General features: G+C 39.4%; 5 protein-coding genes, 4 long non-coding RNA genes and 14 pseudogenes across 68 annotated transcripts, besides 36 other annotated features; 8 read left to right on the top strand and 15 right to left on the bottom strand.

Moving 5' to 3' along the window:
* Positions 66,720 to 67,517: an enhancer, noted in NCBI's record as "NANOG hESC enhancer chr8:68796257-68797054 (GRCh37/hg19 assembly coordinates)". NCBI's record gives its function as "activates a minimal SCP1, AML or CMV promoter by ChIP-STARR-seq in naive H9 embryonic stem cells {active_cell/tissue: H9 hESC(naive)}" and the evidence as "EXISTENCE:reporter gene assay evidence [ECO:0000049][PMID:30033119]".
* Positions 96,306 to 97,078: an enhancer, noted in NCBI's record as "OCT4-NANOG hESC enhancer chr8:68766696-68767468 (GRCh37/hg19 assembly coordinates)". NCBI's record gives its function as "activates a minimal SCP1, AML or CMV promoter by ChIP-STARR-seq in primed H9 embryonic stem cells {active_cell/tissue: H9 hESC(primed)}" and the evidence as "EXISTENCE:reporter gene assay evidence [ECO:0000049][PMID:30033119]".
* Positions 102,201 to 102,495, bottom strand: NDUFS5P6 (NADH:ubiquinone oxidoreductase subunit S5 pseudogene 6; annotated as a pseudogene).
* Positions 204,853 to 205,353: an enhancer, noted in NCBI's record as "H3K4me1 hESC enhancer chr8:68658421-68658921 (GRCh37/hg19 assembly coordinates)". NCBI's record gives its function as "activates a minimal SCP1, AML or CMV promoter by ChIP-STARR-seq in naive H9 embryonic stem cells {active_cell/tissue: H9 hESC(naive)}" and the evidence as "EXISTENCE:reporter gene assay evidence [ECO:0000049][PMID:30033119]".
* CPA6 (carboxypeptidase A6) lies at positions 205,179 to 529,501 on the top strand. 3 transcript variants are annotated; one of them, NM_020361.5, is made up of 11 exons: positions 205,179 to 205,525; positions 327,288 to 327,363; positions 433,492 to 433,616; positions 439,884 to 439,998; positions 441,921 to 442,022; positions 444,651 to 444,752; positions 466,750 to 466,860; positions 467,681 to 467,771; positions 517,299 to 517,501; positions 523,408 to 523,492; positions 528,848 to 529,501. In NM_020361.5, exons 1-11 carry the CDS (start codon positions 205,410 to 205,412, stop codon positions 529,033 to 529,035), a joined length of 1,314 nt encoding a protein of 437 aa, NP_065094.3. In that variant the 5' UTR covers positions 205,179 to 205,409; the 3' UTR covers positions 529,036 to 529,501. The 3 variants fall into 3 exon arrangements, with proteins under 3 accessions (NP_065094.3, XP_016869135.1, NP_001427544.1); XM_017013646.2 differs by lacking the exon at positions 433,492 to 433,616 and adding an exon at positions 282,177 to 282,263; NM_001440615.1 differs by lacking the exons at positions 466,750 to 466,860; positions 467,681 to 467,771; positions 517,299 to 517,501; positions 523,408 to 523,492; positions 528,848 to 529,501 and adding an exon at positions 445,739 to 445,865.
* Positions 219,092 to 219,592: an enhancer, noted in NCBI's record as "H3K4me1 hESC enhancer chr8:68644182-68644682 (GRCh37/hg19 assembly coordinates)". NCBI's record gives its function as "activates a minimal SCP1, AML or CMV promoter by ChIP-STARR-seq in primed H9 embryonic stem cells {active_cell/tissue: H9 hESC(primed)}" and the evidence as "EXISTENCE:reporter gene assay evidence [ECO:0000049][PMID:30033119]".
* Positions 223,931 to 224,225: a silencer, noted in NCBI's record as "tiled region #913; K562 Repressive non-DNase unmatched - State 24:Quies". NCBI's record gives its function as "represses a minimal TATA promoter and a strong SV40 promoter by Sharpr-MPRA in K562 cells {active_cell/tissue: K562}" and the evidence as "EXISTENCE:reporter gene assay evidence [ECO:0000049][PMID:27701403]".
* Positions 230,127 to 230,631: an enhancer, noted in NCBI's record as "OCT4-NANOG-H3K27ac hESC enhancer chr8:68633143-68633647 (GRCh37/hg19 assembly coordinates)". NCBI's record gives its function as "activates a minimal SCP1, AML or CMV promoter by ChIP-STARR-seq in naive and primed H9 embryonic stem cells {active_cell/tissue: H9 hESC(naive and primed)}" and the evidence as "EXISTENCE:reporter gene assay evidence [ECO:0000049][PMID:30033119]".
* Positions 230,632 to 231,137: an enhancer, noted in NCBI's record as "OCT4-NANOG-H3K27ac hESC enhancer chr8:68632637-68633142 (GRCh37/hg19 assembly coordinates)". NCBI's record gives its function as "activates a minimal SCP1, AML or CMV promoter by ChIP-STARR-seq in naive and primed H9 embryonic stem cells {active_cell/tissue: H9 hESC(naive and primed)}" and the evidence as "EXISTENCE:reporter gene assay evidence [ECO:0000049][PMID:30033119]".
* Positions 231,138 to 231,641: an enhancer, noted in NCBI's record as "OCT4-NANOG-H3K27ac-H3K4me1 hESC enhancer chr8:68632133-68632636 (GRCh37/hg19 assembly coordinates)". NCBI's record gives its function as "activates a minimal SCP1, AML or CMV promoter by ChIP-STARR-seq in naive and primed H9 embryonic stem cells {active_cell/tissue: H9 hESC(naive and primed)}" and the evidence as "EXISTENCE:reporter gene assay evidence [ECO:0000049][PMID:30033119]".
* Positions 231,642 to 232,147: an enhancer, noted in NCBI's record as "NANOG-H3K27ac-H3K4me1 hESC enhancer chr8:68631627-68632132 (GRCh37/hg19 assembly coordinates)". NCBI's record gives its function as "activates a minimal SCP1, AML or CMV promoter by ChIP-STARR-seq in primed H9 embryonic stem cells {active_cell/tissue: H9 hESC(primed)}" and the evidence as "EXISTENCE:reporter gene assay evidence [ECO:0000049][PMID:30033119]".
* Positions 232,751 to 233,045: a silencer, noted in NCBI's record as "tiled region #5318; HepG2 Repressive non-DNase unmatched - State 24:Quies". NCBI's record gives its function as "represses a minimal TATA promoter and a strong SV40 promoter by Sharpr-MPRA in HepG2 cells {active_cell/tissue: HepG2}" and the evidence as "EXISTENCE:reporter gene assay evidence [ECO:0000049][PMID:27701403]".
* Positions 310,873 to 311,686: an enhancer, noted in NCBI's record as "H3K27ac-H3K4me1 hESC enhancer chr8:68552088-68552901 (GRCh37/hg19 assembly coordinates)". NCBI's record gives its function as "activates a minimal SCP1, AML or CMV promoter by ChIP-STARR-seq in naive H9 embryonic stem cells {active_cell/tissue: H9 hESC(naive)}" and the evidence as "EXISTENCE:reporter gene assay evidence [ECO:0000049][PMID:30033119]".
* LOC105375886 (uncharacterized) lies at positions 337,022 to 395,496 on the bottom strand. The gene is made up of 4 exons (XR_007060953.1): positions 395,417 to 395,496; positions 395,082 to 395,176; positions 344,714 to 344,765; positions 337,022 to 337,100 (listed from the first exon to the last, which is right to left on the bottom strand). It is a non-coding gene; the product is annotated as an uncharacterized LOC105375886 (long non-coding RNA).
* MTATP6P12 (MT-ATP6 pseudogene 12) lies at positions 363,137 to 363,803 on the bottom strand (annotated as a pseudogene).
* Positions 363,807 to 364,451, bottom strand: MTCO3P3 (MT-CO3 pseudogene 3; annotated as a pseudogene).
* Positions 364,440 to 364,582, bottom strand: MTND4LP27 (MT-ND4L pseudogene 27; annotated as a pseudogene).
* On the top strand, positions 364,580 to 365,938 carry MTND4P39 (MT-ND4 pseudogene 39; annotated as a pseudogene).
* On the top strand, positions 366,191 to 368,243 carry MTND5P44 (MT-ND5 pseudogene 44; annotated as a pseudogene).
* On the bottom strand, positions 368,248 to 368,763 carry MTND6P30 (MT-ND6 pseudogene 30; annotated as a pseudogene).
* MTCYBP30 (MT-CYB pseudogene 30) lies at positions 368,835 to 369,952 on the bottom strand (annotated as a pseudogene).
* On the bottom strand, positions 381,344 to 382,162 carry NACAP10 (NACA pseudogene 10; annotated as a pseudogene).
* Positions 438,627 to 439,229: an enhancer, noted in NCBI's record as "OCT4-NANOG hESC enhancer chr8:68424545-68425147 (GRCh37/hg19 assembly coordinates)". NCBI's record gives its function as "activates a minimal SCP1, AML or CMV promoter by ChIP-STARR-seq in primed H9 embryonic stem cells {active_cell/tissue: H9 hESC(primed)}" and the evidence as "EXISTENCE:reporter gene assay evidence [ECO:0000049][PMID:30033119]".
* Positions 459,671 to 607,705, bottom strand: ARFGEF1-DT (ARFGEF1 divergent transcript). 2 transcript variants are annotated; one of them, NR_136224.1, is made up of 5 exons: positions 607,237 to 607,705; positions 509,243 to 509,329; positions 484,072 to 484,147; positions 476,290 to 476,350; positions 459,671 to 460,574 (listed from the first exon to the last, which is right to left on the bottom strand). It is a non-coding gene; the product is annotated as an ARFGEF1 divergent transcript (long non-coding RNA). The 2 variants fall into 2 exon arrangements; NR_136223.1 differs by lacking the exons at positions 459,671 to 460,574; positions 476,290 to 476,350; positions 484,072 to 484,147; positions 509,243 to 509,329 and adding exons at positions 576,308 to 577,824; positions 606,358 to 606,412.
* Positions 518,557 to 518,606: an enhancer, noted in NCBI's record as "active region_27499". NCBI's record gives its function as "activates an Ori minimal core promoter by ATAC-STARR-seq in GM12878 lymphoblastoid cells {active_cell/tissue: GM12878}" and the evidence as "EXISTENCE:reporter gene assay evidence [ECO:0000049][PMID:35858748]".
* RPL17P31 (ribosomal protein L17 pseudogene 31) lies at positions 544,432 to 545,044 on the bottom strand (annotated as a pseudogene).
* Positions 558,143 to 558,222: an enhancer, noted in NCBI's record as "active region_27498". NCBI's record gives its function as "activates an Ori minimal core promoter by ATAC-STARR-seq in GM12878 lymphoblastoid cells {active_cell/tissue: GM12878}" and the evidence as "EXISTENCE:reporter gene assay evidence [ECO:0000049][PMID:35858748]".
* Positions 558,233 to 558,292: an enhancer, noted in NCBI's record as "active region_27497". NCBI's record gives its function as "activates an Ori minimal core promoter by ATAC-STARR-seq in GM12878 lymphoblastoid cells {active_cell/tissue: GM12878}" and the evidence as "EXISTENCE:reporter gene assay evidence [ECO:0000049][PMID:35858748]".
* Positions 558,473 to 558,752: an enhancer, noted in NCBI's record as "active region_27496". NCBI's record gives its function as "activates an Ori minimal core promoter by ATAC-STARR-seq in GM12878 lymphoblastoid cells {active_cell/tissue: GM12878}" and the evidence as "EXISTENCE:reporter gene assay evidence [ECO:0000049][PMID:35858748]".
* Positions 570,018 to 570,629: an enhancer, noted in NCBI's record as "OCT4-NANOG-H3K27ac hESC enhancer chr8:68293145-68293756 (GRCh37/hg19 assembly coordinates)". NCBI's record gives its function as "activates a minimal SCP1, AML or CMV promoter by ChIP-STARR-seq in primed H9 embryonic stem cells {active_cell/tissue: H9 hESC(primed)}" and the evidence as "EXISTENCE:reporter gene assay evidence [ECO:0000049][PMID:30033119]".
* Positions 581,438 to 582,143: an enhancer, noted in NCBI's record as "OCT4-NANOG-H3K27ac-H3K4me1 hESC enhancer chr8:68281631-68282336 (GRCh37/hg19 assembly coordinates)". NCBI's record gives its function as "activates a minimal SCP1, AML or CMV promoter by ChIP-STARR-seq in naive and primed H9 embryonic stem cells {active_cell/tissue: H9 hESC(naive and primed)}" and the evidence as "EXISTENCE:reporter gene assay evidence [ECO:0000049][PMID:30033119]".
* Positions 582,144 to 582,849: an enhancer, noted in NCBI's record as "OCT4-NANOG-H3K27ac-H3K4me1 hESC enhancer chr8:68280925-68281630 (GRCh37/hg19 assembly coordinates)". NCBI's record gives its function as "activates a minimal SCP1, AML or CMV promoter by ChIP-STARR-seq in primed H9 embryonic stem cells {active_cell/tissue: H9 hESC(primed)}" and the evidence as "EXISTENCE:reporter gene assay evidence [ECO:0000049][PMID:30033119]".
* Positions 582,351 to 582,645: a silencer, noted in NCBI's record as "tiled region #8634; K562 Repressive non-DNase unmatched - State 7:EnhWF". NCBI's record gives its function as "represses a minimal TATA promoter and a strong SV40 promoter by Sharpr-MPRA in K562 cells {active_cell/tissue: K562}" and the evidence as "EXISTENCE:reporter gene assay evidence [ECO:0000049][PMID:27701403]".
* Positions 584,979 to 585,388: a transcriptional cis regulatory region, noted in NCBI's record as "candidate enhancer chr8.1934 targeted for multiplex CRISPR interference". NCBI's record gives its function as "positively regulates ARFGEF1 gene expression with high confidence in K562 cells {active_cell/tissue: K562}" and the evidence as "EXISTENCE:mutant phenotype evidence [ECO:0000015][PMID:30612741]".
* Positions 585,711 to 586,005: a silencer, noted in NCBI's record as "tiled region #12286; HepG2 Repressive non-DNase unmatched - State 23:Low, and K562 Repressive DNase matched - State 5:Enh". NCBI's record gives its function as "represses a minimal TATA promoter and a strong SV40 promoter by Sharpr-MPRA in HepG2 and K562 cells {active_cell/tissue: HepG2 | K562}" and the evidence as "EXISTENCE:reporter gene assay evidence [ECO:0000049][PMID:27701403]".
* Positions 601,958 to 602,458: an enhancer, noted in NCBI's record as "H3K27ac hESC enhancer chr8:68261316-68261816 (GRCh37/hg19 assembly coordinates)". NCBI's record gives its function as "activates a minimal SCP1, AML or CMV promoter by ChIP-STARR-seq in naive H9 embryonic stem cells {active_cell/tissue: H9 hESC(naive)}" and the evidence as "EXISTENCE:reporter gene assay evidence [ECO:0000049][PMID:30033119]".
* Positions 607,468 to 607,727: a silencer, noted in NCBI's record as "silent region_19262". NCBI's record gives its function as "represses an Ori minimal core promoter by ATAC-STARR-seq in GM12878 lymphoblastoid cells {active_cell/tissue: GM12878}" and the evidence as "EXISTENCE:reporter gene assay evidence [ECO:0000049][PMID:35858748]".
* Positions 607,758 to 778,028, top strand: ARFGEF1 (ARF guanine nucleotide exchange factor 1). Of its 17 annotated transcripts, none has more exons than NM_001413185.1 (40): positions 607,758 to 608,029; positions 608,203 to 608,375; positions 649,073 to 649,103; positions 650,159 to 650,315; positions 652,184 to 652,330; positions 654,929 to 655,108; positions 659,416 to 659,692; positions 663,474 to 663,584; positions 674,082 to 674,257; positions 675,430 to 675,563; positions 679,603 to 679,837; positions 684,097 to 684,196; positions 684,309 to 684,448; positions 684,555 to 684,663; positions 685,332 to 685,533; positions 691,613 to 691,724; positions 693,249 to 693,454; positions 693,723 to 693,807; positions 697,917 to 698,088; positions 700,089 to 700,240; positions 711,249 to 711,377; positions 712,646 to 712,804; positions 713,046 to 713,196; positions 718,594 to 718,684; positions 723,275 to 723,315; positions 723,407 to 723,576; positions 723,941 to 724,092; positions 724,230 to 724,402; positions 725,356 to 725,516; positions 726,506 to 726,636; positions 731,979 to 732,108; positions 733,401 to 733,536; positions 733,619 to 733,757; positions 734,877 to 734,931; positions 739,924 to 740,056; positions 746,720 to 746,859; positions 748,288 to 748,456; positions 749,934 to 750,072; positions 751,026 to 751,143; positions 752,441 to 753,881. In NM_001413185.1, the coding sequence occupies exons 2-40, from the start codon at positions 608,252 to 608,254 to the stop codon at positions 752,603 to 752,605; spliced, it is 5,532 nt and encodes a 1,843-aa protein (NP_001400114.1). In that variant the 5' UTR covers positions 607,758 to 608,029; positions 608,203 to 608,251; the 3' UTR covers positions 752,606 to 753,881. The 17 variants fall into 17 exon arrangements, 16 of the variants coding, with proteins under 16 accessions (NP_001400114.1, NP_001400113.1, XP_047277222.1 ...); NM_001413184.1 differs by having other exon boundaries at positions 734,877 to 734,949; XM_047421266.1 differs by adding an exon at positions 631,027 to 631,062 and having other exon boundaries at positions 607,758 to 608,375; positions 734,877 to 734,949.
* Positions 607,908 to 608,137: a silencer, noted in NCBI's record as "silent region_19261". NCBI's record gives its function as "represses an Ori minimal core promoter by ATAC-STARR-seq in GM12878 lymphoblastoid cells {active_cell/tissue: GM12878}" and the evidence as "EXISTENCE:reporter gene assay evidence [ECO:0000049][PMID:35858748]".
* Positions 607,908 to 608,744: a biological region, named in NCBI's record as "H3K27ac hESC enhancer GRCh37_chr8:68255030-68255710".
* Positions 608,064 to 608,744: an enhancer, noted in NCBI's record as "H3K27ac hESC enhancer chr8:68255030-68255710 (GRCh37/hg19 assembly coordinates)". NCBI's record gives its function as "activates a minimal SCP1, AML or CMV promoter by ChIP-STARR-seq in naive and primed H9 embryonic stem cells {active_cell/tissue: H9 hESC(naive and primed)}" and the evidence as "EXISTENCE:reporter gene assay evidence [ECO:0000049][PMID:30033119]".
* Positions 640,549 to 641,203: an enhancer, noted in NCBI's record as "H3K27ac-H3K4me1 hESC enhancer chr8:68222571-68223225 (GRCh37/hg19 assembly coordinates)". NCBI's record gives its function as "activates a minimal SCP1, AML or CMV promoter by ChIP-STARR-seq in primed H9 embryonic stem cells {active_cell/tissue: H9 hESC(primed)}" and the evidence as "EXISTENCE:reporter gene assay evidence [ECO:0000049][PMID:30033119]".
* Positions 641,204 to 641,859: an enhancer, noted in NCBI's record as "H3K27ac-H3K4me1 hESC enhancer chr8:68221915-68222570 (GRCh37/hg19 assembly coordinates)". NCBI's record gives its function as "activates a minimal SCP1, AML or CMV promoter by ChIP-STARR-seq in primed H9 embryonic stem cells {active_cell/tissue: H9 hESC(primed)}" and the evidence as "EXISTENCE:reporter gene assay evidence [ECO:0000049][PMID:30033119]".
* Positions 709,122 to 709,919: an enhancer, noted in NCBI's record as "H3K27ac hESC enhancer chr8:68153855-68154652 (GRCh37/hg19 assembly coordinates)". NCBI's record gives its function as "activates a minimal SCP1, AML or CMV promoter by ChIP-STARR-seq in naive H9 embryonic stem cells {active_cell/tissue: H9 hESC(naive)}" and the evidence as "EXISTENCE:reporter gene assay evidence [ECO:0000049][PMID:30033119]".
* On the bottom strand, positions 754,925 to 887,171 carry CSPP1 (centrosome and spindle pole associated protein 1). Of its 36 annotated transcripts, none has more exons than XM_011517598.3 (32): positions 887,043 to 887,171; positions 877,188 to 877,296; positions 874,958 to 875,057; positions 865,429 to 865,532; positions 864,693 to 864,716; positions 859,656 to 859,736; positions 857,898 to 857,996; positions 855,807 to 856,246; positions 848,404 to 848,502; positions 845,564 to 845,634; positions 839,474 to 839,567; positions 837,677 to 837,734; positions 837,169 to 837,210; positions 835,417 to 835,625; positions 833,170 to 833,291; positions 832,718 to 832,796; positions 819,459 to 819,588; positions 813,936 to 814,083; positions 801,604 to 801,756; positions 797,403 to 797,515; positions 792,943 to 793,092; positions 792,402 to 792,548; positions 789,624 to 789,728; positions 787,741 to 787,807; positions 787,031 to 787,148; positions 778,984 to 779,123; positions 776,103 to 776,243; positions 773,813 to 773,859; positions 771,613 to 771,676; positions 760,780 to 760,889; positions 757,937 to 758,075; positions 754,925 to 756,157 (listed from the first exon to the last, which is right to left on the bottom strand). In XM_011517598.3, exons 1-32 carry the CDS (start codon positions 887,138 to 887,140, stop codon positions 755,946 to 755,948), a joined length of 3,813 nt encoding a protein of 1,270 aa, XP_011515900.2. In that variant the 5' UTR covers positions 887,141 to 887,171; the 3' UTR covers positions 754,925 to 755,945. The 36 variants fall into 36 exon arrangements, with proteins under 36 accessions (XP_011515900.2, XP_047278209.1, XP_047278201.1 ...); XM_047422250.1 differs by lacking the exon at positions 754,925 to 756,157 and adding an exon at positions 758,736 to 758,850 and having other exon boundaries at positions 757,932 to 758,075; XM_047422253.1 differs by lacking the exon at positions 757,937 to 758,075.
* NPM1P44 (nucleophosmin 1 pseudogene 44) lies at positions 765,138 to 766,295 on the bottom strand (annotated as a pseudogene).
* On the top strand, positions 783,974 to 786,810 carry LOC124901956 (uncharacterized). The gene is made up of 2 exons (XR_007060954.1): positions 783,974 to 784,007; positions 785,865 to 786,810. It is a non-coding gene; the product is annotated as an uncharacterized LOC124901956 (long non-coding RNA).
* Positions 850,829 to 851,039: a silencer, noted in NCBI's record as "fragment chr8:68012735-68012945 (GRCh37/hg19 assembly coordinates)". NCBI's record gives its function as "represses an EF-1alpha promoter that drives an FKBP-Casp9 reporter gene in an ReSE screen in K562 erythroleukemia cells {active_cell/tissue: K562}" and the evidence as "EXISTENCE:reporter gene assay evidence [ECO:0000049][PMID:32094911]".
* RNA5SP268 (RNA, 5S ribosomal pseudogene 268) lies at positions 852,114 to 852,237 on the bottom strand (annotated as a pseudogene).
* Positions 887,004 to 887,191: a silencer, noted in NCBI's record as "fragment chr8:67976583-67976770 (GRCh37/hg19 assembly coordinates)". NCBI's record gives its function as "represses an EF-1alpha promoter that drives an FKBP-Casp9 reporter gene in an ReSE screen in HepG2 liver carcinoma cells {active_cell/tissue: HepG2}" and the evidence as "EXISTENCE:reporter gene assay evidence [ECO:0000049][PMID:32094911]".
* Positions 887,004 to 887,269: a biological region, named in NCBI's record as "ReSE screen-validated silencer GRCh37_chr8:67976583-67976770".
* Positions 887,130 to 887,269: a silencer, noted in NCBI's record as "silent region_19260". NCBI's record gives its function as "represses an Ori minimal core promoter by ATAC-STARR-seq in GM12878 lymphoblastoid cells {active_cell/tissue: GM12878}" and the evidence as "EXISTENCE:reporter gene assay evidence [ECO:0000049][PMID:35858748]".
* Positions 889,200 to 889,469: an enhancer, noted in NCBI's record as "active region_27495". NCBI's record gives its function as "activates an Ori minimal core promoter by ATAC-STARR-seq in GM12878 lymphoblastoid cells {active_cell/tissue: GM12878}" and the evidence as "EXISTENCE:reporter gene assay evidence [ECO:0000049][PMID:35858748]".
* On the top strand, positions 889,406 to 908,460 carry COPS5 (COP9 signalosome subunit 5). The gene is made up of 8 exons (NM_006837.3): positions 889,406 to 889,685; positions 892,094 to 892,328; positions 893,328 to 893,456; positions 894,094 to 894,159; positions 894,935 to 895,020; positions 900,198 to 900,309; positions 905,579 to 905,727; positions 908,222 to 908,460. The coding sequence occupies exons 1-8, from the start codon at positions 889,543 to 889,545 to the stop codon at positions 908,304 to 908,306; spliced, it is 1,005 nt and encodes a 334-aa protein (NP_006828.2). The 5' UTR covers positions 889,406 to 889,542; the 3' UTR covers positions 908,307 to 908,460.
* Positions 889,650 to 889,739: an enhancer, noted in NCBI's record as "active region_27494". NCBI's record gives its function as "activates an Ori minimal core promoter by ATAC-STARR-seq in GM12878 lymphoblastoid cells {active_cell/tissue: GM12878}" and the evidence as "EXISTENCE:reporter gene assay evidence [ECO:0000049][PMID:35858748]".
* Positions 908,461 to 913,926: 5,466 nt separating the features above from the next.
* On the bottom strand, positions 913,927 to 922,961 carry LOC105375885 (uncharacterized). 2 transcript variants are annotated; one of them, XR_929017.2, is made up of 4 exons: positions 922,894 to 922,961; positions 919,399 to 919,451; positions 915,775 to 915,828; positions 913,927 to 914,062 (listed from the first exon to the last, which is right to left on the bottom strand). It is a non-coding gene; the product is annotated as an uncharacterized LOC105375885 (long non-coding RNA). The 2 variants fall into 2 exon arrangements; XR_929016.2 differs by lacking the exon at positions 922,894 to 922,961 and adding an exon at positions 922,439 to 922,878.
* Positions 922,962 to 922,984: 23 nt separating this feature from the next.
* On the top strand, positions 922,985 to 987,436 carry PPP1R42 (protein phosphatase 1 regulatory subunit 42). Of its 5 annotated transcripts, NM_001364910.1 has the most exons (8): positions 922,985 to 923,048; positions 933,708 to 933,920; positions 936,947 to 937,113; positions 938,443 to 938,581; positions 940,708 to 940,824; positions 963,022 to 963,139; positions 969,359 to 969,490; positions 987,205 to 987,436. In NM_001364910.1, the coding sequence occupies exons 2-8, from the start codon at positions 933,792 to 933,794 to the stop codon at positions 987,216 to 987,218; spliced, it is 816 nt and encodes a 271-aa protein (NP_001351839.1). In that variant the 5' UTR covers positions 922,985 to 923,048; positions 933,708 to 933,791; the 3' UTR covers positions 987,219 to 987,436. The 5 variants fall into 5 exon arrangements, with proteins under 5 accessions (NP_001351839.1, NP_001351840.1, NP_001351841.1 ...); NM_001364911.2 differs by lacking the exons at positions 933,708 to 933,920; positions 936,947 to 937,113 and adding an exon at positions 980,399 to 980,558; NM_001364912.2 differs by lacking the exon at positions 969,359 to 969,490.
* Positions 939,594 to 939,767, bottom strand: LOC124902097 (uncharacterized; annotated as a pseudogene).
* LOC100288001 (pre-mRNA processing factor 3 pseudogene) lies at positions 965,084 to 967,617 on the top strand (annotated as a pseudogene).
* Positions 987,437 to 988,033: the final 597 nt, after the last annotated feature.

Raw genomic sequence — 988,033 nt, 5'->3', positions numbered from 1 at the left:
ATGACAGCCTCTGCCCATGCAATAAACCCCAGATAAAATAAGCATCACCCTTGTACTGTGCTGTTTTCCATGTCTACAACTTTTTTCAACATCAAGATAGTATGTAAATCCATTGAGAGGCGAGGGTATTTGTGCCAGTTTTGTTTCTAAGAGCTGCTGTGATTTAAGACGGTGTCACTAATTGAAAAGATAAAGCTGTTGTTGAATGCTCATCAGAAGATAGAAAGCTAGATAGATAACGGAAATAATCTTAGATTTTTGAAGATAGACACACAGAACATTCTTGATTTTAAAGTTAAAGTTTATTGCCTTTTCTCACTTGGAAACTAAGCCTTAAATATTTCCAATACATTTAACAAACAAAACAATTTATATATTTTTTTGAATTGGTATTATACACATATATTTTCCACAGATCAACTTCAGTCTAAAACTAATGGCATTTAAATAAACTGAAGAGTGAATAGAGTTGTTGCAAGAAAGTGGTATGTTAATTTGTTGCAGTCACTGAAAGCATTAGCAAAACTCTAAAACATAAAGATGCTTTTCACTATATTTACATTAAAATAATTACCTATTGGTTTTCCAGATGATGTCTTTCCAGAGCATAGTGTGACCATTCCCCTCTGTAACCACACAAAGAAGGATTGTACTTTCTTTGTATATTAAAGATAAAATTTTCGAATGATGTACACAAAGCTGATGGGCAAGATGTGATTTTCCTCTTTCTTTTACAAATGACTATTTAGAGGTAGCCAAGAGCAAAGGGCAAACAACATAGATGGCTTCACACCCTGTGGCAGAAGAACAAAGGGCAAAGCATATTAAAGAGCAGACCTCACAGCACCTAGTAAACAATAAACAAAAGAAGCGGAAGACATAGGAAGCACACATCCAGAAATGAATGGGAAATGCAAGCATGACTGAACCTTCTCCCCATGTACTACAGGCAGCATTTCTTCCTCCCCAGGTCTGCACCTTTCCCTAGGGAAAAAAGCAAATAAATAAAGCAACTTTCTATCAGTTGTTCTCCTACATAAAATAGAATCTCTTGTACTAATTGTCCCCAGTAAAGAACTGCTTATGCAACTTCCTTCTATCAAAAAATTAGTCTATGGACAATCCGTTAGGGCTGCAAGCTCATCTCTGAAAGCAGGACACTTGAGTTTGAATCATTAATGGGGTTTTACCCATCCAAATCATTTACCTCAATTCCACAAACATGCACTGAGGATCTCTACGAGCAGTGCATACTGCGAAGGCCCAAGAGCCACAGAGACCCTGATCTGCAGACACATATTTCTCAAGGTGGCTCACAGACCATTGAATTACAATCACCCGAGGTCTTGTTAAAATGAACATTGCTGGACCCCACCACAAATTTGTTGAATGAGAATCCCACAGATATCTGCCCTAAATTCTCTTACCAAGGTCCTCAGATTGTTCTTAAACTCACTAACGTTTGAGAACCACCATCTAAAGACTTACAGTTGAGTCAGGAAGAGGGTCAAAGTGACATGTAACTGTTTAAAAGGTAAGATGCAATGAATGCTTTGCAAAAAAAAAAATTGGTGTGATGGAAGCTAGCAGAAAAATATTCATTTTTAACTGTGTAAATTCAAATTTCTCTCAGAAATGCTTGTGTAGAAATTCTTAAGATATTTAAAGTTTCTGAACACACTTCTACCCCTTGGTCTACTCCTCAATATCATTTATAATTAATGAACAACTTCAGGACACCATGTAGTGCTTTCTGCCAGCCAGCTCTCAATGTCTTCTATTGTGCTGGCTAGAGTTCTTAATTCCTCATCAAAGACATAAGAGCATAAGAAAACAGGGCTGGAGTATCTGGAAACCTTCACTTTGATGGTAAATAAGGTCTTTCATAAACTCTGAATGTGCTGTATCCCTCCCCACTTCCTCTATTGAAACTTTAGGCCCTGTCTGCCAGGAAAAGGAAAGCAACAACCAAAATGATGGACAGGATCCAGTTTTTTTCCTCAAATACTAATGAGGTTGAAGCATCCAGTGAAAAGGAGATGGGAGAAAAGAAAATAGAGGGGAGACTAAGTAGGAAACTAGCTCAGCCATTGAATGTATTCCATATGCATGAACTTGGTGTGGTTAGAATCCATTATCATATGGGAGGTTAAGGCTGGAGAATCACTTGTGCCCAGGACATCAAGGCCACAGTGAGCTATGATCACACCACTGCACTCTAGCCTGGGTGACAGAGCAAGACCTTGTCTCCAAAGAGAAAATAATAATAATTTGTTATCATAAGGTTCAAAGAGTCAAAGCACAGGGCACAGTAAGCTTCCTTTGGTCAGGCCCAGAGAAGGGCTATTCCTACACTAAAAGCCTAAAAAATACAAAGCTGCCTTTTTGGAAAAAGAGAACTCCTTGGTCATATTTCAGATAGAGGTCATTTTAGCCTTTCTGCCATTTCACTAGATCAAATTTGATGCTAAACTTCAGTAGAAGATACAGCACAGAAAATAGAAGGTTGCTTTATTGCATGCCTGTCTTGTTAAATAGGGAACTCTGAGTCAGACTGCTCTTTATCGGTAAATTACACAGTAAAGCTCTTTATACAGTAAAATTGATTCTGTCATTTTGTTTACTATTCTGGCCTATAATAGACAACTCTAGATCATATATATATACACACACATATGTAAATTTATATTTTCCATACATATTTTATATGTGATATATGATACATGTTTATATATGTATGTATACATATATGTGTGTATATATAATGTATATATATTATATACATATAATTATATAGAGAAGACTATCATAGACACATTGGAACTATATTAATACACATTTAAGGCTCTTAGACAATAAGTAATTCTAAAAATATTTATTAATTTATTTTACAGTTCATGCTTAAATCCCTGGTAACTTCCACTTAATTTTTTTGGCAATTTACTCATAACAAGCACAGGATGTTCTAGAACATGTAATTAATTCTACGATACCAGTATAACAAGTTTAGAATATGTATTGTTTAAAAGATGAAATGCAGTTTTCATAAACCATATTTTATTCTCCAATACAATGTTTTATGGCAAACTAAATCAATGTTTGGATAGTATTACTTTAGCACGAATCTATAGTTCTTAAAGATGCAATCATTTTCAGATCAGACTAGCTTTAGACCAAATCATCATCATAGCCATCATCTAACATGTAATGGATAATCACTTTCTCATTAGGACAACTTAATCTACAATCATCCCAGTAAAATAAACAGCCAATTTTTGTCTGTGAGTTGTCTCCGAAGAATATCATCCTTGCAGTGTCCATCTGACTTCTAAGCCTTCCCTCCCCATCACTTCCTAAAAAAAAGTGCAACTGCACATGCCTTCAAGCTATGCTACATTACTCTTCTTCCTGGAAAAATTTCTAAAGAGTTCTGCTCATTGCCTGTGGTAGGCAGAATAATGGCAGCCCAAAGATATTTGCATCTTCAGCCCCAGAAATATAAATGTCACTTTACATGGCAAAAGGCAATTACCTGCTGATATAACTAAGTTAGGGAACTTGAGAAGGAAAGATTTTTCTGAATCATGTGGGAGTTGGGGGTGGGCAGTATAAGCACATGAATCCTTAAAAGCAGAGAAGCTTTTCAGGTATGATTATAGAGGGAGATGTGACTGAAGGAATGGTCAGAGAGATGCAACATTGCTGACTTTGAAGATGGAGGAAGGGGCCACAAGCCAAGGATCATGGGTAGCCTCTAGAACCTGGAAAGTGTCCTCCAGAGCCCCCAGAAGGAACACAGCCCTACTAACACTTTGATTTTAGTCCAGTAAGAACCTACAAGACAATAAGATAAGTGTGTGTTGTTTTATACTATTGTTTGTTATAATTTGTTACTACAGCAATAAAAAACTAATACATTGTCCTAACTTCTTTACCTCCAAATCTTTTCTCAATCCCTATAATGTGGCTACTCTCCCACTGCTGCAATGACACTCATCTGATACAGATCACTAATGTCTTCATGTTTTTAATTCCAATGCATGCTTTTCATTTCTTGTCTTATTTGACCTTCCTGCAGCATTTGACAGTGTTGGTTCTCTCTCATCCTAGGAAAACTTTCTTCCTCTGCCTTCTAAGATGTCAATGTTCTCTCGTTCTTCGGATCCCTATACCCTTTCCTTGCGGAGTTCTCTTCCTGGACCCATCTCTAAATCTTTAAATTCTTAAATTGTTTTCTACAAGTTGATGTTCTTTGGAGCTTGGTCCTCAGCCTTCTTTTTCTTAGTCTCTCTGGGTCATTTATTCATCATTTCCTATTCCTATTCCCAATTAGTCAAGGATTGCCCCGTGGGGCATTAATTGACTCCTGTACTTCTTTGTTGCCCATGCATGAGTGCCAAGAGGCTTACACAGATAAGATTTGAGTCAGGAAGCAAGAAGGGTGAAACACTCTTTTCTTGTTGCTGTATGCAGTTGTGAAAGCACCTGTGGAACTGGTCTCATGGTCATCAGGAATAAGAAAAGAGGTCAAGAGAGTTTTTCCTGGAATACAAGAGGGTTCTGACCCTGCTCCAAATCCTTCAGAATACAGGCAAATGTCATGTATCACATGAGGACTCTCTGGCCTCATTCCATGCCACTTTCCACTTTGCAATGTGCACCCCTGCCACCGTAGAGTACTTTGACAATTCTTACAATGCCAAGCTCCATAGTGTAGTCTTTTTCTCTTAACAAAGCACTGAGTACACTTTATCATAATTGCAGATCAATTGACAAGATTCTCTACAGACAGACAACGGTGTCTTGAAGGAAAGGACCCAGAGCCTTCCCAGAACCTGGCATGCAATTGTAATTCAATAAACACTTGCTAATTGGATATATGAATGAATTGATGGAAGAATAGAACACAATAGAACTCTGTTGGCCTTCTAGAGCTTAATCACTCTATCTCTAAACAAGATAGGTCTGACTTGGTTTTTTGTTTCTCCTTTATCCATTCTTTAATAAGAGAAGCCAACATAAATATTTGTGTAGTTTCCTCAGAGAAAAATGTTCTCACAGTAAACAATCTTTGCTGTGGATTGTGAGCCTGTGTAGAGGAAAAGAGGAAACTACAAATATCACATTTATTTTATCATATTCTCAAGGAAGTATCACTCATCTTACCTGAAATGTGCTAATCACATAATCAAATCCATCTATCCTGCACCCAGACGAACCATAAAAAACAGAGTGAAAGGGCCAGGCGCGGTGGCTCATGCCTGTAATCCCAGCACTTTGGGAGGCCGAGGCAGGCGGCTCACGAGGTCAGGAGATCGAGACCATCCTGGCTAACACAGTGAAACCCCATCTCTACCAAAAATACAAAAAATAGCCGGGCGGGTGGTGTGTGCCTGTAGTCCCAGCTACTCGGAGGCTGAGGCAGGAGAACGGCGTGAACCCGGGAGGCGGAGCTTGCAGTGAGCCGAGATCGCGCCGCTGCACTCCAGCCTGGGCGACGGAGCAAGACTCCTCAAAAAAAAAAAAAAAAAAAAAGAGTGTGAAAGAAGTGTATGATAATAAGTTCAGGAGAGAAATCACGATTACCAAAGTACAAAAACAAGTTTACTGAAAACAGATATTTAATGTATTAGGCCTCTTTTAGTAATGGAGAAGAATCTCTCTCTTCTGGAATACTTCAAGAGTCATGTAAATATAAAATAGAACCACGTAAAATAGCTTTCTTCTACCATTTTTAAAAAATAGACTTTATTTTTTGAACAGTTTTAGGTTTACAGAACAATGGAGTGGAAAATACAGAGGTTCCATATGGACCCTCATACGTCTCCCCCTAGTTTCCCCTATTAATATATTGCATTAATGTGATAAATTTGTTGCAGTTGATGAGCCAACATTTATATAGTATTATTAACTAAAGTCTGTAGTTTACGTTAGGATTCACTCTTTATGTTGTACATTCTATGGGTTTTGACAAATGTATAATGGCATGTTTCCACCATCATAGTATCTTACAGAATGGTTACACTGTCCTAAAAATCTCCTATGTTCCACCTACTCAATGTTACCTCCCCCACTGCAAGCCCCTGGCAACCACCGACCTTTTTATTGTCTCCTTAATCTTGTCCTTTTCAGAATGTCATGTAGTTGGAATCATACAGTATGCAGCCTTTTGTGAAAGATATAATGTATGTGTCTAGATTCTCCTTTTTATGTATGGGGATATCTAGTTTTCTAGCGCCACTGGTTGAAAAAATTATCCTCTCTCTATTGAATTGTCTTTGCTACTTTTCCCAAGATCTATTGACCATATTTGTATGTGTCAATTTCTGGCTCTCTATTCTATTCCATTGATCTAATTTATTCTTTTGCCAGTACCACACTGTCTTGACTACTGTACATCTCTATAGAAAGCTTTCTAGTAAGTCTTAAGGCCAGGTAGTGTCAGTGCTCTGACTTTGCTTTTCTCCTTCAATATCGTGTTGGCTATAATAAGCCTTTTGCCTCTCCATATGAACTTTGGAATCAGTTTGCTGACATCCACAAAATAACTTGCTGGGATTCGGATTGGGATTGCATTGAATCTATAGATCAAATTGGGAGGAACTGACATCTTGACAATAGTGAGTCTTCCTATGTATGTACATGGAATATCTCTCCATTTATTTAGATCTTTTTTATTTCATCAAAGTTTTGTATTTTTCCTCTTATATAACTTATACATATTTTCTTGGTTCTCTACCTAAAGTATTTTTTTCTTTCTTTTTTGGTGCTAATGCAAACAGTCTCATGTTTTTAATTCTAAATTCCAATTGTTCATTGCTGGTATGGAAGAAAGCAATTGATTTTCTTATATTAACTTTGTATCCCACAACCTTGCTGTAATTACTCATTAGTTCCAGGAGTCTTTTTTGTTAATTTAGGGGATTTTCTACATGGACCATCATGTCATTGGCAAACAAAGACAGTTTTATTTATGTCTTCTTTTCCAATCTTTTATTTTCATTTTATTTCTTTTCTTGTCTTATTTGGTTAGTTAGCACTTGCTGTATGATGCTGAGAAGGAGTTGTGAAAGCTGACATTATTACCTTATTCCTGGTCTTAGTGAGAAAGCATCTAGTTTCTCTCAATTAAGTATGATGTTAGCTGTAGGGTTTTTGCAAATGTTCCTTAGCAAGTTGAGGAAGTTTGTGTCCACTTTTAGTTATAATTTTAATTCTGATATTGATAACCTTGTGCCAATGTATAATACACTTAAGCTACTATTTCTTGTTTTTGAAAGTTTGGGCAATGTCTCTGGCCTGCACACCACACCCAATGAGACGATTAGCAATTCTGCCCGTCTCTCTGCCTCTCGCCACCTTCTACTTCTACCTTCTGAGCTGTATCTTTAGTAAAAGGTTTGGTAATATTTAACTTGTAACCACATGTAAGTCACCCATATTTCTTTCTAAAAGCTTAAAATTAATAAACAGGGTATATATTATACAATTATTTTAATAATGCTAACTGCAGAAACAAATCATATAAGATTGCATCTCATTCTCTCTGTGACCAAAGTCATAACCTTCATGACACTCAAGGATCACTTCTAGGTTAAATGGTTTCTGTGTCATAACACACCATCATTGCTGAAAGGCATGCATGACATCTTTTAGTTTCCTTCATATTTGAACCATGACTTTGTTACACAGCCTGTTTGTTCATTTTCTGTTTTTGTTTTCTATTTTTGGTGGGGATCCTAAGTGGAAAGAAGAAATATATATTCTTTCTTGACATACTCATTAATATTATCTAGCTCCTTAGGCTAGATTTTGTTTTGGTTCTTCTGTTCTTCATTTTCCTCAGAGCCCTCTGATTCTATTCCCAGTCTGGAATGATTGCTTCAGAACCTGACAGATAACTGTCACCCGGGGATTGTTTTCCCAAGGCTTCTAGGTGAAATCTATTATTTTTTCCATCAGAAATCTTCTCTCTGAGGCCGGGCACGGTGGCTCATGACTGTAATCCCAACACTTTGGGAGGCCAAGGTGGGAAGATCACCTGAGGTCAGGAGTTCGAGACCAGCCTGGCCAACATGGTGAAACCCCGTCTCTACTAAAAATACAAAAATTAGCCGGGCTTGGTGGTGAGCGCCTGTGATCCCAGCTACTCAGGATACCGAGGCAGGAGAATTGCTGGATCCCTGGGGGTGGAGGTTGCTGTGAGCCAAGATTGCACCACTGCACTCCAGCCTGGGTGACTCCTTCTCAAAAATACAAAAGAAAGAAAAGAAAAAAAAGAGAAATCTCTCTGGATGTATTAATTTCCTGGGGCTGCTGTAACAAAATATCAATATCTTACAGTTCTGGAAGCTAGAGATTCAAGATCAAGCTGTCCACAGCATGGGGGAGAATTCATTCATGCCTCTTTCCTACTTTCTAATAGCCTCATACACTCCTTATCTCATAGACAGTGTTCTCCCTGGGTCTTCACATCATCTTTCCTCTATGCTGTCTGTCTGTGTGTTCAAATTTTCCCTTTTTATGAAGATACCATCATATTAAACTAGGGCTTACCCGAATGACTTCATTTTAACTTGATAACCCACAAAGACCTTATTTTCAAATAAGGTGACATGCACAGGCACTGGGGGTTAGGACTTCAACATCTTTTGGGAAGACAATTGACCAACATCACTTGATATCTGCATTCATTTTGTTGAGTTATATCTCAAGTAACTTCCTTAAAAAGGGTACAAGAGATATAAATTGTCTGAGCCCTGGTGTGTCCAAAATATAATCATTTTGCCATCATGCTTTGTTGATATTCTGTGTAAGAATGCTAGGTTCAGAATTATTGCCTGTTAGAATTTTGAATTTTGAATGCATTGCTCATTTTTCTACCATTCAGTGTTGGTGATGAGAGTTAATGCTAGCCTGACTCTCTATCCTTTGTAGAGGATCTGTTTTATCTATCTGGAAGTGTTCAGGAGTCTTTTCTTTATCTTTCGTGTAAAAAAAAAAATTCAGGACTATGTTTACATGAGTGTTCTTTCAATTATTTAAATCTTTCCAACAGAAAAGTGATCTCTTTTGACCTTTGGGCAAATTTTTGTATTATTTCTTGAAAATTTCTTCCCTTCTGTTATTGTATGTCTAGTTCCCTGAATTCCTATTAGTTGAGTTGCACTTCCTAGAAATATTCTCTGCATCTCTTATCTAACTCAAGCGTTCAACCTTTTTATTTTATTTTGTTGTTGTCTCTGTTTTCTCCAATCTCTTTTCTGTTTTCTCTCTATGTCTTGAGAGACTTACTTTATATTCAAACTCTTATTTGAAATTTTAATTTGGGATATGACTATATGTATAACAAATGTTCTAATTTGATCCCCAATTGTTTCTTTCTCACAGCACTGCTTTTGTACTTTGGAGACACTACCTTCTTAAATTTTTCTCCAAAATGTCTTTGTTTCTTCTAGAGACAGTTTTGTTTCTTAATCTTATCCTTTCTTTAATGGGTTGAAGGTCTTCAGACATCCATTCTATTTAAGAAAGAGGAATGGAATAATTTCTCTCTGTAGCAGAGATGTTTCCTCTATTGTTTTATGTGGGACTGTTTTCATGCTTAGTCTCTCTCATTGACAGGAAGGCTAAACGGGGACTTTATGTATGTGTCCAGGGCTTGTCTAGATGAAGTGAAGCCTTCAGGAGGAACAGGCAGCAAGCAGATCATTAGCTGTGGAAGTTCCAACTGCCAAAATGGGAGAACTTTACTCTGAGGTATGGCATGAAGTTCTAATGCTGCCTATGTAGATATTCACATTTCAGTAGAGGAGAAGCCTTAGGTATTTTTGGAGATTGATGCTTCGTTCCTATGCTAAAGATCAGAGAACACAGAGAAGAGAAGCAAAGAAATGGACATGTCAGGAAGAGAGCAGTAAGTTGCTCTGCAGATAAGTTTCTCAATTGATCCACCCACCAACAATCCCCGCTGCAGCCCCCTCCTGTCACTCTGTTCTATCACTTCCTTGCTCTCTTTTCTTTGTCAGAAAGGCTCCATTGTCTTTTTATCTTGCAGATATTTGTAGACATTTCTTTGCTGCACAAGTTTCTCTTTCTTTCTCTTTATGGCAATGGGTTTTCTCCTTTTATCTATTGGTGGTGGAGGGATGGTTTGAAGAGATTGAGGAAAAACACATAACCTCAGCCAAGTATCTTGAACCATCCTTAACTAGAAATTTCAAATGTCATATAATACAGCTGCCAGTGAAACATATAAATACCAGGATTTATGATTGCCAGAAAACAGGACCAGTCGTGTCTTCATATCTTAATGACAGGTGCACGTACTCTTAAATGCAGGTACACGTGGAGAAACGTGATAGAACAGAACACCAGTTCTGAAGGGAAAGTAATGAAAACTGGAATACACTCTAGACCGGGGTATCCAATCTTTTGGCTTCCCTGGGCCACAATGGCAGAAGAAGAATTGTCTTGGGCCACAAATAAAATAGACTAACACTAATAGCTAATGAATTAAAAAAAATCACAAACAAATCTCGTAACATTTTAAGAAAGTTTATGAATTTGTGTTGGGTCACATTCAAAGCCATCCTGGGCTGCATGTGGCCCATGGCCATGGGTTTGGACAAGCTTGCTCTAGATGAAGGAATCTACGTGATAATTTTTAAAAGGTAATAGTGGATAATATGTTGTGCAATGTATGTTAATTTCACTGCAGAACTTACCTCGATCAAACATTGTAGATAGCAGGTAATGTCCAGTAATAAATTATGGCACCTTGTGTCCTCACCCCTTTGTAATTTGACAATCCTGCTGTTTCCATTAAGAGACAAGGTCTATTTTTCCATTCTCTTACATCTTAGCTGGCCTTGGGAATTGCCTTTACTAACAGAATATAATAGAAGTGATGACATAAAAGTTCCAGAGATTAAACCTTAAAACAAGTTGTAACTTTCACTTTTCCTCTCTAGAAAACCTGAGACCACCAAGCTATGCAAAAAGCCTAGTGAAGACTACTAAAGGATAAGAAGCCACATAGAGGAAGACCAAGATACTCTAACCAGCAGTCACCATCAATTGCCAGACATGGGAATGAGGCCACTGGGACCCTCCAGTTCCAACTGAGCTGTCAGATGACTGCAACTACGTGAATGACCTCAGGCTAGACCAGAAGAACCACTCACATGGCCAACTCAAAAAACTGAGAGAAATAATAAATCATGGATGTTTTAAGACACTAAGTTTTGAGGACTTTGTTCTTGAGCAATGGTTTACTGAAACAACATCTAACAGAAGTTCTGAATTTTTGTTTCTATTTAGACAATTTTAATGGTATGTGCTGATCCATTGAGCAATCACTGTGGCTAAATTCCATGCCCTTATTGGCAAAGGCCTGAGTTTTTCTGTATCCTTGAACAAATTGTTGTAGCAAAAGATTGCCATGAGGGGCTTAGGTCAAATCGGGTCCGATTCCTAGAGCTGAAAGTGAATTTAATCCCACCCAAAATTAGGAGGGAGTGAAATGGATACTAGAGAGGCACAGGTTGGGGAGGGTAGCGACTGACCATGGAAAAGTCCCTTTCCCTGAGCATTATTCATCCCTGCTTCTACTGTGGCCAACGCTGTCACCATGGAAGCAGCTTCTACCTTTGTCTCACCTGCCACCATGAGAATTCCCACCTCTGACTCTGCTATAGTTGTGGCCAATGTTTCAAGCTCCTTGCTGCCACATTACAAAGCTATTCCACATTTGAGTGACCATAACTTTTAACATGAGCTGCAGCTACTGCCAAAGTGCTGGACTGCTTTCAGTCTAAACTGAGCTGGGAACAGTGTGTCAAGAGGGTCTAACCAAAAAATAAATAAATAAATAAAGTTGGAAAGACAGAAGATATGACGCAGAAATAAGGGACAAAATGAGGAAGAGGAAGGAAGTACTCAATCCTAGCTTGGTTGCGAAGGTGGAGGTCTCATGAATGGTCTGGGAAAGGCTACATGTTCCTTCCATTAAAACCAACGGCAGTTTTGGAGGTGGCAAGAAGAGCTTTGACTGCAAAATCAGCTATAAATAAGAGAAATGTTGATGCACGGGGAAGACCCAGGGTTTTGGAAGTTTCAAACTTCCAAAGTTCCAGGACAACCACCACAGCTGCCACACAGAATAATGTGTGGGCTTGTGTTACAGGTCACACATCTGGGTCTCTAAAGAGTGTCTCTTTAGACATAAGGATGTCCTTATCCCCTGGCATTCATGCATACCTTGACGGAGTGCAGAGAAGTACTGCTCATTTTAACAACTGCTAAGCCCTAAGAGACTCTGTATATTCCAGTTGCTTAGATTTGGCTGCAACAAAAGTACAGCACTGATCTGTAACTGCAGTCCAGCTCAGGTTAACATGTGGACAGTGAGAAGAGTATCAGGGATGAGGGAAAGGGAGGGCATGCTCTCGGCAAGAAAATGGAAAAATATGCATATCATGGACGGGATTCTCTCAGCGCTCACATCCTTTCCTCACACATTTCTATGTGTTCAAGCCATACAATACCAACTTAATGGATTCCACTTGATATTTCGCTTTTTAGGATATTGCATCTATATTCATAAGAGCAGTGGCTAAGTAGTTCTCTGGGCTCCCTTTAACAAATTCTGCCTGTAAGGTTAAACTGAATTGTTAACGTCAACAAAGAGATGTCTAGAAAAATCTATGGTCTGGATCAGGTTAAATAACATTGAAATTACCTCTTTTGAAATGCTAGCTAGGAGTCAGTGATTAAGCCATCCCAACCACACAAAGTAGCCTGGCACCTTTAAATAGTAGAGATTTAACGTAATTTACAACCCCTTTTGATATTTTGTCCTTTTTCCTGTAAAGATTTTGGTAACTATACTACAAGGCTACAGTAACCAAAACAGCATGGTACTGGTACCAAAACGGAGATATAGACCAATGGAACAGAACAGACCCCTCAGAAATAATGCCACATATCTACAACTATCTGATCTTTGACAAACCTGACAAAAACAAGAAATGGGGAAAGGATTCCCTATTTAATAAATGGTGCTGGGAAAACTGGCTAGCCATAAGTAGAAAGCTGAAACTGGATCCCTTCCTTACACCTTATACAAAAATTAATTCAAGATGGATTAAAGACTTAAATGTTAGACCTAAAATCATAAAAACCCTAGAAGAAAACCTAGGCAATACCATTCAGGACATAGGCATGGGCAAGGACTTTATGTCTAAAACACCAAAAGCAATGGCAACAAAAGCCAAAATTGACAAATGGGATCTAATTCAACTAAAGAGCTTCTGCACAGCAAAAGAAACTACCATCAGAGTGAACAGACAACCTACAGAATGGGAGAAAATTTTGCAATCTACTCATCTGACAAAGGGCTAATATCCAGAATCTACAATGAACTCAGACAAATCTACAAGAAAAAAACAAACAAGCCCATCAAAAGTGGACAAAAGATATGAACAGACACTTCTCAAAAGAAGACATTTATGCAGCCAAAAGACACATAAAAAAATGCTCATCATCACTGGCCATCAGAGAACTGCAAATCAAAACCACAATGAGATACCATCTCACACCAGTTAGAATGGTGATCATTAAAAAATCAGGAAACAACAGGTGCTCATTCATCTTATTCATCTCTTTAATATTTATTTCTAATTTAAAAAATTATAATCAATAATATATACTTTGAAAAATATGTTAAGTATTTATTTGTGGGTGCCTCTATGATCACTTTTTATAAATGTGCATGATCATTTAGTGGGAAAATAGTATATTCTCAATTTTAAAAATGTAATATTATACATGAATAAAATTGAGGTTTTGTTGAATTGTGTAATTCCATCATATTCTTAATTAATTTTTGTCTTCCAAACTTATCCAGTTCTGAAAGAGCTATATTAAAATATTCACTATAATTAGTTATATTTTTACCATGATCTTGTTAAATTTATAATTCTTTGTATTTTATGTATTTAACTGCTACATTTTAGGTACGTGAAAGTTTACTGCTGTTTTATATTCTTCATAAATTATGTCCTTAATTATAACATTATAATTGTAATCCTATATTTTATAAGTATTTATGACATTTAATATTTTTCATTTTAAATTCTACCAATCTGATATCAGCATTATCACTCCCATGGTCTTTTATTTCTGTTTTTCTGATCTCTCTTTGCCCATCTGTTTATCTTCATTATTTTTTATTACTAGTTTTAAGAGTTCTTGAAATAAACAAGCTCTGGGTTTGCTATCTAATACAATCTAACAGAATCTGACTTTTAATAACAGAATTCAATCCTGTCATACACAGTATATCAAAGTAATCAAGTAGAATTTACTTTATGAATGGAAGCGTGGTTCAAAACCAAAATATTCCAATTAACATAACTCACTAGTTAACAAATTAAAGAAGAAAAACTTTTTGATTATTTCAATAGATCCTGAAATGGCACTTGATAAAATGTAGGAACGATTTATAATAAAAACTCTCAGAAGGCATTGAAAGAAGTGGCTTAAATATGATAAAGGATGTGGGCTCCAACCCACCCACAAATATTATTCCAAATGGTAAAACATTAAAGCCATTTTCATCAAGACAGGAACAAGAAATGAATGCTCTCTGTTATCATAATTAAGCAATATTGATTTAGCGGTTCTCGGGAATATATAATATTAAGATAAGGTAACTGCTGTGGTCTATTTGTAGTCCCCCCAAATTCACATGTTGAAACCTAAGCCCCAAGGTCATGGTAATAAGGGTTGGGGCCTTTGGGAGGTGACTAGGTTGTGAGGGAGCTCATGAATGGGATTAGTGCCCTTATGAAAGAGGCATGAGGGAGCTTGTTTGCCTCCCAGCCCCACTCTGTGAGGACACAGGGAGAAGGCACCATCTGTGAGGAACAGGACCTCACCAGACACCAAATCTGCTGGCACATTGATCTTGAAATTCCCAGCCTCCAGAACAGTGAGCAATAAATTTATGCTGTTTATAAATTACCCACTCAAAGGTATTTTGTTAATAGCAGCCCAAAGGGACTAAGACAGAAATAAAATATCAGTAGCCATTAGGAAGGGATGAAGAGATTAAATTATCTTTCTGCTGATATGATTGTATGCTATAATAAGGAGATTACTTTTTAAAAGACAAATATGCAAAAATATAGCTTTATTGTATACTAGGAGTAAAGAGCAAGAAACAGAAATAGAAAATACACTTTATAATATGGTTAAAAATACATAATATGCAAAATTTATTTCTAGCAAAATACTTATTTGAATATAATCATAAGTAGGCCAGAAGCGATGGCTCACACCTGTAATCCCAGCACTTTGGGAGGCCAAGGTGGGTGGATCACTTGAGGTTGGGAGTTCAAGACCAGCCTGGCCAACATGGTGAACCTCCATCTCTACTAAAAATACAAAAATTAGCCAGGCGTGGTGGCACACACCTGCAATCCCAGGTACTTGTGAGGCTGAGGCAGGAGAATTGCTTGAACCCAGAAGGCAGAGTCCGCAGTGAGCCAAGATCATACCACTGCACTCCAGCCTGGGTGACAGAGCAAGACTCTGTCTCAAAAAGAAAAAAAAAAGAATATAATCATAAGCTATTATTAATGATCACATAACAAAATCTTAAAAGAGAGTCTTTATATCATAAAATACGTGATGGAAAGGGCAAAAGAGATTTGCCTTGCAAACACTACAACTTAATACAAAGCCACCCTAATCAAAAGAATATGACATTAGCAATAGGCAACCATATCAGAGTAATAGAATAAACAGCCAATAAAAATGTCTATGTAGAAATTTAATACCTAGCAATTGCAGTATTCAAAGACAGTGCGGAAATGAGACTTCCACTTCAGGCTATGATGGAATAATATGGACTGGATTTAGTGTCTCATCTTAAACAACCAGATAAGCAGACCTGGTATATGAAATAACAGTTCTTAGACATGTGATTCCCATGAAGGGAGAAATAAACAATATAAGACCTATGAGTTGAGGAAGCTTGGCACTCAAGTGCAACAATTCAGAAAAACTTAGGTTTAGATGGCTCCTACCACCAAACCACACCTGTAATCCCAGCACTTTGGGAGGCCAAGGCAGGCGGGTCACCTGAGATCAGGAGTTCAAGACCAGCCTGACCAACACGGAGGAACCTTGTCTCTACTAAAAATACAAAATTAGCCAGGTGTGGTGGCGCATGGCTGTAATCCCAGCTATTCAGGAGGCTGAGGCAGGAGAATCGCTTGAACCCGGGAGACGGAGGTTGCGGTGAGCCGAGATTGCGCCATTGTACTCCAGCCTAGGCAACAAGAGTGAAACTCTGTCTCAAAACAAACAAACAAAAACAGTCTGAGGGAGCTAAGCACAGAGTACTGTGAATACAGTACTGGTCATCTCACTCCGACTTGGAAGCAGTTAAAGAAAGCTTCATAGAAGACATTTCTAAAAGTGTCCTGGATCATAAGAAAGGTTTCAATAAGGAAGGAAAAGGAAATGAAAGGGAAGAATGGCCCACTCAGGAACAACATCATGAGAAAAGGCCTGCAGACAAGAAAGTGTGCTGTGTACTGAGACAAAAAGTAGTTTGCCGTATGTGGAGAATGGGAGCTAGAGGGAAGGAAGATAAAGAGACTGAAGGTAAAGAGAGAAAGAAAAACTGATAGAAAAGGTTTCCTGAGAAGAAATGAGATATAGAATCCAAAACACAGAGGGAGGAATTAGCAGATGATGAACACCTTTTCTGTTGTACCAGAAGAAAACAGTAGGCACAAACGTGGTGCAGGTGAGTCTGGGCATGTTTGGGCAAAAGGGAGTTTCTTCTGATGCCTGCTCTATGAGGTAAAATGCGAATTCATCTGTTGGGTTGTAGCATCAGAGCTGACGAAGGAGAGAATTGAGGATCCAGACAAGACTAGAAATCATAGCTTCATGGAGGCGCCAGCCTGGCTTGTGTGTGATTTGCTCCAGCAATATTCCTGTGTTAGTCTGTTCTCGTATTGCTATAAAGAGATGCCTGAGACTGGGTAATTTATAGAGAAGAGAGGTTTAATTGGCTCATGGTTCTGCAGGCTAGACAGGAAGCATGGTGCCGGCATCTGCTCGGCCTCTGATGACACCTCAGGAAGCTTACAATCATGGCAGAATATGAAGGGGGAGCAGGTGTCTCACACAGCAGAGCGAGAGCAAGTGAAAGAGGAGGAGTTGCTATACATTCTTAAACAATCAGATCCCACAAGAACTTACTAGCATGAGGACAGCAGCAAGCCATGAGGGATCTGCTCCCAGAACCCAAACACCTCACACCATGCCCCACCTTCAACATCGGGGACCACATTTCAACATGAGATTTAGCGGGGACAACATCTAAACCATATTAACTCCTGATACTCAGAGCAAATGAACCACAGAAGTGACACCTGAACAGAGTAGAAACCCCGTTCCCCACATTTCCGAATGCCACTTTCCCCCTCTTCAAGTGTCAAGCAACATCCGCTGAGTTTCCAAGCGCTCTGAGTGCTGTAATAAAGGAGGCAGAGAGACAGGTCAGTAACTCCGAAGGTTTGTACATGAAAGAGAACCTCAGATTCATTTACTGCGGTAGGCAGTGCTGGCTCAGAATGCTTCACCTCTCCCACATTGCTTTAACTTGCCTAACCCTCCTTCATGGAGAGAGATGATTTAATCTGGTGGATTCACTTTGAAAGTCATGTTCATTTGTTGCTATTGAATACATTACATAGTACCCTTCTCTCTTCTGTGTATTTTCAAACCAATTTTATACCTATTTTTATAGTTTTTAGAATGTTCCTAAGTGTTAAAGTTAATAATGTGTCTGTATTTTCCAGAACCAAACTCTCATAGTTTGACTCATTAAAAGATTTGTGTAACTTACTGTGCAGAATATTGAAGGCAAGGATTATGTTGACTTCACTAAAACTTGTATTCTACAGGAGCATAAGGCAGCCAGCAGGTTGTTAGGGAAACTCTGAAAGAGAGAAAGAACCTAAGCTGGATCTGGGCTTTTTCTAAGCATCTCACAGCATAAATGAAATAGACCAGCCGGGAGCGGTGGCTCACGCCTGTAATCCCAACACTTTGGGAGGCCGAGTCGGGGGGATCACGAGGTCAGGAGATTGAGACACCCTGGCTAACATGGAGAAACCCCATCTCTACTAAAAATACAAAAAATTAGCCGGGCTTGGTGGCGGGCGCCTGTAGTCCCAGCTACACTCAAGAGGCTGAGGCAGGAGAATGGCCTGAACCCGGGAGGCGGAGCTTGTAGTGAGCCGATATCGTGCCACTGCACTCCAGCCTGGGCGACAGAGTGAGACTCCGTCTCAAAAAAAAAAAAAAAAGAAAAAAAGAAAAGAAAAAGAAATAGACCATCCAGAAGGGTTAGACAGTATTTCACGTCTTCTATTCACACTTCACTTTTACACTGAAAAAAGAGGCGGAGAGGGATTGAGAAAACTGAAATAATAGACAAGAGGAAAACTGGAAAGGAAGTCTCCTCTTATTTTCCTGACATAAATATTTTTGTTCACCATTTGAACAACACTTTGGAGTCAAAATTACAGCAGCTTCTCAATTGTCTAACTTATTTTAAATTTTCTAAGAAGCAGAATCAGAAACTGTTCAGGCCAATGGATAAAAAGGTTATTTTTTTTTTGTATGTGCTAAAATCAAAACTGATGAGACAAACATGGGGACAAGCAACAAGAATATGTGAAATCTGGATAGTTCTGAAAAATCTGGATGGCTTGCACTCCAAATCAGTTAGGAACTACTATCTGTCGAGAATCTGTGGACATTCTCTGGAATTTTTAAGAGTTCAACTTTTTTTAAGAGTGATCAGCAAATTTGAGAACTCTCATTAGACCTATCTTACGATTTTCCTAATTGAAAAGAATAATTTATTTTCACTTTTAACTAAAGAATGATTAAATTCCATGTCCAGAGTTGTTTTCCAAGTTAAAAAAGATCCTCAAGAGAAAGAAAATACCACATCATATTTGCATACTGAAGGATGAGACAAGTAATCAGTTATTCGCAAGTCAATAATTTAAAAGTCACTGGGCTGGGAATGGTAGCTCACACCTGACTTGTAATCCCAGAACTTTGGGGGCTGAGGTGAGCAGATCCCTTGAGCCTAGAAGGTCAAGACCAGCCTGGGTAACATGGCAAAACCCTCTGCTACAAAAATTACAAAAATTAGCCAGGCATGGTGGTGCACACCTGTAGTCCCAGCTACTCGGGAGGCTGACGCAGGAGGATCACCTAAGCTGGGGGTGTTCAAGGCTGCAGTGACCTGTAATCAGCCAGTGCTCTTCAGCCTGAGCACTGAGCAAGACCATGTCTCCAAAAAAAAAAAAAAGTTACTCATTAATAGTCACTATTGTTCCTTAAAAGATTATTATTCATAAACAATATTCTTTCAAGATAGTCTTTACAGGACAATACATGTTTATTCAAAGTTTAGAGTTAATACCTCTATAGTGTTGTTAAAACAGTGCCTAGTTCATGTTTTAGCCCTATATAATGGTTGGCAAATAAAATAAAATAAATATTTCTTAATTTTATTATAGCTAAGTATCCTTTTGGCTTATTTCCATGTCTCCTCAACCACAGACTCTAAAGATTTTAAAAAATGCTGTTTTATTAAGTAAAATGTTCTTACTGTGCTTTAAAATCAAAATATACCTCAACTGTAGTCACAAAAAAGATGTTTATGTTGACTTAAATCCCTAATCTTTATGAATAGAGGAAAGCATTTTTCACTTTAAATTTCTTTTCTGTAATTCAAAAAGGAGAGACCCATTTTTAATATGACTGACATGGTCTTTGAAATTTTAGTTTAAGGCATTAGAGAATATATCTGAGAGCTTCTTTTAAGGAATCTTTAAGAAATACCTAATACTTAGTGCAAGCTTTCCTTTCTTGTAAAAAGTTTGGAGAAGCTATAGTCAGATTAGATGCCATGGAAAATTCATCCTTGATTTTGACCAGAAATTTCCAGTATACCAATTTTCACAAGGAATACTATTTTCATTAGACTCTAAGAAAAATTTGGGATGGATCAAGCGTGGGTGTTTCTAGTGTATGCTTGTTTGTTTTCAACCAAATATGAAGATGACTTATGAAGTTGCTTTAGGCATTTTTTCCTGGGCTTCTCACTAAAGCAGGGATGAAAGCGTATTTGGGAAGTCCAGATGATTCTTATTTCTCAAAAATTGAGTCAATGGGCACGCAAGTCTCCTAGCCAAGAAAAAAAAAAAGTGTTCATGACACTAAAACTTGCCATTTTATTTCTATCTCTCACTCCCTTTCTGTATCATCCTTATCACAACCGTAATCTCTATCATCCTGCAACTGCCCGAAACCCCTCATTCTTTGGTACATGCAGCTGACTTTTCCTCAGTTTTATGTAACGATTTACATAACATGCTGTATGATCACATTCTCAAGGCAGGTCCCCAAGTTTTCTCGTCCCATCTGATTCACCCTCTGTAGATTCTCCTTCACACAAATGTAAGGCCACCACTGTGGTGGTGAGTGCCTGTAGTTCCACCTACTTGGGAGGCTGAGGCAGAAGAATGTCGTAAACCCAGGAGGCGGAGCTTGCAGTGATCATATAGAACTTACCATATAGAACTTATCTATATGGTAAGTTCTATTATACACACACACACACACACACACACACACACACACACACGCACGCACAACTTAGGAATGTAAGCCGAGACAAATAATCTTACCTTCTAATTGGAATAAATCATAAAACATTTATGGCATTTTTTGACATAAACTTTGCAGTGTCATTCTTCTGTCTTAAACAATGACAATCATTTCACCCCCTCGTGTGAGCTTTTGCATGATTAAATCTTCATTTTAAGATGAGCCCAGTTTATTCAAACCTCAAGTGAATTGAATTATTTAGAAAAGTTGAACTTAGAAGTAAAGACTTCTTTCCTCCGGACTTGTGAATGTATACCCAGAATTAACATTAATGGGAATTCTCAGACTTTTCTTTGTTTTTTTTTATTATACTTTAAGTTTTAGGGTACATGTGCACAATGTGCAGGTTTGTTACATATGTATACATGTGCCATGTTGGTGTGCTGCACCCATTAACTCATCTTTTAACATTAGGTATTTCTCCTAATGCTATCCCTCCCTACTCCCCCCACCTCACAACAGGCCCCAGAGTGTGATGTTCCCCTTCCTGTGTCCATGTGTTCTAATTGTTCAATTCCCACCTATGAGTGAGAACATGCGGTGTTTGGTTTTTTGTCCTTGCGATAGTTTGCTGAGAATGATGGTTTCCAGCTTCATCCATGTCCCTACAAAGGACATGAACTCATCATTTGTTATGGCTGCATAGTATTCCATGGTGTATATGTGCCACATTTTCTTAATCCAGTCTATCATTGTTGGACATTTGGGTTGGTTCCAAGTCTTTGCTATTGTGAATAGTGCCGCAATAAACATACATGTGCATGTGTCTTTATAGCAGCATGATTTATAATCCTTTGGGTATATACCCAGTAATGGGATGGCTGGGTCAAATGGTATTTCTACTTCTAGATCCCTGAAGAATCGCCACACTGACTTCCACAATGGTTGAACTAGTTTACAGTCCCAGCAACAGTGTAAAAGCGTTCCTATTTCTCCACATCCTCTCCAGCACCTGTTGTTTCCTGACTTTTTAATGATCGCCATTCTAACTGGTGTGAGATGGTATCTCATTGTGGTTTTGATTTGCATTTCTCTGATGGCCAGTGATGATGAGCATTTTTTCATGTGTCTTTTGGCTGCATAAATGTCTTCTTTTGAGAAGTGTCTGTTCATATCCTTTGCCCACTTGTTGATGGGGTTGTTTGTTTTTTTCTTGTAAATTTGTTTGAGTTCACTGTAGATTCTGGATATTAGCCCTTTGTCAGATGAGTAGATTGCAAAAATTTTCTCCCATTTTGTAGGTTGCCTGTTCACTCTGATGGTAGTTTCTTTTGCTGTGCAGAAGCTCTTTAGTTGAATTAGATCCCATTTGTCAATTTTGGCTTTTGTTGCCATTGCTTTTGGTGTTTTAGACATAAAGTCCTTGCCCATGCCTATGTCCTGAATGGCATTGCCTAGGTTTTCTTCTAGGGTTTTTATGGTTTTAGGTCTAAATTTAAGTCTTTAATTCATCTTGAATTAATTTTTGTATAAGGTGTAAGGAAGGAATCCAGTTTCAGCTTTCTACATATGGTTAGCCAGTTTTCCCAGCACCATTTATTAAATAGGGAATCCTTTCCCCATTTCTTGTTTTTGTCAGGTTTGTCAAATATCAGATAGTTGTAGATATGTGGCATTATTTCCGAGGGCTCTGTTCTGTTCCATTGGTCAAGTGGAGAACAGCCCCCTGCAAAGATGGCAGGAGAATAAACTAAGAAAATCTCAGTCATAGCCACTTTATATTGTTTTCTCCAATCAAAGGCTAAAATTGCATTTCTAAAATGATGGGTGTTGGGAATAAAAACATTTACATAGAATAGCTTAAAGCAAGTAGTCTAATTTGCAGAATGTAATAAATAGAACTAAGAATAAAATCATTGTGGGTACATGCACTATAAGGGAAATAAACACATTAAAATTAAAATATCATTTTATGGAAATGAGTTTTTCTAAACTGGTAAGTTTACTGTTCAAAGAAAAATGTTTCAAAGGCATACTTCCCTACTTGATTAAGATTCTTTCCAATTAAAAACCTCTGTCTTAAAATATTCTTCAAAGACATTGCTAGTCAGGAAATCCCCCTGGACTCCTTGGTGACACTTCTTATTTTTTTCAGTCATAAGAAATTACAATAACAAAATACAACAGAGCCCACACATGTGTTAGCCACTTTTGCCGTAGGTCCTCAATTGATGCAAGATGTGCCCGTTGGAAAAAGGGGGAGGGCCAAAGGAATGCAACCTGCAGACTCAAGCACTAACTCCAGAGACAGAACGGTAAGTGGGAGCAAGAAAAGTGAAACAACTAATGTTTATTCATTTTAAAGTATATCTGTATAAGTGAGTATGTTTGTGTTATGGGTATATTTTGTCTGGGCACAAAGGTAGTCAATAAATGTTGGTTGAATGATCACTTTTTGTTTTACAAAACAAGGATCCCTCAAGAGACAGAATTGAAATAGTCACTTCTCAAAGAGTGGCTTTCCTATTAATGTAATCAGGATCAAAATAAAAGGCCCGTTTACTTAATTTTCTCAATATATGTGAAGATATAAATTAATGTATTGAGAGAAGCATAACACTTTCAATGATACCTTCATCATCAAACATTCCAAGTAGTACCAACAACTTCAAAGTATTAGATACATAATCTGTTCCAGACATTGTGGCAAGCACTGCATGGAATTCTAGCGGCAACCCCATGTATCACTCCATTTTACAGATTAAAAAATTAAAGTTGTACCCAAGTTCCCAGAGTGAATTGGTAGCAGAGATGGGTTTTATTCATGTGTGTCTGACCTGAGGGGATGTTTGCTCACCTACACAAAAAGTTTTTAGAGCAGTCCCCTGACCTGAGGCAATAGCATTATCTGGGAACTTGTGAGAAATGCAAATTCCTAGGCCCTGTCCCAGATCCACTAAACCAGAAATCTGAGGGTAGGGCCCAGCAATTGATTTCTTAACAAGATCTGTGGGTAATTTTAATGCCTGCTCAAATTTGAGAATAACTGCATATTCTATGCTACATCTAACATATACTATCATGTTATGATTGACTGAATATATACGAATGTATTAGGCATGACTCAAACTCTTTAGAAATTGCACAGCTTAGTCATGGTTTGCAAAACATTACAAATATCCTTATAAGTGGCAATACAATAATTTTAAGAGTACCAAATCTAGAAGTGATTCCAATCATTTTTATTAGCATTTTAAAAAGTGAAGAGATTGACTCAATATATTAGTCAGAATTGAACTGGAATATCCGGGATCTTTCTCTTTTTTTCTTTTTCTTTTCTTTTTTTTTTTTTTTGAGATAGAGTCTCTCTCTGTCACCCAGGTTGGAGTGCAGTGGCACAATCTCAGCACAATGCAACCTCTGTCTTCTGGGTTCAAGCGGTTTTCATGCCTCAGCCTCCCAAGTAAGTTGGAATTACATGCATGCGCCACTGCGCCCAGCTAATTTTTTGTGTTTTTAGTAGAGCTGGGGTTTCGCCATGTTGGTGAGGCTGGTCTCGAACTCCTGACCTCAGGTGATCTGCCCGCCTCGGTCTCCCAGTGCTGAGATTACAGGAGTGAGCCACCATGCCCAGCCCAGGATCTTTCTTTTTTAATGTATTATGAGATGAAAATGAAAGTTAAAAGATAATAAACATAATTCTGAAATTAAAATTTTTTGTTGACCACTGTTAATCGTTTGAACTGTTGATTGACATATAGATATCAGCTTATGTATAGATGATTAAGTTTCCTTAGATTGATTGTAATTGGCCACAGTCATTACATATAGTTAACCACTCTAAAATTTCTTAAACATATTTATCTATTTAATTTAAAATAAGCTATTTTTATATATTGTACAAAGAAATACCTATTTCTAGATTGGTAAAGAATAAACAGAAATGTATATTTACTACGAGAAAAACAAATGGTGCATTTTTAAGAAATCATGTCATCTAGGCCAATGCCAGCATTTTATAAATAAGAAACACTAGGTCCAATGAGATAACATGAACTTACTACAAATAGCCTAATTATTACCTTGTACATGATTGATACTTGTTACAGCTAGTTTCCAAGGGCACCATGCAACTAATTTCTTCTCTCCCTGAATGCACATGCCATTTCTCAAATGAAGAAGTGAGATGGATTTACTCTCCCTTTGTCTGAGGATGCCTTTATTGCTCCCGCACTTTTCAAGGATATTTCCACTAGATATAGAATTGCCCTCAAGCACATTAAAGATGCTATTCCACTGTTTTCTTTCTTGCATGGTTTTATTATTGTTTTATTATTTTATATAATAAAACTTTGTATAAGTTTTATTATTGTTACTTGGTAAATGAGTCTTCTCTGATTGCTCCCAACATTTTCTCTTTGTGATTTTCAGCAGTTTAAATATGAGGGCCTTGGCTTATTTTTGTTTGTTTGTTTGAGAGGTTTATTTACAAAGTCATTCGTCATAGATTTCTCTGAGCCTCTTAGATCTATGGTTTGATATCTGTAATTTTGAAAGTATTCCAGACACGATTTCTTTAAATATTTCTTATGCCCCATTCTCTCTTCCTTCTTCTTTTGGGATTCCAAGCATGCATATGTTATACCATTTAATATTATTACATGGCTATAAGATGCTCTGTTTGGGTCTTCACTTTTCTTTCTCTTTATGTTCCAGTTTGAATAATTTCTACTGACCATCTTCAAGTTCACTTATTCTCTTCTGGGCTATGTAAAGTCTACTAAAAAGTCCATCAAAGTCACTTTTCATCTCTTTGACTATTTTTTTGTTTTTTTTACTTCCAGAATTTCCATTTGATTCTTTCTTATAGTCTCTATCTCTCTGCTGAAATTGCGTATCTGACTTGGTATGTTTCTGTTTCATTAGAGCCTTTAATAAATTAACTTGTAGTTATTCTAAATTCTCTCTCTGGTAGCTCCAATGTTTGTCTTATATCTGAGTCTGGTTGTGAGGACTGTTAATTTTTTTTCTTTTCAGACAGGTTTTTTCCTTGCCATTTTGCATACCCCATAAGTTTCTTGTTGAAATCTGTCATGTTGTATAAGATACCAGATACCGAAGTAAATAATTTTTGAAGTTTGCAGCTAAGCATGCCTTTCCTTCTGCTAGACTTTAAGAGTGGGAGTTTGTGTAATCTAGTCAGAAGCTGGGCTACATTTGAAGTTTATTACTGTTATGGTTACCCTCAGGGAAGTAGAGCTTCAAATACCTCTAGTGGTGTCTTCTGTTTATGGCATGGGTTAATTGGCCAGTGGGTTTTCTCAACACCTGCCCCCTACTTGGTCTTGAGTCTTCTCTTTGTACTGTTTTTTCACTGTGCATTGCACTGTTATTTCTACTCAACACTTGTTAGTGTGATGATCAGGGCGGGGGTGGGGGTGGGGGGCGGGGGCGGGAGTTGTTTCTTTCTGATGCAGTGATTAAGCCTCAGTCTTAGGCAGGTGGTGTGAACCTGGGTCTCAGAAGTATGCCCTTTGAAAGTATCCCTGCATCTTCTTCAGATGTAATGCTGGGCCTAGCACATATTCTTGCCCTTCTCCATTGGTATTTTTTTCTTGTTTCCCTCTCTAACTACAGTGAGTTTTCATGTTACAGTGAGTACCCCCATGTTACAATTTTTATCACCCTTTCCCCTATAGATTAAGGACTTTGTGCCATAAAGGGTCTAGGGGAGATCTATCTGGGAAGAGCTGTGGCAGTAGTTGATACTCCCTGCATCAGCAAGCACCTGAAGGAGGTTTTTTCAGGATTCCACCTAGTCTTCCCTATGAGCGCCTGGTAGAAATCTTGGAGGGAAAGCCTGCAAGAGGATGCAATCCCTCCATGTCTGTAATCTCCAGGGTCTTCATACTTCCATTCTAGCTAATACTTGGCCTCTAGCAACTTATCAAAAGTGGCTAGCTGAATCTTCTTACCAGCTAATATGGTATTTAGTAGTGTGTGTCCCAGGTAAACAAATGCTCAAGTTTTAGTTCTCCCTGAAGGTACTCATCTCTCTCCAGATTTTAAGTAGTTGTTTTCCCAGTGACCTCAGATCTCTAAAGGGTCCACAAAAATGTCATTAGTTTGCAATTTGTCCTGCTTTTGTCTTATTATAAGAGTGGAAGTGATGTCTTATTAAGCTCTCTAACCTCTGAAAGAAAACACTCTTCTCCTTCCTTCAAAATCTTTTTTAAATGTTTTTATCCGTGATTGGCTGTGACCAATAGAATACAGTGGAAGTAATATCTTGAAGCTTTGAGACCAGACCTAAAAAAGAGTGGCAGCTTCCATTAACTGCGTCTCAAAGCCCTGAGCCACAATGTAAGAAATCTAGCCTGCCCAATGGAAAGAGAAGCCATATGTAGGAACCCTGTGGTGCCAAACATGTGAATGAAGAAGCCATCTTCAATAATTCAGCCCTACCTGCCACGTGCCTGTAACCTCATGGGTGACTCCAAGCAAGACTAGTAGAACAACTGTCCAGTGGAGCCCCAGCCAACCCACAGAATCCTGAAAAACAATAAGATTACAGTTATTTTAAGCCACTAAGTTTTGGGGTGGCTTGTTATTCAGCAATAGATAGCTGAAGCAGTGCAGAGTAAATATTTATGGAATAAAGAAATGAAAATGTTAGACATATTACCACAATCATAATTCTCTAAATACCATAGCTTTCTCCAAACAGCTTCAGGCAGCCAAGCATGTTAGGCAAAGGGCTATTGAGAGAAAAAAATCAATACTAAGGGATCTTAAAAATGAATACCATGTGGTTATTTTTTTTCCTCTAGATCTGAATGGAGATCAAGAATCACTTTAAAGGCTGGGCACGGTGGCTCTTGGCTATAATCGCAGCCCTTTGGGAGGCCAAGGTGGGTGGATCACCTGAGGTCAGGAGTTTGAGACCTAGCTGGCTAACAAGGCAAAACCCTGTCTCTACTAAAAATACAAAAATTAGCCAGGTGTGGTGGCAGGCGCCTATAGTCCCAGCTACTAGGGAGGCTAAGCAGAAGAATCACTTGAATCTGGGAGGCAGAGGTTGCAGTGAGCCGAAATCATGCCACTGCACTCCAGCCTGGGTGACAGACAGAGCGAGACTCTGTCTCAAAAAAAAAAAAAAAAAAAATCACTTTTTTTATTTTTTATTTTTTGCAGTTGCAAGATTTAATAGAGTGAAAACAGAGCCCCCATACAAAGGGAGGGGACCCAAAGAGGGTAGCCGTTGCCGGCTCGAATGCCTGGGTTTATATCCTGATCATTGTCCCTCCCACTGTGCTCTCAGGCAATAGATGATTGGCTATTTCTTTACCTCCTGTTTTTGCCTAATTAGCATTTTAGCGAGCTCTCTTTACTACCTGGTTGGTCAGGTGTGAGCTAAGTTGCAAGCCCCGTGTTTAAAGGTGGATGCGGTCACCTTCCCAGCTAGGCTTAGGGATTCTTAGTCGGCCTAGGAAATCCAGCTAGTCCTGTCTCTCAGTACCCCCTCTCAACAGGAAAACCCAAGTGCTGTTGTGGAGGTTGGCCGATGACCGCTGTAACTGCTTCCTGCTGAACTGGGGCATAGTAAGGGTTGCGCAGTTGAGATTTCCTCAGGAGGGGTGACTTCAATGTCATTAACATTGGATCATGGGCTAGCAGGCCGGTCCAGGGGTCCGTGGTAGATCTTAGTCATGGACTGCATCTGGGGTTCCATTTGAAGAACAATTTGTAGTTTTACAGCTTCGATTCTGGAAGAGACAAACTTAACAAGGAGATTAAAGATACAAGGATTGAAATGTATGGCCTATAATGTAGGGGATTATTTCTTTGGCACACTTCACAGTCCCTGACTATCTGCTTGATAGTTTTGAAAAGGCCTGGTCCAGTAAATAATAATTTGGCCATCTGATGGGTGCTATCAATGCCTAAGTGAAAGGTTTGGTGAAGGGTTTTAAGTAATTTCTATTGGTTAGCTGCAGGCAAAAGTATTTTTCCTTCTTCTGTGGCTAGCCATCCTGAGAGGAAGAAACTATGTCCTCGTGAGGTTCCGCATTCTATTTCTTCTGCTGTGTACTGGGGCTTGGTTTCCTGGAGGGGATTACCCCGTATTAGGGGTCCTTCTATAAGCATTTCTAATGGAGGGTCCTGCCTTATGGCTCTTTTTGCTTCAATATCAGCTTAGCAGTTCCCTTCTATTTCCCTTTCCTTTCTGATGACCCTGGCAGTGTAAGATTCTTTAGGTTTCTGTACCACCAATAATAATCTCCTAATGGCTTCCTGATGTTTGACAGGTGTTCCCTCAGAAGTTAGGAATTCCCTTTCTCTCCATATTGCTGCACGGGCATGGAGGACTATGTAAGCAAACTTAGAGTCTATATATATATATATATATTTACCCTTTTTCCTTCTCCTAATTCTAGTGCCCGAGTGAGGGCTATTAGTTCTGCCAGCTGAGCGCTAGTTTCTGGAGTGAGGGGATTACTTTCAAGTATTCCATTATCATTGACCATGCATAACCTGCTTTTCGAAGTCCTTTTTCTACAAAGGAACTTCCATCAGTACACAAGTTGAGGTCAGGATCAGTCAAGGGAACCTCTAGAACGTCCCCTCGAGTGACGTAGGTTTGAGCAATTACTTGTTGACAGTTATGTTCTATCTTTTCTTCATTGTCTGAAAGAAATGTGGCTGGGTTAAGAGTTGCACAAGTGCACAGTCGCAGCACTGGCCCTTCAAGGAATAGAGCCTGATATTTAAGTAAACGGTTGTGTGACAGCCACAAGTCTCCTTTAGCAGTGAGTATGCCGTTCACATCATGAGATGTCCACACAGTAAAATCTCTTAACGATGAGAGAATCTATGTGTTATCTTGACCAAAGCCTGCACTCAACAAAATGTTGTCACATTAAACTCAAAGTTAGTTTGCCTGGAACTGAGAAGCCATTCTATTTGACTAGAACAGGAAAAACCCAAAACTGTGTTACAATACAAGCTCTTTAAAAACCAATCTTTATAGATCATGATTAAAATAAGATCTAAATAAATCATAATCATACAAAGGAAATAACACCAACAGTATGTATGACATTCTGAAGATATTTCCACTTATTCCAATTGTAAATTACCCTATTTACTTAAAAAACAATTTGTTTAAAGTTTCAACCACTTTGAAGAGCGTCAAAAAAATAACTAAAAATGAAGAAAACAGAGATAATTTTACCAACTCAGAAAACAAATGATGCCACACTACAATTAGTGGTGTTCTCTAACCATAGACTCTCTTAAAACTTAATTAAAGTTTAACAAAGAAGGACTAATGAGATAAATGAGTCAAAAGCTGATCAGCACAAAGCATAAATAAATTCCAGGAATTTAGATAAATAGGACAAATTTACAATTGGGATAAATTCAGAAATCTCTCTGAAGTATTATATTAGTTCCCTTATCAAGATTCCTTTAAAACACTTCCTCTTACAAATCTTTTACTCCTGATAAGAAGAAAAATTATAATCATAATGCTATTAATTTTATAAGATGATATTCCTATCTGCCCCAGGCCTAGGTAGATAAAAGTCAATGAAGCATGCCTTCCAAGAAGGACTGATTTCTAGGGCTACACATGAGGAACTACATGCATACTTTATGACACTTGGAATAAAAAAAAATCGCTTTAAATTTAACTTTCTAAATTTAATCTTTGACTTTCCAGGTTCCCTAGCTTAATTCAACCTGGCTATCTAGGGCAAGTATTGCAATTATCAGGATTGGCATGCAGCAATAGTGCTTTGCTTTAAGGAGATAAAAATACTGTAAAACATGTCTCTGTTTGTACCACAGTTAAAACAATGGTCAAAGAAGTAACAACAAGTGAATAGAAGCGACTGTGAGAATTTGTGCTTGGAATTTCCCGTGGAAGTTGTAGATTTTTTTTTTCCTTTTTCTCTTTTTTGATGGTAGTCAATGATTAAGACTTTGTTTATGTACTATAATGCTTCCTGTACAGGTGTAGTTTGAAGTTTAGGGAGGAACTTGAAGAGAATACGAACCTACCATTTGTTTTATTGTTACAGATGTTGTAGTTGAAATTTTAAATTTTAAATTCTTTCTCAAAGAGAACAATGTAAGTGTAAATTGGATCATAGGACTCATTTTAGAGCTACAGGGGATTTTAAAAGAGGAGAAAAGATAACGTATTATTTGTTAAAATTTTACTATTTGCCAGACACCGTATATGGTTTAGCTCTTTCAATTCCATTATTCTCAAAAATAATGTTGCTCCCTTTTAAAAATGCCAAGACTGAGACTCAGAAATAAGGAATTTATTTAAGTTCCTAAAACAAAATTGGTAGCCCAATTACAATAAGAAACCAATTGCTCCGAGGATGATGTTTTATTCCAGGACACACTGTGGCAATTAGGTGGCTTACCTCATTCATTCATTCATTCATAAGATAACTATGGCATGCCCACTATATTGTAGGCACTTTGTAAAGCTTTGTGTAGGCAATAAAGAATGATCGAAATGTAGTCTTTTCCTCAGAGAGCTTATGCTCTAATTTCTGTTAGTTTGGCCCAATGAATTGTTTCTCCTTGATCAGACCATCAACATTCATTCATTCATTCAGTAAAAATGTATTGAGAACCTGATCTGAGCCAGGCCCTATTTTAAATACTTTATAAGTAGTAAATAAATTGAATTTTTAAAAAATTCCAAAACCTGCCCTCATGAACTTCACAAGAGGCAATTAACACGATAAATAAGTAAAAAATGTAGAATATTATTTCATAATAATTACTAAGGAGAAATAAATAAATGAGGGGAGGGGGAAGGCATGCAAGGGTTGCAGTAGCAAAAAGTGTAGCGGGAGTAGTCCACAATGAGGGGATGACAGTCTCATGAAGACCTTAAGAAAGTGAAGAAAGAAAGCATGAAGATATCTGGGCTAAGAAGAGCCTCGTAAGGAGATGTGGAGTGAGTGTTTGGGCCTAGAGGCAGGAGTTTGTGTGTGGGAAACCGTACAAGGAAGAGAAGGAGAGCAGGAGATGAGGCCAGGGCAAAAAACAGGGCCTGTTGTGCAGGCCTCTGTGGATCAGACTGAGGGCTTAAGTAAGGTGGGGTGCCACCGGGAGGGTTTGAGAGGTAGGATGCATGACTTGGCATTTGTTTAACCATTGATTCAATAACATATACTCATCCTGCAGCCCAAACAAAAGGCAATCTATTCCTTTACACTTGAAACATAACAAACGTAGTATGATATAGATTTTTAAGAATGATTTAGATTTGACACAGATGGTGCTGCCTGAAGAAAAGATACATTAACTTCTCTTGAATAAAGTATTTCCTGTATTATGCTCAACCTGCCCATAGCAAGTTGGAGGCTCTAGGCCAAGGGCTACAACATCAAGTACCATTTTTAACAACTGCGTTAGCGGGTGTGCCTAGAGCTGTGGAACTAAGTGTTTTTCAAACTTTGTGAAAATGTGTGCTTTCGTCTCTTCCCCTACTTGCCCCAGGCAACCTATTTTTAAAGAGTGAATCACTCAAAAAAAATAATAGCCACACACAGTAGACATTTCCCTACAGGCATAGGCCAGCCTGAAAATAGTTGATTTTCTTACCGAAGGACTCTTCACATCTCCCAAGAGCCTCACCACTGTGGTTACTGTGGAGGCTGCAGACCCCAGGTTTGGCTGGTGATAACAGCAGTTTAAGTGGCTTTCCTAAAGTTAGGCACTTAAGCATTGGCAGAGGTAGAACCATACCTAATTAATAACATCTATTGTGACCGCACATCTTCACCATATCAGGCACTTTGCCAGGAGCTCTGATATCCGGGGGCAGGAGAAGATGGATGTTCCAGCTCCAGAAGAGACCAAGAATTCATCTTTCCTCTGCCTTTTTATTCCATTTAGTGGATTGCAGGAGCCCTCCCACACTGGCGAGAGTGGATCATCTTTTCTCAGTCTACTGACTCAAATACCAATCTCTTTAGGAAACACCTCACAGACACACCCAGAAATAATGTCTCACCAGCTATGTGGGCATCCTCAGCCGATTCAATTGACATAGAAACTTCACCATTACTCCATCTCTGAAATAGAGTTTAAGAAGCTGTTTCATAAGATGGGACTCTGACTCAACTCATCCCTAAGCATTTGCCAAGTATAAACCTGGAAACTGTTATAGACCTTTCACACTTCTCTGTTTACTCTTTTAGTTACCCATGGGTGGGCTATTTGGGATAGAATATTTTTGGTAGAAATCCTTCAATGATTTAAGGGAATTTCATAGATCTTGATTATCTGTCAAGATTTTTTTTCTGGAATAAATTATTTTACTTACATAAAAAGACTATAGGCTTGGCAATGGGAGAGCATGCTTTCAAAATCCAGATAAATACGTAAGTTCAGTTTCCCAGGAAAAGTCCAAAAGACTTTGCATATTAACCATCAACATATATACATTAACTTGCATTAAGAAAAATACATAAAGGTTTCATTTAACAATACCCTAGTTGGAGACACCATCCTACCCACACCCTCATTGTCCTCCAGAGTATGCTAAGTAACCAGATGCTGGTATGCCATTTCAAATAACGCTTTGAAATAAAATCCCACATGCAGAAGACTGTGCTTTAGCAGTATTGAGAGAAAGGGAAGACATACCGAAGGAAAAAAAAAAAAAAGACTTCTGCCCTTAAGGAATTTTTTTCAATCTGAAATCAAACCAGACAAACATCATATGCATACATGAAATAATGTTGCTCATTCTAAATATCAATTAGAAGGTAATGAAAAGCAAATAGGTAACTTAATTATCCGATAAACATTTGACACTTAACTGACCTATTTTGCTCCAGGCATTTGCTCAGCTGAGATAAAAAGGGATTTTGTGAACTATATCTTACTGCCTGCTCTTAAAGTACTTGTAGTCTTGAGCGAGGATGCAGAATGACAGAGAAATGTGCGGACCTTTATGTGGCAAGGACTAGCCTATAAAGGTAACACAGGGTTTGCATGGACACACAAAGAACTGTTGGACCTAGTTTGGGGATTTAAAGAACACTCAAAGGAGGTTGTATCTCATACTGAAGGACAAGCAGGAGTTGGCCAGTGGTGACAATGTGGTGGGAAGGGTGAGAGCTATTCCGAAAGTGGGAAGAGAGAGCATGCATTAGAACTGCAAGTACTGAGATGACAGCAGTTGTTCTCAAGCTTGAGCCATACCAGAACCCCACAAAGGGCATGTTAAAACACTGATTTTTGGGCTTTATCCCAGAGTTCCTGATTCAGGTCTAGGGTAAGCCCTAAGAAATCCACATTGCTAACAAGTTCCCAGGTGTCACTGACGCTGCTAGCCAGGGGACCCCACCCTGAAGTCTCTGGATTAGAACATGGTGTGTGAAGTGAGTCATGGTAAAGGTTGTGTCTGGAGCCATAAATTGGGCTTCTGTCCTTTCCCAAAGGAGCTCCGGGCAAAGAGATGGAAAGTAGAGAATGATGGGTTGAAATTTGAGTTTTAAGAAGACCTTTCTGGATGATTGGAAGTAATGGAGAGGAGAATGGCAAGACTGAAGATTAATTTGGGCTTTTACAGTAATTCAGGAGGAAAATGCGGTCATCAGAGCAGGAGGACAGGGAATCTTCTGTTTGACATTTTCAGAGAAACTAGTCAGAGCAATATGTAAAGCTGAGTCCAGAGGGTCAGGGAGGGGACTCGAAATACACCACCAAATTATGGTTCCAAGAATAAAAAACCAGGGAGAGAAGCAAAGGGCAGATGGCACAAGTGATCCTGGAAACAACCTGAACAGCCATTTTTGTCTGCTTTATTTTGGCATCCTTAGTAGGGGCAGCCATGTTAAAAAAAAAAAAAAAAGAGGATGAGGGAGCAAAAGTTGGGGGAGAGTTTTTCTAGTATTTGGGCCCTTGGGAGTCTGACAGTTATGGGTTTATATACTAGGCTTCTTTGAGTTCCAAATAAACTATAAAACAATTCCAGATTAGTCAATGAAACTGAAATTAAGCAAAATGACAAACCGAGTAGACTCGTACTTTATTTTTTATCTCATCTCCATGGGGATACTGGTATGATCAAAACTACCATTTCCTAATTCTTTCATAGTAAAGTACAAGAAATATTTGTGTTACATCTAACTGTAGTTAGAGCATTTAGCCATAAATTGGGAGCAAAGTGAGATCTTAAACTAACAGGATATAGTGATTAAGAATGTCAAGGAACTGCTGCTCTCATTAATCATACTAAAATAATTTAAACCTCTAAAAATGAAACAATGGCCAAAGGTACTTTCCATTTAAAGAATTACTATTAGCTAGAGGAAATATGTCTTGTTACTCTGTATTGATTTCCAAACAAGGACAATTACAAATTATACTAAAATAACCCCATGAGTCTACAACAGATGCAGGGAAACACACATACACACACACACACACAAACATGGACACTTATATACACATTCAAAGAGTTTGTTGCAAATGTGTATTTTTTCTTATTGAAGGACAGATTAAGCATTCCACTAAAGAATTTACATTCTTAATACACTTTTTATCACTTACTTCCATATGTGCTCTAAGTAACTTGCACAAAGATAAAACCTGCAAATACTTGGAAGCTATGGCGGAATAGGCATTAAAAGCACATTTTTCAATCCACTTAATGCTTAAGACTGGAGATGTTTTGGGAGAGAGAGAAAAATACATCCATTTTCCAAAAGAAAAAAGCAGTTGGCAAATTGAGAGAAAAACAATGTGGAATTGTCATTAATGCTAATGAGAGCTGCCTTCTCATCAAGAGAAAAATACAAATTCCATCAGATGCTATGAGCTAAACTATCCAATCACCCTGATCATAGAAACAAACAGAACAATTTAAAAAGTCATCAAAAATGAAAAACAACATGCCTCAAATAACATAACAACAGAGGTGCCCAAAAATAGCAAATCTCCATTTTCCTTTTTCTCCCCTTTTCTGTTTGCTTGCTTTTCTCTTGGCCTGCAGTTGCAAACAAAGCCTGCTAAGTGCTAAGGAGGCTCTTTTTCCACCAGCAGCAAGCATTTGCTGGTGTTGGGCCGCCTCCCGTCATTGCATTACCAGGCCCAGTCACTGATGCTTGCTCTAATCAGAGCTTTGTTCTCTCGCTGGGCTTCAGGACAATTCTACATCCAGTCTGTGAACAGCAACGAGCAATGTGGAAATTAGAACAAATTCTTCACAAGTTCACTTCCCCTGCAAGGGCTGGAACAGTGCCCAATTCAGAGAAACCTCTCACTCAGCTTGCAAAGACTCAGACTCAGTAGATTTGGGCTGGGTTTGGTGCAAAGAAAAATCAGTTCTTTGCAATAAATTCTTAGAATTATAGTGTTAACAGATAAACTTAGGCACATTAAAATTTTAACAAATTTATCTGAACATTCAGCTATTTGTGAATGGGCAGCCCCAGACCAGGAGTAGTTCCATAATCCAGGCATGTAGCAGAGGAAACTTTAATAAGGTGTTTGTGAAGCAAGACAAGGAAAATGTAATTAACAGATTAAAGTGAAGAGATCTACTTAGAGATTAGTTTGGCATTTTTGGATTGGTTAAGTTCCATTTTACTGTTTACATTGAGTTGGGCTTTGGTTTGCTTACATGGGAACCCAAGATGCTAGAGCCATTTCAGTCTAGTGGCCTCTGAAATAATTTTAATGATAGATTTGGAAGCTACCTTAGAGATCTTCTGGCCCATATTACTAATTTGATATATTCCATGGCATTGTTAAATCATACTGTCTTGGAAGTTACCCCATGCCCATTTTCCCATGCCAATATGTAATCTCCATGAATCTTGTTCATATTCAGGTTGGCTCTAAGAAGTAAACTATGTCTGTGTCAATATCAGCTGTACTAAAACTAAAATTCACTGTATTCACTATATTCACAAGCTGACTACAATGTTTCATAGCACCCTGTACCACCATCACCTTCCAAGCCCAGAGGAAAATGTGTGCTTCAGTGGAAAGCTATGTACTGTGTAGACCTTTAGCACAGTCTTCGGGGTTATCTGCCTGATTCCATGGGGACTGTGTGGTCTTCATTACCTTTGAGCTATTTTTTTACAACTGTGAGTTGTAGAACAGTGATAGCAATGCAATAATTCTTGTCTATAGATATATAAATAAATTCAGTCCAGTGGAGGGAACTCCCTCCCCCACACCCCATTCTCAAAGGGCAGGGAAAAAAGAAGGGGAGGAAGGCTGGGTTGCATTCATTTGCACATTTACTCCAATATTTCTTATCTATAAATGGCTCTGCCTTTTGACATCTTTGGACCAGTTATAATGTCTACTCAGTCTTGCATTTGATTAATGAGATAAATAAAAATTTTTGATATGTTTATTTTATATTTGCGTAAGAATCATGCCTATACTTTAGAAAAATACATATTCTCTAACAACACTATGATTTTTAAGTAATTTCAGATCACAGTAATGGAAACTAATCAAATCCATTTTTCAACTCATTATTTTCTTTGTACTACAATAGTCTAGTTAAAAATAATAAACTAATTGGCCAAAAAGTGTTTAATTTCAGTTATGTTCTCATATTGTCTATGTGCTGAAAAAGTTTTTAAAGTGCTACCAAATAGGCTGATGAGAAACTAAACTCTGTGTGTGTGTGTGTGTGTGTGTGTGTGTGTGCGTGCACGCGCGCATGTCTATTGGGATAAAAGGAAAAAATCCATTACACACTTGACATTAAAAACACTAACACAGGAGCAGAGTGTGTATTTGCCATATTGCAATGATCAAAATTCTGAAATACTCCATCTAAAGTATTAGAAAAGCTAAATTAGAAGACTGTATTCATCACGAGAGAGAGTATAAGACTCTGTTATCTTAAAAGAAGTTACTCCAATGCTATTAAAGATGATTTCCAACTTTATAAAGATTTAGCACTATAAATATATTTCAGCTTTCTTTCAATTTGTATAACAAATAGGTTTCATGTTTAATTACTTTGACTATCAGGAATAAAAAAGTAAAAAGAGTGTTAGGCTTCTGCCCCACTTAGTAATATTCTTAGATAAATTCATTCATTTGACAAACATGGGAAATTTATTATGTATAAGGCATCATGCTGAATATTATTAGAGTTGATCTAAGATTCATTTCTATCTGCGTAGCTTTAGCCCAGTTGATACCCTGCAGGGTACTGAGAGAGCCTGCTCCAACACTCAGCTGAGGTTGAAGAAGGCCCCCAGCAATTCTCATGCTCTATCTACCTCCTTATCCAAAATAGGGGTACATCTTGTCAAGTGGATGGTTACACCAAAGATAAAACTAGATAATATATATAAAAAGAGTTGCAAAATCCTGTCCACATTTTAATTACTATTATATATAATTAGAAATGCATCCATTTTAGAAACACATCAGTACCAAGAAGAAGCTTTTGAACCTGACCTGGAATTGAATTATTATTGTTACTTTAATGGCTACCAGATATTTTCCTTATATTATTCCATTTAATGATCATAGTAATCCTATGATAAAAGCATAACCAAAACAAATTTATGGGTGATAAAGTGAGAATCAGGAAAATTCAATCACCGCCCACTATTTATTATTAATTAGCCACAATGAACAAGCAGCTGAATTAGTATTTGAATACGGGCTTGCCTAGTTTCAAAGCACATGCCTTTCTACTGTTCTACAATGTTGGTTTTTATACTAGGTGATTTTAAACTGGTTAACTGAAGAAGTCATTATTCCTCTAAGAAATCTTCTCCTATCTAGGATCAATTAAGTTGATTTCTTATGTATCCTAGTCAACTGGGACTTTCAGCCTGCTTGAGTCAGCAGCAAACAGCATTCCTTCATAACCATAAACCAGGACTCCTTCACTCTGTGGGCATTTCTCAACACTCAAACACACACAGGGATCTAAGAAATGTTATTCCTAGTTAGGAAAACGTTTCCTGAAGTAATAGAGTAGTCATGCTGTCTGAAGTTACCATCTGCTAGTCCATTCAACTACCAAGTACTAAATTGCACTAAAAGGTTTGGAGAATTTTCTAGAGTAAATATTTTAACTAGTTCTTCCAACAGAGAGCTAATCTTGAATAAATAATGCTTGGAAAGGTAAAATGGTTATCAAGTATCCTGGCAATAAAAATAAGTCATATTATCAAAAGACTAGAAATTTGTCCCCTCCTTATAAGGAAATAAGCAATGATCTGGTATAAGAAATAGCCTTTTGAAGCTAAAATAAGAACTTTATAAATAAACCAAAGATACTTCAAGTGCTAACACACTGAGTCCTGTGCAAGACTGAATTATGAATCTTTCAAAATCCCTCAAAGAGCTCATGGTCTGTTAAAGGAGCCCCCTTTTGGATTATTTGCCCATGTGAGAATGTAATGGCAAGACATTGGTCCCCTTCTGTGAATATTTCCCTGTAAAGAGGTTTCCCTGAAATAGGAGTCACCAAAACCTTCATTATATTCACTGGCATTTAAATTAATCTTTTGGGAAAAGGTGGTCAATAAAACCTCTGCAAATGTGAGTACATGAGGGAGTGTGAAATAAGGACAGGAGAGGGGACCAAGCCAGGAGCAACTGCCACCTAGAGCTTCAGTTGAAATGCAGGAGAAACATTCAGAAAAGAAGGCTGGGCAGGAGTGCCCAGAGAAGTCAGTGTGAACCCAGAGGAGTGGGGGTATTGAAGCCACAGGAGTCAGGCTCTACAGAAGGAAAGGATGGCCTACTGTGAGCAACCAGGTGAAATGAAAGCCCAGGAGTGTGCATTTATTTCAGCGAAGGTCGCTGGTGATCTTAGAGCCATTTTGGAGGAATCATGGGAATGGAATACAGATTGTGGGTGTAGAGGAAGAAACAGGATGTGACAAAACAGAAGCAGGGAACACAGAGAATGTTTTGTTAAGTTTGGCTGTGAAAAGTCAGACAAACATGGAAAGGTTGCAGGAAGGGAGTGTGAAGCTGAGGTGTTTTGGTTCTTTTTTAATAGGAAAGATTAGAGCATATTTAAATGCTGATGGGATGGGTCAAAATTGAAAACATAAGAGAAGGAGGAAAGGATGCATAGAGTAAATTGTTTTAGAAGCTGAGAGAGGATGGCATCCCAACCACACATGGAGATGCCGGCCCTGATGAGAAAAGGAGCAGGAGGACAGGAGAGGCTGCAGGCAGAGGCTGATGCGTCTGTTGCTGGTAGAGCGAAAGGAGCGAGTTTCTTCAGGTAGCTTCTGCTTTTTAATCAGGAAAGTGGAGAGTATATCTGTCAAGCATACAGGAGCTGGAAGAGAATTAATTGTTTATTTTATTTATTCTTTATCACTGATTATCCCGACTATGTGCAGATTCCAACAATTAACTATGCTATTTAACATTTTGTGGTGATGCTTTAGTGGAATTTTTGTATTCTTTTCTCTCTCTCTCTCTCTCTTTTTTTTTTTTTTTTTGCAAATGGATAAATCTTAAAATAGGGAGATTAGAAACTATGTTTGAAATAGCTCATTCTGCCTTATGAATAGATTTACTAACAGAGTTTAACTTCCAAGTCAAAAATTCAGACAGGGATCTTCAAAATAAATGGTGGGTTAGTTTAGAAAAGAGAATGTCAATTAGCATAGACATGGCCTGATAAATGCAGTGAGAAGAATCAGATCATTAAAAGAACATTCCCTAACACAGAAGATATAGAAAAGTAAAATTATGCCTTCTGGTATTTTTTTTTAGATCAGCAAATGTCAACAGACATGAGTTCTATTACGGAGACCGATTTGATCAGAAGCAGAGGGAAGCAATGTTAACTGTGGAAAATCTTTGAACTAACACAGAGGAACCTTTTAAATTAATCTATGACAGTCAATAGAAAAAAAAAAGTCCAGTAAAAAAAATGACAGTAAAGAATAAGAAGCAGGAAAAGGAAATGGCCCATCAGTTAAGGTATAATTTTGCTTCTCTGTTATGAGGGCTAGCTGCCGAGAGATGAAATTTCTAGCTATGAAGAAGAGAAACTAGATAATAAACAGGTAGAGAACAAAACATATGTATGCAAACATATACAAATAATTATATATATGAAAAGAAAAAATATAAAACTATATATAGTATGGAGTAGACAGAGGAACAAATCTAACACATATGTGTTATATAATACCAGGGTTTTTAAGTGATACTAAACATCATCACAAGTAAGGAAACAATACACATTGTGTATAATAGAATCAGATTTTTCAAAAGCCTTATTTAGTAAGGAACTGGCTTCATTTTTCAAAACATGGGAAACTCACAAAAAAAAATACCATTCATTAGATGTAATTAATTTCACACAAAGTTTCCTGAAAGTAACTAAAGGAAAACCAAGCTGTGGCTTATACTGAACATGCTTTAGGTTAAAATAATGAGAAAAAATAGCCACTAAAGAAAAAGAAAAGGCATACTCAAATATTTGTCGTGTTAGAGATGTGTTGCTAGAGGTATAATCTACACATCAGTTGTGTTCTCCTGCACTCTTGAAACCTCAACAGGTCCAGACTTGAACTCTCAGTTTGCACAGTATGGAAATCCAAAGCCTTCTCATCCTTGAAGAACAACCTTCATGAGGTCCAATTTGTTTCTGGGTTTATACCTCTGGGCCTGATGTCTCTATCTAACATCGAGCTAATTAAGATGTAAAAATCACATCTGCCTTCAAGTCCACTTGCACACGTATTTGTGAGTGTGGTATACTCTGGCATTTGGTACTGGATGGGCCATCTCATTGTAGCAATGCAGACAGTTTCCACTGAGTGTTCAACAGCCCTCCTTGCAAACTTTCAGCCACCCCATATTTTCCACTGGCTGCTCTGCCTCCTGTCATCCAGCATGTCAGAATTTCCATTTTCTAACCCCTTCTCTCCTCTTTCCCCTCTTGGCTTCCCTCTCTACTCTACCTCTCCTTCTCAGAAACAAAAGAAATTCCTTTATAATTCTCATAGGGAGCAATTTGAGCATTCTCTTTTGTGGCTTTGGCTTTGTCAAACACCACACCCCACAGGGACCCACCTTCTACCTAGTGGCTAATCAAGACATTTCCTCAAACAAAAATAGTTTCCTCCCCAAAAGCCATTCTGGTGCCAATTGTCGAAAAAATACTTTCATAACCTAAATTACACAAGTGCTTTAAAGAGTAGATTTAGCACAAAAGAAAACAATATATTGATTGAAAAATCCATTTCGTGTAATAGTAATGTACAATGTTACCTGCAATTATTGAGACTAAAATCTTTCTTAGAATAGGTAGTGCCTATAAGAATTTTTCTGTTTTAGGAAATTCTCAGTGAGATTGGCAGTCATGTACAAGAAAGCTTTCAAAAAATTAAATAAATGAAACTTGAGGGAAGACTGCATGTTGTGAGTGGGGCTAACTTCCATTGAGCATACACTTCCGTCAGCTAGGAGTCCTCCTCCATCGGCCTTAGTAGAGCTTCAGAAACAAACAGCAACTTCCCCAACACACATGGGCTAAGGCAGGACCATAGCAAATTGCCCACCTTCCTGTTGTGGTGAGTTCTTCATGCCTTTTAATCCTGTTTGTCTCAAATTTCCCAGCAGTCAAGGCACCTGACTCACTCCACATCCTGGCTTTGCTTGCTAGGTAATCAGGGCTTTCTCTTCTTCCCCTGGGAATTCTCGTCAGCTCTCCTCTGTAAGAGATGTGTTCTTCTCTAGATCCCAAGGCTTTCTAATGCTGTTTATAGTTTCCATGAATGCCATTCTGAGTCTAGCTTTTGTATATGACCTGATTTTTCTCTCTAGAATCATCTGGGATGATGATGATGATGATGATGATGATTTTTTGGGGAGGTGGGGGGGACCTTATTTGCCTTTCTTTTCATTTGTCTGGCTGAACATCCAATGGGTAATTTTAATCTGCAAACTCATGTCTTTCAATTCTAGGAATTTTTAAATGTTATTTCCTTCATATATTCTCTCTCTTTTCTTCTGGGACTACTATTATTTAGAAAATGGATATCCTACCCTGATCTTCAAAAATTGTTTTACCTTTCTTCTCCTATTTTCTGTTTCTTTTCCTTCCATTTTCAGGATTTTCTTGACTTTACCTTCCAATGTTTCTATTGATACTTTTAGTTCCCCTCCAGTTTGACTCTCCAAGAACCCACTCTTGTGCTTTGATAATTCACTTTTTATCACATTCTATTCTTGTTTTGTGGATGTGATATCTCCTAACTCTTTGAGAATATTATTAAAAGATTTTTGGAGTTTCTTTATTGCTCTTGTAGTTTCTATTTTCTCTGAGTTTTTATGTGATTTTATTTCTGTATTTTATGTGAAAAGCTCTATTTGCATGAAGAGGATTTGTCAATAGCAGATATCACTTGATGGTAAGCTAGCTTTTTCATTGAGGGATAAGCAAATATCCCAATCTTTTTGTCTTTTCCACAGACCAGTCAGTTTTCCCTGAAAGGCATCTTCTGTTCTTCAACCTGGGTAGCATGAATGAGGCTGGAAGTATTCTCATTATTATTTGGTAGAGAAATTTAACCTTTCGAGAGAATAAAATTCCAGGCTTCTGTTGGCATGAAGATGGGCTACCCATTGGCTGAAGATTGGAGGACAAGATGCAAAGACCTGTTCATAGACACATTTTCAACTGATAATCCAACGGTCCCTGACACCATCAGTTCTCAAGTCCTTCCAGGGTTCTGAGACATAAATCATCTTTCTTTTTGTCTACTTGCCCTTAACACTACAGTCTTCCCTTTTACCTTTTTCTAGACTGCTAATCAGTTACCCCTGGTACCTTCATTTTCCATCTTTCAAAAGCTTGTTGAAATCTCTCATCTACTGTTATCTTCCATTCAGTTCTTGTGAGATCCTGCATTCATCCCTTAAAAAAAACCTTCCATTACTGTCTTTTTTTTTTTTTTTTTTTGAGATGGAGTCTCGTTCTGTCGTCCAGGCTGGAGTGCAGTGGCATGATCTTGGCTCACTGCAAGCTCCGCCTCCCGGGTTCATGCCATTCTCCTGCCTCAGCCTCCCGAGTAGCTGGGACTACAGGTGCCTGTCACCACACCCGGCTAATTTTTTGTATTTTTAGTAGAGACGGGTTTTCACCGTGTTAGCCAGGATGGTCTCGATCTTCTGACCTTATGATCCGCCTGCCTTGGCCTCCCAAAGTGCTGGGATTACAGGCGTGAGCCACCACGCCCAGCCCATTACTGTCTTTTTAATGGTATTATGAAAGGAATCTGAAGTGACCACTTGTACTCAATATACGTTGTTAATCAGAAGTACAATTCTCTCTTCAATTTTTGTAATCTGGCTTCTATTCTTACTACTTCAGTGAAATTACTCCTGCCAAGGTCACAACCAAATTCCTTATTGCTAAATACATTGGAAATTGCCTTGATCCCATCCTTCTTGATGTTTTAGCATTTAATCAACTGATGACTCCTTAAAACTCTTTTTGGGGGTTGACTGATGCTTTCCTCTGACATCATCCTTTGATCCTCAGTCTTCTTTGCTAGATCATCCTCTTTTGTCTTCCCTTCGCTTTCAGTACCATTTATTAAGCTGATGATTCCCAAATGTGTAGGTCCAGCTCAGGCCTGCCTCATGGGCTCCAACTCATGTAAAACAATAGCCACCACAACTAATGACTATTATATACTTGCTATATATCAAGCACTGTTCTGATTTTGTATGAGTTATTTTAGTTGATTCTATCAATGACTTGAGTTTGAAGCCTTATTAATATCCACATTTTAGCAGATGGGGAAACGAGACATGAGGAGGTTCAATAAATGCCCAGGGTGTTTGAGTCAATGTTCAACTCCAGGATGTCTGACCCTGAAATTACCTCATTGTAACTGTACTCTGCTGCCTAACAGTCCTCTCCAACTGCCTGGTTAACAGGCATCCAAAGTGTATCTACTAAAAGTTAACTTCCTCATGCCGCCCTCTCTAAATAACTCTCTACTGCTGTTCTCTACCTTGTAGTAGCGGCTCATGCTGAAAGCCTAAGAGCCTTTTCTAATTTCTCCCTTCTTTGTCTTCATTTTCGCTGAATCCATCATACAAGTCCTACTGATTATATTCTTCAAAATGCCTCATATTGGCCCTCTCCTCTGTTTCCATAGTCATAACGCACATCCATCTACCCTGCTGCCATAGCCTTCTGACAAGTTTCTTCTCCTGCATTCTTAAATTTATTCTCTATACAACCTACAGAATTATCTTTACAACCCCAAATTAAATCACATTTTAGCTTTTCAGCGCCTTCCCAGTGCTTACAATAAAATCCCAAGCCATTACCATGACCTACAGCACTCTACACAGTCTGATTTCCACCTATATTAGAATCCTAACTGATGCAATTGTTCTTCCTTCTGGTTCATCATAGTGCAGTCACATAGCCCTTCTTCAAATAAGCTCACTCCTTTACATGCCTTCTTTCCCTTACCAGCTAATCTAAAGTTGCCCCCATCACCCACTCTGCCCCACTTCACTTTTCTAGTGTTTTATTAACACTAATTACAAATAGTAATTATCTCATTCATTTGCTTGATTACTTGACTGTCTTCCCCCACAAGAATGTAAGGACTATGAGGAAAGAGACTTTGTGTCACTCAGTCAATTCTAGAAATTGCGCTAGACTGTGTCTAGAAATATCCTAGACCATGACAAAACAAGACTTATTAGATTTTGTAGAAGTCCTCTTATCTAATATAAACTACACCAGTACATGCAGAACTAACAGATGTTTTATACAGATACAAAAATATTTGTTATAAGCAATGTGCTTACATAATTGTGAAGGCTGAGATATCCCAAGATCTGCAGTTGGCAAGCTGCAGACCCAGGAGAACTGATGATGTAGTTCCAGTCCAAAAATCAGCAGAGCTCTATTGTTTCACCTAGAGTCCAAAGGCAGGAAAAGACCAATGTCCCAGCTCAAACAGTCAGGCAAGAGGAGTCTCTTCTTACTCACAGAAGAGTCAGCCTTTATGTTCTATTCAAGCCTTGAATAAGGCCACACACATTAGGGAAGGCAATTTACTCAGTTTGATTCAGATATTCATCTCATCTAAAAACACCCTCACCAAAACACCCAGAATAATGTTTGACCAAGTATCTGGGCACCCCAAAACTCAGTCAACTTGACATGTAAAATCAACCATCACAGTTGGTTAATCAAAAAATGTCCATCATATTAGACAATCATGAAAGAGACACATAGAGACCTTTAACGTTTTATTTTACTTCAAACATTTAAATGCATATTCATTTCCCAATCATTTATAGCAGGCCCAAAGCCTTTTCTTTGAGCATGAATCTAGTAATTGGGGTTCCAGATCATCTTGCCCACAAAACTATACTCATAATTCATCTTCGACATTTCCAGTGTCTGTTTCCTTACATGAAAAAAGAACTTAGAGACAATTATAATACAATCTAAGAGCACAAGTTGTTCTAGGCTTTTAAAGTTATTTTTTCCAATTTCTTAATAGTTATTTGATTTGATTTCATTTTTAAAATGCAATTTGCTTTCTAAAGTATTTAATTTGGTTTTCACAGTAACAGCATTTTAAAAAACTTGACATAGTATGTAGTTGTTAAATTATTATAAGGACAAGGTTTGGGGTCAAACATGACTGAGTCTAGGGAATCATACAACTCAGCTTGCGGGAGCACACTGCATGGGCAGAATAGGGAGTTAGTGTACAATGGTGAAGTTTCAGTTTTCCGTGAGGAAAAACAGTTATGATTCACAGAGAGATGGGGTAGAGTCAATTAATCAGGACAGTCAGCTCAGTGGAGTCTGCTCAAAGAGCTGCTCCCAATAATAGCCAGGCTAAAAGGATGTTAAATATTAACATCTGTTTGCCTCAGATTTATTCAGGAGTCCCCAAAGGACACAGATTATCATGAAAACCAAAATAAACAAGAAGAGGAAGAGAAGCCACTTCCAGAATCTTCTAGAAGTTTTCTCTGTTCTATTTGGTTATATTTGCCACTTCCTATTTTCATGATTGCCTTCAAACATGTAATTTGAAAACTTTAACTCTTATTCTAGCCTCTCTGAGCTATACCCTTTGGCATCCCAAGAATAAACTCATATGCTATTTTATTAAAGTGTCCATGTTTATTCTAACAGTCTTTTTAAAAAAAATTAAAATTATCCTTTAATCTATTAGATGATAAAATAATCTGTGCTGAACAGTGAAAATAATTTATAAATGATCCCTTTGGTTAATAACATCATGCCAAAGCAAGTCCCATTTTTCACTTTTCTGTAATGATAAAATGTAATTTAACAATCTCATGTAATGAGATGATACTATAAAGAAATATTATTACTTTTGTTAATTACCTCCATGACATATTTGTAAATGTAAGTGACAAAAGCTTGTAAAAATTAAACTTCAAGAGATGGAAAAACATTATTTAGTAACTTTATTTCTGAATAGCTAAAACGATAATAATGTTCTGCCATTATTATCTAACTCAAGCCATCAGGGACTACACTAAACGCTCTAATGACCAAGCAGTAACATTTGTGCTGGGTAATTTGTCGCATTTTTCTTTGGAAGTTGTAGTCCATTGGAGGCAAAATAATGTGCTGTCTATGAAAGGGCTCTAGGGCCAAATTACCTGGGTTCGAATTTCAACTCTGTTTCTTTATATTTCAATGTGTGGAAATTATTTATTTAAGTTCCATAAGTATGTCTTGTCAAATGCTGGATCCTTGAAAATATCACTAGAATAATTTATAAGGTAAATCTGAGTTTATTGTTTACCTCAGTAAGGCAGAATGCTACTTTGACAATGAATTAGTGGCATCTTGGAAAGGAGACAGGAAACTTGTGATATTTATGAGGTTTTGGGGTTTAAGACAGGTCTTTCGGTGCAAGGGGTATATGCTTGATGGGAATTAAGTAAAAACCATGATAGAACGCTTTAGGATTGGTGGGTGCCACAAAATGAGGGCTTGGAGGTGAGGGTATGGAAGAGTCTTAGAGAGTGCAGAGTAGTTTGATCCTATTGTTGAAAAGTCAGCCAGGTGCGGTGGCTCATGCCTATAATCCCAGCACTTTGGGAGCTGATGTGGGACGATCACTTGAACCCAGGAGTTCAAGACCAGCCTGGGTAACATGGAGAGATCCAATCTCTACAAAAAATACAAAAATTAGCCAGACATAGTGGTGTGTCCCTGTAGTCCCAGCTACTGGGGGGGTTAAGGTGGGTGGATTGCCTGAGCTCAGGAGGTGGAGGCTGCAGTGAGCTGTGATTGAGCCACTGCATTCCAGCCTGGGTGACAGAGTGAAACCCTTTCTCAAAGAAGAAAAAAAAGAAAAGTCAACCAGTCCTGTGTTTATTAAAAATGATTTTTTTTCAGATGTTCCTGAAAGGAACATTAATGTTATTTTTAGTTTTTATCTCCCTGGACAAATACTTCCTGGAATAGGAAAGTCATAGCAGTGAAGATAGTGGTGGAATACAATCACGACAATGTGGACAGTGAGCTCTGCTTGTTGGGGGAGAGGGAGGGGGAGATGATATGATTCTCTGTTTCTCATTTGCAAATGGGAATCATACTAGTGCATTTATGGGTGATGGTACTAATGGAGAAGTACTAGCAAACCTTCCAGAAGGAAAGTACATACAGTGGAAGGAGCAAGGGTTTGGAGTCAGTCAAATCTAAATGTAAATCAGAGCTACAACTCGGCCACAAAAAAGAATGAAATTGTGTCTTTTTCAGCAATATGGATAGAACTGGAGGTGATTATCCTAAGTGAAATGATAGACACAGAAAGTGAAATACTGCATGTTCTCACTTATAAGTGGTAACCAAAGAATATGTGCATACAGACATAGAGAGTAGAATAATAGACACTGGAGACTCAGAAAGATGGGGTTGGGAAGTGGGTGAGATGAGAAATTCGTTTTGGGTCCAATGTACATTATTCAGATGATGGTTACACTGAAAGCCCAGACTTCACCATTATGCAATATATCCATGTAATAAAATTGCACTTGTACCCCCTTAAATCTATACAAATTAAAAATAAAAAAATAAATCTGAGCTACAATTTTTTAGTAAGTATGGTCCTGTTTTGTGACCTCTAGAATGATAGCTCTTTCACAGGGGTGTTGTGAAAATTAATAAATAAAATAATGAATGAGAAAATAATCTATGGGAGATATGTGTTTCAGCAAGAAACCTACAGTTCATTCCAACGGGGGACTTGAAGAGGGTTTGATGAAGGGACTAATTGCATAGGTTAAGGAACCAACAGAGAGGATGCTGGGTCAAAGCGGGAAGACCTCTTACCATTCCTAGGCCAGAAGGAGCAAGGGAAGGAACTGTCCTGGAGCCTGGTAAGAGCTGTAACACTGGATGAGAAGCACACCTGACAACCCGACAAGACCTGAGGCCGCAGGTAAAGGAATGTGCACACTGCCAAACCAGGAAGGGAGCAGCAGGAATAAATACTCTGGCCTCTTCCTCCTCCTGTTGTCCAATCGCTTGCACTGCATTTATCAAACCCAACTAAAAGCTGAGGGCAGATGAGCCTGGGTAACACACTCCTTCCGGATCAGCCTCCTGGGGCAGGCAGAATCACAAAGAATACATCAGGAGACACACACACTGAGAATGACCCCATCTTGTAAGTACTTTTAAAGTCTCAGTTCCCTACTGTGATTAATTCAAGAATGAGGATACAGTTGAAATAGAGTATGCCAGTCTAGTGCTAAGGACACCTCTATAAATCTTTTTGGAGGTGGAGGGCAGGGGGCTTTTAAGCACTAACCACGTACAGTCTGTGGTGTAATAAGAGTGGCTAATGCAAGAATGTTTACTGACTGGGCTTGTTCACTCTAAAAGAGCACCAACATTATATCTGCTTCTTGGCATATCAGGATGTAAGAATATACAATGTTCATTAGGTTCAGAAACACAAAGTCCATTCATAATGTCCATTCAGTTCTAGAAACTCCCCTTAACAAAATATGCAGATGTTTCTTTTAACTTGGAACAAAAATGAATTGGTTGACTAGAAGGTAACTCACATTGTGGAATAAATTATATATTTATATATAATTTTATTAGCTATAATATATATTTTTATTATATATAAATTATATATATTATATATAAATATATATATATATAAAATGCAAGTAATCTATGAGTACTTCTATACATGGCAGTGATGTTAACCACCAATCTGCCATCACAGGGCAAGCTGAAAGGTTTAGCCAGAAGCAGAGTAGAGGGCCTTTCTGGAGCCTCTTCTTTATGTCTGGGTTCTGCATTAGCCTCAATCTCACTTATTTTGAACCTTAACCTGGTCCCTATTGAGTGGCCATTTACTGATGCCAATGCTTATGATTGATTGCAGGCCCTTGTCAAAGACATGGAGTGGATAAGCCTTACTTCTCTTACCATCTAAACTTCTTTTGAACGTCCTAGAATGCTCACAAATGTCTTCCCCAAATGCTTGTTTTTGCTGCATAGCAAAGTATTAGACTACTTCTCACTCCCACCACCCTGACAGCTTTAAGCAGGAAGAGGAATATTTTCCAGAATGAATCCTATCTGATGGCCTTTCCCCTATTATTAAAATTCGCTTCCTTTTGTGGTTGGCTGTTTCTCATTGCAGACATATCCCACACTCTGGGATCAGAGCTTGACCTAACTCTCTGAACTGGGATGTTACTAATCAAGTGCTCCCCTTGTATCAGCTATTCTTATCCTTGTGATTGTCTCACGTAGAAAATGTTGAATGGAGGATGTTCCCTATTAAGTAGATGATGGAAAGGGTTCCTTATGGATGATCACCGCTTTTCAGAAACCAGTCACATACTTTTAGGGCATTTTACATCCCAGTGCTTCTCAGTGATACCTTTCCCATTACTTTATCCTAAAAACTCATTTTTTAATTAAACAACTTTTGAAAAATGACAATGAGTACTTTCCAGGGGACCCCTTTAAAAAGACAATACCAATTTGGGTGTATAATTTCAGATATGCTTATTTTAAAAAATAAATCCTATTTCTTTACAGTAAACCTGAGTTTCATATCCTGCACGCTCTTATGCACAAATCTTTTCATCTTCTCTAAAGGATTGCAAACTCCTTCAAGGCTGGGGCTATACCTCACTTATTCCTTTTATTCTACCAATATATTCCTTTCCTTAATAACTTTAATTCATTTGTGAAATGCTGCCACTAAGTGAAGAGCCATTACATGGGAAAAAATTTCCATTAAATTTAATGGGAAAAATTATGATGCTTGTCATCAGAGCCCAAGATATCCAGACAATTTTCTTTTTTTTTCTTTTATTATTATTATTATTATTATTATACTTTAAGTTTTAGGGTACATGTGCACAACGTGCAGGTTAGTTACATATGTATACATGTGCCATGTTGGTGTGCTGCACCCATTAACTCGTCATTTAACATTAGGTATATCTCCTAATGCTATCCCTCTCTCCTCCCCCGACCCCACAACAGGCCCCGGTGTGTGATGTTCCCCTCCCTGTGTCCATGTGTTCTCATTGTTCAATTCCCACCTATGAGTGAGAACATGCGGTGTTTGTTTTTTTATCCTTGCAATAGTTTACTGAGAATGATGGTTTCCAGCTTCATCCATGTCCCTACAAAGGACAATGAACTCATCATTTTTTATGGCTGCATAGTATTCCATGGTGTATATGTGCCACATTTTCTTAATCCAGTCTATCGTTGTTGGACATTTGGCTTGGTTCCAAGTCTTTGCTATTGTGAATAGTGCCGCAATAAACATACGTGTGCATGTGTCTTTATAGCAGCATGATTTATAATCCTTTCGGTATATACCCAGTAATGGGATGGCTGGGTCAAATGGTATTTCTAGTTCTAGATCCCTGAAGAATCACCACACCGACTTCCACAATGGTTGAACTAGTTTACAGTCCCACCAACAGTGTAAAAGTGTTCCTATTTCTCCACATCCTCTCCAGCATCTGTTGTTTCCTGACTTTTTAATGATCACCATTCCAACTGGTGTGAGATGGTATCTCATTGTGGTTTTGATTTGCATTTCTCTGATGGCCACTGATGATGAGCATTTTTTCATGTGTTTTTTGGCTGCATAAATGTCTTCTTTTGAGAAATGTCTGTTCATATCCTTTGCCCACTTGTTGATGGGGTTGTTTGTTTTTTTCTTGTAAATTTGTTTGAGTTCGTTGTAGCTTCTGGATATTAGCCCTTTGTCAGATGAGTAGATTGCAAAAATTTTCTCCCATTCTGTAGGTTGCCTGTTCACTCTGTTAGTGGTTTCTTTTGCTGTGCAGAAGCTCTTTAGTTTAATTAGATCCCATTTGTCAATTTTCGCTTTTGTTGCCATTGCTTTTGGTGTTTTAGACATGAAGTCCTTGCCCATGCCTATGTCCTGAATGGTATTGCCTAGGTTTTCTTCTAGGGTTTTTATGCTTTTAGGTTTAACATTTAAGTCTTTAATTCATCTTGAATTAATTTTTGTATAAGGTGTAAGGAAGGGATCCACTTTCAGCTTTATACATATGGTTAGCCAGTTTTCTCAGCACCATTTATTAAATAGGGAATCCTTTCCCCACTGCTTGTTTTTCTCAGGTTTGTCAAAGATCAGATAGTTGTAGATATGTGGCGTTATTTCTGAGGGCTCTGTTCTGTTCCATTGATCTATATCTCTGTTTTGGTACCAGTACCATGCTGTTTTGTTACTGTAGCCTTGTAGTATAGTTTGAAGTCAGATAGAGTGATGCCTCCAGCATTGTTCTTTTGGTTTAGGATTGACTTGGCAATGCGGGCTCTTTTTTGGTTCCATATGAACTTGAAAGTAGTTTTTTCCAATTCTGTGAAGAAAGTCACTGGTAGCTTGATGGGGATGGCATTGAATCTATAAATTACCTTGGGCAGTATGGCCATTTTCACGATATTGATTCTTCCTACCCATGAGCATGGAATGTTCTTCCATTTGTTTGTATCCTCTTTTACTTCATTGAGCAATGGTTTGTAGTTCTCCTTGAAGAGGTCCTTCACATGTTTCATAAGTTGGATTCCTAGGTATTTTATTCTCTTTGAAGCAATTGTGAATGGGAGTTCACTCATGATTTGGCTCTCTGTTTGTCTGTTGTTGGTGTATAAGAATGCTCGTGATTTTTGTACATTGATTTTGTATCCTGAGACTTGCCGAAGTTGCTTATCAGCTTAAGGAGATTTTGGGCTGAGACGATGGGGTTTTCTAGATATACAATCATGTCATCTGCAAACAGGGACAATTTGACTTCCTCTTGTCCTAATTGAATGCCCTTTATTTCCTTTTCCTGACTGATTGTCCTGGCCAGAACTTCCAACACTGTGTTGAATAGGAGTGGTGAGAGAGGGCATCCCTGTCTTGTGCCAGTTTTCAAAGGGAATGCTTCCAGTTTTTGTCCATTCAGTGTGATATTGGCTGTGGGTTTGTCATAGATAGCTCTTGTTATTTTGAGATACGTCCCGTCAATACCTAATTTATTGAGAGTTTTTAGCATGAAGGGTTGTTGAATTTTGTCAAAGGCCTTTTCTGCATCTATTGAGATAATCATGTGGTTTTTGTCTTTGGTTCTGTTTATATGCTGAATTACATTTATTGATTTGCGTATGTTGAACAAGCCTTGCATCCCAGGGATGAAGCCCACTTGATCATGGTGGATAAGCTTTTTGATGTGTTGCTGGATTTGGCTTGCCAGTATTTTATTGAGGATTTTTGCATCAATGTTCATCAAGGATATTGGTCTAAAATTCTCTTTTTTTGTTGTGTCTCTGCCAGGCTTTGGTATCAGGATGATGCTGGCCTCATAAAATGAGTTAGGGAGGATTCCCTCTTTTTCTGTTGATTGGAATGGTTTCAGAAGGAATGGTACCAGCTCCTCCTTGTACCTCTGGTAGAATTCGGCTGTGAATCCATCTGGTCCTGGATGTTTTTTGATTGGTAAGCTATTAATTATTGCCTCAATTTCAGAGCCTGTTATTGGTCTATTCAGAGATTCAACTTCTTCCTGGTTTAGTCTTGGGAGAGTGCATGTGTCGAGGAATTTATACATTTCTTCTAGATTCTCTAGCTTATTGGCGTAGAGGTGTTTATAGTATTCTCTGATGGTAGTTTGTATTTCTGTGGGATCGGTGGTGATATCCCCTTTGTAATTTTTTATTGTGTCTATTTGATTCTTCTCTCTTTTCTTCTTTATTAGTCTTGCTAGCAGTCTACCAATTTTGTTGATCTTTTCAAAAAACCATCTCCTGGATTCATTGATTTTTTGAAGGGTTTTTTGTGTCTCTATCTCCTTCAGTTCTGCTCTGATCTTAGTTATTTCTTGCCTTCTGCTAGCTTTTGAATGTGTTTACTCTTGCTTCTCTAGTTCTTTTAATTTTGATGTTAGGGTGCTAATTTTAGATCTTTCCTGCTTTCTCTTGTGGGCATTTAGTGCTATAAATTTCCCTCTACACACTGCTTTGAATGTGTCCCAGAGATTCTGGTATGTTGTGTATTTGTTCTTACTGGCTTCAAAGAACATCTTTATTTCTGCCTTCATTTTGTTATGTACCCAGTAGTCATTCAGGAGCAGGTTGTTCAGTTTCCATGTAGTTGAGCAGTTTTGAGTGAGTTTCTTAATCCTGAGTTCTAGTTTGATTGCACTGTGGTCTAAGAGACAGTTTCTTATAATTTCTGTTCTTTTACATTTGCTGAGGAGTGCTTTACTTCCAACTATGTGGTCAATTTTGGAATAGGTGCGGTGTGGTGCTGAAAAGAATGTATATTCTGTTGATTTGGGATGGAGAGTTCTGTAGATGTCTATTAGGTCCGCTTGGTGCAGAGCTGAGTTCAATTCCTGGATATCCTTGTTAACTTTCTGTCTTGTTGATCTGTCTAATGTTGACAGTGGGGTGTTAAAGTCTCCCATTATTATTGTGTGGGAGTCTAAGTCTCTTTGTAGGTCTCTAAGGACTTGCTTTATGAATCTGGGTGCTCCTGTATTGGGGCATATATATTTAGGATAGTTAGCTCTTCTTGTTGAATTGATCCCTTTACCATTATGTAATGGCCTTCTTTGTCTCTTTTGATCTTTGTTGGTTTAAAGTCTGTTTTATCAGAGACTGGGATTGCAACCCCTGGCCTTTTTTGTTTTCCATTTGCTTGGCAGATCTTCCTCCATCCCTTTATTTTGAGCCTATGTGTGTCTTTGCACGTGAGATGGGTTTCCTGAATACAGCACACTGATGGGTCTTGACTCTTTATCCAATTTGTCAGTCTGTGCCTTTTAATTGGAGCATTTAGCCCATTTACATTTTTTTTTTTTTTTTTTTGAGACAGAGTCTCGCTCTGTCGCCCAGGCCGGACTGCGGACTGCAGTGGCGCAACCTCGGCTCACTGCAAGCTCCGCTTCCCGGGTTCACGCCATTCTCCTGCCTCAGCCTCCCGAGTAGCTGGGACTACAGGCGCCCGCCACCGCGCCCGGCTAATTTTTTGTATTTTTTTTTTAGTACAGACGGGGTTTCACCTTGTTAGCCAGGATGGTCTCGATCTCCTGACCTCATGATCCACCCGCCTCGGCCTCCCAAAGTGCTGGGATTACAGGCGTGAGCCACCGCACCCGGCCCCATTTACATTTAAGGTTAGTATTGTTATGTGTGAATTTGATCCTGTCATTATGATGTTAGCTGGTTGTTTTGCCCATTAGTTGATGCAGTTTCTTCCTAGCCTCAATGGTCTTTACAATTTGGTATGTTTTTGCAGTGGCTGGTACTGGTTGTTCCTTTCCATGTTTAGTGCTTCCTTCAGGAGCTCTTTTAGGGCAGGCCTGGTGGTGACAAAATCTCTCAGCATTTGCTTGTCTGTAAAGGATTTCATTTCTCCTTCACTTATGAAGCTTAGTTTGGCTGGATATGAAATTCTGGGTTGAAAATTCCTTTCTTTAAGAATGTTGAATATTGGCCCCCACTCTCTTCTGGCTTGTAGAGTTTCTGCCGAGAGATCAGCTGTTAGTCTGATGGGCTTCCCTTTGTGGGTAACCCGACCTTTCTCTCTGGCTGCCGTTAACATTTTTTCCTTCATTTCAACTTTGGTGAATCTGACAATTATGTGTCTTGGAGTTGCTCTTCTCGAGGCGTATGTTTGTGGCATTCTCTGTATTTCCTGAATTTGAATGTTGGCCTGCCTTGGTAGATTGGGGAAGTTCTCCTGCATAATATCCTGCAGAGTGTTTTCCAACTTGGTTCCATTCTCCCTGTCACTTTCAGGTACACCAATCAGACATAGATTTGGTCTTTTCACATAGTCCCATATTTCTTGGAGGCTTTGTTTGTTTCTTTTTATTCTTTTTTCTCTAAACTTCTCTTCCCGCTTCATTTCATTCATTTCGTCTTCCATCGCTGATACCCTTTCTTCCAGTTGATCACTTCAGTTACTGAGGTTTGTCCATTCATCACGTAGCTCTCGTGCCATGGTTTTCAGCTCCATCAGGTCCTTTAAAGACTTCTCTGCATTGGTTATTCTAGTTATCCATTCATCTAATTTTTTTTCAATGTTTTTAACTTCTTTGCCATTGGTTCAAACTTCCTCCTTTAGCTCAGAGTAGTTTGATCTTCTGAAGCCTTCCTCTCTCAACTCATCAAAGTCATTCTCCGTCCAGCTTTGTTCCATTGCTGGTGAGGAGCTGCATTCCTTTGGAGGAGGAGAGGCGCTCTGATTTTTAGAGATTCCGGTTTTTCTGCTCTGGTTTCTCCCCATCTTTGTGGTTTTATCTACCTTTGGTCTTTTATGATGGTGACGTACAGATGGGTTTTTGGTGTGGATGTCCTTTCTGTTTGTTAGTTTTCCTTCTAACAGTCAGGACCCTCAGCTGCAGGTCTGTTGGAGTTTACTGGAGGTCCATTCCAGGCCCTGTTTGCCTGGGCATCAGCAGCAGTGGCTGTAGAACAGCGGATATTGGTGAACCGCAGATGCTGCTTCCAGGTCGTTCCTCTGGAAGTTTTGTCTCAGAGGAGTACCCAGCCATGCGAGGTGTCACTCCATCCCTACTGGGGGGTGCCTCCCAGTTAGGCTACTCGGGAGTCAGGAACCCACTTGAGGAGGCAGTCTGCCCATTCTCAGATCTCAAGCTGCATGCTGGGAGAACCACTACTCTCTTCAAAGCTGTCAGAGAGGGACAGTTAAATCTGCAGAGGTTATTGCTGTCTTTTGTTTGTCTGTGCCCTGCCGCCAGAGGTGGAGCCTACAGAGGCAGGCAGGCCTCCTTGAGCTGTGGTGGGCTCCACCCAGTTCGAGCTTCCCGGCCACTTTGTTTACCTACTCAAGCCTGAGCAATGTCTGGCGCCCCTCCCCTAGCCTCACTGCCACCTTGCAGTTTGATCTCAGACTGCTGTGCTAGCAATGAGCGAGGCTCCGTGGGCGTAGGACCCTCCAAGCCAGGTGCAGGATATAATCTCCTGGTGTGCCGTTTGTTAAGCCCATTGGAAGAGCGCAGTATTAGGGTGGGAGTGACCCAGTTTTCCAGGCACCGTCTGTCACCCCTTTCTTTGACTAGGAAAGGGAATTTCCTGACCCCTTGCACTTCCTGGGTGAGGTGATGCCTCACCCTGCTTCGGCTCATGCACGGTGCGCTGCACCCACTGTCCTGCACCCACTGTCCGGCACTCCCCAGTGAGATGAACCCAGTACCTCAGTTGGAAATGCAGAAATCACCCATCTTCTGCATCGCTCATGCTGGGAGCTGTAGACTGGTGCTATTCCTATTCGGCCATCTTGGCTCCACCCCCTCCAGACAATTTTCTTAGAAAAATATATGAACTGGACAATAAAAACAAAGGCTTGCAATTAATAAATATTTTAAAGTAAATAAATACACATTGTATTTAAAATGTGGTGAAGGTTATTTGCTGATATGGTTTGGCTGTGTCCCCACCCAAATCTTATCTTGAATTGTAATAATCCCCACTTGTCAAGGGCGGGGGCAGGTGGAGATAATTGAATCATGGGGGCAATTTCCCTCATACTGTTCCTGTGGTAGTGAATAAGTCTCACAAGATCTGATGGTTTTGTAAATGAGGAGTTCCCCTGCCCAAGCTCTCTTCCCTGCCACCATGTAAGACGTGACTTTGCTCCTCCTTTGCCTTCTGCCATGCTTGTGAGGCCTCCCCAGCCATGTGGAACTGTGAGTCAATTAAACCTCTCTCCTTTATAAATTACCCAATCTTGGGTCTGTCTTTATTAGCAGTGTGAAAATAGACTATACGTTTGCCAAAGAAGATAAAAGACTTACAGTGGGTGGTATGGTGATGAAGGAGGGGTGTCAGAAAGATATTCTTTGGAGGATGTATTCTTACTTACGTATCATTCCCTTCACCAATTTTTCAGCATTTTCCAGGCTCATGGTTGCCTTGCATTCAAATCTACACCTACAATTAGTTACAGCACAGAAACATATCTTTAGTGCAAACTAAAGTCTAACTAACCATGAGAATGCTTTAAAATACTTCAAAGTAGCCCACACAAACAACATGCTGTAGAAGCTGCCTTCCCATCCTGTTTGCTTGTCTCATGTACACAAAGGAAAACATTTTGGGTGCATCCATCATGGTGTGCAATGTAAATTTGTTTCATATGCTATTCACTGACTAAACTGTTGTTCTGAGTGAATTTTAAATGTGTCATTGCCTGAAATTATAATGTTGAAATACCACTTATAGCATATATATTCATTTTGCTTCAGGGTGAAAATCTCTTTATCCTGGAAAAAATAAAGTCATCGTCTGAAAAGTAGTATAACTTTTCAAGATACTTTTTGTTGAAAAGTCACTAAGCACTCATTAGGTAAAGTAAGTTGTAGCATATTATAAGCCATGTACTCAAATCAATGAATGGATGAATCAAGAATAAAACACCATTCTTTTAGATTTGTTTTTTTCTAAGACATCTTGTTAGAGCATAAAACACTATTCTTCTAATAATCTTATTAGAAGATCATTTAAATCAATAGTTTAGCCAGTCAGTTGCCTGTAATGAGGAAGTTGTTTTGGTTGCAACAGTCAAAATGTCTTCAAAATTTTTGACTTGCTCTGTAGGCTATTTATCCCCATGTATTGAGGTGTTTTAGATTTCTTAGACTAGAGTGGAGACCTCACATTGGTTTTCAGCAATTTTGAAGCAGAAACTAGAGCAACATAACATGAATACCTATAGATTTTGGAGGGTGAGGAGGGTCATTATCTTATGAAGTCAGAGCAAAGAAACAGCCTTGAAGAGCAAAAGACCCTCATAACCCAGCACACCACCATGCTCTGGCCACTTGAGATCATGTGAGAAGGGCACCTGCGCCCACTCCCACCCATTCCATGTCAATCTTCAAGGAGCCCCTACTTTTTTGTACTCATTTGTCTTTCTTTACCTGTCCTTCTTTTATGCTCACCTGTTTTGCCGAACTCCTATTAATCCCAATGGAGAAGGCACCAGGTTCAAGAGACAGAAGAAGAGACTCAGAGCCAGCAAACAAAACGTGGGGTTTCACTGGGAACTTATGTACAGAGGAGAGATTCCAGTGGCAGTGAGCTGGACAAGATACCCTCATGCCCAGTGGTAGCAAGCTGGGCAGGAAAACCACACCTGCATACAGTATACATGGCATTTTCACTTACCATCCTCCTCTGAATGACCTCCACCTGGCAACTTTCATTTGACCCAAAACACATTTGACCCATCTGCTATACAGCCTGAGTTCCATGGGACAAGCTGGGGGCTAAGATGCTCATCATAGACAAGAAACAAATCTCTAGGCTGGTCACTCCCAGATTCCCTAGCTCAGAACACACATTCAGGTGCATCTGCCATACAGCGTTATTCTCAGGGCATGCTTAAATTATTGCTATCAGGTGTGTTTACTCCATCACCCTAGCTGTTTTCCTCCTAACACTAATCAAAGTCACCTTCCTTTGTATATGCTCACCCAATTTCTCACATCATCAGTACTTTATCCTACCTGGCAGGTCTCTCTTCCTTTCTTTCCTTCAGACCCTCGTCATGCCCCTTTCCAAGACCATGGCAGGAGGACAGGCCTGTGAGACTACCCAGCATTGTGATGTGCCTATATGTGTTTCTGTGCATACACTTTTATCTCTAATGTACCACTTTATATTTATGAGGCCTTTATGTGATCACTCAGACCTGAACTTATAATTTCTTTTTTCCAGCAAGAATGTTATTGCAAATGGCAAATAAGGATTTGTTAGCACCAAGAAGCACAGTCCCAGAGATTTTTGAATGTCTGATCAATTGCCATATAGGCTGAGAAAAACCTTAGCTATTGGCTATTTCTTACTACTTCTCCCACTTCCATTACCTTCCTTATCCTCCCCCAAGGTTATGATTACAAGACAAATTGAAACAAATCCAAGGATTTCAAATTTCCCTGAGGAAAGGTATTATAGATTTATGAAGTTTTAGTCCTAATCTGAATGGTCATCCAAACACAAAGTAGTTATTTGAAAGTAGAAGTAGATCCTGTCACCGATTTTATACAGAAAGAAAAGGAAGAAAAATTGATCTAAGATTTTTGCCTCCATGAGGGCTATTATATTTTATGAATATTGACTTGTTAACAAAGACAATAAGATTTAGAATCTAATAAAAGCGTATATAAACATTTGTAAAGGGATTTAAAACTTTTCCTATAGAATAACTTACATGAAGTTAATAGAAACCTTCCATCATCCCAAGTACCCTCTGGTGTGCGTATCAACCAGATATGGTGTCCATATCAACAGGGCTCAAGTGAACCTTCTATGCCTAGTTCAAAGAAGTCTCTTCTAAGAACAGAAACCTACTAAACAAAGAATAAAATACTTCTTTCCTCTCCTGGTTCTTATAAAGTGCTGATGTTTCCATTTTGCCTATTACGATCACTCTTACTAAGTGTAGTGGCTCATGCCTGTAATCCCAGTACTTTGGGAGGCCGATGTGGGCAGATCACTTGAGGTCAGGAGTTCAAGACCAGCCTAGGCAACATGGCAAAACACCATCTCTACAAAAAATACAAAAATTTGCTGGGCATGGTGGTGCGTGCCTGTAGTCCTAGCTACTTCAGTGGCTGAGATGGGAGGATGGCTTGAGCCTGGGAGGCGGAGGTTGCAATAAGCTGAGATTGCACCACTGCACTCCAGCCTGGGCGACAGAATGAGACCCTGTCTCATAAAAAAAAAATCACTCTCAAATTATTTTTCTGGGAATGAATACTCATTTCTGCTAGGCTTAAACTAAAACTCAAACCCACTTTTCAAATCCTGCTAGTCTACTTGGTATAGGTGAATGAAGTCACCTATTTATCTAGTACTTACTGCCATTTTGCCCATTTTCAAGTGTACAATTCACTGGTGTTAATTACATCCATGATGTTGTGCAACCATCACCACTATCTACTGTATTTCCAAAACATTTTCTTTACTCCAAACAGAGATTCTGTAACCATTAAGTAATAACTCCCAATTTTTCACTCATACCAGCTCATGATAACCTCTAATGTACTTTCTGCCTCAAAGAACTTGCCTATTCTAGATATTTCATGTAAGTGGAACCATGCAATAGTTGTCCTTTTGTATCTGCCTTATTTCACTTTGCATAATATTTTTAAGGTTCATCTGTGTTGTAGCATATATCAGAACTTCATTCCTTTTTATGGCTGAATAATATTCCATTTTACATATGTACAAAATTTGGTTTATTTATCTGCTTATAGTCATTTGGGTTGTTTCTCACCTCTTGACTATTGTGAATCATGTTGCAATAAACATTGGGCATATAAGTATCTGAGTTCTTGTCTTTAATTCTTTTGGGTACATACCTAGGAGTGAAATGTGTGGGTCTTAATGTCAATTCTATGTTTAGCTTTTTGAGAAATCATCTTTTCCACAAAAGCTATGCCATTTTACATTCTCATTAGCAACATAGGGTTCAATTGTTTCACATGCTTGTCAACACTTATAATTTTCCATTTCTTTAAAGTTATAGCCATCCTAGTAGGTGTGAATTGGCATCTCATGGTGGTTTTGATTTTACGTTTTTCTAATAATTAGTGATGTTGAGGGTCTTTTTCTGCACTTATTGCCCATTTGTATATATTCTTTCAAGAAATACCTATTCAAGTCCTTTACCCATTTTTAACTGGGTTGTCATCCCATCGTTGAGTTTTGGGAGTTTTTTAAATATTCTAGATATTAAACCCTTATAAGATAAATAATTTGAAAACATTTTCTCCCATTCTGTAGGTTATAGTTTCACTTTTTTTATAATGATTTTTGATGCACAAAAGTTTTTAATTTATCTATTTTTTGTTTTGTTGCTTATGCTGTTAATGTCAGATCTAAAAATCCATAGTCAAAATCTAAGGTCATGAAGATTTATTTACTCCTATGTTTTCTTCTAAGAGTTTCTGGTTTTAGCTGTTATATTTCCATTGTTGGTCCATTGTTTGTTAACTTCATGTAAGTTGATAATAATGAGTTATTATTTTTTAATAGACAGGGTTTCACTCTCATCCAGGCTGGAGTGCAGTGGCACAATCACAACTCACTGCAACCTCAAAGTGATCCTGCTGCCTCAGTGTTCTGAGTAGCTAGGACTACAGGCAAACAACACCATAGCTGACTAATTTTTAGAAGAAAAATTTTTTTAGAGATGGAGTCTTGCTATATTGTCCAGGCTGGTCTCAAACTCCAGGCCTCAAGTGATCCTTCCACCTCAGCTTCCCAAAGGGCTGAGATTATAGGAATGAGCCATCAGGCACATTCAGCCGTTTTGAGTTAATTTTTGTATATGTTATGAATTACCTATTTATTTTTGAAGATCATGTCTTGATGTAGGTGGCATGCTGACATGTGGAATATTGCAAGAATCCCCAAACACATACAAATTTATCTCCATTCAATGGAGTATGGATGTTTTCTCTGAATTGGAATAATAAAAAAGAAATAGAGAACAAAATTAATATTTCTTTTCATGTTTTAATGCAGAATACTAGATTCCTATGTAAAAGGAGAAAAAACATGGAAGTTTCAATCAGGTAAAACTTGTATTTCCTGTCATCTACAACACACTGCTTCTCCATACTTCATAAAATGCTTCCAGCTGAATAAAGGAAGGGAATTAGAGAGGAGAGTTTAGATAAGACAGACTCTAGAGAAAAATCTATGCTTACCTCCCAGACGGATTCACAGCAAGAGGAAGAGATAGAATCCCATATTTAGGCGATCTGAAAGCAGATGGGCGACTGTTATGCTTTTTACCTGGCTACACATGGAGGCTGTAAACCTCACTGACCATTCTCTGCATCCTCATGATGAAAAATGCTGGTGGAGATGGCCCCATAAGGCACCATATCTATAGGCATACAGAGACAAATGAGCCAGAGAGGAACCTCAGAAATATTTGCTGAGTGTTTTTACTCCCAGTGCTTGAGGAGCTGCCAAATTTCTCATATGAAACATTGTAAATTGCCCTAAGACTAGAGAGTTTCTCTTGCCATGACTTTAAAATTAAGGTCAAAACATAGTCAATTATATCTAGTACAATTATATATATCCAACGAAGAGGTAATATATTTTGCAGGAATAAAGAAGACACAGTGAGGCCTATGTTCAGCCTTGCCTCACCTTATGGCCAAAAGTTTCTCACCAAAATTCACCACTCTACCAGAATTTGGAGGGTTTGCCAATTTAAATAATTCTATAGAAACTAGCAACTAAATACAGTTGAATTTGTTTATAGGAAGTTGTATCAAGATGTTTTAAAAGAACACCAATATTTTATATGCTGCTTTTAGGAAGCTTTAAAATGATCATTTGAGACACTGTTGCATGCAGATAAATTCTCTAGTCTGCTTGTGTATCTCCAGTGCAATTTAAAACACAGATGCAGGCAAGAGAGAAGGGCTGGAGGCTAACAGAATTTGGCAGCAGCTGTAAGTCTTTCTTTTCCCGTAATAGCTTTGTAGATGTCAGCATGAAAGGACAAGACCTGGTCTCTGCTCTCACTTCAAAGGAGTCTAGGCATTAAATCTCCAACAGTCTCATGCCTTTAGCAGAAGGCTTGTGAAGACAGGGGCAACTGATGTGAATCCCAGGGGAGGAAAAGGTAATTTTCTAACACAGAAACACAAATCATCCCAATGGATCCTAGTAAGTTGAGTATGAGGGGAAAGATGCTAAGATAATGTAGAAAATGCTGCAACATATTGAGAAGGAGGATGGAATGTGGAGTTCAGTATTCCCTTTGGATGGAACTCAAGGGAAAACTCATAGGTGTTATCTGTTTCTGTGCTCAGAGCCTGCAGTTATACTTCTAAGTTCAAAGACTCAGTTGACTAATCTTAAATCATTATTGTTTGTCTTTTAAAAAAGTACTTGTACAGAAAATTACATAGTATTATAATATTTGTTGGCAGTCAAGAAAAGGCAAAAGAGCTAAAGCAATCACCACTGGTGGACTCTCACTTGAGCTCCCCATTGAATAATCAGCAATGGAGAAAGCAGTTGACATTCAGCTCAATGAACACACATTGAGTATGTAACATGATCTAGGCACTAATTGGTTTCTTTGAAAGGGAAGGGACCTACATATCCATAAAACACAGACCTTCCCCCAAGTGACAAATCAAGAAGTCTAGAAGCATCTTAGACGTATGTGTGCTTGCCAGGAAAGTTCCACAAGGCTACTGGGGAGTCTTCGACCAAAGTCACCCATCAGAGGAGTCCCACATGTCCCAGGAATTTGGGATTTTTTTGTCATACTCATTCACTGATGGAGAGCAGCACATGGGAAGTGTGGCTGTGGTGCAAATGTGGTGATGGATTTCAGAGCCAGGTAGAAGATCTCTTGGTCAATTATGCTCCCTGCTCTGACAGGCAAGTTCCCACAATGGCCACACCAGTGAGTCGGCTCCCTGGAAATGTCAGTATAACACAGGTATGTTGTTGCATATTTTAGTATTGTAAATTTGTCTGTTTAAATAAGAAAATTAGTTCATATATTTACTCGATAGAGAAATGAGTGTTTTCGACCTCAAAAAGATAAAGTAATTTATTACTCAGAGAATCTTTGCTCCTACTGGGCTCCTTTAACAGCCACTGGATGGTTTTTAGTTCACAGAAAGTTGCCACTCCCTTCTCAGAAAATGGTAAAGGGGGAGAGAAAGATTTGCTGTTGTACTAATATAGAGAAGAAGCAGCTCTGTTCATTTCTTTTAATTTTCTCTGAAGTGAGCTTTTCTTCTTCATGGCAAATGATTGTTCTGCCTGAAGCTATTTGTCACTGGGATGGGAACAGAAGGGTGGAGTAGCCATGTATGCAATATTCTTAGCATATCTTTATTAGAGTCTAATTCTTTACATCTGTCTCCTACAGAGAAACCTCTCCTTAAAATGGTAGCATCCACTTTACGAGTTAAGAAGAGTAAGAAGTGAGCAACACATGGCATTCTATTACGGCATTGCAAGTTGCGGCAATGATTTCTTTGTTGTCTTGATATCAAAATTTAACTCTATCATGGTATAAATTGATCTTGTCATTGTGACCCATGAACATTTACTGAATATTTATGATATGTTTACCAATGAGAATGCAAAGAGGTCTCAGACTCTTTATCTCAAGAGGCTTATCTATTTAGGGGGAAAATGCATGTATATTAAAGAATTCCAGATAGTATAGTCTACCAAGTCTAGAGTTTATTTATTTCACTTATAAGCTATAGAATGAACCTGTAATGCTTTCCCAGAAGTGTAGCAGAAGATACAAGATCCTGGGTCAGAAATGAAGGATTTTGTGATTTACAGCACAGCAAGCAGCAGTGGAGTTTGGGGAGCCCACTGCTTTTCCAACAAGCAGAAAGTTAGCCTGATCTTTGTTGAAGGCGGATACATTACCTCATCTTGCAGGTAACCAGCTGCATAAACAAGTGTGAGAAATGGCCTGAGTATCAGGGCCTTGCAGTCTTGGCTCACCCAGCAAGACATGTAGGAACTCAAGAAGCCCAAGGAAGGCTGCCTCCTCCAACACAGGCAGAAAGTCAAATGGTCAATACCAGTGACAGCACCACTGAAGTTTGGAAATCAGAAATAACAGGACATTCATGACATAGGGGAAATGGATTTTTTTTTCATGAATATAAACCAAAAATAAAATTCTAAGCCCCTCAACCATCTGAATGGACCGCTCCTTTTGGCCAGGGCACTCCAAAGTTAATCTGAAAAACTAATTCAAGCCATGATAGGAAGTAGGGGTCAGACATGCCTCATTAAACTCTCCTCCCTTTTGGAATTCAGGAAAAACTGGACTAGCATTAACAACACAGACCTTAAGTCTGATAAACATTTACAATCTGTTCTCTCTGAAGCCTACTACCTGGAGGCTTCATCTGCATAATAAAACCTTGATCTCCACAACCCCTTATCATAACTCAGACATTCCTTTCTATTGATAATAATTCCTTCAACCAATTACCAATCAGAAAATTTTAAAATCTATCCAGGACCTGGAACACCCACCCCTACCTCCTCATGCTTTGAGTTGTCCTACCTTTCCAGGTCAAACCAATGTACATCTTACATGTATTGATTAATGACTTGTGTCTCCCTAAAATGTATAAAAGCAAGCTGTACCCCTACCGCCTTGGGCACATGTCATCAGGACCTCCTGAGGCTGTGTCACAGGTGCATCTTTAACCTTGGCAAAATAAACTTTCTAAATTGATTGAGTCCTGCCTCAGATACTTTTGGGTTCACATTACAAAAACGAAGAAAAGATTACTGCCTATAGTAAAATATTTATTATTAGCTTACCTCAACAGGCAGCAGTGGTTTGCTTATAAAAACAAAACACTGGGGTAGAAAGAGAGGGAACAGGTCTTTGGGAGTTTTAATACTTATTAACAATGATGAGACTGGATGAACTGCATTGCGAAACATAATGTAAAACTATCATTCATTGTCAGTGATTTAAGGAAGGAATGTTAGATGCAGGAATCTGATTATAATCAAGTGAATTGAAATGTTATCTCCACCCAGAAATTTCTACATGTTTTCTATTGAATGTCCCTCCTAGGCCACAATAGAAACAGTAGGAACAATGCCCAGCATTTTAAGCTTCAATTAGCTGCATAGTGGTTGATGGGAGTATGGGGATTTAAAATCCTTTATGCTTCCATTAGATAAAAATCTGTGACATGTAAGTCATGATTATTCATCAGCATGGGGCCAAGTCCTGCTCCACACCCTTGTCTGCTTGGCCTATTTTCCTCCATGAGCTCCAGAGCCACACAAGAGGTTGTAGCCAATAGTGACCTTTTGTACCAGAAGCTTCACTGATTCTAGAAGGAAACCGAGTTTCCTCCACTTGGTTCCAGAGGACACTGTACATGACCTTGAAGTATTTTGTGATCCTATTGTGTGGCCAACAGCAATGAAGCAGCAACATTTCCCAGAACAAAAGCAGATGACCTCAGGCAGACACAAGACTAACGGGCAGTTGTGAAGCAGGCCCGGGCTCCCTGCTTTAGAGAAGAGAAATGGAGCCATCATTACAGACACTGACTCTCTAAATTTATCAATTCCTGGAAAAAGAGCATTAAAAAGTAGAAGTTATTGGCTAGCCCTGAAGTATTATTTAGCGTGGAAAAGTGGCCCAAGTAAAACATATAAAAGTCAAGGTTTTTTTCAAAAGTAGTGTCGATCAACTTTCTTATTCATAGTTTACATACAGTGTCTTTGATTATGAAAAAGGTTCTGTGCGTGTGTGTATGTGTGTGTGTGTGTGTAATTCTAGAATCCATTTGTAACTTTTTAAATTAAAATCCCATTTTAGGAGGAGAAAAAATAAACTTTCATCTCCATATAAAAGAAAAGAGCTTTGGGAGATCTCTGTTACTTAATTTGAGCAGTTTTTTTCCATTCTCTGAAATTGCCTCTTCCTTCCTCATATTTTCCCAAATTATCTCGGTTCCTAGTTTACAACCTGCCCCAGCTTACCTAAACACCTTCTTCTTCAGGGATTTTCAAGTATCTAATGATAAAATATTGTGACACCTCTCAGCCATATTTGTACTTTAAAAGAGAAATTTTGTTTTCAAAATACAAAGGGGTCTATTACTAACAGTAGATTTTTTAGGAATGAATGGATGGCATTTGCAGCAACCTGGATGAGATTGGAGAATATTATTCTAAGTTAAGTAACTCAAGAATAGAAAACCAAACATTGTATGTTCTCACTCACAAGTGGGAGCTAAGCTATGAGGATGCAAAGGCATAAGAATAATACAACGGACTTTGGGGACTCACGAGAAAAAGGTGGGAAGGGGGTGATGGATAAAAGATTACAATTTGGGTTCAATGTACATGCTCAGGTATTGGGTGCACCAAAATCTCACAAATCACCACTGAAGAACTTACTCATGGAACCAAACACCAGCTTTTCCTCAATAACCTATGGAAATAAAAAATTTAAAATAAAATAAAAGCTGTCCTTCCCAGGTTAAAACACACACAAACACACACACACACACCAAAAAAACCCAAACAAACAAAAACCAGTGGATTTTTTTAAGGGCTGTCTTTTGGGACAAGAAGAATCTTCTCCCATTTCTGGAGCTATAAAACATTTAACAAAATATCTAGTTTGCTTCTGTGTAAGTCTATCTCTGGTTCCCTTCACCAAACAGAGTATTTCTATGTCCAAACTCAGACTGTATCCTTGACTTTAGGCCTATTTGTGGACAAAGCTAAATGCCCAGTGGTCAGTTTCCAGTCTCAGCAATAAACCAGATGTTTTGTCTGATATCAAACCAGAATTTATGTGAGAACACATAGATGTTTGATTGAATTTTTCATTTGTCATCCAAATATTTGGCACTAAATACAAACAGTCTTTAGAAATCACAGAAGGAATTCATTCTCCAGGCATTTCATATAATCTGCCCTACAATGTTGCCTTTCTGTTCTAAAAGAGTTTCAGTGTCCATTGAAAGTGGCAGCAGCATGGAGATCTGTCATAGTAGAGGCATTAGATATTTGGAAGGTTCCTTTGCTCTTTTGGAAAGTCAGCGCCAGTCAGGAGCTGGAGTTGCTCACTGTGCCATTCAGGATAGGCTAGGTTGGCAGTGGTCACCAAAAATGTCCCAAATCTTAGTGGCTGAAGCAGTAAGGGTTTATTCTTCACTTATGTTCATGTCTGATGTGGGTGTGGGGTAGTAGTAGCTAGGGTGGAGGGATGGAGGGTGAGTCTCTGCTCAGTAGTTACTCTGGGACCCAGACTGAAGAAGCTTTGCTCTCAGCATGAAGGGATTTCTGCATTTGCCCAGCAGGGGAAGAGCAGAGCTGGTGGGTGTCCTTCAGGCATTTGGTAAAACCTTGAGTTGGAAAGTTTTCTCACCAGAGCTAGTCACATGGACACATCTAACTTCAAGCAGTCAAGACATCACCGTCCCCCAGAGTGTGCCCCAGCAGGGGAACGGGGACCAAAAAGGAGTGCACAGCAGTAACGTCTATCACACACCCATGCATGTCTGAAGAGGAAAAAGTCACCAAAACAGAATTTCCTCAAAGCTAGGCTTCTTCTTAGGGCAAATCAAACATTCCTTGGTTTCCTCAGCCTAAATACAGGGTCAAAATTTATCAATATTTTATTATATGTAATTATCTATGTTTTTACTTTACATACATTTTATTATTACATTGATAGAATCACTGGAAGTATGCGGTTTTTTTGGAATTTAAAAGTTTATTATCTCCTTCCCTTTGGGAAAAGCAAATACTTAAAGTTAAGGTGTCCCAGAAACTTCTGCAAAACAGACATACAGATAAATAAGTAACATGTATAGTTGATACATATACTCCATGAGAGAAGAAACAATATTTACTTTATTCACCTCACGCTGAGGCTTATAATGCCCACCCGTCAGAGGTCTGCACAATGCCGGTAACCTACATGCAATAAATATTTGTTATATATGAAACAATATATATTAAATCAAATAAAATGGAGATCTGTAATGAACAAGACAATGATTTAGCTCCCAGGACACTAGACAGAGGGTCTACCCAACATATCAACCTTACAATTTGAGGGGTGACAATTTCATGTCTTCCAAAACATTTCCCCACATATAACTAATGATAAAGTATTAATCTTTCACTAGACCTAAAATTTTCAACTGTTAGAATGATTCCCATGAATTTGATAACAAAGGTGGGGAAATCATCTGCATTCTATTTTGGCTTGAAATATTTATTAGTTTAAAAAATAACTAGAAAACACTGGCTGCATATGTGTTCTAACAGTAACAAATACTTCTGTGGTGCTGATTTTGTGCAATGCACTGTTCTGAATACTTCACCTACGTTAAATTCTTTGAGACATCAGAACTCTTTGAGGTAAGTACTATTATTATTATTTTCATTTTAAAGCTAAGGAAGCCGAGACAAGTGAATGCAATTAACTTGTCCAAGGTCACACAGCTAAGATGTGATGCGGTTATTCAGCTCTGATTAGAACCCAGACACTCCAACTTCAAACTAAACTGTTGCCCTTGATTCTGTGTGGTGGCAGTAAAGATGAAAAGGATCCTACCCTTATCTCTGGAATAAACTCACATTAGAGCCATGGTGTGCAGGAACAAAACAAAGCTGCCTGCTTTTGTCACTTCCATTAAGCATAGTGTTGGAAATTCTAGGGAGGGTAGTAAGCACTAGACTCTCCCCCACATTGATCCCACACTATTACCCATCTTGTCCCCTAAATTTTTCCCCAACCTGTCCTCCACATATGACTCACACATATGGTCCCCTACACTGTCTCCCACACTCTCCCCTACAATGTGACTCCACACTGTCCCGTATACTGTCACCTATATTGTGTAACCAATCTTCAGAACTCCTTTTATCTTGCCAGTCTGAAACTCTTTGTCTATTTGGTTCTTTTTATCCTTTCCATTTCTCTACTGACTTTGTTCATTTATTCTGAAGGCATTTTTCTTGACCCTCATGAACATATTTATAACAGCTGCTTTCAAAGCCTTGTAAGCTAATTACAACATCTTGGGACATTTTGAGATTAGTTTCTACTGCCTACTTACTGTCTTGTGTATGGATTACATTTTCCTGTAGCTTCATACATCTCCTGATTTTTTTTAAGTGTGTGCTAGACCCTATGAATGACAGCTACAGAGACTGGATTCTGTTGTATTTTTTTGAATAGGGTTGATCTTTTTCTAACAATGAATTAACTTGGCTGGACTCAAACCCCAATCTCTATCTTTCCTACAGTGAGCACAACTGAAATTTTCATTCGGTTCATTCAGAGTCCAATGATTGTTTTTACGTTTGGCCCCTGGGTTCTGCCTTGCATATATGTAGCTCAAAGATTCACCAATCATTTGCAGGCAACTTAACATACGTATTTTGGGATTCACCCCTTTGTGGTTCCCTCCCCTCCAAAATATCTCCCCTAAACCCCCAGCATGACCCAAAAATCCTCTGACACAACAAGTAAGACTCTGGTTTTCTGCCTGCCTGGACCACATATAGATTGTGAAGTATTTTGAAGCAAAAATTCAAATTTGTAAATATTTTCTGTTATAATTCTCATCACTCAAGTTTAGACTCCTTCACAATTTTATCTGTTTTTTGGAGATCAAAAAGCAATTATATATTATATATAAAAATTATATTTAACATATAATAACAGAATCATAATATATAATTATATATAACTATATATGTAATATATAATTATATAAAATTATATATGTAATATATCATTTCATATATATGTAAGATAGAATTTCATATATATAATATATACAGATACAGCTCTCTGCATAGATACATAGATATGACTATAGATACAGACATATTATTTGTCCACATTTTATCACCATTATCTGTAGGAGTGTTAGTTCATCAAGCTACGCCACCATTGTTGTGTCCAACAGGACACCAGAACCTGTTTCATCTGATTTCTGGATTTTACATAATTGGAATTATATAGTAAGTATACTTTTGCACCTGGCTTTATTTACACACTATGTTTGTGATAGTCATCAATGACACTAATGTAGATATTGTTTGATCATTTTAATTGCTGCACAGTATTCTATTATATAAACATACTACACCTTATTTATTCATTCTACTCTTGATAATCATCATTTGGATGCTTTAAATTAATAGGCTACTTTTAGAGCAGTTTTAGATGTATAGAAAAAATGAGTGGAAAGTACAAATGGTTCCCATATGCTTCTTCTCCTCATTCCTCCTATGGGTTCACTGTCATTAACATCTTGCAAAGTACGGTAGATTTGTTACAGCTCATTAACAAATGTCAATGCATTATTATTAACCAAAACCCATACTTTACATTAGAGTTCACTCCTTGCGTTGTACATTCTACGAACTTTGAAAAATGTGCAATGACGTGTATCCACCATTGCAGTATCATACAAAATAGTTCCACTGCCTTAAATGTCCTCTGTGCTCCACTATTCGTCTTTCTTTTCCCCACTCTGAACTTCTGGCAACCACTGATATTTTTACCATCTCCATAGTTTTGTCTTTTACAAAATATCAAATAGTTAAAATTATATACTATGTAGCTTGTCCAGGTTTGGGTAAATACTGAGGAGTACAGCTGCTGGATCATAGGATGAGAATATAGTTGCTTTTGTAAGAAACTGCCAAACTGTCCTCCAAGTGGGTATACTATTTTTGTATTCCCATCAGCAATACATGAGAGTTCCTGTTGTTCCACATACTTGCCAATATTTATTGTTGTCAGTGCTTTGGATTTTACCCATTTTTATAAGCATGTGGTGATATCTCATTGTTGTTTTAATTTGCAATTCCCTAGTGATATACGACCTTGAGCATTTTCATATATTAATTTGTCATCCACATGTCTTTGGTGAGGTATTAGTTCTGAACTTTTTTTCATTTTATAATTGGGTTTTCAACTTTCTTCTTCTTTTTTTTTTTTTGGAGATGGAATCTCACTCTACTACCCAGGCTGGAGTGTAGTGGCATGATCTCGGCTCACTGCAACCTCTGCCTCCCAGGTTCAAGCGATTCTCCTGCCTCAGCCTCCCAAGTAGCTGAGATTACAGGCATGTGCCACCACACCTGGCTAATTTTTGTATTTTTAGTAGAGACGGGGTTTCACCATGTTGACCAGGCTGGTCTCAAACTCCTGACTTCAGGTGATCTGCCCACCTCAGTCTCCCAAAGTGTTGGGATTACAGGTGTGAGGCACCGGCCCCTGCCCAATTTTCTTATTGTTTCATTTTAACAGTTCTTTGTACATTTTGGATCCTGGTCTGTCTTGTCAGTTTGGACTGCTATAATAAGCATACTACGTCAACAAGCATTTATTTCTAACAGTTCTGGATACTGGGAAGTCCAAGATCAAGGAGTCAGCAGAGCTAGTGCCTAGTGAGAGCCTGCTTCCTGGTTTGCAGTTAACTGTCTTCTTTTGGCAGATAGCAGAGAGAGAGAAAAAAAATGCATACTCTTGTGTCTCTTCTTGTAATGGCACTAATCTCTATCCATGACGGCTCCATCCTCATGACCTAAGAACCCCCGCCAAAGGCTCCTCACCTCCTAAAACCATCACAGTGGGGTTCAGACTTCAACATACGAACTTTTGAAGGACACAAACATTCAGTCTGTAACATTCCACCTCTAGCCCCCCAAAATTCATGACTTTCTCACTTTTAAAATATTCTTTTTTTAATACATTCTTTCCATCCCAACAACCCCAGAAGTCTTAATTCATTTCAACATCAACTCTAAATTGCAAAGTCGATTGTAAATATCATCTAAATCAGAGATTTGTGATACTCGAGCTACATTCATCCTGTTGCAAAATTCCTCTCCAGCTGTGGACCTGTGAAACCAACCATGTGCCTCCCAAATACAGTGATGAGACAGGCATAGAACAAACATTCCATTCTCATTCTCATTTCAAAAGGGAAAAATATGAAAGAAGGAAGTAGTGACAGGTCCCAAACAAATCCAAAACCTACCAAGGCAAATCCCATAAGATCTTAGAACTCAAGAACAATTCTCTTTGGCTCAATACTCTATCCTCCAAGCCTACTAGGACAATGATCCTGCCCCCAGAGACCCACTGGGACCGCAGTCACACCCCATGGCTCTGTCAGGTGCCCTCATGACTCTCTTAGGTCGTGGTCCCACTCTTGGAAACCAAGGTGGATACAGCCTTTTTCCATAGATCCATGCATTCTGGACTTGTGGTGGGAGTGGCAGCCCTATTGACCCCTGAATCACCTTGGGGGTTCTTTTTTTAAAAAAACTATAGATTCAAGGAGTACATATGCAAGTTTGTTACATAGGTATATTGCAGAATGCTGGGATTTGGACTTCTAATGAACGCATTACCCAAATAGTGAAAATAATACCCAATAGGTAGTTTTTCAACACTTGCCATTCTCCCATCCTTCCCCCTTTTTGGAGGCTCCAGTGTCCATTATTTCTGTCTTTATTACCATATGTAATCATTGTTTAGCTCCCACTTATAAGTAAGAACATGCAGTATTTGATTTTCAGTTTCTGAGTCATTTCATTTAGAATAATGGCCTCCAGCTTCATTTGTGTTGCTGTGAATGATATTATCTCTTCCTTTCTTTATATAACTTTTTTCAACTTTTATTTTAGAATTTTATTACCTATGTAATAAACATAGGTATGTTGAGGTTTGGAGTATGAATGTATCCATCACCTATGTTGTGAGCATAGTACCTGATAGTTTCTTTCAACCTATGTCCTCCTCCATCCTTCCTCCTTCTTGTATTCCCCAGTGTCTGTTGTTCCTGTTTTTATGACCATGTATACCTAATGTTTAGCTCCCACTTATAAGTGAGAACATGCAGTGTTCGGTTTTCTGTTTCTGTGTTAGTTTGCTTAGCATAATGGCTTCCAGCTGCATTCATGTTGCTGCAGAGGACATGATTTCATACTTTTTTGTTGCTGCATAGTATTCCATGGTGTAATGAAAAGAAAATAAAGTCTCAGGACCCCAATTTACTATGCCTACAGAAAAAAATTAAGCTGAAAGCTGAATCATGCAAGAGACTGCCTTTCCTTTTGTTCCTAAGCAGATAATTGCAGATAAAAGGCCAGATGCATTTTATTAAAGGCCAGATACCTGCTTATACCTAGGCAGATACCTACAGGTAAAAGGCCAGATACAGATATGTTCACTTTACCTTATGTAAAGTGCCAATCTACTGAGCAGGAGATGAATACATAATTGACTACCCCCCTACCTTCTTTTCTCTCACAACATGTAGATTCAGTAATGTGAATCTACCCTCCTCTTTCCTCTCTACCCTGATTTTCCTCTTGAAATACTAAAGCTCTCAAATCATCTTTGGAAAAAGGCATGGACCACAGACTTGTCTTTTCGTTTTGTGCTCCTTTTTTGGGGGGGTGGGGTATGTCCTTAACTTTGGCTAAATAAACCTCTAACTTGATCGAGACCTGTCTCAGATACTTTTTAGTTTACAGTGTATACCTAACTCATTTTCTTTATCCAGTCCACCATGGATGGGCACCTGGATTGATTCCATGACTTCGCTATTGTGAATAGTGCTGCAATAAACACATGAGTGCCAATGTCTTTTGATAAAATTATTTCTTTTCCTTTGGGTAGATACCCAGTAGTGGGATTGCTGGATTGAATGGCAGTTCTATTTTTAGTTCTTTGAAAAATCCCCAAACAGTTTTCCACAGTGGTTGAACTAATTTACATTCCCACCAACAGTATATAAGTGTTCCTTTTTCTGTGCAGCCTTGCTACCATCTGTTGTTTTTGACTTTTTAATAAAAGCCATTCTGACTAGTGTGAGATGGTATCTCAACGTGGTTTTAATTTGCATTTCTCTGATGATTAGTGATTTTGAGCATTTTTTTAATATTTGTTGGCTGCTTGTATGTCTTGTTTTAATAAGTGTCTGTTCATGTCCTTTGCCCATTTTTTAATGGGGTTATTTGGTTTTATTTCCTGTTGATTTATTTAAGTTTCTTATAGATTCTGGGTATTAGTCATTTGTCAGATGCATAGTTTGCATATATTCTCTCCTATTCTGTAGGTTGTCTGTTTACCCTTCTTGGTTGTTCTTTTTGCTATGCAGAAACACTTTAGTTTAATTAAGTCTCATTTGTCTATTTTTTGTTTTGTTACTATTGCTTTTGAGGTGTTAATCACAAATTTTTTATCTAGGCCAATGTCTGGAGATTTCTCCCAGGTTTTCTTCTAGGATTTTTATAATTTCTGGTCTTACAGTTAAGCCTTCAATCCATATTGAGTTAATTTTTTATATGGTGAAAGTAAGGGGTACAGTTTCATTCTTCTGTGTATAGCTAGCCAGTTTTCCCAGCACCATTCATTGAATATGGTGTCCTTTCCCCCACTGTTTATTTCTTTTCATTTTGTTGAAGATCAGTTGGTTGTAGGGCTGTGGTTTTATTTCTGAGTTCTCTACTCTGTTCCATTGATCTATGTGTCTGTTTTTGTACCATGCTATTTGGGTTACTATAGCCTTGAAGTGTAGTTTGAAGTTGGGTAATGTGATGCCTTTGGCTTCGTTTTTTGTGCTTAGGATTGCTCTGTCCGTTCTGACTCTTAGTTTGTAGTTGGGTAATGTGACACCTCTGGCTTTGTTGTTTGTGCTTAGGATTGCTCTGTCTGTCCTGGCTCTCTTTTTGTTCCATGTAAATTTTAGAATGGTTTTTCTAATTCTGTGGAAAATGATGTTGGTAATTTGATAGAATTTTCTTTGAAGTTGTAGATTGCTTTGGGAAGTATAGTCATTTTAATTATATTAATTCTTCCTATCCATGAGCATGGTATGTTTTTCCATTCATTTGTGTCGTCTACATCAATATTTTGTAGTTCTCCTTGTAGAGCTATTTCACCTTCTTAGTTAAATGTATTTAACTAGGGTTTTTTATTTGTGTGTGTGACGATTGTAAATGGGGTTGAGTTCTTGATTTCATTGTTAGCTTGAGGGTTGTTGGTATATAAAAATGCAACTGATTTTTGTGCATTAATTTTGAATCCTGAAACTTTACTCAAGTTGTCAGGGTTCTTCTTATCTGTCCTTTAAGGGTAGTTCACATTCACATCCTTCCTTCATTCCATCCCATTTTTCTCTTTCCTTTAGTCCCAGCTGACAGTCTTTGTGCTGGCATACTTCCATCTCTATTTCTGACTTCTGTTGAAATGGCTGATTAAGTTCATGGTTCACGGATATGCTAATTGTATCAAATGATTGATCATCTTGGTGTTCCCTTCCAAACACACTTTCTTTTATTTTTTTATTTTTATTTTTTCGAGATGGAGTTTCACTCTTGTTGCCCAGGCTGGAGTGCAATGGCACAATCTCAGCTCACTACAACCTCCACCTCCTGGGTTCAAGCAATTCTCTAGCCTCTGCCTCCCAAGTAGCTGGGATTACAGGCATCTGCCACCACACCCAGCTAATTTTTGTATTTTTAGTAGAGACAGGGTTTCACCATGTTGGCCAAGCTGGCCTTGAACTCCTGACTTCAGGTGATCTGCCTCCCTTGGCCTCCCAAAATGCTGGGAATACAGGCATGAGCCACAGCACCTGGCCCCAAACACATTTTCTAATTTTTTTTTTTTTTTTTTGCAATATGAACATGGTGAAAATGTGTGTAATTTTTAAGTTCTGCTTCCTTTGCTTTAGCAATTTTGTCTTCAATTCATTTATCTTTTCTCACATTTTACTATAAGTAGTCAGGAGAAACCAAGCCACTCTTGCAACACCTTCTTATAAATTTCCTTAGCTAAATATCTGATTTCATCACTAAAAAATTCTACTTTCCTCAAAACACTAGAACATGAAGACAATTTAACGAAATGTTTGTCACTTTATAACAAGAGTCATCTTTTCTCCATTATCCAATAATATGTTCTTCATTGATTAATGAGTTCCATGTGAGACCTCATTAGAATCACCCTTAACATGCATATTTCTGCCAACATTCTGTACATGACTATTTACGTATTCTCTAAGTACCTATTTTCCCACCATTAAGTGTGATGTTAGCTGAAGACTTTTTGTAGATGTTCTTTATTAAATTGAGGAAATTTTCCTTTTATTTCTAGTTTGATGAAAGCTTTTTTTTTTATCATAAATCAGAGTTGGATTTCGTCAAATGCTTTTTTTGCATCTATTGATGTGATTGTGTGATTTTCTTCAGCCTGTTGATGTTATGGATTACATTAATTGATTTTTGAATAATGATCCAGCCTTGTAGGCCTGAGATAAATCCCAACTGGTCATAGGGTATAAGTCTTTTTATACATTGTTGGATTTACTTTGCTGTAATAATATTTTGTTGACGATTTTTGTATCTATGTTCATGAAAGGCATTGGTCTGTAATTTTTTATGGTATCATCTCTGCCTAATTTTGGTACTGGTGTAATGCTCCCCTCATTGAATGAGTTAGAAAGTGTTTACTCTTAGCTTTTGTTTTCTGGCAGAGATTGTTGAGAATTCAGATAATTTCTTCCTGAAATGTCCAGTAAAATTCACCAATGAACCCAAGTGGGGCTTGTGTTTTTTATTTGGGAAGGGTATTAATTTGATTTCTTTCATAGATACGGGTCTATTCAGGTTATCTATTTCTTCTTATGTGAGTTTTGGTAGGTTATGTTGTTCTAATAATTGATCGATTTCAGATAGGTATCCATTTTTTTTATCCTTTTAACATCCATAGGATTAGCAGTAATAGTTTCTCTTTCATTTCTGACCTCGGTATTTGTGTCTTTTCTCTTTTTTTAATTATCCTGATTAGAAGTTTATCAATTTTATTAATATTTTCAAAGAGTCAACTTTTCTTTCCTTGATTTTTAATTTCCTATTTTCAATTTTACTGATGACTGCTCTAATTTTTATTATTTCTTTTCTTCTGTTTATTTTGATTTTAACTTGCTCTTCTTTCTCTAGTTTCTTGAGGTAGAAGGCTAGATTATTGATTTTAGATTTTTTCTTTTCTAATATATGCTTTCAGTGCTATGTACTTTCATTTTCATCTAGTTAAAGATAATTTTTAATTCCTCTTGATACTTCTTTGATCCATGTGTTATTTATGACTGTGATGTTTAATATCAAGTATCTGAAGATTTTCCAGCTCTCTTTCTGTTTTTTTTTTATCTACTTCAATTTCATTGAGATCTGAGAGCATATTTTGTATGCTTACTATTTGTTTAAATTTGTTGGCCAGACGCAGTGCCTCTTGCCTATAATCCCAGCACTTTGGGAAGCCAAGGCAGGCGAATTACTTGAGATCAGGAGTTCATGACCAGCCCAGCCAACAAGGTAAAACTCAAAAATACAGAAATTAGCAGGAGAATTGCTTGAACCTGGGAGACAGTAGGAGAAACAGCCTCTTATTTGGACACATAAAAATGAGCCAAATGGTGGTGCCAGTACAGATACAGCATGAGCTACATCTCCTTCCCTCATGGGACCTAAAACCTAATTCAGGATTAACTGAAAAAGAATTCAGTGGGACAAGAGAGTGCCTAATCAAGTAGGCCCAAAAGATGTACAAAGAAGGGGAAATCACAGAAGTAAAAAATTGAGAACCTAGTGGGTGAGTAAGATTTAGTAGAGCAGAGGATATAATGGCACCCCAACCATGGCAGGGCAACGGGCAGAGTCAATCAGAGACACTAGTGAGTTCATTCTAGACTTCACTCATATTCATAATTTTGAACTATCACTCTGATGTTGGCAGAAATTGAGCTAAGATAGGGCACATTACTTATTTTAAAAATCAATATGCTATAGTAACTCTATAAAAGTGTTTGATAGCACAACAGGGTGACTATAGTAACTTAATTATACACTTTTAAATAATTTAAAGAGTATAATTGGATTGTTTGTAACTTAAAGGATAAATGCTTGAGGGGATAGATACCCCATTCTCCATGATGTGCTTATTTTATATCTCATGCCTGTATCAAAACATCTCATCTACCCCGTAAATACATACACCTACTATGTACCCACAATTTTTTTAATTTTAAAAATAAAAAATTAATATTGCCCTAGGTAATGTACCCTAAAGTGTAAAAAATTACCTTCTATCAACTTATTTATGGGTTGTTAACAGCCATACATTTTATATACAGACAACGTTCATCAGAGTATTGGATTTGGAAATTCAGATTAGGCCAAATAAAGAGATCAGGCTGTCATGTAATGGAAACACAGCACTCTATTACCACAGAACTTTCCCACAACATAGAACGGGACCATTTTGGAAAGGTATGTTCTGACCTTGGAGTCTGGAGAGCAGCACTAGAGACTTTCCCTCACTTTGACTTCTTAGCTAGGGCTCTCTCTCTCTGCCTAAGGCCAAGAGTGGTGAATTTTACCATGGCTGCCCTTCACAGTAAAATTTGGCTGGTAAAGATTTATTAGGTCATGCCCTTGGAGGATTAGTGGGAGAAAAAAAAGAATTCTTTACCACAGAACTGAACTCATTTGCAATAAGTAAACTTCCCCATTATTGACAGGTTCACAGCAGACGGTTCTAGACCCTAAGACTACAATAGCAAAAGACACCAGGGCAATGATTCAGAAGTTGTTCTTACTACAAAAGGATTCCGTAATATTGTGAAAGCCAGCCAGGTGGAGTGGCTCACACCAGTGCTTTGGGAGGCTGAGGCAGGAGGATTGCTTGAGACCAGGTGTTTGAGATGAGCCTGGACAACATAGCAAGACCGCATCTCTAAAAAAAAAAATTTTTTTTTAATTAGCCAGGCTTGGTGGTGCATGCCTATAGTCCTAGCTACCCAGGAGGCTGAGGCAGATGGATCACTTGAGCCCAGGAGATCAGGCAGCAATGAACTACGATCGGGTCACTGCACTCCAGCCTAGGTGACAAAGTGACACCCTGTCTTTTAAAAGAAAAAGGTAGACTTAGTATATGCCATAGGTATGACTAAGAAATGGAGGCAGAGAATGCAAACTGTCATATGGGAACTCTTGGGAACAGAGCTCAGTTAAAACTTGGGTCTCCTGATTTCAAGCTGTTAATCTTTCTTGGCATGGTATTGCCAATGAAGAGGCTGATTCAAGGCCCCTGATTATTTTTGAAAAAGAGAGGGATGCTTCTTCCTTTATATCACCCATTTTTCCTGTCCAGCTTCATTCTGCAGCACTTTCACATCACCACATATACCTCTCCCCAACTGAACTACTTTTTTAGTTTGTCAAATAATCCATGCTTTATCTCACTGGAAACATCCCACATGTTACTTCAGCGTGACTTCCTTGCTCCTGACCTCTGTCCTTCACCACCACTCCCCACACACCAGAAGTACACACTTCAAATATATCATTCATGCTCCAAACTCATGGGGCAGCAGAACTGCTCTGCAAGACCACACTATTATTTCCTAAACAGTCCTCAAATAGCTGTGCCCACACTGGACTGGATGGCTGAGAGGGAGGGAGACTGAGCAGTTTCTGCTGTTATGGACTGAAAGTCTGTGTCTCCCCAAAATTCATACGTTGAAACCCCAACCCCCAGGGTTGATGTATTTAAAGATGGAGCTTCAAAGGGAGTAATTAAAGTTAAATGAGGTCATAAGGTTAGTGCTCAATCCCACAGGATTGGTATCTTTATTAGAAGAGATATCAGGGACCTCTTGCTTGCGCCCCGTCCCCCTCCCATTCACTGAGCAAAGGCCACATGAAGACATAGTGAGAAGGCAGCCATCAGCTCACCAGGAACCTACTCTGCGGTACATTGATCTGGAACTTTCAGCCTCCAGAACTGTGAGAAATACATTTCTATTCTTTAAGCCACCCAGCCTCTGGTATTTTGTTATGGCAGCCCAAGGAGACTAATATACCTGCTAAAATTAAAATATTTTTCTCTTCCCAATTTATTCTCCCACAGTTTCCAGGGAAAGAGGAACTTATGAACGCTAACCTGTACTGGACTCTAGTATAAATGGGTATGTAATTTAACTGCAACAAAAACAAAAGCTAATCATTTAGTTATTTTAAGACCTATTAAGATCAGTATTTTCAGGTGACCCAAAAAGACTAGCATGAATTTTAATAATTATTTTATTGCCTGAGAACATATTCCTTCTACTCACTGATCTCTGAAGAGGGTAAATTTCCCACTGGGGGGAAATTCAAAGCTCTAGCATCAGTTATGCATGTTGTACCCTGAAAACCCTAAGAGCCGCTCTTAACGTGATCTGCAACGTGACCTTCTCTGTGTGTTTCTTCTTTTCATTAACCAACTTCACTACATTGATTTCTCATTAGATAATAAAATAAATGTGAAATAATAACTATGGCACCATTAACACAGTGGCTATTAAATGAAAGACAGTCAATAGTTTCTTTTCCTTGTTTTGAACTCAACTGACTATTAAACAGGCACAGTTTGGGAGAGTTTGTTAATTGAGATTATCACTCCAACATGAGGAATCAGAGCTATGGAGCAGCTAATGCCACCTGCATTTGGCCTGAACTCATTCGCCATTATCATGATTATGTTTTTGTAAATCTGTTTAGTATTTCATGTGTGTAATGTCCTTAATACCGGGTTTCACTACAACCGTGGTTAGCCACATTAATTAGCTTAATTCAGAGAAGAGCACTTGGAGTGAGTTGTTTGAGGTTTATATGTAAATTAGTGCAAAGTGTATGTAAGTAGGTTTCTAATTCCAAATGCTGCCTCTTGAAAAAAGTCCACAACACAACTATGTGATGCCCACATTCACTGCTCTGACCATTTAATGACATTTGCACGTGGAGACACCATTAATCATTACAGATCAAAGCACTGCTGCTATGAGGGCACACGCGTGGGGTCTCCCATGTGGCCAATATGCTCAGTTACATGTTTCTAAAGGGAATGGAAGCTCTGGCAACAATGGCAGGGTAGGGAGAAAAAACAGGAGTCTGGCTGTTTCCTCAGCAGCCCAACACCCATCCAACCTCTAGCCCCTGGTGCCAGTCAGAGAGGGAGAAACCCAACCTGTCCTAGATAAGGACCTACAGCCATGTTGAGCCCTGGGAAAAGCTGCCATTTGGGTGAGGCTTCATCTGGAGACCATTATCACAACTGCCGTGTGCAAGATGCTAACGATTTAAATTGGGTTGCAGGAAATGAAAAGTGGCTCTTTCAAAAAATTGGAGGAGGGAGGTGCACCAGCTTCAGAATATGTATGATCATTCTGTCAGGAATAAATAAAATGTCTTTTCAGTTACTGGCACAGTAAGTTGGGCTTACTTTGGGACTAAGCCCTGAATCTAGTGAGCTACACATCAGAAGAAATGGGAGGCAGAGTAAGCTCTCCACTGAGAGTCACATGAAAATAATACTGTACTTGATAATCTCAGATCATTCCCCTTTGTTTGTTCATTTATATTAAGATGAGTTAGGAGGTCGGAAATTATGTCAAAAAATATCAATGTATAACTTGTCCTAATACATTGCCAAGTAGCCTTTAAAAATCTTATCCTTGGCCGGGCGTGATGGCTCACACCTGTAATCCCAGCACTTTGGGAGGCCGAGGCGGGTGGATCATGAGGTCAGGAGATCGAGACCATCCTGGCTAACATGGTGAAACCCCGTCTTTACTAAAAAATACAAAAAATTAGCTGGGCGTGGTGGCGGGCGCCTGTAGTCCCAGCTACTCGGGAGGCTGAGGCAGGAGAATGGCGTGAACCCGGGAGGCGGAGCCTGCAGTGAGCCGAGATCGCGCCACTGCACTCCAGCCTGGGCGACAGAGCGAGAGTCCTTCTAAAAAAAAAAAAAAAAAATCGTATCCTTATGAATACTCCTATTGGTATATGAGAAGTATTAAGAAGACACTTCTCTCATTTCCTCACTGACACTGGGTATTGTGAGTTTTTAAAAAATCTTTGTTAATTTCATGCTTAAACATGTATGCTTTTATGGCCATTTCTTTCTTTGTTGTGTTAAAACAGAAACGAAAGCATGTGAAAATGTTAAAGTTTATTAGAGCAAACAACAATTCATGAATCAGGCAACACAACACTGCAAGTGGTTCAGGGTTCCAATGAAAGGGTGGGGGCCGGAGAGGCTTTTTTGGGGTGAATGCAGAAGCAAGGTAAAGAAAATATTTGATTGATTGAAGAGGAGCAGTGGCCTTATTTAGTAAAGTCCCTAGTTAGGGGTTAGTTGGTAATTTCTGATTGGCCTAGGATATGACCATTTACTGAGTTGGGTTCAGTTTGCTTACATAGGAACCCGGGGTGCTGGAGGTCCCCTCAGCCTGATGGCATCCCAATTAATTTTTTTAAATATTAGTGATATTTAGAATCTTTAATAATAAAAGATTAATAAAATCTTTAATCTAATAAAAATATATTAGACATTTGTACTTCTTTTTGTAAACTGCCTATTCTTGACGTTTTACTACTAGGATGTTGCTTGTTTTCTTACTAACTTGTCCATCACATGTATTGCAAATATTGGTTGATTTGTGTTTTATCCTTGCTTACAGTGTTTAATAATTAAAGAAAAGTAACCATTTAAAAAATTGTATCTCAAAGCACAAATCATGGCACCTTTCTAAACAAGTGGACAATTTTTTCGTGGCTATCTTGAAAATGGACGCAAAATAGTTCTCCCTGATACTTACTTTTCAGGAAGCTCTTGCCTGAGTTGTAGCAGTGCTGCACCCTATAATAAGCTATAAGAGGAGCTCCTGCCCTTCAGCAACTGTGGTATCCTTTGTAGTCTTAAAGCTTGGAGCCTGGCACAGCCAAAACCAGCCCTGCACACAGTAGGCAGGCCAAGCAGTTGGAACTATTCTAGTCCCTGCCAGCAGCTGGATGGCAGAGAAGGTGCAGTACTCAGCAAACCCGCTAGGTGTACTTAGCATCAGGGAGCAAAAAATTAAAAACATATTACTCTGGAAATTTCCTTAGCTTTGATATTCAACCTGGAAACAGATTTGCTTCAAGTGCTCCGGCATCTAGCATAACAGCAATTTCTCTTCCGCTCGACTGAGGAAAGGAAAACATTTAAAAAGCATCCACCAGGCCTGCCATCTTACAAGGAGATGAGATATCCAAAAGGAACTGCTATGCTACGTATCAACGGGGAAATCAGGCAACATTTCTTCCCCTCAATTATTCCTAAAAAGAGTAGTGATCAGCAGGTAAGGGAAGAGAAAGGTGGAATAGAGTATATGCTAGTTAGTAAAGAGGAAAAAAAATCCCAGAAGTAAAGTGTCAACCAATTTCAAAGCAGGCATAATGTATGCATTATCCCTGCTCTTTTCTGAATAATTTTACAGCCCTGTACAATAGGAGCTGCTGTCATTGCAGAAGGAGAGTCAGCTGTGGAAAGTCCTTGGTGCAGCCAGCTTCCTCCCAGCTCTTCCCTAAGGCCCAGCAGTAATTAACCCTTCTTCCACTGGGTCATTGTACTCTGCCTTCTCAGTTGACTGGCAGAAAACCCTGGTAAGATTCCAGGTGGTAGCTGCTTTCCATCCTAGATGTTCATATCTTAATAGGAACTCATTATGAATAGTCTCCAAGACTTAAAAGCATAAGTCTCTAAGTGTATAAATTTGGGTATAAGGAAAGCAGTAACAGGTGTTTTCAGCATCTCTCAAATCATAATGTGAAAATAGCCTCATCTTCATAAGGCCAGCCCTTGGCATCTCTATCATGCAAAGTAGGGTAAGTCCAAGATGACATGAAAGACAGTTTGTATGCAACACTATCTTCAGTCCAACTGCCTCACTTTAAATGACCCAGTGAGTCTTTGAAATAAGTATAGAACATAGAAAAAGAAAAAAATTATCAGACACAGAATTTTGCAGATCAGAGGAAAATCTTCTAGAATGTTCACATTTTATACATCCTATTCTATTTATATGACTATATCATCAGCACTTCTATAATAAAGTTAATTTCCAGCTTGAAAACCTTCAGCTACTTACATAAACAAGCAAACTCTAGAAACAGAATTTATTTTTAGCTGATAAAAGTAATAACACATCAGTGGCTTCCAAGGGAAAAGCTTTCAAACAAGCCATTTTGGATTGAGATTATAGAAGATGGTAGGTATCACTCTGAAATAGTAGAACTAATCCAGAACACTCCAGACTTTGATTAATAATATAGGAGTTTAATCAGATGCCCAGGAATCAAACTCCCATTATCATCCCTGGAAGCATTTCTGAAACTTTCCCTTTAGACACAAAATGCCAGGCAAAAAATAAAAAATAAACAGCAGAGAAAGATTAATCCTGCTTGGGCAGACACTTAAAGCAAATTAGTACCCATAACTCACATCTCTCAGAGCCGTACTATGAAGTTTTCACCAGAACCCTCCTTGTCCCACTCAACAGGAGCCTTCTCCTTACTCCCCACCTGATTAAAACAAAAATGAAACAGCCCAAAGAGAGAGACAGAATCAATGTGAAAACTTTAGTTCCTCATTTAAAGCACGTAACGGATTTAACTGGAAATGCAAACAAATACACTTACCTCCTGGCAAAAACACTACTCTTAACAGAACATGCTGTATGCTTTCTAATCTCATCACCAGCAAGAACCACTGTTTAATGTGGTATATAATCACTTTTCCTACACCTAGGTAAGCATTATTTGTTTTATAAAATAGAAATTATATTCTCTACTTTTATATCTTATTTTTTAAATTATGTTATTGTAATTAACAATTCTTTGAAATAATTTTGATGGCTACAAAATATTAAATGAAAATTAATATGATTTATTTCACCATTTTCCTTTTGGATATTTTGGTTGTTCCCATGTAAGTTTACATTTCTACAATTATTTGATGAATGTTTGTTTACCTCACCAGGTTGCAAACCTTTGTGCGTGTGGTCACCATTATATTCTCATTCCATAGGAGTACCTGAAGTACAGTCGGTAGGCTATAGCGTCAGCATCTGTAGAACGGATGCATTCTTGGCTCAAATCAGCCTCATCCACAAAACATCTGTAACCTCAGCCGTACATAGTACTTTTTCTGTCTTCTAAAATTTCACTCTAATTCTTTTATTTACAACTCTTTTACTGGAACAGAGGAAAAAAACTATTTATTGAGCACTCTTATGTGCCAGGCACTGTGCTAAACATATTCGAGAAGAAAGTCCACGCCAAAAAGGTGTACTTCAACTTTAAAGGACATAAGAAATTTCATGCCATGAAATTTTCAATCAAGGAACCTTTCAGAACTCTTCAGCGACCTCACTAAGCAGTCTGACCCTGGAAAGAGCTTCAGATTCCCGTCCCCCCAAAAAATATCTCAGCCCCTATGTCTGGGGACTGTCTGAGAGGACAGAAGCCCCGAACATACTGCAGCTTGGAGGACCTGACATACAGGCTGATCCCGGCACAGGGAGGTGTGACCCAGCAGCTCAGGAGTGAGTGCTCTAAAGTGAGTTGTGAACAGCTCTGATTATCAAAGAGGGTGTCACCAGGACTTTGTGACATTATCTGCAAAGAGATGGGAAAAAATGTAAAGGAGAAAGTCTAAAGGATAAGCCATTAACTCATTCTGGAACTAATGAAGAAGGGAAAAGGAAGTAATATTGTAAGATGTTCCTGCCTTGTTAACCTACTGCACTTATTTTCCGAGATTCATATCTAAAATAAAGGCATAATTCCCCTAAACTCTCAAATTGCAAGCCAGAAATAAAAGTGTAAATAATCATTCACTCAAGTAAACAGAAGTCTCCATTTTCTTCTCTTCTGAATGATACTTTAAAAACGAATGAATGTCTCAGAATGTTTTTCTACCTCCCATATGGGAGACACAAAAACTGCAATCCTTCAACCTTAAGAGTTAATAAAAAATAATGTAAGACATTTACCCTCCTTCACACCATAAATTTTGAATAGCTTTGTTTTTGGAGTATCATAACACACATGTTTAAGCAGCTGAGCAGGTGTTTAATTAATCTTTACTAATGACTCCAGGTAAATGCAACCTCACTTTCTAAGGATAAGTGAACGTGTGTGAGGGATTTAGAGAGTGAGGGAGGAAAGCACGATAGCTGAGGTTCCAACATCCAATCAGATTTGATTTTAGAGACAACATAGCCTTTCAAAAGTTAAGCAGTTTATGGGCTGGGCACGGTGGCTCACGCCTGTAATCCCAGCACTTTGGGAGGCCAAGGTGGGTGGATAAGTTCAAGACCACCCTGGCCAACACGGTGAAACCCCGTCTCTACTAAAAACAATAAAAAATACAAAAATTAGCCAGGCGTGGTGGCATGCACCTGTAATCCCAGCTACTTGGGAGGCTGAGGCAGGAGAATCACTTGAACCCAGGAGGCAGAGGTTGCAGTGAGCCGAGATCACGCCATTGCACTCCAGCCTGGGTGACAAGAGCAAAACTCTGTCTCTAAAAAAAAAAAAAAAAAAAAAAAAAAAAGCTAAGCAATTTATATGATATGTTACTATATGGATGAAAACATGATATAAGCTAAACAAGGCAGGTACATAGCCAAATGGAGGTGAAGCAGACACAACAAATCTTAGTACATTTTGCTGTCTATTCATTTCCCTATCTGAATACTCTCACCCCATCATCCCTGCTCTGGCCTAACCTCCTCTCCTACAAGGCACAGAGGCCATGGTCAATGCTGCTTGGAGAGAAAAATAAATATAAGAACTACTGTCTTCAACACATTCCACATGCCAACCCCCATCTCTCTTCTCGACAGTTTTTTTCCCTCTTCGTGCATCCGAGTACATCCTGGTAGATGTACCTTAAAGGTAACTTTTACAGACAACACAAGAACACGCTAAAACTGAATTCACTATCCTACATGATCTGTGAAGACTCTTCTACATATAGGATTTTAAATGTCTATGAGCATCATAAAAACTACAAATCAAATAGCTTTTAACACTTGGGAGATATAGACTGACATCAGGATAACAACTGGGGCAATTGCCACTTTGTACAGTGACTCAAGGGCAGAAGCTGTATAAAATCAGGAGAAATCTATTACTTTCTTTCCTTTTGATGTCCATGAGTAAGTCAGTTCCTCCCTGAATGACCAGCACTGATAATCCTGGCATTTGTAATATAAATGAGAGACGACACTTACGTAGCTTTCACTTTAAAACTTTAGCTGCCTTCTTTTAACTCTAAAAGCCAAAATTCTTAGTAGGCACAATTCTCTCAAGTGTCAAGGGACCAAAATAGATCAAATTCTTTTCCAACCAACCTCTTCTATCTCAATCAAGAATTCCTGCTTTCTCCTAATCAATAGCCCAGCAATAAAAAATAGCTGTTACCTTTAATATCCATGTGAGTCATTGTACTGCCTTAAGAGGTTAAAAGAATACAAAGAAATCAGAGAAGAAAAGGGCACATGCTTTTTTAGCTACAGCATGAAGCTGATACTTTGGAGAGCTGGAGGGCTTACAATTCCCAGCACAGAACAGATGAGCAGTGGCTTCAGTTAAAGGTTAACTAGAAAACTTCGTTCACTCTCCATTTTTGCATCTCCCCATCAACACATCTGCAACTGCCTCTTTCCAGCCTGCCTCTGGCTTGCGTTGATCTCTGGGAAGAATCAGCATATCTTCAGGGAGAGGTGGACCTATTAGACCAACCAGATAGCATCCATGCTACATAAGTGCTGACATGGCATTTCTGAGCACTAGTTTCTCAAGATACCCAGGTGAAAACCTGCTCAAACCTTCCAGAAAACTGTGGACTTCGTGCCTTCTTAAGATTAACAATGGACATATGTATTTTCTGTATTAATTTGACCTTGGGATCTATTTATCAAGCTGCACTAATTAATATCCCAAGCATCTTGAGTTCTACAGAGCATGTTCTGGCAAACATTGCTTTCTGCCTCTGTTGGCTGCCAACAGCCCAGAACATATTTCTTCTGCCCTACTTTCCAGATGAAAGGAATGCTGTTTTTGTCACATACACAGCTCTTTGTTAATTGCTGAAATGTACTCCTGAAAGGTATATTCTACTGTCTTTCTCAGTGCCAGGTCTCTAAAGTTCTGCCTCACTCTTATCCTTTGTTGGCAAGCCAACTTCCACTCATCCATTAAGACCATTCAATCATCACTTTCTTTAGGAAGTCTCACCTTCTGTCTACTTTCCATCAACCTAACCTCCCTCCTCTCCAGGCTGGATTAAGTGCCCCTCCTATATACATATCACCACTATTCATCAAATTAAAGAAATACATCTTTGTCATTGGCTTGGTGCTAGGCACTTAAAGGTGCTCAAAAAATACTTGTGAATAAATCTCCAACTAGTATATTTGCTCCTTGAAGACAAGTATTATAGTTTACCCATCTTTCTGGCTCTAGCACCCTGCAAGCAGATAGTGGCTGCCAGTAAATATATTTGTTTGACAAACATTTATTATTCATATTATATACTCATACAGCTCCTAACATCTCAAGAGTCAAAATACTGACTATTTGAGTAAATTAGTTTGTTCATTAATAGAAAAGGATTGGAATAAGGAAAGGAAATCTTCCAGGTTAGTGGGTAGGGATGAACAAGAGATCCTCATTCTAAAGACATTGCTCTACATTTGCTATTTAGCTCTTAAGAATTTTTGACACGAGGTAGGAGAGGAGTGAGGAGGCCCCTTTGCTAGCCACCATCCTCTGGTTTGTATTTAAATTGGGCTCCTTCTAAAGCTGTAATACCAGAGGGGTCAAGGTGTGTGCCAAAGACCTGGAGACACCAAAGCCCAGGCTATATAGTATTAATATACAAGGTTCCATTCACCAGTAGCATTTTCAGCACTCTGGACAGCATCATTTTTCTTTCATGTTTTTGAGATAGAATTTGTACTTCAGAACTATGACCTGATTATGCAGAGGAGGACTTAGGAGACAGCACACAAATTAATTCACAAGGACCAAGGAAAAGTGCTATACAAAGCAGTTGGTTGTGTCCTCTCTCTCATGACTTTGAATTATCCATTTAAGAGTCACAGTAAACCAACCTCAAAAGGATGCCCAAACAAAACAAAACAAAAACAGGACTCTAGGGGCCCATAGACCTGAACCAAGGGAGGTCTGATAGCACTGAGGTTGAGAGCACAAGCTCACAACATAAGCTCTGCCATTCACCAGTTCAGTGATTTTCAACAAGCTCCTTAACCTCCCTCACTATTCATTTTCAAATCTGTTAAGTGGCTTTGTGTGGCTAAAAATAAGAAGAATGATATAGAAAGACTTTGGCCAGTAGTAGCTGCTAATGTTATTTATTGGTGTTAATGTCATTGTTATAAAACCAGCTGAAGGAAGTGACAAGCTTATGTTCCCTATGACAAACATAAATAAGAGCCATTGAAATCAATAATTACCTCCCAGAATCCATCGTTAAAAACAACTCAGAAAATAAGATATTAAATACTTCCCCATTAAAATTTTTATTGTGTTTATTTCTATAGAACCACCTCCCTCCCCAACAAACACAGAATAAAAGACAGAGAGGATCAGGGTGTGGGAGAAATGCCTCAGGAAATAGTCTATTCTCTTTAAGTTTCACCCAGGCTGGAGTGGAGGGGTCAGCCTGCACCTTCTAGCAAGCCTCTCCTCTTGTCTCCCAGGTGGATCCTGGCACTCTTTGAAACTTAAACCCACAGTTATTTTGGACACAATGCTTTTGAATGCCATGGGGATGACAAATACTTTGAACCCATGGAGGGAATGCCACAGCAGTTTGCACACCGTCATCCTCCACTCCCGGGATCCTCTTGGCCGGGCATGCCACGCACACACAGTTGATGGACTTCCCACACAGCTCTTTTCCACAGCTGTCTCCATCCAGCATTGGCCCTTCTAGACTTTGTGGAACAGTCTCAGAGCAGAGATGCATTCCACTGACTTGTGTTGATGATCTGCACAGCCCCACTTTTGAAGTGCCAGGCCATCTTCACCTTGATAAAGATATTCTTGCTATCTTGAGGAGCTGGTCATGGCCAATATGGGTCTCCTCCTGAGCCGAGATGGCCAAGAGGCCCTGCAGCATGGTGAACTTACTGCTAACAATACTAACAACTAACAAAAGAAGAAAATGAAAACAAAGAACAAAGAAAAAAGTGAGAAAACAAAAGAAAAGAAAAATGTGAAAAAGAAAAAATGAGAAAAAAAGAATAAAGAAAGAAAATGAGTAGGCGTTTGTATTCAATGACATGAACAGGGTGGTCTAATTTCAGGGAATGGTGCTAGTACTTCAGGGAGGGAACAGAGAAGCCTTTCAGTTATTCTTCCTCTAACACTCATTCTTTATGTAAATCCAAATTTCTGGCCTGTATCACATTCCTCCCTCTCTGAAGAACTTTTTTTAACCTTTTTTATTTGTGAGACAGATTGATGGGTGACAAATTTCCCTAATATTTCTTTGTCTAGGAAAGTTTTTATATCTCCTTCATTTTGAAGCATAATTTTGCTGGATACAGAATTCTAGGTTGGTGGATTTTTTTTTCTTGCTTGTCTGCATTGTTTCAGAAAAAAGTCTGATTTAATTCTTATCTTTGTCCCTGTATAGGTGAAGCATTTTTTCCTCCCTCTTGTTTCTTTCAAGATTTTCTCTTTTTCTTTGATTTTCTGTACTTCGACTATGACTAGGTGTAGAGGATTTTAGTATTGCCCTGTTTAACGTTCTTTTGGATTCCTGGGCCTGTGATTTTTTGTCTGTCATTAATTCTAGAACATTGTCAGCCATTGTTACTTCAAATAATTCTTCTGTTTCTTTCTCTCTTCTGTTTTTAATATTGTCATTATGAATATGTTATACCTTTTAAAATTGTCCCACATTTCCTGGATATTCTATTCTGTCTCTTTCATTCTTTTTTCTCTTTGCTTTTCAATTTGGGAAGTTCCTGTTGACATATCTTTGAGCTCACTAATTCTTTCCTCAGCCGTGTTTTGTCTAGTCATGAACTCATTAAAGGCATTCTTCATTTCTGTTACACTGTTTCTGATTTCTATCATTTCCTTTTGGTGCTTTCTAAGAGTTTCCATCTCTCTGTTTACATTACTTATCTGCTTTTGCATGTTGTGCACTTTTTCCTTTCAAGTCCTTAGTATATTAATCACAGCTATTTCAAATTCTTAGCATGATAAATCCAAAATTGCAGCTATGTCTGAGTCTGATTCTGATTTCTCTGTCTCGTCTAGCTGTGTTTTTGCCTTTGATATTTTTGTTGAAAACTGTCCACGACATACTGAGGTTTTGTGCTTCTTCGGCTAGGAGTTAAACTGTGTTGATTCTTTGTCATAGCCGTGGATGCTAAAGACCAACATTTTCTTTGGTGTCCTTATTTTTTCCTCCTCTGTTGTCTTTGGGTTCTTTCTTGAGACTTCTTAAATAAGGACTGACGCTTGCAGTTCTTTTAGTTTAATCTGCTATTATACAGAAGCCCTATTGATGTGGTAGAAGAGTGTGAGGGGAGGGAAAGCATGTCGTCCTATGATTAGGTTTCAGTCTTTTATGGAGCCTGTGCCCCTGTGACCTGCACAAGTGCTTTACAATCATGCTCTACTCTTACAACAAGGCTTAGGTGAGACAGGAAGGCTAGAAGGGACTGGAGTTGGATGTTTTCTCTTCCTTTCTCTTTCTGTTAGGTTCTGGTAAAACCCAAGGTGGTTAGGCTCTGCTAAAGTAGTTTTCCTTGAGGGTACATTTTTATTAAATCCAACACTGGATGTATTTCAGAATGGTTACTTTTCTTTATTCCTTGCAGGAAGCAAGAGGGAGTTTTCCTTTGATCTTCACCCTGAGCATTTGATGGGACTCTTGGTGATAAAACTCATGAAAGTATGGGGTCCCCAAAGACTAGGCATACCCACCTCCCTGAATTTCCAACTCTCAAGCATGGGCACACTGAGCTCTAGCAATTTATTGATTACAAGTTAAGCTTTTATACCCTAGTACCAGCTCCAGTAGTGGCTTTTGCTCCTGGGCTTGTATTCCCAGAAAACTATGATTCTCCGTACTCACCCATCTCTCTGATTTTGGGGGCAGTGGTTTGCCTTGTGACCTCAATTCTCTGACAGATCCAAGAAAAGATGTTGGCTTTCAGTTTGTCCATCATTTTTCTTGTCGTAAGGATGGGAATGATGATTTCCAAGCTGGAAACCAGAAGTCTCATATAGATTTCTTCACGGTTTTTTTTCTATGAAAAATAACAATGCTTCACACATTCTTGTATGTCTTTTGCTGTACATATATATGCATTTCAGTTACACCAAGAGTTAAATATCTGGGTCCTAGCATATGCTAATTTTTAGATCTAATGTACAATACCAAGCACAATACACTCCCTTCTACAGCAAATGACAGGTCTCATTGCTCTTTACCTTCACCAACACTTGGTTTGTCAGACTTTTAAGTTTTAGCTATTCTGTTCCATGTATGGTGGTATCTTATTGTGATTTTAATTTGCATCGGCATGATTATTAATGAAGTTGAAAACCATTTGGAGATCTTCTTTTGTAAATTACCTGTTCAGATCTTCTCCTATTTTCTGTAGATATCTTTTTCTTATTGATTTATAGAAGTTCTTTACATATTCTGAATGTGAGCCCTTTATTTTTATAACCAAATTATATATTCTTATGCCCAAAATTGCAAGAAGAAAAGTCAGAGAAAGGGACATGTAAATTTCTTGATGTATCCACATCAAGAGCCACAGATTCACCAGAAACCTATAAGCTCCCATTCACCTAGTTTACGTGAAATAACTACTGGAAAAGGGCTTTAAGTTGCTCATTGATTTATTTTACATATCAGTACACTGTAGAATCAGTTATCAGACTTTGATGATAATTGACATTATTATTTTTAAATATAAGGACAGATTGCCACAATGAGAGTAAATATGCCTTTAGAAAATCTATTTCAGTCTTACAAATTAATAGTATGACAAAGGTTTTCATTTCATTTCATAATAAATGTGTGATTCTGAGGCTGAATTCAATAACCAAAGCATGCCTGAAGTTGTTCAGACACTTCACTATACCTGTTTTAACAGTGAGATAAATCTAATATAGCTGACTCCATCTTGCTTCTAACCTTACAAGCTGTCTTTGCTCATTCCTGCACATAGGCCAAGGGAGGAATTCAGTTTACAGTTTAACTTTAAAACAAGGATGATAATAGTTGCTTCCCAAAACTAACCCCCAGGAGATAAGGAAGTATGCACACAAACAACTATGCTGTCTTAAAGATTTATAGGAACAAAGCGGATCTGACAAACAGTTAACCATAGACAAAGTTCTGCCACCTCCTCAGATCCTTGCTGATGCCCAGATGGGTGTGGTCACCAGTCACCTATGGACCTTAACCCCTCTCTGTTTTTCCTTCCCCTAACTTAAAAGAAGCCTAAAAATCTATCCACTTAAGATGGTTCTTTAGGACATCAGTTTGCCATCTTCTTGGTTTGCTGGCTCCCTGAAATAAAGATGCCCTCCTTTCCTTAACACCTTATCTGTCGACTTATGAGAGCCCTCATGCAGTGAGCAATACGAGCTTTGGACTCAACAACACTGTGAGTCAATCAATGTCTAAGGTTGAACTATCCATCAGACAATGGAACATAAGGGTGGCTTCTAGGTGAATCTGACTGTTGGTTCATTTTCCAGGAGAAAAGGTCAGAAGTGGCTTCCTCCTGGTGAAACTGCCCAATATCACAGGGCACCCACATTCACTGTTGGAGATTATAATACCATCTAAATTGGGAACAGTTAGGGTGTGTGTGTGTGTGTGTGTGTGTGTGTGTGTGTGTGTGTGTTGACTAATTCTGTGGAAAAAATGGTTGTAGGGCCAAGGATGGGGGGATAATTTGGTTGAGGCAGCAGAATATACACATTTTGTCAGAATACAGAAGCAGAGTTGGATGATAGCTCAAAGGATATTCCATCTCCCATTGTATTTATTAACTAATTTATTTTAATATATTTTATTATTTTTTAAAATTTTTGTGGGTACATAGTAGGTTTACATATTTATGGGGTACATGAGATGTTTTGATACAGACATGCAATGTGAAATAAGTACATCATGTGGAATGGGGCACCCATTCCCTGAAACATGTGTACTTTGAGTTATAAACAACCCAATTACATTGTTTAAGTTATTTAACAATATACAATTAAGTTATTATTGACTATTGTCACCCTATTGTGCTATCAAATAGTAGGTCTTATTCATTCTTTCTGTTCTTTTGGTATCCATTAACCATCCTTACCTCCCCCTGAACCCTCCACTACCCTTCCCAGCCTCTGGTAACCATCCTTCTACTGCATCTCCCATTTTAAATAAGGTGATATTACATGAATAGAAACTATTCAGGTGGGGGCCGAGGTTTGACTTTTGGGCGTAGTATCCTTTTGGTTTCAAGATTAACATGGTCTTTATCTGTTGTCCCTGATGCTCACTTGATGCCCTGGGTAATGGAGTCTCCCCACAGGAATCTAAGCCATCACCAGTTTTAAGGGATGAGCAGTAGATGTGGAGAGATATTTGCCATGCTTTCCAGAGATCTCCTGCTGAGGCTCCACTGCTTGAAGCACACCCTCCCTGGTGCCAAGTAACAACAGGATGGAGTGTCCATTCACGGGCCTGTATTTTGGGTGTTTTAATAGGTTACAAAAAAACTGTTTTGTGAGCAGAAATGAATCCGCTGCAAGAAAAACTAGTCAAAGCCGGAAGAAGGGCAGGTCCTTTCATGCTAACCTGGGGCTGAATAATTGGGAAGGATGCAGGCTGAGGCAATAATGAGTCTTTTGTGATGGAAACTGGTAACTACTCAGGACTATAGGGCCTGAGGTTTCATCGTACACCATGGGGTTTATGAAAGCTTGAAATCAACCTAATAATCAAGATGTGGACTGCTAGTTATTTGCTGGTTTTTAAAATCTTTTTAGTCTGGGGAAATGACAGTGTGGGGAGGAGGAAAAGGAAGAAATCCCAAAGGGCAACAAGGCCATTAATTATTTTAAAAAATCCTTATGGCATTATTCTGACTCACAGCTTGCATGAAGTTGGAGTTAAATTGCCTTTTTGTTTGTTTGTTTGTTTGAGACAGGGTCTCACTCTATCACCCAGGCTGGAGTGCAGGGGCACAGTCACAGCTCACTGAAGCCTTGACCTCCTGAGCTCAAGCGATGCTCCTACCTCAGCCTCCTGAGTAGCTGGGACTACAGGCACACAGCACCACATGCGGCTATTTTATATTTTTTATTTTTTTGTAGAGATGGAATCTCCCTATGTTGCCTAGGCTGTTCTCAAACTCCTGGCCTCAACTGATCCCCCCCACCTTGGCCTCCTCAAACACTGGGATTTACAGGAATGAGCCACCACATCCAACCAAATTGCCATTTGTAATGTTCAAATTACTTATTTGGTTGCAAAAAGTATTTCATTTATACTTCATTTAGAAAACTTTGAGGCAGGATTCTAGGACTTAGTTTTAACCCCTGAGTCTACCCCTTGCCCTACTCTTCATCATCCTAAAAACATGGGAAACCCAAGACAATAGAGTACATACTATTTATGTGCCATGAAAGCAGAGACTACATCTCCCTTGTTCACTGCTATATTTCCAGGGCTTAGTGCAGTGTCTCGCACATAGTTGGTTCTTGATAAATATCAATTGAATAAATTTCTATTTTCCATATTCCCTTATGTCAAACTTCTAAAACAAAGTAATACTAATAGCTTCTAAGTAACTGTAGATTCTGGTAAGCTTCATGCCAGTTTCTCTTGCAATGTTACATATTTGTTTATAAAACAGCAACTCATCTGTTTAGATTAAGGAAAACAAATGAAAATTATCTGCTGTGGGCCTACTTATTCATGTTCCAATGATATCAGACATCCTTATTTTTTAATCATAAATAATTTGGGTAAAAGACACAAGGGCAGTATAGTCAGAGGCATTTGAACCAGAGCGATTCTATCTTGAATAGGGGGCTAAAATAAGTCTGAGACCTGTTGGGTCACATTCCCAGGAGGTTAGACGTTTTTAGTTACAGGATGAGATGGGAGGTTGGCAGGACTGGTATCACAAGCTACAGGTCATAAAGACCCTGCTGATATAACAGGATGCTGTAAAGAAGCTAGCCAAAACCCACCAAAACCAAGATGGCCACAAAAGTGACACCTGATCATCTTCACTGCTCATTATATGTTAATTATAATGCATTAGCATGCTAAAAGACACTCCCACCAGCACCATGACAGCTTATAAATACCATAGTAACATGGGGAAGTTACCCTATATGGTCTAAAAAGGAGAGGAACCCTCAGTTCCTGAGTAGAAATGAGTGTACTCAGTCCAGCAGCCCATGCTGCTACTCTGCCTATGGAGTAGTAATTCCTTTGTTTCTTTACTTTCTTTATAAACTTGCTTTCACTTTTAGATTCACCCCGAATTCTTTCTTGCATAAGATCTGAGAACCCTCTCTTGGGTCTGGATGTATTTATTAATGCAGCCTTTAAAGATTTAACCAAAACATTTGTAGTGGGTCAAAAGGAACAAACCAGAGACCAGGTTTCTCAATATTGGGGTGATGATGTGCTTCAGAGACCTAGATCAGAGTGGGCTTTAAAAGGAAAACTCCTTGGAATGGTCCACCTAACTTTTCAGACTTCACTTTCTGCTTCTTGAATCAGGGAGGAGTGCCCAGTGGTGTGACTTGAGTGCATTCCACCCACACAGGCCTTCTAAGAAGGTGGACCATGTCTTCTCACCATCCTGGCCCAAGGAGCAGGTGCTTGCTTCAAGGACAGCTAATTTGTAAGGGGGTCACCATCTTAGCAGGTGGACTAGTGTCAGATCTCTGCCTGGCAGGAAGGAGATTAACTGGAAACTTCAGAGCCTATCTTTGTAAAGGTTTGAAATCAAGACCTAGAGAAACCATCAGCAGTCTGGGCAGAGAATAAGCAGGCAGACAGAATAATGGCAGAAGTAATGAGTCAAGACAAGCCATGAACAAGCAGAGGCTGGAGTAACCCATTTTCCATAACAGCAGCCTCAGTTCCAGAAGTAGTCAATGTCTACCCATAAGGAGACAGCTAGGAGTTGTTCAATCACAGAGCTGCTGTCAGAATGCTGGACCCAGGGCTGTCCTTGAATGACCTTCTTTTAAGGCCCTAGAAGGCCTGATAAGGGGTATTCCTGTTCTTTTCCCCTCCTATCTCTTTAGTTAACCTTGAAGAGCCTAATTAACACTTGTATAAGTTGGGATCTCCTCTGGCTTTAATATTCTAGAATTACACTGAGTACAGTAAAAAACTCATTAATTCAGATGGCACAGTATGAATTCCTAATTAGTCTATTTGGACCAAGCTGAAGTTTATTTTTTGCTCAGCAAAATTTTATTTAGTTCAAACTACAAAGAAAAAGGGGTAGAGAAGTTGTTTAGAATGATTAATTTAGTATGTTAGTTTAAAATTATTTTATGTTTTTATTAAAAATGTATGACCCAAGGAACTTTAATTGGGTAGAACAAATAAATATTCTTAACCTTCATGCTTTGTTTCAAATATTTACTGAACCTCTCTGTGGGCCAGACACTGTGCGAAGTTACCAAAACATAGAAATATAGAATCAGTTATATATGGCATGCTACTGTATGTTAATTTTAAAAATAAAGTAAAAGGGCGATAGAAGAAATATCTTGGAATGTTGATATTTGCCACTCACCAAATTGTGTATGTGTGTGTAATGGGCTTTGTCCTCAAGCAGCTTAGAGACTAGTGGAAATGCAGAAAAATCAATACATTAGTGTGATAAATGCTGAAATAGGGGTACATGCATGGTGTGTTAACAAGCATAGATGATGACTATCTCAGTCACCCTCATGGTGGGGGCACAGAGAAATTGCCTGGGGATGACTGGGGCTGAGACTTGAAAGATGAAGAGGAGAAAGCATCTCAGGAAAAGCATTTTCAGGCAACTACAAATAGGTCCTTGGAGCTAAAACCTGTACTTCAGGAAACACAGTCAATTCTCATTATTCATGGTAGTTACGTCTTATAAACTTGTCATGAGCACTAGGTTATGAAATACTGAACTATTGCTCCTAGAGGCCATGCAGCATTAGATTCCTATAAGCCTCTGGTTACATCTTCATTAATTGAAATGCCATGTGTGTTTTATAGGCTACTTTGCCAGAGTCCTTGAAAAAAAGCCAGTCTCATCAATGTTGCAAACCTATTCCACATAACACTTAGTAGTATTTTTTAAAGTCTTCTGCAGCCTCCTGATTACTTTGGCCACACTTATCTCTGATGTTTATAACATGGAAATGGTATTCTGTTTAACACAGTGCTGGAAGTCCTAGCCAGAGCAACTAAGCAAGAAAAAGAAATAAAAGGATCCAAATTGGAAAGGAAGAAGTAAAATTATGTGTGCCCAGATAACATGACCTTATATATGTATAGAAAATGCTAAAGGTCTCACAAAAAACTATTAGAAATAAAAAACAAATTCAGCCATGTTACAAGTTACAAAATTAACATGAAAACATTATTTGCATTTTTATATACTAACAACGAATAATCCAAAAAGGAAATTAAGAAATTATTCTACTTAAAATAGCATCATAAAAATAAAATACTTAGGAATAAAGTTAATTAAGGAGGTAAAAGACTTCTGCATTGAAAACTACAAAATGTTGTTGGAAAAAAATAGAGAGGACATAATTCCTAATTTCAAAATGTATTACAAATCTACAGTAATCAAAATAGTGTCATACTGGCATAAAGATAGACATATAGACCAATGGAATAGAATAGAGAACCTGGAAATAAGCCTCACATATATGGTCAAATGATTTTTGACAGGGGAGCCAAGACTATTCAATGCGAAAACATTCTGCAACATGGATGACCCTTAAAGACATTATGCTCATTAAGCCAGTCACAAAATGACAAATATTGTATGTTTCTACTTATAGGGGGTACCTAGAATAGCCAAATTCGTAGAGATGGAAAGTGGAATAGTGGTTACCAGGGGCTAGGGGGAAAGGGGATGGTTATTGCTTAATGAGTACAACATTTCAGTTTTGGATGACGAAAAAGTACTGGAGATGGGTGGATAGTGGTGATGGTTACACAATATGAATGTACTTACTTCCACTGAACCTCTTAAAAGTGGTTAAAATGGTAAATGTTATGTTACACATATTTTGCCACAATAAACAAACAAATAAAAGACAATTGTCCATGTACATGATAGCAGCTCTCAAAGAATATTATTAATCAGAATTTATGCATATACGGGTCCTTTCTTTAATACCGTGTGTGATGGTTAGTTCTAGGTGTCAATTTGGCTGCATACCTAAGTAGCTGGTAAAGCATTATTTCTTTGTGTATCTGTGAGAGTGTTTCCAGAGGAGATGGTTAGTTCTAGGTGTCAACTCGGCTAGATATCTAAATAGCTGGTAGAGCATTATTTATTTGTGTATCTGTGAGAGTGTTTGCAGAGAAGATTGGCATGTGAATTGTTGGACTGAGTGGGGATGATCCTTCCTTAATGTGGGCGGGCATCATCTAATCAGCTGTGAGCCTGGATAAAATAAAAAGGTGGATGAAGGATGTGTTTTAGCTCTCTCTCTCTTCTGAAACTGGATGCCCTTCTTTTCCTAGCCTTGGACACCAGAACTCTAGGTTCTTGGGCATCTGGACAACGGACGCTCGCCAGCAGTCTCCTGAGCTATCTGGCCTTCAGTCTCAAACTGAAAGTTACATCATTGGCTTCTCTGGTTCTGAGGCCTTGGAACTTGGACTGAGCAATACTGAGGGCTTTCCTGGTTTTCCAACTTGCAGGAAGACTATCATGGGACTTCTTAGCCTCCATAATCATGTGAGCCAATTCCCCTAATGAATCTCCTCTCATCTATCTATATCTATGTATATCTGTCTGTCTATCCATCTATCTATCTATCTATCTATCTATCTATCTATCTATCTATCTATCTATCTGTCTATCTATCTATCTATCCATCCATCTATCTATCTATCCTATTGGTCTGCCTCTCTGGAGAACCCTTACTAATACACCATGTAATGCTTTTTGCTACAGAAAAAGAGTCATGAAATCCAAAGTTATATTTCATTTATGTATTTATTGTTTTATTTATTTTAGAATGAAGCAAACCTTTACTTTTACACACTTTGACAAATAAGTTTTCATTAAACAGTCTTTCCAGTGGAGAATAGAGAACATGAAATTTAGCCTCCAGACATCAGCAGTGGCTCTGCTCAGGGCCTAGGATCCCCCTTACCCAAGCAGTGAGGTGGAAGGGTGTACTTCCCTTCCATTATTAGCTTATCCCGCAACTTCTTGATGGCTCTCACAAGTCCCATTGTTTTCTGCTGAAGCATGCACTCTATGAAATCATCAGATTCTGTCTTGCACTCTTTCTCTTCCCAGATACTACCTATTCCATGTTCACATTCTATCAATTTTTTTCCCAAAAACGTGGCACTGAGCAGGAATCTTGCAGGGTTTTGGATTTTCACCCATGGATCTATGTTAAGGCCTGGCCTTTTTTGCACATCAAAGAAAGGGATGGTGTTCCACCGCAGTGCCCTTAATTCTTCTCTGGTTGCCACTTCAGGATGACTCCAAAGTTACATTTTAGAATCTTCTGTTTCTTTGTTTAAAAAAAATGAGTATTTTATACTTTAGTTTTTTTCCCCAGAAATTCCAAACTTTTAACATAGTAAACCTTTATAAAATATAAAATTCCCACAAAAATAGATTTTAAAAACTAAAATATATAGTATGTATATAAATATATTTAAAAGGTAAATATTTATCTCCCTTCCCATCATCAAAGTCTTTATCTACCCTATTTGCAGATGTCTAAACAGTCTTCACATTCATTGGAAAAGTGAAAATCAATGCCAATATTTTTCCTCCTGCTGGATCCAGAATTGAAATTCATTTTCTTTTTTCTGTAATATGATAGAAAACTCTCACTAGCACACAAAGCTACAATGGAAGTTCACTGAAATGATAATCCCCTCTTAAGACATCAGAATAAGAAACCAACTCAAAATCAAAATATCCTGCTGTGCCAAACCCATACTATACCTAGAGGGATGTTCAAAAGCTTAGATGATTTTCTATAGTCTTATTTTTATGTTCTTTGGTTATTGCTATTTTTGCCCTCTGAGAGATATTTTTCTCTACTCCCACACAGTTCAATTTTCAGTGACATTTCTAATCAAACCAAACTCAAGACAGGAAAGCTTATATTAAAGTGTTCATTCTTGGGACTTCACACTACAAACCAAAATGGAAAACTAAATAAATAACAGAAAGTTAGTTCTAACTCATGCAAACCAACTGGGCTTTAAAACATTTGGATTTCCTTGAATATTTGCACTGAGCATGAGTTAGATACTGAAATAATTAATTAGAAGGAAAGGGCAACAATACAGAGTTAACCATTTCTCCTTTATATAGAAAAATACAAGTCAGAGGAGCTGCCACACAACTTTCTTAATATCTTAACAGCATAATAATAGATGCAATCATCTCTGTAAACTGTCATCCTTAGGTAACCCAAATAAGTTATTTCCCAGAATTTTTTTTTCTTCAGTTCTTTCTGGAGCTCATCAAATGTGCAAAAAAAATTAAGAGTGCACATCATAGGCTGGGTGCAGTGGCTCATGTCTATAATCCCACCACTTTGGGAAGCCAAGGTGGGTGGACTGCTTGAGGCCAGGAGATCAAGACCAGCCTTGCCAACATGGCGAAATCCCGTCTCTACTAAAAATACAAAAATTAGCCAGGCACAGTGGTGCACACCTGTAATCCCAGCTACTCAGGAGTTTGAGGCATGAGGACTGTTTGAACCTGGTAGGCTGACTTTGCAGTAAGCCAAGATCATGCCACTGCACCCAGCCTGGGAGACAGAGCAAGACTTTGTCAAAAAAAAAAAAAAAAGCATACATCAAAATGATTACTCATTTAAGACAATTTAAGAAAAAAGTATAGGTTCTTCTTCATACTGTACAAGATTAATTTATCATAAGTGAAAGAGTTAAAGCCAAAATGAAATTATAGGGCTGGGCGTGGTGGCTCACCCCTGTAATCTCAGCACTTTGGGAGGCCGAGGCAGGCAGATCACGAGGTCAGGAGATCGAGACCATCCTGGCTAACACGGATGGTTTCTTTTAGTAGAAACCCCGTCTCTTCTAAAAATACAAAAAATTAGCCAGGCGTGATGGCGGGCACCTGTAGTCCCAGCTACTTGGGAGGCTGAAGCAGGAGAATGGTGTGAACCCAGGAGGCGGAGCTTGCAGTGAGCCGAGATAGCGCCACTGCACTCCAGCCCGGGTGACAGAGCAAGACTCCATCTCAAAAAAAAAAAAAAAATGAAATTATAAAGGCACTATAGGACAACAAATACTCATGCATTGAGAAATGACTAAGTATTGAAAGCAGAAATTAAAAAGAGCCACAACAACAGCAAAATCATAGATTTTTCCTAGGAAGCACTAAAGTTGAAAAAAATAAATAACAAGAAAAAATATAAACAGTGACCTTTGTGGGGTAAGCACAGAAGAGCAAAAGGGTGCTAAGAATGTGGCTTGTAACCAAAATTTCTAGAGTCAGTTCCTGCAGTACTCACATTAAAATGTTTTAAATACTGTTCCTCAGAAATTTTACCTTCTGCTCAGAAAAACATTCATTTAAGAAAAATTTATTACATGCTGATTATGTGCCAGACACCTGTGATAGACACAGAGCTGGATTGCCAAGATGCCCCTACAGGAGAGGACTTGTTGCCTCCAGCTGTCAGCCCCTGCAGGGGTGGCCTCAGCTGTAGAGCCACCCTGCCCAGGTCAGGCATCCTCAATGTCTTATGTAGGTGGGTGGGAAAGTTCTGATCACTCATGCAGGATGATGCTGCCGTGTTATTTTATGTCAAGAGCTAAGGCACTGGGGCCAGCACTGCAGCTCCACTCCTGACTTGGCTTGATCTTGCTTCTGCCTCTTCCCTTCCACTGGTGTTGAACCAAAGGGCGTGATCTACTGAGCAACCCACACAGAAACTCCCTCCAGCATCTGCTCCCTGACAACCCTGTTAGCAATAGTTCCATTCTAGATGTTGGGGATGCTATAGTGAACAAGACAAAGACCTTTGTTCTTAAGCACTTACACCTGGTGTAGAGGAAACATAAAATAAAAAAGTAAACAAATGAACAAGAAAAATGAACAGAATCATTGCAGAGAGTAATTGTGTAGAGAAGAAAATAAAACAGCATAATTTGAGAGAGTAACTGGTGTTGTATGGGGACTATTTTTTTTTTTATTGAGAGGCCAGATAAGGAAGTAACATTTGAACAGAAAGCTGATGGGAAAGAAAGAGTCAGCCAGGAAGAGATACAGTTGCAAATGTTAGAGGAAGTTGTAAGGACAAAGACACTGCCATCTAAAAAACTAAAAATGTAAAGCAATTGGGAGAAAATGTCAAAGAATGTCTGCATGACCTTGATATTGGAAAGGATCTTTTTAAACAAGTAATAAAAATTTTAAACCACACACAAAAAATAAACTGCATTAAATTTCAAAACATCTTGTGAACCCCGAATATCTGAGACAGGTCTCAGTTAATTTAGAAAGTTTATTCTGCCAAAGTTGAGGACACGCACCCTTCACACACCCTTCAGGAGGTCCTGATGACATGTGCCCAAGGTGGTCAGAGCACAATTTGGTTTTATACATTTTAAGGAGACATGAGACATCAATCAATATATGTAATATGTACATTGGTTCCTGGAAAGGCAGGACAACTCAAGCAGGGAGAGGGCTTCCAGGTGACAGGTAAGTGAGAGACAAACAGTTGCATCTTTTGAGTTTTTGATTAGCATTTCCAAAAAAGGAAATCAGATACTCAGCTCAGTGAGCAAAGGGATGACTTTGAGTAGAATGGGCGGCAGGTTTGCCCTAAGCAGTTCCCAGCTTGACTTTTCTCTTTAGCTTAGTGATTTTGGGGCCCCTAGATTTTCCTTTCACATTTCCCCCCTTTTCTTCTTAAAAATTTTTTTGGAGAAAGCATTTTAGAAGAAAATGAGTCTCTGGTCTCAGGTTTCATCTGATCCCTTATGGCTAAGATGATTTATTCCTAGATGGGTAGGTCCTGAGTTACTAGGAAAGCTAATTTTTAGCAAGTTGAGAAGTCTTGTGTCCTATGAAAAGAAAACAGGGGAAGAAAGGGAGAAAAACAACAACAAACAAAAGAATAATCCTGGAAAATCAATATAGGCCACATTACTCTGAAAGCCATACAACAGTAGGCAGGTTCGAAAGTGGCTCATGTATGTAAATAGGTTGCTGTCATTTTCTTCTGAAGTTTAAGTTGTCTAGATTCAGTTTGCAGGGGAAAAAAAGGAAAAGGAACAAGAAAAAAAGTGAAAACACTATTTTGACGACCTGTAGCCAGGAAAAATTAGAATTCAGTGCAAACCATAGAAAATAATAAAAACTGAAAAACATTAGGCAAAACTAGAATCTAACAATAGGTGTACTGTAGGTTTTGAAACATAACTCCAGTTTCCCATTTTTACTAATGACACATCATGATAGACTAATTTGCTTTATTATACTTGGCCAGATTATTTGTATAAAGTGCAGCAAGAATAATTATTTTTCACATAGGCTTTATAAATTGGCTTTGTTGGAACTTTGTTCCATAGAAGGAAGCTCAGATAAGACTCCTTTTTAAAGCCAAGCCCAGCCATGGATTTGTTACCATCAAATACCAAGGAGTTTGGTGAATTCTTCTCCTCAAGATTACTTGGGGTTCCTGCGCCTGTCAGGAAGTGATATTCTTTGCTTATTACAGGTCAGGAACCCTGTACAGAGACTGTGTAGACAAGGTATAAGGCCAGTTTTCCTACAGAGGCTTTTATTGGCTCTGTAAGTCAGGTTTGATTCCTTAAAGGAAAGCACACTATTCCAGTCAAAGCCTTGGTAAAATAACAAGTTTCTCCAACTGTGTCTTGTTACAAATGAAAACAGATTCTTATTGCACTTATGCAAATAACTATATTGCCATAAATTAACAATATTCACAAATAATTTCCAAATTCTGGAGAAATCAGGTAGAGAGAAACAAATATGCTCCAAATTTTGTTCACAGGAGCATACTTAATTGTTAAAAAGCTGTCAATAGCTCAAAAGAAAAGTTTCCTTGACTCTGAAAAACAAAATAAAGGATCAGCAACATTTTAAGCAAAAAGTCAAAGAGATCACTTCAGTCTTCTATTAGTTCAGTCCATGCAGCTAATTCCTGTTCTCATATTCATGAACATTTCAGCTCTCCATGAATCCTGAAACTTTTTTCCTCTATTCTGACATCACAATCTCCAGAGTTATCAGAAACCTGCATTCAAGAGCACCTGTTAGGGTTTTATAGCCATATAGAAGATCATCTTCTAAAGAGGACCAAAACAAGACAACAATTCTCTGTGGATGACAAAAAGTTTTAGGGCAGCCATAGTCAAAGACACAATTGACAAGGAAATTGGTTACCTCTGTGGCACACAATAATTTAACACAACAATTATAATTATTACTGATAATGTACACTAAGTCATATCAGAATTATAGTTTACCATAATTTTAGAAAACATACCAAATAACATGTGTATCTAAATACAGCCCAAAGGAAACCAAACACCATTTCATGTTTGACAGTGATTCCTGTATAACTTTTATACCAAATAAGACAAATATGTCATCTTTGGACTGTAGGGAACCTGTTAATAATATCTGAAAGGATTAATTAGGTCAGGAAAAGACATAATTTATAACTTGATTTTGGAACATTTGTCAAATATCAAAGGTTTATAATACTTGATATCACAAAATAGGATCACCGGTCATTGTAAAATAAGCCATTCGCTTAACCAAATTGATAACTCAAGGATTTCAAAAAAAGATGAAAACCCTCATTCTTTGAGCAGACAGACTTAATTTTCCAAACAATAAGCCCTAATAAAAACAGTATAAAGCCAATTAAATTTTTTTCCAGAATTGTATAAACAATTTATAAAATTTTAATCTTGATCATAAGATATAACTTTCATAACCTTTATTAAGGAGTCAGTAAATGCTTCGAGACACCTTGTTAATCTAACACAGGGGCCCATACGCTTGTCTTGCATCAGTATGCCTTTGACATTAATGGTTAATTTATAAAGAAACTGAACTTATTTTATCTTTAAAAATCTGCCCTTACAATCTCACATGCACAATAGTCCCTAGGCCTGAGGAGTTGAATAGCTTTAATTTCTGGCCCTGTGTCTCAGGAATGCAGTTTATTTTGATTGGCATCTTCTACCAGGCCTGAAGATGAGGCTTTAATTACTGTCAGTGTTTAAGATGTAGCAGGACTTGGTGTCCTTTTTAGATATAGGAGTCAAAGCCCTGTAACTCAATGTCACAAGGACTTTACAGGAAGATACATGGATGTAAAAACCTTAGTTTAAAAAAAAATTTGTTTTTGTTGTTGTTGTTGCTTTGTGTTTTTTTGAGATGGAGCTTCACTCTTTCTGTCCAGGCTGGAGTGCAATGGTGGGATCTCGGCTCATTGCAACCTCCGCTTCCCGGGTTCAAGTGATTCTCCTACCTCAGCCTCCCAAGTAGCTGGGATTACAGGCAAAATAAAATCTCTTTTAATCTCTGTTTTTTCTAAGCAATCCAAGCTTAATAACAATGGCATAGGAATTATTTTTGATAAAATGTAAAACCTTTTAGGCCAGTTACCAAAATGCAAAAGAAAAGACCTTCTGCAGTGCACAGATTATGTCAGAAGAAAATATTTCCTTTAGACCTTTAAGAAAACATTGTTAGCATCAGGCCACAACAAACAGAACCTGAGAAAAAAAACTTACATGAGCTGAAAATTAGTTGAAGGTGAGCATTACTATTGCATGCCTTTTAAAATGGAAGAGAAAACCGATGCCTCTAATCCCAACACTTTGGGAGACTGAGGAAGGTAGACTACTCGAGCTCAGGAGTTCAAGATCAGCCTGGGCAACATGGCGAAACCCCGTCTCTATCAAAAGAGAAAAGTCAGGCAAGGCAGCGTGTGCCTGTATTCCCAGCTACTTGGGAGGCTGAGGCAGGAGGATCACTTAAGCCCAGGTGGTCAAGGCTGCAGTGAGTCATTATTGCGCCACTACACTCCAGCCTGGGTGACAGAGAGAGAGAGACACTCTCTAAAAATAAATCAATAAATAAATAAACTCCCTGAAATAACTCTTTATTTACAAAGTTCTGCATGATATCATTTCAAAAGAATAAATATACCACTAGGAGAATATTAAGATATATTTTGACAATATTATAAGAATTTTGAGTATAAAAATTATATCTTATTTTTTAATGTTATTCATTTAAATGTTAACCTGTTTCTTCTCTGTTTGAATAGCATTAAAAATAAAATTTACCTTCTACATTCTCTGCTGAGCAGATCTTTTAGAGCCATTTTTTCACCTTCTCCATTCAAACATGATTCAATCCATTTCTTGAAATTGAAAATGGCTTCCAAATACCACTATCATTTTCCTAGTCTAATTTTCATAGGCACTTCACAGAATGCTAATTAAGTCCCACTTACAATTTTTGTATTTATTTCATTCATTAATGGAGCCATACAATTTGTATTTGACCAAGTATCTGACAGACATGAAGAGATGATTTCTTTAATATATTATACCACAAATGTTTTTGTGAATTTTACTTTTTCATAATGATGGAAAGTTATTTCTGTGACATTCTGAAGTTTGGTAAGTCATATTTGAAAATAAGTAAATGAATTATCTATGTGATGGGTGGGGGTGTTTTAATGACCAAGTTTTATACCCACTGCTAAATCCTAACTGAATACAGTACACATTATCATGTTGGGTTGTCTAACATCAACTCCTCTATTCTTCTGGTGAAGCAGAGTTGATGAGTCTGTCAAGACAAGATACTTTGCCCTTCTCAGCCTGTTATATTCTAAATATTTGTGTCCCTGCCCCCAAATTTATATGTTGAAACTTAATCACCAATGTGATAGTATTAAGAGGTGGGGGGCCTTTAGAAGCTGATCAAGTCATGAGGGTACAGGCCTCATATATAGAATTAGTGACTTCATAAAAGAGCTGTGCCCCTCCTGCCATGCAGGAGTGCAGTAAGAAGCACCATGTATGAAGCAGAGAGCACCCCTCACCAGACACTAAATGTGCTGGTGCCTTGATCTTGGACTTCCCAGCCTCTAGAACTGTGAGCAAGAAGTTTCTATTATTTATGAACTACCCAGTCTAAGGTATTTTGTTATAGCCACAGGAACAGACTAAGACACTGGCCAAGGCTTTTTATTTCCTAGGACTTCACATTTTTAGTAGAGAGACAAAAGGATTTGAAAAACTGTGGAGGTGACTTACTGAAATAATAGATGAGTCGCTGCTACTGGATACCCAGAGCATCCCTGCTTCCTGCCCTTTCCGGCCTGGCTCTTCAGCAAAGCTTTTGTTTAGTAAGTCATGCCAGATCCTTCCAAAGGTTAACTTTTCTTTATCAAAGTCAGTTTTTCCTGCTTTCCACCAAGAGCCCTAACTGGCACATAGGTTTTAACATGAGTGAGCTATCTAGGGTTACAGAAAATGTCACCACTCCCTAAATAGCTACATAGTCTCTGAGGGTGGGGATGGTGTTTCTTATTCATGTATACTTAGTGCCTGAAACAAACTCCTGGAACATCTATAACTTATTTTTTCCAGATTTCCATGCCAACCTTCTGGCTTCTCTCAATTAAATGTGATACCTATCTCCCACCTGCACCCTACCTTCATGCTTCGACTTCCCTGAATTCAGCAATTTTTAAACTGAGAAGTTTAAGAACCCAGACTGTTTCTCAGCAAATATTTGTTAATCAAAATTATTCTGTGGGGGCCATATTAAACTTATGGCCTTGTATTAATAAAATATGTACCAACTAATTGAAAGAAAGTTGTCCCAGAAGAAAAACATGTGTCAAAGTTCTCTTCACCTAGGATGGAAATCTATATAGAATGGTAAATATTGACCTAGACAAAGAAAATTTAGTCTTTCTTAAATCTAAGTTAGCTTAAAATAAAGTAAGAGGATTATTCTAAACTCATCCTGGGTATTGTCCACTACCAAAACAGCTTGAACAAGATTTAGGAATAAATTGTTTCTTTAAGAGAATAAATTATTTACCTGCAAACTAAAAGTAAATATTCAGATGCAACATAAAGAAAAAAACAAAATTTCTCAACACCCAAAATAAGGAAAATAATTCATCAGTACCATCCTGGAGAACTGAAAACAATTTTGCAACATTTATTGGGGGGTGGGGATGGGATTTTTTTTTGTGGCCATTATATTCATCATAGAAAAAAATGAAAAATATAGTAAAATACTAAGGACATAATCATCCATGATTTGTAAATGGTTAAGACTCTCTTTCTACTGTAGGCAGCCGTAAAACCCAATTCAAATTGCTTTAGCATAAAGGGAATCTCTTGGCTCCTAAAACTGAAAAGAGCAGGGTTTGAACTAATTTCAGGTGCCACTTGATCTGAGGTCAAATGGTGTCACCAGCTCCAGATTTCTATCTTGCCTCCTCTGACTCTGCTGTCCATGAGGCTCATTCCATTCCCAGTCAGACTGTCTCTTCAGGGTGGCTGGGCTCAGGACACATTAACCCAAAATATGGCACATTGGCATTTGAGAAAACAGCAGAAGCAGAAAGGTTTCTCTCATCTTCCCCTTGTTCTTCTCCTGTGAAGCAGATCATAAGACCCCCATTCTAGGGGTGCCCTCCCTATACCTGGAGGAAAGACACATCCTCATCTCTGAAGACATAAGGACACAGAGAAGAATCTGAGTAAGCAGGCCTTGCTAAGTCCCCTCAGTTTATTACCATTAGATCACATTTCCTTGGTCCACTCATACTTTTCACCACTGTGCACCTCTTCATTCAACCTAAGCATAAAAATACACAGGTTTTCCTAACTCTTTGAGTCTTAATTTCTAAAGGCTCTCATAAAGCTTTTATTAAATAAATTTCTATGCTTTTCTCTTGTTAATCTTTTATATAGGTGCCTCATCCATGAACCTACTAATGGGTGAGGAAAGAAATCTTTTCTCCCCGACAGAGACTGCAGTGTGACTGTACTGCAAAAATGCCAGTACTGTCTTACCTCCAACTCCACATCCCATGGGAAAGGCTCTGCAGCCTTGATGGCTGAAACCAAAGCTTTGGCAATGAGATGTGTTGGTTCAGGGCCTGGCCCTGAGTCCTCCCCTAGCTCAGTGTGCCAACAGACTGGGGGAACCAGGGGTGGAACCCACTTCCCAGACCACAAGGGCTACAAGTAGTGGAGACCTTGATACCATTAGTGAGACTGGGGGCTAAAGCCTGAAGGAGAAAGAATGGGGATGGGAGCCAAACCACAAATGTCTGCTACCATACCACCATCACTGGAGGATAACAACCATTGACATGTTGTTATATGTATGTGTGTAAGAAATTAGAGCAGTTATGTGCCCACCAAAAATGTACAACAATGGCATATCAATTTAAGAATGTTAGAAAGAAATTAGAGCATTTAAAAATGGATGTATAGTCTTCTCCTTTTACTTTATAATGTACAAAAGGCATCATTATGTGAGAAGAAAGTACCTTTAATTTGACAATTAGCACATAGTCCAAATATCATAGATTCAGTAGAGCTAAGTTAAAATTTAAAATCAAGGTCAGGAACATGTGAAAGACCTAGGGAAAAAAAAGTTGGAAAAAGAATTCAAGTTCATGAATTTTGCATCTGAGAGTCAGAGCTACTAATCTATCAAATACTTTGCTTATAGCATCGGAGCAAACTGTTCACGAGTAATTTTAACAAGTTTTTCTTAATTCATTCAAGGGGTAAGTATAATGAAAACTAAAGTAGGGTTACAGACAGGCCAGAATCGAATGACAGAATAAGCATGATGAGTTATCTGTATTCATTTTACATGACTGATACATTGAAAATTTTCCTCAGTCAAAAACAACTTCCATATGATATCATGCTGGTCAGGGATGGTAGCAACTGATACTAAGTATTGCAGGAAAAGAGTTGGTTAGAAAAGTCAGTTTCACATTAAAATGGCAATGTAGCAAACATACATGCATCTGGTTAAGATTTATTAAGAATAAAACATCTAGCAGAAGAGGAAGTTTCCACCAATGCTATTAACCATGCATATTTGATTTCATCTTCAATGCCATGACTGTCACACTGCATTTATTACTTAGACGATCTCATTACTTTTCCTATACTTCCTTCCTTTCATTGAATTTTGTGATCTTATAACCCATGACATGTAGCACTCACACCATACTACAGTGATATGTGCTAGATGTATACGTATGACAAAGTTCTGTGATCAAAGAACAACAAGATCTGTCATCCTCCAGATACTGCAGTCAGGGTCAGTTCTCAATTATTTCTCCTTGGGAACAGGGTTATGTTTACTATTGCTATTACTAAATATTTATGTGACAAATGAGATGCTCAAAAGTCTCCAAACAACTTTTATGTGTCATCTTCTCAAAGGCTTGCCTTGATGGAATGACATTCCTACGCACATTTTGCAAAAGGACAGCTAAGTCAACATCAATGGGCACATCAAAACCAGGAGGCAGCCATGACTTCAGGACAAGGATCATGATTCCTTCCAAGAAATAGAAAACCACTGGGGACTTTGAGCAGGAGAGGGAGTTCTTAGCAGAAAAGATGTTTGTTTTTGTTTCTGTTTTCTTTTAGAGAGATAACTTTGACAGAGTATCATAGGCGAATAGGTGTGTGAAGAGAGTGGAAAAAACAAGGCAGACAAAACAGTTGGAGTGAACTGCAATAGATCAGGCTTGAGGGGACAAGGGCCAGATAAAGGATTTAGCATTTGCAAGTGCAGATGTAAAGCAAAATGGTGAAGAGATACATGGTCTGGAAGCACCAGTGTAGACAAAGGTTTGAGCCTCTTCTTCCTACCAAGTGAATCAGGGCAAGAGTCGCAACTGAGTGGCACAAAACAATGGCATCACCATGGGGAAGCCTGGATTCAGGTATGGGGATGGGGAACGAGGTCGAGAGCTTGAACACCTTTCAATAGATTGGACAGAACAGAAAAGTCAAGGTCTGGAGCTAGAAATACCTACTTGGTGGCCAGACCCACTTTCCAAAATGGTAATAAGTTTATTTAGGTAGATGGATTCCAGACAAGGTAATGACAATCAACAGATGGAAAGCTAGGCCAGGAGCTGACATCAGGCTGGCCTAAAGAAGTAAAAGAATATTATCAAAATTAGACGACCCAAAGGGTGAATGTGAGCCAACAATCTGTAGAGATCCAGGCAACAGACAGCATTATGCACATCTGACGTTTCACCTTCCAAGGAGTGAGAATTGACAAGGATGAGGCGTGACCTGTTCCAGGTGACCAGCACATTAGACAGGTATTTGATGCAGGGGCTCCAGCAAGAGGAATGGGTCATGAGGCTGCTGGAATGAGAGGACAAACAGAGAGCTGGGTGTTAACCCCCAACTATGAAAATTGAGACACAAAGTCAGAGTGAGGTTGACGTAGAGCAGAAGCACTTGAATATTGAAGACTAAGGACAAAATTGGCCACAGGCTCCAGAGCCAGTGGTCTCTTCCATGGAGAGAGAAAGGAGTACAAAGCTAAAGAGATACGAGGGTGTTTTTTGAAGTATTTGAAAGAGTAGTTAAGATAAAGGATAGTTTGTTCAAGACAGATTGGGGCTCCTAGGCACACTGAAAAGAATCAGATGTGACAACTGTCTAGAGAGTAATTTGTGAAGAAAATATCATTTTCCCAATGGATACCTAAAAAGAAACTTCTCTTTTTCCCTTGGTCTATAACATAGCAAGCAAAAATAAAACAGGAAGGAAGGAAGGGAGGGAGGAAGGAAGGCAAAAGGGGAGGAAGGGAGGAGAGGAGGAAGGGAGGAAGGAAGGAATGGAGGTAGGGAGGAAAGAAGGGAGGGAAGGAAAAGAAGAGAAGAGAGGGGAGGAGAGGAGAGGAGGGGAGAAGAGAGAAAAAAGGAGGGGAGGGGAGGGGAGGAAAGGATTCTCCAAGTAAGAGGCTCGAGAAACTTCATCCTTGACATTATTATGTTATTACAATTATTGGTAGTAATATATGGTGTCATTGGTATCATATTATTTCTCCTTATCACCAGGATTGCCCAGTTTTTTAATTGTACAATTGTTGTCATGTATAATTAGTTGTCTTCTTGAAGACATTCATTAAAACTTTCCATTTTAATTTGGACCAGTGATTTCCAGGCTTGCTGCACAGTAGCTGTCATCCTAGGTTTCTTTTTGTTGTACTTCTGGGTTACATCCAGTAACTCAGATCCCTTCTCTTTTTTTATACATACATTTTTCATTTTTCTGGTAAATATCTTCTGGCACTTTTCTAAGAGTACGTGTGTCAGCACTAAATTCTGAATTATTACAAATACAAAACTGTTTCATTTTGCCCTCACCTTTGACTGGTGATTTGGTTAGAAACAAAAGTATTAAAATAATTTCCTCTTGGCATTTGCATGGCACTACTACATGTTTTTAGTGTCACTGGTTCTTTCCAGCAGGTCTCACTTTGAAGATATCGCTCCATTTTCTATAGAATCTAGTGGTAATGATGACAAGTTTGATGCTGATATGATTCTTAGTCCTTTATAAATCACCCGCCTTTTGCTCCAAAACCTTTCATATGTTCATTTTACGTTTCATGTGCTGGAATTTCACAAGGGTGGAGTTGAACGTGGCTCTTTCAAAATAATAATAATTACTTATATTATTCATTCTTCTTGATGTTCAATGGGTCCTTTCCACCTGCATGTGGGTCTTCATCTCTGGGAATGCATGCTTTTTTTTTTTTTTTTTTTTTTTGAGACGGAGTTTCACTCTGTCACCCAGGCTGGAGTGCAGTGGTGCGATCTCGGCTCACTGCAAGCTCTGTCTCCCGGGTTCACGCCATTCTCCTGCCTCAGCCTCCCAAGTAGCTGGGACTACAGGCGCCCACCACCACGCCTGGCTAATTTTTTGTATTTTTAGTAGAGACGGGGTTTCACCATGTTAGCCAGGATGGTCTCGATCTCCTGACCTCATGATCCGCCCGCCTTGGTCTCTCAAAGTGCTGGGATTACAGGCATGAGCCACTGCGCCCGGCTGAATGCATGCTTCTATAATTCCTTTGACTATTCTCTTCTTTTTCTGGAACTAATTAAATGGATTATTTAGACTCAACCTCTTTCTCATCTTTTCTCTTTCATTTTCTATCGCTTGGCCATCTAGACTTTTTCTGATGGTTCTTTGTGGTAATTTGTGTCTTTCTTATCTTTCTTTTAAGAAATAATTTCAAACTTAACTGAAAAGTTTGTGAGAACAGTATAAAAAACACCTGCATATCCTTTACCCAGCTTCACCAATTGTTAACATTTTGTCCCATTTGCTTTATCATTTGCATGTCTGGGCACACGGTCTCTGTGTGCAGGTATACATGTATGTATAAGTCAAGGAGAAAAGCCTGGGATACGGATCCTTCCCCAACAGCCCTCCAAAGGAACCAAGCTTGCCCACACTTTGATCTTGGACTTCCTGCCTCCAGAACTGTGAGACAGTACATTTCTGTTGCTTACGTCACCCAGTTTGTGGTACTTTGTTACAGCAGCCCCAGCAAACTGACAAAGCACTCAGTGCTCATTTGCCCTTCAATGGTAGTTACTTTTGATCAAAAGTAATCAAAAGTGGAGACATATGGGTACTTCACTGTATAATCACTGTTTCTCTCTGGCAACTAATAAGCCACATGTGGGGAGATAAATTTAATGTCACATAAGCATCCTGTTCTTTGTTACAGCTGCATAGTACTCCATTGTGCTTATTCAAACAATCTCCTACATTTAGAATGCAAGGAATTCTCAATATTTACTGGAATTTTTTTGGTTATCCACTGACATGCAATTTGACAACCATAATATTCTCTGTCACCTTGAAATGCTGAAAGTATGAGTCTTGTGTGATTTTATTTACTTTCATTGTTGATTTTATGTCATCTAGGAAAGGTATGGGAAAATTCAAAATCGGGTGGGCACACTTAACCTCTAGATTGCTAGTTGCGTTTTTAAATTTCAAAATTTATTTTTTAAATTCTTTTTTATAGCAACCTATTCTTATTTTATGGATCAATATCTCTCCAAGTCTCTCAGAAGATATTACTAACATATGTTTTAATTTCCCTTCTGATTCTTTAATTAATCCTGTTTTCTCCAGGGTCAATTATCTTTTCCTTTTGTACCTGTTTTGCCCTTGAAAAAGGAGGGTTGTTGATTGTCCATTCTCGTTCATGGATAAAGGACTGAGTTGCTGATACGGGTATATGGCATGGATGTCCTATGAATACATAGAATCTCAATTCCCTGCTAAGTCCCTCATCTGAATGGAAAGGCTGGCTGTAGTTTCTGTGCACATGGTGCCACCCATCAACCGGCAAGGCCTGCTTTAGGGTACACAATGGGTACCCCAACTCCTATCCCTACCAACTCTAACAAAGAGAGTTTTCTTTAGCGGGGTGCCATACCCACACTCTGAACCCTAGGATTCCTCATGTATATTAGCTGATCTATTTTAGAGGCCATTGCTCCAGTTTTATCCTAGAAATAATCACCATAATTCATTGAGGAGATGATGGTGAGGGGTGGGGGTGAGAGCCCAAGCTCAAAACCAGTCTAGAAACACTTTCTAGATAACTCCTGAGTTAATCGCCTACCAATTCTTATTCTCTATTCTCATCACTCTTAGTCTGTAGTCTTCCTATGATCATGTCGCCAGCTTCTGCTTCCACTGTAGACACTTTGATGATGATTCTTTTGGAATTTGGCTCCTGCTTTAATTTATCTTTCAGTATTGTCCATTTGGTTTTCCATCTTCAGGAAACTGGTTGCAATCTCTGATCTCCACTGTTCTCTCCTCTCATCTCAGGGGTATCATGAATTAATTCTGCTTTAAATTTCCTTATAATCATTTCAATGGAATATGTGAAGGGAGGAGAGGTCAATGTGGATATTCAATTAGACAAGCTTGGTTAATGCTCTTATTAGAGCATGGACAGCACCATGAACTCCACATACATGGTATAGGGTGAGACTGAATTGCTTATGGCAAGGGTTAAAAAGCATGAAGGTTTGCACCCTGGGTAGGAACTGTGGTCATTTGCCCTAGTCAGTCCAGAGGGTGCCAGTGAAATGTTTTGCATTCCAGCAAATTTACCCTATGCATGTTACAACCATTCAAAACCACCATCCTAGAACAATAAAGGCTTAATATAATGATAGATCCATAAGTAGATAAAAGGAAATCAATCTGCTAATCTTCTCATTTTCTGATCCTTCAGCAGACAGAGAACATCTGAAAATCTGCTTATCTCACTACACTAATAATATCCATCCTCCATCCTTGACCATTTCAGATACAGTCACCTGGACTGAATCAGCCTCAGGATTTACATACCAGGAAACACTACGCTGCCTCTCCTATTTCTATACTACTTCTGCACATTTATTTTATAACCGTAGCAATAATAGTCCACTTTTAACATCTTTATTAGGTGAAAGAGAAGGCTATTTCTCAAAGATCATTCATGGTAATGGCATTCTACTTTTTGAAGTAAACTTTAAGGATTTCACCTGGAATCACTTCCACATTTCAGCACTAGCTGTGAAAACAGAAAGATCCTAGAAGATGAATGCTATTTTTCTTAACACACCCAGAAAGGGAAGGAATTTTAACATTTGATAATGACCAACATTCATTTCATTACTGAACTGTCTTGCATTCATTCTAAAAAAAGAACTGGAGAGACTGATCCCTCCTCCTCAGGTGCTCCTGTGGGACTTTTGACTCTCCCTGTTGCATTGTGCCTATTATAGTGATTGATCACTAATATTGTTCATTCTCTAGTTCATGTTTTCATTTTTTATATCCCTATATGAAGTCTCTAACTATTCAGTTCTTTATTTTCTCCTTTCTTCCTGAAGCTGGCCTTCTCTTGTTTTATAGATTTCTCATTAATGATCACATGTAAAAAGTTTGCTGCAGGGTATCTAAGCTCAGATTAAGGATGATTTTCTTTCTCTCGAATCTGGTTCACATTCTCCTTAGTTGATGTCTTCTTTTTGATCGGCAATGTTTCATGCATTAACTTGGATTCACATTCACAGAGAAAAGACTTCTCACTGTCATCATCATGCTTTCAAAAATATGCAAAAGGAAGGAAATCAAGCATGGGTTTCTAATGCCATCTAAAATTCTGTCTGATTTGTCAGCTCTCTTGTCTTGCAGACCTGTTCACCTGTCAGAGAGCATACTTTAAAGGTAAGTTTTCAAAAAGGCTTAAAGAACAGATTTAGAGATAAAGTTGATGGGAGCTTACCAAACTCCAGCAAAGACTTTGATATAAATAGAGTTTTCAAAATAATAATAAAGAGTATTTAGAATTTCAACAGCAAAGTCTTATCACCATATCCCTAGAAATAAAATCAAAGATTAAAAAAGTAGTAGCTCATGATGATGAAGACTTTAAGAAGATTACTTTATTGAGTCTAGAGCCACCCACTCATTCTATTTGTACTCAATTTTATACTAGAGTGGTTAAGAATGTGGGTTTTATATTCAGAGAAACTTGATTTCAAATATACCTCTAACACATTAATTATATGATTTGTAGTATGTTAATATTTCTGAGCTTCATTTTTCTAAGATATAAAAGGGGGATGATAATAATAATATCTACTTCATGGAATGGATACAATGATTGAATTAGATAACTACGCAAAGTGCTTGGCAGAGAGTCTGACCTATAGGAAATAGAGAAAAATATTAGCAGATGCAAAGAAATACTATTTGAATAATATTTCTATCATATTACAAAATATAACTTGGAAATTGCTACCCTTATTTATTTGCTATTGCAACATCTTTATTTTATGAATGGAATGTATACCCTCCCCTAATGTAACTCTTTTTTTTTTTTTTTTTTTGAGACAGAGTCTCGCTCTGTCGCCCAAGCTGGCGTGCAGTGGCGCGATCTCGGCTCACTGCAAGCTCTGCCTCCCAGGTTCACGCCATTCTCCTGCCCCCGCCTCCCGAGCAGCTGGGACTACAGGCACCTGCCACCACGCCCAGCTAAATTTTCGTATTTTTAGTAGAGATGGGGTTTCACTGTGTTAGCCAGGATGCTCTCGATCTCCTGACCTCGTGATCCGCCTGCCTCGGCCTCCCAAAGTGCTGGGATTACAGGCGTGAGCCACTGCGCCCGGCCCCCTAATGTAACTTCTAAAAATTATATATATATGTATATATACATATATATAATAATTATATATGTACATATATATAATAATTATATATATGTACATATATAATTATTATATATGTACATATATAATTATTATATATGTACATATATAATTATTATATATGTATATACATATATGTGTATATATACATACATATACACACACACACACACACACACACACACACACACACACACACACCCCCTTTTGAAAGATTGACTATGCCTGTGAGAAAGTGTTGGGGGAAAACCCAGAGAAGAGGAGCAAAGCGGAAGCATGTGAGGAGGGGAGCAAGTGAACCCTAAATCTGCGGGATGCTCTGGCATCGCCCCCACCTTGAAGCCTGGAGTGTCAGTGCACAGGGAGTCCAGGGACAAAGCCTTGGGCCTTTGTAGAGAAGGGAGCTGGATCAAAGTTCATCCCACTTAATGTCAGGATCTTGGAGAAACATTCTCTCAGAAACAGGGCAAACTAGGAAAATAATAACCTTTCCACAAAAGCAGTTGGCAAGAAAGTTTTCTGTCTTGGCCTTGCTTCGAGGTAGAGGTTAAAAGAAAAATCTTTCCTGAGTGTTCTTGATTACCAGCCAGATCTCCTGTGGGTGTAGAACCTGATTTACAGTATTTTCATGGCACTAAAAACTACAAACCAAAAATTATAGCTTAAAGTGTTTGCAAGTTTATAATGCCCCCAGGTACTGGTAGGAGTAAAAATAAACACTCCCTGACCGTTCCTACATGTTCGTGCCCAGATTTAAAGAATTCTCAGAAACATTTCCAACAAATATAAGTTCACAATAAAAATAATAATAAAATACACAAGAAAATAAATCGCTAGACGTGAGGGACAGAAAAAACAACCAGGAACAGAATCAGACACTCAGAAATATAAGACACTATAATTTCCAGGTGCAGAATATAAAACACAAAATAATTATGATATATATCATATATATCTATAAAACAGGAGCAAGACATTATAAAAAATGAACTGGCAGAATTTTTTAAAGAACCAAAGAGTTGTTTTAGAAATAAATAACATAACAATTTAAATTTTAGAACGATTTGGAACGGTTAAACAGCATACCTAAGATAAGAATGAGTACATTTGAAGATGTTGGACAAAACTACACAGAATGCAGAAAACACAGAGAGTAAAGAAATGGAAAATATTAAAGGTATTAGGTTGGTGCAAAAGTAATTGCGGTTTTGGCTATTACTTTTAATGGCCAAAATTGCAATTACTTTTGTTTTTTGTTTTTCGTTTTTTGTTTTTTGTTTTTGAGATGGAGTCTCGCTGTCACCCAGGCTGGAGTGCAGTGGCATGATCTCGGCTCACTGCAAGCTCCACCTCCTGGGTTCACGCCATTCTCCTGCCTCAGCCTCCCGAGTAGCTGGGACTACAGGTGCCCACCACCATGCCTGGCTAATTTTTTTGTATTTTTAGTAGACACGGAGTTTCACCGTGTTCGCCAGGATGTTCTCGATCTCCTGACCTCAAGACTGCAATTACTTTTGCACAAACCTGATAGGTTCCTAGGAATTGGAAACCTAGCAAGCAGATATAATATTTATATCATTTGCACTACTCTTCCCGTTGCCTTCCAACCCTGATACATAAGCAACTTCTTGCTGGTGCTCAGTGCTGCATTGCCATCCTCCCTACAGCTTAGCATTACCATCACTTCTGTAACCAATTCCCTATATTAAATTTCTTCTACTAAAAGATTAAAAGTGATTTCTTTTTTCCTTGTTGGACCCAGAATGATAAAAGTGATTAAAATGGCATTTTAATTTTAATTTTCAATTTTTAACTTTCTATATTAAGTATGCCTATTATAGAAGTTTAAGAGCAAGTGGAAGGAAGGAAATAGCTCCCAATCAATTGAAAAACGGGCAGGCAATAAAGGGAAAAAAGAAACAGAAATACCAAAATAAAATAAAAATCACAAAATAAAATGGTAGAGATAAATACATATATATTAGTATTTTCAATAAATTGAAGTAGGTTAATGGAAATACTTGAAATCTTCAGTTAAATGGCACAAATATTCATAAGGGGGTCAGAATTCAGCTACATGCAAAGAGGAAGAGATACATAAGTTTCCCCAAAAAGGGTTTAAAAAATAAAAAGATGGAAGTAACTATAAAAGTCAAATGCCAGCCAAAACAAAATTTGAGTATACCAAACTAACATCATACAAAATAGAAATTAAGGCAAAAAATGCTTTTACTCTTTATGACAAAAGTCTCAGCTCACTGGAAGGATGAAACAATTCTAAATTTATTTATTTGCACTTAGTAGCACAACCTCAAAACTATAAGCAGAAAATGACAGGAGAAAACAGGCAAATTCACCATCACAGAAGGAAACGTATTGACAAATCTTTCCTAATGGATAGAACCAGATTTTTCAAAAGGTAAAAATCACCATTGAACATCATGATTAACAAGCATAACCCAATAGATGTACACAGAACCTTAATCCAATAATTGTAGAATATTCTTTTCTTTGAAATATACATCGAACGTTCCCAAAACTCCTACTAATAGAGAACTCCTTCTTGAGTTGTTATGGTGCAGCAGAAACACAGCTCTGGCCAGGATTCTATGGTTTCTATCAGCTTGCCTAGCTACTCTTGTACTCTGCAGACTGAAATGGCAGTGCCACCCTGGAGCAGTCTAACTCATTGAGCATTTTTCAAACTGTTATTCATATCTAATTTCCCTGGGTCCCTGGTGTTCTCACAGGTGCCAAACAAAGCCTGCATCTGCCCCTGCATCCTCAAAGCTCCACTTCAGAAAAGACTAAAATTGCCCATTGTAAGAGATACCCAGGTGTCCTGGCCAGTGATCTTCCCTTAATCATGGCAGACATTTCTAGAACGTGTCTACTTGTCCTTAAAATCACTTAAATTCCCTACCTTAAATGGTCAGTGGGAAAATAAGTTAAAGTCTGGTTTTCTGGTTAGTAATTTACTTTTCATACCGTCTCTAAAAATGTTTGTAAGCAGCAAATGAGGTTTTCTTTTTAAAAATTTAAATACATAAAGGCATGCAGCGCATTTAAAATTGTTTTAAAGACTACGAAAATGTCCATATAGTACCTGATGTTACAGGACATAAAAAGCCCTCCCAGGGATACTATGATCTGCTTGTGTGAATGAGGTTTTCATGGTCAAGGAAGTGATAAAGCCAAGAGCTTATTATAAAATCACAGGCAGTGTTGAACTTCACCTGATCCCTCTCTTTATGGAAAATAATTGAGACAGTTGAGAAACCCTCCACCCTTTGTGATCCTTTTATGTTATTAGAAACAGTAAAATGACTAAGCAGCTAATCAGCCAACTCCAAAGAGCCACCATGTCCTCATATATTTCCAGATTAGACTTAACCTCCACTCCACTCTTCCTCAATGATTCCATTTCGTAAAACCCCAAGTTTTCTTTCTCTTCTTTGAAACAGTCATCATTAATAAATGTTTTCCCTGTTGCAATAGCCTGAATAAAATCATTCTTTAAATTGTCTAGTGCATTTTCTCTTTCACAGTTTGGTGCCATGACTGAGATAGGGCTGGTCCTCACCTTCAGATCTCTGTCTGCTCCTACCAAGAAATAAGGTTTTTCAGAGCCCTGTGTGCTCTGTTCCTGAGTGGTGATCCAGGGACCCCAAAGTGAGTTAAGCTCTTGGTCCTGTCTTCTGGACTCTTGTCCATCTGTAGCATTACAATAATTCAATTTAACTCCTCTTGAGTATTCATTTTAAATCTGGTGCCAGCTTCTTTTGGTTTCATCGTTGTGATCATTTGGTGATTTCTATAAATGTATTAATCATTTATAGGGATCCTGTTTCTCTTGGTTGAAAGGCAACAGGGAATCTGGTATGTTAACTTTTTCTGTTTATCTTTTTGTCTGTTAGAGCTCAAATAAATTAAGAATTTGTACCCAGTGGGAAAAAACAGCTCAACAGATATGGACAAGTAAGATGTGTACTTTTGTGTTTATACTTGACAGATGGCTAAAATTTTAAAAATAAAGCTACAAACTTTCTATTTGTGTCTGTCTGCATGTTTATATGTCTGTCATTCAGTAAGGCTGTTGCATCTCATCATACAAGTATGTAATATTTTCTTCCTCTGATGGTAATAAATTAGATTATAAAATCTCTTAAAAGAGCCCTATTCTAATTGACTTAAAGATTAAAAAAAAACACTTATTAATGGGACATTCCTAAAATTACCATAAATTAAGAAAATTCACCCTCAAATATTTTCAATATAAATAAAAAAGAACCGGGTATGGTGGCACTCATCTGAAATTCCAGCTACTCAGGAGGCTGAGATGGGGGATTGCTTGAGCCCAGGAGTTCAAGACCAGCCTGGGCAACAGAGTGAGACCCCATCTCTCTATAAAAAATAAAAGAAGTATCTTATAAAAATGAACTCAGGAACTTTTTAAGAATTCAAGTTCATATAATTTACATAAATCTTTGGCAAACAAGACTACCTTAATTGTTTTGATTTAATTAAAAACAGGTATATATTATCCAATAGGCCAGGTTGAAGGATAATATACATGTAGACCTTCGTCTACATAGGTATGTTTTTCCTAAACATACAGTTTACTGATTGAATAATGTAGCATTATTTCTACTGAATGTTTAGGATTAAAAAATGTAAACAGAATCACTGTTTTGACAGATTGTATTTCAACAGTGTTGTGGACACACTGCAAAGAGAGAACGGACACCCACCCAAAATGTGGTTCAGATTGCAGACTGATGATGTCACACGAACACTAAGAAGGTATCAGAAGTTTTATTACTCATATAAGGAGGCTTTCTGGAGACAACAAAGAGGGAAGCCCTTCCAAATAGGCCTAAACTGACTTGGCAGAAGGCAAGGAAAGGAGACTGGTTTGAGGTTTTGATGGTGGTTAGGGGGTGGGCATGGAGCGATGTTTCCCACCTGCAAGCAGGGACTTGCTGGGCTTGAACTTCCCATCAGCACCAAGGAAGGAAGAACACAAGCTTTCTCTTCAGTTTGCTCACATGTGGGACAGAAAAAGATGGAGAGGTGAGGCTTGAAAGCTGTCAGCTGGCCAGGTGCAGTGGCTCATCCCTGTAATCCCAGCAGCACTTTGGGCAGCCAAGGTGGGTGGATCACTTGAGGTCAGGAGTTCAAGACCAGCCTGGCCAACATGGTGAAACGCCATCTCTACTACAAATTCAAAAATTAGCCGGGTGTGGTGGCGGGTGCCTGTAATCCCAGCTACTCAGGAGACTGAGGCAGGAGAATTGCTGGAACCCAGGAGGCAGAGGTTACAGTGAGCCGAGGTCATGCCACTGCACTCCAGCCTGGGGGCAGAAAAAAAAAATAAATAAAATAAAAGCTGTCAGCAGTCAAATAGTAATGTAGGCAGTCTCTTTATTACAAATAGCACTTATATTTTGTAGTATGTCAACTTGAAGATGATTTCCAAGATGTTTAGGTAACTAAATTTTGCACTGATACTACATTGAGTTAATCAATATTCACTGGATGCCTAGGTCATTTTTAAGTAAGAAAAAATGCTGAAATGTTAGTTATCAAGCACAGTTTAAATTTATGTATTTTTGTCTCTTATTTTTGTGATACATAAAGGGTATGTATTTGGATCTGTTAAAGAGAAGGTTCATTTTTGCTACTTTGAGAAGTTGTAGTGTAAGAGATGTATTTGTGTTAAGGAAATGAGCGTAGTTCTGTCCTCAAGTAATGTTGTGGTAAGTCAGGGACCCCGAACAGAGGGACCAGCTGAAGCCATGGCAGAGGAACATAAATTGTGAAGATTTCATGGACATTTATTAGTTCCCCAAATTAATACTTTTATAATTTCTTATGCCTGTCTTTACTGCAATCTCTGAACATAAACTGTGAAGATTTCATGGACATTTATCACTTCCCCAATCAATACTCTTGTAGCAGGACGAGCTGCAGACAAAACCTCTCAGACCCCGAGTTGTAGAAGGAAGGGCTTTATTCAGCTGGGAGCATCGGCAAGCTACTGCCTTAAAATCCGAGCTCCCGACTACACAATTTCTGTCCCTTTTAAGGGCTCACAACACTAAAGATTTCACATGAAAGGGTTGTGATTGATTGAGCAAGCAAGGGGTACGTGACAGGGGCTGCATGCACCGGTGGTCAGAGAGAAACAGAACACGGCAGGGAGTTTCACAATGCTCTTCTATACAATGTCTGGAATCTATGAATAACATCGGTTTCTAAGTCATGAGTTGATTTTTAACTACTATGTTTAGGCCAGGCAGGCCCAGGTCTGGTTTTGGGCCTGGCACCGGGCTGCCTGTCTTTGATTTCACTTCCTTGTTGTTTCTTCTTAAAACAGGTACTGAGTATAAAACAATATGAGAGGGTCTCTCTCTCCTCACTCTTGTGATTTCCTATGCCTGTCCTTACTTTAATCTCTTAATCCCGTCATCTTCCTAAGCTGAGGATGTATGTTGCCTCAGGACCCCGTGATGATTGCGTTAACTGCACAAATTTTTTGTAGAGCATGTGTGTTTGAACAATATCAAATCTGGGCACCTTAAGGACAGGATAACAGCAATTTTCAGGGAACAAGGGAGATAACCTTAAAGTCTGGCTGCCTGTGGGCTGGGCAGGACAGAGCCATATTTCTCTTATTATGGAAAATGGGTAAGAGAAATATCACTGAATTCTTTCCCCAGTAAGGAATATTAATAATTAACAGCCCTAGGAAAAGAATGCATTCCAACGGTGGGGCCTCTAAAATGGCTGCCCTGGGATTGTCTGCCTTTATGCAGATGTAGATAGGGATGAAACACGCCCTAGTCTCCTGCAGCGCCCCAAAGCTTGCTAGGATTAGGAAATTCCAGCCTGGCGAATTCTAGTCAGACCAGTTATCTGCTCTTGAACCCTGACAATGCGTGCACATGGAAGTTCATTAGTGATTCTAGTTTCACCCTGACCTTCTGCCTTGTGATCTTTTGTTGCCCATGAAGCATGTGATCTCTGTGACCCACACCTTATTCATGCACTCCCTCCCCTTTGAAAATTGCTAATAAAAACTTGCTGGTTTTATGGCTCAGGGGGCATCATGGAACCTGCTGACATGTGATGTCTGTCCTGGACACCCAGCTTTAAAATTTCTCTCTTTTGTACTCTTTCCCTTTATTTCTCAGACCAGCCGACTCTTAGGGAAAATAGAAAAGAACCCACAAAGAATTATCGGGGATGGGCTCCCCCGATAAAGTAAAATGACTGGTTGTTCCAGAATGAGGGGGACAAAATGTAGGGTAAAACCTGAGTGAATATAAAAAGTTGTGAAAGATTTGTGGGAAGGGATTTTTTTTTGTCATGATTAAAGCTGACTGAAGTTTGATGGGTTCATTAGTTTCCAATTGCTCCTGAAGCAAATTACCAAAAATTTAGTAGCTGAAAATAACCCAAATTTACTATCTTATGATTCTGGAGGTCACAAGTCCAAAGTGAACCTCACTTGGCTAAAATCAAGGTATCATCAGTCTGCATTCCTGGAGGCTTTAGAAGAGAATTCATTTCCTAACGTTTTCAGGATTGCAGAGATTGCCTGAATTTCTTGGTTTATGGACTCCTTCCATCTTCAAAGCCAGCAATGATCAGTCAAGTCTTTCTCATGTTGCATCACTCTGACACTGATTCTTCTGTTCCCCCCCACCCCAACATTCCACATTTAGATGACCATTGTGATTACACTGGGTCCACTAAATAATACAGGACAATTTTGTTACTTTAAGATCAGATGGTTGACAACCTTAATTCCATGAGCAATCTTAATTCTTCCACGCTGTGTAACATAACATGTTTATAGGTTCCAGGGATTAAAATACGGATGTCATTGGGGGTAGGGGGAGGGGCATCACCCTGCCTATCACAATAAATTTACTTATAAGGTTTTCTCAAGGATATTTTAAATCAAATATTATACTGGTACAAAAATAGAATTTGGTCTTGTCTCTGTAAAAATGGCAAAATTTTCTTGGCTTATTGGCCCACTCTAGGAAGAGGGGATAAAAGGTATTCTTGTTGTCTATGTAGTCGGCCTAAATAACTGCCCAGATCCCTGTTGGGACTCAATTGCCTGGCAGCTGGCCGTTTTCCCCAGAATCTGAAGAAGACCCACCAGCTGAAGCCTGAAGACTTGATATAAACCTCAAAGGAGTTACTACTGCAGCTGACCATGCATGGGCTGGATTTCTCCCTGGACACCAAGGGAGAGTCTGTATGAGCCACTAAAGTGTGGTAAAGTACTTGGGTGATGCACCTGCTTCCAAGAGAGACACCATGACCACAAACAACATCGCCAAGAGCACTGACCTCCTACTCCAGAGCTTCAAGAAACTCCAGGAGCAGTCCTGCATATCCAAAAGATTTTCCTCCAACAATTTTTTGGAATCTACTGGCTTAGTTACTCTCAGAGTTTAACTCCTGGCTCTTTATTTTAATCAATTTTTGCATTAATATTTTTCTTTCTCACTTCAAGCATCTCTGTTTAAAGATGCCTGATCTCTAGCACTCTGAAGACTGACTGCACCACTGCCAAACAGAGTTCATCCGATTTTACAGAAACGACACCGATAAGAGTCCTCAGGAGACTATTTCCTAGATCTTGCTTTGTCCCAGTCAGGAGGTTTGTGATTGCTACTGAGTTGTTGAGGGAGGAATGACATTCATTGTTTTGAACAAAAGTGGGCACTGACAGTGTTTAACTTTATGTGAACCCTGTACTTCTGGAAAGTAGCAACAGGTTCGAGAAATTCTTCCACCCTTTTGTGACTTTTTTATGTTCTAAGAAATGGCCAACTAATAGCAGAGGACCATCCTGTGTTTGCAGGGTTAGAGATAGGACCTACTTCCTCCTTTCCTCAATGACTCCCTTGTTTTATAAAATTCAAAGTTCTTTCTCTCTTCTGTGAGGTGTTCATTACTGAACATTCTCCCTGGTGCAGTAGCCTGAATAAAGCATTTCCTTAATTGTCTAGTACATTTTATCTTTCAGAAAAACAAAGTCATCCTTAAATTATTTGTTTTCTCAACTAACATTTGCTTCACTTGAAACCACTGCTCTTCAAGAGCTTGGTTAGTATTCTGGAGCATGAGGTCTGGAGTGAGTCTCAAACTCTGGCTCTACTCTTCATACTGTGTAACCATGGGCAAGGGACATGACCTTTTTGTCTTAATCCACTCACCTATAAATGGGAATGATGGGGGTGGTGGTGGTGGTGGTGGAGACTACAACACAGTGTTGTTATGAAGTTCATAACAAGTGCCCCATTGTTATTATTTGAAAAACACCTTAGGCTCATCAAGTCCTGATATTCTGAAGAGAGTTTATTTCTTATTCCATATCTCTAAACTGAAATTTCACACTCACTTTTTAACCCCAGAGCTTGCACAATGCATACATCATTGACCAATAATAAATATTGAACAAATTAATGGATAAATGCATGAATAGATGGATGGATGGATGGATGGATGGATGGATGGATGGATGGATGGATAGATGAAGGAAGAAACTTTGAGGGAGGAGGCAACCATTATCATAAGAAAAAAAAAGATTGTTTTTAATCAAAGGTAGAATTTCTTTCCATAGTTAAATAAACAAGTTGAATTCCAAGTTGTATCTCACAGATGTTCATTAATAGTCAGACATCAAATCAAATACATTTTATTAGGTACGTGTGATAGGGCTACACCGGCAGCTGATGTGATCCAGAACATTGCATTCAATGCTCTGCGGTTAAGGAATGTGAGGCCGTGTGATCTAACTTCAATTAACGACAGCTATCTCCGGAAACTTGGTTTCTTTCCTTAGGGAAATAGAGTATAAATTAAAGTCTAGCCAGACTGAAGTGCATCACTGTTCAACCAAGTGCAGAAACTTGAATTCACACTTTTTGATTTGTCAGTAAGACAGAAACACTTTCAACATATAATCAGCTCCATCATGCCTCACAGCAAATGGAAACACATAGACTTATCCAGACACTAAATGTGGGAAGTCTTTTTAAACTTTAAAACAGACAGTAGAACTGTATGTCACTTTTAAAAATTAAGCTGTCATGTGATATTCAGCTTATGATCTGAAACAAATCAATATTTCAGGCAACCAGCCATAATTCTTACGATATACTGCCCTCCAGTGGACTCCTGTCAGACATAACCTCTGAAAATTATTTTAAATAACCTTTACCTAAGCTATCTTTTAGGTGTGATATTTAATCTTTGACAAAAACTTTAAAAATCCTCTTGCAAATACCAAACAATAATCTTCAAACCTTTTTCTCGAGAACAGTTTTGCATTTAAATGACTGGATGTTGAGTGGAATAATAGACATTGGAGACTCCAAAAAGTGGGAGGGAGGTGAGATATGAAAAATTGCCTACTGGGTGCAATGTTCACTGTTCAGGTGATGGGTGCACTAAAAGCCCAGACTTCACCACGATGCAACATATGCATGTAAGAAATCAGCACTTGTACCCTCTAAATCTATCAAAATAAAAAATAAAATAAAATAAATTCCCTCATGTCAAGGTAAAGTACCTTGTTAATTTCCCCCAGAGCTTGACTCCCTCACTAGCTTGCCATAGTGTGTTTCTGTTTGTTTGTTTGCTTGCTTGTTTTTGCACCCCTCTCATTAGTGGATCCAGAGCCTACTACTATTTTTTCTTTTTTTTTTTAGACGTGGTCTCACTCTGTCACCCAGGCTATAGTGCAGTGGCAGTCTCTGCTCACTGCAACCTCTGCCTCCCAGGTTCAAGCGATCCCACCTCAGCCCCCCAAGTAGCTGGGATTACAGGTGCATGCCACCATACCTGCCAAAATTTTTTTTTTTTTTTTTGAGATGGAGTCTTGCTGCATCCCCCAGGCTGGAGTACAGTGAGGAGATCTCAGCTCACTGCAACCTCCACCTCCTGGGTTCAAGCAATTCTCTTGCCTCAGCCTCCCCAGTAGCTGGGATTACAGGCAGCGTGCCACCATGCCTGGCTAATTTTTGTATTTTTGGTAGAGATGAGGTTTCGCCATGTCTCCCAGGCTGGTCTCAAACTCCTGACCTCAAGTGATCTTCCCACCTTGGCTGCCCAAAGCGCTAGGATTACAGGCCTGAGCCACTGCACCCAGCCTGGAGCTTACTACTACTTCTAACTAAATTCACTGTGTAAGAGAGAAATAATTTTGTACCTCTACTGCCTTTCTTATTAGAAGAAGCTCAAATAGCTTCTTTAAGTGCTGCCTTGACACTCCTAGGTAAGCAAACAACAACTATTTCTTCTCATTTGATAAATGACAATCACAGATCAATGGTAAAGTTTAGAGCAAAACTTAGATGTTCCTATTTCTGGTAAGCCGTGGATGTGTAAGTTTCTGTGAACAGCAAGATGACGTCTGACACACCATGATTCTGACCTGCTCTACTCAGAATTTGGTTTGTTGAATTTTTTCCTGTCTTTTGTTGTCTACCTGGTTTCTTAACACTTACATTTTAGTATTTGAACACCACAACATTTTCTGTTGTTTTAAAGTAATACCTCTTGGCTGAACACAGTGGCTCACCTCTGGTAATCCCATCAGTTTGGGAGGCCGACATGAAAGGATCACTTGACTCCAGGAGTTCTAGACCAGCCTGGGCAACACAGCAAAACTCCATCTCTACAAAAAATACAAAAATTAGCCGAGCATAGTGGCACGTGACTGTAGTTCCAGCTACTTGGGAGGCTGAGGTGGTAGGACCACCTGAGCCCAGGAGACTGAGGCTGTGGTGAACTGTGATCGTGCCACTGCACTCCAGCCTGGGTGAGACCTTGTCTCAAAAAAAATAAAGTAAAATAGTACCTCAGTCTAGGGCTGGTCCTCCTCAAATATCTTTTCCATTTTTCTCTGATGGACATTGTACAAAAAACATTACATAAGGAATTGGAAATTTAGTGCATGTGATTTTTTTCAGGGCAAGTATTTATGATAAATACTAACCAAACAACAGAACTCTTCTAGGTAACTAATTAGGTAAAAAAAAAAAATGACCAGAAAGACGTTTCCGGAAGAAAGTTTTTTTTTTTTTCCTTTAAAATAAGCATGACTGAAGTTAAGTTCAATTTAGTCCTCTTAAATGTACACATAAAGTATTAAATCATTCAGTGGAAACTAGCCTTTTCCCAGGTAGTAGAAGACATTTTTAGAAGTGGGATTTTAAAATATTGTCCTAGCAGTAATTCAGCATCAGATTATTAGAAAATGAAAATGTGCTAACTGGCTAATGAAATTTTGAAGTCCTATAGTACTTCGAGTCACACTGTTTATTTTGAATGCACTTCTAAAATATTCCCTCCACGCTCGCAAAAATGAACATGTGGAATTGTTCATATTTGTTCCTTCACACTCACAAAAATGAACATGGGAAATTATCTGTTTAATTTATAATAAAATTATAATTATAAAAATACACAATTTTATTATAATATATAATTTTACATAATTGAAATTATAAAATTTCAATTACATTTTAAATATATCACAACCAAACTTTTAGATAAATCTCCTTTACAGACTGCTTTAACAAAAAAGACTAAGTTAATCAAGAGGAGCTCTAGAAAGTGATGAATTAAATTTGACTTTAGTGTAATTTTTATGTATTCAACATGTTTTCACTTATTCATTCTCTTGCTCTAAAAATATTCCTTGAGCATACCAGAAAGTATATAATATGTGATGAATTCGGACATGAACATAATAAAGTCCTGCTAAGTGGGAGTCCCACATTTAGTGGGAAAGTCAGATGAGTATATAGATCATTACAGTGTAGGTAAGTGTTGCAGGAAAGGCACACAGAGGTCACTGTGAGAACATAGAAGGAGCATGTAACTGAAAGTGGGGAAGCTTCAGAGAAGCAACATTACTTGTGTCTTAACAGATGAATGAAAAACATTCCATTGTGTATATAGTCCACATTTTCTTTATCCATTCATGTGTTGTTGGACACTTTTGAATGTTCTCAACACAAACAAATAATAAATGTATGAGGCGGTGGGTAAGCTAACTACCCTGAATTGATCATTATACAGCATAGACTACATCGAGACATCACATCGTACCCCATAAATATGTACAATTATAATGTGTCAATTAAAATTTTTTTAATTTTTAAAGATGGAGAAAAAAAAGATAAGTGAGTCTGCTGAGTACACAAGCTACAATGAGGCTTTCTCGAATGCAGGTGCAACTAGGCACTAAAAAGTCTGGCTTGTGAGGAAAACTGCAAATTCTTTCATTTGGCCTGAGCCTGGGTAGCCTATAGAGGGAGGGGGAGCTTCCAGGGTGGGCAGGGGCCAGACGTGAAGGGTCTTAGGTGTTTTCACAGCCACTTTGGAAAGCAATAGAAACAGTTGAAGAATCTTAAGCAGGATAATGGCATGGTCAGATTTAAATTATAGAAAGCATACCCTGATAGTAATGTGGAAAAAAAAAAAAAAAAAAACTGCCAGGGACATTTATTTCATTACTGGCAAAGAAGCCAGTTAAGAGGCTATTGGGAATAATCCAAGTAAGAGATGATGAGAAATGCAAGGTCAAGAAGACAATATATCCAGTGAAATGTCTTCAGATACATACATTAAATCCCTTTCCACATATATAAATTCTCTAAAGTGTTTGTATGAATCACATCAAATTGTTTTGCAGATGAACAATTTTGCAAAAGTGAATTTCTAATCCGAAATACAACCACACATCATTAATAGAAGCAGTTGCTACTCGTATTTGCTTAATTTTTCTTTCACTTTAGAGTATCATCCTGCATACCTATTTGTTTCTGCTCATGTCTCTAACTCTTCCAATTTATTATACAATCAAATCTGAATCTTGCCTTCTCAAGTATATCCCATCCCCTCCCAGGTTATTTTAGAAACTTAAAAGCATTATTCATGGGCCAAAGGAAATCTCTAGAATAAAAATTAGTGAGAGAAAGAGTTGATAGAAAAAGTGACAAGTGACAATGATAGACACTTAGGATAATACGCTGGTACTTCCACAATGACTGAAGATATTCTAGAATACAATGCACTAGTTCTATATTAGACGGAGCTACTCAGAAAATCATTTATTAAAAACACCCCAATCTTGGGCCAAAAATAAAGTGAAAATGAGCCCAATTTCAACGCTTAGATGAAGTTGTATTGAAAAAGAAAAGCCGAGCTCTTTGTGATCTCCACCACAGTTGAACTCCATTTTAGTGGGGGTAAAACTCAACAAGAGTGCTCAATTTATAGGAAAAAAGAGGCTATGCCTGGTTATGTTATCATGACCTAGGTGCACTGAGGGCCTGTTTTACAGACTGGATGAGGAAGGCTCTCCATCCAGACACCCCTGGATGCAGAGTGCTGCTCAGCCACTTTATGGCTTTGGGAACTTGGACACTACATAGCTTATCTAAGGCTAAATTTCTTCATCTGTAGCAGAGTTTCTCAACCTCGGCACTGTTGACATTTTGGGTTGGATAATTCTTATTATGGGGCATAATCTGGAAGATAATCCCAGGTGAAGTCTATGCAGGAGATTCTCAGCATATTTCCTCTAGCATGACATAAAGCTCCTGCCTGCATTCAGCCTCACCTCCACGGGATGACTGCTACACACACAGTTCCATGAAAACAAGCCAAATTTTGCAGGTAGACACCCTGCATCCAGACTACATGTGTGCAATAAAGAACAATATTTCCCAAAAAAGTAAAGTCTGCAAGAATGGCAGTCTGGCCAAAACAAAAGGAATTCATATTACAAAGAGAACTTCTAGGTTTTTACTCTAAAACATCGGCATTCAAGCCACTTTACAATTTTCCCTAAGAATAGTAGGGTGGATTATTTATATTTGTGTAACCAAAGAGTCTATTTATTTTTGTCCACACAAAAAAGCACAGTCCAAATTCAAGTTTTTCTCTTTTACTAGACAGAAACTGCTTGTCAGCAGGTTTGAAATCAGAGTTTGCCAGAGCTTCTAGTCATCAACTTTTCTCTGTGTTCATTTGGTTCATTGGTTGATTTTTAGGAACTGATTTCTCATCCAGGCATCTGGCTACAAATGTGAATTTTATCTTTTTTGGCTTATTTATAAATTATGTATTCATTTATTCACTTATTTATTTTAATTAACAAAAATTGTGTCTATTTATCATGTACAATATGATGTTTTAAAATACGTATACACTATGGTAAGCTAAATCAAGCTAATTAACACATGCATTACTTCACACACTTATTTTTTGTGGTGAAAGCACAAAATCTATTCACTTAGCAATTTTCAAGAATGCAATCCGTTAACTACAGTCACTATATTGTACAACAGAACTCTGGAACTTAATCCTCCCTAATTGCAATTTTGTGTTCTTTGTCCAATATCTCCCCAATCCCCACCCCGCTCCACTCCCTGCACCAGCTCCTGGTAATCACCACTCTACTCTCTACTTCTGAGTTCAACATTTTTAGATTTCACATATAAGTAAGATCATGCAGTATTTGTCTTTCTGTGACTGGCTTGTTTTACTTAACATAATCCTCTATGTTCATCCATGTTATCGCAAATGACAGTATTCCCTTCTTTATTAAGGCTGAATAGTACTCCATTGTGTATACATACCACATTTTCTTTATCCATTCATCCCTTGATGGATACTTAGATTGACTTTATATCTTTGTTTTTTTGTTTTTTGTTTTTTGTTTTTTTTTTTTTTGAGACGGAGTCTCGCTCTGTCGCCCAGGCTGGAGTGCAGTGGCACGATCTCGGCTCACTGCAAGCTCCGCCTCCCGGGTTCACGCCATTCTCCTGCCTCAGCCTCCCGAGCAGCTGGGACTACAGGCGCCCGCCACCACGCCCGGCTAATTTTTTGCATTTTTAGTAGAGACGGGGTTTCACCGTGTTAGCCAGGATGGTCTCGATCTCCTGACCTCGTGATCCGCCCGCCTCAGCCTCCCAAAGTGCTGGGATTACAGGCACGAGCCACCGCGCCCGGCCGACTTTATATCTTAACTATCGTGATTAATGCTGCAGTGAACAGGGGAATGCAGATGTATCTTTGACATACTGATTTCATTTCCTTTGGATACATACCTACTAGTGGGATTGCTGGATCATAAGATGGTTCTATTTTTAATTTTCTGAGGAGCCCCTCTACTCCTTTCCATAATGGCTGTACTAATTTACATTCCCACCAAAATGTGCCAGTCTTCCCTTTTCTCCACATCTTTGTCAACACTTGTTAGGTTTCATCTTTTTGACAGTAGCCATCTAGCAGGTGTGAGGTGATATCTTGTTTTAATTTACATTTCCCTGATGATTAGTGATATTTAGCTTTTTTATATATACCTGTTGGCCATGTTTACTTCTGTTGAGATGTGTCTATTCGGGTCCTTTACCCATTTTTAATCAAGTTATTTGTTATCTCACTATTATTTGTATTCCTTATGTATTTTGAATATTAACACCTTGCCCGACATATGGTTTGCAAATATTTTCTCCCATTTCTTATAGTTTCCTCTACTGTGCAGAGCTTTTCATTTGACGTAATCACATTTGTCTTTTTTTTTTTTGGCTTTTGTTGCCTATGCTTTTGAGGTCACATACAAAAAAATCATTGCCCAGACCAATGTAATGGATTTTTCTTTCTATGTTTTCTTCTGGTAGTTTTATAGTTTCAGCTCTTACATTTAAGTCTTTTATTCACTTTGAATTGACTTTTGTGTATCTTGAGAGACAGGGGATCTAATTTCATTCTTCTGCATGTTGATATCCAGCTTTCCCAACACCGTTTATTAAAGAAAATGTCTTTCTCCATTATGTGTTCTTGGCACTTCTGTTAAAAATCAATTGACCGTAAGTTTGTGAATTCATTTCAGGGTTCTCTATTCTATTCTATTGGTCTTTGTGTCTGTTTTTATGCCAGTACCATGTTATTTTGATTACCATGATTTTGTAGTATACTGTGAAGTCAGGTAATATGATGCCTCCAGCTTAGTTCTTTTTGCACAAGATTGTTTTGGCTATTTGGGGTCTTTTGTGATTTCATATAAATTTTAGGATAGTTTTTTTCTATTTCTATGAAAAAAATGTCATTGGAATTTTGATAGGGATTGAATCTGTAGGTCACTTTGGGTAGCATGGACATTTTAATAATATTACTTCTTGCAATCCATAATTATGGGGTTTCTTACCATTTATTTGTGTTCTTCAGTTTCTTTCATCCATGTTTTATAATTTTCAGTGTACAGGTCTTTCACTTTCAGAGGGAAACTTATTCCTAAGTATCTTACTTTTTTGTAGCTGTTGTAAATGGGATTGTTTTCTTGATTTCCTTCTTGGATAGAAACACCATGGGGTTTTCTATGTTTTTTTAAATAACAAAATGTCTAGTTGTTTAATAAAATGTTTTTAGAAACTTAACAATATAATTTTCAAAACCAAAGAATAAAAATATTAAATATATCACCTTATGGCACAGGACAACATAAATTTATTTCTGCAACACAGCAGGCAGACTTTTGTGCTAGAAACAGAGTGGAGAAAAACCTAAATTAAAGCAAAAAGTCAGGAAATGGGTGTTCATAAATTTCTGGTTAACTCAGGCTCATGGTTTATTGTAAGAAACAAGGGCCTTTGGACATCAGATTTTGTTTATAAAAATAAAAACTTCCTCAAATATCAGATATTTTCACCTTAGCAAATATTTTTTCCTTTGATAATTCATAATCCTGCTGTTCATTTGTCACATTTATGAATATCTGGTATGTTTATTTTATATCCTGCAAATTTAATAAATTTGTTTATTAGTTTTAACAGTTTTTTGGTGGATGTTTTAGGGGTTTCCCTATATAAGATTATGTCATCTGCAAATAAGGACAATTTAACTTCTTTGTTTTCAATTTGGATGCTTTTTATTTCTTCCTCTTGCCTAATTGCTCTCAATATGACTTCCAGTACTGTGTTGAATTAAAGTGGCAAGTGTGGGCATCCTTGTTTGTTCATTTTAAAATGTGAACTACTAATTTTAGCTTCTTTTTCAGTGTTGCAAGTTACAAAGCCAAATTTGATGGCCAGTTGAATGTAAGAAAGCTTCAAGCTCCACTGTTAGGTGATTTTTCCCTTACAGCCACATTTTTCCAACTTTTGCACAATTTGAAAATGTCTTGAGCTTTTATTTTCTTTTTTTTTCCAAGATGTGTTCTCACTAGGCTGTAGTACAGTGGTGCAATCACAGCTCACTGCAGCCTTGACCTCTCAATCTCAAGCAATCCTCCCACTTCAGCCTCCCAAGCAGCTGGGACTACAGGCATGTGTCACCACACCCAGCTAATTTTATTGTGTTGTTATTAGAGAAGAGTTTCACCATATTGCCTAGGCTGGTCTTGAATTCCTGGAGTCAAGCAATCCACCCACCTTGGCCTCTCAAAGTGTTAGAATTATAGGCATGAGCCATGGCGCCTGGCTGAGCTTTTATTTTACTAACACATCTTCTCTATCACTACCTTCCCTGGGAGAAAAGTTGAACTGCTGGAGCCACAAGATAACAAGACATATCTATATATAATTTTTTATCAAGAAAATATTTTATGATTTTTAGTACTTAGCAACACTCTCAATTTCCAGTGTAAATTAGTTTAACCATTGGGAAAGACAGTGTGGTGATTCCTCAAAGACCTAAAGACAGAAATACCATTCAATTCAGCAATCTCATTACCTGCTGTATACCCAAAGGAATAGCTCTTTCTGTCATAAAAATACATGTGTGCATATGTTCATTGCAGCACTATTCACAATAGCAAAGACATGGAATCAACCTAAATGCCCATCAATTATAGAGTGGATACAGAAAATATGACACATATATACCATGGAATACTATGCAGCCACAAAAAAGAATGAATCATGTCCTTTGCAGGAACATGGATGAAGCTAGAGGCCATTTTCCTTAGCAAACTTAGCAAATGCAGGAACAGAAAACCAAATACCACGTGTTCTCACTTATAACTGGAAGCTAAATGATGAGAACACATAGACTACAGGGGAACAACACACATGGGGGCCTATCAGATGGTGAAAAGTGGGAAGAGGGAGAGGATCAGGAAAAATAATGGCTACTAAGCTTAAAAGCTGGGTGACAAAATAATCTGTACAACAAACCCGCATGACACAAGTTTGCCTACATAACAAACCTGCTCGTGTACCCTGAACTTAAAATAAAAGTTTAGTTAAAAGATAAATAAAATGCATTTTTAAATAGAATACATAAAATTTAAAGAAAAAAATAAAAATGACTTGTATGGTCAAAGATGCAGCTGAGGGATTCCAAAATTCCCCAAAAATGTTATCTGCTGTCAACTCTCAGTTTTTCAGATATCGCTTCAAGTGTTGGAACAAAAGAAGTCAGCCCAAGCCCACTTTAAAAAAGCTAAGCCACGTGGGAAGGAGGGAAGGTATTTAAACATCTCCTTTTGTGACATGCACCATTTCTCTAGGCAGAGCGACCTCAAACAGTTCCAATGTGGTGTAATCAATTATGTAAATAAAAATTCTCAGAGAAGTATGGCTATTCTTCTATCTGTACTCATCAAGAATAACAGTATTAATAATTATAACTCAAAGCCCACTCCAAACTTCACAAAACATTCTAATAGTCTCAGTAATTTTAATAGTCTCAAGGCCAAGTAACCCTTGCCTCCTTCCTTATTCTCATAACCATGTGCTGATTTTGCCAAAAATGGAAATGCTTCTTTTCCAACGAATCTAGCCAATGCCCACCTTTGTGTATGAGGAATCAGCTGCCAACATGGTAGGAATTTATGGGTACAAAGAAAAGTATCTTCTTCCAAATCTTTCTGGTACCCCCGTCCCAGGAATTTAGGTTCTATTTCTTTGGCATAAGGGGTTTCTTCATAAACAAAGTGATAATAATAATAGGTACTCACTCTCTGCCAACAAGACAGAGTTGAGATGCATTCAAAGGAGCAGAAACTTAATGGTGCTGGCCACTGGCAAGAGAAGGAAGAATAAAACCTAAAAAGAATGTGGAAAAATGTTAAAGAACAGCTTGCTCACTACACAATTTTTCCAAGGGCCAACTCATTTCAAACCCTATAATTTACCTCTTCTTACCTATTAAAGTGAACATTATGAGATTTTAAAAGGTCTTCTTAGATAAGTAAACAGGCCACTCACCATATTAACCATGTTCTACCCATCAGGTAAATTGCTAACTGTGCAATTCATTGCTTGTAAAGAATAATTAGAAAAATGTTATAGCCGCCAGCAGCATTAAGGGCTCGAATGTTCTGCAAAAGTAAACATACCACTTGAAATGCCATAGAGCTTGGAGTGTGTGCGATACCCTGATAAGGTTTCTAAATGTCATTATTTATTACTGTTTTTCTACAAGGCAATATAGGAACAAAAATCCTTTTATAAATACAAAGGTACTTTCTCTAGGGATTTGGTTCAGGATCTATTTCACATCGAAGCTTGATTCAGAGACAGATATTACTTCCTAAAATTTTCAAGTAACACGATCCCCAAATATTTTACTTTTCAATCAAAATCCAAAATAATATTGTGTGTAGGAGATAATAGACCCTAAGCCAATAAGATGGAGGATGTCAGTAGTAATGCGTATCAGCATTGTTCATCGACCAAGTGCTTTGTCATCGTATCTGTGGCAGAGACTTTAGTTATTTCTAATATTCATGATATCCTTCTTATATAGTATTAACAAAATAATAAGTATTTTTAACAGAGGTCATAACTGCCCAGCAGAAGGTTATGTTTTTAAGACTGCACTTGCAACAAAAGTATGGGAACCTGGCTAACTTCTAGACATGGCAGCATGAATGGAAACGAGGTGTACAACTCTAGGTCTGGTCCTTAAAGGAAAAGCCACACCACTCACTTCCCCTCATCCAGTTCCCACTGACTTGGATTTGGAAATACTCATCGTAGGTCCCATGTGGAAGCTGAATGTTTAAAACTGTCATGCAATAAGATAGGAGCCTGGACTCTGAGGAAGGTACACCCACCATACCAAGCCTGAACTTCTCATTAGGACTTTTGCATTACAAAGAAATCAACTTTAATCTTGCTTCAGTGGCAATTATTTTGGATCTGCCATTAGCATCAACCCAAATCTCTCAATCCATCTTCACAGCAATCCTAAAAGGAAAATGCTATTTTCCGTCTTACAAATCAGGAAAAATTTTAAAGCCTGTTCTCCTGCCAGAACCATTAGCTGACAACCCTAAGTTGAAAACTCAAAACCAACTTTCCGCTATACCATTGAAACCCTTACCAGGCTGAGACAGTGTAACTCTAGGCCTAGGTTTTTATGACCTGGGAACATCTGTGTTTCTCTCGTTTCAGCCTCAATTTTGTTACCTGTAAAGTCTTGTGCCACGCTAGGAATTTAAAGTAAAATAGGATTAATACAGAAATTTTATCATTCTTACATATTATCATTCTTACAAAAGTCTGAAAGCTCTGAAATTGCTGCCACTGGATTTTGGGTTTTAAGGCCACATCAACCTTAGATGTCGTCAGGAAATCCCTGCTTCTACTGTGAACCCCGCCGCCACCAAAACTTCACATCCATGGAGAGGATTTGAAGCCAGCGTCCACCTAGAACTGCAGCCGCAAAAGAAGCTGGGATGTGTCATTTTTACTCTTTCAACTCCTTCATACATGGGGAGATATACAGGGAAATGAGGATGAATGCACAGAGAGGATTGGAAAAGACAATCTCTAAGAATCCTGGCCCCACTTCTTACTTGCTGTGTGTCCTTGAGTAAATAACTTAACCTATCTGTGCCTCAATTTCCTCATCTAAAAATAAGGATAGTGGTGGTGTGCTCCTATAGTCCCAGCTTCTTGGGAGGCTGAGGTGGGAAGATCACTTGAGCCTGGGAGGTCAAGACTGCAGTGAGCTGTGATCGTGCCACTGCACTCCAGCCTGGGTGACAGAGTGAGAACTTGTCTCAAAAATAAATAAATAAGGATAATAATAGTACCTACTGCACAGGGTTGTGGTGAAGATTAAAGGAGCATGAAAATATGTGAAGTGTTTAGACAGTGAATGGCACATAGTATTACAAGTGTTATCTATTATAATTATTATCATTAACATTATTAAGCCTCTTCTAATTCCAAAATTCTCTTTGTTTTCTAGTGAGTCCAAAGGGTGAAGTACATAGGCGATGCACTTCAAACAACGTGAGCTAAAAGAATAAATGGCTAGTGCCACATTTACCTTCAACTGAAGAAATTGTAAGAACAATCACCCGGCATCTCCTGGGGTGTCATCTGCATGGGGAATTCTTGACTGTCGCAGGAAGTCTGTGACTTATCTCTCTTTATTTATTACCTTCTCGATGCTGAGATTTCTAAGATCCTCTCAGATAAAATTCACTCTCATTTTTCTGGTTATTTTTTAAATAAAATTGTGGCAGAGACTGATAATTTTCAAGCACTAGATATTCTCTCTCTCTTTCTCTTGGTGATAAATTCCCCTGGTATTGTGGCTGGATACATGGTTGTTTAGAATAAACACTGCATTTCAGCCTCCCCTGCAGCTAAGGTGAACATGGGACTAAGTTTTGGCCAGTGGGGCTGAAGAAAAGTGAAATGTCATTTTGTCCTTCAACAAAAGGTTGTATCTTTTCCTTCCCTTTCTCTGTTGATATACTGCAGCCCACTAATACTGTCTTACAAGGGACAAATGGTAAATATTCAGAAATTTAGTAAGCCAGTTGTTAAACTGTTGGTAGTTTCACATCAGCCATGGCAGGAGTATTTAAAACATAAGAATCTGCAAACACTACAAATCTGGGCTTTTAAAAAATGTTCCTGATTGTGTTGGTTTTTTTTTTTTTTTTTTTTAACAGAGTCTGTTTACCAGTACACCATTGTCTGTGCCCTCCTAGAACTGAGACTCTTAAGTGAGATGTAGGCATCCAGGTGATGAGGGCAGCTTGTACAATTTGCAAAGCGAGGAGGAACCTGGGCTCCCAGTGCACAGCAGAGCGACCATGCCAGCCTGGACTCTCCATGTGTGAGATGTAAGTTTCTATCTAACCCAGTGGTCTTCAATGGGGACAATTTTGCCCTCTAGGGAGACTTTGAAAATGTCAGGAGACATTTTTGGTTGTCAAAACCAGAGAGTGTGGTTGTTACTTGTATCTGTTATCACCTCTGGAGGGTATCATTGCTTCTGGAGGGTATAGCAGCTACATTCATTGCTTCAGGAGGGTATAGCAGCTACATACTTACATATATATGTATATATATACACACACACATATATACATATATATGGCTGTATTTAATAATAATGTATTAATACATTATTTAATAATGTGTGGCTGTATGTAATAATATATGGCTGTATTTAAAATAAAATTGGAAATAACTCACTTATATGATGGTGTTTCTTAGCATTTTCCTACCTTTAAAGCATTTATTCCTTGAAATCTCTGAGGCACTCTTCGGGGCAGTGCTAGAGTTTATTTACCAAGTGACTCGAGGGGTCCAAAGAGTTACTGCTCCTTCAGAAAATGAGTAACTCACTCCTGCCTACCACCTAATATTGGGAGCAAGAGGTGAGGGTGTTAATATTTCCCCTCCAAGAAAGTGATGGACTTCAATTGCTCCCTGTAATTTCCTTCTGAAATTATGCTGAGGATGCTATTGAACTTGACCAACAGAGTTTCTCTGGTAACAAAGAAATGAAAATAAATTTTGCAGAAATGTCCACTGGGGAAATACAAATGTTGACAAAGGAAGCAGAAATTTTAGCTATCCACGGATATTCTGTTGAAAAAAAATGAAAATGCATATTCTATGAGACCAGAGTAAGCCCGAGAAAGAGAAAGCAATAGTACTCTCTAGTTTTTATGTAGGGGAAATGGACAGAGTTCTGATCTCTCCAAGGTAAATGAATTATTTTAGCATTAAGGATAAACGAAAGTTTATCTCTCAGTTATTTTTATAATGTATAGTATAAATAATAAACTTATAATATAAATTATATATATGTATGTATATGTTTGTTCATACCTACTGATGAATTCTAAAATTTTAAATGTAATTACAATAAAAAATCAATTTAACCTGATTTGTGTCTCTGATATTTTACCTAATCAAAGGATCATACTTTTGCACATAACAATAACTTTTCTTTCCAGCATTCCAGATTCACCCTATAATTCTTATCTCTTAAGTCTGTCTGATTTTTTCTTTCTTCACCCCTTTCTTTCTTTCCCTCTAAAATTCATTCAGGTTTATGACTTTGTCTACCCCTTACCTCTTGAACAAAATGACTCCTGAGGGTTCTCCTTTGGATTCATTCTGACATTTTATAAACACATTATTTGTGTTCTACCAGATACTCAAAATTATCAAGAATGCTCCCCCTCAAAAAATGTTTAGTATTTATCATCATGATCATTTTTAACCAGAAAACTTTTTTCCCAGCCCCTCAATTCAAATAATTTACCAATTCATCAGGTTTTAATACTATCATTAATCTAATCACCACCAAACATTTATTTATTGAATACATTCTATATGCAAATGCTCTGGAGGAAACAAAAATGAATCAGACAGACCCTCCTCTAAAGAGACTTACTCTCTGGTAAGGGAATATAGACATTTTAAAGAAATAATATATTATTTATATTATGTTTCAAGAGGAAGTTGTTATGGTTTAATAAATCAGCATAATATTAAAGCAACACATGTGAGTCCATTATCCCTATCATATATTCATATATCCTCCTTTTACAGCTGAGTTCTTTTGTTGAAAGAGTTATTCATTCCTCATCTCTGTAAGTGGCTTCATCTATGGAGACAAACCAAGCACTACTACCGGGAAATCCCGAATTAGGGCTGCTGTTCTGCCATCCTGAAGCCCAATGGGTGTGATTGGAATGCCTTGGCCACTCAGAATCTTGCATTAAAATATAACTGGAGAGACTGATGGTGGGAGAAAAGTGTCCATGGATACAGCCTAGAGCCTCATAAAGAAGCACCCCTCCAACACTCTGATGCATCCCCCAAGGGTGCTGACTGTTTAAGGCACATCCTCGGCTCCCTCACCGCTATTTGCATTGCCAAACCCACCTCCAGAATACCAGCTTATATTTGTGTCAGTTCCTTCTAGGCCTTCTGCAGGCTGTGTGGCTCAGTCTCCACCCCCAAATGAAAGCCTCTGTCGCTTCCTGGTTATACATACTGGAGAACATGGAATCAGATTTGTAAATTTAAAATGACATTATAGGCTGGGCACAGTGGCTCATGCCTGTAATCTCAGCACTTTGGGAGGCCAAGGCAGGCAGATCACCTGAGGTCAGGAGTTCAAGACCAGCCTGGCCAACATGGTGAAACCCTGTCTCTACTAAAAATACAAAAATTAGCCGGGCATGGTGGCATACACCTGTAATCCCAGCTACTTGGGAGGTTCAGGCAGGAGATTCACTTGAACCTGGTAGGCAGAGGTTGCAGTGAGCCAAGATCATGCCACTACACTCCAGCCTGGGCAACAGAGCAAGACTCTGTCTCGAAAAATAAATTAAAATAACATTATAAAGTTTTATCAAGTGAGCATTATATTAATAACTTGACATGTAGTGTAATTGTTCTGTAGTATGCAGTTACATCTGAGATCAATAACATCTATATTTTACAAATATTCACAAAATTTGCTCAGATGGCTAACTTCTTTTAAGACCTTGTTTTCTTCACTTCTTGTCTTTAGATTCTCCTCCATAATCAAGAGTATGACTGACCATGTGAACCTAAAGCCTACTCTGACAGTCTTGTATTTCTGAACTAAGAAATGTACACCTCAGTCACAATAGCTTTCCTCAAACTGTGAAGAGTGAAATATGCCTTACTTCCCTAGAATGGAAAAAATCACTACCCTCCAGGTCCCCACAAAATGTTCAGACTATCTTACTTTTATGGCACCACTTTACCTTTCCAGCGTTTTACATGAGAAAAAAGTTTTCTATTGCTGTAAGAAAAAAACTCTTGGTGTTTTCCTTTTCATTTTTGCATTAATTTGGAATCCTAATTGGAATTTAAAAGAAGAATATAGTTTCAATATTGAAAATTGGATTCCAAATATGGCCACTGAAAAGGTCTGGGAATTCAAGAGTAGCCCCACGTGTCAAGCCTGGATGTGGGTCAGAATCATCTAGGGGGCTGGTTAAACTGAGCCTCGTCCTCATAGGTTCTGACTCAGTAGATTCAGGGACTGATCCAGCATCTGTCTGATAAAGGATGGTGTCCCAGTACATACTCAGATGGCACAGTGAGAGAAGAATCAGAAGAATCATATATATTACATATATATATATAAATGAACAAAGATGACAAAGATTTATGTTCTTGGGAAGTTAACCAGTGGTTCAAGCCACTCACATTCAAATAGTACCCACGGTGAAAGATCACCAGCCAGTAGGATGAGTCATCTGAATAGTGTGCACTGTAAACACGTCTTTATCTGCTCCTGGAATCACTGCAATTCCATTTCCCAATTTAAATAAGGAATGAGGTCTTCATGCAGAGGTAAGAATACCCTCTTGCTATAGACCAAATGGGTTCTCCCTAAATTTGTATGTTGAAACCCTAATCCCCAATGTGATAGTATTCGGAGGTGGGATTTTAGGGGGTTTAGCTGAGGTCATGAAGGTAGAGTCTTCAGGATGGGATTAGTACCCTTATAAAAAGAGAACAGAGAGCTAGCTCACTCTCTCCACCACGGGAGAACATGGTAAGAAGGTAGACACCTCTAACCAGGAAGAGGGTTCTTACCAGAACCTGACCATGTGGGCACGCTGATCTCTGACTTCCAGGCTTTAGAACTGGGAGAAATAAATGTTTCTTGTTTAAGCCACCCAGTCTATGGTATCTTGTGATAATATCCCAAAATAACTAAGGCACCCCTGATTGTGTCAGGGGTCTGCGTGAACCAAATGGCCAAACTCAAACTGGGCAGTTGAGTTTAATAAAGGAATTATTTACAAAGGAATGGTCAAGATCTAGGGTGGTTACAAGGGATGGTGGTGAACAAAGGAACAAAATAACAAAGGAGAGCATGGAACTAGATCTGTAGGGACAGGGCAGAGAGAGGTATTAAAAAGGCCACCTAGTAAGAACCATGGCTTTCAGTAGAGAAATGCTACTCTCTGCTAAAGGAGGGAGCCAAGGGGATCAAATCTATCTCATTCTTTGCAGAGATTCTAATCCAAAAAGACTGAGATTCAATCATTAGCAAATATTTATATAGCACCAACTAGAGGCCAGGCACTGTTCTAGGTGTGTGGAATACATTAATGAACAAAGATGACAAAGATTTATGTTCTTGGGAAGCTAAATTCTTGTGAGTACAATTCATGTAAAAGTAAATGAATTCTATTATATGGTAGAGGGCAATAAATGCTATAGAAAAAAGTGGACGGGCCAGGCACGGTGGGTCATGCCTGTAATCCCAGCACTTTGGGAGACCAAGGCGGGTGGATCACCTGGAGTCAGGAGTTCAAGACCAGCCTGACCAACATGGTAAAACCCTATTTCTACAAAAAAATACTAAAAAATACCACTGGGGGAAGCTGAGGCCTCTTTCTGATCTCCACTGGCACCTTCCAGAAGCCGAACCCAGCAGGAAGCCAGAGGATGAGGGAGCTCATTGATGCAGTCCACACTCATCTCATGTCCTTATCTTCAGGCAACTCCTTCATTTAATTACCAGATTTCACTCTCTCTGGTCTATCCAAGGAAATTATTTCAATAACTCTCCCATAATTTTTTTTACTCCCTCCTAGATCATCTCATGAGAAAACAAACATATAATTTTTCCAAGCATAAAAAATAATTTTTCTCTTGACTTACCTTCTCCCATCAGCTGCACACTACAGTTCTGTCCCTGTTTGCAGCAAAACTTTGTTGAAGAATTATCAATACCTGTTGCTTCCAATGCCTGTTCCCTTTGAATCCATTTCAATCAGGCTTTTGCCTCCCAAGTTTCCATTAAAGTTTCTTTTTCCAGCCGGGGGCTGTGGCTCATGCCTATAATCCCAGCACTTGAGGAGGCCAAGGCAGATGGATCATTTAAGGTCAGAAGTTCGAGACCAGCCTGGCCAACACAGTGAAACCCCATAAAAGTACAAAAATTAGCTGGGCGTGGTGATGCATGCTACTTGGGAGGCTGAGGCAGGAGAATCGCTTCAACCTGGGAGATGGAGGCTGTAGTGAGCTGAGATTGCACCACTATACGCCAGTCTAGAAGACAGAGTGAGACTCCATCTCAGAAGAATAAAAAATAACAACAAAACTTCTTTTTCCATTGGCCACTGCTTTTCATCTCATGTAACCTATTAGCAGCATTTCACACAGTTGATTACTCTCATTTTTGAAACACCTTTTTTCACTTGTCTTCCAGGACATTACATTCTCTTCCTTTCTTTTCAACATCATTGGTTGCTTCTCATCAGTCTCCTTTGCTGTTTCCTAGTCTTTTCCTTTGACTTTTAATGTTGCAATCACCCAGGACTCAATCTTTAGTCTTCTTTTCTTCTCTGCATTTGTTCCCTTGGAGATTCTATCCAGCTTATGGTGTTCAATGCCATCTGTATGCTGACAGTTCCCACATTTAAATTTCTCACCAGACTCCTCTTCCTAACTCCAGACTCGTATATATGACTGTGTTATAGGCATCTCCACTTGGCTACTAGGCATCTCAATCTCAATATACCCCATATTGAACTTCTGATCTTCATTCTCTCAAACCTGGCACAGCATTCCATGTCTCCCTTGATAAGAATTCCATTCTTCTCATTGATCTGGACAATATTCTTGAAGTATCCTTGACTCTTTCCTTCTTTCACTCAGTTGGATCTGTTAAGAATTCATATTGGTTCTATCTGCAAAAATAGATCAATCACTTTTCTACCTTCTCACTACCTCTTCTGCTACCACTCTGATGAGAAACACCATAATCTCTTGCTGGATAATCCCAGTAACCTCCTGACTGGTCTCTCCCTATCCCTTATTTTATGTTATTTTATGTTATTTTTTGTTTTTGGAGACAGCATCTCACTCTGTTGCTCAGGCTGGAGTGCAGTGGTACAATCAAAGCTCACTGCAGCCTTGACTTCCCAGGCTCAAGCGATCCTCCCACCTCAGCCCCCCGAGCAGCTGGGACTGCAGGCATGCACCACCAAACCCGGCTAAGTTTTTAATTTCTTTGTAGAGAGGGGATCTGGTTTTATTGTTCAGGCTGGTCTCAAATTCCTGGCCTCAAGAGATTCTCCCACCTCGGCCTTTCAAATTGCTGGGATTACAGGCGGGAGCCACAGCACCCAGCCTTCCTGCTTCTATTCTCCTACTCTATAATCTATCTTCAACATACTATCTAGAATGTATCTCACATCTCTGTAATATGTGTACATTTCAAAAAACTCTTCACAGTGCCCTACAAAACCCCAAAGAGCTACTACCCCTTTCCTAACATCTCTCTTATCTCTTCCTACCAACTCCCCGCCATTTGCTGGTCTCTTTGCTATTTCTCAAACAAGCCAGGCACAAACCCCGTGAAAACCCTGAAGATATTAGCATCAGCTGTTCCTTCCACCTAGCATGTTCTTCCTCAGGTGTGAGCTTGGTGCCTATTTCAAGACGTTAATCAAACCTTACTTCTTCAATGAGGCCTACCCTAAATACCCATTTAATACCACAAACTGCCTCCTGCTGGCATTCCTGAACTGCTTTATCTCCCTCTACTTTTTTTGTTGTTTGGTTTTTGTTTTGTTTTTTTGTTTTTTTTTTTTTTTTTGAGATGGAGTTTCACTCTTGTCACCCAGGCTCCAGTGCGGTGGCGTGATCTCGGCTCACTGCAACCTCTGCCTCCCGGGTTCCAGTGATTCTCCTGCCTCAGCCTCCCAAGTAGCTGGGATTACAGGAGCTCACCACCACACCCGGTGGTATTTTTTAGTATTTTTTTGTAGAGACAGGGTTTCACCATGTTGGTCAGGCTGGTCTTGAACTCCTGGCTCCAGGTCATCCACCCACCTCAGCCTCCCAAAGTGCTGGGATTACAGATGTGACCCACTGGGTCCGGCCCATTTACTTTTTCCTATAGCATTTATTGTCCTCTATCATATAGTTGAATTCATTTACTTTTACATGAATTGTACTCACACAAATTTAACTTCCCAAGAACATAAATCTTTGTCATCTTTGTTAACTAGTATATTCCACACACCTAGAACAGTGCCTGGCATCTAGTTCATGCTGAATAAATATTTGCTAATGATTGAATCCCAGTCTTTTTGGACTAGAATCTCTGTAGTTAATTTAGCTATTTGATACCTGGTTAGGAAAACCTGTCCCCACCTTACCAAAAATTACCAATTATCACCAAAATACAGCACCATCCTTTTTCTATTGGTTAATATAAGGCCTCTGAATTTCTTTTCTCATAAACTCGGCTTTTCAAGTTTGTAGAAGTTGGCAGCATCACATAGTATTCTAGGCCACAGGTACAACTCTTTTGGGCTTTGGGGTTCTCCCTGCATTCTCCCATGTCTCCCCAGCCTTAACTTTAAAATCCAATACAGCAATGCGTCTTCAGGTGCTTTGGGACTGTCCCAACCTAGAGTGAGGACATCACCTTGTACTTGTGAGGTTTTCACATTAACATTCCTATCCAAGAATAAGTGGGGAGCAGGTGGCCTAGCAAGAAAGACATCGTCCACACCACTTGAGCCTGCCTTATCTGAGCAAAACAGTCAGGAAGTTTTGCAGATGCCAAGTTCACCTGGGAAACTATAGTGGGTTTAGGGCCCAAAGCCTCAATGAAGAATCAGATGTTCCCCTGTGCATATCCTCCCTCAAGGACCCAGAAGAGGTGGCAGCAACCACTCTTGTCTCTTGATCCTGGCCACTGCCCAAAGGTATCCTCTCTGCCTTTCTCCCCTTTTTGTTTGTTTGCCTGTTTGTTTGTTTGTTTGTTTTTGAGACAGATTCTCCCTCTGTCACCTAGGCTGGGGTGAAGTGGCACAATCTTAGCTCACTGCAGCCTCCGCCTCCAGGGTTTAAGCATTCAAGCGATTCTCCTGCCTCAGTCTCCTGAGTAGCTGGGATTACAGGCGCGCACCACCACACCCAGCTAATTTTTGTATTTTTAGTAAAGACGGGGTTTCACCATGTTGGCCAGGCTGGTCTCAAACTCCTGAACTCAAGTGATCCACCCTCCTTGGCCTCAGAACCTTTCTGCCTTTTGAACCTGCTAGTGCATTGAGAGGCCTGGGCAGAACCAGGGCATTCAGGATTTCGGATCTCTCACTCTCTTCACTTGGGTTCCCTGTGGGCTTGTGCCTAACACGTATTACTGCACAGTTTTCGAGAGCTGAATTGGAATGGAGGTAAGAACAGGAAACTATTAGCTAATTTGGAATGTGAGATTATCTTCAGATTTCAGTTACATGTGCTTTTTCTCTCCTGTTTTTGCATTGGCCTTTACTATGATTGATTACAATTGTGTAAAATTGTGTGTTAGATTGGTAAGGGGAGAAAAAAATATTAACCATTAACATATCTATATTTTTCTGCTGAGGCAACACCAAAATCTTATTTCAGCTTTGAAAAAACAAGGTCTCTAGTCCTAACCTGACATCGATCTTTCTGTTGGGAATGCAGGTTCGCATAACAACTTACTCTGGGTCAGACATTAATAATGTTCGTACTCATCTCCATCGACCTTTCACTTATTGTCCCCAGCAAGTTGGGACGTGGAAGCCACTAATTTCCATCTCCACCCAGTCAATAAGAACCCCACTGCCCAAAAACAAAGATTTAAAACCAGGTGCTATGTCCTGTATCAAAGATGTAACCAGGGCACTCAACTTAAAAGGTTTCATGAAATATCCATGCATAAAAATGCATAGCCAAGGCTTAAAGGAATAAGGGGGAGGGGGGGCTTCTGGTATTAAAAAAAACTTGTCCCCCTGATATTAAAAACACTAAAGGACTCCCATACAGCCAAGTTCAAGAAAGCATTTTTCAATGTGTGCTTAGTATAGAGACATTTAAAGCATGTGTCTCATACTATAATGCTCAACAGCTGCAGCAGTAACCTTCCATGTGTTCCATATGGAACTGGGGTTATAATCAACTCCTTCTGGAAAGGCTCCCTCGGACTTCTTCTTTAATTAGGATTGAAATGTGCCGAAGGCCCACAGGAGATGCGAGAGACACCTTTTATTTCAGTCATTATCATTTCTCTCAGGCAAGATCACCTTTCAGAAAAAGATGTGTAGACTCTCTCTAATCTTCACAAAAAGAGGTCCAGCCTGTTAAACTAATTTCCCTCTCTTTTTTTTTTATCATCTGAAAATAACTTTAAGGCAGCAAACTTCAGCAGAATGGCAACTGCTCACTGCTCCACTAAAGATAATGCTGGGATCAGTAGTGAGTGGTTTGGGGCATTTATGAAAAAAAATCAAAGCGTACTTCATTAGGAAGGGCAGACACAGGAACCTGAGAAGGAAAAGTAACAGGTCATTTTAATGAGATGATGTTCCCCCTAATGGACATAAGGCAATTATGTAAATTAATATTCATTAAAGGCTTGAAAGATATCAGTAAAAAAGCTCCCAGAAATCAAGTATGCATGCAAAAGCAGAATTCATAAAAGGAACACATAGATTGACTACTGTATATATAAAACTTCTATATGACAGAACACTATAAGCAAATTTATAAGGCAAACAACAAACTTGGTGGAGAGACTGCAATATACACGTCAAACTGAGGGTTAATATTCTCAGTATAGAAAAAGTTCTTAGAACTCAATAAGGAAAAAAATATATAAAACACCTCAAGGCTGGGTGCAGTGGCTCACACCTGTAATCCCAGCACTTTGGGAGGCTGACGTGGGCGGATCATTTGAGGTCAGGAGTTCATGACCAGCCTGGCCATCAAGGTGAAACCTTGTCTCTACTAAAAATACAAACATTAACTGGGTGTGATGGTGGGCATCTGTAATTCTAGCTGAGGCAGGAGAATCGCTTGAATCTGGGAGGTGGATGTTGCAGTGAACTAAGATCACACCACTGCACTCCAGCCTGGGTGATAGAGTGAGACTTCATCTCAAAAAAATAAAGAAATAAAAGACCTCAAAAGAAAACTTAGCAAAGCCAAAGAACAAAAACTTTACAAAAGAAGAAACACCAATTGTATTACTCAGGGTTCCCTAGAGGAACAGAACTAATAGAATTTATACATATATATATATGTATATGGGAGTATATATATATATGGGAGTATGTGTGTGTATATATATGGGAGTATATACATGGGAGTGTGTGTGTGTGTATATATGTGTGTGTATATATATATACATATATATACACATAGGAGTTTATTAACTTACACGATCACAATGTCCCACAATAGGCTGTCTGCAAGTTTGAGGAGCAAGGAGAGCCAGTCCGAGTATCAAAACTAAAGAATTTGGAGTCTGATGTTTGAGGGCAGGAAGCATCCAACATGGGAGAAAGATGTAGGCTGAGAGGCTGGGCCCATCTCACCTTTTCACATTTTTCTGCCGGTTTCTATTCACTGGCAGCTGATTAGATGTTGCCCACTAGATTAAGGGTGGGTCGGCCTTCCCCAGCCCACTGACTCAAATGTTAATCTCCTTTGGCAACACCCTCCGAGACATACCCAGGATCAATACTTTGCATCCTTCAATCCAATCAAGTTGACACTCAGTATTAACCATCACACCAATACATATAACAAAAAAGATAGACTTCATAATTAAAGAAACTCAAATTAAAGCAACAAGGAGAGATCAGTTTCTGCTATTAAATGCATGCAGAATTCAACAAATTTTTAAAATAAAGATACTTTGAGAAATTTTTTTTAAGAAGAGTTACTTCCAATATGGCAAGAGTATCAGGAAGAAAAAGTAGAGGTAAAATAAATTGTTACAAAAATTTAGAAGAACAATCTGGCAATAAATATTTATACCCAATAAATATTGCCAGATATCTCAAAAGTTTCACTGTTAGGAGCAATTCCCCCAGAAGTGTATTCATTCATTTATTCACCTTGTAGAGGTGAGACAGAGCTATTTTTATATGTGATGAATCAGAATTTTTTTTTTTTTTTTTTTTTTTGGGATGGAGTCTCCTTCTGTCACCCAGACTGGAGTGCAGTGCCCCATCACAGCTCACTGCAACCTCCACCTCCTGGGCTCAAGCAATCCTCCCACCTCAGTCTCCTGAGTAGCTGGGACTACAGGCGTGTGCCATCACTGCTGGCTAATTTTTGTACTTTTTTATAGAGCTAAGGTTTCACCATATTGCCCAGGCTGGTCTCAAACTCCTGGACTCAAGCAATCCACCCGCCCTGGCCTCCCAAAGTGCTGGAATTACAGGTGTGGGTCAGAATTTTAATATTACATTAGCAGCAATGGAATTTTAGACACCCACATTTAAGGCATCAATAGGCAGTAAAGTAGAAAAACATGAATAATGTTTATTTATAAATATTTTATGAAAAGATTACCCTTCATTAAGTGTTTAGGATGAGGCAGGACCTATAGTAAAAATGCAGAGAAGAAAGCACACACTCTTACAACAAGCACCCTCAGAATCCAGGGTCAGCCTTTCACAGCCCGTTGTGATGAAGGCCACAGAACATCTCTAGGTCCGTAGAAAGAGTGTAATATTCTGCAAAGTCAGGAAGCTAGAAAACATCACATTTTTCTCCAAGGCAAGAAGTCAGAATCAGGAAGCTCTGGATTAAAAATTCTGAGTCAGAAATCTGGGTTAGGGCCCAACAATCTGTGTTTTTACTAGTCTTCCAGGTGATTCTGATGCCCTAAAGTTTGAGAACTACTTATCTACCCCATTATAATTTTTTTCTCCATCTTCAGCTGAGTCTGAGATATGTTCACAAGCACATCATCTCACCTGCAACTTACAAAGAACTCCCTACTCATTTTTCTCTATTACATCTGTCTATGAGAGGCTCTATTTCACCTAAATAATATAATACGTTAAGTTACAGTAACATTTATTCTGCCACAGCTGTGTGTGTGTGTGTGTGTGTGTGTGTGTCTGTCTACCCAGACATAGGGGAGTCAGCTGGAAAACTGAAGCCTGAGACCCCTGAGATTTTAAAAGTGGCTTCTAACAACAACAAAAGTGCATTCTAATATACTGAGCATCTGATCAAGGAGTTATCACATTGCATCAACACAATCTCTATAATTCTTCCCTACAGCTTATTCTTGTAGTCAGACTTCATTCTAATCTTATAATCCTTAGTAATAATTCAGTCAGCATCCATTCCTTTATATCTTTTTTTAATAGTACATTGAATGCATTCTCAAGCATTTGGTGCCAAGTTCTAGCTGCTCTATCTGGCCAGTGCTAGTCAAGCTTAGGTGTAATTTCCCAATGGTAAAACACCCCAAGTGTGCTTATTTTTTGAGAGCCTAGTAACTAAAAGTCAGAAAGGCAAATGGCCTTTGGGTCTTCATCCCACCATTGTGGCTGACTAGCAATTTCTAATGGGTTGTGCTGTAACATTTGCATATGATACAGTCTTAGATGTCCTGGCCACCATTCAAGCCACTTTCTTTTCTCAGGGAGAAGAGCCCACATTTAATAGGAGTTGAAATAGTTGAAATAGTTTTCCAAAGGAGCTAACACCAAGACTGATACAACTTTGAGCTGCTGAAGTCTGCTTTTATCAAATGAATGCTATACTGTTTTTGCAATTAGATTCACAAGAAAATGAATTTATCCATGAGGTTTTTCGCTTCCTTTCTAATGGCATTCTATCCAGAAAGCAATTTCCAATTGAGCTCCACAGCAAGTTGCCAGGGATGACATAACTCACGCCAGGGACTGTGGTGGCGCTCTGTCCTCAGCGAAGCACACACTGCTTCTTCAGCACAGGAATGCTTTCTGTTTCAACCTAGGAGCAAAGCCTGTGTCTCTGTGTGCTTTCCTCCCCAGGTCATAGAACCCGGCGCCATGGGGCTGCTTTCCAGACTCTCTCATGGCAAGAACTAAAATATTAGGCTGAAAAATATCTAAAAAATTAGAATAGAATAGAATAGAATTGAATTGAATTGAATTGAATTGAATAAAGACATGCTTTGCAATAATGGACGAAATAATCCATTATTCAACAGATCGGTGGCTGAATAACACAGTTCAATCTGGCAATGTCTAAAGTGCAGCCACCAGGACTGCCAACAAGATGGTGTTTCAATGACTTCCATGGCTACTTGGCATCATTTGGTGTTTAAACTGCTGCACCCACCCAGCGTATTGAAATCTAGACCATTTTGTTAGTGTCCCCAGAATCCGCTATTCCTCCTCACCCCATTTCTCCAATGGTCCAGCCACATCTCGCTGAGATTCCACAGGTTGAAATTCAATGGAATGCTGCTTTCACTTCCCCAAGCCTCAGTAGCAGAATTCCACAGATCAGAGATTCCATGGGAGGAAGTTCAGAGGCTGGGCTTTTTCTCCGCACCATTCAGAGCCAGCCTGGCAATTTTCAGTGTACCCTAATGTTCAGCCTTCACCCTCTAACCTTCCCACTGACCACACAGTCACATAACAAGAACATGTATCTGACCCTAGGCCTTCAAATTCACAATAAAACATTGTAAGAATATATGTACCTGAGTGTGCTCCAAGTCTAGCATTTTCTTGCATACGGACTAAGTGGGCTTTGGCATTCACAGTTGTATGTGGTGTCATTACATTCCTGCTCTCAACCTATACTAAGTCATCCCCCATGGCACTATTTTCTCACCTTTTTCACACCATGACACCTTGCCAGATGGAGGAGGGCAGCCCAAGCCCACCTCCTCAAGGTCATTCAAGGGTCAAGCCATCTGTCCCGGCATCTTGCCTTCCACTTCCAGTTGCTTTATTTGAACACATACAATCCCAGACACCAGCTGTCCTCATCTTCTGTGATTTTCTAACCAACCATACCAGGAGACAAAACTTGGCAAAGAAAAAAGAAAGACTTCAGGCAGAACAGGACCATATCGAGATAAAGTTGTGAGGTTGACAGGGTCTCACTTGGCTGCCTTTGCATTTCAGAATTCTCCTTCCATCCGGGCTGCCCACACAGCCTCATGCTATTCTCTGGCAGCTGCAGGTTACCACTGTGGGGTCCTGCCTGCACTTGGCCTTCCAGAATAGCACCTCATTCTCTGAATAATCCTCTTCTCTTCTCATAAACACAATCAAATGTTATACGTTCTATTTCATTCTTATCCCTGAGAATCTTGGTATCTTCTAGCTTCTCTGAGAAAAAAATCTATAATGCAATTAATAGGTATTAATGAATTAATGTTATGTCTCCCTGGAGAAGAGTTCATTTTCTTGTCCCATTTTTCTTAGTTAACTAACATCTACTGAGTATTTAACTATGAAGGAAACCCCATTTTACAAAAATGAGTAACATAAGATCTCTGCATTTAAAGAGTTTACGTTATGGCTAAAAGGAAGGGTGCTAACCAAAACACTATTAAATAAACTGTAACACAAAGTCATTAAGTGCTGTAATAAAAGTGTGCAAAAACTGATATGCAGACTGAACAGGAAAAAGAATGAGGAGAAGAGACAAGAGCATTTGGAAGTGAAGCTAAAAATATATATATCTAAAGACTCGTTGTACAAATCTTTGTGTCATTCTAATAAGTTAGACTTTTCTCTCTTCCTGCAAGTGTAAAATGTAAACAATAATTTTCTGAGGATAACTTGGCCTATGAGGTGACTGTAAGAGAAAGGTTTTAGGCTTCTTGCTGGTAGAGAATATGCTTTGGGTCAGGGAGTTCTGGCAGAGACCCCTATAGTACTGGTCTGGTTCTTCTGCTATCCTGACACTGTTTGGGAAGTAGTTTATTGTTTGGTTGGTTGTTTTTTAGAAATGGGGTCTCACTCCGACACCCAGGCTGCAGTACAGTGGCACAATCAACTCACTGCAGCCTTGAGCTCCTGGGCTCAAGTAATCCTCCCAGCTCAGTCTCCCAGTAGCTGGGACTAGAGGTGTGCACCATGGCTCCTGGCTAAATTTTTATTTTGTATTTTGTAGAGACAGAGTCTGGCTATGTTGGTCTCAAATTCCTGGCCTCAAGTGGTCCTTCCACCTTGGTCTCCCAAAGTGCTGGATGACAGAGGGAAGTCATTTTTTTAAATATCATTTTAAAATATCTTTCACTCTGTGTAGCCCTTTCCTCTCAGATGATTTTAAGAAAAAGACCAAATCAACATCAAAAAGAATGAGGGGCAATGTTATCTAAATGAAGTTTGGGAGCACAATATTCTAACTTGTTTGGAAACAGCAATATTAAAATCCAAATAACAATACTAAAAAAAAATAAATCTCAAATTAAATTGACAGATTATTAGCAGAGATCACATGAAAAATAATGAAAAATGTATGGAATAAAAGGTATGCAATAAAAACTATAATTTAGAAATTAGTAATAGGGCTGTTTTCTTAATATAATGCTTGGAAACCCAGCATGTAAATGCGATAAAACATAGCATTTAACATTGTACATTTCCTTGTGAATTTTTTAAAACCACTACCCACAATTTTGACAACCACAGCTATGCACTATGGGAAAATCTGAGCCAAAACATATGGGAATGTGAGCCAATAAGAGAGGGAGAGACACAGACAGAGAGATTGGTGCATGTTAAAGTCGTGAAGGAAAAAAAAAATTGAGGATTTTCCAAAAGTACAGAACTAAATTCAGTCCTACAGCCACATAAGGAAACTCTTAACTGTAATTGATATACCATCCGGTATTTTGAAACTCTAAGTGGCCTCTCAGCATTATTTTGCATTTAGTCTCCTTTAACTATTAATCTGGAAATACCAGCCTCTACCAATGTGCCTTCCCTGTGCCCTCATTAGTTTCTTTAGTATACAAGAATTTCAAATTTTTGCTGAATGACTTCAAGTGCATTCTAAATAGGATTATATGCGTTTGTACACAAGAATGCTAGTAAGCAGCCATGGGCAGTTCCCAATCTAAAACACGATTGCCTCCCAAAGATGTATTTGAAAGTTGGCTAACCGGGACTCAGAAGGTATTTTCTTGTGGAAATACCATTTGAGAGATCAAATTGTCATTGACAGGATTAGAGACACATTTCCAGTTAGTTCCAGTTATATTAGCAGCAGCGATTCCTCTAATTGCTTCTTCTGGCTTTTGAGAGATCAAATTGTCATTAAGAAAAAAAAATCAATACATTATTTGGTGCTAATGGTAAACAGTTTCCTGGACTGCCCACCAGAGTAAAGCCAGGCCACAACACACCTAAGCCATAGTTCCAAGAACACAGTGGAAATTGTGGCTCCAGGGAACAGGGCCTTTTTGGTGGAGTGGGAGGAAAGGTCTATTGAGACAGGAAGACATTGGGAGGTCTGCTCCTCACTCCTAGTCTCTTAAGCCTCTTACGGTATTTTGCAAAACAAAATACCATACACTGAGTGGTTTATACACAACAGAAATGTCTGTTGCACAGTTCTGGGACATCCAAAACCAAGTCACCAGCAGATTCAGTGTCTGATGAGGGCTCTCTTCCTCACACACAGTCACCTTCTGACTCCAACCTCACATGGTTGAAGGAACTAGGGATCTCTCTCAGGTCTCTTTTATTTATTTATTTTTACACTTATTTTTATTGTATATCTTTGAGGTGTACAACATGTCTTAATAAACAAATACATGCTGAAATGACTATTACAGTCAAATAAATTACATGTCCATCCCCTTCCACAGTTAACGTGTGTGTGTGTGTGTGTGTGTGTGTGTGTGTGTGTATAGCAGGAACACCTAAAATCTACTCTCTTAGCAAATGTTCAGTATACAACATCATTAACTGTAAACCTCATGCTGTCCATTAGATCACTAGACTTATTCATCCTACAGATCTGCAAATTTATACCCTTTGATCTACTTTTCCCCATTTTCTCCCCTTGGTAACAACCATGATTCCATTCTGTTTATATTTATTCCACTTTTCAAGATTCCACATGTAAGGGAAATTATACAGTATTTTTCTTTCTGTGCCTGACATTTCACTTAGCATAATGTCCCCTAGATTCGTTCATGTTGTCACAAATGGCAGGATCTCCTTTTCTAAGGCTGAATCTATTATATATCTAAACATTTGTTGGCTGGGCGTGGTGGCTTATGCCTGCAATCCCAACACTTTGGGAGGCCAAGGTGGGCAGATCATTTGAAGTCAGGAGTTCAAAATCAGCCTGGCCAACATGGTGAAACCCCATCTCTACTAAAAATACAAAAATTAGCCAGGTCTGGCGGTGCATGCCTGTAATCCCAGCTACTCAGGAGGCTGAGGCAGGAGAATTGCTTGAACTGGGAGGCAGAAGTTGCAGTGAGCCGAGATTGCACCACTCTACTTAACCTGGGTGACAGAGCAAAATTCCGTCAAAAAAAAAAATTGTTAACCCGCTGATCTGTTGATGGACACTTAGGTTGTTTCCATAACTTGGCTATTGTAAAGTGCTGCAATGAATATGTGGGTGCAGCTATCTTTTCCATATGCTAATTTCATTTTCTTTGGTTATGTACCCAGCAGAAGAATTGCTGGGTTATATAATAGTTTCTATTTTTAATCTTCGAAGGAACCTCTATACTGTTTTCCATAATGGATGCTCCAATTTACAGTCCCACTAAAAAGTCTACAAGGGTTCCCTTTTCTCCACATCGTTGTGGCAACTTGTGATCTCTTGACTTTTTGACAATAGACATCTAACAGGTATGAAATAATATCCCATTATGGTTTTGATTTGCATTTCCATGATGACTGGTGACGTTGAGCACATTGATATACACGTGTTGGACATTTTTACATCTTCTGGGAAAATGTCTATTCAGGTCTTTTGCTCATTTTATTAATTGGGTTACCCATTCATGACCTTATCACCTTCCAAAGGCCTCACCTCTTATTATAATCACCTTGGGGCTGAAGACTTCAACATATGAATTTTGGAGGGACATAAACATTCAGACCATAGTATCTAGGATTCTTATATTACATATGAAATAGATTGAGTGTTTTGGCCATTCTCTTGCCTCTCGTTTAGTATTCCCGCTCCTTGCTAGGGATCCTCTGGGCCACCATGGGTCATCAGCTAGCTTCTATGGCACACTCCCAGACCCTCCTCCCTCCCAGAAAAGTGCTCCAAGTTTCAAAAGTACCTTCGTTGCCTTCACCCCAACCCAACCCTCTGTCTGAATGCCGACACCTCAGCAGGATGGGGGACAGCATTAGAGACACGTTTACAGTTAGTTCCAATTATATTAGGAGCAGCTATTCCTCTAATTGCTTCTTCTTGAGACATCAAATTGTCATTAAGAAAAAAAATCAATAAATTATCAAGTCTCTCATTCTTGGCAGTAAAATGGTCCTGGCAGGTGCCTAGATAGCAAAGTACCTGTAGCCATTATTTCTTGTTCCTGTGCCACATTTAACATTTTTAAAAAGCTGTCTGTGGCTTATCTCTCCTTTTGTCTTTCCTTGAATGTTCTTCAGCATATTCTATCTAAATACACAGTGCTTTTTAAAAGTGAGATCTGCTGCTTTTGAAGGAGGTGTCATTTGTCACTGTCCTATTCTAATCATGATGCTCATTGCATGAGTCCATGCTGCATGCTGTCCTTGAAACAGGGTCTCACTCTGTCACCCAGGCTGGAGTGCAGTGGTATGATCACAGTTCACTGCAGCCTCCACCTCCTGGGCTCAGGTGATCCTCCCACCTCAGACTCCTGAGCAGCTGGGACTACAAGCATGCACCACCCACATCCAGCTAATTTTTCAAAAAAATTTTGTAGAGATGGGGGTTTCACTTTGTTGTCAGGCTGGTCTCAAACTCCTGGGTTCAAGTGGTCCTCCCACCTGATTGCATGCCGTATGAACTTAGGTCGAGAGAAGCAGGTGGAGAACATGGATAGCAGGGAAGGCTCAGCTCAGTCCAAAGCCTGACTGATTGGACTGGTGGCGCAGGCTGGAGGATTGGCCAGCAAGTGGGACCTCACACATTCATGCGCACTCCCAATGTGCAGTCAGATGGACCTGGGTTCAAATCTGAATTTTTCCACTTACTAGCTGTGACTTTGGGCAAGTTACTTTAACTTTAGTTTCTTTGCTTGAAAACAGAGACAAAATCTTCATGAAAAAATCCTTGTGAAATAAAAAAAGAGAATCTATGACCATAGACATGAAGAAAAAAATACTTGTGATAAAGCCAACTTTTGTAAGGATATTAAAATGCCTACTAATTCTCATACCCTTCTTATACATGGTCTGCCTTTGTCTGTTCATCAACTGAGTTCATAAGGATTGGTCCCAGCCCTTTTTTGTTGTTTTTATCTCTCAAATGTGTGATTTTTTTTGTTATTTAAATTTTAACAAATGTATTTTTATCTCTACAATGATTATTTGGAGCAGACCATATGTCTTTCTTTCACATAATCCCTTACTTCTAACATGGCATTCATTGTAAAATGTCTTGAATTAAGTTTATAACATAGTTTTTTGATGGGGATGGGAATGTATACATTCAGAAGATATAATATACACTTTATCTGTACATTAAAAATTCCTAATTTTCAGAAAGGCTAAAAGTGAGATTTCTAAAACTTGAGTAAATCAATTTGTTTCTGCTCTATTTTGTTACCTATCAAGAAACAAGTTATATAAAGCAATGCAATGCTAGCCGAGTCCCTTTGCTCTTCAAATGTTTAATTGCAACTGCACAAATTTAAGAATTTGCACAAATTCTGGATTCCCCTAAATTTTTGCAAATTCCCAACCGCTTACTTTTTTTAGGCTTCCATCTGCAGCCTGGGCATCCCTACAGGGCTGGGCTGTGTGCTTTGCCCCCTTTAACTCTGATATAAACAGGACAGGGTTTGACAGCCCTAAGAATTCTATACAGTTTGGATCTGTGTTGGATTGTAATCTCCAATGTTGAATGGAGGTGGGGCCTGGTGGAAGGTGATTGGATCATGGGGGCAGTTTCTCATGAATGGTTTAGTACCATTCCTTGGTACTGCCCTCACAATAGGGAGTGAGTTCTGAGATCTGGTCGTTTGAAAGTGTGCAGCACCTCCCATCCTCACTCTTGCTCCAGCCCTCACCCTGTGACGTACAAGCTCCCACTTCACCTTCCGCCATGATTGTAAGCTTCCTGAGGCCTCCCCAAAAGCAGATGTCGCCATGCTTCCTGTACAGCCTGCAAAACTGTGAGTCAATTAAATCTCTTTCTTATAAATTACCCAGTCTCAGATATTTCTTTATACTCATGTAAGAATGGTCTGACACAAATTCCACTCCCCAAAGCAAGCATGAGCAGCCCCCACTCACCAAAGTTTCCCAAGCACAGACAAAAATCATGTCACTATGCACCATAGGCATCCTTGTTCTCAAAATATCTGTCAGGCAGCCACCACTCTGGAGCTTCACTTGTCCCAGACTTATCAGGGCCGCAGGCTTCCTCCTGTTCTTCCTTTCTCCTCCTCCCTTCCACCAGTGAGGCTGTAGAATTCCTGCTGAGACTCAGGAGAGCATGTCCACTCTCCTATTCAGGCTTGGTCCTACCATTACTGGGACTGTCCTCTGTCCCCAGCTCTTATTGAGACCTTCCAAGAAAGAATGATGTTCTCCCTAAGAAGTAATGCTCCTCTTCCCAGAAGCCTCCTAACCAGAAGGCCCATCATGCTGAGAGGTGGCCCCTGTCTTTGAAACATGATCATGAAAATTGTTCAGAGACAGTGGGTTCTCAGGTCCCAGATATCTAACAAACTTCACATATTTTGCTTCTTTAAAATTGTACTAAAAATTATTCTGTCGTTTTATATATTCTAGACATTAGGTGACTCTACTTACTATGGCTATTTCAGATACAATTACATGTGAAGTTGTAGAAATGATGTGGATTTGGTCAAATTGTGTTGGGTCCCAGTTCTGCCGTTTAGCAAGTGACTCTAGTCTGTTTTTTAACTTTTTTTTTTTTTGGCTCATTTTAAAATCATTATTCTGAGCCTCAGTTTCCTTATCTCTTAAGTGGGAATAATAAATGTGGCCTCAGGTGGGTTTTTCCCTGGTTGTTTTCACTTTTTATTTGTTTTGTTTGTGGGCAGAATGTTAGCCTTATTCCCTTGCTTCTCTCTTGTCAGGTATTCTTCCCCATGTACTAAATGTAACAATATTGAAATTGTCTGTTCCTAAAGCCTAAATGGAAGCTATCAGTCCTTTTTATTTTCTAAAACAATTAATAAAATCAACATTAAATGATAGAAAGATGATAAGCCTAGGAGCCAGACAGATGGCCACAGGTTCTTTTTTTTTCTTTAGATCTTTCTTCTTTTTGGCAAATAAAAATTGTATACATTTGTGGTACACAGTGTGATATTTTGATACATGTATACATTGTGGAATGGTTAAATCAAGCTAACAAACATATCCATCACCTCACACACTTAACATTTTTTGAGGTGAGAACATTTACAATCTACTCTCTTAACAATTTTCAAAGATACAATCTTTTTAAAGATACAATCTATTATCATCACCTCTAGTCACCATGCTTGGCCAGATGTGGGTTCAGAAGGTAACCTTGGATAGAGTCTTCTCTCTGTCAGTTTCTCCTCTATAAGTGGGGTTGATAACAGCCCTTGCCAAGCAGGTGTGAGGAGTGGAGATGCTGACATGGAACTCCAGCACACACTGAGTGACTGAGAGCCCGGAGATGGAGTGTGCCAGTCCCCAGCTCACTTCCTGTCACATTCAGATGGAATGCTAACCCCCCTCCCCCGCCATTCATGCAGAGACCATGACAGGGATGCCAGTGGGTAGCTCACGCACTTCTAAGGGACTCTCTGACTGTGCTTGTTAAAGGGAGGCACTGTGTCACCACTGTGATCGTCAATAAGGAGTAGCCACAGAAACAGCTGGCTCCAGAGCTTGCATTTCTAGGTAGGCCCTCCATCTGCAACCAAACATGTTTCTGTCCTCAGTCCTAACCCACGTGTCCCATGAGGCAGGATCATGTGTTTTAAAGGATCTCTACGGATGAGAATCAGTGACCTAGTCTGTAGTGCATCTGGTGTTATTTCCATCCGAACACTCAGGAAGCCAGAGCTCCAGCCAGGCCTGAGCACTGTGGTGTGTGGAATGAGCTCCTTCACCTTTGAGTTCAGTCACTTAGCGCCAACCACAGCATCTAGCACAGAGTACACACTCAATGAGGTGTCTATAAATTAATGGTACAAGCACCACCGACTCCTGATTATGTTCCCTAGGAATGCCAAAATGTTCAGAAAGTGAAAGCAGTGAAGCAGCCAGTAATTAGAATTCCAAAAACTTTTAATGCCACACTTAATCAAATCGAGCAATTCTGCCTTATTTAGTCCTATTATAACCATCAACCACTTTGGTTGTTTTTATCTCTGGCTTAAACTCCCAGGCTGGTTATCCCACCAACTATCAGCTAAATTTAAAGATTCAACTGAGTATAATATTTAGGGGTCATTTTTTAGAATTAGTAAATTTCCTTCAATTCTGATATTTTACTTAAGATTAAAGATATTAAAATTATCCATTTTCTGGTTGTTACAAGTTTTCTATAGTATATACCTTATAATTTTAAATATATAGGCCACGTATAGCCAAGTGAAAGCTAGAAGCAATACTCTGACTTTTAATTAAGTAACAATTTTAAAGTCATACATAAGACTCCAAATAAAATGCTTTCTCCAAATAAAAATGGTATATATTGCACTAAAGTTTAAACTTTAGAGCATTAATGATAGCCAGACTTTCTCATCTTTCTTGTCTCCAAATTCTCTAATATAATTATTTGCTAATACTAAAGCATACAGAATTTATTCAATATAAAGGCATGAATGCATTATTTTTGTCACTAGAGGGCAGGAAATTAAAGTACATTATTTCCAAAACCTCATAGAGATAAAAATACTATATTTAGGGAATCATGATGATTTTCTAAAAGAAGGAAAGAATTCAGTAAATAAATATCCTAATGAATAATTCATGAGCACTAATAAATGTAGCAAATGGTCAACTCAATTGGTTTTCCCTTAATAATTTTTATAGGAAAGGGATATGAATTTGTATTGGAGGATAATCTTAAGAATAAATATTTTCCTAACACACAATGCATCTCTTGTTTAATAGTTTCAATTTGCTGTAAAAGAAAAACTCTCTTCTTGCTTTCTTCTGTGGCTATTCATGTGCTGTGGGGTTTCTCAAAAATGTATCTAATCTGTTAACTCTTTAGCTAATTGTTTAAATTTTAAATAATGGAACTCCTTCTGTTGACTTCCAGTTACCTTCTAAACAGCTTTCCAAGTGCTTTTCCATAACTGGCACCCTATAAATGCCTCCTTGCCCTAGATCTCCAGCTAAACCTCCTAAGAGGTTTTTCACACCTAACATTTCTGGAAGCACCCACTAAATGAACCAGACAGGGCTCAGTGGCTTTCTATACTCCGTGAATCCAAAACACATAGCTAAAATTAGACATTTAAATAACAAAATAATACAAAGAAAAATGACCAAAGGTTAATGCTGTGGACAGAGAATTCAAAGCAAGTAATCTTGGGCGTTAATGATCCCTTTGTCTCAATGCTAGTGGGGTAGGCAGAATAATGTACCCCTAGAACCTGTGAATATGTTACTTACATGGCAAAGGGACGTGCAGAAATGACTAAGGTGAAAAACCTGGAGATGGGGAGCATTTCTTCTGGATTGTCCAGGTGGACCTAATGAAATCACACAGCTCGTAAAATCAGATGAAGGAAGCGGAAGAGGAGATAGACGAGATGGAAGAAGAAGAGATTGGAAGCATGAGAGGGAATTGACCCACACTTCCTGGCTTTATAGATGTGGGAGTGTGGTTACCCTCAAGGAATGTGGGTGGCCTCTAGAACCTGTAAGGAGCCCGCAGCTGATGACAGCAAGCAAATGAGGACCAGGGTTCCATGGCTGTGAGGAACAGAATACTTCCAATGACCTGAATGAGCAAGGAAACAGATTCTTCCTTAGGGCCCCAAAGAGGAGAACAGCCTGTCCACACCTTGATTTTAGCCCTGTGAGACCCGTGTTGGACTTCTGACCTGCAGAACTGCAGGACAATATATTTGTGTTATTTAAGCTGCTAAATTTTGTGTTATGATACTCTAGGAAATGAATGTGCCTGACCATTAATGATGGGATGGCAGTCTCCCTTTCCAGGTCTCACCCACAGCCTTGGCTTTGCATGCTGTTCTCAGCGTCTGGAACATACCCCTAAGTTTTTCTGTTTACCCACAACTCCACTAAGCCCTCCTATAAACAATAGTGCATGAACTGAGTCCTGTAGGAGTAGTTAGCCAGAAGAAATGGGAGCTGTTCTGATCCTGCCCTACTAGGCTTTGAGGGCAGGGGGCCTCTTATCTAGAGAAATGCCCTCAAAGAGCAACCAGTAGGCGTGACATAGAGTTGGCCAGTGTTGGCGTCTACAGCCATTACCGAGAAAGGTATCCACTGCCATTGCCTGCCCAAGGGCCTTCTAAAGTTGCGGAGAGTGTCAGGAGGGAGGCCACCCAGGCTGTTTTCCAGGAGAGACCACGGGAGAAAGGGAGCCTATTCAGGGGCATTTAAAGAAACCTTTTGTGCCCAGGGGCTTTTCATTAGAGCAGGGGAGAATATTTCAATGATTTCTTAAACATTCACTGGGGCAGACTTGAGCATGAGGGAGGTTTTAAGCCAGGCAGAAAGTTAGTTTTAAATACTGGTTAATAAATCTATTTTTTATTTTCTTTTCTTGCACAGAAGCTGGTAATCTAGGACTTACATGTGAACAACTTTATATGAATATTTTTTCTACTTGGTTTACTTGAGTTGGTATGATACATTATATGTAAGTTCCTTGAACACTGTGGATCACCCCTAATGTGTATGAATATCTGAGGTTTTGTAAATTAAGGGATGTTTGTGTGAATAAAGTTATTTGATAGGGTCAAAAGAGCAAAAAAAAAAAAAGAGAAAAAAAGAAATAGCTGTCTCAGGCAGAAGGGTCAGTGTGAATAAAGGCACAGAGACAAGAAATTGTATGATGTGTGTGAAGGAACTGAAGGCTGCTTGCATGTTGAACAATAAAGTAAGACAGGGAGCAAAAAGAGTGAAGCTGAATGAAGCAAACCAAAAACAAATGGCATGTTGAATGTCACCTCAACCTGTAAGCAATAGGGAGTGATATGGTTTGGCTGTGTCCCCACCCAAATCTCATCTTGAATTGTAGTTCCCATAATCCCCACCTGTCATGGGAGGGACCAGGTGGGGATAATTGAATCACGGGCATGGTTTTTCCCATCCTGTTCTCGTGATAGTGAGTTAGTTCTCATGAGATCTGATGATTTTATAAGGGGCTTCCACCTTCGCTGGACACTCATTCTTCTCCTTGCTGCAGCCATGTGAAAAAGGATGTGTTTGCTTCCCCTTCTGCATAACTGTAAATTGCCTGAGGCCTCCCAGTCCTGCAGAACTATGATTCAATTAAACATCTTTCCTTCATAATTTACCCAGTCTCTGATATGTCTTATTAGCACATGAGAACGGACTAATACAGGGAGCTGTTCATGGACTTGTAGGCAGAGTTGAACAGGGTTTAAGCATGATGATCATAGGCAATCATTCTTGTAGCTATAAGGAAGACAGAGGCATTGGAATGTTTCTGTAAAAGGCCAGGTAAGATAAGACAATGGTAGTAAGGATAAGAACAGCTGTGTGAGGATGAATCCAACTAGTATCTAGTTCATGAAATCAGCAGAATGGTTAGTTACTATTGTAGTCTCCATTTATTTTTCCAAATGAAGAAACCAAAGCCAGACAAATTATGTAACTTTCCCAAGGTTGCCCGCAAATATTCATGTAACAGTTCAAATTCAGGAGATCTGGCTCCAGATTGTATGCATTTCACTGTGACATACAACAACAAGGAAAGGTGTAATAGAATAGGGGTCAGGAGAGAGAAACCATGAAGCACTTTGGGCATTCAGAGTAGAGAGAAAATAACTTTTGCCGATGGAATCAAAAAAGGGTTCTTGAGGAGGTGACATTAGGTTAAGCCATAGTGGACACGAGATGCCTGGAGCACTGAAAGAGAGGGGACAATGCTGAAGGAGGGAGGTGACTGAAGGTCCAGAGGTGAGCTTGTACATGGGAGGCATAAGGAAGAGCTGTGTCTGGTTTGGTGTAAAAGGAACAATAGCATGTGATAGGGCTGAAAGGGAGGTGTGGTGAGAATTTGGAAGAAGCTAATTAGGCCTTTTTAAAGTAATCAAGAAAAAAATCTACAGAGGATTTTGAACAGGGTTAAGATTATGATCAATGGTGTATTTTTAGGGGGAATTCATTCAGCAGCAGTGTTCAGGGAGAGTTAAAATACCATCTCTAGGCTAGGCACAGTGGCTCACACCCATAATCCCAACATTTTGGGAGGCCAAGGTGGAAGGATTACTTAAGGCCAGGAGTCTGAGACCAGCCTGGGCAACATAGCAAAATCCCATCTCTACCAAAAATTAAAAATGTAGCCAGGCATGGTGGCACTCACCCGTAGTCTTAGCTACTTGGGAGGCTGAGGCAAGAAGAGTGCTTGAGCCCAGGAATTTGAGGTTACAGTGAGCTGTAATGGTGCCATCTCATTCCAACCTGGGTGACAGAGTGAGACCCTGTCCCAAAATAATAATCGTCTCCCTTTAATGCTACCTGCCTCCCAACATTGCCCTGTCAGAAGTTATCAAAGAATTCTATATTGGTTTCCTATGATGTTATAACTAATTACTGCAGACTTGGTAGCTTAGACAACACACATTTACTCTGTTAGAGTTCTTGAGGCTGGTAAGCCCAAAATCAAAGTACCACCACATTCGGTGTCTGGTGAAGACCTGATTTCTGGTTTATATATGGCACCTTCTTGCTGTATCCTCATATGATAGAAGGGGCAAAGAAGCTCTCTAGGGCCTGTTTTATCAGGGCACTAATCCCATTCATCCCTTTAATCCCTATCACCTCCTAATAGCATCACACTGGGGATTAGCAACATATAAATTTGGGGGGACACAAACATTCAGTCCATAGAAGCTACCATATTGATAAATCTCAGAAATGGAAAGGAAATTATCCACCTTGGAAACCCAACTATCTGTCTATGAAGAGGTCTACAACTAGATGCCTTGAAGTCCTGAAATAAAATAGATGGCATCATCAGGTAGGGTTTTTAACGAGATCGTTTTGGCGAAGGAATTGTTTGCATTGGTGTAGATAGGGTTAAGGGAACCAACAGGGGTGTTGAAGCACACTCAAGGGCTATCTACGGCTGGAAACCATTACCACTGGTAGGCCTGAGGGAAGAAGGGGAGAAAGATGGGCCAGATATGGTAGCTCACGCCTATAATCCCAGCAATTTCGGAGGCTGAGGTGGTCAGATCACTTGAGCTCAGGAGTTAGAGACCAGGCTGGGCAACATGGTGAGACTCCACCTCTACAAAAAAGTTAAAAATTAGCTGAGTGTGTTGGCATGTGCCTGTAGTCCCAGCTACTCAGAAAGCTGAAGTGGGAGGATCACCTGAGCTTAGGGAGAGCGAGGCTGCAGTGAGCCGTGATCGTACCACTGCACTCCAGCCTGGGTGATAGAGTGAGAACTTGTCTCAAAAAAAAAAAAAATGTTGAAGAGGGAGGCTTTTCTGGAATCAGGCATGACCAAGCCCTTGGGAGAACAGAGAGTAATAATCATGCTCACCAATAACGTACATTTTCATAAGGCTTGGAGATGTCAAGAACTAAAACTAAGCCACATCACCCCTTTTCCCACCAGTCATAATATATAACATCCTGCTTTGATCTCTAAAAGTTGGTTACAACCCCAAACACAGATGTTTTCTGGAGATCACTTTTGAAAGATTGTGTGCAGTAACACCCTCAATTTCATCCAAACGAATTAATTAAGGTATCTATTAGCAGCCTTATGTTCATCAGAGCTCTGAGTTGGTTTGACACAAACTGGATAAGGTTAGAGGAACCTGAAGCACGGACAGTTCCATCCTGTCACCAACCCTATATGAAATGCTGATCCTCACTTAGGCCCTGAGCAACAGTCTCACTCTATCTAGTGAGGATGAGAATTGTACCTTATCTCTACTTTCCAGGCCACAATGTCATGAGATTTTGTACAGTGTGCTGACAAAGGTGAGTCTTGAATGCAAAGACTGGGAGGAGGCTGGTCACTCCTCAGTGCAGCAAACAATTCCTGCAGGATTCGAACCCAAAGAGACTTCCCTGAAAGGTAATAGAAAAGCTGTAAACAGGAAACCAACACTTCTACAACAGGATTCCGCATATTCTAAAAGCCTAAAATATTATTTTTATTGTCATTATTATTACCTTCACTGAAACTCTTACAAGAAAACCATCACACATGGACTTCACAGTTGAACTGGTTTTTTTTTCCTGTTTTTCAGTTCCTCTATAGGCCCAAAATAGGTAATTACAGAGGCAAATGAAACCCTTTATACAATCCAAAGGTTTTGAGGGAGCCATCACCACCTACACACCAGGCAGCAGGTCCCATGGGAAACATTAAGTGTGAACCACATCTGAATGAAAGTGGAAACCGACAGCTTTAGTTCTGGCTTTGGAACATATGGTGCAATATATTATCAGCATGCAGACTATAATTAAGGACACAGTTTCTCAATAATAATGCCTAAATGTGCATGTCCTCGGCTGTATATTGCCTTCTGGAATGGAATCAGATGTGGTCAAGTTTTGGTCTTGGGGCAACACTGAAGTTTGTTGACTGCAATGATCAGGCTCCAAGTGACACGTGCCTCCCTCACCCACCGCCACCAGCCTTCAAGCAGCCAGCGGTATTTTCTTGCCCACAAGTTTCATATTTTGTGTAATATGACCCCATTATCTTGATCCCAAGTAAATGGGATCAGGGCCTGGAGTCTGAGTCAGTGACTTTTTTGTGGTCAGCAGCCTATAAGGTGGTTTAGCCTGAGAATCTCTCAGAGGCACTCTGCACTGAGAGTGTCAACCCCATGCAATTAAATATTCTCTCTAGAGAAACCTCAATGGAGGCAGAAGCTGGGTGGCAGAAGCACCCAGGAGTAGGCACAAGCCGTGATGTAAAGAATAGTCGTGAAGAAGGCAGTGGGAAGTGGCGGAGAAGCTGTAGCTTGGCATGAAGCACTGCCATAGAATCTGAAGCTCCAAATAATTCTGTAAGCAGAAAAGAGAGCAGGGAGCTGTGGATGCCCCATTCTGATGCAGCTACTGCAGCACCCTGAACAGCCATGAACAACATTTCACCTCCTTAGTTGCCTCTCTGTGAAATTGTGTTTCCCTATGTATCCTGATAAAAACTCCTCTCACTGAGGTAGCATGTGCACATCTCCATGCCTTGCAACTGAGAAAAAATAAAATGAACACAGAAGACTTTGTGTTGAAAGCACATTTGTACACATGAAAGTCATTCCCATCAGGAACATTCTTTTGGCACACATAGGACAGTGGGTAAGTACAGGGCTTGGAGAAATAAAGCAGCAAGCACCGTGCTACAGTTTTGCCAAACCAGCCAAGTGCCTCCCATGTGCCAGAAACTCTACCAGGACAAAATTGGTCACAATTTGGGGAAATTGTTGCAAGTAATTTGAAAGAAACATTAACTATTACAGATTTTAATTCCTACTGAGCATAACACTACAATATTTGTAGCAACACAACTACATTGTGGGCTCCCTTAGTGCCAGAAATGCGTCCTATTGTTTATGCCTGACCTTGCATACCTATTGGATGGTGTGATGCTGGTCACTGCTTCTTATGTCTAGGTTGTCAAGGCACCTGGTCCAACATTTAGGTAGATGTAGCCATGAAACAGTGGTGCCTTGGGTTTATGGCTGTGTAGAACCCCCCACCTGGAAACCAATGAAAGGACAAAGAGTAATCTCCATTATAAATGTTAACATATATCTTATTATTAAGAGCAGCAAAAGATAACTTCCACCAATTTCTTCATAGGAATAGCACTGTGGCTTGCAGTGGAGGCAGTTCTTTCTCAGAAGGCTGGCTAGTTGACTGGCCACTTCCAAAATGGCAGTAAATTCTGATTAATTCCACAACAGCACAAGGATCAGCACAACGAGGATCTCATCCTCGGTTTTGCAGACTCGCATAGATGGATGTATAGAAACTAGGATGTCAGCTTATTAATTCACATTAGCAATGTAACCACCAGGTGGTGGACATTTACATCTGCCTGAGCACGGTCTCCAAATGATAGGTACATAGAAAGCCATATTCCAGACAGTTCCTTAGTTTGAACAGATTGAAGGAACCATGGTACATTATACTTTTATGTTTTATGACATCTGTCGTCTCATCGCAGCCATATCCACAATGGGCAGGTCTTTACCAGGCATACACTGGGCTCACACTGGCACCATGGGGCACCCTTTCTTCTAAGCAGGGCTTGGATGAGCATGGGCACCAAGTTTTGGCCTTTTGGGTCTCTTTTTATGTTATAGAGCCCGGAATTATTACCTTTGTTGGCCACCTACCTCTTTGGCAGTCTGACAAAGCCCATAAATCCCTGCTTAGAATAATACTTTTAAATGCGTAAAATAATACATAAGGTTGCAAATGAAACCAATTATAATGAAATGGTTCTATCCACTCAGTTTAAGATGCCCTGAAAACTGATGCATTCCCACAGTCTTTCTCCGAATCAGGTATAATAAAATCGATTGCATTTTTCTTACTAAATTAAACTCACATTTTTGCCTGGCCTCTTGGAGATTATTTCTAGATTGCCTTGGTTAGAGTTTGGGAAATTTCCAACTCTTCTGTTCTGCCGCATAATCACAAACTGTTTCCTGCTCATGCCAACACATGGCTCACACCAACACATGGCTGACAAAAACCATCATTTCTCCTATCTTCAATTCCTAGGTTCCTCACTATCATTCCCAAGTACTGATACACAGCAGAAAAAAATTAAGAAGCAATGCTGTACAGTGATAACAGTCTAGATGGAATGCCCTCATCTTAGCTTGCCTAATATTTACTAAATACCAACTGTATATTGAACATGACAGAGATCCACCCCTTGTTCCCTGGAATGTCCGAAGTCCAGAGAGCTCTTCTTCAATTCAATCTCATCCCCCAAGAGACTCTAGGCAAATCACTTCACTCTCTGGGCTTCAATTTTCTGCTGTGTAAAAGATGTAAATAACAGCAATATCTCTACAGATGATTGTGAATTAGATAAATGGAAGAATGTATGTGAAAATTGTGTGTATTACCAAATAGGGCATTGAAAAAGACAAACACCTAGATACTTTGAGAACATTTATCACACCTAACTTCAACTCCTGCCAATTACCACTAAGCAGACCCCACCTCCCCAACATTCTTCAAGGTAAGAGGCATCAGGTCTTATCCTCTTTCAATGTATCATATCATTTTTTTCTGTTATATGTATTAAAGTATAATTTGCCATTAAAATAGCAGCATCTTAAAATATCCTTGGTCCTCCTAAGATATTTTAGACCAGAAAACCACTGTGGGTGGTTAAGCTCCACGACTTTAACTACCTGCTATTGACTTCTCAGAAACTGAGCTCCCCATTCTTAGAGGTGATCAGACAGGAGCTTATAACATTTCCTGGGAGGGTCTGATTTGTGTGACCTGCATGCCAGGAAGCCAACAACCTACACTCTCTTTGTTTTATGGGTCTCCTAATCAGGACTTCTAAAACAGTCTGCCCACTCTCTCACCACAGAGCTGGTGTTAGACATTTTCCTCTTAGGCATCCTTTCAGATTGCCTCTTTACTCAATCTGTTGGTGTCACATATAGGTTACAAGCTGCACTCACATATACAAGGACCTGCAAAATAGCCCAAGAGCATTTCTTCCTATAAAACTGCTGAACATATACCAACTGTGTAAAAAAATCATCACTGAAATCTAAGTCTTGATAAGCTCAGAAAGGACTGTGAGTCTCTTTTCCTATGCTCTCCATTTCAGACTATTTTTCTTTTACACCAGAAAAAGCTGGTTTTTCTCCCTCTCTCTAAAACATAAGAGAAAACTTATGTTTACCCCTCATAGACATGGCAATCATCACACAGTCCTCACCATTGTCTTACTCATGGTGAGGAATTTTTCCCCTATTTGAAATAAATTCATAAGAAATAAATTCTGCTAGCTACAACATCAGATTCCCAGAAATGTCACATTTTCTAGAAATGTTTAAAAGTTAAAAAAAAACATTTTTTTTTTCATGAGACCTTGAATACAACAGAGTAGCACTTATGCCATATTTCTTCACATTGTTATTGCTGAGCTCTGACCTTTTGGTTACCCCTCTGGCAGGTGTGTGCTGTGCTGACCAAGTAACCACGAGGAAGACGTGATCCCTGCCCTTGGGTAACTTACTATCTGTCTGTGGCTTTCAACACTGGCATCATTGCACACCCGCTAAGAGGTAATTTGTTACCATCAATAGTACCATTACTAATCTACTGAAGTTAGTGCATGATTTTACTTTCCTCTTTGTAAATTGGATCACATTTTAAATTATCCCTAAAATGCATGCAATCATTCTGATTTGCTTTCTTGAGTGGGATACAATGGGGGGAGTTACAGTGGCACCCAGATTTTGCTCGAAGGATATGTGAACATCACCTTTCATGAGTGTCACAGAAGAGGAAGAGGGGTTGAGAACAGCTTGCCTGGCACGTCCAATGATGTGTTGGCCTTGACAATTGTAAGAAGATTAAGATGTAGCTCCTACCCTTAAGGAGCTTATAATATAACCAGCAAGACAATTTAAACACAAATCTATCAGACACCCAATGGATAAGATATAATTCAGAGCTAAATTATGGGATTTGGGTGATGGAAGTGAAAGAAAGCAGAATTCAGTGAGGAATGACTTCATATAGGTCTTGGCACATTTTGTGAAGGTGGAGAGACTTCAAGGATGGGAAGACTTTGACTGGGCCATAGGCTTAACAGGTGAGCGTCACAGAGAAAGGAATATTGAAGAGGCGTGGGCTCCCTCCAAAGTGAGACTGACCAAGCCTACTCTTGCTGCTTTCAATAGTCTTTCCACATCTCCCACTAATCTACTCAGAGCTACCACTCTCATTAGGTCAAATCTCAAATCTATCCATTTCTCCTCAACCCCATAGCCTTCACCTTAACTCAAGACCTCATTAGGGCTCAGCTCTTTTCCTGTAACAACTTCCTAATGGCTCTTCCTGACTCCATTCTTGGCTGGCTCATCCTCTACAGAATGACCCTCCTAATATCAAATTGACCATGAAACTAACTCCTCTGCTTAAAACTGCTCCATGACTCTCCTCTTGCCTCTGGAGAAAGCTCAACATGAGGCTTATGATAGTGTAGTTTTCACTCACCTCTTCAGCTTCATCTCTTGCCCTTCTCCACTCTGCATTCTCCTCCCCAGCCACGGACTTATTTGACATTCTCTGAGTGCAGCATGTTTCCCACAAAACGCTACGCCTTTATATAAACTACCTAGGTGTTTGTATTTCTCAGTGTATAAGCTGTTACTCCTACCTGGCATGCTCTTCTCTGAATCATTCCTCAACCTCCCATCTGCCACCTCACCCACCTGTTGTCTTTGTTTGGCCAATTCCTTTCTATGTCTTGAGTTCAGGTTGGGCTAGGTGTTCCTCCTATGGCTTCCCATGGAGCCTTGTGTTCTCAGCATTATGCTGTAGCTGTCTGACAAAAGGATTATAATTTCCCTCAGGGCAGGAACAATGTCTTATCTATCATCATGTCCCTGTTGCTTAGCACAAAGCTTGTCACATGTTTGTTGCATGAATGAATGAAAGGAAAGGAAAGGCCATGATGTAGGAAAAAACGAAGCAGAAAATTGAGGCTCAATTAAATAAGTAGCATGAAGTCCTTATAAATTCTTCAGCAGAAAAATATGATTCAAGTGGTTTTAGAAGGATGATTAGAAGGTTCATTCAAGAAAAATAGGTGATGGGTAAGGAGAGTAGCTAGGAGAACATCATAATAATTGCATACTGAGGTAATGACGTTGGACGTAATAATAGTAACAATCATGTCTAACATTTATTCAGCACTCAATAAATGCCAGATACTGCTGTGTCTTACATGTATTAACTTATGTTCACAACAACCCCTGCCTAGAAGATAAGGAGAGATTTCCAAGAAAGAAAAAAAAACATATTTTTTATCTCATTCTACATATGAGGAAGACTAGGTATGGAGGGGTTAAGTAACTCACCCAAGATAGCAAAGCTACAAAGTGGCAGAGATTAGAAGCAAGCTGTACAAAATATTTCAAAGGGCGAAGAAACACAACTTGAGAGCCAGGCTATTAGAAGACAATGGCATAGGAGAATCAAAAATAACTTTCAGGTTTCTAACCTAGAAAAACATGGAAGAAGTTGGGAAGATAAGTCACCTTGTTGGGAGATACTGTGATCATTTGGGATAGACTGGACTTAATGTCATGGCTAGACATCCCAGTCAAAATGACCCGTAAACAGTGATAATTACTCACGGCAGCCCCACACAAACTTCCTGCAAGCCTATTGCCATACACTTGCATGGGTTTGAGGAGTTGCAAACACGAATGTGAAATGACATTTTTTAAAGTATTGACTTAATGATGTTCAGAAGGTGAAGAGGAGTCAGTGAAGGGTTTTAAATAGCAGGGTGACATGGTTTTAGTTCACTTGGGTGACCAAGCAAAAGGTGGCTTTGAGGAGGATGTTCTGAAGTCAGGAGCACAGGTTAAGAGTTGAAAAGCTGTGTACACTTAAAAATGGCTGAAATGGTAAATTCAAAGTATATGCATTTAACCATGATTAAAAAAAAAAGACTTGAGAGGTTGTTTCAGGGGTCTAGATAAGAAATAAAGGCAGGAACTGGGACAAGGTCAAGGGAAACTTAAAGATTTATTTTGTCATCAATCCTCCCAGTTATTCTAGCTAGAAATATAGGAGTGATGTATTATTTAATACTTATTGACCTAGTGCAACATGCCTGGCACTGTGCTAGGACACAAAGATGGATAACAGTCTGTGCTTAGATTGCATAATGCAGTTAATTGTCTAGGGAAGTAAACGTATATATATATATACAATATTCAGAATACACCATGTCAGGGCAGTATTAGAGATAAGTAAAAGCCATTATGGAAGCACGGTGGAGGGCACCCAACCCCTATAAGTTGGGAAAATAGTTGTGGAAGTGTTCTGAGACATAGTGGTCCCTGACTTGGATCTTAAACAGCGAAGAAGACCTTACCAAGTAAAGGAGAATTGGAGGGATAAAAGGCATTCCAAGTTTTTTTTTTTTTTTTTTTTAATGAGAGAGAGAGAAAAGAAGAAAAGAGCACATGAGGTATTGTTAAGGCATTTTCTGGTAGGCATGGGGGTAAAGGAAGAGACTGGGAGGTCTGGCCCCTGAAGGTTCCAGCGTAATTGCTGCTCTCATGACACAGCCATTCCCTTTTCCGGCTGTATTAGTTCGTTCTTACGCTGCTAATAAAGACATAACTGAGACTGGGTAATTTATCAAGGAAAGAGATTTAATTGACTCACAGTTCCACATGGCTGGGGAGGCCTCACAATCATGGCAGAAGGCGAAGGGGAAGCAAGACACGTCTATATGGCAGCAGGCAAGAAAACCTTGTATAGGGGAACTCCCCTTTATAAAACCAACAGATCTCAGGAGACTTATTCACTGTCACAAGAATAGCATGGGAAAGACTGCCCCCATGATTCAATTATCTCCCAGCAGGTCCCTCCCATGACACATGAGAATTATGGGAGCTACAATTCAAAATGAGATTTGGGTGGGGACACAGCCAAATCATATCACCTGCATAGGTGGTGATGGAGCCCAGAACCCTCATGACTCTGGTGGAGAGGGCAGCATAATCAGGCAGGGTAGACAGCTTGTACCTTTGGGAGATATTAGGAGACAGCCCCCATGACATGCTTTCATCCTCCCTCCAGAACAGAGAGCAGGGAGGAGCCTTCTTCAGAAGATTCTGAGGATGGAGCAGGCCTTGGCAACAGTCATCACTGAGATAAGATTGAGTAAGAGTGGAGAAATGGAAGTTTCCCAGAGCTAACTGTAGAGTTATGAATGAGTACCCATGGGGCACATCTTAGAGACTCCCAGGACAAACACAGGAGTCACCACCTGCAGGAGAAATGAAATTCTAGGGATGTCTTCGATGGTGCAAAAGTCAGAAAAATGTATTACATAACACTTAAGAGCAGTATCTGAAGTCAGACACTTATTTTAAAATTCAGACTTTATCAGTTGATAACTGTCGAGCTGGGCAATGCTGTTAACCTCTCGGATCCTATGCTTCTTTTTCTACAAAATGGCTATAAAAATAACACCTGCTTTACGGTGCTGCCAGGAAGACTGAATGTGATGACACCCTGTGCTTTGTTCAGTCCCTGACACAGGAGAAGATGCCCAGGATTTGTTACTACAACCATTACTACTCAAGATACCCCCATTTTACCCTTCCCAGTCAGAAGGACAAGACACTCAGAAATGTAGACCCCGGTGGTATCATTTTCAAATTGATCATGTCAATCAGTGTTTTTTAAGAGTTAGTTTTCTAGAAATTTTTCTTCCACAGAGTGAAGGACACTTACCTAGTTACTCTAACATAGCTGAGTATCTCTACATAAAGCAAAAATAGAAAAAAAAATGCTTACCATTTACTGGTAATATAAAATAAAATATGCCAAATATGGCTTCTTAACACTAATTTTGGAGTGAACTAATTAATGAGAAATTCTCTCTTTCTGTCCTATAGTTTCCTTGTTTAGTAAAAAATTAAGTAGTCTTGTTATAAAATTAGTTCAATAGACAGAGTTGATGTCCTTGGAGAGGACTTCAGGGGAAGGTCTGGTATTTCACACACAAGATGAAAGAGCACATAGCAGCTATTTCTGGAGCTGAGAAAAGGGGCCATTAACACATTTCAGTGAGTTTTTCCCTCGCGAAATTGTGCCAGGTACACATTTTACATTTTCACTTACTAAGAAAATGAATATCTTAAAATACAAGAACTAATTTAACTCCAGTGTAACATACTAACAATCCCAAGTCACCCTTATCATAGGAATGATTCAAAAGTTAAGTGAAATGAAGATTTCTACACTGTGTTTTTTAAATAAAGTCAAGGCAGAAAAATGTTACTTGCTATCAGAAATGTATGAACTCTAATGAATAAAAATATAATTTACAGGGAAAACAAAATTTGTCTAAGTGAAATTCAATCTGTTAATCATATTGCCAAACAATACTTCCAATTTGGTATAGAAACTGACGCCTTAAAACAATTGAGAGTACAAAACTATCTGGCAATGTTAACTTTTGAAATGATCTTCAAACTGTGTAGAAAGGACTAACATTGTTAAGCAGGAACTGAATCCCAAGATACAGAGGAAAATAAAGTACTTGGTCACAGTAGATGGTATCAAACTTTCAGACCAAGACATATTATATCTCAGGATACAAAGGGAATGTGCAGGTGCAATCAGGGACCCAAATAGATTCCCCAGGAGAAATCAGAGAAATGAAAATATATTAAGACTTGGGGTAAAATGCCTCTCTCTTCAAAAGATAAGCCATAGAAAATACCACAGAATAAACTTCATATCTATATCTAGAAAAATTCTAAAATGGTTTATAGGTTGCCAATATTTAGGAAAGAAAGAGGTGGTCAAGAGGTTCCATAGGTTCCAAGTGGGTTCACTAAGGAAAGGAATTGCCCAAGTAACCATCAGTTTAAGGAATTGTCATAGATACCATATAGGATTTTAGCAAAGCAGTTTAAAAGCTTTTCTACATGATCCAAGGATAAATATACTATATGAATCAAGGCCATATTTGCAGGCTCATTTTAACTGGATTTGTAGATGGTTGAATAATGTTAAATATGGATAAGAATCCACCTGGAAGGGGGTCTCTAGGGTTTTGTATTTGGTCTTGTTATTTCTTATAATGTTGTCAATGACCTAAATGAATACCTAAAAAGGTACATAAATATCCATTGAATATTAGAATAAAGATTTTAGTAGATTTTGCCTTTTCTTTCCCCAGACTGAAGAAAAAATTGGGGCCAAAATAAATAAGAGGAAATTTATGAAATTTAAATAGAAACTTTTATGTATTGATTCAAAACACAAATATACAAGGCATTTTATTTCATAATGACCCTGTGATGTGGGTATTACACTTGCATGTTGTAGATGATAAAACTGAGGTTTGCCAAGTTAGTAACTTTCCCAAGTCACTTTACAATCTCTTGCTTCCGTGGTCACATCTCTTTCTACACAATCTGATCCTCCTGCATCCCTCTTACAAGGAACCCTATGATTACTTCAGGCCCACTATTATAAACTAAATGTTTGTATCCCCCCAGAATCCATATGTTGAAGCTTAAATCCCTTGATGTTATGGTATTTAAAGGTGGAACCTTTGAAGACAATTAGGTCATTAGGGTAGAGACCTCTTGAATGGGATTAGTGCCCTTATAAAAAGAAACAAGAGAGGTAATCTTTACTTTTCTGCCATGTGAGGACAGAACAAGAAAACAGCTGTCTACACACCAGGAATAGTGTCTTCATCAAACACCAAATCTGCTGGTACCTTGATCTTGGACTCCCCAGCCATCAGAACTGTAAAATATTAATTTCTGTTTTTTAAGCCACCCAGTCTACAGGATTGGATTATAGCAGCCAAAACTTAGTAAGATGCCCATGCAAATAATTCAGGGTGACCTCCCTATTCAAAATATTTAACTTAATCCCATCTGATATGGGTTGGATCTGTGTCCCTGCCCAAATCTCATGTCAAATTGTAATCCCCAATGTTGGAGATGGGGCCTGATGGAAGGTGATTGGATCATGAGGACAGTTTCTTATGGTTTAACACCATCCCCCATGGTGCTGTCATCACAATAGTGAGTTCTCCTGAGATCTGGTTGTTTAAAAGTGTGTGGCATCTCCTCCTTCTCGCTCTTGCTCCTATTCCAGCCATGTAAGATGTACCTGCTTCCCTTTCACCTTCTGCCATGATTATAAGTTGCCTGAAGCCTCCCCAGAAGTCAAGCAGATGTCAGCATCATGCTTCCTGTATAGCCTTTGTAACTCTAGCCAATTAAACCTCTTTTCTTTATAAATTACCCAATCTTAGTTATTTCTTTACAGCAGTAAATGGGAATGGACTAATATATAATCGGCAAAGTTCCTTTTGTTATGTAAGGTCACATTCACAGGTCCCAGGGATTTGGACATGAACATCATTGGGAGACATTATTCAGCCAATCATACTGGTACAGAGTGATCAGGGTGTAAGTGTTACAGATGAGGTCAGAGAAGTGACGAGGAACTAAATCACATGGGCCCTGAAGGTCACTGTAAGAATCTTGGGTTTTATCATGAGTTAAGTGGAAAGACATGCAGAGAAATGACACAATTGAACTTGCATCTTTAAAGGACCACTCTAGCCAATGCATTGAGAGGGGTCTACAGAGAGCCATGATATATGTAGGAAAAACAGTAAGAAGGCACCTGCCATGATCTAGGTGAGAAACCAAGGCAACTCGCACCAGGGTGGAATCAGTGGAAGTGGTCAGAAATCATTGGGTTTGGAGATACCTTGAAGAGTAGAGCCAAAAGCATATTTTGACAGATTCAGTGTGCTCAGAGAAAGAGTGATCAAGAATGATTTCTTTTTGATCTGAGCAATTAGAATCATGGAATTGCCACCAACTCAAATGGAAACTTCTGTAGAAAGAGTAGGTTTGGAGGCAGATGTTAGGATAGAGCTGTGCATTCTGTTTGGGATATGTTAATGTTATCATTACTATCCAACATCAAAGTAGAGCTATCAAATAGGAAGTTGGATTTAGGAATCTGGCGTTTAGGAAAAAATCATGAGCTAGAAATATAAATATGGGAACATGGGAATTGTCAGCGTATCAGTGGTATTTTCAGCTATGAGACTGGATGAGATCATCAAGGGGATACATGTAAAAATAAATAAGAGATGATTAAGAACTGAGTTCTGGAGCATGTCCATGTTCAGAGGACAGGGAGAAGATGGGGAGCTATAAATAGGGACTAAAAGAAAGTGACTGTGCAAGAGCAGTTTCTTGGAAGACAAGTGAAAAAGTATACTAAGGATGATGAGTTATCCTCTCCAACACATGGGGTGAGCACTGAGAACTGGATTGACCAATCTCTGTGACCTGGAATAGTCTGATAACTCTGAGCAGTAAAAGCCAAGACAGCTTTGCCACTGCTTCAGCTGGGGTCAAACCAGCTACAAGCAACACAATCTACATGCTATACAGGGCTTTACATAATCCATAAGCTGGGTTCCATTACTTTCAGTCTACTGAAACCAATGGGCTATTTGCAGGGTTTATCTTATTTGGATTCTCAGTGAGGAAAAATGTAGTCGACCACTCCCACCTGAAATGCTCTCTCCCTTGCTGCTACCATTCTCTTTGTTAGAGAACCATGGTTTGGGCCGGGCGCGGTGGCTCACGCCTATAATCCCAGCACTTTGGGAGGCTGAGGCGAGTAGATCACAAGGTCAGGAGACTGAGACCATCCTGGCCAACATGGTGAAACCCCGTCTCTCCCAAAAGTGCAAAAATTAGCTGAGTGTGGTGGTGCATGCCTGTAGTCCCAGCTACTCGGGAGGCTGAGGCAGGAGAATTGCTTGAACCTGGGAAGAGGAGGTTGCAGTGAACCCAGATCATGCCACTGCACTCCAGCCTGGTGACACAGCAAGACTCTGTCTGAAAAAACAAACAACAACAACAAAAAAAACATGGTTTGGGAAAATTACTGGAGCATTTTAGGCAAAGAAATGACATGACTATATTTGCACTTTGGAAAAAAATCACTCTGAAGGTATGTTGAGCCATGCAGAGAAGTAGTATAGGAGGATCTCAGGGAAGAGACTGAAAGAAAGGAAGCCATGTGAGAGCTAGCTGCATGGAGATGGTTCAAGGATGAGAAGAAAAACAGTAGGTAAATGTATAGGAAGTAGAGTTGATTAGACCAGAAAACCCAGTTTGATGTGAGGACAGTGGAGGATGTGGGTTCAAAGATGACTACTAAATATATGGATAAATAGTGGATGATTGCATCCGTGGGAAACATTTTTAAGAAATAATATTTCTGTGACTCTGTGTGAAAATGCGATCATTTTCAGAGACTCTGATTCAGTAGATCTGAGGTGGAGCCTAGGATTCTGCATTTGTAGTGAATATCCCAAGTTAACCTGGTCCAGACATCCGTGCAACATACTTTGAGAAACACTAATACAGGCAATGCTTGAATCCATGATAGAATGTGCAATGCTCATTCTCTTAAGACATATTTACTAGGCTGGGCATGGTGGCTCACACCTGTAATCCCAGCACTTTGGGAGGCTGAGGTGGGTGGATCACCTGAGGTCAGGAGTTTGAGACCAGCTTGGCCAACATGGTGAAACCCCATCTCTACTAAAAATATGAAAATTAGCTGGGCATGGTGGCACGTGCCTATGGTCCCAGCTACTTAGGAGGCTGAGGCAGGAGAATCGCTTGAACCCAGGAGGTGGAGGTTGCAGTGAGCCAAGATCGAGCCATTGCCCTCCAGCCTGGGCAACAAGAACAAAACTCCATCTCCAAAAAAAAAAAAAAGAAAAGAAAAGAAAAGACATATTTACTAAGCTCCTACAAGGTGGCATATATGGTGCTAATTGATGGAGATGCAAAAATAAAAACAAAAACGGACAAGGCACCTGTGCTACAGACTGGTGGAGCTGTTGGAGGGGACAGACATGCAAATTTATCATTACAGACTCTGAGAAATGCTTTAAGAAAAAGTAACAAGCCTTGTGGGAATACAGGAAAGGAGAACTAGATCTAGTTTCGGGAAATTAGGAAAAGTCTCTCAGAGGAGGCAGCATTTGGGCTGAGATCAAACGAATGCCTAGGAGTTAACTTGGAAGTTAAGTGGGCAAGGAGGTAAGATTATAAAGAGTGAGAAGGAAAGAGGGCTGAGGCAGAACTTCTGGAGAGCCATTATCAGAAGTCAGGCAGCAGAAAAGGATAATGAGAAGGAACAACCAGAGAGATAGAAGAAAACAGGGAGAGAATGATGTCATGGGTCCTGCAGCAGAACATATAGAAAAGGAAAGGAGTGGCCAATAGTGTCCAGTTCCAAGGAGAGTCCCGTGAAGTCAGGACTGAAGAGTGACCTTATGCCAGGACACTGTGGGACTGCAGAAGAGAGGCAGGGAGGTGTGGAGGCTAGGAGGGTGGATTCTGAGGTCACCTGCCTACAAATCCCAGCCCTAGCACTTACTATCAGTGAGATCTTTAGGAAGTCTCCTAATATTTCTAGTGTCAGTGATCCCATCCGTAAAATCTAATATGATGGGAGGCTCATTAGTACAGAGCTATTTATCTGGCTTATTCATTGGAGTATCTCCAATACCTAGCACATGCCCAATATATTGAAGATAATAAATATTTATCAACTGAGTAAGTATAGTAATAGTAATACCTCACAGTGTAGCTAGCATTCAGTGAGTTAGTATGGATAAATCACTTAGAACAATGGTTTCCAAACTTTGCTGTATTTGGGGATCATCTGAGAATCTTTACAACATAATGATACTTAGCTCCATCCCTAGGTACTGATTAAGAGTTCAAAAAACTCTTCAAGTGAATTCAATGTGCAGCAAACTTCGGGATCCATTAATTTAGGGCAATGCCCAGCATATAGAAAGCATTTTCCAAATAAACTCAGTTGAGGAAGCTTGCAGGAAGAGACAGAATTCAGGGGGAGGGTGGAAACCAGTGTGCAACTGACAAATTACATGTACAACATAATTGTGAACTGAGTGCTCATTATCCAAGAGTTACCCCCGCTAGTGTAATTGCAGACTTTGACCCACTTGGTGCATTGAATTCTTTCCTCTTTCTACCAAAATTAAGTAGGTATTATTTGTGCTCAGCATCTGTTGGAAAGAAGCAAAGAAAGTGTCTGTAAGAGTGAGACTTGTCTCTCCAAAAGGTGGGCAAGGCCAAAATGCACACTGTATAAAAGAAAAAAGAAAAAGCCAGTGAAGTCACCTGCAGTCCCTGTGGTAATACGTACCGATGCTTCCAAGCAGTTTTGAAAATGATTCCTACCATCACTTCAGATCAGCTGAAGAATTCAGCTCACAGATAGGTTTTATTTCATCTGTAGCTTATGTAACCCTATCCAGACTATATTTTCTCCCTCCGAGAAATCTTGCAGCTGTGAGATTAATGCCAAGTTGTGTGTTTCAAATACAATTCAATAAAGAAGGCTTCCCTCAGATAACAAGAGGCTCTCTGAGATTATTTATACAACAGCTGTTAACTTTTGTGTTGAATTCTGGTTGGATATTTGATGCTTTCCTTTAATTCAGAAAAGCACTTAAAGCACTTAGAAAGGCACTGGATTGATCTTCAGTTTTGGAATCCCAAGTTGGCAGAGCAAAATAGACACAGTTCAGTAAAATTTTGGGAGCAAATTTTCTGCTCTAGCAAGCAGGTAAAAAATGGAGTTAGAAAAGCAGTCTGGACAAACAAGAGTTTGCTTATGACAGAATAAGGAGTTCACACTGAAGGAAATGTGGACACAACTGAGAGGGAAGTCAGATGAAAGTAGGGGTAGAGGATTTCAAGGTTAGTGGAGAAGGTCAAAGATTAGGAATTAGGGTGGCATTTGCAAAGGAAAAGGCCTGGAAAAAGGAGGAGAGAGGATGAGGAGCGTTCCAGATCAGGGAGAAGGGGTAGATAAAATACTTAAAAATTATTCGTTGGGAACATGAGAGAGAAGAAATGAAAGAAACAGGCAAAGAAGAGGCTTCCCAAACAAGGGAGAAAATGAATAAGTAGGCCACTTAACACGAAAAAGTCTGGGGCAGGGTCCAGGAGTGGTGGTGTTAGGATTACATGCTTGTAATCCCAACACTTTGGGAGGCCAAGGTAGGCGGATCACATGAGCCCAGGAGTTGGAGACCAGACTGGGCAACACGGTGAAATCCTGTTTCTTAAAAAAAAAAAAATACCAAAATACAAAAATTAGCCTAGTGTAGTGGTGCACACTTGTAGTCCCAGCTATTTGGGAGGCTGAGGCGGGAGGATCACTTGAGCCTGGGAGGTGGAGATTGCAGTAAGCTGAGATGGTGCCACTGTACCCCAGCCTGGGCAACAGAGCAAGACCCCGTCAGAAAAGAGAAGAGAAGAGGCGAAGTTATTAGCATAGAATGCTTTTATCATTGCTACCTTTGAAGAAATCTGTAAGTAAGCATTTTCAAAAGTTCTTAGTTTCAATTTCCAATAGAGTCAATATCAGTAGTTGTAACCCACATAAAAGAAAAGAAAAGAAAAAAGAAGGACAGAGGGAGGGAGAGACAGAGACAGAGAAAGGAAGGAAGAAAGAAAGAAATGTTGATGTGTGAACAAGATGATAAGGGCAGTTAAGTCAGGAGCCTAGGAGAGCCTGGGTCGTGTTCTGATTTGAAGGAGGAAGGAGAAGGTGGAAAGAGAATCGAACTCACTGTTCTCAGCCATCATTGATGACTTCTCCATTTATCCTGTCTGCAGCAAAAAGCAAAGTAAAATGAAAACTATCTGTGGATGATAGAGATTTAAATAGTTGTGGTTAATTTATTACTGATAATTTTCAAATGTTAAAGTTCTGATAAGCGCTCATACAAGAATAATGCAACTGACAAGCAAATTTGGTGGCATGAAAAACAAGGTAATAAAACCATTCCAATAAACTTAAATGCCTTAAAGGACCATGATTAAACCTATTTTCAAAGAAGTCAGCAAAATTAATCTTAATTTATAAAATTAGATGAACATACCTTTTTTGTACTTTTTTTGTATTTTTTTATTACACTTTAAGTTCTGGGGTACATGTACAGAACGTGCAGTTACATAGGTATACACGTGCCACGGTGGTTTGCTGAACCCATCAACTCATCACCTACATTAGGTATTTCTCCTAATGCTATCCCTCCCCTAGACCCCAGCCCCTGACAGGCCCCGGTGTGTAATGTTCCCCTCCCTGTGTCCATGTGTTCTCATTGTTCAGCTCCCACTTATGAGTGAGGACATGTGGTGTCTGGTTTTCTGTTCTTTTGTTACTTTGCTGAGAATGATGGTTTCCAGCTTCATCCATGTCCCTACAAAGGACATGAACTCATCCTCTTTTATGGCTTCATAGTATTCCATGGTGTATATGTGCCACATTTTCTTTATCAAGTCTATCATTGATGGACATTTGGGTTGGTTCGAAGTCTTTGCTATTGTGAATAGTGCCTCAATAAACATACATGTGCATGTATTTTTATAGTAGAATGATTTATAATCCTTTGGGTATATACCCAGTAATGGGATTGCTGGGTCAAATGGTATTTCTAGTTCTAGATCCTTGAGGAATTGCCACACTGTCTTCCACAATGATTGAACTAATTTACACTCCCACCAACAGTGTAAAAGCATTCCTTCTTCTCCACAACCTCTCCAGCATCTGTTGTTTCCTGATGTTTTAATGACCGCCATTCTAACTGGCATGAGATGGTATCTCATTGTGGTTTTGATTCGCATTTCTCTGACGACCAGTGATGATGAGCATATTTTCATACATTTGTTGGCTGCATTAATGTCTTCTTTTGAGAAGTGTCTGTTCATGTCCTTTGCCCAATTTTTGATGGGGTTGTTTGTTTTTTTCTTGTAAATTTGTTTAAGTTCTTTGTAGATTATGGATATTAACCCTTTGTGAGATGGATGGATTGCAAAAATTTTCTCCCATTCTGTAGGTTGCCTATTCACTCTGATGAGGTCCACTCCAGACCCTGTTTGCCTGAGTATTACCAGTGGAGGCTACAGCATAGCAAAGATTGCTGCCTATTCTTTCTTCTGGAAGCTTCATCCCAGAAGGACACCTGCCAGATGCCAGCCAGAGCTCTCTTGTATGAGGTGTCTGTCAGTCAGGATGTCTCCCAGTCAGGATACACGGGGGTCAGGAACCCACTTGAGGAGGCAGTCTGACCCTTAGCAAAGCTCAGATGCTGTGCTGGGAGGTTCGCTGCTCTCTTCAGAGCCATCAGGCAGGGACGTTGAAGTCTGCTGAAGCTGCACCCACAGCTGCCTCTTCCTCCAGGTCCTCTGTCCCAGGGAGACGGAGGTTTTATCTGTAAGTCCCCGACTGGGGCTGCTGCCTTTTTATTCAGAGATGCCCTACCCAGAGAGGAGAAATCTGGCAGTCTGGCCACAGTGGCCTTGCTGAGATGCCATGGGCTCCGTCCAGTTCTACCTTCCTGGAGGCTTTGTTTACACTGTGAGGTAAAACCGCCTACTCAAGCCTCAGCAATGGGGGATGCCCCTCCCCCCACCAAGCTAGAGTGTCCCAGGTCAATCTCAGACTGCTGCTTTGCTGGCAGTGAGAACTTCAAGCCAGTAGATCTTAGTTTGCTGGGCTCCATGGGGGTGGGACCCGCCGAGCCAGACCACTTGGCTCCCTGGCTTTAGCCCCCTTTCCAGGGAAGTGAATGGTACTGTCTCGCTGGCATTCCAGACGCCACTGGGGTATGGAAAAAAAAACTCCTGCAGCTAGTTTAGTGTCTGCCCAAATGGCCACCCAGTTATGTGCTTGAAACCCAGGGTCCTGGTGGGATAGGCACTGGAGGGGATCTCCTGGTCTGCAGGTTGCGAAGACCATGGGAAAAGTGCAGTATCTGGGCCGGAGTGCACAGTTCCTCAGGCTCAATCACTCAGGGCTGAAAAACACAGCACGAGAACTTCGTGAAGCACACACAGGTATCAATAGCCGAATCGATCAAGTGGAAGAAAGGATATCAGAGATTGCAGATCAACTTAATGAAATAAAGCAAGAAGACAGGATTAGAGAAAAAAGAATAAAAAGAAATGAACAAAGCCTCCAAGAAATATGGGACTATGTGAAAAGACCAAATCTGTGTCTGATTGGTTTACCTGAAAGTGACAGGGAGAATGGAACCAAGTTGGAAAACACTCTTCAGGATATTATCCAGCAGAACTTCCCCAACATAGCAAGACAAGCCAACATTCAAATTCAGGAATTACAGAGAACACCACAAAGATACTCCTCGAGAAGAACAACCCCAAGACACATAATTGTCAGATTCACCAAGGTTGAATTGAAGGAAAAAATGTTAAGGGCAGCCAGAGAGAAAGGTCGGGTTACACACAAACGGAAGCCCATCAGACTAACAGCAGATCTCTCTGCAGAAACCCTACAAGCCAGAAGAGAGTAGGGGCCAGTATTCAACATTCTTAAAGAAAAGAATTTTCAACCCAGAATTTCATATCCAGATGAACATACTTTTTACAGAGGAAATAATTCTGATATATAAAATAATAATTCTGAGACATAATTCATAAAAGATATCAACAATTTACAAAGCATAGGCTAAGAGCATCCCAAGGTTGTCAAGTAAAGAGATTCAGTAAGTTTGGATTACAGTTTAGACATCTATATTTTTATAAAACTTTATGCATGCATCTGAGGTGCATCCCCATCTGAGAACCACTGAACTAAAAAATAGTAGATTTAAATTAAGAATAAGCTTGTAGCCAATAAGCATTTAAACAATAACTAAAATTCATGACTGATAACACTTTACTACTGATGCCCAATATCATCAGGCAAAACAGCACCAAGGCTCTGATAAATAGAAACATATCATGGACATCAAGAGCTTTGAAAAATCCCTGGAACTTCCCATACAGAATTTCCACAATTTCTGAAATATTTATATTGACAACATTTTACTTATGAGAATTCCACCTGGGAAGGAGAAGCATCTCCTTTGATTTGACAGCTCTTCTCATGCAGTACATCAATAGCAATGTAGATTTAAAAAAACAAAAAAAACTAATTATTTCTAGTACTTTTCAAGGTGAAGAAACAAATCCTTGTGATTTTGCAGGGGTCCTCTGGGAAATCACAAATATTGTTTTAAGTACAATTCTGAAAGTTTTACTTTACATTTTTTTCTATAATTGAGGGTCTAATTTTAGGGAGACAAAGATAAAAAATATTATGAGAGGAAATTAGGCACTTGATTAAGGTTAGATCATAAATGCCTGAAAAATATTATTACCTATTTAATTGAAAGAACAAAAAATTCAAAAACAAGAATAGATGGTAACATAATTACCCAAATGTTAGTTATTACAGAAGTGAGGATTCTTTGTTTCTCTCTTTTTTGTTGTTTTCTTAAGTAATGTAGGTTGTAATAAAGTCAAGTTAAAGCACAGAAAGCCGTTCTGATAAGACACAGAATCTTTGCTTTGTAGGCAGATGACACAAGAAGATTAACCCTTCATATTGTAAGCAAAAGCAAGAAGCAGTAAATCAAGGAAGCAAGCCCATCCACGCTGAACAAACTTTGCTAACCTACTAACACATTCCATAACTTTTCAGACACAGGGATTATAAACCAAGGCAAAGAAAATTTACATTCCAAGCTTTGCCTTTCATTGTGCTCTTTAATATTCCGGAACAAACTGGGGCTTTAAGACGGATCTCGCAAGACCACAAGAACTAATTTCATAAGATGCTGTTAGCATAGAATGCTTTTATCATTGCTACCTTTGAACAAATCCCAAAGTAAGCATTTTCAAAAGTTCTTGGTTTCAATCTCCAAGAGTCAGTATCAGTAGTTGTAACCCACATGAACAAAACTCCTTGGGGTCGTCAATAAGTTTTAAGAGTATAAATGGGTCTGAAGAACAGGAAAAAGAAAAAGAGAAAAGAAAAAATAACAGAGAAGTACTATTTTAGGAGAAAACTATTCTTTTTCTTAAAAAACAGAAGCACATACAGAGTCATATTTTCTCTGTCACTATTGCTCCCAGTATATTCTCAACCACCACTATTAATTACAACTTAAGCAAAGTAAATAATATTTATTTCACAGATAACACTTGGGAGTAGATAATAAAGAACAGTCTGTAACAAGCATTTATTTTAGCAACAAGCAGAAATCATAAACACACATAACACAATTCTCTATGGCCACATACCTGCTGTAGCCTTCCATGCCTTCTGAAATTGGCAAAAATTAACCAAGGAGATAGCCTATCTGTAGCACATAAAAAGCAAAAGCCTGTAAACATAAAATTATGTTCATTAATCAATGTTTCAGTGTTCTATATTACTTAGATATAATTTAGGTATCCAGTGATTATTCATTAATCAGTTTAAGGCTCTAAATTCCCTAAAGATCTTTTTTGAATTGAGATATAATTCACCTACCATAAAAGTCACCATTTTAATGTGTACAATTCATTGGTTTTTAGTATATTCGTAAACTTAGGCAACCACCACCATTATCCAATTCCAGAATATTTACATCACCCCAAAGTGCAACCCCATATTTATTGGCAGTCACTCCCTATCCCTCCTTTCCCCTTGGCAACTGCTAATATATTGTGTTTCTATATATGTGTTTTTATCTATTCTGGACATTTTATGTCAAATCATATAATATGTGACCTTATGTCTGGCTCTTTTCACTTAGCGTTTTTTCAAGGTTCATTCATGTTGCTGCAAGTGTCAATACTTCATTCCTTTTTCTAGCCAAATAATATTCCACTGCATGGATGTAACATTTTTATCTATTCATCAATTGATGGACACTTTGGTTTACTTCCACTCTTAGGCCATTATGAATAATGCTGCTATGAACATTTGTGTGCAAGGTGTGATATAAACATATGTTTTGAATTTTCTTGGTGGAAGCTAGACATGAAATTTCTAGATCATATGGCAACTCTACATTTAATTTTTGAAGAATTATAAAACTGTTTTTCACAGAAGCTACATCGGTTTATTTTCATATCAACAATGTCTGAGAGTTCTGATTTCTCCACATTCTTGCTAACACTTGCTATGGTCTGTCTTTCTTTCTTTTTTTTTTAATTATACTTTAAGTTTTAGGGTACATGTGCACAACATGCAGGTTACATATGTATACATGTGCCATGTTGGTGTGCTGCACCCATTAACTCGTCATTTAACATTAGGTACGTCTCCTAATGCTGTCCCTCCCTCCTTCCCCCACCCCACAACAGGCCCCGGTGTGTGATGTTCCCGTCCCTGTGTCCATGTGTTCTCATTGTTCAATTCCCATCTATGAGTGAGAACATGCGGTGTTTGGTTTTTTGTCCTTGCCATAGTTTGCTGAGAATGATAGTTTCCAGCTTCATCCATGTCCCTACAAAGGACATGAACTCATCATTTTTTATGGCTGCATAGTATTCCATGGTGTATATGTGCCACATTTTCTTAATCCAGTCTATCATTGTTGGACATTTGGCTTGGTTCCAAGTCTTTGCTATTGTGAATAGTGCCGCAATAAACATACGTGTGTGTGTGTCTTTATAGCAGCATGATTTATAATCCTTTGGGTATATACCCAGCAATGGCATGGCTGGGTCAAATGGTATTTCTAGTTCAAGATCCCTGAGGAATCGCCACACTGACTTCCACAATGGTTGAACTAGTTTACAGTCCCACCAACAGTGTAGAAGTGTTCCTGTTTCTCCACATCCTCTCCAGCACCTGTTGTTTCCTGACTTTTTAATGATCGCCATTCTAACTGGTGTGAGATGGTATCTCATTGTGGTTTTGATTTGCGTTTCTCTGATGGCCAGTGATGATGAGCATTTTTTCATGTGTCTTTTGGCTGCATATATGTCTTCTTTTGAGAAGTGTCTGTTCATATCCTTCACCCACTTTTTCATGGGGCTGTTTTTTTTTTTTCTTGTAGACTTGTTTGAGTTCTTTGTAGATTCTGGATATTAGCCCTTTGTTAGATGAGTAGGTTGCGAAAACTTTCTCCCATTCTGTAGGTTGCCTGTTCACTCTGATGGTAGTTTCTTTTGCTGTGCAGAAGCTCTTGAGTTTAATTAGATCCCATTTGTCAATTTTGGCTTTTGTTGCCATTGCTTTTGGTGTTTTAGACATGAAGTCCTTGCCCATGCCTATGTCCTGAATGGTATGGGGTTTTTATGGTTTTAGGTCTACCATGTAAGTCTTTAATCCATCTTGAATTAATTTTTGTATAAGGTGTAAGGAAGGGATCCAGTTTCAGCTTTATACATATGGCTAGTCAGTTTTCCCAGCATCATTTATTAAACAGGGAATCCTTTCCCCATTGCTTGTTTTTGTCAGGTTTGTCAAAGATCAGATGGTTGTAGATACGCAGCATTATTTCTGAAGGCTCTGTTCTGTTCCATTGGCCTCTATCTCTGCTTTGGTACCAGTACCATGCTGTTTTGGTTACTGTAGTCTTGTAGTATAGTTTGAAGTCAGGTAGCCTGATGCCTCCAGCTTTGTTCTTTTGGCTTAGGATTGACTTGGCAATACGGGCTCTTTTTTGGTTCCATATGAACGTTAAAGTAGTTTTTTCCAATTCTGTGAAGAAAGTCATTGGTAGCTTGAGGGGGATGGCACTGAATCTATAAATTACCTTGGGCAGTATGGCCATTTTCACGATATTGATTCTTCCTACCCATGAGCATGGAATGGTCTTCCATTTGTTTGTATCCTCTTTTATTTCATTGAGCAGTAGTTTGTAGTTCTCCTTGAAGAGGTCCTTCACGTCCCTTGTAAGTTGGATTCCTAGGTATTTTATTCTCTTTGAAGCAACTGTGAATGGGACTTCACTCATAATTTGGCTCTCTGTTTGTCTGTTATTGGTGTATAAGAATGCTTGTGATTTTTGCACATTGATTTGGCGAGTTGAGAGAGGAAGGCTTCAGACGATCAAACTACTCTGAGCTAAAGGAGGGAGTTCAAACCCATGGCAAAGAAGTTAAAAACACTGAAAAAAAATTAGATGAATGGCTAACTAGAATAACCAATGCAGAGAAGTTCTTAAAGGACCTGATGGAGCTGAAAACCAAGGCACGAGAACTACATGACGAATGCATAAGCCTCAGTAGCCAATTTGATCAACTGGAAGAAAGGTTATCAGTGATGGAAGATGAAATGAATGAAATGAAGCAAGAAGAGAAGTTTAGAGAAAAAGGAATGAAAAGAAATGAACAAAACCTCCAAGAAATATGGGACTATGTGAAAAGACCAAATCTGTGTCTGATTGGTGTACCTGAAAGTGACAGGGAGAATGGAACCAAGCTGGAAAACACTCTGCAGGATATTATCCAGGAGAACTTCCCCAGTCTAGCAAGGCAGGCCAACATTCAAATTCGGGAAATACAGAGAATGCCACAAAGATACTCCTCGAGAAGAGCAACTCCAAGACACATAATTGTCAGATTCACCAAAGTTGAAATGAAGGAAAAAATGTTAAGAGCAGCCAGAGAGAAAGGTCAGGTTACCCATAAAGGGAAGCCCATCAGACTAACAGCTGATCTCTTGGCAGAAATTCTACAAGCCAGAAGAGAGTGGGGGCCAATATTCAACATTCTTAAAGAAAAGAGTTTTCAACCCAGAATTTCATATCCAGCCAAACTAAGCTTCATAAGTGAAGGAGAAATAAAATACTTTACAGACAAGCAAATGCTGACAGATTTTGTCACCACCAGGCCTGCCCTACAAGAGCTCCTGAAGGAAGCACTAAACATGGAAAGGAACAACCGGTACCAGCCACTGCAAAAACATGCCAAATTGTAAAGACCATCGACACTAGGAATAAACTGCATCAACTAACGGGCAAAATAACCAGCTAACATCATAATGACAGGATCAAATTCACACATAACAATATTAACCTTAAATGTATATGGGCTAAATGCTCCAATTAAAAGACACAGACTGACAAACTGGATAAAGAGTCAAGACCCATCAGTGTGCTGTATTCAGGAAACCCATCTCATGTGCAGAGACACACATAGGCTCAAAATAAAAGGATGGAGGAAGATCTACCAAGCAAATGGAAAACAAAAAAAGGCAGGGGTTGCAATCCTAGTCTCTGATAAGACAGACTTTAAACCAACAAAGATCAAAAGAGACAAAGAAGGCCATTACATAATGGTAAAGGGATCAATTCAACAAGAAGAGCTAACTATCCTAAATATATATGCACCCAATACAGGAGCACCCAGATTCATAAAGCAAGTCCTTAGAGACCTACAAAGAGATTTAGACTCCCACACAATAATAATGGGAGACTTTAACACCCCACTGTCAACATGAGACAGATCAACGAGACAGAAAGTTAACAAGGATATCCAGGAATTGAACTCAGCTCTGCACCAAGCAGACCTAATAGACATCTACAGAACTCTCCATCCCAAATCAACAGAATATACATTCTGTATATTTAATGTACATTTATTTATTTCTATAGGCCAATTGGAACAGAGCTCCTTCAGTAAGAGTCTCTTACATCTCATTTATTAGAACTCCTTGGGGAGAGAAAAACATTGCACAGTCAATGAGAGTTAAAATCCTTTCCAGATTACAAACATATATCATACAGACCCATAGATACCTTAAAGCTTCAATTCTGCCATTTTAGTCATAGATCAAGAGTAAGTACAGAAATACAGAAACTCACTAACACAGATATCAAAGAGCTGTTCTCCTTTGTAGATGTGATATTCTGAAATAATCTGAATTCAAAATAGGCAAATAGACAAATACAAGAGAAACAATCAAGATTTCCATCATCTCTCACTCAAGAGAGAATAGATCTCTATAAACCACAAATCCATTTAGAGAGCTTACCAAATGATTAGATCATAAACCAAATTCACAATCACTGCTTCCATCAATGGGGAATAATTTATTGGCTATATACAAAGAGATAACAAAAACAAAAGACAAATTAGTGGAGAGGAAAATTGAAATTAGAAAACAGAGAATAAGCAAAGATCTATTACCACTTCAGATTCACCTCTATAAACCAAGAAAAGACCTCCCTGGGGAAAGGGAGCCTCTGACTTGCCCCGTTTCTGGTGATGACGTTCATCCAACTCTGTCAGAGTAGGGCATCTCAGTGGAACCTCCAAAATGACTAAAGAATCTTTTTTTTAAGCCTCTCATACAAACAGAAAATGAACAGGCATCAAAGATTTTATCTAACTATTAATTAAATGAGATAACTGGGAAAGATGTTACTGCTAGTTCAAAAGAGAAATCAAAGAACCGCAAATTTATGTGGAGTAAAGAAATGGTGGAATTACTTTACAAATGGAAGCAAAACTGACTTTTTTCATAGGGCAGGGGGAAGGTCATCCCTTTGCCAGTCAGAAGTTATTTAGATGTCTATAAAAAGCAAGAATCATTTAAAATGGGCAAGAATTATTTACATTCTAACCGGTTTCTTAAATCTATAGGACTGTAAAATAGTCTAGTCGTGACAAAGTTGCAGACAACCTCCATAGACTCCAGCATTCCATTGAAAAAAAGGTTTGGTAATTTTTTTTTTTTTTTTTTTGCTTATTTCAAAGTCTTAAATCTCTCCTTACAAGATCAAATACCAATACAAGTTCTTAAAAGAATCTGGTAAATTCTTCTTCTACAGTCTTTAGAAGCATTTGACCTTTGACAGCAAATAAAAATCTTTGCATTACATTAAATAATTGTGCTGACTCCGTCATGTGTTTTCTCATTTGGCCCTTTAGGAAACTTATTTAATCACCTCCTCCTATGAGTGTTTTTCAATGTTAATTTGTATCTAAGATTTCTACGAGCTATGCCATTCTTCCAACTGGTACTTTTGAATAAAAAAAAATCCTCTGTTTATTTTGTCTGTTTATATTCAATATAATTATGATCCGCAGTTCCTAAAATTCTCTTTTGAATGTAAATACATTCCTTTAGCTATTGACTTTGTCATTTTATTATGTCTCTAAAAGTCAGCAAATTCTTCAGAAAATTTTAGTTTTGTATTTCTCCATTTTCAATAAATTAATTCCTCCTTGTGATACCTTACAGCCAATCTCAATGTCTTCTACTGTGTATTCTTCAATTCACTTTCTGAGAGACTGAAACAAATTCTCATATGATTTTTATTTTTCTATGTACTTTTGGGGACGTAGAAATGGATGTCCCTCAGCACCAAGAGAACTTTCTCCTCCCTACACTTTTATGATTGTCCAATATGTGCCAAGGTGAAACATTTCTGCTTGTTTGACTTCCTTCATTCTTCGTAACAGCTTTTGTCCTTAAGGCAAATTTTCTCACCTAGTCTTTTGATTCTTGTTATATCTGAAATTTCCCCTCTAGTTAGTCTTTTTTGCTTACAATTGAATGTTTTCTATGATTAAACTGTTTCCGTTCTTATTTGGTATTTTTCTCCATCATCTCTCACTGCCCTAGGTAAATAAATAAGAAAGTAGTTTTTCATTCATTTGCTTGACTATTGTTTTTGACTTTAATCAAACTTTTAAAATCTCTGTCTTCTGCTCCATCCCTCTCAAATTTCCCTTATTTTCATTAAAATACTTAATATCACAAGTGGTAAAACACATACATCTTTTCCCTGTCACTAGCAGTAGTAATTTTTAAAAGCAATTTTTAAATTTTTAAAATATTTTTATCCATTATGTTTTCTCTATTTATTCCTCTGTAAGAGTCTTGGGACCAGGTATCAGGAAAGATGGGAAAGTAGGAGGTAGAATGTGAGACAAAAGAGAAGGGAAAGAAGAAAAAACAAGTGATATAGACAGGAGACAGGGAAATACTAGAAGAGGGTGGTTCCCCAGCAAAGGCCCTATCCTCAAGCCTGGAGACCCATGGCCCTAAATGGGGATAGGCCTTCCTATTTTCATGCCCAAAAGTTGCCTTTTGGCCCATCATGCCCCTATCCTGTACCCATATAAACCCTGAACCCCAGGCTCTAGAAGCAGATGAGCAGATGAGGACATGAGACAAGCAGACAAATAGTGGAATGTTTCGGCAGAGAGAGAAGAGGAGGAGGAACATCTGAACACCATTCAGTGTCTTGTTCCAGTGTCTTCAGGGGAAGATTATCTTCGCACTCCATCCCCCCTTCCGGCTCCCCATCCATCCCACTGAAAGCCACAATAAAACTCCACATTCATCCTTCAAGCCCATGTGTAACCCAATTCTTATGGGATGCTGGGTAAGAGTTCAGGATACAGAAAGCTGCCACACTGGCCCTCTGCCCTTGCAAAAAGCCAGAGGGTCCATTGAGCTGGTTAACACTTAAACCATCTGCGGATGGCAAGGCTAAGAGGGCACTGTAACACTGGGGCCAAAGGCACCCACCCCTAGACACTACCGTGGGGCCAGAGCCCAAAGCACTTGCCCTGGATCCTGCACCTGCCCATCCGCGTGCTCCCCCTGCCATCAGGGTTTTGAGCAGCAGCAATAGAACAGGCAAGCCACACCCCTGTCACATGTCCTGTGAGAGGGATCAAGTAACTCTCGCATTTCACAAGGACAGAGAGAAGATGGAAGCCTCCTGCTGCTTTGAGTCATCAGGTAGATCTCTTTATTCCCACCTTCCTACACTAAAGTACTTTAGTTTTGCTCTATAAATTCTATAAAACATCATCGTAACCTAATTATAAGGACCTAAACATATAATAATTGGCTTGCCCATTAATAAGACTTACTCTTCCAGTTGCTTTCACATCAGAGTGAGCCGAACTCTTCTTGTGAGACACCTGGCCGAAGACAAAGATGCAGACTGGGGCTCTGGATGAGAGCTCCCAGAAAGGGAAGAGGTCCTAGCAGCTCTGGGCTGAAAGGCGTGCCAAGGCTTTGTTAGCAGATGTCTGCTGTGTACCCAGCACTGCCCTAGGCACTGTGGAGTACAAAGACAGACATAATCGAGTGCTTGGCATGGAGGAGTTTTTCATAAATGGTAATACAGAGTTGTGTCAACACAGTCAAACATAAGGGTGTATATGAATAAGTGCTGTCCACTCAAAGAAGGTGACCACTGCAGATAGAAATGGATTGGAACAGCTTCATGGGAGATACTGACTTGAGCTGGGTCTGGCAGGGATGGAAGGATTTGGCCAGATAGAGACAGAAAGGCTGAATGGAGATGGCCACTGGTATCAAGGAAGCACCATAAACAAACACAGAGGAAGGACACAGCTGGAGAGGATACAGAGTCTTCAGAGAATACTGAGGAAGATAAAAATGAAAATGTTTTCGAGGGCCTTGAATGCCAAGCTGAGGAGCCCGAATGCCACTCTTCATCCTGTCGAGATTCACTGGCAGACAGCTCCTGCTGCTCCCTGTGCCTGCAACGGTCTCATCCCATCCCTTATTCCCTGCACACCACCATCCTCCTCTGGGCATGACTGGCTCCTTCTCATCCTTGGTTTAGACGTCCACTTCCTCCCAACACCCTACACATGCGATCCGTACCTGCCCTCTTAACTTTGCATCACAGCATCTCTGATTTGTTCCTATAGGATTAATGGAACCACCAAATGTAACAAGGAGTTTGTGTAACTACCTAGCCCCTCCACCAGCACTGAGTGTCACAAAGCCAGAAACCATATCTGCAGCAATGGATCAAGAAGAGAAGAAGGCAGGCAGAGGCCTCATAAAATGTCTACTATTTAAGCAGGCAGAAATTAGAGAGGAACCCCAGGAAGGACAGGAACAGAAGAAGACAATATCTCAGAGCCCAAGGGAGAAGAGAGTTTCAAACAGCAACTGGCAAGCAGCCTCAGAAGCCATGCAGATGTGGAGTAGGGTGAGAACAAAACATTTTTCCACTTAGAAATCACCGCTGATATTTGAGAGAAAGTTTCAGCGGGGTGGTAGGGAGGCAAAGCCATGGTCAAGGTTCAAGAGTGCACTTCTGGCCAGGCGCTGTGGCTCACGCCTGTAATCCCAGCACTTTGGGAGGCCAAGGCGGGCAGATCACGAGGCCAGCAGATCGAGACCATCCTGGCTAACACGGTGAAACCCCGTCTCTATCAAAAAATACAAAAAATTATCCGGGCGTGGTGGTGGGCGCCTGTAGTCCCAGCTACTCAGGAGGCTGAGGCAGGAGAATGGCGTGAACCCAGAAGGCGGAGCTTGCAGTGAGCCGAGATTGCACCACTGCACTCCAGCCTGGGCGACAGAGCAAGACTCCGTCTCAAAAAAAAAAAAAAAAAAAAAAAAGAAGAAGCCTGGGAAACGAAAAAGAAAAAAGAAGCCAAGCGGCTTGTGTTTAAGGATGAAAGAACTGTGGTTAGCTGATGAGAGAAAGACTAAAGACACGGGAACAAGACAGGATAGCTGATGGTGCTGAAGACAGCTGGGAGGGAATCGTCAGTGAGGTGTTGTTAAGGGAAGCTTCAGAACATTCCTCACAGACTTGCCAAGACCGCATGGGGCAGTAGCCTACCTTCACATTTGCTGTTTCCTTACCTGTTGGAATAGTGGCAGAACGCTATAAAAAAGAAGTGACAGGCGATAAGGTCTATGCAAATAGCATGTTGAGGAATGATCACAAACTGCAACGGGAGGGATGTCTGTACAACTTTTGTCTGAAGAAAGTGCTACCACACTGTTTATCTTCTCCAGATAGCTTTAACAACGTAAATCTATGTAGCTCTCACTCATATACCTGAGGAAAGAAATTGCAAAATCTTCCTCCATGGTATCATAGAATTTCAGTTCTGGAAGAGACATTAAAAATGATCTCATCATCAACAATGGACTCGAATCAAGGATGATATTTTCTTTTCCCAAGTAGTTTCATTTCTTTCTGTGCATGGTAATATTTCTTTTAATAAAGTTCACTCTTCCACTAAACTATGATAAAGGCATAGCCAATAAATAGAACTTCTCATCTTCCCATCTCCAAATCCCTAGCTGGTTTAATAATTCACTCCCTCTCAGTGCCTTAAAAATGGAACTTTTATCTTTGAATTCATCTATAAAACTGTTCCCTCCTCCTCCCATTTGCTAAATGGACTCCATTTATCTCTCATTTTATGGGAGCTTATCTACTCCAAGAGAAGTTTGATCAGATAACCTGGTCCTTAGTAAAACAGAGAATGATTGCTAGGTATGGCTTCTATTGTTTGAGAACCTCTCTTTGATCTGAAATTTTTAGGAAGGTTACAGGATGTCACCGGAGTTTCTGGCATTTTTGATGGTCCAGGAAATGATTCCTTTGGTCTCAGAGTCTGGAGAGCCTCTGCCGAACATGCTTGCGGGATCCAATCCTTCAGAATGATTTGAGGATGAGTTTAATTCTCAGTCAGAGACTGAACATTCCTAGTTTAATGTTGTGATATAATATGACAGATTTATACATTGTTCTGACATAGCGAAATGCAAAGAGATGAAGTGTTTTATTTACACAGTAACCTCTTATTTCCACAGATCATTGGCTTTCCTGGGCTCATCTAAAAGGCCTGTGAGTACTGCTGTGAGTCTTGCAGAGCAGCCTGACCAGTTTAGGAAGACAAAAGTACAAGGCCAGGAAGTCAGGAAAGAAGGCAACATAAAAAAGAAACGAAACCAGACATGATCACCCGGGGAACTTCCACTCTCCAAAAGCACCCATAGTGTTCTCTGCTCCCAAGGTGCTCTCTCCTCTATCTGGACACAGAAGCATCTATGTTAATGTTTGTTAAATGAATTTCTTCCCTGGTTCATCGTTCATCCAACAGACATCGTTGATCACTCCTTCAGGAAACATTGTATTCCCTCGAGGAGGTATAAGGAAGTGCACAGGAAGACCAAAAGGATACAGTTCTGTATTCAAGGAGAAAGCAGCCTCATGAGGAAACCAGACAAGAAATTTGATGTGGTAATTCCTACAGTAGAGGACATGCCAGGATTTGTGAGGGACACAGAGGAGGCATTAACCAAACTGATGCTGAGAAAGTTGCAGAAAAATTCAGAGCATCATTTCAAATGAAAACCATTTCAGCTGTTTCATGAACCTGACATTGAATCTGTCAAAGGAGTTTTGGTTCAACTCCCCAGGTAGAGAAGATGGGAAAGATTGGGTGCTCTCTCTTCTAACAGGGACTCTGGCTATAGTATTAGAGGGTACAGGAGTTCTTGGCTATGACTCTCCAGGAAGCCTGAAAAGTTTTGTGAGTGTGATGAGGAAATAGTGGCTCACTCTCTGTTTTAGAGCACAACCAGGACTGGGCATGAAAGGTAACAGGAGGCACCCTAGGTGCCTATGCTTATTTAATAGGGCGAGGCACATCCCCTGTAATGGGTTTTGTGGCGTATTGGAATAGGAGCAAGTGGATGCAAATAATAATTTTAAAAAGCTTTCATCATCAACATGGGAAAAAAGAGAAGGAAATGGTTTTCTCCAAGGTTTGCTTGGAAGAAAAAGCAGACCTCATTCTAAAGTGAAGTCTTGCTACTCCAAGTGTGGCTGAAGAGCCAGTGGCACCAGCATCACCTGGAAGCTTCTTTAGAAATGCAGACTCGGCCAGGCGTGGTGGCTCACACCTGTAATCCCAGCACTTCGCAAGGCCGAGACAAGCAGATTGCCTGAGGTCACGAGTTCAAGACCAGCCTGACCGACATGGGGAAACCTCGTCTCTACTAAAAATACAAAAATTAGCTGGGCGTGGTGGTAGGCACCTGTAATCCGAGCTACTCAGGAGGCTGAGGCAGGAGAATCGCTTGAACCTGGGAGGCGGAGGTTGCAGTGAGCCGAGATGGGGACTTGGCACTCCATCCAGCCTGGGCAACAAGAGCGAAACTCTGTCTCAAAAAAGAAAAATAAAAACTCTTAGGCCCCTGTTCCAACCTACGTCAGAGCTGCAGTTTAATGAGATCCCCAGGTGACTTCTATGCATGTGGAGCTCTGAGAAGCCCTGCTCCAGACCAGCATGGTGGTTGAATATTGGAATCACCTAAGGAGCTTTTTAAACCACTGATCCCACCACCACGGTTTCTATTTTCAAGGTCTGGCTCCCTAAATGATTCCAAATGTACAGCCAAGGTGGCAAAGCACTCGAAGGCCTCCTATTCCCCACGAGAACCTCTGAAACAGCAGCAGGTCTGGGTGCTGCTGATGCAGAATGAGTACCAAGATCTCCCTGAAGCCCAATAAAGCCACTGACCACTCCTGTAAGTCAGGAGCAGTGAACTGAAGCCAGCTGTTCGGATCTGGGTGCTATAGGTACCCCCGTGCACGTTCTCATCATGATTGTTCATTGTGCATTTCATTAGGTGGAATCCGTTTAGGAATCTGTCATGGGAGATCAAAAAAACATTAAGCTTGGAATAATCCATGTCTGCTTGTTTAGCCCATCAGACAAATCATTTGCAATTAGGTAGGATCCTCATGCTGAAGAAGATAGAGAAAGAAAGCTTGCACAGAAAAGTTAGAGGCCTCAAGTTGGGAAAGCAAACAAACCAAAAGCAGAGAGGAGTCACCCAAAGGAAGCAGCACCCAGTGAACCCCTGCCGTGAGTCAGCACGAGGGAGGCCCAGCCCTTTCTAGGGGAGCCTGATTAAAGATCAGGCTCAGCTGCTGCTGCTGCTGCTGCTGCTTGTCCCAAGACCAAGTCGTAATAGCAACTTCCCTTCCTCAGCTGCCTGAACTTTTTTTTTCCCTTGTAGCTGGAGAGAAGTGTCACATTTTGCTCACTCTCAACCTTCCTCGCCCACCCCCTTCCCGGAGAACCTGTGCGGTGTGTAGAGGGTGCTGTGAGCCACCTCCAGCCTCGGGTGGCTGCTTAAGTAACTTTCAACTCCTCTCTTCTTAACACTATGAAGTGTCTCGGGAAGCGCAGGGGCCAGGCAGCTGCTTTCCTGCCTCTTTGCTGGCTCTTTTTGAAGATTCTGCAACCGGGGCACAGCCACCTTTATAACAACCGCTATGCTGGGTAAGTGGAGCGACATTCATGCCCTACACAGCTTTGATTTGGATCTGGGGGCTGGTTTGCTCCAGAGTGTGCCTCACTTTTTCTGATTTGGGGGTCTCTGAGTGAATCTGCACACTTTCACGGTCCTCTATATAAAATGTACTCACAGCTCTCTGCTCTTGGCTTTAGCTCACTGAGAGAATGTGGTGGGCTCCAACCTGGCTTTTTATACTTTTTATCATGTGCCAACCTTAGCTGTGGACCCAGGGTTGAATGGGATTCTGTCTTTGGAGTAGCCATGGTCAGTATTTACAGTGTTTGCCTTGGTTGATGCTTGGGGATGCTGTTGTCCTACATGATTTATGACCTGAAAACTAAGCCTTTCTTTACAATTGTATGTAGGAGCGGTGGGTTGAAATTCATCAGTGATTAAGAACTGAGTGTGATTTTTTTTTTGTCTGTGCTTATTAGTCTGTAGAGTGGTTATTAGATTTTTAAATATGAGCAATGCAAATGATTCAACTCAAAATAAGCAGAATAAAAGTAGTCAACTGTAAAATTATGGATAGTTTTTCTGAAGGAAAAACATAGGAGTAAAACAATCAGTTTTGTCCCCCCTCCGTAGGTAAGCATGCTTTCTATATGCCTTTCTTCAGGAGGCAGAGGGCTGGAAGCCGTGTGTTACTATGCACATTCTTATTATCCTGAAGGCTTGCTGTGGTATAGACAGCATGTGATTTGCTCACATATGCAGGGGGTCGTTCTTAGAATCTGGAAATTATGGCTTGCCTGCACTTTAGATCTGGAAAAACCTTAAATACTTCCTCTAGTTCAATTCCTTTTTACAGAGGAGTAAACTCAGTGTCTTACATATTTTTAAATAGGCTACTATCATTCAATAATCACCACCTGAGAAAAGTTTTCATGTAGATCTGGATCATGACAAGGTAGTGTACAGTGTCTTAAAACCAAGTTGTTCTTTTTAGAAATAGTGTAAAAGAGAATTTGTAAGTGTGACCCTGGAAAAGAGAATTGTATTTCTCTTTCTCTCCCAAAGAATCTTGGCACTGCCTTTAGGGTTCCTCTGAATACAGTGCTTACAGAGGAAATTTTGGAAACATGTCCTCAGTTTTAGGGGAGGCAGGATGAGATGGAGGTGTTGGCTGAGGTAGGGGCTATAGATGGCAATATGATCACGGATTTTTCCACCCCAGTATTTCTGGGAGGAACGGAAAGGAGTTAACATCCCAGGGCTGCCTTTTGGCCTGGACATACAAGATCTCAACTTTACCTCCGATAATTTGTGACCCCTTTAGAGATCTGGAAAAAAGAAGCTCATGTTTAAAGACTGATGGTGCAGGCTTGGGTTGTGGGGGACTTAATTCTGACTCTCCTGGCTGATGCCGGGTCAGATGATAAACATAGATCACAGATTTAGACACACGTGTATGACCTAAGACCTCACTCCTCCACTCAGCTGTGGCTCTGTGCATAATTATTTCAGCGTGTGGCACTCCTCCGTGAAAAGTTACCAGGCCTGCTTCAGCTGAGCAGGTGTGCACCCTTCCCTAAGCACCACTTTGAAGAGGAAATGAGGCCAGTGGTGGCACCCTTTTCGTATAGAATTTGTAGCGACTGGAACCCTTCAGGAAAAAGTTTCATTACCTTCTCTGTTTTCAGCAATGGACATAATAATTGCTATTTTCTCTTCAGTTGCTACATAAGTTAATCCCAAGTGTATAAATTACCAGATGTCTAAGAGTAGGAGGGAAGAAAAAGATGAGAGAATGAAAAGAAGTGAGTCTCACTCAACCATTGCAATACAAGCCTAGAGCTTCTTTAAAAGCAAAAATATTTCTGAGCATATTCACTGTTAAAAATGGGGAATTCTACCTTCATTAGACATGTCATTTTCTCATCGCAAAAGACAGAAATGCTGCTCAGCTTTGAGAATGTTTTGCTTTGTTTACTCCAAAACTACTTTCTGCAAGTTTAGCCTTCCGGTGAACAAGAATCTGATGGGAAGACATGGTAGAAGAGTATTTAGCAGTTTTTTTGGCTGGTTTCATCCATCCAAAGTTATTCTGAGCCACCTCATTTTTATTCCTTAATAATTTTTCTCATTTGTTTTTTGCTACTAATGAAGGGGCAGCCCTAGTTCTTGCATTCATGTAAAAATATTTTTGTAGGTCTTTGTAGAATCTAATAATATGTGATTATCATTTACAGGACCCTGAGCATGAATAAAAAATGGAACACACAGGGCAGACCAGCATGCCTCCTGAGAGTAGCTAATGAGGGCAGTCCTCTTTAGACATAAACTAGTAACAATTGGATAGTGCCAAGTGTGTAATAGATGCTTAGTAAATGGTAAATTTAAGTGTCTCAGAAAAAAAAAATTGCCTTGGGATGGGTAGTGGGAGATTTGGGGAGAAATAGGGATGATTAATGGTCATTTAAAAACGTTAGAAAGAGTAAGACCTGTTTGCTTGCACAACAGGGTAACCATAGTCAATAATCTAATTGTACATTTTGAAATGACTAACAGTGTGACTGAATTGTTGTAACACAGAGAATAAACGCTTAAGGGGATAGATACCCCATTCTCTACGATGTGCTTATTTTACATTGCATGCCTGTGTCAAAACATCTCATGTACCCCATAAATATATATTGGGTATATAGTAGTATGTATATACTTCTATATACCCACAAAAATTAAAAACTTAAAAAAATGTGTGGAAAGACTACAAGAAAAATCTGATGACAAAAGCTAGTGCCTTTTTTGTTAACTACATTAAACACTTACAAGGCAGATCTTTAAATGCATAGGAAAGGAATGAAGCAAAGTGGAAAATAACGACTTCGATTATATTTATTGGTACTTTATGTCAAGGGCTTCAGGGGTTACAAATGCCAAGCCAAACATTTCAGGGATCAATAAATGTCCGTCAGTAAGTGAGACAAGCAAACATCATTCTGTGTTTCTCTTTTTCTCCCTCATCTCCCTGTTTTCCCAAAAGCAGACCTGATTATTTATTATGCTGTGATATTGAAACCAAAAAAAAAAATCTTCTGCGTCACAGAAAATTAGGGTAGATTTTTAAAATAGTGGTAAAAGAGAGATCTCAGACAGTAACAATAAATTCTGGCAAAATTGTAGAACTAACATGGCCATGATTTTTGAAAACTACTTATTGAGTGCCTTCTTCATGTGTCAGCGTAGCATAAGTCTGAAGTTTAACTGCCTGGGTCTCAGTTTTTGCTCTCCCACATTTAGTAGCTCTGTTATCTTAGACAAGTTATTTAACTTCTTAAACTGAGGTTTCCTTATCTTGGACAATGGAGGTAATATTAGACCTTCCTCACCAAGTTGCTGGGAGGATTCAAGAATAGCATGGTTCTTGGCACTTAGTAAGAACTTAACAGGATAGTAAAATACTTACCAAGACTTAATATAAACATTTATAAAAACATTAATTCTAAGAACAACCTTATGCATTTGTTATCCTCATTTTACAAATAGGCTAAATGAAGTACAGTCCAGATAGCCCAAGTTCAGGGCTAACTAGCTCAAGGACACACTTGAGATTCTCACCCAGCTCTGCCTGACTCCACCACTGTACTTCTCACTCTGCCACTTATTCAGGCACAGAGAAGAATTGCTTTTAAGAAAAACTGGAAGATTTACTCTTGTTTGGGGAACTGATAGTTTCAGAACAATAAAGGAAAAGAGATTATATAGGTAAAATTGGAGGTTTAATTTTGGTCACCTTCTCTAGGGTGATGATGAGTCACCGATAATGAATCATTATTAGAAAAGCATGCAGGGCCCATAAGGGATAGAAAACAGAAGAAGAAAGAACTTTCTGTTGTCACACACACACGCGCACACACACACACACAAAAGTAGAACAGAAAGTAGCTGTGATTGTGTGCCTTTGTTCATGCAAGTATTATTTGGATGCCCATTGTGTGCTGAGAACTTGACCAACAGAGTGAATGCCCTCTGATAGCTTGCTGTACAGTAGAGAAAATTGCCTACACATCAAATTACTATACAATGTGTAAGTGCTGTGTGGTAGTGGTCCCCAACCTTTTTGGCAACAGGGACTGGTTTTGTGGAAGACAATTTTTCTACGGTTGTGGCGGGGGTGGTTTCAGAATGATTCAAGTGCATTACATTTATTGTGCACTTTATTTCTATTGTTATTACGTTATAATATGTAATGAAATAATTATAGGACTCACCATAACAAAGAATCAGTGGAAGCCCTGAGCTTGTTTTCCTGCAACTAGGCAGTCCCATCTGGGGATGACGGGAAACAGTGACGTATCATCAGAAATTAGATTTTTATAAGGAACATGCAACCTAGATCCCTCGCATGGGTAGTTCACAATAGGGTTCTCGCTCCTATTGAGAATCTAATGCTACTGATGATCGACAGGAGGCAGAGCTCAGGCAGAAATGCAAGCAATGGGTAGCAGCTGCAAATACAGATGAAGCTTTGCTGGCTAGCCTGCCACTCACCTCCTGCTGTGCGGCCCGGTTTCTAACAGGCCATCAACTGGAACCGGTCTGTGGCCAGGAGTTTTGGGACCCCTGCTGTGTGGGATGAACAGATTCCTGAGGGCTGACAGAAGAGCTCAATGAACCAAGAAGGAGAGGTGAACATCCTTGCTATGTCCTTGCCAATTCTGATCATCTAGCCCTGCTGCACATAGGCTGAGTATGCAGAGAGGACTGGCTTCCCACCATCATGGCTGCTTCTTGGGACTGGAACCAAGTAATATGCTCGTATTAATCTACTTGTACTGGGTCTGCTTGCAAAGTTCCATGGACTCCTTTTTTCTCATGACAGCCCTGCATTTATTGAAGATGCCTCTCACGTCTTGGGACAGTTTCTTCCCCCTTCTTCTTTGTGTCTCAGGGAAGCCACTTTGATGAATGGCATATCCTTTTTTCCCATGACCATAGGTATGAGCAGGGCTGGGTATCACTCACTATGCACGCAGCTGGTATGTGCTGGTTAGCCACACCCATGCTGTGCTTATGGCCCCACTTATGGTTATTTGTCCACAAGCCAATAGTCATCCATGGAAACAGGATATGACTATTCACAGAAGTAGACTTGAAGTAAGATTTTTTTTGAAAAGTAGTTTGGGGCCAGGCACGGTGGCTCACGTCTGTAATCCCAGCACTTTGGGAGGCCGAGGCAGGTGGATCACCTGAGGTCAGGAGTTCGAGACCATCCTGGCTAACATGGCAAAACCCTGTTTCTACTAAAAATACAAAAATTAGCCAGGCGTGGTAGCATGCACCTGTAGTCCCCGCTACTCAGGAGGCTGAGGCAGGAGAATCACTTGAACCTGGGAGGCAGCAGTTGCAGTGAGCCAAGATCATGCCATTGCACTCCAGTCTGGGCATCAGAGCAAGACTCAGTCTCAAGAAAATAAATAAAAGTAGTTTGGTCCTTGAAATCCTATTAGCAAAGAGACTACACATTGGATGTGGCATACTGAAGACAAAAGGATTGTGAGAAATAGTGACTCAGTAGAGCAGTTTCAACCCCAGAGACATAATACTAGTTTTCTACCTTACCTCTCTGGCTATTCCCCCACCTTTGTCTCAGGAGCAGTTTTTGTGTTCTTTTATGTCCTGATGGTGGCTTCCTTTGAATGTTCTCTGAGCTTTTGGAAACCTAGGTCTAGAGCACAAGAAATCAGAGCCAGTCATGTGAATCTGAGTTGCCTTCTGCACTGGTAGTTAAGGCTCTTTTCAGATATGATGGGCAAAAGTCCCCCTTTTCCCAGGACTGGCCTGGGGTTGCCAGGGACTGTCCCAGTTTGCACCTGCTGTTCTGGTGTAGTCATCAGCAGTGCCTCCTTCCCAACTGAGAAGGGTCCTGATTTGATGGTAAATTGTTGGTTTGACCTTTTATATTCTTCACAATGTTTGCATCCTTAATGAGTTTTATTCCATGTCTTCAAATATGCCTCTTGTGTCACTCTTAAGGAAGAAATGCATCTCTGGTTCCCTCTGTTCCTGTAAAAAGTATCCCATTTGTACTCTCCTCTCCCTTGTAATGACCACCAGCCACATATAAGACTTTTTGTTTTAATCTCAGTCTGGGTTAATGTAGTTCTCTCCTAACTGATCTGCCATTCTCTAGTCCTTTCTCATATTGATGAGCTTATTAAAATAAGGCTTTTTATCATATCACTCCCTTGCTCAAAGACCTACTTTGGCTCCCTGTTGTCGACTACATCAAAGGCAGAATCCTCTGCATGGCTTTCAAGGCCTCTATCATCAAAATCTTGTTTTCCTGCCTCTTTTTCACTTATCCTACACCCTGAAACCAGATCTAGTCAGATCAGAGAAGTAGAGAGCTTCATTCAGCATTGCACACCCTGAATAAACAAAGCAAGCAGGCGCCATTCATAGTAAGAGCCTAAAGCAGGAAAGGGCCATGTCAGCTCATCAGTGACAGGTTGAAATATGTGCTCTACATTTGGGGGCGTTAGGAACTACAAAGGACATGTCCTTGGTTCTAAGGTTGGTTAAGAACGTTTCCCCACAAGTTAGTGTGTAGTTAATGGAATAGTTCTCCAGTGCCTTCTGGAACTTCCTTCTAGCTCTTGCCCCTTGTTAATGGTAGAATATTTTTAGTTTTCCTTATGCACTAGCTCAAAGTACAGCCCCTAAGTGCTGATTGTTTATCAGCTCGTTATACCCAAAGCTTTCTTCCCTGCAGTATGTTCTGTGTGTTGGGGCCTCCTGCTTTGCTGGTTAAAGACATGCAATGCTGCAGTCCTCTACCCCTCTGAACCAAACTCACAGGCAGACTGTATGGGGGTCAGCACTTCCTCTGCCCACTGAGCTAGTAGAAGGAGGATTGTTTCAAATACTTCTGGGCTCCACTCTCCTTGAAGCCCAATCTGATAATGGACCCTTTATTTTATAGCACCAAGGTACTTTCTGGGTAATACCATTAAGCATAATCACTTTCAACCTCTGAAAAGCAGCAAAGGATGTTAATGTTTTATAACTTCACAGCCTATATTGTGCAAGCTACAAAAGTATTATTTTTTTTGTCTTTGTAAATGGAATGACTGAACAGAAAATAGAAATGTTTTTGGTGACTTGTTTTAGAGTTTTCATTATGATCAATCAGTAGATAACTGGTTTATTGGATTAGAATTTGCTTTGCTAAATTAATGGCTTCTCGATCAGCCTCTAGGCATTAGCTTCTTTATGGTACAGTGCTTTAATGCGTAATACAAAGCTTTAGGATCTTGTTCCAGGTAGTGTCATAAATTTCCTAAAAGATTATTTTATGAAAGGTTGAAGCAAACTTCTAAGTGTTTCTCTTCAACATAATTATAGCCTTTGTTCTTTTTTTTTCCAGTGTACTTCGAAAATAGTAAAACATTTTAGTATCAGTGTTAGTAAGGATACTATTGGGTTGTTTTGTTTTGTTCTGTATTTTTTTGTTTGTTTCTTAGTTTTGCTATGACGAAGAATCCTAAACCTCCATAGCTTAAACAAATCCATTTCTCTCTCATGTAAAACTCCAGAACAGCTATGGCTGGTTAGTGGTAACAGAGAACCAGGCTGCTTCTGTCTTGCAGCTCTGCCATGCTCAACATTCAACTTCCAAAGGAGGAGTCTTCCATTTCTCACAGTCCAGCCAGCAGGAAAGTGGAAAGAAAAGTCACTCTCCTGTAATACCACAGACCAGAAGTTCAAACATCAGTTCCTGCAGGCCAGAATCAGCTAGACAGTCCTAGCTGCAAGGGAGGCTGTGAAATATAGCCTTTAGCCAGGGGGCCAGATCTGGGAGAACATGTTAGAGATAACTACAGCAGTCTCTCTCTGAGTGGTTACTCTGATATCCAATGACTACCAGCCCATTCTCCCTTTCACTTGTTTTTTTTTGAAATAACAATATCTCCAAATGGATGTTTAGAATTTTGGACTTCCAGCTAATTAAAAGTGTGCATTTTTTCTTCTATAAATGACATTTTTTAAAGTCATAGAATGTCGGGACCGGAAGGGACAAAAAATATATCATAGCCCAATCCCTTTTTACAATATATGAGGAAGCAGAACTCCATAAAGGTAAAAGGATTGGCAGAGCTAGCACTAGAGTTAAGACTAAAACCCAGGCCACCTGAGTTCACAGCATTCTTTATAGTTGACAACACCACTTTTGGTGACTCCAGAAATCTTCTTACCCTTTCCTATTCTCTAGAGTCATTGGGGATGAAGTAAAGTGATTTGGCAAGGCTGAGAATTGTTTAACAAGGGAGGATTTCATTTCATGTCTATAAATATTTGCAGGGTGTCTGGCCCGCTGCTAGTCTAGGACTACAGAGATGAAAGAGCAGCCCATGTGCACAGCATAATGAGTAACTCAGGCAGGTAAACAAACAGTTCCAACCCTGGGATCCTTGTGCCTCCAGAGAAAACTCTTGATATCAGATATCAAGTGAGTGCAGGAGAGGGTCACCTAACCCAGACTGAAGAATGGACAGAAGGCCAGAGAAGTCATCTTAGATGTGACGATTGCAAAGGGGGGAAAAAAAACACATTTGAGTGGTTTATTAAATATGCAAGATATTTTGACTTTTTCTTTTAAATGGCTGGTATTGAAAGGACATTGTCCTGATCTCAGTCATCAAGAACAACTAGAAATTAGGTTAAGGCTTTCCAGACACAGGGAATATATTGGTGCAAAGAACTACAGGTGAGAGAGCTTGGTCAAGTCTAGAAAATCAGGGCAATTGAGTATGGCTATAACAGAAGGCATCTTTCTCTGAGGGAGTCAGGAGGCGGGAGGGAAGGCTGCAGAGGTAGGTGAGGTCCCATAACATATGGTTCTGATTTCTCCCAAAGGCAACAGCATGCTCATGAACAACTTTAAGCAGGGAATTTAGTTGATTCAATTTTTAAAAGAAAGTTCTCTCTGCCATCATTGAAAAGGGAAGATTGGAGGGCTGAAGACTGGTGTCAAGATGACTGGGATGTTATGGTGACCTTAGTAATACGAGGTAGGGCCTGGTTAATGGCAGTGACATCAGAAGAAAAAAGAGGGAACCAACTAAATATTTAGGAGGTAGAATTTTCACAATTTTTCCACTATTTCACAGAGGGAATAGCGTAAATTGAATCTCAGAATCAGGTAAGTAGACTGCCCTTTGCAGAGAAGATAAGCACTTTTTTGGATATGTATTGTTTGAGCTGCCTATAAAGTGCCCAGTTGGATAGACGGATCTGAAGCTCAAGAGAGACCTCTAGGCTATGAAATAGATTCCAGAAACTGATGTGTCAATAGAATTTCTTGAAACCTTTGGTATAGGATGGAGTACCCTGGAAGAACTCATTACATGAAAAGAGGGCCAAAGACTCAATAGAGCAGAAGGGGAAAGGCAGAGAAGAAAGTAGCAGAAAGGTCTAGAAACAGAGTAAGAAACACAGGAGATGTCAGTTAAAGGAAAATAAGGGATCCAAGAAGGGAGAGGTTAATCATATCAAGTGCTGCAAAGTCGTATCCACTGGGTAGGCCATTCAGGACATCATTCATGATATCATCAAAGGTGCTTTTGGTGGAGTGGTGAATGGAAACTAGAGCAGGTAGGTTGAGAAGGGAATTGGGATGTCAGAAAATTAGCAGTGAAAGGAAACCATAATTTCAAGAAGCTTGTCCATGAAGTGGGGGTGAGGGCAATGTGGGGAGCTGATAGAGTTAAAGGAGTGTTTTGCCCTTTTGCTTTTACTCCTTAAGATAGGAAAGATATGCTCATATTTTACACCAGGTGGTAGAAATAAGGAAAGGGAGAGACCAGTGATAAAGGAAAGACCACAGGAAAGTGAGATGGAGTCAGGTCTCCACAGAGACTGAAAGCTGGTTTGCCTCTCCTTTCTCTGTAAAGTAGGAGGTGGGTCCTGGTCCTATGAAGAGAGACAGGAGATGACTTGGGACCTTCAGAGGGATCACCAGCATCACTGAGGGGCCAGCTGATGGTATGGATGATGAGTCCATAAAGGAACCATAAACCCAGCTCCACAGGTTTTCTCCAGAATCATTTCTGAAGAATGTTACCTGCAATGTGCCCCTGGAGGGAGAGGGGAGGGAAGGCTGCAGAGGTTGGTGAGGTCCCGTAACATACGCTTCTGATTTCTCCCAAAGGTAACAGCATGCTCATGAACAACTTTAAGCCAAGAACTTAGTTGATTCTATTTTTAAGAGAAAGTTCCCTCTGCCATCACTGAGAAAGGAAGAGCAACTAGTGGAGCTCTAAAAGGAAAGAGGGCAGAAATGTAATAGCAATGGAAGAAAGAAAAAAAAAAAAAGACTGCCACTAATTTGTATTTCTCTAACATTTAATAAGATGATCAGTACTTTGTAAATCAGAATATAATACAAGGTATTATATTAGGTAAGTTATGCTATTCGTGGGAAAGTCTCTCATGTAGACACATCCTGTCACAAAATTGACAATTTTTTTCATTACCTTCTATCTTCCTAAGGAATTAAGTAAAAGACTGAAAGCATCTTAGTGTCTTCTTAGCCAAATCTATTCTCTTCCTCATTAAGTTATCGGAAAACTGGAGGTGCCATCTCCTCATCCATCTTCCCAGTTCTCTCATCCTTCCTCATTCCACAAACACTTACTGACCCAATACCAGGAGAGTAGCAATTATCACATCCTGACTGTCATTTCTTATCCCCAAGGATGGTTAAGAATCTTCAAAGTAGCTGTGCCAGGCAGTGTCTTGCAGAGGAAACGACAGTCTGTGTCTCCTGAGGGCTTATGTTTTAATCCACAGTCTAAACTGAAAAAGAGGGAGAGATTAAAAAAAATGAACAAGTATTTAAAACCAAATGAAAATGCAAGTATATTAGGTCAACACACTCTTCCTGCTTTCTTCTACCTTTGTTTTCTTAACACACACGTCATGTATTTTTATAACATTTCAATCTTAGCAACTGATAAAAGATGAAAGTTCTAGGGTACCACACTCTATCACTAGATGAGGACCCTGGTCTATGTTTGCACTTACAGAAGCTGGAACCATTTGCACATGTGACCTCATTGGTCATATTTTCATTTCCCCTATCTCCCTTTAAGAATGTCTTTATCTTACCAGACTAATTCATGAATCACCAACATGTCAACTAGGTTCCTTTTTCTGATTTTGTGACTGTAATGAGAACACAAGATTTATAATGAGATGATTGGGGTCTTATTATAATCTCTCCATCATGTTTGGGATGATGGGATGATGTGATGGGATGTCTGATGATGTGATAGCAATATATTTGGCATCAAAACTGCTAAACATAATGAAGGTTGGAGGCATTTGGGATGAGCCTGTATAGCAAAGTATTTGCAGCAGTTAGAAATTTGCTGCAGAAAAAAAATATTCTAAGCCCTCGACTTACAGGGCAGAAAAAAGGATACATATGGGGGAGTCCAGTTCTCCCTAAGTTTTCAGAACTCTTTGTGGAAGCAGAGGAAAATGTAAGTCATTTTAATGTAATATCTGACAGAAATCTTAATGTAATATCTTACATCTTAATGTCATATCTGACAGAAAAATTACTTCAATGTTTTGGAGAGAAATTTAGTCTGCTTTGTTTTTCTCTGCCTAAAATAAGGGTTTTCTTTTTTTTTTTTTTTTCCATGGGGCCCTGGTTTGCTGAGGTCATGCACCTTCCACACTACTATTCTAAAAACTCTCCAATTACTTCAAGCACCCACACACACACCTGTACCCTCTGTTTGCTCCCCCCAATGCCTGACACCACACCTTTTATATAAGAGCAAATAAATGTATCTTTCTTGATAAGAGGGAGGCTGGTGGCTCACACTTGTAATCCCAGTACTTTGAGAGGCCAAGGTGGGAGAATCACTTGAGCCCAGGAGTTGGAGACCCAGCCTGGCCAACATGAGAAAAACCTGAATTTACAAAAAAAAAAAATTAAGTTTGCTAGGTGTGGTGGCGCATGCCTGCACTTCCACTACTAGGGACGCCAAGGCAGGAGGATCACTTGAGCCCAGGAGAATGAAGCTGCAGTGAGCCATGATTGCACCACTGCGCTCCAGCCTGTGTGACAGAGGGCGCCACTGCACTCCAGCCTGGGCAACAGCCTGTCTCAAAAAAAAAAAAAAAAAAAAAAGACGATGCAGCATTTGACCCGAGTTATCTCAGCTTCTATCCTTCCTACCACAAACTCTACAGGTTCCTGATCCCGCCCCCACCGCCCCCCACTCCTTTCCAAGGCAATACCTTGTGTATTCAGTCAGCACTATTCATTGAGTGCCTACTATGTGCCCATTTTAAGGCCCAGGGATATAGCACTGTAGGTTCTAGGAATACAGCACTTCTTTAAGTCCTAGTGAATAAAACAAAGTATCTTGTGAAGTTTACATTCTAATGAAATGACAGAAAATTAATATGCCATAGTAGTGAGTTCTGATAAGGACTCTGAGCGGAGATAAAATGTAGAAAGGTGATAGAGTGTCAGGAGAGGAGATGAGAAGAATAAAGTGAGACTCCTGATTATGTGAAGCTCTGAGGGTAGAAACTTCCACGCGTGGGAAAGAGGAGGTGAGGTGGAAGCCCGTGTAGCATGTCCCTGGACAGTGGGTCTCAGACCAGCAACATCAGCACCACCTGGGCACTTGAGAGAAGCTAAAAATTATCAGGCCACCTCCCCCTCCCAAATCAGGAGTTCTGGGGGTGGGGCCCAGCAGTCGGGCTTAACAAGCCCTCCAGGTGATAGACGCTAAATTTTTTTATTTTTTTTTTTTTTTTTTTTTTTTTTTTGAGATGGAGTCTCGCTCTGTAGCCCAGGCTGGAGTGCAGTGGTGCGAATCTCGGCTCACTGCAAGCTCCACCTCCCGGGTTCAAGCCATTCTCCTGCCTCAGCCTCCCGAGTAGCTGGGACTACAGGTGCCCGCCACCACACCTGGCTAATTTTTTGTATTTTTAGTAGAGACGGGGTTTCACCGTGTTAGCCGGGATCGTCTCGATCTCCTGACCTCATGATCCGCCCGCCTCAGCCTCCCAAAGAGATGGGATTACAGGCGTGAGCCACCACGCCCGGCAAGAAGCTAAACTTTGAGAACCACTGTTGAGGACAAGCAGCAGGGTGACATGGCTGGAGCCTGGGGGTCGATGGAACAGTCACTCGCCCTTGGTTCCTGCTGCTCTGGTCCAGACTGTGTTCAATTTCCGTTTGCTTATCACTGTGAAACCTCTCAAAATCACCTACAGCTTTCGTTCTCTGTCCTTTGTCTATTCTGTGCATGTTCCTCCACATCTGCCCACCTTTCTCAAACCAGTTCAAACTCTTACCTCCTCCAGCGCGAGTTCCCAGGTCCCACCAATCAGCCGTGACCGCGCCCTCCTCTGAGAGCCCATGCCACTCTGTCGTTTATAACACTAACCACGTGCGGCTCGGTATTACAGTTGTATGTGGATGTCCTATCTTTCAGGAAATAAGCAAGTTGAGAGTAAGATGCTGTATCTTCTTATCTATATTCTTACAGTCCCCAAATAGCGTTTCGCATGTTCAGTGAAGATTTTCAAAGGAAAAAGGAGGGAAGAAGAGGAGGAAGGGATGAGAGAGAGCGAGGAAGGAAGGGGGACAGGAAACTAACAAACTAGGAATCGAATTGCTGACACCTGCAGGCAGTTTTATCACACTAAATTTCATCAATGACAAGTAGTGAAAAACAGGAACCATTTGCCCTTACGGCTTTCGGAGGAATGTGGGGATCCCACAGCTGCCACCTGTATGTGCTTAAGGGCGATATTCCCACTCTCCTGCTGATTTCTCCCTGTTCAATGTGTTTTGGGTATCACTTGCACTATTATCCAAAGTTGGCCTCAGATATTTTATTTATATAGGCTCTTAAAAGTGACTGGACCGGCATTCTGCTTGGGGGAGGAGATCTCTGAGGCAAAACTGCCATTTCCTGGCTGGCCTAGAATGGGCACCAGCTGGTCAACACTTTTATTAGCCATTACCTTTTACCAAATTTAGAGAAGCGACCCTTGCCTTTTTGTCATTGCTGCTTTATCCTCTAAGGAATAGACAGGAAGTCATCTGAAATTGTAGGTCACTCCTCAATCATTCATTTTGAGCCTAACATCCTCTCTAGTTTTTGACTAATTTTTACAAACCAAAGAACTTCCAGTGTATCTTTCAGAACTTTATTGGTCGTATTCTTCCTTTAACTTTTTTTCTATCTCTTTAGGTGCCGTGATTCAATAAGAAGAAAGTTTGCTTGCAATTTCTGTACTTGGTTCCCCTACTCAGATGCCCATACAAATTCCAAGTACCACAGAAACAGAATAGTCCTGGAGAGTACAGTCAGGCTTCCTTTAAAATAAGGCAACAGTAAAAATTCAAACACAGAGTTGATCAAATAAAGTTGATCAAATGTGGTTTGAAGAGTCCTCAGAATGGGGGCATTTTCTGAGCCGAGCTCAGCTTGCTGCCCAGAGAGCAGTCCAGCCTGAGGGAAAGCTGGAAATATTCAGACAGAGGTGGTGTGAAATCAGTTGGTCCCTGTGAGAAAGGCTTAAAGCCTTAGCCTTGAGTTAAGGAATTGTGGAAGAAGTGAGAGGATGGGCACCAGCTGAGAAATAGCAAAAAGTAAGGGACTCTCCAAGGGTGAAACCACACTGCATAGTTTCTCAAGAAAAAGTATAGCATACCAAAGGACTTGCCACTATCTTGGCCTCTTTTTTTGTGTGTGAAAAAGAATTTGTTTTTTTCCTTCAAATGCAACTTGTATAGACAGCATTTAATTACAGGGTGGATAACTCACCATGGACCCAGCTATTGGTAGCTTGGTTCTTTCTAGGAAAGGAATCTTAATAAGAAAAAAGTTAGATGAAATGGTAAAGTAGAATTATCGCCAATTCAAAGATTCAACCAACTATCCCCAAATTAGGTATTCTAAACCAACTAGTGGAAAGATGCAAAATCAGCATGGTCACCCAGTCTCATTTCTGTAATAGCAGGATTGCAAATAATGATTTCTTAAGAATGGATAATTTTTATGGTGACTACTTACCAAGAATTTTGTGCCCTTGAACATACAGTATAACTTATAGTTATTATACATGGCTTCTGGTAAACACATTGTATTTTTAAGTATTGATCACTCCAAAGATTCTTCTGTTCATTGTATGGGACAATGGAAAGTCAGTTACTCATTTCACTCAATCTAAAGATATCCACTATGATATTCTTATAGTAGAAACATATATATTTGGTCTTCATCCCATTTTCTGGCAAACAGCTCCTAAAATCCTTGACTCTCCAAAGTGATGTGTCTTTTTGTATGCTAATGAGATGACAGGTGATGGGGGCTTCTGGATAGCCTTCGGATGGGAGCTGGTTGCCAGGGAAACCAACCATGTGATTAGAGGTTTGGGACTTTCAGCCCCATCCCCCAACCTCCAGGGAAGTAAAAGGGACTGCAGTTTGAGCTAATCACCAGTGGTCAATGATTTAATCAATTGTGCCCTCATAACCCTCCATAAAAACCCAAAAAGGACAGGATTCAGAGAGCTTCCAGGTTGCTGAACATATGGAAGTACTGCGAGGTTGGTATCCCCACAGAGGGTCTGGAAGTTCTGGGACCCCTCCTACATACCTTGCCCTATGCCTCTCTTCCATCTGGCTCTGTATCTGTATCTTTTATAATAAATGGGTAAACATAAGTGTTTTCCTAAGTTCTGTGAGCCATCCTAGCAAATAACCAAACCCAAGGGAGGAGATTATGGGAACCCCTAATTTATAGCTGGTTGGTCAAAATTTCCAGACACCTGAACTTGAGATTGGCATGTGAAGTAGGAGGTAGTTGTGTGGGACTGGGCCACTAACCTATGAGATCTGGGGCAGTTCTGGTTAATGTCAGAATTGAATTATAGGACATCCAGCTGGTGTGAGAGAATTGCTTGTTGGGGGAATCCTCCCCCGCCCTACATCTGCTAGCAGAAATGTTCTGTGTTGAATGCTGAGTGTAGCAGGAGAAAACAGTTCTTTTCCAACATCACATCCACTGGTTTCAAAAAACAGAAATGGCCAAATTGGGGCCCGTAAGAATAGCACACCCTAAGTCCTAAGCCCTGTAACTTTCTTTACCTGCTGTCGCCATTAAGAACAACACAGCTGTTTTGCTTGGGCAGTTCAAGTGGTGATTTACATCTCCTATATTTTATATACCTATAAACTATTTGTTTCATCAGGCTCTGAGCGGCTTACAGGGATATTTATTTAATAATTTGACTAAGCCTTGCATACCCGTCTTTGTTGCCATTAATAGAAACTAGTAACCGTTTTCTTCCAGAAAACAGTTTTCCAGAACATCACTTAACTTCCTCCTGAGCACTCAGAATGCTCTGCAGTAGCACTAACTATTTTGTACTTTAATTGTTTAATTGTTTATTCTTCCTGACCAAGCTGTACTCTCTTTGGGGGAAGGAACTTCATCTTATTCTTCAAGTCCGATCTCTACAGAGATTAACAGGCACATGGAAGTTTTGTTGTTACTCCTGCAGCCACTGAAGTTGAATCACAATAAGTTGCCAGTATATGACAGTTTTTAAATCTTAAAATAACAGCAATATCAAATGGCTCAATTTAATATAAACTTTAACTCTGAAAAATTAGGGCTTTTTTTCATGCTATAAAAATACGAGCAGCTTATGTGCAGATTTTCCATTAACATATCATCAAAGCTCTATCAGGTTTACAGAGAATATTGCCAGAGCTAATGAATTTTAATGTGCAAATAAAACACTAGGGGATCTTATTGACAATGCAGATTCAGCTGCAGTCCCAGGTAGAGCCTGGGACTCTGCATTTCTAATGGGCTTCCAGGTGATGCTGACACTATGGTTCAGGCACCATGCTTTCAGGAGCAAGTTACTGAATTGCAGGATAAGGAGTCAGGTGACAAGTTCGAGATCTGCTACTAGCTATCTGTGCTACTTTAATGAAGTCACTTCATCTTTCTGGGCCTTGCTTTCTATAATGTCCAAGAATTAAATTGGGTGGTCTCTTTCTTCCAAGTCCCAGGTTTATGATCTGCTGGGGTCACCTCTACACATGTGGTTAGAGAATCCATGCAAAATAAAGGTTCGGACCACCAGCTCCATCCTCAGCCTGCCTGGGTTCATGTCCTAGTTCTTCCACTTACTAGTGATGTGATAATTGGAAGGAATTACTTAATATCCCTGTGCCTCAATTTTCTCATATCTAAAATAGAACTAATATTGAATAAGTTCATATATGTAAAATGCTTAGGCAGAGACTAGGACAAATAAACTCAATAAATGTAAGCTATTTGCAGTATTAATACTCTCTACAGTTTCATTTCTAAAAAGCTTTCCTAAGGGGATTATCTGAAATGTAGGCAAAGATTTAGAGTGCATGGAAAGACGTTTGTTATCAATTTATTTAGTCTATCAAAACTTGGGATGCTACCTATGTGTTCAACAATGAGAAAGGCTCATTATAGTGCAAATTATAGACCCTTTTGTGCCGGCTATAAATGTCTATAAATAATTTTTAATGCTCAAGATTCTATAGAGGTAAAGGAAAATTCTCACTCCCCCTCTGAAGGTTGGCAAATGCTGAAAAAAAAGGTATACAAGTGTATTAATGTGCATAAACACAGGGGAATCACAGGAGAAAGATTACCCAATTCCCCAATGAGGTTTAGAAGTTCATATACTCTTCTTCATAGAGGAGAGGTAAGTGGGGAGTGTAGGAAATGTCAAGGGGTAGTAAATGACTTTTAGGGGAATTAAATGGGCCCAAAGGACAGATAATAGTTTGTTTTGTTTTGTTTTGTTTTGTTTTGTTTGTTTTTTGTTGTTGTTTTGTTGGTTTTTGTGGGTTTTTTTTGTTTTTTTTTTTTTTGAGACAGAGTCTCACTCCGTCGCCCAGGCTAGAGTGCTGTAGTGCTATCTCGGCTCACTGCAAGCTCTGCCTCCTGGGTTCACACCATTCTTCTGCCTCAGCCTCCCGAGTAGCTGGGACTACAGGCACTTGCCACCACACCAGGCTAATTTTTTGTGTTTTCAGTAGAGACGAGGTTTCACTGTGTTAGCCAGGATGGTCTCGATCTCCTGACCTCGTGATCCACCTGCCTCAGCCTCCCAAAGTGCTGGGATTACAGGCATGAGCCACTGCGTCTGTCCAGATAATAGTTTTTAAATGATTCTAATGGGATGAAGAACAGAGAATAGTTTGTGGACAAGTCCTAGGAAGGTGAGGGGCATAACTGCCCTGTGAACAAAAGTTGTCTTATTATGCAGATAAAGTCTCCCAGGTAATCTCTCAGAACAGACCTCAAAAGAATAAATGAAAAGTCTGTCTGGGCATGATGAGAAAGACTTTTAGTCTTTCCTTTTCTCTGGTGATTAATCCTTCCTGGTTAGTTGAGATGCCCGAGGGAGAGGGTTTCAAGACAATTGCACTTCTTTTGGAAGAAGTTTTCTGAGTCAGATAAGGGAAGTTCCAGAGGCAGCCTCTCCCTGTGGGGGTTAAGGGGGGCAGTGGGGAACTGCAGACAAGAGAAGGTTAGAAAGTTCTTGATTCTGAGGCAGCATCTAAGGTCTTCCAATTTCCTTTAATTCAAAAGTGCTCAACATGCCAAAGCACCATACTTTGGGGTATTCTGTGAGCCCCAACAATACAATAAAAAATGAGAAAATAGGATACAAAGGTATCAGTAGTTTTGGTTTTGCTATATGATATAGTTAACTATATCTGGGGGGAAAGCTCCAAAATAACAAGTGGTTGTTATGTCCAAGTGACACTGTAACATAGGGTTTTTTTTTCTTTCTCCCTATACTTTTTTCTGTATTTACTAATTCTTCTGCATGAAGCATGAACAGCTTTTATAATCAGATTAAAAGTAATTTTAAGCATGTGTAAATTCTCAAAAAGATTTTTAAAAAATCAACCCTATAGCAAGAATTGCAGCTTCTGTGGTGCCTTGTGCCAAAACCATTCTAAAATCATTGCAAATAAGAATCAGAAGTTAGTAAATTTAACAATACAACACTCAGTGCCAAACTAATGACTGAAAAGAAAAACAAGCATGTTCCTCCTTTATTTCTAACTGAAAATGAGATTATTGAATATTCCAATGAAGCATTAAATGGCCAAAGTGGCTGTCTTGCTGCGTGTCACATAGATACTGGAGAGATGTGAAACAGAGGAGCAGTGCTCGAGGCCTTTCGGCTTAGAATAATGCCAGAACCTCCCTGCATCATGCTGATATATGCATTTAAGTAAATGGATTTTCAAATAGAAATTCTTCAGTGGTCTCAATATCACAGTATGATTAAATCTGTATTTAGATTTTTATTTAAAAGTTAGGAAAAAAGCATTTGAAATGACTGGAGGGAGAATTCATTACACTTTCATATGTATTCCCCTATAACATGTATTTTTCCAAGCCTGAACAAGCCCATTTTAAGAAGACTTTCCAGAAAAAATATTTGCCAGCAGTTTCTTGCACCATCAATTACTTTTTAAAACTACAATAATAGCCATCGTTAGAACCTCGTCCAGGTTAAACGTCGTCATTTGCCAAAGAAGGCTAGGGGCTATTTTTTCTTGCCTCTGTGAAGCATGGATTGAAAGGAAAGTTTGTCTGCATAAATTTTCTACTGCTACTCCACTGCTTGATAAAATTCCTCTTCCCTAATCTTTTCTGACTTTCCATCACTTTGAACTTCTCACTGTTTGAGTAGACATCACCAGTGATCTATATATACTTCATTATCTCCCTAACCAGTAACCTCAACCTGAAAACTATAAGAAAAAGAGCTTCTGAATAAAAATTATTTTTCAATCACTTACAAATCATTTTTCTTGGCCTCTGTCTTGCTCTCATGAGTTCTAAAACCTTGATTAAAGAGGCTTTTGTCTTAAAACTCAGGCTTCTGGTTAAGGAATGTTGAAAAATCTTAAATTTGCAGCTATCTTAAGTGACAGATCATAGCGCAAATCTGGGGTACCCATTGTCATCCAGAAAAAAAATTATCTTCAAAGTAGGATGGTCCAAAGTAGCATACATATCTAAAATTTATTTTATCTCATTCTTAAGTACATTTTAATTTTTTGTGTTTTATAATGTAAATAGCCAAGCATGGTGGCTTACGCATGTTATCCCAGCACTTTGGGAGGCTGAGGCAGGAGGATTGCTGAACCAGGAGGATTGCTTGAGGCCAAGATTGCTTGAGACCAGCCTGAGTGACACAGCAATACCTTGTCTCTACAAAAACAATTTTAAAATAAAACCCAGGCACAGTGGCACAAGTCTGTGGTCCTAGCTACTCTAGAGGCAGAGGTGAGAGGATCTCTTGAACCCACGAGTTCAAGGTTGCAGTGAGCTATGGTTGTGCCACTGCACTCCAGCCTGGGTGACAGAGTGACTCCATCTCTAAAAAAACGAAATGTAAAATACTGGTACATTAAGTAACAATGTAGATGTAAAATGACTTAAAGTCTATGGAGATTGAAGTTGCTTACAATTTTCAGTCATGAAGTTTTGAAAATGGAGGTGATGATGATCTCAAAGTTCCTTGTTCACCAACAACAGCATATACTGAGGCCTATATTCATTTATTTGTTAAATTTGTATTGAGCACCTATATGTCCCAAATTGTTTTAGATATTAGGAATATAAAGGGCTAGCACTAAGGCAGAAAAAAAGCACCTGTTTTGTGAAGCCCATAATTTCACGAGGGAAACAAACAATGAACAAGTAAACAGTTATAAACTCTTACAACAGCTATGATATAAATAAACAAGATACTGTGGTTTTTCTTTACTCATTCAACAAAGGTTTTGATCATCTAATACATACCTGGAACCATGCTAAGCACTCTACACAAAATGGACATGATCCTTGTTTTCACTGAATTTCCACTCTAGCCCAGGTAGCCGACTATTCTAGCCCAGGTAACTCAGATTAATTACAACTGTGGTTAAAGTTATAAGGGACTTCTCCTTTATAACTTGTTAACACAGAATGCTAACAACTCAGAAGGAACTGATAACCAAAAATTGGGGGATGAGTCTAAGATGGAAGAGGACTTCCTGAAGATGTTATCCTTAAGGCAGGGCCTTGAATGATGAGGAATTTGTTGGGCATGGCTGTGAGAGCAGATCAGAGCTGTTGAGAGTCTCCAGCTTGGGAAAGGAAGTAAGGGGTACATGATTGCTCCCGTTGCTTACTGATTATTTTTAATTGTGTGGTTTTAAGGGAAACTGGGCCCAATGGCTTACTGTCAGTTGTATGTAGGACATTAGACTTTGCAAAGCACTTTGTCTTGGGTTGTCTCAGTTGTTCCTCATCTATGTGTGTGGTATGCAAGTAGTTGCTTTCAATTCTCATAGATATAAGTGCTACACAGGTGTCTTCTCAAAACTCAGTTTCTAAACTCTGCAAGTAAATGTGTCCTTCCGTTGTAGGGCACACCTGAAATTGGTGAAGTGGTGCTCAGTGGGGCTTTTTGTTTTGTGTACAGAGCTTTCTGAATATAAGCTTTTGGCTTCAAGAAGCATTGAGCTGCTGTAAGTTCGCTGCAGAGTTGAAAGGGGAGACGTGGGGGCACACGTCAAAAGGACAGCTCAGCTGTGATTAGGAGGTATGTGAGGTTTACCAAAGGCAACACACCACATGAGAAAATCAGACCCTGGTGCCAAGAGGCCCTACAGCTAGAGAAAAGAGGTGAGTGTGAGAAGGCCATGTAGGAGGAGAGACATCTACTCATTGATGTATCTGATGTAAACAAGCACAGGTTCTACATTTTAAACACAGGGGACTTCAGAAGTAGTGTGTCAGAGAGGGAAAAAAGTCAGTGAATTTGTATGCTTTGCTCATTTTTGGGTTTTTTTAAATTTTTAATTTTGCATTTTCTTATCAGCTTCTGAGAGAACCATGTATTAGAGATATTAATCCTTTGTGTATCATATCTGTAACACATGCTTCTTTACCAATCTGTCATTTGTCTTTTGACTTTTTCTGTAAGGAAAAGAGCAATAGAAACCATCTTAATGGTTATAATTCAAATCCACCATTAGTTTTTCTTTCTTTGTGGTATTTAGTTTTAGCTTGTTTAAAAATGTCAAATATTGCTCCCACTCTAAATATTCTAGGATTGTTTTCCTGCTGATTTTGCATAATTTTTCTTTTTTACATTTAGATCTTTATATGGAATTATTTTTTTGTACACAGTATAAGGAAGAATATAACTTAATTTTATCCTAGAGGGCCATTTACAGAAGAGAATATGCAAAGAAAAACTAACTTACATAAAAAGGCACATTTCACTCACAAGGAAATGCAAATTAAAACAATTAAGTGTTTTAATTTTTCCCATAGATAGAAAATGCTTAGTGCTGGTGAGGATGAGGAAGCAACTGGAACTGTCATATAGTGCCAGAGAAGGTCAAATTGTTATAACCTCTTCGGAAAGTAATCAGCTGAATCTAATAAAAGTTAAGATCCTCCGCCACGCACGGTGGCTCACGCCTGTAATCCTAACACTTTGGGAGGCCAAAGAGGGTTGATTCCTTGAGCCTAGGAGGTTGAGACAAGTCTAGGCAACATGGTGAGACCCTCGTCTCTATTTAAATAAAAATTTCTATATGTCAAAAAAAGTTTTAAGAGTTAAGATCCTCACACCCTTTTGATAAATCCTATTAGAAAATACCTGTCTGAAATAAAATAATTAGCATGTGTGTTAAAATTGTAGCACTGTATGTGTTGATTTTTCTAAAAGCTGAAAACAAAGTCCATCAGTACGGGAACAATAGAAAAATCATGATATATCTATAATATGGAATGTTATGAGGCTATTACAAAGAATGAGTTATGGCATATATTGAACTAGAGGGGTGTGTGTGATATATTTTAAAATGAAAATAGAGTTTGAGAGTAATATGTATGATTCTATTTTGGAAATGTGCTGATTTTTAGAGTGTAGGGGATGTTTTAGTGTATGTTTAGGTTTTTCTTTTGGTGGGGAGGAAATGGTGGTAGTGGTAATTTGTGAGCGTAAATCAACTTCTCCCTTTAACATTAAAATGGTCTGGTATACCAACATGAGAGATTTAATTTTATTACATAGTGATGTATTTCATAAGAACTGAACTAAGTAAGAAGAAACCTGGGTTCCATTTTGATTTGCATGTCTTGGACTTGTCATTGTGTTCCTGGCATCTCTTCTTCCCAACACATGATGAGGAAATAAAAAATATCAAGTGCTCCAAATGTCCCTGAAATAAGGGTATCATAGGGCAAAAGGATAATCTTTCCCCTACAGTTTGTAAGCTCTGGTTAAAGGCCAAGGTTTCCAAGTTTATAAATTAGTATCTCAGTTTCAGCCGATCAGGGAAGGACCATCATTCTTTTCATTTGAGAGAAGTTCGGTACTGTGATGCTCATACTTAGCATATAGGATATGTAAGCTCAGACCAGGTCACAGCCTAGTTTACTTCACCGCACACATCTAGAAGGAAATGAGCGGCTCTCAAAGCTGATTTTTTTTTATTAGAATTACCTGCAGATTTAAAAAATGTAACTACAAACACCCTGGGCTTGCCCCAGATGTACTGAATTGGAGTATCCAGAAATTGGACCCAGGAATTTATTTTTTCAGTGATTACCAGGTGGTTCTGATGCATCTCATCCATAGACTGTTGTTTGGGGACTATTGTTGAAATCTAGTAAATGAAGTCAAGCTGCCTGCCGAAGGTCAAATATAGGCAGTGATAGCAATGTTAAAAGAAAAACCTTAGACAAATTTAACAGAGTTTAAATGGGCAAAGAATGATTCCAAAATCAGGCAGTTCCCGAAACAATAGATTCAGAGAGGCTCCAGTGCTACCTTGTAGTCCAAGATTTATGAGCAGAGAAAGGAATATGACATACAAAAAATGTAAGTGAGGTACAGAAACATTCAGATTGGTTACAGCTTGGCATTTGCCTTATTTGAACCCAGTTTGAACAATTGGCTTCCATTGACTGGCCGAAACTCGGTGACTGGCACAAGAGTAGGTTACAGTCCATTTACATCTCTAGTTAAGTTAAGGTTCCCTATGTACGGAGAAACCTTTAAGACACGTAAAGAGGCAGCTTTAGGCTAAACATAATGGCAACAAGCATTTTGAAAGCCCCTACCATAAAAAAGTAACTTTTAGTGCTAAGCCTGCCTGTACAGCAGGCAAAATTTGTAAAATTCAAACATGCAAAATTTCTGGGGTTTTTTTCCCACTTTTGAGAAGCCATTGATCCGTGATAGGGGTTTTTTGTTAAAGTAACGTACCAGCCTTGCCATAGAAAGTATAACCCTGCACCTCTATCGTTCATCTGCACCTGACCTTCCCTGTCAGTGTCCTGATACTAGTTATATTGTGGTGTCCAGCTACAATGCATATACTTTGTTTCAAAAACTCAGTCATCTGGGTGACAAGGTACATCAAAATCTTTGCAAAAGTAAAACTAGTATACAAATCCTAGTTGTATATTCCTCTGCTTCTTCTCTGAGTAGTGGATATGTGACTTATTTAAAAGTCAAAAGAAAATCTGTTAACAACAGACCTTCAATATCTGAAACCCTTAAAGACTATTACCACTAACAGAGAAAGACCAAGTTGAAAGGGAACCTTTTAGAAAGACTGAGACAAAGCAAATGGCACGCATGGTATTTCTTTTTAGCCTCTAAGGCAGTAAAGTACCAGATGTCATACAACAAAGTCCGAGAGGACCTTGTAACCTAATGGGCGTAGCCAGAGTGCTCAGCTTTAAAAAGCTCTTGGGCTTATAAAAGGAAGCAAGTTGGCACCATTAACTCCATATGTTAGACTTAGGAAATTTTTTTGCCAGCCTGCTTTGATTTATTCAAACATTTGTAATGTTGAACCTTTGTATTAAAATGGAGAGTATAAGTAAATGTTTGTTCAATCCCTAATAGGGAGTTTTTCACATAGTGGGTTGCTTAGTAAATATTTGGTAACAGTATTATGTGGTGCCTCCTAATTGTGCAGTTGGAAGAGGAGAGATCAACTCAGGTTGATCTTTCTTAGGCTGAATAAACTATGCAAAGTATGCATTGACTGCATCTCTAGTGGAGGCAGCCAGGAAGTGATCAACAAGGTGAAGAGGCTCTGGAGCAGAACTGTGTCTGAACGCACAGCTCTTCATTCAAAGAAGTTAAAAGTGAGCCATGTTTCAAGGTTCAGGGTACACAATGCGGCGATATAAAATTACCCAAGGGCCTATCCGTTTTGACAGCTCTTTACTTTTGTTAAATTCTATTTCCTTGAAGCATGTGGACTAATGTAAATAAATGTGGCCCTCGCAGTTTTCTGACCACTTCTCCTTTTACTCCGTCACTGGATCCCATCCCCTCCCGCCCGTTTCTGATGCTTAGGTGACAGTTCGGAGCTCAGTGTCTGTGAGCGCTGAGTTCTCTGTCTCAGAGACATTGGTCATTTTCATGGCTTAGCTATGGCCTGTGTTCTGATGACTCTCAAACCTGCATTTCCTGCCCTGGCTTCTGTCAGGCCTCTGAGCCCAAGCCAAGCCATCGCATCCCCTGTGACTTGCACATATCCGCCCAGATGGCCTGAAGTAACTGAAGAATCACAAAAGAAGTGAATATGCCCTGCCCCACCTTAACTGATGACATTCCACCACAAAAGAAGTGTAAATGGCCGGTCCTTGCCTTAACTGATGACATTACCTTGTGAAAGTCCTTTTCCTGGCTCATCCTGGCTCAAAAAGCACCCCCACTGAGCACCTTGCGACCCCCACTCCTGCCCGCCAGAGAACAAACCCCCTTTGACTGTAATTTTCCTTTACCTACCCAAATCCTGTAAAACCGCCCCACCCTTATCTCCCTTCGCTGACTCTCTTTTCGGACTCAGCCCACCTGCCCCCAGGTGATTAAAAGCTTTATTGCTCACACAAAGCCTGTTTGGTGGTCTCTTCACACGGACGCGCATGAAAGCTTCTTACCCACAACTCAGTCCCATATGTCCAGTTGGTTGCTGGACACGGATGTGGATGCATGGACGCCAACTTCTCTAAAATAGTTCATCATTTTATTCCACATACAATCTTCCCTGCCCCCTTTCCTTATTCTCATTCAATTTAGAGAAACCCAGCCACGCAGAATCAAAACCTCATTTTTCTTTCTCCCCTACTTCAGTCGCTTACTAAGTCTTGTCGCTCCTGTCACAATTTCTTCCCAGGGCTTCATTTCTCTCATGCTGCCGTCATTATTTTATGCCTGCATGACTGTAACAGCCCCTACCTTGCCTCTCTGCTTCCAGTTTCACCCCCTCCAATTGACTGTGCACATCAGTATCAAATTAATCTTCCGAAAGTGCCTTTTTGTTATGTTGCTCTGCTGATCCGAAACACTTCAGTGGACCAGGGCAACTCAAGAATCAAGTCCAAACTCATTTGTTTGACATCCAAGGCCCTCCATAACTTGGCCCACTGCAGCCCTTGCCTTTCCCCTTTAATTTTTTTTTCCCCGAAATAAATTCTGTTCTGATCAGAGTGGTCCTGCCCATTTCCCCAATCCTGACCACAGCATGCCCACACCCCATTCCCTCCATCTGTATCCACTCGGGATGCTACCCCTCATTCTTTCCTCCTGAGTTGTCCCTGACCTTCAGCCGCTCATTTTAAGTTTCATTTCTACCATTGACCAAACAATCCCACAGGGACATCTCTCCCCTGGCATGCTCTTTGTTCCCCCAGTTCTAAGCACCTTAAGTATAAAGTCCATGTCTTCAACTACTTTATATGCCTTTCATAGGGCTTCATAAATAGTAAATGCTCCAAAAAGATGTATTGCTTTGACTAGATTTGGAGCCTAGCTTGTTGTCTTGATCATGATTTTCAATTCAACTTGCCCAAAAGAATAAGAGAAAAAAAAATATTGGCAGCCAGACTCAGCTTTTCCCCCTACCTAAGGTTCAAACAGGAAGATAGTTCCATGAATTAAATTTAACACTTGGCCAGGTGCGGTGGCTCATGCCTGTAATCCCAGCACTTCAGGAGGCCGAGGTGGGCAGATCACAAGGTCAGGAGATTGAGACCATCCTAGCCAACATGGTGAAACCCCGTCTCTACTAAAAATACAAAAATTAGCTGGGTGTGGTGACACGTACCTGTAATCCCAGCTACTCAGGAGGCTGAGGGAGGAGAATCACTTGAACCTGGGAGTTGGAGTTTGCAGTGAGCTGAGATCACGCCACTGCACTCCAGCCTGGTGACAGAGCAACACTACATCTCAAAAAAAAAAAAAAAACTTCAGCTGTCTATGTGCAGATAACCCATATCTCCTACAATTGGGAAATCTGTACTTAGGGAAAGGTATCAGTCCAGATTAAGATGTGGAGAAGAGACTCTTGGCAGAGAAACACTTTCTGAGTCACCAAATGAAAAAAATGCCTGTGTGGGGATTATCTGACCTGCACATGTACCTTTCATCACAGCCATACATAACCCATGGTCCTAGCCTAGGTGAATGAGGCAACAGGCATAGACCTGAAAGATTTTCATAATATTTTGCAAATTCTGTCCTCCTGACCCTTATCCAGAAGAGTAAGTTCTTATTTTCTCTGGCTATAATTTTCTTAACCCAAATTGGCTTTTAAAACATTAAAAAAAAATACCTCACAATTCTTAAAACCCTTGCATGAGTTTCTGGATAGTTACCTTGTTTTCTTAATTGTGACAACCAGGAGTCATTAGGACTTAAAATATTTTGTTGTGTGAGTTGGGGAGTCTTTAAGAATCAGTTAGGTATTCTAGAAAATGGTAGACCCAGAGAATGAACCAAGGTAGGCTGGCTTAGGAGAGGACAATTATAGTTCTTCTAGGAGGCAAAACATAATGAATGTCACACACAGACACACACACGTCTGTGTCTTTTAGTGTTATAGACTCAGCCCCAAAGGTGTTTATCTCCCGAAAGCCTGCTTCCACTAACAGTATACCCACTAGACTAGAATCAAGGTGTCAACAGGGCCATATTCCAATTGAACTCTCTCAGGGACAATCAGGCCCTTGCCTCTTCCACCTTCTGGTAACAGCCAGTTTATGGCCAACTCCCTCCTAGCTCTTCCTCCATGGTCCTATTGCCCTCCCTTCTCTTCTGTATCAAATCTCACTAGCAATTGCACCGAAGGCCCACTAGGACACTCCAGGGTCATCTCCCATTTCAAAATCCTTAACTTTATCACATCTGCAAGTGTTCTCTCTTTTGCCACATAAGGTAATATTCACAGGTCCCAGGGATATCTTTTGGGAGGCCATTCTCTAGCCTACCACAATGATGAACTATTATTATTTTGTATAGATCAAATACCACATAGTTAAGCTCTTAAATCATAAAGCAGCAAGATGTCAAAGAATATACACCATATGGGTAAGAGTGGTTATCTCTTGGGAGTGCTTAGTGGGGGATTTTCATTTTCAATGTATGTTTTTGAAGAATTTTATAGAGAGTGTGTGATTGATATGTCTGTATTTGGGGATAAAACAATAAGGATTAAAGCAGAGAAAAGATACTTCTGGCAATTCTAAAGGAAGCCAACAATGTCCCAGTTGGGTACCTCCACTCTTGATGTCATAGCACTTATTTCCAGCTCTCTCTTCCTTCCCTCCCCTGTGCAGCTGTGCTCCTTTCTCTCATCTGTGCAATTTGGATTGAAAACACACTTCAGGCAATTACATCCAAACTCGGTGTGCTTGGCTTCAAAGTCCCGGCTATTCCCTCTGTTGCAGGCTATTTTTCCTAATTTCCTCCTTCAAAGACCAAAGAAAGAAGTTTCCAGAAGGAAGGGGATGAGGAGAATAATTAGAAGAAATAAGAAATTCCTTTTTGTACCCATGCTGTGAGATCTCTTAATTCTGTTATTGTTTTTATTTTTTTCTTCCCTCAACAAGGGCTGCAGTATCCTACTACATAGAAACAAACATACTCCTCCCTCATTTCTAAAACCCTACCATGTGTGGAATGGTATGCTGCTAACTATATATCATTATTCATTTTCTCAACCTGCATTTGTGGAGCAGTTGGCTATTTTTCAGCTACTATGAACAGCTGGCTGAAAATACAGTGATGAATAAGATAAAGGCTGCAAAAGGAAAATAAATCTGGGGGCCAAAAAATCACTAAGCCAAAAGGAAAAGTCAAGCTGGGAATGGCATCAGGCAAACCTGCCTCCCATTTTATTCCTAAATAAGATAGCTACAAAGATTTAAAAATAAAAGAAGCTGCACACCTCCCTTTCAATTTGCCTACAAGGAAATTCCTCATGGGCAAAGGACAGACAGAAATCAAAGCCATTCTTCTGTTCATCTTTGACAAATTCATATCTGATTGCTTCCTCTGCCCTATTGTTTCACTAAGACAGACTGAGGCATAAGAGATTATTCCTCTACCTTCCTCTCGCATGTAAATTGTGTATTCAGTGAAAAGCTGATCAGAGACTCAAAAGAATGTAACCATTTGTCTCTTATCTACCTTTGACCTGGAAGTCCCCTTCCCTGCCTTTCCAGACCAAACCAATGTACACCTTACATGTGTTGATTGATGTCTCATCTCTCCCTAAAATGTGTAGGACCTGTATCTTATGCGACCTATCTCATTCTGTGACTTAGAATGTCTAACCTCCTGGGAATGCAACCTATTAGGTCTCAGACTCATTTTACCCAGCACTTATTCAAGATGGAGTTGCTTTGACTCAAACGCCTCTGACACTTCTCTCTCTCCTTTTTTTTTTTTTTTTTTTTTTTTTTGAGACAAGCTCACTCTCTCGCCCAGGCTGGAGTACAATGGCGTGATCTCGGCTCACTGCAACCTCCACCTCCTGGGTTCAAGTGATTCTCCTGCCTCAGCCTTTTGAGTAGCTGGGATTGCAGGTGCCTGCCACCACACCCAGCTAATTTTTGTATTTTTAGTAGAGATGGGGTTTCACCACGTTGGTCCGGCTGATCTCGAACTCCTGACCTTAGGTGATCCACCCGTCTCGGCCTCCCAAAGTGTTGGGATTACAGGCCTGAGCCACCGCGCCCTGCCCACTGCTATTTCTTTAACATCCAATTTCTTTACAAGTGCCTTAGAAAGTCTGAAGGATCCATATGTCTGATAACCCAAGTACATATTTTGAATTAGAAATGTTGTTTCCTTCTAAAGGAGATTTTGTTACGTTAATGGCCAAATTTGTAAACCCCATAATTAGTCTATAAATTTATTAAAGAACTATAGTCACTATTATGTTACGACCATTTGGCCATATCAAAAAGGCATTTGTACTTATGAGCAACAGAGGACATTTTCCGCTGTTTTGGAAATAACCGAGTGTTTTTCCTTGTATATGTAATCAGACTTTTAATTAAACCAACTTGGTTTATCACTAGGTGCAATCACAGAGGTAAACACAGCTGGTGTGGGCATGTGGCTGGAATACATTGGAAAATGGAAGTGGAAGATCTGTTAAAAAACTGCCAATCTTCCTTTTATTCACTTCAAACATTGCAGAGAAGGGCTAGTTTTCACTAAATGAAGGCAGCAGTAAAGTGACTTCGTGAGTGGCATGAGCCATCTAGCAAATTATGGAACCTAAGAAGGGGGTCATGGGAACCCCCAGTTTATAGCCAGTTGGTCAGAAATATAGGAGGCCCAGAATTTAGAATTGGCATTGGAAGTAGAGGCAGGCTTGTGAGGCTGGCTGAGCCCTTAACCTGTGGCAGGGTCTGAGCTAACTCTGGGTAGTCAGCATCAGACTGGAATTTAATCATAGGACACCCAGTTGGTAGCAGTTGCATTAGAGAATTGGTTTGTATCGGGAAAAAAAAACAAAAACCACATTTGCTGTCAGAAATATTGTGGGTAAAAATGGCTAAGCTGCCAAAGAGTAGTTCTCTTATCGGTGACTTAAGGAGGATCTCATTCCAAGGGAGGTGCCTTTTCTAATACTGGAAGCCTATGATAGCTCCTTGTTTCTTTTAGTTGCTTGGTTTAGTCTGGGCTTTAAAAATGTATATATTTTTAAATTCTCAAATGACACTATAAGCTCAATGAGAGTAGAAAGGGATCCCAACAGTATTGGATGCACATTAAGTTTTTATCATACTTGTCTCTAATTGAGTGTTATGACTCCTGTTTCTACAAAGTCTATTTCCAGTAAGCCCAGTCTGTGAGCTGCCACTTTGCCAATAAAACAACTGAGAGAGCTAAGGAAGGCACTTAATCCTGAGCTTTATTTATCTATTTACTCACTTTACTTACTCTGTCGCCCAGGCTGGAGTGCAGTGGTGCTATCATGGCTGACTGCAGCCCCCGACCTCAACCTTCCAAGTAGCTGGGACTACAGGTGCACACCACCACACCTGGCTGATTTTTTTTAACTTTTCTAGAGACAGGGTCTCCCTATGATTGGGCTCAAGCAAACCTCCTGAGCCTGAGGAGTGCTCGGGCTCCCGAAGTGCTAGGATTGCAATTTAAGCTTTAAACGTTATGCCTGAAGGCAGACTTTAGCTCAGAATTAGGATACTAGGAGATACCCTAAGATCTTTGGGGAATCATCACCACCTGAACACAGTTTTCTCTGCAATCACCACCCTTCTCATTTCTCCTCAGTTGGGGCAAATTCTCCTTTTTAGTCGCTTTCCACTCTGATTTTGAGTATCCCTCATACCCCAGTTTTCATCACTGGAATAATCCTCTATATCTTGAGAGTGGAGACGCGGTGAAGAAGTAATGTATAACTTATGTACCCCATAATATATTTGTTTGGGTATAATAAACAGATACATTTATGATCAGAATTCAAACTTATAGATACTTGGAACATTTAAATGCAACCTTCTAAAGAACCTCGTTTCCAGGCAAAAATTTTAACCTTGATATTTAAAAAAAAAATTTTAACATGGCAATTATTTTAATTTGGAGTTTACGTAAAACCAGAAGGATTAAAATTCATATATATCTGGCTTTTAACAGTCACCAGAGCACCTGAATTTCAGCTTAGTCCCTGTGCTAAGAAAGAAAAGCAGAAAGTAAATAGCAATTGAATGCAGCTGTAAATCAGAAATGTATGCAACAGTTAATTTAAGGTATAAAACTAAAGCAGCACTTCCACTGGCCAGTATATTGTAAAATCTGTCTTCTCTTAGAATTAAAGAAAAACTAAATGAGGCCATTTGGAGGCTGGAAACACTTTAGAAATGCTCACTGTGTCAAATGCTATGATGGAAACTGCAATTATAATCTGAGTGACTCAGAAACAATGGATGAAATATTCCCAGGCCGCCTATAAACTACCCAGGGCATTTACTGTCTACTACTTGTTACACAAAATGTGTGTATTCCAAGTTCTACTAAGCCTAATTGCTAGAGCAGGGAGAGGTTTCTCCTCACTCTTTTTCACTAAAGCAGAGCCATGAACTGATTACATGGAATAAATCGCTTGTTAGGGCCAATGGTAAAACCCGAAACAAAGAAATGACACAGCTAAGTATCCATGCAGACACACTACTTAATCAGGTTCTCTCTATTTAGGCTTCATCCTCTACCAAAACCAAACTCCAGGTATGGTAGTCACCCCCACTTATCCACAGTTTCACTTGTTTGTTACCTGAGATCAACTGGTTTCAGTTTGTTACCTGAGATCGACTGTGGTCTGAAAATATTAAATCCTGATCATTATAATAGACAAAAGGTACAGTAGTCCTCCCTTGTTCACGGGGGATATGTTCCAGAATCCCCAGTGGATGCCTGAAACTGAGGCTAGTACTGAACCCTGTTAATATATATATATATATATATATATATATATATATATATATACACACACACACACACATACACACACAGATACACACATGCTTATAAAGTTTAATGTGTACATTAGAAAGTAAGAGATTAATAACTAATAATAAATAGAATAATTTATTATTTTAATCATGACTCTTTGCACTTTGGGGCTATTATTGAGTGAAATAAGGGTTCCTGGAACCCAAGGACTGTAATACAGTGGACCTAATAACCAAGAGGGCGGCTAAGTGACTCACAGGCGGGTCCGTGTACAGTGTGGGGATGCTGGACGAAGGGATGATTCACATCACATGTGCAACAGAGCAGGATGGCATGAAATTTCTTCACACTACTCAGAACAGCATGACATTTAAAACTTAGGGATGGTTTATTTCTGGAGTTTTCCATTCATGGCTATTGAAAAATTCGGTGTTCCCAGAGAAGGAGCTAGTTTTTTAAACAAATTTACTTTTATGTGAGAAGGCTTTCTGAGTATCCCAAATCTCTGTCCCCACATGTGGGCCCCATCTCTGACATTCTGGAAGGAATTCTCATATCCCTTATGAGGATTCATGCTCCCAGCTTAAACTTTCCCAAAACAGGTTCAGGGATTGCTCTTTGGTGGATCTTTATCTTGCTGCTTGTGTGCAAATACTGTCCTACCCTGTGGCAGATCCACAGGCACTTGAAAGAGGTTCCATGTGCCTCTGTACCTTGTAGCAGCCTGGGAAGCTGTGCTGATTCATGTGATTTGCTGATTTTAGTCCCTGATAAAATTCTCTGTTACCACCCCAGTACGGCTAGCAGTTCCCTGAGGGTGCAAACATATATCCACAAATTGATCTGGTGGTTCTCCTGACAGTGCCAGACCCTCCAAGGCATAAGGTTGTAGCTCCAGTGGTCCCGATACACTATTTCTCTCTACCCAATCTGCACCAAGGCCTCCATGGGCTAGAGCTCTGTCCATGCTGTGTCCCGCTTTGGCCATGGAAGATTGCTGTTCCCTGGGGCTGAGCCATCCCTCCTGCACAGGTCGAGCTCGGTGGCACAAGCGCACATATCAGTGTGGGTCACTGCAGACTTAGGCCAAATGGACTCTTGAGGGAGATAGCGGGAGGGGGCAGATAGGAGGGGTAATTCTTCTTATGTGGATCTGGGATCCGTCCCAGTGCAGATCGGCTTGGACCTCAAAGTATTACATGGCTCTGTGGATTTGACCACAGCTCTGTTTCTCCTTGGGGCAACAGTGCCACCAGGGTATTGATTGGTGTAGAACCAGACTGTCTTCTTTCAACTACTGCCTTCCACTTGATGTTTAAAACTTACAATGCTGAATGGCTCGTGATTAGACTCCCTCTTTATCCTGAATCCTCTCATATGGGGTGTAAGGTGCCCCTCCATCTTTCAGATGTGTGTGTGTGTGTGTGTGTGTGTGTGTGTGTGTGTACACAGGCATACATATACCACATGCATACATATACCACACACATACCACACGCATACATATACACACTGCCCTTGGGGACAGGGTTCAGATCACGCCTGTCTCCCATCCCACCCCAACCAAGAGCCTCCTCAGGCTGTCAATGAGCTCATGCAGATAGACAAGAGGAGGGCTAGTGCCCACTCCACAAACTGGATCTATCTTAATTTCATCACCAGCCCAAATAGGGCCCTGGAAATCAGTACCATGAGTTAAAAACAAGCTTGTTTCAAATGCTGTGTGGAAACCCTGATAAATCTGATATTTTCTGTACTATTTACCAAAGATAGTCTGAGTTTTCTAGCAAATTAACATTTGAATTGTGCATTTGTTAAGGGTTTATTGTTTGCATGTAACAAAAACCAGTTCCAGCTACTTTAGACCAAAATAGGTAATTTGTTGTAAGGTTTCAAGCCAGGCTCTGAGGATTTCAAAGTAGGATTGTGGATCTTTCCTCGAGAACCTTGTGCTTAACTGAACTCTCTGCAGTTTCTTTGTGTTACAGTTCAAGTCCTAAACTCTGAGCAGAAAGAATTGGGTGTCTGCTTACTCATGCTCCAGTCAGCTAAGACTAAGAATGCAGTTCCAGGTAACTCAAACCAGGCACTTTGGACCTAGCCCTCTGAGCAAGATGCAAAGATGGGAATCTCTGTGGTCTGGGCTACGAAAAGTATATACTATGGAGAGCATTACTTTGTATTTTTTTTATTACTAAGACAATGGTCATTACCAAATGACTACAACTCTATCTTATGATTTATATGTGACTATTTTACATTTTTTGAAAAGGAAAGTAATCTTGAAACTAAATCCATTTCTTCTGAACTTGAGAGACCTAAGCCCCTAAAGGTGTACACAAGGGGTTTCTTAACCAAAAATAAAATTCTAAGCCCCCCCCAACAGACTAAACAGACCCCCTTTGGGCCAATGGGACCCTAGAGAAAACTGAAAAGTTAAATTCCCCTCCAAGACAGGAAGGGAGGTTGAACATTCTTCATTATACCCCCTCCCTTTTGAAGTTTAGACACAGCTAATCAGCATTAATATTAAAACAGAGATCATAAGACTGACAAAACAGACTCTTTTTGGCAATAAGATGCAAATTCCAACCTGACTCTGGTATAACATCACATGCCAGATAGCAGACAGAAAAAAATAAAAATATTTTACCCCAAAATATATTTCTCTGACATATTTTGAAATGGCCCTGCAAAGCCATCTTTCGGGGTGGGGGGTTGGGGGGGGGTGGGGGCGGGAAATTTGCACCTGCAGAGAATCTACATTAATGCAGCTGGGGCTTTCCCAGATCTAAGAGAGATTAACTAACAGCCTGACACCTTTTATACTCTGGTAAGAAACATTTACCAATTATTCTCTCCAAAGGTGGTTACCTAGAGGCTTCATCTACATAGCAAGAACTTTGGTTTCCACAACCCCCTTTATCTTAACTTAAGCATTTCTTTCTACTGATTTCAAGTTTTTAGACAAAGCTTAATTCTTTTAACAAATTTCCAATCAGAAAATCTTTTTTTTTTTTGAAACCAAGTCTCGCTCTGTTGCCCAGGCTAGAGTGCAGTGGCGCGATCTCAGCTCACTGCAACCTCTGCCTCCTGGGTTCAAGCGATTCTTCTTCCTCAGCCTCCTGAGTAGCTGGGATTACAGGCACGCACCACCATGCCCAGCTAATGTTTGTATTTTTTTAGTAGAGACGGGGTTTCACCATGTTGGCCAGGCTGGTCTCAAACTCCTGACCTCAGGTAATCCACCTGCCTCAGCCTCCCAAAGTGCTAGGATTACAGGCGTGAGCCACCACACCGAGCCAGAAAATCTTTTAATCCACCTATGACCTGTATGAGCTCCCCACCCATACTTCAAGATGTCCTGCCCTTTTGGGCTGAACCAATGTATATCTTCCACATATGGATTTATGATTTTTACTTGCAATTCCTGTTTCCCTGGAATGTCTAAAACCAAATTATGACCTGACCACTTCAGGTTCACTTTCTCAAGACATATTCAGACTGTTTCCTGGGCCATGGTCACTCACAATGGCTCAGAATCAAACTCTAAAAATTTTACAGAGTTTGATTTTATTCATCAACAGGTTTTAAAAATTCAACTGCTCACTAATTCAGAAAGGCCCTCCTTTATTTATCATTGTTAGTAGTGACAAAACCATATGAGTATGCAGCAACTTGATTCTTGCCTCCTCAGAGGAAATAATTCATCCAAGGGACATAAGGCAGAGTGAGAGACTGAGGCAGGTTTTGGAGCAGGAGTAAAAGTTTATTAAAAAGTTTTAGAGCATGAACGAAATGAGGTAAAGTACATTTGAGAGATCCAAGTGTGCTGTTCAGCCCTTGACTTGGAGTTTTGTACATTGACATGATTCCAGGATCTGTGTTTCTTCTCCCCTGATTCTTCCCTTGGGGTGGCCTGCCCACATGCACAGTGGCCTGCTAGCATGTGACAGGGGCCGCATACGCAGTGTGCTTACTGAGGTTGTGCTCATTTGAGGTGTTTTTCCCTTATCAGTTGAGTGTTCCTAGAGGAAGGTTATATACCAGTTAAATGCTACCATTTTGCCTCTTAGCGTGCATGCTTGAGCACACTTTCCCAACTCCCGAGAGCTTATCAGGAAGCTGCTGATCACTAGATTCAGGTGTTTTCTAACTTCTGGGAGACTGCCTTTCCCTGGAACCAGCCACAACCAGTGATTATTTTAGAGAGACATTATAAAAACCACCTGACCATCTCCTGATGTTTCTGGTGTGGGGTTGGGGGCCCTCTCCTGCTCTGCTCATCTTCCTAGCTCCCTACTCTAATATTTCCTCCCTCAGGAGTCCAAGACCCAATTCTTTGGGAATCTGGATGAAGATTAGTCTTCTGTAACTGTTTCTTGCTGGCAGAGGGGCATTGGTGATTTTTCTGTGGGTTCTGGCCTCTTATTAGCTCTCAGGGCAGGGTGGCTCCATGGGTTGGTGAAAGTAGTATCCAGCCAGGTCTAAGGGAGACACAGGCAAGATTTCACCTCTGTTGCATTCCTCTGATGGGCAGTCTATGGGTCTTCTGTAGAAAGGTGACTCTTGAATATTGAGAGGATGGTATCCCTTACTGGGGATCATCTGGAGTTTGATGGCCCATCCCTCTTGTTTCTCCTGAGCTGCAGCCAGAGATCACTAGTTAGTTCAAAGGAATAAGTAGGGTCATTATAAATTGCAGACAAAAACTCGAAAACAACTTTAATAGATTTATTAGAATCTAATAAAAGGTATACAATTGTTCTTGAAACATAATTTTTTTCTCTCCTGCTCTTTTTTATTAAAAGCAAAATCATGATAGGACTCATTTGTTTGCAGAATAAACTTTAGCCTTATGAACCTTCGCCTGATTATTTGCATAAAGCACAGCAAGAGTAATTATTTGCCTTATAGGCTTCTTTTTAAATTGGCTTTGATGAAACTTTGTTCTGTAAGGAATCTCACATAAGACTTTTTAAAGCCATAAGCTTAGCCATGGGTTTGTGCCATCAAAAACCTGTATGAGTTGGGTAAATTCCTCTCCTCATGAGGTCCCAAGATTAGTTGGGGCTCCTGGGCCTGTCAGAAAGTAACATTCTTTACTTGTCACAGGTCAGAAACCTTGTACAGGGACTGTGTAGACAAGGTATAAGGTCAGTTTTCCCAAGGATCTTTTATTGGCTCTATAAGTCAAATTTGATTTTTTTTTTTTTTTTGAGATGGAGTCTTGCCCTGTAGCCCAGGCTGGAGTACAGTGGTGTGATCTCAGCTCACTGCCACTGCTTCCTCCCAGGTCCCAGTTCAAGCAATTCTCCGGCTTCAGCCACCTGAGTAGCTAGGACTACAGGAACATGCCACAATGCCCAGCTAATTTTTGTATTTTTAAGTAGAGATGGGGTTTCACCATGTTGGCCAGGCTGGTCTTGAACTCCTGACCTCATGATCCACCTGCCTCAGCCTCCCAAATTGCTGGGATTACAGGCTTGAGCCACCACACCCAGCCTTAAGTTTGATTTTTTAAAGGAAAGCACATCATTCTAGTCAAAGCCTTGGTAAAATAACCAGTTTCTCTAATTGTGTCCTACTGCAAAGAAAACATTTTTATTGCACTTATGCAAATAACTATATTGCCATAAGTTAAGAATACTCACATATAGTTTCTAAATTTTAGAGAAATCAGGTAGAGAGGAATATGCTCAAAATTTTGTTTATAGGAGTATACTTAATTGTTAAAAGCTGTAAATAGCTTAAAAGAAAAGTTTTCTTGGCTTTGAAAAAGAATCAGCAAGGTTTTAAGCAAAAAGTCGTGAAAGGATTATGTCAGTCTTCTCTTAGTTCAGTCCATGCGGTTAACTCCTGTTCTTCTTGGTATTCATGAATGTTTCAGCTCTCCATGAGGGTCCTGAAAGTTTTTTCACCTATTCTAATGTCACAATCACTAAAGTTATCAGAAATCTGCATTTAAGAGCACCTGTTAGAGTCCTATATCTGATTATAAAGCCATCTTTTGAAGAGGATCAAAATAAGACAATAATTGTCTGTGGATGACAAAAAGTCTTAAGCAAGCCACAGTCAAAGAACAATTGACAAGGAAATGTGTTACCTCTGAGGCACAAAATAATTTAACATAACAATGATAATTATTACTGATAACATATACTAAATTATATCAGAATTATAAGAATTTTGCATAAATTTGGAACACATACCAATAACACATTTATACAGATACAGTGCAAAGAAAACCAAACTTTACATTTGCATTAGTGTACTATTGATGTCAGACCCAATTCTTAATAAATCCTTATAGACAAATCTATGTAATCTTAATCAGTTTGACTGTAAGGTAAGATTTTCATAAACCTTTTATAACCCTTTACAATTTTTCATTAAAGAGTAGAACGTTCATATAAGAAAACTATGTTGTGCTTCTATTCCAATGTTCAATTTACAGATAAACTGTAAATACTAGGTATACTTAGTAATAATCCTTTAATTTTAGCTAATATATTCACACAGAATTTGTTTTACAAATTAATTTTTCACAAACCTTCCACAACTTGCTCAAATCTTTAGCTTTACCCTAACTTAAAATGATCCTTTAACCCTCTAGACCAAAAAAAAAATCCACATTCCCATTTCTTGTAATCTTTTACCAGAAACGTGTTCTACTTTCTTCACATGCCTTTCATGTGAAACTGTTCTTTCAGTGGTCTTATGTACAAATTACACTGTTAACTCTTAGCAACTTTTACTTTTGGTGAAAAACCTGGTAGCAGATTCTGATTATGTCCTAGATTTAGAGCCTAGGACATCAGACAGAAGTTCAGATAAGGTTTTACTTTTACCAGCACGGCTTGGGGACATGGCAAACTGTGTATGTCCACAGTCCTTACCTAGAATTTAATGGCTTTAAAGCAGGCAAGTTGTACAATTAAAAGTCATAGTAGTTGTTTATGAAGCATTTAGTAGGCCTAATAACCTTTAAAATTGTATAACGTTTTTTCATAAATTCCTTTCATGAATCTTTTTATGACTCAGACCATTACAACATGTTTGGACTTTTTTGGTCCTAAGCATTCCTCTTTGTAAACAACCAGTTATTTTACTTTAGGACAAAAATTTACCATAAAAGATCCTTTTTCATACAAAATCTCCTCTTTATAACTTTTCTTACCAAAAATACCTCTTTACCTTTATAACTTTTGAATTAGACAAAATTCATTTTCCTTCTATTAGGAAGTTTTGGTTTGTACTGCATGTTGCCGTGTGAGCCCTGTGAAAGGGGAGCATATAAGGAGGTTATCCACATACTGTAGAAGTTATGCCCACCTCAAGAGATTGCTCAGTTAGATTTTTGCTAGAGCTTGTCTGAATAAATGTGGGCAATTTCTAAACCCCTGAGTTAGGACTGACCAGGATGAAGTTAATAGATAAAGATTTAGGTAGCTTTCCCAGGAGAAACAGGGCTATTAAAGGGAAAGATGAATTCAGAGATCATGTGAATATTAAGCAGACACCCATCTTGGAAAGTATATTTTTGCACCAAAGAGGTGTGGGATATTTAGACATTCATTACCCAGGGACTGATGGGAGAATGGTAATTGGTCCCTTAAATAATATAAAGGAGTGTGAATCTTTTCTTTTGGAGGGAAGTGGTGCCATTTGCCCCCATTACCTGGCAGGATTCGGAGGAGAGTTGTTTAGAAAAGATTAGCACAGAGTAGGCAGCTCTTAAACCCAAAGGGAAATTTATAATTTTACTTGCCACCTCCAGAGTTGCCCTTGGCTTTGTTCTGTTGATGGTGAGGTCTGATTTGGAAACTGGCCAGAGCGTAGAGCTCCTTCAGCTCAAGGCCATCGGGGGTGGGGATTCTGTCCTAGGCACCCTTCAGCCCTCAAGGCAGCCCCGTTTCCAGTACCCAAGCTTGTGGCAGAGGTGGCAAGCTGTGCGGAACTTTTTCCCACTTATCCCATTGAGGCACATTGCCTTCCAATGGCCTGGCTTCCCACACCAATGGCAGTTACCTGGGAGGGTATTCTGGGGCAACCTGGAGGGGCTGGAGGGCTTGTAAAACAGCCAATAGTTGAGCCTGTTTCTTATTTCTGTGTTTCTCCTTCTCTTTAGCCCTGTCCTCCTTATTCTACTCTCACCTATAAAATACTGAAGAGGCTAACTTGAGGATTTCCATCATAGGGGCACTGGTTTCTAAGGCCGACTTTTATAATTTTCTCCCACTTCTTGAGGATGCATCCAAGGAGCATGTTATGTGGTAGGGAGACACGATTACCCATCTGCAAAGAGAGAATAGAGGAGAAAACAAAGGAAAAAAGATGTTGCCTGTTATCTCCCTATTATCCTTTCCTGAACAGGGTGACCCTCATTCATCCTTAGGGTTCTAGAATGAACCAGTCTTACCGTGTACCTTAACTTTGGTCCCATCTCATCACAATTACTCGAGAACAGAGGAGATACTGGAATGAACAGAAGCCCCCTATTCATCCTTGGGGTTCCACAATGAACCAGTCTTACCAGGTACCCCTAACCTTGCCTTCATCTCTGTTCTAATGGTAATCTGTCCTTGGACCAGCCTTCATCTCTGTCCTATGGGAACTTTTTATTCTCTTGCACCTGCAGCCTTCAGCTGGCCTATATTCTTGTCCTCATGAACTTACAGTGACTCTCATTCAGAGCATTTTAGCACAAAATGATTCTCTCTTTTCTTATAATTCCATTTCCCATGCTTTTTAAGCAGACAAGAAGCCTGTTTTTCAGCTAACTGCTACAAGGGGCTGGACTTCCCTCCCTTCAAATATGACCTTGAAGGTCTTGACGCGTATTGAGAAGGGCACAGAAGTGATTAGAGAAATGGAGGAAAATTTGTATTTGGGGTTCCTTGTCCTCACCAGGGTAACATACAGAACAAATGCTTGAAAAGACAGGTTAATCCCTCTGCTACAGGAGGAAGTGGGAAGAAGCAAGAGGAATACTCATGGAAAGCCTTCATTTGTTTGCAAAAACAGTAGTCCTTGGATTTGAGAGGGCAATGTTTATTTGCCCACCTGACATAAAGGAGGAACCTCTGGAGGAGGATAAGGGGCCTGGGATAAGGGCTAGCAAATGGCAAGGAAAGAATTTCCCTTCCTCCCAAAGTGGGTGCTAACTCAAAACAAAACAAAAACAACAACAACAACAAAAAAAAAGCAGCATGTAAGTGGGGTCCTTAAAGGGCCACAGAGTTAGGCCCTATGCAGGCAGACAAACTGCTTCAAAAGCAAAAAATCTTGGCCCTGGAGCATAACTGGGATGAAAATAAAAGTGTATGGAAAGTCATAAGGAGCTGGCAGAGCTGGGGTTCTGATTAGTGTTTATCCTAGCAATGAGCCAAGAGACAGGGAAAGACTTGGAGGTCATCTGAGCTGGTAGAGTAAAAACAAGTATAAATCTCAGGGGATATCTCCAAGGAGTCCATGTCTTCGCTGCCAGACAAATGCAGCAAGAGCCATGGGTGCACAAATAGCAGGGAGTGTATTTAAGGCAGAGAAGGAGGTCATGCAGCATGCAAAGTAAAAGCAAAGAAGAAGCAGACTTGCCCCCAAGGCAGACGATCTGGCAGGTGCACAAGGCCATTTCAGAATACCCACAGAGAAAACCAGAGAATAAGTGGTGTGGATTTTGGGGAAAGATCCAATTTTAGTTGAAAAAGCAGAGGAAACCCCAAATATTTCATGGTCTTAGGCTTTAGCCTCACCACTCTTGCTGGCCTCCTGTCCAGGAGGGCCACTAGGGCCTCAGATCTATGCAGTGTGGACTCCAAAGTCCTTTCCACCCCAACAAGCCACCCATCAGGGTGAGCTGAGAGATCAGCTTTGGGGGAGCAGAGCCACTGAGACCAAGACAAGTTGTCCTGGGGACTGGTTAATAAGCAGGAAAGTGAAAGTCAAGAAAGAAACTGAGTACAGGGATTGAACACCTCCAGCCAAAGGAGGAGAGGCATAGAGGTATCTCACCACTGGGGAACATATCCAAGTCACATGGCACCAAAATATGTTAGCAATAGAAAATCTGCACAGATCCTCAGCAACTTGATTCTTGCCTCCTCAGAGGAAAGAATTCATCCAAGGGGCATAAGGCAGAGTGAGAGACTGAGGCAGGTTTTGGAGTAGGAGTGAAAGTTTATTAAGAAGTTTTAGAGCAGGAATGAAAGGAAGTAAAGTACACTTGGAAGAGGGCCAAGCAGGCAACTTGGGAGATTCAAGTGCACTGTTCAGCCCTTGACTTGGGGTTTTATACATTGGCATGATTCTGGGATTTGTGTCTCTTCTCCCCTGATTCTTCCTTTGAGGTGGGCTGTCCACATGCACAGTGGCCTGCTAGCACTTGAGAGGGGCCGTATGCGCAGTGTGGTTACTGAAGTTGTATTCTACTCACTTGAGGCGTTTTTCCCTTACCATTCAAGTATTCTTGGAGGAAGGCCATATACCAGTTAAACACCACCATTTTGCCTTAGTGTGCATGCTTGAGCCCACTCGTCCAACTTCTAAGATCTTATTGGGAAGCTACTGATCACCAGCTTCAAGTGTTTTCTATCTTTTGGGAGACTGCCCTTTTCTGGTGCTGGTAGCAACCAATTATTATTTTACAGAGACTTTTTAACCACCACCTGACCATCTCCTGATGATCACCTGACATTCCTGGTGGGGGTGGGAGCCCTCTCCTGCACTGCTCATGTCTGCCTAGCTACCTACTCTAACATGATAAAGCTACATGGGATCATGAGGACCTTAAGTTTCTTTGCTTTTGACTACAAGGGTATTATCTCCATATAGTAATGCTGATTTTGTCCTCAATGAGGAATATTCATTCTATATAATTTTCTTGAATAAATACTTGAGAAATTATTTAAATTTAGCATGGTACAGATAACAAACATGCATGCAGTGTTTTCTATGTCAGTGTGCATGTTTGAGCCCACTCACCCAAGTCCTAAGATCTTATTGGGAAGCTGCTTATCACCAAATTCAGGTGTTTTCTGTCTATTGGGAGACTGTCTTTCCCTGGAGCCAGCTGCAATCAATTATTCTTTTAGAGAGGCAGTTTAACAAACACTTGAGAGTAGGAGAGCCCCTACTCTCCTGAACACTGCACGCACAATCTTCCCAAACCTAGGGTTCGTGGGGATGAATACAAAAGGGGTCCTTGGGTGGAAATGAGGATTGGGAGCCACTGAATTGTAAGCGACTGCAGTTAGAGTTCAGCCTCTGTAGTAATCCTAATGCAGAAATAAAAACATTCTGCTCTTTATAGGAAGTTACAGTTCTTCCCAGGAAAAACTTCATAAATGAGGCTTCTCTTGTTTGCCACCCTGAGGTTGGTTCCAGCCAGTTTCACACATTCCTAAGTTGCAGTTTTGGTCTGTGCATAAAGTAATTCTTCAGTGATTTGCGTTTCTCTTGTAGGACATCTGAATAACCACACAGACCTTTCACTATAGTTCTCTGTTGTGTTGATGAAAGGGATGGCTGTCAGGTTAGATGCAGTTTAGCAAAATAAAATAATCACCAGCCTATAGAACACTTTCATTAAATCATCATGTGGGACGGTTGTGTACTTTTGTTCTCTAAAGATTTTGAAATGTGTTCTTTTATCTGTCACTCGGTTCCACAGTCACGGTGTATCTGTCCCTTCAAAACTAAGAAATAACTGTCTAGTAATAATTCAGATTTAAATATTACCTGTTTATTAGAGTGGAACCAGTCACTTTTTCATATATACTCTTCGTGACACCCTGAGAGATGAGTGATATCACCTTCTTTTACAAATAAGGCAACTGAGGCTTAACAAGATTAACTTGATTCATGAGTGCTCAGTAGCACCCTAAAATTGAAGCTGCAAAGTTCCAGGCAGCAAGGATTGTATCTATCAGTTTCTTCTTGTATTCTCAGTACCTAGCCCAAAACAGGCCTATAATAAATATATAAGTAAAGATTAAGAGAATGAATCTGTCTTCAAACTCCATGCTCTTTCCACTATACCATGTTTTCTCTGAGATAGTACTGGGATGTACTTTGCCCCTAAGTGAGGAAACGATTGTATCTATCTGTAGTAATTATATATTATGTATATGATTATGTCTATAATATTCTAAAGTCATAGAATATATTTATATTCCCAGCCATTGTCATATCTTTATGTGTTTCTGGCATAAAGAAGGTTAGTTGGAGAATATGGAAATAAATCATTAAAAATCAATGATTGAGGATTATTATTTTATGTTTGAATGCTAGCATGTTATTATTGGACTTACCAAAATAGAACTGTGAATGCTGGGATATTTTTCTTCCCTCCTAACAATATATAAAATGCAACTCCCCTGAAGCAAAATTATTTTACATTTTCTTTTGTCAATATGTTTAGTCATTGATGTTTTAGAGCAGTAAAAATATACTTACTGCAAACCTCAACCAAAGTTGCTGGAAGGAAAGATGAAGACAGATCACCCATGCTACAAAAATTATCCTTAAGGGAAAATTGCTCCAACTTTATACATTTGTTGATTATACTACATTGTTTTAAACCTGGATTCTAGCTCAAATGATTGACTTGTCTCCCCAAAATACCAAAAGAATTACAACATCTATTGACTTACAAGTCCTTTGCAAATCCCCAAATTGCAAAAGACTTTCTTTGTCTGAGGAAATGCCACCAGTAATTACTGGAGAAAATGGCTGTATTGATTTAGAACAATGATTTACATTAGCTTAGCAAATACAGTTTGGGGTCAGTTACCAGATAGTAGTTTTTCTTTCAGAGTTTATAACTCCTTAGTATGTATAAAACTGAAAGAATGTGTGCTATTCAACTTGTAACCATGATTATTGTGTAAGCCACTTTAAGTAAACACATAAACATAAACCATAGACCAGAAGACATCAGAGCTGCAGGCCTGTACATAGTACCTCCCTATTAAAGCTGTCTATTCAAGTGTTTAAAACAGACTAAAACGATGTTGCTTAGAGAAGTATGTTTAAAAAAACTCAGTTTTATAAACCTCACGATTATATGAGGCAAAATAATAGAGTTTGATAAAATCCTTTTGAGTCGTGGATCTCTTTGTGATTCTAATGAATATTAGGTAACTGTTTCCCCCAAGTGGAAATGCATACAGAATTTTACATACAATTGTAGAGGATTCTCTAATTTCTGAAACTCTTCCATCTCAGTTAAGAATATAAACCATGGCCGGGCGTGGTGGCTCACGCCTGTAATCCTAACGCTCTGGGAGGCTGAGGCAGGTGGATCACCTGAGGTCAGGAGTTTGAGACCAGCCTGGCCAACATGGTAAAACCTCATCTCTACTAAAAATACAAAAAATTAGCTGGGCATGGTGGTGCACACCTGTAATCCCAGCTACTCGGGAGGCTGAGGCAGGAGAATTGCTTGAACCTGGAAGGTGGAGATTGCAATGAACCCAGATAGTGCCATTGTACTCCAGCCTGGGCAACAAGAGTGAAACTCTGTCTCAAGAAAAAAAAAAAAGAAGAAAAAACATAAATCACTTCAATTTTTAGGTCACAAGTTTACTTGGACTTAAAATTGCATGTAAATGTTTGTTTGTTTGTTTATTTATTTATTTATTTATTTGCCTGTTTTTCTAGGTAACATCCCCCCCTCCTGTTTTGTTTTGTTTTGTTTTGAGACAGAGTCTGGCTCTGTCACCCAGACTAGAGTGCAGTGGGGTGATCTGGGCTCACTGCAACCTCCAGCTCAGTGCAACCTCCACCTCCCGGGTTCAGGCCATCCTCCCACCTCAGCCTTCCAAGTAGCTGGGACTATAGGTACATGCCACCACACCCGGATAATTTTTTTATTTTTGATAGACATGACTTCGCCACATTGCCCAGGCTGGTCTCAAACTCCTGAGGTCAAGTAATCCACCCATCTCGGCCTCCCAAGGTGCTGGGATTATAGGCGTGAGCCACTAAACCTGGCCTGTAACCCGTTTTTCATTATATTTGTTTGGCTCCAAGTGCCCAGAAGTCATAATAATGTAGCATTTGGGAAAGTTATTCTAGCAATGTGGCATTAGAGACCATGCCATTCTTCCAGGCCTTTTTCCTTCCAACTATGTAGTGGATTGCACTGCTTACCTTGTGCAGAGTGGCCTGCCAAGTGCTTCTGGACTTTCCAGTGTATAGTTTCCTCTGGAACCTTATTTGAAGCCACATTCAGGAAACAAGATGGAACTAGACTCAGAATAGTAATAGAACTTCTGGGCACCATTCTTGCCTTTCTCAGTTAATTTCATTGTGATATCAGTTAGTTAAAATAGTATAGAGGTGTCATTGCCTTTCCCAGGCACTAACAGTGATCAGGTAGGCCCTATGTGACAAAAAGGGTTTAAAAAATACATAACTGTCTCAAGGATCTTATAAATCCAGTTGGGGAGAGGAGACCTCATGAAACAGTCAATAAAATAAGAAAATGCTGTATTATTCAGTATAGACACAGAATCGGAAGACATATCGACTTATATTGATTGATGCTGACAGCAAACAGAAAACTAGAAGATAATTACAGACTGAGTATTTCTTAGAATGTGTTCCCAAACTTTCTTGGTCACAAAGCCTGTTTTATAGCACACAATAATATCCCAAAGAGCACATTGGAGGATCCCAATTGGAATAATCATAGGAAATTCTCCTGGAAAAAAGAGGGCCTTGAGAAGTAGGATATAAGTTTAGTAAGGTCTAGAATCACCTTCACCAGAATCACCAGGAGTTGTTTAAAAGAAAAAACACCAATTACTGAGCCCTACCCTTGCCCTATGAAATCATCATTTCTGGTGTGAGAGCCCTCGAAATCAGCATTTTTATATCAGGTTATTTTTATGCAGTCAGGTATAAGAACCCCCATCTGGACAGACATAAGAGGGAAGGCTCTTCATTACTATCTAGTCAAAGGCTCTTCATTATTACCTAGCCAAATAATTATATAATATAATGCTTTGGGCTCTTTGAGTTTAATCTCAAACCTTGATAAAATTTTTAAAAAGTTGTAAGATTTCGCATTGAGTGACAGCTACCAGGTTCTCATTTCCTGGACCTAACAGAATAAACACCTGATACTTCTGATATAGTCATTTAGGATTCCGTTTTATAGTTTTTAGCATTTACTTGCTGCCATACAACCATGATTCAAATAATGCAAGATTTTTGTGTGCATAAAAGTTACACACACAGACATATATACTTTTAAATATTTTTATTGACACGTACAAATGTTCACAGTTTAATACACATATCAGTCTTCATAGAAATAAAGTAAGGGAAGGAAATAATTATAAAATTAGTTTTTTTTTTCCTGCGACTGCAACATCCTGAGTAGAATTTGAGGGCCAGGTAACTCTAATGCTTGCGAGAGTACCTGATGAAAGATTTCTATTTATTTTTCCTCAGTAAAAAACATTTTTTACAAGGCAATCTCATTCTCTCTGGTTATTAAACAGTGGATGAGACTGAGTGCCTTTTCCCTCAAGAGGTAAAGCGGAAGAGAATTTACTTTTACTAAGTATTTCCTAAGGCACAGGTCCTTTATAGCATATATTTCATTTAATACACAAAACAACTCAGTAAGAAAGGTGGTTCATCTTTGAGTCACTTTCAGAGTTTAAGAAACCCAAGCTTAAAGAAGTCAGATGGCCTCCTTAAGGTCTTATGACTATTGAGTGGGAAAGCCAGAAGTTCAACCTCTATCTGCCTTCTTTTTCACATGAGAGCACATTGCCTCTGAGAACAGCAGAAGTCTCTAGACAGCATTTGTAACCCAGGACTCACTCCAGTCTTCCTAGCAACAAACTACTTCCGTGGAGAGCAGCAGCCCCCAGTGGCTTTAGCTCAGTGGAGTTTGCCATCCCTGGGAGCTGCCACTGCCCTCGTGGTGTTCCCAGGGTCCCCCATACCCCCACAAGTACAACAGAGCAGTGATTACCAACATGGACTTGGGTTTGACAGTGGCTGTCTGCTTAACCTTAAGTATATTGCCCAATCTCTCTGAGACTATTTCCTCAGGGCAAAATGGGTGTAATGTCCACCTTATAGAATGGTGTGGGAGTCTTTAACAGCTTTAATGAAATATAATTTACATATAATAAAATCACTCAAGTATGCAGTTCAATGAGCTAGACGAATGTATTTAGTTGGGCAGCTGCTTCCAAAGTCTAGTTTTAGGACATTTCCATGACCCCATAAAGTATCACAGGGCCCTTTTCCAGTCAATCCCCTGGTCTATCCTTCTTGATCCCAGCAGTCATTTAATCTTTCTAACAACAGGTTTACCTTTTCCAGGATATGGTATAAATGGAAACATGTAGTCTTTTCTGTCTACTATCTTTCACTTAGTTTGATGGTTTGTAGTTCATATATTTGTAGCTTGTTCAATCCCTTTATTGCTGAGTGGTATTCCATTGTATGGATATACCACATTTTGTTCATCTCTTAACATATGATGGACATTTGTGTTGTTTCCATTTTTGGCTATTATGAATAATGCTGCTTGAATATTATGCACACTTCTGTGGACATAGGCTTTCATTTCTCTTGGGTAGATACCTCGAAGTAGAATTGCTGGACCATATAGTAAATGTATGTTAAACATAAGATGCCATCAAACTGTCCAAAGAAGCTATACCATTTTGAATTCCCACAATGCTCCATGACCTTGCAACACTTGATATTGTCAATCTTTTTAATATTTGCTATTCTAGTGCATGTACTATGGCTTCTCAGTGTGGCTGTAATTTGCATTTCCCTAATGCTTAATGATTTTGAACTCCATTGTACATGCATTTATATATTCTTTATGGAGTCCCTGTTCAAATTATCTACATTATGAGTGTTTATTCAAATCATACATCTTTTTTGTGGTTTGTTTTATAGCCCAGCATATGGTTATCCTGGTGATATCCCATGTGACTTCAAAAGAATGTCTATTCTTGCCTCTATTGTGGAACAGTAGTCCAATTTCCCCTTGGTGGTCAGGATCCATCACTTCAGCCTAGACTGTAACTCCCGTTTTGGCCTGTTGATTCAGAGGCACCAGGAGCCCAAAGTGGCCAGGTGGCAGTCTTAACTTCCAGTTCAACAGAATTATTGTTATCTTCTGGTGGGAGCCCTCCTCCCTCTGGAACTATCACCTCTAAGCCAGAAGAGCATAAAGCAAGGGGAAGAGGAAGCAAATATTTTGCTAGTGGGTCACTAGGGGTAATAGTGAATGCTGCCCCTCCCATCTGTACCCCTTGATTCCTGGACCTGTAAATTCTGGCTATGAGAGAAACAGCACCATATATTGGACACTGATTTAAAACATGTAGAGCCTTCTGGAGAAACTTGCTAGGTATTAACACATAGCTGGCACTGTAACTGAATCTTCAAAATGCCATTTCACCATTTATCAAGCCAGCTGCTTCAAGATAGTGGGGAACATGGTAAGACCAATGAATTCCATGAGCGTGAGCCAGTTGCCACACTTATTTTGCTGTGAATTCCTTGATCAGAAGTAATGCTGTGTAGAATATCATGGCAGTGGATAAAGCATTCTGTAAGTCCAAGGATGGTAGTTTTGGCAGAAGCATTGTATTCACAGAAGGCGAATTTATATCCAAAGTAAATGTCTGTTTGGGTAATAACAAAATGCTATCCCTTCCATGATGTAAGAGGTCCAGTATAATCAACTTGCCACCAGGGAGCTGGCTGGTCATCCTAGGGAATGATGCCATATTGGGGACTCAGTGTTGGTCTCTGCTGCTGGCAGATTGGGCACTCAGTGATGGCTATAGTCAGGCCAGGCCTGGTGAGTGGAAGTCCATGTTACTGAGCCCAGGCCTAGCCTGCATCCCTGCCACTACGGCCCATTTTGTTCATGAGCTTATTGGATGATAATAGGAGTGGCTAGGGAAAGAGACTGAGTGGCATCTAATGAATGGATGATGGCATCTAATGAATAATCAAGTGGATTCTATCCACTTGATTATTAAAATCCTCCCCTGATGAGGTCACTGTTTGGTAAGCATTCACAAGGGATACCAATATCTTCACATTTTTTTTGCCCATTCAGAGAGGTCTATCCCCATATCTCTTCTCCAAATTTTTTGTTCACCAATTTTCCAATCATGTTCCTTCCAAGCTCCTAACCATCCAGCCAAGCCACTGGGTACAGCTCATCAATCAGTATATAATCACACGTCTGGACATCTGGACATTTCTCTCCAAGCAAAGCGAATAACCAGATGCACTGCTCAAAGTTCTGCCCAGTGGGAAGATTTTCCTTCACTACTGTCTTTCAAGGATGCCCTAGACAGGGGCTGTAGCGCTGCAGCTGTCCACTTTCAGATAGTGCCTGCGTATTGTACAGAATCATCTGAAACCAGGCCCTAGTCTTCTCTTCCTCTGTAAACTGATTTTAGAGAACTCCCCATGAGGCCATAGGTGCGGGCTGGCAGAGAGAAGGCAGTGTAACAGGAGTGGAGACCATGGGCATTTAAGCCACTTCTTCATGTAACTTAATTGTGCCTTCAGGGCCTGCTCAGGCCCAATGTTGTATATACCACTTCCATTTGATGATGGAGGGTTGGCTGCGCACACTAAACTTTACGGCTTGGTGGGTCAGATAACACTTAGTTCATGATGGGAAGCTCAGGCCACATGGTAACTTGGTGGCACATGGGCAACGTTCAGTGTCTGCTAAGCCCCAGCAGCAGGCCAAGAGCTGTCTCTCAGAAGGAAAGTAGTTATCTGCAGAAAATGGCAAGGCCTTTCTCTAAAATCCTAAAAGCCTATGCTGTGATTTACCTATACAGGCCTGCCAAAGGCTCCAAACAGCATCCCTATCTGCCACTGACACTTCAAGCACCATTGGATCTGCTGCATCACACAGTCCAAGTGGCAGAGCAGTTTGCACAGCTGCCTGGCCTGTTACAGAGCCTTCTCTTGTTCTGGGCCCCACTCAAAACTAGCAGCTTTTTAGATCACTCAGTAAATGGGTCAGAGTAATACACCCAAATGAAGAATATGTTGCTACCAAAATCCAGAGGTCTATTAGGCATTTTGCCTCTTTCTTTGTTGTAGGAGGGGCCAAATGCAATAACTTATCCTTCACTTTAGAAGAGATACCTTGACCTGCTCCACACCACTGGATCCCTAGAAATTTCACTGAGGCAGAAGGCCCCTGAATTTTAGTTGAGTTTATTTCCCACCCTCTGACACACAAATGTCTTACCCGTAAGTCTAGAGTAGTTGCTACTTCTTGGTTCCATCTGAGTCCGTTCAGGCTGCTATAACAAACTATCTTTAAACAACAGAACTCTAACTCTCACAGTTCTGGAGGCTGGAAAGTATGAGAAGAAAGGGCCAGCAGATTTGGGGTCTGGTGAGGACCCACCTCCTTGTTCATAGGTGGCAGTCTTTTACTCTGTCCTCACATGGCAGAAGTGAGGGAGCTCTCCAGGGCCTCTTTCATTAGGGCACTAATCCCATTCGTGGGGCCTCTGCCTTTACAACCTAATCACTTCCCCAAAAGCCCCATTTCCTAATACCATCACATGGGAGTTAGGATTTTAGCATATGAAATTTACAGGGACAAAAACATTCAGTTTATGGCACCATCCATTCCACAAATAATTTTTGATGCTTGCAATGTACCAGCCTCTTCTCCCACATTTCACTAAGTAAATTCTGACTCCAACGTGGTCAACCCGAGTATGTTCCACATCCTGTGAGTGCCCTGTTCTTCCTGGTAGTTTATACACTTAGGGGATTGAAAACAGCCCAATTAAGCTCGTTTGCCTTTCCAAAGACATTTACATGAGGAGAACCCTAGTAATAGCTCTGAGAAGGCTAGCATTTGTTTCCCAAGATAGTGCTATAGAATAAAGAAACAATGGTCCTAGGTCACACAGTCTACTAATGCTGAATGGAAAACAGAAGGAATTTCATTTCGTAGCTATTTTATTTGGAATGAGTCTTTTCACATTTGCCAGTGCTTTGATACTGTGCAGTCATCAGCCTTAATAACTAGTGATGTACAATAGCTACAGATGGCAGTGTTCTGAGTCATCGTTGGAATTTTTGTTCAGGTTTCTCTTCCTGCTTGCATGAATAAGTCCCCTGCCAGTGTCCTTTGTGCCTTAGGTCTATGGGTCTATGCTAATGGGTATGACTCGTAGTGAATATATGTCTACATGTATAACTCTGTATATCATCAGCTTAAAATGTTTACACATGAGCTACCTTGGGTATTAATTTGCACTCATTATCTGTGCCCCAATTTGAAGCGAAGAGGTCAACACTTTCACAGAGACCTATGATTTAATGGTGAAGAAATAATACTAACTTCCCACTAATGGGGCCATTTTTGCTGTTGCCACTTCATAAACCCAGCAGTTAAAGGGCAGCACTTCTGTGTGATTCTAGTTGTAATGAAAAATAGTTTATCCTGCACACTTTTGAAATAATATAGCTTAGGAAGACATGATTTACACATAATAGATTATAGCAAGAAAGATAAACTTCACTGTTAAAAATCTTAATTGGGAAAAAAGCTTACTATTGATCATTAAAACATTTTACAGAGAATCTTCAATAAAATAGCAGAGTGGTGAAATGTATTATGTTAGACTCATGGAAAAAAATTATATGTTCAAGCAGCTGCCAGCACATAGTTCACACTTTAGCAAGTGAGATATGCCTTCCTCATACTCAAGTTTTACCAATCTCTTGTTCTTTTTTTTTTTTTTTTTTTTTTTGAGACAGGATTTCACTCTTGTTGCCCAGGCTGTAGTACAATCTCGGCTCACCGCAACCTCTGCTTCCTGGATTCAAGCGATTCTCCTGCCTCAGCCACCCGAGTAGCTGGGATTAGAGGCATGCGCCACCATGCCCGGCTAATTTTGTATTTTTAGTAGAGATGAGGTTTCTCCACGTTGGTCAGGCTGGTCTCAAACTCCCAACCTCAGGTGATCCGCTGGCCTCGGCCTCCCAAAGTGCTGGGATTACAGGCTTGAACCACCATACCCAGCCCAATCTCTTGTTCTTTAAAATTGTTTTTCATCTCTGCATGGGCAACTGCCAGGACAAAAAGATAACATATTAATTAAACAACTCCAGCATGGCTCATAAGGAAGTTATTCTCTATCAACCAGAAAAGGATCTGGGTTGGAATTAAATGTTTGGAGTTTAGTCTTAATTTATTGATTCATGTTTTGGTCTCAAACAAATAACACTTCCAAGCACTATCCCCCTTCTAAAATGAGCCTGTACTAATATACTACTTCATTATTTTTACTAAAAGCCAATTCCCTGAAATCTACTCAGCATTTCAAAGTGCTGTGTAGATAAAACATAAGATATATTTTTAACATGTCTGTGAAGAAACTTGGTAAGGTATTTTACAGAGATATTTACATCTTGAATTTAAATATCACAAATCAACATAGTCACAGAAATATATGAGGAGCATTAAAAGCATGTTTTTTGCTCCTGACAGTGTGATGGGGGCTGGGCGTGCTCTGCTCCCACAAACACTCAGGGATCCAGGCTATTTTGTCTTCCCACCACCTTCTCAGGCCTCAGTCTTGTAGTGTATCCTCTGCATCCTTCAGCAAATGAGGAAAGAGAAAGGCAAAAATGATTTCAAGGGCAGTTTTGGGGGACAGGCCTGAAAGATACATAAATCACTTTCCAGCCACGTGCCAGTGACAAGACTGGTCACTGATGGCCACCTAAATTAAGGGAGCCAAAAAATACAGTCCACAGTGTACCAAGGAAGGAGAAGAACACAAAGATATTGATAGTCACCACCAACCTCGATCACAGGTGTAGAGCTGTGCGCTTACATAAATCCATAGCATGTACTCTACTTGAACAGATGTATGAAGTCAATATGAGTTATTTCTAGAAGGCTAAGAGACAAATATTTGGTTCTTGTGTGAATTTCCTCGTTTTCTTTGTTTTTTAAATGTTTCCTTTTGTATTACTAAGTGAATGGGAAAAAGAAAAGTAACAAATGCTTGTAGTTACCAGAATGTAATTTTCAAGTTAATGTACAGAAAGTTTTCCGTCAGGGAATGCCTTTTATTTAGGTGTTAGTCACTCATTGTTTATTATTGTGTTTATACAAAAACTGATTTGTACATTAAACTTAGTGTAGATGAATTTGTACCATGCTAACTTGGTAGAAAAGTTATATTTGTTATCTTAAGTTTGTATTCATTGGCATTTCATTGTTGCTTGAAATATATCCCACACTTGAATATGAAGTATGACATATTTCCTGCAATCTAGCCAAAAATTAAATATGTATTGAAGTTGAAAATTTAAAATCTGTTGATTCACTCTTCCTGACTTGTATTTTTTTTAGCTGATAAGACTTTCCTTCTAATGCTTCCTCTTCTAATATTCTTTTCTAATATTTCCTCTTCTAATGTGTCTTACATCAGCTTCTCTGGTTGATGTAGCTGTTTATATTGCTTTTCAGAGTTTAATAGGGGTCCAAATTTCAGGAGTTCTGACTCTGAACACTAATATTGCTTCACACAGCATTTATGGTTTAAATAACATACCTTAGAACAAGCACTGATGTGCTGATTTGAATGTGTGACTGAAAATATCACACATCTCAAGTAGATTGCTAGAACCAAATTTCTCAACAAATTTACTTGATGTGCTGAGAAATAGTCATACAGATCTTTAAACTTCTAATTTGTAATAGTAATTAATATTCATTAACTCTAAATTATTTATTTCTGTTGCCATCGACATCTTAAAAATATTAACCTCTGATATATCAAAAATTGATTCTAAAAAATGAGAATTCTATGCAGACCAGTCCACTTAGCTGCCAGATCAAATGTTATAGAATTTGATTAACATTAATTGAACCACCTATAAGATACAGAACTGAGTAACACACAGTTCCTCTACATGAGAAGCTTATATCTTCAGAAAAACAAATAACCCTATTAAAAAGTAGGCAAAAGACATACACAGACATTTCTCTAAAGAAGACATAAAAGCAGCCAACAAACATATAAAAAAATTCATTATCATTCATTATCAGAGAAATGCAAATCAAAACCACAATGAGGATACCATCTCACATCAGTCAGAATGGCCATTATGAAAAAGTGAAAAACCAACAGATGTTGGCAAGGCTGTAGAGAAAAGGGAATGCTTATTCACTGTTGGTGGGAATATAAATTAGTTCAGCCAATGTGGAAAGCAGTTTGGAGATTTCTTGAAGAACTTAAAACAGAACTACCATTCAACCCAGTAATCCCATTACTGGGTATATACCCAAAGGAAAAGAAATCATTCTACCAAAAAGACACATGCACTTGTATGTTCATCGCAGCACTATTATCAATAGCAAAGACATGTACTCAAGCTTGGTGCCCAGTAACAGTGGATTGGATAAAGAAAATGTGGTACATATATACCATGGAATACTATGCAGCTATATAAAAGAATGAAATCATATCCTCTCCAGCAACATGGATGCAGCTGGAGGTGATTATCCTAAACAAATTAATGCAAGAACAGAAAACCAAATATCACATATTCTCACTTACAAGTGGGAGCTAAACAATGGGTACTCATGGCCATAAAGATGGGAACAATAGACACTGGGAACCACTGGAGTGTGGAGGTAGAGGTGGGCTGAAAAGCTACCTGTTGGGCACTGTGCTCATTACCTGGGTGATAGAATCATCTGTACCCCAAACCTCAGTATCACACAATATACCCATGTAACACACCTGCATGTGTACCCACTGAATCTAAAATAAAAGTGGAATTTTTTTGAAGAAGAAGTTTATATCTGAAGTTCTACGTGGGTGTGTATGCTAATATGTACATGTCTATAACTAGAGAACCAGGCGTAACGGTAACTTCCAAAACAAAAAGTTACGGGAGTACATTGAGTCATTTGTGGGTTTTAGTAGACTGAATTACGAAATGCTACACAGAGGAGCTGAGGCTGAGGCAGGAGAATTGCTCGAACCCAGGAGGTGGAGGTTAGAGTGAGCCGAGGTTGCTCCACTGCATTCCAGCCTGGGTGACAGAGTGAGACTCCATCTAAAAAATAATAATAATAATAATAACAATAATAGGATTACAACAACAAATGGGATGGTATATTCGAATCTGAGAAAACTATACTAGTCTATGGGAGCCTTTTAAATACTAGATCTTATCTCTCTAAATTTTATAAAAATAGAATGAGTAATTTGTTTTTGTCAATGTGCAGCATACTCCCAGGATCATAAGAGCTGCTTCTAGGGATAAGGGAATGGGTGGACAGAAAAAGAAATAAAGAAATGTTAAAATCATTTGTTCTTTTATTCAAATTATTCATTCAAACAAAACACAAACCGAAACTAGGAGAGAAGTGTACAATGTCATGAAAAATGGGGCAGAAAAGAACTTTAAGATTGGGGCATTCTCTGAAGTTGATGTCACAAAAGTGTTGTTTTTGACACAAACCTCAGCATTAATGATATAGCCTGCAATACGATTCCCTTGATAAACATATGCATAGAAAGTCCACAGTAAGGCAGCTAGGATTTTGTGAGGTTGTTTATGTTTCTAAGCTTTCGATTTTGGGTAAATGAGTCCTGTGAGTTGATTACTGAAGTAATAAGGAGCGTTCCCTTTGTATTTACCCTAAAACTTGTCCTGTTCAAGAATCAAGGGGTGTTCCCTTTCCTTGACCTTCTCAAATATTCATTATTTCCTAAACTTGAATCATCTGGTCATCCTGCATCTCATCTGTCCCCTTGGTCATTTGGGTTAAACTTCTCTAGACTCTATTTAAATCTGTTTTGTCTTTCTTGAAGTGAAACAACCAAAACCACACACAGTATCCTAAATGATGATTTTTTGTTTTTTGGTTTTTGGTTTTTGAGACAGGTTCTCACACTGATGCCCAGGCTGGAGTTCAGTGAAGTTCAGTGATGTGATCTCAGCTCACTGCAGCCTCATATTCTGGTGATCCTCCCACCTCAGGCTCTCAAGTAGCTGGGACTATAGGCATGTATCACCATGCTGGGCTTTTATATTTTTTGTAGGGACGGGGTTTTTCCATGTTACCCAGGCTCAAGTGATCATTTTTAATAAATGTAACTGCCATTATCTATTTCATACTAGGAGTTCCAGTTCCTTACTTAGGGCTGACTGTAGTATTAAATCTTACAAAACCTTGCATTTGAATCGTGCTTTAGTTTACATTGTTCCTTAAAACTGCATCGTCTCATTGACTATAATCCTTATCCTATAGAGACGGCTGCTATCCTTATCTTCACTTTATAGACAAGGAAACTGAGGCTTAGAGAAGTGAACTGACTTGCCTAGCGTCACAACAATAAGTAATGAAAGAGCCAGAAACTGAATCGCTGACCCCGAAACCCACCGTGATGATAATGAGCATCTATTGCAGCTCATTAGATACATGCTTCCTAAATATGAGGCACAGCACTAAGTATATTCCATGTTTCTATATTTAATTCATACAACCAACAACCCCATTAGCAGAGGCTCAGAACAGTTAAATGATTTGCAAAAGGTCCCAGGACTGATAAACAGCAAAAATTGCATATGAGTCCATGTCTGCCTGACCCCAAAGCTCTTGCTTTTTAATAGCCCTTCCCCAATCCTGCCCAGATCCTCTCACCACAAGTCCACTGCTTTGCTCTTGGTACATCAGATAATGACTCCACACAATTCAGAAAACAGTCCTGGGTCATATCTTATAACTTAAGTCTTATCATCCTGCAACAAGGTATCTCAAGGGAGACCAACCATCCTGGTTGGCTCAAGGCTCAGGACTGAGGCCCTTCCCTGCTCATGGGACTTTCAGTGCTAAAACTGGAAAGTCCTGAGTAAGTATCTGGGTTTTCTTCTGTGAGAGAAAAATGCTGTGAGATTCCTATTATTTATCCCAATTAATTTGCTATTTTATTTCCTGGAAATGCTAACATCACTGGAGTTAAGATGTTGCTTCTAAGAAGCCATCAGAAAGGAACTTGAACCCTGACAGGTGCAGGTGGCTTTGAGAAGGCCGGGAGATTCTCTTGGCCTCTGAAGACCTTGAGTAAATACTGCATGTGGGTATCCATTACCTGGCAGAATTTAGTTTAATTGAATTTCATTCTTGAGAATTCTGTTTCTGAACTCTCCCACGCTGAACATATAAAAGTCAGTTCTATGTATTTTTCCCATCCCCTAACCTCTAAAATTTTATGATTTCTTTTATCTCTTTCAGAAGCCACTCCCAACCTCTCCCCTCTTGTATTTAACTTGTGTTCATAAATCTGTTCCTTAGCTGACATGTACCCTAAGAACAACCTCAGCTTGTTAACTGTTCTTTCATACAGTTTGAAATAGCAAAATCCCAGCTTGGAGCACGACCATTAAACATGTAAACACAAAAATTGAATAATGTTCTGTTTTGTTTTACTTGAGGAACCCACATACTAAGGCAAGTAGTTTTCTTTTGCAGTATACAATGGGTTTGCGGTCATCTGGGGCAGAAGCCCTAGGCCCAGAAGTTATAATTTCTGCTATCACCACTGGCCTCCTCCCCAGTTATATGTGGGCAATTCTTACTTCCTTTTTGGCTATGCGTATATATGTACATGTAATAAAAGAGGTTTTTGTCAATGTTTATGCGGAACCAGGTTTTATATGAAAGTTGAGTAATTTACTGACAGATGGGCAACAGCAGCCCACCAAGGGGAATATATGATGAAAAAATTAAGACCCTAATGGCTTGGTTTTCTGTCATGGTGATGTCTCTCAAACAGATAGTTGAGCTGGGCCAAGGCACTGCTTGATGACAGAGGTCAGCAATTAGGAGGGGGTTATGTAATCCTCTGCTGGCACCAAAGAGATTGTGTGTTACTCAGAACATGAGAGAATTTTGCCTAAACATAAATGACCAAGGAAAATGGGGTTCTGGTCATTCATTTATTTAATCAGTATTTTTTGAGACCTACTATATGCTATGCATTATTCTAGGCACATAGGCCCTATCTATGATGGCAGAAAAGAAGCAAATTATCAAGCGGCAGTGAGTGCTGTGAAGAAACCTAACAGGGTAAGGAGATAGAAATTGAAAGGTAGGATGGATTGCTGTCTTAGAGAGTGTGGTTGGGGAAGCCCTCTCCAGTCAAATAGTGACAGATTAGAGATATGAATGAAATAAGAGAGCAAACCATGTCTATAACTGGAAGAACATTCCAGGCAGAAACAGTGGTCAAGTTAAAGACCAAGACCTTTGGTGACCTCGTAATAACGTAATAATTCAGGGAGATGATGTGGTATATGCCACAAATGAAGACACATAGCTAAGAGTTGATTATGAGAATGACAACTGTGAATTTTTTACAGGCACGATGAGCTGTTATAACACCACAGTGGTTAGCAATTCTAGTTTTTTTATTTTTTATTTTTATTTTTTGAGATGGAGTCTCACTCTGTCACCCAGGCTGGAACGCAGTGGCGCCATCTCGGCTCACTGCAAGCTCCGCCTCCCGGGCTCACGCCATTCTCCTGCCCCAGCCTCCCTAGTAGCTGGAACTACAGGCGCCCGCCACCATGCCCGGCTAATTTTTTTTGTATTTTTAGTAGAGACGGGGTTTCACCATGTTAGCCAGGATGGTCTTGATCTCCTGACCTCGTGATCCACCTGCCTCGGCCTCCCAAAGTGCTGGGATTACAGACATGAGCCACTGCGCCCGGCCAGCAATTCTAGCCTTTAAATGTGTGACACACATACAAAAAGTTAAGATCCACTGGGCTAGCGACATCAGGAGGATGGCTGAGAATCTCAGAAGATAGAGAAAATAATTCTCTTAGAGTTTTAGAAGCTGTTTGATATATCTGGATACCCAGCCAAAAAGCACCCAGCTTCTTGGGTGTCAACAGCTCCTAAGAATGTTAAAGAAAAAATTATTCGATGATACTTGTTGTAGGATGGTAAGAAAGACTATTTAGGGCCATTGATATAGAGTATAGGTATAGGGACTACTGCAATGAAGCCTTGCAATGGGGAGAGAGATTGGGCTCAACTCTGAACACAGCATGGGCAAGTTGGGAATGTATAGCCAAGGAGCAGGGCAGGGTAAGTGGGTGGAAAATTACTAAGAGGAAACATCAGAGGGAAGGGAGGATTCTGGCTAAATGGACCTAATGGGATTCTTGCTGAAGACAGGCCCGGGTGGTCAGACCTCACCTAGGGGATGATAGAGAATAAGAAGACTGATCGGATGTGGAAGGTGATCAGATACTAAGGATGGCAGGTTCTTTGCTAACGCTGGATTTTACAAGGAAATGGACAGATGGGCCTAGGAGAAGGTTCAGGGGCCTGACTAAACTTTGGCCAAGCAGAGAATCTTTGTCAGAAGAGGGTGAGCAAGCCCCGCTTCTCTAGAGTTAAAGCTCATCGGGGCCTGTACGGAAGCCCAGATTTCCAGGCATCCGGCCAATCTTGAGCTGGAGAGAGGCCGGGTACGCATGCTCTGTTTCATTGTCATTCCTCAGCCTGTGGTGAAACCATTCCACATGTGAGGCTCCTGGGGATTGTTTCTGATGGGGAGATGGCAAGGGAGGTGAGAACTTAAGGGAAGAGGTTCTACACCCCATCACCTCGAAGCTGTGTGGAGCTGGCAGGTTGTCAGGAATAGGAAACTTGTATTTGCATTTTTAGTAAGAGAACATGGACAGGATAGATAATGACTATGAAATATTTATTAAGCTCCTACAAGACACATGACAGACAATAATCTGTGGCTGATGATGTGTAAGACAAGCTCCTAACATCAAGAGAAATATCATCTGGTGAGGAAAATAAGACTTGCCTAGGAAAAATTAAATTTTAAGAATAAAAAGAGGCCAGGCACAGTGGCTCCTGCCTTTAATCCCAGTACTTTGCAGGGACTGAGGCAGGAGTTTCACTTGAGGCCAGGAGTTTGAGACCAGCCTGGGCAACATAGCAAAACCCCATCTCTACAAAAAAAAAAAATAAATAAATAAATAAAATAAAAATTATATATATATATATATATATATATATATACATTTTAAAATCAGCCAGACATAACAGCATGTGCCTCTAGTCCCAGCTTCTCAAGCAGCTGAGGTGGGAGGATGGCTTAAGCCCAGAAGTCTTAGGTTACAGTGAGCCATGATGGCACCACAGCACTCCAGCCTGGGCAACAGAGCAAGACCTTCTCCCCTCCCCCCAATATGAAGAATAGAAAGAAGGAAATTGGTAGATAAAACAGTAATTTGGGTAATAAGAGCAAAAACATATAGAAGTGTCATAAACTACAGTGTTATAGGATCTGTAGAGAAAGTAGGACTTAAACTTACTGAAAATGGGGAGAATTTGAATAGGCATAAAGAAGAGGGTTTCTCTTGGGCCAAATAAATATAAGGCAAAGAGACTGCAATAGACAAATAACATTGATGAGTCCTGTTTAGTTCAGCTTATCTGAACTAATAAAGTAAGTTTGTATCGATAAATGGTGGTCAGATTGTAGAGGATCTTGTATGTCAGAGTAGGAGTTTGAATTGCATCCTGTGGCCAAAGGGGAGCCTTCACTGGTTTTGAAGAAAGCCAAGCTGTGTAAAAATTACTGTGGCTAAATTAGAGAAGATGAATTGCAAATAGCAGAGCCTGAGGATAGGGAGAATAGATAGAAAAAATTCCAGTAGTTCAAATGTCAAGTGATATGATGAGGCAAATTAAGTAAGTGGTGCAAAGATTGACATAAAAGGCTTAAACAGTTATGGCAACTTCTGCTTCTGACCAAGATGGAGTAGCAGGGATTGGAGACACCCTCCTGCCTAAAACAACTAAGAAAACACATGAAACAATGGTTTCAAATATGGAACATCAGGTACAATAGGACAGTGATCCCACAGGGGGAATAAGCAAACAGCGCTATGATTGCTCCAGCTACTGCTAGAGGGACTGTCCAGGAAGCAGCAGACCGGGGGGAAGCCCGGGTGGACCCAGACATCACCCTGAGTTGAGGAAATGAAGTTGAAAGTCCAAGAACTTACAAGGCAGAGTACAAGAAGACAAAGAATATTCTGCAGATCTGCAGGGGATCACCCAGGTCTTCCGGCTAAGTATCCATCAACAAATACATGTGAAGAAAGAACCCAAACCTGCAGCAAGAATCACCAAAAAGGCTAGAAGGAATACTCTAGGGAATATCCCATGTAGGGAAGGAGTAGTTTATGTTCTCAAAGGCCAGAGTAGAAAATCCTCATAATTCACAGGTTCTCAGGGAGAGCACTCAGAAGGATCTACCTTCTATGGAACAAAAGCAGCCGTAGAAAACAGGCTGCTCTAATAAATCCTGGAAAGCTTTTAAGCAAGCCTTAAAGAAGTCAAATTGTTTCCAAGTAACTTTGGTTCTGCAAAAAAACTCAGAAATATAAGAATACAAAACAAATGTCCAAGACCCAACAAAGTCAAATTCCCATCAAATATTAGCAGGAATGCAAAAGCGCAGGAAAATATGAGCTACAATAAGAAAGATCAATAGAAACAGTCTCACAGATGCCACCAATGATAGAATAAGTAGACAAGAACATTAACCCAGTCATTATAGCAGTACACCAATGTTCAAGAAGATAGAAGAGTAAACATGTAAGTAGAGACACAGAAAATACGAAAAAGACACAAACTGAAATTAAAGAGATAATTACAGTTGTAAAAATGGAAAACTTAGTGAATGGGGTGAATAGCAGATTAGACAAGACAGAATAAAAGACTAGTGAACTTGAAGAAGCCATGGCAATAGAAACTATCTTACCCGAAATACACAGAGAAAAAGAAAGGCCAAATAATTAGGTAATGGCCAGAAACTCTACAAATTAAATCAAAACTTAAAGCCACAGATCTAACAAGTTCAATAAACCTGGAGTACAAGAAGCTTGAAAAAAAACACTAAGGTCCAACATTAGCAAATTACTTAAAACCACAAATAAAGAGAAAATCCTAAAAGAAGCTGGAGGGAAAAAAGTCACGTTATGTACAGAGAAACAAAGTAACAGGTTTTTTCCCCCTGAATTATTGATCTATAGATTCAGTGCAATTCCAGTTAAAATACCAGAAACCATTTTTTCTTTTTTTTTAAGAAATTGACATGCTAATTTTAAAATTCATATGGAAATGAAAGAGCCTGGAAAAGCCAAACAACTCTGAAAAAAAACAAAGTTGAAGGATTTGTTGATACCTGATTTTGAGACTGTTTATAAAGTTGTAGTAATGAAGATGGTGTGTTATTGGCAAAAGATAATGAATACAATAATGATATAGATAATTCAGGAATGGAAACACACGTGTATGGCCAATTGATTCTTCTCTAAGGTGCAAGGACAATGAAGTAAAAAAAGGATAGTTTTTCAACAAATGGTGCTGAATATCTGTATTCCAGGAGAAAGTCCCAAAAGCTTACATGCATACCTTGCACAATTTTGAAAAAAAAATAAAATGGATTGTAAGCAAAACTTAAAACTATAGGTCTTCTAGACAACATTAAAGAAAATCTTTGGCCGGGCGCGGTGGCTCACGCCTGTAATCCCAGCACTTTGGGAGGCCGAGGCGAGTGGATCATGAGGTCAGGAGATCGAGACCATCCTGGCTAACAAGGTGAAACCCCGTCTCTACTAAAAATACAAAAAATTAGCCGGGCACGGTGGCGGGCGCCTGTAGTCCCAGCTACTCGGGAGGCTGAGGCAGGAGAATGGCGTGAACCCGGGAAGCGGAGCTTGCAGTGAGCCGAGATTGCGCCACTGCAGTCCGCAGTCCGGCCTGGGCGACAGAGCGAGACTCCGTCTCAAAAAAAAAAAAAAAAAAAAGAAAATCTTTGTGACCTTGGGTTGAGCAAAGATTTCTTACATATGACACCAAAAGCATGATCTATAAAGGAAAAAGGGAAGATAAATTGACTTCAGAAAATTAAAAACGTCTGCTCTTGGACAGACATTGTTAAGTGAATAAAAGGACAAGCCACAAATGAAGAGAATATATTTATGATGCATATATTTGATAAAAGACTTGTATCCAGGATATATAAAGAACTCTTGAAACTCAAGAAAACATTCAATCCAGCCAAAAAGAAAAGAAAATGAGCAAAGTATTTCAACAGACACTTCACCAAATTAGCATACAAAAGGTATTCAATATAATTAGTCATTAGAGTAATGCAAATTATAACAACAATGAGAATAAAAGGTAATTTCAAGCTTTGGACTTTGGGTAACTGGTGGATTGAGGTCATCTATGATTGCTAAAACCAGAAAGCCAGTCAGGGCTGGAGGTAAAGAACTGAGTATTAGACATGTTCCTTTTGAGGTAATAGACATTCAGAGTGGAAATATCTAGCAGACAGATGAAGATTTAAGGCTAACACTAGGAAGGCAGAGCATGTCTGAATACCTGATTGTTAAAAAGAATCTATACCCAAATGATCTATCTCCTTGATGACAGTTGTTTCTGTGTATGTATGTCTGTGTGTTTTGTGTATGTTCACATGTGTAATCATGAGAAAAGCTTTTTTTTTTTTTTTTAAATACAGAGGGTCTCACTCCATTGCCCAGGCAGCTGGAGTGCAGTGGCACTTTCATGGCTTGTGTCAGCCTTGACCTCCCACCTCAGCCTCCTAAATAGCTAGGACTACATACACACACCACCACACCTGGCTAATTTCTTCATTTTTTTGTAGAAATGGGGTCTCCCAATGTTTCCCCGGCTGTTCTTGAACTCCTGGGCTCAAGCAATCCACGCACTTCAGCCTCCCAAAGTGCTGGAATTACAGACATGACCCACTAAGCCAAGCTGAAAAGCTTATACAGTTACTTCATTGCCTTGGAAGTAGTAAGCACTCAATAAATGTTTATAAATTATTACCTTTAGTTTGAATAGGAAACCAATGGCGTTCTCACCTCTAATCTACTCCTCTGTTCAGAGTGACATAAAGATAGGAATCCTGGGGGAAATGCATTTTAAGACTAATCTTCAGAAAGGACAATAAATAACTTTAAGTCCAAGCTACATGCAAGTCAGTTTTTCATGTGTGCCTCATCCTCCATGGCTACCATGAAAAACGATACACAGCTCCTAATACACCATATCTCCAAGTCTATGTCATGATCACCATTAACAATTGTAGCCAGGTAACAACATGCTGCACCACTAACAGAGGAAGTGAGACAATCAAGTCCTAACATCCTTGAATCTAAACCTTAATGTTAGGTTGAACTATGGAAATGCCCTCTAAATAGCAGACAGGCATTTCCACCAGAACAAACTAAAAGAACTCAATAGCATGCTGTTTAACTTGGTGAGGGTGTTGTGGCCAAGCAGTTCCCCTTGGTTATGGCTTCCTATGCACCTAAAGCATGACAGCTATGGATACCCCTGGGGATGATTATACAGCTTGACTACTTTATGTAGTCAAATAGATTCCCACTCTGGCATCCCAAATATCAAACTGACTAGCATAAGCATTTTGATGATATTTGAGTAGTAACAAGCATAGTAATATTTGAGTCAATTATATGAAATTGAAAACTTGTAGCTTACTACATTATCAATAAAAAGACTTTCAGAGGCATTAAAATCCATTCAAAGCAGATGACTAGAAGCATTTTGCCTCAATAGTGTTTTCCAAATGTCAAGTAAGGTTTTTTAACACAAAAGCATATGTTTTATCTGAGCAAAAATATCCTTCTTTCAAAAACCCGGGTAACACCAAGGACTGTTTAATCCATAAACTGTGATAGATAGAACATATATAAAATGCTTTTTGTTTTCAGAATGTTCGGGGCTTTTGTTTTGTAATGTCAACTTTTTATGGGTATAACATACAAAAGTGCACAAATCATATGTGTTCTGTTAAATGACTCCTCAGAACGTATACATAACCATGTAATTGATAACCAAACCACAGAACATTACCAGTACCAAGAGGTTTCTTTGAGTCCCCTCCCAGTCATTGCCCCTTCCCCCAAGGTTAACCACATCCTGACTTTTAACACCATACCTTAATTTTACCTCTGTCGGAATTGTTATATCAATGGAAACAAACTCTTTCTGTCTGAGTTTTTTCACTCAACATTATATTCAGGAGATGTGTCCACATATGCCTATGACTTGTAGTTCATTCATTCTCATATCGCGATATACCTATTCTAATCTTGGTAGACATTGGGTTATATCCAGTTTGAAGCTATGGCACATATTACTGCTATAAACATTCCTGTACATGTCTACTGGTAATTATATGAATGTATTTCTGTTGGGTATATGGTATGAATTGCTGAGTCATCGGGTAGCTCTACGAGGTGTTACCACCAACAGCTTTCTAAAATGATTGTACCAATTTACAGTTCCACCAGCAAGCACTCTAGTTGTTGAACAACTTAACTAATTCATGGTATTATCTGCCTTTCATTTGAGCCTTTCCTCTGAATACATGATGGTGTTGCATTGAGTATTAATTTGCATATCTCTGATAGCTAATGACATTGTGCCATTTTGTTATGTTTAGTGGCCATTTTGTTATCTCTTTTCATGAAATGCCCATTCAAGTTCTTCACTCATATTTTTATTGGGTTATTGTTTCTTGTTGGGCTATAGAAGTCCTTTATATATTTTGGATATCAGGCCTCGTTGGATATATGTTATATAATTGTAATTATAATTTGTAACAAATTGTGAATATTCTCTCACTCTATAGCATCTTTTGATGATCAGAATTTCTGAATTTTAATGCAGTTTATTTCATCAGGGTTTGTGTGTGTGTGTGTGTGTGTGTGTGTGTGTGTGTGAGACAGAGTTTTACAATTATCTCCCAGGCTGTAATGCAATGGCGTGATCTCTGCTTACTGCAACCTCTGCCTCCCAGGCTCAAGTGATTCTCCTCCCTCAGCCTCCCAAGTACCTGGGACTACAGGCACACACCACCACACTCAGCTAATTTTTGTATTTTTAGTAGAGACAGGGTTTTGGCCAGGCCGGTCCTGAACCCCTAACCTCAGGTGATCTGCCTGCCTCACTCCCAAAGTGCTGGGATTACAAGCATGAGCTCATCAGGGTTTTTTATGGTTAGCTTTTTTGTTGTTTTTTTTAAGAAATCTTTGCCTACCCTGGGGAGTTGAAGATATTCTTTTTTTTTTTTAAGCTTTATTGTTTGACTTTTCCCATTTAGACCTACAAGCTACCTGGAATTTATTTTTGTAGACTGTGTAAAAGAGAGAGTCAATATTTATTTTTCTCTGATAGCCATCCACTCTTGCCTAGATTTTTTACCACCCTAGGTATTTGAAAGATTTGATTATTTCTTTCTAGTGGAGCAAGAATAATAACTCCCAGAAAATAACATCTATATCTTTACACTTGTATCTATGTCTCTTTGGATCTATATCAATATCTCATTTATATATGGCACATATCTCACATACACACATATACAGAGAGAGAGAGATGTGCAGCCTGTGCTCTAAACATTCATTTGTGAGTTGGCTTTTTAATCTGTATACATCCAGTTTTGTTATTGATGGCTGATCCCAGGACAGCTTATAAGGGCTCCTTGATAACTACTGTTGTAAGTATACTATACCGTATAGGGAAAAATGAAGTCAACTTCCAATTCTGGATCCCAGAACAATATCTTCCCCTTTTCCAGCAGCAGGATAAAAAAAAAAAAAAAAAAAGAAGGTGTTTTGAAAATGAATAAAGAGATGAATTTTCAGCAGAAATGACTAGGCAGTGGAGTAGCTGCTGTGGAACAGATAGAAATCACTCATTGATAATTTATGGAAGTCTTCATCTCTTTCCAAATATTCTGAATTGAGAAACAGTATATAAATACCTGCTGTGACACGGCAAGAATTATATTGGCAGATTCCAGGACCTCTGGGTAAACTGCGAAGGTTGTACCCTGTGCAACTCCTGACGGAGGAGTCAGCACTAACAGATGACCTAAATGTGAATGATGTCCCTGGCGTTGTGCAGCACAGTTCGGGGCAGTAGTCCTGCTAGCATGCATACACACACAGACACACATGGCATATATGCAAACACAGAGTATGTGTATATACATATACGTACATACACATATGCACACGTTTTTTCCCAAGTTTTGAGGAAGAATTGTTGCTAGAATTGGAATGTCAAAATTGCGGATATTATATCCATATTAAATAGTTATAAGTAAAGACTTCAGCATTTAAAGGCTTTTATACTGGATACATTTTAAACAGCAGTGCACTTTTATAAATGAATGGGGGTTATAATATACTATAACTTTTCAATTAACATAAACTTCTTCCTTTTACTATTTCTGGTGGTAAAGTTCAGTCCTCTGAAGGAATGTCCACTAGGCATGTAAAAGCCTGTCTAGAGAAAGAAAAGAAAATGAACCTATTACAGTTGGTGCCAGTTATTTCTGTGCAATTAATCTATAAAAGTTTTATAGTGCAGCTGAGTGTCCAAGTTGAAAGCTAAATGGCAATGCAGTAACCCTCTTCCCAAAACAGAGTGGTCTGACACAAGCTACGCCTTTTGAAGTTACTGCAGAGTTACTATCATCAGCTTAAAACATAAAATAATATCTGACATGTCCAAACAGTCACAGGGAGTAATTAAAACTAAGGGGATTTAAAGAAGATGAAGACTTGCCTGAGCTTGGTACTTTAGTAAATGAGATCTGATTTCTTTTAAGCCCTATTTGAACGTGGGTTAAACCTTACAAATGCAGGCTCTGTTGGATGCCACTTGGTGGGAAGTGAATGCGAAGCTGCCTCTCCATATTTATAAATTGTCCCAAAGATCCTTATCTGTGCAGATAAAATAATAAATCTTCTTCCATCTCCCTGCCAATACTTCCTTAACCCCGCTAAAAAGCAAAAGACCAAGAAAATACTGATCTAGTGATACCATTGATATAGGTATAGTGTGTCACATCCTAACTAAAGTACTGTAATTTAGGAATGTGACTGTTAGCAGAAAAATAAGATTTTGCTGATTTAAAAACGTACAGGTTGGTCATGGTAGCGTACATCTGTAATCCCAGCTACATGGGAGGCTGAGACTAGAGGATGGCTTTAGTCCAAGGTTTGGGGCTGTAGTGCACTATGATCACACCTGTGAATAGTCACAGCACTCCAGCCTGTGCTGGGCAATGTAGTGAGACTCCATCTCTTAAAAAATGTGCAGAAAGACCATGAGCTCCTCATTATCCTCCAAAGGAGTAAATGTGTTTTGGATCAACAGTGCCCTGCAGCATGAGGCCTTTGAGTAGATAATGCACAGGCAGTGCGATTTGAGGGCTTGCAAAAAGCCCCCTCCACAGTCCACAAATGACTCTCACATCAAATCAGACTGGCCTTTCGTTGTGATAATGTCATTCCAGTGGGTTGAGGCAGTACCCTGTTTTAAAAGGCAAATGCCTAGGAGAAGGGTCCCATGGAAATGCTGAGTGCCTCGGGCAATAGGGGCCTCTCTACTCAAAATTAGTGGGTCACTGAGTCAGTTTTGATGGGCAAGGGGAGGGGTGGAAGGACAAGGTACCAGAGTGGTAAGAAATGAATTAGAAAAATTCAGCTAGGACATAAATTGTGGGGGATTGTGGGATGAGTAAAAAGGGCGTAAAACCACCTCAAGCAGGTGCAGATCCACCAGCACATCTTCCAGAGTTACAGGCAGGCAGCCCCTCGATTGTGAAGACAGGAGGAGAGTCACAGCAGCAATGCCAAGAGCAACCAGCCCAGCGTTGGGAGAGGTCTATGTCTGGTGGGGAAAGGTGCCGAGAGCCAGTACTGCTATGGTTGTATCTTTGTTTAGGAGATTTTTTTAGAATTTCAACTCTTTATTTAAGATACAGGGAGTACCTGTGCAGGTTTGTTACATGAGATGAGTATATTGCATGATGCTGAAGTTTGAAGTTTGGGGTATGGATCCTATCACCCAGGTAGTGAGCATGGTACCTAATAGATACAGGTAATTTTTCAACCCATGCCCCTGCTCCCTCCCTCTAGTAATCTGCAGTGTCTGTTCTTCCCATGTTTATATTCATGTGTACCCAGTGTTTAGCTCCTACTTATAAGTGAGAACACGTGGTATTTGGTTTTCTGTTCTGGTGTAAATTCACTTAGAATTATGGCCTCCAGCTCCATCCATGTTGCTGCAAAAGACATGCTTTTGGTTTTTTTCATGGCTGTGTAGTATTCCGTGGTGTATATGTACCACATTTTCTTTATCTAATCCATCATTGATGGACACCTAGCTTGATTCCATGTCTTTGCCATTGTAAATTGCATTGCGACAAACATATGAGTGCATGTGTCTTTTTGGCATAATGATCTATTTTCCTTTAGGTATATGCCCAGTAATGAAATTTCTGGGTCGAAGGATAGCTCTGTTTTGAGTTCTTCCAGAAATCTCCAAGCTGCTTTCCACAGTGACTTTACTAACTTACATTCCCACCAACAGTGTATAAATGTTCCCTTTTCTCTACAGCCTCGCCAGCATCTGTTGTTTGGGAAATTTAATTTTTCAGTAAATCCACAAAAAGAATCAGTCATACAGTTTCTATTCCTATTCAGAAGACTTTAGGTAGTCATATTCCTGCTATGGATATGAAGCTGGACAAGAGTAGTTTTTCAGTTGTGGTCCTTTGACAAATAACCAGCTTGCCTTGTTACAGCTAAGGGGCTTTAGCATTAAAGCAATCTTGGAGTCGTAACATAACTTTGCACCCAAGGCAGGCATTTTATCTACATCATTCCTCACAAATGCTCAGGTAGTCTCTGCAGTACAGCCTGACTCCTAAGCCTGAGCCCTGAAATCAGACTTCAGTTCAAATCCTGGCTCTGCCACTCACTAGCTATATGACGTTAGGCTTACCCTCTCTGTCATGTCATGACAACTGTAGAATGGAGAGAATAATTCCAGCTATTTCACAACTGTAGAATGGAGAGAATAGTTCCAGCATCATAGGATTGTTCTATGATGGTAACACGGTACATATAAAATGACACAGAATATGGCATATAGTAAATGTTCAATAAATGGTAGCTATGATTGTCATCAACTCAAACAGCCTCCCTTCATTCACCTTTACCTCATAAAGCAACTCTTTCTAGAATGTTCTATATATAACAATTGTATTAAAGGCTTCTTGAAGGAGAAGCCATTTGTTTGTGTCTTTGTTCAACACCAGGCTCCTGATGCTTTCAGTAGTGTCTGGCGCACAGCAGGCATTTAAAAAATATTTGTTAAATGAATTTTATAGAATTAAGTCTATCACACTCTTTTGAGTACTAAAATGCTATTATAGTCTGTGGATAAAAATAATAAAACAAGGCCAGGCGCAGTGGCTCACACCTGTAATCCCAGCACTTTGGGAGGCCGAGGTGGGTGGATCATGAGGTCAGGAGATTGAGACCATCCTGGCTAACACGGTGAAACCCCGTCTCTACTAAAAATACAAAAAAAAAAAAAAATTAGCCGTGAGTGGTGGCGGGCACCTGTAGTCCCAGCTACTCAGGAGGCTGAGGCAGGAGAACGGCATGAACCCGGGAGGCGGAGCTTGCAATGAGCCCAGATCGCGCCACTGCACTCCAGCCTGGGTGACAGAGCGAGATTCAGTCTCAAAAAAAAAAAAATAAATAAATAATAATAATAATAATAATAATAATAAATTGAAAGAGATTATAAAATAAAAATCATGCAACACTGAACATTGAAATCCAAATCCAAATTTAAAATCATTGTATATCATAGTATCCAATGTGAATATCCCTATTTTGCCCCTTCAGGATGTAGTTTGAATGAATGCCGCCAAATACAGTCAGAGAAGAGAGGTGAATGTAAGAAAAACAAGATCCAAAGAATTTAGACCTAGCGTGGGATCTCTGTCTCTTTCATTGAGCAAGGAGGTTTTGTCTCCTTTGTTCTTTTCCACAGTTCATCTTTGTATATTTCTCTCTGGGCTACATTTGATTAGCTGCCCAGTGTACCAGTCCTTTCAAATCATACGTAGTTGCATTGTTTCTTACAGTAGAATTTGCTATTGCCCCCAAGTTTCTATCATCCGTAAGTTTTGAAACTCACTTGGCTACATAAAAAACTGATTTAAAAAAAAAGTTAGTGAAATAATACCTTCCTCTGTAATGCCTGCATCATCCTAGAAGCTTAAAGCTAATGAGGCAGTTAGGGCTTATTTGTTCAAGGAAGACTCTGATTTGGCATTTCATCCATTTTAAAAGCAAAACATCATTTTGTGGGACTTAGAATAAAACATCTTGATTGTGTTCCAAGCAGGACTTTAGACCGGTTTGATGCCTAGGTTAATGGCATTTCAATTATACTGTTTTCAAAATGAAATATAAATTGTTCCGGGTTTTTGTCCCTGTGTGTTCATATTGGGCCCGAGCTCTATGAGAAACCTCCTCCCAAGTATTCTGGAAGACCCTAGGGTGCTGGAGAGACATGGTTGGATTTGACTTGACATGGGAGGGTGGAGTAAAAGGACTCGATGATGGATTGGCTGAGTGATGAGGAGAAGGACAGGAGGACTTGTAGGTTACTGGCTTGAGGAGTGGGATAGATAGTGGTGCCTTTTAGTGAAACAAGGGGAAAAAATGGGAAGAGGAACTGACTTGGGTTGCACAGGAATATAATGGCAATCTATCTAAAAGTTTGTACGCATTGGAAGAAAATTTTACACACGGAGTGGAATGAAAATGAGTTCAAAGACAAAACTATGATATAAAATGTTCCAGTTATATTTAGACTCCTTTGGATACATTGAAAATTGTGATGTATTTTTAAATGTTAATATTTACAATATACTGAAATACTTTGTTCATGCCATTAAACTGATAATGAAAAATATTAGAGCCAACTTAAAAATGCATGAGAAGGCCGGGTGCGGTGGCTCACACCTGTAATCCCAGCACTTTGGGAGGCTGAGACAGGTGGATCACATGAGGTCAGGAGTTCAAGACCAGCCTGGCCAATATGGTGAAACCCTGTCTCTACTAAAAATACAAAAATTAGCTGGCTGTGGTGGTGCGCACCTGTAATTCCAGCTACTCAGGAGGCTGAGGCAGGAGAATTGTTGAACCTGGGAGACAGAGGTTGCAGTGAGCCAAGATTGCACCACTGCACTCCAGCCTGCACAATAGAGTGAAATCCCTTCTAAAAAACATAAAATACAATAAAATTTAATTTAAAAAATAAAATAATGCTGGTTCTCCAAAGTTATTTTGGGAGTACATAAGCAAAAGTGTTTGCAGATCACTGCAAAAGAAAACTTAGGAAACATCCTAGCCTGCACAAAGGAGTTCTAATGTCAAATGTTTTCTTAGCAATAGGGAAATAAAAGCATTTTTCAGAAGCCTTCTGCTTCTGAAGCAAACTATGCATTAGTGTGTTTCAGATTCGAGGAAAGCAAGCCCTTTAGTCAAGTAGCAGAGCTGGGCACACAGGTATAGACAGTATAAGGCCAGAATCATATAGAAGCAGTATTTTATCTTGTTTCATGTATTTTTATAGCTTAGGTATCTCAGCCTGATTCTTAACTATTTCCATTAGCATCACCAATGAACCCTACTGAACACTACAGCAAGGTGATCCTGCTGAACAGGAGCTTGGTGAAGAGCCACTCCTGCTGAGTGGGCTGCAGTGGGGATGGGGGAGGAGTACAATGATAGGAAATAAAAGGATGGCAAAGCCTAGGATAGGGGAGGTGGTACCACAGCTGCAGACAACTGAAAGACAAATGTGGCAGCAGATTTTAATTTCAGCAAATATTTAATGAGCCCCTAATCTGAGATAGACACCATTGTGGGGTATCAGCAAGATTGAGGTGATTGTTCTCAAGGCTGACGACGTGACAGAGCATTTTTTAAAACAGCCCTGGGCTCCCTGTCAACTGCAGTCAACCAGCCAGAATAAGAATTCACATCAGTGGATAGAAAAATACTATTTTCCATCACCAAATGAAACTGAAGATACCTCCAGATCTATCATCTTGAATTGTCCAGAGGACAAAGATGGTAGAACATATGTGAGTTTATGTGTTTGTGTCTACAGATGAATTATTAACACTCAGAATCATGACAATGATGCAGAGGAAATGTATATACTAAAATTGGTATTTGATGTTTCATTTCTGGTATCCCCTAGTGGATTTTCTTGCAACTTCCCCTTCCTTTATTTCTGTGTCCTCTGGATTACCTTCCAGCCCGCAAAGCATTTCACATAACTGGAAGAAAATGCTGGGTAAAGACATGTACTTGATGTTGATTTGCGTCTTTGTACACACCACTGCTAGTAGGCCCGACTGTTAATAGATACTATAATTTTTACTGGTTTTCTTAGTAATTGTGACAAACTGTTTTTTCTTTATTCCCTCGGACTATCCCTATTGAGCTCCCAGGTCCTAGAAAACACTGGATATGAGGACAGTAAGGTTTGCCTACACCATTAATAAATGGCTTATCAGTGATATAATCTGTAAATAACCTTCACTTTAAGAGTATTACCTAACCATGCTGCTATGGTTTGGATCTGTGTCCCCGTCCAAATCTCATGGCAAATTGTAAGCCCCCCAGAGTTAGAGGTGATTGGATCACTGAGGCGGATTTTTCCCTCAGTGCTGCTCTCGTGATAGTAAGTGCTCACGAGATCTGGTTGTTTAAAAGTGGGTGGCACCTTCCCCCTGCCGCCTCCTGCTCTGGCCAGGTAAGACCTGCCTGCTTCCCCCTCACCTTCCTCCATGATGGAAAGTATCCTGAGGCCTCCCCAGAAGCCATTATGTTTCCTGTACAGCCTGCGGAACCATGAGCCAATTAAACCTCTTTTCTTTATAAATTACACAGTCTCACGTATTTCTTTATAGCAGTGTGACAATGGACAAATACGTGTGCTAATAGGCATGTATTCTACATCTTAGATGGGTAATTGGAGAGATTCTTTACACCTCTCAAAGGAGTGCTATTCTATATAGACTAGTTTTCCAGAAAGTGAAAACAATATAAATACTTTAATTTTAACTTATTGTAGTAGGAAATCACCCTAAATGTAATTACATTCTAACTGAACACAAGGCTGATATTTAACCTTTTGTGACCTAGAGTGATTATAATCATCATCAGTTGTTATTTACAGATACTGAAGTGCTGGGTCCTCTTGATTTTTCCATGTCCCGTGGCTCCCAGATGCTCTGTTTTTTGGGGTTGTTTTTTTTTTTGTCTTTAGATAATTTTTCATATTTCCTTTTGCTCTTAGTTACATGACACATAAGAAGCATCAAACGTCTGTGGTGAACTCTTTACTCCCTTCTGAAGATCTGCCCTTCTAAGTTACTGTAACACAGTGATAGGAAAGTATAGACCTTCATCAGGAAGGGAAGGGGAAAGGTGAGGAAGTTGTTACCTAAGAAACTAGATTACAATACTAATTAATAGAATGATTTCTGAATTAAACATAAATAAATTCCCAAAGAATTCTGTTACTTCAGCTTAAATTCTGTAGCATTGCTCTTGGCAACCTGGAAATGCTTTTGTTTACCTCTTGCTGGTGGGATGGGTTATAGAAAGACTCCCCGTCTGTGGGTGAGCATGTATAATTTGATCAAATCAACCATCAAACCACTTTTAAAACTCACCTCTTACTCTCTTCAGTCCACAGGGAAAGAAACTTTTGAAATAATAATCAGTTGCCTGGTATACTGCTCAATGATATTGCCACACGTAAGAACAAGCATACAGGTAAGGGACTAGTTACAGTCTCTGGTAATAAAAGCACTCACTTAAGACTGTTGCCATGAGTAGTCAGTTTGAGATTAGCACTGGAGCAAATCAAATGGTAACTCACAGTTATCTTTCCTATGTAATTTTGACAATAGATCTTTGTCTGCCATGAAAGAAACACTAATTGATAATGGTACTGGATTTCTAGGATCTGTCCCAGTCCATCCTTTCATTGACCCGCGAGTGATTCTTCCTACATGCAAGCTGACTATGGATCCTGCCTTACTCAACATTCTCCCATGACTTCCCTCACCTGCAGCTGCCCCTTTCTTTAGCTACCTGCAGGCGAGCATCCACCTCTCATTCAAGCCTTAGCTCAAACTCTGCCTCTTTTAAGAAACTTCCTCCCAGGAAGATTTGGGTGTTCTTCTCTCCTTTGCTGTCATGGTACTCCATGTACATTTGTAATATAGTTGTGAATTTGAACGTCAGTTTCCTCTCTTCATTATGTGCTTCTTGATAGAGGCTTTCATTTTTGCATACCTAATACATAGTATAATGCTGGGGGCCCAGAAGGCATTTAAAAATGCTTTTTAATGGCTGAATATCCAGATTTTTTTATCATTAAAACTCCAGATGAAACTCTGAAACAAATCAATCCATCACCAACCAACAGGTATCCTTTGTTCCTACCGGAGCACATTTTTTGTGGGGTATGTGCTATATATCATTGAGATATATTAATTTTGAAATAAGTAACTGGAGAGCAGCTATTAAACTATGAAGAAAGAGCTGGCTCTGCCTTTATAAATAATTCTAACTATCATAACTTGGAAAAGTTGCTTAACTCATTCTAACTGAAGTAACTATTTCACACTAGCAAAGCAGTAGAGAACTGCCTGTGTGTGTAACTAACGGACAACAGATGAGCAACAGTGATGTAGAAGCTTTTATTGAGTGCGAATATATTTTTATTCTGACTATATGAACTGTTGAAGTGGGTATAGAAAATATAGATTTTTAATTCATTGGAAGCTATCAAAGTTACTTTGATAAAGTATATTTTACCAGTTTATTGCAACAAAAACAATTTTCTAGCCATAAAAGGAATAATTTTAAATTTCATAATTTGGAGGCAAAGCATGTTGAGCAAAGCCTTTTTAACCAGATTGATGATGTCTTCTTGTGCATATGCACATAAAGTCTTCTGTTCAAACAGGACACTTTTAGTAATAAGTGAATATGGCTCTTTTTTAAAACCCATGTGTGTGACCAGCACCAGCCCAAGTCAAATATTGACGAGCCTCCTGTACACAGAATAGATGTGTGGCCGTGGCTACTGCTGGCTAGACATGTTGGCATTTGAGAAGCTCGCTTTTGCCCAGCAGCCTGGAAGGCTAGAAGCATCCTTGTTCATCTTTCTGTCCCTGGTGCCCTGCACCCCTTGAGCTCTTCCTAAGGGTGAGCAGCCCAGTCTTGGCAGCCACTGGGGCGGGGCACACAGTAATCTCCTATTCTATACTGTGCCACATCCATTAAAGCTAAGACATATCTTGTATTCAGTTGAGATTAAACTGATTTCAGATTCTCATACTGAAAGAAATCAGGTGGAAAGTCAGTGGGTTAGAAATTGAATTTCAGTTTCACTCCTAACTCTGAGGTCCCCCCTCAGATGTCACCTAACCTTGCCGATCCTCCCTTTAAATCTGCAAAATCAGAGGAAATGAGAAGATTGGACCCAAAGTCCTCTAAGCTTTAAAATTAACAGCTTTAATTTTTTTTTTCTCTAACTTTTAGCGGGGAAGTTGAAAAAAGATTTGGATGATGTTGGCATGGGGGTCTTTCCTGTAGGCTGAGAGTTAGGACATCCAGGCCCTGGTTTTGGCTCTGATATTAGTTCTGTGGCACTGGCCTGCTCAGCCTGCTCTTGGGGAAACCTGGGGGCTAAAGGGCTAAACTGGTGATCTCTGAGGTCCTTTTCAGATCTAAGAGGCAAAGACCCAGTCAGCAAGCGGCCTGTGGCATCGTTAAACATAAAGCCTTCACCCCAATCCGAAATGACATCGGGCTCCATCAACCTTTTCTTGACATGCTGAACCAATGATTTCTTTCTCAAAGGTCATCAAAGCAGCAATGGGAGTCCACCAGCAAGTTTCAATGTTTTAAAATACCTGAGTCTGTGTAGATGCCAGATGATAGGTTTTTTGGTTCCAGGTAATTAAAGAAACATTTATTGAACATCTGTGGGCCAGGTTCTACCCAACACTGCAGACAGTAATAACCACATGCCTATATGATTTAAGGAGTCCTAAAGGAAAAGGAATGCAGATATGTAAACCTTGTGCATAGCAGGTTTTTCCCCAGGCTTGCGATTCTGGACATAGCAATAACTAATATTTCTCAGGCCTAAGGCCCACCCGGTGAAATGCTTAGGGGGCACTCAAGAATGATCGAGAGTGTCAACCATTCTTGTCAACCCATAGATTCCCCCATCCTGTCACCCGGTTTTGGCCCTTCCCTTTCCCCCAATGCCCCAGAGAAGAGAGCTGCATTCTTCAGTGAGGGACATCGTGTCATGAGCCTATATCACAGTCACACCCCCAAGCAGCCCCTGTTCCCATCAGTGCTGCACGGAGACCCTGATCGCCAGGCACCTTGCCTGGAGCTTTCCTGAGAATCCTTCCAAGACCTCCCTGTCACTGGGCTGCTATTCCACATGCTTCCTCCTTCCTGTTCCCATTAGCAAAGAGGAGCCAAGGGGAACTTTCTGTTTGGGTTCCAGGGCTGTAAGTTCCCAGACCATGTCTCCCTCCTGCCCAGCTTTACTGGCTGCTACCAGGGCCCTCCGCTGGTGAGAGTGCCCCCCTCCCCACCCCTCTCTCAGTGAATCCTTGATCCTGAGATCTCCTTGCACCTGTTTTCCCAAAAGGAATGGGTAGCACTGTACACTGGAGAGCTTGCTGCAAGTCTTCTGCCCACTTCTGTGATTCTATTTACCAGGCAAGGCCTCAGGTTACCATCAATTTTGCATCCTTTACATAAGTTCCCACAGCGGGGAAGAATAGTAAAATAGGTGTGGAAGTAGCACCAAGGAAGAAGGGAAAGGGGTCATCACCTGTGTCTCAGCAAGGAGGAGAACTCTTGAAGAGGTCATGTCTCTGCTCAGTTCTTTACAGGTGAGTGAAGTCTGCCATCCTACCAGAAGGAACAGTGGATCATGTTCATAAAACTCTTAAGTAGTTCCATAGTTCTGAAATGCAAATGATAAAACTGGAATAGCAAGAGATGAGCCTATAGAGATGGAAGAGAGGCGTGGACTCTAAGAGGACATGTATATTTTGTTAACTACCTATTGAAGGTTTAACATTTGTCAGGAACTGCACTAAACCTTTACCCTTAATTCATCTAATCTGCACCACAACCCAGTGTGATAGGCCCATTTTACAGATGAGGAAACTACCGACTAGAGAGGTTAAGTAGCTTGTCAGTGGAAGAACTAGAACTTATTATACCCCGAGCTTTTGGATTCCAAAGCTCATGCTCAAACTTTATTGCCTGCATGTTTGAGAATCATTGCCATAGCAAACAAATCATTGCTGTCCCATGGGAAGGTCTAGGACAAAGGAAATGGTACAATTAAAGCAAAGCCATAAAAAGAAAAATGCCATACATGTGGGAGTCTAGAAAGAAGCAAGAAGATGAGAAAAATTGACATAAAGTTGGACTGTATTCTTTAGCCATGATCAACTTGAAGAGGTTTTCTACTTATTTTTAAAGAATTTTCAGAATAGTTATGCCCCAACAGAGTGTTTCATCTTTTGTTTTCAGTTCTTGTACTTGGAGTTACTTACACTGACAGTTTCCTGAGAGATGTGCTACTGTGCCATTTTCCCATTCTGTTGGAGTCATACTACTCAATTTCAGCACTGAAAATTGAGGTCAGCAAATGGGAAATTACCACTTCATGAAGAAACTCGGTCACGCAAGGTCCTAAAGATCATTATTGCATATAGATGTACCTACTAAGGAACTCAGAAGACAAACGTAATGGAACAAAAGTTTAGCAGACTTTTAACCTGAATGTTTTTTGGATGTTGTTGGTGTTTTGTTTTGTTTTGTTTTTCCCGTGAAGAAATAGAAATCTTGTAGAGCAAAGCTACAAAACAGGCATTGATAGTCTACCTGGCCTTTAAAAGTGAAAACTTTGCCGATTTTTTTTTCCAGAAGCGTAAGCAGTTTTAACTTCAGAAGTAAGAAGAAAAGTTGCTTGGGATTTTCTGGGTTACTGTAACCATTGCTTTCTGCCTCGCCCTTTCCTAGGTAGTACCTAGGTAATTTTGATCTCTTTTGGTTTAGTGTATAAGTAAACTCTCTGAGTATAAGCTTCCTTTTCTATTGCTTAATACATTAAACTTGCCTTGTAATAACATGATACACGATTGCCCAAGTACAACCAGAGTAATAGTTTTTCCTAGTATCACAGCTTAATTCCTGGGTGAGACAGACCTATGCCCTTTGTGTCATGCTCTGCCCTTCTCCACTTGAACCCCATCCTACTCAAAGTGTACCTTTTCCATTGACTGGGAAATTTGAGGCCCTGAAATCCACACCCAAACAACCTCAAACTCACTTCTAGAGCCCACATGAGCCTTGCAGTCTTAGGCCCAAATGGTTAAAAGAAAAAGAAAAAAAAGGCAGGGGGCAGGAGATTTGAGGGGCTGTTTCTGGAGCTTGGATATACAAAGTGGGTTATTCATGAGCCAGGTGTGGGAGAAGGCAGCAGGTGCACAGTGGGCTAGAGGCCAGCCCTCTCTCTGTATTGCTACATTTGGGCACAGTACCCCATGGAATCCAAAAATTCTAAATTTGAACCTGGACTTCCAGGCTGTTAGGAAAGTATGCCTGTCAAAAGAATAGAACATTTTACCATCTTATTGCCTTTATTTGTAACTTTTATAATATTTACACATTTGGCATGAAAGTCTCCAATTACACTCTTGATCCAGCTCCTACAAATGTTAGGGGTAGATCTGGGTGACCCCTGACCCTGAACCATCGAATCAAAGTCTCTCACCTCGCAAGGTGGAATTTAAGAATGGCAGTCTTAGTTTCTGCTGGTCGCTTGAAGAGAAAATGTCTAAACTTAGGAGCTGAGTCCCATCATTTGTGAGACCACCACAATGAATGAATGTCTATAAACTTTAAGATGAGAACTTTAAAACTTTAAAATGAGAACCTTCATTTCTGTTCTGTCCAAGACTTAGTTGCTCAACTTTTCCTCAAATTCTCTAAGATGCCCCTGTATCCTTCCAATAAAGGCCCCCTCCTGCTTCACTATCTTGGAAGGGGTTTCCATTACTTACATCATGTAACCTATGTTTCCACCTAGATAGCAAGAATTAAGGAATTCATTGTTTAGTAGCACAAAACATTATGTTGGAGGCTTTCAATGTTGTCCATAAAATTTGTGCTTGCCTATTCACAATAGCAAAGATGTGGAATCAACCCAAATGCCCATCAATGATAGACTGGACAAAGAAAATGTGGTACATATACACCATGGAATCCTATGCAGCCGTAAAAAAGGAATGAGATCATGTCCTTTGCAAGAATATTGATGGAGCTGGAAGCCATTATCCCCAGCCAACTAACGCGGGAAGAGAAAACCAAACACCTCATGTTCTCATTTATAAGTGGGAGCTGACCAATGAGAACACATGGACACAGGGAAGGGAACAACATACAATGGGGCCTGTTGGGGAGTGGGGTGGGGGAGTGAGAGCATTAGGAAAAATAGCTAATGCATGTTGGGCTTAATACCTAGGTGATGAGTTGATAGGTGCAGCAAACCATCGTGGCACATGTTTAACTATGTAACAAACCTGCACATCCTGCACATGTACCCCAGAACTTAAAAATTAAAATAAAAAAAAGTTTGTGCTTGCTACCTCAAGCAGATCAAAGAGTCTAGTTGGGTGATTCTGATAACTGGCTAACAGGCTAAAAGAACTAACCAGGCTTAACCGAATCCATAGTACCTACACATTATAAATTTTAAAAGCTCTTTACTGGTTTTCAGTTGTTATTTCATCTCTGTTTTATATTTGCCTTGAGGTTTAGAGCTGTTTTTCTCTGAGTTAGTTAATGCAGTGCATACATTTAGTTTTTATTTTTCAAGTCCTGAATAGAGAACTCTTCATAGAAAGGGCAGGTAGTAGGTAGGGAATTGCCATGACGTCTTCTGGAGGGTTGTCAGGAAATGGGCTCTGTCACCAACAGTGGCCCGCAGCCTCACTTGCCTGTTTCTTAGAGAACAGACTTTGACTTTGGTGCACTTCTTCTTTTTCCTCTCATCTGTCTTCTCCTGCTTCCCCTCACCTCAGTGTGATTCAGCTCTAATTGAGGTTGTTAAGAAACCGCTTTGTTCAGAGGGTTAGTAGGGGAGAGGAGAGATCTGCCTCTGTATTCCTGACATCAAATAACTTTCCAAGGTGCTCCTGCAGCACATTGTATCCCTTTGATACACACATTAAAACAACACAATAATAAAGCGCTTTATCATAAAGACCAAATAAGCGATAAATCATTAATCGCAGGAGTAGTATTCCCTACTTTAGAATATATATGTGTATATATTCTATATATACATATACATGTGTGTATGTATTCTATATATACATATACGTGTGTATGTATTCTATATATACATATACATGTGTATGTATTCTATATATACATATACGTGTGTATGTATTCTATATATACATATACGTGTGTATGTATTATATACATATACATGTGTATGTATTCTATATATACATATACGTGTGTATGTATTCTATATATACATATACGTGTGTATGTATTCTATATATACATATACGTGTGTGTATATATGTAGTCTCATTTCTCATTTTCTAGAATAACATCACTCTTTATGACCTTGTTCCACAAAACTGGAAGAACAGGGCTGGTACTCAAGATGGAGACAGAATTGGGATGGACTGTCCTGGGAGACTGTAGGTTTCTTGTCACCTGATGCATTCTTTGTAAATTAACTTCTCCCTCCAAGAAGAAATAGAAGCCATCAGGAGATAACACTCTTACATGCTACTCTCTCTAACTCTAACCTTATATCCAATGCCATCCATCCTGAATGCCTTCCTTCTTTCCCCTGTTTTCAACTACCTGCCTCCCCCAGAACCTGCACCAAAATCATGGTCTTAGGAGGGGGTGGTGGTGAATGGATGAAGGAACATTCAAGATGGTGTTGCTGGGCTGAAGGAGTAGATTTTCAAAGAGCTTAGGTGTATCCATGCAATGGAATATGACTCAGCCTTAAAAAGGAAGGAAATTCTTACACATGCTACAACATGGATGAACCTTAAAGACATTATGCTACGTGAAGTAAACTAGACGCAGAAAGACAAAGATTATATGATTCCACTTACATGAGGTACCCAGAGTAGTCAAGTTCATAGAGACAGACAGTAGAATAGTGGTTGCCAGGGCCTGGGAAGAAGGGGAATGAGGAGTTATTGTTTATTCTCTCTATCCCTGCTTGCTCTGTTTAAGATTTCTCATTTCTCAAAAAGTTCTAGAACATATGCTGTGGAACTGACTTGACTCTTCTAGCTTTTACCCCCAATTCTCTTGCACTGTAATAAAGCAGTCTCTGAGTTGAGATGGCTTTACAGTGACCCACAGTTTGCATGGGATCCAAAGGACTCATTGGATACTTGAGCTTTGAGGGAACCTGCTGTGGGGCCAGCCCTGAAGGCAGGCTGCAGAAACTACAGGAGCAAGATGCTTCCTGCTGCCTGAGAAGGCTAGCCTTCCTGAAGTTCCTTTGTTCCACTCAGATCACACAGCGGCTTCCTCGGTCCCTTGGATTAAAGCCACAGTCCTTGCAACAGGCTTCCAGGCCTGCCTCCCTCCCGCCTCTGTACCACTCTACCACCCTACTCTACTCCAGCCACAATGGCCACTTCCTCAATCACCAGCTGCGTTCCCACGTCTTGGCCTCTGCATTTGCTCTTCTCCCTGCCTGAAACATTCCTCCCCCAGAGGTCCATGTGGCTTTCCTCTGATACCTTCTCAATTACACCTTCCTTGACCGCCATATCTAAAATTAGAAGACCTTCACCTGGCACTCTGTGTTCTCCTCCCCTGCTTTGTTCTTCATCATCTTTCACTCTGTATATTTTACTTATTGTGTGTGAGCATTTCCTTAGAACATTCAGTAAATACTTGAATAAATGACTAAAGGGATGAACTAGTACTTTGCTTTCCAGAAAGGCCATAAATCATATAGTTACACAAAAAGCTCTGTCCCTTTAGAATGACATTGTAAATGGAAGCCATATAGGTCAACAGTAATCCCAGAATTCTGTGACAACCAAGGGATGTTAATCCAGATTACTGGCAATAGTCCTAAGGCCAAAGTCACTAAACTTTCAAGTGAACTATAACAAAATAAACCTGTCCTTTCCAGAAAATTCACATCCTTTGGAAAACCGATGGAATCAATCACCACATCAACTGTAATTACTCAGTGATATGAATACCAAAGGCTGCTTGGCATTTTCCTTAGCAAACAGGATTAGGGGAAGGTGGAAAGCACCCTTACAATTCGTTAAAACTGTAATACAGGCCGGGCATAGAGGTTCGTTCCTGTAATCCTTCCTAGCCTTGTGGGAGCCTAAGGCAGGCACATCACTTGAGCCCAGGAGTTCAAGACCAGCCTGGGCAACACGGTGAAACCTCATCTCTACAAAAAAAAAAAAAAAAAAAAAAATGAGCCGGGCATGATGCCGTGTGCCTGCAGTCTCAGCTATTCAGGAGCCTGAGGTGGGAAGATCACTTGAGCCTGGGAGGTCAAGGCTGCAGTGAGCCAAGATTGAGACACTCTGCTCCAGCTTGGGTGACAGAGTGAGACTCTGTCTCAAAAAAAAAAAAAAAAAAAAAAAAACCTGCAATAATTAACTTTTACCATGTGCCAAATACTACATTGGTGGATAAGGTCATTTAATTCTCACCACCCTACTAGTAGATATAATAATCTCCAGAGAAACCTGGGGCACAAAAAATCTGCCCAAATTTATGCTGCCATAGTGAATCAGACTTAGGTTTTCTGAATCCAAAATCTAAAGCCTTTCCATTATGCTACACTGCCTCCCTTACATAATAAAATCAGACCACTTGGGATTTGCTTTTGCTGATTCTGAACTAGATTTGAAATTACATGCCTCTGTAACTGCTTTCTACCTAGATTATTAAAACACTGACTACAGCAATGAAACTTTTCCACGGTAGAGGGAAATAATATTTTAAAGGTTGCTATCTTATCCAATTCATTTTTTGAAAATCATTTTGCCTTATCACTGGGTAAAATCTCTAAGCAATAAAAGAAATGCAATGAAGGGAATAGGCAACGTTTTATAAAATGTGCTTTGCATCTTGATAACAACATGTGATTTATTTATTACTTATGATAAATGTGAAAATATATTGCATTGGTGGAATTTGTGAATAGGACACTTTGGGGAATGTAAAGTTTTGCTTCAAGCATTCAGCTGATTGACTACCTTGTTGAAATGTAGAGTAGGACCTCAGGGCAGTTTTGCAAATGTGATTAGTTTTGTGGTTATTAAAGCATAGATTTGCCTTTCTCCAACATATAATATATTTTCAATAATAATCCAAGCGCCAGGAGACTCTGAAAGAGATTGGAAGAAAGCAATAATATTTTATTGGTGTGCATCAGAGGAGAAAGACTTATCTATCTTAAAGCAGCCAATGTTATAATTAGTCTCATTTTTTTCCAAGATAAATTATATCCAAAATTACTCTAGCTAATTTTAACTCAAATAAATAGGTTGGTAAATTCCTTTCCCACTTTACGTGTAGTGCTGAGTTACGCATATATAGCATTGCCTTGTCTCTTAATTAGCAATTTCTGTAGTATGCATGATGACTGGAAGCCATGGTTTAATCAAGTGAATCTCAGCATCCACTGATGACTGGTGTAATCTGAATTTGAACTCTATTATGTATCTGCTTCCATTTGGAAGGGAGACTCCAGGCCCTTTATAGAGCGAAAAGAGGCCTGCCTATCTGGAGCATAAAGAGAGCAGTGGGAGGGGAACAAGAAACGCATGGAGAGGAAGGCAGGGCCAGCCAGCATAGGGCTTGCAGCCCATGCTAAGAATTTGAAAAGAGTTTTATATTTCATGAATGGAAACATACTGAAGAAATTTAATCAAAAGAGATAGGGTGCCATTTGTAATTTTTAAAAATACAATTTTCCTGCTTTGTGGAGAGTAGATTGAAAGGGGCAAGATGATATCAGAGAGACCAGGTAGGAAGCTGCTGTGTAGTCCAGACAAAAGAGAATGAGAGAGGAGCAGCAGAGGGGAGAGGAGGAAGAAAGACTCAAGTTCTGTGTGACAAGCAGAATGTCCTAGATTTGGTGATGGATGAGATGTTGGGTTGAAAAAGAAGGAACTTTCAAAGACAGGACCTCACTTTCTGGCTTAGGGGTCTGGATTTTTAGTAACAAAATGGAAAAGTGGGTTTGAGGGGAAGATTAACTTCATTGTTGGCCATTCTGTTTGAGATGTCTGGGAGACATCAGGAAGAGATGAGCAGTTAGACGTACAGTTGAATATGTGAGCAGGAACTAGGAAGAGAGGTTTGATGTGGAGATAAATGATGGGGTGTTATCAACATAAAGAGTGTTGAAGTAATGAGATTAGATTGAAACTCCCTAGGGAGAGAGTTGTGGCATAAAAAGAGAATGAGGCCCTGAGAAATGATGTTTAGAGGTGGGTACGGGGGAGGATCCACAGGGAAGCTGATTTTGTAAATTACATCTGTGCAGCTATTCGTTTAACAAATGTATATGACATACCTTATTATGTACCATTGAAGGTTCTGGGCACACCAAGGTGCACAAGAACTAACCCCTGACCTAAGAAAGTTTGTGCTGCAGCCAGGGAGACAGTCATAAAAAGAAAGCATTACAATCAGCACAATACATGTTGCAGCACTTATGATACACAAAGCAGTGGCAAACCTCAGATGGAGTTAGATAGGAAGAAAGATCAAGAAGCCTTTAAAAAAATTCTGTTAGGTGGGTGTTATAAGATGAATAGGAATTCTTCAGACCAGTAAGGTAGGGAAGAGTATTCGCTGTAGGAGGAACAAAAAAGACAAGAAAGGTCTGAGTCAGCACACCACTCCAAGGAAACGAAAAGGACGCCAGTGTGGCTGAAAAACCAGCATGTGGGATGGGTGAGGAAGGCAGGAGAGGAGGTTGGTAACAGGATCTTCAGAACCTAGAGTCATGGCTGGCAGGAGGCGGGAACTCAGGAAATATTTATTTAGTGAATACATGATCAAAGGTGCATCTCACAAAGCCTCTCCTGGTGGCTGCAGGGAGAGTGCACTGGCATGAGGAGAAAGTAGAGTAAGGAGTCTACTTGGCAGGTCCTGCAGAACCAGTGGAGTCATTAGAGCTTGCGTGGAGGGAGGACAGAAAGACAGGAGAAAGAGAAGACAAGGTATTGGAAAAGCATTTAGCTATCCTGAGTATCTGTATTCTACCTACAAAAAGTAGTTTAGAACCTTCTAGGTTTAAAGAAACTTTGATTCAACAGACATTTGCTGAAGGCCTATCAGGAAGCAAGAGCTGGGCTGGTTGCTGGAGATACCAGTGAACACACCACATCAGGTGTGGAGAGAGCCTACCCTTAGCAAGGAAGATGGGTTGAACAATTTATCATTGCTATTGACTTATAAAACCTCTTCTTCTGATACTTCTCATCTTTTAGAGAAAGTAAAGGATATTTTTTAAACTGCTAGGTTTATAACACAGATATTTGTTGGTTTGTGTGTTTACTTCTTTGTCCTAGTTAAGAATTATATAGTTACATTTTCTTTATTCTCCAGCAACATCAGATTATTTTTCAGAGATATGCAATAGTTTATTCCTATTCACAATCACAAGTCTGCTGTAATCACGAAGGACTTCCTATCAAGCATTTTTTAAGTTACCTTTTTAATATTTTTTATCACTATTTCTTTCTGGATGAAAATGGAAGAAGAGGAAAGAATTTATAATCAAATATTTCCCAGTTTGTATCTTCCTCACCCTAGTTGAGATTTGCAACCATACTCTTCTGAGCCATTGCTCCTGTTCCTGCCAGTCCTGAATCCGGAGACACCATGTGTTTAAGCAAAATAAATTGAGAGATTAAGGGTAGGGAGATGGGAGGTAGAAATAGAACATAGGATCATATTCTTCATTTTTTGATTTTACAGTTTGGAGAAAATGGCATCGTACTGCCTCAGCTCCCCCAAGTGAGTCAGGCTTTGATGCCAAATTATTTGGAAATACTTTGCCTAGATCCAAAGGCCTAGCCCCAGTGACACATCCATTTGGCTCCAGCACTCTGTTCTTCTGGACCATTAAGAAACTCCACCAAACTCACAAAGGCCATCCTTAAAATCCCATGGGTTGTAGGCCCATACAGATCCTCATTTTCATATAGCATATGACTTCTTTACAAGGAGCCTTCATTTCTATTCTCATTGAATCCCTCCAAGGCTCTCTTACAGAGGTGAGTTTACACCCTTTTATAGATAACCAGACATTGGGGAGGTTAAAGACTGAGCCAAGCCTTGAACCCTACATTGATGACATGAACTTGAGAACTCTTTCCACCTCAACATGGTCATAAGGTCAGGCTCACAACCCAGCATCACATGGGGATATCACATCACCAAGAGTCCTCTGAGTTCTTTGTCATGATCTGTGCTCCATGAGCCTTAAATTAGAAGTGACCAAGGTCTGGAGCTGACCAGTCATTGCTGTGCTCATCCATGTTTCCTGCCCTGTAACATTTGTGGGAATAGTTGAAGAGAGTAGAATGGGATACTGGAAAAAGAGATGTCTCAAATAGAAACTACTTTAAATCAACAGTGTTTACAGTTATGGGTTTCATGGGAAAGTAGAATGGTTTCTGAACTCAGGGATGTGAGAAAATCAGTTGCGACTTTGGTTGATGAGATTAAATGACCCAGGCCAGGAGAGGACAACCAGCCAGCCCTTTCTTCTCCAGAATTCTTTTCTCACACAACTCTGTTTAGAGTCTGGGCAAAGGAGGCAAAAACAAAAACAAAGCAAAAGAAAAACCCCAACTTCTCCAATTGCCTGCCCTTGTTTGCTTCCCTGCTTCCACAGAGACTAGAAGAAGATTACAACACACACCAAAACTCATAAAGCCCATAAGCCTCCTGGTGATAGCAACACCAAGTATTTTACGTCCAGGTAAGGAGATAGGTAAGATGTAACCTTGGAAAAAACAGAGCCAGAGATCAATGAAGGGGAAAATTCTATACAAAGACATTTTCTTTTTAAAATCCTTTTTCAGATACTGTCTTCTGTCTTTTGCCTCCTCAGTGTTATGTCTCTCTGCCTTTCAATTCACACAGTGGTGGTAGTTTTAAAATCAGGGATTGCAGAGATTGAACATTCCTTTTTAATGATGCCCTTAGAGTCACACAGGGGCCTCTTTGCTATTTCCAGCTAAGCTCACCCCTCCTCTTTTCCTGGAACTTCTGAAAGGGCCCCAGAATCAGCCTATGTGATCTGCTGCAGCATTAGATTGAGAGGAGGGTTTGCTTTTTCCACAGATACTGATTAATGCAGGACCAAAGAATTCCACCAGAATAAAATGTTATTTTTTAGCAGTTTTGAGTAAAGACTTTAAATGGTTTTCATGACAAACCATATCAGGGGTTTAGGATTAATCTCAAGAAGGACATAGTTCCTCATCCCTTTCCATCAAAATCCTTTTCTCCTAATTCCTAAGTTTTGTACGTCACAGTAGGTATTCTCTCTCCCCAGCTCATTAGAGTATATGAAATCACAGACACTGTGCTAATGGTAGCTGGATCTCTGTTGTGAGATTTTACTGCTATTCTATTTATAAAATGACAGCCAAAAGACTTGCATATGCTTTTTTCCCAGTATATAAATTTGTAAAGTAGAAGCATGTTGGTACTGTCTTTTTATTAGAATGATCAAAGTGTATCAATAAGAATTGTATCAAGGATTCAGTAAGAATCCCTGTTATAACAAAGAAACCCCAGATGCATTCAAGGACTGCCTGGTTGAAACACTCCAGACCATTTTACATGTCTGAGAGATTAAATAATTCTCTTTTATTGTGTAACCTTGTAACATTCAAAGAATGCCTGTATGCTAACTAATTTTATTCTACTGATTGTACTGTAATGAAGGGGCAGCATTATCTGTGTCTTACATAAAGAGTACAAAAATTAAATCATTTGCCTCAAGTTTCAGAGCGAGCAATAGAAAGCTATACTAAATCCAAAGTGCAGAAACAGAAAATTAGACAAATCTGGCCACCTATCATCGTAAGCCCTTGAGGCCTGGGGCAGTGTAGAAAAAGAGGAGACCAATTTACGTATGTTAGAATGATTTCATGATGCCTCAGAACCACATTTTCAGCCTCACTTGGAGAAGGACATTGTCAGAGATTTTACAGATTGGCAACATCCTGTACAAAACTCTCTTCATCGGTTGCCCTAAATTCTGCCCCAACCCATGTTATGTTATAAAAGGAAATGGCAGAGAGAAGAATCAAACAGACACAATAAAAAATGATAAAGGGGATATCACCACCGATCCCACAGAAATACAAACTACCATCAGAGAATACTACAAACACCTCTACGCAAATAAACTAGAAAATCTAGAAGAAATGGGTAAATTCCTCAACACATACACCCTCCCAAGACTAAACCAGGAAGAAGTTGAATCTCTGAATAGACCAATAACAGGCTCTGAAATTGTGGCAATAATCAATAGCTTACCAACAAAAAGAGTCCAGGACCAGACGGATTCACAGCCGAATTCTACTAGAGGTACAAGGAGGAGCTGGTACCATTCCTTCTGAAACCATTCCAATCAATAGAAAAAGAGGGAATCCTCCCTAACTCATTTTATGAGGCCAGCATCATCTTGTGATACCAAAGCCTGGCAGAGACACAACCAAAAAAGAGAATTTTAGACCAATATCCTTGATGAACATTGATGCAAAAATCCTCAATAAAATACTGGCAAATGGAATCCAGCAGCACATCAAAAAGCTTATCCACCATGATCAAGTGGGCTTCATCCCTGGGATGCAAGGCTGGTTCAATATATGCAAATCAGTAAATGTAATCCAGCATATAAACAGAACCAAAGACAAAAACCACATGATTATCTCAATAGATGCAGAAAAGGCCTTTGACAAAATTCAACAACGCTTCATGCTAAAAACTCTCAATAAATTAGGTATTGATGGGACGTATCTCAAAATAATAAGAGCTATCTATGACAAACCCACAGCCAATATCATACTGAATGGGCAAAAACTGGAAGCATTCCCTCTAAAAACTGGCACAAGAAAGGATGCCCTCTCTCACCACTCCTATTCAACATAGTGTTGGAAGTTCTGGCCAGGGCAATTAGGCAGGAGAAGGAAATAAAGGGTATTCAATTAGGAAAAGAGGAAGTCAAATTGTCCATGTTTGCAGATGACATGATTATATATCTAGAAAACCCCATTGTCTCAGCCCAAAATCTCCTTAAGCTGATAAGCAACTTCAGCAAAGTCTCAGGATACAAAATCAATGTACAAAAATCACAAACATTCTTATACACCAATAACAGACAAACAGAGAGCCAAATCATGAGTGAACTCCCATTCACAATTGCTTCAAAGAGAATAAAATACCTAGGAATCCAACTTACAAGGGATGTGAAGGACCTCTTCAAGGAGAACTACAAACCACTGCTCAATGAAATAAAAGAGGATACAAACAAATGGAAGAACATTCCATGCTCGTGGGTAGGAAGAATCAATATCGTGAAAATGGCCATACTGCCCAAGGTAATTTATAGATTCATTGCCCTCCCCATCAAGCTACCAATGACTTTCTTCACAGAATTGGAAAAAAACTACTTTAAAGTTCATATGGAACCAAAAAAGAGCCCACATCGCCAAGTCAATCCTAAGCCAAAAGAACAAAGCTGGAGGCATCACACTACCTGACTTCAAACTATACTACAAGGCTACAGTAACCAAAACAGCATGGTACTGGTACCAAAACAGAGATATAGATCAATGGAACACAACAGAGCCCTCAGAAATAATGCCGCATATCTACAACCATCTGATCTTTGACAAACCTGAGAAAAAACAAGCAATGGGGAAAGGATTCCTTATTTAATAAATGGTGCTGGGAAAACTGGCTAGCCATATGTAGAAAGCTGAAACTGGATCCCTTCCTTACACCTTATACAAAAATTAATTCAAGATGGATTAAAGACTTAAATGTTAGACCTAAAACCATAAAAACCCTAGAAGAAAACCTAGGCAATACCATTCAGGACATAGGCATGGGCAAGGACTTCATGTCTAAAATACCAAAAGCAATGGCAACAAAAGCCAAAATTGACAAATGGGATCTAATTAAACTAAAGAGCTTCTGCACAGGAAAAGAAACTACCATCAGAGTGAACAGGCAACCTACAAAATGGGAGAAAATTTTCGCAACCTACTCATCTGACAAAGGGCTAATATCCAGAATCTACAATGAACTCAAACAAATTTACAAGAAAAAAACAACCCCATCAAAAAGTGGGCAAAGGATATGAACAGACACTTCTCAAAAGAAGACATTTATGCAGCCAAAAGACACATGAAAAAATGCTCATCATCACTGGCCATCAGAGAAATGCAAATCAAAACCACAATGAGATACCATCTCACACCAGTTAGAATGGCAATCATTAAAAAGTCAGGAAACAACAGGTGCTGGAGAAGATGTGGAGAAATAGGAACAATTTTACACTGTTGGTGGGACTGTAAACTAGTTCAACCATTGTGGAAGTCAGTGTGGCGATTCCTCAGGGATCTAGAACTAGAAATATGATTTGACCCAGCCATTCCATTACTGGGTATATACCCAAAGGACTATAAATCATGCTGCTATAAAGACACATGCACACGTATGTTTATTGCGGCACTATTCACAATAGCAAGACTTGGAACCAACCTAAATGTCCAACAATGATAGACTGAATTAAGAAAATGTGGCACATGTTCACCATGGAATACTATGCAGCCATAAAAAATGATGAGTTCATGTCCTTTGCAGGGACATGGATGAAACTGGAAACCATCATTCCCAGCAAACTATCACCAAGGACAAAAAAACAAACACCGCATGTTCTCACTCATAGGTGGGAATTGAACAATGAGAACACATGGACACAGGTAGGGGAACATCACACTCCAGGGACTGTTGCGGGGTGGGGGCAGGGGGGAGGGATAGCTTTAGGAGATATACCTAATGCTAAATGACGAGTTAATGGGTGCAGCACACCAACATGGCGCATGTATACATATGTAACTAACCTGCACAATGTGCACATGTACCCTAAAACTTAAAGTATAATAATAATCAAATTTTAAAAAAAAATAGAATAGCTCTCGCGCTATTCTCTACTAAATTATGGCTGCTTCTCTCAACATGTCGTTTTACAGGAAAATGTTCCTTGAATAGGAAATGTAAGGAAAACCGAAACCAAAATTATACAGCAAAGAGAATACAATGAGTGTGTTTCTTGTGAATACATGATTCATGAGGCTAATACTTTGGGAATCAGTTCAAGGAAAACAAAAAATCATGAAGCCCTATCATATCTATATAGAAAACAACAATACAAATAAAATATTGAGCATTAAAAAATAAATAAATAAATAAAAGGAAATGGCGTGTGGTGTGAGGCAGAAGAGAAGCCAGTATAGAGGCCGAGGTTTCTGATGTTTGCCATTAGGCAATTCCATGCTGCATAATACAAATAAAGCCATTTCTACTCAAAAATCTCTCACTATTCTAGACTTCCAGAATCTCAGAACATTTAAATCAGTGTTTCAGGATTTGGTACTTACACATTAAAAAGTCCTACAACACATAAATTTTATTCACCAAATGAGAAAAATTACCTAGTAAGAAAGCACTAAAAAAATGCAGCCTGAAGGAAAGCAAAGACCTTCATGTAATCACAAAGCCATTAAGTTTCATGTAAATTCCTTATGGGGAGACAAGGAAAAGAAACAAATTAGTTTTTACCTTTGAACATAGCTTACAACAATTCTTTGATTCTTTGGCTTCTCAGTGGCTAATTTTAGACTGCTACTATTAACATCCCCTCACTGATTATTCTTAAACTTACTCCTGAGCTGCTGTTAAATGCCAAAAATCTGCAGCCTCAGAATATCCTTCCAGAAGGCTTTGGCTTGTAGGAGCCTGACAAGATTATTCCCTACTCCCACTCCTGCAGCCTCTGTACATTAAAACCTACCAAGTGGTCCCCTGCTGGCAACCCATCAATCCTCTGTGCAATTTGTGAAAGACAATCCGACAAGAGTATAGGCAAGTGCGTGTGGGATCAGGTCTTGATTTTTATATATGAACATCGTAGACAGTCTCCCATCCCTCTTTCCTCATGATGAAGCCGCCATGAATTTTTAAGGTGTATCCCTCCACTACCACCACCTCCCCAGCTACAATGCAGAAGTGAGCCTCAATAGACATGAACCAGCCAGCACATGGCATTTCTCTGGCACCATGATTTATTCATGGATGTCCATGGCACCTTATTTGGTCCAAGTAGAGTGAAGTTCAAGGCTTTTGCTTTTAGTAGTTGGAGCAGTACCTCCTCCTCCTTGACAGTGGGGTGTATGGATGTGAGGCCTAGAACTGCTGCTGCCCTTTTGTGACAGTAAGGGAAGCCTGCTTAAATGAACAGATGAACATAGAGCTAAGAGAACTGCAGAGAATGAGCTAGAGTCCTGATCGAACCCCGCTGACCTACTGCTGGCCCTTTCGTTTATATACAAATAATTTTCTATTGTAATTTTGTCTAATTTGAGGTGGTTTTCTGTTAATTTGGAACCAAAAGCATGCTGGTTGATATGATTGCACAATCATATTTCTTAACCATTGAAGAAATTGTTCCAGAACTGGTTACATTTATACAGCCAGCAGTCTCACCACCAAAAAAGAAAAGTAAGTTCAATCTTTCCTCCAGGAAAGGGTCTTAAAGCCCTAAACCACATACAGCCCCCATATAAATTTAATACAGGAAATAATAAAGGAAAAAGGAAAGGGCAGATCCAGGTTTTAGAGATTTTCCATGTGAAAATGACAATCTGACTTCCTGAGTCTCAGCCTCACTCTTTAGACTTTACTAATTCTTTGTCCTCGTTTCCCTTCAACTGGTGTCGTTACTTCTCCATGGGCTGCTTGCAATGTTGTCACTTTGCCGCTTTCCCTTTCCTTTTCCTTAAGTCTTCATTCACAGCATCCACCACCATTCAAGAAGCATTTTTTTTGGTCAGACTGAGCTTAAATTTCAAGATTGTTTTTGCTTCCTAGAAATTTCCAGATTCAAAAGAACAAGTCACAGGCGGTCATAGCTATACAGTTCTCATGCCAACCATGGCTTATAATGAACAATTTGGTACGAACTACTGACCATCCTTCTAAAACACTGAGTGACCCTTAAAAAAATTCAACCTTAGTTCCCAATGCTCTTGTGTATATACAAATAATCATTGCCTTCGTTTACTATTTCCTCAAATCCTTAAAAATAGAAAGAATCAAATATACTGCCAAAAAATTTAGCCAATTGTTAAAAAATCATAAGAGGACCAAATGAGATAGTACATGGAAAGTCTTTAGAAAAAGCTCAAAAATAGTAAGAATGAAAAAAACTATTGGGCATCATTGTAATTTATTATTGTTGGATATCCTGTTGTTAGGATTAAAGTAAAAACATCAAACATTACAAAGAGACAAGTTCCCTGCAGACTCTTTAGTTCAGTCAGTTGTCACTGATAATTTGGATATGCCTAATTATTCTTTACAAAAAACAGATAATTCCAGATTCACATTGCATGCAGATGTTTCCAATATCATTTGAAATAAATTCTAGACATTTTTGTCAACATGCCAAGGATTTTTAAGCAGAGAAAATGTAGGAATTTAGAAATATTAAGGTTTTGTGCAGTTATTTTCGTCTTTCCATGAAAAAAAAAATCCAATGCCTTGCACTGCTCTTTTGCCTTCTGTGTGAACTGTGCATCCATCAAGAGGTAAAAAACAATCACCTCCAAAGATGTAAAGATCATTCACATATTGCAATATGTGTGTGTTTACCATTAAAAAAAAAATTCCCTCCCCAAACCAAACTAAAATCATCAAAAAAGAAAATCCCCAAACCGAGGAACACATTTGGCAAGAACATAAACAGAGCCTGGTTTGTTTTCCCAGTTTCATTGATGATATTCCCCAGTTCTATTCTAACAGTCATTTCAACCAACTCTTATTTTTGGTTAACAAATAAAAGGCTAGTTTACAAATCTGGCTCACAGCTTCCAATGGAACTTTTCCACAGCTTTCTGTAGCTGCTTTATCCCTTTAACACACCAAAAGAAAAACAAAATTCTGCATGAAAAGTTTCAAATAAAAATTCTTAAAATCTCTGGTAGAGTTAAAACCTCACAGAAATTAGTACTCCCATTTTTCTCACCGATGTGGCAGACCCTGTATTGGCTTACTCAGAAACTATTCCAACCTCTTCCTTCTGGGCCTTTCTTGCCAGCAGAGGCTACCAAAACCCAAGCTGCTTTGCAATGAGGGTTCCAGACGTGACTTATGCTCCATTTGCTCAAGACTTGAATTTGGAGCTGAGTAAGTCTGGAGCTGGCAGTATGATGCAGCACAGCCTTCTGTGTTGGGCCTAAAGGCTTAGCAATGCCGTTCTTTACCCCTTCTCTCTCATTCCTCAAAGGATTTTGACTGAAAATGTAAATACTAATTTTATACACGGAATGAAGGAATAACTAAGAAAAGAGAAGGTCTAGCAAAAAAAAAAAAAAAAAAAACCTAATCTAGGAAATTTGAATACTATTTCTGATCTTTCATCTATTCTCTAAACAGTCTCTGCGGTACATAGGCAGAGTATAAAACTGAAATGATGAATTATATGTTGATGACTCCTCAATTTATATCTCCAGCCCTAACTTCCTCCTAAGCCCCCTATAGGGGCCAAAGGAACTTCCCCTTTGTCCTCTGAAAGTTCTCTGAAAAAAAATCAACTGACAAAGGCAGATTAATAGGACAAAAAGCATACAAATTCATTAGCATTCACAGGGGAAGATCATAGAGTGATACCCAATATCCCAGTGGGATACAGATGCTTCTATACCCTACTTCTTAGGGAAAATGGAGATAGATGTAGATGATTTTAGGGGGGTAGTAAATGATTTTTAGGGGGATTCAGTGGGCTTGAAGAACATATAATGGCCTGGAACATACTCTGTTGGGCCTATAGAGCAGACAGTGGTTTGTGACAAAAGTCTCTCCAGGTACATTGACAGACTTCAGCCTTTCTTCCTGTAATGTAAGATCCGTTATTGAAAACTCAGAGAAAGAACCACAGGTAATTGTTTTCTTCTTTATTGCGTCCAGACTTTAGGCAGATAAGGGAACTTCAGAGAACAATTTCATTACATTCTTTGGGAGACAATTGAGAGACAGGAGTCAGGGAAGGTCTAAGAGACCTTGAGGCTGCTTCTTCAGTTCAGCATATCAAAGCATCGTATTTTGTGGCATTGGTTTCTGAGCTGCAACACCTCAAATTAACATATCCAAGATTATCCTGTCAAATCCAGGCATGGTGTTATGCACCTGTAATCCCTGCTACTTGGGAGGCTCAGGCAAGAGAATTGCTTGAATCCAGAAGTTCAAGGCCAGCCTGGGCAACATAGTGAGGCCCTGTCTCTCAATAATTTAAAAAAAAAAAAAAGATTATCCTATCATTGTCTAATAGCATCTCAAACTTAACATACCCAAAAAGGAAAAGGAGCTTGATATTTGCTGTCAAACCTGGCTCCAATGTTCTCAAACTCATTGAAACATACATCCTCTGTAACTCCTCTTTTCCTCCCTCTCCTGTGGTCATGTAAATTCAGCAGTGGACCCTGTTGGTTCTCCCTCTGATAGATCCTAGATCTTGCCTTCTCTTTTACTTCTTTAGATAAGCCATTTTCCTCCTAGGCTGTGTCAATTGTCTCCTAACTGATCATCCCTACTCTCCCCTTTCTCTTCCCTTTCCCTGTAATCCATTTTCCACATAGCAGCCAGAGTGAGCTTAAAACTATAAATTAGATATCATTCTGATTTAAACTCTCTAAGAGCTTTCATTGTGCTAAGAATAAAAGCCAAACTTCCTATAGGGCCTGCCTCCCTCCCTAACACTGCCTCTTTCCAGTCTCAGCTGCAGAAACATGGACTGTCTTCCTGTCCTCAAACAGGGCAAGCCTATTCCATCTCAGGGCCTTTGCGCTTGTGTTTCCTTTGCCTGGAGCCCTCTTCCCTCAAATCTTCCCCTGCAGGCTCCTTACCATCCATGTTTTATTTCAAAAATTGATTCATGGGATCCTTCCATGGCCACCCAATTTGAATTAGCACATCTGCCCCACTCCACTTATGATCAAATTACCTCTTATCTTATTCATGACCCTCATCACTACCTAAAATGATGTTATAATTGTTATTCATTATCTCACCTGTTAACAGTGATGTCTTTTTTCTCTCCCAAGATCTTCTCCTTGACAACTCCACAGCACCTCCAGAGAGGTTTGCTCGGTTGGAGTGTTACCAACAAAGTCGTTCCCCCACCAAAAATGGGGTATTTCCCTGTTCGATCCCATGAAGCCAATAGGCAAAACCAAAAGTGAATGTCTAGCAGTGCAGGCTTTATTTGATGGCCATAGGATTGAGAAGCAGAAGCTTGGTTCAAAAATCAAATTCTCAGCCCATGAAAGCCAGGAAGCTGGAAATACAGGGCATCTTTAATGAAGGGGTTGAGCATTAAAAGAAAGGGGAGGAATCTTCATGTCTTTTCTGAGAGTTGGTAGAGAACTCCTAGAAACTGGAGTGCTGCCTGCCTTTTTGTCTTTTTATGGTTGCTTCCAGTCATTCTCATGGTGTTTGTCACCTGTCATGGTGCTGGTTGCAGTGTTACATAGCAGAGAGATCAGACTATAATGAAGTTAGAGGTTCTTCAGAGATCAAGTGGGCTGTCATCTTGGATCCCACCAGTCTTAGCCATTTTGGTCAGGAGAGAGAACTTTTTATCTCAGGCATTTTCTTTCCTAAAGATAAGCAGAGTTAAGGCAGGGTAGAAATGCACCTAGGTCAGGTAGGCATCACACTGGGTAACAAGAGGAATTACCATCTTCTCAAAGAAAGAACTAGAAACCAGTACAGACAGCTAAGAAAGTGGTTTCCCAACTTCTCTACTCATGTCCCTCAAGAAGAAATCTGGAAAATAATGTATCCCTTATCTACTTTTGTTTAACTTGATAAGATCAGAAGACCTGGGAAAATTAAAATATTGACATCATTATATTTGTTCCAACACAATAATATTTGACAAAAAGGTATTACGTGCTTTAAAAAATAATTTTTCTCTAAACCTTGAAGCTGCAAATATAGCTTATTTAGGAAACCATGTGTTATATCGTTTAATTGGCAAAGACAAACTTCATTATTATACTAGTCAGCCCAATCACTTACTTTCTGTCAGGAAAATCAGCCTTCATCTTTCAATTTATACTTTTCTGTTTAATACACAGCCCCTTCACAACCCTTTTCCTTCTTAAATTGAATTCTAGGATATGCCAGTAGATAAGATACAAAGCTCTGTCCTGCATTTGTTGCCTAAATGAAATTCATGCCGTGATCTTCAACATTTTTTTACCGATTCTCTCATTCACTCTTAAGGCACTCACCTTCAGGAGCAATGCATTTTGTTGTTAATAGGTGACAGAAAAAGTGAGGTTGTTAGATATAAATTATCAAGTCCCATTCCTCTCAACATGATATATTTGAATATAGACTTTCCCGTCCTATTTTTAATACCATACTTAACCTTACGATCTGATGTGATATATGATACAATGTGATATGATGGCAGAGAAAGACATGAAGTCCTACCTCAGGCTTGCGGTGCCTCATTTAATTATTGCTTTTTTTGATACCCCTGAGAATTTTTCACCCTCAGAGCAAGGCACTACAGTAATATATAGGATAGAGGAAAGTTTTGCCTTTATTCTGAAAAGTATTAGGGGTGTGATTGTGAAGGATGAGGGTAGGATCGTAGAAGTAGAGTAACAAAACCTCACCTATAGGTGCATTCTGAGACACGTGTGTTTTAGGCAAGAGTATGTATGAATGCTAAAGAACTGGAAATTCACTGCCTTGAAAAGATCAGTTTCCTTATTCCCCTCGGAAAGTCTCCACATACCCCAAGGGGTGTGAGTACCACAGCTTAATGACAGCTGGGCCAAGAAGCCTGGTTCCCTTTGGCCCTTGCTGCTGTTAGGGCCATGTGGTATTGCTCCTGACATGTGCAAGCCAACAAGAGTCTGTCCCCTTCTTCACTGCTCATCAATCTGGGAAAATACTACTCCCAAATCCTAAAAGTCCCCACAGTCTGCAATCCCTCTTCAAGTTCCGGTGCACAGAACTGAATGTATATCTAACAGCAAGAACATGCTTGTAAGAGCTCTGCCTGTGCAAAAAGTCTGGAATTTGCCTCTATTCACACAGAACCCAGGACTTCACATGTTAGAGTTACTGTGCTTTTGGGGTTATGCAAGCTCACACACACCCTGCTATTTTACCCAGGGCATCCCTGCAAGCCAAGACAGCCATAATGGCCGGGCATGGTGGCTCACGCCTGTAATCCCAGCACTTTGGGAGGCCGAGGCGGGCGGATCACGAGGTCAGGAGATCGAGACCATCCTGGCTAACATGGTGAAACGCCGTCTCTACTAAAAATACAAAACATTAGCCAGGCGTGGTGGCGGGCGCCTGTAGTCCCAGCTGCTCGGGAGGCTGAGGCAGGAGAATGGCGTGAACCCGGGAGGCGGAGCTTGCAGTGAGCCGAAATGGCGCCACTGCACTCCAGCCTGGGCGACAGAGCGAGACTCTGTCTCAAAAAAAAAAAAAATAAGACAGCAATAATGAAATGAGTTTAGAATGGCAACCATGCGGTCTTTAAGGTACTGCCAACCCCCCTCAATCTGCATTGTGATATGAAGAGTGGAAGATGTCTCTTTTTCTCCATTGCTCAACCAAGTCTTATTTTCTTTCTCAGGATAAGTGTTAATTCTTTCAGTGTAGTAAACCCACGTTGTTATAACAAGCCAGTGTCTATTTTTTTCTATGTGATCTATAGACATCGCTACCTCAGAATCACCTGGGATGCTTATCAGACCTACTGAATTCAAATTTATGGGATGGGGCCTGAGAATCTACATTTTCTACCGGTACTAGGTCATTCTTTCTCTTTGATGAAATTTCATATGTAAATAAGTACATATGAATATATATGCAAGTTTTAACAAATAATTATACAACAAACACCTATATGTCCACCACTCAGCTAAAAATGTGAAACACTGCCAAGGTATTTGAATCCTCCCATGTGTACTTCCTTCTTAATCACATCTCTCTTTCCCTCTCCCCTTCCTTCTGAGGTTACCGGTAGCCTTGTTTTTATTGCTCAGTTGATTTAAAAAAAAAACTACCATATATACTTGTATCCCTAAAATCTTATAGTCACTTCTGAAATCTATAAAAATGTAATTATACATTATGTATTCTTCTGTGACTTGTTTTAATCATCAGTAGGATGGTTGCAAGATTCATCCTTGTTGATATATGATATCTGTGGTTCATCTATTTTCACTGCTATATAGTATTCCATTTTTTGGAGAGGTACAGTTTAGTTTTCTACTGTTGAGAAAAGTTTGGGTTGTTTCTAGTTTAGTTTTGTGATTATGACATAAAGCTGCGATTCCTGTATGACTCTCCTACCTCTTGGTGCTGTGGAAATTCCATTGAGAAACTGGTAGTTGTGAAATGATGTCTCCTGTGGTTTTAATTTGCATCTTCCTGCTTATTAAGGATGATATGCATCTATTCATATTTTTGTTCATTTGCTTCGTGTTAATTTCATGTTGATATATTTTGTACATTTTTTAGGTAATGCATCTTTTTCATATTGATACTAATCTTCTGCTTATATGTTTTAAATATCTCCTCTCTAGGGCTTGCCTTTTGACTTTATGGAATATTTTCATGAAAAGTTCCTCATTTTAATATAATTGAATTAATCTTTATGATTTTTCCATCTTGTTTTATAAATACTACCCTATCCCAGGGTCATAAAGATAATTTATGTTTTCTTCTTAATCTTTTAAGGTTTTGCCTTTCAGTTGAATTCTTAATCCATTTTGACTTGGAGTGTGTGTGTGTGTGTGTGTGTGTGTGTGTGAGATAAAGGCCCAAGTTAATTATTTTCCCACATGGATAAGTAGTTGTTCCAGTTCTATTTATGAAAGAGTTCATCCTTTCCCTGCTGATCTGCCATACTACCCCTGTCATGGATCATGTTTCTCTATACATAAGGATCTGCTTCTGATATATTGGACTACCCTCATGCCAGTTCCACAGTCCTAATTACTATAACTTCATACTAAGTCTTTATATTTGGTAGGACAAGAATTGCTCACCTTCTTCTTCACAAGTGCGTTGCCTGTTTCTTATTCTTTGTTCTTCTATTATGGTTTCGATTCAGTTTGTCCAATTCCACCAAAAAAAGTTGAAATTTTGTTTGGAATTGCATAGAATCTATAGATAAATTTGAGGGTAACTGACATCCTTACAGTATTGTTTTCTAATATGTGAATATGGTGTGTCTCTGTTTACATCCCCTTTAATGTCTTTTAATCAATATTTTTTTTTTTTTTTGAGATGGAGTCATGCTCTGTCGCCCAGGTTGGAGTGCAATGGCATGATCTCAGCTCACTGCAACCTCTGCCTCCCAGGTTCAAGTGATTCTCCTGCCTCAGCCTCCCAAATAGCTGGGATTACAGGCGCCCGCCACCATACCCAGCTAATTCTTGTATTTTTAGTACAGTTGGTGTTTCACCATGTTGGACTGGTCTCAAGCTCCTGACCTCAGGTGATCTGCCCGCCTCGGCCTCCCAAAGTGCTGGGATTACAGGTGTGAGCCACCATGCCCGACCTAATGTCCTTTAATCAAATTTTATAATTTCCTCCCTAAATAACTTGTGTATCTTTTGTTATATGAATTGCTAGGTACCTTACATTTTAGAGAACTGTATATTTGTATGTAATCTCTGTATGTTGCTAATGTATAGAAATTCAAATGATGTAAATTTTAATTATATATTACTTTACCATGCTAATTCTCTCACTAGTTTTATAACTGTTACTTTTTTTTTTAAGTTTGCTATGTGGTTAATTGTATCATCTATGAAAACTGGCAGTTTTGTTCCTTCTTTCCAGTTCCACTAGTTTTTATGTTTTGTTCTTATTTACACTAATTCTATTGAATACAAACGATGGTCATAGCATCCTTTTCTTATTCTTGACTTTGAAGAAAAGTGTTGAGTACTTTGCTGCTGAACATGATGTTTGCAGATTAGAAACAGAATAGACTCTCTCCAGCTTACATGACACTTTGCTCTTTTTTAGCTTATACCTTTGTTACACTCCATACTGCACTTTCAATAATTTTTAAAGCTATACTTTCTGGTTCACTAATCCTTGTCTGGGTACATCTAATCTGCTATTTAACCTGTCCATCAAGTTTCTAGTTTTATTTGTTACTTAATTTAATTCTAGAAATTTAGTCTGGTCATTTTATAGTTCCTTGATTATTAGTAATATTTTGGATCCCCTCCTTCATTTCCTAAGAATATTACATGATATATTTATACTCCACCTCAGGGTGTTTGTTAGCTATGGCCCACAGGCCAAGGCCAGCCCAACCAAATCCAATCCAACCTGTTTTTCAAACAATGTTTTACTGAAACCCAGCCAAAGCTGTCTGTTTAATTTTATCTTGGTAGGTTCACTCTGTAATGGCAGAATTTAGTAGTAGTGATGGCAGCGGCAGGCTATCTGGAGCATCCGCTGCCATCATGCCGGCTGCAGCAGAAAGACATGAGTGGTGGCAGCAGGAGCAGCTGCACAAGCAGCAGTGGCAGCGGTGGGTCCCCTGTACCCCATGTCCCTGAGGCAGCCAACTGCATGACCCGCACCCTTGCATGGCTGGGCAGGACGTGCTCCCAGGCCCAGAGCCTCTGTCGCTGCCTCAACCTCACTCCCTGCCGCATCCCAGGAGTCCATGAGCACCCTGCTGAAGGCACAGCCAGAATTCACAGGGCTGGCCCCAGGAGTGTCGGGTTCACTCGTTTGAGGTTGGCCAGGGGCTGCCACTGCTGCTGCTGGGGAAAATGCAGACAGGAGGTAGGGCTGGGACTGCACACTCCACAGAGTGGGCAGGAGCTGGGGACAAGTGGGAGCCCAGGACAAGCTGAAGGGCCGCCTCTTTCAAGTTGGTGGGGCAGGAGCTCCCCAGGCGCAACTATAGCTTCCCAAGCTGAGGCTGAGACCCAGGCACCCCTGCGCTCCTGGGAGCCAGGAACAGGCAGGACCCCTACCCTCCCAGGCACAGCAACAGTCGCCCAACCCACAGGTGCAGACCCAGGCATCTCTACACTCCTGGGGGCCTGCTCCTGCTGTCTGACTTCTCGCCACTGTTAGTTCTTGCTCCAATCATGGAGCAAAGTTGAGGCTGAGCCCAGGCAATTTTGAAACCCAGACAGATGTGTGCACACTCAGGGCAGCGCTAACACGCCAGCTCCCTGCCACCTCGACCCCCTCTGGATTTGGGGCACCAACAAGCACTGGAGGGAGGCCAAAGGGGTACTGAAGGCAGCTCGATGCTGGCCTGCAGGCACCCCTTGGCACAAATAGCCTAGGTGCCATGAATGGCAGCAGGAGGCAGACAGGCTCCTGGGCAGAAGGGGGCAGGTCCCTGGTGAAGCCCCACCTCCAAGCTGGGGGGAGCCGAAGCCTGGGGGCCAGGCTCCCAGTCCCACAGACCAGAGTGGGAATTTGTGGTGCCTTTTCCACGCCCACCCATGGCTGCCCATGGACCAACTGGCACATACTTCCTCCCCTCTGAGGCCCATGAAATTCCCAGACTCAAGGAGATGATGGGACGACCAGCTACAGAGAGAAGCTACCCACCCCAGGGTCTCCTCTCTGCTGAGAGCTGAAGAGACAGGATGACCAGCTACAGAGAGTAGCTACCCTCTCTGCTGAGAGCTGAACACTTGTCAGGACACCCTGGCTATAGAGAGGAACTACCCACTATAGGTCTCCTCTGAGCTATTCTATCACTCAATAAAGCTCCTCTTCATCTTACTCACCCTACACTTGTCTGCGTACCTCATTCTTCCTGGACACAGGACAAGAACTCAGGACCTGCCAAATGGTGGGGCTAAAATTGCTGTAACACAAATAGGGCTGAAACACACCCCTTGCTCACCACGTTGTGGGTGACAAGAAAGGAGAGAAGAGCTGCAGCCCTTCAGGGAGCCCAGACCTAGAAGCTCCCCAAGCCAGGGCTGTGATACCCTCTTTAGGGCTCTGCAGTTCCTGGCATCCCAAGCTTCCGGGCACCACACCATGTTCCCTGGTGTCAGCTGTGGAAGCTGCTTATGGTACACCTTGTCCAGCCACAGCCTTGTAGGGAGCTGGTGCCCATACCAGCATCTGCAGCTGCCTGGCCCAGCACAGTCTGTGTGCCTAGCTGTGTGCAGTAGCTGGACCCCACATTCATTCACATACCCCTTGTAGCTGCATGTCTGGCTCACCCTTGGCAGGCATGGGATCCAGGCCAGTAGCGGGAGCCGAGCACAGCCTGCCAGACTGAGAGAACAGAAGGAGCCCAGCAGGCCAAAGCAAAACTCAGGCAAAGGCACCACTGGCCACAGAGGTTTCCAGCTGGTGAAGCAACACCCCAAGAATCCCATAACAGTAGCAATAGAGACTGTATGGCCAGCAAACCTAAAATATTTACCACGGGGCTCTTTACAGAAAAACTTTCCAACCCCTGCACTATCTGACAATTTCAACAGCGGTAGGCTCTACAGGCCTAATTCTGCTCTTTGTTGTTTCTACTGGCTTTTGCTCTTGTTGGCTTATTTTCTGATGTGCTGTATAATTTTTGATAGTAAGCTCCTATTTGTTAGAACTTTATGGGAGTACTTTGAGACCTGGTTTTAAGATAGATTCCTCCAGAAATGATCTGCATTTGTTTTGGGACCCTAGGGGCAGGGCACATCACAGGCTAAGGTCCCCCAGGAAAGACTCTGAAAAAGAGGCTTGCATGGAGTCACTTTATTAGGGAGTACTCTCACAAACAACATCTGCAAGGAAATGAAAGAAACTGAGGACAGAGGGAGATTTGAACTGAAATGTCATCTCAACAGTTTTCATGGGAAACTCTAAAGGACCATGGATTGGTCCTTCAGTAATGCCTCAAATTGAGGAAAGGGGACGAGGCCTTTGCACCTCAGCATACGCTGCCCCTGGGGGAGTGGTCTTCCTCTTAGATGAAGCACTTCCCTTCAGCCAAAAGCAATTGCTCCAGAAGAACTCAGCTGTGAGCCCTCAGCAGGCAACACTTTGCAGCCAGGACAATGCAGACCTCTGTTCTGCAGGGGTGACTTGAGCAGCACATCACAGTGAGGACTGCAGGGAACTTCTAACCGGATGACTACTTGAACACAAATCCTTAGTTTGGAGGTTTTGGACCATATCAATTTAAATTTTACTAGGTTTATTAGGTTGATTTTTTAGGGTGAATTTCATTCCTAATCCTGCTGGAGGGCTAGCCATGGTTTTAAATTCTCACTATTGACTATATTTTTCCTACCTAGAGCCAAGTTCAAGACAAACAAGTTTTCCTCCTTTCTCCTGTCACAAGGCATTTTGTTCTAGTCATCTTTTCACTAAGGTTTTATCTTTAAGGCTTTACATGGGAGTCTGTGGTCTGAATTCCCACCTTGCTCAAACTCTAGGGCATCCAAGGGCTACCAAGGTGCTCCTCAGTCAGGATAACCACTGGCCCCAGTGTTAGCTTCACTCATTGTGTTGGGCATCTTAGAATTTCTCTTACTGTATTGCCACTCTTGTATATTAAGTGATATACCACATACACAAACACACATGCATGCATGCACACACACACACACACACACACACAAAATTTCTAGCATTACTAAGGGCTTTCTTCTGGAAGGATATTTCAGGGTATTGAGCCCAACAAATTATGCTGGCAGATAAATTCCTAGGTGAATCTTACATATGCTCTAATTTCAAAACCACTAAACTAATGTATTGCTGATGGCCATCAATCTACTGAGCCCCCAAATCTTCTTAGTTTTAAGTATCAAATCTTTTCATGTGTTTTTCTCTGATCACTGCAGCTAAACCTTTTTACTACATATTTTCTATGTAGTTTATGAAACAGTTGCCACGTTACCTTATAATAATAAGGTATTGTTTGTCTTATGTACCTAACTAGATTATACATCTTTGAAAAATTTTCCCCTATGCTTTGTAACTCCTTTCCCTTTTCCTCACACCAGAAACTTGCATGGAATAATTTGCTACGTGGATAAATATTGAATAAATAGTTTGTTCTCCACTGTGGAAACATTTTTCTCAGACTGAGTCCCATCCTTAAATACAACAAGAAAGAACTAAATCGAAGTGTGATACAATGATTTCACACAATATATAGCAAGTCCTTGAGACATAGTGAAGATATCTTATTATAAGAAATTAATTTCATGACATTATTACATGTTATTGCTTTTTCTCCTCTCTGATTTATGCTAATGGGAGAAGAAATTCTCAAAGCATATAATGGAAGCCCATTTCAGGCATTTAAAAGATGATGTGGTTTACAAAAAGCCAATTTCAATTCAACTCAGCAAATATTTATTGATCAACCATTACATGTGAGCTACCGTGAGAAAATTTCTGTTATAAAGTGAAGTCCAGCTGTCAGGTTTCTGAAGACTATGTGTTTTTCTTTTCTCTGCTGTTAAATTAACTGCAACAACCACCACCAAAAATAAAGTCATTACTTCTGCCTAACTTTAATCCAAGAGTGAAGTCTAAATCTTCATGTCCTAAGCAAACTGCCACAGGGAGATTCTTCATGTTCCAAGCACTTTATATTGCAACTATAAACCATAACCAAAGAAGGGAGAATCCATTTAGCTCTCTAGAGCATGTTCTGCCAAGTTGTCTCTTATTTATTGCTTTTTAATGAAATTTTTCATGTGCATCAAAACATAATCTTTCAACAAAGGAAGTGCAGCTCTGAGACCCAAGCACTTTATAATAGAGAATCTGCATGTGAACATTAATTTTTCTAGGTGGAATTACCTAATGGATTTCTTTGTGCTCGGGGATGACATTTTTTTTAAGTAAGTGAACATCCTATTATTAACTTTTCCACAGGATACAAGCTTTCATAAATTTCAGCAAATATTTTAAACTGTCCTGTTTTCCTTGAGAATATGAGATGAGCCTTAGTTATGGAGTACCCTAAATCTTTCCTTCTGAAAACACACAGTTTTTTAAGCTGCCATCAAAATTAAAGGGAGGTTTTAGCGAGAGGGACTTGGGGAGTAAATAAGGAGTGCCAATATGTATATTCTCACCTGTGAAGACTGATTTAACAGTGAATTTAATTATTCCATTGGTTTCTCTTATTCCTCTAAAAATATCCAAAGTAAACTTACTGTTTTACAGGGTGCTTTTGGTTACAAGCAAGAAAAAACCTGACTCAAACTGCCCTACATAATTTTAAAATGTATTATACAACAGGAAGTCCAGCAGCAGAACAAGCTTAAAAGTTGGTTGATTCAACAAGATCATTGCAGACACAGATTCATTTTGTCTCTCTACTCAAGAGTCCACAGTGAGCTTGGGGTGAATCTGCCTCATAATTATAGGCTGCCCATGGCATGCAGAATTGCATATCTGCTTGTTTACATTCAACAAGAGAGAGAATCCTTCCACCCCCTTTAAATAATCCTTCCCTTAAATCTGATTGGGCTAATTTATACCACACATCTACCCCCAAACCAACAAAAGTTGCTAAGGGATATCCAAGTTCTGAGTGGCTAATCGAGACTCAGTTCTGATATGGGGATAGGGTGAATATCTGAGCAGAATCAAAGTCCTTTTAGGGTTTCAGACAGGAAAATAGATTTGGAGGAGCAGCAAAAAACATCACTGCAGTCATCTACTCTGGTCCCTTGTGAAGGGCAACATTAGAAATCCTTTACTACATCTAGGTAAGTTTGGTCTTTGGAAGTATTGACAAATTGAACATGTGTGGCTTATACCAATAGAGAAAACATCTCTACAGGACTTTCTCTGACATTATTTTTTTCTTTTTCTTTTGAGTTTCACTCTTTGTTGCCCAGGCTGGAGTGCAGTGGCATGATCTTGGCTCACTGCAACCTCCACCTCCCAGGTTCAAGTGATTCTTCTGCCTCAGCCTCCCAAGTAGCTGGGATTACAGGCATGCACCACCATGCCCAGCTAATTTTGTATTTTTAGTAGAGACGGGGTTTCACCATGTTGGTCAGGCTGGTCTCAAACTCCTGACCTCAGGTGATCCCCCCTCCTTGGCTTCCCAAAGTGCTGGGATTACAGGCATGAGCCACCATGCCCAGCCCCTTTTTCTTTTATATAAAGTGTTCCATATCCCCAGTTACCATTGTAGAAAATGAGACCATCCAATATGTGCATTTCTCAGATGCCAAAGAGCTGCCTGAGCAGAGAGAAAACAGTAAATCCCAAATTAAGGCACTGATCAGAGATTAGGTTCAAATATCCATGCAAAGGGCAAGAAAAAATGCCAGCAGCAACAACAAAAAGGTTGAATGTATTCGGAATCAAATTGTGTCATGTTTTTTGTGGTGTTCACAGTGGAGCAAACTTGGAAAAGCATGTTATCAGTGCTTTAAGTTCTAGGCTGGGTGCAATGGCTCATGCCTGTAAACCCAACACTTTAAGAGGCCGAGGTGGAAGGATCAGTTGAGTGCAGGAGTTAGAGAACAGCCTGGGCAACATAACAAGACCCTGTCTACAAAATTTTTTTTAAAAAATAGCAGGGCATAGTGGTTCACACCTGTTGTTCTAGCTACCTGGGAGGCTGAGACAGGAGGATGCTTGAGCCTGAGAGGTTGAGGCTGCAGTGAGTCATGATGGTACCACTGTACTCCAGCCTGGGCAACAGAGTGAGACCATTTCTAAAAAAAGAACTAGAAGAATATTTTCCTGTAAAAGTAATGACACTAGCTACTAAGTATTGAGAGACTATAAATTAGGTATTTCCCAGACGATATCTCACAGGGATTGTGACTATAAACTCATCACCAGCAGGAACTGCTGTCTCCCTGGCATCTACCACTGTGCCTGGAACATAATGTAACCTTCATAAATGTGCTGGATGAAATAATTTTCACAAAAAAAATATGCAGTGGTTCATTGGTCCTTCCCCTCAATTTAAGGGTTAGAACTCATTGGTTCTAAGTGTTTAAGCATTTTGGCCAAGGGCACACATCAAGTGGTGGAGCCCAGATTGTAATCTAACCTTACTCTTTCTCCCCGCAAAGTGAAGAAGGAAGTGGATCCTACAAAATAAATCCAGTGTGGCTCACGCCTGTAATCCCAGCACTTTGGGAGGATGAGGCGGGCTGATCACAAGGTCAGGAGATGGAGACCATCCTGGCTAACACGGTGAAACCCCGTCTCCACTAAAAATACAAAAAATTAGCCGGGCGTGGTAGCGGGCGCCTGTAGTCCCAGCTACTCGGGAGGCTGAGGCAGGAGAATGCGAGAATGCGGGAGGCGGAGCTTGTAGTGAGCCGAGATAGTGCCACTGCACTCCAGCCTGGGCGACAGAGCGAGACTCCGTCTCAAAAAAAAAACAAATAAATAATAATAATAATAATAATAATAATAATAATAATAATAATTAAATCCAGTGACTTGGAGAAAGGAATGAAAAAAATGAAATATCTGAAGTTTAAGTGTTTTTAACACTAGTGGATTAGGAAAAACACCCTAATGATGTCATTTTAATTCAATTCCGTCTTTGAAGACCCTATCTTCAAATGCAGTCACATTCTTGGATTGAGGGAGTTAGGACTTCAACATACGAACTTCAAGGGGAAACAATTCACATATCCGCACTTAGACACAATATGCAATAAAAATTCCAGATGATTTTAACGAAACATGGAGAAAGAAGGAGGAAAACATTTGGGGGGAGAAGGATAGAGAAAAAAAGATTCTTAAGGTCTTATCTTGTTCAAGGGGACAAATTACAGAGACATTCTAGACATGAAGAAAACGGTGTCTCAAAGTATGTTTGTAAAATACAAAAAAATCACTAATACACAGAAGGTGCATAACTTGCAAACCACTAGATAAGAAAAATCTGACGAAGAAAATTGATTTTTTTTTTTTTTTTTTGAGACGGAGTCTCGCTCTGTCGCCCAGGCTGGAGTGCAGTGGCGCGATCTCTGCTCACTGCAAGCTCCGCCTCCCTGGTTCACGCCATTCTCCTGCCTCAGCCTCCCGAGTAGCTGGGACTACAGGCGCCCGCCACCACGCCCGGCTAATTTTTTGTATTTTTAATAGAGACGAGGTTTCACCATGTTAGCCATGATGGTCTCGATCTCCTGACCTCGTGATCCACCCGCCTTGGCCTCCCAAAGTGCTGGGATTACAGGCGTGAGCCAACGCGCCCGGCCCAGAAAATTGATTAATCCAAGAAAGAGGAAGAAAAGGGCAATAAGAACCTACAACAAACAAAAAATAAAAATTATAAGAATAAATTCACATATATTATGTATTACAATTAATGTGAATAAGTGAAATTTCCAGTTAAAAATGCCAGGCAAACAAAAAGAAAGCAGGAGTGGCAATCCTATGGGGAAAAAATGGAATTTAGGATAAAGAGCATAAAATAAAACAAAGAAGAGTTTTTCTAAGGAAGCTTTATAGGAGTAAAAGTTTTATTCTGTCCAGAAGATGTAGTAGTCTTGAGCTTATATACAGTTACACACATCAAAATATATGAATCAAAAGTTTTTATATTCAAAAGTAAATTGAAAAATCCAAAATTATAGTAGGTATATTGAGTAAAATTGGCTCAAATTGTCAAATTCATCAGAAAAATAAGGACACAGTAAATGAAAATCATATAATCAATATGCTTAATAGGTATATATAGACCTTTTTATATACGAAAGATATTCTTTTCAAATATTTGTGCACTATTTCTAGAACTTGAATACATATTAGGTCATAAATACCAATGCAACGAAGTCTACAGAGTAGATATCATATGGGCCACCTTCTCTTACTTCAAGATAATAAAACAGTAACAAAAATAATTCTTCCCACCCAAAATACATCTCACTGCTTCATATATTTTTTAACATTCTTCAAAATAGCTCTCTAGTAAAGAACGACTAAAAACTCAATTGTCAACTATTAGATCTGAACATCAATGAGAACATCACATATTAAAACATGAGGCTTGGTGCAGTGGCTCATACCTGTAAGCCCAGCACTTTGGGAAGCCAAGGTAGGAGGATTACTTGAGTCCAGGAATTCGAGAGTAGCCTGGGCAACATACTGAGAAAAAAATCTCTAAAAAAAATTTTTTTTTAATTAGCTGGGCGTGGTGGCACACACCTGTAGTCCCAGCTACTCAGGAGGCTGAGGTGGGAGGATCAATTGAGTCCAGGAGTTTGAGAGTAGCCTGGGCAACATAGTAAGACCCCATTTCTTTAAAAAAAAGTTTTTAATTAGCTGGGCAGGGTAGTGCTCACCTGCAGTCCCAGCTACTTGGAAGGCTGAGGTAGGAGGATCACTTGAGCTCACAAGTTCGAGGTTACAGTGAGCTGTGATCATGCCCCTGCACTCCAGCCTGCATGACAGAGCGAGACTGTCTCTGAGAAAACACACACACACACACACACACACACACACACACAGCATCATTTTTTAAAGGTTTACAAAAAGTTTAAAAAAAATGCTTCCTTATGAATACAGTTATAAAACTCTGAAATAAAATATTAATGTGTCCAGAATTGGTGGGTTCTTGGTCTCACTGACTTCAAGAATGAAGCCACGGACCCTCGCGGTGAGTGTTACAGTTCTTAAAGGTGGTGTGTCTGGAGTTGTTCCTTCTGATGTTCGGACATGTTCAGAGGTTTTTCCTTCTGGTGGGTTCGTGGTCTCGCTGGCTTCAGGAGTGAAGCTGCAGACCTTTGCGGTGAGTGTTACAGCTCTTAAGGTGGCACGTCTGGAGTTGTTCATTCCTCCCGGTGGGTTCATGATCTCGCTGGCCACAGGAGTGAAGCTGCAGATCTTCGCAGTGAGTGTTACAGCTCATAAAGGCAGTGCAGACCCAAAGAGTGAGCACCAGCAAGTGTTATTGCAAACAATAAAAGAACAAAGTTTACACAGGGTGGAAGAGAACCCTAGTGGGTTGCCGCTGCTGGCTCACAGCCTGCTTTTATTCCCTTATCTGGCCCCACCCACATCCTGCTGATTGGTCCATTTTACAGAGAGCTGATTGGTCCATTTTACAGAGAGCTGATTGGTCCGTTTTGACGGTGCTGATTGGTGCATTTATGAACCTTGAGCTAGACACGAAAGTTCTCCAAGTCCCCACTAGATTAGCTAGACACAGAGCACTGATTGGTGTGTTTACAAACCTTGAGCTAGACACAGTGCTGATTGGTGCATTTACAATCTTTTAGCTAGACACAGAGTGCTGAATGGTGCATTTACAATCCTCTAGCTAGACATAAAAGTCCTCCAAGTCCCCACCAGATTAGCTAGATACAGAGTGCTGATTGGTGCATCCAAAAACCCAGAGGTAGACACAGAGTGCTGATTGGCGCATATGCCATCTTCCAGCTAGACATAAAAGTTCTCCAAGTCCCCACCCAACTCAGGAGCCCAGCTGGCTTTGCCTAGTAGATCCCACACCGGGGCCACGGGTGGAGCTGCCTGCCAGTTCTGCACCATGCAGCCGCACTCCTCAGCCCTTGGGTGGTCGATGGGACCAGGTGCTGTGGAGTAGGGGGCCGCGCATGTTGGGGAGGCTTGGGCCACGCAGGAGTAGGGGAGCGGGGCTCAGTCATGGCGGGCTGCAGGTCCCAAGCCCTGCCCCTCGGGGAGGCAGCTGAGGCCTGGCAAGAATTCAAGCATGGCACCAGTGGGCCGGCACTGCTGGAGGACCCAGTGCAGCCTCCGCAGCTGCTGGCCCAGGTGGTAAGCCTCTCACTGCCCTGGGCTGGCAGCGCCAGCTGGCTGATCAAAGTGCGGGGCCGCGGAGCCTGCGGCCACCCGGAACTCACACTGGCCCACTAGCACCGTGCGCAGCCCTGGTTCCTGCCCGTGCCTCTCCCTCCACACATCCCCTCAAGCAGAGGGAGCCAGCTCCGGCCTCGGCCAGCCCAAAGAGTGGCTCCCACAGAGCAGCAGCGGGCTCAAGGGTTCCCCAAGCATGGCCAGAGTGGGCATTGAGGCCGAGGAGGCACTGAGAGGGAGCGAGGGCTGCCAGCACACTGTCACCTCTCATTAGCATATAAAATCCAGCCATTTCTTTAAAAGGTGGTACAGCAGGTCCTAGAATAACATTGTTTTTCATTCAACATCATTTTGCTATAACTTTGACAAGAAAAAAAAAATCAATTCCCACCAGGGCCACTGTCTGTGAGGAGTTGGCATGTTCTCCCCATGTCTGTGTGGGTTTTCTTTAGGTACTCAGTTTCCCCCCACATCCCAAAGCTGCACCTGTTAGGTTCATCAGCATGTCTACATGGTCCCAGGCTGAGTGAGCATGGGTGTGTGAGTGTACCCTGTAATGGATGGCGTCCTATCCAGAGTCAGTTTCCACTTTGTGTCCTGAGCTGCAGGGACAAGCTCCAGCCACTCTTGACCCTGAACTAGAATAAGTGGGTTGGAAAATGAATTAAGGAATGAATACAAATTATTATTATTATTATTATTATTATTATTTTAATTGAGACAGATTCTCACTCTGTCGCCCGGACTGGAGTGCGGTGGTGCAATCTCGGCTCACTACAAGTTCCGCCTCCCAGGTTCACGCCATTCTCCTGCCTCAGCCTCCCGAGTAGCTGGTGCTATAGATGTCTGCCACTACGCCCAGCTAATTTTTGTATTTTTAGTAGAGACAGAGTTTCACTGTGTTAGCCAAGATGGTCTCGATCTCCTGACCTCGTGATCCACCCGCCTCGGCCTCCCAAAGTACTGGGATTACAGGTGTGAGCCACCACGCCCAGCCAGGAATGAATAAAAAGTATTGTAAAATAAAAACTCATAGGCAAAATCATACAAAGCCATGACAATAAATGATGCAGTACAAAAGCCCTCAGCAAACCCACTATATTTGTTATTGTTTGTTTGAACTGCATGTTGGGAACAGAGGTTCATATTTTAGCTTTGCAAACATCTATTCCTTGATTTAACCCACCACTGCAACAACCGCTATCCATCACAGATTCACCAAAAATTGAGTACATAATCTTACTTGTCTTTATTAATTTTTCTTAAATGTATATATAGTTCACTTTTATTTCAATGTTTAATATTAGAAGTACTTTGGGTCTTATTTTTTTTTTTTTTTTTTGAGACAGGGTCTCATTATGTCACCCAGGCTGGACAAAATGCCTTGATCATAGCTCACTGCAGCCTCCAGCTCCTTAGCCTGAGTGATCCTCCTGCCTCAGCCTCCCAGGTAGCTGGGACTATATGTATGTGCCATGATGCCCAGCTATTTATTTATTTATTTATTTATTTATTTTTGCGGAGACAGGGTCTCACTATGTTGTCCAGGTTGGTCTCAAACTTCTGGCCTCAAGCTATTCTCCTACCTCAGCCTCCCAAGTTCTGGAATTGCAGGTATGAGTCACCACACCCAGCTATGGGTCTTTATTTAGAAATTTGGTGATTTTTTTTGTTTGTTTTTTTGGGGGTTTTTTTGTTAGTTTGTTTCGAGATGGAGTCTCACTCTGTCATCAGGCTGGAGTGCAGTGGCATGATCTCAGCTCACTGCAACTTCTGCCTGCCAGGTTCAAGCGATTCTCCTGCCTTAGCCTCCAGAGTAGCTGGGACCACAGGCATGTGCCACCACACCCAGATAATTTTTGTATTTTTAGTAGAGATGGGGTTTTGCCATGTTGGCCAGGATTGTCTCAATCTCTTGATCTTGTGATCCACCTGCCTCGGCCTCCCAAAGTGCTGGTATTACAGGCATGAGCCACTGCACACGGCCTGGTGATTTTTTCATGACCAGAAATATGCCCATAGGAACTTAACTTGCTTCTATCAGTTAGTTTATGGTAAAATCGGTTCTGTTAGACACTGTTTCATGTAAAGTCACAATTTCCAAGAACTTATCATTGATGTTAATCAAGAACTTATTATATTTTAAAACCAACATATGAAGTAAAAGATAAAAGCAAATTAGTGTTACAAAATGCTGTAAAACAAACACTGCGTGTACGTGTATTAATGCAGAAAAGAGTTCAGAGTGATACACAAGAAACTGTTAACAGTGGCTACAAAGGGAAGATGGAAGGCTTGGAGTTGGAAGAGAACTTTATCATTTCATATGCTCTGTAATATTTTAATTTTTACAAGTGTAGGTTCGTAAATTCTGTAACGTACAAAGAAGTTTAGGATTTCATAATGGAATCAGTTGCGAAAGGTCATGCCAGGAGCCACAAGGAAACATCTGAAGCTTCACATCTCTGTCTTTCAACAGGACTTTCAGGTTGCCTAGAGGACAGAGATACTCTTCCTTAGCTGCTGCACAGTCAAGGCACAGAAGAATGGCAATCAATATGGGAGGTGTCAAACCCAGGCAACACAGTCTTAGAACTTTTTTTTTTTTTAAGATGGAGTCTCGCTCTGTCACCCAGGCTGGAGTGCAGTGGCTCAATCTCGGCTCACTGCAATCTCCGCCTCCCAGGTTCAAGCCATTCTCCTGCCTCAGCCTCCTAAGTAGCTGGGACTACAGGCACACACCACCACCCCCAGCTAATTTTTGTATTTTTAGTAGAGATGGGTTTTCACCATGTTGGAAGGCAGCTGGGAGATCATCCCTCACTCCTCCAGTGAAGAAACTGAGACCCAGACATAATATAGAGTTGGAGATCGTGTTCCCTTTCTGAATTTTCTGTAGGTGCATACATGCTCAGAAGGCATTCGGTAATAGTTTTTGAACTGATTACATTTATTTACTATTGTCTTATTCATGTGGTTGCTACTGTACAGCAGGATTATTAGTCAAACTCACAACCAAACTCAACGTGGGCTTTATAGCTACATAACCTCATTTGTCTTGTAGGGCAAAGGAACAAAATGTAAGCATATCATGGATTAATAAGTGTTAGTAATTCCTGGGAGACTAATCTGGGATGTCCTGCTTCCTCTATAAGACATCCTTAAACTAAAATTAAAAATGCTTATGCTGTCTTTCTTTGGACACCTTTATATAGGCTAAGTTAGAAATATATGTGCATAAGAGCAGCTGTTTGCCCAGTAGTCTTTCTAACCTCAACCCATATTCAATTCTTTGATTCCCTCATCTTAACCCCAAAGGGTAGCCAAAGGGTCTTAAGTTGATGTTACCACCTAACAGTTAAAAACAAACAAACAAACAAACAAAAAACCTGATAAGTTATAAGGAAAAGCCTCTAAGCTCACCTCCTCTGATAGTTTTGCATGGTTAGTTTTTCTAAGTTCCAGTAGACTACCTGAAACTTCCCTGTTTCTAGCACCAAATTACTCACCACTTCAAAAAACACTAGCTATCAGATTTAGGGAGAGTAAGCTTTTTGTTTGGTGAAACAAACAGGGCATTTGGGGGTCATGTGGTTTTCACATGCTGAATAAAGAGCTCTTGTTGGGCTTTGGTTACCCGTCATTCCATCAATATAATTTACTGGTTCACAAAAGAGTATGACATTTCATGGGTCTTTCTACATTGCCTTCCTTATTCTCTGTCCTTTGATAAGTTATCAAACAGCAATAAATTCATTTCTAAAGTCACACCTGAGAATTTCTAAAGGCTGGGATGAAATGAACTTTTTGTAACAAAAATGAGAAAACTGGATTTGAGCAATCACTTTCAGGGTTAAATAATCCCAAGGGTAGTTTCTTTGTATCCTGTACTTATTTGCAGAAGAGGAACTGATTGCCAGGTTGAATTATCCATCTTTAAAAAAAAAAAAAAAAGTTATTCTCATGGCTGTAAAACAGCTACAGATTGCTTTTCTTGCACTCTTGAGGAGCTGACAAGGCCCCAGATGGAGGTGTTTTTCAGCAAGCTGTCAAGTGATCCATCCATCAAAAACAGCCATATCACCCAGCCGAGCTTGCTTTCTCTGCCAAGAATTGTATTGGGTCAGATGAGAAAGGCCAGGGTATGATGAATCCAGAAAAAACACAGGTCAGAGAAATGTATATCAGAAAAGAGAAGAGATGTGGTTACATTTAAATTCCAAAGGTTATATTTAGATTTGTTTTACAGTGACTTGACAATTTTTTCCCGGTACTTTCTTTTATTCTTTCCAGAAATATGAACTTCATGACATTGATACTGAGAGGTGGTTTGTGTGATTTTGAGGAAATCAAAGCTGTAAAGTTCTGTTAGAGTAGCAGTCCATAAAACAGTAATTTATTATCAGCAAGCCAAGGGCCTTTTTATTCATAGGCCTAAAGGAGCTATTACAGGATCATTTGAAATAATAAAACTATCATGATTGGAAATAAACACAAAAGCCCTAAAAAATCATTGCCCAGCAAGTCCAGAAGTATCTCTAGGGATCTGATGCCCTCCATATTAGCCTTACTTCATCTTGGAAACTGCTATCCATCTGTATTATCCCACTCTCACACCACTATAAAGAAATACCTGAGACTGGGTAATTTATGAAGAAAATAGATTTAATCAACTCACAGTTCCACAGGCTTAACAGAATGCATGCCTGGGAGGCCTCAGGAAACTTACAATCATAGCAGAAGGGGAAGCAGGGACCTCCACATGGTGGCAGGAGAAAGAGGGAGCAAAGAAGGAGGTGACATACACTTTTAAACCATCAGATCTTGTGAGAAATCACTCACTATCACGAGAACAACAAGGGGAAAATATGCCCCCATGAACCAATCACCTTCCACCAAGCCCCTCCTCCAATTTGACATGAGATTTGGGTGGGGACACAATCCAAATCATATCATCATCTAAGAAGTAAAATGACAGAAAATCATGCAAATTCCATTCTTATTCCTGGTGCACCTTTGGGGTTGGAGAGACAAGTTGTAGGTGAAATAGTAGAGTTTTTGTTTTCTGCTTTATATTCTATTAATAATATTCTACCTTATCTTTAATCATTGTAAAATGCCATAGAGAGTTATGAAAAATATTAATTCCTACTGTGCTTTATTTACTTAGTTTTTCCTTTATATTTCATCTGGAAGCCAATTACTCTCAGCAATCTCCTTTATGCCAATCCATTAATATTTAATAAGCATCTACTCTATGCAAAAGACATTGAATAGTTGTGATTATTATGTGCTAGAGCTGTGCTTCCCAACCTGTCCTCATCATGACACACCTAAAAATTGATAGCCTACTTTTCTGGCACACCTGGGAGACAAGGCCCCCAAAGAGAAACTTTCTGACAGACACAGCAACACCTTAAGTCATCTTAGGTAATTCAGGACCTTTACAGAAAGAACCTTATATTGTGTTCAAATATAATTTCAACTGTGGTAAAACCTTTGTGGTTGTGAAACTGACCCAGTAGTCCTATAGAGATTTTTTTTGATAAACACAGGTGGATTCTTCTGGTCTTAAAGATTGAAACTTATATTTGTTTTATCTGAGTTCCTTCCTCAGAAAGTGACCTTCAGGCCTATCAAAAAGTATCAAAGAACTGAAAGAAACTCACCAGATCACATCCTGACAGTGAGATGCAAGACCCCTCATTCATTATGATTGCTTTCTTGCTCCTCCCTAGTTTCTGCTTGGTACACATTGTTACATTTCTTCCCTGCTATACACACCTGTAGTTTTTGTCCATCAGGGAGATGGATTTGAGACTGAGCTCCCATCTCCCTGGCTGCAGCACCTGATTAAAGCCTTCTTTCTTGGTAATAATCATCTTCTCAGTGATTGCTTTATGTGCAGAAAGCAGCAGGACCTAGACCAAACCCCTGGTGTTTTGGTAACAGTTGTAAACATTGATTTTTAATTTGTATCACTAAAAAATTTACAGCCATCAGTGTCTAACGCCGACGGCCCTCTTGTTTGGCCCCACAAGCCAGGTGGGAAGCTCTGTACCAGAGAAATGAGATGCCCCATAGAGATGGGCTTCTCCTTACTGTTCTCCATGTGGGAAGAATTCAAACCAGAAGCTTTCCCTAGTGTGTGGATTTCACATCCTCTCACTGAAAGTCACATTCCTTTTCAGCATTATGTTTAAAAAAAGAATGACTTTTCTTTCTTCTGTCATCAGAAATTTTCCTTCTTGGTATCTGCTCTGAGCAGCTCATGAAAGTTCCTGTCCCTCGTTGCCACTCTTTTTGTGTTTTTGGCCTTTTTCTGCATTTATAACATTAAATGTGAGTTTGTAATCTTCAAAAGCTGATGAAACACCAAATAGCTTTAAGACAAGAAGAAAAGAACAATGCAATCAGAGAATAAATTGGATAAAATACTTACTGGGCCAGTGAAAAGTTTCACTGTTTTTCTTCTTAAATGCAGAGGCAGTTTTTTAAGAGGTAAGAAAGAGATGACTAATATCTTTATTTTCGAAAAGTAATTATCATCTTTCTTTTCTTATCTTGTAGTGATAAAGTGATAAGATTTATTCCCAAAACAGAAGAGGAAGCATATGCACTGAAGAAAATATCCTATCAACTTAAGGTAATAGAACATCTACACACTTATGGTAGAATTGTGCTTGTGGAGTGTTTACAGGGATTTGCTGACTGGAGTTGAATAATTGGAATTTATTAGCCAAGAAAGTAAAGGCTAAGGAGATAACTTGAAAGAGCTTTTATTTTATTTTATTTTATTTTGTTTTATTTTATTTTATTTTATTTGAGACAAAGTCTCACTCTGTTGTCCAAGCTGAGGTGCAGTGGTGCGATCTCGGCTCACTGCAGCCTCCACCTCCCGGGTTCAAGCAATTCTCCGGCCTCTTAGTAGAGACGGGGTTTCACTATGCTGGCCAGGCTGGTCTTGAACTCCTGACCTCGTGATCCACCCACCTCAGCCTCTCAAAGTGCTGGCATTACAGGCATGAGCCACCGTGCCCAGCCAAAAGAGCTTTTAAAGGATATTTAAGGCTACTCAAAAATTTTCTGGCTGTGTGCAGTGGCTCATGCCTGTAGTCTCAGCACTTTGGGAGACTGAGGCAGGCAGATCACTTGAGCCCAGGAGTTCAAGGCCAGCCTGGGCAACATGGTAAAACCCCATCTCTGCAAAAAAATGTAAAAATTTAACCAGGTGTGGTGTCACATGCCTGTAGTCCCAGCTACTAGAGAGGCTGAGATGGGAGGGTCAGTTGAACCTGGGAGGTTGCAGTGAGGTCTAGTATCTCTTTTTTTGAGACAGGGTCTTGCTCTGTCGCCACTGCTCTCTAGCCTGGGCAAAAGAGAGAAACCCTGTCTCAAGAAAAAAAAAAAGAAAATTTTCTATCTGACACATTATCTATTTACTACCCATCTCCAAGGTAGAATGTAAATTTCATGAGAGAGTTTATCTATTTTTTGTTCATTGCTGTATTTCTAGTTAGTGTCTGGAATGTCCTAGAAGTTCAATACATGGTTTTGTTATTTTTCCTTAATGAATGAATGAATTCAGTTTCCTGTTTTCTAGAGCTTCTCTTTTCCTTCTTGAATCTTCCTACTGATCATCTAGGCACTTTCCTCTTAATTAAAACTTTAAGCAGAAGTGAGTTGAGGAAAAATTAAAGCCAGAAATTCAAGTTAATTAGTTTTGCTATGTTTCAGTGGGTCTGATAAGAGAATTTTCTTGGCAAAGGTTGAAGGCTCTGATTATTCAATCTTTGATAAACTTTATGGATTTTAGAGTTAGAGCATTTCTGTAACTCCATCAGTGCATACAATTGAGTGTTAGTTTTTACCTAAAAGTTACGATGAGAAGTGTGGTGTGATTGGTTCTTTTCCATGCCTACCAAAACACAAGCAAGCCCAAAAACTATGTGGTGGTTTAGGCTTCATTTTAATGGACAGCAAAGCAGATTACCAAACAGGCCTCATTAATCTTTAATATGAAATAGAAAAATGTTTTTTCCTACATGACTGAAGTACAGTCCTACCTGAAGGAGTGTTAGGGAATGAGGGAGGAAGGAGACATTGTGGCTTCTGGAGATATTTGTAATTAACAAACTTTTTTTCTTTTATTTATGGTTTGATTTTTCTCTTTGGCATGTTCCCCTTCAAATATTGAATTTATTTGCAAATGATGTCTTGAACATTGAGTTTATTGATTCCCTGTCTTCTCCTCATTCCCAGCCCCTATACAAATAGTATTGAGTTCAAGCATGGTGTCTCATTACAAGGGCCCAGGGTGAGGATGCAAGAACCCATCCCCAAATTGTGGTTGTTTTATGCAATACCAGAGAGACCATGGTCACTGGGCATTTCCTAAACCTCCTTTTCTTCTAGCAGGAATCTGCTTCTAGGAGGCTATCGTTAACCTCTTCACCCAACGACATCCTTTTCAGCAATTGTAGCTGAACACTTTCTGAATAGTCCACCAGGAACTTATTAATTGCAAAGAAGCAAAGCAAGTTTTGAGTGGAAGTTTCCGTCTCCACTGAAATTGTGTTTTCATATACCACCAGAAAAATAGCCACTTTTCATTTTGAAGTCCAGTGTTTTAGGGAACAGATATTCTGAACAAAATATTGGAGCAAAATATTTCTCAAAGGATGTTTCTACCATTTGTGAATCTATTTACGTGTTAGGCCTTACAAAGTAATGAACTTGCACTGTTATATTTGTGATAATCACTTACCATTATCAAAAGCAATAAAATTACATCTGTGAGGACTGTAGGGGTTACTTATAAACTCTCAGAAATCATCATAGATGGAATCAAAGCTCTAGACTGTAAATAGGGCTGCTGGCACTGATGACCACACATTTACATTGGGCCCTTTTTGGTAAGCATTTAAAGAAAATCATTCCTGCAGATTGTTTTCATTTAGTCCTCAAAGAAAGGCGGCCACCTGGGGGAGGAAATGGGGTTTGGATGTAAAGGAGCTTAGGGGACAACTCAGAGAATGGAGGGAAAGGGATCTGGTGAGAAAGAAGGGAGCAGAGTGAAGGGAAGAAAGAAGCTTAATATTAGGATATCAGCTGTGCTCTACACTCCACACAGTCACATCCAGCTCCTCTCAGCCACAATGCTACATGCTTCTACAAATTGCCTCATTTTAACAATCTTATGAAGTAAGTCTATTGTTATTGCTGTTTTACAGAAGAAGAGAGACAGAGTTAAGTAACTTGCCCAAGCCACAGTATGGGATTGGAACATGGATCTAGTCGGTGTCAAGCCCTCTAGGACCCAAATGAGGCCTGCCTCTTGCCTCTAGTCAGTTTATTCTGATTTTCCTCACAATGGAGAGGATTGAAGCCAAGTTTGCAGGGCAGTGGAGCCTAGACTCAGAATGTGATCATTATCATTATCATTTACTTTAACTCTAGAGTCAGGGGTCACCAAGACCATGCCCCCATTCAATGGGTTGCATAAGGACTCACCAAACTCAGCATATAGTCCTACTCACAGCTATGATCGGTCACAGCAAAAGGATACAAAGCAAAATCAGCAAAGGGTAAAGGAGTATTGGGTGAAGTCCAGGGGAAATGAGGCACAAGCTTCCAAGAGGCCTCTCCCAATAGAGTCACACAGGATGTGCTCAATTCCATCAGTAACAACTTGTGACAACAAACATGCAGTGTTGTCTACCAGGGAAATTCATTAAAGACTCAATGCCTGGGGTTTTTATTGGGGTAAAGTTATGTAGATACCCTCTGCCTAGCACATACCCAAATTCCAGACTCCCAGAAGAAAAGTAAGTGTTCAGCATGAACTACATTATTTGCACAATCTAAGCACATTGAATCACTCTTATTAGTTAGAGTGGTGGTAGCCCTCCTGATATCCAACTTTCCAAATGCCAGCCAAGGCCAATTTTACAAGCAGGCCTTTCTAAAGATAGTATTTTTCAGACCTGCTCTGTTAAATTTTTTTGTACATTTCTTCATTTCCTTTCACTAAAGAGGTAGTTTTATTGGATTGAAGTTGGAGATATTGAGTTTCGATAAATTTCTATCTAAAAGCATTGCGTTACCTTGATGTCATTTTAAATTTGAATGATTTCAACCAAGCAAACCATTTGTACTATGGAAAGCAGCAATTCTGGCCAGGCAGAGAAAGCAGCCTGCAGAGAAAAAAGAATATGACCGTGTGTCATCTTCCAGCCTGTGGAGCTAATGGGACAGAATTATGGGCATTGCTAACAGCTTCTTTGCATTCCCTGTGCATTGCCTCTAGAAGGGAAGAAGGAGGGTTTGCCAGAAGACCTTTAGTTGCCTTCCTTCCCTAAATCACACTGTGATAGACAGAATTCTAAGATAGCCCCAAGATTTCTATCCCCTCTGGTGTACATGCCCTGAATAATCACTCCCCTGAGGATGAGGAGGGGCCTGTGAATATGATGGGACAGCCATTCCTTTGATGATGCTACATTATATGGCAGAAGGGAAATGACATAGGGCAGACCTGACCTAAATCAGATGAGCACTTTAAAAGCAAAAAGTTTCCTCTAGCTGTTCACAGAAGAGGTCGGAGAAGTGCTTCTGCTGGTCTCAAGATAGCAGTTCACAAACTGCTAAGTTGTGAACTATCCATGAGAGTCACGAGCTAAGGAATTCCAATGGCCCCTAGGAAGTGAGAATGGATTTCAGCTGATAGGCAGCAAGGAAATTGAGACATCAGTCCTCCAAACACAAGCAAGTGGATTCTGCCACATAAGCCTGGAGGAGGCAGCCCAGCGGACACTGTTATAGGACCACTAGGTTTGATTGCCCATTGTGCAGTAACAGACCAATATACTGAAACAACAAGAGTTGCAGCAGATAAATGGTTTGATAATTGTAGGGCAGCCAAACAAGGAGATGGGAGGAAACCTCAAATCTGCCTCCCCAAGGAGGTTGGGTTAGGGTCTGAACAGGTGATGGGCTGAACAGGAATTGGGATCACAGATTGATTGAGAAGTGAGGAGTGAAGTCATGGGACAGGAAGTTGAAAAAACTGCATTTCCTACACTTCTTTGCTGAGTTGGTTTATTGGTGGAGGTCTTCAGACTGGTTGGTGTCAGCTATTCTGCTGGAATTCAAGATCTGAAAAACACTTTAAGCAACTCTTGGGCAGAAAGGTCCAGTGCCAGAGATTCCATCTATAGGAACAATGTGGGGAGCAGGTGGTCCGTGCTCCCCACAATGTGGATCTCAGTTAGTTAGCAGCTGCAGGAACTTGGGTAGAAGTACATCAGCACACCCCGGTCAATGCCCAACTATAATTCTGCCTAAAGCCTGACTTGTAATTCTCATAAGGGCTGTTTTAACAGCTTGATTTTAGCCCATTGATACCTGAAGAGAGAATCTAGCCAGCCATGTCGGGACTTCTGACCTGCAGAACTGTGAGATGATAAATAGGTATTGTTTTAAGCTGCTAAGTTTGTGGTAATCTATTCTGCAGGAGGAGAAAACCCACACACACAGTGAACTAACAACCTACATCTTGGCCTTTGGCTCTCAGATTCATATATGAATCATTGTTAATTTTCCTGATTTCACTAGTTGTAACCAAGCATCTTAGGGAAAGTGGAAAGTAATTGGACTACATGCATAGGCTATAAATTCACAATGTCTTCTCTGAAACATGAACAAATGCAAAATGCATGTGCATGTTGAACGGAATCTGAGAAGAGACTGTCAAAGCATAGTTAATTAGACATAGAACTGCTGTTACAAAGCTGGTTACTTTCCTAATTAAATTGTATGGTTTTGCGGAAGAATTAAAACAAGAAAGTTAAACAGAAAACCATGCCCCTAGAGAACTGGATTGAGAAAGCACCAACCAATTAAATTGTTAATTAAGAGCATAACCATGATTTAAATAAAGTTATGATGGAATGGGAACAGTCTGCAGGTAAGTAAATTAAAGTCCCTACACCACATTCTGCCTACGTCTCTTTGCAAATTCTTTGTACTCTGAAGTAATAGAAATGGTTTTATGTAGGATCACAAAGTTTCCATTATACAATTGACACACTCTCGTAGAAAGAACAATTAATGGTATTTCTGTTTCCAATTTCCTCATCAGAGAGCTGTAGGATAGGAAACTGTCCTATTTGTCCAAAAGTTTGTCATTTTTTTCAAACTGAAACACAACCTCATAAATATTGGTTTGTCAGGTGTCATTAAATGACATGTCAAAAGTCATAAAATCACATGGGGAAAACTATACTTGCTAGGAGGAAGGCTTCATCTCTCTTCCCTTGCTTTGTACATGAAATGTGCTGCTGCTGTCCCTGGTGTGGCCTCCCTCCCTCACACCCCAGTACTGTGCTGTAGTTGACTGCTGTCTTCTCTAATCCTCCTTGGTGCACTACCAAGTCATACACCAGGACCTACAAGAGCTCTAGAACACCTGTGATTGTGGGAGTTTGTAAACTCAAACATCCAACTGGACAGTTTAATCAATTGGAAAACTTATGAGGAGGAAATGGGTGGTAGAATTCATGCTGTGGAAGATATTTGTTCCCAACTTAATTAGAATCTGATCGTGTGATTGTAGGATCCCTTAATCGTGGCCATGGTAGGCAGAATTCTAGGATGGCCCCCAAGACTCTTGGCCCTGGTGCACACACATCTTCTCTCCTGAAATGCTAATCTGGGCACCATTGTAAAAGGATTGCAGATGTAATTAGGGTCCCAATCAGTTAACCTCAAAATAGGGAGATTGCCAAGGTGGGTCTGATCTAATCAAGTGAGCCCTTTAAAATCGATGTTTCCTCCAGCTAGTTGCAGAAGAGGCACTCAGACTACTCACTCCTGCTAGCCTGCAAAAACAAACAGCCATGCCGTGAACTGCCCCATGGCAAGAAATTGTGGGTGGCCTCTAGCTGCTGAGAACTATCTAAAGCCTACTAAAAGGAAAATGGGGGCCTCAGTCCTACAGCCACAGGGAAATAAATTTTACCAGCAGTGAGAAGATAAGCCCAAATGAAACTACAGCCCAACTGACACCTTAATTTCAGCCCAGTGACACCCTGAGCAGAGAATCCACACCATGCCCAGACTTCTGACCTACAGAAACAACAAAATAATAAAATTGAGCTGCTAACCTTGTGGTAATTTAGCAATAAAAATCTAATACTTTAAATACCCAGTGGCTTGGTATGCTGGCTGAAGATACACAGGAGCATTATGAATGATACTTCATAAAAGGTAAAAGTGAGGAAGAGACCAAGAATTTGGCCTGTCAGTATGTTTGGGGTAGGAAGTTACATTTCTACTTTTTTGTTAAAGGCTTTGTAAAGTAATGAAAGAACACTGACTTTTGCCTTCTGTAGCATGAATTTTGAAAGAGAGAAAAAGCTGCTTATTATCCAGGCAGATGTCCAACTGCAGTCATGGGTTAAATTTCAGTAATATAATTTTCAAGCATGGCTTGCATTTATCTCCATGTGTATATTGATAATTAATAAACTCAATAACAAATACATATTAAGAGAAACAATACAGTATGTTTAAGAAAGAAATACATTAGAAACATTCTTTCAAAAGGAAAAAACCCTCTACCATGTTATGATGATGACGATCTACCCCAGTGATCCTTTATTTAATTTACTCAACTGAATTGACATGACCTTCGGCTTATGCAGTAGTATTTTAAGCTGATCGTGTTTCTTTTCTATTATAAGAATTTCTAAGTTTTGACATTTAAACAATCTGTTTTGAGACTAATTGTTAAACATTAAAAGGAATTGCTCTTGCCGGATGTAGTATTGGCCATTCCTGAGGACAGCTGAAGGTTGGGTCTAGCACAGTCTTTTATAGAAAGTAATCTCCACTGGGCTCTTTCATGTACCTGCCATCACCTGTCATTGCCTCCTTTGCATGTCTAGTGGTTGGCAGGCTCTAGGCTGGGATGACAGACAACTGGACCATGGGTCTCTCGTTGTCTAGGATAGGCTTATTTACTTGGGAGTCACAGGGTTCTAAGAGTGAGAGAGAACAAACTTACAAAATTCCTTGAACCCAAGCTTAGAGTACTCGGTAAATGTCACTTCTGCCACATTATCCTAGCCAAAGAAAGTCACAGCTCAGATTCAAGAAGTGGAAAAACAGACTCTCATGCTTAGTGAGAGAATGGTAAGGTATGTACAAGAGAGTCTGTGGTCATTTTTGTAATCCACCACATCTTCTATTCCCCACAACCCCCACAACACACACACACACACACACACACACACACACACACACACACACACACACATTCAATTTGCCACCAAATCCCAGATGGAGGATGACAGTTACCTAACTTCTCCTCTGCAGTCTTAAGGCCACTTCTATAGTTCTGGCCCTGATCATCTTTAGCCTGAACTGCACCAGCCTCCCCAGTGTCTTTTCTGCAGCCCTCACACATGGTTCCTATTTGTTCTCCATACTGTAGTCAGAGTGATCTTTCTGAAATGAAAAACTAACCAAGTCACATCTCTACTTAAAACCTTTTAAGTGTTCACCATAGTCAACAGCAGTAATTCCCAACCCAGGGTACACATAGGAAGCTTTTTATAAAAGACTGACATCTAACCCCACTGCTAGAGATTCTGACTCAGTTGCTCAGGTGAGGCTTGGTGGTTAAAATTTCTTTAAGCTCCCTAGGGGATTATGGATGTAGCCAAGGGAGTAAGCCACTGGCCTAGGGTATAGACTTCAAACTCTTTGGTGTGACCCATAGGGCCAGTCAAAATTGCACCTCCCTGCCTAACACTTCTCAGCATCTGTCACACTCCTTGGCTTAGTGCCCATCACACGAACCATACTGAACCAGTTGTAATTTCTCACCTAAGCGCCTTAGCTCAAGCTGTTCTTGTCTGGAATGCTCTCCTCTTCTTTGACCACCTAGTGAACAGCACTTATCTTTGAAACCTAGGCTAAAATACTGGATTCTCCTTGAGTTATTTGACCCTCACTGAATTCTATAGACTGTTAGACCCTAACATCTATATCCCTTTGTGCTTCCTCCATTCACCCATCCCCAGTAGGCTTTCTTACAGATTTGAAATGTCATTAATTCTCTGAATTGCATATGGTGGATATGGAGGCACTGATGGAAGAGCAAGGACTAGTGACTCTTCAGCTGGTACTGAAAGGCTTATGTGCACAGGCCACTACCTTCAGGAACACAGCCCAGCAAAAGCTTAAAAAAGACCTTTACTTTTTTGACCCACCCCTCTGGTTTTTATTTCCTTTTTTTTATGTAGGTCACCTTTTTTATTCATCCTTGCAATTTCACCTGAAAATTACAAATATTGGAGGGAATGATTTGTGCTTTGTTAAATGTGAATCTAACCATTTCCACTTTTAAAGGACATTAACATGTGATCCAAGATACAGGAATAGACAAAGTTCCTTTTTCAAGGGGCAAGGATGGCACTTCTTGGTGACTGAGAGGTTTTCTATCAAGTGTATAAACCATACTTTGGTGCCATTTCTTAGACCCACAGCTCCAAAGACAAAAGTTTAGTTGAAGATTCTTTTAATTAAAGTTGCCTATTTTCAACCATTTCATTTTTCTAGCTGTATAAATCTGCAGAGATTTCCCCTGCCTTGCTTGGTTTTAGAGGTCAATGTTGCTGAGAAGTGTGGAACCTGGACCCCACAACCCTTTTTAGAGAAGTGCACCATTGTCCTGATCACTGGTATCAGGGCACAACCTTATAAACGAGTATCGATAACCTAAAAGAATTCACTAACATCATTCGAATTTAATTATTAAATATTCAACCATGTGAGGTCTTGCACAGGGCGAATAGGGAAAGCAGTTAGCATGGTGCTTAAAAGTAAGACCCCTGGAGACATAATGTCACTGGTCAATTGTGTTCTTTGCCTACTTCACATTGGCTGCAAAGAAAGAACATCCAATTGGGAAGTCAACCAGGTTTTTATTCAGTGGCCAAAGAATGGAGAAGGGGAGCTCATGTTCCAAAGGCACCATCTTCCTGGAGGCATGGGAGTTTTAGAGAGTTGGGCACAAGCCTGGGGAAGTATGTGGGCATGTACTGGATGGAGTTGCAAACACAGGCATAGTACATGAACATGTTTCTACACACACTGCATGTAGACAAAATGGGGGCAATTTTCTCTTAGGGGAAAGATTTCTAGTATTATAATGATACGTTAATGACTTAAAGGTAACTGGAGGTCGCCTGCTCTGGTCTGCACCAGTTTCATGTGGGTCTGAACTTCCTCAGTTATTCAGCAGCGGGTCTCAAGGGGGCTACTTGTGGCATCCAGACCATCTGGTTTCTTTAAACAGCTGTGCCTATAAACAGACTTAAAAAAACAGTTAAAGTTTTCCCACTGTCAGTAGGGGCCATCCTGGTGACAATACTTCTTGGGTTCATATCCAGACTCTTCCATGTACTGATGAAAGGGAGAGTTCCCTGATCCCCCTTGCAGACCATGTGACAGTGGTGTGTCTCACCTGTTCAGTCACCCCACTGCTCAAACCCCATGTGGGATGGGGAGCATGCAGACAGGCAAGTGCAGAGGCTGGGGTGAGTGCTTTGGGCTCCAGCCCATGGTAGTGTCTAGGAGTTACAAAGCTCTTTCAGCTTTGCCATCTGCAGCTCAATGGTCCCTCTGCCTTTTCACAAGGGCAGAGGGCCAGTGACAGCTTTCTGTATCTCGAGCTCTTGCCCAGCATCCCAGAAAAATTGGGTCACACACGGGCTTGAAGGATGAATGCAAGGTTTTATTGAGTGGTGGAGGTGGCTATCCCTATCCTGGGATGGATAGGGAGCTGGAATAGGCCCGACTCCTCTCCGACGACCCACCAGCCGAACTCCTCTCAGAGTTCAGATGTTCCTCCTCGTCTCTCTCTCTCTCTGCCGCATCATTCTGCCATCTGTCTGCTGGTCTATTTCTGAAGCCTGGTGTTCAGGGTTTATATGGGTGCAGGATAGGGGGCATAGCAGGCCAAAAGGCAACTTTTTGGGCACAAAAACAGGAATGCCTGGTCTCATTTAGGGCCATGGGTATACAGGCTTGAGGGTGGGGCCTTTGCCCAGGAACTGCCCTCTTCTACCCAGGATTTCCCGGTCTCCTGTCCATATCACTAGTTGTGTGAGTGTCAGCAAGTTACCTGATTTCTCAGTGCTTCTATTTCCTGATCTGTAAAGTAGGGAACCACAGAAAGAGTCAATCATTTCCACATTTGTACTAACCTGCAGCTGGCATGTACATATATATCTCTACATACACTGTAGCAATTTGTCCACATACTGTGTCTCCCTTACCAGATTGAGAACTCCCTGAGAGAAGGATGACTTACCATTCATCTTTGGATAGGACTGATGTCTGACTCATCTTTGTTTCCCTAGTGCCTGGCAATAGTAGACAGTCAACAAATATTGCTTGAGTGAATGAGCATATGTAGTTCATTCATCCATCTATTTGCCTATAATTATAATACAAACAACACTAACTTGGATTCTCATCAGGAACATATGCATAATTTATTTTCAATCATGATAAAAAATGGTAGGTGTAAATAAAAACTGTTGTAAAATGATGGAGCAAACAGGTATCATGAAATAGGCAAGGGTATGAGGTAGGGGAAATTATCCATTTCCTCAATTACTAACGAAGTTTTATGGAGGAAGTGGGATTTCTGTAATAGCTTGATGATAAACTTCTTAGAGAACTATCTTTGAGATCTGCAGTCTTCCATTAGAGCCTCACCTAACCTTAAGATTTTTGCCTTTGGGTGTTGACTAACTCAATGAATACAGCAATGCTGATTATCAGAAACATGTGAATTTGAAAGTCAGAGCTCAGGTGCTCTGCCTTGGAGTCAATTTGTGGTTTTTGTATAATCAAAAATGTCTGTATCTCTTTAAGCCTCTGGCTTACTTGATTAGCAAACCCATTCCTTTCTAATAACCTAAAAACAGCTATTAGGGATGCATATGTGGCAATACTTTGTGCCCTAAAAAAATTCAGAGAAGCTTTTGCATATTCATCAGCCATAACCACAAAGACTTTGCTTGATTAAAGAAGTTTCCTGTTTTCTACCATTTTGTTTTCCGAGTTGTATAAATGTGGAATGATTAAAATTCCCATGGTCCCACAAATACATCTCTTAGATGTTTTGCTGATAATTGGATTTGCTTTGAGGCTATCTGATCATCAGTGTTTCTTCTGCTCTCTCAAATTCCAGTTACATTTTGAATATGGACTATGATCTGGGCTAAGAATCAGCATCATATTGAGAAAGAAGAAAGGAGAAGGTACAGAGAGCATGAAGCATAAGGGAAAAGACATTGACCCAGTACAGAGATTGTGATCTTTGGGAGTTGCATCACAAGGCTTGTTGACTCCCTTAGAGAGGTGATATTGGGAGCACAGTCAGAAGATGCCTCTGTGTTATGGGGCCACGCTGAGGCTTTTGATAATATAGATACATAGCCTTTTGAGAATATATGGAAGAAGCAACCTTTGGGCTTTCAGACAAGGAGAGAACAGGTGGGAAGATAAACAATGGAATGGCAGGATATACTTTTCTTTCCTCCTTCCCTTCTTCCATATCCCTCTCTGCCCTAAAACTTCAGCCACCATATCCAGGGCCATACTTAGACAGTCCATTCATTTTGTCCATGAATTTGTATTGTGCAACCAAGATCAGTCAAGGTCCAGTCAGGAAACAGACACACCAATAATTTGAACAGAAAATTTTTGATATAAAGTAATATTAGCTAGTAAATGACAACTAATTACTAAAAGACATAAGATAGAAAATATAAATGCAGAGAACTACTACTCTTTGGCATTAGGAAGATTGTCCAAGGAAGGGAATAAGAACTTGATGGAGCATCTTCCCCTCTATCAGAAGGGTGAGATTTAGGCCTTCTTGGAATCCATGCACCGCAAAGTGAGAAATTTGCTGTGCCGCCAGCAGGCTAGGGCTGGCCTCTTGCTTTGGTATGAGCAAAACTTGCCAGAGAGTAAGTGTCACTGGGCCTTCCACATGGCACCAGTTTCCATGTCATAGGAAAGAAAAAAGCATATGAGAACTAGGAAAAGAATTTCCTTCCTTCCCAGTGTCTTGAAAAGTCCTCTCTTGACAAAGCCTAACATTGACCAGCTATCAAAGGAGAAATATTTATGGAGTCTAGCTTGAGTTTCACAAGGCAAGACAAAAAGAGGGTAGATCTGGAATTGAGAGGCAATCTATTGGTACCTGGAATAACACCTTTGCTGGTCCAGAGATGTGGTGATTAACAAGATAAAGTAATGTTCTGCGTAATTAACAAGATAAAATAAGGTTCTCGTTGTCCCTAACCCTACCATCTAAAGTGGAATATAGAGAAGTGAAAAGGCGAGGATGGGCGTGGTGTAATCCCTCACACCTGTAATCCCAGCACTTTGGGAGGCTGAGGCAGGCAGATCACCTGAGGTCAAGTGTTTGAGACCAGCCTGGCCAACATGGCAAAACCCTGTCTCTACTAAAAATACAAAAAATTAGCAGGGCATGGTGGTGTGTGCTTGTAATCCCAGCTACTAGGGAAGCTGAGGCAGGAGAATCACTTGAACCTGGGAGGTGGAGGTTGCAGTGAGCCGGCATTGCACCACTGCACTCTAACCCAGGCGACAGAGCAATACTCCATCTCAAAAAAAAAAAAGAAGGAGTGAAAAGGCCATGGCCATGGTAGATGTTATGGGATAATATAAAATCCTTCTACCTACCAAAAAAAAAGAAGGTACTTATAATAACAATTATATACTACCATGTGCTAAATACTCTGCTAAATGGCAAATACATGTTATTTAATGTAATCCTCATAGTTTAAAGACAGGTTGGCATTATCCCAATTTATAGATTGAAAAAAATTAAACAACTCTGTTTTTCCACTCTGCAGAAGACTTTTCCAATTTGAGTTCCTTTCTAACATGACTTAGCAAGAAGTCTCACCTGAAATCTTTATCAAGCTCAAAAAAAAAGGTTTTTGTTGAGATTATTTGGTGGCCAGCTGATAGTGAGAAAGGACACTGGACATGTACATGTGCTGAGGAAGGGAGCCTGGATGGGGAAGCTGGAACTTCGCCATAGACAAACATGGTTCCCTTCACAGTGTTATCTGAAAATGGCATGGCCCTGGGAAGTCAGTCATCTCTCCTGTCACCTCCAGCAACCTGCTTAGCTTTCTTATTTCTGCCTTGACTAATAATGTGTTTAAGTAATCTAAGCATGTTTCATCTTAGTATATTTAGATAATTGACAGCAAATATTAAAAAGTCATAGAATAATGTGAATAACTGAGGAGGTGCTGAGAGACTTGGGGGGAAATGGTAACAATGAGTATGGTATTTTTTTTCTCTCTTTTTTTTTTCTCAAAGAGAAAAAGAGTCTCGGCCTGTCACCCAAGCTGGAGTCTGGAATGCAGTGGTGCAATCACAGTTCATTGCAGCCTCTGACTCCTGGGCTCAAGCAATCCTTCTGAATAGCTGGAACTACAGGGGCATACCACTATGCCCAGATAAATTTCTAAAAAGTTTTTTGTAGAGTCAGAGTCTTTCCATGTTGCCCAGGTTGGTCTCGAACTTCTGGGCTCAAGCAATCCTCCTGCCTCAGCCTCCTGAAGCACTGGGATTACAGGTGTGAGCCACTGTGACTGGCCTAACTATGGTTTTTTGGTTTTTGGGGGGTTTTTGTTTTGTTTTGTTTTGTTTTGTTTTGTTTTGTTTTGTTGAGACGGAGTCTCGCTCTGTCACCCAGGCTGGAATGCAGTGGCACAATGTTGGCTCACTGCAACCTCCACCTCCCAGGTTCAAGCGATTCTCCTGTCACAGCCTCCCAAGTAGCTGGGATTACAGGCACAAGCCACCATGCCCAGCTAAGTTTTGTATTTTTAGTAAAGAAGGGGTTTCACCATATTGACCATGTTGGTCTCGAACTCCTGACCTCAAGTGATCCACCTGCCTTGGCCTCCCAAAGTGCTGGGATTACAGGCATGAGCCACCGTGCCCGACCAGTATTTCTATTTTAACAAATCTAAGACTGACTCTACATATCACAGATCTAATTGTTTATCATATGTATTTGAAAATACTGGGGAGAACAATTGATAGATTATAAATAAAACACAACATTGTTTCTGGAATAGCAAAATCTCTCGGGGTTACCTAATTTCTTTCAGGAACATAAGAGCCCTTATGAATCAGGAGACCACTTGGACAAGGTTGGTCAAGAAAAATGATATATATTCAACGTTGACTTTCACAGGACATAGGATATTGCTTAGCATAATTTATTATTTAATAACTTGTACAAATAAGATCTATATCACACAACCATAAGTGAATTCAGTTTCAGGTCAGGAATATAAGAAACATGAGCCATAAAAGTTAATTCTCCTACCAGTAATATTTAGCCTCTTTTTCATCATCAAATCCTTGAATAATGTTCTCTACAGGAGATCCATGAAGTGGGAAGGTGGCATCAATGGATATTAAGAGAGTAGTTATTTGAGGGTGTTGTAATCAGGATTCCAGGTAACTTTAATAAAACAGTAGAAGGTTCAGAAACACAGAAAATAAGGTTCTCTCAAGGACAGATGCAAAGTGATGCTTGCAAACATTTAGACTACAAGCCTCACAGAAGGGAAGAATCAAAGGACGTTGTGCAATGTGAGTCTAGGATGAACAGATACCATAGAGTGACACATGTACAAGCTGGCATACCCATTGGGATGGGAGGACTCTGGGCTTTCAGAGCTTCTTCAAATGGTCTTTGTATGGCAGACTATAAGTAACTCAACAAAATTCTGTCTTCTCCTCCACATGGGTGCTGTATTTCACAACCTTCCCTACAATTAGTTAAGTGTGGCCATACAACTGATCATGACCAGTGGAACTGAGATGGGAGAATTGCCTTGGCCCCTTCATGGGACTCCTCACAAAGGGGGTGGCTCATTTACTCAGCCACCATGCACTCAAACCCCTTACAGGAAGGAGAGAATGCAGGTGAGCTGGGGTGAGCGCTGTTGGGCTCCGGCCCCATGGCAGCATCTAGGGGTATTACAGTGTTCCTTTAGCTTTGCCATCCATGGATGGCTAAGTGTTAACCAACTCAGTGGAGAGTCAGGGTGACAGCTTTTTATACCCCGCCCTCTTGGTACCTGGGTCCTTGCCCAGCATCCAGGAAGAATCAGGTCACACAGACTTGAAGGATGGTGAATGCAGGAATTGAATTGAGTGATGGAGGTGGCTCTCAGCAAGATGGATGGGGAGCTGGAAAGTGAACGGAGCGGGAAGATGATCTTCCCCTGGAGTTTGGCCATCCTGTGGCCAATCTCCTCTATGACCATTCCCCAGTCGAACTCCTCTCGATGTTCAGATGTTCCTCTTCTTTTCTTCTCTGCCATGTGGCTCTGCTGCTCTTCTGCTCATGGAGCCTGGGGTTTGGGCTTTATATGGACACAGGATAGGGGGACATGGTGGGCCAAAAGGCAATATTTCGGCATGAAAACAGGAATGCCTGTTCTCATTTAGGGCCGTGGGTCCAGGCTTGAGGGTAGAGCCCTTGCCAGGGACCCTACTCTCCTGCCTCCTGTCTGTATCAGAATGTACACAAAAGTGATGTGGGCTTTTTCTCAGCTGAAACTTTAAAGAATGAAAGTTCTTCCTCCATTCCTTCCTTCCTCTTCTGCAGCCTGGATAACAGTAAAAACAGGACCCAAGAAGATGAAAGAGCCAGACATGGAAAATTTCTGGATCCTCAAATCACTCCATAGAGGAAAGCTGCCCACTCACAAGAAATAACCACCTTTGTCTGTTATGTGACCAAGAAATAAATGTCTCTTATATTTCAGTCATTATATTGTTTTTGAGCATCACCACAACTAGTAGAGAAAATGGTACATTGAAATAGAGTGCTATCTTAACAAATGAAAATAGTGTATAGCCTGAGCTTAGCAATTGGGCAGTAGACAAAGGAACATAGATATCACAATGTGGAAAGAAAGATACCAGTGTGATGTAGTGACGAAACATTTGATAAAACTATCAGTTGAACTTGGAAGATAAGGCAAGTGTCTATTGACCCTATAGCTCTAAGGAAAGTAGTTGGAAATACCTGGGATGTTAGTGTATCTTGGTCCTTCTCACTTGTAGAAAGGTATTACAATAAATAGCTGAAGTCAAGAAGAAATAGACAGGTTTACAAGCAGAAATAAAAAGGAATCTGGGGTCTGAAAGGACAGGAAAATCAGGCTGATTCTAGATCCCAAACACACACAAAAAAAGACTAAAGATGGTTTCAAGCAAAGAAGACCCGTTAAGATTTCTCAGGTTTGCAAAGTAGCTTAGATTAAGGGAGTTACTTTTCTACCTTTCCACCCCGCCTACTCTTTCAGATGCCCTCAAAGTAGCTTCCATTAAGTTGAAGAGAGGTGGAAAGGCATGGGGGCCAGGAAGCAAAATAATAACAAGAAGAAGAAAGAAGAAAGGAGGAGGAGGAGAAGAAGAAGAAGAAGAAGAAGAAGAAGAAGAAGAAGAAGAAGAAGAAGAAGAAGAAGAAGAAGAAGAAGAAGAAGAAGAAGAGGAAGAAGAAGAAGAGGAGGGGGGGGAGGAGGGGGAGGAGGAGGAGGAGGAGGAGGAGGAGGAAAGAAGAAGAAGAAGAAGAGGAAGAAGAAGAAGACAGATTTGAGAGTTACATCTAGGAAAGAACTTAGAGTGTGGTTACTTAATGAAACTTCCTAGGAGAAAATAAACCAGAAGCCCATATAGTTTCTGCGACATGACCCACAATATCACAGACCTGACCAAAATATAAAATAAAATAAAATTTTGCAAGATAGAGCATTATACAACTATCAGGACCTCAAACCTGAACAAACCAGAAGTTGACTGCAAAAGTTGCTTGCCTCCAAGGAGTGCATACTCACCAATATCCACTTTAGATGTGGCCAGGAAGAATAATGGGCAAAGGAGAACCTCCTAGAGAAAACCAGAGAACGGGACAGTTAGTTCCAGAGATATCAGAGAGCAGATGCTGGGTCCAACCAAGGACCTTTCTCCACCACCAAAGCAGGGAGTCTTTGTCATGCCCGCAGAGACAGGTGTCATCATGACCTGAGTCTGTGATCGCACACCTCTGCATTCCTCCTGTTCCAAAAGGGAGATGTTATTGTGGATATCCTGTCTCTGCTGGGCACCATAAATGGTAAAAGGGAGGCTGCAGGGGGCAGGTAATCTGCTTTTTAGTTTGTATGTCTTAGAGCATAAAGAGCCATACCTGGACCTATTGGAGAAAACTGCTTCTGAAGAGACTTTGGGTGGTCCTCTCAAGCAGATATATAGTGAGTAAAAGAGCATAGTGACTAGTCATCAAAAATGGAATTCTTTTTTTTAATTTAATTTTTTTATTATTATTATACTTTTTAGGGTATATGTTTTAGGGCACATGTGCACAATGTGCAGGTTTGTTACATATGTATACATGTGCCATGCTGATGTGCTGCACCCATTAACTCATCACTTAGCATTAGGTATATCTCCTAATGCTATCCCTCCCCCCTCCCCCACCCCAAAACAGTCCCCAGAGTGTGATGTTCCCCTTCCTGTGTCCATGTGTTTTCATTGTTCAATTCCCACCTATGAGTGAGAACATGCGGTGTTTGTTTTTTTGTCCTTGAAATTGGAAATCATCATTCTCAGTAAACTATCGCAAAGACAAAAATTGAATTCTTCTGGGCCCATATTCCATAGCCTTTTTACAGGTAGGAGTGACCCTGTGTATAACAGACAGCCAGTGGAGAGGAAGCAGAAGTGATGAGTTCCCCCTATGGTCCAAGGCTTTGTAACCCTCCTTCCTATCCATTGGCTGTGCATGACTATGACAAAGCCTTAGGGTATAGTGGATCTGTAAACTGAACAAGGCCTGGTCTTCAAATCACCACATGGTGCAAAATCATTCACCAGCAAGGAATATTTGCCTCAGAAACGAGGGAAAACTATTGAGTTTGAGCCGATGTACATTCTGGTCTATCTGTTGCCACAGCTGGTGTTACTTTAATAGAACCAGTATCTCTAAAACTGACCCTTTCTCTGGGACTTCTAGCCATAAGCCTTGTGGATCCACTGACTATCACAGATCACTAGGTCCCCACATCCATGGGATCCATATTCACATATTCAAACAACCATGGATGGAAAACATGCAAAAAAAAAAAAAAAAAAGCAATACAATAATACAAAAATACAAATTTTTAAAATATAACAGCTATATAACATTTACATTGTATTAGGCATTATAAGTAATCTAGAGTTGTTTTAAGGTATACAGGAGAATGTGTGTAGGTTATATGCAAATACCAGGGCATTTTATATCAGGAACTTGAGCATCTGCAAATTTTGGTATCCATGGGGGCCCTAGAACCAATTAATCCCCATTCAATACCAAGGGATGAATGTAGTTTATATTTTAGAAAATCTAACACAGACTGAGAACTTAACAAGCATACTCATTCCACAAACAGATCTAAATGGAATACTCTATGTTGGGCATTGGATGAATCACACATGGTATTGTGAGGACACAACCATGAGTAGAAACTGGACTTCAGACAAGGAGCTCAGAGAGAGTTATTAGGTCATCCAGAGCAAAAAAAGAAAAAGAAAAAAAAAAAAACGTGGCTGGGCACAGTGGCTCATGGCTGTAATCCCAACAGTTTTGGAGGCCAAGGCATGTGGATCACCTGAGGTCAGGAGATCAAGAGCAGCCTGGCCAACATGGTGAAACCCCATCTCTACTAAAAATACAAAAAAAAATTAGGCATGGTGACAGGTGCCTGTAGTCCCAGCTACTTGGGAGGCTGAGGCGGGAAAATCGCTTGAACCCGGGAGGTGGAGGTTGCAGTGAGCTGAGACCGCACCATTGCACTCCAGCCCGGGTAAAAAGAATGAAACTCAATCTCAAAAAACAAACAAACAAAACGCAAAGTTGATAGAACCTCCACAGATTTTTCTCTAATCTCCACGTGTCCTATGTTTCCCAGTCTCTGAGCGTTGTATGTACAAATGTAGAAACAAATTCCACAAATGTTTATTAAGGGACTCTGTGCCAGGCACTGTTCTGGATGCTGAGGGATACAGCAGGAAACACAACCAACAATCCCTGTCCTCAAGAAACTTCATATTGTGGTGGAGAGAGATTAACAAAAAACAAATAAGTAAAAAATATGGTATATCAGATGGTCATGGTTGTAGGGAAACGTAAAGCAGGGAAAAAGGTAAGGGACGCAATGTAATTTTAAATGGAATGACCGGTCAGGGAAGAAGACATCATTAAAAATGTGGCATTTGAGCAAAGGTCTGAAGGAGGCGAGGGTGAGCTGTTATTGCCACATCTTTGGGAATAACCACCGCTTCCTTCTTTACCAGGCAGAAGGGCCAGTCTCGGACACTAGCTCATCAGAAAGCTTTTGCTAACTGCCACAACCAGATGTGTTCCTTCTATTTTTTCGAGTCCTTGAAGATCTTTGTTATTCTCTTACACAATCTGTTCTCAGATTCTGGTTTCCTTACTGAAACACATGTTCTCATTCACTCCAGTGTTTTGAGGAACAACAAACCAATCTGATTAGGATAACCCAAGGTTAATAAGTTGTAGCTCTATTTTACCTTAACCCCACACAACCTCCATCACCAGCTGACATATTTTGAAATTGACAATTGACATTTTCTCAACATCATTTCACCCTTTCCAATCAAATTACTGTTCACACACCCTTTCCACATACAAATTCTGCCTTTCATGCCTCATATACAGAGGAAACCTTTTTTGAAAAAGATGTAAGCTTTTTAATCAGAAGGACAAAAAGTGTTAATGACACCATAGAGACCTATGAAAGAGAGTGGAGGCAAAAGCAAAGCAAAACCAAACTATTGCAGAACTGCAGTTTTAGTTTGATCTGGGGTTAGCAAAGAGAAGTTTTAGAAATAACCTAGCACTGAGTGATTCAGTGTTTTGGCTCAAAAGGAAGGTAGATGGGAAAAATCTAATTTGCCTGGGTACTTTTTTCAGACTATCTTACGAAATATGGACTACCACAACCCCAGGTGATTGTAAAGGAAAACTTAGTAAACACTGATTATAGATCTGAGGGTTCCCAATACTATTCAAAGAATCCACAGTTAACTGTCTTCAACTTTTTTCAACAAAAATCTATGGACATGCTTTAGGGACTATGAGTTCCACTTAGCCATTTTAAACATATAGATCCTGTCTTCCTTTTAATGACATTCTTCATTCCACTTAGAAAATCATAACCCTGAAAGAAATATAATAAAGTACAGATCTCTTTATATAATAAATGTGTTTGTAATTTAATGAGAAGTTAAATACATTCCTAAATGTTTCACTTCAAAGAATTTTGTAAAAAAAAAAAATTGTTAAAATTAAAACAGTTTGGGACAAACCCTGCATCCTTCTCCACTTGGGAGGTAAAGAATACATGTATGTTACTGAAAGCTGAAAGTAACCTCCTGTACTTAATTTGGAAACATTTCAAGAATATAATTCTTGTACTATATAGAAGGATTATTCCTAAAAACAAAATGACCTTTGGAACCAAAAGCATTTTCTTAAAGTAATAGGCCAGATTGAACCTCAAAAATAGGAACTTATTTCTTTTCAGTATGGCCACACAAAAATCATTTTTGTCACACTTAGCTTCTTGCTTATAATGAGACCATTGGCTTTTGGGTTCGTTTTTTGTTTTTTGTTTTTCTTTTTAAGGAAGATAGAGAAAGCACAGAATTATAAAACTCTTCTTATGTAACACTTTTCTATCAAGGGGTTCCAAATTATTTATAAAATGTTAGCTCATTTAATTCTCACAGCTCCCAAGCAGGTTCAGAAATGACATGCGGTATTTATGATGGACTTTGTCTCAGTTTCTGCTGGGGAACATGAGTCACTGCTACTCTTGCAGCAGAAATGAAGCTATAATTTCCTGACATCCGGTCGAGGCGCTAACCTGACCTCATTCCAACTCTCCAAGTTCAGCAGTTGTGTTCCAATTTTGGTTTTATTTATATTTCTCTAAGATCTGGCAGTGAACTGTCATAAATCATGCCTTCATGCAGGACTTGATGAGATATGAGGGACAGGAAGGAAGCCTTTTAGTAGACATCAGCTTTTGTTTCTATTTTAAGGGAAGTAAACATTTAGGGTGCTTCATTCTCAGCACATCAGTTACTCTGCCAATGAGTAACTCCTTTGTGTCCTGACATATGTAGGGCTCAAATGGACTTATAAAAAGTTGGACGTATTTATTTTTGAATAGGTAACAATGCATTGATGTTGAAAATTCAAGATGTTCAAAGGATATACAATTTTTAAGACCCCCTCCTATTCCTCTTCTCCAGTCACCCAATTCCTTTTGCAGAGGCAAGCAGTGTTACTAGCTTCTTACAGAGGTATTCTACACAAATCCAAGAAGATAACAGATAGACACAAATATGTACCTCTGCATAAATTTGTAGGTATATACATAATACATTAATATGTTAATTATACTTATATATCCCTATATATTAATGTGTATCTATAGATATATTTGTCTTCTCCCTTTTTTCATAAATTATAACAAACTATACACACAGTTTTACTACTTGCCTTCTTCACTTAAGATGTCTATGATAATCCATAACAAAATCTAAAAAGCTTCTTCCTTTTTACAACTGCATGTTCTTCTATTGCCATAGATATACCAGATTTCCTTAACCAGTCTTCTACTGATATTAGATTTCAAATCTTATGCTGTTATAAACATTGTTGCAAGGAAGAACATGATAGAAAGTTGTTTCACATATGTACAAGTAGAATAAGTTCTCAGAAATAGAATTTTTTGGCCAAAGAGGATATGTACTTTCTTTTATAGATGTGTTTCAAATTGCCCTCCATAGAGGTTTTGTCAGTTCACACTCCCACCAGAAATGTATGAAAATTCCTATTTCGCTACTCCCTTGCCAACATATGGTACAATCAAGCTATTTAACTCAGAGACAAAATAGACCGAATAATGAGTTTTCCAATTCTTGAAAAAGATATGTGATGTATCAAATGATTTATATTTTCACAGATCCTCAAGTTTAAAATAATTTGTACATTATCTTCAAAAAACCCACAATTTTTAGAATGTTACTAACCTTGATTTAAAAGTGCTTAAAAGTATGGATCATTTCCCATTAGCCATGACCATTGCTTTGCCAAAACAATTCTGTGTGGCATATTTCTAAACCTCAGCCAGCTGATAGGTTGTTTCAATAAATACTTGATACTGAATGTTTCCAGTGCTGTCAAAGAACCTGAACAATACTGGAGCTTCTTAGACTGAGATTTGGTCACTATCAAGAAAGTTTGAAAATAAGTATTTTCTATGTTGTTTTTAAAAGTGTGTATCTATAGCAGGGTTAAGCATTTCAAAAGGATGTGTGGGTTGCTGTTTGTGATATTACCGTTGAGCTAGAGAGTTCTGCCAAGTGAGAAATTAGCTTTTAAGAGATGTTTAAATGTACATTGCATGTGCCAGCACAGCTATTCTACTACACATTATTTATGTGGCATTTATAAAGGCATAATCAAGACATCTGATATTACAAATGAGGATTTGTACTCAACTGTAAATTATGTCACAGATGTCTTGTAATAGTTCTTTCCATTTTCAGCAATTACAGGAAATGCTCAAGATTTTATTATATACATGCATGTACACATATGCCCAGAGCTTTGCTGTTCTCCATAAAGAGTAGTGTTTTGACAAAGTTCTGAAGTATTAGACCTTATTCAGTTATATAAAAATATTTGATTAATATTGCGATCTTAGCTTCTGCATTTATGAAAAAGTATTCATAACCTTCTCTTGTGAACCTTTGTTCTTACAAAATGAGGTTCTTTGAGAAAACATTTTTTGTTATATTCAACTAGAACTATTAAAAACGTATCTAAATTGGTATCAGCAGACATTCATGTGGTATAAACACTGCCTCTCACTTGTACCCTTTTAACACAAGACACCATTTGATACTATTTGACTTGGCTACTAAGAGAAAATGGCTCTTTTTAAAAATTATTTTTAATTGACAAAAAATTATACAGAGATCATATACAACAAGATGTTTTGAGAAATGGCTCATTTAAGCTAATTAACATATGTGTTACCTTGCATGCTTATCATTTTTTGTAGTGAGAACACTTAACATCTCCTCTCTAAGCAATTTTCAGGAATACAATACATTGTTATTAACTGTAGTCATCACATTGTACAATAGATCTTTTGAACTATTTCTCCTAACTAAATTTTGTATCTTTTGACCAACATCTCTCCATCCACCCACCCCAACCCACCCCCAGCTCCTAGTAACTACCATTCTACTCTGTGCTTTATGAATTCAACTTTTTTAGATTCCACATATAAGTGAGAGCATGCAGTATTTGTCTTTTTGTGCCTGGCTTATTTCACTTAATATAACGTCCTCCAGGAAAATGATTCCTGATGCTCTTAAGAAAAGCGTCCTTTTCATGTGTCTTTTGGCTGCATAAATGTCTTCTTTTGAGAAGTGTCTGCTAAAACTTAAAGTATAATAATAATAAAATTTTAAAAAAAGGAAACATACACCTTGAAAATTAAAAAAAAAAAGAAATGTGTCCTTAAAAGTATTGCCTTGTGCCATTCCTAATTCATTTCAGTTAGCCAGGGTTTGATAACTGTTGTTATCAAAATGTGGTTTCAGAAGAAATCTAGTTTCTACCATCTTTCTGAAGTCAGTTCCTTTGTTAAACCTAAGATTAAGAAATATTTTATACTCGACATACTACTGTATTTAGTAATGACTATGAATTATTATTTTCCTCTGGCAGATTTTTGCAGAGGCACTTCCCTCTAGCTGAGCATTTCTCCACTATGAGAACCTCCAAAGTATCATCATGGCATTCTTCAGATTGCAGTTTGTTCCTCATGGTGATGGCATCTATTGCTAAATGCTATAAAATAAAATAACATAAACCTTTAAACACTCTTTACTTCAAATGGGACAGTTTCAGAGCTTTCAAATTCTTACCAAATCAGCATTGGCTCATACTTGTTTTGATAGGTTTTATTATTTTTCAGGTAAAGTGAGGCCAACAGATCAGGAGACAGCTGCCATTGAAACAATAGTTGATTATAATTACAGACCTCAAGAGAGGGAGTATCTATTAGGCCATAAGGGGAAGCACACGGGGAATCACCAAGACTCTGGCTAGGCGGGTTTGTATTTGGAAGGCAACCCCAGGGAGGAGGATTCTTCCAGAGGGGAGTTGGGCAACCAGGGAGGCATGAAGCAAAGCTAAGATGATTCAGGCTTTTTACATGGTTGTCCAGAACACAGAACATGTCCAGCATGTGCATGCAAGGTGGAAGTTGAAGCATCAAGTTTACAGAAGCATGGTAAAAGCATCAAGTTTACAGAAAGATATAAATGGACTAACGTAGTCAGTTTTAGGCGAGCACTACTAGCTCTTTGCTTTGGCTGTTTGATGATTGCGGCATTTATCAGCTACTCTTAGTGTTTTTACATACAATTATTTGTGTATGTGTAATTGAAAAAATTACATTTTGACATCATGTCATTCATTCCATAATGAATCCTTAAACCAGGTAGCTTAAAGTACAATGATGTTAAAATACCATGCTAATATTAAGTATTATAATAATTCAGCAAATTCTTTTGAAGAAATTTTTTTACCAGATTTATAAATTGCTCAAATCTGGTTTTTAAATACTATATAATATTTTAAGATGGGCCTAGTATTAAAAAAAAACACTTAAAGGAATTACTATGAAAATATCTTCTTTTTCTTTATTGGTAATATAGTTATATACATGATAAATGTATAGAAGGGCTTATAAATAGGAGTCTGAAACCTCACTTAGCTCATTATCTAGAGAAAAATGTATTTGTTTAGACATAAAAGTTATTTTTAAGAAAGTAAATGTGTTGCTTTTTTAAGTGCAAAATTCAAGAATCCCAAACATCAAAACATGAAAGAAGTCTTTGTCTATTTTTGATGCCATAACAGGAAGACTAATTTTCATCTACATTTTAATATGCATTTGGCCCCCAATCAAGCTCAATACAATGTTATTTTAAAATATATGTCAGCAAATTTTGTTGCCCTTAAATTAAGTAGCGATTGTTACTTGCTAAATAGGAAAAGTGAAAATTTTGTTTTTCCATATTACCAAAGGCTGAATTTAAAATTAATTTTACAATATATAAACTTTAATATTATGATCTAGAATAAACTATTTAACATAGAAAATACTACTTAAGTAATGCAGACTAGGTGATTTGAACCAAAACTCCCATTCAAGACAACTAAATCTGCAATAAAAATAAATATTTTCTTTAAAACATCAAAAAGCAAGCAAGGTAATAAGAATTACTGGGTGAAAGTCCAAAAGATGAAAATCCAGAGAGATAAATCCAAAGTTTATAGCTACTTTTGCTCTGGAGGTGTTTGCTGACCTAAAAATGACAGCTAAAATGTGAAGTAGCCATTTTGTCAGCCTCACAGGGATTGCCAGGGTGGAGGATCAGGCCAGACAGCCTAGGCTTTGGGTTGGGATGCTAAAAGATTGCATTCTAGGAGTGAGGGTGGACCAAAAATAAGTATCCCTGCTTTGAAACATCTCAATGGTCCAGAAAAATCTCACATCCTAAAATTAGTTTAAGGTGATTTCAGATAGCTAGTGGCCCCAGAAAACAAGTCTTCTCTGAAAGATACCACCATTGTAGGTCTCAAATTATTTCTACAAATAACTTTTAAAATGTGATGTCCACACATAATTAAAGAGAGCCAAATATATAAGGCAATAAGATAACATGAACAAAAGAACAACAATCCACCTGGTTCCAAAGAGTAGAGTTAGAGACATTGTACAGCATTTAAGCCTACTAAGCTACTGGAGATAAAAAGAATGGCAGCAAGAATAGTTTTCATAACCAAAAACTATACAAAGTGATATTGCGGAATTAAAAACAAAAGTAGAAAACATAGAACTGAAAAACACAATAACTGAAATTAGAAACTCAGTGGATAGGTTTAACAGCACATTAGACACAGCTAAAGACAGAAATGGTGAAATGAAGGGCAGAAGAAAATACCCAGAGAGAAGCATAAATAAACTGAAAAATAAAAATTAAAAATGCAAGATAAAAGACACAGAGGGGCCAGGCGCAGTGGCTCCTGCCTGTAATCCCAGCGCTTTAGGAGGCCGAGGCAGGCAGATCATGAGGTCAAGAGATCGAGACTCTCCTGGTCAACATGGTGAAACCCCATCTCTAAAAATACAAAAATTAGCTGGGTGTGGTTGTGTGCTCTTGTAGTCCCAGCTACTCGGGAGGCTGAGGCAGGAGAATTGCTTGAACCTGGGAGGCGGAGTTTGCAGGGAGCTGAGATCACGCCACTGCACTCCAGCCTGGGCAACAGAGCGAGACTCTGTCTCAAAAAAAAAAAAAAAAAAGAGACACAGAGGATACAATGGAAAGACATAATTGGAGTTTCAGAAAGGAAGGAAAAAAGAGAAAAAGAAGTATCTGAAGAAGTAATGCGTAGTCACAAACTATGCTACCACAATACATTTATTGATTACAAAGGCAAAAATAATAAATTTTAGTGGAGAAATCAGACACCACATAAACCAAGTGATCAAAGTTAACATCACCAATAATAGGATAAGTCAGTACCATGTGCCTCCTGAAATGATGCACTGAGAAGGACATATCACTTTGTAATATTCCTGCCAAAAATGCTTAATCAGCATCTAATCATGAGGAAAATATCAGATAAACCCAAATTGTTTTAAATATTTGGCCTGTATTCTTCCACAATGTCAAGGTCATGAAACACAAAGACTAAGGCACTGTTTAAATTAAAGGAGACCAAAGAGAGATGTCCACTGAATAAAACTATGATTCTGAGTTGAATCCTGGACAAGAAAAAGAACATTAGTGGTATAACTTGCAAAATTTGAATATGATCTATAGATTAGCGTGTACTATTGAATAGTTTTTATTCTGATTTTTGTGATTGTACTATCCTTGATTTTGTGAAATACAACTTAAATTATGAGATAATTGGATTTCATATCTGCAACCTAAAATTTCAAAGTAGAGTAAAAAAAAAAAAAAGAAATAAATTCATACCCAAATACAGTGAAACTACAAAGAGGCAATGACAGAAAATGTTTAAAGCAGGAAGGGGACAATAGGAATGAAATGGGAAATGTAATCTATTTTCATTCACTAAAACAAGCAGCTTAACAGCTAATTTCTCAGCAGAAGCAATGGAAGCCAGAAGTCTGTGGAATGGTAGTTTTAATTGCAAAATAATAAGAACAGGTACAACAATAAATGCCAACTTTTAAGCATATATGCCCAGTAAAAATATCTTTCAAGAAGAGAGTGAAATAAAGATATGTTTAGACAAAACTGGGAGAGTTCATCAATAACAGATACTCACTAAAGGAAATGTTAAAGGGTGTTCCTCGGGAGAAGGTATAACTTCCAAATCAATGGAGGCAAAAAATAGAACATAAAAGATCAATTCCCAAAAATTAAAGATTGTTGAGAAAAAGCATCAAAGGGTAGATGATAACGTTTAAAAACACTTAACAATCAACACTGGGGGGAGGAGCCAAGATGGCCGAATAGGAACAGCTCCAGTCTACAGCTCCCAGCGTGAGCGACGCAGAAGACGGGTGATTTCTGCATTTCCATCTGAGGTACTGGGTTCATCTCACTGGGGAGTGCCAGACAGTGGGCGCAGGACAGTGGGTGCAGCACACTGTGCGCCAGCCGAAGCAGGGCGAGGCATTGCCTCACTCGGGAAGTGCAAGGGGTCAGGGAGTTCCCTTTCCTGGTCAAGGAAAGGGGTGACAGACGGCACCTGGAAAATCAGGCCACTCCCACCCGAATACTGCACTTTTCCAATGGGCTTAGGAAACGGTGCACCAGGAGATTATATCCCGCACCTGGCTCGGAAGGTCCTACACCCACGGAGTCTCGCTGATTGCTAGCACAGCAGTCTGAGATCAAACTGCAAGGTGGCAGCAAGGCTGGGGGAGGGGCGCCCGCCATTGCCCAGGCTCGCTTAGGTAAACAAAGCAGCCGGGAAGCTCGAACTGGGTGGAGCCCACCACAGCTCAAGGAGGCCTGCCTGCCTCTGTAGTCTCCACCTCTGGGGGCAGGGCACAGACAAACAAAAAGACAGCAGTAACCTCTGCAGACTAAAATGTCCCTGTCTGACAGCTTTGAGGAGAGCAGCAGTTCTCCCAGCATGCAGCTGGAGATCTGAGAACGGGCAGACTGCCTCCTCAAGTGGGTCCCTGACCCCTGACCCCCGAGCAGCCTAATGGGGAGGCACCCCCGAGCAGGGGCAGACTGACACCTCACACGGCCAGGTACTCCTCTGAGACAAAACTTCCAGAGGAACGATCAGACAGCAGCATTCATGGATCACGAAAATCCGCAGTTCTGCAGACACCACTGCTGATACCCAGGCAAACAGGGTCTGGAGTGGACCTCTAGCAAACTCCAACAGACCTGCAGCTGAGGGTCCTGTCTGTTAGAAGGAAAACTAACAAACAGAAAGGACATCCACACCAAAAACCCATCTGTACATCACCATCATCAAAGACCAAAAGTAGATAAAACCACAAAGATGGGGAAAAAACAGAGCAGAAAAACTGGAAACTCTAAAAAGCAGAGCGCCCCTCCTCCTCCAAAGGAACACAGTTCCTCACCAGCAATGGAGCAAAGCTGGACGGAGAATGACTTTGACGAGTTGAGAGAAGAAGGCTTCAGACGATCAAACTACTCTGAGCTACAGGAGGAAATTCAAACCAAAGGCAAAGAAGTTGAAAACTTTGAAAAAAATTTAGACAAATGTATAACTAGAATAACCAATATAGAGAAGTGCTTAAAGGAGCTGATGGAGCTGAAAGCCAAGGCTCGAGAACTACATGAAGAATGCAGAAGCCTCAGGAGCCAATGCGATCAACTGGAAGAAAGGGTATCAGTGATGGAAGATGAAATAAATGAAGCAAGAAGGGAAGTTTAGAGAAAAAAGAATAAAAAGAAACAAACAAAGCCTCCAAGAAATATGGGACTACGTGAAAAGACCAAATCTGCGTCCTGATTGTTGTACCTGAAAGTGACGGGGAGAATGGAACCAAGATGGAAAACACTCTGCAGGATATTATCCAGGAGAACTTCCCCAATCTAGCAAGGCAGGCCAACATTCAGATTCAGGAAATACAGAGAACGCCGCAAAGATACTCCTCGAGAAGAGCAACTCCAAGACACATAATTGTCAGATTCACCAAAGTTGAAATGAAGGAAAAAATGTTAAGGGCAGCCAGAGAGAAAGGTCGGGTTACCCACAAAGGGAAGCCCATCAGACTAACAGCGGATCTCTCGGCAGAAACTCTACAAGCCAGAAGAGAGTGGGGGCCAATCTTCAACATTCTTAAAGAAAAGAATTTTCAACCCAGAATTTCATATCCAGCCAAACTAAGCTTCATAAGTGAAGGAGAAATGAAATCCTTTACAGACAAGCAAATGCTGAGAGATTTTGTCACCACCAGGCCTGCCCTACAAGAGCTCCTGAAGGAAGCACTAAACATGGAAAGGCACAACCAGTACCAGCCGCTGCAAAATCATGCCAAAATGTAAAGACCATAGAGACTAGGAAGAAACTGCATTAACTAACGAGCAAAATAACCAGCTAGCATCATAATGACAGGATCAAATTCACACATAACAATATTAACTTTAAATGTAAATGGACTAAATGCTCCAATTAAAAGACACAGACTGGCAAGTTGGATAAAGAGTCAAGACCCATCAGTGTGCTGTATTCAGGAAACCCATCTCACGTGCAGACACACATAGGCTCAAAATAAAAGGATGGAGGAAGATCTACCAAGCAAATGGAAAACAAAAAAAGGCAGGGGTTGCAAGCCTAGTCTCTGATAAAACAGACTTTAAACCAACAAAGATCAAAAGAGACAAAGAAGGCCATTACATAATGGTAAAGGGATCAATTCCACAAGAAGAGCTAAATATCCTAAATATATATGCACCCAATACAGGAGCACCCAGATTCATAAAGTAAGTCCTCAGTGACCTACAAAGAGACTTAGACTCCCACACAATAATAATGGGAGACTTTAACACCCCACTGTCAACATTAGACAGATCAACAAGACAGAAAGTTAACAAGGATACCCAGGAATTGAACTCAGGTCTGCACCAAGCGGACCTAATAGACATCTACAGAACTCTCCACCCCAAATCAACAGAATATACATTTTTTTCAGCACCACACCACACCTATTCCAAAATTGACCACATAGTTGGAAGTAAAGCTCTCCTCAGCAAATGTAAAAGAACAGAAATTATAACAAACTGTCTCTCAGACCACAGTGCAATCAAACTAGAACTCAGGATTAAGAAACTCACTCAAAACCGCTCAACTACATGGAAACTGAACAACCTGCTCCTGAATGACTACTGGGTACATAATGAAATGAAGGCAGAAATAAAGATGTTCTTTGAAACCAACGAGAACAAAGACACAACATACCAGAATCTCTGGGACACATTCAAAGCAGTGTGTAGAGGGAAATTTATAGCACTAAATGCCCACAAGAGAAAGCAGGAAAGATCCAAAATTGACACCCTAAAATCACAATTAAAAGAGCTAGAAAAGCAAGAGCAAACACATTCAAAAGCTAGCAGAAGGCAAGAAATAACTAAAATCAGAGCAGAAATGAAGGAAATAGAGACACAAAAAACCCTTCAAAAAATTAATGAATCCAGGAGCTGGTTTTTTGAAAGGATCGACAAAATTGATAGACCACTAGCAAGACTAATAAAGAAAAAAGAGAAGAATCAAATAGACGCAATAAAAAATGATAAAGGGGATATCATCACCAATCCCACTGAAATACAAACTACCATCAGAGAATACTACAAACACCTCTACGCAAATAAACTAGAAAATCTAGAAGAAATGGATAAATTCCTCGACACATACACTCTCCCAAGACTAAACCAGGAAGAAGTTGAATCTCTGAATAGACCAATAACAGGATCTGAAATTGTGGCAATAATCAATAGCTTACCAACCAAAAAGAGTCCAGGACCAGATGGATTCACAGCCGAATTCTACCAGAGGTACAAGGAGGAACTGGTACCATTCCTTCTGAAACTATTCCAATCAATAGAAAAAGAGGGAATCCTCCCTAACTCATTTTATGAGGCCAGCATCATCCTGATACCAAAGTGTGGCAGAGACACAACCAAAAAAGAGAATTTTAGACCAATATCCTTGACAAACATTGATGCAAAAATCCTCAATAAAATACTGGCAAACGGAATCCAGCAACACATCAAAAAGCTTATCCACCATGATCAAGTGGGCTTCATCCCTGGGATGCAAGGCTGGTTCAATATATGCAAATCAGTAAATGTAATCCAGCATATAAACAGAACCAAAGACAAAAACCACGTGATTATCTCAATAGATGCAGAAAAGGCCTTTGACAAAATTCAACAACCCTTCAAGCTAAAAACTCTCAATAAATTGGGTATTGATGGGATGTATCTCAAAATAATAAGAGCTATCTATGACAAACCCACAGCCAATATCATACTGAATGGGCAAAAACTGGAAGCATTCCCCTTGAAAACTGGCACAAGACAGGGATGCCCTCTCTCATCACTCCTATTCAACATAGTGTTGGAAGTTCTGGCCAGGGCAATTAGGCAGGAGAAGGAAATAAAGGGTATTCAATTAGAAAAAGAGGAAGTCAAATTGTCCCTGTTTGCAGATGACATGATAGTATAACTAGAAAACCCCATTGTCTCAGCCCAAAGTCTCCTTAAGCTGATAAGCAACTTCAGCAAAGTCTCAGGATACAAAATCAATGTACAAAAATCACAAGCCTTCTTATACACCAATAACAGACAAACAGAGAGCCAAATCATGAGTGAATTCCCATTCACAATTGCTTCAAAGAGAATAAAATACCTAGGAATCCAACTTACAAGGGACATGAAGGACCTCTTCAAGGAGAACTACAAACCACTGCTCAATGAAATAAAAGAGGATACAAACAAAGGGAAGAACATTCCATGCTCGTGGGTAGGAAGAATCAATATCATGAAAATGGCCATACTGCCCAAGGTAATTTATAGATTCATTGCCCTCCCCATCAAGCTACCAATGACTGTCTTCACAGAATTAGAAAAAACTACTTTAAAGTTCATATGGAACCAAAAAAGAGCCCACATCGCCAAGTCAATCCTAAGCCAAAAGAACAAAGCTGGAGGCATCACACTACCTGACTTCAAACTATACTACAAGGCTACAGTAACCAAAACAGCATGGTACTGGTACCAAAACAGAGATATAGATCAATGGAACACACCAGAGCCCTCAGAAATAATGCCGCATATCTACAACCATCTGATCTTTGACAAACCTGAGAAAAACAAGCAATGGGGAAAGGATTCCTTATTTAATAAATGGTGCTGGGAAAACTGGCTAGCCATATGTAGAAAGCTGAAACTGGATCCCTTCCTTACACCTTATACAAAAATTAATTCAAGATGGATTAAAGACTTAAATGTTAGACCTAAAACCATAAAAACCCTAGAAGAAAACCTAGGCATTACCATTCAGAACATAGGCATGGGCAAGGACTTCATGTGTAAAACACCAAAAGCAATGGCAACAAAAGCCAAAATTGACAAATGGGATCTAATTAAACTAAAGAGCTTCTGCACAGGAAAAGAAACTACCATCAGAGTGAACAGGCAACCTACAAAATGGGAGAAAATTTTCGCAACCTACTCATCTGACAAAGGGCTAATATCCAGAATCTACAATGAACTCAAACAAATTTACAAGAAAAAAACAACCCCATCAAAAAGTGGGCAAAGGATATGAACAGACACTTCTCAAAAGAAGACATTTATGCAGCCAAAAGACACATGAAAAAATGCTCATCATCACTGGCCATTAGAGAAATGCAAATCAAACCACAATGAGATACCATCTCACACCAGTTAGAATGGCAATCATTAAAAAGTCAGGAAACAACAGGTGCTGGAGAGGATGTGGAGAAATAGGAACACTTTTACACTGTTGGTGGGACCGTAAACTAGTTCAACCATTGTGGAAGTCAGTGTGGCGATTCCTCAGGGATCTAGAACTAGAAATACCGTTTGACCCAGCCATCCCATTACTGGGTATATACCCAAAGGACTATAAATCATGCTGCTATAAAGACACATGCACACGTATGTTTATTGCGGCACTATTCACAATAGCAAAGACTTGGAACCAAGCCAAATGTCCAACAATGATAGACTGGATTAAGAAAATGTGGCACATATACACCATGGAATACTATGCAGCCATAAAAAATGATGAGTTCATGTCCTTTGTAGGGACATGGATGAAATTGGAAATAATCATTCTCAGTAAACTATGGCAAGGACAAAGAACCAAACACCACATGTTCTCACTCATAGATGGGAATTGAACAATGAGAACACATGGACACAGGAAGGGGAACATCACACTCTGGGGACTGTTGTGGGGTGGGGGGAGTGGGGAGGGATAGCATTAGGAGATATACCTAATGCTAAATGATGAGTTAATGGGTGCAGCACACCAGCATGGCACATGTATACATATGTAACTAACCTGCACATTGTGCACATGTACCCTAAAACTTAAAGTGTAATATAATAATAATAATAATAATAATAAAAACAACACTACACAGAGTACACACACAAAAAAGCAATTGCTATAATAATCAGGAGAATCATCTTCTTTAGGGATGACAAAGGAGAGTGTGCCTAGGGGGAAGGGCATAGGGAAGCTTTCTAGTGATGTTTTGCTTCTTGACCTAGGTGTGGTTACATGGTTTTTCACTTTATAATAATACTTTCAGATGTAAACTTGATTTGATGTGATTATTTATAGCAAGGATGTTTATAAAACTTGACAATTCTTTATCAGTATCTCCTTACCATACACCACATAAAAATGATGATAAGACCCCTATAACTTCTGAAGGAGCTCACAAAATTAGATACATTTGAAGTTTAGAAGTGGTCTTACCTGTCCCCCAGTAAAGAGCAACCCTGATCATCTAGTCAGCTTCTTTCAGAGGTTCATAAGATCTGATTTCCTGTAAACAAACATTTTGCTCTGATATTAAATGTCTGTCTATATTTCCTTCTCCATCGCATAGGCAATAAGCCTTGGAAGATTCTTCCACAAGGTATATTTTCATTTGCCAGTGTATTATTTCATTTGCACAAAGTCCTTTTGAAGAGGGATGCTATGCTGCCTAAAACTATCAAGGTAGTTTTGGTCAAATCCTTTTTAAGAAATAAATTGATTTACAGAAAATTTGAAATAGCCCAATATTATAAAACTACCACATTCTTAGCTACCACCTGAAGGTTTTCTTTCCAAGTCTCAATAATTATGGCATCTCAACATCAATCTTTTTTTTTTTTTTAAGAGTCTTGCTCTGTCACCCATGCCGGAGTGCAGTGGTGCAATCTTGGCTCACTGCAACCTCTGCCTCCGGGGCTCAGGTGATCCTCCTACCTCAGCCTCTTGAGTTTTCTGGTATTACAGGCATGAACGACCATGCCCAGCTAATTTTTGTATTTTTAATAGAAACAGGGTTTCACCATATTGGCCTGGCTGGTCTCAAACCCCTGGACTCAAGTGAGTGCTGGGATTACACGCATGAGCCACCACCCCTGGCCCCAACATCAATCTTTAATGTAAACCTGGCTTCTAGTCTCCATCACTCGTGATCTTGATAAGCAAATCACAGTTTGGGGCTGGGCCCAAATGAAAACAAAATGTAAGAAACACCACATTCTGACTCAGCAAAGTGCTCTCATTTTGTTTGAGAACAGTTTTCTATTACAAGGCATTTGGAGTTGCCCTTTCATTGAGCATTTCTCTTTTTAAAAAAGATATAGCTATTTTTAAAGTATAGTTTATATAAGCCATGGAAGGGCTATAGAATTTCTGCCATGCTTTCAGTGTAGTAATTAGGGATTACATTTATTTTAGCCCTCAGGTGAATTTTCCCTCTCTGTACAAATTGCCCTCTCCTATTCTGTTTGCCTCCTTCCTTCTCTATTGCAAGAGACCCAAAATAACCCAAAAATAATCAAAATGCAAAAACATAAAACCCCTTGAGAATTAAAAGAATGAAAATCTATTCACCTCTTTTATTACCCCAATAATTCTAGGCCTACCCGCAGTAGTATTAATCATTTTATTTCCCACCATACTATTTCCAACCTCCAGTCATCTAATCAGTAACCGACTGACTTCCATTCAACAGTGACTAATTCACCTTGTACTAAAACAAATAAAAATAATCCATAATGTTAAACGGCGAACCTGATCCCTTATACTGATCTCCCTATTTCTCTTCATTGCTTCAACCAATCTCCTCAGGCTTCCACACCATTCATTTACACCAACTACCCAGTTATCAATAAATCTAGGAATAGCAATCCCCCTATGAGGTGGCGCAGTAGTTACAGGCTTCTGCTTTAAGATGAAAGCTTCCTTAGCTCACTTTTTACCTCAAGCACACCTGTACCACTTATCCCTGTGCTAGTGATCATTGAAACTGTTAGCCTATTCATTCAACCAATGGCACTAGCTATGCGATTAACAGCCAGCATTACAGCTGGACACCTACTAATGCGTTTAATTTGAGGAGCCACACTAGTATTATCAACTCAGTCTTCCCACAGCTTCAATCGCTCTCATCATCCTAATCTTACAAACCATCCTCGAATTCACCATAGCCCTTATTACTATGTCTTTACACAATTAGTAAGCCTTTACCTACACAACAACACATAATGACCCACCAAACACATGCCAACCACATAGTTAAACCCAGCCCCGACCACTAACAGGAGCTCTCTCAGCTCTCCTCATAAATCTGGCCTGGCCATGTGATTTCACTTTATTACCCTCTTAACCCTGGGCCTGCTGACCAACACACTAACCATATACCAATGATGACGTGACATTACCTGAGAAAGTACATTTCAAGGCCCCCTCACATCAATCGTCCAAAAAAAAGGCCACCTTACATCAATTGTCAATCATTCCTCTGATATGGAATAATTCTATTTATTATCTCAGAGATATTCTATTTTGCTGGTTTCTTCTGGGCATTCTACTACTCCAGTCTAGCCCCAACTCCAGAATTAGGAGGATACTGATCCCCAACAGGCATTTTTCCCCTCAACCCCTTAGAAGTCCCCCTCCTGAGTATATCTGTATTACTCACATCAGGAGTGTCAATTACTTGGGCTCACCACAGCCTAATAGAAGGTAGTCGAAAGGAGATACTTCAAGCACTATCCATCACAATTACCTTAGGTATTTACCCTTCTACAAGCCTCAGAATATTTCAAGGCCCCCTTTACTATCTCTGATGGAATCTACGGATCCACATTCTTTATAGCCACAGGCTTTCAAGGACTTCACATTTCGCTCTAGCGAACATAATACCCATTATCCTCCTAGTATTTGCTGCCTGCGAAGCTGCAGTGGCCTTTGCCATACTAGTTTCAATCTCCAGTACATATGGCCTAGATTACACACAAAATCTAAATTTACTTCAATGCTAAAAATTATTCCAACAATCATACTATTACCAATAACATGGTTCTCTAAAAATTCTATAATCTGAATCAACATGGTTACCCACAGCCTACTCATCAGCCTCATCAGCCTACTATTTTTTAACCAACTCAATGATAACTCATCCAACTTCTCATTAATTGTCTCTCCTGACCCACTGACATCACCCCTTCTAATCTTAACAACCTGACTGCTACCTCTTATAATTCTAGCAACAACATCACCTAATGAGTCACTTCCATGAAAAAAGCTCTATATTTCTATGCTGATCTCCCTACAGACTTATTTAATCATAACATTTACAGCCACAGAACGAATTATATTCTATATCCTCTTTGAAGCCATGCTAGTTCCTACCCTAATTATCATTACCCGCTGAGGTAATCAAACAGAACACCTTAACACAGACTCATACTTCTTATTTTATACACTAGTAGGATCCCTACCTCTACTCGTAGCTCTTGTTTATACTTAAAATACTTCAGGTTCACTAAACATAGTAGTAATAATACTTACTACCCAAGAGCTGTTAACCTTCTGATCCAACAATCTTCTATGACTGGCATGTATCATGGCTTTTGTAGTAAAAATACCTCTATATGGACTTCACCTGTGAGTCCCCAAAGCCCACGTAGAAGCCCCTATTGGCGGCTCAGTAGTACTTGCAGCAGAACTCCTAAAGCTAGGCAGTTACAGAATAATATGACTTACTCTCATCCTCAACCCCCTAACAGAACATATAGCCTACCCTTTCCTCATGCTATCCCTATGAGGAATAATCATGACAAGCTCTATTTGTCTACAACAAACCAATTTAAAATCACTTATTGCCTACTCCTCCATAAGCCACATAGCACTTGTTATTATGGCTATTCTCATCCAGATCCCTTGGAGCTTTACAGGTGCGGTCACCCCTATAATTGCTTATGGACTCACTTCATCCCTACTATTCTGCCTAGCAAACTCAAACTATGAGTGAGCCCATAGATGAACCATATTACTTACTGAGGCCTTCAAACACTACTCCCACTAATAGCCTCAGGATGACTTCTAGCAAATCAGACTAACCTTGCCTTACCCCCTACCATTAATCTAGTAGAAGAACTCTTTGTGACTATGGCCTCACTCTCCTCGTCAAATATCACTATTATGCTTATAGGACTTAGTATACTAATTACAGCCCTTTACTCCCTGTGTATGCTAATCACAACGAAGGACACTTACGTATCATATCAACATATCAAACCTTCCTTTACACGAGAAAAACACATTAATACTTATATATCTAGCACCTATCTTCCTACTATCCTTAGACCCTAAAATTATTTTGGGGTTTGCATGCTGTAGCTGTAGTTTAAGCAAAACATTAGATTGTGGATCTAACAATAGAAGCCTTCAATTTCTTATCTACCGAGAATGTATGCAGGAACTGCTAACTCATGCCCCCATGTCTAACAACATGGCTTTCTCAACTTTTAAAGGATGAGAGTCATCCGTTGGTCTTAAGAACCAAAAACACTGGTGCAACTCCAAATAAAAGTAACAAGCATGTATTCTTCCACTGATGCAACAGCCCTAGTCCCCTTGCCTACCAATTACTGCTACCTTAACCAACACCTGCAAAAAAGTTCATACCCAAATTATGTAAAAATATCTATCACATGTGCCTTCATCATTAGCCTCATCCCTGCAACAATGTTTATATGCACAGACCAAGAAGTCATTATCTCAAACTGACATTGAATGATGATCCAGACCCTCAAACTCTAAGCTTCAAACGAGACTACTTCTCTACAATATTTATCCCAGTAGCACTATTCGTTACCTGATCTATTATAGAATTCTCAATATGATACATAAACTCAGACCCTAACATGAATGAGTTTTCCAAATGTTTACTTATTTTCCTTATCACATTATTCTGGTTACTGCCAACAACCTCTTTCAGCTCTTTATCGAATGAGAAGGCATAGGAATCATCCTTCTTGCTAATCGGCTAATGGTATGTCCAAGCAGATGCTAAAACAGCAGCCCTCCAAACAGTCCTGTACAACCACATCGGAGATGTTGGCTTTATCTTAGCTATGGCATGGTTCCTCCCATCCTCTAACACATGAGAATTTCAACAAATGTTTATTCTAGATCCTACCCCCAACTCCCTTCCATTGATTAGCCTTCTCTTGGCAGCAGCAGGAAAGTCAGCTCAATTCAGCCTTCATCCCTGACTTGCATCACCATAGAAGATCCAACCCCATTCTCAGCCCTACTCCACTCCAGCACTATAGTCGGAGCAGGAGTTTTCCTGCTCATCTGCTTCTACCCTTTAATAGAAAATAATTTATCAATCCAAACCCTTACATTATGTCTGGGGGCTGTTACTACCTTATTTCTAGCAATCTGTGCTCTAACACAAAACAATATCAAAAAAAATCATAACATTCTCCGTCAAGTCAGCTAGGCCTTATAATAGTCACAATAGGCATTAATCAGCCACTCCTAGCATTCCTTCACATCTGCACCCAAGCCTTTTGTAAAGCTATATTATTTATATGTTTAGGGTCCATCATCCACAGCCTCAGTGATGAACAAGACATCCAAAGAATAGGAGGGCTATTCAAGACTTTGCCCCTCACTTCCTCCTCCCTTATTATCGGCACACTTGCACTTACAAGTATACCTTTCCTTACAGGCTCCTACTCTAAAGACTTCATCATTGAAACTGCAAACACATCATACACCAACCCCTGAGCACTTTTTTTGTTTGTTTTTTTCTTTTTGTTTTGAGACGGAGTCTGGCACTGTCTCCTGGGCTAGAATGCTGTGGTGCGATCTCAGCTCACTACAACGTCTGATTCTCTGGTTCAAGCGATTCTCCTGCCTCAGTCTCCCAAGTAGCTGGGATTACAGGCACATGCCACCATGCCCAGAAAGTTTTTTTGTATTTTTAGTAGAGACGGGGATTCACCATGTTGGCCAGGATGGTCTCGATCTCCTGACCTCATGATCCTCCTGCCTCAGCCTCCCAAAATGCTGGGATTACAGGCATAAGCCACTGTGCCTGGCCATGAGCCCTTTTTATTACCCTATTGCCACCTCCTTGACAGCTGTCTATAGTACCCGTATTATTTTCTTTGTGCACTAATAGGACAACTTTGCTTCACAACTCTAATTACTATGAACAAAAATAACCTCTTCCTAACTAACTCAAGCGCCTAACAATCGCTAGCATCTTCGCCGGATTCCTCATCACCAGCAGTACCATTCCTGTTTCATCCCCACAAACAACCATGCCACTCCACCTGAATTCACAGCCCTTGGTGTGACCATCTTAGGTTTCTCACTAGCAATGGAACTTAATTTTGTAACTAATAATCTTAAACTAAAACACCCCCTACAGACTTTCAACTTCTCCAACATACTAGGATTTTATTCAGCCACAATTCACCATACAATCCCCCACTTAGGCCTATCACAAGCTGAAATCCAGCCACACTTCTACTAGACCCAATTTGACTAGAAAAATCTATACCGAAGACCATTACACAAACCCAAATTTCACCCTCCATTATGGTATCTACTCAGGCCTAATTAAACTCTACTTTGTCTCCTTTTTTATTCCATTCCTTCTAGCCCTACTCCTAATTATCTGTTACTCTAAGTAATTTCAATCACAACATAAATACTAACAAATAATGATCAACCAGCAACTACCACTAACCAACACCCATAGTTGCACAAGGCAGCTGCACCCACAGAATCTTCACGCAACTACCCAGCCCCCTCACCCTCAAAATCATCCAACTCTTTACACTATTGAAATCAATCGTGATCCCCACTTCATCGTGCTAAACTATTCACCAAACCAGCATCAACTCCATTAAAAATCCTAATAATAAAGCCACCCAGATATCAATACTTGATCCTCATGTTTCAGGGTACTTCTCAGTAGCCAAAACTGTAGTATAACCAAAAACAACCGTCATGCCACCCAAATAAATAAAGACTATCAACCCCACAAAACCCCACCAAAATTCAACACAATACCACAACCTACAGCACCACTGATAATTAGCCCTAGACCTCCATAAATAAGAGAAGGTTTTGAAGAGAAACCTGCAAACCCTATAACCAAAAGGACACTTAATAAAAATGCAGTATATGCCATTATTCCCACATGAACTACAACCATGACTGACATGAAAAATCTTCATTGTATTTCAACTATAATAATGCTAATGACCAATCCCTGCAAAACACACCTGCTAACAAAAATTATTAGTCATTCATTCATCGATCTTCCCACACCATCTAAAATTTCTACATGATGAAACTTCAGCTCACTTCTTGGTGCCTGCCTAACCCTCCAGGCATTCATAACAGGGCTATTCATAGCCATGCATTACACATCAGACACCTCAACTGCCTTCTCTTCAGTCACTCACACTATGGCTGAATAGTCTGCTATTTTCATGCTAACGGCACTTCAATATTTTTCATCTGCCTCTTCTTACACGTTGGCCAGGACTTATACTATGGATTATTTGCATTTCTAGAAACCTGAAACATCGGCATTATCCTCCTACTCACAACTATGGTGACAGCATTCATAGGCTACGTGCTCCCATGAGGCCACATATCATTCTGAGGTGCAACAATAATTACAAATCTATCAGCCATCCCATATATATTGGAACTGACCTTGTGCGATGAATCTGAGGTGGGCTCTCAGTAGACAAAGCCACCCTTACGTGATTTTATGCCTTCCATTTCATCTTACCCTTCATCATTACAGCTCTAGCAGCTGTTCACCTTTTATTTCTACATGAAACAGGATCTAATAACCCTTCAGGGGTTTCATCAGACCCTGACAAAATAACTTTCCACCCCACTACACAACCAAAGATGTTTTAGGTTTAATTTTTCTCCTGCTCCTTCTAATAACTCTAGTACTATTTTTGCTTGACCTCCTGAACAACCCAGATAACTACACTTTAGCCAACCCCCTCAACACCCCACCCCACATTAAACCAGACTGGTACTTTTTGTTTGCTTATGCAATCTTACGATCCTTCCCTAATAAACTAGGAGACATACTGGCCCTTATGTTCTCCATTCTCATTCTGGCAGTTATTCCTGTACTTCACATGTCCAAACAACAAAGCATAATATTTTGACCATTGAGTAAAGTCCTATTCTGAATCTTAGTGGCTGACCTATTTACACTCACATGAGTTGGGGGACAGCCAGTCCAATACCCTTTTATCACCATCGAACAGACAGCATCTCTTGTGTATTTCTCTATCATCCTTACCCTTATGCCACTCTCTGGCCTAATTGAAAATAAACTGCTTAAATGAAGATGCTCTTGTAGTATAATTCAATACTCTGGTCTTGTAAACCAGAAATGGAGGATCCTTCCCCAGGACAACTCAGGGAAAAAATATCCTGCTTCACCGTTAACACCCAAAGCTGAAATTCTAATTAAACAATTCCCTGAATTCTTTCTCAGCATATACTTTGACTACCATGTCAGTATTAATCAACTAGCACTATTGTAATAGTGCCTTTATGTACTTTGTACATTACGGCTAGTCCCCATGAATGAGTAATATATAGTATATAAATGCTTAACAGTACATAGTACATTCATGTTTAACAATACATTAAAAATCCAGTCCACATGCATATAAGCATGTACTAATAATCCCTTAATCAACTGTCGCACATCCACTGTCATTAACCGTACATTACCCCACATGGATATTGACCAGTACTGTAAATCTTACATTACTTAATATTACTTAATATTACATAGTACATATACTCGTTCATTGGACATAGCACATTTCAGTCAAGACATCCCTCGTCAACATGGATATCCCCTACCAATTTTTGGTCTCTTAATCTACCAACCTCCAAGAAATCATCATCCCACTCGGGAGTGCTACTCCCCTCGCTCTGGGCCCATAACACTTGGGGGTGACTATACTGAAACTGTACCTGGCATCTGGTTCTTACTTCAGGGCCATAAAACTAAGACCGCCAACACATTCCCCTTAAATAAGACATCTCGATGAACTAATGACTACCACCCTATTAATCAATCATGGGAGCACTGTCATGCATTTGGTATTTTTTAACTTTGGGGGTGCTGTGACTCAGCATGGTCAGAGCCTGATTCCTGCTAAATCCATTGCAGCTGAACTTACCTTGAATATTCCAGGCTGGCATGGTAACCACAAGGTGCTAATTAATTCATGCTTGAAGGACATAACAGTCAATAGACGCTCACACATGCATGTACGTACACTCACTCAATTTCAAGAACTATTTCCAATTAAATCTGCAAGCCCCCATCTCTGACTTTATTATCAACTTAGGTAAACATACTCTTGCCAAACCCCAAAAACAAGAGACTAAAATGCAACCCAGTTTTGATTATTTTTTTCTTACTTTAAAGACATTGAGGCTTCTAAACTAGGAAAACTGGACCCTGAATAATAGTCTGGAAGCATCTCAACAATTCTTTTCATGAGGTTACTGAAAGGCAAAGCTAATGGCAATCAAAGGGTCAGAACTTTCTTCTCACCTAAATGATGCTATCTCAACTTGTGTTGGTAGAAGGATTAGGGAAACCACCCTCTCGTACCACTTCCTCCTAAGCATGCTATGAGAAGCACCCCCACAGCTTAACAGCTGCCAGTAGGCTCTAAACTGCTCAGAATCAGTATCACTTGCATTAGAGAAGGGGGAGGGTAGGTGGCCATATGGTGGGAGGGGATCTCTGTTTTTACACCAAAAGAGAGTTTTTCTTCCCTTTGTATTCCCTTCTTTCCTGTCCTCAACCTCTGCTGTTAGTGCTCTGGGTAAGTGGAGGAAGGTGGACAATAAACAACCTTCTGAAAGACACTCTCTGCCTTTGGTCCCAAATTCCTTTCAGGCAAAAGTTTCTGTTGCAATGTTCGTTTATTTAGGTTTCTTCTAAATAAAAAAAAGAGGGTTAACAAACTTTCTGTAAAGATACAGAGAGTAAATATTTTCGGTTTGAGGGCCATATGGTCTCTGTGTTAACCACTCAACTCTGATGTTGTAGCCCCAAAGCAGCCATAGCCAATGTGGAAGCGAATGAGCATAACTATGTTCCTATAAACCTTTATGGGTGTTGAAATCATCTTCTTTTACTTTTCTTTCTTAACTATTTAAAACTGCAGAAACCATTCTTAGCTTGAGGCCATAGAAAAACAGGCAGCAGGCCAGATATGGCAGGTCAGTTTGCTGACCCCAACTTAAAAGTCTTTCTACCCTAGAATGTTTAAAAGTTAGTGAAGGTAGTTTGACCCATATTATTTGTATTTGCGGGATTAAGTTTAAGTGTAGGTTTTATAATCACTGGAACAATCTATGTGTTTGGTATTTATTATGCTTATAATATTTAAGAGAATTTGACATGATAATCTGATGGATTAGTCGGGGGATTTCACTTTAAAATATGTGATTATAAACTTAGGTTTTTTCTTTTTTGTGGTGGGGACAGAGTCCCACTCTGTCACCCAGGCTGGAGTGCAGTGGCACAATCTCGGCTCACTGCAACCTCCAACTCCTGGATTCAAGTGATTCTCTTGCCTCAGCCTCCCAAGCAGCTGGGATTACAGGCACCCACCACCACACCTGGCTAATTTTTTTGTATTTTTAGTAGAGATGGGGTTTGGCCATGTTGGCCAGGCTGGTGTTGAACTCCTGACCTCAGGTGATCCGCCTACTTCGACCTCCTAAAGTGCTGGGATTACAGGCGTGAGCCACCACGCCCAGCCTAAACATATGATTTTTAAGTTGAAAGTTGGAATGCTTAAAAGAACTATTGGGTTTCTATATTTATACATTTAATTTACGTTGTTTAAATATATTAAAGGTTTTATTGTTTGGGTGGTAGGCTTGTCTGGTCAGGCATTTGAAGTAAAATTCTTTGAATAAATTTACAAATGTAGTATAAAATGCTTAAGGGAATTTGATAAACTACAGGCTGATTATTTAAGGATGTTTATCCTGTGTTACTTAAATTAATCAAACAGTAATCAAAGAGCAAGGAAAGGTGAAATTCTTATTTTAGATATAGATTTATAGATGGAATTAATAAGATTTATATGCTGAACTTAAGTTAATGAAAATGATGTTTTTAATTATGTAACATGTTTTTTTATTATGTAAATGATGTTTTTACTTATTCCTAAATTGATGTTTCTTGAAAATGCAAGTAACTGGAACCAATCCTTTCTGTGCAAAAGCTTCTTGAACTTCAAAACTCATTATAGTAACAGGGACCCATAAGGAGCACAGTGGCAGGAAGAGGACACCAGATGCAGACAGGGTGGCTAGTCCATCTTGGTAATCAAGATGCTGCCCACTTGGCTGCCAGGGATCTCGTGCCAAATTGGGTTGTGCCCATGGTGCTGCACTGGTACCGTGTCTCTATAAGATACACTATTAATTCAAACCAATAGCCAAGACAAGCCAAATCACCAACAGCCAATCAAAAGTCATGGGTTGGGAAGGTGATTGTGTTACATTTGAGCACTTTGAGGGAGGAGATCCGCATCATTCATTTTAGATCTTCAGCATGGTGCCTACCAAACAGCTGATATACAGCTGATATACTGCATTATTTGTAATTTGAGAAATATCTTCTGCATAGAAATGCAGAACAGAAAAGTGGTGTCCTTCTAAACCCGCCATCAGCTTAATCCCAGATCTTTTCTCTGCATATTTTAGAACAAAGGTCAGTAAACAACAGTCCGGGGCAAAATCTGACATGCCACCTGTTTTTGTACAGCCTTCAAACTAAAAAATTTTTTATATTTTTTAATAGTTAAAAACATCAAAATAAAAATATTTTGTGACACATGAAAATGTTATGCAATTCAAATTTTAGCCTCCATAAATATTTGAAATATTTACTATGTTTGGTTCTTTATAGACAATGTTTGCTAAATCCTGCTCTAAGGGAACAATTTTATCATCTCAGGTGAGTTGATGTACTGGGTAGACAATTCGTAGACTGCAACATATTTCTTATCCCACATGACTCGAAATTACTTATCAGCAAGAGGCCTGAGGTCAGGATACAGCCCCTGGGCTGCAAACATTCAGGGTGGTTCTGCCTGACACACAGGTACTCTTCATTCATATTATTTAAATGACATTTATTTCTCCTGGGAGTGAGTTACTCTCTTACGGAATTATTTTTACTGCTTAATTTAGGCAGCAGGTTAAAGTTAACTCATGCTTTCCTTTTGCTTTCAAGAAATGTTAATATCACATCTGATACAAAAGACAATTATTACCTTTTTGGATCCTGAATATTTCTTACACCTGTCACTACTAAAAATACAAAAAATTAGCCATCTTTCTTACGCTTCGAAGAGCGTAAGAAAGATGCCTATTCTTCAATCAGTATATGGGAGTAGTGAATCTTCCCTATTAGGAACCTCCAGATTACATGCTAGGCAAGCTTTTCAAGCCCAGATGGGGAGATGAATTTACTACAAAGCTAATGAAGCTTAAGCTTTAGGACCCCTCCCTGGACAGGCCCTTCCCATGTGTTCACATGCTCACATATAAAAGTAAAATGTTTTATCTGTTTAGACTGATGTCTCATTCCACTTAGAGTTACCATCTGTCACTCATACCCTCATGTCTTTGAAATGGTCATGGTACTGAGGGGATTCAGCTAAAGTGGAATTTGGGATATAATTAGTTTGGGTTAAATGGGATTCCGTTTAAATGACTCAGGCTGGGCTAGGTGACTCAGGCCTATAATCCTAGCACTTTGGGAGGCCGAGGCAGGAGGATCACTTGAGGCCAGGAGTTCGAGGTCAGCCTGGCCAACATGGTGAAACCCAGTCTCTACTAAAATTAGCCAGGTGTGGTAGCAGGCGCCTGTAATTCCAGCTACTGGGGAGGCTAAGATAGGAGAATCGCTTGAACCCCGGAGGCGGAAGGTTGCAGTGAGCTGAGATCGTGCCACCGCATTCCAGCCTGGGTAACAGAGCAAGACTGTCTCAAAAAAAAAAAAAAAAGTTTCTAAGACTTGAAGTCCCTTGGTCTATAGTCATACTACCTGTTCCTTCCACCCACCGTGCCAACACACAACTCAGCGGCTTTATGTTGGGGGAAACATTGTAAAGTGATAAGAATGCATCCTATAGCACTCAGTACCATAAGCAGAGTTAAAGAAGCAATGTTTGAAATTTATGAAGTCAGAAGCCACTCTGTAGAATGTTCTTCATATCATCAGATATGTATAATTGTAAGAAAAAGATTTGTTTCTCATCACCATCTTGTCAAAATGAACATTCCCTGCTGTCAGAAATATGCTTGATAGTGGAGCACGTATGATTCCAAATGCACCATATATTTTATAGAAATTATGTCAAATTAAATTTCTACATTTTTAGAGCATACACCTATAGCACTTCTACAAGCAGTGGGATTTATGTCTATGTGAGTGGTCATATGTTTTACACATCCCAATGTATCAAATCAAATCTTAGTGTGCAGCTAGCACATCTTGACCTGATTAAGTCTGGTGGTTCCAGATAAAATGTTTTTTTTAATTATATACATATAGACGAATTATAGTTGTATATATTTATGCAGTATAAAGTTATGCTAGGATTTTTTTAATACAATGGAATGGTTAAGTGAAGCTAATAAACTTATCCATCACCTCAAATATTTGAAATGTTTGTGATGAGAACATTTGACATTTATTGTCTTAAGTGATGTTAAAATGTACAGTACTCAATTACTAGCTGTATTTACCATGCTGTGCAGTAGATCTCAAAAAAATCCAACTTATTCCTACTATGCAACTGAGGCTTTGATTATCATCTCCCCATTCCTCCAAACTTCAGCCTCTGGTAACCACCATTCTACTCTCAGTTCCCATGAATTCAATTGTTTTCAATACCAAAATCAAGTGAGAACATGTATTATTTGTCTTGTGTTATTTGTTTTTCTGTGTTTGGTTTATTTCACTTCACATGATTTTTTCCAATTCCATCCATGTTGACAAAATTTCTTCCTTTTTTTTTTTTTTTTGGAGACAGAGTCTCACTCTGTTGCCCAGGCTGGAGTAGCTCACTGCAACCTCCACCTCTGGGATTCAAGCAATTCTCCTGCCTCAGCCTCCCAGGTAGCTGGGATTACAGGCACCTGCCAGCATGCCTGGCTAATTTTTTGTATTTTTAGTAGTGACAGGGTTTCACCATGTTGGCCAGGCTGGTCTCGAACTCCTGGCCTCAGGTGATCCTCTCGCCTTGGCCTCCCAAACTGCTGGGATTACAGGCATGAGCCACTGCACCCAGCCCAGAATTTCTTCCTTTTTTAAAGCTGAGTAGGTTAGTATTCCATTGTGTATATATACATTTTCTTTATACATTCATCAGTGATGGACACTTAGGTTGATTCTGTATCTTGACTATTGTGAATAGGGCTGCAATGAATAGGAGTGTAGACATGTCTTTGACATACTGACTTTAAATATTTCAGAGAAACACCCATTTGTGGCATTGCTGGATCATATGGTAAATCTGTTTTCAGATTTTAAAGGAAGCACCATACAGTTTTCCATAATGGCTGTACTAATTTACATTCCCACCAACAGTGTACAAGAATTCCCTTTTCTCCACACCCTAGCCAACACTTGTTATCTTTCCTCTTTTTGGTAATAGCCATCCTATCAGGTATGAGGTGATATCTCATTGTGGATTTAATTTGCATTTCCCTAATGATTAATAATGTCAAGCATTTTTTTCATGTATTTGTTAGCCATTCATATGTCTTCTTTTCAGAAGTGTCTATTCAGATTCTTTGCCCATTTTTAAATTGGATTATTTGTTTTCTTTCTATATAGTTGAGGTCCTTACATATTTTAAATATTAATCCCTTATCAGATGTATGGCTTGCAAATATTTTCTCCCAATCTGTAGTCTGTGTCCTCCCTCTCTTAATTGTTTTCTTTGTTGTACAGAAGTTTTTATTTTTATGTAATTCCAGTTGTCTATTTTTGCTTTCATTGCCCATGCCTTTGGAACCAAACCCAAAAAAAAAAATCGTAGGCTGGAGAAATATCATGTAGTTTTTTCCCCTATGTTTTTTTCCAGTGGTTTTCAGGTTTTATGTTTAAATCTATAATCCATTTTTAGTTAAATTTTTGTATATGGGGTGAGATAAGGGTCCAAATTTATTCTTTTGCATATGGATATCCAGTTTTCCTATCACCACTTATTGAACAGACTGTCCTTTTCCCATTGTATATTCTTGGCACCTTTGTCAAGTTCATTGACCATAGAGGAACAGATTCATTTCTATGATTTCTGTTCTGTTCCATTGGTCAATGTGTCTATTTTATGCTAGTACCATGCTCTTTTAATTACTATCACTTTGTAGTATAGTTTGAAATCAACTACAGTTGGTGTGATACCTCTAGCTTTGTTCTTTTTGTTCATCATTGCCTTGGTTATTTGGGTTTTTTGTGGTTCAATTTGCTTTTTTTTTTTTTTTTTGAGACAGAGTCTCCACTCTGTTGCCCAGGCTGGAGTGCAGTGGCATGATCTCAGCTCACTGCAACCTCCACCTCCTGGGTTCAAGCAATTCTCCTGCCTCAGCCTCTAGAGTAGCTGGGATTACTCTCGTGCCACCATGCCCAGCTAATTTTTGTATTTTTAGTGGAGATGGGGTTTTACCATATTGCCCAGGCTGATTTTGAACTCCTGACATCAAGTGATCTGCCTGCCTTGGCCTCCCAAAATGCTGAGATCACAGTCATGAACCACCACACCCTGCCAAATTTGCTTTTTCTACAGCTACGAAAAGTGACATTGAGATTTTCACATGAATTGCATTAAATCTGTAGATCACTTTGGGTAGTATAGATCTTTTAACAGTATTAATTCTTCCAGAACATGAACACACAGAATATGTTTTAATTTATTTGTGTCTTCTTCAGTTTCTTTCCTTGATTTTTTTTTTTTTTTTTTTTTTTTTTTTTGAGACGGAGTCTTGCTCTGTCGCCCAGGCTGGAGTGCAGTGGCGTGATCTCGGCTCACTGCAAGCTCTGCCTCCCGGGTTCATGCCATTCTCCTGCCTCAGCCTCCCGAGTAGCTGGGACTACAGGTGCCCACCACCATGCCTGGCTAATTTTTTGTATTTTTAGTAGAGACAGGGTTTCACCGTGTTAGCCAGGATGGTCTCAATCTCCTGACCTCGTGATCCGCCCTCCTCGGCCTCCCAAAGTGCTGGGATTACAGGTGTGAACCACCGTGCCCGGCCTCTTTCCTTCATATTTTATAGTTTTTTGTGTACAGTTCTTTCACTTTCTTTGTTAAATTTATTTCTAAGTGTTTCATTTTTGTAACTATTGTAAATGGGATTGTTCTCTTGATTTCTTTTTCAGAAAGTTTGTTGTGAATGTAGAGAAATGCCACTGATTTTTGTGTGTTAATTTTATATTCTGCAACTTTACTGAATTTGTATATCAGTTCTAACAGATTTTTGGTGGAATCTATAGGATTTTCTATGTATAAGATCATGTTGTCAGCCAACAGTGACAATTTAACTTCTTCTTTCCTGTTTGGACGCTTTTTATTTCTTTCTCTTGACCAAGTGCTCTGGCAAGGACTTTCAATACTAAATTAAATAGAGGTGGCATGAATGAACATCCTTGCCTTGTTCAGGATCTTAGAGGAAAGGTTTCTAATTTTTCACCATTGTGTATAATGTTAGCTGTGGGCTTGTTATATATGGCTTTTATTGTGTTTATATACATTTTATCTATACCTAATTTGTTGAGTGGTTTTATCATGAAAAGATGTTGAATTTTGTCAAATGCATTTTTTGCATTTAAAGAAATAATCATGCTTTTTCCTTGATTATGTTAATATGGTGTCTCTCATTTATTGATCTGTGAATGTTGAACCATCCTTGCATCCCAGGAATAAATCCCACTTGATGGTGATTGATCCTTCTAATGCACTGTTGAGTTTGCTAGCATTTTGTTGAGGATTTCTGCGTCTATATTCGTCAAAGATATTGGTCTGTAGTTTTCTTATTTTGTGATATTTTTGTCCGGCCTTGGTGTCAGGTTATTGCTGCCCTTGCAAAAAGAATTTGGAAGTATTCTCTTCTCTTCAGTTTTTTTGGAAGTCTGTAGAGAATTAGTATTAGTTTTTATTTAAACGTTTGGTAGAATTCAGTCATGAAGACTTCAGGTTCTTGATTTTTCTTTAATGGGTGTCTTAGTCCATTTTGTGTCGCTATAAAAGAATACCTGAGACTGGGTAATTTATATACAAAAGAGGCTATTTAGCTCACAGTTCTGCAGGCTGAGAAGTTTAAGGTCATGCATGGCCCTGACCTCTAGAGAGGGCTTTCATGCTGCATCACAACATGGCAGAGAAGATCAAAGGAAAAGCAGACATGGGCACAGAGCCAGGAACTTGAGGGGCATTCTGGCTTTATAATAGGCTCCTCTCATAGGAACTAATCCATTCTTGTGGGAATTAGCCCAGTCTTTCAAAAGCAAGAACTTACTACTAGGAGAACGGCACCAAGCCATTCATGAGGAATCTGCCTCCATAACCCCAGCACCTGCCATTGAGCCCACCTCCCAACACCACCACATTAGGGATCAAATTGCAGCATGAGTTTTGGTGAGAATAAACAAACCATATTCAAACTATAACAATGGGAGACTTTTTATTGCTGATTCAGTCTCCTCACTCCATTATCAGTCTGTTCAGATTTTCTATTTCTTGTGATTCAGTCTTAGCAGGTTGTATATGTTTAGGAATTTATCTGTTTCCTCTAAGTTTCTCCATTGCTTGTCCTATAATTTTTCATGATAGTCTCTTATTTTTCTTTGTATTTCTGCGGTGTCAGTTGTAATGTTTCCACTTTCGTTTCTGATTTTATCTTAGTCTTTTTTCTTTTTTCTTGGTTAGTCTAGCTAAAGGTTTGTCAATTTTGTTTATCTTTTTAAAAAACCAACTCTTAGTTTAATCAATCTTCCATATTGTTTTTCTAGTCTCTATTTATTTGTCCTGATCTTTACTCTTTACTTCTGCTAGCATTGGGCTTAGTTTGTTCTTCTTTTTTGTATTTCCTTTAGATGTGATATTAGATTGTTTATTTGCAAACATTCTTCTCTTTTGATGTAGGCGTTTTTGCTACAAACTTTCCTCTTACAACTGCTTTTGCTGCATTACACAAGTTTTGGTATGCTATGTTTCCATTTTCATTGGTCTCAAGATATTTTTTAATTTCCTAATTTCTATATTGACCTTCATTGCTAAGTAGTATGTTTTTTGACATTTATTTGTGAATTTTCTGAAATTTCTCCTGTTGTTAGTTTTTAGTTTCATACCGTTATGGTTGAAAAAATATTTGATATGATTTCAATCTTCTTAAATTTGCCAAGATTTGTCCTGTGGCCTAACAAATGATCTACCCTAGAGAATGTACTCTGTGTTCTTAAAGTGAATGTGTATTCTGTTGCTGTTGGCTGGAATGTTCTGCATATGTCTGTTAGTTCCATATGATCTAAAGAGTTCTTCAAGTCCAATGGTTCCTCAATAACTTTCTGTCTACATGATCTGTTCTATATTGAAAGCACTGTATTGAAGTCCCCTGCTGCTATTGAATGGCAATCTCTCTCTCCCTTCAGATCCGTTAATATTTGCTTTATATATTTAGGTGCTCCACTGTGGAGTGCACATGTGTTTATAATTTTTATGTCCTCTTGATGAAGTGACCTCTTTTTCATTATAGAATGTCATTCTTTCTCTGTTTGTATAATTTTCTACTTAAAATCTATTTTGTCTGATACAAGCAAGTATCGCTACCTCTGCTCTCTTTTGGTTTCCTTTTTTGTGAAATATCTTTTTTCATCCCTTCTCTTTCAGTCTATGTGTGTCCTTAAAAATGAAGTGAATCTCTTGTAGATAGCATATAGTTGTCTCTTGTTTCTTTATCCATTCATTCACTCTATGTCTTTGAATTGGGGAATTTAATACATGTACATTCAAGGTAATTAATGCTAGGTAAGAACCTACAAATACCATTTTGTTCATTGTTTTCTGGTTGTTTTATAGATACTTTGTTTCTTTCTTCCTCTCTTGATGTCTTCCTTTGTGATTTGATGGTTTTCTGTAGTGGTATGTTCTGAATCTTTTTAAATTTTGTTTTTTCTATCTCTTATTTACTTTTGCTTTTTGGTTATCATGAAGTTTACACAGAATATCTTATAACAGTCTATTTCAAGCTGGTAACAGCTTAACTTTTATTGCGTACAACTCTAAACTTTTACTCCCCTCCCACATTTTATGTTTTTGTTGTCTGAATTTACATCATTTTGTGATATGTATCCCTTGGTAATTTATTTTAGCTCTAGTTGTTATTAACAATTTTGCCCTTTAACCCTCATACTCGGAATATAATTATATATCACTATTACAGTACTAGAGTGTTCTGATTATTGCTCTGTATTACCTACACCATTAGGTTTTGTGCTTTCATATGTTTAGCGTTATTATTTAGCAACCTTTTGTTTCAGTTTAAAGAACTCCCTTTAGCAATTCCTGTAAAGGTAAGTCTAGTGGTGATAAACTTCCTTAGCTTTTATTTGTCTGGGGAAGTTTTATTTCTTCCTCACTTCTGAAAGACAGCTTTTCTGGATAAAATATTCCTTTTTATCTAACAGGAAACCATAACTTTATTAATGATAGAAAGAGTACAAATTTCAATTCAAGCTGCAGTTACTCTTTTGAAACACCGAAAAAAAAAAGTTCTTGTTTTCAGACGGTTAAATTGCTAATTCCATACTCACGTTAACAATATCATTACTGTTGTTCTTCAGGCCTTGAACTGCCTTTGTTCTTGATACATTTGCTTGCAACATGACCAATTCTGTGTCCTTAATTTTCACACGTTTCATCAAGTTCCTCACCTGTTTCATCAACTTCCTCTTTACTCTCCTCTTGTACAGTTGGAAGAGGCTACATGTTTCCTTGAATGTTTGAGAGAGCTTCACCTTGAAATTTGAATTTCTCAGTAGCCGCTAGCTGTGCTTGCTGAGATAAACCTCAATCTCAGCTTCCCTTAAAAACCATGTCGGTATTTGAAGCTGGGATCTTACAGACATCTGGTTTTGTGATGACAGAGTATTCTTAGATTTCCAAATAATGTCTCTAGTAACCCCTGTAACCTGCTTAAAACACAGTTTGGATATAACCTTCTGTGCCTTCTTTTCACTCCAATTCTGTTTTGCATTATTGACTGGTTCTTCATCAATTTCAGCTGCTGCTGACAACTGGGCTTGTTGTGTGGTCGTTGCCTGTGTGGAATTTTGTTCCTCAAGCTCTGGTACTGATTCATCACTGTTAGATTCTGTTACAGACCCTGTCTTAGCCTGTGGCTCTGGCTACTTATGCTCCGTAGCAGAGACAGTTTCTGTGTCTTTACTGGGCATTTTGTAGGGGGAACATGGAACCGAGATGGTGGCAGAAAGTAATGAATAAAGTATTCCTCATTGGCAGTCTTCTTTTTCTTCAACACTTTGAATATGTTATCCTACTGTCTCCTGGCCTGCAAGACTTCTGCTGAGAATTCCATCTACAGTCATATTAAGACTTCATTGTATATGATATATTTCTTATCTCTTTCTGCTCTCAGAACTCTGTCTTTAATTTTTGACAGTTTGATTATTATATATCTTGGTGAACTCCTCTTTGAGTTGAATTTAATTGGGACTTTTGTACTCCCTGTACCTGGATGTTACCTTCTTTCCTCAGATTAGGAAAGTTTTCATTCATTATTTTTTAAAAACACTCTTCCTGCCAGGCACAGTGGCTCACACCTGTAATCCCAGCACTTTGGGAGGCCAAGGTGGGTGGATCACCTGAGGTCAGGAGCTTGAGACCAGCCTGGCCAACATGGTGAAACCCCTTCTGTACTAAAAATACAAAAATTAGCTGGGCATGGTGGTGGGTGCCTGTAATCCCAGCCACTAGGGAGGCCGAGGCAGTAGAATCACCTGAACCCGGGAGGCGGAGGTTGCAGTGAGCCGAGATCGTGCCACTGCACTCCAAACTGGGCAACAAGAGCAAAACTCTGCCTCTAAATAAATAAGTAATAAAAAAAAACTTCCTGGCCCGTTTTCTCTTTCTTCTGTTTCTTGAATGCCTATTATGCATAGGTTAGGTCTCTTGATGGTGTCACGTAATTCCCATGGGCTTTCTTCATCTTTTTCATTCTTGTTTCTTTTTGCTTCCCTGATTAAGTAGTTTAAAATGTTCTGCCTCTGAGTTCACTGATTCTTCAGCTTGATTGAGCCAGCTGTTGAAGCTTCCTATTACATTTTTCAGTTCAGTCATTGTAATCTTCATCTCTAGAATTTCTATTTGTTTCTTTGTGTATTGTCTCTATTTATTTGTCAAATTTCTGGTGTTGTTTGTGTATTTTCTGAATTTCATTTAATTTTTTATCTGTATATTCTTGAAGTTTACTGAACTTTTAAAAGTAGATTATTCTCCATTTTTTCTGTCATTTCATAGATTTACCTTTCTCTAGGGTCCATTGCTGGAGCTTTCTCATTGTTTTTTTCTTTGTTTGTTTTGGAGGTATCATGATTTCCTAAATCTTTGTAATCCTTATGTCTTTGCATTGGTGTTTATGGCTTTATAGAGAAAGCCAACTTTCCTGGCTTTTACAGGAGTTCTTTGGCAGGGATAGACCTTCACTAGTTAGTCTAGCCTATGAGTGTGGATGGGCCAGCTCGTACTGACCCCGGGCAGACAGAGTTTGCTTTCAGGTTATCTAGAAGCCTGAGCTGCTCCCTTTGCCCTGAATTCAGGTGAGACAGCTGGCTAGGCTCTTCTATCCAGCAGGATAGGTACATTCACAAAAATCTGTGTGCTGATCTCTGTGGGCCTCACCTCCTTGCTTTGTTTCTGCCTGACCCCAGGTGGTCTAACTGCACTCTTTCCCCTATGTTCCTCAGTCCCCGTGAGGTAAGGACAGAGTGGGCTTCCTGGGAAGCATCTCAGAATGCTAGGGAAGCTGGCTGTCCACTTCCCTGGTTCTGTTTACTCACTGTAGAAACTATGAGCCCTGGGGAGTACCCTGTGTGGCACTGTGCCAACTTACGGAAGGCAGAGGGGTGACATAGTCAAAGTGAGACTGATTATCCTGCCCTTTCAATGTAGATTTTTATTCAATTCCATGGAACACACAAGTGGTTCAGATTTATTCCCATGTTTTGGGGTTTTCACCAAGGTGTTTGTTTTTGTCTATGAATAGTTCTAGTTGATTTTCCTGTGGAGGGGAATGAAACCCAAGACTTCCTTTTCCACCACCTTGCTGACCTCCAGACAAAAAGCATTACAAAACTGCCACTGACCCAGTTAAATGTCCTGAAGAAAGCAATGTTTTGATGGCAAAACTCCTATGTTTATTCATTGGTAAGTCAATGATTGCCATATAAGAGTAATTTGATTACACCATTATGTAGCTCAATACAAAGTAGGAGCAATTTTTAAATGCATTTGATTGCTTTTGTGCCTGTGTTAAATTTCTATTCTTTTTTAAGAGGACATCTCAAAACTGCATGAACTTCAGGTCTCACAAGACCTAAATCTGCCCTGGCCAGGCCCATGTATCTGATATCCCATAAGAGAGAGGAGTTGCACAGGTTTGTCTATTCTCTTGACCCTATTGTCTGAATAATCATACACATTTAAGAAGAAAGAGGTGAGTAAGGTAGAGGCTCTCCTCTACCATTACTGTAAGTCTACTACTCTCTACATGCCTGCTCCTCTTTCAGTCTGTCCAAGTGCCAACTGATAAATTTTTTCCATTCTTATAGTCCAGATTGCTAGTGCAGGGTGTTCAACTTGCCTTTTCATGCCAGGTCACAGTTTATGTTACATACTGTGGCCTAAAGAGTGGCCACCTTTCACTCCAAACAATGGCTATTCTTATATAAAGAACAGCCTTCTACTTTCCCACCATTCCTGGGCATATCATTTGATTATCTGCAGTACATGAATATTAAGCATCCTGAAGAGGTTAGAGTTCATGCACTGGAACCAATCTACACATTCCCTGTGCTTCTCCAGCAGCTCCTGCTCTCTGGGCATAGGGATGGAGAGGGTGAACTGGCATACTGATCTAGGGTTAGGGTTTGGTGGTGAGGGTGCAGCATGCAGCTAGACCATGAGATAGTTGTACATGTTATCAACCAAAATGTCCACTTTGGGTAGAGAAAGAATGAAGACTAATAGGGAATGGAAGTCAGGAGACAGCAGAAGTATCTAGGGACTAGATATCTAAATGATATTAAAAATCCAAAAGGTGAAAACATAGCCAGGAACTTGTGGTCCAAGAGTGAGAAATTTGAATTTAAGGTTTTAGAGGTGACACAAGATATTGTCCTTAAAGTGGATTGATAAAGTAGACTGGAGATTCACTCCATTGGCATTGAGAAAGTGGAGGCTCAGCTGTCAGATATGGACATTGACAACTTCCTGGACATTTCCTGCTGGTGGGACACTGTACACTATGAGGAGATGCCCATCCCAGTGCAAGAGAGAAGGTGACTGCAAGGTCAGAACAGGGCAGCAATGAGTCAGGACCAATAGTGTTATATCCAAACAGCATTATCTTTGGAGGAAGATGTTCTTCTGCAGGAAAACTAATGACTAATACTATTGAAACGACAATGGGAAGAGAGGAGAATGCCAAACAAAAGAACACTGGAGAATTGGCTATTATCTCCTCTGAGACTTGAGCTATTTATCCAGAGGTGAGGATTTGCTTTTGCCTTGGAAGCCCCTTCAGAAACCATTTGAGTGTCTGGCAAAGAAATGAAAATCATGAATCAGCTGTAACCATTTAGGAGTGAAATTCTCTCTGAAAATTTAATTTGGTCTTGGCAACAGAAAGGATGTTTCCCTTGTCATGGTGACCCTTGTTATCCAAGTATTTGCAGGAGGCATTCTCCAAAGTGGCATACGAGGAGTCTGATATTTTTTTGAAAGCTTTTTCAAAGTGAAGATGACATCTCAGAGAGATCTCATCTTCCTGAGAGTCAAGGTGCTGAGACAAACTGACATTACAAATAAAACCACATTTCAGAGTAGAAATTGATCCATACCAACTAATGACCTGCTCATTCTATTTTCTCTTGGGAAAAAAACTAAACAGTTTGGCAAGGAACTATCCTTGACTATGCAGTCCTAAAGGTCTTTTTCAAGGTAGTTTATCCTGTAAGAAGTGAAAGAAGTGGTATTTTGTGATGGTGATTTGGCTGCACGTCCATTGCCTGCTCTGTTGTTCTGTGTCTGTAGTGACTTGTGCTAGTCATGCACCTCAGACAGTGCAAGGTGCTTCCTTTGATCTATCATGTCAGCAGTGGGAGAGGTCCTTAGCCTAACAGAGGTCTGACTAAAAGAACAGCCTTCAAAGTGAGTGTCATTTTCAGAAATAACCATGCTCTGCCAGATCTGTATGGGGTTTTTTAATCGCATGCTGCTGACAGAACGTTTCTTGTCATTTTTGTTTTTCTGCGTCCCATTATCCTCTTTTTCTTTCTCCTTTGAAGTATTTACAGACAGTCTCAATCTCTACAACTGGGTTTTGAGGAGGATTCTGCAGCAGTTTACAACATACCTAACAACAGAGCAAGATCCTAAAAAACAACAACAAAAAAAAAAAAGAAAGAAAAAGAAAAACGCTGTGGCATAGTCCCAATTCTTGCTCTCTCATTGCCTCCCACCTGCTCTCCATTATCCAATATATTTGTTTTCGGGTCATGCTGATTTAGATAGCCATCTCTAGCTTTAATTCAGATGGCGTAACTGATCCGACCACATGTTACATACTAAATGATCTAGAAGACCACGCTGCGGTTCTCAGTTCATCTTTCAGTAAGCATGTTTTGACATTGAGTCAAATAATCCTATGAAAATCCTTTCATAAGGATTATTTGTCATAACGATAGTGTTATCTTTTGTTGTTTGCAGCTGAATGTTTTGATCATTGTTTAATTGGGATAGACATATTGTCACATTACAGATCATTTTACATAAAAAGAAACCACAGAAATCTATCAGCAATATTAATCCCTAATTAAAATGCATTGACATCATACTTAATGTATGAAAAGAGCTGAATTAAGCCTTTTTAAATTAGAAAATTCACTTTAGGCAGAAATAGTGGCTGGAAACATAGACATTTTTCTCTTCTAGTGGACAACGATGAGTATAATTTTACTGGTATGACAGCTACAAGAACATTCTGTGCCTTTGATTCAGCTCTGTACTGCTCTTCCTATGACCTTGAGAACTCACTTGTATAAGAATTCAGTTTTGTAAAAGGATATATTCTTGAGTCACAAGTAGGAGGCCTGAATTAAATAAGCTAACACCTTAGATGTAGTTCTCTATATCCAAAACATAAAAAAAAAAAAAAGAACACTTTTAATCGTCGCTGCTCAGCTTGCATCCCAGAGAAAGAAATAGAAGCACAGGCTGCCAAAAAGAAACCCCAAACAAACAAACAAAAAAAGCTTTAGGAGCATCACAGGCAGAGACTAGAGAGAAAAATCTGGGTTTTACCACTATAGACCTCTCCAGGAAATGGCAAACTTTAATCCTAGAACCAGAGACCAGTTGCCTAGTGCTTTCTGTTTCCTATTCATGGATTTTGTCTTGCCAACAAGATGATAAACTCTTCTGGGGCAGTGATGTCATTTTTGCAATGCTAAGCACCTATCATGTGGCAGGTGCCCTTCCACATCCTGGATATACAGCTGTGAACAATTTATGCAAAGTCCCTTCCCCAGGACCTCCTAACATCCATTCAGTGGAAGTATATTAGGACCAGTATATAGCACTGTGAAATGTTCTTCCATATTGAAACCTTTGAAGAGGCAACTTATCAATGAGCTACACGTACCCCAAAATATGGAATAGACTTGCAGCCTAAGATGACTGCTTCAGTCATGGGAGTGAGGGAAGGTGGATAAATAATTCTAACTGTGACTCATAGAATGTGGTAGAAATCAGTAAAATTAGTATCAAGGACAGCCTTGAAGGACATGGACTAAACATGCAGATTTGCAGATTTAAAGAGAAAGCATGAGAAAAGAAGTTGGAGGGAAGTGGCCTTCCTAGGGGAAAGGAGTGAGATTTTAAGGCTATACAATCTCAGATCTTTTTGTATCAATCAATCGTCCCTGAGCCCCACAGCCTACTTTTGTGTAAAGGTAGTCAGAAGGAGCTGGATATGAGATTCCTTCTCCCTACCCAAACTCCAGATGGGTTGTTCCAACAGCAGGTTTCCCAGCTGAGGCCTCTTAAAGAATGACCTCCCTGAAAGAATTTCAGAGCTGTGCTTTCCCATGTTCTGTCCAAGATTTTTAGAAAAAAAGGTGATATTTAGCTAACCTTCCTAAGTTGTTACAATTTGCCAGTCACTCATGTTCTTTACATATATGATCTCACTTAATACAAAAACCTCAGGCAGTGAATGACGCTGATAATCCCAGGAAGGTAGAGCTCATAAGAAGCAGAACCATCAGTCAAATGCAACCCAGGCAGCTGTCTCCAGATCTGTGTTCTTGATTAGCATGTTTAATTTACTCAGGAACAGTTACTCTCTGTTTTAGTTAACACCAAAACATACATTTTTATGGTTCCTATTTTAATTAAATAAGTAAAGCATGTTGTCACATCCTATTTGGCCCTGGTTGTGTTTTTTTTTTTCTCTTCATTCTAATTTTTGACTCAGTTTAGTTCTACAAACATTCATTGAGCAACTACTCCATGCTCATCACAGTGATCATTGCTATGGAGACCCATCATCTGCCCTGGAAGAGCTTACGATCCTTTGGGGGAGACAAAACGTATACAGAGAAAACAGAGGGCCATACCATTGCAATATAGTATATCAGGAAATACCAGAAGGTGTGATATCAACTGTCTTAGTCCATTGGGGCTGCTCTAACAAAAATACCAAAGAGTAGGTGGCTTAAATAATAAACATTAATTTCTCACAATTCTGGATTCAGGGTAATCCAAGATCAAGGTGCCAACAGATTCAACATCTATTGAGTGAGGGCTTTTTCCAGATTGAGAGACAGCATCTTTCCACTGTGTCCTTACATGGAAGAAGTTATATGAGAGCTCATTGGGGCCTCTTTTACAAGAGCACTAATCCAATTCATGAGGACTCTACGGTCTTGACCTAATCACCTCCCAAAAGCGTCACCTCCTAAAAGCCTCACCTCCTAATACCATCACCTTGGGGGTTAGGATTCAACATATGAAGTTGGGAAGACACAGTCAGACATAGTACCAACTGTACGTAGAACCACAAAACGAATGCAGAGTAAGGAGCTGCATTGGTAATAGCATCTGCCTTACAACAGCCACCAGGAGGGCTTAGCGCTTTCAACCACCAAATACTGGCTGTGTGCTTGTGTCAGACATTCTGTCAGGGCCAGGAAGGGCGCAAATCTTAACCAAAACTGGAAAAAAATATAGAGCTGTGAGTGCCCAAGTACACTGTGAAGGGAGAAAGTGACAGAGACCTAGAGAGTTGATAAAGGTACAGCAAGAGAAAAGAAGACAAAATAAGCCAAAAAGTACATGTTTATGTATTTGAGGTTGGAAAGGCCTAGATGGGGAAAATTGGACTTAAAGCTCATCTAAAGAACTAGCAGCTTCTGGTTCCCCTCATCGTATTGACACTGCTCTTCTCTCTGCAGAAGACCACATCTCAGAACAGTCTGTAACTTTCCAGAGATCACCTGAGCTCTAATTTTCTGTTTTAAACCTGTAGAATTCACCATTATAAATTCTCATGGGCTCACGTCCTTCCATTCCAACAGCCATTGCTCTACTATCATCTAGGCAATTGCTAATAGTGTCCTAGCTGCTCAGCCTTCTTTCATTATATAGAAGCAGAATAGTAAATGGAAAGCATACCTTTTAATAGCTTCTTATTTTGAAATAAACTTACAGAAAATTTGGAAGTGTAGTATAAAGAAATTTTGTTCTGGACCACTGAAAAGTAAGATGCCCCATCATGCTGAATTCTTTAGAGTACATTTCCTTTAAACAAGGACATTCTCCTAATAATCACAATAGGACCCTCAAAATCAGAAATTAACACCGATATATTACTTAATCCTCAGACCCTACTCAACCTTCACCAATTCTCCCAATAATGGCCTTTATAGTAAAAGCATCTAGTACAGAATCACACAATAGGATTAAGTTGTCATATCTCTTTAGTTTCCCTCAGTCTTTCCTTGACTTTCATGACCTTGATACTTTTGAAGATTTCATGCCAGCTCTTTCAAAGTTATGTTTCTTGGTTTGGCTTTGTCTGACGTTTCCTCGTGACTAGAATCTTGTTATGCTGCTTTGGCAGGAACACAAGAAAATCATGCTATGTTTTCATCGTATCCAATCAAGTAGCATGAGTTTCTATGTGTGCCACGACTGATGATACTCACTGTGATGACTTGATTGAAAAGGTGTCTGCCAAGCCAGGGTTCTTTGCTGTTTTTCCTTTAAGTGCTTTATAGGGAGGTACTTTGAAACCATATTTTGTCCCGTTCCTCATTTGTATTCTCAGCAATGCCTAGTGGAGTTCCTGGAACCAGTTTTTTTAACTAAAGTAATGGAGAGCTTCAAATCACCAAGATTAAAATTTTGAAGTTCTATAAGCAATTTGTAGTAATTATAAATTTGGGGGGTATGGTAGAGACACTGACAGCGGTTGTAACAGAATGATTAATTGGACTGCTCCATGTAAGATGAATTAGAATAGGAATTTTAAAAGGAGATTTTGTTGTCTTTGTGTAGTTAACTAGATAGAATCATCAACATTTTTGTTTATAATATGATTTCAAATAATCAGGGTTGGGTAGGCCAAGCTCCATTTACTCTCCAAATGATAATTATTTGTTTTAAATGTGGGCAGGGAAAATGGCTTTGGTTATAATGTCCACATAAACAGAAATAGGGATGGGGCTAAGCAGGGGAGAGCATAAAGATGATGAGTCACAGAACAGGTGGGAAAAGGACTACGAAAGGAAATGGGAGGTGGCCTAGCAACCCATTTCCATTTTGCTCAAGGCCCTAGTGTCAGCTGGTATCCCACATAGGATGCAAATACCCAAGTTTAAAAGGCAGGAACAGTTGAAAAGGCAGCAAATCTCAGCTTCCTCCAATTCAACCCTTTCCCCCCTTTTCCAGCCACTTCTAGAAGGAAGAGAAAAGAATGAGAATGAGCAGTGATTCTACAGCCCCTCACCCTTGTGCCTCTGCTCCCTACCTCCCTTATTTACACAGTTTATTGCATTATACAAAGGTTTTCCCTATCACGGGAACCAGTGCTCTGTGCCTCTGTGAAGATCAAAGGACTTGCAGAAGACTGTTAACTTATTTCCTACCTTTGAAAGCTTTGTATTTCTTCCTTGCTCCTATGTGTACTAAAGGATAGGAAGTTTGAGAAGGTGTAGCTTTGTCCCACTGAGGAAGAGTGTATATCAGGTTAACAATGCCCTGTGTCATAAATGATGATAATGTCTAGCGAGCCCTTTGGGAGATGCAGTATTTCCTTTTGTAATTAGAGTATTCCTCCATTTCCTTGCGCTGTGGTTTGCAACCATAGCCCTGCCAAAAGTACATCTGGAATATATATATATATATATCCGGAAATACAAGAAGATGTGATACCAACTGTCTTAGTCCACTGGGGCTGCTCTAACAAAAATACCAAAGAGTAGGTGATGTAAACAATAAACATTTATTTCTCACAGTTCTGGACTCAGGGTAATCCAAGATCAAGGTGCCAACAGATTTGACGTCTGTTGAGTAAGGGCTTTTTCCAGATTGAGAGATGGCATCTTCCCACTGTGTCCTTACATGGTAGAAGTTACATGAGAGCTCCTTGGGGCCTCTCTTATAAAAACACTATATATATGTGTGTGTGTGTGTGTGTATACATATATATATATATTTTGTCCAACTTATTAGCAGTAGAAAGCCCCATTGTATAGAATCCTGTTTATGAGGCTACAGACAAATTTCCCATCTTGTTGCCTTCTCTGAATGGCTCAGAGAATGATGCCTACAGTTGTGTGCTGTGATATGGAAAGGTTTTATACTAAGGTTCATCAAAGCCTTAAAAGGACAAACAGAATAGAATAAATAAGAAAGAAAGTTTGCCTGTTTCTTCACACATGCAAAACTTGAGTGGGCTTGGAATATTGGCAATGGACAGTCAGGCCTCCTTTTCCTATAAAATTTTAATGAGAGAACATGGGTAAAAATCTGAAGATTGTATATTGCTAAATCTAAATCCTCTACCCTAGAAAGGAGAGATGGTAGGACATCATGGCCATGGGATAGTGCAGGGGTGTGTGGCAGGCTAGTGTCATTGTCCTGAGGCCGAATTCACAAATAAGACTTGTCTGGGACTTTTCTTCCACCTAGTCTCCTATGTGTGTGTGTGTTTGTTGGGGAGGAGTAATTAATGCTTTCATTGGTAGAAGTATAAGACCTGGTTAATCTATCCCTGGAAAATCATTCCCTGAACAGTCTAGATAAAATTTGATACTGATCTTATGAGGTCACATATATAAAAATATTAAATGGTTTAGAAACAAATATTGATGGTATAGTTAAGGTAGAACAAGAGTGGGACAAAGAGAAATTTCAATGGACTCTTATGAAATACAACATCCCAAAAGTTGGAACGTTTTAAACAAGACCCCAAACACTAGTGCCCTGACACTGTAATAGTCAACCCTCTGATTCACATGGGCCCCAAGACGTATTTTGAAAAGCAACATGAGTCAACATTAGACAGGGTGGTAAAATTTGGGAGCCAATATAATTTGACAGGGCTTTGTTAAAAGAAGATTTCACCAATTTCACTGACTCATGCACATTGCCTTAAATTTTTGCTTATTTGACAAGATTGTACCTTTTTTCTTTTGAGCTAGTACTCAGGGCTTATTTATGGGTACCCTCAGTTTCATGATGGAATGTGACCAGATGGGACGAAGAGCCATAATCCTGCAAGATTTGTGATGTGCATTTGCCTGGTTCAAACACATCAGTGAATGGTTTGCAGCAGCCTTTCTTCAGTCTGACAGACTCTTGTATTGACAGTGTCTTCCAGCAAAACTATGCTTAGCCCTCTTGCTGCCAAACCCTTTTCCCCAGATGACTTACTGTAATGCATGAATGGTTCATCCAATGAAAACTGTTGCCCACTTGTTCTGAGTAGGCTTAGAACAATAGAAGTTATATATTTAGGTACTCTACGTTTCTGGGTTCATTTGTAGGATAAAAGTAATAAATTTACATTGACTTTCACATTTTAGATAGCACTGAAAACTAAATGTATTGTTTGTTCAATAAATACTTAAAGAGGTAGAGTAGAAAATAAGATAGATGCCCTCATGGAGTTTATATTATTCTCCTCACAGAGAAGAAAATCAGCAAATAAAAAAGTAAACAAGATAGCTACAGATGGTGATAAAGGCTACGAAAGAAATAAACGGATTATATAGAAGAAATGCATTTCTTTGGGTGTTCAGAAAAGACCTCTCTAGAAAGGTGATAATGAGCTTATTAGTTGAAGAATAAGAAAGTTAGCTATGCAAAGGTCTCAAGAGAGAACATTCCAGGCAAAAATCATAGCAAGTGTGAAGGCGAATTTGCCAAACTGAGCTTAGCTGTTTGATGGAAATAAACAAAGCTTGTCTGGCTGGAGTGAAGTGAATGGAAGGGGGAAAAGTAAGATATGCAGTCTGAGAGCTACAGCTGGGGCCCGCTCATACAGTGGCTTAGAGAACAGGAGAAAAATGTAGGGCTTTGTTCTAAGGGCAATGGGAAGCCATCAGAACTCTTGTTTTTAAGCAGAGATGTGGTGTGATCTAAACACTCTTGCCTCTAGGGACGGGGAGGGTCTCAGCCATGACACAAAATCAGTATTGAAAATGCTGTACCCCAAGGCTCAGTAACTTTGACTAGAAGGCTAGTTTCTCCTGAAAATTTAGTACAACTAGTGTTTAGTGTCTATTCCTTACTTAATGCTGAACTTATGACCAAAGGCAATAGGCTAGGATTATTACAATTTAGAAGTTTGCAGGAAGACTCCTATGGAGCCAGAATTCAGACCTCTGAGGGGGGCACTGGCTGATACTGGTGCCCCAGGAGCTCTGAGCAGACACCCTGCAGAACTGAGATCAGACCTCTGAAAATAGGGGGTTGGGGAGGTTTGCTGGCCAGATGGTGCTAATCTCTCTGAAGCTGTACAGTGTTGCTGGTTCAGATTGGGTAAGAAAAACTGCAGATTGAATCCAACTGCTGCTACTAGAGCCAACTGATGCAATCACAGGTATGTAAGAGGCAGCAGCAAAGCAAACTTCATTTTCAAGGAGTGAAATGGAAGCTGCATGAATCACTTTCATTCATATCCTGTTGTTCTTACAGGCATAAACACACCTAACTCTCGGTAAACATGCAACTCAATGGGTGGGAGCAGAGATGCACAGATGTTCAATAGAGAATAACCTGCAGGCTTCACCTTCCACTAGTCAGTTTCCTTTATATTGAGAACATGCAGAGTGTCCATTAGTCTGGCAAATTGATTACATGTGGTACAATTAAATCTGTTCAGGACACTCTCTAACCTCTGGTGGCACTCAAGCCTCATCACTCGGCTCTATTTCCAAAAACAAAGAATCCTATTATATAAACCAAAGATAAAATGTGGCCCACAAAGAGGTACAAAGTTAGAGGGGGTGTTCAGAACCATAAATGCAATTTACTAGGGATAAAAGCTCCTTTTTATTATCGTCTCCCCCAACCATGGCAAGGTCTGGCAGGACCAGGGCAAGAAGACATGGAAAGAGGTGGCTCAGTGAAGCTCGGCCTCAGGCCTTAGGAGGAAAGAGTCCTATTCTCCTCACGGTCCAGGTGCTAATCTCAAGGGCCAAGGTCAGGTAAATTCCTAGATAAAAAGCCTATGCAGCAAACTCTCGGCGCTGCCGCTCTTGTCTGTGTTTTGGGCTAAAGGAAGCAAGAGGATCTTGACATTCACAAATAGTCCCTCTAAGTTCACCAAAGTCTGAGTCCAGATAGGGGTTTGGGAGCCGAGCTCTAACTGATAATAGAATAGCATTTTTTCCTGGAGTGTGCTCATAGCTGGGGTGCTTTCGTATGTGTCAGTGTAACTAAGCTGAAAGTAGACTTCCCAGAATTCCCATCCACTTCTGAGTGAGGGTTGGCCCCAGGAGAAATTGCTGGACATTTGGAAGGCAGAGATAAAGAGGCAGCAAGTCCTCTCTAAGTTCTGAGCTGGGGGCCAAGTACCTGCAGGTCACACACATGATTACTGACCTCCCAGCTGAGTCTCCCCTCGTTCACCTTCAAGTTCTGTGCAGGAGTGTGTGTGGAAGCGCAGGATGTCAGCTTCTTCTGCAGGTAGCCACATGCTGGAGGTGGAGGCAGTGAGACAAGCAGTTCTACTCTGTCCTTCCTCTCCCCTCCTCAAGCCCAGAGGATCTGTAGGGACTCCAGCCCCAAGACCAGTGGCAACACTCTTTCCTAAACTTGTTCCTGAGCTCCTACGAACGCAGAAACCCCATCTCCCATAATAAATCCCTTATTCCATATCACCTGAACCTTAACTAATATAATCCAGGTCATGTTATGAAACCAAGTTATGCCTAGACCTTGACAACAAGGTTTGTTTCTTGCTCATGATCCATCCACATCTCTGTTCTGCATGGTGTTCACTCTGGGGCCCAGGCTGAAGGAACAGCCTCTGTTTAGAACATTGCCAGTTACCATGGCAGATGGAAGCAAGATGGAACTACACACTGCTTCAGGCTCTGCCTCACAGGGACTCATAGTTCCTTACACACTTCTTGGCGAAAGCAATTCCAACAGAAATACTTGGATTTCACAGAAAAATGGGTGAATGTAATATAATATGCGTATGGTTTTTCCTGACACCAAATATGTGTGATTTTTCCATGCCAGTTCTGTAATTCTCTAACACCAGCTGCTTGTCCAACAATCCAATTCAATCCTGACACTAACACCCAGAGTTAGCAGAGACCTCACAAGTTAAGGGCTCAGTCCTGCAATTCTGCCCCACTTCAGACACCAGCTACAAATGGGATGCCCAGGCTGCCCATACTTCTGCCTGGCTGACTACAAATTCAGAGGTTTCCCTGAGCCCCTCCTTAGGTTCAATAATTTGCTAGAATGACTCCTAGAACTCAGGAAAGTGCTTTACCTACAATTACCAGTTTAATTTAAAGACTACAACTCAGGAACAGCCAGATGGAGAGATGCATAGGGCAAGGTACGGGGATGAGGGGGCTTCCCCGTCCTCTTTGGGTGCAACCTTCCCAGCTCCTCCATATGTTCATCAACTCTAAGCTCCCCACACACCATCATTTAGGGGTCTTTGTAAAGGTTTCATTATGTAGACGTGATTGATTAAATCATTGGCCATCGATGACTGAACTCAATCTCTGGCCCCTCTCCCTTTCTTGGAAGTTAGGGGACAAAGCTAAAAGTTCCAACCTCCAGTTACACGGTTGGTTTTTCTGGTGACCAGCCACCATATTGAAGCTATCTAGGGTCCTCCCCAACTCTAAGAGTTAGCATATATAAGATAATAAATTCCAAGGGTTTAAGGAGCTCTGTGCCAGGAACTGGGGACAAAAACCAAATATTTATTGTGGGTTGATTTGGGGTTGTCAACTTGACCAAATTAAGGGATACTACCTGGTATAGCATTGTTTATTCTCAGTGCTTCAGTAGGCACTGAGCCCAGCCCTCTTCTGCTGATAGCAAAAAACTAAGTGTTTTTGCTTGTGATTCAGACGATTGGACTGCCCCAGGTGTGACTGTGGGGGTGTTTCTGGAGATTGGCATGTGAGTCAGTGGACTGAGTGGAGAAGATCTACCCTCCATGCAGGCAAGGGCCATCTAGCAGGCTGGGGCCAAATGGAACAAAATGGCAGAGGAAGGATGAATTTGGGCACTCTCTCCCAGAGCCAGGTCACCCCTCTTCTACCTTGGGATGGAATAACTCCAGATTCTTCAGGCTTTGACCTTTGTGACTCACACCAACAGCCCCCAGGCTCTCAGGCCTTGAGCTCAGACTGAGAATTACACCATTGGCTTCCTTGGTTCAGAGGTCTTTGGACTTGGACTGAGTCATGCTAAGGGCTTTCCTGGTTCTCCAGCTTGCAGACAGACTATCGTGGGACTTCTCAGCCTCCCTGATATAGTTTAAATATGTGTCCCTGCCAAATCTTATGTTGAATTTTAATCCCCAGTATTGAAGGTGAAACCTAGTAGGAGGTGACTGGACCATGGTGGCGGATTTCTCATGAATGGTTTAGCTGTTTCCTCTTGGTGCTGCCCTCATGACAGTGAGTGACTTCTCATGAAACCTGGTTGTTTAAAATTGTGTAGCACCTCTCTTATTCTCTCTTGCTCCCATTCTTGCCATGTAAGACACCAGCTCCCCCTTCACCTTCCACCAGAGTAAAAGCTCCCTGAGGCCTCCCTAGAAGCCCAGCAGATGCTGGTCCATGCTTCCTGTTACAGCCTGCAGAATCGTGAGCCAATTAAATCTCTTTTCTTTATAAATTACCCAGTCTCAGGTATCTTTATAGCAGTGCAAGAATGACCTATTACACTCCCTAATCAAGAGTGTAATAGACACGTCCTTTTTCATGTGTCTCTCTATATGCTGTATCAGTTGTGTCTCTCTGGAGAACCTTTACTAAAATATTTATTTTTCATTATACCACAATATGTCACAGTGGTAAATAGATAAGTAGACAGACATGTAAGCACATATACATATACCCTTCAGGAATAGCACATGGTTTACAGCAAGCCAAAAATTCAGGTTTGAAAATCACCACTGTCTTTCTCTCTCCATCACAAATAACTAACTATATTGTTCCTTCAGCAATATTTTGGGGACCCAAATTAGGCATAAACATGGTATTTGGTGTTGTTTTAAGACCAAGTCATTCATGTTGTTTATTTTTATTATTTTTTAGTAGTTCTCATTTGATACTAAAATGCCACATTTTATTTCAGCTACAAGATGAGAAAATATTTATTGGAGAAATGCTTGAGTTAAGTATTAGGTTACTTCTGAATCTTGAGACTCAAGAGGAAAATGATTATTTTTTCCACTCTAATATCTCAAAAGTAGACAAATATTGAAGTGGCTGTGAGGAATTGATATCATAAGCCCTTGAGAAATGAAGGACTGTATGCTCATAAAACTACTTCTAGTTTATAGCTATGGTATAATCCATACCCCTTATGTAATAATATTACCAGTAGGTTTCTCTGTGTATTTCAAACAAATGGAAAGTTAGCTTGAGAACTTATAATATCATTACTCTTTACCATAAAATTGTTTATCTGTTTTTCTCCTACTAGGCTACAAGCTTGCTGAATTGATGGGATGCATTGTGTTCATTTCTGTATCCCCAGCAGTTATCATGGTGCTTGGTATAGAATAGATGCTCAACAAATGTTTTACCAATTTTAAGATGCACACATTTTTTATATTTTAACACTTCTCTCAAATTAGGATGCATCTTACAATTGATAGTGGCTTAAGTCACTGTCAGCCAGGTGTGAAAATCTTTAATTTATAACTCCTGATAAAAATCAAGAAAGCATCAACTTCACAGCATAGTCAATTTGATAACATATGGGTGATTAATAAATGATTAAAAGGTTAACTTCCTAGAGTTGTTTATTATAATATTGATTCAAACATATTTTAAAAGGGGATGTCATGAGTGTGACATTAGCATTTTGTAATTTCACAGCTTCATAAATTATACAGTTTAAATCAAAATCTACTTATTGTCATCCTTTTAACTAATTCAAACAAAAATGCAACTGTACAAATGGAACTTATTTTAACCAAATTGATTTCCTTTATTCTTTTTGTTACAATGTAATTAAGAAAGAGGCCCTTCTCTTGTTCTTTTCTTTTCTTTTTTTTTTTTTTTTTTTTTTTTTTTGAGACAGTCTTGCTCTGTCACCCAGGCTGGAGTGCAGTGGCACCATCTTGGTTCACTGCATGCAAGCTCTGCCTCCCGGGTTCATGCCATTCTGCTGCCTCAGCCTCCCGAGTAGCTGGGACTACAGGCACGTGCCACCACGTCCAGCTAATTTTTTGTATTTTTAGTAGAGGCGGGGTTTCACTGTGTTAGCCAGGATGGTCTTGATCTCCTGATCTTGTGATCCGCCCGCCTTGGCCTCCCAAAGTGCTGGGATTACAGGCATGAGCCACCGTGCCCGGCCATCATTTTTTATAATATGTTCAAAAGTACTAAGATGTGTTTCACATTAATTTGTGTTTTGTATTAACCCCATTGATATATATTGAGCACCTATACTCAGCACATAGTCTGCTAAAAGCCATGAAGGTAAAAGTTATTTTTCTATCCCCATGATTTCTGAGACCCTTAAGCCACAGGCAAAACTTCCACTAGGCAAATAGCATTTTGTGTCCCAAGCTTTGGTAAGTAACCTGCCACTACTCCTATTCCGTTTATGAATTTCAATCTACTTAGATGTGTATGCTGCCATTTCTCTGTTTCTTCACTTTTAAGCTTGGTTGTTTTAATAGGTGGGAGGCAAGGGACAGATTTTATTATAAACTCCATGACGATGTTTGTTTACTTTGGAAGGATTTGGAAGAAAGAGAACTAAGAGAATTTTTTAACAGCGTGTTTACATATTGTGCATAAAGTATTGAGATAAAAAGGAGAAAAAGTCTGATTTTAAAGCAACAATCCTCTTATTACATCAGATGATCAGAAATGCCAGCTTGAATTCTTCACTGCCCATTTCATCAGCTGCCATCATTATAGGCTTTAATATAATTCCAGTAGTCTGTAAATTTACACCAAGGCAACTCCTCATATCATACATAAAAAGAATATTCAAATGTGCCCACTCTTTTCCAATATTCTAGTAAAAATCAAGAATGCAATCCCATTTCCAATAGCCACACCAAAAAAATAAAATACCTAGAAATACATCTAACCAAGGAGGTGAAAGTTCTGTGCAAGAGGAACTACAAAACACTGCGAAAAGAAATCATAGATGATATAAACAAATGGAAAAACATTCCATGCTCAAGAATCGGAAGAATCAATATCATTAAAACAGCCACACTGCCAAAAGCAGTGTACAGGTTCCATATGATTCCTATCAAACAGCCAACGTCATTTTTCACAGAACTAGGAAAAACTATTCTAAAATTTATATAGAACCATAAAAGAGCCTGAATAACCTAAGCAATCTGAAGCAAAAAGAACAAAGCCGGAAGCTTCACATTACCTGATTTCAAACTATACTATAAGGCTACTGTGGCCAAAACAGCATGGTACTAGTACAAAAGAGACACATAGACCAATGGAATACAATAGAGAGCCAAGAAATAAAGCAGCACACATACAGCCATCTCATTTTCAATAAAAAATAAGCAATGGAGAAAGGACTCCCTATTCAATAAATGGTGCTGGGATAGCTGGCTAGCCATATGCAGAAGAATGAAACTGGACCCCTACCTTTCACCATATTAAAAATTAGCTCAAGATGGATTAAAGATTTCAATGTAAGACCTCAAACTATAAGAATTCTAGAAGAAAACCTAGGAAACACCATTCTAGACATTAGCCTTAGGAAAGAAGTTGTGACTAAGCCCTCAAAAGCAATTGCAACAAAAATAAAAATTGACAAGTGGAACCTAAATAAAGAGCTCCTGCACAGCAAAAGAAACTATCAACAGAGTAAACAGACAACTTACAGAATGGAAGAAAATATTCACAAAATATGCTTTTGACAAAGGTCTAAATATCCAGGCTCTATAAGAAACTTAATTCAACAAGCAGAAAACAAATAACCCCATTAAAAGTGGGCAAAAGACATGAACAGACATTTCTCAAAAGAAGATATACAAGTGGCCAACAAACACGTGAAAAAATGCTCCACATCACTAGTCATCAGAGAAATGCAAATCAAAACCACCAGAGATATCATCTCACACCAATCAGGATGGCTACTATTAAAAAGTCAAAAAATAACAAGATGCTGCCAAGGCTGAGGAGAAAAAGGAATGCTTATACCCAGCTGGTCGGAATATAAATTAGTGCAGCCACTGTGGAAAGCAGTTCTGAGATTTCTCAGAGAACTTAGGACTACCATTTCACCCAGCAATCCCATTACTGGGTATATATTCAAAAGAAAACAAATTGTTTTACCAAAAAGACACATGCACTCACATATTCATTGTAGCACTATTCACAATAGCAAAGTCATGGAATCAACATAGATGCCCGTCAATGGTGGATTGAATAAAGAAAATGTGGTACATATATACCATGGAATACTATGCAACCATAAAAAAGAATGAAATAATGTCCTCTGCAGCAACATAGATGCAGCTGGAGGCCATTATCCTAAGCAAACTAACACAGGAACAGAAAACCAAACCACATGTTCTCACTTATAAGTGGGAGCTAAACATCAAGTACTCACGGACATAAAGATGACAACAATGGACACTGGGGACTAACAAAAAGGGGAGAAAGGGAGGGGGAAAGGGTTGAAAGACTAACTGTTGGATACTATGCCCAGTACCTGGGTGATGGGATCATTCATACCCTAAACCTCGACATCACACCATATACCCAGGTAACAAATCTGCACATGTAGCTCCAAATCTAAAAAGTTGAAAAAGAAAAAACAATAGAACTATCAAATGATCCAGCAATTTCACTTCTGAGTATTTACCCAATAGAATTGAAATCAGGATCTCAAAGAGATACTTGCACTCCTGTATTCATGGCAGCATTATTTACAATAGCCACAACATGGAAGCAACTTAAATGTCCATTGATGGAATAATGGACATAGAAAATGTGGTTTATATACGAACAAGGGAATATTATTCAGCCTTCACAAGGAAGGAAATCCTGCCGTTTATGACACCATGGATGAACACTGAGGACATTATGCTAAGTGAAATAAACCAGACACAGAGGAAAAAATACTGTATGATACCACTTATGTGAGGAATCTAAAATAGTCAAATTTACCGAAGCAGAGAGTAGAATGGTGGTTTCCAGGGGCTGGAGAGATGGGGGGAAATGGAGATCATTAGTCAAAAGGTACAGATCTTCAACTGTACATGATAAATAAGTCCTAGGGATCTACCATATAGCATAGGGCCTATAGTTAGTGATACTGCGTTGTGTACTTAAAATTTTTCTGAGAGGGTAAATTTTATGTTAAGTGTTTTTGTCACAAAAAGAAGAGTGTGGGAGGAAACTTCAGAAGGTTATGAATATGTTTATGGCATAGATTGTGGTGATGGTTTCACAGATGTATACTGTACAGCTTTTATATGTCAATCATACCTCAACGTGGTTTAAAAGGAAAATAAATGATTCTACAAGTAAGATTGCCTAGGCTTCATAATCTTTCAAACACTCTTGTTACTTTAGTCTTGCTCCCTCCTCTTCTCCTTATTTTCTTCCTTTTACCTCTCAAAAAATTATCTAAATCCTTAGATAAGCAAAATCAGTATATTTCTGATTATTTCTGTAGGCATAAATATGATTGCTCTCATTTTTAAAAGCCTTCTCTTCCTAAGTTAATTTTCTTATTCATAACATTTTCTTAACATTATGCTCCACTCCATCATTTTCTTTTGCTTTTTCAAAATTAGTCTCAATATCATTATGTAGATCCTAAACACCATGCAATTTTTTAAATTAAATTTCAGACAGCTGTAAATTCTATTCTGTCTCACAAGGCACTGTGTCCTTTGGACCCCACAGGGATGCACAGTCCCTAGTCCCCTGACACGAGGGTCACAGGACCCAAACCTACAGGTGACCCTGACTCGACTAATCTCTGGAACTGCAGTATCTGGGACCTCACCTGAGCTGGTGTTTCTGCACAGAGATGCTAACTACAGAGTGGAGGCAGAGGCAGTGGGAAATCCCTCAAACATTGCCTACCACCCCTGTTCCTGAGCTGAATTTACCTCCCCTCCCTGAAGGTAGACATGTGCAATAGCAGCATGGAATTTAATATTTTGTTTGCCCTATAGAACATTTTTCTTACATTAAAAACTCATATTCTGGATATAATTTTAATCACATATCATCTCATAGTTGTTCTTCCTTTGTTTTTTGGTCGTTATCTTTCTTATAAGAAAAAATAATATTCTACTGGGCACAGTGGCTCATGCCTATAATCCCAGCACTTTGGGAGGCCGAGATGAGCAGATCACCTGAGGAAAAAGACCAGCCTGGCCAACATGGTGAAACCCTGTCTCTACTAAAAATACAAAAAAAATATTAGCCAGGCATGGTGGCACGTGTCTGTAGTCCCAGCTGCTCAGGAGGCTGAGGCAGGAGAGGTGTTTGAACCCAGGAGTTGAAGGCTGCAGTGAGCAGAGATCATGCCGCTGTGCTCCAGGCTGGGCAATAGAGTCAGACTCTGTCTCAAGAAAAAAAAAAAAGAAAAGAAAAGAGAGGAGAGGGGAGGGGAGGAGAGAAGAGGGGAAGGGAGGGGAGGGGGAAGGAAGGAAAGGGAAGGAAAGGAAGGAAGGAAAGGAAGGATGAGAGGGAGAGAGAGAGAGAGGAAGGGAGGGAGGGAGGGAGGGAAGGAAGGAAAGAGAAAGAGAGAAAGAAAAGAAAAGAAAAAAAAGAAAAGAAAAGTGAAGTTCCCTGGTCTAAAACAAGAATCTGGTAACTCTATTGCTAAAGATTTTCCTGAGCATCACATAGAATATATAATACAAGGAATAGAATGAAACTTTAAAATCCTATTCCTTCCTTCCTTTTAAAACGTGGTCTAAGAGTAGAAGGACTATGTATTATTAATTTGCAAAGTAACATATGATCACCAGTAAATATTGTAAATTAACTATGAATGGAGAATTCTACTTTTAAAGACCATGTATAAGACTATAATTCGTGGGGCCAAGCATGTTGACTCACACTAGTGATCCCAACACTTTGGGAGGCTGAGGGGGAGGATTGCATGAGCCCAGGAGTTCAAGACCACCCTAGGCAACATGAGGAGACTTTATCTCCACAAAAAATTACAAAATTAGCTGAGCATGGTGGCATTCACCTGTGGGCCCAGCTACTCCAGAGGCTGAGGTGGGAGGTTTGCTTGACCCTGGGAGGTCACTGCAGTGAGCCATTATCGCACCACTGCACTCCAGCCTGGGGGACAGAGTGAGAACCTGTCTAAAAAAAAAAAAAAAAGACTATAATTCATTACTTGTTAATAGTGTAGAAAGTTAAAATTTTATACTATGTTTATCTTAGTCTTTTTTCACTTTTATATATTTAAGCATCTACCATGTACCAGGAATATGCTTAGAGTGAATCAGGTATAGTTCATTTAAAACTTGGCCTTCGGCCGGGCACAGTGGCTCATGCCTATAATCCCAGCACTTTGGGAGGCCGAGGCGGGCGGATCACCAGGTCAGGAGATCGAGACCATCCTGGCTAACACAGTGAAACCCTGTATCTACTAAAAATACAAAAATTTAGCCGGGCGTGGTGGCGGGCGCCTGTAGTCTCAGCTACTCGGGAGGCTGAGGCAGGAGAATGGCATGAACCCAGGAGGCAGAGCTTGCAGTGAGCCGTGATGGCGCCACTGCACTCCAGCCTGGGTGACAGAGCGAGACTCCATCTCACAAAAAAAATAAATAAAATAAAAAATAAACTTGGCCTTCAGCATCACCTGGGATTTTGTTAAAAACGTAAATTCAGCTGGGTGCAGTGGCTCACACCTGTAGTTCCAGTGACTTGGAAGGCTGAGGCAGAAGAATTGCTTGTGCCCAGGAGTTGGAGGCCACCGTGAGCTGTAATGTGCTACTGCACTCTAGCCTGGGCAACAGAGCAAGACTCTGTCTCAGAAAAAAGATAAAGTAAATCCTCAAGCTAAGCATGGTGGCACACACCTGTAGTCTCTGCTACTTGGAAGGCTGAGGTGAGAGGATTTCTTGAGCCCAAGTTTGAGGCCAGCCTGGGCAACACAGAGAGACACCCATCTCTAAAAATAAATAAATAAGTGTAAATTCCTAGACTCCACCCCTGGTTTACTGAATCAAGAACTCTGGACATGGGGCCCAGCAATCAGTGGTTTAACAAGCTCTTCAAGCTAATCCTGATGTACCTTAAGGTTTAGAAACAGTGGTATACAAGAAACAAAAGCAGTTACATGCGATGTTGAAAGTGCCATAATAAAGATGTCTACAAAGACTATGGGAAAAGGAAGAAACAGCAAATAACTGTCTGGAAAAATTAAGGAAGGCTATACAGAAGAGGTAACATTTGAACCAACCTTGAGGGACAGTAGAGTTTTATTCTTTAACAACAAATCTTTAATGAGCACATGCTATCCTAGTCACTCGGCCAGACTGAGAAAGCTTAATAAACAATCATTTCATAAAACTCACTGAGCAATAATTCAGGGGCAGATTTACCAGGAAGCTCACCAAGCTGAAGCTTCAGGTTCCTACAATTGCCTGGGGCCCTTCCAATCCCGTTTATATTTTTGTAATCATAATTGTGTACTCTTTTTCTTACATTAGACCCCACATTGTATAAGCCTCAGGTTCCCACAAAACCTGAAACCACCTCGCTCTTGACATGTTTTGGGGTGGGAGGGATATAGTAAGGAAGCAAGCAAGACCTTCCAGCAAAGAAACCCATCCTGCCAGGGGATGGAGGCAGAGGGGGATGAGTCTGTCTGTGTGACTGGGAGAGGAGATGATGAAAAGGTGCATGACCAGAGAGCTCAGATGTGCTGTCCAGGAGTTTGGACTTTATCTTCTACTCGATGGATGACAGAGATTTTTCAGTAGGTGGCTGCATTTTAGAAAGATAACAGTAGGCCAGGCGAGGTAGTTCACGCCTGTAATCCCAGCACTTTGGGAGGCCGAGGTGGGCGGATCACCTAATGTCAGGAATTCAAGACCAGACTAACCAACATGGAGAAACCCTGTCTCTACTAAAAATACAAAAATTAGCTGGGCGTGGTGGCACATGCCTGTTCTCCCAGCTACTTGGGAAGCTGAGGCAGAATTGCTTGAACCCAGGGGGTGGAGTGCAGTGAGCCGAGATCACGCCATTGTACTCCAGCCTGTGTAACAAGAGCAAAACTCCATCTCAAAAAAAAAAAAAAAAAAAAAGTAACAGTAGCAACTGTGGAAAGAAACAGATTAATGAAAGACTAAAGCCAGGGACATGAGTCAGCAGCATAATGTAAGAGACCAGGAAGAAAACATTCAAGGTGTAGGTTCAGGCAATGGGGCTGAAGGTGAGGGACATTTCAGAGACAGAATCTACCTGAGAACCAATTGGAAGGTAGACCAGGAAGTAGCATTAAAAGTGGCCGTTAGATTTATAGTTTGGGTGCATTATAATGTGGATAACAAATCTCTTGACTCAAAGAAAAATATGGGAGGAGCATTGGGGTTTATGGAGAAATTAATGAGCTGTATTCTGGATAAGGTGAATTTTTCTACATTATTCTTCTGTCATTCTGAAAACATATATATGAAATTCTAATTTAACTACTTTTTGAAAAGAGCTGCTACACATTTGAAAGAAAAATCACTTCTACATAACCTGGTGCTTTATAATTATAAAATATCATTATTCCAAAAATCCTTATACTCTATAGTCATTAATTAAATTAAAATTTCTTTCTAAAAATATAAAATGGAATTTAAGTATACAGGCAAAAGTCTTTCTTGTTGATAAATTATGAATCAAACAGGCTTTAAAATAATTTGGCCTACTCTTTGATGGCCCCCCAAAAAAATGGATCTAAAATATCTGCAAATAGCTTCTAGGATGAAAAAGGGCAGAAGACTCCCCATGTATATCATTAAGTGAAAGGCAGCTGCGTGGGTAAGAAGGGGGAGTCGCAGTAAGCTCTGCTTGCATCCTGGTGGAAGTTGGGGATTAAGGGAAGAAAGTTTAAGTTGTACGAAAGATATATATATGGCAGAAGCAGCGAATTACATCTGCAATCCACATCAAAGAACAAGAAACAGATTTGGTGCCTTGATAAAATTATATGAATTAGACATTTAGCAAAGCGTAAAGCAGCATGATGTCTCAAGAAAAAGGTCATCTAAATGTCCCTGAAGGACTGTTCACTGAGATTATTCAGAAAGACTCAACTCCTCGAGGATATGGGACATCTGTTTTTGGTGCATGAGCTTTTACAGCGCCCATTAGACTTCATGACTTATTCATTGCCATTTAACAGGAAAACGATTGCCAGGGTGCCCCACTCCTAATTCAGTGCTCTGTTTGCTGGGTCATGACACTGCTGCACACAACAGAAAAAAGCAATGGGTGCTCCAGAGATGCCATGAAAGTCATCAGGTCAGCTTAGCATCCACGGAAGCGTTCCTTCCTGTAACAATGAATTGGTACACCTGGGATTCTGACAGTACACCCTGACCACATTTCTGCTCTTAGGATTAGGTAGGTGTAACCCCCTTTTCCTGGATTTATCTCAAACCTGATTAAAGTTAATTCTCCTGGTTCTCTGAGTTTTTTAATAATCCTGCAAGCTAAAGGTTATTTTAGATATTCATACAGTCATCACCTGCTCAATCAAATGGTCAGGAATTTTAAAAAATAATAGTGGAGGCTGGATGCCGTGGCTTATATCTATAATCCCAACACTTTGGGGGTCCTAGGCAGGAGGATCACTTGAGACCAGGAGTTCGAGACTAGCCTGGGCAACAGAGAAAGACTCTATCTCTACAAGAAAACATTTTTTTAATCAGCCAGGCATGGTGGTGTGCACCTGTAGTCTCAGCTACTCAAGAGGCTGAGTCAGGAGGATCACTTGAGTTTAGGAGTTGGAGGCTGCAGAGAGCTATGATCACACTACTGCACTCCAGCCTGGGCAACACAGCAAGACCCTGTCTCTTAAAAATAATAATAATAATAATAATAGTGGAGGGGGAAAAGGGAATTGTTGTTTGATGAGTATAAATGAAAAAGGTCTGGAGATGTGTTTCACAACAATGTGAACATATACATGTATAGTACTGAATTGTATACTGAAAATGGTCCATGGTAAAAATAACATTAGGGCAAAAGTTCTCATTATTTATCATGAATTTTGCCACAAGAAACCCCCAGGCCCTTAACGGATGCCTCAGAACCACAAGCTCTCCCAAGGAAATCTGTCTTCCCATTGCTATTTTTGTGTAGTTTCTGGTCTGATTGTTGAATCTTTAACTGTGTATTTGTCAAACAGAAATTGAGCAGTATGTTCAACCGACAGCATATAATCTGAAGCTATATTAAAAAGAATTATGTGTCTGCTGCTGTAAGAAGTTGTGTAATTCATAAACCAAGCCCCTTGATATCGTGCTGCAAAGCAAGGGTTAGTGATTCCAAAATCAAAGCCAAAAACTGTCTATTCTTCAGCATTCCTCATCACAGAGGAAAACAAAAACATAAGTGACTTGAAATAGCATGAAGATAGACAATCATTTCTATTTTGCTTGAGAATATAAGTGGCTTTGCTGTAATGCAGTATATGCATCCCAGAAAATCTTGTCTTCTATAACATTACACACTAAAAATAGCAGGGCTTTTGAGAAAAACTGGATTAGCCATAGACTACTCAAACCTGTGACAGAATACTAACAACAACAACAAGAAGAAATCCTAATAAAATACTAGCACAGTTTAAAAGGTGTGTCAAGTTCTTAACGAATACTACAAATACTAAATAATTAATATAGATATGGTTAATATAGGTTCTTATTCTAGTAAATAGCAGCAGTTTGATGGAAAGGGGTGATGGAGGGCTGAGGTCACTGAGCTTTGTAGAAACAAGGACAATATTCAGAAAGATCAGGGAAGACCAAGCAAAGGGGACTTCCAAGGCACAGCAGTGGCCAAGCTGAGCCTAGAGTGAGAATATGGGTTGAATAGGGATCAAGAACTGCCTGTCTTCCTCTGTGCCTTGCTTGGCTTTACTGCATCAGTACATCTTATGTTCAGCTGCTATTATCTGGCAGTGTAAAAGATTAATGTGCTGGGTGGATCATGTATGAACCAATGCAAATTTGATATCCTTTTGATATTACCCTAAATTACCAATCATGGCAAAGCTCCTTTGAATTACAGAAATACATATTCTACCAGAACAGATTGTACCTGCATTTGAACATTTTCTGAAAAAGCATGTGTACAGATTTGACTCACGACAAATTAGGAATCGACTCGGTTCCAATCCCTGCATGAGTACCTGTCCACAAATCCTTCTCTGCAGCCAAATAAGTGAATTTTCATCTAAAACTGGTGGAAGACTTAACCTTTCTCAAAGAGCCACTGAAACTGAGTAGCTGGTTTAGCGCTACTAAGAGCATCTGATATACAAAGTAAACAGAAAATTTCAGTGTCTTCAAAACTGTTGTAAAATTTGATGTTAATTTGTCAGTAATGACTACTGGAACAGAGCAGTCATTAAATGCAGAGGACTTTCATAAAGTGTGGTCCTCAGGCCAATGACTGCAGAGCTGCCTAGTGGACTTGTTAAAAAGGTAGATTCCTGTGGGCCCAACCCAGGGCCCTTGACATCAGGTTAGCTGGCAATAAGTAGGTAATAGGTGCCGAAATCTTAACTTTGTTGAGATACCCAAATGAGTCTGGTGCTCTCTAAAGTTTGAGAAGAAATATTATACTGGTTTCTTGCCAGATAATACAAATGGACATAGTGGATAATCGTTGTCTCATAAGATATTTTTCAGATCAACCCGGGCAAGATGCCCAAATAGGAACAGCTCTCGTCCGCAGCTCCCAGTGAGACCAATGCAGAAGGCAGGTGATTTCTGCATTTCCAACTGAGGTACCTGGTTCCTCTCATTGGGACTGGTTAGACAGAGGATGCAGCCCACAGAGGGCGAGCCAAAGCAGGGTGGGCTGTCGCCTCACCCAGGATGCACAAGGGATTCAGGAACTCCCTCCCCTAGCCAAGGGAAGCCCTGAGGGATCGTGCCATTGTAGCAGGACAAGCCGCAGACAAAACCCCTCAGACACCGAGTTAAAGAAGGGCTTTATTCAGCCGGGAGCTTCGGCAAGACTCACATCTCCAACAACCGAGCTCCCTGAGTGAGCAATTCCTGTCCCTTCTAAGGGCTCACAACTCTAAGGGGGTCCACAAGAGAGGATCGTGATCGATTGAGCAAGCAGGGGGTATGTGACTGGGGGCTGCATGCACCAGTAATCAGAACGGAACAGAACAGGACAGGGATCTTCACAGTGCTTTTTTTATGCAAACAACCGATTAGATCAGGGGTCGATCTTTAACTACCAGGCCCAGGTTGTAGTGCTGGGCTGTCTGCTTGTGGATTTCATTTCTGCCTTTTAGTTTTTACTTCTTTCTTTGGAGGCAGAAATTAGGCATAAGACAATATGAGGGGTAGTCTCCTCCCTTACCATGAGGGACTGTGCCGTGAGGGATGGTGCACTCCAGCCCAGATACTGTGCTTTCCCCATGGTCTTCGCAACCCACAGACCAGGAGATTCCCTCAGGTGCCTACATCACCAGGGCCGTGGGTTTCAAGCACAAAACTGGGTGGCCATTTGGGCAGACACCAAGCTAGCTGCAGGAGTTTTTTTTTTTCGTACCCAGTGGCACCTGGAATGCCAGTGAGACAGAAATGTTCCCAGTGGTGCCTGGAACACCAGTGAGACAGAAACATTCGCTCCCCAGAAAGAGGGCTGAAGCCAGGGAGCCAAGTGGTCTAGCTCAGTGGATCCCACCCCCATGGAGCCCAGCAAGCTAAGATCCACTGGCTTGAAATTCTCACTGCCAGCACAGCAGTCTGAAGTCAACCTGGGACACTGGAGCTTGGTCGGGGGAGGGGCGTCCACCATCACTGAGGCTTGAGTAGGTGGTTTTCCCTTCACAGTGTAAACAAAGCTGCCAGGAAGTTCGAACTGGGTGGAGCCCACCACAGCTCTGCAAAGCTGCTGTAGCCAGACTGCCTCTCTAGATTCCTCCTCTCTGGGCAGGGCATCTCTGAAAGAAAGGCTGCAGCCCCAGTAAGGGGCTTATAGATAAAACTCCCATCTCTCTGGGACAGAGCACCTGGAGGAAGGGGCGGCTGGCACAGCTTGAGGAGACTTAAACGTTCCTGCCTGCCAGCTCTGAAGAGAGAAGCAGATCTCCCAGCACAGCGCTTGAGCTCTGCTAAGGGACAGACTGCTTCCTCAGGTGGGTCCCTGACCCCCATGCCACCTGACTGGAAGACACCTCCCAGCAGGGTTTGACAGACACCTCATACAGGAGAGCTCTGGCTGGCATCTGGCAGGTGCTCCTCTAGAATGAAGCTTCCAGAGGAAGGAGTAGGTAGCAATCTTTGCTGTTCTGCAGCCTCCACTGGTGATACCCAGAGAAACAGGGTCTGGAGTGGATCTCCAGCAAACTCCAGCAGACCTGCAGAAGAGGGACCTGACTGTTGGGGAAAAAACTAACAAACAAAAAGCAATAGCATCAACATCAAGAAAAAGGACACCCACGAAAAAAAAAACCATCCAAAGGTCACCAACATCAAAGACCAAAGGTAGATAAATCCACGAGAATGAGGAAAAACCAGCACAAAAAAAGCTGAAAATTCCAAAAACCAGAATGCCTCTTCTCCTCCAAAGAATCACAACTCCTCACCAGCAAGGGAACAAAACTGGATGGAGAATGAGTCTGATGAATTGGCAGAAGTAGGCTTCAGAAGGTGGGTAATAACAAACTCCTCCAAGCTAAAGGAGTGTGTTCTAACCCAATGCAAGGAAGCTAAGAACCTTGATAAAAAGTTACAGGAACTGCTAACTAGAATAACCAGTTTAGAGAAGAACGTAAATGACCTGATGGAGTTGAAAAACACAGCACAAGAACTTTGTGAAGCATGCAAAACTATCAATAGCTGAATTGATCAAGCAAAAGAAAGGATACCAGAGATTGAAGATCAACTTAATGAAATAAAGCACGAAGACAACATTACAGAAAAAAAGAATGAAAAAGAACGAACAAAGCCTCCAAGAAATATGGAACTATGTGAAAAGACCAAACCTACATTTGATTGGCATACCTGAAAGTGACGGGGAGAATTGAACCAAGTTGGAAAACACTCTTCAGGATATTATCCAGGAGAACTTCCCCAACCTAGCAAGATAGGCCAACATTGAAATTCAGGAAATGCAGAGAACACCACAAAGATACTCCTTGAGAAGAGCTACCCCAAGACACATAATTGTCAGATTCACCAAGGTTGAAATCAAGGAAAAATGTTAAGGGCAGCCAGACAGAAAGATCGAGTTACCCACAAAGGGAAGCCCATCAGACTAAGAGCGGATGTCTTTGCAGAAACCCTACAAGCCAAAAGAGACTGGAGGCCAATATTCAACGTTCTTAAAGAAAAGAATTTTCAACCCAGGATTTCATATCCAGCCAAACTAAGCTTCATAAGTGAAGGAGAAATAAAATCCTTTACAGACAAGTAAACTCTGGGCACTTTGTCACCACCAGGCCTACCTTACAAGAGCTCCTGAAGGAAGAACTAAATATGGAAAGGAAAAACCAGTACCAGCCACTGCAAAAGCATACCAAAATGTAAAGACCATCAACATTATGAAGAAACTGCATCAACTAATGGGCAAAATAACCAGCTAGCATCATAATGACAGGATCAAATTCACACATAACATCATTAATCATAAATGTAAATGGGTTAAATGCCCCATTAAAAGACACAGACTGGGCCGGGCGTGGTGGCTCATGCCTGTAATCCCAGCACTTGGGGAGTCCAAGGCAGGCAGATCATGAGGTCAGGAGATCAAGACCATCCTGGCTAACACGGTGAAACCATATCTCTACTAAAAATACAAAAAATTAGCCGGGCATAGTGGCAGGCACCTGTAGTCCCAGCTACTCGGGAGGCTGAGGCAGGAGAATGGCATGAACCTGAGAGGCGGTGCTTGCAGTGAGCCGAGATCACACCACTGCACTCCAGCCTCGGCAACAGAGCAAGACTCCGTCAAGAAAAAAAAGACACAGACTGACAAATTGGATAAAGACTCAAGACCCATTGGTGTGCTGTATTCAGGCGACCCATCTCATGTGCAAAGATACACACAGGCTCCAAATAAAGGGATGCAGGAATGTTTACCAACCAAATGGAAAGCAAAAAAAAAAAAAAAAAAAAACAGGGGTTGCAATCCTAGTCTCTGATAAAACAGACTTCACACCAATAAAGATCAAAAGAGACAAAGATGGGCATCACGTAATGATAAAGGGATCAATACAACAAGAAGAGCTAAATATCCTAAATATATATGCACCCAATACAGGAGCACCCAGATTCATAAAGCAAGTTCTTAGAGACCTACAAAGAAACTTAGACGCCCACACATTAATAGTGGGAGACTTTAACACCCCACTGTCAATATTAGACAGATCAACAAGACAGAAAATTAATAAGGATATTCAGGATTTGAACTCAACTCTGGACAAAGCAGACCTAATAGACATCTACAGAACTCTCCACCATGAATTGACAGAATATACATTCTTCTCAGCACCACGTCACATTTATTCTAAAATTGACCACATAATTGGAAGTAAAACATTCCTCAGCAAATGCAAAAGAACAGAAATCATAACAAACAGTCTCTCAGACCACAGTGCAATCAAATTAGAACTCAGGATTAAGAAACTCACTCAAAACTACACAACTCCATGGGAACTAAACAGCCTGCTTCTGAATGACTACGGGTAAATAACGAAATTAAGGCAGAAATAAATAAGTTCTTTGAAACCAATGAGAACAAAGACACAACGTACTAGAATCTTTGGGACACCGCTAAAGCAGTGTTTAGAGGGAAATTTATAACACTAATGTCCATAAGAGAAAGTGGGAAAGATCTAAATTCAACACCCTAACATCACAATTAAAAGAACTAGAGAAGCAAGAGCAAACATGTTCAAAAGCTAGCAGAAGACAAGGAATAACTAAGATCAGAGCAGAATTGAAGGAGATAGAGATATGAAAAATCCTTCAAAAAATCAATGAATCCAGGAGCTGGTTTTTTGAAAAGATTAACAAAATAGACCACTAGACAGGCTAATAAGAAAAAAGAGAAGAATCAAATAGATGCAATAAAAAAATGACAAAGGGGATATCACCACTGATCCCACACAAATACAAACTACCATCAGAGAATACTATAAACACCTCTACGCAAATAAGCTAGAAAATCTACAAGAAATGGATAAATTCTGGACACATACACCCTCCCAAGACTAAACCAGGAAGAAGTCAAATGCCTAAATAGACCAATAACAAGTTCTGAAATTGAGGCAGTAATTAATAGGCTACTAACCAAAGAAACCCCAGGACCAAACAGATTCACCCCAAATTCTACCAGAGATACAAACAGGAGCTGGTACCATTCCTTCTGAAACTATTCCAAACAATAGAAAAAGAGAGACTCCTCTCTAACTCATTTTATGAGGCCAGCATCATCCTAATACCAAAACCTGGCAGAGTCACAACAAAAAAAGAAAATTTCAGGTCAATATCCCTGATGAACATCGATGTGAAAATCCTCAATAAAATACAGGCAAACAGAATCCAGCAGCACATCAAAAAGCTTGTCCACCATGATCAAGTCGGCTTCATCCCTGGGATGCAAGTCTGGTTTAACATACACAAATCAACAAATGTAATTCATCACATAAACAGAAACAATGACAAAAACCACACGATTATCTCAATAAATGCAGAAAACTCCTTCAATAAAATTCAATGCCCCTTCATGCTAAAAACACTCAATAAACTAGGTATTGATGGAGCGTATCTCAAAATAATAAGAGCTATTTATGACAAACCCACAGCCAATATGATACTGAATGGGCAAAAACTGGAAGCATTCCCTTTGAAAACCGGCATGAGACAAGGATGCCCTCTCATCAATCCTATTCAACATAGTATTGGAAGTTCTAGCCAGGGCAACCAGGCAAGAGAAAGAAATAAATGGTATTCAAATAGGAAGAGAGGAAGTCAAATTGTCTCTGTTTGCAGATGACATGATTGCATATTTAGAAAATCCCATCGTCTCAGCCCAAAAACTCCTTAAGCTGATAAGCAACTTCGGCAAAGTCTCAGGATACAAAATCAATGTGCAAAAATCACAAGCATTCCTATACACCAATAATAGACCAACAGAGAGCCAAATCATGAGTGAACTCCCATTCACAATTGCTACAAAGAGAATAAAATACCTAGGAATCCAACTTACAAGGGATGTGAAGGACCTCTTCAAGGAGAACTGCAAACCAATGCTCAAGGAAATAAGAAAGGACACAAACAAATGGAAAAAGATTCCATGCTCATGGATAGGAAGAATCAATATCGTGAAAATAGCCATACTTCCAGAAGTAATGTATAGATTCAATGCTATTCCCATCAAGCTACCGTTGACTTTCTTCACAGAATTAGATAAAACTACTTTAAATTTCATATGGAACCAAAAAAGAGCCCACACAACCAAGACAATCCTAAGCAAAAACAACAAAGCTGGAGGCATCACGCTACCTGACTTCAAACCATACTACAAGGCTACAGTAGTATGGTACTGGTACCAAAACAGATATATAGACCAATGGAACAGTACAGAGGCCTCAGAAATAACACCACACATCTACAACCAACTGATCTTTGGCAAACTGACAAAAACAAGCAATGGGGAAAGGATTCCCTATTTAATAAATGGTGTTGGGAAAACTGCCTAGCCATATGCAGAAAACTGAAACTGGACCCTTTCCTTACACTTTATACAAAAATTAACTCAGGATGGATTAAAGATTTAAATGTAAGACCTAAAACCATAAAAACCCTAGAAGAAAACCTAGGCAATACCATTCAGGACATAGGCGTGGGCAAATACTTCATGACTAAAACACCAAAATTAATTGCAACAAAAGCCAAAATTGACAAATGGGATCTAATTAAACTGAAGAGCTTCTGCACAGCAAAAGAAACTATCATCAGAATGAACAGGCAACCTACAGAATGGGAGAAAATTTTTGCAATCTATCCATCTGACAGAGAGCTAATATCCAGAATCTACAAAGAACTTAAAAAAATTTACAAGAAAAACAACCCCATCCAAAAGTGGGCAAAGGATATGAACAGATACTTCTCAATAGAAGACATTTATGCAGCCAACAAACATATGAAAAAAGCTCATCTCATCATCACTGGTCATCAGAGAAATGCAAATCAAAACCACAATGAGATACCATCTCACACCAGTTAGAATGGTGATCATTGAAAAGTCAAGAAACAACAGATGCTGGAGAGGATGTGGAGAAATGGGAACGCTTTTACACTATTGGTGGAAGTGTAAATTAGTTCAATCATTGTGAAAGACAGTGTGGTGATTCCTCAAGGATCTAGAACCAGGAATACCATTTGACCCAGCAATTCCATTACTGGGTATATACCCAAAGGATTATAAATCATTCTACTATAAAGACACATGCACACGTATGTTTATTGCAGCACTATTCCCAATAGCAACCCAACCAACCCAAATGCCCATCAGTGATAGACTGGATAAAGAAAATGTGGCACATATACACCATGGAATACTATGCAGCCATGAAAAAGAATGATTTCATGTCCTTTGCAGGGAGATGGATTAAGCTGGAAACCATCATTCTCAGCAGTCTAACGCAGGAACAGAAAACCAAACACCACATGTTCATAAGTGGGAGTTGAATAATGAAAGCATATGGGCACAAGGCGGGGAACATCACACACCAGGGCCTGTCGGGGGGTGGGGGGCAAGGGGAGGGACAGCATTTAGAGAAATACCTAATATAGATGACGGGTTGATGGGTGCAGGAAACCACCATGGCACGTGTATACCTATGTAACAAACCTGCACGTTCTGCACACGTTATCTTAGAACTTAAAGTATAATTTTTTAAAAAAAAAAGATATTTTTCAAAGCATGTGCTACTAATATCTGATACAACCTCATAACAGGCACTGGATAAGGGGAAGGCAGTGCAAGAACAGACTTAGACAAGCACTGCCTGATACTGCCAAAGGATATTACACATGAGATATTAACCTTCAATGTGCATCTATTCTATGAGTGGACATACAGGAAAGTACAGGTTATTCACATCTTGGATATAGATAGGTTGATAACCAATTTACAACAGTTGGGAGGTATCAGGAAAAGAACTGTATATGTACTTTAAACCTACATGTACCTGTATAGCTAGAACAGTTTCATAAATATTGAACCACTTGCCTACTGGATGGTGATTAGCCACTGGCCCTGCCACCTTGATCCCTTCTCTGAGCTCTCCCACCAAGAGCTAAAAGCCCAGAACACAAGGGGCTTCCACAACCCTATCCCAGGCCATGGCCAGCATGTGCTGTGATTGGACAGTATCCATGACATATTCATTATTTTTTAAAATATCCTCCTTACTCATGAGATCCCTGAAGAATACCTATGTGCAAGGTCCTTGAGCCTGGCAGGACCTTCACTCTGTGCACATGATGTCATTGGCAGCTTTCCATTCCAAGGGGAACATTGGGGAATCTACAAGCTTCAGCCTCCAGCAGAGAGCATGCTCTGTTCTCTTCTGGTCCCTGTAGCCATCTCTGCCCAGAGAAACCTGAATTCCTTACCATTCAAGAACTGTTTTGTCTTTACCTATTGGCACCTTTTCGTCAACCACATCATTTTCCTACTGTGGCTTGCCCTACATAGGATGAGACCTACTTGATGGGGAAAAGACTGATAAACTTCTTTAAGACAGAGTAAAACCCTTCAGGCTTTGGTACCCTGGGCCAGTGCTTCAGAGTAAGAAGGGAAACATTCTACTTAGGAAGGGAGTGAGGAGTTGAGGTTCCCTGGGAAAAATCCCAGAAAGATCAAGGAGCAGAAGAGGGATTTGGAAGAACACTATTGAAAGAGGTTTGTTTGCCATGAAGAATGCAACATAAATGCCTTCTTTTCTCTTTATAAATCTTTTACTGAATAGTAAAGTCTATATTGCTCACTAATGCTTGTGCAATAAACTTAGTTCTGCAATCAGAGCAGGTACCAGTGAAAAGCAGAGGCTATCTGTGTGGATACTATAGCAACTGGGAGATGATAGGACAGCTGATATCCGAACTATAGTGCCCGAATTCATTTAGAAATTCACTCATTCATTAGTTATTTGTTTATAACTTTCTCATACTATCAGGAGATAAAGTCATGCCAATCAGTCTATAGCATCAAGAATGAATGTTCTTTGTTATATAAAAATCTTAATCAGCTGAACATGTGGGAATTTTTAATCTCTTAACAGTTAACAATTATCAATCTAAAATAACTGTACTTGCCTCTGAGTGTGTGCAATCATCCTCATTCTACCCTTCTTACGGCCACAGCAATTCAGCCATTTCCTTGTCCCAGGCAGATGATGATCTGACTCCAGGATATAGATATGGAGGTGAGATTGTGAGGGCAAAATGTCCCTCTGCTGTCCCATTCCAGATGTGCTAAATTCCATGATTGAGTGGTTTTTCTTCCAGTTAAACTAGAAACAAGAGTAACAAAGGACGATTTTATTACTTCCTGAAGAAAATCTTACCTATACAATGCCTGATTCCTAGTGAGCCTGGAATAAGTCCTTGTTTGGCTAGAAAGAGTATTCAAGAGGGCTGGCACTTATATTTACAAGTATACATCTAAAACACCCACGACGTTTATTGTACTTAGCCTCAAAAACTTTCAAATGTCCCTTGCCTTGTTCTAATCAATGCCCATCTTTCTTCACTCATGAAATTTATAAATAAAAAGAGCAATAAAAGGTGAATTTTGTGATACCCATTTGGCAACCACCAGATATTGGAAGGGGTGTAGTAAATTATTAATATAATGACAGCCAACTTTGTAGGTTATATTTTGGTAAATTATGTTTTCCTAGGAAATTATTCCTTTCATTTACATTTTTTGTTGTTGTTTGTTTGTTTGTTGACACAGGGTCTTGGTCTGTTGCCCAGGCTGGAGTGCTCACTGCAGCCTTGAACTCCCAGAGACAAGCGATCCTCCCACCTCTCAGCCTCCCAAGTAGCTGGGTCTACAGATACTCGCCACCACGCCTGGCTAATTTTCGTATTTTTTGTTTTGTAGAGATAGGGTTTTGCCATGTTTCTCAGGCTGGTCTCAAACTCCTGGGCTCAAGTAATTGCCTGCCTCAGCCTCCCAAATTGTTGGGACTACAGATGTGAGCCATTGCACCTGGTCATTTAAGTTTTCAATTACACCGGCTTAAGGTCATTTATGGTATTCTCTATTTTTTTTATTTGATGAATCTACATTTATGTCACTTTCTTATTGCTAACATCGGTCATTTCAATCTTCATTCTTTTGTCCTTAAGCAGATTTGCTAACAATTTTTCTATTTTAAATATACTTCAGAAACCAATTTTTTTGTTTGGTTGGTCCATACTAACACTTTTATTTTCTATTTCATCAATTTATCCTCTCATCTTTATTATGACTTGCCTTCTACTTCTTTATTTTTTTTACTTTTTTGTAGTTGTTCTTTTTCTAATTTCTTGGTTTAGACATACAATTCATCAAGTTTTCGTATTTACCCTTTTGCAGCATTTAAGGTCAGGAATGTCTCTCTTTGAAATGTTACATTTAATTGTGATTTGGGTCTAATTTCTCTACACTGACTTCTTTAATCTGCAAGTTATTTAAAAGTCTGTTTTTAATTTCTAAATATAGATAGTTTTGTCATTGATTTCTAAATTTAATTACATTGTAATCAGAGATCATTTGACATCAATTCTCTGACATTTGTTGAAGCTTGTTTTGTAACCTCGTATTGGGTCAATTTTTGTAAGCATTCTATGTATGCTTGGGAAGAAAGTCTGTTTAGACTTTCAGTTGCTGAGATGTAATTGAATATTTATCATTTACAATCCTTATGATATTGTCCATTTTGCCATATATATTTTGATGCTGTTGTATCAATGTTGGATGCATTCAGATTATTAGTATTTACATCTTCCTGGTAAATTGAGTGGTTTGTCAGTGTATATAAATGTACATAGGAGCATACATATGTATATACGTATACATTTATATTCATATATGTTCACTGTATATAGCGATATATACTGCTATATTATTCTTAAAAATGGTTTTGCCCTAACGTTTTGCTGCTATTAATATAGCTGCACCAGCTTTTTTCTTTAGTATTTGAATGATTTATATTTTTTCATTATTTAATTTTCAACCATTCTAGTTTTATGTGTCTCTGGTAACCAGCATGTAAGAGGATATTTTTATTCAACATACATGTTATTTTACCTAGATAATGTAATCCCTGTTTATTTACTGTGCTTACTGATATATCTCCTCATTTCTTTTTGATGCTTTTTTCTTTTCTGCTTTCTAGATACCTTACATCCCTTTAAGTCCCTTTACCCTTCCCCTGTTGATAATATAATTGTCTTCAATATTTTATCTACATACATTGAGAACTACATCAAAATATCTTCAACTATTCCAAGATTTCCTCATTTCCTTTTTGTTTTGGAAACTTCCTCTAGCCATTTTTTAAGATACCATAAAACTAGTATCTGAAAATCTCAGGTTTATAATCCTGCTATGTGTTGAATCTGTTAGCTTTCACGTATAGTGGCTTGAATGCTCATGTGTTTTGTAATTTTTTATCACAAACTCTTCTTTTGCAAGGTTAGATATAAGAACTATGAGCACCCTGGCTTGAGGGTGTATCTTTCTCTATCTGGAGAGGTTTTGCATTTATTACTACAAAGTTCTTCCTTATCAAATTTTCCTGGTGTGTAGACTTTTTTCCCATCCCCACTCTTTAGCTGAGGCTATTGCCCTTTGAAGGTTCTAGTTTTATGCTAGAATGGCAGTTCCAACTACCAACTTTGGGCCCCAAATCTTGATCCTGTTCCTTGTGTAGTTATAACAGACATCTACAACTTTTAACCAGGACTGCCAGCGTATCACCTCACATGCTTACAGCTCTAGTTGGCGTTTTCTTCATTTCAGACTCCTGGGGGGTTTCCTTGTATTTCTGGGCACTCCACTCTACTGTCAAAGGGGTGTTTGCTGTATTTTATTCAGCATTTTCTAGCTATATTGGAGTGGGGAGTGTTCCAGTTATCTAGTTCTCTGTATTACTAGAAACGTAAGTCCCAGGACTAGTTTGTCGTTACTCCTCTGAAATCTTATGATGATGTAATTTGGTCTGGGTCTATTTTCATTCACTGTGAACTCAACAGCCCCTTTCAATTTGGAAATTCATGTTTTTCAGTTCTGAAAATTTTTCTTGTATTAATTTTCTGATTATGTCCTCCCTTCTACTTTTTCTGTTCTATCTGTATGATTTTTTTAATTTATCAGATGTGGGACTGCATGCCTTATTTTTTTTTTTTTCCTGTCTTTTTACCATTTTGTTCTACTCTCTGGGAAATGTCCTCAACTTTGTTTTCCAATTATTGTATGGATTTTAAATTTCTGCTCTTTTAAATTTTCTAATTGTTCCTTTATTAAAGCATTCTGCTCTTGTTTCTTGAACATATCCTCTCTTACCTGAGAAACATCAATTGCACTTATTAATTATAGTTTCTTTAAAAATCATCTTCTGCTCTCTGGCATGAATTATGTCTATTTCCACAAAACTCTTTTCTGTTTTCTGGTGCCTCTGTCTCTGGTTGGAAGATTTTAGGGAATATCTGGTGAGTCTTGACTGCCCATTCATAGTAAGAGTTGGGCATTAAAAAGCTGATAGGAAGACTGGCATACATGGCTAGAACTTGTCAAAGAGTGGACTTCTTGGGGTATGATTGGATCATTGGGCCACCCCCGTGACACTATTGAGTTATTTTTCTTCTTTGAGGGGAGGTATTTTCTCCAATTTCCTACCTGGAGTGTATATCCCTGGCTTTCATGTCCTTGCTTTGGGTGAGAAAAGTAGCCAATCAGTGTGTTCGTTTTCACTTGACCTACTTATTTTCTATCCAATATATCCCAGCCTCTTCTGTGTCCTGTGTCACTACTTAAAAATCCCTCTGTTTTAATTTCTCCAGAAAACATATTTGTCTGGGGATATTGGAGGGCCCATTATCTAAGAGTGGGGTTGGAACATAGAGAATTTAGAGTCCTCACTCAGATTTTCATATTGTCTCTATATTTTCTTATTACCTTCCATACTCCTCAGTGGTACTGATTCCTGAGCCTGTGTAGGGCTTCTGTGAAGCTAATCAACTTGCTTTTCTTTGATATCCCACCTCTCATCTCTCCCTGGTTAGGTTTAAATTCTCTGTGATCAGCCAAGTCATTTCTAATTTCCTATTTGCTTTTTATCTTTACATTTTATTGCTCAGGTCTACAGCTTGTTTAATCAAAGATAAAGTGAGCATTTCTGTTTTGAGGTCTCCTTGTTATTTTGGAAGCAAGATGGCATTCTCCTTATTCCAACATTTTTTTTTAAATAGGAAGTTCTGTCTGTAGATAAGAACATCAAGTTGGGATCCATTAAGTAGAAGTTGGTTAAAAGAACTTCTGTACTTACAACTCTCCAAATCATGAGCATGCTCTTGTAGGGTCAAATAAAAAACAAATCTGGACTTATGTAAGGTGAGACTATTGAAAAGGATTATTGCAAGAGAGGGGAATAGTCTTTCTCCACTCTTGCAATAATCCTTTTCAATAGTCTCTCCTTAGACTTTTCAATAGTCTCTCCTGTCCTTGGCAGAACATACCAACATTAAGATCTACATATCTTAAAGATCAGGCAGAAAAGTGACTTTATTAGGAAAGAATAATAAAGCTAGAAAGTGCCAGATGTCGTGAAGTGGGATGAACAAGTGGCGGTGGTTTTATTGGACAGTGGATCAAAAATATTTTACCCTGAGGTCAGCTGACACTCAGGATGGGGCATTACAGAGAGGCTGAAATGCCAGCTCAGACTGAGGATGGGTAAAAATTGAGGGATGTGGAGGAAGGAGAGAAGCTTAACTCAAGTTTGGTCAAGTCGTGGTAGTATTATCCAGACTGGTTTATGAGGCAAAGAATGGGAATCTGGAGGGTCTATGTCTAGACTGGTCATAGGAAAACAAGGCAGGAATCAGCAGTCTTATCTGAGTCCTAGGGGAAATGATGGCCCCCCGCAGAAAGCCATTTCTGGGACACAGTGGAGTAGTGGAATTTATATAACTGCCTTTGTCTTTTAGGATCACAGGGCTCAGGTAAACGCCAACATTCCCAGTCCATTCTCTCTCTCTGCTCTTCTATCCCTGACCCAACCAGCCTCTGCATGGAAGCCTCTGAATGGAGCCTCTCACTCCCACTCCCTTCACATTTGCCTGGCCAACTCCTGCTCATCATTTGGTAATATGCATAGGCAACCCCTCTCCTGGGAAGGTGTCCCAAACTACCTCTCAAAATATGTCTGAACAGTAGTGTGTCCTCTCTGTAGGTTAATCACACTGCACGTCATATCTGCTTAGTCCTTGAGGACAGAGCTCTGTCTTGCTCATTGTTGTACCCTCAGCACTTAGCTCAATGGCTGAAATTCTGCAGGCTTTCGGTAAACAGTGAATAAAAGCATGTTGGGGGAGGTGGGGGAGTTACCAAAGCTGTGACTTTTGGAAATCAGCCTGTTCTCACAGACAGCTGAGAGACAGAACCATCTCCGGATCCTCCGCACATTCACAGAGTGATGATTCAGCGGCTTGATCAACCAGCCCTCTACCCTGGGGATTCTTCACTGGCTTTTCACATCAGCTGACAATTAATGTGAAGGAAAATGGAAGAAAAAACAATGTACTGATTTCCATTTCATCTTCTTAGCTGTTATGAAAAAGTTCTTTCAGCACATGGGTTGAAATTAACTTTTTAAAAATGGAATAGTTATCTGGTTTAATATAACTGATCACTGAATGATGATACTTGGGCTATATTATTGAGAGCCTTTTTTCTGATCTTCAAAGTAGGGAGAAAAATATGGGTGAACTTGAGAAATATTTTCCAAGGGAAATGTAAACTTTTACACTCAAAAAAGCACATTAAGTCTAGCATGATTATAGAGTTTAAGGAGTACATGGGAATCAGGTAGTTCAGTTCAACCCCTTTATTTGTAATTAAGAAAATTAAGGCTCTGAGATGTGACATATCAACATTTATATAGAACCAGGAAGAAACTATGTCTTTCATTTCCCAAGTTGGGAATCTTTTTTCACTAAACCAAAGATGAGCTTTATGTGATTTTTTTGGTTAATACACAGAAGAATTCTTAAGCCGACATCTGAAAGAGGAAATGCATAACAAAATCTAAAGTAATTCAGGTTTTCATTTCATCAAATATTAGACCCCAGAAAAGGGTCAGAATTTTTAAATGTAAATGCAATATCATACTGTTGTTGAGAACACCAAATGGAATACTTCTGAATGTAGTGATCAAATATCATGGAGAGGTCATCAGTGTTAAAATTATAAGTCATCAAAAGACAGTAGAGGAAAATCTCTATTACTTGGTGAGATACAGCCCAGGGGCTCTTGTCTTCCAATGTACTTCTTAATGGGTCATGCCAGGTGATCTCTGATTATTTCCATCCATTCTACCTCGGAGCCAGGCTGAAAATGCTAACTCGAATTTCAGGTAGAGGATTATTTTAAGCTAGCAAAACGTAGTGAAATATTTTTTCCCTTATCTAATAGGTTTCTTGGGGGGCTGCTAAGTTCTCAAAACCTCTAACGTAGGAGTCAGAAACCTTTCGTTAGTACTTATAAGTCATCTAATGTTCACTCAGAGGGCAGGAACTAAGGTGGTATTGGCTCTTTTATATGAAAAGGGTAGTGGTGTGTTGATGCTACAGAAAAATGCAGGGTGCCAAAGTCAGGAGTCACTGGGTTCATAATTTCTCCTGGGTGGACCAGCACAGGCCTGCATCTTCCTCTCATAGCCTCTAAATCACCTCCCAACCACCTGGCCTGATAGTGCTGGGAGTTCCCACCCATCCTCTGTGATACCATTAACTGTCACACAACCTCAGGAGAATGGTGGTTACCCTGAAAAAAGGAAGAGCCAGCCTGGCATTAACATCTGAACTTTGGTACTCCTAGGAGGTAGCCCAGCTCCCACAGCAAGACTATAATGTTCCTCTGTTGAACATAAACCATTTCACAGAACACCAAGATTAGACAGGTCCACCCTATGTTCACCATGAAATAAGATAAGAACAAGACCATTGTGATCATGTCTAAACACAGACCATGAAAGAAAAAAAACATGTCTATTTCAGAAAAATCACCAAGCTTATCCCTTTTCTGGCTAATGTCAGTGACCACTGCTTCTTTACCAATTACAGTTTTAGACCCATTTTGTTTCTCCCACCTTCTAGATAAAATTATTAAAATATCAAATGACAGAATTACTCTCCTTCCTCACAGCATTCAGTCCACAGAAAAACCTCAGTTCCTTAAACCCTCCACAAATGTCCTAAAGCAAATCCAAATTCCATAATAAGTCGTTTCTAAGTCTCTCTCACTGAGATTGCCTGTCGTTTCCCATGTTGTGTTGCTCCCACTTGTTGCAACAAGCTAATGAGCGAGGCGAGGGGGAAGGGGGTTGCATAAATTTAAGGTGTACAATTACAGTTTTGTTACATGGATATATTGCATTGTGGTGATATCTGGGCTTTCAGTGTTACCATCACCCAAATAATATGCATTGTACCCATTAAGTAATTTCTCATGCCTCACCCCACCACCCCTCTGCTTTTGCGGGTCTCCAATGCCTATTATTTCACACTCATGTTCTGTGTACACGTTATTTAGCTCCCAATTATAAGTGAGAACATGCAATATTTAACTTTCTGTTTGAGATGTTTCATTTAAGATAATGACCTGTCTTGACAGTCTTTGATTGATGGGCCTCAACAATCATTTCAGGTTGGTGATGTATCAATTGGTAGTTCAGGGAAATATTAAGAATCTTTTTCTTTTCCAACACATGCGCTTTGTTTTGATAAATGAGAGATGCTATCCCATTATGGCAATCAGCATTCAGCCTTGAAGAGAATTAAGGGGAAAACTTGGACACCAAAATAGAGTTTTACCAGAACTTCTTCCTTTACTAATGCTGTAGTAATAATGCTTGACTTATAACTAGTACTCAGGCTGGTGGCATTAATTTCTATTATATTGAAATTTATATTCTTAAGCAATGCTTTCATTTGGACTGGTCTAATTTTATTTCACTGTTGGGCCCCCACCAATTTTTATTATTATTTCAACGCCTAATTAGTTGTTAGTTGATATATTTTCATTTTTCTTTAATGACAAAACAACTAGAGCTTTAGTTTGCCTAAATTTCCAGGGTCTTTTGTTGGAATTATTGGGACTATGCTTTAGGAAAGTGATAAATTGCAAATTACTTCTGTGGTTGGAAAGAAAGGATGGGCCTATGTAAAATTAGTCCCAGAATTTCAACAACCTAACCTGAACCTTTGGTTCACAGAAGACCATAATCTTTGGCCAAGTTTCCCTGTCAGCAGCCCACCAATATTTGAAATGTTGGCAAGTCATAAGTAGAGCAAGGAAAAATAATACAGTGAAAAGTAAGCATTTCTTTAACTGTGTGACTACGGTGGCTGTTACAGTCATCAGAAAACAATATAGTACTGTAACCTATGAAGCAGTATAGTCTAGGATTATACCTAAATGTAATAAAACTTCAAAATTAAGGACATGTAAGTTGAGAAATGGGATGAGTGGACAAAATTCAAGTGGACTACCTTGTCAATTCCATGGTAAGGGGAAATAGGATTCAGAATCTAGAAATGCTCTAGAGAAATCTTGGAGAGAGGATATATTTAAAGAAAATATATCAGTCCCTACTGTCACAGAGAATGGGGGAAACAAATATTAACATTACAATTGTAGTAGGTTGAATGGTGTCCTCAAAAAAGGTATGTCCGAGTCCTAACCACATTCAAGACCTGTGAATGTGACCTGATTTGCAAAAAAACAAAAAAAGTTTTTTCAAATGTACTTAAGAATCTGGAGATGAGGTCATCCTGGACAAGTGACAGAAGAGGAGAAGACACAGAAGAGAAGACCATGGGAAGATGGAGGCATAAACTGGAGTGATGTGGCCACATGCCAAGGAATGCCTAGAGCCACCAGAAGCTAGAAACAGCTAGTAAGAAATCTCCCTTAGAGCCTCTGGGAAAGCACAGCCTAGCCAACACCTTGATTTTGGACTTCTGGACTCTAAATCTGTGAGAGAATAGATTTCTATTGTTTTAAACCATCCCAGCTTTTGCAATTTGTTATGACGGCCCTAGGAAACTCATAACAATTACTGATGCAAATGAGACATAATTAAAAGTTATGGACTGTGAAAAAAAATTCTATGAAAGCAGACAACAAACATACCTTGACCTAAACTTGGAGGGTAGAGAAGCTCTCCAAGAATCCATAGCAAAAGATCCTAAACGAAGATCCAAGAAAGCTAAATGGGTGCAGCCCAAAAAGAATTTTAAGAGTAAATAAGGTACTTTGCAGGATATTAAGATTTTGTGTAAACTAATATTGAATTGATATGATTGTCTAAATTAAACACTAGTCGAAGACAAACTTGATATCAAGTTTTCTTACTCAGAATCCTATGACATGGCACATAAGTGCCCTGCCTAACCCTTTTCCAAACCAACAAAAACTGAGAATAAATATAGAGCAGGAAAGTGCTTCTGTGCTATTTTGGGCAGCTAGGAAGCCAGCCATCTGTTACCAAGTTGACAGAGCACCTTACACATCTTCCCACATCTGTGTATAGGACTCACACTGAAGCTTCTGGAGGACACTGAGAGCCCCATCCCATGGTACCTGAACCAGGTGTGTAATTAGCCCTGGGCTAAAAGATAGGCAAGTGCTTCTCAGAAGTAGGCCAGGCCAATAAGTAAGCACAGCACAAGAACCAAGAGCCATGACATTGGTGCTCAGCGGAATTATGACTTCTTTTCATTGCAAAGAATTTTTTTTGAATTTTGAATTATTTATCATTTAATGAATGCTCCAAGTCACCAGGACTTTTGTTATTGTTTTTGTTTTTGTTTTTTGAGATGGAATCTCACTCTTTCCCCCAGGCTGGAGTGCAGCGGCACCATCTCAGCTCACTGCAAGCTCTGCCTCCCAGGTTCACACTATTCTCCTGCCTCAGCCTCCCAAGTAGCTGGGACTACAGGTGACCACCACCACGCCTGGCTAATTTTTTTATATTTTTAGTAGAGACAGACTTTCACTGTTTTAGCCAGGATGGTCTCAATCTCCTGACCTCATGATCCGCCCACCTCTACCTCCCAAAGTGCTGGGATTATGGGTGTGAGCCACCACGGCCAGCCCACCAGCATTATTTTAGGTACTTTGTGTGTATGTATTCATTTAAGCCTAACAAATATATTTAAAATATGCTATTTATAGTCCCATTTAATAAATGAGGAAACTGAAGTGCAGAGAGCTAAGTAGATTGCCTGCAGTAAAACAGCCTACAAGTGGCAGAGCTGGGATTCAAACCCAGGCTGCCTGGCTATAGAATTCACACCCTAATCACTGCATTTTCTATAATCACTGTAATCTCCATGATAATGGTAACAAAAATAACTACTACTATTATAGGATTCCTTCGGTACCACTTTGTCAGCCAGAAATCTCTGCAGCCACTGTGACCTCTGCCCAAGGTCTCACTCAGGCCGCCAGGCCCACTCCACCCACTCAGCCCAGTAGGTTGTGCTCAGCTTGTGCCCCAGCCTGGATCCCACGCCTGCCCACTGCATCCACCACAGCCTGTGGCTGGACCAGGCATGCTGCAACTGGCTTCCACCTTGGGCGCCAGCATCTGGATGAGAGGAATGCAATGGCACCCAAAAACTGGGAGATGCCAGCAACAGTGAAGCCCCAGGGATGTTAGAGCTCTCGCCCAGGGAGTCCCAAGGTCTGAGCCCCCAAGAAGTGTTACAGCTTTCTCTTTTTCTTGCCATTGGTAGCTTGGTGAATGGGAGTGTGTCACAGCTCACTCATTCCCACCGCCTCGCAGCTCAGAGAATGGCAGCATGTCATAGCTTGTTCAGTCCTGCGCCTGCAACTCGGTGAACGGGGGCATTTAACACCCAGCAGTTTTTTCTCACTCCTGTAGCTCAGTGAGCAGGAGCATGTGTTACAGTTCTTTGGTGGGTTCCAGCTTCTTGTCCCATGACTAAGAGGAATGAGGTACACTGACACTGGAGAGTGAGCAAGGCAGAGAAAAATTTTATTGAGCCACAGGAAACTCTAAACACCAGAGGGGACCTGAAGTGGGTAGCCCACTGTGTGAGAGGGGGCCTGAAAGTGGGTAGCCATCTGTGACGCTGAGTCCAGTGTTTTTATGGGCTCAGAATGGGGGACCAATTATGCTGATTGGTCCATGGGCGGGCCTGAAAAAAGCACCATTTAATTTAATTAGCTAAAAGGCATCAAGGAAGTTCTCACTCAGCTCTTGGACTCCACCCAGAACTGACAGCTTGGTTTTCAGGCTTCAGGCTGTGTTTGGCATGAAGATCGGGTTTCACCGGGTACCTGTCCCTGTCTGCCTAGGAATTTGTCTGTCTCCTGCCGCTATCACTACTAACATTATTAAATATTGACCAATAAGGAAGATATAATTATCATCTTCAATTTACCAAAGAAGAAAGCAAGGCCCAGAAAGTTAAGGAAACTTCCCAAAATCACACAGAGACTAAATGGGAACCTAGATCAGATCGTAGGGAGTCAGACTCCAGGGCCCATGGAATTCATCACCACTATAGTGGCTTCTAATTCAGCCATTTGACTTTGTGCTAGGAAACTTTCCTGCAACTGTTTATATTTTTCGTTTATTTATTGCTTCCTGCCCCCATACCCTTAAAGCCATCTCTAGGTTTTAATCTCTCTGAATGGGGACACAATCTCACCATGTTCTTCATCTTAACCATACGAAGTTGAACTCTGTCCTTATTTTCATATGCTTTTCAAATAGCCTCAGCTTTTCAAAAGAACCTCAGCCCTTCTTTTCATATGCTTTTCAAATAGCAATAATAAGAAACAGTGATTATCCTTTGAGCTCCTACTATGTGACCCTCTGCTATTTTGCTTCTATGATTCCAATTAATCCTCCAAGAAAGCCTGCTGGGTATGTTTTTAAGATTATCTTCACAGTACACATGAGGATACTGAGGCTCAGAAATGTTAAAATGTTAACCTCCCCAAAGTCAAATAGCCAATGCTGCCAGAGCTAGGATTCCAGCCCATGGCTGTCAGATTGAGCAAGACACTGAAATACCTTGGCCTCTTAAATATGTCTGTATATATGTGACTAGTAATCATGTGAGGAAAAGAACACACGGGAATAGTCACCAGGTTCCTAGGCCAGAAGGCTCTACAAAGAGGTATCCTTTCCTGTGGAGTATCAGATGGCTGCTTGCAGCAAATACCTGGAATGGTTGGCAAACAGCCTTGGACCATCCTGATAAGGTTCTTGATACTTTTGTTATGTTGTAGCCCAGAATCACAGAGCTTTGCAGTTCAGAACTACTAATTATCTCATCCAGATGTGATCAGGCCCTAAGGAAACTATTGATAGGAACTTACACACAGGGGGCTGATTAGAACCTTGAAATACCTGCATATGAATTTATGGGACAAATAACCCCACAGGAAAGACCAGAATGTGAGACCTACTGACCAGACCTCCCCAAATACTAGGTCAGGAAGTTGGAAGATGCTTATTTTTCTGGCATATTCTCGGAAGATCCTGAAGACATGAACTGGGTCAGTAAATTACGGACACTGCTGTTAAGCATGTCTTGTATCGGCCATTTTGTACCTGTGCAACCTTGGGAAAGTGACTTAGCCTCTATGAACCTGAATCTTCTCCTTCATTAAATGTATCTACAATTAATTCCTCCTCAAAGTGTTATTGAAAAGATTAAAGATATCTATAAAGTAGATGAAACATTATAAATCTCAGATGGTAATTACTGTCCCGTAAGTCTTCTATAGGCACCTGCCTGCCACCACCCTGACTGAAATATCCATGCTGCTTATTCAAATACCCTTTCCTTAAAATATTACTGGAGAAAAACTAATAATTCATTTTCATTTACTTTCCTAATATCACAACAAAATAGAATTCCTGATTTTGCAAATTCTTTTTTATCAGTTGTCCTTTAGGCCAACAGCTTTCCGAGCACATTTCTGAGCACACTTTGTGAGAAAGTTTCCCAGGAAGCTTTCTCCAAGCCTTGCTGTAGGGTCCATTTCATGGAACTTTCCTGTGGAGAAGCTGCTCTCTTCTGTGGGATGAAGATTCTTACTTCAGCATGTACCCCAGAAAATAGCACTTATAGACTCATCTCCAGAGTGGTAATTCATATTATTTTAGCTACCTGTGCCTCTCTATCTGAATACAGCACAATTTCCTCATATCCACTGGCATTAAGGGGTGGCAGCAAACTGTTATCCTTAATATAAAAAAATCTGCCTCTGTAATGGGTTTAGAGGCAAGTCCCAAAGATTTGATCTTCTAAAGGATTCGAAAATCTAATATATAAAGAAAAGTGAAAGATACCAACATGCTTTTTCTTATAAAGGCAAGAAACCAGCTATTCCTCACTGAAGAATAGAACGCCAAAAAAATAAAAATAAATAAAAAAATAGAAAAAGAAACTATGCTGCAATAGAAGGGATTAAGAAAAATGCCTGACAATCTTGTTAAATGTGAATGAGTTCATTTAGGATATTGTTGACTCTCCTCTATTTGGAGACCTAAAAGATGTGGTTTAGACACACCTATTGGGGAGAGTTTGGTGCAGTCCTAGATATGTCCTTGCCCAAGGGCTGACAGATGGATTGAATGACCTCTCAGCATCCCTTCCAGCCTCACACTTCCGTTGTGCGCTGATTGTTGGACTGGCATGTTAGCTGAGTCAGATTTGCCCTTGCAAGCGAGTGGAGGAGTCAGCTGCATGAAAGAAAACAGGTAGACTCTTTGTCCCCAAAATAAAAGCCTCTCTACCCTGTTCCAGGCTAAATTGTATCATTAGAAGTTTATTTTCCTGAGTCACAAAGTATTTTTGGTCTTCTAGAGTTCCTAACAGAATGCAGGCACTGATACTTAAGTGAAGATAAAGTTACTAAACCTTATCAGATAAGGGCTTAGCAGAGATCAAGGCCCTGCAGCATCCTCCAAGACTGGAGATGCAGGAAGAGGGAGGCCCAGAGCAGTCAGAGGTAGACAGAGGCAGGACTGTGAAGACAAACTGTGCCTAATTAGAAATGATGCTCCAAACTCCTGCAGAGATAGGGCTCTCGTCCCTTCCATCTGCGTTCCATTGTGCCTTTGATGAAGGCCAAGCTCCTACCAGGTGCAGAGCACTGGCTAAGGCACTGGGGACACTATAGTAAGGAAACAGATGTGGCTTCTGCTTTCCTGCAAAATACTGAACATGTAGTGAATTACTACAAAGGGGGAGGTCTACACTCTTGCAACAAACACTGAGTGGCTAATTTACACAAGGCACTGTTCCAGGATGGGTGGTAACCAAATGGGCAAACGCTTTGCCCTCCCGGAGCTTACATTCTGGCAAGAGGAAGCTACATCAAGAAAGAAGCACCAGGTGCTCTAAAAACTATGACAAGGAGACCTACCCTAGCAGCCAAGTCTTCCTTGAAAAGGGATGTTTATATTGACAAGTGAAGGCTGAGTAGGAATTGGAGAAAGGCATGTGTTGGAGGAAGAGCAGGCACCTAGAGAATGGTCCATCTAGGTGGGGCACCGTGGCTCACGTATGTAATCCCAGCACTTCAGGAGGCCAAGAAGGGTGGATCACTTGAGGTCAGGAGTTCAAGACCAGCCTGGCCAATATGGTGAAACCCTGTCTCTACTAAAAAAAAATACAAAAATTAGCTGGACCAGGTGGCATGCACCTGTAATCCCAGCTACTCAGGAAGCTGAGGCAGGAGAATTGCTTAAACCCAGGAGGCAGAGATTGCAGGGAACTGAGATCACGCCACTGCCCTCCAACCTGTGTGACAGAGAAAGACTCTGTCTCAAAAAAAAAAAAAAAGAAAAGAAAAGAAAAAGAAAAAAAAGACCAAGAATGAGAGAATGTTCCATTTGAAATTACCAAATACTCCCCAGCTACCACAGTGTTCTTATGTGGTAGGATGAAGGGTGATTTATATCTTTTTTTCTTACAATTATTCAAGTATTTGCATAGCAAATAATTTTAAAACCATATCAAAATTATACCTAAAACTATTTTATCTCATTTTTACCTTGTAGCTTTAATATATTGGTCTTCAAACTATTATTTGCAAATTATGATCAAATTCTATATGGATATGATATAATTTGGAAACTCAAATTCAAGATCAAATAGTTTTACCCTGATGATGCAAGCATTAAGTCTAATTCCAAAATATGTTTGGTGTTACTATATGCAAACAAAAGAATGTGTTTGACATTGTGACACAGATTTTCCCCCCCTACGTTGGATATGAATTATAGGTTGGTTCCTGCACTACAGGTGGACCTGTGGCAGCCCAGCAGTATCTCCTATGTATCAGAGGGAACAGTTACTGATGTCCATATCCCCCAAAATGGTTCCCGAGCCCTGTTAGCCTTCTTACAGGAAGCCAACATCCAGTACAAGTAAGCATTCCTTTTCACTTGCTATAAAATTTATTGGTACTAAACTGAACCAAATGGTAGTTGTATTTAGGTTATTTATCAAGTACTTACAACAGTGTTTTGGGTACAATTTTTCATATGGGGAAAACTGACATGAATATATTCACCTTGAAGAGCTTATTAGTCCAATGGGGGATGGGAGCAACGATGTGGACCTTTCATTTCACTATTCACTGTTACCACTAAGTGATCAGTGAAAAGATAGACCTTTTTCTGTGAAGAAAGGAGAGCAGCCTAGCAAGGCCTAGAGGGTGGATGAGAAGGCAGGAGTGGAAAAGGCTTTCTGCAGGAGCTATGCCAGCCAGGCAGAGGCAGAGGAGACCACACAAGCAAAGGAAGAAGCAGCATGCAAGTGCAGAGTGGTTAGTGTATGAAGTGCAAGTCAGAGGGCAGAAAGAAATGATGCTGGAGAAACAGGGAGTTCAGATTGTGGGAAATCTTATGTGCAGGGGCAGGAGCTCAGACCTAGTCTTGTGGATGGTGCTGCCCCATTGCAAAGGAGGCACATGTTAGTGGGGCGGGGTGAAGGGGATAGGAAACACTAGTCCAGGGAAGAGGGAGTGAGGCTCTGAGTAGGACCAGAATAGTAGGATCACGAGAGCATTAAAAAAATATTTCAGAGCAGACTCTCCTCATGTTGGACAGTAAGTAGTAAAGGAAGAAGTGAAAGGATGACTCCAAGTTTTCTAGCTTGGGTAACTGAGTAGACAAACTAGAACAGATTTAGATATTTTGAGGGTTGGTTTTAAAAAAAAAAATGGTTAGAGCAGTAAGAAAAGAGCAGGTGGGGCCGGGTGCGGTGGCTCACGCCTGGAATCCCAGACTTTGGGAGGCTGAGGTGGTCAGATCACCTGAGGTCAGGAGTTCAAGACCAGGATGTTCCACATGGTGAAACCCTGTCTCTACTAAAAATACAAAAATTAGCTGGGTGTAGTGGTACGTGCCTGTAATCCTAGCTACTCGGGGGGCTGAGGCAGAAGAATCACTTGAACCCCGGAGGCAGAGGTTACAGTGAGCTGAGATCGCGCCACTGCACTCCAGCCTGGGTAACAGAGTGCAGGCTGTCTGCACTGTCTCAAAAAAAAGAAAAGAGCAAGTGGAAGACAGTCAGAGGAGCTGAAAAAGAAAAGAAAGACTTTAAAGAAAGAGATGGGTCCAGGGTACCAAGTGCTGCAGTGATATCCAGCAATAAAAGGAACAATGAGTTTCCTTTGGATCTGGCAATAGAAAGAACATTGGTGACTCTAAAGGTGGATTAGAATGTTTGCATTAGAAGACACAGATGTGAACAGGAGGTGAGAACACACAGCAGCAGAGTCCATTCCTGTTCTTAGCAGTTAGAATTAGCGAAGCAGAGAATGAGAAGTGACTGGGAGGAGATGCATCACTGATCCCTAACTGGTAGATTTGGGATTTGTTTGTGTAGGGGGAAATCTTGGTGTATTTGTAGGCTGAGGGAAGAGCCTGTAGGGAGGGAGACATCGATGATGCCAGAGAGAATGTGCAGAAAGAAGAGTGTCTGAACAGTAGGAAGGATACCTCATTCTCTAAAACTGAAGAGATAAATGTGGTGGATCTACTTAAGACTGTAGAGAGGAAAGTGGACATGTCAAAAAAGATTACAGCCAATGGCTAAATTTTCTGGATGAATGAAGAAGCAAAGTTATCTACTGAAAGTAAGGAAGGAGGGGTTAAAGGGTATTACCAAGAGAAAAACTGGGGTATGAACAAAGAGAGGTGGTTGTTGCAGAGAAGAGAGAGTGTGACACTGATACAGAGCTGAGTTTCTGTTGGATAGAACCATGGAAAGGTCAGGGTGGCGAGAAAGTTGAGGTCCTCAGTGAAATAATAGTTCAAGTATTCATCCCTGGGTCTAATATGGATTGGAAGGCAGGAGCATCTAGGACGGATGAGGGGGCCAAGTGGAAGAATCAGGGAAGATATTAAGGTCTTTGTATTGAAAACAATGTAGAGTTACTGAGGAAAACAAATGAGAAGGAAAGAAGTTCTGACAAAATGTGAGTAGTTGGATGCTCAGAGTCCGGGGGTAGAATGTTTATGGCTCGTGACAAGATCCACAGGGTAGCCACAGAGATTATTGAAGGGGAGTGTTGTGTGGATATCTTTGAGGCTGGTGCAGTCAAGAACAGGTAGCCTAAATCACCAGAGAATCATCCTGAATCTCCTTGGCTGATGGCAAGATTAGAGGAGGTGGGAGAAAATGTACTTCTGGGGCAGGAACATCAAGGCAGGCCAAGAGTTCGAGGAAAGCAGCAAGAAGTGGCATGACGCTGCAGAGAGGATGAGCTTTCCCTGGAAGCGAGAAGATTCACGGCGTATAAGAGAATACGCTGACCTTCCTCCCTTATGCCCCACGGTAGGCAGGTGGAGAGGGAGATGGGAATAGAAAGCCACAAAAGAATGTGTATCCTTTAAAGAGTCAAATGTCTGATGCGGCAAGAATATGAGAAAAGAGAGTTCCCTGAAGAGGCTAGAGAATGTAGGAAGTTCATTTACAAAGGAAGGGAGACTCCAGTGGGCACAAGGAAAAGCAGGTGGAGGCGAGAAGGGACATCAGTGGAAAATCTAGGAGAAGTGCAGTGTGGTGACTTAATGAGATGAGATAGAGAAGGAGGGAGTGACTTACCCTTTGCTGCGAATCCTAAGATTTGGGGGTTGAAAGGCATGCGTGTAAGTGACCACTCCAACTACCCAAACTTTTTAGCAGGTTGTTGTACTGTCAAAACTGGCACAGAGTTTTGGGGTTTGGGAGGGCCTAGGGCCTGGGGTGGGCTGATGGTCTGTGAGTTAATAGTGAGGGCCCAGTCTCTCTAGAGGGCTGAGCCAAGGGTTGCCAAATGGCAGTGACATCCCTGGTCCACACAGAGACTGCCCTGCCAGAAGGATATCTACAGCTTTATTAACGTACTGATATGCTTTTTACAGAAAGGTATTTTATCTATGCTTCTAGAACAGAATCGCAGCTGTGCATAAAACTATTGTTCCTACTGGACACATTTTAGTCATTGTTGTAGCTTTGAAGACCTGATCTGATTCTCTGAATGCCTGACAGGAAACAGCTTGGCAATTATATCTATAGGTGCTCAGTAACCACTCACATGCTTCATTAATTACTATTCAGTAGAAAAGAATATACCGGTTAGTTTAACAAGTCTCTATTTCCTGTCATTAAATATAGGTCATGTGGAACTGATATAGAATAAAATATCACACTTTATGTCACAGAGAATAAAGTCTAAAAAATGAGTGTTTTAAATCAGTTGCCTCTTCACTGGAGAACAGTCATTTAGAATTATTCATTTCATTGGTCCCAAGATAATAACATATGAGACAATTAAATTCCACGGGCCCAGTAGGTAGAGATCATTTTAATTGACTTTTAGTACTGTAGCCTGGAGTATTTTCAAAAGATTGTCATTTACTCTGTACAAGAATACATAATGTATAGCTATAGTGATTTTTAAAGTGGAGATAATGTGACCTCATGTGTCTGGCCCCTAGGTGATCAATTCCCCTCTATGAAATGATTCATTCTACCATAAAACATTTTGGTTATTCTATAAAGTAAATACCTGTAAACGTTGGTGATGAAATTTCTATTTTTTGATCAGGCGTGGTGGCTCACACCTGTAATCCCAGCACTTTGGGAGGCTAAGGCGGGTGGATTAGCTAAGGTCAGAAGTTTAAGATCAGCTTGGCCAACATGGTGAAACCCGGTCTCTACTAAAAATACAAAAATTAGCCAGGCATGTTGGTGCGTGGCTGTAATCCCAGCTACTCGGGAGGCTGAGACATGAGAATCGCTTGAACTTGGAAGATGGAGTTGCAGTGAGCCGAGTTCACGCCACTGCACTCCAGCCTGGGTGACAGAGCAAGACTCCTCAAAAAAAAAAAAAATTTTCTATGTTTTGAGGGTCCCTCCCCAACCTGGAAACTTTGGGGAGGTGGTTTTGTACTGAGTAATGGCATCACTCAGAAAGTTTAGAATAGTTCTAGTCACCATTACAGGAATATACACAACTGGGGTAGGAATCATCACAGGCTGTGAAGAAGTAAGAAACTACAACAGTTTACAAAGACCGTTCTGAGACTCCATTTCACAGCCTTGTCATCGATACGCCAGTTTCTAGTCAATCACTTAACAAGGAAGATGGGACTTGACCTCCAGTGTCACAATTATTTTTTAATTTAAGGTTGATCTCCTAGGGCCTGCGTTTGGGTGCAATGTAAGTTACTGAACAGAGACCTGGGTTAGTTTGCTGGGGCCGCCATAACAAAGTACCACAGACTTTAACAACTGGAAATTCAGAAGGAGATTCTGGTATAGATTTCCGCCTTTGGCAAATCTGTCTACATTTTTTTTTCCTTAGTTTCTGGGGATCGAAAAAAGTAGCCAGGAGAAATAATAGATGATTTTGGTGACGGTAATATAACTGAAGGTTCCCTGCAGTATTGGAATACGTTGACAATTTATAATTACCCCAGCCCTAGTCAAACTCGTATCCCTCTTGACCATCCCAGATTCTCTCCTAACACAAGGAAGTTAGAAAATTGACATGGAGGTTCATTTGGCTCAAGACTTACTTTAGCAATATTGTAAAATTCTTTAGCCCATACAAGCCTAATCATCTGTAACTTCCTACTTTGAGGGTAAAAAAGAAAGCACTAATACAGATGGTGTTCAGACTAACAACAACCTCCCACTCACATTTTGAGCCACTGCAAGCAGCCATCAGGGACTTAACCAAGCTTTGAGCCACCTCACCTTACCTCGATTTCTAAAATGTTTTCAGTTTTAAAATCAAAAATTGAAACAAAAAAAGCAGTAAGTCAATGATCAATTCCTGATTAAGTGTTTTGTCCATAGTAGGTGCTCAATAAATAACAAATGAGTAAATGAAAAAGAATGTCCTATACCCAGTATGACCCTAAGTTAATTTACTTTCTTCATAGAATGGAAAATATTTCTTTAGGTGATTCAATATAATTTTTTAAAATAATTTTTAAACATTAATATTAAAGGCTTTAAATAACTTTCAGCCTTGAAATTATTTAAAGATGCCATTATATGTTCTTTTAATAGCACTTAAACCATTAAACAACAGGTTCTTTTGGAAAATAAAATATGAAAGCAAAGCTTTTTAGCTACCTGCCAGGCCCAGGAAAATCACTGGGGGGCTTTCTAACATCTTTAAGTAATGCAAATGACTGAAGTGCTTTGCTACTGTGTGAAACTCTAGTTAGTGGAGGCTGGTGAGCATTGAGAAGACAGGCCTGTATTTATCTAACTCACATGTCACATCAAGAACACTAATGACTCTGCCTGGAGCTGGTTCCACAAAGCCTGGAATCCCCGCCCTGGCCTCAGCCTTTAATTTCCAAATGCATTCACTATAATTGGCTGAGCTTCTCTTCTCTTGGCATTCTTGATGCTGGCAGGCAGTGAAATCGCTTTTTCCAACTCTGGGTATTTCTTCAGTTTCCTCTTGAGGACTGTAGCTTCTTTTCCCCTTTCCCTTTTCTCTCTGTCTTGGGTCAGGGGTGCTGGGTAGTGACATGAGCATAGTCTCTTGGTGATGGAAGGGATGTGTGCAGGAAGAAGCAGCAGGAAAAAGAAAGTGGTAAGGGCATGGAAGAGAAGCCTAGGCTCAGTTTTCATGAAGTGACCCTGGACTTAGAATCTCAAGATTGGAATTTGGGTTCACCTTCCAAGTTCAAATTCTGGCTTGGCACTGACCAGTAGAGGGATATTGGTGAGTTCTTAACCCTTTTGAGACTCAGTTTCCCCATTTTATAAATACCAATAACAAGAGAATCTACCACATAGACTATAGGGCTATTAGCTAAGATTATGTACATAAAAGACACAGCACAGTGCCTGGCTGCTGGTAGGTAAGTAGTACTCAGTAAATCTAAGTGCTCGTAGTCATCATTCGGTTGTTGCAGCTGCAAATCAGCAGTAGCTATTGTTACTACTACTATCACTTGAGGATATCTGCCTATAATTTTACATGTTAAATTCATTATACCACTTATTTAACAGTTTTCATTTCCTGAAAAATAACATTTTCCCAACATTTGGTATTTTTAGGAATATTGATCACCACAGTCTTTCTTTACATAGATGCATATGATTTTTTCTGGGTGTTGCCTGATTTTTGCAATATCTCAATTTACTTTTCATCATGTCTGTCATTCCAAATTCAGGGTCCTCATAGAAGATCTTCAGAAAACACTGGAGAAGGGAAGCAGCTTGCACACCCAGAGAAACCGAAGATCCCTCTCTGGATATAATTATGAAGTTTATCACTCCTTAGAAGAAGTATGTAATCAAAAGAGCTTTTTCTGGTTTTTCACAGAGTCATCTTTATCATTTAGGTCTAAGGGAGAAAATTATGTGTTTTATGCTTCTAGGGGAGAAGCATAAAGACAGAGAAGGTACTATGTGAAGAATATATGTAGCTTTTACATGGCCCAGGCACCTTATCTCTTCTATTAAGTCTTTGATGGTATATAAGAAGTATCAAAATAATTTTAATTTCATTTGCTTTACCCATACCACTTTTACATAGGACATAGGAAGCACAATGGAAGAGTGAGGAAATGTTGCTATAATTATCGCTATAATGGCCTTCACTAACAAGCCAAGAAACATAAAGCTAACCAGAGTTTGAGGAAATGATGAATAAAGTGGACCTTACTTGTACCCTCTGCAAAGTTGAGACCTCTCAAAGGCAAAGCTTCATTTGGGGCATCTCTGCACCTTTGAGCATGCTTTTTTATCCTACCTGGAGAACTGACAGCCACCTCATCCACACTGTCACATCCTTTACTATTCACCTGGACAGGTTGTTGTTCTGCAAATCTCAGCTTAAGCAAAAAGGTAGCTGTTCCTATTCTCCCAGATTGGATTAAACCCCTCCTCCACCAACACCTAGTGAATTACATGCCCCCATAGCACAAGGATGTGATACCTATCACAGTTTTTAATTATGTAATTATGTGAGTATTTGATTAATGCCTTTCACCTCTAATAAGCTACAAGTTCCATGAGCGCAGGCCACTTCTTTCTTATTCACCGCTGTAACTCCAGTGGCAGGCAAACAGTGACCTCCAAATACATAGTTGTTGACAGAGGAATAAATGAATGAATCATACATTTTCCATGCTTCCTCTGAATTGAACAAAGGAATGCCAGACATAAAATAAATGAGATGCTGCTCTATTCTTAAGACGGTTTTTGGTTCTCTTGATAACAACTCTCCTTTCAAAATTATCTCCACATATTTCATGTCTAAACATGTTTTGGAAGCTTAAAATTAGAAGCAATAGAAAGGTTTTAGATAACTTTGCACACAGAAGTACTGTTAACATGCACTAGAAAACAGTCAAATTTTACAAATATAATATAGATATGCATAATGTATGTGTATACACACACACACACACACACACATATATCCTGCTCATTAGATTAAATAAGAATAGAAAGAAAAGAATATATGGGTACTTTCCTGAATATATTTAGCTATTTTTTCAGCACTGATCCTTTTATACCATAAAATGGTAGGACACTTTTGTGTTGTTTTTTTACACCTTATAAGGCTTTTAAGTCAGGAATGAAGTACCTTATTCATTCAAATGTATCTTTTCCTGATGACAGATAAGTGTATATGAATGGATCAATGCAAATGTATCACTATCACTGGAGAAATTATTCAGAGTTTGCCCTCTGATATGTAGCTCAGTAAAAGAACCTTTAAATGGAAAAAGATAATGCCTTTTTCTTAGCATTTTCTTTCAGTGGCAAATTGTAATATATGGGACTTTAAGAAACACTTTCAAGTAGTTTGGACAGTTTTCCTAAAGTTGATTTATTTCTTTACCTCTTAAATACTTGTGGAAAATAGAAATAAATTCTGATTTTCAAAAAAACTAGAACACATCAATTTTTTATAAAAATCTGTTACCCGTATATTAATGATATATGGTAGTAGAAGGTATGCTTTAATGGAAGAACTATATAAAGACATAAGCTACTATCTGTAAAGGCAGAAAATTAAATGTAATTTTAAGTATCCCAAAGAAAATTAAAAATAAGAAGTAGGTTTTTTGTTCAATTTTATATTCCATGTGCACTCCTTGAATTCGGAGAACTACTGTTGTCTTTTTGTTTCCTTTTGTTCTCTAAAAGCTCCATTATTTTGAGAGAGTCTAACATAGTTTTTATTTATTTGCTCTTAGATTCAAAATTGGATGCATCATCTGAATAAAACTCACTCAGGCCTCATTCACATGTTCTCTATTGGAAGATCATATGAGGGAAGATCTCTTTTTATTTTAAAGGTAAAAATAAGCAATTGCTGTGTAAATACATAATGTTTACCAAATATCCATCTTTTTCAACTTTAACCTATGGGAAAAGAAATGAAATGATCTTTTATAGAGTCTCATATTTAACATCATCTGATAATCTCAGAAATACTTTCCCTTAGGTTTCTGAACCATATTTCATTTTTGCCATTGGATATTTCAGAGAATACTTTTGCCAACATTTTCAGTTATTGATGCGAAGTATTTGTGAGTTGGTGCTGCCTGAGGTGAACCAATGCAAAACTATTTAAATGTATAAGAAGCTGCTATGGTTTGGGTCTGTGTCCCCACCCAAATCTCACTTCAAATTGTAATTTCCAAAGTTGTGGGAGGAACCTGGTGGGAGGTGATTGAATCATGAAGGCAGATTTCCCCCTTGCTGTTCTTGTGATAGTGAGTTCTCATGAGATCTGGTTGTTTAAAAGTGTGTAGCACTTCCCCCTTCGCTCTCTTCCTCCTGCTCCACCATGTAAGCTGTGCCTCCTTCCTCTCCTCCTTCTGCCATGACTCTAAGTTTCCTGAGGCCTCCCCAGCCATGCTTCCTGTACAGCCTACGGAACTGTGAGCCAATTAAACCTCTTTTATTTATAACTACCCAGTTTCAGGTAGTTCTTTATAGCGACATGAGAACTAACTAATGCAGAAGCTATGTATTATTCTCATTCATCCCTTGACCCTGCATTCTCTTCTGTCTACTGACCTATAGCTCTCTATTCTTTCTCAGCCAAACTTCTAAAAAGACTTACCTCTAATCATCATCTCTACTTCCTCTCCTATCATTCAGACTTTGACTCACCAGCCTTTGCCCCTACAACTCTTCTAAAACTTCTTTCCAAGGCCAGCAACCACTCCTAATTGATTCTCCTCCTGTCTCTCTGACCATCTGGGTCTCACTCACTGCCTCCTTTCCCCTTATCCTTTCCTTAGGTTCAGGTAATCCCTGAGAATCTATCCTCAGCCTTACTTTCATACCACAGACACTCTCTAGACAGGCACATCTAGCCCATAATTTCAATAGTCATCCCAGACCTCTGTATCCATTGCAGTCCACCCTCTGGAACCTTAAATTCACCCACCATTGCCTGCTTGACACTCTTCCCTGGATATTCAGAAAAGCACCTCAGATTCAGAATGGCATCCCTCTCCTCCCAATTCAGAAACATGGACATCATCCTAAATTCCTCTCCTTTAACCATTCACTTTAAATTACCACCAAAAGCTGACCATTTTTTCTTCTGAATATTTTATATCTGCCCCAGTTGCTTCTCTTGTCCTCATAGCTATTACCCTAACTTCTCTCTGTGCCTGTTCTCCCTGGACTATTGCAGTAGTGGCCTCAGTACTGAGCTTCCTTCGAGCCCCCATTCTTGACCCTCTCATGCTCTAATCCATCCTCCACACTGCTGCCAATATGAGCCCTCAAACATGAGCAAGCAAACAGACACACACACACACACACACACACACACACACACACACACACACACACAAAGCACCCCATAGAATACAGGAGGAAGCCTCATCTCTTTTATTTAGTATCCAGGGAATCCACTTTGAGCTTTATCTGCTGTTCCTTCCTCAAACTGCAGGCACAGTTCCTCCAATATGGTGCGCTCAGATTCTCTTCCAGGATTGAGAGGCCTTCCTCCAACTTGTCTGCCAAACAAGCTTTATGTCTTGCTGAAGTACTCAAGTGCTCCTCTTCTGAGAAGCCACATTTTATTACTTAGGAAAATTCAACATAACACTCTTATGTTCCCATGGTAACTTATTGATATTCGCATCATAATGGTTGATTGATTGCTTACATGTTTGCCCTCTCCACTAGTGTATAAATTCCTTGTATTTTCATGTTTGAATCTCCAGTACTGAGCACGATGTCTGACATTAAAAAGGATTTCCTGAAATATTTGTGAAGTGAATTAATGAATGAATGAAAATTAGATCCCCTGTAATTATAATGTCAGGATCTCCTATTGATTTCTCGGTTAGCAACCAGGTTAAAAGTAATATTGATATGGTAGGATTGTAAAGAAAAATCTACCACTTGATTCTAGAAATCAAGTTGTTTTATGTTTTCATTTCGTGGTATAATAAAATTTGACTTTATCCACCTATAAAATATAGCTATTATTTAAGAAATATTCCTTGGGATGGAAAGAGAAAGGGGATGAGGGAGGACTTAGCTTTTTACTTAACAGTCACATACTATATTACAATGAAGAAGCAGGCTGAGCCAGCAGGATTGCAAGAGACCAGGAGTTCAAGACCAGCCTTGGCAACATAGCAAGAACTCAGCTCTTAAAAATTAATTAATTAATTAAAATTAAAAAATTTTAAAAATAAAGAAGCAACCTATTTAGGGATTTTCCTTTTCCTTTTGTACTTTCTAGTTCTTTTATTATAATTAGGACAATAAATATATTGTTTCTGCATAAAGAAGCCTGGACTTTCGAGATAGATAGGAACTCCCTTTGTCCTTTTTATGCATTACCTAATGAACCACACTACAGTGAAGAATTATGCTGAAACCTTATTAAATTATGCTGGTCAGTGAATCTAAAAGCCTGAGTTGGTTACTGTGAATGCTCTTGTTTTCAGCTGGGCAGACGATCACGACTCAAAAGAGCTGTTTGGATAGACTGTGGTATTCATGCAAGAGAATGGATTGGTCCTGCCTTTTGTCAGTGGTTTGTAAAAGAAGTAAGTTAAACCCTTTACACAATGTCCATTTCAGCTAGTCAGTGCTTCCCTGTGTTTTTATTCTGCTTAACAAAGTGGGAATTTGAAACCAATGATACCTGATTGAATAACAGTAACACCTTGATTCCATGGGCTGCTTTCATGTTTATGAAGTTCTCTTGTAACCCTGGCTCAGCTTATCCTCACCTGTGCCCTTGGAAGTGGGAATTGGCAGCTCTCATTACAGAGAAAGAACCTGAAGTTCAGAACCTTTTTAAATTTGTGACAAATTAGGAACTAACCTAGCAATGCATATATGGCACAGCTAAAAACCCAATCTGTGGTGTTCCAAAATAATTTCTTACAAGATATCCAGCTCAGAAAGTTCTACATCACTTGACTTCCTCCTCAAAATCATTTCACATATGCTCTAACAATAAAGAGATGAACAAGGGATTGCTTGTGCCCTCCTGCTATAGGTCTGTAATTTAGATACCAGAAGACCTTTAGCATCTGTGGATTTAACATTCTTAGTTTCAGTTATTTTTCAGTAACCCTAATCGTTGATGACTCATGGTGATTTCTCATTTTCTTAATGCTTCATTTGAGTCACAAGCCCTCTGAGCTAGTGTGTTGAGTGGGTCCCTATCCCAAGAGTGGGCCAGCCTTTTGTGCCAACACTTTCGTATGTTCTGATACTTTTCTATTCATTGTCAAGAATGTAATATCTTTCATGGTTTTTTTTTTTTAACCTTGACTTTTAGTTTTGGCAGTTGAGGGGTGGGAAACATCAAAGAAAACCAACCACTAATACTGATAATGAAAGTGAAAGTCGAAGGATATGAAGGGTCTTAGCCACAAAATAACTCTACAAATTTGTTAGCCCTGTACTTATAGAAAACCATTAAAGACACAAAGGATATTTAAGTATATCGGTTATATTTTACTGTGTTTTATGGGGAAATTATGTGCTGCAGTGGAATTTGTAACTTTGAAAACTCTCCTAGGTCCTAGAAAACACAGCTCACAAATGTCAAGAATGTACTAAATTTACAAAATATCTCTGCCACTACCAAAACCACAAAAGTATGCTTAATCTTGTAAGTATTGAGTAATAAAATTTTCTAAACATTCCTACTCAGTTTATTGAGTAATTTGCATTCTCTTGAAACACTATTTCATCCTGCTAGGACAAATGCAAAAGCTAATAAGAAATTAACTCTATTATGTTGCATCAAATACCCAATGTATACATATCAACACATTGTCTGCTATTTCAGGTTAAAAAAAAAGAAATAGTTAAGTACAGAACATCTGTTGTTGATAGGATATAGTCATGTATATTATTGAAGAACATGAGAATGTATCTCCCCAGCATTCCAGCTAAAGTTTTCCCTCACCCCCAACATACGCAATCTTTTCTTTACAACATCTAAATTTACTTTGTCTATTATATTGTTATCATCTTATTCCTGTATCAACTCCAACAAGAGAAACTCTATCCATCTTGTTCACTGTTAAATCCCAACATGTAGAACAACACTTGGCACTTAATAGGTGTTCAAATATTTGTTAATGCACTGAAATGATGAGAATTCAGTGGTAATGATGTGGAAAGATTTCTGGATGATGACTTGTCAAATCATCTCATAGGATATGAATGGTTCCATCTGGATTTTTATAGTACACAATCTGTAGAGCCATATACAGCAGCACTGTAACCTGGGCTAAATTTCCAAGGAAGAGAAGGACAGTGTACCCACAGGTACTCAGGAAAAGGAAGAGGCATATGCAATGACTGTCAACTGAGGGCAGTTGATTTTGGAACAAGAGCAAGAAGCAACAATTGAGATTAGGCTCCATTTCCACCGATACATCATTGGGAGGAGAGGCTTTCCTCTCCATCCTCCTCCCTCCTGCACAGGGCCATCATGTGTGCAGATGAGTGAGGCCATTCCTGTGCCTCTGCTACCCTCCCCACACCTCTTTCACTCCTCTGGATTATGGCTGCCATTTCCTCCTCCACTTTACCACTCCATTTTCTGTCTGAGCCATGGAAGCAACCAGAAATGGAACAAAGGAGGCCTAGAGGTCATTCACCCCAGTGTCACAGTCAAGGTGTCAGCTGGAGCCCTGGGCATGAGGATGTGTGGCTTCACTGGGGGATGATGTGCTTCCAAGCTCACTCACATGGCTGTTGGTAAGCCATAAGTCCTCACTGGCTGTGGGCCAGAGATATCAACTCCTTGCCACATAAGCTTCTTCCTAGGCCAGCTGAAAACGTGGCACCTGGCTTCACTCAAAGCAGGTGAGAGAGAAAGCAAGAGAAAACAGGCCCCAGATGGAAACCACGGTTCTTTTGTAACTTAGGCTTGGAAGTGACCTCATATCACTTTTGCCATATTTTCTTCATTAGAAGTGAGTCACTTGGTCCAGCCCATACTCAAGAGGAAGGAATTATGCAGGGCACAAATACTAAGAGCAGGAATTGTTGGATCACATTAAAGTCTGCCTACCATTCCTTGATGAGATTTCCCCATAACCACTTACATCCTTATGCAAATGTGAACTGGAAGAAAACTTATCAGCCTTTCTAGGATCCTGATAGAGCCTCAGATTGCATAGGTGTTATGTGCACACAGTTGGAAGTCAGGCAACCCCACACTGATGTCAGGGTAATGTCAGCTCTGCCACTTACTGTCTGTGTTATCTTAATGTCAAGTCACTTAACCTTTCTAAGCCTCAGCAAAATGAGGATAATGATAGTATGTAACACATTGGCTTATTGGGAGGATTAAATAATACAACGCATGTGTTCTCTCATAAGTGGGAGTTGAACAATGAGAACACATGGACACAGGGAGGGGAACATCACACACTGGGGCCTGTCAGGGGATGGGGGAAAATGGGAGCGAGAGCATTAAAAGAAATACCTAATGCATGCGCAGCTTAAAACCTAGATGATCTGTTGATAGGCACAGCAAACCACCGTGGCACATGTAAACCTATGTAACAAACCTGCACATTCAGGACATGTATCCCAGAACTTAAAAAAATAATAATAATAATATAATGCATGCAAAAGACTTAACAGAATGTTTGGCATATAATAAACAATAAAATCAATTATTATTACTATTATATCAGCAATTTGGTATTTTTAAATAACTAATGGAAAGGAACAATTAAAAAGAAAATCAAGCTGGGCATGGTGGCTCACACCTGTAATCCCAGCACTTCGGGAGGCCGAGGCAGGAGGATCACTTGAGCCCAGGAATTCGAGATCAGCCTGGGCAACATAGTGAGACCCTGTCTCTACAAAAAAAAAAAAAAAAAAAATTTAATTAGCTGGGCATAGTGGTGCATGCCTGTAGTCCCAGCTACTCCAGAGGCTGAGGAGGGAGGACCTGTTGAACTCAGGAGGTCAAAGCTGCAGTGAGCTGTGATGATGCTACTGCACTCCAGCCTGGGCAGAACAAGACCCTGTCTCAATAAATAAATAAGACTCTGGGAGGCCTAGGCAGGTGGGCCACTTGAGATCAGGAGTTCAAGACCAGCCTGGCCAACATGGTAAAACCCTGTCTCTACTAAAATTACAAAAATTAGCTGGATGTGGTGGCACATAACTGTAGTCCCAGCTACTCAGGAGGCTGAAGCAGGAGAATTCCTTGAACCAAGGGGGCAGAGGTTGCAGTGAGCCAGGATCATGCCACTACACTCCAGCCTGGGCAACAGAGCGAGACTCCATCTCAAAAATAAACAAATAAATAAATAAATAGAAATTAAAAAATCAAGGATATAAAGGAACTCAACAGCACTATCAACCAACAGGATCTAATAGACTGTACCCAACAAGAGCAGAATACACTTTCTTTTCAAGTGCCTATAGAACATATTCTAAAATATACCATATCCTCTTCCAAAACATAGACCTCAACAAGTATAAAATAATTGAAATCATAAGGTGTGTTCTGTAACCACAATGAAATCAAACTAGTAATTGATAGCAGAAGAATAACAGGAAAATCTCCAAACACTTGGAAATTAAACACATTTCTAAATGATCCATGGGTCAAAGATAAAATCTCAAGGGAAGTTTTGATAATGCCTTGAACTGGTTAAAAGTGAAAATACAACATATCAAAATGTGTGGGGCATAGCTAAAGCAGTGCTGAGAGGGAAATGTATAGCACTAAAGGTATATGTTAGAAAAGACGAAAAGTCTCAAAACAATAAGCTCTTCCTTCAATGACCTAGAAAAATAGAAAATAAACCCAAAGCATGCAGAAGGAAGGAAATAATAGAAATAAGAGCAAAAATAAATGAAATTGAAAACAAAGTTATTAGAGAAAATCAATAAAACAATAAGCTGACTGGAGTGCAGTAGCATGATTATGGCTCACTGCAGCCTTGATTTCCCAGGCCCATGCAAATCTTTCACGTCAGCCTCCAGAGTAGTTGGGACCACAGGTGTGTGCCACCAATTCAGGCTAATTTTTTTAAATTATTTTTTGTAGAGGCAGCGTCTCCCTGTGTTGCCCAAGCTTATCTCAAACTCCTAGGCTCAACTACCACCTCAGCCTCCCAAAGTGCTGGGATTATAGGCATGAGCCATGCACCTGGCCTGGTTATTTTAAAAGATAGATAAAATTGACAAAGCTCTAGCATGAGAGACAAAGAAAATAAGAAGATGCAAATTACCAATATCAGAAATGAAATGGAATATCACTACAAACTCTGAAGATATAAAAAAGGTTAATAAGGGAATACTGGGAATAATTCTACCCATGTAAATTTGACAACGTAGACAAAATGAACCAATTAGTTGAACAACACCAACTACTACAACTTACCTATTAGAAAGTAGAGAATTTGAATATCCCTATAACTATTACAAATATTAACTTATGATTTTTAAATTCCCCAAAAAGGAAATTTCAAGGCCCAGAAGCTTTCACTGGAGAATTCTACCAAATGTTTAAAGAAGAATTAACACCAATTCAACACAGTCTTTTCAGAAAATAGACGAGGTTGGAACACTTCCAATTCTTTTTATGAAGCCTGATACCAAAACTAGAGGCAGCACATGAAAAAGAAACTCAGACCAATATCCTTCTTGAAAATAGATACAGAAATCCTGAATAAAGTATTAATGGATAGAATTTAGCAATCAAGAAAAATAATTATATACCATAGCTAAGTGAGATTTATTTCAGGGATGCAATCCCAGTTTAATACTCAAAAGTTAATCATTGTAATCCACTGTATTAAAAGCTAAAGAAGAAAAATTATATAATTTTATCAATTGATGCAGAGAAAGCCTTTGACAAAATTTAACATACATCCATGATAAAACTCTTAAAGAAAGAGAGGGGAAATTTTTCAACAGGATACAAGATAAACATACAAAATCAATTTTATTTCCATATACATAATAGCAATGAACACGTGGACACTGGAATTTTTAAAATACAAGATTATATACAATTACTCAAAAAAGTGAAATACTTTTAGGTGTAAATCCAGCAAAACATGTACAGGACTTACATGCTGAAAACTACAAAATGCTGGTGAAATAAAGAAAATTGAAGTGGAGAGACATACCACATTCATGGATTGGGAGATTTCAAAATAGTAAAGATGGCAATTCTACTCAAATTGATATAGAGATTTAACACAATTCCTATCAAAATTTCAGCAAGACTTTTTTGTAGCCATAGATAAGATTATTCTTAAAAGTATATGGAATGGCAAAGGAAGTAGGAGAGCTAAAACTATTTTGAAAAAGAAGAATGAAAAGGGAGGGAGGATTCATTCTATCTAATTTCAAGACATACTATATACCTACAATAATTAAGAGTGTGTGGTATTGGTGAAAGAATAGACATAGATAAATGGACCAGAATAGAAACCCAAAAATAGATCCACACAAATATTCCCAACTGACTTTTGACAAAAATGCAAAACCAATTCAAAGGAGGAAAGACAGCCTTTTCAACAAATGGTGCTGGAGCAATTGGATATTCATTGCAAAAAAAAAAAAATGAATCTTTTTTTGTATATGGTATGAGTCTAAGTCTCATACCATATACAAAAAAATTAACTCAAAATTGATCATGAATTTAAATGTAAAATGTAAAACGATAAAACTTTTAGGGGAAAAAAGCATAGAAGAAAATCTTCAGGATCTAAAACCAAGACAAAGCGTTCTTTGATTTGACACCAAAAACATGCTCCATAAAAGGAAAAATAGATACATTGTACATTATCAAACAATCAAAATTTTAAACTTTTGCCTATGAAAAACTGTTAAGAGGATGAAAATGATAAGCTGCAGACTGAGAAAACATATGCAAATCACAGATCTAATAAAAGACTCATTTGGAATATATAAACTCAAAACTTGACAGTAAAAAGCAAGCAATCCAATGAGAAAATGGGCAAAAGACATGAAGAGACATTGAACCAAAGTGTATATATACAGATGGCAAATAAGCACACGCAAAAAAGATGTCGTTGGGAAAATTAAAGCCACAGTGAGCTATCACTGCACACCTATCTGAGTGGCTAAAAATAATCAGATAGATAGATTTATATCTATAGATGTATAGGTAGATCTATACATCTACAGATATATATCACAAATATCAACAAATGCCAGGGAGGATGCAGGAAACTAGAACACTCATATGTTGCAGGTGCAAATGTAAAACGGTAGAGCTATTCTTGAAAACAGTTGGCAGTCTCTTTTCAAACTAGGCATGGAACTACTGTATGACCCAGTAATTGCACTCCTGGCATTTATCCCAGAGAAATTAAGACTTATGTTTGCTCAAAAACCCGTGCACAAATGTTTATAGCATCTTTATTTTTAGTAGCCCAAAACTGGAAACAACCCAGGTATCCATCAACAGGCAAATGGTTAAACAAACTGTAGTACATCCATACCATGGAAAACTATTCAACAATTAAAAGGAACAGATTATTGATAAATGCAGCAACCTGGATGAATCTCCAGAGAATTATGCTGAATGAAAAAGCCAATCTTAAACAAATGCCTATTGTATTATTTCATTTATATATTGTTCTCTAAATGACAAAATTATGGAAATGGAGAACAGATTAGTGACTGCTCAGGGTTAGGGAAGGGGTGGAGTTGGAAGGAAAGTGGATGTGGCTGTAAAAGGGCAACATGAGGAATGTGTGTGAGGATGGAAATGTTCTGTATCTTGCCCATATCGATGCCAATACCCTAATGGTAATATTATACTACAGTTTGGCAAGATATTACCAATGGGGAAAAATAGGTAAGTGGTATATGGTATCTGTCTGTATTCCTATAATTACATGTGGACCCTAATTTATCTCCAAATCAGAAGTTTATTATAAAAATAATAGCCAGGCTGCATATCCCTGGTTTCCATTCTTTGGAACCAGGTGCTTCTCTTGCCTAGAGAAACAGTCAATTTCATCTCTGCTCTCTCTTCCCTACTGTGTAATCCTCATCAGCTGGCCCTGACTCTCTCTGCCACAGAAACCAGAAGTATCAAGGGGGGCTCTGGCTCTGTAAGTTCATCTCTTCTTTGGCCAGCATTACCGTCCCATGCCATGCCCGGAGAGCCACTTCCACTTCTGCCTCCATTCCAATTTAGTAGAGTGATCTGTGGATGTCTATTTTGAAAACACAAAGCTCAGAAAACAGTGATACAGAAGCAAACTACCAGAATTAAATGACTGGTAAATTGGGCTTCATTATTTTATTATTTTGAAAATTGCAAAAATGAATTCATTATCTCAACAAATAATTGATAGTTCCTAGTTGACATTTTTTAAATGCCAGATATACCACAAAACTTATGGGTTTTAGTCTTTTAAGTTGATAGTCATTTAATTCTCTTGGAAAACGTAGAGCCATCACCTTTCTGTTTGCAGTACATGCTACCTCTCTTTCTTTCCTAATATTCACATAGCACAAATTTTTTTAATCATGTAAGTAGAATTAAGAAGACAAATGGTTGGTACGCTTAGATTGCAAAATCTTTCTCTTGTTGAATGCTTGCTTATACCAGGTTAGCAAAACCATTACCAATATCATATGATATTTATGGTGCCATGGGACTTTGAGGGGAGAGGAAAAAGATGAACACAGACATGCTGGACTTACTGTTGAAATGTATACTACAGATGCTCCCTTCATCACAAAATTAAAAAGGAGTTTTAAGAAATATTCCCTTTTGGCGTTAATTTTTTTTTTTTTTTTTTTTTTTTTTTTGAGATGGAGTCTCGCTCTGTCACCCAGGTTGGAGTGTAGTGGTGTGATCTTGGCTCACTGCAACCTCTGCCTTCCAGGTTCAAGCAATACTCCTGCCTCAGCCTCCTGAGTAGCTGGGATTACAGGTGCGCACCACCACACACTGCTAATTTTTCTATTTTCAGTAGAGATAGGGTTTCACCATGTTGGCCAGGCTGGTCCCAAACTCCTGCCCTCAAGTGATCCACCCGCCTCAGCCTCTCAAAGTGCTGGGATTACAGATGTGAGCCACCATGTCCAACCTAAAGTTTCTTAAATTTGTCATGGGCCAAGAGGGATGACACAGACACTAAATTCATCAAAGAAAGAAAACTAGAATAAATACATAAGGAGAAATAAGCAGAGATACACATACAGAACTTGGAAGTTATCTTTCTGCAAACGTGAACAGATATCTACAGAAGAGCAAAGAGACTTAAACCTGAGAATGGGCAAAGGCCAGGGAACAAAGAGAATAGACAGCAAGGAGATACTTGTAAAGAGGGACACTTACAAAACTTAAAAGTAATGGACTTGAAAATTAAATTTAAAAATAGAGGATGGCTCACACCTGAGGCGGAATGAATCACTTGAGGCCAGGAGTTCAAGACCAGCCTGGACAACATGGCAAAACCCCTTCTCTACTAAAAATACAAAAATTAGCTGGCCATGGTGGTGCATGCCTGTAATCCCAGCTATTCGGGAGGCTGAGGCAGGAGCATTGCTTGAACCCAGGAGGCAGAGGTTGCAGTGAGCCGAGATCACACCACTGCACTCCAGCGTGGGCAACAGAGCAAGACCCCATTTCAAAAAAAAAAAAAGTAGAGGAAACTACCAAGTTAAAATAGGGTTGAAAACAGTATGGCAGTTCTTCCAAAAGTTAAACATAGAGTTACTATGTGACCCCAAAATTCCACTCCTATGTGTGTACCCAAGAGAACTGAAAGCATATCCACACAGAAACTTGTGCATGAATGCTCATAGCAGCATTATTCATCATAGCCAAAAAGTGGCCATCAACTGATGAATAGTTTTTTTATTGGTATAACCATACAACAGGGCATTATTCAGCCATAAAAGGAAGGAAGGTATTAAGATACAGCAGTGATGGACCTTGAAGACATTATGCTAAATGAAATGAGGCAGACACAAAGACTCATATATTGTATCACTCCGTTTATATGAAATGTTCAGAGAATAGGCAAATCCATAAAAACAGGAAGCACATTAGTAGTTGCAAGGGGATGGAGTAAGCGGGAATTGGAACTAACAACTACCAGGTTCTTTTTGGAGTGGTGGAAATGTCCTAGAATTCAATAATGATGATGATTGTACAGCACTGCAAATATACTAAAAACCACTGAATTGTACACTGTAAAATGGTGAATTTTATATTCTGTGAATCGTATCTCAATAAGAAGTCAATGAAGTGCTGATACATGCTACAACATACATGAATCTTGAAAACATGCTAAATGAAAGAAGTTGATCACAAAATATTACGTATTACCTGATTCCATACATATGCAATGCCCCAAATCAGCGAATTTCTGGAAAAAGAAAGTAGATTAGTGGTTGCCTATAGTGAGGGAAGAGGATAGGATTAGGGGGTGGATACCTAAAGAGTAAGGGCTTCTTTTTTGGATAATGAAAGTATAAGGCCAGGCACCGTGGCTCACGCCTGTAATCCCAGCACTTTGGGAGGCCAAGGTGGGCAGATCATGAGGTCAGGAGTTCAAGACCAACCTGGCCAACATGGTGAAACCCCATTTCTACTAAAAATACAAAAATTAGCCGGGTGTGGTGGCACATGCCTGTAATCCCAGCTACTGTGGAGGCTGAGGCAGGAGAATCGCTTGAACCGGGGAGGCGGAGGTTGCAATCTGCCAAGATTGTGCCACTGCACTCTAGCCTGGGCAACAGAGAGACACTCCATCTCAAAAAAAAAAAATAAAATAAATATATATATATATATATATATATATATATATATATATAAACTATATAGTGGTGATGGTTGCACAACTCTGTAAATATACTAAAACACAGTAAATTGCACACTATAAAAGGATGAATTGTAAGGTGTGTGAATTATATCCCAAAAAAGCTGTTATTTTTTAAATTAGGGTTAAATAGCATTCCCTCAGAAGATATTTATATTAATCAGTTCAACAAATTATGTTGATCACCACATTTTTAGCATTCTGCTTATATTATGGGCATCAACAGAAGTGTAAATCATGGTAACTGCACTAAGGGGTCTGCATTCTATTTGAGGAGGAATATTTATGTGCGGGAAACAACATAAAATAGTGTGTCTTTGGAGGCCTAAGTGTACTGATTATAGTACCTGAAGGAATTAAGGAATTAGAAAAATCCATTAAGACTTTAAAAAGACAAGGTTTGGGGAAGCTTTGTGGAGAAAATGATTCTCCAGCCTTGACTGAGAAGTTGGAATTTGATCAGGGAAATGAAAGTATTCCAAGAAAGAGAAAAGATTAATGTTGAGAATGAGCATGATATGTGGGCGTTGTAGATTTAGTGAGGCAGCAACGTACAGTCTATGTGAGTAAACTCTAATGCCATATAATGCTGCTTGAAAAATTATAGTAAGCCTTGGAAGCCAGGCAGAGTTTGGTCCAATGAAGTAAAATGAGAAGACACTTGCCAGGTGCAGTGGCTGACACCTATAATTCCAGCATTTTGGGAGGCCAAGGTGGAAGGATCGCTTGAGCCCAGGAGGTCAAGGCTGCAATGAGCTGTGATCACACCTCTGCACTCCAGCCTGGGTGACAGAGTGAGATCTTGTCTCAAAAAAAGAGAAAAAGAAAAAGAAAACACTGATAAGGAGCAAAAAACACATCCCATTGTCAGAGAGCTTAAAGATGAAAGGCAATGATATATGGATGAAAGGAAGGAGAAAGAACCCAGAGTGAGGGCTACTAACTAGAAATTTATAGGGCAGGAATCTACACATAGACAGGAAGAGTGGATGTAGGAATGGAAAGTGAAAAAAACATATAAAAAAATTTCAAAGCAGATATTCATTCATACTATCAAATGCTTATTGAGCACTTCTTTTTATATGAAGGCAGCATGCTAAGTCCTGTAATGGCACAAGTACTGTCCTACAGTGCACAAAACATTAACCCTTTCCTCAATGCATTTGCAGTTCTACTTGGGAGAAGAGACAGACACAAAAGAAGGCAGTGATAAAGAAAGTCTTTAGGAATGGATGATTGGCTTGATATGGGAATGGAAGAGGAGGATGGATCAAAGATAAGATGCCCAAGAGATTTGTGGTGTCATTGAAGTTGGGGGAGCATCATTTGAAGCATTGGCAGGACCATTAGTCTGAAGGAAAGTACCCAACACTACACTACACTAAGCTGGTGAAATGATTAATTTATTCAGCAAGTAATTATCAAGTGTTTACTACTATGCACTAGGCCAGGCCCTGTTAAGACACCGTGGATACTGGATAATGGGGAGGGAAAATCAAAAACTCTGCTGTTATCCAACTCATGGATTCTCATGGACCAAAAGAATGAATGCTGTTTGATAAGAGGTGAAAGATCAAGCAAGCTGCCAAAATGAATGAATACCTGATTCACAGGCCTAATTTGGGCAGCAGACAACCAAGAATAAATTCCAGTGATTTTGTCTGCTGTAACAAAGTTGTGTGTAAGTACTTTTCTTGTCTGTATTACATAAGCTGATAAGAAGAGACAAGCAAAGGGATGGAAGATCGTAGAAGTACACCATTGAGGTCCTGGTACAAATTTAGGGCAAGTAATAGCTATATTTAGGATCGCCTAGTAATTTTCAGTGGCAGCTCATTTTTACATCTTTTTGTTTTTTTAATTGTGGAAAGGCCACTTTAATTCTTTGTTGCCAATGCAGATGGAATAGCATTTGCTTCATTTTTCAGAATAACCTCCAACTGAATGAGGCAATTTGGGCTTTGTTCGCTTTTGCTAGTTTGAGATTGTTGACCTCCCAGATTGAGTATCTCAAGCCATGGCTGGTGCTTGCTGGCCCAGAGTTACGCATAGCACTCCAGTTTTTTTCCTCAAATAATTCTACATCGCTGGGATGAATTTGACCAGAGTCATTATTTGTATAATATTAAGAAAGTAACTCAGGGAAATATTTGTTTGATTTCCAAGTAAAGAAGACATTTCCAAGCATAAAAGCAAAGAAAGAGGCGTAAAGGAATGACTGATAGCCCTGACTACATAAAAATATTTTAGTATAGTATTTAATGATGAAGAAAACCCTTCATGACATGTTGCTATGTTTAAAAAAAAAACCAGCATGGACAATATAATTCAATTTTGCAAAATCTGTGTCTGAGAGTTATATAGATATATACCTGAAAAAATGCCAAATGTTAAGAGGATAGGATCATGGGTAATTTTTATTTTCTTCTTTATGCTTTTCTGAATTTCCCAAAATTTTCTACATAAAACATGTCAAAAATGACTATGTTTTTAAAACTAAACTCAGTTACACTTGAGTCATATATTTCTACAGGTTTTTAGAATCAGCAGTTGAATTCTATTTAATTCAGTGGCAGACCAAAGATAAAGCAAGGGCTTGTGAAAAAAATGTTTGGGACTAAAATGGCCTGAAATGGAAAGTTCTCCTAGACATTGAAGATGTATAATATACAGGTGGATCTAATCTGATCCTGTTACAGAAAGGCAGCAGTACAAAAAAAAAGAAAGAAAGAAAGAAAAGAAAAGCAATAAAACATCCTTAGTTCTCCAAGTGAGCCACAATATTCGTCTGCTGTCTATGTAATGTGAAACCTCACCCTTCCAGGCCCAGTTTGATTATTGGAAAACCATCTCTATTGCACATTCCCACCCATCTACACTCAGCACTGCAGTGATGGCTAGTCCTAGTGCCAACATCTGGCATGTGATTCAGATGTACTATGTAGATGATTCAAATAAAAATAAGAATAGGAGACTTTCAGGGAAGCAGGTTATTTTCCAGGCAGAGCAAGTAGTAATATGTGAGGGCTATGGTGGGTTTTCTGTTTAGGACAGAGCTCTAAGAATGACTTAGAGCTGTGGTTGTAGGAGAAGTCCTCCAACTGGGAAGTCTTTCCAGAAGGGGAAGGCTCTTCTCCCAGGATCCAAAAGCTCTCCAGGGAATAGTCCTTTTAGATAATCATTTCTTTCAGTCTCATTATGTCTTGCTGCTCATTAAAGGTAAAATATAAGCCCTCAGATATTGGCATGAAACACCAAGGTCTTGGTTAAGAAATAGATCACTAAAAATAAACATTTTTAAGAAGAGAACTTAAATTGCATGTATGTGCCAAAAAACAGGGAATAAATAATTGAGACAGCTACTAAGCCCAGATCAAGTATCTAATGAGTTCAGCTGAGTAAGCAAACACGTCTTTGTTCTTAATTACCTAATGGAAAACAGCTCATCATATGAAAATGATCTTCATTTTTTAAATTGTCTGACTTTGGTTCACTGCCATTCTGAGTAATTATGATATTTTGGTTTGCTTTTTCCTGGCCTTCAGTACCGTTAGTTCCCTATGTTCTCCCATGCTCACTCTCCCCAATCTCCTTCATTCTTCACATCTTCCAGCCTATCTCTTTCTCCCTTCTATCCAATTTATAATGCCTTGAACATAGCAGAGTTTTGATTCAATATTTGTTTAGTTTCAGTTTGACTAAACTGAAATCCATTGCATTAGTTGTACTCCGCTACCTAATAATAGTGAGTGTTCTGGCCATTGTGTAGACAGACAATGCTTGCTTTCCACCAGTAGCACCAGACTATAAAAGTGGCGACGCAAGCTGAAGCAGGACAGAGCAATCTTCATAATCAATGAGAGAAATTGTTTGTTCCGTGATCCTAAGAGCTTTTGTCATAATATTAAAAACTCTCTTACTTTGTTATACATGTATTGGGAAATGATTTTAAGTAGTAAAACTAATATTTAGTATGCTACATTTTAAATCATGAGAAATACTGTGAATTAAAATGTCTTATTTCTTTGTAAAAAAAAAACCTTATAAAGGGTAGTTTGGATTGTGCTCATTATCTTCTCTCTGTATAGCTTACAATATGAAATAAGCATCTTTCATAAAAAATTTGCCTTGGCAGATTGCCATACTTGTCTCTTCACTGAATCAGCTTCCAATATTTTTTTTTCCTTTGTACTTTCAATGTCACTAAATATCTTACTTTAATGTGAAGTGTTGCCAGGTCACTTCTTCTGGAATATCATCATCCTTTTCATCCCAACCACTTGCCTCATCTGTATTGGTAAGTTGGTCCTCACTGTATTCCTGTGGCTGCATATTTAGAGCTGAATGCTGCAGTGTCAACATTCCTAGTCAGCTATTTGTTCTAAGCTCCATTTATATTTGGGTTCAGATCTCACCTCCAGCATTAGCACTTTTCATTTCTTTGCCACACTTTCACCTTAGTTGGACAATTTCCTCTTTCCACCATCCATTATTGTAAATTACCTTGTAGATTTATCACCGGGAAACAAGGACACAACACAACTACACACTTTGCTGTCTGTGTGTAAACTGATTATGAGATGCACAGTAGTAACCAACCAACCACTGACAGACTTTTAAAGAAATAGTAGAATCGATCACAGGTCTTGATGCTCATTTTTATTTATATAGTGATTTGTAGCAGTGGTAACCAAAATTCACACTTCTGTGGGAGGACTGGTGTTATTTAACTAAAGTGCAGTAACAAATTTGTGTATATAAGAGCCATGCAAAGTGAAGACATCTGTACTTTCTTTTTTGGTAGGTAAAATATCCTTACAGATTAGATCTTCACAATACCAAAGTTGTCCTGGCTTCTTCTCATGAGCAAATACAACCAATGAATCACTGTTGTTAGGCTATCTCTGTGTGAAATGTGAAATGGCATTACTTAGGAAAAAGAATAGACATGTATCTAGTAGTATATTCTTCCTGGTGACACAAAACATTTCAAATATTTATGTTTCTTATTAGAAAATGTAGATTAATTGGCAACATTTTCTAGTCTTCACCTGCCCTGTTAGATTAGTCACTCTGGGTGGTTCTAAGTATAACTAAGTATAAAAATAACTAGAATATACAAGATGAGGAGATCATTTTCAGTTTTTCACCCTTCATTTATGAAGCCTTTTCTTCTCGTTACTTTCAAACTGTTATTTGATTGACCATTTTGTATTTAATGAGCATCTTGTAGTGTGATGTCAGCTATCTTTATAGATTAAGCTCCCCTTTGAAAAAAAAAAAAAAAAAAACTTCCCTGTAAACTCTCCCCGACTCCAATTGATTCTTCTGGTATTGAATTTAAAATACCTCCTTTGTGTTGAGATGCACCCATTTTGGTGCCGCAGTGTTTACCAGTCCTAAGTGATATTCCTGTCCCGTCCAGTTGAGGCTGGTCTTCAGCTTGATGGTGACTGTGCCCCTTTCTTTGGCCTTAGCTGTAACAGGCTTCGTTCTGCCAGTGTGTCCTGCATTGGATGTGTGGTTATTTTTAGGTCCTCTGCAGTGATTCTAAAGTAAAAATAGAAGAAAGTTTTAAAGCTACCTTTTTAAAAGCCATTAACACCAATCCTCAAAAAAGTGATCTCCATATTCCATGCTGTCATGAACTCTAAGAAAGCAACATCCAACCACGTAAATCCGAAAGCATTGAAAAGGAGGGAAACCCTTTACCTCACTTTGTCATGCCACACAAAGGCATTAGTCATGGCAAAATTTGTCTTTGATTTTAACCAAAGTTTATTTGGTGAATTCTGATCTATAACATGTACATAAGTATGTAGAGGCCAAAATAGTCTTGGCAGATGGTGAATACCAAATAGATTCATTCTATGTCTTTCTTAATTAACTTCAGAAATGCCCCAATCAGTTCCAAACTTATCATTTGCCTGGGAGAAGATAATACTAAAAACTTTCCTTAGTATCTTTTAATTGAAAAAATTGCTTTGGTGAAGCCTCTTTAAAATAAATTTAAGTGAGGTGATGCAGTACCTAGGGACCGCCACACTGAGGCGTGTGGTGCATTGTTTTGCAACTGGCTTTCAGATCCCGACTACTTAAGTCTTCCTCATAAGCAACAATAGTAATAAAGAAATTAAACTTTGTAGGTCCAGATGCAACTTGATTATTGGGCATCTCCTTTTCAGTGTGTATGGAGGGTATGTATCGATTGCTAAAAATAGTTCTACACATTAGAAGAAAAGCACACCCCTGTGTTCTTCATGTTTATCATATGTTAGAATAACAGGAAATAGAAAGACACATGGTTACGTTTCTTTTAGAAACCCCTACCTAAACCATAAAAGACAAATGATCTGTGTCCTATTATTTAAGGCACTCAAGCAAGGAATTCTCCTAAATGTCCTGTTCAGTATTTAACAGTCATCACGTCGTGATGATTCTTGCTTTGTGTGACCAGATGGAGAATAGCTGAAATTCTTAGAAAGTTACAAAAATCACAAATACAGCATATGCAATACAATGACACCCTGCTTGTTTGTCAGAGGAAGAACACGTTCTGACAAGTCTTGGAAATTAAACTGTTTCCAGAATAGAATACTAGAGAACAGCTTCTTTGATTAATATATTATTTAGAAATGAAAAAATTTTAAATGATGTTAATGGCCTCAAAATATATAAAACAAAAATTGACAGCATGTAAGAGAAACCAATAAGGCCAAAATAACAATATGAGGTTTTAACACAATTCTCAGTGGTTAAAATAGCAGACAAATTTTTAGTAAGAATATAGGTAATACAAACAATAATAACATAATCCAATGAACACATATAGTATCTTTACCCAATAATTAGAGAATGTATATTTTTTAAGCACAATTGGAACATTCACAACAATTGATTATATTCTAGTCCACAAAGCAAGTATCAACAAATACCAAATAATCTGTTAAAAATATCACATTCTCTAACTGTAATACAGTGTCAGAAATCATTTATTTTAAAAAAAAATGATTAACACATATTTAGAAAAAAACATTTATACGTAAAATTTAAATCAAGGAAATTCAGTATTTAGAACTGAATGATAACAAAACTACTATGTATCGTAGGTGATTTCATCTTGATAGACATATAGAATGCAACTAAGGTAGTATTAAAGGGAAATTTATAATTTTAAATCAATATATGAGAAACGAATAAAGTCTCCAAGTTAGTGAGCCAATCTTTCCACTCACAAGAAATTAGAAAAGGAACAGAAATGTAAATGACAGGTCAGATCTGGTAGCTCATGCCTGTAATCCCAGCATTTTAGGAAGCTAAGAAGGAGGATTGCTTGAGCCCTGGAGTCTGAGACCAGCCTGGGCAACATAGGGAGACCCTGTCTCTACAAAAAAAAGAAAAAAAGAAAAAAAACACTCCTATTCAACATAGTGTTGGAAGTTCTGGCCAGGGCAATCATGCAAGAGAAAGAAATAAATGGTATTCAATTAGGAAATGAGGAAGTCGAATTGTCCCTATTTGCAGATGACATGATTGTATATTTAGAAAACCCCATCGTCTCAGCCCAAAATCTCCTTAAGCTGATAAGCAATTTCTGTGAAGTCTCAGGATACAAAATCAATGTGAAAAAATCACAAGCATTCTTACACCAATAACAGACAAACAGAGAGCCAAATCATGAGTGAACTCCCATTCACAATTGCTACAAAGAGAATAAAATACCTAGGAATACAACTCACAAGGGATGTGAAGGACCTCTTCAAGGAGAACTACAAACCACCGCTCAACGAAATAAAAGAGGACACAAACAAATGGAAGAACATTCCATGCTCATGGATAGGAAGAATCAATATCATGAAAATGGCCATACTGCCCAAAGTAATTTATAGATTCAATGCCATCCCCATCAAGCTACCAATGACTTTCTTCACAGAATTGGAAAAAACTACTTTGAAGTTCATATGGAACCAAAAAAGAGCCCACGTTGCCAAGACAATCCTAAGCCAAAAGAACAAAGCTGGAGGCATCAGGCTACCTGACTTCAAACTGTACTACAAGGCTACAGTAACCACAACAGCATGGGACTGGTACCAAAACAGAGATAGAGACCAATGGAACAGAACAGGGGCCTCAGAAATAACACCACACATCTACAACCATCTGATCTTTGACAAACCTGACAAAAACAAGCAATGGGGAAAGGATTCCCTGTTTAATAAATGGTGCTGGGAAAACTGGCTAGCCATATGTAGAAAGCTGAAACTGGATCCCCTCCTTACACCTTATGCAAAAATTAATTCAAGATGGATTAAAGACTTAAATGTTAGACCTAAAACCATAAAAACCCTAGAAGAAAACCTAGGCAATACCATTCAGGACATAGGCATGGGCAAGGACTTCATGACTAAAACACCAAAAGCAAAGGCAACAGAAGCCAAAATAGACAAATGGGATCTAATTAAACTAAAGGGCTTCTGCACAGCAAAAGAAACTACCATCAGAGTGAACAGGCAACCTACAAAATGGGAGAAAAATTTTGCAATCTACCCATCTGACAAAGGGCTAATTGCCAATCTACAAAGAACTTAAACAGATTTACAAGAAAAAAACAATCCCATCAAAAAGTGGGCAAAGGATATGAACAGACACTTCTCAAAAGAAGACATTTATGCATCCAAAAGACACATGAAAAAATGCTCATCATCACTGGTCATCAGAGAAACGCAAATCAAAACCACAGTGAGATATCATCTCACACCAGTTAGAATGGTGATCATTAAAAAGTCAGGAAACAACAGATGCTGGAGAGGATGTGGAGAAATAGGAACACTTTTATTTACACTGTTGGTGGGACTGTAAACTAGTTCAACGATTGTGGAAGACAATGTGGCGATTCCTCAAGGATCTAGAACTAGAAATACCATTTGACCCAGTGGTCCCATTACTGGGTATATAACCAAAGGATTATAAATCATGCTACTATAAAGACACATGCACACGTTATGTTTATTGCGGCACTATTCACAATAGCAAAGACTTGGAACCAACCCAAATGTCCATCAATGATATACTGGATTAAGAAAACATGGCACATATGCACCATGGAATACTATGCAGCCATAAAAAAGGATGAGTTCATGTCCTTTGCAGGGACATGGATGAAGCTGGAAACCATCATTCTGAGCAAACTATCACAAGGACAGAAAGCCAAACACCACATGTTCTCACTCAGGTGGGAATTGAATAATGAGAGCACTTGGACACAGGGTGGGGAACATCACACACTGGGACCTTTCTTGAGGTGGGGGTCAGGGGAAGGGATAACATTAGGAGAAACACCTAATGTAAATGACGAGTTAATGGGTGCAGCAAACCAACATGGCACATGTATACCTATGTAACAAACCTGCACGTTGTGCCCATGTACCCTAGAATTTAAAGTATAATTAAAAATATACATATATATTCAGAAAAAAAAATTTAATATTTAGCCAAGTGGCTCCTGCCTGAAGTCCCAGCTACTTGGGAGGCTGAGGCAGGAGGATCACTTGAGCCCAGGAGTTTGAGGCTGCAGAGAGCTATGATTGCACCACTGCACTCCAGCCTGGGTGACAAAGCAAGACGTCTCCAAAAAAAAAAAAAATTGTTAAGTCAACAACAACAAAATGTTAAAGAGCAGAAGTCAATAAAATAGAAAACAAGGATATATCTTTCTTAGTGTATCTTTGTTTTATATTTCATTAACTTCTGCTCTAGGCCTAAATGATCTCAGAGCTGAGTTCTACCATTCAGGGAACTAATAATTCAAATATATTAAAAAATATTCTACAAATATAATTTTTAGATACCCCCAAATCACAATAGGGTAATATAACCCTTGTAGCAAAACCAGACAAGGACAAAATACGAAAGAAAATCATACACTTAGCTCATGTGGAAATGTGGATATTAATACAGTCATGCATTGCTTGAAAACGAGGATATGTTCTGGGAAATGTGTCATTAAGCGATTTCATCATTGTGTGAACATCATAGAGTGTATTTAGGCAGACCTAGATGGTATTTTATTTATGTATATTTTTTCATGTGGAAAACTAAATGCCCCAGCATCACTGCTGAATTTCAGCCATTTTCCCTATTGATCTGCAATGCAAATATCAAGTGTCACATAGCAGATTTCTCTACATGTTCCATTATAATCTTGTGGAACCACAGTGGCATATGCAATCCATTGTTGACCAAAACATAGTTATATAGTGTATGACTGCGTTAGCAACCTGAATCCAACCAACATATTAAAAATACACATCATAACCAAATGGGCTTATCCCAGGAATACAAGGATGGTTTAACAACAGAAAATTATTTGACACATCATAACCACCAAATGATTATGACAATACAGGAAGAAAAATCATTTGCTAAAATTCAACAAACATTAGTGACAAAAACAACCTAAGTATAAAACAGAACCTCCTTAATGTGTTCAACCTTGATTTCAAAATTTATGTGAACAGGGAAGGGTCAAAAATAGTCACGATAATTTTAAACTCAAAAAACATGGGGAGACACATCCTACCAGACTCATCAGATTCTATATAAACCATGGTGTGAGTTTGGTGAATTGTTATAGACCAGAGTGCATTAATGCAATTCCATCCACAAATGGAAACTTGTTCTTTGGCATAGGTAACCTGTGCACTCACTGCAGATAGGAGTGTTTACTGATTTAATAAAATATGGCAACATTTAGCATAATTAAAAACATGTAAATCCATGACCCAACAAATCCATTCCTGGCTATATGTTATAAACAAATTCTCATATGTCTAGGAGAAATGTGCAAGCATATTTATTGCAATATTGTAACAGTGAAATACCAAACTCGATCTAACTGTCCATCAACAAAATAACTTGTGTATTTACCTATAATGGAATACCATTTAGCAGTCAAGATGAATAAATCCTCAACTTAATAAACATCAAAAATATATTGGGAGGAAAGCAGATCACAAATTAACATATCTCACTTACATATAATGTTAACGCATACACACAATATCATACATTGTTCTCATGCTACATATATATGTAGCAATACATACAATCATGCATGGAAAAGATAATGTCAAACTTAGGATAGGGATTACCTTGGTGGAGGGAAAGAAAATGGGATCAGGAAGTAATAAAAAGGGAGTTTTTGTTCATAATATCATAATATCATAAACTTTTTACAGAAAAGTAAGGAGAAAAGAATAGAGTCTCAATGCAGTAGGTTCCAAGGTTTGAGGCTGCTACTAATTAGACAATTAAGTGACATGCAGCTGGTCTGTGCTATGATCTATTGTGTAAAGCTATCAAATAGATTTAGGCAGTTATTTTGTCCACAATTGAATGGAATCTAAAAACAGGTGGTTATACAAATCCTATCTATGTTGCTGCTTTCTTAATCAGCCTAAAACTGTAGCCAGATCTTAATTACGATTAAGAGGCTGCCCAACTGATCTCTTTTAACAGCTCTGCTAAAAGATTATTGATAATAAAGAGTTTAATTCAGACAGAAGTCTTAACAGAATTTACAATGTCGAAGACTAAACTTCATGTTAGTTTATGACTTTTTAAACCACCGTATTTGGTAGTTCTCATGGATAGAAAGGATATCTCACACTCTTTTTTCCTCTTTTGGGGACCAATTTAAAAGAAAAATCTCACCTTTGTCTTTTAGGCTCTTCTAACATATAAGAGTGACCCAGCCATGAGAAAAATGTTGAATCATCTATATTTCTATATCATGCCTGTGTTTAACGTCGATGGATACCATTTTAGTTGGACCAATGTAAGTCACTTTGCCTACCCAGTTGAAAAGAGGACTAAATAAATCATAGAAAACAGAGTCACAAACTTCCAGGACAGGAAAGAAGCTGGACAGGCAATCAGCTGAGTGATTCCAGAGATGCAAAAGAGGCCTTCACTCTTTCCCCAATCAGAGCACCAACAATTAGATTTCATTTTCACATCTAGATTTTGTAGAGATTTCACATAAATAAAGATTCCTTCTTCCAAATAAATTGTGAAAAATCACTAGTCTAGTCCAGCCCATTCAATTTTGCCTATAAAGAAATGGGGCCAAGAGAAGGCAAAAAGGCCGGGCGCGGTGGCTCAAGCCTGTAATCCCAGCACTTTGGGAAGCCGAGACAGGCAGATTACAAGGTCAGGAGATCGAGACCATCCTGGCTAACACCGTGAAACCCCGTCTCTACTAAAAATACAAAAAAAAATTAGCCGGGCGCGGTGGCGGGCGCCTGTAGTCCCAGCTACTCGGGAGGTTGAGGCAGGAGAATGGTGTGAACCCGGGAGGCGGAACTTGCAGTGAGCCGAGATCGTGCCACTGCACTCCAGCCAGGGCGATAGAGCGAGACTCTGTCTCAAAAAAAAAAAAAGAGAAGGCAAAATACAGGAAGTTTGTAGCAGAAATTGGAGCATGAACCTGGGTCTCCACTACTAATCCAGTGCTCTTTTTCACTCCCTGGGCTTGTCTATTCACAGGAGAACTCTCCCCTCAGTGGTATGACTCTTTCATTGATTGAGCTATTAAAATGCATGCGAATAACCTTTTAAGTATTTTTCTCAGCACCTGTTTTCTTAATTATGTCTAGGATCGATTTTGGAGAAAAACAAGGTCAAGGAACTCAAGGTTTCGCTGCCGTGGAGTGGATGCCAATAGAAACTGGAAAGTGAAGTGGTGTGGTAAGTTTGGGACCAACTGGGATCCAGATCCAAAGGTTTCTGCAGGTTTTACTCTGCAAAATATGAGTCCAGAGGACTCTCATGGGAGACTCATGTTTTTCTGTATGTGAAAACCTGGTAGAGAAAGGTACAGATACGTACATGATAGCTGTAATTGGCAAAAGAAAATGAAAGGATTCTTTTTTAATATATAAAAATCAAGGATTTTAAATATGTCAATTCGGTCCTGAAAACTGAAAATTTAAATACATATGTAAAAGCAGCAAACTGAGGAATATTTGTCATTCCCCAAATTAAAACATGAACCGTGGTGTAGTATAATTCTGGTTAAATCTTTTTATCCTTTTCATACAAGCACCACTGATGCTGCATTCGGCTGTCTGTCGTGGTCAGAGCTGTCATGACCTTGTCTATATTCTACCACTCTGCTGGTCATACGTGGATTGACCATGCACATTGGGAATGTATTTCTGCTGCATTCCATGTTTCATTAATAATCACCTTTAAAATAAAAGGAAGATGTCATTTTAAGGAAGGAAACCCTTCTACTGAAGAAAGAAGGAGGGAAGTGTCAGGGAGAAATGAGAAAATTAGTCATGGCTAGTTTACTTGCAGCAGAAAAAGGAAAGGATGGAAAATTATTATCAAAATGCAGTCGTTAGGAGCTGCCTTTGTATTGAGTCTTTCTGTAGGTCCCTCAAAATATAGACCCTTGTGTAATGGAAATCCTTCCTTTAGTCCCTTAGAAATGAGGCCTAGTCCACATTCACTCATTCTACAATGAGGGTTAGGTTCTATGTGAGATGCCAATCCTCCCATCCCACTAGCATCAGCTAGAATAACTGGGCGTGGGCTTTGATTCCTTCCACACATCCCTCCAAGCAAGAGGCTTCAGTCAATTAGAATTGGCAAATAAGAACATGACATAGCTAAAAGAATATGGCTCTAAAATAAGACAAATGTAGTCTGATTCTACCATTACTAGCTCAGTAATTTGGGCAATTTTATTCAATCTATGAAAGTATAATGCCAACCACCTCATGAGGTTCTTATAGGGACTAAAGGAATTTATATATGTGAAATGTCTAATTTAGTTCCTAGCTCCAAACTGGGATCTAAGTATCAGTAACCTATCCCTTGTTCCCTGACCCCCAGAACAGTCAGTTCACCTCTAAGCCTCAGATCAGTTGGTGAAACAGCCTCTTTTCTTCACGGGAATGTTGTGATGATGAGCAATAATGTATACTTAAAAGCACTTGCATTTATGAAGGGAAAAACACCATTGTATAAATACTATGATGTGGTATTATAGATGACTATTTCTATTTAGAAATTGTTTTCTCCAACCTATACTGAAACAACAAGCACATTAACTCCTGAAATCCACTAACTTAAAAAAAACTTTTCACTTTCCCTTCTCTCTGATGGGGCCATTTTCCATACTCATAAACACAGGGATGTTTCGCTTGTTAGTGGAGACTCGCATCCACATATATGTCATATACATGCCTACAGGCATCTGCATGAGTGCTCTGGATGGGTAATTGAGCTGAGTAACTCTAGCAGCAGCCAGCTCTGCCTATGTAAACTTAGACTCCTGTTTATATCAGGTGCAAGTAAGGTCTTGCTTCCCTTTGTTGTTCTTCCTTTACCCAGCTTGCTTCCTTCATACACATGCCTTCTTTGGTTTTTCAGTTTCAGCTGCAGACCCAACTAGAATTCCTTTGACTCTTCCCAGTTTTGAATCGTTCTGATTTTTTCTGTGAGCCAACACTCAAGATATACAAGGGATTATGTCAAATGCAGTTGCAAAATGATCTTGATAGACTGTTGGAAGTGATGGGGAAGTGCAGGCAGCCTGGCTGGTACTGTGTCAGCTGCAAGGTCTCCAGAGTGGATTCAGCTGATCCGATAGGCAGGCAGCCAAGTGTGACCTGCCTCCCTCCCAGGGTCAGGTCCATCCCCCCGCAGTTATGTGCTGCATGAAGGGGACAGGGAACTACAATGTGGGAATCACTCTGAGGTCAGGGGTATTGAGGTAAGTATGAAATTCCCTAAAGTGAACCTCCAAATAAACATCCATAGCATAAATGACGTAGAAATGCCCAGACCATTGAAAACACTGTAGGGTCAGCATGGAAGTGACAAAAACAGCTGTTTCTTTCTCTTAAGTCAGTGATTCTTGAAATTAAAGAGCAGAACATGAAACTGCTTTTTACCATGAAGAATCTGTGGATCCCCGTGTGGTAGTGGTTATGCTTTAGTGCGTGCATGTGGAATAGTCCAGCATGCAAGTACAGACAGGCATACTTTTTGAATACTTCATAGCTCCCCTGAGGGTGTTTCACCCATAAGATGAATATCACTGGTCTGAAAGTCCCCCAGAAGGACTCGACAAGTCAGAGTAGTGGTAGGAACTAGGAATAAATGCATAAATTTCTTTCATTCATTTGCCAAAGTTAATCAAGCACATTCTCTCTGTGAAGCACTGTGCTTTTTTCTTTCCTCTGTGCACTCTTTTTAAAATATGCTGTAAGCACTGATTTTCCAAATTGGAACAAATCGAGGAGAAAGGTAAAGGGTTTGGATAATATCCATACTTAATCTTTAACTTCTGAATAATTCAAGTGTTGCCTAAATACAAATTACTATTTAGAAAAACCTATGGAACATAAAACAATTTTGCAAATCATATATCTACTAAGAGACTTCTATTCAAAACATAGAATTCTCTCAACAATAAAAACACAAGTAACCCAATTTAAAAGTGCACAAATGATTTCAACAGATACTCTCCAAAAAAGATATATAAAAGAGAATAAGCACATGAAAATACGCTCAACGTCATTAGCCAACAGAGAAATGTACATCAAAACCACAATAGGAATAGGTACCACTTCACATCTACTAAGACGGCTATAATAAAAAGACAATAACATGTGTTGGTGAGGGTGTAAAAAAACTGGGACATTCATACTTGCTGGTGAGAATGTAAAATGCTGCAGCCACTTTGGAAAACAGTTTGGCATTTCCCTAAAAAGTTAAAAACATATGACCCAGCAACTCCACTCTTAGATATATATATATATACCCAAGAGAAATGAAAACATTTATTCCCATAATGACTTGTACATGAATGTTCATAGTAGTATTATTCATAATAGCCAAAAAGTGGAAACAACCCAAATGTCTATCAACTGATGAATAGATAAACAGAATGTGGTATATTTATAGAATGGAATATTATTTGGGCATAACAAGAATGAAGTACTGATACATTCTGCAGCATAGATACTTAAAAATATTATGCTAAGTGAAAAAAGTCAGTCACAAAAGAGCAAATGAAATGTCCAGAATAGGCAAATCTATAGAGATAGAGAGTAGATTCGTGGTTGCCAGGGGCTGAGGAGAGGGGAAAATTAGGGAGTAACTTTTGAGGGGTAAGGGGTTTCTTTTGGGGGTGATGAAAACATTCTAGAATGAGATGTGACAATTGTGAATATACTGAAAGCCATTGAATTGTACATTTTAAAAGGGTGAATTTCATAATATGTGAATTATAGCTGATTATAAAGCAATACAGCTATTATAAAAATATTTTTGTTTCTATTTAGGAGCAAGTTAGGCACTTATTGAAACATAATAACTCTTTAGAACACTCAGTTACCTAATATTATAAATTAGATATAACACGGAGAAAACTATACGATTTTTTTAGCAGCCCAACCACATGTGCCCCTCTCTATATATGCCCTTTTCCGACCACCACCCTCCCACTCTATCCAAAAAAAAAAAAGTGGAGCCGGGGGCTGTTCTGCTTGACCAATCATTTGGGTAGATCATCTGGAGTGAAGAGAGAAACCATTACAAATTGGGGGTTTTCAGCCAATCCCTATGAAATAACAATAGATGGCCACTGGCCTGCTTTCTAAAACGATGAGTTCCTCCAGCTGAGTGGCTTTTGTTTGGAGAGAGCTATACTAGCTGAGGACCTAAACTGAATTGTTCTGAAAATATAGAGAATTTCAGAGCCTAAATTTGGGGCAAAGAGAGCAATAAAAAGAGGTAATGTTGCTAGACTGTATGGAAAGAGACTTTAGTACTCAAAAATGCCTATAGCGGATTGCAATTAAACTTTGCTGTGAAGTATGCAAATTCTCCAGCATTTCACAACCACCACCACAGGTAATATTCAGTACAATCTACTTCACTAAGTGTAGGCCCAAGGGAAAACTCTCCCTTTGCCCTCTGAAGTTTTGCTGAAAATCAACTGACAAAAGGCAGATTCATAGGATGAAAGGCATACAAATTTTAACATGCATAGCATGAGGGAATCACAGAAGGATGATTACCCAATAATACAATGGGGTACAGAGGTTTATAAACCCTTCTTTATAGGGGTAGGGAGAAATGTGGCAATTTGAGGCAAGGTGAAAGATTTTTAGGGGAATTCAATGGACTTGAAGAATATACAGCAGACAATAGTTGATGACAAATGCCTGTCCAGGTGTGTTGACAAACCTCAGTCTCTACCTGCAATATGAGTTAAATTAATGAAAATTCAGAGAAAGGACTACAGGTAACTGTTTTCTTCTTTGGTGGGTCTGGACTTGAGCTAGATAAGGAAATATCAGCATAAAGCTTCTTCCAGGATCTGCTGTTCTTCAAAGGCCATTAATTGAAAATAATTAGCATGCTAGGGTGCTATATTGGGGGTGTCGATTTCTTTCTTTCTTTTCTTTTCTTTTAGACAGAGTCTTGCTCTGTCGCCCAGGCTAGAGTGCAGTGACGTGATCTCAATTTACTGCAAACTCTGCCTCCCGGGTTCAAGCGATTGTCCTGCCTCAGCCTCCCAAACTGGGATTACAGGCACCCACCACCACGCCGGGCTAATTTTTGTATTTTTAGTAGAGATGTTGGCCAGGCTGGTCTCGAACTCCTAAGCTCAAGTGATCCACCTGCCTCGGCCTCCCAAAGTGCTGGGATTACAGGCATAAGCCACCATGCCCAGCCAGGGGTGTCAATTTCTAAGCCCCAACATAAGGATTTGTGGAATTGGATCTGCCCTCTGGGTAAGGAATGATCAGAAAAACCCAAAGTGTTTTTACTTTTCTTAGTACAACACTTCTGACACCAGATGTTTGAGGTTTTCTTGCTAAACCCCAAGCAACTCTGCAGTGGACACCAGCTGGGTGTCTTATAATTCAATTCAATTCTGACTCTATCTACCTAAAGTGAGTGTCTGATTCCTCAGGTTAAAGGCTCAGTCCCACAAGATTGCCCCCAACCTCAAATGTCAGTTACAAATGCCAGCTTGTGACCTGTACTTCTGACTGACTGGCTATAAATCAGGGTTCCCAAGACCCCCTCTTTCAATTCGATCTGCTACAATGATTCACAGAAACACTTTATATATGTTTATCAGTTTATTATAAAGGATACAGATAAACAGCCAGATGAAAGAGATGCATATAGCAAGGTATGTGGGAAGGGCATGAAAGCTCCGTGCCCTTTCCATGGGCACCACCCTCCATGAACCTCCATGTGTCCAGCTATCCGGAGCTCTCGGAATCCAGTTCTTTTGGGTTTTTACAGAGGCTTGATCATGTGGGCATGCTTGATTAAATCACTGGCCATTGGTGATTGGCTTAACCTTAAGCCTTCCCAAGAGGTTGGGGAGGTGGCACTGAAAGTCCCAACCCTCTCATCATGCCTTGGTCTTTCAGTGACCTGTCCCCATTCTGAAGCTCCCTAGGGACCCCCAGCCACCAGTCATCCTATTAGCATACAAAGACACTTATCACTCCAGAGAGTCTAAAGATTTTAGGAGCTGTATGTATTCCAGGAAACAGGATGAAGACCAAATACATATTTCACAATATCACCCTGGGGATGTGATGAAGTGCTGAGTCTGGCTTCAAGGTAAGCTCAGGGAAAGAACTAATCCACATTAAATTTCAGAGGCATGGAACTCACAGCAAGAATGCACTGCCTTAGAAGAGTGAATTTCTGTCACTGGAGATTAATAGACAAGCTCTGATCCAGGTAACTTCTGGCTGAGAATGACGTGTTGATGCGTACTAAACATCAACTAACTGGTCAAACTAGGCCCTTAAGACTCCTGCCAGCTCTGTTAGTGATGACTCTAACATACATTAATCCACTTTTATATCCAAATGAGTGTATTGAGCCCCTTCTATATTGCAAAGAGCTAGAAATTATATAAGAAAGTCTTGAAAGATTTAATGAGTTCACATCCCACTCCTAAGAAATTATCTGGGATCCTGGAGAAATACAAAGTGAAAAGATCTGTTGGCTTATAGTATTCTTTGCTTAACAACCAATTTAATATGAAAAGATATAAATTACCTAATATCTAACAAAGTTGGTAGAAAATTTTAAAACTAGAAGATGAATGAGCTAAACTGTAATGCTTAGTTATGCTTTTTTTTTTTTCCTTTTTTTTTTTTTTTTTTTTGAGATGGAGTCTCCCTCTGTCACCCAGGCTGGAGTGCAGTGGTGCAATCTCAGCTCACTGCAAGCTCCGCCTCCCAGGTTCAGCCATTCTCCTGCCTCAGCCTCCCAAGTAGCTGGGACTACAGGTGCCCGCCACCACTCCCAACTAATTTTTTTGTATTTTTAGTAGAGATGGGGTTTCACCGTGTTAGCCAGGATGGTCTCTATCTCCTGACCTCATGATCCACCTGCCTCGGCCTCTCAAAGTGCTGGGATTACAGACGTGAGCCACCGCAACTGGCCTTAGTTATGCTTTTTATAAAGGAAGTTAAGGACCTAGAATCCTGGATATGTAGAAATTTAGATCATAAGGATTTGCTCACCATTGTTGATACATGGCTGGCACTTCTTAAGGATTCATTATGTGCCAAGTAAGTGCTAAATGCTCAACACGAACTTCTCATTGGTAGATGCTACTATTATCCCTGTTTGGCTGATGAAGAAACTAAGAGAGAAGTGAGGGAACTTGCTCAAGATTACGAATTGAGCTCAAATGAAAAGTCAAATCTGACTGACTTCAGTGTCTGTTTCTAACCATAATCTGACTCCTTAGGGATCAAGTTGCCATGAATGATTACTTTTACTCATTTGGTTGAAGAGTTAAACAATGTGTAACTGCAGAAGAGCAGTTTAGGTATCAGAATAACCATATGAATTGAACTGTTTTATCCAAAATGAAATAGACAAAAAAAAAAAAAGAGAGAGAGAGAGAGATTGGGAATGTATGGTAAGAAGGAAGTAGCGGAAGATCCCCCAGGTACTATTTCTATTTCTGATCTTGGACCACCACATACCATGCTAATAGTTTGAATTTACAAACCCATGAGATGTCAGGCATATGGTTATGAATTCTCCAGGAAGACCTTTTTCTTTCCCAGCCAGAGTTTGGCATCTTCCCGTGAAGGCAGATTTTTGTAGCCCACATTTTCATGGAAAGTGTCCTACTTTGGGGCGGGCATGTTGGCTCACACCTGTAATCCCAGCACTTTGGGAGGCTGAGGTGGGCAGATCACTTGAGGCCAGGAGTTTGAGACCAGCCTGGCCAACATGGTGAAACCCCACCTCTACTAAAAATATGAAAATTAGCCAGGTGTGATGACACATGTCTATAATCCCAGCTACTTGGGAGGCTGAGGCACAGGAATGGCTTGAACGGTTGCCGTGAGCCAAGATCGCACCACTGCACTCCAACCTCAGCAACAGAGCAAGACTCTGTATCAAAGAAAGGAAGAAAGGAAGGAAAGAAGGAAGGAAGGAAGGAAGGGGAGAGAAAGAAAGAGAGAGAGAGAAAGAGAAAGAAAGACAGAGAAAGAAAGAGAAAGAAAGAAAGAAAGAAAGAAAGAAAGAAAGAAAGAAAGAAAGAAAGAAAGGAGAAAGAAAGAAAGAAAGAAAGAAAGAAAGAAAGAAAGAAAGAAAGAAAGAAAGAAAAGAAAGGAAAGAAAGAAAGAAAGAAAGAAAGAAAGAAAGAAAGAAAGAAAGAAAGAGAAAGAAAGAAAAAAAGAAAGAAGGAAAGAAAGAAAAAAAGAGAAGGGAAGGAAGGGAAGGAAAGGAAAGAAAAGAAAGAGTCCTGCTCTGAGACTGCCAGGTGTGTGTCTGGGTCTTGCTCCCTTTTCCTGCAAACTGAGAACCCAAATACTGATCCCCTGCCTCCACCACATGTGGCCATTGAAACAAGCCTCCAGGTCAGAGACCAGCAAACATCCCAAGCAAGCCTGCAGCTTTTGCTTCAGCTTCAGCCATTATTCCAGCTCCCTCTTCACTCTTGTACCCTCAGGAACATTTTTGAGAACTGTGCCGTGTATTTACATTGTTTTCTTGATCATTTTAGATGTGTTTGTAGCAGGAGCTTTTATCACAGTATGTGCCACAATTCCATCATATTGCTAGAAAACCCAGCTATCATTTTAGACATTAACACACTTAGAATTAGTGCTGGCCTGACTTCTTGATGATGGTTTTAGGGCCTTTTATCCTCATCATAGTGTATCTAAAACAATCTTATCTGCACTTGATTCTCCGGAACTTACCAATGCCAGACAACTTACTTTCTTCTTTGCTGCCTCCTACAAGTAACAATGTCACAACAATAGTATCACAGTTTCCAAATAAAAGTGTAACTTGAAGGTATTTCTCACTCTTATTTTAAATGTTGTCTTTCAAATCCTTTATAACAGTCCTTTTGATACTTAGGGAGAGCTAACAATGAATGCTGAGACTTAGGAAGAACTGGTTTTTTGGGTTTTTTTGTTTTTGTTTTTAAGATAGGATCTAGCTCTGTTGCCCAGGTTGGAGTGCAGTGGTGTAATCATGGCTCACTGCAGTCTCTACTAAAAGCCTCAACATCTTCGGTTCAATCAATCCTTCCACCTCAGCCTTCTGAGTGTAGCTGGGATTACCAGTGTGAGCCATCATACCTGACTAATTTATTTTTTATTTTTCATAGAGATAGAGTCTCACTATATTGCCCAGGCTGGTCTCAAGTTCCTGGGCTTAAACGATCCTTCCAACTCAGCCTCCCAAAGTGCTGGGATTACAGATGTGAGCCACCATGTCCGACCAGAAGAACTGGTTCTTAATTATGTTTCTGATTTTGTTGTTTTAGGTGTTCTCCTTTCAGTTTCTCTAAGAATGAAGTCAGTAGTGTGCATTATGGGCATAGGCACTCTCCATCCATTCCAAACTCTTTCTAAGTGCCTTCCTGTACTGCTGAGGCCAAAAAGATAAAAGCTGCGGCCGGCGGCTGTGGCTCACGTCTGTAATCCCAGAACTTTGGGAAGCCGAGGTGGGTGGATCACGAGGTCAGGAATTTGAGACCAGCCTGGCCAATATGGTGAAACCCCATCTCTACTAAAAATACAAAAAATTAGCCGGGCTTGGTGGCCCATTCCTGTAGTCGCAGCTATTCAGGAGGCTAAGGCAGGAGAATCGCTTGAATCCGGGAGGTGGAGGTGGCAGTGAGCCAAGATCGCACCACTGCACTCAAGTCTGGGCGACAGAGCAAGACTCCGTCTCAAAAAAAATAAAAAATAAAAATAAATAAAAGCTGCATTTCTAGAACTCCTTAAGCTAGGGATCTGGGTGTGACTTAGGTTCTACCTCTTTGGTGCGCTCACCTCGGCTTTTAAAGCATGGAAGAAAGATGGAAGTTGCTTTTCTATGGCTTCCATGGTCCTACTGCCTGCTACCATTATGGAAGTGTGTGGTTCATTCAAAGCAGCTCACCTTCTTGGCTGTCCTCTGAATGTGCTCCTTCCTCGTCTTGGAAGAGACAGTAGCCTTCCTGGTCAAGTCTTCCAAGAAGGCTCTGAAAAATGTTTTATACTTTTTTTTTTTAATCTCCTCTGCTACCAGTCATGGTGGCTCAAGCCCGTAATCCCAGCACTTTGGGAGGCCTAGGCAGGCAGATCACCTGAGCCCGGGATTTCGAGACCAGCCTGGGCAACAATGGTGAAACCCCATCTCTACAAAAAAATACAAAAATTAGCCAGGCGTGGTGGCACGTGCCTGTAATCCCAGTTATTCAGGAGGATGAGGCAGAAGGATTGCCTGAGCCTGGGAGGCGGAGGTTGCAGTCAGCCAAGATCAAACTACTATACTCCAGCCTGGGTGACAGAGTGAGACCTTGTCTCAAAAAATAAAAATAAAAATAAAATCCCCTTAAAACTAGCCATAGGGGATTCTGTGCCTTTTCATGAAACTCTGACCAGTACAGAGTCTTTTATAAACATTTCATTTCCTACTTTGTATCTATTACTTTGACCAAGAATTCTTTCATAAGCTTTGTCTAACATTCAGCTCAATTTTTCTTTTTCCTTGTATTCATTACTGCTACTATCTTACCTTTTCATATTTCATTGCCATCTACCATGCTAATTTGTCCTTTTAAAATAATGTATCTACTAGAAATATTAGTCAGCTATTATCTCCCTCCTTAGCACTACTCAACTGGGGAATATATTAATCCCTTTCAGCACTCCTCTGTCTCATCAACCTTAAACATATTTTTGCAAACTTCATTCTTTCTAGGGTAGAAGATCACAGGCTAACTGGAAATCTTTTGTTTCTAAGATTTAAAGAAAATACAAAAAGCTTTCCTTTTCTTCTCTTCCTATTCAGAGCTATTTTCTAGCTAATACACTGCTAAAAAGAGCTATTCTATCTTTTGTTAAGTTGCTCTTAAGTTGTTCTTTTCCTAATCTAGACACTGATTATATGCAAAAATCATTTCCTCTCCCTGTTTTATATTTCATGATCCTTAGGCAGAACATGCCCAGAAGCTTTTTAAAATGACTTTTTTGTAACAACAGATTATAAATAATGCTTGAGACTCATTTTGTGTGTATACACAAAACACTATATTGTTGTTTTATTTCTCTGATTATTCTTGTGAGTAAATGTGTAAGAATTTGCATTTGAAGGACAATATCTAGTTTATTTATAACATCTATTGCAACATCATGAATAAATATATTTGCTGAAGTTTTTGATAATGACATTACAAACAAAGTTTAAAAACCTTTTACAAGCCAGGCGCAATGGTTCATGCCTGTACTCCCAGCATTTGGGGAGGCCAAGGCAAGTGGATCACTTGAGCTCAGGAGTTTGAGACCAGCCTGGGCAACATGACAAAACCCTGTCTGTACCAAAAAAATACAAAAATTAGTTGGGCATGGTGACGTATGCCTGTAGTCCCAGCTACTCGGAAGGCTGAGGTGGTTAGGATTGCTTGAGCCCAGGAGGCGGAGGTTGCACTGAGCCCAGGCTGTGCCACTGCACTCCGGCCTGGGTGACAGAGCCAGACCCTGTCTCAATAAAATAAAATAAAATAAAATAAAATAAGATAAGATAAAATAAAATAAAATAAAATAAAATAAAAAAATAAATCTTTTACAAATAACTTAGTTTTCAAAGTCAATGAGTAAGCAGCACATAAAAATGCTATTTTTGAAGTGAGACATGGGGGAGGTGGCAGAATTACTCCCTTGGCTCTTGGGACACTAAGCTACTGATTTTTTATTTGGTACTGATTTTGAAGCCCAATAATTTTATTGTCCCTGTTTCAGCAGGTAACACTCCCATGCTGCTCAGTCTTTAGGAGGCCTCCAGTCTTTCTGTCAGCATATGAGTAAGGTTTTTAAAAAGCTCTTACCTACTAATACCTTTTCCACTATACTGGCCACTTTTCAGTGTTTTTTGCATTTCTGATTTCACTGATAACAAAATACATCTCTCTGATAATTTTCCTCCAGCTGTATCATTTGCATTTGAGAAGTCATGCTATTTTTTATTTTCGTAAATTTCATGCCTATATAAGTGCTTTGATTTTTTGGGTCCTTGTTACCATTTTTATCATCTCATAAGCATTATTGCATTATATTCCTCCTGGGTCACTAATGTTATTAAATATTTTCCTTATTTTCAGATTCCCAATTCTCTTTCAATTTATATTCTTGTTTTTAATCCAAACTCCTTATGAAGTAACTTTTCTGTTATTAAAACCATCTCTTTTGAATGCTATTCTCAAACACAGATGTAGGTAAATGATGATATTCTTTTTATCTACCACCTTTTATATTTGTTTGAAACGCTGAGGTATGCTGAATAATGACAAGAGACAGATGGGCAGTCACCTTGCCTTTATTCTGTCTTGCAGAACAGCATTTCCCAAACTCCACAAAACCCTAGTGAACTATAGAACACAGAAGGTGCCAAAAAACAAAACAAACAAACAAAAAAAAACAACACTAATGTTAGGAGTATTTTTAATATGTAAGAGAAAGGGATTTTTTTTTTACAATTAAAAAAATACCAAATGCATTTTATATAGTTGTCACCTCAGAGGTTATCAGATGCATCCTTGAATTTAGTCATTCATGTATTCAACTAGCTGATTATTGGGGAAAACAGCAATGAAGAAAACAAAGAAAGTCAGGTTGTTACACATGCTAGACAGTGCAGCAGTGAGGGTTGGTGAGCTATTTTAGGTGGCCTGGGGAAGCCCACCCTGATGACGCTTGGGAGGGGAGGAAGTCTAGGGAAAGACAGTGCACACAGAAGGAACAGTCATGTAAAGGCCCGCATTGGGAGAATCTTTGGTGGGTTTCAGGAAGAGCCAGGAGAGTGTCTGGCTAGAGCTGAGGGAGGAAGAGAGAGAGGAGTAGAAGAAGAGGCAGAAGTGGTCAGAGGCAAGATAATGGAGGTTCTGTGTCGAAGGAAGGACTTTGGATTTTATTCTGCATAGGTTGGGAAAGCGCTGGAGAGTTTTGAACCAAGGAACAACATGACCTTGCTTTTTAAGAGACTCCTTCTGGCTACTGCATACTAAATGGATCATCAAGGGCAGATATTTAGATTCTAATTATACCTTCCCATTTGAATGCATTGCTTTCAAAATATAATAAAAGCCTAATCTAAGAATATTATTATCTGCATCTTTAGAGAACCATGGCATATACCACATTGAATTGTATATATAAATATACCTTTATTATGTGAAGAATTGTTATTTTAAAAGGTACCAAAATGGAGATAAGCAACCATGTGAAAAAAAAGTATTTGCAGCAAATACAGCAGAGAATGGTTTATTATCGTTTTTATATAAACACTTCAGAATCAAACATTACATAAAAATAATGTTAATAGTCCACACAAAATGTGAAGAAAATCTCCAAGACTCTGGTAGGTTAAAGAAATTTAAAAAGCATAGAGTCTCAATTCATGAAAATAAACAAACATGAGAGAATGAGCAGCCTCCTCATAATCAAAAATAATATTAAAATAAAACAGTGTAACATTTATCTATTAGGTTATTGCCCAAAATGTTTAATGTGATCATCTAAGCTGGGCGCTGTAACTGGGATGGCATATATCTCTCGGGGCGTAAGAAAGCAATTTGGTGAGGCACATCAGAAACATGATCCAAGGCCGGGCGTGGTGGCTCACACTTGTAATCCCAGCACTTCGGGAGGCTGAGGTGGGTGGATCACATGAGGTCAGGAGTTTGAAACCAGCCTGACCAATATGGGGAAACCCCGTCTCTACTAAAAGTACAAAAATTAGCTGGGCATGGTGGTGCATGCCCGTAATCCCAGCTACTTGGGAGGCTGAGGTGGGAGAATTGCTTGAACCTGTTGGGAGTGGACGTTGCAGTGAGCCAAGATCATGCTCCAGCCTGGGTGATAGAGTGAGACTCTGCCTCAGAAAAAAAAAAGAAAAAAAAAAAAGGAAACATGATCCATTCCTCCATTTATTCAAAAATATGAAATGAATGCCTTCTATCTGCCACATTGTGAGCTAGGTACTTGGGAAGCAGAGACAGATGCCACAGATTCCCTGTCTTCATGGAGTTTCAAATCACTGAGATTAGAATGAGTGAAGGGAAGGGGAAAAAAAGAGAGAGAAAGAGGGAGTGGAGAAGGGAAAAGAGATAAACAGAACCAATTGGATGTATAGAGAGAGACAGCGTGTTTAAGGCATTGGTTCACACAATTACAGAGGTTGGCAAGTCCAAAATCTACAGGGTAGGCCAGCAGGCTGGAAACCCAGGGATGTGCCCACGTTGCAGTTCAAGTCTGAAGGCAGAATTCACTCTTGCTAAAGAGAAGAGCAGGAGGGGTGGGGCTGGTCATTTCTTTCTTTTCTTTTTTTTGAGACAGTCTCACTCTGTCACCCAGGCTGGAGTGCAGTGGTGCAATCTCACCTCATTGCAACCTCTGCCTCCTGGGTTCAAGTGCTTCTCCTGCCTCAGCATCCCAAGTAGCTAGAATTACAGGCATGCACCACCACGTCCAGCTAATTTTCGTATTTTTAGTAGAGACAGGGTTTCACCATGTTGACCAGGCTGGTCTCAAACTCCTGACCTCAGGTGATCTCCCTGCTTCAGCTTCCCACAGTGCTGGGATTACAGGTGTGAGCAACCATGCCCAGCCTCTTTTTGTTCTATTCAGGGCTTTAACTGATTGGATGAGGCCCACCCACTTTATGGAGGGTAATCTGCCTTACCCAAAGCCCACTGATTTAAATGTTAATCTCATCCAGAAATACCCTCACAAAACATTAAGAGTAATGTTTGACCAAATATTATATAGGTGCTGTGGCCTAGCCAAATTGACACATAAAATTAACCATCACAGAAACTATAATAGAAATAGATAGATATAAATACGCACACATGTATTCACACTTGGTAAAGTCAGAAAAGTCTTCATAGAGGAGAGAAGGGCAGATTTGAAAATTAAGAATGTATTTGACACCAGGGTAGACTAAACTGTAGGGCAGAAGGTGAATAAAGCAAAGGATGCAGGGTCAAGAGGGCATTCTAGGTAAGGGACACAGGTGGAGACCTGAAGAAAATATGTGGCATGTCAACAGGATGGAATGTGGTGAGGACAGCAAGAGGCCCTGTATGGCTCTGATGAAGGATGACAGGAAGCAGTAGTGAGAAGTGAGGACCCAGAGATACAGTACATGCTGAGGTTCCATGCCACGCTGAGCTGTGCAGATTTTATTCTAGAAGCCATGTTATTCAAACTGGTGTGTTTGCAAGTGGGGTTATGTCACAGAGAAAGTCATAAAAGGTTATTGCCCACTTACAGGGCACATGAATTTCTTTTTCTTATTATTATTATTTTATTTTATTTTATTTTATTTTATTTTATTTTATTTTATTTTTGAGACAGAGTCTCGCTCTTGTCGCCCAGGTGCAATGACGCGATCTCGGATCACTGCAACTTTCACCTCCCAGGTTCAAGCGATTCTCCTGCCTCAGCCTCCCGAGTAGCTGGGATTACAGGCCCCTGCCACCACACCCACTGGTATTTTTTAGTATTTTTAGTAGAGACAGGGTTTCTCCATGTTGGCCAGGCTGGTCTCGAACTCCTGACCTCAGGTGATCTGCCCACTTCAGCCTCCCAAAGTGCTGGGATTACAGGTGTGCCCAGCCAGGGCACATCAATTTCACTGAAAGATTTTGGAAGCTGAATTATTTTATGTGAGGATAAACCCAAACATATAATCAAATAAACCTTAGAGTTCATGTGAATTTTTAAGATAAAACAAGGATTTCAAAGGTGTTCTTAACTAACAGTCTATGTTGGCATTGCCTGTTAGGGGTATTTTAGTGGAAATGTTTGACAAACACAAGATAATTGGGAGCCCTTACAGATTGTTTTTTGGGGTTATTTGTTTGTTTGTTTGAGATGGTGTCCCGTTCTGTCGCCCAGGCTGGAGTGCAGTGGCATGATCTTGGCTCACTGCAACCTCCACCTCCCGGGTTCAAGCGATTCTCCTGCCTCAGCCTCCCAAGTAGCTGGGATTACAGGAGCCTGCCACCACACCTGGCTAATTTTTTTTTTTTTTTTTTTTTTAGACGGGGTTTCGCTCTTGTCGCCCAGGCTTAATTTTTGTATTTTTAATAGAGATGGGTTTTCACCCTGTTGGCCAGGCTGGTCTCGAATTCTTGACCTCAAGTGATTTGCCCCCCTCGGCCTCCAGAAGTCCTGGTATTACAGGCATAAGCCGCCGTGCCCGGTCGCCCTTACAGGTTTTAAAGCTGGAAGAAAACAACTGATCCTTGAGTATCAACAGTGTCAACCAAAGGACTGGTTAGGAAACTACAGCAGGACCATAAGCCATGATGCAATAAAGCAGATGAAGAGAAACCGCAAGGAATGTGGAAGCAGCACTTATTAAGACACCAGCAAGACAGAGAAGCAGAGGGAAAGGGAGGTATCCAGGATGACTCTGTTTCTGGTTAGAGTACCTGGTGGATACAAGCACTACTTACCAAGATTTGGCAGCTAGTAGGAGGTCAGAATCCGGTGAAAAACATGAGTCCAGTTGTGAGCAGTGGATTTGAGGTGCTTGTGGGAATGGAGGGGAAGATAGACAATGGTAAATATATATAGATCTGGAGTATTATAAAAGGTCTAGCCTAAACATATAGACTTGTGGGTCCTCAGCACAAAGGGAGTGATTGAAGCTTTGCAGGAAGATTGGATTGCCCAGGTACACGTCAACAGTGAACAGAGAAGAGACTCGAGGCAGAACCTTGAGCCTGTTTGTACCCTTCGTTCTAAACATTCTGTTTTGAAAATACATTATAAAGAAACAGAAAAAGATGCTGACCATAATGTCATTTATAGTGAGAAGAGTGACCCAAATGTTGAACAAGGCAATGTTTAAATAAATTAATATATATTCAGCTGGTAAAGTTTTAGGAAGCCACAAAACTTGATAAAAAGTTTGTTTTAAAATAATAAAAGAATGTATATTATTGAGCCTAATGCTGGCAATGTAATTATTTTTTCACTGGTTTTAATTCTGTAAAATACGTAATGATGAATCTATATTTATACGTGACAGATATGTGTGTATGATACATACACATTACTATAAACATAGGGAGTGAAAAGACTGAGGAAACATATACTAAAATGCCAGAATTCGAGGACTAGTGTTGTTTTTCCTTCTTTCAAATGTTTTCTCAACCACACAGTCACATGGAAATTAACCAACTTGTTCTTGAATGATTTTTGGGTAAACAACAAAATTAACACAGAAATCACAAAATTCTTAAAAATAAATGAAAACAGGAATAGAACATACAAAATCTCTGGGATGCAGCAAAGGCAGTGTTAAGAGGAAAGTTTATAGTGCTAAATGCCTACCTTAAAAAGTTAGAAAGCCCAAATTAATGATCTAACATAACACCTACAGCAACTAGAAAAACAAGACAAAACTAACTTCAAAGCTATCAGACGAAATTAAAAATCTAAAATTAGAGCAGAACTCAATGAAATTGAGACCCAAAAATTCATACAAACAACAAGCAAAACAAAAAATTGATTCCTTGATAGGATAAACCATATTGATAGACTGCTAGCTAGATTAACAAACAAACAAACAAAAGATGATCCAAATAAGTACAATCAGAAACAACAGAAGTGACATTACAAGTGATCTCACAGAAATACAAAAGATCCTCAGAGACTATAATGAGCACCTCTATGCACACAAACTAGAAAATCTAGAGGAAGTGGATAAAGTCCTAGAAATACACACTCTCCCAAGATTGAATCAGTAAGAAACTGAAACCCTGAACAGACCAATACGGAATTCCAAACTTGAAGCAGTAATTAAAAACCTACCAAAAAAAAAAAAAAAAAAACAAGCCTCAGACCAGATGAATCCACAGCTACATTCTGCCAGAAGAAGAGCTGGTACCAATTCTACTGAAACTATTCCAAAAAATTAAGGAGGTAGGATTCCTCCCTAACTTACTCTATGAAGCCAGCATCACCCTGATACCAAATTCTGGCAGAGACACAATGAAAAAAGAAAACTACAGGCCAATATCCCTGATGAACATAGATGCAAAAATCCTTAACAAAATACTAGCAAACAAAACCCAGCAGCACATTAAAAAGTTAATTCATCATCATCAAGTAGGCTTCATTCGTGGGATGCAAGTTTGGTTTAACATATACAAATCAATAAATGTGATTCACCACATAAACAGAATTAAAACCATCTGTGTATCTCAATAGACATGGGAAAAGCTTTTAATAAAATCCAGCATCCCCTCATGATAAAAATCCTCCAGAAACTAGCCATCTATGACAAACCCAGGGCCAACATCATACTGAACGGGAAAAACTAGAAGCATTCCCCTTGTGAACTGGAACAAAACAGGAATGCCCATCTCACCACTCCTATTCAACATAGTACTGGAAGTGCTAGCCAGAGCAAGCAGGCAAGAGAAAGAAATAAAAGGCATCCAAATAGAAAAAGAAGTTAAACTAGCTCTCTTTACAAATAATGTGATTCTATACCTAGAAAACTCTAAAGACTCTACCAAAAGCATCCTGGAACTGATAAACGACTTCAGTTAAGTTTCAAGATAGAAAATTGATGCACAAAAATCAGTAGCATTTCTATACACCAATAACATTCAAGCTGAGAGCCAAATCAAGCAATTCCATTTACAATAGACAAAATAAAATAAAACTACCAGAATACATCAAGAAAGTGAAAGATCTCTGCAAGGAGAACTACAAAACACTGCTAAAAGAAATCTTACATGACACAAACAAATGGAAAAATATTCCATGCTCATGGATTAGAAAAATTAATAATATTAAAATGGCCATACTGCCCAAAGCTGTCTACAGATTCCATGCTATTCCTATCAAAATACCAACATCATTTTTCACAGATTTAGAAAAAACTATTCTAAAATTCATATGGAACCCAAAAGGAGCCTGATTAGCCACAGCAATCCTAAGCAAAAAGAACAAAGCTGGAGCCTTCACATTACCTGACTTCAAACTATACTATGAGGCTACAGTAACCAAAACAGCATGGTACTGGTACAAAAACAGATGTATCAACCAATGGAACAAAATAGAGAACCCAGAATAAAGCCACACACCTACAGCCATCTGATCTTCAACAAAGTCGACAGAAATAAGCAATGGGGATAGGACTCCGTATTCAATAAATGATGCTGAGATAGCTGGCTAGCCATATGCAGAAGAATGAAACTGGACCTCTACCTGTCACCATATACAAAAATTAAGTTGGATTAAGTATTTAAATGTAAGGCCTCAAACTATAAAAATTCTAGAAGAAAACCTAGGAAACACCATTCTGGACATGGGCTGTGGGATAGAATTTGTGACTAAGTCCTCAAAAGCAATTGCAACAAAAACAAAAATTGACAATTGGGACCTGATTAAAGAGCTTTTGCACAGCAAAAGAAACTATCAATACAGTAAACAGACAATCTACAAAGTGAGAGAAAATATTCATAAACTATGTATCTGACAAAGGTCTAATATCTAGAATCTATAAGGAACTTAACTCGACAAGCAAAAACCAAATAACCTCATTTAAAAATGGGCAAAAGATATGAACAGACATTTCTACATTTCTCAAAAGAAAATATATAAGCAGCCAACAAACATATGAAAAAATGCTCCATATCACTAATCATCAGAGTAATGTAAATCAAAACTACAATGAGATACGATCTCACACCAATCAAAATGGCTATTAAAAAATAATAATAAAAATAACAGATGCTGGCAAGGCTGCAGTGTAAAAGGAATGCTAATACACTGGTGGTGGGAATGTAAATTAGTTCAGCCACTGTGGAAAGCAGTTCTGAGATTTCTCAAAGAACTTAGAACTAGCATTTGACCCAGCAATCCCATTATTGGATATAGAGCCAAAAGAAAACAAATGGTTTTACCCAAAAGACACATGCGCTCGCGTGTTCATTGAAGCACTATTCACAATACCAAGGAGTCAACCTAGATGCCCATCAACAGTGAACTGGATTTTAAAAATGTGATACATATATACCATGGAATATTATGCAGTCATAAAAAAGAATGAAATCATGTCCTTTGCAGCAACATGGATTAGGTTGGAGGCCATTATCCTAAGCAAATTAATGCAGGAACAGAAACCCAAATACCACATGTTCTCACTTATAAGTGGGAGCTAAATATTGCCTACTCAGAGACATAAAGATTGCAACAATAGAAATTGAAACAACTAGAGGTGGGAGGGAAGGAGAGGGACAAGAGTTGAAAAACTAACTGTTGGGTCCTTTGCTCAGTATGTGGGGGACGGTATCATTCATACCCCAAACCTCAGAATGATGCAACATACTCAGGTAGCAAACATGCACATATATCTCCAAATTTAAAATAAATGTTGGGGAAGGAAAATTTTCTAAACTTAGTTTTAGAATTCTTCTTTTATTTATCTATTTATTTATTTATTTATTTATTTTTGAGAGAGAGAGTGAGTTTCAGTCTGTCACACAGACTGGAGTGCAGTGGCGCAATCTCAGCTCACTGCAACCTCTGCCTTCTGGGTTCAAGAAATCCTCCTGCCTTAGCCTCCCAAGAAGCTAGGATTACAAGTGTGCACCACCACACCTGGCTAATGTTTTTATTTTTAGTGGAGACAGAGTTTCACCATGTTGGCCAGGCTGGTCTCGAACTCCTGACCTCAAGTGATCCGCCCGCCTCGACCTCCCAAAGTGCTGGGATTACAGGCATGAGCCATGGTGCCTGGCCAGAATTCTTCTTTAAAGAACAAATTTGCTTTTAATAGTATGTTTTCTGCATTTATTTTTCCCATACAACCTACAAGTGGTTAGCCAAATAACCAATTAAGCTGAATAATTCTTAAAAGATGCATATATTAAAATGAATCCCAGAGATAAATATAATTTAAATGTAAAATCTTGTTACCACTATGAGGCTTTAAGTTAGGTCATTTGACTATACCTCTCCAAGAATTTATCAAAAGTCAATAGAGCCACAGGAGTCATTCTACAAATATTTACTGAGCACCATCTATATGCAGGCACTCTGCTTGAATGCTACTTTGGAATGTTTCTTCAGGCAGTATTGAGATCAAGGAAACAGATTCTAATTTTCTTCACTGTATTTTTCTCTACCTATCTATATGCAAATGATACTTAAAAACACCTTTTCTTACAAGCTAACTTGGACGTATTGATACTCTTATAATTTTCTGATACAGCACAGCTCTACGTGTTAAAAGAGAAAGAGAGAGACAAGAGAATTGGAAAGATGTGGAAAACAGGCAATATTACACATTGCTTTTGAGTGTGAATGGGTCTTTGGCAATGTCCATCCAAAAAGAAATACATGTGCCTTTTGACTAATTAAGTGATTCTTTTAGGAATATATCCTACTACTATACTCACATATGTGGGAAATAATATAGGTACAAGGATATTCATTGCAATCCTCTGCATAATAGCAAGAGATTAGAAGCATTCCAAATGCTCAACAGAGGACTAGTTAAGTAAATTAGGCTCCAATTATATAGTAAAATACTATATTTAGCCAGAATGAGGCTGCTATTTTATGCACTGACATGGAAAATCTCCAGGATCACATACACACACACAGTTGAACAAAGCAAGGTAAGATCAATAGATGTAAAAAAATACTGCTATTTGTGTAGAAAAGATTTTTTTTCACAGATGGATATAATAAAACTGGCTTTTTGCTTAAAAACACAGAATATCCCTGGATTTACACCCAAAAAAGCAGTGAACATGGTTGCTTCTGGGGAAAAAAAAATAGATGGCTAGACAGACGAAGGAGAAAGCAATCTGTGTGGCATCCCATGTATGTCCATTGGCCATTCAAAAAAATATTTTAAACAGTAAAAATAAGTCAGTGTTCTTTAAAAAAAAAAAACCTAAAAATTTTAACTAAAGCCTCTAGAATGCACAACCACTATTCAAAACCCTTCTCCTTGCTTATTAGCTTTTGTTATTCAGCTTAATTTGTTTGTGTTAGTAAAACAGGGAAGAAGCAAAAAGAGGCCTCATGGGCCCATAAAGAAAGGCGCCCCATCCGGGAGGGAGGTGGGGGGGTCAGCCCCCCGCCCGGCCAGCCGCCCCGTCCGGGAGGTGAGGGGCGCCTCTGCCCGGCCGCCCCTACTAGGAAGTGAGGCGCCCCTCTGCCCGGCCAGCCGCTCCATCCGGGAGGGAAGTGGGGGGGTCAGCCCCCTGCCCGGCCAGCCGCCCCGTCCGGGAGGTGAGGGGCACCTCTGCCCGGCCGCCCCTACTGGGAAGTGAGGAGACCCTCTGCCTGGCCACCACCCCGTCTGGGAGGTGTACCCAACAGCTCATTGAGAACGGGCCGGGATGACAATGGCGGTTTTGTGGAATAGAAAGCGGGGAAAGGTGGGGAAAAGATTGAGAAATCGGATGGTTGCCGTGTCTGTGTAGAAAGTAGTAGACATGGGAGACTTTTCATTTTGTTCTGTACTAAGATAAATTCTTCTGCCTTGGGATCCTGTTGATCGGTGACCTTACCCCCAACCCTGTGCTCTCTGAAACGTGTGCTGTATCCACTCAGGGTTAAATGGATTAAGGGCGGTGCAAGATGTGCTTTGTTAAACAGATGCTTGAAGGCAGCATGCTCGTTAAGAATCATCACCACTCCCTAATCTCAAGTACCCAGGGACACAAACACTGCGGAAGGCCGCAGGGTCCTCTGCCTAGGAAAACCAGAGACCTTTGTTCACTTGTTTATCTGCCGACCTTCCCTCCACTATTGTCCTACGACCCTGCCAAATCCCCCTCTGCGAGAAACACCCAAGAATGATCAATAAAAAAAATTAAAATTAAAAAAAAAAAAAAAGAAATCGAATTATGCTCCTTCCACCACCATTCCTCACGCCTCCGCTCACTAGCCCCACCAAATGGAAAAGGGGTGGGGAAGAGCAAAGCAGAGTTCCACTGAGTTATATTTAATCTAGTCTAATCAACACCAAGTCACTGCTTCCTGTGGCTGTGGCCTCTCCCATCTTCTCTCCTGGTACTTCGCTAGAGATGCTGACTGTGAAACAGATTGAGGGAAAGTGAACAGTTTTACACTGATTCAAAACATTTCACAAAAATATATTCTTTTATTATATAGATAAATAGAACAAGTATATCAGCAAAAACAATTTCTTTAATGTGATATATTTTATTATAATGCAATAAATTTGTTTTATTTTACTGGAATCTATTTAAAATGAGGTTTTGGCATCTCATTCTAGCCTGCATAATTCTGAGAGAAAGATTCCACTATGGCCTTCCAGCAAATTCCACAATTAAGAAATAAGCTAGCGCTAATTCATCTCATTCACTACTCATAGATTGGGAATGTAGACTGGTAACAACAAAAGACAAAGTAATAATATGATTCAAAACTATTGATTTCCTTTCCTTATTATTCATTCATATTTGCTGGTATCTCTACCTTTATTTGCACATATTTTCAGGTTATGCCATAATGGTAGAAAACAGCATCATTGTTCAGGCTCTTATGCAATCTCTTAACTCTTATTATAACCTTATATTATAATAACTGACCTTAAAATGTAAAACACAAATGGAATTTTTATGTGATAGACTAAGAGGGACCTTGCTGTGGGGCAGATTGATTCATTCAATAAACATCTATTGATCCTCTGCTATGAGCAAAGCACAATGCTGGGCCAGTACGAATAATACTTGGTTCTTGTTCTTAGGAACTAATAGTCTAGTGAGGTTGACAAGCCAGCTACATTTCAAGGCTGAGTATTAATAAAAGCCAAGAAATAGAGGCACCCAGGTCACGCTCCCAGAGGAAGGAGAAATTCTGACTGGGTGAGAGTGGGAAAGCTGTAGACAAGTGCCTTTTTTTCCCCCCAAGACTTTACTTCTTTAGAGCAGTTTTTGGTTCACAGCAAAATTAAGAGGAAGTTATGGAGATTTTCCATGTACCTACTGCCCCTACACATGCATAGCCTCCCGCATTGTCAACAGCCCCCAGCAGGATGGTACATGTATTACAATGGATAAAAACCTATACTAACACATCATTACCCAAAGTTCATAGTTTACATTGGAATTCATGCATGCAATGAATACTTTGGAATTGGACTGCATTACACTGAAATGTTGGAACATATGTAAACATAGTTTACACTGGAATTCATTCTATGGGTTTGGTAAAATGTGTAATGACATGTATCCCTCAATATAGTATCTTACAGAGTATCTTCATTGCCCTAAAAACCTTCTGTGCTCTGCCTACTCATCCCTCTCTCCACCCAACCCCATGACAACCATGAATCCTTTTACTTCCCTCACGGTTTTGCCTTTTCCAGAATGTCATCTAGTTGGAACCACAGCAGGTAACCTTTTTGGATTGGCTTCTTTCACTTAGTAACACACGTTTACATTTCCTCCATGTCTCTTTATTGCTCGATAGCTCATTCCTTTTTAGTGCTGAATAATACTCCATTCCCTGCATGTACCACAGTTCATTCATCTGTTCATCTACTAAAGGACATCTTGGTTGCTTCCAAATTTTGTCAATTATAAAGAAAGCTGTTGGCTGGGCATGGTGGCACACACCTATAATCCCAGCACTTTGGGAGGCCAAAGCAGGCAAATAGCTGGAGCCAGGAGTTTCAGACCAGCCTGAACAATGTGGCAAAACCCCATCTCTACTAAAAATACAAAAATTACCCAGTCTTATAACTGGGTCTCAAAGTAAATAAATAAATAGATAAAAATTTTTAAATAATTTTTTTAAAAAAGGAAAGCTGTTGTAAACATCCATGTGTCCATGTGCATGCTTGTGTGGGTATGTTTTCAACTCCTTTAAATAAATTGCAAGGAGCATAATTGCTGGATCATATGGCAAGAGTATATTTAGTTTTGTATACAATTGCCAAACTCTCTTTCAAAGTGGCTGCACAATTTTGTATTACTACAATCAATGAATGAAAGTTCCTGTTGCTCCACGTCTTCACCATCATTTGCTGTTGTCAGTGTTCTAGATTTTGACCACTCAAATTGGTGTGTAGTGGCATCTTGTTTTAATTGGAATTTCCCTGATGACATATGATGTGGGGCATCTTTTCATTTGCTTATTTGCATCTGTGTGCTTTCTTTGGTGATCTGTCTGTTAAGGTCTTTAACCCATTTTTAAATTGTTTTCTTATTACTGAGTTTTAAGAGCTCTTTATATATTTTTGATACTAACGCTTTAAAAGATGTGTCTTTTGCAAATGTTCTCTCCCATTCTGTGGCCTGTCTTCTCATTCTCTTGACATTGTCTTTCGCAGAACAGAAGTTTTTAATTTTAAAGTCCCACTTATCAATTATTTCTTTCATGGATTGTGCCTTTGGTGTTGTATTTTAAAAGTGATTGCTGGCCAGGCACGATGGCTCACTCCTGTAATCCCAGCACTTTGGGAGGCCAAGGCCGGTGGATCACCTGAGCTGAGGAGTTCAAGACCAGCCTGGCCAACATGGTGAAACCCCATCTCTACTAAAAATACAAAAAATAGCCGGGGGTGGTGGTGAGCGCCTGTAATTCCAGCTACTCAGGGAGGGTGAGGCACGAGAATCACTTGAACCTGGGAGGTGGAGGTTGCAGTGAGCCGAGATTGCACCACTGCACTCCAACCTGGGCAACAGAGTGAGCCTCCATCTCAAAAAAAATAAATAAAGTGATCGCCATAGCTAACACTGTCTAGATTTTCTGCTATGTTATTTTCTATGAGTTTTAGAGTTTTTCTTTTTACATTTAGGTCTATGATCCATTTTGAGTTATTTTTGCGAAGGGTGTAGGCTCTGTGTCTAGATTCACTTTTTTGTATGTGGATGTTCAGTTGTTCCAGCACCATTTGTAAAAAAGACTACCTTTGCTCCATTGTATTGCCTGACAAGTAGCTTTTGAGCTGACCCGTCCCAGCATGGAAAGATTTCAATAGGTTTCAAGAGAGGAAATGAACAGCCTGAGCTGAAGGAAGAACGGGAACAAAGGCAAAGAGATGGGGAGGGAATGACAGAGCAGGAATTGGCAAGTGAGGGATGGGGCTGTGGCTGTTTGTGGGGTCTACAGAAGAGAACATGAGCCTAGAAATGTTCGATCAGTAGGGGCTTGGACACCATGCTGAGGAACTGACACTGATGTTGCCCACAAGGAGCCAATGAGCATTTTTTTTTTCTGGGGTTGGGGGAATAACATGATCTATTTTGGTTATAGAAAAGTGCTCTGACAGCAAGATGAAGGATGGATTACAGTGTGAGGGGAACCAGTTTAGAGGCCACGGTGCTATCCAGGTGAGAGGTGATGAAACCAGGATAGAGGCAGAGAGGATGGAAAGAAGAAGGCACTGGAAAGGTAGAATGATGGAACCCAGTGACTGACTGGAGGAAAGAGGAAGGGATCAGATTGCTGTGGAGCTGAAGACTCCAAGATCTTCAGCCAAAAAAATAAGTCCCCCATATATCCAGTTAAAGGGCTTTGACCAAAAACCAAAGAATCTTAATAGACAGGAAAAAAATGAGAATTTTGGAGGGCATCCTCTAGTCTGAATCACATTAATAAATTCATTCATTTACTTAATAAATTTTTAAGAGCAGTATGCTAGGCACAGGAGATACAAACATGAAAAGCACATAATTCCTGCCCTCAAGATTGACAGCTTAGTAAAAATGTTACGCTGTGCTAAATGCTGTGTAGGGGTAAATAAACGGTGCTTGTGAAAGCTTATTTGTGCCCCATTGCTGCTGTAACAAATTACAAACTTGGTGACCTAAAACATGTCAAATGTGTTCTTTTACAGTTCTGGAGGCCAGAGTCCAAAGTGGGTTTTGCCAGGCTGAAGGCGTGGCAAGGCCACACTCCCTCAGGCAGCTCTTGGGAGAATCTGTTTCCTTCCCTTTTCCAGCTCCTAGAGGCCGCTATATTCCTTGCCCTGAGAGCTCTTCCTCCACAGTCAAAGCCTATGGCGTACCATCTTGTCTCTCTGAATCTGTCCACTCTTCTGCTGTCTCATAGCCTTCTCTTCTGCCGGTATTCAAATCTCCCTCTTATAAGGGCACCTGTAATTACATATAGGACCTATTCAGATAATCCGGAATAATCTCCTCATCTCAAGAACCTTAATGTATCACATCTACAGAGGCCCTTTTCCATTTAACAGTCACAGTTTCCATGGATTAGGACCTGGTGATTTTGGGGGGCCATTATTTCACCTACCACAAGGGATATAGAGCAAAGACCCTTCATCTAGCCCCTTTATCTTGAAGGCTGTGGTGAGCCATTATAAAGTTTAAGCAAAGGAATTACATGGTAAGATTTGCATTTTAGCAAAATTAACTTGGGACTTCTGAAGATATAGACTGAAGAAGAGCCTGGGGTCACGGGACCCCTACAATAATTCAGAAAAGGTTTGACTGCTTATAGGAGTTAGGTTGAGTGTATTGAAAGGAAATTGAGACAATGTACCAACTGCTCTTTGCAAATTGTTGGACTCAGTAGATGATTTCTGGTTTGGGCAATCAGGTGCCATACACGACAATTTGTAACAAAAGAGAAGCCAATTTGAGAGGGATTTGGGAGACCTTGAGCAGGGAAGAAAGTTTTATCCAAGGAAAACTGCATTCTGAGAATTAAACGTTTGCTAACTACATTTTAGAATGCAATCCGTCTTCAGAGACTGCCTCTAACAACAAAACCAGAAATCAATTAAGTTACACAACGGTTATTACTAAATTTTGTCCTCAGATCTTTAGGACAGAATCTAAGCATACTGAGGAAAATAAATATGTAATTACATTAAAATTTTTGTTTCACCTGCACTGGAACCATAAACTATCAATGCTGTAAAGAATCTTAGGGCTGAGCACAGTCATAATGGCTCATGCTTGTAATCCTAGCACTTTGGGAAGCTGAGGCAAGAGGATCACCTGAGGCCAGGAGGTCAAGATCAACTCAGATAATATGGCAAGACCCCATCTTTACAAAAAATTCCAAAATTAGCTGAGCATTCTAGTGCATGCCTATAGTCCCAGCTACTCAAGAGACTGAGGTGGGAGGATCACCTAAGCCCAGGAGTTGGTGTCTGCAGATTACACCACTGCACTCCAGCCTGGGTAACAAAATGAGACCTTATCTTTTAAAAAACAAAAAACAAACAAAAAAAACAGTCTTGGCAATCATTTTCTTTTTTTTTTTTTTTTTTTTTTTTTTTTTTGCTTTTGTAGAGAAGGGGCTTCACTATGTTTTCCAGGCTGGTCTCAAACTCCTGGCCTCCTTAGCACTCATTTTCTAATCCAACAATTTTCAACCTTTTTTTTTCTATGCTACACACCCTATTGATGATGAAAGCATAGTCCTGTGGTCAATTCCAAGCACACCCATACTAATTTCACCTTTTTTATCTTCTTCTTTACAAAAGTATATTAGAGTAAAGTAAGAGTTATTTATCAGGATAACCAAACCCATTTTTTTTAGTTAAGTAATTTTATAACATGTAACAAACTACTGTGAGACATCCCCCACTACTGATAGCAACACGTTTTCCCAACACCACAATGAGAACCACGGATTTGGTTCTCAAGTCCACCCAGGACAAATGCAACCAGAGCAGTGGAATGCCTGTCACTGCGCTGCTTCGTGATGCAGTTGTAACTGGAGCACAGCCTCATGATTTTTAGCCCATTGCGGCTTCTGGTACCCCTCCATTCTTCATTTCTCCTGTAAAGCCTAGTTTACATCTTATTATATCATCCAGAAAAGCTAGGGTTCACAGAATCAACAAAACCTTTTCTTTGTTGTCCTTTATTTTTTAATTAAAATCGTATTTTTTTGAGCTCCCTCCATCTTGAGCTCCATTGAGTCTCTTCTTTGCCATTGTAGTTACCCCAGGGCTCCTAATCTTCCCTGCTCTCTCCCCTCCTCTGTGCTCCATGCTCTTAGAGTCTGCACTGCACACTTTACGATTATATCCGGCATTGTCTTGTTCTCTAATTTTCTCATGTGTGCATGTCTTGTCTCCTTTCTAGATTTATGAGGTCCTTGTAGAGTTTTACATCTCAATACTTAAAAACTAAAAAGGTGATGTATGGTATGGAAGTTAAATCGCTGAAGTGTTCAGAACAGAGATGTATGCTGTTTCATTAGACAAGACTAAATTTCCTCTCCACTCTGCACTGCAGAGATCTGTTATATATTCCGCAGTTGTTCTGCATGTGAAGATGAGAAAGAGAATTTTGTCTCTTTCAGAAACAATATATTGGTTCCCATAAACTAAGGGAAAACTAATAACTTTTACATTCTTATACTCCTAAAACATTAAGAATGATGAGTTTGATGCTGCTTGCTCCTTTCTCCTAGAAGAAGTCTATTTTATCACATTTTTTGTTGTTGTTTTTTGCTTGTTCCCTTGAAATGCTATGTCCTAATGCTGTAGCCTTCTGCTCTCTTGATCTTTCATAGTACTGCAGACATTTTCTCATCAGAATCTACATAACTAAGGCCAGATCTGGACAGGACTCTTAAAATAATGTATCCATCCAACACAGCTACATAAAATCCAGAAGGGATTTGGTATTCAACAGTATTTGTGAGCTGTTTCTTTGCATTTTAGTAAAACCTAGATAGTGCCCCAAAAAGGCTATAAATAAAGATAGATGGTTTTAGTGATCTTCTTTCCACCCAAATTAATTTATTTCCATGTTAGAGACACAGCCATTCAGGATTCTGATTTTATTTTGTAAAGACAGGGTTGGTATAGAAGATGAGTAAGGCAACATTTCAGAAATAAACACTGGCAAAAAGAACTCTGGATGTGATAGCCCATTCTGCTGCTGAATCAATACTTAATCTGCAGTAAATAACACTGGCAGGATGCCAATCCATAAAATCAACCATAAAATGCTGTAGAATATTCCAGTGTCTAATGTGCTTCTCAGGCAAACAGCATCGACTCAAGGCACAGTACTTCTGAGTATTACAAGTTTAGCTCATGTATGATAATAATGAAATAAAATGCTTTCTCATTTTATTATGTCTCTAATATTAGTCAAATGCTAGACCCAATCAAGTAGAGAAATGGGTATATACACAATTTTAATGCAGGATACTAAGTTTTTGACAAATGCAGTTAAAGGGCATTATAAGCACATATCGGAGAAGCACCTAACCCAGCCTCAGGGTGTTAGAGAAGACGCCAAATCTATTTTGTTGGTCCTCTTTTTTCCCTACACTCTTAATGTTGGACTGCCCAGGGTTCAGCCTTTGTCTTTTTCTCTTCTCTATCTACATTCATTCCCTTAGACATGTCATCATTCTCTACTGTGTGCCTATGACCCCCAAATCTCCAGATGTTAAACTCTCTCCCAAGCTCCATATATCATATCTATTAGCATCTTCACTGGGGGTATCTAATAGACATCTCAACTCAAAATATCCAGAAATGAACTCCTGACCTTCACTCTGCCAAATCGGCTCTTCCTATAGCCATTCTCAGCTCAGTTGATGGCAACTCCATCCTTCCAGTTACTCAGGCCTTAAACCCATGGATCAATCTTTAACATTGCTCTTTCTCTTACACCATACATCCAACCATTTATGAAATCCCTTTGATTTTACCTTAAGAATCGCTCCAGATTCCAACCCTTTCTGACCACTTCTGTTACTACCATCCCAGTCTAAGTTACCATCATCTCTCATGTGGGTTACTGCAGGAGCCTTCTAACTACTCTCACAGCTGCTACCCTTGCCCCCCTGCCACCCACACAGACATACAAACACACACTCTCCATCCTCAGCCACCATGAACCTTTTAAAATATAAGTCAGATGATGTTAACTGCTGAAAATGCTGCAGTGGCTCCCCATTTTACTTGCCTAAGGGACTTAATATAGCCTATAAACTTCACATAATCTGGTCCCCCATCGATTGATCTCATCTATTTCTATCCTCATTCCCCACTTGGCTCCAGCCACATTGGCTTAGGGTCTTTGCACTGGCTGTTTCCTCTGCTTAAAACTCTTCCCTGGATGCCATAGCCAACTCCTTGAGTTCTACAAGTCTGCTCAAAAGCCAGCATCTGGGAACAACGTCGTCACCATCTCTATCATTGCAACCCAACTCCCCAGTACTCCTAATCTTTCTCACACTGTCCTTTTTCTTGTTTCCATGGCACTTTTCTCCTACACAGTAGAATTCTCGCTTTCACTGTGTCTAGTGTCTATTGTCTCGCCACCACCACTGGAATGGAAGCTCTCTACAAGGCAAAAACCTTTGGTTCATGATGTATCCCAGTGCGTGAGGCATGGTGTGTGCATAGTAAAGACGTGTTGAATACATGAAAGTATCTACATGTAAGTAATAGTTGAGGCTGCCATGTTCAATGAAGAGAGTGACCACTGAAGAACATGGCTAAGAGCAGAACAATTGGATTCGCCTTCATTTAAGGGACTAATAGAAGAAGAAAACCCCATAAAGGGGGTTGAGAAGGAAAGAACAGAGAGACTGGAAGAAAAGTTTGAGGGAACAGTGTGTTAAAAGCCAAGGGAGGAGAATATTTCAACTAGGAGGTCAAGTCCTATGAAAAGCCAGGTAAAATAGGTCCTCTGGCCCTCTTGAAGTCATTGCCCTATTTCCCTGCTCCATATCCCAGCCTGTCCTTTTTGTGGCCCTGCCCATCTTTCACACACTTCTACTCCCTCTGCATGTTCCTTAAAACCTTCCTGTTGTAAATGAACCTCTCCAATTGCACATCTCCCTCCATTGATTCTTTGGAGGAAAGCTCATCAGCACACAATTACAGTTTTTTATACAGTCTGGGAGGAAATTTAATGGTCCTATTTTTCTCTATGAAAATGCTTAGTCATGAAGTTATCACTCCGTATTTTCTTGATAATAAGCATTGATTTGTACCTATGTACACAAACAACTTGGGACTTATTGCCCATATACAAAGATTGTTTAAGTATCTCATTTTCTTTTGGAAACATTTTTTAAAGTACCTACAACTTAGGAAAAACTCAGCGTTTCAGATTTTAAGTTATTCAAGAAATATTTAGGTGATGATAATATTCTCATGGACCAACAGGCTTATCTGAAAATATTTTGTGGTGGTGGTGGTGGTGATATCCATGGTGTGTCCTCAGCCTTCCATAAAGATGAACTGGAGTTTAGTTGTCTAATCAAAGCCTAAATGTTAATTAAACAGTCTAAGGCAACAGTCCCCAACCTTTGTGGCACCAGGGACCAGTTTCATGGAAGACAATTTTTCCACAGACTGGAGAGTGGGGAGGGGATGGTTTCAGGATGATTCAAGCACATTACATTTATTGTGCACTTTATTTATATTATTACTACATTGTGATATATAATGAAAGAATTATAAAACTCACCATAATGTAGAGTCAGTGGGATCCCTGAGCTTGTTTCCTGAAACTAGACAGTCCCATCTAGGGGTGATGGGAGACAGTGACAGATCATCAGGCATTAGATTCTCATAAGGAGCACACAACCTAGATCCCCTGCATGCGCAGTTCACAATAAGGTTCGCACTCCTATGAGAATCTAATGTTGCCACTGATCTGACAGGAGGCAGAGCTCACCTAGTAATGTGGGCAACGGGAAGCAGCTATAAATACAGATGAAGCTTTGCTTGCTCACATGCCACTCACCTTCTGCTGTGTGGCCCAGTTCCTAGTAAGCCATGGACTGGTACCGGTTCATGGCCCAGGGGTTAGGGACCCCTGGTCTAAGGTACAAGCACCTTCCCTGAGCAGGGTCAGCTCCACTTATTCATTTAACTAACATTTAAAGGGTAGTGAGGGTGTCTGTTTTGCTAAGTCACGGGAAACTGTAGTCCAGGACCTCTGTCCTCAAGGAGCTCACCCTCTAAAGGAGAGGAGAGTCTATATAAATAAATAGCTTCAGTGCAACATAAGTGCTATCACTTTTACAGCCTTCTGCCGCCAAACACAGCTACTTCTAAGATTAGTCTATATTCTCTACTCTGCCACTCTTCGCACATCATGTTGGGTCTGTACCGCACCACCTGAGCTAGTATGGGATGTTATAAAGACCCCAAGCTTACCTAAAGAAAGTTGGTGTTGGTTGGATCTAGCGAGGATTCTATGGATAAAGCAAGTAGCCTCAGGTCAAGAGGAGTGCTCCACTGTGGCTATACAGCCAATAGATACAAGGCAAGATTGTCACCACTCACGTCTTCACCCGTAGCCTGATTGCCTTCCACTCCAGAAAGGAACAATAGCACTGGTCCTGTTTTCAGTACAAAATAGTTACCCTTTTTCTTACTCAATCTTGAAGGAGAAAATCAATGTTTGGTTTTTCTCTCCTTAAAAAGGATAAAAGATAGCAATTCCTACCCTTCGTTCATTGACATAAGTCTCTAGACTTCAGGAGTGGCTTAGAAATAGTTAAAAATCTACAGAGAGGATGGAAATTAGATTACTCCATCTTTGTCTTCTTCCTTGAACTTTGAACAAAGCAAGTAATTTATCTTTAGTAACTTAGAATGTTTAGTTATCTATAAGAGGGTCTGATTTTCTAAGGAAACGTCAATAGAGAGCCATTACTTGTTATTCCAAATATGAAGTAAGCATATTACCTATAAGTAAAGTTATCAGGAATTTTTGTAACTCTCAAAACACTATGTTTATGTAGTACATTGACCATAAAAATTTATTGAATGGGTTATATTTTTATTTTGATATCACATAAGCCTCCAAAATGAAATTTAAAGAGATGGCTTGGGTGGCCAGGCGCGGTGGCTCATGCCTGTAATCCCAGCACTTTGGGAGGCTGAGGTGGTTGGATCACCTGAGGTCAGGAGTTCGAGACCAGCCTGGCCAATGTGGCAAAACCCCGTCTCTACTAAAAATACAAAAATTATCCGGGCGTGGTGGTGTGCACCTGTAATCCCAACTACTAGGGAGACTGAGGCATGAGAATCGCTTGAACCCGGGAGGTGGAGGTTGCAGTGAGCTCAGATGGCGCCACTGCACTCCATCCAGCCTGGGGGATAGAGCAAGACTCTGTCTCCAAAAAAAAAAAAAAAAAAGAGATGGCTTGGGTGACTGATTCCCCAGATTGCATTTGATGGAGGTGGAGGTGGAGGACAGGAAGGGAGAACATGAGAGGAACATTGATGGCATCGTGAAGTAGCTTCTACCTCACCGTTCTGAGAAGACCATCTGAAAAACGGCTGTCTATCCACAATAATGACAACAGCAACAGCAATCAAGAATCTGAACAAATGGAACGGCATAAAACTGTCCTTGGATAGGACGACTCAATATAATAAAATCCTCCCCAAATCAGTACAAATTGAATGCAATTCCAGTTAGAATCTCAATGAAGGTTTTTTTGATTTTGTATTCTGCTTTTAGGAATTGGATAAAATGATCATAAAGTTTATATGGAAAAATAAGTAGACAAAAAAGCTGATAAAACTGTAAAAAGAGTAGCAAGGGAACTGTCTCTTGCCTGTATCAGAGCATACTTTAATGCTGCTGTAGATTGTTAGGGTAACAACGTGAGAATAGACACATAGAACAGCAGAACAGAACAGAGAGTCCAATAATTGATCCACACATGCATTACACTTTTGTTTTGCTTTTTTGAGACAGTCTCGCTGTGTCACCCAGGCTGGAGTGCAGTGGCATGATCTTGGCTCATTGCAACCTCTGCCTCCCTGTTTCAAGCAATTCTCATGCCTCAGCCTCTTGAGTAGCTGGTATTACAAGCATGCACCGCCACACCTGGCTAATTTTTGTATTTGTGGTAGAGATGGAGTTTTACCTTGTTGGCCAGGCTGGTCTCGAATTCCTGGCCTCAAGTGATCCTCCCTCTTCAGCCTCCCAAAGTGCTGGGATTACAGGCATAAGCCACCATCCCTGGCTGCATTACACTTTAATATATAACCAAAGTAATGTTTTAATTTGGTAGGAAAATTACAGGATATTTAATAAATTATGCTGACAGAGTTGGCTATTCCTCTAGAAAAACTGAAGGGATGATTGATAACATTATATATGTACAAAAATAAATCCAGAAGGATTAAAGACTTCCATGGAAAAAAATAAAGTGATAAAATTCTTAGAAGAAAATCTAGAAAGTACCTATAATCTTTAAGGATAGGGAAAACTTTCTTTTTTTCTTTTTCTTTCTTTCTTTTTTTTCTTTTTCTTTCTTTTTTTTTCTTTTTCGTTCTTTCCTTTTTTTTTTTTTTTCCTTTTTTGAGATAGGGTCTCACTCTGTCACCCAGGCTGGAATGCAGTGGCACAATCATAGCTCACAGCAACCTCGACTTTCTGGGGTGAGGTGATACTTCCACCCCAGCCTACCAAGTAGCTGGGACCACAGGCGCACACCACCACAACCAGCTAATTTTTTGTATTTTTAGCAGAGACTTGGTTTTACCATGTTGCCCAGGCTGGTCTCAAACTCCTAAATGGAAGTGATCTGCCCACCTCAGCCTCCCAAGGGAAAACTTTCTTAACCAAGACCAAAAAAACAAAAGCCATTTTTTACAAAGACATAGTGATTATATGAAATTTAAAATGTCTAAAATGATAAAGTTGCCATAAATGATTGAATAAACAAATTATAGATTTGAGGATAAAATGCAATGCAAATGACAGTCTTTACAAAGCACTTTCTACTTGGGTAAGGAAAAGATTAATAGCTCAACAGAAAACAAAATGAGCTAAGAACATGATTAAGCAATTCAAAGAGTCCGGTCTAAAGTATGAACACAAGCACACTTCCAGTAAGGAAGGCCAATTGGCCAGGCACAGTGGCTCACACCTGTAATCCCAGCACTTTGGGAGGCTGAGGCGGGTGGATCACCTGAGCTTGGGAGTTCGAGACCAGCCTGGCCAACAGGGTGAAACCCTGTCTCTACTAAAAATACCAAAATTAGCCTGGCGTGGTGGCACACGTCTATAATCCCAGCTACTCAGGAGGCTGAAGCAGGAGAATTGCTTGAACCTGGGAGGTAGTGGTTGCAGTGAGCTGAGATGGTGCCACTGCACTCCAGCCTGGGTGACAGAGCAAGACTCTGTCTCAAAAGAAAAAAGAAAAAAAAGGAAGTAAAATTAAATGTTTGCCATCAAACTGGCAAAAATCAAAAGGTGATACACTTGTAGAGTATTGCTAGTAGGGATGAAGGAGAGATGGTACTCTTACACACTACTTGTGGAAATATAAATAGTAACAATCTTAGCAAGCAATCTGGCAAAAAATCTATGAAAATTAAAAATATCCTTTTATAACTTTAAATTTTTGAATCATGTGAATTTATCACCTATTTAAAATGTGTATGTGTGTGTGTGTGTGTGTGTGTGTGTGTGTGTGTGTGTGTATACACACATATCTCCTTCAGCCCAGGGCCCTATTCCTATAAGTCTGTCCCATAGAAATAAAAGCACTCAGATGTAAGGATACATATACTTTGATGCTTATTGCATTATTGTTTCTTTCAGGTCAGTAGTCATGTCCCCACTTTCTTTATTGTAGTATTGTTTCATCATGGTAAAGAGAGAGAAATAAGCATAATTCCCAACAATAGGCAGGCAGGAGACTAAATTATGTTACAATAGAATGAATTTAAAAGAATGAATTCAAATCTGAATGGAAGGAGTTCCACAAAATATCATTGAAGAAAAAAGCAAGAGGCAAAAAAAATTGTACGATTATGATCTTGTTTTGTGAGTAAAAATAGCTCTTTTGTGTATATATATATGTGTGTGTGTGTATATATATGTGTATATATATGTGTGTATATATATGTGTATATATGTGTGTATATATATGTGTGTGTATATATATATGTGTGTATATATATGTGTGTGTGTATATATATATATGAATGTGTAATTTATACCTATATAGCTATATCAAGATACATATATGCATGGTGTGTGAGTACATATGTGTACTTGTAAACTATGTGTATTTGTTTACACACACACTGCACACCAGTATGTGTATTTGTAAACTATGTTAACTACGCTCAGTTTTTAACATGGGTCATTCCAGGATAATTTGACAGTGGGAGATGCAAGTAAAAAAGAAATCTTTTAAAAGATGACAATTTTTAAATTAGCATTGTGATTCCATTTATGAGAAATTTAAAAGCTATAAATGAAAAACATTGAAAGTGATAATATAACAATGAAAACACGTCACAATAACCATGATCTCCCAATACTGCTTACTAGAGGATTCAACTGCAACTGTCAAGTCAATTTCCACAGGGACCAGTTGCTGTCAAACATAAAATAAAACCAAATATTTCTGCTGCTTTTCTGTTTTTACTTATTTTCCTTTAAAATCTTTTAAATTTTTAAAAAATATATTTCAGATCTCGATTGTTCTTTTCTAATTTTTTTTACTTAAAATTGAGATAATATGACAGAAATAAAACATTGAAAAAAATAATTAGGCTAGGCATGATGACTCATACCTGTAACCCCAGTTCTTTGGAAGGCCGAGGACCAGCCTGGACGAGATATCGAGACTCTATCTCTATTTAAAAAAAAGAAAAAGAAATAAATAATACCATATTGCCAGCCTAGCAAATGACTACTTTTTTTTTTTTTTTTAGATGGAGTCTCGCTCTGTCTCCCAGGCTGGAGTGCAGTGGCGCATCTCCACTCACTGCAAGCTCTGCCTCCCGGGTTCAAGCCATTCTCCTGCCTCAGCCTCCAGAGTAGCTGGGACTACAGGAGCCTGCCACCACGCCCGGCTAATTTTTTGTATTTTTTTAGTAGAGACAGGGTTTCACGGTGTTAGCCAGGATGGTCTCGATCTCCTGACCTCGTGATCCGCCCGCCCCGGCCTCCCAAAGTGCTGGGATTACAGGCGTGAGCCACCGCCCCCGGCCGTAAATGACTATTAATCTTTACTTCATTTTATCTTTTTCCTTTGTTTTTAACCATCTCATTTATACAATTGCATGTTCTTTTTTCCATTAAATATTTAAGTATAATCATTTTTCCATGTATTTTTTGAATTCACTCTCCAGTGTTTATTTTTAGAGAAATAAAAAGGTGTTTTGAATGTCCAGAGAGACAACAGATTGCAATACACATACTTTTCCATACAAATGCCAGTTAGGAGATCAACCAAGAACTTTATGTTCTCACATTCTTTTATATCATCATTTATATCATAAATTCATTGAAGAAAAACAACATGTAGACACTAAGTTATTTAAGTTAGATTTCATCTATCTTTCTCATCCTTATTTTAAGAGAATTAATGCCTTTCTACACAATTAATTTAAAAACTAAAAATATTTTAATTATAGTTTAATTCATCTCTAAACATTTTAAATATTATTTTGGTATGTTTTATATAATATTAGCCTACAAACAAGAGACACATATATAAACTAAAAATATATATCAGGGATATGCAAAAAGTTTCTTACTGATGGGATGAGGAATCAAAGACATTTGAAGAAAACAGGAAATCAGAAGTCCCATCTACTATTCAAGGCCTGTCACTCCACCTGGTTGCTGATTCCACCCATTCACATCTTTTCTAGAACTTTCTCGTATCAAATCCCTCTTTTTCTTTTTTCATCTATACTTTTCCCCTATTCTTTCTTTAGATATGCTTGTCCTCCCAAAAAAAAATCTTAAATCTGCCTCTTATCCCCAAGGTTACCTCTAGCCATCATTTTATATATTTTCTTCACTTGTAGACCAAGCTTCCCAAAACAGATAGTCTATACTTACTATCTCCTTCTCCTTTCTTCCCATTCATTCCTCTAAGCACATATAACATCTGGCTTTTGACCCTACCACTCCACTAACTTTTCTAAAGCAAAAGTCCCCAGTTACTTTGTTACTATAAAATTAAATGAAATTCTTTTCTGCATTTTACAGGCTAACCACACTCTCCTTGAAACATCAAGTCCCTGGATTCTCTGACATCAGTATCTTGTGGTCCTCCTACTTTCCTGACAATTCCTTCCTAGTGTGAATGACAGAGTCCTGTTATACTCCTTGCCTCTTTTAAATACTGATATTCCCCACAGTTTGAAGCTTTTTATTCATTTTGAGTGATTTTACTTTTTTTTTTTTTTTTGAGACAGAGTCTCGCTCTGTTGCCCAGAGTGGGGTGCAGTGGCTCACTGCAACCTCCGTCTCCCGGGTTCAAGTGATTCTTCTGCCTCAGCCTCCCGAGTAGCTGGGATTGCAGGACCCGCCACAACACCCAGCTAATTTTTGTATTTTTACTAGAGACAGGGTTTTACCATGTTGTTCAGACTGATCTCGAACTCCCGATCTCAAGTGATCCGCCCACCTTGGCCTCCCACAGTGCTGGGATTACAGGCATGAGCCACTGCACTCAGCCGATTTTACTTTCACAAAATGATAATGACCCCCACATCTTTTTCTCTAGCCTAGTATTTCCTTGGAGCTTCATATTTATCTTTAGTACCCCATTAGAAATCTCTATTGGCAGCCAAACTTAACATGTCCAAAATGAAATAGACATCTTCCTTTTCTCCCTATATGTCCACATCCCTTCTCATCTATTCAATGTTTCATTCAAAACAACTACTGTCGTCCCGGCGCGGTGGCTCACGCCTGTAATCCCAGCACTTTGGGAGGCCGAGGCGGGCAGATCACGAGGTCGGGAGATCGAGACCAAGCTGGCTAACACGGTGAAACCCTGTCTCTACTAAAAAATACAAAAAGCCAGGTGTGGTGGCGGGTGCCTGTAATCCCAGCTACTCCGGAGGCTGAGGCAGGAGAATGGCGTGAACCCGGGAGGCGGAGCTTGCAGTGAGCCGAGATTGCACCACTGCACTCCAGCCTGGGCGACAGAGCGAGACTCCGTCTCAGAAAAAAAAAAAAAAAACTACGGATGTCTAAGTTGGCCAAGCCAGAGAGGTAAGATGTTATCAAACCCCACCTCATTGCCTTACATATTCAACCAGTCACCAAGTCCAATTAGTTAATCTTCCAAATATTTCTTTGATGCACCCCGTTGGTACCGTTCGTAATACCACTGTCCTACCTCCAGCTGTCAATATCTCTGGCCCAGATTGTTGTAATTGTGTCTTGATTTGGTCTCCCTGATTATAGACTTGCCTCTTACAAATCTATCCTATAAACTTTTACAAGATCAGTCTAACATAAAAATTTGACCATGCGTTAAAATCCTTCATGGTTAAGAGACTGAGGGGAAGAGAAATGTGAATTGACTGCTAAAAAGTATGGGGTTTCTTTCTGGAAATGAATGTTATAAAATTAGATAATGGTGATGGTTGCACAGCTCGATAAATATACTAAAAACTACTGAATTATCCACTTTAAAGTCGTATGTAAATTATATCTCAATAAAGTGGTGATTAAAAAAAAACTTCACAGTTATGGTAGCTCAAGATCTCCAGGAAGCAGGCATCAACTTAGGATTAGATGACAAGAGATGTATTCGAAGGAAACACCTTTGAAGAATAAAGAAGAGGAAGCAAGAATAGGCAGGACAGGGCCCGGGAGCAGTGGCTCATGCCTGTAATCCCAGAACTTTGGGAGGCTGAGGCGGGTGGATCACTTGATGTCAGGAGTTGGAGACCAGCCTGGCCAGCATGGTGAAACCCCGTCTCTACTAAAAATACAAAATTAGCCAGGCATGGTGGTGCGCACCTAATCTCAGCTACTTGGGAGGCTGAGGCAGGAGAATCACTTGAACACAGGAGGTGGAGGTTGCAGTGAGCCAAGATCATGCCACCACACTCCAGCCTGGGTGACAGAGCAAGACTCTGTCTCAAAAAAAAAAAAAGAATAGGCTAGGACAGCTTTTTTGCCATGATGCAGGTCAGAAACCTATGAAAAGAGAGGGAAAAGAAGGATGGGGCTGGAAGAGTCTCAGACTAATATGCAGCTCTAAGAAAGGCTTTGGCAGGTCTGTGGGGATGCATCAAGCCAAAGTTGCCTTGTAAAGGATACCTGCATCTGGCAAGAATGGGCCTGCACTAGTGCCTCTACTATGATCAGTCATTGGCGAGGCGCAGCTGTGGGGAAATGTGGGCTTGATGAGAATGCAGTGATGGATCCAGAGGGTAGCAAGTGGAGCTGTCAGTCAACTATGCTCACTGTACCAAGAGGTCTCAGTAGTGTATTTTATGGGCACCACAGAGGTTCTTCACTGCCTAGAGAACACTACAAGCTCCTTTGCGTCATAAATAAGATGTTCCATGAACTAGTTCCTAATTACCACTCTAGGCGCATCCACCAAAATTCTCTGACTCACGTTTTATGTTGAACCTTACTACCAAATGTCTCTTGCCTTTATACTTTTGTTGATATTGTTCTTACTATCTGAAATTATCTTCTAACTCATATCTATCCCTCTAGATTTGTCTCTTCCAGGGGACATTATCTCCTCTAAGAAGATTTTCCTGAACACTCACACAGGATGATTGCCTCTTTGCCCTGTCTTCTAAATATATCATATTACATTATATTACATTACACTATATTACATATTACATTATATTATATTATATTACATCATATTACAATATCACATTATATTGATTTTTTCTGTTACCTTTATGTCTTCCAGCATAATCTTTATGTTCCTCAACTCAGGGTCTGTGGCTTCTTCATATTTGATCCCCAATGCATAACATAGCATCTAGAACAGAAGTATTCAAAAATTTTTGTTAAGTTGAATTCAACATCAACTTGTAATTTTAAAATATAAGCCCTTTATATTATTACATTATTACACATAGTCTGACTTATGTTGTCATATATATTTGTGTTTCTTTATATTTCCTTGCTCTTTTTGGTGAAATTGTGATTATAATACTAAAAACTTCTTAATTCATTCTACATTCATTATATATGACCAAACATACATAAAGTCCTTTTCCCCCACTGTTCACCCTGCATGTATTCTTGTGAAAAAATTTAGTTATTAAAGAGCACCTCTTTTATATACCCATCCCCATGCTCTGTAAGTCCATCTAGAAGGATGATGTGAAGGAAAAGGGTCAGAGAAAGCCCCTAAAAACAACCAAACCTTTATATTTTTTTCTTCCTTACCATGTCTTGTTTTTGTTATTTAAATCATTAAACCATTTAGAATTCACTTTTGTATATTTATGTACTAAGGATCCAACTCTGGTTTCTCCATATTATGTACTAGTTTCTCAACATCATTTACTAAACAATAATTTTCTTGGTGATTCTGTTCCATTGGTCTACTAGTTTATTTCTGACTTTATATCATATTGTTTCTATGATTATACCTATGTATGTTTTAATACCTGGTAGGATAAGCCCTTCTCTGCTCTTCTTTTCCAAGATTTTCTTAGCTATTTATGCTTTCGCAGAACTTTCAGAGTTCTTTAGTTGAGTTTTCTCCCAAAATCCTGGGGCTGGTATTTTTGTCAAAATTGAATTGAACAAAATAACTAAATAAATAGGGAAGAATGAATATCTTTACACTACCAAGTCATCATATTCATGCACATGGTATAGTTCTCTAATTCAATTCTGAAATTATAGATCTTTTAGTAGAGTTTTAACATTTTCTTTCTAATAGTCAGGCATTCTTTAATAGCTTAATTCTTAGATATTGTGAATAATATCTTATTTTCTACTGCACATCCTTATAAGTAATATTGCCAAGAGTAGAATTACACTATTGAATTTTTTAAGCTGATCTTTTATCCAGGTGTCTTGGAGACTCCTCTACTTCTTGCAAGATAAACAGTGTCTCAGAGAAAGTATCCTATACAGGATCTAGTTTTTCCACAATAGGATAATTCCTCAAAACTGTGGTGGGATTTTGTTCCCCCCAAATTCATATCCACTGAAACCTTGGAATATGACCTTATTTGGAAAAAGGTTATTTGTGGAAGTAATTAGTTAAATTCAGTGAGTTGTCCTTACAATAAGAAGAGAGGACACACAGAGAAACACACAGGGAAGAAAGCCATGTGAACATACAAGAAGAGAATGGAGTACAGTCATGCACCACATGACAATGTTTTTGTCAACAGTGATTGTATGTATGTCAGAGGTCCCATAAGATTATAATACTGTATTTTTACTCTACCTTTTCCATGTTTAGATACACAAATATTTATCATCTTGTTATAATTGCCTATAGTATCTAGTAGAATGATATACTGTATAGGTTTATAGCCTAGAGCAATGGGCTACACCATCTACATTTGCATAAGTACATTCTATGATGTTTGCTCACTGACGAAATTGTCTAATGATGTATTTCTCAGAACATGTTATTTTTTATTATTTTTTTTGAGATAGGGTCTTTCTCTGCCACCCAGGCTGGAGTACAGTGGCACGATCTTGGCTCACTTCAAACTCCACCCCCTGGGTTCAAGCGATTCTCACACCTCAGCCTCCTGAGTAGCTGGGATTACAGGTGTGTGTCACCACGCCCTGCCAATTTTTGTATTTTTAGTAGAGACAGAGTTTTACCACGTTGGCCAGGCTGGTCTCAAACTCCTGACCTCAAGTGATCCGCCCGCTTCAGCCTCCCAAAGTGTTGGGATTACAGGTGTGAGTCACCATACCTGGCCTCAGAACATATGTCTTTCTTTAAGTGATACATGGCTGGAATGCATCCACAAACCAAGAAATGCCAAGGATTGCAAAGAACCACCCAAAGCTAGGAAGAGGCAAGGAAGGATTCTTCCCTAGAGAATTCAGAAGGTGGATGGCCCTGCTGACACCTTGATTCCAGACTTTTAGCCTCAAGAACTGTACGAGAATAAATTTCTGTTATTTTAAGTGGCTTAGTTTGTAGTAATGTGTTACGGCAGCCTTAGGAAACTAATACAAATACCAAGGCTGCCACAATACTAAAAGTAGACATCTGGAATATCTACTTACACCACACTTTTTTCTATGGATCTTCTTTATTTTTCTATATGAAAACATCAGGCCAGGCACTATGGCTTATGCCCGTAATCTCAATATTTTGGGAATCTAAGGTGGAAGGATTGCTTGAGCTCAGGAATTCAACACCAGCCTGGGCAACATAGCAAGACCTCATCTCTATTAAAAATAATTTTTTAATCATTTCCTGCAGGATTCAAGATAAAAAATAAATAAATAAAATAAAATCAGTCATTTGATCAATTAGTTTCACCTATTAGCATTCTTCATGATCACTGTTACTTTAAGACTTATTTCTGCCGTCTTAATTCCTGTATTCCTGTTCTCTGTTTTCCAGTGTTTCTTTTCTTTCTTTTTCTTTTTCTTTCTTTTTTTTTTTTGAGACCGAGTCTTGCTCTTGTCACCCAGGCTGGAGTGCAATGGCGTGATCTCAGCTCACTTCAACCTCTGCCTCCTGGGTTCAAGTGATTCTCCTGCCTCAGCCTCCCAAGTAGCTGGGATTAAACGCATGCACCACCATACCTGGCTAATTTTTTTGTATTTTTAGTAGAAACAGGGTTTCACCATGTTGGCCAGGCAGGTCTCAAACTCCTTACCTCAAGTGATCCACCTGCCTTGGCTCCCAAAGTGCTGGGATTACAGGCATGAGCCACCATGCCCAGCCTCTTTTCTTTTAAGAAAGAGGGTATTGCTCTGTCACCCAGACTAGAGTGCAATGGCACCATCACAACTCACTGTAACCTCAAACTCCCAGGCTCAGGCAATCCTGCCTCTGCCTTTCAAGTAGCTAGGACTACAGGTGTGTGCCACCATACCTGGCTAATTTTTTTAAATTTTTGTAGAGATGGGATCTCACTATGTTGGCCAGGCTGGTCTCAAACTCCTGGCCTCAAGCAATCCTCCATGCTCAGCCTCCCAAAGTGCTGGGATTATAGGTGTAAGCCATTGCAGCTGGCCCTGTTTCTTCTTTTTTCTTTTTTCCTTCTTTACTACTTTCTATTAAATGGTTCAAAATTACTTCCATTAGTTGTGAATTTTGTGTTCTATTTTTCTTATTCTGGTGGTTATTCCTAACTTAAGACTCATACTTAAGTTTTTTTTTCCATCAATTTCTAAATTTAATCAATATCTATATCTCCTTTTCAAAATAGACCAACAATTTAGCATGCTTTTGCCTTCCCTGCCCACCTCCCTCTTTATTTTCCATCAATTTGTTGTCTCCTAGGATTTGATACCTGGATCATTATACTTCGCCCCCCCACTTTGGATATTGCTTATTTAGATAGCAGATGTTACTAAGTTGCTTACTAACCTGCGATTCTCATATCGCTGTAGATATGAGATATGTAGAGTAGGCTCTCTGGAGTTACTCATTATTTTGTGGGAATACTTTCTTCAGGGGTGTTTGCAAAGTATGTCAGTGTATGGTATATTCTTTTGAAGCCTTTTAGATGCTAGAGAACATTGTTATTTCACTCACATTGCAATGGGAATTCAGCTAGATATAGAAGCCTAGATTCAAAATTCCTTTTTAATAAAAACATTGGATATAGTACTCATGTTGCTGTTGAAAAGTCAAATGTGAATGGAATTCTTGTTCCTTTCTAAATGACCTGCTTTTTCTCTCTAGAATTGTTTTCTTTTCTTAAATTTCACTATAATTTGTCAAAGTGTTGATATTTTCCTCTTTATCTCTTTTGTTTGGTGCACAATAAGTCTATTCAATCTTTCCTTAATTGTGGAGACATTTTTAGCCGGGCATGGTGGCCCATGCCTGTAATCCCAGCACTTTCGGAGGCCAAGGCGGGCAGATCACTTGAGGTCAGGAGTTCAAGACAAGCCTGGCAAACATGGTGAAACCCCGTCTCTACTAAAAATACAAAAACTAGCCAGGTGTGGTGGCAGGGTGCCTGTAATCTCAGGTACTCGGGAGGCTGAGGCAGGAGAATCACTTGAACTCAAGGAGGCAGAGGTTGCAGTGAGCTGAGATTGCACCACTGCACTCCAGCCTGAGCGACTGAGCAAGACTCCATCACCCCCCACCCCCCAGAAAAAAAGAATTGTGGAGAAATTTTAATTAGCAGTTCTTCAAATATTTAACTTTAGCTTTTTCTTTCCTTCTAGGGCTCCCATTTATCACATATTGATATTTATTTTATTTTTCATGCCCTTTCATTTTTCTGTCATTTTTCCTATTCTTTACTCTTCCCCATGCCTTCTAGGAATGTTTCAAACCACTCTCCATCTTATTAATTCATTCATCAACTGTATTCATTCAACCCTGAATTAAATTGTTTGTTTCTACTATATCTGGTTGGTCCTTTTTTATAACTCCTTGTCCCTATTTGTTTCCAGTGCCCTCCTACATGCCCTTGAGAATATTTGTTAGGATTATTGTAAATTCTTGTTTTCTCTGGCTCATCAGTTCTGCTCCCTCCAGAATTAGTTGTTTAGTTTGTGATCCTGCCTTTTCAGTGCTTTAGGTCTGTATTCCACAGATCTCTCTTTATTTTTTCCATTCCCTCCAGAGTATCAGCTATAGTTTTTTTTGTTTTGTTTTATTTTGTTTTGTTTTGAGACAGAGTCTCGCTCTGTCGCCCAGGCTGGAGTGCGGTGGCGCAAGCTCCGCTCGCTACAAGCTCCGCCTCCCGGGTTCGTGCCATTCTCCTGCCTCAGCTTACCGAGTAGCTGGGACTACAGGCCCCCGCCACCACACCCGGCTAATTTTTTGTATTTTTAGCAGACACGGGGTTTCACTGTGTTAGCCAGGATGGTCTCGATCTCCTGACCTCGTGATCCGCCCGCCTCGTCCTCCCAAAGTGCTGGGATTACAAGCATAAGCCACCACGCCTGGCCCAGCTATAGTTTTTATATTACATTCTGAGTTCCATCTATAGCCCACTTGCTTCTGAGGCATCTCCAGGATGAGATTCAAAGAAGGGAAACCCCAATTGCTGTAAGTTCCCCACTCGACTCTTGACTTCCCTACAGCATGAACTACACTTACGGTCCTCAAGATTTAGCCCAATTTGACTGGGCTGTCTTTTCATGTTCAGTAGAATTAGGCTACATCACAGAACCACCAAATATTTTCTACTAGTTTATGGAGAGAATTATCATTTTCTAGAGTTAGGGAAGAGACATTAGTGGCCTCATATGGCAAATAACTATGGAAAATCTAATTATTTCCACATTTTCTTAGAACCATAATACTTTGTGATTGTTACAGTGATTCTTATTTTCCTTCCTTCCTTCCTTAGACCTCTTAAATATACCATATATAGTTTGATTTTTAATTCAAAAGTTATTAAAATTTTGTTTTGAAGATTTCATAACTAAACTCTAACCAATCCCCAAGATAACTAGAAAAGCCTCCTGGTTTTACACAACTAGTTTGGATAGCGCTGTTCTAAAAGCATAATAGAAATTGGTGAAATTATTTCTGGCCTGCCTTTATGTTCTTGCTATATCAATATTTGTATCTTATCAGATACCTTTACATATGTCTAGCCTTTTCTTTCTTTTTTTTTGGTCGTTGCCAAAAATATACACATCTTCTTTTCTTTATTAAAAAAAAAAAAAATACCCAACAACAAAAACCCAAACAGAAACACACAGAAAAATCCACACATGCAAAGAGACTGACAAGGCCGGAGCCTGGGGAAGCTGGAAACCCCTACCCTGGGCTCCAACCCCAGTGCAACTGAAACAGGGACATCGGCTTCGCCTTGCCTCTCGCCTCTCTCCTGACTGTCCACTCAGCCTCTGTGCCAAAGGCCTGGGCAGGTGGGGACTCTTTGAAGGTGAGAATTGCCCACTCTACACTGGGGAAATAGCTGGTGGGTGAGGGGACAGTTGTTAGTCAGCTTAGTGGCTCCCCTGGTTGGTGGGGGTGGGGTGCAGGAGGCAAGCTGGCTAATTCTGGGAGGGAGGCTTTTGCTAAAAGCTGTGGCATTTCCCCCCACCTTACGCCCTCCCCCAAGCCCTGGGGCTCCCCTTGTGCCAGAGAAGGAGGAAGCTATCAGTGGGGTAGGGGGCCCTAAGGGGGCCCTGAGACCATGTGGGGTCAGGGGAGGGAAGGCAGGATACTACCCTGATTCAAAGCCCTGTGCCCCCAGTGACTCTCCAATATTGGAGTACTGCTCTGGTGTTTGTTAACCATTCATGCCCCCAGAGAGGGACCAAAGTTGGTGAGGTGGGGAGGGTGCAAATAAGAGCTGGGAGGTCCCCTCTCTGGCACTGCTTCATCTGACCACTGCACCTATCCCTGCCCTTGGCTGCCCTGGGTCCAGGAGGAGAGAGACAGGCAGACAGACACATACACACACACACACACACACATGCACGCACACACACTCACACACTGAGTCAGGCAGCTCCATCTCCCCACCCTCGGCACTCCTAAGTCCAATAGTGCAAACAAAGGGCGGGGCACCAAGGAAGGCCGGAGCCTCCCCGCACCTGCCGTCTCCTCCCCATCACAGGGCCCCAAGAGGTTGAGGAGGCTGGGGCTGAGTGTGATGCTCTCCTGCCCCTTCTCCAGCCCCCAACATCTGTGGGCTTTTACAAGCTCAGCTTGTGCCCCTGCGCTGGGGGGAGGGATGGCGAGAAAAAGTCCAAGGGGTCCCTTCTGCCATCTGCCTGAGCTGGGAAGAAACTGCAGGTAAAGTGGGTCCAGCCCTTCTTCCATAAAAGATTTCCCCGCAGGGACAGGCCCAGGGCCTCTCCCTCCACTTCTCCCCATTCAAGTGCTGATCCATTTCATGTGACAGGTCCAACCAACCCCCTACTTCTTCCATGGCCCACTGTGCTCTCTGGGGGGACCTCCAAAACATTTGCTGGGGATGGACCTCCTAGGTGGGCTTGCAGACTGTCCTTCCTCTGAGCCTCACAAAGCGGACAGTACAGAAAGGGAAGGGGGCCAGATGGAGGGGGCTCCCCTCTCAGTCTCAGTCCTTGACACCAGGAGCTCTCCACACTCCCTGGACCTCAGCACAGGCTCTGGGTCAAGGCTCTCCAGGGTCTGGGCGCAGGCGCCTGCTCCAGGCTAGGACCCCTCAGGCCAGGATCTGTTCCCTCCACTTGGGGGGTCAGGAGGGGTAAGGGTGGATTTAGCCTTTTTCCTGGTTGGCTGAGGCTCCTTTGTCAGCGGTCCCTCCTTTGGGGCCACCGCCACTGCCGTCTGCTCCCGACAGGCTGAGGAAGGGGTTGGTCTGGGCAGTGAGGACTGGAGGTCCGCCTGCTGCTGCCACTGCTGCAGCTGCAGCTGCTGCGGCCATGAGACTTGTGTTGTTGCCAAGCGAGGGAGCCACTAGGGCTCCAGCGGGCAGCAGGGGTGGAGCAGACGCTGTAGGCAGCATAGCCTTTTCTTTCTATCTGACATTAACTTATTCAACAAATACCTGTTGAACACTTGCTGTACTATTGTTCTAGCTGCTAGGTGCAGCTAGAAGTGACAGCTGATAGAGCAATTTCTTTAGAGTGGTTTGTGCATGTTCAGTTGAAAAATCACTACCTGGTTTCTATTCAGGCCCTCCTGTTGTGCATGGGAACTTCAATCACCTTAGAACTTTTGTACTGATTTCCATAAATGAGAAGTTAGATGAATTGCTTAATAATACCATATGTTTGGAGAAATAAAAGAAAAATCACAGCTTAACAGTGCTGATTTGTGTTTCTTGTTTCTTCCCTGCCCACTTCCTTACCCCATTTTCTTTTCTGACTTGCAGATGAAGGAGCTTCTATGCACCCTTGTGATGACACATACTGTGGCCCTTTTCCAGAATCTGAGCCGGAAGTGAAGGCTGTAGCTAACTTCCTTCGAAAACACAGAAAGCACATTAGGGCTTATCTCTCCTTTCATGCATATGCTCAGATGTTACTGTATCCCTATTCTTACAAATATGCAACAATTCCCAATTTTAGATGTGTGGTAAGTATTTGACCCTGTGCATGTACATCAGGCTTCATGCTGCTTTTCTGAAGCTAAGATGGTTCTAAGTACTAATGATAATGGCAAACACATGTTTGTGTTTATCCTAATAAATATTTTACATGTATTAATTCATTTATTCTTCATTAACAATCATATGAGGCAGCTTTTATTATCCCCACTTTACAGGTAAAGAAGCTAGAAGCTGAGAGATTAAGTAATTAGATAGAGAACACACAACTACTAAGTCTCATAGCCAGGATTCAGCCCCAAGTCTAGTTCCCTAGCTGTTGCTTTTAACCGTAGTGCTGCTTCTCAAATACAATCATTTCAAACCTATTTACATTCTTACCACAGGTTACACAGAAAAAGTCAGGGTGGATTTGATTAGTATCATAGTTTTGGTCATGTATGCAAGGCTGTAATTAATTTTATTGAGTAAATGATTATTCATAAATTATAGATTGATTCTCATTAATTAAAAGCAGGTTTTAATTTATAAGTGCTATTTGCTTAATGCTACTAAGTCTTTGGGTATGTATCTGACAAGTTAGTACTAAGAATGAACAGACGTTCAGGCATAAGATTACTTAAAAATGAAAAAGCAGAGTTTCTTTCTCTCCTTATATCAGAAACCCAACAAGCTATTCACTATAGGGCATCAGTCATCATGAAGTGAGTCGTTTCAGAGCCTATAGCATCTAAAAGCCTATAAAGTTCAAAAACCAAGAAAAACTAATATACAGTGCTAGAAGTCAGGTGGTACTTACCTCTGGGGAAAAGGAGGGGGTGCAGTGATTGGGAGGAAATTGGGTTGCTGCTGAAGTTCTATTCCTTGACCTGGATGGTGGTTACATGAATGTATTCAATTTGTGATCGTTTGTTGAGCAATCAACTCAAAAACAGTGTACTCTTCTACGTGTATATTTTAGGGCTTTTTTGGCCTCTTGACACCAAATGTGTGATGTCTTTTTCCAGTACCACCTCTCCAACACCACTTGGGTGTCCAACAATTCAATTCCATTTGGTCACTGACTACCCAGAGTTAGCATCAGACTCCACAGGTTTAAGGACTCAGTCCCACATGACTGCCCTCACTTCAGACACCAGTAGCAAGTAGGGGGTTCCCAAGTTAACCACATTCCTGTCTGACTTGGCTGCAGAGTCGCAGGTTCCTACCAGCCCACCTCTGGTTTGATAATTCACTAGAATGACTCACAGAGCTCAGGAAAGAGCTTTGCATACTATCACCTGTTCATTTAAGATACACAATTGGCTGGATACAGTGGCTCGCTCCTATAATCCAAGTACTTTGGGAGGCCCAGACAGGTGGATCATTTGAGTCCAGACATTTGAGACCAGCCTGCACAACATGGTGAGATGCCCATCTCTACAAAAAAATTAAAAATTAGCCAGGTGTGGTGGTGGCACACACCTGTGATCCCAGCTACTCAGGAGGCTGGAACAGGAGGATCACTTGAGCTCATGAGGTCAGGGCTGCAGTGAGACATGTTCATGCCACTGCCCTGCAGCCAGGGAGACAGAGTGAGACCCTGTCTTAACAATCAATCAATCAATCACACAACTCAGGAATCGCCAAATGGAAGAGAAGCATACGGCAATGTATGGGGGAAGGGGCTCAGGGCTTCCGTGCGTTCTCTGGGTGCATCAACCTCCCAGCACATCCAGTGCTCATTAATCCAAACGCTCTCCAAACCCTGCTGTTTAGGGGTATTCATGACGATTTCATTACATAGGTCTAATTGATTAAATCATTAGCCATTGGAGTTTGGACTCAATCTCTGGCCTCTCTCTCCTCCTCAGAGGGTGAAGGATGGAGCTAAAAGTTCCAACTCTCTAATCACAAAGTTTGGTCTTTCTGGCAGCACCCTGCATCCTGAAGCTACTTAGCGGCCTCCAGCCCCAAGTCATCTCATTACCATCCAAAAGACACCCTTAGCACTCTGGAGATGCCAGGAGTTTTTAGAAACTGTGTGCCAAGAACCAGGACAAGGACCAAGTATTTATTTTTTATTATACCACAATGTTATACCTGAATTTAAAATTTTATTAAAGAGAATCATTCCCTTTCTCCCTACACCTTAAACTCCAAATCCTGCACCAATTGCTTGGGGCTTTAGGAATTTCTGATCTAGATGTCTAAGACTTGTGGAGGGCCTGGGGAAGACTTTTATTCTGTCCAAAAAAGAGAATTTTGTTCTTGGCATTCCAAGAATTCTGAGCAAATTCCACCTCTTTAGAACTATTGTAAAAGTGATAATTATATTCTATACTGCTATTCTTTAGCTGCTCTGCAGGTCAAATATACTTTGTTTTTGTTGCTGCTGCTGCTATAGCTGTTGTTTTTGTTGACCCGGCACCCTAACAATTTGTATCACAGTATTCCTTTAGGCAAATGTTCAGACTTTTTTTTACGTGGGCACTGTGTCTGTTTATATTCATACAACAGATGATGTGGACTATATAATATATAAAAATTATTGTATGAGGGCTGGGCACAGTGGCTGATGCCTGTAATCCCAGCACTTTGGGAGGCCAAGCTGACAGGAGTTCGAGAGCAGCCTGGGCAACATGGTTTAACCCCATCTCTAAAATAAAAAATACAAAAATTAGCCGGGCCTGGTGGCAGACACCTGTAGTCCCAGCTACTTGGGAGGCTGAGGCAGGAGAATCACTTGAACCTGGGAGGTGGAGGTTTGCAGTGAGCCAAGATGGCATCACTGCATTCCAGCCTGGGCAACAGAGTGAGACTCCATCTGAAAAAAAAAAATTATCATATGAGAATGTTCTTCGTATTTTATCTTCCCACCTTAAGTTAAGCCTATTTTCCTTTGTCTTGGATTGGAACATGTGGCATAAAATGGATCATTAGTGCCTATAATCCCAGCACTTTGGGAGGCCCAGGCTGGAGGATTGCTTGGGCCCAGGAGTTCAAGACCAGCCTAGGTAATATAGTGGGACCTCATCTCTACAAAATATTTTTAAAAATTAGCCAGGCATAGTGGTGCATACCTGTAGTCCCAGCAACTCAGGAGGCAGAGGTGAGAGGATTGCTTGAGTCCAGGAGGCAGAGGTTACAGTAAGCTAAGGTTATGCTACTGCACTCTGACCTGGGTGACAGAGTGAGACCCTGTCTCAAAGAAAGGAAAGAAAAAAAAAAGATGAATTTGCTTCCCCATGGACATCTGGCAATGTCTAGAGACATTTTTGATTGGCACAACAGGGTGGGGGGATGCTACTGGCATCTAGCAGGTATAGGCCAAGGATGGTGCTAAACACCCTGCAGTGCACAGGACAGAACCCACAGCAAAGAATTATTCCGTCTAAGATGTCAACAATGCCATTGTTGAGAAATCCTGGAGAGTGTTAATCATAAGCTTGGTCACTAAAATCATGGTTATAATTCTCAGGAACTAGACAATCCCTGAATGTTAAGCAGAAACCATTAAATTTGATGAAAATTGTTTAAAAACATTCCATCAATATGTAAGATTCGGTATTTCTGGCAATGTTTTTTAGTCATTAAGTTGCTTTAAATATGGAAATATTTAAATAAAAATATATACTATTTTGGGAGGCCAAGGCAGGCAGATCAGATCACCTGAGGTCAGGAGTTTGAGACCAGCCTGACCAACATGGTGAAACCCCATCTCTACTAAAAATACAAAAATTAGCCAGGCGTGGTCGCGGGTGCCTGTAATCCCAGCTACTTGGGAGGCTAAGGCAGGAGAATGACTTGAACCTGGTAGGCAGAGGTTGCAGTAAGCCGAGATCACGCCATTGCACTCCAGCCTGGGCGACAAGAGCAAAACTCTGTCTAAAAAAAAAAAAAAACAAAATATATACACACACACACACACACACACACACACACACACACACACATATATATATACCATTTACTTAGCTGAACACCAATAACTGATGCCTAGGTACTTTTTGACAATTGGAAACAGGATACAGTAGAAAAAAGAGGGATCACTGAAATCAGTCCTTTCAAATAGGTGTCTAGCTGTGGCCCCCTGGAAAATAATTCTTGGAAAAAATGATGAAGTTTTTATTTTTGTGGAGAGATCACATCTAAACCCTAGTCAACACGCACCAGTACCCAAGTGGCAGAGGTGCAGTGAGCTCAAAAGGCTAAAACTGTGCATCTCCTTTGTGTAAATAGGCAAAGTGATTATCTTTTTTTTTCTTAGATTTTTTTTGCCCTTGGGTTTAGTCAGCCTAAATAATGAGAAGCAAAGTTCCCTTACTAGCAGAATGAAATAATCTTCTGAATGTAGAAATATCTGCCCTTGCCATGGAATATTGCTGAGACCGTTGGAGAAGATGTTAAAATCTTAGAACAATCTCCATAAAGGTATTTAATTGTGGTGTTTATATTCCTTTTCTGTTGGCTCCCATGAGAAGAATGTCATCGTCAGTGAGATCAATAGTAAACAGTCTGCCAGTTTCTGGAGCCTGGTCCCTGAATATCCACAAATGGTGGCATTTGCTGCAAATACTGCCTCATGCATTTCTGAGCTGAATGAGGACAGCAACCTGAAACTCAGTCCAGCACACACCACCACGTTGTCCGGAGTGCTCCAATTTAAGTATTAAATTATTCATAAGCAAGCTGAAATCGGAGAGTTGTATTCTGGTTTCAACATACTTCTTTTCCTCTCATTTGTCATGTAATACTTCTCTAACTCCTTGTTGAAACCAGTGTTTTTATACCATATTTAAAGGATAGTGAGTATCATTCTAGTTCATGTTAGAATATCCATCTTTTAGTATTTCGATTGTGTTGAATATTTTTCCTAATTTTTGCCATTCTTAGGAAAAGTTCCACCTTAGACTTTCTACCTCTTCGCAGTACCTGTGTAAGATCTGTGGGAGGCATATGTAACCTGAGAAGTCATGAGCATTCTGAAGTTGTTTCCATTCCTAGTGAGGATAAGCACATAGCATTAAGAGAAGTCATTCCTACTGAATTAAGGGGTTTCTTAATTGATTCAGATGTGTTCTAAATACCTTGTACATACCCAGTGAAATATATACTTAAGAATCAATGTAATTATCTTAATACTCTTTCAGATTTATGCTTATTCAACATTCATGTAAGAAATATTGATCAAGCATCTGTTGTATACAGGCACATTGCTAAGTACTGGTTGTGAGCTATGACTGAGACCGACATGGTCCCTGCCCGGCCAAGTATTTTGTAACTTATAGAAATAGGTATCCCTGGCCGGGTGCGGTGACTCATGTCTGTAGTACCAGCACTTTGGGAGGCCGAGGTGGGCCGATCACAAGGCCAGGAGATCGAGACCATCCTGGCTAACACGGTGAAACCCCATGTATACTAAGAATACAAAAAAATAGCAAGGCGTGGTGGCACGCGCTTGTAGTCCCAGCTACTCAGGAGGCTGAGGCAGGGGAATCGCTTGAACCCAGGAGGTGGAGGTTGCAGTGAGCAGAGATCGCGCCATTGCACTCCAGCCTGGGCGACAGAGCGAGACTCCTTCCAAAAAAAAAAGAAAGAAATTGTTGCCTTGAACTAAAGTCAAGGAACGGAACACTAAGTCAGCCTCAGAAAATATGAGTACTTAGCTCAACCATTCTGCGTACCCATTTAACCTTGCTGAGCCTTCCTTCTCTCATCTATAAAATGAAAATATTATTGATCACTGGTTTGTTGTGAGATCAATGAAATGATGTGTTCTAAAACATGTTGCAAAATGTAGCGTGTGACATAAGAGTAATATAATATTATTAATGAATATAGATCTTAACCAATGAAGCCATCTGGTGATGATCGATGAGGCTCAAACAACATAGCAGTGTATCTAAAAGTTTCAATGCAACAATATATAAAATTTCCCCATTTTCCCTCATAGGAATCTGCAGCTTATAAAGCTGTGAATGCACTTCAGTCAGTATACGGGGTACGATACAGATATGGACCAGCCTCCACAACGTTGTGTAAGTTTCCTGCGTACATTGTGTTAGAATCCTCTCTCTTGAACCAATATCCTGTATCATGACTTCCTTTTAGAAGGGAGAAAGTGTGTTCTCCCTAAAGTGAAAATTTTGACTATCAAATTAGCTGAGGAAAATAGAAGGAGTTTATATCTGATTCGTTTTACACAGCTTGACAGAAATCACTGTACCCATTTAAATAAATTCAAAGCAGAGAATATGCTAAGTGTGCAGTAACGACTACAAGCTCATTTGAGAGCTTATGAGAGTAGAACATACCAAAATGGGCTCCTTAAGCAATTCTAACTACTACAAGGGTGGAAACGGGCCTTGGGAAGATAATGAGGTAAATGTTTCAGCCCTACAACTGCTTCCCTTTTACTCCTTTCTGCCACCGTTCTTGTTATGAAATGCTGTTTCTTATGTAGCACCGTCCATTGAATTATCCCTTAAAAGATGATGTAAAAGTATTTCTTTTTTTTACATGGAGAAAAATGTATAGCAGAGCCAGAGATCACTTCCAACCCCCCCTCATCTCCCATCTTTCACTCCACGTAGGTTCTTCAGCTGGATCTGGAAACCAAATTGACACCAGGCAGGTTAAACAAGAGAAAAGTATACAAATTTTATTAATTCTATGTGTACAGGATCTTCATAACAGAGTGAAGTCCAAAGAAGTGGCCAAAGCAAGATGATTTTATACTTTTTGGACAAGGAACGATAAATTTGAGAATAAATAACAGGACAAAAAAATCTGGCTAAGGGCAGCAAATTTTCTAGGGGAGTCACTAGGAAATAAATAGGGGGTATGTAAAACCAATGGAAGATAAGGGTTGCTTTGTTGTTAGGTCCACTGCAGCCTTGAATTCAAGTCTGTGGTGATAAAGGGCTATTTTCTCACCCTTCTTATAGTGAGAATAACCCTCCTCGAGGAATCTTTACTGTTTGCTGCATGCAGGAAGAAACAAGTCAGCTCACCCTTTCTGAAACTACAATCTCCAATGTTTTCAACAATTAACATATCAATCTGGCTTATTTTGGGATGGCATGTCCTTCCAAGTGGGTATATGGCAAGAACTTCGACAAAGAATCATAGTATGGGCATTGTAGTCCTAATTCTGCCAGGTCTGTCAACCAGGCCAAAATATTTATTAATCCTGGGCCTCAGTTTCCACAACTGTAACAAGAATTGGATTCAGGGCCTTTTAAACTCTAAAATTTATTCACTATATGACTTGGAAAATCTAGTGAGAAATCATGTATGTGTGAATGTCGGTGTGTGCAAATGAAGGTAAACACACACATGTTGTATGTATATGTGTAGGTAGTGACATCTGATTATGCTTCTGATTAAGGTAGCAAAGTTCTCCTTGACTTCTTTAATCTACCTATCATTGTATTCCTAATGTTTTACCACTCACTTTCTTCAGCCTTCAGAACAAACACTTGGTTTGTCAATTAACATTGACAAATAAGTTTATTCTAATAATGAGAATGTCAGGAGTATCAATAGTTTTGTTTATTTTTTCAAAGTCCATGATCATTGGTCTCATGTTGACCTTTTTAGAACTGTTTTTCAGTGGCCACCTTGAAAGGGAAAAAAAAAAACTGTATTTAAACAATCATATTACCAATTAATGCCAACATAATATATATAAACATTTTTAAACATTAACGTTTTTTAATCTTACTAACCATTTACCTTTTCAACTTCATATAGAGTCACAGTCAGAGTATTATATTTACTGAGAACAGTCTATTACCATAGAAATGAGGCTGTTGGCCGGATGCGGCGGCTCACGCCTGCAATCCTAGCACTTTGCAAGGCCAAAGCGGGTGGATCATCTGAGGTCAGGAGTTCTAGACCAGCCGGGCCAACATGGCAAAACCCCTTATCTACTAAAAAGACAAAAATTAGCTGGGCATAGTGGCATGCACCTGTAATCCCAGCTACCCAGTTGGCTGAGGCAGGAGAATCGCTTGAATCAGGGAGGCAGAGGTAGCGGGTGCCTGTAATCACAGCTAATCAGGAGGCTGAGGCAGGAGAATCTCTTGAACCCCAGGAGCAGAGATTGCAGTGAGCCAAGATGGTGCCATTGCACTCCAGCCTGGGTGACAGAGCGAGATTCTGTTTCAAAAAAAAAAAAAAAGAAAAGAAAAAGAAAAAGAAATGAGGCTGTCACATCACCGTGATGTAACTGTTGGCACATATTGTCTCTGACTTGGCTACTATGACTACTATTTGTAGTTCCAATGTACCCTAACCAGAGGGACACTGAAGCCACAGCCTATTTTCTGTCCTTAACTGAAGCAAAGGGAATCTGAGAAGCAGAAGAGTCATTTTAATTGTCATCTTTACATAATTATTCCATCTCTGGCCTGGCACAGTGGCTCACGCCTATAATCCCAGCACTTTGGAAGGCCGAGGTGGGTGGATCACCTGAGCAGGAGTTTGAGACCAGCCTGGCTAACATGGTGAAACCCCATCTCTACTAAAAATACAAAAAATTAGCTGGGCATGGCGGTGTGCGCCTGTAATCCCAGCTACTCAGTTGACTGAGGCAGGAGAATCTCTTGAACCAGGGGGACAGAGGTTGCAGTGAGTCAAGATTGCACCACTGCACTCCAGCCTGGGTGCCAGAGGGAGACTCCATCTCAAGAAAAAATAACAATAATAATAATAATTCCATCCTAACTTGTCCTAGGAAAAATAGCATAAAAGCGTTATTTTTTGAGTAAATGACCATGCTTTGAAAATTTAATAATAATAATAATAATAGGATTATCTCAAGCTGGATTATATAAATTTCAGGAAAAATGTATACAAAGATTTTTCCATGAAACATTTATTCATTTAATGAATGATTATTAAAAGCCTGTTAGACTAAAAACTACATATGCACTTGAGGATATAAAGAGGCAAAATAATAAGTTAATATATCTTGAGTACTTTCCAGTGATTTATTACTTTATTTAATTTTCCCAACAACCCTATGTTATGCAGGTACTGTATTATCAGTCTCTTTTTCAAAAAGGGAGACTGAGGCACAGAGAAGTTACCCACTATGTGGTAGGATCAGATACAGCCCAGGCTGCAGGCTACCTCTAGTTCCCAGCTTTCAACTCTGCTGAAAAGCTAGAGAGTGTGAGGTCACAGGAGCCAGAAGGAGAGAGTAGCCAGAGGGCTTGTCAGCTGTGTTAAAGGCTGTGGAGACCTTGAAAGCGGGATCTGAGGGGAAAACAAAAAACAGAAAAAGAGGCTAGGCCTGAGGTCATTGGTAATCTTCAAAAAGAAGGTTTAATACACGGGTAGAGGCAATAGCCAGATTGAAAGTGGTTGAGGATGTAGACACAGTATATATAGGTTCTCCCTCGGGTTCTAAAGCAAAAGAAAGAGGAAAAAGAAGAGGGTAACCAAGGGCATATGGTAGGATAATGTGAAGGAAGTGCTATAGGAAAGGGGTCCTTGAGTACTTTGGCCAATGCAGATGCATAATTAATAACACAAAGTCATGGAGAAGGGCCTTTCACTACCAGAGACGACAATAACCAACAGTATCAAGAGGTGACGCATGTAAAAGACAGGGAGCATTTCTTCCTCTGAGCTCAACGGGGGAAAGTCAGAGGGCTCTAATGTCAGTAGAGGAGGCAATGGGGCAATCATCTACAGCAGCAGTCCCCAACCTTTTTGGCACCAGGGACCGGTTTCATGGAAGACAGTTATTCCACGGACAGGGGTGGGGTGGGGGAGGAATGGTTTTAGGATGATTCAAATGCATTACATTCATTGCGCACTTTATTTCCATTATTATTACACTGTAATATATAATGAAATAATTATGTAATTCACCATAATGTAGAATCACTGGGAGCCCTGAGTTTGTTTTCCTGCAATTAGACAGTCCCATCTAGGGGTGATGGGAGACAGTGACAGATCATCAGGCATAAGATTCTTAGAAGGAATGCACAACCTAGATCCCTCGCATGTGCTGTCCATGATAGGGTTCATGTTCCTATGAGAATCTAATGCTGCCACTGATCTGACAGGAGGCAGAGCTCAGGCAGTAATGCAAGCGATAGCGAGTGACTGTAAATACAGGTGAAGCTTCACTGGCTCACCCACCACTCACTTCCCACTGTGCAGCCCAAGTCCTAACAGGCCTCGGACCAGTACCAGTGCATGGAACTTGTAAATCATACCAGTACCAGTCTGTGGCCTGGGGGTTGGGGACCCCTGATCTAGAGTAGTGGGGACAGTGTAACATGAAGATGAGAAGAGAATGGGAAAGTTTCAGTAAGTAGAGAACTAGAAAAGGAACCTACAGCAACATGGGGGCAGAAAAAGACTTCAGTAATGAGGTAGTGTGACTTTATAGTATCTCTACTCAGCAAAGACTTTCTCTAGCTCCCTCACCTAGTGGAAGCAGAGAAACTGGGCCAGGGGTTGAGGATGAGCCAAACAAAAGCAGGAAAAGGACAGGAATGAGGCATGTTGAGGGTCTGGAGAAAAATTCAGTGAAATAATTGGCCATGGCCAACTAGAGAATCAAATGAAACTACCAGAAAACGGAGGAATCTGGAAAATACCAATCTAAGTAAAGGCACAGAATAGGTTAAGCCGGAGTGGAAACACAGGGAGGTGGAAGAAATAAGGAGGTTTTCTGGGGCCAGGCACAGTGGCTCACGCCTGTAATCCCAGCACTTTGGGAGGCCAAGGCGGGAGGATCAGTTGAGCCCAGGAGTTCAAGGCCAACGTGGTCAACATGGTAAAACCCTGTCTCTACTACAAATACAAAAATTAGCTGGGCATGGTGGCGCGGGCCTGTAATCCCAGTTACTCAGGAGGCTGAGGCAGGAGAATCACTTGAACCCAGGAGGCGGAGGTTGCAGTGAGCCAAGATTGTGACACTGCACTCCAGCCTGGGTGACAGAGTGAGACTCCGTCTCAAAAAAAAAAAGACATTTCTGGGAACACAATTTCAATATTCTAGACACTGAAGTGGAGAAGAACTGAGTGATAACTAAAAACAAAAAGAGTTCTCAGTATAGGTTGTTTATAGGTGAATGAAGTGGGGATGAACATAAACGTTTTTGGAATTGAGGTTGAGAAATTTTAGTCTTCGTGCTGGTAAGGCATTCACACGTAGACTGGATCCTTAAAGATGGTTGAAGGGATGATTTATAAGTTCCATGCACCAGATGCCAAGGAACTCCTGTTAAATCATTCTTATTGAAACAGCATTTAATTGGAAGGATTTAGTAAAGCTTAATAAGCGGATACTTTATAGTATATACATTTAGAAAATTATACTGACTCTTTAGTGAGGCTGATCTTTTTTTTTTTGTTTTAACTTTTAGATGTGAGCTCTGGTAGCTCAATGGATTGGGCCTACAAAAATGGAATACCTTATGCATTTGCTTTCGAACTACGTGACACTGGATATTTTGGATTTTTACTCCCAGAGATGCTCATCAAACCCACCTGTACAGAAACTATGCTGGCTGTGAAAAATATCACAATGCACCTGCTAAAGAAATGTCCCTGAGACAGCCCAAGGCTCAGGTCAACTGCCATAGGATTCTGAGCAAGGCCTACTTGGCCCTGGATAGAAATTGTTTTCAAAGAGAAGGGCAGCTGCTTAGAGTGAACATGTCTATGGACTTTAAAAAGACCCCACGCAATTTGACTTTGTGGCAATAGAAAACAGTAAAAAACAGGGCATAGCCTAGTTTGTTATAAGAAAAAGCATCCATTTTCTATCCTTTTAGAGTCTTATTTGATTATGGTGGGAGGGAATGTTTTCAAATTTCCCATTTCTCAAGAAATGTTCATATTAATTGAGGATTTCCCTTCAATAAATCTCATGTCCTCAATTAGGATCTAGGCTAGTAATGATGTTTAATTACTTGGTTCTCATTGGAAATGGAAAATTATGAAATGGAAAAAAACAACTATGCTTCTTAATGTAATAAACATAGGCCGGGCGCGGTGGCTCACACCTGTAATTCCAGCAATTTGGGCTGAGGCGGGCAGATGATGAGGTCAAGAGTTCAAGACCATCCTGGCCAACATGGTGAAACCCTGTCTCTACTAAAAATACAAAAATTAGCTGGGCGTGGTGGCGCACACCTGTAGTCCCAGCTACTCAGGAAACTGAGGCAGGAGAATCGCTTGAACCCAGGAGGCAGAGGTTGCAGTGAGCTGAGATCGCATGACAGAGCAATACTCCGTCTCATATATATATAATATAAAATTTATTAGAACATTAGATTATTCACATCTTCACTTCCTGGTATTAGGTGTGCCATGTATGAATAAAAATACAGCAAGATAGAGCAACATATGTTTAGACTCTGAGAATGCCATTTTTTAAAAAAATAAGTAAACATTAATTGAAGTACAGGCACAGAATTAAGAGCTTTACACTAATCATCTCACTTATTCCCCACAATACTACAATACTATGAGGTATAAACTATCCTCATTTTTCAAATGAGGAAGTTGAGGCTTAGAAATATATTTAAAATCATAGACTTCCATTTCTAAGGCAATGACAAGATAGGTATCTGGACTGCTGGAAATAACTAAAACTTCTAGATAAAATATCATATCTTAGGCCAGGCACAGTGATCCCAATCACAATTATACCTGTGATCCCAATATTTTGGGAGGCCAAGGTGGGAAGATCACTTGAGCCCAGGAGTTCAAGATCAGCCTGGGCAACATGGTGAAACCCCATCACTACACGATATAGAAGAAAAAAAAAATTAGTCAGGTATGCACATTCCTGCAGTCCCAGCTACCTGGGAGGCTGAGGTGGGAGGATCACTTGAGCCTGGAGAGTTTGAGGCTCCAGTGAGCCATGACTGCACCACTGCACTCCAGCCTGGGCAACAGAGTGAGACCCTGTCTCAAAAAAAAAAAAAAAAAAAAAAAAAAAAAACAGGAAGAAAAAATATATATAATTTTTAGAAAATCATCTTAAAGTTATCAGACAAAAAAAGGAAATCCAGGCCAGCCAGGTATTGATTGAAGAAATCTAGAAAGGCAAATGGACCACTGTTATACTGACAGTGTTTGTCTAACCAGCTGAGTGTGGGCATTTTGAGGAATGGGGCCAGAGAGCCAAGCCCAGGGCTACTGCAAGTTGGGAAGTCTAATAGATTCTACTTCTACCAGAATTCTGGGATTCCAAAGAATGATACCTTCAGTGTAAGGGTAAATTAGAAATAAGCCTCCATAGTACTCATAATGGGCCACAAGAAAAACTGACCATTTCAAATTTTGGCAAGAGTGGAGAAGAGAGAAATTGCCACTGAGAATTTGGAACCATGAGGCAGCCTCACACAAGTTTGTGGTCCAAAATCAGACTATCTAAATGGTCTGATAACCCTCTAGCCAAGAGTTTAATTCAGTTTAATCCCAGACTGGCTATACCCCCTAAGCATTTGGTACAAGCAAATACAAATCCTCTTAGAGGATTTGCCTGACCAGAGCATATCATGAACACCAGGATAAAGAGATGAGCCTAAAAACTTCTGGGGTGTTGGAGGGTGGGGGACACTGACAACAGAATGAGGACTAGAGTAGCCTGTAGCTGCTCAACAACACCATTACAGCCAAAAGGCAATGGAGAAATGCCGTCAGAGTTTTTGAGGAAAAATTATACAAAAAAAAAAAATCTAAACCTAGAAAAATTGTCATTGAAATGTAAGGGTAGAATCTCAACATTTTCATAGAAGTGAGGCCCTAAATTACTTACCTTTCTCAGGAAAACCCTGGAGAATGTGCTCTACCAAAATAAGGGAGTATAGCAAGAGAAAGACAAAGGATTTAGGAACACAGGGAAACCAATAAAAACATCTGAAGATCGTGGTGAACGGAAAAGTCCCAGGTAGTAGCTATATGTCAAACTTACAGAACAACTAACTTGGGGTAGGAGGAGGAGAACTGAAGACTTCAGATGAAATTCCCCAAGATAAATATGCAACAGATAGAACACTTACACATGTTCAAAAGCTATTTTTACTTACATTAGAGAACCATGGTATGAATTAGTAATAAAAGCACACAAAACCAAGCAAATAAAAAAATGGATTTATTAACTAGTGGAAACAGTTATACAAGAGAAGAAATAGAATCATGATATACTCTGTGACTTAGCTATAAATAATACTTATATAATCAAAATCATATTAGCCCTAGATACTGATTTAACCAAAAATTATGATATAAATATATCAGAAGGATAGGAGGAAGGGAAATGTATGCAAGAATGCAAGAAGAGGAGGTATAGGAAAGTAAATCCTCATCTTCCATAGAAGGAAGTCAATGGACAAAAAAAAAAAAAAAAAAAGAAGGAAGTCAATGGACAAAAAGACTAAAAAATCAGGAAGTATCTATATATGTATGTTATTTAGAAATAAGAAAGAAAATACTAGAGGAAATAACTAAAAAGATTAAAAATTACCAGACAATGAGAGGGAATAAGTAAGGAGTAAATAATTGTAATTAGTAAGATGAGGTGAAACAAAATACTTGTTTTTAGTATTAGCCTTACCATATTATTTAACTGGTTTTATTTTTTAATATTGAAATATACATACCAAAGAGTATATTCCTTTTAAAGGAAAATAATTTTTAAAAACCAGCTCCCAACTACTCACCACTCAATCTTTCTGATGTTTATAAAATATATCAAAATTAAATTTAAAAGAAATATTAAGTGATATTATATGTGGGGTGCTTAGCACAGAAACTAGAATATTATAGTCAGTATATCTTAGTTTGTCTATGTTTTATCAATCTTAGTCATCTTTTTATTTTGTAGTCCCAGTTATATACCTGCAGGAATGGATCTCAGGCAGTTTTAAGGCTTGGTCCTGCTAAGGAGTACCACACCTGGGAATTTAAACTTCCATTCATTCCATCTGTGGAATTCATCCATCCATCTCAAATGATCTGGGGTGGGGGGTTGTATTATACTAGTTATTTCTACGAGTGTAATAGGCAAAAACCAAAATGTCCAGAAAATCCCAAGGGCTGGAGGCTTGTGAAGACCTTGAAGAATGGAAAGGTGCTGCTTCTCAATGGAACTGACAAGATGCACAGCAATCAGCTAGTGCCCGGTGGCTTTCCAGGACACTTGATGCCAGGAGACTTTCCCCTCTGGTTGGGAGCGTGCTGCCATAGTCTCTGCTCTGAGAGCTGCCTGCATCCAGATCCTTTGCAGGTATCCACTAATGTCTTTCCATCAAATGTCATCACTCTTGTGACAACAAAACAGTAGTCAACTTGGATATTCAGGGGAAACAAAAATCAAAGAATTTACAAATGACCCCCCCAAATTCATTTTTCTTGTTTTTGTTTTTTTGTTTGTTTGTTTGTTTTGTTTTGTTTTGTTTTGTTTTTGAGACAGTCTTGCTCTGTTGCCCAGGCTGGAATGCAGTGGCACGATCTTGGCTCACTGCGACCTCCACCTCCCGGGTTCAAGCTATTCTCCTGCCTCAGCCTCCCAAGTAGCTGTGACTACAGGCATGCGTCACCATGCCTGGCTAATTTTTGTATTTTTTTTTTTAGTAGAGACAGGGTTTTGCAGCCAGGCTGGTCTCAAACTCCTGGCCTCAAGTGATCCACCTGCCTCAGCCTCCCAAAGTGCTGGGATTACAGGCATGAGCCACTGGGCCCAGCCCCAAATTTCTTTTTCATTATATTTTTAATTTTCATCCTTACCAAATCTGTGTAGTAAGGTCTGTTAGCAAGTTAATGCCAAGAACTAAAATGTATATTCTTTTATTTGGCCCTGCACATCACATAGTATTTGTCCTAAGAGTATTTTTTTCAAAGCCAAAATAAGGCAACAGAAAATATAGAATCTGAATAATCCAAAAACTGCAGGGTATATAGTTTCTTTATTATTCATATATACATTCAAGATGAAATTTTGCCTTGATGAACCTCATGCAAATTCTTTTCAATGATTACTCTCGTGTTTCAGTAGTTCTGTATATCTTTTATGGCTTATATTCTATAAGAGTATTTTAATATTTATGGGCTATTTTCATTTTTAATCTTTTTAAATGAAGCCACAAAATATACTGTGGAATGATTTATGTTTAAGGCACTCTGCTAGCTGCTGTGTCTGAGGAACAAAAGTGTTATATTTATGTCAATACTTAAGAATAAAAAAGTTTACTTCAACTAAAAACAGCACATGCACTTTTAAAAATAGTTCAGCAAGATACTTTTTTCCTCACTAGTATAAAAAAGTAATTTCATAAATTCTGGTTACATTGAGTTTCAATTCTCAACTTCTTCAGTTTTAGCAAGTATTTTAGTTTCTTAGGGCCACTGTAACCAAGGACCACAAATTGGATTGCTTAAAACAACACAAATTTGGCTAAGCGTGGTGGCTCACACCTATAATTCCAGCACTTTGAGGGGCTGAGGCATGAGGATTGCTTGAGGCCAGGAGTGTGAGACTAGCCTGGGCAACATAGTGAGACCCTGTGTCTACAAAAAATAAAAATAAAAAAATTAGCCAGGTGTGGTGGCATGCACCTGTAGTCCTAGCTACTCAGGAGGCTGAAGCAGAAGGATTGCTTGACACGAGGAATTCGAGGCTGCAGTGAGCTATTATTATGACACTATACTCCAGCCTGGGTGACAGAGTGAGACCCTGTCTCTAAAACCAAACCAAACCAAACAAATACACATTTTGTCTCTCACAGTTCTGGAGTCTGGAAGTCCAAAATCAAGATGTCAGTGGGGCCATGTTTGCTGTGAAACCTGTAGGAGAACTCCTCCCTTGCCTCTTCCTAGCTTCTGGTTGGTTACCAGAAGTCCTTAGCGTTCCTTGGCTTGCAGCTACAAAATACTAATCTCTGCCTTGGACTTACATGTCCTTCTCTTTGTGTGTTTCTGCCTTAACATTCATCTTAGAAAGACAACAGTCATATTGTTGTCCCACCTTATGGGATCATGGTCCCACCTTATTCCAGTATGACCTCATTCCTAACTACATCTGCAATGACCCTACATTCAGAGGTAGTGGAAGTTAAAACTTCAACGTATCTCTTTGTGGGGAAGGGGGAGATAAAATTTAACCTACAACATTGAGAAACATCATGAGATATTGATGTTAATAAGACTATTTACACAGCCAGAAAGCAGTGACTTTTGCTTGAGTTTAATCTTTAAAAAATAAAACAAATTTTTTAAGTTCTAACACTCCCAATGAGATTTTTTTTAATAGGCTATTAGTGGAAACGGAATGATCTACTCTTTATAGTTTACTTTTGTAAATAATAAAATTATAGTTCAAATTATGATGTGCTCTTTTCAACATAGGAAATGTGTTAGTTTTAGAGTTGTATATTACCCTAGGTCTCAATAATTATTTTGGGCTGCTGCATCATAAAAAGTATTTACAGCTAAGTTGCGCTAGATCAAATCTAATTGATTAAATCAGAATTCTGTGCAGTGTTAATTAAAGTATGCTGTAGATTAAGCACAGTAATTACATGAGCGATTGTATTTAATGCAATATTTTCATGAATCAGAATCAGAATATTGCATAATAAACCTGGAAACAGCTGCACTGAATGCCTAATATATTTCACAAGACACATTGCACCAGGAACTTCTCAGACGTCTGAATAATGCACATGAAAATAAGGCAGCTTGAAGATCTTCTAAGGCAGACCCTAATTAAGTCCTCATTTTCCGCCCCCTGACTCTGTTTCTGCAGTTATGACTTCTAGGACTATTTCCTCTTTCCCCAGTGGATGCCCAATGGGAGTCTCTGCCCAGGGCATCCATCCTTGTTTTACCAGCCCAGGCTAGGCAAGGCAAGCACATCCAATTACAACTTAGGATGTTATAGCGTATACACTGAGTATTATTAACCTTATAATTTAGTTATGAGTTAAACTAAGAGGCTAGCTTCATGATCTATCCATATGACACTGAAACAGTAAGTTCTAAGTTTCAAACTGACTCAATAGTAAATGCTTCCCCATTTGGGAAGAATTGAAAGATAGCAGCAATACCTAGCCCTTCCATGAATGTGAGCCAGCAGTCCAGTGGAAGAAATAATTTGCAATAACCAAATTACTGGTGTTAGGTTCAGTTCTTGCATTTCTATGATAGCTATCCTTTTGGCAGAGACAAAATCCCTGCTGTCCTAGATGGAATTCTTCAGTAATTTGGAGCTGTATTCAGTATTCTAAGGGAAACAATCTGATATCTGCTAAGCAGAAATGGTGTTGCTGGATGTGTTTAGATCCAGCTGTCTATCTCAAGCAATGCTGATCAGAAATATTGTATAAAGTTTTCATTTGGTGGAACAGTAAACGTGAGTAGACAGTTTAATAGCTTTGTGTCAGGGTCAACAAAATTTCATAAAAGAATGAATATTTGAAGTGTCATTGCGCTTGTCACAAACTATCAAGGAAGACACATGAGAATATCCTAAAGAATATCCTAAAGCACTGAGCTCACTAGGAGCATCCGAGAATCACCTAACTATCTGTGACAATAATTTATAGTAACTCTTAGTAGAATTTACTGCTAAAGAATTAATCCTATACTGGGAACCTGAAATCAAATTAATGTTCTTTTTAGACTCATAAATGTGAACACTAGTCTTTATCTTTCCTTTAAAATACCTGTGAGTCTGCTCCTTTTTATTTATTATCTTTAGTCAAGCTGCTTTCCTATAGAAGACACTTGGAACTACAATCAACATTTCAACCCCAGATCTGACAGCATTCTGCATCTTTTAAGACCAGTCAATTATTCCAAGTAGTGCTTAAGTATCACTAATAAAAGTGTCCATCCTGTGACTAGTTACAAGCTTTTAGTGTACCAGTGTCTCTCCCTTTCCCATCCCTTCCCTTAAAGAGAATTCTAGTTTTGCTGGCCTTAATCTGTTTCCTCTGCCTCCCTCCAAGGCAGCTTCTGTCTTACTAGACCAGTTCTTGAGCTTTTGCAATGGGAAATTGAAAGGAGGGCTGAGGAAAGCAGGAGGGAAGGAAGAGGGTCTTTAGACAAGGAATGGGAGCTTTCCCAGGGGCTTTGAGGGGAGGAGGCACAGGCAGCTGCAGTTTGTAGGATTTTGCATAGGAGTGTAAAGAAAAGGGAATTTTTAGGAATCATTGCTGAAGATTATATTTTGCTTTTACAGTGTTCAAACCAATAATTTGAAATTTTGAAATTACTAGGCATTGTTATTTTGGGATGAACCATTTGGATTCTAGTCTTGTCAACATTAAAACTATAGTGGACATTTGCAGTAATTTCTGTGTGGCTAGCACCTTTGAATGCTTTTGTCATGTATAAGAATGTGAAGCTTTAAGAATCCTGCCTTGCTAAGATAGAACCCAAAAAATGTAGTTCTGCAATCTCTTTTACAAAATACAGGCATATGACTTAGGCTCTCCCAGTAAGAATCTGTTCTAGAGTGATGGTTGCTACTCAATGGGTCAAATTTTCAATTATGCAAGACGAATAAGTTCTAGAGCTCCACTGTACAATATCGTGCCTATAGTTAATCATACTGGATTGTGCACTTAAAAATACTTAAGAGAGTAGATCTCATGTTAAATGTTCTTACCACAATAAAAAGAAATCAATATAGGATTTAAAAAAAATTAGTATAGGAAATTTCAGGGAAACAAAGTGGAGCAACTTGAGGAAGGAAATGACATACAGAATCTCTGTGATGGCAAAAATGGCGGCCAAGTTGCTGCTGCGGAAATGGCAGTGTTGGGTGGGGACACCAGCAGTGTCCCTCAGTGCTTGTAGGACAGTTGTGGGGGCCATGGTTGAACACATCAGGCCAGTTCTGCAGCCTGTAGTTGGATGTTATTCCTAAACTCTAAGGCTTGAGCTGGTTCTCTCCTAAATATCCACATAATAAACTCCTTTTCTGCCTAATCGGCTAGCACCAACTTTTGGTACAGGTTGAGCATCCCTCATCTGAAAATTCAAAATCCAAAATGCCCCAAAATTTGAAACTTTGTGAGCACTGACATGACACCACAAGTGGAAAATTCCACATCTGACCTCATGTGACAAGTTGCAGTCAAAACACAGTCAAAACTTTGTTTCATGCATAAAAGTATTTAAAATATTGTATAGGATTACCTTCAGGATCGATACATAAGGTATATAAGAAATACATGTAAATTTTCCATTTAGACTTTGGTCTCATCCTCCAAGATATCTTATTATATATATACAAACATCTCAAAATCCAAGAAAATCCAAAATCTGGAACACTTCTGCATCCCCAGCATTTTGGATAAGGGATACTCAACCTGTATCATTTTATATATATAAATATACACACACACACACACACACACACACACACACACACATATATATATATATTTTTTTTAGATGGAGTCTCACTCTGTCACCCAGGCTAGAGTGTAGTGGTGCCATCTCGGCTCACTGCAATCTCCACCTCCAGGTTCGAGCAATTCTCCTGCCTTAGCCACCTGAGTAGCTGGGATTACAGGCATGCACCACTACACCCAGCTAATTTTTAATTTTTGTATTTTTAGTAGAGATGGGTTTTCACCATGTTGGCCAGGTTGGTCTCAAAGTCCTGACCTCAAGCCATCCATCCGCCTCAGTCTTTCAAAGTGCTGAAATTACAGTCATGAGCCACCTTGTCCGGCCCCTGTATGTGTATGTGTGTGTGTGTATATGCGTGTGTGTGTGTATATATATATATATATATATATTTTTTTTTTTTTTTTTTTTTTTGAGACAGAGTTTTGCTCTTGTTGCCCAGGCTGCAGTGCAATGGCATGATCTCGGCTCCCTGCAACCTCCGCCTCCCAGGTTCCAGTGATTCTCCTGCCTCAGCCTCCCGAGTAGCTGGGATTACAGGCACCTGCCACCATGCCCAGCTAATTTTTGTATTTTTAGTAGAGACGGGGTTTCACCATGTTGGCCAGGCTGGCATCGAACTCCTGACTTTGTGATCTGCCCACCTCAGCCTCCCAAAGTGCTGGGATTACAGGTGTGAGCCACCACACCAGGCCCATTCAATATATTTTACTAAAACAGTTAGCGGTTGAATATGAACATAATGGCTCAGTTTTCCATACTATCTAATTTTAGCCCAGTCATTCTTTGCAGGATCACATAGATTTTCATCGGCCCCTTTAGTTCTAGAACACTAAGTGGAAAAAAAAGTAAGATTTTGTTTCCAAAAGATCAATGAAAATGGCTAGAGTAAACCATGGAATAGACGTTTTCAAAATTCCAAATGTAACTCCTCGTGTAAAAGTAGAGCAGAATAAGACAAGTGTATGTTTGGCTTTTCATGTAGAAAAAAGAAAAGGTTCTGATTATCAGGCCTGGGTCTCTAACTTGCACTCCAGAGGAGGCCTCCTTTGGTTTTGATCGGCAAAATGGGGATAACAAAACCTATATCACAGATGTATTATAAGGATTAAAGGAGGTAACATGGAAAACAGCAGCAAAGAACCTGAGCTCACATTGTCCATACTATGCAAGGTTTTCTAAATTTTACAAATACGTAAGAATATAAGGTAGAGAATGCAAGTAAGCCCTGTCACTGGAGGAAAAAATATTAGTCTAGTAAAAGTATGCAGATCAGATGAGACCCCACTGAGTTAGAAAATGTTTTTCTAATATGCAGAGATCTTCAGTGATTACGATCTTTATTGACGATGGGGAAATCATTAGGTTTCCAACTTGATCTACTTTTCTAACACTCAAACTACCAGACACACAAGCTACTTGGCTAATTAGGAAGTTCATTTTTTTTCTATAGCCCACTGTTGACAAATTTGTCAACTTGGAGAAAAACTGTTTCAATAAATATCTCCTCTAAAAGGAGGAGAAAGTCATCTAAATACAGGCTTTCATGGGAAGAAATATCCCTATTTGGCACTCTGGAATAATAAAAGTTTTATTCTTATAAGTCTAAAATATCAAAACTAGGGCTCGGTGTGGTGGCTTATGCCTGTAATCTCAGCACTTTGGGAGGCTGAGGCAAGAGGATCACTTGAGCCCGGGAGGTAGAGGCTGCAGTTAGCTATGATCACACCACTGCACTGGGCAACAGAGCAAGACCCTGTCTCAAATATAAATAAAGTAACAAAACTAAAATAGTTTATGGATATACTTACCAGTCTGAGTATGTAACAATCTGCCAGAGAAAAATTCATGTCCCAAGGGAATTTGTGTATTTATTCAATAAATGTTTATTGAGTAACTACAGTGTGATTGATACTGCCTCCTGTCAAGGTAATCTACAGGCAAAATTGTAAAGAAGGTAAGTTTTGCATCAATATTTAGCAACTTCTCTCTTAGCAACTTCTCTGTCACCTCTGGATAACCAGCACCCTCTCTTGCCTCCCACTGCTCAGAAAACTCCCCCACCTCCATCACCATCCCCAGCTGAAGCCCTCCCATCCTGCCTGCCATTCCAGGTAGGTCTCAAACTCTGGATTTGTTTCCACTCTTCCTTCTAAAACTAACCCTTCTAGCATGCTGTCATCTGTGGAAAGGGACAGGTAGCTCAGACATGCCACATCATAAAAGAATTTTAAGGCCAGGCGCAGTGGCTCACACCTGTAATCCCCGCACTTTGGGAGGCCGAGGCAGGCAGATCACGAGGTCAGGAGATCGAGACCATCCTGGCTAACACGGTGAAACCTCGTCTCTACTAAAAATACAAAAAATTAGCCGGGTGTGGTGGCGGGCGCCTGTAGTCCCAGCTACTTGGGAGCTGAGGCAGGAGAATAGTGTGAACCCGGGAGGCAGAACTTACAGTGAGCAGAGATCAGAGATCGCGCCACTGCACTCCAGCCTGGGCGACAGAGCGAGACTCCGTCTCAAAAAAAAAAAAAAAAAAGTAGAATTTTAACCCTCTGCACCGAAGGCACCTTCGAGCAGGGGATAATTGCTTAACAACCACAGGAAACAATTTCTAACTATTCAGGAGGATTAGTACACCCTACATTTATCATTTCATACCTGTGTCTACCCCTTCTCTACTGATGTGCAAGGTACATCTCATCCTTGTTTGCAGTCGTTTTGCTTTTCCTGCTTCTTCAGCACCAGTCAGAGACATGCAGTCTACCTGTCCACTGAAGGCCAGGCATGTGATCATGCACTTATTTTCCAGGCCCTCAGGCAGCAGGTCATTTCCAGACCTAAACCATACCCATAGCTTCAAGCCTATAAATAGGAAAGGGGATGTCATGTTTCCTATTCTGGCAGTGTGCCACACAGCCATGCCTGGACTGTAGTCCAAAATTTTTAAATCATTTATGCTTGTGCGCACATAGAGCAACAGACATGCAAGCTTGCATATTTTTACCCTTTAAGTTTTTCCTTTGATATTTACCTGTCTTTGGGGGAACTGACCACAAAAAAAGTCCAAATTAAATAATATAATGTTATTTACACAGTAATATAACCATGTAGTAGATACAGATGGTGTTTAGAAATCTTAAAGGTTGCTTTGCTTTTTCCTCGGAAGCATAAAAGGAGCCAAGATGTGTAACATACTATTTTTTTTTCTGTCCTATTCTCAACGTAGGAGTCTGAGCAGCTGCTATCTCAACAAATACCTAACCTAAATAACTACTTTTAAACATGAAAAAAAAGAAGCTTTCAGGAACCTTCATTTACTGATGATCTGTGCTCCAAGCATTTGTACTCAAAGAATTTCAACAATGGATCTCGTGATAATAATACATAAATTTAATTTATTAATAAGTTTAAATTTTTTTAAGTACATTAACTTTTCAGTTATCTAACAACATGCCTGGGAATTTAGGTAGTAATATCAGAATGCTCCCTACACAGTAAGCCAAGCTCAATAACTGTGCTGATTGAATAATTGCTATACAGTCATTTATAAAAATTGACGCACAGTATATCTATGTGATTCGAGTATGGTTTCTTGTCCCATTAGTGACAGCGGTAAGAATACATGCCGAGCCTTATACTTTTTTTAACTTACTGAAATTTTCAAACATATACAAAAGTAGTATATCATAATAAACCCCACCACCCAGTTTCAACAATTATTAACATTTTGTTTTGCCAAACTTATTTCATCTTTCCTCTTTCAACTTTTTGCTTGTTTCAATATTTTACTTTTTATTTTATTTTTCTCTTTTCTTTTTTTTTTTTTTCCCCAACCTCCCTACTAGCTGGGACCAGAGGCCTGTGGTACCACACCTGGCTAATTTTTTATTTTTTGTAGGAACAGGGTTTTGCCATGTTGCCCAGGCTGGCTTGTTCATTTTTTGGTATAGGGTCTTGCTCTGTTACTCAGGCTAGTCTTCAGTGACATGATCATAGCTCACTGTAACCTCCAACTCCTGGGCTCAAGGGATTCTCCCGCCTCAGCCTCCTGAGTAGCCAGGATTACAGGCACGCACTACCATGTCCAGCTAATTAAAAAAAAAAAAAAATTTTAGAGACAGAGTCTCGCTGTGTTGCCCCAGCTAGTCTCAAATTCCTGGGCTTAAAGTAATCCTCCCACCTGGCCTCCCAAAGCCCTGGGATTACAGGCATGAGCCACTGTGCCCAGCTGCATGTTGCAGTATTTTAAAGCAAATCACAGATGTCTCATTTCATCCATAAATTATTCAGTATACATATATCTCTTAAAGTAGTCCTGTGTGTATTTGTGGCCAATGATCTCCAAACAGTGGCCAAAGGACTCAGACACTCAGCAAAATTTCTAGTACTTTATTTTATTCTTTTCCAATATATGTCTCTCCTGTGTATCCTTCTCCCTCAAAAGAGAAAATCCAAATCAGTAGGCCAAGAAATAGAAAAGTTAAAACAAAGAAAAAATGTCCAGGCGCGGTAGCTCACGCCTGTAATCCCAGCACTTTGGGAGGCTGAGGCAGGCGGATCACGAGGTCAGGAGATCGAGACCATACTGGCTAACACAGTGAAACCCGTCTCTACTAAAAATACAAAAAATTAGCTGGGCGTGGTGGCGGGCGCCTGTAGTCCCAGCTACTCGGGAGGCTGAGGCAGGAGAATTGCTTGAACCCAGGAGGCGGAGGTTGCAGTGAGCCGAGATCACGCCACTGTACTCCAGCCTGGTGACAGAGTGAGATCCCGTCTCCAAAAACAAGAAAAAATAAGTGCAAAAGTTTTGATGGTGGAAATAGGAAATGTCAGCTTCAAAGTTATTTAGAACATTTCAGTATTTTTCAGTTCTATGGATAGCACAAACAAATGCCTCTTATATCTTTCTCCTAGAAGACTAGGTCCCTGGAGAAGTCATGGTGTAGAAACTCCATCCTGGGTACTCCAAAAATCCTGAGGTTGTATAATCTCTCTGTGTATAAATAATATGTTGTGGAAATTGTGGTGTTTAATAAAATATAAATAAAATTCCTGAGTGTCACACCTTGTTAAATATTTATTTGGTATATAAGTTAACGAAGGTTCTCTGATATTACTATTTTATGGATTTATTGAAGTTTGGGTTCTATTCTAATTTTAACATGGAATTTTAATTTCACACTCATTAAAAGGAAATCCATTCACTACAGAGGCAAATAGCTTCCCTACAGAGTGGCCATAAAGTCTGGAAACATAGGCAACTATGCATAATAAATGGTTTATTGATATTACATTACAATATATTATATGTTTGATGTGTTGTCCCTCATTAGCGATGCATAGTTTAATGTGCTAGGCCGAATCACAATGAACAGGATACATTAACATGGCATTTCTAGCAATCCCTGCACATGCATCTGTAATGCATCACCTTAGATCAGTAGTTCTCAGATATGACTCCTGGAATCAGCAGGATCAGCAATGCCTGGGAATGTTAAGAAATGCAAATTTTCAGGGCCTCACCCCAGACCTACTGAATCAGAAACTCTGACTAATAATGTGGGTTTTAACAAGCTCTGCATGTGATTCTGATGCAAGCTAAAGTTTGAAACCCACTGAGTCAGATTTTGTCTCTGATTTTCATGGTGGGTGGTGAGGAGGAACCTGTCTTTTTAGTGTACCTCATGCTTATCAGACTTCGCACATAAAAATACAGGGGGACACTCAATTACACTTATTTATTTTTTTATTTATTTCTTTTTTTTTTTTTTTTTTTTGAAATAGAGTTTCGCTCTTGTTGCCCAGGCTGGAGTGCGGTGGTGTGATCTGAGCTCACTGCAGCCTCCACCTCCCAGATCCAAGAAAAGCTCCTGCCTCAGTCTCCCAAGTAGCTGGGATTACAAGCACCCGCCACCATGCCCAGCCCAGCTAATTTTTGATATTTTTAGTAGAGACAGGGTTTTGCCATGTTGGCCAGGCTGGTCTCAAACTCTAGCCTCGGGTGATCCACCCGCCTCAGCCTCCCAAAGTGCTGGGATTACATGCATGAGCCACTGTACCCAGTCTCAATTAAATTTAAATTTCAGATAAAAACCAGATATATTTTTAGTATAATTATGTCCCTTGCAAGTATGTCCATGCATATACATCCTATATATGCAAGGGATATATAAGTATCCCTTGCATACTTATACAAAAAAATTATTTGTTGCTTATCCAGTATTCAAATACAACTTTTCATTCCATGTCCTAATTTTTTCTGGCTTACCCCATACCCAAGGGTATTCTGGCCATCACGCAGCATACTCCACAGGGCTATGTCATCCAATCCAATTTTAGGAATGATCATCCTACCAGTTCCTCACCACCCTGGGGTCATGTGGTGGTGCTCTCCAGGTTACCTTGCCTCCTGTGTTAAGTGCAGACAGTAATTGGTGGTCACTTAACATAGTGAGACAGGGCAAAGAGCCACCTGTATTTCTAAACTTAGTGGCCACTCTGTAGGTAGAAACATTGGGGGTCAGCTACTGACAAAAGCTACAGAAATGTGTACTGAATCTCATTTAGCTAACTTTTTTTTTTTTAACTTTGTCTTTATTTGTGCTGAATTTATTCCCGTGCCGTTAAGTTTTTGCCTCTTCAGTTTATACTGGGATATCTTTTTTTTTCTGTGCAACATCCTCTTCTGGTTTAGGAACAGTGTGTTCCTTTTCAGCAAGGATCATCTCAATGTGGCAGGGAGAGCTCATGTATGGGTTGATCTGACCGTGAGCTCTGTAAGTCCGATGGCACATCTTAGGTGCTTTGTTCACCTGGCTATGCTTAATGAGCAGAGAATCTACATCGGATAAAACCTTAAGTTCAGCATTACTCTCTGCATTTTTAAGCATGTGCAGCAAAAATTCAAGACTCTTTTTGGGCCACCAACTGTGTGTCCAGCCGCACTGTTTGGCCTGAGAGTACCTACCAACTCCACAATTGTAAAATCAGAATGGTACACAGTTTCTGTAAAGTGACATCTGTCACATACTTGGTGGCTTTCCGTATAGGCATACCCTTCATGGCCCTGGCAGTTTCACAAGTGTTCTTAAAGTGAACATGAAGATTTGAACCTCTTGATTTTCATGATTTCGCGGGGTTTTCTGGGTCAAGTGAATAGCAAACCATTTTCACAGATCACCTTAGGCCACTTAGGGGAAGAGGAAGAGCGGTGACTTCTAGCTAACTTCTAAACTTATGAAATATGCAAACATTTTTACTCTATTTAAAGAGCTTTACTTCATGCAAAGTTCTGTATTTCCAATAAGAAATAATTGCCTATGGATAAAAGTGTTGTTATATCCCTCAGCAGAGCTACATGCTGATGGTGGGTCCTTTCCTATAAATGGCCCTAATAAAGTCAGAAAATTAAAACCAAACCATTTTGAAATGTAAATGTTTGCTGAATTATTCTCACATGGACTTTTCTCTTTCGTTTTTGAACTATTTGTCATCCTGCTTTATCTGTTTAAATGTACATAAAATAAATGCATAGTTTAAATATATAGTTCAATAAATTTTGACAAACATATACCCCCACTCCCATCAAGAACATTTCCTTCATTCTAGAAAAGATGCTCATGCCTCTTTCCAGTCAATACTCCCTCCAGAGGCAACCACTATTCTGACAGTTATCATCACAGAGAAATTTTGTTCGGTCTAGAACTTCATGTAAATGGAATCGCTTTCATTTTTTACATATTCAAACCATATATTGCTATATGGCAGGAAATTTAAACCACATATTGTTTTCCTCTGAAATCACCTATAAAGTGCTAAAGAGAGTGATCGTCCTTTCAATCTCAAGGAGAAAGGAGGGTATTTGACTATAATCTGGCCTGAGGGGAGGCATCAAAACCTGAGGAAGTGACTAGAGGAAGGGGAAAAGAGAGTTTTGGGTCAGGGATCACTGGACTGCCTTCAAAGAGGAGTCCCCAAGTCAGGGTGCACTTGAGCCAGGGGACCCAGGAAAGTATGTCTGTGAGGAGCTGCACCAGATGGGGATACTTCCAGCACCTCAGCAGGGTCTGCAGAGCAACTGCTCAGTTGCCTGGGTAGCAACACCCATCACTAAGCCTCTGGTTTTCAGAAACTGGAATCACACCATCCACCATGTCCTCCAAGATATCTGTAGTAAGGACAGGTATCTATAGCATCTCAGGACCATTAGCAGGGGGAAGGAGCTTCTGTATCTGTATTTTGTGGGCAGACTGGATCATAGTAGTACACCTTATAGTAAGGACAGAGGAATATAGTTACCCTCATTCCAGCTAAGTTAAACATTCATCAGGTTATTTAATATTTTAATGCTTTATAAAGTACCCACTGGAGTAGCATCTAATTATATTTTTTAAAGTCTACTGCCCAGAGAGAACATAAAATTTTAAATGCCCGCAGTATGGAATCTGATATTATCCTCAATGGAAAAAGTATTTCTGTGATGTTCCCTTTTGCTCACATTCCTGGGAGATCCCATGGATAAAAGAGCACATAAATCCAAACAGCCATATTACTAATATAATTTATATAACCATATACAAATGTTATCACTTGAGACAAATTTAGAAAAATACATACAAAAAATAAAACCTTTTTTTTTTTTTTTCCGAGATGGAGTCTCACTCTGTCACCCAGCCTGGAGTGCAATGGTGCGATCTCGGCTCACTGCAACATTTGTCTCCCAGATTCAAGCAATTATCCTGCCTCAGCCTCCCAAGTAGCTGAGATTATAGGAGCGTGCCACCACACCCAGCTAATTTAATAAAAAGCATTTTAAATATACCCCCAAAATGTTTATCCTCTTCAAAAATCCTCACTCCCCCCGAGTTCTCTGAATTCCAAAATCTCTCAACTTACATATTGCAAACTTATGTGTAAATCCTTCAGTGAGGACTCCAAAGTTGCTCTTGCTCCCCAAAAGTATAGTCCATCCCTCTCAGGCCACAAGAGCCCTCACCTTCTTTGTGTTTTAGGAGATACTTGGTAATATTATCACCCATGATACAAAGCCTTCTTGTTTCATTGCTATGGGACGTAGGGTTCTCTGGGAGTAGGTTCCAACAGTTTGAGGCAAGATGTTTATCAAGAATCAATACCTGCAAAGGGGAGGAGGCCAAAGCAGGACTGGACTGAGGAAGTAATTGAACTGTGTTGCAGACCCAGCAAACTCAGCCGGGAGCTCTGGGTTGACTATTGCCCATCAGAATGTCCCCCACAAGGAGAGTATTCACAAACTATGCATCCAACAAAGGACTAATAACCAGAATCTACAAGGAACTCAAAGAAATCAGCAAGAAACAAACAATCCCATCAAAAAGTGGGCAAAGGACATGAATAGGCAATTCTCAAAACAAGATATACAAATGGCCAACAAACATGAAAAAATGCTCAACATCACTAATTATCAGGGAAATACAAATCAAAACCACAATGCAATACCACCTTACTCCTGCAAGAATGGTCACAATTGAAAAATCAAAAAATAATAGATGTTGGCATGGATGTGGTGAAAAGGAAACACTTTTACACTGCTGGTGGGAATGTAAACAAATACAACCACAATGGAAAACAGTATGGAGATTCCTTAAAGAACTAAAAGTAGATTTACCATTTGATCCAGCAATCTCACTACTAGGTAACTACCCAGAGGAAAAGAAGTCATTATATGAGAAGAACACTTGCACACACATGTTTATTGCAGCACATTCGCAATTGCAAAATATAGAACCAGCCTAAATGACCATCAACCAATGAGTGGATAAAGAAAATGTGGTATATATATATATTACATGTAATATATATAATATATATTATATGTAATATATATAATATATATTACATGTAATATATATAATATATATATTACATGTAATATATAATATATATTATATGTAATATATATAATATATATTATATGTAATATATATAATATATATTATATGTAATATATATAATATATATTATATGTAATATATATAATATATATTATATGTAATATATATAATATATATTATATAATATAATATATTATATATTGAGTAATATTCCATGGTGTATATAATATATATTATATATAATATATGTACAAATATATATTATATATAATATATGTACAAATATATAATATGTAATATATGTACATATATAATATATAATATATGTACATATATAATATATAATATATGTACATATATAATATATTATATATGTACATAATATATATAATATATGTGTACATAATATTATATATGTAAATATATATTATATATGTACATAATATATATTATATATGTACATAATATATATTATATATGTACATAATATGTAATATATATTATATATGTACATAATATATATTATATATGTACATAATATGTAATATATATTATATATACATAATATATAATATATTATATACGTACATAATATATAATATATACGTACATAATATATATTATATATAATTTATATGTACATAATATATATACACCATGGAATATTACTCAACCATAAAAAGGAACAAAATAATGGCATTCACAACAACCTGGATGGAATTGGAGACCATTACTCTAAGTGAAGTAACTCAGGAATGGAAAACCAAATATCATAGATCCTCACTTAAAAGTGGGAGCTAAGCTATGAGGTTGCAAAGGCATAAGAATGATATAATGGACTTTTGGGACTCGGGGAAAGGGCTGGGAATGGGGTGAGGGATAAAAGACTATATATTGGGTACAGTGTACACTGCTCAAGTGACAGGTGCACAAAATCTCAGAAATTACCACTAAAGGCCAGACGCAGTGGCTCACACCTATAATCCCAGCACTTTGGGAGGTTGAGACAGGCAGATCACCTGAGGTCAGGAGTTCGAGACCAGCCTGACCAACATGGTGAAACCCCCGTCTCTACTAAAAATACAAAAATTAGCCAGTGACGCACACCTGTAATCCTAGCTACTGGTGAGGCTGAGACAGGAGAATCGCTTGAACCCAGGAGGCAGAGGTTGCAGTGAGCCGAGATCGTGCCATTGCACTCCAGCCTGGGAGACAAGAGCAAAACTTCGTCTCAAAAAAAAAAAAAAAAAGAAAGAAAAAAAGAAATTACCACTAAAGAACTTATCCATGTAACCAAAAACCACCTGTTGCCCAAAAACTACTGAAAGAAAAAAATGGAAATACAGTATGTTAACCAATTTTTCTTCTTAAATTTTAGTATACTATTAAATATATTAACGCTTAAAATTCTTTAAAAAGAGCCGGGCGCAGTGGCTCACGCCTGTAATCCCAGCACTTTGGGAGGCCGAGGCAGGCGGATCACAAGGTCAGGAGATCGAGACCATCCTGGCTAACACGGTGAAACCCCGTCTCTACTAAAAATACAAAAAATTAGCCGGGCGTGGTGGCGGGCGCCTGTAGTCCCAGCTACTCGGGAGGCTGAGGCAGGAGAATGGCGTGAACCTGGGAGGCGGAGCTTGCAATGAGCCGAGATCACGCCACTGCACTCCAGCCTGGGCGACAGAGCGAGACTCCGTCTCAAAAAAAAAAAAAATTTTTTTTAAAAAGAATGTCCCCCACAAGGCCAGACAGCTGGGCCTCTATATCCCAATCTTGCTCTGTCACCAGATGCAGGCTGCTCCAGAAAGGGTGTGACCTTGGTCAAGGCATCTCTCAGGAGCTGAGGCTGACCTGAAAGAGCTGACAGCTGTAGACTGTCTGCTGACCATGTGCTCCACAGCTGGACATCAAGTCTTTCCTTGAAGGTAAAGTACCTACCTCAGCTATTTTCCTCCAACTCTTTCTGCAAGAGCCATATGGTTTTCTCACGATCCCCCAAAGCACCACATTCACCCTTATCTTGGAGTGGGTTTGTATGCCTGGAAAATTTTCTCCACCCTCTTCTCCAGGATAACTACTTCCCATTCTTCAGGTCTCATTCTTAAGAAGGCCTTCTCTCACCCACTTCTTTGTAACACTCATCTCTCTTGTAATTTGCTTAATGCCTTTATTACCTGCTTCAACGCCCTCCATGAGAACGGGAAGGATGCCTAACTTGTTTGTGCTGAATCTTCAGCATTGAACAATGTGCCAACAACAGAGTAAATATTCAGTGTATATTTGATGAATGGATTAATTAGCTAGATATGCTTAGTGTTTTAGTTTGGGTTCCCCCAGAAGCAGATTCCAAAGCAAGGATTCTAGTACAAGCACTTTCTTTGAGAGGTGATCCCAGAAACACCAGCGGAAAAGCAGGGAAGTGAGGCAGGAAAGGAAGGGCAGCCAATTCATTGCCCAGTGCCACTGTGGGCAACTGGAGCTTAATCATGCTGGGGAAATCAGAGAATCAGCTTGAACTTGTGTCTTGATGACATCCATCTAAGAAATGAGGAACCACATGTTGTATGATTCCATTTTTTGTGTTAGTCCGTTTGCAGTACTATGAAGGAACACCTGAGACTGGGTAGTTTATAAAGAAAAGAGGTTTGATTGGATCACTGTTCTGCAGGGTGTACAGGAAACGTGGTGCTGGCATCTGCTTCTGGTGAGGGCCTCAGAAGTTTTCAATTGCGGAAACTGAAGTGTTCAGTGGTGAAAAGTGAAGGGGGAGCAGGTGCATCACATGGCAACAGCAGGAGCAAGAAAGATAGGTGGGGTGGGGAGTCGGGAAACAGACTGGTTTTGTTTTGTTTTGTTTTGTTATTTTTTGGAGACAGGGTCTCACTCTGTCACCCAGGCTGGAGTGCAGTCATGCGATCTCGACTCACTGCAACCTCCACCTCCCAGATTCAAGAGGTTCTCATGCCTCAGCCTCCGGAGTAGCTGGGATTACAGGTGCCCACCTGTAAGCTGGACCACACCTGGCTAATTTTTGTATTTTTAGTAGAGGTGGGGTTTCACCGTGTTGGCCAGGCTGAACTCCTGACCTCCAGTGATCTGCCCACCTCAGCCTCCCAAAGTGCTGGGATTACAGGCGTGAGCCACCATGCCTGGCTGGGAACCAGACTTTTAAACAACTGGATTTCACATGAACTAAGCAAGAACTCACTTATCATTAAGGGGATGGTGCTAAGCCATTCATGAGGCCTCTGGCCATGCTCTATTCACCTCCTACCAGGTGCCACCTCCAACACTGGGAATCGTATTTCAACATGAGGTCTGGAGGGGACAAGCATCAAAACTATATCACATTTCTATGAAGCGTCCAGGATAGGCCAATTCGTAGAGACAGAAAGTAAGGACAAAGGATGGTACTAACTGGTGCGGGCTTCTTTGGAGGGATAGAAACATTCTGGAAGTAGGTAGTAGTGAAGGTTGTACAACATTGTGAATATATTAAAAACCACTGAACAGTATCCTTTAATATGATGTGTTTTTGTGTTTGTTTTTTTTTTTTGAGACGGAGTCTCACTCTGTTACCCAGGCTGGAGTGCAGAGGCACAATCTCAGCTCACTGCAACCTCTGCCTCCTGGGTTCAAGTGATTCTCCTGCCTTAGCCTCCCAAGTAGCTGGGACTACAGGCACCCGCCATCATGCCCGGATAATTTTTTTTTGTATTTTCAGTAGGGACAGGGTTTCACTTTTGTTGGCCAGGCTGGTCTTGAACTCCTGACCTCATGATCTGCCTACCTCGGCCTCCCAAAGTGCTGGGATTACAGGCGTGAGCCACCACGCCCAGCCTAACATGATGAGTTTTATGTTATGTGAATTATATCTCAATAAAACAAGTGGCAAAAACGAAATGAGGGGGGCTGGGATATTTATACACTATTTCATTCATGATTGAAGGCTACTGGGGGATATGGGTATTAATTCCGATAGAATTTCCAGTCTTTTCTAAGCTCAGATGGAACAGGCTCCAGAGACTAGGGTAAACCTTGAGCAAAAAGATGCAGATACCAGCCGTTTGCAGTGTGAAGGCGTGATGCACTAAAGTGAGAAGGCTGAGGCGTCCAGGTAGGGCAGAGACAGGGGTTGCAAGTGAGAGATGGAGATAGTGAACCTGCCTGGCGTATTCAAGGATGAGTCATTCTGTGGGGAAGAAGGATTCCCTCAGAAGCCTACAGCTCCAAGAACTTATTATTCTAAACTTATTCTAAAACAGATCAATACATGGATGACATGTCTAGGGAGCCCAATTATCTCAGCTGTAACCCCAAATCAAGTAACGCTGTAGAAAGAAAAAAAAGCACTAATTTAAGTAGTAGGAGGAATTGTGGTAGGCTGGATAATGAAGCCCCACTGCATATGTCTTTCTTCTAATCCTCAGAACCTGTGAATGTTCCCCCTCTAAGCAAAAGAGAATTTGCAGGTGTGATTAGTTAAGGGTCTTGAAGTTGGGAGATTGTTCAGGATTATCTAGGTGGGCCTGTTGTAATAATAGGATCTTTAGAAGAGGAGTGAAGAAAGAGCCAGAGTCAGAGAAAGAGATGCAATGAAGGAAAGAGGCTGGAATGACGCTCTTTGAAGATTGAGAAAGAGCTGGGTGCGGTGGCTCACACCTGTAATCTCAACACTTTGGGAGGCCAAAGCAGATGATCACTTGAAATCAGGAGTTCGAGAACAGCCTGGCCAACACAGGGAAACCGCCTCCCTCTAAAATTACAAAAATTAGCTGGGAGTGGTGGCAGTGCCTGTAATCCCTGCTACTCAGGAGGCTGAGGCAGGAGAATCACTTGAACCCAGGAGGCAGAGGTTGCAGTGAGCTGAGATTGCACCACTGCACTCCTGCCTGGGTGACAGAGCAAGACTCCATCTCAAAAAAAAAAAAGAAAAAAAGATTGAGAAAGAGGCCACAGGCTAAGGAATACAGGCAGCCACTAGCAGCTAAAAAAGGCAAGGACACAGATCCTTCCCCTCAGGGCTTCCAAAAGGAAACAGTCCTGCCAACATTTTGAATTTTGCCCAGTGAAAATGATTGCAGACTTCTGCCCTCCAAAATGTAAAAGAAATGTGTGTTGTTTTCTGCCAGGCACAGTGGCTCACGCCTGTAATCTCAGCACTTTTGGAGGCTGAGGCGGGCAGATCACATGAGGTCAGGAGTTCAAGACCAGCCTGGCCAACATGGTGAAACTATATCTCTACTAAAACACAAAAATTAGCTGGGCATGGTGGCACACACCTGTAATCCCAGCTACTCAGGAGGATGAGGCAGGAGAATTGCTTGAACCTGGGAGGCAGAGATTGCAGTGAGCCGAGATGGCGCTACTGCACTCCAGCCTGGGCTACAAGCATGAAACTCTGCCTCAAAAAAAAAAAAAAAAAAAAAGGCCAGGCGTGGTGGCTCACGCCTGTAATCCCAGCACTTTGGGAGGCTGAGGCAGGTGGATCACGAGGTCAAGAGATGGAGACCATCCTGGCCAACATGGTAAAACCCCGTCTCTACTAAAAATACAAAAATTAGCTGGGCATGGGGGCACGCGCCTGTAATCCCAGCTACTCGGGAGGCTGAGGCAGGAGAATTGCTTGAACCAGGGAGGCAGAGGTTGCAGTCAACCAAGATCGCACCACTGCACTGCAGCCCGGTGACAGAGCAAGACTCAGTCTCAAAAAAAAAAAAAAAAAAAAGATTGTATTGTTTTAAACCACTAAATGGGCTTTAAAAATCATCGCTTCTGTCCCCGATACATTGCAAAATTTGGAAGGGTCTTGAAATCATAAAGAAAATAAATATTTTGTATTTTGACTTTGTTATGTTCAATGTAGTCAATTTCTATCTTTTAATCTCTTAAAATATCATACTCATACTTGTCTTCATACAATTCCTTTTTAGAATAAACAAATACTATTTGGAATAGAGTGTGTGTGTGTTTATTTTAATAAATTGAATGTTAAAATTTACCTCTTAGACTTGAATTTATAAATTATATTATGCCAAGTAAAAATTCTTACTAGAATATTGGCATAAGGAAAAAAAAAAGTAGATAAATTCTCAGAAAATAACATGTTTACAACTCTAAAAATACTGAGAAATTCAGTAAATTAAATAGAAATATTCCTACTCTATATCAGTTCATATCAGCATATTCAATGTGGGTTGAAGGGAGAGGGCTGCCAGACATGAAGGTGAGTGTGTGAGGTCCTTGAAGGTGAAAATGAGACACAGGGTAGGATAAGGTAGTGAAGTCTTAGAAAAATAGAAAAAAAATGCAAAGGGTTTAAAAAACACTTAAAAAGCAAGGTGTTCCAAGGACACTCGGTGAAAGGCCCATAGAGCTTATCTCTGATTAGCTATTATCCAGTCTCTTCTCTACACTATATCACCAGATAATAGCAAATAAAATTCAGGCCGGGCACGGTGGCTCACACCTATAATCCAAGCACTTTGGGAGGCCGAAGCAGGCAGATCATTTGAGGCCAGGAGTTCAAGAGCAGCCTGGCCAACACGATGAAACCCCCCTCTCTCCTAAAAATACAAAAATTAGCTAGGCTTGGTGGTGGGCACCTGTAATCCAGCTACTCGTGAGGCTGAGGCAGGAGAATCCCTTGAACCCAGGAGGCAGAGGTTGCAGTGAGCTGAGATCACACCACTGGCCCTCCAGCCTGGGCAACAAGAACAAAACTCCGTCTCAAAAAGATAAATAAAAATGATAAAAATAAAATAAAATTCAATCATGTCATTCCTCTGCTTAAAATGTTCTGAAATTTGTTGGGTCAAAATAAAACAAAAAGCCATACACCATAATCTCAATGGCATGCAAAGCCCTTGATGAATGGTTGCCAGCCTCCTTCTTTAACCTTATGATTATCATCCCAATCATGCCAGACAGTCCATTGTTCCCTGAGACAGCTCAGTGTCCTTCATGCCTCAGGGCCTTTGCAAATCCTATTTCCTCTGACTGGAATGAGTCCTCCTTGCTCTCATCAAGTATCTATTCATCCCATCCTATGTGTCTTCTCAGTGTTGTGTTTGCTGGAAGAAGCAATCCCTTGTGAGCTTTGAGCATCCATCCCTGCAGGTTCTTGCCAGGTATGCCAAGAAAACAAGGCCCTGACTGCTCTTTACCAGGGCTGTTTTTCAGCTCCATGGGACTAGGGGGATGGGGGTGGGGAATGGGGACCTGGCACCAGTGTCATGCTCATGCTGCTCACGGTGCTATCAGTCATAAAGTCATTTGTCCCTGACCTAGCGTTCTTATGTCTTCTGCCAGCATCCATTAAACATTACCAGGTGTATTAGTCTGTTCTCACACTGCTATAAAGAAATACCCAAGTCGGGCCCAGTGGCTCATGCCTGTAATGCACTTTGGGAGGCTGAAGCAGGTGGATCCCCTGAGGTCAGGAGTTCGAGGCCAGCCTGGCCAACATGGCAAAACCTCATCTCTACCAAAACTACAAAAATTAGCCAGGTGTGGTGGCACACGCCTGTAGTCCCACCTACTGGGGAGGTGAGGCAGGAGAATCACTTGAACCCGGGAAGCGGAGGTTGCAGTGAGCCGAGACCACACCACTGCACTCCAGCCTGGGTGACAGAGTGAGACTCCGTCTCAAAAAATAAAAGAAAATACCCAAGACCAGCTAATTTATAAAGGAAAGAAGTTTAATTGATTCACAGTTCTGCATGGCTGGGGTGACCTCAGGAAACTTACAATCATGGCGGAAGGGGAAGAGACACATCTTATATGGATGCAGGCCAGAGAGAGTGGCACACAAAGGGGGAAGAGCCCCTTATAAAACCATCAGATCTTGTGAGAATTCACTCATCATCATGAGGACAGCAAGGGTGAAACCACCCCAATGATCCAATCACCTCCCACCAGGTCTCTCCCTAGACATGTGGGGATTATGGGGATTACAATTTAAGATGAGATTTGGGTAGGGACACAAAGCCTGACCATATCACCAGGCTAGCTGGTTAGCTTGCAAGTAGGGTAAAATCCCAGATTCTTCACAGTCCTTGACAGTTCTCTATCTCTCCATACAGGGTTTGTGGCCTTTTCTATCTGTGATCCCACAATATTTGCTCAAATAAAGTAAGTTATGTTATTATAATAGGGCATAAGATATGGCCCACAAGAGATGTATGGAAAAATGTTTGTCAAAGAAATAAAGAAAATATTTCCAGTTCAATAAAGGTCTCTGCTCTGTTAGCTGCGTCATTTGTCCCTAATTAAAACTCAACCCATTTAAATGGAACAGACAAGATGAGAATACCCTTTTATTGTCAGAAGAGATCCAAAAATGACTAATGCTCTGAAGACCTTGGAGAATCTAAAAGTGACAGTATTAGGCTCTTACAGTCTCTCTTCATGTCAATTAAATTTGGCTGGCCTGATCCTCTTAACAATTCCTAGACTTGTGAAAAAAACCCATTTTTAAAGCATTCTTTCTGTAGTCCAGAGAACGCTATGTTTCCTGTCCTTAAGAGTTGAAGGTTATATCTACATTCTGAGATTTTTTAATGAGATTTTTTTTCTGAATGTTGTAAACTGAGGGAGAAAAACTCTTATTAATTATTGAATTCTTTTCCCAGTGATTTTATCATATTTTTGCAGCCAGGAGGCATGGCAGTATATTAATAAGCTGAAAAAAAAGAATAAATAGAATCTCACTTGGTTATGAGATTGTGAAGAGAAATTGGGAAAATGCAAAATAACAAACAGAAGCAGCTGTTAGAAAACCCCAGAAATGAGGATATTATAAAATAACAAACATCTCTCTAGCCAAGGGCAACAGTTTGGCTTAAAAGATGGAAGCCAGAGTTACCCCACTAATGAGCTATACAAAAAACTCATACTTCCTCTTGCCCAAGTGGTAGGGAAAGAAGGAATAACATTTTACTCAATTCAAAATTAGTAAAACAGCTGTATTTAAATTAAGAACTGAACTCCAAGCCTCTGATAATTGAAATCAGATTTATATTGATGAAATGTGTATTTTGTTTTTCAGATATCTTATGGGAGGGACTGAGTTACTGCTGAAAATGGACCCTGGCTAAATGGAGGAGGCTGATCCAGCCTCTCCATCCCTGCTGGCACAGTTACCTGCAAGGACACACCAAGGTTATGGTAACTGAGGCTTATGCTCCAAGCAGTGCCATAGACTGCACATCCTGGCTCCAGGGTTTGATCTGTGCAGAAAGTTAAAAAGCCAGTTAGCTGTTTTGCCAAAACCTTCCAATATTTGGAATGGCTTGAGAGAACACTGCACATTTCATTCAATCTTAATCTACTTTCCTTAATTTTATCCTACATTTGAAGGTGCAAAACTGACCCTATGGAAACATCATTAATCAAAGCAACATGGGTAGAGGAGAGATGAGTCTCCTAACATTCAGAGAAAAGGATTCTACATAGCCTCATAGTTTTGTCAGCTGTGCCGAACTGCCCTTATTGTGGCTCAAGTCAGAATGCTTAGGCTGTATCTTGGGGCTCTAAGAGGAGGTTAGATAATTCCCACTAGCTTTACCCAGGCATTCAATACTTCTATGAATACAACTGACACAGAAGAGGGGGAAAAGCAGAAATGATCAAGACCCAGTCCTTACTTCAGCCATTGCCAATGCACACCAATGGCCCTCACCCGCCTTTTCACTGCAAAGCCAGAAAACCACAGTGCCTTCTACTTTAAAGTTCCATGTGCCAGCTATTTCTCTCTTCAGCAACACCTTCATTATCGATCAGGGGCTGGGAAAAGTGAAATTGTGTTTCACCATTATTCTTTGATAATTAAATAGTTCATTTGGAGAACTCTGGGTTCAGTAGTGGATGAAGTAGGGGGAAACGCTGTGGAAAACAAAACAGCTTGGGAAAAGGAAAGAAAATTTGCTAGTCTCAACACCCCTTCTCCCCCATTTGCCTTCCCTCTCCTGCGAGGGAGAGTCCTTTATCTCAGACTCCAAACTCCTCTCACCCTGTAGATTCCCACTGGCAGCTCCTGCAGGGAATGCAACTAAGGTTCCAGACTACCAAGGATGTGGATTTTTGTTGTTGCTTTTGTTTTTAGAGACAGGGTCTCACTCTGTCACTCAGACTGCAGTGCAGTGGTGCAATCATAGTTCACTGAAGCGTTGACTTCCTGGGCTCAGGTGATCCTCCCACCTCAGCCTTCCTACTAGCTAGGACGACAGGCTAATGCTACCATGCCCAGCTATTTTTTTTTTCTTTTTATTATCTGTTTTTTTAGAGGCAAGATCTTGCTATGTTTCCCAGGCTAGTCTCAAACTCCTGACCTCAAGCAACCCTCCCGCCTCAGGCTTCCAAAACGCTGGAATTACAGGCATGAGCCACCGCACCTGGCTGAAGGACGTGTGTTTCTATATGTTCTGTGTTGCAAACTGATCTAGTAATATGAATGCCAATGAAACCATCTCCTGTACCATTTTGGGTACCTGGGTAATAAGATGAGCACCACTGACAAAGACATCATCAGGGGCACCCCAAGGAAATCTGGAGCTCCTGGTTCTGGTTTACAAATCATGAGAAAAGCCTTTTTGACCCAATCACTCAAATTTGTGCTTGGGTGCACTAAATTGTGGGTTTGGGTTACTCTGGTGGTTTTGTTTCCGTTTTTTCAAACTGGGGAAGTAACTAACAAGTAAAAGTTGTTTTTCACTTCCTCATTTGTAGTAAGAGAAATAATAGAGCTCAAAATTAGAGTCGCCTAGTTACAACTCTACTTAAACGTTGCCTACAACCTGCTAGAGGCTAGTACTTTTCTGCGTTTTGTACTGCAGGGATCTGCACATGCCCCAACCCCAGGGTGGAAAGGTGGGGCCCGCAGAAACAGCCTACAGACATGTTTCTCCAGAGAAATGAGCTTACTGGAATCCCTGGACTGGCAAGTAGTTTAGAGCCAGTAACCTATCAGCAACATCTCAGTTCCCAGAAGTGTAGCCCCCAGAATACTCCTTCTTCTTAAGGCCTATATCTGTTGGGAATGTTCTTATATTAATGGATTCCACAAAAATGGTAAGTAAATCAGTTTTTCAAAAAAAAAAATTGCATTTAAAGGCAATTATAGGCTGGGTGTGGCTCACACCTGTAATTCCAGCACTTTGGGAGGCTGAGGAGGGTGGATCACCTGAGGTCAGGAGTTCAAGAACAACCTGATCAACATGGTAAAACCCCATCTCTACTAAAAATAGAAAAAATTAGCCAGGCGTGGTGGCACGTGCCTGTAATCCCAGCTACTTGGGAGGTTGAAGCATGAGGATCACTTGAACCTGGGAGGTGGAGGTTACAGTGAGCCAAGATCGTGCCACTGTACTCCAACCTGGGCAAGACGAGTGAAACTCCGTCTCAAAAAAATAAATTAATTAAATAAAGGCAATTATATATGGAACACTATAAACAAAAAGTCAAAATACACCCAACTGCTATATTGGGCAATATCCTCTTTCCCCAGCATTTTATTAGAACCGTAAGAATATTCTAAAAGATGTCATTAATCTTGGCTAATTTATAGCTACCATTTAAAACTCAATTACCCTGAGCCACATTTCTCATATAATCCCAAATAGCTGTTATTCCTGATTATCCTGTTTCTTGTAATGGCACCAGTATTCTTCCATTCAACCAGGCATAAAATGTCAGATCCATCTTTCACTCCTTTTCATGACACCCCTTCCCCATATGATCAATTGCCAAATCCCATATTTCCTTAACAAAGTGGCCCCTAATCTCCCTTTCTACTGAAACCCTAGTTCTGGTCCTCATTCTGGCTTTAAATGGCCACATCAGCTCCCAGCATCTCCATTCTTCAACCCATTTTGCACATGGCATTTTGATTAATCTGCTCATATCATCGCTTTGGTTTTAGGATCCACCCATTAAAACATCTTTCAGGACTCTTGCTTACAGCAATGGTTTTCATCTGGTAAGACATAGCACTTTGTGTCTTACCTTGTGTCATACCTTGCATACTTTGCAAACATCCTACCACCTTTTGATCAATAGGTAGAATGCATTCAAAGTTTTTTTTTTTTTTTTTTGAGATGGAGTTTTGCTCTTGTTGCCCAGGCTGGATCACAATGGCACAGTCTCGGCTCACTGCAACCTCCACCTCCAGGGTTCAAGCGATTCCCCTGCCTCAGCCTCCCGAATAGCTGGGATTACAGGTACCTATCACCATGTCCAACTAGTATTTTTACTAGAGATAGGGTTTTGCCATGTTGGCCAGGCTGGTCTTGAACTCCTGACCTCAGTTGATCCACCTGCCTCCAAAGTACAGGGATTACAGGCGTGAGCCACCGCACCCGGCCATCATTCAAACTTTTAAGAGCAATTTCTGTCAAACAACGATGATCTGAGAAACTTGTGGAGTATTAAACAGAGTACAACTTGCTATAAGTAAGAGGAAAGAGGCTTAGAGTAACATCAAGTTTATGCCAAGGGAATGATCTGGTGCTTACTGGAACTTGTGAGAACATCGCCTCCAAGTATTCAAAAGTGCACACTGTCTGGGAATAAACAGCTCTGCTCCAAAAGAAACATAGTGCTGAAGGTCAACCAAGTGAATAGTACAGTAACTATGGATGCTTTTATAGACACTGTGAGACCATAGCTACACTATACTATGGTTTGTGCTGTAATTACTGCTGGCTTGTTTAGTGTATCCAGAATTTTTTTTTTTTTTAAGAGAGGGTTTTGCTCTGTCACCCAGGCTGGGGTGCAGTGGCACAATCATAAGTCACTGCAGCCTTGAACTCCTGGGCTCAAGCAATCCTCCTGCCTCAGCCTCCCTGGTAGCTGGGACTACACGCACATGCCACCAAGCCTGGCTAAAGTTTCTGGACTTTTAATCCTTTCCACTATCCTGCCAAAAATTCTAGCATTTAAAATATTGAAAATCACAAGCTGAAAAGACTTAAGTCCAACACAACATTCCTTAGCACAATGCATGAGGCCCTTCTCATTTTGACCCCGACCTCTCTTTACAGCCTTAATTCCCAATACTTTCCCCCTTGAGTCACATTGGATCACAGATTGTTCTTTGATTAAGCCAGCTCTTCCATGTCTCTGGGACTTTGTATGCAGAAGAAACATTATGTCCTTTTTTTTCTGCACTTATTTATCAAGACCCAATTGCAATAGCATTTCCTCTGATGTCTTTTCTAACTCTTCCAGCGAGAGGTAATTGCTCCCACAGTCCTTTGTACATATCTTCATTATAGCACGTACCCTCAGATTTTGTAATCATTGTTCTACACTTATCTCTAAGACATCAGGAAGAGTATATCTGAGTTGCCAAGGGCAAAGGCTTCATTTTATTCATCTGTGAATTCTCAACTCCTGGGCTATTATAAGCCCTCAATAAATGTTGGTAGAATTGTTTGGGTTTTTTTTCTAGGGTTCGGGCCACCTATAACCTACTGCTAATTAATCCTTCAAAAATGATCTCCCACAACTCTGCTTTATGTTCCTTGTACTCAAACCAAGTTAGAATATTTGCTGTTGCTATGCTCATATGATTCAAAGGATTCTTTTATTTGGAACATTTACCCTGTCTCCATGATAGCCACCCGCAATAAACCTACCCATTCCTGATGACCCAGTTCAAATTCATGTTCTCCTAAAAAGTCATCCCTCATACTGAGGCTAAGCATTTTCTCTAAACTCTTTCATATTTTAGTTATATAGCTCTCAGGACACTGAGTCACTTTAGCATATTTTACTTCCCTTACATGGTTATGATATCCTTGAGGCAGGAATGATGCTTTAATAATCTGTTTCCTCATTGGTACCTACACAATATGGTGTGCATGAAAATTTCCAAATGCATGAACGAATAAAATGATACATATGTCTAGTATATCATTTATTCACAGTAGTCTGTTTACACACGCTATCATACAATTAAATTAAAGACTGGCTTAATTAATAGGGTAGTTTCAGCACTTCCTTGGTACATTATGCAACTGTTATTCCATGTTGCAAATTCTTGTATCACACTGTCAATGCTATTGCAGGCCTATTTGCTTAATGAGATAAATTTTTTAAAGTGTGTATATGTGTATATATACATATATAAATTTTTAGACAGAGTCTCGCTCTGTCACCCAGGCTGGAGTGCAGTGGTGTGATCTCTGCTCATTGCAACCTCTGTCTCCCGGGTTCAAGCGATTCTCCTGCCTCAGCCTCCTGAGTAGCTGGGACTACAGGCGCCCGCCACCACACCCAGCTAATTTTTTGTATTTTTAGTAGAGACGGGGTTTCACCATGTTAGCCAGGATGGTCTCCATCTCCTGACCTCCTGATCTGCCCGCCTTGGCCTCCCAAAGTGCTGGGATTACAGGCGTGAGCCAAGGCACCCAGCCAAGATAAATTTTTAAAACCTTATATAGATGTCTCCCTCTTACGTTGGAATGTGAAAATTCTAATTTATAAAATAGAGTAATAATAACTCCTAATATAAGTGAATTCCTTTTATTCTCTTCTGGGCAAAGTTAGTTTCTCCTCTTTGCTTCAGTTCACATATCCATTATGGCAATTATTTCTATTGCTTTGTAATTATATGTTTTCACTTTTATCTCCCCTCCTAGATTTTGAACTTCTGAAGGCTAAGAATCATGTCTTATATATCTATCTATATATATCTCCCTACTGATTGATCTATAGTAATTAGTTTACATATGTAAATATATGTATAGATATTATATTGAATTTATACTTATACATAAACATGTATTTAATATGTTATTTAATATATTAGTTCTATTCTCCCATTGCTATAAAGAAATACCTGAGACTGGGTAATTTATAAAGAAAAGAGGTTTAATTGGCTTATGGTTCCACAAGCTTCACAGGAAGCATGGCAGCATCTGCTTCTAGGGAGGCTTCAGGGAGCTTTTTACTCATGGCAAAAGGCAGCAAGAGCAGGTGTCTTACATGGCAGGAGCAGGAGGAGGAGGGAGGAGGGGAGGTACCACACACTTTTTTTTTTCTTGAGATGGAGTCTCACTCTGTCGCCCACGCTGGAGTCCAGCGGTGTGATCTCACCTCACTGCAACCTCTGCCTCCTGGGTTCAAGCGATTCTCCTGCCTCGGCCTGCCGAGTAGCTGGGGTTACAGGCGTCTGACACCTCGCCTGGCTAATTTTTATATTTTTATTAGAGACGAGGTTTCACCATGTTGGCCAGGCTGGTCTTGAACACTGACCTCAAGTGATCTGGCCTCCCAAAGTGCTGGGATTGCAGGTTTGAGCCACCGTATCTGGCCACTTAACACTTTTAAAAGGAGTGATAAGAGTGCAGCATTCTAGATGTGAACCTGTGTTTCTTCCACTGTGTATTGCTTCTCTCTCTTCTGTCCTCTTCCACTTCTTAACTCACCCTTTCTACTTTCTTTACCCCCTGGTTTATCTATTCTTCTCTCTTCCACCTTTCTGATTTCTTCTCTTTTTGTCTTCTCTCTTTGAACTGGACATTAGATAAAATTGAAGTATACTTCCAAATTATTTTAGACATGCTCTTTACTTTTGATTGATTCTGTAAGGAGTACTATCCATGAATAGGAAAAAAAAAAAAAAAGAATGCTTTCCTATCCCTGGTGGCATGATGAGATACAAAGCATCTAACATCAAGGGTGAGTGGCTTACGTTCTGATCCCAGTTTCCCAATTTCCACAAGTGCCAATCTGGGAAGACTGAGTTGTTTTAATTATATACGAAACAAAACCAAATCCCTTACTTCCATTTAGTGGAAATGGCTGAAATCTCTACTTATTTGTTACAGAACAAAATATTTCCACTTAAGACAGGCCTGCTGTCTTCAAACCAATAATGGTTTCTGCACTTCTACAGGTCATTTAGGCTCAGTGGCAGACAAAAAAGCTCCCTTAGACAGAGATCTGCAAATTCCCAGAAACATTGTTCCTTTCTCCATCTCTCCACAGACTACAAAGAAATGGGGGTGAGGCCGGAGTGTCTGGGCATCCTCCAAGCCCTACTCCTCTGAAAGGAGAAATGCTTTCTGGTAGAATTGACTGGAGAGCAGTCTACTAAAAAAGCAAAGTGTGACTGCAGTGAAATGGGGTTGATTATCCTGTGAGGCAAAATAGGATCTAGACGTCATTTCTAAAATATTTTGCACATCAGCCCCATCAGTGGAATGAAAACACAACTTCCTAAGCAGATATCTTTGAAAGACAATGCTGGTAATTTCTTTTTTCTTTTTTTTTAGAGACAGAGTCTCACTCTGTCGCCCAGGCTGGAGTGCAGTGGCACGATCTCGGCTCACTGCAAGCTCTGCCTCCAGGGTTTACGCCATTCTCCTGCCTCAGCCTCCCGAGTAGCTGGGACTACAGGCACCCGCCACCACACCTGGCTAATTTTTGTATTTTTAGTAGAGACGGGGTTTCACCGCGTTAGCCAGGATGGTCTCAATCTGCTGACCTCGTGATCCACCCGCCTCGGCCTCCCAAAGTGCTGGGATTACAGGCGTGAAGCCACCGCTGGTAATTTCTTTTTTAAAAAGATTCTTCTTGATAGGACTTAGATCAAATGCCACTTCTTTTTAAAGCTTTCCTTGATCTTTCTTATCAAAATTCATTGTTCTCTCCTTTTTACTTCCATAACTATACTTCTATTAAAGAATAAGCCTCTGGAAATTGGCAGTTAACTTTAATCATATTTGTATACCTGAACTTCTGTGCTGGTGCCTACAAATATCAGGTGTTCCATGCCTGCTTGTTGATTGGACTAAAAATCTGCTAAGTTGTTTATTTTGGCCATTAACAATTACAGTACAAGGGTTGTGAGTCTATGTCACATGGTCATTAAAACTAGCTGTGTTTGCTGAAAAGTTAAGCTTTCAAAACATGATACATAACCACTTGCTTTTTATTTTTACACATCTACCACCTAAGATTTTAGGACATCTTTGGAAACAATAGAATGTTACATAAATGCTAGTGTTACTGTCAGGGTCAGAGATGAACAGAAGATATAGTGTTTCTGTGGCTATGCAGTCTAGAAATGTATTTTTGTTAAATGTGGTTATTTAAAATAAAATGTAGTGTAATAAAACTTTATTGCTATGTTTAATACATCCTCTACTAAAATCAGAATTCATCGTTAGGATTAACTGTTTGGTAGGCTGAGGCGGACAGATCACTTGCGCCCAGGAGTTCAAGACTAGCCTGGGCAACACAGTGAAACCCTGCCTCTACAAAAAAAAAAAGAAAAAAAGAAAAAAAAACCTAGCAGGGCATGGTGGCATGTGTCTGTGATCCTAATTACTCGGGAGGCTGAGGTGGGAGGTTTGCTTGAGCCTGGGAGGCAGAGGTTACAGTGAGCCAAGATTGTGCCACTGCATTCCAGCCTGGGTGCTAGAACAAGATCCTGTCTCAAAAAAAAAGAAAAAGAAAAAAATTATATGAACTGAAGTGTATGCTTGCTCTACCAATAGAAAATTGTTTTGCTAAAAAGAAATAAAGAAATAAAGAAAAAAAGGAAGAAGAACAAGAAAGCAAGCTGTCTTGAAAGAATTTTATAGGTTTCAAATACAAATAATAACATAGCAATGACTGTGTTGTAAAAAACTGTTTTCCCAAAGTAGGTGTCAATGATTTTTTTTTTTTTTTTTTTTTTTGAGACAGAGTCTCGCTCTGTCACCTAGGCTGGAGTGCATTGGTGTGATCTCGGCTCACTGCAACCTCCACCTCCCGGGTTCAAGCAATTCTCCTGCCTCAGCCTCCAGAGTAGCTGGGACCACGCCCGGCCAGTGATTTCTTGCCAACACCTTGGCCCAATAAAGGGGTATCTCTATGGCTACTGTATCTGAAAGTATTAAAGCTGCCCAGTTGTAAAAATACCCCTTTTTTTTTTTTTTTGAGATGGAGTCTCGCTCTGTGGCCCAGGCTGGAGTGCAGTGGTGCGATCTCAGCTCATTACAACCTCCGCCTCCCTGGTTTAAGCAATTCTCCTGCCTCAGCCTCCTGAGTAGCTGGAATTATAGGCACCTGCCACCATGCCTGGCTAATTTTTTTGTATTTTTAGTAGAGACAGAGTTTCACCATGTTGGTAAGGCTAGTCTCAAACTCCTGACTTCAAGTGGTCTGCCCACCTTGGCCTCCCAAAGTGCTAGGATTACAGGTGTAAGCCACTGCACCCGGCCTAAAAATAGCTTTTTTTTTTTTTTTTGAGACAGAGTCTTGCCCTGTCACCCAGGCTGGAGTGCAGTGGTGCGATCTCGGCTTACTGCAAGCTCTGCCTCCCGGGTTCATGCCATTCTCCTAGCTCAGCCTCCCGAGTAGCTGGGACTACAGGCACCCACAACCATGTCCAGCTAATTTTTTGTATTTTTAGTGGAGATGGGGTTTCACCGTGTTAGCCAGGATGGTCTTGATCTCCTGACCTTATCATCCGCCCACCTCGGCCTCCCAAAGTGCTGGCTTTTTATTCACACTTTTCCTTTAGCATAATTAGTAAGGTATATATTTTCTACACAGTTTATTTAAAATTATTTTGAACATGGATCATCAGAGGACCTAGGAAATCTAAGCTATTTTATACAATAGTGACAGAAAATCATTTCGAAAAAAAGACAGTAATAAGGGAAAAAAATCTTCAGTTTTTGCAAGCATACAAGTAAAAAGACTGATTACATTTACAGCAATCTACTGTCGTAAAACATGACATGAAATTTAAAATTCAAAGGATTCCTTTAAATTAAAAAAGGAGGCCGGGCGCGGTGGCTCACGCCTGTAATCCCAGCACTTTGGGAGGCCGAGGCGGGCGGATCACGAGGTCAGGAGATCGAGACCATCCTGGCTAACACGGTGAAACCCCGTCTCTACTAAAAATACAAAAAATTAGCCGGGCGTGGTAGCGGGCGCCTGTAGTCCCAGCTACTCGGGAGGCTGAGGCAGGAGAATGGCGTGAACCCGGGAGGCGGAGCTTGCAGTGAGCCGAGATCGCGCCACTGCACTCCAGCCTGGGCGACAGAGCGAGACTCCGTCTCAAAAAAAAAATAATAATAAAAAATAAAAATAAAAAAAATAAAAAAGGAAGTTCAGAAAGATCAAGATTTCGGGGAACTTAAAACCCGCACTGCTACAGTCAGAAAATCACAAATACTGGTCCATCGGCATTTGATCATATATGCTATTGTTATTGAAAAGCTAATATTTGAGGGACTTAACGCTTCACCCAATGGTGAAAGCCTTGAACTAACTGTAAGTCTAGAATTGTGCAATGCTTTCAGAGTACAAATAGAGGAACAATGACCATAAAAAGATATCTGGAGCTCACATATATTCCACTGAATCTTAGTTCCCATTCTTCAAGTTGTTTTCATTGGAACTTTTAAGTGAAATGATCAGAAAATGAATTTTCCAATCCTAATTCAATAAAGTGAGGCAAGGTAACACAGTCAGAAGTACTCCCCAAGTGGGCACTCAAGAGGGAGAGAATCTCACACTGAGTCTGAGAAAATGTTTGATTAAAGATATTGATACATTCAGGGAAAAGAGAAATACTGTGAACTTTGTTTTAAGGAATACTATTTAAGTGATCACACTTTTGGTTTTTCATTACAAATTTTGTGGAATAACATTTGAAATGTGCTGCAAAGTATTCATGTTTTGAAGTAAGCAATAGGTATAACTCTTGGTAAATGAAATGCCACATTTCTGTATTTAAATGTTTTCTCAGTCAGCCCATATTCCAATCTTATGTCTGGTGAACTTATTTTTACATGCCTTTTTTATTATTCAACTAGAAAAACTAAAAAAAAGTCAGTAAGCAAAAAAGGAGGAAAAAAGTCTATATTGCTACCACCCAGAGATAGACAATATAAACATTTTAGTTTATATACTTTAAGCCTTTTTTGAAAAGAACAACACAGACATTATGTTGTAACTTGACTCTCACTCCTCTCCCTCAAATTACTTGTTGACCTAAAAGGAAAAAGCTGAGGCAAAATTAATATAGGTAGAAAGATTATGGCTGGGCACAGTGGCTCACACCTGTAATCCCAACACTTTGGGAGGCTGAGGTGGGAGGATCACCTGAGGTCAGGGGTTTGAGACCAGCCGGGCCAACATGGTGAAACCCTATTTCTACTAAAAATACAAAAAATTAGCCAGGCGTAGCGGTGAGCGCCTGCAATCCCAGCTACTCAGGAGGCTGAGGCAGAAGAATCACTCGAACTCAGGAGACAGAGGTTGCAGTGAGCTGAGATCGTGCCACTGCACTCCAGCCTGGGCAAGAAGAGCTAAATTCCATCAAAAAAAAAAAAGCGATTATTTGGGGTGAACTTGAGGATTGCAACCCAATATCATAAATTCAAGTAGCTCTGAATATACATTCCAATTAGCAGCAGTTACAAGTGAATTTATTTATTTCATTTATTTTTTCTTTTTTAGATAGCATCTCCCTCTGTCACCCAGGCTGGAGTGCACTGGAGCAATACAAGTGGATTTTTTTTTTTTTTTTTTTTGAGACAGAATCTTACTCTGTCGCCCAGGCTGGAGTGCAGTGGTGCAATCTCGGCTCACTGCAAGCTCCGCCTCCCGGGTTCACGCCATTCTCCTGCCTCAGCCTCCCGAGCAGCTGGGACTACAGGCACCCACCACCACACCCAGCTAACTTCTGTATTTTTAGTAGAGACAGGGTTTCACCATGTTGGCTAGGCTGGTCTTGAACTCCTGACCTCAGCCTCCTAAAGTGCTGGGATTACAGGCGTGAGCCACCGCGCCCAGCCTACAAGTGGATTTTTAAAGGCAAAAAAGGGGGGCAGCAAGTCGAGTGACAAAGTTGATTGTCAGGAATTCTCATTGGTTTACAGAAATAGCATTGATTAGTTATTGGCTATATATTGATAACCTATAGGGTGTGGTTATAGTGCCCAGTGTGGCATAATTAGGTAAACTTATTATAGCTTGTGGCAATAGCAAGCAGTTTCATGGGATGAATACATAGCTCAAAGTGGGGAGAAGGATGTGATTGATGTCTCATTTTAATGTCTCTTTGGGCCTGATAATTAAAAGGGCTTGCATTCCTCAGATAAAAGTTTTTTTTTTCCTCTTACTATAATGTGGACATCTGACCATGCCAACATATATTCATCTCACCATTTTTTTTTTTTTTTTTGAGACAGTCTTGCTCTGTCACCCAGACTGGAGTGCAGTGGCACGATCTCGTCTCACTACAAGCTCTGCCTCCCAGGTTCACACCATTCTCCTGCCTCAGCCTCCCCAGTAGCTGGGACTACAGATGCCCGCCACTACGCCCAGCTAATTTTTGTATTTTTAGTAGAGGTGGGGTTTCACCGTTTTAGCCAGGATAGTCTCCATCTTCTGACCTCGTGATCCACTCGCCTTGGCCTCCCAAAGTGCTGAGATTACATCTCACCATTTTTAATGGCTTCGTGGTAATTTCATTGCATGAAAATATAGCATAATTTACTTAACCAATTCTGCATCTGTAGATGTTTAAGTTGTTTATTATACAACACTGGAATGTGTAAGCAATCTATTCTCTATTCTGCACCTACAATAATCTTTTAAAACATAAATCAAGTAAGTCACTTCCCTATTGGTGCCCTAACTCCTCACCATGGCCTATAAGACTCTACCTAAAAAGGGTCCTGGCTCCACACCAAGAACCTCTCACCCCTCTTTCTTTCACTTACTTGCTGAAACCCCACTTGCCTCTTTCTGTGGTCAGACAAACCAGCAACATTTTTTCTGTCTCAGGGCTTTTGAACATACCTTTCCATTGGAAAGGAATGTTCCTCTTTAGCAAGCTCCTCACCATCCCTTCCTCCACTCAGGAGCCCCTTCTTTGGCAAGACCTTCCCTGACCACCCACCCTGCCACCCTCCACACCCTTCCAGATAGTATTCAGAAATTTTCCTTTGTAGCATGTACCACACTTGTAAATAAATTATTTGCCTCTGAGCACAGTGGCTCACGCCTGTAATCCCAGCATTTTGGGAGGCCGAGGTGGGAGGATCACTTAAGGCCAGGAGTTTGGAACCAGCATGGCCAACGTGGCAAAACCCTGACTCTACCAAATATACAAAAATTAGCCAGGTGTGGTGGTGCACCCCTGTGGTCCCAGCTACTCAGGGGCTGAGGCATGAGAATAGCTTGAACCTGGGAGGGGGAGGTTGCAGTAAGCCGACATCACACCACTGCACTCCAGCCTGGGCCACAAAGCAAGACTCTGTCTCTAAACAAACAAACAAACAAATAAATAAATAATTTGCATCATTATTTGTTTAAACATTTCTCCTCCAAGAGACAGAAACTCCATGAGGGCCAAGATTGCATCTAATTCCCCACTGTGTTCTCAGCTCCAGCAATAATGTCTGACATAAAATAAACACACCAAAAAATATTTGTCAAATAAAAGAAATACTAGTTTTCTCTGGGCAGAAAACACTGGAGTTTAAAAATAAATTTTACAGGGTTGAAATTCTTATTATGTTAACAGCTGGCACAAGAACTCTTCTTAGGAAGGGAACAGTGCCTGGGGTAATACCTTGATAAGCCATCTGAGGAAAGGCGTGCCCTGCCCCAAGACTGTGGCAAAGAAAGAAAAGGCAGGTCAGTTCTGCATGACAAAACAAGAGGAACGTGTTTGGCCTTGCACAGGAAGGAGGGGCACCAGGTAAGGTAGAGAGAGACTGAGTGAAAATTCCTTTGGTGAAGTTGCCACTTTCACGTGTTAGCAATGGCAAATCCATATGGGTCTACAGCAACCTCATTCCTTGCCTCCTCAGAAGAAAAATTCCACTAAGGGGCATAAGGCAGAGTGAGAGACCCATGCAAGTTTTAGAACAGGAGTGAAAGTTTATTAAAAAGTATTAGAGCAGGAATGAAAGGAAGTAAAGTACACTTGGAAGAGGGCCAAACAGGTGACTTGAGAGATTCAAGTGCATGGTTTGACCTTTGACTTGAGGTCTTCTATGTTGGCATGCTTCCGGGGTTGCATTACTTCTCCCCCCATTCTTCCCTTGGGGTGGGCTGACCCCACATGCAGTGGCCTGTCGGTATGGGGGAGGGGTTGCATGCACAGTGTGTTTACTGGAGTTGTACACATGCTCACTTGAGGCGTTCTTCCCTTACCAGTGGAGTGTTCCTAGAAGGTCATATACCAGTTAAACTCCACCATTTTGCCTCTTAATGTGCATACTGGAGCCCACTCACCTAACTCCTAAGATCTTACCGGGAAGCTGCTGATCACCAGTTTCATGTGTTTTCTATTTATTGGGAGACTGCCTTTCCCTGGCACTGGCTATGACCAATTATTATTTTAGAGAGACAGTTAACAACCACCTGACTAACACCTGATGGTCGCCTGACGTTTCTGGTGAGTAGGGGGCCCTCTCCTGCCCTACTCATGTCTGCCTGACTACCTACTGTAACACATGTCTGTCTCTCAAATCGTCGGTAAAGTCCACTTACCACACAAAAGGCCTCCTGGGAGGTGTGTGTGTGTGTGTGTGTGTGTGTGTGCATGCACACAGACTGGGAAAGAGCCTGACTATGATATCTGAGTCAATGAATTACTGAGCAGAAGAAGCAGGCTGGACACGGCGGAATCCCAGCACTTTGGGAGGCCGAGGCAAACAGATCACTTTTGTGAGCTCAGGAGTTCGAGACCAGCCACAGCAACATGGCGAAACCCCGTCTCTACAAAATACACAAAAATCAGCCAGGCATTGGTGGCTCCCACCTGTAATCCCAGCTGCTGGGGAAGCTGAGGCGGGAGGATCATTTGAGCCAGGTTGCAGGGAACCGAGATCACGCCACCGCCCTCCAGCCTGGGAGACAGAACAAGACTCTGTCTTAAAAAAAAAAAAAAAAAAAAAGAAGAGGAAGAACAAGGAGAAGGAAGAAGGAGAAGAAGGAAGAAGAAGAAGGAGAAGGAGAAGAAAGAGAAAGAGGGGGATGGGGAGGGGAAGGAGGAAGGGGAGGAGAAGAAGAAAGAAGAAAGAAGATGAAAAGACACTGAAATAATCCATAAACTGAGGAAACAAAAGTTTGGAGCCAGAGTTGAGTTTGAGAATGTAAACTACTTAGGAATTTCTAGAAATCAGCCACAAGCCTTGAAGCGGGGGGCAATGGGGTATTGATTTCACTTTATCTAGACCTCAAGGGACAGGGAGACCTCAGATCAAACCTGGATTAAAACATCAATGAGTTTTTGCCTCTGAAAGAATCTATATTTGGGAGCAAATGACACATTTAACTCCTCGCCCCATCTGGCCTTAACTGCTGCCCATCCTTTCGCCAGTTTAAAATGTTGGGTCTAAAGAGATGAGAAAAACGGAGAAGGAAAATGGGGGAAAGTTGGACCGAGAGACTCTTCTCCCTTATCACCAGACAAGATAAACTTTACCAAAATGTCTCTTCCTACCTATCTTTTTATTTTATTTACTTATTTATTTATTTTTGAGATGGAGTCTCGCTGTGTCGCCCAGGCTGGAGTGCAGTGGCACGATCTCGGCTCACTGCAAGCTCTGCCTCCTGGGTTCACGCCATTCTCCTGCCTCAGCCTCCCAAGTAGCTGGGACTACAGGCACCTGCCACCATGCCTGGCCAGTTTTTTGTATTTTTATTAGAGATGGGGTTTCACCGTGTTAGCCAGGATGGTCTCGATCTCCTGACCTCGTGATCCGCCCACCTTGGCCTCCCAAAGTTCTGGGATTACAGGCATGAGCCACCGCGCCCAGCCTCTTCCCACCTATCTTTTAAGATAACATAGTAATTTAGTGAATTGGAGTCTTTTAGGCCAGGCATGGCCTGGCTGTGGGAGGCCAAGACAGGCAAATCACTTGAGCCAAGGAGTTCGAGGCCAGCCTGGGCAACATGGCAAAAACCCATCTCTACAAAAAATAACAAATTAGCCAGGTGCGGTGGCATGTGCCTTTGGTCCCAGGTACTCAGGAGGCTGAGGCAGGAGGATCCCCTGAGCCCAGGAGGTCAAATCTTCAATGAGCCATAATCATGCCACTGGACTCCAGCCAGAGAGAGACCTTGTCTCAAACAAAAAAAATTATTTTGGGGAAAGGTACTCTATAAATAAATAGCGTATCCCTTCGCAATTATAATTGCAAATGGTTTTCTTGATTTTTATTTGACCTACTCGAACAGATTTTACCATTTTGAAATATCTTCTGAGCATGAATTGCTTTACTATTTGCAACTCCCTACCTAGAGAATAGCCTGTGAGAACAATTCTATAAAAAAAATTTGATGATGACTCATGAGTGTCCTGCTAGGAGAAAAAAATATCTGATATCAAATGTCCTATTTGTCACATGCGTCCGTGTGAAGAGAGTCCACCAACAGGCTTTGTGTGAGCAACGAGGCTGTTTACTTCACCTGGATGCAGGCAGGCTGAGTCCAAAAAGAGAGTCAGCAAAGGGTGGTGGGATTATCATTAGTTCTTACAGGTTTTGGGATAGGCAGTGGAGTTAAGAGCAATGGTTTGCGGGTGGGGGTGGATCTCACAAAGTACATTCTCAAGGGTGGGGAGAATTACAAAGAACCTTCTTAAGGGTGGGGGAGATTACAAAGTACATTGATTAGTTAGAGTGGGGCAGAAACAAATCACAATGGTGGAATGTCATCAGTTAAGGCTATTTGCACTTCTTTTGTGGATCTTCAGTTGCTTCAGGCCATCTGGATGTATACGTGCAGGTCACAGGTTATATGATGGCTTAGTTTGGGCTCAGAGGCCTGACACTATTCTTTAGGTTTGTGTAATCTTAGAACACTGAAGAAGGAACGAAGGAGTTGCCAGGTCAGACACAAATTATTAGACTATATGTATAAAACAAGTTCTCTTTTTCACAGAACACAGTAGGCTGAAGCATGATTAATACAAGTGTGAACACCTCCAGGCTCCATTACTACCAGTGGCTCCTGTTTTCATTGGAACACCCTCTGATTCTTCCCATAAACAAAGCTTTCACTTTCTGGCCAAATTTGGTCAACTCATGAATCAACACACACTAATACATTTACTCCACTTCCACAGGCAATTTGAATGGGAAAAAGAGGAACCTTCACTGGCTTTTAAGTAGACATTATTATATTCAAAGTAACCTTGTTGATTATTAGCTGATCTAAAAGTAGAGCATGTCTTACAGGTCTATAGTTATACAGAAAACTCCATTCCCTACATGCATATTATCCCACTTTAAAGTGGAGGAACAGCCTATTACATGTACAGCCACGTGCCAAATAACAACATTCTGGTCAACGGCACATAAGTAATCCCATCAGATTATAATGGAGCTGAAAAATTCCTATCACCTAGTGACATCATAGCCATCATAGCCATCACAGCCAGTGATGTAGCATAAGGCATTACTCACCTGCTTGTGGTGATGGTGTAAACAAACCTACTGCACTGCCAATTGTATAAAAGTATAACACATACTATTATGCACAGTACTTCATACTTGCTAGTGATAATAAATGACTGTTACTGGTTTACATATTTCAGATCCTTTAGGTGGTATGCTGAAAGAAGGCATTGTTGTCATAGGAGAGGACAGCTCCATGCGTGTTATTGCCCCTGAAAACCTTCCAGTAGGACAAGATGTGGAGGTGGAAGACAGTGACATTGATGATCCTGACCCAGTGTAGTCCTAGGCTAATGTGTGTGCTTGTGTTTTAGTTTTTAACAAAAAAGCCTAAAAAGTAAAAATTAAAATAAAAAATTTTAAAAATAGGTAAAGGTGTATTATAGATTAAAGATGTAAAGAAAGAAAATATTTTGTATAGCTGTACAATGTGTGTTTTAAGCTAAGTTTTATTACAAATGAGTCAAAAAGTTTTTCAAAATTTAAAAGTTTATAAGGCAAAAAAGTTATAGTAGGTAAAAAGTTGCCTAACAGTACACTTCTCAGAATGTATCCCAATAGTTTATTATTGAAGAAAGACAAATATATTTTTAATAAATTGAGTGTAGCCTAGGTGTACAGTGTTGATGAAGTCTACAGTAGTGTGCAGTAATGTCCTAGGCCTTCACATTCACTCACCACTCACTCACTGACTAACCCAGAGCAACTTCCAGTCCTGCAGGCTCCATTCATGGTATGTGCCCTATGTAAGAGAATCATTTGAAAAAACTTTTATATCATATTTTTACTGTACCTTTTCTATGTTTAGATATATTTAGATACATAAATTCTAACCATTGTGCTACAATTGCCTACAGTTTTCAGTACAGTAACATGTTGTGCAGGTGTGTAGCTATACTAACTAGCCTAGGTGTGTAAGGCTATACCATCTAGGTTTATGTAAGTACACTCTATGATGTTCACACAGTGACAAAACTGCCTAATGGTGCATTTTTCAGAATGTAACCCTATGGTTAAGAGACACATGACTGCATTACATATTTGCATATATGTGAACCTTAAAAAGAACGGAAAGTCACATAATAAAGTGTTTGTGGTTACTATTTCTGAATACAGGAATTATTAGTGCCAACGACGCCCCAAAGATGTTTGTGTCCTAATCCCTAGAATCTGTGAATTTGTTACTTCACATGGCAAAGAAGAATTAAGATTACACATGCTAATCAGCAAACTGATAATCCTAGATTATCCTGGATCATTCATGTTGGCCCAATGTAATCGCAAGTGTCCTTAAAAGTGAAAGAGGGAGGCAGAAGAAAGTCAGAGGAAGATGTGACTAATGATCAAAGAGACACAAAGTTGCTGGCTTTGAAGATGAATGAAGGGGCCGCAAGCTAAAGAATGTGGGTAGGCTGGGCACGGTGGCTCACGCCTGTAATCCCAACACTTTGGGAGGGCAAGGTGGGCAGATTGCTTGAGCCTAGGAGTTAGAGTCCAGTCTGGGCAACATGGCAAAACCCCGTCTCTACCAAAAAAAAAAAAAAATTAGCCAGGAGTGGTGACAGACACCTGTGGTTCCAGCTACCCAGGAGGCTGAGGCAGAAGGATCACCTGAGCCCAGGAAGTTGAGGCTGTAATGACGTAATCGCACTCCAGCCTGGGCAACAGAACAAGACCCTGTCTCAAAAAAAAAAAAAAAAAAAAAAAAAGAGCGGAGGCAGCTCCCATGAGCTGGAAAAGGCAAAGAAACACATGCTCCAGTAGAGTCTCCAGAATGAACACAGCCCCACTGATGCCTTGATTTTAGCCCAGTAAGACCTAGGTCAGACTTCTGACCTCCAGAACTGTAAGATGAATTTATGTTTGTTTTAAGCCATTAAATCTGTGATAATTTGCGGCAGCAGCAGTAGGAAATGACTGCAATAGCTGATTCTGGTTGTTGTTTTTCTGGGGAACTTAAAAGCAAGATAGTTGGATATGTTCCAAATTTTACATAATGTATATGCGTTATCTTTATAACTGGGGAAATCTCATGCTTATTTTTGAACATAATACTAAAATGGTAGTGAGGGCCGCGGTAGAAAGTATTGAGCTTTTAGGCTCACATTTGACAATACCACAGTTGCTCCTTGATGTCTAACTCCATTTATTGAGAAATTGGACTTATTATAATCAATAACTCACAAACAATTAAGACCCAATTTAACAGAAAGTTATTGAGGACCTGCAGAGTACCAGGCACCATCTGGATCTGTCCACTGACGTGAATCTTTTCCATGGAATTCCTTAGTTGGCAGAGGATGGAATTCCCTAGTGGGACAGTGTGCAGCCATTTCCTAGCATACCTTCCCTGTGCAAGCTTGCTCTGCCATGCTGGGTGGCTGTGGTGTCGTTCTGGCAGTAGGGGCTGCTGCTGGTCCAGATTGAAGAGGCGGAGCAGAAGGGTTGAGGGGGGTGATGTCGGACAGAGTGGAAGTGGAGTTAATACTGTGGGGATTGGTGGAAGAGGTGGTGGTGCTGATAGGAGAGGGGTCTGGGTGAGCAGAGGTGATGAACTGTTTCACAATTAGTCACAATTAGGACACTGCAGTGCTACAAAGATGTCCTTGTTGTTGCAACACGTTGATTTCCTTATCCTCCTTTGGTTATCTCTGACCAGTTCAGGTGGACCAGAGAGAAGGTGGTGGTGATGTGTCTGAATGCGGAGATTGAATAACCACCTTTTTCTTTTCTTCATTTCCTCCCAGCTCCGCAGCCTGTTACACAAAGCTCTTGGTGCTTTGTCTAGCATAGCTTTCAGACTCCTGTTTTCTCTCTCCAGGCACTGTTTGCTAGCACCCCATCAACTCTTCATTCCCCACCTTACTCCCGAGACTCAAACTGTCAACTCTGTCTCTACCTTGTTTCCTCAGCCTGGAACACCCTTCTCCTCACTTAAAATTCTTTTATCCTTCAGAGCTCAAATCAAATGCTAACTCCTTCTTACAACAATAAGTGAAGCCATCTGCCAGGACTTTCGTATATATTATATTATCTAATCCATTCCATTTTGAGTCTTAAGCTTTCTCATCTTCCTGTTGTGTGTGCGTTTGAACCTGGAATCTGTATGGTACTTGGTGCTGCTATATAAAACCTCCCATCAGTCAGAACCCACCACACGTCACTCTTGCCTCTTTGTTATCACTTATTTCATCCTGCTTCACAATTAGTTACTGTTTTTTGTGTTTGCTTCTTCCTTCTGCCTCTGCTGTCAGCTTTTTGAGGACTGGTACCTTGTCTTAGCCTCTGTGAGATGCATCTCTGTGGCATGTAGGATGTCGTGCTTTATAACATGCAGGTAGGCAGGCCAATATGTACACATAAAATATACACATATATTAAGTTACAGATCAAGGATTTCTTCTCCAGCTTCTTCTCCCACACAGGAATTTTTATAGAGTCCCAAAGTTTCGAAAAGGTTAGAATTTTCCACCCTACCACTTCCTCTTAATGTGGAAAGTTCATGGGCGTGTCACAGACTGGAGTTAGGAAGTGTTGCTAAAACTGTCACTTGCTACTGCTATTTTTTTTTTTTAAGACTTTAGCTGGCAGGACCTGTTGCTTAATGAAGTGGAGTAATGAACCTTGTAGAAATGGCTCTAGGATTTCAAGATGGGGTGGATAATGTCACTGGAAAGGAAGTATGAGACAATAATTAACTCCAACACACAAGAGACCACCCCTTCCCTTCCCAGCTGAAGTCACCTTTGACTTATAAACATGTTTTTGGGTAGAGGTGGGAGGTGGGGAGACAGGCTATGGAAGACTGGTTTGACATGTTGGTTCTAATGTTCTGACCAATTAGGCAAGGGTAGTTGAAGCCAGATTTGAGACTCTTTGCAGGAGGTTATTGAAGAGTTTCTAACCCATTAAAAGAAGCATGGATATAAATAAAAACTACATAAATTTCACAGAAATGTTTGGAAGAGCAAGTGGGTTTGAATAAATCTTTTTTTTTTTTTTTTTGAGACGGAGTCTCGCTCTGTCACCCAGGCTGGAATGCAGTGGCACACTCTTGGCTCACTGCAGCCTCTGCCTCCCGGGTTCAAGCGATTCTCCTGCCTCAGCCTCCTGAGTAGCTGGGATTACAGGCGTGTGCCACCACACCTGGCTAATTTTTGTACTTTTAGTAGAAACGGGGTTTCTCTATGTTGGTCAGGCTGGTCTCGAACTCCTGACCTCGTGATCTGCCCACCTCGTCCACCTAAAGTGCTGGGATTACAGGCGTGAGCCACTGCTCCTGATCTTTTTTTTTTTTTTTTTTTTTTTTTCTTACAGATGGAGTCTTGCTCTGTCGCCCAGGCTGGAGTGCAGTGGCACGATCTCAGCTCACTGCACTCTGCCTCCCTCGTTCAAGCAATTCTCCTGCCTCAGCTTCAGCTTCAAGCACTTCTCCTGCCTCAGCTTGTAGCTGGGACTACAGGCGTGCGCCACCACACCCAGCTAATTTTTGTATTTTTTAGTAAAGACGGGATTTCACTATACGTTGGCCAAGCTTGTCTTGAACTCCTGACCTCAGGTGATCCACCTGCCTGGGCCTCCTAAAGTGCTGTGATTACAAGCGTGAGCCACCGCACACGGCCCTGTATAATTCTTAAAGGAAATAAATGTTTGATGCCCTTCAGCAATGGCATCTCTTCAAAATACACTGTTAGTTTGCCCCTAAGTGAGACAAGACTAGTGTGTGCTTACAAAATAATCCTAATGTGAGAAATACAAAGATATACCTCTCTTGCCAAAATCTACATATTTCCAAACTTCAGGATTATTTTTATGTCTCTATGCTTTGAAAGAATACTGTGTGTATGCATATGTGTAAATATTCTTTCGTTTATTTCACTATATCATGTGTTTTACAAAATGACATAAACATTTAATAAAGAAAAACAAGAGAGTATATTTCCCCAAAATAAAGCTTTCCTCATACCTTTTTTGTTTTTTTTCTAAAACAAGTGTTTCCAGAAACAAAGACTTCTTTTTGTGGAATGTGTTTTTCCGTTTACAAATGAGATGAAGGGATGAATTAAAAGAGCCATAACTCTTTGGCACTGCCTAGAGTAGAAAGCAGTAGAACACTTCAGTTGTTTTTCCTCCCCTCTCTCCTAATGACCTTCTCTTCTCCATCCAGGGAGTGAATGATAGTCCACTTCCCCAACACACCTCCTCCTATTCTCTGGGAATAAGAAGAGGCTGGGCCAGGCGCAGTGGCTCATGCCTGTAATGCCAGCACTTTGGGAGGCTGAGGTGGGCGGATCACTTGAGGTCAGGAGTTTGAGACCAGCCTGGCCAACATGGTGAAACCCCTTCTCTACTAAAAATACAAAAATTAGCTGGGTGTGGTGGCACATGCCACCAGCTACTCGGGAGGCTGAGGCAGGAGAATCGCTTGAACCCTGGAGGTTGCAGTGAGTTGAGATCGTGCCACTGCCCTCAGCCTGGGCAACAAAGTGAGGCTCTGTCAAAAACAAAAAAAAAGGAAGAGACTGACAAAAGTCTGGGTTACATATTCTGGAACGAAATACAATCTTCAACTATCAAAGTAGAAAGGAAAAGCAATAATTTATAAATTCCATCATTTTTCTTACCCAGACATTCTCTCTGAAACATACATCTGGTTACAAAAAATGTTAGCCAAAGGGCATATTTTAGGATATTTAAGAATTTCTAAAGGGGGAAGAGTCTTGGATTCTACTCACCCTTTCCAATGGCCAATGTTGTCACTGAAGTTTAGCAATAGTGTTACCGTTTCAAAGATAAATGGTGATTTCCAAGACTATTAGTGACCCAGGATCTTTCTAGTTCTCTTTTCAGAGAAAATACAGTGGGGGAAAAAAAAGCAGGGAAAGGGAGTGGAACAGGAGTAGGAAATTTTGCAGACATATTCTTCAGGTTAATGTTTATTGACATAACCAGGCTTCAAGTCACAGTTAACAACTATCAAAGTCCTAATTATATTACACAGAACAAATCTAACCTCCTCTAGCAGTGGTTCTCAGTTTAGTGCATCCAAATTACCATAAAGGCTTGCTGAAACAGATTGCTGGCCCCACCCACAAAACGTCAGATTCAGTAGACAAATTGGGGTGTGGGGGAAAGTATTTGCTTTTTTTTTTTTTTTTTTTTTGAGACGGTGTCTGGCTCTGTCACCCAGGCTGGAGTGCAGTGGCATGATCTGGGCTCACTGCAACCTTCACCTCCCAGATTCAAGCCATTCTCCTGCCTCAGCCTCCCGACTAGTTGGGATTACAGGCACATGCCACCATGCCCAACTAATTTTTGTATTTTTAGTAGAGATGGGATTTCACCATGTTGGCCAGGCTGGTCTTGAACTCCTGGCTTCAGGTAATCCGCCCGCCTCAGCCTCCCAAAATGGTGGGATTACAGGCGTGAGCTACAGCACCAGGCCAAGTATTTGCATTTCTAAGAAGTTCCCAGGTGATAACGATGCTGTTAGCCTATAATCCCCACTTTGAGGGCTGCTGTCCTACAGCAGTTATTCTCAATTCTGATTCTGCATCAGAAGACTCTTCTTGTGAGGTTTTTAATAAAATCTTAATACCTCGGCACCACCCCAGACCCACCAAGACAGAATCTCTGGGGTTGGTCTTGCCAAAGATAAAAAAAAAAAGCTGGTCACTAGTTAAATTGGATAGTTAGCAGAGAGTTAAAAGGTGGGTAAAGTCTATGCATTGTAACTACTGCAGTAGGAAAGAGGGGGCAGTGTGAAGCTTCACTGGGACACAAGGCAGATTTTTTTTTTTTTTTTGAGACGGAGTCGCTCTGTCACCCAGGCTGGAGTGCAATGGTACGATCTCAGTTCACGGCAACCTCCGCCTCCCAGGTTCAAGCAATTGTCCTGCCTCAGCCTCCCCAGTAGCTGGGACTATAGGCGTGCACCACCATGCCTGGCTAATTTTTTGTATTTTTAGTAGAGACGGGGTTTCGTCATTTTAACCAGGATGGTCTCGATCTCCTGACCTCGTGATCCACCCACCTCGGCCTCCCAGGGGTGCTGGGATTACAGGTGTGAGGCACTGCGTCCGGCCAGGCAGGAGACTTTTTAAAGGCTGGTGGTGCCGAAGGCAAAGTGCTGAAGGGTGCGAAGGGGGCACTGGTGCATGTGACCAAGCCATCTGGTGGTTTGTTAATTGGCACTACCTGGAGGAGAAACAAATCTCTGGTAGCTTCATGATAGAAGAGGCAGTGGCGTAAGTTAGAATACAGCATCTACCAAGGTTAGGCCCTTCCCCACCACAGGGAGAAGATCAAGAGTGAGGCTGGGCACAGTGGCTCACACCTGTAATCCCAAAACTCTGGGAGGCCGAGGTGGGCGGACCATCCTCGCCAACATGGTGAAACTCCATCTCTGCTAAAAATACAAAAATTAGCTAGGCGTGGTGGCGCGTGCCTGTAGTCCCAGCTACTCGGGAGGCTAAGGCAGGAGAATCACTTGAACCCAGGAGGCAGAGGTTGCAGTGAGCCGAGATCGCACCACTGCACTCCAGCCTGGCGACAGAGTGAGACTCCATCTCAAAAAAATAAAAAATAAATAAATAAAAATAAGAGTAAGAATTATCTCCTTAAAGGTTTGCATTTCAAAGAGATGGCTCTCAGGCCCTTGAGAAGACAGTTCTGGGTGGTAGATTTACATTTCAAAGGGTCAGAGAAAGGATTTATAATTGCAGGCTTTCTAAAGTAACTGCTCTAAGAGGGGGGACCTATATGCTTGTCACCATGTTTTGGCTGGAACAGTTAGTAATTCTCCTTGCAGCATGGAGCTTTCTCTTAGGCAGGAACTTAAGGGGGCTGGAGTTGTCATGCTAAGGATGTGGACTTGAGCTGTTAGAAACTATGCTACTGTCTGTTCCAGTCTCTTAGTATATGTGTGGTGGGGGTGGGGGGTGAATAGGGAGTGGACAAAATCATTCGTACACAGAGTCAGCAGTTTCTACAGGCCAAGCTTGTGGTTCAGTTAAGAAGAGGGTTCAGAGGAACCTGGCAAGAGTTTAGGTAAGGAGAGAGTTTTTGTCCATCTGGTTACCTGTGTGTTGAAACAAGTCTATGGATGATTCTAGTAGTAACTGCCCAATGGGTTCACCTTGCCCATTGCCTAGAGAGAGCTGATTTATCAAGACAAGGAAATTGCAATAGAGAAAGTAATTCATGTAGAGCTGGCTGTGCGGGAGACCAGAGGTTTATTGTTACTCAAATCAGTCTCCCCAGGCATTTGGGGAGCAGAGTTTTCAAAAACAACTTAGTGGGTCGGGGGAAGCCAGTGAGCCAGGAGTGCTGATAGGTCAGGGATGAAATCATAGGAAGTCAAAGCTGTCTTCTTGTGCTGAGTGGGGGCCGCAAGATCAGATGAGCCACTTAAGCGATCCAGGTGGTGCCAGCTAATCCATCAAGTGCAGGGTCTGCAAATATCTCAAGCACTGATTTTAGAAGCAGTTTAGGGAGGGTCAGAATCTTATAGCCTCCAGCTTCATGACTCCTAAACCATAATTTCTAATCTTGTGGCTAATTTCTTTTTTTTTTTTTTTTTTTTTTTTGAGATGGAGTCTCGCTCTGTTGCCAGGCTGAAGTGCAGTGGCACGATCTTGGCTCACTTCAAGCGATTCTCCTGCCTCAGGCTCCCAAGTAGCTGAGACTACAGGCGCGTGCCAACACACCAGCTAATTTTTGTATTTTTAGTAGAGACGGGGTTTCACCACATTGGCCAGGATGGTCTCGATCTCTTGACCTCGTGATCCGCCTGCCTCAGCCTCCCAAAGTGCTGGGATTACAGGCATGAGCCACGGCGCCCGGCTTACTTGTAGCTAATTTCTTAGCCCTACAAAGGCAGCCTAGTCCCCAGGCAAGGAGGTTTGTTTTGGGAAAGGGCTGTTATTGTCTTTGTTTTTGTTTGTTTGTTTGTTTTTGAGATAGAGTCTCACCCTGTCGCCCAGGCTGGAGTGCAGTGGTGAGATCTCGGCTCACTGCAACCTCCACCTCCTGGGTTCGAGTGATTCTCGTGCCTCAGCCTCCTGAGTAGCTGGGATTACAGGGAGGCACCATCATGCCCAGCTAATTTTTGTATTTTTAGTAAACACAGGGTTTTGCCATGTTGGCCAGGCTGGTCTCAAACTCCTGACCTCAAGTGAGGTACCTGCCTCAGCCTCCCAAAGTGCTGGGATTGTAGGTGTGAGCCACTGTGCCCAGCCATCTTTGTTTTAAACTATAAACTATAAACTAAGTTATTCCCAAAGTTAGTTCAGCCATTACGTCCAGTAATGAACAAGGACAGGTTGGAGGTTAGAAGCAAAATAGAGTTGGTTAGGATAGATCTCTTTCACTGTCTCAGTCATAATTTTGCAAAGGCGGTTTCATAGTGATCAGGGTTGAAAACTAATTCCTATACAGTACTAGTACAGGGGTAAAGTTTGCTAAAATGCATTTATTTTATAAGTTGTTCCTGATACTTACACAACTGTAGATGCAATTAGCAAACAGGAAGGTTTTCTACACTACAATGTAGTGTGGACATGTATGGAGAGTTTCAAAGCAGCTACAGTTACCTTGTATTTTATAAAGTGGCATTTCAATCAAGTTCCAAGTCAAGGAAGATAAGGGACTGAGCAGTAATTGCAACAAACACCCTGAATTTGGTTTTTTCCCCTCAATATTTAAAAATGTATATTCAGGAACATCTAACTATTGACAATGAGAGACCTACTGCAAGCCTCCAGACCACCCCCCACCAAAAAAAAAAAAATCCACAGATATCCCCAGGGCAAATAATATCAAATGATAAACCCCTGGTTTAAGCAATTTTTGTTCAGGGGAAATTATATTAAAATAAACACCAAATAGAGCCTTGAAAGAGATAAAAACTAAAAAAGAAAATGCCTGAGGGGAGAATTTCTTTAACGATGATAGGGCTGAGCTGGTTATGAGATCTGCTATGACCTGAACTGTGTCCCCTGCAATCCCAAATTCGTATGTTGAAACCCTACCCTGCAATGTGATGGTATTTGGAGACAGAGCTTTTAGGAGATAATTAAGATTGAATGTGATCATGTTACTGGAAAGGGGTCCCAATCCAGACCCCAACAGAGGGCTCCTGGATCTCCTGCAAGAAAGAATTCAAAGCAAGTCCATAGAGTAAAGTGAAAGCAAGTTTATTAAGAAAGTAAAGGAATAACGAATGGCTAATCCATAGGCAGAGCAGCAGCATGGGCCGCTGGTTGCCCATTTTTATGGTTATTTCTTGATTGCATGCTAAACAAGCGGGTGGATTATTCATCAGTTTTCTGGGAAAGGGGTGGGCAACTCCTGGAACTGAGAGTTTCTCCCCCTTTTAGACCATATAGGGTAACTTCCTGACGTTGCCATGGCATTTGTAAACTGTCATGGCACTGGCGGGAGTGTCTCTTAGCACGCTAATGTATTATAATTAGTGTATAATGAGCAGTGAGGATGACCGGAGGTCACTTTTGTCACCATCTTGGTTTTGGTGGGTTTTGGCCAGCTTCTTTTTTTTATTTTTTTAGATGGTGTCTTGCTCTGTCACCCAGGCTGGACTGCAGTGGAGCAATCTTGGCTCACTGCAACCTCTGCCTCCCAGGTTCAAGCGATTCTCCTGCCTCAGCCTTCCGAGTAGCTGGGACTACAGGTCTGTGCCACCACACCCGGCTTTTTTTTTTTTTTTACATTTTTCGTAGAGACAGGGTTTCATCATGTTGGCCAGGCTGGTCTCAAACTCCTGACCTCAAGTGATCTGCCCACCTCGGCCACACAAAGTGCTGGATTACAGGGGTGAGCCACTGCACCCGTTGGCCGGCTTCTTTACTGCAACCTATTTTATCAGCAAGGTCCTTATGACCTGTATCTTGTGCTGACTTCCTATCTCCTCCTGTGACTCAGAATGCCTTAACCTCCTAAGAATGCAGCCCAGAAGGTCTCAGCCTTATTTTACCCAGCCCCTATTCAAGATGGAGTCCCTCTGGTTTAAATGCCTCTGACAGTCATACATGTGGGATCCTAATGCAACGGGATTGGTGGCCTTATAAGAAGAGGAAGAGGAAAGAAATCTCTCTCTCCATTGAGCATGACTGAGAAAAGGTCATGTGAGGACACAGTGAGAAGGCATCTGCAAGCCAGCAAGACAGCCCTCACCAGAAACCGAGTCAGCCAGCATTTGATCTTGAACTTCTCAAACTCCAGATCTGTGAGAAATACATTTCTATCATTTAAGCTACCCAGTCTATGGTACTTTGACATGGCATCCTTCACAAATTAAGACAGGATAATTTCTTCATTCATTAACTATCTTCATTCATTAACTTCATTCATTAACTATCCCTCTTTTAGGCACTAGAGGTGTGGCAATGACCAAAATAAAGCTCCAGCCTTTGAGGAGCTTATATTCTACTAGGAAAAAAAAAACAAGCAAGTTGACAAATAAAATAGTATTGTGTGAGAAATGATAAGTGATTGGGGAGAAATAAAGCAGGGTAAGGAGGATGGAGGGGTGGGGAGCAGCTATTTTATGTAGAGTGGTCAAGGAAGGCCTCGCTTATCAGATGATGCTTAAGCAGAGACCTGAAGGACATGAGCTTTGGGTTATCTGGAGGAACAGGATCCTGGGCAGAGGGAACAAGTGCAAAGGTCTGGAAGCAGAACATGCTAAGTTCAGGGAATAGCAAGGAGGCCAGTGTATCTGGACCTGAGCAAGCCGGGGGAGAGTAGTAGCAGTTGAGTGACCACGGCAGGAGCTGTGTTGTGTAGAGCCTTATAGGTCTGTGTTAGGGCTCTGGCTCTAATTCTGAGTAAAATGAGAAGCCATTTGTCTTAATCCATTTTGTGTTGTCATAACAGAATACCACAGACTAGCTAACTTATAAAGAAAATAAATGTATTTCTTATAGTTCTGGAGGCTGAGAAATCCAAGAGCATGTTGCCAGCACCTAGCGAGGGCCTTCTTGCTGCATCATCCCATGGCAGAAGACATACAGCAAGAGAGCCCTGTGTGAGAGAGAGCAAAAGCGCAAGGGGGCCTGAACTTTTCTTTTCTTTTCTTTTTGAGACAAAGTCTCATTCTTTCACCCAGGCTGGAGTGCAGTGGCGTGATCTCGGCTCACTGCAGCCTCTGCCTCCTGGGTTCAAGCGATTCTCGTGCCTCCTCAGCCTCCAGAGTAGCTGGGACTACAGGCACATGTCACCACCCCGGGGAATTTTTGTATTTTTAGTAGAGACAGGGTTTCACCATGTTGGCCAGGCTGGTCTCAAACTCCTGACCTCAAGTGATCTGCTTGCCTTGGCCTCACAAAGGGCTAGGATTATAGGCATGAGCCACTGCACCTGGCCTTGAATTCACTTTTATAACAAGTCTATTCCCATGATAACTAATTTACTCTTGCAATAACGACATTAATCCACTCCTGACCTAATCATCTCTTATTAGGCCCCACACCCAATACTGCTGCAGTGGGGATTAAGCTTCCAACACGTCAATTTTGAGAGATATATTCAAATCACAGCACCACTGAAGGGTGTAGAAGTCATGAGTGATATGATTTGACTTCCATTTCAGAAGACACATTCTTATTGTTGGATAAATGGTGGTGGGATGGGGGGAAAAGTAGAAGCAGAGAGACTTGACTGAAAGTGGATAGATGGCTATCGAGAGTTTTAGTCTATTTTGGTTTGATTTTTGAGACAGCTAATGGTTTTATCTTTTTGCAGGCCTAGAACGGTTATTTTTTTCATATTACTGGGTTATTTAAAAATTAAATAGAAAATATATTACATTTTTATTCACACTCAGGAGCTATGATTTCTCTTTGACTTTAGGTTCTAGGGTATTTATAAGATTTCCATCAGTTCTCAACTTCATGGAAGTCTGCTCAGTGCCCTTTTGCTCTCTATCCTGAAAAACCATCAATTTGCCTAATATCCTAGGGCTACTGGCATTGTCTTTATCCAACTCCATCCTGCCTGTTGCAGCAGTACTTTAAAGTGCATGTAAATCCTCTGGCAGAACCTTGTTAAAGTGCTGATTCTTGATTCTATAGGTGTAGGGTGGGGCACAATGATTCTGCATTTCTAGCCAGCTCCTGATGCTATTGATCCTTGGACAACACTTTGAGTAGCAGTTATCAGAGTACTGGAAGGATCCTACACACTTTAGGCATTCTTTTAGTGAAGAAAAAAATCAGACAAATGTGTACAATGAGAAATTTATTCTTCAGTGCATTTCTACTGAGAATGCTGGACCCCAAGAAGAAAATGGACTTATTGTTTCTTTTTTTCCCAGGCAATTAATTTTTTTAAATGTAGACACTCTTTGTTGAACAAATAGAAAGTAATTTTCATTTGTTTTTGTAATAGGTAAAGCATTCACAGGGTTCAATATGTAAAATATATAAAATGGCCACCAGTGATATATCCCAACTGTTACCCCTGAATCATGTAATTACCCATTCTTCTGTTCCTTTGTATTCTTTAAGGGTTTTTTTTTTCCTGAGAGACAGAGTCTTGCTCTGTTGCCCAGGCTGGCGTGCTGAAGGGCAGTGGCACAATCATGGCTCACTGCAGCCTCAAACTCCTGGCTCAAGCAATCCTCCCACCTCGGCCTCCAGAGTAGCTGGGACTACAGGCACACGCCACCATGCCTGGTTAATTTTTTCACTTTTTTTGTATACACAAGGTCTTGCTATGTTGCCCAGGCTGGCCTGGAACTCCAGGCTTCAAGACATCCTCCCACCTTAGCCTCCCAAAATGCTGGGATTACAGGTGTGAGCCACCTTGCCCACATGATAGTCTTTTTTTTTTCTGAGACGGAGTTTTGCTCTTGTTGCCCAGGCTGGACTGCAATGGCGTGACCTCGGCTCACTGTAACCTCTGCCTCCCGGGTTCAAGCAATTCTCCTGCCTCAGCCCCCCGAGTAGCTGGGATTATAGGCGTGCGCCACCATGCCCGGCTAATTTTTTGTATTTTTAGTAGAAACGGGCTTTCACCATGCTGGTCTGGAACTCTTGACCTCAGGTGATCCACCAACCTTGGCCTCCCAAAGTGCTGGGATTACAGGCGTGAGCCACTGTGCCTGACCGATAGTCTGTCTTATAAGTAAATACACATGTATGTATCTATGTGTGTATGTATAAGTATAAAATTTTCCCATTTTGCATAAATAATAGCATGTTTTGCCTACTATTCTCATTTGCTTTATACACCTAATATATTAAGATATCTGAGATCATTCCATACCAGTACATTAAAAGCATCTTCATTCTTTATTACAGCTACATAATATTCCATTAGATGGATGTACCATAATTTATTTCACTAGTCTCAAAATATAGTTTTAAATTAATATAATTGCAATCGAGAACTCTAAAAACAAATTATAATCCAGTTGTCCAACCACAGAGGAAACATATTTATAAACAAGATGAATACTAAATTATTATTCTTATAATGAATTTAATATTTTCTTAAATATTTCAAAAACTTAAGACTTAGCTCCTCATCAGTGGTGACATTTTAAAAAAGAAAATAATACTGACTTATTTCAGTATGTAAGGGATTCCGTTGGAGTTATGAATGGTATGTTAGGAAATTTCAGAAACTCTTTAGGTTGAAACAATGATAAATCACCAAAAAGAGCTTTGAATGTATGTGTTAGTAGAGTTCCAAAAAATGTAACTTATTGCAGTGGAATCATTTATGTGCCTCAAGAGCCTTACTTGCTTATAGGTGAGTGGAAATGTGTATAATTATCCAGAAAATTCAGTGCATGTCGTAGCTGGATAATTTAGCCTCTTTACTAACCAGACCCTCCTCCCCTCAATACTGCTTACATTTTTCTACTACTTGGCATAGCAAACCTGTGTTTCTTTTAAATTATAAAATAAAAACATCTAGAATTAATCATCTCTCTCTGCCTTATATTCAGTGGGTTCTGATTTAGCAGTCCCATAGAAATAAAAGTGATATTTAGTGGTACTGAAAATAAAGTTTAAAAATATATTATCATAGAGTAAAACTGATGTATTTTTGTGAACAGGTCTATGAATTTACACACACAGATGTATGGATTTCTACACCATCACAACCAGAATAGAGAATATGTGGCCGGGCGTGGTGTTTTACGCCCGTAATCCCAGCACTTCTGGAGGCCAAGGCGGGCAGATCATAAGGTCAGGAGTTTGAGACCAGCCTGGACAACATAGTGAAACCCCATCTCTACTAAAAATACAAAAATTAGCCAGGCGTGGTGGTGGGCGCCTGTAGTCCCAGCTACTGGGGAGGTTGAGGCAGAAGAATCGCTTGAACCCAGGAGGCAGAGGTAGCAGTGAGCTGAGATTGCGCCACTGTACTCCAGCCTAGGCGACAGAGCGAGACTCCATCTCAAAAAAAAAAAAAAAGAAAAAAAGAGAATATCCTCATTACCCCAGTCCCCTAAATTACATTACATCTCTTTATAGACACCTCCTACCTCCACATATGATAGGTGATAACCACTGATGTTTTCATCTCTATAGTTTGGCCTTTTTCAGAATGTCACAGAAATGAATAATATAGTATAAAACCTTTTGAAATTATCTTCTTTCACTCAGCAAAATGCTTTTGAGATTCATCCAAGTTGTTGCATGTATCAATAATTTGTCCTTTTATATTGCTCAGTACTAGAACATTGTATAAATATGCCAGTGTTTGTTTATCCATTTACCCAAAGAAAGACAATATTTGAATTGTTCCCAGTTTTTAGTGAGTATGAACAGAGTTGCACATATGTGTACATGTTTTTGGGTGAACATAAGTTTTAATTTCCCTAGATTACGTAAATATCTATCGTTAGGAATGCTGAGTCACAGGTTAAGTGTTAGTTTAACTTTATAAGCAAGTACCAAAATTGTTTTCCCAACTTGTACCATTCTGCATTTCTGCCAGCAATGCGTGAGAGTTCAGATTGATCTACATCCCCTCTGGCACTTGATATTGCAGCATTTTTTATTTCAGCCATTTTAATAGGTGTATAGTAGTAACTCATTGTGGTTTTATTTTGCATTTCCTTAACAGGTAATGATGATGAACATTTTTTCTTATGCTTGTTTACCATTCTACATCCTCTTTACTGAAGTGTCCAACTATTCTACCAATTTTTAAGTTGGGTTGCTTGATGTTTTTATTGTTGATTTTTGAGAATTTTTGAAAATATGTACTCTAAATACAAGCCATTTGTCAAATATGAGATTTTCAAAATTTTCTCCCATTTTATAGCCTGTCTTTTTTTGCTCTTAATACTTTACAGAGCAAAAGTTATAAATTTTGTGAAGTCCAGTGTATCAATTTTTTTCTTTTATAGATCATGCTTTGGTGTTATCCCCAATAACTTTTTGCCTAACACCAACTCATGAAGATTTTCTCCTATGTTTATTTATCAGAGTTTTATAGCTTTACATTTTACATTTAGCTCTATGATCTACTTTTTTGTATAAAATGTGATATTTAGATTGAGGCCCTTTCTTTCACATATAGATATCTAATGGTTTCATTATCGTTTCTTGAGAAGATTATCCTGTCTTCACAGAATTGACTTTGAACCTTTGTCAAAAATCAACTGACTATACACACAGACACACACACACACAGACACACACACACACATATATATATTTTTGAGAGAGGGTCTCACTCCCATCGCCCACGCTGGAGTGCAGTGGTGCAATCATGGCTCACTGCAGCCTCGACTTCCCAGGCTCAGGTGATCCTCCCACCTCAGCCTCTCAAGTAGCTGGACTACAGGTACTCACCACTGTGCCTGGCTAATTTTTTGTATTTTTTATAGAGAGGGGGTTTTGCCATGTTGCCCAGCCTGGTCTCAAACTCCTGGGCTCAGGTGATCCCGACTGCCTTGGCCTCCCAAAGTGCTGGGATTACCAGCATGAGCCACTGCACCTGGCCACAACTGGCTATGTTTCTGTGGGTCTGTATCTGGACTTCTATTCTGTGATCAATGTGTCTATCCCCCAGCCAATACTCTAGTGTCTTATTGAAACTTTATGTTGTCTCAACATTGGGTATTGTCATTCCTCCAATTTTGTTCTTTTTAAAAATTGTGGCCGGACGCGGTGGCTCACGCCTGTAATCCCAGCACTTTGGGAGGCCGAAGCGGGTGGATCACAAGGTCGGGAGATCGAGACCATCCTAGCTAACATGGTGAAACCCCGCCTCTACTAAAAATACAAAAAATTAGCCAGGCGTGGTGGCGGGCACCTGTAGTCCCAGCTACTAGGGAGGCTGAGGCAGGAGAATGGCGTGAAACCGGGAGGCAGAGCTTGCAGTGAGCCGAGATTGCGCCACTGCACTCCAGCCTGGGTGACAGAGCAAGACTCCATCTCAAAAAAAAAAAAAAAAATCGTATGACTTTTCTAGTTACACTGCCTTTCCATGTACATTTTAGAATCAGCTTGTGTATAACCACGTAATTGGAATTCTGCTAAACCTACAGACCAATTGACATCTTCCAATCCATGAATATATGTCTCCCTGTTTATTTTAGCTTTTATTCTCCTCATCAGCATATTTTGAAAATAATTATTTTAATTTTTGTGGGTACATAGCAGGTGTAAATATTTATGTGGTACATGAGATGTTTTGATACAGGGATGCAATGCATGATAATCACATCATGTAAAATAGGGTATCCATTCCCTCAAGCATTTATCTTTTGTGTTACAAACAATCCAATTATACTATTTTAGTTATTTTTAAATGTGCAATTAAATTATTAGACTATAGTCACCCTATTATCGAATACTAGGTAGCATTTTGTTTTCAGCATATGGATTCTATACATGTTTTGTTAGATTTATAACCAAGTATTTCATTTTTTGGCTTTAGTGTAAATAGAGTTTTTTAAAAAAAATTTTAGTTTCCAGTTGTACATGACAATATATAAAAACAGAATTGAGGCCAGGTGCAGTGGCTCACACCTGTAATCCCAGCACTTTGGGAGGCCGAGGCGGGCGGATCACAAGGTCAGGAATTTGAGACCAGCCTGGCCAACATGGTGAAACTCTTTCTCTACTAAAAAAAAAATACAAAAAATTAGCTGGGCGTAGTGGCGGGTGCCTGTAATCCCAGCTACTTGGGAGGCTGAGGCAGGAGAATCACATGAACCCTGGAGGTGGAGGTTGCAGTGAGCCAAGATTGCGCCACTGCACTCCAGCCTGGGTGACAGAGCAAGATTCTATCTCAAAAAAAAAACAAAAAATAGGACTTTACCAAGATGGCCGAATAGGAACAGCTCTGGTCTGCAGCTCCCAGTGTGATCAACACAGAAGATGGGTGATTTCTGCATTTCCAACTGAGGTACCTGGTTCATCTCACTGGGACTGGCTGGACAGTGGGTGCAGCCCATGGAGGGCGATCTGAAGCAGGGCGGGGCATCGCCTCACCTGGGAAGCACAAGGGGTTGGGGGATTTCCCTTTCCTAGCCAAGGGAAGCCGGGACAGACTACCTGGAAAAACGGGGCACTCCCACCCAAATACTGCACTTTTCCGAAGGTCTTAGCAACCAGCAGACAAGGTGATTCTCTCCCGTGCCTGGCTTGGTGGGTCCCACACTCACGAAGCCTTGCTCACTGCTAGCACAGCAGTATGAGATCGATCTGTGAGATGGCAGCCTGGCTGGGGGAGGGGCATCTGCCATTGCTGAGGCTTGAGTAGGTAAAGAAAGCAGCCGGGAAGCTCTAACTGGGCAGAGCCCACCGCAGCTCAACAAGGCCTACTGCCTCTAGACTCCACCTCTGTGGGCAGGGCATAGCTGAACAAAGGGAGCAGACAACTTCTGCAGACTTAAACATCCTTGTCCGACAGCTCTGAAGAGAGTAGCAGTTCTCCCAGCACGGCGTTTGAGCTCTGAGAATGGACAGACTGCCTCCTCAAGTGGGTCCCTGACCCCTGTGTAGCCCAACTGGGAGACACTTCCCAATAGGGGCCGACAGACACCTCATATAGGCAGCTGCCCCTTTGGGGCGAAGCTTCCAGAGGAAGGATCAGGCAGCAATATTTGCTGTTCTGTAGCCTCCGCTGCTGATACACAGGCAAACAGGGTCTGGAGTGGAACTCCAGCAAACTCCAACAGACCTGCAGCTGAGGGACCTGACTGTTAGAAGGAAAACTAACAAACAGAAAGGAATAGCATCAACATCAACAAAAAGGTCATCTACGCCAAAACCCCATCTGTAGGTCACCATCATCAAAGACCAAAGGTAGATAAAACCACAAAGATGGGAAGAAACCAGAGCAGAAAAGCTGAAAATTCTAAAAATCCGAGAGCCTCTTTTCCTCCAAAGGATCATAGCTCCTTGCCAGCAATGGAACAAAGCTGGACGGAGAATGACTTTGACGAGTTGACAGAAGTAGGCTTCAGAAGGTTGATAATAACAAACTTCTCCGAGCTAAAGGAGGATGTTTGAACCCACTGCAAGGAAGCTAAAAACCTTGAAAAAAGATTAGATGAATGGCTAACTAGAATAAACAGCGTAGAGAAGATCTTAAATGACCTGATGGAGCTGAAAACCATGTCATGAGAACTTCATGATGCATGCACAAGCTTCAGTAGCAGATTCGATCAAGTGGAAGAAAGGGTATCAGTGACTGAAGATCAAATTAATGAAATAAAGCAAGAAGACAAGGTTAGAGAAAAAAGAGTAAAAAGAAATTAACAAAGCCTCCAAGAAATATGGGACTATGTGAAAAGACCAAATCTAAGTCTGATTGGTGTACCTGAAAGTGATGGGGAGAATGGAACCAAGTTGGAAAACACTCTGCAGGGTATTATCCAGGAGAACTTCCCTAAACTAGCAAGGCAGGCCAACATTCAAATTCAGGAAATACAGACAACACCAGAAAGATACTCCTTCAGAAGAGCAACCCCAAGACACATAATTGTCACATTCACCAAAGTTGAAATGAAGGAAAAAGTGTAAAGTGCAGCCAGACAGAAAGGTCGAGTTACCCACAAAGGGAAGCCCAGCAGACTAACAGTGGATCTCTCGGCAGAAACCCTATAAGCCAGAAGAGAGTGGGGGCCAATATTCAACATTCTTAAAGAAAAGAATTTTCAACCCAGAATTTCATATCCAGCCAAACTAAGCTTCATAAGTGAAGGAGAAATAAAATCCTTTACAGACAAGCAAATGCTGAGAGATTTTGTCACCACCAGGCCTGCCTTACAAGAGTTCCTAAAGGAAGCACTAAACATGGAAAGGAACAACCGGTACCAGCCACTGCAAAAACATGTCAAATTGTAAACACCATTGATGCTATGAAGAAACTGCATCAATTAACAGGCAAAATAACCAGCAAACATCATAATGAAAGGATCAAATTCACACATAACAATATTAACATTAAATGTAAATGGGCTAAATCCCCCAATTAAAAGACACAGACTGCCAAATTGGATAGAGTCAAGACACATCAGTGTGCTGTATTCAGGAGACCCATCTCACATGCAAAGATGCACACAGGCTCAAAATAAAGGGATAGAGGAAGATCTACTAAGTAAATGGAAAGCAAAAAAAAAGCAGGGGTTGCAATCCTAGTCTCTGATAAAACAGACTTTAAACCAACAAAGATCAAAAGATACAAAGAAGGCCATTACATAATGGTAAAGGGATCAATTCAGCAAGAAGAGTTAACCATCCTAAATATATATGCACCCAATACAGGAGCACCCAGATTCATAAAGCAAGTCCTTAGAGACCTAAAAAGAGACTTGGACTCCCACACAATAATAATGGGAGACTTTAACACCCCACCATCAATATTAGACAGATCAATGGGACAGAAGGTTAACAAGGATATCCAGGACGTGAACTCAGCTCTGCAACAAGCAGACCTAATAGACATCTACAGAACTCTCCACCCCAAATCAACAGAATATACATTCTTCTCAGCACCACATCACACTTATTCTAAAATTGATCACATAATTGGAAGTAAAGCACTCCTCAGCAAATGTAAAAGAACAGAAATCACAACAAACTGTCTCTCAGACCACAGTGCAATCAAATTAGAACTCAGGATTAAGAAACTCACTCAAAACCGCACAACTACGTGGAAACTGAACACCTTGCTCCTGAATGACTACTGGGTAAATAACGAAATGAAGGCAGAAATAAAGATGTCCTTTGAAACCAATGAGAACAAAGACACAACATACCAGAATCTCTGGGACACATTCAAAGCAGTGTGTAGAGGGAAATTTATAGCACTAAATGCCTACAAGAGAAAGCAGGAAAGATTTAAAATCGACACCCCGACATCACAATTAAAAGAACTAGAGAAGCAAGAGCAAACAAATTCAAAAGCTAGCAGAAGGCAAGAAATAACTAAGATCAGAGCAGAACTGAAAGAGATAGAGACACAAAAAACCCTTCAAAAAAATCAATGAATCCAGGAGCTGGTTTTTTGAAAAGCTCAACAGAATTGATAGACCGCTAGCAAGACTAATAAAGAAGAAAAGAGAGAAGAATCAAATACACACAATAAAAAATGATAAAGGGGATATCACCACTGATCCAACAGAAATACAAACTACCATCAGAGAACACTATAAACACCACTATGCAAATAAACTAGAAAATCCAGAAGAAATGGATAAATTCCTGGACACACACACCCTCCCAAGACTAAACCAGGAAGAAGTTTAATCTCTGAATAGACCAAGAACAGACTCTGAAATTGAGGCAATAATTAATAGCCTAGCAACCAAAAAAATCCAGGACCAGACAGATTCACAGCCAAATTCTACCAGAGGTACAAAGAGGAGCTAGTACCATTCCTTCTCAAACTATTCCAATCAATAGAAAAAGAGGGAATCCTCCCTAACTCATTTTATGAGGCCAACATCATCCTAATACCAAAGCCTGGCAAAGACACAACAAAAAAAGAGAATTTTAGACCAATATCCCTAATGAACATCGATGCGAAAATCCTCAATAAAATACTGGCAAACTGAATCCAGCAGCACATCAAAAAGCTTATCCACCATGATCAAATCAGTGTCATCCCTGGGATGCAAGGCTGGTTCAACACCCGCAAATCAATAAACGTAATCCATCACATAAACAGAACAAATGACAAAAACCACACGATTATCTCAATAGATGCAGAAAAGGCCTTCGACAAAATTAAACAGCGCTTCATGCTAAAAACTCTCAATAAATTAGGTATCAGTGGAACGTATCTCAAAATAATAAGAGCTATTTATGACAAACCCACAGCCAATATCATACTGAATGGGCAAAAACTGGAAGCATTCCCTTTAAAAACCAGCACAAGACAAGGATGCCCTCTCTCACCACTCCTATTCAACATAGTGTTGGAAGTTCTGTCCCAGGCAATCATACAAAAGAAAGAAATAAAGGGTATTCAATTAGGAAATGAGGAAGTCAAATTGTCCCTGTTTGCAGATGACATGATTGTATATTTAGAAAACCCCATCGTCTCAGCCCAAAATCTCCTTAAGCTGATAAGCAACTTCAGCAAAGTCTCAGGATACAAAATCAATGTGCAAAAATCACCAGCATTCCTATACACCATTAATAGACAAACAGAGAGCCAAATCATGAGTGGACTCCCATTCACAATTGCGACAAAGAGAATAAAATACTTAGGAATCTAACTTACAAGGGATGTGAAGGACCTCTTCAAGAAGAACTACAAACCACTGCTCAATGAAATAAAAGAGGACACAAACAAATGGAAGAATATTCCACGCTCATGGATAGGAAGAATCAATATCATGAAAACAGCCAAACTGCCCAAAGTAATTTATAGATTCAATGCCATCCCCATCAAGCTACCAATGACTTTCTTCACATAATTGGAAAAAACTACTTTAAAGTTCATATGAAACCAAAAAAGAGCCCGCATTGCCAAGACAATCCTAAGCAAAAACAACAAAGCTGGAGGCATCATGCTACCTGACTTCAAACTATACTACAAGGCTACAGTAACCAAAACAGCATGGTACTGGCACCAAAACAGAGATATAGACCAATGGAACAGAACAGAGACCTCAGAAATAACACCAGACATCTGCAACCATCTGATCTTTGACAAACCTGACAGAAACAATAAATGGGGAAAGGATTCCCTATTTAATAAATGGTGCTGGGAAAACTGGCTAGCCATATGCAGAAAGCTGAAACTGGATCCCTTCCTTACATCTTATACAAAAATTAATTCAAGATGGATTAAAGACTTAAATGTTAGACCTAAAACCATAAAAACCCTAGAAGAAAACCTGGGCAATACCATTCAGGACATAGGCATGGGCAAGGACTTCATGACTAAAACACCAAAAGCAATGGCAACAAAAGCCAAAATTGACAAATGGGATCTAATTAAACTAAAGAGCTTCTGCACGGCAAAAGAAACTACCATCAGAGTGAACAGGCAACCTACAGAATGGGAGAAAATTTTTGCAATCTACCCATCTGCCAAAGGGCTAATATCCAGAATCTACAAAGAACTCAAACAAATTTACAAGAAAAAAAAACAAACAACCCCATCAAAAAGTGGGCAAAGGATACAATAGACACTTCTCAAAAGAAGACATCTATGCAGCCCACAGACACATGAAAAAATGCTCATCATCACTGGCCATCAGAGAAATGCAAATCAAAACCACAATGAGATACCATCTCACGTCAGTTAGAATCGCAATCATTAAACAGTCAGGAAACAACAGATGCTGGAGAGGATGTGGAGAAATAGGAACACTTTTACATTGTTGGTGGGAGTGTAAACTAGTTCAACCATTGTGGAAGACAGTGTGGCAATTCCTCAGGGATCTAGAACTAGAAATACCATTTGACCCAGCCATCCCATTACTGGGTATATACCCAAAGGATTATAAATCATGCTACAATAAAGACACATGCATATGTATGTTTATTGCGGCACTGTTCACAATAGCAAAGACTTGGAACCAACCTAAATGTCTATCAATGATAAACTGGATTAAGCAAATGTGGCACATATGTACCATGGAATACTATGCAGCCATAAAAAAGGATGAGTTCATGTCCTTTGCAGGGACATGGATGAAGCTGGAAACCATCATTCTGAGCAAACCATCACAAGGACAGAAATCCAAACACCGTATGTTCTCACTCACAGGTGGGAATTGAACAATGAGATCACTTGGATACAGGGCGGGTAACATCACACACCAGGGCCTGTCAGGGGTGGGGGCTGGGGGAGGGATAGCACTAGAAGAAATACCTAATGTAAATGATGAGTTGATGGGTGCAGCAAACCAACATGGCACATGTATACCTATGTATCAAACCTGCACGTTGTGTACATGTACCATAGAACTTAAAGTATAAATAAAAATTAAAAAAACAATTCATTTTCATTCACTGACTTCATATCCTGTGAAGTTGTTAAACTCAATTGTAAGTTCTAGGAGGTTTTTTTGTAGGTTCCTACATATACAATTACGCTGACTGAATAAGGACAGTTTGTTTCTTCCATTCCAGCCTGTGTGCCTTTTCTTTTCCTTGCCTGATTATACTGGTTAGGACTTTCAGTATACTGTTGAATAGGAGTCTTGAGAGTAAACATCCTTGCCTTCTTTCCATTCACGGCATTCAAATTTTTGCCATTAAGTATGTTGCCTGTTGTTGGTCTTTTTGAAGATATTCTTTATCAGGTTGCGTATGTTTACTGAGAGTTTTCAGCATAAATGGATGCTGAATTTTATCAAATGCTTATTCTGCATCAAATGACGTCATCAGGTAGTTTTTCTTTTTCTCTCTTTTTTTTTTTTTTTTTTTTTTTGAGACAGAGTCTCACTCTGTCGCCCAGGCTGGAGTGCAGTGGCGTGATCTCAGCTCACTGCAATCTCCCCTTCCTGTATTCAAGTGATTCTCCTGCCTCAGCCTCCTGAGTAGCTGGGACTGCAGGCACGTGCCACCATGCCCAGCTAATTTTGGTGTTTTTGGTAGAGACGGAGTTTCACCATGTTGGTCAGGCTGGTCTCGAACTCCTGACCTTGTGATCTGCCCACCTTGGCTTCCCAAAGGGCTGGGATTACAGGCTGAGCCACCGCGCCAGGGCCAGGTAGTTTTTCTTTTAGTCTGCTAGTGTAGTCAATAACCTTTCTTGCTTTTCCTTTTTCTTTTCTTTTTTTTTTTTTTTTTTGAGACGGAGACTTGCTCTGTCACCAGGCTGGAGTGCAGTGGCGTGATCTCGGCTCACTGCAACCTCTGCCTCCCGGGTTCAAGTGATTCTCCTGCCTCAGCCTCCCGAGTAGCTGGGACTACAGGTGCGTGCCACCACGCCCAGCTAATTTTTGTATTTTTAGTAGAGACGGGGTTTCACCATGTTGATGGTCTCGATCTCTTTACCTCGTGATCCACCTGCCTCAGCTGGCATTACAGGCGTGAGCCACCGCTCCAGGCCCCTTAGTTGCTTTTCTAACAGTGCCCCAGCTAGCATTCCCAGCATGAACCTCCTGTTGGTTGTGGTGTATTATTCTTTTAACAGTTTGCTGATTTTGATTTGCTAATATTTTGTTGAGGACCTTTGCATCTATGTTCAGGAAGGATATGAATCTGTAGTTCTGTCCTGTTTTTATTTAATTTTGCTGGCCTCATACAATAAGCTGAAAAGTGTTCTCTTTTCTCTGAAAGAGATGGTGTTATTTCTTCTCTAAATGTTTGATAGAATTCAGGAATGAAACCATTTGGGCCTGAAAATTTCTTTTTCCAAAAGTTTTAAAGTAAACTAAAAATTCAATTTCTTTAAAAGGCAGGCTTTTTTTTTTTTTTTATGTGTTAGTAGCTGTTTACTGTGTTACTATACAGCTTTTTTTTTTTTTTTTAAATTGATCATTCTTGGGTGTTAGTCGCAGAGGGGGATTTGGCAGGGTCATAGGACAATAGTGGAGGGAAGGTCAGCAGATAAACAAGTGAACAAAGGTCTCTGGTTTTCCTAGGCAGAGGACCCTGCGGCCTTCCGCAGTGTTTGTGTCCCTGGGTACTTGAGATTAGGGAGTGGTGATGACTCTTAACAAGCATGCTGCCTTCAAGCATCTGTTTAACAAAGCACATCTTGCACCGCCCTTAATCCATTGAACCCTGAGTGGACACAGCACATGTTTCAGAGAGCACAGGGTTGGGGGTAAGGTCACAGATCAACAGGATCCCAAGGCAGAAGAATTATTCTTAGTACAGAACAAAATGAAAAGTCTCCCATGTCTACTTCTTTCTACACAGACACGGCAACCATCCGATTTCTCAATCTTTTCCCCACCTTTCCCCCCTTTCTATTCCACAAAACCGCCATTGTCATCATGGCCCGTTCTCAATGAGCTGTTGGGTACACCTCCCAGACAGGGTGGTGGCCTGGCAGAGGGGCTCCTCACTTCCCAGTAGGGGCGGCCGGGCAGAGGCACCCCTCACCTCCCGGACGGGGCGGCTGGCCGGGCGGGGGGCTGACCCCCCCACCTCCCTCAAAAGGCAGGCTTTTAATAAAAAAATTCCCATTAAAAAAATTTTGGAAAACCTGACCTCATTAGAAAGATTAATGTCCACTTATTCATTAACACTTAAAATTATTTTCAGTGTACTAACTGTTGAGGGTAGTTTCAAAAGAAAGAGACAATGTGGTCCTGCCTTAAAATAATTATGGCACAATACTGGTGAGAAGTCATCTCAAACGGATATTTAGAAATATGTGACGAAGAAAGAAATAGGATGAAACAATGGTTAAGAGCATCCATGGATTATGGCAAATGACAAACTTAGATTTGTATTTGGTTGTGCTACACTGTAACCTTGGGCAATTAACTTGTTGAACTTTTTTCCTTCTCAACTATAAAAAAGAAATAATAATATATGTATCACTGAGTTGTGGATTAAGGATTAAGTGACTTAATGCTTGCCAAGAGCTTCATACAAAGTAAATATCCAATAAGTAGTAGCTATCATTGGTGTGACTTTCCGGGAAAAATTACAACTGTGTAGAGAAAAGTAGAGTACAGTGCTATAGATTAAAAGTAAGTACCTTTCGTCATGCTAGAGAATTGTGAAACCAAACATAGTAGGAAAATTTAAGAGTTTATGCTTTCAATTTTGTTATTCTGTAAAAGATTAGCATTGGATGGTTTTAAATTCACGAAAAGCCATATGGCTCTAGATTTGTATTTATTTATTTATTTTTTTGCAACCACATTCTAACTTTTTGGAATGTTCTCTTTATCAAATACCACCTTATAGTCTCTTTTTCAATAAAAATTTGCTTTCTTTTCTTTCTAAATCAAATTCTTTAATACACAATGCTCTCCCTCTGTCTGCCCTGTCCAATGTCTTGATACCTTGCCTGCAGGACAACAAGTAGAACCACCCAGTTTAAAGATACACTATATCCTTTTTTATTTTTTTGGAGACTGAGTTTCACTCTTGTCACCCAGGCTGGAGTGCAGTGGTGCAAATTTCAGCTCGTTGAACCTTCGCCTCCCAGGTTCAAGCGATTCTCCTGCCTCAGCCTTCCAAGTGGCTGAGATTACAGGCATGTGCCATCACACCCTGCTAATTTTTTTTTTTTTCTTTTTTTTGGTAGAGACCAGGTGTCACCATGTTGGCCAGGTCGTTCTCAAACTCCTGAACTCAGGTGATCTGCTTGCCTCGGCCTCCCAAAGTGCTGCGATTATGGGAATGAGCCACTGCGCTTGGCTAAAGATACACTATATCCATTTACTGTCTTAATAAATGAGGTAAAAACAAGCAGACTAGTGAAAGTGGAATATCAAATTAGCTTACATGAAAAGCCAAGAAAGCAGACCATTTATTTTGGAGATGGCCTTTCTTCTATTAGTCATGCCATTATTGTGGTTTCAGCAAAACTGATTGTTTCTGTTTAATCAATGTTTCTCATCTTTTGCTAAGTTGGCTGCCTCATCTTTTTGTGTATGCCTAGTCTTCAAAAACTTAAAAGTAGAGAATTCAACACTACTGGGGACAGTTAGGCATAAAGTGTAGACACAGAAGGGAGAGAATAGTGTTACTGCAGGTAGAAGAAAGAACTTTTAGGAGAGGATGGAATTTCAAAGAGACTTTGAAGGTTGGGAAGCCTTTGGGGAGAACAAATAAAAGAAAGGTGGCAGTGAGCACTCTGGATCATTTGAAAGACGAACAAAGGCACACAGGTGTGAATGAACTTGGTGTTTATATGAGTACGTTGCATGGGGATAAAAGGTAGAGGGTGATTTGGAGAAGGGAATGAGCTGGAACACGAGTGCCTACATGTGTACAATTGAGGAAGAGGGACTGGGGCATTACCATAAAAGACAAACTAAACTGTTAGAGGCGGCATAGTTTAGTTATTTAGAATATGGGCTCTGGAGCTAGACTTGCCAAATTGTAATCCTGGCTTTGTAAAGGTGTCTCCTCCCCGCCCACTCCCACACCCCCACCCCTTTACCAGGAAAGACAAAAGTTAATCACTGGAGACAACTCTGGACCCTTAGGATTCAATAATACATAACAAATTTTATTACCTAGCTTTCATCTTCTGCTAGTTCTCTCAAATTTGCTTCCCAAATTTGCTACGCTAGAAACTCAAAGTCCTTTCCTTTGTAGGATTTTTCTAAAAATTTATTGTTATTTTATTACGATGCTATGGAAGAACAAGTTCTAACCACCACACTTTTGAGTTACTCATCACTGAGTACTCCCATAACTGTACCACGCACAGGTTAATACATCTTTGCTTTTATTAATCTGTCTTTTGTCCATCTAATTTGCAGAGCCCCAGCCAATGAACTAACAACACGGGTAGAGGGAAAATAATTTTTTTCCTCCTCTACCAATGTCAGGAGTCAGATTATGGAATGTTTAAATTCTGAGATTATGTGAGAAAGACTACCGGAGGCATCACATAGTTTTTTTTAGTCAAGTAAACATGATGTTATTTTTTATGTTAACTAATATTGGCTTTCAACATCAACCAAATATGCTCCACATTAATTAAAATTTTATTCAGATTTTAATCTTTGTGTTACACTCAATGTATATCTATATTTAAAAGGACTATGATAAAGCACACCAATAAAGATGCTAAAACCCAGATCAAAGTCTTTTATTGCTTGATATTATTTGACTCTTTGGAAACAAGTGGGAAAATTATCCAAGAAGTAAAGCCAAAGCAGCTAGTACGCAGCAAACTAACAGATGGAAGGGGAAATGATGAGGGGGAATTAGGTGATAGGAAGGTGAGAGTGCAAACTGAGAGGCAAAATGGACTCAGGAAAGCAATTATGTATAAGAAAAATATATAGCTGGGCTTAGTGGTGGGCGCCTGTAATCCCAGCTACTCAGGAGGCTGAGGCAAGAGAACTGCTTGAACTCGGGAGGCGGAGGTTGCAGTGAGCCGAGATCGTTCCACTGCACTCCAACCCGGGTAACAAAGTGAGACTCCGTCTCAAAAAATAATAATAACAAAAAACAAAAAATAAAACAAAACAAAAAAAGGAAAAATATATTTCAAAATTTAGAGGATAGATATTTTAGAAATTCAGAAATAGAATTTGGATGTTTTGAAAACTGCAAGGAGCCAAGTGCAAGTGAATACTGAGATTGCATTTATTTACATAGCTGTATATTAGCACCAAACAACATTAATAATAAAAAGTAAAAAATATATATATACAGGGGAATGTACTCATAATTTCTTTTCTTTTTTTTTTTAATTGAGATCGAGTCTCACTCTGTTGCTCCGGCTGGAGTGCAGCAGCATGATCTTGGCTCACTGCAACCTCCGCCTCCTGGGTTCAAGCGATTCTCCTATCTCAGCCTCCTGAGTATCTGGGATTACAGGCACCCGCCACCACGCCCACCTAATTTTGTATTTTTAGTAGAAACGGGGTTTCACCATGTTGGCCAGGCTGGTCCTGAACTCCTGACCTCAGGTGATCCACCCGCCTCAGCCTCCCAAAGTGCTGGGTTTACAGGAATGAGCCACAGTGCCTGGTCTGTACTCATAATTTCATGTAAAAATCTCCTTTGCCACTCCCTGTGTACCTGTCAATAAAAGATTGAAAATATCCAAGAGCATCAGCTTTATTCTAGAGTCTTACTCTATTTTTGCTACAGGTCTGAGTTAGTATCTTGAGTTTCAAGTGGATAGGAGTGCCCATCTCGTAAGACTACTCCTACCCCCCTCCACCCTCAAGCACCACCACCTTTTGGGTAAACCCAGCAAGGGAAGAGGATGAGTTGTCCTCCCAAAGGAAGATGCAAATCATTCCTTCTGGGAGGGTTAGGTCATATCTCAGAGGAGTTTATTCTTCTGAAACTGACAACTACACTCTTTACCCTCAAATCTTCCATCTAGCCTATCTCTACAAATGGCATTTCCAACTGTTCACTGGTTCCCAGCAGAAACCTGGTATTCATTTGTGACCTCTTTCTCTCTCTAACCTGCACTCCAGTTAATTAAGTCCGGTTTATTCTGCCACCAAAGTATATCCCAAATCTGTCTACTTTGCTCCATCTCCATGCTACCACTGTCATTTCTGGGCTAACCTTTATGCAAATTAGTGAAAGAAGCCTCTTCTTTTGGGCAGACAGTGGGGCTGGATTTCAGCCACACTTGCTCCCTTGTGCCACGATCTCCACAACCTTGCTTGGTGGCCCTGGACCTGACCAAGCCATCCTGCGCTGTTGTAATAAATTTCTTAAAATGTTTTGCCACATCCTCACTTCTCCCCCTCCAATCCATTCTCCATGTAACAGAGGGATTATTTTAAAATCACCAATTTGATCACTTTATCCCCCACTTTTAAAACCTTTCAATGAATTTCCATTGTTATTACGATGAAATTGCAACCCCCTAACATGGCCTACGAGAGTCTGAATGATCTGGTTCCTAGCTCCCTCTTCATCCTGACTGGCACCATTCTCCTTGATCCTTTCAGCCACACTGCCTTGTTTTGTTTCCTGAAACTTGCCAAGCTTCCCCCTACCCCAAGAGACTTTGCCTGGAAAGTTCTTCATGACTTAGTTTGGCTAATGTCTACTCTTCTTTCAGGTCTCAATTTAATTTACTTCTCCCTTCTCTCACAGCACTCTATTCTTTAATCATACTCAACAGATTTGTAATTGTATATTCACTACTGACTTAATATCTTTTCCCTACTCTATACTGTAAGGTCCAAAAGGGCAGGTATCATGCTTGTCTTAGCCTGGTGCCTTTCATTTATCCAAGTTTCTATAAGTTTATAGCAAAGGCCTTCTCTATGCCAGCAATATAATAGATGATGGGCACACAGAAGTGAATAGACAGAGATATGAGGTCCCTGCACTTATGAGAGAAACATGCAACCAATCAACAAGCAAGGCAAGCAGATGAGATGATTATGAATGCTGTGGCACTATCATATCATAGTTCACTGCAGCCTCGAACTCCTGAGCTCAAGCGATCCTTCCTCCTCAGTCTCCTGAGCAGCTGCAACTACAGGTGGATGCCACCGTGCCTGGCTAATTTTTCTTTATTTTTTGTAAAGACAGTGTCTTGCTACGTTGCCCAGTTTCATCTGCAAATCCCGGCCTCAAGCCATTCTCCTGCCTTGGCCTCCCAAAGTGCTGGGACTACAGGTGCCAGCTTGTCTTGTTCATCAATGAATCCCAAGTATGTTTTACGATAAAGCTGACAGCTAAACATAACCGAAGAGTCTGCTTCGTTCATGTAAAGTACAAAATAGTTATTCTAGATGGTTCTTCTCCAAGAGTTCCAATTCAGAAACTAAGACTCCTAACTTGTGGTTCTGCCATCTTCAGCTGTGGCCATAGAAGGGAAAAGAGAGACTGGGCATGGTGGCTTATGCCTGTAATCTCAGCACTGGGAGGCTGAGGCAGGAGGATCGCTTGAGGCCACGAGTTCAACATGGTGAGATGCCATCTCTACCAAAAGAAAAAAAAAAAAAAGGGAAACAGCATGAAAGATTGCTTGTGGGAATTTCTTGTTGGTTTTTTAACAATAGGTTAAGCCTGGATGGCTACACCTAACTTCAAGGGAGGCTGGACAATGCAATTCTATACTAAGAAAGAAGAGTAAATGGGTTTGGTGATCAGCTAGTACCCTCAACAGTACCTGGCACAACACTCCATTATGAAGAAACAAAGATGAATTAGAAATGGATCAACACCTGTGAAAGAAGGGAAGAAAAAAATAAAAGAAATGGAACTTGTTCTAAAAAAGTTTATTAACGTATACACAGAAATCAGTATTATATCTGATCTAAGAGTATAATGAATCCTTCATTTCCAGGAATCTAGAGATAGTCTCTAAAATAAAATTAATGAATTTATAGATTTGTTTCTCAGGACAATAAAGTTTAAAAAAATTAATCTATTTTTCCACTTTAATTTGTCACCTTCAAGTTTTCCATTTTATTTCCTCTGGGTTTTAGCCTTCCTAAATCTGGTCACTTCACTAAGTTCACAGAGTCACTTAAGTTTCTCCTTCCTTAGGTTTGGATGGTTACGTTAGGACAAGCCTATAGTTAAGGCAATCTAATAGAACAGAACAGTGACAGATGCATAGTAAACATTAGGGAACCTGTGTGCGTGGAGCCACAGAAGCTTAGAACTTGGAGACGTGACCCTAGATCACCATATATAATGTTTGCAAATATTTTTATGGTATTCTTTTTCTGCTCAGAAGGAAACTGTAGAAATTAAATACTGCAGAAATTTGAGTTCTACACTCAGACTAAAGCAAACACATGGTCACGTGTGTTAATCTGTTTGTACTTAAAGCTTTTCCATTCTAAACTGGTTTACATGTCCTGGACTAAATCTTAGTATTAAAGGCACAGAAACACAGAACTCTAAGGGACCTCATTCACAACCATTCACCTTAACTGAGTCAATTCAGAAGGGACCTGAAATCTAGAGTTGACCGATTTATCCGACAGAGAGAGAAAAAAGTGAAACATTTTTGAACCCTTATCAATAGGTTTTGGCTTACTTTTCCCAAAACAGAATCCTCCCTGAGGTAGTCGGAGAGCAGAGTCCTGGACAGCAGTTCCGTGCACTAGGGAAGGAAATTTTAGAGTCGAGTGATGCAGGCGGAGACCCTGCGGCTGAGAACGGGCGATGCGGGTGTTGCTGTGACCCCTGGAATGCAAAGGACTGCACCCCCATCAGAAAGTTAGAAAGCCAGTGCAGAGTAGCCAGGAGTCCTGTTCACTCGGCAGGAGCAGGGGTGCCGAGTGGGGGGATCTCTGGTCCCGCAGCTCGGCCGCCACCAAGAGCCCGAAGTGCTGGGCGCGGTGCCACCAGAGGCCCGCCACGCCCCACGCCGCCCTGCAGGCGAACGCTGGAGGCCCCGCCGGGCCGCCGTAGCGCTGCGGCTCGGGCCGCTCCTCCCGCGCCGCCCTCCGCCCCCAGCCTCCCGGCGCCGCGGCAGCTCTGGGCAGGGAGCGCCGCCGCCGCCGCCGCCGCCGCCGCTTCCTCGTCTGCAGCCGTTCGGCCGCTGCGTGACGCGTCGTTTCCTCCCAACATGGCGGCCGGGGCAGGTCGGCGGTGATGGGGGCCAGTTCGCGGCCGCGGCGGGTGCTAATCCCCACAGTAGCCAGGGTAGCCCTTCTCTCGCGGTGCCTCTGAGAGCCGCCGCCACCTCGTCCCTCAGTTCCCGGCAGACAGCCGCCCGGGCCGGGCTCCCTCACCGCCACCAGGGCCGGAGGGACGAGTGAGAGGGGCGGCCGGGACGCGACCCCCGGGCCGGGAGAAGCGGAGGCCCGACGGGCGCGGCCCTCGAGGTACGGCTTCTTGGGGGCGGCGAGGACCTCGACGCCCTTCGCCGACACCGCGGCTGGTCCCGCTCGCCCGCCCCTTCCTGATCCTGCCGCTGCCCTCCACGCCTCCAATCCCCCACCTCCACCCCCTCTCCTTTCTCTCTTCTCTTCCTTCCTCTCCTCCTCCTCCCCTCCAGCCGCTGGGAGCCGCGGGTCGGACGAGCCGCCGCCTCCTTCTCTGCGTCCATGTATGAGGGGAAGAAGACGAAGAACATGTTCCTGACCCGGGCTCTGGAGAAGATATTGGCCGACAAGGAAGTGAAGAAGGCGCATCACTCCCAGCTGCGCAAAGCTTGCGAGGTGGCGTTAGGTGAGCGGGGAGGAGGCCCGGGGGATGGGGTGCTTGTTGTGGGGCGGGGAGGGGGGCGCCTGTGGGGGGGTGGGGTCGCCCGGGGCTTGCCCGAGGCCCGCGCCTCTGACCTCGGGAAGCCCTCGCGGAGCCCTCTGTTCCCTGTCTGGAGTTGACAGGAACTCGGCTGGATGTGGGGCAGAGGCGGGGTAGAGGAGGAAGGGCAGTGAGCTGGGCTCGGGAAACGCGGCAGGGCTTAGGATCGCGGGGCACCTGGGTTCGAGGGATCGACTTGAGAGTGAGAGGATTTTGTTGGTGGTCCGTGAGGTGCGGACTGGATACCACCCTTTGTGATGAAGCAGAAGATGAGCTGTTGTTTATTAGCTTGGAAATTGAGGTGGGGCTGGTATGTCAAGATTGGGTGTGGGAAAGGTTCCGTATCATAATTAACAATAACTTTTTCGTTTGGCGAGGTACTTTGGGGAGATAGGCTGCTGAAGTTGTTTCCTTGTTGACAGTCTTGAGAAGGGGTTTGCAAGAGGTGCAGCCCGTTCTGACATCTCTCCGCCTCCGCCACAGGAAAAACATAGAGTAATATTGTATCTGACTGGGCTGACCTGGAAGAACAAGACCGGTGGTTAAGGGGTGAGGGTGGGGGTGGCGGCATGAAAGCAGGGAAGCAAAGAACCTTTAGATAAAATGGCTTTAGGTGACAAGGGAAGGGAGGGTTTGAAATGAGGAAAATGAAAAAGACAATGACACCCACCAGCCACATGTCTGGACAGTGGCAGCTGCTCTCAAGCTTGAATTGTGATTTATAGTTCAGATGGAAGAGATCTAGTGTAATGAAGCCCGCAGCAGGGAAAATCCAAACAATACCTCCTACCTATGAGGTTAGGCAGATGAGGAGTTGTTAAAGGGGGAACATTGTTAGATCTATTGCATCCATCAAAGTTGAAATCGTTTGAGAGACCAGAACATTTAACACAAAGATACATTCCTAATGTTTACACTTTATAGCACTGGAAATACACTAGGTCAAATTGGCAAGAAAAGGAAGCTTGTTAAATGGGCTTTACAAAAAAGCATTCTTGAAAGGGGAAAAATCCACAATAACTTAAAGTATGCTAGAGTTAAGGAGTCTAGACAACTTAAAATTAGCTTTTAATTATTAAATGGAAGACTACCATTTAATTTGCTGTAATATACTGTAGTTTTTTTTTCCTAGATCGTTAAAATTGGTAATATGAAAAACGTCGAAGAAATTTCATCTTAAAACATTTGAATGTGTAGTATTAGGGGCTTAAGATTATTTTTTCACCTTACTTATCGACCAGAAGTTTGCATTTTGTTATTTTTGTAGCTAACAAAAGACTGTTCCCGGTGTATGAGAAGACAGTTGTCTAGTGGCAAAAACTGTATTTATATCTAGATCCTGAAAGGAATAATATTAAATTGGAGTGAGACTGGGGAGAAAGTGATTTCAGGATTTTTAAAAGAATTGTTATATGTAGGTTTGTAAATTACTTGAAGGTTGAAGAACTTTAGAGAGATTCAAATTAAAGTTTTAAATTTTTGTTTGTTTTTTGAGACAGGGGCTTGCTCTGTCACCCAGACTGAAGCGCAGTGACACAATCAGTGCTCAGTGCCGCCTCAAACTCCCAGGATCAGGCATTCCTCCTGCCTCAGCCTCCCAAGTAATTGGGACTTCAGGCACACCACCACACCTGGCTAATTTTTTTTTTTTTTTTTTTTTTTTGGTGGAGATGGCGGTCTCTCTATATCGCCCAGGCTGGTCTCCAAATCTGGGCTGAAGAGAGCCTCCCACCTTGGCCTCCCAAAGTGCTGAGTTTATAGGCATGAGCTACCTCTCCTGGCCTTAATTTTTTATAATTCAGATTTTTCATGTTACAACATATTTTTAATACATTAAATTGTAAGTATCAAACTGAAGAAATGGAGTGTGTTGTGTGTATGTATATATTTTCCTTCTCCAAAGTAGTAACATAAGTAAGCATATTTTAATGGAGAGCCTACTGGAATGAGAGTCTGAGATCCTAGGTTTAAATCCCAGTTCTGTTACGTTGTAGTATTAGGCAAGTCCCTGGGCCTTAAGTTCTCTGTAAAATTAGGGTATTGAACTTAATGATTGTATGGTCACATCTCCTCTAATGTGCCATAAATGTGATTGCACTGTCCTGTTAACTCGTGCATTGGGTATTCCCTACCACTCATGAGCATCATCTTTAGAGGGCCTATAGCGCTCTAAATGGTCCTTGCCATTTCTGGAGGTCGGGATTACTTGATATGTGTGCCAACTGTACCAGGGTTGTCTATTCCAGATTTTGACAGTTTTTACTTTTTTGTCCCTTCTGTATACTCAATAGAAGCTTGTTACGAGGAATGTGACTATCCAGGGAAGGGCTAGGCACCACAGTACTTTATTTACTTGAGATGTATGAGGCATTTTTTCCCACATTTCGTAAAGTTACATTTAGCCTCCAACAAAGCAAAATCTCAGTAATCTCATGGTAGCTAATCCCTGGTGAACTTTGTTTCTTCCCTTGCAGTCTATCTACATCACCACCCAAACATAAATTGATAAGCATAACTCATTTTGTCTTTGCAGAAAGTATATTTTGCAGGAAGATGGTATTCCCACAAATGTATTGTCCTTGAAGACCGTTAGAGACTTATCTTCTCCACTTCACTATTGAGACCTGGGCCAGGCCCGCTCTGGTCTGTTGGTAATCTATGTGGCCATTAAGCAGGATGGGAAAGCAAACTGAAAAGGCCTGATTTAGTCCTCTCGGTTCTATAGATTGTGAGTGGGTAGGTGTTGGATGGTGAAGATACAGAGATCATTTTGTGGGTGGTGTTATAACCCTTCTAAATACCCACCTGTCTGTCTTCATTCTTTCCCCAAATATTTATTGAGCATACAGCTGAAGGGAGATGGACAGTTAACAGGAAAATACATAGTATGTCAGACATTTAATCCTTTTTTGTTTGAAAATCATTGTATTGGCATGTGAGTAGATTTCTGAGTATTGCCATTCAAAATTAATTCAGCTACCTTTTAACATATGGCCAATTATAGATGGATTTTCTGTAAACTATACTCATGAAATTACAGCTTATTGTGTATTCTTAAAACTTTTTTTTTTGTCAAAAAGTATAACTTATGAAACAGCATGTAGATTAGGGGAAATTTTACTTCATTAAAACAATCCATTCTCAAAGACTTCTCAAGGAACTTTTATTTTCACAGAAAGAAAAATAAACCTTTAAAGGGATGCAGAGTTAATGTAAAACGTTTTTCAAATTTTCTTATGTCAGACTTCATTTTGAAGTAAAGAATGGTTAAAAAAGAAAGAATCCCCCCCCCCGCCCCACACTGTTACACTGTTACAACTGATAAGAAGCCCACAGGCCCAGGAACAGCTCCAGGTTGCCCTCTTTTGGTACCTGCCCTACTACAGCTCTCTGCAGAGAGAGGGAGTCTAGGCTGCCCTAGCTTAGCCTGATCCATTCCTGCTCTCGAGAATCCTGACTTAAAAATAGTCTGGCCATCTGCTGGCAGATGAGACAACAGCTGAGCTATTTTTAGTTTCAAAGAATTTAGGATTGTTGTGGGATTGGGCTTGAAGGTAGCATTGTTTATCTGCTAGGGAGGGTGCAGTTGGGACTTATTCCAGTAAGGCCTCTAAGTTTCAGGAGTTTCTTTTATGTTAGGGTTGTGACTAGTTCAGCTTATGCTTTCTGACATCGAATGAAGAGTATCTATGAAGATACTCTGCAAATGTTAGGATGAAAGAGTTCAAGGTTGGAAACTGTCACTGATACACAATAAGAGTGAAAAAGTTGAAGAGCTGACCAGAAGAAGGTTTTAAAGGGAAGGGAGGCATATACTGGCAGTGATAAGGGTGGGTTCCCAGGAGGTATATGGGAAAATAATGGAGACAAAATTGTTAGGGAAGTAATTTTTGCATCAGACAGGGTATGAATTTATATTGTTCATCATATTATAAAGTGATCCTGCTGACTTAGTTTTCTTATATAAGAGTCTATTACCTGTAATTATAGTTTCATCCAGAGATACAATATTGAGACTCAAACTTTTCAGAACTTGCTTCCTTCTGCCCCTTTAATCCCACCCTTATTTTTGTTGGTGGAGTTATAAAAAAGATACGTCAGTGGAGGGGAAATTACTTGAATGCTTTGGGCCCTGGTTTTATGCTACTTTTGGTAACTATTAATTTTCATCACTCTTCACCATTTATGAAAAAATGATTTATCCCCAAACAATATCCTGCCATCAGTGAACACCTTAATTATAATTTAAATCCATTAACAAATCTCCGTTTAAGCCTTCTTTGATATCTAAAGTAAAAGGTGTTTTCAGTAAGCCAGGCTACCTGAATTTTTGAGATGGGTAGAAGAAAAGAGTATAATTAATGACATAACCGAAAGATTGATCCTATTTGTATTTGTTCTTTTCTTTCACATTTCAGATTTGTTTTTAGGACACTTGCTCTAGAATAGTGTTGACTGAAATAAATGTTGCAGAGTACAAGTTCTTAGAGAAGCTCTTTGAAGAAAATAAGTTTGGGTTGAAAAAATAAGTTTGGATTATAGTGTGTAATCTGTTTCCATTTGGGAAATTTATAATGCACATGAACATAGTTAAGATTCTGAAAAGTCCTCCAAGAAAGACACCTGCTCAATTTTGTTTAATGAAGTTCTTCCTGAATTTATGTGATCCTTTTTCATTGTTTGCTAACTCAGTTAACTCCCCTAGGATATGTTGTTCCTTGGAACTTACTTTGGGACACTGGGGAAAGAAAGACAAGTACAATAACCCTAACTACTGGTGAGACCATCTTCTAGAAGAGGTTTGGGGAAATCAGTGCACAAACCTGTGTTTCTCTAAACACAGGTTTGGGGAAAGTAGTAGATGTGTTAATAGTGTGGGAAGGAGAAGAAAGTCCGAAATAAGGAGCAGTAGAAATATCGAGATCAGAGGACTGTTTGCTGACTAGCTTTCTTTCCCACCCCATCTAGGGGCAGGTAACTCATTTGTGTCTCTTGGTAAGGTTTAACTTAGAGAGAAAATTGTGAATGGGAAATAATTTGGGGAAATATTTGTCATAATATTCCTCACATAATGGAGGAAGGAAGATATTTGAAAAGGAAAAATACATGAGTAAGTTATTGTTGCCATTCCGAACTAGGTATATATTTCAATCAGATATTTGTTGAACTCCTCATATGTTCCAGATACTACTTCATTGCTGGGTATACAGCAGTGAACCAAACATGCTTTCATAGAACACACATTCTAGTGGGGTGAGGGTGATAGTAACAACCTTATATCATCAGAAGAAAGAGTTCAGAAGGTTAAAGGGAAAAGGGTGGGAGTACTGATTTAGTTAGAGTTGTCAGGAAAGTCCTATCTGTGAGATGACATTTGAGCAAAGAAGTGACATAAGTGGGGGATTTAGTCTTTCAGATACTTGGATGAAATAGAAACAGGAAATAGCAAGATGGATGTGTGCTTGGTGTGTTTCAGGATGCAAGGAGGCTTGTGTGGCTGGGAGAGAGACAGAGAGAAAGATGGGAGGGGGTGGGCAGATTTGGGATTTTAGTGACAGCATGTTTATGTTTTTAAAGGCTCACTGTGGCCAGAGACCATGGGGACTTAGGCTAAGTTGGTGGTGGTGGAAAGGGTGATAATTGTGTGCATTTGGAATATATTTTGGAATCCACAGGATTTGCTGATGGGTTGGTTAACAGAGGGGATGGCATCCAGTCTTGTAGCCAGAGCTTCAGGGTAGAGGAAGATGGCATTCACCTCAATGGGGGACACTAGGATAGAAAAAGCCTTTGGGAAATAGATTTTTAGACAGTAAAACATTTTCATCCTGCCTTTTATATGTATTTTAGAATGTTTTAATGATAGAATTTTCAGATGATATAATAGGATATTTTCTACTGAGAATAACACAAAATAATTTCAATTTGTTTTGTCTGTTTTTTTTTTTTTTTTTTTTTTTGAGACGGCGTCACGCTCTGTCACACAGGCTGGAGTGCAGTGGCGCGATCCTGGCTCACTGCAAGCTCCGCCTCCCGAGTTCACGCCATTCTCCTGCCTCAGCCTCTCGAGTAGCTAATCTCGTGTAGCGCTACCGCGCCCGGCTGATTTTTTTTGTATTTTTATTAGAGATGGGGTTTCACCGTGTTAGCCAGGATGGTCTCGATCTCCTGACCTTGTGATCCTCCTGCCTTGGCCTCCCAAGGTGCTGGGATTACAGGCGTGAGCCACCGCGCCCGGCCTGCCTTGTCAGGTTTTTTGCAGGGAGGTTTTTTTATCAAAGAAATGAGCCTTTCACTTGTCTGGTTCTTTTCCTGGAATAGGAACTTTGTGGATGTAGTGAAAGATCTCAAGGTGAAGTTGAGATCCTCAACTTAGAGCCTTTAGGTGGGCCCTAAATCCAGTGAATGGTGTCCTTTTAAGGAAGAGGAAGGGACACAGTCACATACAAAGGAAAAAGTCCATGTGAAAATGGAGACGAGATCAGTTACTGCTGCCACATGCTATGGAATGCCAGAAGCCACCAGAAGTAGGAAGAGGCAAGGAGGGATTCTTCCCTTTGGATGTAGCATAGCTCTGCTGTGACCTTGATTTTAGATTTTGGGCCACCAGAACTATGAGAGGAAATTTCTGTTGTTTTAAGCCACCAAATTTATGGTAATTTATTAAGGCAGCCTTAGGAAATGAATGCAAGTTCCCTTTTATCCTAACTTTTCAGACCCATTTTGATTTCTTTATTCAAGTTTCCACTTACAGAGTCTACTGTACATATGTTTACACAATCAGATCCTGTCTTTGGCTCATCTCTGATTGTTTCATGAATCTAGAAAGCAGTTATTCTGAGGCTTTAGTGTGTTATAAGTAGAGGCTCTTGAAAAGCTTCTTAAAAGGTCTGGGCTCAAGTATTTAAGAATATTTAAAAAGTTTTGTGTTCTGCTTTTGATATTTTGTTTTGCTTAGACTTAGACTTGATGTAACTAAATTTGTTTATATAACCTATGTTATCTTTTCATTCAGAAAAGTCTTTGAAAATCTTTAAAATGGCCGGGCGCGGTGGCTCACGCCTGTAATCCCAGCACTTCGGGAGGCCGAGGCAGGTGGATCATGAGGTCAGGCGTTCGAGACCAGCCTGGCCAGCATAGTGAAACTCCGTCTCTACTAAAAATACAAAAAGTTAGCCGGGCGTGGTGGCAGTGGGCGCCTGTAATCCCAGCTATTTAGGAGGCTGAGGCAGGAGAATCGCTTGAACCTGGAAGGCGGAGGTTGCAGTGAGCCAAGATTGTGCTACTGCACTCCAGCCCGAGAGACAGTGCGAGAGTCCGTCTCAAAAAAAAAAAAAGAAAATCTTTAAAATATTTCATATTACCACTGGCGTGTCTTTAGGAAACGCCATGTGAGGCTATTAATTTTTCTTAACAAAAATGTGTACATTGAGACTTCATTTAATCAGCTGTTTAACAATCCTCATCTGTCAGAACTTTGCTAAGAAATAATAAAAATATAAGCAGTCAAAGTACATATTTTGAAGGCCAAGCACTTTATATAGAAGAGAATCTCTATGGCTTTTACTCAGTCTGTATGCTTTTATAATTCCAGTAAGTTTGGTAATTTGATATTTTTTATAAACGAATCCTTCAAATCATTTTCAAAAGTGTAACTACAACAATAAAATTTACTGTGATACGGGGCCCGGCGTGGTGGCTGGCGCCTGTGATCCCAGCACTTTGGGAGGCTGAGGCGGGCAGATCATGAGGTGAGGAGATCGAGACCATCCTGGCTAACACAGTGAAACCCCGTCTCTACTAAAAATACAAAAAATTAGCCAGTCGTAGTGGCGGGCGCCTGTAGTCCTAGCTACTTGGGAGGCTGAGGCAGGAGAATGGTGTGAGCCCGGGAGGCGGAGCTTGCAGTGAGCCGAGATTGCGCCACTGCACTCCAGCCTGGGTGACAGAGTGAGACTCTGTCTCAAAAAAAAAAAAAAAAAAAAAATTTACCGTGATACTCTTAGCTGAAGATAAATAACTACTGTTAACTTTTTGAAAAACAACTTTCTGATAAATGATTTACATACTATAGTATTTACTTTTTTTGAGTGTAATGATTTTTGGTAAATTTACTGAATTATGCAGCCATCAGCATAAATCCAGTTTTAGAACATTTCTATTACCTCAATAAAATCTGTAGTGCCCTTGTTGTCATCCCTAGCTTCTGGCATTCACTAATCTATTTTCTGTCTTTAGAGTTGCCTTTTCTGGACATTTCATGAAATGCAGTTATACACAGGTGGTCGTTAGTGTCTGGTTTCTTTCAGTATGTTTTTGAGGTTCATTCATGAAGTTTGTATCCACACTTCATTTCCTTTTATTGATGAATAGCATTCCATTGTTTAGATATCCTATATTTTGTTTATCCATTTACCAGTTGATGGATATTTGGGTTGAATGAATAATACTGCCATGAATATTTGTGTATAAGTCTTTGTGTGGACGTAAACTGTTATTTGTCCTAGGTAGACAAACTGGGAAGGGAATTGGTGGGCCACTTGATAAATTTATGTTTAACTTTTTAAGAAACTGCTAAATTCTTTTCCAGCCTACATACCCACCAGCAGTGTATGAGGCTTCCCGTTTCTTCAAATTCTCACCAATATTTGTTACTGCCTTTTTATTTTTAGCCATCCTAGTTGTTATGATGAAGTGTTACTTCATTGAAACACTGTTAACTTTTTGAAGTACAGATTAAATATCCTTTATCAGAAATGCTTGGGATCAGAAATGTTTTCAATTTTGTTTTTTTTTTTTTTTTTGGACTTTGGAATATTTGCATATACATAATGAAATATCTTGGGGATGAGATTGAAGTCTAAACACAAAATTTACTAATGTTTCACATCCACCTTATACACAATCCAAAGGTAATTTTATGCACTATTCTTTTTTTTTTTTTTTTTTTTTGAGACGGAGTTTAGCTATTGTTGCTCAGGCTGGAGTGCAGTGGTGCGATCTCAGCTCACTGTAACTTCCGCTTCCCAGGTTCAAGTGATTCTCCTGTCTCAGCCTCCCAAGTAGCTGGGATTACAGGCATGCGCCACCATGCTCAGCTAATTTTGTATTTTTAGTAGAGATGGGGTTTTGCCATGTTGGCCAGGCTGGTTTCAAACTCTGACCTCAGGTGATCCGCTGACCTTGGCCTCCCAAAGTGCTGGGATTACAGGCATGAGCCACTGCACCTGGTCTTATGCACTGTTGTTAATTTTGTGCATGAAACAAAATTTTGACTGTGTTTTGACTGTGACCCATCACGTGAGATGAGATTCGGAATTTTTCACTTCTGGCTTCATGTCAGTTCTCAAAAAGTTTCAGATTTTGGAACATTTCAGTTTAGGAATGCTCAACCTGTATTTTTCCAAAACTTCATTCTACACACACATACATGGGAGCATGGACATGCACAAGCATATTCTTCAAAAAATTGAACAGCCAGATGTGGCGGCTCACACCTGAAATCCCAGCACTTAAAGAGGCCAAGACAGGGAGATCCCTTGATCCCAGGAGTTCAATACCAACCTGGGTAACATGGCTAAACCGTGTGTCTACAAAAAATACTAAAAAAAAAAAATTACTGGGTGTGGTGGTGTGCACAAGCTACTTGGGAGGATGAGGTGGCCCAGAAGGTTGAGGCTGCAGTGAGCTGTGATCCCACCACTGGACTCCAGCCTGGGTGACAGAGTGAAACCCTGTCTCAAAAAAAAAAAAAAAGGCCAGGCATGGTGGCTCATGCTTGTAATCTCAGCACTTTGGGAGGCCGAGGTAGGCGGATCACAAGGTCAGGAGATCGAGACCATCCTGGCCAACATGGTGAAACCCTGTCTCTACCAAAAATACAAAAATTAGCTGGCTGTGGTGGTGCGTGCCTGTAGTCCAGCTGCTCGGGCGGCTGAGGCAGGAGAATCGCTTGATCCCGGGAGGTGGAGGTTGCAGTAAGCTGAGATTGCGCCACTGCACTCCTGCCTGGCAACAGAGTGAGACTCTTGTCAAAAAAAAAAAAAAAGTATTTAATTTTTAAGGCAATAATAGGAGGAAAAAGAATAGCTAACATTTATTGAGTGTTTACTGTATGCCAGTTTCCGTGCCAATTAAATACTTCATTGACTTTATCTCAGTTAGTCCTCAGAACAACCCTATATGCTTAGGTTCTGTTATTACCTGCATTTTGCAAATGAAGAAAATGAGTTTGTGTTTGGCAGAATTCGAATATGACCTTAGAGCCTACATAGTCATCTTGGGAGTTGTGTTGCACTCTGCTTTTTGGCCTAATGTGTCAGTCCTGTGCTGCACCTTTAATCACAGTACTACATGTTTGTAAGTAACAATACAAAAAGGAAAAGAAGGGCAACTGTAGAAAGAAAGGCACTGTCAAAAAGAGAAAAAGGGCCATATACTGAACAGACATAGAAATAACAGCAATACAGGAAAATATTGCCATGTACATTTCAGTGAATCTCCAGGGTAAATATTCATGTGTTCATCATGGGATCCCCAAATCTGTCGTGTACAATATAATTTTAATTCTCTTTTCTGCTTAAGAAGTCAGGCAAATTCGTGTGTATGTATCTTCTAAGATTTAATTTTAAAGTAAAGTGTCAGTAATTTAAGCCATTTGGAAATTTAATGTGCCCTGTAACACCTCCCAGGGATTCAGGATAGGTTAGCTTTTATTGTGCTTCTATGCCTAACCGTTTAAAACTACTCTCATTTGCTTTTTATATTAATATTTTGTAACATTTCAAATCATTTTAAGAATTGATACAAGAACAAAATCTTATTAAAATGTTATGTTATGTGAAATTACCAATAAGACTTTATCTTAAAATAACTAGTTGTAAATCTCAGTGACTTCATATGTAAGTATATAAAAGTACTTATTGTGTAATTGTCATGATTTTCTGTTCTCTCATCAATATTTCATGTGCATTTTCTATATATCTATGTTGTCTTCCTACCTAGCATTTTAACAGTGTGTCATTTGTTTAAATATTTTTGAGTTTGGGGACATGTTACATTTAAGTTTTGCTGCACAGATTTTTTTTTTAAATTAATCCCTTGCAGAGTTTGTTTAGTGTTTGTTATATATGCAGAACTGTTTAAAATAAACTCTTAAGATTTTGATTGTTGGATTAGAGTGTGGTCATTCATGACTGTTCCTTAAGGCAAGGTTGCCATACATAGTATACCTGTGCTAGGTACAAATAAACAACAGAGCACTGAGGAGGACAAGACAGAGAATTTGCTGTCTTTAGATTTATTGGTTTTGATCAGTGTTTTATCACTTCATCTTTCCTTTGCATTTTTTTTTTCTGTTCTAAGAGTGAAAAACAAAGACATAAAAATTCCTCTTTATAGTTAGGATATCTGTACTTTCATTTTCTATGAATTTGATATTTTTCATCCTTTTTTTCTTGAGGGTTATTAGAGTATATCTTAGTCTGTTTAAGCTACTATAACAGAATACTGTAAACTGGGTGGCTTATGGACAACAGAAATTTATTTCTCACAGTTCTTTATTTCTCACTGGGAATTCAAAGATCAAGGTGCTGACAGATTCCATATCTGGTGATGGCTGGTTCCTTATAGACAGCACCTTCTAGTTGTGTTGTCACATGGTAGAAGAGTGAAATACACCTCTTTTATAAGGGCACTAATTCCATTCATGAGCGCTCCACCCGTATGACCTAGTCACCTCCTGAAGGCCCCACCTCTTAATTCCATCACACTGGGAATCAGGTTTCAACATGTGATTTTTTTGGGAGGACACAAACATACAGACCATAGCAGGGTATATAATAAGTATGTATTTTAAAAGTTCATTTTGTTTCTCTGAATCGATGGGTGTTTTAATAGCAGTTACTAAGTAATTTTAAAACATCACATCATATTCCATCAGTCATTTTCAATTTGTATTAGTATAGTACTTAATGTGGTATCTGGTAAGATTGACTAGTCTTCGTTGTTTCTTAATTTTTTTTTAATAATATTACTTCTTTTTCCAAATAACTTAAGGATTTTCTTTTAAGTTTTCTAATGCTCATTCTTAACATCTTATTAACATGTTACTTAATCAGATTTTCTTGCCTTCTCTTCTTATACATTAGATAAAAAGTGTTATAGTTGGGAAGTAGTTGATTATTTTGTTTCATCCAATTTGTTGGGTCCCCATGCTTCCATTCCCTAAGTTTTACTTTTTACCTGATAATTGAGAATGTGTTTGTTTAATGCAGTATCAGAAAGCAACAATGTTTAATGCAGTGACAAGCAAAGCTTATGTGTAATTTCTGATGTGCTTTGATCTTTAGAAATAAGAATGGAACCATGTGCATCTTCTGCAAAGATGAAGAGTAAAAATAAGGTGTAGGTTGTTTGATACTAGTTAATAGTCAGTAGTTAAGATTTTATAGTATACACCAGTGTCCAAAAATGAGTTTTTACAATTATTAGAGAAAAAATTTTTTATAGTAAATAACAGCTCTGTGTCTATAGTTATCTTGCTAGAAGATACAAAGGCAGAAATAAAGTTATATTATTAGAATGTGTTTTTTTTACTAACTGCAATGATGAATCTGTGTGTTTGAATAAATGAAGTGAAGGTATTTTGTTCTTTTTGTTTCTACCCTCAATCCCCATTTTTATGACTGTTATAGAAGATTCCTTGAGTGGTAAAGTAGAAGGAAAGGTTCTTTTGTTTGTAATATGTACACATTCTTTCCTTAAAAAGTCAATGAGTATGCCAACATATACTCTCTTAAACTTGTATATATGGCTACCTTTATTGAATTGTTTTCCTTATGAAATAGTTAAATATTTCTCAATTCTTAATTTTCTTTTACATTTCAAAAAGCACCCTTTAGTAGGTAATTAATATGCAAAATTATGGTTTCTCTAAGAAAATGTTAGGTTCTCAAAATTGTCACTATTATAGTTCTTTTTGTTTGATTGCTTTTTCTTGGTTTGAATGAAAAATATCTTTAAGAAAGATTTGCTAATCTTTTTCTGTTTTATCACTAAGTTAAAATTATATTTATTTTTACTAAGTAGTTTTCAGTTTTGTGTTATTAAATTGAGTAGCCTTTGTTTTTTTTTATTTTTAGCACTCCCCTAAATGGTTTCTACCAATTCAGTCTCATTGAAGCTTTCTATCCTTAACATTTGTAAAAATAATATAATCTTTCATTAATAGCAAATAAGCTTTGTTTGGTTTTGCTGCTCATGCATGCCTAATGCTGTTCTGTGTAAGATATATCTCACTAGTTAGCTTGACTAAAACTTCTTAATGTAAAGGTTTTATTGATTTAGTAAATTAATGTCCCTAAATATTTTGTCTAAGATAGTCACTGTTAATAATTTGGCTTTTCAGAAAGTGTATAAGAAAACAAAAATTTTTTTTTTGAGTTTGGAAATTAAATGTTCTTAAGAATATTTGCTTTTTTTCTAGCTCTTTCCATTTTTTAAAAAATTCTTTTTATTTATTTATTTATTTATTTATTTATTTATTTATTTATTTATTTTGAGATGGAGTCTTACTCTGTCGCCCAGGCTGGAGTGCAGTGGCACAATCTCGGCTCACTGCAAGCTCCGCCTCCTGGGTTCACGCCATTCTCCTGCCTCAGCCTCCCGAGTAGCTGGGACTACAGGCACCTGCCACCACGCCTGACTAATTTTTTGTATTTTTAATAGAGACGGGGTTTCACCGTGTTAGCCAGGATGGTCGCCTGCCTCAGCCTCCCAAAGTGCTGGGATTACAGGCGTGAGCCACTGTGCCCGGCCTAAATTCTTATTTTTATCCTGAATTGTTTGTTTTTTTGTTTTGTTTTTTGTTTTGTTTTTAAAGATGCCCAGGCTGGAGTGCGGTGGTGCCATGTCGGCTCACGGCCATCTCCGCCTCTCGAGTTCAAGTGATTCTCCTGCCTCAGCCTCCCAGGTAGCTGGGATTACAGGCACATGCCAGCATGCCTGGCTAATTTTTGTATTTTTAGTAGAGACGGGGTTTCACCATGTTGGCCAGGCTGGTCTTGAACTCCTGATCTCGTGATCCGCCCGCCTCAACCTTCCAAAGTCCAGGGATTATACAGGTGTAGGCTACTGGGCCTGGCCCTGAATTTTTTATTTTAAAAAATTACCACAGTATTTCCATTCCTTTTTTTGACCCATTTACGTTAATTTCCTACCGGATTCTCCTTCTTTCTCCTTCTTTTCAAACCCTCAGAATCTCTGTCAGCATTGATTTATGAAAACATTCTTGATTTATAAAGACATTTTAACTCAATTCAAACAGTTTAAAAATAATCAGAGGGTAAGCTGAAATACAAATACACATTTAGTTTACAACTCTTGATGTATCCTTACAAATGACCACTATGTTGCAGAAATGAGGGAAAATTCACTACATGGTAGAACAGTGATAGGTGGAAGTTTATTGCTAGATCCCAGGAGGAATGAAAAGCTAAAAGGATGAGAGAGAAGAGCTAGATATGGAGGACAGGGAACATAAAGCTGTGTAACATATGGATAACTCATTTTCTGAAGCATAAAACAAAAACTAGAAATTGCTGGCAAAACAATAATCAGAGAGATGCTGGAGAAAACTTCTGCACTAAAAAATACTTGTGTGTGCAAACTGCTATATTCTAGGAAGAAAAATACTCGATGTAAAAAGACTTACAAATCTCAGTCTAGCAATATTTTTTAATATTAAAGATAAAAAATTAATCTTGTAAATATCCAGGCAGAGAAAATAAGCTTCCAGAAGAATAGTTCAGTTTGTTAAGACTGTAAAGAATTAGTAGCACCCATGGCTATTTAAGGAAAAAAAAATTATAACAGTTTCAGCCTAGGTACATTTAATAGGAATTTGCTGAAAATGATAAAACAGCAACTCTGCTAATAAACATAGGCATTCTCTTTTATATCTTTTTTAAAAAAATGTCTTATCTCACCTCTCTGTCATCTTTTTCCCTTGTTCCCTTCTTTATCTCCCTCATCTCTCCACCCCTTTCTTTCACCCCCTCTATTTCAAATTCTTCTAGAATATTGTTAGAAAACAATGAGAAATGTGTTACAAAGATATATGTACAAGTGTATTCATCATTTTGCTGTTTATAATTAATAAAATGAAAATAACTCAAGTAGTCAACAATATAGGATTGATTAAATGATGTTGTGTTAATACAAGGGAATGTTACAAAGTACTATGTAGTGATGTGCTTGAAATATACTTACTGAAATGGGAAGATGAATGATTGGAAAAAGCAGATTATATAGTACTTTTCTTAGAACAAATATGTGTAGGTATACAGGGAAAAAGTGTTGCAAATACAAGGAAATTTTGACAAATATAATCATACCAAGTAACACGTTTTACTGTCTTGTGGTAGAACTACTATAAAATATTCATGGTGTGGTTAGAAGTATGTCATTGGGCCAGGTGCGTTGGCTCACGCCTGTAATCCCAGCACTTTGGGAGGCTGAAGTGGGTGGATCACCTGAAGTCAGGAGTTTGAGACCAGCCTGGCCAACGTGGTGAAACCCCATCTATAGTAAAAATCCAAAAAATTAGCCAAGCTGTGGTGGCAGGTGCCTGTAATCCCAGCTACTTGGGTGGCTGAGGCAGGATGATAGCTTGAACCTGGGAGGCGAAGGTTGCAGTGAGCCGAGATCGCACCATTGCACTCCAGCCTGGGCAACAGCGAAACTCTGTCTCAAAAAAAAAAAAAAAAAAGACGTACGTCATCGAGGAGTCTGTATGCTTCTGAAGAACTTCTACAAATGCAAAAATATTACCTATTTATCTTCTTTCTCAAGCATGTGGTATTTAAATATAGAGTAAGAGGAAAAAGAAAACATACACACAAGTATAAGTAGTGGGCTTATTGAAGTAGAAAAATAAAATCAAGGAAGAAGGTTGCTGACATCAAATATAGATAATTGAATAATAGTCATATTTATTTACAAGCAAGTCAACCTCATAGTGAACACAGGGATAATTTAAATGTTTTTGATATTGCTTGGAGTATGCCTAACTAGGGTATTAGATGTTGATTGTACTTTGGGCTTTATTACCCAATTAGCTTCTAATAATAGGAAGGAAATTGTTTTGTTCTTCAAGTCAAGACCTTTCTCACTTTGATTTCTCAAAATGAAAGAATAACTGGCCTGACATAGGATTTTGACTAGGAAATATTTATACAGTAAATCCTGACTTAATGTCATTGATATAGGTTCTTGGAAACTGTGACTTTAAGTGAAATGACATACAGCAGGTCCTTGAATAACATTGGTTAGTTAAACATCATGTCATTATAAGGTTGATTAGAAAAAATTGATTTTGTTATACATAATTTTGCTTAAAATCACAGTTTCCAAGAACAACAATGTTAAGTGAGGACTTACTGTAATTTATGTCTTTGGTAATCTTAAGTATTATATAAGAAATAAAAAGTATTTTTGAGAGAACCTAATTGGTTGCTGTTATTTTCTAAAACACAAGCCTTAGCTTCATCACAAAAAAGAAACCTAAGTTAAGAAAGGTGTGTAAGGTTTCAGATCTCATTTTCATGTATGTATCCATTTAGGCCTTCTCAACACATCCAGAAAAGGTATGGAAAGCTAATTCAAGAGTATAGGTTGTTTTAATGTTTGTAGAAAGCCCGGTGTTAACCAGTATAGATTTACTCTTGCAGATACTTCGGTTTACATCCTTTCTAGAGATGGATACCAAGTTCTTTTCAATTATATGGAAACTGCCATTTATCAGTTATTTTCCTGTATTTCATATTTGAGTCACAAAACAGTACTGTGAGTCATAGATGTTCTTTTTCTTTTATTTCTTTTTTTATTTTTTGAGATGGAGTTTCACTCTGTCAACCAGGCTAGAGTGCAGTGGCACAATCTCAGCTCACTGCACCCTCCATCTCCAGGTTCAAGTGATTCTCCTACCTCAGCCTCCTAAGTAGCTGGGACTACATGTGCATGCCACCATGCCTGGCTAATTTTTATATTTTTAGTAGAGAAGGGGTTTTACCATGTTGGCCAAGCTGGTCTTGAACTCCTGACCTCAAGTGATCTGCCCGCCTCGGCCTGTAATCCCTTTGGGATTCCAAAGTGGTGGGATTACAGGCATGAGCCACTGCGCCCAGCCTTTTTCTCATATTTCATATTCATAAGTGCTTTCCTGAAATTAGCTAAAATTTGTGCTTATTCCATTATAACTTGATTAAAACTTTTTTAGTCCTGAGTAGATGCACTTCTGTCTTCCTTCCCTTCTTTGCCCATTGGGAAATTTCTCAAAAGTCTTCCTTCATAATAATTCAATATTTATTTATGTTTGTTACTAGTATTTATTTGCAGATAACCTTTGGGAATATTAGACGTATTAGTTATTCATATGTTGGTACTGTCCTTAGATTTTTGGAGAGAGCTTTCTTGCCTTCAACATCTAGCTGAGTTTTGTCCCACTGAGAGAATGGGAAACTTGACTGAAATGATGGGAGAGAATGGATTAATTTTGGAACATGGGGCATTATGGGACATGGTAGGACTGGGACAGGCCTGATAGAGGCTCCTTTATGTAATGTAAGCATAGCATGAGGTTGTAAGGAGACAATAGATAGGAAGGTGCAGACTGGTGAGATGAGAAAGTATTAAAAACAACCTTTGAAGTGATGAGATGAGAAAGCATTAAAAACAACCTTTGCTTTGCCCTTAGGAATAATGTGTATTATTTAAAAGGTGTAAGCACTCATTATAATTTGTTGATGATAGTTTAAGTATATGGGGTATGCCCATTAGCCATTTTCTGTTAAAAAAAAAAAAAAAGTGGATTTTTCGGCCTGGTGTGGTGGCTCACGCCTGAAATCCCAGTACTTTGGGAGGCTGAGGTGGGTGGATCACCTGAGGTCAGGAGTTCAAGACCAGCCTGACCATCATGGAGAAACCCCGTATCTACTAAAAATACAAAATTAGCCGGGCATGGTGGTGCATACCTATAATCCCAGCTGTTCGGGAGGCTGAGGCAGGAGAATTGCTTGAATGCAGGAGGCGGAGGTTGCAGTGAGCCAAGATAGCGCCGTTGCATTCCAGCCTGGGCAATAAGAGTGAAACTCTGTCTCAAAAAAAAAAAAAAAGTGGATTTTTTTCTCTCTGGCTCTTTGGGTTAACCTAATGTTTTGTATTTTAAATTGTGTTACTGTGAACTCCAGTTTTACCATGGGATTAAAAGCTAATGTAAATACTTTTTAGTCTTCACTATTTTATTTAACAAACATTTATTGAACATCTTAAGTGTGTCTTAAAATTGTATTAGGCACTAGGGAAACTAGGGAACACATATGTGGTTCCTACCTTCAACAGCTTGTAATCTCTTGGGGGAAGGCAGATTTGCAGTAAATAGATGTTAGAATTGATAAATAGGCGCTATGGTAGACATATATGAAATTGATGGAAACCCAAAGGAAGAATAATTGATAAGTTCTTTTCAGGAGTACTAGGGTAGGGTCATGGGTCAGGAACAGCTTTATAGAGGAATCACTCTGGACTTCAGGCTTGGAAGATCACTAGATGAGTTTGCCATAGAATTATAGGAACATGCTGTGGCAGAACTAATTGTATGAGCATAGAGAGGTATAAGGAAGCATGTCTGCACTTAGGGAACTGCAGGGAGTTCAGTATGACTGTGGGAATACAGTTTGGCAAAGAAAGCAAGGATGAGATCATTGAAGACCTTTTTTTGTTTTGTTTTGTTTTCTTTGAGACAGAGTCTCACTCAGTTGCCAAGCTAGAGTGCAGTGGCGCGATCCCGCCTCACTGCAAACTCTGCCTCCCATGTTCAAGCGCCCCACCTTCTATTGTAGACAGTAGAATGCCAAGCAAAGGAGTGAAATTGTTGTTGCATTTCAGAGAAATCATTCTACTCTGATTGGCATATTGAAAAGTAGGTTGTGGCTGGCTGCGGTGGCTCACGCCTGTAATCCCAGCACTTTGGGAGGCCGAGGCGGGCGGTTCACAAGGTCAGGAGATTGAGACCATCCTGGCTAACATGGTGAAACCCCGTCTCTAGTAAAAATACAAAAAAATCAGCCAGGCGTAGTGGCAGGTGCCTGTAGTCCCAGCTACTTGGGAGGCTGAGGCAGGAGAATGGCATGAACTCAAGGGGCGGAGCTTGCAGTAAGCGGTGATGGCACCACTGCACTTCAGCCTGGGCAACAGAGCAAGACTCTGTCTCAAAAAAAAAAAAAAGTAGATTTCTGGGATTCAGAACTGCAGGCAGTGAGACTGTTAATAAACTGTTGCCTTAGCACAGGTTTGAAGAAGTAAGGGTTTGAACCTGAGGCACTGAATATGGAAAGCTTAGATCTCAGTAAATTAACAGGACTTCATAAATGTTTGGGTGTGAGGAATGAGAGAAAGGAAGGCATTTAGGATGATTCTGAGGTTTCTAATGACATGATTTTGAGAAGTTGGATCTGTTCACCAAAAATGGCAGTATGAGAAAATAAGCACATTCGACATAAATGGGTTGAGGAAAAATGGACTTATGGTTATATTGAGTTTGAGTGCATATGGGACACCAGAGTAAAGATGTTTGGTTGATAGTAGTTTATAACATGACACAAGCCTAGGGGAGAGATCTGAGTTGTAGATCAACTTTTAAGTTATCAGGTTAAGTTTAAGGTTTAGGTGTTACCAACATATGTTACCCAGTTAGGTCTTTTGGAGAAAAAGAGATGTATATTAAGTTACCTGGTAAATTTACTCTCTCATTTATTGCTTTTTTGTTGTTGTTGTTGTTGAGATGGAGTCTTGCTGTGTCACTCAGGCTGGAGTGCAGTGGCGCGATGTCTGCTCACTGCAACCTCCACCTCCTGGATTCAAGCAATTCTCCTGCCTCAGCCTCCCGAGTAGCTGGGATTACAGGCTTCTGCCACCATGCCTGGCTAATTTTTGTATTTTTAGTAGAGACGGGGTTTCACCATGTTGGCCAGGCTGGTCTCAAACTCTTGACCTCAGGTTATCCACCCCCTCTCAAAGTAATCTGGGATTACAGGCGTGAGCCACCGTGCCTGGCATTTATTGCTTTCTTTGGAAAACATTTAAGTATATATTTGTTCCCGATTTTATTCTAAGCCTGATGAATGTAAAGATGTGGTATAAAATGTGGTCTTTGCTGTTAAGGAGCAGATTGAAGGAGATAAATACATAAAATAATTTCAATATGCTAAGGTAAGTAGTGATAGTAATAACTGGAGGAAGCTATGGGAATAGAGAAGTGTAATTATCTTAGCCTAGAAGTGCAGGAGAAGACTTTTCGGTAAAGACAGGCTTTTGTTTTTGTTTTTAAGAGACGGTCTCACTTTGTTGCCCAGGCTAGAGAGCAGCAGTGCAGTCATAACTTACAGCATCCTCGAACTCCTGGGCTGAAGTGATTCTGCTACCTTAGCCTGCCTCCCTAGTAGCTAGGACTATAGTCACATGCCATCATGCCTGGCTAATTTTTTCTTTAACTTTTTGTAGTGATGGGGTCTCTCTATATTGCCCAGGCTGGTCTTGAACTCCTGGCCTCAAACAACCATCCCCACTGGGCCTCCCAAAGTGTTGGGATTATAGGCATGAGCCAACATGCCTGGCTGATAACAGCTATTTATTCTAGAAGGATGAATGGATTTTAGCCAGGAAAAGATGGGTGGAAAAAGTATTCTGGGGAAGAAGGAGCATCATTAGCTAAGGCATGAATAGCCGAATAAACCCAAAGTGTGAGAGAGTTACCTAGAAGGTTGGCATTTTAAGAGACTTAAGTGTACAGCAGGAATGGTAGGAGATGAGGCTCATGGAAAGTGTTATAGGTAAGGATGGTTGGAAAACCACTGAAAGGGGTTTTAGTTGGGAGTGACAGAGAACATATGACTGAGGCAACCTTGAAAGGTACCTGTTGGACATAGTGGTGGTGGGATGGAATTCAGGCAGAGGACACCATTTGAGCAAAAGCCTAGAGGTATGAAATGGCAGATCTTTACAGGGGATTTACAATGTTCCTTTACAATTGGAGTGTGGAATGCAAGGAAGGGCATGCAGAGAGATGAGAGTGGTAGGCAGGAGCCAAATCATGGAGGCTTTTGTGTGCCATGCTGAAGAGCTTGAGCTTTATCTTTGTCATGATCACTCTGGCACTATGTAGAAGATGGATTAGAGCCAGTAGGCCTGATGAGAGATGAAGCCCTGACCTAAAGTTAAAGTGGCAGAAAGGATGGAGAAATTAAAATTAAGGCATTAAAACAGAAGTTCTCGGCCGGGTGTGGTGGCTCATGCCTGTAATCCCAGCACTTTGGGAGGCTGAGGCGGGCGGATCACGAAGTCAGGAGATCGAGACCATCTTGGCTAACACGGTGAAACCCCGTCTCTATTAAAAATAAAAAAAAATAGCCGGGCGTGGTGGCGGGTGCCTGTACTCCCAGCTACTCGGGAGGCTGAGGCAGGAGAATAGCGTGAACCCGGGAGGTGGAGCTTTCAGTGAGCCGAGATTGCACCACTGCACTCCAGCCTGGGCGACAGAGCGAGACTCCATCTCAAAAACAAAAAACAAAACAAACAAAAAAAACAGAAGTTCTCATCCTTGGCTATACAAATACACCAAGATCACCCGTGGAGCTTCTTAAAAATACAACCAACTACGTCACATTACTGGAGATCCTGCTTCACTAAGTTGGAGTATGGATGTAGGCAACCTATTTTGCTTTGTATTTTTGTTTTTTACGTTAACATACAGTAAATTTGACTTTCTTTTTTACTGTACAATTCCATGAATTTTAACACACATGAAGATTTGTGTAACTTCTATCACAGTTGGGATACAGAATAGTTTTAGCACCCCCAAACCCCCCCCCATACTTATAGTCACACCATTTCTCACATACCTAACCCCTGGCAACCACTGATCTGTTCTCTGTCGTTTTAAGAATGTCATAAATGTGGAATGATACAGAATGGAGGCTTTTGAGACTGGCTTCTTTCACTCAGCATGCATTTAGGGTTTATCCAAGTTGTTGTATGTATTAGTAGTCTTGTTTCTTTTTTTGTTTGATTTTTTTTTTGAGATGGAATCTCACTCTATTGCCCAGGCTGAAGTGCGGTGGTGCGATCTGCTTATTGCAACCTCTTCCTGGGTTCAAGCAATTCTCCTGCCTCAGCCTCCCGAGTAGCTGGATTACAGGCGCCTGCCACCACGCCTGGCTAATTTTTGTATTTTTAGTAGAGACGGGGTTTCACCATGTTGGCCAGGCTGACCTGGCCTCGAGCTCCTGACCTCAGGTAATCCACCTGCCTCAGCCTCCCAAAGTGCTGGGATTATAGGCGTGAGCCACCACGCCTGACTGTCTGTTTCTTTTTTACTGCTGAGTGTATGGATGTCGTATAGTTTGTTTAACACTCATTGAAGGGCATTTGAGTTGTTTCCAGTTTTGGCAGTATGGTTAGAGCTGCTATAAATATTCATGTACAGATTTTTACATAAACTTAAGTTTTCATGTTTGTCTAGGGTAGATACCCAGGAGTGGGACTGCTGGGTCATATGGTAAGTATATGTTTAACTTCATGAGAAACTTACAAACTGTTTTCTAAAGTGGCTGTGCTATTGTGCATTTCTACCAACGGTGTATTTGCGTTCTTGTTGCTCCATATCCTTACCGACTCTTGGGAGTGTCAGTATTTTTAAAATTTAACCATGTTAATAGGTGTGTAGCATTAAATCATTATGGTTTTTCATTTGCATTTTCTTAATGGCTAATTATGTTGAGCACTTTTTTTTTTTTTTTTTTTTTTTTTTTGAGATAGCGTTTTGCTCTTTCACCCAGTCTGGAGTGCAGTGGTGCGATCTCGGCTCACTGCAACCTCCGCCACCCCAGGTTCAAGCGATTCTCTTGCCTCAGCCTCCCAAGTAGCTGGGATTATAGGCACCGGCCACACCAGGCCCAGCTAATTTTTGTATTTTTAGTAGAGACAGGGTTTCGCTCTGTTGGCCAGGCTGGTCTCGAAATCCTGACCTCAGGTGATCCACCCGCCTCGGCCTCCCAAAGTGCTAGGATTACAGGTGTGAGCCACTGTGCCCGGTCTGAGCATCTTTTTTTATGTTTATTTGCCATGTGCATATCCTCTTTGGTGAATGTCTAAGTCTTTTGCCCATTAAAAAATTTCGTTGTTTTTTTACTGTTGAGTTTTAAGAGTTTTTAAAGTATATATTCTAGATACAAGTCTTTGCCAGATAAACAATTTGCAAATATTTTCTGTAGCTTACCTTTTATTCTCTTAACATTGTCTTTCACAGAGCAATCATTTTAATCTTGATAAATCCATTTTATTTTTTCTTTTATGTCACATGCTTTTGGTATTTTATCTAAGAACTCTGCCGAATCCAAACTCACAGAGAGTTTCTCCTATGTTTTCCGAAAGTTTGATAGTTTTTTGTTCTAACATTTAGATCTGTCATCCATTTAAGTTAATTTTTGTATAAGGTGGGAGTTTTAGGTCAAGAGTTTTTTTTTTTTTTTTGCAAATGGGTGTCTAATTCCAACACTATTTGTTGAAAAGATTATCCTTTCTCCATTGAATTGCACTTGTACTTTTGTCAAAAATTAATCATCTATAGTTCTGTGGGTCTGTGTCTGGACTCTATTCCATTGATCTGTGTTTCTGTCTTTAACACTACATTGTTTTGATTATTATAATTTAAAATTCTTAAAATTGGAGATAGGGATTTCTCCCAAGTTATTCTTCTTTATTAGAATTGTTTTGTCTATCCTAGTTACATTGCCTTTCCTAACAAATGTTAGAATCTGTTTATGTGCAGAAAATCCTGCTAGAATTTTGATTGGCAGTGGATTAAATCTGCAGATAATTTTGGGGAAATCTTTATTGTTTTTATACTTTCAGTCAATGAACTTGATATATTTATTGTTTTTTAGTTCTTTGATCTTTTTATCAGCATTTCTTTCAGTATATATTTTATATGTGTTTTGTTAAGTTCATACTTAAGAATTTTATTTTGTGGTGAGCTATTGTGAATTTTTTTTTGTTTTTGTTCTGTTTTGAGACAGGGTCTCGTTCTGTTGCTCAGGCAGTGGCATGAGCCTAGCTCACTGCAGCTATCACCTTGTGAGCTCAAGTGATCCTCCTGCCTTGGCCTCCCAAGTAGCTGGGACTACATGCATGCACCACCCTGCCTAATTTTTAAACTTTTTTGTAGAGATGGCGGTCTCACTGTATTGCTCAAGCTGGTCTTGAATTCCTGAACTCAAGCCATCTTTTTGCCTCAGCTTCCCAAAGTGCTGGGATTACAGGTGAACCATTGCACCTGGCTGTAGATAGTATTTTTTTAAAATTTTGGGTTTCCAGTTGTTCATTGCTAGTATATAGAAATGTGATTGATTTTTGCATGTTGCAGCCTTGCTAAATTCATTTATGAGTTCTTAGAGTTTTTTTCTTCTTCAAGATTTCTTGGGATTTTTTACTTAAATAATCATGTAATCTGTGAATAAGAACTGTTGTATTTCTCTCTAACCTATATACCTTTATTTACTTATTTACACTGTCTGGGATGTTCAGTACAAAGTTGAGTAGAAATGATGAGAGGGTTTCCTCACCCAACCAGCTCTTGGTTTTGTGTAGCTACTGTTTATCATTCTCCTCTATTGCTAGGTTACTGAGTTTTTAAAATCATGAATGGATGCTGAATTTTGTCAAATGATTTTTCTGTATCAATTGAAATGATCATGTGATTTTTTTCTTCTTTAGCCTTTTTTTTTTTTTTTTTTTCTTGAGACGGAGTCTGGCTCTGCTGCCTAGGCTGGAATGCAGTGGCACCATCTCGGCTCACTGCAAGCTGCGGCTCCCGGGTTCACGCCATTCTCCTGCATCAGCCTCCCGAGTAGCTGGGACTATAGGCGCCCGCCACCACGCCCAGCTAATTTTTTGTATTTTTAGTAGAGATGGGGTTTCACCGTGTTAGCCAGGATGGTCTCGATCTCCTGACCTCGTGATCCACCCACCTCAGCCTCCCAAAGTGCTGGAATTACAGGTGTGAGCCACCGCGCCTGGCCTGTTTAGCCTATTTCTATGGTAGATTACAGGGGTTGACTTTTTTTTTTTTTTTTTTTGAGACAGAGTCTTGCTCTGTCACCCAGGCTGGAGTACAGTGGCACAATCGCAGTTCACTGCAAGCTCTGTTTCCCTGGTTCAAGCAATTCTTGTGCCTCAGCCTCCCGAGTAGCTGGGACTACAGGCAAGTGCCACCGTGCCTGGCTAATTTTTATATTTTTAATAGTTTCACCATGTTGGGCTGGTCTCGAACTCCCGACCTCAGGTGATCCACCTGCTTCAGCCTCCCAAAGTGCTGGGATTACAGGTGTAAGCCACCGCTCCCAACCTTTTTTTTTTTTTTTTTTTAAATATTAGTTCTGTGTCTTTAGAATAAACCCCAGTGGGTCATGGTATTTAATTCTTTTTATACCTTGCTGGATTCTAGTTAGTATTTGATGATTTTTGCGTCTATATTCATGAGTGATATTTGTCTGCATTTTTCTATACTGCCTTTGTTCAGTGCAGTTCTGATGCTAACTACATCATAATTTGGTTCTGGAGTTGAGTCGTATTTCACAGGTTAAAGGCATAGTCCTTGGCAAAACTGTTTTCACTTCAGATACCAGCTAATGCTTGAGAGTTTCCAGACCACAAGCACTTCTGACCAACTGGCTACAAATTCAGGGGTTCCTGTTATCTCCTCCGGTTACGTAGAGCAACTCACAGAACTCAGGAAAGTGCTATTTCAGGATTGTGGTTTTGTTATAAAGGACACAAATTAGGATGATTCAAAAGAAGAGAACTATAGGATGAGTTTGGAAGGGCCTCAGACGCAAAGCTTTTGTGTCGTCAGAATGCTTTACCCTCTCAGCTCATTGATGTGTATCACTAACCAGGAAAGCTTACCCAAGCTTTGGGTGTCCAGGGTTTTTGTTGGGGTGTTATTACACAGGAATTATTGAGTGAGTCATTGGTCACATGATTGAATCTGAACTGCAGCCCCCTCCCCTCCTTGGAGGTGGGGCTGAGATCATGTGGTTCAAAGCCCAAACTTTACTCACATAGTTGGTCTTTCACTAATCCCTATCCTGAAACTGTCCAAGGGGTTCATCATGAATAATAAAGATGCTCCTGTCAGGAAGTGTCAAGGGTTTAGAGGCTCCCTCCCTGAACCAGGGACAAAGACCAACCAGATTCTTAATTATACAACAGTTCAGGCTGAGGATGGTGGCCCATGCCTGTAATCGCAGCATTTTGGGAGGTCGAGGAGGGCAGATCACTTGAGCCCAGGAGTTCAAGACCAGCCTGAGCAACATGGCAAAACCCTGTCTCTACAAAAAATACAAAAATTAGCTGGGTATGGTGGCACATACCTGTGTCCTAGCTACTTGGGAGGCTGAGGTGGGAGGATCATGGAGCCTGGGGAGGTTTAGGCTGCAGTGAGCTGTGATTGCGCCACTGCACTCCAGCCTGGGCAACAGAGTGGACCCCGTCTCAGAAAAAAAAAAAAATTATACAACAGTCCAGTTTTGTTATCAAGATAATATTGGCCTCTTGAAAGCAACTGAGATGTGTTTTATCCCCTAATATTTTCTAGAGGAGATTGTACAGGATTGTTATAAATTCTTTTATAAACGTGGTAGAATTCTCAGGTGAAACCATCTGGTCCAAGATATTTCATTTTTGGTAGTTTTTAAACTATGAATTCAATGTCTTTAATAGTTATAGGACTATTCAAATGATCTATTTCATATTGGAAGAATTGTGGTAGCTTGTGCTTCTTGAGGAATTGGTCTATTCATCTCAGTTCTCAGGTCTTTGTATGTAGAATTGTTTGCACCTAGTCCCTCTTAATGTCTGCGGTGTTTGTAGTGATACCCTGCTTTATTTTTTCTTTCCTCTTGTTGGAGTTTCAATTTTATTGATCTTATCAAACAATCAGCTTTTTAAATTGATTTTTCCTATTTTTCTATTTTCAGTTTTGTTGATTTCTGCTCTTGTATTTATTATTTTTCCTTTTTTTTCTGCTTGCTTTGGGTTTATTCTGTGCTGCTTTTCCTAGTTTCTTAAGGTGGGAGCTTAGATTTGGGACTTTTTTCTAATGAAGTATTAAGTGCTGTAAGTCTCCCTTTAAGCTGTATCCCATACAATTTTAGCTGTATCCCATAAAATTTGTTATATTTTTATTTTTATTGAGTTCCATGTATTTTTTAAAAATTTCCCTTAAGACTTCCTCTGACCCATGGATTATTTAGAAGTGTGTTGTTTAATTTCCAAGTGTTTGGAAATATTAGTTTTTCTCCATGATTCCTATTTTTATTTCATTTTGGTAGAGAACACACTCTGGGCTGCTCTGCCTGTGGAGTAACCATTCTTTTATTCCTTACTTTCTTAATAAACTTGCTTTCACTTTACTCGGAAAAAAAGAACACACTCTGTATGATCTCAGTTCTTCTAACTTTGTTGAGATTTGTTTTATGGCCCAAAATATGGACTGTCTTGGTGAATGTTCCATGGACATTTTAAAATAATGTGTGTCTGTTACTGAGTGGAGTATTCTATAAATTTATACCCTGCCGATTGATGGTGGTGTTCAGTTCTGTATCCTTAGTGATTTTTTTTGTCTAGTAGTTGTATTGTTGTAAGAGGGATGTTTACTTCTTCAGCTAAAATAGCAGATTTGTCTGTTTCTCCTTTTAGTTCTATCCATTTCAATTTCATGTTATTTTGAAGCTCTTTGTTATATACACATTTAGGATTACTATGTATTCTTGATGTATTTGACCCTTCTATCATTGTGTAATGTCTTTTGTTCTGGTCATTTTTTGTTTTCAGTTCTACTTTATCTGATATTAATACAGCCACGCCTGCTTTCTTTTGATATCTTTTTCCATCTGTTTACTTTCATCCTACTATATCATATAGGTGTGTGGGTATGTGTGTTTTCTTTTTCTTAAGAGACAGGGTCTTGCTCTGTCACCTAGGTTGGAGTGCAGTGGTGTGATCACAGCTTGCTCAAGGAGTCCTCCTGACTCAGCCTCCTGAGTAGCTGACACTACAGGCACATGCCACCATGCCCACCCAGCTAATTTTTAAATTTTTTTATAGAGTTGGGGTCCTGCTACGTTGCCCCGACTGCTTTTGAACTCCTGGGCTCAAAGATTTTGGGATCATGGAGGACAGGAGGCCAGATTAGATTGCAGCTCCGGACAGAGCAGCATGTGGAGGCTTGCATTGTGAGTTTTAGCTCCAGATCGACTGCAAGAACAAACCAGCAATCCTGAGAGGACCCACAGACCCTCTGAAGGAAGTGGACTGCTTTGCAGGACCCGGGAGATTTCCACCCACCCTGGCCCCCAAATACTGTGAGTGCCCCAACTGCAGAAGTGGGAAAGGGAGACCCTCCTCTCCCAAACACACACCCCCGCTGGAGAAGCTGAAGGTCTGTTTGCGGGAGAAGTTTCTGACTTTACCTGGAGCTGAGTCAAGTTAGTTGAGCCAAGCGAAATACAGGGGTAGAGGAAGCAGCAGAAAGGCCCTGGGAGCTTGCTGGGTCCCCAAGCAGCCCATTCCTGCCTGGCATCACAGGGATCCATCAGGAGGTTGGCTAGAGGAGCAGGGGGGTAAAACTCCACAGGGAGAAGGAATTCTCTAGCTGAATTTTGTAGCAATTTGAATGAGAAGCCTCCTAGTCAGAACTCAGGGGAGGACTTGAATCCATCTGCGGCTTGTAGACTTCACAGTTAGGGAAAGAACTAAAGTCCTTTTCTTTCACAGCTGGGAGGCGGAAAGCCTCAGGCAAGTTTTCAAGCTCCTTTTGCGCTTCACCTGGAAACAGACTTGGGGCTGTTGCAGGGGGCAAGGTGGGAGTGAGACTGACCCTTCAGTTTTCATGGGAGCTGGGTGAGACCTGTGACTGCTGGCTTTCCCCCACTTCGCTGACAACCTGGATGACTCAGCAGAGGCAGCCATAATCCTCCTAGATACACAACTCCAGTGACCTGGGAATCTCACTCCTGTCCCCCACAGCAGCCACAGCAAGACCCACCCAAGAAGAGTCTGAGCTCAGACCCACCTAGCCCTGCCTCCACCTGATGGTCCTTCCCTACCCACCCTGATAGTGTAAAACAAAGGGTGAGGTGTATAATCTTGGGAGTTCTAGGGCCCTGTCTACTGCAGGTCCCTCTCCACACTACTACAGCTGATGCTTTCTGGAAAGCACCACTCCTGGCAGGAGGCCAACCAGCACAAAAATAGAGCGTTAAACCATCAAAGCTAAGAATTTCACGGAGTCCATTGCACCCTCCGCCACCTCTACCAGAACTGGCACTGGTATCCATGGCTGATCACAGAACTTTGTTCAGACAAGCCTCAGTACCAAGCCTGGAGCTGGGTAGACTCGCTGGGTGGCTAGACCCAGAAGAGAGACAACAATCACTGCAGTTCGGCTCACAGGAAGCCACATCCATGGGAAAAGGGGGAGAGTACTGCATCAAGGGAACACCCTGTGGGACAGAAAAATCTGAACAACAGCCTTCAGCCCTAGACCTTTCTTCTGACCGAGGCTACCCAAATGAGAAGGAACCAGAAAACCAACCCTGGTAATATGACAAAACTAGGCCTGTCAGCATCCCGCAAAAATCACACTAGTTTACCAGCAGTGGATCCAAACCAAGAAGAAATCCCTGATTTACCTGAAAAAGAGTTCAGGAGGTTAATTCTTAAGCTAATCAGGGAAGGACCAGATAAAGGTGAAGCCCAATGCAAGGAAATCCAAAAAATGAACTCCTGGGCTCAAGTGATCTTCCTGGCTCAGCCTCCCAAGTAGCTGGGATTCCAGGTGCACACTATCGCACCCAGCTAAATGTCTTCTAATTGTTGTGCTTGGACCTTTTATATTTAATGTAATATTTGTATATAAGGGCATAAGTCTGCTACTTTACTTTTGCTTTCTGTTGTTCCCTCTGTTTTTTGTTGTCCATTTTCATGCATTTATGTGGACCTCTTGAAAAATTTTTAGAATTCCATTTTGATTGTTCTGCTGGAGTTTTGAGTGTATCTCTTTATATTTGATTTTTGGTGGTTGTACTAGGCATTACATTATTCATACATAGCTTTTCACAGTATACTGATGTCAGCATTTTACCAGTTTGAGTAACCTGTAGAAAAACCTTAGCTCCATTTAGGTCCTTTTATCTTCCCTCTCTGTAGTATTGTCTTAAATACTTTTTCTGCATACATTAGCAACCACATAAGACAGTGTTTTATTTTTTGTGTTAAATGTGTAACAATTTTTAAAACTCGAGGAGAATAGTGTTATATGTTTCCATATTTTTACACTTCCCATTCTTCACGGTGTTTCAAAACTTCTGATTTCCTTTGTGTTTGAAGAACTTTAGTTATTCTTTTAGGACAGATCTTGTGGTGACAGGTTTGTTTGTTTTTTTTGTTATCCTTCATCTGAGAAGATCTTGATTTTACCTTTATTCCTTTAGGATTTTTCACAGATTATCTATATAACTCTGGGTGACAGATCTTTTCTTTCACCTCTTGGAAATGTTGTGCCACAGCTCCTATTGGCTTCCATGGTGTCCAATAAGAAGTCCACTGTCACTGTAATCATTTTTCTTCTATCGATATTATGTCATTTCTTTCTACCTGCTTTCAAGATTGTTTTGTCTTTAGTTTTCTGGGGTTTGATTCTGGTGTGTGTTGTTTTTTTTTTTTTTTAATTTTTTTTTTATTGATAATTCTTGGGTGTTTCTCACAGAGGGGGATTTGGCAGGGTCATGGGACAATAGTGGAGGGAAGGTCAGCAGATAAACAAGTGAACAGAGGTCTCTGGTTTTCCTAGGCAGAGGAAACACTGCCTTCCGCAGTGTTTGTGTCCCTGATTACTTGAGATTAGGGAGTGGTGATGACTCTTACCGAGCATGCTGCCTTCAAGCATCTGTTTAACAAAGCACATCTTGCACTGCCCTTAATCCATTTAACCCTGAGTGGACACAGCACATGTTTCAGAGAGCACAGGGTTGGGGGTAAGGTCACAGATCAACAGGATCCCAAGGCAGAAGAATTTTTCTTAGTACAGAGCAAAATGAAAATTCTCCCATGTCTACTACTTTCTACACAGACACGGCAACCATCCGATTTCTCAATCTTTTCCCCACCTTTCCCGCCTTTCTATTCCACAAAGCCGCCATTGTCATCCTGGCCCGTTCTCAATGAGCTGTTGGGCACACCTCCCAGACAGGGTGGTGGCCGGGCAGAAGGGCTCTTCACTTCCCAGTAGGGGCGGCCGGGCAGAGGCGCCCCTCACCTCCCGGACGGGGCGGCTGGCTGGGCGGGGGGGCTGACCCCCCCACCTCCCTCCCGGACGAGGCGGCTGGCCAGGCGGGGGGCTGACCCCCCCATCTCCCTCCCAGACTGGGCGGCTGGCCAGGCAGGGGGCTGACCCCCCCCCACCTCCCTCCCGGACGGGGCGGCTGGCCAGGCGGGTGGCTGACCCCCCCACCTCCCTCCCTGATGGGGCGGCTGGCCGGGCGGGGGGCTGACCCCCCACCTCCCTCCCGGACGGGGCGGCTGGCTGGGCAGAGGGGCTCCTCACTTCCCAGTAGGGGCGGCCGGGCAGAGGCGCCCCTCACCTCCTGGATGGGGCAGCTGGCCGGGCGGGGGGGCTGACCCCCCCCACCTCCCTCCCGGACGGGGCGGCTGGCCGGGCGGGGGGCTGACCTCCCCACCTCCCTCCCGGACGGGGCGGCTGGCCAGGCAGAGGGGCTCCTCACTTCCCAGTGGGGGCGGCCGGGCAGAGGCGCCCCTCACCTCCCAGACGGGGCAGCTGGCCGGTCGCGGGGCTGACCCCCCCACCTCCCTCCCGGACGGGGCGGCTGGCCGGGCAGAGGGGCTCCTCACTTCCCAGTAGGGGTGGCCGGGCAGAGGCGCCCCTCACCTCCCAGACGGGGCGGCTGGCCGGGCGGGGGGCTGACCCCCCAACCTCCCTCCCGGGCCCCACCTCCCTCCTGGACGGGGTGGCTGCCGGGCGGAGAGGCTCCTCACTTCCCAGATGGGGTGGCTGCCGGGTGGAGAGGCTCCTCACTTCTCAGACGGGGCAGCTGCCAGGCGGAGGGGCTCCTCACTTCTCAGACGGGGTGGTTGCCAGGCACAGGGTCTCTTCACTTCTCAGATGGGGCAGCCGGGCAGAGACGCTCCTCACCTCCCAGACGGGGTCGCGGCCGGGCAGAGGCGCTCCTCACATCCCAGATTGGGCGGCGGGGCAGAGGCGCTCCCCACATCTCAGACGATGGGCGGCCGGGCAGAGACGCTCCTCACTTCCTAGATGTGATGGTGGCCGGGAAGAGGCGCTCCTCACTTTCCAGACTGGGCAGCCAGGCAGAGGGGCTCCTCACATCCCAGACGATGGGCGGCCAGGCAGAGACACTCCTCACTTCCCAGATGGGGTGGTGGCCGGGCAGAGGCTCCAATCTCGGCACTTTGGGAGGCCAAGGCAGGCGGCTGGGAGGTGTAGGTTGTAGCGAGCCGAGATCACGCCACTGCACTCCAGCCTGGGCACTATTGAGCACTGAGTGAACGAGACTCCGTCTGCAATCCTGGCACCTCGGGAGGCTGAGGCTGGCGGATCACTCGCGGTTAAGGGCTGGAGACCGGCCCGGCCAACACAGCGAAACCCCGTCTCCACCAAAACCAGTCAGGCGTGGTGGCGCGTGCCTGCAATCGCAGGCACTCGGCAGGCTGAGGCAGGAGAATCAGGCAGGGAGGTTGCAGTGAGCCGAGATGGCAGCAGTACAGTCCAGCTTCGGCTCCGCATGAGAGGGAGACCGTGGAAAGAGAGGGAAACCGTGGGGAGAGGGAGAGGGAGAGGGAGAGGGGAGCGATTCTGGTGTATCTTAACTTGGATTTCTATCCTGTTTGGGTTTGCTCAGCTGAATCTATAGGTTTGTGTATAATACCAAAGTATTTTGTATTAGTGGTTACAACGCAAAGTTGGATCGTGAAGTCAATTTTGTGGCTTATGACTAGTATTATGATTGGTTTTTAATAGAATAGAAAATGAAAATATATCCCAGAATAACAAGGATAATAATTAATTTTTTATTTTCATAACATATATGTAGGTGTTTTCTGGGATCCAGGATAGTGGTTTGCAGTCAGAAACGTTGGAAAACTATTGATTAAGACCATTCACAAGATTTTGTTTTGTTTGACAAAAGAGGCTAGTTAACACCCCTGAATCTGAGACTCTGATGCTAATGAGCAAAAAGTATTTTTTTCTCCAAATCACCTGGGCTTCATAGTTTGTTTCTTCTAACCAGTTAAATTGTTTAAAAACTTATGAATCTAAGTAGAGGTTACACTTTGTATAAACTCAAAACAGATGGCTTTAGGAACAGTGTCACTTTCTGCCCCTGATGTTATATGTAATAATCATAAGTAGGGAAGGTATGCGAAGGAAAAGGAAAGAAAATAGCAAAGAAGAACAAGATGGTATTTTTTCTTTCTCTTTTAGTTCTCCAGAATATGGTAGCATTTATTAAATGTCTGCATACTATGTAACTCACACTGTGCTGGATGCTAGGAATGCAAAGAAGAATGAAAAATGTCCCTGTTCTATGTAACAGATCACTAAAGCTTATTCTTCTGGTCTAGCTGAAATTTTGTATCCTTTGATCGCTATCTCTCTTTTCCCCATTTATGTACCTCCTCTAACTTCTGGTAACCCTCATTCTACTCTACTTCTATGAGTTTGACTTTTTTAGATTCCACATACAAGTAAAATCATGTGTCTTTCTGTGCCTGACTTTTTTCACTTAGCGTAGTATCTTCCATTTTTTCACTTAGTGTAATATCTTGCCTATGTTGTCGCAAATGACAGGATTTCCTTCTTTTTAAGGCAGAATGGTATTCCATTGTGTATATTTTATTAGATTGTCTTTATCCATTCATCTGATGATGGACACCTAGGTTGCCTCCATATCTTCGCTACTGTGACTGTAATAAATAATAATGCATTATATATTTCAGAATTACTAAAGGTAGATTTTAAATATTTTTACAATTAAAAAAGTATGTGAGTTGGATTTGTTAATTAGCTTGGTCATTCCATATAGTAAAAACATACCAAAACACCTCATTGTACCCCATAAATATATAATATATACAATTAATATGTGTCCATTAAAATAATAAAATTAAAAAATAAAAAAATTTCCTTGCATTCAAGTAGCTCAGAATCAAAGGTAAGCAAATAATCTCAGTGCTTTATAAATAAGTGCCTTATAAAAATAGGTCCTTGTTTCTATGGGAGCACATAAGCAGGGATGATGAGTAAGAATGGCAAATGGGCAAGAGGCTGAGGCTGTGGAATATTTCACCTAAGAGGTGAAGTTCAGCCTCCATCTTGAGGGGAGGAGTCAGGGATTGCCAGGCATATTACAAAGGAATTGATTTAGGGGACAGAGCCCTAGCTGCATTTTATTAAGCTCTATATCTGTTAACCATGTGGTTTCCTTATCTAGATTTTCACAACACATTAAAAGAGCTTTCCATGATCCTGGCAATCCTTTTGTACCTCTAGGTAGCTGTCTCTCCCATTTGCCAAGAAGTTATTTCAAACCCCATTCTCTCTAAGCCTCTTTAACTTTTCCTATTCCAGGTGTCCATCGCTGTATAATAAACCACCCAAGACTTAGTGGTGTAATGCAGTGATCATTTTATTATGCTTACAGGTTCTGTGTGTCAGGAATTCAGATGGGGCATGCTGCTGCTCCACAGTGTCTGGGGCCTCAGCTGGGCAAACTGAAATGACTGAGGGAGATGTGAATGGCCAGGAACTGGAATCCTCTGGAGCCATCTTTACTTACATGTCTGGTGCCTGGATGGTGATGACTTTGAAAGCTGGGCTCAGCTGGGACTGGTGACGGAACTATTTTTTGTAGCCTCCAAGTGGCTTGGGCTTCTCACAACAGGGCCATTGGGCTCCAAGAGGGGGTGCCTGGAAAGCCAGTATTCTATTCTAAGAGAATCAGGCAGGAGCTGCTTGGCCTTTCTGACCTAACCTCAGCTGTTGTTCACTGTCACTTCCACTGCATTTTGTTGGTTATAAATGAATCTCTAAGGCCAGCCCAGATTTAAGGGGAGGGGAGTTAGAATATCTCCTGGTGGCAAGGTCACTATGTAGAAGAACACGTGGTATGGCAGATACCATAGTGGTCGTTTTGGGAAATATAGTCAGCCACACTCTCTCCCAGTTTTCAAATTCATAAATCTTGATTCTTGCTGAATATTGCCACTTGAATATCCCACAGTTACTTAAAATGAAACATGACCATTAACTCTTCTTCACTCCTACCCCTCCAGCTCTACCCCTGCACATTGAGAAAATGGCATTGTGGCTAAGTACGTCTATTATCCAGTTATGCAAGCCAAAACCCCTTTTCTTCCTAACATGTCCCTGCCTTACTAGGTTAATGAGATTGTTCCATTCTTCTTCCTTGTCCGTGGAATTTACATTTACTCATCCCTGTTGTCACCAGCTTTTCTTAGAACAGTGCTTGCACACACACAGTTTGAGACAGATCACAGAAATACTGAACTTTTGTTTTGCAGTCACATTCCATTCTTCAGACTTGGCTCAAAGCTACTTGTGATTAATTGGTGGCTGGTTTGATTCTCTTTCTAGATGATTTTCCTTTGTGAGTTTATTCATTTAAAAGGAGGAGGCAAGCAGGAAAGAAGCACAAAAAGATGAATTCCATAAGTATTTTTGAATACTAGCGGCATTATGGTAATTGATATATAGACTCCCAGAGTTACTGCTTTGAAGGAGACAATGCTTTGGATGTGTAGGTTCTCATGTGTTTATTAAAAACTATCCATTTGTGGCTGGGCGTGGTGGCTCACGCCTGTAATCCCAGCACTTTGGGAGGCCAGGGCAGGTGGATCACCTGTGGTCAGGAGTTCGAGACCAGCCTGGCCAACATGGTGAAACCTCGTCTCTACTAAAAATACAAAAATTAGCTGTGCTTGGTGGCGGGCACCCCGTAGTCCCAGCTACTCAGGAGGCTGAGGCAGGAGAATTGCTTGAACCCAGGAAGAGGAGGTTGCAGCAAGCTGAGATCGCACCACTGCACTTCAGCCTGGGCAACAGAGTGAGACTCTGTCTGAAAAAAAGGAAAGCAAAACAAACAAACAAAACTATCCATTTGCTTTCGAGAGCTTTCCTTAAATTACCACTTCAGTTTGCATTGAGTAGCTGCTGTTACTTTGTAAACTATACTATATATAAGACAAAATTGATGTAATGAGAGGTAAATACAAATAATTCATAGTGTACAGATAATAGAATTTGTTGAATCCATATAAATATTATTTTGCGGGTTGTATTTGTACTGTCAGTGGAAAAAGCAGCTAAACAAGTTGATAGTAAAAATAATATTATGAGGGGAGATGTTTAATATACTTAGGAGATCAGGTATAACTCGCATATACTCAGTTTAAAAAAAAAGTCTTTCCTGTTTATTAAATGTGTCCTGTGCCTTATAAACAGTGTTGATTTGGCTAGAAAATATTACATAGAAATTCCATAAATAAGCAATTGTTAAGTTTTAAATTGTACACCATTCTTAGTAGCATGATGAAATCTTGCCCTGTCCCACCCAGGATGTGAATCTTTGTCCAGTGTCTCCATGCTCTATAAGCTACCTTCCCATTTAGTCACATAGTAGCCATCTCAGTTATCACAACTGACTGTTGTAGTAGGGCATGCTTGTGTTCAAGTCACTCTTATTTTACTTAATACCCCCAAAGCACAAGAGTGGTGATGCTGGCAATTCAGATACGCCAAAGAGAAGCTTGTGAAGTGCTTCCTTTAGGTGAAAAGGTGAAAGTTCTCAACTTAAGAAAAAACAATCATATGCTGAGGTTACTAAGATTTGTAGTAAGAAAGAATCTTCTGTCTGTGAAATTATGAAGAAGGAAAAATAAATTCTTGCTAGTTTTGCTGTCGAACTTCAAACTGAAAATTACGGCCATAGTATATGATAAGTACTTAGTTAAGATGAAAAAGGCATTAAATTTGTCATGAAAGACATGAACAGAAATATGTTCTAGTTGACAGAAATCAAGTTTGATTTAATCTGAGGTTTCAGGCATCCGCTGAGGTCTTGGAATATATCCCCTGCAGATAAGGGGGGAATGTAATCCTGATAATTGTAGAATGATATTTTTCACTTCATTTGCACCAGTTATTACAAGTTTGCTTAAATATAGCACAATGTATTGGGTAATACACTAGTTTAAGACTAGAAAAACAAGGCCGGGCGCGGTGGCTCACACCTGTAATCCCAGCACTTTGGGAGGCTGAGGCGGGCTGATCACCTAAGGTCAGGAGTTCAAGACCAGCCTGACCAACATGGAGAAACCCCGTCTCTACTAAAAATACAAAATTAACTAGGTGTGGTGGCGCATGCCTGTAATCCCAGCTACTCAGGAGGATGAGGCAGGAGAATCGCTTGAACCCGAGCAACAAGAGCAAGCTTTATCTCACAAAAACAAACAAAAACAACTAGAGAAACAAGTTTCTGGATCACCGCCTATCAGTTATCTGACCTTAGAACTGGCCATTATTTATTCTGATCCTTAGTTTCCCTATCAAGTTGATTGCAGATGTTCAGCTGTAAAAACTGTTCTTCCACTCGTGGGCTGCACAAAAACTTATGGTAGGCTTCTGTTCACCCATGTTTTAGAATATAAGGAACCTTTATTATCTAGTAGTTAGTGAAGTTAGAGTTGTTTCTCATGCTCACAGTTATTTAGTGATATTTGGTATCAAAACACAGTGCTCTTTAAAATGTTTCATTTCCTCTGATATTCCTAGTTAGCGTATAATTTACTTAACTAGAATATCCTATTCTGTAATTATTTTACAAATGGGAATTCACCTTATAACAAAAACTGCCAGCTCCTCTTCTTCCCCTGCCTTGCCTTTTTTCCTGCCTTACTGGTTTGTAGTAGTATCTCAGCCTCTTAAATAATGATAATTTTTTTAAATGAAGAATACTTAAATTATTTTATGATGATTTAGGTCAGTCAACACAGCATTTCCTCCTTATCCATACATTTATTTTATTTTATTTATTTTTGACACAGAGTCTCATTCTGTCACCCAGGCTGGAGCGCAGTGGCGCAATCTCAGCTCACTGCAGCTTCCGCTTCCTGGGTTCAAGCGATTCCTGTGCCTCAGCCTCCCAAGTAGCTGGGACTACAGGCATGCACCGCCATGCCCGGCTAATATTTGTATTTCATGGGGTTTCACCATGTTGGCCAGGCTGGTCTCAAATTCCTGACCTCAAGTGATCGATGTGCCTCGGCTTCCCAAGGTGCTGGGATTATAGGTGTGAGCCACTGCGCCCAGCCCACACATATATTTTCAAGTGATAAAGATTATTTTTGATTGTATCTGTTGGTGAGCCGTGCAATTTTAGTAACTGATATACAGATCTTAAATATCATTGTGAACCTTTATTAAAGTGGTATTTTAAATAGCTGCAGATAATATTTTTATACTATCTGCCTTCTAGTTCTACCAGTAATAAAATGGAAAGGGGTTTGGTTCACAGAAAACTAAACTGAAATACTGAACATCAGATGCCTGGCACACAGTAGGCAATGAGTAAATTTGTATGTATTGTATGAATAAGTTGTATGGATTGTGCGAATGAATTGTAGAAATTGTATAGCAAGGTGATTTGTCAAAGTCGCTTTTTAAAGGGTTTAATACAGTATCTGGTACGTGAAAGATGCTCAGTTAGTGATAGTGTTAAAAATGTATAGGCCAGTAGTTGTTTATCATACCCCAATTTAGCACAGTTTGTTCAGTTTCTCAGATACACCTATATGGTAGAACGGTTAATAAACCAGAATCTGTAGTTAGATTACCTAATATTGAAACCTGATTAGCCATACGTCCAAGCCATGCAGCCTTTGGACAAGTTGTTCAACCTCTCTTCCTCAATTTTCCAGTCTTTAAAATGAAGATATAATAGTACACACCTCATAGGATTGTTGTCAAACATAAATACATTAGTTGCATGTAAAGTGTAATAGTCTATGTAAAGTTTAGTATATGTAAAGTGTAGTAGTACTTGGCACACATTTGAATACCTTTTTTCCAAATTTCAGGCAGATTTAGTCAATTAGCCAGATTCCCCAATATATTAATTAATTATTATTTTTTTTTTTTTTTAAGAGATGGAGTCTCACTCTGTCGCTGAGGCTGGAGGGTGGTGGTGTGATTTTGGCTCACTGCAACCTCCGCCTCCCAGGTTCAAGTGATTCTCCTGCCTCAGCCGTCCGAGTAGCTGTGGTTATAGGCGCGCACCACCAGCACGCCTGGCTAATTTTTGTGTTTTTAGTAGAGACGATGTTTCACCACGTTGGCCAGACTGGTCTGGAAGTCCTGACCTCAGGTGATCCGCCCACCTTGGCCTCCCCAAGTGCTGGGATTACAGGCATGAGCCACTGTGCTCAGCCAATTAAATTTAAGGGTCTTCTATTACGGGTAGGATTTGTCTAATTTATCTGATACCTTATAGTATAAATAGTGAAAGGGAAAATTTCCCATTAAATTGAGCATGTGTATTTTATAGGGCCTTGTATAGTCATAAATAGAAAAATGAGTTAAATATCAATGCACAAACATATTTAAGAAGTTATAGTTCTGGTCTGATAATCTCCCTGGGGTAATCACAAGGTTGGTGCATTGAGGTGTTTTTCCTCCTGTCCCCAAACATCTGCCGTACATTTTGTGACTTCATTATAGCATACACATTATTCTGTTGTGATTTTTTTTTTTTGGTGGGAGGACAGGGTCTTGTTCTTGTGCCCAGGCTGGATTGTAGTGGAGTCTAGTGGTTATAGCTCACTGTAACCTTTAACTCTTGGGCTCAAGGGACCCTCCCACCTCAACCCCCTGCCCCACATAGCTAGGACTGTAGGCATACACCACCATGCCCAAGCTGATTTAAATTTTTTTTTTTTTTTTTTTTTTTTTTTAAGAGATGGGGTCTTTGTTGCCCAGGCTGATCTCAGACTCCTTGCCTCAAGTGATCCTCCTGCGTTGGCCTCCCAAAGCACTAGGATTACAGGCGTGAGCCACTGAACTTGGCCCTGTTCTTAATATTAATGCTTCTGCTTAATGTAACTAGTTACTTGACGAAAAAGGAAATGCTTTGAGAAAAGGAAATGCGTTGGGAATTAATAATCTGTAACTTCACCTATCCTTATGTTTGTTAATGTACCTATTCATATAGTTTTATGTTATTTGTGTAAATTAAAAAATTTAGATGAAACAATTTTAGCATCTAATTTTTATTAAATTTGCATTCTTTCCAACTTTTTGTAGAAGTTCCAAATGAGTTTATAGAACTTAAGAAATTACTCAGTCTTTCTGCTGTCCAGTTTTCTAATGTATGCTTCTTTTTTTTTCCCCTCAGAGGAAATAAAAGCGGAAACTGAAAAACAGAGGTTTGTGGGATTTCTTTTCTTTAGTAAAAATAATTTTCAAACTTGTCAGTCTTGGTCAAAATAATATAGTCATCTGTATTTTAGTGTGGCAAATTCTCTGCATGTGAGTTTTATAGTAAAATCAACTTTAAAAATAGGTTTTAAGAAATACAATTATATAAAAACAATAAATACAATTATATTTCTTAAAACCTATTTTTATATATATTTATAAAAATGTATGCATATATTTTTTTGGAGACAGGGTCTCGCTCTGTTGTCCAGGCTGGAGTGCGGTGGTGTGATCACAGCTCACTGCAACTTCTGCTTCCCAGGCTCAAGTGATCCTTCCACCTCAGCCTGCCGAGTACCTGGGACTACAGGCGAGCACCACCATGCCTGTCTAATTTTTTGTAGAGATGGGATTCTGCCATATTTCCCAGGCTGGTCTCGAACTCCTGAACTCAAGTGACCCACGCACCTCGGCTTCCCAAAGTGCTGGGATTACAGGCATGAGCCACCAGACTCTGCTCTAAGCATACTTAAAAATACAAAAAGATTCTCATATAAATAAGTATATAAAGATACTTCTGAAATACCATAAGATAGGCTTCAGAGTCTTTTCTTAAAGACTTTGATTCATATTTGGAAAAATTACTAGGTTTTTTGATAGTGTTGGCATTTTTAGGACAATATTGAATAACTAAAAAAACTCACTTTGACTTAAGGACAAATAGAAAGGCCATTGCTTTTTAAGGTATTATGATACCAAATTTGTTAAGTGACAATAAAATATTTCTGTAATAGAAGCAACTTGAATTTTACAGTTTTTGTAGACCAGTTTTGCAGACAAGATTTCAGCGTCTTGTGGTTAGTCACAGCTCTGGCCACTAGCTTTTGACTATGTGGCAAACCACTTCACTTCTCTGGGCTTGGGTTTCCTCTCGAAATATGGGAAGATAGAGGACTGGTTTAGCAAGATTCCTTTTAGAACTGAAATTCTGTGTTTCTACATGGGTTTATTATCAATATTATAAATGTGATACGCTATAATCAGACTTTTCTTTCTCATTTAGTCCTCCTCATGGAGAAGCAAAAGCTGGATCAAGCACCCTTCCACCAGTGAAATCAAAGACAAATTTTATTGAAGCAGACAAGTACTTCTTGCCTTTTGAGTTGGCATGCCAGTCCAAATGTCCTCGCATAGTTAGTACATCTCTAGATTGCTTACAGGTATGTCTAAAATGGCACTTTCTAAAAACTGTGTACTTTGAATGTGTTTCTAAAACATTACTCACATTGATGATTCAGACATTTCCATGAAAGCTTTGAATACTCTTTTTTGTGGTAAAAAATCCAAGTGATTTTTTATATTTAAGACAGATAATAATAGTTGCAAAAAGATATTTCTAGTTTAATACTAACAATCATTAACTTAGTGGGATATAAAATCTTTACTAAGTTTATCAATAATGAAAAGTGTTGATTTGGTCTCTTCTCATCAGTGAAATGCAAGACCTGTAATACTTTTAACCTGCTGCCGACTTTACATACATCACCATTTGCAAATAATTTTTCTAAGTGTCTGCTGTTTTTTTTTTTTTTAATTTTTTGAGACGAAGTCTTGCTCTGTTGCCTGGGCTGGAGTGCAGTGGCGTAATCTTGGCTCACTGTGACCTCTGCCCCCTGTGTTCAAGCAATTCTCCTGCCCCAGACTTCTGAGTAGTTGGGAATACAGGTGTGTGTAACCATGCCCAGCTAATTTTTGTATTTTTTTTTTTTTTTTTTTTTTTTTTGAAGAGACAAGAGTTTCACCATGTTGGCCAGGCTGGTCTTGAACTCCTGACCTCAAGTGATCTGCCTGCCCGTCTTGGCCTCCCAAAGTACTGGGATTACAGGCGTGAGCCACTGTGCCTGGCCAGTGTCTGTTTTATATGAAGCAATAGGTTAATATTGGCAGCTTAATATAATTTAATATTTAACTGCTATACTTTAGCGATGGCAGTCATTTATGTCAGAAAAATTTCTGAACTCTGTTACCCTGTTTGACACATATACAGAGGATCTTCATAGATATTATATTTGTAAGACAAGTTTCTAAGTAGAGGAATACTTCTCTTTTCAGATGTTCTCACTATTTGGGAATTATATGTATTCAACTATAATTCAGTAGCTAGGAAAAGACCATATTATTTGTCCTTAAGGATAGGTTAAAGATAAGTTCATCTGAATTGTGATCTTGTTTTCACTGGAAAATTAGAATGATAATATGTAAAGCCTTCCTTCCAGGGTATACTGATAATGATGAATGAACAAATCTATGATTTATCTCAGCTAGTATATGGAAACTGGGTTTTATACATATTGATGAATCATTTGGAAAGAGATTGGGGGTCATATAAAAGCATGAAGATAATTTTCACAAAAGCAGTATCAATAAAACCTTGTTTATGTGGAAAGCAATAAGCAATTTTTTTTTTGTTTTTTTTTGTGACAAGGTCTCACTGTCACCTACGTTGGAGTGCAGTGGCGCAGGCTTGGCTTACTGCAACCTCCACCTCCCAAGGCTCAAGCAGTCCTCTCACCTCAGCCTCCTGAGTAGCTGGGACTATAGGCATGTACCACCACACCCAGCTAATTTTTTATTTTTTGTAGAGATGGGCTTTCCCTGTGTTGCCAGCTGGCCTCGAACTCCTAAGCTCAAGCAGTCCACCCAATGTGGACTGACAATGTGGGAGGCAAGCAGGCCTCCCAAAGTGCTGGGATTACAGGCATGAGCCACTGCGCCCAGCACAGTAAGCAATTCTAACTCATCAGAGACAGGTTCTCCAAGGCCTGACTTTCTCAAAATATTACCTGATGGTTTTATTGTGGTTATTGTTCTGTTTTTGTGATTATTACAAGTATAAATAACTTTGCATATTTGAATAAAGTTTCTACAGAAAAAGTTGGTATAGCTTTGGCTTTGATAATACCTTTATGTTTTTGTGTAAAAATTTTATGTATATTCAATTGTATACTGTAATTTTAATGTATATTGCATTAGTATGTATAATATTTGTTACCTTACTTAGGATCTTTGTTTTCTTTCTCCATTTTAGAAACTTATTGCTTATGGGCACTTGACTGGCAATGCTCCAGATAGTACAACACCAGGCAAAAAATTAATTGATAGAATTATTGAAACAATATGTGGCTGCTTTCAGGGCCCTCAGACAGATGAAGGAGTTCAGCTGCAGATAATAAAGGTAATTATTATATAAAGTAAAATTGTTATTAATAATCTGTATCTTCAAAATTCAGATGCCTTTCACCTTAAAACATTAGGAAAGATCATTTTATGTGCATTCCAGCTATAATACAGGTTATTCGAGGCCGGGCTCAGTGGCTCATGCCTGTAATCCCAGCACTTTGGGAGGCCAAGTTGGGCGGATCACTTGAGGTCAGGAGTTTGAGAGCAGCCTGGCCAACATGGTGAAACCCCCATCTCTACTAAAAATACTCTACTAAAAATACCAAAAAAATTAGCTGGGCATGATGGTGGGCACCTGTAGTTCCAGCCACTCAGGAGGCTGAGGCAGGAGAATCACTTGAACCTGGGAGGCGGAGGTTGCAGTGAGCCAAGACCATGCCACTGTGCTCCAGCCTGGGTGACAGAGTGAAACTCAGTCTCAAGAAAAAAACGAAGAGGTCATTTGGATGCTTTCTAGACTCCATATTAGGGGATTTTAATGTTGTATGCCAAGAGTTTGTTAGAGGAAAAGTATGTTCTCATATCTCTTCTTTTGAAGGTCTCAGTTTAGACTTAGTCCCTAGAGTCTTCCAAAGTTTTTCTGTTTCTGGCATGTTTTTCATATGTATATATATATTGCATCCATCAAACTTTAGGGTAGTTCTTAAAGCTGTGACCCCTCTAGTTTCTTCTGTACTGTTGGACCTTTCATAGCTTGTCCTCTCAACTCACAAATTACCAGGTGGACACTACTTATCCGCCAATTCTCCTGATATCGTTGCACCCATCCATCTATAGAACTTGCTCAGCAAAACCCTGTTCTGAGTTTGTGCTGTAACGTACTTGTTTGATTGAATTCCTTTGGAGAAAAATTAGTAATGTTTTCATTCTGTTACAGATACTGAGTTCTTAATGTTATTGCTAATGGTAGTGGTGGTATATTTTTATAGCAGTAAAATTTTCATGTGCTATATATAGTACAGTACTTTTGAAATTGTTTTTACGTGTATATATGAAGTGTTCTTTCATGTGTGAATACAACCCTTTTGGAGCCTTTCAGTTTTATAGTTGTGTTTACTTCAGAAGCCATACAATATCTTTATTCTAAAAAAAAAAAAATACTGGGCATGGTAGCTCATGCCTGTAATCCCAGCACTTTGGGAGGCCAAGGCAAGAAGGTTGCTTGATCCCAGAAGTTCGAGACCAGCCTGGGCAACACAGCAAGACCCTGTCTCTACAAAAAATAATTTAAAAATTAGCCAGATGTGGTGATGTGTGCCTGTGGTCCCAGCTACTCAGGAGGCTGAGGTGGGAGGATTACTTGAGCCCAGGAATTGAGGCTGCAGTGAGCCATGTTCACTGCACTGCACTTCAGGCTTGGCAACAGAGTGAGATCCTGTCTCAAAAAAGAAAAAAAAAAAAAACGGGTTGATCATTTTGACCTATCATGTATAGTTTCATGTCATTTATGGTTTAAGATAATGCCCATTAATGCTGACCCTGCATAGCATTGTACAACATAAAGAAGACAAAAGATAAGAGTCTTTGCTCTTGAGAAATTGGAAGTAACCCAATATGTGAAAATTCACATAGGTTAAATTTGTTCATTTTATTGAAATATTTGCCTTAGGAATTTGTTTTTTAATTTGGGACAGTCTCACTCTGTTGCCCAGGCTAAGTGCTGTGGCATGATCACAGCTCACTGGAGTCTTGACCTCCCTGACTCAAATGATCCTCCCACCTCAGCCTTCCAAGTAGCTGGGGCCACAGGTATATGGCACTTACGCCCAGCTACTTTGGGATTATTTTAAATGCTTTATTCTAAAACATTTATAAACCTCTTCAACAATAACAACAACAGCACAGCTATTGAGTTCAGTGTGTTAAAAAAAGATCTCAGAAAAATTTAGAGGCAAATAAGACACAGTGTGTATCTTCCCAAGTTGATGGTCTAGTTCAACAGATATCTCATGTGACGTATCTGTGCTCTGCTGTAACAGCTTTCATGCTGTGCATTTTAGTAAGTTAAATAGTATTTTCATTAAAATGAAACCTTGGTTGAAACAAATCAGTTAAATGGTTTTCAGATTATGTGGAAATTACTGCCGCAGTGAGGAAAACATCAAATATTTTAACAGTTGATGATATATTCAAGGCCAGTAGAAATTCTGTGTATACTACCCGCAAGTGGTAATTGTTTCTGAAAGTTTTAATTGTAATATGAAAATGCTTAATTTTTGTGCTGAAACTCTAGATGCAGAAAATCACTTTAAGGCTGGGTGTGGTGGCTCATGCCTGTAACCCCCGCACTTTGGGAGGCTGAGGTGGGAGGCTTGCATGAAGCCAGGAGTGAGACCAGTCTGGGCAACAAAGAGAGACTGCATCTCTACAGAAAAATAAAACAAAATTAGCCGGGTGTGGTGGTGCTCACCTGTAGTCCCAGCTACTCAGGAGGCTGCTGCGAGAGGATCACTTAAGTCCAGGAGTTCAAGGCTGCAGTGAACTATGATCACACTACTGCACTCCAGCCTGGGTGACAGAGCGAGAAAGACTGTCTCCAAAAAAAAAAAGAAAAAGAAAATCTCTTTAACTTTTTCCTTTTTTTTTCTTAAAGGCTTTACTTACTGCAGTAACATCACAACACATAGAAATTCATGAAGGGACTGTACTGCAAGCTGTGAGAACATGTTACAATATCTACTTAGCAAGCAAAAATCTCATCAATCAGACAACAGCCAAAGCTACTCTCACTCAGATGCTAAATGTTATCTTTGCACGCATGGAAAACCAAGCAGTAAGTATTTTAAGAAGAGAGAGGTTGTATAGAACACAACAGGCATTAAACATAGAAAGGAGTTTACAGTAATTAGAGTGAAATCTTTGTACCTGTAGAAAAGAATGTCTTTTATTTACATTTCCACTTACTGGAGATTTGTGGGATTGTGTTTTATTTTGTTTTGTTTTAAGGTTTACCGACTTAACTTTGGACAAAGTATTTTTAGTTGTTCACAAATAGTATGTGAAATATGCTGATTGCCATCTTCCTTGTGGAAGTACTTATGAATTAATACTTTTATTGCATTCAAACTTAGTAGAGTGTAATGTAGCTATAAAATACTTAATCTAATCTGAAATAAAATTATTCATTAAGCCTTAAAAAAGTATATTTCCATATTGATGAAATACGTTTTTTCCCCTGTATGATAAAGGGGCATGATATTCCTTATACTTTGAACTGCTTCAGGTTGATTGTTAAGAGATCAGCAACTAGAGAATTGTTTTTAAATGCATAAGTCTTCACTATTAAAAATCAACATCAAGCTTCTTATTTTGAACTCTTTTTAAACGTAGAGAAAAGTTGCAAAAATTTTTCAGAGCAATCCCTTTTACCCTTCACCCTGGTTCCCTTAATGCAGTTAACTTACATACCTACATAGTACAATTATCAAAAGCAGAATTAACACTGGTACAATACTGTTAACTAAACCACAGACCCTGCTTGAATTTCACCAATTTTCCCACTAATGTTTTAAGATTTGACCCAGGATCCCACATTGTGTTCAGTATGCATTTAGTTCTTATGTCTTAGTCTTCTCCAGTCTGTGACAGTTCCTCAACTTTTCCTTATCTTTTTCATGATCTTGCTATTTTTAAAAGGATACTAATAATTTATTTTGTTGAATTTTCCTCAGTTTACTTTTTGTGATGTTTTCTCGTGATTAGAATGAGGTTGTGCATTTTTTGCCAGAATATCTCTGAGACAATGTTGTGTCCTTTTCAGTGCATTTTGTCAGGACTTCATGATGTTGATATACCTTAATGTTGGTGATGTTAACCTTGATCACTTGGTTAAGGTAGTTATCTGTCAGGTTCCTCCACTATGAAGTTAGTAGTTTTTCTTTTGCAATTAATAAATATCTTTGGGGAGATATTTTAAGACAGTGCAAATACTGTTTCTCTTCAGATCCTCCCCTCACTTGCTCAGTTTTAATATCTGTCAGTGGATCTTGTTGGCAACAGTTAATTATTGTGGCGTTTCCCTAATGATTTTCCTGTTTCTCTCTTCTGTATTTATTAATTGAATTTCTCCTCCCTTAATTTATTTATTTATATCAATCTGTAATCACAGATATTTATTTTATTTTATGGTTGTAATGTGTGCTACAGTTACTTATTTTGTTGCCCAAATTATTACACTTTTGGCCCTGTGTCCTTGTGACCAGCTCCCATCCTTTTTTGAGTACTTCCATGCTTTCTGGATTCTCAAGATTTTCCAGGCTCATTTTGAATTTTCCCAGCTTCAGCCTTGGAATCAACCACTTCAATAAGGAGCTGTAGCTCTTTTGATTGGAGAATGGTATTTAGAAACCAAAATCTGAGTGCTAGTTGTATTCATTGTCACTCTGTGTTATTGCTTCTAGGCCTCTCAGCAGATAGAGTTAGGAAATATATGTTTATATACTATCCCTTCCGTCCCACTCAATTCCTACACCTGTATGTGACTTTCCATATGTAGGTAATAAAACCATGTGTTCATACTGATATTTCTGATTCCAGTGCAACAATACAGGGTTCATTTCAGTCTTCTCCCTTTATATGTAAACTTCTTTCTCTAAACAATGAGAAATATGGCTTTTGTATTCTAAATACATTGATTGTTCAATCCTATTATACCCATTAGTTTTAGAATTGCTAATCATTACCAGTGTGAGAAACAAATTTACTAAGTAGATTATAGCATTTATATTCAGGTTTTTTTGTCTTTAGCCTTATCCATTCAAAATATTATTTTCTAGTTACTTAGATTAGTTCCTTTCTTCCCCACACTCTGCAATAGGGTAATGCTATTCCTTTGTGATAATAGTTAGACTCATTTGTTACTCTCTGCTTTTCATTTTTGGTATTCGTCACATCCTGGTTAGTTTTAATTACAGTCATCCCTCAGTATTCATGGGGGATTGGTTCCAGGGCCCTCCCATGGATACCAAAATCTGTGGATACTCAAGTCTGTTTTATAAAATGGTGTAATATTTGCATATAAGCTACACACATCCTCTGTATACTTTAAATCATCTCTACATTACTTATAATACCTAATACTTTGTAAATAGTTGTTATACTGTATTGTTTAGGGAATAACGACCAAAAAAAAAAGTTGTCTGTACATGTTTGTTCAGTACAGACACAGCTATTCTTTCCCCCCGCCATCAGTATTTTCAATCCCTGTTTGGTTGAATCCACTGATGTAGAACCCATGGATACACAGAGGGCGAACTGTACTTATTTATTTTTTAGGTATGTAAAACATTACTGCGATTTAAGAGTCAGAGCTGTACAAAAGGTCTACTCAGAAAAGTACCAATTCCTACTAATTCCTACCACTGCATTCCTCTTCTTCCCTTCTTTCCACCCCTTGAATGTAAGACGGAAGCCACATGTCTACCTTATAATCAGAAGCGGTCACACCGGTACATTGTGGAAAGGGACTACACAAGGGAGTGAAAATTGAGAGGTGGACATCATTGGTGACCATCTTGAAGACTAGCTACCACATATGCTATACATTCTCTTTTGTATTTTGCTCTTATCATTGAGCAGTATGTCCTAGAAAGCATTTCATATCAGTCCTTAAAGACCTTCCTCATTCTTTTTTATAGATGATAGTACTTTAGGATATAGCCTATTATCTATTAAGTCACTCTCCTCTGTAGTGGCATTAATTTATTTCTAATATTTTGCAGCCACAAACAGTGGTTTTGCTGCTTTTTTTTGAGGACATAAAATATTTTTGTCACTTTTTAATAACAAAGTTTTATTGGTTTGATTTGATTAACAGACTTTTTATTAAGTTCCTTATATGTTCCTGGCACTGTGCTAGGCCTCACTTATACAGTGACGAGCAAAACCGACTTGACTATTACCTTTGAAGATCTTAGGAACATTTGAGGCAAAGAGTTTCCCTTAAACAACTGCAGAACTGAATTATGATAAAGGCTATGAACATGTATTGTGTTACAAAGGATATTTAGTTCTGTGCTATGGATAATTATAGAAAAGGTGGAAAAGAGGGAGAGAAAATAAGGGGAAATGGGATACAGACGACTTAACTTCCACATTTGCTAAAATCTTCTAAGCCAGATGTTGAATTCTTTGATATTAGCTACTGGTAACCTTAATTTTCCCCTTCCCCCACAAAATAAAACTCCTTACAAAGCAAATCTTGTCAGACTTTATTATTAAAATCCTTTAATTCAAGCTTATTTTATAAATTCGTGTAATTCTGGCATTTCCACCTAACCTGGAATATTACTGGAGAATATGAAATGTTCATATTTACTACTGTATAAGATTTATCTTGGTGGAAATTAATTCTGTGAGACTCATTCTTATCAGGTCTTGAGGACCAAAAGAGATGTGTGAAAGCAATAAAGTGCTAAAAAATGAAATCTTGTGATCCCAGTTAATGTTTCTAACATTTTGTGAGCCAGTTTTACAGATAGTATTATATACATAATAATGACAGTTTTTCTAAAATAAAATTCAGACATTTGTAGATATAGTTTTTTTCATAATTATTAGATGGCTAGGCAGAGTGATTTAAGCCTTCATTGTAATTCTATTAAATGTAATTTTAATTTTTTTATTAAAAGATATTTGACAAGGTGACATAAGAACATGCTCCAGAAGGATAAACACTGAAAAGTTGCCTCCCACTCTTGTTTTCCATTTTATTTCCTAATCTCTACCCTCTATAGGTAATTGTTAGTACTAGCTTCTTATGTATTTTTATAGACTTTCTGTATGTATAAGCAAAAGTGAATGTGTGTGCGTGTGTTTCATCCACACAAACACCAAATACAGTGAAAATGCTATATAGTGAAAGTCTTTCATCTCTGTTCTTATGTGCCAATTTCCAGCCACCTAAGAAGTAAACATTGTTCATTGTTTTTAGTATAGTTTATGTTCTCCATTTCTGATAAACTTTAATTTCCAAGCGTAGAGAGAATGGCACCTTATAGAAAGGATTGTTGGAGGTAACATTATCCTTCCAAATTTTAAACAACTTATTTTACTAATATTGGAAATTTTATTTATTTCCAGTTACAGGAAGCAAAACAAATGGAAAAAGAAAGGCATCGGCAGCATCATCATCTGTTACAGTCTCCAGTAAGCCATCACGAGCCTGAATCACCTCAACTTAGATATTTGCCACCTCAGACTGTTGATCATATATCCCAAGAACACGAAGGGGACCTTGACCTCCATACAAATGATGTAGATAAAAGTCTTCAGGATGACACAGAGCCTGAAAATGGATCTGATATTTCCAGTGCAGAAAATGAACAGACTGAAGCTGATCAGGCAACTGCAGCTGAAAGTAATCTTCTTGAAAAGGGGGTTTGGGGTGTGTGTTAAGGGAAATGTGTAGGAATGAGAGTTTTGATGAAGAAATGTTGAAAGGATAATATGATTTAATAAGTGTGTCAGACACATTGTGGTAATTGTGGACTTTCCTCATTGTAGGTGGTAAAATTAATTTGACTCTAACCTACAAGATATCTATGAATGATACTTTGCATTTATTAGCATCTCATGAGCAGTATGATTTATAGATTTCCTTTGGAGCGCAGATATATTTCTAAAGAGGGTCATAAATGTCCGTTAAATGTTATATAGGAATTTCAGTTTTCTTAAGATTGGTTTCATAGCAAACAAGTGACCTAGTAAGGTTTTCTGGAATATGACTGAAAATTTTAAAAAATCATTACCAGTTTTAAAAATATGATTATGGTAAAAAAAAAAAAGTACTGAAATTAAATATAAAAACAAAGTTTTTGAGTAACCAACTGATAGAAATTTTCATTTTTTAAAATCATGATGCATAGTAATCACTAAAATTGAGATGTTCTCTGATTTTTTAAGTGTATATTATAAGAAAACGCTTATAAGATTATAAAAATTATATTTATTTTACAAATTTGTTTCTCTGTAAAAATAATCCCATGAAGTTATTTTTTTCCTAAATGTTATTTTCAGCTTTAGCTGTTCTGTGAAACTACCAGGGAGTTGGTGGTGTTCTCCCTTTGCCCTTCCTTAGCTTGATGTCATTTTTAAATGATGAGAATTCTGTTGCCTCTCCAGTGTGGTTGTCTAGAACTAGCATGTTAGGAGTCAGTTACAGTTCATCTGAAGTCTGTGTTTTTACTTCACTTTGAGGAAGGATTTCTGTAATATGTTTTCAGCTCTTGATTTTTTTTTTTTAAAACCATGCCTTTTCCAAAACTTAGTAGTGGCATGAATACGTGCCTTTTTACATTTTCCCCCCAGCTTTCTGAGAGGCATGCTTTTAAAAACAGTACTTTACTATTTGTTTTAAAAAGGATGACTTCGATAAGCTAAGCATTCATAGTACTGAAGCTAATAGTGAATCCATACCACTTAAATGATTTACATTTGTCTAGCCTGCCCTTGCCAAAATTTCCCCCACTTTCACTGTGAGCTTATAATGGGCAGATTCAAAGGGCTAATCTCTAATAAAGCTGGGACTTTATTTATTTTTTTGTTTATATATCTATGCATTTAGCAAACCTTCATTGAGCATACTGTGTCTTAGGCACCATGCTAGGACTTGAGGTTAAAAAGATGATGGAGATACAGCCACTGCTTTTAGTGTGATCTTAGCATACTTGGAAGTCAAGTGAGCATAAATAAGGTATAATATGTGATAGGTGTCCTAAAAATGCCATGCACAAAGTAATTCTGCTGAGAAGAGTTAGGAAATTTCTTTGTAGAGAAAGTGGTGATATTTTAGTTGAATCTTGATAGATAGGGGTAGGAAATTTCCAATCAAGGAAACAACATGGACTAAGACCCAAGAAATGGGAGCATCTGCTGTGTGTGAGGTACCTTAGGGGTAGGAAATTTTCCAACCAAGGAAACAACATGGACTAAGACCCAAGGAATGGAAGCATCTGCCGTGTGTGAGGTACCGCTGTAGAAGCCTTGTAGAATATAGAGTTAGAAAGACATAGTTTCCTGTGGGATTGTGATGATTATTTTGGCTCTAAAGATGTTTTTCTCCCAATAGCTGATATAAATGAAAATTCTGTTTGACAGCCATTGGTTCAGAGTGCATTTTTGGAGCACACCTCTGTCACTTACCAGCTGCGTGACTTTGGACATAATAGTTAACTTCTCTAAGCATTTCCTACATGTAATAAATATTAGTCATTGTTATTCTGTTCTGTTTCTTTCAGATACTTATGTGAAAATTGACCCTTCACTAGTCATTTCGTACACTTTTAGATAGTGGTTATGTATATTAAGTTACTTTGAAACTCTAGTTTTCAGACTTGAGGTAATTTTAGCCAACTAGAGCATGGAAATAAAACACTTAAGAATGGCAGAAAAATTATCTTTCAAGACATTTATGTTTTTATTCACAGAAGACTCTAAATGCTATTTTTATTTGGATATTTTATAAAATAAGGTTGCTCATTTACATGCATATTTATCTGGTTTTCTCTTGTGGCATTCAGTATTTTTGGGATACTACAGACAGTAAATTAGTAAAAGTGAAATTATAGGGAGGACAGGCACCTAGAAGCCACTATTATAAGTAGTGGTCCTTTTTTTGTCCTTTTTTCCTTTTTTTTTTTTTTTTTTTTTTTTTTTGGATACAGAGTCTTGCTCTGTCACCCTGACTAGAGTGCAATTACACAATCATGGGTCATTGCCTGCCTCCCAGGCGCAAGCGATCCTTCCATCTTAGCCTCCCAAGTAACTAAGACTATAGGCAGGTGTCACCATACCCAGCTAATATTTAAATTTTTTGTAGCAACTGGGTCTCACTGTGTTGCCCAGGCTGGTCTTGAACTCCTGGGCTCAAGTGATCCTCCCACCCAGCTTCCCAAAGTGCTGGGATTACAGGTGTGACCCCCCCTGTGCTCAGCTGTAGTGGTCCTTTATAGTAGTGGGAAGGTTCAAGGAGTTGAAACTGCAGCACCATCAGCTAATATGCTGTCTGATGCCCTTTGGTGTAGAACGGTAGCTCAAGACAGCATTTTGAATCCCAGGGCATTCTAAAGTGATAGTTGAGCTGCTTTGACATATTTTCAACATTTTAAAAAGCCCAGTGGAATTCCTATTTTTCTCTGCAATAGACTGTGCAAGCTATCCAGAACATCAGATTTCATCAGTTTCTCTTAGGCTATTCAGAAGTTCGATTGGCAGTTATCTGTTGTTGGTGATTTTGTTTTTTTTTTGTTTTTTTTGTTTTTTACATTAAATTGGACAATGAATTCTTTTTTAGCTTCTTAAATTTAGTTTTACATTAGATATGTAGATTATGTTGGTGAAAAAATAGGAAGGGCCAGAAAGTACTGGGGAAGGCCCAGATGCTTCTTCAGGGACCTCACCATAGAGTACCATGTTGATCTTACTATTGATGAGCCTAAGTAATCGAAACAAGCTTTAATTACTTTTTTTTTTTGAGACGTCGTCTTGCTCTGTCACCCAGGGTGGAGTGCGGTGGTGCAGTCTCAGCTCATTGCAACCTCTACCTCCCGAGTTCAAGCAGTTCTCCTGCCTCAGCCTCCCGAGTAGCTGGGATTACAGGCGTGTGCCACCGCGCCTGGCTAATTTTTGTATTTTTAGTAGAGATGGGGTTTCACCATGTTGGCCAGGCTGGTCTCCAACTCCCCACCTCAGGTGATCCACCCACCTTGGCCTCCCAAGTTGCTGAAATTACAGGCATGAGCCACTGCACCCAGCCTACTTACATTCAGTATATTTGATAAGGGATAGTGTAATGTGTGTACTAAGTATAAGTAAGCATCTGTAGGACATGTTAGAAATGTTTCATTTAAAATAGTTTTTGAAGTTTTGGTACTTAAAGGACTAATCTAGAAAATTCAGTTAAGTGTAATAATGTAATAGCTTGTCAAAGGAATCATTGAAATTGACTTGAATTTGGAAAATATTTAAGTTTTGGTATACATTTTGAAGGTTTAGCATATAATTGCTTCTAATTTCATGTTATCTATTTGATTTTTTTTCTTTTATTCCTCATGATTTAGGAGTTTTTTCATCATAAATGTTTAGTAAAAAGCTTCCAAAAAGTTAAAATAATGTTCTGTTGAATTTTTCTTCTTTTAAAGCATTATCTAAAAATGAAGTGTTATATGACGGAGAAAACCATGATTGTGAGGAAAAGCCACAAGACATTGTACAGAACATTGTAGAAGAAATGGTGAACATTGTTGTTGGAGGTAGTATACTTCATTCAAAATTATTTTACTCTGTCTATGGGATTTCATCTGACTGTGGAGACTTTGTAATGTCTGGAATAGAAAGGGCAAAATTAAAACGTTTGGAGCCAACCAATGGAAAGTTACAAATTCCACATTTAGGATTTTGGCCTTGATTCTAGAACAAATGGGTTAATATGGAAGATTTTAGCACTGAGAAATGAAATGACCAGAACTATGCTTTAAGAAGCTAAGTCTGGAAATAAGAATTCCCAGTAGGATACCAGCACAGTATTCAAAGCCTGGATAGGACAGAAACCGTCTAAATGGAGACAAAAATATGGATAAGTGATATAATGTATATTGAATCAAGAAGACTTTGTAACTGATTAAGTAGGTAAGGAAAAGAGAATAAAGTGTGTCGGAGGCCTTCAAGATTACCCCAAGGTTTGGTGATTTCACTGGAAGCCGTCACAGGACCCAGCATATAGTTGTACTCACTGCATGATTTATTAGTGAAAAAGTACAAAGCAGAATCATCAGTAGGAAGAGGTATATGGGGTGAAGCCTGGAGAAAATCAGGTACATGCTCCAAATGTCTTCTCTCAGTGAAGTCATACAGATTCTCTTAATTCAACTTGTGAAGTGTTTACCAGGGAAGCTCATTAGAGACTCAGGTCCCAAGGTTTTTACTGGGGGCTGTTATGTAGGCACCTACCATGTACGAAAATTCCAGGATACCAGAAGGAAGGTTGGTGTTCAGCATAAATTACACTCTTTGTACAGTTTAGACACAGTGAGTCACTTTTATCAGTTCTGGGAATAGTGGGATCCCTCCCAAAATATAAGTTCCCAGGTGCCAGCCAAAGGCCAGTCTTGCAAGTAGGCCTTTCTAAGGATAGGCAGTCTCTGGCCTGCTATGTTACCTCTTTCCTGCACAGGTAGTGTTTCAGTTTTTGAGCCTAAATGGATAGGTGGATGGTGGTGCTATTGGTAGAGTTGAATCATCTTGGAAGATAAGTCACTTGGGAAAAAAGGCACTTATTTACTTTTGGTATACTGAATTTGACCTTCAAGTTGGCCATCTGTGTGGAAATGATTATGAAATACGTAATGGAAAATAAAACTCTGGCTCAAGAGTTGCCAAGGCAGGTGCTATAGATGGGAGTCATTCTGTTAAAATTAATAGTGAAGCCATGAGATTACCAAGTGGGAAATGGTAGAGAGTGAAGAACCGACCATGATTTGAAGAGTATGAATTTAAAATATATATTAAAAAAATAAAAAATAGAGAAGAAAAAATAGCAGTACATGCCCGTGCATTCTTTAAACATATAATAGTATAGTTAAGGAGTTGGCACATTACGGCCTGTGGGCCAGATTCAACCCGCTACCTATTTTTGTATGTAAAATAATACTGTGACACAGCCATGCTTATTTGTTTTTATACTGCCTACAGAGGTCTCCTGTTGTACTTCATAGGTAAAGTTGAATAGTTCCAGTAGAGATTGTACGACCTCTAAAGCCTAAAATGTTTATCATCTGACCCTTTATAAAAAAAATTCACCAGCATCTAACAATACAGAGTCTGAAGTGAAAGTTTTCGTTTTTCTGCAACTTTTTACTTAGGAAAAACATCAAACCTAGAGAAAAGTTCGAAAAAAGGAACAGTGAACACCTGTGTGTCCTTTATCTGGATTCACTAGTGGTTAACGATTTTGCTATGTTTACTTTATGTATCTTTAAATACCATGCACATAATGTATGTGTCTTTGCTGAACCATTTGAAAATCGGTTGTATACATCATGACATTTCTCCCGTAAATACCTCACAGCATATATCTTCTCCAATAAGAGCATTCTCATACAATAAGCACAATTCCATTTTCATACCTAGGGAAATTAACACGATTTCAAGAATATCTAATATACATATATTTTTCAGTGTTCCCAGTTTTCCCAAAATGTGTCTTATATCCTTTTTTTTCTTTTCTAAATCCAGAACTCAACCTGGGTACACTCGTATTTGCTTATCTGTCTCTTTGGTTTAGAACAAGTCCTCTTGATTTTTCCCCCCAACTTTCATGACATTTGCTTTTTTGAAGAATCTTTTGCCTTGTAGAATATTTCAAATTTTGGATTTATTGGATGGTTTCTTTACCATCCTATATGAGTAGATTGAGATTGTCATCTACATGATTAGTTTAGATTAAATATATTTGGCAAAAATACTGCATGGTGATATTAGTACTTAATACCACATCATATAAATTGGTACATAATGACAGGTTACCCCCGTTGGTGGTAGGGTTGGATCATTTGGTTAAGATGGTGATTATCAGCTCTCTGTAAAGGAACATTTTTCACTTTGTGATTAATAGCCAATCTGAGGTGATACTTTGATACTTGGAGATGATATGAAAATTTATTCACCCAGTGTTTTTTTTTGTTTTCCCCCCAAGATAAGGTCTTGCTCTGTCACCCAGGCTGGGGTATAGTGGTACAGTCTTGGCTTACTGCACCCTCGGTCTCTTGGGCTCACGCAGTCCTCCTGCCTTAGTCTCCTGAGTATCTGAGTCTACAGTTACACACCACCACGCCCGGCTAGTTTTTGTATTTTTTTGTAGAGATGGGGTCTTGCTTGTGTTGTCCAGGCTGGGCTTGAACTGGCCTCAAGTGATCCTCCCACCTCAGCCTCCCTAATTGCTGGGATTACAGATGTGAACCACACACCTGGCCCACTCAATGGTTTTAGCACCCATTGATGATCCTTGCCTTACTCAGATATTGGGTTGCAATATAGCAATTTTCTAATTCTTAACATTCATTGACATTTTTCTATAGAGAAGAGCTCTCCCACCCTGCCCCACCCCCCCCTTTAAAAATAATACCATGGGCTTAATGAATTCTTTTATTATTTGATGTGTTATAATCCTGTATCATCATTATTTTTATTTTTTTGTCTGCCAGTAGGAATCCGTTCAAGCTAACACCCACGTTCTTTTGATGTGATTCTGTTAGTCTTTGAGCTTTTCCTTTATGTTTGGAACAGAAAGATGTTCCAGGTTCACCTTCAACTTCCCTTTTCCTCAGCCCTGGAATCAGCTAGTTCTCCGAAGAGTCTTTGTCCTTTTTAGTGGGCAGTTGTTCTTAGAAACCAAGAATTGGTTACAAGATGCTCTTGTTGCTAGCTGCTGAGATGTCCTTACTTGCAGGCCCTTCCAGTGGATAGAGAGGGAAACATACAATTAGTCTTAAGTTCCTATTTGTAGTTCTACTTCACGTCCAATACCACAAGGTTGCTCCTCATCTTTCTGTACTTTCTATTTGTATCTTCCGTTTCCTACATTGAAAACCCAGATCCCCAACAAGATGCCATTACTAACAGCAAACTTATAAAGTTCAAGATTTTTCTGTAATTATATGTATCCTTAAATATATCCTACTAAAGATGAGTGAGAGTACTGTTTTGAAAAAGTTACTTGTATTATTTTATTGGTTCGTTTTTTTAAATATGAAGAATATTTACATGATTCAAAGTCAAAATTACATAAAAGGCTTACTTGGAGAACTCCATCAGCTCCTTCCTTCTCTGATCCTCCTTCTATAGGTAATCAGTTTCACTAGCTTTTAGTTTATCTCTGGGGGTTAGGGGGTTGTGCGTACATGTCTGCTTGTACATAAGAGATGTAAGCAAAGGCGTTTTTTATTTCCCTTTCTCTCATTTTTTGTTAGAGTACTGCATGTATGTGTGTGTTGCATTTTTTCACCTAACATATTAGAAATTATTCTATTTCAGTTGATAGAGATTTTCTTCTTTTCTCTCATGGTTTTCTGCATAATACTACCTTATGCAGATATATCATAGTTTATTCAGCCAGCCCCCTGTTGTACTTACGTTGTTTCCAGTGTTTTGCTGTTACAAATAATGCTGCAGTGAATAACTTTGTACATCTGTATTGTTTCATATTTATGGAAGTTTATTTTGAGGGCAAATTCCTAGAAATGAGATTATTGGGTCAAGTGGTAAATGAATATGAATATCTGTTAGCTATTGCTAAATTCCTCTTTATAGGTGTTGTGCCATTTTGCACTCTTACCATTAATGTATGAGAGTGCCTTTCTCTCCACAGCTGGTAGTACTAAAAGATTTTGAGTTTTTACCAACCTGATAGGTGAGAAATGTATCTCAGTTTGGTTTTAATGTGCATTTCTCTATGAGTGAAATTAAACATCTTTTCATATCTGTAGGATCATTAGTATATCTTTTAGTGAGTCATTTATTCATGTCTTCTGTTCATTTTTCCATCAGATTTTTATCCTTTTCCCCTTAAGAATCCTTTATGTATTAGGATTCTGTGATATATTTTACAGATACTTTCTCTCAGTTTATCATTCGCCCAAGTCTTTTGATCTTATTATGGTGTGTTTTGCTGTACATAATTTTTTAAATAATTTTTTTCACACATGCCTGCATATATATTACATATGTTTAAGATAAATGGGAATATATTGTACTTACAGTTTGATAATCTGCCTTTTTCACATATTAAACTATATCCATTCACATCCATTTGAATTTCATTATATCACTGGGCCATAATTTATTTAAATAATCTCCTGTTAATACTAGCATTTAGATTATTTTCAGGTTTTTGCTTTTTATAAACATTGGTGTGATATACATTCTTACTATAGACATCTTTTTGCACTTATCTTTTGGCTAAATTATAAAGAAGGAATAGCTTGATCAAGGTGTATGAATATTAAAAAATTTGTATACAGTGCTATAATGTCACTGTAATGATGGTATTTATTGTATTGTTTTAATTTGCATTTGGCTATTTCCAGGGTCAAAATATAGGCAATTATTTTTATAGGTCAAACATTGGCCATTTTGTATATTCCAACTAAATATCATTGGACTACTTATCTTTTTTTGAATTACTATTCTTGTCTTTTGCCTATTTTTTCCTTTTCTTTCTTTTGTTCTTATTTTCAGGAGTTCTTCATACTAAGAAATTATTCCTTGTTCAGTGTATTGTAAATATTTTTTCTACTCAGTCTTTGTTTTGTTTGAACCTTTGCTTATATTATTTTCTTTTTCTTTCTTTCTTTTTTTTTTTTTGAGATGAAGTCTTGCTCTATCATCGAGGCTGGAGTGCAGTGGCAAGATCTTGGCTCACTGCAAACTCTGCCTATCGGGTTCAAGCAGTTCTTCTTCTTCAGCCTCTTGAGGAGCTGGGATTACAGGTGCACACCACCATGCCCGGCTAATTTTTGTATTTTTTTGGTAGAGACGGGGTTTTACCATGTTGGCCAGGCTGGTCTTGAACTACTGACTTTGTGATCCACCCGCCTTGGCCTCCCAAAGTGCTGGGATTACAGGCATGAGCCACCGCGCCTGGCCTATATTTTTATTTCCGAGCACATACTTGACCACAAAAAAAATTTTTAAGATTATCTTTTTATTTGTGGTTTCTGTTTTTGTCTTGCTGAAAATGGATTTTACCACCCTAAGATTATAAAATACACTAAGATACCTTTTTCTAATATTTTGTTTTTATTTTTTGACTTTAGCTCTTTAATTCATCTCAGATTTATTTTTCTGTGTGGTGTGAAATTCTATAGCTAATTATAAGCTATAGAAATAATCATTTCTCAATTAATTTGAAATGAAAACTTTATCCTAAATGGTTCTGTTTTTTGAGTTTTCTGTACAGTTGTAATGAGCTATTTGTCTATTCCTAACCAGTGTTGAATTATGTAAAATATTTTGGCTTTATAGTACATTTTGATTTTCATAGTGCAAGGCCTCCCTCTTCAATTTTTTTTAGTTTTTAATTTTTGTATTCTATAGTATCAATTTTTAAAATATCTATTAAATGTATGTTGTTAGGTGAACTTTAGAACCACTTTATTAAGTTCAAAAATTAAAGCTTACTTAGTAATTGAAATTGTAATGTGCTTATAAATTAACTTGGGAAGATAATATCTTCTTTGCAACAGTATCGAGTCTTCTCCTCCAGAAACATAAAAAGTTCATTTAGTCAAGTCTTTTACGTCATTCAGGAAAGTTTTATTGTTTTCTTCCTTTGGCTCATGCACATTTTTTGTTAAATTATTTCTATATTTTTGGTTTAGTTTTGATAATATTTTGGTTGAGTCCTTTCTTCTCTATTCCCTAATTTAATTGGAATATAGAAAAATTCTTGTTTTTCCATATTTATCTCCTATTTGGTCACCTTCTGAACTCATATTATTTCTAAAAGTTTTTCATTTGGCTATTTTTTCTAAGTGAATAATGATATTTTTATCTTTGTCTCTTCCTTTACAGCATTTATACCTTATTTTTGTTTGTTTCTTTTTGTTACATTACATTGGCTAGAAGCTCCAGAAAATGTTGAATAGTGTTAATGATGGCAAGGATATTCATTTTTTTTTTTAACATTATTGCTATATTTCACCATTAAATTTGATGATTGCTTTTGTTTTTGGAGGATACTCTTTATCAAATTAAGTAAGTTTTCTTGTTTGATTAAAAGATGCTTTTATCTTTTGTATATACGTGACTGTGTGTGCATGGGTATGAATTTTACTTTTGTTTTTTTAAATCAGGAGTAGCAGTTGATTTTTTTATGACTTTTCATCATTTTAGAAAGTTTTTTTGTTGTTATTGTTAATTCTTCTTCATCCTTTCTGTTCTTTTCCACATCTCACACTATACAGATGTTGAATATTCTAGATCATGTCCTTGATTGCTATTGCAGTCTTCTCTAATTTCCATCATTTTGTCTTAGGGTTTTACATTCAACGAGAATGTTACAAGGGTTTTTCCATTTTGCAAATATTTTTTAGTAATATCCATTCTACTGCTTTTTCCAGTGTAGTTTTTGTTTCAGTAATGTTTTTGTCCCCAAGAACCCCATTTTTCTCTGAGCTTTTTTTTTTTTATAGCACTTTGCTCTTGTGTATTATTGCAACATTCCTTCGCTTATCACTGACTATACTAACTGGAACTATCCCAGCTGTGAAATCTAATTCCCCATTTGCTCAGATTGCTGTCTTTTGTCTTCACTTTTGAGCTGTAAACTTTATGTTTTTGCCTATTTGTAGAAACAGAGACTAGATTTGATCAATCTACTCTCAGTAATTGTATATGTTTTTTCTATTTCTTGTGAGGCCTTCCTTTCCAAAATTCATGAGGTGTCTGTGGTCCAAAGGCAGACCTCATTTCTAAGCTGAGATCAAAGAAGCAGGTACCTCCCTTGAGCAGGGTATGGCTCTAGTGGCCCTTGGGCTGTGTAGCCCCTTATCATTCACCATGTTGTCAACACAAACCAAAGTCAAGCTTGGGGTGAATGCTGTACACTTTTTATATATTCTACACTGAGGAAGATCTTCACACTTGTTGATTTGTTCTCACTCTCCCAACCCTTGCCAGGGAATCTTAAGCTGGCATCATTCAGTAATGGCTTTAATTGGAAATAATTAAGTAGAAAGAGAGTAGGAGCCTAGAACCTTAGTTGGTTTTCCTTCTGTGTTTATTGCAGCATTCCCAGTTAGCTGAGATGCTGCTCTCTCCTTTCCTGGCCTACTTGTTATGTTAGGAGACCTACTAAACAAATAATCTACTTTAATTAGCAGGCAGTGATCAAATACAGTCTAGATGATCATGGCTGTGGTCAGCTCTATTGATAGACATTGGCATGGTTCCCCAAGCTCTTTGATTTGCATCTTCCCTCTTACCTCATAGCACCTTGCCATTCTAGGCTTTGAAGTCTTTTAGAACCCAAGTGGTAAAACAATCATATCTCTCAGGTTGGCCTATTCTTTGCATGTGTTCAGTCATAGGCAATAAATTAAATAGGTTTTCCTTTGATTTCAACCTACTTTCTAGGATTCCTCAAAGTTTATGATCCAGTGATATGCTCCTTAGTTTATCAGCATCATTAAAAGTACATCTCTTGTTTATTTTTTTTTTGTAATTTCAGTGGGATTTGTCAAAGGAGAAAGTAAATTGGTAGGCTCAATTCACCACCTTGAAAGTAGAAGTTTGCATCTATGTTTAAAGGATAATTAGAGGAGAAAACATGAGACAGTTAATAATACTAACTGTATTAAGTGCTTCCTGTATATCTCAAATGATTTTATGTGCTTGTATTTATTCATTTACTCTTCCCTCAAACACTGGGATGTTTAGGTACTATTACTATCCCCTCTTTACAAATGAGAAAATTGAAATAATGAGTGATTATTCCTTTTGAAGAAGTGATAAAGTGAAGATTTCAAGCCACGGGGGTGTGGCTTCAAAGTCTAAAAAGAAAATCAGGAAATGTTTTCAGTTTCTTTGAGAAATTTCTTGAGATGGAAAGGAGGAAAGTAATATCAAATAATATTGAGTATTCATTTGAGAGATTTAATAAAAAGAGGGAAGAAAATGAACACGAGCTGAGGTGTAGCAAGAGGTGAAGGAAGATTTTGTGTGTGTGTGTGAAAATATTTGAATGTTTATTGGATAATGGGGAAGATCCAGTTGTGTGCACAAAATTGAAAAAGGAATGTTAAAATACTTAGTGGAGGAAGATACTGTTGAAGGCAGGAAGAGATGTATTTTTGTGGTGCTGCAAGAGACAGGGAGCCTGTGTTAAATTACCTGATTTTTAGCTAAGTAGTAGGTGGAAGTCATTTGTTAAGGGGAGGTGGGGAGAGAATCATAGGAAGAGATGTAATTGGGTGCAGAGAGAAAACGTTTTGGAATAAGTACTCTGGGGAATGAGATAGGAACTCAGTTTCTAATAATCATTGTTAGTTTTTTTCTGAGTCTTTCCACAATCTTTACATATGTAAATTCTTTTTTTAAAAAAAATTTTTTGTAGCAATGGTGTCTCACTATGTTGCCCAGGCTGGTCTTGAGCTCCTGACCTCAAGTGATCCTCCCACCTTGGCCTGCCAGAGTGCTGGAATTATAGGCATGAGCCACCGTGCCTGGCCTATGCATTTTCTACATATGTAATATATAAAAGCTATAGTGGTATTTAGCACATCAAACATTAGCATATTGAAGCTCCAAAAGTCCTCTTAAGAAAGCGTCTGTTTTCAGTGTAACAGTTTTCATAATGTATTTTATTACTGAATATATTTTTCATGTTATACTTATTAATGCAAAACTTGCTTCGGAATTATCCAGTTTTTTTGACCTCTCAGGTTCAAGTGATTCTCCTGCCTCAGCCTCCCGAGTAGCTGGGATTATAGGCACCCGCCACCGTGCCCAGCTTATTTTTGTATTTTTAGTAGAGACGAGGTTTCACCATGTTGGCCAGGCTAGTCTCGAACTCCTGACCTCGTGATCCACCCGCCTCGGCCTCCCAAAGTGCTGGGATTACAGGTGTGAGCCACTGCACCCAGCCTATCCAGTTTAATCTATTCCAGGGTGTTCTAATTTGGAGAGGAGAAAGCAACTTCTGGGTAGGGGAACCAGAAGCTGCTACTCCTTTCATATTACTCAAGTCACTCAAAAGTTGGAGACATGTTATCAATTAGTAACAAAATTAGTAATAACTACCACTTATTGAGTACCAGTTTTATTCTTTATGTCTTGTATGTGTGTTTTGGTGGTTCCTCATAGACCTCATTATTTCTGTTACTCATGAAGAAACCCAGGCAAAGAAATATGAAATAATTTACCCCATTAACTGGTGAAGACATGATTGAAACACAGGTCTTTAATATTTCAGAATCTATGTTCCTTATAGTACAGCATGTGTCTCTCGTACTATCTTATAGTTTTCTTTCAATTGGTAGCATGGAAGAGTTTCATTATACCTAGATTAGTTCTGGAACTTGGTATTATTTTCATTATCTCTGTTTGTTCTACCAGAAGTCACTTGTTTCTGTTTATATTAATTACAAGTATGATTACTCAAAGTGACCTAGTGAAAAATTTTCAGTGGTGTAGGTCATTATTTCCCTGGCTGTGTTCCAAAGAACATAAATTGTTAGAGATATTCATAGGAATTCTAAAAACGGGAAGGGGGCTTATGGTACAATAAATTTTGGAAACACAACATACTGTATATCCTTGGAGAGTTTTGTACATATTAGCAACTTAAAGGCTACAATAAAGAAACCTATTTCCCAGCATTTCCTGAACTAATTTGACAATGAGATATTTTTTCGAGGAATTTGTCTTCACATCTCAAGTCATTAGCATTCATCAAAACCCAGTTCAGTAAATGCTAATATAGACTAAAAGTAAGCTTCTGTTTTGGCACATCCTGGTTAGCCTTTCATCAGCTAAGTGTGTTTCATTGCCAGAGCAACTTAAGGATTGTATTTGGAAGTATGCCAGATGCATACTTATTTAGTAGTAAGTATGCTAACCTTTAAATGGTGCCAATACATATTTTACTTCACATTGCTTTCCTGCCACTGTTTCATTTTAAATACTCTGTGCTTTTTAAATACACTTCGGTTAAGTCAGATATATTTGCATGGTTTTTATTCTTATCATTTTAGATATGGGAGAAGGGACTACTATAAATGCAAGTGCAGATGGCAACATTGGAACTATAGAGGATGGTAGTGACAGTGAAAATATTCAAGCAAATGGAATTCCAGGAACACCAATTTCTGTTGCATATACACCATCCTTACCTGATGATAGATTGTCAGTCTCTTCCAATGATACTCAGGTATAAATGGAGGGGTGGGGAGGGGGAGAAATCCTGTTAATCTTACAAATTTATAGGCTACCACCACCTTGTCATGAGTATTTTCAGCTGATGATGCTGCCTGATTTTTATTTAGTTTGGGGAAATAAGAAACTTGGGGTTTTTTTTCCTTCATTTATATAAATTACAGCGATTTTTTCCCCTTCATATTTTGATAGTTACATTTCCAACTTTAAGGTAGGTCTCATCTATGTTTACATCTTCTCCACACCCATCTACCAATTGAATTAACATTTAATAAGAACATTCTTATTACATATTCACAAGATAATTCTGGTATGGGCTGAATATTTCTAATCTGAAATTCAAAATGCTCCAAATCCAAAACTTTTTGAGTGCCAAGATGACGCTCAGAGGTCATACACAAAGGAAATGCTCATTGGAGAATTCCACATTTTGGATTTTGGGATTAGGATGCTCATTCGGTATAATGCAGACAGTCCAAAATCCAAAAAAATCTGAAACCCAAAACACTTCTGGTCCCAAGCATTTCAGGTAACTCAACCTGTGTTGTAGGGTGAGAAAACTTTTAGAAATTTAGGGAGCTTCACCTTAACCTTTGTTCAGGGCTGCAAAGAAATCAGTACCATGGTAATGACAGGTTCTTTTCCTCCTTCCTACCCTATATTTTGTGTGTAAAAGATCTGCCTTTTTAGGTAAAGGAGTTCTCCACTAAGTGTCCCATATTTAGGAGTACATTTTTTTTTGGCTTGGTTGACCTTCAGTTTATATTTGCCCAGAGTGAGAGAAAAAATAAAATAGGATAAAAGCATAAAATAAAACAGTCAGTGACAGGTAGTAGGGAGTATAATTTAGGTCTTTGGATAGGATCTTGTCAGGCATGATATATCAGTTTTTTGTCAGTAATAGTATGAGCTGGGTAAATTTTAAGAGTTTATTTGGTTTATTAATAAGGAATATTTTTAAAGTGCATTTTTAAAGGTATTTATTGTTGGGTGTGGTCCGTGGAGTATAAAAGAAAAACAACGTGGCAGATTCCCTCATCTGGTTCCCCTTCCAACAGTGGGGGAATCTCCACCTGTTAGTGAATTGAATGAAATACAGTAGAAGGCTGAAGCGATTTTACACTGGCAAATATCTCTAAAATTTTCATGGTATGTTAACTTGTTTAGGAATCTGGAAATTCTTCAGGACCTTCACCTGGTGCTAAGTTTTCCCACATTTTACAAAAGGATGCCTTTCTAGTATTCAGGTCATTGTGTAAACTGTCAATGAAACCACTGTCAGATGGACCACCAGATCCAAAGTAAGTTATTAACTGTTTTGCCTGACAAATAGAGGTTTTTAGGCTTGAAACTTACTGTTAAGGTAATGTTTGGATTTTCTTTTGTTCTTTTTGTCCTATAGAACCATAAAAAAAAATTGGGTGGAGGGGAGGTATTTTACGTTTAAGAAAAAAGTATTGAAAAACAATTCAAAACTGCTGGAGTAGATAACTTACACTATTTCCTAAAGGGTATGTGACTTATACTATTTTCTAAAAACAAAAAGTTTCAGCATTGCTGGAATAGATAACTTATGCTATTTCCTAAAGGGTATGACAGCATTCTAGAATAGTGTCTGGTGCATAGGAGGGGCTCAATAAGTATTACCAAATGAATGAATTAATGAATTCTTATTTCCATATAAGTAACTTTGGAGCTAATGTAACCCTGTATCCCAGCCCTAGGTTTCTAAAAACTGCCAGTCAAAAGGTACTAAAACCTAAAAGAAATCTTAAAAGTTGTAATGAAAGATAATGCATATTCATTAAGGTCTGACAAAATGCCCTAGGATGATGTCTTTGTCTATTGGGATCAGGAAGAACTTTGAGTTAGGAGCCACTTGTCTAATTTTCATGAAATATATTAGATTAAACCCTAGGAAAGTGCCATTTTTGTAAGTCATAAATGGTCAAGTATCTCTCGTGATTCAAATGTAACTAATTACTTTTGAGACTGAGTTTGGAAGTTATATGAGTCGCCCACCTCTAATATTGCAGCATGATGTATTGCAATATGACAATTTTAGAACTTTCTGGAGAAAGAAACCTTGGAGCAGACCATAACTTTAAGAAAGGGATATTGAAATAGAGATGTAAGGAAACGGTACTTCAATTTAAAAAAATTCTATAGAGTGTTTCAGTTTCTGAGTGCCAGCTGAGCAGACCAGAGACAGTTGCTGTGAAAACTTCATACATATGTGGAAACTACATTTGTTATATTTGTTTAATTTTGTCAGATTGTACCAGTTCAGGGAGAAACATCCTTTAGTCCCAGAAGCCTAAAATCATAAAATCTTTTTAGACCCAAACCCTAAGTCAGAAATCAACATTCAAAAATCTCATTAAAAAATCGACAGTTTTGAATTTTAAAAAGTCTCATTCAAAAATCACCAGTTTTAACATCTCATTCTGAATCAATGAAGACCTACTTTGAGAAAGAGATAAGAATTTGGTATTATTGCTGAAGGGCATTTTTGCCATGCTTTAAAAATGTTATTGACCATTAAAGCCTCAGATGCTTTTTTCCAAATCAAATGTAAAAATTGTGATTTGAAAGAATGCTAGAAACAGAAAAGAAGAAATTCTTTAAAATGCTGAGAATGAAAAGGACACAAAGGAAAATAATATGAATTTTGAGGAGTATGTTCATTTATTCCTGAAAAAAAGAGTGATCTGGTTTTGAAAAGATGCTATCTTTAATGTTACAAAGGATTTTTATGAGGAATGATGTAAATTAACAAGCCTTATACTTAGTGGGTTTAAACCAAATATTAGGAAATTTTGTTTGAAGACCTTCTTGACTTGACTGTCAGGGTCATTAAACAATGGAATTGAATACTGAATACACCCTTAGAAGCTATTATTTTTCCAAAAGAATATGTAGTTTTCTGTTTTTAATGATTTTTTTTTTTTTTGCCAAAAGTCAAGCTTTCGTAGTTACATCATTTTCTTTTTTTTGTCTTTGCTTCCCCTTATATTTTCTGGTCTTGCTAAAATGATGATCCAGGAAATGTTCTTGAAGCCTGAATCATAATTTGAAACTACCCCATGAAAAACTGCAGACCTGAAATTTCCAGCCTCTTTTGCCTATCAAAAGTATAACTTATTGTGTCATAAGACAGTTGTCTAATCATTTCTTCATTCATTATTGCCTTGTACACAGTAGGTATTTAATAAATGGATGAATACAAGAATAAGTCCATTAATTTTTTTTAGCATGTACAGTGTACAAGATATTTTGTTAAATGTTGGGAATACAAATATAAAACATACTTAGAACAAACACTCATTGTTATAGAATGGTAAGCTGCAGGATTTAATTACAATAGGAATTGAGCATAATAGGTGATAAATGTGAGCTAGAATAGGAAGTAGTGTGTAAGCCTTGGAAGACTAGAACAGGAGGGGAGGTGGTGGGTTAATTTGTAGTTCCCTGTAGCTATTTGAAGTCTTAGTTCTTGCTGTCTCTACTTGATTTATCTAAGCATTTTTTTTGGTAATTATCTATTTGCTGCATATATTCTTAGATTCAAAGGAAGACTCAGCACAATGGCCATCTTAGAAACATGACTGTGTAATAATGAGCCATAATATTATTGGCTCCAGTTTTATTTCAGAGAAAGTAGTATTTTTTTGTGATACCCATTTACGTGAAATTAACAATTCCTTATTAGATTTACGTAGCTTCTTGAATTACTTGACACTTATAACCATAAAATTTTTCAGGTGGAAATCAAGGGCAATTAAGTTTACTATATAGTGTAAATGTGACTGAAAGCAGCATTTGGGCTACTTTTTTTTTTTTTTTTTTTTTTTTTTGGGAAAAAAAAAAAAACCAACTGCTAGAGCATTTTGGTGTGTTCCGCATTTGAAATGTTGCCTGGGTTCAATGTCCTTGGTCTGTTGGGCTTAAGAGATCAGTTTCAATGGGAGGAAAATTGTGTTTGCAAAATCAAATAATTAAAACACTAGATAGTGATCAGAAGCATGCCATAGTATATTGATTGGGAAAAAATTTAAAAATTTTAAGCCAAAAACTACTTTTTCAGCTTTTCATTACAGAATTATTTAGAATAAGTTGCTAAGCTATTTAAGTTTGTATTTTTATTTTATTTTATTTTATTATTTTTTGGACACGGAGTCTCACTCTGTCACCCAGGCTGGAGTGCAGTGGTGCAATCTCAGCTCACTGCAACCTCCACCTCCCAGGTTCAAGTGATTCTCCTGCCTCAGCCTCCCGAGTAGCTGGGGTTACAGGTGCCCACCACCACACTCGGATAATTTTGTATTTTTAGTACAGACAGGGTTTCACCATGTTGGCCAGGCTGGACTCAAATTCCTGACCTCAAGTGATCGACCTGCCTCAGCCTCTCAAAGTGCTGGGATTACAGGCATGAGCCACCACGCCTGGCCTTAAAGTTTTTAATTGTTCTGAATACCTCTATATTTATTTCAAAAGAAAAAAAAATCTTTAAATGGTTACCGAAAAAGTAAGCTTGAATTAGTGCTGTCACTTGTTAATGCAACCAAAACTTTTTTATTATTGTTTAGGATTTTTGAGTAGCATAACCAGAAAAAAGTCCATTGGAACTGTTGTGTATTAATACTAAATATGGCATTTAATCTGACAAGTTGATGATGATTTGTAAGAAGTATGGTTGTGAAAGAAAGGAACACAACATATATCTTCACACTATTTTTTTCTTTTCCAGTGAAACAATACGTTGATGTTAAATATTTGTGAATTTTTTTTTTCTTTTTAAAAAGTTTGTGGGCCAGGCGCGGTGGCTCATGCCTGTAATCCCAGCACTTTGGGAGGCCGAGGTGGGTGGATCACGAGGTCAGGAGATCAAGACCATCTTGACTAACACCGTGAAACCCCATCTCTACTAAAAATACAAAAAATTAGCTGGGCGTGGTGGTGGGTGCCTGTAGTCCCAGCTACTTGGGAGGCTGAGACAGGAGAATCGCTTGAACCCGGGAGGCAGAGGTTTCAGTGAGCTGAGATCGCTGCACTCCAGCCTTGGTGACAGAGCAAGACTCTGTCTCAAAATAATAAATTTAAAAAGTTTGTGAAATTATAAATATATGGTTCAGGGGAACATCAGTGAAAGCACCTGTTGTTAGTGCCTAAGTTGTTCATGTACTGTACTTTTTTTATGTTATAGAATTTTCTCTTCCTCTCCATTTACAAAGTTTATGAAATTATGATTATGTGTATCTGGAAATATTTTTGGAACAACCTGTTATTACTATAATGCCAACCTTGTTCATATACTATGCCTTCTTTTTTACATTTTAGGTCTCATGAACTACGATCCAAGATTCTTTCATTGCAGTTACTTCTATCCATTCTGCAGAATGCAGGACCTATTTTCAGGACAAATGAGATGTTTATTAATGCTATTAAGCAGTATCTTTGTGTTGCACTCTCAAAAAATGGAGTCTCATCTGTTCCAGAGGTTTTTGAGCTTTCTCTTTCTATATTTCTTACTTTGTTGTCAAATTTCAAGACACATCTGAAGATGCAAATTGAGGTACGTTTTGCATTTAGGCATAATGTTACTATTGGATATTTCATTTGTTTCATGTTAAATTATATTTGAATACACTGCAAAGTTCTCCAGAATGAAATAATATTTGTATATTGCCATGCACTTATTTTTTTTCATTCACCTGTTCAACTAATATGTGCCAACGAAGTACTAGGCACTGGATAAGCACTAAGAATGCAAAATGAAATAAGATGGAGCCACTGTCCTCAAGGAACTTATACTAGTTGAATAAATGGTTCTTGCTCTCTTGAATTAATTTGGTCCTCATAATAGCTTTGCCATTGTCTGTGTGGTATATTCGAATACATTTGTTTATCTTAAAAGAAAGTTCCAAATATATATTGCATCTCCATTATTTTAAACCATTTGTAAGTATTAGGCATTTTAAAAGATGTGATTGAGGGGCATTATATTTTGGGGTTCTATTTTGGATATTTGAAAAAATTAATATTTGCTTTGTACTTTTTTTTTAATGTATATATTCCTAAAGTTTTCTTCCAGGATCTTTGGAAATAGAATAGCAATCATGTGGTCCTAAAATATTGTCAGAGATTTAGTAGAACTAAATTAGGGATGTTTTCAATCGTGTCTGCATGTGTTGTGCAAGTGTACCAGTTTCTTTTTTTTTTTTTCTTTTTCCTTTTTTTTTTTTTTTTTTGGAGATGGAGTTTCCCTCTTATTGCCCAGGCTGGAGTGTAATGGTGCGATTCCGACTCAGCACAACCTCCGCCTGCTGGGTTCAAGCGATTCTCCTGCCTTAGCTTCCCGAGTAGCTGGGATTATAGGCATGTGCCACCACGCCTGGCTAATTTTGTATTTTTAGTAGAGACAGGGTTTCTCCATGTTGGTCAGGTTGGTCTCAAACTCCCGACCTCAGGTGATCTGTCCGCGTCCGCCTCCCAAAGTGCTGGGAGCATAGGTGTGAGCCACTGCGCCCAGCTTTATGTGGTTTTTTTTTTTTTTTTTTTTAAGGTGTACCAGTTTCTGATTTTTTGTTTTCATCTTCAAATAAAACTTAAAAATAGTACTTTATGTTTTACCAATTTAATGAATGCTTTTTTCAATTTGTTATTTGTTGAAATGTTGTTTTGGTTGTGATGTTGTATGGTTTTGAAATACTCATTTTTATGTTGTCAGTTTTTACCTTCATATTATGTTTGATATACAGGTTATATTTTAATTTTTGTTAATTTTATATTTAATCCTAACTCAAGACTCATAATTCACTAGCTTGTTAGAAAGGATAAATTATTTTTCCAGAATTTCGAAATGGCTAAAATAGTCATATTATCCTTTAATGTTAATGTTCTGTAATAGCTATCAAGATTGATTTAGAGCATTGTTATGAGAATGAAACAGAATTAGGCCTTGGTATTTTAAGTGAAAAGCTTTTTAATTTGGGCCATATTTTTGGACAGGAAACCATTTTTGGTGCCTATATGATGTATGATGTCAAGTTTTAAGAGTTTGCCATATGTCTGTTAAGATAATACAAGGCGTTTAACTAGGAAGAGTTGCCGTTTTTAGATAGTTTTTCCCCATTATCTGTAGGAACTATAAATAAAAGACAGTTAAAAAAACTTTTAGAACTTTTGCTTTTGTAAAAAACCAGAAGTCTTTCATCTGATGATGAGACATTTAAGTTGGCATTAGAAAATTTTGTAATACTTTATGTAACCAATTACAGATTTTTTTGGACACTGAGATTCTGCTTCTGTAGGTACTGTTTACCGACAGTAAAATATAAATTCTTAGATCTAGATATCAAAAATTATTTAAGTTGAGATTACTATTTTTGCACAGCAAATTCAACTTTGCAAAAATGAATTTGAAAGGAAAAACTTTAAGAAATTTCTTGTCAATTTGTAGATGTCAGATTCTCATTACAAAATTATTATAATATTCTAATTTTTAAAAATTAGGTTTATTTCACTCCTTATTGTCCCTCAGGGGGCGATAATGAGGGTAAAATGAGATAAATATAGATATACTTTCAAAAATGTTATACACACTCAAATTATAAATGAGTTGAGCACCGGGCACAGTGGCTCACACCTGTAATCCCAGCACTTTGGGAGGCCGAGGCGGGTGGATCACCTGAGGTCAGGAGTTCGAGACTAGCCTGACCAACATGGAGAAACCCCATCTCTACTAAAAATACAAAATTAGCCGGGTGTGGTGGTGCATGCCTGTAATCCCAGCTACTTGGGAGCAGAGGCAGGACAATCGCTTGAACCTGGGAGGCCGAGGTTGCAGTGAGCTAAGATCGCGCCATTGCACTCCAGCCTGGTCAACAAGAGCGAAACTCCATCTCAAAAAAAAAAAAAAAAAAAGCTGAACGTGGAGAAAGCCCAGCTATGAAAACCTAAATTTGCAAAACAAAATTAAGATTGTTTTTACATGAAGATTCATTTTATGAGAATATTCACTTCAGAGTTTCTGTGATGTGATTTTTTCATGGGTCTTAAATTATATATCTATTCCAGAAGATACAGTTTATGTACAACTTTTCAGGAGAACATATGTGAAGACAGCATACTTAAGATATAGCTGTTGTTCCACATACATACATTATAGGTCCTCGATAAATTATTAAAAGGTTGATTTTTTTAGAGCCCCTATTATGATAGGCATAATATCTTATATTACAGCAATAGACTTTTGCTTATTAGTGCAATTTGATAAACCATTGATAGTAGCTAAAATTTTTTCTTCCCTCTCTCTTCCAGTCTATATTATTTATTTTGTCAATCAGAGGATCCCAAAAGTTTTTGATTCACAAGTCTGACTTTTCATGAAAGTTGCACTTTGGCCAGAGGAATACCTCCAGTTCTATGTTCTATTTATTAAGCAGGCAGGGCCAAACAACTTAATGGATATTTGTCTTCACAGCCTACTATGTATTTCAAAGACAATAGTATGCATAAAGTAAAAGAAAAATAATGTTTTTATTTTATTCTTTACCGCAATTACTTACCACTGGGATGCGTGTGCCTATTAGAAACTGCACACAGCTTCTTAGATCTTGGAATTGAATACTGTCCCCCTCATTCCTGTACTTCATTGATTTTCATTCAGTACTTGGTTTTTTATCATAGCAACTACCAAAACCCAGCTTTGCGGAGATAATTATGTCATTGAAGGGAATGTAGTGTGATTTATTTGAAACCATGAGCAATCTTTTGAGGTATCCAACAGATGTATCTCCCTCTGAATTTTGCCTCAGAATTTTTTCAGGGCACCCTCATGAGTTTGCTACAGCATTCTGGGGTACTTTGATGCAGTTTTTGGGAATTGTGGCCATGTTGCCATAAGTATTTATTGAACACCTACTATGTGCCCTGCAATATGGACGTGATCTTTATCAAGAAAGACCTGGTCATTACTGTCTTCAAGCTTACAGTCTATAGGAGATACTGATATTAAACAAGTAAATAGAAATATGCTGAGTTTTGTGAAAGAAAATCACATTACAGGGGTACCTAATCCAGTTAGGGGGAGATACTATAAATGTGATTTTCTGGGTTCATAATGCATATGTTTCATAAATGTTAATATGTTGGTTGTTTCAGTCATTCCTTCTTAAAGTCACTTTTATAGAATACATTTAAATCTGAAAATTCTTATCTGTTAAATTGAAATTTATCTCATTAGGTTGATTAACTCACTGCTTGATTATTTGGTGTAAAGAGTAGTGAGAAATAGTTCATATGTAGTTTTCAAACAGTAGAGATTTTCACTTTTGTGAGTAATTAGAAAAATAAAACCGTATGAGACTTAGATTGTTTTTATTGTGTTGATTAGAGTATCAGTTACATTTAAATCTACGAACAGTTAGGCCTCTCAGTACTAGAACGTCTCTGAAAAATATAACTGATGAACAGAAGTATAAATTACGCTTTTGGAGGGGGATTAAAAAAGCGTAAGTTATATTCTGTAAAAATGTTAAAGAAATTATCACCTAGAGGAACTCTAAATCTTTGCATATTTCTTTTGTAGCAGCTGTGTTGAGAACAAAACACATCAATGTGAATTGCAGTACTGATAACTAGAAGGGCAAGTTTAAGTCACTTACCCAAGATATTTTAGTCCTGAGGATTCAGAGATGGAACTCAAAAGGAGTTGAACTCCATAAGAGCCTGGGTCCTAATACCTGCTCTATAGCTCTGGGATGTTTAAAAAGTGATCACACATATGAATTCTAAACAATATTTTAAACAGAAGTTTTCTCCTAATCACAGGTGTTCTTTAAAGAAATTTTCTTATACATTTTGGAAACTTCTACCAGCTCATTTGATCACAAATGGATGGTTATTCAGACACTGACGAGGATTTGTGCAGGTATTTTAAATTATCCTTTTTATTATCTCTTTCTTATTATTAGATATTTAAAAGGCCAAATGTACTCATATCCTAGATGTACTTTGTTGAAATTAATGTTATATTGTTACAGATGCTCAGAGTGTAGTGGATATTTATGTAAACTATGACTGTGACTTAAATGCAGCCAATATATTTGAAAGACTAGTAAATGATCTATCAAAAATTGCTCAAGGAAGGGGCAGTCAAGAACTTGGTATGAGTAATGTTCAGGTAAGAACTATAAAAACATTTTCAAATTTAAACTTTACCAGGAAAGAGTCATGTGTTTTCCTTAAAAGACCTTTAAAAAAAATTTTGTTTTTGAATTACTTTGTAGGAATTGAGCCTGAGGAAAAAAGGTTTAGAATGCTTAGTGTCGATTTTGAAGTGTATGGTTGAATGGAGTAAGGATCAGTATGTGAATCCCAACTCCCAGACAACTCTTGGTAAGGTGATATTTTGAGCTGTAATTCTTTGTCATTTTAAGTGAATAATACTTTGGAGGATAGTTGCAGCTGCTGTTAAACCAATTTCATGACATATTTATTCATTTAACTGATGAGGAAACATTCTCTGTGAGTTAAATGTCTAGCTTTAAAATTGTGAGATTTTTAACTTAGTTATCCAAACTATTTTTTTCTAAATCTTCTTAGAAATATTTTGATTATGTAAAATGAAGCATATTTATGCAACTTTCTTGTATTATAATTATAGAGGAAACATATAAAAGGCAGTATGTTTTAAGAAGGTTGAATTGTTCATCTGTGTTTGATGTTTACCCTCACTCAGAGAAAAACTCATAGCTGCAGGGCTACACTGGTATTATCGAAAACAATTCCTCATGAGGAGTGAGCTGAGAGCAGAAATCCAGTGGATACTCAGCACTGCAACTGCAAAAAGAACTCCTCCTAATGGTGCAGACTATACACGTACAAATTACAGTGTGTTTTAATATCAAAGTATGTTGTTTACTATGTTACCTAATAGTTATTTTGTATTAAATAGATATCTAAGCAACATTGAAACGCCTTGCCTTATTCAAGAATTTGTTTGCCCTTACACTTTTTTTTTTCTTTGATAGAATAATGTACTCTATCAATTTTTCTTCTTTCAGGTCAGGAAAAACCCTCAGAGCAAGAGATGAGTGAAATCAAACACCCTGAGACAATAAACAGATACGGAAGTTTAAATTCCCTGGAGTCAACATCATCATCAGGAATAGGCAGCTACAGTACACAGATGTCTGGCACTGATAATCCAGAACAATTTGAGGTCCTAAAGCAACAAAAAGAAATAATAGAACAAGGGATAGATTTGTAAGTGTCATAGCTTAAGGAGAAATGTTATTGAATATCTCTCTGCCAGTATAGTGCCACCCCTGCCGTGGGTTTATCACCTTATAATGAGTAAAATGGAGGATAGTTCTCATGGATCTAATTCACGAGGCTCCTATTCAGCCCCCCTTGTTCATTGCAGTCTAGCCCAACTAGATTCCTGTAATGCCCAACCACTCTTGTCATATAAATTAATTTGTCACCATATTATAAGTGCTGTTGATGGGTATCATCTGTGCAATTTTGCACTGTTTAGCTCATGACATCCCCCCATTATATTTTCTAATCATGTGACAACTCAAAACATTTAAAATATGAAACTTCTAATAGCTATCAGTACTCCTTTATAGGTCTTACATTTTTTCCAGCTGGCTTACAAATGTACTATTCTTGTTATTGATTTCATTTTTATATGTTGATGAGGTGATCACCTCTCTTCCAGCCTGGCTAGTGTACCGGATCCTAATCTTGTGAAGTCAGTTTTCCCACTAAGCTTTGTGATACCTGCCTGCTCCTGGACTATTTCCTTTGTGAATGTCACCATGCTGCCTTCCTTTCTCTTGTTGCCCATCTCTTTTTTTCAAAGAGATGCCATAAGGAAAAATGAAATTGTTTGCCGTCTCCATGAATCTAACTATTATAAACTTAAAAATTCCCCTGTGTGCTTACTTGGTTTGCTACTTCTGTAAAGCATTTCTTCCTGATACTTAAGCAGTGCCTTTTAGTGAATGTTCAGGTGTCTTTTTTCTCCAGTGTTAATATGAAAAACAGTTCAACAAAAATGTACACATATTCTATTTTAAAATTACAAAATCTTACCAAATTGCCTCAGGAAATAGCTGTCACTACTGCATTAATTCTAATTGTTCAGTCAATATTTATTAAAGTCTCATCTTTCCAGATATTATGCAAGATCCTGGGGAAACTAGATACATGGAAAAGCCCTTCCTTCTGAGAGGCTCTTGGTCTAGTGTGTGTAAACAAATATGCATATTGAAATTCTGCTGGTCACCCAGTAAACACATATTTGGTACTTGGGACTATTGCCAAGCACCATGAAGGCATTGGTCCTTGTATTCAAGATTGCATTCTAAACATGAGCAATTTTTAAAAATAGTACTGTGTAAATGTTTATAAAAGAGTGTCGTACAGAGTAAGTACTGCCAAGGTACTTATTTTGAAGTACTTGAGAAATGAGAAGGAGTAGTCAGAGGGCTTCGAAGTGGAAGTCTCCCAGTCCTTCTCTCAGCAGCTAGACTTGCTTTCTACTTAATACAGCCATTGATGAGAATGCTTTCATGGAACTGTATTCCTAGTATACTTGTCTACAACTGTTTCATGACACCAGTCTATCCTGTTTCTCTCCTACCTTTTTGACTATGCCGTCTCAGTCTTGTGGGCTGTTTTTTCTTTCTTCCTGCGTGCATCTTAGCATTGCCAGCGTTCTGTTCCTCAGCCCTTTTCCAACATCAGCCCCTTAGTTCTCCTACCCAAAACAAAAGACAAATAGAGAAGCCTGTTATTTTTGTATTTCTTATTTATGGTAGTAACCCCAGCATGCTACTAAATTTATAAGCTAAAATCCTGGGAGTTAGCTTAGATTTTCCCCTCAAAGGATTAGATTCTCGAATCTAATCTGTCACTAAGACTTGTTGATTATACTTCCTAATATCCCTGCAATCTGTACTCTTTTCTCGATCTCCCACCACTATTCTTGCAAATCAAATCATGATTATTTATTTCCTCAACTAGTATAATCTTTCAATTGGCTTACCTTTTTCTTTGGTTTTGTTCATTCTTCAGTCTTTTCCCATGCTTAACTAGAGTAACCTTTCTTGAATGAAAGTCTATTTTTTCCCTCTCTTAGAGAATAAAACCAAAGCTGCTTTGAAGGTATGATAATACCTTCATGATTTGGATCTGCTGGACTCTAAGCTTCATTTCCTGCCACTTTTCTGTCTCACCTCACTTTCCAACAATGCAGAACTATTTATTATATAATACTGTCTTGTGCTTTTGTGTTTTAGTATGGCTTCTTCCTCTCTTGCATGTTTTTTCTTATTGTTTATAAAAGATATAATTGTTCTTCAAAATAGTTCCAGAGTCACCTTTCCCAGGAAATATATTATGACCATCTAAGTTAGTTACTTCTACTGTGTTATTTTCTTACCTTGTGAATACATCTATTTGTCACAGTTTTAGTATTATAATTCTTTAAAATTGTGTTTCTTCCATTACAGTGAGAGCTTCTAGGGGTAGGGGGATTATGTTTAGCTTAGTGAAAAGTGTTTCATTTTATGAATGTTAAGTGGTTATGGTTGGATGAGAACTTGACAAGGGAACCTTTAGGAAGAGCATCCCAGACTAAGAGAATGGCATGTGCAGCAGCAGAGGAAAGGGAGGACATCTGAGCACTTGTTCAGCATGGCAGGCTAGAGTGGAGGGGGAATAACAGGAGGTAAGATTAGAGCATTGGGTTGGATCTAAATTACAGAAGGCCTTATTCTCCATGTAAAGGACTTTTTGTTGTCTTGTTCCTCTTGGCGCTAGCGTGCTAGTGAAGGACTTTAAGCAGAGGAGTAGCATCATCAGATTTCTGTTTTGTAATAGGACTTTGCTGGCAGCCTGAAGGGTGCATTAGAATATGGGCAACATGAGCTAGAGGGAGACCATTTAAGAACTCTTGCAATAGCCCAAATGACAGGTGTTGGAGCACCAAAGTAACAAAAGTAGGAAGTAAATGATCTGTAAACAGAGAGGTAACATTTGAATTGGATCTTTAAGCCTGAGGGAGACTCCCCTGTGAATGGAGCAGGTAAAAGACATGCAGAGGAAATAGACTCTAAAAATAGATTTAGGGAATGGGATATGATATATGGGAGCAGAGGAAGGAGAAGGGAGTGAGAGAGAATCTGGAGCTGTATTGAGAAAGGTTTTGTGTGGTCTAATTAATTTGGACAAATGAGCCAAGATTACTTGAAGATTAAGTAGAATGTATATTCGGAGTACCTTAGGGATATTGTGGGTTCAGTTCCATACCACAGCAGTGAAGTAAATATTGCAATATAGTGAGTCACACCATTTTTTTGATTTCTCAGTGCATTAAAGTTATGTTTATACTGTACCATAGTCTATTAACCTATAACCCCCTTATGTCTAAAAAACAATGTACACACATTAATTTAAAAATACTTTATTGCTGAAAAATACTAGTAACCATCTGAGCTTTCAATGAGTTGTAATCTTTTTGCTGTAGAGTGTCTTACCTGAGTGTTGATGGCTGCTGACTGATCAGGGTGGTGATTGCTGAAAGCTGGAGTAGCTGTGGTAATTTCTTAAAATAAGACAGCAGTAAACTTTTTTGCCTTGATTGTCTCTTCCATTCACGAAAGATTTCTCTGTAGCATGTAATGCTGTTTGATAGTATTTACCTACAGTAATATGTCTTTCAAAATTGGAGTCTGTCGTCTCAAACTTTGCTGCAATTTTATAAACTAAATTTATGGAATATTCTAAATCTCTTATTTTCTTTCCACCAGTGTTCACAGCATCTTAACCAGTAGTAGATTGCATTTCAAGAAACCACTGTTTTCACTTGTCTATAAGAAGCAGCTACTCATATGTTAAAGTTTGATCATGAGGTTACAGCAATTCAGTGTCATCTTCACACTTTACTTCTAAGTCTCTTGTTACTTTTACCACATCTGCAGTTACTTCCTCCCCTGATGTCTTGGACTCCTGAAAATCGTCCATAAGGGTTAGAATCAGCTTCTTCCCAACTCCTATTGATGTTGGTATTTTTACCCCTCCCATGAGTCACAAATGTTCTTAATGGCATCTAGAACAGTGAATCCTTTCCAGAAGGTTTTCAACTTACTTTGCCCAGATTCAACAGAAGTATCTCTCTACATGGCAACTATAAGGCAGCTCTCTACATGGCAGCTTTTAAGTAGTATCTCTTTTAAGTAGTATCTCTACATGGCAGCTTTTAAGTAGTATCTCTCTACATGGCAGCTTTTACGACTTGAAAGTTAGCCTGGCATGGTAGCTTATGCCTGTAATCCCAGCTACTCATGAGGCCTGAGACCAGGAGTTCAAGATCAGCGTCGGCAATGTAGCAATTCCCCATTTCTTTAAAAAAAAAAAAAAAAAAAAAAGACTTGAAATTCAGAGTTACTTCTGAGGAAAGGGCACGGTGGCTCATGCCTGTAATCCCAGCTTTGGGAAGCCAAGGTGGGAGGATCATTTGAGCCCAGGAGTTTGAGATCAACCTGGACAGCATAGTGAGACTGCATTTCTGCAAAAACAAAATCACTCTTTCATCCAAGGGCTGCAGAATGGATATTGTGTTAGCAGGCATGAAAACAACACTAATCTCATCGCACATCTCCATCAGAGCTCTAAGGTGATCAGGTGCATTGTCAATGAGCAGTAATCTTTTGAAAGGAATCTTCTCTTTGAAGCAGTAGATCTCAACAGTGGGCTTCAAATATTCAGTCATCTATGTTGTAAACAGCTGGTGCTGTCATCCAGGCTTTGTTGTTCCATTTCTAGAGTGCAGGCAGAGTAGATTTAGCATGTAATTCTTAAGGACCCTGGGATCTTTGGAATGGTAAATGAGCATTGGCTTCAAGTTAATATCATCAGCTACATTAGCCCCTAAGAGAGCCAGTCTGTCCTTTGAAGCTTTGAAGCCAGGCATTAACTTCTCCTCCCTTGCTATGAAAGTCCTAGATGGCATCTTCTTCCAGTAGAAGAAAGACTGTTTTATCTACATGGAAAATCTGTTGTTTAGTATAACCACCTTCATAAATGATCGTAGCTACATCTTCTGGATAACTTGCTGCAGCTTCTCCATCAGCACTTGCCATCAGACCTTGCACTTTTATGTTGGGAGACTGCTTCTTTCCTTAAATCTCATGATCCAACCTCTGCTAGCTTCCAGATTTTCTTCTGCAGCTTCATTACCTTTCTTAGCCTCATAGACTTGAAGAGAGTTGGGGCCTTTTTTGGGATTAGGCTTTGCCTTAAGGTAATGTTGTGACTGGTTTGATCTTCTTTTCACACGTGAAAACCTTCTCCATATCAGCAGTTAGGCTGTTTTGCTTTCCTACTGGTGTATTCACTGGAGTAGCACTTTTAACTTCCTTCAAGAACTTTTCCTTTGCATTCACAACTTGGTTTGGCTCAAGAGACCTAGCTTTCAGCCTGTCTTGGCTTTTGACATGCCTTCCTCACTAAGCTCAATTATTTCTAGTTTTTTATTTAAAGTGAGAGATGTGCGAGTCTTCCTTCCACTTGAACACTTATTGTAGGGTTCTTAACTGGCCTAATTTCAGTATTTTTTTGTCTCAGAATAGGGAAGCCCAAGGAAAGGAAGAGAGATGAGCCAGTCAGTGGAGCAGTCAGAACACACACAAGTATTGATTAAGTTTACCATCTTATATGGACGTGGTTTGTGTCACCCCAAAACAATTACAATAGCAACATCAAAGGTCACTGATCACAGGTCACAGTATCAGATATAATAGTGAAAAAGTGTGAACTATTGTGAGAATTACCAAAATGTGACACAGATACAAAGAGAGCATATGGTTTTGGAAAAATGGTACTGATAGACCCTCAATGCAGGGTTGCCACAAACCATGAACCTGTAAAAAACACGTATCTGTGAAGTGCAATAAAATGAAGTATGCCTGTATGAAATATTTAGTATTACTCAAAGTTCGTCTACTACATGGCATTCTCTCTAATAGTCTCTCATAGTCTAATTTCCCACTGTGGATATGGATAAAAAAATACTTCATACTGTAAAAAAGTAAGTAAACAAGTCAGTGAAATGATAGTAATAAAGATGGCCTTCCATATGAGACTTATTTCTAAAAAGAAAAGAATAAAGAAAACTTGGCACAATGTAATTATTTTGTACATTCATGTACTGATGTGTATTAAATAAGCTACTATTTTCTGGGTGCTATTAGAAAATTTACTGTGGTTTAAGATCTTTTCAGGGACTACGAATGGTTTTCTATTTTTAATGTTCTTATTTAACATCATCTAGATTTAATAAGAAACCAAAGAGAGGAATACAGTACCTCCAAGAACAAGGGATGCTTGGCACCACACCTGAAGATATTGCCCAATTCTTACATCAAGAGGAAAGATTAGACTCTGTAAGAATACCATTTTCATTCTAACCTTTTCTGTAAAATTCTTGGGATTTTTTTTTCTTTTTATTAGAGACAGGGTCTCGCTATATTGCCCAGGCTAGTTTTGAACTCCTGGGCTCAGGCAATCCTCCTGCCTCAGCCTCCCAAAGTGCTGGGATTACAGGCGTGAGCCACCACGCCTGGCCCCGTTTCTGTAAAATTCTTTTTTAAGTTAATAATACATATTGTGACTCCTTTAAAATGCTTTCCTAAATATAGAGGTAAGTAAAACGTAAAGAATAACCTTGGTTGGCCGGGCACAGTGGCTCACATGTGTAATTCCAGCGCTTTGGGAGGCTGAAGCGGGTAGATCACCTGAGGTCAGGAGTTCGAGACCAGCCTGGCCAATGTGGCAAAACCTCGTCTCTAATAAAAATACAAAAAATTAGCTGGGCGTGGTGGTGGGCTCCTGTAATCCCAGCTACTCAGGAGGCTGAGGCAGGAGAAACACTTGAACCCAGGAGGTGGAGGTTGCAGTGAGCCAAGATTGCACCACTGCACTCCAGCGTGGGCTACAGAGTGAGAGTCTGTCTCAAAAACAAACAGAAAGATGTCTTGGTTATAATATAATCATCTCTAATTGGTCCTCCGTAGCCATGAGTTCTGTATCCATGGATTCTACATCTGTGGATTCAACCAACCACAAATTGAAAATATTCAGGGGAAATAATGGGTAATTGCATCTGTACTGAACATGTACGAACTTTTTTTCTTGTAGTTATTTCCTAAGCAATACAGAAAACCTATTTACATTGTATTACCTATTATAAGTAATCTAGATATGGGAGTAGAGTATATGGGAGGACGTGTGTAGGTTATATGCAAATACTGTGCCATTTTTTATAAGGAACTTGAGCATCCATGGATTTTGGTGTCCATGCAGGGTCCTGGAACCAATCCCCCACTGATACTGAGTGATGACTGGTGTGTGTGTGTGTGTGTGTGTGTGTGTGTGTGTGTAAAATCTGCTTTTTAAATTTTCTAAACTGAAAAGAATATCCTGATATATTTATGAAGGCATTTAGTGTGTTTAACTTTTAGCTTTGTGTTTGAAATTGTTAACTCTATAATCAAAAGTCTGCGGATCTTAACAAAATTTTCTGCTTTTTAAGTGGCTGTGTGGTGAATGTAAACATCTCATGAAAATCTCAATTTCTGGCCGGGCACAGTGGCTCATGCCTGTAATCCCAGCACTTTGGGAGGCTGAGGCGGGTAGATTACCTGAGGTCAGGAGACCAGCCTGGCCAAGATGGTGAAACCCTGTCTCTATTGAAAATACAAAAAAAATTAGCTGGGCGCAGTAGCAGGCGCCTTTAATCCCAGCTACTCGGGAGGCCGAGGCAGGAGAATCGCTTGAACCTGGGGGCAGAGGTTGCAGTGAGCCGAGATCGTGCCACTGCACCCCAGCCTGGGCAACAGAGCAAGACTCTGTCTCAAAAAAAAAAAAAAGAAAGAAAATATCAATTTCTATCTCTGTTTTTACTTTAGACTCAAGTGGGTGAGTTCCTGGGAGATAATGATAAATTTAACAAAGAAGTCATGTATGCATATGTGGACCAACATGACTTTTCAGGAAAAGACTTCGTTTCAGCCCTTCGTATGTTTCTAGAAGGATTTCGTCTTCCAGGGGAAGCTCAGAAAATCGATCGATTAATGGAAAAATTTGCTGCAAGATACCTAGAATGCAACCAAGGGTAAATAAGGTTCAAATGCTCATTGATTGTCTGTTATATCCAAACCACTGTGCTAGGTAGCATCCAGGGATTTACAGATAATAGGACCTAATCCCCTGTTTAGAGAATTTAGATTGTCTACAATCTGGAAGTCGTAAAACAAATCCATAAAAAATTGTAATGTGAGATACTTAGAGAAATAAAAGTGCTATGGGATTTGAGGTGACTTATTTAAATGAAACTATATAAAACAGTAGAAGTTTATAACATGATACATTTATTTTTCCAGACAAACTCTCTTTGCTAGTGCGGATACAGCTTATGTTTTGGCTTATTCAATTATCATGTTGACCACAGACCTTCACAGTCCACAGGTATGTTTTCTTTTAAGTCAGTTTTACAATAAGCGGTACAAAATAAGTACATTATTCTGAATTCAGTAAGTAATAGTTGAAATTTTAGTTTTATTCAGTTAAACCAGTCACCATATTTGGGTATTTAATTTGGGATGGTGAACATTTTACAAAGGCAACTTCTGGTAGTAATTAAAATTAGACTTTTAGGTATCTATAAAATGTTTCTGTATTTGTCGTTCATGATTGACAACTGTATAAAGCTTAAGATAAATTTTAATCTAACAAGACATTTATAGGTCTTATGTCAGTTTGTCACAACATGGAAAAACGCTGTGTATAAACCATCCTTCTAAAAAATATAATGTTTCAGGCCAGGCGTGGTACCTAACGCCTGTAATCCCAGCACTTTTGAGTGGCCGAGACAGGCGGATCACATGAGTCCAGGAGTTAAGACCAGCCTGGGCAACATGATGAAACCCTGTCTCTACAAAATATGCATAAATTAGCTGGGCATGGTGGCATGTGCCTGTGGTCCCAACTACTTGGAGGGCTAAGGTGGGACGATCGCTTGAGCCTGGGAGGCACAAGTCATACAGTGAGCTGAGATCGTGTCACTGCACTCCATCCTGGGTGACAGAGGGCAGACCCCGTCTCAAAAAAAAAAAATGTTTCAAACTTCACCAGTAGAGGGATTAGCGTAATGAACTCTAATGTACCCATTACCTGCCTTCCACAGTTATCAACTTATGGCCGGTCTTGTTCTATCTATATCTCTTTCCTCCCCTAGATAATTTTGAAGCAGATCTCAGATATCATACCATTTCATCTGCATTTATCTCAGTGTGTTTCTCTAAAAGAGAAGTACTCTAGTTAAACATAACCATACCAGCATACCTAAAAAGTTAACAATAATTTAAAAATACCTGATATCTAGAAATGTTCTTTTGCCTCATGAAATTCATATTTACTTCTTAAATATTGAAGAACTGTCACTTGATTTCTGATACCTACTTAAAAAGTTTGATTTAAAGTTTTAGTATTTTTTGCTTAGTTTCTAAAAACACACATTGACATCCTTGGGTAAAATTACATTTATAAATTATTTGCAAGGATTTCTTAGTACTTCTAGGGGTAGGTATCTGATGATATTTGTTATGCTTAGGTTGTAAAATAAATTACCTACTTTCTAATCTGAGATGTATTGGAAAAATTAAAATTCATTTGAATTTTGAGATTAACCTTTGCAGTATAGGGATTTTTTGTGTCTGTTTTGAGATGTTTAAAGCAGAGTAGATAAGGAAAGTATATACCAAACCTAAAGTAAGAATATATACGATTATATACATATGTATATACATATGATTATATGTGAAGTTACTCCTGTTTTAAACACAATATTGAGCAACTATGCATTTACCACAAATTTACTTGATTTTATATAGGACTTTAAAAATTTATTAAAGAATTTAATAATTCAAGATTTGCCTCTGGCATATTTTTGGCAGTATAGTCAAAGCAGCTCACCTTCAGGGCTTTTATTATCGAGCATGATGACTTCTATTCTACGGCTTTATAAGGTAGTTCACAGTTGGGATTTGTTTAGATATTTTTACACCAGAATTTTCAGTCTAATTTTTTCATTTGATTTTTCAATCTACACTAGAGTATTTTGACCTGGGTTTACATATGTTTGGTTTTAAAAAGCTATGCTTTAAAAGACATTTGGTTCTCTAAATGAATAAGCAATATTATATGCACCTGTGCAATGTCTTCCTATACATATGTACATACTCATGTTATTTTGAAGAAATATTAAAAATTCCTTTTATGTCTTTTCATAAGTACCTAGACTGTGAAAAGTTTCTAAGGACATACCAGTTAGGGAGTATTACCTTCACAACAGTGTCCCGTCTTTAGCATAACAGTGCCTGTTTGCAGAACATGTGCTTGGAGTCCTAGTCTAGCGGTGGCAACTGCTTGTTGTCCAACTGTTCCTTATCAGCTTGCTGCCTGGTGTCATGTGCTGCTATGCAGCCTGCAGCTGTAGAACAGCTTGTGAGTTTCTATGAAGCTAAGTAATCTGTTAGAAAATTGTACCCGTGATCTTGGCCTCAGTTGATTTAGATAACTATAACAAATGACAACATTTTAAAATACAAATAACTTTAAAGGAATTTCTTAAAACTAATTCTCATTCTTAGTTCTTTTCAAACTTAAAAAATAGGTGGATTTTAACAAGCTGTTTATGTTCCCTTTTCACCCAGAATATTTATAGTTAGGCTACTTTTTATGTAGTGTGTGGTGAGTCAGTGATTAAAAAAAAATTTTAGGCATATTTAGAACACAATTTTTGTGTATACAATAATCATCAGTAGTAACAACTGGCTTTAAGTGATTTAAACACTAAATAAGGCACAGCTTAATACAAGCACACGAGGATAAAAGTCAAGAGTAGAATGTTCCATAAAAGATGGCAGGAGAAGAAAAGTAGGATTTTGTTTTATACAGCTTCAGAATCCCACTATGGCAGAAGTGTTCTGTGTGAAGCAGTGCACTTATTTTGGGGACCTCAAAGCAAAGTATTCTGTACGCCCACGTATGGGATCCCTAACCCAGATCCACAGGCAATTAACTGCTACTTCAGATTTTCTGTCAAGACTTTTCTCTGCCTCTGATTGGCATAATGCTAAAACATTTTGCCATGCTTAAAATTTCCAGGTGATTTTAATCTTCCTTTACTTCTTATTGGCAGCAGTGTGTAGTCTTTTATTTTGTTATTCCTGGTGTGTTTTTTAAGCATTCACCTGAACTTTAGGTAAAAAAGCTTCTTTCTTTCATTTTTTTTTTTTAGTGCCATGACTTGAGTTTTTAAAGTTATAAGATAGTAGGGTTTTATTCCATTAAATGATACGTTAAACACTTGAAAACTTTCATGGTAATATTTTTACATATTTGTAGGGAAAGCACTCCTGCCTCCCTTTCTGACATGTTAGAAAAATCTGTTTGCAGAATAATCTGAAGTAAATAAGTGTATATATCCCAGTTACATTTTCTGAAAGTTTTGGTTCCTCTGTACTTTTGTTTTTGTTTGAGACAGGATTTTGCTATGTTGCCTAGGCTGGACTTGAATTCCTGGTCTTGTGCCATCCTCCTTCCCCAGCCTCCTGAATAGTTGGGACTACGGGCACATAACACCACACTCTCTATAGTTTTTGCAAGCTTCTGATGACTTGCTTGATTGTTTTTCTGTGTACTTTCATGTAAATTTACAGGAATTATATCTTAAGAGTTACCTTAAGTTCTTTATGGAAGGTGGTAGAAATATATTTAATTAAATAAATACCTCTTCAGAGACATCATATAAGACGTAGAAATATATTTAATTAAATAAATGTCTCTTCAGAGACATCACATAAGACTTCTGGGTTTTATCTATCTAGGTTTCTGGAGGTAAAGTGTAAACATTTTGGCTATGCTAGTTCCCAAGTTTGGTAATGGGGTTACCGTCTTACAGACTCCAAACTTGTATTCCACAGCTTTATCAAGGTGCAAAAGGCATTTCTGTTTAGGGTACTCTTATACAAGACAAAACATTCCAAGGATACTTTGTACAGATCACCTGACATAATTCAGTTGCCACAGTGACTCAGTCAGAGAGATTGTTAACTGGTTTTAAATAAATCTCAAGTATTGTTACTCTTATACCCACTGTATATAAAGTCAGCTTTAAATTCATTAACAGCACATTTATGTTCTTCTAAACTAAGATTTGAATGTTTTTGATATCTTTATTTCCAATAATTGTCATGGCCCTTTTGAGAGACTGCAAAAGCTCTTAAACCTTGAGCAAAAACAAATATTTTCATTGTTCAACTTCCCTCCTTTCTGGTTGCACATTACTCATGTCCACCTCAGAGCATGAATTAGTTTATGCCAGAATGGATCTTTTCTGTATTGCCTTCATTTTCTGTGATTTTTTTCATTTTTATCTATATTTTGTTGAATACTTTCCAGTTTCTATCCTCAAAAGTATTTACAAAATCTCTTATGTAAATATTCATATCCTTAAAATACAAGTGTAACCTTTATGTTAATTTTTAGGAATTATAATGGTTTTTCATATCTAGGTGAAAAATAAAATGACAAAGGAACAATACATTAAGATGAATAGAGGTATCAATGACAGTAAAGACCTTCCTGAAGAGTATCTATCAGCCATCTATAATGAAATAGCTGGGAAAAAGATATCAATGAAAGAAACAAAAGAACTAACAATCCCTACAAAATCAAGTAAACAGAGTAAGTATCTAAATTAATTGAATTCTGATTGTTCAAGGGGAAAAATATGGGTTCCTAAGAGTTTTTCACTTATGGTCAGGTGTGGTGGTTTGCATTTATAGTCCCCAGCTACTCAGGGAGGCTGAAGCAGAAGGATCACTTGAACCCAGGAGTTCGAGACCAGCATATGCAATATAGCAAGGTTCTTGTCTCTAAAAAAGAAAAAACTTTTTAATTTAAAAGAGAGTTTTTCACTTGATTTAGAATAAAGTAACCTTAGAAATATTGTTTAGAACCATGTTTTGATGAGAAATATTATAATAGAGTTTGGTGATATGATTGTATTTTTTCCCCACATTCTGAAGAAAGATAACACTGACCAGTGATTAATGGAAAATGGTATACATTATATGCATGTGTCAGTGTGCATTTAATATATGCTGATCCATTTAGTAGTTAACCTCAGCAGGGATTTGGAGGTCATAAAGAGTAGTTAGACCCAATAGTCAGGCTTCAACCCTTGTCATTTTTTCTTCTTCCTCATCATCTTCAAGCAATATATTTCCATTTGTTCATCTTTTGTTACACATAAATGGAAGCTGGAAGTAGGGATGATTGGAGGAGGTGGGGAGGTTTAGGATCAGGTGAGAGCTCATAGAGTTAGAAATTTCTACCTCAAACAGACCACAAGTTACATCACTGTAGAGTCCTTAGGTCTAACTAACACCAGGAGGCAACTGTGAACCCAGCCCCCTTCTAGACACTCTATACCTGTGGACAGTGGTAATTAAATTTGAGCTGAAATCTGACTACAGGAATGAGATGAGGGTAGTGGCTCAAGAATATAACAGTAATATAGAAAGAGGATTCCTGCATTTCTGAGCCCTTCCACTTGGAACTAAAATCTCAAGTTTAAACAGAGTACAGTAGTAAAATCCAAATGGCAGGAGAAAAGAATATTATATATTGTATCATCCTCATATTCCTCTTTTTCTGTCCTATTTTATATATGGTGGTAGGAAATAAGAGAAGCTGGAAATGGAAAGGAGATGGTGGTGTGCCGAAAACGCCAAAATTACCCTGGAGTGTTATGGCCAGTTGTTTTCTTGTTAACTCAGGAGCAGTCATTCAAGCCTATGTGGTACAAAGATGCCATTGCCTCTTTTTTTTTTTTTTTTTTTTTTTTTTTGAGATGGAGTTTTGTTGCCCAGGCTGGAGTGCAATGGTGCGATCTTGGCTTGGCGCCACCTTGGCTCACCACAACCTCCGTCTCCTGGGTTCAAGCAATTCTCCTGCCTCAGCCTCCCGAGTAGCTGGGATTACAGGCGTGCGCCACCACACCTGACTAATTTTTTTGTATTTTTAGTAGAGACAGGGTTTCTCCATGTTGGTCAGGCTGGTCTTGAACTCCTGACCTCAGGTGATCCGCCTGCCTTGGCTTCCCAAAGTGCTGGGATTACAGGCATGAGCCACCACGCCCAGCCAGATGCCATTGCATTTTACCTCTCTTCTGCTCTTCTCCCATTCCATATTTGGGTTGTTTCCCTGATAATTGTATTCTGAAAGTGGTACCTACTCGTTTCCCTTTTCATAGGTTTCCACTTCCTGACTCCCAGTCTAGGAATTTTTTTTTTTGAGGTGAAATTCATAGAACATAAAATTAGCCATTTAAAAATGAACAATTCAGTGGCATTTAGTACATTCATAACGTTGTGCAACTACCACCTCTAATTCCAAAAGATTTCATTATCCCAAAATGAAACTCCAAACTCATCAAGCAATTACTCCTTATTCTGTCTCCCCCCAGCCCCTGGAAAATACCAGTCTACTTTCTATTTCTATGGATTTTACCTATTCTGGATTTTTCATATAAGTGTAATCATATAATATGGGATCTCTTGTGTCTTGCTTCTTAGGATTACTTTTAATTACTGGTGGTGTTTATTATTTGATAGTAAAATATCAAAATAGAATTCTTAAATGTTTTATATTTAAAATGCTGATAGTGTTTATTGTTTCAGATGTAGCCAGTGAAAAACAAAGAAGACTTCTGTATAACTTAGAAATGGAGCAGATGGCCAAGACAGCTAAAGCACTCATGGAGGCCGTGAGCCATGTTCAGGCACCCTTTACAAGTGCAACACATTTGGAGCATGTGAGGCCCATGTTTAAGGTTAGAATTTTCAAGTAATGTTTGATTGCAGTGTACATTTATATATAACTACATTTATAATATTTTTAAGTTAAGGAAGCGATACAGTGATATAACACATTAGTGTAGACATATTGAGGTGAAATTCATATAACATGTTATTTAGGACATAGTAGATACAAATTTTCTATTACTTAAAGAGAACAAGAGGAGTTACTCACTATAAGTAATTAATAGTTGTGTAATCTTAGGAATTAAGCAAAGAAAAGTATTGGAGAATGATCATTAATCCTTGGCCTGATTTTCTCTAAATGAGTTATGCTTAAGCCTTTGGAGTTAACTCACATTTCAAATGATCATGAGGCTCTTGTTTTCTTTAAGTGTTTTGGGCCCAGGAACTTATATCAGGCTTCTGAATATGCCTGGGGCCCAGAAAGTAGGGTAAGGAACAGAAGACAATATTATTTGTGTTTGTGGGTTGATTTAGTGAGAATGATACTTATTCTTTAAAATTTGATTTCCCATTCCTTCTTCATTCTCTATCCTTTCTCCAAATTCCAGAGTGAGTAAGCAGTGCATTACTACAAGGGTTGTAGCAAAGTGGAGTAGTGTCTAGTTAAGTTTGAAAAGAGGAAGTGGGTAAAGTATATTCCTGTTCATGAGACAATATGGCAAGGTGGTCTGTGGAGGCTAAAGATCATAATCCGATGCTCACTCTGATTCTAACTACACGTATGTGTGGGTAGTAAAAGATGACTACAGGATTCTTGTGCTTCCTTTTAGCTCCAAAATTTTGTAATTACTCCTACCTCTTCTTCAAGGTCCATGTGATACACTATTTCTAAACGTTGATGAAGAATCACGATGATGAGAGTGAGCTTTTATGATCTGTTCTCTGGATTTGTTATAGTTTATTTAAACATCCTCCAAGCTAGAATTAAGAATCTTTTCCCTCAGTGCCATTTCTGCTACCATTAAGCTACTGCAGACACCCTCATTTCTCCCTCAGATTACTGCGGCATTCTCCTAACAGGCATCTTCATGTCTACTTTTTCACTCCTCTTACCCGTTTATAGAGACCGGAGTGATCTTTTTAAAATACCAAATGAAATGCCAGCTTCTTACTTGAAGCTTTTTATTGGCTTTGCATGATACCATGAAACCTGACACACCCATAGTGTCTGTAGACTTTCTGTGACCTGGCTCCACCTGCCTCTCCAATTCCATCGCTAGATCTCTTCTGTTTCTTACTATGCTGCACTCACACCAGCATTCTTTTGGTTTCTAGAACATCTTAAATTATTTTCTCTTCAGGGCATTCATATGAGGTATGTCCTTTGTCTAGAATGTTCTTTCCTTCTTTGCCTGAGTAGTTTCCAGTTTAAATATCACCCTCTCAGCTAGGCACGGTGGCTTACGCCTGTATTCCCAGCACTTCGGGAGGCCGAGGTGGGTGGATTGCTTCAGGTCAGGAGTTCAAGACCAGGCTGACCAACAAGGTGAAACCCCATCTCTACTAAAAGTACAAAAATTAGCCAGGCTTGGTGGCATGCACCTGTAGTCCCAGGTACTTGAATGCTGAGGCAGGAGAATTGCTTGAACCTGGGAGGCAGAGGTTGCAGTGAGCCAAGATCAGGCCACTGCACTCTAGCCTGGGCGACAGAGTGAGACTCTGTCTGAAAAATAAAAATAAAAATAAAAATAAATATCACCCTCTCTGAGAGTTCTGCACTGTCCCCTCTAATCTAAACTAGGTCCCTAATTCATAATATTCTATGCCTTTCCTTCAGTATATCTGTAGATTTATCTATCCGTCTGTCTATCTGTATATCTGCCTATCTGTGTGCAGACTTGTATGCTCCTCGACTTACGATGGGATTATGTCTCAATAAACCCGTTGTTTAAGTGGAAAATGTATTTAATACACCTAACCTACAGAACATTATAGCTTAGCCTTGCCTGCCTTGAACATGCCCAGGATACTTACCTTAGCCTACAGGTGGGCAAAATCATCTAACACAAAGCCTGTTTTATGCTACAGTACTGAATATCTCATGTAATTTATTGAATACTATACTGAAAATGAAAAACAATAGTTGTATGAATATATTGTAAAGTCAAAAAATGGTAAGTTGAACCATTGTAAGTTGGGAACTGTCTATATATACATTATTTATATACATGTACGAGATAAGGAACTACATCTCTTCACTTGTCCCAACATCAACCATAGTTCCTGGCTTGTGTTAAGTACTCAATGAATAAACATTGGCTGGGTGGAAGGAATGAATGATATATTCCTGGAATGCAATGTATAATATTAAGGGATATAAACTTTTTAAGATAAAGCAAAGACAAAAAAAAGTTTATCTTATTAGAAACAAGATACAGTGTCACTTATAGTCTTCAAACATTATTGCACTTTGTCATAATTTGACAAAGCATTCATGAAACAATCTGTAGACTAGTTTCAACAGACAACACCTGTAAGCAGGCATGACCGTCCTAAATTGTTTACTAGGTATGAATTTTACAAACATTATTTATAGTAATGGTAATGGTGGAGCTGGAGAGTATTGCACCTTCTCTGAGCTGCACAATGAGAACCACTATTCTGTGGGATGTTTCTTCACTTTGTTGATTGTTTCCTTTGCTTTGCAGAAGCTTTTTAACTTGATGTGTCCATTTGTCCATTTTTACTTTGGTTACCTGTGATTGTGGGGTATTCTCAAGAAATCTTTGCCCAGCTTAATGTCCTAGAGAATCCTCAATGTTTTCTTACGGTAGTTTCATAGTTTGAGGTCTTAGATGTAAGTTTTTAATCCATTTTGATCTGATTTTTGTATATGGCAAGATAAAGGAGTCTAGTTTCATTCTTTTGTATATGGATATCCAGTTTTCCCAGCACTGTTTATTGAAGAGACTGTCCTTTCTCCCAATGTATGTTCTTGGTTCCTTTGTCAAAAATGAATTCACTAGATGTATGGATTCATTTTTGGGTTCTCTATTCTGTTCCAGTGATCTACATATCTCTTTTGATGCCAGTACTGTGCCATTTTGGCTACTATAGCTCTGTAGTATAACTTGAAGGCAGGTAATGTGATTTCTTCAGTTTTGTACTTTTTGCTCAGGATAGCTTTGGCTATTCTGGGTCTTTTTTGATTCCATATAAATTGTAGGATTTTTTTTTTCTATTTCTCTGAAGAATGTCATGGTATTCTATAGATTGCTTTGGGTAATATGGACATTTTAGCAATATTGATTCTTCTAATCCATAAACATAAAATATCTTTCAATTTTTCTGGTGTCCTCTTCAGTGTCTTTCATCACTGTTCTGTAGTTTTCATTGTAGGGATCTTTCACGTCTTTGGTTAATTTTTAAAATTTCTTTCTCAGATTGTTCACTGTTGTCAAATAGAAATGCTACTGAATTTTGTATGTTGATTTTTGTATCCTGCAGCTTTACTGAATTTATCAGTTCTAATAGTTCTTTGGTAGAGCGTTCAGGCTTTTCCAAATATAAGATCGTATCACCTGCAAATAGATAATTTGACTTCTTCCTTTCAAGTTCGGATGTCTTTTATTTCTTTCTCTTTTCTGATTCCTCCAGCTAGTTCTTTCAGTACTTTGTTGAATAACAGTGGTGAAAGTAGGCATCCTTGTTGTGTTTCAGACCTTACAGGAAGGGCTTTCTGTTTTTCCCTTTTCAGTACAATACTAGCTGTGGTCTGTTGTATATGGCTTTCATTGTGTTGAGGAATATTCCTTCTATACCTACTTCTTTGAGAGTTTTTATCAAATGCTTTTTCAATCAATTGAAATGATCATATGGTATTGTCTTTCATTCTATTGATATGGTGTATCACATTGATTAATTTGTGTATGTTGAACCATCCTTGCATCCCTGGGATAAATCCCACTTGGTCATGATGAATAATCTTTTAAATGTGTTGTTGAATTTGGTTTGCTGGTATTTTGTTGAGGATTTTTGCATCAATATTCATCAGTGATATTGGCCTGCAATTTTTTTTTTAATGTGTCTTTGTCTGGTTGTGGTATCAGGGTAATACTGGCCTTGTAGAATGAATTTGGAAATATTCCTTCCTACTCTGTTTCTCAGAATAGTTTGAATAGGATTCGTATTAGTTCTTTACATGTTTGGTAGAATTTAGCAGTGAAGCCATCAGATTTCACGCTTTCTTTTGCTGAGAGACTTTTTGTTATGGCTTTGATCTCATTGCTTGTTATTGGTCTGTTCAGGTTTTGAATTTCTTCTTGGTTCAATCTTCATAGATTCTATGTGTCTAGGAATTTATCCATTTCCTTTAGATTTTCCAGTTTACCGGCATGTAGTTGCTCAGAGTAGCCACTAAGAATCCTTTGAATTTCTGTGGTATCAGTTGTAATGTCTCCTTTTTCATCTCTAATTTTATTTATTTGTGTCTTCGGTCTTTTTTTCTTAGTCTTGGTTAAGGTTTGTCAAGTTTATCTATCATTTCAGAAAACCAACTTTTTGTTTTGTTGATGTTTTGTATTTTTAAAATTTCAATTTCATTCATTTGTGCTCTGATCTTTATTTTCTTCTACTAATTTTGGGTTTGATTTGCTCTTGCTTTTCTAGTTCTTTAAGAAACATCATTAGGTTGTTTATTTGGAGTTTTTCTTCTTTTTTGATGTAGACACTAACAGCTATAAAATTTGCTCTTAGGACTACTTTCACTATATTCCATAGGTTTGGGTACGTTGTGTCTTCATTATCATTTGTTTCAATAAATTTTTCAATTTCCTTCTTAATTTCTTCATTGACCCACTGGTCATTCAGGAGCATATTCTTTAATTTTCATGTGTTTGTGTTGTTTCTAAAATTATTCTTGTTACTGATTTCTAGTTTTATTCCGTTGTACCAGAAAGAGGCTTCAGATTCACTTGTTTAAAGTGTTTTCAGATTTGTTTTGAGTCCTAACATATGGTCTATCCTCTAGAATGATCCATGTGCTGAGGAAAAGAATGTGTATGCTACTGCCATTGGATGAAATATTCTGTAAATATCTGTTAGATCCATTTGTTATGTAGTGCAGATTAAATCTGATGTTTCTTTGTTGATCTGCTGGAAGGTCTGTCCAATATGGAAAATGAGGTGTTGAAGTCTCCAGCTGTTACTGTATTGGGGTCTGTCTCTGTCTTTAGCTCTAATAATATTTGCTTTATATATTTGGGTGCAGTGCTGGGTGTGCATATCTATATATATACACACACACACATCCACACACAATTGCTGTATCCTCTTGCTGAATTGACCTCTTTATCATTGCATATTGGCTTTGTCTCTTCCTAGTTTTTGTCTTGAAATATATTTTTTCTGATACAAGTATAGCTACTCCTGCTCTTTTTTGCTTTCCATTTGCATGGAATATCTTTTTCCATCCCTTTATTTTCAGTCGGTTTGTATCATTACAGGTGAAGTGTGTCTCATGTACACAACAGATCATTGGGGCTTGTGTTTTTGTTCATTCAGCCACTATGTATCTTTTTATTGAAGAGTTTAGCCTATGTATATTCAGTGTGACTATTGATAAAGACTTACTCTTCCAATTTTGTTATTTTCTCGTTGTTTTGTGGTCTTTTCTTCTTTCTTTCCTTCTTTCCTGTCTTCCTTTTAGTGAAGGTTATTGTCTCTGATGGTTTGATTTAATTTCTTACTTTTTATTTTTTGTTTATTCATTATAGGTTTTTTTGGTTTGAGGTTACCATGAGGCTTGCAAGTACTATCTTATAACCCATTATTTTAAGCTGATAACACTGCTTGCATAAACAAATAAACAAGCAAAAATAAAACTAATAACTCTACACTTTAACTTTGTTCCCCTGCTTTTTAACCTTTTGTTGTTTTTGTTTATACCTTATTGTACTGCCTGTGTCTTGAAAAGCTGTGAGTCATCTTTCTGTCTTTCTACTTAAGAGTATTTTACATGTCCACAGTTACACAGTGTTATAATACTATATTTTTCTGTGTACTTTTTATAACCAGTGAGTTGTGTACTTTTAGATGATTTCTTCTTACTCATTAATGTCCTTTTTCTGATTGAAGTACTCCCTTTAGCATTTCATGCAGGACATGTCTGGTGTTGATGAAATCCCTCAGCTTTCATTTGTCTGGGAAATTATTTCTCTTTCATGTTTAAAGGATAGTTTCACCAGATATGTACTATTTTCAGGTAAAAGTTTTTTTCCATAAGCACTTTAAATATGTCATACCACTGTATCCTGGCCTGTGTGGTTTCCACTGAATAGTCTGCTGCCAGACATATTGGAGCTTCATTGTATGTTATTTGTTTCTTTTCTCTTGTTGCTTTTAGGATCCTTTATCTTTGACCTTTGTGAGTTTAATTATTAAAAAGCCTTGAGGTAATTGTCTTTGGGTTACATTTGTTTGATGTTCTATAACCTTCTTGTACTGGATACTGTTATTTTTATCTAGGTTTGGGGAGTTCTCTGTTGTTATCCCTTTGAATAAACTTTCTACCTCTATCTCTTTCTCTGCCTCTTTGAAGACCAATAACTTTTAGAATTGCCCTTTTAAAACTATTTTCCAGATTTTATAGGTGTGCTTCATTCTTTTTTCTTTTGTCTCCTCTGACTGTATTTTTTTCAGATAGCCTGTCTTCACGCTTACTAATTCTTTCTTCTGCTTGATCAGTTCTGCTATTAAGAGACTTATGGGGCTGGGAACCGTGGTTTATGCCTGTAATCCCAACACTTTAGGAGGCTGAAGTGGGCAGATCACTTGAGCCCAGGAGTTTGAGACCAGTCTAGGCAACATGGCGAAGCCCCATCTCTACAAAAATTAGCCAGGTATAGTGGCTTGTGCCTGTGGTTCCAGCTACTAGGAAAGCTGAGGTGGGAGGATTGCTTGAGCCTGGGAGGTGGAGGTTACAGTGAGCTGTGATGTCACTTCACTCCAGCCTGAGTAACAGAGTGAGATCCTCAAAAAAAAAAAAAAAAACAACAACAACAACAGAGAGAGAGAGACGAGAGACTCAGTAGTCGAATGTTTTTTTTTTTTTTTTTTTTTTTTTTGAGGTGGAGTCTCGCTTTGTCGCCCAGGCTGGAGTGCAGTGGCATGATCCCGGCTCATTGCAACCTCCGCCTCCCAGGTTCAAGCAATTCTCTCTGCCTCAGCCTCCTGAGTAGCTTGGATTCCAGGCACCTGCCACCATGTCTGGCTGATTTTTTGTATTTTTAGTAGAGACAGGGTTTTGTCATGTTGGCCAGGCTGGTCTCAAAACTCCTGATCTCAGATGATCCACCCACCTCGGCCTCCCAAAGTGCTGGGATTACAGGCGTGAGCCACCACGCCTGGCCTGCATTTTTCAACTGTGGAATTTTGTTTGATTTTTTTTTATTATTTTAATCCTTTTAAAAATTTATCTGATGGAATTCTGAATTTCTTCTGTGTTACCTTGAATTTATTTGAGTTTCCTCAAAACAGCTCTTTTGAATTCTCTGTCAGAAAGGTCACATATATCTCTTTCTCCAGGATTGGTCCCTGGTATTTAGTTCGTTTGGTGAGGTCGTGTTTTCCTGGATAGTCTTGATACTTACAGATGTTCATTGATGTCTGGGCTTTGAGTAATTAGGTGTTTATTGTAGTCTTCTCAGTCTGGGCTTGTTTGTACCCATCCTTCTTGGGAAGGCTTTCTAGGTATTCAAAAGGACTTGATGATACGGTTTGGCTATATCCTTACCAGTCTTGAATTGTAGCTCCCATAATTCCCATGTGTCATGAGAGAGACCCAGTGGGAGGTAATTGAATCATGGGGGCAGGTCTTTTCCCGTGCTGTTCTTGTGATAGTGAATGAGTCTCATGAGAGCCGATGGTTTTATAAAGGGGAGTTCCCCCACACAAGCTCTCTCTTGCCTGCTGCTGTGTTGTAAGACATGATTTTGCTCCTCCTTGCCTTCCACTATGATTGTGAGGCCTCTCAGCCACATGGAACTGAGTCCATTAAGCCTGTTTTTCTTTATAAATTACACAGTGTTGGGTATGTCTTTATTAGCAGCTTGAGAATGGACTAATATACTTGAGTATTGTGATCCATGCCGTATCTGCTTTAGGGGACACCCCAAGTCCAGTAACGGTGGGTTACTTGCAGACTCTGTAGTTCTTGCAGACTCATAGAGGTATCACCTTAGTGGTCTTCAATAACATTCAGAAGAATTCTCTGGATTACCCCCCAGGTTCCAGGCAGGTCCAGAGATACTATCTTGGAGCCAGGGACATGAGTCAGAAACCTTAGGAATCTACCTGGTGTTCAATTCTACTGCAGCTGAGCTGGCACTCAAACTACAAGACACAGTGCTTCCCACTCTTCCCTCCCCTTTTCACAGGCAGAAGAGCCTTAGCCCGTGGCCATCACCACCACAGGCCCACGGAGAGTACTGCCAAGCTACTGCTGATGTTCACAAGGGCCAAGGGCTCTCTCATGAGCTTGTCTTGAATGCTGCCAGGCCGGGACTCACCCTTCAGGGCAGTGGGCTTCCCTCTGGCCCAGGGCAGGTACAGAAATGCCATCCCAGAGCCAAGGCCTGGAATAAGGTCTCCAAGAGCCCACTTGTTGCTCTACCCTTCTGTGGCCAAGCTGGTACCTAAAGTGCAAGACAAAATCCCTTTACTTTTTCCTCTGCAAGAAGAAGGAGTCCCTCCCCATAGCCACCACAGCTGGGAATGTACTGAGTCTCACCCGAGTCCCACAGTGTACTATCTGGATATCACTCTGGCTATTCAGGGCCCAGGGGCTCTTTAGTCAGCAAATAAGGGATCCTGTGAGGACTGGGCCATTCCCTTCAAGGCAGTGGGTTCCCTTCTGGCCTAGGATGTGTCTAGAAATCAGAGCTAGGGCCTGGAAAGGAGGCCTCACACCTCTGCCTGGTGCCCTGTCCTGCTGTGGCTGAGCTGGTTTTAGAGATGCAAGACAAAGTCCTCTTTATTCTTCCCTCTCCTTTCCTTAAGTATGAGAAGGGAGTCTGTTTTGGAGCTACAAGCTATGCTTGGGGGAGGGGTGATGCCAGCACTCCCTTAGCCACTCTAGCTGGTGTCTCAGTAGGTTGTGTATCCTCCACGTCCACTGCCTCCAAGCCCAGCACAGCTAGGCCTTGCCTAGGAGTTGCAGTCCTTGTGGCCTAGACTGACTTTCAGGTTTATTTAGGGCCCCAGAACATTTTAGTCCATGCTGGTGTGGCTTGCTGGAACTCAGGTTCCTACTGCTAGGATGGGTGATGCCTGTCTGGCTGTGGCTCGTCTGAATGCTTCCTCTGTGGGTGGGCATCAGCTCAGTTCAGCTCAGTTTTGCTTTCTACTGTGACAGGATGGCACTGAGTTCAATGTAAAGTCTCACAGTTGCTGCACTGTCCCTCTCCCAAGTACACAGATTTTCTCTCTGCAGCATAGGGCCGCTGATGGGAGACGGGGGAGGGATGGCGTTGGGATTTAAGACTGTCTTTCCTACCCCTTCAATGTCCCTTTCAGTGATATCAAGTTAAAACCAGCTACTGTGAGTGCTCACCTGTTTCTCGGTTCTTATGAAGGTGTTTTTTTTGTGTGTAGATAGTTGTTAAATTTGGTGTTCCTGCATGGGGGATGATTGGTGGAGCTCTCTTTTTGGCCCTCTTGTTCCTGCATATTATCCATTTTTAAGAATTTTTTAATGTATTGCCAAACGGTGTTCCACAAAGGTTCGTACAGTTATGAGTGCACAGTTTAACTATTGCCTGGATATTATTTAGTTGTAATTTGATAGGAGGAATCATTGTCTTTGATTCCTAAAGGAGTTAAACATTTTTTTTTTCACTGCCTTAAGAACCGTTTGTATCTCTTCTTGTATAAAATATAACACAGGCTTCCAAATAGATACACTGTTTCTCCACAGAATGTGTAAGTTATTGCTGTCATATGGTACTTTGTAGTTTAGAAGTACGGCACTTATGTTTCTCTCAGCTTCTCTCTGTAGTGGCAGTTCAAATATAATAGATGAAGAAAAGTGAGGTTCAGAGAGATTAAATAAGTGGCGGAGCTGAGACTAGAACCTAGGTTCTATGACTTATGTTTTTTTTGTTTAGAGATTATAAATGTTTACTTCTCAACTTTCTGAAGTTTAGAAACAAAGCTCTGGGTAATTGTTTTCCTTAGTAATGCTAAATGCTTTATAGATCTTTTAGAAATTCGATTGTAATTTCTATAGCGCACTGATAGAAACATTTTTCATCTTTATGGCTATATGGCTATATAGTTTTTCTTTATGATGACCACTTAAAAGCAGTTGAATACTTTCACATGAGACATTTCAAGGTTATGTATTTTATTAGAATTTTCAGTGGCCAAAAAGTAGCGTCTTTTTTGCTTTATATTGTAACTTCATTCAGGATTCAAAGTTTTGATAGTAAAATTTCAGTAAGTATTTGTTGTCTTCCACAGTGTATAATGAGGAAGTATTTTATTTAACTACTTTTTAAATATTGTCCAACTGGAAACCAGAAATATCACTGATGTCTCAATGTAAAATATTTAACTATTTTTTAAAAATTAGGCTAAATGATGTTCAGGGAATGGGCTTAAAGAAAAGATAATAATGTTGTTTGTTGCAAGTAGGAAAATGATTAACAGGATCTTACTGGAAATAGTGTGAAATATTGCAAGAGACAAAGCTTACAAAGAGAGAGGAGTTCTGAAGTCGGGTAAAACTAATATTTTTATGAATATTGATTATTTCCATTTTTAAATTGATGTGAATAATTTATAGGTACAGTTCTTAAAATATGCCTAAGGTCCTCTATTGAATGTATTATTTTGCTCTCCCATTTATTCAAGCCCAGGCAGCATTATATAGTTTTCCCCCTTTGTTTAAGAAAGCTTTCTAGATAACTGCCAAGAATTTCATTTCTTTTTTTCAGAACTTGTATTGTCTAAAAGATTTGAGAAATTTTAATGTGTTATCATAATCTTTAATTAAAATACAATTTTTAATTTTTGTAGTTGGCTTGGACGCCTTTTCTGGCTGCATTCAGTGTGGGTCTACAAGATTGTGATGATACTGAAGTAGCCTCTCTTTGCCTGGAAGGTATAAGATGTGCAATCAGAATTGCATGCATTTTCAGCATTCAGGTAACAGAGAATTTTGTCTTTGTAGCCAGTTTGGAACATTAATTACCTATGCCATTACAATAGTTTAAATTACAATAATTGTTTATGTGTGACATTAAAAACTAATTTCAAGTTTATGATGGAATTTAAATGAATCTTAATGTTTAAGCTTCTGAGAAGCTGTTATAGAAGGGGTAGTTCTATACTGATCTGTCTAAGTTTATCATTATAACTTTGGTTACAGTTTTTTTTCTCTATTGAAGACTATACAGAAAGTTTTCAAGACTTTGAATTCCTATGTTAATTTGAACATCTTGTTTAAACGAATAAAATATCTTGTTGAATCATAGTTTATATACAAGGTTGTATATATTTTATATGATTTCATAACTTAAGCCTAAGAACAGGTTATCTTTAAGACATGTAAATATTGAATACATAATTTTCATGAAAGAAGTCCTTTCTAGTAATTTATATGCTTTGAGGAACTTTTAAAAAAAGAAAAATTCATTCAACATTTAATTATAAATGCTAATGGCTTGCAAAAAGTATAGCGTAGCTGTGGAGAAAATGAGCAAATGTATAAATCATGTTTTTGCTAATCTAGTAATCAAAACAAAAGTGCTTAATGAATTTTTTTTTTTTACTGTGTGAATTCATTGGTTATCACTAAAAATCTCAATTTGACACCACCACTGCCTTTGGATTTTAGAAATGTATGTCGTTTCTGCTTCATGCATCATCTTAAAATGAATGAAAATAAAAAACTTGTGGAATTATATGTAATTCATGACAAGTAAAACTTACTAAACTTACAAGTTACTGAACTTACGAGTTTAGGAGTGGAGGTTTAATAGGCAAAAGAAAGGGAAAGGAGGGCCAGGCATGGTGGCTCAAGCCTGTAATCCCAGCACTTTGGGAGGTCGAGGCGGGCAGATCACGAGATCAGGAGTTCGAGACCAGCCTGGCCAACATGGTGAAACCCCGTCTCTACTAAAGATACAAAAAATTAGCTTGGCATGGTAGTGGGCGCCTGTAATCCCAGCTACTCGGGAGGCTGAGGCAGAAGAATCATGTGAACCTGGGAGGCGGAGGTCGCAGTGAGCCGAGATTGCGCCATTGAACCCCAGCCTGGGCGACAGGGTGAGACTCTGTCTCAAAAATTAATAAATAAATTAAAAAAAAAAAAAACAAAATCTTACTGAACAAGTAAACAGAGTTTGTTGGTGGGGAATTAATCAGTCTGCTCTATTTAGAACTGTGTAAACATACTTTTCTCTTTTTTATAGCTGGAGAGAGATGCATATGTCCAGGCACTAGCAAGATTTACCTTACTCACAGTGAGTTCCGGTATTACTGAAATGAAACAGAAGAACATTGACACAATAAAAACACTTATCACAGTGGCTCATACAGATGGAAATTATTTAGGAAATTCATGGCATGAGGTATAAGCACTTTATTTTCAACTTTGCAATTTGGTTTATAAAATGAGCTAATGCTAAATAGTCCATCATTGACATGCCTAAATGTTAGGGGAGAAAATTAGTACATTTCGAATAAGTACGTTTAGCTTTTTAAAATAATCTATAGTGTAGTCTGTGTTTAAGTCCTGGCTGCATATATTTAAATCTTTTTGAAGATATTTTTAACATGGAATTTAACATTTTTTTCCTTTTTGTAATTAAGATTCTGAAGTGCATCAGTCAGTTGGAGCTGGCACAGCTTATAGGAACTGGAGTGAAACCTCGATACATTTCTGGAACAGTGCGAGGCAGAGAAGGATCTCTTACTGGAACAAAAGATCAGGCTCCTGATGAATTTGTGGGTTTAGGGCTAGGTGAGAATTTTTACAAAGTATCAAAAATTGTTTTTAACTTCCTCATTATAAGTCACTTTATTGTAGTAATGAAATATAATTAGAAGGAGAAGATAAAATGCCTTTTGTCTAACCTTATGAGAAAAAGCAAGATGACTAAGGAACTAAATCTTTTTTGCCTGGTCTGGTTTGCAACATTAAATGACCCTTAGTTTCAGGCTTCTCTCTGGTTGTTGGAGAAGGATACAGTGTGTAGAGTTTTTAAATTACTTGCTTTTAAAAATAAGCAGGTAACTTGAATGTGTGAAAGCTGGTATCAGGTAATAGTTGGGGCAACTGGAGAAAGCATTCACATTTAATTGTTAAAGCAATGAGCAGGCCTAACCAGCCTTTCTGCCAGTATGAAACCTCTCCCCATGGCTCCCCATGCGCTCAATATGACCAGGAACTTCCACATTTAAACCAGTAGAACAAAAGAAAACATTAGCAAAAATGGGTAGAGAAGAATGAAAAGCAATACATTTTTTAGTCATAAATGGAAGGAGTTCCACCAGGGAAGAAACAGAGCTTATTAGACTTTGACCTTAAGTATTTCTGGGTTTGAATTCTTCTGTATTTTTTCCTTATTATGTGTAAGTTACTTTAGTTCGCCGAGATTCAATTTCTGCTTTTGCAAACAAAGTAATATCTAATCATAGGATTGTTAGGATTAAATAAGAATATATATGACTGGACTTAGCATAATGGCTGGTATATTCGAAGTTTCTAGATATTCTCTGTCCATCCCTCCCCAACCCCCCACCTCCAACCAATCTGGACGCATTACTTAGAGCAGGAATCTTCTATCTTTTAGTGATTCCTCTGTTGCTGCTAGCAGTGAAAATTCTTAGAAACCCCAAAAGAATTTCAAACTTTATAAAGGATCCATAGGAAAAGAATTAAAAACCAGGACCATGATATGGCTTCAAGTTGGACTGGGGAAAACTAATTCCCAGTGGTAATCAACTGAAGCAGCTAGCAATGCAGTCTGTCCCTCCATGATAGCATAGATGCTATAGTATTGTAAGGTCTGGGAGGTGCAGGTGTAGACTTGATACCTTGGTGATCTAGCAGTAAGATTTAGAACTACCTGAGCACCTGCACAATGATTAGAAGCCCAACTTTATACATTAGAACTGTAATTACTCCATGGGGTAACATGAGATGCAGATGAAAACTATTTTCAGGCAAGGGAAGTGAATGTGCACTGATTGGCTCAGTAACTTTGAAAAGGCCTAGAGAGTGTGGGAATGCCAAAATAATGACAGGTGTTAATTGCTGGGCCTGAGTTTTGGCAAGTAGGACTACAGAATTAGGTTACACTAAAAATAAAACACCAGTGGGATATCTTCTAGAAGTTTTAGTCAAACGAGAAATAATGATACTTGCTGATAATATTTACTGGTATACTTGAAAATGAATTAAAATTAATTCATGTACTGTGCTACTTAGGTTGCAAGGATATGAGATGAACTGTCTTCTCCCTTCAGAAAAAGGGAATTTACAGAAAGATACACACATTGAGGCCTAGAAATGAAAAACAGTTCAGGCTTCCAGACCATTCTCAAGACCAGTAACACTTATTTTATGCCTTATTTAGGTTTTCTCTGTTATGTACTTCTCTTTTTGGTCTGCACCATTCTCTGCTCAGTCCTGACTCCATGCTCCATTTTGAATCCACATCCTAGAAGGAGCTAGTCTGTGGACTTGGCCCCTGTTGGGCAGAGCCCTCCCGTTGGGCCGTCCCGTTGGATAACCAGCCAACCCATGTGGCAAATGGCTACCCTTGTCCCCCTGTGCCTACCAAGGTCAGACAGCAGATGCTTTCTGGAGCAGAATGTTGTCATCAGAATTTAAGCTAGAAGAAGATGTGGTACAGTCAAGCCAGTTTAGTCTGCATATACAGTGGATACATATATATATATATATATATATATATATATATATATATATATATATTTTTTTTTTTTTTTTTAACTAATATCTTTTTTTTTTTTTTTTTTTTTTGAGTCACAGTCTCACTCTGTCACCCAGGCTGGAGTGCGGTGGTGCGATCTCAACTCACTGCAACCTCTGCTTCCTGGGTTCAAGTGATTCCCCTGCCTCAGCCTTTTGAGTAGCTGGGATTACAGGGGTGTGCCACCACACCTAGCTAATTTTTTTTGTTGTTTGTTTGTTTGTTTGTTTGTTTTAGTAGAGACAGGGTTTCACCATGTTGGCCAGGTTGATCTTGAACTCCTGACCTCATGTGATCTGCCCGCCTTGGCGTCCCAAAGTGCTGGGATTACAGGTGTGAGCTACTGCGCCCGCCCATATCCTCTTTTATTAATGGTATCTCTGCCGTGAGTATTCCATGTAACCAAGTTGACCGGGTTGAGTATATATTTATCATACTTTCTGACTGATAGAAAAAAAGTCTGTACTTTCACTTTTTGGAAATACGAAACTTTCAGTTATTAAGAATACATAGTAGATAATTATTAGATTTGAATTATATGCATTCTTTTTTTTCTATTTTTTTAAAGACAAGGTCTCACTCTGTTGTTGAGGCTGGAGTGCAGTGGCATGGTCATAGGTCACTGCAGTCTTGAACTCTTGGGCTCAACTTTTTTTTAAATTAAAGTTACTAAAGTAAAAGCCTGTCCCAGGCTTTCACTATGTTTTTTTCCTATTTCAGTATGTTGCCCGGGCTGGTTTCAAACTCCGGGCTTCAGGTGATCCTCTCACCTCGGCCTCCCAAAATGCTAGGACTAGAGGCACGAGCCATGGCACCTGGACTGCATGCTGGTCTTTCAAGAGATACCTTAACATTTAAAAATTCAATGGCTTTGTCACATAAATGTTCAGAGAGTATTCATGACACATAGTTTAAAAAATCTTATTTAACCTAAATATGCCCTCTCTATTGTGATTGCTTTTCTTTCTGCTTTCTTTTCTACATAACCATCCTTCTAGGTCTAGGTTGAATTAGTATTTCATCATACGTGAAGCCTTTCTTGAGCTAACACCCCTATTCTCTTGTGTTGTGTGCTTTTGAGTAAATTTGTTTGACAAAACTGGAACTCTCATTAAGGGATTTCACATATTTGTGAAATGGGTTCTTTGGATTCCAAGACATTTTTTATATTCTTTGATTCCTTTAAATATTTTATTATTAATGATTTTAAATTATATTTAAATATAAAGGACATATTTTGACACGTGTGTGTGTGTGTATATATATACACACACACACACACATATATATATATATACACACATACACATATTTTTTCCCCACAGAACATATATATATTTCCTCTGTGGAAAGGATATCCTGTTGATACACAAAGGAAGTTATCTTATGATTGGCATTGTTTTTTTCTCATAGGTTTTTCTTTGTAAAATTCCTGTAACATGCTGTGCGTGTCAAGTTTGCCTTGACACTATTTCCCTACCACCCCAATACTGTGTCACTTACTTCAGGCTTTCATTCTTGTTCACTTGTATTATAGCAGTAGACTTTTAGTTTATCTCTCTGATTTCAATATTTTTTCCTATTTCAGTATGTTCTCCAGATATTATCAGTGTTGTCTTTTGGAAAATAGATTAGATCATATCAATCTTCTAAAAGACCTAACGGATCCCTGTTTTCGAAAGTAGTACATTAAACCTAAGGGTCAAGGCTCTTCACATTCTTTTTTCTAGTCTGTCTTTTCAGCTTTATCTCCTACTGCTGTTCTTTTCCCTTCTTCCTGGTGTCTGCCAATCCTTCATTATGGCTATACTACCAAGTATGTGAAAACATGATGTACAGTTGTATGTTTCCATTACTTTATATAGCTGCCCCTCTGTCTCAATTGCTTTTCTTTCTCCTTCCTTTTCTACATAGTTACCCTTCTAGGTCCAGGTTGAATTAATATTTCATCATATGTGAAGCCTTTCTATGAGCTAACACCCTGTTCTTGTCCCTATTGAAATTAGTTCTATTTAGCAAACTTTTATTCTATGTAGTTAGTTCATTTCAGCCATGAAGTAGTCATTACATTGCATTGAAGTTCATTATAAACATATCTGTCTCTCCTGGTGTAAATTATTAACTCTGTGAGGACAGGGGTTACATCTTTTTCACATCATTCAGTTCCTAGAATAGAATTTGAGTTCAGCAGGTTTAAATGATATCATCTGTTATGTTTGCATTCAGAAGGGCATTTATTGAGTGTTTGGTCACTCAGGTCAAGTGTTTGTAGAGCACCTGCTTTGGACTTAATTTTGAGTAAGGTAGGAAAGTACAAAAATGAATATTACTTGATTCCTAACCTTAGGAAACTTTATCTGGTTGTGAAGGCAACATTAACACACCTGAAATAATTTATATGCAACTGTATGAACGTAATTCTGATTTGAGTAGTACTTAGCTAAGTAAATGCTTAGTTCAAAGGCAGATGAGAACAATGGAGAGGAACTTTTCATTGAGAACCCAAATTGAGTCTTGGTAGGTAAGTTTTAGATAGTTGAGGGATGGCACATTTTGGCTAGACTGTTGAAGGGAAGTGCTTTAAATGCTAGGGTAAAGAGTTTATATTTTATCTTGTAAGTAACAGTAAGCAGAATGAAGGAGACGATTTAGGAAATAATCTGGCAGGGGGATGAAAGAGAGATTGAAGAGGGAAATAATTAATGGCAGGGAAATCACTCATGAAATGGTTTCAGTAATCTAGGACTGAGATTATGAGGGCCAGAACTAGGTAGGAATGGAAATGAACAGGTGATATGAAAAACAGATCAGAAGAAAAATTTAGTGACTAGTTGAATATTGATAGTGGAAGAGGGGAAGGATATCAAAGGTGATTCTGAAGTTAAGAATTTGAAGACTGGGAATATTGTTATTCTCCTCTCCAACATGTGGAACCAGTTTCAAGGGAAAAGATGAATGATTCTTTTCAATAAAAGGGTGTTAGAAAATACAGGTAGAATTTTCAACTGACCTTTGTAAATAGGGGACTAGAGATTAAATGACAAGGGAAGTCTAAATTTTTGGAGTTGGGATCATCCTCAGAAGGTATCATTGGAACTGAGATTAGTGCTGCATTTCTTTAAACATTAAGGGAAATTATATCTAATATCTATAATTTTGTGATATAAATTCACAGTGCCCCTACTTTGTGTGATCTTTACAAACATAGTTTGTGACTTATAACCATGTGTTGTATACTACTTAGTAAAGTTCATTTGCACATTTGGCCTTGTTCATGTCACTGATATCAAAAGAATTGTTCACCTGAAGCATTCTGTTATTAGGAAAGCAGTTGATTTCAGAAGTATGTTTTAGAACTTGTTAAGTGTATTCTTCTACTGAATTATTTTCAAACTGAAATGACTTTTTTTTATGTGTGGTAGTTGGAGGAAATGTGGACTGGAAACAGATAGCAAGTATTCAGGAATCCATTGGAGAAACCAGTTCTCAGAGTGTTGTTGTTGCTGTAGATAGGTAAGGTATTCATTTTATTCCCTTTTCAGATGATTACTATTTCAGTTCTTTAGCATTTAGGTGTTGGTAAAAAGAAAAATATTATTGCCAAAATCATTTTTCTAAAGTAATATAAAATTATATTGTGATATGCTGTGATTTAGATGATGAAGTACCTATAATTTTGCTTTTTGGATCATAGAATATAAGAAGATGATAAACAGTATGAAAATTTAAGTTACAATAGATACTAATGGGCATTAAGGAAATGGTAACCTCGATGGAAAAGAATACAAATGTTTTATTTTCTCGTAGAAAACTTATTCCCCTTATTATCCCTATTTGAAAATGTTGTGTAGTTTATTTTTCTGGGTCCACAATATAGACTGCATTATGGATGAAATGAAAGGTTTTATTGGCAATTCCCATTATAAACTTTTTTGGAAAGGACTTCAGAATTTATATATTATACACATCACCACATATTCCCCATTTTTAGTTTGTTTTCTAAAAGAAAACCCATGGTATGCTTTATTTACTACAGAATATTTCCAATTTTAAAATGTCCAGCACATAGAACAATGTCTCCTATTGTTACTTGAAGTTTAGCTTTTTCTAGATAAATGCCCCCAAAAGTGAAACATTTTACAATAATGTTTTTTCTTTTTCTTCCTCCCACCCCCTACTTGTGATGGAAACTTTCAAAAACATAATTTGTACAAATCTTTCCTTGATAGTCTGGAAACTCATGCTGATCCATTATTTTACTTTGCTTCAGATAAAACTTTTTGCTCTAAGTACAGGTAGAACTAGAATGTTCAGTGGCCACTGACCCTGGAAGTACTCCATGGAACTTTTTCCTTGAATTCTTAATGTCTACTTGCTGTTGTTTTTTGTGTTTTGTTTTTTTTTAAGAGGAGAGTCATTTGCCTATTTTTTTGTGAAGACTGAAGAAAGATTATCTCATACCTACTGTATAACAAACATGAAGGCTTGCCACAGATGAGGCACTTGCAAAACGCTTTACATTTAATCCTTTCAGTAGCCTCATGAGATGGGTATTCTTGTCCTCAATTTACAATGAGGAAACTGAGACAGAAAAAGATTAAATAACTTGCTCATTCCCACAACTAGGCTTGTGTAATAAGCATGCATACTTAACCTCTCCACCTTTCAGCCTGCATGTACTACTGCAGAGCTATGTAATAGCCCTTCTGCTACCGGGCTAGCTTTCTTGTCAATGATTTTCTTGCCTTCCAGAAAAATCATCTTCACTGTCATTTTGAGAATCTATTCAGGCATGATTTAACATTTTACCTACTGTTTCTGCTTTTATAATGTACTTTATATGACCACATCCAGTTCTAATTTATCTTCCTATCCACTGTTTGTTACAGAGGGACATGTTACTCATTTGAAATTACCTCTCTGTTTTAAGAATTTATGCTATTTCAGAGGAGATTTAGCATAAATTTTGTTAGTACTGTGTCATCACAATCTTGTCATCGCCAGATACTTCTAAAAACATAAATCCAATATCAAATTTTATACAAAACCTCAGTATTGCAAGTTTTTGCTTATAGTGAAAACACCGAAAGTTATATATTTGATCTCTTATAATGTTGTATTATTCTTAAGTGGTACATTTCACTTTCCCATTAAATGTTTTTTGAATATCTGAGTTTATTTTCATATCGTTATGTTCAAACTTTGGTCCATTACCCAACTCAGTGGTAGTCAAGACAGTAGTGAAAATAGTGTCAGGCATCAATCTGGGGAGTTCTGTACTTACCCAGCAGACAGTCATTTTCCTGTCCTTAGGCCTATTTTTCTGCATAACCTGTTATTACAAGTACAGGAACTAAAGAAAAAAATTTTTGTATGTTTAGTTCTTTATAGCTTCTGGTTTATTAACCAACAGAGAAGAGAATAAGATTTTATTACAGACTTTAAGGTGATAAAATTTTCTAATTATCTACTTTTGTATTAGGAATCTTGTATTATTAGAATATAGGAGAAGAATATTGGGCCCTTCAATCTGGGAATAACTGATCCTCTAGCATTTGCTAGGATAGAATTTTTTATGTGTTGTTAAATTAGACCAATTTCATAATGAATATTACTAAACTATGCAGGAGATAGACTTTATCCATGAATGGTTTATTTTTAATAGCTAAAAAACAATTATTTAGCATCATAGTTTTTCTCTTTATGGTTTTTTTATACATACCAGATCTAGCTATAAACTGGCTCACCTCAGACTTTGGAATATTTCACCTATCAGAAAATACATACAGCTTATCCCAACTTCCTTTGCTCATAAATACTTTTCATTTAGGCCTAAGAAATAAATGTTACCTCTGATATATTCATTGTGAAAAAACCTTTTACAGGTATAATAATATAGGCTGCTTGTGTATTGCATACAGTTTAAAAATTGATTTGATCCAGAATCTGCAAAAGTTTTGCAAACCATTTTTTGTTTTTGCATCTGTATTATAATGTGATTAAGCAGTAATCTTACCAATGTTTTTTTCTAATGCTTTTTAAAAAGCACATGATTTTTAATATTCACAAACAAGGTTCTTGTGCTTCTGTCCTTTGCTTTTCTATGGAAAATGTAGAAACCATTTCATAGGCTGATTTTATGAAACACAGCTCTGTTCTCTTGCCTTAATGTTAAGGCTTGACTTTAAATGCCCCCACAGACTGCTGTGCTCTACCATACGGCTTATCTTTAGTGGAGCATTACTAGAAATAGAGTGACCCCCTCAGAGACTATGGCAGTGAGTAGGAATTGGGATGCCCTTTCTCAGAATGGATGCTCCCCCAACCTTCCACCATCACAACAGTCCACAGGACCTGTCTTATTGCTGATGATAGTTCTCTCTCCTGTTGCCTTTGTTCTCCGTTATGTCAACACCTTCAGAATCTATTGCTTCCCTTCCCTGTGGTTCTATCTCTGCTTTTGTTCTTTCTTTACCCCTCTACTGTTTGCCATTTGCTTTCTTCTCAGTTAAAAACTCTTTTTTTCTTTGTTTTTGTTTGTGTGCCTTTTCTTGTTCTCCTATACTATTTACTTTTGACTGTATTCATGGTGTGGCTTGTTTACAGCCATTGCCTTCCATGAGAATACCTCTAGTTTGAGAAATCAGCTGACCAAATTCGTAGTCTGGCAGTTTTCATTTTTGTTTTGCGAGAGCTCTGTAGACGTTGTATATCTTTAATTTCTGGGTCCAGTCTAATCCCTGGATTAAGAGGGGCCATATTACTTTTGATTTTTCCCTCAGATTGTGTTTTCTGCCAGATTTTGGAATTACTGCTTCATTCTGCTGACGAACGATATAGAAAATCTTAAGACATTTCTTTAGCAGGACTTCACATTCTGAGTCATCATGTTACCCGTTTCTAAACTGTTTTTCCTATATTGTTTTTTACTCATTGTCAGGACACATAGACATGCAAGGACACTAGGGTTAAAAAATCATGATATACTCAGAACATTTAGATTGTGATAGTAGGAAAAAAGGGTTGAATATACCTTTTGCTCAGGTAAGTGTGAGGCAGTATAGAAAAGTGGTTAATAGGATAGACTGTAATCACCCTGTCCTGGTTTGAATCTTGGCTCTAGCACTTACTAGTTCTGTGACTTAGAGGAAGTTATTAAATATCTTTGTGCCTCAGTTTCTGTGTTTATAAAATTGGGGATTTAATAGTACATGCTTCATAAGGAATTTGTGATTATCAAATGAGTGAATATTGATATTACACTAGAAAAGAACCCATCTTGTGATTGGTAGCTATTACTGTTACTGCTATGACTACTGTGACCTGCTCCTGCCTTTAAAGTTTTCCTTTTTATCATGCAAATCCTATTTTGTGCATTCTAAGTTGAGGAATGTCATCCTTCTTGAAAGTGACGTCAAACTCTTGGTTGCAAACCCAGAATATGGGTTAAAATGCAGACTTTAAAAAAGGAGGACTAATGTGTTTATGCTGAAATTTTTTATGAAACTTTGAAACAAAAAAAGAGCTCAGCAAAGAAGAATGGGCAAAGCTGGGCAGTGTTAGCTTAACTCCAAACATTTGAATGCCCTAAGGAAAGTGGTTTGGCCAATTCTTGGGTAAACTGAGACTATTTGCAAGGTTATATTAAGTCACTTTTAGTGTAAATGAACTTTCTAATCAAATATACTTTACTGGTAAAAATACGTCAAATTTTTCATTTTAAGAACTTGCTTAATGCTAGACAATAATCAGGAAAGAATCTGTAGTGTGCCAATTATTAGTTTTACAAATTAATATTTTTCTTATTCTTAGAATCTCATATCTATCCGGGGTTTGTAAATCTGATAAAATTACAGCAGTATATACTTACCCTAATAATAATATTGAATGTAAACTGGTTCACATGGAGTAGAGGTGGAGGGGAGGGAGAAACATCCAGACTACACTTGTTACTAAACTAAATGATGAAAAATACTCATTTGAATACCCAATTTTTTGTTCCCTTAAAACATAAAAATAGCTAGTACCCCATGCCACATACTTTTCAATTGGAATAAGAACAGTAACTTATAAATTTTTTAAATTGTGTTTTATTTTCCCTAGAATATTCACAGGATCTACAAGGCTAGATGGAAATGCCATTGGTAAGTATGGGCATTTATTCTACTTCGGAACTGGCTTGGGGCTAAAATAACTTTAATGTTGAGCTAAAAAAAAAATGTATTTATATTACAGTGGATTTTGTCCGTTGGCTCTGTGCTGTGTCTATGGATGAATTACTTTCCACGACACACCCAAGAATGTTTAGTCTACAAAAAATAGTAGAAATATCATATTACAACATGGGAAGAATAAGATTACAGTGGTCTCGAATTTGGGAAGTTATTGGAGATCATTTTAATAAGGTATTTGAATAACTATGGTGTTTGTTTACATTTGTAGTATATTTTTTGTTTAGAATGTCCTTGTAATCAAATTGAGCCTTTTTCCCTTCCAAGCAATTATTTATTACTTTTTAATATTAAATTAGAAAACCCTGTGAATGGTGTTTTTCTTTTTAGAAATGATTGCTCTGGGCTTTAAGAATTTGATTTAAAATATCTGTTTTTCTTGTTGAGAAATAGTTTTAGCATACTTAATGCCTTTATGGAAAATCTTAGGATTTACCTATCTATGCTATTCTATACTTTTTCTAAAACAAAAAATAAAGAATTGTAGATTTTTACTGCTGATATTAATTAGCATCGTTTATTTCTGTCGCCATTACAGGTTGGGTGTAATCCTAATGAAGATGTAGCTATTTTTGCAGTAGACTCCTTGAGGCAGTTGTCAATGAAGTTCTTAGAGAAAGGGGAGCTTGCTAACTTCAGATTCCAGAAGGATTTCTTAAGACCTTTTGAACATATAATGAAACGGAACAGGTACTATATTTGTTGAATTGCTTAATAGAAGGAAAATCTTGTTGTTTTCCACAGCAGGGAGAAAAACAGAAGAAAGGGGGAAAAACTGATGAGTTTTATCGGTTTGCATATCCAAGCAATTATATTAATATTTTTAGGTCTCCAACAATTCGAGATATGGTTGTACGGTGTATAGCACAGATGGTTAATTCTCAAGCTGCTAACATTCGATCTGGATGGAAGAACATTTTCTCTGTATTTCATCTAGCTGCATCTGATCAAGATGAAAGCATAGTGGAACTTGCATTCCAAACAACCGGGCACATTGTCAGTGAGTATTCTCTTAGCTGTGTTCAAGTAAAAGGAAAAAAAAAAAGCAACCTTAACGTGTTCAGAAGATGATTCAAGTAACAATAAGATTATGGCCTTTAAGTTTACCAAGCTTTGTCTACAGAACCAGAGTAAATAAAAACAATTAAATTACTATTATAGTTAACATTTATTGAGTATTTACCATATGGCAAATACTGTGTGCACTTTTCACGTAATTTCTTTAATCTTCACAGTTAAACATTATTGTCCATCCCTTTTTTCAAAATAGATTAGGAAACTCAGCCCCAGAAAGGTTAAGCAGTCTATGTAAGGTCACAGAACTAGTGATGGAGATGGTCTTGAGACCCATGGAGTATTAAAGCAAAGCCTTTATTTTTGACCAGTAAGTACATTGCACAGCCTTCTTCAAGGAGGAGTCCCCTTAAGTTCAAGGGGGACTGACTGAAATACTAAGATTATAAGTTAAGCCTATATGGAAGATGACAATGATGACCATCAACATCAAGAATCATGGCATCATCATAGCTATCATTTATTGCGTGCTTGCTTAAGTATTACACTAAGCACTTCACTTATATTATTTTACGTAGTGCTTACAGCTATCTGTGTATATTATTATTATTTCCATTTTATATCAAGAAACCGAGATACAGAGAGGTTAAGTAATTTTGTATATTCATTCAACCAAAGTTGAATCAGTACCTACCGTGTACCAGTCACTGTATTAGGTGCTATGTTTATAATGTAAACAAAACAGACAAGTTTTACTATTCTCACCACTCAGGGCAGTCAGTTAAGTGGTAAAGATAGTCTTGAACTTCGTATCTGTTGGATGTCAGAACCTGTAACAACCTTTAAGAGGAAGTGCATTACATCTAGATGTTGGTGTATTTTTGGTACAGCTAAGAATAATTGAAAAATTATAGTAATATATATTTTTCTCTATTTTAGCCCTTGTATTTGAAAAACACTTTCCAGCGACCATTGATTCTTTCCAGGATGCAGTGAAGTGTTTGTCTGAATTTGCGTGCAATGCAGCTTTCCCAGACACAAGTATGGAAGCAATTCGACTTATTCGCCATTGTGCAAAATATGTGTCTGATAGACCTCAGGTATAGCGTCATTTAGTAAACAAAATTTTGCAGAGTATTCTTTCCAATTTGAAATCTTAAGTTTGTTTGGGAATTGAGGGTATATGAAGCATTTATTTTTCAGTAATTTGAAAAATAATCTGAGCAGCCTGATTCCAAGTTAGGATGGTTAGTGATTATAACTAACCATTATTGAAAGTGTCAGGTATTTTTCTGAGTGTTTTTCATTAACTTGTATTAACTTGTTTAATCTTCTAATGGCTTTATGGGGTAGATAGTGTTATAGCCCCATACAGACAAAGAAACTGAGGCACAGAGAAATTTTAAAATGTGCCCATAGTTTCAGGGCTAGTAAAGTAGAACTAGGGTTTGAGCCCCAGCCTGTGTTTCTAACCATTCCCTACAGTGCATCTTGTCTGTCTGTGCTGTGTAATACTGAAGCTGACTGACTATGGATGAGAATAGGCTTAAGCTCTAAAGTAAAAGGTTGAATTGAAAATCTAGCTGCCATATTTAACTTGTATATTTGAATCTATCTTTGTAACTGTCATAAGAGAAAGTGATGTATCGTAGATTTGGTAATAAGATTTTATTCCGTACTACCATGGACCGATCAGGTGCTTGGTACTTTTTAGATACGTCAACTCATTTCACCTTCATACTTCACCAGTGTGGTTAATGTGGCTGTCTGGTATCATAACCATTTAAGTGATAAAAATGGAAACCTGAATTAACCTGGCTAATAATGCAGAAAGCTGGTGACAGTTGAAAGTGAAGCTAACTTTTGGATTCTAGTCCAGAGCTCTTTATAGGCAGTTATGTTTTGCCTATTTCAGTGGCACATATACTAAAATTGTAGGCAGTTATAGTGTCCATTTTTTATAAATTATTTTTTATTAAATTGCTCACTGGTTATTTGTGAAGCATTTAAATTATTTTTTGAGAAGTTAGTATACTGAATGTATGGGTGTTATGTTTTGCCTTTAATAACCCTACCTTTTTTCTTGAAGGCTTTCAAGGAATACACAAGCGATGATATGAACGTAGCACCTGAAGACAGGGTGTGGGTGAGAGGATGGTTCCCAATTCTCTTTGAGTTATCCTGTATCATCAATAGATGCAAATTAGATGTAAGAACCAGGTAACAATCTATATTTGTAATTAAAATTTTGGATTTATTTTGACTTTAATCAAATTAACTCTTCTTTATAAACACAATCTCACAGTTAAAGACCATAAAATCAAGTGTTTTGTCAAATATATTAATTATTAGGTATATTTTAAAATATGTTAATATGATTTAAAAATATTAACTAGAGCAAAATAAAAATGGAAATACTACATTATTTTTAAAATATTTGATTATAGCCTCCATTTGATTTTAGCTTCTAAGTTAATTTAATCCTTTAAACATTCCGTCTTTTCATATATTTGTTTCCAATAATAAGTTGAAGTTAGTGGCAAAATTTATTTTATTTCCTGATGAATGATAGAAGAATTTTTAACTGCACATCCTTGCTGGGTTTTAGGTGAAGAACCATTTCTTTTTGTAACCTGGTCAGTAACATAGTTTGGAATAATATAGAGCTATTCAAATAGAACTCTTTCAAAAGTATATTGCCAATAAAAGATCATTATGAACATATAGTCAATCTGTAAAGGAACTATTATGGGTATTATGTAACTGGCCAAATGCTAACACACTGTTCTTAGGTCACGGCTCACATGATTCCCATAGTAGTTTTTTTACCCTGTACTTTGCCACATTGAAATGGCCAGCTTGTGTGTCCTAATATCTGTCAACCTCTAAACCCACCGTGAGTTCAATTTTATGGTAAACAAAATCTTTTAGGAATCTTTCCATCTTATTTGGAAGAATCTTCTGTTATTTGGATGTGTAACTTTATCGAATTTTTTGAATTTCTAAAGGTAGCACAGAATGAATCTCTCTTTTCTCACCTTATGCCAGAACCACCCCCATCCCCCACCAAGGTTAAATTTGACTTATATCCCAAGAAATTTTTCATTTTTATAGTATTATTTGTTACAACAGAAATTCGTATGAAATAGATAATCAAAATAGGACTTAACCCTTAGGGATTTTAATTATGAGAGCACTATAGAAAAACATTTTATTTTATATTTAGACATGGTGGATTGTTTATCAGTGGACCTGTTAGGAACTTGTTAAAATTCAAGATAGCCCCATTTCAGCTGTCCACCTGCCTCAGTGGAGCGGCTGACATATCATGACTAGCAGGTCATGAAAACTCAGCACCCTCTCCCCTCACCCTTTATTTATTTGTAGAAGTCTGTTTGATGGAGGATCCACCTGCTTTCTTAGCCTTCTGTTGCTTGGCACTGTGATACCTTATTTCTCACCATATTCCATGTTCAGATTATGGGTAGATTCCAGTTGTTAAAGAGGTTGTGTGTGTTCTAGTTAGTAAAGGAGAGAGAAAAGATCAGTAAACTTTGTTCAGTGATGGCCTTTGATTTTCCTACCTCATCCCAGGATATGTATGGGTTGCTATTTAGCTTCCATCTTAAAATGTGGGCCGGATGCCATGGCTCACATCTGTAATCCCAGCACTTTGGGATGTCAAGGTGGGAGGATTGTTTGAAACCAACCTAGGCAACATAGTGAGACCCCATCTCTTTGAACAAAAAGTTAACTAGGCATGGTGGTCATGCCTCTAGTTCCTGCTGCTCATGAGGCTGAGGCGGGATTGCCTAAGCACAGGAGGTTGGGGCTATGGTGAGCCCTGATCACACCACTGTACTCCAGCCTAGGCAACAAATTGAGACTCTCTGTCTTTAACAACAACAAATAGTGCAGCACTATAATTGGTATAACACTGTGTAGAAAGAATTTCTTGTGTGCATTCTTACTTAATTCTTCCAAAATTCTCTAGATTTGGGGATAAATACCGAAAATTAAAGTCCCAAATATAGTCAGGCATCATTTAATGACAGGAGTATGTTCTCTGCAATGCATTAGTAGGCAATTTCAGCATTGTGTGAACATCATAGCATGTACTTACACAAATCTAGATGGCATAGCCTATTGCTCCTTGGGTACAACCTGCACAGCATGTTACTGTACTGTAGGCAGCTGTTAATACGGTGGTGTTTGTGTATCTAAACATATCTAAACAGGCTGGGTGCAGTGGCTCACGCCTGTAATCTCAGCATTTTGGGAGGCCAAGGTGGGCAGATCACCTGATGTCAGGAGTTTGAGACCAGCCTGGCCAACCTGGTGAAACCCCATCTCTACTAAAAATACAAAAATTTGGCCAGGCATGGTGGCCATACCTATAATCCCAGCACTTTGGGAGGCCCAGGTGGGCGGATCATCTGAGGTCAGGAGTTCAAGACCATCCTGGACAACGTGGTGAAACCCCTTCTCTACTAAAAATACAAAAATTAGCGAGGCGTGGTGGTGCGCACCTGTAATCGCAGCTACTTAGGAGGCTGAGGCAGGAGAATCGCTTGAACCTGGGAGGTAGAGGTTGCAGTGAGCTGAGAGTGCCACTCTACTCCAGCCCAGGCAACAGAGTGAGACTCTGTCTCAAAATAAAAATAAAAATTAAAAAATACAAATACAAAAATTAGCCGGGTGTGGTGGTGCACACCTGTAATCCCAGCTACTTGGGAAGGTGAGGCATGAGAATTGTTTGAACCCAGGAGGCGGAGGTTGCAGTGAGCCAAGATGGCACCACTGCACTCCAGCCAGGGTGACAGTATAAGACTCTGTCTCAAAAAAAAAAAAAATACATACATACATACATACATACATACATACATACATACATATACATATATATATATGTGTGTGTATATATATATATATATATATATGTGTATATATATATATATGCATGGAAAAGGTACAGTAAAAACATGGCATAAAAGATAAAACCTGTAGGCTGGGCATGCATGGTGGCTCACGCCTGTAATCCCAGCACTTTGGGAGGCCAAGGTGGGCGGATCACGAGGAAAGGAGATCGAGACCATCCTGGCTAACACAGTGAAACCCCGTCTCTACTAAAAATACCAAAAATTAGCCGGGCGTGGTGGTGGGCACCTGTAGTCCCAGCTACTTGGGAGGCTGAGGCAGGAAAATGGCTTGAACCTGGGAGGTGGAGCTTGCAGTGAGCAGAGATCATGCCACTGCACTCCAGCCTGGGCGACAGAGCAAGACTCCATCTCAAAAAAAAAAGAAAGAAAAAAAAAAGCAACAACAAAAACCCATATAGGGCACTTACCATGACTGGAACTCGCCGGACTGGAAATTGTTCTGGGTGACTCAGTGAGTGAGTGGTGAGTGAATGCAAAGGCAAACACTGTAAACTTAGGCTACTTTAAATTTATGAGAAGATATTTTTCTGCAGTAAAAAATTAACCATAGCCTACTGTAACTTTTTTGCTTTATAATTTTTAAAATTTTAAAAAACTTGACTCTTATATTAACACTTAGCTTAAAACACATTGTACAGCTATATAAAAGTATTTTCTTTATATCCTTATTCTATAAGCTTTTTTCTATTTCTATTTTTATTTTTTACTTTTTAGACTTTTTTGTTAAAAACTAAGACATAGACACACACATTAACCTAGGCCTACACAGGGTCAGGATCATCAGTGTCACTGTCTTCCATCCCCACATCTTACGCCATTGGAAGGTCTTCAGGGGGAAGTAACACATATGGAGCTGTCATCTCCTATGATAACAATGACTTCTTCCTGAATACCTACTGAAGGACCTGCTTGAGGCTGTTTTCCAATTAACTTTTTAAAAATTTGTAAGTATAAGGAGTACACTAGCAAATAATGATGAGAGGTGCAGTATAGTAAATACATTAATTGTTAACATAATTGTTTATCATTATACGACTGGCAGTGCAGTAGGTTTGTTTACACCAGTATCACCATAAACATGTGAGTAAAGTGTTGCCCTACAATCAGTGAAAGCCTCAACTACAATGTCACAAGACAATTGGAACTTTATAGCTCTATTATAATCTTAGGGGACCACTGTCTTATATGCAGTTCATTGTTGACTGAAATGTCCTTACGTGGCACATGACTGTATTATTTTTCCCTATACCAACTACTTAAGTATGGCTTTAAAAAAAAAAAAAAAGAAAAGGAAAAAAAGACATTTTCCACAGTAAAAATCCTTGGAAACGATTGATCTTTGTGTTTACTTTGGGCCCTGGAAAAAACAGGATTGCCCATATCCACTTACTCCCAGCCATGAGAGGCAGCATCCAGTTACTTGGAGTGGAAGGGAATAGATACGGAGCTCAGCAGATGGAGGACGAGGGAGCCTTGTTCCATTGCAAGGAGGGAACTATGGGTTTAGCATCAGTGGTGGAACTCTGACAGGCGTCTCCTGTGGAAGACTTTCTTTCCCGGGAGTTTCTTTACTATGGTTTCTTTACCACTGCTAGTATTACACATTAGGTATCTTAGGGATCAAATAGACCAATGTGGACTTACTGTTGGCCTGAAGTATTGTAATGTTATTTTACCCAATCCTTTAACAAAATCTTGTTGAGAACCTACTGTGTATGAGCCATCTACTACGTTTGGGGATAGCATAGCAGCAAATGAGTTGAGCTCTGTTCCAGTCCTTATGAGAGCCTTTCAAAGAAAATTTTGTTCTGTTTTACTCTCAAACTTTTGGAAATATAAGCCATTTCTAAACTGGAGGATGCCTGTATTTTCCCAGAAAAAGCAACAAATAGAGAAAAGATTAAAAGTGTCTAATGGTTACATAAAAGTATTATTTCAAGAAACAGTAAGGAATGAAGACGGAAGTTTTGAGTTTCAGTTTTAACACTTACTCAAAAGCTAGTCCATCTGATACTAAGCAATTTATTCAGCAAATATTTATTGCTTGCCTCCCAGGCAATAAGCACTGCTGTGTGCCTGGGATATAGCAAGAAATAAACACAGACCCCTCCCCTCATGGAGCTTATGCCTTAGTGGCTTTTTTTTGTAAATCCTTTTGTTTAGGGATGTTGCATGAATAAGGCTTCTAGTATTGGGTAAAAATCCCCATTTGAAAAAGATTTTCCAAAATCTAACTTTTGTTTTGTTCTTAGACTGCTGTATATGTATTTTCTTTTTTGGCTACAGTGCCACAAAATTAATATTCACTCAAACGGTTATCCTTTTCAATTTGTAATTCCATTTACAGTTTTTTAAATGCTGCATTGGTGAGGTAAGAGTAAAGGAAAAGTAAAATAAAAAAGTTTACAGCCAAGACCTTTGGAGATTTTTTTTCCCGAATGATGTATCCTAAAGGAACCTGTTGTTCTTACAACTTAAATTTTTTAAAACCCAGTGTCATGTGTTAATTTCAGACTAGTTTTAAGCTTTCTGTTTTTAACTGCTTTGTGAACTCTAAAAACTATTTTAGGAGAAGTATGCTTTTTTGTATTACAGCTTTCTAATTGTGTTTTGTCATTTTAGGGGTTTAACAGTAATGTTTGAAATAATGAAAACATATGGCCACACTTATGAGAAACACTGGTGGCAGGATTTATTTAGAATTGTTTTCAGAATCTTTGACAATATGAAATTGCCAGAACAACAGACAGAGGTAAGAGGATACACAATTTTCATTTAGCTTAGTCAAGTTAAAAGATTCTCAGTATTATAATCAATACATTTTAGTGTTTCAAATTAAGTACAGAAAAGAATTCCTAGAAAATTTTTCTTTAAGGCATGAGAATGTAATACTATGTCTTTATAAATAAGAACACTGGCTGGGCGCAGTGGCTCACGCCTGTAATCCCAGCACTTTGGGAGGCCAAGGCGGGTGGATCATCTCAGGTCAGGGGTTTGAGACCAGCCTGGCCAACATGGTGAAACCCCATCTCTACTAAAAATACAAAAATTATCCGGGTGTGGTGGCAGGTACCTGTAGTCCCAGCTACTTGGGAGGCTGAGGCAGGAGAATTGTTTGAACCCGGGAGGTGGAGGTTGCTGTGAGCTGAGATCGCGCCACTGCACTGCAGCCTGGGCGACGAGCAAAACTCCATCTCAAAAAAAAAGAACACTGTGTGGGGGATAGAACTGAATTGATGAATTGATTTTTTTGTTCTGTTTTGTTTTCAGTGTTTTTCTGACTTTTTCGTTTCTTTTCCTCATTTTGATAGTTACAACTATAAAACATCAGTAACTTTCTTTAGTATTATATAGTGACTTCTTTTTTATATTGAGTAAAGAATACAAAGTAAATTTTATTTATTTCAACATATTTTACTATGAACCAGTTACAATATACATTTTAGGAAATGTGTCAAGAGAGCTTCATATTTTCCCCTTTTGTTCCATACAGCAGTATTAAATGCAGACTTCTGCAATTATTTTTTATGGGCTTGAAAAAAATAAATTACACTTACGTTGTATAGCCCTTTTTTTATGGTGTTTTCAGATAACCATACTTCAGGAAAGTCATTTTTATTTTAAACCTATGCTAATCCCATTTGGACAAATTCTTACCTCTTTATTTCCCTTTCATGTTCTGTCATATTCTAGAGCAAGGCCGGCGTTGCTATTCATGCACTTCGAAAAATCATAATGTTAGTATCAAGATGATACGGTGATGGTTTTTTTTAATAATCAAAACAAGCAGTGCCAAAAATGGTTAAATTATTGTATACATAGGTGGTTATGGGATAATAAGGAGCAATAGATATCAGATTTTAAGTTGAGGTGAATATAACGTTCTAGAGGGAATTCAGGGGTCTAAAAGGAACACTGACAGCCTTCCATTTTTAATATGAAAACATTTATATATATATATATATATATATATATTTTTTTTTTTTTTTTTAATCATAGTAGTTGATTAATGGCGTGATGTTCATTAATGACTTTTTTCCCCAGAAAGCTGAATGGATGACAACAACTTGCAATCATGCACTTTATGCAATCTGTGATGTATTCACTCAGTATTTAGAAGTACTCAGTGATGTACTTTTGGATGACATTTTTGCTCAGCTCTACTGGTGTGTGCAGCAAGGTAGGTCTGTACCAGATATGTGACACAAAGTGTTAAATGTGACCCTGGTAATATATAAATGAATTGCTCTTTTCTTTCCTAGACAATGAGCAGTTAGCGCGATCTGGTACAAACTGTTTAGAGAATGTTGTTATTCTGAATGGTGAAAAATTTACCCTAGAAATCTGGGATAAAACTTGCAACTGCACACTGGATATCTTCAAAACCACAATCCCACATGCGTAAGAAGATTTTATACAACTTTACATTTATATTTGTATATTGAATGAGTTGGAGAGTGACTAGTGATTAAAAGTTTGATAGTGACTACTGATTTCTCATAACAGAAATCCTTTTAAGCTTGTCTTACTCTTACATGGATTTAGATTTATTACAAACCAAACTGCTATAAACTATAACAAATACATAAATTAAACTATTTATAAACCAAAACCTTTAGTCTGGTTACCAAAATTTGGGACATAATGAAGTGATTCTGCTGACTTTTATAAGATTTTATTTATTCAGATCAAACCAAGCAGTGGTTTTGAATTGGAAAAAAAAAAATCTCAGCCTGTTTCTGTTACTGATCTTTTAATAATCTAAGGAAAATGTATTTACACATACTATATTTCGTATTTCGTAACAGCTTGTCATCTTTCTCTAAGGGATGAGTGTGAAATGGAATTATAGTGAGGTAGGTTTTTTTTTTTTTTTTTGAGATGGAGTTTCGTTCATGTTTACCAGGCTGGAGTGCATTGGCGCAATCTCGGCTCACCACAACCTCCGCCTCTTGGGTTCAAGTGATTATCCTGCCTTAGCCTCCCAAGTAGCTAGGATTACAGGCATGCACCACCATGCCTGGCTAATTTTGTATTTTTAGTTGAGATGGGGTTTCTCCACGTTGGTCAGGCTGGTCTCAAACTCCCAACCTCGGGTGATCCGCCCACCTTGGCCTCCCAAAGTGCTGGGATTACAGGCGTGAGCCACCGCGCCTGGCCAATTTTATGATTTTTTTTTTTTTTTGAGAAGCCTCTTACTTTGGAAAATATTTGATATTAATACTTAGGGAAAGGAGGTCTGAAATCTTTAAAACTTATCAGAAAGTGTTCTTTTAATGCAAAACTGGTGACCATATTACCCTTTTAATTATATTAAATGCCACTTAATTTTTTTCTAAAAGTACATATTTTAAACTTTTTACTAGATGTTTTTTAGGAAATTGCTAAAATTAGCAGTGGTCAAAGATGGACTGTTTAGTTGGTATGTTCTTGTTACTTTCTTGGGCCCATTTCAAAATATGCTGGATGTGGCATGTGGCACAGCCCCCTAGTGATTGACGTGGTTTTGGTATCTTAAAGGCTGTTGACCTGGCGACCCAATTCTGGAGAAACTGCCCCCCCACCTCCATCTCCTGTAAGTGAAAAGCCATTGGTAAGTTTTAATCAGTAAAGTATATTGAAATTAGTTATTTGTGATGAGTAATTTTATTATGGGTCAAATTCTTACATGTAATTGTCTTAATCCATTCCTGCTATTAAAAAAATATCTGAGACTGGATTACTTATAAATAGACATTTTTTTTTTACAATTACGAAGGCTGGGAATTGTATGATCAAGTGTCTGGTGAGAGCTGCTCTCTGCTTCCAAGATGGCACCACGTTGCTGCATTCTCACGTGGTGGAAGGAGGAGGGACAGAAAGGGGCCTAGCTAGTTCCCTCCAGTCCTTTTTTAAGGCACTAATTCTCATGGCCTACTCACCTCCTAAAATCTCTACCTCTTGATACTGTTGCATTGGGGATTAAGTTTTATTATGAATTTAGGAGGGAATGCAAACATTCATATCATTGCAATGCGTTTGACTCTTTTAAGAAGATGGTATAAATTTACTGTCCAGAATTGTGAAGTTAATTCTTTGGTCAATGTCACAGACAATTAATATGTGTCTTTGTTAAGTGCCATGAAGGGAGTATTTTAAATTATTTTTAAATATAGGACATAGAACAAAATGATTTTTTAAGGGTTGTGAGAGAAAGGTACCAGATTACGTAGCTGTCTCCATGCAAAGCTGAAGATATTGTTGGATAGTATTTAAACTTTTTATTTTTATATAATTTCACCTTATAGAAAAGTAACACAAAACAGTACAAAGAATTCTAACATTCACTTCACCCAGTGTATTGGTTTCCTAGTTCTACCATAAAAAATTACCACAAACTTGGTGGCTTAAAACTATAGAAACCTACTATCTCATGGTTCTAAAGACCATGGGTCCTAAATCAAGGAGTTAGCAGGGCCACATTCCCTCCAAAGGCTCTAAGGGAGAATCCTTACTAGCTTCGTCCAGCTTCTGGCGGCTGTTGACAACCTTTGGCATTATTTGGCTTGTTCACATATCACTCCAATCTCTGCCACCATCTATCCATAGTCTCCCTCACTGTGTGTGAATTAAATCTCTCCCTCTCCTTTTTGTTTTATGAAGACATTAGTCATTGGATTTAGGGTTTACCTGAAATCCAGGATGATCTCATCTCAAGATCGTTAATTACATCTGAAAAGACCTTATTTCCAAGTAAGGTAACATTTGCAGGTATCAGGGGTCAGGACTTGAACATACTTTTTAGGGGACAATATTCATGCCACTATGGTCTACCCACTGACACCTAAAAATTCATGTCCATCCCATCGGCAAAAGATGGTCACCCCATTCTAAGGTCCCCAAAAGTCTAAACTCATTACAGCATCAACACTATGTCCAAAATCCCTTATAAATATAATCAAAAGTCCCTAATCTGATCATCCGCATCTGCATTAAGGATGGATGACACTCTTGAGTATGCTCTATTCTGGGGCAGAATTCGTCTCCATCTGTGGACCTGTGAACCTAGAAAACAGGTTTGTAACTTTTAAAATACAGTAGTGGGACAAGCATAAGATATACGATCTCATTGCAAAAAGGAGAAATTGGAAGGAACAAAGGATCACCAGTCCTAAGCAAGGTTGAAACTTAGCAGGGACAATTCCGTTGAGTTTTAAGGCCTGAGAATAATGCTGTGTGGCTTGATATTCTGCCCTCTGGGGCTATGGCTGGCTTCTTCGGGCCTGAGCCCTACACTCTCAGTTGTTCTTCTTTTTCTTAAAGGTTAGCACGTTTGTAGCTCTGTTGACCCATTTTCTGCCTGTAGAATCCTAGAATTCAGCCTCCCTTCCTCTTATTGTTTCTGTCCCTTTCATTCTAGGCTGGCCATATGTCTGCTGGTATATCATTCTCAAAATCCTTGTGGGTCTTCTGTATGTGTTAAGAGAAACCATGCCATTAAACAAGAGTGTGATCCACACATCTTTCTGGATAGTCCTGTTATGTTCCTGGCTTCTGCTGAGATGATCGATTGGCTCCACTAGATATATACCTAATCTCTTTGGCAAAAAGTTGTCCAGCTATTATAGCCTTGGCCTTCTCTCCAAAGCATGCTTTCCTAACAATTCATTTCCTAATTGTAGCATCGTTTTCAATCTCGATAGGCACAAGATCCTCTCACATCATCAACTGGCAGTTTCTTTTTGCTTAACAGTTCTTTCATCAATATATCTTCTTCTTGCATTGTACTATAAACAGCAAGGATAAACCAGGCCACACCTTCAGCACTTTGCTTGGAAATCTCAACTACATATCATCACTTAGAATTCTGCTTTCCACCCAACAATTCAGCCAAGCTTTCTGCCACTTTACAACAAGGATCACCTATCAGTATCTAATATCATGTTCTTGATTTCCTTCTAAGACCTCACCAGAAGCACCTTTTAACATTCATATTTGTACCAATAATCTGTTTCATGGCCATACATGTCTTCTCTAAGATGGTAGATGCTTTCTCTCACACATTGCACTTCCTTGTGGATCCTCACCAGAACTACATTTGACATCCATATTTCTACCAACAGTCTCTTCAGGGCAATGTAGGTGTTTCCCTATCATGTGTCTCAGAACTCTTCCAGCTTCTACCATTGCCCAGTTCCAAAGCCACTTCTACATTTTTAGGTGTTTGTTACAGCCACATTCCATTTCATGGTATCAAAATCTTTATCAGGGCCAGCAAAACAAAACCAGCAGGAGAGATTTGTATAGATAGATTTAAGGAACTGGCTTACGTGATTGTGGAGGCTGGCAGGTTTGAAATTTTGTAGGGCAGGCAGGCAGGCTGGAAAGCCTTGGGCTGCTGCTGAAGCTGCAGTTCACAGGCGGGATTTCTTCCCCAGGAAAACCTGTTTTGCTCAGTTTTGAAGGCTTTCAACTGATTGGATAAGGACCATCTAGATTATTGAAGATAATTTCCTTAAAAAGTGAGCTGACTATAGATGTTAACCACATGTATAAAATACCTTCAGCTGAACACCTGGAATAGTGTTTAATTGAATTAATTGTTACTCCTTCGACTTAAGTATCTGGCTTAAGTACATAGGATATTGGTATTGTGTCCTAGCCAAATTGACACAAAAGTAATCATTACACCAGGTTTCTCCAAATGTTGTCATTTTACATTTGTTTTTACCAACCCCAGCTGTCCTCCCTCTTTTTATCTTGCTACCCTGCCTCCCAGACACACAATTTTCTGAATTCTTTGGAAGTAATTTGTAAACACAATGCCCACTTATCCCTAACAATCAAAAAATTATCCTTGAAACAATACTCTTATTTAATCTACAGGTCTTTTCAAATTTGTACTGTTCTCCCAATAATACCTTTGAATTTTAAAGCCAGGAGGCTGTAAAGTAGCAAACTAACGCCAACTGACCAGATTTGTTCCCCACAACTTTTAACTTTCTTAACAAATTGTCAACGGTTAAAACTTAGATTTCACAGAAAAGTATCATTCTGAATTGCCCTTGAGAACTGTGACATCTATGCTGGGCCCGTGTTGCTCCATGACTCTGTTGTGCTGACGTCCATTCAGAATAGAACCCACTATTACTTAGGACATCCCAAAAATTATCCTCATTTACATTGGTTAGTGAGAAAAATTGAGAAAACAATATACCTAACATCCAAAAATTCCTCTAATACAGAGCAAGGTTTTTAAATCCCTAATTTTTTGACCTAGTTTTTGTGTAGGTTTAGTTTTCTGGAGAGAACATTTTAGAAATCATCAGACTGTTCAAGAGGGCCCGTGACCAAAAATATTTAAAAACCAGTGCTTTCATTTATCTTCAGTAAGATAATACATTTTTAATTCTGAGAACTGAGTAATTTCTTCCTTAAAATACACTTAAGTCCAAGCTAACGTATTGTTTTGATTATTACTATTTCTGGTAACACAGGCCCATCTTCCTTTCACACAGCAGGTAAGGTTGCTCAGGCTGGGACTGTTACGTCAGAATAACAAAAGCTAAGCACTCCTCCTGAAACCAGGTTCTCTCATGTCTTGAGTGTGCTGTGCCTTTATAATGAAAGAAAGCTCGAGGAGGAGTAGGGTCAGCTGCCATTTATTGCCCAACACTGTGCTGCTAGTGTTTTGGATTTATTATATCTAGTTCTTAACAACCTGCAAGGAAAGTATATCATTTCTTTTTAGATCAGAAAACCTCACCTCAGGAAATTAATCATTTTTCCAAGGTTACACTCTTAATAATACTGGAACCTGTGGCTGGGCGTGGTGGCTCACGCCTGTAATCCCAGCACTTTGGGAGGCCGAGGCAGGCAGATCACCTGAGGTCGGGAGTTGGAGACCAGCATGACCAACACGGTGAAAACCCCCTCTCTACTAAAAATACAAAATGAGCCGGGCATGGTGGTGCATGCCTATAATCCCAGCTGCTGGGGAGGCTGAGGCAGGAGAATCGCTTGAACCCAGGAGGTAGAGGTCACGGTGAGCCGAGATCGCGCCATTGCACTCCAGCCTGGGCAACAAGAGCAAAACTCCATCTCAAAAAAGTAAATAAATAAATAATACTGGAGCCTAATTCTTGTGTAGGTCTGTTGGACTCCAGGGTCCAGCATCTCTTCATGATACGACACTCCTAGATAGTCACCTTCACATTGACCTTTCTAGTCCCTGGGTCCATGGGTGACAGAAGATCCTTTTCTAAATTCACCCCTGCAAAAGGTGTCTGTTTAGATTTCATGAACACTTGTGGGTATTGCTGACCAGTTTCTCTACACTTTGAAGTTTCGCATTTTTATCTGTTGCTGTTGGATGGTTTCAGACCTGAGCCCAGTGAGGGTCAGAAAGTCAACTTTTCTCTATGTACAGGTAATTTTAAATAATTTTCTGATTGTGTTATAACTGTAATGTGTAAAACATCATTTTCATAGGGACATAATATAATTTTTTAAAATAGCGTTTTAGAAAATATTTTCACCCATAAACTTTATTAACCATACTTACAGTGATTTTTTTTTTATTTATTAGGATACAATATCACAGAAGTCTGTAGATATTCATGATTCTATTCAACCAAGGTCTGTGGATAACAGACCACAAGCACCACTGGTTTCTGCGTCTGCTGTTAATGAAGAAGTCAGCAAAATTAAATCTACAGCAAGTGAGTTATTTCTCTAAATAAAAATAAATTTGTGTTTTATGTAGGAAAGGGTTAACATTTTTGGTTTTACTTTTATTATTAACAAGCATATACTATAATTGATTGTGTCATCACTTCTTTTTTTTTTTTTTTTTTTTGAGACGGAGTTTCACTCTGTCGCCCAGTCTGGAGTACAGTGGCACGCCATCGTAGCTCACTGCAACCTCCGCCTCCCGGGTTCAAGCAATTCTTCTGCCTCAGCCTCCCGGGTAGCTGGGACTACAAGTGTGTACCACCATGCCCGGCTAATTTTTGTATTTTTAGTCGAGACGGGGTTTCACCATATTGGCCAGGCTGGTCTTGAACTCCTGACCTTGTGATCTGCCCGCCTCAGCCTCCCAAAGTGCTGGGATTACAGTGTGAGCCACTATGCCCGGCCACTTTTGTTTTTTTTTTTTTTGAGACGGAGTCTCACCCTGTCGCCTACGCTGGAGTGCAGTGATGCTCACTGCAACCTCCACCTCCCAGGTTCAAATGATTCTCCTGCCTCAGCCTCCCGAGTAGCTGGGATTACAGGTGCCCACCATCACCTCCAGCTGATTTTTGTAGTTTTAGTAGAGACAGGGTTTCACCATGTTGGCCAGGCTGGTCTCAAACTCCTGACCTTATGATCCGCCCGCCTCAGCCTCCCAAAGTGCTGGGATTACAGGCGTGAGCCACTGCGCCTGGCCATGTCATCACTTCTTTACTGTGTTTATCCTAATTTGGACATCCTCTGGTAGATAGATGCCCTCTTGCAGAAGGTCAAGAACTCTGCTGATCCTGAAATGTCAGCTTTTTCCGCCAACGAGCACCTGAGTCTTCTTTCTCCACCCCCTTCTGCATGCCAACCAACCCCATGTTCTGTCTGCAAAAGTAGGGCCTAGCATGCCTTCCTCTACCCATCTGCAACGGGAAGTAGTGAAGGACCGTTGCTTTCTAAGCAGGAGCACCCCACTTGTTTTTGTTGTTGTTTTTGGTTTTGGTTTTTTTTGAGACAGAGTCTCACTCTGTCACCCAGGCTGGAGTGTGATCTCGGCTCACTGCAGCCTCAACCTCCAGGCTCAAGCGATCTTCCCACCTTAGCCTCCCGAGTAGCTGGGACTACAGGCACACCTCATCACGCCCAGCTAATTTTTTATATTTTTTTGTAGGGACAGGGTTTTGCCATGTTGCCCAGGCTGATCTTGAACTCCTGAGCTCAGGCCATCCACCCACCTCAGCTTCCCAACATGCTTGGATTACAGGCTTGTGCCACGACGTCTGTCCAGGAGCACCCTATTGTTTTTCTTTTTTTTTTTTTTTTTTTTGAGACGGAGTCTTGCTCTGTCACCCAGGCTGGAGTATAGTGGTGTGATCTTGGCTCACGGCAAGCTCCACCTCCCGGGTTCACGCCATTCTCCTGCCTCAGCCTCCCGAGTAGCTGGGACTACAGGTGCCTGCCACCATACCCAATTAATTTTTTTTTTATTCTTTAGTAGAGACCGGGTTTCACCACGGTAGTCAGGGTGGTCTCGATCTCCTGACCTCGTGATCCACCCGGCTTGGCCTCCCAAAGTGCTGGGATTACAGGCATGAGCCACCGTGCCCGGCAGGAGCACCCTACTTTTTAAGGAGCAACCCTTTTCTCCACACTGCACCCCAACCTTAGTCGGCCTGTGCCCATTTCCCTCACTGCTGCCCACACCCCTGTCTCCATACAGGGATCCACAGGTCACCTGTATTCCTCCCCTCACCTTTTCACAAAAAAGAGGAACCCTTTACTTTTTTACTGGATCAATTCAGTTCCATTTGCTGAAGGAAAATTACAACACCTAGAAAAGACCACAGCCTCCTTAGAGGAGAACAGGACAGCTTTGAGAACTTTTTAAAACCTGAGGTGAAATTTACATAACAGAAATAACAATATGCAAGTGAATAATAATTCAGTGGCATTTAGTACATTCACAGCCACCACCTCTATCTAGATCCAAAGCATTTTCATCACTCCTAAAGGGAGCCCCCCAGCCCCATAACTGTTATACAGCCACTTCTTCTTCTCCTCTTCCCCAGCCCCTGGCAGCCACTAATTAGCTGTGTTTGTGAATTGCCTATTCTGCATATTTCATATAAATGGAATCATACAAAATACAACCTTTTGTGTCTGTCTTCTCTCACAGTGTTTTCAAGACGCATCATGTTGTAGCATAATCAGTAATTCATTCCTTTTTATTACTAATAGTCCACTGAATGTATAGACCACATTTTGTTTATCCATTTGTCTGATGATGGACGTTTGTATTTGTTTCACCTGTAGTTGTCATGAATAGTTCTGCTACAAACTGTTGTGTACAAATATCATTTGAATACCTGTTTTCAGTTCTTTTGCATTATCTACCTAGGAGTGGAATTGCTAGCTCATAGGGTAATTCTATGTTTAACTTCTTGAGGAACCACCAAGCAATTTTCTATAGCCAGTGGCTGCACCATTTTACATTCCCACCAGCAATTCCAGTTTTTCCACATCTTTGCCAGCGCCTTTTTTGTTGTTGTTAAATGATAACCATTCTAGTGGGTGAGAAGTTTACCTCATTGTGGTTTTGACTGGCACTTCCATAATGATTAGTGTTGTTAACCATCTTTTCATATGCTTGTTGACCATTTGTATATCTTATTTGGAGAAATTTGTGTTCATGTCCTTTGCCTGTTTTTAAATTTTGATGAAGTCCAATTTTTCTGTTTCCTTTTGTTAGTCATGCCTTTGGTGTCATTGTCAAAATCCAAGGTCATGAGCATTTCCCCCAATGTTGTCTTCTATGAAGTGTTTTTTTTGTTGGTTTTTTTTTTTTTTTTTTTGAGATGGAGTCTCACTCTGTCGCTCAGGCTGGAGTGCAGTGGTGTGATCTCGGCTCACTGCAACTTCCACCTCCTGGGTTCAAGCGATTCTCCTGCCTCAGCCTCCTGAGTGGCTGGGATTACAGGCACATGCCACTACACCTGGCTAATTTTTGGATTTTTAGTAGAGATGGGGTTTCGCCATGTTGGCCAGGCTCGTCTCAAACTCTGGGCCTCAAGTGATCCACCTGCCTGGCCTCCCAAAGTGCTGGGATTAAAGGCGTGAGCCACTGTGCCTGGCCTATGAAGTTTTATTCTTCTAGCTCTTTGATTTAGGTCGTTGATCCATTTTGATTTAATTTTTTTCAGGGAATTTTTTAATCCTAGATGCTTACAGTTCTTCATATCCTACTTGAAAGGACCTTCTATCTTCAGTCACTGTATTTTGCTAATTTCTTAAAGAGGAAATAGGTGGTAGTGAGTGGCCGAGTTTCATTTTTCATTTCTGTTCTCCAAAGAACAGAATGGTTCATGTAGGAATCCTTTGCAGCTTCAGTCTGCACCAAGAAAGGCCAAGAGGAAAGAATAGCGAGTGGCTTTTCTCACTCTCAGCCTCAAGACTGAATTTAAACACACTTAGCTTTGTGAGGGCAGGACTTGGTCTTCACATAGTGGAAAGTGTGCACTTGGCTACTTTTTCCTGGGGCAAGGGCTCTGCTTTCCTGCCACTGTGAGCTGTGGGGTCAGACTGCATCCTTAAGCCAGACATTCCACTCTCGCTCCCCTGGAAGACTTTTAGGCGAGGTTCATCCTGGAACTGTTGACTCAGAACAGGTAGAGCTGGAGGAAGAACAAGCGGCCACCCTGCTCCCATGAGCCCTCTTCCTTGGTGGATAGGTTGTGGTTCTCCTGTTTGATGGGGAGGCCGCTGCATCTGACTCTCCAACTCAGTGAAAAGAATCACAGCACAGACCAGCCTCAATTCTTTCTGCACCACTGCTCTGTCGAGTTGATTCAGTACCTGTAGTCCCACATAGTTAAAATCTGCTTAGCTTTGCTCTCTGTTGTGTGGACAATGAAATGGTTGACTAATATAACCCTGGCAGTGTCAGACCTTGTCATGACTGAAATTTGTCCAAATAGATATTGTCATCAAATGTGCTTCTGGTCCTTGCTAGTGAGACTGTAGTTAGGATCCCTGTCCAGGTCTCAAAGGGCACGAGAAACTATGAAGAGGCTTGGCATCCCTGTTCAGAGTACAGCCTCATCTGCCAAATTCTTGGGGTCACTAGAACTGTTTGGGTCCCTGCTGGAAGCTCTTAACACCCCTGAGCAACTCACGTTGGAACTGATGAAAATAGGTCTCCTAAGACCTCCATCTACTGCTAAGTCCATTCTGGAGTCCAGGTGCTACTAGGAGTCTTTTGCCCCTGGGACTGAGATGTTTTTCTGACTTGAATGAGGGAGTGAATGGATGACTGCCCATGCCGCTGTCACTGTAATAAAGGACTAAGAAGACAAGATTTAAGAGGAAGAGATAACCGTAGGACTTACAGGTTTCTTTGTTTTGTTTTTTTAACTTGTGATCTAGTACTAAGAACTAAACGTTAAATAGAATAGCATTTATGAACAGTATCTGGAAAGGAGCCTTCATTAATGATCTCAATAAGAATAAATGAAAGTAAGTTATTTTTCTGCCCCCCAAAATCCCTAAAACATGAATTTGTCTTCCACACATTAGTGCCAGAAAAGGGAATTTGTAGTAAAATGTTTTTCATAGTAGAAAGAAACAGGGATTGTAAGTCGCCCAGCATTGAAGCCATTGCCCCAAGACTGTCTAGTAGGCAGCTCCCTTTGGGCAGTTGTCTGCCTCCTGGAAAGCTTCCTGCCAAAGCTGCCCCTGAGAATCTGAGATGGAGGCGTGGCCGTGTGGTCTGGGTCCCCTGGGCTGCGTGGCAGCAGCATCTCAGGAGTTGAGTCCTCTTTTCTAACCTTGCGCTGCTGCATTGGCTTAGCTACTTAGCTGGCATGGTCAGACAAGGGGAGCACGCCCGTGAGTGTGTCCACATGGGCCGGCGGACTATCAGAAACGCCCTGTTGAACAAATGTGTTCAGGATAGAGGGATGTGACTGTGTATAGCTGATGAGGGGAACATGGGTGGCACTTTTGTTACTTTGCAGTTTGGTTACTTTTGAAGTAATGTGTTCAGCTTAACTTTTTTTTTTTTTTTTTTTTTTTTAAAGATAAAATCTGGCTCTGTTGCCCAGGCTGGAGTGCAGTGGTGTCATCTCAGCTCACTGCAACCTCCGCCTCCCGGGATCAAGCCATTCTTCTGCCTCAGCCTCCCGAGTAGCTGGGACTACAGGCACACGCCACCACACCCGGCTAATTTTTGTATTTTTAGTAGAGATGGGGTTTCACCATGTGGGCCAACCTGGTCTCGAACTCCTGACCTCAGGCAATCCACCTGCCTTGGCCTCCCAAAGTGCTGGGATTACAGGCATGAGCCATTGCACCCGGCCCCGGCTTAACTTTTTATAGACTTCTTTGCTGATGGATGTCTTTGAAAATAAGAGGTAATTTCAGTCACAACTACGAATCTGGATCCAAATAAAACATGTGCTGTGGCCAAACCACAGTATTGCATAGGTTAATCCGGAGTCTTGGCTGCCCTCACTTCCTGTCTCACATGGATCTGTTCTGTTATTTTCTTATGTCATAGGTTTTCATATAACCTATTTTTTTATTTTAATTTTATTTATTTATTTATTTATTTATTTATTTATTTTTTTGAGACGGAGTCTCTCTCTCTTGCCCAGGCTGGAGTGCAGTGGTGTGATCTTGGTTCACTGTAACCTCTGCCTCCTGGGTTCCAGCAATTCTCTTGCTTCAGCCTCCAGAGTAGCTGGGATTACAAGTGTGCGCAACCATGCCTGGCACATTTTTTTGTAGCTTTGTAAAGATGGGGTTTCATCATGTTGAGCAGGCTGGTCTTGAACTCCTGACCTCAGGTGATTCAACTGCCTCGGCTTCCCAGAGTGCTGGGATTACAGGCATGAGCCACCGTGCCCAGCCCCTTTATTCCCTGTTTTCAGAGGTCAGACTTGGGTTTACAGTTGATACTTCAGTTTTAGGTTTTTATCCATTTGTTACATTTTTATCCATTTGTTGAATTAAAAAATTTGTAGCGGGAACATCTTGAATATATTATTGTTCTAAATCAGGGGTGTCCAGTCTTTTGGCTTCCCTGAGCCACATTGGAAGAAGAATTGTCTTGGACCACTCATAAAATACACTAACATGTATAGTCCCAGGGGACCCAGACCACATGGCCACACCTCCATCCCAGATTCTCAGGGCAGCTTTGGCAGGAAGCTTTCCAGGAGGCAGACAATTGCCCAAAGGGAGCTGCCTACTAGGCAGTCTTGGGGCAGTGGCTCCAATGCTGGGCGACTTACAATCCCTGTTTCTTTCTACTATGAAAAATAGTGAGCTAAGAAAAAAAAAATCTCATAATGTTTTAAGAAAGTTTATGAATTTGTGTTGGGCTGCATTCAAAGCTGTCCTGGGCCACATACAGGCTGTGGGTTGGACAAGCTTGTTCTAAATTATGTAGGGCACTTTTATTTTAAAAATTACTTTTCCGAGGCTTTTCTAAATATCAGTTAAACTTTTACTGAGTAGTGCCTGTGTGCAAAAGCAGTATGTCCTTCTCAGTGTGATATGTGAATACATATTGATGTTTCCTTAGCATTGTAATATCATGGAAATTATAAAGGATTCAAAATAATTTTTTGTTTGCATGTGCATTGGGGGGGGTTTCCTCACAGAATTTCCAGAACAAAAATTGTTTGCTGCCCTGTTGATTAAATGTGTTGTGCAGCTGGAACTCATCCAGACTATCGACAACATTGTCTTCTTCCCAGCCACAAGTAAGAAAGAAGATGCAGAAAACTTAGCTGCAGCACAGGTAAGGAGATAGGAGGACAGCTGCTTTTTTTGTGTAAGTAGGAAGTTAGGTATAGCAGTCTGGGCTGTAGAGTTAGGCTAGAGAATTAGTTTGTGGGGCCTTCATCATACAGATGTCCTTTTAAACCATGAGACTGGATCCCATCACAAGGTAATAAGGTTAGCTAGAGCAGGGAGGAGGGTCAGCAACTGATTACTAGGGACCTCATCCTCTACAGCTCCTGGAGATGAGGCAGCTAGCAGAGACTGAAGACGAGAATCCATGAGGCATGGGGAGGCACGGGGAAGCAGGTGTCAGTTGTCGGGGAAGTCAGATGAAGAAAATGTTTTAAGAAGAAGCATGTGATCAGTCGCTTGTTAAATGCTCTGGATAGGTCAAGTGATATTACACCTGAGAATTGCCCTCTAACTGTTTGGACGACTTTGGAACCTTAACAGTGTGTTAAATGTTAAATTGAGGACAAAAGCATAATTATAATGGGGAGAGAGAGAGAGAAGAGAGAATGTGGACTCAGCCAGTACTCTGTTAAGAAGTTTTGCTGTAAAGGCACAGAGAAATGTGATAGCTGGATTGTGAGGGGTTCAAGAGAGGGGTTTGCTATGTTTTGTTCTCCAGATTGGTGATATGGCAGCGTGTTCACTGGTAAGAGCTTTCCAGTAGGGAGAGAAAAACTGACTGTAGGCAAGAGAGGGGCAATTTCTAGGGCCATGTTTTTGAGTGAGTGGAGATAGTACCTCATACAGAGTGGGAATCACCTGGGGTAGAAGCCCAGACAGTTCCCATGTGGCGGCAGGGGGAGGGCTGGGGGATGGGTTGTGGATGCAGGAAGTCTGGTACGTTTGGGGTAGGAGCTTGTGAGAGACCTCCTCTGCCAGCTTCTGGTTTCTCACTGAGATGGGAAGAAAAGTCATCTACCATGTGAGATTTGGAAGAATGTTTTAGCTACTTGAGAAGTGAAAACTTGAGCTGGTTGGCCAGGAGTGTGGCCTAGGCCAAGGTCTGCCAAGGGCTGGGCTAGCACCGAGCCCGCTGGTTTAGAGAGAAACCAGTCTGCTTTCTCCAGTCACACATGATGACATGGCCATTTTGCCAGCCAGTTACTAAAAAGAAGAGGAGGGGTTGTGAAAGAGAATAATTAAAATGATGCATGGACTCCATAGCAGTTGAGAAGAGAAGGGAGGACTTGAGGGGCTGAGGAACGCAGGGCCAGGGAGTTGGGAGTCCAGGAGGGTCTGGACTAATGGGAGGTGGTGCTTGGGGACGAGGATGCGTACTGGAAGGTGGACCTTCCCTTACTTTCTGTTAGGTTAGATCAAGCTGAGTATCTGTGGCTTTCTTGTAAAACTGGTCTTTGGGGAGCATTGAGTTGTAAATCAAGTAAAATTATTGTGACTGTGTGTATATGCTGGGGTGGTTTGTTTTCCAAAGAGAGATGCGGTGGACTTTGATGTTCGCGTTGATACTCAAGACCAAGGAATGTACCGCTTTTTAACATCACAACAACTTTTTAAGCTACTGGACTGCTTATTAGAGTCACATAGATTTGCAAAAGCGTTTAATTCCAACAACGAACAGAGGACTGCCCTGTGGAAAGCAGGTAAGCTGCACACGCCTCACATTTAATGTTTACTGTTGATGGATGTGGGACAGGTACATACAGGTCTCAGAACTCATTGACTGTCTGCTATAGGTCTGTGCATGTCACTATATGTACTCTGACCTTAACAGTAATAAAGTAACCTCACAACGAGGCCCTTTTCTGGTCTACAGTAAGCCAGATAACTGCTTGGGTGGATTTTTTCCCCCTTGGTCTATTATTTGACTTACATTGTTCTTTCATCTTGTTTACCCAACCTGGACCTTCTTGTTGATACTCATTGGCATGACAAAAGCTGTCTTTTCATTAGGAAATAAATATGTGTAAAAGTCGCACACACAAAACCTGGCATGTGTATTTGAATGGCTTCTCTGTTTACTGGGAGTGGCCAGAGCTCAGAGTGAAGGTGAATTTATTGGGATGTGAGGTATATTTGTTCTAGAACAAGTTAGACATTTTAAACAAAAAATAAGCTTTTATTATAAACCAAAGTGACATTGTTAATTTTTTAATTTAAAAAATAGAGCCAGCTGTGGTGACTCACACCTGTAGTTCCGGCTACTCGGGTGGCTGAGGCAGGATGATTGCTTGGGGCCAGAAGTTCGAAACCACCCTGGCCAACATAGCAAGACCCTGTCTCTACAAGAAATTAAAAATTAGCGGGGCATGGTGTCGCATACCTGTAATCCCAGCTACTCGGGAGGCTGAAGTGGGAGGATCACTTGAGCCCAGGAGTTTGAGGCTGCAGTGAGCCATGATCACACTACTCCCCTCCAGCCTGGGCAACACAGTGAGACCCCATCTCTTAAAAAAAGAAAAGAAAAAAGAAAGAAATATAATTATGAGTTGCAAAACAGTGCTGGGAGGATGAGGGGCTGCAGAATAAGGCAGAGAAAAAGAAGGGGCTGATACTTATCAAACTGTATCAAAAGGGTTTGGTGCTTAATGTTTGCTTATTTGAAACAGCTGTGCCATTCTCTTTCCTTTACAACCTAACTTCTGGAAAGAGTAGTCTGTACTTATTTTTCCCCTTTTTTTCTACCCAAGTTTTTGCCACCATTCCACTGGGCCTCTTCCTGCTGAGCTGATAGAGCCTCCTTGTGTCCACACACACCGGACCCATCAGACCTCTGACAGAGCAGTTCTCACCTCCTGGGGGTTGCCCCTGTTTATCTGAGGCCCCTGGCGCAGGCAGAGCACATGGCCCCTTCCACAGCTTTGGGGATTCAAGTGCAGTTTCATGTGAAGGGTTCCACCTTCCCAGGCCACAAGTTTTTTTATATCTCATATCCCCAGCTTGAATAGGGAGGGAATTCTGGACATGGAAATCACCTTCACATCAGGCTGCTGTGGCTCCGTTTTGTAAGCAGCAGATGCTGATGGCTGAGCACAAACAAAATGTGCCTCCATACGGGCTGTTTCACCTTTACATAAGATGCCTTCCCAAACTAATCCCAGAAACTTCCCTTTTCTGCAGGATTCAAAGGCAAATCCAAGCCCAACCTTCTGAAGCAGGAGACCAGCAGCCTGGCCTGTGGGCTGCGCATTCTCTTCCGGATGTACATGGATGAGAGCCGCGTTAGTGCCTGGGAGGAGGTCCAGCAGAGGCTTTTGAAGTAAGACTTTTGACTGATTTCCATCTCTGACCAGGTAGCCACGTGGTGCCGGGCAGGAAAGAGGCACCGGCGGGACCATGCTGACAGCTGAGGCTTTGGGGCCTGGATGCCCCTATTCCACAGAGCAGTTGTAAAAATTAAATTCAGTCTTAGAGATGAGTGTGCTTTAGTGACATGTGGCCAAATCATGTCTAACATGCAGGACAAAGGAGGTTTTCTGTTTTAAAACTGTGAACTATGATATCATTTATAGGCCTTTTTAATGTCATAAGATAGTCCCATTTTTACAGATCATTTGTATAAGTGAAAACTTGCCTGCCTGCATTTACTTCGAAAAAAATATTTGGAGTTTTTCTTAGCGTTACTTTTTTTACTCTTTTACTTTAAGCCAACTAACGTGTAAACTCAGGCTAAGAATGAAACATGCCATTCAGAAAGAATACGGTCATCTGCATTGTATTATCATATCTACTTACGGAATAGATGTTCTGAGGCCAATTAAATACATTTTAGAATTTTAAGGGATCACCTAGTCTCTGTTATCCCATTTGATTGACAAGACTGATTGATTAAGGCCCCACAGGGCCTTGTGATCTAGGGCCTCACAAGGGTCAGTGAAGAGAGGAGTCGCCTCAGATTCCAGTCCAGGTCTCTTGAAACTAAGCTTTGCATGTGCCACCTGCCACACGGCAGCTTTGCATTGAAAGAAACTTAGAAAATTAGGAAAATGTGGGTTTCCTGGTAAGTTACAATGGCTTCTTTTAACATGTTTGGTTTTCTTCCCAATTTGAAAAGCATGTTTATGTTGACACTCCAGCTAATGTAAACAGATGGGATCTAACATGTTCTTGAATAGTTCATATTCACTACTATGTTCATGATTGCTCTTTCTCGGTGAATATGGGGACCAGTAGATACGCAAGTAACATTAAAGGAAACCTTTTCTTTTGCAGTGTCTGCAGTGAAGCACTAAGTTACTTCCTCACTCTAACATCAGAAAGTCATCGAGAAGCCTGGACTAACTTACTGCTTTTGTTTCTAACTAAAGTTCTAAAGATAAGTGATAATAGGGTAAGTATGAGGCTTCGAATCCAGCCCCACATTTCTAGCCCAATTCGCATTGGGATGCGGGGTCCCAGAGCCGCCGTGCAAGAGCTCTCAGAGATGAATCAAGCAGTGCCCAGGCTGCACTGCTGCTTGTGCAAAGCCACCAGTGGCCTTGCTGTATCTTCCTCAGTCCTTGCTTTTCTCCCCCCTTACCCAGCTTTGTTCACTAATTAGCAGTTCTCTAGGGGATTCAGTAGGCGAGGGATCAGAATCCCTTGGGATACCTTGACAAGTTCCCATTATGACCCCAGGAATCTCCCCCTTTGCCCCATTTTGAAAACTGCTGTCCAACCACCTCATGGCCTTGTACTCTGCCTACTACTCAAGACTACATCTGGTTCCTGGGCCTGTGCTCTGGGCTGCAGCTGTTCCTTTGGCATATTTAGTGGTTCCAGGTAACCCAGAGTCCCTAGTGAATGGGCCTCATCTAAGAATTTTAAACCAGTAGAAATAAAGATAAAATACACATATATGACTGTAAATATAAGTGCATATTTAAGGTTTTCAAAAATGTACACTCTATTCTTAGAAAAAAAAATAGCAACTTACAGCTCACACATACAGGCTGCTTTGCTGTGACCCTAGAATAGGTTTAAAAATGCCTAGTGATGTGGCCCACTACTTGAAAGGCCAAGGGCTCTAAATCCCAGCCTCTGTTACTCCACAGCTGGCTTTTTTTTTTTTGGTCATAATATGTCTCACTGCTTCCCTGGATCTGGAGGGGTACAGAAGGGGTAGGAAAGGAGGCTGCAGACTAGAGTTCAGAGATGAAGGAACTACTGTGAAGATACAGCCAAAGTATAGCAATTGAACTGTACATGTGAAACGTATGTAGCTTTGCCTGAAGAACTGTTTAGATTTTATATTGCAGTGTTGGGTAGAATTTTCCCCAAAACTTAAAATTTTTATGTAACAAAAGATAAAATTTCAGTAACCCATAGCTTATAAAATCTCAACTCTAGTTTGTACTCACTTGCCTGCTGCTTATTACCCAGGAAAAACAGTGCTAAATTACTAAAAGTTTGTCAAAGATATACAGACAAATGTTTTTCAAAATAAGGATATGTAAGTGAATAGTGTTTGTATGAAGTGAGTTTTTCTAACACTTCTGTCTCTCAGTTCCACAAACCAGAGTCACTGCCTGCTGTGGACCCTGCTTTCCTGGCTCCTGTGATGGAGCCCCAGAGTAGTTTGACTCTAGGCAGTTTAAGGCTCTGCAGTTTGCAATCACTACTAATGGAGAAATTCATTTTCCCTGCAGTTTAAAGCTCATGCATCATTCTACTACCCTCTCTTATGTGAAATTATGCAATTTGACTTGATTCCTGAACTTCGTGCTGTTCTTAGAAGATTTTTTCTGCGAATCGGAGTAGTTTTTCAGATATCACAACCACCTGAACAGGAACTTGGAATAAACAAGCAATGATGGGAACTTAATATTTTTGTTGGCATTTACATCCCTCTGCTCTTTAAAAGGACGCTGGAGCTGAGGTTTCCTACCTGAAAAATGATTTCTCTGGATTGCAGTGTCTGAGTTACTGGTAAAGATGCTTAGAAGTCTTACTCAAACTTGCAACACTCCAGTCCCTTTTAGTGCTGGTGGATTTTGTGTGTTATATTGGCCTCATGTTGAGCAGAAAGCCTGTTTAAACAGTGTCAGCTCATGCTCACGGGTCCTTCCCTGTCTTCCACGGCAGGAAAAGCCCCACGTTTTTGGCAGGTGTGGAAGTGAAACTTACCCAAAGAACTATAGATGTAAAGATTGAACTTCTACAAGAAGTACAACTCAGGAGAGCTGTATTTTGAAGGATAAAATGTTTATAATTGGGGAGTGGGGAGAGAAGAAGAAATTATTGTTCATGGTAAAAGATATTTAGCAACTATGGTATTCTTATTCTGAAGATTTTTGCACACTCAGGCTATCTGAGATACTGGTAATCATCCTGTGAAAAATGTACAGAGATGCAGGTCTGTAATATAAAAATCTTAAAACATTATATAGTTCTTCCTGCACTGTTTTCTTTATTTTCTTATTCATTTGCTAAATACCCATAATATTTTGTCAAATGCACTAAACATTTGGGTGGAACTTTCTTTTTTATTTTATAGGGATTTTTAGTTTTGCCCTTTTTGGTAGGTGGTGATTTTGAGGCTGTAACATGCCCAGAAGCTGTTGTGGCCGACACTTCAACAATAGGGAAAAAAAGGTAGAAAATATCCCTACTGACAGTAACTACCTGTCACATATTTCTCTTAGGACTTTTAAAGATGAGCCATTAAAATAGAATGATCCTTTATGGACCAAAACTTGAATCACTGCAAAATGAATCCAGATTGCTGTCATTTTCTTTTCTTTTGGGTGGTGGGGCTTGATGTAGATTTTACTCTATGTACAGAATTTAACGTTGAATATATTAAAATAACAAATCTGGCATGGTTTGCGGAGGTTAGATTTACTGGAAATGTATTCATACTGTGAATTGTGCTCTGATGGTTAAAAGACAAGATTGTCAAGCATTCCGTATTAACAGTGGATGTAGAAAATTTTTTCAGATGGACAAAATGTATATGGTACAGATGTAAAGTTTTCTATGTAAAAAATTCTGTACAACTTTCTGTACAATATTGATTCCCATCTGGCATATTCTAATCAGGTTATAGGTCAATAAAGTTTTTGAATTATTTCATCAGTGCAATCAAAACCTGTATAACCCACCCCCATGTTTCATTGATTCTGGTCTATTAAGGCTGAACAACTATGGAAAAGACATTTTCAGCCAGAACTACAAATTCAATATTGTTTGGTTCTGGTATTTTCTTTCCAGCTTCTAGCATTAGATCCTCCTTACACTGTACTTACCATAGGATACTTATTTTTAAGGCAATTTTTAAAATTTTTATTTATCTTTTAGAGACCGGATCTCACTCTGTTGTCCAGGCTGGAGTGCAGTGGTATGAGCACAGCTCACTGTAGCCTCAAACTGGGCTCACGATTCTCACACTCCACCCTCCCCAGTAGTGAGGACTGTAGGCACACACCACTACACTTGCCTAATTAAAAAAAAATTTTTTTTTTTTAGAGATGGGATCTCACTATATTGCCCAGGCTGGTCTCAAACTCTTGGACCTGAAGTGATCCTCCCAACTCAGCCTCACAAAGTGCTGGGATTATAGGCATGAGCCACCATATCCAGCCCAAAAATCTTTTAATATTTTTTGCATATTAATAACCTAGCATCAGGCTACACTACTTGAATGCTGAAAAGAGCTAAAGTTCTCTTCAGCACAGTTTGCAATATTGTGTGTTCGAGGAGTCAGTTGAAGTTGTGTGGTACATGGCATTAAACAAAAAGGGAACGTGTCAATATCATCTAACATGGTTGTGTTAAAGAGGAAAAGTATTCAGTCTTTGCTTTCACACCTCTCTTAGATAATGAACAGTTACTGAACAATGCATTTGTAAGTAAGTGTGCTGTATTTGTTACACCCAAGACAGCTCTAGCTGTGTTCAAGCCCAGCTGGATGCTAGAACTGCGAGCCACTGTGACCTTGCCGTGTGAGGGTAAGTGCTCCACACAACCTGGCAGTTGATTATTTTAATGTTGTAGTATCAGGACTCTTCCCCTAGAAGAGTCAGAGGCTTTCTTCTTACTTTCAGATGACAACAGAACAAATTTTTACGAGTAAAGCAAACAAACAATGGTCCGATTAGAAAATCAAATAAAAATTTACAAGTAGCCAAAACTCAAAATATCAGTAATTTAATTGTGGCAAATTTGTCTGATATTGTCTACCAACCGTTAATTACATCAGAGGAAGTATTATTAGAGAGAGAAGCAGTGCCTGGGGATGTTCTCAGCTGTCATGGTTCTGAGATTCTAATCTGAGTCAGAATGTCACAATTATTTGAATGACTCTTTCCTTTTTTAGAAGTATCACTTACTGAGTGATTAGAAAACTCACATGGACTCACTTATCCAAGGTTCCATGGTGGAAGAAGAAGACTCCAGTCTCTCTGTCCTTGACTCCCGGGTGTCCCCACCTCTATTCAACCTCTAGAAAACTAGTCTAGAAAGCTCCATAGTAGTTAAAAAGATTTTAGTAATTAAAATAAAAATTTATTTATATCAAGAAGTAGTTACATCATGTAATTAGTAACAAGACAAATGCCTTCATTGGCATAAAAATAGAAGCAGAAAGATGATGTAACAAACATTTAACGTATGGCTTACAAAAATACAAGTAATTACAGTTCCCTTCATTTCTGCTGTATCAGTAGCTACAAATGACATGAAATAATAATTAATTAATAGGACATTTGATTGCATCACACAGAAACTGGAATAATCACAGCTACAATAGATGTACCTACTAAATGAATTCTTTTGCATCGAGGTAACAATGGAAAATGTGCATGTAACAAAGGGGAGTCCGGTTTTACAGGACGTTTAAGACACTTATTCACCTTATCTTAATGACAAGCAGAATTCAATATAATGCACATATAGTAGTTCAATCCAGTTCATTACCACCCTAATTTATGACAAAACTGTGCAAAAATAATCTATACAATTCTATTATATAAATCAATAATCATGGCCTTTTATTTATGTACATAATATACATCATGATAAAAATAATTTTATATACAGATGATGGAAAAAAAGTAACTTTCAGGTAGGGGCCAAAAGTAGGACATATTAAAGGTACAGATTTACCATTCCTTTCACCTTAAAAGGCACTACTGGGTCCAGTACAGGTTTATTTTAACCATGTGCAGTCGACAGGCCCTGCCAAGTGAAAGTGCCTGGTTTTCCAGGAATCTGCTGCTGCTCCTGGTTCAGCTGCTCTGCCATGAAACGTTTCAGCGTTTCTGAAGTGCCAGGGCGGAGCCAGGGCTCAGTTGCTACAGAGTTTGATCCGTCATCCCCTATGTGTTTCATGATGTCATCAGGGTCAACCAGTGAACTCTCATCATCTACAGGAGGCAAGGGACACGTGGCTCAGGTAACACAGGTGGCAGGCAGGAGACATAAGCGCAGGTCTCTTGTAGTCCAACTCATTACAACTCAGCATTTCCCCACAGTCTCATATCCTGAACTCTACTGTTTGTTTGTTTTGGTTAGACTCACCCCACCCCACCCTATTTTAGAGGGAGGAGAGTGGGCCCACAAAGGCCAATTTTGTAAAACAAAAAATGATCAACTGAGTAAGCTGACTCCATGGCACTAGCAACCAGAGGGATTCTAAGCATATCAAAGGCACCTCTCCATAAAACAAAGTCAACAGGAGGAATGTAGGTAGTCTTATTTTGTAACTGTTACCTCAGGAGAAGCCTAATGGCTACACATAAAATTTCTTTCTTTTTTCTTTTTATTTTTTTTAAAGCAAGGTTTGGGGAATACTCTTCAACCTACAACACTGCTATAAGGAAATTATTAAGTTATTTTGGGAAAACACTAGTTGGCATGAGATTACTTCCATTCTTAAAACACCTAATCTAACAAGGCCGTGTCCAGTCAATGAAGAGGTAGCTCTTGCTTCATTCTTTAATTGAATCTGATTGATTGTACGCAACTTCTATCTGTATTTTACTTTTATTTATTATTAGGTATAATAATAGGAAAATCTGTCTTCCTACCCTGTGATATCATATTCTTTTTTTTTTTTTTAATTCTCCTGGTCTGTGAAGGATTGGTATGTGCAGTCAATCCACATAATAACAAAAAGCTCCTGTTTGAAAGGACAATGTTAAAAAACAGTGTAGACATTAAAAACCTTCTGAAAAAGATTCTTAAAATGCTATCTTCCCTCAAATATATTCCTGTTAAATATTAATTCAGTTTGTTGGGTCTAAAAGAAAATGCCTTATAGCTGGAAAGACATCCTTTCCTACTGTCCCATCAATTAACCATGTCTGCTTTGTGTTTGGTGTGGAATTACCACCATTAGAACACACCACACCTTGACTGCTAGATAGATAGTATATGAGTACAGTTTTAAATTAACACAGTATTAAAGGTAGGATCTAAAAAAATCTTAACAGATTATTGTAATGTAGATTAACAGACTAAAGAGTATTTCCCAAATAGACCACTCCAGTAATTTGCTAAAACTATTATTATTACCAATATGAAAGTGTCCCATTATCCCGGTGACTAATAGCACTGGTATAGAAAAGGGTGGTGTAGGGCTGGCAGGGTAGCTTGTTAGGTGTCTAAGGAACCATCCTGCCTTGTGCTCTATGACTAGCTTTAACCTGCAAGTCACAAAAATGCACTCATAATGAGGAGACGACTAGCTTTATTTGACTTCTGAGACTTTGTCCATGGTGTGGAAAGCCAAAGAAGAAGGTAAAAATTTTCTTTGTAGTACTGCAAATATACAGCATAAGTGTTAAAGAACTCAAAGTCTTTAGGCTAATTTCTAATAATGTTTTACTTTAGTAAAGTGATTACTATTATCATATAGCATTTTCTTTGCTGAAAGCAAAGCCTGGATATGTTTAATAAGCAAAAACTATTTTACCTGTTTAGACTCCACTCTAAAATGGGCACCCTCTCTGATAGAGAAAATCTGATGCAAACTGCATCCTGAGGTCTGGTTTTGCTCAATAGTTACTATGTCTTGGGCCATACAACTCAAAGGTCTTCAAACTCATTCCATCTATCCCTCAGACGTTAGTGAAAGCCTTGAGTAAGAAAGTTTAAAAGTTCATACAGGATTCTACTATAGGCCATTACACTTGGTCATTTACCTGTATTAATAGGTTTATTGTGAAATTCATTCAGTCTTCGCATTCGTTCCTCATTTCTCACTCTAAGCTCATCAACATTTACACTGGATATAGATTTTAGAGAGAGACCATCTGGTGCTACATTAGGACGACTGCTATCCTGTAGTTAGAAAACAGAACTTCAGAAAGTCATTAACACAAAATATGTTCACAAATCAGTGAATCAGGGCCAGGCATGGTGCCTATCACCTGTGATCCCAGCACTTTGGGAAGCCGAGGTGGGCAGATCACCTGAAGTCAGGAGTTCAAGACCAGCCTGGCAAACATGGTGAAACCCCATCTCTACTAAAAATACAAATTAGCTGGGCATGGTGGCAGGCGCCTGTAGTCCCCGGCTACTTGGGTGGCTGAGGCAGGAGGTGGAGGCTGCAGTGAGCTGAGATTGTGCCACTGGACTCCAGCCTGGGAGACAGAGACTCTATCTCAAAAAAAAAGAAAAAAACCAGCAAATCAAAACATCCTCTTGCCCTCAAATGTACACTGTGATGAACAAAATAAAACATGAAAATATAGAGCACGTATATTATGGCTCCTATGCTTATCCATGCAAGCTCAGATGACTCTCAAGGATAAGGAGTAACATTTGTGATGACAGAAATGCTGCCAGTCAGGATAAAGCTTGAGAATTATAGGACACAAAAGGAAAAAACTGAAGCAGCAGGGGCTTAGTCCAGCTATAATCAAGACAGTGTGGTACTGACATAAGAAAAGACATGTAGATCAATGGAAGATTAAGAAGAATATAGAAATAAATCCTTACGTTTATGGACGGAGTTAACAAAATGCAGTGGGAGAACAGTCTTTAAACAAATGCTGCTAGAACAACTGGATGGCCACATGCAAAAGAATGGACTTGGACCCCTGCACCTCACACCCTGTGCAAAAATTAAAGTGTATCATGGACCTACAATTAAGAACAAACTGAAAGAAAACAAGTAAATCTTCATGATCTTGTGGTTGGCAATGGTTTCTTAATTAAGACACCAAAAGCCCAAGAAAGAGTGATGAGTTGGACCTCATCAAAATTAAAAACTTCTGTGCTTCAAAGAACACCATCAAGAAAGTTAAAAAGATACAGAATGGGAAAAAAGATCTGAAAATCACACATTGATAACTAGACTTGTAGTGAGAATGTAAAAGAACTCTTACAACTCAATAAAAAGACAATTCAATTTGAAAATGGACAAAGGGCTGGGCGCGGTGGCTCATGCCTGTAATCCTAGCACTCTGGGAGGCCGAGGCAGGTGGATCACCCGAGGTTAGGAGTTCAAGACCAGCCTGGCCAACATGGCGAAACCCCAACTCTACTAAAAATACAAAACTTAGCCAGGCGTGTTGGCATGCACCTGTAATCCCAGCTACTTGGGAGGCTGAGGCAGGAGAATCCCTTGAACCCCACTGGGGCAGAGGGTGCAGTGCACTGAGATCACGCCACTGCAATCCAGCCTAGGTGACAGAGCAGGACTCTGTATCAAAAAAAAAAAACAAAAAAAAAAACAAATCAGCAAAGGATTTGAATAGACATATCTCCTAAGAAAATATACAACTGGCTAATAAACCATGAAAAGATGTTCAATATCATTACAGAAATGCAACTCAAAACCACCATGACACCACTTTACACTCAATAGATGGCTAAAATCAAAAGACACTAAGTGATGGCCAGGATATACAGAAATTACAACCCTCAGTGGATGATGGGAAGGTAAAATGGTACAGCCACTTTGGAAAAGTCTGGTACTTCCTCAAAATGCTAAATACAAAGTGTCCATATAACCCAACAATTTCCTTCTAGGTATATATATTCGAGAGTAATAAAAACATCAGAAACTTCTACATGAACATTAATAGTATCCATACTAGCTAAAAAGTGAAAACAACCCAAATATCTATTGTTAAATGGATAAACAAAATGTGGGATACTAATACAGTGGAAAATTATTCAACACTAAAGAGGCTTCAGTACTGGCACATGCTACAACATGAATGACCTTCAAAAGAAAGACAAATCCAGTCACAAATAATCATACAGTGTATGATCTCATTTATACGAAATGTCCAGAAAAGGCACATCTATAGAAACCAAAGTAGACTGGTGGTTGCCTAAGGCAAAAAGCAAAGCTATTTTCACCTGGTAATGCTGTACATATAATAACGCTAATAGCAACATCTGTTACTTGGTGAGGTCTCTGCATACTTGGCTCAGTGCTAAATGCTTCACATATAACTGCATCTTCACGTCATATATAAGGAAACACACACAGAGTTTAAGAAATTGCCCAAGCTGCCTACTCAACAAGGAGGTGACATTGCTGGGACATAAACTCCAAAGCCTCTACTTTTTACTGGCTATATTGTAAAGCTGGGGAGCAGAGTGAGGAGAACATGGGTTTGAATCTCAGCCTTCTTGCCCATGTGACCTTGGCAAGTCATTTGACCGAAATGAAGGTGATGCCTATATCACAGAATTAGGTTATTATGAAGCTTTTCAATAAATGACATCAGTTCCTTCTTGTGCCTCTCTGAAATCCATATATTCTGCAGGAGAAGAAGGAAGGTTGGGATGAGGAGCTACTTACAGCCACCCCAGGAGACAAGAAAATACTATTATTATCTGGAAGAAGCCAAAGCAGCAGAATTCAATAGCTACCCAAGGTCATCCAGTCAAGGCAGAGCCTAGATTCAGACCCATGTCTGAATTTCAAGCAAGTGCTCTTTATTGGGCCACACAGATTTAGCACAGGTCAGAACCCAGACCTCTCATTCTTCTAAGTTGAAAAGGGGGAGAAAAGTCTCATACATACAATGTCTAGTCCTTTCCATTTGTTCCTCCTGCGCTCCCGTGCAGAGGGCAACTGTGATGGTGGAGGGAGGACGTCATCTTCAATGGCAGGATATGTCTCACCGTAAGCCCCTAAGAGGACCCCGAAAAGCAGAAGGAGTCTTAATACTGCTTCAAATCTTACCCAGAGCTAAACCAAGAGCCTTTTAATTACTAAGATTTTGCTTACAATACCATGAAACACACTCAATGTATGTACATACACAGTTCGGTGATTTTTTTAGTAAATTTACAGAGTTGTACAATCATCACTTTAAAGTAGAACATTTTCATCACCTTAAACAGCTCCTTTGTGCACACTGGCAATCACTCCCCACCTGCTGGCCCCGGGCAAACACGGCTCTGTTTCAACAGATTTACCTTACCTAACACCAAACATAAATGGAATTCTACAACTTAATCTTTTGTCTTTTCACTTAGCAATAAGGTGTTTGAGATTCATCTATGCTGTGCCATGTTTAAGTTGTTTATTACATTTTACTGCTGAATAATACTCCATCATATGGATACGTCATATTTTGTCTATGCATTTACCAGTAGATGGACATTTGCTAGCTGCTAGCAATTATGAATAACACTGCTATGAACATTCACATTCAAGTTTTTGTGTGTGGACATATCTTCTCATTTCTTTGGGTTATAGAACCAGAAATGAAATTGCTGGGTATTATGGTTAACTCTACTCTGCATTTTGAGGAACTACCAACCTGTTTACATTTTACATTGTAAGAGGGTTCCAATTTCCCCACATCCTCACCAACACTTGGTATTGTCGGTCTTTTTGCTTATAATCATTCTAGTGGATCGGTAGCTAATTTGACATGGACAAATAGCCTACAACATCTACGGTAACCTCCGCAACTCCTTTGAAAAAAATTATACCTAAAGAAAAGTTAGAATAATACAAATACTTAGAATCACCATTAGTTACTTTGCCAATTTCTATATATATTTGGGGGGATGATGTTATTGCCAAGCCTCTTTGCTACACCAATAAGTTGGTGACATCATGGCATTTTGTCTCTCAATATTTCAGTGTTTATCCTCATAAGAACAAGGACTGGCTCCTACACTGCAAAAATCTAATTATAACATTCAGAAAATTTAACATTTATACAACACTATCATTGTTTAACATATAATTGATATTCAGATTTTCCAAATGTATACTGTATGGGTTTTTAAAAATAGGAATAACTTTTATTGAATAAGATATGGGGCTTTCTATAATTCTAAAATAAGTTTTGGGTCCTTCCATGCCTTTTCATGGTTTAGTAGCTCATTTTGTTTTAGTGCTGAAAAATATTGCATTGTCTGGATGTACCACACTTTATCCATTCACCTACTGAAAGACATCTTGGCTGCTTCCAAGTTTTAGCAATTATGAATAAAGGTGCTATAAGTATCTGTGTGCCAGTTTCTTTATGGACAAGTTTTCAGCTCCCTTAGGCAAATACCAAGGAGTGTATACGCTGAACTGTATGGTAAGAATATGCTTATTTTTGTAAGAAGCTGCCATACTGTCTTCCAAAATTGACTACAATTTTGCATGCCCACCAGCAATGAATGAGAGTTCCTATTGCTCCATAACCTTGCCAGCATTTGGTGTCAGTGTTTTGAATGCTGGCCATTCTAGCAGGTATGTGGTGGTATCTCATTTTAATTTACATTCTTTAATGTGTTACCAGGCGGGTCCTTGTTCTTAGAACTCCCAAGATGGTGGAGGGCCGCTTCCAAGATGGCGGCAAGCCTCTTGTTCTCTGACCTGGGGTTCTTGGCCTCACAGATTCCAAGGAATGGAATCTTGGGCCATGCGGTGAATGTTAAAGCTCTATTAGAAGCCGTGGGTCACAGAAGAGAACCGTGGAACCCAGTGACTAGTGTTCAGCTCGATTAGGACAAACCCGGGCACTTAGCCGTGCAGGAACAATGGCAAGCCTTTAGCCTGATTGGGAGCAGCAGTGGGTGCCACCCCGCTGGATCAGAAGTGTAGAGGACATCCTGCCAGATCCGGAGGGGTGGAAGTCAGTGGCAGGTCTGCAACGGCGGCAAACAGCACTGGTGGACAGCAAGCGAAAGCTCAGCTCGAGCCGTAACAAACATGGACCAGAAGAGCATGCAGTTCCAAGATTTAATAGAATGAAAATAGAGTTCCCATACAATGGGAGGGGACCCAAAACGGGTTGCCACTCCCAGCTCAAATGCCTGGGGTTTATATCCCGATCATTGTCCCTCCCCCTGTGCTCTCAGGCGATATATGATTTCACTATTTCTTTACCTCCTGCTTTAGCCTAATTTGTATTTTAGTGAGCCCTCTTTACTACCTGATTGGTTGGGTGTGAGCTGAGTTACAAGCCCTGTGTTTAAAGGTGGGTGCAGTCACCTTCCCAGCTAGGCTTAGGAATTCTTAGTCGGCCTAGATTTGAAATCCAGCTAGTCCTGTCTCTCAGTAGCATCCTTTGTCTTGTTATCTGTATGGTGATGTGTGGTGCAAGTCTTGCTGAATCTTTTAATCAGGTATTTTGTTTTCTTATTGTTGAGTTTTAAGATTTCTTTGTGTATTTTGGATAACAGTCCTTTATCTGACATGTCTTTTGCAAATAATTTCTTACAGTCTCTGTCCTGTCTTCTCATTCTCTTAATTAACAGTGTCTTTTATAGAGCAGAGCAGGTTTTAAATTTTTACAAAGTCCGGCTTATCAATTATTTCTTTTATGAATTGTGCCTTTGGTTTTGTATCTAAAAGTCATCACCATACCCAAGGTCATCTAGATTTTCTGTTGTTATCATCTATGAGTTTTACAATTTAGCATTTTACATTTAGATGTAAGATCGACTTTGAGTTAATTTTTGTGAAGGGCGTAAGATCTATGTTTATTTTTTCACATGCAGATGTCCTGTTGTCCCAGCATTATTTGTAGAGAAGACTATCTTTTCTCCATCATAATACTGCCTTTGGTCCTTTGTCAGTACTGCCTTTGGTCCTCTGTCAGAGATCAGCTGACTGTATTTGCGTGAGTCTATTTCTTTCTTTTTTTGAGACAAGGTCTTTCTTTGTTGCCCAGGCTGGAGTTTAGTGGCGTGATCATAGCTCACGGCAGCCTTGAACTTCCAGGCTCAAGTAATCCTCCCACCTCAGCCTCCCAAATAGCTAGGACTTCAGGTGTGTGCCACCACATCGGCTAATTTAAAATATTTTTTTTGTAGAGACAAGGTGTTGTTTTGTTGCCCAGGCTGGTCTCAAACTCCTGGCCTCAAGTAGCCTCCCAAAGTTCCAGAACTACAGGTGTGAGCCACTGTGCCCAGGCTGCATGAGTCTATTTCTGGGCTCCATATTCCATTCAACTGGTCTATTTGTCTGTTCTTTCACCAATGCCACACTGTCTTGTTTATTATAACTTTATCATAACTCTTGAAGTCAGCTGTGAGAGTCCTCCAACTCTTCTCTTTAAACATTGTGCTGGCTATTCTGGATCTTTTGCCTTTCCAAATGAACTTTAGAATCAGTTTGTTGTTATCCACATAATAACTTGCTGGGATTTTTATTGGGATTGTACTGAATCTATAGATCAAGTTGAGAAGACCTGACATCTTGACAATACTGAGTCATCCTGTGCATGGTCATGAAATATATCTCCATTTATTTAGTAGTCCTTCAATTTCATCAGTTTTGTAGTTTTCCTCAGGCAGTTCTAGATAGATAGATTAGATAGATAGATAGATAGATAGATAGATAGATAGATAGATAGATGATAGATAGATTTATACCTCAGTATTCCTTGGGGGAATGCTAATGTAAGTGGTATTGTGTTTTTAATTTTTAATTTCAAATTTCACTTGTACATTGCTGGCATATTGTAAAGTGACTGACTTTTATATATTCATCTTGTATCCCACAACTTGATTATAACTGCTTACTAGTTCCAGGCATTTTTTAGTTGATTCCTTCAGATTTTCTATAGACAATCATGTCATCTGTGAAGAAAAACAATTCTATTTCTCCCTTTCCAATCACACCTTTTATTTCCTTTTCTGCCTTACTGCTAATATTAAGCTAGGACTTCCAGTATGATGTTAATCAGTGGTGAGAAAGGACATCCTGATCTTAGCAGGAAAGCTTCTAGTTTCTCATCATTATGATGTTAGCTGTAGGACTTTTGTAGATGTTCTTTATCAAGTTGCAGAAGTTCCCCCTCTATTCCAAGTTTGCTGAGTTACCATAAATGGGTGGTAGACTTTAGGTTATCAGATTTGTGGGCATAGAGTTGTTCATGGTATTCTTGGACTTTTTTTTTTTTTTTTTAATTTAAAACAGTGAGGTTTATTTCACATGTATATTTTTGTCTCCCCACCATTTCCATGTCTGACCACCACTACTACTATGGCCTATCATAACATTCCATACATATTTAAAACCAAGCAAAGGGTGGAGTTGCATCTTTAAAAACTAAACAGGTATTTTGGACAACACATTCTTGGCAATGGAACCTGGACAACATTTATCAAACACAGTAGGGAAAGTTCTCACTCTGCATTATAAAAAGGACAGCCAGATATCAACTGTTACAGAAATGAAATGATGGAAAATTTTTAACAAATTGTTTAAACTATTTTCCTAAAGAGACTTCCTCCACTGCCAGAGATCTTGAATAGCCTCCTGATCAATCATCCAGAAGCAATTCTTCACATAATTAATGAACTTGGCTTCTACTTTGGGAAGAGAACCACCTTTTCCTATACTTGCTTGCATTTTTGCTTTAAGTGCAAAGGACCTACAGAACTAGGTCCTTTTGGTGTTTTAGGAGTTTTTTCCTGTTTTTTTGAAGGATTCTTGTCCTTTTGATCTTGGTGTTGATGATGCTTTTGAGTCTTTTCCATTCTGATTTGACTTTTATGCATTTCTGGCTGGAGTATCTTGTATAGATTTCTTCACTGGTGCTTTTTCTTCAGCTTCCTCATCATCAAACTCATCATCATCATCTTCATCATCTTCAGCAGCAGCAAGTTTTACTTTTTTCTTTGGAACCTTGCTACCACCTCCAGGGGTAGACTGCTTTCCAGATATACTTCAAGAGTTTCACATCCTCCTCTTCATCTTCTGACTCTGCATCTTCCTCCACAGCTACTAATTGCTGTCAACTAATATGCACTGGCCCTGAAGCACACATCAACCGACAGACCACTGGTGATGTTATTTCAAAGCCCCCAAGGGAAACCATTGGCTGTACATTTTCAAAGTTGCCAGTGTTACTTTAATTGGACTGCCTTTGTAATTCATTGCCTCTGCTTCAATAATGTGCAATTCATCCTTTGCACCAGCACCAGCCCCTAAACTGAACGTTCTTTAAGATAACTGGTGCTCATTTTCATCATTATCCATCTTAAAGTGATAATCTTTGTCGGCCTTTAGTTCACAACCGAAAAGATAGTTCTGGGGCCTCAGGGCTCATCAAATCTTCCATTGGCTGGTGGCATGCACTTAGGTGGGAAAGAAGGTGGACGGAGATAAACAACCACTTCTCAAGAGAACAGCCATGCAGAACGGAATCACACCAGGCTCTTGGACTATGTTGTGTTTTTTGTTTGTTTGTTTGTTTGTTTTTGTTTTTTTTTTTTTGAGACGGAGTCTTGCTCTGTCGCCCAGGCTGGAGTGCAGTGGTGCGATCTCAGCTCACTGCAAGCTCCGCCTCCCGGGTTCACGCCATTCTCCTGCCTCAGCCTCCCGAGCAGCTGGGACTTATAGGTGCCCACCACCTTTTTTTTTTTTTTTTTTTTTTTGTATTTTTAGTAGAGACATGATTTCACCGTGTTAGCCAGGATGGTCTCAATCTCCTGACCTTGTGATCCGCCCTCCTCGGCCTCCCAAAGTGCTGGGATTACAGGCTTGAGCCACCGTGCCCGGCCGACTGTTTTTAACGTTCATGGGACCTGTAGTGATATGCCCCCCAACCTTTATTATTATTATTATTATTATTATATTTTTTTATTATTATTTTTTTAGACAGAATCTCACTCTGTCATGCAGGCTGGAGTGCAGTGGCACGATTTCAGCTCACTGTAACCTCCACCTCCTGGTTCAAGTGATTCTCCTGCCTCAGCCTCCCAGATAGCTGGGACTACAGGCACACACCACCATGCCCAGCTAATCTTTATATTTTTAGTAGAGATGTTGACCAGGCTGGTCTTGAACTCCTGACTTCAGGTGATCCGCCCACCTCAGCCTCCCAAAGTACTGGGATTACAGGTGTGAGCCACCATGCCCAGCTAGATATGCCCTGTTTCTGGTATTAGTAATTTGTGTCTTCTCTTTTATTAGCTTGGCTAGAGGCTTACTGATCTTCTCAGAAATAACTCTTGGTTTCATTGATTTTCTCTATTTATTTCCTGTTTTCAATTTCATTGATTTCTGCTCCAATTTTTATTTCTCTTCTTCTGCTTACTTTGGATTTAATTATTTTCTAATTTTCTTATGTGGAAGCTTAGAATACTGATTTTAGATCTTTCTACTTTCTTCATGTATGCACAGTCAATCCTATAAATTTAAGCACCTTAAAAATTTACCAATTTTTGGCCGGGCGCAGTGGCTCACGCCTATAATCCCAGCACTTTGGGAGGCCAAGGCCGGGGGATCACCTGAGGTCAGGAGTTCGAGACCAGCCTGGCCAACACGGTGAAACCCCGTCTCTACTAAAAATACAAAAATTAGCCAGGCGTGGTGGCAGGCGCCTGTAATCCCAACTACTTGGGAGACTGAGTCAGGAGAATCGCTTGAACCCGGGAGGCGGAGGTTGCAGTGAGCCAAGATCACGCCATCACGCTCCAGCCTGGGGACAACAGCAAGACTTTGTCTAAAAAAAAAAAAAAAAAAAAAAAAAAAATTCCCAATTTTTTACATAGTCTGGCTTATCAATTATTTCTTTCATAAATTGTGGCTTTGGTTTTTTATCTAAAAGTCATCACCATATCCAAGGTCGTCTAGATTTTCTGTTGGTATCTTCTGTGAGTTTTAGAGTTTGGCATTTTACATTTAACTGAATGCATACATTAGGAAAGTAGAAAGAAAGACAAGCATTATTTCTGCTACCTCCTACAAATTGAGAAGTTGTATTTTCATTTTCATTTAGATCAAAGTATTTTAAAATGTATTTTCATATTTTTTCTCTGACCTATGCGTTATTTAGAAATGTGGCATTTAATCTCCAAAGTATTTGGAGATTTTTCCAGCTATCTTTCTGTTATTGATTTCTAGTTTATTTCCATTGTGGTCTGGGGACAGATATTGTGTGATTTATCTTCTTTTACATCTGTTAAGGTTTGTTTTCTTGCCCAGATTGTAATCTGTCCTGGTGAATGTTCCATGTGACCCTGAGAAGAATATGGGTTCTGCTGTTGTTAATGAAGTTGTCTTTCGACATCCATTATATCCAGTTGGTTGATGGTGTTGCTGAACTCAACTACGTCCTTACTGATTTTCTGTCTCTGTCCATTTCTGATAGAGAGGTGTTAAAAATCTCCAACTGTAACAGTGGATTCATCTATTTCTCCTTGCCATTCTTTTGCTTTCTGACATGTATTTTGACACTCTGTGGTTAGGCATCTAAACATTAAGAGCTAAACCTATAGATAAAACTCTTAGAAGCAAGCATATGAGGAAAGCTTCATGGTATTGGATTTGGCAACGATGTCTTAGATGTGACACCAAAAGCACAGGCAACAAAAGAAAAGATAAATTGGACTGTATCAAAATTAAAAGCTCCTATGTATCAAAGGACACAATCAACACAGTGAAAAGGCAACCCACTATGCAGAAAACATTTGCAAATCATGTATCTGATAAGGGGTAATATCCAGAATAGATAATAAAGAACTCCCACAACTCAATAACAAAAAAACTCTGATTTTAAAAATTAGCAAAGGTCTTAAATAGGTATTTCTTCAAAAATGATGTACAATTAGTCAATAAGCACATGTAAAGATGTCCAACATCACTAATTATTACAGAAATGTAAGTCAAAACCACAATGAGATGCCACGTCACACCCGTAAGGATTGCTACTATTCAAAAAACAAAGTAACAAGTGTTAAGGATGTAGAGAAATCGGAACTTTTGTGCACTGCTGGTAGGAATGTAAAATGGTACAGCTGCTGTGGAAAACAATGTGGTGAGTCTTCAAATAATTAAAAATAGAATTACTATATGATCTAGCAAATGCTATCTCTTAGTGTATACCCAAAAGAACTGAAAGCAGTGACTCCAACAGATAATTGTACACCTATTCATAGGAGCATTATTCACAACAGCCAAAAGGTGGAAGCAACTCAAGTGTCTACTGACAGATGATTGGATAAACAAAACGTGGTACACACATACAATGGAATATTATTCACAGCATAAAAAAAAAAAGGGGAAATCTGGCTGGGTGTGGTAGCTCACACCTGTAATCTCAGCACTTTGGCACTTTGGGAGGCCGCAGGAGGATCACTTAAGCTCAAGAGTTCGCGACCAACCTGGGCAGCATGGTGAAACCCTGTCTCTACAAAAAATACAAAAATTATTCAGGCATGGTAGTGTGTGCCTGTAGTCTCAGCTACTTGGGAGGCTGAGGTAGGAGAATCATCTGAGCACAGGGAGGTCAAGGCTGCAGTGAGCCATGATCACACCACTGCACTCCAGCCTGGGTGGCAAGGGTGACCCTGTCTCTAAGGGGTAAAAAAAGAAAATCTGACACATGCTATAACATGGATAAACCTCAAAGATGTTATGTGAAGTGAAATAAGCCAGTCATCAAAGGATAGATACTGTATGATTCCACTTACATGAGGTCCTAGAGTAGTCAAATTTATGGAGATGGAAAGTACAATGTTGGCTGCCAGGGGCTGGAGGGAGAGGGCAATGGGGAATTACTGTTTCATATGAAGAGTTTCTATTTTCAAGATGAATTCTGGAGATGGATGATAGTGGTGGTTGCACAATAGAAATACTTAATGCCAGTCAATGTACACTTTAAAATGGTTAAAATGGTAAATGTTATGTTTATGTGTATTTTACAATTTTAAAAACCCTATTTTTTAAAATAATGCACTGAAACCATCAGCTTTACATTCCTTAGAGCAGTGGTTAACACAGCCATGACTTACTTATGCAGCATTTGCAGTGACTGTTAACCATAAATACTGCTGTATCTTTGCTCTAGTGTCATGCAATACTCCAACACACCATCTTGAGTGGCCCAGACCATCTTCACTGTTAGGAAGGAAGGTCTCATTTCCCTGACAAGCAATCTTCCCATCCCTGTCTCCTGCTGGTTTTATCTTTCCTTCTCTCCGCAGTGCATCTTCCTTGGAAAGGAAAAATTCATTAAAAAAAAAAAAAAAAAAAAAAATGGCCAGGTACAGTGGCTCATGCCTGTAATCCCAGCAATTTGGGAGGCTGAGGCAGGAGGATCCCTTGAGTCCAGGTGTTTGAGACCAGCCTGGGCAACATAGGGAGACCTCATCTCTACAAAAAAATAAAAAAGATAACCAGGTATCGTGGTGCATGCTGTAGTCCCAGCTACTGGGGAGGCTGAGATGGGAGGAGCACTTGAGTCCAGGAATTTGAGGCTGTAGTGAGCAATGATTGTGCTGCTGCACTCCAGCCTGGGCGACAGAGCAAGACCCTCTCTCAAAAACAGCAACAACAAAAAAAAAACCATTAAGAGAAAAATATAAGTTAATTTGGAATTTTATCACATGAAAATCTAAAGTAATTGGCCTGAAATACAACTAATATGTAGACTAGATCATTCCCTGATGGCCCTAGGATAGCAGAAACACTCATGATCAGAGTACATAATCGTAAGTGTATACTACTTTAAAAAAAAAAGAAGATCCCATGGTACCTTTACTTATCTTCTGAAGACTAAATAAAAGTCTTATGACTTTTTTGACTGAAATATTAAGAGAACTATAAATAGATTAAAATAATTAAGGTACACAGGTATAAGAAATAGTAGAGATTCCTTATACACTTTGTCCAGTTTCCCCCAATGGTAACATTTTGCAAAACTCAAGTATAATCTCACAACCAGGATATCGATACTGATACAATCCACAGATCTTATTCAAATTTACCATCTTACCAATACTCATTTGTGTGTTTTTATGTGTGTATTAAGATCTATTATTATTATTTTATTTCCCATTTACATGTATGTATCTACCCCTGCAAACAAGTTGTTAAAACAGTTCCCAAACCACAAGGATCCCTCTTCTTGCCCTTTTATAACCATATACACCTCTCCCTATCCCTCAACCCCTGGCAACCACTAATCTGTTCTCAATTTCTTAATTTTGTAATTTCAAAAATGTTATGTAAATTGAATCATACAGTAGTATGTAACTTATTGGGATTGTCTTTTTTGCTCAGACTATTTCCCTGAAGAGTCATCCAAGTTTCAAAACTTTGTTCCTTTTTATTGCTAAGTGGTATTCCATGGCATGGATGTACCAGAGTTTTTTTAACCATTCATCTACTGAAGGACATCTGGGCTGATTCCAGCATTTGGCATTAGAAATGAGGCTGTTACGAACATTCATGTACAGGTTTGTCAACTATTCCTAAGACTTTTAAAGTTCATTTCAGTAATTCTGATTTTGAAAACTTTCCAAGGCATATCTGATTAAAACAGAAAAAAGAATATTCCTTTTTTTTTTTTTACTACCTTGTACAACAAGGAATACAGTACTGGTTTTTAAGTGTGGAGAAAGGTTTAATATTTAAACAATATAGCCTTAATAAAATAAATATACTCACCAATAAAAGCACTATCAGATTCCAATAATGAGTTTTTCAAGAAATCACTAGTGTCATCTCTGGGCTAAAAGAAACATGTTTCAATGACTATTTTTATTAGTTTTGTGTACAAAAACAACAAATTTATACTAAGAAGAGGCACAAGTTTCCACACTGTTCTCCCTAAAAGCAGAGGATGGGTAGAGGTAGGACTGACTACATTCCAATGCTCAGAAAATACTGGAAAGCCTTAACACACACAATTCCTACGAAGACGGTGATAGCAACAGAAGACAGTCTCTCTCCAGGCTACAGATTCTACAAGCTAACACATTTACTCCCTAGCTCCACTCCTTCCTGCCCCTTTATGGTTGAAGTCAAATAAAAGGATCACATTATGACTGATGGAAAATATAATACAGTATGAAGCAAAGACCCCAATTAAACATTAAGTCTTTAAGCCACTGCCAAGATTCATTCATCCGAATTTCCATAAACCTGTATAGCCCACTTACTATTTCTTTCATGCTAGGAACTGGGGATACAAAGATGAATTAAGAGTTTCTGCTCTGGAGTAGATCACAGTGTCATGGGAGAGAGAGGGGTATACTCTCAGATTATGACAGCCCTATGTGACAGCAATTGCCACAATGATGCAGCACAGATATAGTGGAGCATATAGTATAGTAACGAAAAAAAATGCTAAGATTGGGCTTATTATAATGAGCTCCCAAATTAGAGAAAACTTAAATTTACATATAGAGAATTTTGCAGTACAGAATAATAACCAACATGTCAGAAGGAACCTAAAGTCATCCAACTCCACCTCCCTGCACCTTCTTACCAGATAATCTGGGCTTCAGTAGGACACTCCAGCAAAGAGCTGTCCATTAATTTTTAAGGCAATGAATTACAATGATGCACTGCATTCTTTAATCAGAAAGTGAGCTTGTCTCTTGCCTAAATTACTACAATAGCCTCCTGTCCCACTCAGTCAAAATGCACAGCAGTCAGTGGATCAAGTAAAAACCTCAAGCAGATCATGTCACTCCTCCACTTAAAGACCTTGGCAGCTTCCCATCACATGCACAAGTGTCAAAGGCAAAGTCCCAGAATGGCCCCCAAGGCCCTGCTGCCTCCCCTCGTCACCCCCTGCCCCATGTGCCCAACTGGCCCTTGCTCATGGCTCTCCCACTGCTCCTTACATGCACTAGGCCAACTTCCACTGGGGCCTCTTCCTGGAATGTTCTTCCTCCAGAAGTTCCCCCACATTTCCCATAGACACCTCCCTGATGTCCTTACTCAAATGTTGCCTACCCAGTGAGCCCCCATGCCCACTGTATTTCCAACTATAAACCCTCCCACCCAGGATCCTCCAGCTGCCTTCTCTGCTGTTGTCTTCTCCACAGCACCATGATTCAAAAAACTATTGATTTATTTGATTACTGTCTCTCCCTCCTTCTGGAATGTAACCTGTCACAGGACAGGGATTTTTGTCCCTTTTGTTTACTCCTATACCCCGGCACCTAGAACAGTTTCTTGTCCATAGGAAATAATAAATATTTGTTGATTGAAAAGAGCTCATCCTGTCCCTTTATTCAGTCTTGCACAAAAAGTACCCCCCTCAGGATACAGGTGGGTGTTATCATTCTCTGTTCCCTTCCTTTGCTTATTTTCTTTGTAGACCTCAACACTACTTCCATAACAGACTCCTACTCCCACTACTGCTCATGGTAATGACAGCAAACACTCACACTGCACTCATAATGGGCCAGGACTGCTGTAAGGGCTTTTAATATATTATCTCAGTTCTCACAACAGCACTTGAGCTATTTTTATTTATTTAATAAACACTTACATAAAACTTATATGCCAGGCCTGTCTCTAAGTACCTTGCAAATATTAATTTATGTACTATTATCCTCATTTTACAGATTAGGAAGCTGAGGCATAAAGAGATTAAATAACTTGCCCTAAGTCACGCAGCTAAAAATAGACTCACTGGAACAGCCTAGTGCTAGAATCTTGTTCTTAGCCATTACAATATGTTTTCTATATATATTACACTAACACTTCTCAAGCTATCCACTTTACTGATAAGACTTACGTTCTTAATTCAATATTCCTGAATAATTCAAAATTTGAATTACTTGATCATCATATGCCTAAAGATTTTTAATCCCCCAAAAACTAACTTGAAAAATTGTAACTGGTTGCTTACCATTCTTTGCTCTCGTACTTTAGCACTTGGGATGGCATCTAAGTCAACTGTAGTCAATGGAGAACAAAAGCAAATTAAAAGGTCAGAAAATGCTTACTATATAAATTAAATTTTAGAATATCTTTTTTGACTAGCTCTCTACTGGAAATTACTTTTCAACTATCACACTTCAGAGTATTTTAAAGATATCACTTATTAAAAAACATAGCCCTGCATCCATTCTAGCTGCATAAAATTCTCCCATTCACATGAATGAACATAACAAGTAAAATCATTGCAAATGTAAAACTAATGCCAACAGAAAAAGAAAATGATCAATGCAGGATCCTTCACCATCTTGTCAGATTTCTACAATCTGTAGAAAGTTGTTGCATGGAGTTAAACAGGGGCTCCCTCACATGGAACTGAAATAAGCTCAATTCCAGGCACTTAGTTCCAGAGGCAAAGATCTTGGATCAGGTATCCCAAAGCCTCTCCAATATGACCAGCCTTCCTATGTGTTCCTGTGAATAGTACATTTTGCCCTTTTTAGATACTGCCTTTGAAAATAAACAAGCTGCGAATGATAGCCTGTATTCCTTCTCAGATATTTTAATAGACATGTTTGTGATTGTTTATAGTGAGGCCATATTCTTTTTTTTTTTTTTTTTTTTTTTGAGACTAAGTCTCACTCTGTTGCCCAAGCTGGAGTGCAGTGGCACGATCTTGGCTCTCTGCAACCTCCACCTCCTGGGTTCAAGCAATTCTCCTGACTCAGGCTCCGGAGTAGCTGGGACTACAGGCACACGCCTCCATGCCCAGCTAATTTCTGTATTTTTAGTAGAGACGGGGGTTTCACTATGTTGGCCAGACTGGTCTTGAACTCCTGACCTCATGATCCGCCCACTTCAGCCTCCCAAAGCGCTGGGATTACAGGTGTGAGCCACCACGCCTGGCCAGTGAGGTCATATTCCTATGAATTAGGTCTTCATAGTGTCTACTGGAAGTTGGGGAGTGGCTGCTGTGGGAGATAGATACCTTCAGTGCTAAAATGTACCTGTATCCACATGGGGACTACTTGTGGGCTAATCAGTCTAAGCTGCCAAAATCCCACAAGATCAGATCTTCATTTTGAGACTAAAGAAAAATGCCACCAGACTGGGTACAAAGGTTGAAGAATGCACTTGCTTCTCTCCTCTCTCCAGATGATATACCTACTGCTTATCCTAGAATTAGGCTTATTCTGTCACAGGGCTATGAGGCTGTTATTAAAAATTCTGTACCAGATGAAGGGACGACAATCCCTATACAAATGTTTATTGAAGTCTTGACCTATGATCTGGGCCTAAACTGCTGCATCACTTACTCCTGTGATGCTATCTCATGAAGTCAAAAAATCTTCCTCAGATTCTGCAAGCCAGACCAGCCTCCCAAGATAGGGTCTTAACTTTTCTTAAAAATAACTAGCAGGAGCATCCCTTCCACTCTTGTTATCTGATTGTTGGGTTTTCATTACTCATTTTCCATGGTTAACCTCGATGGCCTGAAGGCTGGTGAAATACAGATGGGAAGGCCATGCAGTACACCTGGCTATCGTCAGGGCCCATCAGTGCTCTCTGAGACAACTAGCCCCACTCTGCTTCTAGGTGCCCACCCACCCCAACCCAACAGCATCCTAGATTTCTTCTGTGCGATATTCATCACAGTTGTACTTCTTTAGCATCACACTTCTCCAACAAAATATAACCTCCTCAAGAGCAGCAGCATATGTCACTCATCACCATATCCCCTGGATATAGGCCAGTACCTGCACTCCTAGTAACCACTAAGTATCTTTCAGTTAGTTGATTATACGAAAACATATTCATAGTCCAGTCTGATGCTTTACAGATTTTACGCCACATCAAAACTTAAACACACTCACACCACAGTAGACAAATGCCTGACATGGCACAGTAGGCAAATGCCCGACACATCATGACAGGGCACTGATATGTCTGCCTGACACTCCTTCCTTTGGTTCCTAGTTCCTGATGCAGACGTCACCTGGCCTGGTCAAAGTATTCAGTCCTCCTGGCTACAGTGAATGACTGGGCCCCTCTCATGCATGAATACACCACCCTAGTGGAGCCACTCAGAGCTCTCTCTCATACTTGTTCTTTTCTGGTACTACAGACCAAACGGACCCTGTGAGCATGGGGCTGCCAGTGAAAGGAGGATGCCTGGGAATGAAATCAATAGAAGAGATGCAGAAAGCCTACGGAAAAACAGCGTGCTGATACTATTTGACACAGCAATGATTATTTCTTACCTTTGGCACCTTCCTGCATTTTTATTCTGTTCAGCCTCTTCTGCTGCTCTCTTAGCAGGGCTTGCTGCTGAATCTCTAAGGTGTGATGATCTCTTGGAGGATCCAGGTACATAAATTTCAGATCAACTCGTGTTTCTGAATCTGGTATAAAAAATATGTTATATAACTAAGTTAAATGTTGTTTTCAAATGGGATTTTGTAAAACTTCACTGTAAGTAACATGAGTAACCTAATTTCAAAATCAAGGAAATGATAGAAATAGTGAAACATCACTAAAGTCAAAGGACAGTAAAATAGCCACAAAACTAAAGAATATGAAATTAATATTCTTTAATAAGTGTCTTTTCACAAACTTACCAACATAAGGAATACCCCAGAACAAGCAGTGGATGTTGCATTGTCCATCTCTACCTGTCCTAGCCCTGCCAGGATGCCACCCAGAACACAGACTACGTGCAGGTATATCCAAGCAGATGGTCACATGGCTATGACTAAGGCAGCCATGAGACACTGTAATCACGGCTGATCTCTAAAATATACTGGAAACGTGAAAAAATAATGTTACTGGCCAATTAATATTTTAGTCCTTACAAATATCATGCAGAAAGCAAGATAAATGTAGACTGGCTGGAACTTGAGGGGGAATGCCATTTCTTTTTTTTTTTTTTTCTTGAGACGGAGTCTTGCTCTGTCGCCCAGGCTGGAGTGCAGTGGCACGGTCTTGGCTCACTGCCAGCTCTGCCTCCTGGGTTCATGCCATTCTCCTGCCTCAGTCTCCCAAGTAGCTGGGACTACAAGCACCCACCACTATGCCCGGCTAATTTTTCTTGTAGTTTTTAGTAGAGACGAGGTTTCACTATGTTGGCCAGGCTGGTCTTGAACTCCTGACCTCGTGATCCACACGCCTCGGCCTCTCAAAGTGCTGGGATTACAGGCATTAGCCACTGTGCCTGGCCAAGAATAAAAATTTTTTAATCTTGAGAAGAAACATACAGTTCATACATATAAAAAGCCTTGAAAATATTATTCCCTTTGACTCACTAATTACACTGCTGGAATATAAAGAAATGATCCTAAATATATATGTAGTTTTATGGTCCTAAATATGTATAAAGCTTTATGATCAGAAATTATCAAAAGAACAAAATAGTGAAAATGGTTAACAGCCATTTTCAGAAGTTAACAGAAGTTTCTGGACACATAAACTTGGATTGGTCCCTGGCTTCACTGCTTCCAAACTCATTAAAAAAACAATACCAACCACCAAGTCATGGGTGAATGAGGGCAAGATGTAGTAACACAGGGAAATGAACAGCCCAATTCTATGGCTTAAACCTTTTTGGTCTCAAGATCTTTTTTACACTCTTAAAAATTGAGGACCCCAAAGAGCTTTACTTATGTATGTCACACACACACACGCCATATTAGAAATTAAAACTAAGAGATTCCTAAAACACAAGAATACACAAGGACACATTTTGCTAGCTTCAAAGAGATGAAATCATTACATGTCATGTAGTCTCTGGCCAATCTATATACACATGAGAGAATGAGAATGAAAAAGACAAATAATGTCTTAGTTTATAATACAAACAGTTTTGACTTCAGACCAAACTCCTCATGAGACCCACTGGGTTAACACAATGCCTGGCAGATAGTAAGTAATCAATATTTGATAGCATAAAAAATAACAGTATACGTAATTGATAATACGTGTAAATCTAGGTGAAAAACAATAGAGAAAATTAAATAAATAACACAATTTATCTTTTTTTTTCTTTTAATTATGCTCAGAAAGACTAGAAAACATCCAAAATGATAATGGTACTTACATATAGGTAGTTTGACTAAAGTGATTTTTCCTTCTTACTATCTTTCTGTATTTTGAAAATTTGCTATAATAAACAGATAGTATTTTCAAAAGGATAAAAAGCCTAAATTCCAGTTTTCTGGCCTACGTCATACGACCACACATCCCATAATCTGCCCCTTCTGCTCCAACACCTGCTCTGCTGAATATGCCTAAAGGAAAATTACACAACACACATTTGGTTCCTCCACACATTCTCCATCTCCCAGGCCTCATGTACCCTGGAAATCTCGTTTCCTTACTAAACTTTCTCTTCCATTAGCCCTAAGTGGCTACATCAAAGCTTCTCCTAACTCTTCCCTCAAATCCCCTAGATTTCACTTCAACAATCACTCTCCCTCTCCTAGAGCCTGAACCTCTTTCTCCTGCATAGCTCCTCACGTTCACATTCTAAGGACTCTTCCAGCTCCTGATCCCTCTCCTTCCCTTCCCTTTCCCAGCCAAGGGTCTTCTAAAAGTCTTATGCCTATTGTCTCCAACATCTTGCCTCCTAGTCAATCCTCATTCCAAAGTTAATCGGCAATCATTCCACTTAAAAAGCTCTAGCTGAGGTCACCAATGACCTCATCCAACTGACATTTTCCGGTATTCACCTTACATGATCCTGTCTCCTTGATACTCCTTCCCCTCAGGTTTCAGGATCCTACATTCTCCTGCTTCTCCTCCAGTCTCTCTGGCTTCTCCTCAGTATTTTTCATGAGCTCATCTTTGTCTGTCCATCCTCCATTAAATGCCAAGTTCCATTCTTCGTACTAGTCTATGCGATCTCATCCATTCCAGACTTTAACACTGTATGCTCTCCAAAAGAAAGCAGTTAGTCAAACTAAAGCTTCATCTACCAGACTGGTTAACTGAAGACCTAGAGAATACATAAGTTTCATTTCATTTTAACTAAAATACATACCATAGATAAAATTCCACTTTAGAAAAAGGGTACAAAGATCTTTATAGATATTTAAATATGGGTAGAACACTTCTGCTACATCTTTAAAAGAGCAGCAATCTACTCACCTCTATCTTTCAGCTCATTAAAATCATGAACATTCTGAAAAGTGGCAGCGTCTAAGCCCTTAGGGGACTGTCTTCTGACAGGAGCTTGCAACCGATGTCTAGCCATATCAAATATATCCATGGGATTCCTTTCCTTTTTCCTATAGATAAATGACAAATCATAATATGTGCTTCACAGGAAAAATAGGTGAGTTCACATCTAATTCACTGTAAAAGAAATTTGGTCTTTTTCACCACATCATATTATTAAAAAATTACTCTAGGACAGGTGCTGTGGCTCACACTTGTAATCCCAGCACTTTGGGAGGCAGACAGGAGGACTGCTTGAAATCAGGAGTTCAATACCAGCCTGGCCTATAAAGCAAGACCCCCTCGCTACAAAAAAAAAAAAAAAAAAAAAATTATGAGGCCAGGCATGGTGTCTCATGCCTATAATCCCAGCACTTTGGGAGGCCAAGACAGGTGGATCACCTGAGGTCAGGAGTTCGAGACCAGACTGGGCCAACGTGGAGAAACCCCATGTCTACTAAAAATACAAAAATTAGCTGGGTGTGATGGCGCACACCTGTAGTCCCAGCTACTCGGGAGGCTGAGGCAGCAGAATCACTTGAACCCAAGAGGTGGAGGTTGCAGTGAGCTGAGATCACACCACTGCACTCCGGCCTGGGTGACAGAGCAAGACTCCATCTCAAAAAAGAAAAAAAAGTTGGCCAGGCATGGTGGCTCACACCTGTAATCCCAGCACTTTGGGAGGCCAAGGCAGGCAAATCACCTGAGGTCAGGAGTTTGAGACCAGCCTGGCCAAAATGGTGAAACCCTGTCTCTACTAAAAATACAAATATTAGTTGGGCGTGGTGGTGTGTGCCTGTAGTACCACCTACTCGGGAGGCTGAGGCATGAGAATTGCTTGAACCCAGGAGGAGGAGGCTGTGGTGAGCCAAGATCACGCCACTGCACTCCAGCTTGGGTGACAGAGCAAGATTCCATCTCAACAACAACAACAAAATTAGTCAAGCATGATAGTGTGTGCCTGTAGTCCTGGCTACTGCTGAGATGAGAGGATTGATTGAGCCCAGGAGGCCAAGGCTACAATAAGCTGTGATCATGCCACTGCACTCCAGCCTGGACAACAGAGGGAGACCCTGTCTCTTTTTTTGAGGTGGAGTCTCGCTCTCTTGCCAGGCTGGAGTGCAGTGGCGTGATCTCAGCTCACTGCAGCCTCCTCCTCCCGGGTTTAAGCAATTCTCCTGCCTCAGCCTCCTGAGTAGCTGGGACTACAGGCGTGCACCACTAGGCCCAGCTGATTTTTCTGTATTTTTAGTAAAGATGGGGTTTCACCATGTTGGCCAGGACGGTCTCTATCTCTTGACCTCGTGATCTGCTCACCTCGGCCTCCCAAAGTGCTGGGATTACAGGCGTGCATGAGCCACTGCACCCGGCCCCCCGTCTCTTAAAAAAAAAAAAAAAATTGGCCGGGCACAGTAGCTCATGCCTGTAATCCCAGCACTTTGGGAGGCCGAGGCGGGCGGATCACGAGGTCAGGAGATCAAGACCATCCTGGCTAACACGGTGAAACCCCATCTCTACTAAAAATACAAAAAATTAGCCGGGTGGGGTGGCGCATGCCTGTAGTCCCAGCTACTCAGGAGGCTGAGGCAGGAGAACGGCGTGAACCAAGGAGGTGGAGCTTGCAGTGAGCCGAGATAGTGCAACTGCACTCCAGCCTGGGTGACAGAGCAAGAAGCCGTCTCAAAAATAAATAAATAAATAAATTATTCGAACAGCTCTATTAGTTCCATCCTTTACCTTAAAATATAGCATATTTATAACGTTATTGAAATTTTTCAAAATCCTCAGATGCAAGATACCTTATTACAATAGAATGATTCAGCCTTACTTTAAAATGTTCATGGAAAAAATAAAATAAAATGTTCATGGAGTATGAAGATCACAGTCTTTGAGGTCAGAGAAACTGAGATTCAAAGACCAGCTCTGTTATTTATTAGCAGTTTGACCTCGATTCCATCATCTGTAAAATGCAGATGTCTACCCCTTATAGTCTTACGGTGAACAACAGAATTAAGATAAAAAAATTTTTTTTTGAAAGAGTCCTGCTCTGTTGCCCAGGCTGGAATGCAGTGGCACAATCTCAGCTCACTGCAACCTCCACTTCCCAGTTCAAGCAATTCTCCTGCCTCAGCCTCCCAAGTAGCTGGGACTACAGGCACGCACCACCACACTCGGCTAATTTTTTTTTTTTTTTTTGTATTTTTAGTAGAGACAGGATTTTGCCACGTTGGTCAGGCTGGTCTCGAACTCCTGACCTCAGGTGATCCATCCGCCTCAGTCTCCCAAAGTGCTGGGATTACAGGGGTGAGCCACCATATCCGGTCAGAATTGAGATAAATGCTATACTGTTAAGTACCTAGTATAGTACCTGACATGCATTAGATAATCAATAAATTACCTTCCCCTCAGCCTAAGACACAAATCACACATAGAAATATGGTAATAGGCAGGGCCCTGTGGCTCACGCCTATAATCCCAGCACTTTGAGAAGCCGACGTATTGCTTGAACTCAGGAGTTCGAGACCAGCCTGGGCAATATGGAAAAACCACGTCTCTACTAAAAAATGCAAAAATTAGCAGGTGTGGTAGCCTGCACCTGTAGTCCCACCTACTTGGGAGGCTGAGGCACTAGAATCACTTGAATCAGGAGGCGGAGGTTGCTGTGAGCCAAGATCATGCCACTGCACTCCAGCCTAGGTGACAGAAAGAGACTCTGTCTCCAAAAATATAAAAAGAAATATGGTACTGGCCGGGCACGGTGGCTCACACCTGTAATCCCAGCACTTTGGGAGGCCGAGGCGGGTGGATCACCTGAGGTCAAGAATTTGAGACCAGCCTGACCAACATGGTGAAACCCTGTCTCTACTAAAAATACAAAAATTAGCCGTGCGTGGGGGTGGGCACTTGTAATCCCAGCTACTCAGGAGGCTGAGGCAGGAGAAACACTTGAACCCGGGAGGCAGAGGTTGCAGTGAGCCGAAGATCATGCCTCCAGCCTGGGTGACAGAGCGAGACTCCGTCTCAAAAAAATAAAAATAAAAACAGAAATATGGTACTAATACGTAGTTCAATATGGGCATTATTCAGAGGACCCAACATTAACTTTACAATGGACTTTACAAGGAACTTGATAACCTAACTAGTTAACTGATTCCTGTGGTACCTAAGAAATTAATAGATAGCAGGTAGTAAGGGTGTTTTCTGCCAGGGCTTTGAGGGAGTGATGATAAAAGAGGGATGGTGTTTCTAGTCCTGAAAATAAAATAAAATAAAATAAAATACCTACTGCTGCTTCAGTCAGCACTAGGTCTCCTCTATTTTTGAAAATGGAGCTCTAAGCTATGGTCATTATGAGGCTTAGTCAGACTCCTCCCATCATTTCTTTATCATTAAATCTTCCCTAAGCACCAAGACAAGATAGCTGGGATCCCCACAGACAATGCCCCTGCTCTAATGGAGTTTCCCTTTTGCAGGGGAGCATTCACTGGGGCCACAAAATGACTCTGGTCAAGGCTGACAGAGACCTCTAATACTTAAGGTGAAAGGAACTCTATGGAGATTTACTATAATGCAAAATACTAAAAAGACATCCAAGAGACCATTAAATTGGACTGCTGTCTAGTTTCCATTAATGCTAATAGTTATACACTGATAAGTTAGGAAGTAGGTTACTAAATCTTCACATGTGAGCCACATCACATTTGTTTTGAGCCTAGCACATAATAGGAGTTGAATATGGCAAATTATTTAGTGAATACAAGATTCCTTTTGTACATATATTCATGAAATTGCAATAAAGAACCAACTCTGAGATGTCTTTAATCAGAATATGTATTAAAATTATTCCAAAGTAAATGTATTTAACCAATTCTTGCTAAATGATGATAAATGTAACATGTTTTATAACTTAAGTTAGAACTTAAGAGTCACAAATACATATATTTATTTATTTATTTCAAATACATACATTTATTTATTCTTCACTAGATTCTCAAAGGGTAGAAATTATCATGTATAATTTTCAAGCGAGAAAATTGAGGCGCTGCTCGAGTACTCTTTCTTAAATCATATTGGCTTGCCAAAAGAATTTATTAATGAAAAGAAAAATTAATGTCAAAAAACCGTTAGGTCTCCCTCTCCCTCTCCCCCTCCCCCTCCCCCTCTCCCGTCTCCCCCACGGCCTCCCTCTCCCTCTCTTTCCACGGTCTCCCTCTGATGCCGAGCCGAAGCTGGACTGTACTGCTGCCATCTCGGCTCACTGCAACCTCCCTGCCTGATTCTCCTGCCTCAGCCTGCCAAGTGCCTGCGATTATAGGCGCGCGCCACCACGCCTGACTAGTTTTCGTACTTTTTTGGTGGAAACGGGGTTTCGCTGTGTTGGCCAGGCTGGTCTCCAGCTCCTAACCACGAGTGATCTGCCAGCCTCGGCCTCCCGAGGTGCCGGGATTGCAGACGGAGTCTCGTTCACTCAGTGCTCAATGTTGCCCAGGCTGGAATGCAGTGGCGTGATCTCGGCTGGCTACAACCTCCACCTCCCAGCCGCCTGCCTTGGCCTCCCAAAGTGCCAAGATTGCAGCCTCTGCCCGGCCGCCACCCCGTCTGGGAAGTGAGGAGCATCTCTGCCTGGCCACCCATCGTCTGGGATGTGAGGAGCCCCTCTGCCCGGCTGCCCAGTCTGGGAAGTGAGGAGCACCTCTTCCCAGCCGCCATCCCGTTTAGGAAGTGAGGAGCGTCTCTGCCCGGCTGCCCATCGTCTGAGATGTGGGGAGCGCCTCTGCCCCGCCACCCCATCTGGGATGTGAGGAGCGCCTCTGCCCGGCCGCAACCCTGTCTGGGAGGTGAGGAGCGTCTCTGCCCGGCCGCCCTGTCTGAGAAGTGAGGAGCCCCTCCGCCCGGCAGCTGCCCCGTCTGAGAAGTGAGGAGCCCCTCCGCCCAGCAGCCGCCCCGTCTGAGAAGTGAGGAGCCCCTCCGCCCGGCAGCTGCCCCGTCTGGGAAGTGAGGAGCCCCTCCGCCCAGCAGCCGCCCCATCCGGGAGGTGGGGGGCAGCCCCCGCCCGGCCAGCCGCCCCGTCCAGGAGGGAGGTGGGGGGCAGCCCCCGCCCGGCCAGCTGCCCCGTCCGGGTGGGAGGTGGGGGGCAGCCTCCGCCCAGCCGCCGCCCCATCCGGGAGGTGGGGGTGCCTCTGCCCGGCCGCCCCTTCTGGGAAGTGAGGAGCCCCTCTGCCCAGCCGCCACCCCGTCTGGGAGGTGTACCCAACAGCTCATTGAGAACGGGCCATGATGATGATTGCGGTTTTGTCAAATAGAAAAGGGGGAAATGTGGGGAAAAGATACAGAAATCAGATTGTTGCTGTGTCTGTGTAGAAAGAAGTAGACATAGGAGACTCCATTTTGTTCTGTACTAAGAAAAATTCTTCTGCCTTGGGATGCTGTTGATCTATGACCTTACCCCCAACCCGGTGCTCTCTGAAACATGTGCTGTGTCCACTCAGGGTTAAATGGATTAAGGGCGGTGCAAGATGTGCTTTGTTAAACAGATGCTTGAAGGCAGCATGCTGGTTAAGAGTCATCACCACTCCCTAATCTCAAGTACCCAGGGACACAAACACTGCGGAAGGCCGCAGGGTCCTCTGCCTAGGAAAACCAGAGACCTGTGTTCACTTGTTTATCTGCTGACCTTCCCTCCACTATTGTCCTATGACCCTACAAAATCCCCCTCTGCGAGAAACACCCAAGAATGATCAATTAAAAAAAAAAAAAAACCGTTAAACTGAATTAAATATGCATGTTTAGAAGTTGGAAAGCTGCACAGTTAAGGCATTTATAACACTGTAAAAGTAAATATAGAAAAAAAACACTACCTCTCAATTGCTTGGAACGTATTGACCTACTATGGGAGAATTATTGAATCACTGAAAATTACCACCTTGGATTAACATTTCATTATCAAGCCAATCTGTACCTTGAAATTTCCTCACCTTGTTTACCTTGTTTCAATATTCCTGGAGAATACAAACAAAAATCTAAACAAACCATAAGTAGTCAAATTAACGTGCTATGTTAAAATCCTACCACATACTGGATTACAGTCAGACATCAGCATAAACTTAATATGTATACAAATAGACATAGGAACAATTATAGATATGTTTATATTTATGACTTAGTATAACATACATATATTATCCAGAGGGCCTAGAAGCAGTGACACCCAGCAATAAGCAGACCCAGCTTATCTGGTTTCTAAATACATTCTCCAAAAGGAACCAGGGCTCCTTGGAGAAATAGCTGATTCTAGGGATGGGGCAGGGGAAATACAAGATGATCCTGAGGCATCTGGAAAGAAGTCTTCAAAAAACAAAAGGATGGGGACATGTCAAAGAGACACGGGAGCCAACCTGAAAGAGCTCCCAATGGCCAAAGTTGGAACAATTTGTGAAATAAAATAATGTAGCACTGGCTTATAACCCAAAGTATATGATAAATATACATGAGATGACAGTAATAAATAAACGATTGAATAAATAAATAAATGGAAGAAGACACAAGTCTTTCTTATGGAAGAATTCTAAAAACTGTATATAGGTAACCCCTGCTCCAAGAGATGAAGCTTAATTCCACCCCCTTCTCACTCTTGCAGGTGCGCTAGATTTAGTCATTTGTGACCAAAGAATAGTTAACTTTCTAGTGGAGAATCCTGGCAAACACTACTTTAACCAAGGTTAACATTTCCAGAGGTATCATGTGGATATCATGTACCCCTGATACAATGTGATGATGTGATGTCAGAACAATGCCTGTGCTCTTCTTTCCAGAAACCCTTAATCCCAGTCTAATCATCAGAAAACATCAGTCAAATCCAGACTGGAGGAGGAGGCATTCTACAGGATACCTGGCCAGTGCCCATCTAGACTTTCACAAGAAAAACAACAGAAGACTGGTAAACTGTCCCAGACCCGAGGAGACTGGGAGACATGACAACTAAATGCAATGTGGTACATCTTGTATGGGGCCCATGAACAGAAGGAGAACATTAGTAGAAAACTGGAGAAATCCAAAGAGTCTCAAATTTAGTTCATAGTAATGTTCTAATGTCAGCCTCTGAGTTGTGACAAACATACCATGGTAATATAAGATGTTAACAATAGGGAAAACTGGATGAAGGGTGTACAGAAACTCTCTGTATTGTTTGCAACTTTTCTTCGTGAGACAGAGTCTCACTCTGTCACCTAGGCTGGAGTGCAGTGGTGTGATCTCGGCTCACTGCAACCTCCGCCTCCTGGGTTCACGCCATTCTCCTGCCTCAGCCTCCTGAGTAGCTGGGACCACAGGGGCGTGCCACCACACCCAGTTAATTTTTTGTATTTTTAGTAGAGACGGGGTTTCACTGTGTTAGACAGGATGGTCTCGATCTCCTGACCTCGTGATCCGCCCACCTTGGCCTCCCAAAAGTGCTGGGATTACAGGCGTGAGCAACTGCACCCAGCCTGCAACTTTTTTATAATCAAAATTACCCCAAAATAGAAAGTTTATTTTTAAAAAGAGAAAGAAAGAAAATGTGGTAGTTACCCACTATGTTGATTTTACAACCTACTAAAACAGTGCAAACTGAAGTTTGAAGAACACTGCTTCATGAAATTTATGACTCCTGGCAAAAATGATCAGAAATGTTCGGTAGCCCGTACGTGATTTTGTTGAAAAAAAGTATTTCAGAAAGCTACGTTATTAATGGAAAATATAAAAAACAGTTCTAAAATGCAACTACTGTCTGTAATTATTCCAACCCGGAAATTTCCATTCCTACATGAATCCCCTTGAGAACTAAATTTCTACAGCTGATTTTGTAAAAGACAAAGAAAAGGAAAGTAAGGAGATTTTAAGTAAGATGAATTAGTCCTGTTCCCAAACTACAAAATTACTGGATAGGTGAAGTAAGATAAAAGAACTCAAGCGAACACAAAAACTGCAATTCTAAACTTGCCTGATAGGAATTTCATCATCACTGTCCATGTGTAGCAATCGCTCTTGTAGACGCCTCTCTTCACTACGAAGCTGTTTTCTCATTTCTGATAATTCCATAATTACATTTTTTTTCTCCTCTGCAAATTCCCATTGATAAGTAAAACACAAGACAGGAATAAGAACAAAAGACTAAACATTAAAACACAACCTGACTAATAATAAAGTGAAACTGCTCAGAGAGACAATTTTATGAAAGATATTTTAACATTTTATATATACACACATACATGGATCATAATTGTGAACGTCATTAGGACCCACAAGTACATTTTTTATAATATAGGAATTTCAGAAGCGATATTCTTGGGGGAGTGCAACTATAAAGGAGAGGCCCAAGGAAGTTCCTTTACGGTGATGGAACAGTTCTGTATCTTGATTGCAGTGGTAGTCGCACAAACTGTGCATGATAAAAATGCACAGAAATACACATACATAAATGCATGTAAAAACTGGTAAAATCTGATGGTCTGTGGACCACATCAATGTCCACTTCCTGGCTATGAGACTATACTATCTAAGATGTTACCCCAGGGGAAAGTTGGAGAATGGGTACACAGCACCTAACCGCTCTATACTGTTTCTGCAATTTTCTATGAGTTTATAATTATTTCAAAATGAAAAGTTAAAAAGAGAAATACTCTAGGTAACAGGTTTAGTAGTTAACTCTACCTTCTGCACGGAGCTGATTTTTCCTGGCAGGTACCGGGGGTGACTGTGCCCTGGACATGGAACTTTCCTGTTCAACAATAATGACAAAGACATGTTCAGTATGTCTTCCCTACACAGAAGCTTGAAGGGAGTAATTTTTTGAAGTATTTATATGTAAAGGAAACCAAACTCCACACTATCCTACCTCCAAAACTTACCCAGCTATACTCTACCCAAGGTAGAGTATATCCACCTTTTATATCTATTCTAGAGTGTATCTACCATGTAAATCTATTCTTCCTTCTCATCACGATGGAAGTGTCCTTGCCTCTACCCAAACAGAATCCCTTCACCTGTACTCTGTATCTGATAATTGACTCCCATTCTCCTCCGATTATTCTTTTTTCCAACTTCCTCTCTCCAAGCACCTTCCTCTCAGCCTATGTGTAAAAACCTCTCCCTTTCTTAAAAAAAAATTTTACCTCATCCTTCATTGCTCACTGTCTCCTGTCCATTCTGTCCTTCCCTTCACAGCTGAGCTTCCTTAAAGAACAGTAAATGCAGTACTTTTGGGTCTACTGCCTACTCTCATTCACTTCTCAACACACAGCTATGGCCTTTGCTTTCACACCCATCACTCCAACAATACTGCCTTCACCAAAGTCATCAAGTGACCCCCAAGTGACACATTCAGTGGGCATTTTACTTGGCCAGTCGCAACTGCCGTCACTGCCATCCTCTCTCACCCTCTGTCCATTCCTTTCACTGCTTCTCAAATGTTGGTAATTTCCCAGTATTCTATTCTCAGCCTCCTTTACTTCTCTTGTAGACACTCATCGTAGACAATGGCACTAATTTAACAAGCACCAATATGTTGATGGCGTCCAGAACTACAAATCGAGTCCAGAACTCATTCTGCTGCCACAATTCATATTTTCAACTGCCTACTCTATGTAACCCTCACCAAAAACTTGAAAGTTATCATAGACTCCTACCCACCACACACTCAACAAATAGTACTACTATGTCTCTTAAATGTATCATAAAGCTGTCACACCTTCACAGTTCTTGGTGTCACTGCCTTTGTTTGGGTCCTCAGTCTCACATCTGGACTTGTGCAAAAGCATCTTATCTCCATGTTTAGTCTTGCCCCACCTCCAAAACTTATCTCCACACCATTGCCTAAAAAAACATTATACAAAAGTGGCCATGTCATTCCCCTACTTAAATATTACAATGAATTCCTATGCATTATCTACCACAGACCTACTAAATCAGAATCTCAAAGGGTGGAATTCAGAAACATGTTCTTCTGACACATTTCTTTACCTTCTGCTAATTAGCCTGTCTGGAATCTACCAGCCTATGGAACAAAATCAAAGCTCTTAGCACTCCGTACAGCATGCCACACATGTTCTGACCTCCACCTCCTCTGCTGCCTTAATGCACAAGCATCATCAGGCCAGACCACACCATGGAAGATTCTCCACATGTGCCATGAGCTTACATTGCTCTCCACGACTTTCCACAAGCTGATAATCCCTCACCCTCCTCTTCAAGGCAAATTCCTGCATATTCTTCAAGCATCACCTTGAGGATCAATCTTAGAACATTTTCCATGTTCTCTTTTCCTTGTAGTTCAATCTAAAGTATAACAGACTCAATGAGCATATCTACAGCTACCTAGCTTGAGGGGCTAAATTATGGTTTGTCAAAAGAAACTTTAGGGCACCAAGCACTATCAGTTACAATCGAAGCAGCAGGCAAATTACTGTAGATATCACCTATATTTCAGATCTGAAAAAATTTAACCTATCCAAATATAATGAAAAAGAAAATTTCATTCGATCCCCCAATCCAAAATAACTGAGCTAGGATGAACAAATAAAAACAAAAGTACATACATGAATAAAGGAACGTATGATGCTGTCAACTGAAGGAGGTCTTTGGAGTTTGCTTGCAATTTTGTTCTGAAGAGCAGGAACTATAGGAGAAGGCTGTCTCATGTGCTGAAAAATTTAAAAAATTTAAGAGCATATTTGCTTCATCACACTCACACACATATATACACACACACACACCCCTTATAGTTAAGAAAGTCATCTAAGAAGTTTAGATTGTTATTGCTTTTATTTAATAAAATGCTTTCTACAAAAGTCAGAAATTCAATTACATAAGATCAAACATGTTGGTTATGATAAACATAAATGGATTTAGACATCTTTATTAAAACAGTATGACTGTCAGATTAGGATTTAAAAAATCAACAAACACAAGTAAAGCAACAAAAAAGAAAAAATATAACAAAACTAAAGAATCATCTTTAATAATAAAAAGGTACCATGACAATACAAAAAAATTAAATAACAAAATCCTTCTGGAAAGCAATACAAATCAACCTCGAAAATCTAGATCTAATCACTAACAGCATCATGGATGAGGGACTTTTCAAGATCACGATGGGGTTCTATATTTCAGTTTATAGTGTATTAAACCTTATAGTCCAAAAACTTCATTGTAAATACAACATAGACATTCTAAATCCCTGTAGAGGATGGAGCAAACAAGCCATAGTACACATAACAAAAGACCAAAAAGCTATCAAGGAAGAAAAACACAAAAAAGTCAGAAATGCAATTAATGCAAAGACATTAGTTTTGATAAACATAAATGGATTTAGATATCCCTATTTTAAAAGATTAGGCCAGGTGCAGTGGCTCATGTCTATAATCCCAGCACTTTGGGAGGCCAAGCAGGCAGGTCACCTGAGGACAGGAGTTCAAGACCAGCCTGGCCAACATGGTGAAACCCCGTCTCTAATAAAAATTAGCCAGGTGTGGTAGTTTGCACCTGTAATTCCAGCTACTGGGGAGGCTAGGGCAGGAGAATCACTTGAACCTGGGAGGCGGAAGTTGCAGTGAGCCGAGATTGCACCACTGCACTCCAGCCTGGGCAACAAAGCGAGTCTCTATTTCTAAATAAATAAATAAATAAATAAAAATAAAAAGATTATAACTCAGATTAGGATTTTAAAAATTCAACAAACTAAAGATAGAAGCTAACTAAATAAAAAATATGGTGACACAAAGGTAAAACTGAAGGAATAGACAAAAATATATATATATATCAGACATACATAAATGAAAGAAAATGATAGCAATGTTAATTTCAGAAAGGCAAATGCATTAAATGGGATAAAGCTGATTTAAAACTTTATGGTACTTTACAATTAAATTATAATATCATAAAAGTATATATTCCTTAAAAAATAGCATTTTTAAAAAACATAAGAAATTACAAGAAATATAATTATGGGAAACTAACAATTCTGTTTAATTCTTTTTTTTTTTTTTTTGAGATGGAGTCTCGCTCTGTCACCCAGGCTGGAGTGCCACAGTGCAGTCACGGCTCACTGCAACCTCCGCCTCCCAAGTTCAGGCGATTCTCTTGCCTCAGCCTCCTGAGTAGCTGGGACTACAGGTGCCTGCCACCACGCCCAGCTAATTTTTGTATTTGTTATAGAGACGGGGTTTCACCATGTTGCCCAGGCTGGTCTCGATCTCCTGGCCTCAAGTGATCCGCCTGCCTCGACCTTAAATTCTTAAATGATGAATTTTACAATAAAAAATTATCTGTGAGGCAGGGTGTGGTGGCTCACACCTGCAATCCCACCACTTTGGGAGGCTGAGGCAGGAGGATAACTTGAGCCCAAAAATTTGAGATCAGCCTGGGCAACATAGCAAGACCTGGTCTCTTAAAACAAAAAGAAAGAAAAAGAAAAAGAAAAAGAAAAGAAAAGAAAAGAAAAGAAAAGAAAAGAAAAGAAAAGAAAAGAAAAGAAAAGAAAAGAAAAGAAAAGAAAGAAGGAAGGAAGGAAGGAAGGAAGGAAGGAAAGGAAAGAAAGAAAGAAAGAAAGAAAGAAAGAAAGAAAGAAAGAAAGAAAGAAAGAAAGAAAGAAAGAAAGAAAAAGAAAGAAAGAAAGAAAGAAAGAGAGAGAAGGCCGGGCGTGGTGGCTCACTCCTGTAATCTCAGCACTCTGGGAGGCAGAGGTGGGTGGATCATCTGAGGTCAGGAGTTTGAGACCAGTCTGGCCAACATGGTGAAACCCCGTCTCTGCTAAAAATACAAAAATTAGCTGGGCATGATGGCGTGTGCCTGTAGTCCCAGCTACTTGAGAGGCTGAGGCAGGAGAACTGCTTGAACCCAGGAAGTGGAGGTGCAGTGAGCCAAAATTGTGCCACTGCACTCCAGAGCCTGGGCAACAGAGCGAGATTATGTCTCAAAAAAAAAAAAAAAAAAAAAAAAAAAAAGAATACATATATATATATATATAAACCACTCTCACTTTCTGTATTAGTCTTGTCATGAACCATAACAAACAGTTCATGTTGTACTGTCTGCAGACCATATTCTTGGGTGGCACCGCATACACCATGGGAATGAGACTAAGAATGGCTCAAGTAAGTAAATCCATTACCTTCAATGGACAGAAAATACCAACAAAGCACAGTGACAGTACCTCCTACAGAAAGTTCAGTACATTGTGCCCAGACTAAACAGTAAGACAGAACAGGAACAAAAGCACCTCCTCCTCTTTCTCCCCTTTTCTAACAACTGTACAACTCTCACAGTGAAAGTGAGTTAAACTATGGGTTTGATTGACATTTTTGTCTGAAACTTACCTTTGTTTCTTCCCCAATCAAATTGTCTCTTTCACAGTAGTGCTGAAGTTGCAGGTTATATTTTTCTTCTTCTTCTTTCTTCTTTCTTTCTGCTTCTTTTTGTCTTTCTTCAGCTAACCGAATATGCTCTTCATTTTTTAGCCTTTGCTTTAAAATAAAAAGAGAAATATGCATTCCATATATTCCTTCTATAGTACATTCAAAAATGTGCTGCCTTATTTATCTGATAAAATGAGATAAAGATATAGATGACATGATATGGTGTTCTTTAACATAAGTTGTCTGCTTAAAAATAAAATATTAGGCATCTTTTATAAAGTCTTCAGTCAGCCTACATCTATATTTTTAAAGTCATCACTTATCTCCTTTCTTAAATTACCCTTTCACCTTAATAAAATAATATCCAAAGAATGTATATTGATCTGATATTTTCTAAATGTACTCCAACACTGTTCTCCTTTATAAGTAAGAAATACCTTTTCAAGTCAAAGATTTCACCTTCAGACTAAGTAGTAAAATACAATAGGGAAAAAAGATGTACCTCCTCCTCTTTCTCTCTTTTCTTTTCCTGTTCCTCTTCATACTCCTGCTGAATTCGTGCCCTCTGTTCTGCAAGCCGTCTTTCTTCTTTTTCTTCTGCAATTCTCAGTCTCTCTCGCTCTGCTTCCTCTCTTTGTTTCTTTTCCTCAATCTAAAGAATTAAACTTAGTTATTTATCTTGTAAAACTATTGAAAAGTTAGAATATCACTTATTTTTTTCCTGATAGTATATAAACTCAACACTTGTACCCTCTTTTTGCATGTTCCTAAATTTTTCAGTCTCCTGTATTTTCAGGGAGGCTACATGATTTACTGTACTGTTAAAAGCTTTGAGTTAAATTCCAGTTCCACCAAACAGACCGTGTGACCTTAAGAAACTTGCTTGTCCTCAGTTTTCTCTTTTTTCTGGTAAACACAGTTATTAACGCCTACATCTCAAAGGAGTGCTTAAAGAATTAAAGTGAAACAATGTAAGGAACATAAAAGTCCTCCTATATAGAAGGTTCTAAGCAACTAATTCATGATTATATTATTCTATAGTGATTGCTGCTATTATGTGTCAAAATTCTTGGAATTGATTATTCTAAAATAACAGTGAAATTAGTATTTTAGTATTCAATCATTTTTTAATGCAAGAGCCATTTCTCCCAAATGCCCTTTGTTATTTCCTAACTATAGAGGTTAATGGAGAAAGAACTAAAACTATTAGGTGGAGGAGGATTTAGGTCACAAGGACTCACAATTAAGTTTCATCTTGAATGCTACCTGGAGTCTGCAGCGTTGAGTACTCTAGAGCCTAAGATTTGAAGGAAAGAAGGCCCTAAGAGATAGATAGTCCACACGCCCGATGAATGAGGCAGGGAAGAACAGCAGCATGGGAACCAGGTATTCATGTCTCTGGTTTAAAGTTATCAACAGATTTTAGTTATCCTTAGGTATGGATCATACTACTCAGCATATTTTTGTTTTTCTTGTCTGTACTTCCTCTAGCTTCAAGGTTGCTCTATCTAGTGCTATTAATTTTTGAGCTACAAGAACTTTAATCTGGCCAGGCGCGGTGGCTCACCTGAGGTCAGGAGTTCGAAACCAGCCTGGCCAACATGGTGTAACCCCGTCTCTACTAAAAATACAAAAATTAGCCAGGCGTGGTGGTGTGTGCCTGTAATCCCAGCTACTCAGGAGGCTGAGACAGGAGAATCACTTGAACCCAGGAGGCAGAGGTTGCAGTGAGCCGAGATTGCACCACTGCACTCCAGCCTGGGCGACAGAATGAGACTCTGTCTTTAAAAAAAAAAAAGAACTTTAATCTTCTAACACATCCTATGATTTTATATACTAGGGCTTTTTCCAACACTTCTTTCTCACAACATTATTAAATATGCATAAGCCTAATATTTAGTACTTTTAGTTAGCAATTTGCATGCAATCACTTCTTCAAGTCCAATATGCCTAAAGAAAACATCATTTATAATTCATCAAAATTTCATATTCAATACTCAATTCCCCCTTCTTCCTACTCCATGGAAAAAAAAATCACATTCACAGGGGTCACTTTTCCATCAAAATCAAAGAATACCAATTTTTAAGCTATTAATGGATCATACACCTAATGGATCCAAAGCTCAGTGCCAACAGGAATGCTAGACAGTTGTTCAACAGGTTTCTGGTCTGGAAAGCAGGGAAAGCTATCTTCCTGTCATGGTTTTCCAATTACATAACACAAAAATGCTTCAGAGTTCTTAAAAATATTTTATTTGTTAACTATTTTTAAAGCTGTGGTTAAAAATGTCAAACATTCACAAGTGTTATTAATATTCACCAAATTTTAACAGCATGAAGACTTCTGATGCATTAACTTGAGCTAACTGTGGAACTTACTTGTACAGACCTCAGGCTAATTTCTTACCATCTTTGTGCACAGATTTGAACATTTCATAATATTTTTTTTAACAAAAGTTTTGGATACTTTTTATCTGACATTATATTGTTGACAGTAATAATAAATACCATTGATCTATTTTACATTTTCTTAGAATTACATATTAGGTTTTGTTTGAGGTGGGAGAAGAGATTTTGAAGAGGCTGCTGAAAGAAAAATTAAAAAATCATCATCTGAAAGCAATCCATTCACAGATAAATTGAGGGTTGACAGGGTGGAAGAACTGAAGGTTGAAACTAAAATAGTTAAAGCTTCCCCCATTACCATACTTTTTCTAGAGGTAAAGACTTCCTAGTGAATCCTATAAATAGAAGTCTGATATCCATAGATATTACACTTGAAGTCTGGAGACTTGGGTTCAAGCAATGGCCTCACAATTTGCTAGCTGTGACACCCTGGGCAAGCCTGTTAGTCTGTGTATTAGTTGTATGTTATTAAACAGAGATAATAAAACCTCTCTCAGAGAAATCTGAGGTTTGATGAGACACTATATGTAAAAGTATCTCAAAAACAATAAAAGTCTATACAATTGTAAGATTGTTTTTTGGCTGAATTCTACCTTAGACCATGATAAGAACTGCTAAGCATTAGAGGAGGTACTTAAATTATGACCTGCTGTCATGGTCAATATACCACACGGTCCTTTACGTTCAACAGGGACTCTGAACCCTCAACTTGCTGCTACCTGACTTGAGTGCACAATATTGGGACCTCTGATACCAGTTTCTCACATTTAATATCTATATTGTTTCTGCTGAACCTTAAAAAGCACTTTCCACCCATTTCCACTGTCACCCACACTAGTAAAATATCCCTGCTTCCACTCTTTTTAATCCTCTATTATTGTATCTTAAACAGTGATGTCACATCAATCATCCTTTTTTCACTCTGTCACCCAGGCAAGAATAAAGTGGCATATCTTGGCTCACTGCAACCTTTGCCTCCTGGGCTCAAGCAATCCTCCCACCTCAGCCTCCCGAGTAGCTGGGGTGACAGGCACACACTACAATGCCTGGCTAATTTTTTGTAGAAATGGGGTTTCATCATGTTGCCCAGGCTAGTCTCAAACTCCTGTGCTCAAGAGATCTGCCCACCTTGGCCTCCCAAAGTGCTGGCATTAGAGGTGTGAGCCACCACACCCAGCCTAATATCAATCATCCTTAAAGGCTATATCCATTACGTCACTGCCTTATTTAAGAGTCAAGAATAATTAGGATTAAAAAGAAGATATGTTTGAGGGCATCTATTTAAGAGTTTGGAATTAGATTATAAAACCTTAAATGTTAGGTTCAAGAGTTGAGATAATTTCTGTAGGCAAAGAAAAGCTACCACCAGATTTTGAGTAAAGAAGAATAGCAGGTGAAAAGTCATATCAAAGGAGGATTAACCAGGCCATAAGATTAATCTGACACTGGTATCTAAGTGTGAGTGTGAAGGGGAGGGAGGTAGGGAAAGAAGAAACTGTGAGTCCCTCATGAGCAAGTATCTCACATTCATCTCAGGCTCCATCCCTAGGACTCAGCCCAGGGTACCCCCAGTATGGGAGTAAGTCTGTTTGCTTCATAAACACTGGATGTTCAAGTGTCTTCCTTTGCGAATAGTCTGGGCAGTTCTACTATGTTAAATGCCATTTACTTATGTACATAAATGGGGCAAATAATTGTAAACTGTGATTATCTTAAATCTAATTTTTATTTATTTACAATCTGTAATAATATCAAATCATTTGGAAAAAATCTATTGATTTTCTAATAACTTACAAATATCTAGAAAGATGCATTCTCTGCCTAATAGATGAATATATTAGTAAATCAGTTTTTAAAATCTCAGCATTCTTTGATTTAAAATTAATGACTTAGGCTGGGCGTGGTGGCTTACACCTGTAATCCCAGCACTTCGGGGGACCAAAGCAGGCAGATCACTTGAGGTCAGTAGTTCGAGACCAGCCTGGCCAAGATGGTGACATCCCGTCTCTATTAAAAATACAAAAATTGGTCAGGTGTGGCGGCTCACGCCTGTAATCCCAGCACTTTGAGAGGCCAAGGTAGGCAGATCACGAGGTCAGGAGATCAAGACCATCCTGGCTAATACGGTGAAACCCTGTCTCCACTAAAAATACAAAAAATTAGCCGGGCGTGGTGGCAGGCACCTGTAGTCCCAGCTACTCAGGAGGCTGAGGCAGGAGAATCACTTAAAGCCAGGAGGCGGAGGTTGCAGTGAGCGAAGATCTCACCACTACACCCTAGCCTGGGTAGACAGAGCAAGACTCCGTCTCAAAAAAATAAAAAAAATTAATTATTTAATAAAATAAAAGATTAAGTCAACTACTATACTTAATACATCTGTTTATTTCCTTGAAATGAAATAACTTTTGTACTACTGATATCTGATCTGATATAAATTAGATATTTTAGATAACAGTATGGCATTTTAGAATTTAGTATTTATCCTGGAGAAAATCTTTGCAAGTTTTGTTTATTAAAATCTCATGAAACTTTGAAACTGATCAAATAGCATTTCACCTGGAAACGAAGAAAATTCTTGTATAATTCTTGCTGTTTAATCTGAAGTTCAGTTGGAGGCTCACCAAATACATTTCCCCGAGCAAAAGGAGAGCTCTGTGTTTGCATATGACCTTGAAAGAAATATTTTGCAAAAACATACTATTAGCCAATGCTTAGAAAATTTAACAGTTAAAGAATGAACAGTTTGCTAATAAATTCATTTTTAAAAAAAAAAAAAGTCCAAAGATTAAAATCAGAAGGGGAAGGTTGAGATTAGAATCTGAAGATCAGATGAACAGTAGTAAGAGAAAGAAAAATGGTAATACTAAAATAAAATTAACAGTTAAAAAAATCAAATAATATCTGAAAGATACAAAGGAAACATAAAAGCTAACAGCTTAAACAACCCTCATTGCAACAAAGGCTTTAAAATAGAATTTATAAAGAAAAAAAGGACATATTTACATTCTTCAGTATGTGAATATCCTTTACTTAAGAATATTGCTTAATAACATATTAAAATGTATTATGTAACATATATTTAAAATTTTCTAAAACCGTTTTTAAAAATCAGTAATTTCAAAATGCTTCCCAATAGTTTAAATGACAGAATAGAAAGTCAGCTTTGAAAAACATATTTAACAAATTAGAATGCATCTTAATTATTGTAATCGTTTTTATTTTTAAAACTCTCAACTTAATGAGATATAAACATGAACAAAAATTTTTTAGTATATATTACCTATAAATAGTATCATATATTCTTGGAATGGAAAAAATTATTTCATAAAAGCAATTCGAAAAACAATTATACCCTTAGAGTCTCTTTGAATGCAGATGGGAAAAAATGACATTTAAATTTAAGCCTCACATAACTTTTTATATTATTTTTGAGTTTCTGACTCATTCTTTATACCATTAAACTAAAGCATGTATTTCTTTTTTTGTTTTTTGAGACAGAGTCTTGCTCTGTCACCCAGGCTGGAGTGCAGTGGCATGATCTCGGCTCACTGCAACCTCTGCCTCCCAGGTTCAAGCTATTCTCCTGCTTCAGCCTCCCAAGTAGCTGGGACTACAGGCGTGTGCCACCATGCCTGGCTAATTTTTTTTTGTATTTTTAGTTGAGACGGGATTTCGTCACATTGGCCAGGCTGGTCTCTAACTCCTGACCTCAGATGATCCGCCCGCCTCGGCCTCCAAAAGTGCTGGGATTACAGGCGTGAGCCAGCGTGCCCAGCCTAAAGCATGTATTTCTCGCATGTAGTTTTGTATAGGCAAATTGCTTTGCAGTTCAGCTACCACTCAGGTCTATTTTGCTTTTGTATTTAAATTTATTAATGCTTATTTGAACAGACTGGCAGAAAGCCAAATCAATACTTAAACATTATGAATACTTTTTCCCTCTAGAAAATTTTCCCACTGAAAACAAACTAAATATACACCTTGAAGGCTCTTTTAAATTTTATGCTGTGGTGGAAAAGCTGATTAGCAAAACAAACTTGAGTAGCATGTTTCACCGTGATGCTCACTCCTATTCTAAACCTTTGGGGCAATTAGAGAAGAAATATTATTAGAGACAGACAAGAGAAGTCCTTTTAGAAATGAATAAACTATAAAAGGAAAATCATAGGGAAACACTTGCTATATACAAAGAAAGCAGAAATGTATCTTGGCATGATAATAAGCCAAAAAAATAAATTTAAGCCAAATTCGTATTAGACTTCATAAGCCATAGCTCATCTAAAAACCATAAAATAAAAGAAAAAATAATGAACATTATAAAGGGCATCAGAAACAAACCTAATGAAGATAAAATATTAGAGGATAAGGAAACTTAAACACATGTTGTAACATTCAATTTTCAGCTATATTCAAGTTCCTTCAGGCTTTTAAAATATCAAATGCTACATATATGCAAAGATATGTGTGTCTGTGTGTACATACATACACATACATGCACTCATACACATATATATGGCATAGCACAAAATTAGGTGGCTTTGAATCATTTCTTGTATTGAGAAAGTTTATTTTAGATTAATTAATTCTTTTTTTTTTTTTTTTTTTTGAGATGGAGTCTCACTCTGTCACCAGGCTGGAGTGCAGTGGCGTGATCTCAGCTCACTGCAACCTCCTATTCCCGGGTTCAAGCAATTCTCCTGCCTCAGCCTCCCAAGTAGCTGGGACTACAGGCACATGCCACCACGCCCAGCTAATTTTTGTATTTTTAGTAGAGACGGGGTTTCACCATGTAGGCCAGGATGGTCTCGATCTCCTGGCCTCATGATCCGCCTGCCTCAGCCTCCCAAAGTGCTGGGATTACAGGCGTGAGCCACTGCACCCAGCCAATTAATTCATTCTTAGGGAAGAAAAGTCTAATTTGGGAATTTCAATTCACAAAAAAAAGGAAGTTTTAAACATTTTATGGTTTTTTTTTTACTCAATTCTTAAAACAGAACATCTTGGCAACAATATCAGCATAAAAACCTGGCAGTGGTACAGAAAGGCTATAGGCAACAAATTTTGCTGTGCATGTTTAATCATCAGGCTTATGCTTTTGGGAAGGGATCATGGGAACTGTTGATTTTCTGGTGTTTTTGCTTGGTGTGCAAAGCTAGATGGCTAAAAAGTGTTATTACTAAGATAGCGAAAGTTCTAGGCTGAGCCAGAACTACAAACAATACCAGGTATGGAAGAAAAGGGTAGAGAAAGACTCTGTATGGCAATGAGATCTCAATACAGACTACTAGAAGCAGCAGCAAATGAGAAAAATATCAGAAATAAGTCAAAATTCTCTTAGCAGCAATAATATGAAAAGGTGTTGTGATGTTCTTACCACACACTATTACAAATTAAAAGAGCCAAATCAATAATATTGTCAAAATCAAAGGTTCCAATTTTAGTGCTCTAAAAATCAAAACTGGATCCGATAAAATATATTGTAGAACAAAGAAAGCATTTTCTCATAATTAGAAAACACTGGTACAAGCTGCCCATGAAAACGGTAAATAATCCATCTCTTAAACTGTTCAAAAAGGCTACAGATAAGTGTGCTACCATCAAAGCCTTGAAAGATGCAGGGCTATGACTCTAATCACAGCTCCCCACTTCACTTATCTGTTTAGCCAAAAATAAGGGTTAAAAACAAAAAAGACTACATGATCAGTCACAAATATTTTAGAACTTCCTAATGAAAAGTTCTTTTCTAATCTAAAATCAAAACTTCTGTGAAAGCACAAAGTAGAATTTTGTAATGAATAAATGGCCAGTTTTATAGGCATCAAAATATAGTGTGAGGTGCTGTATTAAATTTTATTTTTAAATATATAACACAATTTAACATACCTGACAACTTTTCCTGGTATGTCAAAAAAAGATAATTGAATAATTTTCATCTTTCAGAATTGATTAAAGGATATTAATAGTAAATCAAAGATAAGTAGTTAAGAGGCATGTAACCAGGCGATGGCTCACGCCTGTAATCCCGGCACTTTGGGAGGTGGAGGCGGATGGATCACAAGGTCAGAAGTTCGAGACCAGCCTGGCTAAATGGTGAAACCCCATACCTACTAAAAATACAAAAATTAGCCAGGTGTGGTGGTGGGTACCTGTGATTCCAGCTACTTGGGAGGCTGAGGTAGAGAACTGCTTGAACCCAGGAGGTGGAGGTTGCAGTGAGCTGAGATTATGCCACTGCACTCCAGCCTGGGATAACAAAGTGAGACTCCATCTCACAAAAAAAAAAACAACATTGCTTCATTTCTTTGTACACTGTTGTTTTACAAGGGAGGGTAAATGATTACTAAAACAAGTAAAAAATGAATTTCCCTGTACAATTTATCATATCACAATGATACTGTTTCACTAATTCAAACAGCTATGGATATAAGATGCAAATTGTGTATGTGTGTAAAAAGAGTGTTTGATATTAAGAAATGTCCCCCACTAGCAAAATAAAAATGTTAGCAGCAGCTAAAGGATACACAGCAAGTTACAAAGCTGAGAAGAAACACAGTAGGAAGAAGTAACCTTTCCCTATTCACCTTTTTTCAAAGTAACTATGAAGAAAAGGCACTTTATGAATAGTGTGTTATGTTTCCTGTATCAGGATAGCCAAATTCTCAAGATCCCAATAAGAACTTAGTCACAGAACAGAAATGTTACTGAACAATTTCAGAAATGTAAAAAAAAAAAAAAAAAAAAAAAAGTGATTAAAAACCTGAGCTTTTATTTGCAGCATCTTCTAGGTTCTCAGCATTTGAAGTGGCTAAATTTGGGTCTAGAGATACAACAGCCCTTTTATCTTCATATGTTCTTGCATCTGGGTTATGGTAGGCATCTATATTTTGTCTGTGCATCCTATTCAAATCAGCTGAGAGGAAAAAATAAGCCATTTATTTCAATAAACACATTTCTGTAATTGGCATGCAAAATATATTTTCTTAAAATAGGAAGTCAGAAAGAAAAACAATAGGACAAAGTTGGGAATAATTCAATGATATGTTGGTGCCCTGAAAAGAGAAACAAAATTATCAAAACTTTTAAGATTTTCAAAAAATAATCCTTAAAAATAATCTCAATTAGTAGATAAATTAAGGACACATAAATCTTTAACAAAACATAAAAACCATATTAACAGTATCTATGTTACTTCAGAACTTAGAATTTCTTTAATATAGAAAAAATATAGCAACAATTTAAAACAACTCATAGTGTAATTTACCTGTCATCGGTCTCCTAATAACACATAATTATGTGGAGTGGAGTTTTAAAATATATTCACAAATTACTTGGCAATCCTCCCTCAAAGGGTAAAGCTAAATTCCATTCCCCTTCAGTGGTGTCCAGAGTTAATAACTCACTTCTTATGACTAGCATATTGCAGAAATAATGGTATATGACTTCTGAGGCTACCTCATAAAAGAAATTATTTCCACCTTGCTTATCTATGGATCATTCACTCTGAAGAAAGCCAACTGCCATACCATAAGGACACTAAGGGAGCCCTATGGAGAGGCCCATATGACAAGGAACTAAGGCCTCCTGAGCCATGTGAGGGAGCCATATTGAAAATGAATCTTACAGTCCCCATCAAGCCTCAGATGACTACTGCCATGGTCAACATCTTGGACTCCAACATTATGAGGGAGCCTGAGACAGAACCACCCAACTAAACCACTCACAAATTTCTAACCCTCAGAACCGCAAGATAATAACTGTTTATCATGCTAAAACACCAAGTTTTGGGTTAATTCATTACATAGAATAGATATCTAATACACACAGCAAAAATCTGAGCACCTAGAATTGGGTCAAACAACCAATCTCAAAAACAGAACTGAATGATTACAGAACTTAAAGCTTTAATAAAATAAAAAGTACCTGTTTTCCATAAAACAAACAAACCAAAAAACTGCAACAGTATGGCAGCACTGAAAGTGAACTTAAACCTGGATATAAGAAGTATTTATCAGGAAGCCTGTTATGTTCAAGAATGTATTTTGAACATGAATCACAATTAGAATTCCAGATAGAACATGGCAAGTAATACATAAATGCTACAAAAGAGAATGGGAGTTCAGAATCAGGAAGGTTCACATTCTGTTACAATATTTAGGGCAGCTTGGACTTGGAAAATGTATAGGAGCTTCACAGATGAAGATAAGTAGGAAAGCATAATAGAGAAATAGAACAATGTGAGAAAGCACTCCAAGTGGGTAAAGCATGATGAGTGTTCTGGCAACATTAAAGTAGTCCAGCTAGACTAGAGCATAAAGCACATGTAATAGAGCAATGGCAAATAAGACTGGAAACCATAGAATGGATACCTATTCTTCAATATCCTAAAACACATGTCAATGGCTCTCAATTTTGTTCTGTAGAAGGTAATGGAGGCAGTTGTGGTTGTTACAGAAGTGGGATTAATATATTAGTCTGGCCGGGCGTGGTGGCTCACACCTATAATCCCAGCACTTTGGGAGGCCAAAGAGGGTGGATTACTTGAGCTCAGGAGTTTAAGACCATCCTGGGCAACATGGTGAAATCCCATTTCTACTGAAAATACAAAAATTAGCTGGGCATGATGGCATGTACCTGTAGTCCCAGCTACTTGGGGGGCTGAGGTGGGAGGATCACTTAAGCCGGGGGGGTGCAGGTTGCAGTGAGTCAAAATTACACCACTGCACTTCAGGCTGGGTGACAGAGTGAGACTGTCTCAAAAAAAATAAAAATAAAAATGGTTGAGGGCAAAGAAAAAGATTTAAAGATCAATCTGTAGGGAAGACCTAAAGAGTAACACAGGAGTAAAAGAGATGACATGGAAGAGAATGGATGAAGGGATGAGAAACACACAAGGTCAGATGACAGTCCTTAGAAGAAAGATCATGCTCACAAACCTAGCAGAGTCTAACTCTAGTTCATAATGCACATCCAAAAAATATTAGCTGAAGTCTGGACAGCATCTCGGAGGATACAAAGGACTTAGAGAAAAAAAGGAACTGTCAAGCCAGTTCAAAGAAGATAAAAGATGAGTAAAAATCATTAAATTGAAATTAGGTCATCAGGCTTTTTGTTGACAATGTGGCATGGGGTGGTGGGGCGCGGGGGTACAAGCTAGATGTTATACTATGGAAAAATAGCCAATAAGAGGGTGGTAAGAAGTGACAGCAACAAGCATGGACTACTTTTTGAATGTGTTTTATATGGTAAAGGAAGCATTTGTCTGTGTTTTAATACAAGTGACCTAAGCATGTTCAGAGGTAGAAAGAAGAAATAAATAGAAAAAATGCAAAGAGAAGGGACTGGGTGAAACCACAGAAAAAGGTGACTGCAAGAAAATTCCCAAGTGCCAAGGACTGGCAAGGCAGATAGATATTCTTGAAATAATCTACAGCTGTGTTGCCAAACTAGTGAGTGCTTAGGGAATGCAATCTTAGTTTGATAGTCACCTGCACAAACCATACATTAGGAGATACCCTATATGTAAGCAAACTTCGATAACACATTATAATTTATTGTTGATTATATATGGACTTCTCAACTGGAATAATATTCAACATATTTATATTAAGAGAAAATTAATTTCATCAGAGTACATAATTATTAAGATTTAAGACTATCAGATTTAGCAAGCAAACCAAATCCATATTGCTTTTTATTGGGAAAAATGATTTGGCAACTGGCCACTCCTTTTCTGTCTTTCTGTGAGATGGTAAAATAAATGATTTGAAATCAGCTAAAAAACGAAAATTAAAAAAGGCACTTTGGTCAAGAGTGTAATTTGTCAACTGCAAAGATAGGACTTTATTTTAAATGTAAATCATCATAACATTCAATATAAAATTAGGAGCACTTACGTGCTCCTCACTGAGTGAATTAGCTCATTATAAAAAAATTAATTTTAATTAACTTCACAAGTTAGCTGCTACTCTTTATACTTTGGTGGAAAATACATATCAAAATATATTTTGTGAAGGGCTGAGATATGTTAAATGTTACTATAAACCCAGGATTATTCAGCAATTCATGGCTGACACAGAAACTCTTTTATAATGACCTAATTCAGAGAGCTAAGCAAAATTCCCAACCCTAGCACTACTAACAATACATATATCAAAATTAACCTAATTTAAAATATATACACTTACTTATAGAGTAAAATTCTAACTGATGGCTCATAAAACAAATCTCACAAACTTAAAAACACTGAAGTCATTAAAAGTATATTCTCTCCAGCTGGGCGCAGTGGCTCATGCCTGTAATCTCAACACTTCGGGAGGCTGAGGTGGGAGGATCATTTGAGGCCAGGAGTTTGAGACCAGCTGGGCAAAAAAGTGAGACCCTGTCTCTAAAAAAAATTTTGTAATTAGCTGGGCATGGTAGCATGTGTCTGTAGTCCTTGCTACTTGGGGGAGCTGAGGCGGGAAGATCACTTTAGCCAGGGAGGTTGAGACTGCAGTGAGGCATGACCGTGCCATTGCATTACAGCCTGGGTGACAGAGTGAGACCTTGTCTCAAAAAAAAAAAAAAAAAAGAAAAGTATATTCTCTTACAAAACAGAATACAAACTAGAATTGAATAAAAGAAAGCTCTCAGGAAAATCCCCTGATACTTGGAAAATTTTTAAGTCCACTTCCAAATAACTAATGGGGGTCAAAGAAAAGTCACAATGAAAATCAGAAAACTGAATGAAAATTAAAACAACACATAAAAATTTGTGATGTACAGCTAAAACAGTACTCAGAGGGAAATGTGTAGCACACTTAAATGCACAGAAAATAAGTAAGGTCTCAAATCATAGTCTAAGCATCGACATTAAAAAATTAGAAAAGGGGGCTGGGCACGGTGGCTCATGCCTGTAATCCCAGCACTTTCGGAGGCTGAGGTGGGCAGATCACCTCAGGAGTTCGAGACCAGCCTGGCCAGTATGGTGAAACCCCGTCTCTACTAAAAATACAAAAATTAGCCAGGTGTGGTGGTGTGTGCCTGTAGTCAGTCCCAGATACTTGGAAGGCTGAGGCAGGAGAATCACTTGAACCCGGGAGGCGGAGGTTGCAGTGAGCCGAGATTGTGCCACTGCACTCCAACCTGGGCGACACAGAGAGACTCTGTCTCAAAACAAAAACAAAAAAAAAAGAAAGAAATTAGAAAAGGGAGAAAAGTAAGCACAAAGCAAACTAAAGGAAGCAAATAGTAAAGATAAGAGCAAAATCACTGAAACAAGAAGAAAAGCAGAGAAAAAAAATCAATGAAAACTAAAGCTGATTCTATGAAAAGATCCATAAAGTTGATAAACATCCAGCCAGACAGATTAAGAAAATATACAAATTACAAATATCAGGAATGAATGAGAAGCCATCACCACAGATCCTACAAACATTAGAATAAAAAAGAAATATTATGAACAACATTATGCCAATAAATAAATAAATAAAATGAATAATTTCCTTGAATGATTCAAATAACCAAAGCTCACATAAGAAATAAACTGAATGTCTCTTTATCTATTAAATAAAGTGAAGTCATAGTTTAAAACTTTCCCAAAAAGAAGATTCCCCACCCAGATGGCTTCACTGGTGAATGCTTTTTTTTTTTTTTTTTGAGATGGAGTCCCGCTCTGGCAGTGACGCAATCTTGGCTCACTGCAACCTCCACCTCCTGGGTTCAAATGATTCTCCTGTCTCAGCTTCCTGAGTAGCTGGGACCACAGGAGCACACCACCACACACAGCTAATTTTTTTTTTTTTTTTTTAGTAGAGATAGGGTTTCACCATGTTGGCTAAAATGGTCTCGATCTCTTGACCTTGTGATCCACCTGCCTCAGCCTCCCAATGTGCTGGGATTACAGGCGTGAGCCGCCACACCCAGCCTTCACTGGTGAATTCTAAACACAGAAAAAACATTTCCCAGCTAGGCGATGTGGCTCACACCTATGTATTCCCAGCACTTTGGGAGGCCAAGGTGGGAGGATCACTTGAGCTCAGGAGTTCGAGACCAGCCTAGGCAACATAAACATAGTGAGACCCTGTTTCTACAAAAAATAAAAAAAATTAGCCAGGTATGGTGGTACATGACTGTAGTCCCAGCTACTCAGAAAGTTGAGGTGGCAGAATTGCTTCGGCCTAGGAGGTCGAGGCTACAGTGAGCCGTGATTATGTCACTGTACTCCAGCTTCTGCGACAGAGCAAGACTCTGTCTCAAAAAACAAAAGAAAAAACATTTCCCAATTCATGTTATCAGGCCAGAATTACCCTGACACCAAAACCAGACAACATTATAAAGAAATAAAAAACCAGAATATCTTATGAGCCTAGATGCAAAAATCTCTAACAAAATACTAGCAAATCAAATTCTACAACACGTATAAAAGACAATAATACAGCTTGGTTTTTCCCAGGAATGCAAGATTGGCTGAATATTCAAAAATCAATCAATGTAATTTACCATAGGTCAGAAGGGTAAAGAAACCACATTATCATCTCAATAGATGCAGAAAAGCACCTGACAAAATTCAACATACACTCACAATGAAACCTCTAAGCAAACAAGGAATAGAACATCCTCAATGGGATAAAAGAAAAATCAACTAAAAGCCTACAGCTAACTTAATGGTGAAAGATTGCTTTCCATCTGAAATCAGAGACAAGACAAGGATGTCTGCGCTCATGAATTCTTAACACTGTACTGGAGTTCTTAAACAGTGTAAAAGGCAATTAAAATAAATAGAAGGCATCAGATTGGAAAGAAATAAGTAAAACTAACTCTACTGACAGATGCTATGATTGCCTACATTAAAAATCAAAGAATCTACAAAAAAACTACTAAAACTAACAAGTGAGTTTAGCAACCACACAGACTACAGACAGTAGCAAGCACACAGACTACAGACAATATAAAAAATTTACCTGTATTTCTATAGACCATCAATGAACAAATGAATTAAAAATTTTTTAATGTAACATTTTAAAATAGCTTCAAACCACATGAAATATTTAGGGAAACAATTAACAAAATATACACAAGATCTGCCACCAAAAACTACAAAATATTGCTGAGAGAAATTAACTAGAAGCAATAAATGGATATACACTGCCCACTCATGGATCAAGAGGCTCAATATTATTAAGATGCTGGCTGTTTCAATATTATCTATAAAGTTAATGGAATCCCAATGAAAATGCCACCATGCTTGACATGACAAAGTAATAGTAATAGTAATAATTACTTACTATAACATTATTTACTTACTATAACTTATTACTAAATAATAATATTACTACATTACTATAGTGATAGTAAAATATGCGAAGAAGTTGAGTTGTCAAAAGATCTTGAAAAAAAAGAACAAAGCTGGAGGACTCAAACTTTTCAATTTCAAAACTTACTACAAAGCTATAGTAATCAAGAGACTCTGATACGGGCAAAAGGATAGAAATATAGAGCAATGGAACAGAGAGAGACAGAAAGACTGAGAAAGAGGAATTTCACAGATTGGAGGAGACTAAAGAGACATGAACTAAATGCATTATAGGATCCTGGACCAGAGCCTAAAATACAATAAGGACATTAGGAAAAGAAAAAAAAAACTGGTAAAATTCGAACAAGGTATGTAACTTAATTATCGGCACTGTATCTAGGTTAATTTCTAATTTTGATCATTGTGCCATGATTATCTAAGACGTTAACGTCAGGGGAAACAAGGTGAAGGATACTCTCTACACCATCTTTGCAACTCTTTTAGGTCTTAATTTCACAATAGAAAAAGCTTTTTTTAAATGAGGTATCACTGCACTTTCAATAAAATAACTAAAAGTTTAAAGATGCATAATTTCAAGTGCTGATGAAAATTCAGAGCAACTAGAAACCTCATACTTTTCTGATAGGAATGCAAAATGACAAAACAAAATTGGAGAATGTTCTGGCAGTTTCTTACAAAGTTAAACACTTACTATTCAACCCAGCAATTCTATTCCTAGGCACTTACCCAAAAGAAATAAAAATTTATGTTCACACAAAGATCTGTAAGTGAATGTTTCTAACAGCTTTATTTATAATAGCCTTGAACTGTAAACAGCCCAAATATCTATCAACTGGTAAATGGATAAACAACTGTGATACCTTCAGAAAATGTAATACTATTCAGTAATAAAAAAAATAAGCTACTGACATATGTAACAACATGGATGAATCTCAGAAACACTATGCTAAAACACAAATGTCAGAAAAAAGGCAATATTTTCATGCCAGAAACGAGATCACAGATTGGCATGGGTGGACGAGTAAGTAAGAGAACTGACTAACTAATCATCCTGTTAATCAATTGGAACTATGAGATACCATTTTTCAAAGTGGTTTTTAATTTTATCTTTTAATTTATTTTTATTGACATTTTTCTTTTGGTGTATACGTTTTAACATTTGACATGGACAGTTTCATGTAAAGTTTCAAATAAAAACCTGAATAAAGAACTTTAATAAATAAAGAACTGAGAAAGACAACAGAATAAAATACTGTACAAATAATTAAAATGAGAAATATTTACTTTAAAAGGGGTGATACTTTAAAGTTGCATGAATAACACATTTTTATATTTCATTAGTAACTACTATGCCTTATAATGAGATCTTCTTAGGTAAGATAAGGGTGCAGTGTTAAGATTCAATTTTATTAATTTCTTTGGAATAAAAGATCAAAAAAAGAACAGGAGTAATTAGAAAAGTCAGCAGCAGAATTAAAGTTAGCCAAGATAATGAACAGACGTTATGTGGTCTTAGTCATCACACTGCTCTATACTACATATTTCAAATGTAATGTTCCCGCCTTCTCTAAAATGTAGTAGCTACACTGGGTGCAGTCGCTCATGTCTGTAATCCTAGCACTTTGGGAGGCCGAGGTGGATGGATCACCTCAGGTCAGGAGTTCAAGACCACCAACATGGTGAAACCCCATCTTTACTAAATACACAAAATTAGGGGGGCGTGGTGGCACATGCCTGTAATCCCAGCTACTCAGAAGGCTGAGGCAGGAGAACTGCTTGAACCCGGGAGGCAGAGGTTGCAGTGAACTGAGATTGCATCATTGCACTCCGGCCTGGGCAAAAGAGCGAAACTCCATCTCAAAAAATAAAAATAAAGATAAAATGTAGCATCCACATACAAAATAAACTGATACTCTTTAAGTCATGAGTTTACTTGCTTGAAAATATCATTAAAAGAGTTATACTGTATTTGATAAAATAGTATGCCTTTTCTATTTCATGGCATGAAGACGGCATTAAATAAGCCAACTAAACATTACTATTAAAAATTGAAATCTAAGAAGCATTTTCTCCATGCTCATTAGGTCACGCAATTCTAAAATAATGTGGAAACATTTTCTCCATGCTCATTAGGTCAAGCAATTCTAAAATAATGTTTTATAACTCAATAACCCAAATTTATCCTACTCACTTCCACCAATTAAAGGCATACAGAACACAATAATTGTATTGTTTGAACTAGAAATAATCTTAGAGGTAAGATTTTAGAAAACTGCTCTATCCCAATGTTTTCCAATGTTTCACTCAGTTAAGCACATTTTTCATGGTAACTAGTTAACTTCTATCAATTTATAATTTAAATTTACTGTAGCAAAGATTGCCCATATGGCTATTAATCCCATGTCCTTCTTCTGAGCATAAAGAAAGTTAAACTTCCCAGCCTCCCAAGCAGTTAGGTTAGAACCTATAACTAGGTCTGAACAATGGAATGAAGGCAAAAATGATCTTCCTCCACATCCAGGCCAGGCCCCAACAAAATCCTCAATTTGTCCCTGGACAAGAAGAAAAGGACTCTAAAATGAAGGAATGAAACAATGGATCCCTGAGTCACTTCTTGGAGGAGAACCACCCAAACAGCAGCATCAGAGTGGGACAAAAGTGGATGCCTAACAAGAGAGGCCTTAAGCTTCTAAGAATTTGGGTTTGTTTATTATTACAGCACTTTCCATTAAATGCCTGGACTAATGCCTTCACTTTAATACCTGTAGTTTAAAAGAAAATATTATAGCACTATTCATAAATGGAAAACTAGTGTTTTTCTAATATATTTTCAAGTAAACACTTACCTATTAAAATAAGAAATGTTAGCTAGGCATCATCTAAAATCATTTCATTGATAAAGAAAGTAATAAGAGTTTCACTCTTTCAAAACTGTGAGAAAATTATTCATGAGGTGAAGATAGGAAAGGAACAAATCTTTTGGGAAGAAAAAAAGAGCTATTAAAATTAAAGTAGGCTGGGCACAGTGGCTCACACCTGTAATCCCAGCACTTTGGGAGGCTGAGGTGGGTGGGACACCTGAGGTCAGGAGTTTGAGACCAGCCTGACCAACATGGTGAAACCCCGTCTCTAATAAAAATACAAAAATTAGCCGGGTGTGGTGGTGCATGCCTATAAATCCCAGTTACTTGGGAGGCTGAGGCAGGAGAATTGCTTGAACCTGGAGGCAGAGGTTGCAGTGAGCCAAGATGGTGCCATTGCACTCCAGCCTGGGTGACAGAGTGAAACTCTGTCTCGAAAAAATTAATTAATTAAATTAAAATAAATTAAAGTGGGCCTCAAATATATCTTCAAAAAAACCAATATTTAACAAGCAAAGGCATAATACATAAGAATTCTTTTATTACTATACTTTAAATTTTAGGGTACGTGTGCACAACGTGCAGGTTTGTTGCATATGTATACATGTGCCATGTTGGTGTGCTGCACCCATTAACTCATCATTTAACATTAGGTATTTCTCCTAGTGCTATCCCTCCCCGCTCCCCTCACCCCACAACAGGCCCCGGTGTGTGATGTTCCCCTTCCTGTGTCCATGTGTTCTCATTGTTCAATTCCCACCTATGAGTGAGAACATGCGGTGTTTGGTTTTTTGTCCTTGCAATAGTTTGCTGAGAATGATGGTTTCCAGCTTCATCCATGTCCCTGCAAAGGACATGAACTCAGCCTTTTTTATGGCTGCATAGTATTCCATGGTGTATATGTGCCACATTTTCTTAATCCAGTCTATCATTGTTGGACATTTGGCTTGGTTCCAAGTCTTTGCTATTGTGAACAGTGCTGCAATAAACATACATGTGCATGTGTCTTTATAGCAGCATGTTTTATAATCCTTTGGGTATATACCCAGTAATGGGATGGCTGGGTCAAATGGTATTTCTAGTTCTAGATCCCTGAGGAATCGCCACACTGACTTCCACAATGGTTGAACTAGTTTACAGTCCCACCAACAGTGTAAAAGTGTTCCTATTTCTCCACATCCTCTCCAGCACCTGTTGTTTCCTGACTTTTTAATGATCGCCATTCTAACTGGTGTGAGATGGTATCTCATTGTGGTTTTGATTTGCATTTCTCTGATGGCCAGTGATGATGAGCATTTTTTCATGTGTCTGTTGGTTGCATAAATGTCTTCGTTTGAGAAGTGTCTGTTCATATCCTTTGCCTACTTTTTGATGGGGTTGTTTTTTTCTTCTAAATTTGTTTGAGTTCATTGTAGATTCTGGTAATGCCGCACATCTACAACTATCTGATCTTTGACAAACCTGACAAAAATAAGAAATGGGGAAAGGATTCCCTATTTAATAAATGGTGCTGGGAAAACTGGCTAGCCATATGCAGAAAGCTGAAACTGGATACCTTCCTTACACCTTAAACAAAAATTAATTCAAGATGGATTAAAGACTTAAATGTTAGATCTAAAACCATAAAAACCCTAGAAGAAAACCTAGGCAATACCATTCAGGACATAGGCATGGGCAAGGACTTCATGTCTAAAACACCAAAAGCAATGGCAACAAAAGCCAAAATTGACAAATGGGATCTAATTAAACTAAAGAGCTTCTGCATGGCAAAAGAAACTACCATCAGAGTGAACAGGCAACCTACAGAATGGGAGAAAATTTTTGCAACACACGAGAATTCTAACTCAACATCCAATCTTCCGATTCTATCACTCATCTATTCCTACAATACATAACACCTAAAGAACATGAAGTGTGTATCTTTGATCTACTTTTATTCTGCTTAACTAAACGCTAAACAAAGACCATCCTAATATATACAACAGCCCTTTGTAACTGCGGGTTCCACATCTGTGGATTCAATCAACCACAATTCAAAAACATTAAAAAACAAAAAAAAATGGATGCTTGCATCTGCACTGAACATGTGAAAAGTCTTTTTTTCTTGTCATTGTTCCCTAATTAATACAAGATTACAACTATTTACATAGCATTTTCACTGTATTAGGTATTACAAGTAATCTAGAGATGACTTAAAGTATACAGGAAGATGTGTGTAGGTTATATGCGAACACTTTACCAATTTTATATCAGGAACTTGAGCATCCATGGATTTGGGTATTCACAGGAGATCATGGAACCAATGTCCCATGGTTACCAACAGACAACTGTATATAACAAGTTGTATAAAGCCACTCTTTCGAAGTATTTGTTGTGTGATTACTAGATCAAACATTTTTGAGAGTACATAATTGAAAGATAAATCAACAAATTATGAAACTTGCTAGAAAGTTTCTATGATCATGTCTTCTTTTTCCCAAAGGAATTCTTGCAATTAGCAGGTATATTGCATAGATAAATTAAACACAAAATCCCCTCCCAAAACTGTTTTACATCCTTTATTTCTAAGACATCTTACTAGTTTATTTTTTTTAAATTGTAATATGGGTTTTATCATTTTTATGAGGGAACAAAATATTCTAAGTACCAGTTTCAGTAAAAACTTATCAACTAACATGAGCTTTTCTCTGCAACTGGGTTATCAACATCGGAGGATGAAATATTTATAATAAAAACAAATGGATAGTATTCTGAAGAAGAAATGCTTTCTAGCCTCTGTTATTATATTTACTCTTAAAATACCTCATATGCATTAAGTTACATACATGCGTTGCTATAGAGGCTATGATTCCTACTTTTTTCTACTCCCCAATCTTTTAAAAAGTTAAAAATAATTTAGCTTATTTTAAAAACAAGTCAGTAGAAATAACGTACTTATCAGATTTCCTTTTGCATCCCTGAGAGGAGCACCACCTCCACCTTTTCCCCAGGGATTATATGTTCTCATTTCAGCTTCTAATTTAGCTTCATATTCTTCTTTTTCTTCACGTTCTTTCTTCCTTCTTTCTTCTCTTTCCCGAATCTTGACAACATAAGATATATTTAAAATAAACGCTGACAAGTATTCTGATACAAGAAGTTAGTAATACCAGATGTTATTTTTTGTATTAGAAAACAAGCAAAAAAATTTGCTTTTTTTTTTTTCCCCAGTGTACCCCCCTACAAAGGTTAAAATCACAAATATATGTAATACTCAATGTAAAAATACTTTAGGTCAGGTGTCGTGGCTCATGCCTATGGAGGCCAAGGTGGGCAGATCACTTAAGGTCAAGAGTTCAAGACCAGCCTGGCCAACATGCAAAACCCCATCTCTACTAAAAATACAAAAATTAGCTGGGTGTGGTTGCGCACATGTGTAATCCCAGCTACTTGGGTGTCTGAGGCACAAGAATCACTTGAACCCAGGAGGTGGAGTTTGTAGTCAGCCAAGATCATGCCACTGTACTTCAGCTTGGGCAACATTATGCAAGACACTGTCTTTAAATAATAACATTAAAAATAAAAATAATTCAATGGCTAGAATACATAGCCCCTGTTCCTCTATATACACCAAATGACTTTCTAGCCACTAAGGTACTTCAGACTCAACCAACTCCTCCTTCCCTCCCCTAGTGTCTACCTGAGCCATTCCCTCTCTAACCCTGCCAGTTCCATGGGACCATCAGATCTCCCTACGTTCCTTTTTCATCTATCCTTTCAAGGGGAATGCCCAGCCACAAAGTCTACCCTCAACCTTACCAGACCTACTTTCCCTAGGCAAACTCTATTCCCAGAATTCAGAGGTCGGAGGATCAACTCTCTCTGGGGAATGCTTGGCAACTTTAAATACAGGCATACCTCATTTTATTGTGCTGAATTTTATTGTGCTTTGCGGACATTGCATTTTTTTTTTTTTTTTTTTTTTTTTTTGAGACGGAGTCTCGCTCTGTCACCCAAGCTGGAGTGCAGTGGCGTGATCTCAGCTCACTGCAAGCTCCGCCTCCCGGGTTCACGCCATTCTCCTGCCCCAGCCTCCAGAGTAGCTGGGACTACAGGAGCCTGCCACCACGCCCAGTTATTTTTTGTATTTTTAGTAGAGACGGGGTTTCACCGCATTAGCCAGGATGGTCTCAATCTCCTGACCTCTGATCCACCCACCTTGGCCTCCCAAAGTGCTGGGATTACAGGCGTGAGCCACCACGCCTGGCCACAGATATTGCATTTTTTACAAATCGAAGGTTTGTGGCAACTCTGCATTGAGGAAGTCTATCAGTACCATTTTTCCAATGGCATGGGCTAATTTCATGTCTCTGTGTCACATTTTGGTAATTCTCACAATATTTCAAACTTTTTAAATTATTATTATATCTGTTATGGTGATCTGTGATTGCTGATCTTTAGTGTTACTATTATAATTGTTTTGGGGCGCCATGAATCACACACACATAAGATGGCAAATTTAATGGATAAATGTCATATGTATTCTGACTATTCTACCAATCAGCCGTTCCCCTGTCTCTTTCCCTCTCTTTGGGTCTCTCTTTTCCCTGATAGAATACTGAAATTAGGCCAAATAATAACCCTACAATGGCATGTAAGTGTTTGAGTGAATGAAAGAGTCACATCTCTCACTTTAAATCAAAAGCTAGAAATGACTATGCTTAGTGGGAAAGGCTTGTCAAATGCATAGACAGGCTGAAAGCTAGGCCTCTTATGTTAAATAAACACTTTGCCCAGTTGTAAATGCACAGGAAAAATTCTTGAAGAAAATTAAAAGTGCCACTCCAGTAAACATATGAATGATAAGAAAGTGAAACAGCCTTATTGCTGTTATAGAGAAAGTTTTAGTGGTCTAAATAGAAGATCAAACCAGCCCAGCATTCCCTTAAGCCAAAGCCTAAACCAGAGCAAGGCCCTAACTTTCTTCAATTCTATGAAGGCTGAGAGAAGTGAGGAAGCTGCAGAAGAAAACTTGCAAGTTAGCAGAGGTTGGTTCATGAAGTTGAGGGAAAGCTGCCATCTCTATAACATAAAAGTACAACATGGGCTGGGCTCACACCTGTAATCCCAAAACTTTGGGAGGCCAAGGTGGGCGGATCACTTGAGATCAGGAGTTCAAGACCACCCTGACCAACATGGTGAAACCCCACCTCTACTAAAAATACAAAAAAAAATAAAAAATAAAAATTAGCTGGGCGTGGTAGTGGGCACCTGTAGTCTCAGCTACTCGGGAGGCTGAGGTGGAGGTTGCAGTGAGCCGAGATCGTGCCACTGTACTCCAGCCTAGGCTGGGCAACAGAGTGCGACTTTGTCTCAAAATAAAAATAAAAATAAAAAAGTACAACATGAGGCAGCAAATGCTGATGAAGAAGCTGCAACAAGTCACCCAGAAAGTCTAGATCAGATAACTGATGAAGGTGGTTCCACTAAACAACAGATATTCAATGGAGACAAAACAGCCTTGTATTAAAAGAAGACTTTCATAGCTAGTAAAGAGAAGTCAATGTCTGGTTTCAAGCTTCAAAGGACAGGCTGACTCTCTCATTAGAAGCTAATGCAGCTGGTGACTTTAAGTTGAAGCCAATGCTAATATACCATTCTGAAAACCTTAGGGCCCTTAAGAATGATGCTAAATCAGCCGGGCACGGTGGCTCACAACTGTAATCCCAGCACTCTGGGAGGCCGAGGCAGGTGGATCACGAGGTCAGGAGATCGAGACCATCCTGGCTAACATGGTGAAACCCCGTCTCTACTGAAAATACAAAATAAAAATTAGCCGGGCATGGTGGCAGGCGCCTATAGTCCCAGCTATTCGGGAAGCTGAGGCAGGAGAATGGCATGAACCCAGGAGGCGGAGCTTGCAGTGAGCTAAGATCGCACCACTGCACTCCAGCATGGGTGACAGTGTGAGACTCCGTCTTTAAAAAAAAAAAAAAAAAAAAAAAAAGATGATGCTAAATCTACTCTACCTGTGCTCTAGAAAGGAAACAACAAAGCCTGTATTGCTGCACAACTGTTTCAAGAATGGTTTACTGAGTATTTTAAGTCCACTGTTGAGACCTACTACTAAAAAAAAGAGATTCCTTTCAAAATATTACTGCTCATTGACAACGCACCTGGTCAACCAAGAGCTAGATATACAAGAAGGTTAATGTTGTTGTCATGCTTGCTAATACAATATCCATTCTTTAGCCCATTAACTCATGGAGTAATTTTGACACTGAATTCTTACTGTTCAGGAAATACGTTTCATAAAGCTATAGTTGCCACAGAGAGTAATTCCTCTGATGGATCTGGGAAATCTAAACTGAAAGCCCTCTGGAGAGAGTTTACCATTCCAGATGCCATCAAGAACATTTGTGAGTCATGGAAGGAAGTCAAAATATCAACAGTATCAGAAGTTTGAAAGAAGTTGACCCTAATGGATGATTCATGGATGACTTCGAGGGATTCAAGACTTCAGTGGTAGAAGAAACTGCAGATGTGGAAGAAATAGCAAGAGAACTGGAATTAGAAGTGAGGCATGGAAGACTTGAGAGAACTGCTGCAATCTCATGATAAAATTTTAATGGATGAGGAGTTGCTTCTTATGAATGAGCAAAGAAAGTGGTCTCTTGAGATGGAGTCTACTCTTGGTAAAGATGTTGTGAACACTGTTGAGATGACAACAAAGATTTAGAACATTATATAAACTAAGTTGATAAAGCATCAGCAGGGTTTTGAGAGGACTCCAAACTTTGAAAGAAGGTCTACTGTGGATAAAATGGTATCAAACAGCATCGTATCCTACAGAGAAATCTCTCATGAATGGAGGAGTCAATTGATGCAGCAAATTTCACTGTTGTCTCATTTTAAGAAATTGCCACAGCCACCCAATCTTCAGCAACTGCCACCCTGATCAGTCAGCAGCCATCAACATTGAGGCAAGACTTTCCACCAGCAAAAGGATTATGATTTGCTAAATTTTTTTAGCAATACAGTATTTTTAAATTAAGTTTACGTAGCTTGTTTAAGACATGTTGCACCTTAATAGACCACAGTATAGTGTAAAGATAACTCTGCATGCACTGGGAAACCAAAAAATTCATGTGAATCATTTCATTGTGATATTTGCTTTATTGCTGTGGTCTGGAACTAAACCTGCAATACTTCTGTAAAGCTGTATTAAGCACAAAAAACAAATGCATTCTTATCATCACTAAGTATAAGCGCAGGGTTGTTCTGTAGAGACATACAGATAGGCAATAAACAAGTGTCTACATTTTGGAAAGTCACTTTTAAACTCATAACCATATGCACAGTAAATTTAAGCAACCTTTTGCTCCAGCATAGCCAAAGAAGTCATCACACACATCAAATAGACCTCTAGAGTTGAAAAATCTAGTTTTGTCAGTGGTGTTTTTAATATGCTCATGCAAAAACAGATTCTGAATTTAAAATTCAGTCTTTTATTTGTAGAATCCTAACATACAAAAAAGGTTGGTAATTCTGTAATTTTAAAAATCTATCTTTCAAGAAAGTTGCCCATGTAAAAGTTGAACAAAAGTACTTTTAAAAGAAATCCAAGTGTAATTCTATAGAAAAGTAAGTAAGTTAGAGTCCCAGGGTCCTCTCAGATGGTAAGGGAATTCCCACAAAGAACCCCATACATTTGATAGTTACTCTTAAATTCTCTGCAAATATTACAAACTACGAAAGAACCCATTATCCTCCTCTGTAAACATGAACTACTACCTGTATTCCCCATTTTGGTTTATAGCCTCATTATTCTCCTAGGAATCATCTTCAAACCCTCTGTTCTCATTCCCTATATCTGAGTCCTGTCAATGAAACCTGAGAATTGTCTCTTAGATGTCTTCCCCAACGTCCCCATCTGGTTCAGGGCCTCATCACCTCCTTACTGGACTATCTACTAAATAATTTCTCTGCCAATCTCTTCCCAATTGTCCAAATCACAACCAATTATCTTCATAAAATATAAATCTGCTTAAAGCAAACAATCCTTTCATACTTTTCTTGGCCTAAAATTTCCTTCCTTCAGCTGCCCATAACCAGATGAAACTGAAAACCCCTTATTAGCTAGTCCTTCACAATCTGCTAGAACAACCTAACTAACTCTCCAGCCCCTTCTTCCACCCCAATTCCATTCTCTGTATACACCAGCAACTTGTAACGTAGTCATTGCACAACATGCAGCTTAAATATCAACTACTGTGTGAAGCTCTCCCAACTGCCCCAGGCAATTATTTTCCCTATCTTATGCTTCCAACAGCGTTTTACTGTATCCACTTCAAAACTCAGCATTTTGAATTATAATTAACTGTTTTTTTTCCCCTCCCCGGCCACACTCTGAGCTCTAAGGGACCACCATGCTTACACTTAAGAGGTTCAACAGTAAATGAGTAAATGAATCAATACCTGCTGCTGCAAAGCCTCTTGGTAAGACTGAAGTGACTGTTTGGAAGGTTTCGGTTTATCTTCAAAAATCAATCCTGAATTTATCACTTGATCACTTGTAATCTTCAGTTCATTCTGTCCAACCGTATTCCTACATCAAATACACAATAAATAATTTAAATCCATTGACGACAAAGCAAGAAGAAAATACAACAGTTTTTTGAAATAGCATGGCATATAAATACATTTAAAAATACAGAAGGATATTTCTCTATAGGCCAAAGAGGAATCCTTAAGTGACCCCTTCCTTAGCTCCTTCCTGCCTTTGCTTTGACAATCCTTGCAACTTTCAAATTCACTGTATCTATTTCTTAAGCTAGGTGATAGTTACACAGGAGTGAAAAAAGTTTGTGGTAATTCATTGAACAGTACACATATGACTTAGGCGGCTTCCTGAACAAACAGAAATAATAACACAGCCAAAGTCCCTCAAGTAACACAATAACTAATGATTTATTTTTAAATGATTTACTAATAAAATTACTTCTTAGCTATTTCAAGAATAAAACAATGTAATTACAGGAAAAAGTCTGACTGTCTCAAATAAAATTAATATTTTTGAAAAATTCACAAGGAAACATAAAAGAAAAAATGTTAAACATATTGTTGTTACATAAATCACAAGCAATAAAGTGCTGTTTTTTTGGTTTTTTTTGGGACAGGGTCCTACTTCGTCACCCAGGCTGGAGTGCAGTGGCGCCATCATAGCTGACTGCAGCCTTGATCTCCTGGAATCAAGCGATCCTTCCACCTCAGCCTTTCAAATAGCTGGGGGTATAGGTGCACATCACCATGCATGGCTCACTTTTTTTAGAGACGAAGTCTTTCTACGTTGCCCAGGCTGGTCTTGAACTTCTAAGCTCAAGTGATCTTCCTGCCTTAGCCTCCCAAAGTGCTGGGATTACAGGCGTGAGTCACTGCACCCAGCCAACATAACACATGTTTAAGTACAGGAATATACTGACTTTGAAGACAGTAAAACATTTTAGAAATCTAAATTATAAAAGATAAATTCAAATACTGATTTTATAATTTTTTGTTTTCTTTTGTTTTGAGACGGAGTTTCACTCTTGTCGCCCAGGCTGAAGTGCGATGGTGCCATCTCCGCTCACTGCAACATCCGCCTCCCGGGTTTAAGCGATTCTCCTGCCTCAGCCTCCCGAGTAACTGGTACTACAAGCACCCGCCACCACGCCCGGCTAATTTTCGTATTTTTAGTAGAGACAGGGTTTCACCATGTTGGCCAGGCTGGTCTCTAACTCCTGGCCTCAAGTGATCCACCCACCTCGGCCTCCCAAAGTGCTGGGATTATAAGCATGAGCCACTGCGCCCAGCCTGATTTTATAATTTTAAAAAAGCTTTCTCTTCTCCAAAAATATCACTGCTTTAAAAAATGAGTTCCATTGTGTATTTACCTTTTCTAACTTATTTACAATCTTTTATTAGGATAAACAAGTATGTTTGTGTATACTGTCACATTGGATTATGAGTGGCTAAAAGGGAAGATGAGGTAAACTAGATCAAATAGTTCCTAACTGACTGTATTTTTTCAGAGCAAGGGGGCTCTTTGTGTAAATGAATAAAGAAGGTTGAGAGGGTCTATGTGAATAAACTCATTCTCTCAAAATACACTGTTTATAAATCATATGGTGGACAGGTTCTCTCAATATCTATTTCACTCATGATCCCTCCCGTCTATATTGCCCACATACTCACAGACCCAAATTCTTAACCTTTACCTATCAACTCCTCCCTGACTCCCCCAAAAAGGGGGTTTAAGGATTTATGTAGTCAGATCAGGATGAAAGGGAGGAAATAATTGGGGTATTAAGTATAGTCATCCCGTGGTATATCTGAGGGATTGTTTCCAGGACTCTCTGCCTATACCAAAATCAGAGTATACTCAAGTCCCAAAGTGAGCCCCATGGAACTCCCACATAAGAAAAGTAGGCCCTCCACATACATGGGTTTCACATCCCACAAATATTGTACTTTCTATTGAAGTTGGCTGAAAAAAATCCACATGTAGGTGGACTCATACAGTTTAAACCTGTGTTATCGAGTGTCAACTGTATACAATTAAATGATCTTTAGTAAATTTATAGAGTTGTGCGATCATCACCATAACCAGTTTTAGAACATTTTTATAACCCAAAAATATCCTTCATAGCCATATGCAATCAATCCCTACTCAACCCTCAGCCCCAGGTAATTATTAAGTAAGTAGCCTGCTGTCTCTATAGATTTGTACTTCCTGGACATTTTATATAAATGGGACCAATATAGTATGTATAGATTCATTTAGCATAACATTTATAAGGTTCATCCATATTATATCATATCAGTAGTTCATTACTTTTTATTGCTGAGTAGTACTTCATCGCATGAATATAACACATTTTGTTTATCCATTCACTCACTGATGGACACTTGAATTGTTTCCACTTTTTGACTATTATCAATAATGCAGCTATAAACATTCACATCCAAGTCTTTGCATCTACATGTTATTTTTATTTCTTTTGATTACATGCTTAGGAATGGAATTGCAGTATCATATTCTTTTTAAGGAACTGCCATTTCCTGCAACTGCTTTTTGTATATTGATTTTGTAATCAGTAATTCTGTGAAAACTTTCATATTAATTCCAATATTTTAACCATATATTATTTTGCAAATAACATCAGTTTTCTCTCTTCCTTTCTAATCCTTGTACCTTCCTTCCTTTCTTTCTCTTATTTTTGGCCTTGCTGAAATTAAGCCCTGTGAAAGGAAGCAATGATAGAATCTCAAAAGGAATATTTTAAATCTATCATCATTAAATAAAATACATGATGTAAGTTTTTCATGTTTATAGGCTCCCTTCTAACCTATTTTATTACATTTTTAATCACTAATGCAATTATTTTAATGCTTTTCCTTTGTCTATTGGGATATCATATAGCTTTCTTCTTTATTCTGTTAACATGGTAGATTACAGTAGTTTATTTTATAATCATATTGATTATATCTAACACCAATAGGCTCCAGTATTCAGACACTATCCTAAACACTTTACATATTTTAACCATTCAATCATCAGAAAAACCCTGTGAGGTGATACCATTATTACCCCAATTAACGGACAAGGAATAGAAGTAAGAAATACACCTCAAGCTAATGAATGGTAAAAGCAGGATTCAAACCAAGGCAATCAGGCTACAAAGTCCATGCTCTTAACTGATATACTCTACTAAATTTAATCATCCTATATTCGAGAGTAATTCTAATTCCAGATCAATAATCCTTTCTCTATACTTTGAGGTTCAGTTTTAGGATCCTTGTGTCTGTGCTAATGAGTGTAACTAGCTTGTAATTTTCCATTTCATACTGGTCTTATTAGGTTTAAGTATCAAGATTATGAAAGTCTCATAATAGTAACCGGAGAGTATTCCTTCATTCCACACTCTGTATTAGCCTGTTTAAGACTGAACCCGGCCAAGAAGCTTTTTTTTTTTTTTTTGAGATGGAGTCTCACTCTAGTCGCCCAAGCTGGAGTTCAGTGGCGTGATCTTGGCTCACTGCAACCTCTGCCTTTCAGGTTCAAGTGATTCTCCTGTCTCAGCCTCCCGAGTAGCTAGAACTACAGGCATGTGCCACCACGCCCAGCTAATTTTTGTATTTTTAGTAGAGATGGGGTTTCACCATGTTGACCAGGCTGATCTTGAACTCCTGACCTCAGGTGATTCACCCGCCTCGGCCTCCCAAAGTGCTGGGATTACAAGAGTGAGCCACTGCACCCGGCCAACAAATTCTTAACTTATTCCATCACCAAAGCTGAAAAAGATCAGACAGTTAATAAAACAATTTCCCAATTCTATTTTGGTTGTTCTTTTTTGAATTTTTTCCTCTATTACTGTAGTAAGTGGTACCTTTTGTTACTATACTTTTAGTGGTTACCCTAGAAATATAATAACACACCCATCCTTATGAAAGACTAAAGCTAATCAAAATCTTTACCATCCTCTCAAATGATACAAAGATTAAAGCATGCTAAATTAATAAAGTCAATGGAAAGAAGACAGATTGTGCGTACATCAAAATAGTTAACAGAGTCACAGGTTCCTTCCACCTCTCATGCTAAAATGCTTGGAAACAAACAAATATTTGAAAGTCATTGGTTTGTAAGATAATTCAGCTGGTCACTCAGTTATCTAACTTTTATAACAAGTTTACACTTTTTAATGTGGCCTTCAGAAAAATTTAACAGAGAAGAACTTAAAAACAACTATACTGAGGATGGGAATTAGGATTAACTATAAATGGGCATGAAGGATCTTATTGGAGGGATGAAAATGTTCTAAAGCTGATTTATAGAAAGCACTTCTAGAATGGCAGAATAAGAACTTTAAGAAAACCTGCTACTCCGTTAAAGCAATGAGAACACGAGTCAAAATTGTCAAAACCAACTTTTTAATAATTCTGGTGCCATGTACTGAATTGTGTTCTTACATCAAAGCCCTGCGTACTATTCTGATGGTATTTGGAGCTGGGGACTATGAGAGGTAATTAGGTTTAGATGAGATCAGGAGGGTACAGTCCTCGTGATGAGATTAAATGTACTTAAGAAAAAATGGGGAGGCGTGAAATGGAGTGGGGGAAAGACCAGAGACCTTGCTCTCTCTACCATGTGAGGATACAATGACAAAGCCAGGAAAAGGGCCCTCACTAGGAACCAAATCTGCTGACACCTTTATCCTGGACTTCTATGTCTCCAAAACCAAGAAAAAATGTCTGTTGTTTAAGCCACCCAGTCTATAATATTTTGTTATAGCAGCTTGAGCTAAGTAATTTGGAAATTCATGGAAGGCTTGGAACAATCCCAGGAGAGTTTTTGTTTTTTTGTTAAGGTTGATTTTCAGTAAGAGAAGTAAACTTTGTGGCATTTGAACTTGCCCTTGACCTTTCAGTTTCTCCTTAGCTCTATCATAAACTTAAAATCCAAACGCTGCCCAAAGACAGTTGCTGTGAAAACCAGTAATCTAGTATCCACTGGACAGGTAGAATAGGTCTGGAATTCCCCAAAAATCCAATCTCTAGAAAAATCTCACTTTTGACCTGTCTGGCAGCTCCCAGGAAAAGCCCCATTCACAGAGCCTATATTTTACCAGACTCAGAACTCACTATCCTGGGGTTTTGTAGAAAACAATCAGCAGTAATTACTTAACATCATAGCTATCTAAAACAGTGATACCAGCCAGGGCAAGCAAAAGACTGACAATAAAATTAAAAGAAAAATCTGGGAAATAACATGCCCATGGGGTCTTGAAAAGCTCCAACATATTCCTGAGAATTTAGAAAGCCACATGTATGTGCAATTATATGGATGCCCGAGGAAGCTCTGAGAACACCTCTCATTTCTGGCTGGCATTGAGACCCTGTGCAAGTGGGATGTGAAAGCTAAAACAAAGATGTAAATTGCCAGGGTACTGAACGCATGCCCCAGCACACACACACAGAACCAGTTGGCATAGGCTGGGAGGTTTATTGGGTCAAAGCTTTTAAAGAAATCTCAGTCTAATCATGAACTATTAAGCTATCCTAACAGAGACTTCAGTGGCCACATATGACAAAGAATACAGACTTTACAAAGGGTACTTAGAAAACAGCAACAACAACAAACCACAAGGAGGAGGAGAATCTAATTTCCACAGTAGCCACATTATGTTTCCTAAATGTTCAGTTTTCAAAAAAGAAATTATGACACTTGCAAAGAAATAGAGAATTATAAGCCATACATACGGGGAAAAAAGAAGTCAACAGAAAATTTCAGAGGAATCCCATGCCTTGTATTTAATCAACAAAGATTTTTATTCAGTTATCAGAAATATGTTGAAAGAACTAAAAAATATGTATCTAAAGAAATAAAGTGGCTGGGCACAGTGGCTCACGCCTGTAATCCCAGCACTTTGAGAGGCCGAGGCGGGCAGATCACCTGAGGTCAGGAGTTGGAGACCAGCCTGAGCAACATAGCAAAACCCCGTCTCTAGCAAAAATACACAATTAACCAAGCGTGGTGGCGCATGCCTGTAATCCCAGCTACTCAGGAGGCTGAGGCAGGACAATCGCTTGAACCTGGGAGGCAGAGGTTGTAGTGAGCTGAGATCAGGCCACTGCACTCCAGCCTGGGCAACAAGAGTGAAACTCCATCTCAAAAAAAGAATTAAATTGTGAAAACAATGTTTACCAAATAAAATTAACAACAAAGAGATAGAAATTACTTTAAAAAGAACCAAATAAAAATGATAGAGCTGAAAAATATAACTGAAAAGAAAAGGGAGCCAAGAGCACATTCGAGCAGGCAGAAGAAACAATCAATGAACTTGAAGACAGGTCAATTGAGATTACCCAGTCTAGAACAGAAAGAAAAAGACTGAAGAAAAATGAACGAAGCTTCAGAGATCCTGTGAAACACCATAATGTGTACCAATGGGGGTCTCAGGAAGAGAAGACACAGAGAAAGGGACACAAAGAATATTGGAAAAAATAATGGGCAAAAATTTCCCAAATTAGATGAAAAATATTAATCTACAGATCCAATAAGCGCATCAAACTCCAAGTAAGAAAAACTCAAAGGGATCCACACTTATACAGCCAAACAGCTGAAAGATAAAGACAGAGAAATCCTGAAAGCAAGAGAATAACCATTCATCACATACAAGGGATCCTCAGTAAGATTAACAGCTTATCAGAAACCATAAAGGCTAGGGGATACCATATTGTGTTAAAAGATAAAGAATGCCAACCAATACTATTCCATACCATCAAAATTATCCTTCAAAAATGAAAGCTAAATTAAGACATTATTAAATACAATTCAGAGAAGTCATCACTAAGAGACCTGTTCTGTAAGAAACACTGAAGGGAGTCCTTCAGCTTGAAATGAAAGAACACTTGACAGCAACTGAAGTAAGCACAAACAAATAAAGAACGCCAGTAAAGATAATTACATGGGCAAATATAAAAGATATTACAAATGTAAAGACGTTTGTAACTTTATTCTTCTCTATTTGACTTAAAAGACAACTATGGATGGGCACAATGGCTCACATCTATAATCCCAGCACTTTGGGAGACCAAGGTGGTTTGAGGCCAGGAGTTCATGAGCAGCCTGGGATACACAGAGAGACGCCTGTCTCTACAAAAAATTAAAAAAATAAAAAATTAGCTAGGCGTAGTGGGAGTAGTAGCTACTTGGGAGCCTGAGGTGGGAGGATCCCTTAAATCCAGGAGTTTGACACTGCAGTGAGCTATGATCATACCACTGCACTCCAGCCTGGGTGACAGAGTGAGATCCTATCTCCAAAACAAAACAAAACAAAAAATTTTTTTAATTAGCTGAGCATTGGTGGTATGCACCTGTAGTCCCAGCTACTCAGGAGGCTAAGGCGGGAAGACTGTTTGAGCCCAGGAGTTCAAGCTTGCAGTGAGCCATGATCATGCCACTGCACTCCAACCTGTGCAACAGAGTAAGACCCTATCTCAAAAAATAAATTTATAAATAAATAAAAGACAATTGCATAAGGCAATAATTATAAAACTGTGTTGAGAGACTTAAATGTATAATAGTGTGATTTGTATGACAATAATAGCATCAAGTAGAGGAAAAGGAATGACCTTATATTAGAGAAAAGGTTTGTGTACCATTGAAATTAAGTTGCCCTTAATCTAAACTCATTTATTTTAAATTAAGATATCAATTTTAATCTGTAGGGAAACCACAAAAAAACTCAAAATTATGCAAAAGGCAACAAAAAAATCAAAATTGAATGCTATTAAATATTTAACATAAAAGAAACTAATAGGCCGGGTGCGGTGGCTCATGCCTGTAATCCCAGCACTTTGGGAGGCCAAGGCGGGTGGATCATGAGGTCAGGAGATCGAGACCATCCTGGCTAACGCGGTGAAACCCCGTCTCTACTAAAAATACAAAAAATTAGCCAGGCGTGGTGGCGGGCGCCTGTAGTCCCAGCTACTCGGGAGGCTGAGGCAGGAGAATGACATGAACCCAGAAGGTGGGGCTTGCAATGAGCCGAGATCGCACCACTGCACTCCAGCCTGGGCAACAGCGAGACTGCGTCTTAAAAAAAAAAAAAAGAGCCTGGCCGCGGTGGCTCATGCCCGTAATCCCAGCACTTTGTGGGGCTGGGATCACTTGAGCCAGAAGTTTGAGACCAGCCTGGGAAACATGGCAAAACCCTATCTCTACAAAAAATACAAATATTTAGCCAGGCGTGGTGGCATGTGCCTGTAGTTCCAGCTCCTTGAGAGATTGGAGTGGAAGGATTGCTTGAGCCCAGGAGTTTGAGGCTGCAGTGAGCTCTGTGATCACACCACTGCACTCCAGCTTGGGAAAGAGAATGAGACCCTATCTCTTAAAAAAAAAAAAAAACGAAGAAGAAAAAGAAGGTAATAAAGGAGGATTAGAGGAATAAAAAGACATAAGACATATAGAAAAAAATTGCAAAATGGCAAACATAAAAACCAGGAAGTAACTGCATTCTGTCTACATAGAGACATCTTTTAGATTCAAAGACAAATAAATTGAGAGTAAATACGAAAAATCATACACCATGCAAACAGTACTAAAAGAGAACCAGAACAGCAACATTTATATTAGAACTAAAAGCACTTTATGACAAAAATTGTTAGCAGAGACACAGAAGAATCTCTGACACTAATAAAAGGGTCAAATCTTCAGTAAGACACAATTATAAACATATGCATATAAAGAGAGACCTAAGAAACGAAACAAAAACTGACAGAATTGAAGAGAATAATACACAAGTCAAGAATAATAGTTGGAGTCCGGGTGTGGTGGCTCATGGCTATATTCCTCGTACTTTGGGAGGCTGAGGCAAGAGGATCGCTTGAGGCCAGGAGTTCAAGATCACACTGGGCAACACAGGGAGACCCTGTTTCCACAAAAAATAAACAAATCAGTCAGGTGCAGTGGCACACGGCTGTAGTCCTAGCTGCTCAGGAGGCTGGGGTAGGAGGATTGCTTGAGCCCAGGAGGTTGAGGCTACAGCAAACTATGGTCTCACAACTGTATTCCAGCTTGGGTGACAGAGCAAGACTGTATATCAGAACACACACACACACAAACACACACACACACACACACAGAGCAAGACTGTATATCAGAACACACACACACAAAGTAACAGTTGGAGATTAAATACTTCACTTCTAATAATAGAACAACTACACAGAAGATCAAGGAAATAAAAGAAATAACACTATAAGCCAACTAGATCTAAGAGACACTTATAGAATAATACACTCACCAACAGGACAATACACATTCTTCTCAAATGCATGTGGAACATTCTCTAGGACAGACCATGTTAGGTCTTAAAATAAGCCTCAATAAATTAAAAAGGACTGACTGAAATCATACAAAGTTTGTTCTCCTACTGCAATGTAATTATATTAGACATGAGTAACAGAAGGATATTTGGGAAATTCACAATTATGTGGAAAGTAAACAACACATTTCAAAATAACCAACAGGTTGATGAAGAAATTTTTAAAAATTGGAAAATATTTTGAGAGCAATGAAAGTGAAAAGACAACATACCAAAACTTAAGGGATGTAGCTAAAACAGTACTAAGAGGAAAGCTTATAGTTGTAAGTATACATACCAAACAAAGGGAAAGATACCAAATCAATAATCTAGATTTTCATCTCTAGAAACCAGAAAAATGAGAGCAAACGGAACCCAAAGTAAGCAGAAGGGAGGAAATTTAAAAGATTACAGCAGAAATCAATGAAATGGAAACTAGAATAACGACAGAAAAAAAAAAAATCAACCAAACCAATAGTTTGTTATTTGAAAAGATCAACAAGATTGACAAATGCTTAGCTACACTGACCAACAAGAAGGCTCTGAATCTTCTATTAAAATCAGGAATTCTGTGATGGGAAGAATGAGGTCAGAAAAATAAATAAATAAATAAATAATAAAATATAATCAGAAATTCACAAAGGGGCATCACTATTAATCTTTTAAAAATAAGAAAGGACTGTAAGGGAATATTATCAACAATTATATGCCAACAAATCGGATAACCTAGATGAGATGGACAAATTCCTAGAAATAAAAACCTATCAAGACTAAATCATGAAGAAAAAGAAAATCTGAATAGACCTATATAACTAGTTACTAAAGAGACTGAATCTCTAATCAATAATCACCCAACAAAGAAAAGCCCTGTACCTTATGGTTTCACTGGTGAATTCTATCAAACATTTAAAGAAGAACTAATATAAATCCTCAAACTTTTTCAAAAAGTTCAAGAGGAGGGAACACTTCCTAATTCCTTCTATAAGCCCAACATTATGCTTATACCAAAGCTAGACAGTATAAGGAAACTACAACAAGATCACATATGAACACTGATGCAAAACTCCTTAACAAAATACTAGCAAACCAAATCCAGCAGCATATTAAAATGATTATACACCATGACTAAGTGGAATTTATTCCTGGAAAACAAGGATGGTTATGGTTAAACATAAAAAAATCAATCAATATACCACATTAAAAGAATAAAGGGGAAAAAAACATGATCATCACAATACAGAAAAAGCATTTGACAAAATTTAACACTTGCATCGTTAAAACTCAACAAACTAGGAATAGAATGAAATTACCTCAACATAATAAAAGCTATATATATGAAAAACCTACAGCAAACATCATACACAACAGTGAAAGACTGAAAGCTTTTCCTCTAAGATCAGGAACAAGGCAGGGATGCCCGCTTTAGCCATTTCTATTAAACATAGTACTGGAAGCTCTAGTCAGGGTAATTAAGAAAGTAATTAAGAAAGAAAAATAAGGGGCCAGGCGCAGTGGCTCACACCTGTAATCCCAGGACTTTGGGAGGCTGAGGCAGGCAGATCACAAGGTCAGGAGTTCGAGACCAGCCTGGCCAACATGGTGAAACCCTGTCTCTACTAAAGATACAAAAACTTAGCCGGGCATAGTGGTGCACGCCTTTAATCCCAGTTTCTCAGGAGGCTGAGCCAGAAGAATCACTTGAACTCAGGAGGCGGAGGTTGCAGTGAGCCAAGTTCACAACATTGTACTCCAGCCTGGGTGACAGGGTGAGACTCTGTCTCAAAAAAAAAAAGAAAGAAAGAAAAATAAATAAAAAGTATTCATATCAGAAAGAAAAAGTAAAATTATCTCTGTTCACAGATGTTATCATCTTATTTGCAGAAAATCCTAGATTCTACAACAAAATTATTAAAATAAATGAATTCAGTAAAGTAACAGGATACAAATCAACACCCAAAAATCAGCTGCATTTCTATACACTAACAATGAACAATTTGAAAAGAAAATTATGAAAGGAATTCCATTTATGAAAGCATCCAAAAGAATAAAATACTTAAGAATTAACTAAAGAAGTGAAAGACCTATACCTATACAATGAAAACTATGAAATATTGCTGAAAGAAATTTTAAAAGACATAAATAAATGGACATATATCTTATGTTCATGGATCAGAAGACATGACACTGTTAAAATGTCAAAACTACCCAAAGATTCAATACACTCACTACTCACTACCAAAATCACAATGACTTTTTTGCAGAAATAGAAAAACTCATCCCATAATTCATATGGAATCTCCAGGGATCCAAAATAGCCAAAACAATTTTGAAAAAGAACAAAGCTGTAGCACTCACATTTTCTGATTTCAAAACATTCAAAGCAACAGTAATCAAAACACTAAGGTACTGGGATAAAGGAAGACATACACACCAAGGGAAAAGGATAAATAGCCCAAAAATAAACCCTCGTATATTTGGTCAAATGATTTTCAACAAGAATGCCAATATCTCTCAATGCAGAAAGGATAGTCTTTCCAACAAATGGTGCTAAGAAAACTGAATATCCACATACAAAATAACTAAGACAAACCCTTATGCAATACCATAAAAAAATTAACTCAAAATGACTCAAACAGCTCAACATAAGACCTAAAATTATAAAACTCTCACAAGAAAATATAGGGCAAAAGCTTCAGGATGTTGGATTTGGCAATGATTTCTCAGACATGACACCAAAGGCACAGGCAACAATAATAAAAAGACAAATTGGACTTTATGAAAATTTAAGAATTTTGTGCATCAAAAGGCAATATCAAGACAGAATGGGAGCAAATATTTTCAAATCAAATACCTGATACAGAATTAATAACCAGGATATATGGAGGACTCTGAAAACTCAACAACAAAAAACAAACAACCTAATTCAAAAATGGGAAAGTACTTGGAAAGACAATTCTCCAAAGATGATATACAAATGGCCAAGAAGCATAGGAAAAGATGCTCAACCTCACTAATAATTAGGGAAATGCAAATTAAACCTACAATGAAATACCATCTTACACTCATTAGAATGGTTACTATAAAAAAAAGAAAAAGAAAATAAGTATTGGCAAAGACGTGGAGAAATTGGAACCCTTGTGCCCTACTGGTGAGAATATTAAAAAGTATAGCAGTTGTGGACAACAGTATGGCAGTTCTTCAAAAAATTAAACATAGAATTACCATATGACCCAGCAATTCCAGCTCTGGGTACAGACCCAAAAAAATTGAAAACAAGATTTCAAAGAGATATTTGTAAACTCATGTTCACAGCAGCATTATTCACAAATAGCCAAAATGTGGAAGCAATCCAAAGTGTCCACTAATGGATAAATGGATAGATTTTAGATAAGTAAAATGTTGTATACAATTACAATGGATTATAATTCAGCCTTAAAAAGGAAAGAAACTCTGAAATATGCTAAAAGACGGATGAACCTTGAGGACATTATGCAAAGTGAAATAAGCCAGTCACAAAAAGATAAACATTGTATGATTCTATTCATATGAGGTACATGGAGTAGTCAAAATCAGAGACATAGAATGGTGGTTGCCAGAGAACGGAGGTAGGGGAATGAGGAGGTACACCATTATTATTTAATGGGTATAGAGTTTCAGTTTACAAGATGAAAAGAGTTCTGAAGATGGATTGTGGTGATGGTTGCACATTATGAAAATATTAAATACCACTAAATAGTATACTCTAAAATGTTAGGATGGTGGCTTTTAGGTTATGTGTATCTTAACAAAATAAAAGTGGGGAAAAAATTATTCTTTTAACTAATAACTTACACAACAGGTTGTGCTAGTTGGTGGGTGACAGGAGCACTAACATAAGCTGCAGGCTGTACGCCCATCATTCCTGAACCATCTTAAAGAAAAAACAAAAAAACAAAAAAAGTTTATTTAGAATAATCATTTAATAATATTTTACTTATTCCTCCAGAAAAAGGTGCATAATCAAAATGTTACATAGAGAAAACCATCAATATTTCCTTCTGGGCTAGAAGTTAGCAAAGAACAACATAAGAAAACACAATCGTTATTTCTTAAACCAAGATGAAAAGGAAATAACTATAAAATATAACTGGGCTTTAAAATAGGGCATTTATTAAATCAATATATAACATCTGAATTAAGCAAAGTTGTGCTTTTCTCATTTAGATATTTTTTGTTTACACAAAAAAACAATTTTCCTTATTGAGCCAAGCGGGGAGAAAATGCTTACCCTATAGATAACTTACAATAAGCAAGACTGGGATCGAAAGTATTCCTGGACCCATAAAAATAGTATGCATCATCATAAGGAGTTCGATAGTTAGTAGCCAAAGGTGGTAGTAGGGGAGGTGGAGGCAGAGGTGCAATCCTGTATGAAAAGAAAGATGAAAAATTCCTCTCATATTTCATTGCAATTTTTTAAAAAATCAAGATGTTACTCTTTTGCAAAAACAGTACTGAAAATCCTATCACTACTTTAGAAAATGTCACCATCTTGCTCCAATCATTCACCAAAAATTATGACTTAAAAAGCAAATACTATTACATAGGATTTCACAATTTCAGGTACATTTATGTAAGATAAAAACCTGGGTTAATATTCAATCAATTAATATCCAATAGGCACTATGTGCCAGTATCAAATAAAGACAAACATGGTCCCTGTCCCTCAGGAGTAACATGAAAATAAACAACTACAGTCAAGTACAAGCAAATTAAATAATTAATAATAGTACAAGCAAATTAAACTAAATAGCAATATAGCCCAAAAAATGCAGATTGCTATAGGTACAGGAGAAGGGACATTTAAATCACATGAGGGAGAGAAAGAAAGCACATGTAAGGCTTTCCAGAAGAGGCAACGCTTAAGCCATGCTACTGGAGTGAGCTTGTGTGTGTTAGAGGAAGGACAATCCAGAAAGAGAAGGCAAAGAGCTACAAAACAGTGTGAGTACAAATGGTTCAGTCTGACTGAGGAAACGAGTGTATTTCTTAATAGTAAAATAAAAGCAACTTAAATACCAACAGTAAAGTATTGACACAATCTTTAAGTATTTCATAAATTTAAAACTTCTAAAAACCTCTACATTAGCACTTCATTACTGATTAGGAAATATCTCTGTATTGCTACCAATGCAATATTTTTCAGTAGTAAAAATGGCAAAGGCAAATTCCTTTAAATGAATAGAAAGAGATGGCGGCATTCTAGAATGTTCTCACTGTTGTATGTATCTTAACAGGTTCTCCCTTGTCATATACTTCAAAATAATTCCAAAGAACTAAGAAGGTACGGAAGTTCTCTTCAGTAGGGAATATCTTTCACATTTACTAGCCACTCAATGTGTCTAAACCTTATACCATCCTCACAACAAAAATACATCAACAAAAATGTCAAATAACTGTTATGAAAGGGAGCTGTCATCATTAAATCGAATTTCATAGAGATTTATACAAGCTAATCCTCACAACCCTGTAATTGTAAACATGAAAAAAATATAATACTACTCCACTTTTACAAATGAGAAAATTGAAGTTCAACAAAGGTGTGGTTTGCCCAAAATCCAGATAGGAAAGCCAACCATTTCAATCCCTAATTCAATGCTGAGACCACCATAAAATGCTCTGTTAATTCCAATGCCTCCTATTCCTGAGTCAGGAAGCCATCAGATAAAAAACACAAAGCCCCTGATAAGTATAGTAAACACACTTCCACAGTTGGTTAGTAACTAAAAGACCAACTTCTACTGAAATAATACAGTCCAGAAAATATCAATGTTCAAAAAAGTTAAGAAAAACACCTCTAAATTTAAATATATTTTATAATTAATACACTAACAGTGAACAAAAAATAAGCCCAGGCCCTACAAAGAAGAAAGTATAGCCCAGAAAATATCAGTGTTAACAACAGGATTTTCTTTATGTATATTCTATTATAGTGTGATGCCTTTCACCTACAGAAATCAAATCTTTACCCCAATACTTAAATTACAGGTTTTATAATCTCAACACTTTTTATTTCAGGTATTTGAGTTACACAGCCCATAAGTAATCACAGAGAATGAGCTGAAGAAACAGAAGCTAAAATAAAATTATATGTGTAAAAGAGCCACATTAGAAACTTTTTCTGCACAAATTGAAGAATTCAATGTTTGCCAAGTGGAAAGAACAAAATTGAAAAAAATGTACAACTTTTATATGTTAAAAGATATCAAAAACATCCCAAAATACAACCCAAAACTAAATAAATACTAAAATGTACTTAGTAATTCATTCTAAAGATACAAAATCATCTTTAAACAATAAAATGTTTTAAGAATTTCCCTTTTTTTATAATAGCAGAGAAAAAAACAAATTTCAAGAGAATTTATTTCACAAAACTGTTAACTGTACAAAATCTCTGAAGAATAACGTCATCCGCTTCAGTATATCCTTCTAAACATAAAATATAGCAATACCTTACCTAATTCCCAAACACAAAACATTTAAACAAGCACCTGGGAGACACCATTTCACCAAGGGCGCTGCTGAGTCCACTGCGCAAATCTTCATTTTGAGAAGGAACAGGATGAACTGATGGGATGGGTGGGACAGATGGGGCAGATAAAGGAGGGAGAGGTGTCTGGAAAGCTATTCTGGGTCTTTCAGGTGGTATCATCTCTTCAAAGTGTCTTGGTGCCACACTAAACTGCTTTAGTCTATCAGGCTAAAATAAAGAAAAAAAATCTGTTTGTTACATATAATCATAAGTTTAAAGGTGGAAGGGACCTCAAAAGACCTCCTATCCCAGCAGGCACTTAAGACAGTCACAGAATAACAGAATTTTACAGCTATAAAAGACTCTGAATATCTATTTTTATTTATTTATTTACTGAATAACAGAATTTTACAGCTATAAAAGACTCTGAATATCTATCTATCTATCTTATTTATTTATTTATTTATTTTTGAGGCAGAGTCTCACTGTGTCGCCCAGGCTGGAATGCAGTGGCATGATCTCAGGTCACAACAACTTCCACTTCCCGAATTCAAGCAATTCTCCTGCCTCAGCCTCAGAGTAGCTGGGGTTACAGGCACCTGCCACCACGCACAGCTAATTTTTGTAGAGAAGGGGGTTTCGCCACGTTGGCAAGGCTGGTCTTGAACTCCTGGCCTCAAGTGATCCGACCACCTCGGCCTCCCAGAGTGCTGGAATTACAGGTGTGAGCTTCTGTGCCCAGCCAGACTCTGAATATCTAATGCTTATTTTATAAATGGGTAATTGAGGCTCTCTGAGAAGTAATATATCACCTAAGGTCTCACTATTAGTAAATAATTAAGCAAAGACTAGAGTCAGATATTAATTTTAAATATACCTGTAGTATTCTTTTTATGTACTAGGACACCGTGCTACTTCTCTAATTGCCATTTCTGTTATAGTATTCTGTAAAACAGGGTCAGCAAATGCTTTCTGTAAAGGGCTAGACAGTAAATAGATTAAGATTTGCAAGACTACATAGTCTCTTCATAATGAGCAGACTCAGCTATGGTGCTAAAGCAGCCACAAACAGTATGTCAAGGAATGAACAAGGCTGTGCTGCAATAAAACTTTTTTTTATGAAAACAGGTAGCAAACAAATTTGGTCACAGGCCACACTTTGCTAATCTCTACTTTAGAACATCACTTATGTGCCCTTTTCTAAGATTTGCACATCAAAAGTAAACCCAAAAGTAAAGGCGTAACTGTTGCCTCCAATTACTTATTTATTCTCATAAATCAACTTGACACTGTATAGGAGCTTCAATTCAAAGATAAATAAGGTCTGTCACACACTAGTGTAACCATAAATACAAAATTTAACATGCCAACATATTACATTAAAAAGCTCACCTCTTAAAAGGAAACTTTTGATTCATAAAGGAAAATATATTTAGCTTTGAAATTTATCTTCTTTTTTTCCTACCATGGTTATCTTATCAGGAATGATTTATCAGGTTAACCCAGAAGCATACTGCGAGTGATGCTGGTGCAATATGAAACTTTTCCAAATAGATAACCCACAGGATATATTCTCAGCATAAGTAAAAGCAAATCAAAAGTTGCCTACAGGTAAATAATTTTAAGTTGCTGCATCCTTTTTAAGAATGAGCTTTTTAATGAAATTAAAGGTCTTAATCATCATTCAAAGATGAAACAAGACTTGTATTAGAAATAAATATTACATAACCAACTACAGAAAAAATAAATTGTGGTAAAAACAATAAATTACCTCCTCCTTACTTAACTGCAATGATGTGAGTAATTCATTCCACTTAATGATGAGAATTGCAAAATTAAAGTAAAAATAAGATTATTATCTCTCTAATGTTACAATAAGTAACAATTACTAAAACGCTTTAAAAATAAAGTCGTCAGTTTTCTCAGAAATCACTCCAATGTAAGAAAAGTAAGTGATCAAGATGTATTCAAGAAAAATATTAACATCAATTGTAAATTTAACCCAGATAACTTTCCCATGGAATAGTACATGTGAATAAAGCAGAGAGAACTAATTTAAACTTTAAAAAAATGACACACAAATGAAAAAGGAAAAATTACCTCAAGGAAATAACAGTTAAGAGAATTTACACTTTATGAGAACTGAATTTAGTTAATTTTATTACTGTTCAAATTGGTCTACTCTCTTTTTCTCCCAATATTCTCTATCCCCACCTGCCACCACATTTGAGGATCATTTGATGAAAGATTAAACATTAAAAGATGCCAGAAACCCTTACCGATTTCTCAGGGTCTTGTGCTCCAGACGCTGCAACCCTGAGTTCTAAATCTTTTTCTCTAAACAAAATTAAAGTTTTACATATTAAAAAGATATAGTAAACTATCAAAATTATAAATCATCACTGAAAGAAGCTTATACACAAAGTCTATGCACTACATCTACAAAAACAAATAATTCCTTTAACTGACATTACAGCCTTAAATAATACTGAAAGCCAAATTTTTTTACTTGATACAAAGTAAACTAGAATTCACATGTAACTAACTTGGACTATGTATCTCTAAGCCAATGCCTAGAGTATTTCAAAGACTAATTCACACAAAATAAAACACAAAAATAAAATATTTACCTTGTAAAACAAAAAAACCTCTTTTAGGGTACACATATATTTTCAGTTAGCAAAAAGAAGGGTAAAAATTTAAATATATCTACCATACTTCCTAATAATAGGGTTTTTTTAAAAATGATGTTAAAGATAGCTAACATCAAACAGTAGATATTGGCTTCCTCTGAGATAGAGGGAAAAAAGGCAAAAACTAAGAGATAACAGGTCTCAAATTCTCTCAAAACGAGATCTCTATTCCTAATTTTGTTGTTGTTGTTTTTGTTGTTGTTTAGTCAAGAGTCTCACCCTGTCGCCCAGGCTGGAATGCACTGGCGTTATCTCAGCTCACTGCAAACTCCGCCTCCCAGGTTCAAGCAATTCTCCTGCCTCAGCCTCCCGAATAGCTGGGACCACAAGCATGTGCCACCACGCCCGGCTAATTTTTTGTATTTTTAGTAGAGACGGGGTTTCACCGTGTTAGCCAGGATGGTCTCGATCTCCTGACCTTGTGATCCACCCACCTCGGCCTCCGAAAGTGCTGGGATTACAGGCGTGATCCACTGTAATTTCTAATTTTAAGCTATATTTAAAATTTCTAATTTTAAACTCTATTCCTAATTTTAAACTATAATATCTCATAGGTATTTCAACAAGAAAGACTACAAACAATGATACCTATGTACAACATAAATACTTGTGATTTACCATTCCTGTAGAATTGAGGAAGCCACTGAAGATTTTTGAGCAGGGTGCCAGTTTGATTAGTGTATTTTTTGACAGTTAATATTACACAGTGTGCTGGATCTACTGGAGCAGGGAGAAGGGAGTTGGGAAGACTAGTTATTAGTTAGAAAGCTATTGCTGCAATCCAGGTCAGACGTAGAGAGGACTTATCCAACATTAATGGCTCTGAGAATAGAAAGAAGGAGGGGGCCTCGTATGAAGTGAATACGAGAGGACAAGGAATCCAAGTCATAGTGAGATTTTGAGGCTCCATTATTGGGCTATTAATAGAAAATGAAGAGGGACAGTTGGTTTTGAGATGCTCATTTGGGATGGAAATGTTAAATTTATAGGATACAATTTTTTTTGCATGTATGTGTGTGTGCATACCATTTCATATGGCAAAAAATACTTTTATATTTGTTACTATATATGGGATAATCCAATGGGCATATCTATAACATTAAATGCTACCTTAAATCAAAAACTGAAGAAATCAATGAGGGAAGTAAAAGGGCTATTACAGAATATATAAATACTCTCACTTGCTACTTATGACCAAAAAAAAAAAAAAAAAACTCTCTTAGTATTTATTTTCCTTGTTGATTTAGCATGTAGAGATGAAAATATAAGTGATTTACAAATCAAACATCATATTAGAACGACAACCCCTTATTTAACCATGTCATTTTACACAAATGCACTTTAAACTCAAAATATCTCTTTTAAATGCAAACCTTTCATTACCGTCTCTTGTTCCTCTGTTGCTCAGCCATTTGTTCCAACAGTTCTAGTCTGTATTTCTCTTTCCTTCTCTGAATAAGTTCTCGATCTTCACCTCCTAGATAGTGGTATGAGAAAAATACAATCTTAACTCTTAAGCATCGTATGCAATTAGAAAGTTAAGTCCTTAAAAACTCCATCTTAATTGTATCATATAATTACTAATATGCAAGAAATACAGAAGGAAAAAAATCACATGAATCAGTCCTTCTTCAATTTCTTTTGTAATTAATGGGTACCTACTATGCGTCAAACACAAGATACAGTAATCATGCCCATGCCTCTACCATTAGTCAAAAATTTTCCTAAATAACAGAATGTTCTTATCCCAACCCCATTTTTCTAACAATCTAAATAATATTTCCATTAATATCTTCCATAAGTCTTACAAATTTAACATTTCAATCGCAAACGAGCATCTCAAAACCAACTGCCCCTCTTCATTTTCTACTAATGGCCCAATACTGGAGCCTCAAAATCTCACTATAACTTGGACTGCTTGTCCTCTTCTATTCACTTCATATGAGGCCCCCTCCTTTCTATTCTCAGAGCCATTAACCTTGGATAAGTCCTCTCTACATCTAACCTGGATTGCAGCAATAACTTCCTAACTAATTACCAGTCTTCCCAACTCCCTTCTCCCTGCTCCAATAGATCCAGTACACTATGTAATATTAACTGTCATAAAATACACTAATCAAACTGGCACTCTGCTCAAAAAACTCAATTCTACAGGAAAAAATACAAACCTCTCACCTTGGTATTCCTTATACAAAAATCCAGTTAATCAAAAATTTTGAATGCAGAGAAGATTATTATTATTGCATATGTTAATGCCACAAAATAACCTCTTAATCTAAATATGCAAGATCTGGAACACTACAAAAATCACAGGGTATCAAGAATGCAATTGAAACAGCAATTTCTGTACTGCCTTCATTATTGGTCTCCAACCATCAGTGGGCACACAGCATCTCAGTTTGTCCATTAAGCATAGATGTCAGCAAAAGTGAAGCTCCCGTAGAGGTAACATAAATTACATTAAGGTTAATAACTGTGTTTTATAATAAAAGTAAATATTCCCATTTCACTTCTGACCATGATAGAATAACCAAGCACAAGACTTAACCTCACAGTTTAAAAAACAAATAAACAACAACAACAACAACAACAACAGAAACATTAGAAAACTGCGCAAAATACACAAAATAATTGTTTTCCAGATACTGGACAATAGGTAGTGCAGAATTGTAATTGAGGTGAGCCCTATAATCACCCAATTTCTGCCCAAATGAAATTTCCAGACCACAGATACAGGTAAAGAGGTAAAGAGAACCCAAAGAGGGCCAGGAAACTGAGCTAAATTGAGTAGATAAAGAGCAAAATTCAGGAAGGCTAAAATGGCTAGAAGTTATGGAGCAAAGATCCAATAGGAAGCATAAAAAGAGCTCCAGAAATCCACAGGAGGTCCCTTCAGACTTTGCAGTGTGCTAGTTTGTGCATTCACAGAGTGAAATTCCATTTGGCCTGGCAACAAACTAAGAAGGATATAAACTGAACAATTCTCAGACCTGAAACAAAGGAGCAAAATTCAAGCTCCAGCCAGCTATGTTCTTGGTGGTCTCTCAGGGAACATGTCAGAAAGGTCACTCTGTAGTAGTAAGACTAAACTATTCTCTGAAAGGAAAGCTACTCTAGAGGTCCTTAGCTAAGCTTAAAACTGAACTTAGATCAAGTTGGTCTTTAGTGAGGGAGAAGGAAAGGAAAAATCATTTGGGAAAAAATTCAGACTGCAGAAGCAGCCTGCTTGAAAAGTCACAGCAACAGGCAAAAATAAAACAACCTGGGGAAAAAAAAAAAACCTCAGACTGCACCTGGACAGATAAGCAAACAGGATCTAGCACAGAGCTCTTTGTTCTTTGTCTAATTAGTGAACTCCCAGGAAAAAGTTTCCACCCCAGTTTAGGCATATTCATGGTGGGAACTTGCATGGGGATGGGGCGGGGGTGGCTTATCTAAAACAAACCCACAGTTATACAAACAAGACAAGCCGATTTCTGCTTGCCTAAAGACGTACCCACAGCTGTATAAGATAACGGGAGTAGCACAGACAGCTTTACTGATAAAATAAGTTACTCAAACTCCTACAGAGATGAAGAGTTTCTTACAAAAGCTTTTTAATTCAGCTGTAACCCCGCCATCCACTTGGACTCCCCTCTTTCCTGCAGAGAGCTTTTTTTCTTTCACTTATTAAACTTTCACTCCAACCCCACCTTTGTGTCTATGTTTCTTAATTTTCTCGGATATGGGACAAAGAACCTGGGGTACTAGTTCGGACAATGAGAAACTGCTACATTAAGGAGCATGTGTGAGATTGCAACATTAGTAACAGAGAAATGCGACAATGGTAGGCAAAATTTTTTAAAGATGGCTACTATGTTCCCTGCTCCCAGCTGAATCCCTGTATAATTCCCTCCCCTTGAGAATGGGTAGGACCTGTAACTTACTTGTATACAATAGAATATGGAAGGATGGAAAAATATTTGCAGATGTAACTAAGGTACCAAATCAACTAATTTTGAAGTAATTAAAAGAGAGATTATCTTAGGTGGACCTGATATAATCAGGTGAAAGCCCTTAGAAGAAGGACTGGGCCCTCCCTGAATTTAGAGATTCTTCTTGCTGGCATAAAGTGAGTAACCATGGTGAGGAAGCCCACATGACAAGAACAGCAGATGGCCACTAGGAACTGTGGGCAGCCTCCAGTGGGTATCCAGTAAGAAGCCAGGGCCCTCAGTCATACAGCCACAAAGAAATGAATTCTGCCAACAACCTGAATTAGCTTAGAGGAAGATTCTGCCCCACTCAAGCCTCCGGTTAAAAGGCAGCCTGGCGGATACCTTGATTATAGCCTTTTGAGACCATTAACAAAGGATCTGTTCAGTAAACCATGCCCAGACTTGACCCACTGGAGTTGCTGCCTGAATGCAATTTTCAAATGTTCACTAGAAAAACTGGGATCAAACAATACAGAAGACCTGAAAGAGATACTTTTGTGACATTCAGGCACAAAACATGGCCCACATTCCAGACTTTCAAAGCAGACTATACAAAGCAAAAGCTGCAAGCTATTGGTGAAGGGACAGAAAATCAGCTTGGACCCAGTATCCCACACTCTTATATAGCAAAGGCTTGTTACTGTTAGGGGAAGGGCAAAAAAATCTGGTGAAAAATCTGATGCAAAACCCTCCTCAGACACAAAGAAGAGTTTAGCTATCATCCTGGGCAAGGACAGTAATGTTGAGAAAGACCCATCCCTGAGGCCCAGATGCACAGGACCAGTCCAGCATCAAGTAACAATCAACAGCAATATACTGCGGAGAAGGGGAAAGTGTGGAGGGAGAGATGCCCTCACTGTCAAGGACATGAAGGTCTTGCTGAAAACTGGGGAAAGTGCAGGAACACTAAGAAAAATCTCTCTGGCACTCCAGGCCTCACACGAAGGACAAGATAGAGAATTCAACACTTCTCTCTAAGCAATCAATAGAAGCAGATAAAATTCATTAAGGATATACAAGACATGAACATACGATGAACCAACTTGACTTAACTCTTTTTTTTTTTTTTTGACACAGGGTCTTACTCTGTCACCCAAGTTGGAGTACAGTGGCACAATCACGGCTCACTGCAGCCTCAACCTCCCAGGCTTAAGCAATCCTCCTACTTCTGCCTCCTAAGTGGCTAGGACTACAGGTGCATGCCACCACACCCAGTTAATTTTTTTATTTTTTACTTTTTGTAGAGACATGGTCTCCCTATGTTGCCCAGGTTGCTCTCAAACTCTTGGGCTCAATCAAGTGATCCTCCTGCTTCAGCCTCCTAAGATGCTGGGATTACAGGTGTGAGCCACCACACCCAACCTTAAATGACATTTATCAACTACTATACTCAACAACTGCACCATGCACATTCTTTCAAGTACATACTAAACACTCACCAAGACAGACTATATTCTGAGCCACCCAAACAAAAAAAAAAAAAAAAAACTTTGTCAAAGAAATTAACAAACTTGAAATAACTGAAATTAATCTAATTATATTCTTGGATCATAAGAGGCTTAAACGAGCAGTCAATAACAAAAAAGATAGAAGGAAAATCCCCAAATGCTTGGAAATTTTAAAACATACTTCTAAATTACCTATGGTTCTCTTATAAACCCCACAATACATTTCCTATTTAGCTCTAAACTAAATCAATGATCTCACTTTTTAAATAAAGCAAAAGGTCCCAAGTGACATCCTTGGGGCAAAATTATAGGAAGATAAATTTCAGTTCAATTGAAATAAGAGTATCATAACAATCACAGCCATCTGAAGATGGAATGTCCTGTCTCTGGAAATCGTAAGTTTCCTATAGGTATGTACAAACATAGTTTTGGGGGGAAAAGATCAACCAGGAGGTAAGTCATTGAATTAAATGACTTTAACAGTTTCAAATGTTAGAGTCCATTGTCTTACCAAATATTCATCTATAAATCCTGGATTGCATTAGTGATAAACTCATGCCATTCATCTTTAAAAGGTCAGGGTACAATAATCCTTTTATTGATAAAATTATTTATCAGTAGGCTCTCAGCTCAGAAAGACATTTCTCTTATTTTACCATGTTTTATAAACTACATCGGCCGGGAACAGTGGCTCACGCCTATAATCCCAGCACTTTGGGAGGCCAAGGCAGGCACATCACTTGAGGTCAGGAGTTTGAGACCAGCCTGGCCAACATGGTGAAACCCCGTCTCAACTAAAAATACAAAAATTAGCCAGGCATGGTGGCACATGCCTGTAATTCCAACTACTCAGGAGACTGAGGCACAAGAATCGCTTGAACCCAGGAGGTGGAGGTTGCAGTGAGCCAAGATCGTGCCCCTGCACTCCAGCCTCAGTGATAGAGCGAAACTCAATTTCAAAATTAAAAAAAAAAAACAAAACATAAGAATATAGCCATTTAAAATAAAATAAATAAATAAAAACAAAACAAAAAGAATATAGCCTTTACATGGTACTGATTAAACTGGTCAATTTTCACCTACAGATATTACACTAGAATTCTAGGTGGCATGCCATTTTTCTCACAATAGCCATTCACAAGGGAACAAAAACCTGACAATATAATGCAATAATATGTCTCTAAACCAGTATTTAATTTACTGACTGTTTTTACGTTGAATGAATCTAGAGTGTTAATTTCTTCATATACTTTACTAAAACCAAATTTCAGTTCATTTTTTTCTAACAGTTTTCACAAAAAGACCTCTTTTCTATTACATATTTAAAGGTATAAACCAGAAACAAGTCTCTCCTCACAGTTTCTGGTATTAAATTTTGCCAAGTGTAATATAGCAAAACAAGCTTATATTCAGCAATGACCTTGACTTCCAATAAATAGAAAATTTAGACCATCATCACGATTTGAACAAAACACCTTCTCAGAAACTACATGAAAAGAACAAAGGAAAGAAAGGTTTAATTTGGAGAAAAGAAACTAAAATACACAGCAGTTTTGTACTAGCTAAAGAAACTAGAAAGAAGAATTAAGGAAAAAACTATCATAAATAAAACAAAATACTTTTTAAAAGCAGAAAAGAAACAGCCACACTGCAACAGAGTGCTAATAAAATATGGAATTAAAAGCTCATTACTGATTGGTAATGATCAATCCATTTTGCAAAAAAAAAAGATTACTGAAACTAATAATTTCATTATCACCTACGGAAAGCACATCACTAAATAATTTAGCTTTAAAATTATACATAGATGTGTTCATGAACATCATGAGTAAAAATAAGAAGATACATAAAATTTTAAAAATACAAAATAAAATTATACAGAGCTATATATGTTAAATGATTAGAATAGTACCTAGTGTAAAGTAAGCACTTACAAATATTTTCTACTATTAGTAAAAATAGTATTAATTACAACACTGAGTTCTCACTTAAAAAAGGATTATAAGACACTCTATACAAGCGCAACTAGTTGGAAGTTTTGTGCCTACCAAAGAGCATCCCTGCAAAAGGACTACAGGTATCTTGATTAGCAGATTTGGATGTTTCATTGTCTGGAGCACTAAAGAAAAAAAGACAGAGAAAAAGAGTAAATTAAAATCCAGATAATTTTCAGGAAGCAAAATTTCAGAGTAAAATGTAGCTATGAATTATTAGCCTTTCAAAGTACTATGGACATTAAAATATTTACAAATTTTTAAGGTTAAGGTAAAATCATGGCATTCTATCTCTTTATACAGTGCAACTCCAATGTATTCAGGCTTAAAAAATTAATAATAATTTGGCCAGGCATGGTGGCTCACACCTGTAATTCCAGCACTTTGGGAGGCCTACGTGGGTGGATTGCCTGAGGTCAGGAGTTGGAAACCAGCCTGGCCAATATGGTGAAACCCCGTCTCTAATAAAAAATACAAAAAAATTAGCTGAGTGCAGTGGTGGAGGCCTGTAATCCCAGCTACTCAGGAGGCTGACACAGGAGAATCACTTGAAACCAGGAAGCAGAGGTTGCAATGAGCCAAGATAGCATCATTGTGCTCCAGCCTGGGCAACAAGAGTGAGACACATATCAAAAACAAAAACAAAAACAAAAACATTCAGCTTGCTTCACTGGCTGTATAGGTTCTCAAATAAAATCTTTTTCAGGCTGGGCGTGGTGGCTAACACCTGTATTACAGCACCCTGGGAGGCCAAGGCAGGCAGATCGCTTGAGGTCTGGAGCTTGAGACCAGCCTGGCTATCACAGTAAAACCTCATCTCTACTAAAAATACAGAAATTAGCTGGACATGGTGGCACACGCCTATAATCCCAGCTACTTGGGAGGCAGAGGTAGGAGAATCACTTGAACCTGGAAGGCAGAGGGTACAGTGAGCCAAGATCCTGCCACTGTACTCCAGCCCGGGTGACAGAACAAGACTCTGTCTCGAAAAAAAAAAAAAAAAAAATCCTTTTTCATAAAAAAACAGCTACCCCAGTAAAAAAAAAAAAAAAAAAAAAAAAAATATATATATATATATATGTGCATGTAAGACCGGGAGCAGTGGCTCATGCCTGTAATCCCAGCATTTTGGGAGGCCAAGGCGGGCGAATTACCTGAGGTCAGGAGTTCGAGACCAGCCTGGCTAACATGGTGAAATCCCATCACTACTAAAAATACAAAAAAATTAGCCAGGCGTGGTGACACACGCCTCTAATCCCAGCTACTCGGGAGGCCGAGGCAGGAGAATCACTTGAACCCAGGAGGCAGAGATTGCAGTGAGCTGAGATCGTGCCGCTGCACTCCAGTCTGGGTGACAGAGTGAGACTCTGTCTCAAAAAAGAAGAAAAAGAAAAAGAAAAAAAGTGCACGTAAATAAAAAATAAAAAAAAAGGAAAAGAAAGAGTGATCTATGCACATACTTAGAAAAGATCATCCCTAAAAACACTCCTTCCTGGCCATGCGCAATGGCTCATGCCTGTAATCCCACCATGAGTTTGGGAGTTCAAGACCAGCCTGGACAACAGAGATCCTGACTCTACAAAAAAATTTTTTAAAAAACTAGCCAGGCATAGTGGCACATGCCTGTAGTCCCAACTACTCCAGAGGCTGTGGTGGGAGGGTCACTTGAGCCTGTAAAGTCAAGGTTTCAGTGAGCTATAATATGTCACTGCACTCCAGCATGGACAACAAAGCGAGACTCTGTCTCAAAAAAGAAAAAAAAAAAAAAACCTTTCTTGGAAGACAGAAACAAGGGGAAAAAAATCCTCAAAGGAAACTTAATCAATTAGAACAAAACAGCAAATTATCTTATTGCAAGCAGTGTTTATATATTACTTTTCTTAGAAAAAAATAGACATCTTTCTTGACATATGACATTATCTTCACTGTATACTATAGATTCAAAATCATTTATCCTTATGTACGACACAGGAATGCCACCAAAATGATAAAAAACTGTAAGTAGAAAGAGAACATAAATATAAAATACATACAATTTCCTTTCAACATGACAGAAATATATGAGCACTAATTTTACAAAGTAGGCATAAAAGCTATCTACTTGATAAACTGAAAATCAAAAATAAACTTTTGAAAGAAAAATTCACACCACAGGAACATTTCCAATTTTTTTTTTTTTTTTTTTTTTTTGAGAGGGAGTCTTGCTCTGTTGCCCAGACTGGAGTGCAGTGGTGCGATCTCGGCTCACTGCAAGCTCCGCCTCCTGGGTTCACGCCATTCTCCTGCCTCAGCCTCCCGAGTAGCTGGGATTACAGGGATTACCAGGGATTACAGGGATTGCCACGCCTGGCTAATTTTTTCTTTTCTTTTTCTTTTTTTTTTTTGTATTTTCAGTAGAGACTGGGTTTCACCATGTTGGCCAGACCAGGCTGGTCTTGAACTCCTGACCTCAAGTGATCCGCCTGCATCGGCTTCCCAAAATGCTGGGATTACAGGCATGAGCCACCAGGCCCGGCCACATTTTCAATTTATTTCCAGTCAAGTTGCATCACCATGACTCTAAGATATTTTAAGTTGATTTTTAGTCCATTAAATTATACTTATTTCTTTTATTATTTCAAACAAATTTACATACTTTGTAATGATAGGGACTTCTTCAGAACACCTTGGCACACTTTATAACCAAAACTTGTTCTTTAAAAGAATGCTGTAAAGTACTATCGATTTTCATTTAGTACTACCTCCCCACCTTTCTTTTCCTTTAATTCACTTCTCACTAAGAAGGAAGGCTGTTAATTTACTGTATCTTTCTACTTTTTCAGTTAGCCAGTTTTAGGCACATTCTGTTTCACAATGTAATGACTAAAGCAGAGAATTTATATTACATACTGTACCTTTTATTTTCAGCAGATGAAATTCTTATGTTTGACTGTTCTATAACATCCCCATCATGTTCCATAGGAGGCATATTCCCTCGTTTGTTCCTGTGCATCCTTAAAAACACATTAGCTTATAAAGCATGTGCCACATACAGTGGACCTTCTTATAACAGTTTGGTGTTTTTACATTTGATGTTGGCAACATTAAAAGGAACAAAGTGTTATAATGAAGTTTTACTATAAATGCATTATAAAATTAAATAGAATTTGTATGATCTGCTGGTTAATGAGACACTAAGAGTTTAAACGTAATAATCTTTTCTAAAAAGATTATGTTATTTTAATGTACTTGCTATAAATTTTTATTTTTAAAACTACAAATATACTAACACTTTTTTATCATTCAATTTAAAAGTGAATAACTGAACACCTACTGGGTATTCGGACACAGTCCCTGCACTCACAAAGATTATAGTCAAAATTCAAAATGAGAACATTTTTTAAATCAAAATTCATAGAGTCTGTGAATTATTTCATTGTACGTATAACCTTCTTTTTTTTTGAGACGGAGTCTTGCTGTGTCGCCAGGCTGGAGTGCAGTGGCACAATCTCGGCTCACTGCAACCTCCACCTCCTGGGTTCAAGTGATTCCCCTGCCTCAGCCTCCCAAGTAGCTGGGACTATAGGCGCGCACCACCATACCTGGCTAATTTTTTGTATTTTAGTAGAGACAGGGTTTCACCATGTTGGCCAGGATAGTCTCGATCTCCTAACCTTGTGATCTCCCGCCTTGGCCTCCCAAAGTGCTGGGATTACAAGCATGAGCCACCGCGACCTGTCATAACCTTTTTAACTTAAAAATACAGCAGCAGTCTTATCAATAAATTAAATAAAATATAACAAACCATGACATTTGCTAACACTGTAAATCACAGGAAAGAATAAATGTTACTGATAGGTGAATGGAAAATATAAACAGAGAAAATGATTAGCTAACTTTACTTACGAGGTCATAAACAACAAAAAGAAAGATTAGCATGTTTTCTGTTTTCTTCTTTAAAAACCTTTTTGGAAAATAATAATGAAAAAATGTTTTTCAATCAATCTTTTTTCCATTTGGCAAACACTGATTTTATTTTTAGCTTAATTTCTCATACCATAAAACCAACATGACTTTTTACACCAACACTTATTGGCATCCGTGAAAATCAGCATTTCATAAGCATTTCAAAGTTTCTTTACATGGCTGTTGAGTTACCCAACTATATTGTCTTTCTCAAGAGGACTATTACAAAGAAATATGGTTGTTAAAGCAGTATTCAGTATTTTAGGTGAATTTCATTATTGGATTAAGAAAAATGGCAATTTTCCGGAAAAAAAAAGAAACTTCTCACTCTCCACAGAACCAGCATATAAAATTCTTTCTTCCCTTGTTTCCATCATACAAGCCACTGTCAATATCATCTGTGGAGAAAACACTATTTGGAATTTTAATCTTAGTAACTATGACATGGCATAACGCATGAATGGCTTCCATTTTTTAATCGATCACAGATCACATACACACATTCTGATGTGTGAATGACACATCAGTTTAGTGTCATTCCCTACTTCTACCACTTAACAAACAGGTAAATACAAACTCAAATTCAAATTTGTAATTAACACTGCCAGGCAACCAGATTTAATTATACTGGATATTTATATATAATGCAGAAAAGCGTTAACAGAGCAGGCCTGAGACTGCCTATCCTCAGAAAATCCTGACTGTACAGTTGACCCTTGGCTGGCACCTGGGAATATAGATTTTGGGAGAGTTACAACCACTGGCAGAACTGATAAGAGCAGCTCACTGTGCTTAAACTGTTTACACAAACTATAGTTTATGCTAAACATTTGCTTTTCTTCAGGAAGTCTGGAATTTTGGTACATGCCAGGTACAGGGTGCCTACGTAACCATCCCACAATAAAAACCTTGGGCACCAAGTGTCTAATCGCTTTCCTGGCAGACATTTCCTTATATTGTTACAATTCAATGCTGGAGGAATTAAGCATCTCCTGTGTGACACCACTGGGAGAGACCCCTTGGAAGCTTGTGCCTGGTTTCCTTCAAACTTTGTTCCATGTGCCTTTTACCTTTGCTGATTTTGCATTGTATCATTTTGCTGTAATAAATTATAACTGTGACTACAACTATACCCAAAGTCCTTATGGATCCTCCTAGCAAATCACCCAACCTAGAGGTTTTCTTGAGAACCCATGACACAACACAAAAAGTAAATTCACTGGTGTAGTAAAGAGGTATCTAGGCCAAAAAAAAATTACATATAAAAATAATCTTTATTTATATATATATATATATTCTTTAATAATAAAGAAATCTTTATTACAAATTTTTTTAACAGAGGCCGGGCACGGCGGCTCATGCCTATAGTCCCAGCTACTTGGGAGGCTAAAGTGGGAGGACTGTTTGAGCCTGGAAGGCAGAGGTTGCAGTGAGCCAAGACTGTACCACTGCACTCCAGCCTGAGCAACAGAGTAAGACCCTGTCTCAAAAAAAAAAGAAAAAAATTAAATAGAAATTTAAAGTTACAAATTCTTAAAAGCATAACTTGGGGTCCCAGAATTAAAGGCCAGTTAAATATACAAAAGCTTTTTCTAAAATTAACATAGGGCTTGTGGCTTCCTTAATTATTAGTTAAGTTTTCTGAAGATAATATTTAGATTAATAATTCTAGCTTATCTTTATACCACCACTGCACCCAAGGTATCCACACTAAAAAATCTTTTACAGTCTCTTCAGTGTATATAGATAGTAAAGCAAACACCATAAACACAAGAGGTCATTTTCAAAGTTCATCCTAAATTAATTTAAGAAATGATTTTATTTATGTATAAGGTTAAGGTCTCTTTGCTAAAATCTACAGCAAAATCAAAAGATTTCCTAGTGAGCAGCACATATGAAAGATGTTCTAAGGTATACCTTTCATTGAAGAAAAAAATCATTAACAAGATTATAAAAGTCCACTCTGTCACCAATAATTATAAGATCAAGACCGAAAAATGTTTAAGAGGCTAAAAAAGAGCAGAAATAAGCATTTCACTAAAAAGATAATAAAATCTTAGGGATACTATTCAATTTTATGAAATGACATATGATTTGTTTATCTTTTTTAAGTCAAGGAAGAATTACTGTTTACAAATACAGATTTTATAATTTTTTTTAAATTACCAATGTAAGACCTAAAAAAAAGAAACCTTGAAGGGAAATTAAGCTGAAAAGACAAACTATAGTTTGGTAAGTTAGCCACCTTATTCTCTATTAAAATATCCCTACAATTTTTATGGCATTTCCTTCATTTACTAAATTGGCCTTTATATTTCTAATAAATTTAGCATTTAATCACCCAGAACTAGCTCTGTTAGTTCACTTAAAACAGCTTTTATGGTCTTACAATTTATTGTTGTAACCTTTTCTGAACAAAAAAAGTCCTCTCTGAAGAAAGCAACTAGTAAGAATCAGCAGTGGTTTTACCACGGCTACATCTCTATTCAATCATCTCAACATTAAAGGAAAACAGACAGATGATAATATCCAAAAGTAATGCACTCACTAAATGTCTAAGAACCATTTGATTCTAATCAAAGTTCAGGAGTTCTGTTTAGGTTCAGTTTGTCCCTGGAACCCCTTTATGTTTCACTGTGAGAGTACCAGATTAAGACTATCCTTGTGACCCAAAAGTAATCTATCTAAATACTCTCCCACCAAATTACTAACCAGGTCCAAGCCTACTTAGTTTCCAACATCAAACAAGATCAGGCACATTCCAGGGTGGTATAGCCATAGAAAATCTATCTAAATATTCTATGGCTTTTAATATATAAGTTCACTTACCACACCTTAACATGTTGGGTTTTGTCACAAAGGGACAGAACTCATAACTTTGAAATGCAAATCAGATATGATTGAGGGAATAAAATAACTGCAAAATGGTTTCACCATCCTACTAACTAAAAAAAAAAGGTATTTTAAATGAAAAAAATATTTTTCTCCCTATTTCCTTGAAGACAAGAGTCAACAACTCTAGTTGATCAGGTAAAAATCGTAATACCCAAAGAAACCAGGTATAGGGTACAGGCCAAGTTTATCCTAAAAATGAACACATGTTAATCTTTAAAAAAAAAAAAAGAAGCTAATGAAACACTCTGAGATGTTAACTGTGGACAATCATTTTTCTCTTTGTTTTCCATTCTTTCCCAATTTTTATATTTACTTTGGTAGCAGTGTTTTCTATTATCAACCCCATCTACTCTGTACCTGGTTTCTTTGGGTATTAAGAAGTAAAACTTCTTTTATTCATTAACATTGGTTAAAGTAAAAGATAATAAAGTAAAATATTAACTTCTACAGTTCAAGTTAATAAATAAGACTAGGATTACTATATTTAAATAGAGCTTATAAATTTCAAAGTATCTTAAGACATGCTATTACATTCTACTTTAGAAAGCTCCTAAAACATGATAAATTTTACTTGAATTGGTAAATATGCATAAATAAACAACACACATACACACACAGAATGCAACTATCAATTACAGTGTTAACCACCTTGTTAATTAAGAATGCTGTCAGTGATTTCATGATATGAGTTTAGGAAGGCAACATCATTTTCTGAGAAAAGTTTTAGCTTTCCCATATTTAAGTATGGGGAAATATTTCATTAATAATTATGGTATATGAAAAAAAAGTAAACGTTTATAGGGTAGAGAAAAATTGAAACCAAAAATAAAAAATTATTATAAACCAAAACTAGAATTTACCAGATGCTGACTTTTAGGAAAGGAAAAAAAAAAAAAAGACCAAAGAAAACTTAGAAGAATGAAGGAAAATTAACTGTGCACTTCTCATAATACATTATAATTATTTTTTGTCAAGAACTTCTGATCAAGATTGCATAGTATGTTAAGAATAAATGCTTGGAGCAAGAGATGAAACTCAGTTCCACATTTCTTTAGTCTCAAAATTTTCACAAATACAGTCATTTCTCCTAAACCAGTCTATTTATAAACTACTGAATGACTGGTCTTTTTTTTTTTTTTGCTGGAAATAAGGAATCTATAAATCTGAAATAAAGAAATCCCATTTTAAATTAAATTGTTAAAGAGACACATAAGAAAAAACACTTGGAGATGTCAGAGTTTATATAAAAACGAAATAAAAATATGATTTATATATTGAAGAAACACTTTAAAGTATTTAACAAGAATTATTCTCACTCAACCTCATGTTTAATCTATTCTTAAATAGTATTTGGAAAAGTTTATATTGAAGGAGTTCATTTTATTTTGGGATACATAAGAAGATATGAGAGTTCTCAAATAGAATGATATTCATTTGTTAGTTCATGTATAAAATTATCACAGGATATAATTATAAAAGTAATAGATTAAAAAAAAACAAAGAAGCAACCATTATGTTTCTTAAAATTCCAAACTTAAAAGGGTATGCATTACATTCACCCTAAACGTAAACAAACACCATAAAGGGAAAAGAAGTTCTCATGTACAAAGGAGACATTATCACCAAGAGTCAAAGATTACTTGCAGTTCCCCAACTGAATTATTTTAGTTTAGTCAGCCTTTAATTACCTTACATATAAGCATTTTCAAATATAACATTATAGGATTTGGAGAATTTTCTGAAGTATAAACAATTAGATTCAGATCAGAGAAACTATAATTGCCATTTCCAAATTCTAATCCTTCATTCAAATTACCTAAATCAAGGTAAATATTAAAAATATTGTGTGAGGACATAACAGCTACAGAATGTAGAAGACAAAGAACTGTAAAAGCTTTGTATTGTAATTAATAGTTAGAATATTGAATGTACAGCACTACCCCGAAAACATTTTCTAAAATACTTAAAAACTAATCTATTTGGACTAGCAAATAAAGCAGGTCCCAAAAGCTACTCAAAATGTATTAACACTTGTCAAGTAAACAAGTCAATGACAAATATGAGACCCTGAGGTATTCCTATCTCCAAAACAAGTTAGGTTAAACTATGGCAAGTATCAATGTATGATAAATACAACAATAAAACCTCATTGTAGCAGTTAAGAAATTATAAATAGTGTCACAAAAACATTCAAAGGAACTGAAAACCATCTGAAAATCTGACTGAAAAAACTTATGACTACAGGAATAAATTGTATTTCATCTATTTTAAGGTATCCTTTTTTCACACGTTTTATTTTATTCATTTATTTTTATTGTTGTTGTTGAGACAGAGTCTCGCTCTGTCGCCCAGGCTGGAGTTCAGTGGCACAATCTCGGCTCACTGCAACCTCTGCCTCCCAGGTTCAAGCGATTCTCCTGCCTCAGCCTCCCGAGTAGCTGGGATTACAGGCACGTCCCACCACGCCTGGCTAATTTTTGTATTTTTAGTAGAGATGGGGTTTCACCATGTTGGTCAGTTTGGTCTCAAACTCCTGACCTCAAGTGATCTGCCTGCCTTGGCCTCCCAAACTGCAGGGATTACAAGCGTGAGGCACAACCCCCAGCCACACTTTTTTTTTTTTTGGAGACAGAGTCTCACCTTACCGCCCAGGCTGGAGCGCAGTGGCGTGATCTCTGCTCACTGCAACCTCTGCCTCCCGGGTTCAAGTGATTCTCCTGCCCCAGCCTTCTGAGTAGCTGGGATTACAGATGCGCACCTCCATGCCTGGCTAATTTTTGTATTTTTAGTAGAGACAGGGTTTCACCCTGTTGGTCAGGCTGGTCTCAACCTCCTTACCTCGCGATCCGCCCGCCTCGGCCTCCCAAAGTGCTGGGATTACAGGCATGAGCCACCATGCCTGGCCACATTTTAATATTGGAAGTCAGAACAGCCAATGACCTGGTTTTATGTCAAGTTATTGCAGAGTTATTTTTCCCCTCATCCAAGAGCACTATGAATTGAGAAAACTCTGAATTCTTGCCTCAAGGTTTCTTTGGACGCTACTGGCAGTATGAATTCGGACTGTGAACTTGAATCATTACTAATTTACACTTCAAATTCTCAAGGAAGGTTGTTTGTATCTTTACTCTCTACTCACTGCCAAGGTTGGGATGTGGACATTTCCTCTCTGTCCCTTTCTGTGGGAATGACTACTTCCAATTCACATACTTTTACATAAAGGGTGTAGCCTTTCAGTTTTCCAACTTTACAACAGGGCCCCCACCTTGAGTGTTTTCTTTTTCCCCTCAGTGGGACATAAAATAATGATGCATCTTAAAACTGACAGCATCTTAGAATTAATTATGATAAATCAAAACTGCTTCTCCCTAGTATAATGATAAAAAGTAACAACAGCAAATATTAACAATTAATTTGCTATATTAAGCAAATAAAATAAAAATGAAGTTGTAAATACCTGTCATTTGTATACACTCTCGAAAGTCTTCTATCAAAATCACTTTCATATCTAAACCTCTCATCCATTTCTTCACTTACTTCAGGATCTTGGTCTGGTCTATGATACCGTCTATCAAAAACACGATCCTCATTAAATCTGTGAAATCTTCTATCTGGAATGCCAGCCTTGCTTGCAAACCTTTGATGTTTTAGGTTGGAAATGCCCACTTCTTCATTTGCTTTTTTAATAATTCTTCTATTCCTTAATTCGATTTCATCATCTAGTTGTCGGTATCTGTCCTCCTCTAGTCGTCTTTGGTTCAGAAGTTCTTCATATGCCTCTGAAGGAGTTAAGACATCTTTTCTAGGACCCTCTGAATTTTCACAAGATGTCTGTATTTGTGAAGTTAGATCAGGCTTAACTTGACCAATAGGTTTTTTATTTCTCTGACTCTTGGGCTGTTCAATTAAAAAAGAAAAAAGAAACAAAACTTGACAAGAAACTATCTCTTATAAGGTAATTAAACCCTCAATTTATACTTAGTCTATCATTTCAACTCTGATGTTTATTTAATCACCCATATATTTATATATATATACGTTTTTACATTAATGTTCACATGAGCTTTACTTGTAATAGCAAAAACCAGAAATAACTCAAATGTCCATCAACAGGGGAATGGATAAACAAGCTGATACAGCCATGCAATGGAACATTACTATGCAACAAAACGGAATGAATCATCCATACATTCAACAACACAAATGAACCTCAAAATAATCATACCGAGTGAAAGAAGCCATATCTCCAAAACTAGTATATCCTGTATGATCCATTTATAGTAAATGATCAAATGTAAACTAGTCTAGGGTGATAGAAGTCAGGTCAGGAAGATCTGGAGACAGTATGGGAATGAGTGGAGGACAGTGAGGACACACAGATTCCAAAGGGTCCCAGAACCACTTTGGGGGATACAGGATACGCTCGTTATCTTGATTGTGGTTTACATATTCTAAAACCCATCAAATTGTGCAGTTTATGAAAAGCTTATTACATAAAAATTCTAGGTGGAGGCCAGTGGATTGCTTGAGCCTGGGAGTTCAAGACCAGCCTAGGCAACATTAATCACCCATATATTTTTTTAGAAAAAAAAATTTCAAGAAAATTTTACCTTTCTGTGGCAGGGCCTGGTGGCTCACGCCTGTAATCCCAGCACTTTGGGAGGCCGAGGCAGGCGGATCACAAGGTCAGGAGTTCAAGACCAGCCTGACCAACATGCTGAAACCCCAACTCTACTAAAAATACAAAAATTAGCCAGGCGTGGTGGCAGGCACCTGTAATCCCAGCTACTCCAGAGGCTGAGGCAGGAGAATCGCCTGAAGCCAGGAAGTGGAGGTTGCAGTGAGCTGACATTGTGCCACTGCATTCCAGCCTGGGTGACAGAGCAAGACTCCGTCTCAAAAAAAAAAAAAAAAAAAAGAGAGGATAAACTAAATGCAAATTCCTATCCCAGGAGATATTACTTCAAAATATTTCAAATTAAATTCTCAACACAAAGGATATAGAAAGTGGTAAATGTTTTGGCCCCAGATACATCAATCATCCTTTTTTTTTTTTTTTTTTTTTTTTTTCAGACCAGGTCTCGCTCTGTCACCCAGGCTGGAGTGCAGTGAGGCAATCTTGGCTCACTGCAACCTCTGCCTCCCAGGTTCAAGCGATTCTCCTGCCTCAGCCTCCCAAGTAGTTGGGATTACAGGCACCTGCCACCATGTCCGGCTAATTGATCCTTAAATTTTGAAAAAAACAAACATAGCTAGGAATTGTCATCATAAAAACTCATTTAAATTTTTAAAAATAAATGAAAATCACTTAACAAAACTGATCTCTAAAATTAAATCTCCCCAATTAAATGTTAAAAGTTCTTCAATATGAGATAAAATAACTTCCAAAACTAAATATTTAAATGTCCTGTGTTTGGTTTAATTTGGCTTAATTTTGCAAGTATTTACAAAAAAAAGTAAAATGTCTAAAATAGAAAAAGCTTTTCAAGTACAAAATATTCAACCTGTGGTAGTAGTAGTACAGATTTAATTCAAAAGCAAAACCTACCTCAGTACTCTTTTCCACCTGCCTGAACTTTTCACTGGATTCTTCCTTACCCCTGAGAAACTGATTGTATTCTTTGTTACGTTCAAGTTTCAACCTTTCCTTAAAATAAAAATCAAAAGGCAATGTTAAAATTCAACTTCAGGAAAAAAAAATCCCTCAATGTCCTATCAGAATGTCAAATCTGAATCATACATATCAGAACTCTTACCCAGAATCAAGCTTTACTAATAATTTCAAGGACAGATGTCACTGAAAGGCATGGGAGAAGTCGGAAGAGGTTTGAGGACACACATACAGCTCCCCAGGTCTTTCTTGTCACATGAGAATATGCATGACTACATGCTTTGGTCCATTAATACATGAGGTCTCTAACAGAAGGGAGTTGCTTCGTTCATGAAACATCTCCATTTTACACTCCAATAGTTAACAGAGCTTAGATGACATTTTCCAAAGAGCCATGCCACATAAATCCATAGATTCCAGGTTTGATTCCCAACAGCAATCCTAGACAAACCAGGTGTATTCTGCCAAAAGCATTCAGAGATAAATCTCTCCCACTAGTAAATATGATGATTGTGTTTGCCAGGAGATCTGTCATTAGCATGTTTCCAAAGAGATATGATGGGGTTACCTTCCTTCTTTCCTTCTCAGGGACACCTCCCTCTCCTAATGCCCAACCCACTCCCCTGAAGCACCTGCTGCTAACCATTTGCTTTCCAAGGTTAAAAAATGATCCTTTATATTTTAAACTTAAAAAGAAAAATTATCACAGATTATAAAATATTATAATGAAATGTTCTGTTAAAACATAAATATATGATTAAAAAATGTTCTTAAATTTTAATACTCCCGTGTCGCTAAAACAACACAATCTAAAAAAGTACTAAAGAAACTAGGTCAGCTGGGAGCGGTGGCTCACGCCTGTAATGCCAGTACTTTGGGAGGCTGAGGCGGGTGGATCACGAGGTCAGGAGCTCGAGACCAGCCTGGCCTACATTGTGAAACACCATCTCTACTAAAAACACAAAAAATTAGCGGGGCTTGGTGGCAGGGGCCTGTAATCCTGCCTCCAGCTACTCAGGAGGCTGATGCAGGAGAATCGCTTGAACTGGGGAGGTGGAGGTTGCAGTGAGCCAAGACCCCGCCACTGCCCTCCAGCCTGGGCAACGGGGTGATACTTCGTCTCAAAAAAAAAGAAACTAGGTCTGTCTTTTGAAATTTATTAACTGTCCATTTTGTCTTATATACTATTTCATGATCTCTGATATACTCTGGTGAGACCTGAGTCACTACAAGAGGTGTACAGTGCTTTATTACTTTCATCTCTAAGGAATATGGACGTGTATTAATGGAGTGTCAGAATCACACATTCAAAGAACCCTTACCCTCACCCTATATAAAAGCTCACTATAATTTCACATCCACTTATTCCAATAACTGTGTTACATAGCATAAACTTTATAGTCAGAAATCAATGCTGAAAAAAATGAATTCTGAATATTCAGTTAAGTATAACTGAATACAGCAAAAGAATCAACATATTAAAGAAATATAAAATTATATGGTTACAAATGTTGTGTTCAAGAAAATTTTTTTAAACAGCATAAATATGACTCCACGGATTTTTGAAATAGAAATATATTCAAGTGTGGGGAAATGATGTGATCTTCCATTTGCATTTAAATCAGCAGTATGTTCTTTAATGATTTTGATGCCTCGGAAAACTGGTACCCACAATAACTACTCCTATCCACCTACCTTAGCAGATAACCTCTCACCAATAGGAAGAGAAACTCCCAAAGTAGATGGATCTGTTTCACTCGTAGATAGAAAATTTTTCTGTATATATACACATTAAAAAAATATATTACCTAATTGCCTTTATAAAATATGTTGCATAAATGTGTCTTTGCATTCTATATTCTAAACTAGTATTATATTATGCAGAGCAAATGAATGAAATGGAATGAAGACAGAAACTACAAATCTATATAGACCATACCAAAAGCATTTGGAAAAAAGAGAATTTTCTTCCAATCAACAACTCCCTGAAAGGGAAAATCAGGCCTTAATTTTCATGTGCAATATATACGTCTATTGATTCAAGATGATTAGAAGCATGAAAAAAAATTTCCCAATTTCGTCTTCTAAGCATGTACTCTTCATTATCAGTGCTCTACTGTCTTTTTGTTCTCAAGGCAAATTTAAACTTCCTCACAAATATCTTAATGCATGCCACAAGTTTTTTTTCTATTTTTCCTATAATTATGTGAGTGAATATCTACTGAAATGCCAATAGATATAAACTATGAATGTTGTTTATGTGTTCCTCCAATCTTGTTCATTAAGCATTTAAGTAATGCAGTGTAGTAGAGGCAGCATTAGACTAGCAGTCAAAAGACCTAGGATCTACAACTAGCCCAAGCACTTATCAGTTGTGTAACAATGGGGAAGTCACTTAACTTTTCTGACAGACACTTTCTTCTTCTGCAAAATGAGAATAGTACCTGCTCTGCCTACCTACCAAAGCTGGTATAAGGATGAAGGAGGACAAAAAATATAAAATCGCTTTGAAAGCTGTAAAGCAAATACAAAGAACTGGAAAAAAAAAATACACATGATCCCCAATTGGTAAAAAAATACATATGATCTCCAACTTTCTGGTACTGTTACTTAGCAGTCAAATACTTTGGAATAATTTACTTCACTTCATTTCAGTTTCCTTGTCTATAAAACAGAAATAATGCCATCTACACATCACTAGGTTATAAGGATAAAATCAATCAATAATTGTCAACCTGCCTAATTCCATGCCTTTTATTTATTCATTAAACAAGCAATTAGCAACCATCTAATACTATGCAGGTACTATTTTCAGATGGTAGGGATACAAATATATTTTCCCTATATTCAAGGGATTTACAATTCAGTAGCAGAAACAGACATGTAAGCAAATAACCGCAAAACAACGTATTAACTACAATAGCGTTGTATTCAAAACATTATGGAAAGATAGTAATTAGCAAAACTAAGTGATTAATAAAGTTTCATTAAATCTGGCCAGGCAGGGTGGCTCATACCTGTAATCCTAGCAGGTTGGGAGGTTGAGGCAGGCAGATCACTTGAGCTCAGGAGTTCGGACCAGCCTGGGCAACAAGGCGAAACCCCCTCTACTAAAAACACAAAAAATTAGCCGGGCTTGGGGCCGCGCACCTGTAGTCCCAGCTACTTGGGAGGCTGAGGCAGGAGAATCACCTGAACCCAAAAAGCGGAGGTTGCAGCAAGCCAAGATCAGCACCACCGCACTCTAGCCTGGGTGACAGAGTGAGAATCTGTCTCAAAAATAAATAAATAAAGTGTCATTAAATCTGAATTTACAAATGAGTTGTGCTACAAAAGCTAATTTGAAAGTTGGCTGTATGGAACTCTAAACTTACCTGACAAGGAAAAAATAAGACACATGACCAGATCCCTGAGTGATTTTACCTCCTATATACTGAAGTACACTATAAACCTAATTATTTTGTAGAGTTATAAATGCATGAAAAACCCATTCATAGTTCCAACCAGGAAGATAGATTTAACATCCTCACTCCTTCACTGGGCAATTTCCCATTCCAAACATGGGTCAAGAATGATGTTTGAAATTTTCAATAAAATGAAAAGAATAAACAATAACAACAACATAGGCAGGGAGTGGTGGCTCATGTCTGTAATCCCAGCACTTTGGGAGGCCAAGGCAGGAGGGACACTTGAGCCCAAGAGTTCAAGACCAGCTTGAGTATTTAAAAAAAAAAACAAAAAAAAAACTTTTTTTTATTACCCTGTCTCTACCAAAAAAACTTTAATTCTTAAAAAAAGAACAACATAGTGAGTTTTTTCAAAAAGCTAAATTTTAATCATTCATTCATTCATTCATTCAATAAATACTGAGTGCCTACCATGTGCCCAAACTTTCTGATACATTTGGGACTGAAAAAAACAGATAAAGATTCCTGTCCTCCAAAAGCATACATTCAAGCTGGGGAAAATGAAAAAGAAATAATAAACATAATGAGGAGTAATTATACAGCATGCTAGAAGGTAATAATTACTGTGACAAAAAGGAAATTAAAAGGACAGGCTACGGATAGTGCAGGTTTATCAGCCATGAGGGTGGGAAGAACAGAAATCAAGAATTCTCTTTTGGACATGGTCTACATAAGATATCAGGTAGATTTCAAAGTGAAAATGTGAATTATGCAGCCAGCTAGAAAACTCTGAAGTTCAGGATGGAGGTCTGGGCTGGGGATATTAATTAACTGACTCAATTTAAAAACTGTTCCCCTGAGAACATGTCTTTTCTGTGTTTAGATGGTCAAGCATCTTTTATTCTAAAAACAGGAAACCATCTCTGGGCAGGAAGGGCACAGGAAAAAAAAATTAATTAAAACACGAAAAAAGATGGTAGTTGTTTGTTTTAATAACTCTTCTTGACAAAATTAAAAGATTTGATTTTTTTTAAAAACTCAAATATCCATGCAATCCAAGTCTGGAAGCCACAAGAGATATGAGTGGGACTTGGAAACCATACATATTTCAGGGGGTCCAGGAAGCTGCAGCCAGCTCCCTATAGTCTGTGTAGTTTTCTTTTTCTCTTGCTTTCCCTTCCAGTCCCACCTTCTCAAATGTGAACAAAAGACTGTCTCTCTAATTTTAAGGAAATAGTGCTCCTCTACAAGACTATATTCTTTTTTTTTTTTTTTGAGACGGATTCTCACTCTGTCGCCCAGGCTGGAGTGCAGTGGCGCGATCTCGGCTCACTGCAAGCTCCGCCTCCAGGGTTCACGCCATTCTCCTGCCTCAGCCTCCCGAGTAGCTGGGACTACAGGCGCCTGCCACCACGCCAGGCTAATTTTTTTGTATTTTTAGTAGAGACGGGGTTTCAACGTGTTAGCCAGGATGGTCTCGATTTCCTGACCTTGTGATCTGCCCGCCTCTGCCTCCCAAAGTACTGGGATTACAGGCGTCAGCCGTGCCCCCGGCCGACTATATTCTTAATAATCTCAAAAACTGGCCGGGTGCGGTGGCTCATGCCTGTAATCCCAGCACTTTAGGAGGCCGAAGTGGGCAGATCACAAGGTCAGGAGTTTGAGACCAGCCTGGCCAATATGGTGAAACCCCGTCTCTACTAAAAGTACAAAAAAATTAGCCAGGCATGGTGGTGGACGCCTGTAGTTCCAGCTACTCCGGGAGCTGAGGCAAAAGAATCGCTTGAACCCAGGAGGCTGAGATTACAGTCAGCCAAGATCGTACCACTGCACTCCAGCCTGGGCGACAGAGCAAGACTCTGTCTCAAAAAAAAACCAAAAAACAAACAAAAAAATCTTAAAAAACTCCTTCACATCCCTTTGAATTTAAAGATTTGTACTTTCATGACGGCAATTTCTTCTCATGTCCCCCACCACTATCCTTTTTAAAAATCTTACCTAGGGAGTAATGCAAAACCTACAAGAGAAAATGGTAGATATCTGATACCAGAGGAAAACTCCACCCAATAAGAAAAAGTAGGGAAGGGGAAGATAATGAGGTATAAGCCCAGGGAGTCAGGCTGGAACACGAAAGACATGTGCCATGCTAAGGAATTTGAATTTTTATCCTGGAGGCAGTTAGAGGATACTGACATATTTAAATAAGTTAGGGACTGAATCATTCTGGAAAATAGCTTGGAGGGTGAAGTGAAAATTAGCGCGAGGAAATCAGTTAAGAAGTTGGGCAGCAATTTAACACAATGAGAGTCTCTACATGCAGAACTAACTGTCCTAAAACACAGTTACCATGCTCTTCACAAGCTATTTAAGAAAGTATGATGCTCATCACTGACTATTACATATAACAAGTTAAAAATCCACTGCCTTCTAATTTGATCCTATCCTATATACATCATTATTTCTTACTACTCTCAAAAAGAATGATACTCTGACCCAGTCAGGCTGGTAAACCTAATATGCCTCATTCATACAAAGCTAAAGTCTACCCTCTAGGTCCTCCTTTACTCTATGCTTTCCATCTGAAAAGCTTTCTCGCTTCGATTCTCTCTCCAGATCACCCAAATCTAGATTGCCTCACAAAATAGAAATTCCCACTATGAGGACTATCTTGATCATTATATCCTTCTTGTAGTTACCACTTTCTGAATCGTATGAATGCTATCTCTACAACTAAATTCTAAGCCTCTTGAAGACAGGATGCATACCTGATATATCTTCATAATAAGTGTTTAAAATATGTTAGTTGAATGGTGAATCTGTGAGATTCCTTTTAAAACCAGTTTTGTAAAACCATAAACTGTTTCTCTTTGTTTTCCAATATAAATGGACAATGCAATCTATAGATTTTGGTGGAAAAACAGAGTAATCCAAATTCTCACAACATGTAGTTCAAATATCTTGGATATTCTACTACTCTATTAATCTTACTGTGATTAGTGTAATTTGAGAAATAAAAAATTGCATGCTGAAAACAGACTTAACTGCAGAATATTCAAAAAGAATGCATAAGAAAGCAATAAACACAAATGCAAAGCAGGAATCAAAAGTAATGACTATATTAACGGAAAATTATAATGTGTATGCTGTCATCTGCTAAAAGCAAGAATACAAAATGGTGCCATTCAAACATCTCAAAATCACAAATGAACCCGTTTTCCTAATTGGTTTGAATCTCATAAATGCAAATGATTGCAACCTTCTAGATCGTAAAAAAAAAAAAAAAGAAAGAAAAAACTGAAGGAGGACGTATTGCAGACAACCCTACCTTTCTTTTCCCTTGTGTAATGCCCTAAAGTCAAGGGAAACAAACCATTGACAAAGTGTATTAAGTCAAAGTTCATTCTCTCCATGTGTAAATCAGAATAAGAGACATTTGTACACTTGGAACAAACATAAAGCAGTAAAAAACTAAAGAATATTTTGAGATGACAACAAATATCATAATTGTTTAAAATAATTTTATAACCTAAATTTAAAACTTACAATAAACCTTACTTTGGCCATTATATAATTTAACAAAAATACTCAAGAGTTCTGCTAAGTAAAACATGAGATCATAAAACAAAAGCTTTAGTGGCTAAATAATTAAATGTAATTTTATAAGCTTGGCTCATAGGAAAATAATTAGCAACTAGAACTCCATATGTCATTTTAATACATAGTTGGGGGGTGTAGAAGAGTGGGAAACCATGATTGGACTACTTCAAACCATGACAACTTTACAGAAAACATGAAAAACCATAATTAACGATCTCACTTAAAATTAGAATCCACTGCCTTAGTCAAAAGGTCAAAAGTCTGTATCATTCTATGGCACCGGTTCTCAGCAATATTTTTTTCTCTACCAATGTCATATATGCCACTTAACTTTGACTATACTACTACTTTGCTAGTACCACTGAAAACCTAAAAATTAACACATATGACTAATACCTTATGAAAACAAATTTAGGAGCTGAATTCTGAAACATTAAACCCAACTCATTAATAGAACTCATTACCTGAGTAAGATAACGTCTGTAATCTTGCCGCAATTCTTCTTTTAATTTATGTTTCTTCCGTTCATAGTCTTCTCCAAGTGGTAAACTTAATCCATAATCAATTCCTAGAAAAAAAACAACTTCTTAGTATAATTCATTTTCAAACCAATCTCAAAGTTCTACTTCCTGTAACAAAGCACAGTAAGAAGGAACAGAATTATGCTTATTCCAAGAGTAGGATTAGGGTAAGTTTTTTACTTAAAATGTCTCAATAGATAATACATTCAGATAATCAAAAATATTATCAAAAATATCATTCTCATCCATGAGCCCTAGCCACCCTGTTCTCCTGTCCAGAACAACAAACATTGTTATTTCTTGTCTCCATGCAGATAATTTTTTAATGCACCTATAAACAGATACTTTTATATTATCATATACATATTTATATGCATGTGTGCATTATATTCACTTTTTCCTCCAGTTAAGACAAGTAGTCCAGCATTGTTTGGCATCTTGCTTTCTCAAGAACAGCAAAATTAAAGAAAAACTAATTATCTTTACATCTTCACTTAATTATACACTAATTTCTATAAAAATAAATACCAACAACAATTTTAATGCATCATTTTCAGTCTAGGAAAACTAATAACATGATTTTTTTTAGCATACAAGAATATCTTTAATATAACATGTTTCTGAGAAAAAATTATTAGGGCCATGTGTTGCTTAGAATCACATTTCTTTTTTTTTTTTTAATTTTCTTTTTGTATCAAAGAGCATTCAGATAGGATGAAATTCCTAAAAACTTCTAAAGTTAAACCACTTCTGATTTCATAAAAATGGATATTAATTTTTATTGTGGTAAAATGTATATAATATAAAACCTACCATTTTAATCATTTTAAGCATTCAATTCAGTGGCATTAAGTACATTTACAATGTTGTACAACCATCATCACTATCCATTTCCAGAATTTTTTCATCATCCCAAACAGAAACTCTGTAAATGGATGTTAATTTTTGAAGAAAAACTTCGAATTTGAGTAGTATTTCCTTACACAAAATTTAAAAATCAAATTACATTTAGGGATGATGACAATGATGACTGTACAACTTGTAAATATACTAAAAACCATTGAATTGTACACTTTAAATAGGTAAATGTTATGGTGTGTAAATTATATCTCAACAAAGCTATCAAAAATCAAATTATATACTTTTCAAACCTTCAATAATAAAATACTATGTCAAGAAGCATAGACATTAGATGAGTATTCAGATCTGAAGCTTCATCCCTTTTTTAGTCCTACTATACACATAATACTATAGTATTAAAAAATTATCATTTCTAAACAAAATAAAACTTGGCTTTTTTTTTTTTCTCTCTCTTTAGACAGGGTCTCGCTCTGTTACCTAGGCTTGAGTGCAGTGGCGTGATCATGGCACATTGCAGCCTCAACCTCCTGGCCTCAAGCAATCCTCCCATCTCAGCCTCCCGAGTAGCTAGGACTACAGGCATGCACCACCACGCCTGGCCAAAACTTTCCTTAAAGATTCAGCTATGAGCACTATAGATGAAATAAAATTTGACTGTAGTTTATAAACTGATATAAAAATCACCATTTTGTGCCTTATTTCTCACAATGTAGCTGAATGATGGGAACTTTTCAAGAATGTGTCATATCACTGCTTACTACATCACTGAAACATTTCAGGCAGGGAAAAGGCCAGTGTAATATAAACATAAGTGGATGTTTATGGATTCTTACAGAATACTAAAATCCACTTACCGCTATCAACACTGGAATTCTCTTGATAAACATTTCTGGCCTATTTAACTCCTTGATGATAGAGGGTATAACAGAGGATTCCTTAGGGACACCTCTTACACATGCTTCTAACTCTCTTCCAAAAGAAACTAAAGCATTCCATATGCTTGGAATTTTAAATCATCCTAGAAAGGAACTGTTTCCTTTTGAAGGAATCTAAACCTTTTTTTAAAGATACAGAATTTAAGCCTAAGGAGAGAAAGTTTTGATTCTCATGTTCAGAATGGAACATCATATATAAAACTAAACTATAAAATCTATGAAGGCAAGGCCCATGCGCTATTCAATTTTATAATGCTGGCACATAACTTTAACCCAAGAAAATGTTCATTGAATAAATCTGCAAATGAATATATGAATGAGTGCCTGAGACAGAGGAAGAAATGAGAAAAGGTGAGGGGGAACAATATACTATACTTAATATTCCATTTCTCCTGTTAGCGGTCTGACTGCATAGAGAGAGGTAGTTACCAAAGTTACATATCACTAGTCACACAGGGTCACAATGGATGTTCTATTGTGCCAAGGAGTAAAAGACAACAATGCTGCCAGGATGATGCCAACACACTACCTGCCCATCCAGGAACAAGCAATTTACAAATTTACAAAAAGTGTAAGTTTAAGGTGGCTTTTACTGCTGTTTTTCAATTCTACTTGGGGGTTTATGTGGAAGAATGGAAAGAAAAACATAATTCATTTTCATTTACATTATTATTCATATATACATATATATATATATATATATATATATTTTTTTTTTTTTTTTTTGAGACAAAGTCTCACTCTGTTGCCCAGGCTGGAGTGCAGTGGCGCAATCTTGGCTCACTGCAACCTCCACCTCCCAGGTTCAAGTGATTCTCCTGCCTCAGCCTCTCAAGTAGCTGGGATTACAGGCACCTGCCACCACACCTGGCTAATTTTTGTATTTTTAGTGGAGGCGGGGTTTCACCATATTGGCCAGGCTGGTCTCAAACTCCTGACCTCATGATCCGCCCACCTTGGCCTCCCAAAGTGCTGGGATTACAGGCCTCAGCCACTGCGCCCGGCCTATTATTCATATTAAGTTAAATTTTTATTTACTAAGAGTATTTGTTTTTCACTATTAATTCAAATAGTATTGTAAAATTGTCTTGACAAGTAACAATATATAATGCCTTCTGAGTTATTTATAACTTTATTAATTTAATGTTTAGTCAACAGAAAACACTAACTTTTTAATTCTTATTTTGTCATCTTGTACCAACATTTTATGGCATTAGAGGTAAGTCACAGACATAAAATTAGGAACTGTATAGAACAATGTAAATATCCTATTCTTTTAAACCATGCATTAACAATAGCATCTCAATTGACTTAATGAGCTAAGGAACACGGTGAGGCTTACTTATTGTGCCTGTTGTCTTCTGATGGATCTAGCAGCAAGTAAAGCATTTGTGTCATTTTAGGGTCATTTGAAGTGATGTCACTTCATCAAGTATAACATCAATGACCCTAAGATAGTTAACATTATGCTTCAGAACTATAGTAATTAGAAGTATTTGGTTTCTATAACAGTTGTGGCTTACATAAAATACTTAAGACTAAAGTATATAACTTCTTCATAATTAATTTACCTTCTAACAGAGCATTCATCATAATTACTCTATGAAACAAATTACCATAGAACATTTACTTTCTTTTCATTATTATACTACCATGAAAAAGCATTATGTAAAAATAATCAAAAGACAAATTATAGGAAATAATAATAGGCCTTTACACAATGGGTGACTTACAAGGAGATGTGACTAATTGAGGAGACACTGTACTCTTAAATTTCAGCTATAAAGGTATCACTACAAGGACCCATTTCACTCATACAAAATGAATAAAAACTGTAGAAGAGTATCTGTGATTTAGTTTACAATAGGATAAACCTAAGACAAAGAGGAATGATAATTAAAACTACAAGGCTGGGTGCTGTGGGTCACGCCTGTAATCCCAGCACTTTGGGAGGCCAAGGTGGGTGGATTACTTGAGGTAAGGAGCTCGAGACCAGCCTGACCAAGATGGTGAAACCCTGTCTCTATGAAAAGCACAAAAAAAGTAGCTGGGTGTGGTGGCAGGCACCTGTAATCTCAGCTACTCAGGAGGCTGAGGCAGGAGAATAGCTTGAACCCAGGAGGCAGAGGTTGCAGTGAGCCGAGATCGCGCCACTGCACTCCAGCCTGGGCAACAGAGCGAGACTCTATCTCAAAACAAATAATTAAAACTACAACTAGACAGATGCAGTGGCACAAACCTATAGTCTCAACTACTTAGGAGCCAGAGAAGGGAGGATCGTTTGAACCCAAGAGTTCAAAACCAGCCGGGGCAACATACCAAGACTCTATCTCTACAAAAAATTTAAAAATTAGGCATGGTGGCCTGAGCCTGTAGTCCTAGCTAGTCGAGAGGTTGAGGCAGGAAGATCCCCAGAGCCCAGGAGTTTTAAGCTGCAGTAAGCTATTATGGTGCCACTGCACACGAGCCTGGATGACAGAGCAAGATCCTCTCCCTTAAAAAAACTGGGTGGTGGGGAGAAACTACATGTTTTAAGACCTTGACACATTTGTATCAAAACATTTTTAAAAGATTAATGGGAGCATTTAAATGATTAATATAAGTATTTCAACAATATTGATTATTGTTAATAATACCAGTAATGGTTGTTAAACAATAATAAGTTAGTAAGAATTTCTTTTAATGAAATAAACACAAACATTATGCCTAGAAACAGTTTAGGGAGATAAAAGATCTTTTATAGATCACTTTCAGGTGACTTTCTCTTAATTTAATATTACTAGTATTCTGACAAACTCCTTATTAAAGACATTTTTTCATTAGCTTATATGAACTAAATCATGTACATCCTATGTGTAATTAAAAAATTGGCTTGGAAAAGAAAAAAGAAAAAAAAAATTGAATCCTTTGTCTCCAGTTTCTGGGAGGTAACCTCTAAATCCTTAAAATTTTCCAGACAATGGGAATGTCTTTATTATTCACAGTGGACACCTTGGACCACACCTAATAGTTTACACGAACAACGTAAATCATTGTGAGCCCCTAGTGGGTTTGACCTTAAAATTTACCAGATGATGGGAATGTCTTTATTATTCACAGTGGGTACCTTGGACCATACCTAACAGTTTATACTAACGAAGTGAATCATTGTGAACCCCTAGAGAGTTTATGCTACAGAGAAGACAAAAACGGGAGCTGGTCATGCCAGAAAAACCAACCATGTGATTTGAGGGTTGGGCCTTTGCGCCATGTGACATCAGCCAGGCCTAAGGGGAATGAATACAGCAGGGCTGGAGATCAAGCCAAGGAGCAACAATTCAACCAATCATTCCTACATAAGGAAAATCCAGTAAAAACTCTGGACACTCAGGCTTAGGTGAGGCTGATTGGCAATATTCTGTATCCTGTCACATACTGATGTGCTAGGAGGGTAATGTCTCCCTGAGACTAACAGATAATTAATGTTTGGACCGTCCCAGACCTTACCCTATGTGTCTCAACCTTTGGCTATTTCTAATTTGTATACTTATGCTATAAAACTGTGACCATAAGTACAGCACTTTCTTGAGTTCTGTGAGTCATTCTTATGAATTATTGAACTTGAGGGGATAGGGGAAACCCCCAAATTTATAGCCAGATGGTCAGACCTGAAGGTGTCCTGGTGACCCTTGAACTTGCAGCTGGAGTCTGAAGTGAAGGCAGTCTTGTGGAGGCCTATGCCCTTAACCTGTGAAGTTTGGTCCAACTCCAGGTAGCTGGTGTCAGAAGTCACTGTAACGCTACCTCAAATCCTTTTATGAAAGGTATAAATGGTGGTAGAAAGAGCCACATGGAATTAACCATGAATATCATCAGTATCTAACAGAAAAGAATTTATAAAATCATAGTGTTGTATGATAGTTGTACTATGAGCTATCAATAGATTGTTTTCATTGGATAAAATGAGTATGTCCAGTTTATATATCACTGATTACTACACTATGCTTAATTACTTATTCAAACTACGATGTTACAGTGCTTTAAGTCAATACCTCATTTCCAAATCTGACCTATATTAGACCTGTTTTTTATAATTCCTAAATGAGACCACTTAAGGAAAACCCTTAGTTGCCAAATAATTTTACATTTTTCCCAGTGTGAGAAACTATGTATTTGACTGAATTTTAAAGCCACAATTAATCAGGCAGGAGGTCAGTAACTAAATGCTTATGCAGTATAAAATTAGTCAATTATATATTGTTCTTTAATAAAATTCCATGTGCATCAAATGGTTTCAGATGGCAATGGAAGAAGCATTCCATGAAAATTAAAGTCAACACACCCAAGAGAATTGGTTTTATTTTTGCAATGGGGACATTAACCCGTTGGTTTAAAACAACTTTTCCAAGCAGTAAGTGCTGCGCACTGTGCTAGGCAGTGGAAATACAACGGGATGCAAGTTGGCATGTCATTGTGGTACAAAAGAGAAGCTGAATAAGTTCAAAACTACTCTTCAAGAGGAGAACAAATCCTCTAGAAGCACATGACAGGATTGACCAACCCAATCTAGCAGAAGTATTAAGATGGCAAATTTATCATATAAGAAAAAAAGAAGCCATCAAAGGGTTTGAAGCAGAGACTAATATGATCAGATTTGTTTTATGCAAATATATAGAAAACATAGAGATTTGATACACGGGGCTAGACTGTAAAACAAAACAACCACCAAAAACACTAGGAAGCTTTTACAAAAATCTGACAGACAACAGAGGCCTCATAAAAGAAAGTCAGTGGGATTACAGCAGAGTGACCTTACTTGAGATTTATGCATTAGAATCAACTAGACTTGTGTAACTGCTTGATATAGGAGACAGGAGAAGACAGGAATCAAGGATGACTAGGCAGCCAGCTCAGTGAGATGGGGAGCACTAGAAAGTTTGACAAGAGTATAAGTTAATTTTGCAAATTTTGATTTTGAGCCCATGCCATACATGACCATACAAGTACAGATGTCCAATGGAAAATCAGACATATGGGTCAAGTTCGCAATAGAACCTGGGACTGGGGATACAGATTCAGAAGTCATGAACACACTAACAGTAAATAAAGCCCTGTGAGCAGATATGGACACTCGGGGAATGTATAAGATGAGAAGTCAGCCTAGGTCAGAGGCCGAAGTAACACCAATTAATGAAAAGGCAGAGGTCACCATCTTTCAGTTATACTGTTAACTCTCCATAATATGTGAATGTAATGATCAAAGAATAATTCCTAAGACAATTCAAACAACTACTCTTTTTTTTTATTGAGATGGAGTCTCTCTCTGTCACCCAGGCTGGAGTGCAGGGGCATGATCTCGGTCACTGCAACCTCCGCCTCCTAGGTTCAAGTGATCCTCCCACCTCAGCCTCCCAAGTAGCTAGGATTATAGGCCTGCGCCACCATGCTGGGCTAATTTTTTTGTATTTTTAGTAGAGATGGGGTTTTACCATGTTGGCCAGGCTGGTCTTGAACTCCTGATCTCAAGTGATCTGCTGGCCTCAGCCTCCCAAAGTGTTGGGATTACAGGTGTGAGCCACCACGCCCAGCCCGAAAAACTACTTTTAAAAAGATGGAAGGCCAGGCACAAGTGGCTCACACCTGTAATCCCAGAACTTTGGGAGGCCGAGGCAGGCGGATGGCTTGAGCTAGCGAGTTCGAGACCAGACCAGCCTGGGCAACATAGCGAAACACCACCTCTACAGAAAATATATGTATATAAAAAAAAGTTAGCCAGCATGGTGGTGCTCACCTGTGGTCTCAGCTACTTGGAGGCTGAGGAGGGAGGATGAATCACTTAAGCCTGGACAGTGGAGGTTGCAGTGAGCCAAGATTATGCCACTGCACTCCAGCCTGGGCGACAAAGTAAGATCCTGTCTCAAAAAAAAAAGATGTTAAGGAGAAAAAGAAATTAATATTTATTGTGTACCAATTACGTGCCAGCCATCTTTTCACGTATTTAACTTTCGCCCATAACGACTTTTTGAGATAGATGTCATAAGATAAGGAAACAAAGTGTAGCTCCTGACAGGTCATAAAGGCATCACAGCCCAATCCAAAGCAAGCTGTAACCCTAGAATTTAAAAGGGATTCTGTCTAACCTTAGCGACCTTAGTGCTTGAGATAACCTACTATTAAACTTTTTAAAAATTATCTCTTGGAATAATTAAAATTTAGATTCATAAAAACGTAGGGCTGGAAGATAATCAAACTTATTTCACAGAAAAAAAATTGAGAGCCTTAGAGATTAAAAAATTTTACCAATATATAATACTTTAGTTCACTAATGCTGTATATTAATAATTTATAAGAGATTCAAAATGGAAAGAGTTATCTATCTGATATTAAAAGTAGGGCACTCACTTTGAGCTATTTGTCTAATGCAGAGACAAAGCTTACTGACTATCCAGTTTCTTGGCCGGCATCCCCTTGTATCCACTGGCACACAAAAACAATTTAGGAGTATACCTACATCCATGAAAAGCTGTCCATTTGAGAACAATGCTTTAATCAAATGAACTTATCATAGTTGATTTTCTTTTTGTGAAAAAGTTTGTCATCATCAATAAATCACAAAATGCACATTGAAAATATTCATACAGGTCGGGCACAGTGGCTCACGCCTGTAACCCCAGCTTTGGGAGGCCGAGGCGGGCAGGCAGATCACCTGAGGTCAGGAGTTCGAGACCAGCCTGGCCAACACTGCGAAACCCTGTCTCTACCAAAAATATAAACAATTAGCTGAGTGTGGTGGCATGCGCCTGTAATCCCAGCTACTTGAGAGACTGAGACAGGAGAATCGCCTGAACCTGGGAGGTGGAGGCGGCAGTGAGCCGAGATCGTGCCACTGCACTCCAGCCTGGGCGACAGGGTCAGACTCAGCCTTGAAGAAAAAAAAAAAAAATTATATATATTCATACAGACTGGGCATGGTGGCTCAGGCCTGTAATTGTAGTACTTTGGGAGGCCAAGGCAGGAGGATTGCTTGAACCCAGGAGTTCAAGATAACACTGAACTATGATCATGCCACTGCACTCCAGCCTGAGTGACAGAGAGAGAGAGAGAGAGACCCTGTCTTTAATAAATAAACAAAAATTTTTACATATTCATACATTTTCTTTTTTTAAAATGTATACCTACCAACAAGCCAAAATGTGGTAAAAAGTTTCCAAATATTTTCATACCATACCATAATCAAAGCATTAGTATGGCTACAGTATTAACTTCTTTACAATTCCAACATGATCATCAATAATTAAAATAGTCTTTCACCAAACAGCATTTTGTACCCTTTAAGCATATTTCTTTAATTTTTAAATAAGCAAGTTCACCATTTTCAATCAACAAATAAAAGTTTCTCTTCTCTCTCTCTCTCACACACACAAATTCCTTTCAAAGTTTTCAATTTTTAAGTTATGTTATACACACCTTCTTCTATAAGTTCCATAAATCATAACCAATGCAGTATCACATAAAACAAGTACAAAGTTTTCAGTATGAGTTCTATTTCATATGTAGACCATATTGACTTACGTAAGATTCCAGAAAGAAAAACTACTAGGATTCCAAATAAATCTTTTTTTCTGACAAGACAAACCTCTTTCAGAAGAGCCCACTAAGGATATCTTAAAATAAGTTTAGCACATCTAATGACATACCTAAGGAACCCCTGGTCTGTTGACTATTTGGTGGTATGTTTTCCTTAGCCATAGAGATCAGTATCTTACTGTTTTCAGAAAGCTTCGCTGACAACTTTCCCTGAAAGAGACATAATGTTTACAAAAGCAAGAGGAAAAAAAAAACCATGAAATATACAACTCATCTCAAATTTTAATTAAACAGCTTGATGAAATTACACAGTACATCATAGAAGAAATTAAGTGTAAGGTTTGAGGAATTAGCCAAAGGTATTTTAATTTTATAATAGATATTCTAATATTTAACTCATTCACTTACCAACAAATATTTACTGAGTTCCCATTAAGTGCCAAACATTTTGTCAAGCATTGAAAGTATAAGAGTTTTAAAAAATAGAAGAATTTCTGCCATCATGAAGCTTATAAACTATTGGGGGGACACATAATGAACTCAACACATGATTAGATTATGTGATATGTAGATAGTGGCAGGAAGTGGTTATGGAAAAAAAAAAAAGCAGATTAAAGTAAGGAGGCCCAGAAATGCTGGGGGACTATAAGGCCTCACTGAGCAGGTGATACTTGAACTAAGACTTAAAATTATTTATGTACAAATTAATGTTAGAAATTATAACAAAACTGTCTTTAAAGCTATGTACTCCAAATCATGTAACTCCAAAGCCGTAAGCTGGTCCTAACTACTGGAGAGTGGTTAAGAGATAGACTCTGGAGCTGCATAAAGGTTCCACTCCTGAATCCACCACTGTGTGGACCTGGACAAATTACTTAACTCCTGTGAGCTTCACTTTCTTAATCCATAAAACAAAAAAAATTCACCTGCTTAACAGGGATATTATGATTAAATAAAATGATACATATAAAGTCCTTGGCATTCCTGGTACATGACAGGTTATCTGGAAGAAAGGCAACCTATTATGTTGGTTCCGAGGACAAGCACTGAAGCCAGGCTGCCAGGGGTCAAAGCCTAGTTCCACCAACTCTACTGCCTTAGTCTCATTACTTAACTTGCCTCAGTTTACTCATCTGGAAAATTACAATAACAGCACTTACCTCATAGATTACTGTGAAATATAACCTCTTAAGAATATGCCTTGTCCATAGCTAGTACTCAATAAATGTTAGCCATGTGAGTAAAATTGTAATCAGGGTATCTATATTATTTATCATCTCAGCCAAGGTACCTTTGTCCAGGACAAATGCTAAACCAGAAAAAAACACTGGACAACAGGTAAACCAGGATCATCTTGAACAAACCAATATATATGGTTACTGTCATTATGATGAACCATATGGCACAGATTAAACTACATGCTGTATCTTATTACATACACTGAGCCCTGAGAAGGTGCCACAACACTCTAATCAGTGCTGCATTCTCAGAGCTTAGCATAATACCTAACACAATCTCAGTAAGTATTTGCTAAATGGATAAATCAGTTTCACCTAAACAAGGAAAGCTTTAAGAAAGCCTTTAAGACATTGCTTTAAGAAACAATTATTTTAGGCCGGGCACACTGGCTCATGCCTGTAATCTCAGCATTTTGGGAGGCCGAGGTGGGTGGATCTCAAGGTCAGGAGTTCAAGACCAGCCTGGCCAACATAGTGAAATCTCAACTCTACTAAAAATACAAAAATTAGCCAGGCATAGTGGCGGGCACCTGTAGTCCCAGCTACTCATGAGGCTGAGGCAGAAGAATCACTTGAGCCTGGGAGGCGGAGGTTGTGGCGAGCTGAGATCACACCATTGCAGTCCTGCCTGGCCAACAGAGCGAGATTCTATCTCAAAAAAAAAAAAGCAATTATTTTAAGAAATTTATATTAAGAAACACAAATAGTACAAAATAAATTAATAAATTCACTTTTTCAGATTTCAAAAAAACTTTTTAAACTAATTAAATTGAATTTTTTCACATAGACTATAAACTTGCTTTTACAACTATTCTGTTTATGTTGTGGAAGTTCTTTGTAATAGAACTGGTCTCATAATCATTTTATAACCAAATAATTCTTCAACAAGAGATAAGAGAAACACTGTGAGATATAAACCACCACAAAAGAAAAACTGCATTCAAAATTACTGCAATCTTGTCTGGAGTCAGGCTCCTAGAATGACAGCATACTACAAAACAGAAGATTCTCACTCATAGAAGAGGATGTTTTGTATTTACACAGGAGTAATCTCCATAGACAATTATAATAAAACATGTTCAAAGAAAATTATTAAATTTACCTTCATTTCCATGTAAGGTGGATCACTTTCCAACTCTGCTTTGTCTTCGGCCAATCTGGCTTTTTGCTCTTCAATAAATTCATCCAAATTATCAGCCATTTTGCAGATTCTTTAAAAAAAAATTTCAGTGAGCGTATCTATATCACAGTATTTTTAGCCTAATTATCAACATGTAGGCTTAGTCCACATTTAGTTTTCAATCTCACTTATCAAATTGAGAAATTCAAACTTAAGATTGATCATAAATATGCCTGCCTACTGCCTCTCCCAGCTTCCCCAAAAAGCCTACAATATACTTTAAAATATCTGAAATAAAAAGAAAATGAAAAACTACCACCACCCTCCATATACACTCCCTCTCCGGCAAAAAACGAAGGCAAGCAAACAAAAAGCTCTTTAAATCCTTAAGCCAAAGCACTTCAAAAAAAAAGTTTTTTTTAAATATTGGGAGATAATTTCTGACCTACAGAGAAGTTACAGTAATAATACCAAGAACACACAAAGAGTCTTTATTAATTCCCTATTAAGATTTGGCTCCACTTGCTTCATCCTTTGCTTGTGCACACAAGGTCATTCTCTCCATACACACAAACACAATTTTTTCTAAAATTATTCAGAGAATAAAGTATATATATCATAGCCCTTTGCCCCTAAGCTCTTCAGTGTGTGTGTCTTAAGAATTGGGTTATTTTCTTATATAACCTCAACATAATTATCAACTTTTGTAACACTGATTTTTTAATCTATTGTCCATATTCCACTTTTGTCAACTGACTCAATAGCAGCCTTTACAGCCTATTTTTCTCTTTCTAATTCGGGATCCCATCTAAGTTAGGTACTGATTGCATTTCACTGCTATATCTCTTTTGCCTTCTTTAATTTGGAATATCTATCTCTACCATCTTTCTTTGTCTTTTACCAATTTACACAGGTAAAAGAATCCTGTGTAACAGAACATCCTTTTCAATAGAACATCCCTCATCTAGGGTGTGCCTGATGTTTCTTAATGACTAAATTTAGATTATGCATTCTCACCAGAAATATTAGGTGAAATTTTAAGGTGTCACAAAGAGAAGGCACGTGATATTTACCTGCCCCTTGTTAGTGATGTTATTTTTTATTATATGGTCAAGATGTTGTCTAATTCCTGAACTGCTAAACTGTTCCTCAAAGTACAAAGTACCATATTTACATTCCAATGTATAAGAATGTATGTGGGTTGTAATGACAATTGCAATTTCTACACATCCTTGCCAGGGCGTGATATTTTCAGTCATTTTTATCTTAGTCATTCTATTGTGTATTTATTTAGTGGTTATCTCTCTGAGTGTTTTAATCTGCATTTCTCTGATAACTATGATGTTGAGCATCTTTTCATCTATTTTTTTACCATACATATAATCATTGGGAAAGTATCTACTCAAATCTGCCCTTTTGTTAAAATTAGCTTTTCTTTCTTTCTTTTTTTTTTTTTTTTTTTTTGAGACAGGCTCTCTCGTTGTTTCACAGGCTAGAGAGTACAGTGTTGCCATCATAGTACACCTTCAGCCTTGAACTCCTGGGCTCAAGCAATCCTCCCACCTCAGCCTCCTGAACAGCTAGGACTATAGGCAAGCACCACCATCCCCAGCTAGTTTTTTCATTTGTTTGTTTATTGCAGACACAGGATCTCACTACGTTGCCCAGGCTGGAGTGGTATGATCATAGCTCAATGTTACCCCTTCAATTCCTGGACTCAAGTGATCCTCCTGCCTCGGCCTCCCAAAGTGTTCCAACTACAGGCATGAGCCACCAAGCCCAGCAGGTTGTTTTATTACCATTGAATTGTAAGATTTCTTTATATACACTTGATAAAAGTCATTTATTAAACTTGCTTTATTTTTACAAAGCAATATTTTACAAAACTTGCTTTGTAAAAATATTTTCTGCCAATCTGTGGTTTGTAAGTTTTCTTGATATATTTTTAACAGTGAAAGTTTATAATTTTTATCAAGTCCAATTTATCAATTTTTAAATTTGTTTGTACTTTTTGTGTCCTATCTAAAAAAAATCTTTTTTTTTTTTGAGACAGAGTCTTGCTCTGTCGCCCAGGCTGGAGTGCAGTAGCGCAATCTCACTGCAGCCTCCGCCTCTTGGGTTCAAACAATTCTCCTGCCTCAGCCTCCTGAGCAGCTGGGACTACAGGCGCCCGCCACCACACCTGGCTAATTTTTTGTATTTTTTGTAGAGACGGGATTTCACCGTGTTAGCCAGGATGGTCTCAAGATGGTCTCAATCTCCTGACCTTGTGATCCACCTGCCTTGGCCTCCCAAAGTGCTGAGATCACAGGTGTGAGCCACCACGCCCAGCTAAAAAAAATCTTTGCCTAACCCAAGATCACAAATATTTTCTTTTATGTTTCCTTTTAGAAGTTTTTAGTTTTTTCTCTTACATTTAAGTCTGTGATCCATTCAAAGTTAATTTTTGCAAATCTGTAAGTGTCAAGGCTCAACTTTTTTGCATATGAATAGAGTATTCCAGCACCATTTTTTGAAAAGACTAACCTTTCTTCATTTAACCTAGAATTTTTTTCCAAACACATCTTCCAAAGTCCCATTAAAGTTAGCATCTAATTGGGTACGTAGACAAAAAAGAAGCCACTAATGATCAAAGTTTTAAGGCCTGGAAGCTAAATGTGGATAGAATCTTGGACAGAAGTAAGTCAGAGCAAGTTGGAAGATTTAGAAAGGTTTGGTTTACATATGTTAAGTTGGAGCTAGTAAGATGTGCTACTGGAAATTTACAGTAGACGGTTAGAAATTCAAGATTCAAATTCAAGAAAATGAACTACATTAACTATGTATTTTAAAGGTAACAGTTGAAGCCACAGTAAATGAGCACAGGGAGGGAAAAAGAGAGATGACCCAGAACTAAACAACAGCCAATGTTCACTTGAGGGAGTGACAGAAGAATTGAAGCTGGGGGAAAAAAAAAAAACAGAGGGAATAATTAAATAATAATTAAAACAGGGATATGAAACAAACCCAATCAGCATAATTAGTTGAGGAAAAGAGGAAAGAGGTACAAAATAGAACTGGTAAACAATATCAAATGCAAGCAAGTTAAAGAAAAAAAGTATCCCCTGAACTTAATGTTTGGGACAATAATAATTTGTAAAATATATATATATATCATTGTAGAAAAGCAGGCTTTACCTAAAAGAATATGTTGAAACTTATAACAGGTAAACAGTACCTAATGTAAACTTCACGCCATTATGTAATGCCAAAAGAAACACTGATTTTAAAACATAGCCGTAGGCTGGGCTTGGTGGCTCACACTTGTAATCCCAGCACTCTGAGAGGCTGAGGTGGGATCACTTGAGCGCAGGAGGTCAAGACCAGCCTGGGCAACATAGTAAGATCTTGTCTCTACTAAAAATAAAAATAAAATTAGCCAGGCATAGTGGTGCATCCTGTAGTCCCAGCTATTGGGGAAGCTGAGGCAGGAGGATTGGATCACTTGAGCCCAGGAGATCAAGGCTACAGTGAGCTTATGAGCATGCCACTGTACTCCAGCCTGGGCAACAGAGCAAGACCCCATCTCAAAAAAAAACACTAAAAATAGAAATATATATATATATATATATTTACATATATAGTTTTAGCAAAATATACTTCAAATCAACAAAAGTTGATAAATTCTGGCCAATTTCTTTTGTTGTTTTTTGTTTTTTAGAGATGAGGTCTCGCTCTGCTGCCCAGGCTAGTGTGCAGTGGCACGATCATAGTTCATTGTAACTTTGAACTGCTAAGCTCAAGTGATCCTCCATGTTGGCCACCAGAATCACTGGGATTATAACTGCCAGCAACCACACTCAGCTTATTTCAGCTTTTTTTTTTTTTTTTTGAGATGGAGTCTCGCTCTGTCACCTAGGCTGGAGTGCAGTGGCGCGATCTCGGCTCACTGCAAGCTCCACCTCCCGGGGTCATGCCATTCTCCTGCCTCAGCCTCCCGAGTAGCTGAGATTACAGGTGCCCACCACCATGCCCAGCTAATTTTTTTGTATTATTAGTAGAGACAGGGTTTCACTGTGTTAGCCAGGATGGTCTCAATCTCCTGACCTCGTGATCCGCCTGCCTCGGCCTCCCAAAGTGCTGGGATTACAGGTGTGAGCCACCGTCCCGACTTATTTCAGCCATTTTTAATTTGCTAATAGTCACGAAAGATTTTTCCTAGTAAAAATTCTGAACTCAACAGCAAACAAGTTTTCATGTTTAAAACAATCAATCCTCAAAATCCTCTAATCTTCCCTAAATATTCTATGTCTGATAGGAATAAAATGATGAGATAACGCATATATTTTGCTATAGAATTTTGCACAGAATTTAAACAGAAATGTCATTTATCTAGGTTGGGGGCGGTGGCTCACGCCTGTAATCCCAGCACTTTGGGAGTGTGAGGCAGGTGGATCACCTGAGGTCAGGAGTTCGAGACCAGCCTGGCCAATATGGCGAAACCCCGTCTCTACTAAAAATACAAAAATTAGCCAGGCATGGTGGTATATACCTGTAATCCCAACTACCGGGGGACACTGAGGCAGGAGAATCGCTTGAACCAGGCAGGTGGAAGTTGCAGTGAGCCGAGATCATGCCACTGCACTCCAGTCTGGGCAACAGAGTGAGACTCCATCTCAAAAAAAAAAAAAAGAAAGAAAAGAAAAAAAAGAAATGTCATTTATCTAAAAAGAAAAAAAAAACAGTAACATGCCACCTTCACATGGAACTAAGGTTTCCATACCACCTAATAACAATTATTAATTTAACATGTTCATTTACATGTTGTTCTAACCAGGCTTTGAAAGATCTCCCTCTTGAATTTATAGATGCTTATCTTTCTCTTTACTGTAATTATTTAACATTATAAATTATAGAACTGATTTTAACTTACAGTAATCAAAAGTACAAAAAGTACAAATAAAACATACTTTTAAACAACCATAGTAAATATAGCATATGCCATAACTAAAACATAAGATTTATCCGAGATATAAGTACATTTCTAATCATTTCTAAATTTTTCCTGTATCTAATCTGATTAGATTATAATGACTTTAATATTAAAGAGTCAAAGACACTAATGAGCTTTCTCCTGGTAATGATCTCCAGCCAAAGAACACCAGGAAAACTACCACAGTTAAGTTGGATGTACTACTCATTGCATTAAGGAATGCACGGAGAACACACACCATGGGGAACCCTGTGGTATCGTGGTAAGAGGGTATTGGAAAAGACTTATATGTGTTGGGTGATTTGGGGGAAGGCTTAATTTGAGGAAGTGGAGCTTTGCTCAGGATTGAACACTGTTAGAAGTGGGGTTAATTCTATGATGGTACCACTCAATAAATCTAAAATATAGGGGGAGGCTAATGCTGTAACTGGTAAACAAGCAGTAGTCATTCACATCAGCTGGGAAAGGGAATGTTTGGTATCTCGGTTCTTGGACAATATTTACGTTTTGTCTGTGTTTGGAGACACTGATGGAATGTTTTTGTCTTGATCCATCATAGACACAGAGCGGCCTTATCTGATGTTGACATTCTGTACAATAGTTTATCTTCAACAGAAAAACACAAAGTTACTGTGAATGCCAGGCTAGTTTCTAGCAATACCAGTTTCTAGATATCACGGCCACTTTTCTTTTTCTCACTCCTAAAAGCATGTGGTAACTTACAGAAAACATATTTCAACTACACAATTATTCAAGAATTACTTGGTGAATCACAGAGACTGGGTTAATAAATATGGCATAGGTACAATATAGAGTAAGAAAGTTTATAATTTAAGGATTAAGTTGCCAAAAATAAATCAGCTGAAAGAAACCTAAATGAGATTATTTATATATGACACTCTACAATATAAAGTCACTCACAACTTTTTTCAAGACATCATGGCCAAGTATTATTTCTCCAGTAGCTGTGTACATAGTATGTAGATGATAAACAGTTTTCAGGAAAATAGTTTAATTGAAAGAACTGAGTTTGAAATATACTTCTATCACTTATTGATCTCAACATGAATGACCTCAAGCATGTTCCTTAACTGCTCTATGCCTAATCTATAAAACAGAAATATCATTTATTCTAGTATATTATGAAGAAAAAAGAAAATAATGCATATAAAAATTATGACAGAGAACCTAACACTTAGAAATCAACAGATCAGGCCAGGCGCAGTGGCCCATGCCTGTAATCCCAGCACTGTGGGAAGCCAAGGAGAGTGGATCACCTGAGGTTAGGAGTTTGAGACCAGTCTGGCTAACACAGCAAAACCCATCTCCACTAAAAATACAAAAATTAGCCAGGCATGGTGGCACACCTCTGTAGTCCCAGCTACTCAGGAGGCTGAGGCAGGAGAATTGCTTGAACCCAGGAAGCAGAGGCTGTAGTGAGCCCAGATCACGCCACTGTACTACAGCCTCGATGACAGAGCAATACTCTGTCAAAAAAAAAAAAAAAAGAAATCAACAGATCAATTCTTTTATTGTTTATGGTTGTATCTTTACAGTCTTTGCATATATGAAGATTTACCTCTTAAAAACAGAGCCTGCAGCCGCGCGTTGTGGCTCACACCTGTAATCCCAACACTTTGGGAGGCCGAGGCGGGCGGATCACGAGGTCAGGAGATCAAGACCATCCTGGCTAACACGGTGAAACCCCGTCTCTACTAAAAGTACAAAAAATTAGCCAGGCTTGGTGGCAGGCGCCTGTAGTTCCAGCTACTCAGAAGGCTGAGGCAGGAGAATGGAGTGAACCTGGGAGGCAGAGCTTGCAGTGAGCTGAGATCGTGCCACTGCACTCCAGCCTAGGTGACAGAGCGAGACTCTTGTCTCAAAAACCAAAACAAACAAACAAACAAACAAAAAAAACAGAGCCTGCAAACGTAAAGTATGCTGAGATTTAAATAATCAATAATTGATACTTGGTTATCATAATCCACACCAACATCTCTAAACCTTAACCTTTGGCTCTTTATGCTTATCATATAGATATAAGCAGACCAGAGCATACCCATTCTGCTAAGTCTAGTCAAATCCAATAAACAAACAGAACCCAGTTAAAACTGAGTTTGCCCAATTCCTTCTCCCAAATCCATCAGTCACAAAAAGATGGGAAAATGTTGCTCCTATCCTTTTCCCTCTCAAGGAGTGGAGTACAAATTTCCTCCCCACTATGGGAGCATGAGAAATGGAAAATGACTTCCCTCCTAAAGCATGACATTGTGCTAGAGGCTGGCGTAGTCAAAAATATAAAATGTGGCTGGGCACCGTGGCTCACGCCTGTAATCCCAGCACTTTGGGAGGCCAAGACGGGCGGATCGCTTGAGGTCAGGAGTTTGAGACCAGGCTGGCCAACATGACAAAACCCCATCTTTACTACGAATAAAAAAATTAGCTGGGTGTAGCAGGAGGCAGAACCATTGCTTGAAAATGGGAAGCAGAGGTTGCAGTGAGCCGAGATCACACCACTGCACTCCAGCATGGGTAACAGAGTGAGACTCTGTCTCAAAAAACAAACAAACAAACAAACAAAAAACAAATATATATGTGTGTATATATGTGTGTGTGTATATATATGTATATATATAAACATGATTCTTGTCCTCAAATTTGGACAAGATAATGCCCCCTGCTACAGAGGCTGACAGGGGTTTAGGAGCTGAATGTGAGATATCCATAATGGATACACCGGAGATACGAAGAAATCAATCTGAAAATGTCTACAACTCAGAATAGAACCCAGGCTGGAAATAAAGATCTAGCAGTGTTTAAAATAATCATTAAGGCTGTGGGAGAAGAGTTTTGTCTGGAAAAAGAGACCCTAGAGTAGGGGAACAGGACCTAGAACAGGTGTCAAAGTGTGATAACATGTGCGGTGGGGGGAGGGGCCAGTGAAAGAGCTTTAGAAGAAAGGGAGGGACAAAGTGACCAGGACAATGTTTCTCACTTCTCATCCATCCAGAGATCCATCTACCGAATGAAAGGTTCTCCATCTTCCTCCTGGCAGATGGCATCCACATGAGCAACTTCCTCCCATGGGTACACCAAAATTTTGACAAATTTCCCTAAATATTGCTAAGATGTAAATACTGTTGCTGGGGGAAAGAGAGGGAGGCTGGGAGACAGGATACAAAGAGAGAGTGAATAAATATATAAAACCATGTTGAAGTCTTTCAGTAGCTATTAATAATACACCCTTAATGGTGATTAACGGCAGTAGCATAAATTAGCCTTTGGGTTATGCCAAATTGCTGAAACACTTGCTCAAACACCCTTGCCTGCCACTCAGGAAAGTACATCAGAACCTAAGTCAGAATGATGTTAAAAGGATAATCTGAAATCTGCTCAAATGTGTAACAGTTAATTCATATTTGTCTGAAAGCTTCATCTGAGAAAAACTGTACCGAAAGTAGCCTGTTTCAATTTACTCTGTCTAAACTCACCCACTCCCTCCCAGGCGGCCATCTGGCAGAAGACCCAAACTTGAACGGGCACAATGGCTCAGGGCCGTAATTCCAGCACTTTGGGAAGCCGAGGCAAACGGATCACTTGAGGTCAGGAGTTCGAGACCAGCCTGGCCAACAAGGTGAAACCCCCTTCTCTACTAATGCCACTGCACTCCAGCCTGTACAACAGAGCGAGACCCTGTCTCCAAAAACAAAACAAAACAAACAAACAAAAAAACTTGATCCTTGTGGAGCATTTCAGCAGACATTTAATCACCAGAAAGCTAGCGACCTCCTAGGGAGAAGAATGATATGGAGAAAAGAAAATACCTCAATAGCTTCCATGGAGCTTGTCAACATTACAAGTCATTCCTTCACACAGAATAAAGCCTAATTTAGGCTTTTTATAAATTCCTATCGGTTGCTTTTAAGCCCCTGCATTTTCCAAGGTGTTTGGAAAGTAGGTGATGGTTTACTTCAGAATTTAGTCTTCCCCGCAATCCTAGTTAAGCGTCTTAATCCTACAATCTTGAGAGCTAGCCTCTCTCAAAAGATGAGTCCCATTAATAACATGTACTGACAACTGGATTTGAGTCCCACATAAGATTCCTAAAATCAAGGCAGTTAGAAACAAGAGGTTCAAGCTCAAGCAGTCGGGCAATCACGGGGGGAAATACGGTCACAACAGTACGAGCTACGAGCTACGGTGAAGATTAAATAAGTTTTACTAGCAAAGCAGTGCGCACAAGCGCTCCCACGTTAACAATAACAAGCACCGAGGGGCAAGAAAGGCGCTCGGGGAGGCTTGACGGAGCAGGGGGGGCCTGGCCGTTGGGGAGAGAAGGCGCATGGGAACCAAGGAACCGCTCGCCCCCGGGCCCTGGAGGTGGCTGACTAGGAAGCGTCGTCAGGCAACCAGCTATCAACAACACCGCGGGCAGCAGCGACCGCAGTGGCCCAGGAATCCGGACCGTGTAACCAGGGAACCTCCCCGACCCCGGCAGCTGCAAGACCCCTGCTCACAGAACTCCCGCCCCCAACCCTCATAACTCGTAGTCACCGATGCCGGCCTCACGGCGGCGAAATCCCAACTCTCCACACCCTTAACTCGGGCACCTCCCCCACCGCACCCAGCCGCCACGAGACCCCCTGCCGACAAGAAACCCCACCCCCACCCCCAGATTCCAGAGCCTGTAACTCTGGCACGTCGCCGGCCTAGTTGCCTCGAGACCTACGCCCCGAGGGAGCCACTGCCCCTGCCCCCGCTCCGGGGCAGCGAATGCAGCCCCAGGACCCTCCACCCTCAACCTACACCACCCCAGGCCACACCTCGCCACTCACGCTCCCCATCCGCGGCTGGCTGACTCTTACTCAGGGGAGCGGGCTCGCGTCCGGGGAGACACACAGTGCTCTAGAGGATCGTCGCGGACCGAAGAGGTTACAGCGGCCACCTGGAGCGGGAACAGCATGACAGACCTCCGGGCCGGGGCTCCGCCCCTCAGGCCCAGCCCTCCGCTCGCCCTTCGCCAACCGCCGGGTACGGCCCCGCCCCCACTGCAGGCGGCCGCGCGGCAAGACATCGCCCCCTGCTGTCCTGGAGGCCGCATAGCTGCCCGCTGCTCTCGGTTCGCCAGTACGCTGGCCGGGGACTTGGTCAACTCGTTCTCCTGCTGTGCCCAGGGGCTATTAAACTGTGGGGGCCACTTCTCAGGCTAAATCTATTGCAGCCTCTCCAGCCTCCCATGCACCAGCCAGCTTAGGAACAGTGTAAGAGCCTGGAAAGAAAAATGGGGAGGGGTGGTAGTGAGAGGAAAAGTGTTGGCATACCTCTCAGGGCATTACTCCTAGCCCAGGAGTGTGGTCAACGTTGGGTCCTGGGCTTTCATTACCATTTTCAACATATTATTCAGTTCACCCCAATACAATCGCATATGGCCATATGCTACCACTAGAAAAGAGACCTCTAGTTTCCCAGGAGAGTGGAACTAAGGGTAGGTATTAATGTACTATTTTACCCTAAATTTCTTTGTAAGATGGTTTTAAAGGAAATTTTCTTCAACGGAAAGTCAGTGCCAAAACAGCAAGCTGTGGTGTGGATTCAATAATTCTAATGTTTTTGTCTTAACTGATTATTACAACGCATTGTAACAGTTATAGAAGCACCTACGGAGACTTACAGACATAATGGAAGGAATGGTAATTGGAGCGTCAAGAAAGAGTTCGTGGTCGATCTCACTGGACTGCATTTTTAAAGATTAATAGGAGTTCCCAGGCAGAAAATTTACGAAAGAGCGTTTCAAGCAATGCTGACCACATATGCAAAGCCAAAGTAAAGATATCTGCATTGCTAGAATGAAAAGTTTCAAGGGGGGACTAAAAAGAGATGAAGCTGGAAGAGGTGCATAGGGGCCAGGTTGTTAACAGCTGTGGTGCTATCTTTTCTTTTTTCTTCTTTTTTCTTTCTTTCTTTCTTTTTTTTTTTTTTTTTTTTTTTGAGACTGGCTCTGTCTAACAGGCTGGAGTGGCGCAATCTCGGATCACTGCAACTTCCGCCTCCTGGGTTCAAACGATTCTCCTGCCTCAGCCTCATGAGTAGCCGGGACTACAGGCGCACATCATCACGCCCGGCTAATTTTTTTTTGTATTTTTTTAGTAGAGACGGGGTTTCACCATGTTGGCCAGGCTGGTCTTGAACTCCCGACCTCAAGTGATCAGCCCGCCTCGGCTGCCCAAAGTGCTGGGATTACAGGCGTGAGCCACCGCGCCTGGCCTGTCATGCTATCTTTTCAGGAAATAAAAGAAAAAAAAATCTTGAACACCTATGCTAGGTGCTAGGAGATAAAACAAGGAACGCAGACCTGCTCCCTGTGTCTTGAAACTTAAAATCTTGCACGGATGGAAGAATGAGATGGAGAAAAAAGAAAACCTAAAACACGTGAACTAATAAAAAAATTAAACATTGTATTAACTGTAGGAAGAAAACAAACCAGTTACCCAGATTAATTACGCTTTGGGAACAAATGCGGTTCACAGGAGTGCCAAAGATTTAACTGTAACCTGTTACGAGAACTGAGTACTGGACATTTTCAGATCAGTAATGGCACATTATATATACGTAGATGTTAACTTTTACCAAAGCGCAAAAAAGCAATCAAGGAGTACCCACTGCCTCCTCGCATCGATAGAAAAAGCCCATCTGCAAGTGAAGTGCCAAGCCACCACGAGCCCGTTAGCTTTTACGCATGTACAGTGAGTCATCTTGAAGTAAACGGGAATGCCATGTTTATCTTCCTCTCAACCAGCTTCCAGAACGACTTTTAGCTCAGTTGTACAACAGACAGCCTTACCTTTTAGTCTTTCAACAAACTTATCTCATTTAAGGTACCTATACCCACACAAAAACACTTTCCGCCCTCCACATCCCGCTCTTAAGGCTCCAGCTACCTTTAATATGGCGGAGGCCGAGCCTGCGCATTAGAAGCAGAGAAGGCAAATACCAGTTTCTGGAATAACGTTACATGCCCTTCTTCCGGTGCGGAAGACTATACCACTCCCATACCCTATAACTTTGTTTGTTCTATTTCACACATATAATTTTCCGAGACAAGATGTTCTCATTTAAGCAACAAGAAGATTCGTCTCTCGCTATTACTGTAACTGCTGTTTATATCGTCATGTCCCGGAAAGGTCCCTGTCTTCCCTGAATGGTCTCTACCAACTTCACCTCCGGTTCTAGGTGTCATGGCTGCCCCAAGAGTCTAGGTAAGAGTTTGTTCCCGTGGTGCGGAGGGTCAAGGCCCACACCCGGAAACCTAGCGAGGTAAAGTTGCGTCTTGGTTGTAGAGACGACAACTTCTCCGCTTCCTCGGCGATGGCGGCGTCCGGGAGCGGTATGGCCCAGAAAACCTGGGAACTGGCCAACAACATGCAGGAAGCTCAGAGTATCGATGAAATCTACAAATACGACAAGAAACAGCAGCAAGAAATCCTGGCGGCGAAGCCCTGGACTAAGGAGTGAGGAGGTCCCTGGCGAGACGCAGGGGAGGGAAAGGGTGGCGGAGTTTAAGAGACCCAGAGGGAGAGGGAGGTGAAAGGGGTGAAGAGCTTTCACCGACTGGGAGGGGGACAGAATATGCGTCTTGGATCTGCAAGTAGAGCCTAAGCCCTCCGCTGGGGCTTTCACTCCCCTTTCTGTCGCTTTAATCCATTTGCCCCCGGGTGATGTAAGGGGAGAACAACAAGCGGTGATTTAAGTTGTCACTTCTGAACATCCGTATTGTCATATATGCCACACACCCTACCTTGAGCCCAGTGTCGACATGCACCTTGTTTGGGTCTTCAACTAATCCCAAACTGGGGATTGCAGCTGTTTTCAGAAATCGAGTCAGCAGCCCAAGGTCTCAAAAATAGCTATGAGCTATTTTCTTTTCTTTTTTTTTTAATAGAAATGGGTCCTCGCTGTGTTGCTCAGGCTGATCTCGAGCTTCTGCCTTCAAGCGATCCTCCCGCCTTCGCCTTCCAAAGTGCTGGGATTACAGGCGTGAGGCCTGGGCCTATAATAGTTTTTTGATTGCTGGTAATTATTTCGGAGGCACACGGAGGCTCTACTACCTGGTCTCTAAAATGTTACTCCACCAGTTCCCATAAGCCAGAAATTATAAAAATAGAGCTTAAGACCTTTTGCCCTTCAACAATATCCATTTTTCCCTGGGAGTGGTGACAAGTCGAGGGATCTTTACCCATAATATTTATCTTTTCCTGAGAGCATCTCCTGAGAGATTTCCTGCTATCAGGAAAAGATAATTATTACGGGTTATGTTTGAGAGTAAAAAGAGCACGAAAGCTAATGGTTAGATAGAAAGGAAAGCTGTGGTCAACAAGAGGACATACTTCTACTGCCTCACAGTTTTTTTTACAAGGCTAGCCTTGTCTCTCAGTATTCAGATTCCACAATGGTGAACTGCGGAAGCACCTAGCTAGAGATTTCCACGTCATTTAATTTTCATGACAACCCAGTACAGTATATCCATCCTTTTGTTACAAATTAAAAAACAAGCAAATACGTTATGTAATTTATGATCATACTGACATAAGTGAACTCTCAACTGAGCAATAGTCAGACCTAAGATCAAATCTCACAGCTGTCACTAACTAGTTGATTGACCTTAGGAAATTTACTTATCCATCTTCATTTGTCATAATATGGAAATAAGACCTACTTATTGGTATTGTCATAGAGATTAGGTGAGATAATGTATAAAAAGAGTCGTCTAGAATGTATGTAATAGGAGCACAGTAACTTGTCTTTCTTCTTTTCTCCAGTAAAGGGAGAAGCCAAGATTTCGATTCATGTCTTGACTTCCAACATGAGGTCTACACATTTTTCAGCTTTTGGTTGAAATCTGGCAAAGCTTAGGAATTAAATTTGGATTCTTTCTGTGGGCAGACATCTAAAAAGGCTTTGTAGAGACGTTGACTGACTGCTCTGTAAGGCTGCTTAAGTTGCTTGGTTATCTGCTTGCTTCTGTAACAGGCTGTGCATTTTAGGTTCGTGTACTCTTAAATATTTGGAAACTGTTGGCCTGCCTCACTGTCTAATTGTGGCTCTAATTATATTCATCCTAGCTGTCTTGGGCTGCATTAATGAGACCAAAATGTAATTTTATTCAAGAGTTTAATTCACTGATGACCAACTCTGAAATAGTGATCATAGGAGACTAGGATATTAGGGCTACTTTTTAATTTAAGGCTGATATAACAGGGAAGCCCACCCTTCAACACTCTGTTCTTTGAGAGTAGGGTTAAGAGACAGGTTAATAATGCTGATAACAGCTAGCACTTATTAGGGTTCTAGTATGTGTAAGGCACTAAGCACTTTATATACATTATTTCATTTATTTCATCCTAACAACAATTATGAATATCCCTATTTACAGAAAAGGAAACCTAGGCACAGATATTACAGGGTTGTCCCAATACCACAGCTAGGGAATGGCAATGTCAAGATTCAGACCTTAGCAGATGAATGTCAGAACCCACATTCTTAACCATTAGGCCAGAAGGTTAGGCCTCAGAACAGTTAGGCACAACCATCCAAGCAGTCAGAATCCAAGATTGGGTGATTCCAAATTAATGGAGAAAAAGTCTGTTGAACTGGTCATGTTACTCCCTTATTTGAATAGCATATTAAAAAAGTATTTCAGACTTTTCCCCTCCCCTAAGGGGGATACGTTGCTGCACTATGACATACTTATTGTTTCCAGCCTGCAAAAACTGTCCTTTTTTACTTTTTCTCCCCGTAGTCTACACTCCCTTTCCATCGCTCTAAATTCCTTCAATACTTACTCTTTATCTTCATAAAAACTTTTCTGAAATTTTACTTTATATAAGGAATTTAATTACATTGTGATTTTGTTTTGCAGTCACCATTACTTTAAGTACTGCAAAATCTCAGCATTGGCTCTGCTGAAGATGGTGATGCATGCCAGATCGGGAGGCAACTTGGAAGTGATGGGTCTGATGCTAGGAAAGGTGGATGGTGAAACCATGATCATTATGGACAGTTTTGCTTTGCCTGTGGAGGGCACTGAAACCCGAGTAAATGCTCAGGCTGCTGCATATGAATACATGGCTGCATACATAGAAAATGCAAAACAGGTAAAAATGTTGTTTCTTATAGTTTAGTAATTGCAAGTTAGAGTCTCAAGGTGACTTTTGAGTTTCTAAACTTAAAATTATCCCCTTTACATGAAATTTTATATTTAAATTTTAATGATTTATATGTAAAATGTACGAGATTAAAAGCCTGATAAGACTTATAGCATGGTTTTTTTTGTTTTTTGTTGTTGTTGTTTTTTTTTTTTCGAGACAGGGACTCACTCTGTTGCCCAGGCTGGAGTGCAGTGGCGTGATCTCAGCTCACTGCAACCTCCATCTCCTGGGCTGAAGCAATTCTCCCTCCTCAGCCTCCTGAGTAGCTGGGACTACAGGCGTGCACCAGTAGGCCTGGATAATTTTTCTATTTTTAGTAGAGACGGGTTTTCTCTGTGTTGGCCTGGCTGGTCCCAAACTCCTGTCCTCAGGTGATCCACCACCTCAGCCTCCCAAAGTGCTGGGATTACAGGCATGAGCCACTGCACCCGGTCTATGGCATGGATTTTATTTTTTTTTTAAATAAACTCTCACACTTATTATCAGATACGTGTTTAAAATAAAAAATTTGGAAACAACCTAACTCAGTTCCTGAGTATAAAACTGGCTAAATAAATTATGGTATATCCATCAGTGGACTGCCAGGCAGCCTTTAAAAGAAAAAAAAATAAAAAGATAACCATCATATATATTGATGATTTATATGAAGCAAACTCCAAAGCAGTTTATTGAGTGAAAAAACAAAGTGTAAAACATTATTATGTTATGTGGTATGCTATTGTGTGTGTTTTTATCAATCTATGTATGTGCAAAGAATATGTATTCTGTATACAAAGAATATCTCTGTAAGGGTAAGCAATTGCCCATAGATTTCGCATCTGGGCTGAGAAAAGTGGGTAATTGAGGAGAAGGAGATGGGAAGGAGACTGGTTACCCTTATTGTACTGGTACCTTGTAAATTAATTAAAGAGTAATCTTAAACTTTTTTGCCCCTTCATTTGTTAGGTTGGCCGCCTTGAAAATGCAATCGGGTGGTATCATAGCCACCCTGGCTATGGCTGCTGGCTTTCTGGGATTGATGTTAGTACTCAGATGCTCAATCAGCAGTTCCAGGAACCATTTGTAGCAGTGGTGGTAAGAATTTTAAAACCAGTTTAATTAAGTTCTTTATGAAGATTTGCTGAAGCAAGTATACTGAGAAATAAGAATAGTGTAGTAAAGAGAAATTGCTCTGGTATCAGTCTGCCTAGGTTTCAATGTGAATTCCATCTCTTAGAAGCTGGGACTTTGAGCAAATTATTTAACCACTGTGTATCTTGCTTCTCCCCTCTGTAAATTGTGGGTAGTCATAGCATCTATGTCTCAGTGCCAGCTCATCATAGGCATTCAATCAGTGTTGACTGAACTGAGTTAAGCAGGAATTGCTAGAGCAGCTCTTATTATGTTCAGGGTGTTTTAAGTGCAATCCAGGTTTTATGAGGAAGGTAGGAGTTATTCACCTCTTAAAAGGACAAAAGAAAACTTTTTAAAAATAGATGAGCAAACCTTCAAATAATATTCTTAAATGTTATAATAATTTGAATCTCTAAGTTAGCTGTGAGACACTTATATTACCCTCTTACTGAACTTTTATGGTTTTTTGGTTTATTCTTATTTGGTTATTATGTATGTATATAGTGTTATATGTATGTATACATTTCTAGGTTTATAATGTTTAAATAAAAGGCATACAGTTTTATATCAGCAGATATTAAATATATCTTTCTTATAGATTGATCCAACAAGAACAATATCCGCAGGGAAAGTGAATCTTGGCGCCTTTAGGACATACCCAAAGGTAACTTTTTTTTTTTTTAAGAGTTAGAGTCTCACTGTGTTACCTAGGCTGGAGTACAGTGGCTATTCACAGGCATGATCATAGTGTACTACAGCCTTCATCGCCTAGGCTCAAGCCAACTCAGCCTCCCAAGTAGCTGGGACGGTAGGAATGCTTAGTAATTTTTAAAATTATAAGTCCTTACATTTTTTAAATTCCAAATATTTGACTTATTATTAAAGACATTAGCAATATCTCTTGTTATTAAAACAATTCAATAATATTTACAAAATAGTAAACTACCACAAGCTGTCCCTAGCAAAGGGTAATACATTTATGTTATATATTGTTAATTTTACTGGAAAAGCAGTCTTTATTTATTAATAAGTATCTGTGTGCCTGTGGCATTCTGCCAGGTACTAGAGAAAAAACAAGCTAAATCTATAGGTCTATTTCCTTCCCTGGCAGGAGGCCGCAATCTGAAATAGTTATTAGAACAAAAGTACATCACCTAAGGAGAAGAAAAATAAATCTGTAAGCAAAATCCAGCCTACAGCCACCAAACTGGGTGGGGGGAAAGTAGAAACAGTATTTTTTTTTTATTAGAATGCTCATGTTAAATATTTGCCTCCGAAAGTTAATAATCCTATTATTAGAAAGCTCCATAGAAAACATGTTTTTCTCATTTTTATATATATATATATATATATATATATATATATATATATATATATATATATATATATATTTTTTTTTTTTTTTTTCTTAATCTTCTGTTTACCTCATTTTTGTTTAGGGCTACAAACCTCCTGATGAAGGACCTTCTGAGTACCAGACTATTCCACTTAATAAAATAGAAGATTTTGGTGTACACTGCAAACAGTAAGTAATTTAAAAACATATCTGGGCCAGGCACGGTGACTCACACCTATAATCCCAGCACTTTGGGAAGCCACAGTGAGAGGATTGCTTGAGGACAGGAATTCGACACTAGCCTGGGCAACATAGTGAGACCCCATCTCTACAAAAAATGTTATAAAAGTTAGCCAGATGAAGTGGCACAGTCCTGTAGTCCCAGCACTCAGGAGGCCTAAAGAAACCTTAGATATCAACCAGTCCAAGCCCCTTATTTTACAGATGAGACAAAAGGCATAGACAAAATGCATTTCATGATAGCTTTTACAATAATAGTATATGAATTTAGGTAAATGTTTGCATTTTTAAATTTTTTTCTTTTGCATTTTTTATTAATGTTTCAAACTAGCATGTCATTTGCCTTTTAAACAACCTAAACTTTTTCTAATGTACAAGATATTTGGCCTACATAAAATTATAACAAGTGAAAGATGGGTTCAGGACCAGCTGACACTAGCATGTCTGCAGCCCTCAAAATATATAATTTCTACTGAACAAAGATTCTTTCTAATCTTTGAAAGATTTGAAAGACTAAAGAAGCCATATTAAAAAGTCAAAGTTATAAAAGTGTAAGAATTCTTACTAAAAACCACTGTATTACATACCCTCCCCCCACCCCCAAGACATAGTCTTGCTCTGTTGCCCAGGCTGGAGTGCAGTGGCGTGATCTTGGCTCACTGCAACCTCCGCCTCCTAGGTTCAAGCAATTCTCCTGCCTCAGCCTCCCAAGTAGCTGGGATTATAGGTGTGTGCCACCACACCTAGCTAATTTTTGTATTTTTAGTAGAGACAGGGTTTCACCGTGTTGGCCAGGCTGGTCTCAAACTCCTGACCTCGTGATCCACCCGCCTCGGCCTCCCAAAGTGCTGGGATTACAGGTGTGAGCCACTGTGCCCGGCCTACGTACCTTTTTTGATGGTGAATTTTATGATGTATGAATTATATCTTAAATTATTTTAATGTTAAAGAAGCCAATGGGGACAGTTTTCTCTACCTTCTAAATATATCTCACCACCTCTTTTACTATCCTTTTCACCCAAGCCACTGCCATCTGGAGCCCCAATCAAGCACTTGCCTTCCGGCGAGTCTTTCTACTTGTGCCCTTCACTTCTTAAAGCTCTGTTTTCAGCCAGACTGATTCTGTTAAGATGTAAGCCGGATAATCCTCTTCCTTTTCAGAATGACTTCCCATCTTACCAAGAACAAGATCCTTAGTCCTTATCACAGACTGCACACCTCTGTGTGGTCTGGCTCCTACAGCCTCTGTGAGCTCATGTCCTATCACTGAACTTCTGCTGGTCTGCAATCCAGCCATATTGACTTCCTTATGGTTTGTAAAATGTGCCAGCAGGCTCATGGCTCAGAGCACTGGCACTTGCTGTTCCCTCTGCCTAGAACGCTCTTATTTCCATGTGGCTCACTAACTGCTTTAAGCATTGAGTATCTGTTTACAGGGTCGTGCTAACAGAAAATGTTCATTAGTTCATTAGGCATGATCATGGTGTAGTATTTTACCTATGTAAAGTAACACCTCTGTTTCCTCTTTCCCCGCTTTTTCTTCTTAGCACTGTAACCATCTGATATGTTTTGACATCTTTTTTTTGACCCCTTTAGAATGTGAACACAAATTTACTGCTGTATCCTTGGATTTAAAACAGGGCATGCCACATAGAAGAGGGCACCAAAAAAAATTGCTGCTTAAATGAATAAATGATTATCTACTGCCCTCTTTTTCTGTACCACTTATGCCAACTTCAAAGAATACTTTGGCTACCCATGTGCTACTACTGCTCTAATTTTTCTATTTAGAAGTTCTTAGAAAATTCTAGAATTTCTAAAATTAAATTCTTAAATATATGTGGTTTTCAATAATCTCTGACATATTTCTGTAAATACAATTCTCTTTTCTTCCTTTTTTTTGGTTCCTGTTTTTTTATTTCAGATGGAGTCTCACTAGGTTGCCCAGGGACTACAGGCACACCACTGTGCCCAGCTATAGAAACAAATATATATTCAGATAGAAGTTTAGTGTTAATTATTTAATTTGCCCTATTAAAAAGAATTTAAATGATTCCTGTTTGAGAGAATTGCTCCTAAGCCTGGAAATACCTTTGCTGTGATACTTTAATCTTCAGAGGAACTCTCAATTTTTTTTATTTATATTGAGTTGTATCAAAGGTTTATACTTCAAAACAAAAAAAGATTGAGACAGTTTATGTTTTCCGTATTCAAACAGATCTACTTTCCCTGTTTGTCTATTCCGTTAGTTTATCCTTCTGTCTTCCTTAAATAACTTTTTTTTTTAAGATCGTGTTGCGTACCAATCCTTAAATAACTTTCTTTTGGCAAACACCTTACCTTGCCACTCTGAAATATGAGCCTACCAAAGAGGGATAGCTACTTTGCTAGCGGCCTACATTGCTAAAGACTAGAATTTTGAACCTGGAATTGCTAAAATGTTCTTTTTTTTTTTTTTTTTTTAAATGGAGTCTTGCTCTGTCACCCAGGCTGGAGTGCAGTGGTGTGATCTCGGCTCACTGCAAGCTCTGCCTCCCAGGTTCACGCCATTATCCTGCCTCACCCTCCCGAGTAGCTGGAACTACAGGCGCCCACCATCATGCTCGACTAATTTTTTGTATTTTTAGTAGAGATGGGGTTTCACCGTCTTAGCCAGGATGGTCTCAATCTCATGACCTCGTGATCTGCCCGCCTCAGCCTCCCAAAGTGCTGGGATTACAGGCGTGAGCCACCGTGCCCGGCCCAAAAATGTTCTTTGTGTGTGTGTGTGATGGAGTCTCACTCTGTCACCCAGGCTGGAGTACAGTGGTGCCATCTCGGCTCACTGCAACCTCCGCCTCCCAGGTTCAAGCGATTCTCCTGCCTCAGCCTCCCGAGTAGCTGGGATTACAAGCACACACCACCACACCCAGCTAATTTTTGTATTTTTAGTAGAGACAGGGTTTCACCATGTTGGCCATGCTGGTCTCGAACTCCTGACCTCAGGTGATCCACCTGCCTCAGCCTCCCAAAGTGCTGGGATTATAGGCGTGAGCCAACACGCCCAGCATGATGTGTTTAATTTATTATGTTTTATTTCCTCACGCTAAACTTTAATCCGTAAGCATTTTTGCACTTTGGGAGTCTGAGGCGGTGGATCACTTGAGGTCAGGAGTTCGAGACCAGCCTGGACAACATGGTGAAACCCTGTCTCTGCTAAAAATACAAAAAATTAGCTGGGCATGGTGGTGGGCGCCTGTAATCCCAGCTACTCGGGAGGCTATGGCAGAACGATCACTTGAACCTGGGAGGCAAACGTTGCAGTGAGCCCAGATAGCACAACTGCACTCCAGCCTAAGTGACAGAGTGAGATTGCGGCTCAGAAAAAGCATTCTGTTTTTAAAAGGGTGCCTATGTGTCTTTATCTTTCGCACCACTAACCTCTGAGTCTGAACCTCTGTCTCTTCTCATCTTCCCTGCTGCAGTGGCTTCCTTTGTGGAATCCCTGCCTCCAGTTTCTCTCCTGTAATATCTCCTAATGGTACTATAAAACACCCCTTTGACTGTATTATTACTCTACTCAAGTACCTTCCATTCTACTCAAGCACCTTCCAAGAGTCCCGGGTATCTACAGGATAAAGTTTAAATTTCTTTTTTTTTTTTTTTTTAAGACAGAGTCTTGCTCTTGTTGCCCAGGCTGGAGTGCAGTGGCGCGATCTCGGCTCACTTCAACCTCTGCCTCCCGGGTTCAAGCGATTCTTCTGCCTCCGTCTCCCAAAGTTTGGCCGAGCACTGTGGCTCCCAGCACTTTGGGACGCCAAGGCGGGCAGATCACCTGAGGTTGGGAGTTCAAGACCAGCCTGACCAACATTGTGAAACCCCATCTCTACCAAAAATACAAAAATTAGCTGGGCATGGTGGAGGGAGCCTGTAGTCCCAGCTACTCGGGAGGCTGAGGCAGGAGAATCGCTTGAACCCGGGAAGCAGAGGTTGTGGTGAGCTGAGATTGTGCCATTGCACTCCAGCCTGGGTGACCAAGCAAGACTCTGTCTCAAAAAAAAAAAAAAAATTCTTAACCTTTTGTGTAACATCCTTCACCACCTAGACCCCAGCATAGCTTTCTAGCTTCCCCTCACATAATTCTTCTCTTGCTAAATTTTCCAGCTAAACCCATTGCCTTATTATCTCTTACATGTCTTTCCTTTTTGTGTGTTGATGCTCTCTGCCTAATGCCCTCCTTGCTCTCCACATATCCATACCATAGACTCAAAAATGTTTACCCTACACCTTGCCTTTTCCCTGAGGCTTCTCAGGCAGTTCTAGCTTGAGCTCCTCTATATGAAGAATACTTATTATCTCTAACCCTTAGTTGGTAGGTGATTCATTTTATATAGCACTGTAGCATCACTTATTGTTATTCAATGTATATCATTATATTTAATTTTGATGTGGGTTTAGACCACATCCCCCATATAAATGTTGAGTTCCTTAAGGTAAAGATGTCTCATGCTTTTTTATATCCACTGATACACAGAAGCATGTGTAAGTTTAAGATGTAAGTTTACATCTTAAAAATATATGTATTTTTCAGACATTTAACTAGATTTTTCCTTACTATGCCCTGATGATAAATTAGGCACCTTTGAAAGTGGGAGCAATTATTTTAGATGCCTTAAGGACCTACCTTAAAATTTGCTTTTCAAAAAGCAGTAGGTCCTAACTGGGGAATTAGGAAGGGAAGAATGGAATCCACATGTCATTTTTATTATTTTAAAGAGGCTAACAAAAATTATAGTTGACCCTAGAGAGGCAGCTTATTAAGTTTATGTGCTGTTGGCTTGAATTTATGAACTCAGTAACAGGAATAAACTTGTCATTCAGAAGTTTTGACTGGTTGTTAATAACATTTGGGGAATTTCTGGGCTCTACAGAAAAAAAGGAATAAAACAAGAAGTTTAGTAGGAGATTTGGATCCACAACCCTTGAAGTGTGAGGAAACCATGGTTAGCTATTGCCTTATTGGAATAAAGACTAAAATGTGAATATTTGAGAATAAAGTGTAACTCACTTAAATCTGGCCATAAGTTTTATGTGACGTAGTTGAATTTTTTTTTTTACTTACTAAATTTTATGCTTTTATTTCATAGATATTATGCCTTAGAAGTCTCATATTTCAAATCCTCTTTGGATCGCAAATTGCTTGAGCTGTTGTGGAATAAATACTGGGTGAATACGTTGAGTTCTTCTAGCTTGCTTACTGTAAGTACTATACTTGTAAAGAATGCATTTGAATTTTATCTAAGCTTCATAGCCGTTTAATATCTGAAACACTGTTTCACAGAAAGGCTATACCTGACTTGGCCAAGACACCAGGGCTAGGGTGGGATTCTGCACCACCACAGCTGGATTAGGATTCTAGGCCAATTCAGGATCTGTGTCATGACCCACAGAGACCAAGTCTAAGTAGCAAACAGAGTGTCCAGATCAGGGTGAGATCTGCCCCTGCCATAAGGAGATTTATGGATTAAAAAAATACACATATTGATTTTTGTGTATCAAGTGTCTCAGCTTGGACTCTGGTTACAAGTAACAGGATACCTAATGAAACGAGCTTAAACAAGAAAGGGAATTGTGTAAGTTGCAAAGTTGAGGAATAGGGCTTAACTCAGGCACAGCTAAGTTTGCATTCAACCAATATTATGAGGTCTTTTTTTTTTTTTTCTTTCTCTTAGCATTGATTTCATCTTAGTTAACGCTAGTTTCAGGCTTCATGTGAAAGCAAGACGGCAGCTTTAGCTTTAGACCTCCAAGTCTCTCAGCTTCATGTTCAAAAAGAAGGTCAAGATACACACACACACACACACACACACACACTCTCACACTCACATATTTCCAGGTCAAGATACACACACACACACACACACACACACTCACACTCACATATTTCCGGGCAAAACTTCATTGTGTCTGACTGGCTTTACTTAATCACATGCCCATGTTTAGGCCTGGTGTGGGCCAACTGAATAAGCTTGATGAGCGGCTTGCGCCACGGCAAGTGCTTTACTGCTGAGCCGCAGCGTAGAAAACTCCTTCAGGAGCTCAAGGACTAAAAATGGGGAGGAGAGGTTCCCAGAGTGAATCAGAAGAGCATTACTTTAAAGCAGTAGATACTAGGAGAAAAAAAAAGAGGCCGGGCGCGGTGGCTTACGCCTGTAATCCCAGCACTTTGGGAGGCCGAGGCGGGCGGATCATGAGGTCAGGAGATCGAGACCATCCTGGCTAACACGGTGAAACCCCGTCTCTACTAAAAATACAAAAAATTAGCCGGGCGAGGTGGTGGGCGCCTGTAGTCCCAGCTGCGCGGGAGGCTGAGGCAGGAGAATGGCATGAGCCCCGGGGGGCAGAGCCTGCAGTGAGCCGAGATCGCGCTACTGCACTCCAGCCTAGGTGAAAGAGTGAGACTCCGTCTCAAAAAAAAAAAAAAAAAGAGAGTATCACTGAATTTTTTCTGATAATATCATAAAAACTTAACATATTTGGTAGGATATTATTTAACAAACTTCTCTATATTTAGAACTTAGGAACAATTTTTTTATTTTTCTAAAAAAGTAGGCCATTTCATATACTGCAGTATATATAGTGGTTAGAACCACAGGATTTAGAATTAAATAAACTGGGTTTGGAGAATATGAGCTACAGCAGCAGGAGTCATAGCAGGACCGGCACTTAGAAGTTTCTTATGCTCTTTGATGGAGTATTGGTTGAAAGGAGTACAGCTGAAACTGTAACCAAAGGAGGCATTACGCTTCCAGAAAAATCTCAAGGTAAAGCATTGCAAGCAACAGTAGTTGTTGGATTGAGCTTTCAAGGAAAAGGTGGATTCAACCAGTTAATGTGAAAGTTAGAGATAAAGAATTATTCTCCCAGAATATGGAGGCACAAAAGTAAAGAACTACTTTGCAACTCTTCAGGTTTATTCAGTTGACCTGGAAGGCCAAGGATTTTTTTTTTTTCTTTTTCTTTTCGAGACAGGGTCTCTGTCTCTGTTGTCCAGGGTATTGTGGTGGCACGATCTCAGCTCACTGCAGCCTCAACTTCCCAGGCTTGAGCGATCCTTCTGCCTCAGCCTCCCAAGTAGCTGGGACTACAAGGGTGAGCCACCACACCTGGCTAATTTTTGTATCTTTTTGTGGAGACAGGGTTTTGCCACGTTGCCCAAGCTGGCGTTGAACTCCTGGGTTTGAGCAATCTGCCCGCCTTGGCCTCCCAAAGTGCCATTACAGGCCGTGAGCCACCATGCCCAGCCAGATTATTTCTTATTTAGAGATGCTGACATTCTTAGAAAGTATGTAGACTGAAGTAAATCACTATTGAAATGCCATCAACATGAAGCTGCTCATTGCACTTAAGTTCTGAAATATTTAATTATGTAAATAATTGCCATGTCTCTTCTATAATAAACAAATGATATCTATACTAAAAAATAAAACTGACTTTGAAAACAACTCTGCCACTTTACTAGTTCTGAATGACTTTCAGAAAGTTATTTAATGTGACTAAGCATTTCTTTGTTGTAAAATGTTGATATGCTACATACATCATTAAGTACTCTGAGAAAATTAAATGGGCTACTTTATATAAAGCAATTAGCAAAGTGTCTGGCATATAATAAAGCCTCAATTAATGATTTTTTTTAATTTGGTGCATTATATTCATGGGAAAAGACCTCACTTAAGCCTATTATTTACTGGAATTTTTTTTTTTTTTTTTTTTGAGATGGAGTCTCACTCTGTCACCCCGGCTGGAGTGCAGTGGTGCAATCTCAGCTCACTGCAACCTCCACCCCTCCAGGTTTAAGCAGTTATCTGCCTCAGCCTCCGGAGTAGCTGGGATTACAGGTGCGTGCCACCACGCCCGGCTAATTTTTTGTATTTTTAGTAGAGATGGGGTTTCACCATCTTGGCCAGGCTGGTCTTGAACTCCTGACCTCGTGATCCACCCGCCTCAGCCTCCCAAAGTGCTGGGATTACAGGCGTGAGCCACCGCGCCCGGCTGGAATTTTTTTTAGGCTAGTCAAGTGAAGCAGTGTATTTACTGTTATTTTAAATACAACTCTGACAAGCTTTCTGTTCTTTTTTTCCTTTTTTCCTTTTATTTTATTTTATATTTTATTTTATTATTTTATTTTACTTTATTTATTTTATTATTTTATTTTATTTTGAGACAGGGTCTCACTCTGTTGCCCAGGCTGAAGTGCAGTGGTGCAATCACATCTCACTATAGCCTGGACCTCCTGGACTCAGGTGATTTTCCCACCTCGGCCTCCTGACTACAGGATGTACACCACCATGCCTGACTAATTTTTTATATTTTTTCATAGAGACAGGGTTTTGCCATGTTGTCCAGGCTGGTCTGGAGCTTCTGGGCACAAGCCTTCTGCCCACCTTGGCCTCCCAAAGTGCTGGGATTACAGGCATGAGCCACGGCGCCCAGTATCTGTTCTTATTTCTTATCCTTAGTAGTCAGAAGTAGCAAATTAGGATGGAGAATGATCATAATAGCAAATATGTGTTACATGCTTCCTATGTGCCAGAAACTGCTAAGTGTTTTATATGTGTTGTTTCCTTAGAGGCAAGTATATTAATAGCAGCCAGAAGTGACACCTGATGGCAAGGGGAGAAAACACTGTTAAGACCAGAACAGTCTGAACCTTTGTATGAGGCAAGCAGATCTACCTACTCAGCCCAATGTCTGTCCCTGTATTCCAGCACTGCATACATGAGGACATTAATAATCAAGAAAAGGTTAAATTACATTTCTCCCTTGTTGTTTTATGTATAGTACATTGCAGCATTTTAAGAACAAATATGTAGATATATGTTCAACTTCTCTCTTCCCCCAGCTAAGGACGTTAATTATAGCATGTAACCTAAGTTATTTTCAAATTTAAGAAATTAGTTTAGTATATTCATTTTCTGCACATTTGAAATGTAATTGGATATCTTTTATTGTCATTTTAATAGTATAACTATTTCTGGTAGCCTATATTTTTATGGCTTAAATAGCTCTATAAACTTTAGGGTTTTTTCCAAGTCTGTGGGAGGAAAATACATTGGCTTCCTAAACCATTTAGATCCAGACCAAATGAATATAATTGCATCTTTTAAAAAATATTAAGTTTGTAAAAATCATTGGAAGAACTGGTAGCATTTTAAAGAGCCCCCTATAGTAAGCTGTGATGGCAGCAAATAACTTTTCTTGTTTGGTGACTGACTGTCTTTCCTTGCAAACTGAGCAAATAGAACGACATACTACTTTTTGCCAACTAGTTTATTTCCTCTTCATACTCTTCTATTGAAGATCTAGGAAAGAAATATAATGTATACTTAATAACTTTGTGAAATTTTTTTTGTGTTTTAGACTGCAATTAAAAAGTGATACCCCATAAAAATATTGGTAAAATATGTAATATTATAGTTTCTCAAATGTAGATATACATGTGAGCATATAGCAATGCTCTTTAGTTGCAGTTATAGCTAAGTGAAGAGATTATAGATGTGTTTGTTTACTTCTTTATATTGCTCTACATTTTCCAAATATTTTTGTATAATTATTAATTTTGTAACCAGAAAAGTGTTTGTTTTTTTTTTTTTTTTTTTTTTTTGGAGACAGAGTTTTGCTCTTGTTGCCCAGGCTGGAGTACAATGGCGCAATCTCGGCTCACTGCAACCTCCGCCTCCTGGGTTCAAGCGATTCTCCTGCCTCAGCCTCCCGAGTAGCTGGGATTATAGGCTCCTGCCACCACGCCCGGCTAATTTTTTTGTATTTTTAGTAGAGATAGGGTTTCATCTTGTTAGCCAGGCTGGTCTCGAACTCCTGACCTCAGGTGATCCAACTGCCTCAGCCTCTCAAAATGCTGGGATTACAGGCATGAGCCACCGCGCCCGACCCAGAAAAGCTTTTAAAATGTTATTTTTATAAATATTGTCATAAGTACTAATTCTGAAAGTTCCACAAAAACAATAGCAAAATTAGCTAATATTACTAAGCCTTTACTAGGTGTCATGAACAGTCCCAAAAACTTTATATGCATTACTTCATTTAACTTTCACAGTAGCTCTAAGGTAGGAATTATCGACTCCCTTACCATTTTCAGAAGAAAACCTGGAGGCATACCTCAGGCCTTCAACTAATATGCCATAGTTCCAGAACCTGGACTTAGGTCTGTATACTTCAAAGCCTGCCATAATAACAAATAATTAGATTTAAGCAGTCAAGGAGAAAAATTCCAAGTAATCTTGAAATTATAAAAGGGAAAACATCTATCTACACTTGAACTGCCTGAATTTGGAAGCAGATTTGCAAATGTAATTTGACTTCTCTCCTCACTGACTATTCACTCAGATTTTACAGTGGAATTCTTTGCAAATGAAATATTCTTTGTAGAAAATTAGTTTACATTAAAATATACAGATTTTTAAATGGTAGACTTGTGTTTTGCAGTGACACAATACCACTTTCCCCACAGAATGCAGACTATACCACTGGTCAGGTCTTTGATTTGTCTGAAAAGTTAGAGCAGTCAGAAGCCCAGCTGGGACGAGGGAGTTTCATGTTGGGTTTAGAAACGCATGACCGAAAATCAGAAGACAAACTTGCCAAAGCTACAAGAGACAGGTAAGAGTAAATCTATAAGATTCCTGTTGCCCCTAACTCTTTTTCTTTCAAAATTTGCAAACAATAGTAGTATTCAGATTCCTTATGGCTCAAGTTAGTTACAACTTAGAATGGTACCTGAATATTAACTTCTTGGAAACTTTAGGAGTTGTCAGACACAAGTTTTAACTTTGAAAATTTAGGATACCTCAGGTAAGAACATGAAAAGGCTTAAATCAAAGTTCTAAGCAGTGTTACGGAACACTCCCAGTCACCTTTTCTAGGTTCAACTAGAAAGTGTGACAAAAGCAGCCCTTAAGTGGATCTTTAAAGTGTGTGTGTGTGTATGTGTGTGTAACTAGGATTTCTTTTTTTTTTTGAGACAGAATCTCGCTCTGTCACCCAGGCTGGAGTGCAATGGCATGATCTTGGCTCACTGCAACCTCCGCCTACCGGGTTCAAGCGATTCTCCCGCCTCAGCCTCCCAAGTAACTGGGAATATAGGCACCTGCCATCATGCCTGACTAATTTTTTTGTATTTTTTGTAGAGATGGGGTTTCACCATGTTGACCAGGCTGGTCTTGAACTCCTGACCTCAGGTGATCTGCCCACCTGGGCCTCCCAAAGTGCTGGGATTACAGGCATGAACCACCGCACCCGGCCAAAATTAGGATTTCTTAAATTTACAAGATGTTAATATTCAATAAAGCTTTAAATCCTAAGATATTACAGAAGTGATTGTCTCTCTCTTAAATTGTGCTTCTAAAACAGTAATTTAGTATCCCAAATTTTACTACCAAAGATTTTATTAGGAACAAATTTGGGATGTGTTCTTTAATAACTTACGAAATAATTATGTGGACCTTCAGATATATAGGCTATACAAAGTTGCAAAGATTAATAACATTTACTTTCACAGAAATTTGAATTTTAGGCCGGGCACAGTGGTTCACACCTGTAATCCCAGCACTTTGGGAGGCCAAGGCAGGCAGATCACCTGAGATCAGGAGTTCAAGACCAGCCTGGCCAACATGGTGAAACCCCATCTTTACTAAAAATACAAAAATTAACCGGGCGTGGTGGCGGGCACCTGTAATCCCAGCTATTCAGGAGGCTGAGGCAGAAGCATCACCTCCACCCAGGAGGTGGAGATTGCAGTGAGCCAAGATGGCGCCATTGCACTCCAGCCTGGCCAACAAGAGCGAAACTCTGTCTCCAAAAAAAAAAAAGAAAGAAAAGAAATTTGAATTGTAATGCAATAATTAGAGGCAGAAAGGAAGGAAGAAACATATTGACTTCTATAAACATTTATATGTTGGTATCTATTTTAAGAACTGGTTTGGTTTATAGGGAAAAGAAGAGAAAAGAGTAGCTAAAGTGTATCCTGGGATTGGAGGTCATTTTGGGTTAGCCTTATTTCACTGCCATCTTCTCAGTGGGTTTTTAGAAGGTAGAGCTAGTGGCCTGCATAAAAGTTGCGTTTTTCGGCTGGGCATGGTGACGCATGCTTATAATCCCAGCCCTTTGGGAGGCCAAGGCAGGCATATTGCTTGAGCTCAAGAGTTTGAAACCAGCCTGGGCAACATGGCAAAACCCCATCTCTGCAAAAATTTAAAAAAAAAATTAGCTGGGCATGGTGGCGCAGATCTGTGGTTCCAGCTACTTAGGAGGCTGAGGCACAAGAATCACTGGAGCCTAGGAGGCAGAGGTTGCAGTGACCCATGATTGTGCCACTGCACTCCAGCCTGGGTGACAGAGTGAGACTCTGTCTCCAAAAAAAAGTATTTTTCGTTGGCATCAGGAGTCATTTTAGATACTTGCTTTGAGTGTGTGTTTTGTTCATCTGTCTTTATGTATGTCATTTATCAGTTTATCTACATTTATTAATTATGAAGCAAAAATTTTACTATGGCAATGTCTTCAATTATATAAGAAATAGAACAGAAGTAGTAATCAAAAGTAGAGAATTTTCCTTTTTGGGGTAGCTTTACAAGAATTGCATCTCTTCTGAGTATTGGTGGGGTTTTGTCATTTCTTTTGCCTTATACTTTTTATCATTTCTAAAATCTAAGGCCTTCACCCGCTAACCTAAGTTTGACTTCTGATTGTTGGAGGATGCTTGTGATTATTTCAGAAAAAAGCATAGTATTCTTTAAAATTATTTGTCAAATTATCCTAAGTAATAAACAAGGAATAACAGATTTTAATATAATATAATATTAGAATCAATCTCTAATTACAGGTTTGTATAATTTTACTCACCTTCTAAAACAGAACAATTGTATCAAATTTTACGTTGTCATTCTCTTGTGAAAGTTCTAGTAAGTAATGAAATGGTCAAAAAGACATGGGGAAGACTAATAAAATCACAAGGGAAAACTTCAGATTGGGGTGGTTTGAGAAGTATGAATAAAACTAAACTCATTGGAGTTACATGGATGGATTGGGGCTGATCTTGTGTGTTTGAAATAGTTTTCAATTTATGACATCATGTGATGTGTGTTTTTTTTTCCAGCTGTAAAACTACCATAGAAGCTATCCATGGATTGATGTCTCAGGTTATTAAGGATAAACTGTTTAATCAAATTAACATCTCTTAAACAGTCTCTGAGAAGTACTTTACCTGAAAGACAGTATGAGAAAAATATTCAAGTAACACTTTAAAACCAGTTACCCAAAATCTGATTAGAAGTATAAGGTGCTCTGAAGTGTCCTAAATATTAATATCCTGTAATAAAGCTCTTTAAAATGAAATTGTCCTTTGATTTTTTTGTGGGAAGATTCGCAATATTTTTCTAGTATCCATTACGGTTCTTGAATATGAGAGAAAATATATTTATTAGAACTTTCTATTTTTAAGTTTAGACTATCTAAATTAGTCAATTTCAGCATTTCACTTGCCATACTGATTGTCAGAACCACTTTTCAATTTGTCCCTTCTTTTGACTGTCTGTAAGTAAAATATAATTTAACAGTTCATTATTTTAATAATGTATTAGGAACACTTTTAATGTTCCTACAAAACATTAGCTGAGTAGTACCATAAATTATTTTCCTGAAAATCAAATACTTATTAGAGACAGCCTAGCACAGGGTATCTAGTCCTTCAAATATTCATCACATACCTTTCCTGAGCTGGTGACTGTTACTCTCTGGAAATATGCTGAACAAGCTAGACATGGCCACTGTCCTCACAGAACTTCTGGAGGCTAAAGCTTAATTAACAAGAACTTAAAGATACTGCTGTGAGGGGAGAAATAAAGTGTGTTGGGGACTCATGGGGAGGAATGCATGTCCTCAAGAGGGGTTAGCAAAGTTGGCTTCCTGAAGGATGTGGCCTGACCATTAAGTTGAAACATGAAAGGATTAGCCAGAAGAGAGTAACAGGGAGGTGGTTACTATTACAGGCAGGGAGTACAGCAGTGTGTAGAAGCTCAGAGGTAGAAAGCAAGAACCTAGAACCTTCAAGGAAATGAGATTCAGTTAGACTTAAGATTGGTAAGTAGGGCCAAGCATGGTGGCTCACGCCTGTAACCCCAGCACTTTGGGAGGCTGAGGCAGGAGAATTGCTTGAGCTCAGCAGTTCGAGACCAGCCTGGGGTAACATGGCAAAACGCCATCTCTACTAAAAGTACAAAAAAATACCCAGGTGTGGTAGTGCGCGCCTGTGGTCCCAACTACTTGGGAGGCTGAGGTGGGAGGATCGCTTGAGCCAGTGGCAGGGGGTTGGGGGTGCAGTGAGCCGTGATCGCACCACTGTACTCTAGCCTGGGTGACAGAGTGAGACCCTGTCTGAAAAAAAATATATATGTGTGTGTGTGTGTGTGTGTGTGTGTGTGTGTGTGTGTGTGTGTGTGTGTGTGTATGTGTATGTGTATATATATGTATATATGTCAGTAGGACTTGGGGAGTGACAAGATGACTTCAGAGGTAGGACCAGGGTAGATCCTGCGGTGGCATTCTGGAGTTTATCCTAACAGCATTAGGGAGTTAGAGAGTTTTAAACAGAGCAAAAATGTACTAGATTGTGTTTTCTAAGAGCTTCCTGTTGAGAGATTTGGCAGTAAAGCCTAGATGACAGCAAATGAGATAACCCTTGGAGAATAAAGAATGAGAAGAGGGCCCAAGACTGAATCATGGAAACATCAGATATTTAAAATGGGCAGAGGAAGAGGAGACCACAGGAGCCAAGGAGTAAGAAACCTTTAAAAAGGAACTTACGGCAGGGCATGGTGGCATGGCCCATAATACCAGCATTTTGGAAGGCTGAGGCGGCAGGGTCACTTGAGCCCAGCAGTTTGAGACCAGCCCGGGCAACATAGCAAAACCATCTCTACAAAAAAATACAAAAATTAACCAGGCGTGGTGGCATGCACCTGTGGTCCCAGCTACTTGGGAGGCTGAAGTGGGAGGATCACCTGAGCCCAGGAAGTTGAGGTGGCAGTGAGCCATGATTGCGCCACTGCACTCCAGCCTGGGGAACAGAGTGAGACCCTGTCTCTAAATTAAATAAGTAAATAGGAACTTACCAGTGACTTCACATGGTACAAAAGGTCAAGGAAAAGAAAACATGAGTTTTGTTAGATTTAGCAATGAGGCAGATTTTTGATTAAGATGAGGAAGCCAATTAATATCCAAATACTTGGTTGCTGATATATTAACATTTTGGTCTGTTTTATATCCCTTTAAAGGAGGCAACCCCCCCCCCCCAGTTTCAGATGGCACAACCTGACCTCTATTTTTATGCCCTTTAAAACAAAAATCATGAGCCAGGAGCGGTGGCTTATGCCTATAATCCTAGCACTTTGAGAGGCTGAGGTGGGTGGATCGCTTGAGCTCAGGAGTTCAGGACCAGCCTGGGCAACAAGGTGAAACCCTGTCTGTACAGAAAAAAAGAAAGAAAAACATTTCTGCCTCCAAAGAACAGCCAAGATCTGCAGTTACTGCCACAGATAGATATAGCAACACCAGCATCATATTGAGTCATTCTCGGAAAACAAATGAATTGAGGTTTCTCTCACAGACATGAATAAATGGTTAAGGTTTTGACATGAAAAAGTAAGGAGTCATTGAAGTCACCATGAAAACATATTAGCAGTTTTCATTCCAAGACTTGAATACAGTTATTCATATTTAATTTGGCATTCCACATTTAATTTGACATTGGTGAACTTATTATCTTGGAGGCTGGGCACGGTGGCTGGCGCCTGTAATCCCAGCACTTTGGGAGGCCAAGCTGGGCGCATCACTTGAGATCAGGAGTTGACTTCAAGTTGACCAAGTTGACCTGACTTGAATACAGTTATTCACATTTAATTTGACAATCCACATTTAATTTGACACTGGTAAACTTATTAAGATTATCTTGGATGCTGGGTGCAGTGGCTTACGCCTGTAATCCTAACACTTTGAGAGGCCGAGGCGGGTGGATCACCTGAGGTCAGGAGTTTGAGACCAGCTTGGCCAACATGGCAAAACCCTGTTTCTACTAAAAATACAAAATTAGCCATATGTAGTGGCGCATGCCTGTAGTCCCAGCTACTCGGGAGGCTGAGGCAGGGGAGTGCTTGAACCCAGAGGTGGAGGTTGCAGTGTGCAGAGATTGCGCCATTGCACTCCAGCCTAGATGACAGAGTGAGACTCCGTCTCAAAAAAAAAAAAAAAATTATCTTGGTGGGATGGAAAATACCTATGCTTACAACAGAGAATTACCAGGGAAAGAAAGCTTTTCAGTCCTAATTTCATTGGACTCATTTTGAGAAGCGTCAGTATTTCAGTAATGATTCCTTGGTTGGAAGTAACCACAAAACAAAACAAAAAAGTAACTTAAAAAGAATATATTAGCTCATTGTCAAAAAAAAGATTCTGACTTCACTCTGATTGACCTAACAGGTCATGAGCCCACCTCTGGGATTACATATAGCAACTGCTGAGATCAATTAAGGGCTACTTCTAGAGCTGGGAATAGGGACAATAAACCAAAATGCACAAGCAGTGGGTCAATTGATGCCACAGACACAACCACCAATGTCCCCTCAAGCAACCACCCAGCCCAGGCAATAACAGCCCCAGAGTGAGGCATTTGCATTTCATTTAATGTAGCTACTTTACTAAAGAGATCCTTTACAAATATTTTTAAGCACTTCTTTACATTTTAATCTATTTTCATGATTACTTTTAGTATTAGTGTTCAGTTTATAACATTGAGCTTTTAGGAAATCAGGGTTCAATTTGCAGCCACCATTTAGAAACTAAGTTGGGGTTGACTAAACTAAGTTGGGGTTGCCTTCTCCTGCAAAGCATTGTCTTACAGCCTTGAGCTACTTAAAGTTGAAAAGGCCATTTTTCCCAAGTGAAGTCTGTTTTTTGTTCAGTTTCAAATTTTTCAGAGATAATTTCCAAAGCTCTTTGGTGATAATATACAGGAAATGTCAATTATCATAAAAAATCCCAATGTTCAAGTAATAAAATGAGCCACAGCAGGACTAGAAGCCCAGGCTGGAACAGAGATGGAGTGAGAAGTCACTGGATATGGAATGGGGATTGGAGCCAGTTAAGGAGGACAGTGAGATACCAGAATCAAGGATGTTCCAAATTTTCCAGCTTGCTTTAATATCTCAAGGTCCTAGTTCCAAAAAGTCAACACCATGACCTTATATATATTGTTGACATGTACAATATGCCTGTAATACCATTTTATGTTACACTGTCCAGTTATATGAATACTTCAATCTGCACGTTTTATTTATTGATTAACAACAACACACCACGCAAGTACTGCCAAGAACAAAAAAGCCAATAGGGGAAGAATAGCTGTTTGCGCTCCATTGTTTCTCAATTTGGAAAATAAGCTCTGAGACCAAACATCATGTGCTCTGTTAGAGGGATCAAGTCTGAAGATTGTTGTCACAAATTAGTATGACTACCTTGTATTCAGGACTTTGAAAAATCACTGCATTGCACAATAGAATAAACTGCCCCACAGAGCAGCCACTTAAAAATAAACACAGAAGAGAGCAGGAGCATAAGGAACTTTACAGTGAATCAGAGAAACTGTTGGAGGGTAGGTGTGCTGCATATTGCAGAGTTTCAAAGTTTCCAAAAACTGTTCTGTGAGTGATGAGGTACAGATGCACAAGCCATGCATGCAGAGAAGAGTTCATTTATATTACTAAGTCTGCACTGTATCCACATGTAGCTGAGTAAACTCAACTGAACACAGATTGTTAAGTATCCAAGGTTTCTATATTTATGGATTGTTTTAACTATAACTTAATATACCTATATGGTGAGTAATGTGGTTTTTTGTTCTAGTTTTGAAGACAGGAAGATACACTACACAGAATGACAGCTTTTATTTTTGCTCATTCTTATAAAATATAATTCTGTTTAAATTATAATGAGATCATAATGTCATTCACTGTTTAATAATCGATGTATCTATGCCATTGTATTCATAAAATACTTGTTAGAAAATTGCAAGTCTAGTTGTGTGTTCTGTCATTTTGGCCTATTTTCAGTACAAGCTCCAACAGCAAATAAATTTACTTTCTTGGGGCCAAAATGCTAGTTTAAGTAACTACTTCTGAGATAATCAGTCTATAGGTTTCTAAAGGTTTCTAAAATTTTTATCTATATACTACCAGAAGAAATACCATTTATCTTTGTAAACATAAAGTTATAACGTACTTTAGAAATCTAATAACACAAGAAACTCAGGTCAACTGTGACCAGATTGGCATACTTAAACTTTTGATCTCAGAAATAATATTACAAAAATAAAATCAGGAACTCTATCATTTCAGGTCATTTGGGAGGAAACAGCTAAAATCATAGCTTGATAACTAACACCAATGATTAATTGCTTTTTCAACATGTGGATTATCTTGGTGCCAAAAATTATGGAACAACTGCTTAACAAATTGGAGAGTCCCTGATGTCAATGCTCATATTTTCTTTGGATTATACTAAGCAATTATGCTAAAGTTTCTAATGACTGAGTAAAATGGTATTTGTGCCTTGGGCACATTTTGATGAACTACAGTTGTGCTTTTCAAAACCTAAGAGTCATATGCTTTAAAAAGTATATTGTCTACAATAAATCTTGGTTTAGACTTTATATTAGATTTCAGAGGATTATTATATGTACCTATTGTACAACTATAAATATGTTTACCATTGATAGTTGTTACTTTAAACTACTTACCTTCCTGAAAAATCAGTCGGTATAAATTCATCTCCAAATAAATGTTTAACTTATATGATTCATTTTTGTTCCTAGCACTTGCTACTTCATACTCCATTCTTAAATTCAGTTGAATTTATTCTGTGTATCATTGATGTTGCTAAATAAGTCCTTTAAAACACATATAGAATTAGCTTTAACTTTTTACTTCAACTCCTATATAATCCATCTATCATTTCTTGCATATCTTTTCAGTATAATTGAAGCTATCTTAAGGTTCTGGGCTTAGAAAATAAAGTAACACAAACTAGGCGAATAAATTAATATGCGATTTTGTTTGTTTGTTTGTTTGTTTTGAGATGGAGTTTCACTCTTGTTGCCCAGGCTGGAGTGCAATGGCGCAATCTCGGCTCACTGCAACCTCCGCCTCCTGGGTTCAAGCGATTCTCCTGCCTCAGACTCCCGAGTAGCTGGGATTACAGGCATGCGCCACCGCGCCTGGCTAATTTTGTATTTTTTAGTAGAGACGGGGTTTCTCCATGTTGGTCAGGTTGGTCTTGAACTGCCGACCGACCTCAGGTGATCCGCCCACCTCGGCCTCCCAAAGTGCTGGGATTACAGGCCTGAGCCACCGCGCCTGGCCAGAAATTAATATGTGATCTTATATGTGAGGACACATCATGTTGAATAAGTACAGCCATCTGAAAGGTTCTGTATCAGCACTCTAGGAAAGGGGGTAAAAGTTTTATAAAAAGAAGAGTTGGGGAGGGGAGGGAGAGAGAGAGAGGAAGAAGAAGAAAGAGAAGAAAGAGAAGAAGGAGAAGGAGAAGAAGAAAAGAAGAGGAAGAGGAGGGGGAAGAAAAGGAAGGAAGGAAGAAGGGAGGGAGGGAGGGAGGAAGGAAGGGGAGAAAAGAAAAAAGTGAAATGTTCTGTAGCTTGAAGAAAGTTACCTTGATAGGCCACTGATGTCAGAATTACAAATGAACACCACTTTTTAGGGAAGATTATGAGTCTAACTAGTCTTAATATTTAAGGTAAACACTACATCACTTAAAACTATGGAATGTTGAAATGGTAATTCATATAGACAGACATCAACATTATAGACTTCTAGTTATCCCAAGATCTGAAAATAATTAACACATGCCTTACCTACACCAGAAAGCAAAACTAAAACAACAGCTATATTGAATCTGACAATTGGGAACACAAGTTGAAATATATTTCCAAGTTCTCAAGACCCTCCTGCTTATATTTCTAAGGGCATCCTTAATACTATTAATTACACTAATATCACACTACAAAAACAGTATTTTTTCATCTTATAAAGTAGCAACTGCTCTCTCCTTCAAACTCTAAATATAATACATACAATAAAGTTAGTTTTTTCCTGTTAACAAAAGGAAAATTTACATTCTGCCTTATGAGTTAAATACTATGACATATTAATACCAAAATCCAAATTTCTCACTGTGACCAAAAGGCCCTTTACATCTGATTCCTACTTTCCTCTCACCCATTCTCCCACTCCTTCACTGTCTTCCACCCACACTGTCCTCTGGGTCCTTATGCTCACCCAGCTCTTCCCCACTCCAAACCTTCACAGTGGCTGCTTTCTGGACCTGGAACACTTCCTTGCAGGCTCTCACACACCTGGCTCCTCATTCTTGTCTCAGTTCAAATGCCCATCTCCCTCATCTCAAGGAAATACCTTTCTCCTTCCCTTCTTCCTCCCTACCCCAGTTACACAATTTCATTACACTCTATTTCTTTCTTTCACAGAATTTACTGCAATCTCAAATTATTTGGATGCTTGATTTATTAGTCTGTCTCCCCTTTCTAGAATGTAAGCTCCATGGGGGTGGGGACTTGTTCTAACTCACCTTTGTATCCCCAGCACCTTAAGCAGTGGCACCTGGCAGTCAACCCATAAATATCTGTTCAGAAAAGAAATAACTTACTGCACATATTTTTTTTGCTTTTCAGAAACATCAACAATATACTGCATTTTTAGAGGAGGAAATTAAATGTGCCCACACTTTTTTTTTTTTTGGTTTTTGTTTTGTTTTGTTTTGAGACAGAGTCTTGCTCTGTCACCCAGGCTGCAGTGCAGTGGTGCGATCTCGGCACACTGCAAGCTCCCCCTCCCGGGTTCACGCCATTCTCCTGCCTCAGCCTCCCCAGCAGCTGGGACTACAGGCGCACGCCGCCATGCCTGGCTAATTTTTTTGTATTTTTAGTAGAGACGGGGTTTCACCATGTTAGGCAGGATGGTCTCCATCTCCTAACCTCGTGATCCACCCGCCTCTGCCTCCCAAAGTGCTGGGATTACAGGCATGAGCCACCGTGCCTGGCCTGGTACCCACACTTTTAAAGTGACTTTATTTTTTTAGAAATGGGGTCTTGCTATGTTGCCCAGACTAGGGTACAGTAGCTATTCACAGACACAATCATAGTGTACTGCAGCCTCAAACTCCTGGGCTCAAGCAATCCTCCTGCCTCAGCCTCCCAAGTAGCTGGGTCTACAGGCATGCACCACTGTGACTTTTGTTACACTGTGAGATCATTATAAAAATAAGTACTTTTTACCGAAACTTCTTAAGAGGTTTAAAATAGGAGTAAAAAAAAGCCTTATTCTATAAAGGATCACTACTGTAGAAATATATAAAAGGACACACTACTATTAAAAAAGCACCAGCCACTTACAAAAACAATCATGGAGGAGTGGAACTCTTTTCAAATGAGCTTACCAAAAAAAGCAAACAGGAACCAAAAAGTGAAGCAATTAAATAGAGGTATACAGATATATAACATGTTTTCACTTATTTTATTTTGAAAGATATGAGGATAGAGTATATTACATTGCTGAGTTTCACTCTTAGCCCCTATCCATCACAAACTAATTAAACTTTTGCTGAACTTATTATTGGCCTGATAAACTGAAGCAAATTTGGTCTTGAATCTCCAGAGGTTCCCCATCTCTGGTACAAAAGACAGTTTTTTTGAAATTCCTAAAACATAAGCAGGGAACTGTTCCTGAAACCTAATCTAAACTTTTTCTAAAATTGTATGTGCATGTCTTGCAAATGCTACCTGAAAACTCAAACTAAAATTTTAGACTCTATTGACAATAAATGTTACAGAAATTGAGATAAAACGTTACTTAAATTAGAGTGCTAGCGGCAATGTTTACAAAATACTTTTCAGAAAGCTTCTTTTCACTTTAAGGTAAAATCTTTTTACTTTAAGGTATAATATTAAATGTGTCTTTAGGCTGGGTGCAGTGGCTCACACCTGAAATCCCAGCACTTTAGGAGGCCGAGGCAGGTGGATTGCTTGAACCCAGGGGTTCAAGACCAGCCTGAGCAACACGGTGAAATCTCATCTCTATAAAAAATACAAAAATTAGTCGGGCATTGCAGCACACCTGTAGTCCCAGCTACTCGGGAGGCTGAGGTGAGCGAGCTATTGAGCCCGGAGGGTCGAGGCTGCAGTAAGCTGTGATCCTACCACTACACTCTAGCCCGAGTGACAGAGACCCTATCTCGAAAAAAAAATGCGTCTTTAAGGTAATGAAACTGATTTTCAGCTGAGATCCTTAATTTATAGCCACATCTCACATGTTATATTTATTTCAATTTGATCCTCTAGTGATGAGTGCAAGTGAACCATTTTAGAAAAGAGTCTATATTAAACATAATAGAACTGTAAAAATAGAACTTGAGAAAATCTTTGTGTATTAAAATTAATATAACTTTTAAAAATAGAACTTCACAAAGTCCTTTCACATCTGTTGTTAGTTAATGATGGGGACGTGGAGAGAAAGCTAGATTTGAAAGTCATGCTGAGATTAAGTGGACATGGTTTGGTGACTAGTATTAATATGTGAGAGTACTGGAGATGGCTCTCAGGCTCTACATCTGTAGTAGGGTGAACTGTGAGCAAGACAGGATCTAGAGAAAGTCTATCAGATTTGTGAAGGATGGAAATGAGTTCAGTTTTGACAGCTTGAGTTTTCAATGCCTCCAGGACATTTATATCCAGGTGGAATGAATGTCTAGCAGCCAGTTGGATGCATAGGTCTGGAACGCAGAAGAAATACCATGGATTGTTTTATATATAATCTATGTAATAATCATTTATATTTATAAAATACAATATATAATAAATTACATAAATCAGTTACTAAATTATTTTTTAAAAATCACTTATTATTAGGGCTCATATTGTGTACATCATGGCCTTAGAGGGCTCTTAGTATCTTCTACAGAAGCTCCCAATGAAATGATCATCTTCAGGTTACAGGATACCTTGAATAGAGACTGCTTCATCCATAACCAAAAGGGTTTTGTTTGTATTGATTCTACAGCTTGCCGCTTCTGATAGATTAGATAGATAGATAGATAGATAGATAGATAGATAGATAGATAGATCAATATATACTTGCTTAACTAAGCTTCCTGTAGTCACTTTCTTTTCTCTCCTCTGAGTTTCCATTTGAAATGTCCTATAAAAATAGGAATAATGTCCCAATTTTCTGAATAAACCTCTCCTTAAGGGAATTTTCCATTGCTCCTATTAGGTATTTATTGCTATATAACAAATTGCAAAACTCAGTGATTAAAATTACACATATTGTTTCACAGATTTCGTAGGTCAGGGATCTAGGTCCTCTGCTTCAGAGTCTCTCTCACAGTGCTGCTATCAAGGTGTTGGCTACGGATGAGATCTCATCTGAAAGCTCAACTTCCTAGCTCAGACAGTATTTGTTGGCATTTAGTTTCTCATCGGATTGACAGTCTCAGTTCCTCACTAGCTGTTGGCTAGAGACTATCCTCAGATCCTTGCCATATGTGCTCTCCTAAATGGCAACTTGTTTTTTCAAAGACTGCAAGCCCAAAATGTAATAAAGTCTGCTAACAATACAGAAGTTACAATCTTTTGTAACCTAATCACAGAAAGATAGTCTATCAGCTTTGCCTTATTCTATTGGCTAGAACAGGTCAGTAGGTCTAGTCCACATTCCAGAGGAGAGGATCACACAAGGGCCTGGATATCAGGAGGTGAGATCGCTGAGGCCATCTTAGAAGTCTGCTTACCATATAACTAATATTTACCAATCTACAAGATCAAGACAAAAAGAGGCATTAACAAAAAATTTTTCTTTATGGAGTTATGTGATGTTACGCATGTCTGGGCCCTTTAACTTGCTGGTTTCTCAATGAAAGATAACTAATCATTAAAACTGGTGTGCTGTATGTACTCTGGAAGGTCAAGAAATACATACGGGCTACAAAGAAAAATATATGAAATATAAAGTATGTTTCCGTCTAAGGTTTCTTGGAAACTCTAGTTGAGGCTTTTACAAATGTGCTTTTTAGCATCATTCTTCCAAAAGTACCTTTTAAAATGATTCTCAAGGCTTCACAATATATATATTTTTACAAATACTTATTTCCCAACATCTGTAAAAGTGTAAATCTTAGAGTATTTTATGCTGAACTTACAAATTTGGTACTGAAGACAAGTATTTCTTGCAGTCTGCCAAATTTCTGCCACACTGGAAAATACACAGATGATTGTTTAACATTCTGTGCCATCAGACAGGAATTATATTTCACATCTTTTTTTTTTTTTTTGAGACGGAGTCTTGCTCTGTTGTCAGGCTGAAGTACAGTGGCACGATCTCAGCTCACTGCAACCTCTACTTCCCAGGTTCAAGCGATTCTCCTGCCTCAGCCTCCTGAGCAGCTGGGACTACCTGGCAATACAGGTGGGTGCCACCCTACCCGGCCAATTTTTTTATTTTTAATAGAGACAGGGCTTCACCATGTTGGCCAGATGGTCTCGATCTGCTGCCCTTGTGATCCATCTGCCTCGGCCTCCCAAAGTGCTGGGATTTCAGGCGTGAGCCACTGCACCTGGCCTATATTTCACATCTTAATGAGAAAATACTTTCTCTTAACTTGTTGCATCAAAAAAATAATTAGAAATTCGGCTGGGCACGGTGGCTCACACCTGTAATCCCAGCACTTTGGGAGGCTGAGGCAGGTGGATCATGAGGTCAGGAGTTCAAGACCAGCCTGGCCAAGATGGTGAAACCCCGTCTCTACTAAAAACATAAAAAATTAGCCTGGTGTGGTGGCGCGCACCTGTTCTCCCAGCTACTTGGGAGACTGAGGCAGGAGAATCACTTGAACCCAGGAGGCAGAAGTTGCAGTGAGCCGAGATCGTGCCACTGCACTCCAGCCTGGGCAACAGAGTGAGACTCCGTCTCAAAAAAAAAAAAAAAGAAAAAGAAAAAGAAAAATTAGTAATTCAAACCACTGTAACTACCAGCAGTCACAGAGACATTTTCAATTCCATGAACAGTGGAATCCAAAATAAATTTTCAGAATGTAATTTTATCATTAAAAAAAAATCTTGTTAATAAAAATAGGAGAAAAAACAATCATAATTCTATCACCAAGAAACAACCACTATTAAACATTTTGGTATATATCTATATGTATATCCTTTTAGACATTTAAATATGTTTTATTTAAATGTTATTTAATTTAAATATGTTAAATGTGTTAAATATTACCACAAATGAAATAATACTCCGTTTTATAATGATATATGCAATTGTTCCAAAAGGAAGATTTCCAGAGCAACTGATTTTCAATGAGGCATTGCTAAACAAGGCTCCTAGCAAAGTAATGCTAGCGGCAAGTTGACCAAGTGCTACACAGAGCAATGGACCAGCCCTGCATCATTGTTAAAGCTGTTATCCCCAAATGAATGAACTACAAAACAGATAATTGAGGGGCATCTAATTCGTACCCCTCTAGTAGTGTTTTAGCCATATTACGTTGATCATTCTTTTCTTTCTTTCCTTCTTTTTTTTTTTTTTTTTTTTTGACAGAGTCTCGCTCTGTTGCCCAGGCTGGAGTGCAATAGCGCAATCTGGGCTCACTGCAACCTCTGCCTCCCAGATTCAAGCAACTCTCCTGCCTCCAGCCTTCCGAGTAGCTAGGATCACAGCCGCACGCCACCATGACCAGCCACCCTTTGTATTTTTAGTAGAGACGGGGTTTCACCTTGTTGGTCAGGCTGGTCTCAAACTCCTGACCTCATAATCCACCCGCCTCAGCCTCCCAAAGTGCTGGGATTACAGGCATGAGCCACCATGCCCAGCCATTCTTTTATTTCTTATCCTTCTGTGGCTTTTTATTCTGTTAGGTACCCCCTCTTTAAACTCCCTCCCCCAGTGTCTGAATCTGAATTATGAGTTTCGGAATCACTGAATTATTGTACTTCTCAGGACAAATCTTACCTCTGATGATTCTTTCTATACCATCTTTACTAGTTTTTCTTCCCTCTTTTATCCAAACTAGTTGGCATAGCTACTAACCCACTATTTCGCTTTCCTTATTTTCTCCCTCCCTACCATTTATGGCCTCATGGTTTAAATAATCAGCTTTATATTGGAGACTATTAAAACCTTTCTCACCTCACACTTAATGTATGTAAACCAAACTCATCCACTTCCCCTCAAATTACTCACCATCTCTCCTCTTTCCCCAGTATTGTTCCTTTATCATAGCTAACATCTGGGAATTATCTTCAACTTCTCCCCTCCCTTTATACTATCCAGTCTCTATTAAATCATGCTTCAAAATATCTCCTAAATTTTTTCATTCTTTTCCACTTTCTTTGCCTTCACTCCAACCCAGGCCAAGATTGCTCTCACAACTGGACTTAAGCAAAAATATCCTGAATGGGGTTAGGGCTCCTTTGCCACCATTCCCCCACCTTCCTAGGATACTCTTATTGTAATGGTCAGGGGGATAAAATGAAAGGAGAAGTGGGCTTGAAATCAGGAGGCCAAGAAGTTCCCTCTCTGTCACCCCAGGTGTGACCTTGAGCATGTTTCTTTCTTCTTTTGAGCCCTGGGAATTTCCTTATCTGCAAAATGGCAATTTGGATTACCCTCATGAGCTCTAAGCTGCCTTGCATTCTAACAATCTTCTGCTCTGACACGTCTTTGCTCAAAGAATGGCAATGACGACCTTTTCTCCACCAGAATCACAGCTGGTACTCAAATGTTTTCCAGCTTGCATTGTCCCTTACATCCAGACTGCTCACTTCACCATATCCCTAATGAGCCCCAGGCTTTCCACTATAAATGTCAGTTCCCTGTACTATTGTTCTTCTTCTGCAATTAAATTACTCATTTTGCAAACATTTATGGAGTAACTATTAATGAACAAGGCACTTTGCTAGGTCCTGGAAATAGCGAGGTAAACCACATAATCCTTGCCCTCAAAGAATTTACCACCTCATTGGAGATATGGCTAAGTAGCTAACATGTAATATTGTATTAAGTGCTATGCTGGAAAAAGTAATACATCTCAGCTGTTTGGGGGGAAGAAAGGGCATTACTTAACAAGATGGGATACCCAGGAAGACTTCGGAAAGGTTGCACTAATTCCAAACTGAGTCTTTAAATCTTAAAAGGAAAAATAAGACTGAAGGAGGTGAGAAAGTGTGTGCTATGCCTACCTTGAAGGGCGGAGAAGAGAGGGGAATTATTATTATTTTTATTATTAAGAACAGGGTATACTGAAAAACACTGGAGTGTAGAGGGCAGGCGGCAAGCGGTGAGGTTGGTCATGATAAATGGCCCTCAATGTCACCCTAAGGAATTTGAGGTTTCACCGAGGAAAGGATGGAGTACAGGCTGTATTCTGAATCAGATAATTCCTTTCCTGGTCTGTTATTGGGAAAAGGTGGTTGTTGGGCACTGAAACGGTCAAAGCCGATGGCAGGATAATCCGGTAGGGGGAAATGGTGGTCTGCCAAAAATTGTTCCGGCTACTAACTGGTCCACTAAAACAATGCGGTGACCGATGCCTCACGGCCTCTTCAAGCTAACAGGACTCTAGTCGGAGTCGGCCTAGTGACCACCGTCAGTGCCCATCAGCGCCCGGCCGCCGCCTCACAGGGGAAGGACCCACCGGGGAGGGAGCAGCCTGCGATGTCGCGAGATTTCTCGTGAGCGGCGCTTGGACAGCGCGTCTGGTCGCCCAGCAACCGCCGCTGGTCTGCGTAGGGACCCGGCGCCGATGAAACCGACCAAACTGGAGTTAGCTACCGGACTGTCCCGCGAGCGGTGAGCTGCCCGCGGGGAATAAGCGTGGGGACCGAGGAAACCCTAGAACCATGTTTCTCAAACTTGCCTGCCAGTAAGACTTTCCGGGACATTTGTTAAAATGCAGATCCTTGGGCCCTATCTTTAGACATACAGAATTTCCAGAAAAAATAGTCTGGAAGTCTGTGTTTTTAACAAATGGTTAGCTGGCAAGATTGTGAAACAGCTCTAGAGGAGGGAGACACAGGTGGAGGGGTGGTCGCGGGGCTGAGGAAGCAGCCCGGTGGGCGTGGAGCTGAGTTTGAAAGGGAAGGGTTTTGAAAAGCCTGAGGGCTGGAGCCAGTGATTTAGAGCATCTGGAAGCCACTGAGCCTGTGGCCTAAGTGGAAGTATAGATACTAACAGAATTCAGAAAACGTTGTCCACTGCCTCTAGTCTGTGGGAATTCCAGTAGATGAAAGCCAAGGGGTCCATTAAAATGGATTCCACCCATGTAAGAAACCTGCACATGTACCCCCCAAACCGAAAAGCTGGAAAACAACAACAAAACGAACAAACAAAAAAACAAAAAACACCAACAAAAAGCTAACAATAAAATGGATCCCTAGAGCCTGTAAAGAAGCTCTAAGCTGTTCCCACCGGTGGCCTGGGAGAGAGAGATCTAGTAAGAGGAGTCCCAAAGTAACACGAGATATCTAGAAGGTGGAAAGTAGGCAAAAGCAGTTTCTCAAACTTTAGAACACAATCTCTTTTAAAAGAAAACCAAAGACACTTCACAAGTGCGGACATTATTTTTATTATAATGTTCTAAAATATATCCAAATCCACTTTAGGTTCAGTTTAAGCTCCTGAAGCTTTTAATTTTCTAAAACAATAAAAACTACCAATACAGTTTAAATTAATATTGTTTTTAACAAGATGAATGGTGGTGTTTTGATGAAACTAAATTCTTTCTTATGGACTGCTACAATGCAAATTCTTTTGAGTTAACAGTCTATTATTTTGTGTTGTGGGTTGATTCAGTTCTCTCCTTTTCCATATTCAAGCCCCTAGAAAGTTTTCCTATAGCTTGCTGATGAGGTCCATTGACCTTCCCTTGGTTTAATAAATACTTCACTTACATACAAAGTTTGCCTCTGTCCTTTTCCAAAATTATCTAAGGTCATTAATTTTTATCTATGTGAACACCAGTTTATACACTGAAATCTATAGACGGAATCCATTTCTAAAGTGAAAGTATTAAGAATATGTCATTTCAAAATATGCTGCTCTGGCATATTGACTATATTTAGATAAAAGCACTTGAAAAATTGCTGGGCATGGTGGCTCACACTTGTAATCCTAGCACTTTGGGAGGCTGAGGCGGGCGGATCACTTGAGATCAGGAGTTCCAGACCAGCCTGGCCAACATAGCAAAACCCCATCTCTACTAAAAATACAAAAATTAGCCAGGCGTGGTGGTGCATGCCTGTAATCCCAGCTGCTCGGGAGACTGAGGCAGAAGAATCGCTTGAACCCAGAAGGCAGAGGTTGCAGTGTGCCGAAATCGCACCACTGAACTCCAACCTGAGCAACAGACCAAGACTCCATCTCAGGAAAAAAAAAAAAAAAAAGCACTTGAAAAATGACAGGTAAAAGACGATTGCTCTGACTTTTATTCTGTTTTTTGTTTTTTGTTTTGAGACAGGTTCATGCTCTGTTTCCCAGGCTGAAGTGCAGTGGCGCAATCACAGCTCACCACAGCCTTGACTTCCCAGGCTCAAGCAATCCTCCTGCCTCAACCTCCCAAATAGCTGGGACCACAGGCGTGTACCACCATGCCCGGCTCATTTATTTTTGTAGAGACAGGGGTCTCGCCATGTTGCTCAGGCTGGTCTCGAACTCCTGGGCTCAAGCAATCCTCCCACCTCAGCCTCCCAAAGTGCTGGGACTACAGGTGTGAGCCAACACACCCTGCCTGTTCTTTTTCTTAAAAGCAGGAGAATAAATTTTTATGTGAAAGATTTCCTCCCTATACTAGAAAGTATCATTCTTACCATCAAGGACTAGAAGCTGAAGCCAAGGAAAAGCTGTACAAACAAATGTTTTTACAGGAACCCTTCACCAATCAACTACCCTAGCCCTAGCCCAAGCTCCTTTACCTTGTCACATTTTCTTTTTTCTTTTTTTTTTTGAGATGGAGTTTCACTCTTGTTGCCCAGTCTGGAGTGCAATGGTGCAATCTTGGCTCACCACAACCTCTGCCTCCTGGGTACAAGCGATTCTCCTGCCTCAGCCTCCCGAGTAGCTGGGATTACAGGCATATGCCACCATGCCCGGCTAATTTTTTTGTATTTTTAGTAGAGACAGGGTTTCATCATATTGGTCAGGCTGGTCGCAAACTCCTGACCTCAGGTGATCCACCCACCTCGGCCTCCCAAAGTGCTGGGATTACAATCATGAGCCACCGCGCCCGGCCACATTTTCACAATTTACTATGCTCTTATTTTTTCTTTTTTTTTTTTTTTGAGACGGAGTCTCACTCTATCGCCCAGGCTGGAGCGTAGTGGTGCGATCTGGGCTCACTGCCACCTCTGCCTCCCAGGTTCAAGCGATTCCTCTGCCTCAGCCTCCTGAGTAGCTGGGATTATAGGCATGTGCCACCACGCCCAGCTAATTTTTGTATTTTTAGTAGAGATGAGGTGTCACCATGTTGTCCAGGCTGGTCTCGAACTCCTGACCTCAAGTGATCTGCCCACCTCGGCCTCCCAAAGTGCTGGGATTACAGGCATGAGCCACCGCACCCGGCCTACTGTCCTTTTTCTAACTTAGTATGCAAGTATACAACTCTGCGTCTTTGGGTCTCCATTTCTTATGAAGGCTCCCATGCCACATTAAACTTGTATTAACTAAATTTGCTTGTTTTTCTCCTCTTGATCTGCTGTATGTCAATTTAATTCTTAGGCTCAGCCACAAAAAAAAAAAAAACCCTAAGATGGAAGAGGTAAGATTTTGCCTTCCCTACAAAATAGCATGGCCATTCATGAGGTTTCAGGTGATCCAAATTTTCTGTTTTAGCCAAAGTTAGAAAACAGAGCCTGAAGTAAAAACTCAAGTGATAGGCTGGGCATGGTGGCTCACACCTGTAATCCCAGCACTTTGAAAAGCCAAAGCAGGAGGATCACTTGAGCCCAGGAGTTTGAGACCAGCCTAGGCAACATAATGAGACCCTGTCTGTAAAAAAAGAAAAGAAAAACCTCCTTATTAAGCTTAGATGAAAAAATTCCTGGCAAGGCATGGTGGCTCATGCCTATAATCTTGGCACTTTGGGAGGCTGAGGTGGGAGGATTGCTTGAGGCCACGGGTTTGAGACCAGCCTTGGCAACATAGTAAGACCCTGTCTCTATAAAAATAAAAAAAATAAAAAATTAGCTGGGCATGGTGGTGTACACCTGTAGTCCCAGCTGCTCAAGAGGCTGAGGTGGGAGAATCACTTGAGCCCAGGAATTTGACATTGCAGTGAGCTATAATCACACCACTGCACTCCAGCCTGGGCAAGAGTGAACCCCTATCTGTACCAAAAAAAAAAAAAAAAAATTAAAATCCTAAATAAAATATTAGCAAACTTAATTTGTGTATATATGTTATTCTGACTAAGTTTGGTTTATCGCTGGAATGCAAAAAAATTTAACATTAGAGGTCTACCAGCCTGGGCAACATGGTACAACCCTGTCTCTACAAAAAATACAAAAATTAGGCTGGGTGCAGTGGCTCACGCCTGTAATCCCAGCACTCTGGGAGGCCGAGGTGGGTGGATCACGAGGTCTGGAGATGGAGGCCATCCTGGCTAACACGGTGAAACCCCGTCTCTACTAAAAAAAATACAACAAATTAGCTGGGCTTGGTGGGAGGCGCCTGTAGTCCCAGCTACTCAGGAGGCTGAGGCAGGAGAATCACTTGAACCCGGGATGGGGAGCTTGCAGTGAGCCAGGATGCACCACTGCACTCCAGCCTGGGCAACAGAGCAAGACTCCATCTAAAAAAAAAAAAAATTAGCTGGCATGGTGGCATGAGCCTGTAGGGCATGAGCTACTCGGGAGACTGAGGTGGGAGGATTGCTTGAGCCCAGGAGGCAGAGGTTGCCTGAGCCGAGATTGCACCACTGTACTCCAGCCTGAATGACAGAGTGAGACCCTGTCATACACACACACATACAAAAAGAACCATTAGAAGTCTATTAATGTATTTCACCACATCTCCTAATGCAAAAGAAAAACATTTCATAACCATCAACATTCATTCATGATTTTAAAAAAAACTTTACAAACTATGAATATAAAAGCACTTTCTTAATCTGAGTATGGCTATCTTTTTTTTGGTTTTTTTTTGAGATGGAGTCTTGGTCTGTCGCCAGGCTGGAGTGCAGTGGCACGATCTCAGCTCACTGCAACCTCCTCCTAACGGGTTCAAGTGATTCTCCTGCCTCAGCCTCCTGAGTAGCTGGGACTACAGGTGCGCGCCACCATGCCCGGCTAATTTTTTTTGTATTTTTAGTAGAGACGGGTTTTCACCATTTTGGCCAGGATGGTCTCGATCTCTTGGCCTCGTGATCTGCCCACCTCAGCCTCCCAAAGTGCTGGGATTACAGGCATCAGCCACGGTGCCCAGCTGAGTATGGCTATCTTAAAAAAAAACTTACAGCAAATATCATACTAAAAAAAAAAAACTTACAGCAGATATCATACTTGGTGAAATGTTGCAAGTATTTCCTTTGAGATCAGCAATAAGACAAGTGTATACGCCCTCATCGCTTCTATTCAACACTGTTCCCAGAGGTCCTAGCCAGTGCAATAACACAATAAAAAAGAAAAAAAAGAGATAAAAGGTTTGGGAAGTAGTAGACTGTTACTCATATATAATCTGATTGTCTACATGGAAAACCCAAAGACTCTATAAAATAAAATTAATGTGTCCTTACCAGTGTTGCTGGATATAAAATCAATATTTTAAAAATACTGCATTTCTATACAGTGGCTACAAACAGAAAATACAATTTCTAAAAGAATAACATTTGCAATATCAACAAAAATCTATGATCCCAATAACTCAAAAATAAAAACTCGAGCTGGGCATGGTGGCTCATGCCTGCAATCCCAACGGTTTGGGAGGCTGAGGCAGGTGGATTGCTTTCGCCCAAGAGTTTGAAATTCCCCTGGCAACTTGGCAAAACCCCATCTCTACTAAAAATACAAAAATTAGCTGGGCATGCTGGCGCAGGCTTGTAGTCCCAGCTTCTCGGAAGGCTGAGATGGGAGGATCCCTTGAGACTGGGAGATGGAAACTGCAGTGAATCGAGATCAGGCCACTGTACAGAGCGAGACCCTGTCTCAAAAACAAACAAACAAATGAAAAAACAAAACAAAACAAAAAACTTATGCATGGCCTTAAATATAAAAGAAAAAATTTTAACTACTGAAAATCATTAAATTAGCACTACCAAAATGGAGAGACTTACCGTACTCATGGAAAAGAAGACTTGATATTAGAGAAATGTCAGTGCTTCATGAATTGTTTATAAATTTGCAATTCCTAACAAAATCATGAAAGGACTTTTCATGAAATGAAAAATTGATGTTAAAGTTTATATGAAAGAGTCAAGGACCAAGAATAACCCAAGTAGAGAGAGAGATTATTAATCTATACTAATTAAGACCGTGTTGTCATGGAGATAAATATATAAATAATGGAAGAGAAAAGAACCATAGAAGAGAAAACACCCCAAGTACTGGGGTAATTGGTTCTCATAAGGAAAAAAATATTGAATATCTCACTTCCTACACAGTAATCAACTCTAGATAAAGACCAAAATGCATCAAGGAAAACTTTAACATGTTCAGAAGAATATATAGGTCTTTTTTTTTCTGAAATTAAGGTAGGGAAGGAGTTATTAAATAAGCCACAAAAAGCACAAAACATGAGAAAAATAGTGATACATTTGACTATATTAAAAAGTAAAGCTTCTGTTTTTTAGAAGATACCATTAAAAGCAAACTAACAAGTGAAAAAGAGAAAAGACAAGCTACAGTCTGGGAAAAGACATTTGCAACACATATTATCAATGAAATATTAGTATCTAATAGAAATGTGTGTGTGTTCTAAAAATTTCTTAGAAAAGCAGAACTCAGTAGGAAAAATGGGCAAAATATAAGAAATAGCAATTAACAGAAGAGAAACTCCACATGGCCAATAATCAGGAAAATACTCTCAGTCTCTCAATAAGTAGAGAATGGCAAATTAAAACACAGTAGTGAGATATCATTTTATACCCATCAGCTTGGCAAAAAGTTAAAGATTGCCAATATCAGGTGCCAACAATGGTGCAGAGCAGTGGGAACTCTTTTACTTGCCAGTGGTAAAATTCCTTTGGAGAAAAATTTGGCAGTATATAGTAAAGTTGAAATGTCCAACCCAGAAGTGGCCACTCCTAGTTTTAAACCTTAAAGAAGCTCTTGCACATGTGCTAAATGATATATACAAAATCATAAAGGCAACATTGTAAAAGTGAAAAAAAAGAAATACTCAAAGATCAATCATTAGGAAAAATTAATTTCTTACAATGGAATATTGTATAGTAAATATTGTAGAGCTACATACATCAACCCAGATGACTCTCACAAACAAAACATAAAGCAGAAAAGAAAGCTAAAGACAGAATAATATCATTAATATCATTGATAACATGTAAAATTGTGAAAAACAGTACTATATATGGTTTAGGTATACATACATCTGTAGTAAAAGCATAAAAACATGAGTAGTCTAAATTTTAGATAAATCCTAAATTTAAGAGAATGAAGAGGAAGAAAGGTATAGAGGGGTTTCAAATGTATTTGTAATGTTTTATATTTTAAGCTGACCTGTGGGTCCATAGGTGTTATACTATTCTTATACTTTTATCATGAAATATTTTATGAAATATTTTCAAGGTAATGTTATTTTTATTGAATTAGACACTTTGTTCAGAATATAGTATCATATTTGAAATGTGGTCTGAAAAGTCAACAATAAGCTTAAAATTTTGTTATAAAAATAATCAGATATATGCAAATTTCAAAAATCTACGAAGATTTTATAATTTTTTTTTCTGCTCAGTTCTGAGGCTTAAGATTTTATAATTTTATTCTGTAGGCTGTACTTTGCATTTTGAAGAGTCTAAGAATACATTCCATATCTTCAAATATTTTATTGTGGGCAATTTATAATAACATAGCCTGGGTAATGCCAATGTGTGAGTATACAAATTTAATTTATAGTCTACTGAATTCATTTTTCCTTCTAAGCACTGATTTCATATACAGAATATTGTTCACATTGAGGTATTTTATTGGTTAAATTCCATATACACTGGAATAATGTTTAATTTTAAACTGTGTTTTTGGTTACATTTGTAGTAAAAGAATGTGAAGCACAATTGGGGAAACTGGGATATTTATCACTTAAATAGCTATACTTCCTGGGCAATTGAAAAAACGGGTTACCTCAAATCTATAGACAATATATGGCAATATTTTATTTACTTATTTAGAGATAGTCTCCCTCTGTCACCCAGGCTGGAGTGCAGTGGCATGATCATAGCTTACGCTAACCTGGAACTCGTGGGCTCAAGCAATCCTCTTGCCTCAGCCTACCCAGTAGCCAGAACTACAAACACGCACCACCGCCCCCCGGCATGTTTCCCATATTTAACAGTCCTGATATATTTCTGGTGATACAGTTAAGATAAACTTATCTGTGAACAAACCAGTAACAGAATAATAATAATGATAGCAAATGTTTATTGACCTATGTACCAGGTACTGTGCAGAACACTCTATAATGAGTATTTCACCAATCCTCACATTATCCCTTGGAAATAGGGACTATTATTATCCTTATTTTGTAAGAAATTGAAGTAACCTGCCCAAGATGCCTAACTAGTAAGTGATGAAGCCAAAATTGGAACCAGGCAATCTGGATTGAAAAACCCTGGATTGGCCGGGCTCAGTGGCTCACGCCTGTACTCCCGGCACTTTAGGAGGCTGAGGCAGGCAGATCACCTGAGGTCAGGAGTTCGAGACTAGCCTGGCCAACATGGTGAAACCCCGTCTCTACTAAAAATACAAAAATTAGCCGGGCATGGTGGCAGGCGCCTGTTAATCTCAGCTACTCGGGAGGCTGAGGCAGAATTGCTTGAACCCAGGAGGCGGAGGTTGCAGTGAGCCGAGATCGCGCCATTGCACTCCAGCCTGGGCAACAAGAGCAAGACTTCATATCAAAAAAAACAACAACAACAACAACAAAAACAAAACACAACAAAAAACCCTGGATTATGTTGCCTCTTTGTGGATTATGGTTGTACTAATAAAACATAAATTTCTAGGCCAGCTTCATTTTCAAGTATTTTGCACCATTGTCCTATGTACTTAAGGTTTTCACACCATGTGTTCTGATTTAGGGATTTCAGACATATGGTCTCTATGGGTACTATGGGAAAAGGAGCCAAGAGACCTGGTCCCTTTCTCAACTGTCACTAGCTTGAGTAGCTTAAGATAAATCTCTGGGGCTTAGTTTTTTTGTTTGTTTGTTTTTTTGGTTTTTTTTTTGTTGAGGTGGAGTCTCGCTCTGTCGCCCAGGCTGGAGTGCAGTGGCGTGATCTCGGCTCACTACAAGCTCCCCCTCCCAGGTTCACGCCATTCTCCTGCCTCAGCCTCCCAAGTAGCTGGGACTACAGGCGCCCGCCACCATGCCTGGCTAATTTTTTGTATTTTTTAGTAGAGGTTTCACCGTGTTAGCCAGGATGGTCTCGATCTCCTGACCTTGTGATCCGCCCGCCTCGGCTTCCCAAAGTGCTGGGGACTTAGTTTCTTCACCTGTGAAATGAGAACATTAGAGGATATTCCTCGAGGGCCTTTTTTACTCCAAGAGTGAATAATAATCCTTTAAAAGATGCTCATAAGGCCGGGCGCGATGGCTCACGCCTGTAATCCTAGCACTTTGGGAGGCCGAGGTGGGTGGATCACGAGGTCAGGAGTTCAAGACCAGCCTGGCCAAGATGGTGAAACCCGTGTCTACTAAAAATACAAAAATTAGCCGGGCATGGTGGTGGGCGCCTGTAATCCCAGCTACTCGGGAGCCTGAGGCAGAGAATTGCTTGAACCCAGGAGGCAGAGGTTGCAGTGAGCCGAGATCACGCCACTGCACTCCAGCCTGGGTGACAGAGCGAGACTATCTCAAAAAAAAAAAAAAAAAAAAAAAAGATGCTCATAAACCAGGCGTAGTGGTGCACCCCTGTAGGTCCCAGCTGAGGCATAGGCAGGAGGAGCACTTGAGCCCAGGAGTTCAAAGATTGCAGTGCATGGCTCGGGCGCAGTGGCTCATGCCTGTAATCCTAGCACTTTGGGAGGCCGAGGCAGGCCAATTGCCTGAGCTCAGGAGTTCAAGACCAGCCTGAGCAACACAGTGAAACCCCGTCTCCATTAAAATTAAAAAAAAAAAAATTAGCCGGGCATGGCGGCGTGTGCCTATAGTCCCAGCTACTTGGGAGGCTGAGGCAGGTGAATTGCTTTAACCAGGGAGGCGGAGGTTGCGGTGAGCCGAGATTGCGCCACTGCACTCCAGCCTGGGAGACAGAGCAAGACTCCGTCCCTAAAAAAAAAAAAAAAAAAAAAGGGGGGGGGGGCGGGGGCCAGGCACGGTGGCTCACTCCTGTAATCCCAGCACTTTAGGAAGCCGAGGTGGGCGGATCTCAAGGTCAGGAGTTCAAGACCAGCCTGGCTAACATGGTGAAACCCCATCTCTACTAAAAATACAAAAATTTGCTGGGTATAGTGGCACATGCCTGTAATCCCAGCTGCTTGGGAGGCTGAGGCAGGAGAATTGTTTGAACCCAGGAGACGGAGGTTGCAGTCAGCCAAGACCGTGCCACTGCACTCCAGCCTGGCGACAGAGCGAGAGTCGTCTCAAAAAAAAAAAAAAGGTTGCAGTGCACTATGATCATGCCTACATGCCTGTGAATAGCCACTACACGCCAGCCTGGGAACCATAACATGAGATCCAGTCTCTTAAAAGAAAAAAGAGGTCGGGCGCGGTGGCTCACGCCTGTAATCTCAGCACTTTGGGAGGCCGAGGCGGGCCAATTGCCTGAGCTCAGGAGTTCGAGACCAGCCTGGCCAATATGGTGAAAACCCATCTCTACTAAAAATATAAAAATTAGCTGGGGCGTGGTAGCACGCTCCTGTAATCCCAGCTACTCGGGAGGCTTGTGACAGGAGAATCGCTTGAACCTGGGAGGGGGAGATTGCAGTGAGCTGAGATTGTGCCACTGCACTCCAGCCTGGGTGACAAGAGCGAAACTCCGTCTCAAAAAAAAAAAAGAAAAGAAAAAAAGATACTTGCAATGATTCAAATACTACTCAGGAAGAAAAAAAGATTTAAAAGTAAAAGTGAATGAGTAATGAGTATTGTGCGTTTAATTTTGATGCTTTAAATCTTTTTATGAAGTTATGTCTATAAACTTAGAAAATACCTCAGTGCCCCTAAAAATGTCTATAAACTAGCTTATCAAATAGTTTCATATAAGGGAATTATTTAAAGAGTAAGTCAGAATAACTTTTCCTTAAATTGCTATGATATCATAATGCTCCTTTTTTCTTTAATCTTCAGAAAGTTGGAAATAATACCTAAACCTACTTCTTGACATGGTGTCAAAACAGAGCTTTTGCTGAGAGTTTGATTTATAAAGAAATTATGGTTCGACTGACCTTGGATCTAATTGCCAGAAACAGCAATCTTAAACCCCGAAAAGAAGAAACCATTTCACAGTGCCTGAAGAAAATAACTCATATAAATTTTTCAGACAAAAATATAGATGCAATTGTAAGAACTTTGAAATTATTTCCTATTTTATATAATTAATAATGTAAAATTTAGGAATTGGTTTGGGAGCATACCTAATATTTTAACTATATTTTCATTATTCTTATTAACTTTTTTTTTTGAGATAGAGTCTCTCTCCGTCTGTTGCCCAGGCTGGAGTATAGTGACATGATCAAAGCTCACTGCAACCTCCACCTCCCAGGTTCAAGCGACTCTTGTACCTCAGCCTACCGAGTAGCTGGGATTACAGGCATGTGCCACCATGCCCAGCTAACTTTTGTATTTTTAGTACAGATGGGGTTTCACCATGTTGCCCAGGTTTACCATGTTGAGTTCTTGAGCTCAGACTTCTGAGCTCAAGAAGTGATCCGCCTGCCTTGGCCTTCCAAAGTGCTGGGATTACACACGCAAGCCACTGCACTCGGCCTTATTTAACTTATTTTTATCAGTAAGCTTTATATTGTGTTTTTATTTTAACTTCCTACTTGTGATTTTAAATTTGTTAAAATTAAATCTATAAAATATACTATTGTGATTTTTAAATACATAGATTAAATATATGTATTACAGTTCTCCTACAACACTGTATAGTGTAGCAAACTAGATTTGAAAGTGTATGTTGGGAAATAATTTCATAGATACTAATTACTTTTGTATTATTGTAAAACCTTGAAATATAAATTTTTGAAATATACCAAAATGTTAAGAAGTAAGTATGTGAGTACCGTTTTTCAAAAGTTTAACAGTGAGGGAAGGTTGGGAAGGGGATGAGGGATAAAAGACTACATATTGGGTACAGCATACACTGCTTAGGTGAAGGATGCATTAAAATCTCAGAACTCACCACTAAAGAATTTATCCTGGCTAAGCGTGGTGGGTCACACCTGTAATACAGCCTGGGCAACAAAGTGAGACTACGTCTCAAAAAAGAAGAACCTATCCACGTAACCAAAAACCACCTTTACCCCAAAAACTATGGAAATAAAAATTAAAATTCACACAAGAAAAAAAGAGTTTAACAGTGAAATCTTTTTTGCACAGAATTTAACTGGTTATGTAAATGTATGTTATACTTGGGTCAATTACATCAGACAAGTTTATGTTTATCTGGATATAATCTGAAACTACATTTTCTCAGCACTAAGGTAATTCTTGGCTGTAATTTGGGAAACTTTAAAGGCTGCAATAACACTCTTAGGCCATTTGTGTTGGTATCTGTTGTCTACAGTAAATGCTAGACTACAGGTGAGCTAAATTTTCTTGGAAACACAGGAACTACCTGAGGGCAGAAATCATGTCTATTGTTTCACATCACTCTAAATCCCTCATCCATTACAATGCCTGACTCATGTACTTAATAAATATTTATTGAACAAATGAAAGAAATACTAATGCCCCAGGCAAAATGATCAATTAAATGCTTGGTTTTTTTGTAGGGACCCCAACCCAGCTCCCATTCTAGATCCCTTTCTGGTTTCCTGGTGATCCTTCTTCCCACGAATTCCTTTGCCCAAACCTAATGTTTCTCTTTTGTTGCCCAGAACTCTCTACCTCATCATATCATGTAAGACTACTTTCTCTGGAGAGCCCCCAGTAAAGCCCCTATTTCATACTCTGTCCTCACATCAATCAGTGCTCCTCCAGGGTGGATGATCTTTGTTAGAAGGAAGGCAAATTGGTTAAAGTAATTCACACTAAAATGAGAATAACTTCTAAACTTACAGTTTCCAACACATAGCTGTATTTTAAAAGAAGTTAATGAAGGCTGAGAAATTTTTGAGCAGAACTTCACTTTACCGCTTGTCTATTTACTCTAGGCTGATCTCTGCCATGACACAAGAAATGGCAGCCTTTTTAAAAATCCCTTTAATTATTTTATCTCAAAAGTAACTGGTAGCTGGGCATGGTGGCGCATGCCTATAATCCCAGCTACTCTAGAGGCTAGGGCGCTAGGATCACTTGAGCCCAGGAGTTTGACACCAGCCTGGGCAGACCCTGTTTCAAAAAAAAAAAAAAAAAAGTAATTGATGTTCTTTTTCATATAATATACATATAATAAGAAAGAATGTAATCCTATTCAGACACAATCACTTTTAATATTTAGGTAATATCCTTTCAGTCTTTTATTCATATAATTTTACAGTAGTGGGTCATATTGAATGTACTATTTTCACTTAACTATATATTATGAATTTCACTTAACTATGTATTAGATATTGCTGAAGAAACAAAAGGATATTTAATGGTTCTACAGTATTTCTTTTGATAGCATTATCATAGTTTTTAAAAAATTAATCTATGAGGCTGGGCGCGGTGGCTCACACCTGTAATCCCAGCACTTTGGGAGGCCCAGGCAGGTGGATCACGAGGTCAGGAGTTCGAGACCAGCCTAGCCAACATAGTGAAACCCCGTCTCTACTAAAAATACAAAAATTAGCCGGGCATGGTGGCACACACCTGTAGTCCCAGCTACTCAGAAGACTGAGGCAGGAGAATCACTTGAACCCAGGAGGCGGAGGTTATGGTGAGCCGAGATGGCGTCACTGCACTCCAGCCTGGCCAACAGAATGAGACTCCATCTCAGGAAAAAAAAATAATAATAATCTATTATTCTTGGATATCTAGATGACTCCCAGTTTTCAGTATTATAAACCACAATAGTTGACTTCCAATTCTACAGAAATATTAAACCCTATTTATAATGTTGAGACAATAATTTATTCAATGCTCCAACTTCCAGAGGAGCCTAATTGCTTCCAAGGAAAATTGCTTGCACTGGGAAAATCTTAACAATTCCAGTTTTATTGATATAATTACAGAATTTCTAAAAAAAGAAAAATATATTACAGAATTTCTTTTGTAATCAGTCTAGTCTTGTTTTAACTGTGCCAAGAACAGAGAAATACTGTTCTTTTATATTAACCTTAGAGAAATTTGTAGAATGATCAACTGAAAATTTTTGTTAAAAACAAACTTTTAAGTTTTCAGGAGAAATTACATTTGACATGTTTTTGTTTCCCTTTTAGGAAGACCTCTCTCTTTGCAAAAATCTTAGTGTTTTATATTTATATGATAATTGTATTAGTCAAATCACTAACCTGAATTATGCCACAAATCTGACCCACTTGTACCTACAAAACAATTGTATTTCATGTATAGAGAACCTCAGGTCATTAAAGAAACTGGAAAAACTGTAAGTGCTTTTATTTTTTAATAATGTATCTGATTTTTATGATTATGGTACTTACATTTTTTTGCATGAAGGCATTTCCATTTTTTGCATTAAATTCCAAAAGTAAATTCAATATGAAATTGATATGATTTCATACTTATATGAAAAAAAACCATATGATTCCCACATGGGTTTTGTGGAACAGACCTCAATTTCTATTTTCTCCTACTATTATTAACAAGAAGTAAATTGTTTCACATATAATATTAATAATTTGTGTTTTATTAAGCCTGATATACTTTTCATTCTGGGGAAGGGTTGTCTTAAGTGCTAATAGGGATACTTAAAACATCCTCATGTGGGCTCAACTGATAAAAGAAGTTTCCACGGAACCCAGATGAGTTATGTGCCTTTCAGAATCATATATCTCATACCATCTGCGTCATATAATTGATCCAATTGATGTAAACTTGATTGTAAAAAGGCATTTACTACCTATAGTGATTATAATTAGACAATGAAGATTGGTGGATCCAATTTCCCCAGACTGGAGTAACTATCATGCTCCTCAAAGAAACGGCTAAAAGCCTCAGAATGGGGACACAAGAGTTGGCTGGTGAATGCTTATTAAAAATGCAGAGCACTGGGTTCCAACCTACATATCCAAATTAGAATCTCCAGGGGTTAGGCCCAGATATCTTCATTTTTCCTTTTATCTCTTGGTTTTGAGACAGAGTCTCGCTCTGTCACCCAGGCTGGAATGCAGTGGCGCGATCATGACTCATCTCAGCCTTGATGTCCTAGGTCCAAGTGATCTTCCCACTTCAGCTTCCTGAGTAGCTGGGACCACAAGTATGCACCACAATAACTGACTGGCTTGCTTATTTATTTATTTATTTATTTATTTATTTATTTATTTAGAGATGGGATCTCCCTATGTTGCCCAGACTGGTCTTAAACTCCCAGGCTCCCAAAGTGCTGGGATTACAGGTGTGAACCACTGTGTCTAGCCGTGAAATCTTCATTTTTTAAACCTACAACCCAAAAATGGTTATTATCAAACTATCTACCCGGGCTTTTCATATGTTAGGCAACATATGAATTGTATGTTGCAATTCGCTCACTTTTTTAAAAAGCAAAAAAAAAATGTACTTTTAGACTAAATTAAGTGTAAGAATATAATTTGTTCTCATTTAGATAAACCAACCTTTCATAGATTCAATATAACACAACATTCCACATTTATAATTTTGTTCAGCTCAGTGATTTTGTTATTACACTTTTGTCACGTTTAATAAAGACCATGACATTCTCAGAATGTCTGTTTAGAATTATGTCTATGTTTTGCAGGTATCTGGGAGGCAATTACATTGCTGTCATAGAAGGTTTAGAAGGATTAGGAGAACTAAGAGAGCTTCATGTTGAGAATCAGAGGCTTCCCCTTGGGGAAAAGCTTCTGTTTGATCCAAGAACTCTTCATTCTCTGGCAGTAAGTTCACATTTGAATATTTTGACAAGGAATATAGTGATTAACAAGTTATAATGAAACAGGAATGTGGTGAAGGTATATTTGGACATTGTACATCCTCTTCATGTTTATATGGCCAGCTCAGAGCTTATCAGAGGACTGAAGCTGATTTTCTCATGTACAATCTCAGAGACTCAGCATTTATAAAGTGGGATAATAAAACCTGCCTCTTTGGGTAACTGGAAGGATGAAAAGAAGAATGTGAAAAGGTATGTTAACTGAAGTTCTAATACAGATGTTCATTCATTCATAATGTGGACCTTGGTGATTATCATGGCTCAACATTTTAAATTTTAGGAAAATGCCTAAGGAGAGAGGAATGTGCAATTATTTGGAAACTTTTAAACAATCTAGTAGAGAGCCATTGGAATAATAAGTTGTTTTCTCCTAGGATCCTGATTTGATTGTAGATTGCACTACATACAGCTCTACCACATCAGAACTATGTAGGCCTGGGAGCCCTGGGGTTGGGGCCCCAACTGTGTCGCCTGAAACCAGTCACATTGGATGGAGGTGCCACAATAAATTGAGAAGCCAGAGGGTACCACTTAGGCTCCTGCTAATCCTCAAAACAAGAGGCTTGTTGGGACAGGCTAACTTTAATTCTGGGGCAGGACACATAAATGGGACATGGTAGTTGTTTTACAGATTTCATCAGTTTTATTTTATTTTATTTTTATTTTAAAAATTAAAAAAACCCTGTCGCCCAAGCTGGAGTGCAGTGGCACGACCTCTGCTCACTGCAACCTCCACCTCCCCGGTTCAAGCAATTCTTCTGCCTCAGCGTCCCAAGTAGCTGGGACTACAGGCGTGCGCCACCACGCCTGGCTAATTTTTGTATTTTTAGTAGAGATGGGGTTTCACCATGTTGGCCAGGCTAGTCTGGGATTACGGTGTTGGGATTACAGTCGTGAGCCACCGTGCCCGGCCTCATCAGTTTTATTTTAGAGGGCCCAGAAATAGAGGATAGTGGATGGATTTTGACCCAAATTTATAAAAATTAAGAGGTAGTTCTCCCAGTACTTTAGTATCAGGAAATATTTTTTCTAAAGGTTGGCTGTGCATGGATGCCTCCATGTTTTTTTTAAACTTAAACTAACAAGAACAGATACTACACTTGATCTTAGCCAAAAGGCCATGAATTGATGATTGACTCCATCTTGGTAGAGATTCCTGAGCCTCATAAGATGACTCTGATTTAGTGTTACAGCAACACTGAAATTCCTGTTAATTAGCTAATTATTATTTTAAGTAGTTCCTGAACATATGGATTGATAAGAGAAAACCATATAGACAGGTAGAGAGAAAAATAAAAACCAGATATTATTTTATTCCTGGTCATGTTTCCTATTTAGTAAAATAAAGACAAAAACTATTTCTTCCTATGTAAGCACAAATCTTTTTTTGAGACGGAGTTTTGTTCTGTCGCCCAGGCGTGATCTCTGCTCACTGCAACCTCCACCTCCCAGGTTCAAGTGATTATCCTGCCTCAGCCTCCCAAGTAGCTGGGACTACAGGCGTGTGGCACCATGCCCAGCTAATTTTTTGTATTTTTAGTAGAGATGGGGTTTCACCATGTTGGCCAGGCTGGTCTTGAACTCCTGACCTCGAGTGATCCGCCCGCTTCACCTCCTAAAGTGCTGAGATTACAGGCATGAGCCACCGCACCCCTATGTAAGTACAAATGTTAGTAATATTTTGCACAAAATGATAATTTGCTAAAGCTACAGTAAGCATTTTTTCTATATTGTGTTACTTGTTTATTGGGGCATCTTTTTTTCTTTCTTTGCTTTTTGATTCTTGGCTTCTTTATTCTATAAGTTTATTTTGTATCTTGGAAAAGAAAAATATGACTTATGGAGGAATTATAGGGAGAACGGGTAAGTTATATGACATACTGTGGTTCTAAAACTTTCATCTGAAAAAAAAATGCAATAAAAAGAATTTCATGGCTTTTGATGTTTTTGCCTAAAGAACAAAACAACCTGAACTGATCAAGCTTAAACTTTTCAAAGATTAGGATTTCTGGTTCCTATATACAGTATTTAGACTATTTACTAATGCTAACTTCGTTATTTTTCTTACAGAAATCCCTCTGTATATTGAATATCAGCAATAATAATATTGATGACATTACAGACTTAGAACTACTAGAGAATCTTAATCAGCTCATAGCCGTTGACAACCAACTTCTGCATGTGAAGGTAGTGTAAAGAGAAATTAATTTTTAAGATATTTACATGAAATTATGATTGAAAAATGTTTTGTAATAGCTATAAAATAAATATATCACATTAAAAACTACTCTGGATTTGTTCTAAAATTAGCTAATGAATCCCTACTTCTCAATGTATTTATGTGTATAATTCTGTCCTCTTATTTAGTTTTCTCCTTTATACTCCAATACCTGTATCCCTCACCAACAGAATAATAGTTTCTCTGAGAAGGGAAGTATCTCTTCTTTGCATTATTTTCCCATCAAACTTTTTCTTCTAGAGACTAGATTTCTTGTCCCTTAAGCCTGATCTCCCAATGAATGAGTTTCTAGTAACTGTGACTAGACCTGAACTCTCTCTTGGCTACTTCTTTTTGGGGAAGTACTTGAAATGATTCTGACTGAACTTACTCTAATTTCTACCAGCTATATTAATGTCATGTTATATCATATCATGCCATATTCATTCAATTATTCATTTAATCAAATATGTATTGGCCACCTAAATATTTGTCAGGCACTAATACTACTCAGTGTAGAACAAAGGAAGGAATATACGGTCTTGATCTGCAATAAACCTACAATCAACTAGTAATGGGACTACAATATGATACTGTTTTTATAAGTATTGTGATAGCCCTAAGTCAGCCTAGGGCTATAGAAGGCTTCCTCGAAACAGTCATCCATGAGTTGAGCCATTGCTATGACCTCAAAGTTTCTGGTTTGGCAACGGAATGAGCTGTGGTATAATTTCTTGACATACGAACCACAGGAAGGAGAATGAGCTTCTTTCTCCCAAAAACAGCTTTTGTTTTCAGAACTACTTCCACACAGCCATTTGGTGACCCTAAAAATGTTACGTCGACCTTGTTTCCAAATTCAGACCTATTACCTGGTTCATCCCAAAGCTGTTATAAGCAATATATAATTATGAAAATAAATATATGTATTCTAGCACAAATGAATTCCTCAAAATATCTAAAATGCAATTGAATAATCAGGGTGGATGTTTCAAATAAGAAGACCTTAGGAAGCACAACTCAATTAGTTGTTTCAACTTACAATGTGAAAAATGTAAGACGTTCATGGGATAAATTCTGAATTAAAATATATTTTACATTTTTTTTTTCTTTTTATTTTGAGATGGAGTCTCTGTTGCCCACACTGGAGTGCAATGGCGAGATCTTGAATCACTGCAACCTCTGCCTCCCAGGTTCAAGTGATTCTCCTGCCTCAGCCTCCCGAGTATCTGGGATTACAGGTGCCTGCCACCACACCCAGCTAATTTTTATATTTTCAGTAGAGATGGGATTTCACCAGGTTGGCCAGGTTGGTCTTGAACTCCTGACCTCAGGGGATCTGCCCACCTCGGCCCCCCAAAGTGCTGGGATTACAGGTGTGAGCCACCGGACCCGGCCCTTTATTTTATTTTTTGAGACGGAGTCTCACTCTGTAGCCCAGGCTGGAGTGCAGTGGCGTGATCTTGGGTCACTGAAACCTCCGCCTCCCAGGTTCAAGCCATTCTCCTGCCTCAGCCTCCCGAGTAGCTGGGACTACAGATGTGCACCACCATGCCTGGCTTATTTTTGTATTTTAGTAGAGACAGGGTTTCACCATGTTGGCCAGGCTGGTCTCGAACTCCTGAGCTCAAGTGATCTGCCCGCCTCAGCCTCCCAAAGTGCTGGGATTCTAGGCATGAGCCACTGCACCCAGCCTGGTAACGGCCATTACTTTTAAAGAGTTATTCTATTATGCTTTTTAACTCCAAACAGAGAAAGGGGAGTTTGATAACAGGGCAAAACTTCTAGCCTCTAAATAATCCCAAAGGAGGTTTTTCTGCATGACATTAAGACAAAGATGTTTTGCCTACATGATTACTCTTAGACCATGTTAATAATGCATAACCAGAATAAATGTGCAGCCAAAATAAATACCTTCATTGTTGCTTATTATTCTAATGACCAACATCTAAATCCTCTTTTTTTTTTTTTTTTTTGAGACAGAGTCTCACTCTGTCATCCAGGCTGGAGAGCAGTGGTGTGATCTTGGCTCACTGCCACCTTCACCACCTTGGTTCAAGAGATTCTCCTTCCTCAGCCTCTCGAGTAGCTGGGATTACAGGCATGTGCCACCACGCCCAGCTAATTTTTGTATTTATAGTAGAGATGGGGTTTCGCCATGTTGGCCAGACTGGTCTCGAACTCCTAACCTCAGGTGATCCACCTGCCTCGGCCTCCCAAAGTGCTAGGATTACAGGCATGAGCCACTGCCATGGCCCAAATCCTCTTTAAAGACTGAACTTGATATCATCTCCCCTGTGTAGCTTTTCCTGAACCTCCCCATCAAGTTAATCTATTAAAAAATATTTACAGTAGTCCCAACTTATCTGTGAAGGCTACATTCTAAGACCCTCAGTGGATGCCTGAAACCATGGGTAGTATCGAATGCTACATATATTAGTTTTTCCTAAATGTACATATCTATGATAAAGTTTAATTTATAAATTAGGCATACTAAGAGATTAACAACAATAATAATAAATGGAGGCTGGGCGCGGTGGCTCACACCTGTAATACCAACACTCAATCAGGAGATCGAGACGAACCTGGCTAACACGGTGAAACCCCATCTCTACTAAAAATACAAAAAATTAGCCGTGCATGGTGGCAGGCGCCTGTAGTCCCAGATACTTGGGAGGCTGGGGCAGGAGAATCACTTGAACCTGGGAGGCGAAGGTTGCAGTGAGCCGAGATCTGCCACTGCATTCCAGCCTGGGTGACACAGCAAGACTCCGTCTCAAAAAAAAAAAAAAAAAAAAAGGAACAGTTACAATGTCAGCATCACTACTCTTGCACTTTGGGGCAAGTGAAATAAGGGTTGCTTGAACACAAGCACTATAATAGTGACACAGTAGATATGATAACCTAAGTGACTAATGGGTTGGTAGCATGTATAGAATGGAAATGCTGGACAAAGGAATAATTCATGGCCCCGGGCAGGACAAACAGGCCAGTGCAAGATTTCATCATGATACTCAGAATAGCTTCCATTGTACTCAGCTGGGCTAGATGGCTGATGCCTGTAATCCCAGCATTTTGGAAGGCCGAGGCAGGCCGATCACTTGAGGCCAGGAGTTCAAGATCACCCTGGCTGACGTGGCGAAACCTTATACAATAATTTGCCCAGAGCAATGGTGCACACCCTGTAATCTCAGCTACTCAGGAGGCTGAAGCAGAATTGCTTGAACCCAGAGCCAGAGGTTGCAGGAAGCCAGGATTGTGCCACTGCACTCCAGCCTGGGTGACAGAGTGAAAAAAAGAGCATCCATTTTAGAACTTACAAATTATTTTCTCTGGGATTTTCCATTAAATATTTTTGGACCACAGGTGACTGAGGGCAACTGAACAAGGGGGTGGTGGGAACTACTATAATATATTACATGTGCCAGGCACTGTTCTAGGCCCTTGGAAAAACACATCTTAAGATACTGGAGATACATGATAAATAAGACAAAGTCTCTACCCTCGGCCAGGCACAGTGGCTCACGCCTGTAATCCCTGCACTTTGGGAGGCTGAAGTGGGTGGATCACTTGAGGTCAGGGGTTTGAGACCAGCCTGGCCAACATGGTAAAACTCTGTCTCTACTAAAAAAAAAAAAAGAGGCCGGGCGCAGTGGCTTACGCCTGTGATCCCAGCACTTTGGGAGGCCGAGGCGGGTGGATCACAAGGTCAGGAGATCGAGACCATCCTGGCTAACATGGTGAAACCCCATCTCTACTAAAAATACAAAAAAATTAGCCGGGTGTGTGGGCGCCTGTAGTCCCAGCTACTCGGGAGGCTGAGGCAGGAGAATGGTGTGAACCCGGGAGGCATAGCTTGCAGTGAGCCGAGATCGCACCACTGCATTCCAGCCTGGACGACAGAGCGAGACTCCATCTCAAAAAAAAAAAAAAAAAAAAAAAAAGCCTCTACCCTCAAGGCGTTTACTTTACAGAGGGACAAGGGAGGAAATGGTTAAAAAAAATACATAAGCAAGGCCGGGTATGGTGGCTCATGCCTGTAATCACCGCACTTTGGGAGGCCAAGGCAGGAGAGGATTGCTTGAGGCCAGGAATTCAAAACCAGCCTGGACAACACAAGAAGACCTTTTCTCTACAAAAAAATTAAAAAAGAAATTAGCAATTAGCTTCGTGTGATGGCATGTGCCTGTACTTAGGTACTCAGTCCCAGGTACTCAGGAGGCTGGGGTGGGAGGATCGCTTGAGCCCAGGACAGGATCCCTTGTCCCAAAGTGCAAGACTGCAGTGAAGCAGTGAACTGTGATTCACCCACTGCACTCCAGACTGGATAACAGAGTGAGACCTAAGCAGAGAAGATTTTGAAAAGTGCTATGAAGGAATTAAATAAGATAACAGAAAAAAAGGAGTCAGCGGATATTTTAGATCAGGTTATTACGAAAGGCCTCGGAAGAAATGACATTTACATTGAGATCTGAAGGATGAGAAAGAAGATATGCAAAGAGCTAGGGAAAGAACATGCCAGGCACTAGCAAAAGTAGATGCAAAGGCTCTGAGGCCAAAGAAAGCTTGAGTGTCCAAGGAACACTGTAGTATGGTACCCAGTGCCTAGCTTAGTTTCTAATACATTGTAGGTGCTCAGTAAATACACTGTTGAGTGAATGAAGAGGCAACAGTACAATATGAGATTAGAAAGGAAGGCACAGAGGCCAGATCATAAAGGTCATTTTAGGATACGATCACAAGTTTTTACTTTATTCTAAGTGCAATAGAAAGCCACTGAAAGCATTGTTTTCTTTTTCTTCCCTTCCTCTGTCAACTGAAGGATTTTTAAAAAAAAAAAACAATTCTCTATTGCTATATGAAGAATGAGTTTCAAGAATTACAGCAAAGAGATAAGTTGGGAGACTACTGCAGAAGTTAAATAAGAGAAGATGGTTGCTTAGAGATGAAGAGGAGTGGGTGGGTTTGGAAGTAATGAGTTATATTTTAAGGTGGAATTCATATAACTTGTTGATGAGCAGGATGTAGGCATAAAGGAAGGGAAGGAATCAGGATGACTCCTAAATTTTGTGTGAGGAACCAGGAAGACACTGGTAGCCTTTATAAGGAAGAAACAGAATAATTCCACCTCGTAAAATGCCTATTGGATATTGAAATGGACATGTCAAGTAAGCATCTGGAGTTTAAGGGAGAAGTAAGATTGGAAAGTTTGAGAGTCAACAGCATTTACATGATATTTAAAAGTCATGGCATGGGGTGAAAGACAATAGAGACAGAGAAAAAAATGAGACCAAGACCAATCACAAAAACACTCCAGTATTTAGAGATCAGTTCCATCAGGAGTCAATGATGTAGAAGAAGAGAAAAAGGAGTTTCAAGAAAGAGGGAGTGGCCACCTGCACTGAATGATATTGAATGGTTAACATGAGGGCAGAGGAGAGTTTAAAGAATGCCTGGATAGAATACCTGAACAACAAAGTTAGAGGGGACCAGTTTAATTTGTGAAGAAGTTGAACCACAGAGTCTGTGGGTCAAAAACCACAACAAATGGTAATGCTAAAAAAAAAAAAAAAAAAAAAAGTGGGTGGATTTCATGAAAGACTAAACACTGAAATGTTAGCCAATATTTATCTCCCTCTCATGCATACAAGTAGGCTCTACTCTCAAAACCCTGCCTACATGGCTTTAAAACGCTGGGCAAAAGTTGGTGAATTCATTCCTCTTTAGGGAAACTGACTAGCTCAAGAGAAAACATCTCCCAATCCTGATATTTAAGAGTTTCAGAGGGAAAATGCCAGCTGCCTGCCCAGTTGCCCCACAGTGAGACAGTCAACAAGCCTTGCCCTTGCACAGAAAGCTCTCATTCACTTTCATGAATAAACAGGCAGCTCAGGATTAGGAGACCTCTGAAAAGAGCCTCTAAAATCAAAGAGAGAGAAACGGAAACAAAAAGAAAGAATTCCGAAGAAATAAATCATGTGGAAACAGGAAAACAATCCTTTAAAATCCCACTATAATTTCCTAAGAGAAATGAAAAAGATTCCATAACCTCAAAATAAAAGCAAGATTCTATTTTTTAAAAGAAACATGAATAACAGAGCACTTAGAAATTAAAAATAGGATGAGGAAATTAAATATTCAATATAAAGTTTAAATGATAAAATTGACAGTCTCCCAGAAAGAACAAACAAAAAGAACTGAATATAAGCAAGTAAAAAAGAAACTTAAAGAATTAATTCAGAAGATCCAATATATGACTAATAAGAGTACCAGAATCAGAGAATAGGTATCTTAGTCCATTTTTGCTGCTATAACAAAATACCTGAGACTGATTAATTTATCAGCAGAAACCTACTTCTGGAAGTGCTGGAGGCTGGGAAGTCTAAGATCAAGGCAGCAAAGGTTGGTTTCTGGCAAGGGCTGCTCTCTGCTTCCAAGATAGAGCCTTGCGGCATTCAGAGGGGATGTGTCCTCATACAGCAGAGGGATGAAAGGAGCAAAATCACCCTTTTATAAGGTTCTAATCCATTCATGAAGGCTCTGCCCTCATAAATTAGTCACTTCCTAAAGGTCTACCTCTTTTTTTTTTTTTTTGAGACGGAGTCTCGCTCTGTCACCCAGGCTGGAGTGCAGTGGTGCCATCTCGGCTCACTGCCAGCTCCACCTCCCAGGTTAACGCCATTCTCCTTCCTCAGCCTCCCGAGTAGCTGGGACTACAGGCGCCCGCCACCACGCCCGGCTAATTTTTTGTACTTTTAGTAGAGACGGGGTTTCACCGTCTTAGCCAGGATGGTCTCAATCTCCTGACCTTGTGATCCACCCGCCTTGGCTTCCCAAAGTGCTGGGATTACAGGCGTGAGCCACCGCACCCAGCCCCAAAGGCCTATCTCTTAATACTACTGCATTGGCAATTAAGTTTCAACATATGTCCAGGAAGAATAAGGCAGGGGAAAAAAAAAGTTTCAACATATGAACTTTGGGGGACACATTTGGACCACAGCAATAGGGGGAAAATGGAGAAATATGTTTTTAAGTTATAGCTTAAGATAATCTAATGGGCCATGATGTAGTAACCAGGACCAGAATTGCCCTCCATAAAAACAAACAGAAACCTAGACAAAATATGTGAAACAACTTTTTCAGACCTTGGACAATAGGCAGCACAGGCCTGTTGTCCCTAAGAGAAAAAACAAGATGAATATTGACCACAGTGCAGGGAGAGGAACAGCAAACAAGAACCACAAAAATCTTGCTTTTAGATGTAGTCTTGTGGAAAAAAAAAAAAAAAAAAAAAGAAGCATGAAAATGTAAATCATAACCAGAGAAAAATCAGTCAAAAAAAAAACCCAGAAATGACATGAAGGATAGAATTAGGAGATAAGACTTTAAAAAAAAATTATAAATATACTGTATAATTTAAAGAAATCATGAACAGAAAGGGAAGAGAAATGGAAAGTGTGGGGAAAACATAACTTCTAGAGCTAAAAAATATTTTTCTTTTTTTTTTTTTTTTTTTTGAGACGGAGTTTCGCTCTTGTTGCCCAGGCTGAAGTGCAATGGTGCGATCTCAGCTCACTGCAACCTCCGCCTCCGGGGTTCAAAAGATTCTCTTGCCTCAGCCCCACCTAGTAGCTGGGATTACAGGCACCCGCCACCACGCCCAGCTAATTTTTTTTTTTTTTGTATTTTTAGTAGAGATGGGGGTTTCACTATGTTGGCCAGACTGGTCTCGAACTCCTGACCTCAGGCGATCCAAACCGCCTCGGCCTCCCAAAGTGCTGGGATTACAGGCGTGGGCCACCAAGCCTGACTAAAAATATTTCTAAAATAAAAAATTCATTGGATAGGATTAAAAGTAGATTAGCCATTGTACAAGAAAAGATCAGCGAATTTAAAGACATAGTATTAGAACTATCCAAAGTAAAGCACGGAAAAAAAAAAAACACTGAAAAAAAAAAAAAAGCGGGGGCAACAGAGCAAGCCCCTATCTCAAAACAAAACAAACAAGCAAACAAACACAGAACAACAAAAAAAGTGGCCCCAAAATTGCCAAATTTGATGAAAATTTTAATCCCTGATCTATGAAGCTCAACAAAACCCAAACGGGAAAATCCCAAAGACAATTACACCAAAGTACACTACAGTAAAATTGCTAGAAAACCAATGATAATAAGAATATCTTAAAAGCCAGGCACAGTGGCTCATGCCTGTAATCCCAACACTTTGGGAGGCCAAGGCGGGCGGATGACTCGAGGTCAGGAGTTGATGACTAGCCTGGCCAACATGGTGAAACCACGTCTCTACTAAAAATACAAAATTAGCCAGGTGTAGTGGCTCATGCCTGTAGTCCCAGCTACTTGGGAAGCTGAGGCAGGAGAGTTGCTTGAACCCGGGAGTCAGAGGTTGCAGTGAGCCGAGATCGTGCCATTGCACTCCAGCCTGGGCAACAAGAGTGAAACTCCATGTAAAAAAATATATATAGACATCTTAAAAGCTACCAGAAGAAAAGATATTTAAAAGATATTTTATGTACATAGAAAGATAAGAATTATTACAAGCTTCTTGTCAAAAGCAATGCAAGCCAGAAGATCATGAAACATATTTAAAATGCTAAAAGGAAAACACCCTTGTCAACTTAGAATTATATATGTCCAGTGAAACCATCCTTCAAAAAAATGAAGGCAAAATAAAGAAAAATAAAACCTGAGATAATTTTTGTTTTTAGACAGGGTCTTACTCTGTTGGCCAGTCTGTAGTGCAGTAGTGTGATCGCAGCTCACTGCAGCCTAAATTTCCTGAGCTCAAGTGAACGTCCTGCCACAGCCTCACTGTAGCTGGGATCACTGATGTGTGCAACCACACATGCAATAAAATGAAGGCAAAATAAATAATAACCATATAGCATGAGGTTTATGACATGTAAAAGTAAAATAAACTAACAATAGCACAAATGACAGGAATGGAGAAAATAGTGGTATATTGTTGTAAAGTTCTTACATTATACGTGAAGTAGTACCATGCTATTTGATAGTAACCTGTGCATATTTAAAAATGATTGTTTTAAACGCTGAAGCAACTACTAAAATATAGTCGAAGATTTTTACAACTAATAAGCCAATAAGGGAAACTCAAATGTCACAAAAAAGTAGGGGATAGGAAAAGAAAAGGGAAATAAAGAACAGATAAGATAAATAGCAAGACAGTAGTCTTAAACTCAGCCAATATCAATAATTATATATTAATATTAATATTAATAATTATATTAATGTAAATAATTTAAATAGTTCAATTAAAAGGCAGAGATAGTAGGACCGGATTTTTTTTTAAATCCAATCTTAACCGGGCATGGTGACGCCTGTAATGTCAGCACTTTAGGAGGCCAAGGTGGGAGGATCACTTGAGCCCAGGAGTTCGAGAGCAGCCTGGGTCTTGTTATCTATGCTTTAAAAAAAAAAAAAAATCCAATGGTACTCTCTAGAGAAACACATTTTATATATAAAGATATGTGAGTTAAAAATAAAATTATGAAAAAAATATACTGCAAACACAAATAATATGAAAAATGAAATGGCTACATTAATATAAAATAAAAGATTCTAGGACAAGAAATATTACCAGAGATATATAAGGAAAATTTATAATGATAAAAAGTGCCAACTCTTTAAGAAAACATAACAATCCTCAAAGTTATGCTCCTAGCAATAGAATTACAAACTATATGAAGTAAAAATTCACAGAAGTAAAAGGAGAAATGGACAAACCCATAATTATAACAGAGATTTCAACACTTCTCTTGCATTGGTTGATAGAACAAGCTGATAGTAAACCAGTAATGATATAAAAGATAGGTATAACATAACCAACCAACTTGATCTAATTTACTCTTATAGAACATTCTACCTTAAAATAGGAGTTAGAATATTTAGAGCTGGGTGCAGTGGCTCACGCCTCTAATACTATCACTTTGGGAGGCTGAGGCAGGTGGAATTTTTGAACCCAGGAGTTCAAGACCAGCCTGGGCAACATAGTGAAACCCTGTCTCCACTAAAAATACAAAAATTAGCCAGGCATGGTGGTGCACACCTGTAGTCCCAGCTACTCAGGAGGCTGAGTTGGGAGGATCGTTTGAGCCTACGAGGTGGAGGCTGCAGTGACCGAGATCACACCACTGCACTCCAGCCTGGGCAACAGAGTGAGACCCTATATCAAAAAACAAAATTATCAACATAATCCATATGAAATGAAACAAAGTCCATAGAAATCACAAAGAAAATTAGAAAATACTTGAACTGAATGAAAATGAAAACAAAACATTTGAAAATTTGTGGGATACAGTAAAGTAATGCTTAGAGGGAAAGTTATAGCTTTGAATGCTTATAGTAGAAAAGAAAAAAATTATAAAATGACAACAAGAATGAGGGAAAAATACAAACAATAATGATAATAAATTTAAGATGAAGAAAAATTAAAACAATGCTCTAATCTTGTACCTCAAGCAGCAAGAAAAATACATGTAAATTAAATTCAAAATTAATTTGAAGGAAGGAAATTAAAATGAAGGAAAAAAGGAAATAAGGAAAATAACAGCAGAAATTAATGAAATAGAAATACAGGCAACCATTAGAGAAAAATCAATGATGCCAAAAGCTGGTTCTTTGCAAATATTAATAAAATTAATAAACAATCTAGGCTGTTCAAGAAAACAGAGAAAACACAAATTAACAATATCTGGAATGAAAACTATGTCACTACAGTTAAAAGGATAAGAAGGGAATGTTGTAAAGAACTTTATGCCATAAGGTTGGCAGCTTAGTTAAAAACATATTACTTGCAAGACATAAATACCAAAACTGACATAAGAAACAGAAAGTCTGAATAGCTCTGTATCTATTAAATACATCATATTTCACAAATAAAAACCTCACCGCAAAGAGAACTCCAAGACCAGATAACCTCACTGATGCACTTTATCACACAATTAAGAAAGAAATGATACCAATCTTACACAAATGCTTTCAGAAAATAGAAAAGCAAGGCCAGGTGCAGTGGCTCATGCCTGTAACCCTAGCACTTCAGGAGGCCAAGCTGAGCAGATCTCTTGCGCTCAGGAGTTCAAAACCCAGGCTGGGCAATGTGGGGAGACCCCATCTCTACAAAAAATACAAAAATTAGCCAGGGCTCATGCCTGTAATCCCAACACTTTGGGAGGCCAAGGCAGGAGGATCACCTGAGGTCAGGAGTTCGAGGCTAGCCTGACCAATGTGGCGAAACCCCGTCTCTACTAAAAATAAAAAAATTAGCTGGGTGTGGTGGCACATGCCTGTCATTCCAGCTACTTGGGAGGCTGAGGCAGGAGAATCTCTTGAACCCAAGAGGTGGAGGGTGCAGTGAGCCGAGATCATGCCACTGCATTCCAGCCTAGGCAACAGAGTGAGACTCCATCTCAAAGAAAAAAAAAATTAGCCAGGCATGGTGGTGCCCATCTGTAGTCCCAGCTACACAGGAGGCTGAGGTGGGAGGATCATATGAACCCAGGAAGTCGAGGCTGCAGTGAGCTGAGATCATGCCACTGCTCTCCAGCTGGCCGGGGGAACAAAGTAAGACCCTGTCTCAGAAAGAAAAAAGAAAGAAAACAGAGAAGCAGGGACTACTTCCCAACTCATGTTATCAAACCAGCAATATTACAAGAACACTAAAGAGCAATATACCCTATGAACAGAGAAGCAAAAATCCCTACTAAAATATTAGCAAATCAAGCCCAGAAATATATAAAAAAAAACACACAATGACCAGGTGAGGCTTATCTCAGGAATGCAAGATTGTTTTGGCATTCAGAAATAAATGAATGTAATTCACCAAACAGAATAAAGGAGAAATATTATATGATCATCTCAATAGATGCACAAAATGCATGATATTCAGCACCATGTATGATTTTTAAAAATTATCAGCAAACTGTAAATAGAAAGGAACTTAACCTGATAGTAGGCATCTATATAAAATCTACATAACAACATACTTAATGATGAAAGATTGAATGCTTTCCCTAAGATTAAGAATAAAGGAAGGATGTTTGCTATACCACATTACTCAACCTTAGAGTTGCACCTGTCTTAGCCAGTGCAATAAGGCCAAAAAATGAAACAAATGACATTGCTTGAAAAGGAAGAAACAAAATGTTCTTTATTTGCAGACTATGTGATTGGGTACATATAAAATGATAAGAAATCTGCAAAAAGCTATTAGAACTTATGGAGTGTATTTAGCAAAGCCATATGCTTAATGGCAAGGTCAATATGTTAAACGTAACTGTGTTTCCATTGACTAGCAGTGAACAACTAGAAATGAATTTTTTTAAAATGGCATTTATAACTTCATCAGATATATAAAATACTTAGGGATACATTTTTAAAACTGTGCAAGAGCTGTACAATAAAAACACAAAATATTGGAAGAAATTAAAGAAGATCTACATAAATGGAGAGAGATACCATTTTCGTGTATTAGCAGACTGTATTCTGGTTTTGATTTTTTGTTTTAATAGACTTTTTTTCTGGTTTTGATTTTTTTATTTTAATAGACTTTATTGTTTAGATTAATTTTAGATTCATAGCAAAATTGAAAGGAAAGTACAGAGATTTCTCATATACTGCCTGCCCCTACACATGCATGGTTGAAGGCTCTGTATTCTTAAAGTGCTAATTCCTTTTCAATTGATCTATACATTCAACATAATCCCAATCAAGATCTCAGATTCTTTTCTCTTAGAAATTGACAAATCAACCCTAAAATTTATAAGAAAAGGCGTAAAAAGAACCAATTGGTAAAACCATCACAGGCATGGTAACTCATGCTTATAATCCCAGTACTTTGGGAGGATGAGGCAGGAGGATTGCTTGAGCCCAGGAGTTTGAGACCAGCCTGGGCAATATAGCAAGACCCCTCCTCTAAAAGGTGTTTTTTTTTTTAAAAAAAATTAGCTGGGAATGGTGGCCTATAGTACCAGCTACCCAAAAGGCTGAGGTGGGAGGACTGCATGAGCCCTGGAGGTCGTGGCTACATTGGGCCATGATTGTGCCACTGTACTTCAGCCTGGGCAACAGAGTGAGACCGTGTTTCTTGGGAAAAAAAAAAAAAAAAAGCCAGGCACAGTGGCTCACATCTGTAATCCTAGCTCTCTGGGAGTCTGAGGCTAGAGAATCACTCTTTTTTTTTAATTAGCTGGGTGTGGTGGAACATGCCTGTGGTCCCAGCTACTCAGGAGGCTGAGGTGAGAGGATCTCATAAGCCCAGGAGGTTGAGACAGCAGAGAGCCATGATCATGGCACTGCACTCCAGCCTGGGTTTCAAAGTGAGATCCTTTCTCAAAAATAAAATAAATAAAATAAAATACATTTGGAGACTTACCCTACCTGATTTCACAACTTTAAAGTTACGATAATCAAGACAATGTGGCATTGACATAGGGTGGCCATGAAGATTAAGGAAACAGAACAGTTTATAAATAAACTCACACATAGAGTCAACTGATTTTTAAGAGTCTCGCTCTGTTGCCCAGGCTGGAGTGAAGTGGCACAATCTCAGCTCACTGCAACCTCCGCCTCCTGGGTTCAAGCAATTCTTCTGCCTCAGCCTTCCGAGTAGCTGAGATTACAGGCACATGCCACCACACCCAGCCAATTTTTTATATTTTTGGTAGAGACAGGGTTTCGGCATGTTGGCCAGGCTTTTCTTGAACTCCTGACCTCAAGTGATCCACCTGCCTCAGCCTCCCAAAGTGCTAGAAATACAGGTGTGAGCCACCGTGCCCAGCCAAAAATTCCAATATTTCAATGGAAGAAAGGATAATGTTTTCAACAAATGGTGGAACAACTGGATATCCAAATAGAAAAAGTGAACCTTCACCCTTTACCCCATGCACAAAAATTTACTCAAAATGGATCATATCCAAATTTAGCTGCTAAAATATAAAACTTCTAGAAAAAATATAAAGATTTCTTTAAAAGAACGCAAAAAGCACGACCCATAAAAATTGAGTATTCCACCTAAACAGGAGAGTAAACTAGGAAAAGGGAAGACATGGTATCTAGGAAACAGTAGAAAAGCTAAGGAAATTCACAGAAGTGAAGGTAAGTCTTAGGACAGCAGCTGTACGGTAGGCTAGAAGGCACCCAGCCCATGCTGCAACAGACTGAACTGTGGTAAGTACATAGAAAACTAAGAAATTAGGCAATTTTTAACTCTAGGGAAAAGAAGAGGCAATCCTAGTGTACTATGTAGTTTAGCTGTGAAGAATACTTAATTGAGCTTAATAATATAGTCACTGAAACTTGGCCAGGTGCAGTGGCTCACATCTGTGATCCCAGCACTTTGGGAGGCCAAGGCAGGAGGATTGATTGAGCTCACGAGTTCGAGACCAGCCTGGGAAAGATGGTGAAACCCTATCTCTACAAAAAATACAGAAACACTAGACAGGCATGGTGGCACATGCCTGAGTCCCAGCCATTCGGGAGGCTTTGGTGGAAGGATCGCTTGAGCCTGGGAGGTCAAAGCTGCAGTGAGCCATGATCATACTACTGCACTCCAGCCTGGGTGACAGAGTGAGACTCTGTCTCAAATAATAATAATAATAAGACACTCAGTGAAAATTAATTAACAATGTTAGTATAACTCTACTGACATAGTGGGAGAAGGGAAGTGTAGTAGGGGTTGGAGGTAGTACTTATGAGAATTAAATCATCATCTTTCATAGTAGAAATTTAGTAGATAAATATCTAAGATTTAAAAATCAAAAATAGCCATTGTTATTTAGAAATGTGGACATAAATGTGTGTAGAAATAGCTGAAGAAGTTGAAAGTGGTTTTGTTATAAGCCCTGACATACTCTTTAAGTTTTGTTATAAACCCTATGATCTTATTTGATATTTTAACTGTGTTGATTATCTCACTTTAATTTTTTAACATAATTTAAATAGAGAATGGTTGGTGAGGAAACTTGATCAATATAACCTTGTTATTGTGTATCACCATATCCCTCATTAGACTGAGTAGCTTTGAATGCAAGGAATTTTGATTTATTTACTTCAGGGTTACCCAGAGCCCAGCCCAGTGCTTGGCACATAGCAGGCACCTACTGTATGTTTATAGAACAAATGAAGAAGGGCACAAAAAAATATTCTGGAGAAGGAATGCAAACCATTCACTGAGTTCCAGCTGTTGGTATATACCAAAAGTTGCTTTTCCCTCCCATAGAGTGAAGATATCCAAGGAGTAAGAATAAAATCTTAAGTTCTTTTACTTCCACCATGAAGACACAAACAATTAAAAATGCCTGGACACAGCTTCTTGGCATTCTGAATATAGACATTGCCCAGGATATGTTTGAAATGTGCTTTTTGTGGTTCATTTTAAATAATCTTCTGAAGGCTTAGTCAAAGGACATGTTGAAGCCTAGCATCAGAATATTAACTCGTTTTTCTGTTATGTATTCCTGGGCAGCATCTCTATATTTGGCTTTAATTTTTTCCTTCTTTTTGTTCACTGACATTGTCCAAAAGCTACTGACATCAAACCCTGTGCTATAGGCAAAAAATCTCTCATGCCATATATAAGGTCACTGACATCCATCCTGAATCGTCAGCAACAGACAGCTTTGTGCCATGGGGAAAAAGAAATGGACATCATTAGAGAATCCTAACAAAACCACTGTAATTACCCAAGGTTTTCAGCACTTAGAGCAGCTGCTTTTATATGGACCTAAGTTCCTTAAGTGTGCCTACAGAAAATACAGGAAATAACTAGTGTAGTTCTTACACAGGAAATTATCATTTTAAAGTTATTACTTTTGCTGATAATTTACTATTATCTCTAAAAGTAAATATTCAAAATTTAAAATTAATATTCAAATGTTTTTAAAAGGAACCTTAGTCACACCATTGTATTATTATAAATATTGTAATAGATTACTCCATACTATGAAAGTCCTGTTAATCAATATTGCAGATAGATTTTTGCAAAGTATTATAAACTAAAGCATCTTAGCAATTTGTGTGTATCTACAAATTGTCTTCTTGTAGTCTTGTTCCATCAAACTGAATGTATATATCTTTTGGCATAGAAGACACATTTTGTAAGTGACTACTTTAAGAAAATATGAAAAAATAATGATCCCTTAGGATGGTTAAACAACTTTGAATCTTTCAACCAAGATTCTTGTTTGAGCAGTGAGAAAGGAAGATATTTAAAGGAACACATGTAGCAAGGAAAAGTGCTACCAAGGGACTGAAATTCTTGAGCTCTGTGGAAAGAAAAGAGAGAACTGGGTTTCCAGGAAATATAAGCATTCTGAAACAATGCCATGCCCTAGCTTACTGAGGGTCCTAGAGCCACAAGGGAGTGGCTGCATTAGAGGCTGAGGCACAGGATATGCCTCATTACAGAGGCTACCTGTAAGAAGCTGGGTAGCCAAGCAACTTTTGGCCCTCCTGCTGCTTGAGATTTCATTCCCTCTCCTCTCCTCACATCTTTAGACCCACAACTGCCAAGGACTCCTTACCACCAAGATCCTCTAACTCTGCCTTCATCTCTGCTATTCCTTAATCCAAAACTGGTCCAGGGCAGGGACTTCTAGACAGGAGGATATATAAATGGAGAGAAGGGATAGAGGAGGAAATAGAAGAAAAGAGAAGATAGTCTTTCTTTTCTCTCTCTTTCCATGTCTGCAGCACCTCTAATTAGCAACTTCTTCAAAAATGGTTCCATCTTATTTCTCCCTATAATTCCTGTCCTGCTTCTAGCCTTAGGTCACCTGGCCCTCTCTTGTTCATTCATTCATTCATTCATTCATCTCTCATACATTCATTGAAAACACCTACTATGTGGCAGTACTTGCTAGACAATGGGGGACACAAAAGTGAGCAGAAAACAGATATGATCCCTGGCCTTGAGGAATTCTCAACATTCAGGGGAAGAGAAACATTAAGCACATAGTCATCCCAAAACAAATATAAAATTGCACAAGTACCACAAAAATGAAGTATGTGTCTCTGCGAGCCTATTATAAGAGAGGGATCTGTCCTAGTTAGAGAGGTCACTAAAGGCTTCTCTAAGAAAGGGATAGCTGAGCTCTGAGAGAAAAGAAACACTTATCAGGCAAATAAAACAGCATGTGCCAAGGTCCTGGGGCAGGTTGGAGCATGGCAAATATGAGGGATAAGAAGCTGAGATAGTGAAGGTGGAACATAGTGCAGAGGCCAGCGGGTAGATGGGCCACATAGGCATGAAAGAGAGTTTTGCCTTTATCCTTAGAACAATGAGGAGCCAGTGGAGGTGTTTAAGCCAGGAGTGAAGTAACTGGAGATTAGCGGTTTGAAAAGATCTGCATGGCTACAGTGTGAAGAACAGACTGGAAGAGGCCAGGCTAGTTACAAAGTGAGAGATGATGGAGACTTTAATAAGGTAGGGATGGAAATGGAGTGGACAGATTGGAGAGCTGTTTAGGAAGTAAAGTGGATAAGACTTGGTTGTGAGTTGGATATAGGGAGCATGGGAGAAGGAGAGGTCAAGAGTGATTCCTGGGCTTCTTGCCTTGCACAATGAGAAATAAAGAAGTCAAGAGTCAAGTTTGAGAGATAATGAGTTTTGGTAGTGTAGGGTTTGAAGCGCCTTTGAAATGTTCCAGAGAAAATGTCAAGTACATAATTGGACATATGAGGCCACAGCTCAGAGGATAAATAAATGTGAATCTTCAGCGTATTAAGTGGTCACTGAAACTACTATCATCGACAAGATTGCCTATAGTCGGGAGGGGAGAGAGTACAAAGAAATGCTCAGCTTGGCCTCCCACATAATTTGGTTCTTCCTCTTGTGAATAGATGACCTCTCTTTCTTTAGGGTAACAGAAGTTTGACTATTATCATAAATGTGGCCATTCTTTTTCTATAAAGGGTCTAAGTATAAATAGAGAAGGCAATGGGTTACGGGAGGCAAACTTTTTTCTAGCTGTGATTTTACATTCTGCTGTGGTCCAGGGAAGGGAAACCAACACTGTTTGAAAGGAATAAACATAGATTATAGAAAAGGAGTCAAGTGAATTGGTCCCCAAGGTTCTCCCACCAGGGACATATGCTCCTGCTCCCCAGTGAGAGCTCTCGCTCTCTGGAAACGTGCTGATGCATTATGGGGAAGACTGTCACTGCATAGATGTTCTTACAGCATTGCTTTTATTAGTTAGATGTTCTATTAGTTAGATGTTTTATTAGTAGTTGCTTCTATTAGTTAGATGTTTTATTAGTTAGATGTTCAGTTCTCGGTATGTGGCTGAGATTAGCGGTTTGAAAAGATCCACATGGCTACAATATGAAGAACAGATTGGAAGAGGCCAGGTTAGTTAGGAAGTGAGAGATGGTGGAAACTTTAATAGAGATTTCCCCAATGTATGAAACAGCCTTTTCATACATTGGGGATTTCTGTAGTCAGAGGTTTGTTACTTGTGGAGTCAGAGATTCATGAAGGATCCATGCAAGAACGTAGAATCACAAAGCCATGGAGTGGTGACCAGGGTACGATATTCCAAAGAATTGAGACTGGGAAAGTATGTGATTGGCAATGTGTGGATCAGTGATAAGGCTAGCAATGCCTTTTCAGTGGCACCAGATTGCAGGAGTGCCCAGTGGTTGAAGAAGCAACCAGCTGTTATCCACACTATAGCCATGCAGTAGACTAGGCCAACTCCAAGTGGGGACCTAGACCAGCAGCAGCAGCAGAAATGCAGAATCTCGGCTTCTGTCTCAGACCTAACAACTCAGAACCTGCATTTAAATAAGATCACTCAGGATTCTTAAGCACATGAAAGTTTGAGAAGCATTAGTCCGGATCAGTCTTCAAGAAGTTTGGCAATGGTAGGTAAGAGATAAAATAAACTCCAGATAAGACGGAGATACTGGAAATGGAAATGGAAGGGAGAGAAGATCCCAGGAAGAAAAGGCTGGGAACAAAAGAACTACTTAACCTGGGGAAAGAGGTGTGACTCTTCCTTTGTTGAGAAAAATGGAAAAGAAGAATGGAAGAGAAAGTGTGAAATCAAAGGCAGATAACTGAGAAAACTTGGTGGACGGATGACCCACTTCTCCCCAGTAAAATTGGTGGCAAGGTCAACCACTGAAGAGAAGGCGAAAGAGAGGTTTTAGGCCAAACAATACTCCATAGTGTAGAAACTCCTTTAACTTACAGGGCTCTAGTTTAAATGACATTTACTTTTGGTTAACATGTCTTTGCATGTTTTTCCTGTACCTCCTTTAAACAGATATTCATCAATGTATAAAAATTATTAGATAGTTTAACAACAATTTACAATAAGACTTTTGCATTTGTACAAGTAGCCTGATGAGGCTAAGTTGAGCCATGAACTTCACTAGGGCCAGCATTATATAGCTTGCTGACACTATTAAGTCAAATAAATATCATGGCTCCAAAAATGTATAAAACTTGAAGAACAAAAAAAAGTTTAATCTTTACCTATAGTTTTTAAGTCTGTAAAGTTTGCTAAATCAATACAATTATCTGAAAAGTTCATCTCAAAATCAGATATATTAGTGATTTACTTCATTGGTTTTCTGATGACCATTTATCATGAGGTATAGAATCTTCAGTATGAATGAGGGAAATAAAAAATTTGACATGTTTGCCTCTTATATGAACTAAATATCTGATTTATAAGACACAAATGAACAAACTTCTACGGCCTGTCATGTTTTCTCAGTTTCTAATTTATTCAACCTCTGCTCAATATTGATCCTGACAAGCAGAGTGACCCAAAGATAAATTTATTCATTGCACAGTTGAGTCAGGAACAAGCCAAAAATTATAGATTTTCCCAGGCAGATGATGACAGGCAGTCAGAAGGATGACAAATGGCTGTCTTTAGATTTAGTAAGGACGGTTGGTCCAGACATTTCCGATAAAGATTGGAGTATGCTGGTCAAATACAGGTTCATCAGCGGTCATCATTAATGGTAGAGAGAGCATTGCTGTGCTGCAGACGCCTAGAAAGGAGCTTAGGCATCAGCCCTGCAGGGGAAATAGAATTTGCTCCTTAGTATTTTGCAGCACTCCTCTAAGTGATAGCATGACATGATCATTTATCAAATAGAGACTGTCCAGAAAAGTGTCTGCTTCCTTTAGTAACTTATTGAAGAGCAGGAAAGTGAAAGCTTTTTATTAAAGACAGGAAGGCAATGAACAACCAGAGCGTATCCAAAGGGTAATCGTATTTCAGCACAGGATTAGTTTAGTCTTAAATAAACATACACTGGAGGGAGTATGTCGAAGGTCATTTATCAAGTAAAGAACAATTAACAAAACTCTAAGCACTCTTTATCTATATTAATTTAACGTTCTCTAAGTGTTTGTATTAACTTTTAGATGATGGGCATCACATTCAACACTGTAAAAAATGTGATACATAATCCCTTCCTTATAGGTTTTTAGAGTAAGAGAAATACAATGTAACTCTCAACGTAAAATAAGATAGTTACGGCTCTATTAAACCCTGCCAAACAAATGCTGTTGGAGAAGGCATATTCCAGAGCCCAGAACTGAAGGCTGAAGTTATAATTTATGAAGATAACTTTCTTATAAAAAGTCAACTACTTATTTGTCAATAGGTCAAGAAGTTTCTTCTTCCTTACTTAAAATGTTTTCGCTCTCTGTTGACAAAAATTAAGAGAAAGGGAATTAGTTAAGAGGTAGCAGGGCAGGCAAACAGGCAGAGAACTGACACATTTATTACTTTCTTTGTTCCAGGCACTTTATATGCCATGGCAACTAATCTTAATTAACCTCAAGTTATAGATGAAGACATATATTTGCCTAAGGTCACACAGTAAGCAGCAGTGCCAGGAAGTTTAGGATTGCCTTATTTTTAAAAAAACAATGTCTTATATTTTCACATAAATTACTTATTGGAATCCCTCAAAGTCTAGTGCAGACTAAATTTAGGGTATATATCCAAAGAAAGTGAAATTACTATTTTAAAAGCAACATGTGCACTCCCATGTTCTTTGCAGCAATATTCACAATAGCCAAGCTATGTGCACTACTTTTGTTGAGTAATTCATTACAGATTAAATGTATCTGATATTAAAAATAAAGAACAGAAAAAATAAAGAAAAATAAAGAACAGAACTTTGGCCACTTATAAGAAATACTCAAAGTGTACTTCATTATCATTAAATAGCAGTTAAGATAAAATACACTTTTTAGAAAGCGGGGAAGGGGAGAAAGCAAGACATAACAGACAAAGTACTGAGGAAGGAGTGACACTGGATAGGAAAAGAAACCCAAATAGGGACAAAGATGCTGTGAAAAAAGCAAACTGAGACAGTTAGTTCTTAAGTTCCGTTAATCTGTTTTCCTTACATTTATTTGGGTTGTAGACCATGGAATAACTTTATTATTCCTTGAACTATCAGTTAGCTGATTTTCTTCTTATAAGCTATAAAAACATGCAAATATTTATGATATAATATAAAACAAAATTGTACTCACAGTACAATTATGACAATTAAAAATATGTACCCTCCCGAAAGTCCCTATGCTCAAAAAGATTAGAAGGATACATAACAGCATATTAAAAGTGATCTTTGCATGATAAGCATACAAATGATTTTTTCCCCCTTTCTTCCATTTTTCCCTTTGGTAGGTGTTTGTTTTTTGGTCTTTTTTTTTTAACACTTAAAAAATGAATATGCATTCTTTGTAAAATAAAAAGCAACAACACACATTCCTTACAATCACCAGGGACTGCTTACTCACTACCCCTTAATTGCCTAATCTGTAAACTTCTATGAGCTACACTAAGAATAGGGCATCTTCTGCAGGAAAAAGTTTTTTCTGAGCTGCAGTGGGGGCCATTTAAGGGAGTATGACAGAGAACAGTTGTGTGGCCCTCAACTTAGGACCTCTTTTTTTTGCCTCATCTTCAGTGCCTTCTATTATCAGTATAGATTGTTTTATTCAAAATTTAGTTATTATGCACCTTCTAAGTACCTGGCTCTGAGCTAGAACTCCATGAAAGCAGTAATTACCTTTAAAAACAATAACTGACATGCTAGAAGTATTGGTAAATATGAAATGCTTGTGCTTTGCTTTTTCTTCTCTAATTATAGGATTTGGAGTTTTTACTGAACAAGTTGATGAAGCTGTGGAAAATTGATCTAAATGGAAATCCTGTTTGTCTCAAACCAAAATACAGGGACAGACTGATATTGGTGTCCAAATCACTGGGTACATATTTATATTAATATAATTTTTAAGAGAATGACACCTAGTTAACTTTTTGGTTATTTTACCAGCAAGCTTTCAGAAATATAAATCTGACATCTGGATCTGTGAAAATTGTCAACTTTAAATTCAATATTTTGAATAAGAGCAAAAGTTAAAATTGACAAATAAAGCATGAAAAACATCTGCTGTTCAGAAGTAATTAAAGCACCTGATACTTATTCCTTAAGGAGGATATTTTGCTATTACCAATAAAAATGGTTAGTCATAAATGTGTAGAACTTGCTGACCTTTTGCCAAACTTTCGTTAGCACAAATCCTTTGATGATCCCAAGAGACTCCTTAGCTCTTGGTTCTGTAGATAAAATTGATCAAAGTTTTCATTGCTTGACATTTGCCAAATGTTACCCTAAGAACATACAGGAATCCCTTTCGTTTGATAGGAGAGCTGGGTGACGAGACCCTTTATGAGATCCTTACAAATAACATTCCTGAATGTGCACCATACTGGGGGAAATGGACAAAAACACTCGATTAATAGTGACCAAGTGACACAGCATCAGAAAGATGGGCAGTGACCTCTCACGAAGGCTATGGGAGTCATTTTATGTTTTTTAGGTTACCCAGTCCTCACCAAATAGAGTGACAATCCACATATTTGGTTTACTTAGCATGAGTGGAAGCAAATTTTGTATTGAGAGAAACTTATTAAAATGAAATAAATCTCATAGTTCTATAATCTTGAATTCATTACCTGGCTCCCAGTCTTCAACCATGTTCACACCTATTAACTTCAAATAAGAACATTTGAGGCCGGGCGCGGTGGCTCACGCCTGTGTTCCCAGCACTTTGGGAGGCCGCGGTAGGTGGATTGCCTGAGATCAGGAGTTTGAGACCAGTCTGGGCAACACGGTGAAACCCCATCTTTACTAAAATACAAAAGAATAGCCAGGGGTGGCAGTGTGCACATGTAATCTCAGCTACTCGGGAGGCTGAGATAGGAGAATCGCTTGAAACTGGTAGGCGGAGGTTGCAGTGAGCCGAGATCACGCCATTGCACTCCAGCCTGGGTGACGAAGTGAGACAATGTCTCAAAAAAAAAAAAAAAAAAAAAAGATCATTTGCTAAAAATGAGATGGAGACAGGTTAACGGAGGCATAGTTTCCTAGTCATTCCTCAGCTCTGTTTGGGACATTAACATGAGGAAGAAGAGATTACAATAAAAGACTTGGAATTTTCATTCCTTATCTTTATAGTATATTTTTAAAGTATGTATTGATTACATATATCTCATCCAAAAATATACTAACAAGCTATATAATTATTAATAAAAATAGATCTGGAAAGACATCAATAAATATAAGTAGCTGGAAAAACTGAGCATCAAAGAATGACCTTTAGAGTAGAGGCGGGGTTTCATTATGTTGGCCAGGCTGGTCTCGAACTCCTGACCTCAAGTGGTCCACCCGCCTTGGCCTCCCAAAGTGCTGGGATTACAAACATGAGCCACCGGCCCAGCCTGACGCCACTGTTAAATTAGGGAGAAAAGGTTAAGGAGGGATGGCTAATTCTAGTTATCACGACTGTGAAAGTATTTACTTTCTATCAGAAAGGCTATGTTTGAGCACAAACGCAGAAGCCTCACTCTTCGTTCTAGCAGTTTACTTTTGCGCACTTATTCTCCATATAAGGAAAACTGCAAGTAGCCTAATTTCCGCTTCAGGAAGTTAAAGACATTAACTTGGCAGAAACAGGCTTAGTCCGGGAAACAGAAAGCAAGCAACTTGTTCACGGAAACGTTTCGGTTCTGCGACGCATGCGCTCTGCCTCCAGGAAAGTGGCAAACATGGCTGCACGAATTGGCGGCCCGGCCCACTCTGGTCACGTGTTGGGAGACAGCGGCGTGGCAGCTGCCGTGGCGATAGGGACAACAGGCCTAGGGCAGTCAGAAGGTTTCTGGTTCCGGTTTAACTTTCGGCCTCCGTCTCGGGGCTGAAGTTTGTGAGCTGTAGTATTGAGTCCCATTTGAGCTATTCTTTTTCCTGAAAAATGGCACTAAGAGGGAGCTGGATGAGCTGAAACCATGGATCCTTTCACAGTCGTTGATAACTACAATTAGCCACTCTTCCTTAATCTTTTCTCCCTAATTTATCAGTGATGTCAGGCAGGGCGCGGTGGCTCACGCCTGTAATCCCAGCAATTTGGGAGGCTCCAAGGTGGGTGAGAAGACAGTGAAAAGCGTGCTGGGTTTCTCAGAGCCTACAGTGGTCACAGCAGCATTGAACTGCTGTAGGGAAGAGCATGGACAAGAAGAAGGCAGCCGATCATCTGAAACCTTTTCTTGATGATTCTACTCCCCGATTTGTGGACAAACTGAGGCTGTAGGAGGAAGGCGGAAGCTCTAGGCATTCCAAGTCTAGCAGTGACGGAAGCAGAAAACGAAAGCTAAAGAAGGTGTTTGGTGATGACTCTTGAGCTCTCCAAGGAATCATCAGGAGTAAAGAAGCAGCAAATACCCCATTTTGAGAAGGTGGAAGAAGAGCCAGAGGTGATCCCTGGGCCTCCATCAGAGTCCTGGCATGCTGACTAAGCTCCACATCAAACAGATGATGGACGCAGCAAAATGGCAAATCCAGGAGAGGAAAAAACAGCTGTGCTTCATTAGCCCCCCTACACCTCAGCCAAAGACTCCTTCTTCCTCCCAACCAGAGCAACTTCCAATTGGCCACACTATTCAGCCCTCCCAGGGTGCCACTTTCATGAATGATGCCATTGAGAAGGCAAGGAAAACAGCTGAACTACAAGCTCGAATCCAAGCCGGGCTGGCACTGAAGCCAGGACTCATCAGCAATGCCAACATGGTGGGCCCGTCTAATCTCCATGACATGGGCATTGCTTCCCCAAAGGGGGAGTTAAAAGACCAAATTAAACCTACACCACTGATCCTAGATGAGCAAGGGTGCATTGTAGATGCAACAGGCAAGGAGATTGAGCTGACACACTGCATGTCTACTCCTGCCAATATTCGTGCTGTTCCCTCTTCGGAGGGAACCATTCAAGCAACAGCTAAAAGAAAAGCCATCAGAAGACATGGAGTCCAATACCTTTTTTGACCCCGAGTCTCCACTGTCGCTTCCCAGCGCCAGAAACGCACTTTTAAATTCCATGACAAGGGCAAATTTGAGAAGACTGCTCAGCGATTAAGGACAAAGGCTCAACTGGAGAAGCTTCAGGCAGAGATTTCACAAGCAGCTCAAAAAACAGACATCCATACTTTGACTAGGCTTGCCCTTATTGCTCCTAGGAAGGAGCTAAAGGAAGGAGATATCCCTGAAATTGAGTGGTGGGACTCTTACATAATCCCCAATGGCTTTAACCTTAGAGAGGAAAATCCCAAGAGAGAAGATTATTTTGGAATCACAAATCTTGTTGAACATCCAGCCCAGCTCAATGCTCCAGTTGACAATGACACACCAGTTACTTTGGGAGTGTATCTTACCAAGAAGGAACAGAAAAAACTTCAGAGACAGACAAGGAGGGAAGCACAGAAGGAACTACTAGAAAAAGTCAGGCTGGGCCTGATGCCTCCTCCAGAACCCAAAGTGAGAATTTCTAATTTGATGCGAGTATTAGGAACAGAAGCTGTTCAAGACCCCACGAAGGTAGAAGCCCATGTCACAGCTCAGATGGCAAAAAGACAGAAATTGCATGAAGAGGCCAACTCTGCCTGAAAACTCACAGCAAAACACAGAAAGGTCAAGAAAATTTAAAAGCTTAAGACATTTCACAGGGGGTACACGTATCTGTATATGGAGTTAGAAATTTGAGCACCCCAGCCAAGAAGTTCAAGATTGAGATGGAGTTAGAAATTTAGCACCCCAGCCAAGAAGTTCAAGATTGAGGCCAATGCTGGGCAACTGTACCTGATAGGAGTGGTGTTACTGCACAAGGGTGTCAACGTGGTAGTAGTGGAAGGGGGCCCCAAGACCCAGAAGAAATTGAAGCATCTTATGCTGCATCGGATAAAGTGGGATGAACAGACATCTAACACAAAGGGAGATGATCATGAGGAACCTGATGAGGAAGCTGTGAAGAAAACCAACAAATGTGTACTATTCTGGGAGGGTACAGCCAAAGACCGGAGCTTTGGAGAGATGAAGTTTAAACAGTGTCCTATAGAGAACATAGCTCATGAGCATTTCAGAAAGCATGGGGCTGAACATTACTGGGACCTTGCGCTGAGTGAATCTGTGTAGAGTCCACTGATTGAGACTACTGCAAGCCCTTGCCTCTCCCCTCTTGCCTTTGTCTCTTCTGTCCTCTCACTTATTCTGTTTCCCAACCCACTCCCACTTGTATGATCTCAGAACTGTGCCAAGCAGACATTGGGACAAAGGGAGAATATCTTGCTCCCTTCCCCAGTCAGCCTGGTGTTGCCCTTTATTCCCCTTATGTGCGTATGATTAAAGAGTTTGTTTAAATAAATAATAAAAAAGAATGACCTTTATTGTAAAGTTATAAGTACTAAGATGTTTGACAATTTCTTATGGTTTGGAGAGTACTAGCTAGTTCAGTGAAAAAAAAAGTACATGAAATAAGATATGGAGACAGTTTTACTTCTAGATTCTGTGGTTCTAGTTTATATTCTTTGTTTCAACATTTTGTTTTCTACTTTGGGTATAACACAGTATTATGGCTCATGTTTAAGTGGTAGTGTTAATATTTTCAGTAGTACAACTAATATTTTATCAGAATATTGTCATTATCCCTGAAAGGATGTGTGATCTAATAAATTTTACTGCATCCTTTCTACATTCTGGGATCTAGTGGATTACATGGATAATGAGAGAAACTATCTAATTTTCAAAACTACTATACATAAATTTTATTAGAAAAAATCTATCAAGCAGAGTCCTATGGAAAGAAAGAAAAAAATTTTGAAGAAAAAAACCATCCTTCTATTAAATGAAGATCATCTGTGTTCATGTAATTAAAGAAACAATATAGGCAATATAAATATCCTATAATAAGGGAATTGTTCAATATTTTATAATATATCCATAAACAACAGAAAACCAGCCATTAAGGAAACATAAGCCATATTTAAGGAAAAAATGGTAAAATGTTCACAACACAATATTAATAAGCAGGATGCAAAACTAATATAGAGGATTCCAATTTTATATACATATATAGAAAATAAAAACATGCTAAGAAATATACAAAAGTGTTATCAGTGATTATTTCTCATTGGGGAATAATTTTTTTATTTTTTGTGTGTTTTCCAAATGTCTTACAACTTGCAAAAATTATTTGTATAATTTATGAAGCGCAATTTCTATCACACCTCTGTAATCCCAGGGCTTTGGGAAGCCGAGGATCGTTTGAGGCCAGGAATACAAGAGCAGCCTGGGCAACATAGTGAGATCCCATCTCTAAAAAAAAAAAAAAGCTTTTAATTATCCAGGCATGGTGGCACATGGCTATTGTTCTAGCTACTCGGGAGGTTAAGGCAAGAGGATCACTTAAGCTGAGGAGTTTTGAGGTTGCAGTGAGCTAAGATCATGCCACTGCATTCCAGCCTGGGTGACAGAGTGAGATCCTGTCTCAAAAATAAATAAATAAACAAACATAATAAGGGGTATGGTCAGGAACGGTGGCTCATGCCTGTAATCCCAGCACTTTGGGAGGCCAAGGCAGGCGGATTGCTTAAGCTCAGGAGTTCCAGGCCAGCCTGGGCAACATGGCAAGACCTTGTCTCTACTAAAAATACAAAAAAATAGCTGGGGATGGTGGTGCACACCTGTGGTCCCAGCTATTCGGGAGGCTGAGGTGGGAGGATCACTTGAGCCCCAGGGGGCAGAGGTTGCTGTAAGCCAAGTTCACTCCATGCACTCCAGCCTGGATGACAGAGCGAGAACTTGTCTCAAAAAAAAAATAAATAAATAAAAGGGGGATAATAATTACAGAGCCTTTTAATGTTTTATTTAATGATATTTCCATTGTTTATAACAAGCACATATTCTTTTTGGAATCAGAAAAAAATCTATAAATAAAATCTCAACAAAAGTACATGCGTTGTATAATTAATGTATTTTAAAAACAAATTTATTTCAGTCTATGGTGTAACTTAAGTTTCTGTGCTCTGAACCAGAAGTGCATATTTTGACTTATGTTTATATGTATATATTGTATTTTTTAAATGTATGTATTTTTCTCCAGAATTTCTTGATGGAAAAGAAATTAAAAATATAGAAAGACAATTCCTAATGAATTGGAAAGCATCCAAAGATGCCAAGAAAATCAGCAAAAAAAGGAGCAGTAAAAATGAGGATGCAAGCAATTCACTCATAAGTAAGCACTCTGTCACTCATTAGGTGACTGCTCTTCTAGCAAAGGAAATATTCTAGGCAACAAAAAAATGCCAACAAATAAAATAGTTTTTGTTTAGTTTTTTGTTGTTGTTGTTTTATGGGGTTTTTTAAAACTTATTTACTTAGTTGTACATAAGTACAATTTGTCTTGTATTAGAAATTTCACCTATAATGTTTATGTAAATGGTAGCCACTGTGAACAACAGCTGTGTTTGGTTTTGTGTAAACATAGAGCCACAAGGGTGGGGAAAAATGTATAATTGTATACCTGGCAAAAGTGCATGATATCAGCTATGTAAATTGTGAAACCTAAGCCACTAGTATATTTGTTAAGTAACAGTGCAAAAAGGCCAGGCACGGTGGCTCACACCTGTAATCCCAGCACTTTGGGAGGATGAGGCGGGTGGATCACCTGAGGTCAGGAGTTCAAGACCATCCTGGCCAACATGATGAAACCCTGTCTCTACTAAAAATACAAAAAATTAGCCAGGCGTGGTGACAGGCACCTGTAATCCCATCTACTTGGGAGGCTGAGGCAGGAGAATCGCTTGAACCCAGGAGGCGGAGGCTGCAGTGAGCCGAGATTGCGCCATTGCACTCCAGCCTGGGCAGCAAGAGCAAAACTCCATCTCAAAAAAAAAAAAAAAAGTGCAAAAATCACATTTTTCATCAGGATAGAAAATAAAAATATATCACGACCACATCTGTGGACTGTCTCCCTTCTTATGCACATACTCCAACACCTGAAAATTTGGATTATAATATACCTAAAGTTGTGTTACAAACGACATACCAACCTCCCTTGCCTAACTAATGCAACAAAATGTAACTAAGAGTAATGTGTAACAGTTATCTTAATTTTGGAGCATCCAAGAACTGACTAGTCTGGCGGGGCACGGTGGCTCATGCCTGTAATCCCAGCACTGTGGGAGGCTGAGACAGGCAGATCACATGAGGTCAGGAGTTCAAGACCATCCTGGTCAACACGGTGAAACCCTATCTCTACAAAAATACAAAAATTAGCCAGGCATGATGGCAGGTGCCTGTAATCCCAGCTACTCGGGAGGCTGAGGCAGGAGAATCACTTGAACCCGGGAGGTGGAGGTTGCAGTGAGCTGAGATTGCGCCATTGCACTCCAGCCTGGGCGACAGAACAAGACTCCGTCTTAAAGAAAAAAAAAAAAGAACTGACCACAGATTTTTTAGCCCATGACATTGCAATGAGCCCCTTCCTCCTTTCCATGATAGTGTTTGAATGCTAATGTTCTTGTTCTACAACTGACTAAGGGAAGGCATAAGGACATAGTGAAGGGGCTAGGCCAGGGAAATAGGAAAAGGGAAATGGGGACACTGTAGTGAGGCTTTATGCTAGGATAGGATAGCATATCCTAGGAGCTCTGTCACTCTAGGACATAGTGTCTGACATGAGGAGGAGCACGGGTGGAGAGGCATGGAGCTCTAGTGATTTTGCCATATCATGTTCACTGAATACGAACTACGGGCCAAGCATGGTGGTTCACACCTGTAGTTCTAGTACTTTGGGAGGCTGAGGTGGGAGGATAATTTGAGCCTAGGAGTTCAAGATCAGCTTGGGGAACACAGTGAAACCTCATCTATAAAAAAAATACTTTAAAATTAGCCAGGCATGGTGGCATGTGCCTGTCGTCCCAGCTACTTGGAAGGCTGAGGAAGGAGGATCACTGGAGCCTGGGAGATCAAGGCTGTAGTGAGCATGATTGTGCCACTTCACTCCAGCCTGGGGAACAGAGCAAGACCCCATCTGAAAAAAATAAAGAATATAAATTATGGAAAATCATTAAGTAGAATGGGATTTTCTTAGTTGATAATATACTCATGAGTATATTACAGTATACTGTGTTGCAATGTGAATTTCTCAAGATCTGAAACTTCTAAAATAGTCAGAAGGTATTTTTCCTCTGTTCATTCCTGGCTGGCTGTGAAGGGCAGAACTAGACCTAGGGTAAGGATTCTAGTATTTTACATATTTTCAGTATTACACCAAAGATGTCACTTTTTAAATATTTAATACCAGCCCTCACCCCAGAATTGGGCCAATTCTAAAAATAATGTAGTTTCTTTCATTTTAACTGATTTCAAAAATTCTTCCTAATTTAGGGACAACTACATTAATTAATTGTTAACTTCAATGAAATTTGACAAAATAATAATATGTCTTTAAATTTACAACTTAAAAAAATTATAGTCTACTAACCAAAGCAATCTATACAATGCAATCCCTATAAAAATACCAATGACATTTTTCACAGAAATAGAAAAAAAATCCTAAAATGTGTGTGGAACCCCAATAACCAAAGCAATACTGAGCAAAACCAACAAAGCCAGAGCCACCACACTACTAGACTTCAAGATATACAACAAAGCTATAGTAACCAAAACACCATGGTACTGGTATAAAAACAGAAACATAGACTAGTAGAACAGAATAGAGAACCCAGAAACCAATCCACTTAGCTACAGCCAACTGATTTTTGACCAAGGTGCCAAGAACATATGTTGGATCACAGCTCACTACAGCCTCGATCTCCCAGGCTCAAATGATCCTCCTACCTCAGAACTCCCAAGTAGCTGAGATGACAGGCGTGTGCAACCATACCCGGCTAATTTTAAAATATTTTTTGTAGAGATGAGGTCTCACTGTGTTGCCCAAGCTAATCTTGAAATCCTCGGCTCAAGCTATCCTCCTCTTCAATAAATGGTGATGGGAAAACTGGATATCCATATGCAGAAGAATGAAACTAGACCCCTAGCTATCACCCTAAGCAAAAATCAACTCAGTATGGATCAAAGACCTAAATATAAGACCTGAAACTATAAAACTACTAGAAGAAAACAGAGGAAATGCTTCAGGACATTGGTCTGGGAAAAGATTTTATAATAGAACCTCAAAAGCACAGGCAATGAGAACAAAAATAAACAAGTGGGATTATGTCAAACTAAAAAGCTTCTGCACAGCAAAGGGAACAATCAAGAGTGAAAAGACAACCTATAGAATGGGGAAAATATCTGTAAACTATTCATCTGACAGGATTATTATTCAGAATATACAAGAAACTGAAACATCTCAAAAGCAAAAAAACAACCCAGTTTTAAAATGGGCAAAGGATCTGAACAGACATTTCTCAAAAGAAGACATACAAATGGCCAACAAATATAAGAAAGATATGCCCAATATCACTTAATCATCAGGATGCAAATCAAAACCACAATGAGGTGTCATCTCATCCCAGTTAGGATGGCTATTAACAAAAAGACAAAAAATAACAACAGGTAGCCAGGCACAGTGGCTCACGGCTGTAATCTCAGCATTTTGGGAAGCTGAGGTGGGTGGATCACTTGAAGTCAGGAGTTCAGGAACGGCCTGGCCAACATGGTGAAACCCTGTCTCTACTGACAATACAAAAGTTAGCCAGGGGTGGTGCACACCTACAATTCCAGCTACTTGGAAGGCTGAGGCACGAGAATCGCTTGAACCCAGGAGGCAGTGAGCTGAGATCGCACCACTGCACTCTAGCCTGGTGACAGAGTGAGACTTAGTCTCAAAAATAAAAACCAAATGCTGGTGATATGGTTTGGCTGTGTCCCCACCCAAATCTCATCTTGAATTGTAGCTTCCATAATTCCCATGTGTTGTGGGAGGGACGTGGTGGGAGATAATTGAATTATGGGGGTGGTTTCCCCCATACTGTTCTTGTGATAGTGGATAAGTCTCATGAGATCTGATGATTTTATAAGCAGTTTCCCCTTTTGCCTGGCTCTCATTCTCTCTTGTCTGCCACCATGTAAGATGTGCCTTTTGCCTTCTGCCATGATTGTGAGGCCTCCCCAGCCATGTGGAACTGTGAGTCCATTAAACCTCTTTTTCTTTATAAATTACCCAAGTCTTAGGTATGTTTTTATCAGCAGCATGAAAATGGACTAATACAGCTGGTGAGAATGCAGAGAAAAGGGAGCTCTCTTATACACTGTTAGTGGGAATGTAAAGTTGTACAACCACTATAGAGAACAGAATGGAGGTTCCTCAAAAAACTACAAATAGGGTGCTGGACATGGTGGCTTACAACTGTAATCCCAGTGCTTTTGGAGGCCAAGGCAGGAGTATCAGTTGAGACTAAGAGATCAAGACCAGCCTGGGCAACAAAGCAAGACACCATCTCTTCAAAAACATTATTTTTAAAATTAGCGGCCAAGCGAGGTGGCTCATGCCTGTAATCCCAGCACTTTTGGAGGCCAAGGCAGGTGGATCACTTGAGGTCAGGAGTTCAAGACCAGCCTGGCCAATATGGTGAAACCCCTTCTCTACTAAAAATACAAAAATTAGCCGGGCATGGTGGTGCACACCTGTAGTCTCAGCTACTGTGGAGGCTAAGACAGGAGAATCGATTGAACCTGGAAGGCGGAGGCTGCAGTGAGCCAAGATCATGCCATTGCACTCCAGCCTGGGAAACAGAGCGAGACTCCATCTAAAAAAAGAAAGAAAGAAAATTAGCTCAGTGTGGTAGTACACACCTGTAGTCCCAGCTACTCAGGAGGCTCAGGCAGGGGGATTGCTTGAGCCCAGGAGCTTGAAGCTGCAGTGAGCTATGATCACGCCACTGCACTCCTGCCTGGACAACAGAGCAAGACCCTGTCTCTTAAAAAAAAAAAAAAAAAGCAAGGGTGGGCGCGATGGCTCACGCCTGTAATCCCAGCACTTTGGGAGGCCATGGCAGTTGGATCATAGATCAGGAGTTCAAGACCAGCCTAGCCAAGATGGTGAAACCTCGTCTCTACTAAAAATACAAAAAAAATTAGCTGAGCGTGGTGGCACACGCCTGTAATCCCAGCTATTCGGGAGGCTGAGGCAGAGAATTTCTTAAACCTGGGAGGCGGAGGTTGCAGTGAGCTGAGATCACACAACTACACTTCAGCCTGTGTGACAGAGCAAGACTACGTCTAAAAAAAAAAAAAAAGCAAAACAAAACAAAAACCTACAAATAGAACACTACCAGATTTTCCTTGAATTTAAAAAAATTCCTTGAATTAAAAAAAGAAGAAGAACTACCATATGATCTAGCAATCCCACTACTGACCATCTATCCAAAGGAAAAGAAATCAGTGTATCAAGGAGACATCCACACCCTCATGTTTGTTGCAGGAGTATTCACAATAGCCAAGATACAGAATTGCCCTAAGTGTCCAACAGATGAATGGATAAAGAAAATGTGGTATATATACACAATGGAATACTATTCAACTATAAATAAGAATGAAATCCTGTTATTCGCAACAACGCGGATGGAAATGGGGGACATTATGTTAAGTGAAATAAGCCAGAAACAGAAAGTGAAATGGTGCATGTTCTCACTCATCTGTGAAAGCTAAAAAAAAAAAAAAAACCAAAAAGTTGATCTCATAGAATTAAAAAGTAGAACGAGGATACTACAGACTGGGAAGGCCAGAGGGAATAAGGCAAGGGAAGAGAGAGATTTGGTAAAGGTTACAAAATTACAACCAGATAGGCGGAATAAACTTTAGAGTTCTATAGCAGCTGTCCCCAACCTTTGTAGCACCAGGGACTGGTTTTGTGGAAGACAATTTTTCCATGGACCAGAAGTGTGGTGGAGGGGGATATTGTTTTGGGATGATACAAGTACATTACATTTATTGTGCACTTTATTTCTATTAACATTGCACTGTAATGTATAATGAAATCGTAATTCACCATAACGCAGAGTCAGCAGGAGCCCTGAGCTTTTTTTCCTGCAACTAGATGATCCTATCTGGGAGTAATGAGAGACAGTGACAGATCATTGGGCATTAGATTCTCATAAGGAGTTCACAACCTAGATCCCTCGCATGCACAGTTCACAATAGGGTTCATGTTCCTATGAGAATCCAATGCTGTAGCAGATCTGATAGGAGGCAGAGCTCAGGTGGTAATGCGAGTTATGGAGAGCAGCTGTAAATACAGATGAAGCTTCATTCGCTTACCTGCCACTCACCTTCTGCTATGCGGCCCAGTTTCTAATAGGCCACAGACCAGGACCATTGGGGTTGGGGACCCCTGCACTATAGGATGACCATAGTTAACAATCATATATAGTTTCAAATAGCTAGAAGGAGAATATTGAATGATGCCAACACAAAGAAATGATAAATGTTTGAGATGATGTATATGCTAATTTCCCTGATTTGATCACTATACATTATATGTATTGCAACATCACTATGTACCCTATAAATATGTACAATTATGTCTCAACTAAATTTTTTTAAATTAGCCATTTAATTTTCTCAAAACAGTCCTTATTAATCTCTTTATAATCTAGTGTGAGCCCCAACTAACAAAAACCATCTTTTTTTTGATAGAGTATCACTCTGTCACCCAGGCTGGAGTGCAGTGGCACAATCTCAGTTCATTGCAACCTCTGCCTCCCAGGTTCAAGCAATTCTCCTGCCTCAGCCTCCCGAGAAGCTGGGATTACAGGCGTGTGCCACCACACCTGACTACTTTTTGTATTTTTAGTAGATGGGATTTCACCATGTTGGCCAGGCTGGTCTTGAACTCCTGAACTCAAGTGATCCACCCACCTTGGCCTTCCAAAGTCCTGGGATTACAGGCATGAGCCACTGCGCCCCGCCCAAAAACAATGTTTAAAGTCATATAGATAAATTAGCAACAAACTATCTGAAAAGAAATTATGAAAATAATCCCATTTACAATAACAACAAAAGAATAAAATACCCAGGAATAAATTTAATTAAGGAGGTGAAAGACATATGCTGAAAACGACAAAACATTGATGAAAGAAATTAAGACATCTTCTGCAATGTCTGCTTATAAATTTTAAAAGAAATTAAACAAGACACAAATGAAAAGACACCTCATGTTCATGAACTGAAGACTCAATATTGTAAAATATCCGTAAGACCAAAAGTGATCCACAGATTCAATGCAATTTCTATCAAAATCCCAATTGCATTTTTTATAGAAATAGAAAAAAGCAATTCTAAAATTCATATGGAACCACTGAAGACCACAAATAGCCAAATCAATCTTAAGAATGAAGAACAAAGCTGAAGGCACCACATTTCTTAACTTTGAAATATATTACATAGATACAGTAATCAAAACAGTATGGTACTGGCAGAAGACAGGCATATAGAGAAATGGAACAAAATAGAGCACCCAGGAAAAAAATCCATGCATATGTAGTCAATTGATCTTTGACAAGGTGCCTAGAATACACAATGGGGAAAGAAAAGTCTCTTAAACAAATAGTGGTTTTTGTTCCTCCAAAGAAGACATACAAATTTCTCCAAAGAAGACATACAAATGGCCAACAGGTATATGAAGAAATACTCAATGTCAGTAATCATCAGGGAAATGCGAATCAAAATAGATATGAGCTATCACCTCACATCTGTCAGGATGGCTTTTATTTTTTTTTCCGAGACAGAGTTTTACTCTTGTTGCCTAGGCTGGAGTGCAATGGCGTGCTCTCAGCTCACTGCAACCTCCGCCTCCTGGGTTCAAGCAATTCTCCTGCCTCAGCCTCCCGAGTAGCTGAGATTACAGGCATGTACCACCACACCCGGCTAATTTTGCAATTTCAGTAGAGATGCGGTTTCACCATATTGGTCAGACTGGTCTCCAACTCCTGAACTCAAGTGATCCACCTGCCTCAGCCCCCCAAACTGCTGGTATTACAGACATAAGCCATTGTGCCCAGATGGCTATTATTTTAAAAAAGGCAACACGTGTTACAGAGGATGTGAAGAAACTGGAACCCTTGCACACCATTGGTGGGAATGTAAAATGGTGCAGCCACTATAGCAAACAGTATGAACGTTCCTCAAAAAGTTAAAAATAGGACTGCCATATGACCCAACAATCCCACTTATGGATATTTATCCAAAAGAATTGAAATCAGGATTTCCAAGAGACATCAGTACTCCTATGTTCATTGCAGCACTATTCACAATAGTCAAGATGCGGAAACAAGGTACATGGACATTGGACAGATGAATGGATAAAGGAAGTGTATATTAAATGGAACACGGAACACTATTCAGCTTTACAAAGAAAGGAAATTCTGCAATATGTGACAACATGGGTGAGCCTTGAGGGTATTATGCTAAGTGAAATGAGCCAGGTCAAAGAAAGACAAATACTGATTCAACTTATATAAGATATCTAAAATAGTTAAATTCACACACTCAAAGAGTGGAGTGCTATTTCCAGCAGCTGAGGGGAGGAAAGGGAGACTTACTAATCAATGGGCATAAAGTTTCGGCCAAACAAGATGAATAAACTCTAGAGATCTACTATACGATATTGTACCTAAGGTAAAAAAAATAATGTATTGTACATTTAAAACTTTGTTAAGAGGGTAGATTTTGGCTGGGCGCGGTGGTTCACAACTGTAATCTCAGCACTTTGGGAGGCTGAGGCAGGCAGATCACTTGAGGTCAGGAGTTCGAGACCAGCCTGGCCAATATGGCGAAACCCTGTCTCTACCAAAAATACAAAACAATTAGCTGGGTGTGGTGGCGTGCCCCTGTAGTCTCAGTTACTTGGGAGGATGAGGCAAGAGAACTGCTTGAACCTGGGAGGCAGAGGCTGCAGTGAGCCGAGATGGCACCACTGTACCCCAGCCTGGGTGACAGAGCAAGACATCGTCTCAAAAAACAAAACAAAAAACAAAACAAAAAACCAAAAAAAAAAAGGAGGGTAGATCTCATGTTAAATAGTTTTGCTACAATTTTTAAAAGTCCATATAGAATGTTATAGTATGTAAGCTTCATTTCAGACCTTGTGGTAGTTGCTGTTATGATAATTATTAATAATTTAAAATGGAAAGCACTCAGAATTAGAAGGCAAAGAAGAGGGGGCAAGGGAAGAAAAAAGAACTGACATTTACTGTGCTAAACATTTCAGATATTTACATACATTACTGCATTTAATCATTATAACCTGTGAGGCAGAAGATCATTATATGCATTTTGCAGATGAGAAAGTTCAGTTTCAGCAAATGAAGTGACTTGTCTTGAGTTTACAAAGCTAGCAGGGGGCACAGGCTAAATGAAGCTGGGATATAAGGACAATTAATGTTCTAAAGCAATAATGCTCTACTTAGAAATTCACTTCAATTTGGTGGGAATTTGGGAAAATAACAGATGTGGAAATATGTGATATGTAAACAATTTTTATAACTAAAAAGGAGCTAGAGGAAATAGGATAATATGACAAATTTCAAAATTTTAAAGGGAGTACTCAAATAGATTACATAATTTACTATATTGAAAAATGGTCTCGGCCAGGTGCGGTGGCTCATGCCTGTAATCCCAGGACTTTGGGAGGCTGAGGTGGGCAGATCACCTGAGGTCAGGAGTTCACGACCAGCCTGGCCAACATGGTGAAACCCCGCCTCTACTAATAGTACAAAAATTAGCCGGGTGTGGTGGCAGGCGCCTATAATCCCAGCTACTAGGGAGGCTGAGGCAGGAGAATCACTTGAACCCGGGAGGCAAAGGTTGTAGTGAGCCGAGATTGTGCCACTGCATTCCAGCCTGGGTGACAAGATGACACTCTGTCTCAAAAAAAAATGGTCTCTAAAATCAATTAAAATAAAATTTAAAGTGAACACACTGAGTAGCTGCAGCAGAAAATTTTCTGAGCTTTTCTCAGGAGTACTTGGTTATTCTTCCTTGGCCATTTGTAGGTCCTCCCTCCCCTTTGCCCATGTTTGCCATCCCCATCCAAACAGATGGTACAAACCTGGAACTCTCAGGCTTAAAAGCAGTGACATCCCTGTATACACGTATGTAATATACAATAACTCTATCCTTTTGTATATGTCCAATAGCATACTATATGGTCTTTATGCAAAGACTCTTTTATAACTGTGCAAGAGAAAGGGAAAGCATAAATTAAAATCTAGAAAATATATTATGTATTTTCAAAATCTACAGTATACCTACCTTTCAGGTCTTTAGAAGAGTTAAGATGAACTTTTTAAAGGCACCTCTGTGCAACCAAATACATTGTAAGGGAACAGGAATTCTTAAAAAGATGGTAATAATTTTTGTACTTCCTAATCTTTTATGTGTTTTTGATAGCCTTGTAAATTTGGAGCTCTATATTGGGGATTATGGTAAAATTATAGGAATTATTATAACCTCTAACTTCAAGGATCTTACAATTTAAAAATCTTATCCTAAGTATAGCCATATAGCTATATAACACAAAATTGTAAACATACTTTAATATCTTAATAAAATCCAAAATATTATACTCACATCTTTTAGCCCTTTCTTTTATAGCACTTCTATAGAAAAATTCATAACAAACATTTAATAAACATTTATTAAGCACCTCGAATGTGTCCAAGAATATGCCAGCCACTGTGGATTAGAGGTGAATAGGGCTGTCCCTACTTAAAAGGAAATTACTGCTGGAAAGGGAGGAGGATCTGAAAGCAGGTAAATGATATGGAATGTTAAGTGCCAGAATAAAGGTATGGACATATCCCCAAAACGATACACGATTAATTTACTCCCTACAAGTTAAACAATTTGAAAAAATAAACTAACTCAGAACAGTAAAATTAAGGGCAGTTAATGTTTATATTAATGTTGGCATGCTCATTTTATTTTAAGAGTTGATCATGAACTTTCCTGTATAGGTTTTTGTATATGAAAGTCTGTGCTATTTTTTCCTCGGGTTATTAATTTTATTACTAGTTTTACTGTGTATTCATTTGGCTTTATTTAATTTTTAGATAATCTAATATTGTTATACCCTTTTTAAAAATTTAGTTATTAATTTCAAAGCAGAATGCTTTTATTTCTTTGTGTGCTACAGGTAACTTCAAAACAATGCATCATATAGTTCCTGTTTATTACCCACAGGTGGGTAAGCCAAAATTAGCCTTTTTCTCTGAAATACAGAGATACCCTGTAAATGCAAATGCATCTCCAGAAAGTTCCTGAGAAGATTACACTAAAATTATTTAAGAGATGGGGTAGGTTCTTTCAAATATTTATGTGACTTTATCTTTTTGGTGGGGAGGAGACATCTTCACAGTAAACAAAGAGGAACAGAGGCCATCCAATCTGTCTCCTAGTTCTTTGTTCTCAATCCTTTTTGGCCAAACATAGAAAGAAAGAAAAAAAAAGTTCATTGTTGGTCTGCCCAAACACTCAGAAAGTTACGATGGGAAGGGGTGTTTCCAGAAGACTTCGGCGTTAGACTGGATACACCCACTGAGGTAAGGTAGGAGACTCCGAAAAGTCCCAGAGGCAGTAGGTAAAGATGTCTCAATGATCAGGGATTCTGTCAAAGGAGCCTGAGGCCTAGCTGATGATGACTAGTCCACCAGTGGGTGGGCGACTTCAGAGCATATGGTTGCAGAAAGTCCAGAGGCCTACAGAATTAGACTACTTTCACCACTTCTACAAACCAGATTTTTAAGCTGTTGTCTCTGAAGGAGGCAGAAGTTTCTCCTGATGAGGAAAAATTTGCTTTTTGGTTTAAAAAAGGTATTGCTTTGATGGAAAAATAAACCAGAGCTGGGGACAATGGTTCACGCCTATAATCTCAGCATTTTGGGAGGCTTAGGTGGGCAGATCATTTTAGTCCAGGAGTTCAAGACCAGCCTGGCCAACATGGAGAAACCCCTTCTCTACAAAAAAAAAAATACAAAAATTAGCTGGACATGGTGGTGCGTGCCTATAGTCCCAGCTACTTTGGAGGCTGAAGTGGGAGGGTCACTTGAGCCTGGGAGACAGAGGCTGCAATGAGCTGAGATCGCTCCACTGCACTCCAGCCTGGGCAACAGAGTGGGACCCCATCTCAATAAATTAAATAAATAAATACCCATACCAGAAAGTAATTTCATTTATATATAAAACATGAGACATCTGCCATATGCTGGGCAACACTGAATATAAAAACTCAAATGAGATAATCCTGATCTCAAATATTTTGCCACAAGCTAGCTGGGGAGTCAAATGTGATATAATTACTCTATAATGTGATAAATGCTATGGGCTTTAAAAACCAGATCCTAATACATCTTATAAATTTTGCATTAAACTTATTTTTTCATTTATAATCAATACAATGATTGCTCTATTGATCCTTCCAACCAAATAAGATTAGTGATCGCAATATACTAAAGGCCAATAATAGCATATTTCATTGAGAAAGTAAACAGAGCCAGGGGACATACTTTGGAATCGTTTTCCTTTTCCCAGAACTGCCTGCTGAAGGTCAAGTGGGCTTATCATGACACCCTCTTCGAAGGGTCCCATCGAGGGATGATGATTTAGAATTGCCTAGTACAGCCCACCTCAAGAAGCCCTGTGAACATTACTGCTGCACTGTCCTACCCCTATTCCCTGCAGAGTGGCTCAGGCTTGCTGGGATGCAGTCTTAGGAGAGAGAAGGTCTGTGGGTATGGAAAATGCTTTATTTGGGGAGAAGTGAAAGGATATGCAGGGAGTCCTCGTTTTGGTCTTGCCTCCTCTCCATTCACAATAAAACAGGAGCTATGTGAGACATTTACTGCTTATGTCCATTGTCATTATCACCAAACCATTGCCTACTTGTCCATAGCACCACAATAATTTCTTAAAGATTTACACAACTGTTATCAATTCCACAACAGTGTTCTTAAGTTTTGTTGCTTTGCCAAGCATTTTGAAAAATCTTGCTAGTATATCATCAAGGAAGAAAATAAAACAATAAAAATGTACACAGCCTCAGAAAACAATGTTGATGAATTCTATACATTGCCACGTGCATTGTTAGATCAATAGTGAGCTGTGGCCCATTCCACATATTCTGTAGCCCCAAGCAAAGCTCAAGTCACTAGGAGTACACTGATAAAACATCAAATAAATCACTCTACCCTCATTTTCCTAACTACGAACACTAAATACAGAACTAAATGCATTTTTTAAAATACAAACTACTATGTACTGCAAAGATAGGCTATCCTAAATGAAGCCAGCAAACCAAAAGGGTTCTGTGAGAACATAAGAATGTCCTGCCTCTGCCACCATCAAGTGAAGCCAATTATGTTCAATCCTGAGTCTTCAATTTTATCCTGTGAAAAAGCATTACATAAATTTTTAAATGCTTATTATTTCCTCAGGCAATACTTTCACCTTAGGTATGCCAAAATATTGTTTTAGTATATCAAAAGATTTAATACGTATTAAATGAGATTATCAGTTCTACCTCTCTTTAATAAAAGGTAATCAAATATATTACAGAGTTTCATCAAACTCTTGATACAGATTTTCAGGGCATGCCTTTTGCTAATTTTAGCAATTTAACATAAATCCAGGAGATAATCAAAATAAAGCTAGAAGGTCAGTAAAGTGTTAAAAACAAAATACTCAGCCTAAACACAAAGAACAGATTTTTAGTTTCTAGAAAATTGATTAAAGCTACCCCTTGCCTTAATTACTTTAAGGGAAAGAATGAGCTGGCATCAGCAGACGTGTCCCTACACTCTATATTTAATATTCAAGGTGGGGAGCCTGCTCAGAGGTAGAAATAAGCTTACGGTGCATCTTCCAAAAAGCTAAAGGTATGTGCCCCACACTCCTTTAGGGTTCTACACACTGGGGGCTGTGCCTGTATCCTATGTGGAGCCAGTGAAGCAACATCTGTCCAAAGACAGGGGAATGTTTTCCACCTCTTTTATAAATGTGTGCAATCTGTGCTCATGTATGTTTATACAAGCCTGCTTTCTCTACTGGGAGGAAAAAGTCAGACTCATTGACGTTGTTTTTGACCCTCAAACTGAACTTGATACTATCAATGTATACTTTAATTAAAGATTAGGTCAAACCTATTTTTTATTTAAAGGCTGATTCTGAACAAATGCCTTCACTGTTCAATTTTTTAAAATATGGTATTAAACAAACAAAAAAGTACACATTATTGCTTCTTTCTGTGTTTGTCACAGTAAATACTTCTGACAGATGTTTCCTCTCTTTGCAAACATGCTAGGAGGTGCCTGAGCCTTAGTAATTTTAAAATAGACATTAAATGCATTTATATATTGCATATAAAATCCACCGAGAATACTGTGTAGCACCATACAATGAAAAACTAATTGTTACTTGATTATTTAACTATCTTTCAAACCCAAGCAATGTTAATAGAGTCAATCCATCTCTTTTGTTAATGTAAAAATAGTAACTTTCTAGCTGGGTAAAAATGCCCTTAATTTCAGATACCTTTAAGGAATACAAATCACTGGGACCCATAATTCACAGGAAATATTCACTGTATATTATTTAGCTATTTATAAAATACCTAGTACCCTTTGTTAGAATATGGAAGCATTAGGTTTCTTTGAATTAAAAAGTGAACTCGAATAACAGTTAAAACAACTTTCCTTCACCACTGTTAAGGTTATATTTGAACAGTTGTAACAACAGATCTATGTGCTTAGGGAAGAATTTTTAAAACTCAGATATTTTTAGTCACAAAACTCTGGAATGATGTTATATAAACTCACTTGCAAATTTTGCTTTGTTAAACATAACGGTCTATTTAATTTTATATGCAAAATAAGCTTATGTGTATCAGTAATGTAGGTATAATGCTAATATTTGGATTTGCAGTTCTCAAAGAACCATTTTGAAATTATGGTAGTCCCCCCTCTTTCCCAAAAAAAGCACAATAGTGGTAAGCAACAGTGTTTTTAGGCTGGGTGAGGTGGCTCATGCCTATAATTCCAGCACTTTGGGAAGCTAAGGAAGGAGAGAGGATTGCTTGAGTCCAGGAGTTCGAAACCAGCCTAGGCAACACAATGAGACCTCATCTCCATAAGAAAAAAAAATTCAGGTGTAGTAGCTTGTCTCTGTAGTCCCAGCTACTCGGGAGGCTAAGGTGAGAGGATTGCTTGAGCCCAGGAGGTTAAGGCTGCAGTGAGCCGCGATTGTGCCACTGCACTCCAGACTGAGCGACAGAGCAAGACCTTGTCTCAAAAATCAAAAACTTTTTTTAGTTAAAACAGACTAGTTTTAGTTAAAACAAGCTAGTTTTTGTGACTTCTGATCTCAACTCTGTCAATGGTTTACTCTGTGAACAAGAGTTATATAAGATCTAATTCAAAAGAATTATATTATTTTCCATTTTAAAATGCCTATATTTTGAAAGCTGAATCTTCATTATCCAAACAATTTTTTTTTTTTGGAGACGGAGTCTCGCTCTGTCACCCAGGCTGGAGTGCAGTGGCGTGATCTTGGCTCACTGCAAGCTCTGCCTCCCGGGTTCATGCCATTCTCCTGCCTCAGCCTCCCGAGTAGCTCGGACTACAGGCGCCTGCCACCACGCCCGGCCAGTTTTTTGTGTTTTTAGTAGAGATGGGATTTCACCGTGTTAGCCAGGATGGTCTTGATCTCCTGATCTCGTGATCCACCCGTCTCGGCCTCCCAAAGTGGGGGGATTACAGGCGTGAACCACCGCACCCAGCCTATCCAAACAAATTTTAAAAGACAACGGAACTCTTTTAAGAATACTATAAGCCCCATTTTATAGATGGGAAAATGAGGCTTGAAGAGGTACAATCAGAAGGACCCAACGTCACACAGTTGCCATGAGCAGGGCTAGGACTTGAACACAGCTCACTGACTCCAATAGCCAACCTCTCAAGTACTCTGCTGGGGACTCTCAAAGAAAACCACCCTTAGGAACAGGAAGGGATAATAAGTGAGAACAGGTGAGGGGGTGACTAAGGTGAACTGGTAAGCACATGCCCAACTAAAGGCAACTGTAGCTATTCAGCTCCACAATGGTGTGGCCAGATGGACATGCATCGCACTAGCTGGCAAGTGAGATATCTCGATTATGAAATCATCTGATTTTTAAATATTTAACTTTTTCTTAAAAAATAACATGTACTAGAATGGATAAAAAGAAAAAACAAAAGCTGGTAATGCTGGCTAGGATAGGGAGCAACTGGAACTCTTGTGTACTACTGGCTGGAATGCAAAAATAGTACAGACACTTTGGACAGTAGTTTGACATATTCTTTTATTATGTATTTATCTTTTGAGAGACAGGGTCTCATTTTGTTGCCCAGGCTGGAATGCAGTGGCTCAAACACAGCTCACTGCAGCCTCAACCTTCTGTGTTCAAGCAATCCTCCTGCCCCAGCTTTCTGAGTAGCTGAGACTACAGGCATGTTCCACCACGCCCATCTAATTTTTTAAATTTTTTTGTACAGACCGGGTCTCACTATACTGTCCAGGCTGGTCTCAAACTCTTATACTTAAGCAATCCTCCTGCCTCAGCCTCCCAAAGTGCTGGGGTTGCAGATGCGAACCACTGTATCCAGCCAGTTTGACATATTCTTATAACGTTAAGCTGGGCGTGGTGGTACGTGCCTGTAGTCCCAGCTACTTGGGAGGCTAGGGTGGAAGGATCACTTGGAGGATCACTTGATCCCCGGAGTTCAAGCCTGCAGTGAGCTATGATCACACCACTGCACTCCAGCCTGGGCGACAGAATGAGAGCCTCCAAAAAAAAAAAAAGAAAAAAGAAGGTAAACATACATTTAACACTTCTAGCAGCTAGTGGTTCACTCCTGGTTATTTTCCCAAGTTAAATGAAAACGTATACTCACAAAAACCTGTACCTGAACATTTATAATATTATTCATAATCACCAAAAACTGGGAACAATCCAAAGGTTTTCTTTTTTTTTTTTTTTTTTGAGACGGAGTCTCACTCTGTCGCCCAGGCTGGAGTGCAGTGGCGCAATCTTGACTCACTGCAGTTCCAAAGGTTTTCATCTGAGGAATGGATAAACAAACTGTGGTACATCTACACAATGGAATACTATTCAGCAATACAAAGGAATGAACTAGTGATACACTCAACAACATGGATCTCAAAAGCATTATGCTAAGTGAAAGAAACCAGACTCAAAAGGCTACATACTATATAATATGCTTCTATTTGTATGACTTTCTGGCAAAGGCAAACTACAGAGCCAGAAAACAGATCAGTAGTTGCCAGAAACTGGAGGTGGGAGAAAGGGTTGACTGCAAAGGGTCAGCACAAGATAATTTTGGAGAATGAGAGTAATGTTCTGTATCTTTATTGCATTGATGGTTATAAGACATATGTTTATGAAAGCTTGCTGAGCTGGGTGAATTTACACTGAAAAGGGTGAACTTAACTATGTAAATTACAATTTAAACAATGAGAGAAATAGTTGAAATGTGAAAAAAGTACCAATTAATCTACTGTTTTATATACATATAAAACATTTATATATAAAAACAATATGGAATAAATTGATATGTATGATTATTTTGCATTATAAGGACAATCTGGGTGCAAAATATAAGAAGCCCCAGACACCTCAAATTTGCCTCATCTTAGACCTGGTCCACCTTCCCTCTAATATTATTTCCATACCTCTCACAAATCATAGATTTTTCACATTCTTCGCTACACCAAGAGGAAAATCTTTGTTTCTGCTTCCTTTTTAAAGCCCGACAAGATTCACACTGTTTGGTGATTAATCATTAGCCTTTAATATTGTTATTGTGTCCTAGATTCTGTATGTTTGCTACCTTTTAGGGATACTTTCATTTTTTTAATTTAATGCTTTTTTTTCCCTCTCTATAAATACAGGAATCTCTCTTTGAAGCAATCTGAAAGCTTGCTGACAAAAAATGATGTGCATGAACCTCACCTCTTCCATAACCCAGAAGAAAAAGAAAATTTGTTTGTGGAAAATGAGTAAATTCAGCCTCAAGTGACAGGAAACGTTTGATTTTGTTTTTAACCTTATATGACTAGGCAACAATATCTTTTGTGGGTTTGTAGCTTTATGGTATCTCATAATATAAGGAAAAACTTTTAAGTTATTGTTTGATTTGCTGCTTTATAGAATCTGAAACATTGCTTTCCACCTGTGAATTCAGGGATCTAGTTGCTTTATTCCTCATTACATACAATTTACTGGGAAAATATGTACTTTTTCATTCAGCAATAGAAGTCCCTTGGACGTTGCGATCACAGCTCACTGCAGCCTTAACCTCCTGGGCTCACGAGATCTTCCCGTCTCAGCCTTCGGGGTAGCTGGGACTACACATATAAGCCACTGCACTGGGCCCCTTTTTGAATCAATAGAATATCGGTGTACTTCTTTCTAAAGTGTAAATCTAATTACAGTTATTGGGTGGGAATTGAGATGAAAGTCTAAGTACCATTCTGACTCACTAATGTACTTAATTTGTGGGCCAGTACATCCAAATAGTGCCACCAGGACTGCTGACGGCTTGGTTACAGTAGTTCCAACATAGAAATCTACTGGAAAGTATGAAGTGATGGTGCATATACAAGAGCGCCATTTCTGTAGTGACATTTTAAATTTGATATTCCGTTTGACCCCAAAGAATATAAGAAAATATCCTGCTCTTGGCTTGAGCCCGAGAGTTGGAGGCTGAGGTGAGCCGAG

The sequence above is a fragment of the Homo sapiens genome, chromosome 8 (assembly GCF_000001405.40).
Source record: "Homo sapiens chromosome 8, GRCh38.p14 Primary Assembly".
Taxonomy (NCBI): Eukaryota; Metazoa; Chordata; class Mammalia; order Primates; family Hominidae; genus Homo; species Homo sapiens.
The sequence above is the reverse complement of the archived record's forward strand: the minus strand, read 5'-3'. Positions and strand labels throughout refer to the sequence as shown.

Bases quoted from the DNA above. Each gene is read 5' to 3' on its own strand.
- CPA6 (NM_020361.5), top strand. From the start codon at position 205,410: ATGAAGTGTCTCGGGAAGCGCAGGGGCCAGGCAGCTGCTTTCCTGCCT. The intron at 433,617-439,883 runs GTAAGCATTCCT...TTCCAAATTCAG, and splicing joins GAAGCCAACATCCAGTACAA to GGTCCTCATAGAAGATCTTC. The intron at 444,753-466,749 runs GTAAGTTAAACC...TTTGTCTTTTAG, and splicing joins GTCAGTGGTTTGTAAAAGAA to GCTCTTCTAACATATAAGAG.
- ARFGEF1 (NM_001413194.1), top strand. From the start codon at position 608,252: ATGTATGAGGGGAAGAAGACGAAGAACATGTTCCTGACCCGGGCTCTG. The intron at 684,449-684,554 runs GTAAGAACTATA...ATTACTTTGTAG, and splicing joins TTGGTATGAGTAATGTTCAG to GAATTGAGCCTGAGGAAAAA. The intron at 712,805-713,045 runs GTATAAGCACTT...TTTGTAATTAAG, and splicing joins TAGGAAATTCATGGCATGAG to ATTCTGAAGTGCATCAGTCA.
- CSPP1 (XM_011517598.3), bottom strand. From the start codon at position 887,140: ATGCTGTTCCCGCTCCAGGTGGCCGCTGTAACCTCTTCGGTCCGCGAC. The intron at 837,735-839,473 runs GTAATGAAAGGT...AATTTTGTTTAG, and splicing joins CAACAGAGGAACAAGAGACG to AGAAAAAGATTTAGAACTCA. The intron at 797,516-801,603 runs GTTTTTAATCAC...ATTTCTTTCAAG, and splicing joins TGCTGCAAATAAAAGCTCAG to GTCATATGCAAACACAGAGC.
- COPS5 (NM_006837.3), top strand. From the start codon at position 889,543: ATGGCGGCGTCCGGGAGCGGTATGGCCCAGAAAACCTGGGAACTGGCC. The intron at 892,329-893,327 runs GTAAAAATGTTG...TTCATTTGTTAG, and splicing joins ACATAGAAAATGCAAAACAG to GTTGGCCGCCTTGAAAATGC. The intron at 905,728-908,221 runs GTAAGAGTAAAT...TTTTTTTTCCAG, and splicing joins GCCAAAGCTACAAGAGACAG to CTGTAAAACTACCATAGAAG.
- PPP1R42 (NM_001364910.1), top strand. From the start codon at position 933,792: ATGGTTCGACTGACCTTGGATCTAATTGCCAGAAACAGCAATCTTAAA. The intron at 938,582-940,707 runs GTAAGTTCACAT...TTTTTCTTACAG, and splicing joins GAACTCTTCATTCTCTGGCA to AAATCCCTCTGTATATTGAA. The intron at 940,825-963,021 runs GTAGTGTAAAGA...CTCTAATTATAG, and splicing joins ACCAACTTCTGCATGTGAAG to GATTTGGAGTTTTTACTGAA.